The 1,089,541-nt window shown below is 39.1% G+C and overlaps 4 protein-coding genes and 2 long non-coding RNA genes across 28 annotated transcripts; 4 read left to right on the top strand and 2 right to left on the bottom strand.

The window, feature by feature from the left end:
- The first annotated feature begins 20,246 nt into the window (after positions 1 to 20,246).
- On the top strand, positions 20,247 to 74,750 carry RSBN1L (round spermatid basic protein 1 like). The gene is made up of 8 exons (XM_076364174.1): positions 20,247 to 20,911; positions 33,506 to 33,619; positions 48,177 to 48,820; positions 61,181 to 61,318; positions 61,516 to 61,658; positions 64,970 to 65,137; positions 69,014 to 69,122; positions 69,230 to 74,750. Exons 1-8 carry the CDS (start codon positions 20,260 to 20,262, stop codon positions 69,884 to 69,886), a joined length of 2,625 nt encoding a protein of 874 aa, XP_076220289.1. The 5' UTR covers positions 20,247 to 20,259; the 3' UTR covers positions 69,887 to 74,750.
- A 4,711-nt stretch (positions 74,751 to 79,461) lies between these two features.
- On the bottom strand, positions 79,462 to 84,277 carry TMEM60 (transmembrane protein 60). Of its 4 annotated transcripts, none has more exons than XM_076364162.1 (2): positions 84,259 to 84,277; positions 79,462 to 80,128 (listed from the first exon to the last, which is right to left on the bottom strand). In XM_076364162.1, exon 2 carries the CDS (start codon positions 80,084 to 80,086, stop codon positions 79,682 to 79,684), a length of 405 nt encoding a protein of 134 aa, XP_076220277.1. In that variant the 5' UTR covers positions 80,087 to 80,128; positions 84,259 to 84,277; the 3' UTR covers positions 79,462 to 79,681. The 4 variants fall into 4 exon arrangements, with proteins under 4 accessions (XP_076220277.1, XP_076220126.1, XP_076220243.1 ...); XM_076364011.1 differs by lacking the exon at positions 84,259 to 84,277 and adding an exon at positions 84,048 to 84,192; XM_076364128.1 differs by lacking the exon at positions 84,259 to 84,277 and adding an exon at positions 83,298 to 83,500.
- Positions 84,278 to 84,711: 434 nt separating this feature from the next.
- PHTF2 (putative homeodomain transcription factor 2) lies at positions 84,712 to 155,734 on the top strand. 7 transcript variants are annotated; one of them, XM_076363616.1, is made up of 19 exons: positions 84,712 to 84,820; positions 100,159 to 100,235; positions 113,294 to 113,350; positions 113,763 to 113,774; positions 117,217 to 117,286; positions 119,767 to 119,925; positions 124,659 to 124,824; positions 125,514 to 125,678; positions 130,740 to 130,941; positions 133,068 to 133,226; positions 136,478 to 136,696; positions 139,082 to 139,210; positions 140,361 to 140,633; positions 141,690 to 141,821; positions 144,427 to 144,513; positions 145,531 to 145,686; positions 149,108 to 149,203; positions 152,644 to 152,769; positions 153,550 to 155,734. In XM_076363616.1, the coding sequence occupies exons 2-19, from the start codon at positions 100,191 to 100,193 to the stop codon at positions 153,568 to 153,570; spliced, it is 2,274 nt and encodes a 757-aa protein (XP_076219731.1). In that variant the 5' UTR covers positions 84,712 to 84,820; positions 100,159 to 100,190; the 3' UTR covers positions 153,571 to 155,734. The 7 variants fall into 7 exon arrangements, with proteins under 7 accessions (XP_076219731.1, XP_076219812.1, XP_076220002.1 ...); XM_076363697.1 differs by having other exon boundaries at positions 84,712 to 84,825; XM_076363765.1 differs by lacking the exon at positions 84,712 to 84,820 and adding an exon at positions 85,460 to 85,575.
- Positions 155,735 to 181,976: 26,242 nt separating this feature from the next.
- Positions 181,977 to 958,308, bottom strand: MAGI2 (membrane associated guanylate kinase, WW and PDZ domain containing 2). 14 transcript variants are annotated; one of them, XM_076363454.1, is made up of 24 exons: positions 957,986 to 958,308; positions 714,886 to 715,002; positions 486,545 to 486,664; positions 437,467 to 437,682; positions 427,257 to 427,470; positions 415,866 to 415,945; positions 343,625 to 343,682; positions 336,428 to 336,549; positions 335,654 to 335,782; positions 334,766 to 334,948; positions 305,178 to 305,813; positions 278,180 to 278,211; positions 273,066 to 273,255; positions 262,293 to 262,331; positions 256,685 to 256,779; positions 250,738 to 250,930; positions 249,651 to 249,737; positions 247,378 to 247,626; positions 235,079 to 235,264; positions 232,162 to 232,336; positions 228,867 to 229,107; positions 227,011 to 227,154; positions 205,323 to 205,461; positions 181,977 to 184,951 (listed from the first exon to the last, which is right to left on the bottom strand). In XM_076363454.1, the coding sequence occupies exons 1-24, from the start codon at positions 958,284 to 958,286 to the stop codon at positions 184,152 to 184,154; spliced, it is 4,746 nt and encodes a 1,581-aa protein (XP_076219569.1). In that variant the 5' UTR covers positions 958,287 to 958,308; the 3' UTR covers positions 181,977 to 184,151. The 14 variants fall into 14 exon arrangements, with proteins under 14 accessions (XP_076219569.1, XP_076218475.1, XP_076218558.1 ...); XM_076362944.1 differs by lacking the exon at positions 335,654 to 335,782 and adding an exon at positions 199,318 to 199,406 and having other exon boundaries at positions 184,836 to 184,951; XM_076363017.1 differs by lacking the exon at positions 335,654 to 335,782 and adding an exon at positions 199,318 to 199,428 and having other exon boundaries at positions 184,884 to 184,951.
- LOC143155658 (uncharacterized) lies at positions 643,792 to 659,965 on the top strand. Its single transcript, XR_012994445.1, has 3 exons — positions 643,792 to 643,876; positions 658,469 to 658,585; positions 659,446 to 659,965. It is a non-coding gene; the product is annotated as an uncharacterized LOC143155658 (long non-coding RNA).
- Positions 958,093 to 970,871, top strand: LOC143173308 (uncharacterized). Its single transcript, XR_012997528.1, has 3 exons — positions 958,093 to 958,157; positions 969,215 to 969,341; positions 970,500 to 970,871. It is a non-coding gene; the product is annotated as an uncharacterized LOC143173308 (long non-coding RNA).
- Positions 970,872 to 1,089,541: the final 118,670 nt, after the last annotated feature.

The raw sequence follows: 1,089,541 nt of genomic DNA, 5'->3' as shown, positions 1-1,089,541 counted from the left end.
GAGAAAAACTGTATTCAGAAGCAAACTAAAATAGAGTGAAGGATGGCAGTCTGGCTTAGCTTATAAATCTTGTACTTGAACAAAATAATGACCCTCAGGACCTTATTTTTAGTAATTACTTTAAAAAGCTAGCAATAATGCCAGAGAAGTGAAGAAGAATGTTCAGAGGAAAAATGTTTATTTTAGGTAATGAAACTATCTATTAATCTGAACTTTAGCCATGGAAACATGAGGTCTAATTTACTACTTGTACCTTTAGGGCCTCTCTGCTAAAAGAGAGCTAATGCCCAGGTAGCAGCCCTGTTATACCTTCCAAAGGGTATGTAACTTGCAGTGACTGCCTTTGTGGATTAATCACCGTGCATTTGGTACACAACAGACTGCCTGGCTGGGGAGCTCTTTCAAAGAACTGTACGCACTATACTTAACTTCCCATGGATATAGTTTTGCAATTATTCATTTAAAAATAAGTAATTCAATGATATATGCCATTTGGGATAACCTATATCAACTAGATTCCTGCTTTTTAAACAGTTCAGACAGCTGGAATATCTTGCAGTTGGCAGAATAAAGTTGGCCTGAACTTTGTTCCCCTTCTCCTGCATTGAAGATGATTAGCTTAGACTTTCACTCTTACAGACCTCCTGCGGTTCTGTAGTGCATGGCGGGCTGTCATTACTGCTGGACAGTCCAAATCATTGTAACTTTTTGAAACAATAGTTAAATAAGAAAATTTCCAAATACGTTTTGGGTGTACTTTTTAAGGATCATTTCCATATTTCTCTACCAAGAAAATATAGGACTCTGCAGATTATAGATTTTCTGCTTTCCGCATTTGAATTTCACTTAGAGCAAAGGCTGACAAAAATCTATGTACTATATACAGGCCATCTGATAATATTTAATTGAAGTACATCCAGGTTCATATTTTTTCTCTTAGATTTGCATGGATTTGGATAGTATTCCAGACTGAGTTTGTCACAGAAAGTTCTCAGTCTTTCTTTGCTTTAGCAATATGAAACTGCAGTTGTCCTGTATGGATTTCTGTATCCTTTGACAGACCTGTTTTACAACTCACTGTTGCCTGCTTACATTCATCTGAGCTTTATATTTTCACCTATTGTATTTCAGGTAAACTAACAGTTTTAAGTGCAAGGCAAAACCTGCCCAAAGTCATTACTTTCTGTATCCACGCTTGTGGGTGGTACAGAGATAAGCGCAGGGTTGGGTGCTGTATGCTGGATAGTTTCACATCATAACTTTTAAATGTTATCCAGTCTAACAGCTTCTTCAAAAAAATGAGACCTTTCTTTGCTATGGTTTATTTGAAATTGAATCTAAAGGGGTTTAGAATATTACACTAGTTTGCAAATTATCACTGAATACAGATCTGGACCAAGTCATTTTATATATATATATATAAAAAAAATCAATCATGGAATAGTCTTTCCTTTTGTTTAGCTCCAGTCTTCCACGTTATATTTTCTGAAAGCAGTCTTCAACTTCAGTCTCGAAAGTGCAGCTTTTATCAGGCATACAATTGACTTGATCACTATAGTGAAGAACCAGTAACACTACTCAACCCAGCTATTCTTATTAATAACTGCTGCATTGGCTTGTCTGTTCCTTCAGTATTTTTCTAATGTTCCATTTATTAAATTGTCTAAATGTATTAATTTTTAACAAATCATGCAGTAAATTATCACATCAAGAGAAGAATGAGTTCTCCATGTTTTAGAAGTGTAAATACTTGAGTCTTGGAAGAAAGCTGACCTCTACTAATGTCATTGCTCCTCTCTATTATGCAGCATATTTTAGGTTTCGTATTGATTTGGCAGGTAGCTTTCTACTTTTTAGTGACTAAAGCATTAGTTTAGCATTTTTATTTCTTATTTATCTGTTAGGAAAGCCGGCTGCATTTACATGTCATTTTCCTTGAAGAAGTTTCTAACTTGGGAACTGTGCAGAACAATGAAAAATCTCAAAGAATTACCTCTGGGTTTTTGTATATTGAAATCTTGGGTTGGGTTTCTTTGGAGACAAAGTTCTAAAAGAATGAATGCAGGTCAAGTGCGACACAGCGACTGGGCCATGTGATAACCCCATGCTGCTGGAGTAGTTGCTTTTAGCTGTAGATCATACTGTCTTTAAACAGAGTCTTCTGACAATTGGACACTTAAATATTTGCGTTTGAGGATTAAACTGTGTGTTCCAGGTTGTAATTCCCACTGTGCCACATAGCACTTGGTATGAAGTGGTGACTTATGCTTTAATATATATAGTAAGTACAAATTCCGTGTTTCTAATGGAGTAATGTTACTGCTGCTGGCTTATTTCTAGGTCACTTAACACAATAATGTATCTCATCTATTTCATTGTGCTTTTCACATACTTGATAATAGTGTACTGTTGGTGACAAGTGGCTCCTCCTGAGTGTTACCTGGTGGATGTGGAAGGAGAGCTGTATAGCAGTTAAAGCCACTTTCATCGAAGTTAAGCAGAGGCTTTGGGTTGCAGAGGAAGAGCTGGGCACAGACAGTATCTTAGAGCATCTGCTTTTTGGTATAGCTGAGGATTGAGAAGATGGTTGTAAGGAGGATGGTTGAGAGGATGGTTGTAAGACAGAGTTGAGATGAGGGAAGCTCTGTGTAGCCTGGATGCTTCTGGGACTCTTTGGCCCAGTGCCAGGCAGACCACCCACAATCCAGCTGTAGCCATTCATAACTTAATCGACTCCTGATTAATGTGTCTGCTTAATGTAAGATGGTTAAGAGGTTCTGATGATAATAGGTCAGAACAATTATGACTGTATTGTTGAAGCAAGGGAATAACCTGGTAAAAAGTGAAGATCATGAGTGGCATCCAGGAAGAAATCAATATAAAAGTTGCTTTTTCATTTTTATTATTTGCAGTCTGAAAATATTCTTTCCACTGCTAGATCACAGAAGAAATGAGAGCTAAGCCTTAGACTTCCTGGCTGGAAGGAGGAGGGAATGGATTGTCAGTGTTAAGCAGGTGATAAGCCTTGGACCACACAGAGCACACTGCAAATGAGACGGTGTTTCTCCCAGCCTGACTTGGCAGTTCAGCTGGGTTAAGAAGAGCTTGCAAACACTGGCAAGGATACCCTAAGGTATAGTGACCCAGACATAAAGGCTTTTTTGTTATTTTTTTCTGTGCTGATTTGTACCTACAGCAGGGGAATAAAAGAATAAAGAACTCTGAAAATGTAAACTGTGTTTAGTAACTGACTTGCTGGCTTTCAGAGCACTGGAGTGAAAGGGCTTATGTGTCACAAAGGCAGTGGGAGCAGTAGTAAGAGTGGAAAAGGAAGAAGAGCATCTCTGAGATGTAGTCAGAATGGGTGGATGATGCTTCTGAGTGGGAAGGACAGAAAGCCAGGACCGCTGCCTGTGAGGTGTGTTCAGGAGGGAACACAAGGGGTACTAAAGATCAGTTTTAACCTTAAAACAAAAAATAGTTTGAACAAGTCACAGTAAGTAGTTATGAATACAGACTGGCTTTATAATACAGCAAGTTACTTGAAATTGATGAACTCAAGTTTTAACACAGAATATTTCCATGGTGAATATTACCCAGAGGCAAACCAGTGTCTTAGGCAATAGTAAGTGCACAGCTATAACTGGATTTTGTTGCAGTCAGACTGTATTTGTCTGACTAGTTGAGTAACCATGTATTTATGTTGATATATTTAACTGAAAGTATTTTCTTCCTCCTCTCCCATAATAGGAATATTTGCAGGTCAATAGACTGAGTAACCATCATACCTCTTTAAGTATACAGTGCCTGACGGAATACTAACCTGATTGATTTACTTACCCTGTTAACAGGAGCTTATGAAGCAAAGTAGCCCTGTTATCTTGTCCCAGAGGTCAGTAATGTGGACAGTCAGAGATTCTGTTTGTGCCACTGCTGTCTGTCTGTGCACACGACTCCACCAGGAGCTGCCCCTGCCCTGGCGCTGGTTCTTCCACGGATGCTCCCAGCTCTCTTCCTCCCACCTTCTCTCTTGACTCACCATTTTGTTCTAATTCACTGGTTTTCCAACTACCATGAGAGCAGTACCTCTTTTCTAATATTTGTCTTGATTTCAGTTGTTTGTATTTTGCAGTGCCAAATTTTATTTTGACTAAATCTTGCATCTGCATTTGTGTGTTCTCTTCCTTTTAGCCACCTCATTGCTTATGATTAAATGTTCTTGGTACTGCATCTTGGTGGCCAGGTTAGTAACTCTTACTTCAGCAGATGTAATACTTGATGTGATGGGTGAGAATGGACCAAATTCAAAAGTGCAAATGCTTTCTTCTACTCAAATCTTACTTTGCAGGCTTTGCCATAAGCAAACAATCCCACATGGGATCCTTCCTTCCACTGGCCTTATAGGCTAGATCACTAGGTTATAATTGGTATGGGAACATGACTCAGACTTTTAGGGGTTTGACATTTAGGTCATGGTGAGAATATAGTGTATTTTGTGCATAATATAACATCAAGTCAACAGAGAAATACTATGAAACAAGTTAAATAGAAAATTGACGCTCTGTATCCTAATAGCATTTTTTTTTCCCAACCATTATTTCTCACTCATGCAGCTCTAAACTGGAGAGAGCAGAGATAGCCTACTCCTAAACAAAGTTTAAGTACAAAGTGTAAATACCTGAAATGATCATGCAGTGACTTCTTTTTTCTTATCTTCATGTTTTTCCAGGGTATCAAGTTAACCTAAAAATGAATTTCTTTAGCCTTGCAGGAGCTTATGGGCTGAGAAGTTGCATATGAATCCTAGGTAGGAAGGCAGCTGATGGAAAGCTGCATATGTTCCCAAAGCAACTGTTTTTGGTTTGAACACGCTTCTCTTTTGGCTGGGATCTAAACGTGGGCTGATTTAACTTCGGTTAGGTGATAGTCTGCTGTTTCTCATCTCCCATATGACATCAAGTACATCTGGCAAAACAGTTTTTCTTATTTAGCTGTACTAAAGAGCAGTTTCTCTGCCCTTACTAGTAAATTAGTAATGCAGTCGTGGGCAGGAAGGTCAAGTGTGAGCAGGGGAGTACAGTGGAGGAGTGTTGGATGTTTAGAAACCAGCAGTCTTGCAGTAGGGGAGAGAACTGTATTTAAGTAAATTTACTTTAGAGATGACGAGAATTATTTGGCATATGGGTGAGGAATACACCTTCAGTCCAAACTTGGCACTTCTGAACTGAGAGCGTGACTCTTCCTCCCAGGGAAGGCACCTTGCCTTGGCTGGCAGAGGGCTTTTGGGCCCATTGCTTCAAGGAAAACAGCTTTTTGGCTGCTGCGTTGGTGGCCAGGCTTGCTTTAAATGTCCTTAAACCTCTGCACAAGTCAGTTATTAATTTCCTCAGGCTGAGGTAGCTTTTGTGCTAATCACGCCTTGGTGCATCTTCTCTCTAAAAATATTTGGCCCTCAGTCGCATAGCTATTCTTTATACTTGCCCTTCTCATAGAGGACCTAGAAAGTGTACAAGGTGCTTGCAGATGGTGTTGATTACACCTTGGGTTATGGGACTGCACTAAAGCCTCTATCAAGCTTCTAACCAGGATCCATTGTACTAGAGGCTGTACAAAGCAAAAAGGACGTGGGTTCCCCCCCACCCCGAGTCACGGACAGGAGTGCAAGGAACCTGTTATAGCACTCTGTGATAGGAAATAAAAATGGCACATGCACTCTAAACAAGATTATGTTTTATCTCAGTCAAGGAAAATTCTTAAAGGAGGAATATAAACAGTGAAATCATTTTGGAAGGATTGAAGCAAATTTGCAAGCTCAAGGGGCAGCATGGAAGAAATTACAAGGTTGGCCTTAAAACTTGGAGAGGACCATGAAGGCTGGCATGACAGGTCAGTCATGCAAAAGTTGATCTCTTAGAACAGCGTGAAGGGCAAAAGTGAGGGTGTGGAGAACACTGAAGCTGAAAACAAGTAGTTGTGTTAAGTGTGATGGAAAACAGCAGAGCAAGTAAGATGAGGATAAATGATGCACTTAGCAAAAGTCTGGAGGGCAGCTGTTTTCTCATGGGTATAAGCAAGACATTTCATTTGTGAAGGTGAAATGAGATGTGAGATGGACAAGAACTCTGGAAGGTAAGATCTTGCATGTTCAGCAGGAAAGATGTGTGAGATCTGACTAGCCTAAATCAGAGCACCTGCAGAGAAGTCCAGGTGGAAGGGAATAGGCGTCAGTGGTGGTTGGAATGGTGGCAGCAAGCACAATGATGAGAAGTGGGTGGAAGAAGGAAAACAGAGGAGAAAAGGACTGATTAAGCCAAAAGGAGCTTCAGCTGATGGCTAGATGGCTATAAAAAGAGAGAAAAGAAATTGTGTAACACCTTTGTTTGTGCAGGAGGAGACAAATCTGGATTATAAAAGCACACCTCTGTGATACTAGGGTTTGTTAGGGACTACTGAGAGTGCCCATGCTGCTAGAAGGCTTGGGGGAGGAGTCTCCTGAAGTACACTGAAAGGGTTAAAAAGATGGGAAAGGAGTCAGAAAAAGCATGAGCCATGGGAAGAAGAATTTTCAGGACAGTGTGAGGAGGAAAAGGATCCTGCATTTGAGGGGTCTGAAATCAAAAAGCCTTTGGAAATTGGTTTGAGAGAGAAGTCAGATTGGACATAGTCCAAAAAGAAATTTCAGGAGATGAACGGAAGAAGTGAGCATGGAGGTGAAAATGAAAATGTGCTAAATGTTTTGGGAGGCAAAAAGGTCAAGCGTTACATTCACCCACGTGTACACACCCACGCAGACACTAAAGAGTGCACTGTGAGCAAAAAGAAAAGTTTTAAGGGGAAGAGCAAAAAACAACAGCAAGATGAAGATCAAGGTTAGGACAGAATTGAGGGCAAGCAGAAAAACTTGAGGAGAAAAGACAAAAAAATGCATGCATTTAATGGTGGAAAGGTGAGATGTGAAAGAGGTAAACCAGTAGGAGAAAATGGTGCAGTTAGAGGTTCCTGCAGTTAAGAAAGGGCAGAAGTAGAGGAGAAGTTGAGCAGCTGAATCAGAGGTATTTCAGCTTCTACATGTCATTATTGTGTCTGTGTAAAGCTCGCTTTCACATTATCCCTTAAAGCTGTGCACGTGAAGGTTTAAGACACTTATTGAACAGTTTACTTGCCTTTCTTTGAGGATGAACTATGTGGCATATGTATAGACCTGCAGTGAAAATCTCTCAAACCAAGATAAAGAAAAATCCTCTAGCTCAAACCCGCTTCACCCCCACTCCCAGCTGAACTACAAAACACAACTGATTTTGTCCTCTGAGCCTTGTCTGGAGTGTTACCATTAAGACAGGTGTATGGAAGCTCTGGCTCACTCTTTCTCAAATGTTTATCATAATCTTTGCTGTCAACAACATGCAAACAATGTGCACTTTTGTATACATATTCATTGCAGCCATTAGCTCTCTTGATGCATACAGAACTGGAGAACAACGTTAACCTAGTTGGCTCAGACTGAAGTGAAGGGTAATGTGAATCAGAGTGGATAAACATGACATGACATTGATGTATACAGGCTCAAAGACAAGATTTACTCTCTGAGGGCTTTTTGTAGCAACGTAAGTGCAAACCACTTTAAAATTATCTAAACTGATAAAGCGTAAGCTGAAACTTTCTAATAAGCTGTATAGAAGTAAATTCCCTACATCATAGGGTTCTCTGAGAAAAGCTACGCCCTTATTTCCAGCCTGTACCTACGAAGTCAGGTGTTAAGCATCGTCAGGGTTCCACTTTGTTAGCAGAGTTGTAATTCAGTCTGGAAGTCTTAAAAGCTGCACTTGACATTGAATGTGAGATCAGTACGTATGTATACATACTGTGAAATCACTAGTGCTCCTGATGCAACTGCAGCTGCGTTTTAATAGACTGCTTCTGCCATGTCCTTTGTGCCAAACTGGTAAAAGTAGCCTTACTCAGCTGCAGGTTCTAGGGTATGCCATTTCTTTTGACTCGGAGCCTTTTCTTGCTTTACGAGTATCTCTTTAGCTCAAGGCATGAAAAGCAGCGCTAAAGAGGCCATGCTCAAACTCTGCTACTAAGGGTTTTATTGTTGCTGCTGCTGCCATAGGTGTGACTTGGTAGTGAAAGCTCAAGTACAGTTGGATGATATGAAAGTATGTGAGTGTGCACAGGGTGCAGGCTGAGTCCTGGTAGCCAGCCAGGTCAGTACAGCTTTAGGCACTGTGCAGTCCCAGCTGCCTTCCTACTCAACTGTGATTTGCCCGCAGCATTGGGGAGCTCCTAACTTATAAAGCTCTTGCCTGCAGCATAACCCCGGCACATTGCAGCCAGAGAGAGAAAACCAAGCAAGAGAGGGCTGGACTAGAGAAAGACTAGAAATGAAAATCAGCTTGAAAAGGGGTGTTTGAGGAGGAACAAGGAGTTAAGGACTTTGGACAATGCAGGTTTCATGTCTGAGCAAATGTGCAAACATATACAATTGCATGCAACTACCACTTTGAGAGTTTTCTCAATGCTTGAGGGAGAAGTAACATCTCAGCAGTCTAAACAAGTTGCAATTACTGCAGACCTTCACCAAAGCAGGGCCTTTCACACGATCTCAAAATGCTCTTCAAATGTTACCTGAGGAGTTGAAACAGCTTCCACAGAAGGTTGTGCTGTGTGGGCTAAAAAGCAGGGCTAAATGCAAAGAATGCATTAAACTAGGACACAGCGTGGCTGGGGCATGCCAGTGCAACGCACCGACTGGCCTCCTGGAACCCTCAGCATATTTTAAGCTTGTTAAGATAGATAGAAAATCTGCAAAGTGGTTAGTAACAGTCTTAGTAACATCCGGTAATAGCCAGGCTCTCTCTGACATGACTTTCTCTGACCATTTCAATGCATGCACTTAATCAAAACACGGGTGTGTTAAGTGTTGGGCCATCAACTAGAGCTAGAAAATACTGTTTTTTCTGCTGCAATACCATGGTCTCCCCAATCACCCTCAAGATCTGTACCAAATGCTGAACTTCATCACCTCTAAGACCATATGTGGCAAAAGCTTAGTATTTGCAGTGTTAAAACTGTGAGTAAATAAAATCTTGTTTGCCTGTGTGCTCAAATCTCACAGTGAACTTCTGAGGTAAACGGTCTTTCCTTGAAGAGACTTAGCTGAAAACACTTTCTGTTTTGATCTATTAAGTCGTTGTTGCTGTAACAGTTGATTTCTTTAACCACTTGACTCTTGCCTCTGAAAATATAGTGTGTCTGTATGAAGAACTTACTGTGGTGAAGCCAAGGCAAGAAATTAGTTTTGCATTTTGGCTTAAATCCTGCAAACAGTTATGTGAGTAACTTATGCATGTAAACAGCTGTAGTGAGCTCAATGAGGCTATTCATCTGCGGAGTTAAGCATGCGTGTAAACGTTTGCAGTTCTGGGGCTCTCATAAGGAGGGTGGTTAGCTCTGTCTTCGGCAGCACAACTGAGCTCCATGAATTTCAGCTAATGAAGTGGAAGTCGTCTTTCACGTCCACAGTTCCCACTTTGATCCACAGAGTTACAGTCCTTAGTGTAAAAGATCACAGGCATGTAAGAAAATTGATCTTTTGGGTAGGTATGGCCAAAATCCCAGGGAGAGCTTGACTGTCAAGTCAAATGAGGAGCTGAACTTGGTTCAAAGAGGATCCCATTGTTAAAACATGGAGTATCAAAGAATATGCTGAGCTTTTCTGCTTGCTGACTCTGCTCACTCTTCACCAGATGACGTCTGGTGTGTGGTTCCATCCCAGTATATACTCCACCTGCTACATCTCTGGCCTAATGTCAAAAGGCCAAAGAAAAATCAGGTTTATGAATCTGAGAATTTTTAAATCTTTTGCTACATTTGTTTAAATTTTTATTAGCGCTCTTGCTGTTTTCACTTTTTTTAAGTGGTGTATTCGTTGTTCAGGTAAGCCTAGAGAAGTTGGCAGGAAGAAGACACAAATCTTACGAGGAAACAGGCAAGCTCTCTGGTCTCCACTGGCTGTAGCTGCTGTCCTTTTACTTGCTGCATCTCCAAAATAGTTTCATCATTTATTGCATATGCTTTATGGTGAATATTAAAATGTGTAAATGATATTACAACGTTAATCAGCACTGCTCAGTACACTTCTCTTTTTAGGATTTCACTTTTATATGCACTGAACACAATTATTTTGCTGTAACTGAAGGAAGGTTGGATCTGGTACAGTCTAATTCCACACGTTACTCTGATACATAAACACAGTTGAACGCATCAGTGAAAGGCTGGCAATTTTGTTTAAAAATGGTAATGTAGCTTCTGATCTGTATTTCATTAGATACAATTAAAAACTAAAACAGCCATCACTGAGAACTCCAGTAAGGAATCTAGGGTTACATTTCCCATTGACATGAACAGTCCATACCATCAGGTTTTTTTGAAAAAGCACTTGTAGGTTGGTTTTTATACAAGTTAATTAAAAAATGACTCATAACTCAGGTCACGGGATCTGTGGGGAGTAATTTGTGAGCACTTCAAAAGTGAAGCAAGTTGCCTGGATAGAGAACCTGATCCAAAACATGTTCATAAAATATCATGGTCTCTGCTTGGTGTGTGGTAAGAAGCGAGTGTGGCAGAGTCGGGAAGAACGAGGAGCGTGTAGCTCGGGAGGAGAGAGGGGGGAAGAGCTGAACTGTAGCAAGCACAAGTAGGAAACTGTCTTTGCCTGTGGGTAATAAAAGGCCAAAGTGAACTTGTTAAGCAGGTTCCCAGTTTTGTAAGATCCTCAGAAGGGCAGAAGAGGTGTGGTTGAATAACAGGAATGCAGCACAAGGAAGACGCTTCTATTAAACAAATTGGTGGGGTTTGAGTTTCTACAAAATGTGCAATTGTGTACCAGCATTTTTGGTTTTGCCTGATCAGGCCCTGGGAACAATTACTCCCCAGGGTGGGAGAAAAATTGGTGGTGGGACCTAATAAGGATAAACTGATCCTTGAAATGTCCTGGGGTGGGTGGGAGAGGTGGAGAAAGAAGAATGACAAGTTTAGAAAGCAATCTGTTGTCTCATGTAGATTTTGAGACCTCAAAGTGACACCTGAACAGTGGCACTTTATGATACAATTGCCATGTAATGAATACATATTTATCTAAATGTTTGCTGATATGTAATCCACTGATAAGAAGGAAGCAATACAAGTAATTATTTTGATAATGTAAATCAACCTTTATTACACTTTACAATTAGTGGGACAACTAATAGTTCTGAAAAGTGTTGCTGAGCAGCTCTTTCCCCTTCTGTGTCCTCAGACAGCAAATCAATACAAGTTTAGTGATGCTGGAAAGAACACTCCAATGGATTTTTATTTTTTTTTTTAAATCCACCCTTTTTGGAAATAAATTTTCAGACTCTACAAAAATATTTCTACAGATAAATTAGTCCTTTACAATTTGGATACTGTGTGGTGGTCAAAGTTGTCCTGAATTTATCTCTGTCCTTTCTGCCTTTCACATTTTTCTGTTTAGAAAACCAGAACTCCACTCAGGCAGCTCTTCCACAACAGGGAGGGTGGTCTTGGACTCTTTGAGTCATAAGACAGGGGGGTTCTATTCTTATAATTAAGAAAATTAAAGAAGCCAGGCCTCTTCTGGACTTCAGGCACCTGCCAGCCTTCTCTGGGTGATGAAGTCAGAATGGCTACACGAGCCAAAAAGGTCTCTGTTATAGATCTTCCAGATTAGTCTACAAGACCCAGCTCAACCCTGCCTCCAGGAGGGGTTCAGCTTCTGGAGAGGCAGCTCTTCCCTTGGGCCTGTCCGCCACCCCAAGATCATGTGGGAAGTATTTGGGAAGGGACCAGCATCTGTCACTAAGCTGAATGCTTTGATTTGGCAATTCAGCGCTCCTCACCACTTCAGGAGCATGTGATGTGCTCTAGGGACTTCCTCATAACTCATAAAATGTATAGGTGCTCTTACAGATGGCATCATGTGCCTATCTAAATTTATATTTAAAACAATGAAACAAATCCTCGCTTTGCTAGAGACCAAAATATACATAATGGTAAGATCCAGAGAGAGGACACCATGGTATGTGACTTCTTGTAAACTCACTGCATACTTCAGTTACACGATTCAGAAGGCTGGCTGGAGTCAATTTTTATCTCAATGGTATATATGTAGATGTATCAAGCAAGCACTTTTCAATGTCTTTTCTTTCAGTCATTAAGATTCATTTTGCGTGAAGGATTTTTCCATTCGTTTCTCCTTCTCCCTCCCCTCCTCTTCCTCCCTCCCCATTACCTCCAAGTGTCAGAAGCGACCAGCGTGAGGGAGCTTACTTGGAGCAGCCTCTGGGCCAGAGTCTGTGGTGAGATGACAAATCCTTTCTGCATGTTTACTGGAATTTGGGGCTATCCATCACGTACACTTAGCAATCCTCCCTCTAAGCCGGGGCAAGACTGTACAAGTAACAATGTACGGTACAACTGCGATTTTATGTAAACAGGCTGGGAAGAGCCAGGTTATCTCCCATGTTCAAGACAGTGATCCAAGGCTGATAGCGATGTGTTAGATTTACATCAACGTTATTCATTCCATCACAAGTGGATCCCAAAGCCCTTAACTGCCATCCGGTACCTATATTTAAACATTTTTTTGGGTGACCTTATTTAATGTAAATATGTTCTAATGAGAAGAAAGTACAGTATCTTCCGCTTAAACCTAGCCTGCAGTCTCTGTGAGGTGCTTTCCTAATTCCATGGTCTAGAAACTTCAGGTACAATTACCTTCCAGTTATGTTGATACATCTGAGAAAAATCCAAGGACATTATGGAAAACGTGTTTTTACTTGCAGCAGTTTGTCTTGAATTAACTGTTTCCCAGAATCACCGAGGCCATTGATCTGAAGAGCTGCTGCCTCTAATGTGGAATAAAATTTGTGAATAGACAGAAAGCTCTTTATTGTGGATTCTTCCATGTAGATGTTGTTTATATGAGTGAGAAGCTGAGGTGAGCTGTGAAAGATTAGCTGCTACTTATAAGTAGCTGTTTATTTTTTTTATATATACATATGCAGACACTTATAAACTGCTACTCTACAAATAAGTGCCAGCCTCTAAGACACAAGACCTGAATTTCCTAGAACTAAATGTACTCCAAAGAACTGTCTCTGAAACAGTTTAGATTATAAGCGTCTTGGGATAGGGGAACAAAAACCATCAGGAAATCCATTTGGATTTCAGTTTTTAAAAGAAACTATACCAACCTATTGAGAAATACCTCACCACTTCCATTGCAAAAAGTGCCAGAAATTGAGGGAAGAAAGCAGTGCTTAAACCAGTTGTTACAGGGGGTTGCCTTTATTTCCTTCTAGATGCATGTGAATTTGTCTGGCCAGCCATGTGTACTAGTTCCCTACCTGTGTGCCCCTCGTAAAGGCAGAATGACTCCCAGTGACCACGCACAGGTCCTCTGTGTCCCTGTGGCTGAGAAGGAAGTCCACGGTCTGTGAATCAGTCCTTCTCTTTTACCATTGACTTGAACTCTGGCAGCAATATAAGGGGTATCCATAACTCACAGGAATTGCTTGTTAAGGAATAAGTATTCTTTTAGAGTTTAGTTTGGGAGAGTTTACGACTTTCCTTTCATAGAATCATAGGATGGTTTGGGTTGGAAGGGACCTCTAAAGGTCATCTAGCCCAACCCCCCTGCAATGAGCAGGGACATCTTCAACCAGATCAGGTTGCTCAGAGCCCCGTCCAACCTGACCTTGAATGTTTCCAGGGATGGGGCATCCACCACCTTGCTGGGCAACCTGTGCCAGTGTCTCACCATCCTCAGCGTAAAAAATTTCTTCTTAATATCTAATCTATATCTACCCTCTTTCAGTTTAAAACCATTACCCCTTGTCCTATCACTGTACTCCCTGATAAAGAGCCCCTCCCCATCTTTCCTGTAGGCCCCCTTTAAGTACTGGAAGGCTGCTATAAGGTCTCCCCAGAGCCTTCTCTTCTTTTCTTTAGGCTAAACAACCCCAACTCTCTCAGCCTGTCCTTATAGGGGAGGTGCTCCAGCCCCCTGATCAGCTTTGTGGCCCTCCTCTGGACCTGCTCAAGCAGGTCCATGTCTTTCTGATGCTGGGGGCTCCAAATGATAATGTTTTTTTTCCTTTGTATTGCCATTAGAGTTGACTAATTTGAAACAGTTATTTCAAAGTTTTTCCTTTCTGCAAGGCAGCACTCCCTGGCCTGGATGGTCGCTTTGGAGGTGTAGGCTATTTTAAAGCTTTCATAAGCAGCGAATCTGCCATTAATACACTTTTTTTTTTCTGAAAGGATGTTAAGAAGCAGAGTTTTGGTTGTGATGTCTGTTTAGACACAATTCTTGTGTTATTAGTTACTGTCTTTTCTCTTGGGAAAATACCCTCACACACTCCAGCCCTGGAGGACTCTTCTGAGCTGGAGAACATATGGCTCCAAATCAACATCTTCTCTTGGTCCATCTTGGGCTCCTATTGCATTTCTGTTTGCGTTGGGGATGTTTTTCATCCCCAACATCATCATCACAACTGAAAAGTGATGGAAATGCTGGACTTGCAGGTGTTGCATACCTACCTGTGCATGGATACCACGTTCCAGCCCTAGAAGACAGTACAGTGAGTTTGCCGCTAGTTTCTTTGTCCTTGCTGCATTAGCCCTGTTAACAACAATAGGTTTTATTGCTTCTGATCCCATAGATTTGACACTGCCTTATTTGGTCCTCCAACAAACGTTATGTACAGCTCTAAATGTTACCTCAACAGTATTGATAGCTGCCAATTTTTTTCTCAACCTGTAGTTAGAGGGGACTTTGACAGTACTTCCATTAGAGTTTTAGCTTTTGTTTCCAAAGCCATAGCATGGTGGACTAGGGATTACAGATAATCACCACGGGATTCCTCCCCTGGATTGCATGGATTGAATCAATTTTGGATTTAACTTGGACGAAGATAGGTCTCAGGATATTAATACTCTGGTAGCTCGCTCTGTGGCCTTCAGGTTACAATTGTGAAACTTGCCTTATTGCAATCATCTCCCTCAGTGCTACCTGTCCTAGATGGCAGCTGTCCTTTCCTGTTTGTTCAGCTGGTTCACTCTGAGTTGCCCACATAACCTGAAAATTAATCATCTGTTGTCATCCCCTGAAACAGTACTTTGTTCAAGTGACTTTAACTTTTCTAAAATCTGCAGTGGAGAGCAATGGATATTCTAGAATTTAGCTCAGGAACGTCCAGAAATCATTGTATAGATTTGACATTGTAAGTGGTTTGGGGTTTTTTTTTTGCTTTTACACTACATAACACCCTACTTCTGTCACTTTCAAAGATCTATATGAGCAAGTGTGTGCTACAGTCTCTAGAAGACAGAATATTCAACAAGTCTATCAGCATATTTTAGCACACATCTGGTGCTGGACCTACTAGGTAGTGCTTCTGCATATAGGAAAAAATTATTACAACAGTTGGAGTGAAAACGTAGCATTTGAAAAAAAATTAAACAAGAAAATTATTGTAGGTCCTCTCTGAAGTGTAAACTCCCTTTTGTGGTTTTTATGGATTCTACAAAGTGTTGGCAGATGAACAGCGTAATAAAAAACCACTGCTGTCCCCAGCTGTCTGCTCTGCCCCCCCTTTCAAAAGTCTAACCTGCTTCCCCCTGAGCAGTCGGAAAAGAGACATCAGCTGCTTGTGTGGGAAAGGGCTTTTTAGCATAAACCCGCTTTGTCACCTGTTTAATTGAAGATGCTGAGCTGCACGTTTGCGTTGCTTATGTGCAGGGATACTTGCAAAGGACAACGGGGCGTGGAAATTCTTACCCCCCTGCAGCAAGGCTTGTCACGCTGTCAGCAGCTCCTGCTCACAAACCAAGTTAGTCCCGACTGTCTCATTTAGTTCAGTTGTTTGGGTGGTAATTACAGAAAAATTTAGACATGCCACTGGTTGTTCTGAAAACTTTGACTATGGAAAACGAGGCTTTTTGAGGCTTTTCTAAAATAGATCACACTTTTACATGATGAAACTGCCTTTGTAAGTACATTCTGTGCAGGTAAGAAGGGCTAGTTTTCATCTCCATTTCCAAAGGTGAATAAACTTACTTTTAATGAGTTATAAAAAAAGGAATAGCAGTAAAAATTACATTTAGCTAATTTTGCAGACAAAGACCAGAATAAAGATGTCTAAGTGTTATAAAATGTTTTCAATTTACTCTTGGCACAATTATTTCCATGCTTGAATGGGAAACTGAACAGATGCCAAACCAAGGAAGTAAACGCATGGAGGGCAAACTGTTGAAACTATAAAGAGATTAAGTAACGTTTCTGAAAATTGTATTTCTACCTGGAGACCCGAGTAAGGTTCCGGAGCATCACTTTGGTAGGCAGCTAAGAGCATAAAGTCAAAACAATGTAACTCAATCTGTGTACAGCACTTACATATAGCTTTTTATTTTATAGGGGACGTCTGAAATCTGACAAAGTTAAGGTGAGCATATACACTAACTTGTTTAGCTTCCATAGTTACTGAAACAAGATAGGTATTTAAACAAATGTTTCTATTGATAACCGATTATATCAGCATTTTATAATTATTCTAATTAAAATGGCAACACGTTTGTAATAAGCAGGCCAGTAAGTAAGTTTATCCTTAATGTGTGTAGAATACTGGACTGATACGTGCCTGGCATTTTTACTGTTACGGTTTTGCCTCTTTTGGGTTTTCCTGGTCTAGAAAATCTTCACAGATTTCCCTAAGTGCATATAAAATTACAGAGAAAATTACATTGGTATAGTTTCCATAATCAGTTTAAAGTCTTCTGCTAAAACAGATGAGCTTCCCTCATCTCTGTGTTTATGGATTCTGTACTGTGCCGCAGTCACTCCGCCAAGGACCAACCCCTACAAAGACTCTGCGAGTTCATAAATCTCCGTGCAGTCACTGCGGGGGACTGGAGTTACGACACGAGACGCTACTATATTTCTCTGTAATAGTTTGGGTTTGGGGGGCAATGTATTTGATGGCGTTTCTTAGGATTGCATCATTTTATTATAAGCATATATATTCTGCTTTTGCCAATTAACATCAGAACAAATTTGTGATTCTAACCTGTATTTTATGCAGGGTATATTGCTTGTATTTACCCCCTTTTTTCCAAAGACACTTTTTATTCTGAAGCATTTTTGATGTTTCTTGTTTTGTCTGTGTCTTGCTCACAAGTGTCTGTCTGTGGTGTATATGCCAGCATCCAGAGGTTTAATTAAAGTAAAAAGAAGTAGAAAGGAAGACGCACTGAAATTTGGTTTAAGTATTTTGGAATGCGTGATCACCATAGGTACGGCGTAACACTCTAATGCATCTGTGTGATTGGTGACAAAACAAGTGACAGGGACAACACCTATTCCTCTAGCGTGCCCTCCAGGCTGGCTGCCACGCGGCAGCAGGATTGTGGGATCTGAAACACAGAGCTGGCTTCTGAATTTCAAGCGCCCTATAATTTTCTTTGCTGACAAATGGGTATGAGATAGCAGCAGAAAACCTCCAACCATTAGTCACGCTGCTTTGCAACAAGCAACAATTACACCTAATAGGTACTCTGTCATCTTGCTCCAGTTGAATTTTCTAAAGAATTCACTAATAAAAACTTGGCTTATGCTTACAAGCACAATATACTACTTCAAAAAGCAAAGGAAACAATAGCTTGACTGAAGTTTAATAGCATATTGTCAGCTGTCTGTTAAAGTTTGCTGCACATTTATCAGTTTAGATGTTGGTTTTTACATCTAGTTTTGGGCTATGACTCTCTCCCCCCCCCGTTTTATCTTCATATCTATTTTCACATTAATATGTTGCATTATGATTCAATGCATGTTTTTAAACATCCAGCATGTCCAATAAGTTCAGAAATATGAAGATTTGTCTTAATTATAAACTACATTATCTAGCCTAATTAGCCTAATAAATCTTGCCAAGCCTGCCGTCTGGAGAAAAGTGATGCTGTACTCTTAGGCGACTTCGGCATTTCAGAGGTTGTAGTCAAGTTTCTTGGATTGAAAGCATGCCCTAGCATTTACTCTAGTTAAAGATCAAATTCCTCGGGGAAACATTGTTCTTCTGTTTTTTCAAAGCCCCCAGGAGTGTGAAAATATAGTTGTGGCTTATCTGAAGTGTAAGTTTATTGAATGACCTTAATGTACTGTTGATTTGGTATCAATACCAGCATAGAACTAAGATGAACTGGGTTGTAAAGCCTGGGAGGTTCTGACAATGCCATGAGGTGCCTAAAATTTCTCATTCTAGAGGTATTAAAATGCATAGTTTTTTCTCACCTACTGATACAAGTAATAAATTTCTGAGGGAGTTGAAAAGATGACCTTTGTACCCATAGGCCTATTCTAGTTATACCAGCCTACGTACATACGGGTAGCTTTGTGCTTGGATTTCAGTCTGGGATTGGATGTGAGCTGATTACTGCTCAAATATGGGCTGTGAAATGTCCCTCCTGTGCTTTGACGCAGATGCTATTTTCCTCATCATGCCCAGAAATACTGTTTGAGGATACTCTCACAGTAGTGAAACTTGAATCATTTGAGGAAAAATCCTTTAAGTGGAGTTGGCTGGATACAGAAAATTTATTCTTCACTGCTGTTGAGATGAACATTGAACCAAACTCAACTGGATTACAATTGCAAAAAATGAAACAAAGGAGGAGATAGCCAGTGCTAGGAGCAAGCTTATTCTGAGGGTGATCAGTTGCAGCTCCAATGAAAGTAGTTTGTGAAGCAAAAAAATCTAATCTGAAAACCTTGTTTGTCTGCTAATACATCACATACAAAACTTGACAGAGCAATTTGATTTGGCAGCAGTCTGCCAGATAAAGTTTAATGTGGTAGCTACTCTGTTCTTTCCACTGCAACGAGACTTGCAGGTTATGACTGACTGGAGTAGGAGACTGGCAATGCAAACACTCCAGGAAACAAGGGCTCACCTTCTGTTTATTTCTGTGACCGCTTCCTACTTACACTAGGTCTTGGGAGAACTTTAGTCTGCCCCTGAACAGCAGCTCTGGCAGCTGTAGATGCTAAAGGCATGGCAGGGGGGGCTCAGATTTCTGACAATAAACTCCACGCTATAGGCCATGCTGCCTTTTGCTTTGGAGGAAGCAGCAGTGCAATCTGTTTACTGAAGCACAGCGGTCGGGTGTCAGTGATGCTGACGAGACCGACATCCGACTATTCCGATGGGATGGCATCTCACACAAGCAGCAAACCTTTGCAGCATTTGCCTTCCTCCCATCAGGCCCACAAGAGCTCCCAGTCCTTAAGCCGACTTCCTCCGATGATTTGGGACAGCGTGGAAAACCCGGGTTCAGCCAGAAACGCCGCTGCGACCTCGGCCTTGTACACAAAGCCCCCATCTGAACAAACCCTCTCAGCTCCAGGACAGGCAGCTTATCCCGAGTGCTGCGGCAGCCTTTGCTCGAGAGCAAAATCACCTCACGGGCTACTGCCAGCGTAACCTCCCGGGAAAGGCGCTGTTCCAAACCTTCCTTATTCCTAAACAAAAGCCCGCGGGGCGGGCGGTGGCCGCGGGGCAGCAGGGATCCCCTCAGCCGTCCCCGCAGCGAGCGGTGCCAGGCGGCAGCGGGGAAGCCCAAAACCTGAACAGTTAAAGCAAACCAGCTCCCGGGTCGCTAGCGCCTCCGGCACCCGCCGTAATGCGCCACAGCCCGACCACCACGATCCCGAAGGATCCCGGGACGCGGCTCCTCGGACCCGGATCTCCCCCTCCGGCTGCCGCTGCCGCGGCCCGGCCCCGCCCGCCATCGCTCGGGGCGGCTGCCTGCCCTGCCCCCGCCTGGCGCAGCGCGCCCGCCGCGAGGAGCGCTCCCCGCCACACCCGCTGGGGCTGGGGCCCGGCCCCGCGCCGAGCTAAGCCGAGACGAGCGCCGCCCCCCCGCCTACGCTCCCGTCCCCGTCCCCATCCCCGTCCCCGTCCCCGAGCAGCTGCGCTCGCCCTGACAGCAGCGCCCCCCGCCCCCACTCGCCGACTGCGCACTCAGCCGAGCCCGCCGCCCCCAATCCCCTGAGAACCCGCCCTCTCCTCGCCCTGCGATTGGCCGATCCCGCTGTCTCTCCGACTCCTCCCCTGCCCATTGGGCGAGGCGGGGGCGCCCCCCCGCCCTTCCCGGTTCTGTCGGTTGAGGCGAGTCGAGAGTAAATAGAAGCAGGAGCTCAAAATGGCGGAGCCACCGAGCCCTGGTCGTGGCGCGGCGTCGCCCGAGGAGGAGCCGTTCGGCGCCAGGCCGGCCCCGGACGCGAAGGTTTCCCGTGGGTCCCAGCCAGCCGCCAAGAAGATGAAGGGAGCCGATGAGAGGAGCCTGAAGGGCGCTAAGCGCGTCAACGGTGAAGGGGGCGGCGGTGCTGGCGGCGGCGGCGGCAACGGTGGGAGCGGTAAGCAGTCACTGCCGCTGCCAGCGGTCGTGCCGAGCTACAGCAACCCTGCGGCGTGGGGCTTCCCCGCGCTCCCTTCTGGCCCCTGCGGGAGTGCGGGGGGCTTTGCTTTCCCTTCCCAACTGTCCCGGAAGCTGCTGTCGCCCGCCGTTTTGCTGCCGTCGTCCGCCTCCCCCTCCTCTTCCCACCAGCAGCACCAGCACCGCCACCACCGGCACCGCCTGGCTCTGGCCGTTGAGGCGGGAGGCTGCGGTAGCGGCGGGGCGGCCGGCGCTGGCGGCGGGAGCGCCAAGCCGAAGAGGCCCAAGGAAAAGCGGGACAAGGAGAGGAGGAAGCACGGGGCCCTGCCCGTGGTCGCGGCGGTGGGAGATGGCGGCGGGGGCCTGAGTGCGGCAGGCCGGGAGGAGAACGGAGAGGTGAAGCTGCTGTTGCCGAAAGGTGAGGGGCGGGCACTGTGGCTGTGCGCGGCCCGCGAGGGATCGCTCGCTGCCCGCAGCCTCGGGGAGGCTGAGGGGTGGGAAGGGAGGGCTGGGAGGAGGGGTGGTGAGGGCTGGAGGAGATCTGGAAGGGGCAGCAAGCCCGGGCTGGGCAGGGCGGGTATGGTGCTGTACGTGAAGGTGCCCGGAGCTGCTGTAGCTGCCGTGAGGGAGCAGGAAATGGTTGTGATGCTCGGGTCGAGCCGTTAGAATGGCTGCCTGCCCCCGCCCCGCCTCAACACAGTGGCCCCGGGGCAGCGCCGCTTCACGGGGGCCTTACCTGTCTGCCCCCTCCACCTTGCCCTCTACAGAGCCGGGGATAGCTGGGCTTGTGGACTGCCTGCTACCCTGGTAGGAGACCGCTGGCGTTGTGTAAGTTTGTGGAGAAGGCAGTGGCGGCTTAGTCTGCCGTCAATCCTGTCAAAAAAGGGGGTGTGGAATTAGCGATGGCGTCAGCTAGAAGCTGCCAGAGGCCTTAGGTTTTCTTACCTATTAGGGAAATAAGGGTGCCTAGTAATTTACCAGAGATCTGCGAACAAAACTGAATTTCTGTCATTTGTTGTGGGGGGAAAAATGGAGAAGACCACATGTTACGAAAAAACCCCAATTTTAAATTAAATCCCGAATGATCTCGTTTATTGGACTATTAATTTTTACAGGCTAAGTCATCGAGTACTAGAGAGCATGCAGTTAAAATTTAGGTACTTAGACTTTTGAAGTCTCATTTAATTGCTGCTTTAGGTTTCCTTTATTTCCTCAAGATCACTGGGCTAAAAATCTCCTAAGAAATGCTCGAGGCCTTCAGGAGAAGGGGAGGAGTGCTGGGTTAGTTTATTAATAAGGCTGGACAAAAATGGCCATACCAGGTAAGACAAGGTATTAGGCTAGATTCTTGCTGACTGTGATCAACAGTAGATGCTTAGGAAGTAAAAGGCAATACATGAATATATGAAGACAATATAAGAATATATGCTTTTATTTCTGGTGTATGCTTTCCCAGTCTCCAGTCACCTTAAACCAGATGTTGGTGCTTTTGCATTTACTGAAATACAAAGAACTTGAAACATTCACTCCATTACCTAGTTTAAGCAAGTTTCCTTTCTTTCAAAGGGAAGATAAATTATAGCTGTTATGTAGGCTTAGGTTACTTTGATTGTGGTCTATACCTGTACTTACAGGATGAGCCAGGCTTGTAGAGAACAATTATTAATAACAGTATGCCTTTTTGTCTATTGATTATGTTGTCTGCCTGTCTTACTGCATTTTCCACTAGTATCTTAGTCTCTGATTCGCTTACCTTTGAGTTTTTCTTTTCTTCACTTGTTCTTTTTGGTCAGCATGGTGCACGTATTATTTTGTTCTTGGGATCTTGATTGCTGGTGTACAAGTGGGCTTTAAGTATGTCATTTCAGTGCTTTCAAGTATTTCATTTTAGTTTTTTTTCTTGTTCCTGTCCAAAAGATGACTTAGGAAAAGTCTTCAGAAATGATACTCAGTACACGTTTGATGTTGTTGAAGCCTTCTTGTCTTCAAGGATAGCCGCTAAGAAACTCGCCCAATATCTTTCTAGCAAAGCTATGGAAATAATAACCATATTCACTCAGATCGTCAAAGTGTCTTACCAGTGTTACACAATCATGTTAATAACTCCGAGAACAGTATTACAATAACAGCATGAAATGTTTTTTGCACGTTGGTAAAAAAAATGATGACACTGATGGTGTCAACTGAATAATTGTTAATTCAACCCTCCTGGAAGCAGTGATTTGTCTTTTAAAGAGGAGATTCTGCACCTTGTATCTGGAAAGGATATTTTCTCAGAACTTACATACTGATAGGCACAAGTACTTGACTTTTTAGTTGCTGTTTGCTCAGAACAGATCTTTTTACCTTTCATTTATTTCTTGAAAACCTAAGTACAGGCAAATAACATTTTCCAAGGCAAATGATGCATCTGGGTTTCCAGATTTCTGTTTAGAGGAAGTGGTTTCTATAGCTAAAATCTTGTGGCGTAGTTTTCTATATAAATGAAAAACTTTAAATTCATTAAACTGTATATTTTTGCAGAGAAGGCTGTAAGAAAGTGAAAGATGCACTGAGTCTTCTGCTGAGAGCAGCCAGCCTTTTTAAAGTGATTCTGTATTTGACTGTAGATTGAAGAACAGGTTTGTGCTGTTAATCCTGTGAATAATTTACTTTTCACAGAGGAAAGGAGAAATGCAGTTACGATGCAGGGAGAAAAGAATGACTGCGGGGGGGCATGCAGAATCCTAAGTACAGAGGAAAACTAAGAATGATATATTAGGGTGGGAGGGTGGAACAGAACTTGTGCTTTGGGATTGCTGGGACTGTGGCATAGACTAGGAGAAGATACCGTAGGGACTCTGGTTGCAGCAGTGAATAAGTGAATTTGAGATACTGACATGAAAGAGGGAGGAGATGGCATACAAGAGCTGTGTAAGAGGGAGGTGATTCTGATTTTGTTTTGGGGCAAAAGATGTATACGGAGGTGCTGTAGAAAAGGCAAGGAAGGTTAGAGGAAGGGTAGGATAGAAGGAGAGTGAAAAATTTAGGCAGCCTACAGATATGATATCAGGGTGAATTTAGAGGATTTTGTATATAAAAAAAAAAAAACCCAAACCAACCCACAACCCAAACAACTGAGAGGCTTGCACACACAGAATATATAGGGGGAAAGTAGGAATAAAATATGACCCTTTAAGTGTAATAAGATGAGTTCATAGGAGCTGTCATATGTGCAGCTGGTAATACTTTCTAAAAATCAACCTAATGCAGGCAAGTGCAGTCTCCTTTCCCTGGTGTCTGCAGTTAGACAACCTTTTTGCTTTTGGTGCTATGGAAAATGAGCAGCAACATGGAATTGACAGTATTGATTGTTTTTTCTCTCATAGCATTCAGAAGTGATACACATAGGAGTGTTGCACCTGACAGAAAGAAAATTGTGCAGATAAGGAGACTAGAGGTGCAGAAGTCTCTGAAAGAGGCAGAATTGTCTAAAGATAAGCAGGCGAAATGGGTGAGATTTCCTTGATCATTTTGAGGCTCTGAAGATGGAAAAACTCCATCTTCCTCTTTGCAGCTGGAGTGGAGATGCATTGCACATGGGTTCATGGGATGGAGTGGAATTCCCAGTTGAACTTCGTACTGATAAGGGTGCCAGTGTCTATGAATTGGGAGGAGTCGCGTTTCTAATCAGTGAGGTGTGTGCATACTCTGTTACATATAGCAGTTACAACGCTCAGAGAAAAAGCTTTACCCTGGTGCGAGAGAGGGAGGGCCTGCACAGACCTTGGTACTGGAGAAAATGAGGAATGAAGCTAGGGAGATCAGGGGGAAGACTGGCAAAATTTGTTTCATGGGATTGTGGTGTAGACAAGGTAATACAGGGACTCACCCTGCAGTGATGCGGGGTGAATGAATGTGAGATCTGGACTTGGAAAACTGTCATCATAGGACTTTAAGTAGTACCAATAGTATTTTCCCAATGCTAGTTTAATTGCTTTGATGATGATAAGGGATATTGACACTGAGGAGGAAACTGAGAAGCTTTTTCTCCTGCCACTCAAAAAAGCTGATTATAGGAGCTGATGTTTGTCCTTTGCTTGCAATAGTGATTACTAGGTAAGAGAGCCTAGTTTTGAGGCACTTACCTTTTTCTCCTAAGTGATAGGAAGACGTTAAGCTTGTTTATAGCCAAGATGGATGATGTATTTAAAGCTCTTCAAAATTTTTGTATTTTCTTTCTTGAACAAGTCTTCATTTACAGATTTCTCTGGTCTTTTAATTCATTGGAAGGACATTTTAACTTGCAGAGTCATAACCAGGCCTTAGAGCTTGTGCTTCAGTTAAATGAATGCAGTTGAGTGAACCCTTCTGAGATGACGATCTAGCATGCAGAGAACCTGGAAGACCATTTTACCATATGCATGATTTATCCTGCAGATGTGAGGCTTAGGCTGTTTAAAATAAACTTAAAGTTTACTTGTCAAGTACATTCTGATAGTGGAATTAAAAGTTGTGTAACTATTTTTGTTTTAAAACATGGTGTGAATCTGACAGAAATTATTGCTGTTTGAGTTTATGACTATACTGATTCAGTTAGCCATTTAACTGATACTCTGCTCTAGCAGTTCATAGCTGAAATTGTTTTCTTAATAGTGCAAAGCTCAGCTCAGCCACTCCCCACTTCATCAGACGATGCCTGCCCAAAGTTTTTTGTCTTGGTCCGTAGACTTGCTGTAAGGTGTGATCCAGATGCATGAACCATCTCTTCTGTTTTTCTTGCCATTTCTGTGTACAATTTCCCTTTCCCTCTATTTTTTTTCTTCAATGATCCATTTGCTGATAAGATTACCTTAGTATGCAAGCAATTACAAAATGAGACTGGTATTTTTAACTTGCAGATGGGGGTTCCCAGTATGAGCAAGAAAGCAGAACATAGTACTATAGCTCTTGTTTTTATTTCCAGTCTTCTTTTTTCTTTTTTTCTTTCCCTTTCTTTCTCCTGCTGTCTTTGAATGATAGATCAGATTTTAGGTGGGCATTTACTAGTGATTCTTCTGACAACTTTGTTGCTTTGGGCTGCATGACACTTCTGGGTTTCAAGCTGTCAAGAAATTGCACTTTTCGGGCTTGTTAAGTTTGGTTTTCATCGGGAAGGATGCTCATTTCATAGTCTGACTTACTGAAGTTGGTTGGAGTGAGTTTTGGATCTTCTTCTTTTCCTCTTCTTTAGAGCTGGCACCATACATCTTGCTAGTTAGGTTGTCTTTTCTTCTGCTAAACATTTCCTTCTTCTGTTTACTTCTATTTCCTTTGCTTTTTTTTTTTTGGTACTGTGTGGCTTGACTCACTTCCCCCTGCCAAATGCCTTAAATTCAGCAGTCATTTGCATGCTTATGAGGCCTCTTGATCGCTCTCTTCTGAATTCTTTAATATATTTCTGTTTAGATACTCCACTGTAATCAGCAATGTCTAGAAAGTGTTTAGAGTTTTAAGTGTGGTATACAAGAGGAAGAGGGACTTCTCAAATTTCTTTGGATGTTTATGATTTATAAGCAGTTTAGGTTTGAGAGCTGATAGTGACATTAATGTAAACATGCAATGTTGAGATGAATTTGGAGTGTATCTTTCTCCTGAGGGACCTTGTCTCCTTTTCATTTCTATGAAATAACCGTGAAGCTTTGCTAGACAGAACAAAATCTTTCATTTTCTAAACTGGAGAACAAAGAAAGCCCCTCCTGTACCCCAGAATCCAGCTCTGTGTGTAACTTATGCTGCAGAAACTTATTCTGGTTGTAGAATAATAAATATATTTTTTTAGTTGAAACAAGACCAGTATGCTGAAACATCAGATCTGAAACCTCTTGTAGAGGCCTTGTTTGCAGCTGTCGCGTTCTCCACTACCGATTTCTGATGCAACTCCCCAGCGCTTGAGGTTAAACTTGGCTCATTCAGTTCTGCATGTAGAAGGTCTACTTTAGAAGTGTAAAGATTAGAGGAGTTGCAAAGATTCGATTTACATTTCTTGGAAGTGTTTTGATTCTGAAAGGGGTCTATCTTCCTTCCCATTCACTGGAGGGCTTGGGGAAATGTTTTTGGCTGGTAAGGGCATTTCTTTAGTCATATCTTGGATTTTAAACTTTAATTACTGAAAGGAATGTCAGCCAAATATTCCTGGTTATTGGAATGAGAAAGCTATCGTGTGGTGGGTTTCTTCTTTGGGTGTCAGAAATACTGTATGGGTTTTTTCATGTTCATTAAGTTAGCAGGCCTGCTCTACAGTGTACCTTGTGTGATTTAATAAAAGTGCAGGTGTCAAAACCGTTAACATAGTGGTGTTAAACGTACTTCACGTATCTGCATAACCAGATAAACATGGCTTCTTGAGGTTTTATTTTTATGGGTATTTGTATAAAGGGAGGAGAGTGCCGATGGAGGAAATGGTGACTGATGTTCTTGTACTCCCCTCCTCCTCCCCCTTCCCTTCAGTTACAGTACTGTTGGTGTTAACCATATTGATGGTGTCCGTTAGCAGCAGTTTGTAAATATTTTGCCTGATGTGCAGTGACAGCCCTTAAATCAAAGGAAGGAGAGAGAGGCAGAATACTTTGAACATAATCTATGACTGACTACTAATGTGGGTTACCATCTGGAAAACTGATGCAAAGCAGCTGCAACTTTTGGCATCTGACAAGGTTGTAAAGCTTGCCTCTTTCAGTGCTGAAACTGACTTGCTCGAGCTCCTGCATCGGCTTCAATGTGCAAATTTCACAATGTGACGGTGACCATGTTGCATGTAATCTACTACAGAGCATTTCCCACCTGACTCGTTCTCTATGCACTTGATTTACCTTTTTGTCTGTAGAAAGCTTACAATAGAGGCAAAGATCTGGTTAAATTTCTGAAATCTGAATGGTGTGGTCGATGAATTTGTGTTCCTTTATTTACTACTTAGGAAATACCTTCTCATAATGATTGCAGTTATCTACCTAGTTAGGAAACAGAAAACTTTTTCTGTAGTCTTTAGTTGTAAATGGCTGTTTACCTTATAAATACAGTACGTATTCCATTTCTTTTATTTATGTACTTAACCCAATATCCAGAAACAGTAGAAGCTTTTGGATTTGAGGAGGAAGTATGCATATCACTCTGAATTAATTCAGTTAATCGTGTGGATTCACTGTAAAGTGAAAACATTCTTCAGATGCCATTTAGGAAGGTGAGGTGGAACACGTCTTCGTAATGGAATTCTTCCTGTCTGTATGTAGCACTTTTTTTTTTAATATACTGCTGTTGCTGCATTTCATTCATTAAAACCAAAGAATATGGACTTTGTGATGACACTCATATTGTGAACTTGAGTGAGACATCTAGAAATCTCTTCATTCCTTGGGTGTTGTATTTCCTCCAAGGTGGGATACTTATTCCTGCAGAACTCTGTATTTTTAAAAAGTTTACACGTGGCATTGGCTTATTTAGCAGAGTAAAAAATAACTCTATAATAATAGAGACTTTTTTCTTCAGGCAGCAGAGCTTGAAAGCTAAGGAGCAAGCCTAACTCTTATTGGACTTTCCATAGCTGATTCCTAATGTGCTTGAAATTTATTTTTTTATTTTAACTCTAGTAGGGAGTATTTACAAACTCTGTTTAGTCTGTGGCCAGTTATTTCCTGAGCAGTGTATTTCTCTGTCAAAAGCATATAAAGCAAAAGTGCATTTTGATAGGAGGAAAAACTTCATTAAAAGATACAGGGTTCTTACATCTTTACCCTGGGATACAAATTACTTCAAACTTTTGGCTTTTAGTTTTAGTGTATGTAGAGGTATGTAAAGGAATAGGAAGTCTGTGTGTGCAAGAAGAGCACGTAGTACAATGAGCAATGATGTGAGAAGACTCTAAGGGTTACTATGCCACAGTAATGTTTGTATGTATATGAAAAGTTTGTATGTAATAATTACTGTGTTTTAGTCATAATTGTCCCTAATGTAGCTGTTAAAAACACAGTGGAAAATATGGATTAATGTGAAGAGACCTGAATATATCATCTACTCTTTGGAGCTAGTCCCTAAAATTCATCAAATGAACAATAAGATAATGTTTTGAGGACCACTGACTTCTTTGGGTGTTGAATGTCATAATGAAGCTGTTGCAGCAGTAGTAGGCATTGGGCTAAGGAGAGCTAGCTATCAACTGTCTCGATACAATAGAGTGAGTAGAAACAGAGACATCAGTCATCCAGCTGTGTTCTGGCCAAGCTGAGAGCCAGTGCATTGCTTAGGGTTTTGGATGATTTTAAGATTAAGGATTTTTGTATGAGTGATTTGCTGATGAAACAAAGTGTTAATTTAAATCTGTAGTAGAGGAACTGGTATTTTCCCAGAGAGACTTGCTTCATTGCATTTTTTTGTTGGTATCTTATGGCTATTAAGTATTATTTTCTGTAGCTTCAGATGTGATTCATGGCATCATGATTGACTTTTTCTCTCGTTGGAAGAATTGGGATACCAACTTTTAAGATTTGGTATTTTCTCCCTTTTCAAGGTAGAGCAGACATAAGAGGAATTTTTTGTGTCTGTGTTGATCCAATAATAAAAAAAAAACCCACCCACAAAAAAAAAAAACAACAAACAGACGAAATGTTAGATAAATCCTCATATTCAGTACCTGACTAATCTCTTGATTATCCCTTACCAGAATAACTTTGTTAAAAGGGAGAGAGCAAATAACTCAGTTTAACTAAAACTGAAGTTTATATTGCTGGAATGTTTTTGTTTTGTGGTTTTTTTAATATCTACTAAAATGGAAAAACAGTTATTGAAATGTAAATATGCTTAGGTGGCTTCACTTAAAAATACTGTATAACGATGAATTTTGAAAGAGTTACTGTAAATGTTTTCGTGATTTCCTGCAGAACAGATGCTGTGCCTATTCCTTAATTAAACCTTTTATTTAGACTAGGACTTCTTTAAAAATTCCAAACCACCACCAAACAAACAAATGCACACCAAAACAAAATACCCACACCCTTGTGGAAAAAGTTCCAATAATGGACCACAACTGTTTGGTAAGTTGTTCCTGTGACTAACTTGTGCCTTTGTTTACCAAAAAAAGAACTGTAGTGTGATCATTTACAGACTAGGGATATCAGACTTTAGCTTCTAGTCACTGGTATGTTTATATATGGTTGTTTTTTTTTTTTTTAGAATTAAGACCTTTTTATTAAAGCTTGTCTTCCCTGTTTGAGTCAAATCACCCCTTCATTTTACTCTGAACTCAAATTATCTCCTCATTAGCATATGAAACTTGTTAATTGCTTTTCTGAAGCTTCAGTTTTTCATCATTGTGAAAATTGAAACTATTCTAGTGCCAGTTGCAATGCTGCGACATACTGAGGTAATAGCTGTTGGTACTTGATGTTCTCTTGTCCTGATCACTTAACCATTTGGGTTGCATTATTTCCCAGGGGACTCATTTCATCCTGTTCCCTCAGCAGCTCAAGCCATTTTTTTTCTCTTTTACATTTGTTAGGAGTAGTATTGGTGAAAGCTAATTGCAGAATATTCTGTGGACATGGAAAGATTAGTATAAACACCTCTCTACTTTTTACTACTTTGAGATGCTGTTGCCCTACAAATGAAGTGGAGACCTAAGGTTTTGGATCAGTCGTAGCTGTTACTGGTAAACCTCAAAAAAGCTATACAAGTGCTCCAAGTTTTCTTAACTTGTTCAATAGAACAAGTTTTGTCTTGTTTTCCCTTGCCAACATCACTTACTGGTTGGTTGTTCTACGACATGTAGATTGTAAATTGCTTAATGTTGGAGGCATTTGTTTTAAGGCTGGATTTTTGTGAAGAATTTTCATGTTTCTTGGTCGAGAAAGTGACGTTTAGACTGAAGTTATGTATGGTTGGAGGGGATTGGTACCTTATATTAGAGAAGACACTCAGAGATACTGATCTGTGGCATTTTGGAAAGTCCCAAAGAGCTCTAGCCTGTATTGAACTGTATGAACTTTATTGGGCAGCATTATATGGTGGCAGCAGTTAGTATGGAGACTGTACTTGGAGAATTGCACTTGCCCTTCCTTGTTAGATATCTGTGCCATAGGCATATTTTCATCATGTTTGACTGTAATGACTATTGGATGCTTCTAAATTTATTGACTTTGCAGAGCCAGCACAGCTAAGTTGCAATAGATTTTTGTATTAAACTCAAATCTTAAAATATTTTGGTTGATTTTTATCTCTGCATCCCATTGAAAGCTGTGAAATGGAATATCTGTCACTGAGGAGAATAATCTGCAGAATTTTGTTTGAGAATTGTGTTTGAGTTCTGCCAGCCAGACTAGAAAATACTTATTTTTACTCATAAACTGAGGACATTTAAACTGAGAATTAAGACCCAAGTGTTAATCCATGAAATGACTCTCATTTTGACATAGATTTTTTAATTATATTATGTTTTGTCTTTATTTCAATATTTATTTATGCTTTTTTAAGGAGAACTCTACTATCTATTGCTTATCTGTTCTGGGGGCTTTGGGGGAGGAAACCTGAGAATTTGTACATTTAAATTGGGATTCTCAACTGTTCTTTATTTGCTTCAGGCTATACACTGGTTTTGTTATAGTACTGCGATTTCTAAAAGGGAAATAGTTAAGTTTAATTTAATTCAAACCTTCCTCAGCTGCATTTACATTGTATTTGCAGTTGCTTCAGGTATGATTTGCTTGTGGCTGTTGCTGGAGGAGGTCACAGGGCACTTCCATTGTTTCTTTTGTCTGGAACGTCTCACCATTGACTCTGCTAATTGCTTTCTAGATGTGAAAATAAACTAGAGGCTCTCTAAAAGGTTTCAATTTGTTCTCTGTCTTTACTTATGTGTTGCTTCTGACAAAACTGGAAGATTCATTGGCCTGTGATGCTATTCATGAGCCTGCAGTAAAGGATTCTTTCAGTCTTTCTCTCGTCCTCCTTTCAACAAGGCTCAGCATTTGTATATGCTCTTCAGTCCTCCTTTGATTCATAAGTGATAGCAGAAGTCAACTGTGCCTCTTAACACTATGCAAATGTGGAGATAAAATCTAGGTCTTTCCATGATAATTATACTCCTGGCTGAGTTGAACATTCAATGCAGGTTACAAATCAAGCCTGGTGTTACTGCCTACTTGCTGAGTGAGTGCTTTCAGAGTGTTACTTAAACTCCTGTTACATAACTTATTTCCTACTTCATGTTTCTTAAGTTGCAGGGGATTAACAATTTGGGTGTTTCTTTTGGGGGAGAAGATTCATGTCTGCTTAACCTACTCCTGGAAAGGACAGGTTTGTGTTGCTTAGGAAAACTTGTTTGGATTCCATGGTCTGCTATACAGATGAATTTGCTTTGTCATCTCTTCTCATTGAACTGTTAGAAGGCTGTTCTTGGATATGATTGTTTCAGTCGCTTAGAACTAAGACTTCCAGACAGTTTTAAGCACAGCTATCTTATTTCTTATTATTTTTGTGCTAGCATAGTTTCTATTCTCTCCCCACGGCTTATCTTGATCTGTGGATAGACAGCAGACATATCTCAATTGCCATCTCTTTTGGTTTTTATTTTCTTTCTTAGGCTCTTCCCAAAATATGTTCTTCATCCTAACAACTGCTAGGGTTCAAGTGTGTTCAAGGCTAGTGTTCAAGCCTTACTAGAAAACTCCTAAAAGGAAAGATATGAATGCTGTGGAGTCATTGTTACAGTAGTCATTGTTACAGTATTCATTTATGTGGATTACTGTCAACCCTTTGCACCTTTTGTTTAACTGTTAATATGCTTTATAAATAGTTTGGTTATGGGACACTGTATATTGTCTTCTAGAATTAAAGGCTTTCTTTGGTTTGGTTCTGAGCAATACTTCTGATTTGTTAGTAGTGAGGATACCTGCTGCTTCTATTTATGTGAATGCTTGAGGAAAAGTAATTGGATTTCTTTCTTTCCATGTGGGGTTTATAATGCAAGTACCATAAATAAAATAGCAGGATTGTCTCTCAGCTGTATTATTGAGTAAGCATTCTGAAGCATAACATTATGTAGAAGCTTGAAATCAGATTTCCTCTTTCCCTGCGGAGGTTAAGAAGCCAGTAAAATCTTGGAGCAGGTACTTGGCTTCAGGCCAAGAAACTAGGCATGATGTGCTAGCTGCAGTGCATCTAAGCCTAGTAAAATCTGACTTCTGTAAATGCTTGGCCTCAAAAGTAAATCTAAACTTGACTTGAAAAGATTACTCCTTGAAATTAGGAATTCTTCTGGGTCTAGTATGTTTCATGTAGAAAGCATGCCTAAAGGCTCTGCTTTTGTATGACAAGGATTTAAGAACCTGGAGTGGCTTGACAAGGAAGTAAATGAATAATGAAACTGCTCAGATAAGCTGTTGCTGATTGTAGGTAAGCAAGGGAAGCACCAGTGCATTATATCTGCTGTGTAAATACAGCACATTTCATGTGTTTCTGTTACATATTACTGCTATTAATGCATTACTGTAGCCTGTGAACTTAATGTAAAAGACTTTGAAGCTGACAAATTAAGTCTTCATTCTGAGCTGCTTGCAAAAGCCTTTAAGTTTAGACTATGTGAAGATAGTTATGTGAGGTTTCTAGTGTATATGTGCACCCAGGAAAATACAAACCATACTCTTTTTTTCCTCGTTTTTTATCTAGTGCGTGTAATTTGAATTTCAAGAAATAAGAGCTGACTACAGATGCAAAATAAGAGCAGAGGGTAGTAAGAGTAAGCAAAAATTGTGAACTGTATACAGTTAACATGCTGGGTTGTTGCATACAGTTCTAACATAATAGAAACAAAACTTGTCTGAGTTAAATAAGCTTATGTTGGATTATGCAACAGATAAATATTAGCTTTTTATATTTATAAGTACTGGGATTTCCTTGTAACTCCTCCTTTTATCCTCTTAACAGAGCTTACATAAGAGTAATATGAAACGTGCATGCGACAACTAGTTTTCCGTTCTTACTTAATGGTAAAATATTTGCATTTCAGCTCAAATCAAAGACAAAATTAAAGAAAGGGAAAAGAAGCAAAAAGAGAAGAAGAAGCACAAAATAATGAATGAAATCAAGAAAGAAAATGGAGAGGTCAAATTATTGCAGAAAGGTAGGTTCAAACTATGTAGTGGTATTTCATTCCAGTGCTTTAAAATCTTTGTGATTGGATACTGAGTTTTAATACTGTGTTTTTCATTTAGCTTAAATGCCATTTTCCCTGATTAGTTGGTATGAGGGTTGCAAATTAAAACTTAACTATAAATGTTAATTTTTTGTCAACGGAGTTAGGTACTGGAGATTAAAAATATAACTATCGCCACAATGTTGCTTATACAGTAGTAGTAAAGACTAGTACTTCAAGTAATAATGTTGGCGATACCTACATCTCTGCAGTTACTGAAGGAGGTTATCATTTTATATATTGTGGAGAAGAAAAGTGAATCCATGTCACATTTTACATCTAACATTAAATACACAGAACTGAATAACTAAGGAGTTATAATTCAGGAACTTTGTCAAATAATAAAAAAATATGTGCAACAGGCAGTCTTAATTTTGGCTGATTTCTTCAACTTCATTTACTGTAATGGAATATAATTAAGGTCATGTTCTCACACTTGATTGTACATCCACTGAATCTTAGAATTGTACAGTAGTTGAGGTTGGAAGGGACCTAGTCCAATGCTGCTGCTCAAAGCAGGGTCAACTAGAGCAGGTTGCCCAGGACTCTCAGACTCTGTGTATCTCCAAGGGTGGAGGCTCCACAGTCTCTCTGGACAACCAGTATCAGTATTTGACCACTCTTGCAGTGAAAAAGTGTTGTCTTATGTTTAAAGGGAATTTCTTTTATTTCAGTTTATACCCTTTACCTCTTGTCCTGTTACTGGATACCTCTGAGAATAGTCCTCCATCTGGGAAGGAATAACCCCAAGCACTGGTACATACTGGGGGCTGACCAGCTGGAAAGCAGCTTTGCTGAGAAGGACCTTGGGGCTCTGGTAGACAAGCTGACTGTGAGCCAGCAGTGTACCTTCATGGCAAAAAAAGGCCAACAGTATCCTGGGCTGGAAGGAAGAGCATTGCCAGCAGGTTGAGAGAGGTCATCCTTCTCCTCTCGTCAACACTGCTGAGGCTGCACCTGGAGCACTGTGTCCAGTTCTGGGCTCCCCAGTACAAGAAAGATACGGACTTACTGGAGTGAGTCCATCACACGGCCAAAGATGGTGAAAGGTCTTGGAGCATCTAGTAGGGCCTGTTAGGATAGGGCAAGGGGTAATGGTTTTAAACTAAAAGAGGGTAGATTTAGACTAGATATAAGGAAGAAATCTTTTACGGTGAGGGTGGTAAAACACTGGCACAGGTTGCCCAGAGAGGTGGTGGATGCCCTATCCCTGGAAAGATTCAAGGTCAGGTTGGACGGGGCTCTGAGCAACCTGATCTGGTTGAAGATGTCCCTGCTTATTGCAGGGGATTTGGACTAGATGACCTTTAGAGGTCCCTTCCAACCCAAACTATTCTGTGATTCTATTCTATGATCTTTCCTATGAGGAAAGGCTGAGACAGCTGGGACTGATCAGCCTGGAGAAGAGGAGGCTCAAGGGGGGGGGATGTCATCAGTGTGTGTAAACACCTGATGGAAGGGAATGAAGAAGGTGGAGCTAGACTCTTCTCAGCAGTGATCAGTGGCAAGGCAGGAGGCAGTGGACACAAATTAAAACATGTGCAATTCTGTCTGAATGTAAGAAAAAAAACTTTATTACTGTGAGGGTGGTTGAGTACTAGCACAGGTTGCCTACAGAGGTTGTAAAACCTGACTGGACACAGTCCTGGGCAGCCTGCTCTAGGTGACTGTGCTTGAGCAGGGGGATTGGACTAAATGATATCAAGAAGTCCCTTCAAACCTCAGTACTTCTGACTCTGGCTACATTTTTACACTGTCTTATCAGGTATTTGTACACACTGATAAATATTCTTCCCTCCTCCTTGCTTTTCCCCCTGCTGAGCAATTCGCTGCTCGGCCTCTCCTGGTGTGAGTGATGCTCTGCTCCCTTAATTATTTTCGGGGCCCTTTGCTGGGCTTGCTCCAGTATGCCCACATCTGTCTTGGGCTGGCAAGCCCGGAACTGGACATGATACTCCAGATGTGTCTCACCAGTGATGAGCAGAGGGGAAGAATCATCTCCCTCAACCTGCTAGCAGCGCTACCCCTAATCCTGTCCAGGAGGCTGCTGGCCTGCTTTGCCACAAAGGCACACTGGTGGCTTCTGGTTAACCTGTCGTCCACCAGGACCCCCAAGTCCTCCTCTGGTGGACTGCTGTCCAGCCAGTTGGTCCCCAGCCTGTGCTGGTGCACAGGGTTATTCCTCCCAGGTGCACGGCTTTGCGCATCCCAGTGTTAACTTCGTGACTCCACTGAGTTGGCCCATTTCTACAGCCTCTCAAGGTCCCTCTTACTGGCAGCGCAACCCTCTGGTGCATCAACCACTCCTTCCAGTTTTGTATCTCCTGCAAACTTGCTGAGGGTGTGCTCTGTCCCACGATGCTGGCCGTTAATGAAGATGTTGAACAGTACTGGCACAAGGTATCAATGTCTGGGTTACTCCAGTAGCGACTGTCCTCCAGCTGGCCTCTGTGCTGCTGATCACAACCCTTTGAGCATGGCAGTTAAGCCAGTTCTTGAACCACCTCATTCTTCACTTATCTAGGTCATGCTGCATCAGCTTTTCTGTGAGGATGTTGCTTATTTAAGTAGACCAAATATTTTTTAATCTGTTATTTTCAGACTCTGCTTTTGAAGTTAGGAACAAATTCCTGATATATTTTTCTGTTATCTTGTCTGCTGTAGGATTTCATTTACAAACAAAGAACTGAAACCCCCCAAACAAAATATTATCTTCAATATGTTCATACGAGGTCAGAGGCACGGAACCCTGTAATTACTACCTCACATATTATGCTCTACGCACAGCTCCAAGTAACTGTATTAGCAACTATGACAGCTTAAAACCTGTGTTGGTCAGATCTCAAGGTATCGGCTTAGACCATGAGGAATGTGTAAGCTGGTGACTGCCTGTGAAAAGAACAGATGTGGCTTGTCTTTGCCGAGCATGAAAGGAAGTTGGTGGTTGAGATACTGGGCAACCCTTAACTGCCTCAACAGTGAGGTTCTTCAGGTTTTGTTTGCATACCAGCCTTTTTTTACCCTGTGTCCTAGTTCTGTTGCCATTCAGCACATGACGTGGAAGCTGCAAAGACAACAAGTCTTGTTACACAGATTTAATAAAAGATACGTAATGGGGATATTGGGCCTCAAATGGTGCTTTATTTTCAAGTTAATGTAAAAAAGCATATGCACAGGGGCTGTGTTAGAACACCTCTGCTGTTCTGAGCTAGTTGAGTAGCAGGATAGGTTATTCTCACAGAGAACAGTGCTACAAGCGCATTAGGTGCCTTATCCCTATTTCATAGATCTGATGTTACCAGTCAAGTATCATGTTTTAGGTTTTCTTTAAGATGTTGTCAGGAAGTGTTTTGTAGAGGCTATGTTTGGTTTGCCAGTATCCTGCAAAATTGACTCCCTAGTTTAGGGAAAGAAGGGAGTGTGTCAGGAGAGCAGTGATTTAGAGCAGACAGATCCTTTCCGCTGGGCTTGTATCCTGTTCAGAACAGCAGCTCTGGATGTCTTCTGTGGGCCTCCAGAATCTGACTGGATGTGCTTGTATGTGCTGTGAAGTTTGTATAACACTTCCTGATTCCTTCTGCTGATCTAGCTTTATATCCTGAAAGCTGAGGGCAAGAGAGCAAAGGCAAAAATGCTTTAAGATGCAACTTCTTATATGTATTAGTGGTCAGTGCCTCTGTGACCTTCTCAAACATAATTAACTCTTCATCTAAGGATATCTCCTTCCTCTGGAGCAAAAGTTAAGCTCCAAGCTCTTTTATTCTGAGCTCAGAATTCACTGTGTGGGCTCAGGAGCAAAGGTTTGGAACTAGTCTACTTTCCTTTTCTTTGGGTTTTCGGTTTTGTGGTTGGTTTTTTGTGTGTGTGTTAAGAGACTACAGTGCTGGTCTCTAAAGACAGCTTATTTCCTTCTTCTAGGCATTAGATCTATATCTTGTTGTGAAATGTTACTCTGACCATCTGCTGAATGCTTTTCTTATGTTGAGAATATTGTTAGTATTTTGATTTTTGTCTTTTTTGTTTTTTCTTTTGTTTGTGACTTACTTTCATTGAGGGGGTGGAGGTAATAGCCTGCCTGACTTCAGACAGTTAAACTAGCTGTCCAAGATAAAAGGTGGCTAGTTGTAGAAGAAGTAGTCAGTACTGAGGGACTGATGCCTTTTGACAGAGAGTTTGTGCGTAAGCCCGATTTTGGTGTTTTGAGCTGAATGTGGAAGAGTTACTTATATTAAGAAGCTTAGGGATGCGAGCTGTTCATCTGCCTAAACTTGGGTTGCCGTTCTGTTGAAAGCAATGGTAAAACTTGCCCACGTTGGAGAAGGGCAACTCTTAAAAAGGTTATTTTTGCAGTTCCTGAGGCTGCTAAAGGAAATGTGTTTGGCTCTTTCAGAGAGCCTCATGGCTTTTCTTATGCATCTAGAATGAAGAGGTTTTTTTGTCATCATTTTGCACTTGCAGATGTATTCTCTGTAGAATAAGGCTATATAATTGTCCCTTTTTCTCTCAATCTGTTATGTGGACGGAAGAGCTCAGTTCTTGGAAAAAAGCTGCTTGGCACATGCGTATTGTTAAAAATTCAGGAAATAAGTGATGTAAAGGTGCTTTTCAAAAAATCTGCATAATGAAAAAGTTACCTTTTAGAAATTGAAAGTTTCATACAAAAAAAATTCATGCCAGTGTGACATAGCTGAGGGTTACTGGAGGTCCTGCAAAAAGAAAAAGGGTTAATAGGCTTATTTGTAAACAGTCCCATTTGTGTTTTCCCTTTAAAAAAAAAAAGTCCCATTTTTCTCATTATTTATATCAGAGCACAGCAATTTCTAAAAATGCAGTAGGAGAAACTCTTAGTGTGTGTTTCTGCAAGATTAAATGCCTTGGTTTATGGAATGCCAAAATGCAGGGAAGAAACGAGAATAAACATCTCTATCGTGCTGGTATGAACATATGTAAGTACAAATTGTTTTCTAAAGCTTTTTTTATTCTTCTGGGAGAAATGACATTTATTTTAATCATACATTCTTATGAACCTTTACATTTTTTTAATAGATGGTATTTGGAACTTCCTTTTATGGTGAAGACTGGAAATAATTGTAGTTTTTTTAATTACTTTATTTCAAAGACAAAGAATTCAAAGATAATACTTTAGAGAGAATTGCAATGCTGTCACATTTATAGGAGCTCTTCCTTTGAGAACAGTGTTTCTACCTCCAGCTTATTGCTAGTAAATGTCTTTGGGTAAGTTGCTAGGCTGGGTGCACACAAAATATTTTTGTTTTGCCCTGTGATTGTATTGTATATGTGAAGTGGGTTTCAGTTCTAATTTCCATGCCACAGACTAATTAAAATACTGTGATGGTCAGTTCAGAAAAGAGGTCTGGTTCTGTGTGGGTTACTTTACTGTCTTTAAAGTTCTTCTATAGCAGCATGAAAAATGCTGGTAGCGGAGTGTTTGCTGTCTCTACTGCTTGAAGTGGAAGGCTTCATTGAATTAAGATGATTAAATCAGCGCTTTTTCACCCCATAGTGTATTTTAAGATCCAGACATGTGGAACTGCACAAAAGTTTTGTCCTGCATGATTCGTCTCACAGATTCTCATTCTCATATGGAGACCTATAATTTTGAACAGAAATCTCTTCCACAAGTTTCTATCCTTGCTTTCAGTCTAGGTGGGATTTCTGTTACGGTTTTTATTTTGTATGATGATTTATTTGGAGAGTAGAGATTTAGAAGTATGGAAGGAATAATAGATTGCTGCTTTTAAAAATACTTTTATAAAGTACATAAAATAGTTAATCTATAATTTTATGTGTGTATATATATTTAATGTCGTAACTCAGATGACCAAACTCCAGAGACTGTTTGCAGACTTTATTTTCAGACTGTTTGATGTAGAAGAATTAACTGAAAATATTTTAGAGCTTTATAATTCTTTTTATTTATCACTTTATGAATCTCTGCTTATCTTACAACATCCCGTTGAAGCTTTCATGAAAAGTGCAGTTGTTGGAAAGGGTATAGGAGGAAGCATGTTAGGATCTTCCTGTGTGGCTCTGATGGGTAAGAGACAGTTATATTAATGAGCTAAACGTAGTAGAAGTCAATGTATATCCTTGTAGCAACTTTTATCACATCCTGTGTTTGTATACCTAGAAGCATCACTTTCTGAAAATCTTGAATAGCTGTTCTCAAGGTGGTTGTGACTATTCAACTTCCAGGAGAGCTGAGACAACATAAAATAGGGTTATTTAATGTATTTTAGGCTTGACTCTTCTGATGTTTAATACTCAAGCTCTCAACCTATAAATAGAACAAGATAGCTGTCAGTTCTCAGTTGTATTCCTGCTGTTTAGTTTGTTTCCTGGGCTGTGTACTGAGACACCTTGAAGTTATGTTTATTTTCAGCACACGGTCTATTAGCTTTTCAACCTGTTGGCAGTTGATCTTGCTCATTATCCTTATTTGCGGAGTGACTATGTGCATTTTGTGTCTGTTCAGAATTCTGTGTGTGTGTTTTAACTCTATTAGAAAGTCAGTTGTTCTAAGCCTTTTGAACCATTTTGTAGTATGTTTTTCATTAGCTCATCAAATTATTATATTTATTAAAAATATTAAAATATATTAAAAATATAAAAATAAATTTATCATACATGATATGTTAAAATCAAATATAAAATTCTGTCACTTATTTAACTTATCTGGCTAGTACAACCATGAGAAAAACCAAGGCTTCTCATGTTTTTTCTTATGCTGGGTGTGTGTGTTTTGGTTTTTGGGTTTTTTAATATTTTGTTTTGATTTTTTTTGCTACTGTAAGTAGCAATGCCTCCAAGAACACTCGTACTCTCTAGGGCTGCATATTTTATTTATTTACTAGTTGGTGACTGGCATCTTGGCTGCTCCTGTTCTAAGCTATTTTTTAGTTGTTTGTGGTTATGAACTTTAAACTCATTGGCAGATCCAGGGGGACACTTCTGTGGTTTGAACTGGGATTTTTGTGTTGGCTATTTAAAGACTCAGCCTGAAGAGCTTTAGCAGAGCTAAGTCATCATAAATCTAATATGTCAGTAGTTTCAGTTTGAATTGCAGTGGGAATGCTAGAAAATGCTTGTCATGTGTCTGGCCTCGTGGGACTATGGGAAGAAAGTGAAGATTGTTAATTGGAAGTTACTTCTTACCTATCCCCTTACTGGAGAGTACTAGGCAGAACGTCTTGTAGTACTGCAGTAGGAGATAGTTGGTACAGGACCAAGCCAAAGACTTAAATAACGTTTTGTAGCTGATGACAGGAATAGCCAGGCTGACCCCTCACTGCAGAACAAGTAGTATACCTGCAGCTGGTTGATATTGCTGTGACTTCATGTGCTGTAGAATGAGGAGTAAGATGCTGTGTTCCAGTCCTTCTGTTCAGCTGAAAAATCTAGGAAATGTGGTCCCTGTTCAGGCTTCTCTGCATTGATGTTCTTTCCTCTGGGCTTCTACCCCCCATCAAGTACTCCTCAGCTCTATTAAATTTTGTTGACTGAGTTCTCCTAAAGTGGGGAAGTGAAAACTGACTTTAATTACTGGCTGCAGTTAAAAATGTTTGTCCCTTCCTGCTACTAGCTGTCAGCTAGGAAACTGTGGGGAAAAAAACAATTTAGCGTTGTTATTAATGTGTTTTTTGAAACATCTAAAGTTCCCCCCCTAATAATTTTGGGGGCTGTGACCTCCAAGTTGAGAAACACTGCTCTAGTTGAAACAACTGAAAGAAATAAAAGCTTTGTGGCCTCTTGCTTACATAAAATTTCAGATCAAACGATCTCATGGACAAAACACAACATAAACTTCAGGTAACTTCTGAGTTTTCTTCTTATAAAAGCTCACACTTGAGTTCAAGCTGTCTAGCATCAATTTAAATTGCAAGTACATATCATCTTGTAATAACAGAGCATTGGATTATTTGCATAAAATTAGAACAGTTCTGAATCTCAGTCCTTAGTAATAGGTCCTGTGCTGTGACTGACGGATATTGTGGCACCACAAGAAGTAAATTCACCGAGTTACCTTGGAAGATCTACCTATCATGTAGATGTAAGCAGTGGCAGAAGTATTTGTGGTATGTAAGGCCTGACTTGCCTAGAAGATGGTTAAAAGTTGTTTAGAGGTAGTTCTTATTGCTGAGTATGTGCATGCATGAACACAATGAACACAGATTTCCATTCTTCTAACTTCTTTAAAAATACAGTGCAAGTTTTCTAACTCCATCCTCGTGCAGATATTGCTAGCCAAATAAGAGCAGTAGCAAAATTAAAATTTTGCTGTTCTTTGGTCTCTTACACTCCAGTAAAGTGTGAGCTCAGTCTGCTTTTTAATGTCTGATCAAGGGGAGTTCCTGTAAACGTCTATGGGTACTGAGGGTTCTTCTCCCCACCCCTGGCCCCTATTATTCCTCATTCTTGGAGTCCCAAAGCAGTTCTCTGACTTACCTTAACTAAAAGACTTTTTTAATACAAATGAAAATTCTTACTTCTGTCTCGTGTTTCTGAATCATGCAGTGGAAAAAGTTTTTTGTTTTATTTATAAGTGTTTCAGTAGCTGTGCTTGTCTAAATGCATCTCGGAACACCTACAGACAGAAGATGCCATGCACTTCAAAATGGCTGTCTGGGCTGAAATTAGATTCCAGCAGGTGTGTGTTTGTGTGTATGTATGCACCTTTTATTGTGATTGCTGGTGAAGTCTCTCTGAAACACCTGTCTTGAAAGTTTTGGGTTGTGAGTATGTACCTCAGTAGTAACTACTTGAGAGGTGAAGTAAATTAGCTTGCATCAAGCACTGCACTGCTGCTGCCAAATCTTGCTTAAAACAAAGCTAGTTTGGATATCTCAGTCTTACAGTGTTTGGATCTTTATTTAGCCTTTTGGATTGCTTGCTTATGTATTCACCGAATTCTGTATGTCTGCTGTGATGCAACTTGATTACTGCCCTATGGACGCATTGAAGGCAGCTGTTCTTTTTTTGGTGTCTGTTAGCCAAGTGTCAAAGCAGCATTATTGGTTTTGGAAGAAGCAGCGCATTTTGCTTTAAAGTATTTTGATATATGCAGCAGAGGAGTGACTGAATGGAGTGTGTTTCTGTTCCTCTCTACAGCTAACACAAAAGAATAAGATGAAAATAATTCATTGGGCATTGCTGATAACAACCCCAGTATTTCATAAACTAATTCCTTTTGCTATTGAAGTCTTTGCAACTTCTCATCAGCTTTAAACACCTACTTCAGAGTGGATATTTGAAATTCAGCAGAGCAGGAGCCTTAGGCTAGAAACGTGCCTCCTCCTCATTCTGTGAAATTCTATTCAAGCTCTGAGAAATACTACTTCTAGAAATCAGTTTTCCGTTTTGTTTGTATTCCTCAGGAAAACGTTGGCTGTATGCTAAAATAATTGAACACAAATACTCTAAAGTTGGGCATACGTTGATGTCAAAGCAGTATTGGGAACAAGCACTGTACAGCACCACCCACACACTTCCTGTAATAAAGGGCAGGGAAGAAATTGTAGTCTGATCCATATTACAGTTAAATGTACTAGAACGTTACCTTTAAAAAGGTGACTTGAACATTAAATTTAAAAGTTCAAGCTTTTGGGTTAGGAAACTTTCTATTAAGGTTTGCTAGGAACTTGGTCCTATCTCACATATGTGTTAAGGTAGTGTTGTGTGCAGCCGGGGGGATTTTTTTTTTACCCTTAAAAATTCAGCCTTGTTCAGTGCTCGGGATGGACAGATGAAGGTGTGGTGGGCAGTGTAGCTAAGCAGATCAAGTGGTTTGCTGCCACTGATGAGGGGTGGGTTCTGCTACTCCTCACTGCCTGCTATCGGTGGTCTCTCTGCTCTAGTTCCTGTCTGACAATGTTGTGAACCAATTCTGTTCACTAATCTAGCAGCAAAGTGAACAGTTTTCTGCTGAGCCATTAAGTTAATTTACTGTGCAATCAGATGAGCATCAGTCAGTACCAGGAATGGTGTAGGACTGTGTGCCAGGAGCAGTGACAGAGGAGAGTGGGGAGTTGGACTTCACCCATCTATGGCAATAAGCTCTTAGATTGCTCAGCTGTATCATATAGCCACATTTGAAGGCCGAACAAATAATTACGGGTTTAACATTTTTTTTCCACTCTTTCAGCATTCAATTTAATATTATAATATAAATATCATTTTCTCTATGAAATAGTGTCTGAAATACCTAAATTTTTTTTTCCCGAAGTACATCATTTGCTGCCAGTATGAAAATGAAGTAGAGTTCTTGACAGAATTTGTCTTGTGTATGCAGTAGCATAAGCTTGTGTGAATTTGAAAACGGCTCAAAACTACTCATCTGTTTTTGAAGTCATTACCTTTCCATTTCTGCTTGAAGTGCATTTAGAGAACTAAGTTTTACTCTTGTTGGTATGTTTGGGTTTTTTTGAAGTCTTTAATTCTAGTACAGTTTTTAAAAAAAAAAAAAAGAAAATCCCATTTGGAACCCCCTTTCTCTTATGACTTCCATGTTTTAAGGCTTTTTTCCTCTCCAGTGGCATCAGTAGCTCAGACCCTTAAAGAAGGGATTCATATTTTGTCTCCCAAGGATAGACACTCCCCATTTTGATTTTTCTGTCTCTCCTCCCAGTTGCAAGTAGCAGTTCAGGGGTCTCTGCTACTTCCCATTGTAGATCTTGTGGTGTTTTTTTGTTATACAGCCTTTTGTTCCTTCAGTGATTGTTGCTCTCTTGGTTTCCAGGTGTTTCAGAATTAAAAATGGCCTCAGTTCTATCCTTTTTGGTATATAGAGATCTAAAAAGTTCTGTGGAAGAGAAGAGAGTTGTGTTCGGAAATGAGAGGCTGCTAGCAAATATTTATTTGGTTCCAAATTGCACGTGCCATTTTTGCAACTTCTCATGATTTGGGAAAGCGTGTACTGATGAACTTTACTTGATATATGTGTAAATGACATAACCCTTGTAGTCTGTGATCAAAAGTAAAACCAGTCTGTATTATTAAAATATTTGTATTTAAAGCTGAACAGAAAATTTCTTTTCAAGATGGAAGGAGGACTGTGCTGGATACCAGAAAAAGAATTATTTTTATCCTGTGGTTAAGAGCTTTTTTCCCTTCTGAAGGTTTCATGGAGATGGTGTGAAAACAAACATAGAGAATAATAAATGTTCTTCACTTTAAAAATGTCTTTGTGTAATCCCTCTTAAGAAGTGTTTGAGTACTTACGTAGGTGTATACCAAGTTAACTAAAACGTATTTTTACAACTGGCTTTGAGTACAAACCTTTTTGGATATGTTTATGTGAACTTCACATAATTTGACACTGATTTACATTCTGTCTATCTGATTTCAGTTGTGTATGTTACATTGGGGTTTTTTTTTGTTGTTTCTGTGTTAAAAGCACCACTGCTTTTGAGACTATGGCTTTGCTCTTTTGAGTGCTGTTTACTGATGATTAGAATAGAACATCATATTTCAGCTGGAAGGGGCCTACAGCGATCATCTAGTCTAGCTGCCTGACCAGTTCAGGGCTGACCAAAAGCTAAAGCATGTTATTAAGGGCATTGTCCAAATGCCTCTCAAACACTGACAGGCTTGGGGCATCAACCACCTCTCTAGGAAGCCTGTTTTGTAGTTTAGTAGTTTTGTAACCTTAAAAGTGGTGGGTGGTTGGTGGGGTTTTTCTAGTTTTTGGTTTTTTTTATAGCTGCATCTGTGAAATACATAAAGTGATGGATTAAAAAACCAGCCACCACATATTACAGGAGGAGTGAAACAAAACTGATTGTTAGTCAGTAAAACTTCTTGGAAGATATAATCAAAGGCAGGGAATGGGACAGATTGAAAGGGGAACTCAGATAATCTTCCTTCTCATACTGTAGAAATGGAAGTCAACAATTTTTGAGGTAGTTTTGCACAGGTACATAAAAGATGGGTATGAATCTGTACTTTACATTTCAACTAGTAATAATGGATTAATTTAATAGCTGGATGTTCAGCAAGGACTTACAGATACTGATCTTCAGTCTTAAGGTATTCTTTAGTGATTATAGATACGCTAAAGTATGAGAGTGCAATTTGGCTGTTGCCATAGCAAATAGCTTCTTGCTTTAAACTTAGACGTTGTTGTATTTGTTGCCAGTTTACTGCTCGTTGTACCCCAATGAATATAAATTTCCATCCTTTCCCTGCCATGCATGAAGTCCCAGATCTGAGTGTCTAGTTCCTACAAAAATCTGAGCTCCATTTGAGAACAAGTGAAGTGGGTTGACAGGTAACCCTGCTTCCCCCGCCTTACCTTGCTGCAGCATTCAGTGCTATAATTCCATATTTTCTATATTCAAATTAATATAATATCTGGAAATGTTTTACTTTATTATATCAGTCAGTATAGCAACAAATCTTCATGTTCAGAGTGAAACAAGTTTTGAAATGGTAAGTTAAAGCATTTTTAGGAGTTTGAAATACCTGTAGACTCTTGGATGCTCTCTAGTTGTGTATTTCTGCAGTCAGGAGGAGGGTAAAAATTGTCTATTCTGTATTTTGAGGTTTGGATTGAGATTTCTATGCCTATAATATGGAACTTCTCACTGTCATAAACAATTTCTTTGTTTTCATTTCCCCCCAAATGGAACTGGTGCCATAATGACACCATTACAATACCCCAGAATGTGGGAGTAGGTGATTTTTGTCAGGTGATGACATTTCACTCAAGTACCCTGGCACCCTCAATGAACTATTTTCAGGACTCCTCTAAGGTTGAGGTAGTTGGTTGTACACATGTTGCTGCTCCTTCTGGTCTTTCCATGCCCACTAGGTGTAAAGACTTTTGTGGCAGAAGGAAGATGTTAACAAAGAAGTGGGGAATATTGCATCTACCAGATGAAGCAGTCCTGTTGCAGAGGCCCACTCTGGTTTTACATTAAATTTAGCCTAATGAAAGGACAGATTTTCATGAGGATACTGTGCCTTTTGGCAGTTGAACTTTGTAAGCTAAAAGTGAAATTGTGCTCATAGTGTATGCTATGTTAAATCTGATTTAGAGTGAAGGGAGTCTTTGTAGCTCTTAACTGTGTGGATTAGGTTAAGAAATCCTAGAGCCCACTTCCTTGTTTGGGCTAAGTAAGAAATGAGTGACCTCAGGGCACTTCATCCCACCTCTACAAGATGAGAAAATAGAAGCTAGAGAGATAACTAGCTCGCCTGCCTCCACTTCAGAAATCCCAGAGGTATGTAGCTGCTGTCACAAAGCTCAAGAGGGCTCAGAGGCAAGTGTCTTAATTGCTTGTTCTCCTTTCCAGTATCTGCACCTTCCATATCCAAACCTCTTAATTATCAGCAAGAATGTGTCATTCTGTGCACCAACTGTTGTGATTTTTTTTTTAAGGGCTCTTGTGAATTGCTTGGGCTGAGGATTGCAAACTGAAAATAGTCTCCTACAGCATGGTAGCAGAGACTGGCTAACTTAACTCTTGTGAATTTGAGATTAGTGTTGCAATGAAATACACAATTTCTAAGTAAACTTCTAACTTCTGTGTCTGAACCTGCTGATCTTGAATCGCTTGTTGTGAATATAATTTTGCACTGTAACATGCCCACTAATTTGATTTATCAAATCATGAAGTGATTTCAACTGCTAGACTTCAGGGCATTGTAGTGACAGAAGTTTTTTTTTTTTTTGCTACTGTGTTTATTACTTGAAAAAAACCCCAAAAAACAAACCCAAAAGCACTTGAAGAAAAACACTTTAAAACAAGGGAGAATGTTTACCTTGGGAATCACTTGAACACATTATCCCCAAATGAGTACTTTTTGGCTGTAGGCCATTACAGTTTGTTTTCAGTTCAGCTTGCATATTATATAAACTTGAAGCTAGTTTTTGTTTTGTGAGGTTTTGGGTTTTGGCGGTTGTTTGGTTTTTTGTTTTGTTGTTGTTTTTTTTTTTAAAGTATAGGGTCAGTTTTTAGATGTTTCCACATGTATTTCAACAAAGTTTATTTAGTTCTGGAAGAATGACCATGTAAAGCCATCTGGCAAGGTAGGTTCTGGCAGTGGCATCTTGTGAACAGCTTGCTGATGATGGTTGATATTCATTGACTGTTTATAAACCCCTTGTTTGGCAATGTTTGACAGCTGTTGTATAATGTCTCTGAACTTTCTGGTATAGTAATTGCTGATGACCAGTTAAAGGGTATGATTAAGGATTGTGACTCATCATGAAAACAGCCTTGAGAAACTTTTTTTTTTTGTTACTTCTGCCCCCTCCCACCCCAGCTTTTATTTGTCAGTCATAATGTGAACATGGCAGGTGTCTCTTACTACTCATTTTCAATAAGATACACGTTGTGACCGTTGGTATTGATCTCTGGTCTTTGTGTGCCGTGGTGAGGGTTTTGGTAACTTTGAATCCTGATCTTTAAATACGTATTTTGTATATGAAGATACTTAAGAGATCTTTTTTCCCTCTCAACAGGTGGGAAGGAGAAACCAAAAACCAATGCAGAAGAGCTACAGATTAAAAAAGTTAAGAAGAAAAAGAAAAAGAAACATAAAGAGAACGAGAAGAGGAAGCGTCCAAAAATGTACAGCAAGTCCATTCAGACCATCTGCTCAGGATTGGTTTCTGATATTGAGGATCAGGAAGCCAAAGGCATCATAGATGATCATCTTAAGGATTTCAATGGGAAAAATATGGATCCCAAGAAGGACTGTGAGTCCAAGATACCAGAGAACAGTGAGTTTCCATTTGTCTCGTTAAAGGAGCCACGGGTTCAAAATAAACTCAAAAGGTTGGACACATTGGAGTTCAAACAGCTGATTCATATTGAGCACCAGCCTAATGGAGGTGCATCAGTTATCCATGCCTACAGTAATGAACTCTCCCACTTATCTCCTGTGGAGATGGAGAGATTTGCAGAAGAGTTTGTGGGTCTGGTTTTTAGTGAAAATGAAAACTGTGCAGCTTACTATGTAATGGGTATTGTTCATGGGGCAGCTACTTATTTACCTGACTTTTTAGACTACTTTTCGTTTAATTTTCCCAATTCACCAGTGAAAATGGAGATTTTGGGAAAGAAAGATATAGAGACAACGACTATGTCAAATTTTCATGCTCAGGTAAGAGGTTATACATTTTACTTTCTAAAGTCATATAATGGTTTCAAACAATTGTGAATGGGTTTTTTTGGAATACAGTTACTATTAGCTGTGCTGTGTGGATGACAGAAGACTAGAAACAAGGGAATTCTTTAAGTAATTTAGTTCTGCAATAATAAAGATAAGGAGCCTATTAACTCAGACATAAAGTTGGATTTTATGGGGGAGGGGAAGTGTTTGCATGCATGTGTGCGTATGTAGGTTTCTTTGGATTTGTTTCTGTAGCTGAAGCTTAACTGAGTTTTGGAGGGTGAAAATGATTTAGCTGCGGCTATCTGGGCATTTGAACTGTAGTTTGTCTGTATGAACTTCTTCATAAAACTGAAATGCTTTAATACATAGAACAATGTTATACATAAAACCTGTGTAGGGCACAGTAAATTAGTTGCATTTGTAGCTTGAGGCTTCTAAATCCATCCTTAAAGGAGAACTTAATGGTGGTTAACGTAGCTACTAATTTGATCCTTACATTTTTGCATTTCCCCCCATTAACTGTGTTCTCTTGAAAGCTGTTAAATTATGTGGCAAAATGGCAGGCAGCTTTTGAATCTTTTATTTTCTTTTTTTATTTTCTGAAGAGCAATTACTGTATACTCTCTTAACAGCAGCTACTGATTAAACATCACCTCTGCTATTTATTAACTTGCTAGATTATTGTTGCGTATAAATTATTTATTTCAGGTCTTAAGTTCGGGGGGGGGGGGGGAATTCTAACTTTCTTAGATTGCCACCTTGGTGATGAGGGTATTATGTAAAGCCCATACAGATATTCTGAAACAATTTATGAAGAAACTCAATCCTGTTTTTCAGTATATCAACTTTAGCTCATAATTGCCTGTGTAACTCCCTTTTTGTGAATTTAGTTGTTGTATGGAACACCTTTAGACTATTTTAGTCTTCACTTTCTAGACAATTATGAAGAGTTCAAGTGTAAGTTATACTGTCATCTTTTTGACGAAAAACATGCCTTTTTTTTTCATTCAACTACATAAACATTTGCATGGAACACTTGTATTTATTGACAAATTTCAGGTGTGTGTTATGCACAAGGATATGCAGAGCTGAAATGTTGCTGCAAGAGAACATTTGCAGTGCTGGTTAAGAAAACATCTACTGCCATGGAATGTGAATATCCTGTGAATACATTCACTATTTTTTTTCTTAGTATGTAACCTGAATCATTACTTTAATAGTAAAAATCACAGAACATATTATGGGCAGCTACCCAAAGCTGTTCTGTCTTGGGTCATTTTATATAAAAAAAGCTGGATCTGTCCTTGTAAGTATGTTCTTTTAAGTCCAACCTGTTGTCTCGGGCAGCATTAGTGCAAGCATAGCTTGCAGTATCTGCCCTAAAGAAATAGTTAAGAAAAGCCTAAATTTTATTTTTGTGAATTATAATGGAATTATTTTACTAAAAGGATGGATTAACTTGGTATTGCAATGGTATCATCAATGTCTGTAGTTAAATCAGTCATGTGGTCATTGGGGTTGAGATCACAATTTCCCATTTTTCTGTAAGTGAAAGGAGGAACAGAGGGAGAATGTAGTAGATGAAAGAAGCCAAACTGTATTATTATAGTGTTCAACTGGTCAACTTCATAGTCTGTCTTCTAACCTATATTTTACTTGGCTGGAAGTCTAGTTCTGGTATCTTCTTTTCCTTTGTTTTCTCTCAGTTTTCAGTTAGTTTTCTTAGCATTTTATCACTTGTCAGAGTTTGGTTGCTTGACAGAAAATGCTTGGCTCCTTGTATTTTTGCTAACATAAAGGGTGTAGTGTGTATAGATAATGTACACAGGTGTACACCAGACTTACTCATATAATCTTCTGCACAGCATGACTGTTTCCTGGAATATTTAAGTCAGTATCTTGGTTGCCTAGCTATTGATTCTATTTTTCCTTATAATTTCATTATTTTTTATGTTATTCTGGCTGTTTATTTTGTCTTACTCTGGTGATCTGCTGCAGTTGAAGCGTTTTGTTAGCTTCGTATTTTCCTTTCTGACTGGGGCCAATATCGAAGATGTCTAGGAAGGAGTATGAGAGTCCAGTAGTCATAGTGATAGTGTCAGAGTGCTCATCCTCCAGGGATATGACAGGACCTTTTTGAATCTGAGAGTTGTGAATGTTGTGGTTTTAACCTTCAGCTGTATTTTTTTTGTGTGTGTGTAAATTTCTGATTCATTAGTATCAGTTACCTCCCTCTTTCTGCCTCTACCTTCCTTTATAAAAGGTACTAAATGATTGCATAACTTGTTATGTTTTGTGGAGACTGATAATATTCTTCTGTCTGGTTGAGTTCTTTGTGAATCTTTTAAAGGGATTCTAATGTGCTGTTGCAGTATATTTCAGTGAAATTTTAAATGTAGTTTTCTGTTCCTATATTGCAAAAGCTCTGTGCCACTGTATTCCCGGTTGTCCTGAGCTGCCTGAGCAATGTCTAGCAGTTGTTGGATAGTCTCAGTTGAGAGGTGAGTCGTTTTCTGATGTCTGAGTAGGAACTTAGATACTCAAAGCAGACTTGATAAAACTATCTCAACCTTCTTTGGCCTTAAGAAACTTGGGTATTGCTTTGCTAGTTTTAACTAAAACACTGAAATGAGGCTCACTTTAGTACCTGAGTTTCTTTGGTTGTTTTTGAGAACTCATTGTAGCACATGTAATCAGTCTGACAAACGTTAAGTATTTAAAAAGATCTAAAAAAGCATTACAAAAATAACAGAAAAGGAGGGATGACCTAAGCCTGAAATCAGAGTTTTTATTTCTCAAGTTGATTCTTTCAGTACTACTCAATAATCTTCCACCTCCTGTTTTGTGGCAGATGAGTTTTTTTGGTTTCAAGTAATGCATATTTTCAAGTCACTGAGTTCTGTGGTAAGAGGCAGATTCCACAATATAAATTCTGTTGGCAAGATCAAAACTGTTGTAGTCTCCCGAAGTCTACCTGGAAAGTCTGCATCTCTCAAGTAATTTACTTAGTTTTCACAATTGTAGAATTGAAAATGAACTCCTCTCAGCTTCCCAATATACCTGTGTCAGACAGAAGTAATACAGTTTCACTTGTTATGAGACTAGAAGTGGGCAGAAGCTTGTGAGAATAGTTACAGCAGGCATAGGAGAGAGGAGTTTGGGACTGGTTCTGTCTTACGAAAATTAGCTTTTAAATTTTGCAGGGAGAGGAACTGGGGAGTTTTTCATCACCTAGCTTGGGCCTATGTTTAAGTACTCCTTAATTACTAAAATTTTTTAGCTTAATAGAACAGCTCTGTTTCTGTGAACTGACTGTGAGGCTTAGTCAGACTGTTTCTATAATTGGGCAAAATGGAATTAGTCTGGGTGTCCTTGTAGCCAGTAAGTCACTCTTTCAGGCAGTGGAAAACTGTCTGCTGTAGGTACATCCCTGGGCTCCATTTTTGTAGATGGCAACAGCTGCATCAGTTACCTGATAGCTATGAATCTTGTCAGGCTCTTATGAGGATTTCAAAGACTGTAAATAATCAGTACTGAAAATGGACAGTGTCTGCCTGGTGTATTGTTGTCACGGAGTATGAGAAGATTGCTTCCAGTGTCTTGCAAATTGTAGCTCTTTGTTATCTATTCCTATCTTTTTCAGAGCAGTTTGTGATCTTAGCAGCAGCTCCTGCTAAGTAAGTCACTCCCCTTTTCATGTTTATGCAGTTAATTAGATATATCTGAGGGTAGTTCTTTGCTTTTATTTAAATTGAATTATATCCTGTGTATTCAGATCCCTTCTCCAGTTTATCAAAGATCTTGTTAGTTTTGATCTTTTCCTGTAGTAGGCTTGCAGCTTTGTGGTACCTGCAGGTTTCATAAACATACATTGTGTTCAAAGGAAAGATCCTTGCTGTGTGCCACAAAATTGGTCCTTTTGTATTGATAGTTATGTGAACACAGTCAAATTAAAACTGCCCACTGCTCGCTGTTACTAGACCATGTTTCTGTAGCAGTTTTGAGAACATAATGCAAATGTCAGGGTGTGTACTGGTCCTCTGAAAAAGCCTATCCTGTCATAGAAAGAAAGGTTAGTTTGACTTGATTTTTTTTTTTGACATGTCCATATTTATTAGCTTTTACCATCTTATTTTCTAGGTGGTTAAGACAGGAGTATCTAGCTAACTGTTTTTTCTGGAAATTGAAACTGGGCTAAATGGTCTCTAACTCTTCTGTGTCTTGCTTCTCTTGACACCTATTTGTTCAAGACTGTATGCTTATCCTCTTCCAGCTCTGAAGAATCTGTTTTGTGTGTTTGAGTTCTCATTGATTTATTAAAGCTTTGTTTCTTGTTAGCTTACTGCCTTCATACTGTAGGGTATGTGAGGATACTCATAAATAAGCCTATTCAGTTTAGGAAGAGTCACTTGTATTTTACACTGCTGAGTGTGCAGTTAGACAAATTGTCAGAGTCAATCTAGCACCTGTTGCTGCTAAAAGAGTGTTCTCCTTGCTTCTTTCCTCCCAGTTGTGTGTTCTTGTGCCAAGCTGTGATGCTTCTTGAACTGCTGAGCCAGTTTGTTTTGTTAATCCAGCAGAAAACTTCACCTCACTACTCCCGAGTGATTTGTTTTATTACTGAGTTAGCAAATTATATTAGTTTACTATGCCAAAGGTAGCATAAGGTTGAGTGTGGGACTACACAGCCAGCCCCATTCCATAGCAGCAGGCAGTTTGCATCTTCAGAGAAATAATTTTTGTTGGTGTTTTCTCCCCCAGTCTGAAGTAACTTATTCCATGTTGCCTATGTTAACTGTGATGGACACTGGATATTCAGGTAGTATAAAGAGTAACACAAATATTTTAGAGGAAAAAATGCAGTAGTAATGATAGTTCATGTTTGTGTTGTGACTTTTCAAACGAGTGCTTGTCCTCACTTAAAGTTCTGGACACAGAGCTTTTCATTCCAGTTCTCTTTTAGCCCCTTTTAATATTATCTTCTCTTTGCTGTCCTCGTTTAGCTCTTAAAAGTTTATCTTTTGCAGAGAGGTTTTTGCTGTTTACTCCTTTTCTAATTTGTGAAATCCTGCTTGAAAATATTTGTTCTTCTAGTACTTGAAGGGAATTGCTGAAAATACATTTTTCTTCAAAGAAAATCTGAAATAATTGGGTAGTGTTTCATTTTCTTATCAATAAAGATTTGTACAGTGTCTATTTCCATATATTGTATTTTCCTGTGTTCTGGAAAGAATTCTTTATATTGGAATTATGTGTCTCTTCAGTTCTGTTTCAGTAGAATTTTGTTTTCAATAGAATTTACTCCTTGCTTTTAAGCTTTCTGACTGTTTGGTTAGTTATTAAAAAGTTTTAACAGTTTTTAGCAACTGTTTGCTGTTATGCAAGTTCCCCAAAGTATAACACCCACCCCCACCCCCCCCCCCCCGCCTTCTTCTGGATGATAAAAAAAATGACTATTAGCTCTGTTAAAGCACAGATATTGCCCCGTTCTTTTTTTTATCAAATAATCTGTAAGACTATGTGTAAGAGACTTTTTTGATAGATGATGGCAGCCTATTGTCTTCCAAGCAAAAAAAGTTTTCACTTACTGAATACCATTGAACAAAGAATCAATTCACATGGAACGACATTAGAAATCTGCAACACATGCCTATTTGTTTTCCACTGAGAAGACAGTTACCTTTCCAGACTGCTTCTTGACAGTTTCAACCAATAAATATGAAATGACAGTGGTATGTTGCTCTTCTCGGTCACATTCTGTATTAACAAAAACCAAACCGAAGCAAAACCCTAGAGGTTTGTACTGGCAGCTTGGACAGGATCTGAGACCAAACCTTGTCATAGAGCTTCCTGAGTTACAAGAGCGTAATAGCTACTTTGTTTTCACAAGATCACTTTCTATGAAGGTATCTGATGCTATTCTTAAATTTTTTTTTTAATTCTTTATTGACTGCTTCACTGTTTTTTTGTGTCACCGGAATTCAGAATAATAGGTCATCTTGCTTTTAAAAATGTCTGTCCATCCCTCGTCTTACTTGAGGATTTCAGCTGCAAGGTGAAACATGTGAAGTGATAAACAAACTACAGTGGTAAAAGGATACTGGTGGAACTATACTGCAGTAAAAATCTTGGGATTGCATTTCCAGAAACGTCCAACTGGGAAATGGTGTATTTGTTGAAATTAAAGCTTTAATGATAATGGATAACCTTTGAGTAATGCTAGAACTATCAAAGCATCTTATTCTGATACCAAAACCCTGACTTTAAAAAAAAAAAAGTAGTATGAAGTACATATGGTTTAAAAGTAAAAAGTAGCCAAGTAGATTTGCAAGTATCTTTCAACTCAGAGCAATTTTGATGAATATTTGTTCAGTGAAATTTTGATGCTTCAGTATTGGTTCCCATTTGGAACTGAAAATATATGTAAGCATGTAAGGATTTGAAAAGAGTTGGCAAGGAACAGAAGACCTTTTGGGTACTTTTTCAAAATGTACCAGATAAGAAAGAATGCTACGTTGCCTCTTTGTGACTGTAGTGTTTGAGCTAACAACAGATTTAGAGGAATAACAGTGAATGTGAAGCTGGATGTTTTCAGTTCTAAGATACAAATGTGTAAGTGCATTGCTTGTGCACTTGTGTAGTGAAATGGAAACCCACTATTCCCTCTGATCTCCCAGCATATTTTTATGGTGACTTAATGTTTTTGTTGGTCTCTGGTGGGGCTTTCTCTGTGGGTTTCTTGAAATTATTGGTTCAGTGGGTTTGGATATTTTTTTTGTTCTATGAGGACTGCTTTTTTGGACTTCCTGGTTTTAAAGCTGAAAAACTGAAAGAAATTTAAACCTTTAAAATTCTCGCAGGAAAATGATAGAACTTCAACTGAACACCCCACTCCCCGCCCCCACTCCCGCTATATTAAAAATAGAAATTCAGTTGTGACTTGCCCCAGTTTACATTTTTTAAACTAATCTCTTGAAATGCTTGATTTCTCTGGACTGTTCCTTCTGGTTTGTGCCTCTTTCAAACAGAAAATGGAAATGTTTTTAACATATAGTGTCTAAAATGTTTCCTATTTGTAGGATGATAATGCTCAAATATATTGTTGGCAGTATTTTTTTATATAAATATATTCAGATTTAGTCTTCAGATTCTTTTAGACACCAAGATGTTTATGCCAAAATACTTGCATTTTAGAACTCCTTACTTAAAGCTGAGGAAGTTAAGTTACACTAAAAGATCAGTTGATGCCATACTTGTCACAGAAGCAGATAATTCTCAAGTTTTACTAATTCTGAATCCATGGTGGTTTTACTGTCATAATTTTCCATTACCTTGATGCAAGAGAATGACACAGTCCTCTTTTGTGTGTTTTTAGGTGACATACTTCAAATTTAAGCTACATGAGAAGAAAGAAGTTAGGCTATGTCGTATTTATACAGTTATTTGTTTCTATCTATTTTACCTATCCATTGTATTATACTGCATTTAATTGGTGATTTTTTTTTGTGTATGTGTATTGGTTCTGATCACGTTGACCACATGCTAGAAGAACTGCATGTTATTGATTCCTTCTTTTATTCTGTATTTAGATTGTTCCAGTTATTTATTTGAGCAAATTTGTAACATTCCAAAAATGTAGGTCACACTGTAACCTGTAAAATTACATTCAGGAAGATTACCTTATAAAAGGTGTATAATATTTGATTTGTGGTCAGTGCATAAATTTATATATTGAATTCGATGAAGAAGTACTGGTTTTAATATGTAAGCATTCTGTGTGTTTAGAAATATATAGAGGAATCTTTTTCTCTTCCTATGAACAAACCAGCCAAAGGATACTGACAGTAAAAGGAAAAGAAAATGTTGTTGTTATCTAATATGCCATAGATTATATTTATTTTGTTGCTGTCTTGAAGAGGATTAATTTTACTTTTATCATTGGTCAAACATCAATGGTTTTTGGTGTTTTCACACTACTACTTAGTAGCAGTCTGATTTTGGAGTGGGTGAAAATTTTGTTTGCTAGCTAGTTCTTGCCTCTTAAGAATGACCTCACCTTTTTATAGATTTTTTTAGGCTAAAGAATTAGAATCTAAGATAGTGTCATTTAAATAGCAACCCCTGACCTGAGTCTAGAGTTTAGGATGCTATAAGACAGCCCATGGAAGAGGTGAGATAGGAGTCACTTTTCACTGCCAACAGCTGACTCCTCTTCCAGATTCCCTCTTGTTCTTTCTGGCCAGGCATTAGTCTTTATGGCCTATGTCTTTATTTAATTCTTATTTATAGAATTTTCTAAAATAAATAACTAAATTCTTCAGGTAACTTGTGTAATTTAAAGTCAGATCAGTTCCCTAAGACGGCTCCCTGTCCACCTTCGGAAGACCTAATGCTAGCAGGAAAGAAGGGAAAAAGAGAGAGCAGATGTTCCCCTTTCATCACCAGCATGGATTTATTTTCTGTTTATACTGGGTCTGGATGGGTTAGAGTTAATTTTCTTCATAGCAGCCTATTATGGGGCTGTGTTTTGGATTTGTGACTAAAACTGTTGGTAACACACTGGTGTTTTGGCTATTGCTGAGCAGCACTTACACAGTGTCAAGGCTTTTTCTTTTTCCCCATTCTGGATGCCCTGGTCAGTAGGCTGGGGTGGGCAGGAAGCTGGGAGGGGACATGCCTGGGACAGCTGACCCAAATTGACTGCAGGGATATTACATGCCATATAACATCATGCTCAGCAATAAAAAAAACTGAGGGGACTAGGGGTGGTGTTGGTCTGGAAGGTAGCTATTGCTTGGAGACTGGCTGGGTGTTGATCTGCTTGTGGGAGGTAGTGAATGGTTAAAAACACCACTTGGTGTTTTTTCCTCTTTTCTTCACTTATTAAACTGGACCCATGCATTTCCTTGCTTTTCCTGTTCTCTCCCATGTCTCTCAGCATTGAGAGGGGGTGACTGAGCAAGGGGCTGTAAGGTACTTAGCTGCTGCCTGGGGTTAACCCACTACAGAGTTCTTAAATGCTCCAACGTTTCATTCTGTGTATTTGCAATTATACGACTCTGAATATTGTCCAGAAGAAACCACTCATCATTTGTAACTTTGACATTATCTTAGCATTATTTTCGGTATTTCACCTCTCCTAAGCTGGATCTTGGAAAGGAATCTGTTCTACCTGGTGAATGAGGGGAACATAATTGATCAGGGGAGCTAGGAGTAAATTTGGATGGACACATAATGCTTAAAAAAGTTGAGCTGATCTTTCAGTTTTAACTTCCAGTGACATGGTCTTTTTGGGAATATATAAGAAATTTCTTAATTGATCCATCTTAAGCAAGGATTATGTTGCACTTAAACACTTTGCTGACTTCATGCTTCATTGCCAACACCTAGTGGTACGTAAGGCAGATGGGTGAGTTGATCAGCTGAAAGCCTCACAGCCTCTCCTAACTTCACTTCAGTTAGTATTTTTTGGGGAAGTTGTAGAGTTTTCAGTTGGAGTAGTTCCACAACTAGTTTATCATATGCTGTGTGAATCATAGAATCATGGTGGGCATCCACCACCTTGTTGGGCAACCTGTGTCACTGTTTCATCACCCTCAGCGTAAAAAATGGTCTTCCTTATATCTAGTCTGAATCTACCCCCCCTTAGTTTAAAGCCATTCCCCCTTGTCCTGTCGCAACAGGCCCTGCTAAAAAGTTTGCCACCATCTTTTTTATAAGCCTCCTTTGAATACTGATAGGCTGCAAGAAGGTCTCCCCGAAGCCTTCTCTTCTCCAGGCTGAACAACCCCAACTCTCTCAGCCTTTCTTCATAGGAGAGGTGTTCCATCCCCCTGATCATTTTTGTGTCCCTCTTCTGGACCCGCTCCAACAGGTCCGTGTCTTTCTTATGCTGAGGGCTCCAGAGCTGGATGCAGTACTCCAGGTGGGGTCTCACCAGAGCAGAGTAGAGGGGCAGAATCACCTCCCTCGACCTGCTGGCCACGCTGCTTTTGATGCAGCCCAGGATACGATTGGCCTTCTGGGCTGCGAGCGCACATTGCTGGCTCGTGTCCAGCTTTTCATCCACCAGTACCCCCAAGTCCTTCTCGGCAGGGCTGCTCTTAATCCCTTCATCCCCCAGCGGGGGTTGCCCTGACCCACGTGCAGGACCTTGCACTTGGCCTTGTGAAACCTCATGAGGTTCACATGGGCCCACTTTCTCAAGCTTGTCCAGGTCCCTCTGGATGGCATCCCGTCCCTCTGGTGTGTCGACTGCACCACTCAGCTTGGTGTCATTGGCAAACTTGCTGAGGGTGCACTTGATCCCACTGTCTGTGTCACTGATGAAGATATTAAACAGTACCGGTCCCAATATGGACCCCTGTGGGACGCCACTCGTCACCAACCTCCATCTGGACATTGAGCCGTTGACCCTCTGGATGCGACCATCTAACCAATTCCTCACCCACCGAACAGTCCAGCCATCAAATCCGTACCCCTTCAATTTAGAGAGAAGGGTGTTGTGGGGGACCGTGTCAAAGGCCTTACAGAGGTCCAGATGGATGACATCTGTAGCCCTTCCCATGTCCACTGATGTAGTCACCCCATCATAGAAGGCCACTAGGTTAGTCAGGCAGGGCTTGCCCTTGGTGAAGCCATGCTGGCTGTCTTTAATCAGGGGTGTGGATGAAAACAGCAGCTTAATATCCTGGCCTGGAATGGTGGAATACTAAGCTACTTATGCCAGTGGAAGAAACATTCTTTCGCATGTTAGGTTTATCAGTAAACTGTGAGTAACAGATTTATGACTGTTTATGACTATAAAACCACTTCAGAAAGTGGTTTTAGGGTACTTTGGAATTGGTCTATTCAGTAAGCTAATAATGACAAGTGAGTGTCCCTTCCTTGTTCCAATGCTTTAGTTGTGTGAGCTCCTGATGCTTTGTGCCAGTACAGATACAGCTGAGGACTGAGCTGATGCAGATTCAGCAGAAATTAATGTTTTCTGATGTTTTATCACAAAATCACCAGCTGTCTGTGCAAAAAACCTATAGGAATGTATGACTAAGGATTTGGCGAACAAGGGAATACTGCTGTTTAGCAGTACTGCTCTTTTCAATATGGCTGTGATGGCTTGCCATTACATTAGCTCAGACATTTTGTAAAATCCTACTTTTAGTCAGTCCTCCATTTCCTCTGTGTATGTGATGACTGAGATGATCTGAAGAAGAGTATTTTGGTTCTGCATTTCTGGAATGCATCTGGTTACATCAGTCTAGCTTCTCAGAAGGGCACAGTATTGTTCCATGTTGTATGATTTAGTCTTATATTCAGGAACTGTGCTAATTCTCCTCTGCACTGCCATAATTGCTAGAAATTTAAATGGTCTGTTTGGGTGAGGACCATAGCTAAGCAGTACTTCGTTAACTGTTTTCCTTGCACCTTTTTTTCTTTTCTTGCTTCGGATGCAGAATGTCTAGAGATGCAGTGCAAGAGCCTTACTTGGTTTGTGCAGTAATCCATCTGCTCTTCTGTTTTGATCTGGTCATATTTCATCTAATAATACTGCCGTGTCTTTCAGCCTGTTAAATAGGAGATTGGAAGCTTAAGGGGAAGTGATCCTCATCAGTCTCATGCCTAAGTATTTTGTTGATGTAACACGACAGATCCAGATTATTGGAAAAAACCTTATAACAATGTATTTCTGTTAAGTTCAAAGTAAAAGATTTTTCCTGAGAGGTGAATGTTACAGCCCGTAAAGTTTCAAGGGAGCACAAGACGTGTTAGCACAGCAAAAACGAAGGAGTAACTGTCATTCTCTCTTCCTGTACTAACTCTTTACGAGCCTTGTCTTTGCTGTGATAATTAGCTCCAGTTAACGTGCTCACACAGAGGCCATACTGGAGAGGATGATTAGCAGAGGAAATGCTTAGAGTTTAATTAGTTGTAGATAGGTAGATAGTTGTAGATAGGGTTCTGCCTAACTGCTACAGGAGAAAAGTAAAAATTCAGCTAGACTTGAGTAATCCAGGTAAGAATCCTTATTTACTAGTTATTAATGTATGTTCTGCTCAATAGCTTTTCACAGTTACTACTTTGGAATGTTGTTTTCTTGAAAGGCAATAAATAGTTACTCAATCTTACCTTCAGACTTTAAAAAAAAATAAAATACAAGTTGTCATGTATCTTTAATAAGAACTTCTGTCTTTGGTGATGAGTTCATAGTAATTGACTTCATCATAATCTTAAGTATACTGAAGACTGTAGGACTAATAATAATCAGAAAACATAAGCATTGAGATTAAAGGTGTTTATAGAATGTAGACTTTGGGCGGTATAACTTTTGCTGTCATATTCTACTTGTAGGTAAAAAGAACATACTCTCATGGTACGTATAGAGCTGGCCCAATGAGACAGATCAGCCTGGTTGGAGCAGTTGATGAGGAAGTGGGGGATTACTTCCCTGAATTCCTTGATATGTTGGAAGAATCACCCTTCTTAAAAGTAAGGACAGAAGGGAATGGGTTGGGAGAAGGGGGACAATATACTGTCTAGTACTGTTATAACAAAGTGAGAGTATGTGATACTTGCTTAGATAATTGAGTGGTCTAATAAATGTTTTCATCGTGACAGATAAAGGCTGCTTTTAAAAAATTTTTAAAGTAACTCACTTCAAAATTGTGGCTTGTATTTCCCATTAGTGTACACTGCCATGGGGAACACTTTCTAGTTTAAAATTAGAGTCTCGTAAAGACAGTGATGATGGTCCCATTATGTGGGTACGTCCAGGAGAACAGATGATCCCTGTGGCTGACATGCCAAAGTCACCTTTCAAAAGGAAGAGGTATGTTGAATTACTTTGCTTCATAAATGTCTGGTTAGTATTCTTTCTCTACAAATTCACTTTATCCCAAACATTTTACTGGTTGATACTATATTTTAGTATAAATTTCTGTAAATCTTCATCTCAAAATATACTTTTAAGTTACTTTGTTTTGTAACGATGTGGATTTTTAAATTTTTTTTTAATATCTGGCCAAGTAAGGTGCTGGTCTTTTTTTGAGCTTTAGTAGGAATTTAAGGTGAAAACTGCAGGGAAATGTGAACAGGTATACAAATACTGATGTATGCCACAAGACTAGAATTAATACCTCTGTTCTTAAACGTGAGTGGATGTTTAAAGACCTCAAGGAACAAGGGCTTCTCTCTCACCTGAAAGGTAACACCTCCAATGCTAAATGACATCTTTAAGCTTTACTGTGGTACTGGGTATAAGTACCAGCTTAAGAGTAGGGATGTCCTCTGCAGAACTTGAATATTATGTGTCATGAGAAATTATGTCTTTGGAGTTCTCTTGTTCAAAATTCAAACATAAAAAGGGAGCATACAAGAAGTGGAAGCAGGGTCAAGTGCCTCAGAAGGAGTATAGAGATACTGTCCAACCATGAAGGGGATGCAGTTAAAGCCAGAGACCATCTGGAGTTGAATTTGGCAAGGGGTGTGAAGGGCAACAAGGACTTCTACAGGCATATGGGCAGCAAAAGAAAGACTAGGGAAAATGTAAGGCATCTGCTGAATGGGGCAAAGGGCCTAGAGACAAAGGACACAGAAAAGGCCAAGATACTCAATGCTTTCTTTGCTGTTGTCTTTACTGGTGAGATTTATCTTCAGGAATGCCAGGTCCCGGAGACAGTAGGAGTGTCTGGAGCAAGGACTACTTGCCTTCAGTGGAGGAGAATCGGGTTAAGGAACATATTAGACGTACAGATTAGACACATACAAGCCCATGGGACCTGATGGGATGTACCCACAAGTGCTGTGGGAGCTGGCCAGTGTCATTGTAAGGCCACTCTTGATTGCCTTTGAAAGGTTATGGCAATTGACAAAGGTTCCTGAGGACTGGAGGAAAGCAAATGTCACTCCAATAATTTAGAAGGGTAAGAAGCAGGACCTGGGGAACTGCAGACCAGTCAGCCTCACCTTCGTTCTGGGAAGGATGCCATTTCAAACATGAGGGACAAGATGATGGATGGGAGTAGCTCATATTGATTTATAAAGGAGAAATCATGTCTTATCCGTCTGATAGCATTCTACAACAAAATGACTGGCTCACAGGATGAGAGGAGTGCCAGGGGTGTTGTTTATCTTGAACTTTGCAAAGCTTTTCACACTGGACACTTGTCTCCCATAATATCCTAATAGATAAATTAATGAAGGGCAAACTGGACTGATGGGCAGTGAAGTGGTTCAAGAACTGGCTTAACTGCCATGCTCAAAGGGTTGTGATCAGCAGCACAGAGGCCAGCTGGAGGACAGTCGCTACTGGAGTAACCCAGACATTGATACCTTGTGCCAGTACTGTTCAACATCTTCATTAACGGCCAGCATCGTGGGACAGAGCACACCCTCAGCAAGTTTGCAGGAGATACAAAACTGGAAGGAGTGGTTGATGCACCAGAGGGTTGCGCTGCCAGTGAGAGGGACCTTGAGAGGCTGTAGAAATGGGCCGACTCAGTGGAGTCACGAAGTTAACACTGGGATGCGCAAAGCCGTGCACCTGGGAGGAATAACCCTGTGCACCAGCACAGGCTGGGGACCAACTGGCTGGACAGCAGTCCACCAGAGGAGGACTTGGGGGTCCTGGTGGACGACAGGTTAACCAGAAGCCACCAGTGTGCCTTTGTGGCAAAGCAGGCCAGCAGCCTCCTGGACAGGATTAGGGGTAGCACTGCTAGCAGGTTGAGGGAGATGATTCTTCCCCTCTGCTCATCACTGGTGAGACACATCTGGAGTATCGTGTCCAGTTCCGGGCTTGCCAGCCCAAGACAGATCTGGGCATACTGGAGCAGGGCTGGTGACATGAAAGGCGGGCATGGGAGAACTGGGATTTACCCTTGAGAAAAGAAGGCTCAGTGTATCAATGTGTATAAGCTGTGTATCTGATGGGAGGTTGTAAGAAGGACTTCTTTCAGCAGTGCCCAGTGACATGACCAGGGGTAATGGGCACAAACTGAATTATGAGAAATTCCATTTAAAATAAGAAAAAAAAAAAAAGTAGTTTACTGTATGGATGGTTGAACACTAGGACAGGTTGCTCAGAGAGCTTGTGGAGTCTCCCTGTCTTTGGAGTTGCTCAAAACTTGACTGGACACGCTCCTGAGCAACCTGCTCTAGTTGAGTGGGGGAAGCTGGATTACACAGTCTCCAGATGTCCCTTCCAATCTTGGCTATGTAATGATTATGTTATGATTATAAACAGCTCTTGGAAAAATGTGGCACACATTGTTGGCTCCAGGTGGCCAAGAAAATGGTCTCGTGGCTCTGTTACTGCTCTGCAGTGTTTCCTTCACTTTCATTAAACCCTAAAGAAATAATCTTTTGCTGCTTCTCATTCCCAGTTCTACAACATGGAACTAAATATACATACACATTTCCCAGCGGTTTGGTAGAAACATGAATGATTAAGAATGACTTCAGGGACAACTGAAATGTGTATCTAATAGTCAGGAAGCAGCAAAGGCCGGTGGTTCCCTGCCAGGGGCTGATCATGGTAGGGCCCAGTCTTACAGTGTCTGAGGGAGGCAGGTAGGGCAGACCTGGGGTTTGGGGACCAGATTCAGCCCGGACTCCAATGTGTCAGGCAAGTGTGTGGTGATGGGGCAGGTCTGAGGTCAAGCCAGGAAGTTGGTCTGCCAGTGAGGATCAGGTCCAGTGATTGTCAGGCAGGTCCATCATGACAAAGCCATCCTGAGGTCAAGCTGGGAAGCAGGTCTGTGGCCCTGCACACCTCTGGCTGTGGTGAAGACGAGCACTTCTGCAGCATGGCACAGGCCAGGACTAAAGGCCCAGGACTGAGCTTCAATAGAGCTCCTGGGCTCTCTGTGTGGGTTTGTGGGTGGAGGCTGCTCAGTCATTAGGGCCTTTTAGTGCACTCAGGGCCCTGACACTGTGGTGGTGTTTTTGATTTTTTTAATTGCGTAGGTGTTCTGATTTTTTGCGTAGCTCATTAAATTTTTAATTTGTCCTAAGTGTTACTGTTTTTCTCATTTGACTATATGTTCTCACTGAAGGGAGAAAAACAGTGCTATTGGCTATGGTGGAAATTAGGTAATTAAGAGAAATTTCTGTATCACTAATACTGGTTTTCTTATACAGAACTACCAATGAAATAAAAAACTTGCAGTACCTACCTCGAACCAGTGAACCCCGTGAAATGCTATTTGAAGACCGGACACGAGCCCATGCAGATCACATAGGACAAGGTTTTGAACGACAGACTACAGCTGCTGTGGGAGTATTGAAGGCTGTGCACTGCGGAGAGTGGTATGTGTTGATTGACTTACTCACCTAGGTGTTTGAAAAATATTTGCCTGAATTTCCATTTATAATTGGTAGAAGGAGCACAGAATAGGTTAATCTAGTATTAGAGATTTAATGAAGACTTAGTAGATACTGGACTCCTTTTTTGCCCTTCATCTCTGTGCACTAGATGTGTTTGTCTGCCCTCTGCTAGACTGGGTACAGTTTTGCTGTGTGGTTGAAACTAGAAAGGTGCCTTGCAATGACAATTTAATAGCTATAATTGAGTTGCTGTAACTGAGTTAGATGTAAAAACACGTTACACTTTGTTTTGCTGTAAATAGTGCATACGGACTGACCTGAGTTTCTGCCTCAGAGGTGCACATGAAGACCTTTTGTCAATTCTTTGTGTTGTCTGGAGATGAGCAGAACTTTTATGCTTCTGCTTCAAAATTACGGCTGTTGCAACCCTGATTTATTTATGGTAGATCACCTAGGAAGAATCCTGTTGGAGGCTGTATGATTTTCTTTGGTGTCTGTCTTCGGAATTGCCATATGAGATTCAGGAAATGAATGTATCTCATTTGAAGCTGTTTACATTTTAGCCAAATAAAAAGCCCATAATCATATAGGCTTCCTGGCTCAGATCTAAGAAGCATTTTTCAGGATCTTCTGACCTTGGTTTGGGAGAAGGACCTTAGTTTTGGAGGTTACCTTTGCATACGTAAACACTAAAACCACCTTTTGGTCTTTGTATCTGCCTAGAATTTAGAAGAGTGAATTCCCTTTGGACGAAATGATGCAAGTTTGTGTTACAGTGCGTGAGTTCATTGAGATAGAAAACTGAATAATTGCCGTTGGTGAACAACTGGATTGTTCAGCTGTTAATGTGTTTTTACTGTGGGCTCTGAGGTTTTGCAGTTTACTTCCTCTTCAGTTTGATGGTAGCTGGACCCTTAAACTTCCTGCTTGCTCTGTGAGAAGCTGGAGTGAATTAAGACTGAGCAGTGGTAGCAGCGCAAGAGCTGAGATACTGTGTAGATCCGATTGTTTTAAATTACACTTTGCATATATGAGAGAGAGAGACTCAAAGCTTTATCAAAGAAAGTAAAAAAACCAAACAAAAACAAAACCCCACCCTCCAAACTTGCGTGCCTGTGGAAATTAATAAGAATTTAAATTGATAGTAATTTAAATGTGTGTGGGAACTTCCCATTCTCACCCTATACACCTTCATAACAAGATCCTCCTCCCTTGGAAATCATTACATGTTCATTTACATTAAGTTTTCTTGCTTTTCAGATCTAAACCATCATCTTCTTTCATACTTTGGAACTTGTGGAAAAGGGTGTCTGTTCAACCTCCTTTAAAACTCCTTTTAAACTTGGGAAAATGAATGGAATTAGTCAAAATAAAAACTGTGTAGATTAAAAAGTGATCTGAAAATAGGCAAAACTAGGCAGAACTGCCCAACAAACTTGAAAGTACTTCAGTTTGGGGGGGGAGGAAGGTAACTATCAGTGTTTCACTTCAGTGTAAGGACTGAATGTATCTTTTAATGCAGAATAACAAATTTGGGACTGACATATGTAGAGGAGGAAAATCATAGCACAATAAAAATCATGTATTTCAAGCTTGATTTGGCCTCAATGATAATTTCTCCTTTCCCTTTTCACTTTTTTGTATAATTTTGAAAAGCCACTTCGCTGTACTTACCTGAAGAGAACTAATCAGGGCTTATGATAATGAAGCATGTCGTCTTGGACATCTAACTGAACTAGCCTGCTACTATTTTGCTTGGGGGGTGAAGGGACACCCCCCCCCCCCCCCCAAACTTTAGGTTTTACAAAATATAATCTCAAGAGTTGTGTGAAATATCAAATCTGCAAATGCAGAATTAAAAATAATCTGGCAATTTTTCTCTGTTTGCAAAAGGAGTGTCATGTTTTGTGACAGAATTGCAGCACAGATTCGGTAATGCATACTGTTGCACATATATGTAGGGACTGAGAAAAGGAATGATTTTAAAAAAATCATTAACTATACTTTGTCCTGTATAATGTGTAAAACAGAGTAGACACTGCTGTGAAAACATTGCTTTGGATTGAAGTTCTTTTAGTATGCAAGTATTGTTGCATACTATTTATTTTAATTATACTTGCATAATATTTATTTTAATTCTTAATTTCATTTACAAATACTGTTAACTCCAGATGCAGATACGTATTCTTAAAAAAAAAACCAAAACCATAACTGCATTATAAAAAGTAGATTAACATAGCTAATATTTCTTTTATGCCACTTGTAAGCTTTTTGCTTTCAGTCCTTAAATCCTCTTCAGGAGCATATAGACCAAAATACAGAGAGACGTTTTAATCTTTGTAAAATTGGAAGTAAAATAGGTGGTCTGAAAATTCTCCCTAGCGTACTTTCAGTAGTTGATCTGGGATTTTTCCCCCTGAAAATAGCCTCAAACTGGTTATTTTTTTGCTTTATTGAGGTCATGACCTAAATAAAAATGTCTTGTCAGTCTAAAAAGCCAAATAAACTGTACATCACTGCCTGCTTCTTAGAATGTTAATTACACCATATATATAAAAACCAAAAGAACTACTTGATTATAATCTTTTAAAAAAGAGTGCTTGAACATCCATTGAATAAATCCTGAAATGTATCAAACTGTTTTGTTGCATCAGCTCCTCCCCCGGGCCCCAGTAAATCTGAACTCGTGGCCCTGTTTGACACAAGGGTGGAGGTAGCAGGAGCGGGGCGTGGGGCCGGGGGGAAGGCTGCCCGGTGGGGCGGCAGGAGCCAGCCCGGCCCTGTGGGTGTGAGAGAGGCAGGAGGACACCCGGTTGTCTGTGGTTCCTTTCAGTAGCGCCTGGACACGCAGCCTGTGTGCTGTTACTGCACAGCAGCCAGCTGCAGGGGAAGGTGTCAGCCCTGGGAGGACTCTGCAGGGGATGAAGGAAGAAAGTCATCAACCAGGCTCTTTCTGGCTGATAAATTTTCCTTGCAAAACCACTCCAGTGTGAGCTTTATCCTATGTAAATGAAATCGTCGTATCACCACACTTTTAAAAAAACCTTTTAAAAACCAAACATCCCTCAAAAACAAACACATGGAGCTTAGTTTTATATGTTTCCGTTGAAGAACTGAGTTTGGCTTTTGGATCAGAAAGTGATAAGGATCATAGCTGGTTTTGCCTTTTGTTAGCTAATTCTAGATACTGTCTCTAGAGGAATTATCTAAATGGTGTGCATTTCTTTGGGGGACATGTGGGACAAGAGGTGAATTCTCCCAACAGTTTAAATACAGAGACAAACCCTAATTCAGACTTTGCTCTTCTGTAGCTCTCTAGTGAGCATAAATAGGAATGTGTTTTTAAGGGATGTTCTGTGGAGGATGCCAGTAGTTGCTGCTTGCTAGCATTGTGGCAGCTTAATGTAGATTCAGCTCTACTGCTAACTCTGAACAAGGTGTTTGAGGCTAACTTACTAAGCAATGTTTTCCATAATACTAGTCAGACTGCTGCATACTTTGAGGTACCTGATGGGAGTATCATGGTAGAGTGTTGACAGAGTAAGCCCAACTTATCTGGGGCGTCTGCCTTTCAGCATCAAGGCAGACAGAGGTCAATTAAAAATGGGTGAGTTTTGTTGACCTTTCATTGCTGCTTTTACTATCATCTGTAAAGAAATTGTGGTTAACTCATTTAACCAGTTTTAATGAGGCTGTGTTTTAGAATTACCGATTTTAGTCAACCTTTTTTCTTCAAAATGTGGGTTATGCTAGAATTGTTGCTTTTTTTATCATTTGCTTTATCCTTGCTTGCAAATTTTCTTTATTATTCTCCGTAGCATGTTAGTTTCAGCCTCTGACTCTGCAATTCTTCTGTAGGTCTGAGCAGCCTCGTATAACCAAAGATGTAATTTGTTTTCATGCTGAAGACTTCTTAGAGGTAGTTCAGCGAATGCAATTAGATTTGCATGAGCCTCCACTCTCACAGGTAAGCATGCTATGAACTGTTGATCAGGTGACCTCCGAGTCCTAAATCAGAGTTTTCACCCCCCCTCCTTTTTTTTTTCTTCCATTTTTTTCATTTTTTTCCTCCAGTGTGTCCAGTGGGTTGATGATGCAAAACTTAATCAACTGCGAAGGGAAGGCATTCGATATGCCAGAATTCAATTATTCGATAATGACATTTATTTTATCCCAAGGAATGTTGTGCACCAGTTCAAAACAGTTTCAGCTGTGTGCAGTTTGGCTTGGCACATCCGGCTCAAGCTGTATCATTCAGAGGAAGAACTTTCTCAAAATACAAGTACTGTTGAAGCAGGGACCTCTACAGACCCCAAGTCTTCGGTTATTGGGCTTCAGACTGACAGCAGAATTTGTACGATGAGCAAAAATACCTCCGAAGACACCAAATTTTCAGATGCTCTACAGACGAAGTATCTGCAGCAGGAATTTATGCCGATAAAACATGAACCTATTGCATCTCACCGAATAAAAGAAGAACCCATGAATGTTGATCTCGCTGAAAAGACAGTAGCACCTAATGACATTGGGGGCCAGAATGTTCAGACTAGATTGGATCACATTGAATTGACGGCATTTAAGTTGGAAATGGATTCTAAATTTGAACCTGGCAACAAGGACTTACAAGGCAAGTTATGCCCTGGAGGTCACATACATCCAGATGATACAAGACAACATAGTTCATCATATCCAAAACTGCATGGACAAAGAGAGGATGATTTTTTGTGCTAAATTTGTATATATGATTTTAAATTCCTTTTTAAACTTAATGATGTAATAATGTAAAGATTCATAAATTCTGTGAGGCAAGTTTGTGACTTGCCTTCGCATCTGTTACAGAAAATAGTTATGTAGCTTTGTAACATTCCTCAGTGCCTGTCCATAACTGTGAAGTATCAAAGCACTTAGGGCCAGATGCACTGTAAACACTGCAGGTTTAACATAAAGAAGTCTTTAAATAATTTTGAGTTGTAGGTTTTAGAGTAGAGCTGACATTTAACATATATATTTTTTGTAAGATGAGCCAGAATTCTTTTTGACAATTCCAGGCTTTTCCATAGAGCTTATTTATATCAATTTTTTCATTTTAAATGTGTCAGCACTGTAGTGTAAATATCTTTTTTAAAAATCTTTTTAGTGTGATTTATACTGAAATGTGAGCCGCTTAATAAAGGTTCATAATAACAGATTGGTTTTATTTTTGGGTCTGCAAAAAATAATTCAGTTAAACTGCCTCTCTAAATGGTTATGTTTCTACCTGCACTAATGCATAGGATGCCCTTACGCTGTTGTGGGGTGAGGAGCTGTAGCAAACTGAGGTAGAGCTGAGGCATTCGTTGTAAATCAAGATTAGTCAGAAGGCAAAATCAGTCCTCCCTTCACAGGGTTCCTTACAGTTGCTCCCTAGAGGCACTCCCCAAACTCCTGCTGTCAGATGTTAATGTGGAACAGGGAGGCAAACCTTCCCCTGTTGTGGAGGACAATTGGACACCCAGTGGGCTCCAGGAGTGCTACCAGTAACTGTGCGCTCTCTTTAGATGAGCTGGTGCAAGGGAGCAAACTCCCTTCTGTGCTTACCTCTTCCCCCTGCTCAAGCCACAGTTAAGACAGTTCCACTTCACATTAAAAAAAACAACAGCGGCCACCCCCCTCAACTTAAATCAGTTACCTGACTAAAATCAAAACAAAGAGTATTTAAATGGCTACTTACCAAGCTGTAAAGGCCTCAACTTTAGCAGTGACCTGTAATTCACTGAGACACATTTGGATTTGAATTGCTCCCTATGCTGATAGTGCCAGGCAATAAAGATACTTGCCAATCTGTCTAGTAGGAAGATTCCTCATGAGTCCCAGTTTGGAAGCAAGAGTTGTTTAATTAAGAAAATAATAGTGGCGTTCAAGTTAACTGTTCTCCTCTCTCCCTGCCTATGGAACGCTTGAATTCTCTTAAACTGTGTTCCGAGGGAAGAGGATTTCGAGGCTAGCTAGCATCTGATGTGGTAATTGCAAAAACTCTGTCATTTAACTTATTTAATTCTTTGTGTAACATATTACTGTGTAGTTCAAACACATCTGAATGATATTTCTTTTTCAGGTAGCTACAAATAGCAGTAAACTGCCCTACAGCCTGTCTTTCAACTAAGTGTTTAAAACTTAAGATCCTAGGCCTGTTGTTATTTCCACAGCCCTCTGTGTCTCTGAATTATTTTTTTGTGTGTTTTTCCCTATAACTTTCTGAAAGCTGTACGTCCTTACGTATCCAGTTTATAATCTTTGATGCACTTAGTGATCACTTTGGCTTCGTGTGTAGCAATAGGACAATGTGATTTCCAGGTGACGTCTAATTCAACTACCTGAGGCCCTTTTGTTGCAAACGTTTTTTGCTTATGTTTGTTAAAATTCAAGATGTTACTGCGTACTTACACCGGGCGCTAAAATCAGCCATTTAACGGATGAGTGCCCTGATTTGTTTAGATCTAAAATAGGTCTGTCAAGGAATTATTAAGTAAAACAATATTTGAATTGCTAAACATTACTCCTACATAGCCATAATTATGTATTAGAGAAGCAATAGAAATGTGAATCTCTTGGATGTGGCTAATATGTCCTTAAGTCTTACTGCTATTTTCTTTAACGCTGGCTAAGAGATTACTACCAGTTTTGCAGCCTCAGGGATCTTGCTTTCCCCTCACGCCATGAGCAAATGATTCATGTGTGACATGGTAAGTTGTTACTCTAGCAGATTCTGATTTGAAAAACTAATCGGTTCATGTAAGAATGTGAGCCTTCCTGATAGAAATGTGGTCTCAGCTCCCTTTGTGTTTTCTGGATTATCTGGAAACTTCCACCCGTAATCTCTTTGGCGTTATGAACATCTGTACGCAATTATGTAGCCTTCCATTCCCGTTCTCTGTGCCAGCCGTTGGAGAACAGTAGAAGAGAAGAGCTGCAGGTTGTAGTTTGCACCGAAGCGTGCAGCTTTCCAAGTGGGTTAGCAGAAGGCTCCAGCTTTATCAAAACCAGCCTTGCCAGACACTGCTTTTTTTTTTCTGAAACAAACAAACATACATTTAGTTTACTTAAAAAAAAAAAAAAAAAAAATCTTATTTGTATGCTGGTGATCCGTATGCTGATCATTAATTCTGGTTCAAGTATTTTTTTTTTTTTTTTAATTCTGCCAGATTTTGTTGAAGTGTATACATACCCCTTGACAGCAAACAACTTTCTGCATCATAGGCCCTGTCCAGTCTGGAAAAATAAATCTTTGAAAATGGTTTAGCAAACATGACTTTACACTTAAGAGTAGAACTCTGTTTCCTTTTGAAGACCTGCTCAGCGGTCTTGGCTGATAGGCCTCAAACTTCTGCTCAGGTATGTCTTGGTTCTGAAATTTTGCTTCTAAACTGCCTATATCTTCAACCCTTTTTTTTTTTTCTTTTTTTTAATCACTTTCAGAATTTTAAGAGATTAAAAAAAAGTGGCAGTTTTTGCAGTTTTTTTTTGCATCCTTTATTTTTGAGACATACTAGATTCTCATTTTTATACAATTCCTTGCAGACGGAATGTGAACAATACCAGGATTACCAATGGCTACCAGAACTCCCTTTGTACTCAAAGGTGTAAACACTCTGGGTTGACTGGCTATATGATTGTATACTTCTTTCTTTGCTTTTAAAAAAGAAAACAAAACCAAACAAAAAAATCACCAAGTTTTTTGTCGTCTACCTGTGGAGTATTCATTTTGATGCGGTTGCTCTTTAAGAGGGGAGTACCTTTTCTGAGAATTTCGGCTCCCAAATTGTTCATTAGTCTGACAAAGGTCTTGCTTTGGTTTCCAGTGGTCCTATGCTATAACCTCTGTTCCTGCCGCGTACAACTTCGTATTCAGACTTTTGCTTCAGCAATAAATCTTTCATGCCTTCTGATGTACTGAAACCAGTCTTTGCTTATTGCTTTTTCCCCTTCCCTGGATTTCAGTTATATATAAATCTTTCTGTTACTTTGGCTGAAATCTCCAGTGTTTTAGTTGTCTCTCTTGGCCCTTGTTCTTCTGCAGATTGGAAAAATCTGCTTGAGGCCTATTGCCTGTACTGCCATGGCGTTGACATCTGTGCGTTTGCAGTGGTGCTCCAGTTAATGACATGATGTGCAGAAATTTAGACATGTTTTCCTAGATACTGGTACCATATTTGTGGGTAGCGAAGAATTGCATTGTTACTGTCACTACTAATAGCTTTCAAGGTGGTAGCTACTTTTTTTTTTAACTTACTGAATCTTTTGCATTTCACTGGCAACTGACTTCATGTGTTACATACAAGTGTTACTCAGTGTTGTATCATCCCCCAGCCCTCCAAATGCCTGCAGATTGACTCTGAAACAGCATTTTCATTACAGGTACTGCTGGCATGCAGATTTTCCCTTCCTTGTTACTATAGTGAATATTTCAATACTTCTTTAACTGAAATATTAATTCTATCTAGTATTAGAAATAAAGTATTATTTCAGAGGGTGATGATTTAAGTATTCATCTGTGAAAGAATTCCTTGGTGATAAATAAAATTGATTTTTAAGCAGATATACATGTGCACAGTAAATAAGTTGGCATTGCAAATGATGTAGGAAATGGAGACGTAAAATAGTAGAATGCTGTGAAACGGATCCGAACATTACAGATTTGGGAAACGGAATAAGTCTTCCAAGAAACACAGGACTGATATTCATTGATCAAAATGACTGTTTTCGAATATCTGCATGTGAATAAGGATGCTGAATTGATTGAAATAAATCCATGTTTTCTCCATGCTCATTGGCAAAATAAACTGTTGTGAGATAGCAGACTACCACCTGACCCTACTAGGGTGAAAACTGTACTGATTCTGATCCAGCGACAAAAGAACTTTGCAGGCTTCTCAAGTGTAATTTCATTCCTTTTCTTTCTAGTGGTCAGGTATGTCGAGAACCTTGTCCTTAGGCAGACCAGCGCCTGTTACCTTACGGTGAATGTACACACGTTGGAAACGGAAAGGACAAATTTTCACTGGTCTGTGCTTCGCTGTCAGTGATGCTGTTGAGAATGTTTTCTCTGATTGTGAGTCACTGTGTTCAACTGATATTTTATTACTTTCTCAAATGGATGAAATGCACTTTAAAAACTGTGTAATAGGTGATACTGATATTTTGTGCAGATCCCACTGAGTTTGCAGCATACATGGGAAAATTTGGGAAACTTTGATTCCCATCAGTCACTCATTTCATTTTTCTTAGAAATGCAGATTATTTTGTGTTCTGTTCAGAAGCAGTGATTAACTTCACAACGTCTAGATTGCTGTTTCTGTTAGAATCATCAGGGATACTGCTTTGCAAATCCAGTGTACTATATTCTAACCACTGTTTGTGCTGTGATGCTAATATTTCCTCTGCTTTGGAGCTGTGCTGTACTTGAGTGCCAGCTGAACACTGATCGTCTCATGTTCTGGTCATGCTGGTAGATGAGCCTACTGACGAGGGCATTAGTCCTAAATAGTCCTTTAATATTTGGTGTACAGTTATGATATTCTGATAAAAACATTGATTAAAACAGCAGTTTAAACTTTGATTTTCATCAAGTTTTATTTTTCAATAACTATCTTGATATTCTGTTTTCTTTTACCAACTAATTTCCAGTCTACCTGAATGAAAGTGCAATGCTTGGTAGAGCTTAGGCCTGTGTTTTAAGGACTATGCTTTTCATGGCAGTGTTTTTATCTGGTTGTATTGAGACAAAATAGGGCCGTTAGCTGAGAAAGCTATTCCATAAGTGTCTCCAGAAGAAGAAAACCTTGAGGATTAGAGCTGTGTGTGTCATACTACTGTAGCATAAGTCAAGATTGCTAAAGCTATAGCCTAAGCATGCAATAACACTCCGGTACTTGTCTGTCTAACCGGTGCCGCTGAGAGCTTTTGTTAATATCAGAAATTAAATTCTTAGACTAAAAAATATCTTTTAGCAGTGATTTCTTCATAAACTTCAAAAGGAGCACTGAGATAAAAACACAGGTAAGCTAAGCTTGGGTTCTCATTTCTTCCCAGTTTCTTGCTCTTACGCTGTCACTCTGTGCTGTATGAAGACTTCTTTTACATTTGCCTGCTCGTGATGTTGGTTTTGTTCGAAAAGGCAGACTGAAGGAAATGGCATTACTGAGTTGCAGATTTTTCTACTCTTTATCCAACTTCAGTACAAGTACAAGGAGAAAATGTCAAATTAATCTTGAATAGTACTCTAGTGGTCCAACTGCAGCGATTCCTTAAATTGCCTTAGTCCACAAAGCCTGATGCTTTTCAGCAGCAGCAGGTTGATGCCCAGGCCTGTTCAGGTCTAAAAGGCCCATATGGGAGACTGACTCCATCCAAACCTTAGAACAATAAAGGTACAATGAAAAGGTACAAACACTCTTCTTCCAACTCAGCATAGTTATTTTTACCTCAATCTTAATTAAAAAGGAAAAAAAAAAAAGTGTCATGTGTTACATGATAGTGCTATGCTTTCCGTCCTAATGAATTCAAAGAACTTATTTCTGAGGAGGCAGTTATTCAGGAGCTTTATTGCTGAAAAGCCATGTCGGTTGTTCCCAAAATACAGTGGCGTTAAAATAGGCAACGCCTGATGTTGTTAGAATTCTGAGTCTCTGAGTGTCTCATAAATTTCATTTTCATCAATACCTTTGTGTCACCCAACTTTTAAACTGGGCAATGTGAAAATTTCCATGAGGTTACTCTAGGATTTTGTTTCTGTACTGCTCTGCATGTATGTCAGAAAATGATACTGCTTCCATCTCTTAAATCATTGTGCAACTTTGTCCTGTGCTAATTTTTTAATACTGTCGCCCATGCCTAGCAATGTGTTTTGGATGCGTGTACACACGTTCTTAGAGCATGTAGGTTAAAGTTTGTTGAAGGTGGGGATGTATGTGTCACAATGGTATTTTTCAAGTATAAAAAGAACAGAAAACTGGATACTCTTCTAAAATGGTGACAAATCAAGAAAAGCCGTATGAATAGGTAATTGAAAATTTTAGTTTCATGACCTTTCACACATGTGCATTGAGTGTTTTCCTTAATCAGAGAAAAGTAGATACTCGCAATGCATGCTGAAGTGTTCAAGCTTGTATAAATGATTTGAAGAGAAGTAAATGATGTTGAATATATATCTCCATTTACAATATATATCTATATATTATGTATACAATATATCTATCTCATCAATGTACGATAAATACTTCCAGTTTCATTTCGGAACAGCAAGCTTTTGAATTGCATTTTAAAACAAAGCCGCTGAAGGCAAAGTTCTCTCCTCCACACCCTGCATCAGCTGCTGCAGGTAACTGAGACAAGGTGTTCTCTAGTGCGCTGCGTACTTGGATCGTCATTTCCTTCTGCCTGTATCTCTCAGATCGGTATGAGCCATCTCAGCATCAACTTCCCCTTTTCCCAGCCACCTTCATCAAATCCGCTTTTCACTCGCTTTGTTCTATTTAATGAGGATCAGTCCCATTGGTCTGTAGACCGAAGAAAAAGCGGGAGGAGAACTCGCTCCCTTTCAAAGCCGTGAACAGTGCCTTTGAGAAGGGGGTAATGATGAATAGCGGTAATTCCTGCAACAACCTCTGGAAAGGTCACAGTTGGCTACAGTGTGCTTTGTGTCATAAATCCTTTTGATGGAAGCTCTGATGCCACAAAAAAAGCAAGACTGCATGTACAAAGGTGTCGGCACCGTTTAGGTCAGTTAAATCTGATAGGAAATCCTAAGTCAAAAGGGATATTCCTCTTGCCAAAGTATCTCTGTAAGGACTGGGAACTTGCAAACTAAGTTGAACGCTTCCAAAGGGCTGTCCCCTAAAAACATCTTGTGCTAAAGGAAATCAATTTGTGTGTGACTTCTGTAGGACACCAGAAAGAAACGTCTGCTTCAGCTTTCAAAATCACTGTCATTTATTTCAAGGTTTGTAAACCTTTAAAAAAAACAACAACAAAAAAACCCCAACCCAAACCTGCAACCCAAACACTGCAATTGTTGGTCTTTTTGTATTGAATTAGAGGCAGCAATTAAAAGGAGATTTGGAACAACTGTGTTTGATTTGAGTTAATTAGAGATGCCAAACTTTCAGATAATTGTCACATCTGTGGAACAGAAGGGGTTTATTAAGGGGGCAGAGTCACCATTCATGGCCCATCTTGCTAATAATATACCAAGTCCTAATGTGGCTAGTTCTTATTCTCCCATCATTTGCTGTGTTAAGTTACAATGATCTGTTAACATCAAATAGAGAGGAGCGTGTGTGTGCGCGCGTGTGTATTTGTCTTGTCTGAAGCACTTAAATGCTGTTATGTATTTGTGGCAATGTTTGTTAAGTGGTTCATCAAAGTTTACCTTGATTTAATCAGAGGTAGTTCTTTAGACGCTCTTTCTTTTCCAAATTTTTCAAGCATCCCAATAAAAATTCCACAAAAGGTCTAGTTTGCCTTGGAATACTGCATCCAGGGAAGCTCAGTGACCCTAGTTTCCATTTGACAGAACTGAAGAACTGCTTAAGAAACCTAAACTGGATGTACAAATTAAGCATGTTCTCTATACTGTATATATGCACACACATATGTGTACTTAAGCAGAGCATGTATATGGGTGTGCTTGCTCCCCCCTCTCCTGTATTCAGCAGGCCCGAGAGCATGCACTGAGATGGACACTGCCCCCCTCCCCCCTAAACACAAGCGCCATTTTAATTTGGGAAAGTCACAAAGATGGTGAAGGAAGCCAGTTCCTCACAGGAACCTATGAGTGGGCAAAGAGTCTCTCAAACACATAGCAAGGTCCTTCCGTGAAGTATTTTTCAGAATGAAGTAGGGAATAGATACACACCTCCCAAAAAGAACTGTTCCTCATAGGCACTGAAGGGAAAAAAAGATTTCTAGATGGTAGTTTCAGCTCCCCATACGGTTATGTGATGCTTGTAAACTGGGGCTGAGTACATGGATTTGCTTAGTAAAAGTTGACATGTCATTATAATAAAGGGGTTATAAATATTTTGCATTTTTTTAACAGCTAATGATTAGAAAGATTTTTTCTGTCTTTTTTTTGTCATTCCTTGGTTTCTCCTTTAGCAAGGCAGGACAGTCAACTGCTCTGAAGCAAACATGACTCACATTCTTTCTAGAGCTCGTTTGTTACCTGATGTTCTGAATTGAGACCCATTGCCCTAGACTGGAACAGGTGGTTCCCTTAGGTAAAGCCCTTTCGGCAGTCTGACAATATGGTTCCCATGTATGTATGCCCACATCTGTGTGACCGAACAGCAAGCGGAAAATCCAAATGCTTCAGGAAGATTTTTTTTTTTTTAAAGGACAAGTACAGTTGAATGTACCTAATTAAATTTTTATTTGTGAGACACTTTGATCTAGTCACTTCCTGTTACCTTGGACTGTTTCTCCTGCGCTCTTTTCAGTCACTATACATTCTTTCCTACCTAGAAAATGTAAATGGATCCATCCCTTCAGCATGCACGTTAACCATCTCCTAGGCAACTTTCACATTAGAGTTTGGTGTTATCGCAGCTCCCAGAAGAGCACTTTCAGTCCACAAAATGGTTCCAGCTCTTCCCAGAAGTCCCATTCATGGCATTTATTACTTGTAATCAAGTTCATTTACTCACATCTGAGTTGCCAGTACTCTGTAAAGCCAATCCCCCAGAGATTTAATACACTAGGGCATTAAAAAACATCCTCGTTAAAGTACCAGTTCCTGCAGGTACAGAAGCGTTACAGAACTCACCCTGCAGCTTCAGGCTTTCATGGCACTGGTGATTTCTCGCTTGGAAAGGTAATCACCCTTGTCTCTCTCTTCTCTGGATCTTGGACTGCTGGCACAGTTCAGCTACTAGCTTTTTTCCTTAAGTAAACATACTGGTTAGTGCCTGTTTCAGCAGCTTAAAAAACAGTGCTTATTTTTAGTCTTGCAGACTGGACATGGATTCTCACTGTCAAAAAGAAAATGCTGAGTCACTTTATTCCGTTTTTGCTCTTACTTGGCAGCTATCAATTGTTACTGATTGTTAAAGCAAATTTAGCACATTACAGAAATTACTGTTAACTGGTTATTTCTTGAGTGACAGCATAAGTAGTAGAAAACTTAAGTCCTCTTTCCAAGGATTACCTAGTGTGCTGAATGCTCTGGGGTAGAACATTTGTGGTTCCTTTGAGAAGATCCTCTACCTGCATGTGAGAGCCTGTATCTTATTCCATGTAACAAATAACAACAGCAATCATATTACAACAGCTTACGTTGAACAAATACTTTTATTTACAAGAGCATATGCGACAGTTCTAAAATAAAAAGTGGAACAAGTCTACTCTCAGTCTTCAGCCTGGTTTAGAGAAAGTCTCCAGTATGACTGATTTCTTATTTGGCGTTCTAATTTGGAGATCAAGTTTGTGGCAAAGGTGTAATAATCCAGTAATTTGGTACCAATCTCAGCGTCGAAAACCACATAGTATAGCTTAGTCTCTTCGTACATAGAAGATATTATATCCAAGTTCAATCATACCCCCAATAAGCAAGGCCCACAAAGGGATAAATACATAGGCTAGTTTCATCGTAGTAAATCGTTGCAATTTAGCACAGAGGGCAAGGCAGAAGGCTAACTTAAATAGCATTGCAATGAGATACCAGGCTTTTTTCTTGATGTTTTGGGAGCCGTTGCGAGGGTCGAAGCCAGACTTGCAACGTCCAGCCATTTTTACAATTAACATAACTAGAAGAATAGTATCAAATATCCAGACTGGAATAAAAATGAGGAACCAGTTCCATGGTGCTTTCTCATCCAACTTTAGCACCAGCATGATCAGGAAGAGTAACGTAAAAAGCCATGTCAGTAGTACTCTTTGCGCCAGGGACATTCTCATTTAAACAGCTTTGAGAGGAAGTCTTTCGCTGTCAGCAACAACCTAACAAAACAAAAGAGAGGGGGAAGGCATCAAAAGATGTCACTGCACAACCATTAGGCATATTCCTTAAAGGAGACCAATTTCTTGTTCTTGGTTTCCCACCCCTTCTAACCTCACCTACATACCGTTTCCTAGCATTTCTTTTATAACTACTGTCCTCGGTGAAGCACTCTGTTTTGGTCCTGTCCACCATTCAGTTTAAGTGCTGTAAGTCAGCTGTGCAAACTGCCTTAATCTAAATTTGTTCTGTGAAACAAATTATGCTTTAATCCTAAACTAGCTGTCAGACTCATTTAATATGCTAAGAATATGTTTAGATCCATTTTCTTCCAGTACTGAGGCCCTCACGGTTAACGCTTCTCTCTCCGTAACAAAATACTCATAGTAAAATGTAAACCAGCTAACAAGCACAAGTAATAAACCATCTGAAAGATCCTGTAGTCTGCAGAGCTGCGGCTGAAATTGAGCCAGTAAGCACTACTACCGCTTTCTGTCAAGCAGCAATCTTAAAACTACTAAAAGCTATGGATGATGTTTGCTTTCTGGCAGGTATCTCAAGCATGCGGGCACTGGGCTGACAGGAACGCTATTTAGGTTTATTGGCTTGGTAGTATATTCAAATTTCTATGTAGTCATGACGAAAGAAAAACAAGGCCAAGTGCATCTGCCCCTACAGTCGTAAAAGTTAGTTTTTATATTCCTAACTGAAAGGCTTTGCCACTGCGTCTGCCAGAAGCCTTTCACCGCTAGTGTAAAAAGCAGGGGTGAGAACAACTATGATCTTCTTTAAGATTTCATGCTACAAAGACAGATAATTAATACATACCAGTGAAACAGTGCCGAGATAGGTTTCTTAATTATTTAAAAAAATGGAGATTTTTAGAAGTTTGATAATTCCCTTTAGAACACCGATATTCTTCCACTTGAAATGAGAAACTGAGCTTTGATTTGTTCCAGATTACAAAAATATTTAAATTACTGAAAGTGAGATGATGTGTTCTGAAGCATCTAATCCTCACCACCAGATGCCATGAGGGAAGGGCAAGACCTGCTTCCCCTCTGTCTCCTCAGTGCCCCTGGCCACAAGCTGCTGCTTCCTCTGTCTTATTACTGATGCTCACAAGATCACCCGATTAAGCCTATTAAACTCACCGAATGAGCAGAAATCTGTTAGCACCTTTTTCTTTTTAACTGGGTTTGTTTTTTGCCAGATTAGCAAGTCGAACCAACTTTGTGCTCAGATAAGCATCGGAACCAGGAGAGAAGTAAAAGCTGCTGGCTTAACTGGTTAGGAGATGACCTGCTACATTAGAGCCAGGGGATAACAGTTTTGTACACCACTAAAATTGTCCTACAATTTAAATCTGTGTCTTCCGATACACAGTTCAACAGACCTACTTTTTTGTTCAGTCTGGGTTTGAAGTGTCAATGGATTGGATTTAGTGGATAGTAGTGGGATTTCTCTTAAGGAAGAGATCCAGTTTAGCCTAAAATAATCTAAATTGGAGTTACTGTCAGTGCATCCCCTCCCTTGTGTTAGGGCTGACACTTGCGTGACCCAGAGCAGGCCAGTTCCTTGAGCTGAACTAGCACAAAAAAAAAAAAGTTTAAAATAGGATTTTTGTAGTTTGCTTTTTGCTGTCTCAGTTCTGCTCAGATCACCAAAGGGTCTGGTGAAAGCCAGCTACTGGCAGGGTGGAACCGAGACCCCCTCCTTGGGAGGGGGTGAAGCTTAGCAGTGACACTAACGTAAGACTTAATTGCTAAGCAGACAAAAAACTGTAGGAGGTTTAGATAGCATTGCTCTTTTCTTGTTACAGAACCATACCTAAACCAGCTGGCAGGTGCAGAGGATTACAGAACAATTACTATGACCTGCCTGAAGCGTTTCCAGTATTTTGAAAACATTCCCAATATTCTCAAGTGCAAGTCTGCAGCTAAAGTGGAGAGAGTAGTGATCTGAAACAAAGTTTCAACATTCCTTTCATGAGAACGTTTTTGAAAACCAGTTCTAGAAATCAATGCTATAGATATTACAAGAAGGAGAATCTCTTTTTAGCAAACTGGAGAAAGCAGAAGCCAAAGAAACAGACTGGAAACTTGGGCCTGAAAGGAAAAAAGGAATTCAATGCTGTTAGAACTATCAGGTTATCAGATACTCGAAGAAGGTGCTATCAACTGTCTCTGGAGGAAATAGAAAGCTACTGAAGGTGTATTAGACGGGGCTACTCAGTTTGAAGGCTGCTCGCTTGATAAAAAGATTTTCAGTTTTCCTAAGTGTTCAGAACCACTTTGTAACAATTTTAAAAAGCACAGGCAGAGAACTCGGCATGGGATGACGCTATGCTGCCTTTCTTTGACCTAATTAAGAGATGTAACTGCAAGACCAGGCAGGACTGCAAGGCTCCATTCAGTTTTAGAGGGTTTTTTTGATGAAAACTCAAGAAAATCCGAGTGTACTTTTGAGATCTTGTAGTCCAAGTAAAGGAAGCTACCAAATTTTGAAGGCTGACAGCTGGGGATACAGCTGACATAACGATGAAGGGTTTGATTACATGGAGCACTTGACCATCTCTCATTAGGAAAGAAAGGAGATTATCGGCAGATTCTCAGCTAGAGGCCAGCTATCACAAGACGGTTAACACTGGAAAAAGGGTGCAGATATGGTACAAGTCTGAACTAGCTCTTCTGTCAAAACACTGAAGGAATGTCAAAGGCAGAGTATAAAAATAAAAAAAGCTCTCAACTCCTTACAGGACTCGTAATTAGCAGGAAGTGAAAATTTTCAGTAATGAGAAACACTGTCTAAATAGCATTACTGACCTTGGTGGGATGAGCTGCATAAATAGACTATTACAATAGCTAATTGTATCCTGTTCAGAAGGAAAAAAATAAAGAGGAGGGAAACTTAGGCATGACATTCAGCTCAGTATTAATAATAACATAGATCTGTAAGTTTAAATTTAAACCTTGAACATTGCCTAACAAAGTTCAGAAAGTGATATTATACTGAAACCAAATTAAATAGAACTCTAGCTCAATTAAATGACATTTTAAAGCCGATTCAGTAGGTACAAGTAATTTAACACCTAGGAAGAAATATTCCAGCAGCCCCATTTTTAGAAGTACATTCAAAGTAGTCTGATATGAATACAGGTTAGGTACGCACAAGGTCTCCTTGCAATTGGTGCATTCTTCGTTCAGGTAATCTATGTAGATTTAAAAGTGTAAATAAAGTCAAACTACAACATCCCTTTAACTGGAGCACTTGTTTTAGTGTTCTTCAGCAAAACAGAGACTCCCGAGTGCTGAATTTGACTGAAAAAACAATAAATTCAGAAACTGTTCAGAGGAACAGAACGAGGAAGCCGGCAAACCGGCCAAGGGTGCCGGGCTAAGCAAAGCCTGCGACAGCAGTTCAACAGCCTCTCGCGGTCCTCTGAAGAAGACTGTTTCCAGCACGGGACCGATGCAGTCTCGGCGGGCACGGTCGCTATCCTCGACCACCTTCGCCCGACGCACCCCGGGGGTGCCGGGGATCGCCTAGCGCTCACTGCCCCGGGCGGCGGCAGCGACTCGGGGAGCCCGGGCCGACCCCGCGAGGCTGTGGCTCAGGCAGCTGCCGGACAAGCCGGGAAGGGCCCAGCCCGGAGCCCCAGGCGGGGAGGCCGCCCGCCTCTCCCGCCCCCGTTTGCCAAGGGGAGGTGCGGACCGGCTGACCCCAGGCCGCCCGGCCTCATCACCATCCCTGCTCCAGCCTTCCTTGCCGGTCCGCCGCCTTCCTCGGTCCCTCCCTCAGCCGAGCCGGCCTTCCTCACGGCTCCCCCCGAGAGGCCCCGCTTTCCCAGCGCCCCGGGCCGTAGCGGAGGCCCAGCGCGGGAACCTGAGGTGGAAGCCCCCTCCCGCCCCCGCCACCTACCGCACGGGCCCGGGCCACCCTGAGCCGCCGCCGCCGCCGCCTCCCCGCGCAAGGGTCTCGGCGCATCCCCCTCCCGCCAGGGTATGTGGGGCCAGCGCGCAGGTGAGGGGGCGGCCGGACTCTCCCCGCCCGCTCCGCCACAGGAAACCGACCGCCTTCCTCACCCCCCGCCCCGGGCCTGGCTATTGGGCAGCGGGGACGCACGTCCTACCGCGCCCCGCTGTCACTGCGTAGCGGCGACGTCGCTCAAGTTAATCCCCGCCTTCCCCCCCGCAGCTACTCGGTCGTGGCGACGCCCATCAAGGTCAGCCAGTCCCCCTCACGGCCGGCGGCCGTTCAGCCTTGAGCCCACCCCCCCTCCATTCTCTTTGCTGCCAATTCGTGCAGGAGGCTATCTGTCACACCGGCCCCGCCTCTGTCCTGGGGAGCTGTCCGTCAAGCACAGCCCCACCTCCCTCCCGCTCTCGTTGGACAGCGCCGCCGCCAGTCACGTCTCGGCCCCACCCCCGCAGAGGGAGGGGGCGCTCTCGGCTACCGATCTGCGCCCGGCCCCGGCCCCGGCTCGGCGGCGCGCGCCCTTTAGGGTGGCGCGCTGTTGCTGCCGTCGCCGCCGCCGCTCGGGCGCGCGCCACCTCATCCTCCTCCCCCCTCCCCCCCCAGCTGTTGCCTCGCGCGCGCCCGCCGCTTCCTCGCCGTCTCGCGCTCCCCTCGCTGCTGTTGTCTGCGGCGCGCGCTGGCCCGCTCCGCCGCCTCCCCGCGGCACCGGGCGACCGGTGAGGTCGGGACCCGCCTCGGTCAGCGGGGTGGAGGGGGGGCCGGCGCGGAGGCATCTCCGCCCCGGCGGGAGGGGGAGAAGCGGGGCGCCGAGTTCCCCGCGCGGCTGGGGAAGGGGCCGACCGGCTCGGCGGGGGCGGGGGGAGGCGGCCGGAGCGGCTTCGGCTGAGGAGCCGCGGCCGGGGCGAGGCGGGGGCGCCCGCTCGGCGAGGGGTGACGGGGCGGGGGGCGGCGGGGCGGCATGTGCATCGCCGGCGGGGCGCGGCGGAGCCGACTGCCGCGGCTCCCCTCGCCCCCGGTCGGGCGGCGAGAGCGGGTCCGCTGCCGGCCCGCCGCCGCGCCGGGGGCCTTCCTCTCGCCCCCGTGGGGAAGCCTGGCCGGGGAAAGGGCGGGAGGCCCGCGGCCTCCGCGGCGCCGAGGTCCCCCGCGGGCGGGAGCTAGCGCGGGTGTCCGCGCCGCGGCGTCCCCCCCGGGCCCTTCCCGCCGGGGCGGTGGGGGTCCGAGGGCGGCTGCCGAGCGGGCCCTTCCCGCCACGCCGTGTAACCGCATCAGGTGCGGTCTGCTCCAGCCGTTGGAGGGGGCCGCGCCGTCCTGATGAGCCTTCGGTAACCGGGCTTGTTGGCCTCCGATGGCTAAGTTTATTGTGGGCGGTAGACGTTCAGTTACGCGTTCGGGGCTCGAGCTGCTGGCCGTTTCCGTGCGTGTTATTCCTACTTGCTAAGTCTGACTTCTGCTATTATACACCTTTTCCTTGGTAAGTTGCTTTAATGCATTTTGAGCTGCTTTAATGCCTGTGTCAGGTGATGGGACTTTTTTTCTCCTTTCCTTTAGAGGTCCTAAATTTCGGCATCTTCACCTTCATCTCTGACCTCGCCTCCTTCTGTATTCTTGTATTTTACACACCTTCCTCTTCTTTCGGTGCTTGCTTTCTTATTCCTTATCCCATTTTTTTCCCCTTTCCACCCTAATCCAATGACAGCCTGTCTATAGCTTATGTGTTGTTCTTGGGTTTTAATTTGGGAATCTAAATGTTAGGCTGCTTCCCGTAAGTTAAAATTTCTTTTGTCATACTCATTTCCCTGGTGTTTTATTTGCTGTCTTTTCTAGGAGAAACAAAGGAGAGAGCAGTGGGGGAAAATGATTACGCAGTAGTAGAACTATCCAGGTGTTTGCTTCTTTTACTTTTGTTTTTCATACGTACTCCCTGAGTACCTGTGACTTGGGTGTATATCATATTCGGTTACAGTTTTGGTCTATATCCTCAAGCTCTGTGCTTGGTGTTTTGTCTTTTACTGCTTTTACATGTTATTGGTCACTTGAAAAGTAATGCTGCTGAGTCTTGCATTTTGTTCCAAATTTGCCAATGTCTTATCCATCTGTCATATAATTAACTGGAAAAAGTAATTAATTGGAAAACCTGACTTGCTGAAAGTACTTTAATTAATGTTCCAAAATTCTTTGTGATGAAACATTCCTACAGAAAATACAGCTGGTTTTACAATTTTGACACACGAGTTCTGTGATAGGAATGAGACTAAATGCAGTGTGTCATCAGTAATTTGCCCGCTTATATCTTCCTGTTGATGCTGTTAAACAGATGGTGGTATCTGTTTTATCAGGGAGAAGTGCATCACTTGAAATAACCTGTTAATCCTAGTAAGTGAATCCTAGTATCTTTAGCTGCACTTAGAGTGGTCGCTAAGTGGCAGAAGGATATATTTCTGTTATATACATTAGCGCTTGGCATGAGATGTTTTTGTTTTCCTGGGGTTAGAGGCTAAAAGTGTTTTGTGAATAAATCTCCGAGTTATAAATAGCTGTATGTATTTGGCTATTTCTGTAGCTCTGAAGCTTTTGGTTATCATCTTTGATTTGCCTCTTTATATGTGACTCCCTGGAAAGGATAATCCTTTTCTCAGAAGTCTTATTTTTGTTCCTGTAAGGTGTTTATGAACTGATGTATGTACGCACATCATACTTCTGTCAGTTTTGACTCCCTTCCCCCCCCTCTCCCCCTCCCCCAAGCTCTACTTTACAGTATTTGCAAACAACTTTCATTTCTGAAGGTGGAGGTTGAGAGCAATACTTGGAACTGGTGTGCTTAAGATCGCGATCCCTATTTGAAGTGGAATGTTTGTGCAGTTGAATTTTCTGTTGCTATGTTTTGCTGCCAATGTATGTTTTTATTCTGGCTATAAATATCATAAAGGATAAAACACGAGCCTGAGTCATCTGAAAAAGAATTTGGAAACCCAGTTAGTTTAATTCAATGCTTGTAGTAGAATTTTTTCCTCTTGTGTTGTGTGGAATGTGACATACAAATAAATTGTCAGTAATTGTTGGGAACTCCACGGAGCATTTCAAGTATTCCGGTAGTACTGGATTTCTCCCAAAGCAGAGTTAGCTCAGCTTGTCTCAAAAAGTTGGTCCCAGCTGCATCCGTAGCTGCCTAATATTGGTGTGAATTCTGGGAGAACTCAAAATCCTGTGGGCTTTGAAATAGGAAACAGAGTATTGATGTTGTATTAGAAGGGAGGCATAGGTGTGTTAAAAAGGCTTCCAGTCAACTTCGTTTGAGGTGGTTAACCAGGCAGCGAAGGGTGGAGCGGCTCTTGGAGTTGAACAGTGCTGTTCCTGTCACAGCTGGCAGGGGTCACTGGAAAGCAGTGGACATTATTTCTTTCCCAGTTCTCCAAAGTTACATATACTGCCTTCCCAGGCTTTTTCTAAATACCGTATCTTCTATTTGTTTATAGTAGAAATTTTGTTAAAGAAATAAAAACATCATTTTTTTTCCTTTTCTCAGGACCCCTGTGAGTGAGAGTGATGACAGTCACAGGACTTTTTTTTTTTTTTTGTCTGAGAGGAAGTTCTTTTCATAAAGAATGAAAAGAATAAAGAATATAGAATAAAGCATCCACATGCTCTACGGATTCATCACCGAACAGTTTATGTGAATTTTTAGCAAGGCTTACAAGGACACAAAGTTTGTACAATTACTTTCTTTGTCCGTCTTCTCCTGTTTGAGTAACTTCTTTAGTCAGTCAGATGACAAAACCAAATTTAATGGCAACTGAAAGACATTAAGTACCTACAAAGTGACAAATTTTTATAAAACTTTTGACAGGTAGTGACCCAAATTAATAATCCCACCCGAAGAAAGGCAGTTATAATTGAGTCCCTTCTTTCTTCAGAAAGAGAGCAACTGCTGGCCAGTCTACGTGTTAAGTTCTGAGCCATCGTGATGCGTACTGCTACTGGCCCAGCCAAATAGTTGGGGCAGTTGGTAATACGGGTGGGGGGCAGGAAAAAAGTGTTGGGTGAGGTGGAGAAGGACAAGAGGGAGCCATGGTACACTGGTAAAAACAGACAGAGTTAATTGCTTCTGCCCACGGAACAAGGTAGGCCTGTTTTTTCTGTAATTTTTTTTTGTTTTATGAAGGAAACAAAACAAAACTCTTTTGGGATACCTCTGTCAGAGGTACTGCTCCTTCTGACTGTTCAAGGACAGTTGACCACTACTTATGCTAAGATATGTAGTGGCGTGAAAAATAAAAGACTTTGAAAGCTTTAAATACCATGTTTTCTCCCTTGAGTTTACTGTGCTGTTGCAAGGTCCTTCTTGCTGGGTACAGAGGAAACGGTTAACTACTTGAAGAAATTGTATTCAAATTTGTAAGGAGAATTACAAAGAGCTTAATAAATTGCCTATAGGAGAAAAAAGAGTTAATAGTAATGAGGGCTATAATGTGTTACTGTGTAATGTTTGGGTATGCTCTGTGTGTAATCATAGAATAATTTAGGTTGAAAGGGGTCGCTGGAAGTCATCTATCTGGTCCAACCCCATTTCAAAGCAGAGCCAGCTTCAAAGTTAGAGCAAACGTATACATATATAGAGAGATACCCATTATGTTGTCAAGAAATTTGGAAATATAGCTTATGTTTGTGGTTTGGTTTTGTTTTTTGTTTTTTTTTTTTTTAGTTGAGGGGAGGATATCAGAGAGTTCATAGAGCTATTCTCTTGTTTCTTAATTTAAATGTGTAAAGGGAATTTTTCCCAAATTCACTTCTGGGAATACTCTTTAAGTGAGACATGTAGTGTTCAGTATTTAATTCTCTGTTCATTTGAGGTGGTCTTGGTAGACATACTCCAGAGAGATTAGATGGCTTCCTGGAATGAGTCTAAGCATTGGATTCAACTCCTGTTTGCAAATATATTTGTGGTTCTTGTTTGTAAAAAACAAAATACAGTTGCAAAGTGGGAGAAGAACTTAAAGCAATATAGCATCAAATATGAAGTCATGCAAGCCTTGCATTTTGGAAGTTGGCCAGCGCCAGATGCTTTTGGGGGTTAGGTGGTTGGCAGATGCCAGCCTGGCAGCTAAACACTCCTCGTGTTCAGCTGTCCTAAGGGACAGTTTGTTCTATGCTTGCCACAGTGCTCATACGCTTTCCTTGGTATTTGCTACTGGCCATTGTGGGGTCAGGTTAGGTGGAGAGTTTGTATGGCCAAATACAGCCTGGTGATCTCTTTGGACATTTTCTTGCATCCTGGGTCATGAAGCTTGAGATTCCCTCAGCTGTGTGTTTATTTTTTTCCTATTATTGTGTGTTTAAATAGCTGCTTTCTTTTTGAATCTGAGTAAAATCTTGGCTTCAGTGACTTCCTGTGGCACTGAGTTTTAACAGTCTAATTATGTGTTGTAATATAATATTTCTCTGTTAAAAGTTTGGCTTTGCTATCAAGCTCGGTCAATGAATGAAGTTCCCTGTATTATTGGAAGCTGTTGTTTTCTTGTCCGTATTTTCTGTATATTTCTTAAAGTCTCATTTAATTTATAATTCCTTATTTTTCTGTTCATACTTGCCTGTCTCAACAGGAGAGTCTTTCAAGTGGTTGATAATTCATAGCCTTTCTCGGAACCCCTCTTCCTTCCCCAGTATTTTAATACTCTTCTTCAAATAAAATACATGCATTTCAGGTCAGATTGCACAACTGATCAACAGAGCTGTACTGCAGTGTTTTCCATGTCATTCCTCTTTTATTCAGGTGTCTCTGTGCTCTTCTGACTATAGGATATTGAATGGAAGAGCTCCGTGAGCTGCCAAGTTTCCTTTCTGGATTTGAGATACCTGATTTTAAAGCTTTGTGTGGTGTACGTAGTTCACTCCCTGCCCCTAGATATCATTTGCATTATTGATACTAAATTCTGTTTATGTTGCCTATTCATTGTTAAAGTTGATCCATCTTCTTAAGCTTTGCTAATGTAAGATTAATTGTCATCTGGAAATGTTACTACTGCAGGTTTTCTTTTCTTCTCTGATGCATAAAAAATAAATACAGTGAGCAGTGCTGGACTTACAGAAGCTTGAGGTTTGGCATAATAGGGCAGGGCTCAGTTCACACCATTTAAGGACTTAACTTAGGCAGTACTTCATAAAAACTCTAGGCTACTGCTCTAAATAGGGGGAGGAGGAGGGGGGAAACAGCCTTAATTAGTCCCAATTAACTGTTAATGGTACTTCTGAAGGCTTGCAGGTGGAGATCCAGAGTGTTCAAGTTGGCTTCTGTCAGAGCTGCCTCACTACTGGCAATGGCATTAGTGCTCATCTTATTCTGTGGTCCATAGATCTGTGGAGCTAATTCAGGCGAAAACTGCTCATTTACTTTAGTAATGGTAGTCAGATCCTTGAAGTTGTCTCCTGTGCAGTGGGCTCCAGTGCTGGTAAAAAGAGGGATGGAAGGTGGTGACTGAGGAGGAGGGTGGACTGTGGTAATACTGGTTTAGAGTGGTTAAAACAGTTGGGAAGCCTTGCTAGGCCACCCTGACTGTCTCCATCAGCTCTGTGTGGACCTTACGTGTCTTCAGTGAGTGATTTCTTCTGCTGAAAGTTCCCTCTTAAGAGCTCTGGGAATGAGTAGGAATGTGGGGCACCTCTATTTATTTGTAAGCTAACATTAGCTGTCAGTGCCTGATGAAGCAGTGGCGTGATGAGTGTCTGTGTTCATCTTTCTCATGAAAGTCTAATGGTTAGCGTACTTAGAAAGCTGGAAGTTGCACTGGGTGCACACTCATCCTGAGTGGCTTTAACGTCAAACCTCCAGAAAGAGCTAGCCACCAGGGCATGTGTATGCTGAATGAGATCCTGAATGTCTACCTCTGACACTACAGGGTGTTCAGGTATGTGGAAGCTAGAGGAACATAATGAAAGAAGACTAGGAAGATTGAGTCTGAGTTTAGTTTTGGGATTAGGACACTTCTATGTGAAGGAGAATGGTTCCCAGATGAGCTCCCTAGGATTTGTGTGCACTTTGCTTTGGACTGACACTGAGTGGAAGAGGTAGCAGACCAGCTGTGTGCGATCCAAGGAGCTTCTAGGCACCTGAGCAGGCAATAAATAGGCTGTTTTATTCAGTCTGGATGCTGCTATTAATTGTTATTATCCAATTAGCCTATTGCAATGAAGAATGTTGACCTCAAAATGTGTTCAGTTTTCTGGCTGGTTTTTGATCTGTGGCAATGTTTGCTTTTCACAAACAGCAAGTCTATTTAGAAGTCTTTGACATCCTTCCAAAGGCTCTTTGAAAGTCCACATATGTTTTATCACTTTCTCTTGTTTATCAGTTAGTTTGACACATTCAGAAATACCGATAGACTAAGACATGATCTTCCTTTGCAGAAACTGCTGATTAGAACCTATCAGATAGAACACCATTATACCTGAAAGACTATTTTTAATCAGTGTTTTGAGGAGCTTGCCAGATACACATGTAAGGCTTGTTACCCTGCAATTCCTTGCTTGGATCACTCCAGAGACTTTTTAAAAAATACAGGCTCAGCATTTGCTGCTATGTTCCTTCAGAACAGTGGCTGTTAGAAGAGACTGCAGCTTTTTCTGTCAGCTCAGCCACTTCGTGCCTCGGCTGCTTCAAAAACTTGCTGGATAACTATTTGTAGAACATGATGCAAACTTGGTCATTTAGGAGTGGTTTTCAACTTCCTGACTGTACTCATTGAGAAGCCACAACTCTGCTGTGCCTTGCCTGGTGACAGATAAACACGTCTTCCTAAACACCAAGTCAGTATTTTCAGTGAGCAAGATTTATTGCTGCAGGAAATTACTGTTGTGTTTAGAATCACAAGGAGGAGAAAAGGAGCATAGCATTTTGTTTCAAGGTGACTAAATATAGTTATTTTGCGTCTTTTTTTTCCCAAGTGTTTGTTAAGAAGAATGTGTATATAAATGAAAAACATAGTCTATTCCTTAATAAAGTTGTTACAGTTCTAAGAACAGATGTATACACGCAATATTTCAGGGATTTCTCATTATAAGATTGTAAATATGTTTAATGGGATATGTATGTATGTGTGTAGTATTCAGTACAAAAAACAGGAATTAAAAAGAGCAGAACTTGAGATTCACCATATACTGTGCTTTGTTTATTTTTTTTTTTAAAGATGCAGCATTTTCAGAAGTGTTTTGGCTTGTAGATCTAGCACGCTGGCAGCAATTACTGCATTTGGATTAATAGGAATTTTGTGACTTAACATCTCTTATAGAAGAGGCAAAATGAACTTCATTATAGTCCCTTTTAAGGGCTTGAATTTTTTCCACTTCATTAAACAGTAGAATATGTTTAAATATTAGGAGCTTTTTGCTAATTAATAAACACTGCAACAGGCTCCGGAGTAAATTATGAGAGGTGTGGAATCCTGGACTTCTCAGTACACAGTCCTTCCCCCCCTGTTTTTACAAGTAAGGTAACTATGAAATTGTGTCATGTCACTTCAAATGGAGCCATGAACAGAAACCAGTTATGTAACAAAATTAGGAAATTTGCACAGACCTTAAGGCTGAGGGCATAGATTCCAGAAATGGCTACAGCAGTTGCAACAACTGCACACAATGTTCTTTTCCCAGATCCTGAAATAAATCTCAGAAATCCTGATACTTAATATTTTGCTACTATTTCAGACAGTTGTGTAATTCACTGGCAAAACAAGTATTCCTTGGGAGACAGTTATTTTCTGTAGTACTTCCTTGCTAGTTTGTCCTTCAGATACTGATGTTTTTACTGTGGAAGTGAAGATGGTTGAGTCAAGCCTACTTCCCATCAGAATTTGAAAACTGATTCTCACTGCATGCTCTGTGCTGCAGCTGCAACTGTGACAGCTTCCTGCTTGGGATGGTAAGTGATAAAGGGCGTGAGCTTATAAGGAAGAATAAATATGCAGTGGCAGAAATGGGGTCAGATACCGCAGCTTATGGGCAAAATAGAGAGGCCTGAGGAAATATCTGTTTTTCAGTAACTGACACCTTACTGGAGGCACAGGCAAGTATGGACATGCTGCCAAATGTCTGTATGTGTCATGATATATCACGTTTGGTAGGTCTGTGTTCATAAAGAACAGGGCTTGATACACAGCAGCCAGCATAGGGTCTGATTCATATTTTATTGCTGTTTTTGGCCTGATAAACTCCTCAAATGAACAACAAAACTCCCCAAACAGGTATCTAGGGAGGTTTAATGGTTTTTTCACCAGTTGTTTGGGGGTGATTGTTTTTTGGGTATTTTGGGTTTTTTTTTGAGATAGAGTGAAGAACAACATTGGAAAATTCACTCTCTTTCATGAGCAGCGTCTTAGGAATGCTGTTATCCAAATTTAGCATAGTTGCTGGTGTTCTCTGGGGAAAGCAACGATGTTAATTCCTTTTTATTTACAAACTATCATGCTGTTCCTTTGGGAAAGCAAGGATGTTAATTCCTTTTTATTTACAAACTATCATAACCTTGGATTGCAATGCAACAACTTGGGGGGGCCTTGGCTGGCATGGCAGCAAGAGTACTTTTCATGCTGGCTGCTGGCTGTGGTCCTTAGGTTAGCAGTGTCTGATTTTTTAATTTAATTTTATTTTTTTCCTTCCGTTTGGCTGCTTTGGATTTTCTTAAGACTAGCTGAAAGGAATGTGATAAAACTTCCACTGGAAGGTGTGAACCTGGGAGCGACAAGTTTCTCATTTGCTTGTACACAATTTGCAATTCTGAAATGCTGTTTTGAGAATAGCGATGTATAGATAAAGTACTTAAACAGAACACTGAGTGCACTATCTAGTATTTGATGTTCCTTTTATAAAAGGAAATGTGGGTTTAATGGTTTATTTGTTAACGCACGTGAAAATAATGTGTCTTTTGAAACACTGCTTCAAGGGTTTAATCCTGTTCTTGGTGGCAGTGGCAGAACTCCCATGGGTTTGAGTGTAGGAAGGATGACTCCTGCTGAGTTTTAGTGGTGTATCTGCATCACATTGTTGATACCCGTGTTGGTTTGTTTCGTCATGGCAGAAGCAGCTTTTCAGTCAACAGCGGATGCCTAATATGACTAAGCTGTTTATTGGTCTCATTTAAAATTAACCTAAAATATCAAACAATGTCAACAATTTGATGATAATGTTAACTTCTATTTTGATGTTGAACCTGGAAAGTGAGAGTTTTTTCCTCATTAAAGTTATTTTCTAGATGTGCAGCAGCAGGTATAATATTTTGCTGTTAAGTGAGTTTGTGTGATCCAGATGTTGCTACAAAATTAGTGGTTTAGGCCATAGGCTTTACTGTTCTGATTCATTGTCTCTTCTTACTCTTCATACCAGGAAATCTTAGTGAAATTATGCCTGTGATTGTGAACTGTAATATGGAGGATCTAACATAATGGTAAAACAGTTCTATTGTGGAAAGCAGTTGAAACCAAGTTCTAGTATTCTCATGGCTTTATGCAGTAACTTTTTAAAAACTGCCTTTAATTTGCTGCTAAGAGAAGTTCTTCTGAAGGTAATAAAAAATCAGTGGCTTCTTAAAAAAGCATTTGAGACAAATGCCACAGCTCTGCAATTTTACTCCTGATGATGTCTAGTGAACATGCCAACTTCATCATTCCATGATCATGATGAGTTGAGAAGGACATTCAAGTCTTGACTCAACAGCTGGATGGTATCCTGACCATTCAGGTTAGGATTGTTATAAAGGAAACAGGTTCCTTGGAATACTTAGTGATTCACAGTGTTTACAGGTAAGGAAAGCAACTATTTGCCTATGCTTCCTTGCTTGTGTTGTATTTTTAATTATGTCCTTTTGCTAGTTGACACTGCTTAGACTTGTATATTCTTCCAAAAATTGTCATTCTTTGCCTTTGCCACTATGAGAAGCACAGTTTTATTCTGAACTCTGTCAGAGTTCAGAATAGATTTTATTTTCTGTACACTGTCATTTAGAAATGTATGCATTTATGTCTGACTTGGGTCACCAAAACCCTGTGAATATGAGTAAAATTTTTAAATATACTTACTTCGAATTTATTTAAATCTGTAGTGTAATATCTAATCCTGTCTTACACATAAGCACTGCACTGCTTGAATGAGCATTTAACTACCTGAAGACATCTAAATATAGATTTCTGTGGCTTTTGAAAAACTGCTCATTTGATTGCAAGGTGTAGTGTGTACTTACTTAAAATGGAATATGATCATGCTCTGAAATGGAAAAGAAATAGCTAAGAAACCCCACTTTTGAATAGGGATCACCAAAACCAGGTAGTCATCTATTTTTAGTTTTAGGGAAGTAATGAAGTTTTGATCAAAACATGTTGCTTGTTATTCGTGGCATTAACTGTGAGTTTGATGGAAATGTAATGAACGGCTCTGTTGAATGTCACAGAGATGTTGTGATCAAGCTTTTATATTTGGATGTTCTGTCTAATCTCTGAAGTTGGGAATATTTTTTTGTGTTCCTCTTGTTTCTAACTAGTTAAGATTAAGTTAATCTTGCTGTAGTTACTCTGCACAGGACATTGTACAACTGAGTGCAAAAGCTGGTCCCTGTCCCAGATGCAGGTATTTGACACAGAACATGAAACAAATGGCTAGATCTGGAGAGGATGGGAGGAGAACAAGGCGGAAGAATAGACAGTGCTCTGTTGTGCTTGTGGATGTGTATCAGCTGTTTTGATTTGTTCACTTTATCCATTTGGTACTGATGTGCCTTAGAGCCCAGCTTGTACAGTCTGACTTCAGGATCAATACCAATACAAATTGTCAGCTGAATAATGTATTAACTTGTAATGAATATGCAGAGTTCTGAAATTGTTGCAATACTTAGTCTCCTGTCTAGGTGTTGGGTGAGCTGTGGGCAGGTGCAGAGTCAGAGCCATCTATTTAGATTACCCATACGAAAACCATGCGTAATCTAAACAACAGGTTTGTTGATAGAAATGAAATAAATTAATAGTAAAACTACTTCATTATACTTGGTTTATAGTTTTGTGATGTAATTGTTTCTTGAGGCAAAGGGGTTTTGAGTGAATTGGAGGACTACTGCAAAAAAAGGTTGCTGCCTTTAAAATGGCGTGTCCAATTTTAGCTGTATTTGACACAGTTGGAAGTCTTGGATTCATCAGTTAGCGTTGGTTTCCTGAAAAACCATTGACTGTGGAGAGAGAGATATCAAGTTAATGTAGCTGTTGAGGGAAAGGTTTCTGTGCAGGTTCAACAGTTAGTTCTTTACTGCCAATAATGAGTTTCTCTAACATTTTTCTCATCCTGTAATTGTGGTGGTAGGAAGCAGGGTATATTGTATGTGAGAGGGGATGTTGGTTTAAGAGAAATGAGAGGGAGTTAAAGATCCTCCAAGACGAGTTCACAAAGGAGGGGAAGGCGAGGGGTGCAAGTGTGATCAAAATCTGTATGGCATCATTCCTACATCGGCACCTCCCTGAGCAGTGGAACTGCTTTCGCTGTGACTCTGCGATGTGGGTCACATTATGTGTGGAGGCTATGTATGGCTAGGGGTTTTATGTAGCTTTGAGTCTATAGTACAGTGTAGCAAATGATTTCAAATTTAAGTTTACTTAAACAGGCTTTCAAACAAGAAAGCAAATCCTATTTTAAGCTTTGTATGGGTGAGAAGGAAGGGTAACCAGTCTATGCAATGTGCCAAGTTATATCAAAGTCTCTGTTGGGCTCCATGCTTTATGTGATAGAAATATTTTTATATTTATTGTGTCAATGAATTCTTAATAACTGATAGTTCCTCTTAGAAAAACTGCTACTATTATCAGAAACAAATAGGTCAGAAACAATTACAGATGTTGACAGTCATGGCTGCCAGCTTTAACTGACTTGATGTGACTTACATGATGATATTATCAACAGTGGAAAAATTGCAGTGTTCCTTTGCTCAGTTGCACCAAAAGTCAGTGTCCTGATATTTCTGAAATTTGTTAATGACTGTCTAAACTCTCTCAGAGACATTTCTTTCTATTGTATTGTAATTTTATCTGAAGTTGTATAAAGGATATTGGAGTTACACTGCTAGAAATCTTAAATATAGTTCCTTTTGGGTATTTGATTTTTCTTTTTTGAAAAAGCTTTGTGAAAAATGAAAATGTATGGCATTATGTTTCTTAGAAATCCTCAGGGGCTGGTACAAAATCAATCTATTTGTTGAAGATTTGTACTATAGTGTATATCATACATGTCCAAACTTACTGAATACAGTGTCTTTAAAGTAATGCACTGTGTAAAAAAAAAAAAAAAAAAAAAAAAAAAAAAAAAAAAAAAAAAAAAGTACATCCATACACGAGTCAGGGAAGACTGAATAAACAGGTGTCAGTGCGGAACTGAGTCTTTTGGAGGGTCATCTTTCCGAGAAATGTCTTGGAAGATGGCAGTGTTGATAGGGCTTTTGTAGAGGGAGTATTTGTGATTTGTGTATGAACAGCTGTTATGGTCAGGTAATCTAGTCTGTTTTTTTTTTTTAAACTGAAATTTTTGGCGATGAACAATGTATAATAAAGTGTCACGAGTTATTCTAATGCTTAGACATTTCATAAAGACGCTTTTATTTTAATCTATTGCACAGTGTCAGTTTCCATCCCACCTGTTGGACATTGTATTTTTCTTTGCCTTTCTTATCTGTGCAAATGCTGTAAACAAATGTCTTCTCTTTCTCTTTGTTTTAAAGACAAAGATCACCTTTAATCTTTCACTATAAAAACTGCCTACAGATTAATAACTCTTGTTTCCTTTTAATGAAGAAATATAAGGTGCAATATTGCTATTGATATTGACAAAGTTATGATAAATGTGATATTTTTATCAGAAATATACCCCTTAATCCTGTGTTTTTTTCTGAGAGAGATCGATCTTGGAAGAATGCTTGATGCATAATTTGGTATTTGGAGGCTAAACTACCACTCCTCCTCCTCGCCACTGGTGAGGCCACGCCTGGGGTGCTGGGTCCAGTTCTGGGCTCCCCAGTACAAGAGAGTCACGGACATATTGGAGAGAGTCCAACGAAGGGCCACAGAGGTGGTGAAGGGACTGGAGCATCCCTCCTGTAAGGGACGGCTGAGAGAGCTGGGACTGTTCAGCCTGGAGAAGAGAAGGCTCAGGGGGATCTCATCAATGTCTGTAAATACCTGAAGGGAGGGTGCAGAGAGGACGGAGCCAGGCTCTTTGCAGTGGTGCCCAGTGACAGGACCAGAGGCAACGGGCAAAACCTGAAACACAGGAGGTTCCCTCTGAACATCAGGAAACACCTTTTTACTGTGAGGGTGACTGAGCACTGGCGCAGGTTGCCCGGAGCGGTGGTGGAGTCTCCATCTTTGGAGATATTCAAAAGCCATCTGGACGTGGTCCTGGGCAACCTGTTCTAGGTGGCCCTGCTTGAGCAGGAGGGTTGGACCAGGTGACCTCCAGAGGTCCCTGCCAACCTCAACCATTCTGTGATTCTGTGAAACTGTTTGTGAAGTTTTTTTTTTTTTAAGAGATCTTGTTTTTTACCAATTGTTTTCTACCAATTATGCTTGATCCTGGAATCGTTCAGGTAGTACGTTTGGAAAACTTGTTTAATATTTTGAAATTACTTATACTAACCTTTTCAAAGCCTTTTGCATAATTTGTGAGGATTTATAGCTTTACAGAATAAAATAGGAATTTCCTTGCCTGTTAAATACTTGGTGCAGTTATATAAAAATAACATTCTTAAACTTTTTGTAAACATAGGAAGGATGCTGAATATCAGGTGGAGCTGAAAACTTAAGCTTTTAAGTTTTATGTTAAAAGGTCACATGTGGTATATAGTGTGCCCCGTTGACTTTTTTTTTAAAGTGGGCTTGAGTATGGCATATTTGTTTACATACATAAATTTTAAAAGGATCAGTGAGATGAAAGATTATTAAACGCAAGTATTCAGATTTTTTGGCAAATATTTTAACAGTTTTTTTAATTCCTTCTTTCTTTTCTTCCACTGGCTGCTTCCTGCCTTAATTAACAGTTTGAAATGTAGGTACTAAACTAATTTAACTGTTATTGATCTGTTAATATCTGAAGTAATCTATTTGTGAAATATTTGAGTTTGGTTTTAATGATAATACATTCATATCTGAAAGAACTTGCATATTATAATAAAATATCTGGAAAGGATTCTGTAATTCTCACCTAAATTTTCCTTTGATTTTATAGAATGTCCAGTACGAGAGAATAAATACAGTTTTGTAGAAAGACAGTAATTCTAGATCTGAGGGCTTTTTATGTTTATTTCCTTCATTCTTGCTTTTTTTTCTGAACTAACTCTGGCTGACTGATGACATGAAAGAAAACTTTTAAAATTAATTTTCAAGGTAGGAATGTTTTATGTAGGCTGAAAGTTTGTTTTTTTTTTTTTCTCCACAATGAAACTAATAATGGTGATATCAAAGATTAATTAATACTACTGCTATTTGCTACCATTAAAACAAACATACCACTCTTCCTTGTTTTTCTCCTTTTGACTTAGTTTTAGTCTACTGTTTTCATGAGTGTATTAATTTTATAATTAGTGGAGTTGTAGCACTGATATTTTTTTTTCTCCAAAAATATCTACTAGTCTGTATGGAATTTTCTTGCATTTTATAACACAGTTATTCCTGGACTTGAGAATATTGTGCTGTGGTAATAACTATTGGTTGCTTGGTTGCTTAATTTATCAGAAAAAAAAAATGCTGCATGTAATATAACTCTCGTGAGGTTCTCATGAGACAATAACAGATCATCTGTGTGCCACCTGTGTTTTACTGGGAAGGGTGGACAAAACCTTGGCTTCTGGTGTCCTGTAGCAGCAGATTTGTAGTTTTGTGTTCACTTAGAGGAGAAAACCCAAACTCTTACTAAAATAGTAATGAGGCAAGGTGTAAAGTAAATATAGCTGTTCAGCGCTTTGCAGGTAACGGGAGTGTTTCTACATTTCCTATGTTGGCCTTCGTAGGAAAGGTGGAAGTAAAGTTCTGTCTCTTTCTGTTAACAGCCTAAAATGACTGTGTGAATTCAGTGGAATAAATGGCGTCCAAAGTAACTGATGCTATAGTTTGGTACCAGAAGAAGGTAAGCTTTCTATTTGTTTTTATAGTGGCTTTAAAAAAAAAAAGTTGGCTTATTGTGTTTTATGTGTAAAGTATAATAAATATAAAATACTAGTGCATTGGTTAGCATTATATGAGAGTGAGTAGCTTGAAACTTTTCTTCCAAAAGTAAATAAATATTTAGTGACTGTATCTAATGAAATGGAATAGCTTTTGGTCTATGTTGAAGACTCCTCACTCCCTTGGCTACTTGTGCTGTGGAAAAAAAGGAAAGAAAATTTTCGTTCTCAGTAGAATGTTAATTAATGTACAGGAAAACGTTGTTTCTATAGCATATAAATGAATCCTTGCATTTAAATAGAAAGTAAGAATTGAAACGTATTTTCTGTCAGTAACAAGGAACTGTGTAGTCCATACCCAAAAGACATAGGCTAGGGCTTTTTGGAAGTTAATTAGAAAAAAAAAATATTGGGGGGAGAGAGGAAAAAGATCTCATTTTGAGATACATAGTTACAGTATCGCCTGATACTGTATCTTTTGATTAATGTTTGCACATAGAAATGTTGATGTCTCTTTCTAACTTACTATTTTGACAATTTCAAATCATCATATCCTCTTGACATTAGTATGCCAGTTGGCTTATTCAGTGAAATTGCTTTTAAGAAGCTGAAAAATGTGCTAAATTTTGAGATGTGCTTCTTTACTAAGATATAAATACGGTGTGATGATTATTACTTTTTTTTCTTGACTCTCCATGATTTAGTAAGTTTCTGTGAGTTATTGTTTTCCTTGGGCTGCATTTTTGAGAGGATGCATCTTGTCCTTAGGAGAATGATGGCAACAGTCTTCAAAACAGAAATTCTGGTTAACTTCTAGCTAAGCAACAGTTAATTTCTAGAAATAAGACAATACTGGTATGCTTTGCTGAGATCTTTACAACTGTGAATTAAAGTACAGTTGGAAAAGCAGAAAAATGAATTTTGCTGACTTAATTTATACCGAACATTCAATTACGTATTAAAAATTTGAAAAGAATTCAGAATTTAATGAGGATTTTTTTGTTTTTGAACTGTGTACTCTCTCCCTTCTCTTATTCAAGCTTTACTAAAAGTATTTTTGTAAAAGTATCAGTGGAATTACACTGTGGTTTTGAAACGTTTCTTAATTGCAGGTCCAATCCCATTTTTTAAAGATTTAGATGATGACTTGTAGAAGATTTAGTGTAATAAAATTCAGTGCAGGATCTTATGGAAGGGGAAAGTGATGCTGATTTTACCTGCTTCCACTCATTATCTCATAAATTTCATTCACTCACACTGTCATACCGATAATACTTAAAAGCACCAAGTTGTGTGCGTATTTGGTCTGGCCAGGACCTCTTTTGTGCAATGCAAGACATGCTGGCTATCAGATCCTCATCACGTCTCTGAGGTTTTTTCGTTGGTGATGATGATCTAGTCTTTGGACAGATTTTTTATGGTATTCAGCTTTATGTAAAAATGGTCCTTTGATGCAAGAAAGAGTCTGAAGTCTCCATAAATATTAAGTGAAGTTCATGCTTGTTATCTGATGTGGTGTTTTTTGGTTTTGGTTTTTTTTTTTTTTAAAAAAATACATGTCTGTGTTCCTGTCAGTCATACAGGAAAAGGAATGCCATACGTGATATGCTCCAACTTTCCATCCTCCTGATGTTAGGAAGGCAGGATCTTCTGCTGATGAGTCACTGTGCTGTGATCTTACAGAGGGCAGGCCTTCTGGTCTTGATATAAACAACCCATTCCTCAGTTTTACTTTTCCCCAGGACACTGCTCCTAACAGGATTACTCATTATCGATACAGGTCATTCTTTTAACCCTTGTTCTGTCTTTTTTTCTAGTGATTTCACACACGTTTCCATTTACTTCATTCATAGCAACAACAATATTTCTGCTGCAAGTCTCTGTAGGCTTTTACAGAGGTCTGCTCAGCCAGAAATTGCACAGCAAGGAGCTGTGATGAGGTGACTCCTGTTACTTCATGAAAGACTGGGCTATCTTCAGGAGGGATAAGATCTTGCATAAACCAGATGTCAGTGTTTTCCACGGTGTGAACAAAATTTAATTGCAATCCACATATGGACTGGGGTCTGCCAAATGAGCAGGCTTTGCTTCTTTCAGTATGAGGAAGTGGAGTCTTGTGACAAATGGCTGCATTGCAGAAATGTTGCATCTCGTGCAAATGTTCGTGCTAATTAGATTGTTATTTCTTAGGTTCCATTTATTGAAGGTTCTCCTGGATCAGGCTGATAACCCCAAGGGTTTTTTTTAACTTTGTAGTGCAGTGTGTGATCCTTTCCTGGAAGCATCTAAGCTCTTTCACCCATGTCCTTGATTTTATTTAGTTATTTATTTAAATCTCTTACATGGCACAGTAATTTTTTCCCTATGGATTTGTTGTTTGCACCAAAGATTTCGAATTGGGGAACAGGAAGCGCTATGCTAGTGGTTAGTGGGTACCAGACACTTTTTTTGTCCTTTCTGATACGTTTCTATTATGTGATTGCTTATGATGGCAAAATACTGAACTCTGTGAACTGGTGGTTGCTTTCAGCGTTAAATATTTATTTCAGAGTTGTCAAAGTTGTCCCACTTAATCAGCAGATCTAAAAAGCAAGGTTCCTCACAGCAGTAACTGAAATTGAAAGTGGGGAGGGATCAAAACTTAGCACATTCTGGCAGTAAAACATTGTTTCTGGGGCAAGAGAGAACCAGGATTGCAATCAGTATTGATCAAATTGATACGACTTGCCTATATGATAAAATGAGGAAAATAAAGTGTTATTTTGGGGAGGTATTTTCAGATTAATCAATTGGTGTATGAATGCCCTAAAAAAGAACATGAAGAACTTCTGATATTTATAGTCATACATAAAGAAGAACAATATATTTGTGTAGGTGGAGGCTGCATAAGAAATACTGAACAGATAACTTGTTCCTTATGTTTCTTTGTTTTCAATTTTAATGCATTTTTGGATGTATTTTTTGATGTATTTATTTTATGTGTCTCTACTGAGTTTCAAAGGTCTGGTTTCTCAAAAGTAAGGCATTTTTATATTTCTTTAATGGAAAGAGTTAAGCAATTGAGCTCTTCCAGCCCTACTTTAGGCAAGTTTTCCAAACACCAAGTTTACTCATATGACTCATACTGTTGTCTGAAATTGAGCCTCTCACGCGAGGATGATTTAGTAATGCGCTTAATCGTTTAAAAGGTCAGACCTTTTATTATGTAAACTTGTTTTTTGTTGTTGCAATAGATTTACTCTGCTTTTAGTGCATTGGAGCTCTTGATTACTGTCTTGTAAAAATACAATAATAATTTCTTAGTTATTTTAAGTTGGATTGTAAGATTTCAGATAGTATATTATACCAGCTTGTTATCTGAGATACAAGATTGCATGGACACAGCTTTACTGCTTCCAGTGATAGCTAGTGTTTCCCAGCTGGTACGAATACTTTTGCAAGGCATGAAATCTGAACAAATATATCCTGCTAGATACAGGTTGGCTCTGTAGAAAGCAAAATAAATTAAACCTCTGCTGTGTTCCTGGATGCACTGGAGAGTGCAGTGCTGAGATACTTGTGTGTCAGACAGGGTTTGTCTAGCTTGTTTTCAACTCTTTCTGCTGCACTGGTTCTTGCAATAAAAGGGTGTGGCAGAGGTGTCTGCATTGCTCTCTGGAATGGTTCATTACTTTGGTCCCAGAAAGCTACCGAGCTAATATTCACATAGATGCACTTTGTTAGTTAATATCCTTAGGATTATGTGTGTTTACCAGAATACAGAACTTGCTTCAGATTTGTAATTGATGCATTTTATGGAGAAAACGATCATAATGTTTCCTCTGAAAAAATCTGACACCCCCACAATTATTTTAAACGATTTCAGTATCTGATGGCGTACCTTTCTGATACTGATACTTTATGCATACTTGAAGTATTGCCCCAGTAACAGTAACTGATGTTAAAAATAATAAAATTGGTTGTAACTTAAGCTTTTTGCATTAATTTCTTATAATACTTTCAAGCTTTACAGATAATAGAAGTGCAATTTTTGGTCTGGTTTCCAGTTTGGAGACTGTACATAAATCTACCTTAACAACTTTCTGATTTTCAGTCCTCACAGAAGCCTTGCTGCTAAAATGGGGAACTTTATACAAATTTGTTGATAATATTGCAGGGGAGAATTATGTTGTTCCTTCTCTTGGGGATGGTTGTAGGGGAAGGCAGAATGGAACTGAATGAATTGAACCCAAATCCTGCATCTGACTGCATATCAATTAACTGCCAAAGCAGCTTTCCGCTGTTTCGGGTGTCCCTTGGGCATGGCTGTTAAAGGGCACAATAAAACAAATGAAATGTTTTCTCTCTTATGGCTTTAAAGGGCAAAACTAGAGTTCTAATTGCATTGCTTTAAGATCTGTAATATTCAGTATTTTACAGCTCATTAGTCCGAGACTGTACTTGCCAAGTTAATAAAGGAGGAAATAAAATGAAAATTATATCATTCCCTGAAATGGGGATTTCATTCTTGGCCCTGAATTCACTTGATGCATTGGTGACGCTGGCACCAAAACCAGTTTTTGTCAAATGGTCGGGCTGTATGGCTATATTACCTAAAACTTGGGATGCTGAAACTGCAGCAGTTCAAAAAGGTCTGCCTTCAAGTGCCAAAACTTGACAAGTGTTGGAGCTGGCTATTTGTGAAAGCATTGAGGGAAAAAAAGTGTGTTTAGAAGAGTTTCCTTCCATGTAGTGCTGGGATTTGGTACTCAAGTTGCCATCTGACCAAATAGTGGGGATTGCCTTCAGCACCTTGTTTCGGTGAGACAAAACTCAAGTTTCTGAATCTCGTGCAAAAGATCACTCAAAAATTGGTGCTGTGGCTGAACGAAGCAGGCTTGCATTTTGCCTGGCTGTTGGCTTCCATGCCTGCTTTGCCTTCCCACAGACTTTCATGCACTTCTCTGGTGAATTTGGTCAGGGGTCTAATCCAGTTAAACCTAAGACTGTGAATCTGTAAGGAGTTGATGAGTGGCGGGGAGAGAGCAAGGACCTGAAATCCCTCTGTCTTGAGAGGGATTCTCTGATTCTTGAATTGTTTCATTATGCCTTGTGAAACTAACCTACCATTTTCTTTTCTCTTCCTGAGAAAGGAAAGTGTGCCATGGGAAGTGGAAATGATCAGGGGCTTAAGGGCAGTGCTGTTTTAAAATCCTAGTTACAATGCTGGTAAAATTGCTGGATTTTCAGTGGTCTTCAGGGAATTACACTGAATAATGAGGCTGTCAGAGTGGTTTTCTTTTCCCAGTTACGTCTTGAGGCTGCTTTGTTTTGTGCAAGTACATAATTGTAAAAAAAATTAAAAAAAAAAAAGTGTTGCAGAGGTCTTAAATTCTTAACGCTTGGAGAGTAACTGGGCTGTGTTAGCAATAGTGTAGCCAGTGGGTCAAGGGAAGGGATTATTCCCCTCTGTTCAGCTCATGTGAGACAGCATCTAGGGTGCTGTGTCCAGCTTTGGGCTGTCCGGTACAAGAAAGGCATTGGCATTCCTTGGCATGCCCAGTGGAGGGCCGCCAAGGTTGTTATGGGGCTGAAGCGTGTGATGTACAAGGAGTCTGAGAGAGCTTGGTTTGCTCAGTCTTAAGAAGAGGGGGCAAAGGGGAGAGCTCACTGCTATCACAACTGCTGCTTTGGAGGCCGTGGAGAGGATGGAGCCAGGCTCTTCTCGGAGGTGCACGGAGATTGCATGAGAGGCAATGAACACAAGTTGAAATGTGGGAAATTCTGATTAGATATAAGGATAAAATGTTTAACGTGAGGTTTGCTAAGCATTGAGGCAGGACCCCAGAGAGGCTGTGAAATGTCTGATCTTTGGAGATGTTCGGATCTCTACTGGATAAGTCCTTGAGCAGCCTGCTGTAACTGGACCTGCTTTGCACAGGAGGTTGGGTTAGATGACTCCCAGAGGTTCAAACCTGTGCGATTCTGTGATGACTTTAGTTTGAAATTTGAAGATGAGTAAACGTTATCAGAAGGGATTGTGCTTAATTAGGATTAATGACAGAGATGGAATCTCATTCAGTTTGTGCTTCTTTTTAGGTTTTGCTCAATAGTCCACTTAAGCCAAAGAAATGGTACCTGAAGTTACCCCTAGTGTCCAGTTCATGTCGCTACGAAATGGCTTAGAGTAGGTGTTGGTTATTCCTGTACTCTCATTTAGTTTAACCTGAAAACTGTTTCTAACTATTCTTATGTATATAATTTTCCTTTATTTTTAATTGTGCGATGAAAAAAGATGTTTCGTGTTTTTAGTAGATATGCTAAAATCTGTAAACAGTTACTCAGGGCAATAAGTAGGGCTGACTGATGTTACCAAGAATTAATCTGTAAAGAATGATACAGAAAAACTATTAATACATAGTTGATAGATGTTTAATTATGTATTACTGTACTCTGAAAGGGATGGTATCTTTGAAGTAAGCTTTGGTAAAATTACTGTTCAGTGAAATGGCTGTAAGTCCAGTGCTATTGCAGTTATTGCCAGAATTTAAGCAGGTCATTAGTTAGCAATTCAAACAGTTATTTATTCTTAACTCTTAAAGTTTTGAATTGCTTAATTTTACTCTAAACAGTTGGTTTCAGCTCTCCCTCTGGGGGCCGAACAGGGAGATGGGAGGGGAATCCCAGAATCTTTTAGTAATCAGAGGTAACAATTCAGCAGTCATAAATCCAAAGCTCTGCACCTTAGGATATACAGCTTTAATCCCTTCATTGTCCTTCTCCATTTGACTAAAAGTTACTAAACTCTTTGCTATTAGCAGACAGTGTACAACTATTATATAGTGATTTCTATCTGTGGTTTCTTAGCTAAGTTTCTCTTAGCTCAGCTTGTCCGGTTCACATATCCACCATAAACAAAATTGAAAAAAACCTACCACCATTGAAAATGAAAAACATCCTGAAAAAAAATCATCCTAATGGTAGAAATCTGCTCCAACAGAGAGGATTATACTGCTGAGCTACTAGATTATTGCCTTTGCTGCAATGGGGATCTGTTCATGTAAGAAATGAAATGGGGTTTAAAATAACTTTTAATAATCCTGTTCTGAGTTTTGAGAAAATGAGAAATGATTTGTCTAATATCTGAAACTGTATACTTAAACTAAATATGAAGCATTTTTAAAGGTATTTTAAATGAATAATATTACATATATAGAAATTATTTATACATCGGTATCTTAATATTAAAATTGATACATAAAATCATACCTTTTTTTGAAGAATGTTGGAGTGTAAAAGTTAATTAAGTATATTAGCTAATATTTTAACACTAAATATTTTAACAAGGTGTTAAACTCTTTATTTCCTTGGTAGACAGTCCAAGGAAGCAACTTTGGTTTTTATTTACCAAGCTCTGTATCTTGTATCTTTTGGATTTGTAATACTATTGTGATGTTGCTTGTAAAAGTGTTTAGAGGTTTTAAAGAGCAAAGCTTAGCATGCAGGTTTCATTATTGATAAACATTAAAGTTTTAAGGTCCAGCAGGAAATGCTATGTATTCTTCGGATTATAATCTTTGCCAGTCTGCTTGGTCATAAATTATAAATGTCTCCTGAAATATTGATCGATTCCATTAGAATCAGAAGGCCTTGTGAGTATTGGGCTACAGGTGGATACCATCACTACATTAGCTTAAAGTGAATATCAGTGTCATTCACAAAGCTCAAATTCAATCTTGATGCACATATGGCTTGTTATGAGAAAGACACTGGGAAGAAATATTACGCAGTGCAGAAACTCTTCGCACTGGGCTTTATTTGAAGTAAAAATTAGCTGTGTTTTCAATAGCTTAACTTTTTACTTAGGCTAACTGCTCTTAATGTTACAAAACCAAACTGTACAGGTGCCAAACAAATTTTAGATATCTAAAGAAATGTGATCAAATGCTTTCTGAGGTATTTGATTGGGAACAAATAAGTGCAGTTATTTTAGGTAATTTCAAGAGGTGCACATATCTCTTAAAACCAGAAAATGTTATGACGAGTCTGCACTTAAAAAGGATCTCAAATTTATTTAATCTTTCAGTAAAGAGCTAGCTTTATCAGGTGAGTTTAGTTTAGTTTTGCCAAATGTGTAATTGTATAGCTTAATATCCCATGCCAAGTCACGTACAAGTTAATAAATTTTTTGACAATTAATTACTTGTGAAGAAATGTTGGGTTTTTTTTTTCCTAGAAAACCTATTTGAAAGTTTATTATGCTTAGTTAATTTAGGATGCTAAACCCCCACTTTTCCATTGTGAAAGACTGGCAGAGTTTTCAGTCTGCATATAATCCCTTATATGCTGAAAATTTTAATAGCTGCTTGAAGAATAGTTGTTAATTCTGCAAATACATAAAGGAACAGAATTCCTCTCATCTTCTTTACTCGGTGTTTATTGAGGCACGGTATCTTGAGAACTGAACATTTTAGAGGTAACTGGTTTGGATAGACTGGATAGAATCTTGGCATTGAGGAAGCCTGGGATGCATGATTTAAACTAAATGTGTATAAAATAACATCTGCTAGTTTATCTAGTTCTGCTACAGGTAGGTTATATCACAATTTTTTATATCTGTAACATATTACTGACAAGTTTCCTGCAACAGGGTTGTGTTGATGCTTGGTGATGAAAGTTACATTTAAAAATGAATAAGATAGGCTTGTTATCTAACTCGAGTTAACAAATAATTTTAAAAAGGTCAAGGGAGATTTTTTTGTTAATTTATTTTTTGCCAAATCTTAATAACTAAACAAATGCTATAGAATACAAATTTCAGATCCTCTTTGATTAGATATTTTATAAATTAAATTAGAATAAATTTCTGTGATAAATCAGATTAAAATTGGGATATTGTGTTGTATAGTTTGCTAAAAAAAAGTCTTTTGCTAGTTGTAGACTGGACTGATGGATTGAAAATATCCGTGACAAACTATTATACAAACAGTCTTGCATGAAGCCTTGAACAGATTTTAAAAGCATTGCTTATCGTTATGTACTTAAGAATTGGTCAATTTTTGGACCCTTATATTTTGTACTTTAAATTTTCTTTGAAGGATACTGCAGAAATTGCAGCTATAATGGATGAGATTCCAGGTAGAGTTGGTGGGTTCAGGAGTATACAGGTACTTGAGTTGATTTGGGCCTTCATGTTGGCCTAACAGTTCCAGGCACAGGAAGCTTGAACACCTGCGGAGGAGCCCTGGGGACAGCTGCATATTGAGGGAAAGCTTGCTTTGATCAAGTTTTGTGTATATTTAAATTCTTCAGGTTGGAAGCATGAATGATCTTATCTCTAGAAAGCTATCCCTTCATTGTATTTGCCTTTAGAGCTTAATTTCTTTGGCATTGCTAGATGCTAGACTTCTTTTCAGTGTCCTGCAGGTATGTACAATTTTAAAGAATTGCATGAATAGCCAAGAGCTAGAGCCTGCATGCAAACATGTGACAGCTTAATATTTAGATTTAACATGAAACATAAATTAGATGCAAATACTTGTAAATCAAAACTCTTTGAAGATGGAATTGACTGCTGCTCTCAATAATTTAAAACTGGGAAGGTTTGCTAGTATTAACTTACATTCTTGAATTTATTCAGGAATTACATTCTTGAATTTAATTCATACAGGTGTCTGTCATCTCTGGTAATCATTATATGTTATAATTTACCTTGTCAATGAAAAACACTTTTCAATGAATTCTGCAAGATATGTTTCACAAACTGTAAATGTGTTTTCCTGATGTAAGGTAGAGAAGAAAAAAAATTAATGCCCATGCTTTTTACTTGCCTTGTTTCAGTAACATTAGTTCTACCTATTTTTGTTTCATGTGGGAAATGAAGTGTGCCAGTATGCTACTTCATAACGATGCCTTTGTTTTCACGTGTTTCCTTCTGATACACTTGCAAGATAAGTATAGAGGGATGCTTATGCAGACGGAGAGAAGGGAAATTGAGTATCAGGTCTAAATTTGATGTGCTGAGCACGTACGCCTGCTCCCTAAAGTGCTTCTAAAACTTTCTTAAAACACAAAGAGGTGAAATTAGGTAGATTAAAAAAATTGTGAGAGATTGTAATGATACTTGCTGTCTGTAATTATCCCTTTAACTCTTTTCACTTTGCAACAGTATGCCTTTACTTAATAGCCCTGTGCTCAGATTTTAATAATTAAAGTTGATCAGAGGTGATTGGCCAGATCCACTAGTCTAATAAAATAGTTGTAAAAGACCATCTCCCTTAAAGTTTTTTTGTCTCCCTCATTTACCTCCTGCTGGAAGAATTGCTTTATGGGGCAACGTTAAAAGAAAAACGTGAATGGCAAAATCCCTACTTCCTGTCTTTTTGTGGAGACAGAAGCTGCTACCTAGCCTTGTAGGAAAATACAACTAAGTCAAATTTTAAATCAGGCAACTTCCTTGCCTCAGATGTCTTCTGGGATCTGTTTCCCAGAATTCCTTTAACAAATGGTCTGTGTTTTGTCTAAAAGAAGAACGGTCTTTTAGAGACTCTTTCAACTCTACACCAGTTTCAGCTGTGAATGGAATTAGGAATACAGAGTTTGCTTTACAGCTTTATTGGCACAAAGGCTTCCTTCTGCATTTGTTTCTTGCATAATCGAGAGGGAGACAGACTTGCATCCCCTTTTCTGTCTTTGTAGAAAGAAATCTTTTTTGGAAGTGAGGAGGGGAGGACGCAATATTATGCAGCACAAAACCTCACTCGGGGCTCTTCTCAGTAAATTTCATGGAAAAACAGGAAGGCCTGAAATTTCATTTAAAATGTATTTAGAGAAAAAGCCAGAACAATTAGATATAAATGTCTGGGTGGAGTGGTTATTCAAGATACTAACTTTTTAATTGCTGGCTGTTATCCAGGTGGAGTTAGCTCTTAAACTTCCTTTGGTTTAATTACTTTAATTGTAGCAAGTGCTTAATTCTGCCTAGTACAGTGCCTGACTCCTTAATTATTTTCTGCAGTCTACTTTTTTTTTCCCAAATGAGAGGTGCAAAGTATTTATTATTATTACCAAAAAGCCAGTAGATTTTTTTTTTTTCAGAGTCTTAAGGTAGCAAACTATAGAAATTGTTTGGGTACTTAGCTCTTGTGAATGGGAAATATTATTTAAATTTGAGAATGGGTAGTTCAGTAATTCAATTCACTGTTCTCACTTTCAATTTTAGATATGCTTTGGACTTTACTGCTATAAATTAGAATTTTATTATTTTTTTCTTGTTTTTCCCCTGATGGGTCAGGTTTAGAGGCACAAAAGATGCCTCTAGATTTTTTTTGTTTATAGGTGTGTTTGCCTATTGGCTTCCCTGGATATCTTTTTGCATTTATGTTGGATCCTTGGTTAAAAGATCCTTTTTAACCAAGAATAACTTTTTTTTTTTTAATAACATCTGCTAATTTAACACTGAAGACTGAAATAGTAAAAGACAAATCAGAACATTGATTTCTGGTTTAAGGTGTATGCACTCGTGCTCGGGCCTTTTATGTCTGTTGCAGTTTGTGAACTGGAACGAGAAGTCATGCTCTTGCAGTAAGATTGAAGTTAAGCAGGTTTGCTCAAATGGTGGGGGTTCCTCTTGCCTCTCTGTCAGGTGTCTGGACTAAGCTGCTTTTATCAGCTCTCTGCACAGTCAGTGAAGGGTTTCTGAATCTTGGGAAGCGTGTCTGTCTCTCCCTCGTGACCTAAAAGCGATCTTGCACTTAGCTGCTCAGAGTTTGTGATATGAATCAAACTCTGGATATCTAGCAGTGTGTGCACACATACGTGTGTACATGCATGCATATGTCTAGGTAGAACTGCTGGGATGGATAGGCTTTAAAGTTGACATAGTAAGAGAGATCATTACTGAATATTTTCTAGAAATACTATTTGTGCAGAGTTCAAAGCAATCTGACGATCTTTGATAACTTCTTACAAAACTTGGATATATTGTCTCGTATATTGACTCGTTCTTGTCACTATCTTACATGTGAATTTCCTGAAGTTTACCTTCTTCAAAATATCTGACAGTCATAGGGTGGCTTTCTTGTATAAACAAGTGCAGAGTCATTTCTTAAATTAACTATAGCTACCTGTATTGATGGTTATTTAAAAAGACGGAACTCATCAAAACTGGTCTTAGTGCTAGGATTTTAATAACTGCTTGCAGGATCAACCTTCAGTCTTTCTATGGTTCTGCTCTTATAAATGCACCAAGTTTTCTACAGTGCTGTGGTGAGGTTAGAGCCTGAGAGAAAACAATTCCTTTTTATTCCATTTTTTTAACTAAAAACTTGCTCACGTTTAGACAAAACTGAGATCTTCAGAAGAGTTTCATGAGTAAATAGACTAGCAGCTTAATGGGAGTGAACAAATTTGGGAATACGTCTACTATAGGAACATTATTTCACCAGTGCTTCAGCGGGAAAAGTGGCATTTCCTGATACTCTTTGAGTTTTCCCTGGCCTGTGATCTAGTTGATTACCAGCCTGACCATATATTTTGTTGCTGTGCAATCTTAAGAGATAAAGCTAAAGACAATGTAGCTGTAAAAGTGGGTGGAATGGAATGGGAAATACAGAGGAAGAAGGTTTAAAAAATAACAAATTAATTGAAGGTATGAGTTCAACTAGACGTGCGTGGTATTTTCTCTGAAGTTAACTGAAAGACTGTCAGTGTTGCTGCTGTGGATCTGCTCTCTGTCAGTACGGAGGCTGGAATCCCGACCTGAGGTGGGAGGCAGTCTGGTGTTCCCGGTTCTGCCTTGCACAAGTCATGCAGTGAGGCTGAGGCTATCTGCTTGCCTCTCCCCTCTATCACAACTCATTTACAGGTTAGCTAGATCCAGTCCAGCCAAGATAGAACGGAGAAGATAAAGATTTCTTTGTAAATAAGTCTCCACAAGGAAGTAACCTGCTGTCTTCATGCTTGTCTTGTTGAAGATTGATTGATTTTGTTTGATCAATGAATTTTAAAACCTAATGTAGATATTTTTGTGTGTTCTTTTTAGATTGGGGCATATGATCAACAAATATGGGAAAAATCAGTAGAGCAAAGAGAAATAAAGGTAATAATATTATAGCATTTCAACTTTTTTTTTTTTGACCAGTTATCAGCAGTGCTGTCTGTGGTTGTGTACACTGATGTAATTTACAATGTATGTGGTGGTATTTAATACTGGTAAAGTAAAACCAGACTTCTGGAGTGTAACCAAACGTAACCGGGTAATTATGCTCTATTTATTTCATATAATTAATAACTGCAGCATTTAACGTGCTGCATCTTTCTGTATGTCAGTACATTTTTTTTTTTTTCAACTATCTTAAGCCAGGGCTTAGTTGTTGCAGTACCTCTGTCTTTCACTTTTCTTTGTGATGAATTCTAATGTCAGTTATCTGAGCTCTCTTTACTTTCAGTTAGTAACCTTATACCTGCAGTTTACTTTTCCTCCTTTATGATGCTGTCATTGTTTTGTACAGTTTATTAGACTGGTAAGTACTTCAGGCTTTGTTTCTCTGAACAAGCAGTTTAACAGTGTTCTTTGCGTTTTGGTTTAACTAACAGTGCCATCAATGTCTGCCACGTTGCTAAATTGTTTTGGAGAAAAAGAAATCAGTCCTATATGTAATAGCTTTATGGATTGTGTATTATGTCATACTCCATGATGTTAATTTAATTAACATTTTCTTGCAATTAACCTTTTTTTCCTTCAAATACTGCACATGAGAAGTATGCTATTACTGCATGAGTTTCAAGGCATTGCTAATTCTTAACATTAGCAAAACGTACATTGCTCCAGTTTCCCTGCGGGTGGGTTGTTTGGTTTTTTTTCCTCCCCAGTACTTAAATAGCTAAACAAAATGTGCTAGGGGGGACTTGTTTGCATCACATGGAAACTCGTACTGACCTGAACTACAGAGTTCCCCGATTTCTGTACAAGAATCTGCAAATTAACTTTTAAGCCGGAGCTTTAGAAGTGGTTCTAACCCCGATGCCCGAATCTTTGCGGTGCTGTACATCCCCGTCTCGCTGACCGCGCAGCCTGCCCCGGCAGCAGCACGCCCCGCGCGGGGCCGGCGGCGGGTCCCCTCGCCGGAGCGGGAGCGGGGTCCGCCCGCCCTCCCGGCCTGCCCTGCCCGGAGGAGACCCGGGCGGCCGGGGTTGTGCCGGGCGGCTCGGGTTACTTGGAGGTGCCCGGTGGATCTTCAGGGGAGCACGCTTCTGAGTGCAGCACCAGCTACAGCCGGGATAAGCGCTGTTAGGACAAGCAGGAGTCTATTGCGGGAAAATTGCGCCTTGCAGTGCCGTTTGTCTGAAGCGTGCAGAGAGAGAGCTTTCAGAAATGTCCGTGGCAATCGGTACAACTAATTTCAAACTGAGAGCCTAGCGTCTAACTTGTTTTCAGGGTCCTTTCCACGACCATGAAAACCAATTGCCGTTACGACAGAAGTTCTTGTAACTAGTGCATAATAGGGCATTATTCAAATAATTTACTGCAAATAATGCCTTGTGCTTATTCGAAATGCATCTCCTTTGGCTCTGGAGTCCAATAACTAGCAAAGTAATGATGGTGTCTATATGAGTTTGTGTTGCTTGAGTTTAGTGTAATAATGGTAACACTGGAACAGACTACTAAATTCAAGTACTCCACATCAGCACTTTAATCTCAAAGCTACTGCAGTACTGTTTATAAATGAACTTTACTAAAAATCTAAATTATTACTTTTTAGTAGGAAATCTGTTTCTGATACTACAAATTTACAGTTTAGTTAGAACTATAATAGAATCTATTAAGATTAATTTTAAAATTTGTGCAAAAGAAGTTTTACAATAATAGCAACTATTTTTAAGCATTTTTATTTAAACTTTATTTTTGCTATTAGCTGAAATGTGTTCGGTGCGGAATCGAAATTGTATGAACTAACTGGATGAGCCTGAACAGTATGGAACAGTATAAATATTTTTTCTAATTAACCTTAGTTTGAAACTGCTGTTTTCCACATATATTACAGATATTTGTGATGCATTAAGAGAGTGGAGAAATTGCATCTTAATAAATGGAATTCTTTCACTGTGTGTGGCAAAAAGTAGAACCACCAATTCAGTGTAATCCATGGACACTGAAAGCATTTGAGTTTTGACCAACGGAATTTTTAAAGAATGTGTCACCATTTCTTTTCCTATGAAAGATGCATCAAGTTATACTGTTGACTTATTTTTTGCAGAATTCTTTCTTTAAATTGAAAACATAGTTTTAGCCACAGTGGTAAATTTTTCCTAGGATTGTGCATGTGTTTTCAGGGGGTTGTTTTTTCTAAGATACACATACATCTTTATTTAGACTTTCAAGAAAAATCTTGTGGCCCATAAGCAGTAGTGCATTTGAAAATTATCATATCATTCAGCATTTTATTTTTAAGCTTTAGATCTTTTTATGAAAGAGTGGCTCACTTATGCAAGATTTCACAAGAATCTGTAGCTGGTTCTAGAATTATAATATTTCCAATTCTAATTATGGGCTTGTTTTCTCATTCCACATAAAATTACTGCAGTTTTAAGACTGCTGTTCTGTATAAATCTTGCATGTTAAGCTCTATGCAGCGCTTAAGTCTACAATACAGCTGGTTTTCTGTATTTGTCATCCTCAGAGCACATTTTGTCCTATCCATGTTTCAGTTCTATGTATTAATTTTGTTTCATTTCAAGCAAACTGTCAGTTTTCTAATAGATGCATCAGGCGATGACTGTATATCTAGTTAATTGTGAACAGTTGGGTTTTTTTTAATTTTTATTTCAGCATGAAAAATAAATCCAGTTGAATTTAGATGTGAGAAATATTGAGCTGCACTCTACCTATTTGAACAATTTGCTTGATATTGTTCTTATGAAGATTAACATGACCAGATTTCACTGATCTTTTTCTCATTGATAATAATTTCATTTTTATGCTTTCATCGGAATTTAATTTTTACATTTAAGTAATTAATGTTTTTACACATGGATGAAATATGACAATGGTGGAAATCTACAGTTCACCAGTGAATTTAACTGCTTTTTGAATGAAAGCAGTTAAACCACTTCCATCATAATTCCATTTGTACCTGAAATATTTTTTGAAATGTTGTATTTTATTCTGTATGAACTGTACTCTGTGGAATCATTATTGGCTGATGTGACCAAGAGCGTAATCTAAAGGGATCAGAATAAACCCGCGGACTTGAGAGTATATCATCACATTTTAGCATTAAAAACAAAATTGAAAGTTTTGCAAGATAGTTTGGCTCTTCAGTGAAGGAAGATATCATTTCTAAAAGACAAAATAAGCTTGCTTTTTTTTTTCTGCTTCTTTCCTGTTATGTGGACTTTTTTTCCTCTTTTTAATAGATGAAACTATATTCACTATTAAGAAAAATTCAATACTTTTCTATAATTTGGATTTCTGACAATGGCTCTTGCATTGAAACGTGATTTGCTACCTAGGTTTGGAATTAGGGAGTTGCAATGTAAGCATTTTGTGAAGTTTAATTAGTCATCTAAGGAGAAAAGAGATTCAGGAAAGTGATTTGTTGCAACAGTTCTGAAAACCTAATATAAATGTACTACTAATTCTTGCAAGTGTGTGCATATGTTGTCTGCATAATTCCAAGCCATGGGAGATGAGTGCTCAGTGCTTCGCTATGTTTGAGAAATTACCTAATGGGTCAGTAATTGGTTGGATTTTGTTTAGATTGTAAAGTGTGTGAAAGGCATTTATTGTGCCTTGTGCCTTGGAATGTTTATTTTATAGTACTTTAAATCTATAAAGTTGACATATTTGTCTGAATTTTCAGTAACAGTATAGGTTAAATACAATTACTGACCACATCAATATTTTTTCCTTCGTAATGTCTGTCATCTGCATGAATGTATTTTGATAGTATTTGCCTATTGCAGGGTTTGAGAAACAAACCAAAGAAAACAGGACATGTGAAACCAGACCTCATAGATGTTGATCTTGTAAGAGGTAGGTCCTGAGCTAGAAAAAGCTGAATTTCTTAGTATAAAAATAACTGCTATCCTGTGTCTTGTAACAAGAGTGTATTAGTAAGTATTTAAAAATAAAAGCCCCAACAACCAACCCTATGTAACTCCTCTCTAAAGAAGACGGATAGGAAATATTGTTAAAAGATGACCTCTAGATTAACCTGAAGGCTTAAAAATTTGATTTAGATTTTGTTCTATAGATTCAGATTTTGAAAAAAAGAAACACGTGGATTGTCATGGATCAAAGTTTTGGAGTTACTAGTTCAGAAATCTCCTATTATCATGCATTCAGACTTCTTCCAAATCTTCTGACATCTAGAGGAAAGGTTATGTTGAAATTTCTGGAGAGCAAAAATTGTATAGGCCTTGAATATTTCTTGCCTGTTTTAAATAACAAAACAGCAACAGAAGGTCAGATGATAGGAGACTTTTCAAAAAGTATTTAGTCTTAATTTATTTTTAACTTTATTTAATTTCCCTCATGCCTTGTGAAGGCTAGGGAAAATATTATTTAGCATTTTTTTCCATGAGCCCAGCAGCCAGCATGGTCTCCTGAATCCATTCCAGGTAGTGCTCTTTGAATTCTGTCTAGAATTAACCAAAGCACCCTGCTGTGCTCTTGCCCTCAGAGATACACAGGCACCCTCACACCCAGAGCTGGCCGTCAGAGACCCGCTCACCCCCTTGCTCCCAGGCCACTTCACCCCTTCACCGGTTAGTCTGGCTTGATCTTCACTAGCACTTGCATGCTCACTCGCACACCTGCACTCGTTGACACACGGCCCTCCCCCCGACTCATGCTCTGATGTCTGACTCCCGGTGCTGGCACTCAGCCCCCCGTACGCATGGATGCACACAGAATAGACCGCCCTCCGCCCAGGAGAGAGTTAAAGGAATTTAATAAGAAGATAGTACAGACTGTGATGATCAGGCGCATGGCACGGCCAGACAAGCAGCGTACTGAGCAGCAGCTATTTACGCATGACCAGTCCTTTTTATCCCCTCACCCCTCAATTTCCCCGCACTTGTTTCTCCCCAAATCACCTAAACCCCTGCTTTCTCCCAGCCTTGGTTTCTTCCCCAAGCATCCCATAGTAAGTCCTGTGCAATCTGAGCTCCTTTTCCCCTGCATCCCGTAATGAGTCCCACACCCCTGGGCAGCAACCCCCTTTTGTCTGAAAGGTGATCTGGAGAGCTGCTCCCCATGGCTCGTGGTGATGGTGGTTTCACACCTGCACAGCGGGGGCTGATGGCTCTGCTGGGACAGCCCTGGGAGGGGCCTGGTCAAGGTGTTACTTCCTTGATTTGGATTCCCGCCTGCCCTTGTGCCTCTGTCTTGCTCTGGCCTTGTGGAGACGGGCCTTCCATGGACTGATGGCTCCAGTGATAAGTCTAGAAGAACCCCGACAGGGTATTATTTGGGCTCCCCCACCTGCCATTGTCTCTTTGAGCTCCTCTGCAGGTGTGCAGACAAGCTTTTATCACATCACCTAGCAATATAACTTTTTAAAAATGGGAATGTGAGAGAGAAACAAAATCAAATACCATTTGAACTTTAAAGAAACCGAACTGAAAATTAAATGCTTTTAGGAGTTAAGGAACAGCAGTAGACCACGTCAATATAGTGATATACATGAATAACTTAAATGACTGCTCTGCATGGATGTCTTAAGTCGGCATTAAAGTAGTTCCAGTACTGGCAGTGTTTTACCTGTGCCAGCACGGAGCTCACTAATGTCAGTTCTGCTTGTAAACAAGGTGGAGATGGCGTAGCTGCACACATTAATTGCCCTTTCCAAGCAGTAACCTCGGCATAATTTAAGTCACACCCCCATTAAGTAAATGTTACACAGTTTTCTAGCTGCCAGAGAACTGGGAATTTGCAGGAAGTAAATTGTAAATAAAGTAAATTATTCTTTGGGTAGCTTCCCTGCTCCTGGGGCTAGTCCTCAGTTGGACAGATACTCCTCTGTACTTCTCAACCTTATTCCATTTTCCTGAATTACAAGGCTGGAGCAATTTACAGATGTTGATGTTTTAGATCCCTTTGCTGTGTTGGGAAAGGGCTCTGCTGTGCCTCCACGGGCATGTGGAGTTTTCATATGACTTCCTGTTGCTTCATATCAAGTTTCTGATACCTCAGTGAAACAGAACAATTTTCAATAACTTATTTTAAAATAATTTTGGCATAGTAAGAAATGGTAATGTTTTGTTATTCATACTTTCCAAAATCTAGGTATTTGTAGAAGTTCCTGATCATGGCAGTCAAGAGGGCACCAACCATTTTTGCAAATTTTGGATTGAGGAGATAGTGAAATGGTGGAAGTACAAAATTTATTCAAATAATTATGTTTAATAATTGCTCCTTTAAATAACTATCTTTACTCTGCTATTGAACAACTAAAGTTATTATTAGCCATAACAATGAAATATATCAAAATTTCTTTTCTTTTTTTAAAGGATCTGCTTTTGCTAAAGCAAAACCTGAAAGTCCTTGGACATCTCTGACCCGCAAAGGAATCGTGAGAGTTGTTTTCTTTCCATTCTTCTACAGGTGGTGGCTACAAGTGACATCGAGGGTCATCTTTTTCTGGCTGCTTGTTCTTTACCTTCTTCAAGGTAGAGTTGGATTACAGGATCAGCTTCAACCGAATGCCTTATTTTAACAATATGGAAGCTGCTGTATATTACTTGGTTCACTTTATGCTGTTAAGGTTCATTCTAATATTTCAGAAAAACAGTCCCAAGCATGTGTCTTTTGGTTAACACTTCTTTTACATATATAAAGGGGGCATACTGAAAACTTAAGGATTTCCTCACAGGCTTTCTTCAGCATTTAGCACGCGTGTTAGTTTGTCATCTCGGTATATAATTTAGGTTTCCAGGACTATCTAATTTAGTTCAGAACTGAGCAAATATCAAAGAAACCTTTGGCTTAGGCAGTGTATTTTGTCTTGGGCTTTTGGTCTTTCTGGTACTTGTGCAGATCAAGAGCTCTGATCAAGAAACAAGCAAGGCCAAACATGCCAAGGTGCGTGCAGCTTGTGCAGCCTGGTAGGATGATCTGTTTGACCAGTTTCCAGTTGTCCTTCCATGTGTTATTTTCACGTCAGAGGCAGTGAATTTCTAGCTTATACTTTAGTCAGACCTCAGCCGTGCTCCTGAATTACTGGCAAATGGGGGGCTTTTATTGTCCTATGTGCTTCTGCTATTTTTTCCATTGCAATGGGGAGACTGTACATCTTAATTTTATATTTCCTAGATTATAGAAGGACTTTTGGGCAACTGTTAACAAACAGAAGGCAATTCACAGTTTTCGGGAAGCTCAATATCGAGTTCTAGTAATCTGACTTTGTGCTTCTCTTAATTGTATGTAATATATAAGAGGAAAATTAGAAAGGGAAGAATGTAATGTAGTGAGTCAGTATCTTAACAGTGTGAAAGTCACCAAAAGAATAAGTGTATCAGAAGCGTGTACAGCAGAAATGGAACAGAAGGTTAATGAAAGTTGGGAGCAATTTAAGTACCCTGAGAAGCTAAATGACTGACAAGTTTTCCACTGAAATCCAATTAAAATACAATATTACTTTTTCAATTTTGCCATCTGTCCTTGCCAGTTGTGAATCACTGTATCATTTGGAAATTGTATTTAAAACAAGAAATGGAGTTTAAAAAAAAAAAAAAGACTTCAGTGCCTCTTGTGTGATGATGTTAGCAGCTATAAAATGAATTTCACAGTGCCAGTGCCCCAAAACTTGAAATATTGACAAATATTCATGTGGTCTCCTGTCAAACTTCTCCTTATCCCCATTTCTGAGATAGGTTCTTAAGAAGTATTGTTGCGTACGTTAGCATTTGTGTATACTATGGTAAGTGATCCTGTAGTGTTAATAATTTTAATCTCATTTATAGTAATACAGGTAGTAAAATACGTAAGTTATATGGTGGCTTATTCTGAGAAACACCATTATAGTAATTTTTTTATATTCCCATTCTTAAATTTATTTTAAAAGTACACCCACACTTAATTTGTGGAGCCTTCATAAGACTCTAAAAGCAGCAAAATAGTAAGACAATGCAGATTCTGAGTGCAAGCAAGTTTTTTAGGACATTAATTACAGAGCTATCTTGTAATTAACTTTTTTTCCCCTCCGATTTCTTGGGATCTATGATTTACTGAGGTTATGGTTGGAATGCATCACTTCCCTAATCCATATAGTCGGTAATGTGAAAAAATATTTCTGATATTTCTGAGGTTGTGAACTAACAAATACTGGAAAAGAATTAATAGTATTCCATATTACACTATAATCCAACTGTTTGAAACACTTGTCATTTAAATTGTGCTGAATTAACTACAGAGTTTTTGATGTTTTTTGAAATAAATTTAAAGACTTTAATTTCACTTACATGTACATTACAATTGACAATTTTTTTAAATTGGAAACTATTTAAAACAACCCCCCTCAAGCCTCTCCTTCTAGCACTTCTATATAAGTTTTGCTTGTATTTTACTCAGAAGGTGTGCTCAGTTATTAATTTTGTACAAAATCGGTAAGGCAGCACCAAAACATCAAGAATCTATTATGACAACGTAACAACAAAACACTTCAAATTCCAGTGGCTGTATTTCTGCCCTGAATCTGAATTTTTGTATTGTAGCTTGGACTTTCTGTCGTGATGACAGATTCTCACTGATACTGTTGTAAAATGGTCTGACTTTATTTTGTTTATATATGTTTAGTTAAATAAATTTATTTAATTATGAAGTATTTTCTATAGATTTATGAACTGCATTACTTGGAATTATTGCTTTGAAATTGATTAGCTTTAGCAGGATACTTGCTAGCATTTATGTAAGTCTACAGAAAAGAATTCTTTCCTTGGCTGTAGACTTAAACTCCAGATTTTATTTGCATTGGTTTCCTTTAGTATAAAGTATGATTAGCAAAATGTGTGATAAGAGAACTATAGAGAAATGGGTTTTGTCCAAGGTCATGGAACAGGCTGATGAATTAAGGTAGAAGTAAAACCTTTTTCTTCTGACTCCTTATCCATTTAGTTTATAGCATTACCTCATTTTTACTTTAAAAAAGTTTCTATATTCTAATAGGAAAATGAAGTGTGAAATTACAGTGTGTATCTCTATTGTATATTTAAGTATGAAAAAGAAACTTTAATAGTGATACAATTATTGTTTATTGTGGTGAGATACATATATGTATGTCTTTTTAAACTTGGTAATACAAATATTTCAAAGCTTTAAATGCTATAAAAATAAATGCTTGTTGGTCTTTGAAATGTACAGTTGCTTTCTTTGATACAGCTTTTTGCTCTGTGATATAATTTCATTTGTGTCTGTTTCACAAAATAAACCATTGTAATTTAGAAAAGTACAAGTCCAAATACTATAAATTTTTTAATAAGTTTTTTAAGTAGCAGAAGAAATCTTGTAGTGAAGTTTGAAATTATTTTGTGGAGGCCTACTCCTGCAAATCATTTCACATGGATCTGTGGAGCTCTGTGTTCTCAGAAGTATGTGTTTATCTAAATTGTATGGTAGGAGTCAAAATTGGCTACTTATTTACGCTTTATACCTAATGAAGCTAATTGTATGTGTGAGAAACTCAGATAAGCTCATTTAGAATGAGGTAGTATTATCTGTACCTTAAACTATCTGTGCCTTTTTTGTTTATTTTTTAGTAAGTTGGGTTTCTGATTGATGCATACTGTCTTTCTGAGAAACCTCATATGGCAAAAACTTAGTCCACATATAGTAATAAAAGATACCCTATGTGTTCTATGTAAGAGTTCTGTGCTTTAATTTAGGAAAAAGACTGATGGGAAATTCGAAATAGATTACCACAATCAAAAATAATTCCATTGTTTTGTACATTCATCGTGTTTCTAATACTGGCTACCTTGCTAAAGATTATTTCATGAAAAACATGTCTAATCTCTTTTTAGTGGAAAACATTGCATCCAGGTATCTGCTGCGTTAGGCGTGGCTTCATGTGATATATTTTAGGTGTTTGAATGTGGCATGTAAATTTGCATGTGGCTGTATTTTTTTCAATTAAGTTTAGTAGAGAACTGGTGAAAGCTGTTGAACTTGTACCATGTATTTCTTGTGCTAGGAGTAGGTCTAAATTATGGGACTTTCACTTCTTAGTGGTACCGGAACAAAACCAAGTTTTCATGGGATGTGTGGATGTTAGGCACAGGGAATTATTCTGTTCTGTTTCTGAATTGTTTCTTGGAGTTTCTGCTTTTTTTTTTCTTGATAGCTTCTCTCAGCTGAGTTACAGAACACAGCACTTCAAGCCATAGAGGCAGAGCAACAAGAACATACAATAAGCAGAGAAAAGAGGGGGATTGCCTCTTCTGTCTGCCCCATGCCTGTCAAATGTGTTTAGATTGACCTGAAGCCTGTAAAGACACTTCTGAGTTGTAGAAGTGGTTGGGCTCTGGGTACAGGAGCAAGAAGAGCTGCGTGGGTGTTGGCTATATATGAAAAGCTGGTTACAGGGTTAGAAAATTAACAGTTAACTGTGGAATTTGAAGCTGCCCCTTTTCCAATCACAAGTCCTAGTTGGAGTCCTGGTCACTTCAGCTGGACTACCTCATAGTTTACATGGTTTGTCTTTGATCTTTCCTCATTACCAGAAAATTGGTAATCTGTTGGTCCTTACAGTGTTGAAATATATGGTTTTGCAGAATCACAGGCTAGTTGAGGTTGGCAGGGACCTCTGAAGATCGTCTAGTCTGAACCCCTGCTCAAAGCAGGGTCAGCTAGAACAGGTTGCTCAGGGACATGTCCAGTCAGGGTTTGAATATCTCCAAGGATGGAGAGACTTCAGCCTGTCTGGACAACCTGCTCCTGGTTTGATGAGTCCTACACTCACTTAACTTGTTAGATTGTGCCACATCATTATAAGTGATACAGAATTAAGTTTATTTGGGCTGCTTTAAGGATGACATTTGCTTTTTGTTTTTTGTCTCCTGCTGAAGTTTCAGCTTAATTTAAAGTTGTTTCGTGACAGATCTAGCTTTCCAAATGCTTTTTTTCCCCCCTTTACTTCGTTCTGCCGCCTTTTTTTGAGCAACAGCTGTAATATCACAAGTGTAAAAGAAGAGATGGATATTAAGACAGTAGGCAACTGTTTAAATCTTTATTACTGCCTATTTCATTGCATTTATAATTCCTTCCTCTCAGAATTGCATGGGTTGGTTTAAAATGCAGGTAAAGGACTACAGCTGACTGTTTATCTTTTTAACAAAAGCCATATAACGAGTTGGCCATTTCAGACATTTCAAATATTGAACTCAACTTCGTTTTCCTTCTTTTCCAGTTGCTGCTGTAGTGTTATTCTGTACAGCCCAAAGCCCACATAATATACCTCTGACTGAAGTAATTGGGCCAATATGGCTAATGTTGCTACTTGGAACTGTGCATTGTCAGATTGTTTCAACACGAACTCCTAAGCCACCTCCCAGCACAGGGGGTAAAAGAAGAAGGTATAGTCTATGTTAAAGTACTTATCATTTAGGATTGTCAAACCATTCTAAAGAACGTGCATGAGAAAAATGTAGGGCTTTACAGTCTCTGCTTTGCAAGAGAGGAGAAATCGGTGCTCTGTTTTTTATCTGAAACTTAAAAATGGGTGCTTAATTGGTGCTTTTTAACTTTTATGCATTGACTAATTTATGCATTGTTTTGTTTGAATTATAATGCATTGAATCTGACATTTTGCCTCAGAACAGTTTGTATCTGAATAGTGGTAAAGTGACAGTATTACTGCAAATTTGTTTTAGAACTCTGTGCAATACTGACTAGTGATCTCTGTGGGAAACATACATTAAAGGAGATGCTATTGGAAGCGTAGAACTTAAGTCTTCCAGCACTTCACTGAGTATGGTTTGCTACAGTGAATTGTCCCATTAAAATGGGAAAACCTGTAGTAGTGAATTTTGCAGGTCTAAGCCTCTGATGAGATGAAATGTATTTTGGGTTTAAGTGTTGTTATAATGAATAAGTGTTATGCTTAGTTTTATTAAATGGAGTTTATTAAGTTGACGTGATAAAGCTTTAGCAAAATATTTTGAAATCTTGCTTGGTTTTGCATGCTTAAACTGCTCAACACGTTATAGAACTAGTAGATTGCACTTATAAAGCTACCTTCCAATTTTAATCTCTTCTGATGAAGGAAATTAAGGAAAGCAGCACATTTGGAAGTACATAGGGAAGGAGATGGCTCTAGTACCACAGATAACACACAGGAGGGAACAGTGCAGAGCTACGGTACAAGCACCCCTTGCAGTATTGGCGCTGTCTTCAGAGATATCTGGCATGCTGCTTTCTTTTTATCAGGGTTTGTATTTATTCAAGGTTACATATGTGTTAGAGATGCACTATCCCTTTTCTAAATAAGTAAACATTGATGTAATGTTTAAACTTTTGTTGATCTAGTTTTTGTTCTTAATGGTAAACTCATCTCAGTATTTGAACATGTACTAATGTGTTGTTTCTTGCCTTTTGCAAATGCTGATGCAATAATTTTTAAAAGATACTGAATTAACTTTTCGTTAAATTATATTTTGATGTAGGAGTACTCTGTATGGGCTATCAGGAACGAACCAACTCAGTTTCTCAATTTTAATCCAATGAGAAATTTCAGCTCTTTAATTTTACTGTCTTACACTAGCTGCTTATTATTCTGAGAGAATGCTTATTGAACTCTATCACTGTCATCAAATCACATACTTTTTCGAAAGGAAAAGCCTTCAGGATTCAAATAGGCATAGCGTTTAGTTTATAAATAAACATCTAATGATTGGAAGACACACCTAATCCTGTTACATTCCAGAGCTGTTGTGCAAATGATCGATCTGCTAATGCAGTGCTCTGGGCAATTAAAAAGTTTTTTAAAAAAACATTCTGTAGCAGTCTGTGTTCAAGGCATGCTATACACGCAGCATTGTGGGTGCTATATATCAGCATTTATTAATGAGAAAATATGCTCATAAAATAGTATGAAATTGAGAAAAGGGATACTGCAAGTTATTACACTGATGTTCTGTTGTGCATGCTGCATCTTAAATACGGCAACACTAACATGTCTGTCATACTTGTGATATGTGCTGGTAAAGCTTATCTTATGTTACATTCTGGGAATATCCAGTTGAAACTCTGGAGAATTTTAAAAACTGTTTAAAAAATATTGCGAGAGGAGAGTTCATTTGACTTTTTCCTGTGTAGATTAAGCTAGCTTTGGCAAACTATGAGTCATAGTAATAGACACCACTGCTGTTCTTTGGGTCTGTATGCATTACTTTCTGGTATGTTTGGAGTGTAATCTTGTAAACTTTTGAATGTTTTCCATTCATTGAAGATGCTGATCTGCAATAAGAAGGGGAGTGTTGGAAGATTCATTTTTTTCCTTACCTTCCCTCATATTAGGCTCAGAGTGTTTTCAGTTGAGAAGGGCTGTGTAGGACTTGCTCTAAGGACTTGTTTAAACCATTTAGTGAGAGGTAGTGTGTATATTTATAGATGTAAAGCCTCAATGATGACTACTTAGTAGTATCTTCAAAGGATAAAGAGCACAGAGTGACTGAGAATGCTGTAAGTAGCCCTTAGTCATTTGTTACCTCTTCAGTTGCAGAGGCACAGTTGTTTGTATGTCTGGAGCCATACAAACCGTATCAGGAACTTGTCCAGCTGAAAAATAACCTTTTTTCCCAGGAGATCATGCAGATCAGTTTCTTCATGTAATTTTTTTTTGTGGTAATGCAAACAATTTTGTCAGCATAGTGGGATGGCAGAGTGGGGCTGGGAATGAGTAAGCAGGAGCGCAGTGTGGAGTACATTGACTACTTTACTTGGTGAAGTTGCCAAAGAAAATCTTATGAAACCTCAGTGCAGGGAAGCTGTACGGGGACATCTGTCCTGTTTCTTAAGACATATTTTGAAGCTCTTTAGATAAGCACATTAGAATGTCTCATTAGTGTTTATTTACAGCAGTTTTTCACATATATTAAGCTTTGAGATACCATTTTCTGGAGTTTTAAATATAGGTCTTAAACACATGGTTGCAAAATTAACTTCAGAAATTATGTTCATTGCTTTAAGGCAGGACCCTGTGTAACTAGACCATTTGCCTACACTCAGGTCACTGGTAATCTGGAACTGTGTATTCAATAAATATCCTTTTGAATGGCAGAACTCAGTCTGACTAATAAAATATAATTCTAAACTTTAATCCAGCACAGGAGCAATTTAGAAAATACTAATTATTAGTTTCACTGGAAAGGAGGACAATATCCAAATAGGTGATTTATTCAGAATGTAGTACTGATTTGGGACTTTACTCTGTGTGTGTGTCCTTACTCCAATTATGGGAATCTTACAATTGTAACTTCTTTAAAAGTTTTGCAGCATGAACAGGGAGGAGAGGGGTTTTTTTTGACCAACCCCAATGAAAATACATGGGAACAGAATACTTGACAGTGAAAATCTACAGTCTTCCAGAAACTTGATTTAAATCTTCCTTAATAGTTTCTCTAGCTAATGCATGAATAGGACTGAAAGTCATTCTTGACTTAGCTTTTGAATATGTTCAAGCTTTTTAAGACCTTGGATTTAGTCATGGTGTTGTCCTGTCTTGCTCTCAAATACTTTTAATTCTAGTGTGAAATTTTAAAAGTTGATTAATGAGAGAGATATATTAATTCTAGGAAACTATACATTCTGTCTAGGGAAGTATTGTTCATGTTTGTTATTGTTGTTTTTTCTTTTAACACAGTGTAGTGCACAAAAGCCTAACTTTAAGCCCAAATTTATGCTTTTCTGGCTTGAGGCTTACACTTAAATTTAGGGATTCTTACAAAAACCCCTTTGATTTCTACGTTAGAAACAAATGAAGGACTTCAGTCAAGTTACCTGTTTTTCAAAATGAGCCTTAGTTGATATCAGACTAGTATTTATCTTGCAGTTTTAGCACTTAAACATTGCTTGAGTAGCGAAGTCCTATCTGAACAAATTATACATACATACATACGTTCTTTTTTTTCTCTTATCTATTCCTAGTCAACTGTTTCAGGCTACTTCTTCCTAGTAGCTTTCAAGTTTCATGTGAAATGTATAAAAATTTCTCAAAACAAACTTGGAAGAGTTGTCCTGTTGCTCCATTCGTACAGCTTAGTAACTTGTGGAGTAAGTCTCTCTGACTGGATGTGTGTGTGTACGTATGTGGTGAGAACTGCATTCCCTTTTGCACTGTTAAAAAGAAATTTTTAAAAAGTGCCAAAAGCATATTTAATGCATTAAAAATTGGCCTCTCTGCGTTTCTGCTTATTGCAGATAATTTAATATTAGTGCTACTTCTTTAGTGCTCACAACTGAGCTTACTGAAACTTACTATTTTACAGTGAGTTGCCACTGACTGAAAGGCTGATACTTGCTTTATTCTGGAAGTGGAACAGCAAATTTTCCCATTAAATAATAAGCTAAGCTTTCTCTTTCTTCAGTTATCTTCATTAACTTACTTAAACGATGACATTATGAAATGGCACAGAAATACAGTTCTAACGTTTACTGTTGATAGTTTGACCTTTTTGTCCAAAGCCTCAATAATGTTTTAGATGATCTTCTTAATGGACCTGGAAAATTAAAACTCTGTATATGAGCTAGCACATCAGTAATCTGCAAACAGGAGTCTTACTAACTGCTTCTCCACCACAAAACACATGCTAAAGCATCTTGCTGTCTCTTTACCTTTGTAAGCTTATAATAAAAATTAATCCATGCAAAGATATAACAACTACAGGAAGTGTTTCTGCTGTTTTTGTACTCATTTAGAAATAAAGTTGACTGAGAATTTTGGGAATAGGTGAGGGAATAGTAGGTGAGTTCTATAGCTTCCTACAAGAGAAGTTGAGCAGTAGTTACTTTGGTTTAAAAAAAAATATAAATGCTGTTAGCTTTTTTCCAGGAAGGGGTGAGGGAAGGTGGAATGAGATTAAAGATGGGAAAGGAGGATGAAACGCCTTAGTAACATTGTCTCTTCTCTTCATTATTTCGTCTGCATTCCAATAGGTGAATTGTTCCTTTTTGGGTTTTTCCATTTTATCCAGCTCTCTAGCCATTTTTTGTGTTCAGGTCTCCCCTGTGTATGTGGAATACCTTATCTTGGGAGGAATGTGAGGCGACTATCCCGATTCTCCCAATTCGTTCGATGTACATATGAAAGAGGAATTTAATCTTCTTCTGTGTAATCCAAGCTCTCACTGAATGCCTCGCTCGTTAAAGAGAAAGGCAATGCATATTCCCTTGTAGGAACACAAGATCAATTGAACAGGTTCTTGATAGTTTCATGACCTATGTCCAGTGTTCTACTTTTAATAAAAATAAAAAAATCTGGAAACTTGATTTATAACACTTTTTTAAAGTGTTCTGGGAATCTAACAAACAAAATCTAATAAATACAAGATATTAATTGCTTTTCTGATTTTTTTCCCATGTAATTTACTTTAAGAATACAGAAGCTTAAGTGAAGACTTAAAGTAGTCTCTTCCGATGAGGTAGCAAGCTGCTGTTCCTTTTCATTCCTTCATTGACTGCACTTCCTAATTTGGAAGTGTAATCATCCAAACGTTTGCTTTGAGAAAGCCTTTTTCTGATGTTAGATATTCTTGCTGCTACATCTGTTGACTAGATAAGGGCCTTGATGTCTGAGAATGTTATGGAAGACTATTAATCAATATTAGTAGTCTTAAGAGTAATAATACTGAAGCATAATTAATAAACTTATTTTGTGATTTGAAAACAGGCTTAATTAGTGTATTTGTAAGATATATTGAAATATGTTGCCAAGGTGTTACTGGATAATATGGAAAAGGGTAAATCACCTTCTGTTTAGTAGAGTTGTCAATAAGCAGGGTGTATTTAAAACAACAACAAAAACCATCTGTGTACAGAGTACTAAATGACATGTTTGTTTGCAGCTTCAGGAAATGGCATACTTGCTTTGAATTAATAACACTTAAACTTTGAGCACATCTCTCTCTTTGTTAAGATAGAGAAGTTTCTCATTTACATTTGAGGCCTCTGGTTCTTCTATTGCCAAAGTTGCTGTGAAGTTTTAGTTTTAAACCATAGGTTTCCTTTTCTCTTCAGTAGCTAATGATATCATTTTCTTGCAGACACCGACAGTTTCTTTTGTAACAATTTTAGGAAAGGATAATGGTATTATTTAGAAGATGAAATAGTTACAAATATTGCATCAAATGTTAATATTATTAACAAATAATAATGTTGTGGTCATCTTAGTAGTAAAACTAAAATGTGGGTTGAGAAGGATAAGCAGGATTTAGACTGGAGGAAAAAATTGAGAGAATCATTAATTTAATACATATATTTGTTTCAAATATAGATCTAAGAAAGCAAAAAACTCAATAGATAAATCCACTGAGACTGATAATGGCTACGTGTCCCTTGATGGGAAAAAGACAGGTAAAAGCAGTGAAGAATGTATGCAGGCCCATGAACGTCGATGTGAAGTGATTAAGCCAGAAGAGTCAGGGTGGAGCACTGCAACAGTGAGAGATGCCTTCAACAACCACAGTCATCACAAAGTAAGTGTGTTTTGTTGCTTTCAAAGCAGGATTATTTATTTGAGAAATTATACGTGAGGTGTATTTTTATGATGCTTTTGATGCGTTCTTACCTACTTTATCCTTAAAAATTGTTTTTAGAATGAAATTAGGCTTAGTGGCCTGTGGCCAAAAATTATGTTAAGTCTTCTTATTTCATCCTTATATTCCTAGCCTTTCCTTTTTCTCGTAGGAAGATCCTTACTGACATCTAAACATTCTTTGCTATTCTGTATTTCAGTGCAAAAATTTGTGTGCTGTCTTTTATCTGTGGGTTTTTCCAGATAAGCTAAGCACACCGTACCTTTTCCTGCCTCTTTGATACTCTGGGCACAGGTCTGTCTCTATGCTAAAATGGAACAAATTTTGGATTACAGACAATTTGTAATTTTGAGGTCATTCTGAGCATTTGCTTGTGAATCATCTTCCTTTTCCTTGTACAGAGACCAATCAAAAAAAAAAAAAGATGAGGAAAGCACGATTTCCTTCTCAATGAAGTAGGCAGGATTCTGTAGTGAGGAATAGGGATGAGATGGAAGCATAGGAAGTGGTCATGAAAGAAAGCAGAACTTTTAATTTGGCTGGGTCTGATTATCTCCTGGATATCCTATTTTCATCTTACTGTTCCATGGAATAGCTTTTCCAAAACATTTTTCCTGGCTCTCTTATAATTGGCATTTGAACATACGTTGACTGCCATTACAGCTCTTATACTTGACTCTGTCTCACTAGTATTTACCATCAGTGATCGATCATAGCAAGGGTTTTTCCATGATAATAACAAAGGGAAAGGTTATTCTACTGGAAGTCTACAAGTACGCATTTTTATAAAGGAAAGGCATTCTTTGTGGATTTCATAGCCAAATTATTTAACAACCCCTTAAAGATCCATATGATTACATCAGAATGAAGGTGATGAAGATTCATCTCAGGGCAAAAACTTCACTCTGTTGCTTTGCAGGAGGTGCTTTCTCAGCAGTGATAGCAACTGAGGTTCAGTTGTCTTTATCAATTCCAAGCATTTTGCATTCTTGATGAAATTCAACAAATCAAAGATCTTTAAGAAAAAGTAATTTTAAAGAGTTTTAGGTTTCTTTGATAGAATGGATGAGATGTTGTCCATGTTTAGCTTGCTCGGTGAGTACGCACCCACACTAAAAAGAAGTTGGCAGAGGCTAGAATAGGCTCCTCTCTTCTCTCCTTCTTCTCGTCTCTTCCTCCAAAAACTATCAATGCATTTTGGTGCCACTGCAAAAGGTAGTAGATAAGACACCCCTGACTGTTCTGCCTGTCCCTCTTTCTCTGTGCAACTCAGCTGTTAAAAATGTGAAATGACCTGACCTTGAAGCATCTCAGAAAACAGAGTTCATCATGGAAGAGAGAATGATGTCTGAGTTGCAGGGGGGTAAAAGGTTTTGTTGTATTCATAGAGAATAGCTTCACTATTTTTGTCCTTTTAGTATTTCATTGATGACAGGAAGACTCCAAAGGAAACTTTACAGGGTCCTATCTGGTGATCTCATAACAAATGAGAATATGCAAAAAAAGTTTTTGACAGCTGAATGATCCTTTGCTCCCCTTTTTTCTTTCTGTTACCGTAAGGGCTACTTTAACTTTAGTTTAAAATCAGGGAAATGGAAAGTGGAATAAATTAATGATCTGAGTATTCTACATGCAACCTGTAGCACTTTATCGTTGGAAGAAGAGGTAAATGTTGACTTTGTACTGTATGTGTTGATAATTCAATGTTATAGTGTCTGCTATCACAATTTTGATGGTTTTTGTTTTGGTTTTGTTTTTTTTCTCAAATCTGGATATATTCCCTCTAAGCCTTTCTTGGTAGACAAAATCACATTTAAAATAAGAATGTCAGAATTGTTCTTCAGTATAATATGAACTAGCCCTTCATCTGAGAAATGTTTATTTTGATACTACAATTTCTATTTTGTAATTCCTGCTGTATCACTTAATTTTGACAATTGGAAATGCATTAATATCTGATTTAACTGAGCATAGATAATAATGTTGCAGAAAGAAATTTGATTTCAGTAGTTGAAAACAAGACCCAGTAAGTATGAGTGTACGTCTTACTGTATTTCTTGCACTAGGATACTCACAGGACTGTGGCAAATTTATCAGATGAAGTTTCTAGTGAGGAGGGGCCTGAAACTGGGTATTCTTTACGTCGCAATGTAGAACGCACTTCTAGTGATTGTACACTTCGAAACAGGAAATCTCACCATTATAAGAAACACTATCCTCTGGAGGTATGTTCTTTTTCATTGCTGCTTTTCTGCAAATTGTTAAAACCTTTTGATTTCTTACTGAATAGATATATTTTCCTCAAACCTTTTTTCTCCTGTATTGGATTTTAGGAGTCTGTTAATTGGAAGTCATGCTAGTGGGGGACAGGGATTTTTTTTTTTAATGACAGTGTTTTGAAATTAAGAGGGTTTTATTTAGTTGGTTTGAGCTTCATCCTATTTTTCAATTTGTTGTAAGGAGCCTAAAATATATTCTATAGACCTTGCATCAGTTTATGGCCAACTCTCTTGCTGTCTTTTGACACCAGTTATCTCCTCTGGAAACTTGATTTGTTACAGAAAGAGTAGTAATTGGCAACATGCAAATTTTCATCATGCTAGTGCTGCTGTTTCTCTCCATTTAGTTAGTATTTTGCATTCACTAGCCTTCTTGTGGAGAAGTCTCATTGACTCTACCTCTGAGTTTTCATTCCCTCATATTTATTGAAACAATCATTTCAAATATTGTCATGAAATCTCAACAAAGTTGTTAATACATAAAAATACTGAAATTTTGAGACTTGATGACATCATAGCTTAGGAGAGGGGAATTAATAGAATCCATATTAGCAGAGTCCTTAATCGTAAGGACTCAGACATTGAAAGAGAAAGGGACATGTTGTCCTGTTTTTATTTATAATTTTAAAGAAATTATGCTCGTTTTTGCTAATGGTATGCAACTTGACAGATACATGGAACCTTTTTTTTTTAAGGCTGTATTGCCTTTTTTTTCCACTAGGACTGAGGAAAGAGTGTTAAGAGTAATTTCAGCTCTGACAGAAGTCCACTTACAGATGGGTTTAATAGGCAGAGCCTCATGAGTAAGCTTTCTACTTGATATAAGAAACGTCTCCTTAGAAGGGTTCAGATATTGCTTTCTCTGATAACAATTGCAAAGCCTTGAAGTTGATGCTTTGCATAAAAACATTATTAGATAATCTTCTCTTGTATTCTTTCATTTATTTCTCACAGACTTTGGTTAAAAAGATCCAGAAGGCTAATTGATTTGAGTGTTTAATGCCTTATGCATGTTTGGTTTAGGATAACTGAACAGGTCAATACTTGGAACTGTTTGTTTCATATTACAAAGATGCCTCTAGACTGTATACTTGTGCAGCTGGTAGCGCTTGAAAAGAGGAAGCAGAATGACATGATTACAGTCAATTTTTTTTCAGCTTAAATTTATTTTTCTCTTGCATAGAGTGCTTCAGAGCTAGGGAAGACTGTGTAGATATCTTCAGAAACTGAGGAGACTAAATTTACTCCATGTGTAGCTTTGGCAGTAATGTTTTACACTTGTTCCCCGTTTACTTATCTGACTGATGCCATGAAAGAGGAAGCCTTTCTTTGTTGTTACCAACTCGCCTCCCCCGCACGATTACAAAGGAAATGAAACAATAGTTTTCAAATCTGTGAAAGCTTGCTTTGTATTTTTAAAAAAATAAATAAATTAGTGAAGTCAGTGGATATACTCTCAACTTCTGTCCTACATTTTCTTTTATCTTCATGTTTACTTGTCAACTTAATTGTTGTTTGAGCAAGCTTTTTTTAATGTTCTTACTTTATTAACTTCAGGACTCAATCGTACCCAGTAGCGACTGCCTTCTATAAATAATATATTTTTTTTTTTTAAGGGGAAAAAAAAAATAGTTCAGACTCTTTCTGCATTGATGTTATCCCTCACTTTGTGAAAGAAGGGGAAAGCATTCAGACCAAATTTTTTCTAAATATTTCTTTACAAAATTGCTTACATAAAATACATTAAGCATGATTTTCAGGAAGAACAAAGAACATTTCTTCAGATAGTAAAGCATTACAAATCATGTTAAATTAGTAGGTCTGCTGAAACATTACTTGATTATTTTTTTCAGTGTAAAAAATTGTGTATATTCTCGAGAGAAACTAGTAGAAATAAATAAATTTTCTGTTAAGAGGGAATGGAAATTGCCAGAGGATGGTGATGAGTAGGATGGTACTGCTTTTAAGACTACCTACTTGTCTTGCAGGAAATGGATTCTGCTTACTCTAGAAAGTAGTTTAAAGCTCTGCTTTCTTGTTCTGAAGACAACATTAGATTGTTTCATACGTATCCATGGGGAGATTTCAATGTCCCAAACTTAATATTTTTCTTTTTTTATCTAAGATATAGGTAAAATTTGAACATAATAAGGCATGCTTCTTTCTCAAGTACAGTTTGTTTAAAATAATTAAAATTTTATGTATGACTGTAGATTACACATATACCTAGCATTAGCTATGTATACTCTTGCTTATTTTTCCTCTCTACACCTGATGCATAACTGTCTTCAAACAAGCTCACTCTCTCTTTGTCTTTGAGAAGGTATGTTAGTAGTAACAACGGGGGAATGTGATTTGTAGGGGACTTTGAGAGTCAATTCCTCTTTTATTACAGGCTTTTACATTTAGAAATGTACTTCTGGAACATATCAAGCTTTATTTTAAAACTAGTTAAATTGTGTCCACACTGCTTGCTTGAAAGGCTATTTGAGTGCCTCAGGTCTTGGATGACTAGAAATATCCGTCCCTTCTTCCTCCAGGGTCTTGCCCTTTCTAGAGAAAGAATTCCTTACTGTATGGCAAAGTTAATAAGTAGCTGAAGTACTTCAGCTCAAACAACTAGAGTCAGAAAATCAAAATTTCAAATTAATTTAAAAAGCTTTGTGAACGATGCTTTTTTTAGTCTGAGTCACTAAAATTTCTGTATTACAATTTCAGTCTGGTGTATATGGCTTCAAGCCTCGCTTGTGTCTTTTACATTTTCACTAAAATAATGAAGCTGTAAAGCGTTTTAAAAGCGGCTTAATCTATAGCTTATAAAAATCAGAAGTTCGAGACATAGTTGGAGTCTCTGGCTTGATGATTGCTGTTAAAGTCTAAATTAACGAGTTTAAAAATCTGTAAAATAGTTATTTCCTTTTAATAGTTAAAATGATTTGATTCTTCATTATATGACCCCCTCCCCAACAAAACAGGGACCATGGACTGTTACTTGTTTGTACAGTGTCTAAAAATGTGCAACCTCTTAGACACTCCTTCAATAAACATGTAATTCTTTCTGATGAGAAAGATAATGGATTGGAACATAAAAAACAAATAAGTGTGGATTCACTAATTTGAAGTTTATAAGCCTTCTGTCAGGAAATGATGTAGAATAAAAAAAGCTGCATTAATTCCAATGCATATTTTAATTTCAGGATATACCTAAATCAGGTACTAGCTGCAGTTCTCGGTGTTCAAGCTCCAGACAAGATTCTGAGAGTACGAGGCCGGAATCGGAAACCGAAGATGTGCTGTGGGAGGACCTCTTACACTGTGCAGAGTGCCACTCTTCCTGTACCAGTGAGACAGATGTAGAAAGCCCTCAAATGAATCCATGTGTGAAGAAAGAATACAGAGATGACCCATTTCATCAAGTTGGTGTCCACCAATTTTGATTTTTTTTTTACACTACACACAAGTTCAGTATTATCAACTTTATCATATGTCAGGAGGCCTGGGAGAAGGAACTCTATATTAAATGAAAGTAACAAAGCCAAAGTGATTTGATAGAATTAAAACAAGGAAAATTTGATTTCTGCTACTCAGTCGTTAATTTGTCAGATGAAGAGGATATGACAATATACTGAAATAGCCTACAGAATATTTGAGCGTTTGAATCTTAGTTCTAGTTCAGGACAAGTACTGATTGATTTGAGTTTCCTCTGTGGTAGATGGTTCTGTGGTTTTGGTTTTTTTTGGTGGGGGGTTTTTTTTGTTTGTTTTTTTTTCTTTTTCTCTGGTGGAATTACTTTTTTTGTGAGCACATATCAGGCATCTTTCTGTTTGCTTATATATAAATGTATATATAAAAACGCAAACAAAGATAACATACATAGTATCTAATGTTATATATATGTATATATAATGTGTATATATATGATGTTACATGTGTATTATAGATATCTAAATTCTATTTAGATATAATATTTTTATTTTTACCTTAAAGCTAATAATTTTATTTTCCTTCTTTAATGCTACTCTGTAGCAACATATAGGCAGTCATTTCTGAAAATTTTAATGTTGTTTGGGCAACACTTCAGTTGCAGCCTGCCTTGGGTTAATGTTGGACAGAATCCATCGTTAATACTTGATCATTAACAGTCAAGTATTAGTCTTCATTTGATAAATTCCATTCAGATGTCACGGTGCCAGTTATATTTGTAGTACAAGTCTTATCTTTAAATTGCATGTTAATTGCATTGCTAATTTGAACCATTTAAGTAAAGAGATGGAGAGAATGTGAAACATTCTTCTGGGTAAACATGCCATATGTGTTGTTAGTGCATCATCAGTACTAAGGAATGCCATGCAAGAGATGGTGTTAATGCTAGCTAAGGAAAGGAATTTCAAAAGATAGGCTTTTCACTCATAACCGGAATTGAAAAGGATGTATTTGTTGATTTTAAAAAACACCTCCCTAACACCCCACCCCCCCCCAAAAAAAAAAAAACAACAACAAACAAAACCAACAAAAGAGATAGCAATTTGGATTTCATGCAGTCTTTACCTTTTTGATTTATTTTTATTTCTTCTTGCTTACATTCCATATAAACACTAAAATGGAAGCCTTACAATAGGGACTTGAATTGCAATATATGCATTGACTTTGCTTTTCTGCAGTTGAGTGTTTTTCTGTTTGATTGTAGATTGTGAATTTTTGAGTTTCAGCTCCTGGTGTTGATACTCCCTCTAGAGGGAGACCTTGGAAATCTGTGATTAAGAAAGGCCTGCAACTAATATTGTGTTGTTTTAATAATATAAATCAATTTTTTTTCATCCAATGGAAAAAAAAAAAAAGGGAGATAATTGACTACTTAGCAGAATACAAAGATTTCCGATAAATACTGATAAGTAATAAAATAAAAAGCTTTACCTTTAATCAAGGATAAATTAGATTTTAAAAATAATATCACACACACACACCCCAGCACCACCACTTCCAGTACTTTGATGCACATAGTGCTAGGTGACCGGGCAGAGTTGAGAGCAATTTTAATCACCTGAATGGGAGAGGAACGAGACGGGGCTGAGGGAAGTCAAGAAATGGACGCAGCAGAACTTGTTGCCTCAACATTTTTCCAGATCCTTTAGTTCTCACTTGGCTCTCTGTTTAGAGTAGAGGTGCCTCAGCCATAAGTGCGTTCAGTAGATGAGGCTGGGATTGCTTGACTCTTGGAGCAGTGTGTATTGATTAGACTCCTACCACTCTCTCTGAGTCTTGCCAGATGCGGTTAGCATAGGGGGGCCTTTATCCATAACAAGGATTGTGAAGTACACTAATATCATTAAAAGCAAATAAAAAAAAATTGTTGGCCTTAGGCTCAACCTGAGAAGAGTACTTTTCAGAATGTGTGTGTGTGTGTGTGTGTGGGGTTGTCAGAAAAATAAAATATTCCATTAAACATGTGGCAAAACTAAAGATGGCTTATAAGTAGACCTTTGTTTTCATACCTCTCTCTTCTTTGATATGTTTGAGCAAAAAAGAAACCAATTAATCCTCAACCACAATAACTCACACTATTAGAAAATGAAGTATGGGGAAGGAGAGATCTCTGTACTCACAGCTATTTCTTGGAAAAGAAGTAGATGATTTTAAGAAATGTGTTTAACATATAGTAACATACAGTAGAAGTAAATGCTATATAGCAATATTTGTGTCAATCTACAGCATTTTTGTTGTCAGCATATTGCTGACAAAGGCATACTGACATGGCAATAGATTTTTATCTCTGATGGAATATATACCTTGTCTTCCCCAGAGTCATTTGCCTTGGATCCACAGTTTGAATCCAGGACTAGAAAAAATAAGTGCAATTGTATGGGAGGGTAATGACTGCAAGAAAGCAGATATGTCTGTGCTTGAAATCAGTGGTATGATAATGAACAGAGTGAGTATTCTTTTTACTTTATGCAAATATTGTATTTAGGAGTCTAAGCACTATCAAAAATAAGCTTGTTTTATGTTTTTTTTCTTTTTTTTTTTTAAGTATTTGTTATTGACATTATTGTTCTATGGCTTACATCACTCTGATTTACTTGTTACTAACAGATAAAAGAGCTACCAAATCTTAACTGTTGGGACAATAGAATGTGTTTGCATTGTTAGGTGCTTACTAACATAGCCAACCTCTGTTTTATATCACAAAAGTGATATATGCTGTGAATATTCTTATTTATCTCCTTGATTCTGATGAACAGCGAATATGTTGGGTTACGAATATACAGATCTGAGTATTTGGATGCTAAAGTTAAGATTGGAAAAGAAAGCTTTCCTCTTCAGGAAACAAATGTCTAAGAGGATGAGTGGGATGTCTCACTAGTCCTCCCTTCTTTTTCCTAGTACTCCTCTTCAGGAAACAGTTGGAAAAGCATTTAATTGATGTCGTACTCTTTTTCAATATAGACAACGTAGGCATTTTGTAGAGTTGAACATAAAATCCTAGCATAGCTTAAGAAAACTATCACTAATTCTGACAAGTTGATACTTACCATCTCCAACTTGTTACAAAGCAATGTATTCACAAACTTAGTTCAGATCTCTGTACCTGACTCAGAGACAATACAGTTTTGGTTGCAATCCACAGTAGAAGTAAACTTAACAAAGCCATAGCCAACACAATAGAACTCCAGTCCTGTCTGCACTGTGAAAACTTTAATTCCTTAAAAAAACATGCAACAAAAGCAAAACACAAATAGGAGCAACATGCAGGATGTAAGCAACACAGTCTGATTGGCGCACTCTGCTAATTCAGCGTTGAATGAATTTTAATACAAGAATATGCACTGGAGTCTCTTAACTGCAATGTTATGTTGTTGGGTTTTTAAATGATTTGTCATATTTGGTGTGTTAAGTGCTCTTTGAGGACTTCCTTTTTCTTAATTTTCAGTTGTGAAGATGCTTGGTTGAAGGTTTCATATAACTTATCAGGTTATAAAGTGTTCTTTGTGATAGTAAGACAGTAACAATAATTTATTTATTGACTTAATTCCAAATTAATTAAAAAATTAAAAATATACTTTGTTTTCTTTTGGTTTTAGGTGAACAGCTATATACCAGGAATTGGTTATCAGATTTTTGGAAACGTCATATCTTTAATCTTGGGTTTAATGCCATTTGTCTTTCGACTTTCCCAAGCTAAAGATTTGGAACAACTAGCCACACATTCTGCCACTGAACTTTGTATGACTGCATTTGGATCAAATGGAGACATTCTGGTTCTCTCAATGGTTATTATAAGTTTTGTGGTCCGTGTGTCTCTAGTGTGGATTTTCTTTTTTCTGCTATGTGTAGCAGAGAGGACATATAAACAGGTATGAACAGCAAACCAAGAGGCTTCATCCAAAGCAAAACAAGGTTTAATGTTTGTGTTTTTTTGACTTGGTGGATATTTTAAACTTGTTTTCTTCAGCACGCTATGATTCATAGATCAATGATGACAAATACTTCAGTGGGCTTACAGTTCAGGAGATGACTCAGTTGCAACGGACTGAAGTCTCTGTACAGTCTCTGTAGCTAAACCTTTTTTCCTAGAGAGCATTTCTGAGGGGAAAACTTTTTAACCATTTGTTTCAGATTTCTGGCTCAATGCATTAACCCAGCTCTTAGTCATGTCCCAGTTTGTCTCAATTTTCCCCAAGGAGAAGGAGTTTCAATAAAAGAACTCTATACATTTCAAATTTTTTCTACCAGCGTGTTTCATTTAAAACCTTCAGTTTAATTCAAAACAATTCAGTTCAGACCCTAGTCAAGAGCCCTGCTTGCTTTGCTGGTAGATCGGTCTCACGGCTGGAGACTGTGAGAGCCGCTATCTGAAGTAATACACCTGTTAATTTGTTGCTTGTTATTGCAATTTAAACTTTAAGAGCGTATCAATATCCTTTACTAGCTGCAGATTATAGATACTTACTGGTCTGCAAAAGAAAAATTTTTATACTTTTCTCAAATTGTAGCCAGAATATGTGATTTAATACAGTAGAATAGAATTAACCTGCTTCTAATAATAATTTCTGTTTGAAGGAACTTCGGTGATAAAGGCACTCCCTAATGCAAATGATTGGCAGGTTTGATTTTCTCCCAAATTTTAAGAGCATAGCAGATCTGTTGTCTGAAATTTGAAGAAAGGAACTCAAAGTGTAGCTAAATTTTGTTTATCATTAGAATATGAAGACTTTTAAAACTTTTTAGTGTATCTCTTCTTTTTAGTAACACGCTACTCTTATTTCTGCACTATATTAACATATCTTAATTTACACTGATACATTGTGCATTACTTTGACATATTAAGTGAAGCCTTTTCTCCCATTTTCTTTATAGTGCCCTTGAAAATCAATTGACAGTTAAAGTAATTTTTTTTTCCTTCTCTGCAGAGGCTACTTTTTGCCAAACTTTTTGGTCATCTAACATCTGCCAGAAGGGCAAGAAAATCTGAGGTTCCTCACTTCCGCTTGAAGAAAGTACAGAATATAAAAATGTGGCTTTCTCTCAGGTCCTATTTAAAGGTAAAATAATGTACATCTTTGCTACCGCTTTAATATAAAATGTCTCATATGCTGTTGATGGAAGGTTGGTATTCTAGTCTGAATTTTTCCTCCTGTGCACTTACCCCTATGGGTGCACATGTGCCCTATACGCTTCATTTTAGTGACTCTGGGCCAGCAGTGTCTGCAGGCAGCCAGATTGTGAGAAAGTCAAAGTCTAGTTTTTACCTCGGAGTAAAGTATGAGTGTGTTCAGAGTTGGAGCCTTGTCTCACTAATGCTAGCAGAAAAGTCTCTCAGGTGAATATGTTGGGTAAAAATGACCACTTGTAGTATAAAGTGTGAGGAAAAATTTCTTTACTGAAAGAGTGGTTAAACATTGGAACAGGCTGCCCAGGGAAGTGGTTGAGTCCCCATCCCTGGAGGTATTTGAAAGACGTGTAGATGAGGCGCTTAGGGACATGGTTTAGTGGACATGGTGGTGTTGGGTTGATGGTTGGACTCGATGATCTTAGAAGTCTTTTCCAACCTTAATGATTCTATGATTCTATGATAATACAGAAAATACCTTATTGTAAGAGCCCGACCAGTTAGTGTCATGAACACAGAAGGAATTTACGAAGCAAGGCAGTTTATGTGCATATTTGTGCTGTGAGCGTATATGTGCCAGGTGAAGCTAGAAATTATGCCCAAGTATTTATCTGTAAGACATTGTGATCCCTCTTGTATGTTTGGCTCATATTTGAGTAATCTCCTTATATCTTTCTAATGATCTTTTCAAGCCAGAACATTTTTGATGATTCTGTGTGAAAGGATCCATATATCTAACTCGGGTTTGGTTTTTTGGTCCTTCCCCTGTCCCACCCCTGTCGTTCCCCTCCCCCAGTTTTTTTCCATTTTTCTCTCTGCATTAAGTAATTCAATTCTGATGAAGCTAGGTTTTTCCCCATTTGGTTCCTATAGAAACAGTTTTTTGGTGAACAGCAACTGACAATCTCTTGTTAGTGGTGGTAATCCCCTTATTTGCATCAGGCGAAATTTTTAATGTAGAGCACAATCTTAAATTTGAAAGATGCATCATTTTAAAAGGAATTGAGGCGACTCATTTACAACGCCCCTTGTGTTATGGAAGTGTCTGTTGGGGAGGTTGTAAAAAAGAGGTAGCTGTTAAACTTTACATTTGAGAGACTTGTATCTTTTTCCTTGTAGTCTATAATGTGCTGCTGGCTGGGAGGAAAGGAGGATAACATCACTTGTACAATAGAATGTAGTTTTGATGCTTTAAAGACTGCATATGGTAGCATTGCTGTGGAGAGAGCGTCTTGCCTTCTTTCCTCACAACCACACCTATATATTCCACCTTTCCTTATGCCACCAGAAACATTTGTGTAATTATGTGGCTAAAAAAAAAGCCATCAGACAGTGGTCAGAGGCAGGTGCATAGGGAACTGACTCAACTGAAAAATAACTAGTCAAGAACAGTAATTTTCACCTCCATCTGTTGCTTTACTTGGTTCACTGGGCAGCTCTGTGACGCCTGTGCTAGCACAAGGAAAGGAATGGAGACAAGCAGCTAAGGAGCGGGGCTGCCTTCTTGCAGTGGTGCTGCTGGCATATACTGGCATAGCATTTGTCCGAAATACTCTTGCATATACCTGTCTGTATATGTGTCCACCTGTGAAGATGTGAGCTGGGGTATATGCATATCTCAAGTCTCACACAGGCAAAACACTCTGGCTCAGTATAGAAGTAGTGCATGCATACCTGCAGTAGTAATTTGCACTTAATTTTTTTTCAGTAGTTAAGCCTCCTATCTCTTTCTCCAAGTTCCAAAGTTATATCTTGCATATGTACACCTCCCATTCTTCTCAAGTTTATACAATTAGTAGCATGTCTGGAGAACAAAGTTGAGAAATAAATGCCTGTTATAACTTGTACATGTTTCAGTGCAGCACAGGATGTTTAATTTTTTAATTAAAAAAAAAAAGAGGAAAAAGCTCAGTGTGTAGAAACATTTCATTGTACCAGTAAGCAAGAAAAAAATGGTTGAAAACAGTGAGATTGCACCTTTCAAGACAAGTGTGTGTGTTCCCCAGTTTTCCTTCTTGTTCTTTTGGGGGAGACATTATATTATTGCACCTACAACAATGGGACAGTGATTTACAGCTACAGTTTTTGTGTGTTAAAAAGAGGCAAGTAATGGAAAATACCAACCATGTGAAATCATATCTTGATATCCTGTTGCGATCTGGTGTCCAAAAATCTTTTGTTAGCACTGGTTTGATACTTGGGGTTAAAGCCCGGTGCTATATCGAATTTGTTATGTCAGGGAATGCTGCCTAAATGAAAGTTACTTCACGTCATGAAGGAGCTGACTGAACAAGTGGTGAATATTTTCTTTTCTTACAGTTATCTTTAAATGCTTGCATCTGAATTAATCTCACATGCCTTTAGGGGTATTCAAATGTAGTGATATTGGGACCTAATATGGTGTTTGGAACTTAAATTGCCGAATTGCGAGCCATGATGAAACATAGGTTCAAGGTGTGAATCTAACTGGATATGCTAAATATCAACGCTGATTGGGTAGGTTTTCACTCACATATATGCATATCCTTTATTTTCAGCGTCGAGGTCCTCAACGCTCAGTTGATGTAATAGTTTCATCTGCCTTCCTACTGACTATCTCAGTTGTGTTTATCTGTTGTGCACAGGTGAGGAAATCTTACTTGTATAGAAACATCCATGACTTAAATAGGTTTTGAAATAATTTTGAGTGCCTTTTGCATGGTGATTCCTATTAGGTTAAAAGACCACAGTGAAAAATCAGTAACAGCTGTTACAGCTTTTCAGAAGATTAAGCTCCATTTTGTATTGTTCATTTTATCTACTTTAGAATATTATTCTGTAAGAGCTAAAGAAACTTATTGATAGCATAATTCCTAACATGATATTATTATTATTTTTTAAATCTGTGTCCTCTTTCATTTTCCATCGTGGATTTTGGAACACAGTTGTTTTTTTTTTTTTTTCCCTAACATTTTGCATCAAAACACACTTTTGCAAAGACAGTTGAGATTGACCTCGGTTGATTTTTGTGAGAAACAAGATTGCTGGCTGTATTAGCCTGCCCTCTAGTGGAATATCTTTTAGTAAGCAAATCTATGTTTAAAGACGATTTTTACCGCTTAAGATTTTTTCCTTGAGCTTCTGTTTCAGAATACAGGGAAGCTTCTGAATGGCTTCTGGTTGTATTTTTTTTCTACTTTATTCCCTAGTTAATGCTAGTGTGTTTTCCTGGTAGATAACTATAAATATTTTAATAAGAATATAATTTAGCAGTAACTCTGCTTGGATGCAATTTTGTATATAATTCAGTACATTTGAGCATATATTTTGTTTTTTATCCCATATAATGTCTTTGCAAGTTTGAACACGAGTTTAAAGAGTGTATATTTTTTGTCTGTTGCTTTAGGGATATGAAAAAAAGATGTGTCTAAATTCTGATTGAGCCTTTCAGGGCATATCTTTTCTCAGACCCCGTATCTTTGACACAGTGTTGATTTTAAATAATGATTCAAAAATCTTTTATGCCTAAAAACAATCCATATACTTATTACTGGGAAATTTTTCTTGGAGTTTGGGAGTTACGTAATTATTTTCTTATGTTGTAATGCAATCATTACTTTGAATTAAATTTTGATTTTTTTTTTTTTCTCTTTTGTTTTCAGCTGCTTCACATGCATGAGATCTTCCTTGATTGTCACTACAATTGGGAGCTCGTGATTTGGTGCATTTCACTAACTCTTTTTCTCTTAAGATTTGTTACACTTGGATCTGAAACCAGTAAAAAGTACAGCAATACCTCAATATTACTTACTGAGCAGGTGAGAACTTGTACAGAATTTTTGTATCTAAACAAGTCATTCATCTCGTAGGTCTCGGGCATGCATTTTAGATGTATTAAAATAGTCTGGATTAGGGAGTTAATTATGGCGTAGTGAAACAACACTTTACAACCTGAAGTTCAATTTCTGTGAGAAGTGTGTGACTTTGTTTAAAAATTATATGGAACATTGAGATGGCTGTATCCCAATTTCTCTTTAAGTGAGTGGGCTTAGAGATATCAGTATATGTCATTTGATATAATTAAAGATCTAACAGAACACAAACGTAAAAAGTAGCTTTTAAACAGGAAAAAGAAACCTGAACTCTCAAAGTGTTGGATGGAAGAGTAAAAGATTTGAAAACAAACTTACCCTCTACAAAGTGGGTCACTATTTCCAGTCCAACAATTTTGACTGCTAGGTTGCGTGGGTTACATACAGTCTCCTCTAGACTCCTTGGAAACTTTTTCTTTCAGTCATCTGTCAAGCTTGGCTTTGGGTCTATATACTTTTCTTCTCAGGAATGTTCTAGTCGGCATTTGTACTGCAAACTTCCCTCTCTGCTCTGCCTGGCACTGCTGATAGTTTTCCAAGCTAAGCATGTTCAGTTAGTGTTAGGTAAGAAGCAATCTCTTTGTGCTCAGAGAGGTTTCACACTGGTGCAAAACACAGCATTCAGCACAAGGTAAATAAGCAGTTAAAGAAATGTTCACAGGTTTCCTACAGGAAATGTGTTCAAGTTTGGGAGACTCAGTTTGGAAGATTTTATTCTCAAAGTCAGGATGTGAAGCTTATGACAGATGGTATAAATGACTGCTTACATATTTTGCTCAATGAGAATTCATTCTGTCTTTACTAAAGATGATGAGGCTAGACACTGAGAAGACAGACTGCCTATTTACCTTGTCCTGAATGCTGTGTTTTGGACCAGTATGAAACATCTCAGAGTTCCTGAGCCTGGAGAGCTTTGCATCGTTCTGTTGATCCTCAGAGTACAAATAGCCTAATGTCCCAGTGAAGCTTATGTCCTCTGTTTCTGGAATGAAAATGGAGGGAAATGTTTGGGATAAGGCTTGGGAAAAAATGGAGAGAGCAAGGCACGAGAGAGACACATGTCAAGCCTTTGTTTTGCTTTCATAGGTTTCTATACTATGCTCTTCATGAGAGTCAGTGTTTGAACATTTTAAGCCAGCATGGACATTAAAAGAAGCACTCTCTCTATGGCCCCAGAACTTAAAAAGTGCTAGATCATCAGACACTTAGCTTTGTATTGAATCCAGCTTATCCTGTTATAAGTAATTTCCGCTCAAAAATGCTTGAGCACTTTATGAAATGAAAACCAAAATAGAATTCACAATTGTTTCTCAGAAAATAAAAAGGATACACATCACCCTGGGTAGAACTCATTTTGGACTGATTTCACATACTAGCTGGATACCGTAGCATATTTACAGTGTTCTTGAGACAGACTCATTAAAGTCTGGCATTTTGGCCTTTCATGAGAGGTCAAGCCCAAACAATTGACTGACACTCACTTGATCTAAAAAAGTACATCTTGAACTGGTGTCCTTGAAAATTGCACACTAGTGTTATTAGGCTTACTGAGAAGAGAATAAAGCTTTAAAACAAACAAAAAATGACAACAAAAAAACCAAAAGGACAAACAAGCCTCAACCCCCAGATTCAATTTTAATGCTTCACGGATAAGATGAAATTGCAAATTCTACTTTCTGTCAGCAAAGTTCCAGCCACTTCTGTGTGCTTTATATTCAACCTATGAATTTCATGATTAGGAGTCATGATGGGAAACTAAAAGATCAATCATTTTACATCAAGGGATTTTTTGACTGTATGCTGTTTGCCTGTAATTTTTCAAGTCATTCTGAAAGTGTTTTTAATTGGTCTTTTAAATTAAGTGCCTCAGTGGTTCCTTGTTGAGTAAAATACAACGTATGGTCTGATCAAAGTTGTCTTGCCAGTTTCAAGTCTCAGAATAGGTATGGTAGATGCCTGTGCATATACACATACATTCAAACTCCCTTCCTGATTCAAAGTTTGTTATTGAATGTTGATTTTTTTTTATAAGTTAATGAAATCATAGTAACTGTTAAAAGAGATTTGAACCTTCCTAGGGTTTATTACCTACCATTTTTCCAGAGTTGCTAAATAGAGCCTTTATTCTTAGTTTATTCTTGTTTATAAACAGTTGTATTGTTGAAATCAGTATTTACATATTTAAACACTGGAATCTCTTTGCCTCTAAAAGCATAATTTACTTTACAATGAAATTGATAGTTCAGGAATTTAATATGTCTTGGAATATATTAGGCATAGTTTTTGATTTTTAACTTGTATAAGAAACTTACCAGATCTCCCTAAAAAGGTCACTGTAATATTCAGTTACTTTGTTTAGATGTCTGTGGCCCTTATTTCAATAATCACCTTACAACAAGGTGATTAAATATATGATAGCATCATACAGCATCACTTCCTTTCTGCAACTTTGCTTCTGTAGCTTGGTAAGAGTCTCTGTCATCTGAAGGACTACTTCAGCATATTGCTAAATTGTTCATTTTTTATTTTGTTGAAGGTCGTCATCCTAAAATAAAAAGTTCATGGCTCTTCAAGATATTTTTTCTTTGATTTGCTTTTGTTATGCAATAAAAAAGAAAAACTAACCTTTGTCTGGTCTAGGATATCAAAGATAGGTCATTTGAGAATGAAAGCTGATGTTTCAAAATTGCTAGGCCAAGAGAGAGCTGATTTGTACTTTTAACTAAGCTTTCTCAGAAACAATGACCTAAAAAAGTCTGGATCACAGAACTGTTGAAATGATCAATATACTGTTCTTATACAGCAATGAAAAGTTTAATAATTTTCCAAATATTTCAAGGCACTGGAAAGTGATTTTCTGCACTCAAGGTGCTCATGAAGTACTCAATTATACTAAAATCTTTTGAAAGAAATTATACTTTAGCAGAATTATGTTTTAGCATTTCAGTCTATTGAGTAACTTTTGGGGATGTTAAGCCTGGTAAGGTCTGCATGCTAGTATAAAAACCTTCTGGAAATGAATTGACAAACCTCAGGCAATTATTGTAAGGTTTACATAATTTCTCTTTCCTCCTTCATGTGTGGTGCTTTTTCTTGCCTGATTTGTAGATTACACTAAACTTTGAAGTTGTTGCTATAATAGTGTCATGTATTTTGTTATATCATAAACCATTGTATTTTCCTATGATACTGAGGCAGTATTTGTTCTTAAATATTAAAAAGGAAGCAAAAAAATTTGCTTGCTTGCAGAAATGTCATTGCTGTTCTATCATACGGCTGCTGAGTAATCATTTTATTATTAAATATTTCCAAATGAATTCCTTTAAATTCTGAATAACTGGTGATACTTGTATTTTGTTTAAATCAGATAAACTTGTACTTGAAAATGGAGAAAAAGCCTAATAAGAAGGAAGAACTGACACTAGTGAACAATGTTTTAAAACTTGCTACTAAGTTATTGAAGGTAAGAATTAAAATAGTATTACTGTATATATAACTAAGAAGCAGAATAGATTGCTTAATGAGTCACTTGTGTTACTTCTGCAGGCAGTACAGTATGCTTTGGTTTAAATCTGCTCCGTAACTTTCACAGCGATGCTACTTGTTCATGCATTACAGTCTGTTATGTTGCTATCATTGTGGATTACAAATTATTGTTACATACCGTAAGTTTTATTCTTCAACAGTATATGAGCAGCGTGAGAGAAAGTACTTTGGGATGGGCAGGATGATGAACCCTTGGGAAATAAATGATGAAATTTTGTTGTCTGTTTTGAGTGTCAATATCTGTTTCTAGTAATAAGCTGCTGGAGGATTGTAATTCCTCTTAAAAACTGTCAGTGGTTAGCATTTCAAATTAAAACTAGATTATACTTGAAGTCTTCTTTACTTACTGTCATAGAAGAATCTTTTTGGAAGACAGAAATTGTTACATAGGTCCATTTAGAAGTGAATTAAAGGTATGGATTCATTTAATGTAATTCAAATATGTCAGCTGTGCCCTTGAACTATTTGGCAAATTTTTTTTTGCATGGAATTTTGCTGATCAGTAGAAAAGTTTTTTGCTTATGCAATATTATCCTGTTTGCCAGCTAACTATATTTGGTGGGTAGAAGATATTTCTTCATGGTGAGAGAACATGAATTTTTTTATTACTTCCCATTTCTAGAATTCTGCAGAAGAAAAGTCATCTTACTTCACTCGTCTGGAGCTAGAGCATGGACATGCTTAGGGCTTTTTTAAACTTGTTGTTATTAACAAAGCAGTGGTTGAGGTTCTCAGGAAGACACATTTATTCCTAAATTGCCTCTGCTGAGTTCTTCTGTTCTTTCAAACTCAGATCTGTCATAATTTGGGAAGCAAGCTGTTTTGTTCTTTCAGTTGTCTGGGAGCTTAATTCTTGCTCCAGAAATGTCTCATTCTCCTTCAGACTAAACATTCCCCTAATCCAAAACTTACTTAAGGGTTACCTGAATGTCAAATAAGAGTGATAAATTTAACACTTGAAAAACTTTTTTTTATTTTAGGTTTCGCTTTTATGAACAAATAAAATCAATTAGATTTAGTATTCCTTATGTGTTTTCACACTAAAATTAACAGTATATAACTTATAATTGACTAAAGTGGCCTTTCAAAGAGGAAGCAAGTCCTGACACTACAAAAACAAATTAATGACTTGCCTCCCCACCTCTCTTGGCATGGTGTTTCAGTGCTTAATCACTTCTGCTGTTGTGTAAACTATTTTTGAATTAAATTTATCTAGCTTCAGCTTTCAGTATTTGGATCTTGTACATTCTGCTGTTACGGTAAAGTTCTTAGAGATGCTGCCTATTTGTTATTCTCGGGTTCAGAACTAAGGTAACAACAGTATTTTGATTTCTCTTCAGGGAATCAACTTCTTAATTTAGTCCAAGATAGAGCGGTCATGTAGAACAGTTCCCCAGGAATGACTGGCAAATGTAAAAGTATCTTCCTCCCCCTTAGATAAATTTCCTTCAATCCACACCCCCCTCCCACCGTGTTTGAGTATAGCACAACTGATACTGATTCCATGTGCAGAGATCCTCATCAGTAGAGGGAATGGCTGGATTATCATAAGTAAACCCAAACCATATCTTTCAATGCCTCTATACCTTTCCTCTGCAGTCAGGAAAATTCAAGCCCGTTAAGAGAAAAGAATAAGGGACCGCAAAGCTTTTAGGACTGGGTTTTGGAACAAACGAAAGGAAGTATTCTCTGTGCATCAGGTAGCAACTTGTGCAACTGTTGGTCGGAGGACACTGTGGATGCAGAAAGGTTATCTGGGCTCAAGGAGAGACTGGACAAGTAGACTAGACAAAGCACAACAGATTCAGGGTGTCTCATGAGTTGAAATGTTTGTGTGCTGTGAGAACATAGGTGGGGTGAGAAGTAGCTGCTGGTGGTGGCAGGGTGCTGATCAACCCTTGACCTGATTCACTTCAGCCTTTTTTATGCTTTTCTCAGTGTTTTCAAAAAAATGTTCATGTTTTACTCTTTTCAGAAATGTATCAACTGACATGGCCTTTCCAACAGGGGACTTGGCTTTTGTGGCACAAATCCCAGACCCAGGCCATCACCTAGTTACTGTGAGAACGTGCCCAAAAATGAGATGGGATTTCCAAGCCCCACCTAGTATGAGCTTTACATGAATTCTTGGTAGTTAGTGATCAACACAGTTACGTATTTCGTGCCCAGTAGTTAAAAGGAGGGTTTTTTTAATTTGGTTTTGGATGTTTTTGATCCTTAAGCTTTTATTGAAGACTATATTACGTTGAATATTCTTACTATTTTCTTACTCTCAAAATTGGTAAGATGAATTCAAAATCTAAAAACTTCTTCCTTAAAAGAATTTCTCTGCTGTTCTTCTCAGAATCATGTCTTTTATATCTTTTGTATTTGCAGCAGTTTTATACCACATTACATCTAAATGAAAAGGCTGTTCATTCTTATTTCACCTCTTCTGAAGGAAGAGTCAGAGCTCTGAAATTCTTCTTCATTAAAAAAGGGTTTATAAGGCCTTGTTCAAGGCCCAGGATGTAATGCAGGAGAGGGATGAAGATGAATTTAAAGCTAGAAAATATAAATGACCAAAGCAGTGATAGTTGTTATACTTTATATAAACCCACTCTTATATTTTAAAACTCTTTTTTTTCTTCCTTTATTTGACATATTTCTAGGCCAAAAAAGTTTGAGTGACTTTTTATTCACACACCAATAATTGAAAATCGGTGAAATAGCCTCTTTGTCCAAGTTTTGTTGCAGATGAATTTTGGCTAATTTTTTTGATTCTTCCAGTAAAAAAAAAAGTAAAATATTGGCAGTTAAATGGTTATTAGTATTTTTTTTTCCTTTATCTTCCTTTTCTGGCTATGTTCATCAGTAAGTATTCTCAAAATTAATGGAAAAGGAGGGAAATGTCATTAGGAAAGACATTTTTGTTAATTTTTCATAGTAGTGAGGTAGCCTTCTGTCACTGTAGAAAATCTTTCTTTTCTTGTTTTTTGTGGTTCTGCTGTCTGTCAGCTCTTTTAACACTGAAGGCGATTTCTGGAAAATTATAAGGAATTCTAAAATGATGGCACCTTGGTGCCAGGAAAACTAGTGCTCTTATGTTCCTGGGTCTATGAGCAAATTGGTAGATGCTCTCAATGGGTAGCCTCCAATTTTTTGAAGAGTTATTTAGACACCATCAGTCAACAATCAGTTAATGTGATGGGTATTTTCTTGCACATTGTTTTTTATATGCAGAAGAGTAGGAGAATGTTTTACTCCACTGTGACTTGAAGATTTCCTAAACTATCTAATATCGCTCAATACATATGTGAACAAAACCCCTTTGTGTAATTTTTGCTTTTTAACGATGTCGTTGTTTTGCATTACTAGGAACTGGACAGTCCCTTTAGGTTATATGGGCTTACAATGAATCCACTGCTTTATAATATCACCCAAGTTGTCATCCTGTCAGCTGTTTCTGGTGTCATCAGTGACTTGCTTGGATTTAATCTAAAGGTAGCTACTTGATAAGCATCCTTTTTTTTCACCATGGCGTTCAGAATGTTATGGATCATACGTTGTAGCCTAATGAATTCTTAACTGTATTAACTAGAAGATTCATTGTTTGAAAATGGTTATGAAATTTAAGCTATATCAGAAGAATAGTGATGTATTTGTCAAAGCAGCCCTTTTAACATTTTTTTTTTCTTTTCATTTTTGTGGCTTTCTAACTTCATTTAGGACACATAATTACCAAGAATTCTTAGACATAAATACATTTGTACACATAAGTACAAGACCTTATTTAACTTTTCTTCACATCCCAGATCTGATTTCTCTCTCGAGTTCCTCACTGTTGACTTTGTAGCTCTTTAAGGGATGCAGAAAGATGCAAGCTATCCTTGTCTTGCACTGCGGTAAAGTATTACAGTAGATACAGTATTACCGTGACCAATCTCACACAGGGTCGTTTTGTCATGGCTGAAGGACTATCTTGTTAGGTCCTACTCTCTGGCTGCCTCTGAACTACAAACTCTGGAAACTATTTCAAGATTCAGGTTATGGGGCATGTTAGTTTCCACAAGCTTGTAGCACAAAGCCCTTAACTGGCCATTGGGTTTGCTTACGTCTACCCATTTTTTTCCTGTTAGAAGTAAATGAATGTAAAATTTATTTTGTGTATCATAGAAAATGCAGCAAATGCAATAAGAAAAAAAAATGTGGTGGTATTGCAGTTCTGGTAAACAGAAAACTGAGATGAGAAATAATGTTGATTTACTGCTCTAACTTTTCCAGCTCTGGAAGATCAAATCCTGACAATATATGAAGAAGGTGAGATAACACAGCGTTACAGAAAAGCTCATTGATTGACAAAACTGCCTCAAAGCAGCCACTGAATCTGTATTTCAGATGCTACAACCTCTTCAAGGATGTCATTTGGAAAATTGAAGCGGTTACATCTGACTGTCTTGTGCAATCTTTGTATTTATTTCATCTTCTCACTGTTTTATGTTCATTTTAGTTGACATTTATATTTTATTTTCAAACTTACTTGTTTAGTTTTGGAAAGGGTCAGATTTGGGAAGGGTCAAAAACTATGTGTATGAGAACTTGAAATCCTGGAAGTTGATTACACTAAATTACTATATCTGTTGTTAAAACTGAAGCCAATGCTGAACATTTTTAGTTACAGTAACGCTATATGGAAGTAATTTGATTCTTTTATAGTGTGGTAAAATTGCTTAGAACATTTCATTTGCACCAATCATTTATGAGAACAACATAACATCAATAGATGTTTGGTTGCAATAGAAAAGTGAGACATATACAAAAAGTACTGACAATACAGTATGACAGGTAGCAGAAATATTTTATATTCCTATTAGAAGCAAGTGGGAATTTTTAATATTTTGAGTAATTCCAGGATCTAAACTCATATAAGCTGCAGTTTAAATATCCTGGGATATTCATAAGGTATTATATAACAGGTCAACAAGTGCTCTTTGATAACACTTTTATTAGAGCAATAATTGTAAATGGTTACCATGCTGTATGATATTTTGATAAAATTAAATACTGTATTTATTTGAAATACTGGGCTGTTCTGCGCAGCTCTGACTGTGCATGCTCAATATGTGCACTTTTTGTTACTTTTAATGAGAAACTATATATATACATATAAATGTATATTAATTGGAATATATTATGGTGAACTATGGAGCAGTATATATTATATGTCGAAGTTGAATATTTAAACAAGCGAAAGATTTAGCGGTGAAAGGAATGCTATGAGTGACTGAGCATAAGATAGAGAGATGCTCTCCTCTTGTACACTATAGTATATGCCATTCATACCACATTGGAGTTTAAGAACAGTTAAACACAGAAAACAAGTTCCTCTGGTGAACAGCAGAACTCATGAAGCCTGGCATTCGGCAGATTTGTGTCTTCAAATAACCTCCTTTCCTCCCGTCCCTCCCCAGCAGGGGTCATTCCCTAGCGCTTTCCCGGCTGGGGTTTCCCAGCCTTGGGTTTCCCACCTCTCCCTCTGCCTTCCATCCCTGCCTCCCACATGGACCAGTCATTTTGACTTGTGGTTCTTCAGTGTGACAAAAATAGGTGTTCACCCATGTAGAATTAAGTTATTTGGAACAAACTTTCCATCTGCAAATTATTTTGGGAGGATTAATATCACCAGGCACAAGTATTCTTACATTTTATGTTTCTAAAATAGTGGCATCATGTTGAAAAATGACAAGTAATTAGGTGCAAGCGTCTGGACGTTGCATTATGTTTGCAATCGTCAGAATCTTGAAAGATTTGAAGTAATGTATCTTAAACTTATGTGGTATAAAAATATTTTTATATATAAAGCAACACAAACAAGCATTTTGTATTTTATTTGCCTCTGTACTAATGTTTAATAATGACCAAAGTGCATTCTGGTTTTTGAAAGAATGTATTACTGGAGCTTTAAGAACATACTATATTTAGTTTCTCATGTGAAAACTTCAGCTGCATCTGATCTGTTTCTTCTTTCTCTGTTGTTTGATGTTGGGATTGTTTTTAAAAATTAAGTACATTTTATACACAGTTTTTTCCAAATTATGGTACAGACCTACACAGAACTTAATTTTGCACAAAATATATTTTAAGAAAAATACAGCAGGAGTTCTGTGGGTGATAAAAGATAAGGCTATTGCTTTTTACAGCCTATCACTATTACAAAACCATTCTTTACTCTAGAATGGAATTATTTTTAGAAATGTAAAACGGTGAATATACGGCTTTCATTACCTTTAAAAAAAAAAGGGAGGGGGGGAAAACATTGCGGTGTCGGTTGAAGGTGAAATTAGTTTAACCATGTATACCTCAGCAACTAGCACTGTGCTGGATTGTTGCACTAACAAATGGCGGCTTGGGGAGAGTAAAAGATTTGTGAAATGAAATTAAAAATAATAAAAACCTTTCTTTGCTACCATTAGGTATATTCTTTATGTTAAAAATGGGAGTGGTTTATTCTCCATCCCTCAATATGGAAAATCCAGTATGAGAATAGAGGCAAGTAGAAATATGGCAGATCTTGCGTGTTAACTGTTATTTTTTGCCACATGTTTTGTAACTGAAAGTGTGATCAGGCTTGGAATAAAGCTTTCTATGGTTGATGGTAAAAAAGAAAAAAAAACGATGCGGTGAGCTATATCTTTTAGGAATATCCAGCATATTTCTGAGTCTGCCTGTTTTGATTTAAATCCATATATTCTATTTAAATTAAAGCATATTTGGGAGAGAAATCCTGCACATGGAATGCAAATGATGGTTGTCAAAATAGCACTTTATTGCAAGAACACAAACTTTCAGACACTTTTAGTTATGCAAAGTAGTTTAATTTTATTAAGACTACTGGACATGCAGCTTCCACATAACTGTTTCTATTTGAAAAATATTGAAACAGAATTCAGTCCTATTTCACCAGGACTTAAGGGATTAATTTCAATCACCATTTTGACTGTTTTGTTATGTCACAATATATACTTCCATGTAAAAATCAAAATACAAGCAAACTGAAGTACTTGAAATCAAAGTGAAATGTTTCAATAACATGTTATGGAATATGTGGAGAGGATTAGCGTGTGGTAACTTGTGTATTTTATCTATTTGTTTACTGATCAGTGAAATATTTTCTGACAGAAAGCTGTTCTATTAACAGCTCTCAGACACCCATTTTTATTAGCTTAACTTTGGCTTTTCCAAAGCTTAGTCTTTGGGCTTTAAACATGTTCTACTAGTGGTATCCCCATGACCACTGATTGCTGGGCAGTAGGTTACACTCCACGCTTGTGTTCATTTGCTCACTTTCTAAACTTACTCCAAATGTGGGCTATTTACAATATAAAATTTCTTTTGATGGTCATGAAAGACACTACATACATTGAGAAACTAACATCTTCTGAGAGCCATTTTTTTCAACATCCATCTCTAGGTGACACCTTAGTGTGCCAGAGTTCTTAGATGTTGCCAGAAAATGTTATGCATAGTGCAAGTTTCCTTAGTCCAGACCCCATCTATGTCTAAGTACTGTCCAAAATAGTGATGGAGCTGGAGATGATAGGATTTGACCGATGCATTGTTGCTTACTGTCTTGCTTCAGATCGTGTCCCATTTCTATCAATCCTGACCTTCTTAAAACCCTCCCATCCAATAGAAAATCCTACATGGAATCTAAGCAGCTGTCGGTGTTCAGGCATGAATTCAGCATACGCTGATTATGTCCTCTGTCTTACACTGGTTGTTATGATTGGGAAATCCTGGTACCTCCTAAAGAGAGAGTTGTATTTCTACAGCTCATAGCATGGAGCTAAATTTACACGTATCCTCCTGAGTGCCACATTTGGAATCAGAAGGGATGCAAGACCTTTCAGGAAACTACAGAAGTGAGTTTTAAGAGGCTTTATCTGTGTGCTGCTTGCTTAATATACGATTGCAAACCTATTTGTAAACCTACTGTCTCTGGTAGGCTCCAGTGAGCCGCCCAGTGTGTAGATTATGTGTATTGCAAAAAGAAAAAAATAATTTTACAACCCCTTTCTTGCAAAGTTACAATGTTACCTCAGCCTGGTATATGCCAGAATAGAACAGCATAAGTTAAAACAAAGTACAGATGAAATGCAGAAAGGTACTTTAATAGCCTGTTTAGTCCTTCATGTTACCTTCTATGGATGGGACCTTTAAAACCCTTTGGTAGATACCAAATTTAGTAACTTCCAAAAGCTTCTCTGGAATTGCAAGCACATTTCATTCCAGGTAATGCTTAAGAATATTACTGGTTCAAATTTCAAAGATCCATCTTTGGCATCCAGCAGTATACAGTAGGGAGACTTATTTCTCTGTTTTCTACAGATGGTGATAGTGGGCTGCTGCTGCTGTCTTTACTGGATACTTCAAAGCCAAAGGCATCCAACTTGCCTGTTGTAGGGAAAAGGAGGAAAAAGGCTGTTGGTACTGCTGGTATACCCACTGCTGCCTCCTGAGGTAGACTTTTGTTACCAGTTTCTCAGTAGTGAATTTGCTGCAATGCAAGAGAGAACTTTGGAGGAGGAGGAGTGCATGATGCTTTTTTCTTAGTCCATACAGCAATCTCGTTTTTATTGCATGACCACACAAAATATATCTGTATTGGTACAGGGGGTGGGGAAGCAAACCTCTTAGTCATAAATAGCAACCGACAAACTGTGTGGGGAAAGCAGTCGTCTTTTCTTCCAATGTCATTACTTGCAAGGTAGCAGAGGTAGCATCTTGAGAAGGTGCCCATGGTTTTTTTGTTTAAAAAAAAAAAAAAAAACAAAAACCAACCAACAGTCTTCACTTGTACTGTGGCTTTCCTCTTAACTGCTGCCTTCTTACCTTGTCAGACTTAGGAAAACTAATCAGTCCGTGCTGGGCTGTTAGGATCCTGCTTTGCTGACACTTTCTTTTCCTGAAAATCACCATCTTCCTATCATCTGTGATGGATGGAGCCTGGAGATGTTCTCTGAAGTTCCTGTATGAGGTGCCTTCAGCCAAGGGGTGATTTTTGCAATTCTGCTGGGCCTTGGGGAGTGTCTGGCCCAGGAGTCAAAAAGAGTGCTGCAAAACATCTGGAAGATACCTGTACTGCCAATATTCATGACTTGGCTGATAGAGGTGTTTGCGGTAATACCTGTCAGCTCTGCTCATTTTATCTGCTCATTTTGCCTCTTGCCTTGCTAATTGAGCAGTTAGAGCCCACTGGTGACACGAACCAAACAATTCTGGTAAGGGGGAAATGTCCAAGGCTGCCATGGGCAGTTTGTGATAAGGATAACTCGGGAAAGGAAAGGAGTGTGATTCCTCTGATATCTGGACCTACTGCACCCTGACCCACTTCTGGTGACAATTCTACTGTCAGAGTTGGATATCCGCGTTATTAAATATAAACCATGAGCCCAGCATTGCCTGGGGCTTGGCAGAGAGAGATTTCCTCCTTACTGCCTCTAGCAGTCAGTCACTGCTAACCTTGAATCTGGCATGTTGTGCATGTTCTCTAGACATACAGGCAGCCTTGGGAAGGGCCTTCTTGTGAAGCCTTCTCTATTAGGGACTCCAAGATCTTCCCCATAGTGTGCTTCTAGTTCCCTTGATTAGGATTGAGACAGAACTTGCAGTGGATGGCAATGGACAGTTCAGTGATAATAACAGACAACTACAGAAATCACTGAGGCGGCTGCAGCTGTGAGTCTGATCCCTTGTCACTTGGTCTTGCTGTGGATGCAAGATGGTCATCTTGCAGGCTGAAGACTGTTGTTGACCTGTGGCTGTAGATACTGTGGCTTACCCAAGTCATCTTGGGGAGGCTAAATCATGTGGAGAGATCGGTTCTAAATGTGGAAGATCCCCATGTCCTGCAACCAGTCTCAAAGCTGGGCAGCTACTGCCACCAAGTGTTTGTCCTTTTCGGTCATTTTGATCCTCACGAATACTGTACCCCATGGGCTTTAATAGATATGAGCAACTACAGTAGTCTTGAGGATGCTGTAGGCTATTGCTTAATATTGGACGTTTGGTATAGGGGATGTTCCATGTGAAGGAAAAGTTGTCAACCATCTTCTGGCTGTATCAGTAGCTGGATCTGCTTCTCCTGCCTGAGGCCAGCCCCTTGCAGAGAGCTCTGCTTGGGGCCAGTGGTGGAGCACACTGCTACCACCACAGCAGCCTGGACACTTTGCCAGTTGTTCTGCACTTCAGCTGATATTATAGCAGGTTTAAGGCAGATAGGGCTTTCTGGCAACAAGGTGTCAGAAGGTCTTGCTTTAGTGCTGTTATACCAAGGATGCGACAGAGTTTTATCTAAGCAGGTCTGTAAGACCATGGATTTTAATTGTCGTATATTAATGTAAAAGCTCAGGCCAGAATCTAAGTCCCATCTTGGTTTCACCAGGGAAAGTTTGCAGTGTGGCAATAGGAATAAATGGGAAAGGGCAAAGAAAACCATTTGGCTGATGCCGGCTGCATTAACCGTCAGGATGCCAGTATGAGTGAGTTTGTAATTTGAGAACTTCTCACCATTACCTTTGGTACACGTCCTTATGGAATGTCTTAATTATGCAAGTGTAAATATCCATATCGAGTTAGTTTAGATTAAATGTTGGAGAGTCAATATGTAACCTCAACATGTTAAAAATAACTCTCCCAAAGCGTTATTATGAAATGATATAAAATCAATTTTAAAAATTTATATTTTTACCTTTTCCTTCCCTATTCTTTTCCATCTTTAATCATTTTACGCTTGAGCTGACACTTGCCATCTTTAAACAAAATTTCAGAAATCTGAAATTGCTGCAGACTGGGTTTCATGATAAAAAGTCAATTCTCTGGGCTGTAAGCAATGCCACGTCTCCTGCTATCAGTAATAGGATTCTCCAGAGAGAGAAATCAAGAGAGATTTTCTTTTCCTTTCTAGCTCTTGAGAGATGACGCTACAACCTTCAGTATGGACGCAAGCACCTGTGATAAAATAACAGTGCTGATTGCTGGTCAGATTCAATTTTTCCAGTACAAGTTTGTATAGGTTTATTATCTGGAGTAAGAAATAAGGTCATGCCACAGAAAGATTTATGCTTTTAACTTTTTTTTTTCCCCTATGTTTGATTAATAAATTCAAGCAAAAGAAAGCACATGCAGTTTAGGGACACGCTTCCAAAATTACTGCATTTGTTACTCATTTAATTTCATTTATTGCTTCAGTCTTTATGTTTAAAAATGACAGTACTTTATGTTTAGGCACACTTGCATTCTTAAACACCCACCCGACTTTTCACTTCTAGCCCACCCTTACAAACAGCTCCTGCCCCTTGAGCATGGTCTTATTGGTAATGAAATTTATCAGGGATTAGGTGGCTGCCTCCTGACAATACCATGATCCAAGCCTGAGTCTCTAGATACGTAGTTGTAAATTAAATGAAATCTTTTGCGTTTGCTCTATCTCATGCATGTGAGTGGATGGGAGGTGAATTACTTGGCTAATTGAAAAATACAGTTAAACAAATGGAATGTAAGTGGTAGATGGCACTAAACCAGTGAGTTTTGGTGAAATAGTTGTTTTACTTTGGCGTATCAAGGAGCGCTCTAATATTTCATTAAACCATCTCTACAATAGTGATGATTGGGATCAAAGACAACTAAACCAGCCTCGGGATAAGGGTTTGACCCTGATGAAAGGTCACTCTCCAACAGCTCTGCACGCCCTGCTCACCATACCTGTGGCCGTGGTCATACACTTTCCATAGGGTTCATTGACCTGAGTTTCAGACATCTAAAAGTTAGATGCTGAATTACCCAAGGCTGCCTTTGCAGTCACTAGAAACACACATTTACCTTCAGAGGGGGATTCATTCAGCTGATCTTTGACACTAATTTTAGTGATCCTCTGGGGTATTTCTCTCTCGAGTGCAAAAGGAAAATAGTGTGGATAATTTAGAATCAGATGTGAAACTTTTAGCCACCTAAATTAGGGCAGATTAATCCTACTTTGCTGTTTTGTTCCACAGTGAAGCCTTCAGCATTCGCAGCTGTGTAATTGGTTCAGCTGCCACTGGAAAGGAAGACCTTTTTTTCTTCTTTTTTTTTAATTTTATTTTATTGGTTTGCTCTTAGAAATAAAGATTTCCAAATGCAAATTCCATAATCCTGCACCAGCGCTCAGAAAGTCTCCCCCTGAGCTGCGGTACTCCGGCTGGTGAACTGCCCACCTGTACGGCTCGCTGCTCCACAGCCTGGAGACAGCACAGTGCAGGCATAGCAACAGCACCGAAAATAGTCACAGCCAGCACCAGAATAACATGCAGGTGTACCTGAAGAGATCTGTTTCTTTATTACTAAAATGAGTAACTTGAAGGCCGGGTAAGATCAGCATCAAACTTGACTTGCTCATGGGGAAACGCTGCTCCTGTTGGTTGCAGGGAGTTGTAGGGTTAATGCTGCTTTCCTTCTTCACCTGTTACATTGAAAATCCCTTATGGCAACGCTGCTGCCAGATGTAAAGATGTGATGCCATCGAGCTCTAAAGCCTATCCAGAAACACAGAGCCCTCCCTGGTTGGCAAAGATCCTCTGTGCAGAGCAGACACTGCGATGTGTGTCCTGCCGGCAGCTGGAATCAAGGGTACTCTGTGCTCAAAAGGAGTAGAGGTAACAGAGACAAGGCTTTCCATATGTCTCCTATGTTATCTTCGGGCTGCAGTTTTGCAGCTGAGTCAAAGATACTCCTAGCAGGCCTTCACTGACTGGCCAAACGATGTTTGCAGGGCAGATAAAATACTACAAAAAAACTCTAGCTTGTAGAGGGGGAACCACTGACATTTTATCCCTGTCCTCCAGCAAGGAGTCCTGGTTCCAGTCTTTTGTAAACCCATGCTATGAAGTTAGACTGCTTCTAAGTGTATTTGGTAAGTTATTTATTCATCTGGCCTGTGTGGATGGCAGAAATAACTGTATGATGACAACCAGAGGCTGACGCTGGAGCCCTGTTTCCCTAACAGGCGGTGGCCCCCGGCGCTTGTGCTGTTATTGTTACAGCAGGAAGAGCGAAGTACAACATTTAACCTGCATTTCTCACCTCTCCTTTGTTCATCGCCTTTTAAAGTAATAGCTCTTGATAGCAGGTAACCAGCACTGGATATAATGAGGTGAACCTATCCCTAGTCTTATGAATGCGAATGTTACCATGGGACAAGGTCTCTGTTCGGTTTTCCGACTTCTGTGCTGTCGTGGGGTCTGACTGTTTGCAGCTCTTGCTAGTTTGTGCTACAACTTGTTTTCACCGCTTGTGAAGCTGGTTTAAGCAATTCCTTCCTCTCCTGAGTGCAGCTGCACATTTTTGCTGCTATGCTGTTTGCTACTCCAACCCAGTTGTGGTCTTCTTTTAACATGATTTATTTCAGTAGTGTTTATACCAGGAGCATTGGTGCTGATCCAGCTGCACAAGCAATGTACTGTGGTAAGGGGGTAGAAACTTGAAGCTGGCTTTTTGGCTGCAGAAAGCGTATTGTGTAGCTACACACAATAGTGATCACTGGCATCAGCCTTGGAATAAATAGGAGCCACTGAAGCTATTGAAATGGGATTAATTCCCATTCTGTATAGAGTGGAATTAATACAGTGAATGCAAATAATGTAGACGGCCAACAATTTGAGGTGACATACACCGCAGTTAGAGACCGCCATTATTTCCTATTCTTCTTTCCCACACACATGGGCACATTGTGCATTTCAATTGCACCACAAATCCTGCTTTCTAGATAAAAATAAAAAATTAGAAATTCAAAGTATGCAAAAGAAAAATTGTGAAATAATTGTTATAACTTGGAGAAAGCAACAGATGTTTCACTTGTTGCTGGAACTCTCTGAAGGAGAACTAATTTTCCAAGCATATTGAGTACATGCTAATCAGAAACATTTTTCTCTATGCAGCAGCATAATGGTATTCCTCAAAATGTTCTTTGTGTTAGCTTAATAATGCACAGCCAAAGGATGCACTACTGGGACTAGTGTAGCAGGTTTTGTCACTACCTTTATCATAGAACAATAGATTGGTTTGGTTTGGAAGGGACCTTAAAGATCATCTAGTTCCAACCCCCCTGCCATGGGCAGGGACACCTTCCACTAGATCAGGTTGCTCAAAGCCCCATCCGACCTGGCTTTGAACACTTCCAGGGATGGGTCATCCACAACTTCTCTGGGCAACCTGTTCCAGTACCTCACCACCTCTTAGTGAAGAATTTCTTCCTTATATCTAGTCTAAATCTACCCTCTTTCAGTTTAAAGCCATTCCCCCTTGGCCTATCACTACATGCCCTTGTAAAAAGTCCCTCTCCAGCTTTTTTGTAGGCTCCCTTCAGGTACTGGAAGGCTGCTAGAAGGTCTCCTCGGAGCCTTCTCTTCTCCAGGCTGAACAACCCCAACTCTTTCAGCCTGTCTTCAGAGGAGAGGTGCTCCAGCCCTCTGGTCATCTTTGTGGCCCTTCTCTGGACTCGCTCCAGCGGGTCCATGTCCTTATGTTGGGGGCCTCAGAGCTATTTTGTTTCTTTCAAATTCTCTTAACTGGGCCAGTAACCTTTCTTGAAATATAAGGCAAAAAAGATTATTAATGCTTGAAAATAATGTTAAAAAACCCCCAAGACCCAGTTGTAAAAAAAAAATTTTAAAAATCTAGTTTCACAGATAAGGTTGATGCCTTGTTGAAGTTACTACTGATAATGCAGATTTAACACCTGGAGATTGCAGGTGGGGAATATACTGAGGACCACAATGCTCCTTTCTCCAGATCTGATCTTTTGAAGTAGCTCCTTCTAACAACAGCTGTAACTTCTACTCATCAAGATACCAGCCCAGCTCTACAAAACTAATAGCTGTCATTGCAGTACAAGAAAATGATGTAGATTAGATAGGTTGGATAGTGGTTGTGGTATTGAACATTAAAAAATTTCTACTGACCTTAGATGTGGACAGACTGGAGAGGATCCAAAGGAGGGCCGAGAAGATGATCAAACCACTATCTGAACCTGCCCTATGAGGAAAGATTGAAGGAGTTAGGTCTCTTCTCCCAGGAGAAGAGAAGGCTCAGGAGGACCTCATCACCATATTCCAGTACTTAAAGGGTGGCTACAAAGAGGATGGAGGCTTTCTCTTCACAAGGATCCACATGAAGAAGACAAGGAGCAATGGGTACAAATTGCCTATTTCAGCCACAGAAGATTTCCTTGCATACACAGATCTACTTTCTAAAAATGCAAAGACTTTAATTGTATCAGAATACAAAGTAAACCAAGGGATAAAAACCAACAAAGATCAACTGTTAATTCCCTGTGATGCTCCTTATCAAATGCAATTATTATTTGAGAAAACATTTCCAGAGCCTTTGGGATATAGTTGTAAGTGTAAGCCCAGACAGCACACTCCTCTGGCTGGGGCTGCCGCTGGCTGTGCGCAGGGCGTTCCGAGGTTGTGCAGACTCTACGGAATTATCACCTGGGAGCACCATTTGTTCTTATTCTTTAGGATTGTCCTGTGCTGTACTAATGCACTTTGTTTCATACCAGCAGCAGGATTATCTGGTTAACATGCCTGTGATACTACTATTTTCAGTTGACATGGCAGAGGGAAAAATCTTAGTATTTATCAGGTGGAGTGTTTACAGAAAATTTTCACTTGAAAGTGTGTTGAAGTCCTGCCTTTTTGGCTTAAGATGTCAGTTAGATTTAAGCAGTAAATTACTGAATGTTTGACTACATCCAAACACTGTTAGTGTCCCAAAACTTTAGTGGCTATGATTTTGCAAATAGTTTTAACAAACATCAATATAATCGAACTCAAAAGACCAAAGATACCCTGTGTGCAAGCATCCACAGACTGATTTAAACCAGGATGCCCTGAGGTTTGACAACTGTTCAGGTGAATGGTGTATCAGCCAAACTTAACAGCGGTAAGTGTATGAGGTTGTACAGGCCATTTAGATGCTCCACTCAATAATATGACGATTTTTTCAATATAATTAGAAATTTTGAGATTCCACACCCTCCTTTGAATTAGCCATCATCATCTGACAGTTTCTTTTAAGATTTGCAGGAGATGTTGGTTTTATGATGTCTTGTTCATGTGTGAATGAACTTGGGAGAAAAGAGAGAGGAATTGTGATGTGGTTGGGAGGAGCAGACAAATGGGTCGCTGAGACATGGGGAAGGAGAGCAGCATGTGCTGGGTGCAAGGGGGGAGAAGAAAGACTTAGGACAAGACCAAGAATTACCAGCTAGGATCTCGAGGAGAACACGTTTTCCCTACAGAAAGATGGCATTGCCTCATTAGTTCAAGGTTGAGTACATGGAAAGTTGATGTTGTTTAGAATAATGATAGAAACTGGGAGTAAGGTTGCACAAAAGCACAGTTTTGCCCATATTGCATGTAACCTCTGTGTGGTGTAGGGAGGCAGAGGAGTAGGAGAGGAAAGATGTCAAGCTGAATGGAGCACAGGTGGTTTCCTTCAAGTCCTGGTGCCCAGGATTTCTTCTAGTGTTTCACAGGGGGTGGGAGGAGAGGGGGACGTCTGTCCCTGGGTCTTTTCTCCATGCAAGGTTGAGGTGGCTGTGGTACACTCCTGGACCTGGATGGTGGGAAATCATAGAATATCTCAAGTTGGAAGGGACCCATAAGGATCATCGAGTCCAACTCACTGCTCCTCACAGGACAACCTAAAATGGAACCATATGACTAAAAGCATCATCCAGATGCTCCTTGAACTCTGACAGGCTTTGTGCTATTACTGCTTCCCTGGGGAGCCTGTTCCAGTGACCGACCACCCTCTCAGTGAAGAACCTTTTCCTAATGTCCAATCTGAACCTCCCCTGACGCAGCTTCATTCCATTTCCTCATGTCCTATGACTGGTCACCAGAGAGTGAGAGATCAGCACCTTCCCCTCCGCTGCCCCCCTTGAGGAAGTTGTAGACTGCAATGAGGTCACCCCTCAGCCTTCTCTTCTCCAAGCTGAACAGACCAAGTGACCTCAGCTCCTCCTCATAAGTCTTGCCCTCGAGGCCTTTCACCATCCTGGTCGCCCTCCTCTGGACACACTCTAATAGTTTGATGTCCTTCTTATATTGAGGCGCCCAAAACTGCACACAATACTCAAGGTGGGGTCACACCAGTGCAGTGTAGAGTGGGACAATCACCTCCCTCGACCAGCTAGCTATGCTGTGCTTGATGCACCCCAGGACACGACTGGCCCTTTTGGCTGCCAGGGCACACTGTTGACTCATATTCAACTAGCCATTAATCCAACCCCCCCGATCTCTTTCCGTAGTCCCAGGGCTCTGGGAGTCAGGGAGAACTCACATGGCTACGAGCATGGAGAAGGAGAAGATACCATGTAGAGGGCTGGTATTTATTTTAAAAACAACCCTGGAACGCTCCACCCTCTTCTTAATGTATCAGAGAGACATGGGCGGCATTTCTTGCTTTTTTCTATTTGTAGCGTTAGCAGTAGTACATCTCCGGGTACTCGTGCTATGTACTAAAACATATGGCAAATTACTTGCCCATATGGGTTCGAAGAGCGATGCGTGTTCAGCAGATTAAACCCCAGAACAATCAGAAGGCGAGCTTTGCGTTCCAAGCTGGAGAGCATGGCAATCATCTCACATTGTCTAGACTTTCCTCTCTCTGTCATTTTTACATATTTTGCAGTGATTACATTCATTTCCTCTGGCTTCCTTTCCGCCAAGATCCATCTGCAACTTAGAATTGGTTAAGATAGCTTTTCATATTCATGGTATTAGTCACTGCGAGCATATTTGGAGCGAGCACTTCTGATGCTCCCATCCATTTTCGTTACAGTAAATTAATCCCATTCTGGGAGGGTGATGGAAACTGGGTTTTTTTTAATTTATCTGTGCAGATATCATAAATGAATTTAAAAAAATCATGAACCCAATGTTTTAAAATAATGATTAATCTCATTTTTCTTAGAAGATATATTATCAGACAGGTATGATAGAGAAAACTCATTACTTTGGCTGTAAGAATGTATTAATTAAAGGACTGTGTCACAACAAAAACTGAAGACAAACTTATTACAGAGTAATTTTCATTAGAAACTAGTGAAAGTGCAGTTCTTGACTAGCTGGAATTATGGGTTAATATTCCCCTTTTCAGTTTGCTGATGTTGATGGGATTTTAAATGACTTTTGACAAGTTTGAATAATATTGCATATATTAGCAAGCTGTCGGTCAGCAGGCGAAGGAGAGTGCTTAGATAACGGTGAAACCTCCTAACATGAGGAAGGGCTGGAAGGTGGACTTTAATCAAAACCTCTGGATTCTTCGTGCTTCCTCAGCTAAAGGGAATATTCTCTTACCTGAAAGTACTGATTGAGTTGTAATTTCCTTTCGCCTTGGGCTGAAGCTAAAAACCTTGCTCTCAATCACTGCTTTCCAAAGTAGGGAGCAAGGAAAATTTGCCTTTAAGATTTTACTGCCTTAGGGTTTGGGCACCAATTTATCAAGCAGACAAAATTTTTGGTATAGGCAGGATCTTGGTGGTTATTTGTGTTAGAGGGAGCAGTGAGCCATCGTACAGGTGCTATGGAGCTCGCAGCTCGACTGTGTGCACCCCTCTCCCCAAATTCTTTATGTGAAGAGCCCTTTCCTTGAGCTGGAAATCTGGGAATCCATCTGGTTTTGCTCATGCAGTTGATACGTATGTTGCTGTCTGAGCAGGTAGTTCGCTTTCTTCTTTCAGCTGTCATGAAATTCAAATCTGGTGTGAGACTTGGGAAGCTGCTGTGGTTTAGGGGGTGCTTTGGGTCACTGGAGCAAGGGGCCAGCCTGAGCACTTGATGCTGTCCCCCAGTTTCTGCAGGGCTTTGCACTGCTCTTCTCTGCATCCCTGCTGCTGCCCCAGTGTGTTACGCACTGCCACCCGTGCGCCTGCTCTGCCCCATGTGCACAGATGTGATATGTATCTGTGTATAGCTTTTTCCTCCTCAATTTTAAAATTAGTACTTTCTGTGATTTTACCAAAATAGGTGCGTATGCATATTGCAAACCTGTACTTATCCCCTAGCCTGACTCTCTGGCAGAACGGCAGAACAACTGCCCATTTACAGCCACGTAAGGAGACCAGACCCTTAAAGCATTGGCTGGTAGGTGATTAAGCGATGGATGGTAGGTGAGATTTTATCTGCAGATCACTGCCATGATTTGCACAGCAGGGCTGTTCTTCAACCTGCACTGCAGGCTGCAGGAGGCACTGCTCAGCCCAGTGCCCCCCAGCTCCAGGCCCAGCTCAGCCCAGTGTCCCCCAGCCCAGCTGGGGTGCTGAGCTGCTCTGCTCCATCCTGCCTGCAGATGGGGACTGAAAACTACATTTTGAAGGCACAGCTATGCTGAGTGCTGCAGCCTGCTTCCAGAAGGCAATTACTCATCCCCTGCAAGCCAGGCTCTGCCTCCTCCTGAGACCTGCATTTCTTGAAGAGGGGAGAGCAGTGTTTAAAGAGCAGCAGTCCTTCCCCTTGAGCTGACTTCCCAGGTCCTCTGCTGAAAAACAGAAGGAACCTGAAGGACCAGCAATAGATATAATTTATCAGTGCAGACCGCTGAAAGAAATCGGCTCAAACATGTAACTGCATACAAATATACACATGCATATGCATTTAGTATGCTCTGTTTTATATATCAAATAGAAAATGCTACATAAACAAAACCATGGCCAAAGTGTCTTTCATATTACTTATGGGACGTGAAGCAGCAGGGAAAGGCAGCTTGGCAAGCCTGCTTTTGATTCTCTATGAATGGGTTATTTGGACTGCAGATGATCCAGCTTGCATTTGTTACACTGATAATCAGAGATGGCTGCTGTGCATCACGCTTCTTATCTGAGGTATAGTGCCGTGTGACTGTGGTTATGCATATTCCCAGGCCAGCTCAGCTTTGGAGATAACGTGGCAATGCACGACCAAGCCACCTCGGTGGCCCTGCCTGGAGGTGTCCGGGTTTCACCGTGGCAGGCCAGAGCGGTGCTGCAGCACTCAACGCCCTTGCAGAGAGTGTTTCGCTTTGGATGGAGCAAATCTAGATATTTGCATTCCAGAATGTGCTGAAATCTTCCATGGTATGTAAGAATTACTTGTCATTTTGGAGAGAGCCAAAGCAGGGGACTCAGTACCAGGTCTCTGGCCTTTATGTTCCTCATAAAAGGCTTGAAGTGCTCAAGTAGCCCTGTACTCAGCTGGGGATGCTTCTCCCTGTGCTGTAATAAGCCGGGCATAACAGCCGATTGGTCTTCCAGGTGTTATATGAAATTCTGTCCACCCTGGAATCAGAGGTTCATGTTTGATTTCAGTGGAGCCAAGCTTTCATTTTTATTTCATAGGGAGTTTGCTCTGATTTATATGATTGAGAGTTTTATAAAACTTATTATTCTTGTAAGGGTACATTTTTTTTGCCCCTTTAGAAGCTTCCTAAGTGTGGAGGGAGAGGCATACCCACAAATTTTGTCTCTAAGATGGGGGTGTTTTTATGACTGTAAGCAGTAACATCAATAAACAGGGAGAAAACCGTAACAGCCTTATGCTGCCTTGCACCCCACTAGGAAGAGCCTAGAGAGCAAATACATGAACAAGAACATGCTCAGAAAAACATGAACACCTCAAGTTTAGCAGCCCAGTACAACTTCCATGTGGGGAGGGAGGTGTGTGAAGCAGGTTAATGCCACTCCAAATTTTCTTCTCTGTCTTGAATTGGCCCTTATGTCTTCCTCCTACCAGATTTTCAGATTGAAGGCTTATAAACACTGCTTGTTTATACTTGCAGATCTTTGGTACATAGGTAATTAAAAAAAAAATCAGATGCATACAAGTCTATTTTGTGTTCATGTCAAAGAAGACCACAGAATGAGCGACGCTGGACCTTTGCCTCAGCTTACACAAAGAGCTGCTGCAGGATGGTGGCATTAGGATGCTGGTGCTGCAGCTGCCCTCAGGTTCCTTAGCAAGACAGAAATCCCACGTTTATCATTGGTTCTCTAAGGTTTGTGAGTCTTGGCTTTACTGTACACCGTATGTGCTTGTGTTGCAGGATGCAGATCTCCGAACTCTGGTGGTGTCAACTGTTCTTCTCCCCGGGGAACGGCGTTACAGAGCAGCCCTGCTGGGACACAGGCTGCCACAACTCGTCCTACACAGTTGTGCTCATGAACTTGTGACTCACCCCAAAGTCTCTTCCTTCCCCCCTCCTTGGTGCCTCTGAGTTCCCACCTGCATCACCCATGCTGGGCTTTACAAGCTTTACAATGTCTTTTGTTAAATATTGAAACCTTTTCCATCACTTTGTTAGGTTTTACAGGTTCCTGAGAGACTGAATTTCCAAAGCATTTTTTTGTTGAACAGCCCAAACTTTAAGTCCCAGCTGTTTCTCCAACTTGTAGTCTCACTCCACCAGCAGTTACATCCTTTGATCATCAAAATTTCTATTATGCTACTTGATTAAAGGTATTCAGAACTCAAGGTGAGAGCAGACAGAGATTTACATTTGAAGTGATTTATTAACCTTCTGTAATTTGAGGTCATGCTAGTTTCAGAATATTGTTAGTCCTTAATCTCTGTCTCTCTTTGTGCTATCCAGTAATAGACAACTAGCGTTAGTTTAATTCAAAGGGGTTTTTGCTTCCTTGGAGGAAATATTAAAAGGAAATAAAAATTCTGTAGTTGGTAAAAGGGATTAGGAAAAAAAGTCCTTTTGAATTCCCATTCTCAAAATCCCTAGGCTACAAACACAACTGATTAAGATATCACCTAGGTAAGAAATAAAAAATTACCTCCGGTGTGTCCCAACTCGTACAGTACCCTTTTTGTCACCTACTTAGTAGCAACAGAGTGTCAAACTGAGCTGTGAACGGTGCAAATGTATTGTAACTACAGTCATTGCTTGGTGGCGCTACAATCTCCTTTTTCTTATGATATGAAAAATCCCGGATGGGTTAATTCCAGAATAAACAAACATAGTTCAGCTATGGTGCTCAGCATATCATGACCGTAATATCCTACTCTTCTACCAATGCCACTGTACGGTGCAGGGGGGATAACAGTTTTAATCGCTTTGTCTGTTAACCATCCCCTAACCGTGCTTCAGAAAACTGAGGAAGTTAAAGGGTATCTTGGGATTCAGGCATGGTGCAGACGGTGCTCGCTAAGCACTCTCACTTCATTGTTTTCGTATGGGTCACCTTTTATTTTCTCGAGAATAGAATAGTCATTTGATATACATAAATACAAGTACGTGATTAACCTAAGAAAAATAATGTCAAATGCAAAATTCAGGTTTCATGAAAGAAAGCCAAAATGAATATACCTACACAGAATTTACTGGCAAAACTCTGACTGAGCTGGGCTGCTTGTGTGACTGTTGGGATGTGCTTTTGTGAGTGTGAGTGTGTGTGCATGTATAGATCCTCTTTGCCGTGCCCTGTTTGGGCAGGAAAGTTCTGCTTCATTTTCTGTTCCTCACCAATCATACCACACGTGCAATGAGGTAGAAAAAAATTCTGCCTCTGTGTCCCCAAAGGAAGAAGGGAGTACCCAGGTATTGATTTCCTCCATATTCTGTAAGGACCTGCTCCTATTTCTTTGAGACACCTGGGCTTAGATTTTTAAAATATCCCGTATTCTTTCAAAACAGAAAAAAAATCATAAAGACAATTTACTGGGGGAAAAAAGCAGACCAAACAAATCAAATCATTCAGGAGGTCTGCAAAAAGGAAAGGCAAACAAGTCTGAAGTAGTTAGAGTTGGGATGGTGGACTATGCGTCAGGGACAGATGCGTTGATGGGTTCTAGGCAGAAGCACCTGAAAGAAAGGACCTGTGCTGACCCATGCAGGAATTGCACTCTGAGGGAAACCACGTGCGCAGTCTGTTAGAAACACGCATTTTTCTCTAACAAACAGCTGTATACCAAACCCTGAAATGCTGTCTCTAGACACTTGAATGCACATCACGGTGAAAAGCATCATCGTCTCATTGGGAAGAGGACATAGGGTCTGCAATGCAAATGTGAACTTCAGAAAGAGAGACTTCAAGTTACCAACATGACACCTTTGCAAACACATTAGTAATTACCTGCTAGTTAGATGCACTGCGAAATACTTGTTCTTATAAACCCATGACATCCACAGTTGTTCACTTTTGTGTTACTTTCTGAGCATTGCAGGTGTGTTCTGGGGCAGCAGCATGCAGTGGCCGCACAGGCAGCGCAGGGAGGGCGATAACAGACACTGGGAGTTTTGGTTTCAGCAGGACTCCCTGGGTAGGAAGGTCCTGATTCTCAGAAGAGCCTGGTCACCTTCCTGCCTCGTTAGTGCCGGTGGCAATCCTCTAGGTTGCCCCAGATAGGCAGAGCTGCAGCTCAGCTACCTCCTAAGGGCTCATGGGGCTGAGTCCCTGTGTCAGCTGTGGGCACCTGAGTGGAGATGTTGCACACAGATAATATAAGTAATAGCTCCGGCTGAACCCTCAGGGTTTCCCTGCTTATCTCCTTCACGCAGCCTGATCCTATAGATATGCTCAGGACATGTCTGAAATTGAAGGCATCTGGGAACATTTTAGTAGGGATTTATCTATCCTGACTTCAGAAATTGAGAATTCGACATGACTCAGAGCTAGTAATCCTGCACTTTTTTTCCAGTCAATGGAAAGATTTAGATGCTTCTGCAGGACAATTAATTCCATCCTAAAGGTGTTGGACAAATCTCTTTCTAAAGGTGCCTATTGGTCTCCTTTGTAAAAAGCCTAGAAGGAGTAATAGTAATGTAGATATCTAAACTTGGATGAGATGAATCCTGTTCTGCATTGGTATCCCATTAGTCTCTGGAGCAGGGACTGAACATGGGACACTAACATTCATCTTCCTAACCATTGAGCTACTGAGTATTCTCAGTCTCACTTGCTCTATATTGTATAAATGTTTACAGGGAGTGAGGACTTGCCTTGAATCCATAATGACTAGTTGTGCATCTGAGCACTGCAGCATCACCAAGTCATGGAGGAAAGCTGGAGCAGAAAGCACATGCACACACACACACAGATTGCTCTTAAAATCCTGATTTCCTTTACCCAATGACGTAGTAAAAGAGAACCCTATAGAGATGACTGCTGAGCTGCAGTTGCAGAATGTGGCAAATGGGAAATCCAACGGCAGAGCTCTTTCTCTGCTGGAGGTGATAGAGGAACCGCTGCAGATATGCAGCATTGTTGATCATGTGTAGAGTCCTTAACCAAGGGAGACGGTTCTGGAGCAATTCCTTTCTCCCTTCTTCCTTTGATCCTAGTCTTGAAGGTCCATGGCTGTTGTCTTTTGTACCCCCTTGCTGACTTGTTTGCGCTGTCACCTTGTGCAGGATATTTCATGTTATATTTTTTGCTGTGCCCTAAAAATGGGTTCCTCCCAACTTTTGAGGTCACATTCCTTTTGGGCCCACTAATTGGTAATTTGTGCTTTGTGTTTGTGACCTTGGGACCCCGGTGTCATCCTGTTCCTGTAATGCATCTTTTCAGGAGTTCCTCTGCTGCCATCCTACATTCGTGCTTTCAGAGCTCCTTGCTATACAGTATAGACTTATCCATTGATTACCGATTCCCAATATTGATTAAAGCTATGTGTCCTTTGAGTTCTTGACAGTGACCCACTACACAATAGTTGTCATGCTGGAAGAAATAGGAAAACTCAAAAAAGTCTGTTTCAAAGTGGAAGAGTAATTAAAAAGACATTGCATAATGAACACACAGAGAAGAAATTACAGATCTTCTTGGCTGAAAAGTCTTATTCTTGTGAAGCTGACCCCAGGAGGTGTTAGGCTGACCAGATACCAGGCGAATACCAGCCTGGCGGAGGATATTTCCTCTCTGCCAAAGACTCAAAGTTTGACTTTTTTTTTTTATAACTTCATTTTTTCATAACTTGATTTTTTTCATACTATTTTTATAAGTTTATGTAGTTGTAGTTTTATTTACTGTTTATGGATTATATCCATTGGGCTACTTAGGCTGTAGGTCAGTCTATGTAACTGTGTTGCTGTGATTTGAGTTCTTATGACTTGGTAGTTTCTTCTGTGTCAGTTTTATTCTGTGTTTTCATGCCTTGATTCCATTAGACATCATAAAATATCTGGTAGTTCCATAAGGTTGCATACTTACAAGGTAATTTACAATATCTTAAAAATTTTTTAAAATGGTGCAATATTAGCTAATTATAAGAATTCTATGACTATGTATATTATTTATGACTTAAAGGAGAAAATTATTTCCTCTTGAAGTATTATGTTGTTTATTATGCTGGTGAATCACTTTTCTACTGAAAGACCTTAGTAGAAAATATGATGTTTGCATTTTCTACTAATGCTTACTGCTAAAGCTCAGAAGATCAACACTGGGTTATAGAGTCTGTTTTCTCTTGCCTATAAATACTTCTGTATACAGAGTAGAAGAGCTTTAGCAGGGCCATGCCAGCATGGCTGGCATACCCTGTGTGCTGGCGGCACAGTCCCAAGCAGCCTGGCAGCAAGCCTGCTGTGGGCTGGCGCGGCCACGAAGATCACACGTCCGAGTTGTCCTTTCCCAGTGGTGAGGCTGTGAGGAAGAGTCAGCACCAGCAACAGAGCTGCCTGCTCCTCTCTGCTGTGGATGCACGGGTGTACATGTGCGTACACGTGCACGCACGTGCTGTATTCAAGGGCACAGAGCAACGTCAGCGGCAGCCCGCTTGGTCTAACTTCCTCCCCCTTCCCCACAGAGCAGCTCCCACCATTCCTGTATCCTATAAAAGCTGGCCATGGACGGCTTTTCAAAATATAGAGGCTGTCTCTAACCGCAAGGAAAGGGAGTAAGAGATGCCATTAAAATGAGCGGGTCAATTCATACTTCATATTTCACATGCTACAACTGCCTTTTTGCTTTTTTATCTATTACTTCAATACAATCTTTTATAAAAAAGATGTAATAGTTCCTTACTGTCCCTCAGGCTATGCTGGCCAAGGTTCCTGCTCTTGGTATCTTGATGTGAGAGTAATTGCTACTGTTGTATAGCGACAGCTCGTACCACCCTGCTTTGACTCATGGGGCCCATTTATTCCATCTAAGCCTGCAATGTTTACATGCCTAGTCCTGGATCAGAGGTCCCCAACCACTTTTCTATGTTGGCCGGGTCACCAGGAGGCAATCCAGACCTGGATGGTGAAAATCAGCATCTGATTCTCCAGGTAGTTTGCCCCAGGCAAGCGTGCTCTTGGGCTGATGGTGGCAGAGCTGTATGCTGCTGTGCACGTTATTCACTGCGTCCTTCTGGTGTGAGAAAAATGCTTGAAATGAATGGGGAAATCGGGGGATTTGTCACTAGGTTGGTCCATCATCTATTCCCTTTGGACTTCAGCAGTTGCATAAGCAATGGGGAATGATGGGTCCTGCAGAGCAGAGCATGGACACCTAAGTGGGAAGGTCTAACAAGGAGCAGAGAGCTCTGGTGGCATCCAGGCCCAATGCACTTGACACCTTGTCACCTCCAGTCCCATTGCTGGGGTGCTTGCTGGCATTTTGCTGTAGCTAATGAAGTTCAGGGATGCTAGTGCTTATAAGTGGGGCTGAAATATGAATAATTTCTAAGTAACTGGCAAAACACTTTAACAATCAGTCTTAAAAACACTAGCTATCAAACCTTCTGAATTTATTTCAAAGCCATTTAGTCTGGGAAGGAGCTGCTAATCAAAGAACATAATGGACCTATAAAACTGTGAAGTAGAGACCTACTTGTTAACCTCAGGGGACCAAAGGTATGGAGGGGATCAATTCAGGCTGCATTTGCATTTGTATGCCAGCATGAAAAATATTCAATATAAAGAGAACAGGATGAGAGGCGAGAGTGGGGAGTTGGGCAGAGGCCGCTCGAGGAGTCTTCCCACAGGGAGTGAGGTTGCTCATCCTCCAGAGATGCTTTATGAGCAGAGCCTGGGGCCGGGCTCTTTCAGTTTTGTTAAATGTGAAGCCTGGCTTGTGTTGGGATGTGAAGTCAGGGCAGAAGCATTGCTGAAGCTGCCCTCTCTCAGGAAGAGTGCCTCGCTATAAATCAATATGGCAAATGAATAAGCAGCCAGGTTAAGGGAGCTGTACGCCCCAAAACAGGGTCTCAGGATAAACTGTTGCAGTTAGGGAAAGAGCTTTTGCTCCTTGACACAAGGCTAGTTTGAGGGCTTGTGCTGCCAGGTACTAGTTGTTGGGAGGTGTCACAATGTAGGACTTAGTGCCGCGTGCCTGGGGATGCAGAGCTGTTCGTGCAGCCCCACGGCCCAGGGCTGTGACCCCCTCTCAGCTGGATGCCACGCTGGATGGCTCTCCATGCTCCTGGGTGCATGAGGGATGCTGCGGTGCTGGTGTGCAAGCCAGATGGGAAGGTGCCTCCAAAAAGCTTTGTGACCTGCTGCAGCTGCCATGGCATGGTGGCACTCAGGGCATGTTTCTACCAGCAACCACCCCGAAAAGCTGTGCAGTACCAGGGATACAGGCAGGAGGAGGCACATGCTTGCATTCATCTTTCCTGGGGTGATATAAAAGAGTAATCAATCGGTATTGTTTGTGATGTTCGAGGTTTGAGAGGTACTCAAGTATTCTGTACTAACACATTACAGTGCTCCATATTGCCTGCTGGGCTTATTTTTTAAAAACTTCTGGAGTGAGTGAAGTGCTAATTGGAATAGGTGTTTCGTACATGGTGAGCTTTGTGGACTATGCAGGGAAAGGTCTGATTTTCTTCCTGAATTAAATAGGTACCTACATGTAGCTTTTTGTACTTGCTGGTTTAGAGACAGGGTGAATAATTTTCTGGTTTATGGACTTCAATTCTTTAAATACTTTAGTTAAAGCACTTGGCATAGTTTTTAATCACTTTGGGAAAGAATAAACACCAAAATTCATTAATTTCATACATATGTACGAATAGAAGCTTCAGAGCCATGGGCAGCCCTGCTACCTAGTGATGGCAGGAGAGGGTGTTTTGGACTGGTTTGGTTGCCTGTTGTTTTTCACTACTTTCAAGCAAAGGGCAATCCAGGAAGCAAAACTTAAATTTTTTATAGAGTGTTAGAAAAGCAGTGTAACGATTCAAGTGGCTTCAGTGCCAGCAATGGCCCCAATTTACTGGGAGGGGAGGGATAGAAGGATGCCAGTGCCCTGGTCTCACTCCTGCTGGGTCTCCTGCTGTAGCTGTGTCTCTGCGGTTGCTCAGAACCTTTTTTCCAACTTACAGCTGCACCTGGGCTCTCACCATAGGTCTGGCTTTGGCTTTCATGTTTTAGTTACTCCTTCCACTGCTTCCACATCTACAGCATCTTTGGATGGGCAACAGGGCTGTCCCTTGGTAGTATGCAGCAGTTCTGGGTCATAGAGGTAAAGAGAAGCGTCACAGAGATTGGATTCTCGACCTTCCTACATTGCAGGGAAGTGATTGCTGCTGCTGCTGGCCTGTCACTGCAGTGCCAGCATGCTGCTGAGGCTGCTCAACATGGCTGCAACCTCTGGAGAAACTGGGGGATTAGTCTGTGTCAGAAGTGCCCCATCAGCACCCTGCAGTTGCCCCCCTGAAAGGCAGAGGACAGCGTGCTCTCCTCTCCTCTGGCACCATCCCTCTCCTTGTGTTTAACCAGGACTTTTATTTAAATAAATTAATTTTTTTTCAGAAGTGTAATCACTAAATATCCTTTCTTGCTGTCCCCAAAACTTGCAGTGCTTTGTTACAGCATTTGTCATGTTTGATAGGTCATCTTTTTTCATTTTTAAGCTTAAAGAAGTTGAAATAGAGCAGGTCAGTAAGTGGCCACATCACAGAAAGCCCTGTCACTCCTTGTCTTTCTCCCTGCACAACTTTCTTGCTTATTTTTTCATTTTAAGTATTTGCTACCTTTAAAACACTTACAGCAGTTCATCTGTGGAAGAACGATAGCTTTCTGGATCAGTCTGCATCCTTATGTGTTTTTTTTTCTGAGAGGGACAGCCACCCATCTCAGGCACGCATATTTGGGAAATTCCTGAGTGGGAGTGGAAGGTGGTGCTCCAGGCCCCTGTGTGCGTGAGTGGGAGTGGGTATTTGTGCACTGGTGTTCCCCCAGCTGTTTAAAAGAGATATATTTGTACCTTGTAAGCAAAACTCTCCTTATCGATTAATTGAACTGGCGGAGTGACTTACTGCCATAGGGGCACTAAAGGCAGGAAAGGACAGAACATCATTTTTAGATTGGCTATAGTTCAGAGATATTGCTTATGTTACTGTGTCTTGACAATATATTTAAAAAAAATTGCTCTAAGCTTAGATACCAGCTATGGAGAGAAATGTGCGATTACATCATTGCTGTTAGAAATACTGAGAAAAATATCCTGGGACCCTGAAGGCTGGACTGAGCATGTCTGCGCTGGCTTCAGGAGGGTGATGGTCTATGCAGAGCCTACGGGTACTTGTTCGGGTGGTGGGGAGAGGCTGTTGCTCAAAGGGAGAGGCCAGTCCTGGAGGCTGAGCAGGGAACCTGCGGGCTGTCCAGCGAGGGGCTTGGGGCATAGGTAACGTTTGAGTCCTGGCCCCTCCCGAAGCACAGCTGTTTCTGTCCAGAAGGTGCACTGGATTTTCCTTTGGGAGTACTGGCTGATTAAAAAGGCTCATTGTTTCTGTGACAGCTGTGAAGGTAAAGGTGATGTTCAGCTCAGACGTGATAGATGGAGAAACAGCCTTGGGAGTCCTTGAGTCTAATAGATGTGTGGGTGGGAGCCCTGCATGACACAGCCATGGAAATTCTCTCCAAGTCCTCTATCAGTCAGGAGAGTAGTCAGCCTGCCTTGCCTGTGCGGCCTTTTTAGCAACAATTACAGAAAACATCCTAGGTGTCAAGGGGACAAAAGAGGGAAAGGACTCTTTTGGAGACTTACAGAAGTGAACTGTGAAGTAAATCCCTCATGAGATCAGTCATCCCTGGGCAAGTCCAAAGCCTTCTCTAACTTTGAGCTCCATGGCAGTGTACCAAGAAACTTTTCCCCTTCACACCAAAGCTTCCCTCCAAGCAAGGAGAAACATGGAGGGCGACATCCTCAGCAGCTGAGGTGTGCTCTTCTACTTAGTCTCTGCAGTTCTGGCCCCAGGTTTCTGCTGCAGCAGTGGTATACAAAAAGAGCGTAGTGGCTAAGACAGAAATGTGCCTGCGGCTTTGCCTGTCCTTGCCTTTGTAAAATGAATTTGGAGACTTCCAGTAGAGATGATAGCATGTTGCAGCCACAAAACCTGGCCTGAATGCTTGGTTCATTATCAGTATAGACATTGAGCTATAATAGCATTGAAGAAAAAACATTATTTGTACTTGCAAAAGGAGTTACTGGCTGCATGTAGAGTTAGTATGTCTAATCAGTAACCACTGCTGTTTTCAAAAGGCCAAGGCAGATGATTTGGGTTGGGCTTCAATACAAGGTGTTGGGTATGTCTATAAGTTTATATGACACCCAGGAGTATGTTAATGATGTGTCTAGTGTGAGTAACTGGTCATGACACCTCTCAGCAGAGGTGTCTAACGTGGAGCTGCTGAGACATGTAAGGTAGAAGTTGAGAGTGGCAAATGATGTCAGCTGGTGAGAGAGGGCCAGAAGGAAAGAGAAAAAAAGAGAGAGACAAAGTTCTGAGGGATAGAAGGGGAAAATGGAGAATGGAAGATTCAATCCACTGAAAGACAGCAGCACTTATCTCAGAGGTAGTATGAACAACAAGAGAAGTGGGGAGCTGCGAAGGAAGAGAAGAGACTCAGGATAGATCTGGTGGTGCTGAGGGCACCTGCGATGTAGAGGAGGCTAAGCATGAGATGTTCATATTCAGCAGATATGGTGCAAATCAGACTGAAGCTGATCTTTGATGGAGATGAGAAATTCTTGGCAATGGTTGTTGGCCGCACATTCAGACGGGAGACAAAAAATATCAGGGAAGAAATGGGGCCATGCTTGAATTTCTGCGTCAATTCCTAGCAGACAGCTATCCACACTGGTGCTAAATTTTTGGCAGTCTTACCACTGAGGCCATGGAGTAGGTAGATATATGGGCTACAAATGTCCCTCCTGTTTAGGGGAGGGTAGCGTAGTGAAACCAGTGCAGCCTGTGCTCTGTTGCACCTAAATGAAGAGTGCTGTCAGTCCAGGAGCTTTCTGGAAGAAAAGATGACATCTTTGGCGAGACCTTGTGGAAGTTGTTAAATTTTCTGGATTTTTTATTAAACTTGTTTGAAGATCTGCTCTTCCAGGCTCTGCAGTCTGTGTGGACTTTCTAAAGCTACTGAGCAGAGAAATACCTGGAGAAAGAGCGAGCCCCAGAGCCAACATTTGCCACTGATTAAGAAAAGGTATATGCACGAACATATACCTATGAGGTTTTACCAAAACTCCTCTCCAAATGTGCATTGCTGATCACATGCAGGCAAGCTTACTTACACCGATTCTTTGGAGTTTGGAGCAGCGAATCTGCATCAAAATAAATATCCAATTTCCTGTGTTATTGCATAGGTATGAAAAAGTAGATAAAAAGGGGTCATAAGAATGGCAATGCAATGCAAATGCTGTACTACTATGTTTAAAGGAGAAAGGACATATTATTAACAGAGAAAGTTAGACTGGGTGAGGCTATATGGCTTCAGCACACTTCCCTGTGATACCTCTGGGTCTGAATCAGGCCCATACTCAGATTTCCAACCATGAAAATGGTGGTTATTTAAAGAGCAGCAAATATTTTTTCAGTATTAAAGATGTTTCAAATTTGTTATGTGTTTATTGTAATGAAAAATGATGTTATTAGTTCAGCTGGTTGAAATTTTTTATGTGGAACATTAATCTTCTGAAAAACGAGGCTCTGCAGAAACTGACTCAGGGTGTATGAAGGCAAATTATTATTTCTTGAAGTAAATGATATAGTAAGGAAAAAGGAAATATTTATTTTAAAAGCCATCATATTTGTGTGAAAAATATCGGTAGTTTTCCAGCCAGCACATCTTACAGCGCCTACAGTCTGTAAACTGGTGATTTATTTTGCCTAACTGAAGGTAAGGAGCCTTTTTCTGTTCTGTTCAGTGGGGGATGGATTAGGCCCCAGAAGAGGCTGTCCGGTTACCATTATTTTTATACACTTATGATGTTTTCTGAGACACTGTTTCTGTAAAGTAAACTGGAAATCAAATTATGCCTCCTTCACTCAGTTTGTAAACAAACCTTTCTAGGGCTAGTTAGAGCTGCCAGATGCCTTTTGTATATACGGTGTATGCTCAGAAGTTGTCTCTCAGTGCTGGGAGTCTGGCCACCCCGGTCCTGTGTCTCCTGGGACTGGAAGGAGAATAAGAGTTCAGGCTTCTCCACCAAGGGGGAGATTTCTCTGCACCTGTGTAGCTTCATACAGCTTAACTTGCCTACACGGAATTTGTTTGGTCACCTACATGTATATTCATAAATTATACCCCTCTTTGGAGTAAGAAGTCAAAATGGAGCGTTCCCTTTTTTATAATGCAGTAGTTAATTAATTCTACTCGTATGCATGTAAAGGATCATTTCTTGGTGTAACACTGAAGCCTGCCACTCAAAATTAACACAGACTATGTACAATTGAAAAAAAAAAAGATTTTTGGATATATATTTTATTTGACAGTGGTTTAGAATATCATACAGTAAACAAGATTTCTGTAAAAGTTAATTTATCCATAGTGGTGCGTTTCATAAAAATAGTTGCTCACTTACAGCCTTTCTGTGACTATTAATACATGGAATTATATTTATAGAGATAGAGCTGTACAGGGTAAATTCACAGCTAACACTACACAGAAATATTATTTGGAATGGGGTTTAGATGATGTGCTGTCTTCACAGGTTATCGATTACAGCCGCATAAAGCAATTACTGCACAAGGAGTAGCTGTGAACTGTGCAAATTAGAGTTTATGCAAGCATAATCTCAACTGTTTTTCAGATTTCATTGTTTGCTTTCTTTATACATAAAAATAAGATACTGGGACGTGCATCTACACTACAGAAGCATTGTCCAAAATCAGATTCAATAAATTAATGGCAAATTATATTGGATTCTAGTTCAGGGGATAAAGATTTTTTTTTTTTTCATTAAATAAGAGTTTTATAAACAGCTACATGGACTTGTGCTTTTTTAGAAATTATAAATGGACTTTTCTTTCTAAAAAAATTTGTTTGAAAGCTGCAAAATCCTTGACTTGAGGCTTTTCAAATAATCAGACAGGAAGAAACATGCCTATAAATTTCTCAGTCCAGTGCAATGTTTGAGACATACAGTAATGTGCTGATTTCTTGGAACAAAGCCAATCTCAATCTAATTTTTCAGCAGAGCATGTGAGGAACTAAGATTGCTAGAGAACATTAGTTTTTAAATATGACTTTTCGACAGTACTTAGCTTTATGATTTGTTTTTTAATTACCAATGCATTATTGCCCAGGATTTTGTTTTAATTTTGACAGACAAGTAAGCATATGCACGCTTACACAGACACACACGCATCTTTTTGAAACAAGATAATGACTGATTGACTGAACTCGGAGTTATTTCCTGTGAAGGCAGACTGGAATGTTTACCTGGCACTTAAGGCTTGAAATTCAAAACAGACAAGCAAGAAAGATAAAAACAAAAAAGACCAAAAAAAAAATGGAGGTAGGGAAGAAATGATAAAATGGAAATATATCGAATTTACTGAAAGAGGACACTGACAACCGTATTTCAGAAACCAGTCTAATTATTGTTAACATGTGCCTTAGAGGCACCTGCTCTGCCAAACTGAGGGGATGAAAGTTGAGAGTGTCCTAACTAGATGTAGATGGGTATGAAACATAGCACTGTTGACAAGTGAAGCTCTCGTTTTCTGCAGGAGGGAAAGGCCTTTCCTTAAGGAAACTGCAGCTTTTTCTCTGTAGCACTCTTCCTTTCATTGCAAGGGCCTTGCAGACATCTGGGTTTTGAGCCTGACCAATTGGTTTGTGTGCTACCTCGCAGGATTTGGGCAACCTGTAATAAATCGCTTTTGAGAATAATTTGCAAATACAACTCCACCCTAACTCCTTTCCAATGTACAGAAACATGGTTTGTTCACAAAAATGGCAGTAGAAATGGTATCACAGAAACTAATCCACTGGATTCCCCACACCTCCCGTAGCGCCCAGTGAACTGTGCTACAGGGTATCACGTGGACTATCCCAAAGTGTTAACAGTGGAGATGTGTCATGGGTGTACAGTTCCAAACGATGCTTCAAAGAAACCCTTTAACCCCTGTCTAGATATGTTGAGAACAATTTATTTACAACATTTTAGCTCCATGAAAAGATCCTCTCTCGGTTTCAGCTTGCTCCGTGCAGTTTTATTTAAGGCGATGTTCCAGTTTGTGATTGCTCTAACTTGTTCCAGTTTCTTGATATAAAGTTTGAATGAAATCCAAGTCCTTCATGCAGTGGGAAAAAAAATGCTAAAGCTACACTGCACTATCCTTCTCTGATGTACTGTCCTTCATATTGTTTTGGTTTCTTCCATAGCTGCCAAAGTCCCTAAAATGGAACTGGGACTTTAGGGTCGATTTTAAATCTCCGTGTTGACTATATGCTTTTGAACTTATTAGATACTGTGCACATTGTCATGGAATTACACACTAATGTTTTCATTCCTCAATGCATTGTGTATATGTGTGATAGTTAAAATAAATTAAAACAAACCAATGTGAGACAAAAACTAAGAAGAATGTTCTGCGTCAGTTTGAGACAGTTAGAGGGCAACAGTCCCTTGCTTATCTGCTCATGGCAGAAGTACCAGACTTCAGGACGCTAGGTAGCTTATCTGAGCCAGGGATTTTCCACGGCCCTGGGGAGACCGTTGCCTTTCGAACTGTGGTGTTGGTGCTGTGAGTGCTAATGGAGTGGAGATGTCCCTTCCTGGGGAACTCGCTGGGTTTCCCGTCAGGGTCCCTCTGGCTGTGGTCCATATCAATTCCAGGCGAGCTGCAGCGGTTGCTACTGTACGTCTTGGTAGCACCTGTATCAAGCTTGACATGGTCGGATGCTGCAGCTGACTTCTTCTCACTGGTATTTTTGGATTTGTGATCTTCTTTTTTGCTAAGAGATCCTCCTCTCTTGCTTTCCGGCTTCCTCAGCCTCCCAAACTGTTCATCACTGGTTCCAGCACACACGTGCTCTCTCGCGCCAGCCTCGATCATTATGCTGTGTCCCACCACTTTGTTTTCTGAGGTGGGCCTGCCACCATCAGTGGTCTTATTTTTGCCTTCTGAATATCCTTTCCAAGAAGCCTCTTCATGCTTTGACCTGTCTACCTTTTTAGGACTTGCTGACCTTTCTCTTTGTTCTCCTAACCTTTTCTTTTTGTGACCATTCACTGAAAGCTCCTTTGGTTTCCTTACATTGTGTTCCCTCTTGATATCCCATGTTGACTCTGGGTTTATCTGGTGAGAAGGGTCAGAGGGTGGGGCTATGTGTGATGAAGATAATGGTGAGATTATGTCGTCGAGGGAAAGAGCTACTTCCGGCAGACCTGGGGAGGTGGCAGAGGGAGCACTCCAGGAGTTTGGTTCGTCTGTTGTAACAACAAAGAGAAGGGAGTTAAGGGCGTATTCAGCAGCACAGAGCGTGTATTGCATAGACATATATATTCTGAGCAACATCGACACCAAAACCACATACCAGACTTAAACTCCTATGTCATAGGTGAGGCGAAACTCCCAGGGAAGTCAATGGGGAGGAAAACAAAAATAATCTCCCTCCCCGCCCCCCGAAAAAATGTTCAGGAGAAACAAGAACCACAGGGCTGGTAACTGCAAATGCTGGAAACCCCGGTCTTTTTTTCATACAGATTCTGCTTTCCTCTGCCTATGTTAAATTATTCTTAAAATAATAAAGGCATGTGCTCGTGAAATCAGATTGCCTCTTTTGTAGCTGTAGAATGGATTTCTTAGCTGGGCAATATCAGCGCTGTCTCTGAGGACAAACGAGAAGGACTTTCTGCCATCTATTAAGCATGTCCCCATAAGCATATAATAATTGACAAGAATTTGTAGCTCAAATAAGGTCATCATTGAATTCTGTCTCATACTTTTTCTAAACAGATGTAATATTGCAGTGTTTATGGCCCCACAATTCTTACAGGGTACTTACAAAGCTCTGCCTTTATATCACAGCATCAGCCGCTGAGTCTCTTGGCTGTGCATTTTGAATTTCTCCTGGTTACTTAGCCTCAACACAGTATGGTTGGATTGTGCAGATCCTGTTTAATTTAGCTAAACAGACATCTCCTTTGCTGAATCACGATGATTTTCCTAATCCATTGGTGCAAAACAGAATATTCTGAGATGCCTTTCTCTTGCATACATGGTTTCTTTTGATTAACATTCTGGCAGACAACGAATCCATCATGACTAATGACAGCACGACTCTTATTCTTACCCGTCTACATAGAGGTTAGAGAAATCACTGAACTTGGCTAATGTCATTCCCTATTTAGCACCATTGCCTGGCTCTGAATGGTGTGAGCAATAAACTGTCAGAGATGAAGGACTATCTCAGGGATCCATGGAAACGAGATGGAACTCATGGCAAGAGCTGCATATTTCATGGGGGGAAAAAATGTAACCTTCTAGCTGAAAAACAAGCATGGACTTCTACGGGTCAGGACTAGTATCTCTCAGTGATATCAACTGTCCTTTAAAAGATACATTTATTTTTCTCAGTGCTACAGCTGCCTTCAAATTGTCATGAAGATGCACATCATCTCGAAAAATGGAATGGATTTTACTGCCCAGGCTGGGATCTGCAGCTTGCTTGACTGGGATGGCACTTTTAAGTTAATAGCTTGATTGAGTGATTGCTGTCTTGCAGATAAAAATAGGAGAGACAATAGTGAGGTGGGTGATGTAAAGGGAGGGAGCAGCGCGGTTAGCTGAGGAGTTATTTATTTTCCCAGATGGTGTTTGTCATATGCTTTCGCATAATGAGCATATGTGTGGAGAGGATTAGCATTTGAGAGGGGAGAAAGTACAAGTTCTGTGTAAGACAAATAAACTTTGAGCTGGGAATCTAAATGGGCTGAGGGTCTCAACTGATTTTTTTTTTTTTTTTAAAATCACACTTTCTTACCCTCCAGTTAAGGCTGAGTAATGTACCATCTGCTCCCTGCTTGGCACTTGAGCAAGAAAAAAATGAAAGGAAGACTCGTGCATGTAGAGTGATCAGCTCTTAGGAGCTTGCCTACAAAAACCATCTGCTTTGATGGGCTTCTTCTTTACTTCTGCTCTTCAGCGCCGCCCCCCTGGTACAGGACCATGGGGTGTGCCTGACGGGGGAGGCGCAGACCCCACCCCGGCTCTTTTTAGATCTGAAATCCAGGGGATCCCATTTTGGTTGACACTTGAATTAGGGACCATGCATGGGGTCCCAGTCACTTTGCCTGGTTCTCTAAAACTATCCCAGGGCTCTGCCGAGCAGCATGAAGCTGCCTGTGTCCACCAGCGAAGTACCTGAGCTAGCACTAAACAAGCCACCTTGGGCCTTAGAAAATTAAGTTTGTCCTTTTATGGCATTGTCACATCTCCCCAGGGTTGAGGTGGTGCCGAGCGTTGGCCTGACCAACGTATTTGACTTAACTACAGTCTTCTTTCCCAGTTGTCCATGAGATGATGTTTTTCACTGAGTGGCAGTGAAGAGCAGTGGGCCATTACCAGATCTTGTGCAAGGCTCTGGGAGCATCTGAAGTTACAGAAATAGCTTGTTACTTTGGGAAGTATCAGCTGCACACCAGTAAAAACATCAAATGGCCTGGAGAAATAAGATGCTTTCGGGTAACAAGATTGCCTCTGTGCAAAATGTGCCACTATGCTTAAATCAGCTGTTTCTTGTCCAGAACAAGCCAGGTGGCCACCATTCAAAACCAGGGTGGCAAACACCTCTCGTGGTTCCTCTGAGGCACGAAAGGCAATATTATACCAGTTATTTGTGGGACACTCAGGGGAGGAGACCTGAGGGTGAGTGGCCTGCTGTTTTATTCCCTAGAGAACTGCTTTATTAAGGGACTGTCCCCCTAGACAATTTTTATTTTTTTTTATATTTTCTTTTTTGGAGGGGAGGGAAAAACCACTGAATGTTGCAGTGAGAAATAGTGGGTTAGAACCTACTTCAACAAAAGTGAATCAATGTATTTGTTACATGTAATGTTATATAAATCTAGATATCTATAAACTAGGACATGCAATATTATATGCATTACCGGATTTCTGCCTCTCCCCCAGAAAACCCTAGGAAAAAGACAACTTGGCCAACTAAGCAAGAAGACTTGTAGCCACAGCTTAAAGGGACGTTTGGCTGTGGGAGAACCCCAGGTGGGCCACTGGCTCCAGTTTGTTTAAAATACCATGCCTGGCCTTCTTGCTGGCGAGCACCTATATAGGCTGTATTTCCAGTGGCTGGGGGAAAAAAGTTGCCATGAAATAAAACTATCATTCATATTCTGTGGCAATATAGTACTTGCAAGTAAGAACTTGACAAAATGACTTTCTACTTTGATGGTTTAAGTACCATCAATCTGAGACAGCCAAACCCCAACCTAACCTGCTTTTTCTTTCAAATGAAATGAAATTATGCAGAAAGTCATCCTCAGCCTTGGTAGACGTTAATGTCAACAAGCTATTGTTGCAATATGTCACTGGCTAGTGAGGAGAATACTGATGTGAGGGTATTCTAACTGACTTTCCTCCAATGTTTGAATATTATGGGAAAATATCAAATTGACTAGAGTAGGGCAAAGTGCAGTAATGTAAGCAATTTGTTGCTCAAAAGAAAAGTCGTTTAAAGAGCTGTGTTCAAGCCATAAGGGTTCATTTGGACTTGTTCAACCAGCACTAAAATGAATGCTTTTCCATAACAAATATAAACAGGAGAAAAATGCAAAATTTTATTCTGTAGAGCAACTAAACTAATGATTTCTCTTTATGCTTATTCTGAGGTTATAGCTGCACTTTGGAGAGATTTATTAATATTTCTGAATAAATATTTTTTTCTGTAGTTTTTAAGCTTTATATAAAACCTATGTGTTAAGTGTGAATATAACCTACTTTTACTGTCTGTTATTCCAAAATATCTCAAAACATTTTGCAAACATACTAAATCAGAGACAGAGCAATGATTTTACTTTTTTCTCCCTTCACCTCTGGGAGGAACTGAAGACAGTATTTGTTTAATAGAGCAGGAAGTATTAATGCCCAAACAACTTACAAGCAGAAGTGAAGGATATCGCATTCGGTTGAAACTGCTGGAGAGATTTAGGGACGATGCAGTTTTAAATTTGTTTCTGACTTTGTCACTATGGATATCATCCTTACTGTGGGAGAAATTGCTTTTCAAATGTATACATCTCACTGAAGGCTAATAGATGCCTTCCTCCCTTCTCTGAAGGGAGAAAATCTCCCTTGACCTACTAATTTAGACAAGATAAATGAGCTGGAAGCAGCACTATAATCTGTCACTGTGATGGCATTTGATTTGGTGTAATTTAGTAGGTGTTTTCTGGGTGGCTTTTAGTTTCCACAAGCTACTGTCATGGAGGTTGGCGGCACTTCTCCATGGGATGTGTAAGAATGACTCACCTATGACCTGTTTTGCATAACTCCCAGGCAAGGAGTAAATTGCTAACTGAGTAAGAGACACCACAGACACAAAACTTGAGTGTGTAGGAGGACAAGTAGGAGATGAACACAGCCATTTTGGAGGAAGAGTGACAAGGGGAAAACATCCGGAGCAGAAGTTTTCTGTCTAGAGGCTTTTTTGTTGGAGGTAGAACTGCCATATACATGAATTGTTTGCTTTGCTACATCAGCTTACACACGTTCAATGGAGTGGAAATGAGGGTACTACTCTCACGTATCTACTTGCTCCTCTCTTAACTAAAGCCTAGTCTTCTACCTGGATCCAGTGCTTGCTGATGGCTTACATCTGAATCGCTAGCAAAAGAAACCTGGCTTTACTGCTAATGGAGTAGAGAGGTGTGCCTGTCTTACTTTCTGAGCATTGCCTGGGTACTAAGTCAGAGGAAAGAGCTCAGCCTACTGATAAGTTTATTTAATTTCCTGCAATATTTATGTTTTTTTACAGGTTGCCCTTCTAAGATTCTGCCAGGTCTAGTCTTGCTGTGCTTATCTGCTCTGCCAAGATCTCAGGTCAAGAAAGATTAGACCTCGGATTTGTTACTAGGTTCTCCTTTTGCATCAAAATACTTTAAATAATTGCTCGATAGTTTATCAAGAATGTGGGATTTTTCATCAGATAAAATAAATCATAAAATAGTAATATTAATTTATTTTATATTTAATAGTAATATTAAGAAAGCTTTGAATGATTTCAGTGGTCTGAATGAAATATTTCCTGAAATGTCTAAGCAGCTGTTTTCGTATCTTCCTAGAATTATTTTCCTAGGGAATCAAAGAGTTTTTGATTAAATAAAAAATACGGTGCTTTATTTTTTCCCCCCCCTTTTTGTCTGAAATTATGTATTGCCAGAAGGTGGCAAACAGTTCTTACAGATGCTGCTAATAATGCAAATGGGATAAAAGGTCCCCTGGTGAGTATCCACTAATGTTGGCAGTGTTACACCAGGAATGCATTTGGCTCTTTCTCATTATAGCTTGACATGTCTGTGATGTTCCTGATTGCATTGGTCTCCTGCAGCTTGTCTTTAACGCTCCCTCAGGAGGGATATTTCAGAATATTTAAAGAATCTTTAATCTTTCATCCTGGAGCTTCCACAACCCAGACATACAGCACCCTTTGTCTCCTGAAATAAATGATTCTCTGAGGTTTTGATGGTTAGAAAAGCTCTTGGTACCTTCTGTCCAGCTGTCAGTCTCATGTAAACATGACATGATGTGTCACCCTTTCCCCCAGCCTCTCCCGGAAAGTGAGTGGCAGTGGGGTCTGCCCCCACCTTACAGGCTCCCCATACTTCTGGCTATAAACTTGCACTTCTTGTTTATTATTCAATAGTGCTATGCAAATGTTTTCTCACAAATTACACTTTGCTTGGCTTAAAATTACACTTTGCTTGGCTCCCCTTCCACTGCTCTCATCCACGTTCAAAACCCTCAACACCAACAGCTCTGGAAATAAACATCAATGGATTTAGGCATCTTCTGCTGTGATACAGTTCTTCGTTTGGTCAGTCACCATGGGCACATCCAGGCGGGATAGCCTTTTCATCATTAGCATTGCCCTTACAATTTTTTTTAAAGCTATGATGGCAGTGTGCTATGGGTACAAAATGTTGATTCTATGTACAAAAATGACATACGTGCCATACAAATTTACAAAAATAAATCCAGGTTATACTCAGTTATTTTGGCATATGAACTACTTATCCTTTCCTGCACATGCAGTTAAGTGATCTGTTTGGTATTGTGAAGTCTTGTTTCTGATGCAATGAAAACCTAATCTAATTTCTTGCTATCTTAATGTAACCACATTCATTATACTGCTTGCCTGTATATGTAATGTCATTGTGACTCTGAATGTTTATAGTAGCTTGTAAATATAACTTTGCTTAAGAGTGGAATTTTTCTGTTTTCTAGTAATTTCATTTTTGGCTTTGCACATTTTTTTTTGCAAAGGTTGAGGATGGTGGGTCAGGGTAACCAGAGTGAGTTAACAAAGTCATGAAAGATTACGGGAAAACAAACATGCATCTGAGTCCCTACATCTTTTACTTCTGAATTTTGTGCTTGGCGTTTTCAGAAAAGTAGAATGATTCTTTAAGAAAGACTGATGTTTGGAGTATGAAACAATGTCAGGCCTAGTCTCTCTGTCACCAAAGTCATTGTGCATTTTTATTTTCATCACTGGTCTAATATTGGAAGAGGGGGTGCCTCTACTACTGGGAGCTGTTGGTGGCATGGCTTCTGCAGATGTCCACAATAACTGAAGAGATGTGATTGTAAATGTAGGGTAGATGAGGAATAGTTTTATCTCCTCTGTAAACTTAAAATGTTTAATTTTACATGCAGAAAATTCAGTCATTGACCTATTCCAACACCAGGAAGCTCTACTCCCTGCTTTATTCACTTCCCAGTGCCATTTATAGTCTGATGCCCTACTTCTTTTCATGTTACTAATCATTACTGATAAGCAACAATTTAGTTCCTTTGGGTTCATTATACTCATCTTGCACTGTATACTTTACCTAGATATTAAATGGAAGATGCCCCAAATATTTTTACAGCAGAGATGGTGTTCATAGAGTCCTTGCAAGGGCCATCTGATGAGAATTCGAATGATCTCAACTCAGGTAAAATTCACTTTCATCACCATTTCTGTACTCTGCATGGAGGTTGGTTAGAAAAAGTGCTTTCATGTTCAGAGATCTAATTTGAGAATTATTGAAACACACTTCAGAAAGAGCAGATTGTTAGTTACGCTTGGAAGACCAAATCTGCAGAAGCTCAGGAGATTACACTGTTTTTGGAGCTAAGGGAACTAAGGGAACAGAGAGAAGGAAAATTCAAACTTGGTGCAGAGAGGACAAAACTGAATATTGTGAGGAAAAAATTTAAAAAACCCTTTAGAAAAAATGCTGAACGTTTTCTTGAAATAAGAAAGTCACACACATTGATTTGTGTTGGCTTTAAGCTGTAGAAAGCGCTATGGATGAAAGCACTTTTCAATTTTTTATGTAACGTATTCTTTAAAGATGGCTAACAAAGAAACATGCAAGTGATTGATCTGACTTCGAGAGTTCCTGTTCTTATTCTGCACTTTTTCTGATCCTACACTATACCCAGTGCATCCTCAGCAAATCCCTTTCCCTGAGTTAGTTATTTAATTATGGCACTGCTTCACCAGTATTTTACTGTCCTAATCGCTTGAGATAATAATTTAATTGCCTTACAGAGTCAGAGAGAGAGAGGTGTCTCAGAAGACCTTTGGAAATAGATGTCTGCTCTTCTGTTGAATGTGTACACAACCAATGTTGGGGACCTCCTTCTGGGAAGCCCTTTCGGAGGCTGTGGATCAAAGCTGAATGGATGGACACGGAGGTGTACACCCATCACCCCACACCAGGCCCTTTTTAGCGAGCATGGGTCACTGCAGGTAAGTGGTCTGAGACCTTTCAGGCTAATACAGGAGATAACTGATGAATTCAGAAACACTCAGGGTTTCTGCCCTGGAGAGCAGGTGGACTGGATTGTCTCCAGGACGTGGATGACCTTTGGGTGCTGCATCTAACTTTAGCCCTCTCCTGGTTGCCCTGCCGTTGCTCACCCCTTAAATATAAATCACATCCATAAGCAATTCAGTGTGATTTTGTAATAATGCCTAAGCACTGCATCATTTGGCTCTCTCCAACATCAGTCACACCTTTCAACAGGACCGAGATATTTTTAACACTGCTCTTACAATAGCAAGAATAAAAAAAGATAATTTTTCTATGCAAGAAAAAACTACCTAACGTGCAGAATGGGAGAAGGAAAAATAATCAAGAGCCACACTTACAAACAGTTATATTTCAGACCTGAAACAGGTAAATTAATTCAGTAAATCAATTTACTAATTTACTGTAATAGTCTTCTGGCTGTGAATCTTAAGGCCAGATGATTATGAATACACAGTTTATCACTCATTCCAAGACCCATTTTAGCCTGTTCAATAGATATGGATCTAGTAAACAGTCCTATCCGTTAAATATTTAAACCAATGATCATGATCACTAATCTGACTGAACTTGGTAAATTTGATTTTTCCTTGAATCAAGTTAATGTATCTGCATAAATGTTACAGAATTACTCGCTAATACTGTGAACAGCTGAAATGAAAAGCTGCAGCCTGTTCAGTGCTTTTATCCTCCACAGCAAGCTCCTCTGCCTCAGTAAGTCTATGGACAGCCTAAGTGCTAGTCTTGAGTGATGTTGCTCTAACCGCTCATTGTCATTCACTAGGTCCTTCAGGTGGTTTGGTACCCTTTTTGAAGTGCTGAGCATCTCACATATCTGATCAGATCAGAGCTACTCAGGTAAAAGAACCTCATCCCTTCAGTAAAGAAAGTTGGTTTTTTTTCTGTGTGGTCAGGCAGTAGAGTAGAAGGTGCATAAACCTCAGCAATTCTCTTCCAGAGCCATGCTGGAGCTGGAAAATTTACATTGCAAGTTACTGTATAATTAAAAAAGATAATGACTTTAAAATTAGTTTTGATTAATAGAATTAAGCCACATTAAGTCATAAAAGGTGATCATAAATATGTTAATAGAATGTGTGGTATTAATGAAAAACATTCTGCAGAGACTGAATAATTTAAGAGTTGGATATTACACACTTAATTAAACTTAAATATGAAAATTATTAATTATCACAGCTAAAATGGGTGTTAACAGTAGGCATCACATCCTGTCTGGTCAATAAACAGCTGTCATTATTAAAGGTATGTAGATAATATATAAAATTTATTTAATAAGTGGGAATTCAGAGCATTTTGACTGTATATGAAGTGCCCCTAGAAAGTTGTTTCTGACAGGCGCTGAGTGTTGGCGGTTCTCACTTAAGATCGCAGCAGGATCTTAAGCAAAACACATAACTTGGTTTGAATGCATCCTTATTTACAAAGCCCATGAATAAGTATTCCCATCCTGCTTAGGGTAGAAGCTGCAGAATTAGTTTAGTCTCTCTTTAGCAAACTCTTTTCAGACTTGAGGCCGCTGGGCGCTGAAGGTGCAGAGCTGACCCTGGGACCACGCTTGCTGTCGGGGCTGTTGTGGTATCTGATAGCTTTTGGATGCTGAGACAATTTTCTCTGAAAACTGTATAATGAGATGGAAGTGCACGAATAAGTGAATGTCACATTGTAATATTCAGCTCCTAACGAGTAAACACAAACTACACGTTGTTAGAAAACCCAGATGTTTAAAATTCCGGGTTGCATATGTGTTGCTCTAGCTCTGCAAAATATAACATGCTCTATGGTCATGTTTGTTAAGCATCGGTTGGAGAGTGACAGTTAACTCATATTGTCAAAGCAAAAAAAAAGCATTTAATTTTCTGAGGGTTTTTTCCCAAGCTAGGAGTAACAAGCTATAAGAAATCTGACAGAGGCCATGAGCTCTGCTAACCTCTCCCTGCAGTCGGGCGCCACAAAGCATCAGCCAGGAATTGCACCATGGGATGGTGGGGCGAGAAGGGCAGAGGCAGGACCAGCTGCAAGTCCCTGTACGGGCAAAGCTTGCCTTCTCCTCTCTAATGGTTGGAATAACATTTTTTTATGTCACTCTCTATGTGACCATTTAGACTCATCAAATTTCAGATGCCCATGACTAGAGTCATAAGAGGCCCTGTTAGTTTAATTTAGTCCTGGGTATCATAGCACCAGGCCACTGGCAAGGCTTTTCTGATACAGCTTGATTGCTTCTTGTTGTACTTTTATATAACTTTTCATACTTTGATGGCTGTGCTTTTGTCCCTAAAAGAGCTGATGGCTGTTTATGGATTCTTTTAAGCAAGCTGAAAAGCCAGACTTTTTACACCTGGATAACCACAGATCAATTAAAAAATCATGTAAATGAGTTCAAAGCCATTGTATCCGAAGTTCAGCTGATACTCTTAGAGATGGAGTCTTTGTCAGGAGGTACAAAGATAAAATGTTCTTGTTCCTGTCAAGCCAGAGGAAGACACACAATAGTTTCCAGGTCCTTCTGAAGAGTATGAAGTTTGACCCCTCCAAATCACTGTTCACTTAAAAATGTAGATGAATGGCTCTGGTCTCCTTTGGGGAAATGCATGCCATTGCAGAAAACTGACTGTGCTGAAGAGATGCGGAACCGGTTTTAGATCCCCTGAAGCCTGCCCTTCGAAGCAGTTATTGCACAACCGTCATGATGAGAATTATTGGGCCAGGCCATAGGAATAACGGTTTATGCCTTCATACTGTCCCCTTCGATACGGAGCTCTATATAGTAAGGATACCATCACAGACCCATAGGGAAGCTAACTGATTAAAAACAAGTTGAAGTGATGCAGTCTTGATATTAATTGGGGGCCCTTTGCAAATTTGCAGATGAGAGGGATTACGAAATGAGCAGCAGGAGAGGGATTTTACGGGACGTTACACTGCAACAGCAGAAGACTGGACTTAATCCTACGGCAAATTGCAAGGACACAGTAAGTGTTACTGAATTCCCTTTTTTCCTATTTCCCCGGATTACATGAAGAAAGGAAAAACTGATGCTGTGGAGACAGCGGGATGGCTGCGTTCTTTCAGGCCCTGTATTTTGGGTGCTTATCTTCTAATAACATCAACTGGATGGAAATACAGGAAGCCATCAAAAAAAAGTTAGAAAAAGATTTGTGGGTGGGACTTTTCTCTTTGGCTGGTAAATCTGCTTGCCAGTTTATGTGAACAAAACCAGGGATAATGTTTGTTCATCTGTTTTATTCACTGTAGTTTAGCTGTAATTATCTACACTTTACACCATATTAGTAAATCTACTCCAGAATATTATATTGTAATAATTAAGCCTTAGCAATAAGAGAACTTGCTCAACAGCCTTATTATTAAATCTTTGCTCAGATGTGGGGGGACACTGCCAATTTTGGTGTGGATTATAATGCGTGTGGATTAGTGAGGTTCTGCTTTAATAATAATACTGAGTAGTCAACTAGGAATTTTAATCTTTAAAGTGCTTTTCAAGCATTAAATAATTAATCCCCATAACACTCCCATGAGATAGGTAAGTAAATATTTCTATCCCTGTTATACAGATGAAAGAAGCGTGGGTTAGAGAATTCAGCTGGACTGCCCAAAGCCACTGGGAGTGTAATTGCCAAAGCAATGTTTAGGACTATGGAAAGGACTCAGTATATTTGCATTTAAAAAGTAAGGAAAAGGTATCGCTTCCCTGAAAGCTCAAAAACATTGCCACAAAACTAAAAATATCTTCCCATGTGTCCCTCTTTCTTTCAAAACTGTGTTTTCTATTTCTATATCAAGGGATACCTATGTAAAAGGTCTACGTATCTTTTAAAATAGAAATTTGCTGTAAGACAGAAATAACTATACACACCCACATATCCTTACACATACACTGTTATTTAACAGAAGGATGTTCTACTTTCCTGCCAGCTGCTACATATTTATTAAATACTAAAGACATGTTTGTAAAGCAAATTTTAATATTCAGTTTTGTCCTTGAATAGTTTTTAGCCATAGCAATAAAACAGCTAGAACCTTTGGGAGCCCATATTCAAATTGCCTGATGGTTTTAGACCAATTTTATTAACCAGTATATTGATTCATTTAGTTAGTCCTTTTTTTTTTTTTCTTACACACCACAGGTTCCTGAAATTAAGTTGATATTGCTAGAAATAAGAAGGTGGTATTGGAAATGCAGCAGGAATATGAATAAATGTTTGCAGTTCCACCAAGGTGGTCACAGAAGGAAAGGGCGCTTTTCCAAAATGACTATTGATTTTTGCACTCACATCAGATGAATGATATATGGGGTAGTTCAAGTTTCGAATAACACCCAACCTCAGCTCTAGAGATTTATAAAATAAGCATTAAAAATAGGATGAATTGGATTATCTGATCACTACTTTGAACAGGTAGGAGTATTTAGCTTAAATGTACAGGTCAAGATGCTTTAGCCATTTATTAGACAAACATAAAAGCTTCAGACATACTAACAGATTTAAAGAACTAGAAAAATGCCGTTTGCAGCTGACTGGAGATTTCTGAAGGATTTAACTGTATTCAAACAATAAAAACACAGTATAAGCTCCTAATTTTTCATCTATTTTTGCAAATATAAATGCAGTAGTCACTACTAAGGGCTACCAAACCCATGGTACAAGAAAGCACAGGCATGTATCACTTGATCTGGATGTACTTTCTGCATCTCTCCTGTGCTATATCTAACTTCAAGTAAGCCTGCTGATCATCTTCCATGAGTGATTATTTATACAAAATGGAACAATTCATGTGGGAGACATGCGGACTCATAACAGACTGCACTATGATGTTATGGTAGAGGCCCCTCCTAAGACATGCTAGAATGGTTGATATATCTGTTCTGCATCAGGAAATTTGGCTTACATCCTTGGTCAGTGCTCTAATAAATGGTAGCACAGACACAATTTGGTTGGAAAAAGCCCCATTGCAAAACCAGCTCTTTAGGAAAATCCTCCCCCTCAAAAGTCACACCTGAAAAACACCTGAAATTGAAACACTTTATAACACACATATTTTCATTTGACCTGATATCAGTTCTTTTTACCAATCAAGTATTTTGCTTTTGGTGTTGACCCAAACTAAATTGCTTTCGAATTTCTGGATATATTTTACAGGGAAAAAAATTCTGTCCTAACACTTCCTGCCAAATAAATAATCAGAACCATTCATGGCTGAGTGACTGTGCAAAACTAACTTTAGCTGTATTTATAGAGGATTTACGTTTCTACTTATTTCAGGAAAAACGACTCATTTCCTGTGTCCATTATGCTACAGGAGGAAAAATAAAGATAACGCATAGAAAGCTATGGTTATAAATATCTAACGCTTGGTGTGGTGGATCAGCAGTTCGCTGAACTTCCTATGCTTGACAGCTGAGACTTGTTAAATGGCCCTAATGCCAGCCTGGATTTTTTAACCTCATGATCTCTCTAAACTATTTTTAGTGAAGTGCCAAGGAGAACAAAGCAGAAATAAGGTGCGAATGACTGCAAGGAATGGTGCAATTCAGATTTCTACACGGTGCAGAAACTTCTTTGTTGCTAGGAGGTCTCCGATGGTGACATGCACACTTGAACTACATGGGTACAATTTTCAAATGGCCTCTAGATGTGTCCAGCTCTGCACTAGCAAAGTATAGGGACATACCTGTGTTCAAAAAATTCTTATTTATAGACACAAATTGGAAATAAGCTATAACTGGAAACACACACAAGCAATTAATTAGATTACCCGGGTTTGCATGCACAAGACTGATACCTTAAGCACAGCTTAGTGCCTGGGTGCTGGGGGCAGGAATTCTGTGGGCATCACACAGGAGGAGCTGCTCGAAGCTCAAAGGCTAGGAGGACACCTTTGGGTATAACTCCCTTTCTGTTTCCAATCTGTTTACTTTGATAGTGTGAGACTGGCTTTATAATTTTAGCAGATATACTACATTGTGCAAAATCTACAGCAGACTGAATGCATCTGAACACTTTCGTGTTTTCTGTGATGACAGCAATCAATTAAAAAATAAGAAAAATGTTTTTCTTTTTCTTTGCTTTCCAGGTATCATTTCTGAGCCATGACTCTGTATTACAAATTTCGTGGATCTGCACAATCTGTGCAGTTGAATCTGATTTATGAAGAAAATAGCTTGAAATCAAGTGCAAAGTACTTTGTGTAAATTCAGCATAGCTGCTGGGTTTAAAAAATGAGTATTGCCATACAGCGTGTTCCAAAAAGTCTTCAATTTTACATTAGTTATTTCTTCAAGAGGCTGCATATAAATATTGTTTGAGATTAGTATCTAACTTCCACCTTCCTATTATTAATATTTTTGCAAGCCAAGTACCATAAGGAAGGGGAAAATTATGGCTTTGGTTCCCAAAAGTTTAAGATTTTCTACCTGAAAAGTCATATTCAGATGATAAATTTTTGTCATGAGAAAAAGCGGATATATAGCGGACCTATGGCTGTGTTTCTTGCACTAGCAGCAGTGTAACATGAAGAACCAGTTATCTAGGATATTAAAAGACATTTGTAAAATGCATAGCTGCTTTGATATCTAAGATAATAAGTTATGAAAGAAAAGTCGAATACTGTAGAAACTAAATGAGCTAATGTGTAAGAAAAAGTTGGAAAAAACTCTATTAACAGTTGTGAGAAACAAAAGCGTATTAGAGAAAGATAATATACATGCAGAGTTTACAAACCGTGTCTTTAGGGTGGCCCAATAAGTAGAAATATGGGGACCCATGCTTGTCACTTTTCATGCACATGGAGAGACTGGAAGGTACCATTCCTAAAGGAAGGGGAGGAACAGCCTAGGACCAATCATTAGAATTAACAGAACCAGTGACATACAGATATTGTACTATTGTTAGAGCAGAGAATTCTTAGTAAGTTTAGAATAACTGAGTAAAAAGCTCATATGTAACAGGAAAGAAGTATTTCTGTAAAGCCAAGACAAATAAGCATGCACTGTAAGTCTAAATATTAGTGGATGACTGAAACTACTGTGCATATATATTCAGGACGTAGATTCACCTGGACTATGGATGTGGAGTACATCTTGAGGTGCTTTTTGAAGGAGTCATAACAAAAAAAAAAGCAAAGGGTTTAATGCATTTCAGAACTGTGCCAATTTATTTGTATGAAAAATCCTTGTATTGGTATCAACTCTGACATTTTTTGGTTTTGTTGGTGGGGTAGTGCTGATACATGAGCTGAGAGTTTGTTCAAAGCCCTTCAAAAATGACTTACTGCTAAATACCTTCTACCTTTTGTCTGTTAACCAGCAATGTTTTTATGTATACTGAAACTTTACATTTTACATATGGAACTCTTCCATTAAAGAGCCAAAAATGAATCTAAACTCTAGTTCTGTAAAATCACCTGAATGTCATGAAGTCACAGGGTGAGTTTTGTACATAATTTAGCATCATGTGAAACAACAGAGATTCCAAAAATGCACAATGCAACCCCAGGACGTGTCTTTAACAAAGTCAAGCAAAGGGGAAGAGGGAGGGAAAGAACCACTGTTGTGTACATCCATCAAGCGCCAACCAGCCCCGAGACACAGAGTCCTTGTTCACCAAACCTCATTGATTCTGGCTTTCGCGGCTCTGTGTGTGTTAGTGCCACACCCTGACCCAGCACGCTCAGGGCCAGATCCATATTTCTAAGACAGAGCAATGGAAATGTTTACCAAAATCTCAGTGTGAATGGGCTGGAGTCTCCAAAACTTACAACTTTCTGCAGGACCTCTTAAGCAACTTAAAACTAAGTGAAAAACTACCAAGCTTGATAACAAGTATGATTTTGAAGTCCTGCTGTGAAAGCAGGAAGGGAAATGAATTAGCTTTCTTCTAGATGTTCCTCGTGGGTGAAATTCAGTGTTTCTGCTCCCTCTGCAGTGTCAGACAGAATGCATCTGGGGAAGGAGGTTGTGCCTTGCCGGAGGGATGGAGTCCACCTACAAGTGTTAATTGTGCCTCAGCCTCCTCCACCTTTATGCCCTGTTTGCAATTTGGTTATAAGAGTCACTGCTTTCAGATACTTCTAGGAACTTATATTTTAATGTATCTTTGAGTAATGAAAGCTCCAGTTGGGAAATGCTAGGAGAAGTAAGCCAGAAGAAGCAAGCCGCCAGGACTGCTGGGACTGAGAATGAAACATCCCAGCCTTTCCTAGGGACCTTCTTCCATAGATATTTAGAGAAAACAGTGGTTGTACTCAGAGAAAACCGTAGCTTCCTGGGGCTGATCCGTCATTAGAATTAATTTGCCTCTTGCAGAGCTCATTGCTGGATGGAGAGGCTGTGATTTGTTAGATTTACTTAATCTTTAATGTTACTATTTTGGGATTTTGTGAACAGTTTTCCCACATTTTGCCTTTAGGGATGCCTCTTCATCCCAATGCTTGGCTGCTCAATGTAGTTGTCCTTCTGATGGTGTTTATACAGCTATGGCTACGGCCTGAAAAATACGAGCATCTGTAATTAGGCTCACATATTGTGAGCAAACAGATTTTTAGAAGTGCTGTGTACCCAGTAGCTCCTGATGAAGTCAATAACCTCTTAGGTAGATGCATACACAGAGAATTAGGCAGCCATTGCAAGAAAACTCTGGGTCTGTCATTTTATTCAAATTGTATTTAATGTCGGTCTGAGAAGTGCTCAGTGCTACAGTGATGACTGTGAGTTTTATGTCCTGTGGCATGTGTTAAACCTCGCACTCCCTGCAGCTGGACTCCCTGGGCATTAAGTACACTTAGGGATCAGGATTCCCAGCAGTACTTCTAGTCTTTCTTGCACAGTAATATGATTTCTTACTATGACTTGGTTCTTTGGAGAACATGTCTGGCAGACTATTTCCTATGAAACATGATGTTGATGTTCTTCGGGTTTGGATGAGCAATGATAATTCACCTTCAGTGGAAGCACAGTTCCTCTGGCTATCCTTATCCTCAGCAAACATGTTCTGAGATGCTGGGTGATAAAACATCTGTTTTCTAAGCTTCTTTTGTTGCACCCTGCTGTGAAATCAGCTATTGTTTTTAAGCATTAATCATATCTGTGCTCCTTCCCATATATTCTGATGCTACCGTGCACGCTACAAGGGGATTTCTCCCTCTGAAGTGCTCTGGGACCTCTGGCATTTGTTTTCAAGCAAAATCAGCAGCTGGCATTGAGGTAAATGATGCATTTGCAACACGCTTTATTTCTTCCCCTAGGTCTGAATAGTGCTTCAGCTCAGCCAGAATTTTCTGAGATGTACTTGTAGGGACAGATTTTCAGGCAGAATAAACTGACACAACTCATTCAGGAGATTTACATCCTCCCAGGAGCTTGTTCTTTGTTTCTTCACTGCCTGCTTTCTTCTTTCAATGCATATTCTTTTCTTTCACAGATCATTTTCTTACCATTGATGATTTTTCCTTAAAACTGCTTTTAACTGATGTAAATCACATCATCATTCAAACACTGATATTTCTTGCACTTAAATATATACCGCTGTATTTTGTACTAACAGAAACATGGCTCTGGAATTTAAAAAGCATTGATTATATTGCATAAGGAAAATCAAAATGTTGAAGACTGAGAGACAATAATGTGATGGTTTTTGGCTAGTTGGTTTAGCTTGTTCTAGGTAAGCTTCCTTCTTTTTAATACTGTGAGTCTGAATGCCACTGCTGTTGGAAAGGTCTTTAAACACAGCAGTACTACAACTGACTTGGGAAGTCCCTGACCATTTCGCTTGCCAGAGACTGAGAGAGAATATCCAGGAAAGGTCCTTGGTACACTTGCTCTGATTTTATTTCTCCCTAGGCTTCTGCTGCACACCACTGTTGCAACCCACATACCAGCTCAGTCCTCCAGCCTTGCATTTTTATATTCAACTAAGTCTTATTTCCCACTGACAGTCTCCAGAGCTAGACCCTGATGAGAATAAGAAGTATTTCTGACATGTACTTACTGAAAAAAAAAAGCTGATTATTTCAGTAAAAGAAACTCCAGTTGGTCTTGTTACATCCCAGCCATGCAATTCTGGTGGGAAGAAGAGGGAAATACTAAATATTGACTAGTTTGTCTACTGTCCTGAGGACCACTTTGTCCTCGAGCTTAACTGTCACAATCTTCTCTGCATTCAGTTTTCCATCACTTGGAAAGGACAGTCTTCTCTGGGGGTCTCTGTCATTAATACTCCGACAGACATTCTTTGCAGCACAATGACTTACCCTTGAATTCTGGCCTTATCGAGACATGCCCTCCGGTTTTAATAATTTATGTTTGTTAAGTTCTGTTTTTAACTTCCTAAGCAGGCTGCTGTTGATTTTTATGTGCATCTTCTGTTTGTTCTTAGAGTATTTCTCATTGCTTTGGGAAATGACCTAGGGAGGATTTTAATATCTCAGTTAATTTCAACAGGCATCTTCTTCTGTGGCTTCCATTCTGCCTGCAGACTGGATACAGGACTAACATTTCTCTGCCTGCGTAATGCACATACTAAGAACTGCAGACATGCAGATGTTATCCTTTGCTGTCATGCTTTCTGTAGGTTGTGTGTACATTATGAAGTAATTCCTGAACACTTTTACTGCTTTTTCAGTGCAGTAGGACAACACAGCTTTCAAGCACAGCTACTTAGTCCTCCTCCTGTATGGAGCTGTAAGCTGGGGATGCAGCTAGGAAAATGATCTGATTAAACAGCACTTCTTTATAGCAACTTTTATAACATAGCAAGCTGCATTTTTGCACAACTAATGCTAAGCATTCCAAATGCCTTTCTGAATGGTGAGCATGGCTTTAAACAATCCTGTGAAGTCGTCTTGTTTCTTTCTGTTAGCACTATAAACCGTGCCTGGATTTGTAGTGGTTTATCTGTATTTCCTACTCATGTTCTTCTGGGGAAGGGAAGGCTTGTGCACATTTACACATTTCAGGGGATTTGTTTTCCCAAAACAATGCTGTTTACACTGAACTTTTTTTACATCTATTTACATTTTCTTACGATTCTGGAATAAGGTACAGATTTATAAGATTATATAAATATAGAAATTTATTTTGGATCTTCTGTAAGCCTAGGTTTAAGGGCCATCCGGAATTGGGATCTTAAGAAAGTCAGATTTGGAATGGGTCTGAACTGTAATTGATTCTTTGCTCATAGCAGCCCCCTGTGACCTTCCTTAGATTAAATTGTTTTCTGAGGAACCAGAGAAGTGCTGCTATATGGTTCTGCTATTTGAGAAGGATTACTACTGCTATATCAGTCCTGGATGTTTGTTTGTTCTTTCATTAAAATTGATGCACCTCTCCCTACAGAAGTTTTGGACATGATCTGAATCTCTGTTGGAGGTCTCCCTGAAAGGATTATACACTGGTTAAAATTGATATTAAATGTCTTAGTACCAATTTATCATAATCCCTGAAAGCCATTGTAGCTTCGTTCCTACTCACCAAGAGTATAACTCACTAACTTTATCACCAGGTGAGTGGGCTGCGGCCCATCCTTGCTGTCCTTATTCAGAAGCTCTTGAAAGCTGGAAAAAATACAACAAACACTATCCCGAGTATTGCCTCAGCCACAGAGTTGGCTCTAGTTTAGAGAAGAAAATGGTGCCATTACCATGTATACTGACAGCCAGCAAAGCGCTGACTTTCAGTGGAGCTTACTTTAATGTCTCTAGCAGAGGTAATGAATTTATGTTGGTAACAAAGACTGACCTGACACTACACTTAAGCCTAAGTATTACTTTGAATTTTCATATGCTAACTGCAATTTCTGATTCTAATGGGAAATGACAGTGGCACTTCAAAAGTAACATTAGAAAAGTTTAATAGAATTTTGGACCTCCCAGTATAAGGAAGTCCAGGAATTTTCATTAAAAAAACCCTTTTCCCGTAAGATTTCAGGACCAGCTGTGCACATCATAGAACTTATGTAAATATATGACATTGTCACAACGTTCTTTAGAGTAAGCCCTGACTTCAATTTAAAAAAAGAGCTTTTGTGTCTTTGAATTACCTTCGGATAATTTATTTTTACTTCTTGTCATTTCAGTAATGAAACAAGGTTTCTATATTGTCTAAATTACTCACACTTTTTGAAATACTCAAAAAAGTCCCAGAAGTCCCCCTGAAACAAAACATGAGAAGAATGGATCCTGCTTTCTCACCACAATGAGCAAAGTCTCCTTTTTTATTCAGAGTTGGCTTCTCCTTGATCATCCATGTATAGTGTCAGAGATAATATAATGGGTGGGGTTGTCAAAGAAAGAAGTACATTCTTCTTAATGCTTTGAGTTTAAACCCAAATGACTGAATTGCATGGCAACAAGATCATCTGCTGTGATTCAAAATGTGCAGAGAAGTACCAATAGAGGAAGAAAAGGACAGTTTATGGGCAAATCAGCAACTCCCAGCACGCTCAGAGATGTCCCCTAAAGAGTTCAAAGTGCTTCTTTCAATGCACAGATTATAAGCCATTGCCTGTGTCGGGAGGGCAGCAAAACAGACACACATATATGGTCTTGAGCCAAGGAAGCACTTAAACATATGATAAGTCCACCTGTACTCAGGTAAGCACTTAAGCCCATACTTAATATGCCCCAGGACATTACAATATATAAATATCTGCAATTGGTACTTAACTCAAAAGCAATATAATTAATTTATATAGGTTCATGCACATAGAAAAATGTAAAGATGAAAACCCACCATATTCTGGGACCTGGCCTGTTCCACGTTTCAACAACAGTCGCACTCTCCTGCCACCAGACTTGATTAGCTCTATTGCTCTGGCATGTGTCATGTCCCTTGTGCTTTCTCCATTGATTTCAATTATTTGATCTCCTACCTGTCAGGTAAGAAGAATATTGAGTCAGACAGAATTGCAGTAAAATGAGCGTTTCAGAAAGAGACATATTCAATGGATCACAGGTTACTTGAATGACAGACAGACACATCAAGGTAAATTTGTTCCTGTCTGTGTGAGGGATATTACTGGCAGATTAAATAACCTCCAAAGTGGATTCTGAATGTGGTATATCAAATGCTGCTTGTCTTCTGCCGAAATCAGTGTAATGCATTTGTAACTTGCCTCATGTCTTCTACACGTAAGAGGTTTTTTTGAATTGGTTGATATGTTTGAATCACTTGAAATATTATCTATGCTACACTTTAACTTGTAGTGTTGTACAGGCCTGAGAAGACCTTTGCTGCATTTAACTTGCTGTTTTCATAGAGAAAAAAGAGGTTCAAAGCACAAATACAAAGATCCATCGTTTGAATATCCAAATCTTGGTAGCAAAGTTTTATACCAAATCAAGAGTTGTTGTGAAGCAAGCTATTAAACAAAGAAAAGTTAGTGGCTATGGCACAGATCACACAGATTTGCTGGAGTTCTTACAAGAGCATGCTTTGAACTATTTATCCACAGAAGATTTTTGCTTGGAGTAAGCACAGCCCCTGGCTGAGCCGTCTAGTAAAAGTGGTGGACTCCAGGGCTCTGATTACAGATTTCTGCAAGTCATCTCCCAGCTGGCTTTCCAGTCAGAGTTAGCTTCATTATTATTTTTCTGCCTCTCTTTCTACAGCCGTAAAATGGGGCACTGTCTGTGTCTCCCATCCACCCCGATCTCCCTCCCAGTTTTGTGTCCCGCTGGGATGTTTTGGTTCTGCTCTTCTCTCCATGAGAAGAGCCGCTTTCAACACTGGAAACCTTCTCAATGAATAGGGGAGCGATTGCTTTCCGCTGTGCCTCGTCGGCACAGCAGACGGCACATGTAGTAAGCAGCAGCTGTACAGCTTGTTTGGTGCTGCAGTACCACAGCCACCCACTTATTTTGTGAGACAGTTAACTGAGCAACACAGTGAGGCGATGTGTGAGCCTTGTGTTAGCAGCACCACACAGCCTTTGGAGTTCATGTTTTGCAGCTGCATTGCAGAAGCCTCCCAGCCCCATCGCAGGGGTGACCCAGGTGAAGCCCAGAAGGAAGGCTGATCTTCTGGTGCTGGTAGAGGTGCGTGTCCAGGTGATGGGCAGCCAAGAGGGGTGTGTGAGGGTCTCAGTTGAGTGGTTTCAGCAAACTCGTTTTTCAGTGCCAGAGGAGCACATCTGCTCGGCAGGATCTGACCTGCCTCGGTCTGCATCTACGGCTTCCTCACTGTGCATATCCACTACACTAAAATAACAACGCTGCATGCATCCTAGAGAGGGTTTTAAGGAGACTATAGAGATTTCAAGATGACGGGCACTTCCTTTTCCTCTTACAAGCCTGTCTTGACAAAACCAGCTCTTTGTTGGCCTTGGACATTGAAATGTTTTCTGGTTTGTATGTTTTCTTTGCTACTATTGTATTTCTGTCAACTAAAAGTGTAATCCTTCAGAGGCTTTCCTTCCTTCCTGAGTTTGAAATATAGTATTTACCAAACAAATGTGCATAATATGAAATGTCAAAAAGAGTCCTAGCATCCACGAAAACTGGAAGGGATGTCAAGAAGTTACCTAGTCCCTACTTTTGTTCAGAGACAGAAAGAATGCCACTAAAAGCACTGTGGCAGTGTTTCTCAATAGGAATTCATACCTTGTCAATAGGAGTTGCAACCTATTTTAAGAACTCTCCGAGGGTCATGTATGCAATCTATGCCAGTACTTTACTTAACTAAAAAGCCATTGATCCGAATAAAACCTCTCAGCCTTGCTGTCACACTTTTTAAATGATGCAGACTGAGCAGTGGTGGAAAAAATTTGGATTATTTTGTGCAAAAAGGCCTTATTTTTGCAGTGCAAATTTCTTCCTTAGCGGATTTTCTCTGTTAAAAGGAATGCGTTTGGTTGTACCATGCAGTACGCATTTTTAGACACTTCTGATGACCTCCAAGCCACAATGACACACAGTGCAGGTGCTCTCTGGATTGTGGAGAGATCACCCCTGGGTTTGGCTGTGCAGGGCTTTCTGCATCACCCTGACTTTTGGAGCAGTTGGTAGGATGTTGTTGCTGCACACACTCAGAGCAAAAATGGAAAATCTCTCTTACCACTTCTGTAGCACAGACAGAAGGTGGATTTGTAGCATCCCCACAAGGACACTAGTCAGGCCAAATACAGACAAAATTCAACCAGTTTGGGAAAACCGGTTTCTAAATGTCATGAAACAATTAAACCCTGGTAGAAAACCTATAAAAGTAAACTCAGACTTTCCAAAGCCTTAAAGACAGCTCTTTTTTGTGTCATGTTGCCTGGATAGACCATGTTTTGCAGAAGGTACTTAAAATGATCTTGTTAGCATGTTTTGAGAGAATAAACGCCAGATTAGATCAAATGAAGGAGGTGTTTTTAACACTCCTTGACAAATAACTGTTAAAATGAGTACTGATGAAAGCTGTTCAGAGCACGCACAGTCCTTCAGATAAAATCCTCTGCACTCTGGAGCAGAAAGACAGAAAGAGATTTTAATACAGTTTAATATGTAAAAAGGTTAAGCTAATGTCACATTTTTCCCTTGCTGTTTGCTTTTCTTCTGTTCTCATTGGTCAATATGCAAGAACTATCTTGTATTAATGTAACCTTTTCTGTATTTCAATGGATTAAAATATTTTTTTCTCTGTAGGCAGCATGTAGCTGATTTGATAGTTCCTGCTTTTAATATAAAATCTCATGCGCAAATAACTTGGGAAAGCTTAAAAAAGGCCAGCATCTTGGTTATGTGACCAAAGGAGGGGAGAGAAACAAGTTTGAGAAAATTAGGTACTCAAATTTACATCAGAATGTGTGAGACCGGAGTTAAAATGAATAGTTGCAGGAGCAACGGGTTAATTGTGTTCCATGCATTTGTGTCTTGTGGCTGACTGATGCATAACGGAATTATACTGCCTTTGCAGCACAAGCCCAGCTCTGATTAGATAAGAAAAACAACACAGAAGAGAAAAGCTGCCAACACTCTTATCCTGAGAAAAGCTTCAATTAGACTTTACACTCATATCTGGGGAATTCATACAAAAAAAGAAAACCTTGACTGAGGAGTGGTTCCCCATGTGTCTAATAAGGTACAAATTCCTATTACTATTTTTTCTGCAGTTAAACATGTATAACCTTCCCTTCCTTCCCCTTGCTGATGTAGATTCTCTGATGTCTGATATGGGAGGAAACCATGCTGCATGCTTTCTCTGTCCAGGCATTCAAATGTGCTCGCTCTCTCCTCTTTTCTATTGTGGAATGGATTTTTAGATATTGTGGGGCTATTTCTGTCTTTTTTGAATCCAGTGATTGTTTAAGAGGAGCTTAGATATATCCACATATTGAAGATGCACCAAGGTGAGGCCAGAGGTAATGGTAAGCATAGAAACAGGTCCGAAAAGAACCCAGTGCCTATTACATCGGATCCTCATTACTCTCTTTTCAGTATCAAAAGTTGACTCCTGCAGTTTTATACCACACATGACATTTCTCTATACTTCTCTTCTGGATCCTTCCAAGTCTGTCTGCAGCCTCCAAACTGGAGATATTACTAAGGTGGGGTGTAGGCAGAACAGATCAAAATGATAACATTCCTCCCACGTGGGAGAAACACTTATTAATAATGTTCCCAGAATGAGACCTTTGCCTTTTTGTAACAAATCAGATTTGTGACTCACAGTTAGCTTGGATTCCGAGATTATCCCCAGCAGTATTGTCTAGACAGTTATTCCCTATTTTACATTGTGCATCCGATTTCTCTGCCCTAAACCGAGAACAGTGCACCTCAGTGAATTTTACCAGATTGACTGCTTTAGTATGATATTTTCATTTTGAAATCTAAGTCAGTTCCTCAAAGACCTTTTAAACCCTCTACGAATAATGACATCTTGGCATCAGCAAATTTTATTTTATTATTTCTCAATAGGTCTCCAATTATTAATAAAATTATTGAATCGAGCTGGTTTCATCCCAGATCCCTCAGAACCACACTTGTAATTTCACACTTGTATTTACTATTCAGGAGCAAACCATTCAGAGCAGCCTTTGAGAGGGATTATTTTCAGTAACCACATTACAATGATTCCACCTAAAGTTTATTTCCCCATCCTGTTTCTGTGAATTTCATACAAGGTGGGGTTGAAAGGTGAAAAGAAGATGTCTCATACATTCTCCTTCCCCTTTTTCCACAAATAAATCAAAATGAAAATCAGAAATAAGAAATGAAAATTAGGCTGATATGACAAGATTTGCTTCCCAAAATTTACATGTTGCTGGATTTTTTCAACTTTTTGATAACTTGTTGCAGATTATTTCTGCGAATGAAAGTTTAAGGAACTTTTCTCTATTATTTGACTTTAAAAATTGGGAATATGTTTTCCTTTCTCTAGTCTGCTACTAACTTTCTTGTCCTTCATGAATTCTTGGACATAATTACTAATAGTCTAGAAATTACTTTCTCTTAGTCACTGAGCATACATGAACATCAGCAAGTTCAGTTGACTTGAATCTAAGTATGCTTTAAGCAGTTTTCTCCTTATTCTGATTTATACTAATTTCTCTTTGTTGAAGTTGTTAGTCTCACAATCGCTAGCCCTTGTTCTCGTGGGGGACTTCAACTTCCCGGACATCTGCTGGAAATACAACACGGCAGAGAGGAAGCAGTCTAGGAGGTTCCTGGAGTGTGTGGAAGACAACTTCCTGACACAGCTGGTAAGGGAGCCTACCAGGGGAGGTGCCTCGCTCGACCTGCTGTTTACAAACAGAGAAGGACTGGTGGGAGATGTGGTGGTCGGAGGCCGTCTTGGGCTTAGCGACCATGAAATGGTAAAATTCTCGATTCTCAGTGGAGTAAGGAGGGGGGCCAGCAAAACTGCAACCATGGACTTCCGGAGGGCGGACTTTGGCCTGTTCAGGACGTTGGTTGAGAGAGTCTCTTGGGAGACGGTCCTGAAGGGCAAAGGGGTCCAGGAAGGCTGGACGATCTTCAAGAAGGAAGTCTTAAAGGCGCAGGAGCAGGCTGTCCCTGTACGCCATAAGAAGAATGGGCGGGGAAGACGACCGGCCTGGCTGAACGGGGAGCTCTTGCTGGGACTCAGGAAAAAAAGGAGAGTTTACCACTTGTGGAAGAAGGGGCAGGTGACTCAAGAAGAGTACAGAGATCTCATTAGGTCATGCAGAGAAGAAATGAGAAAGGCAAAAGCCCAGCTAGAACGCAATCTGGCCGCTGTACTTAGAGACCACAAAAAACCCTTTTACAAATCTATTAATGACAAGAAGAGAGCCAAGGAGAATCTCCATCCTTTATTGGATGCGGGGGGGAACATTGTCACTGAGGATGAGGAGAAGGCTGAGGTAATTAATACCTTCTTTGCCTCAGTCTTTAATAGTCAGACCAGTTATCCTCAGGGTATTCAGCCCCCTGAGCTGGAAGACAGGAACGATGAGCAGGATAAACCCCCCATAATCCAAGAGGAAGCAGTTAACGACCTGCTACGCCACCTGGACGCTCACAGTCTATGGGGCCGGATGGGATCCACCCGAGAGTGCTGAGGGAGCTGGCGGAGGTGCTCGCCAAGCCACTCTCCATCATTTATCAGCAGTCCTGGTTAACGGGGGAGGTCCCGGACGACTGGAGACTTGCCAATGTGACGCCCATCTACAAGAAGGGCCGGAAGGGGAATCTGGGGAACTACAGGCCTGTCAGCCTGACCTCGGTGCCGGGGAAGATTATGGAGCAGTTCATCTTGAGGGCACTCACAAGGCATGTGCGGGACAACCAGGGGATCAGGCCCAGCCAGCACGGGTTCATGAGAGGCAGGTCCTGCTTGACCAACCTGATCTCCTTCTATGACCAGGTGACCCGCCTAGTGGATGAGGGAAAGGCTGTGGATGTGGTCTACCTGGACTTCAGTAAGGCCTTTGACACTGTCTCCCACAGCATTCTCCTCGAGAAGCTGGCGGCTCATGGCTTAGACAGGTGTAGTCTGCATTGGGTGAAAAACTGGCTGGATGGCCGGGCCCAGAAAGTTGTGGTGAATGGAGTTAAATCCAGCTGGCGGCCGGTCACGAGCGGTGTTCCCCAGGGCTCAGTTTTGGGGCCGGTCTTGTTCAATATCTTTATCGATGATCTGGATGAGGGGATTGAGTGCACCCTCAGCAAGTTTGCAGACGACACCAAGTTGGGCGGGAGTGTTGATCTGCTCGAGGGCGGGAAGGCTCTGCAGAGGGACCTGGACAGGCTGGATCGATGGGCCCAGGCCAACTGTATGAGATTCAACAAGGCCAAGTGCCGGGTCCTGCACTTGGGCCACAACAACCCCATGCAGCGCTACAGGCTTGGGGAAGAGTGGCTGGAAAGCTGCCTGTCGGAAAAGGGCCTGGGGGTGCTGGTTGACAGCCGGCTGAACATGAGCCGGCAGTGTGCCCAGGCGGCCAAGAAGGCCAATGGCCTCCTGGCCTGTATCAGAAATCGTGTGGCCAGCAGGAGTAGGGAAGTGATCGTGCCCCTGTACTCAGCACTGGTGAGGCCGCACCTCGAATACTGTGTTCAGTTTTGGGCCCCTCACTACAAGAAGGACATTGAGGTGTTAGAGCGTGTCCAGAGAAGGGCAACGAGGCTGGCGAGGGGTCTGGAGAACAAGTCTTATGAGGAGCGGCTGAGGGAACTGGGGTTGTTTAGCCTGGAGAAGAGGAGGCTGAGGGGAGACCTCATTGCTCTCTACAACTCCCTGAAAGGAGGTTGTAGCGAGGTGGGTGTCGGTCTCTTCTCCCAAGTAACAAGCGATAGGACGAGAGGAAATGGCCTCAAGTTGCACCAGGGGAGGTTTAGATTGGACGTGAGGAAAAATTTCTTTACTGAAAGAGTGGTGAAACATTGGCACAGGCTGCCCAGGGAAGTGGTTGAGTCACCATTCCTGGAGGTATTTAAAAGACGAGTAGATGAGGTGCTTAGGGACATGGTTTAGTGGGCATGGTAGTGTTGGGTTGATGGTTGGACTCGATGATCTTAGAGGTCTTTTCCAACCTTAATGATTCTATGATTCTATGATTCTAAGTTGATGTAGTAAATTTATGGTCCTTCTGAACATCTCAATGAAGACTGTTACAAAGAAAGCACTGAATATTTCAGCCTTCTCCACATTCTCAGCAAGCAATGGACCTCTTTTTTCCTGTTCTTCGTATTTCTTTTAATATATTTATGTTACCTTTTCTTGTTACCTCTTATACTTTCCTTGCAGACTGCTTGGATATCATTCTGACACATTTAATCTTCCCTCTGCATCTAGCGGGACACCAGCCACCTAACAGGTTGCAGCATCAAGCTTTGAGTGTCTAAACGTTTTATTGGGTATGACCCTGTGGTATTAGCTCCTTTCATGGAAAGTGACACATTTGAATATCAGACCATTATTTTTAAGAGGCATTTCAGCAAGCTGCCTTCTGTGGAGATGTAAAGCTTTTCAGATGAAACACCAGAATATTTTAAAAGAGAAACTTCAATGTAGCAACATTATTATTTTGCATGGCATTTAGGTCCTCTGTCATTTTACACCTTATGGATTTCATTTTTGTCAAGAAATTAACAGGAAAAACAATTCCCCACATCTGGAGAGTTAGCCATCCCTAAAATAATACCTTCAGCTCCCATGCCATTCAGGTACAATTTTTGCCTGACAGCCTGAGAGGACGCATGCATCCTAATCACCAAGTTTTAAATCCACAAATTGGATCCACTTGGCAGTGCTAGGTTAACGGTTGGACTTGATCTTAAAGGTCTTTTCCAACCTAAATGATTCCATGATTCTAAATAGCAGGGAAAAGGTTTGAAAGCACAGCCCTTGAAATCCAATATTTTAATCTCACAATGCCACAGACTGCCTCTGGCTCTTTGGAATAAACTTTAATTTGAAAGTGTCATTACACGGGATCCGTGCACGGAGCTGTAATGAATGCATCCCTTTGCAAGACTGGCAGCTGTTTGGTGTCCAGTCATGCGAAATGAACCAATGGACCCCTTCCCACTCCCAACAGGCAGGCCCTGCATTGCAGGACACCCCCCGAACTGGCATCAGCTCTGATTTGTAACCTTTCTGGCAGTCTTCAGCAAAGACTACAAAGCTGGAGCGATCGGCCTCTGCACCCTCCAGATGTTCTCACCAGCTTAAGGTTGAAGTGCGTTGGCAAGCCAGTCTGGGAAGCTTGCACGGCTGCTGCCTGAGCTGTATTTATTCTGAAGAAACATGCTTTTTGCAGCTATGAATCTGGCAATTTTACACACATTGGTTTCGCATTTTGTTTCTTTCTTCCTACAGAACATGGCCCTGGCTGAATTTCCATGCTGTTTGGGATAAATGCCTACCCAAACCCACTGGTTCTCCTCCTGACCCGATGACATTTGATAATGAGAATGCTCCTCTATTATATTCTTACAAAGCACAAGCACAAAGTAAACACTGTATGCTTCTCCCCCCCTTAATGTTTTTAAAGTTGAATATTAATGATTTAAATGTAATTGTGAAAGCAGTTTGTGTGTATGGGAAATGTCTCTTAAAAAAATCTGTTTCGGTTCAAGTTAATTCAGATGCTTTATCCATGCATAAGAACAACTGAGCTATAAAATTGGGCAGCAAGTTTTCTGGCAATAATGAGAAGATAATATTCCTAAGGATTGTTTAAGTGACATCACTATTGATAGGTTAATTAGAAAGAAAATTGTAAAGCTTCTCTGAATCATTAGAATAAAGTGCCTCTAGTACATGTGAGTTTAGCTGTGGAGTCTTTGTTCTGGCCATATTTTACAGTAATTATTACCTGTCTTGTTAAAAAAAGCCAACCATACATATAAACAGAATTTCAGAAGCAGGCTAAATCAGAAGGAAATACATATAGCTTTAATGTAGTAAAGAGGTTTTTCCTTGCTCAAATGTACTTTTAAACTACTGATGATGTATGTTTGCCTCTGTCAGTGTATAAGGAACCGGCTCTAAGCAGGTGTATAGTTCCTGGTTGCACGAAATGAAATTAATTGTGTATGCACATTTTCATTCTATGTTAAATGAGGAAATCTAATGATAAAAGCAGGCTCAAATGATTTGTGCAGAGGGCATTGCTATCTGTCATTTTATTAATGCATTTTATAATTAAACCTCAGGAAAGAGACTAATTACACTTAATTCCTTTTATATGGGCATTCTATTTTTATGACTGAAACATTTTTTGCATATTATTTGTTGCTGTTGTTATTGTTAATGAGTCCAAAAGGCTGAAAGATTGTCTGTACTTGGAGACCAAATAGCAACCCCAGAATATCTATTTTGGTGAATTTCCAAGTGCTGTCAAGCCCTAATGTTGCCTGGAGTTAGGCACAGGCTGGATATCTGCTGTGCAAATTTCCTCGCCGCAGAGAATCTATACTGCCTGGAAATCCCAGGTGTAATGTGTGGCCTGAACAAAGCTATGGGATATTTCTAGTCTTGGACTCCTTCCAGTGCATTTTAGGTGTGTAGCTTGGGTGTCTCAGTAAGAGACATAGCATTTCTCTTTGGAGGAATTACACACATGTAACCCATGCTACTTTTGAAGCAACCACCCATGAAGGTTTAGAGTCACAAACTCTTTTTTCTGTGGCCAACCAGCTGTTTAAGCCACTGCGGCTTCTTATCCCTGGAAATGCCCGGCTCCTTGTTCCTGCAGAAAGCTGCTCTTGCCTCCTGCCCAAAAGGGGAGGGCACGCTGCGGGGAGGAGAGGGGTCATAGGACATGGGCTGAGCTAGTTCAGAACATTAGAAGTGCTATTACAGAAAGAGCTTAGAAAGTGGAAAATGTGCATGACCAAGTGTCTGTGGAGAATGGGGAGTGCAGGAGAGAGAAATGGAGATTGCAGTGGTGGGTGGCTAACGACAGCAAAGTGGACTTCTGGTACTAGAGTAGACTTGATGTCTTCTGCAGCATTGCTGCAAAAAAAATCCATGTATATGTGAATTAAAGGTGTCAAAGATAAAAGGAAAATTCATTATCCTACTGGAGTTAATTGATATACCATTACTTTTTTAAAATAGAGCTAGGATGACTCAGTGTAGCATAATGTAATATTAATACCATGTACTTCAACACTACAATCATGGATGGGAACCAGCAGAGACTGTTAAAAAGGAAGAAGAAAATTTTCTGGTATCTTCTTGATGGTCTCAGGCAGTTCCCATTAGGCAAAAGCAAAGCAAATTCAAGATTTGACAAGCCAATTTTATAGATCCTACATAGAAGCCTGAGCATAAATGTTCATGGAGACTGCTTCATCCAAAGTTGCATCCAAACAGCAAAACAGAAAAGAACATAAACTCTGACAAGTTAAACATAAAACCACAAAAAGATTTTGAGGAGGAAAAATGCTAAAATGTAAGAGCTAAGAATATGCTTTCAAACATACCAGAGGTGCAGAGCCTGCTGGAGAATCAACATCTCAAAAGATAGTTTGGATGCAAGGTAGAAAAGACTGCAGAAAAAAGTTGTCTTTGTGTCAATGTTTGCTAAAGAGGATGGCAGCAAAACTCCTGCAGAGGGTCTGCTTGCCACAGGGGTGAGTCTGAGGAGCTGACTCCAACAGCAGGGTCAGTGGCAAAGATTTTAGAACAAACTGATGAAATGGATAGTAAGAAACCACCAGACGTAGATGGCATTCATCCTTGACTCTAAAGGAATTTGGATATGAAACTGCTGAACTAGTAACTACAGGATGTAATCTACTGCCTAAATCAGTAAATTGCTGAGTAGCAGAGGAATGGGAAGTGGAAAGTAACCAAGCGAGTCTCATGTTCGATTTAGCAGATGGAAGGAAGCAATAAGGATGGTGAGGGTTGGTTGGCACATGGATAATGATGATATAGTGGGGAAGGGTCAGTGTGGCTATTGTAGAGGGAAGCTATTCCTCACAGATCTACTGCAGGTCACTGGAGCTGTCAATTACTATATAGATAAATGTGATCTGGTTAGTATACTGGCATTTTCAGAAAGCTTTTAACGGTAAAACCTTCAGTAAAGGCTCTGCTGTGGGATGAGAAAGAATAGGGTCTTCTAGGTAAGAAAGAGATTAAATTCTAAGAAAAAAATGCTTTAAATAAGTGGTCAATTTTCACAATCAAAAGACCTTACCATAGTGATTATTCTGTTCTGCATATTTGTAAATGGCATAGTGAAGAGGTTGAAGATTGGGGTGGTAAGATTTGCAGGCAACACAATACCATGCAGGATTGTCAAACCTAAATTTAAAGTTAAAAGCTGTAAAAAGGTAGCACAATACTGTGTGTTAAAGCAGAAGGTAAAATTCAGTGGTGTTAAGTGCTACGTACAGTACATGTGGAAAATTACATACACAATCACTCTAAATTAACCATTACCCCTGAAGAGGCAGATCTCATAGTCCTTGTGGTTAGCTCGCTGAAAATGTCAGCCCAGTCGAAAAAGCAAACAGAATATTAACTCTTAGGGAAAGAACAGAGAATAACAGAGAAACCATCATTACGTCATTTAGGAGCACCAATATCTTGAAAATGACAGATTGTTCTGGTGCTTCCACTTCCAAATGAATGTGATAGACTGAGAAATGGTTTGGAGGAGGCTGATGAGGTTGGTCAAGGGTAAAGAACAGCTCCCTTATGAGGCAAGGTGGAATTGGCTGGTAAGCTTCAGTGGGAAAAAGGTGGATATGATGTAGGTCAATAGAATAAGGAATGATATGGAGGATGAGGAAGAAATCATAAGATTCTTATGTTGTAGCTACAAACAAAATAAGGATTTTTTTTCAAACAATGCAATCATTTAGCTTTGGAATCCATTGATATAGTAGATCAGGAATGTCAAAAGCAGAGCGAATTCAAATAAATGGTTAAAAAATAGTCCTAGACACTAAATATGAAAATTTCAGCATAAAAAAATCTGAAAACTGCTGATTGCCAGGGGCTTGGATGTTGCTATACCCAGTGAAGAATCATTTCATACTTGTCCTATATTCCTTTCCTAGGCATCCTCTACTTGTCCTTGTTGGAGTGAGGATACTGGGCTGGGTGGGCCATAGGAATGGGTCTAATATCTGTATCCTTTTAACTTCATAGGTGATCTATCCCAATTTCTACTTGCTGCGGATTGGGAAAACACAGAAGAGAGGCTGCCTCTGTCATTCCTTTTGCTGGACAAAATTTTTCAGTTATCACAGCACCATCATTTGGTGTGTTAATTTTTTTCTTACAGTCTCGATTCTTAATTTTTTAAGAGCTAATTAATTTTTTGGACCTGAAAACCTTTATAAATCTTCCATGAAATACAGATTTAAATATGGTGCCTGCCTGCCAACTAAGTATTTTATTCTTAAAATTTCATACTAAAGCATTTTTAGCAAGATTATTAACTTGTTCTTTTTCATAGCTGGCTTAAAGGATTTTGCTATTAGGCATAGAGTTACAAGGACACTTTGAATGTATCAAATTGAGTACATGTTTGCAAGAATGATGTTAATTACACGTGAGATGAATATTCTTTCCCCTTACCTTTCTGCAAACAAATTCTAAAAAACATGCACAGCTTTTTGGAGAAATGCTGAATAATAGTTCACCTACAGTTAATTCACTCTTGATTTATTAAGCTTTTACACTGTCAAAATATATTCAGGATCCCTGAGGACCTCAGTTTGCATTTCTTTCTTGTGCAGACACAAGAATGTTGATCAGCTTTATCTCCGCATGTCAATATATTCTTCCTTGAGTTCTGCCAATTACAGTAACCCAGCATTGAGCTCCTCTTGCCACAGGCTGGCATAGAGCTTATATGCTCGAGTATCCCAGCTGAATTCCCAGAGTTTGGATCAATCACACCCAGTCTCACTACAAGTGAGATTGGACAGTGATGTATGTAGTTGGGAATTGGCGTGTGAATGAGATTACCCCAAAGGGACATGCAATTCATTGGTAAAGCATAGCTAACATCTTCCTGTATTGTTCACATGGATCACAAATCACAGAATAAATGGATGGGACTAAGAATATCTTTGTCTTTGGGCTCCATTGTAATGACAGTGTTGACATTCACTGAACACTTACTATGAAGGTAAGATTTATATTACAGCATAAAGTAAGCCAGGTATGCCGGAGGTTTTAAGAGTAAGTGCTACTTACGTAGAAAAGATTGGCTACTTAACTGACATGAATCACTCTGTAGGCATTTGTCTTTCAGATGTGTGCACAAGACCTTAGTCAAACAGAGGCTGGTGGAGCATTGTATGCTCCTGGAACGTCCTTCTGTCCCTTATGTGTGGGCATAACATCAATATTTTATATCTCAATATTAGTAACTTTTCAGTGGGGTTTCTGACGGCCTTCTCAAACCCTCACTCATGTCAAGCACTCAGCAGCTGACTCCCTGCTGCTCCCAGCACACTACCTGGGGAAGACCTTTTTGGCTTTTAGGACCTACTGCTGCTCCTTCCACTTATATGCTTGCTGTGACTAGAGTAAACTTGCAAGAGGCTTTCCAACAGCAATATCTACTTTTCTCCAATATTCTGAACATAGGACTTCACTGCCATTTAAGACCTGGAGATTCGCACGAGTCACTCAGCAGTATATCTCAAAGTCTTCAGCTTTCTTTCTGATCCAAAATAGGAGTCCAAAGTATGCTATGGCAAAAATTAAGGACTACACTATCCAATCCTTGGTTTATTTTTGGATACAGTGATTGCCCTAAACGTTTGTAAGAAGGTCATGGCAGATCAAGCCATTCTTGCCTTCTTCCCATTTTCTTGCTGCAGCTTTCTTGATTGCATAAGAAAAGTCTGTATCTGTCATCTACTATCTCTACTGTGTGACAACTGCTTGCCTCCTATTTTTAATACTTTTTGCTCTAATCACCGTCAAGCTGAACTGAGCTACTTCTTGCTTGCTGTACTTACTGACTGCAACCTCAGGTGTATTCCACTGCAGACTGTAAGAAATAACCCTTTGATGTGGGGTTAATCAATGATGGAGCATCCCAAACAGATGCTCCATTCTTCATTAACAAGAAATCTAGGAGAGACTCTATACCAGTGAGGAGCCAGTGCAAATCATGGGGTCTGTATGGTAACATGCTCTTAGAGATTTCCATTTACTGTAGAGTAAGAAATTGTTCATTCTTCCTTTTGAGCTTTTATTGAATAGTCTCTGACAGGAAACAATCAGTCCTGTTGACAATCAAGGCTTTTTCATATTTACCCCTTTCCTTTGGCAATAGGACTACAAAAAGCTGAGATAACCTTGCAGAGACTCTGTTCTGGAGGGATTGAAGAAATATAGCAGTAATGCATGGAGAGCAGAATCACAAAGATTAGGGGAAGGTCCCTGTGTGTGAAGCTACAGCAGCTGTATATGATTTTTGGTACAAAATTTGGTTGTGGAACGGGAATCGCACAAAACAGTATACATGGTAGCCCAGCCATTTCCGCTTGGATTTTGCCTTCTTTGAGATGCAAGAAAACAGCTACTAAAAATACATTTTAAAAACAATGATGATACTTTACACATGATGATATGGGCTTAAAAGAAGCACCTGTGGAAGCTGTATTATGTTCAAACTTCAGACAGAGAATGATTCCTTAATTGGTGGAAACGGATGACTAATCTTTTAAAAACTTAGAAATCAAGGTCTGCTAAAAACAGATACAGTGATAAAGTGACTAGATGAACACCAAGCTAAATGTGTGTATCAACAAGCAATCAAGAAAACTGAAATGGAAAAATCCATGCTGAACACAGAAGAAAAAGACTTCCGCTTTGCGTGATAGAAAAGCCTTTCCAGACACTGTAGGGACGTAATTAACTAAATCTGCTCTAAACTTTGCCTGCTTTTCAGCTCTGCCTGTCTATCCACTGAACCCAGAATAGCTTGAGTGATTTCTGTGTGCCTGACTTGAGACGTTCAGGAGTGTCCTGCTCCAGGGAGATAGGTTTATATTCCCTTGTTAAACTCCACTCTTCTACAGTTTACAGAGCCCAGATAGATAGCTGCCTACATACTGCCTATTGCTTTGAGAAGCCTGAAGAGTTAGTCTTGATCCTAATTAATTTCTTCTGGGAGACATAGTTAGTGATAGCCAACTATTACATGACACCCTACTGTTTAGAAGCCTGGCCTCTAGGCTTTTCAAAGGGGACTTAAAATTATGTCTCCTATGGCTCAAGAGAGGTCTTTAATACCAGCTTACGAGTTTCATAGACACTCTGTCCCTCTTAATGCAAACACGAATGCACAAGTCGTTGTCAGAAGGAAAAAACCAGAAGTTGCCTGACCTTGTATTACAAAGAGGGAAATGTCAGTTTCGAATGCTGTCGAATGCTCATACATGGGTTCTGACAGCAGTTTGAAATGTAATGCTTATGCCTTCCATGATTTGAAACTTTAGTTCTGTTTCCTTCCAAATAAGAGACAGGCTCCTGCTTGTCTGCCTGCCTTTTTTGAACCTTGGCTCTTGAATACTGAATTCTCTTTTTTTGCTAGGAATTATTCTTGGTGTAGGTGGATGAAGTTTCCTGAATAACCACAAACAAAGTTGGTGTGAACTCTGTTATCATGGGAAAGGACGAAATACACAAATTGTGCTAGTTTGCAGAATACCGTGAACCTGTCCACAGCATAGGTTGGTTACTGTTGTGAGCCTCACTGTGCTGCTCACTTGGCAAGCTAGAACAGACCAAGCAAGGCCACACAGATTCCTATGCAACAACACAGCACCTCATAACTGACACTGTAGGAGCTTTCTGTCCCTCATGCCTATTTTTATGTCCAACTGTGTACAACTGAAACAAAGAGAGTGGCACAGACTGCAGGAAAAGAAACAAACAGGAAAAAGGATTGAAGAGTCAAAGGAGGACTGCAAAGCATGAAAGATGTAAAATTCTGCAGTGCCTGTATTTCATATGTCTGTTCTGCAAATATATAAGAAAAATCTACAAAAGAATGAGAAAAATAATGTCGTATTAGGAGATATGAGGAAGCTAGAGATAGGGCTAACTGGTGTACGTGGACTGAGAAAAATGAATTGACAAGACAATGAAACTAGAAATGTTAGAGATGAGAAGTATGACTTTCGTGGAAGATGTGAAAAAAAGGATGTAACTCACAAAGTGACAAAATGACACAGATGCACATTGTGTATAAAAAAGCACATTTTGCCCTCATTCTTCATGAATTTCACATTCACTAAATCCATTTGTGAAAGATACTCTCTATCTTTGCAGCCCTCAGCCACAGGCTCTTTGTTTGATGCTGGTTTCAATAAACTTGCTGGCTGCAGGAGATATCATTCAAGGCAGTAAGAGATCTGTTGATCATATCTCACACGTCTAGCAAACACCACGACCATCCTTAACAATTTTCCTGAGAGCAGTCAGTAGTTCCCCATCTCTAAGGCAGGAAGGGATAGAGATCTGCAGGCAGAGCTCTGCTGATCATTGTCCTCAACATGAGACAAGAATAAAATATGAGTTATCATGAGCCTTATCTAAATAGACCTGTAAAATTGTCACCAGTAGTGTTGGAATCTTCAAAGGCTGTGGGGACTATGCTTCACATTGGCTGTGTTAAGTCCCTCATCTCTGGTGACTGATTCAACTCAATACTACTATCACTGATAGCGTGTGCGCCATATTCTTGCCTTACTCTGAGACTAAGCCTTGCAGCTTTATTTTCCCAATATTGCCATCACCAACTAGTTTCAAATTTTTTTCCTGATGTTAGGGTTACTTGAGAAATGGAGTCCTGATGTGCTCAGACCTCTGCCAGTTCGGGATAAGATATCAAAGGCACTAATAATTCTCCAAACTTTTCTCATGCTTCTTTTAATACATCCCTGTCTTCCAGAGCACAGACATGGTCCTATTCAGTCTTTTTTTTGCCATTGTGTGGACAGAGTCTTATATTTCTGGTACTCCCTCATCCTGAAGAAGAAAGGAGGGTGGAGATAAATTTTTAGAACTCCGAGCTCTTAGCGAGTCTATCTGCCATTTAAAGTTTTGGATAGTCTTTTTTTTTTTATAGTCTCTTCCTTAGATCTAATGAAATTTTTCTTTGTTAGTCCTAATTTGTAAGATATCTTGGTCTTTGTGAAAATTCACTTGTTTTACTGGAAGTATTTTGAGTCACATGTTTCAAGTTCTGTAAACCTCTGCTGTGGTAGGCTTTTCAGAATTAGCCATTGTAGTTTGCTCTCTGCTCAGCTATCAGAATTAAGAGAGATCTGTATTTATTTCCAGTGTAGTCATGAGGTTCCCCCCCTACAGAGGTCTTCTGTGATGAATCTCCATATGTCTTATCCATGAATTGCAGTAAAATCCCACCAAAGTTAATTGTGGTATATGACCTGACATATGTTTTTATATGAAGTTACACAATTATGGCAGTGGCTCTCCAACACTGGTTGAGAATAGTTTACCAACCATGCAGGCAGAGGATGCATGTGAAGAAACACTTCTTTCTGTAGACTTCTGGGTCCTCTGATGGACATTTCCTTCCCATGTCTAATGACAGATGAATCCAAGTCAAACTAGGATGTATGCCTCGGCTTTCTGCAGAAGCAGAGTCTAGGAGCCCAAATAAAAGTCTCAGTGCATGTAAAAGTGCCACGACTAAGAACAGTGTAATAAGCCTGTGAATGTTTTAAAACTGTTTTTAAGGGAATAATTTGTTGAACCTTAAGACATAATGCAGTATCTATATAGGCTGGCAGAAAGGGATCCTTGAGTAGAAAAGCAATATGCTGGCGAGACTGATGAACCCTGTATGACATCAACTCACTAGTCTTCCACCTTTCTGGTTCCCAGAGCAATTCCACAGAAAATCAAAGTAGAAAGCTCCATCAGCCATGAAGGGCAATTAAAGACTATTTCAGATCTCGTAATCCTAAAATGGGGTGTTCCTCAGTGGATTTGTTTCCAATAAAAACACAAAGTGCCTAGCATGCCATTCCCAGTGGGAAGGAAGACCAGGACTTCTGTTTGGAAATGGTGATGTAATAACAAACTTCATCAAACCTTTTTCCCCCTTCCATCAATCTTTTCAAATCCAGACAGTTCTGGCAGGGCCAGTGGAGGACCATCACTTCCAGTGCTTGCTCTATGTGTCTGTTCTCTCATCTGCTCCCAAGCTTCACTGGAGTTCATAAGAGCCTGAAGATCAAACTGGAAGTGTCATAAAGATGCCCCAATTTTTGCGTCACTTTCTTCACGTTATTTCATTGTTGCCTTTTTGTTCAATTTCTCATTGCTCCTATTACTGGTATATTGTATTCCTTTCATACTTACCTTCATCAGTAATGGATCTGCTCTATTTTCTTTTACAAGAGAGAGTTCCATACTGGTTCTTTATTTACATCCGATTTCCTATAATCTTAGCTTTTACTTCTTTAAATTTATACTCTGCATCTGTAATGCATAACACTTTTACATGTATTTAGACCTCAGAATCTTTTGAATGTGTGCTGATAGACTTTCACATTTTTTAGCACCTGTCCAAGTGGAATATAGCTGTTGGGCTCATCCCATTGCTACGGTTTTGCAATGCTCACTAACAGAGTACAACACGCAGACTTTGACTTGGCTATCTGGAGCTGTCTTCAGTTAGAGATTGCATTGCTTCAATTATACAAATTTATAAACCCACTAGTATAGATGTAGCTCTATTACTTTAAAGTACTTTATATTCTTTTATTTATTTCTGTAAAGTAGGGAGATTTATATCAGTATGAATGTGCCTTTATCAGGGCTTTTGCTGGCTATAACTAGACTGACAACAAAATGTTATTTGTGGAATACATTTACTTATTACATCTAAATGCTTTACAGGTAACATGTTGCATTATATGATCTATTGTTTTCAACAGCTTATCTGGTTTAATTTTTCTCTTCTTGGCTCGGTGAGTGGGAATAATCATGGAGTTATGTGCATTATTTCTTTCTATAAAAATGACCTGCACCTTTTGTTATCTGCTTCATGTTTTTCTGTAAGGCTTCAGTTAAATCAAAGAAGGCTGTTCAAGGAGGAGGAAACAGGAAGCAAAACAATAACGGAGATTAGTAGATCACGAGAAGAACTATTAACTGGAAAATGCTCCTGATAAGATCCTACCACATAAGCATGGTTTACTATCCCCAGTGCTGAAAGCCTAGGATCTGAGAATTTGATCTTTAAACATGATGGCATGTGAAGCGAGAAGCACTGAACATATTTTTGCATATTTTGCTATAGAGATGCATCTGTGAAACAGAGGGATACAGAACTGCAGCAAGCAGGCTGGTGGTCCCAGCCGAGAAATGGGAATGAACCTGCATTATTGACAGCAGATGTAAAGTTAGTAAAGGAGATATGGGTACAGAACTCTGCTTCCTTTGCTTATCTTCCTATATTCTCTATTCCTTTCAGCAATTATTATTTTTTGGTTTGTTTTTCTATTTTTGTTTTGAAGAAGCTGTTTCTTGAGCTTCTGTTTTTCATCAGTTACAGGTCACTGGAGATAAAAGTTTTGCAAGTTCCAAACCCACTTGTGACTGTCAGGTTAAAATGGCTGTTAAACAGGAGAATACAACACAAGACTCAGTGACAAGGCTGGAGGGTAAAACTGAGTCCAAAGAATGACGCTTTTAAAGGGGAGAAAAAACCCAGTTACAACTATCTGGCCAGAATAACCGTTGGCTGTGTGTTGTGGCCACATCAACAAAAATGCTTTAAAATAAGTTATTTTAGAAAATATATTAACATTTTTCATTATAAAATACCAGACTTTTCCTAACAAAATTGAAAAAAGCTGTGTATTTGTGTTACACACTTTGTATATTTAGGCTATCACAGAGTGGATAGTCTAAATTTATTCTGTGGTACTAGTTTATTCAAATGATGCACACATTTTAATAGGTTAGTTTTTTGCCTAATAGAGGTTATTATTTGAAATGAACCTTCTCTAAAGATGTTGTTCTTCTGTTGTTGTGTAATCTTAGCCATATGTTTCCAAATATATGATTCCAGAGCTTAACAAAAGCACAACTTTTTCCTCATCTTTAATTACATTATGGCTGACAATGTACTCTTACAGCTTTTCATTAAGAACAACTGACTGCGATAGTGCTACAGTAAAAGAAAGAATGAAAACTCTCACCAGAGAAGATATTCTTGAGTTAAAGTTCTAGCTGCTGCATTAATTCACCTATATTTCATACAGCAAATATTGTGGGAGTATTTCTCAGTTACCAGTTGCCTGCCTACTTGCCTGCCTGGCTTCCTTGTCACAGGGACTTCTTATGCCATTGCTCCCTTACGCAAGCTCCCCGTGCCAAGGGTTTGCACTCCACGGTATGACTGAGGACTACCTGACTTCTAAAATTCTACAAAGTGGGCAAATTAAGAGTGATTTGAAGCATACTAAAACTCCTGAGTTATATACAGAAAGTCTCTGATTGTTTATTTAGACTGATGACAATGCTCTTTCAGTATGAAGTCAAATGATGAGATTGTTAGGGTCGTGAAACAGAATCTGTGTAACAACCATGACATTTGCAAAATCTGCTATTAGTACTGTACAGAACACAATTTCCATTGACCATCTTTATAATTAAATATTGGGTAAACAAGGCTGCACTAATTAGATACATAAACACATTTTTTATGGCAGTCTCTTTCACCAATGTTTTCTCCTCCTTTTTGTGTACTCACTATTCTGCAAGGTATCAGCAACCCTTGATGAGTTGATGCCTCTTCTTTAGCACAACTGGACAGATTAAAACCATCTATTTTTATTAGGCTATTTTTCCTACATAGAACATGTAATGCTTTTATCATGGAATTTCTGAAGTGAATGCATTTAGATTCAGTATTTGGATGTGGTGTTATTATAATTTCTACCAATACGGGACTCAAATGCACTAAGATCTATTCATACAAATAGTGAAAACTGATCTCTGCAAACAAGATTGAATAATATCAATAAACAAAATTAGCAAACACTATGAAGACAACTTGATTAAATCGGTAAAATAACACAGACCAGGTCTTAGGTTTCATAGCTATCACTTTGCTTTTGTGATTAGAGAGATAACTGTTAATTATGCTGGTATTATTATCAAAGAAATAACAAACTCTTCATCAGAGATTTTTAAGTTGCTTAGACATGAGTGAAAGAATAAGGAGAAAAATATATAACACAGTAAAGGCTACTATCAACAAGAAGTAATACATTTATTCCACAAAGAAACTACACAGACCTACTATATGTTTCAAGTAATTTCTTCAGCTCTTCAGGACAAGTTTATATTATTAGAGGTGTTTGGCATTGGTTCTTTAAAACATGATCAGAGATGAAACAAACCTGCTTTCTCTTTGACCCCGTCAGCAAACATATCTGTAGAGGCTGAAAAAATTGTTACAATACATTTTACTTACCCTCATCCTTCCATTTCTTATTGCTGGTCCGTCTTCTGCTAACCTCAACACATACAAATCCATTTTGTACTCTCTTCCTCCTCGAATGCTAAACCCAAACCCTTTGGCTCCTTTCTCCAAATCAACGGTGAAATAATCAAAGTCCTGTATAGACAAATACAAAATGGAAGACAATTAACCATATGAATGTCATGGTACACATTCAAGAAAACTTTAAAATATGTCTCTTCAAAAGTGCGTCTATCCAATTGATATAAGCAAAGGCACCTTCAAAGTGTACTTCTGCACTGACAGACTGGCCATTTCTGAAAAGAGACTTCAGCAAAATGTAAATGCCTAAGTCTAAACTACCCTGAAAGGGCATGATCCAGCAGTTGTCTGGTACCAAAAGCTCTCTAGATGGTTTCCATATTCACCCAAATACTTTCATGGTACCTGAGTATAAGTGTTTATGTCTATGCAAGAAGTGCTGATTTGGCAAGTGAGGTAGCAGGCAGCTCCTGTATAAGCATCATCACAACTAAAAATTAGTGGGAGAGACACCTCCTAAATTCCCAGCAGAACTTAACATGATCAGCAGGCTGGATTGCATGGAGTCACAAAGTACAGCGACTCTCATCACTTTCGTTAAAACATGTGCCTTGAGGAGGAGGTGAGAAGTAGGAAATTTGCGCTTCACCCTTTCTGTGTCCTGCAGAGACTGAGATTCATCTTTCCAGTTTTTTCTTGGTGGACCCTAACTACCAGCCCCGTAGAGGGGTCTGGGTGGGAACTTGCTCTGTTGCTTCTGATCCATTGGCATTGAGGATCGCAAGAACCATGGGAGTAGGAGGAAAATGAGAGCAAGTTTGGGTTGTGCAGACCAGTGGTTAGAGAATTAAACTGGAGATAGTGAGAAACAGGCAGTCTAAGCATCTCTCTAGATGCTAAGAAGCATCTTATAGGGTACGCGCATGGGGATAGGGATTTGCTATTTAGACACTGAAATGCATAAAATTTTCAGATGGTTCTCTGGATCCCATTTAAGAATTTGGATATTTTCATTGATATGATTTATGTGTCTGGCTTTGAAAATACGGACATAGAAACCATCCATATATGGTTCCAGCATATAGTGTCCAGAAGTTTACATTCTCTTATTTAATATTTTTCTGACCTCTGTTTGTTTCTGCCTTTATGTAAGGAGAAAGGAAGACGTTTTTGAAAGTCTGAACTTTGGGCTAAATCCTCAAACCTTCACAGCTGTCAGTAAATATTTGTCACCAGCAGAGCCTTGTCTAAGGTAATATAACTCTTCATCTAAGGTTTATTTCTTTGAATCTGTAAGATCATGCCTGATGTCAAAGAAACAAGTTGCACAAGCTAGTTTCTCCTCATCCAGACTATTACCAACAGAAATGTAATTTTCTTAGTCAGGATTCACATTTATTTATTTATTTATTCAGATTAGATAAAATCTTCATTTTCAACAATACTGTAGAAATGCAGTCTGACCTAAGTACGTCCACTGTTTGATGACTGTATTATGTTCCTAGGAATAAAAAAAATTCCTCGCTGATGCAAAGGCAGCTTATTTTAGAACTTTTATTTTAACTCTCCAGTACTTAAAAATAGCATTTATTTAACATTACAGTCACACAACTATAAATGTAGTGTTATTTGACAGATCACATAGTTCTTCATTAATATTAATGGTTTTGAGGTAATTCCCTCTACAGAGAAATAGTAACTCAGAGTAAAACCAATAAAGGTGCCTTTTTCTTCTATAATGTCATCTTTTTTACTAATATACATGATCTCTCCTTACAGACCCGATGCTTTCTGTTTAGGAGTGCTGCAAGTATTTCAGTTTGTACCTGGGGCTGCCTGTACTCTGACAGAGGGTACTGCCTGGTGTCGGGCGAATGCTGCCTGTAATCTATCAAGGGCGGCTGCCTGTAGTCGAGAGGTGGTGGCTGCTGGTAATCCATCACCGGAGGATGCCTGTAGTCCAGTGGAGGCTGTCGGTAGTCCGTTGAGGACTGCCTGTAGTCTGTAAATGGAGGTTGCCTGATATCAGGTTTCACGTCCTGTCTGGCTTTTACTTCTGACCTATAACTGAGAAAAACAAAACGACTTAGTTTCAGAAAGTGGCAAAACGTTAAGAATATGCATTACATGCAATATTGAAGAGTGAAAGCAAACTGCCTGACTGCAAAATTGCATAAAACAAATTTTCACAGAGAAGCAAAACATTTGGGGGTAAATAGTTGAGGCATCCAAAAACAGTGAGCGCTTTTGAAACATGGACGTAAGCAATTTTCCCTCAGGTCATACTGTGCAATTTTCCAGCTCGTATCAGTGAGATCAGGATTAGGCTCAAAAGGACAGGAACAGGGAAAGCATCTTGATTCCCACCTATCTTGCCTACTTGGAAGATGAAACTGCATGTGAAAACACCCACAAAACTCGCTACAAAATAATGCACTGAGTTTATAAAGTGCTTTTTTCCAGAATTAAGATATCTATAGAGTAAATGAAACATCAGTGCAGACATTTATAGCCCCTCTGTTTCATTGACATAAACTATTATTATTGTGAGCTTCTTTGTACTAGCTGTCATCTTTTTAATTAAAGATATTCTTTGATATAATATCTGTTAATATAGCGTGTATTATTATTATTACACACTCCCTGTAATACTATCTGGCTACAAGCTTGTATCAGGTCATATCAGTAGTTATGCACAGAAGTAACACAGGGTGAAAGGAAAACAAATTGGGTTAATAAGGAATTAATAACAAGTAAAATATTGTTTTAATTGGTCACTGGTTACAGAAAGATGAGTCCTAACATTTCAAAGAAAATGTGACTTTCTGTAGTATAGCGACTAGTTAATTAATTTACTCAGATGGGAATGAGTAAACTTTTCCCTTACCACATGGAAATCAGTGCATAATGGCATTTCACACTTCAGGGTGAAGTAAGGAATATTTCTTACTGCAAATCTCTGTACCTCAGCCATGTAACATGCTGAATGGGCACAAAGGAATTCCCGAACCTTTTTAGCAAGGTAATTCTGTAATAGTGGTTTGAGTTAGATTTAACAAAAATTTTCACATAGTGGATGTTTTTACACTCTCCCCTAGGTACCGAAGGAAATATTTTTTTCCTGTACAGGAAACACACATTTCAAACTCTGCTTTAATAATGGTCTGGAAGTTTTCAGTCAACCAAGTGGCCATGTATGTACATGTACACGCGCAGATACATGAACACATACAGACTGTGAAAGGGATTTTGAAATGTACTTAGTGATTAAAAAAAATCACATTCTGAAAAACTGAGAGCATTGGTTTTGATCATGTTAATTTATGTATGAAAAGACAATCTAAATATTCTAAACATTTCAAAATGTTTCAGATATGTTTCAAAACTTCATTACTTTATTAGCACAGTTACAGTAACATTATGGCAAATCTTCCTACACACTAGCTTTAATTAGCTGAATGTCTAACCAGACACAAAAATATCAGAAGTATTTCCCTTTGACTTTTCTGAGAAGATGAAAATAGCCTGCTGCCACATGTTCTTTTAAAACCGGTACATGGCATCTATAATAAGATCTGCATGTATACATGCAATCCTCTTACTTTCTTTACTCGGTATCATGATCCTGTACAAAGAAGACGGAGAACAAACAGGCTTACTATGATACTGAGCTTCATTAATATTGGAAGTAAAAATACTAGTTAGTATTCCTAAGAGTTTAAATATCTTATAGTATTTTGATTTTGATACAGAAACAATGTACGTGGCTATATAAACAAGCTGTAATCTGACTTATAAAGTCTAGTGAAAAATTATACTATATGAACTAGCCATAATGGACCTTTTTCTGGAATAAGAGTCATCCTTAGGCAGGTTCCCAAAATATGACCACAGCTGTATCCCAGAAGATGATGCTTTTATTTACAGTTGGAGGCACTGCAATTTTTGCTGAATACACAAATGGTGGCATGACCAATTATAGCTTATGCTTTTCAGTAAAACTATTACAGAATTTCTTTTTGGAACTTTAATTAATATCGTTTACTGGTCCCCTCTGAAAATTCCCAATTCAACAGACACTTAATGCTGACCTACAACTGCGCAGACTTTTCTGAAAGCTTTGCATTGGATTTTGTCAGAAACATATGTCTTCTAGGAGGTGATCACTTTTGGAAGAAGTACCCAATGAAATACAAAGCAAAGAAATTTGCCAAGTGTGACTAATTGAGAGAAAATAATTTTGGGCAAGTGAAAGTGCTACATCTGTTAAGCAAGGAGAATTAGAGGGCATAGTGTCTAAATCACAACTGAACTCAAGTATCTCCAGAAGCAAAAAGTTATAATTCTGTAACCAGAATCTACTATTTGGGGAAGAGGGTCCTGATGAGGTATGTTGGTTACTGAAGATTAGCATAAAGACAGTCAGTGTAATCAGCCTCATTTAACATGCCAAAAATTAATCCCAAGACTAAATAGTGTTGATTGGAGATCACAGAAAGTTGTATCATCCCACAGCCTGAGTGTGCTTTTTATATATACAGCTTTTAATACAGCTGGTCACAAAATTTCTATCCCCCTACCATTTAATTTCCATCCAGATAAATTTGTCAATGCATATGCATAAATTACACATGAGAAATTGGCTGGAAAATAATACACCATAGATAAAACCTGTTATAAAAATATATTCCTGACTCCAGAACTCTAACAGACAAAAAAAAAAAAAAGACATGTCAGATAATGAAAAAAAAGGCCACCTCACGATCGGATACTGATATACCTGTATTTTGTAAGTTGTGATATAAGAAAGTAATATATTAGCAATGAAATTATTAGCAAGGAATACTTCAGTGTTTAGTTCCTTGGCAAACATATGATCCTGATGGATGTTTTAGGAAGGTTGGCTAGACCCTTGTTCATAATAATGTGTTTCATACCTGAACAAGCCTTACAGATCATCCTGGCATGCACAATTCATGCTCTGCGAGCGCAATCACGGGACTGTGGCTTGTCAGAGCCCCACAGGCGATGGCTCACAGCCCCTAGGAACAGCATGAAGACCCAGCACAAGGGTGTCCTGTGGTCCTCACAGGAGGCAGAGGCTGGAGGAGCCGCTCTTACCTGTTTTCATGTCCCTGCAGCTGGAGGGGCTGCGGAGGCGGTGGCTGGGCGACGGGGCTGTGCTGGGCGACGGGGCTCTGCTGCGCCAGGGGACTCTGCTGGGCCATGGGGCTGTGCTGCTGGGCCATGGGGCTCTGCTTCTCCGAGCTGGGGGCCGAGGCTGGGCTGTTCAGCTCTGCGTAATGGAAAGCTGGAGATTAAAGACCTGTCACAGCACGGCATTTAATAAAGGGCAAAGGTAGACAATAATAATTTTTGGTCACACGCTACCTCTGAAAATTTATGCTTTGTTGCTTTTACTCTCTTGGGTTATAATTAGATTTTAAGACATCTGAACCTAATGGGCTCCTTTTGATAGTCTGTGGGATCTGAAATCTTGGTCAATTCTATAACTCCAGTTGACACCTCCATTATTTAAAACCCAATTGAACAAAGCAAATGGCTTCTGTGTTTCATGATTTCTTTTAAAGCCTAGAAATACTGATATTTGAAAACTTTTCATTTTGAAAGAATGAACGATTTTATTGCTTTCACCACTGTTATGGATGACAGACTGTCATCACAAAAGCTAAAACACTGGTGTGCTTGTGTTAGCTGCTGCTGTCTTTGAGCTCAACAAGAGTTTCCTATCTTTTTTAAATCTTTGGGGACTGTGAACAGTAAACCCAATCTCAATAAATTCTGACTAGCCAGCTAAACTGATGTTTTATTTCACTGTATTGTGCCAAATGACCAGGGTTTCACATAGGAATACTGCAGAAAACCAGAATCCTTCCTTCCAAACAACATAATATTCAAAAAGACAGAGAGGCTGGGGTAGGAAATGTGGCCTCGTGGCCTTGTTACAAGTAAAGGATGCCAGTCTTCTTTCAGGCTTCCCACTGCACTTAGGGAAAGACACATTTGGCACTGAGCTCATGTCGAATATATTTCTCCCGACACACTGGCACAGTTATGTTGCTTGTTTATCTATTAAGAAACGTAAATGAGAGAGACTCCATCCACAAGAAGACAGAGCACTGCAGAAGTAATTGCTCGTGCATTATCAACAGCAAAGTTACACATTATATTTTTTTATTCCTGCTTGCAACAGAATGAGCGAGGCCAATGTGGCGTGGTGCAAAGCATCAAGAATGGACATGCATATGGCTGAGCATACCTAACAGCAATAGCTATGCATGATCCAGATCTTGCCTAGTTTTATATTTGAATCTAGTATGAATTTTGAATTATTTTATTTTTTAACATGTGAATTTGTCCCCTATGACTGCACATTTCTAATGGCTTTCTACTTATTTAGTTTACGCTCATAATTATTTAAAAAATTTTGGCTACTTTATGAAAAATCTTTCAATTTAGGCTTAATTGTCAAAAAAGCTTGTGTATTTGCACTTAAAACACTCCTCATGCAGGCATAAGCAATACTTGTCTGTGTAATTACTATGTTTAAGGTTTTAATTGCCCATTTTGCATCTGTGAGTCTCTTTTGTATTGCAGAGTTTCAGAGAGGAAGATTGGGAATGTTGTCCCTCATTTCTACATTACTTTCATAACTATGGATGAACTAGTCAAATCGTAAAGCTGCTTCTAAAACTGCTTTACATTTATATGGTATTTTTCACCTGAAAGTACATTACAGAGGTATTAGATTTTTTCCTAATTTTATAAGCTGGGAAGCTAATATCAGAAGGCAAATGAGGTGTCCGGTGTCACACAGTCACACAGGGAAGCCATGCCTTGGGCACAAATCATTTCTCGCCACTAGCACCTGAGAACATCTTGTAACACTGCATCTCAGATGCACCCCTGCTTTCTTTCTAATTTAAGGTACCCATCTCTAACACTGAACTATTAGCAATTTGCTAATATGAATTAATCTGGGTACCAGGGAGGCCTAAATAAGCTGCATGGGCTGCATGCAGCATCACACTTTGTAGATTCTTGCAAAACTGACCTCCAGTTATTATACAGCAGCTCTTTGGTGTGAATTCTGAACTTGTGTATGTTTGTGTTTTTCCCTTCACTGCATTTATTTAACAAAGTAGGTAAGTTCCCTCAGTTACAGACCATGGCTAGTGTCAGACTATTTCCTTGTCCCGTTGCTGGATGCAGCAGCAGAAGGGGAAGGTCGTCTAACTGGAGCATGGATCATTAAGTAATTACATTACTTGCTAGGTGACATTCCTAGCTCTAATGGTATTTGTTGCTGAGATATAAAGCCACAGTCTCATTAATACAGTACAATTCATACACCAGTACAGCGCATCACTATACTAAAAAAAGCCCTGAAATCAACCCCAAAACCCATGAAACCCATATCAAAAGATCTTCACTGATTAGCTGTGGAGTAATGACCAGAGTAATGAGTCTGTCCCCTTATCCTCACCTTACAAATGAGATAATTTAGGGTTCAGTTCTTTCTTGCCTTGTGCATTTATAGTGATATATGTGGAGGAAACTACCAAATCTGAACTCTTCCTTCACATTGCTTTTTGTCACAGGTAGCTGGTAGCTGAACATGTCTGGTGACAGCCATTGCAGTCTCTTGTGAGTCACTTTGCCAAACTTTGGTTTGGTTTATAGCAGGATATAAGGGAACAAACTCAAAACCTGTCTCTCTTGTAGGGTCCTTTTCCATGTAGAAGACAAGTCTTCCAAAAGACATTAACACTGACTTTCTGGTACTCAGCTCTCTCTCAGGTTTTTCCAGGTTTGCTTTAAATACCCTTTTCATAACTAGAAACCTTTTCAAGAATTCAGATATTATTCGAGCTGGTTCCAAGGCTGTAATTTTGGTGTGCTGTACGTTACAGCTGAGAAAGCGAAACAAAAGATGTTCTTTCAAGCGGTGACATAATTCAAGCTAATTGGAGGCTACTTAAAATTTTCTTCCTGTTTTTAAGGGTCATTGACTTACCCTCCTGAGGAATGATGCGAAGAGTTACACTGAGACCTGCATCTTTAATTAGCTTCACAATATCTGCGTGAGGCATGTTAATAATAGACTGGCCATTCACAGCTAAGATCCGGTCTCCAACTTTAAGTTTTGCACAGCGATCTGCAGGACTTCCATCAATTATCCGCCCTATTTTATGGGGTACAGCTAGACAAGGAACAATAGTCACAGTTAACATATGCTGAAACAAGTGGTGATGTTCACAAGGAAAAGAAAATGAGTTCATTTGGAAGAAAGTTCTATATGAATTAAAAAACATCTTGTGTATAAATGTATAAGAAAATAAATTCTTATAAAATGTCATTTGCATTAACACAGTACAGATTTCACTAAAAATTCAGAATCCAGATGTACATATACATGGCATATACATATGAAGTCCAAAATCAGTTCATGGTTCAGCTAGTTTGCAAACCTGGCACGTAACAAGACAATAAACAGATCAGGAGAACAATAAGGCATTAAAACAGCGAAGGGGATAAATTTGCACAATAAGTAGTAGTCATAAATTGCCTCCCACCTCCTAGTTTACAGAATTTCTTTATTTGTATGTTGCAATAGAGGCACTACAAACATGATTTATTTTATATACAAACAGATGTTATTACTGAAAATGCCCAGGGTTCACTAAATTGTTCTCCTCCTCCATTCAAATATGTTAACTGATAAATAGAAGTCATACTGAAGATTTATTGAGATGTGCAGCTTTCTAATTAGATACATGCCAGCATGAATTTACAGTTAATTATGAGTGCATAGACACATTTACTACATCAAATAGACACTCCCCTCCCCATTCTCAAAACGTTACAGATCAACTTTGTTTCTCCTTTTGCTCTTCTCTGTGGTTCTCCACCTTTCTGTGTACTCCATCCATTCTCTTGTTCTGTCTTTTCCCTTATTTTCCATTGAATTTTCTAAATATTACTCTTGATCTTTGTCCCAGTGTTTCTTCCCTATTCTCTGTTTTTTAACTAAGTGCATATACTATAGCTGACTTCTTTTCTCTCTATCTAGGCTCCCCAAAAAGCATTTTTCTCTTTCTCTACTACTCATAAATATGCTTATCACAATTAAATTTGTCTATATGTTCTATTAATATCCTAATGGTGTCTGAGTATCCCTCACCAATCTCACACTTCAGTCTTGGCAAACTTACCACAGAGCTGCTTGGCCTCACTATCCACCTGCAACTGGTGTTTAAAAAGAGTTGTGTTTCTTTTTTTTTAACATAATATATCCTTAAAGTTCTAATATCTAAAAAGAACTCGGAAAAGGTGAAAGAAAAGATTAATCAAACATTTTTTGGGGAAATATCTAGGCTATCAATGCCCATATAAAACAAAGCTCTAACAGGAGGTGTGTTCAGAATACTCTGTCACTGCAGAACAAATTTCTCAGCCCTCTGATAAACATTCCCTGAAGGTGATGGTGATAAACACAGTTTGCACATCTCATGCAAAGTCACAATACACATACCTCAAAGTGACTTTTGTTTCTAGTATGGATGCAAGTGTTGTTTACAGTGTTAAAAATTACTTTTCTGAGAACTAAAAATGTAAGAGAGTACTCTGAAGTGCAAGCCATAATCAAACTGCATGCTTCTTTACCACTATAGTTCAGGTAAGAATATAAATTAAATTATGGTTTTAGTAATACAGACTCAATTAGTGTACTTCAGAAATGTCTTGCTGCTTAGGAAATAAGCACCTAATTTATGTCACAATGTCTAAAAATTTCTATATTTTAAAATATGCTAAATATAACTAGCCACACTTTGTACAAAACTTGCATTTATTTTGCCCTCGATGCAGATGTATAACTGCCACGCAAGCGTATCAGTAAGTAAACAAGTAAAAGAGCAACGACACTGAAATGGTTTACATTCACACAGAGCCTTTCGCATCAAATCAATTCTTAAAGCATGACCAAGAATCATTTAAGCTAAGACTAAAACGTGCCTGTTTCTGGTATATGTGAAATTACCATGTCTGTACTACACATCAGTGGAGATCTGAAAATGAGACTGCCTTACATGAAAGTGGGAAGAAAGAAGGGGAAGTATTATGGCCGAGATGCCATAGTTAAAATTCCTATGCTTGCCATTGCTAACCCTAAAGAAGATGTTTTTGTTAGCCTAAATAATTAAGTAGAGACATCATTTCAGTAGGGGGTGGGGTGGGTGGGAAATCCTATTAATTTGCCAGAACAATTTTTGTTGGACTTCTTGCACCTGACAAGTGAATAGAGCAGATGTCTGCATGTTTGAGATGTCTGCTAAAAGCAAAGCTGGAGGTGAGAGAGCCATAAGAGTCCGACTCTGCTCCAAATCCTGAGAAAAGGGAAGGGAGGGAGAAAGAGGAGGAACTTTGTATTCATTTTTTCTTCCTTTTAAGCCTGATGGCCTTTATCTTCCCCATAAAGGTATCTACTCTAAATGTTTTGGTACCACTGCACTCCCTTCGTCCTGCTGTGCTCTGAAAGGATCAACAGTAGGTGGCCTTCAGGACAAAGCTTGTGTCTGTCAAGGTCTCTTTTCTACTGCACTTCGTTTTTTGAGGATTTAATGCTCCTCTTCTGAGGTAGTATTGGTGCAATGTGTTGTCATATGATCTTGCTGCGGAGTGGGGTGTGGAAAGCTTTTGCAGAAGGAACCTGAATCTCTGCCAGAGTCTGCAAAGGAGACCAGTGGTATGCTATATCAGGGTTTTATGGGCAAATCCAGTGAATCACTAATGAAACTCACAGCCATTCAGCAGAAGCTGGTTTCTCTGCATTTCTAGATCGTATGAGGAAAAGTATATCTCCTTGCTCCTTCTCTCCCAGTAATATTCCGAGGAGTTGCTGGTCTCTGCTCGCTCTCCCAACTGGAGCTCTGCCTGAGTCTCCTCCTAAGCCACAATATCCTGACCACCATGGTCCCTGCTGCTGCCTTGGGAGGGAAGGATTTACTTAAGGATTTATTTACAAGCATGAGTGCTTCGAAGGGATGCAGATTATTTGATATGCAGGTTGTTCATGAAAATATGAACGTGTCAGAATATGTTAGAAAACTTTTAATTTTAAGAGCCTTTGGTGGTGATATACTTACTTTGAAGGGATAAGGAGATACTCTTATAGGGGATTAATTAGGTGAAAGTTAAGGAACAAAGGTAGAAATGAACTGTGAATTTCCATAATGGAGAATTTTTATCGTTCAGAATGGTCACATCTAAAACAGGCATGGAAGAGCTGTAAAACTGTCAGTACCGAGTGGGCTGAGTGAAGTGGCAGACAAGATCTCATGAAAAGGAATGCAAGATGATGCACATGGGGAAAAAATAACCCTGCCTAAGCTTAAGCAGGGATGGGCCCTAAATTAATTATTACCACTCAGGAGATCTTGAAATCAGTGTGCCTACTTCTCTAAAAACATAAACTTAGTAAAACAGTAAATACAATTTTAAGATTTAGAAAAAGAATAGCAAATGAAACAAACTATTGCTAGTTACTTCTGTGCACCTAAAGTCTGAGTATTGCTGATAGTTCCAGTAGCCCCACTCAAAAATCATAGCACTGAGCTAGCAAAGATTCAGAGAAAGACAACATGGCAGTCAGAAGCAGAGAACAGCCTCTGTTCAAAGTAGTCCATGAGTTTGCTATGTGCAGCTTGGAGAAGAGGAGGTGGGGCAACCTTCTGGAGGGCCAGAAGAATGAAAGGATTCAAAAAGGGATTAGACAAATTCACAAGGGTGGATCCACTGCTGATTAAATCAGAAAATCATGGTTGTGAAAGATGAGGAGGTGCCTGGGGAAGGTCTCTGTCTGCTGCAGGTGCTGTCCCCTCTGCCACTGGTCATGGCCAGGGACAGCGCGGAGCTCCGCAGCCCTTCGATCGCTCCCAGCATCACACGTCTCTTCTCAGGAAGAAACCTCCCATGTTTGGCATTTAATTATGGCTTTGTTAGCACATCATATTTTTTCTTAAATTGCATCTTCAGTGTTTTATTTTTATCTAAGCAGAGCATTTAATAATGGAACCTTTTAAAGGAAGTCCCAGATCACTTGACTGGTGATAAATGATTCCACTCACCCTTAAAAATTTTTACTAATCTATTCACACCTCTTTTAAGCATTTGCCACAAGCTGTTCTCCAAACATATGTACATTTTGAACAGTGGCAGCGCGAGCCTGGATTAGACTCTGCAGAGAATTTGATCCACTTATTTCAAAACACAGAGTTACCTGAGCAGCATTTAATATTAGCAGGCTACACAGAAACACTTGGATTTGTGGGTTTTTTTCTGGAATCCCATTATTCATGCTAAGAGTGAGCACAGAAAACAAGCTGCCCCTTTGCAGGACAATTCATTTCTTAGTTCTCTCAGACTATACAATTGATGAGACTGCAAGGGAAAAATATTATGGTAAACAGGGATTTACACAGATTTTTTTAACTGTTGATAATATGGGAAATTAGTGAGATACACTACATTTTATATATATATGTATATATGTATATATATACAATTTATATGTATATGAAACATACAGCCCTTCAAAACAGATATATAGATTTTTTCCGCTAATACTATCAAGTCATCCAAAATGTGATACTTGAGTGATATATATATGGATGTGTACCTTAAGAAAAAAAATTCTTCCGAGGCAGAAGTCATAATCCTAGATCCCAAAAAACCTAGCCGAGAACAGCAATGTTGCAGAAGCATTTCCGAACAATGGATCTTATGATGGGATCTAATTTTTCTGCACTGTGTTTTATGCAAAATTTGTGACTTCAGGGAGATTTGAATCCTGAGAGCACCAAAGCTTCCAAGATATTTGAAGCCATCAACCTCTCCCCCTAAATCTCCCTTAGAGATTTACAGCATTTATGTCAGGAACACAAACTGACCCAGGGCTGGCACCTAGCAGCTGATGCTTTCCCAGAAGGTAGTTAATTGTGCAATGATCAGCTCTAAGCTCATTATCAAAAAAGAACTTAAATTAAAAAATTAAGAGACAAAATGATTTAAAAGACTTTTTTGCATTTAGAAAGTGGGTAGGTTCTGCTTTCAGTAACTTACTGATAAATACAAATTCACATTTTTCTCTATATTAATATTTTAATTTGATAAAATCACCCACTTTTACTCTCCATGATCCAATTTAACATCCTTCCCACACCTTCTTGTCATAGAAAAGGAAGAGTAAGTTCTGTGGCTTTACACCTGAGGGTCTGTATGCTTGGGTCAGCTGCATACAAAGCCAGAGCAGTTGCTGAATACAGATACTGCTTCTAACACTCTGTATTTCTATCAGCCTCTTGCTTTTTGGAAATGAAAATGATTTGTCCTCGCTTGGGTGACCCACATGCTGGAAACAGCTTATTTTAAGAAGACATTACCAACAAATAATGCTTTTCTGGTTTACATCAAGAATTTTTTTTACATCTATTCAGTACTTTTAGTCATAACTGTTGAGACTGTATTTTGTAGAAAGCAACTTTCCTGTTTTTTCCCCTATATAGCAGCTAAATGTCAAAAATGATCAGTTAAGGGGAAAAAATCGAACCTCTACTTTATCTATTAAACCCTCTGGCAGATAAATTCTTGCAATCTTTTCTAATATTAACGGATATAGATAGTAAACCAAGCAAATGAACCTTCCTGAGGCAGCTGTCCTTTTGAATGTTATACAGCTGATCACATGAATATTTATTATATCCTCAATTCTCAAAAGGTGCAAGAGTTTTCATTCAACCAGCAGGCTCCAGCATATCAGATTTTAATTGGGAGAATATATTGAATGTAGACATCTGTAATTTCATTGCTACTGAATAATCTAAAATTTGGGAAGCTTGAGTATGACGGACTTTCTATCAGGGCTAATATTAGAATCAAGATAAAATATTTTCCTGAAATTGATGGCCTATTTTATGTGACACTCATTTGGAAAATAGAAATCTGTGGCATGCTGCATAGTTGCAGATGACAATAATCCCTTTTGTTTATAAGGTTAATGAACCTATGAATTGAAACATCCCATTGTGTGCTGATATGGAGCATATTTACTTGCATAGCACAGGCATAAGAAGCTAGGTGGGAAGGAGTGCACATACCTTAGAAATCTGAAGATCTAAGAAAAAATTAATGGAACTTAGGTACTTTAATTCAGGCTTCTCATGAAAGCAAAATGGGCCTTGTGGAATCACTAGAAAAACCTTGATTCCCTTCCCAGGTTTGTGCTAAGAATAATCACAGAATTTGTTCTTTGAAAACACAAGAGCAGCACCACGAGGTCCAAATGACCTATTCAGGAACACACTGGAGGACAGAAGTAATCTAGAGAGGGGAGTGATGTGGTTAAGATCCTCCATGCTTTATTCTCCAAAAAATATCAAATAACCAATTGAGTATTTCATGCCTGCAAACTGCAGCAATGTATTTTCAGTGATATTAAAAATCTCTTTCACTTCTTAACATTATTTCATATTATTAATTGCATATATTGATTTGAAAAACTAAATCATGTAAAAATCTCTTTTAGCTCTAAATTATACTATCAGTTAAACAAGCTTAGAAAGTGTGTTTTTGTAGCTGAAGAGGCAGAAGAACAGCTCAAACCTGAATATCAAAGCCAAGTAGAAATGAGAAACCAGATTCTTTGCCCACAAGTTGCAAGTATCTTCCACAGGGGACTCACGCTGCAGGTGAGTTTTCACTGCTCTGTTCCAAAGATCTCCGAGCTGGGGTAGACAGACATCCTAATTTCCAAAGCTCTGTTTTCTTTGGAATTTGCAGACTGGTCACAGAAAATTGTGTCCCCGGGCACCATCTTACCCAGGAAGAAGCATGGGTGAAATTGCAGCACAAATAGCTGTCTCAGATCACACAGTTATCATTGATCAATAAGCTGTTTTTTATCTCTAAACTGCGAGGAGTTCAAAGAAACTCTGGGGCTGAATGGGACTTATTTCAGAACACTTTTCTGCAGTCAGCAGAGGCTTATCTTGGACTTATGGTTTTTAGTTAGGACTGCATGTTTTGAGAAATGAGAGAAACCTCTTTCATTAGACTCTGTTTTATCCTGTTTTGAAAATCCAGCAGTCATTGGCGTATGCAGTGTAGGGGCAAACTAAATCTACAACTCTGCTTTTGCTAAACAGGAGGAAGATTGTAACAAGCATGCACAGTCATCTGCCTTTAATTTTTTAAAAATTGTTTATTGATTATGCCTGTATTTTCAGTTTGTTTACACTTTATAACTGTGCTAATTGACAGTACCTGCTACAGTAAAATTCATGGAAATATTGTCAGTTTTCCAATTTCACTGGAAGTTGCCAGTTAACGAGATCTGTTTACAACACATGGTTTCTTTCTACAGAAGCTAGGGTGTTAAGAGATTTACAGGGGATCAAAAATTCTTCTCCTAGAGGAAGCTGCATCCCAAACACATGAAGTAAATGCAGCAGGAAGATATGAAGTAGGCAGGGACAAGTGTACTCCTTAAAGCTCTGGGACAAATTCATCCAGCAATCTCCCTTTGGCCATTTCCAGCTGGCTGCAAGTGCTTTTCCGTGGGATGCAGATAGTGAACTTACCTTGATACCCTAAAAAGCTCCACAGAAATGGAGTTTTACCACAGAGGACTCACACTATTATTATCCTAAACGCAATGCAATGGGTAGATTAATTAATTCAGTTTCAGTATTTTAGCTGTAATGTGACATTCAGTACTGTCGTGTGAGGCAATGCCACCCCAGGCACAGCTGCACCTCCATAGCCTTACACGTTGCTGCAGGATGCTGGGGACTTGAGGGGACAGCCCCAGGAGGAGCCCTTCCTCGCAGAATCACATGCACTGCAAATATTTTTATTGGGGGAAGCATGAAGGTATTCCTCAGGGCAGGACTTCAGAAATAGGCTGTAGTTTGCTCAGTTTAGCCACTTAACTCTGCCGCTGAACCAGGGCATCTAAAAGATGTCCATAATTTGGGGGGCAAAGGCAGTTGCCTGGGAAGATCTCTACAGAGCTGCGAGGTTAAATCAGTCCAGATCCACCCCAAACTAAAAGTGAAAAACTAGTTAGCTTCCAAGCATTCAGCTGGGAACGTGACACTGAGTCCTTTAAAGAAATACTACTGGAGATGACAAAATATTGATAAACTACGTGTAGCCTGCATAGCAAAAGAAAGCCCAGAGTAAGGTCAAATTTAGGTGGCCTATATGGAGAAGGGATGGGAGTCAAAGCAGCCTTTAATGTTGGGACAGGGTCTGGGGGAAAGCATGATAACATGTTTTAGGGGCAGCGGAAGTTAATCCTTTCATTAGGAACAGGTCAGGAGCCTGGCCAGGTGAATTTTCTTTTTTTAATCTCTTAGCACTCTAAGATCCTCTGTGCTCTGCACTAGCCAAAATGACTTGCTCCTGGATGTACCGCTCAAACACAGTTCTTTATTTATCCACTTTATCTTCTTTTACAGATATAATTTTGAAGCATGGCTGACCTTGTCTACGCTCTTGCTTTGCCCTGTGAAATCTCTTTATTCAATCCTTGTCACTCGCTTTCCACTCCTGATCTGCCCCACATCAGAACTGTAGTTTGGTGCAAGATAATCCCCTGTGCTGGATTAAAGAACATCCCAAGCAATGCTTTGACAAAGGGGAGACAAAATTTCTACCATTATAGAACACAGGAAAAGAAATGTGCCACAAGAATTGGATGTTTAAGCAAGTACCAGTAAGTCAAAATTACATCCAGATGTAAAGGCTGGCTCCAAACTACTTAATAGTAATTTATTAAAATGACAGCTACTACAGTGCTGCCTATCACAAAATGTGAAAAAATACTCTATTCTCTAATTATGGCTGTAGTCTGCCCTCACTCTGTGCCTGTACCAAGGGTAAAAAAATGCACTTAGTATTTTGAAAAATTCTGCAAGGCAAAGGCAGGTCTGTAAATCAACAGTAACACTGAACCCCTTGCAAAGCATGTCAAGAGAAAAGTTGACCAAGATCTTAAGCCTCTTGGAACAAGAACAACATCCTCAACTCTGGGAGCCCCCGAGCCTTTCGTGGCTCTTTTCCAGGTCAGAGGGAGGTGAAGCACTCCTAATAGGCTACGTGGGAGCAGTGCAGTGCACACCCCATCAGAGAGGGTGGGAAAAGGGTATGAGACTCAGCTGGAGCACTGCTACTCTGACTTCATGGGGTGGTCCTACAGCTTCACAGCCAGAGCTAGTTTTAACTCCCCTGGCAAATACCCAGCGGGTGAGGTTTTTTGTAACACCTTGAGCTTTGGGCCGACTGCAAAGCAGCAAACCCATGAACCTGCAGCTCTGAGGCTAGTAGCACCTCTGTTTGAATGACTACCTCAATTTTAACAGTGCTTGAAGCACAAGCGCCTAATGACTCAAGGTTGATGCTCCTGTACTGACCAAGAGCTGTTGCAATTTGTTGGATTGTAAAACATAGTGTATAAGTGTGATTTCAAGAAAGAGGAAAATACTTTCAGTGCATGACTAATTGCCTTCTTGAGTAAAAGCAATGATGATACTTACAATTCCAAGTCCTCAAGTCTTTTTCTTTTACAGGAAAGTAGAGAGGCGAACAGAGTTGTCAAAATAAACATTCTTAAATCAAAGGAACCCTTCTTCACTTTGCCCTGAGGATGCTCCCAATGAGATGACTTTTTAGGCTATGCTATTCCTAGTAGTGTCTGGCACTACAAGATATTCCCTTTTCTGACCTATTTTGCCCATTTGATTCTTTCAGAGTTGCCTTGCAATTACTACATTACATTTAACTGCGTATGTTTAGGGTATGTCTGCACAGCATCATTCTGTGCCACGTGGGGATGCATGAGCTGGCAACAAGCGCACTGGCTCCGAAACCAGAAACACTGGAAAAATAGTACAACATTTCACCAAATTAACATACTACTGCTATGAGAGGTGAGTGACTACCAAGGTGCTTGACATGGTGCCACGCAGATCCGTATTTCATACTGATGTAAGCTGTATTTTGTACATTACACCTCCTATATCCAGTTGATACTTTCTTACTGTTAATACACTTTCTACCCCTGATTGTGCATTTTAATCAAAGGTTTTCAGGTTATTTCAAGCTGGAAGGGGCCTCAGGAGGTCTCAGTGGCTGCTGCTGAAGTTTTTCTGTTGTGTCTTCTACCAAAGGGCCTAAAACTTGGATGCTATATTCTAGACAGGTCCTAATAAGTGCTGAGTAAAGGGGGATAATAATTTCCCCTCAATCTACTGGCTATGCTCCTGTTAATATAGCCCAAATTACTTCACCCAAATAATTATTAAGTAAAGAAAATACACCTCCCTTAAACTACAAATAACCAATGATTTTTAGCCTGTTTTTATTACTGATGACAGAGTATGTAATTTTCAGCTTATTTTTTCTACTACATTTTTGGAACAGAATTCACATAGAAAGGGTAATTTCTTCACTGTTCTGTCACTGTCTACAGCAAATGTCATCTTTTGGTTCACTGCTGTTCTTCTAAAGTTAGGATTTGGGTGCTCTTTGGGTTCACTGATATTCAATGCAGTTATTATTTGAATAAATTCGCTTGTCACTTCCATAGCAGGCTGTAATTTTCATTTACTATTAGAGGTGTTCAATGGAGGTTCAACAGTGGCTACCTATGTAGTTGTTTGGGGAGAAAGAAAAGTACCTCAGGAACATGTTGGAGGGTAGGAGGCAAAGCAGGATCTTGAACCTAGGTCTGTTGTCCTCAGTAGAATACTCCAGTCACAGAACTTTTGGTTGCTTGGGCATTTTCTCTTTCTCTTCCTCTCCTCTTTCCCTTTCCATCTCCCCCAACCACAAACCCTATCTGTGAAATAATTTTCTTGAAAAATTAATGACTGACTTAACTGATTAATATGCATGTATCTCAATGTCCTCTATAAGTTATTTTTTTTCCTGTCTGATCTTCTGCAAAGAACTTCCAATTGGCTATTATGTCCAATAAAGTGAAAACCTAGAGTCCCAAGAGGCTAATTATCCATGGTTTTGTTACAATATTAATTCTGGCAATCACGGAATTTTAAAATTCAGCTGAGGTAATATGAAAAGCAACTCTTTTAATAACCGCATGATCATGAAATACTGCAAAGAAGTTTTCTGAGGTCATTTGCTATTGTGAGATATGGCTTTCCCAGTAGTCTCTTAGTTGCTTTTCCGTTATGAATTTAGAAGAGTGAAGTTTGGCTCTAAAAGTGGAAATTGTTATTTTATTTCCTCAGGAAGCAGTTTTGGGCAAAAGAACAGTTCCTTCAAAACATATTTTGAATGCAGGGAAAGGACTGCATTAGGTTGCAACTTGCAAAATTACAAATGTTCTCACTTGTCTTGGTTTTTCAGCAGCGGTTAGCATTCACAATTTCAGATGGATTTGGTGGGAGATGTGGATGTCTCTCAACATAAAGGCTTTTATGCTTCTTCCTTCCAAGGGGCTCAGCTCACAGTTGGTTAAATGCCTGCAGCTGCCACTACCAAAGGGTCTGAGTCTCCTGTAGGTCCTATGTCACATCTGCCTGACCTCTCCCTAGAGGTACCTAGGACATCTTAAATGGCTCCAGATGCCTATATTTAAGCAATAAAGTTGAGCCCCATCAAACATTAGTTTTCTGGACAGAAAGTGAACTGTAATCATTAAGGGCAGATCCTGCCACTATATTCACCATCTCCTTGTACGCAGTCATAACTTTTATACTATGTATAGTCCAGCTAATTAAAAGATCAACCTCCCTGAACCTCTGTCTAACCAGTTTTCCCATTTTCCAGTTGCTTCTGCAGTGCCCTAACTGGACAGCTGCTGTCATGGGGCTTGCTGTGATCTCAGCTTTTATTTCAAGTTCCTGAACTTCGTCTTGATTAAAAAAAAAAAAAAGTATAATCCAATTGTGTGTGGAGGAATAATTTATGCACTGTAGTTACTTGCAGAGTATCTCTTTGGGATATAGGAACAGAGAAAATCTACTTTGTGAATCCTGTTGAATTGTGTGAATCCCGTCGTACTCTGGCAGCCAAATGAGTGTGTGAAGCAGAGAACCTCGGAGGCCAGAATAACCTTTGGTTTTGTCCAAGACAAAACAGACAAATGGTGCCCCTGGAAGCAACCTTGAGAGTCCCTTCAGCTTTAATCTGTGCAGTGATTAATTAGTAGGTGTCAGGTTTTAATTAATTTATTTTTTTTATTAGGGGTGAACTTGGAAAAATATAAGCTGAAAAATCTGATTTACTTACTTATTGTGGATCCAGATTCGGGCCTGTTTAGGGAACTGATGATAACAAAGCCAAAACCTTCATTCTCCTTGCGGTGGATCACAACGTCACTGGTTTGCAGGCTGTGAGAAGTGAAGCCCTCGGGGGGTGTAGCGTTGCTACTAGAGACAGCATGATTACTGTTAGCATAAGTAGTGTAGTCACTTCTTGGAGAACTGTGGTGCGTAGACACCGAGCCTGGGCTTCTGCCATTCTCTGGGCACGGTTCTCCTACAACATAAATCGCACCAGTATTACAGTCTGACTTGCTCAGTGGCTTTGTGACTTACACTACATTTGCTAATGCAACATGAATACAGTTGACTGTCTATAGCCCAGACTACCACAAGTATTAAACTAAGAGCTGTAATAGATGCAGAGAGACAGGAATCTACACAATTATGCAAAACCTTCAAGGGCAATCAGATAAAGCAAGCATGAACACTCACTGCTAAGCTATCTAGAAGAGAGGAAAGGAAAGTAAGAAACAGTGGCTATTTGGATTGCAAAAAAGTTAGCAAGCACTATTGTCTTCTCTGCTGGTTGATCTGTCATCAGGAGGAAAATGTGACCATCTAATCCAATATAAAATTATTTGTGTTTGGATTAAAAGAATTTAAGCAGGCAGCTAACATAGAGTAATTAAGATTAGCTGCATAATGTTCTTCTTACAAGTTGATTAGTATGCTCAAAAGATGTTCATGGAACAGAGCAGTTATACAATGAAAAATAATCACAAGTAGTTTTTCTGTGGGTGTCGTGACAGAAGCAGTGGTCATTTAAAGGTTTTGAAGATGCTCTTGTGTGGCGAGTTCAAAGGACAGAAGTGAAAATGGAGTCCATCCACACTTCAGTATTGCTTTATAGTAACAAGAACAGGGAACAAGTTAAATCCTGTGGGATTACACACTTTTTTAGTACAAGCATTTTGGCAATTGAAAACAGTAAAGTTACACTTCCAGATGGGATAAAAGATTTATATTCTTCACAGATCTAAGTTGTTTACACAAATCAGCATTTATTGACAGTTTTAATACAGAACTTTCAGATGAATGTAAGGAATATGTTTTCTGTTCAGAGCAATGAGAATGGCAGAGTCATTCTACTGAACGCGTGAAGAGCTTACGCATACACACATACATCCTAGGAAGAGAGCTTGCAAATTAGACCTTCAGTGTGTATATATTAATAAAATAAACATCATCCAAGGACAAGCTGTTGTTTTCTCATTCAGGTGTGTCCTTTAGCAGTCCTTCTGCAACTATGAAATAAAGTGATTAGAGAGAATAAAGAGGAAGAAAAACAAACAATTATTATACTCCTGCATTAGAATTGAAAATCTCCAAGAGTTATTGAACCAAATCTGCAACTAAATGCCATAGTCAGTGACAAGAGAGATCTCATTTTCTGGCTGTCATGTTTCAGAAAGCTGAATATTGTTTATGTCAGTATGGCTGCAACAGAAAGGAAATTATCTTACCCTGCAGAATGACCAAGAGCTGGTTTGGCCATAAAAGAATGCAACAGAATGCCATTAAGTATAGGAAAAAAAAGATAAAGGAGGGAAAGTTTAAATGGCTATTCGATTGTCAGCTGTGCAATAGATATTCATCAGAAAAATTACGTTTTGCTTCTGCCTGTGAAAAAATGGTATTTTAATCTGTGTTGTTCTGAATACCACATTTTCCTAATCAAATTGTTTTCCAGAGCTCGTGAATGGTGATTTTCTGTTCCAGCTCTGGGTAAGTATCTGTGCAAAATGGCAATTCCATGCGAGGGCTAAGGTACGTACATCAGCTATCAGGCAGGTAAGGAAAGCCCCAGATCCCTCTGTTGTATACATTCATGCTAGTGAGAAATTTGCATGAAATCAATTGGCCTGATGTGTTAGTATAGCATTTTTCAGTCATGTCCAACATCAGTTGTTTTAAATTTTTTACACAAAGTTTATGTTGTAACACACCAAATTAAAATCCTGTTCAGCTCCTGAAATGCTTAAACATTAATGAGTTACACACTATACTCCCCGGTGTGGCGCTCTCAGGGCCCAAGAATAACTCCAGGTGTTTTACCAGCTTGCTTCATTTTCTGTGCCAGGAGACCAGAGTGTCTAATAGACCCTTTTATTTAATATTTAACAAGCAGCAGCGAAGGCTGGCATCTACTCTGTGCTAATCCTCTTGCTAATTTTGCCTGCAGTCTGTACAGCCGGCTGACCCGGGAAAGGTGCTAATCGCAAGTGCTCGGCGGATTACCTTGGTTATTGGCCATTTTCCTAGCGCTGGGGGAGCTGCGAGGGGGCGTCGCGCCGGGCGGAGGGGGACCTTTCTGGCTGGAGGACTCTGGAGTCAGTAACAGAAGAAAGTCAGTCCTGTGAGAGCGCGGCTGGCAGGGAGCTGTGGTGCCGCAGTGGGAGGGGGACTGCGAAGATGAAGGTGAGTGGGAGGGCAGCTTTTTGGCAGGGGAGCGAAGGGGAACAGCGCAGGCAACGACAGTGCATCTAGGGCATGGGGAGGCAGAAGACAGGACAGGCTGGGAACGTGGTTTTGCTCATTTCTGGTGCCTCAGTGAAGTGTACTCACCACAAATGTTTTAAAAGTTCTTAAATAAACTTCTTTCCTTGAGTAAGCAAAGGTTGCAATGGAACGGCAGCAAATTCTCCCATTAAAGCTTTAATAGATACTGCCACACATTTTTCCAGGTTCCAGTGTTTTTCAACAATTGAGACCGAGCTAGTCTAAAGGTTTAATTTACTTCAAATTCTTCATATTATTTAGGTTTATTTTCTGAATGTGTCTGCTTGAAGGGAGGATCCGGCCCTGTTCCTAGGAGCCGCTTGTGCCATACGGAAGGTTTTCAGCCAGCTTGTGCTGCAGTCGGGGGGAGGGAAATTCCAGATGACATCAGTGAGACCAGAAATGGGCTTTTAACATATACAAGAGTGAAATGAGTTCCTGCCCTAAACAGTTAACAGTCTTTGAGTCTTTCTCTGGTTGCTTATTGACACAGTCAACTTTAACAGCTTTAACTTAGGTGAATGTTTTTTCCCAAAAGTGGACAAGAGGAGACAGCACAGACCAAGACACAATGGAACAAATCCAGAGCACTCATGATCACCACACCGGAGTTACCAATATTGTTTCCGCTTCTGAAGGAAACAACACTCAGCTGTAGTGTTTTTGTCACAGAAACAAGGGACACATATTTACAATTATTCTTTCTTCAAAATGACACAAACATTCACTTTGATTTTAATTTTCTCTATTTTCTTAAAACAGCACCTCTTTGTGCTGCCAGCATTGAGATCTGTTTTTCCTTTTACCTTTCCCAGCCTTCACTCACCCGTGGGCAGCACCTTTCTCCTCACAGTAAGATTCACTTGGCCGTTTCGGGCAGCGTTATGCATAAGATCAATCACATATCGGTGGGTTTTGCCGGCCACTGGAATCCCATCTACATACACCAGCTCATCACCAGGATGGAGACGACCATCTCGGTCTGCTGAGCCCATGGCAATTACTGCTCCAATGAGAATCTAGGCAGCAAAGAAACAAAATCCCATCATATATACACTGAGCCTCCAATTTAGTGCCATGAATGTTGCAGTGATTCTCCCTTTCTTTTGAAACTAAGCTAGTGATTCAGTGCAGGTGAAGAGATCTGTGTGTGTCTGAAAGCTGTGCTCCTCTTTTGTGGGTGTGATTGAAGATGCTTCCTTGCCTTTGGTAAGAAGGTAAGATGTTTCCTACGTGTGTAGGAGTGATACACCTGAGAATCCTGGTCTAAGGATGATCTACCTGATACCTTCAAATTGAGATAATCTGTCTATAAGGAGTGTTGAGTTTATATAGACTACACTCTGCAGAAGATCTAAACAGATTAATTCCACGTAAAGGTCCTTTTGACTTAAAATTAGTTAGTCTGCATATTTCTTATTGAAGGTTCCTCACACCTGGAGTAATACACTTGGGGTCAGTAGTGGAAGTGACCCCACTACACAGAGTTTGCTTTGGGAATCTAGGGGAAAAGAAGTGCTATATCAAATGTTGTTACTCATAATGAATAATTGCTCAGGTAGCGGTTGATTAACAAGATGGAAAAAGAGGAAAAATGTCAGCTTACTCTGGGCAGATGTTGCTTTCCCAAATTGACATCTAAATGTAATTTGTATGGGACATATAAACTAGTAAAAAATCTGTTCAAAACCTTTTAATGACTTTCTTCACTTTCTATGCACATAAATTCACATAATTTATTAGAAGAAGACATATATATTTTCCCTGTGGAATAACTGGTAGAACAGTTGAGATTGATTCAAACAAAACCTTTCTTTGAAAGAATATTAAAGCATTCGCAAAGCATGTTCCAAATTTTCCTTTCTCTTGTTCAGTGTGAGAGTGAGCACAGAATGATGGATATGACATACCGTGTGACAATCTGCTTTAAAAAATAAAAGATAAAAGCTATCAAGTATTGCTTTTCATGATGAACTGCAAAGGCTAGATGTGGTAGTCACACAGGTGGTCTTGTGGGTTTTTTTTGTGTCTTAGCTGCAGAGTTGTAATTATCCCAGCAGAGTGTTTAAATGAAACCCCATGTGGAGCCTGGAGAATTTTCCCCAGTTTCTAGCCTCCCTTTGGCTCCCTTTAGCTTTCAAAAAGAGAGAAACACGACGCGGCATTTTCCTCCTTCCTGGTGTTCCTGGGATCCTGTTAAACAGTGCCAGGCTGAGTTGCCAGAAAGTCTTTCAGGTTCTCCATTCTGTTCTTCAAATAGTGAAAGAATATACCTCAAAGCTTTGGAAAATACTTTGTGCAAAATCCAGCTATGAAATACATATTTATGCTCCTTTACTGGATAGGAAAAAAGCTGTCCAAAGCTACATTTAGCTAGATCTTCACAAAGTATTCTCAAAACATTTATATTTGGGCATCTCACATGAGTAAGAATTTTTTCCTAGTTATTTTGGGAAGAGATGGGTGATAACGATCTGTAGCTTGGAAGATTGTAGGGACTGACTTCCTCCTTTGGTTTTATTGAGCATTTGCAGTTTCTTTATAATTGGCTGCAAAAGTATTGAACAATTTGTGCATCTTTAACCTTTGGAAAAACACAAATGCAGCTCACAGCATGGAAGGTCATCAGTACCTACAGCACAGTGCAAAACCTCTTTCTAGTTTTGACTAATTAAGTAATTATTGCTGATATTTCACATGTCCACAGTGGAATGTGATTGTGTTACTCATCTCAGTGGTGGAACTGACTCCTAACATAAGCAGCAGAGTCCTACTTTAAACACTTCAGGTAGGTGTGTTTGTCAAGATGATGGCCACCATATCTGTTATTTGGTATACTTAATAGCAAGAAAAACTTAATTTTCCTTCTTTTTCATTTTCTGTGTCTGAACTTGTTTCTTATCCAGTATCTGCTCTCATCTCATGGCTGAGTAGTTCCCATAATAGTTATAAATTCTACAAAAAAACCACAAATTGGAAAAATACTTATTAGGATTATATTACCTCTGTAATGGAGTTTCATACTGGCATGAGATTTGAATGTGTGAGGAAAAGGATGATGACATGTAGGTAATAAAGAGTGTGTTGTAGAAAAAAGGGAAAGTTTCACCTATTGCTTGAGATTAAACATGAGAAATGCTGGGATTAGGAAGATTGTGAAAGAGCATAATCTGAAATTGAAGCCTGGGTCTATTAACTCGTACATGTTAATCTGTTTTGATACTGAGTTTCTTTGTGATTCTTGGTAATTATTTGACTTTGTGTTTCAGTTTCTCTGAATATAACACAGTAGCTTCACAGGCACATAGTAAAATTTAAGTAATACACATAAAAGGTGTGATTCATGTCACCTAATTTTAAGTGTCTGTGATGTCTAAATCCAAGCTAATCAACTCTGTCTAATCATTGCCAAAAATAGGAGTTCCTAAGGTGTGGTCTGCATTATCCTAACGTTTTGCTCTATGGACATCTGTTATGTCTTAGAAATGTCTGTTTCTTGGCACTCATCATAAAAGGAATATAGACATACATCTTGCAGGCATTTTTGAGAAGAATCCCAGTCAATCTGTGTTGAAAAGGTGAAACTCTTAGTGTAATTATGTATATGTTCCTGTGATTTTGAGTTTGAGCTGCACAAATGTATCCAAAATACTTTTCTGCTTTAGGACAGCAATTTGCAACTTCAGTAAAGTTCCAATTTACATATATTTGCAACCCTTCAGTGATATAATTCACCATAATAGAGTCAGATTATCTCTAACTCCTCAAGTTACTGGAGATGTGATAAATACCTGTGGTGGTATGTTCTCATGAGATTTGAGAGGTGATTGGAACTGGCACAACCCACAGTCTTGATATTTGAAATTTCTCAATAAATTTAAGTCTTTCCTTTGGAAAGCATCTTTACGCTTACAAATATGGAAGGTGGAGTATTCCAGCATCACTTTCTTCTTCTAAGGTGCCAGGCAGATGATATAACTAGAAGGAAACTAAGCTACAGTCCCTCTATAGTGTCAGTATTATCCTTCTAAAAAAAACTTTATGTGGATTCTGCGTCTTTGAAAAACTTATTGTCTTCTGCTGAACAATCCATATTCCTTTTTAGAAGCCAAACCACAAAGACAAAAGGCAATGAAAACTTCTTTTTGTTCTGTGTTACCTGACTGCACAGCAGGAGAGCTGAAACAAACATTTCAAAGTGTCTCAGTTCTTGTTTCATAGGAAATGCAGGGGTTTGGAGGACAGGCAGAAACTGCCTCTCCTTTTCTGGAGGTGAAAGGAATGGGAGGCTGCAGGTGGGCTGTCCATGGGGGAGCAGGGATGCAGTGGAGGAGAGAAAACAGAGTTAAGAAGTCTTGTATTTTGAATACAAAATGGATGGAAACTAAAAAAAGTGGAGTACATCTGTCGTCTTTATTAGTGATGAATTTGAGCAGTGAAAACAAGTAGATGGGCAACAAAGAGGGAGTGAGAATTAAGAAGTTCAGCACTGCAACACCTAGCTCTAAGGAGGTGCCTTTTTGCCTCGTAGGATCCTCAGCCTCAAGCTAGGATCTTATTCATTCCTGAGGACTTTGAGACATGGTTTGTGGGGAGACATAAAGCCTGTTAGATTGATACATCTGGGGGAAAAACGCTTTTGTACTTGCAGGCCCTGAAATAGAGATAGCAACCTTGAGGCTAAGTGCAGGCTGAGAGCAATTGTTCAGCAGGACAGTGAAGCGTTTTAGAAGGTGGTTCACAGAAGGCAGCATTTTTGGTCCTGCTCTCCAAAAATAGCAAGGTGCTTATCTCTGCACTTGGTATCCAGCTATGACTCTTTGACTTTGGACAGTAAAGCCAGGTCAGTCCTCCACTGAAAAGAAACTAGAAAGAGCTGCTTCCTCTGTAACAGTTCAGTGCATAATGCATGTAGCTGGGAGGCAAAAGACTCGTTTCGAAATTCCCACTCTACTGGACTGTTGAGCAGAGACATAAATTCAGGTGTCCTACAACTCCAGCATGTATTCTTAACCACCAGAATATTAGATATTCTAAACCAGTTTTCTTGCAGTCGTTAGGTTGAAATCATTCCATTTTATATAAATAATCATCTTTTAGATGAGGCATTTGAGCTGCACTTTTCCCCATGAGAGTGTTGTAAACCTCCAAACTGCAGAGCCAGTCAGACACTCAGTCTGTGACTACTTAATTATCCATTTGTAATGAATAAAGCACTAAAGGAGACACCAAGACAGACTTTCTCAGAATACTGAGCAGCGTTGTAGCCAGGGACACTTTCCTGGGAGATGGGAAATGCCACTAGACGCTACTGTCTGAAGCAGGTAGGGGGAGATTTCAAAATCTTCCACTAGTGGCAATTTTTTGCAGGATAAAGTGATAAAAGGGGACATTTCCTCTAGCTCCTAACAGATTTCCTTTTTGGCTTCACCCAATAGGCGAGCTTTCAGAACCTGTACCGGCTGGGCCATCCAGAAAGGCCAGGAAAAATGCTTAGTTGGAGAATGTGCAGATGATGGCTCAGTGGTCTCATTTTGTGTGCGCTGGGACATGCTCCATGGAAGGAAGTTAGATGCCAGAGGGGCTTCAGGCACACTGCAAGTGTAGGTGATGAAACAGCGTTGTTTCGGAGTCCTTCTTTACAGCTACACCTTATTCAGCTTTGAAAACCCATTCCAAAACACTCATTCTAAAATAGGGTCTCTGCATTTCAATCAGCACTTGAAGCACCTTTTTTTAGAATACAGTGCATTTGTTTCTTTTTACAGGAGGCACCAGTAAACTATTAATATTTATCAGTACTTCGACAGATGTTGACAATTTTAAAACAGAGGAGCTTCTTTTTTTCTCAGAGCCTCGTGTTGGTTAATGTTAATGCTTGAATGACAACTATATTATTCTGTATGAATTCGAATATGGAATATATAAATCTATCAACTGGTTATACATTATCTCAGAAATGTGGTAACACAGGACTCAGACTATGCACAAGGTTGTGATAATAAAATCACAACATTATCGACTTGGGATTAGACCTCACTGACAAACCACAGTTACATCATCAAAGTTATTCTGAAGGAGCACTAATTCTGCCTGCTCTCTCAAAATTATAGTATTTATATATATCACTAATTTACCGAAATGTGTACATATTTCTTCTAAAAAGTGTGTATATGTTTTATTTTATATTTTATTTCACCTGCAGTGAATCTATGTTGGTTTTGTTATCTGTTATTTGATTTTGGGGATGTCTCCCTCCTAATGGCATAAAGGTACCATTTTTATGCCTGATGCACCACATGATGTTGTCATCTAACCTGGCACATGGACTACCGTTCCCTGGTGGGGCCTTCTGTGCTTCTGGAAATAAACTGCATTGTCAACAGTATCTTTTAACCTTATGCATATATATAGTCTGCCTACATTGAACACAGTTATACATAGGCTTACGTAATCTGATTTTTAAAATCTTCTGCTTAAACTCAGTTTTGGAAAGTCGAGATTAAAAGATGCCAGCTCACACTCTGCAGTAAAGGGCTGAGTGATGCACGGTTTCTAACTTAATTCCTTTTGATTCTAACTTAATTTACTGTGACATCTTTTAGATGCGGACAGCCTGAAAGACCTGTCTTTTTCTATGGATGAATAAAAAAGCCATTTTACTTCTAGCCTTAACATGGTGTTCATTTGGGTTCAGCTATGTAGTAATATTTTTCTGACCTTGACACAGATTTTAGAGTTATAAAAAGGAAAGTCAGGAAGAAATAACTCACAGGCTGTCCAGGCTCATCTCCTCCCAGGATCCTGAAGCCAAACCCAGACTCCATTCTCCGAAGGTGAACATCCAGCTCCTTGTAATCGGGACCTGGTTTAAAGGGAAATCCCACTGAGCAAAGCATTTTGGCTTTGTCTTGAGAATTTGCACCATCTTCCCTCCCACCTTGTGTTCATTGCACATGACTAATGGCATCCTGGTTAGAGCTGGTGGAAACAAATGGGACACAATGTGTTGTACACAGACAAAGAGGAGACTTGAAAATGTAGGTATCTCTTGGAGGATGATTATGTTCAGTAGAATACACTAAACCAAGCTAGAACACATTCACAGGAGAACAGTGCTTGAAAAGTTTGTCCAAAACACAGGTTATAAAGGTGCCTTCTTCCTACAACTGACTGCATAATATACTGCTGTTCATCCACCTCTGGTGTTTAATTTGTGTTTTCCTTGCAGTTCATTAAAACCTAAAGAGAATAAACTGAAATGGGAGATAGAGATACATAGAAAAATTATCAGTCCAACTTACAAAAGATGAATAATCATTACAGGCCATTTTAGTTCCACATACAGATATAAAGCAGTATGTCTTTTTATGTAATGTAGCTTTTAAGTACTCCACTTTCAGGTAATACCCTCAATAAAGAGTTTTGACGAAAGCTATCATTATAAGCCTCTGAGTCTTAGGTTTTAAATTGAAAGCTAACATCATTGACTTGAACTCCTTAATGCTACTCAATTAAAGTCTCAACAGCTTTATGGATCATTAAGATTGTGCTTCCATATGCCTGCGTAACTTGCCTGTAAACATATATTCTGCCCTGGAATATATCCGTTCAGGAATGTAGTGTTTTTTAAAAGTCAGTTTCTTATAAAAGTGTCTAGCTTCATTTGAAAGAGCCCATTGTTTTGAGTCTTGATGCCCCCAAATTACAAAAGAGAAATTTTGAATAAAATTTCAAGTAGTATAAAGTGAAACCATAAGCAGTTAGAGGACTAAGAAGTTGTCTATTTTGACTATTGCTTTGTCTGCATGTTCAGAGATGCTTTAGGCTCATCACCTTAAGCAGGACAGTGATTAACAGGAATGGTCTTTCATACAGATTGCACTCTGGTCTATAAATTGTGACAGCTTTTGGCCAGTGTCAGCTTGTTGCCAGTCCCAACAGACAAAAAGGGATGAGTAGGTTTATTTCAGCAAACTGTTCACAGTGTCTCAAATTGTGCCTTGTTTTCTCAGGAGGGGAGGGACTACAGATGGCTGAAACATGGTACTTCAGTGACTCTCATTGACAGATCCCCCCCCAGAGCCATCAGTGGACACCTCACAAACTGTGGAGTTGGGCAGATCCCAGCTTTAGTCTGGGATTAAAGCTGATTCCGTTTCAGTCAGGTCTTGCAAAGACAGAGACACACAACTACATGCAGTGGCTCTATACTATGACCATGCAATAAAAATCCTCTCTAGACAGCAGTGTAGTGCATTATTTCTGCAATGTATATTGATATGAGTGAGACTGAATCACAGATATTTCAGTTGGTAAAAAAGTATTACCTTTCCCTACCAACTTGCTTCTCATGTATTTAGAAGACAAACCACACAGATCCTAACAGCTTATTATCCTGATTTTTTCAATTTATTTGATGTGTCTCAACAGTAAATAAAAGAACAAATGAAGTTTGTGCATGTACAGTATGTTAACTTAATGCAAAGCTTGTTTCCAAGTTGCGAGAGGCAAAGGAAGCTTTAGATGAAAGCGATACCTTATTTTTACCTGATTTGCTGTGCCTAAGTGTAACAAGGATGGGGTTTAGTACTAGGGAGAAGGCTTTGTAGATAGAGTAGGATCACCATTTATAGCCCGGGTTTAACATTCAAAGGCACTGTTTCCAGCAGTCTGTCACAAACCAAACACTACCTTTATTTGCGCACACATGAATGAATATGCACAGTTGGGAATACATTAAGAAAGTATAAGAATGTCAGGTTGTGAAGAATACATGCTCTGGCACACTGAGATAAAAACGTCCCTCAAACACATACATTGACAAAGCTGATCCAAATCAATGTTGGCATCAGGATCCAAAATAAGAGGTACTATTTTTTTTAAAAGAGGCTGTTTTTCCTACCCATTTAGAATGGAACAAGTAAGCCAGGTTGACCACGAAAAGGTTTAGGCTAAAAATACTGTATATGGGCATACTTTTCTATGAGCTCTTACACAGTTTGGAAGCCTTTGGATTAGCTGACTATGCTATCACGATTGCTCAGAAGAGCCTTCCTTCCCAAATAGCTGGAAGTCTATGGAGCCCATTCTCTGCCAACTCTTACCAGGTCACTGAAAACTGTTTTTAAAAAATAATGTTCTTTTCTGTCCCACCTAAAAAACAAAATGTGGGACTGGAAAGGATCCCTGGGTCATCTAGTCCAGCTCCCTGTTATTGCAAGCCTCTGCAAGCAAACAGCACACAGACCTTACCAGCAAAGAAGACACTGGGTGCCTAAGCCTGTTTGTGGCCTTTGTCACTAGGTCATTCAGCACATCACCTCATTCAGCATTTCACTGATGGATTGCACCCCATGATTTTACTTACTTTTTCACAGTAATATCGTATTATCTCCAGCGACTGACTAGTACGCGTAAGAAGCATTTCCTCCACTGCTGTTGCTGGTTGTTAAAACTTTCGTGCTTGGTATGATATGACTCCATTAACTGCACTGACCCGCTCTCCATTGGTCTGGAGACAACTACACCATAGATACCTGAAGTTACATGTCTGAATGTGGACCTCATTTCCACTCTTAGTTTTTGTGCTTAGGTCATTAGTGAAAATAACACAGAAGACTTATTGCAAGGCTCTCCACTAATATTACCCTTTCAGTCCAGAAACTGTTCTTTTAGTAGAATTGCTTATCTGCTTTCTAGCCATTCATCTTTACATTTTGTGCTAAGAACTGTCTTCTCCAGGCTAACATGGAAATGCTTCAATTATAACTGGCATTTTGTAAAATGTCTAGTTGAAGTCTAGATTGATCAAACATGCATCAAAAGGTGCAAAAGGTCAGTTACCAGGTTAGTCTGACACAACCTATTTTTGGTAAACGCCTTTTGCATTAGGTCTCAGTTTATCTCCATATTGGCAGTTAGTCTTTAATCAAAAATACGTTCTAAAGTCTTGCTGATGATGAAATCCCTTTTTTCCTGTTTCTTAGACAGGTAAGTTCACAACTATGTGTTTTTACTACAGGAGCTCATGCCTGGTAGATTTACTAAAAGCCCTTGCTATTATGTGGCAGCAGTTTCAATATTCCTGAATGTACATTGACCAAGTATTCTTACCCATATAAGTGATTACGTTTAATCTGATATTTCTTCAGTGCTTGCTTCTCTAGGATTCAGGTACTTTTTTCTACACAAAGGATTGTTAGAGAAACTAAATTTTGCCTTTTCTTGCTGGAGCAGATTTTCAGTTGATAATACAAAGAAAATTACCTATACTTACAAAAAAATGACGCTCCTGTGCCTTGCAATATACTGCCAACTGTTGGTTAATATAACTTCATTATGGAAAATGCACCTTATTTTTTTTCTTTGTAAGCTCGATTAGCACCTTGTAGTTCATGCCAAGTAAGAAGAAATGAATAGGTTTGCAGATACCGGAGTCCAAGCTAAGACTGAATTAGTACAGTCTTTTGCACAGTTTGCTTTTCCTTCCAGTTCAACTTAATACACCTGAATGTCCCATCTCTTACCAGTTTCATTGAAAGGAGAGTTTCAGGTTGAAGTCAATATTTCTGATCGTATAATATGGGTATCCTGTGCAAGAATGACAATGTTCCCTGTTCTCCCTTGCCTCTCTGCACATTTATATTAGAAAAAGAACTTTAGATATGCCTGCTAGTAACTTCATTGTCTTTTTTATAGTTATAGCATTTTGTTTCTTCTTTTTGTGTAAAGGAAAATGTTCTTAACTGATCATTTGGCCTAGAAGAGAAAAAAAAAACAATTCACTTCGCTAGGTTATAAAACCAGCTGGCTCCCCACGAATTTGAGAAGGGTATTGGACAAGCTGTGATCTGATCATTGCTGCACAGTGAGGATGGTAAAGAGCATTGGGAAATTCTGCTTTCTGGTTCCTGGACAACAGGGAATTTGCTTTAAATGTAAAGGTACCAGAATAGATTGTTACTGAACAATACTGGGATATCATAGGTGAAGTTGTGATTATCAACTCTCAGCTACATGTCTGTACTGTATTCATGTGAATTCCTAGGTGAATTACACATTAAGTGTACATGCAATTGTTTCTTGAAAGTATGTAGAGAAAATATATCCCTGAAGAAGATTAATTCATTTTCTGTATGAGTCAAGTTGCACAAGTGCTATGTGATTTTTATAGTGATAAACCTGGTATTTGGGATGATGCTGTAGATGATGGGATGGATTTTTTTTTTTTTTATTAAATCTCCTCTATATGCAATTAAAACAAGGATGAAGAGTTTTGTTGTAATAATTTTACAGTCTTTCTGGGTGTACTCAACTTTCCTGCTAAAAATAAAAATTAATTTGGACTCCTTTGCTGAAGATGGTGAAGATTTTTGTTCCATATAAATCATTGCTGTGAATTGTGAATGGTGATTGACACAAATCTACAATAACTTTTTTTCTGAGTTTCAAATACTCTTGAAAGATGTGAAAAGTTTGAAAACAGTCATGGGTCTGCTGGTCTCCAACGTGAGTAGCTTTTTAAAAAACATACATATTTTCTCTTGATATTTATAGAGAGGAAAAGCTGGTAAATAAAGACTTCAGTAGAAAAATCAGCAAAGCGAAAAAAAAAGAAAAAAAGAACTGGTGTACTAACAGAGTTATTCAACCTATGAACCTTCCTGGAGTATGCAAAACCAGCCCAATGTCATATTTAATTTAGGATCTCTGTCCAACCAGTGCTGGACTAGAAAAAACTTTAATGTGATTGTCAAAACAGCTTTTTTTGTATGGGATGCCTGTTTTAACTGTTCATTTAACATGATCACATTGAGAAATCAAATATTGCTGGTTTTTAAACAAGTCCATTGCCACTTTACAAGACCAATGTTGATTCAAACACCCAAAAAAGCTTCTATTTTTGAAAGTTTTTGCTTTTAGGTTTTTACAGAACAAGATATATGTATGGGAGCAAGGAATGGGTGTGTCTGCATAATACATCAGTTCTATTCTTTTCCAAATGAAGATAGAATTAATTTCAGTTTTACACAAAATATTGCTTAAGCTTAGATTTGGGCATGAGCTATAGAGACATATTTTTAGGATAAAGAGTGAACACTAACGTATGAAAGTACACATAAAGCTTTGTAAAACATTCACAAAGACTGGCTGAGGAAAAAGAAATACTTTTCCTTGCTCAAAATGCAAATCTATTATAAAAAGATTTAGAGTTAGCATTCTGTAACCCCACAAAGCTCATACAAAAATAAAATGGTGACTGGGTAGTCATGACTGGCCATTATCTAGAGAAATGATGAAAAGAAAGAAGAATAACTAAAACATAAAATGAAGGACAACTAGTTTACAGAACAATGAAGTCTGAAGAATACTTGCCAGAGGAATCCACTCGAAAACCAGTCCTGGGCAGCACTTGTTCTGAATAGGAAAATGGGGAATTAAAGATGAAATACATTTCTCAAGTTATTTAAAGATGCAGCATCAATTTCTCTGCTGTGTTTTGAATTACTGAAGTGCAATTTCTACTTTTTAATTGCAGGTTTTTTTTTCTCCTCCCCTCTTTCCTGACTTCCTAGGTGGTACATGTATATATATTCCTGCTAGACATAGACCTCCCTGTCCATTTTTATGCAAAATGAAACGTATGGTAAGATGGTAATGTTCCTTTAACATAACATAGGTTATGATGAAGATAAAATTGTTAATGTGTTTAAAATTGTGAAAGTTAGTGACAGTATTTGTGCTTATTCAAGTACAGCAATAAAAGACAAAGTTTAATGGCTGTGTTTAGATGACTTGACCACCGCTTTTATTCAACTCAATTGCAAAATATCTTCTATCTTCAAGAAGAGCAAGATTTTGCTAGAAGGATGTATGTTGCCAGTAACAACTGGTTGTACCTGCAGGTAAACCCATTTAACCTACTTTTCATGCAGGTAGTTTCAAAGCATTTGCATTTCACTAGAAGAAATGCAGCAAATAACTGATTTGTTTTCATACACAACTACTTTGCTGGCATTAGAGGAATCTGGAACAAGTCCGTAGCTGAATTCACCGTCACATTTCCTTTGCTGATTTTGAAATGTTCTGACTAAGAATTTCTGTTTTATTAACTCTGCAGCATCCAGATTGAATTGCAAAACATCCCAAATCAGACGTGATTTCCATTGGCCTACCAACAAGAAAAAGGTAAATAAAGCGCTAACGCATTCATGGGACTCTAAACCAGAATATCATACCATACACATTTCATGGTATAAACAGGGTAAGGCCTGTCACATCAGCATCTGTAGGACAGTGATGCAACATATGAGTATATATTATCTTCCTGAGATAGAAGGAAAACAGGCGTGGATTTAATACTGTAAGTAGGTAGTTCCAGGCAGAAAGAAGCCAGACAATGCACTGGAGGCCAGCAATTTTGGTTAAGCCTTCTGGAAATATGTGGATGTGGTGAAAGAAATGAGAAGACAGTATTTCCTCTGTGGGCAGCTCCTTACCACTTTGGAAGAGTTTGGACTAAAGCTACCTTCCTTCTGGTGGACTGCTTCCTAAAGGCAGCATGGACTGTAACGGTAGCAGCTGGGTAATTCATAGTTCACTTGAGTCAATACTGAACTAATGCTCTAGGGCAAAGACATTTTCCCAAAAACAGAGATGGAGGCCACTGAATGTTTTATGACTTTTTTGGTAAGAGTATTTACATAACAGCCATGACCTGCTCAAATTCAGATGACTGCTACCCTGCTTACCTAAAATACATTCTAGAGATTCCACTGGATGGGAACATCCCTTTGGATTTGGTGTTCCTGTTGTATTTGTGTTCATCGGCTATGTTAGGAGTTCTGTCATGTGGGCTATGGTGTTTTAGTTTATAGGCGGCTGCACGTCTTTACTTTGGTGGTTAAAGGAGGTAATTCCTTCACACACTTCAGATTTTGTAAAGTGATTTGGGATCCTTCAAGATGAGAGGTGCTATCTGAATGTAAATTATTCCACCAGCACAACTCCTGAAAACCAAAACCTTTGAAACTGATGCTGCTCCACTGCAAAATTGGAGAAATGATTTTTTTACTCACATCCTTTCAAGATTCTAATGGAATTCTTAAAAGAGACAGAATGATTTTAATGTACAGAAAGCAATTTCATCTTGATAGTCTCAATAAGCTTTTAGGTTTGAAAGGACGCAAGCTTTTTCTCTTGGTCACCCAGCTAGGATTACTCTTTGGAGCTGCTGTAAGATCGGTTCATTCTGTTTTTCCATTTCTGCTTGCAGTCACCCTAATATCCCCCAGAATTGGCCTCAGGCAGCAAAGTGAAAGAAGCACAACCATGCTCAAACTGTGACAAATTAGGGAACAACTTGCTATATTAAGATAGCCATATATTTTAAGTACGTTAACAGCATCTTTTTTTGTGAACTATTGTTTGTGGTCAAATGAAAATGCCTGTCAATGAGGTAGTTTCCTTCAAAGCTAGTCTCGTTGAGTCTGATCTGGCTTTTGTTCCTGAATAGGTGTCTTGTCTTTGCCTTGCAGAACCTCATATAAAGTCTCATGGTGTCAATTATCATCTTGTAATCAACCATTCAGCATCTAGCATTTGTTTTCATTGTAGTTTAGGAATTCACACAGACAAAACTTGGAACTGTGCTATGCTGAAGGTGTTGAATCAAGCCTTAAAGTTCTTAAATGTATGATCACTGGAAAGATAAATCTAAGTGCAGACTTGTATTTTTGGTAACTACAGCAAAGCAATGTTCATTTTAGGAAGAATCTGCTGTCAGCAGTCTGGGTCTGTGTGCAGTACAGGGTATTTGTAATTACGTCACTGGCACTTTGAAAAATAGAATATAACCTCTAAATAGCTGTGCTCATGTGATAGGCAAACTGTTAGCAACTGGTAGAAAACTTCAAAAGAGGAAAGATCTGTGAAGAACATTTAGCATATAAGAAGGGACTTTATTAGCAATGTCTCCCTATGTCAAATGCAGCGATATAGGTAAGTTTTGAAAAGAACTACTAGTTCTGGGCTCAAAGACCCTGCAGAACAGCAACTTCCAAGTGAAGAGGAAGGACTGGTGGGACTGGTCCTCAGCCAGGCAGAATGCACGTCATTTGTGCACATCCTGGTGCCTTGTATCTGCTAAGAACAAACTGATTGAACTAGTAATTTTACCAAAATACTGAGAGACTCTAGCAAGCTTCGTTTTATAAAAACCTGTCAATTAGTTTTTATAGGAAACTAACCTTTACACAAGGCAATTTGAAACTTTCCATTTACTTATTATTAAATTCATTTTGACATTTTCTAAACTTTTACTATGTTAAACCTCCTGCCTCCACCTCTCAGGAAATGAGGCAGCAGAAGGCATGTTTGGAGAGGCCAGGACAAAGAGACCAGACTACCCAACACTACCACCGTGAACAAGCATTCAAAGTGCAGAAAGTTTTAAAATGTTTTTTAATGCATTGCCATGAGTAGTTGCAGTCTTTTATGTGAAATAGGAATGAAATAATTATAAAGTAGAGCTTGAACAAATAATAAAATACTTGGTAAATTTGCTGCATTTTTTTTTTTAGTTCAGCTAACCCGTCCTGGAAACAAGAATCGGGAAAGTAAAACTAAGAAGCCTTCTCCTGAACTGCTACTTGTATATAACTGTAACTGAAATAAATCTCCACCATGGGGACTACTCTATGTGCTCTGGAGAAAGAGGACACATCTGTGCATTTCAAAGAGTCTTGCTATACATCGAGATTCCTTCCATATCAGATGAATGCAAAGCCAAGGTTAATTTTGCTATTAGAAGATAGAACAGTAAAAAGCTTGCACATCTGGCTTCCTGTTTAATCTGAAATAAATTACACTCATGGTTTTGAAACTGAAAGCTGCTAAATATTTGTGAAAACAGATAAACAATAAACAAGACCTGGGACACAATCCTGACTTAACTGAAACCAGTGGTGAAAATACCAGACTTCTTTGCTGTCAAGATACAGTCCTAGACTTCTTTCCTGTCAAGATACAGTCCTAGGAGCACAGTTCACCTACAATATGACACAAGGGTATTCTTATTTGCACCAGCGGAGTCATTGGTATTCTCTGGAGGAAGAATTATGCTGATGAAAGATAGGGATGATAATATTTATTCTCCATACTGCGTTATTTTCTGGATTGTACTTTGTTGAATGCTAAATACATGGAACAAAACTAGCACTAGGAAACATTTATGTTTCAGCATCTCAGTCCTAGCCATGCTTTGGGTAAACAGGAGTTTTACAAATAAGCAGAATGAATATGATTGTGCTGCAATGTCCTTCCCAAAGCTGGCAAGCAGCAGTTTGAAACAGCACACAGGCAATGCAGTTCCCATTGGTCTCATGCACCTGTGACCAATTTCCCAATGCTTACAAGTCAGTTCTGTTAAATTATTACTTTGACTTTTTAAGTACCTCCTACCACTTTGCAGATGAAAATCTATTTGTATACCTTTTAGTAAAGTGTAAATTGTTCAAGAAAAAGGAATATTGCATCAGTTGTAAAACTGACACTTCATATTAGCATAGGTCGTTTGGGACCTACTTTGCAATCCAGCAATCAAAATCACTTTACATCCACAGTACTGTGATGATGATATTCCCATAATTCCATTTGAAAATGCTTTTGGTTTTACTGTCAGTTCTTATAACCAACAAATCCGTTTTGTCATGGTGAGTAACTCTTTCTGCAGTGATGAACAATACAAAATTATTTGACGTTAGTCTGCTAAATTTCCTCTCCTTTTGTTATGTATCATCTCTTATTAAAAAAAAAAGGGTTACATTTATTTAGTAATACAAGTTCTTAGACCTTCTCTATGCTGTTGCTTGGGGTAGCAATAGATGCAAGGAAAACAACAACCTGTACTGTTTGGAAATTACTTTGAGAAATTACCTTCCTATAACTCAATTGCTCATACTCTACATCAAGGAGTAGTTTGATGATAATATGTAATAATTAGTAATTTCCCAATACTCTTTTATTTACTAAGTGAAGGCAGGCATGTCTTACTGATATAAAGGGCAGTAACTGGTGAAGAGAAATATTGAAAGATATGGCAAACTGAGATCAAGGAAGATTTGAAACTAGAACCTGATTTTCTGAATTTATAGTCCCAAATCCTTTACCCATATAAAAAAACCCCTTTATATCTATATAATACTTCAGAAAACTATGTATTTAATGCTATCATAGTGCTACACACATATACATATGCACACATATGTATATATCTTTTTAAAGCACCATAACCAAAATGTGGATTTTTTTAGACTAGAGATGAGCAAAAATGGAAAAAATTGTTGAAGCAAAATTTTTGTCAGGAAAATACTGTCTGAAAAAATTGCAGTAAAAATTATGTGAAAGATTTCCTTCAATTTTTAAGACTGTAACTGTGTAGGTCCTCAGCCACCAAGCACTGACAAGAAAATTCTGCTTAGCTGTAGACTATGCCATAGACCCCCTCAGGTGATAATGCATTCAGTTCTATACCCCTAATATTTTTTTTTTTATGTTCCATGAGTATAAAATTTAGGAAAGCCTGATGGCCTTAGTATTTTTCTGCAAGAATGGTATTTTCAAAGTTACACATTATGAGTCAGTATAATGCTGCCTGACAAATCTTTCCTATCGCTGATACTTTAACGCATATCTGTGCTGAATACCTGCAGTGGTATTCCAGAGGAAAGGTGGCCTGTCAATATGTATTGAAATGCTTGTCTGTGACCCTCAGAGAAAGGTGTTCATAAGTCTGCATAAGAAAACACCATTATTTTATGACGGCTAATAATGCATTATGCTAATACATTTGCTATTTACATGTTTCACAGCTGTTGGTGGACTTTGTTTTTTGGTTCTTGTCCAATTTGTCTAACTCTCTGGCAGCAAAAAAAAGTACAGTGCATAAGACAGCTGATGGATTTGAAAGGAACTTGGGAAATTCATGATAGGAGGAGGAGAGAGAATATTTCTCAGAGGAGAAAATAACATGAGAGATTTTGAAGGAAGGAACCTTTGTCCTTCCAGTAAAGGGTGGAACTGTAATTGTTCAGATTTCACTTTTAATGAGAGCTTATCACTAACTTATTTCATTCTTCCTATTGGCATTTCTGTGGCACATCACCAGTCTTGGACTATCACACTAACTGAAGGACAAATGTAACTTAATTGCTGTAAAAAATGTTTTATTTTACTGCTTTCTTTAGAGGAATATAAAGCCAAATTTCTATTATACATTTTATAACTAGAGAAATATAGTATTATGATTCCCAACAGCTTTGTGTCTCCTGTTTGACTAATGTCTGCCTACACAGGCCTCTGAACAAAGTTTGTTATAAACTGTATATTTACAAGAAACAGAGTTCAATATAAAATATAAGAGAGGATGAGGAGAATTTATAAAAGCAAAAATGTTAAATTCAGTAGAATGAGTTGTCCCAACGAGAACGGCGGAGCTCCAGTTACGGCTGTAACAACTGGTGCATATCAAGTTTTATAATTTTTTCCATTAATAGGAAATTCCTGATCTGATGTTCCATTTTCTAGCTTCTGTACCTAACTTCCATGGTTATCAGCAGAGTCACGCTGTCACTTACACTCTAAGAGTTTTCGTAAGGAGAAAGGAGTTAAAGGATTTGCCAAAAATTAATAGTTGGATGGAAAAAGGAAAAAGTATCCAGTTTTTTGAGCAGGTCTTCTCCTCTATTTCTGAGTTTTGAAAAATAATGTAACAGCAGAAAGCTAGGTAGGTTCTCTTCACCAGGGAGAAGAAATAAAGGGGGGGTGGGCCAGGGTGGGCCAGAGGAAAAAAAAAAAGAGAAAAAAAAAAGCCGAGACACAGAGAGATGTAGCTGCAGAAAGGAAAGGCAAGGAAAAAAGAAAACAATTTCCCTTCTTTTGCTTTTAGGCAGCTGTTTTGGATGATGTGGTAATCTTTAGTCTTTGGAAACACTTTATGCTCCTTTTTGGCTACTTGGAGCTATTAAGCACAGTTGATGGTTGACAGCAGAGGCAGGTGACAGCTAACAGGTAAGAGCTGACAGGTAACAGCTAACTCGTGACAAAAAATTTTCCGAGGAGCTATGACTTACGAAATAGAGTTGCACTCTGCTTTTGTACTAATGCATAATTTGATTTGTCTCCAAGCTGTACTGGTAGAACTGCCTCTACGAAACTGTTTCCAGTGCAGAAGCAGTAGTCCTTTGTAATTCATATGTGATCATTAAAAATGATCGCACAGAGTCATGCAGGTCCTTCACATTCCTAAGGTGGAAAAACATTCCTGTAGAATGAAAATCATCCTTTTTCATGGAGACTTCCTGCTTGAAGCCTCTTTCTTGCTATCATTAGGTAGGGATGAGCATACCTAGCAGCTAGAGCAAAAGCTTGTGAATCAGGCTTCTTGGGTCTAGTTCTTGCTCTGCTTCGAGTCATGTCGCTTGTGCTCCTCACAGGACTACGCTGTGATGCATAAATTGCTCAACTCCCTGATAGGGAAGCAGGAGGCTTTGATGAGGTCCTGGTGAGTGCTGACTGTGGTGAGATCCTCTGATAAATGGATCTGTAAAAATTCAGAGCTATAGCAGTACGAAAATGAACTGTTTAGTCACAGAGTCTTACTGTGAGAGAAACAAAAATCTAGTACTATCTTTCTTTTTGAGTTTTCCAGGTCATGATTGTTCGCTTCTTTGCACTATTTTTAGAAGATGAACCTCCTTCTTTTCTGGTCTTGCCAGGAGATAAGGCAAACTTGCTTTGAGATAAGAAGTACTTAAAAAAACACAAAGTAGCTGAACTTTTCCTGTGTACTTTGAGGGTATGTCTTTACTGAAGATAACCAACCTGACACAGCCATATGGTAGGAGACTAAGTGTGTATTATCTTGAAACTCTCCCTCCTGTATACTCAATTTAGATGATGATTTCTTGACTCAGTAATGGATTTCCTGCCTGTTGTTTCTCTCTTCAGGAAACACTAGCATTATGTAGAGAATAAAAGCAATCAAAGGCTTGACAAATTGAATTTGCTAAAATGTGTGCTTATGGCACTCATGAAACAAAAATGTCAGGGAGAATAGAGATCTTCGGAGGCAATTATTTATGACCAAGTGATACGAATGAATGCAGAAGAGATCTGGTTGGGAACTGTGGAATCAAGATTTAGAGAAAATGTTCAAAGGACATCAGCATCAGAAGAGAACAAATTAAAGCTTTCAGGATTAACTGGAAGATCGGGACGCTGCTGGAAATCTGGGAGGAGTGGTCACTGCAGTCTTGCTTTTCATCCCTCACTTTCTTATTTTGGGCCTAGGAGCTTCATGATTTTTAATTCTTATTTTGTCTAGGTAGTTGGCTGAAAAAGGCTTGTATAAAATTTCCAGTTGCCTCTTGGACAGAACCCAAGTGCAATTAAACCATTTAAACACAGGCTTTAGCATAACTCCAACCTACGAGTTATCCGCTCTTCCCCTGGAGTAGCATATGCTCCTGAACACGGTAGATTGTATCAGTAAAAGAGTGGAGTTCATGTTGGTCGAGGAAGTATGCAGAAAACTCATAGAAGGCACCCATGAATAATAATGAATCACTTCATTCTTTTATTGAATGTTGTAATATATCTTTTGGTGTAATATATCATCTTTTGGAGTGTAAGCCAATCTTTGTAGTTGACATCAGATCTGTATTTCCACAGTTTTATGAAGGGCAAACGTGGATTGAGCCTATTTGCTTTCATTAATATTTAGGGCAGTTCTGTAAATACAGAACTCTTCATATCGGGGATCAAGATGAAAGAAGATGCTGTATAAATATGTAACCCGTATATACATATGGCGTGTATAACTTTTTCTTAATTGTCTTACAAAGATATTTGTTTCAGTGCAGGAAGTCTGTAATGTGCGCGTTTCCACTCTTGGCTTGATGGCTTTAAGCACAGAAGATGGTTCTGACTCTGCTGAATGGAAAGTGCAGATTTTTGCTGAAACACTTCACCTCTAGAAACTACCCATATGGGAAACAATTATTTGCAAAAGTTTTTCCTTTCCTTAAAGCAGTATATGCAGTCAAGAGTGTTTTCAGTAAAGGTGCTGAACTAGATAAAACCCTTGTTAACTATGGAATTGTTTCTTCTCCATTTAATTTCTCTTTATAGTCCCAAATCCCAACACTTTGGGGAATAGCATTTCAGCTCTGGCAAATCTTTTTATTTATTTGTCACTCTAGCCCTTAATGTACAAAGGAAAGGGAAAGGGAAAGGGAAAGGGAAAGGGAAAGGGAAAGGGAAAGAGAAAGAGAAAGAGAAAGAGAAAGAGAAAGAGAAAGAGAAAGAGAAAGAGAAAAAGAGGAGAGATGTCTGAAAATTATTTCCAAACTTTGCTCAAAGCTAGTCCTACTTCTTTCAAACCTTTTTGGCCTACTCCACACTGTATCCTGATCCATACTTCAAAGAGTTTTAGAATTTCAAAAATTATAGCCTCTGTTTGTACATTGTCTCAAGTATCCTGCCCAATCAAGAATAACATCTGGAGTAGAGGAAGATGCTACATTAGTAAATAATATTTATTATATTAAAATACCAGCCAGCATGGGCTACATGGTGTTTGTAAATACACTGGAAAGCTTAGTTCCTATGCCTAACAGTTTATAATTGAAGATCAAATACTTTTTATAGGAGGTCTAAAGGAAGTTCTCAAATCCATATTTAAGGGGAATAAATACTTGGTATTGCTGAAAAAAGCCAGCAATTTATTTAAGCACTTAGATTTAATCTTGGGATCTTAATTTCAGGCACCTATTAAATAATAAAAAAAAAAACAACAAATGAACCCCCCCCAAAAAAAGGTCTGGACTATGGAAAGTGAGTTTTATGGTGACAATCTCTACTGAAAGATGTTCCACTAAATGGATGAGGGTGGCAGAAGATGGTGGCACTGGCCACAGTGGCAAAGAATTGAGGAATCTGAGATGCAATTTAGAGACTAGATTAGAGTTAACTTAGAGTTGATGTAAAACAAGCCCTGGTGTTCCTCCAGCATATCCATCCTGCTGGGGACTGGAAATACCAAACCCAAACAGGAGATGCTGATGCTGTAACTAAAGTATAAGGGCCAAGGCAAGTAAGAGCGGTACCAACACAGTGTTCGGGACAATGATGTATTTCCTTCAGACTATCCCTTTGCATGCTGGAGAAATTCATACATTCCAGGTCATGGGTTATGATAGTTTAGGTTTATCTCTATGCCTCTGGGCCCAATTAATATTAATGGGCTAATCTGGATCCGCTGCACTGCAATATTTTATGTGTAATTTATAAAGTAATATGATCTATAGGCTAAAGTAATTTATAAAATGAATTGAAAGGTGGCATGTGAAAGTAATAACTGCTATGAAAAATCTTTCAGTAAAAAAATAAACTTTTTAAGATTTGATCTTAATAAGCGCAAAAGCTCTGGACAATTTAGAATAATATTTTTAGCTGAAATGTTCTTTATGATAAGGAGTAAATAATTTTAACCCCTTTTACCCTTGTTGTGAAAAAAATGTGGTATGTCCCCCAAAAACATGAGAAATAAAATCAAGATGGGCATCTTGATGGCTCGGTACTGTTTTGTACAGATCTTCAAACAATACTTAGTGCTATGGGTTTCTTTCTAACTACCAAAGACAATGTGAAAACTTGTCAAAGTCATTTTTATAAAACCAAATAAATCTGAAATTTCTTTAATAAACTTCACTTTTAAGTGAAAGTCAGTGAAACGATTTTTTATTGATAAATTCACATCCTTCTATTGGTTAAATATGAAGAAAAATAGCACAACAAAATGTGGTGGCTCATATACTGTTCTTCACTAAGGATTTAACAGTCAAAATGAGGAGAGCAAAAATATAAGGAAAAAGACCTATGAAAGTCAAACTTCAGAATCTAGGCAAGATCTAGGAAAATATATAAGTGTAGAATTTTTGAATGATTTATAATGGCCTCTATAAACTGGGATTATAGTTGTTTTCTTTAAATTACAAAAGATCATTATGGAAAATTATGTCAGCAGTGACATTCATAGGCAAAATCTTAAAATATTAAATGGTCAGCAGGGTGAACAGGGCTTTCACTTACGCCTACTTTCATAAATAGCTCTTGATTTCTCATACAGCTCGTATGGGTCAGGTTTTCGTGGATCAAAGGCCTCTGTTGAATCGGGAAATGAACTCCTGTGAAGAGTGGGTGGGTAAGGAATATTCTGTGGCATAGCTGGAGCAGACAGGCTTGTTTGAGGGCTGCCTTGATTCTCCCATCGTTCCATCATCTGGAATAAAAACATACAGAGAATAAAGATGAAGTTTTGCAAAAAACTGTGACTTCCACAATGAGACCAAAGACAGTGATTTCAGTTGAAGATGTATTTTGTAAAATTAGCAAATCTGTTTGCTGCCTCTTGAGATGAAAGGTATGTGTCGTGCCATTTATAAAATTACTTGATTAAATTTACTTCTTAATTTGTTGCTCATGGGAAGATGTGATCTTTCTCAAATAATATGATCCCGTGTGGATTAGGGCCCAGCGTTACCCCTGAAGCATGTTGAGTGCCTCTCACAGAATGCACTGAGCTATTGGAAGTTATTCTGCTAAAGGTGGAATCTGTGGGTCTGTGAAGATACAGTTATCAGGTTAATCAAAATTCATAACCAAAAGTAGTGCTTAACAAAGAAGTGGCCAGACTGGGTAGCAACTGAATGATCTTAATGCTGTATCTTTTGAGAATGCATGAAAATAGCTAGCTGCCCAGGGAGAAGTAGATTACTGTAACTGTGAGCAGAATTTACAGCTTCAATTGAAGAGAAAGAAAAAAAAAACAAAGGGAAAATTATTACAGCAGGTATTTGAGCATCTAGTGACAGTTGAATGTTCAATGATAAAATACAGAACATGGTGAGAGAAAAGTGGTCATTAGTCTGACAGAGTCTTTTTCATTTCTTACTGTTTCTTTCTTATATCAAAGATTACATTGGCGTCATCCAACCAAACTCCCAAGCACAGGATAAGCTTTTCAACTCTTCCAGACCATTTACAGGAGAGAAGTACATAGCAGTGTGTTGTCTATGCACGGAAGCCACCTCAATTCATGTTTTGTCCAAGACTGTCCCTAGTGGTCTCACAAGTACCTCAAGCCAGAAAGGAGATAATGATAGACTGTGCACAAGAAGACTTGGGGATCTGCATTTTTCTTTTTGAAGGAGTTGGCTACTAATTAAATTGCATTAGCAAATATATTTGAAGAGGCTAAGTTAAACAAAACACAAATGTTTATCCCAGGAAATGAATATTTGGCTTTTCCTGTGACGCCTCCTGAAGCAAAGGGTGGTAAAGCCTCCAGAACAGTGTGTTCTCACACATAACACAACAATCAGTTAATTACACAAAAAAGGACTCTTGGAAACAAACTGAACTGTAATTAAATACTACTGACTTCTAGTGTTGTATCAGCAGTGCCTTATCAAAGATGATTGCAGGTTTACAGCAAGTTTGCTCTACAAATTCTGTGACTATCATTTGCCTTTAGTTCCTCGGTTTCAGAAGGTGTTTGGCTCAGCAGGCAGGCTTTGCTTTCTATTCTGATGATTAACAGCATCAGGATTTTTCCACACCAAGTATGTGTGGACTACAGATGTTTTAGAGTCCTTCTGGTGAACATGCTGAGTAACTATCACTCTGCATATCCCAGGTGATCTGACACTCTTAGCTTCATACTTCAAAATAAACAGAATATGGATATTGGCCATTTTAAGTTGTTGAGGACCTCATTCTTTATACAGAATAGTGTTATAATTCAAGCTGTGCTTCTGTCAGAGTTTCAGCAGTAAGTAGGGCTGGTTCATTAGAAACAATGAAGAAAAGAAAGATCTAGGTATCTCAGTCAATCATAGGATGACTCATGCACTAGTATGCGTCGGGTATGATACTTAAGTGGAGAAAGGAAAGTATTAGTGCTATGAAATGCTAATGATGAAGATATGGAATATTGTATTCAACATTCGCCAATGTTGTTATAGAAAGACACATTTATTTTGGGTCAGATACAAAAGACAGCAACTAGGATGTGATATAAGAGGGCATTATAGGTATGTAGATCCTGTGCAATACAGTGACATATGGAGATACCGGAGTTGTCATCGAAATAGCTTAGGTACAGGAAAGCACCTAAGGTACCTTCAGGTACCCTTTATACCAAGATAAATTTATCCTCTGTGTTGGGTAAATTAGCCTATGTGGCAAGTCACATGTATGTCACAATAATACTTCTGATAGTGCTTCTGGCTCTAAAGGAATTACCTCAGGTATGTATAAACATATATACAGTATATCATTGTATCATGGAAGTGTAAATTCAAAGTTCTCCAGAAACAAACCTGATTATGACCCCTATGTCTAAATAGGCAAGGAGAACTGGGCTTAATATAAGTTCCTTATGATCAAGGAAAATAATGGAGAATTATGTTTAGGTTTTACCTCCAGTGAGGAATCTAAAAAAGAATACAAGTCAGTGAAACCAAACTATCTATTTTATTGCTATGAAGCAGAAAGACATGTGGGGCCCTGTCTATCCAGAAGTGAAAGTTTCCTAATTTCTTGGACAGTTCCAGAGAAATAGAACACTTACCTCTTTCAAAATGTGAAACTGAATAAAATTAAAATATTTAAGGAAGGCTTTAAAAAGAGAAAGGAAAATATAATTATCTTTGATGAGCAAACTTTTCCCTGGAGGAAGGACAAGAAACTGGAGATAAATTGGCAAAACCCTACTGGGTCCCATATGTCTAATTCTTGCTTGCTGGTTAGCTCTAAATCTTCAAGTGTGAAGTTAAAAACCGAGCAAAACATTCTTACTTGTGGCTAATACTGCTAACATAAATAGTTAAATAAACAGATAAACACAAGGGGAATTATATCTCCAAACCCCATATCAATTAGTTAAATAGTCACACAGTGTTTTGCAATGTGAGTTATCATAATGCTAGCTTACAGATGAAGGCACTCTTGGAAATGAGCAAGCATGGTATTGAGTGCAGGGCATCAAATCTAAGTTGGGGTAATGGTTTGGTGACATTGCTCAAGTTCATTTTGCACTAATCAAATTGTATTACATATGATGTGTATAATATATGCACTATATACATAGAAGCCACAGGAAATTTCTGTCAGCCCAGGTTACTCTGGGATGTTGAGCACACAGAGATGCAGTGCACACCATCCCTGAGCCTCTGCCTCAGGGAGAGGAGCTTGTCTCTTCTTGTCTTCCAGCCAATGCCCTGTTGTCCCCTTTTTGCTTTAAAGAATGGTGGGTGCTTCTCCCCTGTGTGGCCAGAGAGGCGAGGGGGCAGCAGCAGTCACCCAAGCAGAAAAGAAACCTGGGTTTGGGCCATCTACAGTTTTTCTTTCCTGTTACACACCTACAGAGCTATGCTGTGGTGTTAGCAGGCTTTCTAAACCTCTCGGTGCTGGCCTTACTGCTTCAGACTGTCTGCAGACACTCAGTGCTTCAGGGGCACTTGGTTTCAATCTTGTCTTCACATCCTGGGCACTAGAAATTTATGCCTGATTATTTCTCTAGTTAAAGTGGTGACAGACAGAGGAATGTACACTACCTTAACCTGGTTAATCATTTGTAAACTCTCTTGCTGAGACTACCCCAAAATAGACTAGCTGTGAACGGTTAGCCTGCGTGCGGGTACAGTATCTGCACACAATGGTGTTATATTATTCTGTGAGCCCTGGTTTCCTCAGACTGTTGCACGAAAAACTGCATCACTCAGGTTGTTTCTCTAGGTTCTGATTATTGGCAGGTGCCACTTGAGTATGAACTACTATACTGTTTATATAACAAAACTGCAGACAATCATCAACAATATGCTGATATCTATATATCTGATATGTACAAAAAGAGGGTGAGCGCTGACAGTGGGAGGTCTTTGAATGTGGATCTTTAACAAGTAAGTTCCAAGTTCTCTGTTTCATAATTTTTTACCTGAGATTAAAAGCTGAACATCCCAGTCAGACAGGAACCTTAAACTGGTGAGAACAAGCTAGCCCTTAATAGTCAGATTTATTTTCACAAATGTCCTGCTACTTAGATGAATAAATAAACTTATGCAACGCTTATTCCAATGTACTGCATCCATCCTCTACCCTTTTACATCAAAAACACCACAAGCTGAAGCAGTCTGATGGAGTTGCATCAGCTGATTAACTAATTGCTATTTGTACTTGATAGGTTACAAAATTTTTTTTGGTATGCATTAAACATGCCGTGATCCAATATGAGAGAATGTGAAGTTGTCCAGGTTCAACACACCTCCCCCCCCCAAATAAGAAAGCTATAAATCCTTTAAAAATATTGCTATTGTTATTCCTATTGCTCTTAGAAGCCTTCAGGCAGAGTCAGGGCTCTTTTTTCCTCTACACACCTCTGATGAGAGACAAGCACTACTTTAAGGTCTTTACAATCTAAATAAAAAAGCCAAATTAAAAAAACCCAAAACAAACCAGGCAACCAAAAATAGAGCCTATGATTTCTTTTTATACTGTGAATGTTGTCACAACTTCAAAAAATGATATAATGTGGTGTCAACAGAATAAATACAGTCATTGCTTACAGTCTTACAGTAGGAAAGGTCTTCATACCTTGGGATTTAATGTCAAAATCATAGAAACACAGAAATGTTGGTTAGAAGGCACCTCAGTAAGTTATCTAGTCCAAGCTCTCACTTGAAGTGTGACTATTTCCAGCTCTAGATCTACTAATGCAAGAAAGAATAACAATCACTTTAAGGATGTTAAGCTCAAGCCACTTGTAAAAGAGAAAAAGTGCATGTTGTCATTTCAAAGAGATCACCAACTAGAAGGCCAACTAGACTGGCCTCATTGCTGAGGCCTTCTGCTGCCTTCTCCTCCAGAGCCCTCATTTTTGAGCCATTGCATTTCTGGTTCTTGACACCCGTCTTAACATTGAGATGTTCCTTTCTCCAGACTGCTGCTGGCAGACTCCAAGTCAACAGATCTGGAGAGCTTATTAGTGAGGCCACCCCTCATGGTGTCTCACCTAGAGTTGCGGCACTGCTGAGAGGTGCCCCATGAGCTGGGAACAGGAGGGTTAGATAAGAGTCTACCGAAATTTGCTTTGAATGATAGTCATCTTATGAACTCAATGTGTATAATGTTGAAAGGGAACTTACAGGCTTTGGAGTTTTCCATGGAGAAAAGAAACCTGAAATAAATAAAAAATAACGTTAACAGATTTTTCTGATGCATAAAGAGTGGAGGCTAAGTGGTGTCTATGCTCCTGTTCTCATTCAGGTCTGCAGATAATATTGATATATATGAAAATTCTCTCCACACAAGGGGTAAAAACACAAACCATGGGGGATAATTTCTAAGAAAAAATATATGCAAATATATATATATGCATATATATATATATGCAAGTGGAGCTATTGAGATCATTGCCATACTTTACAAACAGCATGGGATTAGGTTGAAATTAAAAGAACTAAACAAAAGGACTTCCAAATATCTTGGTGGACATTGGATAAGACACCAAATGACCTGGTATTGATGTGTCAAATGCAGTTGCACCTTTAAGAAGAAGCAATTCAGAACATCCCATCAACAAAACCTTATAATATAAGAGATTTTTTTAGAAGAAAAGCCTGGAGAAAAATAACTGTTTCATCAGTCTAGATAAGGTAGCCAAGTCTTGGGAGGGTTGCTTGTTTTGATACTGTCCTGTTTTTTTGTCATAGTTAGCAAGTGGTCAGACATGACTACCTCTTCTACACAACTAGTTATCTCCTTTTCCTTGGTTATGGACTGACTGATATCTTTCAGTTTCAACTATTGTAGCTTACAAATGTTTAAAACTCCAGATATGTCCTTTTCATAAAAGGAGATAATTTGAAACACTCACTGTAAACACTGTTCTTATCTTATGCAGCACAATGTTAAAAAACTTACAAAATATTAAATAAAAATAAGCATTTCAAAGGATATTGGGTCACATTTTTTAAAATACCAGCTTTCAGCATAGCTTTAATTAAAAAACTCATTCTCAGTTTAATAGCAGGTAAAAAAAAAAAAAGTCTGTGGACCTTCCTAAGTAAGATTAAAAGCTAATAACAAAGAGTTCATTTGTTTTCTCAGAAACAGAAATGGGACTTAAACTGAGACATCTAATAGGAAGGCTGATCTTTCATTAAAAAATGAATTAAGCTGTAAGAGTAGTACTGACTTCATTATTTCTTTTTCTAAGGTGAGTCTTGAAAAAAAATTACAATTATAAGAACACTAGGGAAGGTATCTCTCTATAGACAAATAACAACAGGAATTATATTTGTACATAATATTTAAGGTTCCCGGAATTCTGTGATAATGAGGTAATTTTTTCTGCCATGGTATCTAATTCATTTAGCCTGAAAAAATCTTGCAGTGAAAAAGCACTTGAGCTGTTTGCAGAGAAACACTGGCTGTTTTGTAGTGCTGATGTATAAGCTCATAGTGCTTTTAAACAAAAAGTATATTGGGAAAAGTAATGCTGGAAAGGTTTATGTTTACTGACTCTACAGTGTCTGGATAAAAACTGCTATCTTAACAAGTAGACAGATTTCTTTCCATCTGCAAATTCAAGCTGAAATAACAGGCATCCTGTATAGATCTGGCTTGTACATCACCTTCAGTACTAAAGATTCTGTACTAGAAACTTATTAAATAACTTCTTGGATGGCAGATGGCTACCTTTTTATTACCTGCTATTGTTCTGTACAGCTAATAAAAGTGAAAGTTAAAAGCATTTTTCCCCTCAGAGCTAAAGACAAGATTTGAAACTTGCAAGGAGGTTTGCTGAAAGGTATCTCAAACCAACTTACTACCCTGATTTGGTGTTTGGAAAATATTGGTAGAGGTAACACCCCCTCCCCATTGGTACTGCTGCACCTCCCATAACTTACTGTCAGCAAAAATTACTCCAGGTCAAACTGAAAGGTCATTTTTTCCTATTTATTTACTGTTTCCACCTAAAAATATGTTTTGCTGGAGTTATCAGAAAATTTTACTATCATTTAAAAATATAATAAGTATTTATAAATCAAACAAATAATGACATATGCATCAAATGGAGATTTAAAAAAAAAACCCTTAGTTAAAAAAATTCAATTATTCGCCCAAACAAGGAGAGGACGGACTTATATTTAGCTTGGAGGCTATGGGCACAGACTGCAACATACAAGTGACAACATCTACACTCAAAACAAATAAAAAGCAATATTTATTCACACAGCATGAAATTATATTAAGAACACTAACAGATATAGGATGCCACGGAAGTAAAAGATCCAAAGCAAGATTTTAAAAAAGTATTGGATATCCATATGTGTACAAAAGCATGTTAGAAGTGAAAATCTCTAAAAGTAACGAACCTTGGAACTAATATTAAAATCCATTCTTCAGATTTAAATTCAGCTATTAGACCAACTCCTCATGTAAGATGAGATGGTCTCACCTATGTCAAAGACTGGGTGCTAGACTAAATAGATGAAGGCCTAGTTCCATAAAGTAAACCCTATCCTATACCTTTCATGTATTTCATGGCAATTTTAACGTTGCCTCACATAACATCTGTATTCTCAGCCAAACTAAACACCCTTTTTCCCAATCTAAACAAAACTGACCTTTAGACAAGGTATGGCATTATCAGTTATTCAACATGAGACTGATTATGGATAATTGTTGTGAACCAAACATGTCCAGAATTATCACTGATATTTAAATACATGCAACCATTGCTGCAAATTCAAGAATTCAAGAGTATAATGCATATATAGTACATTGTAAGTGTAACAGAAACTTCACATGAAATAAGCATAAAAGCAAAATGCACTTTCCTGTGTATTCTGCATGCTCCCTTCTAACTTTCACCTTTAAATATCATTCTGCATAAGTATGGGACCAAATCTTTTACATGTAGAAAATTGAAGCTCGGAAGCTCAGCTGAAGAATATATCTTAATAATGTATACTTAGTGCATACTCAACAGCGTTGGCCTTCTGCAGCCACATCTACAGCTGGCAATGAGAAACAGTGGACTTTCACTTAGTTTGACCTCACTTCACAACACCACATTTTCCCTTGACTTTCTGGCGCTGTTTCATTACATGTTGTGAGTATTCCCCACCAGAGACAGTGGGGCCTCACCTGAATGACAGCTGCCGGCAGACTGGCATCAATTCAGTACTGATTTAGAGGCAAGACTGAAATTTGTTCTCCAAAGAGTGCAGCTTTCAACTTCTGTTGAAGCTGCTGTTAATACAGTACTAATATTGCTCAACCTTCTAATCAACTCACATCTAACTAGGCATACATACTGGATAAGGTCTTATAACCTCCTTATCCCACTTCCAGATTTCCACTTCTCCATCCCCAAACTTCCAATCCCCTACTCTCCAACTTGTGATGTCTTCTATAAAAACCTGAGTAGCTGAGAATATTATATACATATACATATAAACACCTCCCACCCCCATATTCACATACACTTTTAAAATTTGAAACAATAAAAGCCAACTTAGATCCACCTAAAAATACTTGATGCAGCCTGTTCTTCCCATGAGTGGCTTTCTGCTCACCCATGTGCCTGACAGCGATCCCTTCTTGTAATAGCTTTACCACATAAGTTGTGTCTCACCTTTTGAAGACTCCCATATCTTTCTATTCATTTTAAATAAGTCTTTATTAAAACTCCTTGTAAAGGCAGCAGTACAGGTCTGAATTAATTTCGGAAAGGACAGTGGAGTTACTGGTTTCTATCAAAGAGCAACCTCCACCACTCAGCTAGGTGCCAGCAGGAAAATACTGTGGTCACCGTCTAGTGTAATGTAATATAACATGTAAGCATGTGAGGATAAAATGCGTAACCTCATATACTTCTCTGAAGTTAGTTCTGAGAATACAATGATTTATTTTTCAGTGTCGACCACTTGAACTGTAATAAGGTACAGCAGGTGGTGGCCAACACCTTTATCAAAATTTTAATTGTTTCATTTTAAATAAATAAGCTAAGGTACAGTAACAACCATATGCTTTTTAAAAATCAGAATTACATTTTCTCATAAAGCAGTGTTAGAAAAAATATTTTTGACATTGCTTTTTAAGTTATATTTGCCACCTTCCAAAATGAACTTCCCTGGAAATCAGAGCTGTGATGGTTTCTATGTTGTGATTTTACTAAAAAAACACCAGTAACAGAAAACACATTTTGGATTCAAATGTATTTGGGGGGAATTTTTTTTTTCTTTTTTCAGATCAAGGCAAATTCCAGCTTCAGTTTACCGTACTTCTCCTTTTCAATGAAGGTATCCTATAACAAAAGACAAATCATGTCATACTCATTGTATCTATTCCTTTTCGTATACAAATTTAAGTATGCTTTTGTCATAAAATATGCTTACAGTTTTCACATGCCTTACACTTCAGCCAGTATTTAGTTTAGGAAAGTTTAGTTTTCTAAAAGCAGCTTATCAGACAGGATTTAGAGCATTTGCAAGATAGAGTCCTGATTTATTTATTTATTTTTTTTTTAGTAAACATCCTGAATTTGGCGTATTCCTTAATGTCAGTAATATAAAACCAGCCTTTGGTTGTTAGTCTGCTGCCATGTGGATGCTTTTTGCTACATTTCCATCTCCATTATTCTCACTATTTTGTATTGATTCCTGGAAAAGTTCTTAAGACCTTGTAAAATCACAAGTAACTAATGTAGGTATTGCTAAACCACAGGACCTTTAATGATGTTCACCTTTGTGGCAGACGTGTATATATAATTAAACTGAAGCCCGGGAACAGTTTGATTTCTGCAGTGACGACATGTGGTAGTGCTGCAGGGAGGAACTCAACAGCATCAAAGATAAAGCTTTTTAATCCAAAGCAATGTTCAGGGCACGTCAACTTCCCTCCACATCACTTGTCGCACTGATGATACAGCAAGTGTTTTGCCCATTAGCTTTCGCTGGGCTTCTTGGCTTTTTTTGTGCTATAAAAGCCTTGTTGCATATGGCTTCCTGAGCAAAGCTGTCCCAAGCACTGCACAGACCTTTCTCACGTAGATGCTTGGAAGTCAACGAACAGATGGCTGATGAGCACTCCCAGAGTATTAACTGACTCCATGGGCATCTTATCAACGTCCATGTGACAACACTTCAGCAAAAGTTTTCCTTTCTAGAAAAGTTACTTTATAAATTTACTGTAACAGTAGGTTTTTTTGTCCTGTGCTTTTTCTTTTTCTTACCAGGATCCCTGAGATGTCTATCAATCAGTTGCCTGTACTGGGGCCTCAGTTCCAGAGGTGTCAAATACCCGTTAACTTCAAATGGATGCGACAGTGGAGAACTTCTCTGAGAGTTCAGACTCTGCGTGAACACCGTTAGCAGGGAGCAGGGAACTGTTTCTTACCATTTACGTTACATCTGACTTCTCCTCCTGTTTGTTTACCTTTTGTTGAGCTATGCTAGGTGTTGTTGGATTAGGTTCACAGAACTCAAGCTACAATTGAGCTCATTCATTAAGATGCAAAATACCCTCCAGCTAAAATTCCAAAAATACTGGTGGAAGAGATAATTTTTTTTTTTTTTTTGCGTACATAGAACAAATATATAACATTAATTCCATTATTCTTCAAATATTTTCCCATTTTCAAGAAAACAAACCAGATCAATGAGAACAAATAAATTCAATTAACTTATATACTATAGTAAAAAAACCTAAAAGGAAACAATGAATTAAAATAGATGGAAATAATACTTATGAAAACAAGCAGGTGATAAAAAGTTTGAATTGGTCATGTCATATTTAAAATATCAGATGATGTATAGGAAATGGCAATTAGTAGTTCCTTTTCTAATAAAATCAATCATTACCACGTAGTATTTTTTCAAAGGTCTCTCTTTTTCAAACAGCTTTAAGTATTGAGCTCTTACTCTAGCAACAACAAAAAGTTGATTTACCTTAAAATAAAGTGTAGGTGTAAGAAGACTGGGAGCTCTAGCTCTTCAAGCATAGTTAGCTAGTCCTGTTGTCAGCTGTCCTTCAGAGTGACAGTGCCATGACGTGGAGGATCCATTTGGTCTTTGGCTGCGATGGCACCCGATGCAACGGGTCAAAAAACAACACATCCCACATCAGAGTGAGATGAATGACCCATCATGTTTGATCAGGCCCACAACGTTATATATGGTTAGACCCAGTGTCTTTTCATTTGCAGTAGGCTACACACTGGCAGCACGGCAAGTAACTGATGTAGCACTAAGCTGCACTGAGAAGGCGGCTGGTTACAGTCTTCAGTTATATCAAATGCAGGTTCAGATTAATAAAACTGTGAAATAGGTCTGTCTTCTTTAGGGCTATATACATATGCCCAGATGTTATTAAACAGTTTTGTCTGAAAGAGACTTGCAATGGTACAAACTGATCCTCAGCAGTTGCTTGTGGTGGCGTTTTGCTTTATGCTCCGCTACTCCATTGCTCCTCATCTCAACCCAAGCGAGACTGCTACAGAAGTAGTGCTCCAGTCCAAATCAGCACTATTTTTCACTCTCTTTGGCCTACTACACCTGTAAAAAGTGACTCCAAAGAACGAATACATTCCTTCCCATAGATAATCACCCTATGAAGGTGCAAGGCAAAGAGCAAGCACAGTTCACAGGAAGGTCAGCTGGATCTTTAGACCCCCTTGGGGTAGCACCTTCTGTGGCTCATCTCTTCTCCAGGTGACTTGGGGGCATCATGAGTCCAAGTCTATATTTCTTCCCTTCAAACTTTCAGATTTCTTGATGAGTAGCATAAAGTGCCAGATGGATAGGTTTATCAGAATTGGTGTGTAGATAGAGGAGTACCTTGGGAAATTAAACCTGATCTCATCTCACTGAAGTCTATAGAACTGATACAAAAACTTAATTGACTGTGAGATCAGGTACTAAATCAATATTCAGCTTTTGATACTAGGAGCACTTTTTGTGCAGTTCATGAAGTTTCACTGACCTAGCCTTCTTAAGCAACAATTTTTCAATAATATTTAGATCTTCACAAATAATTAGAAAAAGGATAGCTATTCAAAGTCATGAATGATAGAAGTACTTGCTGTTCAAGCTGGGACCCTCACAGATCACCCGTGTCTATGAGAATTTCCTCTAAAATACACTAGAGAATCTCAAGTTACCATTAAGTTTTCACTTTCATGAATAGCAAAGAGTTTTTGTTAGCAAGAATACAGCCATCAGAAAAGGTCAGAAGCTGGCAGAGTAATGAGTTAATTTACATTCTAATGGACATACAGCTATTTATTTTGCTTGGCTGCTACAGCTCTGTGAATTGCTTATCAGTCAGAGATTTAAAATAATTTATGAAACTAGAAAAAAACAACAAACTAAATACCATCTCCTTCTAATTAATCTGCATGTGAAGCAGAGAATTTCTGGATCATAGCTAAAATAGTGCAGAGGCAAATGCAACGTTGTCAGTGACAGTTTTTGATGCTTAAATGTACTAGAGTTGGGAAAAATAATAAAAATCTCTACAACAATTTCTGGAAATGAGAAATAGATTTTTGGAACAAGTAGCTTTGTATGTAATCAACAAGAGTAGTTTATTTTCCACAGACAAAGTTTGATAATAAACACCTATAGAGTGTCTCACTGGGTGACAGTTTTATACGAACTTTCTCGTCTTTTCTGGCACCTATTACCAAAACAGTGTTACATTGTTACAGATTTATTTCCTTGTTGATAGCGAACTGTATTATCTGAAGGACAGCCATGTCTCAGAATAGAGAAAATACTGCTACAGTACAATTCAGACCAGATTTTACTGGGACCACCTGACCAGGAGCAGAAAAAGATATTTTATGGAATCGAGGAAGACCCTCATTTCTTGCCTTTTATTACAGAAGTTCCTACTAGGTCCATATCCTGGTTTATGATTTGCAACTGCAAGTAGTACTGGATGAACTGTTATTTTCCTCACTGAGGCTTATAATATATGTATTTTATGTAAATACTAACTCAATTAGCAATAGTCTTCATGCCCAGGTACTAACACATGACAAGTGGAGAAAGAGATCTCAGAAGTTTGCTCACAGGTTGTAAACTCTACCAACACCTTGAAAGGTCAAGGTTATTTTCTGTACAGACAAGAAAAAGAACCTTTTGTTTGGCAGAAGGAAATTTGCCATGAAGAATCTCCAGTTTTGCTTATGTGTGTTGTCCAATGACGGCTGCTAAAATCAGTGTCTCTAGTTCACGTGTCCAGGCTAGAAATTATGCTCCCTACTGTACTGCTCAATACTGCAAAAGCTAGTAATGCAAGTAATGCACCATCTTGGGCAAACATATTGTTGCACTCAACTCTCCCCGGCAGAGCAGACACAGCAAGGTGAAAAGACTGGTGTATGTTACATACACTGAATCAGCAACATAATTTAGAATATAAATTGAGCCTTCAGAGTCCTGACAGCTCCTGACTGTTGCTTCTAGAAGGGCCTGTGAGTGTTGCCATACCCATAAAGACTCTGTCTGCTTGCTAAGAACATGTCTGACAACGCAGCCTGGCTTTACTGAATTCAAAACTAACTTTTCAGGAATACTGCATCGTATTTTCAGAGCTCTCTGACAGTCAGAAACTCTGCCTAACTATGCCAGTGTCTTTGCTCTTTCATGTGTTTAGAATCTGCTCCCATTTAAGCTTTTACACTTTCTAAGCACATTAGAGAAATGTCAGTTTACGTCACTTTGATGAATATCAAGGCATGTTCCCAATATTTTCTGTTAAAATGTAGATGGAGCATAAGTTGTTTGTACACAGTGTCCTAAAGTCCTTTTCATGAAAATATAGTCACAAAAAGTCTTCAGCAAGTGTGGGGGAAAAAATATTCAATAATACATCCATTCCTTTGCTTATATTTAAGCTTCATATTAAGCCATAGATGAAAAGGAGTCACCAGATATTTGGTGTTGACATCTATGCTGCCAGTTTTTCCTCTTCTAAATTCCTTCATTGCATCCATGTTTTCTCTCAGCTACCCGCTTCTTCAGATGCCTGTTTCCAAACTCTCACAGACTTCTCCTCCTTGTTCCCAGGATTTCCCGCTCTGTGTCCCGATCCTGATTTGAAAACCAGCTAATCCTACCCCTGAAACAGTGATCAGAAAAATCCCTAATAAAAGAATAAAAATAGATAAATGTAGGGAAATGCACTTGGTGTCCGTGACTATTTCTGAATGGGAGACCTTTCAATACAATGCTCCACTCTAATGGGAGACAGAAAAGCAGCACATCGGAAGTCGTGGAGAACCATGCAACTGAGGTAGAACAGCTGAGAACTGAGTCTAGAAAGATTTCTGCTAACCAAACAGAGATGGCAACCTTGCTGTGACCTGAAAAACTGTCTGGACTCTGTTGTTTGTACTGAATAGTTTTCCAGATATCAGCTCAGTTGCATCACCATCTAGTGTCTTTTGGGTTGGAATTGTATCCTCATGGTATTGCCAGCTGTGACAAAGGACCTATAGGTGGGAGGTGAGGTAGAATACCCAAGGGCATATCAATTAGTATAGGATGCCTACATTTATGCAGTTTACTGAAGCCCCATCAATTATAATGGACACACAGACACCTGTGCCAAATTTAGACACCGATATTCAGACAACTAAAGTTTGATGTCATAGTCTGTGAATTAGGAACTTAACGCAGATGCACAACCATAGGTCTAGTACCAAGGGTGCCATACCTTATGTTACTCAGAAATCTGTGCTGGATATGACACAGAATCTATGGGAGGCTTTAGAGCTTCAGTTGTCATCCTGGACAAACTTGAGTTTCCCACTGACTTTGCCATTCCAGTGAAGGTTTCTTGATACCCCAGTGTATCTCAGATCGTCTTGGATGTCTGTTAGTGAGCTCAGAGCTGAGATCAGAGTCTCATTCCTCCTGATTTCTCTGAGATTTGGGAGCACTGGACAAAAGTTCATCATAAAACAACAAATAAATTAAATTACAGAGACTGAGAGAGCCTGCTGGTTTCACCTGACTGCCTTTCTGTCATTATTAAATTACATTGTAGTAACTTCAGAATTTTGTGTTTAATATGCATTAAGCTGTCAGCATGGTTCTGAATTTTATTGATTTGCCTTTGAAATCTCTTCTGTGACAATGGGAAGTGTCAGGAGCTCAGGTATGTTAACTATAAGTGGCTCATTTTCATACCATGTGGTGGAATGATAAACACTTGATGGCAACATAATGAAAAGGTAATCATGCCACTTGGTCACAGTGGTGGAAGCTGGAATAAGCAATAGCATGCTTATTTGATTCTTTGGATCCAGATGTTATTTCTGGAAAGTAATAATTTCTCTCCAATTTCATGCTCCTTCACACCAGCTTGAGAGACCAGTTTATTCCTGGTTATAGGGATTCAGGTAGAACAGAAAGATTGACAAACAGTGGGAGACTGTGAAAGAAAAGACTAACAGGAGAAACAAAACTTATCACAAGATTCAAGTTTTACATGGTTGAGTCTTAGCTGTGAAATTATATTGTTTAGTGTAGGAAAGCGGAATATTTGGCAAGGGATGTCAGTGGAAGGCCGATGTCCAATGAGTAACAAAACTGTGAAGAGAACAGTGAACTCTCAGTTCCCTGGTTGAACCTCTAGATAATTCACTTTGCTTTGAGCTGCTGAAGATTTGATACTGTCCACACTGACATGTACCTAGTAGAGATAAACCTCTTTGCTTTCATGTTCACCCAGTCAGGAGGTAATTCTCAGTATTCAACTTACTTATCAAGAAGAACAAAACTGAATTAGTAAAAGCTTTGCAGCCATCTAAATTATAATGGTTAAAATGGCATGAAGTTCAGAAGATTTAGCATAAGACCATAGGAGCCTGAAAGAAAAACATGAGAGAGAAATAATGATTGATGGGCATGATACTATTGCAGTACAGAACATAAAAGAGTATAATAAAGCATGATAAATAGATCAAGATGACCTGGCTTGCAAAAAAATGTTGAGAAATGTCACATTTTTCTGAATTCCTGAAGGTTTGGAGATGAGCAATTAACATAAAGAAGGGCTGCGTCCTTAAGTCTAATGAAAGAGGAACAGTATTGATGTGAATTTTATGATTTTTAGATTGTCTGCTGGTCACATGTAGTCCTGCGCAGTACTTTAAAAAGCTAATGAACAGAACACTAAAAAATGATGCTGATAAAGGATCCTGACAAGATAGTTGGGAAGTGATAAGTATTAAATGAATGTATTACAAGGAAAAGCAAGAAAAAACTGTGAACAGGTAATTTTTTTCCCTGTGACAGTGCTCTGTCTCTCAGAGGAACATAAATTGATTTCAGACTGTTGAGATTTGGGCGACTTGTCTAACATAATGGAAATAACCCCTCAATACTGAGAAAATTGGAACAGTACATAAACATGACAAGTCAAACAAAGAAGATTATGGTGCTGACAACCATGAAGCACCTTGTGGACCTCACAGCTGGCCTAAGTTTAAAAATTAGCATTTTTAGAAAGACTTGCTAGGGTACCTAGCATGTATGTCCCTCCTTTTTTAAAATCAGAATTTACTGCATAAGAAAGCAAACTTGGATGTAGCCTGTGGACCTGTAAAACCTCTTCTTCTTCCTCAGTATACCCATATACCTCAGTATGCCCATATGATCACAGAACAAAACCTATGAATTTACGCTTGAAGACCATAGCTGGCTGAAGGAATCTGGATGAACAGTACAATTAATCAGTGGTGGTCATCAAATCAGATGTGATATATACTTTTTCCTTGGGGTTCCCCAAAGAATAGGTAAATAAAAAGACACTAAAGCTAGATCTGTATGCTCTTTACCCAGTCACCATACAGTTTTGCTGGTGTATAATCCCAACCAGCTAGGATAGGAAATAGTTTGTAGGGGAATATGCCCCTGGCTTTTTTTTTTTGTTTTGTTTTTAACTCTTATGAGCTAATTTAAAAAATATAATTGATGTCACAGGGATTAACAACAAATGGTCTACTTCAGGGGAAGAGGAAGGAAAAGGTTGATTCAAATTAAAGCTCGTTACTGCTCTTCTGACAAAGGGAGTTTTCATTGGTGAACGGTGATTCACTAAAGCCATTTTTGTGAAAAGCAGCTGCATTTCCAGAATGTATTGAACATTTAATTGGTAAAAAAATAAATAAATCAGATCTCAGATGAAATTTCTAGTCAAGTTCTAGATAAAATACCTACTGACTATCTAATATTTAGCAGGACCATCTAATGTTTAGCAAGCACTAAATATTAGACGTTCCTGATAACATGGAGCCTGAAGTAATTTATCCTATTATAAGCAGGACTTTGTTTCTCATACCATAAGTAAGTGTTTGATCTATCAGGCAATTGGAAGTTCTAGACTAAGTTGCTCTATTTCTCAGTGGATGTTCTCTTTGGTGAAATTTTTTAAAAGATCTAGGACTCAATCTTGGTAGGGGGTGTTTTAAACTTAATAATATTTCATAGGCTAGAGGAAACCAATTACAATCCCATTCTAGTTTCAACAAAATTGTATGTCCAGCTACTCAGAATTTAATAATTCAGAAAACATTGCTGCAATTTGAAAATATTAACAAATATACAACAGAAACCAAACAAAAATATCTTCAGATCCTCCATTGAACAGTTTTTCCATGACGAATGTTCTGAAAGTTGTGTGTTCTGCTATACCAAGAAAGACCTTAAATAGGAGACATGACGAACATCTATAATTCTCCTTAATCTGGTAAAGATTATTTACTATTAATGAGAACTGAAGAAAACAGTGTGCAAGTAGCTATCACATATTAATGAATAAAAGTGGGTACCTCTGTGCACAAATACAAGTCATGAATTTTTATTCATCCCTTTCCTAGTATGAATGAGTTAGAAATGCAACTGAATTGCAACTTCTACACCAGCACTCTGCAATAGATTCATTTTGATTTAATGACAAAAATAAGTATCTTGTAACACTGCAGTTCTTTATCTCTCAGACAACATAGAGGAGCAAAAAAAAAAAGCTTGTGAATACTTCAGAATTAATACTCACTCTCTAGAGACTAGATTTTATCCTCCACCTGCAAAATTTCAGAGGCATTAATTTGTCTTTCCTAAAGTTGTTGGGTTTAATTTGCAACATAATTTCCAATACAGAAAATGAATGTTTTCTTACTTATTATATTGCATTCTAAACCACTATTATTTATTTTTTATTTCTCTTATTCTTTGAGATCTGTGTATATTTCCAAATATAACCTTTTTAGTTTTAAATAGCAAAAGGGAAAGTGGTAGCAGTATATTTCCATTTGGGGCTTTTTTTCTGACTTCATAATTACAATGATGCATATTATCTTTGTGTTTTATCGCCCCAAATTGTAAAACTGGTGTAATAGGACTTTCCCCTTTGGTAAAAATCTCTGACATCCCTAGAATTTCTGTGTAATTTTGTTTCTTCATTACTAACTCACATTTAAACAACCACAGAAATGATGTCAGAGTTACAGCTCAGGAGGAGAAGCATCATCAGTCCTTAGTTCAAGCATTCAAGCCTTTGATCTGCAATGTGCGGAATATGCCAACTTGGGATGTTGGTGAAGAAATTACTTTTTATTTTGTGGCAATGTAGCTGGTTTTGATTTGGTGTTTCCTTCCCACCTGAGATGGAATCTCACGTTAGCCAAAGATTTAAACTAGAACTGCCTAGACTCCTTATAGGCAGCTCCAAAGGCTTTTAAAATTTTTTTTATATATATATATATATATAAACCCAAACCAAAACCCAAACCACCAGGCTTTATTATAATATAACTAAAATATGTAAGTTATCAAATAGAGAAAATGTAAAATGATTAGCTGGAGAGTATAGAAGCAAAAGGGGTTTCTGAACAGCTTGCCCTGCTCACTGTGTCCTTACATTACAGGTCCTTGTCTCCAGTGAAATCAATGACTTCTTGAGTGACAACAAGCTCTGTATACTCCCTGCCAGTCCCCAGAAGATTTTCATCCCATTCCCTCTGAGGCCTATGTGTCTGCTCCTTGCTCTTCTCAGCTGGTTCCTGGATTAGGCTGCAGATCTCCAGCTCTCTGCCCTGAGTCCTCTTCCACTTGCTCAGATCCCACAGACATTGGAAATGTCTCTCCATGAGGAGGACCTCAGGGAGGAGCGATCTGTCTTCACTGCAGAGGGACCTGCCTGACCCAGGTACTTCTCAGAGGAAGGAATGTAGCATACACACTTGGAAGAAACCAGATAGATGCTCTCCATCAGACTGCTATTATCTGGTTGACACAGGAGATGGTTGTAGCTGTTTTATGTAAACAGATTCTCATGTTAACCATAAATGTCTTTCAAGCAGTTTTGTAGCTAGTAGACTCTGGTACCCAGACTGCTGTAGGTCAGGGACTGTGCTTCCTCTCTGCTGAAAAAAAGGATCATCCTACAACGTGGCTCCTTAGAGCCGTGACCCCCAAACACCTTTTCTGAATCCCTAATTCTTCACTATCTGGTTTCTATCCTTTCAGCTCTGTTTTAGACCACTTTTCCCAAGCCAGGTCCTTTTCTTCCATTTCTACAAGCTTTTAATGAACAACTGCTTGCAAGATTCCTCGCAGGAAATAAATTCTGAAATGATATGCTTAATTGTCTGTACAGGAAATGACACATATTATAGGAGCTGGGTGTTAAGGAAACATCTTTCCATCTACCTTGCACACGGACAATTGAATCAGCCATTACTTTTGCTAATGAAGAACTGTACGGAAAATCCCAGAGAAATCCAACATTTCAGGTCATTATTAACAATAATAGAAACTTTAGTTAAAGATAAGACCCCAAGAGGCTTGATCTTTGCATAGTATATGGAAGTGTCACAAAATAACTTTGAAGTAAATGTGGAAAATGGAAAAAAAGACGGAAAAACAAATATGAACTTAAGAAGCAGGGAAAAATCATCTGGAACAGGATCTCATTGATTTTGTTAACATTCATAATAAATGCAATAGAAGAGTTTACCAATGGCATCTTAGTGAGAAAAATATATAAACAATAAGTTTTATTTTAAGAAATTGTGCTGAATTTGCCTTTTTCATTGTGATGTTATGCTCAGCTGATTATCCATAATGATTCAAAAGCACTTTGGCAAGTTTGGGCTTCATTCTTTGCTCTGTGTTTCAGGAATTAATTTACACTGACTGCATAAAAATGCTTCCTGCTTGCTGATGCTTAATTAATTTACACTGACTGCATAAAAATGCTTCCTGTTTGCTGATGCTTAATTTATTAAGTATTCCACATTGCTCTTTATCAGTAATGTGTCATCTGTCCAATGGATGGACCAATCTCTCTGCCATCTGCAGACTTTATCAGGATTGATTTTATGTTTTCTACAGGATCTTCATAAAAAGTGTAATACAGTCAAAAGCCAAGAACTTATCTTAGAGGAAGCTCATTAAAAATAAATTCCGTCACTGATTTCCTACTTATAATTATGTTAAAAGATCAATCAGTTAACAAATTTTTCAATACAATGTAAGCCATACTAATATTATTACTTTCCATTTTTAAATAAGGAGTGGGGCTGTTGCATGTAAAGCCTTACAAAGGTCCATTATATAAAAACAATTAAATTTTATAATCAAACTTGCAATATTAATAAAGATATTAATATATATTTAATCTGAAATAATCTATTTTCTGCAAGCCCACATTTATAACTTCCCTTTTAGAAAGAGACCCAGATTACTTTCTATGGTAGCATAAATGGGATTCCAGATTTAGCTATAGTGCCTGAGACAGATTCCAACTTTTGTGATAATACAGGGTTTTTTTTAATACCTTCAATTGTTCTATGCTTGCTTCTGGTGCATGGGCAGGACTCATCTCACGTACCCTTGTCTGGCTGGCTGGTCAGCTAAGCTAAGGTCCTCAGCCAGACTTCTCTGTAATCAGTGGAGCATGATGGGCAAACTCAGAGAACAAGCTGCTTAAGCAACGACTGAATAAAATGATGCAAGTCATCCTCTTCAGGTGCCTATTTTCCACCACTGATTGCAGGGGTAACTGTTTTGACTAGTATAGACTAGAAATCTAACTTTTTTAACAGTTAAGTTGGGATTCATCTGACCAAATGTGAGTAGAAATTTAAATATGAAACTTTGGTAGATGAGTTTTTAAAAACTTTAATAATCAATAGGGAAGAATAGGCTCTTTTATAATACTATTAATTTCAGCTACTTTAGATGTTTACAGTAGCTGAATGGCACCACAGAGGTGCCTGTTTCCCTCATCATACAGGCATCCCTGCTTGCTGCCCAGCTCAGATGAGGAAGGATGCCCTGTAGCTGTCTACACAGGATCCCTGCGTTCACAACAGCTGAGGTGAACGTGGCTGTATGTGTTGCAAGGCAAGCCTGGGAAGGTAGGCTGAAGTATGTAACATGTAAAACAGTTTCAGCTTCTTTGCCTCTAAGGACCTGTGAAAATGTACATTCACAACTAATTATCACGAGATGACTGTTTAAAAAGGGCCATTTTGACTGAAACTGTATATAGCTGGTTCTTCTTTTAGTGCGATGTGTCCTAATGTGCTTCTATTAGGAAAAAGAGCTTATGAAAGTTGAGTCTAGTATACAATGAACAAGTTACAAGATAAACCTCTTGCTTAATTAAGATTAACCTTAGTAGAAATAACGGTTGTAGTTGATGTCCATGTAGTGAATGTTAGCTGGATCAGACTATCTAGCTGTTCCTATTTTAGAGCTAACCCCACAAGCCATTGAGATCTCTCAGGAATGCTATATAGTGAATAAGTAAACACTGCATTATTTTTCAATTATAGTGTGAGAATATTTTGCTGTGTATGTAATCTCAATAAACACATCTGGCAAGCTGAAATCAAAAAGCATGTCTTCATTCTTTCTGTTGCATAGCTCTCTAAAGAACTTTCATATATAAAGAAATATATATTTGTTTTATATAAATATAGATATTTAATATGGTGTAATAAGGAGACAAGATTAAATAACTTCTCTTTCTCTCTGAGAAGTACCGTGGAAGAAGTTTAAAATTATCCAGATGGTGATTTATTACATTCAGCCGGAGACCCTCTCTTTTAGCACCTTGGGCCCCCAAGTGTGAGAAAGATGGAGAACCGCAGAATAATGTAAGTGTTTAGATTGGAAGGGACAGTTGGAGTTCATCTAGTCCAACCTCCTGCTCAAAGCAAGGCTAAGTTCAAAGAGTGGGCTGACATTCAAGAACGACAGCTTCTCTGAATTGCTCAAATGAAGGAAAATGGAGCCAGAATGACAAGCAATAAACATACAGACTGAGGAAGGACCTGGGTAAAACATGGAAAAAGCCAGTGAAGAAGGGCAGAAATTGGATGGAGATGACTATCTTTGGCTCTACTGCATTTGTTGGCTCTCACTGGCCACAAATCAAAGCCCCGTGGACTTTTCCCCAGACTTCTCTCTGGACTGCTCTAGGACCTCCCATTGATGTAATCATCCTTCATTTTGGTTACACAGTTGAATTACTCTGCCAGAATCTTTCCATCTTCTTTTAGTAATTCCTGATACTTATTCCTGAGAACATTACATGTTAAATAGCGTGAGGCTTAAGAGCTATGCAAAAGAGCAGCTGGGTCTTCTGATACACTATCCCACTAGGATCATATTTACAAAATAAAAAGGGACAAGTTTCTCCACTGGTCATTCCTTTTCTTCTTTAAGGAACAGATTAAGGTGTCTTCTGCGCTACTTCAGAGATATGACAGTGTTTATACTGCAGTAGAGAGGCACTGCTTGGCCCCAGATGCCTAAAATGATCACATTTATTGAGAACAAGTAGTTTAAAATGCAGAAATTATTTCACATGGATAGTAAGAAGAAGATGTTGACTTTGTATTGACAAATATATTTAGTTAAGCTGTTAAAATATATGCAGATAATACTGTGGTATTTCCCATAATCAGCAAACCTTTTCTATGATGCAAACTAATCCCTGAAGTATTACTTAATGAATTTTTTTATTCTTTAAGAAAAACTGTATTATTATTATTGCTATCATCATTATCCTTCTAAAATATTAGCAAACTTTCTGTTAGGGAAAAAACTCATTGTGGAAATGGAAATTAATTGATAAAATGAATTTAAAGGTCGTTAAAATATTTTCTCATTCAAAAGTTTTGAGTCTGTGCTTTTATTCATGCATATAGAGTCTTTTTCTAATTATCACAGGATCTTTAGAAGTTCTTTATCTAGAACACATGAAATGCAATAAAAAATGCTTACATTAGAGAAAAAAAATTCTAAAAATTCCATTAATGATAATTTGCACCTAACTGAAATATACACTAAAAATAAGGTGACCCTAGGAATGTGTGCACAGAAAGCTTGCCTTCTTTTAGCTCATGGTAATACAACGTACAAACTAAATAAAAGTCAAGATTTTTCTTGTTTACCAAACAGGAAATCTGCACAGTATGTTTCTTATACACTGAAATACTGTTCCAAGTTATGATAAATCTGGCTTTGGAAAGCAATTTATTTCTTTTAGAAATCTGTTTTGACACACTTGGGAGTCAACTTTCAGAGTTTGTGCCTGACAGCTTTGGCTTCCATGTCCTTTTTTATACTGTAATCTGAGGGTGACACAGCAAAGGTGTATGTATCCTGGTGTTGGTTTTGATTGTGTTTGAATTATGAGTCACCCAAAGGCTTCCTGAGAAGGGCAGTGTTGTATTTAATAAATGCGTGCTCTTGGTTTATAAAAAAATAAAAAAGTTGAGCATTACTCATAGAGGGCAAGTATAGCCATTGTTAAAGCCTTCCTTCCCTTTTTAAGAATGTAAAAGAAAATCGCTTAAACAATTGTACAGGGATAAATACCTCATCTAGAAGACTAATTTAGTTTCTGCATTTTTACTGGATAGGCAAACTATAGGAACCAAGAGAGTTTTGTAGCCACAAAAAACTTGTAAGTGGTTTAGGAAGTGCCTGAAAATCACACCTTCCCGTCTCCCCAGTGCTGTGTCTCGTGTCTGTAGCACAATAGATAATGTACTCACTTGTTTCATAGTGTATTAGCTTACTTTATTACTATAAAATATTGCACTATATTACAAATCACCACGTCACAACGTCTACACAATGTACTTTGACAACAGATTTGGAAACCCAACAAATGTTGTTTAATAGGACATTACATTATACTGAACCAACAGAAACATTGTTCAACACATTTAGACTAAACTTTAGACATGCCTCAGTACACAAGCACAGGTTGTATGGTACTTTTTTAGAGTCCAGCTCTGTAGTTCTCCCTCCTTAGGCTGAGATCTCCCAGATCTCCTCTGAGGAAGGCTAGATTCACTCAGAGCCTAGGCTATGGGCAATTAGGAAAAAAAAAAGAGTTTCTTCATGCCCCAGTGTTGCTGTAGGTTCTCCCACATACCATGCTTGGGAGGTTTTTGGCTTCAAAAGATGCCATTTTTCACTGAGATACACAGTCCAAGATAACCTGGTTAGTTTTCTGATAATACTGTTTGCAAGAACAGAGGAGAAACTTCTCTGGCTTGGCCAGATTCCAGCGTAGGCAAGCCAAAAAGTCCGTTTTCTCAAACAAACTGTTCTTCAATTAGTATTAATTCATTCACTAATACCAGTAAGACTGAAATCAGTCTGCAGTGCTGCCAGTAGAGCTCTTGGGTTCTAGCAGTGATGTGGGCTGCAGCTACCAGACACAAACGTGCCCTGCACTCCTCAAGAGAGACAAGTAGTTGCCTGTCCTGAAGGCAGAGTTCCTGCAGCTCTGCACAAAGCCTAGGTGCATGGCAAGTCTCTGTGTAGACCTAATAATGATAATGTCTGCTTACTGTACGTAGCCTCACCTTGGGCATAAGAATTTAATGGCAGAATAGCCATTGGAGCAATGGTAGTTACCTCTTTATAACATGCAATGATGAGAAGCTATGTCCACACACTTGTATTTCTTTTTGCTAAAAGGTCTTCTAAAGGGACCTATTTCTCCAGTGTGCAAACTAAGTCCTCTTAATGTCAACAAGAGTTAGGCACACACATCCCTAGGAGAAGTGTCCCCATAAGTTTTAATAGAAGCACTGTTCAGATTTAACACAGACCATATAAGCCTACATTAGAAAACAGTTTCACCAATAATAAAAGTACTTTTGAAACAAAATGCTTGCTAACAGTCATTAAAAACCTTCTATGCAATATATGTAAAAAAGATTTATCTAATGCTTTGCAAAATTATCCACAAATGTACCACACAGCGCACAAACATTAATAAGAAAGAAGCAGCAAAACCATAACACTACCACTTTCAAATGCAATGCAATTAATACTACTTCCATTAATACAGTGTAATAGCTACTATTATTGATGTCTATTTTTTCAGGAATCCATATTCATTAAGGAGGTCTACGGTTTCTTTTTCTTTTATTCAGAAATATGGAAGCAATTGCACACTGTTTCACTGCTAATCAGAGCTATACAAGAAAAGACATGAAAGTCTCATTAGTGTGAATTTTAGGATAACTGGTCTCCTGCCATGACTCCCTCTGTTCAAATATGTCATTCCCTGTGCTACTGAGATGTTACCATTTCTCTTACTAACAAGATTTAGATTGAATCCCTTCATAAACTAGGCTATCTATGTAACTTATTTTTCAGTTTACCTGCTATAACATGTAAAATATTTATTAAAATAGATTTTATACCAGATTATTACAACAAGATGCTTAAAAAATATTTCAAGTTAATCCAAACTAGAAAACAGTCTCAATGTGTAGGACAAAAAGGATGTAAATAATTTGGAGGTTAATAGGAGAGTATGTATCTCACAGCTAAAAATATGATACTCTGTAAGGTGAGACATGTCTTGTAAAAATGAATCTGGAAAGCAGTGCTTCCAGGAGTTATGTTAACATAACAGCAGTATTTCTTGCATGGTAACAGTATTTTTTAAAAATCTTTCAGAGATTTTGTTTCTGGAATTAACATAGGAAAGACAACTGCCCCTCTCACAAAGCTGTTATGAAACTATCTTGCACAAAACATTGTTTTCTATGTAGGGAAGGTAGGAAGGGACAAGTGGCCAAGGCTGGGCATGGGGAAAAGGGCAACATGACATCTAACAGCAAAGTCAATGAGGTGGACAATGTAGCATGACTCACAATATTTTTGATCATTAAATATTTCTGGCATTACTAGCTAAGAACAGCAACAAAAATCAGCAAAAAAATGAAACAACTCAAAAGCTAGCGTGAGAAGAATACGTTTACAGAGAACTCATGCTGAGGAAACTGTTGAATTTATGATGTCATACAAAAGCTCATAATTTTGAGATGGAAAGGAAAAAGGTCAGCTATGAACCTTTGTTTTCCATCAATTTTAAAGCAGACAGACCCAGGAACAACAGAGCACTTCATAGAGGGATGGCAAGGCAAAATGGTGTGGTAAATCGGAAAGAGAAAATTGAAAGAGGATGTTTTAGCAGCATGTTGGACAGAAGAAGTTTATGTCATTGGCTTCTAGGTATCAATGGTTCACATGGTTCACTTCAAATGGGTCAGTGGTTCACGTGCACATTCCCTTTGTGGGATCAAATGTCCCTTAAACTGATAAACAAAGGATATATGTGCCATTTAAGAATACAGCAGGGCTAAAAATGCAGACGTCGCCAAATGGATCTAAGTTCCTCTCAACATTAGAATACTCTCAAGAAATGGGAGAAAAGGGATCAGGAGCAAATGTACAGTTGGAGTAACTGTCTGGAGAGGAGAAAGTATGGCAGGAAGCAGGAGAGCTATCAGACCTTGTATCTCCCAATATCTCTTGTCAGAGACAACAGAAAGAACCATATGTTCATGAACAAAGTAAGCATGAACAGACTCCTATTAATTCAGAGTACCCATAAGAAGCAATTAAACCAAGACTGGGTTCCTTTAGGAAGTGACTGGAAGGAAAAAATTCACCAATGACTCAGGGATGTAAAAGAGTAGAGACAGTAGGATGATAGAAAACCTCCATAAGTCCCAAACCAAGAACCTACACCATCCTCCTAACAATTTCATTTCTTCAAACCCTCAGTACTGTTGACTAGAAAGTCCTGAATTGGGGATGAGCAAGCCATGAGATACGGGGTCTCCAGTTTGCACAAGGTACTCTCTTAATATTTTGAATGAAGAACTGCAGAAGCAGAATCAAAGCTCTAGAGACCTTAGTGGTGGGGTGACGTCGTGGAACAAGGAGATCAGAACTGCCTGGGCCGGACTAGTGTTAGCAGCGTGATGGTGCTGCCTAAAGCTTTATCTTGTGCAGCTTTCCCAAGAGAGAGGACAACTTGGAGAAAAAGGTATGAGCTTTCCTGATGAGAGGAATTGAAAGACATCTTATAGCAAGCCTGGACAAAAAAAAAAGTCATCTCTGTGGTAGAGAGGTAAACCTGAGATCAGTCCATGGAAAGGGCACTGAGGATGTAGTATTCCTTCCATTGAAGTCTGCTTATTTTGAGGGGCTAGGCTTATTCACTAGAATACGCAGAGATGTTTTTTGTGAAATTTCTGGCTGTTTTGGAAATTGCTGATGCTTCGTGTGATGTACTGGTATCTGTTAGCAGTCTTAAGGAGTTTTAAACTTCTACTGGGGTTTATACAAAATCTGAGAAAGATACTTGGTCATCCTTTTATTCTCACAGTTTACATCTACATAGTTAAATTCTCCCTCCTCATCTTGACTGTTTGTGCATTGCATGTGGACCACGCTATCTCCCATATCATGTCAGGGTGAAACTGGCTGCTGGCTTATTCCAGTCCCATGCCAGGAGTGGCCTAAAAATTAACCAATATGGACAGTGTGTCAGTTCTCTGGCTCTGTTTCGTACTAACAGTCTCAGTTTCTCAGAGCCTGTTTGGATTCCACCATTATAAAACAGCCATCTGATGCAGGAACTTTGTCAGGCCCCCACTTTTTACATTTAGTTTTAATGTTTCACTCACAGTACTTGTTTAGGAGTTGCCATAGCTTCATGAATCAGTCCTGGGTTGTCTTCAGGTTTCCTTAACAACAGTATTTCAGACATAGTTTTGATGGATCTGCATTTGAATGTGTCAGTTCTTTTTTAGACAGGAACACTTCTGGGGCTGGGCTGCTGTCTATAGGTTCATATATTTCAAAGGTACTTTACAAAAGAGATGGCATATGTCAGGCACTTGGATAGCTCATTTAGTAGAACATGCCAAAACCAATTTTTGATGTCCTAATTAGTGAATATTTTGCTCTACATAAATTTGGTACATATTGCTTCAACCACTTAGTCCAGTAGTTCTGGACTAATGCAGAATTTCTGCTCTATCCACATTCAGAAAGACTGATTTTTGAGAGCTCTTCCACACTATTTCAGCAGCCTATACTCAATGCAGACTGCTGCAGAAGCTGAGGATGAAGTGGTAAGGCTGAAGCAAAGATGGAAAGGAGTAAATCTGTTTTGGTAGCACACACTTTCATATCTTTTTCTTCCCTTCTTTTTTTCTATTCATTTTTCCTTTTCTTTTTAGGCAACACTTTTCCACCATTTTTTCCTTTAATTATTTTTTTTTTCAGTATGAACACTTCTGTCAGCTTATAGTAATCAATGGAAACTATATGGCTGGACAGCAAAAAAAGATGCATAGAAACCAAACTAAGCAGCACATCTGTGTTCAGCAAAGAACCTGACTAATAACCAGAAAGAAGATTGTAAGATCTAGCCATAGAGCATCACAGTTGTCATTCAAACAAGTGCTGCTTAGTATTTTCCTAGATATACAATGATATTATTTCCATGATTTTTTTTTAACAAGTAGGTAAATTACTACTTCTGCTTTAGAGATTTTAAAATGAGAACACTACAGATTCAGTGGGACTTCCTCCAGCTGGATTGTACCCCATGACAAGTCTCTGTTTGGTGTTGGTTCAGACAGTTTTCTTTAGCGGCCTCTTTAAATTTGAGTACTGCTATTCCCTCCATCTTTTTGAAACATGCAGACCTTTCCTTCCCCTGCATACTCTGGCTGTTGACCTCCTAAGCTTGAGGGACAATGGCTTTTTAAATGCTGTAGCATGCATACTATATGCATACGAGAGAGCATTTTTTCCTGTATAAGATGCTTTTTTCCTATAGTGAGAATATATCTCAGCCAATGTCGATCTGTTTCTCGTCTGCTAATGTAGATAAGATTGCTGGATGAGAGAGAGAAATTAAGTCACAAAAATGGATTTGCCACAGCGAACTGTGCAGTCAGGCCATATTCATATCAGAGACAGCATACATTACAAAGCAACACACAACCTTATGCAAAACACAGCCTTCCTCTTCCACAGGCAGGAATAGTACTTTGGTCTTAATCTTAAAAATGAGACACTAAAGACAGGATGCATAGGGTAATGATGGAAAAAGATGGTATTATTCAAGTGTCATTACACATTAGAGATAATAAAATAAAAATTGGATCCATGAGTAACTAGAAAGTATGCCTTGCTTCACCAGTGTCACAGACTAAATATTTTAGGATCGTAGCAGGTTCCCCTAAGTACTAGAATTTTGTTTTGTATTCAGATTATCCCACATGACCAAATCTTATAATCTCTTTCTTATTCATAACATGTGGGATAGACACGTACATCTGAACCAGTCATCCTCAATTCCCTTTATAGTCAGTCAAGCAGAATATATACTTTTAGGGTACACCTGACTTATTTGAAACATCTACATTGGAATGACATGAATTGCACCCTAGAAAGGCCTATTTCTACCCAGGGACTATAAAAGGAGACATGATGACTAGCATAGTTATAATTACCTGCATTATAAATGCATATTTGGTCACATGGATTCCCTTTTCCTAGGAATTTAGGAAAAAACCCAACCATATTTCTGTTAAGCTATGATTTAGCTGTCTCTCAGGTAGAGTAGGTTTGTCTCATACACTGTATTTTTTCAATTCTTTTGAATCACTCAAACAAACGAGCCTTTTCTTTAATTTCAGAGTCTAACAACCTTGCATTAAGGTATATTCCTTATTTCTGATGTACAGAAATTTCTGATAGTAACCTTTCATTTGTTCTGTGTCATCCCAATAAGTTTAATCACTCTGTAGTACTTCCAAAGAGTTGCTTTAGTCTTAGTAATGAACAAAACATGCTCTCTTTCTCTTCTCTGCATTCTCTAAAGCAACCAACCAACCCCTGCCCCAGCATCAGAGGGTTAAGACTCAGGAACACATTACTGCATTTAGACCTAGTATTTTGTGTCAGCTGAGCTAGGGTAACTGTACCTCAGTGTCTGGCCTGACAAAAGACAAGATGGTGTAAATTTATACTGCTTTTATTGAGGGTTGAGCTCAGTGCAGTAACTCCTATCTGCCACAGCAATGTGTAGAAAATAACCACAGCTCAGTTAATGTAGCAGAACTTGTTAAACTATCATGTCGATCAACTCATTTTGATCATGAATCGATGCTCTAAGAAGAAATTCTCTTGAGAGAGAGGAATTATCCTCATGGGCTTGAGTATGTTGCTGCTTCAGGGTTTTTTTGCTACTGTCCTGCACTGATTGCCGAAATACCTATTTTGCTGTCTATTATTACTCAGGCTTGTTCAGCATACTGGATTTCACACTCCACTTCTCTCTGAAGATTGGTGTTCTGAATAGTTTTCCTCTAGAGGGGGATTAGCTTGCATTTTTCAAAACAAAATCCCATCTTTTAGGGTTACATTAACCCTTCTAATCCCCTTTATACTCTTTTTTGCTATGCAATTCTCCCTAATTCGTCAGCATCTTCTGAAAAAAAATGTTGCTTACTCCACTGTTACAGATTCTTAATGGATGTTAAATAAAACCAGATTTAATACCAAATAATATAGCACCTCTGCAACAATTAACTTTCTCCAAGTTCATATACTATAGTGACACCAACTGGCCTTTACTTATCTTAATTTGGTTTCATTCCAAAGAAATGTCAGATTCTGTCTCTCATAAATCATTCTTTTGAATATAGATATGAAAAATACTTTATTGACTATGTGAATCTACAGATATTTAAATCACCTTATGTTTATTATTTCTGCAATTTTATAAAACGTTACTATATTCTTTGTTCTAAGAATTTGTAGGTTTTCTAATGACAAACATTTGGCATACGCAAACACTAAAGCTTCACTTCCCAACCTCTACTCTTCAGAAGGAAAGTAATTAGTATTTTTTTTTTCTTTTGAAGCATGGAGTAACATACACTCAGTGACATATGAATGCCTTTAGAGGAACAAAGATCTTTAAAGAAATTCAATCGTTATTCACCTCAGGTAATAATAAATTGTGATGGATGGTCATCTTGAACCATTGAAGAAAATTTGTTTGGCTAAAATATTAAAAGCTATGAAATTACTTATCACTGTCAAATTATTAAGACTTCTTCTGTTGCTATTGCTTCCTTACAGATAAGTCTTGACTCTCCCCTTCCAGTGGTGTATATTCAAGCTTACTGTGTCAGACTGGTCAGAAAAACTAAGTTGCTAGAAGCTATTTTTTTAAAACAGAGAAAAATATACTATGGATCTTTGTTGTCAAGAAAGAAACAAAACAACTGTTGTACAATACTTTTACAATGAAGGAAAAGGAGGCAAAAGGGCTTGTCAAAACCAGTAACCTTGTAAAGGGCTAATAGATTGCTCTGATTTTGATCTACCTTAATGAGTCAATATATACAATTATATCTAAAGCTTGCAGCACTGCTTTGGGACTATAAGAGTTTGCTGCAGACACCATACAAACTATTATGGGGTGAAAGGTCTGGAACTGCTCTAGTTTTACCCTTATACAGATGTGGGACCATTGACACTCAAAAACCAAAAAGGAATGTACAAAACAAACTGTTAGATTTTGCCTAGGATACTTAACTGCAGACACACTTTTGCAGAACCAATGGTGTTACCTCCCGCAACATGGAAATTAATTTCCAATCTAGCACACAAGGATGTAGTGAGTATATCTATGTCTTATGGTTTAGAACCTTTTACACACATTTTCGTAATTGTACAGACTTTCCAAACTTACCTCCTCTATGGATAATCAAAGAAGTTTCACTTCCAACAGGACATTCTTTAAGTATATCCACTACTTCTGCATGGCTCAGGTTCTGTACATTCTGCTGGTTGATCTCAACAATGAGGTCACCTTCACACAAACCAGGACATCCCTGAATGTCTAGAATTTGCTTCACCCTCTGTCCTGTAGGACTGTCTGCTATAGTGAAGCCAAAGCCCTGGGCCCCTTTCACAATGGTTAAGGTCATGAGTTCAGCTTGGGTGGCCCCAGAAGAAGCCATTGATACATTATCATCATGGGCAGGTGGTGGGAATGTGCTATCAAGCTGACTATCTGCTGGAATGGAGTGCAAGGAGTGTGGTGGTCGATCTGTTACGTCTGGAACAGACTGAGAAGTCCTAGAAATGTATTCCAAATAAGTTTCATAGTTATGTCTTCCATTTACCACTACCGGAGGCCTCTCCATTACTGCAAGGGGTGGCACCATGCTGTTGGCAGGATCTTCAGGATCAAAGGGCAAAGGGTATCCACGACATAGCACCAAGTTGACACTCTGACCAATAGGAACAGACTGGAAGAGTTTGACTACATCTGCGTGAGTATGTCCAAGGACACAAACTTCATTAATATAGACAATGACATCACCTAGAAAGAGAAGAAAAAATAGTGACAACATGAGACAACTTCAGTTACTGTATATGCAGTGCAATTTTTTTTTTTTTAATGAGATAGAACTCTATTAAAAAATAAAAGAAATTAGCTCAACATACTGACTCAAATAGTGGAGACAAAAAAGTAAAATTTGTGTCAGCAAATGTAATACAAATAGACAATGAAAGTACTATTGCTTTTCTGTGGAAGCTCACAGCTGGAGAATTAAGCTGGATCCAGACATACACCTTTTCTTAACATCTCTTCCCTATTTTTTCGACTCCTTTCAGTGTAGTCCACACATTACTTTTTTACAAGATACAATCAAAGTTTATGTGGAGGGTTGGTTGTCAAGAAATACCATTGTTTGGTGAAGAGTAAAAGGAAAAAAAAAGGAAATAGTAGGCACTCGTGGACTTAAGAATCAATGAATAGGGATGCAAGACTCTGCATGCATGAGCATAAGGAAATACTTTTTGCATTGATCATGATATTGACAGTTTCCTATTAAATGTCATTACTTGCCATCAGACATCCAGGACTACTACAGTCATTTCCTATTCTAGGCATGAATTAAACTGTACCTTGCATATCGTAGACGTATTTAGTGGCATTTTGTTGTAGCCATGACGGTTCAAGGGCAATGACAAGACAAATTTTGTAGATGGGTATGATAGCTTTTTATTAGAAAAATCTAGACAAATGTCTGAAAATCAGCTTAATATTTCCAGCTAAACCAGCTGGTCAAATAAAAATAAAGATACTACCTTTACCTCCAAATCTTGTCTCATGTATAGTACAGAGCTCAGTACAGTCAGAGAATATATGAAAGCAGAATACTTTAAGTCAGCTGGCTATTTATGGGTCTCCATATTGCTCATGCACCAACCAGCTTCTGTTACTGAAAAGTTCAGAAATAAGTTCAAGTTCCTTCTTGTTGTTAGAATGGATCTATATATTTATAGCCATAAATAATTTTTTTATGGTACTGTTAAGGTGCATATTAAAATAAAAATGAGTAATCAGTACAAACAATATTCAGAACAGTTTGATGACCCACAGTCAGTTTCCACTTTATAAAACAGTTTGCATCTTTATACTAAAGGAGAAGGATGTTTGGTTAGACAACCCCACAAGTTAAAGTATTTTTCTAAGTGAAGATTATCTTATTATCCTACCATTAAATAGGAACAAGAAATCATTTATACAGACAACACTGTGAGGTGTCTACAAGTTCAATAATTGACCTATCATAATGTAATGTTTTTTAATGGCATTTGAAAATTCAGCAATAAAATGAGAATGATTTAGGGAGGATGAGGTGGTTTGTGTGGAATTGCTTCAAGTGTATTTATGAAATTATGTCTTCCAAGTACTTCAATCAAAAGATCTAATCAAGCAAACTGAGGAAAAAAGAGCATCATCAATATGCCAGTACAAGGGCTGTTTCTATGTGACAATGAAAGGCAAAGGCTGTTTCTATGTGAAAATGAAATGGTCAATTCCTACACGATCAGCCTGTCTAACAGCCTGACAGTAATTAATTGCATATGCACAAATTGTGATTCAGAGAAAGATTTCTTCAGAGGGTGCCTAGGGAAAAAATGCTAAGAGAGTTCGTTTAAATATTTGTGAATATTATTCACAGAAACCTTAGGAGCTGCAAATACTGTCTTAAATGAGCATCACAAATAGATTTCGAACTATAAGAAAAAGCAGTAAGGTCACTTTATAGGCAGTGCTGAAAGAACTCCAATGCTTGTGTCTCAAGCAGCTGAGAGTAAAACAGTTTTCAAAAGTCAAGCTTTAAAAGAGAGAAAGAATGTACTGCACTAAATTATTGTGGCAATGGCTGCAATTAATTGTGATTTCCTCATGCCCTGATATAGAAAGATCTTACCTGCATTCTCATCCCTGGCTTCCGCATTAGCAGTGAGGCTGACATTGCTCATAATAGGACTGATACTGTTGAACTGAGACCTCTTCAACGCATGCTCCTGTTTCAGTAGCTTATGGCTTAATAGTACCCTTGCAACTTTTTAATCCATGCAGTCTTTATTTCCCTGAGTGCTGGCAATGCAGATATGTGGTGGGAGGAGACCAATCTGTTTGTTCATCCTCTCTTGCAATACTTAAGCAGGGTGCAAAAGGAATAATGCATTTATTGTGTTGGGCAAGTAAATCATTGTCTGTTTTCACCCCTTCACTTTATGCATTTGTACAGGATCAGCTATGACATAAAGCTTAAAACAATATGTTTTTGATAAATCAGAAAAATCAGATAAACTAGTTGACATTACATAGGTCTCCAGGGAAAAGAAATTACCTTGTGCACAGGGAGTGCAGTCAGGAAATATATAGGCCAAGTAGCCCCTTTCCCCAATCATTAAATAGGCAAAACTGAGCATTAGAAGTTCTTGGGTAAGAGCTTCTTCAAATAACGACGCTGCATTATCCCTCACAAGACAGCAGAATATTCTTCAGCATTTCTTGAATCAACATTTTTAAAGGTCTTTGTGGTTTCTGAGGTATAACATGAATAGCATGTCTAGGCACACTCTGAAGTTGTAACTCACTCACAGTTGAACCGTTTGGGACCCATAATGCTGTGCTGTCATATGGAGAACATATGGCTGAAGGTTAAGAGGGATGGGGAAAAAGGCATGAGTTACTAAGTTCAACTCAGAGAAATAGCTACAGTGGTGTTAAACTGGGAAGAAACAGCGTTTCAGATCAGGGGACATGAAGGAGGAATAAAAGGGGTTAATTTCAGAAATCCTTCAAATAAATCTCTGGACTGTAGGAGTTTCTCCAAATCCAACTCATTTTCCAGGCTGAGAGTTCCTCATTGCTGACACAGAGAGAAGTACCCAGCATTTGGTAGGAAGGGAGAGATAAGTTAAGAGCATTACAGAGCCAGTGCCATGCTAATGCAAAGTTCAAAACCTCTCTACTTTAGGAAAACTCCCTGAAAGGTTCCTGTGGCACCTTTTCTGCCTGTTCTCTCCTGCTGCTTCTAATAATAATGGGTGCATATGGACAGGCATAATAGCGATCCCCTTTATAATTCCTGCCTGATTTTCTGAGCAAGCCATAGTCTGCCTCCAGAAATCACAGTTTCACAGTGAGTGGGTATCTTTGAAGTTATGCAGAACATTTATATTAAGCATCAAACTTTGCTTGGCTTTTAGAATGAAACCTACAAAAATGACTGGAGCTTACTTACAGAATCACAGAATGGTTGAGGTTGGAAGGGACCTCTGGAGGTCATCTTGACCAACCCCCCTGCTCAAGCAGGGTCACCTAGAATCAGTTGCCCAGGACCGTGTCCAGGTGGCTTTTGAATATCTCCAAGGAGGGAGACTCCACAACCTCTCTGGGCAACCTGTGCCAGTGCTCAGTCACCCTCACAGTAAGAAAGTGTCTCCTGATGTTCAGACGGCACCTCCTGTGTTTCAGTTTGTGCCCATTGACTCTGGTCCTATCACTGGGCACCACTGGAAAGAGCCTGGCTCCATCTTTGCACCTTCCCTTCAGGTATTTACATACATTGGTAAGATCCCCCTGACCCTTCTCTTCTCAAGGCTGAACATCTCTCTACTTCCACGTCCTCACTATTGGGTGCTCTCCCCAATTTCATCTTCCTCACTAGCCTCTACAAACTCTACACATGCCCTACCAGAAATTTATGAGCTTCAACATCCTCTAATGACAGATTCTTACTTACATTCTTCTCTACAATAATGTTGCAGACTTAAATCTGACACCCCGGGGATTTTCTGCAAGCATTAATTCTGCAAAAATACTTTTTTCACGCTTGAAGTGCTTGATCCAAACAGAATCTGTTTTATTGACATAACTCATTTCATTACAAATTAGCCTAAGGTTTCATGTAATGCTACCAGCTCTATTTCCCTCCTTTCTGAAGAACCTATATTATTCAGTGACTCCAGTTATTGTTTCTGCTATGTTTTTATTACCCCTAGAATGTCTGTATACACATCTTGCACTAGTAGGTAAAGTTCCTCCATTTTCTTACCCATGTTCCCACCATTTGTATACAAACACTTTGCTTATTTCTTATTATTATTGTTTCTTGTGCACTCGGTTTCCTGGCTGGAATTTCTTATGGTACCTCAGTGAACTGAATTGCCTGCTGGACTGCCCTTCTTCTTATTATTTAGAATTCTTTAAAATTCGAAGCCTGAATGCAGCGGAAAAAATGCAGATTAGATCTTTGTTGTTAATTTATGATCACATTCAAAGTTTAGTAGAAATGTCTCCATTGTTTCTGATGGGTTTTGGATCAAGCTCTTAGTGTCTGTGGTTCATGTGCTTAAAATATGACAGAACGCTGTGATTTGCTGGGGGGCAGGGACAGCTCTGCTACCGCCCTGCAGCCAGCACAAGCCAGTAGCAGTGGAGCTAAAAACAGCCCATGGTTTGGCAAGTCAGCACAGGAAGCACCAGCTCTGCAAGACTCAGGCTGCATTTTTTTTTTGCTGCATTTATAGCCCAGGTAAACTCTACTAACTTCTCCAGCATTACATATTCCCACTTGCATTTCTCAACCATATACTCTAAATTCTGCATATGCATACTTTGCACAAGCTTCAGAACTAGCAATACATTATTACTTTATTGTTGAAGCTTTCCCTTCACCTGCCCACCCACACTATCTACTGTAATTACCAGCTCTTTCTGTCACTTCTCAGCAGTGACCTTGTCTTCTCTTTCTGCAAAGTGCTGTAAGATTGCAGGCACTGTAGCCTATTAATAATAAATTCAGAGGTGTTAGCATGTTTTCAGTACTGAGATATGAAACATGGGGGTAATTTTAATAACAACGGCACGTGATTGATGGTCATGAAAGAGGCGAAGATTTGTTAGAAATGAGCCATTTTTACATGTGCATATACAGTTACTAGTAGCAGTACAGAGAACTAGTGCATGAGGGATCATTCAGTTAAACAGTAGCAGCCAAATTATATTCTGAAACTTTGAATTTCAACTTCCTTCCACTCTCCATAGGTGTTAATCCAGTGTGTGAATAAAAAATTTTTGTTATGAATGGGTAGAGGCATTTCTTTGGATGTAAAAGATTTCAAAAGGTTCTGCATAAACAGAAATTCTCTGTTTTCTTGTACTCTGACCGGCCACAGAACCTTGTAAAACCAATTTGGCTCTAGCTGCTAACATCTGCATGGCATACCTTTTATAGACAACAGATAAAACCTAGGATCCTGCAGTTCATGGTAGCCTGATTTATCTTTTTTTGAAAAATTAGGCCCTACTTTTTGTTAATACTCATTACATAGTTACCCTTATTTTTAAAATAAAAATTACTGAATTATAGTAACTTCTTAAAGGAGATGGCAGTGTAAGATGACTATTGCATATTAATACTGAAATACTTGAAACACCTGCCAAGAAAATTCTAACTTATTTATTTTAAAAAGGAACATTAAATTAACTGCTAAAACGTATCAAGAATGTAACCTGGGGAGAAGTACATGCATATAGTAACCACAGCTACTGATTGGAAGAGCTAAATTTAAAATTGACCACTTTATTATTAGCTTTATAAAAACTTTATCTGATAGATAGTACTGCGGCAGCCACAGTGAAAGGAAAAGAGCTGCTGGGAGACATAATGCTCAGCTGCCTCTGCACTCAGGAATAATTTCAGGACCACTTGCTGGTATGTGAGAACACTGAACAGCCCATTAAAATATCTCTGTTCATACTGGCATGGAAGAACCGTTTCCCAGTCTTCACCTCATACAGAAAGTTTTACCCATGTGCTGACAAACTCTGCAAAGCTGACAGGTAACAACTATCCACAGATCCTCCTTTTACTCACTGGATTCTAGGAACTGAGGTTCAGAGGAAAAAATCAGGGTAATAAAAATTATTATTTACTAAATCTGACAAAAAGTGAAATCAAAATGTATTTCTAGGCATTCAGGCACTCAGACTTGCATTAGATAGGCCTAAATCTGCCTCTTAATGAAACCTGAGCAACAGATGTAAATCAGCTGTTTGTCACATTTGAAAGTCAGTAATTCTACAAAGCATCATTGTAGAAGTGGGTAACTCGGGCTAAAATCTGTCCCCATCATTGGAAGGACTGAGCATGCTGGCTCCGAACTTGGCTTCCTCTGCAAGGGCCAACAGAAAGATGTGACACAGACACGTGTCTGCAACTTTACCCAAGAATCAGATCTGTTGAGTAAGCAGGTGCCATTTTTATACAATCAATTTTTTAGAACCCATTCTAATTCTATTGTGACCCAATGCACATGCCTAATTAAAAAGCTGTCTATTCAAAATTTTTTGTGCTTAACCAGCATGTATTATGTAATTACACCCAGGCAGATGTGGATTAGTAGAAGAAACTATTTACATTTTATTTGTATTTTGCATATAGTGGTAAAAGCTATTTAAATAGAGGCATTCAACTTTTTTGGGGAGAGGAATAAAATACATTCCAAAAATATCTAAAGACCTTGATTATTTGCTGATCCAGTAAACATGAGACATTGCAGATTAAAAATGTAAGTAAAGCAATAGCAAAAGAATACTTAAATGAAGGCTGCTCATAAAGTACTAAACAGCAGGCAAACTTTCTTCCTAGCTAGACAGTTTTTCACTTCTTCAAGCATCTGAAAGCATAGCATGGATGTTAAAACTGCCACTTTACAAAAAGCTAATTATTTAAAAGATAAGTAATTTAGAGGCAAGACCACACAAAAAGATCCAATTTTCCAGGCAGCCTTTTATTTACAAATTATGTAGGCCTGTTCTGTCTAGGTTTTGCTTACAGGAACTACTTGTGCATCCTGAAATGCCTGGTGTGAATGAACTGCATGACAAAACATCAGTGGATCTGAAGAGCAAGATAAAAAATGTATGCCATGTTTGCATAGCTATTTGGGATCACTTTGAAAAGTGTCACTGTGTGCAGAGGCTCATGCAGAAACGAAACCCTTTTTTTTCTTTAGGAAAAGGAGGTCAAAATTTACAACACATTTGCTTTTGTACGCACAACATTTTATTTCTGTACGCAGAGCGTCACATTTATCTAGGTAATGGCTCCCAGGAGGAGGAAAGTAGCCCAGCCAGCCTCCCAGCAGCCTAAAGGCATAAGAGTATGGCAGAGCATGATGTAAATACCAAGCAGCCCCTGTCCCTGCCTGGGAAGCCTGGCAATGTGCCACCTGTCCCCGGTGGAAGACATTTTCAGCAACATTGTCGACCGCACTCCATTGCAACTGCTAATTCTTGACATAAACTGCTGGGAAGGAAAGAGGGAGATGAATGAGGTGAGGAACTAGATGGAGCACTTACAAAGAGGCCGCAGCACAAAGACAAATGTCTTTATATTTTGCAATATATATGTAACTGGGAATTTTTAGTAATAGACAGTCATGTTTTACTTGTGAACTGAAATGGTTAATAGAGCTTTTTTCTTTCTTTGAGTAATGCTAGCACCATGAGGACAAGCAATTTCGAGTTACATACTAAATTAGTACTTAGTGAAACTAACAGCAGTTAGTTGGACACTTAAAAAAATGTGCAATGACAGATGAGTAGGATTAGTCTCCATTTTAAATTTCTAGAGGTACAACTTGAAAGTTCATTTTGATTTTTGAGATATTACGGTTTCTGAGGACATTCCCTGTAACTGGAGTGGGCATTACTGCCAGAACTGGGGCAGTTTTATAACTCTGTTATTTATTAACTAAGTCCATGATTTTCATCATTGTTTGATCAATGCTCTGTTTTTCTTGCTACACTCACAGAGTGCTCATTCAGGTGCCTAACTTTAGCAGCCGACTCTCTGAGACTGGTGCAAATCTGATTTCACTCAGTCAGGTCATTAACTTAATGTAAAGCTAAGACTAAAAGCTTTGATTTGTGGATTTTTTGTGTATTCATTGCTCAGGCCTGTGTTCTGCTAACCGAGCTCAATGGGAGCTGCCAGCACTCAGCACCTCTGAAAGTCAGCGTGCTTATTTCAGAGCCAAACCATGGATGCGGAGCCAAACGCCAGGCACCAAATCTGAAGGTGTTGCTATGACGTATTGTTTAGCAAGTTCAATCTATTATAATAATATGCATCCAAATGCTTCCCATGAGAAATGTTTACAATTACTCTCATCCCAGACACTGCCATTAACACTGTTAGTTCTCTCCCAAACTTTATGCTGAAGAATCTGATTCTGGCTAAGCATCTTGTGTCCTTAATCCTGCCAGCTGTAACGAACTGTGTGCTCATTCACTGCTTCATCCTAGTTATTAGAGCTTCTACTGTCTTGCCAAACCAGAAATTCAGAATATCTAGATCTGTGTTCATACTTGTACATATATAGAAAACCTCAAATCTTGCTGTATCTTGAAAGCAGTCAACTGCATTTACAAGGTCAGCACCTTCCAGAGATAGAGACAGATACTTTGAAAGAAGTCTGGATTACTACAGGTTAATGCTTTTATGCAAAATTAAAGACAGAAAGCATTATATTTGTATCAAGCAGAACTTAAATATATCAAAACAGTGAAATAATTTCCAGTTAAATAAGTGGATCTTTACTAATAGTCTACTACGTATAAATACCTCAGCACATTGAAAATGGAGTAATCTTTGATTACCAATTCGTTAACAAATATCTCATACAAATGTATGGCTAATATATGAGCAATTTGCTACTTAAGAGTTTTATAAGGGCCGTTCAACCTTTAAGTTGATACATGCTTATCTTATGTATTACCTCTATTTTATCTTTTTTGATAGTAAAATCATCAACATAAAAGTTACCTCTATTTCAGTAAGCGTCTCACATAATTTCTATACCAAAAGATCTACTCAATACTTTTTCAGGCATGTATAAATATATTACTTGCTTTAAAATTGTATGGCAAAGAGAAATAGTGGAGTTCCTTTTGGTTCTCTCAGGTTTTACTGTATTTTTCCAGGTTAATAGAGGGTAATGTATTATCAAACTGACCTTCCTTCCAAGCAAATGTTATCTTAGTATCTCTAGAGCCTCTTTCACTGCCAAGCACTCATTTTCAAGGACAATATATTTTTATTATTTGCAAAACAATTTAACACCTTCACCACTGAGTAATTTATGCTTTTTTTCCCAGCCCATTCCTGAATACTACACTGAGTCTAAACTACAAAATTCAGCTTGCATAATAATTTTTGGTGAGACGAAGGAGGCAAAATCATTAACAAAAGTCCCACCAAGCCCCTTCTTTAAGACTGCTTTATAACACACAGGAGACTCCAGTCTTGTAATGGTTAGGCAAAGGTCACTTTTCACCCTTATAGCTGCATGGCTAAGAATCACATTCTCCTTTTATGAGGATTATCCAATCACTCACTAGCTATTCTGCCTCCTTGTATGTCTCATTCACCTTCTCTATTTTCTGTTTTGGTTTACAAGCTTTCTGAGAGAGAGACGAGAATTTGCAGTACTCTTGTACGGTTTATAGCACTGTGGAGTCACAATTTTGTTGTGACTTCATTTCCACTGCAGTAAATATTTGAACAATAGCAAAACCGCTGCACGGTAAATACTCTATCATTTTCCAGTGCAATGTAGGGGTTCAGCTTAATGCTTGGATCCTAACCCTTGCAACAAACTAGGCTGCGTTATAGATACATCAATTACTGTTCAATAGTCAAATCTCAGATTTTATATATAAAGGGGCATTAATCCTCTGTTGTGTATGACAACACACCATATCTTCCTCTTTAGAAAATAATTAATTTTCTGGATGTTTGAATTTATTAATTTGTTAATTAGCTAATGAATAAAAGTAAATTAAAATGGGTTATTATGAATGACTGTGATCCTGTATCAGACTCTCTGTCCAGACTGAAAAAAGTGTCTCACAGTATGCCTGCCATCTCCTCATGTTCTCACTGTGAATCATCCCACAGGTGGCCTGTAGTTAAAAAGCCCTTCCCAAAATGATCATTATATCTAATTTTTCCTCAGAAGGCTACCACTTATTGTCATTTGCTTCCATACAATATTTCTATCCTGCTCCTGATGAAGTAGGTGGTACCATCTCTCCTGAGAGTGTATTGCTTTTACGTCCATCAAAAATTGAGACCAAGTTGTGATATCCCATCTGGTTGGAGATAGTAGCCATAGTGACAGAAGACAATTCATGGAAAATTTCTCTCAAGCATATTTTATGCACAACGTACCCTTATTTGGTAAGCCTGTGAAAATGGTGGGAAATAGGACAGCCATTTCACAAACTTCCTTCTAAAAACTATCTGCTGCATAAGAAGTGCAGGAAGAAGGGTAAAAGTACGATGTGTGCAGGGATGCAGCACATCAGAGACAGGAGATAACTAAGGAGAAGCAATGGATGAGCATGTGTGCTGTGGGATACAGGAACGGAAGGAGCAGGAGGAATTCGGGATGTGAATGCCAGCAGCAGAGTGCTAGAGAAAGCGGAAAGGAAACTGATGTGCGCTGGGTGCTTTGTTCTTCCCTGTCTTTAAAAATATCCTAACTGGCTGCATGTCTAAGAGCCCTGTCCTGCTTCAGGCAGGCACAAAAAGCCTAGAGTATATTGGTGAATCCTACTCCAAAAATTAATGTTTTAAAAATGGATGTCAATTTGTATTAAAACTGCTTTTGTTCTTTTTGCTTCTTATGACAGTTCAAGTATGAAATTATTAATTTTTCAGGCTTGTGTGCACAAAATGCTCACAAACATGCCCTGCCAGAAAGCAATTTCCAGACAAAAAACACAGTAAGGTGTCAAATGTACATATGAGGGATTTTTAGAAATACAGTGAAATGACATAGTCATTAATTCCAATGGGGATTACAATCGGAAGAAACTCACCTAGGGTTAAACTAAAAAAACCAAACAACCCTAGGTATAAAAATGAAAGCAGGGCTCCTTGTCTATTTTAATTCTTTACGTATTTACTATAATCAAGAAGATACAAGTTCATGAAAAGAAGCCCAAAATTGTCTTTATGAATCACTCAAACCAAATCTGGGGCTGCTGACACTAACAAGAGAGACATCACTATAAATAATATTGTCCTACCAGCAAAGTTAAGCATGGCTGGGTGAATGAATTCAGTGTTTGTTTGACTTAGTGTATTTTGATTTCATGGATTTTACAACGGATATATCAGAGAGAAGGTGCACCTGTTCGTAGGACAATAAACCAATTTGCAAAATAGCTTTTATAATAATTGAAAACAATGTACTAAATGTTATAATTACAAAATATAATTATAATATTTTTGTTTCTAATTTTATACTATTAAAAGTTTATATATTATGTTCCCAGTTAATATTTAGAAGAACGAATCACAGCATTTTCAAACTGGCAGTCCTTTAGCTTTTCTCAGCAAGGAGTCCCAAAATTGTGTAGTCTTGACAAATTTTACATGCATAAAGATTAACCAATCAATCAATGTATTTAATGTCTAGTGAACCTGGAATACTGTAAACTACTACTGAAGCATTGTCAAGACTGGATCTTCCGGGTTAATAAATAAGTGGAATTATAGTTAAACACTGTGAAGAAACAAATTCTGAAAAGTTCTATTGTTTTATTTTCATTGAGAATGAAACTATCCAGTCTTTCCACTATCACTCCAAAAATAGGTATATTATTATCCCACATGAGAGAACTATTGTAACAGCACTGCTAGCATTCCCATGGCAAGGAGTATTCTGATTAACCGGGGACAGTGGAGGAGGTTTACGCAATGAAAAGGTCTGATACCATGCTGTTAATGTCACTATAGTACAATTATTAACACTACTTCTATGAATTATTTAATATGCTAGGGATAACTAATGTGAATGTTTCTCAGCGTGTTTATTTGTTATGTGATAAAGTCCATAAAAAGAGAGGACACTAACTTTGATATTTGCAGTGACCATATCCATTTTCTTTCTCAGACTTCCCTGTCCTTTAGGATTTATTGCAATGATCTGTGGGTTAAATGCTGAATACCATAAAGCGCTCCTAGTAGAATTCATCTCAAAGGTACTTTTGGAAAACAGAGGTATGTATATTTTCACGCTTATTCATATAGCTTCAGCTAGCTTCAAAATGAGTAGTTCAAAAAAGATTTAGAAGGAGAATCAATGGTCCATCTAGTCTGAAAACTGGAGAGCGTGTTTTGGATTCTGAGGCAATCCTGAATTTATGTAACAGCAAGCTCAGATGTTTCTCTGGGGCAGTGTTGGTGACAACCATAGGTGGCACATTTTCTTCCGGCTATGTTCACTTGGACTTGAAGGCACAGGACAGCCTTTACTCTGATAGAGCTGAGGCCAACTGCCTCTATGTCCAGCTTTAGGCTGTTGCTATCAGAAAGAGCTCCATAGCACCAGAGATCCCTCGAAGCCTGCCTAGCACAAGAGGGCTGGAAATAGTGGAACTGATAATGTCATTTAAGTGACACAGAAATAGAGAAAAAAGCAAATACTAGCAGCAATGGAGGAAGAAACATAATGGTTTGGAGAAAATGTAGGATAAATCCCTCTGGTATCAGCGCCTACTGTCCCACATGCTGGCCAAGGAAGCTGAAAGGCATTTCTGTATTTGCACAGTCCTTGCCTGTCAGTACATAATCTTACAAAGAGCATGTTCCCCAAACCTATTAATGAGACTGTCCTGGCATTCAAAAAATGATACCATCATTAAAATGAGTAATGTCAAAGATGAGGTTTAGGTCCAAGTGCAAGTCTTCTGCATACACAGGGAAGAACTGTTTGCACATAACAGATGTGCTTCTCCTCCACTGGAATGTAGCCAGGTTCTACTTTGGATTGTAATTAGATATTTTCCCAACTTGGTTCTTACCCACTCTACATTTCTTCTACCGAAGGATTCTCCCCCTCCCCCCAACTATGAAAAGAAGTAGAATGAGTACTTGTCTCATGTATGGTTATTTTCATGTAGTTAAAGGGAATGTGCAAAAGCGAGACTGTTTTAGATGACTGACAATATATTCTTGTTTTCCACTTGCACAAATAGAATCCATTTGGGAAAGATGCTCTCAAGGCATAACAAAGATTTTGAATACCCTAAGTAAGACCCAGATGTGCTCAGATACCAACAAGACATGAAAAAGATTAAAAGCTGTTGCCATTAAAAGAGAAATTAGTTACGTGAGCATTCTGCAATTTCCTCAAATCCCTCACTCTCCCAAATTAAAAACCAGACACACTGCCTAATTCAAACACAAAAATACGAGGTATGCCTTCATCTAATGGCAGATTAGTACTGTTGCATCAAATTGCCTAAACTGTAAAGAGGTGAAAGAAAAAGGAATAAAAATTATACGAGTTTAATGTGATTTCTCCCTTTTCCAGCTAAATCAGGATTTAAAAGAACATCTAATTCCATCACTGATAGCAATATAATAGTAAAGCTACAATGCATGAGAAATTTAAATTACTCTGAAGGAGTAGGTTCGATATATAGCCTGTCCCTAAAAACTGCTATTGCAAGATGCAGAGGTCACAAAAAAGTCATGGTAGCCCGTGTCATTTCTAAGATTTGGGAGAAGAACTTGCTGCCACTGCAAGAAAGAGTAAAAATCTTGCTGAAGTCTGTTGAAGCGGATGCAATTATATTGTACAAGGTATTATGCATCACTCTGCTTGTCAACTGGATAGGGCTGCTTTCATAGCCACAGGAAGGCTGTCAGGCACTGACTAAACACATTGACTTTCTCCTTCTAGTCTTGACTCAGAGAGGGATTGTTTCAAGTCTCTTTTATGATATCTATTATATACCCCAAAAGAAAACTTTCAAATTTGGAAAATGATAGATTAAAGGTTGCCTACATGCATTCAATGTGTTTGCATTCCGCGAACAGATTTTGATACAGTCTTTATTGAGATTGCACTTTATATTTTATCCTTTGCCTTAGGGTCTTTGTTCCAGTCCCTCCTTTTTACTGTACTTGGTCTGGCTGTTCCCCTCAGCTGCATTCCAGTTATGTGTGTGAGAGAGAGCAAAAGAGAGAGGGAGAGGGAGGACCTGATGTTGATTTCTATGGCCAGTGCCACTCTTGCACTTAACTGGTAGAAGACCCAAATCAGGGAAAGCCTGGCTTTTTCTGTCAACCCAAGATAAAGCATGTTTAACACAGAATTCATAGTGGAAGAAAATTAGCTCCTAATTCTAACACACACATGCAAAATCTACATGTGGATATATTTCTATGTGGGAAAGTCAAAATCCATATCCCAGGGACCAGGCTGATCGCTGGAAAAGTGACTGCTCCATGGCATGGAGCCCCTCAGTGATATATCTGTAAGAACATTTGATATGATGAAATAATATTATAGTTCATCTACCTCCCCTAGTTCCTAGAAACAACTGCATTTTTTTTCTGAAATGGACTAAATTTTATGTTTATTTTTTATATATACAAATGCATATATATTCACACACGCACGTGTATATTTTTACAGATACACCTTCAGCACACCTACCCACAGACATAGACATATAAAAGCACTTCATCATACACATTCAACACCTGCTATTAGTATTATAATCAATGTTATATTACTATCTATTTAACACTTTTAGATACATCCAGATACCTGCACTACATATAATATGCATACCATTGTTTTATAATGGATTATCTCTAACAGACTGTGATTAGAAAAAGTATCATATATTTGGAAGTGTGATATAGAATTGGATGACTCAGGTGAAGCTCTGGCCTTTGAAAATGGTTGTATAGGACATTGCTGTAAAAAGACCTGGGGTGCTGTGAGGCCTCGGGGAGCGCTGATAGTGGTGTCACTGCCGGAGCACCAGTAATGCTGCACCACTATATCTATGCCTACACATAGACTACAAACATGCACGTTGCTTTGCAAACTTAAAGAAAATTCCCATCATTAGGAGCTTTGGTAAATAGAAAGTTAAGACAGCTGGTAAAAAGAAGTTATACAAAGAATGTGTTTTCTGAGAATTTTTTTCTAGGTTGGGGTTAGCTAAAAGAAATTGCTAGTTTGTGGCAATTTTGCTGGAATAGTTCAATTAAAAAAACTCTAAAAATTAGAAACATTGTGGTTTTGTTTCCTTAACGAATTTTCTTAGGATAGTATTATTTTCAGTTTGAACTTTAAAAAAAAAAAATTACTATTTGCCAACATTTTTGGAAAACTATTACTTCCAGTTGACTTGAAATTACATATATTATGCTCTAGCAAAGCAGAATTCATTATCCTTGTAGCAAATGAAATGTTTAAAATATCACAATCCTGCATTCAGAACTGAACAAACTATCGAAATATAGTATTTACAACACTATACAGTTTGAAATAAAAATCCATCATCTTGGCACCTGGGATGGATTAGCATTTTTGACATAAATGATTGTTCAAGTGCAATTCTTATTATTATCCTTATTTCCGGAAACAATTCAGAACAATTTTTTAAATGAGTAGGAACTGCACTAGAAACACTTGACTTATATAATAGTCAACTGCATTTCCTTTTCATGCAATCAAGTTTGGCCTAAAAAATATACTCTGTCTGATATACAGAAAATAATTGGAATAAGACAGACTAAACAGATTGCCGAAAACAATCTACCAAAAAAACAGAAAGCTTTTTTGAACCCTTGAGTAATGATGCTGCCATTCTAACCTGTCTGGAAAATAACCAGAGGTAAAATGATAGTACTTTTAACTCTCTTGTCTATGTTAGAACAAAACCCCCTTAAAATAAAACAACCTTTTAAAATGATATAAAAAGTATGAACACATAAATGTGGTAAATATTTTGGTACAATGTGTAGTACTGCAGCATTGCATGAATTTCATGTGGAATTTTACAGAGGAATCTACCCCCAAACCCACCTATTAATTAAACAAGGTTAAAAACTAAGGGTGATTTCTGGTGCTGCTGATGAGGTCTGACGGGAGGTACTGTCTGTGCTGTGGGTGGATGCCTTCCTCTCCAGTTGCCTGAGGACAACCTGCCTGATCCCACCAGGCTGCCTTGTGGCGCATGGACTTTTCTAGAGGTTTCAGTGGAATAAAGTCAACCAGCCTCCATTGAACAAGACGAGGACCAAGAGCCCTGGCTGAGGCTCTGGCCAATATCGGGGGACATAATCCTAGTAACATGCTAGTGATGGTGGTATGATTAATGTTGCCCTGCACATACAGCGTGTCTTTCATTCTCATACAGTCACAATGATGTTTCTATTAAACTATAACCTGCACCTCTCCCTTACAAGACATGAAAGCACTGTCAGGTTCACATTACTACCTCAATTTCCTTTTTTTCCAGTTTTCCACCTCTCTCTGCTGCCTACTTTCTCTGAATTGCCCCAGTGTGAAACCACCAATTTTTCCTGCACGCTTGTAGTCCTTCACCGTGTTACAGGCACCCACAGCTCAGCCCTGCCAGCTTCTGCAGAGCTGATGGATCTGCAGGATTCAAAGGTGTGATTTCAGACCAATAATCATCAACTGCTGATAGCCTTTGCTTATTGAGACTTGTTATTTTGTGTACGTACAGGTGGAATAGAAAAGATCATGAATAACAGAGCAGCGGCATAACCCAGCATGCTTCATGACTCACTATTAGCCTATGAATAAATTCTCAAGGAGCAGACCTATCAAGAAAAGAAGAAGTGTCCAATATTATCTGACTTTTCCTCAGCAATACCGCAGGTGATGCTCAGTATGGCAAAGAAAGTCTCAGTAAATACTGTGTACGACGATGCTGATTTTAATGCAGAATAAATTAGTTGAATACACAGAATTTTAATTTACTTTCATTAGAAGCTGAAGAAGAAAGCAATACATCAAAAGGAGTGAAAGTGTCAGTGTTTAAAAGTTCTATACTCACACCACTGCTCTCAGACCTTTCTCGCAGAGCTCCTTTTCTTCTTTTCTTTTGTACCTTGCCCTCCCCTCTCCCACTTCCTTCTACAGGCACACACACATGCATATAAACACCCACTCTACAGCCATCTCTGAGCATAAAATTACTGCCTTTTCTCCCTGCCTCCCTGCAGAAGAAAAACAAATTGTCACATCTTCAGCTCCAGCAAATCCTAGTCCAGTCAGTTTTCTCCCAGTCCTGCACCCAGCCCCTAGAGATGGGACCCTCTTCTCCCCCCGCCACCTAGTCATCCCCTGAGATCAATAGCTGAGACCTGGCAAAACTCCCGAGCTCCAAGAATTAGTCTAGCTCCTGTACACAGTCCTCACTTATCTGGGCATGACGGAGGAGTGGTGTTTAGGAAGGCCTGGCTCCGCCGCCACGGCACCGCTCCCCTGTGGTATCTACTGGAAGAGGAGATGGGCAGAAGCGAGTGCTGCCCGGGCAGCTCCCTGCTGCTGTGTGCATAGAGCATAGGTAGCAACATGGCATCTTGAGCTCCACCTCCATTCACTGACTCAGAATAAATGTCGCACTTCTGTGACTGCTGGAGGGGAAAATACTTTTGTGGGGTGGAGAGAGGAAAGGCTGGGTGAAATTTCCCAGGGGCTTCTCACTTTTCACCAGAATTAACTTCATGCCCGCCTACTGGTTTGAAAAATGTGCCTTATGTTATTGAGAAATTTTCATTACAGGTTTTTAAACAAACGACATTTTTTAAAATGTCAGAATCATCAATTACAAAAAGGCAGTTGCATAAGTGCTGGAATAAACTTTGCTCTTCTTACAAAGGCTATGTGAACAGCTAAACAGGGTCAGATGAGAGGTGCATCCGTGCTAATATCATGATTCCGGCAATAAACAGTGAAAGATGCTTTAGAAGTGAAATCATAACAAAATTGCCTGAAATGTCTCTTATCCCCCACTAGTTAAAGGTTCACAAAGCTCCTGGAATATGATTTATGTGCCTGGAAATGTTTCTTCATCTCTAATGCAACTCTGAATATTTTTACTTTATGCCATGCATCAAATGAGAAACTCAGAGTGCTGACAAAAAATTGATCTACGTGTGATTGACCACAGATTCCTGTTTTAATGTATACCTCACAAAAAGACATACACAGTAGTTGGCCTAAATATCTTAAGCTGAACTCCATTAGGCTTCACTTCACTAACATTTGTAGTAGTTATGCTGGGAGTTGCTAACTGCAATAATTATTGGACTTTACAAAGTTCTAATATGACTATTTCTCCTTTTGGACAGGGAAATTCAAGTACAGGGATGTTAACTAATTTGTTCAAGTAAAATATTTGCTAACTATCAAGAAAGATATTTCCCATTCTAAATATACAGCAGAAATTGTATCTTAAAAGTCTTTATTTAATTTACTTTTAAATTTTCAAGGGGTTTAAAATTTGCTTTAAATTTTAGCTTTAAAATTTGTTCTTAAAGAATAGTTAAAGGCAAATCAAGAGCTGAATTTCTGAACTCAGATTTTAATATAGATACAGATTGTCTTTGGTTGCACAAATGTGGAGGCAGAGGTGATTATGCATTCTTAATCTATTTAATTTTTAATAAAAAATGAAAAAAATTTGAAACTCAGCTAAATGTTTACTTTTTGGTTTGATAATTGAATGGTATAATAAAGCCATATATGCCAAAACAACAAAATTAAAAGAAAATTGAAGGTGGCATGGCTAATGATATTGAAAAGTACAGTTCTAGCTTATTAATGTCATTAGTGCAATATGAAGTTCTCACTTTCCCTGTCGTCTCTTTATATAGAAAGAAGCTCTTTCCCCCCTCCAAGATCATTCTTCTTGTTAAGAAATAAGATGTCATTATTTATTGAATGAAATTATACATGAGAAGATGATGACTATTATTTTCAATGTATATTTTTGTCTGTTCATACAAATAGCCAAATCATGCGAGATAGATGTTAATTACATTTGATAGGAGAAAAGTTATTTCTGCAACTGCAGCATTTTTGGCAGCCACTGAGTTCATTGCACACTGCTTACTCAACTGGCAACTTGCAAAACTTACAAAAATTGTCCTAATAATTGTGAGGGTTATGACAACATCTCCTGGCCTATGTTAAATATCCTAATAGCAGAATCTGCAGATCTTGTATGATGGAGTTCAGATCAAAGAATGAATTTATGGGCTCCTGAGATTTGTCATATACACTGGTTTGGTGTATCAATATGAAGAGTAAAATGGGATAAAAGTATCTTAGTATGTGATAGTAGACAGAAAAAATCATTTAACGTTTCTTCTGCCTTTGTATTTTGCATACTGTAATATGTATGATATAGTTTTAGTATCCTTGTCAATGCTTTTGGCCTTTGTGGCCATGTTTTCCATGTAGTCAGACCTTGAATTAATAGGAAAGTGAAGCTGCACATACTTGAACAGTTCGTGTTCCAAATACTGTCTCTGCTTTTTCACCTTTACTCTTTTATATTTTACTTTACCATGTTTTTTGATTTCTGTATGATCTCATCCTCTGCTAAAGATATGGCACCTTTGAGCACCAGAAGATCTCCATTTACTCTTGTTACAGAGACCTAGACTGGCGGCTTAGGTTAAATAAGAGTGTGTATGTCTTGTGTATATGGTTCATGTTCTGTTTGTCCATAAGAGACAGGATTGTTTATATTATCACAGATCGTATCTGCATTATGCCCTCTCTTACCATCAAATTACTTCACGTTTGGTTTCTGGGTTAAATAAAAACATAACTGCAGTGAAAATCTGGTCAAGGTGAAGCAGTCAGAAAAAAGACAGTAAGGGCTGTACATGTGGAATCTGGCATGGCTGGACACATTCAGGCCTCAGCCATCTCTAACCAAACATACTCAACTTTTTATAGTCGGGACTGGAAGAGTTGCTCTAATGGTTTAGCCATTAGAATTAACTTACTACATATAACCAGATCTGCTTATATATTCTCTCCTGCAGAAGACTATTTGGCACACTTACACAACCCAGAACGTCACCTATTTACATGTCCAGTCTTTCACCATTTCAAGTAGCAAGCACAGATTATCATTCTTAGGACTGATAAACATAGATCAAAATATAGTGTCAACAAATGTGAACTTCTTTCAGAATGAAATAAGTGCCATAAACCATGCATACTAGGAGTTGTCTCCTGTGTATAAATATGGAGTTTATCAAAGCAAAATGAAAGATTGTTGTTCTTTCCAGATTCCTGCTGCATTTCTGCATATTATCTGGACTTCAAAAAAAATGAGCCTTTTGAAGAAGAGTCACTATAGGAAAGGAAACAAGTTACATATATTATTCAATCCTAATATTGGTATATATTTTATGGGCACCAATAACATCTGAACCAAAATATTATAAGTGCTGGAGATGGAAATGAATTTGTAATCACCAGTATATGGCTGAACTCAACCATCAGACTTCTTAAAATGTTGTTGTTGGAATGGCTAAATGAGAAAAAATTAAGCCTATTAAGTTTAAAGGGGCTTTTGCCTTTTCTTTTAAGTGTTCATAAAAGCACAAGCGTGAGCTTTGAATTAGGCTAGGGGAAACAAATATCCTTAAAATTGTCAGAAAAAAGTTATTATTACAGTAATGAATCAATCACTACTTGCTGTGACAGATGATAAGGAAAGACAAAGGAGTCTATTAACACACTCCTCTTAAGGCACTGAAGGAGAAATGTGGTTGTTTAAGTAGGTGTCTACTGTCACACAACAGCCTTGGGCATCTGAGATGTTCATATAGGATTTGCAGGTATGACACAGGACTTACAAGACTGCTTTCTGGAATGGCAGGAGGAGGTTAGGTGGGATCTCTGGCACTTTTAATGGCACTGGACATCTATGTTTAGGCAACTGAATAGCACCCCAAATGCTGGTAGTCTTAGTTCTCCTTTGGAGGCAACCTTTCCCTCCCTATTGACACCATACTTAGGGGTCTACATTCCTTAATGTGATGCTTTGAACCACCTTGAAGTAAGGTACTATAAGCCTAAAGCTTGAGATAGAAGATTCCTGAAATTGCTAAGTTATGGCAAACTTCAGTGCTAAAAAACAAGATACGGAGTCAGAGACCACTGAGTCCCATTTGCACTAGTAATGCAAAACCAGAATCATCTCATGAAGCGGGACAGTGTGTGAGGTGAAGACAAGTTCCTAAGAAACTTTTTCTAATTATTCCCATGACTTAAAGAACATACTGTCCATTTTCAGAAGCAGTTTGAAATCCAAGTTAGATGCTCTGCTGTAATTGCTCTTCCAGTTTGTATAAATAATTTTAATTGAACACTTCAAGGGAATAGCCAAATGACAGGGCTAAAAAGAATCAATAGTTCTCTTTGTACCTCAAGGAATATTTATGCAAAGTGGAATGGTTTTAATAGGAAAGATTTGTATGCAGTGCTTAATGAATGCTCAGTAGCTTGATAGCTAGGCAACATGGACTCAAGCTCTAACTCCATATCAGGCAGAACAGATAGCAACATATGGATTTTCTGCACCTCAGGGAGAACACAAGCAAGGCTATTGAATATCACACCAGCCAACCAAGGAAATCTGACAAGATGCACACAAAGACCATGGATGTAGACAGTAACAGCACATGGTATACAAAATATGGATACAAATTTTTTAGTCTAGGCTCATCTCTGTTCTGGTTATCATTCAATGAGTACCTAACAAACTAGTGAGTACCAAAAGAATAAAAATATGAAGAAAACACTAAAATAGGAACGTCATGGAGATTAGAATTCAGTAACTTTGTGATAGAAGTAGACACTTTTCCGCGGTCTTTGGTTAACATAAGAAGAAATTTACAGATATTACTGTGACCACTGTAGCAAGTTCATTTTATATGAAAGCAATAGAAACACAAAAAATATAATGGAAAATTAATGTTAGAAAAAATAGCACAAGTACTAAAAATTTCTAGCAACCTAAGTGCTATCTTCTGGTGTATCTATTTACATGCAGAGTTCAATGAATTGCCTACTTTAAAATATGAAAGAAAGGGGGATTGAAAAATAATATCTTTCTGCTACCAAGTTCTTCATTGCTATTAATAGTCCTAAAATGCAAGTATTTTTCCTGTCACCATCAAGCATTCAAAACCACAAGTCATATCCCTTCCCCCAGCTAAAGTGACAGTCTCAATACATGATATCAAATAAATAGTAAAATTGGCATTTTTTTCTTTGCTTTCTGTTTGAAACCTCTTAAATCTAATGTGGTCATACTTCAGAGCTTTCCTCTGCAACTAGGGGAATAGAAACTTTTATCTTGTAAAATTTAAGCTAAGATTCACATTTAGTCACCTTTTTTAAAAAAAATAATTAAGAGTTGCACTTTAAAGAAATCTGGTTACATAGAGTTTCAGGATAAAATTGTGGGGACTAGCAACACTGCATCAGTCTACCTTGGGAAGATTCTCAAAAGTCAGGGTTAATTTTATCCATACACCTCTTGAACAGTTTTGGCATTAGTTATATGACATATGCAAGCTTTTATGGTGAGAAATATAAAGTGAATTGCATAAAGTGGGACACCGTGTACTGCACAAAGAAAAAAAAGTGAAGTGCAGCCCCTAGATGTCCATTCGTCTCAGCTATGAACTACCAGGGCATCCATTAGCTCCATCCTCATGTGGGATGTAAAGACCACAGCATTCCCATTGCAGTTCCAGTCTCAATGCCCTCTCAATCTCTTCTCCTTGAAAAGCCAAATTAAATTGTGAAATGAAAGAAGACTGGTTTTAGAAAACCAGGTTGAGGTTTTACCAAATGTTTACTCCTGGTTTGGCTTACAAAAAGGAAAATGTGACCAGTATCACTGGTGAAAGAAACTGTAGGTGTCGTGGCTGAACACAGAATGCAATGATTTTGGTTGTACATGATGCAAATACAGTGTTTCTGCTGTGTTTTGCACTGTTTCCTCAGCTGTCTGTGCTGGAGGATGTAGGAACACTAACAGTAAACATAACACAAATCCACACCGACGGGCCAAACACGGGTGGGAGAAATTATCACTCTCCATGATGCCTGAAATATTTTTTGTTATTGCTGTTAGTTATTTTCCAAACAGTTAATTTTCCTTCTCTTAACTCCATGGGATTAATAGCAACATCTGAAGAGAGACAGATCTTCGGTCTTAGCTAGACTGAAATGGGGAGACAAAAGACCACTGCCGCTTCAGATGAAACATCATAGCTCCCAAACAAAGCAAGGGTGTTAAGGAAGGTTGGTAACACAAGCTGTTTTTATGTATGCTGCTCTGCTCTCACAGACCCACCACATGGCATAAGCTTGCAGCTGTAAGACTGACACTTGATGAGGCCTTGGTATATATTAAAAGAGTGTTTTAGCCTGGAAATGCATAAGGAAAATGAAAAGATACTCCTTCCTCAGCAGTCCAACGAGTAGCACAATCTCTCATGTTCCTAATGCCATGCCTTACTTTTGGGATGCCAGTCTTCCTTGTGCCACTGGATGAGGTGGTGTCAGGCAGGTGAGCTAACTAAATTTCAACCAGCTTCTGGTGTCATGGAAATGAAGCTGTACCTATGTGTGTGACCAGTTCTTCACTGAGCTCCTGGTCAGTGAACCTCTTGAGATGACAACTGTGGTAAACAGGCTACCAGGGGGAGGGAATATTGTAAAAGAGAATATTGTCAGATGGATCTTGACTGATAGCACGTGAGAGAGACTTGACCTGTTTGAAAAAGAAGATAGGTACAGTAGTCTGTGGTCATGATATACCGAGTCCTTTAGTGATATTCTGACAATATTCACATTCCCAGATGACTGCCAAAACATTTTTTTTTTAATTTTAACATATTTGCTTCTTTGGAGTGAAGGCATTCCTTGTGCATACATAGTTCACCTTTTCTGGTGTTGCTGAAACTGGACAGCTTGCATCTCATCTGATCTGACATTAGGTGAGATAATGGTTTGTTCATCTGAACTGACAATGGACAAACAGGGAACAGAACTAGGGATCTGTTTGAACTTGTAAAAATGCATCCTTCTGCAGATGTCCCCAATTCCTTCTGTCTTGAGTACTCTACTTTTTACAGAGGTTGTGAGATATTAGCCTTACTGTGCAAAAATATGTATGAATGATGACTAGATAATTATTCCCTAAGCTTAGTGATATTTTAGGGTCAACCACCTGATAATGGCTTTAGTTTTGCTCTTATTCAAGTGAATAACAACTTTTATGACTTTGCTTACATTTGCAGTAACCTCATCTTCTTGACAAATTCATCATGTATAGAAGATTGTTATGGGTCTTGATGGTAGGCCCATGGAGAACAGCAAGGCCACGGGTCATTCCTTCCAGTATTTCTAACAGCTGGTTCATTCCCTTTGGAGATCTCTCAGATGCAGTAGAAATTCTAAGTGGTAGATGTGGGACTGATCTCTAGACCTCTAGTTTCTAGGCCTCATGCTAATACAGTTATCTAGAAGTGGTAGATGTCGATTCATCTGGTAGATGTAGACATCTGTCTTGTAGACATCTATATCTGTTAGCTGAACCTTATCTTACATTTATGAATTTTTATCTCTAGAATAGATTAACTAATATAGTGAAGCTACCATTCCTGAGAGGATAGCATCTAAAAAAACCCAGGTCTGCATTTACAGATGATTTAGAATCTTGGAGCTGGCCAAGTGTATGCTTGGCTCATGAAATGAAAGAGCATGTTTCCCATTTCTCGATTCACACTGTTGAGCTATGACAATTCATCACAGATGTATATACATTCCTGGAAAGTTCAACCTGCAATGACCATAGCTATTCATCAGTCAGAAAGGTCATCAATAGACTCAATTGCTTGTGCACCATGTCTTTGAGCTGTTTCCTGGAAACTTTCAGTAAAGGAACTTGAGCTTGCTGAAATGTGCAGAGTGAGAATCTTTCCTGAGCTTGATTATGTGGGAGTGTTTCAGTTTATCTAGTCCACTGAATAACCTTGAGAATTATAGGAGATTTTTTGCCTTTGCAGCGTGAGCTTTTATCTGACTCAGCCGTGGGCCTAAATCTTTGTTTGCCTTAGAACAGCAGTCGTTCAAAATCACCCACTGTATAAAAATCTTTTCATGTAGATGCAGTCTTTTACCAGTGACGCTCACTCAGCATTTTAATGGGATACAGGGGCCCCTTAAATGCAGATAGTTTTCTATTGGCAGCGTGAGGCTTCAGACAAGACAAAGCAAAGACAACCTCTCAGGAAAATGTGTTATCAGCTCCTAGGCTGTCTTGAGGTAGGCAGAGATGCTGTGGAGTGTAATGTTCATATCCAGCAGCTTGATTGAGCTCCAAATGCTAAAACATGTCCTAGAAAGGCATTTGCAATATTATTAACAGCCATTAGGTCACAGATGCTAGATTTACACGAGGGCATAATAACCCTTAGGAATTCTGAAACGTCTGGCAAACGGGATCAGGAATGTAATTTTGGCTCTTTTTGACTCATCCATTGAGACGTGGTTCCTCTGAGTCTGCTTGTGAGATTTGTTATGGGTCTGGGACAATTATAGCTCTCTTAGTGCCCAGCACTGGGCTCTGAGTGGTGGTGTTAGATCACCAGGACCTCACATATCTCTTGTTGCATCTCCGTGCACTCAGTTTGCCTCACTGCTTTAACTGTTTCATAGCATCACAACGATGCCAAGTCTCTGTCAGGCAGCTGCTTTCATGTTCCAAGGGATGAAATCCAAAATTGTTTCATTTTGAAACCTGCAGGTGAAATCACTGTGTTGTGATCATGTTAAAGGGTGACAATAAAATCTTACATAGATTCACCCTTCTCTTTGAATAGCATTTGTATCTGACCCCTAAATTAGATTTTGGGTGGAGAAGTAAACCAAAGGTACAATATTAGTTTTCTATTAGCTTGTTTCTTTAACAATTAGGATAATATACAGCACTGGTCTCTTCAGCCTGTGGCCAAGATCAGGTAAGATGAAGGAGATGGTGTCTTTTCTTCCTTTTTCCCCCATATCTGATGCAGGTCTGAAACGCTAGGATTTTGTTTACCACTGGGCCAAAAAGAAGTATCAGCCTTGCAAGGGAAAGGCTCCAGAGTTGTATTACAGCTGGGAGCACCAACACCTGTGGTTATCCCTTACACCCAGGTTGCTTCACAGATCATAGTGCCACTATCCTCAAGCTTTCTGCTATGATGCCCTACTGCCACAATATGATATTTTGATCATTTATCAAAGCCTCCTATGACTGTGATCATAGCTGGGGTGCGCATAAATTGCACACCACCACACAGTTCATGTCAAAAGAATAAATAAAATCTATTTTAAAAGCTCTGTTCATCATCCAATGATGCCTACCTAACAAACAAAAGGTACATATGTAATTTCACATAGTTTTAAAACATAAGATTTTAACAGCTTTATGAACAAAACACTATTGATGAAACCTGGGAGGCTTTCATATCTCCAGTTGTTTAGGTTGTAAAATGGCTGAATAGGGAGAGAAATCCTACTTCAGGAAGTGTGAAAAGGATTGGATATCAGGAAATACAAGCACATTGCTGAACAGTGCTTTTATAAATATTCTGACCTTAAATATCTTTTTTCATTTTACCATTTTCATATTTAGAAATCACTTCAAATGTTCATAGAAGCCATGTTAGATGTCGCAATCATTAGCCTGAGATTTTCCAATTACTTTACATCAGAACTCTGTCACTTTTCTCGAAAATGAAGATATTTGAGGCCAGAATTTATTCTGAGATGTAATTTTGTACATATCGGGCTCACATAATTATAGAGTGATTATATATTTGAATGTACATTTCTGTCTTGCATTCTTAATATAGTTGAATTAATTACCTTGGGGAAAAAAGCAATGTTATTTCTATGTATTTTAAAGCACATTTTTCCTATATATTCCCATCACAATCCATGACTACAATAATCACCATCAATAGTATTATGACACCCATATTCAATTTCAACATCAAAATTTAAGTAAGTTGCAAGGATACTGTCTTTTCCAGAGAAAAGAACTCCATATGAAGAAGTTCACCAATAACCAGCCCACACTTCAGACAGATTAGCAAGTAACTATATTTGAGTGCTGGATCTGAGAATGGTAAACCATGACAAGCAAGGAAAATCCCTCATGCAGTGTATTAGGTAATATGAAAATATTAGGAAAAATGAAGTTCATGTTACTAAAATCTCCTGAACTTCAGGAAGTCTGTTGTACCCTCTGTTCACTTAATCAGTTAATTTAATTTTGCCTTTGGGAGCCAAATTGCATTAAGTTAAAATGGCAACAAGAATTGAGGATTAAAAAGCTGTTAGACTAATTTTTTTATAAAACCAATACCAACAATCTGTATTCTACTTCTTTCTTACATTTTACTTCTTTATATGAATTATCTGTTTATCTATTTGGCATCAGAAACATCATGCCAGCTGTAATATAAGACTTGAGGCAAATTGCAGTGTTTTAAAAAGAATGCTTTTCACAACCTTCACACTTCCTACTTGCAAAGTCCTGGAAAGTCCTACAGAATAAACTAGAGTTCAGGGTGATTTATTCTGACATACTATAGTCCAGATAATTTCTTTGCTACAACAAAAGAAGGATGAAAGGAAATTTCCAGAAGAATCACTTGGGACTACTCCACCCACATTATTTGTGCCTGTGTGTATGTGTCTGCCTTCTGTACTGTAACACACTAAAAGGATCCTGCTGTACTACTGTGGTCCATCCACAGTGATCTGTGACAGGCTAGGAAATTCTCCTATATTCACAGTGACTGTCCACCATGAACTTGGTTTTCTGCAGAGACAACATAAATCCCAAACTAGCATTTCTTCTATAAAGTCTTGGTGAGAAATGGAAGGAAAAATTATGCACATGTCCCAGTACCAATGTGCAGCCTGACTAGTATCTGAGGAACAAGGATGGTGAAAGACGGTGCACAGCGACAGGGTTGCACAAACACAGGACTACAGTCACTGGTAATCAGTTGCACCAGTGGAAATCCCAATTGGATCTAAAGAACAAAAATCTTCACCATGAGAGTGGTTAAGTATTGGGACAGGAGCCCACAGATGCTGTGGGATCTCTGTCCTATAAAATTTCCTAAAGTCCCATGGATGAAGCCCTGAGCAACCTGATCCAACCACGAAGTTAGCCCTGCTTTGAGCAGGAGGTTGGTGACTGGAGGTCCCTGTCAACTGAAATTATTCTGTTATTCTCTGATTGTCTTCTCCTACAGGAGATGATAGCTGGTTTGGAAACCAAGTTCATCTTCCTCCAAAAATGTTTCATCCATATATAGACCTGATGTGACCCTCCAAACCATTAAGACAGTAGTTTGCAGTCTTTATCAATCTGTGGACATGAAAATATTTCCAGTGATGGTCCAGATCTTAAGAGCAGCTTTAAATCTCTTCAGAGGAAGTTTCTTTTATTTAGTTAGTTTTCACAGATTCTTTATTAGTAGGCCACAGATGCCTACGTGTCCATATGCCACACTGAAAACTCTGATTTTGATGGTTCTAATGAGAACAATGTTAGATCAGACTCAACTTTGATTATCTTGCAAAACCATTCTTTCTAAAGAAATAAATTTTCACTTAGTAGTCTGTGCTCTCTCTGCCTGTCTCTTTTTCTTTCCATGCACAGACTCCCCTTGAGTAAACAGCCTATAAACCAAAGAACATCACATCCCATTTTTACATAGGAGAATGCAGAGATCTTTTCTCCCTTAAAATATTGTGAAATGGGAAAAAATAAGTTACTTGGCATTATCAGAAAGAAAAATTATGTCCTGGTTAAACCACAACAAATTACAAGAAAGTTTTATCTGAGAAGTTTATCTTATAAAGCAGACATATTACACATTAACACAGAAAGTAATATGGAAAAATGTATGCATTCATGGAGAGAGCGAGACTCAGAAATCTATGTCTCGTTCTACTTCTCATATAAAAGAATAGAGGAACCATCTTAATTACCTGTTTCCATTTTCCCATCTTGTGCTGCAGGCCCATCAGGAATTACACTCTTCACCTGGAGAAACTCATCTGGCTCATCCCCACCAATGATGGTAAATCCAAAACCCATGTTGCTTTTCTTAAGAGTTGTGCTGAGGAAAGTCCCCTTCAGCTGTGATGCATCACGGGTGAAGAGTGGTTTTTCTACATCAGTCAACACAAACAAGAAAGACAAAAGTTCTTATCTAGTCACAACACAGCGGGGGCAGCAGATAACAATATTGGCTGACAGCGGGTGACAGTGTATGAAAATCAAGGAAATAAAGAGTGCAGGCATTCCAGGAACAAAATATTTGTGAGTTCTTATATTAATACAAAGCTTAAAACATATTTCTTATTTATGGCAGATCAGCCATAAGTGGGGAGTTATAAATGTTCTTTCATATTAGACAAACATTTAGAAGTAGATATTGTGTAGCTAAAATAATTACAACAATAAAAATGATCTGTGAGGTAATTTTAAAACCTCTTTCCTAACCTATAATTTCAGCTTTGTCTACAAAGTAATACATTCTCCATTATTTCCTTCCCACCCGCAATAAGGAAAATAACCCCTGAATATCTTACTCCAATTGTTAAGAAGCAGTGCTAAATATTAGGTGAGCTTTTCTTTCCAAACACGTGGGGTTTTGGTATCCAACAAGTGACAGACATAACTGCTGTGCAACCTTTGCGTTCCCTCTCCGCGTGCCTTGGTGTGCAGTGTGGGCAGTGGGGGGCTCCCCGTGCCTCTCTCCCGTGCTGCGCTTGGTGAGGAAGGGTGGGAGGAAGGTGCAAAGGTTGTGACTTCAACTGCTCTCGCTACGCCCACAGCAGTGGGGCTGAGCTGGCTGGCAGCAGAGGACATACCGTGCAGCCTGCACGTCCCGGTGGGGTCACGCCGGCACTGGGACAGGTCATTCACGCTGCGGGACCTTTTGGGAGCGGGGCACGGGTGGGCGAGTTTGGGTCTAGGTAAGGTTGATGAGGAGCTTTCTACTGTTACAAAGGAGAACAAGCCTCATTCTCTGGCTATAACCTTATGTTAAAATTTATTTGTCTCTACCAATACCGTTTGCTGCTCATACAGCTCATTTTAAGCACATTAATTTTTACGTTACCAAGAAGCTGTGTTCTTGTAAACTCCTATAACACAGTGCTTGAGGCTTTTAACTTAATTGATGCTTGCTAGACGAGCTAGCTTAGAAACATACCAAACATCAATTAACGGTAATTTAGAGAAAGTACAATTAATTATTTCAGTGTTGCCAACCTCGGGTGCTCAACAGAGAGTTGTACATTCCCAAGAATAGAATTTATGATTTTATTTAGAAAATTACTTTGGGGCTTTTACTGTGCTTTCTGTTTCTCAGCCTTTAGGAAACACTAAGGTGTTTCCTAAACTACTACTACTTTTCCATCTTTTCTCTGCGCTTCTGAAGGTTAGAGTATTTTAGGTGGCCCATGAGTCCCGCAACTCTGGGAGCTCAGACATTTAGGGGAGAAAAATGCTAGGAGACAGGTGATAACATTGTGAGAATTGGCAACACTAGTCTTTTAATCAGACTATGACAAAATCATTGTCACATAAACAGGAGAGCAGGATCTTTCATCTTAACTAAGATAGCTGACACGGTACTGTACCTCGGAAACCTTGGGCCTGCATAGGCTTTGTTCCAAGTTCTGCGTTGGGCATGTTATGCTGCTGTAGCTTCCTTTTTGCTTCTAGGACAGGGTTTTCAAATTGTGTTCTTCTATTTACGTGGCTGGAAAAAATTTGGTTTTGATTAAAAACTGGGTTCAGTTGGGGAAAATGATCATTTTCACAGTAGGATGCTCTATGTGACTTAGGTGTGTGGGGTTGCAAGAGTGAAACAATTATGAAACCCCAGTGGGCCTGAGCATGTCCCTTATACTCCAGACAATTTTGTTGGGGATGAGAAATGCACAATCTAGCGCACTGCGTAATGAACAGCACTGAGAAGTGTCCTATCATTTCAATATGCTGAACTCTGCTACAGACGAACGGTTTTGATCTATGGGACTACATATTAAATATCAGTACTGCTGAAGCATGCTACAACGACAGTTTTTCATGTCTTTAGTACAAGCATTGTTCTGTGCATGATTCAAAGGATCTGAACCAGTTTTGTGCACTATTATCGATTAGCTGTAAGTGAAATTACTTAATCACTTACAGAAAAGGTAAAGCCTAGAACACAGAGTGCTTTTATGATTGCAGCTTAGGAATAAATCTAACATAGGAAATAAACTGAAGATGATTTCTTTTTAATTCTATGGTATATATCTGCTCAGCTGTACAGAAAAATCGGAAGTCAGATGGTAGATTAGAACTACATAGATAAATATATGAAATATAAGAAAAGATAATGTACACATTTTTTTCTTGATGTTTTACATTTCCTACAACAGGTCAGTAAGTACATCTCTGTCATTATACCACTAATTTTCTGTATTGTGTTTAGAACTACTATCCTAACTACATACTCTCATATCCTTGATTTTAATTCTTTAATTTAAAGCACAGATTTTATCAATCAATGAGTAATCCTACAATCCTGTCCTGTGATATGTTTCACATGTTTTCTGAAGAAGGCAAAACAATTTAGTAGGCTGCATTGAACAATTCCGCAAGATAGGATCATGATAGGATCACAACTGAGAAAAGGCGCCTGTGCTGCGAACGTTGTTCTGGGGAAACAAATACATATGTACAGAAGGGCAGGTTTTCAAACATGTCACTCCTTATTTGTTCTCACTGAGCTATTACGTATTGAATTCTTCTGAAAATCCAATCCCAGTCATGGGCTTTAAGAACTTGGAGAGGTGACCTGGGAACTTTTGAAACGCTGAGATCCTAAAAAGGGTTGAATACCTTCAATTTATATTGAAATGACCTTTTATGCCACATTAAACACTTTTCAGGTCCCTTGGGATTCAGATCCTACCACTGCTTCAAAGAAAGTGAGTGGAATTGCCACTAAGAAGTGAGGTAGAGGAAAGGCAGCAAGTCCTATGGGAGTGCAATACACTTGGAAAATCAGGATTTAGTGGCCAGAGCTAATGCAATGAAAAGATTTCCAGTCATGTAAAAGAATATTTGATTTAATGAGAGGAAGTAAATGTGATAAATCCTGGAGCTGCTACTTTGTTAACATGGCTATAACTCATTCAAGTGGCTGCTAACTTACTCTTGTACTCTAAAATTTTGATTAAGAGTTTTCTTGTAAATTTCAATCTGTGCTGCAGACAGAGAAAGTCCCTTTTGTTTCTTTCCTTCTTCAGACAGACTGTTTAAGATTGTAGGCTTTCCTTTCCTAGACTTTTGCTTTCTAGTTAGACCATGCTGCAGTTGTTGTCAGGGTCTTCAGCACCTTAGTCTATTGCAAACCTAGAAACATATGACGGAAGGGAGACAAACTTCACCAGTTAAAAATGGAGAAACACAAGACTTACGTGCATTAAATAGGGTAATTATGAACTACTAACATAAGCATTAAAAAGGTCATTTTCATGCTACCACCTATCATGTGATGTATTTCAATATTGTAAAGGAAATACTACTTTTGCCATTACACAAGGCAGTGATGAAACGTCATGTGAAATACTACATAAAGTTCTGATCACACATGACCAAATAAAATGAATCCATAGAAAAGGTTTTACAGGAAGACCAGTGAAAGAGAGAGTCTTCTATGACAGAAGACCAAAGGAGTTTTAACTTTTTATTCAAGCAGAATTAATTCTGATATATAATTGCATTCTATGAATACATTTGGAATTAAATACTAGAATATATTAAAGATGTCAGGATTTCAGACTTGAAATCTGTAGGTTTCTTACAAGCAGAAGTGTGAAATTACAAAACAGCTTCCAATAGCAGATACGGGGTAAAATATCTACCTCGTTTTATGTTAGCATTTGATAAGGTTAAAAACAGGGTTGCTACACAGTGGGTTGAGTTAATTGCTTCAACATAGGGATCATGTCTTATTTTAGAGGCTCTAAAGTATCCTGCCCTGGTCTTCAGCTGCCCTTCCAGAAGAGCATGGGTTTCCCATAGCTTTTGTGCCATATTACGCAGATGTAATGGATATCCAAGATCACACTACAGATCTGCATTTAGGACCTTGAACTATGCTTAGTGTCATGCTCTAATTTCAGAGCACATCTCAGTGCCGCAGGAGGCCTCTTGCAGACCTAAGTTACAACTTATATGTGGTTCTGTGATATAAAATAAGATGGGATTTTAGCTAATATAGGATGTGTTCATGGCTCACAGAACATCAGTTCCTGTGGTACTGACATCACAGCTAGAATCTGTTATCCACTGCCTCTCTACAGTTTCTAGGTAAAGTTTAAGTTGTGCTTTAGTCCATTTACACAGAAATGTCTTCAGTAATGGCCATCTTGAAAATGACCTTTTTGTCCTAGCAGATCAGACAGAAAGACTAGCAGAGGTACTTGAAGCATCTCAAGTTGTTGGTGCAACCTTAATAGTTCTTAGCTCCAATTTATTCCCATATTTTTACTGTTTTATGGTAGTGCGCAGTCTCAAAAGCACAATGTGAGAATTCCAACAAATTCAAACAACTGCATTAAATATTGTGTCCAAGAGGAGTCAAAGAAAAGAAAATTATACTGATAATCACTCATTTTTATCAGTCAGTAACACTGGATTTATGCTCCTAGACTGATGAGACATGAAACAGCTCCCTTTCATACAATTTTAAGTGCTATACAGCTTCACGGCTAAATCAGAAAAATTGCTACTGATGAGTTTACCTGAGAAAGAAGTTATTAAGCTAAGTAGTTCCCTTGAAAGGACATTCTAGCCTTTCATCTAGCTACTTCAACTGCATACAAAACAGATATTACTAATCTAGGCCTTAATAAGACAAGCCAAATGCAAGTTTTAGAGATAGTTACAAATACGTGCTTTTGTGGTTAAAATAGATTTTGGATGTGATCCAAAAATATATTGCTCATTGCTCATAGCATCTAATTCAGTGAGCATTTATATCTTCACTTTTCTTCCTTTATTTTATCCAGTGCATATTAAATATAAAAGCCTAATCCAAAGACAAGAATCCATCTAATTTCTCCTAGTGCCATTGTGGCTGTACAGAAGAATCATCCTGCCTTTTGTTTGTTTTCTAGTCCTAGGAACCCTGAATTTCCCTCTGCAGAGAAGAAGGGGTAGTCAGTGCTGCTGTCCTCTGTTAGCTTACCATGTGTAAACTGGGGACAACCCCTCAGAGGTAGGATTTGGTTTTGGGCTGCATTTAGCTGTGAAGTTGAAATAGTGTCTCTTGTGTTATGAGTAGATACTGTCACCACCAGCCAGCCTGTAAGACATAAGCACCATTCTGCCATGTCATCAGTGAATGTGGCCAGGCTGAGTTGTTTTTATGATGGAGTTTCACATTAGATGTGCTTAAGACAACTGAAACACATTCTTAGGAGATTTATGGGCAGTAATGCCTAGTATGCAGATTTTAGTTGACGGCCAAGATACTGAGCCTTGCCAAAATGGTAGGACATCTAAGCATGTGCATCAGAGCAGGAGTTTAACCTATCTATCTCCTTTTCTTAGCTACTTTAATGTATGGGGTTTTTTGGTAGTTTGTGATTCTAACTTTTGGAATTGTTGCCTATAACCCACCAAAGTAATTCTGAGGATCAGGATGCTTAAAAGATGGACATTCTGATGCATAACTTGTTAGCGCCTAACTCCTCTTTACATTCACATTTGTCAGTTACTAATACTTTATAATGACAAAAAGACCTGAAATAAGTTTTCCTATTTGAGTAGGAACAGAGTGTTGTCAGAAATTGTAAGTCAAGGAGGTATATTTTTCCAGAATAAATACCTGTATGGCTAATTTAGCTGTTCTATTAAGGAGACCATGTCTGGAAATTGAGCTCTGCGTTGTAGTTAATCATTTTTAAAGGGGGAAATAATCTTTTGGCAATTAGAATGCTGAAAGACCCAGCGCACTTTAATAATCACATTCTCTCTATAGCCCTGCACAGCTAAGTGCTGCTAGTTCTGAGTTTATAAATTAAGAGAAAAATACATGGAAGTTAACCTACGTACAGCAAACACTTCTCATTTATGTCAAATGTCTACACCTTACAAATGAAGCCTGGACCTGCATAACAAGGCAAATGAAAATTTTAATAATGTCTCACACCTACATTCATGCATGATTAAGAGAGGAAGTTATACTGGGGACCTTATTTTTTAACAGAATTTACAAATATATTGTGATTAGTCTTTATTAACTTTGCTCGCAAGACCTTTGAGGTTTTTCTTTGTTTCTTTTTTAGCTTTTCCTCTGGTCTCAGAGTATTGGAGCTGAGCACGGCTGGCCCATGTAAGGTGAACCTGAGTCTGTCTGCCTCATTGCTCATACTTACAAACTTCCCATGGGATACAAACATTTCAGCGAGCAGAGTACAAGCCCTTCTTTCACCGACAGTTTTAAAGACCTGCATGTAAAGTTGGACTGGACTTGAATGTGTGAAAGTTCATAACCTAACTTTTCATGATTTACCCACTTTTATGTCATAATTAAGAGAGTTTATTGTAATCTGATTTTATCTAGTTAAAAATGAACTCATCTGTTGAATACTGGTAATAAAAAAGGTGTGACTGCCACTTTTTAGCATGAAAAATGGAGAGCAATCTTTGTTTCAAACTTATTGAGCTCAGACAGCAAATTAAAGTACAGCTACATTTTACTGACTATAAAACTCCTTATGAAGTTAGTGCGGCTGCAGTTTTAATGCCATCCTGTGAAGATCCATTCCACTTCTGAAAACCTCTGAGCCTGCAGTAGGTTTGATATATCTTTCCACAAATCTTATCTGTGGTAGGATTAATAAATTTGGCACTAACAGCTTTAAAGTATGTAATTGCATAATAACATCTGGGCCTGGTGCCTTGCGCCTGTTTACCTGTGGATGGACATGAAATGGAGATAAATACTGGTTCTTTTTCTGACTCACCGGTGAGCCTCACCAGTGCCAGAATGCCTTGGGCTGTGCTAACAAAAAAGCGGGGTCTCAGTAAGAGATTAATGCACAGAAATTGCACAACACCTGTTACTCACCAAAATACGCTAAAACCCACTGGGGCAGAAGACTCTTACACCCAGCAGCTGCATAATGCATTTCTGCACGTGCAGAAATCTTCAGAGGGGGTTAAGTACAAAAAGACATGTGAACTCCAGCCCTTAGTTACTTGGGGACATCATAAAAGAACTCAGGCATAAAGAGAGAGGGTAATTCAATGGCATTACATAGGGACTTCAAAAATTTACTCATCTTTTTCTTGAATCTGGACTGACTAAGCTGATTTGGGCTGAGCAGCAAAGCAGATGGGGCTGCTGGCTCTTTCACCTGAGGGCAGAGAACAAGCCAGGGACAAAGAAGCAGAGCAGGTGCTACTGCATTTGGAGAATGGGACAGAAGGAGTCAGCAGGGCAGTGGCCAAACAGTGTTTTCATTTGTTTGTTTGCTTTCTAGGAGGGCTAGAGAAGGTGCATGGGCATCCACAAGCTGCTGCTGCTATAGCAGTGAAGAAAAGGGAATCTTAATCTTTCAACCCTTCAGAAATCAGATATTTTTCTGAGCTCTCTGCCAAGCTCTACCCTGTGCATGTTAATAGTAGCATATCCTGAGGTCTGGAAAAGCTGCAGCCCTAATACCTGTCTAGAGTGATCCTGCAGTCAACATGTTGGTATGGTTTTGAAAGACCAAGGGAGTAATGTGACACACAAACTAAAATTTTCTGTTTTGTATGAAACAACTAGAATAAATGTACTGCTTAAATGGCAGGATTTGAAATTGAGATTTTAGGTCAGGGGCCATCTTCTCTAAAGATGCCTCTTGTTTAATAAAAGGAACTAATGGATGGATCTTTCTCAACCTTTCAAGCGCTGTCTGCACAGTGATGGGGAATGGCTTTCTGCCTCCTCTGCTATGTACTTTGTGTAGAGAGCAGAGTGAGAACTGACCACTCTGAACTGGTATCACAATTTTGAATCTAGATTCACTTTGCATAAGTCTCATTTACTGTGTTAAGCTAAAAAGCAGAGAAAATAATCTCTCTGATTTACTTGTTTTATGTAGGAACTGGCCAGAACAGGTTCTACCTAGTACTTCAAACAAAAGCTTTCTGTTGCCCTTTGAACAGAGGAGTAAGAATCTTTTTTTCTTGTTTCATGACTAAAATAAAATCTGAAAAAAATGAAAGCAAGGATTGTGCTGTGAAAATAGAAATTTATATTCTCTTATTTTCAGCTGCACTTTTAAGTACAAAATAAACCACAACATCCCTAAAATTTTATATGCAGTGCATAAATAACCTGCCTTCTGGTACAAACAGTGTAAACATCTGATTTGCAGCAAGGAAGGACTACCCAGAAAAGGATCTTAACTGAGCTAAAATGATTATGCTTTGCTCTCTTCATTGATTAACAAGATCTCTACCTCACTGGATATCCAAATCTTACATAGAAAATAAAACATTTCTTTAGTGTGTATGATCTTTGTACTAGCATTAGCTGGAATGATACCATGAAATCGGACCCTGGAGAAAGAGAATGACTGAATGCCTGAGTCACTGATTTGAGACACATTGAATATATTTGGACACATTAGCTATATTGATGACTCAGAATTCCTGGTATACCCTCAGTTTAACATGTCAAGTAATTGCACCCATGCCTTGCCAGGCTAAGCACTGCAGAGGATACTAGTATTAGGTTATGACATATTAACAGCAACTTAATATTGAACTTGAGAACTTACTCAACATAATAAGTGCCATAAATGGGATCATCAATTTTCTCCCAGCCATATGGAAGCTCTGAAAAACAAAGAGTTATCTCTTTCAGTAAATGCAGTATGGAACGCTAAGATTTCTAATAATGAAATTGTGGATCTTTGCTGGGTGTTGAGGGAAATAACTTGATAGTGAAACTAGATACAGTGACCAAAGCAAATGCCAAATCTTGAACACATGCCATGGCAGCCACAAGTAGTAGTAACTTGAAAATTGGCATGCAAACACAGATCTCAGTCAATAGAACAACACATTTTAGTTGAACTACTTTATTGTTCCAACAGCTGTGTCAGCCAACAACTGTAGCACATCTTGTATGACATCACCGCCGGAGGAAGTGAGGGCATTCTGTTTTCCCAAATAGGTACCCACAAAAAAAGTACTTTGCTTTTTGGGCTTTTTTCTTTGCTAGGAAAAGTTGGTCTAGAAGGAACGAAAAGAGTTTGCCTCTTGCCACGTGAGTACAGTAAGTATACCTAAATGTTCCTGAGAAGTTTGTACTATTTGTCTCACTGTGATGGCAGTTCCACAGCCACCAAAGGCATCCTGTTCCAAAGCTTAGTTATATAACAGGGACATCGGAGTACATAGTAGTACATGGAAGTACAAACCAAAATAAGATATTATAGCATCCTCTGGCCATAAAACTAATTACATTTTGCAGAAATAGAGATCCCTAAAACATTCCGGTATTAACAATTAAAATGTTAAATACATTAATTTAATGATCTCGAAAATCAGTCTGTGTTCATGTACAAGCAAACTGTCATATATATATTCATGTACATCCATACATATTTTATTATCATTCACGCTGAATGCTTAACAAATTATTATACTCCCAACAGAACTTCATCCTGTGTTTAAAAGGCACCAGAAGGATGTGACAAGTATCTCAGCTGACACGAACAGAGTAAAAACCTCAGTGCCAGATGTGATGACTTTGATGGAGGAGACTCACAAAAGGATGGGCATTCCCATCACACACAGGTATCGATTTCTGTGCAGTTAAAGACTATGGCACAATATACGGGGAGTGGTACTGAGATTCTATAAGGAAATTTGATTCTGGAATTTCTTATCCAGATTTTTTTCCTTTTTAATCTCAGTTGCACTTTTAAAGTAACTTTTCGGACACAATGAGTACTGAACTAGACAGAGCAGAACTGATGTAACTTGTACTGAACACAGTTATTATACTGGCCATAAAGAAGTACTCCTGGATGATTTGAGCTTCTTTTTTTTTTCAGTGACAATGTGCATAGACAATTATTGATGTGCTCTAAAAGGCAAATAGGGAAGTAAAGCCTGACTGGCAATAGAGAGATTAAAGAGTTAAAAAACAATTTTAAGAAATGGCTTCATCTCTGCTTGTTACTTCTCATTTAAATGCCTCTGTAATAGCTGATCCTTTCTTGAGTGAACCTGCTTAGACGGCTGTAGTCTTCATGTCACATTGCCCTCAGAGGATGTTCCTGCTCAGCCTATTCCAGTACTGCAATGAAGGATACAACCTTCTGCCAGAGACAGGCAGATGAGGAACTCCACATTACTTTTTTTGTAATGAAAAACTCAAGGACTTTCTTAGTTGATTGATACTCAATTTTTCCTATTATTTTTACAATATTGTTAGCTTTGAAGTCTTCACATGTCTGCACTCTGAACTGCTTTTTTCAGGGCTATTTTGTTATTGTCACTTCATAGGAATAAATGCAGCATAAGGTATTTAAGCAAATCACAGAATCACAGAACAGTTGAGGTTGGAAGAGACCTCTGCAGATTGTCTAGCCCAACCCCTCTGGTCAAAGCAGAGGTCATCTAGACCAGGTTGCTCAGTACCATCTCCAGTCGGCTTTTGAATATCTCCAAGGATGGAGACTCCACAACCTCTCTGGGCAACTCCTTCAAGTGTTTGATCACCCACAGAGTGAAGAAGTTTTTTCTTATGTTTAAGCAGAATTTCCTGTATTTCAGTTTGTACTCTTTACCTCCTGTCCTGTCACTGGGCACCACTGAAAAAAGCCTGGTTCTGTCTTCCTTGCACCCTCTCTTCAGATATTTACTTAGATTGATAAGATCCCCGAGCCTTCTCTTCTCCAGGCCAAACAGTCCCAGCTCTCTCAGCCTCCCTTTATAGGGAGATGTTCTAGTCCCTTAACCATCTTAGTGGCCCTTCACTGGGCTCTCTCCCGTATGTCCATGTCTCTCTTGTACTGGTGAGCCCAGAACTGGATCCAGAACTCCAGCTGTGTCTCACCAGTGCTGAGTAAAGGGGAAGGATCATCTCCCTTGATCTGCTGGCAATGCTCTGTCAAATGCAGCCCAGGAGGCTGTTGGCCTGCTTTGTTGCAAGGGCATGCCACTGGCTCATTGTCAAGTCACCAAGCATGAGAAAGCCCTGGTATTGCTCTTGCTCTGCCCAGAACTTTGATAAAATCTGTAGGAGATTGACCTTACAATGATTCCCACAAAGTCCTGTATATCCTGAGACAAGACTGTGGGTTGTAATACATAAATATTCAAAAAGAAAGCAGCTGATGCACAAATCCTGTACTGCCCCTACAGTAAACTTCATTCCCAATGCATGCACAATAAATAAGGCTCCTCTTAATAATTTGCTATGAAAAATAATACTCTTACATAACCCCATGACATAGAATAAATATAAAGTGTTAGTTTAAATACAGTAGGTACATTTTATTCTCATGTAACCTTGCAAGGATTTCCTTAATCTAATTAACTTCATGTTGCTTTCATATCTGGCCATCAAAAATTACACTCCCTTAGAAAAAAGTGAGGCAGGTACCAGTAAAATCTGTACAGACTTAAAAATACACATAAACATGCACACACACACATAAATGTGTGCACAGGTCCCTTTTCCAAAGTGTATTAGTAGACGGAGTTTTTTCCAACTACAAAATAAAAAAAGAAAGTAGATGTTTTGCCCAAATTTAAAAGTAGGTATCTTTCTGTAAATATATACACTTTAAAGTGTATAGATGCAGAGGACATATTTTATTTTACATATTTATGAAAATCTGAAATAATTTGAGGATTTACTATTAACCTATTGGCCTATTTTTTCCTAAAGTAATGATGCAGAACTGTATTTATGAACTAGCACAACTATTGAGAAGGCAAATGGCAAATCCCATTTTCTAGTGTAAAAGTCTGTAAAAATTTAATGAATTGGACATATTATGGAGAACCCACTTTTAAATGCATGGATTGAACCACTGATTATCTAACATCATAAAAAAGTCATGGGTTCAGAAGAAAGGAAATAAAAAATTACCTTCATGTGCCATAATGGATATAAACTCCATGTAAGGCTATGCTTTAATTTCATTTTTCCATTTGAGATGCAGCCTGTAAGCTACGTTTAATTAAAATTCTGTGTTGACCAGTAAAATGGAATTGCTAGAGCACAAACCCCAAGCCCCCTGCTCCCCCCCTCCAAAGTATGGCAGATAAGGTTAGTGGAGTGTACAGAGATTCTGTTAGAAGAATCTTCTGCTACATTTCCTTTCAGGAGCACCGTGATTATTTTTCATTATATGAAATGGTGGCATCTATTCCATTTTTCACTATTGAAATGAAAGATTACAGGACAGAAATACTTTAGTGCTTCATAAAATAGGAAGCTAAGCATTTGCCAAATTAGGGGTGAGGACATTACAGTTTCTCTTTTTCATTTCACTGTGCCCAGTGATGATCATTAAGGATGAGAGTGAACAGTAAACATTTATAAAAGAGAATTGTTATAAAACACTTGTAAAGGAGATTACTATTGGCCACCGTGATTTGAATTGGGAAGGGAGCTATAAATTATAGTATTCTCTGATATTCATTTGGTAGCACTAGCCTGCTAGTTCATGTATAATTTGTGCAACCAACGGTTTCATGGTTACCATGCTATATATGAAGTCTTCATTTTCATGAGCTCAACACTTCTATCATTCATGTCTTTCAATTCTATTGACTCCAGGAGGATTTCTCTGTATAGAAGGAAAAAAACTATCTATCCTTTATTTTCAGTCTTCAATATCTGGCATTGCATTCCCACAGATCTCCTCCTATCATCCAGTGATAGGAAAGGTGCTGGATAATCTGTATAGTACATATATATGCTCCAGTTTTCACATTTCATGCTTTATTCCTAACCAGAGAAGCAGCATATAGCTAACACTGCAGCAGTCATCAAAAAAAAAAAAAAGATCAGAAAGGCACAGCTGATACTCAGACACTTTGCTCAGTATGCATCTAGGTAGGTTTTTAAATGCAGAAGGAGCTGCATTTCTAAAAGTGAAATGCCCAATGGTAACAAAGGCCTTTGTATTTTCAAAGAAAGAAAGAAAGAAGGAAAGAAAGAAGGAAAGAAATAAGCAAAAAAAGAAAGGAAAGACTAATGTAAATTCAAGCAGGTCACTTTAATAATCAGTGGTAGTGCCTTCTCATCATAGCCTGCTTATGCTAATGGTCCAGATGCTCTTATTCTGCCTTCTGAAAGCTGTTGTGTTTCAGAATGATTTTTTGATGGTGCCACTTAACCTTCTCTGGGGATGGAGGAAGGAATACATTTTGGATCTCGATGTGCCAAGATGAAAAAGCATATTACCAAACCCAAAGATTAATTTTTCTGAAGTTTATGGAGTACTAACTGTGTTAAAGAGAGTCATAAAAACCTCTCAAGGTTTCAGAACAACAGCCAGAATTGTGTCACTACCCTACTGACAGGCTGGAAAGAAAGATGAGAGCATATTTCTTGAATTGGCTAAAATAAAAATATTTGTATAGTACAAAAGACTATAGTATGAGAGGGAAAAAGAAAATATAATGCCTGCTGCTATTGAAAATGCTGTCAATAAGGATGTGGAAGCTGTGGAAATCAGTGTGAGTTTGGTTCACCTGCCTTGTTAACACCCAGACACAGGTCAGGAATCCTTTTCTAACCTATGTATGAGACTTTTCAGAAAAATATTGTATCTTTCCACTCAATAGCCTGTGTTTGTTTTATCTCTTGCTTTCTCTCTTCTCTTTTTCTCCCTGTTTCAAATTCAGTTTTGCCTTTTCAAGTTAGTTACCTACTACAGAGGGTATCAAATGAGCTGGGTTAAAAGTTACAAAATGCCGTGCAGCTCCACAGTGCAATGCAGTTGCACACAGTTCCAGTTTCTTTAAGAGATACAGTCTTTGCAAATATTTATCTGCAAGTCTAAACCAGTGGTCCTCACTGCATAGCTTACACAGAAAATGTTGCCTGCAATACCCTAAGGCACAGCGCACAGATTACCAAGCAGTGGATGCTGCTCATGGCGTGCTGTGCTGCTCCCTCGGGAGCAGAGGGCTGGAGGTGTCTGGTTTGAATGCTCTCGTTAGCGCGTGTCCACATTGCCCAGCCGATACATGAAACATATAGCAGCTGTGCTGCTGGTCCTGAAACCTTCTGTTACAGGTTGCCATAAGAAAAGAGAGGATAACATTACTCACTGAAAGTCAGTATTTAACCTACTATCCACAAACCTTCTGCTAGGTCACCTATCTGCAGAACATCTGGGAGCTCCAAAAAACAACAAAAAAATCAGCAGGTATATGCTATGGTAAAATCCGTTATACTGCCTCAACAGGTTCCTCCACTTAGCCATGTTTCAAATGTCATGGCCTAGGCTGGAAAATGCAATTACTAACATGGACTTCTTTATGCTAGTGTACAAATCAAAAGCTGCAGGAGAACATAAATTTGATAAAAAAATCAGAAGTTGAATTGTTCACTGTCTCAGTGAAAATAACAACAAAGGCAGGATGGACAACCCCACCTCCATAGCAAAACCAAATTCACTCTTCCTATCATGGAAGACCTGGAAAACTTAGGGAATGTACCAACTCCAGGCCAAGCCAGAATCATAGAATCATAGAATCATTTATGTTGGAAAAGACCCATGTAAGCTCAATTTCAATTAAACTTGTGTTCTCCAACTGCCATTTTCATAGCAGCAAATTTCACAAAGTTATGACTGTTTATGTTGTTTGTAATCACAAACCATTCATGTGCAATTTATTCTCATGAATAAAATGACATTATGCATAATTTCTTCTTGCACAATGGAAACAAATGTCTAAGTAACATTCACATCTGATAAATGCATCTTCTTCCTTCTGTGCAGCTTATTGTGACATGCAACATCCGTAACTGTGCAGAATGTAGATTACTAAATATTACTATCAATTCAATAATATTTTCTCCCAGGATTGTTACCAAGTGAAATATTGCCATCAGTAGGGATACTTTTCACATTAGGTGTACTTGACCCCTCTGACATGCAGAACTGTGTAACGTCTAATCAAGATTTGCATTAATATAGTGAAAAAGTACCAACTGAATTACTGAGTTTTAACTATGAAAAAGAGTTCATAAAGGGCTTGTTAGCTATTAATTAAAATAAAAATGAAAAAATGCAATTAAAAAGAAATTAGGGGAAAAAATACCTTATAGGTTGAGAATTTAGTTAGGTTGTTGTAGGCAGTGCCTGAGATGGTTTCCTTAATAAAGAACTCAATTCTCCATAGTTTACTGGGCAATCGCTGAAGCTGGTCTGAGTACTCTCCATGGACCTTTTTGAAAGAAAGCTTAGAGTTTCTGTTAAAAGATTCCAAACAAACTTCAAAATCCTGTTTTCTGTGTGTTTAGAAATAATAGATTTAAGGAAAGCAGAAATACTCACTGAAAAACATTTATTATTAAAACTTTATATTTTTTTTTTATCAAATCATATTATCCTCTTGTCTTGTTCTCTGTCCTTACTCCTGTGGTATTTATGCTGGGTACTTGGTTTATATTACAGAATGTTTGGGGAGAGAGAGGCTTCAACCAGCTCCTTGTTGGTCTCACAATTTCCACCAAAGTGACTTGTGTTTTGCTGGGGAAATAGAGACCACTAGGAAACACTGAAAAATCTCATTTTTTAGCCACAAGTTCTTGCACAGGAGACTGGATATAAACACATCAGCTTTCCATGGAATAATTGAAGAGTTATGTTCCTTACCTTCCAAGAATAGTTTGGAATAATTTTCTAAATTCTGTGTTAATTACACATTATCTCTTTTTTAATATAACAAAGGGTACATCTAAACAGTCACTGAAACCCTTGTCCCCACAGCTCCTAGCTTTAAACTAGCTAACGTGGGCACTGCTAGGAGTGAAGTCACTTCAGGATGAATCTCAGTGCAGAACGCGAACCTGCTGGAGAAGCTCAGCACGTGCCCCAGCGGTTACTCCTACGCGTGACGAGGAGCTGCGGTGGCTTTGCCGGCTGGTTCGAAGTTCAGACATCCACGACTGTCGCAGGCACACTCATTTTACCAGCAAAGGAGCCCCAAGTACATCAACTGTGTGCCGCATTATCAATTTGTATTCCTGAAGTTCAGCAGATTGCTGCACTTTACATACAGCTCCGATGTGGAAGATTCTGCCTTTGAAACTGATTTTATTAACACAGCTTTTTTTTAATGCTATATTCTTTTGACTTTGAAAAAAACAGGCTGAAAAGAACCATTCCTTTTGATCTTTTGGATGTTCAAATCTTTCAGTGCTTGTACCTCATTACTGACTGTATCAATTCAGCCTTGTTACAAACTAGTGTTTTCTACCTAATAACTGCCTGATCTCATGAAGTTAGGCTTTTCTTCTATTTGCTTTTCAGTCTCTTCATTTATTTATATTATTTCCTTTGCTGTTAAATGTTTAACAACATACTCTGTGAATTTAGGAGTTATTGACTTTACTGTTATTATATAACCTAAACCCTGCAGTTTGGCTACTGACCTAAAAAGCCCCATAAAAGCCTGTAGCTACTAATAGTGCAGGCTAGACCTCATGGGAGGCAGCTAGGTATTCTGTTACTAGTATCTCAAATTTATATATAGGCTTCAACATACTTTAGCTAGCCTTCACCTCTTAACCTCTGGTACAACAAAGAAAAAAAGCCTATTATTCTGTAACAAACCCAAATGACACATTTTAATGCTATTTTCAGTGCCAAACTTTACTAAAGGGGAAACAGGATTACCCTCAGCCTCTCCTCACAGTGGAAGTGCTCCTGCCCCTGACCATCTTGGTGGCCCTCTGCTGAACTCGGTTCTGTGTATCAATCCAGTTTATCTTGTACTGGGGGTCCCAAAACTGGATGCAGTATTACAGATGCGGTCTAACAAGTCAGTTGCCAACCTGTACTGTTGCAAGATTTTCTTTCTGCCCAGCCAAAGCTGCCATCGATTATCACATCTCCCACTAGTTCTTGCTGTTAGTTCATAGCAGGTCCAGCTGTGCATCACCCTTCATGGTGGACCCATCTGGTACTTATATCGAGACGTTATCCCCAAAACCCACCAGAAATCTTGTTGCCTGCTTGTCTCCTGCCTTGCTGCCCATCTAGAAGATGTCAGGGAGGTTAAAGTCCCCCATGAAAACCGGAATCTGTGAAAAGAGACTTTCTTGAGTTGTTTAAAGAAGGCTCCATCCACTTCCTTACCCTGATCAGGGGGTCTGTAACAACAACCCACCACCAAGTCTCCCCTACCAGCTTCTCCTCTGATCTTGACCCACAGACTCTCCACCAGCCGTCCGTCCATCCCACAGGATAGCTCCATACATCCACGCTGTTCCTCTGCAGAGAGAGCAACCCCTTTTCTTCATCTCCCCTAACCATCTTTCCTGGTCAAACAGGTTATTTTGCCTTGTTTCTAACTGATTTTTAAAATAACAACACTAAAGTTTAATTAAAATTTCAATCAACGTTAGAAAACATTTGTTTCATGACTTCATTTGTCTCACTGGGCCTTGAAAGTCTCAAGTCAATGTTTCAAAATAAAGCACACAGCATAATGCTTTCTGTTTTTTTGTTTTTCTGCCTTGTTATTACACCAAATGGCAATTACTTGATTTTATGTGACAGGCCAGTGAGGCAAATGGATAGACATATTATAAAGAGATGGGAAAATGTAGCATCTATAATGATAATGAAAAAAAACCAGCCAAGAACTACTTTGTATGCTTACAATGAACTGATTATCTGTGGGTGGTCCACAAATAAAAAGCTATCCTGCCCAGACTGTAAAATTGCATAGGTACTTTACTTATTTGTGATGAGCTGCAACTGCCTCAGAAGCATCAGATACTGGCCTTGGAAAGAAATCTCAGGGCAGATTAAATAAACTAGTGCTCTGATCAAATACAAGACATCTTACATTTCTATATTTTATTTCCAAGTGGCCAATGAAGTTGTATGCAATCAGATAGAAGAATCCTCCTCAAGGTATTTCCTACATGACCTGTTTCTATGACTACCATGCTTTTTAATAATATGTTTTCACAGTTCTGAACAGTAGCTGGATATATGTAATGCAGATACATTAGTTGTTTAAATAGTTTTTAATGAAATAGATAAATCAATACAATTGATGAGGGAGATTACATTGCACGGTGGAAAATTCAGATTAACGCTGCAGCTGCTGAGGCAGCAATTCTTGATTTATACTAGTGGAATTAGAGTAGAATCTGGTTTTGTCTCCTCAGTGGCTTCATTGACTTGTCTAGGGTGAGAACTTTAAATCTCCCATCTTTTATTACTTTTTGCTTTGTTGCACAATAGATACAAATCTGCTTTAGTTGCATGCAACTGCTTTCTGAAACTTCTTGTCATAACTTATTCATCATTATGCATTAGTTATATTTATGAGGACACTCAAATTGAGTCACTCCATACTTTAAACATTATGTTAAAAAATCCTTGGCATTTGAATGACAAGGAAATATGTATGAATTCAGAAGCTTATTTTTCTTTATTTGAATTGTAATGCCATCTGCCAGAACTCTCTCTCAGTATGGTTCTGTGACAGCATCAGAAAGGAACTGTGCATGAGAAATGTATGTGTTGTCCTTTGTTAATCTACCAGACACATTTTGTTTGCATTTGTAAGGGCACTTCGCAAATGTAGTGTCCAGTTAATACACTGATTCGTGACAATGACAAGATAATCAGGTTTCTAAGTCACTTTTCCTTCAGGAGTTTTAACTGTATGGGATAATAATAAGACAGTTATGATCTACCCATGTTTTCTTCATGTTTTAATGTTTAGTAATGTTGGCATGTAACTAACATGTTATAGGAAGAAGGAAAAAAAGGAAGGCAAAGTAGTACTTTCATATTCATAGTCATTATTTTTTATTTTTATGTTCTGCAATGTCATGAAAAGTGGCAGCACACATATTTTCCACTCCTTTTATCCCTCGTCTCTTTCTTCTCAGTATAACACCTTCCTGAGGGTGAACAGAGGAGTAACCCAAACACTAGAGAGGGGACTAAGAGGGTACTGTGTTAGAGGGATAGGATGGAGGTGGGACAAAGGGATGGAGAAAAACAAAGAGCAGGCTGTGGTTCTTCATGTGTCTTGTTTATTGTTAAGCATCTCCCAAACCCTTCAGGTGCTCTTCCCAAAGAAAAGAGCCTCTTACTTCTCCCAAGAAACCCCAAATCTCCTTCAAAGACAAGCTGCAGTCTATTCCTCATTCTCCCTAAACCTGTGTCCTGGTTTTGGCAGGACAACCTAGTAGCTTTTTACCAAAAGAATTTGTTCCTCCCCCTGCCTCCTTCTTGAGACTCCTTCCTTCCAGCCCCCACTGGTGACGCAGCCACCCTGAATTCTGCTGGGCAGGAGCACCCCTGCTGCTGTATCTAAGCTGGAGTCTTTCCCATTCCTAGACCTTCTGAGGGGAGTAAGTTTACAAAGACAACCAAAACACTGCTGTGGCTACCTCAGAAAAAGCATATCTACAACAGTTAATGGAAGAAGAGAGTGCCTCATCACTTTTTTAATTCATGTGCAGTAATAGCCTATTTGCATAATAAGTCAGGGGACTTTCAGGTTACTCAGTCATATGGCTGCCTTTATCATAAGCATCAACCCAGAGAAATGAGGTATCTGACTTTCACGACGCTGCTATACAAAATTTTGGAATCAGCAACTGATCTACTTGAGTTATTCCAACAGAAAGCAACCTTTTCCTCAGTGTATGCCCTTGCTTTGTACCATCTGGTACAGTTTTGATTCCTGCACAGGTATTATATTAATTATTTAAATTAAATTAATTACTTTTAATTGCGTTTGTACTTAATGGTTGAAGGTAGGTCTCCAAATTGAAGCTGTACCAACTCAGTGGCATAATAAATCTTCAATTTCAACTCCTCTTTTTCTATTAATCTTTTAATTTCTGCTCTTTACTTTTCTCCAGTCTCTTCAGCACCTTAAATATCAAGGTCACTACAAGTTCTTAAAAAAAGAGAGACCCTCCAAGCAGCTTTCCCTACAACTTATCCTAAAAGATGTATTGTTTACCACAAAGTTACTACAGAATAGACCCTACAGGGACCCTACGGGAACACCAAACATGAAGATTGAACAGATCTCTCACTTCAGTATCTCATTTCAGCTGAGCTTTGCCTGAGTGTATTTTATACCTTTCTAATTCCTCTATAAGCCAGCTTAGAAGTAACCAGATATAGGCATACAAAGGCATGACTTTTACAGACTGACCTAGCGATACTTGATTGAAATTTTTTGAGGTTTTCTCCTTCTGGCCCATGAGAACAATTCAGACTGAGTGCTTAGGATGGGTCACCTCAACATCAGCACACTCTGTTCAGAAGACTCAGTAAGAAGGGCAGCAGCATGACCTTACTGACTAGAGCCTCAGTTACTTCAAAAAATACATGTATGAGGGCCTAAAAGAAAATATAAAAACTAGTGTTCAACCAAAGCTGTCCCTAAATCAGTAGGAAGGAGTCTGAGGATATCAGACAAATAAACTGCAGAAATTGCAAGCAGGAGAAATGGAGAAATTAGGCTGTGGCAACGTTTTTTTTAAGATTGATTTTGTTGCCATTGTTGCCATAGACTGTAACTATGCATAGTTGTAATATAGCCAGGGAAGAGCAAATAAGCACAGAACAACTTTTAGTGGCTGGTTATATTTCTTTTCATTCATTTGCAGTCTTCATAAAACTTAATAAACTCTACTGGCCATCTGCAGGCAGACCTCAGAGAATGAGAATTTTATTGGGACTTCTTTACTGGACAGGTGTAGAGACTATAATTATTATCTTAAAGTCAAGCAGAGCTGGAAGGGACTTGATTTTACGTCTCTCTCGATAGGCACTCCTGACATTGTAACTGTAATGCTTGCTATGTACTGCTGTAAAATGTAATGTTGGGATTATCATCCATAACTTTCAGATGCAGCAGAACAGGCTAAATTATGTTTGTTTGAAATTTATGATATATTCACTGTGTGCACTAATCAATAGCTAGTTATGTTTTTCCTTGGTGAGCTTCAATATTTTAAGGAAAATGTCATATGCCTACAGAATATGTGTGCTCAATTCCTAAGTTTGCCTTTTGTGCTGAGCTGCAGTCAGGATTTGTGGATTTAAACTAGTGTCGATTTTCTTCTTTGATATGTAATTAGGTGCTTGCATTTCACAGGCTTGGTTCACATCTGGTTCACTGGTCTGTTCTCACAGAAGAAGATTATTTTTGTGTCATGGGAAAAAATAAGCCTCCAGTCTTTTATAAAAAGTCTTACAAATGTGGAGAATTGAACGCTACATGCATTTTAGGTGCATATTTTCCTCTGCTCCACTGACGAAGTCAGTTGTGCAACTGCCATATCTGTAAAGTGGTTGGCTCTGAGCACTTGCAACACCTGCGGCAGAGGCAGCCTCTGCCAGCCTTTTAGTACACAGTGAAATGATAAAAATGTATTAGTTTTCCACTTTGCAGTTGCAGTCCTAATTACACAATGCAGCTGGTGCTGCAGGAAAATCCATGCTGTTTAACAGTAAAGGAATTTAAGTGGAAGGAGTGAAGATGGTGTTGCTTTGCAACTATCTCTTTTTTCTCTCTAATCCCTTTTTTTCCTTCTACCATTTTAAAATGAGTAGATGATGAGAAAGGGCAAAGGGACAAGGAGAGTACAAAAGACGGGTGGAAACGAGTGAGAGAAAGCATCAGTGTGACAGTGAGGGGAGGAAGATACGCTGCTACGATTGGCACAATGGCTGGGGAAATCTTGCTTGGACTGGCTCTGAAATTGCCCATTTCCCTCCATATCTTATTTCTCTCGTCCTTTATTTGTCAGTCTCTTCTCTTTTGCCAGTTCTATTTCCTCCATTTTTCTCTTTTTTTAAAATTTTATTTTTAGCTTCCTTTCCCCCTTTTTTTGAAATTGTTTGAGTCAGTAACATTAACAGGATACCTTTTGGTTTCCTAAAAGTGATGGAAGACAATAGTATCTCCTGCAAGTTAAAATAGGAACAAATGCTCATGCAATTTGTACCATACAGCCTAAAGAAGGGACAACGTTTGCGTTTATAACTTCTGAGTTTGCAGAAGCTGATTCTTGATATCTGTACCAAGTCTAAAAGAGAATGGGGATTCTATAATATGATTTTAACATCATGAGCTGGCTGCTCCTTTAAAACACAAAACCCCCTGTGATATGAACATGTAACTCACCAGTGACTGTTTAGCATGACAAGGATTTTGTAAAATTAAAACTCATTTAGATGTCAGCCTAAGGTTCTCCCAAGAATATTTGCATTTCCTTGTCTTCCTTTAATAAAGGTAATTAATGCCACTCAGTTGTTTTAGGACCACAACTGTAAACAGGATAAGTATGGGCTGTGTCAGGTCTGACAATTTTACATTGTCCTAAAGAGTCTGAAGTTCACAACACTTAATCATTATTTGCTCAAATTTCCAGTATCCTACGCTCTATGATAAGTATGACAATATCTGCTTCCCTCAAAAAAATGGGGACCTCATGAGCAACTTCAATCCTACAAGTATCAAGGTCATTCTCATGTCCCTTCAGAACAGGGCTGTTAAAAGCAATTGGTGTCAGATAGTATCTTTGAGCTAAACTCTGCCCACTGTTTGATTTGCAGTCAGACTTCTGCCATTCAGATGTTACCAAGGTTCTGAAATAATTTAATAAAGTGAACCGAGACACCAGCTATTCATAGCAATCAATCACCAGCATCCTCATCCACAGTTAGTGCAGAAAAACATATTGAAATAATGAGTTATTCAAATAATTGAATAATTGAAAGTAATGAAGAATATTGTATTAGTATCAAAGTCCCAGTAATCTTGAAAAATCCTTAATCAATTCTCAATCCTGTCTGTTCATACAACAAAATCTGGAGTCTGGAGGCTGTTTTGACCTAAAAATGACAGGCAACGCAACCTTCTTTGCTGTAGCAAAAGTAAATCACTGCAACCAGACAACAATTAACACCATTTCACAGCTCCAACTATCCTTGAATGATGGGACTTATATTCAGCCCTGCTCATGTTTCCGCTTTGTTCTCTTTAACTATTATTCTTATGAAGGTTTTGCCATCTCCTTTAGGGATCTTCCTTTTAACCGTTAATAACAAAAGGATTATTTATTTTCGTTCCAACAGAAAACATTAAAAAAATCTTTAAAAGACTGGAAATTTTTCTGTGGTGATATTAATGACTGTGTTATTCTGTGGAATCACACTTGTCCCTCATGAGGAGAAGCTCTCAATGAAGGGCTCAAATTGTGATGCAGAGCATATGACTTTGGTACAGATATTGTTAGGTTTTCTGCAAGTCAAGGTTACACTTAATAAGCCAAAGCCTTTCTTTCATGTTGCTATGCAAACCTGAGATAATCTGGGTAATTCTCCAGAAATGAAAGAGAAGGAATATTCAGCACGGCAGAAGGACTGAGGAAATACAGACACACATCACGTGGAAGTCGCCACAGTAGAAACACTTCTGCGCATGGACACAGGAATTTGCATCTCTCACTTGCAATAACTTTCTGGCCCTGTGTGGTCTTCGCACCCGCGTGCTGCCCAGCCCTGGTGGGATTCAGCTCTGCACAGGCAACAGGGCAGCCCCTGCCCTGCAGCACAGTTTGTTTCTCTCCCAAAGAACCCGCACCAGTTCGCTACCTCGGGGGAAGCAGCAGGGTTTAACCCATGGCAATTGCCCATTAACCACTGTCGTATCTTAGAAAACAAGAACTCTAGACAGAGGGGTTTTTCTGCCTTATTCTAGCTAATCTAATGGTCAGGAGGAGATAAATCCTTAAGAGAAACTATTGCTCTTGCCTCATAAGTAGGCTTGCCCACTTATCTGTTTAATTTTTGATAAATTGGTAAACATTTATGTTATTAAGGACAATTAAAGACTGAAAATAAAAGGAAAAAATATAATAAAAAACAAAATCAAGGACATCAGCACTTGATCTTGTGAGAATAAAATATTGGATTAAAGAAAGGGAAAATTCATTCAATTACTGCAATATGAATAGTCCTGAGATGCCAAATGTGAATACGAAATTAAATTTTTAATCTATCTAAAAGTGTATGTCTGCAGTCTTTGATTTAGACTCACATCTAATGCAAATCACATTAAGTAGAAGAAAACGTTTGGAAGAAAGAAAAAAGAGCAGAATAAAATGTATAAGCTTCTCCCTTCTCCCCCAAAATAAGACCTTGATCTATTAAGCACAGCACACAAAGGCCCTTAATATTTTCTCTAGATCAGTTTTTACCTCTGTATCACTTTTTTTTTTTTTTTTAAATCTTAATGGATATTTATGATAAACTTTGAGTTATCTAGAGGCCAAAAATGGAAATCTCTGCTGAAGGTTCTACTTTTAGCATTTCATGTTCCCTTTCAAAGAGAGATAACCTAATAAAATGAACAATAGAAATGAAACAAATGTGCATAAGCAGACTTTGAAAACAACAAAGTGTAATTTTCAATTAGGATAGTCTCCTTTCTGTTGTTCATTCCAAAGCATACAGTAGACTGACAACATCTACAGATTATTTTTCATATTTGCCAAAGAAAATACATTGTAACCCCATTTGTATGCAGTTGATGCAAGATGAAAATTATCAAAATAACAAAACCAGACAGTGTTGCCATATGTTCCAGTACAGAAGCAAATTATAGTACATTAACACCCCATCACTATCATATAAAAATGCTGCAAAGAAAAATGTTCCCTAAAAATACCTACTAAAGAATTAAAAGATGGGTAAGGTAAGAGTTTTAAATTAAAAACACAATTTTTTTTTTCCCTTTTTTCCTTCAAGGTTCCTCTTCTTTTTTCACTCTTTCTTCCCACTATTACTATTGTTACAGATTCTCTTATTAGTTCCTTTTACTATCGTTACAGGTCTTGATGTTATCTTTGACCAGTAGCTCCAGGTATATTTTTCTTACAATTAAATCTTCCCGGAGCTATAGTTTAAATAGCTCAAGAATATGTAAGCTTCTTATGTCTGATATATCAAAAAATCCCGGCCCACACAGTAGTGGTCCTCAGAGCCTCAAACTGTAGTGTTATATATGCTGGTCTGTCAAAATTGCCTTTTTTTGTCAATATGAAACATGCGACGTCTAATTTAGTGTTTTAAAAAAGTCTAGATTTTCTCATTTCAACCCCATTTCTTTTTCCCATCAGAATTTATTTCCACTTGAAAGAAATCTGGGATTAAGGTAGGCTGTGCTTTGCTTTTCTATAGTTCTCGCTATGCATAGGTATTATTCTGGAATAAGAGTATCTTTTACTAGGTTAACCTTCAGCCGAATACTGAACACTTCACATATACACAAGGATGGAATGTTAAAAATGAGCTAGAAATATGAAAAGGATGAAAAGCCCTTGTATTCAAGGTTCTGTTTCCAAAGTATATGGATCTACTGGATTCTTCAGTTTCCCTTTTCTCTTCAGAAGAAGGGATAATTACCTATATGCTAATAATTATATTAAAAACTACAATGGAATTGCAGTCTTCAGCAGAAATAAAGAAGGAGGGCTCTGAGCAACCTGATCTAGTGAAAGATGTCCCTGTCCATGGCAAGGGGGTTGGACTAGATGATCTTTAAAGGTCTCTTCCAACCCAAACCAGTCTATGATTCTATGATCCTATGATCCTAAGGATAATTGGTAACATGAATGGTTATGGAATGTAAGAATGTGGACAGCTTGTCTCCAGGAATTCCAGTTTCTCTACAGGTGAGTTACTTTTCCTCTTCTATTGCTCCTCCCTGCACCCTCTTTTCTCTCTGCAGTTTCCAACCAGTCACGGTTAAGAGAGTCTTTTTCCAGATCCCCACTTCCATTCTCATACATCTCCCCACAGATGTCCTCCCTCTTTTTAAAATAAAAATTCTTTATATGCTATCTCTAATAATTTGGGTTGATTCACCTTGAATTAACATTGGAAATGAATCAGAAATCTTAAGAGTGTTGTGATTCCCACAAAATTTGTCAAAAAGAGGCTTTTCTCAGGACCGCTGGTTCTTGATGATGGTGTAGGTGGGCTTCTCAGCCCAGCAAGGTCTGATTGTCACTACTTTTTTGGAGCAGACATAGGACAAATAATATATTAGTCATTTATATGTCATTCTTCCACCAAAGTAATGATGTCAGAACATCCTGAAGGTCTGTGAACTGATCTAGTGAGCAGTGTGCAAAACCTGACTGGACTGACAACAACGAATTTTCTAGTCAGGGAAGCAGGGCTCTTTACAGGCTCCTTCGGAAGGACAGGCTGGGAAGACTAGGAGGTAGAGTTGCCCTTTATGTGAGAGAACAGCTGGAATGCACGGAGCTCTGCCTGGGGGTGGATGAGGAGCCAACTGAGAGCTTATGGGTGAGGATTAAAGAGAAGACAGGTAAGGGTGACATTTTAGTTGGTGTCTGCTATAGGCTGCCTGACCAAGAAGAACAAGTAGATGAGACCCTCTACAGAAAGATAGGAGCAGCCTCACATTTGCAGGCCCTGGTCCTCATGGGGTATTTCAACCACCGCCATATCTGCTGGAGGGACAACACAGCAGAGGTTCCTGGAGTGCATCAACAACTTTCTCACCCAAGTGATAGTGGAGCCAAAGAGGAGAGGTGGTCTGCTGGACATCATACTCACCAATGAGGAGGGACTTGTTGGGGATGTGAAGGTCAAAGGCAGCCTTGGCTGCAGTGACCATGAGATAGTGGAGTTCAGAGGTCCCTTCCAACCTCAACCATTCTGTGATTCTGTTAGGGCAGAAGATACTGGCAGCATCTACAAGGTCTTAAGTAGTCTAAATACTTGGATTATGATTTGCCAAAAGTATGAAAGAAAAAAATGCTTGAAGAACTGCACAGAAACAGACACAAGAAAGACAATGCAACGGTACAAAAAAAGTAAAATGCACAAAAGAAATATAACAGGTGAAATAAATTTAGCCTCCCTATTTATTCCTTCTTTTGTCCATTTCAGCTTCAGCCTTTGATTCTGGTTCCAAGATGTGTTTCAACCCACAGCCTACTCAGGAGGCACACACCTTCTGAAAACACGTGTTGTTGACTGCCTGCTTTTACTGTCTAGATCTTTTTAATCTAAATACTTTTCATTTAAATTTGTTGCATATTAAATTCTCTCATATAAATTCTGTTCTCAGGTCCACCCAAGCTTTTACACAACACCCAAGTGTTCCCCAGGGCTCAGTACTGGGGCTGGTCTTGTTTAATATCTTTATCGATGATCTGGATGAGGGGATTGAGTGCACCCTCAGTAAGTTTGCAGACGACACCAAGTTGGGCGGGAGTGTTGATCTGCTCGAGGGCAGGAAGGCTCTGCAGAGGGACCTGGACAGGCTGGATCTATGGGACGAGGCCAACTGTATGAGGTTCAACAAGGCCAAGTGCCGGGTCCTGCATTTCGGCCACAACAACCCCATGCAGCGCTACAGGCTTGGGGAAGAGTGGCTGGAAAGCTGCCTGTCGGAAAAGGACCTGGGGGTGTTGGTCGACAGCCAGCTGAACATGAGCCGGCAGTGTGCCCAGGCGGCCAAGAAGGCCAATGGCCTCCTGGCCTGTATCAGAAATAGTGTGGCCAGCAGGAGTAGGGAAGTGATCGTGCCCCTCTACTTGGCACTGGTGAGGCCGCACCTCGAATACTGTGTTCAGTTTTGGGCCCCTCACTACAAGAAGGACGTCGAGGTGCTGGAGCGTGTCCAGAGAAGGGCAACGAGGCTGGTGAGGGGTCTGGAGCACAAGTCTTATGAGGAGCGGCTGAGGGAACTGGGGTTGTTTAGCCTGGGGAAAAGGAGGCTGAGGGGAGACCTCATCGCTCTCTACAACTCCCTGAAAGGAGGTTGTAGCGAGGTGGGTGTCGGTCTCTTCTCCCAAGTAACAAGTGATAGGACGAGAGGAAATGGCCTCAAGTTGTGCCAGGGGAGGTTTAGATTGGATGTAAGGAAAAATTTCTTTACTGAAAGAGTGGTGAAACATTGGAACAGGCTGCCCAGGGAAGTGGTGGAGTCCCCATCCCTGGAGGTATTTAAAAGACGTGTAGACGAGGCGCTTAGGGACATGGTTTAGTGGGCATGGTGGTGTTGGGTTGACGGTTGGACTCGATGATCTTAGAGGTCTTTTCCAACCTCAATGATTCTATGATTCTATGATTCTAAGCTCTCTGTTTTTTCTCACTGTGAACTGAGGTGTATGTGCAGAACTTTCACTGAACAAAAGGGACTAAATATTGCTCCCAGTCTGTAGCGTGTAAGCCCCAGGGATTGCAGACACATTTACATTATTGGTGTGAACAACATAACTTAGGTCCCAGAAACAGTCTAGCCATAGACTTGGCAGCACAAAGTTGCATGCAAACTAAATTTGTCTTGCTGCTTCTGATGCAGAATAAGACCTTTAAGAGCTAGTCAGGCATCCCCTCAACATGTTCTGAAAGCTGACTTTATTCTGTTCACTGCATTGGAGTTGTCAAGGGATTTTTTAGATTGTAAGTTCTTCTGGGCAGAGATCAGCTAACACTCGTTTGTTTAGTAACTACAAAAAAAGGCTGTCTTTTATGCTCTGTGACAGTACAAATTAATAATCATAAAGCTATAGTAGCAACAGGTCAAGTAGTGGTAAAACATACTGTTTGCTAAAAACCCACAGTAATCAAAAATTATTTATTCTGGAAAACTTCTAAGCAAACACAATAAAGAAATACAGGAAGGATGTTGTAAAAGTTTTTATCTGAGATATATAATGAAAAGAGCTTTAGCTACTATAAATAGCAAACCAGAAAACAATTCTATATTCTTGTCAGCAGGTTGGGATGGAAGCAGATGGAGAAAATGATAAAAAATAGGATGGATGGAATTTTAGCTTCTGAGCCATACTGTTGAACATTTTTGCTTTTCTGAGATTTCCAGGACATGCAGATATGTTTCTATTCAATGAAGGCTGAATTTGCCTCTAGTTACAACTCAGCATTTATTGACTTGCGAGGATCTTTATATTCAAGAGTTTATGTGCTGACTTCAGGTAAATCATAGTTCTCTACAGCATCATCCTCACTACTGAGGTATTTTATGTTTGTCCTTTAAATTACTTGCTCAAAGCAAAACTTGTTTTTCAAATGTGTAGTTGAATAACTAATTTCTCCAACAGCTTTGCAGAATATTTTCCACATGAAGTGCCAAATCTGGTTACTGTGCTCAGCTTTCCTTTTCCACATGGCTACTGATATGTGTTTACAGATTACTCCAAAATATCTACAAAATACAATAATATTATGTTAAGAAGTATTTAGATATGCTAGCCTAAACTGTGCTTTCAATTCACGATATTAACAGAATGATATAACAGATTAACTGATTAAATCTGAAAAAATAACTGCACCTGGTTTTGAATGTGGAGTTGTTATTACTGGTGGCATCATTAAAGTTGCTTTGAGATTGGTAGCTACAGCTTGTACTGAATCCCTTGGACCCGGGCCAACTCACATTAAAGTCAATGGAAAGAAGATTTGCTTGCACTGAAATTCATCAGAAATGAACTCATGACATTTAGAGCTGGCAAATTTCTATCTATTGGCTACTTAGTTTTCTAAAAGCATAGATGCTTTACCTACAGAAGCAATGATTATCATTAAGAACTGCTGGAATGCAAAAATAGGGATACTTTCAAAGGCACAATTGGCAGTCATGTCCTTCGCTCCTATTAAAATTCTCTTTAAATATTCCCTTTAATAACATTTTGCTCATATAGGGGGGCAGCCATGCTCAACCGAAAAAATGGAAAATTTTCCCATTTTATTTAATGGGAAAAGCAGCAGCTTTAAAATGTCTTTTCTTCAGAATACACCAATGTTTTTAAATCTCAAATAAATTAGACAAATATTATTATGCTTGTTTTTGCAGATGGGGATATTGAAGCGCAAAAAGATGGAATTTCTCATAGTCACACATTAAATCACTGGCAATGCATGGGACAGAGTCCAGGACTCCCGACTCTCTATGAACCACTAGACTACACTATCTCTCAGCATGATTTAAAGAGCCACCCTCAATCTCAGAAGACAGCTTTGTAAAATACAGTTTTGCAAAAGATTCTCGGAAGGGTTTCAGATGCAGTAGTTGTAATTCCAATTTTTTCCATTCATCCTATTTCCCAGGTTTTTGACTTAGCGATATGCTTTGGGATTAGCTCTTGAGAACCTTGAGTTTCAGCCAAACATGGATTATGGATCAGATAATGTTAATTACAATTAATAATGTGGACATTAGTGTTGTAAATTGAGAATTTACCAGGGAATTAATTTTGTCACTGAAAGTTGGAATGATGCTATAAGAACACAAAATCCATAACCAGGGACCAAAATATGAAAAAGACAGGATTTAAGGTTAACAATATTTGTTCTGAATGGAGCTGGATGAAAAGTAAATTTGCCTAAAGATCATAAATTGGTCACTCCATAATTATTCAGAAATTGAGAATGAGATTCGGGATAGATTTGGCTGCTGACATTTTTTCTGGATGAGATTCGTAGTATTTGTTTAATTTAAATGCAGAGTGCAAGTACTCCCCATCAGGATGTGGTCTTCATATTCAGAGGAGAATTGAAGCAAATTTCCCACTTTCCAGAAGTATAGCCTTACCAGTGTTCTCTGTCAAAAAGCAAAGATTTTAATTTGCTTTTGCTCTTTCACTTCTTATGAATATTTATTTAACAGGGTAGAACCTGGACTTTACATATTTTCCTATAAGGGAGCGTCCTCGGTAGGCTAAAAATTTACACATATGCTACATTTTTACTGGCTGACTGTGTACAAAATGGCGGGGATTAAGCACAGGAGGGATTAAAAAAGCAATGATGTACAAGGGCCTGGTGTTTAAACCTGTAACTGGGTAAACCTCTGCCCACGCCAAGACTTTGATGATTATGATGGACATGATTAACAAAATGTCTGTTTTATGTTTAGTGTCTTACAGCACAACATTCAGGATTTATTGGAACAGGTGGATACATAAATATGTGTCGTTTCTATGTTCACATCAGCTTTTTCTTTGCTTTTCCCAGTGTAGGAGTTAGGTGTCAGGAACATCTATATGAATGATAAGGTTGAGTTAAAATATATGGAGAAAGGTAATTATGACAATTTAGTGATTTGTTGCACTGTTCCTGAAAGCTATTCTTTCCAATCACAGAGTAGAAATTTTCTGTGTAAAATTTGGGAAAATGGGTAATTTTTATGCTATGTCAAAATTTCAAAATTTACCTCTGAAATACAATGTCTGAAACAAATTCTCACAGAAAGTATGAGTTTCTAAGTGCTGAATCAATATTTTAAAAAGTATTTTTTGGCATATTTAATTTCATGAAAAATTATAAACTGCTTATAGCCATTGTGCAAGCAGCAAAATGTAACTTCTAAATTAGGTGTCCAGTTTTTTTCTATAGTATCATTAGAAATCTGCTGACTATATGGTAATATTTTCTCAGCCCTAGTTACTTTATATTGTTTAAAATTATTACACTGGAATCTCTTTGTCCAAATGAAAATTAAAAGCAAATGATGAAACCAGAAGTGACCACAATAATATTTTTTATAACAGACCTTCCAAAAAGCAAGACATGTATTGTGCTGATTCTGTCATTAAAATAGCTGAAAATTTTCAATGAACAGACATTTCAGAAAGACAAATTCTGATCTGTATTTTTCATTCTCCTAATTTGAAGCAGAAAATGGTAGATAAAATAATTACTGTGGAAATGTTTCAACCAAGCTTTACACTTGTTCACATTTCTTTGACTTTCTCTCTTCTTCCTTTCCTCAGCCTATTATGGCAATTATGTTACATTCTAAAATCCCTGTAAAATATAATATGATTCACTTTTTATCATTCACAGTGAAATACTGGCTTGTATATAAATATTTTATTGATACTATTACATATTTACTGCAGCTATACTAGAATGCTTGGTGGAAATAAAAACCATTGCGTGTGTGCTGGATATAAAAATTGTAAATTTGAACAAGGGTATCCAGCACATTTAATAAACTCTTGCATATCAATATCTGAAAATGCTGAATGATGCAACAGACAGCAATGCCTTTGTGGCAAATTTTTTAGTTCATCCAGAATCCTTAACTATTAAAATGTTTTATTCGTGGTGCACAGGCATCTGCAGCACACAGTGTTGCAGAATGCTTAAAACTAGCAATTCCTGGTGGATGCTTTGAAAATATGTTATAAATCCGGTATTTCACTTCTTTTCAGCATCAGACTAACATAATGAAGCAACAGTCAAAAGACAGTGGAGATTTTGGAGAATGGCAGGTGACCAATGAAACTATGACAACAGTATTATAATAAATTCATCTCTTGAAGGGCTTCTGAAACTGTACAGGCACTTGAATTGTTAGTGTAAAATGTAAAATACAGAGCAAATTATAAACATTTTCAAACCAAAGTTATGGTGTATTAAGCTGGGCTCACTGCCCCAGTGATGCAGTTACACAGCGCCAGGAGCAGACCTGACTCAAGAGCAGCCAGACTGGAGTCTGAACAGAACAGGCACCCAAATATATATGCATCTGATTTTGTGGATCTAAAGGCATGCAATGCTTTGCAGGTCTCACTCTTGAACCTTTAGATATATGAGGCCTGATTTCATAATTCAGTGGATCTTTTCACAGTATTATCTTTTTAACACTGACATAATTTTTTCCTGTTCCTTGCAGAAATACCAAGCTAGCAGAGAATTGCTCTAAAACAGATTGAAAACCAAACCCAAATGAAAAAAAGAAATCTGAGTAAGGCAGTGACTGAGTCTGTACTATCTTACTGTAGAATATATTAAATTTAACGTTACAACATAGCATTACCATCTTTAAAATCTTAAATAACTTCGGCTAGAAACAACACTTCAGTTTTTGCAGTCATTCTTTTATGCAAAGCCATGCTGGAAAACAACCTTATTTAAAGAGTTTTAACTCAGTAGTTTTAAACTTCTTGGATAAAAGAACATAGAATAAGCCAACAAAAGAAATAAAATCCTGCCATGGTATCTGATGCTAATATCTCCATAATACAATTTCTTAGAAGACAGAAATCTACCTGGTTTGCCTCTTTAAACTAAATTCAGAAGGATTTCCTCAAATATACTTAAGGCCTGAAGTGTGACTCGCTTCAATTTAGGATCTAGAGAGAAAGAAGAAATAATTGGTCTTGCAAAAAAAAAAAAAAAAAAAGATCAGCATAGGAAAAAGAAACTGCAATGCAGAAAATAATCAGTAATAAAATGGGAGTTTCAGACAATGATATTCTGGAGCAGAAGTAAGGTAAGTGTTACATGAATGAAAGCAGGGATGGTTCCTCCTGCTTACAGGTGGGTCAGGTAGATCTGAACAGATCTAACCAATTCCTGTGGCATCACTCTCTGATCAAGCAAGAGAAAAGAGAAACTCTGTCCAGGAAACTTGTCATACAAAGGGATATGTCCATCCTACCAGGGCCATATTCACCCTCAAACAGATGGCAACTGTATTTTAAAGCAACTAGCCCACGATTCTGTGGCAATTGTGATGGTTAAAATGTGGGCCCAGACCTAGGTGGTTCTCCTGGCACTGTTGCAGGCAAACAGGAGAACATTCCTCGGTAGGACATCAGCCTGGAAGACAGGTTGTCCGTGGAGCTGCTTTGTGGTGGTTTGGGAGCAGTACCCTTATATCATAGGTAGCGCTGGCCACAATTACTGCCTGTCACCAGGCTGCCAGAAAGCTCCCGTAATAAGCTTTCTTCTACTTGCTTGGAACTTCTGATAGAAAATTGAAGTCAAAATGGTCCAGCTATTTCCTAGAATAAGATCAGAGAAAAATATTTGGGACAATGATAAAAAAATCAATATATCTTGACTTTGAAATGCTCTGAAGAAAATATCTGCTTAGGAACAGAACTTAAACCTACAAAGAGAATGTCTTTATGTCAAGCAGGGCTTTTTGTAGCCTCAAAAACATCACTAAACTTTTCAAAACCTGCACTTCGCACATGGCCGTTGTCCTGGCCAGGTAAAATTTCTGCAGATTCTGTCCTTGCTGAGCACGCACAAATCTGACATCTGATGAGACAGCAATGTGCATCTTCTTATCACAACATAGCATAACTGTACTACACACACACTGTCCCTTGGGCATGGGATAACAGAGGGACAAGTGACAAAATCAGACTTTGTAAGTACTTGTTCTTTCCAAGATAATGGAATCCAAGATACTTGAATTTCACCATTTCTTGGCTGCTGGGAGCACGTGTGCTACAGACTATCCAGCCCCCTACTAACAGAAGACCCTGTAGAGTAGCCTACAATCTACAGCCACAACCGATCCATTGTGCTATTCGCTCACATGAAAAAAGTCTGTTATTGAAGCTACTCTTTGCAAAGCCACAGATGAACCTTGTGGATAGAAATATTTCAGTTTCTTTCTTTTTTCTTTTCTTTTTTTTTTTTTAATTTTCAATAAAACATACAGAAAGGTATATTAAAATTTTATTATTAAAACTGAAAATTTAAGATGGGTTCTGGAGCCTTGAACTCACACCCAAACAACGAACACCACTAAATGGCAGCGTAAGAATGCACGTCTTCAGAGCTCCATTCAACTAGAGCAAGATAAATCAAGGATCAAACTGCCCCACTGCCTTTTCTTCCTGCAATTCCTTACATTAAGCACTTTGCAAAAGAAGCAAAAACATCCCACAGCCACAAGTCTGATCTTCTACAGAGCTTTGACTCATGCAAGAGTATACAAAGGCCTGTCCTCTGTACTCAGTGAAATAAGAGTCTGAGTGAAAAATACTCATACCCATGTAACAAAAAGACAGTATCACCATCTATAAGAACAAAAGACTCAAACTGAAATTGCACAAGAAACCTGAATTTTGATGTCTTCGGATTTTCGGGAGTATGTTTCTGCCATCTTAACAGCATTATTTTAACAGTTTCTTTTTTCTGTGTGTGTTCACGTGTTGAATTATATTATCTAGGCCAAAGTTTTGTTCTGTCTCCAGGTGTATAATAAGCTTCAGGAAGACAATTATCACATGGCAATTTCTTCATACTTGAGATTTCTTTCAATATACATTTCACACTGATATGCTCACAGAAAAGCCAATCTACTTATAAAAATCCTGTTTCTCCTAAAAGCTCAAATGGAATGCAGAGAGTGAGATTAACATTGTGGTTTCTGTTTTTGATTACTTGGTGGCATAAAGATACTGCAGTAAATTAATTAATATATACAGCAACATGGAAATAATGTTACTCTGAGCAAGGACACAAGTTTTGAAGGTACCTAGAAGACAGAGCACACATCTCTGAAGGGACCAGAATATGGAGTCATGAAAGCTGGAAGAGGAAAGAAATAGCTGTATATTTATATACACAGTGACAGAAAAGGAAACTGGACAACTAGATCCCTTGTATATGTATATTAAAATTAGCAATTGGGTTTTAAACAGGTTTAAACCCATTTAAAACACCACACTACTGCAGAGTAGTTGAAACAGGTAAATAAAAGTAAAAAGCAGATAGTGGATTATAACTCTTTAGAGATTCCATCTGATAATTAAATCCGACAGCTAAATAATAAGGTTTTACTGATTCTATTACCTGACATCCACATAAGGTGATCTGACCTCTGAATAGAAATACTGTTAATTAATCGCATTCAGCAACATGCTTAGCAGGTAAGTAGCACCAAGCAACCAACAGTACAAATATAGTTAGCACATTTATTATATAAGTAGCCCCAGGCATTAATTATTTTAATGCTTAGTACCATTCCAGCTTCTTTTCTGATACTGAAGAAATATATATAGGCTGAAATGGTGATTTCACAGTACAGTTAGCTAATAAAATTGTCTTCTTGGTATTGGATATTTACTTCTCAGTTGAATAGTGTAAAGGTACACAGTTGTTAGAGCAGTTTCACCAGCACTGATGAGACAGTTTCCCTTGAGCTGCTGCAATAATATTAGTGGTTAATTTGGTTTTAGAAGTTTATAGCAATAGTTTTAGTTTATGTCTTCGTAAAGTTTGAGAAAAATCACTACAAAGAAAACCCTATACCAAATGCTTTGGACAACGAAATGCTTTTCCCCTCCATCTTAGCTGGGCACATGGAAACAAACTACCGCCCAGTACAACAGAACTTGTGGTCATGGGCATATTTACTTGCTTTGGAAGTTGGTCAGAATTTCAGTGAAAGCATCATAGGATTTTTCTGTAACAAAAATTACTAGGATATCTATCTTACGCAAAATATAATATTACCAAACCCACACCAGTTGTGCTTACAATGCAGTGTAAGAGCATGCGTGTGGCAATGTTTGAGATCAAGTTCACCAGCCACCCATCTCTTTTGCCTTCAGAAATGCTCTAAATGACTGCTCTGAGGCAGCTTATGTGTTACTGCTCTAAGTGGGAGCTTTGGATGCATCCTGTGCTTTTGTGTATTGTTGATGTTGTCACACTTATGAAGAAGCCTTAAGGACAGGTCCAGGAGGTCTGCAACTGGTTAAGCAGCCTCCAACCAAGCCATTGGCCTGTGAAGCATATTTGACAATTTGGGTAGGCTAGACTGCATACCACCTATCCTAGGAAGACCCTGGCATCACCTGTCACAGGGATGCATGCATTAAAGTCTTCCTCCTTTCATTCCATTACTCTTGCCTTTCTTCTGCACATACGTGAAACTGGGAGCACAGCACCATGCCATCCACCATCACATTTCATCTCGGAATAAGGTCTCCTAGGAACCACTCACTGCCAGTTGGCTGCTGTGTGGCACATCAAGCAACTGATCATCAGCTATCGCAAGTGCAGTTACCCTGGAGGAAGCATAACTGCTGCAGATGCCTGCTTCCAGCCTTTCTCCCATCAGTGCCATTGCCTCCTATCTGCTCCTATGAGCTTTGGAAATATTTCTAGAAATATCCTGAGAAGCTGGACTGGGAGCCACTCTTGGACTCCTGCCCCTGAAACACCCAAGCCCATCAATGAAGGCTAGATCCACCACAAAACCCAGCTGGCAGGTAGAGGACAGAAAAAGCTTTCATAGCTGTCTCTTCCAACTTCTGCGTGCTGAAGGAGATTAAATGGGCCAAATACTTCTGCCTACACAATGCAATGGGTGTTGAAATAGCTTGGAAGACTGCCTGTGGCCCAGGGCTATCTGTAATGCAGGCCAGATGTAGACAAGGCCATTGATCCTCAGCATCACACTGGGGAATTTAATTAGTATTAAATAAAAAGGTAGAGGCAAATTAATTCTATACAAAGGGAGGTTGAAAAGATCAAAACTGTTTTAAATGGGAGCTGTTTTACAAATGGATATACAGAAAATAAATTGAACATGGTTATCTTCCTTCTGTCCATTTAAATAGGAAATTTAAAGGCAGTAAATTTAAAAGTGACAGAAATAAATTCTTTTTATAAGACGTGGGGAACTCACCACCACAGAGTATCACAGACACTTAACAGGATTTAGAACAGGTTTAGCAATTTATAAGTATAATGAATATTTGTGATAATAACTGAAGGAAAAACATCCTTCAGATTGAGGTCATATCACAAGCTAATGAAGGTTAAGAGGAAACTTCCTCTAATTCAAATTAATCTTTAATTGCCACTCCTGGGTTTCCTGTGCTGTCCTCTGAAGCACCTGACATTGCTAGTGTTGATCAGCAACAGGAGTGCCTATGCTCACAGTATAATATTCTGCAAAGCAAGACCACTAACTTAAAAAAAACCCCAGATTTCTATAAAAACACTGTAATTTCTATTGTAAGAAATAGCCACTAAGAAAATATTTTTGTGTGTGTGTGTGTTTGTTAACTGTGTGATTTGGCAGCATGTTGTGCATTGTCTATGTCAGTCTTTCACTGATGGACTCTCCCTTCCCCAAGCTGCAAAACCAATATCCACCAGTAACACTCTACCAGTCACATCAAAACGTGAAACACAGAAAAGGCAGCGTGCAGGGATGCAGGATGCAGAGAAAAAAAAAAAGACAGACAGAACTGTGTGCCTGAGTTTCTTTGATATGCTTTTGTCAGGCTGTTCCAAATGATTGTCTTTAACAGCAACAGGGCAATGGAAAACATCCTTTCATTTTTAGAATAAATTACATACAAATCAGGACATGCAGTTTAAAGGGTTCTATATCTGAGTATTTGTTGCATATTCAATTTTTAAATAATCATGTTGAAGTTGCTCCCCGGTGGCTGTCCTTTTTGAGTTACAGAAATGATATTCCAGAATAATTTTCTTCAAACAAAATTTATATATAATATTTCAACCAGTGGAGCTTGGCTACTTGTATTCTTATGAAAATGTGAATGCGGGTTATTCAGTGAAATTCCTACCTTGGTAAAGGGACGACGAACTGTCACCCCAAGTTTCTCTTGCCATTTCAGTAGATTAGCAATATTCTTTTCACTTCCTGTTCTAAAATGTTTCTTTATTAACATCATATTTCACTAAAATTTTCTAATGTACCACTAGGGAAATTTTCCCTTTCAATATTATCCCAGACTGAAAATCTATTCTATTTTGTTAATCACTGGGAGAATACATAAAATACTCAGATTCCTGGACAAACGGTAGAACAAAACTACAAAAATAATATTATTAGTACCAATCAAATGCTTCCAAAGCCACTTTATAGTTATGACAACTAACAAATTCACAAACCATTTACATTAAGAAAACAAGTTTGTGTGTGTCCATTTATTTTCTCCTTTACAATGCTTTTCCAAAACCAGAATTTTAAAGATTAAAATCATTTCTCCTAAGGACAAACTGAGAATTTAAGAAATCCCACTATAAGTGGGTATTCATGTTTTTGAAACAGCTCAGCAGAAGCTTACATCAGTGGTTCCAGGATGTCGCAGCTTTTTTTTTTTTCCTTACTGACAGTTTTACTTCCTGATAAATAAATAAATTTTATTACTTAAATAAGTGTATTTTGGTCTACTGCAAAACACATATCACATACTGACTCTAATCTGAAAGTTAAAAAAGAACATCAGATTCTTGGGAAAGCAGGTCTCGTGCATCTTAGGATACTTTTAGCCAAACATTTTACAAGCAAGACCTTTGAGTGTGATTTATTACTTATTGAACCGCTTTATAGGATTTGACTGGAAACTCCAGAGACAGACACTAATCTACTAGTGTACACACACATCTTCTCCCACAAACTTTTACACAATTAGGCCAGGCTTTAAATTTAAATATAAGTGCTCATTATCTTAGCTACACAAATCTTTAGTTAATTTTCATACACTATTATGGAATATGGGTCAACCTCATTATTTCCTGTCTACCGAGGATAATTCCTCCTTCCTGTTCATAAAAGCTGAATGTCATAACCTATGAATTAAAATACTTGCCTTGTATTCTAGCTATTATTATTATTATTACTATGCAAGTTCCTCTAGAAACAGGACTTTTTGTTCTGTGCCTACAAGTTCAAAGCCCAAGGTGAAACTTCACACTAAAAATTATATGTGATTAAACTGGAACCTGGCAGAGACACAAACCCAACACGAAGAGTTCAACTCATTAAAAAAACATCAGGCAAGCAGGTGCTCGGCAGTTTTGGTATGACTGAGTCACACAGCAGATGGGGGTGAATACTAAGGGGCAGATCTTAGCTGGTGTATATTGTCCGAGCTCTGCTGGCTTCAACAGAGCTGTCACAGTTTACATCAGCAGAGATATGCCCCTGAATACTGAATACAAAAAAGCAGCTAGCCGTGTATGTGACTTAGAAGCAATGGTAAGAGATACAGTACTGTAACATGAGGCACAAAATCCCACCTTAAAATCTTAATATTTCATGATTAAGGTAACTCGAAGTCCAGATTTCTTTTTAATTTCTGCATTTTTCTTTTTTGATGTGTAGATTTTAATTAATAACTCTCTCTTCTTGCTTGAATGGAAAAAGTAAAGACTTTAGGATATAAACTTGTTAAAAACAGTTTAAATCCTCCTCTATTAACAAAGTTTTATTAGTAATAAGAAGAAAACTGTGGTGTTTTCTAAACAAGGATGAGCAAGAATGCTCCAAGCTCTAGTATTTTTCAGTGGGGTGTACAGTTGTGTACAGGCATTTACAAAATGAGCCTTTTAAACCCCTTACAAAAGTAAGACACAAATTTAAAAGTTTGTTTTCTGCAGTTTTAGGGCCAAATCCTTATTTCAGAGGATTTTCCTCCATTTTCATAGAGGTCTGCCAGCTATAATGATCCTATAGACCCCCTGAGACGGCTATTGATTTGAAGCTTTTGTCATCCTGGTAACAGCATGCATGCTTCATCTTCCCAAAGTCCAAATGTTTGGGATGCCAAGTGTCAAATTCTGTGAATCACCTAGGCTCCTGACATTAGATAACAGGGCATGTGGGTACACAAGTATTGGTCAGAGGAGAGGTATGTCGTGTAAAGGGAACGGGATGCAGCTGTAGCTGGTCAACAAGATGTTGCCCAGGAGGACTCATTGCAGCATAGGGCTGTGTTTGACTATGAACCTCAGCCTTTCCCTGTGCTGGGATCTTGTGTACCCCAGATCCAGCGGCCGGATGGGTTTCCCACGTGGATGTGGTGGGGCTGTGCTGAGAAAGTCTGAGAGAGAAGCAATGGGGCAATGGGAGGTGAGAGCTAGTAAATGTATTGCAAGAACATGTGAGACCCAGCATGTCTAAACTGGTTCACATAGGAGAAATTCATGCCCCAGTCTGGGCTGTGCTGTACTAATTGGAGTTGGAGGGTGTCTGACAGCTAGAGCCTACTGCAGTGAATGGGACTTGTGGCTGAAATGTGATGATCCAACTGTAAAATTTCATCACTGCGTATGATCTTGCACCATACCAGTCCAAATGACAAACTCTGGAAAGCGAGTAAAAGTCTTGGAATATGTCAACTTTTCTTCTCAACAGGGTAAATTGGCACTGTTCCTGATCACAGCAAGCCAGAGCGCTCTGGTCAGTATTATCTAAAAGCAGATACAGCTCACAATCACATAATGAACCTGTGGTTGCTGTCAGATTGAACTGACCTGCAGCAATTTTTTATTTGTGCAATCATCCTGTCCTACAAATTCTTAATATTACAAGGATGAACACAAACCTGGACTAATTGTGAGCACAGTGTTATGCAGGATTGGGCCCTGTTTGTGCTAACAGAGCGTCTTCACACTGACTTACTGTGCTTGTTAATTAACATGACCTTGTAGGTCATCATTTTAATTTAAGGGAAATGCTTAATGAGCACTCTACTTAGTTGTTCAAAAATAATTGGAGCCACTTAAAAGCACAAGAGTCCTTACAGAAGTACCTGCCCTGCCACACACCCACAGGCCTGAGACACTAATGTCTTTTCTGGAGGAGCAGGGATTTATTTTTCTTCTTGGACAAGAAAAAGGAAGAAAATTTGAAGCTTCAGATATTATCTGAGGGGGCTAATTCCTCCCACCCCCCCTCCAATGTTGTTAAGGAAACATCACTTAATCAGAGGCTGAGAGACCTAAGCACTAAAGCATCTATGCCCACTCCCCCCACCTTTCCAGTTACTTTTCTAGAGTCAGTTTAGGTTATTTTGTTGACAAAGAGCAGAATCATGACATCACTAAGTCCAACCCAAGACAGCCTTTGGCATCCACAGGGATGGAGTTTTGTTTCACCTACCAAACCCCAGAAAAGTCACAGCAGCCATCTGGGCACGGGGTCTGCAGGGGAGCTGGCCTGACACCGCTGCTGACAAGCCCCAGTTTCTGGAACTTCAATGGCAATGTCAGTCCTCATGCTCAGCTTGATTGTCCCATCCTGACTTATAGACTACCTCAGTAATTCTCAGTCTATATATCTTGAGCTCCATACAGCCTCCAGCCTTCATCTGAGTACTGCCCTTCCTGGGAACTGTTGGTGGCCCTGATGAGAAAGTGCCCGAGCAGTTATTAAGAGGGGCATTGCTACGCCTTTCCAATTCACTTAGTCCTCGGTGTGATGAATCCCGAGGGCAGAGGGTGGTCTACCTCCAGTGACTTCTTCCTTTGTGACAAACACAAACACCCTGCGTCCCTTCATCACAGCTGAGAACTGTGAGAGGAGTCAGGAGAGCCCTGCTCTGACCAGGGTGGTAGTGGTGTGACAAATCATTACTTGACATTCTCCCTTTTTCCTGCCCAAGCAGTTTATTCTGTCACCAAATACACTGTATTCTTTAGGTCCCTCACCATATTGATCCCATGGTTGTTCCCATCTCTGACCCCAGCTTTGCTTCTCCTGCTACTCCTAAAATTCTTGTTGAACAGGACAGAAAATGCAACAAGGTCACCATCTTGGCTTGCTCTGAGAACAGGGTCCTTACCTTAAACTATGCCTCCCAAGCAAGCAAAGGGGAGGAAAGGACTATACTCGTCAGTTAGTGAGGAATTTTCCCCTTCCCAAAAATGTTCCTGTTCAGACAGCCCAACTCAATGGAAAGACATTTAAATTTCCCAGCTTGCAACAAGGAAACCTGTTGGCATCCATCCCCCCATGCGCCCGTGTCGATCACTCATCATCTCAGCTACAAGAGTCAGGCAATGTGTTTTGATCCCTCTCCATTCCAACATCCTACTATGGCTGAGAGACCAAAATGTTACTTCCCATATATAATGCTTTAATTCTTCAGATCCCCATGAATCAGAGATGATGCCATGCTAATAGCCTCTGTTGCAACTGTAAGATTGAATTCAGACTGCCTGTGGGAGGAAAGGTTGCAGGATCAAGTGTATTACTCTCAGATGATTCCAAAATGGCTCCACCAGGTCAATTATTGCAAGCTATTATGGTATCTGTCTCCTGTGTTCATATAGACTGAGTGCAAAGCCTTACTTAAATTACAGATTTGAATGGAACAGTAGTTACAGCCTCTATATAGAATGAATGACGTACCACAATGCTTAAGTATGAGTTATTTTATGTTCATTTATAAAGAGAAAAGAAATAAGTTATCACCTAAGAATGAAGCTACTTGGTACCCTTAGCAAACAGATACTCCTCTTCTGCATGTTATATTAGTATGTACTTTTACCAGTTGAAAACTGGACAGTATACGCAATTCAACACTTAAAATTTATTTAAATCCTTAATGAAAGAATGTTGCAGCTGATCTGACTAAAACTAAACAACAACGGTAACTGCTTCCTGATAGTTTATTAAATGATGAACTGAAGATTGTAAAGGAACTGTCTGGTACAGCATAAACAACAGCTCTGACCAATTAAAAATGTATATCACCAAGACACAGACTTTCATGTTATGGAATAACTTCAGTGGGTTTCTATCAAAGGCTGTCTCAATAGAGATCTGATGAGAGACAGAGATCTGATGAAGCTAGACAGAGCGATATCATGAGCATCCAGTACCAAGATAGATATTATTAACATCAAGAACAACAAATATTAATTAGATGTCCATAATGAAGTTTCAGCATTTCCACAGCCTTGTATAGGTTGAACTTCAATACTGTACATGTCAAATCACATTTCTTGCATCATTTTCTTTTTCACTTGCAGAGTTTTGATGACATCCCTAACTTTCAAGCATGGTGATTTTTCCCAAATGTCCTTTCTGGCTGGTCAGTGAGGAAGATCAGAGACAGTGAATTTGGGCGATATATTTTAAGGTATATATTTTAAGGTAGCAGCTGACTTTGCTCTGTGGGTCAGCATTTCCCATCTGATGACATCTTTCTCTTAAAAAATATTATGAAGTGAAAGAATAAAAAAAAAAACCCATGGCAAAAGAACTAATTGTGATCTTGCCTTCAGCTTGACCTTGGGTTCAGGGCAAGGTACCCAACCTCTCCTGCCGCTCCACACCCTCCAGCCTCACTCCACCGAGTGCCCTGCTCTCGCTGGCAGTGTCACTTTCCTCTGCGTTCTTGGCAAACAGTCAGACATGATTCTGCTTTCCTTCCTCACTCAGACACGCTCTCAGAAGTGACATGGCCCTCCTGCGGGGTACTGGGTTTCTAGATGGCAGATGATTATTGATGTTTCAGTGAGATCTGGGTGGGGAAGCTTACTAATGCGATGTGAGGCTGTCTGAAGGACAAAGAGATGAGATCAAACTTTATTGCTATAAAGGATCACAGACTTTGGAAGAATTTTTCCTTTTGAGGGGTAACCAGAACCATACATTCACTAGCATTACTTTCAAAGAAAACCAGTCCTTTGCTTTTGTTATAAACTAAGGCAAATCTACAATTTTTAGATCAATAATGTAACTTTCCCTTAAAATCTAACAGTTCCATGGGAAGGACTATGGACCATAGCTAATCAATACATGTTTTCAAATCTGGAGTACAAAATATGTGAGAGAAACAGCTTCTGGTTACGTTGGTTTCACTGACATGGGTGCAAATATCTCTAATCAGGAAGAATCTGATTGATGAGCTTGGAAAGCGTGGGACAGAGGTTATCCAGGGGATCAGGATAGTGGGATAGTGTGGGATAGGGATGCCCAGGGGAATCTGATGCTCATAAGTCTTTTTTAACTCTTTCTGGATACGTATGGAACCAAAAAATAAAAGGATTAAGTAAGTTTCTCTGTCATTTTGGAAGTTGCATAAATTTTTTGGGCTATCTAACCTCAATACATAAAGGATTGCATAACTTGCTCCCTTTCTCCATTTCAATATCTGGTGTGTTTTACATTAGTGCTTCTGATGTGGCTTTGTTAAAGCTGTAAATATGGAGATGGAGGCACTATTTCTCAAGCTATATTTATGAAATCTCAACCGACACTTTCTCAAAGGATCAAATGCAACTCTACAGCTGTGGAGTCTTGACCCTGCCAGAGTTGGAAGTCAGCAGAGAGACTCGCTGGGGGGCTGCGGGAAGTCCCAGGTGCACCCAATTAAAATTCATCCAACTCTCTGAAGGGAAAGCTGACGTGAACTTATCTCTGAATTATCATCTCTTGGGATCCTGCATCCTCAATTCTAGGGCTCAGAAAAATAATTCTGAAGACATAAATGTTGCCTTTCCAACATACCAGATATTTGCTAAGCATTTTGCAAATGTTACTAATTTTGCCTTATCAAAATCAGTACTTCAGAATATCATGCAAGTTGTCCAGCTCACATCAGTCAGACTATCAATGAGTAATGACAGCCTGGAGGAGTAAAACCTGAAGATTAAGGACCTAACACTGCCTGATGGTTTTTTTTTACTTCTCTTACAGTTTTGAAACTGACATTGACTCTGAAAGGAAAAAAAAAAAGAATTGATTTTATTTTGTAATTACATATTTACATATTAAAGTTTTATTTTACTCACTTGAAGAATACATTCTCATCTAGGATATTTTGTCTGCTTCCTTATATTACCATTTCTTCCTATGCAAGACTGGAGATGGAAGCAATTGGCATATGAAGAGAAAATATTAATAAAAGTACCTCAGTTCTAGGACAAACCACAATAAAGTGTTTTGAAAAATATTGTGCCTCCCAATGGCACCAGAAAGAGATGGGACACACAGTACCTGAGAAACTGCACCTCAGTTGCTAGAACACCATTTTAGTGAGTGCTTTGAAACTCTGACAGGCTGACTCAAAGTTTACAGAATTTGATATTATCTTTCAACACAATTGCAGCTGTGAAAGTTTTGTTAAATGCTAAAGAAAAAATACTTTCCTTTGACCATAACTTAGCTGTCAATTAACTCAAAGTCTATCATCTTCCTTTCAAAATACCTTACAATATTTAGCCTCTGTTCTTCAAGACGAGCATTTTTCATTGTCAGTAAAATGAATGAAACTTGCTAGCACTTAAGAGAAAATGCTAAAACTGTTAAAAACTTCATTTTCTTTCAAAGAACTTGGACATGTTAAAATACATATATAAGGATGTAAAATGATCTTTGTATTTTAGTGTCATTTAACAAGGTAAAGATCAACTTCAGTGGCCAGGTTAAGCTAGCAGGACTTAATTTTGAAGGAAGACCATGGCTAAACAAGTGGGTTGAACAGATAATAGCACAAAGAAAAGCACAGCTATTGATGGCTTAAGATGGCTGATACATCCCATTTTAAAATCATCTTTAATTACTTAAATATTTTGTAAATCTTAAACCATTTAACGTAAAATTTTATGTGCTGGGTATCCGCTATACTAAATGAGACCAGGAATTCTTTTTAATAAAAACACGGAATTAACACATATCTTAATTCACACAAAAGGGATTGGACTAGAGTTGGTAATGTAGCCTAAGTTTGGGTTTTCCTTACCTTGAGAGTTTAATGTTGAAAAAACCCTTTATTTTTTTAATGTATTTATCTTGGACACAATCGTGTCGTGGTTTAACCTCATTGGCAACTGAGCACCACACAGCCGCTCGCTCACAAATTTAAGAGCTGTATAAATTAAGTAAGAGCTTTCAAAGACACATCTTCTGCCTGAATTCTACAAGGAACTGAAACTAATCTTGGGATTGGTGGTGTGTAGAACCCACACTGGGACTTTACTGCAAAAAGACAGCATGGGGCCCACGGTGCAGCCTGGAGAACAAAACGAGGCTTAGGGCCATTTTTTAATTTTGCCGAGGGATAGAGTCCATTGAATTTAAAGAAAACTGGCTTATGAAAACTGGCTTCCCACCACAGCAGAGCTTCCCAAGAAGTGTGCAGGCTTGCAGCATGCACCCAGCTGCCTGGCATGCCTGGATGCCTGTGGATTCAGGACCTGGCTTCTGGCTCCTCAGCTCCGATGCTGCGACTCCTGGGACTGCTCTCAGCTCCTTAGGAATAAACAAGGTGCTCCCTCAATGTGAAAACAACACTGAAACATTTTTCTAGAATCACGATTTTTGAAAAGTTATTCTTAGCAGGTTTTTTTAAGACTTCTAATTTTCTTTAAACTCACCATAAATAATGGAAAAAAAACATTTGTAGGTTATAGGAAAATATAGCATTGCTAAAAGCCCCCAAGCATCTGATAATTACAAGGCATTAAAAAGGTGCACAGTACTGAAACAAGAGTGAAAGGTAAAATATTGAATGTCCAAAAGCCTCAGCCTTTAACTGATCTCCCTTTCTAAACCCTTGGCACATGCCATAGGAGACGGTTTTACTGGCCTAAAGGGGCATACGAGAAGGCTCTAAACACACTAAGAAAAATTTATGGAAATCTTAGCTTCATTGTAAAAGCACAAATTTTACATTACCCTCTGACACCTATAGACTGTCTTCCTCCTGTTTTTCGGTTTTACAAAAAATATTTATAGCTGTTCATACAAATACAATTGTATAAAAAGAAAGTTCATGCATTAAGGAAGATGCAGTTCACACCACAGGTGAGCTGATGCTAAAATTGTCTCAGCTGTTCCCCCCCCCCAAAAAAAAAAAAGCTCTTTTTTAAGAGCACGGTGCTACAGAGTGCCTGGGAACTTGTGCTGACCTTGTGCACCTGCGATTCTGTCTTTTGGAAGATGGAAATGGATTTTCTTTTTTTAAACATATGAAGTACTAGAGTGCTGTTTGTTCTATAGCTTGTAGATTTACTAGAGCAAAAGAAATGAGAGCTTTAGTCAAATGTGAAGGCAGGCCTCCCTCATGAGATTACAAAATCAATCAGCTCTTGTTTACTGTACATTGACAGTCTCCTGCTGTGGCTAAGTTGCAGAGAGTGTTAAAACACTAAACAACATTACCAAAAACCTTACCTAGTTGGCTGAGTGAATTCACTTGTCCCCTGACACACAAGTAGCTTTCTCATTGGCGTATAGTTGAGCCAACGACATTTCAGTCTGGGGTGAGAAAGGCGTATAGGAGAGGATGGGAAGAGGCCCAGAAAGGCAAATGTGGGTCCTTACGGCAGAGCACTGCTTTCCTCAGGTGTTTCAAATTCACTCCTTGGAGTCTGGAGGAATGAGGACCAAACACAGACAAGGAGCTAGTGACGTCCCTGAAGAAATCCTGATTTTCAGTGAGGAACTGGAGTATTGAAGATGTTATAAGAGATGGGGCTCTTTCACGCTTATCACTTCAGCTTGTATGCTGGAATGGATGGGATTTGGGTACACTGGTGTGCCTTTACCCTTGCCATAAATGCTATGGGACTCCTAAAGGCCAGTCTCACATCTCTTTGACAATTTCAGCAGAAAGTATCCCTATTATTAAGCTGAGCAGTTGGGTCAGGAGCGCCTAAAAAACACGTGCTCTCTAACAAATCATCAGGACCACTTTCTGCACCGAGATTAGAAATCCCCCACTGACCTTATTTATATGGCAAGAGTGGAGACTCCAGCCTGGCGTATGTTACAGATTCCTAAGGTTGCACAGCCAAACAGCTTTACATCACCTTGATTCAAGGTACATGTATTTCATAATATACTTATTTTTCTTCACGCCAGTTTTAACTCAAATTTAACCAAAAATTCCAGAGCATTTTTCTTGGTTTAATTTTCACTGTTTGGAGTAGTAAATCAGTAATATTTCATCAAAGATGAGAGGTAAATGATGCTTCTATGGGCATAGTTGTCCACCTAGATTTACGATTTTTGTGAGAAAAGATGGTTTCTATTGCTGTATTTAGTCTCTGGATTAACTAATAATGCAGAAACTTTGGCATATATGACTCAGTGTAAATTGTAATTTTTATTTGCTCTCTCATCTGTGGTTTTAGTCTCTTAAATGACAAGTTCAGACAACACATTACCATTATCCTTTGTGGAGTGTACTAATAAAGACTGCAGGACACGATATAGCAAGTTCACCAAAGCAGAAAAGCAAGCTGCTTGTAATGCACTTACTTAAATGTTTTTTTTTCTCTATTATTGACAGCATAGCATACCACCTACCGTTAACAATCACAATGAAGAACTACATAGCATTTGTTTTCCATTTCCAGCTATTTATTTCTCAAGGAAGATTATAAATCCAGTGTTTTTAACAAATACACAGTTTTCGTAAATACACTGAATTTTTCTCTAAGAAGTCCACTGTGTGTGCTTTAAAATCTCTTAATTCAGGCCTATCCAAAGCAAAAGTTCAGATGGAAAGCTTTGTGGTTTTGATGTCTGCATACAACAGAGCTGTTATTAATGCTGGACACAAATGCCAAATGAATTCTGTTTTGTGGTGATGGGTAACTAACCTAGAAGCATTGGTTATTAAATGTTCCATATGCCTAGGCATGGAGAGCTAGGTCCACAAAGCAGAATTTAAGAAAACATGTAGTTCAGGGCTACCGTATCTAATGTTGTGTGTACAGTGCTTAGAGCAGAATGCACAATGTGATTTAAACACCTGGCATTATCAATATCTCCTTACTCAATGTTCACTGAAATTTCCAAGGTGCTCTGCTTCAGAGAGAAAATCCAAACAGCAAGAACTACAGGCTATCTGCTTTCTCTGTACAGCTCAGGACAGCAGAACTATAACAGGATCTGAAAAACTGAATTTCCATACAGAATTAAATCAGCTCACCAAAAAAAGAATTTATTATGCCGCTTCCAATTAAAAATAAAAATGTTAGAACCACTACTTTTCAATCCCCCAGCAAAAGGTAAACGATAATACATTTTGAATAAAATCAGCATTTTCAATGATAAGATCAGGAACAAAAATTAAGCTGATCAGCGTATTGCCTTGGTTTTGCAAACATAAAATAAGTATTTTTTAACTTTTACAACATCCTGAAAAAAACAGAAAATCTTTTTTCTGCTCTTTTATCCAAACCAAAACTTTTCCTGCACAAATGGACAAACAGGTTTATCTTTTGTTTGGTATACATAAACACAAATGTTCTACATCTGTTTCTGTATTATTTTTTGAGTATTTTTTTTCCTTTTACTGTGTTAAAGTTTTTTGCATTCCTGAATTAAAAAAAAAAACAAACAACTCAATGGATTAAAAATCCCCTATCGAATTAGTTGTTGAATTATTAGTAGTTTCTTGTCATTAGATACATCTCTTTTTTTTTCTACATCAAACCAATTCTGTAGAAGAAAAGTTAAGATGAATATGTCACGCTGCTAAAAAATCCTGAGCATTCATTGTTCAGCTATCAATGCTCGTAGTCCTTTAATAGTCTGAATCACTACGTACTTGAACTGATCTACAGAAAAGTTATAAAGGTAAAGTGATTTCTTCTACTTTGCAGACTCTGTGCAGATTTCAAATTTCAAAATCTAAAATGAGCACTAGAAGAGTCATAGTGGAAAGTCTACTTTAATTTTTTTGAACTGGAGTAAGTCCTTCAATGCTTTTGATCTAAATTTTCTTTTAGAAAGTATTAACAGTTAATACAAAGAAGACAAGAGGGCTTTTTAACTAATAATCTGTCCTTTATACAATTCCTGTCCATCATCTTCCTTAGCACTACTGGATCCTGGCTTTTTCCCTAGGACTCTAGCAACTTGATTAAATTTGGGGTTCTGAGACTACAGAGGAGAAGGACATTTATCACCTCCAGACAGCCTATGTTACGTGTATTCTAATGTTAACAAAGCTGAATGTGGAAATGCTATCCATAGTTTATGTTCAACAGCAGCTACACAGAGGAGTTGATTAATACTTTAGATAGAAGAAACAGAAAGAGCGGTAAACCAGAGAAAACTAATTTTAAGAATAATGCTACTTTCCTCATTTTAAAAGCATTGACAGTACTAGCATTTAGAAACATTTTTTGTAATTATTCATTGTTGTCTTTTATTACAGACTGTATTTTGTTTCACCTAAGTGAAAGAATATAGAGGAAACTATGAAGGGCTACCTTATAATCATCAAGGCTTCCTTGATGAAGGTGAAATCTAAAGGAGGAATACAAGAAGTTAGGATTCTAAATATCAGAAATCTTTAAAGAAGTCTAGGGATTACTTAAAAGTTCTAGGAGATCATCTGGAAAGAATATTAATACATTATGCATGAGTATAATTTTGTCCTAAATCTAGTAGCAAGAAACTGTATGTACCACATGTAATCATTATGGTGATTGTCTTGATCATTATTAGTCACAATTTTGGTATGAACTAGTGACTATACACTAGGGGTGAATGAGACACAAATCCTGTTCTAAAGCCCATGTTCCTATCTGAAAGGAGACTGTTTCAATGAAGTTTGTTTTTCATACAGTGGCAAAAGCTAATGGAAGCAACTTAGAGCCATTCTAAGTGTTGGATGACTATGCAGTATAAAGTATTAACTGGTCAAGAGGTCATTTAGAACAAGTTGGCATATATTGACATGATCTTGCTGGATCAAGTGTCTGATTAACTCTGAAGGATCAGAGGAAAAAGGTACACATCTCCCTTGAAAAGTCAACTTTGAAGAATTGTTCATACTGTTCAGTAGCAGAAGATGGAGGTTAACTCCCTGTAGGGTGCTAGCAGCGGGTAGTAAAATTCACAGTTATGATTTTTTGTGGAGCAGACTGCATATGCCTATCAGACAGCCTCATGACATGTTCCATACACAAAGTGAGCATTTGAGTGTATTTGGGCATTGCTTAAAGAGGAGGGGTTGAAATATATGGCCATGATTCCTTTTCCCAGGTGTTTGGAGATTTGGGATGAGAGGTACTTCAGCTGAGTTATAAGCTTATTTCTTGTCATTGAATTTCCTAGCGTTAATCTGCCACAAAACATCCAGCATTTTAGAAGTCATCATAGCAGCAACAGCAACAAAAAGTTGCCTGCAACCAGCTCTTTATAGGAAAGTTTCATGGCTCCTTGTCTATAGATGTGGCTATTTCCCAAACCAAGGCCTCAGCTCCCACTGTTGTGCTCTGCTTACTTGGATTCCCTTCCTTCCTTTGGACAGGCCCCTCCATCTGTGTTTCTCTGTCCCTCCATCCCATTTTCCTCCATCCCATTTTCCTTGACAGTAGGGTGAAATTATGTGTCATGTGTACGAGGAACTATACCTTAATTTAGATTTATTCATTATCAATTTTTTTCAACTGTATTACCATCAGGATTCCTTGCTCTTTTCTGAGATAAGGGACAGGGAGAGAAACCCACCATATTTTTGGTCTTAGGACTTTATTTGCAGTCCACATATAGGAAGCAGGCAGGATCCATTTAGATTGCCAAAAAGTCTATGGATGCTATTTCCCATGCAAAAGCAACATATCAGTCCATGAAAAATTCAAGTTCACAGAACAGAACAGAGACATGGGCTCATGCACATCCAGTTGGGCAAGGGTGAAGAGTGAGGTTCATAGCTACTCTCTCTGTTGATGACTTAAAATTGCTTTACCAGAGATGCTGTGGGTGCCATATAATGGGTGAGGTGAATGTTGAGTGTTTTAGATCATTTAAGGCATACTGAAAACCATCATCGAGCATCTACATTTCCAAGAAAACAGCTAGTAGACATATTCTTTCTTGGGAAATATTAAATTTGGTGGCAATAAATCTGAAATACTAATTCCTCCTTTTCCCTCCAGTAGGAATAACAAAAGTCTAGGAAATGCATAGATGTGGATTTTTGAGCACTAAGAAAAGACAGTATTTAAAGAGAAATGGATTCTAAATGTGACCATAGTGAAGCTCATTTTTGTGGCTCATAGGGAAAAAAATGGATGCAAGGTAAAGGAATATTCAGTATTTGTGGTAAGCAAAAATCTATGCCTGAATGCATTGCAGCTGAATTACACAAGACTTCTGATGATTTCAGCAGGAGCAGAGCAGCTCTTCCTCTGGAATGCTGCCAGGCCCTAGAAAATATTTGGTGTCTGAAAAAAACCAACAAGGTGAAGGGCGACGGTTTCGGGAGCACAGTTACAGAATCAGAAGTAAGTGGGAACAGTTCCCATCTGTGTCAGTGAAAGGAATAATCACATTTCAACAGAAACTTCCTTGCTAGGCTTTGTTCAAAGAATAAAAGCTGTCAGCATTATGGCATACCAGTAACAAAAAGAAAAAACTGACAGAAAAATCACAAAGCTGACAGAAATGGTGTGTCTATGGTTCCTGCAGACAGCACTTGCCTCTATTTTCAATGAGAAAATTGAAATGTTTCCATTTCATTTAAAAAAAGGTCAAAATCATATAAACGGATGATAAGAAAGTTCTGGTAATCAATGAAGCAGGTCTTCCTCCCCAGCATAAGCTTCAGTCCATCTACTCTTGAATGAGCTTGTAATAGAAACCTACTGAACTGGGCTTTTACATATCTTCCTGGGAATTCCCCCAAGACCCAGCCATCTCTTGTGTGGGTGTCTGCGTAATTAAACTCCTTTCATGTATGCCCCCCTCTAGCGGCTGCAGCTTGTGGGGTCTCTCCAGCCTCAGCCAACAGGGAGAGTCTGGCCTTTAGGTTAATAATGTGGCCCCAGATTGCTCATATCTGACCTTTACACAAGTCTGCTTTTATCAGGGATTTGGGAAAGGAGAGTCATGAGACTACGGAGAGCTGTGATACAAAATTATGAATGCATTTATGTATTGCATTCTGATTTCAATTTCTGGTTCTAGACTAAGCGAAATAGCTGGTTTCATCTTGCATGTCACTCACTTTTTACTATCTTAAAAGACCTCTAGACTCTCATTCGTTATTTTCACTTCACTTTTTATAAAATGCAGTAGATAGATAGAATAAGGCAGCATGGCTTCTACTTTCCTGTATTTGAAATGCAGTAGTCCTGCCTCGCTTAGACTAAACCAAGTGAAAGGCCATGGCACACATTGGTTTTGGATGGCCTGGGATTGGCACAGTGTAAATGTGCATCAAGGCAATACTAATTACTATTGAGACATAAAAACTCTGTTGCTTTCCTTCATTCTAATCCCAAAGGCAAATTGTTCATAAATAATATTTGAGGTTAATATAACTATATGAATATCTATACAAATATTTAAGCAACCAACAATTCAACTACCAGGTAGTGGTAGTTTAACTACCACTACTTAAGCACGATTGGAGACTTTCCTTTGGAAGTCATATTTTCATTAGACTTTAATACAGAGATATAATTAATGGATAGCTGTCACAGCTGCTCTATCTGGTGATTCAGTAAAAGACATCTGAAAAATAAAATGTATTGCAAAAGTGCCAGCTGCAAATGGCAAACTGGAAAAATGACATGTTAAATTATTAAATGAAAAATGATTGACTATGCATTGTAATACGCATTCAGATGAACACTAAGTTACTGCATTAGCGTTCATTGTGATAAAGAAGAAGCTGGTACAAAAGACCTGGTCTTCAAAACTCTCTGTACTTCCCTGTCACAAGTTTTAAGGACAGGTCTATCCTGCAAGTCTAGGTCAGAGCGGACAAAACATCCACTGTCTGTCCACTTAATAAAATCCTTTGCTTATGCCAGGATGCCTTTTTCAATTATCTGATGAAGTCCTTTCTCTTGGGAAGGTGAAACCCTGTCCAACTCAGAGACAGTATGAGCTGTATTTTTAGATACTCTGTAGAGGATAAAGCACTGGTGAGCTAAGCAGAAACTCAAGGTACAGTCAAATGTTTGCTTGTGCACCAGCTTCAGACATGATTCTGCTGGGTGACAGTTTCCCCCATATAGGTGCAAAGTTTACCAAGTTAACTATCATCATCTTTAGCAGGGAACAGGACTGATTGCACCATGAGGAATAGGTGAATAACAGCTTAGAAAGCTGCTTATCTCTGCCTTTCACTGACTTAACTAAAATAATGTGGTAGAAACATGCAAAATGGCTGTGCAAGCACTTAAGAGTCAAATTTCATTGCCAAAATATAAAACTAACCTGTTCTTGTCTTCAACTAAATTTGCAGTTAGTGTTCTCTCGGCTGAGAGGAGGTTACTAAAAGCTGATGATTTAATGAGTAACCCAAGCTTAAGTGACAATTACAAAACTGAAATTGCTGAATAGTGGCATTTGTAGTACCACGAAGATTTTGGAGCTGCTTTCTACTGCGAAGTCACCCCAAAGTCTATGTCTGACAATAGCCACAAGATGTATTTGGCAATTGCAACCACAGAAGAAAGTGTGGGCTCAGGCTGTTCCTTCAGCTGCAAGAATGTTCATGTAAGAGACTTTACACTGCTGGTACAACTGAGCTCAAGGTAGGACTAGGTGGTTAGGAGTAGCTAGAGGTTAGGACTAGGCAGCAAAGTAAACCTGCCCAGTAAAAGATGATGGTGCTCACAGAATTAAATTGATGCAAAATGTGAATTTAAAAACAAAAATACAATACAAGCATAACTTTTTCCCCCCCCTGTCCTGGTTTCGGCTGGGATAGAGTTAATTTTCTTCCTAGTAGCTGGTACAGTGCTGTGTTTTGGATTTAGTATGAGAATAATGTTGATAACACACCGATGTTCTAGTTGTTGCTGAGCAGTGCTTACACTAGTCAAGGACTTTTCAGCTTCTCATGCCCTGCCAGCGAGAAGCTGGGAGGGGGCACAGCCAGGACAGCTGACCCAAACTGGCCACAGGGATATTCCATACCATGTGACGTCATGCTCAGTACATAAACTGGGGGGACTTAGCCGGGGGAGGGGTGACCACTGATCAGGAACTGGCTGGGCATCGGTCATTGGGTGGTGAGCAATTGCATTGTGCATCACTTGTTTTGTATATTCTTTTATCATTATTATGATTATTATTTTCCCTTCCTTTTCTGTCCTGTTAAACTGTCTTTATCTCAACCCACGAATGTTACTTTTTTCCCCCTGATTCTCTCCCCCATCCCACTGGGGTGGGGGAGTGAGTGAACGGCTGTGTGGTGTTTAGCTGCCTGCCGGGTTAAACCACAACATCCCCTTAGATCACACAGCAAACTTTCACAAAGATTACTGTATTCATTATCAACATTCTAACAGAAAATGTCTAAATGAACAGCTTAATAGCTTTGGACTTGTCATTACATAACAGCCAAATAGGTGACTCTCTGTTGCCAATCGCCAAGCTCTAAATTTAAATTTATATTAATTACCAATTTATATTATTTTTTTTATATAATAATACCTGCTCTGCAGTCGATAGCTTTTATTTTGGCCTTCCGTGCCTGAACAGTAGATTCTGAAATGATGGTGGATTCCTGAACTGATATTTAAAACTTCTAAACTCATATGTGCCGTTTTTATAGTGATGATTTTGAATAGGCATTTTAAACAAATAAAAGGAGCTGTCAAGGTTTATCTTCACGTACTAGTGTATTAATTTATCTTTTGATAATACAAGAGCAAAAATAGACTGTAGGTTTTCTTTTCTTGGAGGTTGATAATACTGAAATTAAAGCGGTTAGCTTGATAAAAAACGGTAATGTTTTTGTTAGCTTTAGACACCCTGAAACCAAACCATTTTCTTGAAAGGATGGAATTGGGAGCCAGCAGAGCTAAGAGCATCCTTCAGGTTTTTCTTCGGTGCATTGAGCGGAAGTCAGTTCTATATGCCTGACAGCGTGAGCATGCAGCCTCCTCCCCTACAGAAGGGCTTTATAGCTGTCTGTCTGGTGAACACATCCTGCACCTGAGGAACTTGACAGGAAAACCAACAGGATCTAGAGAAAAAAGTAACCACTGAGAGAACAGAACAATTGACATACAGATGAAAGTACAAAAGGCAGACTAATGACATCTCCAATACTTTGCACCTCACTGGGTCTGTGCCTGGGCACAGGTACCTGCCTGCAGAGACCCAAGGGCAGGCTACGGAATTAGAGGCTTAGAGTTTGGATAAACTCCAAAGAAATAGTGATGATGGGCCAACACCCAACTGAAAGACACACGGGCAGAAAAGGGGAGTTTAATAAATAAAAGAAAAATCAAGAAAGCAAATAGGCAGAAGTTATTAAAAAGGAAAAATGCAGGAGAAAATAGGCAGTATTTACAACACAGCAAAAGAAAAATACGTAAAGGTTAAACTGCTATAAAAAGAGGGAATTAGGGCAGAATTTAATAAATTATGTAAAAAAAATTCTTTCCTTTCTCATTCTGTCTAGGATTTTTCTAATTAGCTCAGCATTTGAGGCCTTCAGTTTTGCATTTTTAGTGATGCATTTATAATGGGTTTGTTTGGGGTATTATGTGGTACAAATGCTAAATAAGCATGATTGTAAGTGGCTAACAGCCCAAATGCCAGCAAACGTGGAGCCTCTGACACAATGACATTATGCAGTTTAGCATAAACCTGTTACCTACTAATTCATCATCAGTGGTTGATCTGCAAATATTTCAGCAGCCACCACTGAAGAAGATAAAGAACATGTTGTATAGATTTTCCTTCTCTAAGTAGGGGCCTGGGTAAACTCCGTGACAGATAATCTGTGATCTAGGACTGACATTGCTTACTCCTGAATTAACAATGTCTTTAAAGCCTGATAAAGAGAGAGCCTGTATCTGTAGAGCTATCAGTCTGATGTCTTTAGCATGTGCTAAGATCACTTAAAGGGTGGGGAGGGGAAGAGAGATGGAAAAGGAAATAGGATGAATAGAAATGAGGTAAAGGAAGGTTATGAGACTGATAAACAGTTTAACAGTTGAAGTAGCCCTCTAGCCAAGAGGAAGTTGGGCTTTTATACATGTTAAATTACCTCAAAAAAGACAGGTTTAAACCCCGTTTCTGAAGATATATCTGAAGACTTAAAGAGAAAAAATATCCTAATAAATCCATGACTAAGAGTATCTGTAAGCACATAAAACTGTTAAAGCTGCAAAATCCTCTTAGAAAGGCCCAAACCCAGACATATTAATAGCATGATGTAGTGCCCTCGTTGTTCCTGTAACCTTATGATTGCAGTGACATTGCCAGAGCATAAGCAAGGGCAGCTGTAAACTCCTCCATGTTGAGTAAGTTTTGTGTTCTCAGTTACTATGGGGATTTCCTGGTCTGAAATCTGAAGGATACAGGTGACCGCATTTTTACCGCAGGGCGGCTGAGCTTGCTGAGCTGTGCATGGCCGTGCTGGCAGCACGCAAACCTGGTTGTTTGGAGCTGGGCACAGCATCTCCCTTCAGCACTGCAGTGAGTGCCTAAAGCGGTGGATCACTCCAGGGAAACATGGGTCCCTCTCGAGCCAGGCAGCCCACATCTACAATCCCAGCAGGAGCTCTGCTCCTCTACCTCCTCAATACTGGTGTAGTGAAGGTTACTGAAGCTGGAGTCTAGAGTAGATCCTTGTGAAAAGACCCATTGAAGGACAATTGAAAGGTGAGAGAAAAAAGCATGGCTGGAGCTAGTCAGGAGGTAATTCTCAAAAGACAGCCGGGATGGAATGGGAGCTGTCCCCCATAGAGCTGAAGTGGGAAAGGGGGACTTACTTTTAAGTACAAAAATAGCTGAGCTGTGTCCTTTAGGCTTGGAGAACACCAGCCAGTCTGAAACATGGAAAATCTATTGCTTTTTCCTATTTTAACTATATCTCCTCTTCAGGAGTCAGTACTTCTACCTTGGAAGAGCACCAGCACCTCTATGCCAACTTTCAATCTGGTATATATTAAACCAATGGAGATAGGCATCTCCAGGAAATTGATTTTATAATGAAAGTAGCGCGGTGCTAACTGTAGTGGAACTCCAGAATGGCATTCCAATTGATAATAAATAACTCAATTTTCAGCCCAGTGGTGATAAAGTATTTAACACTAATAATTCCAGTACTCAGCAGAGACTAAATTCTATCTTTGTTTTGCCTTGCCTTGCCAGGTGAGGGAGTGGAAATCAGAGAGTACTTCTCATCCTCAGAATCCAGTTTAAGGGCAAAAGGGGTGGTACCGGACAATACCTGTGGGATCCAGGAGGAAAACAAAACAGGCAAAGGCTCCTTAAACAGCAACGACTGCAGCAGCTCTCTGCAGAATAAACAGCATTCGCTAACAGAGGTGTTGCAGAACAATTTACCAATCTCACCTTCCGCAAAAGTTAGAAGAGTGCTTTGTGTTTCTCAGAACAATATGTTTGAAGCTCCTGTTAAAGCATTTTCTCAAAAGGCCTTATTGAGCCTTATCCAGGTATGCTGACTAGGAACTTGAGAAATGAACTTGAGGATTTCAGTGAAGGTTTTGGTGCCATCGTGCGCTACTCATGGCTAGCAGATGTAAGCTCTCTTAAAGGGTTAAATGGATGAGATTCACAATCCTAAATGAAAGCTGTTTTCTCATCACAGATTTGGCAATTTATACTATAGTCATTAAAAATCTGACATTCTATGAAATCACATATTTGTGGGCCTTGCTACAAATATCTGTGTTCCTGTAATGGTCCAAAATCTGTAGGTCAGATTAAATTTTGTAAAAGAGATCAGTTTTGTCCTTTTCATTTTGGCCTAGTTAACCTTCATGACATACAAAGCAAAAAGACAGAAAACAATACAATGCTTCATTCAGCCTGTAAATATTGTAAATTGCTTTTATGAATTGAAGTTTTTTATTTTGCCTTTCTCCCTTAACTTGTAAACAAGTTGACATACTGATGATGCACACCTCTGCACATATATTTGTGACCATTTCACATTTAAGGTCAGGAAATTTACTAATATTTATTCCTTTAGAAAGATATTACCTAGCTACAGATATTGAATAGATGATAAGAACATTCCAATACACATTTCATGTACATATTACATTCTTAGCAGAGTGAATTTAAATAGGATAACAGTAGGTCTTTGAATTTGGATAACTAAAGATTCCACTTTGTCATTCTTAATGTCTGTCAAAGGGCACTATCAGTTTGAAAAGCATGTTTTTCTAAAATATCCTTGCATGAAAAGAAACAAAAGCACTGGCTGGATGTACATCATACTTTTCTGGTTATTTTTAACATTTAAGAATGTCATGGCTTTATGTTAGTATATAATATTAGAGAATTGTTATGCAGTCCTGCACTTCCAAATTTCCATGCAATAGAATAATGCTACAATATTCACATTTCATGTACTTTAGTAGAATACTTTTCTTGCTTTCATACACTACAGAAACGTACCTAAATATGTCAAAGAAATACATCTGTTGCTCTAAACTGCTATAGACTTTTTTGCTTTTGGATCATATTCAAATTATCACACTTCAAAAGTGTGATATTCATCTGTTATTGAAAATAAAAGCCTTCTGTTTTATTTCCTTCAAACAACAAGTCTTGATTTAAGGTCAACATCACAAGATAATGCATCCTTTGGGGAGTTCCTCACTGCAATGCAGAGTTTTGGTAAGATTAGACAGGCTGTGCCCTTGGCCATTCGGGAATTCCCAACTGGTAAAGTAACTTACAAGCCATTCTATTCATGCCTCTAATCAATGGCTTCTTTTTTCCCAGGCTAATGACAACCTTATGAAGCAGTATTTCTCTCACGTCTGCAAGAAAAAAACAATTAGCCATAGCTACAAAAGCCATTGACACAAATATATTATCAAATTGTTTTTGTGGTCTTAAACTGTGGATCCAAAAGGTGTCGTAAATGACTTCATCTTTAAACCATTCAGATATTACATTTACTAGGAGACAGGCTAGTAAAAGCAGTTATAATGTTTAGAGCAGGACATGATCCTGAGAGATGCAGACCAGCTGCAGCATCCATTGACTCCGCTGAAAATTCTGCAGGTCTGTCCTTCTCTCTCAGTTCTGCACACCATGCCTCTGTATTCCTAGTCAGCATCGTGCAGAGTGGGCACAAATGGCACTTTAAATATACATGCCTCATAAAAGCATCAGTCTAGTACTTAACAGAGCTGTGCATTTTCCCTTAGCAAATGTGTTTTGTCAGCCTCTCCTGGATCTTGTTTTTTGAAGCATCTACTTTTATTGAGACTACATAAAGCCTTTTGGGAAACTCAAACCAAAAGCTTCTGTTGGGCATTAAATGAGTTCCTTTTAGATTCTGAGCAAATAAATACTCTATTAGTGTTTCATGGAACCTATATAGAAAAATCAGTACACTTTATATATTTGTATGTCCATGTTGTAGAACTAGATGTGTGTGTATATAGACACACATTTCTCTTATAATGCTAGCAAACTTTGTAAATAATGAATTTTCACAGATTTCACACTAATCAAATTACTTCTTGCTAATAGGTATCCATGGAGGCTGCTCCCCAGGTTTTCTAATTTTGCTCGTTATGTTCTTTAATTTTTCCAGAGAGACAACTCAAGCAACTATTTGATATACAACGGCTGTACCCAGCTGGCTTTCACTCGAGCAGTTGCTTTGATACAGCATCACATGATGATACTCATTACTTCAGATAAATTATTCAGAAACTCCCAGATGCAGTGTCCTGCAGTTTACCAAGCTATAGGAGAGTTTTGCTAAAGTGTGATGCTTTTATGTCACAAACAAATCTGAATTTGTGAGTATTACATAGTCCTAATAAGCAAAAAGAACCCATGTACTGGGTCACCAAGTTGCAATTAAACATTAGCATTATTTCTTGTAAAGTTCCTTTAATACAAAGTTTTCTTTATTTCCTTTTCTCAGTGCTAAGTTTACTCAGGAGATATAACACAGTAGCAATAATTTCTAAAGCCACAAATTTTATTTTCTGTAATTCTTAAAATTTTTAATCTTGAAGAACAGTTTAACATTTTCAATATTACTACAGTATTCACACTTCATATTTCAAAATATATCAGAGGATGAAGTTAGCTTAAATTTAGCCCCAAATGTTTATCTTTTCATTAAAATTTCTTCAAAGTTCTTAGATGAATAGATAATATCTGGAAACACTATTTTAAGAATTAAAAAATTTTATATATATATTACAAAATTTCCCTTTTACCTGCAATGCTTAAAACCATCAAGCACAGTACTGAATTTAGAGCTCTATCCCACCATAACCATATTGCCTTTAGGAACAAGACACCCAATAGGTATCAGAAATTATTCTCAAAGCAACGAAGTGAAGCCAGCAGCCTATTCCCTAACAAATTTGCCTGTTGTCCACCTCCTACAGAGCTCTTCAGTAGCACAGCATCAACAGGAGGTTGCAGGGGAGTGAAGATAAAGGACAAGTGTAAAAGGCTTGTTGTGTCTTGTGAAAGAAAAGGAAGGTAATGGCTGTTGTTGCTGCTGCGTCAGGCCAATTTTGCAGGAGACCCCACACTAAACCAATTTCTCTGGCAATCCCCCTCCCTGGTTAGATGCTTCAGGACGCCTTTCACCTACTTCAAAGACCCCCGTGTCATTCTCACTCAGGGTCAATCCCCACTGACTCCCTTCACTGCTGCCTGGGAGGACAGGGGTGTCAGAAGGAAAATCCATCTGACTTAGCATAAAAGCTAAGGGTGAGATGAGACACCCTTTGGAGGTGCCTACAGCTACATAGAGCCCATGATGTCCAGCTCTGGATTTCAACATCCCACTTTTCCATTGCTAAGCTGGGCCAGCTGGTTTCATTTCTGTGGAGTAATTAAATTCAGCTAATTAAACTGAGCTGCTGTTACCATGCATTCCTAAAGCCTCGGTTTCAGAAAAAAGATGATGTATTAACTCTCTTTCTGGCTTTTTTAGCATGGTTTTAGTCCATTTCACTGGTGGATAAAAGTATGCAAATAGTCATCTTAAAGGATCAAACAAAGCGAAGGTAAATAAAAATTGCCACACATTCCTTTTTAAGATCTTGTGATTCTGAAGTCACCTTCCTGATTCTGAGATATTGATTAGACTCTGAAAGCTTATTCCGGATAATCAAATTTAGGCTGCCTGTGAGAACCTGAAGAACAATCTCATAATACTGAGTGATAAAATGACAGATGAATTTTAAATGCATAAATGCATAAATGCAAAGAAATGCACACAGGGAAAAATAACCCTAACTGTGCATACACATACATACATAATGATGGGCTCTAAAGTAATTATTACCACTCAGGAAAAAGATGTTCAAGACACCAGCTTAAGCCCAGCGGTATTCAAAAAGCAAACAGAATGTTAGCAATCTCAGGAAAGGAATTGAGGCTAAACCAGAAAATACCATTATGCCATCAATAGTGCACTCACATCCCAAGTATTGCGTGTAGTTCTGGTCATTCAACACGAAAAGCACATAGCAGAACTAGTAGAGGTGCAAAGGGGGACAGCCAGTGTCATCAGAGGCTTGGAAGAGCTCATTTGAGAATGGGAGAGTCAGGGGACTAGGATTCTCCTGCTGAACAGATATCACATAAAGGGATATGATAATGGTATATGAAATTAGTAATGATATGAATAAAGTGCAAAGAGAATTATTATATAGCACTTTTCATAATAAACCCCCCATGATTACTTAGTGAAAATATCAGCACGCAGGTACCCAACAAAGAAAAGTTCGTTTGGTTTGGTTTGGTGTTTTTTCCCCCCGAGAACACCTAACCGAACTGCAGATCTCATTGCCCCAGGAGGCTGGAAAAGAGGAAAGTTTAAATGTCCCTAAAAAAGAATTAGATGCATTTATAAAGGATAGTTAAACACAATGATCCTTAGGCAGCCTCCAGCTCAGAGATTGATTAAGATACTGAGAGATAGGAAGTAGGAAGGTGTGAGAGGGAGAATATTACGTCTGCTTTGTTTCTTGTAGTCTTTTCCCAACCATCTGCTCTGAGAGGTACTTAGAGACAGGATACAGCTTAGGCAGAGAACTATTCTGAGCCAGTAAAGCAGACCTTGTGTTCTTACCGTGTTTTCCTCACTATGTGTAAAGTAAGAATTTATCTTTATTCAGCACAAGATCCAACTTACTTTCAGCTATGGAATCACGATAAAAAGCTCCAGAAATCTAATTCTAATTCTAATTAACATCCTAATATAAACAAATAACTCTAATTCACTTAATAATGTATTATTTTTAAAACAATTTGGATAGTTGCTAAAATAGAATGAAAACCAGGTTTCATTTGTCCAGGAATAAAAGCAGCTTTAAACAATGGATATCTCCAGTTTTTCTGGTCAATATCACACATAAGTTTAGACCAAAAAGACTTCTACAGCTCGTCATCCAGATTTGTAATAAAAGTTTTGTAGGACTATACTTTCCCCGTTCTGACTGAAGTCCGTGCAAACTACCAACATTGAATATGCCCAAAAGAACTGCAATGTATGGACTTGCTTTTATACAACCCTAGTGCATTATTCTAGTGCTGAAGGTTTGAGCAAGTCATCTTTCCTTATCTTCCAAGAAAAAATTATTTATGCCAAAGCACTTTACAAAGAAAAATACAACCTAAAATTATGATAAAGCCCATCACACTAGCAACATTCTGTAAAATCCAAGCTGAGGTAGGCATTCCATATTCATGTCAATTGACTGTTAGCCATACATGACTTTAATTTTAACAGTGGCAAGGAATTTGGCATCTTTCGTCAGGGACTCTCATCACAGCACGACAAAAATCCACATTGTATGAGCTATGCAGCCTAGGAACACCTGATCACAGTTATCCTTTTAGTTCAACTCCTTTGATGAGCAATTCCCAAAGGCAATGTTTTAAGTTTGTGGAGAAAATATATCTCTGGCATTAAACTCAAAGATTTACAGTGATGGGAATACATTACATAGAAGGAGAAACTCCAAGAAGAAATCCACAATTCTTTCAACCGGTTTAAAAGCTTATCTTGCTTTGCTTGGTGTTGCAAAATTCTGTGTGCATGAATATATGCAAAGCTGAACTAGCATTTGGCCACACATGTTTAAAAAATAAGAGCTGGGACTCAGTTCTCAGAAGTATCAAATCCATGGTGGCACTATTTCAACCTCAAATTCAGCACAAGTCTGTACAAAATCTCAGCTGACGGGCACTGAGTCATATGAAAGGCAATGCACAACAGCAAAAGCTGAAGGGCAATATTCCCAGTTCAAACATCTCCTCTCAGTTGCACATGATAGTAATGAATTTCGATATTCTGCTTTCCTTATATAGCTCCCTACAGCAACATCAGTGGGAGATCTGCATACATAAGGTGAGCAGAATAGCAAAACAGAGAACCAGCAGCTCAGAAGTTACGGTGATTAGAATGGTAGAAATAGCTAGATTGGGTCAATAGGACATGAGATGAGCATGCCCTCACTATTGCCTGAAGTATAAGCATTAAATTGACCACAATAATAACTGAGTGCACTCTGAAATATGTGCAAATTCATTACCTCTGTACAACATTGCACATGCCACAGGAACATAAAGCACAATTAACTTTTTAATGCAAGCCTTTTTGGGAACACAGCATTTGTTTTGCAAAGCAGGACATTCTATAAATATCAGCTCTACCTTTCCCCCAGGCAAATATTTAAAAAGTTTTCTTACTGATTTTTCAAAGCCAACTGTATTTGTAATACCAACGCCTAACTTAATTACTATGGCAATAATGGGGCACATTCGCTATCCCAGGAAAGGAATAAGAACCTGCCATTATGTCTCTTTCTCAGATTAAGAGCTAAGAAACAAAAAATATCCTGAACACACTAAATATTCTAGCTGGATTTTCTACCAATCTGGTCATTACTAAAAAATATTCCAAGGGGAGAAAAAGTTATCACGTTTTTGTGAATCTCAAGAACAAATGAAGGAAACATGAGCAGAACAGTAACTCTGAGATGATGGCTGGCAGAGAAATGTATGTGGGGGGATTGATTTGGGTTTTTTAAGTGTCCCAGTAATCGCGGGAAAAAAGCCAGCACACATGCAAGTTGCTCATCAGCCATTAATTGTCAGTGACTGCTGCCACAGTCATGCAAAAACAATTAGAAGTGAGAGGAGGAAAACTTATCACAACGGCATACACAATCCAGAATAAACATTGTTTGCACACAAATTTTAAATGTGGATTGCACTGCCACCAGAATACACATTGTTCTCTCTGGAAAGAATATTCATTAAGACATAATTACAATATCTGGTGTTGCATAAACAAAATCGCAAAAAGCATACTCCTCATCTGAATAGGGAACCCTTCAAGTCAATCAATAATGGGAGCCTACACTGAGAAAAATGCAAACCCTCCTTCTTGCAGAAGACATATTTTTTGACCTAATCCAATGCTCTTTAGTGGATTTCAACAGAAGCCATTCAGTGGGTTTTGAAGAAGTGCCCTGTCACCTTTCACTAATTGAGAGTTTATTTGGGCTTCTTTAAAAAAATAATAAACCTGTAGGGTTCTTTCAACATTAACCTAAAAAAAATTAGCAATAACAGGATTTGCCAGCTTTCTTCTTCTCTTGTACTAGTGTCACTCATAATCTTACTGATGCTTAAGTAAGAGATGAAAGCATGTTTATTACCTTCCTTTATCCTTAACAATTAATTCTAATTCTGCTTTTGCCTACCTAGTGATAGTGTGGATCGAATAAATACTTCAGTTCTTCACTAAAGGAAATGTTTCTTAAACTAACAACTTTATTTCTTGCAGGATTAAGGTTAGGGGGAAAAGATTGTTTGCTTTTACTCCTTGCTAGACCAAATTCTACTCTTTTTAACCATGTGTTGGATTCCATTTCAGTCAGCAAAACAACAGAGAATTCAAGCTGGGTGTAACGAAATTTTAATGCAATATCATTTACTGAAATGGATAACTAGGACAATATTTTTCTACGCAGCATTACCTGTTTAGTTTATTTATAGAACTTTACATGTTGATAGATATATTCTAGCTACAATCAGGAATTTTTTAAACAGAAAAGTGATGTGCAAATTCTAGCAAGCAGTGTAGCAAGCAGCAAGTAGGCAATATTGTTCTACTTAACATGATCGTTTCACTAGGCCAACAAAAGTCCGAAACCACAATTTAACTTCTCAAAATTAACACCCACATTTAATGAATAATCTAAACTGCTCAGTAGAAGTCAAATATGGCACTATGAGACCAGACATCATAGGGAAGCATGAGAACAGAAGGATGGAGAGAAGAAACTAAAGGTGATAAAATCCTTCAAGAATTTGAAAAACAAAGACATGAAGGGAATAAAACACAGAAAGTTCAAATAATTTTGGAAGTCCCTTATGTAGTGAACAGGTATTAGATATCGTGTCTTTTAATAGTTGGGAAGCCATATAATTTCAGGTCTTTCCATACCATTTTTCAGTACTCATCAGAGCAACAGTGTACAGTCTTGCATATTAATGTACAGCTAGCAAATACAGGCATATTCTTTGAGTTGTGAAGAGGCAAGATAAGTCAAATAGTGATGGGGACAGAATGCACAAGCAGAGATGTCATGGCACAGAAAGTGACCACAGAGGACTGAGGGGTAGAAAAGTACATGGAAACATCTGTCTCTCTGAACAAAGTGGACTACCAAAAAAAAAAATAGCAGTTTTAATGAATACTAATGGAGGCTACAACCTGCACTAGCCTAATGACCCCCATTAAACCTACTGAAAAAAACAATGATGAGACTGAAAACTCTACAAAATTGCCTGCCCCCCCCAAATCACCAATAATGGCAGAGGTTTCCCACTTCCACAGCTGAACCAGAAAGAAATGAAATGACTCTTCTAGTCCAATGGAGGAAACTAAGAGATCAGACAGAAACCCTTAAAAGATGAATGTCTGAGTATACAAAATATATCAGTCACAAAGTAGCTAAAGCTGACTTCGTTCACCCTGTTTGTAACGGTGAAAATTTCTAAAAAACTGACATAAGTTGAAGATAAATTGGTGGTCAAGCAAAAGGCATAGGATGAAAAGCATCAGCTCCATCTTGTGAGAACAGTGGCAGACACTTTCAGACTCAGTAGCTGCACATGACCATGATGGATCTATCAGGGGTTGCTGTAGTATCTCTAAAAGTGTTTAATTATGAAAGTAATATACAATTATTCTGGATACTTTTTGGACAGAAGGAACAGGACTTTCAGATATCGATAGAATGTTTCTATTTCTGTAATAGGAAAACTGGGATCACTGAAGGAGTAAAAAATACAGAATTGTGTTCCTCTGTAAGGGAAAACCTTGCTCCCACAAGTAAGTGTTCTATTATAGGGAAGGTAAACTATAATTATAAATTCCATAAGCAAAAATTCTTGTAAAAAGGGAAAATCACAGACTACTTAAGAGAAAATAAATAAGAGAAATCCAGCTGGGATTGAAAGAGGAAAAAAGGTGTCTGCTAGTTTAACAATATAAATCCAACCCTGCCTTACCCCTTGCTCCCTCTCCCCAAAAAACCAGAACTTTTTGACAGAGCAATTCATGTCTTTCATGGTGGTGTCAGTGTTGAAAGATGAAATCAAAATTTCTAAAACTAAAACAATTCTCACATTTTTCAAAGTCCATTTGAGCAAAATTACACTGAAACAAAGTCTAATGTCCAGTACGTTTAACTATCCAGACAAAAGAAGCTGTAGCTTCTGAGTTATTTCCAGAGTCAAGCAGAGCAAACAACGTTATCACTGCAGTGCCAGTACAGGTGTAGGTTATCAACAATGAGATGTTATCTGGACTAAATAATTTCTCAGACAAAATTACTAGTTTGCACTATTGTTAATTGTTTTGACAGTGAGATATGACTTTTTTCCCCTCCTTCATGCACCAGAAGGAAGAGGATCCAATGGAGGAACTGGGTGTTACTCCTTTGTACAGGGAAGCTCCCTGGGCAGCCTCCCAGTCTCAGGAGTTACCAGAATCTGGCCTGCATGGCTACAGAAATATGCACATATGTAGATACGTAAGTATGGCTCGTTTGCGTTTGTTTATAGCAAGTGTCTACACTTATCTGGAATCCCTCTGCATTTCTATGGCCTTTTCATTTTTACAGTTGCATAGACAACAAAGATCCAACACTTCACCAGAATGTGTAATCAGAAATGATTATTTTGATGAAACATTAGACTATATTCTGTAGAATTTAATTACATATAAAGATTTGATGTTTAAAAGAAACAAATTGTAACATTTCCCATCTGGATTCCAGAATATTGCCTGTTTGCCTCACCAGTTCTTTTCTCCTATCTTTACTAGGCGCAGGGTTTTCTCATATCCAGAGAGATTTTTCCCTCTTTATCTTTCTATGCTGAAATAATTCTAATGTTTTAAGGCATCACAAATCCAAATCTCTTTTTATATAGCTTGCAACACGTTCTCCACATCTGTGCTTTTTATACTTTTGACCTTTTATAGCCACTTATTCTACTCCAAAGCCTTCCACTACTAATTCAGAAAATGCAATTCTTCCCAACTATTCTGTGGCAGCCACCATCCACATACTAAATACCCATGTGTTCCTCCCACTCGGGCAGATACACTTCTCAAAAAGCTTGAAATGTTACCATAATATTTTTTTTTCTTTCCCACAAACAGTTCTTACCTGCCACCGGGTCTGCAAGGGTATTAGTCATGAAAGACAGTGGCTTTTTAAAGTGCTGAGTTACCTGTCAGATCTTAAATACAGGACATCTGTGCTCAGGCAGGATTTTCCAGCTCTATTTAACAGGGACTCCAACACTCACTTTGAGGACGTTAGGCTAGAATCAAAGCCCAGGTCTCACAAAAGGAAAATTACTGAGACCTTTTTTAAAGCATATTACAAAAATAAAAAGAAAATGGAAGCCAGGAAGTCATAAGTATACAGAATTCAGTTAATACTAAGTAGAAACCCTGAGGTAACTGTATTTGTGAAGCTCAGCTGCTGAAGGTACAGAAAAGTTTGGATTCATCTTCACTTATCTATAAATGCATTGCGTTATAAGCAAAGAACAATCAAAGAATGTTGAAAAAAATGACAAATAATCTGCCTTTAAAAGTATCTGAAAAATAGCGAGTGTTACTAGAGATATTAGCAAGTCATTATATTTGTTATTTGGTAGCAGTGTGCTTTGAAAGGATTGCCAGGAAATACCCAACAGGTCTGCACAACAAGGCAAACTTTCCATCAAAGAACACCAAATTGTTTTTAACTTCTAAATTTGATGAAATTGCTGACCTTCTGGATGAAATCTAAAATGAGGCCATTATGAAGATTAATTTTTTAAAAGGAGAAGATTGCCATTCCTTTTTCATTAATGATCTCTGTTAAAAACAAAAGCTTTCATTAAAAAAACAGAGAGAGGAGAAATAATAAAAATGAAGGTAGCTGGATGTATTGTAATGAATATAATCCCACAAGACCCTCTTTGTTAAATGTGTCATGCTTCATTGCTATTTAGAAGTCAAGGATTGAAGGATTAAGGCTATAGAGAGAATAGGAATAAAAATCATGTACTCCGATTCTACTTATGATTAAATAAAATTTCAGAAGGAATTTCAACCTTTTGTTCTTTATTGGCATCAAAGCCTTGAGTATGATCTTTGCTAAATATGGTGTTGTGAATTCTTTTCTATGTGAAAAGGTTTTCTTTCAGAATTTCCCACATTGGAGCATTCCTTTCAATGGTCCTTGTAGGACTATTTCAGGCCACCTCTATTCTCATACCACACAATGCTTGCATTTTAGTGGCAAAAATCAACCTTGTGCAGTCAGTGATGATTTTGCTACTCACTTCAGTGGTGAGTGGAATCCAATTTATAGCTTGTTAAAGATGTGAATTGTTAAAACTCTGGCCCTGTTTCTCCTGATGAGTTTAAAAAATCTCTCTCCCTCCCTTTCTATATTTCATTACACATTCCAGCTGAAAACTACTTAAGCTTAGCCAGTTAACTTGGCAGCAAAATGAAAAAGGGATGTTATCAGAAACTGAACGTGAGGAACTCCAGCAGCACCAGCAGAAACTCAAGCTACCATAGCCGTTTTGTGGTGGTCATGTAGCCTTGGACCATCTTTCAGTTGCAGTGTAGTTTAAACTGTACTACCATGTAGCTCCAGTTTGCTAGCTCTGTTTTGGGGTCCATCACTGGTGAATGTGTTTATTTTATTCTGAAATTAAATTATAATTTGAAAAAGTTTTACAAAATAACAGTCAACCTTTATTGCCATTTTAAAATGTATTATTCATTGTATCTTACATCACTGAGGAACATGCTACATTGGGGGCATTCCACTGCTACACTGTGGGCATTCCTTACAGTGGGCATTTATTATACATGTTATAATAAAGACTTAAACTGTAAAGGGCCAAATATCAAAAATAATGCTTCATATATCTATGAACTTTTTCTGCCGAGAATCTCAGAGCATTTTACAAGCAAATAAGTTTCACAGCCATATGAAAGGTATGTTTACATGACCCTCTTTCATAAAACACTGACACTTGAAGTGATTTGTTTTCATAACATCATGAACTAATTAGAATGAAAGCCTGTGATTTTCCTCATCAAGGACCACGGGACAGGTTAGTAGTTTCCTCAGCCTGCATTTACTAACCTTTAAAATCCTCAGGTCGCTGGAAGAGTTACTATCGGGCTGACGATACCTGTAGAGGCAGGGATCCTTGCAGCCTGTGCGCTGTGTCAGCAGGCAGCCACAGGATGCCTCCAGGTCTCCGGCATCCCCCCACTTAAACAGACAATCTGGGTGAGCAGCGAGAGCAGTGAGTGCACGACAGCCAAGTGCTAGCTGAACAATCAAGGAAAATAGACATTTTTTTCTATACTTTTATTCATTCTTGTCCTTGCAATTACCAACTCTATTTAAAATTAAGGCTAGTACTCTACAGGGATTTGTATGTCTGAGATTGTGAGAAACTGTAACGATTGTGAAAGCGAAGTACTACTTAATAGTCCATTACAGCTTAAAGGACTTGTCTGTCATACTGATAAGCGTGCTCCAAGGAAGTGCTCTGTGCACCCAAGAGTTTCCCCAGGTAGATACCAGCAGGTTGCCCAGGGCTGGCCTCAAGGCATAGACAGCCAAGACATGTACATGTGTACAGCTATTTTGTCCTCAATGTTATTCAAGGATGAAGAAGAATTACTCTTATAAGCTGTGTCACTGCAACCAGGTTGTCCAGACAAGTATCTTCTGAACTCCCAGGAAGAAACACTGACAAGGTGTCCCCTGTCTTATTTTTAATATCATTATTGTGACTTTGGCATTGAAGGGTTTTTTTGTCAATTAATGTCCAGCCGGTGCTGCCAGCACAAAATGCCCTTCAAAAGGTCATGACATTTCAAGAGATTTCCTGTTATTGTTTAATTGACCCAAAATTCAAAACGGTAGCTGAAAAAAGCATGTTCAATATGTACTTAAATGACAGAAAAAAATCATTGTGATCAATATTATTACTAGTAATGCCAGCTCCATTACAAACTGATGGCATTAAATACTCCTTAAAAATGGGGTTAATAAACTGCAAAATACAAGTTCTAAGTAAAAACTCTGTGGTTTAAAGGTGCAATATTCTTATCATCTGGAAACACCTGGATTTAAGTCAGAACTGGAAATGAATTTGGTAGTCTGTCAATCCATTTCCTAATTCCTAGTCATTTGTTCCTATCACAAAGCCACCAGGCAGGGGTGCGTGATGGACAGTCCCTACTCAGAAGTGACTCAGGCCTGGAACAGGAAGGGTTTTGATGTCTGAATTGAAAAGCGTTTGCAGAGCAGTATCAAAAGTTTGCAGCAAAATTACTCATGTGTGCCTGGCACTCTCAGCTGAACTCTGTAAGCATTGCTTACTTGCCCTTGGGAAAAAAATCAACAGTCCTTGGCACAGCAACTCAAACCATCCCATAGGAGATGGTTTAAAATGTCTAGGGACAATGTCATGCTCTATGTTGCTCTCATATTTTCTCTCTGGATTGATTAATCTGATGTATTCTGCATCCCACCTGGCAGCGGAGCTTACTCAACATGTTTTTCTCACTTGCAGGGTAGTATCTTTCTTGGGCTGTAATGGAGAAAGTCAGTGTGTTTTAAAATAAAAGAAATAGGTCCCCACGCAATTTTTTGAGAAACACATATAAGCCCCATCCTCAGGAGAGGATGCAGAGGAGGCCAGACTCTGGCTCTCGGATGTGATACTTGAGAGCCTTGAATATTTTGCTAAGTTCTGGAGAGGATCAAGACTCGAGATGTAAACTTGTGATTAACCTTTCCTCTTTTCTGTCTTCAGCTATCTCCCTCTTCACTGCGCAGCCTTTCTGGCTTGTCATTTTGTACTCAATTCCCTACCCACAAATAAATTCCCAACATGGGGATTTGGATTCCCTTTCAGGCACTGAGTCACCACATATCAGATGTTGCAGCAAGTACCTTGTAGGTGCCCATATCAGCTACGATGGGGAATTCTTTGCTTTTGCCTTCACAGAGAGAGCATCTCCTCAGCCATATCTTATCCATCAGGATTGTGCACTACGATTCCTCTCCCATTTGAAATCACTTAACACGCCCATATTGAGACATAAGGGTTCTGTATTTTTCATGGAAATTATTAACTAGCATTCAGACTCCAGCCTCCAAATGGCTTCAGTGAAGAAGAGTTAAACCCACTTTAAATATTTCTGAAATTTCATGTGAGATGGATAGGTGGACAGACAGAAAGTATTTTCAATGTTATTGGCAGCTGTTTTTTATTAACAGAGGCCAACAGGAATAATAAAAAATAACACAGACTAACTAAATTTTTATGAATTGCATGGCTGCCATGGACCATGGACTGAAAACTGTATTACAGACAGACACTTCTGTGGCCTTTATTTATCTATGGCTTAGTCATATGTTATAAATTAACATTAAGATAAAGTTCTCCAAGACAGCTTTCCTGAAAAAATGCACATATGAACTGCTAATAAAATAAGCAAAGGTCTCTTTATATATAGTCATGTCTCATTCTATATAAAAGCATTATTTTATATGGTGACCTATTTCATAACCAACAACATTCCACCATTTGAAGAAAAGAATTAAGCTATGTTGGTACAAAGTCTAAAAAAGAGACTGTCCTCAACATATTTCCAACAGCAAATATAATTCCCTGGAAACAAGGTTTAAAATAGCAATGCTGGTAGACCCTTGGCTATAGTGGAACAAATGGTACCATTTATCACACAATGGCACTAGCATTAGATATCAATCATGACTTGTGTAATTTTAGGAGTTCTTGTTTTGATCAAGAAAAAAGCTACTTTTCTGAAGATGAAATCTCTTTCTACTTTGGTTTCCTGGGGAAATGAACTTTATGGGTTCATACTGTCTGTCCGTTCGACATTTCCTGCTGTTAAAGTCTGAATCTATTGTTAGTTTTTAACTAAATTTAGCTGAGACACAGATATCTCAAAGATAAATACATTGCCCCTGCATCAGATATGTTATACCCTGAACTCAGCAGGTACTTGTCTGGCCTGCACAAGCCGATTCGGTTTGCAGAGACAAACCACAAGCCTTTTACAAGCCACCAAGAGAAAAATTTGTAGGAAGCAATGAGCAGAATACCATATTGAGAGACACAGTGCTCAGGGTCACACAGCACTAGACAAAAGCCAAAAGCTAGCCTGCTCTCCCAGTTCACATTGGGATCCATCCATTCAACAGGAACAGGGGCTTGACCTCGAGTTGCAAGATGGCCTGCTAATGCTTTGTCCACTCAACAGTGTAGGGCACTTCCAGCTCATTCCACATCCCCCCCTACCCATGTACAGCACTACTCTATCCAAGTTTCACATATAAGTCTCTGATACGGATTCAGCCCAATCAGCCAAAAAGTCCCACACTCCTTTGTACCCTAGACTGCTAAAGATTTGGTTTCAAACTACCACTCTACTGCTACTACTTCAATGAAATGAAAACCTATTTGTAGATAAGTATTTATCTCCTACAAATTGCCATTAGTGGGCATTGCCACACATAAATTGTATCCATATAAGATAAAAGTTCAGTGCTTGGTTTCCAGTGAAAATATGTATAAGGGAATCAAGAAGTAATGCTTTACCCATAAACCCAGCATGCCTATGCCCAAATGCATCTACAAAACAAAAATATGAAGGGTTGGTATGTCTTACTACAGCATAGTGAAGAATCAGGTAAACAATGACAAAATATTTCCTATTATGTTTGTGATTTACTTTAAGTTGCAATGTAAGAGTTATGCATATGCTTAACTATAGAGCAGCTTGCACTTACTAAAAGGAAGGAAGTGTATGCAGACAGACATTCTACAGTTTGATCTTGACAGAAATGCTCAAAAATTCTGTGTAAATAAGAAAAAAAAGTGTGGCTAAAAGTACTGAAAAAACTGCCTGTGTCATAAAGCAGTCTGAGTCACATCTATTTTTTTGATGAAAAAAAATAGATAGATATTCAGTATGAATTAAAACAAGAAACCAAGTGCTCCAGTTTTGAGACCATTTCTTACTCATTTTATATGTTCAGTTGCAAAATCTTTACAAGTGAAAAGAAAAATTATTTATACATAAAACAAAACCGTTTCAAACACAAACAGATTTTTAAGTTGTTCATTATGAAACAGGAATTATGGAGATTAATGATAATGCCAATTATTTATTCTTTCTTTTCATTATTTATTTTTATATATTATTATATAAATAATCTTCTCAAAGGAAGAAGAAAAGTATTAGATAGCAAATACAAAAAAGTACAATGAATTTAAAATCTTGTTTTTTAAAGCAGTAGAGTAGGTTGAATTTTATGCCTAATAATAATATTACCTCATAAATCTACAGGATCTCTTTGTATAGGATTTATTTGCTTGCAGCTGAAGTTAAAATGGGTATATGCAATGGTTCATTACGTGGTTTGAACTCTTAACAGGAAATTTAAAATATATTCAATGTAAGCAAGATGAGAAAGACAGTCCTAGATTTTATTTCTTTCCTGTCAACAGTCAAACAAACTAATGATATTATTAAAAGTTATTAATTTTAACAAAGTCTGGTGAAATTTGAGAAAACATTTGTTTTGGATTCCTGTTTACATTTGTGGAAATATAACAACAGAGGTGCCCATATAAACTTTCCTCTGTCACTGGAAGTCTGAGTTTAATTTCTACCAGAGTTAGGGAGGAGGAACATCTGCTGGAAACAAGCAAAATAGTCAAAACGGCAGACTAATTGCTGGCCTTCAGTCATTTCTAGGATTAGTACAGGGCATGTAAAAATGGTGAGGCAGTAGCTTAGAGCAGGAACATGAAAAGGGACTGTATGTTAAATGGTGAGGTTTTGAGAAAGAAGCATTTTTCACCATTAAGGCAGTCATAAAATATAATGCAAAATGGTTTGAAAACATTTTTTCTTAAATCTCAGCACCATTTAAAGAGGTTTCCAAAATGAACATGCAGTGAACAAAGGTGCTCCTGTGTCTCACAAGAGATGCGTCCAGCTAAAAATGCACTACATAAAGTTTCAGAAGAAAGTAAGGCAAAGTGGGCTTATTTACTCATATAAAAGATTATTGGTTTCCTGGGATAGTTATACCCTTGAGATTACAGATAGCCTAACCAGCGATCACCTTTATGATTCTGAATTTAACATTTGTCGTCTTCTTTTTTTTTTTTTTTTCTGGCGAGAATCATATTGCATATATAATATATATGTTTAAAATTAAGTTATAGGAATAAATCTACAGCTTTTGTTTTTTTTGAGAAATTCTGAAATGTTTAGAGGTGATTGATCAAGATGATAACAGTGTTCTCAAAGAAGGAAAGGGAGCTGAATTCCTGAATTTGTGACTGCGTGTGCACACTGCATGTGCTATGACACACTGCATGTGCCACACAAAGCCCCAAGAAGGAACTCTGCTGTCTGGGTGAAAAGGAAAAGGGAGAAGTCCTAGGTGCCATGAAGTGGCAGGGCAAGGGTATAGGGAGGTGGAAAGTACTGCTATTAGCAAAAGGGAGTTTCCTTGGAGGACTCAAGATGGGAGATGACCAATGGGAGACGTCATAGGTAACATGAAACAAGAGCCTCAACTAAGAGAGAAAGATGAAGAGGACAAGGGTAGATGTGTGTGTCATTGGCATGAAGGAGAGCACTGAAGCTGTGCATGGCAGTGAGCTCACCAAAAGGTATTGCCTGTGACTACAGGAATGGGGAAAAGGATAACCCGACAAAACGTGACAGGAGGGTGGGGTTCAGTTCAAGATGAAGACACCTAAATGTAGTAGTCTGTCTATGTACAGGTGTTTGCACGTGAACCAGATATCTGTGCTCTCTAATTGTCAAAATAGAGCTGATATTCACAGTCAATGAAGTTTAAAGGCAACTCGGCTCACCCTAAATAAGCACCTATATTTTGCAGTCAAGTTGGTGGGTGTAGAGGAGATGGAAAGACAGATGACAGATGAATGCTAGGTGAAATCAAAGCTTTATTTATAGTCTTAAGCCTACTTGTATTTGGAAACTAAGAGATAGGATAAAGGAGGTTGACATAAAAAGAAAGGGAGGGTTAAGAGTGACGGAGACTACCGATTGGGATGGATTAGTAATGAAGTAAGTGAAATTTGACATCTCTGATCCCAGGAAATTTCAACAGCTGTTTAATCCCCAAACTGGATAAAGTAAATGTTCACTTTTCTCCAGAACGGAATGTTTCCTAAAATTAATTAAAGAATTTGAAAAATTTACTACATTTCTTAACCAAAAATGAACTTTCTCAAACCTGAGATATTTCATGTCATTAAAGCTGTACTGCCTTTCAATATTAAATGACATTTTTTATTGCCTTATGGGACTTGTCATTCTTTTTCACATTCTCTCCCAAAGAACAGACTCTGTTGGTAGATCACTCACATAATATACCTGTAAACATGCAAATCCTGTGAGTCTGCTATGTAATATGACTTTACAGAAAATGTAGCAACCAGGGAATCTAGCTCACAAAAAAAAGGAGGCAGAACTTTAACTTCTATAGTACTCTACAGATAAAAATTGGTTAACCAATTTTGATGTGGGGGGGGGGAAAAAAGGAAACGTTTAAAAGAAGTATTCCAATTCAGAAAACCCAAATATTTAATTCATATTTTCTGGAGAGAAAACACAATTATTTTTAATAAAGTCAGGATTTTCTGGAGGAAATCAGAAATGTGTAAGAAATTCTAGTTCTTATTGAAGAATTGCCAGCTATTTCTGCTTATTGCTATTATGAAACTCAGGTAGGCACCATACAAACAGAGAGTAAGAGGCAATTCTTGATTCAAAGATGTGCCATGTAAGTAGATCTGACAGAGCAAAAGTTGAAGTAATTTGCTGAAACTCACACAGAAGTTCTATGACAGAGACAGAAATAAAGATCAGGCCTTAAAACCTCCTGACCTACAAAGGGGTTTAGAGCAGTGGGTGTCATTAAAGGAAAACAGAAAGAGTCCACAGCGTGGAGGCAAAGAAAGCTTGACTTGGTAGAGCTTGTCAATCTCTTGGCAAAGGCATGTGAAAATTTTTCCAAGAGGAGGGATGGGCTGGAAGGTTGGTTCAGATTTTGCAAAGAGAAATGAGCAAACACTGGGACTTGCAGATACAGAAGCCAGAGAAAATGAAGAAATCATATTTGGCAAGGAGTATTGAAGAGCTGAAAGTGGAAGAGAGGAAATGCCTGGTGCAGAGGGGGCCCTCAATATTGCTAGCCCAGAACATCAGGACTCAAATATTGTGTGCTGCTTGGACGTTGTCTGGTGTGGAAGCTGTGTGCTGGTGGCAGAATGAAGAAGAAGGATTTATCAGGATTTGCACTGAAAGGAGAACACAAAAGTTGGGTTGTTCAAAATGAAAACCTGATTGCAGAATCAGATAGGTGATAAGGACATCATAATGTATCTCAGTGAATCAAAACAAGTTTCAGATGTGACAAAATGAATGTCAATGAAAAACACAAGTTATGCTGATAGCGATAAAGAAGCAAGGTAAGTATCATTTCCTATCTAAACACTGATGTCTTTCTAAAATTTTGTATCTCTGAGTAAAATGTGCCAGAATAAATCATAAAGTGTAACAGAAAAGATGTTTGGCATAAAAAACATCTACCAAGCCATAGCTGAAAAGCGTGTGAAATTAATCCTTGATCTTACAAAATCCTTGATCAAAACAAAAATTCCGTATCTCCATGTGCTATAACAAACTCCCTGGTGTTGGACCTCAATGGCAAGGTACAGTCATTTTAAGGCTTATTAGACTTTTTAAGAACCTTTTCTTCTGCAGCTATTGGATTAAAAAAAAAACCCCAAAAAACACCACAACAATTTTTGAACAACCAAAGAACCTTAGAAGAAGAGAGGATGTTGCAGGAACAATCTCTGTAAGAATAGAAGATCTCTACCTAAAGTCTTTTATGCTTCACTTCAAGTACTTTGCATTAATGAGATGAGCAACTCTTAAAAGAACAACATGACCCAGCATACTATAGTAATTCAATAATCCACTAGTCATATAACTACAAAATAATGCTGTTTCTTTCATGCACCGATCTTCATTTTAAACTGTTCCAGGTATTTTGTTTTTTTTTTTTAATATTTCAGTACTTATTGTGATCTCAGTATAAAGCAGCTAACACGAAAAGAAAAACGAAAAAAAAGTAACACACGTTTACTCCAAGTAACTCTGTGATATGTTACTCCACAGATATTGGTGGATTTTTCTTCTGTTTTTTCCACTAGTATTCCTTAAGGATCAGGCAAAGATATAGCTTCATATAAGTAATGTGAGAGATTTATACTGCAAAACTCCTGTGCCCTTGTTTTGTTTCAGTAACACACTTCTGTTGTGTTCACTGTAGAATTTACTCTGGGAGCTAGTGTTGTCAGAGCTAGAATAAGCATCACAAAATCATTCAGACATGTAATTTCTGATGTCAGAAGAGAACGTCAGAATTACTGCTGAAATAAGGAAGGGATTTTTGGAATATAGCAATCTTTCAAAATGAAGCCATTTACAAAAAAACCCAGGAACATTCTTTACCAAACCATTGACCCTGCATTTCATACAGCCAGCAACTCCTCAGTGACCTTTTTATCAGCCCAAAACGGCACTGAGTTTTCTTTCTGTTAATAGTATTTACATTAACCAAATTAATGTATTTTGGAAAATTTAAAATAAATCAGATGCAGTACATGGAAACCTATTAATACGTTTAAAATATTTAAAAATGCTTTGAATTAATGCACATAGCATGCATGCATTTAATCCTCTGTATCTCAAAATAATGAAATAAGTAGCAGTCTTTAGAAATCATTACTTCTTAACTGGCTAATTGAACTGACACTGAACTATAAAACAATGAAAAAAAACCGTCTCAGAAAAAGTTCTATTAAATACATTTTTACTTTGGCTTTATTAAATGATTTTGATTACTGAAACTTTGCCAGAGAAAAAATAGAAAATATACTGAATGCATATAAGATAGTTCAATATGATCCGTATTATTTCATATCTCTGAATCTGTCAGTATAGTCATCTCTCCTGCACAACAGCTACAGCTCCTTTAAGCATCCTCAACATTATTTACGCTTTTAAATTTTAAACCATTAACAATGCATTACCCCCCAAATCCAGCCTTGAACTCTGACAGACACTGATCTCTTTTCTCCCTCCCACACTCTGTTTTATCAGACACTATTTTGTTTAAATTGGCTACTAAATAGCATAGCACTGTACCTTTAAATACAAATCAAACAATATTCATATTCCAACGGTGCTGCTAGTTTCCCTTATGCATTGAATCGCCTGTAGATTAAAAGCTCAGAATCTGAAAAGGGATTCTGTTCTGCAGACCAAAGTTCTCTGTAGGAGATGAGGGAGAGGGTCAGTCCCGGAGTCACACACACAACAGGCAGAAAACACACTTGTGATCCTCAGCTTTGGATAGCATCAGAAAGGGGAATAAAAAGCAGAAACACATGGCACACTGAGAACTGGTATCACTTATGGCTTCTAACCAAAGCAGCAATTAAACACCTTTCATCATTCCCCCAAATGCCTGATTTTTGTAAGAACTGAGAGAAACACACACACACAAAGGCAAATCCCCTCTGAGCAGCAACGAAAACTTAATAACCTACCGTTTTCTTTGCACTCTTCTGGAGGTTTAGCCTTTTTCGCAAGTCGTGGATCCAGCCATGATGTTGTCTTTGTGTTATGGCTGAAAAGAAAAGAGATCACTCTGAGCAGACACATACTGAAAGGAATCAAGTTTATTCCTTAAGAAAAAAGGGTTAGTCCAACAAAATTGCAATCGATACACTTAATTTGCTTACTGGTTCTAAGTAGCCCTGAAGGAGGTGTAAGAGTAATTGTGCAAGGCAGCTGTAAATTTGGCAACCTCAGCTCTCTGTCCTCAAAGCAGCTATTTTTATTAAAATCAACTAGAATGTTGCCAAGTTAACCTCATTGAAAATGCAGAACTCATCCAGAGCAAAAGGAATTTATTACAAATACAGTGTTCTCCCGTTGAACGAGTGCAGGCGACAGGATTCTGTACCATTCTCACAGTTTTCGGATAGAATTATTTTCATCTTAAGCCCGTCCTTTTCATAAATACAGGTTTGTTATTTCTCACCAGCAGCACTGGCAAGGCATAGCAAAAGTGATGCAAATTACAACATGCTCCTGCAAAGTCCACATTTCCGGACAGAGTGATTAATGATACTTTGTTTAACAAACCTTTATCTCTCCATATATAATCCTTCTATCGAGATAAAATAGATATGCACAAGCTGAATGAATCATGTGGCTCCTTTCTATACTCAGAATAGGTCTTTGAGGAATCAGCCATCAAATAGCGTTGAACTGGCACAAACTGTTTTCTGGGAGAATATTTTGCCAAATGAATTGACACTTAGCACAGCTAATGAGACTTAAAACAAGATCTTTTCAATGTATACCTTTCCCATAAGCATTTGAATTTGGAGCCAAATATTTTAAATATATTAAGAAAGGAAGACCATAAAACAGAAAAGGATGTGATCATTACTCTTTTATTTTTTGAGATGCCTTTCCTACAATACCATCATTCAGAGACACTTCTAACCCATGTTTTATTTATCTGATACCTCCTAGGAGGATGCTTGTTCCATACAGTACTGAATTATGTAGTTTATTATTAATTTGCTGTGTCATTTTAAAGTGTACTTAAGACTTCTCTTATAAACGTGTGTAAGGTGTGCAATAATGGGGAACCTGTCAAAAAATGGATTAGGATGCAATTGGTAGTTGGTGAGTTATTGATTAACTGATACAGTCCATGTGGTCCAAACACCACTGGTTCCCCTAGGCAAAAATAAATGCCTAGAGCCAGCTCCTTCTCCCACCTTGACTCCCTGTTTAGTCCATTGCAGATAACTTTTCCTCTGCCTCGATTTCTCTCTCTCTCTAAAAACACAGTGATACTACCTACTTCTCAGCATTATTGTTACCATGTTAAAGCTTCCTCCACATTTTGGATAGGAAAAAAGGTAAATGAGAGTTATGTATGGATAAAGTGGCAACTAAAATGAAAATGGAGGCATTTAAATTCCTATTTTAAGCATGCCCTAGTCTAGAACACCATTCACCACAGGTGAAGAGGATAAACAAAACCTTCCCTTACTTTGAGAGCAGGGCTGTATTTGCAGGGTGTGAAGAATGATAAGCCAAAGGTAAGGTAAATTTGAAACGATGCCAGCAGCCCGCGCTTGATTGCAAATGTAACTAAGACGCTTTCTCTGAAGCTCCAGCTGCCTGTGGTCTCCTGTAGGGTGTATTTTTATACTGCAGTCACTGCCTAACTGCAGCTTGTGCAGACATACTCGAGCTAGCTTTAAACTAACTAGGGGAGATCCTGGCAACAATGTCACTGCAGCAGTATGGAGCCCAGCGTGGGCTCATCACCCCAGCATCTACTGAGCTACTTGGGTGCAGCCAGCAGCACAAACTGAGCTGCACACTGTCATGGGTAACCAGTTAGCAGTGCCAGAGCTCGGAGCGAGCTTGGGCATACCTGTGGAAGCTGCAGTCACATCTCTGGAGTGTGGGCATGTCTGCACAACAGCCACTCTCTCCCAATTCTGAATGATTTTAGGGACACCCACTGGTTGCAGGGACTCACAGATTCACAGATAGTTTCCTATGGCTTTAAAAGAGTAATATATATATATATATATATGACTACTATTGGTAATGTTTGCTGTGGTATAAAGTGGATCTCAAAGCATTTTACAAAGGAAATAAAAATCATCACCCTTGTTTTAAAGGTGGGAACATGGAGTCGCAGAATCATCAAGTGACTGTCCACAGCCACCAAACAAGCCAGTGGCAGAGTCAGTACTAGAAGCTAACTCTGTTGCAAGTCAGCTGGCCAGTGTTTTCCTCACAAGTCCACACAACATCAGAACAGACCAATTCACCAGCCCTGAAAACACCCTTATGACATTTCTAGAATAGACCTGAGAAATGAGTTTTCAGGCCTCTGTAAAGACAGGTGCCAAGCTGAAAATAAGCCAAATTCAGTATTAATGTTTAAAAATGTGAATTAGTTGAATTACAGCCTCCAAAGCTTTTGTTGAAACTGAGAACAACAAGCAGTTACGCTTCCCTTCAGCATAAATGCGGCTTCCATAAACCCAGAAGGACTGATGTCTTCCAGTTTTGTGCACTGTGGCCATTCTAAACAAAACCATAAATTAAAAAGTCAACAGCTTTTCCAACAGAAGTGATCCTTCAGTCTGCAGAGAAATTTCAGAGAATGAAGATGACATCTTCTCTAGATCAGTTCTTACAGCACTCAATCTCATCTTCTAGTTACTGTCTCTCAAACCCATTCAGCTACTTAGTAAAAGCAAAACTCATCTGCAAGAATGAGTTATCTATAACAAATAACTGAAGGAGCAAAGTACCTTTTGAAAATAATCCCTCTCCTCCTTACCCACGTCCATGCCTGCTCCCTTGCCCTGCCTCTCCACTTTATCACCTATACTAAACACGCATGCTACGTCTTGCAACGGGACTTTAAATGCTTCTAGACTGGTGCTCCAGTGGGTAAAAAAGAAGTTCTTGCTCTGAAGACAGACCCTACTTGAAAGAAGGCAGAATTAACCCCAGCTGTCTTCTAACACCTCTGTCTTCCAGCAAGGACTAGAACTGAGATTAGCCAACCATAGAAAAAAAGAGAGGCGGCTTCTTCCCCACACAGCTAGGACATGTTGGGAATGAGAGAAAGAACAAAAGCACGGTGGTGCCAGCTTGCTGAATGTCCCAGGGCAGGCTGCAGGGGCATCTCAGGAAAGACACCACGTCCCCTGTGTCCCAGGGCTCTGCCTATTCCCTCTTCAGCCAGAAGACTAGAATCTTTAAAAGCTGAAGGGAAACAATATTTAGCTCCTAAACAGTTTTTCATCTCATTTAAAAGAAGCCTTGGTAGGAAAGCTTTAACGATGGGAAAGAAGACAGAAGGAACAGTAAAATGGCCAAATTAACACCAATGGCAAAAGTAACTTTAGCACGTATTTGCTGCATGACCTGTGCACGTTAATGCTTCTTACGCACTAAAAACCTTGTAAAATGTACAGTGTATAACCTGCCTGCCTTACCACTAGGTCGAATGACGTGTGTCCATTTGGGAAGTCTTATAGACAGACCAGAAGGAGAAGGGGCTGGGGATTTACAGATTAGTTATGAATGAATTGCAGATGAATAGCAGAAGCAGTTGTGGAATAAATGCACAAACAGGCAGTCGGAGCAGTTGTGACTGTCTGAATGAGAGTGAAGTGATGTAACAAAAGCATCCTGTGAGAAATACAGCTGTGGCTCCACCAGCATTTTCCACTGGCTACTGTTTCATTACTCAGCAATTACCATATCTCATCATTAAAGGGCAGGTTTAGAAAGTCCATTCTTAAACAATTTCAATTATCTTAATTACTAGCTAGGACGATTGAGCTAAGTGCTGGCAAATCAACCATGCACGTCTTAGAATCTGTCTTAAAATCAAGAGCAAATACCTAATTTTGGAAACTTCAGAAGTAGTCAACGAAGGATCTCTTTGGTTTTGCTTCAAGCAGGTGGAGCATAAGAAGAGCTTAACATTTGAAAATTCATCCTAAGTTGTTACCTGCTGTACAAAATAGAAACCGCTCATAGGCCTGAAGGGTAGCGCAGATTTGAAAAATAATTGGGGGAAAAAAAAAAGTCACTCAGTAAAGCAGTGGAGCTTAATATTGTAGCCAAAAGTCAATAAAATAATTATTGCTGAACTAACTTAAATCCTCCCTCTTTAGCAAGTATTTACATCCAGCAGCAATAGTTTATTATAATCAGAATCCCCCGGTATCAATTATAGACAATTTTAAACATGTGAAAAAAAAAAATTCATCTGGTTTAAACAGAGTGAAAGAAAGCTCAGAATACTTCCCAGAAACCCTGACTCAGCCCCCTGTTCTTCTGCAGCTTTTCTTTGCAACTCTGCTTTTAAGACTTCGCAGAGACTGTTTATGCCCCAGTTCCCTGTTATCACCACTGGATCTAGGTACCAGGACCAGAGCCTCTCCAGAAATCTCACTGGATGCTCATCCATACCTTTAGGAAGTAAAAAACATTAGGCATGTGGCTTTTCTTATTTAACAATGTATTATATTTTTATTATAATTATTTGTTAGACAGTATATTATTTTACTTAAGATTTGAATATAATGGATTTGTTAGCAATCTGTCAGTTTAAAGCACTTTGACAGATAAAGTTTCTTGTACTAACAAAGCCCTCAGACAATCTCTTGAAACATTTTTGAAGGGAATATAGAAAGTAGTTACTGACAGTAATAGCCTTAATGTCTTTTGAAAACACTGCAAACCTATTCTAAATTGTGACTCTTGCAAGGTATGTAATTTGCACGTTATTGTGAAAGGCATTTCAAAATGGGTGTTTACCAGCGTGCAGCTTCAGTGTATTTGGGGACAGCACATACAGGTTTGTTTGGGTTTTTATTGTGAATACATTACATTCAAGATGGTCCTCATTGTAACAGCTTGAGCAAAGGGGAGTATATGAGACAGAGGAAAACAACGTGCACTGTAGGCCACCTGACTTTTAAAATGCTTACTCCTACCTCCTTTTTGTATGCCTAATATTTGTAGATCTGCAGAGCTTTTCAGATAGCATAATAATGATTTTCAAGTAATTTATGCGTAGGGGGACAGTGACAGGAAAACAGAGCATTAAAATGGCAATTTTGCAATTCATCCTTTCTGGGGTGCTACCCAAACTTCTGGCACACATGTAGGGACAGATACAAAAAGGAGTCGTCCTCTGGCTGTGGTTTGAATGGCAGCAGCTATGACTGTTAGTTTGCGTTGCACTTCATGCTGTCAGTCTCTTAGATGCGCCCAGAGTATGTGGTCCTTAAGAGATACAGCTTTGGGAGTGCCTATCCTGTGAATCCCGGATGGCCTTGGGCAGTACATAAGCACTTACGTACTCAGCCCAAACACAGTGGTGGTGCCTCTAGGCATTCACAGGAGCAGAAGATGCTTATGTAAGATTTTTTTGGGAATATATAAATGCCTAAAGTCTCCTACAGTAGTGTCTGCTGTTAAAGTCACTCTCTTTGACTCAGGCAGTTAACTTCTGACAAAGAATGGGCTTCATCTCATGTGACTTCAGCCATCTAGAAATAACACAGCTAATTGTGTAGGATTCCTCTCTATTCAAGGGAGAGGCACCTATACAGAATAATCTCTTACCTATCTTCCAGTGGGACTGGGGACCTAACCATAGTGACATACTAGGTGCTATGGGATCTCCCAAATGGCCTCCGGCTGCCACTCCAGAAAGGCACTGTTTTTGACAGATTCTGTGTCATATCTGCCAGGTTCCTGGAGATATCTTAGGCTATTAGTGTGCCTCTACAGTAGTTCTTTGGCTCAGATCAGGAGGTCACTTTTCAAGTGAATCTCTCAGTTATCTTCATTTACACACTGAGCATTCTCCCAGCTTGTACGCTTCTTTCACTTGAATTTAAACCAGAGGATACACAGCAAGAGGTCACCTAATGCACTTCAGCCACTCACAGGCATGCAGCCCATGGCACCTGAAAAGACCTAGTAGTTGTGGATGTTGGGTTATCAGCACCAAGTGTTTCACTCTGCAGTCTACTAATATTGCTAATTTAGATACGGACATGGTTTCGATCAGGCTGGTTTTAACTCAAATCTGTCTCATGGACTGAGTTCAGGGTTCAGGGGTTGAAGACAATTAAGTGCACTCCTAGTAATCAACTTTCTTTTTAGTTTCATCTGAAAGGAATCCAGTTCATGTACTCTGAAATCAAATCACAGTGCGTGGAGACAACCAGAAGATTTGCTTCAAAAGCGTACTCCTGACACAAACTTAGATACTACTGCAGACGTAGGATATCCAAGGGCATCTTTACTGGTAGAAGCACCTACATTTACGCAAATTAATTCTGCCCTTATCTTTGGACAGGATGAATCAGCCTCTGGAGGTAATTATCTCTCTCCATTGACCACAGAAGGAGTCTTGGCAACTGGTTCATACTAGATACCTAATGTTATATGGCAAGCCAGGCGAGCTGAATCTTCTAGTTCAATAAATACAAAGGAGAAAAATTATAATACCACTACAAACATCAGAGGAAAGGTGTTGGGAGAGGAGTTCTGCAGAGCAGAGCAGCAGAGACCTTTGGGGGAAAGACAAGAAATAAGAAAGTGAGGAAAGACAACAGGAGTTGAGCTGGCAGTTTGACCTGGATGTCAGCATAGATAAAAACAGCAAGTGAGAGCAAGGGACAATACACCACTAGTACAGACTGAGAATGTCTTTATAACTTCAAAAGACAAGAAAAGAAAAGAATTCAGCATTCCCCAAATTCTTTCCAGTTCTACCATCTCCCCATTCCTAATTAATTTGTCATCAGGCAAGGAAGTGGTCTCAGGAGAAAGAAACCAAGAGAGATCTTTTCTGTTGCCTGTCCCACTGTCTGTCATGTTGAAGTCCAAAGAGCATTAGAGATCTGATCATTGTTATGCTGACCAAAACTGACCAATTCAATACAACATATAAACAAAGAAAAAGAATTATGGACATATATGATCAAATTCACACGAGCCCTGATGATTCAGAACTGTCCACACAATAAAGTCACACTGATACAAGATGGCTTGCTTCCCAAAGAAGAAGAATCCCATCAGAAGCGAATATTAAAACAGCATGTAAAAAAAAAATCCTTCATCTTAATTGCTACTTAATTAAAGTAGTAGAAATAACCATACAACCAAAACATGGTGAATTTCAATATTATGCACTGATACACTGATGACATAACATACTCTCAAAAGTGCCAAGCTAGCTTATAAGAGATAGGGTAATTATTGCAGGATATGGAAGTAATCTTGAGCAGGTAGAAGGGTGTACTTCCACCTCAGTACTTTTAGCATCTTCTAATACAAAAGATAAAGTTATGAAATGTAATGGTGTAGCCAGGCTTAACTAATATATCCTGCTTGAATGATGGTGAACTGATGGAGCAACCAGGAACAGCTAAATATATCATGATTCTTCACATAAGCAACATGTTAGGATAAACATGTAATTTCTACAACCAAAAGACTTTCCTACCTTAAAAACTACTAAGAAGAAATACTGATCCCATTGAAGTCAGTAGCAATATTCTTAGAAACAAACTAGGTCAGGATTTTACTTTTCCAATTTGTAGCTGTACTTCTTTTCAGGTAACACCTGAAATAGCACCAGCTGTATTCAAAAACTTAATGGCTGTTTTTTACTGTGAAGAGGGGAGTCCTTGGCAGAGGCCTATTTTATAGCTGTTTTGTAGTCTTTTATGGTGCTCTCATAAAAAAAGCAGCTTTAACAACTAGAAAAAGATATTGCAACAGGTCCAAAAAGCAATGCTGACTACACTGCTCAGAGAAGTAGGTGTTGAAGTAGGAAGAGACTGAATGTCTGTGAGATGTACCGGAAAGTGGTTTGTTAAACCTCATGTGGCCAAATTCTCCTAACAATCATCACCACAAGTCAAAGATGATGATCCTTTAAAGATGTATTTCAGAGGTTTGAGTTTATTCTAGGCTTTTCTCCATGAACAAAACAATTATTAATGTAGTATAAGCAAAGGAAACCATATGTGCTTTTGAACGGCATAGAGGTAAATAGCTTTTGTTATGGGCTACGTAATAATGTCCTTGAGACTATTCATCAAGGCTTAGTTGTAGCTCAGCTTAACTTACCGCAGCTCTTCCTGGTTTAATGTCTTCGTCTCTCCGCACCCCTTCCAGAGAGCTCTGCTGCCTATAGGCGGATAGAGCGCTGGAGAGAGAGGCAAAATCAATTCTGCCTTTTATAAATAAGCATCATAATGCGTAACCATCTCTACAGGAGAGTCTATAATGTCATGGTTTATGTGATGGAGTTGGAGGGTTGGGTGAGGGCCACATTCAAGACTGACTACACATGATAGCGGATGCACTGAGAGACTTGGTCCTTTTGTATTCCCTTCAACACTGCACTAGACCAACACAGCAAACATCAATTGCCCGGGATCCAACGAAACCAACGTCTGCTGACTTTGTGAGGACAACACGACACTCATGTCTCTAGTATGTGGTTGGAGAGTAGTTGGCAAGGTGAGGTCTGAAGGCTATGGGGAACTGCAGCCTTTCCTTAGCCCTGGGAAAGGGAAAAACTAAAAATCAGTGATGGCTACAATTTATTTAAGGATGCCAAAATATGTCACACTCATCAGCCTTATTTAAAGTAGAAAAGAAGGAGCAGAACTGAAGGTTTTTTTAGTGGTATTGCTATTTATGTACAGTGTTTTAATTATTGCATGTTCTCATTAGCATATGTTCTCAATGAAAGCAAACGTAGAAGATGGACTCCTATTTGTGTGGTGTGTGCTTGTATTTGAAGATTTGGATTCATATGTAAGGGAGGCTGGAAACAGCCCAAGAAATGTACTTAAGTAGCTCTTAAACAGTGGTAAGTATTATGCAGTAAGAAGGGATCTCTTCCTGTTCTGTCTGTGAATGCTAATATAGGTAAACATAAGGTCATGCACCTATGTCAAAAAAGGGAAAGAAAGGAAGAAACAGACCAAGCCATGCTCTAAAATACAACCATCTTCTGAATCATCCAGTGAATCTAGTATATGATTTATTTTTTTCTTTTTAGACCTTGAGGCAGAGGAAATTCCTTCCAGTGTGCTTTACAAAATGCTAACTGGGCCATTAATGATTAACAAATAAATAATACTATCTACAGACAGTTATCTTTCTTCTTATGAAATCACTCCCTTTCTCACTGTAAATCTGCCATGTTACTTCTGATGGCAGTTTTGATAAATGAGCTCACATACGAATTTTAGAGGTTAGTTTGAGGTGAATGAATGAAAATGCTGTCATGAAATCTAAGACCTTTGGATATACCTGTGACAATCTGGAACTTGAGATCGCTTACTGCTTGAAGTCCTTAGGGTTTAAAGGCACAATTCACATGAGCCTCAAATAAAGCAATAAAAGATGCTGCCTAGTATGACTTTTTTTTCACCCATTGTGATGTACACTTTAAAAATGTTTGGTTTTCATCTATTATTTAATAATCTAGTACAATCTTTACTACTGTTCGGGGAGATGTTCTTAGACAAATAGGTTTTTGTTGTCTTTTTATCTTTCTGTTTTTTGCAAAAGCAAATGGAGTCTCTTCATGCCATTAACCAAAGTGACTTGTAAACAAAGAGGCAATTTAACAGCATCCCCACAGCATTACATTCCTACTTAACCCTGTGAAGACTGTGCAATGTGAAAACTCAAACGATCGAAGAGTTGTTCCTTTGCTAGGATTCTAGTAAATAATCTGGTATTTTTACAGATGTGTAATTGCACTTTTTTGCAATTACATTATTCAAGAATATAATCCCAAAGGCAAGGAGCCCTTATAACAGTCTTTCTATCCAGTCTGCACCTCTGATTGATTTCTCTGCTTTACATAACATTCATTTAGTGGGAGTGAATGATGAGCATTGTCAGAACTGCAGTGTAAACCAAAGCATTTCCAGGAAAGGAAGTAAGCTGTAACATCAAAGGAATTTGTGGAGTGGAATGGCTGCTCTGTAGAGCGGCAGGGCTATTTGCATTCACTGTGGTTGTTACAAAATACAAATTTATTTTCTATTAAATTACCTGCTGCAGCATTTAGCACTGTCACAGTTTGGTGTGTTAGTGACCTACGCATCATCCTGTCCCCCACCCTCCAAACGTATCAGGTTTTTGTTACAACAAGTAAAATAAAAGTGCCACATAATTCAGTCTGCGCTCTGTCAGAGCATTCAGTATGTGCAGAAAAATTAAATTTAGGAGTGAGGTAAGAAGGAAACAAGGGTTTGAGCTAGTCCTGAGGTCATCTTAGTTCTTCTCTGCTTGCTTGGGCAAAGTTACTATAATTACTCTTTTTCTAGAATAAGTATATTTTTGCCCTTTTCAGCAAAGACACTTAGTTTTAATAGTTACTGCTCTTTTCAGCCTTGTATATGCCAGAAGTTATAGTTGGTCGTGCCAGCGTTCATGAAAAATCATGTACACAAACTTTATTCTTATAATTTGTTTACACTTCATGTGATAGTCATAAAATTTTACATGAAATAAGGGACTTAAAGCAGAATTGACACCACCAAATGTTAGTTTTACCTACTAATTATCAGAATAATGGTTAATGCTCCAAATTGTTTGAGGCAGTTCCTTAAAGCAAACAGAAATGCTACTGCTACCTCTTTAAGTAGTGTTCTGCTGATGAAGATGTTAGTTTTTCCTTTCTCTTTTTTTTTTTTTTTTGTGGAACATGAGCTTATATGAACTCATTCATTTGCTGTGTTCTTATTCTGGTAACATGTAGTAATGACAGCACTTAGAGAAGAAAGAACTTTCATACCCATTTGTTCCATGAGTTGGCTAATTAGCAACAGTAGCAACAGTTATGTATAGTCTACCAAAAGGAAAACCTTTTTACACATAATTAATTCTCCTTATTGTCCACTCATTTATTTTATTATTTCTAAATATAGCATGGTCTAGCTAGTTTTTAGCCCACCTAGCTTGCTTTCTTTAAATTAGCAAAAAGCTCAACCCTCTCCATCTCTGTCCACATAAGGAAGAACCCAGCGATTGTGCTACTCTCCCATAAGCACCAGAACATAAACTTTGCTTTCGCCAGAAGAAACAACAGCTTTCATTGCTGCCGTTGAAGTGCTAAGCAGTCCAGTCACCCATCTTAAAAACCAGCATGCTTCAATGTAAATCAGTAACGCAGGCATTGCCACCAGCTCTCAGGAGCCTTGACAGCCAGAACATTCCTGCTGTTTTAATGAGTGCAATGCTCCACTCCACCATACAAACCATTTCCCCACCCAGTTAAATACAATACAGCTATTAGAAAGAGAAGAAATAAGACTCACTCAATAAAGTAGACTTCCCCCTTTTCTGTATAAGCCATTTCCCAGTTATCAGGCAGTGGGCCCAAGTCATCATTCTCTTCAGGTTTAGTCTGTTTTGTTACATCCATATCCTCCTTTGCTTCTTCAGGCTGAGTATATCCTGGTGCAGGACAAGGTTGGGTGGAAGATACCTCACCTGAGACACCTGTACTCTTCTCTTCATGTTCACTTGATTCTACAAGAGAAGAAAAATTACAGGTTTTGGATATCCAAGTTAATGGTGGAGAATTTACCAGGTGCAAGTCTCCAAGGAATACTCTATGAACTGCAAGTCTTGAAATAAAGAGAAAAATTCTGTTGGGTTTACACAAGAGTCCCTCTGAAGATGCATTTTATCTGGAACATAATAAAAGAAAATAAAGCAATAAAATCAAACTGAAACAAGAAACTAATAAAGAGCTAAGAAACAAGCCAAAGAGTTCTGGCTCATTCTGTCTCAGGAGTCCTTCCAGACCAGCAGTTAGCATTGAGCAGAAGGCAGCCTCATATCCAGCAGCGCTACTGTCTTGTGTTTTAACTTTTCAAATTATACACGCATAAAGCAAGTACCCTGCTGTTTTACTACACACAACAGATCCTTTTCAATTAAAAAAGTATATACACTAATTGCTTTACCTATATCCATACATCAGAGAAATCAATGACATCCATCAACTCATAGCAATATATTAACCATATAGAAAGTGGTTGTGATTTCATTACCAGTATAATCTGTGGGACGCTTAGTTTCCCTCAGCCAATGCCAAATGCTTCCTATACCCAATATGGTTGTGTCTCACTGTGACCAAGAACATATTCAGGAAGGAGCCTTCCTTTCCTATGTCTTTTTCAGTATGGATCTTTCACTTTTTATTGATTTTACTTTCCATAAAGTCAGAAATTAAAAAAATGTGGTGTCCAACAGTATCTCTACCACTATCAGTTCCCACAGTCCAGTCCATGTACTTTTAGCTAAGCAAGTGTAGTAGAACTTAGCAATACTTGTTAAAATGTCTGCTGAACACAAACATAAGACAAAACCACAGAGATACCTCAAAAAAATCAGCTAAATAGGGAGCAGGTGTGCAATATCAGGAGTCTAAACGTGCCTTATCCACATTTTTGAACACTTACCTCCACACTTAAGAGTCTACATGGTCATTTGCATGAATGAGTATCACATAGCAGGGCTTCCATGCACACAACTATTGACAGTGGAGAAAACACAATCTTTTCTTGACTACTTCTAGCTCAAACAGAGGATGCTTGAGAGAACTTGTCCTACTAAAGAAAGAGATACCTTCGTCCTTGGAGGTGAATAAGTTTGGTTGACTGGTCTACTAGGTATGTGTTTGTAAGCTGTGTTTTATCATATGGTCTATCTAGGAACTATTTCTTGAAAAAGTGTGGCAGGAACCTGTTGCCTCAGTGGACAACAGAAGCTCTCATCCTTGGATCCTTTTTTCTGTTGCACTTAAATGAAGCCTGATCACATTGAAAAAGTGTTCAGACCCCTATTTTTGGCCAAATGAACAGCAACTAAAATAAATTCACAATTTTAATATATTGACTGAATCTCCAGTGACTATGATGGGATCCTAGTCAGATGGCTGAAATGACCCTACATGTTAAGTTAGGTAAACCAAATTCAGTCCTGCTTAGACTAGTTGCTCAGTTTCTAGATAGTTAAAATGAAGGGAAATCAATCTCAAACATAGTGAGCATGGCTTTATATTACGTTACGTGAAGGCTAATGACATAAACTCACCAATAGATAAAAACCATAGGAACACAGACAATGAATATCAGAGGAGAACTGAGAACAAACTGTGAACTTGTACACCAACATTTAATCAAAATGATACATAATTGGTATAATAGAGACTAGATTGACTAGAGACTATGAACAATAGAGCTTGTTCATAAAGATATGTAAGGAATGAAGGAAGTATGTATGATTTTGTATCATCAAAAATATATATACACTTGCTCTGAGTAATATTATATGGATGATATTGAAGTCTGTGGATGATTACAAAAAAAGAAAGGAGAGAATAAGTTTTTAAAAGAAGTCAACAATGTAGTCTACAATAAAGTTCAAGAAGATGAAAAATTTTTAAATGAACTAACGGTGCATCCAGAGCACAGAACTATGCAGATACTTGTGTGAAATATGTAGGAGGTGGAAGACAATTTGGGTGAAATGATCTAATTTGTGACACTTAGAACAGCAAGAAAGAAGAACAACAAAAATTTAACAACAATGGTCTTAAAAAATTAACAAAAATGGTCTTAACCCCCCCAGATTTTAATAAATTCACAGAATTAATAAATTTAATGTTATGGCAAGCAACAGTAAGGGAAAAGGAGTTCAGGCAAACGGGTAAAGATTAAATAAAAAATACTAAGAGTTCAAGCACAAATTTTCCTAACGAAAAAGAAAAATAGTAAGTATAACGAGAGATCATTTTGATTAAGCCATGACTTTTCAATGGTCTGATACTTGATATAGAATTGTACAAAAGGTGAAAACTAGATTAAATTGTTAAGGATGAACACAGAAAAACAATATGGGCATGTAACAGCAAAGCAGAACAGTCAGTCTAGAAAATGAGATAGTCAGGGACATTAGAGGTGACAAGAAAACTTTCTGTAAGTGCATTAATAATAAGACAACGACCAAAAGCAGACTCATTTCACTATGTGGGAAGGAAGGAAAGCTAATAATGTATGACGCATAAAAAAACCAAGGCAGTTAGCGTTCTTTTTGCCTCAGTCACTACTGCAAAAAGATTACCTGTGATTAAATGACTAACATAATTAACGTCAGCAATAGGGCTAAAGAACTCAGAGTAGAGTGGGCAGAGAACAGGTCAGGTACAACTTAGATGAAGCAGCCATTCTCAATTGGCAGAGCCCGATGAAATGAAACCTAGGCTACTGAGGGAACCAATGAAGCAGACTCATGGCTAGTAATGGCTACACCTTTGAGACTTCATGGAGAAAAGAAACTTAGAAAAGACAGACACAGTCCTGGTTTCAGCAAAGTATCCATGATTTAGGTTTTTAGATAGTTTTATATTCTTAATTTCCAAGCACCTAAGTTCCCTTTGAAATAATTTGCTCAATTAGGCCATTACATCTTTTTGTAAAAAAGGAGGAGGAAGACCCATGTAACTGTAACTTCACATCTTTCTATTTTTAATTCCTAGAAGGACAGTGGGACCAGCAATCAAACAACCTACATGTAAGCTCTTCAAAGGTGATAAATAATTGTCAAGTTTTTTCAGGAAGAAATTGTGCCAAACTAGTCATTTCTTTTCATGACAGAGTAACAGGTGCTGCTCCTTGGGGAGAAATGGTAGATATAGCTTTCATGATCTTAAAAAAAGACTTTTGACACTGACACATACAGCCTTTTAGAACAGTGTGGAAAAAACCATAGATCCGGTCTTGAACAGGGTGATGGTCTATAGCTCTACAGCCATATGCAGCTCATGCTGCTAAATCTTAACTCATACTTGAACTATGTGGTATTACAGTCATTTTATGCTATTTGGAAATGTGAATCTGTCTGTGGGAAAAAATCAATTAGCAAGAGACACAAGTGCAAGTTTTGCTTAGTTGCATCCCACAGCACAGCAGCAGGATCCCAGGGAAGCTGAAGTCCCCTCCTTGTCTACCACTCCCAAATCCCCCCTCTCCGCCGCCTTGGCTTTCCAAAATATGTGGCATCTGTCTGGTGCAAAATGCCACAATCAGCTGTAACAATACAAGATGGGGAGCAAATGCCTAGGCAGAACTGCTAGTGAAAATACAATGGAGGTATGGGGACGTGTGAGGGATGTCTAACCATTATCTTCAGTCAATAATGATACTACTGCAAAAGGAAAACAAGCAGCATAATAGGCAGGAAGAGTAAGCATATTTGATACAGGTCCTTCCACCTTCAGCTACAGTAAGGTTTAATCAGGAGTACTGTGCCCAGTTTTGAGAATTTCATGTCAAGAAAGATGGGAAACAGTCCAGATGACAGAAAAGAAAAAAAAAAAAGAAAAAGATTGGAAGTATGGAAAGATTGAAGAATACTTTTTTCCTTTAGTCTTGAGGATAAAAGACTGATGGGTAGGGGAAGCATTTTCAAATCTGTAAAAGTTTCCTGCAAAGCAGAGAGGATATATGATCTCCACTTCCCCTGAGAATAGGACAATAATTGCTGATAAATTCTTTGGGGTTTTTATTCTTATCTCTGCAAAGCAAAAGTGAGTTCTCATCTGTCTCAAGCATCATTGACAGATCTGAGAGTTGTATTCCTGAGGCTACCTGCAGTCTTGACCACATTTCTGCTACAGGAACAATGCTGTACAGATTAAACTGAAGACAAGACATAAGGCCACACAGTACATATGACCGCAGTAGAACAAATAAATTTGGAGCACAGGTGCATCACACACAATGGCTAATGATCAGCCGATCAGTTTGATAGTGCACAGATGTGGTGATGTTGCTGTGTCTTGGGATTTTAGCATGATATCTGTAATATGTGTTTTTTCTCAGGATATTATTTTCAACAGGTCTGATGAGGTCAGATTCTTGATTTTCAGTAACTATATTAACAAATCCCAGCCATCATGATAGAAGAAAAAATGTGAAAATTAAGCTTTGAGGATTAGAAGAAATATTCTGAGCTTGTCTAAGATAAGAGATTACTATCAAAATATAGCGGGGGAAAAAAGGAACCTGATGCTTATTTAACAACTTAAAAATATAATTATTTTAAAGCCAATCTCATGAATTATTAATTCCTGGATCATTATTTTTGAATAGCTTACTTTGATAACAGAGAAGGCATCGTGATGACTAAAGCCCAAGCAATTAAGGTAGAATTGCCTAATGCCATTTAATAACAAGTTTTACACAACGGACATCCTAGTCACACTTATCTGGAATACAGCCCTACGGTGTCATCTTTTATTATATGTATCTATCATTCACATACTCCAGGTAAGGTAGATATTTACCTTACTGTTTTTCTTTCTGCTAATATATATTCATACATAATGTTTGATTTGATAAAAAACAGGAGTTCTGGTTAAAAACTAGTAGTGTCTTAAATGTACAACTAAAATTTGAAATCCTACAGTAACACACTGTGAGCACAAATATTTATCTTCAGACAACATATGGTATAAAAAAAGATCCTAAAATTGTACCATAATATGGGTCCAGAAGTATTTTTGTCACTAAAAAAACAATCAATTGACTTTACATCAAGTGATATAGCCTACTAGATCTGCTGTCTTGCTACAAAACAGATTACACGGTCCAATTTTCAAAAGCAGTTTAGCACAATATCTCAACAGTGAGTGTCCTGGGAAGTGACAAAATAGGCACCAGTAAAGCACCAGCAAGTTATTGCTTATGTGGAATACCAAGAACTTTGGGAAGAAGATAATGTGTATGTTACAAATACCTACTTATCATTAAATACTGGAAGTTCATCTCTGTAGTACTCCAACTCCAAATACCAGCAGTTAAAATATTACTGGTTAACATGACATATTCTCTATACAGCTCTTAGACAACCTAGTGACCTTTTTTTTAGAAATAACTGGTAGTTATGTTTCGATAGTCTCAGAATTTAAGCCTTCATCAATGGTGTTGCTTGTACTTTAAATTGTTTCTATTATTTACAGTCTAACTCTTGAAATTGCCATCTAAACATGTAAGAGGGCCTTGTCACTTTATTCCTTTATTTTAATGCTGCAGATTATTCATGCAGTAAAGTTTAAAAACTTATTCCCTTCCTCCAAAAGTATCAAACCAGATGACCTAAGCAATATCAGCAGAGGACAAATTAAAGAAAATATTATTAAATAGTAATTTATGGAGTGGTTTTAGCAGCTCTGAAGGAAAATATCGCAGCTCTTTATACCCTTATTGTATCTAAATGACTAATTTGTTAACTTCAGCACAGGAAACAGTCCATCCATTTTAAATAACTGTTGGATATGAGAGTAGTTTAAGTCATGTTTGCTGAGCTATGTGCATCTATTTTCTTGTGAAAATATCCCTCTGCAGCCTTGGAGCTGCTCCCTTTCCCACAGACCTGTAGCCATACTTGGGTTTTGGTGCTTTGCATGGAGGCACTAACACAATAAGAACTAGGAGCTGATGTGGGGGAAGGAAAACAGGGCACATGGAGACTGGGTGAGCATAGGGTATTCTGTAGGTCATAGGTTGTAACCTAGCTGTGATAAATTGAGTTTAGAGAACACACCTACAACAGAAATATCAATAGACACCAATTTTTGTATTTTTTGGATGGCTTTTGGATGCCATGTGTATTATTTTCATACCTCTGGCTCTCTTTGCTGTGTAATAATAAAAGAATAAGCTCAACCTGTTCCTTGGGACTTGCGTGGTGATTAACAGCATTGGGACTCTAGCCTTTTGCTTCGTTATCAACCTAAGGCATGGAATGATCATTTTGAAACTTTATGTCATATCTTATCCCTCAATTAATTTGAGCCTGCCAGAACTTTCATTCTCTGGGTGCAACTTATCATTGCTCAAGTAATGTCAGAATAATGCACATACATAAGCATTCCTTCAATGTTAGAGAGGTTCTTCTGGAGTTCGGATGATAAACACTTAGAAGTGTGAAGCACATGTGACATGACCAACACAGTGTCAAATCATGATGCTGGTTGTGAAGGAGACTGACTTAATTCTCTGCAGACACGAACAGTAACAGCAGTGAAAACTGAATGTCTGACAAGTGGGTTGCAATTCGACCAAGAGTCTTTTTACCTCTTTTGTCAAAGCATCAGTTTTGCAGAAATCATTCATTTCAATGCAGTGTCCATCAGGAAAGGCTTCTCAGGTGCAAAAGGTCTCACCCAAACCAGTGAATGGCAGACACCCAACCCAGAGTAGCCAGAAGTCTGGTAATGTGTGCAAATTGCATTAGGTATGAGAAACCCAACGCTAATGCTAGACTTGACCATCTTAACAGCTAATCTATAGATTGTGTCTCTCTCATGCTGCTTGGCAAATAGTAGGATTCTTCATTTAAATTTAGCAATCTAGGCTCCTGTGTATCTGTAGGCTGAATTAAGCATTCTAGATGGCAGAGGTGTTACCCTAAAATGGGTATCTCAACCACCTATGCTCTCTTACTCTTTGGAGTTGCCTCTTTCTCCTTACTTTATATAAAAGAGAGCAGAGCCAAGTAGCTCAAACAAAAAGTAAGGCATTTAGGCATATAATTTACTGAAGTTGAATGAGATAAATCCCACTTCCCAATTAATACTATTGTGTCCTGAGAGAACTTGATCCAGGATGAAGGACTGAGAGTGCTCCATTCTAAAGTGGCCAAAAGCCTCACCCTAAAGAAGTGAGAAGACTTCCTGTTGGGTTCTGAGCTGAGGACAGGTGACAAAAATCAGAAAGAATAAACACATTTGGCAGCACAAATTAACAAGAAGACAATTATGGAGCACAGCTGAAGATCTCCAGTCTGTCCAAATACAACTGTCCGAGGGAAATCTGATGGCCTATGAAGCAAGGTATGTGGAAGTGAATTAATGACAAATTGATTCCTACTAATAAAGCTCAACAGATGCGCAGATTATCTCGACAGATACTGAAAAGTGGTCTGGAAAATCAGACCAAAAGCACAAAGATCGCTGCAACTACAAATGTTGCTTATTGGTCTGATAAAGACAGGTTTCTTTTCCTCAGATTCATCTTAGATCTTTTACTATTTCACCCTAGCAGTCCTAGGTGTTACAGCAGTCCTTTGCCTTGCCAGCACTCTGATACCTTGGCAGTTAATAAGTCATTAAGGTGCTGAGCTTCTATAAAAAATGTATCAATGTTTCAGATGTCCCAAGAGTCCTATATTTAATAAAAGACTCCCATTAGAAGGGAAGTATTTAAAATAGAATACACTTTCTAAAAGAACTGGAAATAACAAATATCCTGCTTTAGTTGCTTCTTTATAAAAACTAGATTGCTCCCTCCAAGAGTTTTAATAGAAAAAGAAAAAAATTAACATATTCTGGTTTTCCTGATTGTTCAAAGACACAAACTACAAATGCACACACATTTTAGAGGTAGCTAAGACTCTGTCAGCTCACAGAGAAAATGACTGCAGTAACAGGGTCCGTGGGAGCTACACTGCCCAACAAAGGCAACACAGCATGTATGTACAGAGCTGCTTTGCTACAATCCCCAAAGTCCTCAATCAGTGTAGCTGAACAACAAAACCCTGCTTATGAAACCATGAGAGCCAACACAGGCACTGCTTGTTCTGCTGGCCACACCTACAGGAATTACTTTGTGGGGGGCGAGGAGGGGGAGGAGGGGGGCTGTCTTACACCGATGCTCATGTATTTCATTTTGTAACACAGCACATGCCAGTGCCTGTTTCTTGGGTGCTGCCTAGTCATCGTTCACATAGAATTTGCCTGGGAGAAGCAAATTATAGGTGTACAATGCAAGGAGAAAAGCAGGTAAACATTGCCTCTTGATCCAGTTTGAGCTGAAACATATTGCCCTGGAAATTGCTCCTCAGCAATGGTCCGTTATGTGGCACATTTTGAATAACTGCGAAGAATGATCTTTCTAATGATTTCTACAATACACATCAGAGACCAAATCCTGCCTTTGCCTCTTCCGCTGTGGAAGTATCCTGGCAACAGATCCAGTGCTGATGTTTTATGTAAGGATTTCTGGGCTTCATACTTTTCTGCTTAGCTGTGTAGGAAAGGCACTAAGCGTCCGAGCATTGCCGACAGATGCAATATTGTGTGGAAGGGATGAGCAAGGCTCGTACAGAATGTGATGGCAACGGCCAGGGAGTAATGCTGCAGCCCTTTGGCGAGCCAAGAGGGGAGAACGACATCCACTCTCACCCCACCGCTCCCTGCCACCCACCTTGTACACAGGGATGGATTCTGCACAGGAATTTGCCCTTACATGTAATGTTAGGCAACAACTACAGAAAAACACGTGGCAAATACATCCTTCATGGGAAGATCTTCAATTCGATATACTTTCTAATGCAGTAGGAGGGAAAAAAGTATATATAGAACCTGCAGTATGAAAATCCTTTTTACAGTGCTTAGAAGATTAGGTAATGGATTTTTTGTTTCACATTAACCTATACATTTAGAGAACTTGCAATATTCCATTTTATCTTCTCATCCATGTGATTGTCACTACAGACTTCTTCTTCAATAATTTATTTCTGAATTTCTAAGTTCACCAAAAAGGATTCACAGAATTATTTCTCAGAGAAATATAAAAGTCTGAATTCTTTAATACTTGCACAACAACAAAAAAGTCATTTCTTAAATGGTATTTCAGAATAAAAATGATTAAGTACTGTAAAATCATGACTTGCTGAAACATTGAAGGGGAAGCTGATTACCTGCTTGGGAAAAAGCTGGAGTGCTCTCACTCAGGATACAAGTCAGTATCTTGAGCCCCTTTTTTTCTGAAGAACTATGATCCAAGGGGTAAAACAATAGCTGCCTTTTAGGACTAGACATCTGAAATCTTTATCAGCTTTATGCAGGCTCTGGAAGATTGCTGAAAAGGGTCCTTCCCGATAGTATTGCCAGCTAAGTTTCATTGGCACTGCCACAGATTCGTTAATATGATGACAACTTTACTCTTCTACAATATTGCTAAAATTTCATAACAATTTACAAAAGTTCACTTCATAATGTAGTGAACTCTATTGCGAGTATCACCATTTGAGAACAAGGAGACCTGAAACACAGAGACTAGATTCATTTGACCAAATTACAGTTCTCTAGTCTCTCTCTATAGTCAATGGAGAGAAATAGGCACTTGTGATTGATTTCCTAACCTAGAAATCTAAAACAGGTCACATGACTATATTCAGAAAGCAGATATTTTTCTCTTTGGTCTATAAAGAGAGTTCAAAGCAACTAGTTCAGATATCTTTACGGTAGTTGAGATAAGTGAGATGACTCCCCAAAATGGAGGTTAAGTAATTTGGTTTAGGCTTGAGAGAAATCCTATTATTCAGGATTCCTGGCTTTCAGTCTTATAAGAACATCCTTACCTGAACATGCATATTCTCACTGCAGAAGGAGGTAACTGAGGACTCTGTGAATAACAGAAATGCATTGCAAAGTAAGAAGGAAGAACAGACCTGGTGTTACTGTCACATCATTTCCATTGACCACAGGTCTTTCTTCCTCTTCTTCCTCCGGTGGTTCAATACCCGTCTTCTCCATATTGCTCACAGACTTATTCCTTTTGCGTTTGCCTTCAGCCCCGGGAGTGGCACCTGGGAGGATCTGATCTGTTACATTTAACAGCAATGGAGCTGGTTCTGCTGGAGGCTTCGGAGTGCCGTAATAGTTGTCTAGAAAGAAAAGAAAAGGAATAACATAAATTTACAGAAATACATCTTCTGCTTCTTCTTCTTTTGGCTTAGATTAATGGGATTATGTGAGGTAGGATCTGATTCATCAGCTAATATAAAGATTAGTTCAAAATGTTTTCTGCGAAGTTAAATATTCACCTTACATGAAATGGTAATTAATTTTCTTGGTGGTAGCACTAGTGATCAAATCGTGCTCACAAGTATATAACATATTAACACTTTCTGAAACTTTAACAGGGTAAGTTAACATTCCTCTCACCCAAATACCTGACAAGTAGGCAGCATAACGGAGCTGTTTTCTTATTTCAAACCGTTAGTTAGGACAAATTAGTTTTGTAATATTTATGCCACAATACCAGAGCTTCTGAAGGATCAAAAGGACCATAAAAGTATTGGCTATTCATTATGTTATGTCATTTTCACCCCTCCAAAAATTCTCTCACCTGCTTAGAAAGTAAATAATCATTCAAAGATTCAGAGATTTGCAGTTTTAAGTAATGTTTGAACTACTTCATTTTTCATATTTGTCAAATTTTTGCTATTCATGAGCAAATCTCCAGATTTGTAATAGTTAATGCTAATATATTTTCAAAGAAAGTTGAAACCTGATGCTTTAGCGCTTAAAATTATCTCAAAGTACTAAGGAATTCTGAGAAGATTTAAGGTGGCTGACAGATTACCCACTATTTGTCTCTCATGTAATTTCTGGCAACTTCTTCTGAATCACCTACTTTCTGTCAGAAGGATTATTAGATTAGCTGGACCATGATCTGATCTTTTCTATCAATATCTGTATGTTTGCATTTCTAGCACATCTGGTCTCAAAACTGGTTTCTTACTGATACCTCAAATTTGTCTTAAAAATATGGTTAAAAATAAAATATTAAAATAATCAAATAAAAGAATATAAAAAATATTAGCAAGTCCTCTGTAGAAGCAAAGATAAAGAGTAATATAAGACATAAAGATAAAAACAAGCTATTTATGCAGAGTTATCTTTTTTTCATCTGAAAGTTGCATTGAAGGGCAGTGAACATGATGCCTTACAAGTAGATTTTCAGCAGTTAGTATGGGAAACTAAAAATACCGTGCAGCTCTGAGAAACTTTCCAAAGAAAAAAGTACCTATGTAAGGATATTAAGTTGCTGAAGATATTTGTAGACAGAATGACCATTTTTTAGTTCTTATCCCAAAATTTAGGGCTTATACATAATCAAATAATAGCAGCAACTTTCAAAATTTATTTTAACCGCAAATGAGTGTGACACAGATAAAGAAATATGTTATACCTGCACAGTAAGCCATCATAAGATGCATTTTGCAGGCAGAGTAAAAGTTATTTCTGGTCCTAACATTCCTGTGTGTTTCCAATGAATTACAATGTTCAGCCACACGACCACCTCAATACAGGTAAGTAATTGACCACTCTTGCAACTACTGAATACTCTGTGAATTTTTCACAGTGGTTTAGCAAAATGATATTCATAACAGATGTTTTTGTAATTGTAATACACTAGAAAAATGTACTGTGTTAAATGGCCCTCGTAGTCACTTGGGCTTAGGGATGGCAGAATGAAAAACTGACTCACTGAAGATTTTCTTTTGATTTTATGAGATGGCAGCAGGTTTAACACAGAGCCCCGATGCCAGTAGGGCAATCAGTTCTGCCTTTGTATGGCTGTCTGTGACCTGCCCTCCAACAGTCTGCAGGAGGTCTGTCTAACTCCCAGGGTCAAAGCAGGGGAGCAGGATTTGGGGTCTAAGGGGGGAAGGGAAATCTACATTGATCCACTTGCAAAACTGTACCTCCAAAATATGTCAAATTCAGATCTATTCACAGTCAAACTTCTAAGCTCTGACAGTGCGGGGTATTTTGAGAGTATCTGAAAACCAACAGTCTTGAAGGCAGTGTCAGTTGGAAGTCTACTTTTGTATTTCCTTAAGAGCATGTTACCTTTATTGGTGAGATCGCATGTCTGAAATATTACATATTTTGAAAAAAGGATTCCTCATTTTAAAAAATTCCTCCCTCACCTAAGCCATTTTACCAGTCTGAAAGTTAATCGGTGCCACAGATGCCTTAAGCATCATAAAACTTGTGAAGCATGCACTGACTTCCACCAATTTCATAAATATCAGCACACAAATCCCAGGGTTATAGGATCAGTGTGATACAAACCATGAAACTAAAAGTGCAGTACCTTGGCTTTTTTTCCTTTGTTCTTAGTTTTGCCATTGTCAAATCAAATCAAGTGCAGTAGTAATTAGCAGTAATGCTAATATCCTGAATAGTAGATAAGATGTTTTAAATGAAGGACATGCTCATTCTATTAAACACTTTTTCACTTCGACTGACTGTATGCATTAGTGAGAGACAGAGACAAAAGTCATAACAAAAAAAATTCTATGAATATCACATATATAAAAATATAAGAAACAAAAATGCACATTTAAGATTAGGAGTCAAAGAGGATATCACTCTTTCAGTTTCAAACTGAAAATGCAGTATAATTTCCAACTTCTGTTCTGTAACATAACATTATGTGTTTTATGATCCAGTAACCATTGATTTAAAAGTGAGTTTTGCATTATTAGTTGCTATCTACCTACCTACCTACCTACCTACCTACCATCTATCCTTAATTCAAATGTATGCATAAGCAGTGCAAATAAAAATAAGAAACTGGTCCACAGATATTGACATAATCAGTGCATCATAAAAATGATGAAAAGAATTCGTACAGTTCCAAAGGAAAAAATATATAGGATGAGAGAACCAGCCATTTCAATGAAGGAGCAATGCTCCATTAAAGAAAAATTAGAATCAGTATAAACTGTTATCTTCTATCAAAAAGAGTTTCTCAGTGTCTTGAAATTCCTTGCTTAAGCCTTAGAGCATTAGAGCTAATGGGAGCTCTCTCATAAAGCCTCAGCAATTGTCATATCTAGGCATAATGCAGAGACTAAATGTTTAAACACCATAACTTTTGTTGCAATGATGTCTGGAAAATCTCTGATAAAAACAGCTCTTTTTCGTCTTGCCTGAGCAAAAGACAGGGCTGGTTCAAGATGTTACTGTTGAAACACTAATCATAACGTACTGAAATTCAGCTTCCTGTAGGTACAAAAAGCACACCAAATAAATAAATTCAACTGTGTTTAATTTAAAAAAAAGGAATTAATTAAAAAACCCAGAAAGCTTACTAAAAGAAAACATAAATCCTATGCTCATTGGCAGTCAAAAACCCCAGCAGTTAGGAGCTTTAAAAAAAGGAATGAAGCACAAAACAGAAAACACCTTTATAGCACTATACAAAACCACATAGTACCCTCCTTTTTGTATACTGCCTGCTGTTCTGGTACTTGCCTCTCAAAAATTACATGGGGGAACTAAAGAAGGGCAATTAAAGCTTGGAACTGATTAAATTGATTTGGAGTTTTCAGCTTGGAAATGGGACAACTGAGGGGGGATATGGCAGATATGTATAAAATCAGGAGAACCCTGGGAAAGTGCCTAGAAAACAAATGAATGGATGCTTGGCTTCTCACTACATGAGAACAAGAGGATGCCCAATGAAATTAGCAGGTTTAAAACTAGCAAAAGAAGTGGAGTTTTTTCACACAGCATAAGAGAATAGTGGCATTCACTGTCAGATGCTGCCAGTATCATAAATACAGTCAAAAAGCAATTATACAAAGTCATAGAAGAAAAAAAAATGAAAGCCTATTAAATGTAAAGGTACAAATTCTGAATCAAGAGTTCCATACAATACAGATCGGTGGAGTGCAGAACGTATCTCTGCATGCCTTCCCTGTTATATTTTTTGCCTTAACATCTACCAAGGGGCAGTAGTAGAGACAGAGTACAGGGCTAGTTTCCCTTGGTTTGACTCAGTGCAGCCGCTTTCTTACTGAGGTGCCTCCTCGCTGTACTTAAAAAATGTGTGCATACTCCGCTGCCACCCCAGCACAAAGTCAAGAGGTCAGTTTAAGCCAGCAGAGCTCAAGCTAAGCTCTTTGCGCTGGACCTGACTCAAAGCCTTCACGCAGACAGGCAGTGCAGACCAAGTATTTAATTGTGGAAAAAACACCACTGCTTAATCCATCTTGCTGCTGTGCCTGATTGCCTCAGTGCTCCCAGCCTGTTTCCGAGTGCAGCTGAACACTGAAGATGGTCTAACCCAACCTGCTGCCGAAATGGATTGGAAGCCATAGCACAGTTACAATTACCAAGTATTCCTTGCCATCCCTAAGCTGGATGAAAAGGTCTAACTGATTCTGCAAAGAGGGAGTCAGAGAAAATTACTGGGGAGGTTAGCCCTGATGACAGAGACCAGATCAGGAAGTGAGAAAGTCAGAAGCGGCAGAAAAAGGAGAAAATAAGGACAAAGCAGCTATTTTTTTCCTTAATCTGAGCTCACCTGTGTCAGGAAGTAGTAAGACATTTATTTTATTGATGAAGTGTTTGATGATGAAGCAATAGATCCTAACTTGCTTCCTGAGAAAAAGTAAGCCCTTATGGAAGAAAAAAAGACAAAGCGTTTGGGTGGTAGTAAAGAAGCAGAAGACTCACGCTGAGATGATAACAAGACTCACATCTGGTGATGGTCACTATACTGATGTGCTCGACACCCAGTGATCCCCATTACTGGAAGCAGTTATAAATGTATCTCCCACAATGTTGTGCTCCACTTTGCACTACATTGCGGGGGCTGGCCTCACCGAACACCTTCACCGCCAGCGCCCCCAGCCCCTCTCCCCTTCTGTGAGGAAAGAGCCCAAAATGCAGCATAGAGCGGACATCTCCACTTTCCATCCTTCCGCACAGGGAAGGCAGAGGAAGGGCTTTCTGCCAGGTCTGCATCCCTGGCTGTGGAGGAGGACATACTCCCTTCGCTCCTGGCACCGGTCAGCCTGAACCATCAGATTGTGGAGGAAGGGGGTTATTGCTAGGAGCGTCCTTGGCTCCTGAAGCTCCATTGATCTCATCTAAGAAATGAAAAAGGCTAGTTTAAAAATGTAAGTATTATGAAAAGTTAAAAGTGGTGCTGAGGAATTAGGAAATTATAGTAAGAATGAACAATCAGACAGAAAATGAAAGGTATGCCAGAGCCAAAAGCTTTTAATATGAATACTTCCAACTATGGTGTGACTCAGATTCTGAGCCCAGAATGAGATACACATTCCTTTTCACACTTATTTTTAGAGTGGGATGAAACAATACCCAGCTACAAATACACCCCTGCTTCTGCTTATTCAGCACCCTCACTTAGCTTGATCTGTCTGTACTGTTTATACAACTTTGAATTGCTGAAATATCAGTCAAAATTATGTGAGTCAGCCACAACTCTAGGAAATGAAAGACGAACCTTATTTTTCAGTTATTAGAACAATAACTGCAAATGTTATGATGAATGTTAAATCTCTACGTACTGCTTTTGTGGTCACTCACTAGTGATAACAAATTAAGGGGAAAGTACTCTGAAGTCTAACTGTTGTCTGGATATAAGAGTTACATTTGATATTTTAACAGCTCACAAACAAATACATATGAAAAATAATTGATTGCAATGGTATACAGAGTTTTAGGTAGGCAGAAATTAGCTTAATTTTTAATTAAAATAATAAAGTGAATAAATGTGAATATTTTATTATTTGATTCAAAGATTTTATTATTTGACTCAAAGATGATAGCTGCATTTGTTTATGACTAGAGGCCTATCGCGTACATCAAGAAGCATCTGTTTATACTCTATGTCTGTTTATAATCAAAGTCCAGATGGAGACTGGTGACAAGTGGTGTCCCTCAGGGGGCCATATTGGGACCGGTACTGTTGAATATCTTCATCAATGACACAGACAGTGGGATCGAGTGCACCCTCAGCAAGTTTGCCAATGACACCAAGCTGAGTGGTGCAGTCAACACACCAGAGGGACGAGATGCCATCCAGAGGGACCTGGACAAGCTGGAGAAGTGGGCCTGTGTGAACCTCATGAGGTTTAACAAGGCCAAGTGCAAGGTCCTGCACCTGGGTCGGGGCAACCCCCAGTATCAGTACAGGCTGGGGGATGAAGGGATTGAGAGCAGCCCTGCCGAGAAGGACTTGTGGGTACTGGTGCATGAAAAGCTGGACATGAGCCAGCAATGTGTGCTCGCAGCCCAGAAGGCCAATCGTATCCTGGGCTGCATCAAAAGCAGCGTGGCCAGCAGGTCGAGGGAGGTGATTCTGCCCCTCTACTCTGCTCTGGTGAGACCCCACCCAGAGTACTGCGTCCAGCTCTGGAGCCCTCAGCGTAAGAAAGACACAGACCTGTTGGAGCGGGTCCAGAAGAGGGACACAAAAATGATCAGGGGGATGGAACACCTCTCCTATGAAGAAAGGCTGAGAGAGTTGGGATTCAGCCTGGAGAAGAGAAGGCTCCGGGAAGACCCTATTGCAGCCTATCAGTACTTAAAGGGGGCCTATAAGAAAGACAACAAACTTTTTAGCAGGGCCTGTTGTGACAGGACAAGGGGGAATGGCTTTAAACTAAAGGGGGGTAGATTCAGACTAGATCTAAGGAAGAAATTTTTTACGCTGAGGGTGGTGAAACACTGGCACAGGTTGCCCAGCGAGGTGGTGGATGCCCCATCCCTGGAAACATTCAAGGTCAGGTTGGAGGGGGCTCTAAGCAACCTGATCTGGTTGAAGATGTCCCTGCCCACTGCAGGGGGTTTGGACTGGATGACCTTTAGAGGTCCCTTCCAACCCAAACTATTCTATGATTCTATTCTATAATGAAGGTGTCTGAACATCATCTAAATGATAGTAAAAACTAATAAAAAACCAAATTTTGGAAGCAACAATGAAAGGAGATCTCAAAACAGTATCTCCCTGTAGCGGCCCACAGCCTGCAAGCCCTGGGACATCAGGCTCAAGTCTGCTGCAGTCTGGAGTCCATGCATTGAGCATTCTTTGGATGCAAATTTAAGTGTAGGTTTCTGGCAACCTCCATAAGACAGCAGGAAAGAAAGCCTGTGTTTTGGTATTGCTTAGGGCAGGCCCAACACACTGGCAGTATAACCAGCAGGGTAAGATCATACGTGGTTGGTAGGCTCTCAAACTTTGCATTAAATTTTCATGGGCAACATAGCCCGGGTGAATGGGTTGCAGACATCTTCTTTGGCGGATTTGGTATTGTGTGCAATGGATGTTGAAAACAGGAAGGATTCCTAAATGCAGGCTCCATGGACCTCCTAAACTCTGTGTAGACTTCCAGGAGCCAACCACGTGGCATCACCATGCTCTCACTTCACTGTGCTGTCAGATCCACACATCACTTTGCCGTGGAAGTATGTCCAATCAATTGGCATCTTCTTATGAAATTATTTTATTCTAACATTTCTGGTTACCTGTACATGTCATTTAGAGCATTCTTTTGTATGTCATGAAACATGTCTTGCAGTACAAATACACAAGTATCGAATATTTTAAAACTGAAAAAGCCCTCTCTCAAAATTCTTACAACCATCTTATAAAATTCCCAAAGAGGAAAACAGTACCTAGACGTTGTTAAAATATAATTAGTGATGTATTTTAACAAAATTCAAGACAATTACCACCTCCTTAAGGAAGCCTAGCAAACTTCTTTTCACCCACTCACCTGAGTGAGTAATTTATTTTGACGGGTGACTATACTATAATTAGGGCTTTTTTAATCATTGCTGTAAGGTTGGGTGAATAGATTTTGTTCTTGGGTTCATACATTTTCATGATGGTTTTGCAATGCTGCTTGATGGATCAAAGTTGCAGAACTCTTAGTGTGGTGCCAAAGTAAGTGGAATTAAAAAATGAAGCCTTCTAAAGCCTTTAGGTTTTAGATTGACATTGGTATTATTTTTACTCATGATCTTGTGTCATCAAGATGGCAAAGAGGCCAGGAAAGGTCATAGTTCAGATCTCCCGGGATTTAGGGGAAAAAAAGTTATTAAATATAGATTGGTGATTATGCTTTTCATCAACAGCTCTTAACTTCTATTGTTCTCTGAAATATTTACAAGCCAAGTTATACTTTTACTAAGATCTTTGCTGCTACTTTTAGTTTCTCTACTTTCAGCCAGAGACTGAAGATCCCAGAGAAGTCTTTGCCCTTCTTTTTCTAACTAAGCCTTTGAATCCAGATCGCTCAGTTCTCTGAGCCTCGCTGTTACATTAATGTCTGAATTAAAATTACAAATTAAAATTTATTTACTTTGGGAGTGCTGTCAGAATGAGTTACACATGATATACAGAACTCATTCCATACTTGTTGGATATAGAGATCCCCAGGGCTACTTGTTATAAAGTCTGTTTTTCACCCTTGCTACTTTCTAACTGTATTGGGCTTTAGCTATGGCTAAAGCTACTCAAAAGGAATATTTTCCAGAGATCTCAGGGTTCTGCTAGAACAGAGGGATCAGGGTTATTGCCTGTGCATTCCCAACAAACACTTGAGCATTTTCTGGCAGGGGCTGTCCAGCTGTTTCCCAGAGGCAGGGAGATTTTTGATGCCTTGTGTTGCCGCGACTCTTCCTCAGGCAGAATTCTCATTTGGGTTGGTCTCTGCAGCTTCTGCTAACAGACATTAGGCAGATATGCTAACTTCTGTGTCAACTAATGACATTTTAATAACTGGCTTCAGGATTGTCTATTCATCTACATTAAAATTAAATCACTAATTATAGCCGTGGATTTTTGCCCAAGAGTCTTCTGGCCCCCAATGAATGCAATAGCAGAGGAAGTTTCTAAATTCACAAATACAGGAATGGAGGCAGACAGGCTGTCAAACCTTCCAACATGATAGACCTGCTCTTCTCTTACTATCGGACCCCAACTGCCCCTAGTAAGAATCTCGCTTTTCCGGACAGACTGGGAAAGACCATAAAAGTAAGGATATATGAGTTTGTTTCGATTTCTTAATTAGTATTTTTCAAGATAAATATCAGTAGCAAAGCAATTTTTGTAACCTTAAGGTACTGATAGAGTATATCAGATCTGCATAGGGGATGACCTAAAACAATTCTGATTTTCAGAAATTTTGAAGACCCCAAAATTAAGGCATACAAAGTTAATTCTCATTTAAAAAAAATATTTTCCTCAGAGATGTTACTTCATGCTTTAGTGTATTTCAGAGTTCAGACTCCTAAGTTTTCTTCATCTCTGTTTCCATAGTTCCATTTTACACAGCTGCTTTTTCTTTTAACTAAAGTATTCTTTTTTTTTTTCTTTCTTTTTTAAAGTACTAGGGTGGTTTTGTCCTGTAAATATTCTGCATTCCTTAGATTTTGTTAATTAATCTATTTGCAGTAGCCCGTTTACAAATTTAGGCACATATGCAAGACTAATCCCTAAAAATTCTGTGTAAGAGTACAAGAAGCAAGTAGAAAGAACAATTTCACCTTTACAGAATCAGATACTGGCTGAACTGTTTTCATCATCCCTTTAATTCCTACCAAGACCAAACGATGTGAACAGATACAACCCTCTTGAGCACTAAATCTCTCACAGTTGGGAAATAACAGTTCTACTGTCAGACCTGGGAATCCCATGGGTTGAAGGTGTAAATACATTTCAGGTAAAGTAACTATAAACCATCCTGCTTTAAGTCCAGGTGGAGGTGGCTATGGAGAAGGAACTGTCTTGCTTTAAGATTCCTCAAAGTTTAAGATCCTGACCTTATTTCTCCCAAATATTCTTCAAGTTTGTATTTCTCTCTGAGAAGCAGAACAAATCAATTTTAGATAATGGCCTAGAAGAGACATGCGCGCTTATCAGATGCAGCAGTGTGTTGCATGCACTGCACATCATCACAGATCTCCCAACCACCAGCAAATATGAAGTGACCTTTAATTTCCATGTTTTGATCTTATACTGCATACCAGAAGTGAAAAATCTAGATAGAGCTCTTTAAAAAGCTGCTCTTACTTAAGGAAATTTGTGGACAAAGGGACAGGAATTAATAATTAATACAAAAGGGCATTTGGACTTCACAAGCAAGAATCACAGAGGTATGAATGCAGGATATTGGAACAAGACTGTGGAACGATACCGCTTGATAAATACATTAGTAACTATTTTATAGTATTTTGCGCATTTTAAAGTAATTCTGTCATCTGACCTCATCTTCTAAAAAGCAATAGTACAATCTGAAACTTCTGCTTTCCCATAAAAGAGACATCGTTCAATTCCTAAACAGTATATTCTTTGCTGTAGCTAAGCAGAGATACCGAGATACTTCTTGCCACAGCACATACATCCTTTTTGTTGCGAGCTGGCTGTTGTCTGGATTCAGCCCTTGAGTAGTCACTTGTCATTGTGTCTGATCCCTAAATGATAAGAGAGAGTAGGTTTTTAACTCATTTCACTTTTGCTGCTTAGAAGTTAGGTGTCTAGTTTAAAGTAACCAGCTCACTCTACCCACCTGCCCTGGGTAGTGATCTTAGGTGGGTCGCTGACCTTACAAGAAGGTCCAGACACCTTTTAGAAGGCTAATGATAGATGACATGATTCAGACCTTTAATAACCAAGATCCCAACACACTGAATCATGCTATTGCTTTCTGCCATCATTTAAAGATTTAAGCTTAACAAACTATGAGATTGCCTACTTCCCTTGAACTCTGATTTTGTATAATTTATACATTATTGCTGAGGTTCTTGTAGAAGTAAAAGTCCTTTGCCATGTTAGAGAGCAGCTTGCAGCAGAGTCCCTCCCTTTTGACAGTAGTGCCTATATGGTTTTACACCCTGACAAATGATCTGGAAAGGAAATATGAGAAAAGACTAAGAGCATTTCTAAACAAAATTTTATCTAGTTTAGTCTGGGCCACAGAAGTGGATGTTTCTGAAGCTTCAGAAGGACTAAAAAAAAGAAAAAAATATAAGTGTATGGGAAGGCATCACATTAGATGAAATTTATTATTGATAAATGCAAATCAGGGAACCATCGGGTTGTAAAATGACTATCTTTTCTAGAGAGATACTGGCATTACTGCAGACAGCTCACTGTACAGTAGCAGCTTCCTTCTGCTAAATAATAACCAAAGCTAGAACCGTAAACTGGAAGGCAGCTCATGGAAGGAATAGAATGATGTGTAGTGCAAATGTTCAATAATATGTTTAAGAACTTTATTGCATACAGTGTTGGCCCAGACTTTTTTAAGAAAAAAAAATACAGAAATAAAAGATGTTTTGAGAAAAGCAAAGAAAATTATAAACTTCCTATAATAAAAATCAAATGTATTTCAATTCTCCAAATCAAATGCATTTATGTAATAAGGTGGTAAAAAGGAAGGGATAGGATAAAAGTAAATAAATACAAAATTTACATAAAATTAAAGATGAGAAATTGAAGGTCAGTGAGAGGAAGCACCTGCATTCAAAATGAATTAAACTGTAGAACTTCTGAAGTTTTTCAGATCAAGTTTTGAGTCAAAAATGGGAATGAGTTTCAAGTACATACAGTTACTGTACCAGAAATTTTTGAGAAATTACCTGCATGTTAAATCAATCCATAGTTGCTGCAGATCTATCTGAAAATGCTATGTGTAGGGGACCAGGGACCAGGTGAAGTTTACTCAAAAATGTATATTGTAGAGGTCTTATAGTCCTGAGAATTGCCTGATCTGTCTTTTGCCTGAGACAAGATGCTGGATTAATGTGCCCACCCCTGGTTTGATCAGTACTGTGTTTCTTTTTTTCATAGGAATTTACGGTTATTTTAAACGGTGCATTTATAGACACCTTATACAATTTCACAGTGGCATTTTCTCTGTGTTGTAGTTGGAAACCTGTCATCTCCAACCTCCTTGACAACCTCAAGAAGGCACTCTAGACTGTTAATTTCATCTGACATTTTCTTCAAACTTGTTTTCTGAGAAAAAAAGAGATCCCTGTAGTCAATCAGTTTTTGTATTCATTTATTCAAGCTGCTACCAGAGAAAGTTACCTTGCCAATTGGAGAGGTACACAGGGAATCCTTGCCTTATGTGCCTAAAAAGGCATCTGCAGATTGTCCTGGATAGTCATTTTGCACAACATGAATAAATCAGATGCTCCCTATTGGTTCTTCCCTTAAGGAGTTGTCAGAATAAATAAAAATACTTCTCAGAGACTCCCAGTAATTCCAGGTAAAGAAAATAAACAAAGAAACTTTAAAAAAACCCCCAACAAAACAACACAGAAAAAGCTATATAAATTCTGTTTTCATCAACAGAATATTATTATTTTGCTACATTAATGTAAATCGTCAGGGTTTTTTAAGGTAATTTGGTATTACAAATCCTAAATACTAAGCAATTACTAAACATTTAATGGACACTCTGTGTTCCCATTTTCCCTTAAAGCCAGTATGATATCTCTTTCTAACGTGGTATTCTTTTACTCAATTTGCTGTCTACCACCTTGGTCCCAATATGACAGAGATATAGGGCTTCACTTTTCTCATGGGAGTTTTAATCCATAACTTTACTACCAATGAGTTCTTGTGCTATAACAAGGAATTTTAGCTCCTCCAGAGCTCAGTTACTACATAAAGATGCATGATGAGGCAATCCCCAGTCCTAAAAACCTGTCCTAAAAAAACAACCTATGTGTGTTGTAACACAACTTTCAGCCAGGGGGAAAAAAAAGGGTTTAAAAACTAATTATTTTTGAGTCATTCAGAAAAATTCAGATTAGAAACAAATTAATAGATATTGGGGAATGATGTAATTGATATTTCCTGGGGTGAGTTTATCACACGTTAGTAGAACAGAGTAGGGAAAGAGATAGTCCTGGAGTCTCTAAGGAATGAACTTGGCCACACTTGATGAGTCTTTTTGCTCCTAAACTATATAATCAGGCCACTTCTGGCTTGCTCTTCTTCAGGCCCCACAAATTATAAGCTTCACAGTGCCATTCGTCCAAAAGAAGGAACAGAGGGTCACCTTCATCCAGTAGTTAGGGCACTCTCTGGGAGTGCAAAGTGAGACATTAAATAAACCCTGACCTTCCACTGCCTCTTTTCTTTGGCAATGAGGCTACCAAGAAAGTGGCCATGAGGCTATCAGGAAAGTGTCATCACCACCAGGAGAGCCTGGGCATTTTGCCATGTGTCCAACTCGTATTATGCATTCTCTGCGCATGGGTAGGACTGCTGTGGAAGTGTGTGGGATATAGGTACTTCCCACTCATTTCTTGACTATGACAGAATTTAGGCACAAATAGACACTTTGGTCCCAAGGCCGTGGAGGTCTCTGCATGCACGGAACTGGAGAAATGCAGCAGCTGTCACTGCTGACTGAATTAAGTGTTATTTGAGCCGATGGTCCAAATTTTGCGCTTAATTTACGCTAGAAAGGTACAACATAAATGGAATTTACCATTGAGAGCTGTAGATCCAGCTGATCAACAGCAGAAAGAGTGATTGTTAAAAGATGAAGAGAGCTTTCATTTCGTCTCTCTAAGATGACATCTAATAATTGCCTGAAGGCAGTTAGACAAATAATTAAAAACAGAGGTAGAGTAAATGAATTGTTATTCAGCAGGTTGACTGTTTAAATAATTTCAACTGGAAAAAAAATAGCAATAGCTGAAAAATCTGGGCTTTTTTTGTTCTCTGTCAAGGACAGCCAAATGGTTTTGATGTGTGGTCTGCACAGTCATTACAGATTGAAGCCAACATACACAACTGTCCAAGTGTTTCTTATCTCTCTCTTTCTCATTGACACACTGTGTTGCCCCAGGCTACTTTTTGTTGGCTGTCCTTGTTTTGCCTGCCTGCTTCATTTCTGATCCTAAAATCCTGTTCTGGGGTAAAAGACTTTTCTACTTTGTCATGGATACCTCTTGACTCTGCCCTGTGAGCCAGTGGAAGCAACAAAGGGAATTAAATGCACAAACATCTGTCTCTGTGTGACTTTATTGTTTGAATGCTGCACCTGATAAAAATTCTCTGGTAATGTTAAGCACTGGCCAGGGCCTAAGGAAAAGCTAGAGGGTTAGTCTCCAGTCAACACTGCTCTATGAAAAAAAAAAAAAAATCAATTTGGTATATGTAAATTCTTTAGGTAGGTTATGCATCTGTGAACAAAGAAATCTTCCAACCTGCAATAATACTGTGCTTTAAAAACTGGTACAATTATACAAGTTCCTCCTGTGAAATAAAGAAGTCATAATCTCAAATTCTAAGTGAGTCAAATGGCCCAATGTTTTAATTATAGCAAAACCTTTACAGAAGACCTGTATTTTCCAAGACCTTTATTCCATCACAAAACTACCCTGTCACAGCCACAGATATCAAAGATCTGTTTCTCCGTTCACATGAGCATAAATCAACTACTTCCAGTGAAGTTAATGGATTTACTGCATTATGAAAAGTTCAAGCATTTAAAAAGTGCAATTCTGTGAAACAAAGGGGTGATCCTTGAGTGATTACTTATGACAGGATTCACCATATTTACTCTTGTAAATGGCAAATAATTTCTCTTTAATTTTCATTCTGGAAAGAAAATGGTTGGGAAGAGTCACAAAGTAATAACAACCTTGAACACTTATGCAACACTTCACATTTCAAACTGCTTCAGAAATATAAACCAATTAAGCTGTCGTTATGATTTATGCTAAGGGAGACGAAATATATACACAAAGTCAAACAGAGATGCAGGGCTCCAAACTACAGTTCTGTGAGCTACAAATCACAGAAACAGCTTAGGGAGGTAGGGCACAGGGGACTGGGCTAATCCTGGGAAGCAAGATAAAACCATGGAGCAGACTGAGTAATAGCTAATACATTATTACCTAGTTACTGGTGAATGGTCACTTCTTTCCATATGCAACACAGAACACTTAAGTACACCACTTGGCTAAATAAGCATTATCAGCTGTGCCGTTCATCACTGCAAACATCTATCGTTCATTAGCTCATTAATGACTTTCTTGAGATATCTGATTTACAATGCAATCACCCCTAGTAGGGCTGTCTAAATTGATAACCAAAGGGCAATTAAAATCAGTACCCACACCAGACCATTAGATGATTTAAGGAGGAGTATCTATGCTACTGGTTCCTTTTAAAAGTACATTGTTAACATTAGAAGCATAAATGTTAATTAGAGTAATGACTTCATTCAGTAATTTCTTTTCTACAAGGCCATTTGGATCAGAATCCAGCTCCTCTGTTTGAAAGGGCAAGTTCTTTTTAATTAGGACAGCTACTCCATTGGCACTAGTAATAAATGAGAGAAGAGATAAAGGTCTCACCCACCAGCATTTTTCCATTTTTTGTTTCTGTGTAGCATTCAGTATTTCAGAAAAAAAGTTTTATTCAGAAAAAAACCTCCTTATTCTTTTAATGTTAATGTACATCTTTTACAAACATTCATTTACAGCCCAGATATTCTCATATGGTCATTTTTGAGATAAATTCTCCTCCTTGCATGCTTGAGTGGGCAGAGCAGTAGCTTTAGGTCATTGCTATTCCACTGGATCATCCCCCTAAGGCAGGGGTCTGTGCCAGAGTAAGACTAGTTAAGAAAAAGCTTCAAAGACTATTTAATTTCAAGCCTTCTCTGCTTTTGTGCATCTCTCACCCTTCAATCACGCTCTGACCCTGTCAATGCACAAGCATGCAACTGGGAGAGGACGGGCTGCTCTTAGCAACAGTAATGCCCAGTGCCTTGCCTGGTGCTGACCTGAGCTTCAAAGCAAAGGGGTTCTGATTCTATGATTTGAACCTGGAGAAATCAGAACAGGAACAGACAGAAGTACCAAAAAAAGTGTGGGGTGGGGAGAAAGAGCAAGGAACACATGACTGCACTGGAAAGGCAGGAGACCTTTTTCCTCATCATTCTTACCTAGACTGGAAAAGCCTTATGAACTTTCAAAAGGCCACTGCCACTTTTCCCTCTTAAAAGTTGGGATGCATTGTTACAGAGGAGGTTGGATTATTACCGATTCAGTTCCTAGCAATATTTCTTCACTCTGTCCTTTTAACTGCTGGGCATCTGTATGCACTGGGCATACGCAGTTACAGCTATTAGTGCCAGAGGATGGTCTTGAGTCATCACTAAGATAAAGGTGTCAGACAAGCGGTGATGGGACAAGAAAGGAGGTACTTGCCAAGGCGTAACAGGAGCTGTCTATAAAGGTACTGCTTTTAATTTGTACCTGTGATTCTGGGATAAAGGGCAAAGAAGAGCCTACATTTCATGACAGAGGGCAGTGATGAGGCTGCAGTTACACAGTTACTTCACATATCAGAGCAGCAGGGTTGAAAGGCTGATCTTGATACTCTCAGAGGCTCTGAAGTACCACGTTGCTGCAGGTTCTGAGACCCACAGGACACAGTCCTGTCCCTGAAAGAGCAAAGGATAAGAAGGACTAGACGTGACTAGGACTAGACATGGGAGTCGGTCTTCAGCTGGCTGATAGGTACAAATACCTTCTGGATTCTAGTGCTGGTCTATGAGCTTGTGGGCAAATTATGTGTGCAAAAGTATCATGTATAGTCCCCTACAGAAAATAATAGCTAGCAGACAAGATAGGAATAATCTGTGGAGCAACTTATGTCCTCTCCGCATCAGAAAAAATGGCAACTCATGCAGCCAGATGTGTGCACTTGTATACATGTTATACACACACATATGGTAGTAATGTCATACTTAAGCAAGATTTCTTATGCATCCACATGAGAGAGAGTTTTGAAACCGCTTCCTAGCTTGTCCCTAACTTGGTCACCATGTGGAAATATGCAGAGGCCCTTGAAGAACAATTTTTTAGGCAGTACCAACAGTATCTTCCCAAGATAAAAGACAGCCACGAAGTCTCTTATCCTCACATAGATCCAGAACAGTATGGCTGAAATCAATGTCTTTAATCCTATAAATGACAACAAAGCTGAGTTCCTTATTTCTAAAACCAGTATATTCCTTGTTTATACTTATGGCCAGCTAACACTTGGTCCAACTTGTTTGTACGAAACACAATTATGGCAGTCCAAAATCGCAAAATTAATTATTTACTATGAAGTGTGCCAAATTCTGCTCATCTCTAAAGAGGTTTGATGGTATTGTGGCCAGTTACAGCTGAACTTGAACCAGTATGTCTAAACAGCAAAGTTTACAGAATTACAGATTTGCCAGGTTGAAGCTACTACAAGCATCAGTGTAATGACAATGTGATGCAGACATTGCCCCTGCTAGGGCACTACATATATTCTAACCAAAATTTATAGTAAATCAAAGGAATGTGTAGTTACTACTATAAAATAAGTCAACAGTGTAAGCCCTGCTATTAATGGTTCCCAGTGTCAGAAGATCAAAGGTGACATAGGCATGGTGAATGCACAAGAATGAAATCCTCGGACAGAAGGCAAGATCAATGATTACTGAGCAGGCTGGAAGGAAGAACTGATAGAGCTACTGTCAGTTCTTATTTTTAAGCTGAATGTCCCCACATTAAAAGTGTCATTCAGAATGATCCTAAAAGTTGCTGCTCTGTGCCATTAAAGTGCTGTGTTAGCATATACTTCGTCAGTGCCTCCCTATTACAAAGTTTTTGTGTTTTCTTTGGAAATGTTGAATTTCTGTGCACATTTTCTGTCCAGAAGAACTAAATTTACTGCTTTTACAGACGTCATTGTCACTATAGTCACTAACCTTGCTGAGCAAGACCTATTTTTGTGTAAAGTTCCCAAAATAGCTTTTGGACTGCAGCAGCGTTGCAAGTTTGGAACAAAATCCAAGGCTAGTGGAAGTTGTACCTGACCCCCATCCCTCATTGTCGCCTTGTTACTGGACCATCATCCTTACTGATGGTTCATACGAGTCCTCCTAGCTGATTTTTCTGAAGCAGACCAGAGGGTTGTCAAGTACAAACTGCTCTGCTGGCAGATAAATGGGAACTATGGAAAAGAGAGGGATGGGAGAAAGCGACAGTGTGCAGCCAAGGTGGCCGGTTCTCCACCAGGGCAGCTGGTGCCGGGGAGGAATTCTGTCAATGCCCCAACAAAGGAGTGAAATCCAGCTGTCATACTGATGTAATTAATTCAACTCAAACACTGCACAATAAAGGATGCAAATGTCTTTTAACCCATTAGTTCTTTTTTGGCTCTAGCATTACCTTAACATCCAGCTCGTTTGTGTTCTATCTCTAAACGTCCTTTAGTTTCTTGCAAGCCTGGATAAATACAGACATTTCAGGAGAGTAGTCAAAAAAGCTTTCTAAATGCAGAACTAAATGCCCTTCAGATGATTGTAAAACAAAGAATGTTGTACACTGGTTGCATTGCAGAAATGAATAACTGGAAATTCAGAAACCTGAATGGTAGTAAGGGGATGTAAAAGTTGTACTGGGTAAATGTGAAAGAAAAAATCAGGACTGCTTGATTTTGCTAGTACTGCCTGTAACTTGGAATGAGGTTTGGGACAGGTAACTTGACTGGTCATATGTCGGTCTGTCTGTTCACTAAACAGCAAGACTATTTATGGGAGAGAAAGCTTTAAAACAGAATTAACTGCTTAAACAGTAGTTAGAAACAAAAACGGACAAAATCCATTCAGACAATTTTATTTGAAGAAAGTGAAGTATGGATTGCCATGAATATGGATGTTTTTCTCACCCAAGTGACATGTTTTATAAATTACCATGCTGATTAATCACTTGACTGTATTTTTTTAGGAAAAATGAAGATATCCAATTTCTTTAAAAAATATTTTTCCTTGCATTTACATTTTTGCATAAGAACATTCTTCATGGAAGCTTTTGAGCTAAATCTAACTTATCTACTACCAATGTAGGTGTCAGTTACCACCTGAATAGCAGGCTAAACACACTAATAGCTACATGTTATTTTCCTTTTTCTTACCTCTCCAGACATAACATTTCATTAGATGAAACTGAAAAGTTAACTTGCAGAACTATTTTCTATGAGGAAAGCTAGAAGAAATTTGTCATTCAGCTGATTACATTTTAATTTGGGAAAAAATTGTTGAACTGAGAACATTTTATTAAGGAATAGAAAAATAGTCAGATGTGAATTGTTTTAGCAAATCTACCCCTAAGATTTCACATACTTGCATCCTGATATTTTGTTTTTCTAACTTGCATTACAGCTTCTTATATTATATAAGCAAATGTATTATAAAAGAAGACATTTGAGATTAAGAACCATATTTTTAAAGAACTGTTTTGCCCACGCATGTTTTGCAACTTACAGTTGTTTTCTATACACACTGTGAATCTTTATTTTTAAAAACATTGGTATTTATTTAAGCTGACTGAAAATGAAGCAATTTCCTGGCTGACGATGCTTTCTACAGAGTGGAACGGGGCAGGAAGGACAGGAAGAAAACCAGAGGGAGCTTTTCACTGAAGAGGTCAATGCATTGCACAGCTATAGTCTATCAGAAACCTCTGGCACTGCTACTGTGTTGGGAAGGTGCTGCACTGATAACGCCAAATACTGCTGGCATTATAAAAACAGAGAGTGCTCCAATGTTCTTTGGGATGTACTATGCAGATTTTAAATGGACATTTTACATTTATAGACTGAACAGACGGCGTGTCCTCCCAGGACAGCCCTATTATGCAGTTGCTAAGCAGTCAAAATCTCATGTGCACACGGTCCATGTGCCGTGCGATACCCGAGCAGAGCGCCTGCATCAGACCTGGGTGTAAAGGCACCTGCGCAGGCTCCTGGCAAACAGCAGTGCCCCCAAAAGCTGGCTGTGGCGGCATGGGACATGCCTGCACCTCACACAGTGCCTTCTGGCAATGCCCATTAACTATTCTAGCCCCTGACCATACTCAGGGTAGCTCTTCACGCGCAAAACTGCCTGCCCTATAGTGTCACGCCGGTAGCAGTACACTGGGAATGCCAAAACTATTAGATGGCCCCATCTGCTGTGAATGCGGAGGATGCCAGAAATAGATTCACTCGTGATGCTATGCAACAGCACTGCACCAGGCAAGTCACAACTTCTGACCTGCGCTTGGAGAGAAAAGGACTCCTGCCATGGGATGACTCGAGCTCTGACCTAGTCCAGGCTGTTGGCATTTGCCACTGTTGGGGACGTACCAACACAATGAAGTACTCCTCGTAGCAGGGTTCTGCAGGAGCTACTGCGACCCAAAATAAGCCACCTCTCTTCTTCCCTATAGGAATCTTATTAATTGGTAAGAGAGGATCATATCCAGATTCTCAGACTGCAAAATAGCATGGTACCTTTGTGGACACATCCTTCTGTGAACTTCTCTGAATTAATTGCCATTTGAATTGTTGCCTGCCTTTTAGGAAAAAAATCCAATCTTAGTTTTAAAAAATTAATACACGGTAACCCTGGTTATCTCATTAATTGCCTCCATTGCTAAAAATGTGTGCTTTATGTCTAATCTGGACAGGTTCAAGTTACAGCCAGGGGATCATGTTATACTTTGGCTGTGAGACTGAAGAGCTATCTATTACCTGGTATCTGTTTCTACAAACACTGCAGAAGTACTTGCAAAGTCTGACAAAGTCACCCCTTCAGCTTTATTTTGCTAAGCCAGACAGATTCAGGTCTGAGTATCCCACATAAGTCATGTTTTCCAGACCTTTATTTCTCATGAACTCTTCTCCAACTTGTCATCTTCCTGCTTGAACCGCATGTACCACAACTGGACAGAGACAGCCAGGAGAGCTTCAAGCAGCTTCACACACAGAGGTGATGTCACCTCCCAGGTCCTACTGGCCTAATCCTCCATTCTATGATCATATTATCTCTTTGCCCTAACACCAGAGTGGGAGCTTGCATTCAGTTAATGTGGTTTGCTATGCTCTTATAACTTTTAACTGCCGCCAGTTATGAGAAAAAAGCCCATGACCTGTATAAATGTGCCCCAGACTAATTGTTCCTTCATAAAAAATCTTTATGTTTACAACCTATTATAATTTGCTTAGATCATCTAATGCAAGTGTCTCTGAATCAGTCATCTGTCATTTAGCACCCACCCCTCCACTCAACAAAACTTGTTTACAGATGTTTGGATTTTGGAGTCTAAGACTGTGTAGTGTATGATTGAGTTAAACACGTTAAAATCACACTGAAAGTTATGGCCTTTGCCTACCAGTTTCTACAGAAAACCACAATTTTTATATACTGTTTTATACCTACTGATGCATAAGAAAGATGTCTGTGGGGCTGTGTTGCACAGAAGGAGCTCTGAGAACAAAATAAGAATTAAGCTTAACAGTGACAAGCTAACACAGCCAAACAAATACTTTTTTGAAATATTTTGCTTCCTAATAAGTCATTATCACTGAGAAACCTTCAGAGGGTTGGATGTACAAAAGTTTACATAACAGGAACACCTATGTCAAAAACTTAGAAAACAGTGAAAAGTATACATATATAAAAGCATGGATTCCATCCTGTTATTGACAGCAATGCATGACAAACTACTGGAGCAAAAATGATACATGAGATGATATTAGCTACCTCTACAGTTTTGTAACTGAAGAATAAATGATATACAATATATTGAATGCATCACAAACTACTGAAACACTGTGACCTTGACCAAGCAAGCACAAAATCAAATTCCAATGAATCTGACTTTTAACGTATGTAAATATAATTCTTTACACTCACTGTAATAATCTCTTTTCAAGTGCTCAAGCAAGAGGTATATTCTTATCAAGGCTTTTATCAACATTCCACATTCCAGAAACTCCCTAGATATTTTGGATCCCAGTTAGGCTACCAAAATTATTAGCTGTTTATCATCTATGATTTATTTAAAGAAATATTTTAATAAAAATATAAATATTTAGATAAATATTTATATATTTATAAATTATATAATAAACTCTATCCAACCATTTTTCACTCATCTAGTTGTACACCCATCCAGGCCATAACATACTTGCACATTTGGTTACAGCTATAGCACGTGCTGTAGTGAAAGAAAGATTGGAATCAGACTTTTAATCCTCTTTACCTGCTGCAAGCTACGTTGATGCACAGTTTGTATCTGTTTAATGTGACTTGTTAATGAAGACACCTTCATAGATTATGCTGAGAACATGCTGGGTCAGTGACACATTAATAAATGTAGCTGAAAACCTACAGTTTTCACAAAATGACTGAAAAAGCCTTAGCATGTAAATTTGTCTCAGATTGTAACCTGATTCTGATACTTGTTCATGAAAAACTGGCTTCTACTTCTCATATTTATTTTGAGTGGGCAATGGAAAAAAGAAATGTAAGGAGACAAAACCAATGTGAAGACAGCAAGCTTTGATGTTAGGAGCTATTTGGTTTTATTTAGGAATAATTGAAATCCCCACTCAGTCTAAAAAGTTTTATGCTTTTTAGTGTTCCAAAGGATCGCTCAAAACTTATTATTTATTTAGTACCATTCATCTTCCAGGTGCTTTAATGACTAGAACATCACAAATGAGATACAGAAAAAACCCCATAATATTATCTAGTTCAGCCCCTACCAGTACAGAGTTTTTTTCTTGCACTGCAGTTCTAGTGCTTTCCTGAGTCTATTTTAAATATAATTAAGGTATAAAATCAATCTTAATTCATCCTTTTTTATCCAATCCCCCAAAAGAAAGAAAAGTATATAGTTAAGATAAATTCTGTTGAGAAAGAAGAAATCAGAATCTAACAAGTATCGTTAGAGCATTTTACACATTCTTTATCCAGCCACTGACTGAATACTCTGATTCCTTATAGTGAGAGGTGGGGGGATGTTGCAACTTGGAAGTATTGCACTGAAAGTGATAAGCACTCAGGTTGCTTTGCTGCAGTGGGTCTTTGCTGTCAATGTTTCCTCCCCTTAAAGAATGAAGAAAAATTATTACTTTTAGAATGATTTTACTGATGCTGCTTCAACTTCCTTTTATGTACAGTTTAATTCTCAAGAAGATCTGATCAAAATGAGAATGGCAAATGAGCTTTAAATGACATAAGGCAATACAGTGGTGAAATCTCTCATCTGTTATATAGCTTTAGACTGGATTTGCATTTGTTCTGGTTTTCAGTTCTAAATTCATTATTATTGCTCTTCACAAAATGCATATAAAGGTTTTCTTAAAAGAAATGTGGTTTATAAAGGGTTTTAAAGGACAGAATGGTTGAAGACTGATTAGATTAAGTCAGGAAACCCTTCCAGGCATGCGAAGGTACAAGTGAGGTTGTACAGATAGCTGTGAGCAGAGGAGGACCCTGGAGGACAGTTCTGGAGAGAGTGAAATATTCCTTGTCATTCCAGCCAGATATTCTCCATTCTGCTTAAATGGTGATGTACCACAATGATGCATGTACAGAAAAAGGCATGGGAGATTATCTAAGACGTGTCTGGAGACACCCACAAGTCTCTCATATCTGTTGGCTTTAACATTCCCTTCAAAATTCCAGTCAGGTTTTTAAAAAAAATTAAACTCACAGGTCATTCAGGCTACTTTTGAAGCATCTTGTATAACTCTTTTTCTATTTACAATGGAAGTTTAGGCTTTCATTAATTCTGTTTTTCATCCCTGATACCTTCCTCTGAAGTTGTCTTTCTGCAAACCAGACTCAAAGTGACACTAGTGTCCCATGCACTGAAATAAAAAGAAAGTGGTTTCCCTAGCAACAATATCGACACAAAAGCTCTCATGATTTTCTCTCTCACTCCTGTGTCTTCTTAATGGCTTGAATAATCCAAATAGCAGAGGAAAGCAACATGCATCTGATCTTAATGAACTGTAATGGCTAGAGACAGCATGAAAGCAAGCAAAGGTATCTGTGCTATTTATAAACTAGTGGATCAGATGACTCAGATTCACCAACATTTGGAATTATTCATATTATTTTCAGTGAGTCATTTAAGGAGATACTTTTTTGTGTCACGCTGTATGCAAAATATTCTTACACTTCATTTTTACCAGCAGTTTGATCTGATAACTATAATATATAGGAGATTAACAGAAGCATGGGTTGTACCTTCAATACCATCAAGAGATGGGGAAAAAAGCAGTGGTGAATTAATGGACTGTAGAATGGAGTGACCATTTGGATCCAATGCCCTGAAGAAAGCTCGGACCAGTTTGTGGCTAGTTGGCCCTCAGTTGAATTCTCCCCAGACTTGTTACCCAGGCACCAGTTTTGACTATTTTGGGTTTCTCTTAACACTTCAGCTCATCCTACAGTAGTCATTCTGTCTGCAGATGGATTTTTCCCATGGCTATGAATGTTGTGGAAAATATAAGGGAAACAAAATGAGAAAAATAAATTGTAATGGTTTGGACGGAGTGTTATCGGTCTGTTTTTGTCATTTAGCATTCACACCATCTTTTCAGCATTTATAGTTACAGATTAGTGTCACCTTTTATAAGATGACTCATCCTGTACAGCTATATGCATCTTTGATGTAAGTAGAGGTGATGAGGACTGTTTCTTCCTCATATTACTGTGGGAACACGTACCATACTGGGGATGCTAAAGTGTGGATGTGGTCTTCACAGCTACTTTTATATCAACCTGTTTTTCATCGTTGTTTCCAAGAACATCTGTCTAAAGAAAAAAATAATACTATAATTTGTGTAAAGGAAACCCTCTCAAACTCCAGCCATGACTAACAAAGTTCACTCCAGAGAACAGAGTCTGGCTAGATGCTGGATGAAACAAAGACCACAAGGTTACCAATTACAGAAACTGGAAACACTGGTCTGAAATAAAGCAGAAAACAGAGCACTCCCCAATCTTCCATAGTTTAATTCTACAATTGCGAGCTAGAGGCATTTGACACACAGCCAAATACTTGTCTGAGATTTTATGTGATAAGCAATGTGTAATTAACAAAAGTCTTTGCTGGTTCTTCTGGGACTGAGAGAACATCTAACTATCATTAGCATTCCCTGGATGCCAAGACCAAATGTATAAATATTATATTACTCAAACATGAATATAAATGAAAAATGAGGTATGTGAAACTAGAGCATGAAGTGAACCTAGAAACAATTGGAAATGTCAGAAATGGGAAAAAAACCCTATTATGTTTCTGCAATAGAAAGTTCATTGTTAACAATAGCAACTGAATTTGGTAACTTCAATCCATTTCATTGGGTGGGATTGGGCAATCGACAACAACATCTAAACTTAGGTGTCTACCTTGAATGTATAATATCCCAGGATATACAGTGGAGATCAGGATTACAATCCAGTTGACCAAGTGCAAGTGCCCTCTGCAGCTTTGGACTCAGTAAGGTACCTTGGAAGATTTGAAACAGGACCTACAGGAGACATGTGCCCTTCTGGAACAGCAGCTGAAAATCCAGTGAGATCCACAAGGTCTGCATATACATTAGCAGTTGAGTTTGGATCAGAAGTGCACATTTGGTGCAACCCCCCATCGCTCCTATTTACCATGCATCGTTGTGCCATCTCAGAGCACACAAACTGTACTCCTTTCTGATGAAACTAACACAGAAGATGTCCTTTGGCCACCAAAGTGCATTCAATCTGCAGGACCAGAATAGAGTATAACCTGCAGGATGTATGCAGTGTAGGCACTGGGACCACAGCATATGGCGTTTCTCTTTACAGATCTGCTCCTATATTACCATACTACCTGCTAGTGCAAAGACAGTCTATGTTTTTCCAAATGATACTAAACACCTTTGTTTAAGCAACTGAAATCCCCTGGCCTGACACTGTCTGCGGAGATGAGGGAATGATTCAGTTCAGCCTGAAGTTGACATCTAGTGGCTGATCAGCTGAATCCCTCTCCAGGCTCCACTTGGCTAATTAACTGGATCTCATTAACTGACAGCAGTGGGACATCAGACTCCTAGACACAAGTGTCTTAGCACTGAACTGACTCAGCATCACAAAATCTTTTAGGGACAATAGTTTGTTACCATCCCCAGCAAAGATAACTAGAAACTATAGTCTTCCTAGACAGACGCTCTGTTGGCAATGGTTGAAATGGTGTGGGTGATCTTGGGTATCTGGTAGGTAAATAGGGCCCTTTGATGTTCTTGTCTATACATGCAATATCCTTCAGAAGTGCTACACTAGATATTGAAAGAAAACCTAAACAAAACATCAAGTACTACTGAAATGTTTAATTAAAAGAGAACAAATTGCAGCTAACATACAAACAAGAGACATAGGGGCAGGTTAGTGCCTATGAAAAACAAATTTTTGTTATTTGTAGCCAGATGTTAGTTTCTGCTGTGATTTTTCATTTTAGCTTAAAATAAGAATTTTAATTCATAAGACTAATTGAAAGCTACTCAAATCTTGCATAAAATTTAAGTAAACAATACTTATTCACTATGTGACTCTAAGATGAGTCTTGTAAAATAAACAAATAAAAATTAGCATTTTTAATCCAAATTACAGATGCAAAAAATTTATTTTGTTCTTAAAGCTGGGTTCCAGAGAAACTTAGGATAGTAATTCCCAAAAATGATTTTCTCAGTCTGTGCTTTAGTTTACTTTTGATTTCCTAAATGAGAAATTTTCTGCTGATTCTTTTTAAAAACATCCCATTCTCCAAAGAGTTTTGCTGTCAGAAATTAACCCTGAGAGCTAGATGACATCCTTCCTTTTAAAATTTAATCTGGCTATTCTACTAGTACTGCTCACAACATCCTAAATAACCTCTCTTCCTTGCTGACACTTACACATTTCAAATATTTGAGAGCATGTTTTGCAATCACTTCTTCATCATAGGTATAAAGATCATTTAATCTTTTCATTATGCTGGTCTCTCTGGACTCTATTAAAAACTAAATTGAATAAATACATAAATACTCTGAGTAATCAGGTAAAATTCCCAATCTACTTTATCCACACTGCTTATAGCTTACTCCTTTCTCTGGATTTGTTTCCCAAATAATATTGTAAACCTTAATTTGAATGCAAAGTTTAAACAGCATTCAACAGAAAATCTTCTAACTCACCTTGACACTACTAAGATTTTTGCCACAAGTATTTTCAATCATCTTAAGTGCTGATCATTTTTAACCTAAAGTAACTGGATCCAAAAGTTAGGACAAATCTTCAGAAATTATATCATTACTTTCATTAATGCTGAGATAATTGATAACAAAACTGCTTAACACCAGAGACGTGACTCCCAATACAGGATCCTGAGTTTTGACAGCCTCCTGTACTAATAAAAAACTCTGAGGATATGAAAGTATATGAGAAAATTTCCACTGGAATTTATGAGCCCCATTAAGTGTTTGCTGTAGACAGTAATGACTTTCTCCTAAGCACTTGTGGAAAGGTTTTTTCCCCCCACTATACTAATAGTCCATACTCATGTGAAGTAAAAAGAAAACAACAATATGATAAAGATGTGTCTTTCTTTTCATTTTACGGTTTCTCGAATTTACTCATTCTTACCACTTGAGCACTTTGTGTGGGTAACTAGTTTGCAGATGAGTTCATTTCAAGGATTATTAAAAATCTGAGCTATGATTAGTGATTTGATTTGAACAGAGAGGTCGTGTTCTGGGTTATAACAGGAATAATAACATGCAAAATCCTAAATGGAGGACAATCATGAAACAGCGTGTTTATGGAAATACTGCAACAAATATTCACATTGATTGTTGATGTATCTGCTGAGATCCAAATACCCAGAACACAGAATAAACCATAAGAAAATCAGTAAGATGAGAGTACAAACAAGTAGTGTACTAGAGTGAAGGGATATTTCCATTCCCAGAGTAATAACCACTGAAATAGATGTCATATTATTTACTGTATTTTCATTACTTAAGAACATTTGTTTAAAACCCACAGACTAAATAGCATGCATTAAGATAATTTTTTATGACTATGAATGGAAATATAATTTTAACTGATAATGGAACACAAATCGGCACCTTCTGATTTAGGCTTTTCTAGGTTCATTAACTGACCTGGATGAGTACATCATTACTTTACATTTGGATAGCATGGTGATTTTGTAAGTGACTTTAAGATGGGAAAATAAAAGTTATAATATCCAAAACCCAAACATCTAAATCCATCTCATCAGTAATTTTCACGTTTAACTACTTTCTTAGCTTTATGGTAGGCATTTCCTACTGGCAATAAGACACTTCTAGTCATGTATTTTTCACATTATTTAATGCAGACTGCATTCAGGTTTATTTCTCAAAACTATAAGTTATCTTATATGCTACAAATTTTACATTTATAGTGTCATTATATGTTCACCAAATACTCCATGATTCGATTTCTAACCACTCAATCCATTCCTTGTTGGAATGTGCATCTTAAGTGTAGGGCACTGTGAAAACATATGTATTGATTTCGGAATTAATATTTTAAACACCTATAGAATAAATTTGAATTATCTCATGATTCTTTTAATGTTTGTTATAGAATGTATCAGCTAAATGTTGTGTGACAACTTTGCCCCAGTAATAAGATGACTAGAGAAAGACACTTTCCATTAATGACTGTAGCTGCTCCAGTATGAGACACGCTTGGGAAGCCTTATTATACTGGCGACACAATTGCGCCTTATGACTCAAACATTAAACTATGGATATGAATCTCCTGAATGAGACTCCTGTGAATCTCCTGAGAACCAAATCCCAGTTGCCCACTCAGTTGTCCAGTTGTGTTCACTGACACAAATTAATTTTCTGTGCAGACTTATAAAATGCATTGTTTTTAAAATAGGCCTTTGGTTCTTCAGCTATGGTATATATAATTAGTTAATTAGCCAGAATTTGAACCAGTTTATTGGATTAAGAAATAGTGACTATGAAATTATGAAAGGCAATACACAATTTTTTCTAGCTTTAGATGTTGTACTCTAAATGATAAAATATTCAAGAACTATTCTTCTTAATTATCCAAAACACAGTAGAAGATTAGTTATATTAGCAAAGAATGCCTTTTGTTGGGACAGTTTATCTTATTCAAGGAACCAGTGGGAGTTCTGTCCTTATAAAACCTCTCTTGCTAACATAAGCTACATCTTCTCACCACTGTTTTGCTGATTTGAATATGTCAGCAAATATGTTATAGTGTAAGAACTCTTCAATTCAATAAACAATTAATACAATTCAAGCCTTAATGCTTTTACTGTATAAATTAATAAAAATTAACTTATATAGTAATTATGATTAATGATAGCAAAATATTACCTCATATTCAACCAAAGTTTTAATCAAACTCCTGACATTTTCAAAAGTATTGTATGTATCTCAGAATTCAGTGTTCATTCAGATACACTATTTTTTACCTTGTCTCCTTTATAAGAAGGCTTTTCTAATATTGAAAGTCCTCTCTAGACTTTTTTGGAACCTTCCAGGTTATGTCTATACATCCTCCCTTCTGTATCTTTCCTTTCTTTACTCCCTTGTTTGCCTTTCATTCTGCTGTTGTCATTTTAGCTATTTAAAAAATTATGCTGTTTGGGGGGAAAAAAAGAAGCATGTTTTCCTACTAGGGCCTGGAACCTAAATGAATTGCCTTGGACAGCAGGAGACAAAGTGCTCAGATATAGTTCCCTTTTCACACATATGTTTGAAATCTCATTTTATTGCTGTGCTTCAGAAGCAATATTATCTCAGGCTCATTGATGTCTATTTTACTGAAGTTATTGCTATCTTAGTTCATTGCAGTTGCAATCCTTGCTTTCCAATTATAGGTGAAAGATACTCATTTTCAGTTAGTTACTCATGGTTCATGTGGGACCTTTCAAGAATGTATCTGTTGTGTAAAAATATATCTTAAACACAGATCTTCAAAAAAGCTCATAAGTTACCTAGAGGAAAAGATATCATTGCAAAGCATACCACACAAGTACCAGAACAGGTAGAAAACTGCAGAGTCTAGAAAGTACAAATAATAACAAAAGCAAGAGAAAATATGTCTTATTAAAAAGTATGAAATAATCAATGAACTGGAAACTGAAAACTGGAATATTTGGTGAAGAAGATGATGAGCTATTGGTTGCATTTATTAAGAAATTATTTCCATGAAACCAAAACTATTAATTTTTGAGAAATAAGTTCTTTGGGGATTTAAGATATTTAGTCCTTATGGTTCTTCATAAAGCACCATTGGAACTCTTTAGTCGGAAGAAGGCTGGGGAAGCTTAAAAGTTGCAAAGGGGTACTTTGTACCAGCAAGCATCACCCCTGAGGAACTAATAAAATAAACAGGTAAGAAAGCTCCTCCAGGAATGGCTTATATTTGCTACAATGAAAACAAGAACAAGAATGTGTCAAATAAGGAGCCACAAATCCATGAAGGTGTGCAGGAAAAAGATAGAGTTAGCAAAGGACAAAATGAAGTAATTCTAGCCAAGAGAGAGAAAAGACATATGCTGTACTTGATTTGACTTGCAAATACAATATATCAGGGGAAAAATGCTGGCATAAAGCAAAGTTATTAATAAGTAATGATAGCTGGTATCCAAGCCCCGCTGGAGGTACAAGGCAGGCCTAGTGCAGAGCGTGAAGCTCCCAGCCTGCCTCTGTGGGCAGGGAGTCCCTTCTCCAGCCTTTTTGGAGGGGAAGACAGGCGGTCTCGCTGCAAGACCCCGTTCCTCTGAGCAGCAGGCCTCGGTGAAGAGGCCGGAGGGGAACCCGGGCACCGTTACCTCGATCTTGGTCTGTGCCACAGAACACGAGGCTTTTCTAAATCAATTCTAATGTGAAATAAAGCAAAGATGGGATAGCTTCCTCTACATTTGTTTTCTTAAAAAAACCAAACAAACTTGCTGCTGTAATAGGAATAGTCCAGATTCACTTTTTTCCACCTTATATTATCTACTTAATTTCCAGTCATCCTACACAAATTTGCAGTACCTCAAAGTTTTGGTTTCTTCCAGACTAAACATCCTGCAATTTCCCATCAATCCTGAAGGATATTTAATTTAAATACCACTTTACTCCCTCTAATTTAATCTGCAAATACTAGTTTTTTTCAGTCCTTCCATTTATTTTTTCATCTTGGTCCTCTTCTCCCTTCCTATGACGCTTTGTGACGAGGTCCCAGGTTACGTACGGCAAACCCGTCCACATGCTAGTGAGGACAGCATTAAAGCAGTGAAGCTGGTGGAGAAAAGACAGTGAGCACTGACTGGAAGAGCTGCAGTGAAGTGACGTGTTGATAATTCACACCTCGGGTCCAGAATTCGGAGCATCTCAGTGCCAAAAACAAGGGGGGGGGGAAGCATATCAGGAAAGAATAACATCAGAATACATGTACTGATTCTAGAAATACTTAGAAAGTATTTAGGAATAGTTTAGTAATAGTTAGACTGAACAAATTACAAGTCAGAATGCAGGGTGGGAGAAATCAGGGAAGAATATGATCATTATCTCTTTTAAGAGGGTCAAACCCAGATTAAGAAGAAAAATGATTTAAGATGGCCTCAGTGGATACAAATAGGAACAGCAGATTGATGCTGTGCAAATGGAAATCTCCAGCCAAGTATCAGGAAGCATTTTCTCACCATTAGGACGTTAGATTACAGACCTGTCTCCCAAGGAAGGTGGTGCAAGGAGCTTCACTGTATGAGTCATTTAAAATTAGACTGAAACAAAGCACCTGCATATACCGCAGGCAACATAGCTTCATTGGCAGGCAGACAACCTCTGTGACCTGACAAGTCTTAACCAGTTCTCCTTTCTATCATTCCATTTAATTTTAGTCTGTTCATATTAAGGAAAATGAGAAAAAATAGCATTCTGTGAAGCACTCATTCATTTCCTCAAGTGGCTGATTACAAATGAAAAATACGTAAATTATCATAAATATTCAGACATCTGATAGGTAAAACTAATGATTAACCGAACTATTCTCTGGTTTGTGTTATTATTTAGGAAGTTGTTTTAAAGCATTCCCTCTCTCCCCCTACTGAAATGACAAATTTTCCTTGCCAGAAGGTGAGCCAGCCAGAGGTAATCAAATACATAAACAAGATTTAGTTATACCTGGAATGATTATGGTTAGAGCATTTATTTTTGAACTCCTACTGCTTGAAATACCTAACTTTGCAGACACTCCTTGAGCAATGCCAAAGCAAAAATGGTAGCAGCAGAAAGGAAGATAGTGCCAGTAGAAACCATTCATGTCTAAGCAGCAAGACATCCTAAATTTGCTCCCCTGAGTGTTTCAGCATGTATTTCAGAGGACTGAATACCTCATTTGCTTTTCCTTCAATTCCAGCCATCATGGGCTCAACAGAGAAAGGAGAAGATTTAGCATGGAGTTTTGGGGGAGTTTACAGGAAAAGAACACAGGAAACAAATTGATAATTGATTCTTAATCCACTTCTGCTGTTGAAATTCACTCTCCTCTTTATTATTCTTTACAGTTATTTCCCATGATTGAAAAGGAGTTAACGTATCTGTAATTATATGCTGCAGAATGTGGGGGCAAAAAAGTAAAATGGCAAAGAAGAGTTCAGTGTTCTCAAAACAGGGATAACAGGTAATATCCATTGCAGAAAACTAGTACATGACCTCTTGGACTAGTAGTGAGGATACTTAATGCATTTATCAAATTTTATGTTTGAAGAATAGCAAATAAAATATCAATATTTAGGAAAGAGGGAAAAATATCCAAGAACACACTGGCCCATTATTCTGACCTCAAAACTCTGCAGGGCTTTAAAACACACTTTGCAGAAGAGACACAGTAACCTGATCTCTCTTCAGTTTGAGAATTTTACTTGGACTCTTGTATAGGAGGAGACTAAAATAACATGGTTGTTCAGCTTAGCAGAACAAGGATGAGGTGGAAGACAAAGATGCTACATTTGTAAGGGGTGATGTAAGAGTGAAATGAAAAATGAATTGGTACTTAAACTTCATTTTTAATGCCATTTCAGACATTGTAGACTATCCTGTGTAGCCTCCAGAAACTGTTCCAGAAAAGTGCAAATCTTACAGGTCACGTGTAATATCTTCCAGTCCCACACGGGAACTACGTTGGATATCATGCATACCCAAGGGTATCTCAAAAATGTAAAGGACAATTAAGTTTAGGCCCTTGATTTGCTATCAAAGCAAAAAGTCCTGTAAAGGAAATCCAGTACTGACATAAAAGTGAATGGCATGGGCTTATAAAGAACAAAGGCCAGAAATTAGAGATCATTTTCTATGTAGAAGAGGAGTGATGTTCTAGAGCAGTATTTCCATAAGAAATAAGGATAAGATATTCTATGATTGTGAGACAGATCTTGATAAGTTTACAACAGCAGAAGGCTAGAATCCATTTCTTAGCAAGAACCTAATGATGCAGAAAGAGGGAGGAGGTTCTTGTGGCCAAAGCATGCAGCCAGAAGCATACGATGTGTGCCAACAGGATGGCCAAACTAAGAGTTTTAAACTAGGAATTACAGGAGAGTTAGAGATTCCTCAACAAGCAAGTGAGCAAATTGTGGATGGCGTAGGCAAGCTAAAAGCCAGGGGAGATGGGAACAGAAGGGACATAGCAATCAACAAAACAATGCTGAAGTGGAATCACTTTAAACACAGGTGTATAAAGAAGGAAGAGCCTATGGAACAATCTTGTGGGGAAAGCTCTTGAGACTGTTCTGGTGATGAGCATGCCTGGGTGCCTCTCTGAAATACTTTGATGCTAATGGATGCATCATGGGGAACTAACAGGAGGAATTAGAAGTCTATGTGTAGTTACAGTCATTGAGCTAATAAGACATGATGGGATAACTCACACAGCTAGATTTCTGCAATGGTTGCATACAGGCTTTTTTGGAAAGACAGGCTGGGAAGGCGAGGGGAGCATGTTGACCTTTTTGTGACACTGCAGCTGGAATGCCTGGAGCTCTGCCTGGGGACAATGTACTGGTGCACTGGGTTATTCTTCCCCAAGTGCAAGACTTTGCATTTCCTTTTGCTGAACTTCATGAGTTTCCTCTCAGCCTAATTCTCCAGCCTGTCCAGGTCCATCTGAATGGCAGCACAACCATCCGGTGTATCAGCCACTCCCAGTTTTGTATCATCTGCGAACTTGCTGAGGGTGCAGTGTCCCATTGTCTAGATCATTAATGAAGATGTTTGAGGAACAGTATTGGCCCCAGTATCAATCCCTGGGATACACCATTAGTGGCTCGCCTCCAACTTGATTTTGTACCACTGATCACAACCCTCTGGACCTGGTTGTTCAGACAGTTTTAAATCCATCTCTCTGTTCACTTATCTAATCCATATTCTGTCAGCTTGTCTATGAGGGTGTTGTCAGAAAGTGCTGAAAACAGTGGAAACTGCGACCTGTAACTAGAATAACAAAACAGCGCCCCCCCCCCCCCCCCCCCAGTTTTTATATACATTAATAGCATTCTGTAAGAACAACGCATTTCTAAGGGCAAAAACCTGTCTCGAAAAATTTACTGTCTATGAATGCAGGTTTCTTCCTGAATCTCACTTATCTAATTAGATTGCCACACTTCAATAAAAGGGTTTCTTGAGTTCATACTAGCTGTCACCATTGGAAGAAACTACATAAAAATTAGGCTCTGTACAAGCCATGTGCCATTAAGGTAAACACTCCAAACACACACTCTGTATATGTAAGATGAGGAGCTGATGAAACATTCAAAAACCAGAATCATTTTCCTAAGACATCATCCTTTAATCTTATGCCTGGAGTGACTTTCTTTTTTCCCCTGTGTGACTTTCACTGACAAAATGACTAGTACCAAGAGTCAAAAACAGCTTAGGATGCAGTAAATTACTTGTAACTGATAAAACCAAAAAAGCATACAGAATTTAGGTAGAGACTGCTTAAAGCCCAGAAGGTCACAGATGCAGGCTCTGTTCCAGCTGATTCAACCTAAGCCTCAATGTAGAAGATAACACCAACTTTTCACCTGACAGCCCCTAAAAAAATCTTTCTCCTTGCTTCTTTAAGCTTGCACTAAAGAGTGAGGCAAGAGGGTTACTAAGCCATAGTCAGCTTAGCCTCCTCGTGACACAAAGCACCTCCTGTTGACTGTGTTCCTGTTAGAGGTTTCTACCTTACCCTTAAGTATAATCCCAGTAAGGAAAAGGCAACAGCCCCATCCTTCCTATGGATGGTAAAACAATATCTTTGCTTTACCCTAATCAACCAAGTGTACTCTCTTCATCTCTAGGTTCTTCCATTAGCTAGAAGAACCCACCCTGACACTGTCAGTAAGCCCTCAATGTGGGGGTTGCAACGAGGTAGCAAAGGCTGGGGACTTATACTGCAAAGACACTGGCAGGTAAGGTTATGAAGGAATTTGTTAAACAGTGTTATAGGCGGAATTCCTTCATTTCCATCACTTTGATTTGCTTCCTTTCTCTTTCCAGCTAAATTTCACCACTGAGCGTATAATCATGCACATCTTCATACCATCTGTCCCCTTTCGTATTTTTTACAGCTGAATCAGTCAGAGTTTTAATTTGAATTTTCATCGATCAAGAGATTTTTATCCTGTCTCAGACAGAGAAGCAGAGGTTTTCCAAAGATAATAACAATTTCAGTAGCCTACAGGAGATTTTATTTCTATTTCTTTTAGCTGCAGAGTTTTCATGCTCAGCAGACTAGTATCCAAATACAGCTGGTAAAATATGACAATGAAATGTGTGCTAGGGATTACCAACACAACTACTTGCAACCAAAGTCTCCACAGGAAGGTTAGACAGAATTTTTCTCAAAGGACTCTCAATTATGAAGTTACAACAGCCAGCGGCTTTTGGTTAGGTCTAACTCATAAAGCAAACTTCTGTCTGACATATCCCAAGTGTCAGCTTGGTGAGGAGGATACTGCTTCCCTTGGCACACTCTTTGTCCATCTGTAGCAAGTGAAGAGCTCCTTGAAACAGTAGTGGTGCAGGATCTGCTCCACAGCCTGTATCCTCTGCCGTGGGGTCTCTGACAGGCCTTGCACATACTGGGCAAGGGAGGAGGAAACACTTGCACCTTCCCCCTTGCCTCTCTATGAAAGTATTTCAAAACCTTATCATAGAAAACTGTTAATGGGATATTTTGTGATAGTAAGCAGCCTGTGCAGCCTACTGTAATATAAAAAAGGTAAACTAGCTTGCTTTAGAATAACCCTTTTGGGGTTATTATGAAGTCGACTGAATATAATTCTCTTTAACAGAATGTGTTAAAAATGCTGACAATAATATTTTTCCATACCAGGAGCTGTGCTTTAACGTTTTTTAGGTGGGAATTAACTCTCCTAGTGGAGCTTTAAGCTGTGAAATCATTCAGCTTCTCCATTTGTATATGGTTAAACTAATATAACTTATTTCTTGTTAAACTGGGCAAGAAGGCAGCTGTGAGCTACACCGTTCCCAGATCTTCCCAGTGATGGGACCTTCCACCTCCTTAGAGTGAGAGGAAACTGCACTCCGAGTCATAAGGGCCATTCAGTCATCACTGTATTTGCCTATCTTTTAAACACTCTTCTCTGTTTGCTACTCTTGGCTAATTCACCAGCAGCCTTTTACTCATCACAGCATCCACCTCTTCTCCCTTCCTCACTTATTTTCTGTACTGTCTCCACCTTCCCACCTGCATAACTTCTTACTCAACTCAGCATTTGCTTTCACCTTTCTTGTTCTTGCTAGCACCAGCTCTGACAAATTCTCTTTGTATCTGCTTGTTGCTCCTGACATGCCCTCGGGAAGAACTATTTATATCCACACTATGAAGTCACCGATTTTATGATTTCACAGAATCACAGAACGATTAAGGTTGGAAGGGATCTCCAGAGATCATCTCATCATCTCATCCAACCCCCTGCTCAAGCAGGGTCATCTGGAGCAGGTTGCCCAGGACTATGTACAGATCGCTTTTGAGTATCTACAAGGATGGACACTCCACAACCTCTCTGGGCAACCTGTGTCAGTGCTTGGTCACCCTCACAATAAAAAAGTGTTTTCTGATATTCAGATGGAATCTGTGTTTGTGTTTGTGCCCGTTGCCTCTTCAATACCTCTCTTTACCTATTTCACACCTCTTTCACAACAAATAGATTTGATTGCTGTCACGACTGTGTATAGCAATCAAATCACTGGTCCATGGACACTCATGGCTTGACATTCTGCTACAGTTGTCTATTTTTCTTCTTGTGCTTCCCTTACTGACTGCTTTCATCTATTGTCCTTCATCTCATGCTGCAAGTGTATATTTCTGAGGGAAAGGGCGCTCTTTTTTTTTCTGCCTCTGCAGCACCTAGCCAATGGTTCCTGGTCTATGTCTGGGGCTCCTTGACACCATGCAGATACAAATAGCAACAAGAAATAAGGTCAGTTTGGTTCTTTCCTTTAAAGGCCCTATAACCTCTATGCTTATTAGGGCAGAGCATTCATATGCACAGAACACAAAGGAAGAAGAACTGTATGACTACCGTGCAATCAACCTCAAATGTCTGTGGAATACCCTGTAAATGTGTCTATCCATGGACAGAAAGGCTATTTGATTCCCTGTCACCAATTTGAAAGTTCATTATTCTTATCAGCCACATCACTATGCAACTCAGAACGACTTAAACATTTTTGGTTTTTTTTTTTTGTAGATTTTTCTCCTGGAGTCCAAAATTCAGTGATGGAGTATGCAACATAATTTGGGGGTGAACTAAGATCAAAGCAACATTTTTGTCTTTGCATTCCTCTGATCTTCAACAGCCTTGAGGAAGCTCTAAACTAGGTCAGATATCAACATGCTGTGGTCATGGCTAAGTCACATCCTATCTCTTCCTGGTGATGGCTGAGAGAGCTTAGACTTACAGTTAAATGAGTCTGGAAAGATAAATCTAAATCCTGAAAAGGCACTCAGTTTGCAGATGCTGTGGCACCTCTCCTGCACCACTTTAAGTGCTGGTGCACTGAATATATTGCATTTTCCTTATGCTGGCGTAGGTTTCTTCTGCATCAGTAGGCTCTTTTAAAGCTTAGTCTATATTCCTGGCTTTTTTTTTTCCGTATGCATGACATAAAATAACTGTAGCTGTAGGTCATCAACTGGGCTATTATATTTCATTCTCTATCAGCATATTTGACCTTGATTTCTGATTGTATCGCCATTACTTTTACAAGAAATACAAGGGAAGCCTTCCATTGGCCAAAAAACACTGTGGATCTATTCTTTCATTTACACAAGGTAAAACATAGAGTAATTATATTTGAAAACAGCATAAACCCAATATACGGCTTTCCCTGCACTCGAAAGGTTTTGTTTTGTTTGTTTTTAATATCTTTAGGTTTGTTTTGTTTTGTTTTGTTTTGTTTTTAATCAGAAACTGCCTTGCTTTGAAACACTTCTTTCAGTGCTTGGGTTTTGTTGGTTTTTTATCTTGTTTTAATTAGATCACTTGGGAAGTAATGTAACACTATTGCAGAAAAAGCTGTATCAGTAGCTGAATCCTTCTTTTCAATTAACCATACAAATCCAGGCCTTCTTCCCACACTTATACTGTATTATTCCGCACTTGGCACAATCTACTTCTCTCAGTGTCCTTCATTATTTTAAGGTCATCTTGATAGGAAACAGCCCATTCCCTTGTTTTGTGCCAGCAGGCAGCAAGATGCACACTTTTACCTGTCTGGGGTCCATCATAGCAGCCATGACCAGGGTTGCATGCAGTAATGCAAAGTCCTAGAATACCTTGCTATTGAAACAGAGTAATCAAAGTGAGATTTCAAAAAAACACAACTCTTCCCAAGGCCATAAAAAGGAATTTTTTATGTCTTGCTGCGAAGCAATTTCTGCTGAAAGAATAGAAATACAGAAACTACAATCCAATCCTTGCTAGTACAGAGAAGTCTTATCCTGGTTTTATGGAACATTGTGCAAACAAGGGAAGACTCTAAGGGAACTACAGGTGTGTCATGGAGGCAGAAGCATGGACATGCAACCAAGGAGAAATAGAGAAATGTTTCCTGGATACACAGGGCAGAATTAGGAAGGCCAAAGAACAGCTAGAGCTGAAATTGCTGAAGGACATCAAGGGCAACAGGAAAGGTTTCTACAGCCACAGCAGCAACAAAAGGAAGACCGGGGAGAACACAGGCCTGCTGCCCAATGTGGTAGGTGACCAAGTGATGGAGAGCATGGAAAAGGCTACCTCAGTGAAGGACTCAATGTCTTCACTCCCTCAGCCTTTACTAGCAAGGTCTACTGCTCACTCCCAGGCCTTTCAGATCTTTGCTTAGTAGCAAAGACTGGCAGAGACAGGTACTACCCATGGTACAGAAGGATCAAATTAGGTACTAATTATGTCAGCTGAACATATGCAAGTCCATAGGACTGGATAGAATGCATCTGAAGGTGCTGGGAAGCTGGCTTGATGTTATTTTGAGACCAGGCTCTATCACGTTTGAAAAGCTATCATGTGGTGATTAAGGGAGCAAAAGCTAGAGAAGGCAGTTGTTAAAACTATCTTCAAAAAAGGCAAGAAGGATTTAGGGAACATACTCAGAAAAAAAAAATCTTTTGATTCATAGGAAGATGTTAATAGGAAAATATTATGGAAGCTTCAGTATAGCTTGTCCTTAGAAAATAAAACTGCTTCAATATTTTTCAAAAATTCTGAGGTTGACAAAATGGAAAAGCTTGTAGCAATGGGGATTTTCTCTATGTGTTTTATGAAGAACCTCTCAAACACTTTTTGGACTGCAGTTTATGGTATTTAGCAGAATACTACTTGCTACAGGAAGGAGATAATTTCTCGTCTGCAGCCGAATAATGAGAAATGTCACAAATACAAATGTGTAGTATCCAAGAGGATATAAAATCCCGAGGAACTTCATAAAGACATAGTAACACAATAATTGCATGTAAACTGCATATGATATAACAAACATTGTGTCTTTCCAGTAACGTTTTAAAAAATGGAGATCTCTGTAACTGAGCAATCTAGCTAAACATTTCTCCAGAGCAATGACATGTTGTTATGATTTGTAATTTGAGATGTTAAAGAATTTAACATCTTTTGTAATAACTACAGACAAATGTGCCTGATCAGTGTGATAGCCTGATAGCTCAGGCTGTACAGAGTTTGACAGTGTTTTTCTAGTACAGTCTGCATTTAAACTAAAACAACACAATACATACTGCAGTCGAAGTTTGGTTAGAAACGTATGTGAAATGTGCACATTAACTGGTTGTGATCTGTTTTATAAAAAAACCCCAGTCAAAACCTAATGTGTCACATAGACAGCATTAATAAATACTATACTGTAGTAGACAATACTATACTACAGCCTTTAATTAATCCCTCTACTAGTGCAGGAATATTTCCACTAATAACTACTTTTAAACTTCCTAAGAGATGAAACTTGGATCTCCACCTCTGGAGGTTATTTTAACATTTAAATCACATTAGTATGAGAAAATTTGTTCCCAGTATTAAATCCAAATGTTCGTCTTTTCCAGATACATCACATTAGCCCTGGTTACTTATTTGCCCAACTTTGAATTATCTTTATTCATCCATTGGGTTCACACATTTTAAATTCTCTGAGCTTCTCAATCATTACTCAACAAAGCTCTATCTGATGAGTTCTCTAAATTTATTTCCTACACCTCTCCTGGTAATTTGCATTACTTTTGTCTGGACACTTCAGTTTGTTAATACCTTTCTGGTAGTGACTGCACAGAATTGTAAAGAATAGGGCAGGTCTTGGGCTGAGCTGACACATGATCAACCCAGCTCAGAAAAAAGCATAAAGGTCATTTCTTGATTTCTCTGCAGCCGAGATCCTCTTGGTGCTGATCCAGTTTTGATATAAAATAATGTACGTTGACAGTTTTTTCAGCGAGCCTGTTTGAGCAGAAAGGGTTTCTGGAGCACACAGACCCATATAATATGTGCTCTGTGGCACCTGGTCCTGCTTTACATCCTGGGAACACACATAGAAGAGTGTTGTGTGCCTGGGGAACATACATCCATCTGATTTCCTTAGGAAAATTACCAGCTGATGTTAATTTAAAGCAACCCTGAGCTGACAAGAAGTTGCTGCTTGTGGTAGCTACAGAATCTTAACAGAACACAGATTAGATGAATTGAATGTCCATGCACACTTCTGCTGAGCTACGCAGAACTAGCCAGCAGAATTATGGGTTCTACCAAGCCCTGTGTGACAGTGGCTAGTCTCTGACCTTGTGCCTGACACAACTGGCTGAAAGAAGCACTGCACATTGACTCAGGGAGAGCACCAGCCAGCACCCTGGGATGGTCAGAAACACTGCTCTGGCTACCTAGCACCCTCTATTTAGGCAGCAGAGCTGTGGCAGGCCAGGCAGGGAGTTCAGTCTAGCAGCTGACTGCATCACAGCTCAGTCAAGTGCATCCCAATCACAGCCTACTCAACCCACACACAGATCAAGGCTATCCATGGCCATCCTTGGTACCACCATCTACTGGGCAGGGGATGTGAGCAGAAAGATGCTCCTGGAGACAGAGACAATTGCAATGACTGTTGGTTTTCTTTCATCTGAACCCTGTTAGAAGCCGTGGGGAAGCCAGTGATCTCTTTGATTTGTCTGGAAGTGCACAGAATGAAGGAGCCACCACATCTTTGCATCAGGATGCTGTCTGTTTAAAGGCAGAATGGTCCAACTCTTCTAATTTCACACGTAAAACTATAGTCACATAAGCTTCTATTTCCTGGATGCCTGTGGGAGTGGGTGTAGTATAGTAGTATAGTGACCTGTACTGACACACGTGGTCCAGGTGCCACTTTTTCATAGAATAATAGAATCATAGAATCATTTAGGTTGGAAAAGACCTTTAAGATCATCAAGTCCAACTGTTAACCTAGCACTGCCAAGTCCACCACTAAACCATGTCTCCAAGTACCACTCTACAAATCTTTTAAATACCTCCAGGGATGGTGACTCAACCACTTCCCTGGGCAGCCTGTTCCAATGCTTGATAACCCTTTCGGTGAATAATTTTTTCCTATTATCCAATCTAAACCTCCCCTGGTGCAACTTGAGGCTGTTTCATCTTGTCCAATCACTTGCTATTTGGGAAAAGAGACCGACACCCACCTCGCTACAACCTCCTTTTAGGTAGTTGTAGAGAACGATCATGCTACATTATGATGAACATCTGGATGTCATTTTTTCTTATTGCTTGCATTCTTGCAGTAGGCCAAAACTGACCATATCTTCAATATTTCTGAAAGAATAGTATTTGCCTATTGATATGGTCTGCAGCCTCAGGTATCTGTAAGCTTTCACCAGCCAGCAGCTTGGTTGCAGTGTCACCAGAGTGAGAGGACCACAGCAGGACTACGGACTACTACCCTCACCTGACAGCCCTGGCAGCAGGAGGCAAGCAGCATCACTCGCAAAACAGTTAGTGTTTTGATGTCACCAGTGTTCCTGTCTCTGGATGCTAGCTAAGACAGAGGCCTGATTTCCTAAGATAGAATCAACCACACACTAGGAATACCAATTATTAAAATAATGAGCATTTATACAGCCTCCAATTCAGAACAGAGAGGATGGATACATTCTGTCACACTAATCCTATATTTCAGAAAGTTTAAAAAGGCACTGTAGAAGTTATGAAAGTTGCCCTTTATATTGCAATAGTATAATTTTTAAAAGCAGCTGGTTTTCATACAAAAAGGAAATCCTATTTATTCAAGTTTGATTCCTTCCTTATTACTTCCCTGAGAAAATGACAAAACACTTAAATAAACTTTAAAAAAAGAAGTAAATGTGATGTTTTTTGCCCTAAAATGCATTAACAAATGTAGACAGGATTCCTTATACGTGTTGATATATCCACTGGCATTATGTTTTTGAGCTTTTGAGCATTTATATTTTTGAAGGCTATGCTTCCCACTTTATTTTTTAAGAAAAAAAATCATTAGTTCTTTGCATTTCATATTTAATGATGAGATTCAACTCCCTCCTCTGCCCCAAGGGTAAGGGAGGAAACGCAACAAAGCCCATAAAATCTTACTAATATAGAATCGGTACAAGAACTCAATCAGGTCATGAAGTCACTGACTGTATATAATATTTCTTCTCCTATTTTTTGACCTAAATGTTGATATATCCACATTTACATGTTCTCTGAATACGGTGGTGAGAAGTGGACATCATATTGATATGGGATCTACCACTTCGAGAGGCACTTTCGACAGGAATGTGATCTTTACTATAAAGTATCTCATTACATTTGTCTTATGCCCTTGAAAACACTTTCTGCTGTTAAAAGACATGGCTTTTGAAGGACTACTTCTATTTTTATCTGTATAAATCTACCTCATGATTCCTTTTTTTTCCATTTTAAATCAGAATATTTCATTAACTACTGTGTTTAGGTCTTAGGAGCGTAATATTTTATTATCTTTATTTTGATTAATTTCCTTTGTATCCCTCTGCTGTAGAGTGCTCAGGATGTCCTGCTCATAAGGGGACGCTGCATACAGTAAGTGGGTGGAATGCTGAATTCCTTACAATTTTTTACATGGAAGAATGGAATAAAAACTACTGGAATCAAACACCACCTGTTTATAAAACCATTGTCACCACAACGCAGTAATTCAAAAATCCATTGCCTACGTGGAGCAGTCCTTAACTCATATTTTAAATGTACAGATAGTAAAATGAAATGTTAATTGAAAATGCATTAGCTGAACAGAAGGGTTTAGATAATTTAGAAGGTTTTAGGCTAACTTTGGCTTGAGAGATGGAATGAAAGCCTATGTAAAACTTAATGTCTTCTTGGGTATGAAGACTCTCTCCAGGCGAATGGAATCAGAGCACCTCCCGGTGTTGCTTACGTGCCAGTGTGTGGGAAGAGTCACAGGCAAGACCGTTTCAACCCACATTCACTTCCCCATGGGACCTCATCATAATGGTGACTCAACTGAAAACATGTAAGGTGATCCCTTAAAACTGTTCCTAAAACAACTGTAAGTTTTGTGTCCTCAAATAAACAAGTAATACAGAACACTAAGGTTTTACCAATGGGATGTATTCAATCTTTTTTTTAAAGACTTAATAATTACAGAGTTCTGGAATATTAAGTAAATTCCAGCTAACATTCAGCCTTCTGCCAAATAATACTCCATCAGTAAAAAAAATATGGGTGAAATTCTGTCTCCATTTAAGCCAGCTGGAATTTTACCACGGACTTCAGTGGGGCCAAGCGAAGTCCATGATCACATAAGTGGTTAAATAGCTTCAGTGAGCTTTGAATTTTAACTAGTGAATGAATTTGAGAGAATTCCAAACAATCAAATAAATGATAAAAAGTGGATTTTTTTACAAAATTAATGGCACAATAACTAAAATGATTGCTTTTCATGGGATAAATTAAGGACTATTCTTATATTAATAGTAAATAAGATGTCTTTTATAAAACAACTGTTATGGAGCTCTTCTGAGGCAAACAAAAATTCGATAGAAAAAAAGAGAGTTCTACTTAGTACATTATTCATAGGTGTACTGGTTGAAGTCACTTATTTTCATAATTTTGCCACATCTTTAACTGTTATAAACAAGCTTTTCTATGTCTGCATTTCTTATAGAGTTCCACACTGCTAAAACCCCTCTTGCTTTTGTGTATTTGAAATGCATTTATGTCCTTGTGGATTATCAACAAACACGTTTCTTTTTCTTACAGTATTTATACACTGAACAATTCTTATTATTTCTGGTACTGCTACTCCATATGTTAGTTTTAAAAGGCAATTCTATGCATAGCATGCATTGCTCTTACAGTCTTACATTATTAATACTTCATAATGATGCCTTACCATAACCTTCAATCATGTACCTTAACATACCTGGGTTTTGGAAATAATACTGAAGCTGTTACATTTCTGTTTATGAGCATTGGCATTCTTAACCAATATAAATTTCAGTTCATTTTCAGTCTGCTGATACGCTGCACTGGCTAAGAAATTTTGCTGCTCTAATAAGGAGATGGGAACAGCCTTTGAAGCCAGTGATCCATGAAGTCTCCATACAGGTTTTGACATATCAGAGAGATGACAGTATATCGAGCCAACCCTCCTATCGGAGAAGTTGTAAAAGACAGCACACGCATATAGTTTGTCTGTTCATCACAGCTTTGTTATTCTGCATTTTACAGATTTGCACATAGTGTGCCAATTCAAAGACCATCTATGAACTTTATTCCAGAAACTGGAAAAGGAATGTGGATTATTTTGCTGGGGCACGTCCTCCTGTGCTACATGAGTCTGCATAACAGAGGCAGGTGGCTTTCATTCTGCACAGGAACACTTCCTCCTCTGGTACAGGACTACGGTTATTTTACCTTACCCCAATTTCTGTGTTAGAAACAAGTTTTATCTCCAATGAAGTTATCATTCTGGGCCAAATCAGAATTCCTTTAATCAGTACAGTAAATTGGAATTCTGCTAAAAAGAAACAAAGTGAAACCTTTAGGGTTTGGCTGCACTATTATACAAAGACCTCCAAATAAATGAGTTTGGTGTGCTTCAGGCAAACACTCCCTGCCCTAAATAGCAATGCATTGGTGGAATTCACTGAAAGTTTATTACAAATTCAGAACTCAATGACAATCTCACTGAAGTTAATGTGACTTGGACTATTAATCTGAGTGAGAGTGGAAGTGAGCCTTGTATTCTTCTTTCTCTCGTTCTGCATTGAATAGTGTCACCTAGATTGCCATGGAACTTTACCACAGGTAAGCTGCAAAATGTGCAGCCGCTGTTTATGTACCATTATGTATGTTTAAAATAATTCATATCTATACAGATGGCTTGGTCTTTCCAGCAGTTGCTCAAAAAGGCATAAATAGAAAAGGTCAAAATAGTAATGGATTTGGTCCTACTGAAACAAAATATTTTCATATTTGCAAAACTGGTAAAAAAAGAGATTTGTAGAGTTTTTATCATGAACATACTGTTGCTTTTCTACAGCACTTTGGAATACTACAGTCATTCACAGTTGTCACAAAAGTGGTAGACAAAGAAAGGCATATTGACAGCCTAAGTATAAGAAGGTCACAGAGCATCCTATTTTTAATTCTGAGGATTTTATAACTTAAAAATCTATTTTAAAACTCAAAAATAAAGTGTGCTTCAAAAAAAAAAAAAAAAGAAATACAGAACTATACGTTTCTAAGAATGTATACTGGTTTCACTTATAGATTATATCCTGTCCAGGTTGGAATCACAACTATTATTTGCTTGCACCAGAAGAAAAATTTTCTGATTGTTTTCACTGGTTTTCTCATTACTATGAGAAAATATCCCCCCTCCCAACAATACTGAATACTATAATGAACAATACAAAGACTCAGTGGCAGGTAAGTCTCCACTTGGTCTCCTTCTCCTCTGGTTTACCTGGATGTTTCTGATTCTCTTTGGATTTCATACAGTAACAAGTAAATTGACTGAATCAACCCTTCTAGTCAATAAGTGGTGAAAAACAACACACGAACACAGAGTTGTCTTTTTATCTCAACTAAATGAGAAATCTCTTCTTTAAACATTTTTCTGGTAGAGACAAACTGCTACATAGTGACTGTGGTTAGACAATCAGCATAGACCGACTCAGCTAAACTATAGAAACTTAACTAAATACAGAATGAATTTTTCCAGACAAAAAAAAGAAATAATAAAAAAATCTGCAAACCAATTTATTAACATTGAGAATCATTAAAAAGAAGGATGATTTGTTTCAGAGGCCTGATAACCAGTGTTGATAAAGAGAGAAAATTCATCTCCTAGAACGTGCATGCTCACATAAGTTGCTTGATCTATGGAAGGATTAAAAAATCATCTTCTCTTAGTGGAGGGAATTGAAAATTTCTTTGCTCTGGTTGGTATAATTGTCACCAGTAAACTTAATCACTGCAGACTTAATGTGCTCAGGAAAACTTGTGACTGAATGATTAGCAAAATCCTTCCCTGAGGAAGGTACTACCGTCATGAAGAATTAATCAGGAAATGGGGGGGTGTAACTTTGTAAGGTCATGTCGAAAAGTCTTTGTATGGGAACAGGAGAAACAGTATCTGTAAACTAGGTATATTTTCTAATGCTTTACCTATTATTTGCCATAATAAATGGACAGATAATGTATTATCTATTATTTGTCAGAATGCACATCTGGTGATTGGGAAACCCGGGAATCAAAGACAGGATTTATGCAGAAATTGGTCTGTTGCATTTATTTTGTTTTGCATTTAGTTTCTGACTTCTTGGTTGCAGTGAACTTGTCATCTGTGATCAGCAAATGACGTGACAGACATTGCATAGTCAAGACTTTGAACCTCTCTTCAGCTAGGTCCTCAGCCGGTTTAAGGAGTTATGCAGACTTCCCCAACCAATATTTCACCTTGCTGTCCACTCAGCTCTGGTAGCTGGTATTAAAAGACACCTCTCAGTATCCCTCGAGGGACAAAAGAGCACTGTGAATTAATTTAACCTAGCAGTTCAATCTCTACAAACTTGCTACAAACTAATGAAATTACATGGTCAAGCAATGACAGACTTGTGCTACACTTAAGCTCCTTTAATGTTAGTTTCAAACACCTAAGGTAACAAAAAGATACTTCAAGAAAGGCTTGTTGTTTCATGAATCTCTGATAAATGTAAAATTGTGGTGTTGTACTTGTATTAATGTTTCGGTAACTTCTACCATTAGGTGTCAGACAGTGGGGAAAAAAGTAGAAAAGGAAAAGACGATATATTTTCCTTTATTTGACCTTCTTTAATGGAAATCTTTGTAACAAGTTCTGTATTGAGATAACTCTTTATGAAAATTTATTTATGTTCCAATGGGTACTTTGTGCTGATTAGGTGAGAAAGGATTACCTTCTTTCCTGCTATTTATAACACAGCTAATGATTTTCTTTGGGGTGAATAGCTTCTTATTTATCTTCAGATGCTTTCCTTGACAGGGACAAAGTCAGGACAAAAAGGTCTTCATTGCTTCTTTTGCTACAAGGTAAAAATATGGGGCCGCTTCCTGTAACTGGTTCTACTCACCCAGGTATTCTTATATGTATGGGTCATATTTTTCATATAAAGGGTGTTCCCTGTCATTTTGAAGATTACAGTAGAAAGACCTATCCATTACTCAGTTATCTTAAATACTAGTGTATTTCTAAGCATCTGGTTTAAAATAGTATAGCATTATTCTGGTTTTATTAAAACGCCCTGCTATGTAACCGCCCTTCCATTTATAGTAGTTTCTCTTTCAGGATAGCTGTGTTTCGGAAAAGGTTTCAAATCAGATGAATCATCAGTTCTCCTGGGAAGCACCGTTCTGCAATAAGCTGCTGGCTCTTTGCCCCATATACAGACATTTTCTAATACAGTCATTAGGACAGTTCCTATCCCTCTGTCATATTACAAAATTAATGAGTTCTTTTCAATAACTTTACAAAGCCCATAAGACATGACATAGCAAATCCTTCCTGTTTTACTTAAATAGTGAGTTTTCAACCTCTGATATAGATTGGTATTTGCAGGATCACACGTGCAAAGGAAAAGTGTCAGCCTTACAACGGATTTCTGTTGTACAGTTTGTTTGTCCTATGTTAGAAAAGCAGCTGTTTGCTGAAATTTTGTGGAAATCTCCTCAAGTATTTGTCATAAAGAACTAGTGTTTCTTTCCTGTAAGGGCAATGTATTATCCTGTTTCTCTTAACCAGTATAATATACTAAAATTATAATGAACCCATCTGCATTTAGCTTTTACATATGAAAATATTTTCATAATTGCCACATGGCTCGTCACAAATTTCTGATAACAGTAGCAATGACACATTTGTAATGGGATGTCCCAGTGCAATTCCAGCAAATTAGAAAAAAGCATAATGAAAACATGAGATAGTTTTAGCAGTAAAAACGTGCTTACCTTCATAGGTTCCACTTTCTAAGAGAGCGCCACTTTTCTCCAATTCCATAAAATCTTCAACAGTGATGAAAATATAGTCCACACCAGGGACTTCCCCCTCCTTATGTGGCCTTGTGGTGCCTATTAATAAGACAAAAGACACACTGTCAAGTACGTGACCTAAATGTAGAATGATCTTTTTGAAAGTTTTGGAAAATTTACAAAGTAAACCATTGAAAGAACACATTATATAGCACATCCTCCTTGTGAGGATGTCTTTCAAAACCATATAGCTACATTTGTTAAAGCTGACAGAGGTATTTGAGATGCATGTTTAAGATCATGCCAGAAGTTCTTTGGCTCCATATTATTTATTCTCACTAATGAAAATGCATCATACTGCTATTCTTTTTATGTTACTAGAAAGACCCTCAGTGACACCAGGCATTCAGAGGTAACACAAATCTTTGATGTGTATTTTCTATGGCCTCAAAGTCTTGTCTACAATTAATCTGCTTCATGACCTTTTAAACATTTATTTAGTACACAAAATAATAGATCTATAAGTAAATCTGTAAGGGTTATATTCACATTGCTTGTTTCAATGCCATAAGCGGACTTGATAAATGGTTAGGCTTAAGGGACTGAGTGATTCAAATCACCTGCTAACCATGCTGTCAAACTGCGAAGGTGCTTATATTTAGTTATTGCCCCTATTGCCATCTCTAGATGACAGAACTCCATAAACGCAAACAGACAATATTTCATACATGCTGAGAAGTGACTCGGCTTAGCTAGCAGAAGTTGAGATGTTAGCAGGGAAGCATCTGAATTTGACCTAATTTCCGAACGGTCCAGTTTATTGCAGTCAGGCTGTCCCTATTTGACTGAAACCACTAAATAAGTCTCAAAACTCCATTTGGAAATGGGGAAGTTTGAGGTCCTCCTCAGTCTCAGAGTGTTTGAAACATCTTAATCAATCAATTCTTCATCAATACTGTAGCGATTACATCACACTCACAGGGTTTGGTTTCAAGACTCTTGACACCGGGAAGTGGCTAGAAACCAGATCTTCCACTTCCTGGACAAAAGTTTAACATTATGATAGTGTGCAGAAGACTCTGTCTCTTCCTCAGTTATTAATCCACCACCTTAAACACTGTATCATGACTCTTATATTACGCAGTAGCGATTCAGACTTCTCTTCAGGTCAGCCAACATAAAATCTATTTTATCTACTTTTTGATGTCTATTATTCAGACATCTGCATTTAAACCTCTTGAATCATTTTGTGTGAGACTCATTGTGAGATTAAGAAAACTAAGTACAATTGTCTACATTTCTGCCATGTGTATAAACTATTATATTCAATAGAGATCTCATCAATGGTGGAAGCAAGAGAGCTGTTCAGCTGCCTACCTGCTAAGAACTCAATTCAGTTGGCCATACATAGGTCTCTGTGGGATGCCTCATATATCCATCTGAAGCTAGCAGATATGCAAAGGGCAAAATATCCCTTGCATTGCCCCAAATGCACAAAATTATCCTTTGCACTGCCCAAAATGCAGCTGTCTTAATCTCATACTGAATCCCACTCTATAGCTAGATCTAACGGAGAATTCTGTGCAACAAAGAGCACGTTGGAATTGCAAGGCTCTCTCAGTGACAATGACAGGACTCCCATGCTCTCAGTGATTCCTACTGGCCAGTGCTCAGCTTTGCCAAAGCACTGGATGACCTTCAGAGTTGTCCAAACTCCTTGGTGTCAGTGGAGACATAGAGACATAATGGTGCCTTAGTTAGGTTTTCTGGACTGCTTGTTATAGACACCTTTCTCTCCTCACAGGCAGCCTGAATGTCTATGGCAAAGACTGAAGGAGCCTGAGAAGATAATATTTCAGTAGCTAACATCAGGAATATGTTTTGATGAATCTATAAGACACTTTCCCTCATTTGTCTGATTCCAATTCCCTTTTCATCTCAACATTTAAAACTGGAACATCTTATTTGACTGGTTTTTTTTTCTGGGAATTTCATATTTGCAGAAATGGGTTCATTAGGATTATTACTATTGTGTTTCAGGGATGGTATGGTTAAAACACTCAGACACTTAGATTGTCCATAAATATGTTGAATTTACTCCCCATGGAATATCTGACCCCTGGAGATGCAGCAGCATCCTCAAAGATCTCCATCCCTTTGTGAGAACTGTGCAGAAGCACAGAGATTCTGGCAAGCCCCCGAGCTCCTGGCAGCTCTGCTAAGAGCAGATGTTTGATCTGTGTGCTCTCTCCTGAGGAATCTTTCACTCCCAAAGTCTATTGACAGGAACTGTATCTTCCTCATAAAACACTTTGGCAAATCAAGGCTATGTTATTCCTAGACATGGCACAGGGAAGAAGCTGGCATATTAGATGAGTACCTCTAGCTTACTGTTTCTTCAATATTTTTTTATGTAGCTAAACTAGGATTACCAGAAGTTTATCAATCAGACAAAAATACACGTTACATAGAATGTGGAGGTAAGCCCTGCTTTGAGTGGAAAGTTGGACCAGATGACCTACCGAGCCCCCTCCCAGCTTAAATTTTCAATGATTCTATGATATTAAGTATTAATACACTGCAGTTTGTTTTAAACACATGGATATTCAGCAGTCATATTCAGCAGGGATGACTGCAAAGTCTCACAGGAGGTCCAACAACAGACTCGGTTATCTCTATGTTTCTCTCTTTTGGTCACGGTCTTTGGTCAACTTGCCTAGAAAAGTGTAATAGACTAAATTTCAGATTCTGAATCTGTCTCTTAAATTGGAAGCCAAAGACCTGACCTTTCTGCCCTTATGTGACTTAGTCACGTTCTTTTGGATATGGTACATATATGATAACGTTTGCATATGCCCTGCACTATGAATTGAATATTCTGTCTAATCTGCTTCACCTATTTCAAATGAAATGCATGGTCCACTTATAGACTAATTCTGTATCCTTAACACACAGCTTAACTCTAGCCTATCTGTTCTCCAGTCAAATTGCTCATCACCTATCCCCACGTGTAAGGTAGCCATGAGATGTGCTGTATTTAGAGCTGCGGATGTAATAATTATTTTGTTCTATAACACTCCAAGATTTCAAATAGTTGCTATTTTGCTTTAAGCTGAAACTAATGGATTTTTGTGGCAAAACCACAAGACCCAGAACTCCGCTTTAGAATCACCAGTGTGCTACTGTACACAACAGCTTCTTAATTTAGTCTCCCTGAATCTCAGTTTCCCACTGATTTTCCTAGGTGACTAAATAGATACTGGTAATTCTACAGTATGTTTTCCTTTCTCCATTTCTTTTGCACCCCACGGTTTCACTAGATATCCCAGCATGGAGATGAGGTATCCTTTCTCATGAAGGTTGAATTGAAATAGGTAAATTACACAAATGAACATTTTAAAGGAAAAGCAGATTTTCTGGATTTTTTTTTTGCCAGTTCTACCTATACCTGCTAGGTCTGTCCTACAATGCCAGGAGATAATACAGTCACTCAGATGGTAACATGGAAGGTTTCAGCCTCTTATAATCCTTAGGGAGCCTGCTCCAAGAGCTCAGCATTGTATTGTATACTGAGGGTTCTACTCCTATAAGATGTCAACTACTCACTTCCTTCAAAAAATGGAGAAAAGAGCAAACCGTGATCACTAGTTGCATGTGTTCAGGGTGACTCTTACCCCAGGTACAGCAGTTTCCATCCCCACCAGAACTTTATTGCTCTTGATAAAATCTTACTGAGTCCCATTTCCCTCCTGCATCTGTTCTCATTCCCTCAGCCTGGAGGACCTGAGATCTTGCAAACAGTTAAAGCAATTCCCTGACTAATGGAATAATCAATAGTTATTGCCTCTTTTACTCCTTCGCCCCGGAGGAACTGAGTTGCTGCTATTAATACTTCTGCTGTCCTTTATACCTTTCTGTAAGCACCATAGGGTTTGCAATGTGCAGGTTAACAGACTTGGAGGCAGTTACTGGAGAATCTGAAACACCCATCAAGATCTGAACATTGAGGTCTATATATAGGAATCTTATAGACTATAGGCAATTTTTCTTTTTCCTTGCTTTTAAACTAATGCAGTTACTGTTCTTAATAGATTTTGTCTTTAACTACATTCATATAGACAGATAAGCAGGCCTAAAACTATGCTGATTCAAGACTTAAAACAAAGGATTAATTCCAAGCCTCATATTTTTACAGAAACACAACACCTCTTGTTATACAGCATCAAGGCTTAATAGGACACACTTGCTACTGCTTATAATATTTAGCATTTTATTAACGTAAAATGAAAATAGGAACCCAGTTACCATTTTGTTACCATGGTAACATATGAAAAATAATCTTTGACTTCCATAATGAAAGAACATGATCTTGCAGGATCAAAACCAGCAAAGGATATTTGCACTATGCATATTTCTGACAAATACAATCTGTTGTTGCTGTTGAATAGAAGACACAAAAGGAGTAGCTTGCAAGTAACCACAACCAGTCCATACAAGCAAGTCCTGTCACACAGTGTGTAGGTACCTTAGAAATTACAGGAACTTGACCTACAAAACCTGGACTGATACTGACTTTCTTTGATTTCATGAGCACTGCTTGCATCGTTCATTGATTTGCTTTCAAAAACAATATTAGGGTCATTCACTGAGCAACTACTTTGTCTGGATTTATAACTTCAAGATGGGTAGTTGTGACAGTTTAGAGGTATTTAAGCTATGTGGCAGATGTTTAAAAAAAAAAAAGTTCCTTTGCCTTTGCAGCTTGTTTCTTCTTCTGTGCTACAGTGGGGACATGGTGATTCACCATATTTGAGTGCAGGCTTTCCATGCTCAGTGTTATGTTATATGATGGTGCTATGTTTCTGGAGAGAAATAAGGTGCCATTTACATGAACAGCCTTTGAAAGAGCATTTTTCTTTTAACTGAGTATAAGGCACCTGAGGGTATAAATTTAGACACCTAAGAAATCTTTACAATCAATAAGAAAAGGAGTGTGTTAGTTTAATAGCAATAAACTATTTTTGAAATACTGCTTATATGAGCTTGGGGAACAATAAATAACATTTAACATGGAAGTTTTATGTTGACTGCTAGTGCAGATTGGAAAAATGGTCAGTTCATGTAGTGTTCAGTCCAGATTCCCATTATTAGTATAAAACTATGGAATTATTAACTCTGGAAGAACTCCAGGGTTGGAAAGCTCCACACCAGTTAGTCCAGGTAGAACAACTAGGAATTTATATGTCTCTTTTTTTAATCTCAGCATCCAAGTACATAATTATAACATATTAGTGCTTATTTGGGAACAAGGTGCTCAATTTGACTTTGAAAATATTTCCACTTCTTAGAAGCACTGATTCTTCATAGTCTCTGTCTGGCTCTGCTACTTTGAAAAGCAGGAAAGGTGCTCTCTCAATATTTCTTTTATTGCTAACTCCATGTAGTTATGCATGATAGGAAAAGAGGCAAATTTATTTATGGGTCAGCATAGGAATATGAAAGTTAGTTAAAAATCCCAGAACTATGACAGGAAAGACTCAGAAAGGTGTTCTGTGCTCAGTACCATAGACACATTTTCAAGAACACTTCATCCTTCCACATTAAACAATCTGTATTTTACAGTCTTTGGCAGCATTACAAGGATAATATCACACAAGTGTATCAGGTAGTGTTTTCCTCAATCCCTGCAGTGGCAGGGAAGGATACTGAAAGGAACAGGAAAACACACCTGATCAACACGTGGCTCAAGGGCTGGTGCCATCGGAGGAATTTTGGCTTTTTTGATCACGGGGAGGTTTACACGGCACCGGGCCTGCTGGCGACAGATGGAGTTCAGCTGTCTCACAGGGGGAAAAGGATCATCGCTCATGAATTGGCAGGGCTCATTGAGAGGGCTTTAAACTAGGTTCGAAGGGGGAAGGGGATAAAACCAGGCTCACTAGAGATGAGCCTAGGGGTGGCGTGCCGATGCCGGGGGCGAAATCGATAGCCCAGCTCAAGTGCATCTCCACCAATGCATGCAGCATGGGCGGCAAACAGGAGGAGCTGGAAGCCATTGTGCAGCGGGAGAGAAATGACTTAGTCGCCATCACAGAAACATGGTGGGGTGACTCTCATGGCTGGAGTGCTGCAATGGATGGCTATAAACTCTTCAGAAGGGACAGGCGAGGAAGGAGAGGAGGTGGCCCTGTATGTTAGGGAGTGTTTCGATTGTCTAGAGCTCAACGATTGTGATGATGATGTGGTTGAGTGTTTATGGGTAAGGATGAGGGGGAAGGCCAATGAGGCAGATATCCTGCTGGGAGTCTGTTATAGACCACCCAACCAGGATGAAGAGGTGGATGAAGTGTTCTACAAGCAGCTGGCAGAAGTTTCTCAATCGCTAGCCCTTGTTCTCATGGGGGACTTCAACTTCCCAGACATCTGCTGGAAATACAACATGGCAGAGAGGAAGCAGTCTAGGAGGTTCCTGGAGTGTGTGGAAGACAACTTCCTGACACAGCTGGTAAGGGAGCCTACCAGGGGAGATGCCTCGCTCGACCTGCTGTTTACTAACAGAGAAGGACTGGTGGGAGATGTGGTGGTTGGAGGCTGTCTTGGGCTTAGCGACCATGAAATGGTAGAATTCTTGATTCTTGGTGAAGTAAGGAGGGGGGGCAGCAAAACCGCAACCATGGACTTCCGGAGAGTGGACTTTGGCCTGTTCAGGACGCTGGTTGAGAGAGTCCCTTGGGAGACAGTCCTGAAGGGCAAAGGGGTCCAGGAAGGCTGGATGATCTTCAAGAAGGAAGTCTTAAAGGCGCAGGAGCAGGCTGTCCCTGTACGCCCTAAGAAGAACGGGCGGGGAAGACGACCGGCCTGGCTGAACGGGGAGCTTTTGCTGGGACTCAGGAAAAAAAGGAGAGTTTACCACTTGTGGAAGAAGGGGCAGGCGACTCAGGAAGAGTACAGGGATCTCGTTAGGTCGTGCAGAGAAGAAATGAGAAAGGCAAAAGCCCAGCTAGAACGCAATCTGGGCGCTGTCGTTAGAGACGACAAAAAATGTTTTTACAAATGTATTAATGACAAGAAGAGAGCCAAGGAGAATCTCCATCCCTTATTGGATGTGGGGGGGAACATTGTCACCGAGGATGAGGAAAAGGCTGAGGTACTCAATGCCTTCTTTGCCTCAGTCTTTAACAGGCAGAGCAGTTATCCTCAGGGTACTCGGCCCCCCGAGCTGGAAGACGGGGACGGCGAGCAGGATGAACCCCCCGTAATCCAAGAGGAAGCAGTCAATGACCTGCTACGCCACCTGGACACTCACAAGTCTATGGGGCCAGATGGGATCCACCCGAGAGTGCTGAGGGAGCTGGTGGAGGAGCTCGCCAAGCCACTCTCCATTGTTTATCAGCAGTCCTGGTTAACGGGGGAGGTCCCGGATGACTGGAGACTTGCCAATGTGACGCCCATCTACAAGAAGGGCCAGAAAGAGGATCCGGGGAACTACAGGCCTGTCAGCCTGACCTCGGTGCTGGGGAAGATTATGGAGCAGTTCATCTTGAGGGCGCTCACAAGGCATGTGCGGGACAACCAGGGGATCAGGCCCAGCCAGCACGGGTTCATGAGAGGCAGGTCCTGCTTGACCAACCTGATCTCCTTCTATGACCAGGTGACCCGCCTAGTGGATGAGGGAAAGGCTGTGGATGTGGCCTACCTGGACTTCAGGAAGGCCTTTGACACCGTCTCCCACAGCATTCTCCTCGAGAAGCTGGCGGCTCACGGCTTAGACAGGTGTACTCTGCGCTGGGTCAAAAACTGGCTGGACGGCCGGGCCCAGAGAGTTGTGGTGAATGGAGTTAAATCCAGCTGGCGGCCGGTCACGAGCGGTGTTCCCCAGGGCTCAGTTTTGGGGCCGGTCTTGTTCAATCTCTTTCTCAATGATCTGGATGAGGGGATCGAGTGCACCCTCAGTAAGTTTGCAGACGACACCAAGTTGGGCGGGAGTGTTGATCTGCTCGAGGGCAGGAAGGCTCTGCAGAGGGACCTGGACAGGCTGGATCAATGGGCCCAGGCCAACTGTATGAGGTTCAACAAGGCCAAGTGCCGGGTCCTGCACTTGGGCCACAACAACCCCATGCAGCGCTACAGGCTTGGGGAAGAGTGGCTGGAAAGCTGCCCAGCAGAGAAGGACCTGGGGGTGCTGGTTGACAGCCGGCTGAACATGAGCCGGCAGTGTGCCCAGGCGGCCAAGAAGGCCAATGGCATCCTGGCCTGTATCAGAAACAGTGTGGCCAGCAGGAGTAGGGAAGTGATCGTGCCCCTGTACTCGGCACTGGGGAGGCCGCACCTCGAATACTGTGTTCAGTTTTGGGCCCCTCACTACAAGAAGGACATTGAGGTGTTGGAGCGTGTCCAGAGAAGGGCAACGAGGCTGGCGAGGGGTCTGGAGAACAAGTCTTATGAGGAGTGGCTGAGGGAACTGGGGTTGTTTAGCCTGGGGAAAAGGAGGCTGAAGGGAGACCTCATCGCTCTCTACAACTCCCTGAAAGGAGGTTGTAGCGAGGTGGGTGTCGGTCTCTTCTCCAAGTAACAAGCGATAGGACAAGAGGAAATGGCCTCAAGTTGCGCCAGGGGAGGTTTAGCAGCTGTCCAGGTCTCTGGCTGCAGGGAGTGCCTGAGCCTGTCAGCTGTGCCGGAGGGCGGCAGAGACACCACCTGTGTGCGGTGTGACCAGGTGGATGATCTGCTCGGCCTGGTGGCAGAGCTGAAGGAGGAGGTGGAAAGGTTGAGGAGTATCCGGGAGTGTGAGAGGGAGATAGATTGGTGGAGCCGCACCCTACCGTTCCTGAGGCAGAGGCAGCAGGAGGAGGCTCCGCGAGAAGCAGAGGATCCCCTGCCTTCTTGCCACCAGGTAGAAAAAGGGGACCTAAGCGATGGGGGGGGATGGAAACGGGTCCCTGCTCGGCGTGCCAGGCGAACCCCCGCCCGGCCTCCCTCACCTTCCCGGTTGCCTTTACACAACAGATATGGGGCCCTGGAACTTGAGGGCGAGGCAAGCGAGGATGTAGACGAAGGTCCATCCGGGGGGTCGCCTAGGGTGAGGCAGTCAGCCCCACGCATTACAACTGCCGCTGCTAAGAAAAAAAGGAGGGTAATTGTCATAGGCGATTCCCTTCTGAGGGGAACAGAGGGCCCGATATGCCGACCGGACCCGTCCCACAGGGAAGTCTGCTGCCTCCCTGGGGCCCGGGTCAGAGACATCACTAGGAAGCTCCCTGGTTTGGTACGGCCTTCTGATTACTACCCGCTGCTGGTTATACAGGCTGGCAGTGATGAGGTTGCGGAGAGAAGTCCTGCAGCGATCAAAAGGGACTTCAGGGCACTGGGGCGACTGGTTCAAGGATCGGGAGCACAGGTAGTGTTTTCCTCTATCCCTACAGTGGCAGGGAAGGATACTGAAAGGAGCAGGAAAACACACCTGATCAACGCGTGGCTCAGGGGCTGGTGCCGTCGGAGGAATTTTGGCTTTTTTGATCATGGGGAGGTTTACATGGCACCGGGCCTGCTGGTGACAGACGGAGTCCAGCTGTCTCGCAAGGGAAAAAGGATCATGGCTCATGAATTGGCAGGGCTCATTGAGAGGGCTTTAAACTAGGTTCGAAGGGGGAAGGGGATAAAACCAGGCTCGCTAGAGATGAGCCGAGGGGTGGCGTGCCGATGCCGGGGGCGAAATCGATAGCCCAGCTCAAGTGCATATACACCAATGCACGCAGCATGGGCGGCAAGCAGGAGGAGCTGGAAGCCATTGTGCAGCGGGAGAGATATGACTTAGTCGGCATCACAGAATCATGGTGGGGTGACTCTCACGACTGGAGTGCTGCAATGGATGGCTACAGACTCTTCAGAAGGGACAGGTGAGGAAGGAGAGGCGGTGGGGTGGCCCTGTATGTTAGGGAGTGTTTTGATTGTATAGAGCTCAACGATTGTGATGATGGTACGGTTGAGTGTCTATGGGTAAGGATGAGGGGGAAGGCCAACGAGGCAGATATCCTGCTGGGAGTCTGTTATAGACCACCCAACCAGGATGAAGGGGCGGATGAAGCGTTCTATAAGCGGCTGGCAGAAGTTTCTCAATCGCTAGCCCTTGTTCTCGTGGGGGATTTCAACTTCCCGGATGTCTGCTGGAAATACAACACGGCAGAGAGGAAGCAGTCTAGGAGGTTCCTGGAGTGTGTGGAAGACAACTTCCTGACGCAGCTGGTAAGGGAGCCTACCAGGGGAGGTGCCTCGCTCGACCTGCTGTTTACAAACAGAGAAGGACTGGTGGGAGATGTGGTGGTCGGAGGCCGTCTTGGGCTTAGCGACCATGAAATGGTAGAATTCTCGATTCTCGGTGAAGTAAGGAGGGGGGGCAGCAAAACCGCAACCATGGACTTCCGGAGGGCGGACTTTGGCCTGTTCAGGACGCTGGCTGAGAGGGTCCCGTGGGAGACGGTCCTGAAGGGCAAAGGGGTCCAGGAAGGCTGGACGATCTTCAAGAAGGAAGTCTTAAAGGCGCAGGAGCAGGCTGTCCCTGTACGCCGTAAGAAGAATGGGCGGGGAAGACGACCGGCCTGGCTGAACGGGGAGCTCTTGCTGGGACTCAGGAAAAAAAGGAGAGTTTACCGCTTGTGGAAGAAGGGGCAGGCGACTCAAGAAGAGTACAGGGATCTTGTTAGGTCGTGCAGAGAAGAAATGAGAAAGGCAAAAGCCCAGCTAGAACGCAATCTGGCCGCTGTCGTTAAAGACAACAAAAAAAGTTTTTACAAATATATTAATGACAAGAAGAGAGCCAAGGAGAATCTCCATCCTTTATTGGATGCAAGGGGGAACATTGTCACTGAGGATGAGGAAAAGGCTGAGGTACTCAATGCCTTCTTTGCCTCAGTCTTTAACAGGCAGACCAGTTATCCTCAGGGTACTCGGCCCCCCGAGCTGGAAGACGGGGACGGCGAGCAGGATGAACCCCCCGTAATCCAGGAGGAAGCAGTCAATGACCTGCTATGCCACCTGGACACTCACAAGTCTATGGGGCCGGATGGGATCCACCCGAGAGTGCTGAGGGAGCTGGCGGAGGTGCTCGCCAAGCCACTCTCCATCATTTATCAGCAGTCCTGGTTAACGGGGGAGGTCCCGGATGACTGGAGGCTTGCCAATGTGACGCCCATCCACAAGAAGGGCCGGAAGGAGGATCCGGGGAACTACAGGCCTGTCAGCCTGACCTCGGTGCCGGGGAAGATTATGGAGCGGCTCATCTTGAGGGCGCTCACAAGGCATGAGCGGGACAACCAGGGGATCCGGCCTAGCCAGCACGGGTTCATGAGAGGCAGGTCCTGCTTGACCAACCTGATCTCCTTCTATGACCAGGTGACCCGCCTAGTGGATGAGGGAAAGGCTGTGGATGTGGCCTACCTGGACTTCAGCAAGGCCTTTGACACTGTCTCCCACAGCATTCTCCTCGAGAAGCTGGCGGCTCACGGCTTAGACAGGTGGACTCTGCGCTGGGTCAAAAACTGGCTGGATGGCCGGGCCCAGAGAGTTGTGGTGAATGGAGTTCAATCCAGTTGGCGGCCGGTCACGAGCGGTGTTCCCCAGGGCTCAGTACTGGGGCCGGTCTTGTTCAATATCTTTATCGATGATCTGGATGAGGGGATGGAGTGCACCCTCAGTAAGTTTGCAGACGACACCAAGTTGGGTGGGAGTGTTGATCTGCTCGAGGGTAGGAAGGCTCTGCAGAGGGACCTGGACAGGCTGGATCGATGGGCCCAGGCCAACTGTATGAGGTTCAACAAGGACAAGTGCCGGGTCCTGCACTTCGGCCACAACAACCCCATGCAGCGCTACAGGCTTGGGGAAGAGTGGCTGGAAAGCTGCCCAGCAGAGAAGGACCTGGGGGTGTTGGTCGACAGCCGGCTGAACATGAGCCGGCAGTGTGCCCAGGCGGCCAAGAAGGCCAATGGCATCCTGGCCTGTATCAGAAAGAGTGTGGCCAGTAGGAGTAGGGAAGTGATCGTGCCCCTGTACTCGGCACTGGTGAGGCCGCACCTCGAATACTGTGTTCAGTTTTGGGCCCCTCACTACAAGAAGGACGTTGAGGTGCTGGAGCGTGTCCAGAGAAGGGCAACGAGGCTGGTGAGGGGTCTGGAGAACAAGTCTTATGAGGAGCGGCTGAGGGAACTGGGGTTGTTTAGCCTGGAGAAAAGGAGGCTGAGGGGAGACCTCATCGCTCTCTACAACTACCTGAAAGGAGGTTGTAGCGAGGTGGGTGTTGGTCTTTTCTCCGAAGTAACAAGCGATAGGACAAGAGGAAATGGCCTCAAGTTGCGGCAGGGGAGGTTTAGATTGGATGTAAGGAAAAATTTCTTTACTGAAAGAGTGGTGAAACATTGGAACAGGCTGCCCAGGGAAGTGGTTGAGTCCCCATCCCTGGAAGTATTTAAAAGACGTGTAGATGAGGCGCTTAGGGACATGGTTTAGTGGGCATGGTGGTGTTGGGTTGACGGTTGGACTCGATGATCTTAGAGGTCTCTTCCAACCTCAATGATTCTATGATTCTATGATTCTATGATTCTAGGTTTAGATTGGACATGAGGAAAAATTTCTTTACTGAAAGAGTGGTTAAACATTGGCACAGGCTGCCCAGGGAGGTGGTTGAGTCCCCATCCCTGGAGGTATCTAAAAGACGTGTAGACGAGGCACTCAGGGACATGGTTTAGTGGGCATGGTGGTGTTGGGTTGCTGGTTGGACTCGATGATCTTAGAGGTCTTTTCCAACCTTAACGATTCTATGATTCTATGATTCTAAGTAGTGCTCCTGTACAGTCTATATGATGGTCAGGCGAGTAGAAATAAAAGCCTTAGTCCCTGCATGGTCCAATACCTACTCACAGACTTTGTGCACAGGTTTCAATGCTCCGAGCTTATAGGCATATTATAAATATTTATATTATTACATTTTTAATTACAAGTTAAGGGCAAACATGGCACACTTCTTCACTATCCAAACACCTTCACTGTTATTTAGCTGATTTGCATTTGGATTCATAGATTGGTTCCTATTGCATGAGGTAAATACAAAAGCAAAGGTGTGTCTTTGCCACAAGGATTTACAGTGTAAATGAAAGGCACAGTAATAACCTAGGCCTTTTTGCATAATGAACTACTCCTAGATTCATTTTCCAAATGTATGGAAGCAAATTATTGTGCTTATTTGTTCCAAATCCAACAAAACATAAAAAGAAAAAAATCTTTAATATATAAAGCCCTTTTATTAGACATTCTACTGAAAATTTGTTCTGTAATTCTGCTCTGTACAACAGCTTGTTGTGGAAAAGCGGTACACCAGGCTGTCTTACATTACAGTAGCTGGAGGGATGCCTCCTGCAGAAACAGACTGCTAATCTTTAATAAACTTCAGCTGAGCCCTTGGTACGACCTTGTATACACTTTGCTTTAGAAAAATTCAACAATGTTTAATTAGCTCTTTTGTTTGTTTGCCAAATTACTCTGGGACATTATTATTGTGAGGAACTGAAATGTATGGGAAATTATACCTTTCTTGTCCAATTACTAACTGCATTAAGCAGAGAAACACCACATTCATCCTGATCTACTGAATTCCCAGCTGAAGAGAATAATAAATATAATTTTCAAGTAAAGTTATTTTAGATATACTACAAAGCAGGAAGCTTCAAGTGTTTATGATTCTTCTCATAACAACAACACAAAACAATGGCATAAGCCCCTTCTTGCCAACGGTCATGAAGAGGAAAAGTTTCTTCCTCTTTCTAAGTGTGCAATACCAGCACCTTCTCTGATGCATCCCTATAAAAATAATTGGAGAAGCAAAGGAATGAATTCCAGATTCCTGAAAATATTTTTCAGGGGTAATAGTTTCAAACTGCATTAAAAAGCAGGTTGTTGGCAAATGTGATCCTGAAGAAGATCTCCAGGTTAATCAATTCAAATACCACTAGCAAAGGTGCTAAATGCTCTACAGTGAGGCAAAGCCAGGCATTTAGCAGTCACTGAGTTGTGAGACTGCAGCATTATTTGCAATGCTACCTGTACACAGAGAGAAAAAACAGACACTATTTGGAAGAAACAGTGTGTTTTTACTATCTCCAGGATTTTCTGACCAAGTTTTAGTAGAAAGAGAAAAGCACTTAGCCATACTTCATCACAGAACTATTAGTTTCATTTCTGGGTGTTTAATTCATGTGAATTAAAAGGAAGTTTTCCAATCCCTGTGCATCATCAGTATCCACTGATATTAGCAGAAATAGTAGATTAATTACATGGCTCAATCCAGTGTCCAGTGAAATTAGGTGGAGAATTTGGGTCATATGAAAAGAAACCCTTAAAAAAAAAAAAAAAAGCCTGACCTGTATTTTTAAGTTTCTAGTATACTTTGGGATTAATGACATTGTTACATTTTGATCTTTCCTAAAGAAGTAAAACGTAAGATTGTGAAAAGCAGTCTTAAGGGGCTGTGTACTAGGTTGTAGTGCTCACATTCTATAATACCACATAATTCTTAGGACAATATATTTTATATTTTATAGTGTAAAACAGAGGCAGTGACTTCCTGCATTTGAGGTCCATAATGCATATAGTAACAGATAAGCATGCCCTTTTTGGAAAGAATATGCATTCAGCCTGTGGTTCTTTAGATTTTCACTTTTTCTAAACTTGAGACATACGCATCAGGTAAGCTAGAGAAGCTCCTGCCTGGTGGTTAGCAGGATTATTACACTCCAGATGCATATATCCTTTCAAATACTTTTTTTTAGATTCAATATGCATTCAGTAGTTTCCAATTAAACACAGACTGGGTTTTCTATTTGTTCTTTTGGTTTTGTGCAACGTGACAGACACTGTACAATGCACATAAAAACAGTTCAAAGATAATTTATGCATTTTAAAAATTAAGTCATATTGCAGCTGAACAGCAAAGTAAAATTGGGAGATGGGAATGACAGTAGTTCTAGCTGAGGACTGCTGGTAGGAAGGTCATTTATTTGTTTATCTATTTGGTTAATTGTGAGAGGACCACTGGAACCAGCAAGACACCCAGAGAAGAAATGCAGCACAAGAGCACTAGGCAGAGACAGATACTTGAAGAATTTTCTTTAAAATAAACTGTGACATATCCAGAGCTACCTGTTACACCATGCGAGGATTTGATCATTGCACTTTCATGCTGTTACCCTGTGACAGGCACTGACATACTGGGTGTTCCCTCTACAAAGGTACGTGACTCATGGCCTGGTAATTGCGGCATGAATTGGGTCACTTTCCTGCCATTGATGAATTCCTCATTAAGTCTGCAGAGTACTTTCTTTTAAGAACAACTCTGACCCAGCATTAAGCCCAGCTATACAAGCTCCATTGCCAGCACAGCATTTGAGTGAATAAAACATCTTTTTTTCATTATCTTTGCCAAGAGTATCTTTTAAGATGTTAACAATAGACTTCAGAGATAAAAGCTAATAACAGAGAAGTGTGAATACTTTGTGTCAAGTTAGTCATGGAATATTGCAGAAGATATTTGTAAAAACAGTCAGAAAATCTGTTGCTAATACAGATATCATAAACACTTAAAATATATTCTACTTAATTCCTGGAAAATAGCAGATTGGGAAATTATGGGTATGCTGACATTTGGAAGTGCAGACCATAAAGAGGTTAGCCAAGTGCCTGAAGGAATCTGATTTTCAGTCCTCAAGAAGTGAAAAGATGAAAAGAAGGAAAACCAGTTCTGAATCATTCTGGATTCCACATTATTGCCTCAAAAGCTTTTTTTTAAGGTAACAATTAGTACCAGCCATGAAGCTCTAGAAGACACTGGGATTTTCTTCATAAAACGTGTTATTATCTTAGCAAACACCCCTGCAATATATCCCAATATCTTTCATGCTTATTATAAAACTAAAACACAGTATCAGCTTTCCAAACAGATAAGAAAGAAAGAAGTGAACTGCTCTAAAGAAACATTTGAGAATGGAAATTTGAAAACCTGGTGATGGATGGTAGGTTGTGCTGGTAGGAATTCAGGGGTTTTATTTTATTAATTAGGAACTTGCAGACCTAATAAATAATTAATAAAGTCCAAGATTATTTTTTGCACATGGTTTAGACATTCAGTGTTGCTCTTTCATGGATTTCCACTCTTTCAGGTAAAGATATAAACTGAAACATGATGACAAATCTTTACCCTTTTGGAAGTTTAGGCTTTGATTCCCATTGCACAAAGTTGTTTACACCCCCATAAACCTTTATTCCAACTATAAACAACAGGTTTTTACATGAAAGTGAATATATGTGCACAAGAGAACTATCTGAAGAATCAAGCCATACGTTAGGGCATTTTGATGAGAAAATCATGTATGTATGAGCATTTATGTTTCCATACATCCCTTCAGATTTATAAAAGTCTTCTACTAATGAGATCTAGACAGAGACTTTTGATGTTACTAATAAAATAAATGTACACCTAATTACAGGCAAAATGCTTTCTACTACTAGAAAAGCTTAATTAGAACATGGTTTCTCAAGGTCTTTGGAAAAACAAAGCCTTTTCTGGGAAATGTCTGATTTTTTGCAGCTCTTCAAGAGGATAGATGATGTAGTTAAAGAACTACTTGCATAGTAGCCTGTTGGCATGTGTAGGTCTGCTAAACAGTCTGAAATTTATTTATTTTATTTTATTACAGCTGAATTTTTGCCCAGTGTTAGCAATTTTATTATTACTACTGATGATCCAACTGATTGGAGCATCAGTGGAAATATTAAGTGAGATTTGGGATAGTTTGTTCAACTGTGATGTCAAAACACCTATTTATACCGCACATTAATATACTTTCAGAAATCCTGGAAACACACCACATCTGGAATAAGGGACAACACTTCTGCTATCAACAACAGAACCTGCTTTTATACCAGTTGATTTTATTAACATTATGAATAAACTGTTGTGGATGACTTTTGTTAGGCAGTTTGTACATGTTACTACAGAGAACTGAAGAACCTGCTTAAATCATACACAGACCATATTGTACCTTGAAAGATTCTGCAATGCCTGCAATAACAACAACTTTTAAACTGAAAAAATATTAATATTCTTATTCACTCTACATATTTTACTCAGACTTAGGGAGCCAGCCACCTTGTATAATGTCTATTTAATAGTATATTTTAAAAGGATTTGTGGACTTGTTAGCTGTTGCTACTAAATATCTGAAAATATTTATAAATGGATTTTCTAAATCTACAGTCTTACTTTGAGAGGCATTAAGAGAGGGACTGTGGAATAGGCTACCATAGAAACCATCCACAGATGTATTCCTAAGCCAAATTCACTTCAGCTGTTTTGGAAGTTTATGTCAATAACACAGAACAGTTAATTAATGAATCAATAGTATGAAACAATAACAGGATTTTAAGGGTTATTTACTGATTAGGGCAGATGACATACAGAAAAATGAGGGGAGTTTATGCTTAAAATAGGGAACCTAGGTAATATATGTGAATGAAAAAAAAAAATCTGTACTTAAAACGGGGCAGTCTTCAGACACAAGTCTAAAATTCTCTCTCTGTAGTCTTCATAGCTGTGTTCTGGTGTAGCTCTGAACAATATCTAATCAACAAGGCATGGGAGCAAGAGCCAGTCCAGAGCACATCTCTTCTTAATCAAAAAGTACTTTGGAAAACTACAATGGATGGTGTCTGAATGGTAGAAGAGAGTAACAGGTTACTTGGGTTTTCTCTATCTTCCAGCCCATAGTTTATTTTGATGGTTTTATTCTTTGGCTTTCCCCCCAAAAGTTGATATATACAGCCAAATCTCTGCACCATTCACCAGACAGCTGGACTAGACCTTGATTTGGTGACAAAAAATGCTCATATGTAATAGCAGATACTGTTGCACTCATTTTTAATGAACAGAGTTCAAAGAAATGAATGAGTGGCTGTGCAATACTGTGCACGACACCTCCAGCAGATTCACAGCTGAAATCCCTGGTGGCCAACTGCTATCAAGACAGCAGAGCAAGAGCTGAACTGAGACACAGGGAATCATATTCCCTCAGTGGGGATCCCATCAGCGCTAGACAGGATTTCTTATTGTGGGATGCCACCGCATGCTGCAGGAAGGCTTTGAGCAGAAGGAGAAGTCATGCTAAGAGACTGCTTCCCACGGCAGCACTGCTCTGTCTGTGTAGAAGCACATTTCTCATGTGAAGGTTACAGGCTATCGATTGCTGTACCTCTCGGGCACGTTGGCATAGCAAGCACAAGTTTTCTTGTCTGCTTCTAGAGTAAGAGAAAGCATCTTGTTGCCTCTTTCCTCCTCTTACTTTCCACTACAAACAGCAAAAGTAGGATATACACAATATATATGACGTGGAGTCCTTGGTAAAAACTTTTCTGTTGCTCGTCTTCATCCGCTGTTTCTCATAGGGAATAAAGTTTTGATTGAACTATGAACTTATGCAGTAAATTCCAAGGAAACGTGAAGCTTGATTTTTCTGTTCTAAAAAGTTTAGTTTAAAATGGAGAGAAAATGTATTCTCCTTCTTTCAGATAAATGAATGTATCATGGAACACTTCTACTATGTTATTCAGAAAAGAAATGCATTATTTTGAAACCATCTTAGTTTTTATATTATTTTCCCTAAAAACACGACTCCCCATAAAAAAAACAACTATTTGAAACAGATTTCTTCCCATCTGTTTTTAGGAAAAAAACTATTTTCAGCTTAACTCACATTAATTAAAAAAAATCTTTCCTCAGTAACAAGTTGAATAAATTATTTATACAGGAGTCACTATTTTATAGCATACTCACAAACTTAAAAGTGCCTGCTGCAGATTTAGATATTGTGACTATCTTTAAGTTTTTAAAAGAAATGTAAAAATCCTTGTTCATTGTTCTTCTGGAGATAGGAAAAAAAAAAAAAAAGCAAGCTTAGATTTAACTTCAAAGGAGCCAAATACAATGAAGGTGAGGAAATAAATGTCACGTAATTCTGAATGTGGGGAAGTCCACCGCTATTATCTCCTACAAGAATTATTTCTGAGGTGTAACTACAGCACTGGTGAAGGTCATTTCATGAAGACTACACGCTCCAACTGATGGACAATGTCCTTATTCCAGAGGAACGTAAGTGTTATGTGGAAGGTTATGTCTGAATAAAGAAGGGCTTGGAACAACCTGAAAGATTTCAGTCCCAGGTGTGACCTTGATATTCTTCTTGTCTTCAGTAGTGCTGAAAGAAAAGTTATTGGTGAGTGGCAAGTGTTACTCTGGTTGGCTAATTAAAATTGCTGCTTTTTATGTACAGTGAGGCTTCATTTTCTGATATGATGAGTTGTAATAATCAACCTTGCAACTTTCAATTCAGTAGTCACTAGAGATGAGTTAATTCCACTTATTTTAGCTCCAAGCAGATAGCAAGAACTGGCATCTGTTGCTGCTGCTGATAACAGAGCAAATTAAGAGTACCTATATCAAATCGAAACGTATCTAATTACACTACTTTTATTTTTATGGATGTAGCTAATTACTATTTACGAATTTGTAGCTCTAATAATTAGCATCAGAAAACTGAACTCCCTGAAGAGGGTGGGTCAATGATTCTAGCTCCCCAGCTATCAAGAGTATGTGACTATTGCTTATTTTATAATTATGCCCTTTCTTTCCTTTTAAGCATCTTAGCATTTCTGCTTCTTCAAAGTTCAATTCATGAGCTCTGTATAGCTATGTGCAGTATCGCTATTGCTTTTTCACACCAATCATCTCTCCGATCCAAATCCTAATACTTTTTTTTTTTCCTGGCACCACACACCATTAATAACAGCGGTCCCTTCATCCCAATATGTAGAAGTGCCACTGCATTCAATAGCAGTAAAATCTGAGATGAATTTATAACTTGTCAATTTACTGAAAGTGGTGTACATGACATACATACGTTGCCTGATAAATAGCTTATTCTGTTAACTCAAATATGTGCTTGTCCTGAAGTATGGCTCATGTTCAGACAATACAGTTCTAGAAATCTTCACGCCAGCCCAGCTGCTCCTTATTTGAGCAGTGGTCGATCTCTCTAGCTGAACAGTTCCTCTTGAAAATAAAATATCTTCATGAAACAAATACAGCATAATCTTTGTATCTTTACTGTGTGTTCTTATTCCCATTATATCTAGTAGCCCTAGAAGACTTCAATCACTGTTTTGGGGGTATTATCCTTTTAGTCTCATCCCTTTTCTTGTGATCGCTTGAGACAGTTGACAGCTGCTCAGTTTCTCAGGGTAGGGGAATAACAAACAGTTATAACAAATAGTTGTAGGTGTTTATATTGACCTTTGGTGAAATAGAGTTTCTGACAACTGTTAAAGGTAGTCCTCAGTGCCTTGGCTAACAAAACCATATGTTCTTATCCCCAATCACGAGAGAATTTAAATTCTGATTATATGATGGAATTGTGGTGTTATTGTCTAACACAGTCTCATGGACTTTCAGGGCATATTATCTACAGTTTGGGAAAAACTCTGTTAAATCAACATATATATGTAGGTATGACCCAACTCTACACAATTGATTCAAATGATGCTAGACCAAACGCCCTGATTTTCCTCTGTGAATTGTCTAGAGCAAAAAACTGGTTTAATTTTCAGTGGTAATGTTTCAGAAGTGCATATAGATTCCACAGGTTAGAGTCAAAATCCACATTTAGAAGCACAAAGAGGCTAGCAGATAATCTGGGAGAAATGCTTATTCCTACATCCTTGTAAACTGATTCCATAGCTTCCACTTAAGCTCATCTGCTTATTTCATTATGTGTGGTTTCATCTAAATGCTGACAGTAATATTAGGAAAACTTTCCTTTGTTACCTGCCCTTGAGTTTCTCTAACCATTCTCCCAGCTGCCTTGGACAAGGTCCCTTTATTTTTTTTGGCCAAAAAGGGGGGGCGGGGGGGGCGGGGAGAGAAAAAAAAGGAAAAAAAAGGAAGTTCCATTTTTGCAGATTTGTTGTGCTTTTCTTTACTAACACAATACTGTTCTGCTGCTCCATCCTAATTTTAAGCTCCTACAAGGAACGGCTAACATCCACTGATGGTTTCACAAGTATGCTAGTATGCTGATACAATTCAATACAGCCTGTGCTGTACGACCGAACCTACAAGGCTTCCTGTGTATTCAGCAGAGGGTGATTTCAGTCAGACTGACACTTCTATCTTCTCCATTGACTTCAGAAGACATTTAGGATCAGTAGTCTCCTGCTTATTAGCCTGCAGTATGTGCTTAAAGTTAGGTGAGGTGAACCCAAGCTAAAGCTTTTTTGCACTAGGCCCCAGCTAAGGGGCTTTCACTAGATGAATCCAGCCGAGGCCCTTCAGGTCCATGGTGTTTTCTCCCAACAGATAATCAATAAGCCCACCAAGAGACTTCTCAAATTATTCAAACATCACTTTTCTGGAAAGCACCTATCTGAAATATGGCCCCAGCTACTAGGAGGGGACAGTTCATACTTTTGAGTAATTTAGCTGTGGATGAGTTGGGTCCAAATACATCATTGTGGCAACTAGTCCACTGGCTTAGGAATGACAACTTCAATCAATTGTACTTGTTTCAAATGATCTCTGGAGATGCAAGAATTGAGAAAGCCTCCTTACTCTCATTTGAAAACCATACTACTGACAAACCTGGCAAATTTCCAGCCAGTGCCCAATCCATCAAGTAGACCTTGTTATCAATATACTCAGACGATAATAGCTCACTTGAAGTTTTGTCTATGAACAGAATGTGAATCTGAATCAAAGCATATAAATAGGATACCAAGAGTAAGTCACAAGAATATAAATTAGCTTCTACAATCTGAAAGTAAATTCTAACCGGGGTAAGAATTGATGTAATAAACCAAAATGCTCTCAGCAGACACCTCTTTTTTTATTTTACCCACGAGAAGGGATGCACACTGAGTGTTTGGCCTTGGGTAGAACACAGAACTTTTTCTCAGTGATGCCCATTGCTTACCTCAAGAGCTCTACATTGATACATGGTCAATGTTACGGGGTGACTGCTAAATCGGCAACGAACAACCGAGAAGTGTTAAAGACCAAGAGAACATCAGCTGCATCTGACCATGTAAATGATCCCACTCTTTTAGCAGAAAGACAAAAATTCAGTTTAAACCAATTCTGAAGACTAAATTAATCCGATTAACTGCATTTCAAACTGCACTAAAAATGTGGTTATACAAAATTGAGAGGTGATTTCAGAAACTGTTCTCTACTGCCTCTCCTCTGTTGCTTTTCTTTTTATCCACCAAGCTGTGGTTTTGCCTCTAGATAACACAGGAGGCATTAGAGGCAATATTTTGCAACTGGTAATCTGATAAATGATAATTTGGAAGTGACTTCCCTGAAGTCAACAAGTGAAATAATAATAGGCCTCTCCTTCCTACTCCTGCGGTCAATAGCAAAACTGCAATTCACTGAAATAAGAGTATGATTGGGCCCAAACATTAATAAATGAGAACTACATCGTAAGCATCAATACAGAGTGCTGTATCTACCAAATCATGAGCTCTCTGTGTCATGAAGAATAAGTCACATATATACATGCCATTCACATCTCTGGACATTTCCTCTCTTCAATGAAACTGAAGCAGAGACCTCATTTCAGTGTTATTAATGAAAGCAAGACAGTATACCTTAAAGATACATCTCCATCAAAACCCAAGGAATGCTGGCCCATTACTTAGAAATAATTTACAAGGTTTAATTTTGGCTTAATTTTTACTAAGATCAGTGAAAATCAAAATTTACTTCAGAGAAGTCAGAGAAATCGAATATGTCTCAGATCACTTTTAAGCCCAAAGTTTAATAATGTCCAGACATACAGCATGAATGTAGTTGAAATATTTGCACTCACAAAAAATAACGATGAAAATCCAGCAGAACAAAAAATAAAAATGAAATGAAATGGTTTTATCTTGAAGAATATGTAGAGAAGAGTTGTCTCCTTTGGGACAACTTTTCAGCATCATGATCCTTTCTAGGAAAAGATAGTGTCCCTACACTTACACTGCAGGGTTGACTTGCTACCACTGGTATTGTTGTGATGGAGAACAGGAAGACAGGCAGTTTATTTTGCCTCAGGCTCCTTCCTTGTGTTTTTGCGGCACACAACATTTGTCACTAAGCTGTTTAAACACGAATACTGCTGTGCTCACTCAATACTAGTCAGGATATACTGCTGTATGCAGCCTTGCCAAACCTCAGCTAATACTGCTGTTAAAATTATTTCTCCAGGGGAGAACAACAATGAGTTCTGGAAGGATGAGACACTGCTGCAGTCTTTACTGGAACAGCAACACATCAACACTACAAGCATCAACTTTTGGGCCATCATGCTCAGCAGAGGGTAGGAGTCGTCTACACCTTGGGAAGGGATTTCTCTCCTCAGTTACCAACAAGCCTAAGGTTTGCCACACAGTAGGGCTTCTTTTATACAGCTGTTGAACCAGCTTACACGGAGTAACATTCAAATAATGTACCTTCTCTGCCAGGTTACCAGATTGAATTTCAACTTTAACTCCCACTTTGTAGTACTAGTTTACCACAGACAGGCATGGAACTCAAGAAATCCTCCAGACAAAACTATCAACCCATGGACAACGTAGGTGTACCACTGGTGGAGCACCTTTGTCAATCGTTTGACAAAAATAGCATATCTTCAGTGACTAAGTAACTAGATCTCACATAAAGCTGTGACTTTAACTTCTAATCTGCATAGTTTAACACTGAGTGCATTGATTTATTAACTGTATTTCTTGTTTTTAAGAAGTTTGCTTCATTTTGTTTGTTTGTTTAAAAGAATGTACTTCAAAGAATTTAATTTGAATTCCAGTATAAAAAGCTCCCTGAATAAAGAAACTTTAAATCTAATAACATTTCTTTAGGTTTTGAAAACCTAGTCAAGAACACTAGTCGCTGAATCAGTTGACCTTGAGGTAGAGAAATGACTAGAAACAAGGTCTTTTTTAGCTATAAGCTGTATTAAACTACAGCTGTAACTGTTTTAGCTATAGTAAACAGTTTCCTGAAAGTAGAATAAAACAATGGCAGCAACAACAAAGCTTTGTGTTGGCTGAACTCCACAAGAAGAAAGCATGAAGAAGAAGTAGAGCTTTCAATACACTGGGTTTGCTTAAGGCATGAAGATGTCAAGGGCAGCAAGCATATTTTTATTAAAGTAGTAGATGCATGTGTGTAACGAAATTATACTGGTTGGCTGAATTACACCTAATAAAGATAATAATTATAAATGAAGTAATGCTATAATTACTGCATAAACCCACCTCTTACATACCCATTGAATCTAATTTTTGCAATATGTATTGCTTGCGCATCATTCTGTATAAGGAACATTGAATTTTAATGACACTTTAGGAGGATTTAAGGATGTAAGAATTATGAGTGCAAATTAGGCCTATTTATTATTTAACTCACTGTTGTTCTTTTTGTGAATTTATTTTTATCTGAGTAGAGAAAATTAATTCACCACTGATATGTTCTGTGATTCACAGAATCTTCACAGAAAATGGAACTAATGATGGTGATATATGTCCAGAAGTCTTGCATTCAAGTACATCTAATGAAACATTTCAGCTTCTTGTTGAGATATTATTCAAAATATGTATGCAATAAAGCATATTGAATACCATGTAATGTAAAAGATTGCTTCCAAGTTTTACTAGTCAACAACATTTTGAATAAGTCATCTTATAATCTTATGAAGATTTTGGAAATGACCTGTTCATCACTAGAGGGAGTATGTTATATTCCTATCTGAAATGATCTATTAACTTCTGTATCGCTTTCACTTTTTTTCCCTGTGATTTATCCAAATTTTTAAATAAATATACAACCATCTCTTATGTCTTCAAAAGAGTCCCAAACTGTCACTACATCAGAAGGTAAAGACACAATATAGCCTGTTGGGTTTTTGATCAGCTACAGTAAAAAACGACCAAGTTAAATGGGCTCAGCTGATGCAAATCTCCCATGGGAATCAGTTCTACAGTTTCTGACATTCCAAAGTGTGGCTGTGGGGTTTTTCTTCTGAAATATCTGAAGGAAAGAACACAGTTATGAAGAAACTAAAAATACGTAATCATATCTGCAACTAGCATAAATTAAAGCAATGTTATTGATTTATACCAGCCAAGAAGTCGACCTATGGCTTAAAAAAAATTCAAGGAATTGAAATCAAGTTCATAAATCACACAGTACAATTTCCTCATACTTCAATATTAATTTCAGTCTAAAATGATACAATAAATAATACTCTCTATCTTACTGCTACTTTATCTATCTTATAATCCAATAAAGTAAGGGAATTCACTGCAGGTGAATTAGTCCACTAATACCACAAAGCACCACTATATCACCTGTTAAACTTTCATGGATTCTTTTGTAGAGGTTTTTTTGGGGGGTTGTCTGTCTTTTTTTTTAAAAAATCTGCTAACAGTATGAGATCCATAAATGTGCCCTCTATCTAAAACATAGACAAGTCCAAGTGTTTGACAGAAGCAGCAGACTTCACAGACAAAATGTTAGGAAGATACGGCAATTAGTATTGCAAAAGGAATTCTTTTTGTGTAGTAGACATCTCAACAAGAAATACATTTTGCTGAATGAAATAAAGCACATTTCTCCCAAGAGAGAAAAAGTTAAAAGGAAATATCTTAAGGTAAAACATAATTGCCCCTAAACTCTTTCAAAAGTATCCTCAGTAGGAAGAAACAAGAATAGAGAACAAATGTACAAGACAACACCAAATTATCTGCCATCACTCCATGCAGCCCTACCCCAAAAGGCCTTGTTTTATTGCAATATGGATGTATCTTCATTCTTTGGTTCTCTGACCTTGGATGTTGCTGACTATGTAGGTGTGTTAATTTTAGATGACAGTCTCACATGAATTTATACTGTTAGACATTTTAATTGTAATTATAACTGTCCTTCTAACAAAGAAAAACTGAACAGTGCCATAAATGTTGTCTTACTGTTGCTCTTTCTTGAAAAAGTTGAAAGTCAAAATATTACAAAGGCTGAAACATATGTCAGTCTTCCTTATGTCAGTCTTACTTATATCCACTAACTCTCTTCATAATGGTAATGACAGCACAGGTACAGGAAAACCTGATGCATAGAGTTATATACTAGAAATAAATGTACTAGTCATCAGAATACAGAAGGAAAAATACAAGAATCATATACACATTCTTTCTCCACATGATCCCAGAGTCCCTAAAGATCTCATGCTATTATAGGAACACATTTAAATCCACATAAAGTAAATGAACTCATAATATGTTGACTCTGCTATAGCAGGTAGTATATAAATAGATAACAGGAATCTGGGAGACAGAAGAGTAAAGATGAGTATGAATGAAGTCAGAGGCAAGTCCAGGGCATGTATATTCTAGGATCTCACAATGGAGGGATTTAATTAATATTTCAGATTTTACATTTTGGAAAAGTGACTCATGTCTCCCATTATAAAATATTTTTAAAGCAAACATTCAGTTTAATGAATAATTATGTGCCTCATAAAGTGTCTAGTACCATGATCTATCTAGTAGCTAGAAGCTGAGCATTCATGCACTGAGACTAGAAAAAGGTGCACGTTTTTAATATAGAGGCTAATTAACTATTTGAATTATGATCATGTCGTAGATTCTCTGTATCTTTAAGGTTTTTTTAATAGAAATTGGTCTTAATTGTTAAAAACGGTTGAAGAAATGTATCCTTTATGTAACACAGGAGGTCAGACAAGGTGAACATAATGATCCCCTCTGGCTGTAGAACTTCTGACTCTATGAATTCAGCATGGAGTTAGTGATGTATTTAGCTACAGAAGCATTAGCATGCTCATTTTTGCATAGCGCACCCCTATTCTTCCTCAAGCTGCCTCTCAGCAAAGGCAGGTAAATGGATGAGACTGACACAGAAGCAGCAGCTTCCAATCATATGAATAGCTTATCTCCATCAACCCCGGGATAAATTATAGTCTATGGAAGATGTATGACACTTATCTTGCATACTTATAGTTCAGGGATTTCAAGTCCCTTGGTCCAGTGAAGGATCATGTTGAATAAAAAGCAACAATCCCAGTCTGCCAGGACCCAGAGATTAAAACCTTCTCAATGCTGCTTAAGAGTTGGTGTCCAATCTCAAATATTTTATGCAAGCAGACTGCTAACTGTCACTCTCTGGTCAGTCTTTGTCTGCACCTAAGAAAAATGTCTACTGCTTCCAACTGAAACTGGATCGGCCAATACAATGGTTTTGCCAGACATGTCCAAGAATGACAGGGGAACTAATTTCCTCAGCCTAAACTCTCCCCTAATCATGCCAAATATACAGAAAGAAACAGTAGCAAATACTATCAATAAAGATATTTAGAGGGGAAAAAAATGACATTAGGAGTAATCAAACACTGGAACAGGTTGCCCAGAGAGACTGTATATCCTTGTAGATGCTCAAAGTCAGCTTGACAAAGTCTTGCGCAACATGATCTACCATCCAAGATGGATATAACTTTGAAGTTGGTCCTGCTGTGAGTGGAGTGTTGGACCAAATGATCTCCAGAGGTCCTTTCCAGACTAATTATTTGATGATCCTGTGATAATGAAGTTTATCAGTACAAGAAGTGGCCGCTGCTAATCAATTACAAATGCCTAGCAGGGTGCTACCTTTCTGCAAGTGAAGTTTAAATGCATTAGCAGCACCAGGCTTTGCTTGAGATCTGTTTTAGGCTTTTGAATCCAGAATCAAAACTTGCACTTAGAAGGGACCATTCCTATTCCCTTCCAGTTAGACACTTGAGACTGTCTTACACTCCCAAACATGTAGCAAACTTTTCATTTACTATGCCATGTTCAGTTAAGTCCATCCTGAATGCTCATTTACACCTATGCTTTCTTGTCCCCAGCTGACTAGCAAACAGAAAGACATTCAAGAACATGTTATCTATCTGATGTAAAAATGGAGGCAAGGAATATATTATAATTTGGTTGCAGTAAGCCAATCACTGGGAATGAAAAACAGGAAATGAAATTTATTGTATTTTAAAGAATGATCCGTTACTTTATGAAAAACAATGTCTGTTTGCGTTCTGCTGACAGATACAGTGCTGTAACAAAATGTGAAATAGGTTACATAAAAGTAACCATAGTAATGTTTATTGAACAAAGAAACCTAAGATCTTTAGCACTTCACTTCTCTAAAGCCCTGCAGGAGCCCTGCAGGAACTCATCCTTGTTAATGGGTATTAACGGAATGGGTTGTACACAAATGTATAGATATATGTTTTCCAAGGCAGGGACATGTTACATGACACTCATAATTAGGAACAGGACACAGATGAACCTAAAATCTCAACCTGTAAAGCCATCTCCCTTTTTCTGTGACATAATGATTCTGTTTTGTTGATCAGGGAATACAGAACTAACATAAACAGATTTATTGGAATACTATTGTTTCTTTTTTTATATAAAATTATTTTATGCTGCCAATGAAAACTAATGACTGGATTCGCATTTACCTCATATGGCTCTACAACACATTAGCATGAAAAGGCCCTAGAGGGCATATGTAATTTCTCCATTTTCTTTAAGCTGCATGTTGTAAAGCCATGATGGTACAGATGTGAAGGAGACATACATTTTTCCACCGGCAACACACTTTTTTACTTTAATTAACAGGTTTGAAATTAACTTTTCATTCTCCATGGATGTCTTGATTCTGCAGCTTATTTAACAAGATACTTTGATGATGAACTTAAGAAGGTTTGTAAAAGATCATTACTGATAATTCTACATTTCTGTTAAAAAGGTTTTGAATGAGCTACCCATTATTATGTTGGTCGTAACAAATTTCTAAAAAGGAGCAGTTTTGGTGTAAAAATGTATCACATATATGAAAATATACTTCTCAAGTGCACAACTTTCTTTGCTTTTTTATGAAATGCGTATACATAGCTATTTTATTTTTGGAAGAGATAATATTTTTGCTGGCATTTTGTACTGAGGTAAAAAAAATATAATGTGGCTGATCTTGTAAAACTTACTACCATGTCATATTTATTTATGGAATGATTTCTACAGATTGGCTACTAGAAAGAGCACTATTCCTCTCCTGCTTGGAAATTAGGGCCTACTTGGAAAAAGGAGAATCTCCTTGACATTTCATCCTTCTTTCCATTTCACTTACTACAGTTTTCAGCTGCATTCCCCAAGTGCTCTAGAAAGATTTTACTTCACATTGTTTCATCACATGAACATAAACAGCAGGAAAAAATGTAATTAATCATAAGATAGGTTGATGTTTAACCAAAGCTTAGATTAAGATTCCTAATTATTTGTCATATAGGCCCTATTTGTAACTTTTGCAGTTAAATAAAACAGTAATCAGAGAAAAGAAACAATGCAAACCACACAGCATAAAACTACAAGCAAAACATACTGCAAAAAATGACAGAAAGTAGAAAATGGCATAAAGTTGACAACAGAAGTCCCAGTGCAGACAATAGTTCATATAAAATATGAACAATACAACTAAGGTAACTGTGTTCTTAGCAATGCAGTATTTAATGTAAAAATGAAGTTATTATTTTAAATGTTACCTAAAACATTTAAACTCTAGCGCTCAGAGGAAGTTAGTTAAAGGATACGATTTTTTTTTAGACTTGAAAGGTGAACAGGAAAATATCACCCTATGCCTGAAGTACAGACGTTTCCTGTACTATGTTTAGAGGTACAGCTGATTACCCAGTGTCCTTCCTTGACAGGGGAAGGATAGGGCTTTTTCCTATCAAGAGTATTTTTTTCCCCTAACATCCATTCCTTCAGAAATGTAACCACTATTCATTATATAAATTTTCTACACCAGTTGCAATACCGTCTTCTATATTTGGCTCACAGCATGAAGGGGAATAATTTCACCTTCATGCAACAAAATGTACTATTACACCATATTATGTCATAGCATCAGGAATATTCCAGACTTCAGAATGGTTAGCAATGTACCAAAAGAGGTAGAAATGAAAACCAGCTTGTTAATCTAGTATAGTTTAGGACAACTAAAGAGAAAATGAAAATTGAAATTTTGCTTCAGATAATTTATCAATTTTTTAAAATTTTTATTTTTACAATACTTTACTACAATACAAAAATAATAGGTTAGCACAAATGCCTTCAGTTAAGTGTTCATAAAAAGGCATCCTACAGCGCAGTTTGACATACAAAATTTGGCCTGAAATGAATGCAGGGCAGGGAGGGATGCACATACCACACCTGTTATGAAATTATTGTCTATTTGCACTGTGTTTTCTTATAAAACTCCCTTCTTGTTTAATACCTGTGGATAGGTCTGTTCTGAAAGCTTCAAACGCAGTGCCTTTTTACATGTAAGAAAATAACAAGGTTGCAGAAGAAAAATCTGTCTTGTGCTTTGTGCTCACATGTGCTATTGAATGGACCAACTCTTCACATAAGAAGAGCATTCAGTCTCTTCTCATTAACTTCTTGGACTGTCCCTCCAAATGTGATGTTCGGTGTCCATCTAACAGGTACTGCAATGAGCTCACCCATGTATGGCCAATATATGTTCACTATGGCTCTTTCACTCATTAGCCTGAACTGCTGACCTGTAGGTGACATCCTCTTAAGCATTAGTAAATCAGTTAGAACAGCAATTGACCCTGAAGGTGTTTTCTGTTTATTCATACCACTTATACATTACGGCAAATGACAACAGAGACATCTTTCTGCTTCCTTGCCAAACCTGGTTTGGAGCCCCTTTAGTGGGTAAAAGTATAATTCAGTCGCTATTTCCATTCAGACTTGGGATGCTTCAATGAATGTGCCACCTAGAGCCACCACTGCAGATTTCAGCTGTGTTTGAGGAACAGGATAAAAAGTCTGAAACAAAATTCTCAGAAATTCTGACTTTTGTATTTTAAAATTTTATTTTGAAAATAAATTATTCTATGCCACTAGTCCGTAACAGTCACTGATTCAGGGACCTAATATGCAAATATTGCATAAATATAGCAAAACTTCAAATTTTCTTGGGATCTTGCCCCACATTCAGAATGCACCAAACTCAGAGTTATGCTTTCAGTTATGTTTTAGAATATAACCACCCTCACATCTGAAAAATCCTCTGAAAGTCTATTCTATTCTATTCTATTCTATTCTATTCTATTCTATTCTATTCTATTCTATTCTACTTTTGTTCATCATTATACTATGTTGGTAACAGTAGCAAAATTATTAACATATTTCCACAGAATGAAAATGCTAGGATGGATAGAAAAATTATTTAGGCTAAAAATTAATAATAGAGAAGTGCAGTCCATTCTTGATATATTCATGTTATTCTGGAGTGTTAGAGAAATAATGGGTGAGAGGTAGTGAATATAGGAGCTGGTGTTTCATTATGAGGAAGGTCACTTAAAACACCATTTCAACCTCAGAAGCATTTTTCCTATGATGATATACACTGTGATGTCCAGCCTGCACCCAACATTTAAGAATGCATCTTTTAAAGTGCCTATAGCGACTCTGTTCATATTATGCGTGACAGGTCAAGCAAGTACCGCCTACTGTCTAGTTAACTATGAGGTTTGAGAGCAGAGAAAAAGATGTATATTGAAGACAAATACAATGTCCACAAGAGAGGCTAACAATTTCCTAAATGAAGTGCCAAAAGGTAGAAAGGGTGCAACTGTTCTTGTTGGGCAGACTTTTGCAGAACAACCAGAAGAAAGCTCCGGGTCATTTTTAGTAGACCTCAACACTTGGACTATACATCTCATCCCCAAGATATCTCAGCACTGTCTGCTCACTCTGCAGTAGCATATTAATTCTTTATGTATAATTTAAAGTGAAAGTCTGAAAGAACATTGCCAGTTTTATCATCCTTTGCAAAGATCTATACAGATTTTTTCATTCATTATCATCTGGCTGAACACCACAAGGTCTGTTGAAATAGCAATTTTTGCATATTACTTATTATTGCTGAGTTTTACATGACAGATTTGTCTGCAATACAGATACACACACATGCACACACACACGAATATTTAATAAGTATGTATGCTATAAAAATATGCCTATAACACGTAATAACCTTTCCTTATTCTTGATTTGGTTTAAAACATACATCCTGCTGTCCTTTCCTGAACTTTTTCCACTATGTACATGATTGTCTGCTTTCATCAGGTTGGATTTTAAATATGGAATCAATTGGAACATACGTGAATCCCCCGAAGGAAATTCCATTTAAGGACTCTGCATTGGCCATGTAGAAATATTTCTCCTGAGACTTTAAAAGACTTTGACTGCTCTGAAAATAATTTCTGAAAATAATTCCACCTACTCAGGAAGAGAAGGAGGACTAATTTCAGATTCCATGTCTATGGCCAGCTAGAGGAGCTATAAATACGCCTTTTGGTGTGGTCCAATTTATAGGCACGAATAACTCACACTCTTAAGGACGGAGGTCTTGAGCACAGTGTAAGGAGGAAAAAATTCTCTCTCCTGTAGAGCAATTCCACAGACATTTACTGTCATTGCTGTAATTTCGAAGGCAGCGCTGCTCCACCTCCTGTCTGTGACCCCCTTCTTCTGCAGGGATCATGTATCTACGTGCTTGTACATTCTCTAGCCCATAGCAATGAGAAATTTAAAACATTGACATTTTCTACTTCTGCTCAAAATGTGCTGAGTCCAAAATCAGAAACATTTCAAGCTACAGATGGTAGATGAGCATGGGATAGTAAAAATAACAATAGCAAGACTGACTGCATGTATTTACAGGGTTCTCATTTTCTATTATCACTTAGATCATTGACTGACTTCTACTGTGGAAACTGCTCCAAAGGTGCAACTTTGGCAAAAGCCTGACTGATAGTACTGTCATCCTGTTTGCATAAAATAACATTTAAGAGTTTGAGAAGTCTGCAGGTATCCATAGACTATTACAAATGCCTTGCTTCTAAATATTGGTGTTGCATGTCTAATATACTTATGCAAACCTCACTAAAGAAATGGCAAAATACAAAATTCCTCTCTAAATACTGATGGACAATTAAGTCCCTGCAGATCATGCTGTCTGGATTAGACTCCTGTTATGTCTCTGCTTCAGCGACTCTCTGTCTCATTTAAAATCACAACTGAAAATACTCTTCACCATTACTTACCCCATTTCTACTCAATTCCCTCTACTCCCTCTTCTTTATTATTTTAATACGTAAAGCATCTCAGGAAATAGCGTGCAAGAAAGATTATCAACAACATTGTTTTGTTTTACACCTATATGAGTGCAGTTCTTTTTACAAATATTGCACGCTCATTTTGAAACACCCGTTCTGTAATTCTAGCAGTACACAAACACTTCATACACAGTCTTCAGGGGATGAATAATTACAAAACATCGACAGATTACTGTAGAGTAACCACACAGTAAAGGCTAATATGATACTACTAAGAGAAATACTTAGAACATTTACAACATCAAAATTAAGTGAGCAGGCACATATTCAGCTGCATCATTTCCTTCATTGTCTCTTTTCCCTTGACAGAGCCTCTAAGATGTACAAATATTACTCATACTGGTTCAGATTTCTTGGTAAGCATCAGTTGCGTTGGCACTCTTAATGTCATTTTAAAGACTTGCAGAAGCTCAGATGTTTATCTGTTTTCCTGTCTTTTGATGCTATTTCCATTTATTTACTATTGACTCTGAGGAATTTACAAATCTATTTAATCTACTTGCTAAAAAGAAGAAAACAACGATAATACCGGTCCCCACCAGAAACCCACAGTCAGACATTTTTCTAGATAGACTGAAGTGCTGCCTCATCCTTTCGTATGTTGGCCTTATCCTATATACCAGACATCAGGTTTTTATTTCCTGGAGAGGCAGGAAATGAAATCCACAGTCTGGCATGGAAGAGATTACACAGCTTATGGGAACCTATTGCTTTGTAAGAAGAATCCAAGAGCTGTGACAGCTTCTAAATGATAACATATAAAGGGCCAAATCCACTCCTAATATCAATCCACTGGGTTCAGACCAATAAAAACTATTTAGTCCATGAATCCTGCTTTCCTTAAATATAAATTACATTTCATATTTCAGACAATTGCAGCAAGTTGTCCTGTGGGTTCTGCTCAGTGTTTTCAAAAGCATTTGCCTTTCACTGAGATTCAGGGCAGGCTTGATTTTCACAGATGGAAATGTATGGTTGCAAACACCTGACAAGATTAGGTTACATTAATTACAGACTGCATTTATAGACCACACAGGGAGATAAGACAACAAGAACCTTCAAAACCACTTCTTCTTCCCAAACAGGTGCATGTGCATCTTTAGGTTTTATTTTCAAGGAAGCCCAAGGTGCTTCTGTTTAGAAAACTCCATGTATAAACCACTGCAGAACGGGGAGAGACCAGTACCACAGATCTGGCCATGTACAGGGTGCAAGCTGTGTGTTAAAGAAAGGCAGAAAGCCTCCAGGGAAGGCCTGACTTCTCCTCCTTCTCCCGTGTTGTGGCAGTGTGCTCCCCTCCCCTGCGTAAGCAACGACCACCAGTGGGGGTCGTTGCGGCTGCATCCAGCTTATGCTGGACTTTGGGGATGGAGGGCAACACAGTAGCCAAGCGCTGTCTGGACCAATGACCCAAACGTCTTACTGATATGCAAATATGACTATAAGTCAATCATCTTACTCTATAAGTAGTGGACAGCCCGGGGCCGGTTGAGCTCTCCTGCACTGCAGTGGGCTGCACGGCAGGATCTCCCCTTGAGTAAGGATGCCTCTCAAGGTTACTCCTTGAGGTTGAGAGATTCCTTGCCACAACAGATCCTCGGTAAGTGACTAATAGCATGCTTAACTTTGAAATCTTAGCTAAGTGATATAAAGGATTAATTGAGCATATATAATCCTTTAGACATAAACTGTTGACCATGTCTGGGACTACGATTGGATCCAGCTGCACCTCAACTCCTCTCTGAGAAGGAGTTTAGAAAGCAAGGGGGTCCTTTCTGAACTTCATGACTCAATGGGAGGGTCTCCCTGACAGTTTTGTCTGACCCTGTCCTCTATGCAGTAAATAATCAAGTGTACCTTGCCATCGAATCTTGCTAAACCACTGTCGCATTTACCATTGAACTTTGTAAACTCACACTTTAATTCACTGTTTTCTATCAATAAAGTATATTGTTGCTTCTCTCTCTTAGGAGTGAAGTGCAGTCTCACTCCATCTGTGACACATGTACAACTCCTGTCCTAGCCACTGTGGTGACCCAGTCTGGACCCTGTGGTTATATGGTCTCAAAAGTTTTGGAGAACTAATTTCCACAAGCACTTGTCTATGGAACTTGTTGATGTGTAGGTTTGTGAAACTATCTTTGAAAAGGTTTCTGAAAGAGTGAGTATTTCAGTTTGAGCTATGGGGTGACAGTCAAGGTTGGTAACACTGTGACTTTCTTAATCAGGTACTTTTACCTTCTTCACTGCTTTCATGAGAAATGTATTTTTGGTATTGTCCACTGTGGATCAGCTCCCTGAAGTGCAGAGCAGTGAGCATACAAAACAGAAAGCAGGCAGGAGGACTCCCTTCCAGAGTTTAACAAATGTCCCCCTCGGACCTCAGCATACAGAGTTGTGCCCCAAATGCTGGGACTTGCTTATATGTTTGCTTCCATGCCGGAAAAGTTAAGACCACAGCAGTTAAGGAAATGAAAGTGGGTGCAAACACACCCCCCAAATACAGACACACCTTTCTTCCGTGTTCTTCTATACTTTCTCCTACATGCTTAAGACACCTCATAGTGTCTAGGTGTAACAGCTGGAATGAAGTCAAGAAGAAAATACCATCATCCCTCTTGTGCAAAAGGAGCACAAAAGGGTGATGTACATCACCCAGCAGCTCCGTGGCACTGTTTGCACTGTGAACAAGGACTCCAGACTCTGGGACTGTTGGCCTAGCCACTACTAGGGTTTATGGGACTCTTTTACAGCTGTTACCTATGGCTAGCTTTGTGTTCCTACACTTGTGATTTTCAAAGCTGCCTATATCTTGTCACGATGAAGCTTCTTCTACATATGTATTACAAGTTGCAGCTCTACCTACCTTCCATAGCAGTAATTCTGCAATTTCCATTGGCAGAATATTTCATTGCATAACTGTATTCAATCAAGTTTATTTCTACTGTTCAAGCTTAAGTTTGTATAAGGAAGACTAAGCCCATTACCACTAGTTGTGTTTATTAAGGAAAATAATTGGTCACTTTTTTTTATGGTCTTTTTTTATACATCAGTAGATAGTTTTCACGCTTCTCTAATTTTCCTCCAGTGAACGTGGCTGTATCTATAACCATCCTTGTTAGTTCCTACTTTTCAAATTTCTTTTTTTAATCTAATTGGTTTTTAATTTATTTTCTATTTCTTCACCCTTTTATTTCTCCTTTATCCTATATAGACTGAAGTCAGTGATAAAGCTGCTGTGACTTCAGCAGTTCAGGATCAAGATATGGTTCCCAATACTCAGCAGAGTAATTTAAAATAAAATTTGCCATTGCTGATTGCATCATAGGTAACTTGGTTTTAATACACAATTTCTAACACATCCTTAACATCAGAGAGCTCAGCAACACAAATGTGCACACTTTATGCACACATTTTCTCTTTAATTTAAGACATAATTTACCTTTTTTGTGCAAAACCATGCAATTCAAGTTTTGTACATAATTGAGTGTCTTTCTAAAGCAAACAGTAGGACATTTCGATTACTAAATTTTATATTTTTGGAAGCAAACAATATCATACTATACCACCTGCAAAGCAGACAAGGGAAATTAAAAACCATCAGGCACCAAAGACTTATTTTAAGTATATTTAAAAAAAAAAATCCAAATACTGTTAGTCAGACAAAATAGTACTGAAAACAGTTCTACACAAAATACTGTATTATTTTAAACAGGTTATACTCATTATTGCGTTTCATTTCAGTGCTCAATTTATGGGCATTTTATATGCAGCCTATAGAATAAATACCTCTCCATGTTATTTCATGGGCTTATTTAAATCATTTATTAGGATAACATTTTTAAAGCTATCTGCTCCATGTGTATATATTTTTATAAGTTCTGCAACAAACAGCACAGCCAGAGCTATGTCTAGAGCTCATCAACACCAAAACTGAACTCTCTTCCTAAAATAAGCAAGAAGAAATAGAGATACGCTCCACAATCATGAAGTAACCTGGCAAAACCAGAGACTTTACCTCTGTTTAGTTTTTAAAGTCCCCAACATAATGGATGTCCTAAGGGAGCAGACAGGACTTTACTATCCATGCAAGTCTACTGATTTCAAACAAAAGGGAAATTCGAACTCAGGATGCACAAAGACAACTCAAATTATCTCATCTGATCAGACAGGATGTCAGACCATGGCTCAGTCTAGATTACTCACAGGCTCAGACAAATACTTGAATGTTATTTATTTGTTTGTTTGTTTGTTTGTTAACTATTGTTGCATGATTGAAATACACAGTCACACACCCCTCCTAAGATAACAAGACGATAAAATCCATATACTGTGTTAATTGAGGCTGCAACTGGAGAATTACCATCTATTCTCTCTCCAAAGAGTAAGGGTGTGTTTGCCAAAAATTTGTTTGCCACTAATAATTTGAAGAGATTAAACATATGAGTGTACACTTGCACTTCCATGATTTACTCTTCACTATCTACTTGTGGGGAAAACTGAACACAGAATGGAATATAAATAGGAGAAGTTTGTAAAAAGTCTTTACCAACATGCAGAGAGCACCTGGTATTAATAAGAACAGATCCCTCAAAGACAATCATACAATTTATCAGCTGGTTTCAGTCTCCACAAGATCTTGCACTCGGTATGAACATTTTCTTAGGATCAGATTTAAATTAATTTCCCCCTATTTTTACCTGTTTATATTTAAATCCCATTTAGACTTGATCATTATTCATAGTGATGTTAAAATAGATCTCACAATTGTTTTTATAAGTAGATGGAAAAGAGAAACAAATTCAGATCATTCAGTTGTAGATTCAAATTCCCTAACCATAATCCACCTTGATATGGTTGGTGTAACGTACATGCAGGAACACCTATAATATGGGCAAATGCATTATTACATTACTATATATGAGCATTTCTGAGCATCCGTAACATTCATTACAAATTATGCTCATACTGCATACCTCATTCAGAAATCTCCGAGATGGGTTAAGAACTATTCCTTCTATTCACAAAACTGCTATATAAAGACAGAGACAGATGAAATGAACTGCCCAGTGTTACTCATTATCTGAGTAGCTAGAAATACTCTGAAGCCTGCGGCAGAAATAAAAAGAGAATTTGTGCTTCTTGATGAGCAGGTTTTGCACCTGACCTGAAAGGACAGACTTCAACAGAGATTTCTCAAATATGACGAGAAGGAGGGGAAAGGCAAGAGGTAATAGTTACTTTGTTGATGGGTTAAGTCTCCAATCTAATTTAGAAAACATTGCCATTTGTTGCAGTGGAATATTTCTGAAAGATTGTGGTGGACTGGCTGATTTTTTTACAGGAAACGTTTCCCACAGCAGCAGGACAAGGCAGGCTCTAATGCATTAGTGAACTCAGCATGACACGTCAGCCAATTAAAATCACATCACATATTCCACTTACTCAAACCATGAGCACACAGCTATAATAAATCTAATTACAATGTGATGATGTAATAGGCAAAGGCTATTGTTCATATAAGAAGCCAGAGTCTCTCTTTTTTCTTTTTCTTTTTTTTTTTTTAAATTTTCTCAATTTCACTTAGGCAACTGTCATTTTGATAGCTTTGTTAATAAAACAGAACCTGAGTATTTCACACTGTGGTCTCTTCTCACACAGTATATTTCTTTTGTGGAAGCAAAAATATAACAGGAATAAAAGAATTTTTTAATTTGTAATGCATCTCTCTCGTATGCTCTCCTATAAACAAGTTAGTCTTTTAAAAGCCAAATGATGGTCCTTCAAATGAAACTTCCAATGATGTACATCTAATTTCCCACAAAGGACAGAGCTAGCACTGGGACACAGCACTGGCTGTTAATATTTGCGGAAAATAATATTTTAATCTCCTATGCGAGTTTTTTTCAAGAATACCAGAAAGTGAAAAGAAAATGTTAGTACTGTCTCTTGGAGTTTCATTTGGGAACAAAGAGTACAGGATGAGTTAAAACAGTGACGTAACAAGATTTGGTTTCTTCAGTTTAAAAGGTAGTAGCGAGTTTCATCTATTTTCAATATTTCTATTTCTCTGCTATCTAAAGAAATATTATTAGACAAGGAACTTGGATAAATTGTAAGTCAGGATTTTACAGGTCACAGATTTTCACAGCTATAGCAACCAGCGTGTGAATGGCAACTTGTTTTACAGCCAGATGATTGAATAAAGTATAAAAAGGATTTAAGCTGATGTTTAAAGTTTTCTTTAAAAAAAAACAAACTACAAAACAAACTGTCACCAGTCTTACCTTTCTCACATGCTCCCATAATATTTATGGAAGGATGTTGATAAGGTAAGAATAGTTTATTGTGTTGTGTTGTGGTTTTTTTTTTCACTAAGACATTAAGAAGTGGTCCTGATTTCATCAAAGAGTTACTTATTCCAAGTTAGATTTAACAGAGACAAACCTCTTTGAAAGAAATGAATTTTTTTTTTTTTTGCTTTGAAAAGAAACACTTTGAAAGAATAAGCAATTCTCTAGAGCACTTTAAATGGAAAACTAAGAGAATCTTAATTACTACAGTGGAAGATTCTTCAACTGGAAAAACAGCTTCATTAAAATCAAAGTGCGTTGTCAGAACATGTCAATTTAAAAAGTTGTAACAAATGTGTGGAAATGAGGCATTAGGATTTTACTGTTTTATCCTTATTATTCACTTTGATTTATGCATTATAATATTATTTTATGTATTCAATACTATATATTTACTATTGAAATATTCCCAAATAAAACCCACAAAAACATCAACTTTGACTTTTCAGTCCACTGGAATGAATGAAAATATCAAAATCCATAGTTTTACATATGAAAACTTCTGTGACTTGCTGTAATAGATAGCACTAACAAATAATTAGCTTTCAGTTTTAATGAATAAGTTTTCATCTCCAACTTATACATGATTATGGAAAATCATGATCCATTGATTTGTTTAATTCATTCAGCTGAACACCGAATCACCTGCAGGTTGCTACCACCAGACCAGATGCTGCTTTCTGGATGTTTGATGTTTGCACAAATTTTGGTTCAGGCCCCTGCTTTGAGTCCCGTTGGACTTTGAGGCCTGCTCAGGCTTCCTAAAGCATTTTCAGTGCATTGTCGAAGAACCTCTGAGAAGAAAGCAATAAAATATATGGCAACAAAGTGGAATCACCATGTCTTAGAAGGAAGCTTTCTGTTGTCTCAATATATTAACGACTGCCTCTTTCTTTAAGAATTAATAAGGTGCTGAGCATTGCTCTGGGAGAACTTTTGGCATAGCTTAGGCAGGATTTCTGTAATAAATCTCGCTATTTACATACAACACTTTGCTCAGTAGAACATTTTCCTTACTTCAAAATACTGTTCTTCATGCACAACGTTGCATTGTGCCCTTATATCACTTCGTCTAGAGAGCGCATAACAATTACTTTATGATAATAAACACTGTCTAATCTGTCTGTGTCTTCCTCTCCAGGGCTGTTTTTCTACATTGTCACCCATCATCGGATACTTGCTTTGATATGTCTAAGATTAATGAGGCATTTATATTCAGTTTAGATGCTACGGAAGTTAACATTATTTCTTCTGTTATGGAACACAAATAAGCTAATTAGTGACCTTCAGATTTTGGATTAAAAATTATTTTTTTTGTAATTGGAAATACAACAGAGCACACAGAACCAGAAACAAAAATTTTTAAAGATAAATTGATGTATAACAAACCTGAAGCACATTTCTCTGGGAGGAAGGAAAGGAAAGAGAGGAAGCAAAGAAAGAAAGCACAAAGAGTCATAATTCTGATTAGAGCTGTGCAAAGAATTGACTTTTTATGGATGAATTGGAAAAATACATGTAAAAAAATCCATTTTTACATTGTGTGGATCAAGCACTTATTGTTAATCAAAGTGAAATATGTCATTTTGCTTTCTAGGCTTATAACAGATTTAAAAAAAATCCTTGATTAAAATCTGATTTTTTTTCCAAACGTAAGCATAATTTTGTAATAGAATCCTCCCAATATTTCAGTTGATATTTTTGCATTTTTCTTCCTTTTAGGCTAAAAGCATTCCATTTGATTTCTTAAATGGTTATAGTTTCAAAGTAAAATTAATGTTTCTATCCATAACTAAGCCATAGGACAGTTAAAAACAAACAAACAAAAAACAGAGAGAAAGAGAAAGAGGAAAAGAAAGAAGGAAAGAAAAAGAAGGGATGAAAGAAAAACAAGAAAAAGGGGAAAAAGGAGGAAAAAAAAGAAGTCAGAAAGGCAGGAAGACAGGAAGAAAGGGAAAAAGAGAAAAAGAAGGAAAAATCTTTTCCAACATGTTTTCCAATGTTCACTGCATCTTTATTCTCTGTGCTTGCTAGCATGTGTGAGAACTGCCAAAGTAAGACCTGCAAAGTCCAAGGCAGCTTTAGAAGAGATACTAAAGAATGTGTTTGTTTTCTTTTATATGCAGAATCGTCTATAAGTAAATTTGGTGAAGGGCTGCGGATTTAAAAAAGCCAAAAGTTGTGTGGTTTTCCGTGTTTCTATGATTATGCTAACTGCATTCCCAAGGACAGCATTATCTTCCTTTTAAAATTATATAATTTTCTTAGCACATCTAAAAAATAATTTTTCTGTTTTGCTATATTTGTTTCTAACCAGTTGCTTGAAAAAACATTTTTATATTTTATAAAGTCCCATTTGAAAGAAGTTTTGAATACAAGTTGATCAAAGTAACACAGCTCCTATGTGTACTGCAGGGATGAATAATTTCATAATCAACAAGCCAATGCATAAATCATCATCGAGTATTACTGAGACTAATTGGTTTAGCTGAGATATCTATCTTAGCTGTAGTCCTATCTTAGCCTGACTCAGCCAGGCTGAAAAACAGGAATCATAGAGTAGATTCTTCAAACCACAAGAATCATAGACTGAAAACAGTGAAACTGTTTGCAAAAGGAAAATTACAGAAGACTCAGAGAACCTCTGCTGGACCTGTTCCCTTCTTACAGTTTCCCGTTTCATTTTATTTTGTGGGTTATTGGTTCTTTCATTAGTTTGCTCTGGGTGAGGCTGGGGGGGAGCAGGGCTGAAGGAGGGAAGTAGCCAAATTTTGGGGGAAAATCTTTTACTCAGCCTGCAGATCTGAGTACATATCTGGTCGAGTGTTACTGCCACCTGAAACAGTGTCATTCCAGCAGTCCCTTCTGTGGTGACTGAGCAGCCTCGGGGACCACGAGCCAGGCAAGGATGCAATTCTACTGTGGGATAGTGAAAGCTAAACCGAGTGCTAATAAGAGGCAACTGCCTAGGCAGGACCAGTCCAGTCTGTGCAGAACCAGGGTACACGTCCTTCAACATCTGCTGGCTTATGAGGTCTTGCTTCAGGGCCTCATCTAATAATTCTGGACTTCATTCAAAGATTTATCACCTTTACATTGATTTCAGTACACTTGAACGAAAATTTTAATAGTCTGGTATTACAGGAAGAGAGTCAGCTGACCTCACCTAACTAATTTCTATCTTTTCAGTAGGCTCTTAACAGACATTTTCCTTCAAGGAACAAGTCTTTCAACACTGCTTCACTAATGGCATTTCAGTGACAAATTTGCTTAGTATATTTATTATAATTGAAATGGGCAAAAAACAGTAAATGTGCAGCATAGGTTTAAACGCACTTCAGGGGTGAATAGTCAAGAATCCAGGGCAGAGGGAGCAAGTTTTATGTTGGAGGTTTTCCCTCATATGAAGCCTTTAAAATGAAAGTAGGGTGTAATACTTACAGAAGCTGTAAGGTTCAAGCGAGAACAGTTTGTGAAAGTCTGGGGCTTGTGTAATGTGCTCAGTCGCAACAGATGATTAAAATGACCACTTCTAGTCTGCAAATCAGTGGGGGTCTATGAACATTTGTAGCAAATGGACTTGATCACATGAAAAGATCCAGCAGAGGATCCCAACATGTATGCATGACAAGTCATGCCATTGCCTGTCCGAAATGTCTTAAGTCTCAGATATGCCAAATGTTTCAGACTATTAAAAAAAACCAAAACAAAACAAAAACACCCTCACCATTTTCCTATGCTTTCAAGTGATTTTTTTCCTATTTCATGGCAATGTTAAGCACTTGTGTTATTTCTGTCCATGTTGAGGGAAAAGCAGGAGATAGATCCATTACAAGTTTCAGCAAATGATTGAGCTACTTAGTTTTAAAATTGAGTTGGTGTTACGTGCTCACTTCGGTTACTTATTTCCAAAATACAATCATTTCTCCTTAAGTAACAAAGTTACAAACATACACTTGTGTGCAATTTATCAGGCAGGTTATGCTTTCATGATTTCAAGCAATGGAGTTAGCTCATCTTAAGAAATTAACAGCTTTCAGCTGAAAACTGCCAGGGCTTGGATGACATCCAATAGCTGAACACATGTATGTTCCCAGCCTGTTGCAATGCAAAGAGAACGGGTTATCTTAAACCATCGCTGTTCTTAGTACCGATGAGTGACATCTATTTCTTCCTCACAGATGAGACTGGAATTCTCAATCATACTCTTGCATCATGATTAAATCCTAATATTAATGTATTTCACTCCCATGAATATGCTTTAAACTAACTTTAATATCCCAGTTCTCTTAATTATCACAGCAAAGTACAATCTCCTCTCTAGCTAGGACTGAGAATAATTTTCTGCTTAAAGGTCAACCATTCTAAGTAGTCTAAATTATGCACAATTATTAGACTTCGCTGTGGTTTGGAGAAGGGAGAAAGAGATAGAGTTAGTGACCCACATGTGGTATCATTTAAGAAAGTCAAACTGAATGAATACGCTCTTAAGAACCATCATTTTTATGCCCATCTTCAGTCTGACCTCAGACAGTAGAAACAGAGCTTATATAGGGAAGACATATCAGAAGTTTCATTTAAAGATGAGATAGCTTTTCTGAACTGCTGCAGGAAATCATAGAATCATAGAATATTTTGGGTTGGAAGGGACCTCTAAAGGTCATCTAGTCCAAACCCCCTGCAGTGGGCAGGGACATCTTCAACTAGATCAGGTTGCTCAGAGCCCCGTCCAGCCTGACCTTGAATGTTTCCAGGGATGGAGCATCCACCACCTCGCTGGGCAACCTGTGCCAGTGTTTCACCACCCTCAGCGTAAAAAATTTCTTCCTTAGATCTAGTCTAAATCGACCCCCCTTTAGTTTAAAGCCATTCCCCCTTGTCCTGTCACAACAGGCCCTGCTAAAAAGTTTGCCGCCATCTTTTTTATAAGCCCCCTTTAAATACTGATAGGCTGCAATAAGGTCTCCCCGGAGCCTTCTCTTCTCTAGGATGAACAACCCCAACTCTCTCAGCCTTTCTTCATAGGAGAGGTGTTCCATCCCCCTGATCATTTTTGTGACCCTCTTCTGGACCCGCTCCAATAGGTCTGTGTCTTTCTTACTCTGAGGGCTCCAGAGCTGGATGCAGTACTCCGGGTGGGGTCTCACCAGAGCAGAGTAGAGGGGCAGAATCACCTCCCTCGACCTGCTGGCCACGCTTCTTTTGATGCAGCCCAGGATACGATTGGCCTTCTGGGCTGTGAGCGCACATTGCCGGCTCATGTCCAGCTTTTCATGCACCAGTACCCACAAGTCCTTCTCGGCAGGGCTGCTCTCAATCCCTTCATCCCCCAGCCTGTACTGATACCGGGGGTTGCTCTGACCCAGGTGCAGGACCTTGCACTTGGCCTTGTGAAACCTCATGAGGTTCACACAGGCCCACTTCTCCAGATTGTCCAGGTCCCTCTGGATGGCATCCTCAGGCGTGTCAACCACACCACTCAGCTTGGTGTCATTGGCAAACTTGCTGAGGGTGCACTCGATCCCACTGTCTGTGTCATTGATGAAGATATTAAACAGTACTGGTCCCAATACGGACCCCTGCGGGACGCCACTCGTCACCAACCTCCATCTGGACATTGAGCCGTTGACCACTACCCTCTGGATGCGACCATCTAACCGATTCCTCACCCACCGGACAGTCCAGCCATCAAATCCATACCTCTCCAGTTTAGAGAGAAGGATGTTGTGGGGGACCGTGTCAAAGGCCTTACAGAGGTCCAGATAGATGACATCTGTAGCCCTTCCCATGTCCACTGATGTAGTCACTCCATCATAGAAGGCCACTAGGTTAGTCAGGCAGGACCTGCCCTTGGTGAAGCCATGCTGGCTGTCTCAAATCACCTTCCTGTCCTCCATGTGCCTTAGCATAGCTTCCAGGAGGATCTGTTCCATGATCTTCCCAGGCACAGAGGTGAGACTGACTGGCCTCTAGTTCCTTGGGTCTTCCTTTTTTCCCTTTTTAAAAATGGGGGTGATGTTTCCCCTTTGCCAGTCAGTGGGAACTTCTCCAGACTGCCACGACTTCTCAAATACGATGGATAGTGGCTTAGCAACTTCATCCGCCAGTTCCCTCAGGACCTGCAGATGGATCTCATCGGGTCCCATGGACTTGTGCACCTTCAGGTGCCTTGGATGGTCTTGAACCTGATGTTCTCCCACAGTGGGTGGCTCTTCATTCTCCCAGTCCCTGCCTTTGCCTCCTGTGGGTTGGGAGGTGAGGCTCGAGCACTTGCCGGTGAAGACGGAGGCAAAAAAGTCATTGAGTACCTCCACCTTCTCCGTGTCCTGGGTAACCAGGTCTCCCGTTTCGTTCCGGAGAGGGCCCACATTTTCCCTTGTTTTCCTTTTATCCCCGACGTACCTATAGAATCTTTTCTTGTTGCCCTTGACATCCCTGGCCAGATGTAATTCTATCAGGGCTTTAGCTTTCCTAACCTGATCCCTGGCTGCTCGGACAATTTCTCTGTATTCCTCCCAGGCTACCTGTCCTTGCTTCCATCCTCTGTAGGCTTCCTTTTTGTGTTTGAGTTTGTCCAGGAGCTCCTTGTTCATCCCTGCAGGCCTCCTGGTGTTTTTGCCTGACTTCCTCTTTGTTGGGATGCATCGCTCCTGATGCATCTCCATCCCATCCCCCAAAAACTGTGTACATGTATTTCCAAAAAAGCTGATTTCATGTAACCTTTGGGAAACTAGGACCTTAAACCTCTGCTACATCCAGTCACACACTAAGTTTGATTGTCAGTCCTGGCAGGTGTCAGAGAAAGCTCTGTGCATGTTGTTACTGCTCACTTCAGTCAGGGGAGATAACAGATAATCACGCTGGGAGGAGTGGAAAGAAAAAAGAGACCTACTCTATAGACCTTAATTGAGTTGGTCATTTTGGATGTCAGAATAGCCACATAAAATTGGGAAACTGGATACAGAAGAATGAAATTAGATATATATTTCAATATCTTGACTTTGTTTAGAAGTATCTTTCCATATAACCAGTGATTAAAGAGCACTATGTGACTAAGCAAGCAAGTAAAGTAGAAATTATGAATCCTAATACAATATTCAGATGAATCTCTTCTCTCTCAAGAGCTATTACAAGCAACCTGAACAATTATTTCAATTATCCCAGCTCTCTTTCTTTCTTGAAAAGAGAAAATAGTTTTGTCTACATATGCTGTAAATGGAATCTGAAGGTAAACAGAGAAAGGAATAAAGAGTAAAGAAACTGATTAAGAACAGAAATTAAAATCCCGTTGTAAGGCTAATCTGTTCTGAACTGCTTACTAGTGGCTCTCAGGGAAGTTTAACTCTGCAAATACACAACACGAGGTCTAAAATACTCACTTACATCCTTGATGGCAAATATAAATTCATACTCCCATGTATTCCACATTGAAAGACTCACGAAGGCATAAAGGCAAAAATTCCCACTCTATAAGCATTTAAAATGCAGTTATGAGTTCTGCAGAGTGACTAACTCTCACGACTTACTCTTGGGCATGGTTGTCTCTCCCAGGAGAATCAATACCCAAATGAGTCTGCAAGGTGAAGTGTTTGCACAGAGAAGCAAAGAAGTTTGCTTACCTGGGGGCCTCACACCATAAGACACTACTCTGCTTCTCCTCAGGCTCCACCAATCCCAACTAACAAAAGAGTTAGAGTTCACAAATTATGAAATTGATTTAAAAAAATGAGGTTTAAAAATAAATCCGCAGTCCTTCTACTTGCCTTGTGGACTTTGAAATTTCAAAACCTTTATTTTTGTTATGCGAGGAGAATTAGCAATCTTTACTCATAATCTATACTTATGAATATTAATGACCAATAGGATTCATTCATGTTTCCCTGACTCACAGGACCTAGGATTTTGGGGAAAAGAAGTGTTACTTGGCATATTCTTTGACTTTAAATTTGGAGGAAATACATATTTGAGCATGGGTTTAGTGTGGAAAGATTCATGTGAAATAACAGAGTAAAAACCATTATTCACTGCAGTTTCATGGAATTAATGCTGCAGCATTTTTAGAATGATAACTTTTATAGACTAGTGGTTTTGTCCAGCCCATCCTTTCAGAAGAACCAGACTCTACACAGCTTTTCATTGTTTCGCTGCTGATTATACATCATTCCCCATTTTGAAATTAGTCCCTTCTGTGTTTAGATCCTGGAACAGGATCTAAAATCGCTTGGGGCTTAACAGAAGAATTCAGAATGTGAAACTTGAAAATGGACAAAGTGTTATTACTACTTAATGTTCCATTTTTACTAGATAACAACCTTTTGTTGAAATAAAGTTAGGGTAGTCTTCTAACACCCATAACCAGAACATCAACTTCAGAGAACAGCTAGAATAGAAACATTGCTTCAGGGGATGCTATCCAGGCATGGGCCAGCTTCCAAATTAATATCCTCCGGTGTAAATTTCAAGTAGCCCCATTGACTTCTGCTAACTCCACTGGAGTTCCTGCTGGAGTGAAACCAGGGTGAGGTCAGAATCTGGCATCTCGGTATTGAATGCTGTCCACGTCACATGCTGACTGCTTTCTAAAAGTAATCCTACAGTAAGAAGGTTAGCTGTGTTTAGTCCAAAATACGGACTGTCTGTCTACTGTAAGCTTTGCGATGGAGGCGGTTTGTAACTTTATACTTAAAATTTGAAGTGAGGCTTAAAGGTGCTTTTGAACATTTGCCATGTAGAATAGTAATCCCAAATATGCACTGCAACCTTCATTTCGCTCTCCAGTCCCAAAACAATTAAGAAATATGTTGCCAAGCCTGGTTTTTTTACACTATATGTAACGTCTCATTATTTTTTACTGTGAACCAGCTCTCCACCTTCACCTGCCTATTACTAGAGCAAAATCAGATTACAGCAATAGGGCAAGCTGGTTCCAAAACATCTATTTGCTATCATGATTTACAGACTGACTGAAAACCAAACTGACCTTGGTGTAAAGCAATGTAGTTTAAAGAATGACTTAAGATCAATTAATTTGAAAGTACTACAGGGATTGTTCTGCTGGTGAGGGACTGCCAGCTGCTCTGTTTTGCCTTGTGCCAAAGCCCCACAGGAGTCTTCTTTAAAACGGGTAACCGAGGGAAAGAAGTAGCAGAAGGGAAGGAAACACAAAAAGATTTACACCTGGTATTTCTATCCTACATGATAGATTCTTTTTGCTGCAAAAGTGCTATTGAGGGCGATCTTCATGCCAGGGCTAGCCAGTGTGCCTAGGAAACAAAGTCAGAGCAAGTGTTACTACATTGCAAGAACTTGGGCCATTGCTAAATGCTCAATTTTTCAGTAATACTAATAACTGAAAATGAGTGCTAAACACTGTCTCTGTGCTGTTAGAAGTCAATATCTTTTCTTGAAAAAAAACACAGTAGAAACGACGTCTGCTTTCTCCCCTGGAGCACTCCACAGAATGACACCATGCACACTACCCAGTGTGTGGATAACACTTTACAGTGTTTATTTCCTATTCCATCTGATTCTCTGCCTTTAAGAGTGGAGATGCATGTACCCTTTTATTGTTTCTTTTGATACAAAAAGTTAACTTCAGACAAGCACCTGGTTGTGCTTTACTGTTACATATGGTCTATATATGACAGAAACTCATTCAGAGTCAATACTTGTTCCTACAGCAGACATCCTAATCCACTTATTCTGTTCTCCAGTAGGCTTTATCAGTCTCCACTGTTTCCACTCCAAGCATGTTTTCCACAGAAAAGACAAATAAAAACCCACCAAACCTGAATGGACTGTTGGAGGAGGACGGTGAACAAGGCTGTAGGGCACAAGTCTGAAATCTTACATAAAAGACACAACCAGTCTTTGGGGAGAGATATGCAGGACTTTTTCCAACACTGAAACATTCTGATAGTTATCCTGAGATACTAATTAAGCAAGACCTGTGACAGTGATGAAGGGATCTTCAGAGTAGCCAGTTTTTCTAATACTGCAATGTTATTTGTATAAGGACAACAGATGGATCTCTAAAGCCAGTATGCTGGTTCTTTCTGCACTTCACTGCCCAAATTCTGCCCAGATCAAATTCAAATCCTTCTGGCATGGTTCCTACTACCAAAGCTCGATAGAGAATGACAGAGGGAGAATAAAGGATACTGACTAAACAAGAAGTCTCCCATTGATCTGTAATTACGCATAAGTTCTTTTAATAGTCTGTATTACATGGACTGTTCAGTGAATATACTTCCACGTGCATATATGTACACAGGTACAAAGCCTCTGAAAAGCTGCAGACGTTAAATATGAAATTTTGATTCCACACATCATACAAGGTTTGACATTTTCCACTGAATCTTTGCACAAAAGGTACCAATTCCATACATATTCATTAATTTGGAAGCATCCAAAGTACATCTATTTAGAAATTGTGATTTCAATACAAATACTTTAACAGATTGTATTTTATGTATATATCTTTTTATGACATAAGGAACTACATGCAAATGTGGAAAAACTCTGCTCTGTGTAATTTGCATCCTTATGTCCTATTATAGATTTTCCTATTTGGATTTCCATCTGGTCTTCAATATCCTTCTGAGTTTATTACTTTAATGAGATCATCTTGGGTTTACATACGTATAATTTTATTACTACTTGGAATTAGCATTACCTGCTTACCTATCCATAAACTCTTTAGTCTTACCTTCGCAGCATAACAATGAACAATGCTTGGATAATGCCGCTACAGAATGAACAAAATAACTAGAGGTGAAATAATCTTGTTCTGAAGAACCCTTAATAAAGAAAACAGAGTTTATGCCAACCTTTTTTTGAACCATTCATACCCTGTCCCTGAAAAATCCCTGTAGTTTAGATTTTACAACCAAAGATTGTGGTCCATGTCTGATGGACTTCCAGTTTATTCTTTGCCACTGGCATGTAATATAACCTTGAGCAAGCTAATGTGTTTGTGTCTTTGGGAAAGAAAGAACAAAACATGCCCACCTGTAAGGGATGTCGGAATGTCAGATGTGTTAACAGAATACTTTGAACACTGAAGCATTATATAGCTACTATGCATAAATATTGGTAGGAATAATTTAATGCTTCTGCTTCGTGAAGTTCATAGGAATTTGAGATAAAAACCCTGGCAAGGCATACAATCAAGATACACAATGTCTGTCTGCATTAATGGTCGCATAGGTAATGCAAGAGAGATGACTGAAAGTGTTACCAAATCCAATCCACTCTTCCTGTAGAGACTGAGGTCCTATTTTCACTTTCATAAGGCTACCAGCTTCATCTAAAACTAAGGTTTTACCCTTACACTTTCCTCTGAAAAACTGGTCTAGCACCTTTGAGTAATAAGGCACATCTTACAATTTCCAGCCAACATCTGTTCATGGCCAATTTATTCTCATTTACTCTTGTGCCAAATTTGCTCTTTCAGTAAAGTATCTCTTTGTGTTTGCACCTTGGAACAAAGTGATCATTTATCAACACACATTTTTCTTTGTATCAAGTTCTTTCTCTTTCCTGTCATAAAATAGTTTCTTAATACAACTGGTAGAACAATATTCTCTGTTCCTAACAGAATTCCAATTTGTCTTAAATATTCATTACCACCACTTAATAAAATAGTGTGCATAAAATTCCAGTCATGGTCACACCAGTTTAATTAGTCCATGCTGTTTTATCTCTGTCAACATGTCATGTTCATGAGACTCAAAATTATAGCAGAAATATTTAGTGCAAAGCTATGTGATTTTTTTATCAGATAATCTTAGGTTTCATCTTATTCATACTCTTTTATGGTATTCCATTCATTTGTTGTACTGAAAATTCATCTATCTTCTGTATTTTACATTAACACCATTAAAGAAAACATTAAATACAATTTGTCCTAATAATGATCCTTGTTAGTTCTATTAATAAAATCCTTTTCAGACCAGTAGTGCCCTTTTAGCAAAGCCTGCTATTGTTAGCTAGATTCCTTTATGGTCCACTACCCCATAATTCTTTTATTAATCCTCATTTTCTAAGGTTTACCTAATAATTTCCTATGTGACACCACATTAAATGCTTTTCTGAAATCCTGACAGATTAAATTTAGCTTTGTTTGTAGAAACTTATTTGCTTTTTTTTTTGCAAAAAATCAGTTATCTTACAAAGAGAGAGACAACCTTAGCATGATCAACCTTAGTAAACCCATGATGCATTTCTTATTTAACTACTATATCACTAATATTCTTCCTTTCAAAATTTGTTCATAGGTTTTGCATGCACTCTAGGTCAGCCTCCTCTACATTCCAAGTCTTGTCTATATTAAAATCCTCTAGCTCTTCATTCCAGTTGACTTCACTAATTAGTTTTCTTAATCTCTCAGTCTTCCCTTTTCAAAATTGAAGTCTTTAACTACAGACCTATTTTTTGTTTATTCTTCCATTTAATTTAAACTGAATAAACTCACGAACATACAGTCTGTTTCTATAACAACTTCTACAATATTTTGCTGAAAATAAGTTCAAGAGACAATCACCTCTCCTTGGTCTGTTGACTATCTGGTGCCAAAAGGAGTATAACTTACTACTATTAATAAGGACAGGCTATAGCTGGATGTTTACAACATTCCACTGTGATCAAACACTGCAGTTTTCGTACCCCTTGTTATATGGCAGAGCTGCTCTTCTATGTCCCAGTCTGACCAGAAAAGCCTACAGAAGAGTCATAATACAATCCAAATAGGACCTCTTATCATACTTCCAGCAATATTTTTTAACAGAATCATATTCTCTACCCTGGTTTCTATAATTTCTCTGACCTATCATGCTATTGCACAACCCTTGTCCTTTTATGTCTACCGATCTCATTCAGTGTTAGTAATTTCTTTCCACGCCCATTCCCTCATCTTCTGGTATTTCTTTAGCTATTAATGCCATTTCTTAGATATTACATTAAAATCAGCCCTGAAAACTACATGATTTTTTTTCTTCAAACTTATTTCCTGGTGCAAAGCAACAAATTTTGAGCCCTCTGCTTATTTTCATGTGCTTATAATGCTTTCAACCTTCTTCACCAGGAACTAGAGGGATTTAACAGACTGAAAAAAAAAAAGGTTTCCATTGCTGTTTTTCTTACCCCACCATGGTAAAGTGTTGTTTTCTTGTAGCGCAATGGCATTGTTACATCATTTATATAGAGGTAAATGAGGTACCAAAGAAAATAGCATGCTAAAATTAAAATATATATTTGTTAGAGTCACAAACTTTTTTATTATTTAACAGCCATGGTTTTATCATCAATTTGTACCCTTTTGTATCAAAAGTGTTCATTTCTTGCAGAACTACAGATGAGGTGTTCTTTAAAATAAGGTATGGTTAGTAGCAGGCACTGAAAAATGTCTAACTTAAAACTTATTCCCTAGGTGCACAGAAGAATCTTAGTAAACAGGAGTTATAGCTCATGTCCACAACAGATCTTTTCCATCAATAATATAGATAAATACATGGCACAATATGTGGTGTTTATGTCATATATTATATCTATTATCCTCTACATAAGACAAAGCTAACTTTGTTTTTTCTTGATTTTTGTCTATCTGACTGTGCTCATTTTGTCTCCTAAAAAAAGGTAGGAATTTTCTCTTCAAATATATGCACATTTCAGGGCAATTACTATCAATATAATAATATTCTGATATGTGTGGGCATCTCTAAACAATACTGACATAGGAGGAAATGGACAATTTATGAAATAACTGTATTTTTTCAAAGAATGTTATAAAGAAATACATATTAAATTAATGGTACAGACTTTGACTACGAAGTACTATGGATGTCACATGAAACCTGACTTTTTTCTTTCTTTTCTCAAAAAAACTGATTTCTTATTAAACTATTAAATAGAAGTCAGTGAAGGTTGCTGTTTGATAAGGATAACTTACCTTTGCTGATAACTTCATTTCAACTGAAGGAGTAAGCATGTGACACTTGGGCTTTGATTTTATTTTTATTGATAGTGTAGTGTCATTTCACTAGATTCTTCTCATACAAAATACATTAAAATGTGGACTGTTATAACTGGGCATACTAAATTACTTCTTTGAATCACAGTCTTACTCAACCACTTTCAATGAACATATTTTTGAAAAAGTAGATAATCACTGCAAATAAGCTGCTTTTGTTATGCTCAGAAAGCCTTTTGTGCTCTAAATTTTCAGCAGTCACACTGACCCACGATGTATCTCACAGTGTAACAGCCTGAAACGGAGCCAACCAGCCAACATGACACCAGGATGCCCTTGGTTTCGAGAGAAAGCTATCCTGATTCTCTGCAGATGTCCTTCAAAGATATTTTAGAAGTTTTTTTCTTAACAAAGAAAGACTTCCCTGAATTGGATAGGACTTACTATAGAGTATAGTGAAAAACAAACATGCGATTGTTGTAGTGCTGCTGAACCTTACAACTGTATGGAATCTTAAAACTATATTGAATCTTTGGCAGGTAAATGAGCAGAGAAAGGAGTTTATGGAGGAGGGAAAGGTGCTTGTGTCTGTACTTCCCCCTGCAGCTGGGCTGTTTACGTAGTCTATCAGCAACAGCTAGTCTCCCCCAGAATAGTCATGAAATGTTATATTTCATATCTGCTCTCTTGAAGGGCCCTTAACATTATCCCCGTGATGATGGCTTTCTGTGAGGGCACTGGGGTACAATATTTCTCCCACACTGCAGTGCAAGCAGCAGCTCGAGGAAGGTCCACTGCCAGCTATGTCCTACAGCTCAGTCTGCGGAGGATCAAGGAGCACTTCCTTGATGGATGTCAGAAGAAAGGCAGTGGTGAACTGCAGCACCTTAGTGCCAGGAATCAGGATGTCTTTTTGCAAAATGCTTCACAAAAGCCCATTAAGGAAGACATTCAGTTTCAGGCTTTCTGCTGGGGCGATCTGACTGGGGGCCTAGTGCCCTCAGTGCTGTAACCCCCAAGGACCTGTTCTCCTGCCCACCACTCCAGGGCCATGAAGACCATTCTATTCCAAAACCTATCCTTGGAAATCCTATGGCTTTACTGATCCACAACATAGGCAAATGAAGGGCAACCTGCAAGGAAGGGAAGGGTCGTGGAAGATAACATGCCTGACAACGTTTAGTCTATCAATTCTAAATTTTCTAGGAAGAAGTAACACTCCCATACAGGCTTTTCACTCCAGTTCTCAACCCCATTGGAAAGATCATCAGAGACAAAGCTTCCTGTTCCCATTTTTTCCACTTTCAAAAAAAAGGCCCTGTGCATATGGCACCAGTGCCTATTACTTCATTTAGTACTTAGAATCATAGAATCATAGAATCATTGAGGTTGGAAAAGACCTCTAAGATCATCGAGTCCAACCGTCAACCCAACACCACCATGCCCACTAAACCATGTCCCTAAGCGCCTCATCTACTCGTCTTTTAAATACCTCCAGGGATGGGGACTCCACCACTTCCCTGGGCAGCCTGTTCCAATGTTTAACCACTCTTTCAGTAAAGAAATTTTTCCTTACATCCAATCTAAACCTCCCCTGGCGCAACTTGAGGCCATTTCCTCTCGTCCTATCTCATCCTATCTCGTCCTATCCTACTTCAGCTTTTCCAGAGAGGCTTGGATACAGTTTCCCAGTTCATCATGCAGTGGTTTAATTATTAAATCTAAATAAGTGAAGTAAAGAATCTAAATTTTAAGGGTGATAAGGAAGTCTGAGCAATGGCAGGTTTTCAGGAACATTTCTTGGGGCAGCTAAGGTTTATTTGGGGGGATTGTCATACAGGAAATACATTCATAATGTTTTACATTGTTTCAGACAGTGCAAACGCAGGGGGATAAACATGAAACTATGGGTTCACATCATTCAGCTTTGCAATGTGAATTGCAAATAGTATGCTATTTATTACCAGGCATAGAAAAGATTAACTGTGTGGACTTGGCAAGGATCCAAGCTTATAAAATAGGGATAATATCTACTTTAAACAGACTGCAGAAAGCCTTACTAGATAACATTTAAGAAACAAATCCAAAAATAGCTAAAAAGTACTGCATTAGGATCACTGATTTAAGTGTGTTACAAAGCTGATAACAAATTCTTAGCTTATCTGTTAAAATATCATTGAAAAGTATATTGCTATTATTAAAACCACAAAAGAATTAAAATGCAATATGCCTTACAAAAAAGAAATAAATTTCTTTTCATCTGGATATATAACATGGAAGTGCCCAAACATTTTTTCAGAAGATGGCTACTTCTGAATACAGCTTGTCTTGGAGCAATCATTTGGAATATTGACAAAAAGCAAATCCTCTTGATAAAGAGCTGAGTGCTAAAATAAGGGGAAAACAATATGCAAAATAGTAACAGAAGTAACCGAGTAGTGGATAGGAGAAGTGTGCAGAGTACAGCATGGAAGATGATATGAGTGAGATAAACTTTCGTGTATCTACCATAATGTTGTATTTTATTTAAGATAATTATTGAAAGTGGAAGTTAGTGTTGATAAAGTAGTTAAATACAAAACAAATACCTTGTAAAAAATTTCTGGTAATTTACTAAAAACCTCTAAAATTTATTAAAAGCATCAAGGTCTGAGGTACTACTTACACCAAGTAAAATAAACAATTGGTATTACTTGGCATATGATAATCTTCATATTTGTACTAAATGTTACTCTTGTCTTCAGCGTACTCCCTTGTACTTTGTAAATGTTACCAAGGACATGAGATTATTCTCACAAGAAAAGTCTGTACCGGTAAGTAATTGATTACCAGCACAACAATTTCATAATTGCTAGGCCATTTATCTAGGCAATCAAAACAGATCAGCAAACAATATACTTCCCCAAATAGAGTTATTTTATTTTTCACTAAAAAAAAGTTTCCACTCAATTATTACAGCTACTTTGGTTAGTCTGTTTTTTGTTGGGTTGGTTTTTTTCCCCAGCAAAATTAGGAATAAAAAATGGTGACTTGAAAACAATTTATAAACTCTTATTTAGGTAAATTACTTTTAAGGTTTTTCTTTAGCGACTCATCCTTCTCAGTAGAAGAAAAATAGGTCAGGAATACAGTCCTGCATTTGAAACCTGTTGCTAACATTACTTCTTTATATCAGGAAAAGAAATATTTGCTATTAAAAAAACCCCAGAAATATCCCCCAAGTACATTATTGCTATATTATATTCTAAATAATAATAAACTCTTCTATACTCCCCCACTCACCCACCCCTTTTCCCCCCAAAACCCAAATCACCCAAACCACAACCAAGCAAAAATCCCCCAATTCAACATTTTGGCTGCTTAAAAAACATAACATCTTTCCCTGCAAGACAATTATGTAAGAATAAGAGCCTCAGAGCAGATTTTGATCTTACTAACACCAGTATAAATGAAGTGTCACTTTCTTGACTTCAGCAGATTTACAGTTAACTGAGATCAGACTAAGACATAAAACACTTCTGGTTTGGGCTGGGATGACCAGCCAGATGCTGCCATTCTCCATGCAGACGATGTTTGAGCACTGGCACAGGTTGCCCAGAGAGGTGGGGAGTCTCCATCCTTGGAGATATTCAAAGCCATCTGGACATGGTCTTGGGCAACTTGGGTCACCCTGCTTGAGCAGGGGGGTTGGACCAGATGACCTCCAGAGGTCCCTTCCAAACTCAACCATTCTGTGATTCTGTAACGACTGCTTATGGATTTTCTGCTCAGTCAGTGCTATCCTGTCACTGCAGACAGACCTAAAGGGATTCCACTTCTTAGCCCAAATAACTATGGAAATGCTACAGTGGGAAAGCCTCATATTGGTTTCCCATCACTAGGAAAGGAAAGAGACCTCTACCCCTACTATCCCCATCAAGTCTTTCTTGAGTCACTATTCTAGCTGGTGTTGCTGACCCACCAGTCAGAATAAGTGCTTTTCACTTCCAAAGGCAGAAACCCCCCCAGGCAAATATTCTGTTTCTGTGTCCTGCTGTGGGGTTGCCACCTTTGAATATAAGGTGTTTAGCCTGGTTTCCTAAGGAAGCGAGGCTTGTGCCATGTGCCTGTTATTCCCTCCTCACCCAACAAATAGCTTTTAAAGCCATTTCTAATTTTACCAATGTTAAATGGAGATAATTAGATGTCAAAAATAATGTTTGAACACTGGCAGCTGGGCAGCCAAACCAAACAGGTAGGGCTAAAGTGGGAGCTCAACATTTGCAATCCCTTTGGCCTGCTTGCTGGTCCATCAGCTCCATTCACTGACTGGTGCACAGCTGTCCCCAAACAGCCCCAACACCAGGCATTTTTCATCCATGGATCTAAGTGTCACGTCCAGAGGGCTGGAAGAACTAATGGCATTGAAAGAGTAAATGTGGAATAAGGGGGACAAGGGTGTCTATATCTGGGGTAGGCAGAGTGGGAATGCAGGACAAACATCCAGAGCAAATCAGACTTTTTATACTCTATTGCTCAATAGAACAACTTGTTTGCTTATCTCCCAGGCAGCACAGATGTGTACTGATCTATGCTAATTCCCCATAAGGAGCTAATATTTTCTGAATGCCTGGCCTTAAAATGAAGGACAGCTCTTAATGACAGTCCCTGTTAGCCAATACTGCAGTACAGACTGCTGTATTGAACCAACTGAAGAAAAAGGGAGGCTTTAGAGATCATTCATTTCCTTAACACTTGCTTCCCCTTCCTTACATCCTGCCATTTAGCCCAGAAGCTCTTTGCTGCAGATGAGGTACATTTAACTATTACAATGAGTTGAGACATTTGAAGTGATGGGAAAAGGTTGAGCAAATCCAGTCATCCTCTTTTAATGCGCAACTCAAATGTGGCCTTGGTCACTATTGTCCTTGTTAGCATGAAGTATCACGGGATCATTACACAGGATGAAATGTCCATCTTACTTTGGGGGAGAATGGAGGGAACTAGGGATCTAAACCCTAGGATTTTAGGTGGTTATGGCATGTTCATAGGTGGATAAAGCAAGATAATGCTGATAAATGTGAATCTAAATCCCAGAGAAAAAGACACATGCCAGAAAAGGTTTTTAAAATGCTATGTCTTCCATATTGAAAGGATGGAAAAAGGAGCAATATCTAAATATTAAAGTTCCCAAGGCTTATCTCACCCCACGCCACCCCCCTGCTTCCCTCAGTCCGATTCAAATAGCTGTATAGAGGAGAAAAGAAAAAAAGAAGAAAGAGAATTAATCAAAGAAACTCAGAAAACTGAGAACATTCCCATCAGCTTCTGCTTTTATCCCTGGAGACATCCTCTCACCCATCCACCAATCCAAGTGTTAAAAGAATTTGCTTTAATACTTTGTTTTCTCAATCAGTTTTTCCATCATAACTTGATTTTTTTCTTGTTTGTTTTCTCACCGCGAAGCCACAGCAAGGTTTATGCTTAGTTTACAATTGACCTACCCTCTTTGAACATGCCCAGACAACAGGAAACTGGTTTCTCTGGAAACAGAAGCTATGTGAAATCTTTTAGTACTTGTATTCATTTAAAGCTGTTCACACATATTCAACAATAAGGCACCAGACCTTCAGCACGTGATTCAACTTTACCAGGCAAGGTAATGAAGGAGAACACTGCCAGTGACACACCAGGCTGGTAAAATGAATTGGTACAATTTGAATACGAACAGAAGAAAAATCACTTAGTCTATGTATAAAATCTCTTAGTGGTCATAATAATAAAGAAAGCAGCAGAAACAATCTTGGAGACATTTTATACTGTGCATCATGGAGATGTAATGTGATCTTTTTGATGATATAGAGGCAGCATGGCCACATATACCAAAAGCCCCTTTATGGACAACAACACATTAGTCCCTGCTGGGACTAATAAAACTAGTTAAAAATATTCAAGACAAACTGAGTGCTTCCTAATTTCCCATTAACTGTGTTTTTAACTTTTAAAGAGTGCAGTTTGAGACTGACAGTCTGTCTTAGATACAGGAGACATGGATGAAGGTGATACCAATACTTGCAGTCCACTTTGTGCTTTCAAGGCAAAATAGGCATGACAGAAATAAAACACATACCAGTTTCTCAGGCACTGCCATTCACAGGGTGGTATTAACGTAAACCTCTGCTTAAGGTGCTGTAGGACAGAGCATAGGACTGTGAATAGCAGTGGCTGAGGAATCAGCACAGGAATATTGCTTCCATTGCTGTTGGGACAATAACCTTTAACAAAGTTGTGAGCAGAAAGCAAAGATAGTAACATCTTAATTTATGTCTGCTAAATTTAAAAAAAAACTGTCAGAGTTCAATTTCCTCACTTCCTCAGCATTTTTCACCAGATAGCAAGTTTCCTAACTTTGCTGACATTTCCTATAAAATCCCACCACATTTGGATGTGCTTAAATCTCATTGTTACTAAATTGTCTATGATCAAGAATGTTTACAGATCTTTATGGTGCCTTCACACTTAAATTAGAACAGCAGGACAGTGCATGGCAGGGAAAAAGAAGTAATGAAGCCATCCTTCCCCACTCTTTCTCATGGAGAGATTCCAGGAGGGAAGGAAAGTTACAGATTTTGAATAGTCTGGGCAGAAATAATCATATTTCAACCAGTGAAGACAAACCAAAGAATTTAGTGATGAGATATTTTAATCATGATGACAGAACTGGATTTTATGTTTTTAGAAAGTGGCAAAAATTAGTTACAAATTGGGATACAAGGGTGGAGGGGCATGACAACTAAGGAGAAAAGAGGAAGAAAATGTTACGTCCATCATCTGAAACAGAGGAAAACCCTACTATTCAGACACTCACACACAATACAAACACACGCACATTCATACAGATATTTTTATATAAAATGGTAAACAAGCATGGTTCCAAAGTCTCAGGTGAACACCACTTAAGAAGAAAGATCTTTTTGTGGTAATAATGGCTGGGTTTGTATTTTGGGGGGAAAACTATTACAACAGTACCATGAAAACATCAGCTAAACAGGACTGAGTCAAGGGACACTGAAATGAGAACGCCTGGTAAGAGGAAACAACCATTCATCCCAAATTTTGCAGAATCCATTTGAGGAGAGAGAACAGAATCAGCTCAATTTAGCTTTGTTTGCTAGAACCTTTAAGCATATTAACAAGATCTCTTGATGAATTAGGTTGAATTCTGCTGGTAGACCTAAAAGTGTGTATATTTGTCCTTAGTTGTTATAAGAACATGCATCAGTCTAACTAAAATATATTCAAAAGCTTCTTGCGTTTTTGGGCTAAAAGTAAGGTAATTACCTTACTTAAGTAGAAAAGATTAGAAATAGGATAGCTGTTGGCAAGACTACTAGTTTAGAGTGATATTTTCTTGACCCAGGGCCAGATTATAGACTATTTTAGCATTGCTAGTAGATTGCCAACACTGAGGGAGGTGTTGACAATCACAGCTGATCAGAGTCTCAGTTACTTTTCACCACTTTTGCACTAAGGAAGCCATGTAATTACTGGCAGTTTCTCCACTGCTTTCAGGGCGTATGTTTGCAAAATGGCCTCAATATAGTCAAAGCACAGGTACAAATCTGAAATGGGGCAGTGGCTTGGGGACTGAAAAGAGCCAGTGTCAGTTGTCTTCCCTCCTGTGGGCAAGATCACCAACCTGATCTCCTTCTATGATCAGGTGACCCGCCTAGTGGATGAGGGAAAGGCTGTGGATGTGGTCTACCTGGACTTCAGTAAGGCCTTTGACATTGTCTCCCACAGCATTCTCCTAGAGAAGCTGGTGGCTCATGGCTTAGACAGGTGTACTCTGCGCTGGGTCAAAAACTGGCTGGACGGCCGGGCCCAGAGAGTTGTGGTGAATGGAGTTCAATCCAGTCGGCGGCCGGTCACGAGCGGTGTTTCCCAGGGCTCAGTTTTGGGGCCGGTCTTGTTCAATACCTTTATCGATGATCTGGATGAGGGGATCGAGTGCACCCTCAGTAAGTTTGCAGACGACACCAAGTTGGGCGGGAGCGTTGATCTGCTCGAGGGTAGGAAGGCTCTGCAGAGGGACCTGGACAGGCTGGATCAATGGGCCCAGGCCAACTGTATGAGGTTCAACAAGGCCAAGTGCCAGGTCCTGCATTTCGGCCACAACAACCCCATGCAGCGCTACAGGCTTGGGGAAGAGTGGCTGGAAAGCTGCCCAGCAGAGAAGGACCTGGGGGTGCTGGTCGACAGCCGGCTTGAACATGAGCCGGCAGTGTGCCCAGGCGGCCAAGAAGGCCAATGGCATCCTGGCCTGTATCAGAAATAGTGTGGCCAGCAGGAGTAGGGAAGTGATCGTGCCCCTGTACTCGGCCCTGGTGAGGCCGCACCTCGAATACTGTGTTCAGTTTTGGGCCCCTCACTACAAGAAGGACACCAAGGTGCTGGAGCGTGTCCAGAGAAGGGCAACGAGGCTGGTGAGGGGTCTGGAGAACAAGTCTTATGAGGAGCGGCTGAGGGAACTGGGGTTGTTTAGCCTGGAGAAAAGGAGGCTGAGGGGAGACCTCATCGCTCTCTACAACTCCCTGAAAGGAGGTTGTAGTGAGGTGGGTATCGGTCTCTTCTCCCAAGTAACAAGCGATAGGACGAGAGGAAATGGCCTCAAGTTGTGCCAGGGGAGGTTTAGATTGGACGTGAGGAAAAATTTCTTTACTGAAAGAGTGGCTAAACATTGGCACAGGCTGCCCAGGGAAGTGGTTGAGTCCCCATCCCTGGAGGTATTTAAAAGACGTGTAGATGAGGCGCTTAGGGACATGGTTTAGTGGGCGTGGTGGTGTTGGGTTGATGGTTGGACTCGATGATCTTAGAGGTCTTTTCCAACCTTAATGATTCTATGATTCTAAGAAAGTCAGGTGTACTTCCCAGGTACATCCATCAAAAAAGTGCACTGGTCTGCAAAACTACCTGAGCTCTGACACAAGCTACTGTCGTAGTAGCTACCAGAGAGCACAGAGCTCTGCCGCTCTGTCTGGCTGTTCTTGGAGACAGTTTATTTGTCCATGCAAAAATGCTTTCTTACCAGGACAAAAGGCAGTGCATTAAATTCTACAGAAAAATGTCTTTGCCTCATTTCCTCCACTGTAAAAGACCAAAAATCTTGGTACTTCAAAGGATCATTGTGAAGAATCAGGAAAGAATTTGAGGTGTCCAAAATGAATCACAGTATGTGTTTGAGAGAGAGATAAACCACAGTCATTAATAGGGCCTTTTCTTGGTTTGGTGACAGAGATACAACTCTAGGAGGGAAGCAGAATTTTTATACTGAAACGTGCCTACAGCCTGAGGCTTTATGTTGCCAGTGTGACTACGTATAGGGAGGCTTTCTTAGGCAGCCACAGGCAAAAGGATCCTGACAGCATTGTTTTACTGGATCTTCCCTGATGCAAGGACTCCAGAGCTTGTTCAAGAGGAAAGGGCCTTCAGGCAGACCAACTCCCACCAGAAGAGAAGGAAGACTAGGAGGAATTGCTTAGGTCCTCAAATCCAGTTGCCTCCTGCTGGAGTTCACCATGCCAAACAACCCTGAACAACAACTGATCAAGCCTTTAGATGGAAGCTAACAAGTTCTTGACCCTTACATTGGAAGTTCATTTCAGATCCTCATTCTTTGAATAATTACAAAAATCCTTCTAATACTTCTAATCCTCTGACTAAATTTTATTCTTCATAAGTGTCTGCAGCAACTCCTGCTCAATCCTTAGATGAGCCAAGAATTCAAGGAGCATGATGCCTTCCAACACAATTACCTGAAAAAAAAAATCTTGATGAGAGCAAAGCTAAAGTATTTCCCCTGCTTTAAGGACATACTCATTAGTTTGGGATAATCTATGCCATAGGTGTTTACAGAATAATATTTTATACTATACATCTAACTCCCTGGTCCTTTCTTTGCCACTTACAAGACCTGTCTTCCCTAACTCACTCAGTCTTCTCTACAGCCTGTTAATCTTAAGCATGATTTTATTCATATACTCCTGTCAATAAACTGGAAGGTTGACACATCTGTGAACAATGGTTACTTGACATTAATAACAAAATGTAGTCTTTTTTTTGTTGTTTCTTTTTTCAAATGGCACCCTGGTTTACCATCATGGTCCAGGCAATTCTGAAGATTATGCCCTGCACACCTATTAATGAACTCTCACTTTTTGGAGAATTTAGGAGCTAAATCCAGGAAGGCGTTAACCTGAGACAAAGCCAAAGAGATGCGGGGAAAGAAAAGCTCCAAATTGCCTAGCTGCTTTCATGGGAGAAGCGTATGGCGAAGGTGATCAGGGTCTTGAATTACAGTGGACTGCAACGGATAGAAGGTCATTCTCATTGTTTTAGACATACAATGATAAGATAGCAAAGGGAACTGAAAAGATCTTGATTGCATTACATTTACAAAGAAATGTAATCTTTAAATTTTCAACCTCTGGGTGACTTTATCCACATTAAATCAAATTTTAAAAAATGCTCAAAAACTAATGAAGAAGAAAAAATAATTAGTTTTTAATAACACATTCAGTAGTTAAATAGGATGTGATGGCAATACCTTTTGTGTAAAAGTCTACATCACAGCACACAGACGTTCTGTTCATCCAAGATGTTTTGTGAATAGAACTTAAAAAAAGATCAGTGTTAAAATCATAAAGCTCTGAAGAAAGCAGAATATAAAATTTGCTTTATTGATTATTGTTTATATTTTCTGAAATCAAAATATTCATGCATGTCCAAAGAGATAAGGAACTGGATGATTTAATTTCTCTTAAAGCATCATTCTTGAGTTTGTTCTGTAAGGAGAAACAAACAAGGTTTTTCTTGTTGTATTCTATAGTAAACTGAACAATCTTTAATTGATCTGGTATATATTATATCCTTCTAAGTGTATATTCTTCTATGTTATATGATAAATTTGCAGAATACACAAAGTCTTTGAAATTCTTTAGTGGAATGGGCATCATTAAAAAAAAGTCTTACAATGTGATCAGGAGCTAGAAATGGAATATTTTAAAAAGTAATCAAAGATTTTATATCTTTGTATCACATTGCTTCTCATCAAAATTAAGACTGAATTAGTTCTGCAGTACAAGCTATGCTTGATGTTTCCAGCACTATTTGTTCTCAGCTTCCTGAGTTTGTGAGATTTTAATAAACCACAAGAGAGATGTTTTTACTGGACGCCCCAAGAACTCCACATACAAAACAAAAAACCCTAAAAAATAAGACATTTTTTAAAATTGAAAACCAGAGTGAGATTTGCCATATCCTAGTTTTCATGATAATATTTTGATGAGAAGTTTGTATTTGTTCTGAGAAATGCAGCTGTGCTTTGGAAGAGAAGTTTTCCACTGATGCCTGGAGTGATGCCATGACAGATAAGAGATAAGCACTGTGGCTACCTTAAAAATAAGACCGAATGTTTTAATGGCTGCAGATAATATTTATGGCTCAATGCATTCAGGTGTGCCACGAAGCTCATGTTGGAAGGTGAGAATTGATCAGTGAAGAAAACCATTATTCCAGTCCTGTCAAAACACAGGCAATATTTATGACCCATCTCATCATTTGGCATCTCCCAGGCTTGCCGTGCAGTTTTATGGCCCCTCTCCTGTTATGAGATCCCACCAGCCTGATGATGAGCTGTGCAGGGATGTGAGGCTGTGGAGGCCGATGAGGCTAGAGGACGGCACTGCTGGTGGAGGCTGCCCTGCAGCATGACCTGTTCTCCAAAACAAGCCCTGCTGAAAAGCATGCCATCACGGAGCACAGTATGTACTGCATTTTCTCCTTCATCATGCAACTCAATTTATACTGGTTTCTCAAGCAGTCAGGCCAAGAAAATGCTAAAGACTGGCTAAATGTCAAAGGCTCTCGCATATTCATTGCATTCTCCCATACCTGATCCTGACACAAATCCTTAATTCTGCAGCCCTTGCATAGCCTCAATATTTTAATGGTGTATGCAGAGTCAAGCTCATGGATGGGTCCTTGTGGGATTGCAGATTTTTGCGCTATTGATATTTCATCTGAAACATGGGAGATGCTAATTGCCAGCTTTGCAGTTTTCCCCTGGTGGCCATGCTAAAAATATGTTGCATATTGAAACTCGCAATGTAGCTATGGCAAAAAATCTTACAGCAAACAATCCCAGCAAGGAATAAAAATTCCAGTCCTGTGCAGCAAACATTTTCCAACAGCTCTATAAATTTTAGTCTATGCAACAGAAAAATCTTATATTTATTAAATCTCTACAAAAAAATAAAACATTCTCGTCTGTCTGTCTTTTCCTCTTCCCCTTATTTGCCAGTGTATATCAGAACTCCCTGGAAAGCTTAAAAGCAAACAACATGGCTTTCTTAATCAAGAGAAATGCTATAAAACAGCCGTTCACAGATAGAAATGTAAGTAGAAATTCATCAGAGTAAAAAAAAATGCTTTAATAACCATTCACAATAATAAAATCAGACATTTAAGATTCAGAATCAATTAAAATATAGTGTAAATATGGCATTATAGAGAACTGATTCAAATTCTTTCAGTTATTAATATTTTCCTTTTTTATTTATTTGCCTCGGCTGGCTTTTGCTCAGAAGCCTGTGTTAGCACCTTGGCAATTCTAGCAGAAGATTCATGAACCCTCTAGTCGAGGTCTGAGCAGGTCACTGGGAGTCACTCGCTTCACCTTTAAAGTTTGAGGCATGAACAGCAAAACCACACAAAGCTCAGAGGGTATCTGGAGACCAGAAAGCTAAATACACATGCTGCCAGGCTGATTTCCAGTGGAGAACAGAGCTGGTACCATTTTTGTAATTCTCCTCCTAACCTCGGAGCGTTGCTGCTGCTGCGCGGTGCTACCTCCCTGAAGTGAATGAGCACCATTCTTGGTAATTATGCAGCCCTTCAATCCACTTACTCTTAACTTTCCTTTCCACTGTGCTATATTTGACACAAAATGTTTAATCAGGTTCATTTATCATGACTGGAACAGCCTGACTCATTCCCTATTTATAATTAGAAAGGATTTCATCTAATAAATGTTGAGTGCTCTCAGCTACCAAAGTCAGTGAATGAAGAGTTTGCTCAGCACCATGCAAGGCCAAGGGTACATAAACCTATTTTACATGGAATTAGAAGAATCAGGTTTCTACAGAAAATTTTCAAAGTTTAAGGCAGTTAAAAGTTACTTAGGTCCTGTATATGAGGCCCCAGCCTGGAAATATGGAGGCAGCAGGAAATCATTCACCTTTCTGCCTTGGTCACCTCATACAGAACATGGTGGCAGTGAGGGTTTTCTTCCTTTGTTAAGTACTTCCAAGAAAGCTCAATTACTCATTTTCTATCTGTAGAATATTAAATAAGTTATTCCTATGCAGCTAATATCTTGAACTTGTAAGAAGAAAATCACAATCATAAATTTAATGAAAACTTAACCTACAAAGAACAAGTTCAAAAAGAAACCCTATGGTCCAAAGGTCAAAATAAAACAATGAGAAATTTAAATATTTGAAGATATCAGAGTGGAGACATAGAAGGCTGCCCTTCTTTATGTCTGCAGTCTAAAGCCTCCCTGCATTTTTTTTGTATTTTCTCTTGCAATTATGATGCTGTGTTTGCCCTAGATAATAACCCTGAGCAGTGCCGATGGCTTTGACCTGACTGAGAAAAGGCAGATCATTAACAATTGCCAATTAATTTATACACTGCATGGTCAGCCCTGAAAAAACTATGCCATGAGTCCCTATAATGGAAAGTCCTCATCAGTTCCTATTGTAAAATGAAAGAGAACTAGACGGAAAAAGAAAAGCATAAAAGAATAATGCAAGGAGCAATGGGTGAATAATAATGAATGAAATGTCACCACTGCTGTATTCTCTCCGCCTGAAGGCCTTTACTGGGGAGGGAAAGAACTTGAATTGCATGTGCTAAATTTTGAAGTTGTGTAAATCGGAATTTGGCAGCTGATGATGGCTAAATTAGCTGAATATCTTCTGTGCTGGTAGACATTTAACATAGATGGGGCCATAGCTTTAGCAATAAATCTTACAAAATAGGAAACACTCTGCGAGAATTCATATAATGAAAACACAAGTTTATACAATATGAATATCTGTGAAGACAATAAAATGTCGCACATATGCTGGGAGGATGAATTCTTCCTGTTAAGGCTTTTATTTCTTGGATACTTTTAAGGCATTTAGGCACTTCCTGGAAGATGACTGCTTTACGAAATACCAATTAATTACCTAAATTTGGTATTTGATCTAACTTAATGCATCAGTCAAATGCTTAAAGGTAGGTAGGGTGAATATAGGCCATACTATTTCATTTGTAGACTCCAAAGCACGTTAAGTTAAAAAATAAATATCTTGTTATGAAGAGACTGTTGATTTTAAGGTATTCTTTGTTAAGTCTGCTATTCAACCTGTTTATTGTATAAATTAAATGCAGTTTTATATAGTTATTTTCACTGACTGATATTCTGACAAGTCAATTATACTCTGCTCTTAAGTTGCTACAGTTATGTCCCCTTCTTTAACTGACTCTCTGACCATAATAACTTCTTCCCCACCTATGGCTTCTTACAAATTCCTGATCTTCACTTCAAAAGATCAGTGTTTCATTATTGCCTCCACCCAGGACAATTATCAATCCATTTCTGTCTTCATTTCTCCCACTTTATCTTCCCTTTGCTTTTTTCCAACTATTATGCATTGAACATGTTTCCTGCCCTCCCTCACTGCTGGCCCCTCGCCTTACCAAAGTCAGACAAATCTCTCTTTCCTAATTCTCAGTACAAATCTTTCATGTCTGTTGCATTGACTTCGGGAGGTAAAGAACAGAATTAAAACCCAGCAGCTAGGCAGGTTAAGGTGTCTGCCAACCATTGTGCTACTTCCCAGCTCCGTGCTGCCCTGTGTTTGAGCAGCGATTTTCGTAAGTGACACCACTCTGAAGGGCCAACTTAATCCAACTCATCCCATCCTAGGGAACGCAATGCTGTTCACACACTCTGCGGTGCTACCCAGCCTCGCCCACAAATCCCAGGAGGGTCAGTAAAATTGGGGACCACTAAGGCTTCTTTCTGCAATCCCAAATCTTTCACCCAGAGTAAAACACAATGAAAGCTTGCCTCTATATACTGCATACACTTGCTGTAAAGCAAATTATTCAAAAAGAATATAGAATGGTTATTTTTCATTTTAGTAGAGTAAAAAAAACCCATACAATTCATAATTAATATAACAAATATGAATTATATACTGTAGGTCATTCCAGTTGACAAAGAAGATTTTAAATAATTTAAGACAACAAATCTATGTATAGCCATTAGAACACACAAATTAGTCCTTCATTTGAATGCATTGCTCAGCCTTATAAAGCTGTACAAAACATTTGTAAAGAAATGGAAATATAAAACCTTGCAGATTTTCCCTTGCAATGAGCACCAAACAAGCAGGGACTTGAATTATAAGTGAGAGCGGTGACATATGCTAATGGATTTGTCATCAGGAGATAATGCAATGCCATTAACTCATCTCATTTCAGATTCTAGCAACTGCATGTCATGGTAGGTAACACAAGCTGCCTCAAGATCCCAGAAAAAGAATCCAGAAGGATAACAAGAATCTGCAAGACTATGGCTCATGGGTATATCTCACCTATGGTCAGCAATGTCTATTTTAACGTTGTTGAATTTCATCTTTAATGAGTATCATATTCAAGAATGAGTAACTTGACTTACTAAGTCCTCTTAACTATTGAGAATGAATACGATTAGCTCCATCCCATTATTTTTGTGTAATAAATATGCATAGGGAGGACAGAAGGCTAATTTCTAAGTGTAGAAACTCAAAATTGTCAGAATTACAACAAAACTTGAGATAAAAAATTGCTTTTCATACAGCCTACACAAGCTCTCCTTTAGGCTGCATCTAAAACCCAGTCCTGACAAACATTTAAGGAAAAGAATAATTGAATTCATATATATTCTCACTAAAATCAATAGTATTAAGCACAGGTAAAGAGCTGCTCTTCACACAATAAAATTAAAGATAATTTCCTCTTTAGTATTTGCCTTAATAGCATTATTATTCATTTAATGTAAATATTAGAACAGTCTAGACCATAAATACATGCGTAATATTGATTAAAACTTAAGCTACTATAAATGTACTCCAAAGGAATCTGTAACAATTTACAGCAGCTAAAGATCTTCCTCGCTGATACCTCTACTACATGTTTATCTCTATCTCTTAAATATGTAATTATGTACTTATCCAGTGGACTGGAATGACTTGCAACAATTCTAGTCTATTGGATAAATAGGAGTTCAATTTAATATAAGATAAATACAGCTTCTATAAATTTCTTTACTTACTGTGTAAATGTTTGCATCAGCTGTCAGAAAATAAAAGTTGGTGGCATTACAAGAAGCGAAAAAAACAGATACCAGTATCTTTGTCTGGGCTTTCAAATAGAAAACTCCCATGTGTATGGTTCTGCTGACTCTCAGATGAGGTTCAGTGATAAAATAAATCCAGCTTTAGGGTTCCTAGTACCATATCAAAAATGCCATAACCATAAGACACAAAGCGCTGATCCTGTATTAACATACATTGTCATTTCAAATGTGTCAAAATGTTTTTGATGGGTTAAATTCTAATGGAAGGGTTTTTTTCCCAGATCAGGCATTGGCTTCCCAGGTATCTTTCTGCAAGACTAATCTGTCTTAAAACCAGCATAAACTCAGTAGTGCTTGCTCTTGTTAGATCAGCAGAAATGCAGTTGTGTACCTGCTCTGGATCAAACATCAGCTGCCGGATGACCTGGGAATGCACAAATCTGGCAGGAGGGAGCAAACAACCCTTCCTTGAAACCCATCTTGGACAAGCTTAAACTGTGCACTTGAGCCATCCCACTCATCTCCACTGAGCTACTGACATGAAGCAACCAGCAGGCTCAGGTCACACTGCATACACAATGGCCAGCCTTAAAAGAATCTCATAAAGAAAAAGTATTTTCCAAGAATTACTTTAAGCCATCATTTTCAAAAATTGTTCCTAATGCTGCATGATTGGCAAAACATGGGAGTTGCAAGCTTTATCAGTTTATAACAGATCTGGCCGTATTTAAACATAAACCTATGTTTTCAGACACCTCAGCCTATATGCAGGAATATTAAACTGGGCCCTGATTTCAGGTATGCTTATCACCTCTCTGTTTTTCCAATGTCTCAAAATTTTGGTACTAGAGGTTTCAAAGTAATAAAATGAAGTTCATTAGAATAAAGAAGTCTTAAGAGTTTCTATTCCCATTTCAGATTTTACTCATTTGGTACCAATACATTAAGGAGAATATTGCTGAAAGTCAATATGAATAATCACATTCATTTTTAATTAATTAATACTTGGTTAAACATGGATATCTGAAGTCACAAATATTGATCTGTATGTTTGCTGCTAATTATTGAAATCAGTCACTAGTGAAAGCGGATGTGCAGAAATCTTTTCAGCATATTTTTCTACTGCATTTTTCCTACTTTTATTTGCAAATGTCTTTTTTAGATTCAGTATGAAGAATAGCAACTTGATACCAATGTTCAGCTCCAATAATAGCATGACAAAGAGCGATCTCCTTCCTTACTGTTTTTCACGTTTAATGCCAATCTTCCAAGAACTTATCTGGGCTACAGAAACTATCTGTTCATCTTTGGAAGTGGTATATCAGGGCTGACAAACAGAACAATGTATTGAAACCCAGAACCACCTAAAGCCAGAATGCATCTAAAATCTGGATAAGGATATCATTCTTCTTAACTGTGCACATCAACACAGATGCAGAAAGCTTTGGAGGAATTTAGGTGGCTGGAATCTGCATAACACAAGCTCCACAGACATCGAGACACGACAGTCTATTACTCGGTGACCAGAGCCACTCCAAGTGCCAAATCTTGGTCTTGCCTAAACAACCATCTGGTTGTTTCCAGATGAAGGTTCAAGGTTTGTAATGGATTTAGAGGCAGGGTGGGCTACCTTGGCTTCCTCAGTATACTGATACATTCTGTTCCAGCGACATCGGGTACCTGCTCTTTTCATGTATGTCTTAGGGCACACCGTGGGGGGAAGGAGGCCAGAAAATCAGTGTGCCCAATCCAAGGAGAAATGGAGGGGGAGACACCCCTACAGGTCATGATTAGAGCTGCTGAAGAGAAAGCAGCTGTGGGCTAAAAGGAACTTTGAGTTAAACCTCCTTTTCAGTCCAATATAGGCAGCTAACACAAGAAAGAAAACACCAAAGTTTTACTTTATAGACACCTGAAAAAGGGGACAGTGGAGTTTGGAGCATGCAATGGGGATGTGGGAAAGGGTTTCTGCTGGAAAGTTGAAGGGCAGTTGGTAAGGGCACAGAGAAACTTTATGTCGCTGGTTGGTTTGAAGCACCCTATCTTCTGCACAAACTTCTATGAATCTTCCTTTAATTCTAACCCATGCAACTGACATGAAAAGTGTCAGTGTCCTCCAACCCCTATCTGCCTACCATTTAATCAGATATTTTTAGATGGAAATAATATTGGTGGTAAGGGGAACCTCTTTCATACCCTTTGCCTGAGGCTTTTTAAAGTCACTTAAAGTGTCATAACATGCTGTTTCAACTGAAGTAGGAAAAGGAAAAAGCTGTGTTTTTTTAAATAGTTGAGGCTATATTACTTTCTCCAGTATACAAGTCAGAATATCTTAAATACTAAGTTATGGTATAGGAGTTAAGGCTCTGGAGAAATCCAGCCTATATTTTTTCATAATACCACACGGAATTCTCTGTGTAGTCATAAGATTTTTTTGCCTGATCACATTTTAGTTGCTTTCTATAATAAAAGCCCAAGTTAGCTAAATAACCCATGAGGAGCGATGAGTAGCTCCTTACGTAGCAGTGATAAGGAGACATAAGTAGTAGGTCTCCAAGTAGATCTTGTCTGGCAAACTTGGGCAGACAACAACCAACAAAACTTTAATGCTGGCATTACTGAAATGCTTATATAGGTTGTTAGAATTACCAAATCTTACAGGTTATGGAGGAAATGCTTCTAGTGCCACAAGGACTCGACAACTGCTGCAGTACCGTTTTCCAGTTCACCTTGAATTTGTATTTTAACAGAGCTATAAATACAATATGTAAGATAAAACCTACTGGAAAAATGAAAAGCTGATCATCTTTTGAAGGTCAGATCAACAATAGGTAATATTCTAGAAAAAACAGTGTACTAAAAATAGGGAATGTAGAGTAGATATACCAAAACAATTATAAATAAGAATTGTGTGCAGCAAAATAAAGATGATCTCCTCCTTAGTGTCTTCAACTCTGAGTGCCACAAATGTATGCAGTTTTAAAATTCTCAGTTTGTTAAAGCGAATACAATATTTTATAAAAGAAACGCTTGGTGGAACGACCTTGTTCATTTAAGTCCTTGGTTTGTTCAACAAGGCCCTGGTTCTGCAGTTGCCCAGAAATGGACAGGCTTCTGGACCTGTGAGGACTTCTTAAGTCTTTAAATAGGGGTCTGATTAGGTGTAGGTGTCCTTCCAAATATCCATCACTTGGAGGACTGGAGCCCAAATGGGAACAAAACAGGATCACTGAAAATAGTGTGAATGTCACAATGTTGTAAGATTAGTCCATCAGAACTCGCATTGCTGTTACACAAAAATATACTTTAAAAACCAAGATGCTATTTTATCACACAGCTCCTTCAATCACAGGCTTATTGAGACTTCTAGAGATGATTTTATGCTATAGGCACCCGAGCACTAACAGACTGATAGAACTCGTATTAAATAGGCAGTAGATACATTGCAGAGAAATAAGCACCGAAATCAATTGGGATTGATTAGACCTTAAGATTACTCAGAGATTGTTCACTCATCTCACATAAGATACTGAACATCTGTGTGGCACTATTAAATGTGTGATTGCTTATTATAAGTGTATAACCACTTTTCATCATTAGCTTCTGCTGGCCTACTTGTGAAATGTTGATCTAAATGACAAATTATTTCTCAGTTTGTCTTCATAAAAGTTATCAGGTTCTTTCATTAAGTAGCACTTTCATTTAAATAATGTTGTGTTGTAACAAATAGATTTCCTTTTAAGAACCAAAATTATTGAAAAATAAACTGGAAATTATGAGCATGGGTCAACACATCTGTGGGTTTGTTTGGTGCTTCATAATATATTTTATTAATTACACACTTTCTTCAAGGAACTTAATACTAATTATTCTAAATAAAACATAGGACACCGTAGGAATATAATAAGCAAAAATTGCACAAAAGGTATCAAACAATTCAGACTCGCTAATGACAGCACCATAGAAGACCCTGATGGGTCGCACTTAATTATGAATGAGTTCAATAATGAAAGCAGACAATTTAAATAATTACACAGAAAATGAAAGAAATTCTAGTTTTAAAGCACATATCACGTACACTGGGGCAAAACAGAAACACTTCAATGAAGAAAAAGTTGAATGAAGTTAAAGAATTTTTAATGCAGCTTTTCCTTTTGCAGCTGAATTGAATGTCTCAACAAATCTTTCAAAAATCCACTCAAGCGTTTTCGTCACAAAAAGGAATGGTACATCACGAATCTGCTAAACATATCCTTCAGAAAGAGAAGGAACAAAAGTTTTATTTATGACAGCTATGGTGAACATTTTTCTTGAGACACTGTACCATTAGGAAGCTGTTGGTGTTTCCATGCTTCCAAAACCATTCTATTTAGAGACAATGTCTCTGAGTCATTTTCTCTGTGCGTCTGTGCTTCTTGTCTCCCCTACTACATTATTGGTGACATTTTTATCTCTAGGAATATTGAGTGAAAACAGGTTTAATTCCGGAGTAGTGTCTTTCCCTCCTGTAGTTTGCCTGTAGTTCCTTCAGCATGTGTAATATTCTCTTCCTGAAGGTAATACTAAATCCTGTTCTACATAATGTGATGGTCTAAACATCACCATGAAATTAGGTGAGGAGGAAGATTTATTCTCAGGAACATTATAATCAGATGGAAGAACAGGTATTGAGAAAGGATGATAATACTGGTGTTTTTTCCCACTCCCCAAAAGATAAGGAATATATTTTGTCTGTATTTACAGAGTTTTGGCCCTACAGCTGGGGACCTGGCCCACAATGAGCCATGTTAGCTATTATGATCAGACAAATAATACATGCAGATAACTCAATACCTCTCTACCCACTTTTTCCCTCAAAACACTATCTATTCTGTTGTTAACGGCCTCCCATGACTCTCAGGTCTGCGGACCAGACAGTACGACTTTGTTGACATGAATTCTTTCAATCCAACACACTCACCCCTGCTCCATGGTCTTTTGTGGTAGACATGGCCTTAAGCACAAGGAACAGCATTTCCACCTTTAAAAGACTGCAGTCTCATGGAGTACCATTCCCTCTTCACCCTCTCCTATTAACAGTGGATGAATCAGAAAGAAAGAGAGATAACAAGCTATCAAGTTGGAAAGGAAACTGTTTTTTAACAAGGCACTTTCCAAGTTTTCCACATGGTGTCAGTGGATCCTCTCACTTTTTTCAAAACAAGAAGTTAGATTAATACATTTGCAAACTCATCTGTGTTGTCACATTTCAATTGTACATTGACTCTGTAAACACTACTCAGATAATACTTTTATCACTGATGCCTTGCACCTTAAAATTTGTTATGTTTGCACTTTAAATGAAGAATTTGTTATTAGTCATCCTCTTTAAAAAACATACTTGAGTAAACATTTCTCTTTAGTGCCTAGCTTCTCCCTCTTAACCAGTTCTCCTTATTTCTTAAGATAGGCAAACATGCAAAATAAAGAATATCCTTCTTTAATATAACCACACTAGCACTGAACAAATCCTACATCCAAAATACAATCCATTGACAGAAGTGCTACCCTTTCACACACTCAAGAAGTCCAGAATAGATGTTTTACTTTAATTGCACTAAATCAATAGGTTGTCCTGCAGAACATTCTTATTGATTTATGACTCATGACATACATTAGAGCCATGGCTATTTTTAGTGTCTCACTAAAAAGGACATACAACTGTGTTCATAACACAGGCAGTACAATAGTCTGTACATCTCAAAGATTAAGCATGAATTTTAGATTTAATTTTTATTAAAAATAAATTGCAGTAGATTTCTTTATATTAAAAAAAATTGCAAGTTGCCTTTTAAACAGCATTTAAAGTGGCATTCAGTGAATATATGTTGCGACTAATATTTGGGCTTTCAAGAACTTGTATGAAGAGAAGAGGAGGATTGTAGTGTCATTTACTGCTCTGCCTGCGTATGGCACTGTGCTCTGGCAGCACACTAAGCCACCTAAACAGTATCCTGATGCCACATTTTCCTGCTGGCGATGCCCAAGCCCATTTTCTTCTAAGGCTAGGCTGTACCTGCATCAAGGGCCTACCTGGCTATCTGGATGGACAGCACAACCAGTCTTAACCATGGTCTTAAGATGCCCTTCAAAAAGCAGTTTAGATACACTGACTGTTAGCCACATGCTAATAGCCTACATTTCCCTCTGTAATCTTTATATAGTGCTTACCGCTATAAAAAGTAGTAATATTACTATAATACTCTTTATTCCTGCCTTTAGCCATCGACAGTAGTGACCTAAGAGCAATGGTCAGCAGACAGCAGGGGAGGGAGAAGCTCCTTTCCCACAGATAAAATCTTACCTTTAACAGACTCTAGAGAATCCTGTGGAGAAAGATTACAGATATGCTTGCTAATGTTTTTATTTCTTGTCTCACTTTTTTCTGTTCTGTCTAAGCTAGCTTCCAGTGACATCTCTGAAATCAAATACGTATGGAGACACTTGCTTAGATTTACAAGAAAGACCTTTTTCTTAGCCATAAAGCCCTTCAGTTTGGAATGCACTGCCCAGTCAGCCATCACCACCAAAGCAGATAAAATACATCTTAAGATTTCTTTTTTGAAGATTGCAGAGCACAGAAAATCTGGCCAATATATGGCAAGATGCAGGAGTCAAGCTGGCAGCCTGCCAGCTGCTTCTCCTAAGTCTTGAGGTTGTGCTTCCAGGAGTAGTCCCACTGGCTATGAGGGACAGGCATTTGTTCTTACATGCAACCCTCATGTCATACTGCTTCTGGTCCCTTCAGGCAACCAAATACTTCCCAAACTGACCGTCACACACATACCAAAATCATGCATACGTATGTCTGTCCTCTAGCTTGCCCAATGGGAGCACCTAGCTCAACTAGACACCATCAGCTCCGGCTGCGCCAAAATGCTAATAAACTACAGGCTGACACCGTACCATTGGAGAAGCTGTCAGGAGAATCAAATATTTCAGAACTCTGTAGTACCACTAATTTTGATTTTTAAAAGGCTAATGCACTCTGATTAGAGTCTTCTTGTGTGCATAATATGTTTAAAATAAAACACATAACTTTGCAATTTCTGTAGCTGGAAATTATAACAGGGGAATCATTAGTACTACTTTTAGTGTTCGGAAAGTGTTATTATGAAGTATAAATATAATCTACACCTTTGATTCAGTATGCAGTACATCACTTGTTAAAATTATTTTTAAATAGACTATCAGTCATTTTGCAAGAACTGGGAGACACAGATTTATGAATTGATAAGAGATCACAGACTATTTTTCTTCTAGGTTAGTGTTGGAAAATCACTTCTATTCATAGCCTGCATGAAAGGAATTAGTGACCTTAATAAGTTACTGAAAAATCCATCCAGTGCTGAAAAGCCACTGTTGCATCTATTATTATAATTAGTCTTACCATTACAACTCACTGTCAGGCTGCACATGAAGAGAAATGTAGGGCCTGATCTAAAGCCAGTAAAGGAAATAGAGTAATGGCGGTATGTTTTCTGTACCATACCTGTGACCAATATTTATACTTGGTGGCCACATTTTTCCAAAGTGAGAACTTAAAGGAAGGCACCTTAGTCTGTTTCTACATTTTCTAAAATCTTGAGCATTTTCCAACTCCAGAATCTAAAGAAATTTAGTACATGCAAAAATCAGAGATTCATTCAGGAAGGACTACTGATATTTAATTTGAAATACCTATTATTGAATAGTCAGAATGTTTCACTAAGTTTTATTTTAATTTTTTTTTTAAAGAAAGAAAATTTCTGAAAAAATGAGATACAGTATAAATTAACATCTGCAATAATCCAGAACCATGGAAAGTGAGCTGTACCCCACGGCTGTATCCCATAGCAGTGTCACCTACTTTGTATATAAATCCGAGGCTTAATTTTGCTCAGTTTCTCTGGGATATAGCTTGATTTATATTGTCTAACAGAAAAGAATTACAAAGCAAAATCCAAAAGTTATAGTTATTCCCAAAGGTTCTAGATGAAAGGAATAACTTTGTGAAAACTGAGTTGACATTGTAGTGTTACAATCTTTAAATCCATAACACAGATCTATTGGTCAAAAGGTGGACACCACTACTATTAGTACAGCTTTCCAATGAAACTGCTACCTGCAATGGCATGAACTTACCTTCAGAGAGTGAAATGCAAAATGAATGTATAAGGATAATTTAACTGTATAAAGTCTAAAGTTAGTCTCTCGTGAACTTTCTATACAGCTATATATATATTTCATCACATATATGATTATGATAACGTAGAAGAATTGTATCAAAACACGGGTAAGACAAGTAAAGAAGTCACCACCTTGGAGTACTGTCAGCTATGAACCCTGAGTGAGTACAGAATGAGGAAAAGGAGAACTTGTAGAGGAAGAAAGTGGGAGGTTACTACTGCTCAGAGGAAACCACAGGCATTCAACATGCAAGGTGGAAACTCCTGGCACTGGTGTCTGCAGCAAGGGGAAGCAGGACCACGTCAGTGGCAAGGAGTAAAAGTTGGAAAGGATACATTACACAGCTCAGAGCTCCAGGAGAAAGAAAGCAAAAATATGCAGTCAAGACTGTTTCCAGTTTGCTCTGTGCAGCAAGAATGGAGCAACCTGAGAAATTCCTGATCCCAGGAATTAGAAATGGCTGTGCAATTACAGTGTACAATATGCAGATCATCGCCTTTAACCAGAAATTTCCAAGCGAAGAAAAAGAAAATCTAAAGTTTTTTATAGGCCACTTAGATGATGCTGAAGTATTTCGATATTTTTCTGTCTTTTCTGAGGGTGAATGTATGAAAACTCATTTGAATTAAAATAAAATAATGCATGATATCTTTTTCAGCTCATTACTTGATCACAACCCAAAGTACACTAGCATAATAAAGAAGAAACCTAAGTGATTGTAATCTCTTTTTTTTTGTGTGCAGCTTTCTACACTCACTGTGTACAGCAGGAGAAGCATTATTCTTGAGTGCATCCTCAGACAGCATCAATTTAGAATAGCACATACACAGGATATATAATTTTATATTCCTCCCATGTTTGCGAATGGAAGCAAAAGAAACACAAGGGAGAAAATATGATTCGCTAAAACCAGATCCCTGTCTTAAAGAGCTCACAACTTATATAGCAGATCTTGCAGGCAGTGAAGGCTATAACCTACCTTAGGACCTTGGGAAGGCAATAAAACCAAGGTCTCTGGAAACAGTCTTTCACATCTTTGGAATGTATTTTCCAATTTTAACAGGCACAGCTCAAATTCACTGCAGAAGATTTACCAGGACAGCACAAATTTTCATACACAGTGAAAATATGAGCAAAATAGAAAAACTAGTATCCTAGATTATTGACATAGTTTGGTCTGCTTTAAAAACTAGTTTCTCTAAAGCTGGGGAAAAAAAAAGAAGGTATGTTTCAGTTCATTTGTGCTATAAAACAGACTACTCAGGAGCTAATAATACAGCGTGCCACTGCAGATCTTACAGTCAGATTATGACTTCCCCTTACGCATGGCTGAGCTGTTTCTCTCACAAGTAGTTCTCCACAAACAAAGATGGATGACTTGGAAAGACACTGGGCTTTGTGTTTATCTCAGATGAGCATAAATCAGGAAAAACTACAGCGAAGTCAATGGGATTACTGTACTATAAAATGGATGGGAGAGCAGGATGCAGCTTCCTGCATGCAGCGTACAAAGTGGCATTTTAAAGCCACACTTTTAATTCACCAATTTCTTTTGCTAATCTGGAATAATTTAATTATTTTTTCCTCCCCTCCCCCAAGCACGACTGTGCGTCACCTTACTTCCTTACTTTAAATGCCCCAAAGTCTAATTTAGCATCACTGAAGCTTGGTTAGCTCATCATCTGCCACTAAGCAAACCTTTGCATGCGAGGTGCCCCCAGCCTGGCCCCGGGGGCTGCATGCTCCCACTGGCACTCCAGATGTGGCCTAATGCAGCATCAGCAGTGCAGAAAAATGTTTCTGTGTCCGGTCCCCTGCACAGCAGGAAGGCCAGAGAGCGGCAGAGGACCCTGTCATTACCTGAATATATTTCCCCTGTTGCTGTGGGTTTACAGGGACTGCGGGAAGCTGTGCTGGAGGAACGATGGAGGGGTTTTAGTGAAGTGCATGGAGTGACAAGAGGGCTATGATACAATGGGCATTTCAAGTGCAGCGAACAAAGAAAAAAATCATTTTCATATCAATGTCATTTTGGAGAAAGGAAACAGGCAAGAGAGACAAAGAAAAGAGGGCATATTTCTGCCTGTGTTTGAGCTTCCAGAAGAGGCTCCTCCATTTAAAGATGTGGTGCATAAGAGGAAGCACCATAACATTTTCTGCTAATTATCCTACCGTGTGCACTGCGCTGCTGCCTGCTCGCCTGAAGCAGTGTGATGGGCTGGCACCAGGGAAGCAAGCCTCATCTTTAAATAGCCTTTAAATTGAGATGCAAAGTCTTTCATAAAGATATGCACAAATTCTACCAGAGGTTCTTAGGCCTAATAATGTTTGCTAATATAGTAAGGAAAAAAAATTCCCTCTGCTTTAGGGATTATCAGGTGAAATTCTGAGCTTAGAGATATGCATAAAGTTGGACTACTTGATCAGAATGGTCCTTCCTAGCTTTAAATATCTATGCAGCTATCTCTCATCATCTATCTAGAGTATACAGACCAAATAATGCATTTTCCTAACTTAAGATTAATTGATAAAACTTTTCAAACAGAAATTATTTACAGTCTTTGAAAAATAACACATATAATGGAAAGCATCGAGCTTTAAAATCAGTAGGACAATGGATATTGAAGAGTGTTTGCTTAAAGTTCTCAAAGAGAAGAAATTTAAAAATACACTGTAGCTATATAGAACAATATTTAGAATAAATTATTTAGCTGCCATTATAAATTATTTACATGTTAATATACATTGGTGTGTATTCTTCTTATATTTTCTATAATATGAGACTTAATGTGTTTTGCAGGGAGTTAGAGGCACTTCAGGGGAGTGATATGCCTACCATCACATCCTGCCTTCATCTCCTCCCCCTCTGCAGCCAGAAGGGTACTTACACGGAGGGTGTGCAGGTGGCTTGAACTCACATTCCAGGCTCTGTGCTGGGACAGCCAAATGACTCCTTCACTGCAAATCCCATTTTGTCAGTCATGGCACAGGCTTCCCAAGGGATTTATACAATAAGTTTAAAAGCAATTGTACCTTCCACAGTGCTAAAGGCCATGTAATGCTTACTGATAGTGAACTGTGCATTGACATATTCAGTCATCTGAAAAGGAAGGACGACCTTGCAACTAGGATGGGGTGGAACTGGATAAGATACGATACAATATGATACGATACGATAGGATACAATACAATGGGATAGGAATGGAACCGATAAAAGATGCTCCCAATTTATGCCCATTCCTGTAACATGGTTGCAGAGAACTTGCCGGAGATTCAGCAGTATCATCATCTGAATTTAAAGATTAAAAAGCTTAAGATTGGAACTTATTCCCGGTCAGGCAGAAAATCTGGGCAATGCTGAAGACTGAGCTTAGCCCTCCAAGTTCTGCACCTGCATCCTTACCGTCAACAGCTTGATTTCTAGAAGTACATTGTAGTGGAAAAATCTTCTATGCTAAATATAATTTTGAATTTCACATGAGACTTCAGAAATCTTAGTGATTCTGCTGAGGTCTTGTGGTAGCATACTAGGATGGGCTTTTTTGGAAGGTGTATGTATTGAAGGGCTTTGTGGATTCTTTCTGGCCTCATGGGAAAGTACATGTGTCTCTTTGCAGATGAACGAACAATAAAATCTCAGCTGTACAAAGCAGTAGAGAGGAACAATACTGCATTTCTCCCTAGGGAAGGACTACATGCTTTTTCTTTCTTTCTCTAATTTCTATAGGTTTGCAAATGCGTGTAAGCCCCGTGAGTTTCTACTATTGCCTTTCTCAGCAACTGGATTACCACTGAAGGAATCTGTGGCAGGAAGTGTTAGCTGAGTTGTAATGAATCCCCAAAGGCACAAATGACATATGCCACCATTTTCAGCATGGTTTTTTTTTACACTGGGGAGAAAACAGTTGTCAAAAGCACTTCTGAAAGGTAATTATCCATCTGAGATTCCTGGGTTACAGGTAGCTGGTCAAAATAGTTTCCCAATACAAAAATTCTCATTGCATGAAACACGCGCTCTCTGCCTGTTTCCTGAGACTTGTCCACAGCTTACTGAACTCTCTCCACACAAAGTATTAACAAAACTATCATGACATTTCTCTTATTAGCTGATGCTAGCAATATATGGCCCCTAAAGCTCAGCGCACAGCAGAAGCAAAGCCATTTTCACCTGTTAGAATACTCCAGACTATAGGCCAGTTTGCCTTCCCCCTTAACCATCACCATAACTTTTTAATACTTTGCATGTGAACTGCATCCTGGGACATCATGATGTATGGAGGCATGCAGTGGTCGCTGCCTTTGATGATCACACCTTCCTGCTTCCCCTTTGCTGTGCTACGGGCAATGGCTCACATGGCATCTTGCCCAGGGAGCTGGACGCGTGTGGAAGCTGCCGTGTCTGCCAAGCCTCAAAATACGTTTGAAAGGAGAGCGGGGAAGCCAGCCAGCACGCTGGGGTCTGTGGGCAGAGGTGGGCACAGCCAAAGGGGAAACAACCACCAGTGTGAGACTGGGCTGCGTTCCTGGGAAGGAGCACGTGATAGCGCAGGAGCTGTGTTATAAAAAAAGGTTTCTGTTTGTGTTAAGAAGAGGACAACATATGTCTTGGTAATTGCCTTCAAATCAACTCTTGACTTGGCAGGGTTTAGCTAAACCAAATCAGTTTTTCGGAGGTTAGGCCAAGAGCTGCTTAAATTTCACAGGCCATGTTGCATTTCATATGATACCTATTTATAAAATCCTAGCTACGTTTGTAAAGTTAGCATAGAAACAAAAATTCTGGAGAACAACCAACTTTACAGGAGCCATCTGTGTCCCTCCCTGCCTTTAAACTCAGACCACAATTTCAGCAAGTTCTTAGTTCAGTATGCACCCGCAATAAAACTCCAAAGTTAAAGGCCTCCAAACTTTTGCTGGTGCTGCCTCACATCCAGGCTGACATTTGCAGTATTTTATCTAATGAGAGGAGACAAATTCTGAAATTTTTACCAACAACATGTAGGATTTCTGAAGCGATGCTATTTCATGTTACCCTACTGGGCTGCAGAGTATGCTCTATAATTATTTGATTCAAACTTGTTCTTGTGTACCTGGTATAAAAGAGAGAAACACTTATTTATTCATCCAAACCCATTCTCATCTACAGGCTAGAAGTTGTGTGCAGACATGAATGCTGTTACCAGAGATACCGAGCTGAAGTCATTGCTCTCAAAAGATCTGACCGAGCAGTTATGTTTTAGACTGGGGTTTATGTACACATCATGCTTTTCTCAGCCATATTTGTCTGCTCTGTTTTCTTATTATAGTGGTGAGGTGAAATGTATAAGCATTCTGCTTTTGTGAGTACTTCACAGAACAAGACAGTAGGATTTTTGCATATCCCACTTTGCTGTCTGCCCGCAGTAATAAAAGCACAGGGCAGTGAGGGAGGAAAACTGCTTATGTGCATGCACTTGCTGTCATTAAAAAAGTCAAGCAATGGTTTCCTGCAGTAACTAGAACTTGAAAAAACAAATAAACCATAAATCTGTTTAAAAATCAGCCCTGCAAGCTCATGCTCTTTCTGCAAACTGCTTGTTAGATCCCTGATGAACCTACTGAACAGCTTTCGGATTTTATGTACTGTGGCCCCTCTTCTAGGAAAGGGCAATTGAGGTGACTATAGCTCGTCAGATGGCTGTGTGGTTTCTGTTAAATACACACAATGCCCACCCCAGCTTCAGGATGCCACCTCAATGACGCCACGAGCATCTGCATCTGATCTTTTTGAAGTCTATATGAGTTTTATCACTCAAATTCTCTGCTGAAAGGATCAGCTCTCTCAAGAACAAGAGACTAGAAGGGGGAATAGATTGCCTTCCCAATTCGTCATCAAAAACAACAGGAAATGATTAGCTTCTGACAGCTTTGAACAGTTCAATAACTAGGCTGATTTGTTATTACTGCTGCTATTCCTCCAAAAAGAACACTTTGCTTCTTGCACCTTTTCCCTTTTCTGTAAGTTGAGTAAGTAAGCAAATGAGGAAAATAAGCCTTAAGTATGAATGCCTGATCTTCAGTGTCAATAGTACCGGCAGCACATATTTATCTACTGCATTGTGTTGGCATTTATCCATTAGAGAGCATTAAGGAAGAGAACCATGCAAGCCCGGGGAATACTAACTCCGCGCGCTGCCAGACCTGCTCAGCCACGAGATGGGCAATGGCAATTACAGAGCTGCCTCAGGTGAGGAGCACTTACTTAACTAAGCTCCCCCGTACCCTGTGTGCTGCTTCGCATGGACCTCCAGACATTTGGCGTCTCTTCATCATGCCCCTGCAGACGGCAGCTGTTAAAACAGGGATGCAATGGCCTTTCTTTCTGTGACCTTCTGGGCATCTTGTCCCCCAGCTCCTCTTCCCCTTGATTATGTCTGAAACCCAAAGCTAAGCTGTACATGATATCTCCAAAGCACCTCTTATGTTGTCAGCTGACATTCAGTGGAAGGACTGCCTCAGTATCTCCAGCAGAGAGGCAATAGATGTGTGCACGACGGAAAGAATACCAACCAATTTCTGAGCTTTTGCAGCCTCAGGAATTTGTCCCTCACTAAATAGAGTCATATTCTCAGCTGCAGAGCTTACATGAACCCTCAACCACACTGGCTAATGCAAATTTCCTCTAGCCCGGTGCCCTTCCTGCCTGATAGATCTCAATGCCACAGGAAAATAAATTAATTTAAACACTAGGAAGGACTCCAAAGAAAGAAATACAGCCAACAAGGCAGCAATTCAGACCTCATTCTTCTGTTCTCCAGCATTGCATGCTCACCTCTGAGTTTACCCCACCATCCCACATGCACCTCATAAGGCTGGAAGGGACAGGACTTCTTTCAGCTCTTCTAACTTAGTATGAATAGTTTTCACTTTTTTTTTCCTTGCTGGAACACTGTTCTAGCATAATTCTGCCATATACAAATCTGTATCTTGCTATTTAAAGTTTTCATTTAGGGAAGAGTGTGTGGAAATTCACTATTGCTCCACAATCACAATTTTTAAGTTAGTATTTTATTACAGGTTAGGAGAACAGGGTGCCTTTAAAAATCATTTTGCATTTCCCAATCTTGCTGACTTGCTGAGTTTTCCAGCGTGAGATCTGATGAATCAATATTACATTATTATTACTAGCACCTACAAAAACATAATTAGAGTGCTAAATATTATTTCAATGCTTTGAAAATCTCATATCAGTTTCAATCATCTGCCAGCTCATGAGAAGGAGGTGGTGACTTATGGAGAGAGCAGAAAAAGTAGCAAATTTCTCAGAGTAGCTTGGAACGATTCACTGAAGAACAACAGAGGGAATTGCGGGGCTCTCAAATGATGATCAATAGAAAATCTTGAGAGAGAAGTCTTTTGTGCAGCCATGAGATATCTACATCAGCTGTGGGAGTGCTCTGTGTGTGAGGCCATGAAGCAGAGTGTGAAAATTGGATCATGGGCTGAAAATGGTGTGAAGCCCTTTGGACACATCCTGTGGACAGGCTGTACCAGTCAGCAGCAAGGATGGGCAGTGTAGAGCTTGCTGTGTTCAGAAACTAGCTTGGAGTTGCTGGATAGGTAGGCTAGATTTGAGGCATACAAAGAAAGTGTGCTGATGGCTCAGTGTGCTTTTGCAGCCGTATCTGGACAGTCTGCAGAAGCTGAACTCCCAAAGAGTTTCAAAAATATTGCTGAAAGATTTTGCAAGGGCTACAGACCTATTTCCTCAGCCATTTGTCCCTTTTGAATGTTTGAATACCTGTAAAAATGCTATCATTCAGTGCTGATTTGAGCAGCAGTCTGTTGGAGCCACTGCAGCCAATGTGTTGGAGCTAGTGTTTGCTTTGGTTATTATAATCTCTGATTTGCACACATGAAACAGTGTGAGCTGTTTGTGAGTTTAATTTCCCCCACTGTTTCCACATGCCTGCAGATGAGTGGGATGGTGGCCTCCTTTCCACATTGCTGGAAAGGAGATGGTAATCCTTCTTCCCTTGGCTGAATGTAAACCAACACTGCATGAAAAGCCTCCCCGCCAGCATGAAACATCCCTCAGTGCATTAAATTAAGAGACTGGCCCTAAACAGGCATTGCTGACCTTTCTATGCTCTCGTACTGTCCTGCCTTTAAGAAACATGTCTCTTCCCCTTTCTCTACCTTTTTTTCCTAATCTTTGTAGTTTCTTCCTCCCTAAGCAGCTTTTTACACGTGGGTTGAGGTGGTGAGTGCTACTGTCTACTCCAGATCCAGCTTCTCTGAGTCAGGTACAGGAGCTTCAGGCACAGGTTCAGTTTCCTGTAAAAAACGTATATTCTAGAAATGCTGCATTAGGAATTGTGGATTTTCTCTTTTCTAAAGTTGATGGTTAATATAGAAATTTTTGGGGTTTTTTTCCAGGTAGCTTTGGAGAGAAAATGCCCAGGAAGTTTTGGGTTTGGTTCTGGAGCCTGAATCTTCCTAATCCTACACCACAGGTCCTCAAACATGTTGTCAGGCTTAAATGTTAATTTCAGATAGCAGCAAACTATGGCAGGGCCTCATGTGGATCCCTGAGTGTGGGACTATCTGACTTAGCAGACTTTACAGAGAGGGAAGAAGTACCCTAATCACGGAGACCAGACCAGAGGATTGGAGCTGCCTTGCAGACAGCCGGCTGCAGGATGGAAATGTTTTCTAAAAGTAGTAGATAAATGTTACAAGAACAGAGCTGGGCCAAAAATTATTGGCTATTTATGAAAGTTGAAAGAAATTTCCATACCAGAACCCAGGAATAAGCAACTAGAGACCTCAAAGTCAGCCTGGGAGTTTTTGGGAGCATCAAGGAGGCAAGGCTGAGCACCTGCTTGTCCCCGCTGCAGCCCTATGTAGTGCAGCACAGCGATCAGCAAGAGTTGATCTCACCCCAGCAGCATTGCTCTCCCGATGAGCCAGCAAAGGCAGGCTTCACATGCCAGCACACTCAAATAGGGATTTTTGTGCATGTTTGGTTAGTGGCAACACTGAAGTGATACTCTGACTTATCTCTGCAGTACGGATGTATTCTAAATTACTACCCAACTTGAAGCAGCGTCCCTAGAAATGAAGGGACGCTCTGGCTCATGAACAATGCTTCGAGCGATCCCCTGCTTGCTGCAATTTTAAAATGCCTAGTCTTTGAAATGTTGGCTATCACTGTAGTATTTTTATAGGGGAAAAAATTGTAGGGTTGGCTCGTTTGTTTTTAGGATAGTTCAAATTTCTGGTCTCAGCCTTGCAAGAGTCCCCTTAATAAACTCAAGACATCGTTATCTACACAAGTTTTTTGCACAGGATGGGTAGAAGACAAACAAAACATTTCCAGGGTTCCTCCAGAACTGCTGTTTCTTATAGGCTGTAATTGTTATTTTAATAGGCATCCTGCCAAGACATTCTCTTTTAAAACAGACCTTTTCCTTCCCTTAACAAATAGGCTCCTGTCAAACACTAATCCAGGCACTTTTGAGAACTGAGATGGTGGCTGGTATTAATGACTAGACACTTCTGACTGCATCCAGTGCTTTGTTCCTCATAGGATCTTTTCCCAAGCTGTAAAATGCAATGCCAGATTTAGTTTCTAAAGCAAGAAGAATAACACTAATAGACAGTAAATGGGTGTGAGTTGTCACATACACCAGCATTACAGAGTCAGTGTTATATCTCAATTAGCAGCTGGCTTGAAAATCAGTGGGAACAGACGGCATTTTTCCTGGTTTCTGTTGCACTACTTGAGCTGTGCAGAAACTAAAACAAGAGTTTATGTTTACTGGTGAGGACAGAAACCTGGGACTGTAGTGCAGCCGTGTCCCTGACCTGCCTGCTCGGTGTTTCTGGATACTTCTATGCCTCAGTTTATCCCCATGCACGTAGCTGAACACTAACACTTAGGTACCTCACAGAGGCTAAGTCATGCCTGGTTCCTGATGAGAAAAGCCAGTGCGATTCTCTGGACAACAGATGTTATGTACGTGCACATACTGCTTCTGGGTATTGCTAAAATTAACTGATGGTCCAGCTTCTGCTGGTCCTGTTTTGCATGTGTAGGAGTATGTAAGCCCCAACACTACAGAAATCAGCTGGAGTTTTACCACTGATTACCAGGGGGACAGAATTATATTTTCTCAGTTGTGATCTGTTTTCCAAAGCACACAACGATCTCATTTGCCTGCTGTCTAAGACGATGCAATGGCTACCAGAGGTTACAGGGAAAGTGAAATTAAGTCAACAGTTCATCAGTTCACCCTCGTACAGTTCATTGGCAAAGACCTTCAGAAGGAGGGGGATGCTCTAACTCCTGTGGTGCTGTTCCTTTAAAGTACCTGAAACACGTTTTCATACAGTTTATACAGACAAACTGCTACACATAAAGATGACATAACCTGCTCTATAACTGAATCATCTGATGTCATTTTAATATTGGTTCAAGACTTGAAGTCAGTGAAGTCATCAGGTACTAAGAAAATATGTTGCTCATCTGAGAACAATATTTAAATATGCTTCCATTGAATCAGGGTTCATAGATATTTTTTAAACATTTCAATATTTAGTTACTCTTAATCACAGACATACTTCAAAACCTTTTATCAGCCATGTAGCATTTCTATCCACTAAATTCCAATTATATCAGTTAGGGAATTAACAGTCACTCTGTAGAATGCATTTCACAATTTCTACACTTGCCTTTTATTCTCTGAAGTGTTGAATAAGCCACAGACTAAAATGCCTTTCCTTTGAGAAGCATGTGCATGTCACTGGCAGAGCTGGTGAAAGGGCCTCTAAGATCTGAAAAGTTCACTTACACCATTCAAGAAGAAAAGCTGAATGGCTGAAGTTAATAGTGGTGCAAGTAAAACTAATCCACCAAAATATATTTAATTATGTCATATTTAGGTCTGCTTATGCTTGTTTATTTGACCCTTATCTGAGATATTGAAGATGTATTTGTCAGAACATAAAGCAATGAGATAAATAGGGAGTTGCTATGCATTGCCTATACATACGTATCCTCTTTTATGCACTTTTAAATGCATTGATAAACCCAAAAGTAAGCAGAGTAAGCGATAGTGTACATCCTTCATATCTGACATCCTAGCAATATGACCCCAGGATCAAGAGAAGCGGTTATATTAATAGAAATAAGGATCATGGACTAGTGATCTGTGGTTAAGTAGAGCAGTCACTCTGAAGTCTAACGGTCTGGATTTGTCCTCACTTAACCCAATTTTAATCAAGCACACTAGAAATAACTGTTCAAATTATTCTTAAGCTTATCCACTTTACAGCTTTGTGTAAAAACTGATACCAACACCAAGTCAAAAAATAGCATATTTTCAGTTTTTCAGTGCTAAACTGAGAGCTGAACAGACCTCACATAAAAAAATTCTTTTAGCAGAGAAGGCTTCATCCACAACTCAAAACATCAAAGGAAAGGCGCCCAGAGCCTTTGCTATATCCTTTGTACACTGCCTTTGAAATGCCTATATTTACAAGACCACTTTAAATATATAGCATGCTGGTAGCATCCATTGAGGCTGAGGAGTAACATGACATTTGTGTCTGGTGAATATATGTTGTACCTGAAGCTGAGAGGGAGGTGCAAAACCATCCACACTGGCTTTGCACAGCTGCTTTCATTTACCAGCTCAGGGAGACGAATGCACCAGCCATCTCCCAGGGCAGCACTGAGCCTGAAATAGCTGGGAACCAGGCATCAGCATACGTCCGTTTCAGTGCACAGCCATAACAAGCCCTACAGGATCCTGCTCTGATGCTGCACCCAGTCACAGGGGTATCACTGCACAGAAATCACCAAACTCCTGGTCACACCAAGGTGGTGCAGAGGCACTGCACTGGGCCAGGTGGGGACCTACCTGGTTATTAGCCCAGTTGTTAGCCAGTGCTGTTCCACAAGTAGTCCAGCTCTGGACTGGCCCTGGAAAGACGTTTGCTGGATTCATGCTGCACTGTAGCTAAGGTAAATCTTGCTAGGCACGATTTGGCTCTACAAAGAACTACCTCAGTGTCTCTTTTGCTGTTGCACAGTTAATCCACAGGGCAGATAATTTAGCACTGCCTGAAATTTGACCATGTGTACAAATTAAAAAAAACTGGCAGGAAGTATCGTTTTCCAACTATTTTAGCACATGACATATAATTGCTCTTTGCTGAAATTTTTCAACAGATATCAATATCATTACAATGTCAATCCAGTTGGTAAATATACAGTCCAGTTAAATGTCCAGCTGGGACATATACATACCTTCACTTACCATCCTAAAGACCTGTGCTTTATTGCTGTTTGGAAAAACTAAATTACATTTTAGGGGAAAATAAAATGGTTACATTTCCCCCAATTTTCTTTGTAACTATCTCTCATTGTATTATTGCCTCTTTTTACAACCTATTCATGTCAGCTTGCACAGCATGAAGAAAGCAAATGAGTACTGCCAATAAAATACGCCAGCTTATCTGGTGTAGTCCTAAATCCTCCTCAACTTTGAGAGCAATTCATCTTCCAGCTCATAAGGAAAAGGAAAAATAGCTCTTTTCTCACATGAGAGGCCCAAAGTATGTCCTCCCCTTAGAGTGAAAAATTGCAAACTCATTACTATCTCACTGGTTTCTTACTGTTGGTGTCTGTACTCTTAGGCCACTGAAACATAAAATGTTACCTTTGCCCTTGATAAGGTGCAGCTACATTAACAACACCCCAATAATGACAGAGAAAACAGAGCATTCATATGCAACATAAAAAGTAACATTGTTAGAGATTTTGTGTTTAAAGAGATTGGAAAGTTAGTAAGAGTAGTATTTCACATTTCTATCTATGGGCATAAATGCATTTTAAAAAAATAAACCTAAAGGAGCATCATTATCCACAGTGTTACTGATCTATAGACAAAGATATGCAATGACTTTCTCCAAGTTCACAAAACAAGTTAATTGGAGTCAAGGAAAGAGTGCTAGAGAATTCTGATCCACTCATCCAGCACATGGTTTGAACTCTTTAAACAATTTGAAAAGCAATCGGTACATTTGAGATACTGAATTTGGTTATTTTGATTTAAATTTTTGAGGGCAATATCTCGAGAGAAGAAAGATGCTGCAAGGAAATGAACGCCTTGGTACAATGCTTTACAAACGTACGTTAGGTAATTCCTCACTTTGAATATGAATTCAGAAGCATCAATTAGATTCAAGTTCTCTTCTGGGTACTTTCAACACATTGAGTTTAGGCATAATTGGATTTTTACCCCTGAAACACTTAATCAAGGCTAAATCAAAGAAAAAATTCCCTTTCAGAAAAATCCTGTAAAATACAAAGTAAATACTTCTCTATTTGAAAAAGATCTGCCAGATTTATTAGATTTCCTTCATTTAGAGACTTACTTGTTTCTTCTTTTATCCAATTAATGCATTAAATCACTTTGATGCATTGCTTTTTTAAATACCTGCAGTTATCTGCAGTTATATAAAGTACTAGACACATCAGCACGATTCATTCTCCCAAACTGAGATAACACTGTGCTCATCTCAACATGAGAGATGATTTTAAGGTGAGTTGATTATTCTCCCAGTGTTTAAACAAACCTTTCATCAGTTTTAGACTTACACTGCTGAAGTTTTTTTCTTCCCTATAGAGCAATGATTTCTGTCATCAAGTTAGCATGAGTCAGAAACCCTGAGTAAAAATGAATGGAGAGCAAGTCTTGTAAGATGAGCATATTTGAGAAGTGTAATTCTTTTCTTCCATCTTACACACCTTTTCCAATAACTTCCAACGCAGAAAAAGCTAACATATGTGAAATCTGAGTGCAATCTTGTTGTAAGCAAGCTTTCTTCTCCCTACCCTTGCACACCCAAAGGTGGATATTTATGGAACTTGCTATGCACCTGATAGAAGTGGCAGCATTCTCATGAAAACTGTAGACAAAAATAAGATGTGACTAGAATATTCAGCAACAAGCCCTTAAAAATGAGCTAATCAGTATTTATGTAAGATAGCCAACAAATCTTACCTATGAGAAGCTATAATTCTTATTATTGCTAATAAAAAACTGGTCACTTTGGAAAAATGCATATTCACATATTTCATCTCTAATTTTTAAGCATGTTGCATAGAAGGACTGACATCATTATCAATGTCTCTATTTCATGGGCAAAAGATCAAAGGCGTTAAGAGACTTAGGTACGACTATAGACCAGACCACTCTCAAAAAGAAACCCAAACAAACCCAGAACCCACCTCAATTCCAGCCCAATCTCCAGTGCTGTCTTTGCCTCTAAAAAGCCAAGTCACAGCTCGCTCAACTCAACAGAGCACAGACAAGTCACATCTCTGAGGGAGACAATACAAAGGACTTCTCTCAAAGAACTTCACCACAAACATTAATCTCTGTGTCTGTAGTGGTATACTTGAGGTCAGTATAATTCCCAGATTTAGATGGATGCACTTAGGGTAGCATAACCTATTTGTATGGAAAGCTGGTGAGTTTTATTGTTATACAGAGCCTATGTAAATACATGCTAACTCAGATTTTTACTGATATAACTACACAGGACACACACACACAGACTCCACAACCCATCTCTAGCAAACCTGGTGATAAAACCTCAAAAATTGGATGTGCTGCTCAACCTGTGCATATCATCTATTGGGAGCTGCTGTTCCCTCGAGGTGGTACAGCTCGGAGAAACTGTTGTATGTCATTGCCATGGCAACGCGGGATGCGGCTTCCAGGCATGACGCAATCTGATAGCCCAACTGCTCGTGAACTCCTGTTCTGCCTGGAACTAAAAGCCATGCTGGGAAGGATTAGTACTTTCATTTCTTCAACTGCATGGTTGAAGAAATGAAATGGGAAAAGCTGGGACAGCCTTAATACTTCATGAGAGGCTTTAGCCTTAAGTAAAACCTCTAGCTAAGGTTATATGAAAGGTTTGAGCAGGAATATTGGATGTTTCCCAATGAATCTGAAAAAGATGTATCTCTAGGTCTAGAGTTACACAATTTCTGTCACAGGCTATGGGTATGTCTTTAAGGAAAAAAAAAAGATTTATATGAAAACGAGCATCTTTTTTAGGCTAATAAAATGTGTTTTGAAATCTTTTTTCTGTCTGTCTGAGATATGCTTCCCTCGTTTGTAAGCTCTTTTGTGCATTCTGTACTTGATGTATTTGAAAAATAAACTTGCTTTATGAGTGGCTTTCAGCTTATGTCAGTACTTTCACAGCGTAAACACAGGAAGCTTTACATTAATGTAGATCACAGTTAAAATAAAAGTGTCTTTCTCAAACTCCCAAGTATGCCCTTTTTCATTATCTATATGAATCTTAATGAGAGCAGAATCACTACGTGAAACAAAAATAAGAATGAGCTGAGCCATCCCAGTGACTCCCATTGCTTCCCACCCTCTTCTTGGATTGAGCCTTGTTTCAGTTGACATGGTCTTATAGTTGAGCAACCCAAATATACTGCCCCATTAAGGGCTTGGAAATTACACAAAGTTAGCATAGTGTAAAGCACTAGCCTCTGTATCCCTCCATTGTGATTTCTAAATTACTGAGTTAATCTTTAGGGATTTTTGTGATTTCAGCTTGTTTAGAAATGCCTGTCAACAGCAGGAAGCAGTTTCTACTCATTCCTCCAGTTGCTTATTGACCTTTACAGATTTTGTTTTTACAATAACATTTTCTTTTCAGATTTGGTTTCTGTACTAATGCCATCATGGGCATAATGGGAAAAAATGATAATATCCTTCCTTTAGCAGTTACACAGTTTCCTACTATGTCAATCCCTTTGTTATTTTCGAAACAAATGCACAACATTTTTCTTCATTATTTCCCCATCTACCACAAGCTGTGTCACAGGTCCTAACACTTTTCTTGGAGTGATTTGCTACCTCTTTCATTCCTGTTGATTTTGAATCAGCACTCATAAATGTAGGTGTACAATCCTTGAATGCTTATCTTTTGGTTTCTTGTCATTTCATCATATTTCTTTACTGTGACTTGTTCTGAGCCAAAATTAGTAACTAATTCATTCCTGGGACATCAATGTTGTGAACATTAACACACACAGAGCACCCTTAACACCCACCTTTGCCAGTATAAGATAGTTCAGCTGAACCCAAGGGGTGCAACGTGCTATTGGGAGAACAACAGTAGTGCAGGTGTCGTGGTTTAACCCCAGTTGGCAACTAAACACCACACAGCTGCCCACCCTCCCCCTCTGTGGGATATGGGGAGAGAATCAGAAGAGCAAAAGCAAGAAAACTCGTGGGTTGAGATAAGAACAGTTTAATACTTGAAATAATAAATAATAATAATAATAATAATAATAATAATAATAATAATAATGATAATGATGATGATGAAATGGAAAGTAAAACAACGAGAGAGAGAGAGAGGAACAAAACCCAGGAAGGGGAAAAAAAAACCCAACCAAGAGGGGATGTAACCGCTCACCGACCGATGCCCAGCCAGTCCCTGAGCAGTGATCGCTGCCCCCTGGCCAGCTACCCCAGCTTATGCATTGAGCATGACATCATATGGTATGGAATATCCCTTTCGCCAGTTCAGGTCCGCTGTCCTGGCTATACTGCCTCCCAACTTCTTGTGCACCTCCTCACTGGCAGAGCATGGGAAGCTGAAAAGTCCTTGACTTAGTATAAACACTGCTTAGCAAGAACTAAAACATCAGTGTGTTATCACATTATTCTCATGGTAAATCCAAAACACAGCACTGTACCAGCTACTAGGAAGAAAATTAACTCTACCCCAGCTGAAACCATGACAGCAGGGCTGTCATTTTACATGATCAGGGCAGAGGCCTAAGTCTCTTTGAGATGTCAAAATGCTGGTCTGCTGGACAGTAAGCTACATGGGATGAAAAGCATGGTACACACTCCTCCTACATCATGTTACATGGGTGAAGAGTATTTAAACTTCGTTGTTAATTTACATCTCTAATGTCAGATATAGAAATCTCCCAGGAATTTCTTGTGGGTGTTTACCAAAATGGCAGCTTCTGCAGAGCTTATCCAGATACACTCTGTTTTGAAATTCTTATGTGAAAATGGATTTCTCATTAAGAATTCACTGGTCACTGTGGTACTTCTTATATGCCTCAGTCATCTCTTCATAGGTCATGCAACATTTCTTGCAGGAGAAAAAGAAGAGTGTTTCAGGAAGATAAATATCTTCTCCAACCAAATGTGGAATAAATGAATTTTCACTTTGGTTATCTTCAGTCCTGTGGCCATAAAAGCTTGGCAGCAGCTTTTATATACAAATTCTAAATCACTCACCTCTTTCATCAAAGGCTAGATCACCCAGTCGTCCATACGTGGCCATTTCTTGCTTCTCTTGTACCTGATTTTAGCCTGCTCTCCCTTCTGTCACTCTTGCCTTGTCACTTCAAAAGCAGCATCTCAAAGCATTTGGGAATGTGGCTTTTTCTAAAGTGACATCTCAGAGTTGAGAGACACTTGTGAATGTAGCTAAAAGTTACCATTTCACTACTGAGTTCAGTCTCTAATTTCTCTGCAGGCGATGCTGTCTGTAAACCGACAAGTGGTTTGAATTCTGCTTGACAGAAGAGTCTAGAGATGTAACAGCCCAGAGTCACAGCAGCTCTTAATGGCCAAAGTAACACCCTTTTAAAGAACTAGATAAAACAAATATTCAAGAAACAAAAGCTACCTCACCTACATGGCATAGTTTGTTTATGTTACACAATTTATTACACAAACTGCAATTTAAGAACAGGAAATATTATTTTTTTTGCCATAGGATTGTGTTAGCACAGTACCTAAACTGCTCTTAGTAATCCAGCTTTTGTTTTCTGCCTGTCTGGATCTTTAACTGGGCAAGTCCCACACTGATGTAAAACATGCTTTTGCAATTAATCTCTCTCCTTTTTCAAGAAAAAAAACCCGAAAATTACCAATTTGCTTCCTATCTTGTCAGCTCCAGGAGGAGATCAAAGGATGATTGTTAATACGAAGAGTTGGGTGCTCTGTAAACAAAAATTCTTTCTTCATTGCTGTTTTCCAGTACTCAAGAGACTATTCGAATAGTCTCATGAAACATTCATTTTAGTTGTCGACTATGGACTTTTTGAGAGCCCTACAACAAAACGGTGAAGAAGGAATGGCCTGTACTAATTTGATGAAAAAATCCTTTAATGAAAGTCTTGATCAACCAAGGTCACAGGAAGATTAATTTAAGATAATGTTGAAATGTGGAAGCACAAAAATGAAAAAAATGTGATCAAAGGGTGGTGACATAACTCCTTTTAGGTTAAAATCATGTGAGACTTAATGAAGAACACAGCAAACATCACAGTTAAAAGGGCTAAACCTAATGAAATGTCATCCATCCAGCGCTGAGAGCACAGTAAATACAGCAATCTTGTTTATACATGAGGGTTGTTTTACTGATCCATCAACACCACAGATACAACCAAGAGTTCAGAAGAGTATTTGGCATAATGGCAGTCTCACCATCAAGCATTTTTAACAGCTTAATAATCTACGCTCTTCTGTGGTACATGCCTTGATTCAAGTGCCGAGGACGATGCTTGTTTGCATCTGATTACCAAATCAGATATGTTAGATACAAACTGGGTGTGTACTTGGGCAATCATAATTAAACCAACCTCTGTTGTGAACATAATTGCTAAATTAAATTTACTTTTTAAACATAAATTAGAAATGATTCTCCCCTGTGTTGACTGACCCATCTAAAATTACCCATTACTTAATAGATTATGACTATGACTTTAAAACAACAAATAAAAAGGAAAATAATTCAGTAGAGAGAAAATGTGATCACGATGCAGCTAGACAGGTGGAAGAGTATAAAGCAGCAAATCTGGCTGCTGGATGAGAGATTATTCTGCAAAGTGTCTGTATTCAGGTCAGTGAAGGTGATATGCCTAGTTAATTGGTGAATAGAGCACAGCACTGAGATCAATGAAAAACATTGATAACAGATGAGAACATAGTTGGTGCTCCACGCATTTGGTGTAGCAAAACTGATATGCTTATGCAAAAGAATATATGATACAGTTGCCTGTGATTGTAGGGGGACCGAATTCAATGGCCCAGAGGTCTCTTGCAGTTCTGCACTCCTGAAAAATAGTACTGGTATTTTAATTAAAAAGAAGAGATGTAATCTGTGATACAGTGTTAGGACTCTGGTCATTTCGATGGGTGGTCACTATTTTGCTTCTCATTAACAGGAAATTGTCAAACACTTTAATTTTTTGTCCCTAGTATGCAGCAAGTCTTCAGGTTTGGTCCTTATTATGCAAAAATAAGCAGAAAGCTATAATTTTGTATATGAACTTCTTAGAGTCTCTCTTTCCATTATGGACAGATATGCTCTTTTAAATGCTTTAATACTGCATGGTTTATACTTCTAAAAAATAGGCCTTGAACAATCTGCTTTTATGTTAAGAATCCTGAATTCCTGGAACAGTAGAAACCATTTGTACAGCTACAGAATATGTCAAATGCAGAACTGCATGTTCACAACCCTTTTAAGGTGGACACTGAATTTCTTTTTATAAATATGTACAAATTATACTGATCAAGATCTGTAGGACCTATTGCATTATAGATAATAAATAATAAGTTAATAGTCATCTTAGTGAGGGGAAAAAGGAATTATCTGGGAAGGACTAGCAAAGAGGGAGCAACTTTCATTATAAATAGCGCATGGTATTACTGTAAAAAAATAAGGATGATGAGAGGATTAGGACTAATGGTCCTAGAAATGAACTTTTGTGATTATTTCCTGAAATGTCCTCTCAGTTTGACACCACCACCTGGCATGCAGAAGGATAGCGTCTAAGCAAATACAATTATTCACCTCTCTTGTGCCTATTCACTCTTAGCCTCTTGCGAGGCTGCCTGCATCTGTGAAACGTGGTCAGGTTGGCACCTCTGCAACGTGCTGGCTGAAACAGTTTCTGAGAGCTACACTACCAGCCTTCTGACACACAGGCTCCTTCTCACCCTTCTCGCTCTGAAGTCTTACCTGTTGCTATCCTAAACATTCACTTTAATATAAATTCCCACACCGACTCTTCATTAACCACCATCTACACCTCTCCTCTGATAAACCCAGCAATTTAGTCATTATTCTGAACTGACAAAAAAACCCTGCACCATCCTGAAAGTTATTGCATCTCTAACTGTGAAAACTGAGAAAAATTGGTAGCACCATTACAGAGACAAATAGCTCTGCGCTGCGTGTTTTTAATATGCATATTCATGTTTTGGGAACCATTCCTGAGCATAGAATTTTAAAGTAAAATAAAAGGGTGACTTTTATCTAAAGTAAGTTTTCTACAGTGTAACAGAAGGTTGAAAACATAATGATTTAACTTAATTTAGTATAATTGCAAAAGGAAGGCGATGCTTAATTCTAATCATCTGGATGAAAGTAAGTGCCAGCACTATGTCAGGAGAAGTTTACAGTGCCAACAACGTGGAACAAATTCATCCCTCTGCTTGGGAGGAAGGGGTGAACCTGCTCTCTTCCACTGCTAGGATAATACCACTGATTTTGAGTGAGTAATAGTAGATTTACACCGCTGTGCCTGAGATCAGAATCTGGCTTGTAATAAAGCTTCAATGTGTTTCAGGAGTGAAGACTCTTCTTCTTCAGGGACTTTAAGATAAAGCACACGTTTTAGAGCTTTGTTCAGGCTGAGTTTCAAAGAACGTGAATCACAAAGTGCTAGAAGGTCACTTTCTATCAAAGAGCACACTGTTATCTCTTACTCTCATATAGTAATATGCCATGAAGCAGCAGGGATTATGGACCATTTCTCTCAGTTTCCTCTCTGCCTTTTCTCACAAGTAGGGATGCCAGGTGGAGGCCATGAAGATTGGGTCTTCCCATCTTCACCCTCCCACCCTTTCCTCCCTTGACAGCCCATGGTTCACCAGGATGCTGAAAACCTGAAGACGACCTTTTGCCACAGCAAGCGCCCTGGCATCGACCCCTCCCAAAACAGCCCTGATGGAGAGGAGCCCGGTATAACACGCCAGACCCACTCCAGGGTCTCTTCTGGAGAGGGAAAATCATGGTGGTGGGACATGGATGTTTGAGAGCAAGAGGGGAACGGAGTGAGCACAATGAGCAAGGAGCAGTACCTGGGGTGGAAGGGAAGGACCCTGCTGCCCTGAAAGCCTCTCCCATCCGGGGAAAGAAACTTTAGCATTGGTTTAACTCTCCATGTGCAGATCAAAGGACACAACCCAGCTCACAATTATTTTCCTTTTCAAGATATTTTTCTCCCTACTTCTCAGCTCCCATAAGGCAAAACTATTCATTTCTGTTAAGGTAGCGCAGTGGCATCTGGGTGTCAGCTTTCTGGCATTTTGAGTTAAACAGTAACCATAAAGAAGGGCTTGTGAGAGACACTAACTGTTCTTGACGTCAAGTCTTCCCACAGTGGGGAACTGCTTTTAAATAATTTCTCTGAAGAATAAAATAGAATAGTTTCATGATAATTGTTTTATTTCCATGGAGAAGTGAAGGAAAAGCTGTAGGGCTTATATTGTTTACCATGACAGCTTGAGGATGCACACAAGGATTCCTGTTTCTGCTTTCACTCATTTTAATTTTTCTTTCTCAGTTCTCTTAATTTTTGTTGTTGTTGTTGTTGTTGTTGTTGTCCTCCCTGTTTCTCTGTAAATTCTTGGATTTCTTTTCCTTCTTGGAGCTTTACTCCAAGCTCTCTGCTCTCAGCTCCTCTCCGTGCTCCTTCCTCTGTGCCACTCACTCACAGCTTGTTAGACATGCTCTTGCCCATTGACCTCTCTGGTGCAGCAATAGCTGGTCACAACCCTTTGTAGATGATGGCCAATTCTCTCTTTCAGTGTGAAGGGTTCAAGCCAAGACTCAGGGATAGCCATTTTCAGAGAGGGTCAGCAATTCTAAGGGAAAACAGAAGCTGTCTTTTAGAGACAGCTGTACTGCACCCAAAGACAAAAAAGCATTTGTTCATCAGCATCTATCTATTTTGATCCAATCTCCCCTCACACCTTTGGGGAAGGGTGGGAGAACCCTAACAAGGATGAGCAAATAAGCAAATCAAAAATTATATGCACACTGATAAGATGAACTGGTATTTGAAAGACGTGCCTGCAAAAATGAGGGATAAATGTTCTTGTAACAGAAAAGGTGATTGGTAGAAGCACTACTATGATCCCAGCAGAGGAGGCACATTCTACGTGAAACACTTTAATAGATTTTTTTGACAATAACTTCCCAAAAAAGGGTTTCTTCTGATTCTTTTTTTTTTCCTTCTTTTTTTTTTGGATTACAGTACTTTGCCTTTGTTGGGCATGACTCATATGCACAAAAATGTGTTTATCACACATGAAACACATTTTCAGATTTATATGCTGAGGTAGCCAAAACATAAAGCTTTTGACTTTTAAAGTTTTAAAGTGCTTCTAATGATGACAGAAAGGTCTGATGTGCTTGAAGATATGACGCTCATCACCAAGGCAGCAGTAAGCTCAGGTGGAGGCATAACAAACCAATTTTCCTCTATGACTGGGTCACCCTGTACTGAGGTGCAGAGGTCTGGTTACATACACACCGGTGAGCATATATCCATAGGACTAACACTGGAAATGACATTTTCTTCTACGTTGTGTGGCCACATAAACATCAACTCATGCTTTAAAAGAAGAATGTCATATCACTTGGAAAACATCATAGTATCTTGGCAACTTATACTGGAAACTGGAAGGTATAAAAGGAAAGTATTACCCTATACTGCCCTGGTGCATCTACTTTTCCCAGAGTATCCACTACTGGCCAGAGTGAAAAGCAGGATGTTGGGCCAAATACCCTGCTGTTACTCCAGATGGGGAAGCAAATTTCATATCAAACATTTAAGATTTTTTGACAATAATTCTTGTATTTCCTGTTCAGGTGGAGGTCTGGGCTGTCTGATCATGTATTCTTATCACAGTGGAGAATTCAAATATACTAAGCTTTATACACAGAAGTGATTACCAAACACACAGTGCAATGAAAAATAATGTCCGGTAGGAGAGTAAGAAGGTGTCTTCCACCTTCATGAGCAACCACGCCTGAGCTGGTGTGTTTGATACACCAACATTTCTAGCAATACTCACTCACAGCCTCACTCACTTGATGTGAGCAGAGACAAACTGAGAACCTCGGTACTTATGAGCCATGGTCAGTCCCCTGAGAAAGCGTGGGGGCATGTGGGACTTTCCTATTTAAATGAAAGTGGGAAGAAGGAAGTGAACAGGAGAAGAAAATGTTCAAGAGCTCGTCACTGTGCACTATGCCCCTGCCAAGGACGGTCTGCACATTATCTCCTGGAGGTACATAGCCACAAAAACTTTCTCTTTGCTTTTATGGCAGCTACAGGCAATGCAGCGTCTTATGCTGTGGACTGCTGTGGGTATCACCAAGAGTCTTGGCAAAGGAAGCACACTAGTAGCAAGTACTGTAATGCTGAACTAGCAGATTATACCAAAGCAGCTAAATTTTCTTGTGCTGTCTCTCCTTTTCTTTCTTTCTTTCTTGCTTGTTATCACAACTATGCCATATAGAGTTTTCTTTGGAACATTATTCTAAACACAATAAGACAGCATACATTCTTTATCCTAATGGAATAGTGGTCGAGGTACCCACCATATCTCACATCCTCTGAATAACTTCAGGAGAAAACAGAGTGAGATAAAACCAGGCTACATTTTTCTAGTCAGAAAGTGGTGAAACCCCACAGAAGGCAATGCTCATGTGGATGAGGTCACAAAAGTAGGAGCTGCAGGAGCGAGAAAACCCAACTTTTGTTTTCTCCTGTGCTACTGAGTCATTGTGGGAACTGGGTCCAGGTACTTGAAGATCAATCCACACACAAATTCAAGAGCAATGAGCAATTAAGGCAGCTTGTTAATAAGGGCTGTGAGATCCTGACTATCTCTACAGAGATGACTCAAAGTTACCTCTGTATAAAAATGGTCATGTACTTTCTATGTCTCAGCCTCCCAGTTTATTTTTACACTTATGAATGAGTGTAAACCCCTATGACTTTTTAGTAAAAGGAACTACACAAATATAAAATATTATTTGTGGAAGTGAACTGTCACCATTCAGAATCTGACTTCTTTACATATCAACAACAAGGTATTTTTATACAGGTTCTACCATATAAGGGGCAGAGAGCATTTACTACTGTAAATTAACACTACCATTATTTTGTTGGTATGAAAGCAGCAGCAAATGTGCTGTTTCAGTTTAGTTTTGAATCCTGAGCAGAGCGCATATTTCACACAGTAATAGGCAGTAACTTCCATGGACAGGGAACGTAATTACAATGTCCTAGCTCCCAATGGCTGAAGGTTGTAAAGGATAATATATAGCACCTGCTGAATCTGCAGAAGAAAAAAAAAAAACACAATAAAGAGCTCCCTATCGGCACACTCCACCTTTTTCAGAAGGACTTTCTAATAGGCGTACAGGCAGGTGTTTTAGGATGGTTACATCACTGCAGCAGGTTTGACACTGGTATTTGATGGCTGTGATGACAGAATGGGAGGTGATGGGAATAGACTATTCCCTCAGTTATTCTAGGTTTTAAAATGCAGCAGTGCAAAACCTAGAAAAGTTTTGAGTTACCCCTTCCTTTTGTGCATCATAGTCCTCTTACTGCTATCTAAAGGATAGCTACCACCCATCCCGTAAAGATTTCTGGATTTCTGGGGCACAGGACTATAAAAGCAAGTGATGCAAAGATATCCACACTTCCACAGACTCCTCACTTCTGTTTCCAAGAACCTCTTTCTATTGCATCTTCTGAACAAGAAACACCAAGACAAGAGTGTCATCTTCTGCCATTCAGAAGCTGCAGAGCTTTGAAGACAGAGGGACACGTGCTTCCAGTTGGCCCCGTCGCAGACAGTGAACAATTATGAATGGACTAAGCTCCTTTATTCAGTCTTCTGCAAACATCCTTAGACGTTCTAGATTTGCAGAGTACTCCAGAAAGCTGGTGTCATATTTAAGCTTTGCTTTTAGATGCACGTGATCCCAACCATGTGATGGGGAACCTTAATTAGCGAGAAAGGCACTGTTTCTCACTCCTCTTCAGGTTATGTGCTAGATTACAGCATTGTTAAAATACAAAATGCTGGATTGTATCTGATTGCATAGCATTACAGGGTGATGCCAAGTTAACTTTTGGAGTTTCTGTCAAGAAGCTGACTCTGAAGGTGAAAAGTCTTTGGACGAAAGGAAACTCTGCCCTGAAGGTCCCGTCCCTGTAGAAGCTCTGAAGGTCCTGTCCCTGAAGAAGCTTTGCTCACCAATGTTTCACTATGCTCACTGTCACCTTCTGGACTCATCATGGCTTCTGCTGTCATGGTTCAACAGAGATGGGTACAATCGTTCCAACAACTTTGGCCAACCTCATGAGCATTCCTGAAGATTTAAGCCAGGACCTTGGACATGGAGTCAGATGGAGAGCACATGCAGCACAGGAGTGCTATGGCTCTGTGCTCCCATCAGTGCAGGTTTCTCAGCAGATGACCAAGTTGGGAGTGAAGCAATCCATATCCAATTAGTATGCTTGAATCAATCCAGACCCCAAGAGTTCCTAAATCTTTACTAACTTCCAGCAATCTTTACTTTCTATTATCTAGGACAGGCTTTTATAACTTATGTCATCTCTGTCATAAGAAAAGCACTCTAGCTGCAATAATTTTTCACAGTGTACATCATTGCAATTTATTTATTTGACTGGAAAGGAAAGGATAACTGAGAAAGAGAGCTTTTATTGTGATGTGCTTTCTATTGCAATGCTTCCCACAACCATGCCCATTTGTATTCCATCACCCCTGGGTTATGAGCATTTCTGTCAATGGGGATTGTCATGCCTGTAAAGACTTAACTCCTAATACCTTCAGATTAAAGAATTTTTCCCAGGCACTTTTTTTTTGGTTCACATTTTTATAAGACATAACAGTTAGGGGGTTTAGAGGTTCAGTGATCACCCACTGTCAATCCTATTTGCTTGTTTTCTTTGCCAGGAAGGTGATAAAATGTATTTAACCTGAGCCCCTCTGCAAGATCAGCTTTCTTTTCTCTACTGAATGTTCTCTTGTCTCATCCCTAGAGTGAAACTTGGCACCAATTTCATCAGAGGCAGACCTGAGCCCTAAACCCCACTCTCCTTTAGAACCGTTCCTATGTTCATATAGGTATTCAGGATGCAGATTCAGATGATCAAAGTGTCCTGAGAAAGCCACCAGCTCTCACTGCTTCCTTCAGCAGTTTTAACCATGGGAATATTGGCTAAGCTCTTTACGGTAGATTTGACTAATGTTGGGAAGAGAAATAATTTCCTTCTTGTAGTAGGGAGACTGATGAGATCAAGGATATCTCGTTCCATAGGCAGCATCTGGATATGCACCTCTGTACAACCTACTTCCCCAGCATCAAATTCTGACTTCGCCTGGACCAAAGAAAGGTCAGGTGGCAGAAAGTATATCTCACTGCCCCAGAACATGGAGCTGGGGCAGGAGGGCAAAGTCACAGATGGTTGGCAAAGTCAAATCAAAGAAGATTTACATAAATAAAGAAGTTTGTGGAGGGTCAGGAAAAAAGTATGAGAGGAGAAAAACAAAGAAATTAGAAGGGTGACAGGGAAAAGATGGTAAGGTCAGGTTAGAAATATCTTGCATCTTTCCAGATAAGAGTGGTTTTCTTTCTTCAGCTGAAAAAGTCAACCTAATCTTCCATGCTCAGAGAAAGAGCAAACCCAGCCACTACAGTTTTCATCTAACCCTACCATCGATGTTTCTTTTTCTATGAAATAATGGACAGTCACTAATACTTGGGTATGCTCTGTATATAAACACCGAAGGCCATCACAAGAATAAGCTTCCTCCTTATGCTACAGTATAATATAGCCAGGAGAAGACTGTTGCAACCGTGACAAAAGATAGATCTGTCTCTGAAATTTTTATCTGGTGCTAGAAACGAAGACACATGAGTCTGGAATGTGCTATATAAATGTGGAAGCAATGACAGAGGAACAGCTGGGATGTTCTTCTTAAAAAAAAAAAAAAAAAAAAAAAATTCTGCTGACCACGCTCTTTTCTTGACTCTATGGGCTACAATCAGCTCTGTTATAGTGGTATCATTTACAACAAACTTGATTTAAACTGGTTGCATTACGGCAACTGGGAATACTATATGGCCTTTAATGTTCTTAAGCTTATTTTGCAGTGAGAGCATGATGGTTTCTGTACAGGCATTTGCTACTGAAATGGGAAATAGGTGGGCTGTTTGCTGAGTCTGTCAGCTGGAACACTGACAATCGCGACTTGGACTGCTTCAATGTAAATATAATTTTCTCAGACTTCAATACTCGGGGTCTGATTCTTCTTTAATGTTAGTATACATTAATCTACTTCATTCTTCTTATATTTTATTTACATCACAACAAGAAAACATTCCCGTCCTTTATGTTTAACCATAGGATGTATTTACACAGCTTGTAGAAAGTGATGGTGAGAAATTTTCAAAGCACCACCATTTTATTCCTATCTTTGTTTTCCCCTCCCCCTTTACAGAGGTCCAATGTGTCAGTGCTGCGCCCTGAAAAAATGTGTATTTGCAAGCAAAGACCCTGGGCAGTTTTCATTTCGTAGCGAGAATAAATGTCAAAAGACTTGCTTCATTTCTTAAATCAGATTTTCACTGTTAAAGCCCACTTTAAACGACATTGTACTTAATAATCACATAATCGATAGACAACGCTACTAGTTGGACATGTATGTTTCATTTGGGTTGAGTTTGCTCATTTCATTTCTTCTAGAAACTTTTCTGCCTGTGAATCTTCAATCCAGTTTCTCTAAATGTGTCCAGTTAAGTTCTGAAATCTAATTTGTTCCTGTTCAGCATTAGACTCCCATGCTTTCTGATTATGTACATACACATCTGGAAATCAGCCTGATTTGGTTTAGTTTCTAAAACTGCAGCTGCATTCCCTTGTTTTATAACTACGGTCAATGTGAATTAGGCATCTGGAATCTTTCTGTCACTCAAACCTTTTTAACTCTATTTATTTCTAATATCTCTCGTTGACATTTCTGCTTGTCTGATGGTGTGCAAGATGTTTGTTTTCTTTTTCACAATCCCACAGTGCAATTGTGTCACTTTCCATGAAGCACACTGCAGACTACTGTCAAATTATCTACCTGTACAAAAGCAGTAATGGGATCTGCATGCGGTGTTAAAGTTCCATTTTCGCTCCTCTCCAGCGGTAGTGGAATTTTATACTGTAACTCCAAGCATTTAGGTCTATGAAAATTAATTTTAAAAGACTGTAACAAGTCTGGCAAGTAACATTTGGGGGTTTTATAAGTACCCCGCAGAACATGCTTTCTAAGCACCGACTAAAATGTAATACCTCTTGCAATGGGTAAATGGCATAATATTTATATCGTTTGTTTTCTATGCGGGAAGCTTTTAAAGTTATTCTGTTCTTATTGAAAATCATATTTGTAATACAGAGAAACTACTACCTTAAAATGGAGAGAAAGTACAGGAGTCCAGTAAATACAGTCATTTTTCAAAAGCATCCATAGGCATTATTAAGCAGCCACAAAAATAAATCCGGCCACATTTTCTGGAGAGGATCCATACTACTCACAACTTCTCACAGCCATCCTTCTGCCTCCTACTTGCCCTACTTTTGTGCTATGGAGCCACCTTCTCCCAGTGAACATTTAAAGAAGCAGTTTCCACCAGAGTGAACTTTCCTGCTGCCCCACGAATCACCTGGCACTGGTCACTACGGAGAAACACGGGCCCCTTCCTCGGTCCCCTGCCTGCACCCCACACATGCACAGACGGAGGCTTCTCCCACCCCTGAGCTGCGAGTTCTGCTGAGGAACGTTAAAGCAGAGCTGCAGTGTCAGACTGAATGGCCATTCGATACGAGGCTCTTTCCAACAAGCACACTTGTAGAACAATTAAAGGAGTGCCTTCCTCCCTCCTCCTCCTCCCCCACTTGGTCTTGTAGTAGCTGAACATGAACTTCTCCCTCGGATAAACAAACACTCGTACCGATAGGTATACTTCTGGCCTTTAAGGAATTTATTCTGGTGTCTTTTTTTAGGATTTTCAGTTTTACCTGTCAGTTGCACTCACTACTGGCTGGCATTTCTTTTTCACCTCTATCGTGGGTGGCACGTTATCTAAGACACATGTTTTTCAACCCACTTACCTAGTTCCAGCAGTACAGACAGAAGCTGCTTTATTAGCAGTATTTGTACCACTCGTTTGCAACAAACATTTTTTTTAATTTTTTTTCTTTTTTTTTTTGGTGAGCAGTAGTATTGGCATGAGGTTCTGATTTCAGGTAAAACAACCACTGCCCACTACAGCCCCTCAGCTAAGTCAAACAGTCAAAGCAAGCAAAGCAAAACAAGCCAGTCAGACATTATCAGAGAGAATGGTGATTAGAACAAACAACAATACAGGGGAAAAATGCATGGCTATTCAGAAACAGTCTTTTAGGGACTGAAGAAGAGATATGGAGCCATTTTTCACAAGGTTCACGAGAAAATGTCAGCACACAGATGCTACTGTACTGTCAGATTGCATCTTAATTTGGCCAAAGGGGACCCAGGCAGTCACCCCTCACAGACAAATTTTAAAGGCCCATTACAAATCTGATTTATTGGTTGCTAAGAATCTTCCTGCTATGGTCTGCAGATTTTGCATGACATGGAGCTGAAATCCAGCTACAGATAAATGTATGCTTCTCTATATGATTTAAATCCATCTGAATTCAATATTTCTTGGACATCGGTCAAGCGTCCCCCCTGTCTGCCCACCCCCTTTCCTCCTAATACCTTAAGGCAGTTTACTTCAGAATGAAGCAGAGCATTAACCTGTACAAAATTGCTAATTAGTATAGAACTCTCTTGCTGCCATTAAAAAAAAAGAAAAAAAGCAAATGCCTTTTGTTCTAAAAAGGCAGGGAAAAATTTTCAGGAACAAAAGAAATGCATCTGCCCAGCAAGAGAAATGAGAAATTGGTGGGATTTGTTTTAGATGTTTAGGCGTCTTGGTGTAACGGCAACCATTCAAATAAAAATGTTAATTTGCTTCTACCTTCCAACCTTTTTAAAAATTCTGTTGGCTTTTTCCTTAAAAAAAAAAAAAAGAAATCACATTCCTTGCCTGCAGTGAAAAGCCAAAGATCATAAGAGTGAAATGCATTTGGAATAGCTGAAGAAACACCATTCAAACTTGCTCTACTTGAACTGCCCATTGTTACGATTCAGACAATGTACAACAACAATCACAGCTCAACTTCTAATGATGCCCGCATCACAAGAAATTCAAAGTCAACAGCTCTTTTTATTTCCATGAACATCATAATCAAAGCCTTCATTTGCAGTTTCCCTGGCAAAATCCTAACAGTATCGGAACAGTCATCTGACAATTTGTGAAAGAAGCATGCAGTTAGTCTTAAAGCCTGGTGTTTCGTGCAGGAACTATTCTAAACAAAGACAACATCAAAAGCAACACAAGAATCGCGCAAAGCAAGTCCGACTCAGCCCAAGTTTGGATTCAACATCTGGCTGAACACAGTAGTGCCTCCAATTTTGATTTTGTTTTGTGGGATTAAAACCCATCTAATCTCTTTAACTGACCCCGTCTCAGGTCCCAGCTATACTGCTTTACAAATCAAGAGAGAGAAAAAAAAGAAAAAGCAAGAAAGAGAGGCAGAGTCTTATCCCACCTTTCCATGGCTCTCAGCCCGTCTGTCTTCGCATGATCTGCAAACCACCTGTACTGATCCAGCCCATTCTGGGGGCAGAAAATATCTTCCCGGTAGATGTAGTCTCAGCTGTGCTTTGATTTTTCGGCACGAATGTCTAGAATCTTCTGCTTAAACCAGACACAGCAACACAAAACTGCAGCTGAGCTCTTTTGTTTTCCCTCCTCTCCGGGGCTGAAGCAGCGGCACTCCCGGCGCTCCCGCTCCTGTCCCCACCCCCGGCGGCCGCCGGGGCGCTCGGCTCCGCCGCGGTCCCCCCCAGCCCCCGGCAGCCACCACCTACCCCGGCCCTACCCAGCGCCTTCCGAGATTTTTCAGCAAAAGGGGCAGCTTTGGGTGGCGGTCAGGTGATCTTCCTGTTAAAAACAGAAAGGATGCTCGGGGATGGAGCGCATGAATCCGTGGTGGTTTTCAAACTAGCCATTTACATTACAAAGCAGGGAGAAAAATGTAGCTCTGAGGAGGTCATTAGGCATTCTTCTGCTTTCCAGTCCCCCTCTAGCAATCCGCAAAAGCAGGCACAGTGGAAAAATATGTAATTAAACTTTGCAGTGGTAATAATCACACATAGGTTGTATACCACGACACTCCTAAATATTTAAAAGTAGGGGCTTATTCCTAAATAAACATAATTATTTTTCATATTTTCACAGATGCTATGCTGGTTCTCTAAGTCCCTTTACAGCTTCTTCCCAAGTGTATTTTTTTTACTATATGATCTTTAAATATTTATGCTGAAGCTATATTTAATATCTCAACAGCAAATGGACCATACCCAACTGAAAACAATTATTAGTTCTTTATTCACGTTATTACATTGTAATTCAAAATATCTTTGACATAAGGGCCATTACGAGTAAACCTGACTTTCTGAATTGTAGCTTATCCAATGTCCCCGTTCCCTGGGATTACCCTGATTAACGCTACCATACTGTGCAGGGCTTTGGAGCTTAGACTTTAAAAGACTGAAAGAATGGAACTGTAACCCCAGATTCTGTGAGAGTCCTAGTTATTGCCAAGTTTTCAGCAATACCCAAATATTTTTGCAAAAGTTAGATTTACTTGCAAAGAATATGTTGCAAGCAAATCTTATAAGGAACAAAGATTGTAAGTCTTGATAAAATACTGAATTCTGAACCCTGGTTGTCATTAAAAAAATTCTATCGGGTTTAATGAAACCAGAATTTCACTCAACATATCTCCTTGGCATTAATTATAAAATGTTAGCAAACAGGAAATATTTGCAAAACTAGGCACAAAGGGTAAAGTAGGTATCCACATTTAATCAGTCTTTCTAAGGAACTTTAAATGTGTAGATGTAATATATCACCTATTCCAGAACAAATCTAAGCCCACCCTCCTATGACCATATTCTTAAAGACTCAAGTTAAAGCCAGAAACCCTACTCATTCATCCATCATCCAGCACAGGCACTTGTAATGCTTCCCAGTGTTTCCAGCAATATCATAAATAACTATTTCCCCATCTCATACTAACTGCAGATCTGTCCACAGACCACACTTGAGTCCCTCTGGCACTACACACAGAACACAAATTTCCACTTTTTGCTTTCCATACTATCACTCTTATGATGTAAGGTAATTCTCGATAAGCACACAAAGGAGCAACCTGAATTTGTTTTAGGATATTGAGGAAAAAGAGCTATATGAGATACCATGGATTATCTGCACCGTATTACTGGGTGATCTCTACGAGATCCATATTACCAACTCTCTTTATCTTTCACTGACTTTCAGAGACTTAAGGTTTTTAACTCTGACACATCCTTGTTAGTGATGCTGTAGTAGGAGTGCTTCACATAATTCCTATCATAGCCAAAGTTTCTGCTGTAGTCCACGAGCTTTCAGCAGAAGCCAGTACTGACTCCAAGGGGCTGGTGAAATTCCCATAACTATAATATATGAAGTTCTTTCAAACCAGTCTTCCTAGGGGAAAAAAAAAAAAAAAGGAAAAAAAAATCACTGGAGTTTTGCTTGCGCTAGATTTCATTTAATTGTATGTTGAAAAAATGTCAGAAGTGGGACTCTTGTCATGCCAAGGTAAGCATATCCTTGTAGGAAAATATTTAATGCCTTGCACACTTAACACTTGAACACCTTTATGATGATCCCAACAATGAAGGCCATAGGAACCAACAGAAGCCAGAAGAACCAGACAATTCCACCTCGATCATCTAAGTTTCTAGATGTAAGTGGAATTCTGCAGGTTTTTGGGACTCTGTATATCCACATGTAGTTACTGTATTAATAGCTTCTTCCCTTCACCCTCCTGAAGCAACAGTAGTGAAAGAAGGGTAATGACATATATTGGCTAGAATGGGTCAAATAGAAGAGAGTCAGCTGGGAAAATCATCTGAAGAGGCTAGCAGGGACAGCCAAATTATACTTCTTACTTTAATTTCTTCTGAACTCATAACATAGAATTGCATACCTATTGGTGTTTTCTAACTTGGATATCAGCAACAGTCTTTTATTGTTATAAAATCAACATAAAACTTGTTTTTAGGAAAGAAATAGGCTTAAACTATCATTGCTGAAAAGGCAGTAGACACCATTATCCTGCCAGCCACTTCTAGTAGTTACAGTACTGCATAAATCATGGGGCTGCTCGACAAAATTTCCAGCCTAAAGTCAACTACTAGCATGTAGTTGTGTCACTCTGCGCACAGGACTCCCATTGAATGTGACGGGTTTCTTGATGAGCAAGAGGGTCACATCTTATGTATGCTTATTACAGCCGCCAAAAACGTTCAGTTTAGCAAAGCAGAGCGTACTCCAGGTTTTCAACAATGAAATGCTGTGGTCACCCATCTAGTGCTAAATATAGTTTATGGCTCTCAAAAGACATTTAGTCATTTAATTTCTAAGAAATAAAGCAATGAGTTTAGGTTTCCCATAAAGCCTCTTATAATGTCTGGGCTGCCATAGGAATTGACAGGAACAAGACATTCTGAATTTACGTGTTGATGCAGTAGCAAGTAGAGGTCTAATCCACTGGAAGAAACTGGAAGATTATCTTCCATCTAAAGGGTATATGTGTGCATACACATGGATATATAGATATATAGATATATATACACATACGTGTATACATAATTAACCAAACCCATATAATAAATATGGATGAAAACCTGTCTCAACCATACAGATAACAATTATGTTTTGGAAACAGTGTGCAGTAATACTTATCAAAATAAAAATCTGCACAAACTGGCACTTTACTCAAGAAGTAAATACAGTATTTTTAATCCTTAAGTCTATCACCTGTGATCCTTTGAGAGGAATTTGAAAGTTCCTTGGCAGAATCACTGTTTTTAAATTACACTCTTTTAAAAATTAGAGCTTTAATCTGAACAACGACACATACATAATCAAATTATTGAGGCATGACAAAAATAAATTAATGGTCTACTTTGTTATAGAAATAGTCTCAATATTTGCAATGTTAATTTCAAACCAGTAAAAACATGCATACATCAACATAAAGTAATAATAAAAATCCCTATTTTATTTGTTATACATATCAGCCTTAAGGCTGAATTTATTCCTAAAAGAAGCCATAGAACTAGGTTGCATTTTTTTTCAGGTCATTTATATGCAAGTCAAAAAGGTACATGCTTAAAAATGAAACTATGTCCAATCAGTAGGAAAAATGATACGTCACGTAAGTGTATTTACGAAGTCTTTTTGAATTTGTGCGGCAAACAGGCATGAATATGTTCCTTTTCCATTACTCTTCAGATGTAGAATTTGCAAGTCTGTATTTCAAAAGTAATGCTAAAGCAGATAAAACACTATTAACTTCAGATCCTTTACATTAATATTACTGATGAGTGAAAATATCCAAGTGCATACAAATTACACACATAATTTATACAATGGAGAAAACCACTACAAAATTAGCACTGACAGTATTTTAAGTATCTTGCACCTTCAGAAATACCGTAAATTATAATCACTAAGCTTAACAATTCTGGGATAGATTTGGTTTGGGTTTTGGACGTACCTACAGTCCTTTGTGCTCATAGGAGAAAGATTGCCAGGAGGAAAGAGAAAGAAGGAAGGCTGAGGTAGAGATGTGGTCCTATTCCAGTGACTTTATAAATAAGCCATTTGACATGTGTGGGCTGTGACCCGTGCTAGAGATAGCATTTAATGCAGGCCTCTCTGTGGAATGAATTAGTCATTATCTTTGACTTTAAAACAGACATAAAGAACTGAGAGATGATGAGGAAGGTTAATACAAATATTCTTTGGAGCTCCTGGCATTTTCTTGCCAAATTCTGGGAAGCCACAGGAAGAGATTATAGAAACTATCCCTTCTTCAAAAAACAGATGAAAGATAAAAATAGAAGAAATTAAATTCTTTTGAGAGTGAGGAGGAAATTTACCATCCAGCCTGCTCAAATGTCCATGCTGTTTTTTCCTTATGGGAGTGATACAGGAGTGACATCAGCTCTTGGACACTATTAAAGAAACCGCCTGAGCAAAATGGAAATTGAATGCATAGATACCATTCAACACTGATGTCAACAGCAGACCCTTATTTGCTGCCTCAGAAGACTGTGCTACAGGAAACCTCTTAACAACATAAAAATGAGGGTTTGGACTGCGTGTAGCCACTGACATCTCATAGCTCTTTTTGCGAAGCAGGAATTCAATACCAATATCCCGGCTAGAATCTAGAGCCAGGATAAATGTTTTGCTGACCCAGACTGAAGAGAGAAGGATTTTATTCTTTACTTTGGCATATATACATGTGTACACATGTGTGTATATGCATGTGCGTGATCATTGTTCTTGGTAATTCCTATCAGTCTATCCTGGTGTTGGCTGGGATAGAGTTAATTTCCTTCCTAGTAGCTGGTACCGTGCTGTGTTTTGGATTTACCATGAGAATAATGTTGATAACACACTGATGTTTTAGTTGTTGCTGAGCAGTGCTTACACTAAGTCAAGGACTTTTCAGCTTGTCATGCTCTACCGACTGAGAAGGCTGGAGGTGCACAAGAAGCTGGGAGGGGGCACAACCAGGACAGCTGACCCAAACTGGCCAAAGGGACATTCCATACCATGTGATGTCATGCTGAACAAAAAAACCTGGGGGGAGTTGGCCGGAGGGGTGCGGCTACTGCTCGGGAACTGGCTGGGTATCGGTCAGTGGGTGGTGAGCAATTGCATTGTGCATCACTTGTTTTGTATATTCTTTTATCATCATTATTATTATTATTTTCTTCCTTTTCTGTCCTATTAAATTGTATTTATCTCAACCCACGAGTTTTACCTTTTTTCCGATTCTCTCCCCATCCCAATGGGTGGGGGAGTGAGCGAGCAGACGTGTGCTTAGTTGCTGGCTAGGGTTAAACCACAACACAGTCTCAAAAAAGGAAAATAGGATGTATCCCTTGGAGTAACACAATACAGTTAAAAAAAAGATATATAAATAACTGACTTGTATCTAAGCTGTCTTCAGTGTTGCTGTTAATCTCTACATATGCATCGCATTCTGTCCATGAAATGGCAGTCATTCCCTTGTACAAAACTTGTAAAGGGTTCAATTCAATTCAATTCAATACAATTCAATTTGTAGAGGGTTTGGGGGATGGAATGTGTAACTTTCAGCCAAACTTTTACAAAAACTCTTGCGAGCTCATTTGCCAACCAATTCTGAGGTGTGTGTTTAAGAGAAGACTGAATGTCTTCATCTAACTGCTAAGCACAGTAGTCTTAATAACTGGCAGAAACAGGTGGGTAGTGATGGAAAAAAAAAAAAACATAAAAATGTCTGGTTTATTTTTTGAGGGATATTAATTTAACTTTCTTGGGGTAGTTCAACTGCTTTTCCCTGAGATTGTACTAATGCCTGTACAGGCCCATGATGAGAAGGAGAAGATAATTATAGTCCTCTCCAGACAGTGTGTTCATTAAGCGTGCTATTTTGGATAAGTAAGTTTTTAATTGGTTTCCAGTGCCTGTAAGGAGGATGGCCTATGGTAGTATGGCAGTGCGGATCCGCGCCCCTACCGCTTTCCCCTGTTGGAATTCAATAAAGTTTAATTGGATTACAATGGGGGCAGCCACAAGATGTCAATTACTGGTATCTTCACAGTGTGGACCTCTTCTTCCAATGGCACTTGATTGACTCACTCTGCACACTTCTCTTATTACAGGACCTCTTCCCCTTCTTCCCAGAGAATAAGTATTGTACAAAGATGCCTTACTCTTTATTAAGCAGCAGCATAATCACACAACTCTTGTGGCACTGCCTACAAAAATTAAAGCTCTACCTGCTCTGAGTTTGCAGCATGTGACCTACTTTATTTAAAGCTAGTTCTGGAACGTCTTTCTGCATCTGTGACTCTGCCCATGTGTTGATAGTCTCCTTCCCCAGAACTAGGAAAAGGTATTGGCTTATGAATTATGCAAAACTATTCTTTGTCCAAGGGGAAAATATCTATATTTTTGTTTGTTCATATGAGAAAATGGATAGAACAGTTTGGAAAGAATCTCCATAGGTTTCAACTGTTTAAGGTATGTGAAACAATTAAATAAAAAGAATCCCTTAACCTATCTTTCTGATTATTTCCTAGTCCTTAAATCTTCTGATTTAAGATCTGAAACTGTAAAAGCACTTAGTACGTTACAAAAAAAATGAACTAAGTCCATTAAAACTAGCCAAAGAATTAGCCAAGTCTCCTTTAAAATAAATCATATTTTGATGAAATATATAAAAAATAATATTTCTGTGTTTGTTCTTTCCTCTGTTAAATAGTCAAGCATAACAAGTTTTAGTTTGTAAAACTTCTTAATGGAGAAAAATAATTTACTGATTTGTCCTGTAAAGGACAACTGAGGTGTAAATCTGAAAAATCACAGTGGTTGTATCAACATTAATAATGACATGACTGTGTTTTTACTCCAATATTATTTCAGCCTGATTTAAGAGGAGCTAAATTACAAGTTAGCAAACATTCCTTAATCCTGTGTGCAATACTGATTCTACCACTAGTAGGAATGAAACAGAAAGAATAAGAAAATCTAAATTTGTAGGAGGAATAGATATAATATTATAAAATAACAAGGCTTTTGACTAAGCCTTCTTACACAAGTGTTACTGCACTGTGCTTCCAAGTTATCTAATCTTTTCTCATCTGCATGTTTGCTCAGCACTCACTAGTGTCTATATATGAAACAAAACTCTTCTAAAACACTTCTCACAATTTTAATTACAAATTTTGCATTAATATAATGCTAATAACAAAATAAAAAATCAAAATGCTAAGTATGGAGTCTATTAATTTATTATAGTTTCCATTCATCATTATTATAAAAATGTTATTTATTTATTTATTTGCTGTCATAATAAAGGGACTTATGAAAGAATGAAAATCCAGTTTGGCATTCTATTTGTATATACTGTTTTAATGTACCTTGTTTAAATGAATTATATTTATATGGGGATGCTACAGTACATTTGCAAAAGAAAATGGAAGTCCTATACTATTTGCACAAATAAAGAACTCCACAGTTTGCTACTTACAGAATGGTAGCACATTCACTATTGTAACTCACGGTTACTCACCGAAGACTATAATTTTCCACTGAAGCCAACAAGAATTTTACTGAGAAGTGGCTGATTTTAAATTTCAAATGTGCTTGTTCTGGAGCAACCTAACAACTGGAAATTATGACACATTCTTTCTCTGTCCCCCGCCCCCCCATGTCATATGGGAGGAGGGGGTAAGCATTTTCTATGCTATTCCTCTTCCACTCTAAAACTCCCAATGTGGGGAACTCATTGAGACCTCTACAGGCTAGGAGTTTAAACTGAAATTCTAGATTTTTTGTTTGTTTAGTCAGTGGCTCCTACTAAAAAAATCCGTAATGAAATTACTCAAAATATATTAAAAAAAAGTATCTATTTGTAAGTATGGGGCATGACAGACACTTGGTGGATCAGATACTTTAAAAAGTATTTTACTTCATCTTTCTTGTATTTGCAGCATTTTATCTATGTGTGTTAACATTTTCCAGTTAATAGAAATGTGCTAGTATTCTTATTAATAGCATTTAATCCATCTTTGTATTCATATGTTCTTTTATAATACATTGATTTGCATATTATATACATTTTAAAATAGTCTGAAGAATTAGATATCTTATTTCCTATATGAACAGATAAAACTGATATTTTCAATTTTGTATTTAAATCAATGATTGGATAGTTGTGTAACAGACTATCAGACTTTTCTGGTACCATTTTGATTTTTTCTTTCCAGAAGAGTTTGCCTAAAAAAAAGCCTTGCCTTCATAGTGTACATAGTAATATTCCATCTAGTCATTAATAGTCAAACACGCACACACAATGGCACATCTGACATAGGCAGCTGAGTTGGGAATTGAAACCATAATAATTAACAATAGATTTCCTGATCTCACCATGACAAGTAAATGAAACACTCTGCGGTGTGCTTGCCCACTGGAAGAGGGAATTAACTCAGTATGAAAAGCAGAATGGAAGCATATCACTGGTTAGATCTAATGCACAAGGAATGCAACAATGGGAAGCTTGTGTCAGCAGAACACATCAAACTCTTTTCTAAATATTGTGCATGAGCATGCAAAAACACACACATACACACTCCCTGTAAGAACCATAGTGGAATAGCACAAGACATACAAAACACAATCCCAACGCCCGTAAATGAATAAATAAATAAAATTATTGTCTGTTCTTACTTCCTATAAACGACTTCATCTAATAGTTACATTTCTTCAGTAATTTTGGTCTCATTCACTTCAGGTTTCCTGTCCAAGGGCCCCTCTACCCGTTACGCCTCTCTTCAAGCTGGCGGCTGCTCGCTGTCAGGACCCTGGAGAGCGGCGCAGCCGGCGCAGCCCACCGCCCCGCGGCCGGCGGCCCTCGCGCCGCGGAAATCAACACCGCCTTGCGCTTCCTTTGGCAGAAACTGTCGTCCTCTCTCCTTCTGTATGGCTCTTGCCACTGCTCCATCTTTCCTCTCCTCGTCCTCAAATCGGCTTTTTCTTTTATAGTGACATTTGCTGTTGCAGCAACTTTCCCATTTGTCAGAAACAAAATGTTCTCCCTCTCTTTCTTCAAACTCACTGCGTGTTTTTTTTTTTGTAAGGCTGCCTTATCTTTAATGCTGACAACATCATCACAGAACGTGCAATAGAAGTATTGTACCAAGCATTACAGCTTTGTTGTTTTAATACGTATCTGAGATATACTGCATTCTTTTACACTGTGTACTGTTACAAAACTTACTTTACAATAACTCTGAATCAGAAGTTATTGTGATTGTAATCACATAAATTAATTCACTACAGCCATAACAATACAGGTAGTTACTAATCTTCTTTCATGTAATAAACACATTTGAATGATTCAGATTCTCTTCAAAGCTTGAAAGACCAGTTAAAGCTTGAAATTATAACTAAAAACCCGATTCTGCAAAAACTTACAAAGGTGAATAATTCCAGTCAGTTCACTGGAAGTGTTCACCGGTACAAAGCCACATGCTATGTCCTTGCAGGATCTGTACGTAAGTGATTTCATTAAGACTTAGAGTTTAATTAACTCTCAGACAGATATAAATCAAGAATGATTCCCAAAAGTCAGTACAGATTCATTGGTGTAACTCAGTGAAATGTTTTATGTTGGTTTCTTAAGGAAAACTAGGTTTCTGTGATGGTATTATGAGAGGGAAGCAAGAAGGGAGGAGAGGAAGATGCGGGTATGATATATACACATATATGCATTTGTCTGTGTGTCCTTCAGTCTCCCCTACTAAGCTTGAGCACAATGGCCAATTTCAAATGATTTTTTTAGTGCAATTGACATCTTCAAGCTATCAAGCCTTCACAAGTTTTGTGAAGATACAAAGGGGTAGGGGAAATAAGGAAAGGCTGAATAAAGAGCTCATTCTGGAGCTCAACCACAGGATTCATAAAAGACCAGTTTTGTGGATTTGGCAGCATGGAAGCATTCTTTCTTTTTAAAAGCTAGGAGAGTTCTGAAAATATATTTCAATCTCTCTTTTAATACTGTGGCTTTTGTACGTGGAATTCAGAGTACATCCTCAGTGATGGCCTCCCCATCAGAATAAGAATCAGACTTAGCCTCTCTTTCTTCACAACAAACAAAACACCCATGCAATGTGCTTCAGAACATTCAGACACAAAAAAACATCCTCAAATGAAAACAGTCAAACTGTTGAAATGTTGTGAAGAACTGCTTATAATGAAATGCTGTGAAGAACGGCCTATATTGGCTCCAAGGCACCTTCCACCAGAAATTCACTTCCAGTCATAGCACTTCTCAATACACAGTAAGAAAATCAGGCATTATAAAATGGGAAGTCTGAAGGGTAAAGCCCACGTATTTTCAAAAAAAAGGGACATGTATCCTTTAGACAAGAAGGAGGAAGTCAAAGTCAAATACAAATGCAGTCACATTCAAACACCATCAACAAATTATAGCCTTAATCTGGGTCACTCAGAACTCAATTTGGGCTAACGTATAGGTCACTACATAACCTGGCAACTGTGGATGAAGAACAGTCCATCTGGCTCCAGTCAGTCCCTGAAGACAAACTTCATAGGTCTGAGGTGAATGTTAGACTCTACAAAGCACATTGGGCTGAAGAAGCAGCTCTTTCTTGGAGAGATCTCACAATGGCACAAAATCATAGGTCCTACTTCCATATGCAGTGAAAGAGGAAGGCAAGCCATCCCCATTACAAGGCCAGTAGCTCTTCATTGCGCCATTATTATTACTGAGATCTCATGCCTTCAAATTCAAAAGCAGACCAAATAATGCCACTCGCTCTATAGGCACTGAGAGTGAATGTCACAGGGAAACCGAATCTGATACAGTATGCTACTAATAAATAATTTTTCATCTCTAATGGCCCTTGTTTTTTCCTAGCACAAATAAAAATGTTTTCTCTCCAAGTGTTTCTGATGACTTGACTATGCTGGAGATCACAACTTGTCCATAACCCACCGAAGGGTTATTTTCTATAAGGATTCTAGAATTAAGCAGCCCCACATTTGGCAGAAGAAACTTGATAAGTAAAAATTTTAAAGGAAATCTGTGAATTCAAATGTGATCATGTTTAGCTGCAATACAAGATACAAAGGTCTGTAAATAACACCCTCTACCTTTTTTTTTCTTTTTTTTCATATTACAAATAATAATAAAAATTATTATTATTATTTATCTGTTTTTCTGCTAATCTGAGCTAAAAGTTATGACTGGTAACGGGTAGTGAATGGTATCAATAAGAAGACCTAGACAGTTAAGATTTCCTAGGTCTTATATCCTACGCAATGGGAACATTAGAAACAGTTAAAATACAGATGAACACTTGCTATATGTAAACCTCAGAAATAATACTAAAAGCTCAATCTTTAATGATACTTTAGGTGGAAATTTTATCTGATTTACAATTATGAGTTGGCATCCAAAGCACACAGCTCACAGCCTCCTCAGAATGTAGGTAGCTGCAGCTGCTGATTTTCTAGTGTCAGGCCTTTATCCAGTTGTCAGACTCAGCAAGAGCCTAATCTTGCTTTTTCTTCTACTGTATTTTCCTTTATTCTGTGGAATACCTTCGCACATGAAGAGAAACCCATTTTTGACATACATGTCAAGATTTCTAATATCACAGTTTACCTCACTGCACCTGTTCTCCACTGAAAAGAAAAATTCTGGTGAACAAAGCTTACATATACCAAAATTCAGTGCATATTCATTCAACCATTCCAGTATTGAATGCTAACTTACCTTCTGATATGAAATTTGATAAAATCATTTTTGAGCACTAACTTTTGAGTATTGCTGCTAAAAAATCTTTATAGCCTAGCAAGCACAAAATACAAACAGTATTTTGTATTGTATATTTTGTATATATTGCAATACAATATTGTATTGCAAATCTTTCTGGCTTACTACTCCATTAAAATATGATACAGAAGGATTTTTCATTGTAACAAAAGAGCAGGACAAGAGTAACTTATCTATGGCTACCCCTAAATGAGAGCTGAAATCTTGGCTAGATTATAAGTCTTGACTGCTGGTCTCATGTTCCTTAAAGGATTCATAAGGGGAGTTGTGGAATTTTGTCTTGCAAATAAGTCTCATCTGATTCCAGTGATGGTACAGGCAGCAGTTTTCATATATAGAATATTAAGGGTATTTTTAACTGTGAATAAAGAACAATAGTTATTCATCAGTACTGGGATGTACTGCAGATGCTACATTGAGCTTTTGGCATTCTTTTTCTGCTAGTCAATTTTTTCATGTCATAGGAAAATATTCTATTTTACAGACAGTCTTAGATAAGGAAAAGATGCTTAATCAATACAATGATCTTATTGCCAGTAGAGTAGCCTATTGAATACTATTGGCATTTCATCACAACAGGAAAAACAGATGATTGAAATGTGGAGAACTCATTTCTGTCAAACCAGGCTACAGTCAGATAAAGTGTATTCTGAATTGAAAACTAGATAATGAATGGCTGGATTGCTTCTGTCCTCTCTTTCAGAAGGTCAAGCAGGATATATTGGGAGGAATTTCTTTCCTATTTAGGGCATGGTTAAAACTGTCATCTAGGTGGCTCATTTCATGAGATAAGTATCCCAGAGGGAAGGAAGAGAATCATCAGAGATGAGTGATGAGCTGGACCGTCTCTTTGAGGAGTAGCGACTGAAAGTAGCGCAATGACTTCTCTTTGAAAATTATGGATCTGTGTATAGAAGATATGCGCCTGTCTCATGATTGTGTGGCTACAATTTTCAAAGAATACCTGTATCCCACTGAATTGCAATGGAGAATCCATGAGACCAATCATAAGAAAAAAGCTCTTCAACTATCTACTAAGTGTATAAAATCATGTTATATAATTCTTGTTCACATCCGGGATGGGTTCTTTTATTTTCCTTTCTTCAGAACACTATTTTCATTCAAATCTGATCACCATGCATACTTCTATTGTAAAATGTATTGATATTACTAATTTAACCTTAGCCAAGCTGCACAAGGTCATTTGCATTTGGGGGGCAGAGGATATTTTACTAGATTTAAAAATGAAAGAATAAAAGAAGCATGACATGACTCAGTAAAAAGGCCTTGCTACTTCAGGACTTATATATTATAATCAGTAACACTGTGGAATTGTTCTTCCCTGAGGAAAAACAAAAAAATATTGAATGGGCACAATCATTCCTTAGGCTCTGTCACAATTTCCAGACACAGTTCTCTTGGCATAATTGCTTTTTCTTGTTTTCATTCCCTGACCCTAAAGTCCAACTTTCTCTCTTTCCGGAGTATTACCAATGGATTAACAATTTTGAAAGCCAGCCAAGCTAACGCTGGTGGTGGTGACAGTAGATTTTGGTCTTTCCTTGGAATACTGAATTGTGCAGTTAGTTAAACAAATTTGAGAGGTGATGAGATAATCTAATGATCTGCAGTCTAGTATAGTTTCTCATATCAATACCCGCTCCGGAAAGCTAGGAGAAATAAAAACTTATTCCTGTCAGAAATACAAGAAATTCCCGCCTCAGGAAAAAGTTAAAAATCTGTGCATACAAATAAATATAAATCTATCAAGTAAGATGACTGTATCTTTAGATACCCACATCTCAAAGCAGAACACTTAAGCCTCAACGCCCCAATAGCTGAAGTACTGACAGCATAAAAAAGAGGAACATTCCCCCACAAAAAATAAACTCAGATGCTGGGATTACAATCACTATCCTAAAATTAAACAAATATAAAATAAAATAGACATTTGGACCTTGGTTAAGAATTGCACAGCAGAACAGACAACAGAATTAAGCATGCCTGGAAGTAACATAGCTGACATAATTACAGGAGAAAAAAAATCAAAGAAATAAAAAATGTTCATGTACCATGAAACTTGTGCTTCAGCAAATATGAGATCGATGGATTATATGGCTTTTGAAGGCTTTCATTTACAGTTAAATCCAAACTGAAACACCAGAGCATTAAAGTCAGAAAAATCTGAAGGTTAGCATTTTTTTCAATGAACAAAGTATTAAAAGTACTCCCTAAGTGAGCACTTCTTTTGTTATATAAATCCCTGTTCACTGAACCGATTTCCTGTTAGTAGACTGAACCATGGATTAGGTACATTTGATTTGAAGAATGTCACTAATGAAACGAATCATCAGGAAAGGAAAGAGAATTTTAAAGTGTGTTTAGTGCACTGCGGGGTCATAGTGACGAGGTTTTGTAGAGCAGGGTAGAAGCTCAATGGAAAAAAATAAGGGAAAAATGTGACTGTATAAAAAGGGATTTATGATGTGGCTTTGGAAAGCTGAACCCTCTGAAAGAGGCACTTGGAACCGAGGTAGCTGATGAAATATAAATGTCAACAACCATTATAGCTTAATGTAAGCAAAACATTTGTAATACAAAGTTATAAAGAAGCGTGGCTGTAGTTGAAGTCGGTCTGGGTTAATAGAGGCCGTATGTTCTTCGATTTGGATCAAACAATTGGTAGTCAGACCCCCCAGCTTCCGCTGCTAATGTTGTCATTAAATTGGTGTAGTTTTAAGCAAGTCATGACTGCAATGCCTCAGTTTACCCATTTATGGAATTGGAATGCCATTTAACTGTGCTGCAGGGCTTAATTATGCTCACAAAGTACATGGGATCATTGTAGGAAACATTATATGCATGTGAATTTTTATGAGCATAACATCTGTATCAACAGTTCTTTGAATAATAAGAAAAGACATGAAATCTGCAGGATTGCAGGTGTAAAGAAGAAGGCATTTTTTTTCCATCATTGTATAGTAAATTACATGTAATTAGAAAAAGCAAAACTGAGATAAAATGGGACAACTTTGTAATTGTGCCGAGAATCCAACACTCATCATCCCAAATGTAATAATCTGTAGCCTTAGGACATTTTTCTGATATTTGTCTGGAAAACAGTCAAGGTTATGCACCGAAATCTAAAAGTCCATTGTTCATACTATTACAAATTACATTGCTTATCACTGTGTGGCACAAACACAAACCGTGATTGGCTCCTTGTTTCTATGCCAAATGATAGCTTTAATTATAATACTTGCATTATCATCAGGACAAAATAGTTCTGCAAATTATTTTACCATTTAACATGAAACTTTTTATATGTTTCAAAATACTGTTTTATATATTCTTCTCTGGAGATAGTCACGCTGAAGAGGTAGGTGCATCCTCAGCACCTTTCTAAAGTGTCCTTCTTGCCTTCTTCACATAGTGAGATATTTGTATGTGTGGTGCCTTCGACTCACCCAACAGTCCCAATTCAGTTTTAAAGTCTCTTTCTTTTTTTGTTTTGTTTTACTTTGGGTTATTTTGTGGGGTTTTTGGTTGGGATTTTTTCTGTTGTTTGTTGTTGTTGCGGGGGGGATTCTGTGTTTTAGTTAGGTTTTCAGACAATATCCCTGCATGGCAGAAATCAAACTATATCCTCCCACATTAAGAAATCACATTCTCTGACAAAAACTGTTAATGCACATTTAAGACTCTCACTAGTATCTCTTATGGAGCATCAGTTCAGAAAAATTAAACCTTCTGAAAAGCATAAAATAAAGAATTACAGTACATGGCAGCTCAGTCTAACTCACTCCAATTCTACCTCTGAAGCTTGCAAAAGCCACTGGGAATATCTGTGACACCCCATCTCCAAAAGCAGCGCATGACAGGGCAGAGTGGTAAAAAGATATAGTGAGTAAAGGGGGAAAAAAAAATAGTGTTTCTGTGGAGTAGGTGAAGTGCTTTTTCCATGATTCTTTTACATTATCTGCAAAAACAGAATGCAAAATATATATGGCAGGCCACTGATAAGCAAGGGAAGAGCTAAGGTTAATTTTATATTTCCTCATTTCCCACAGTTTGAATTTGACAGGTCAAGACACTGGTGGTTAGCTTGTGAAACAGGCTACAGAGGGAAATTTATAGATCTGTAGGCAACTTGTATCTATTTCAATTCATTTGTTGGACTACTTTCCATAAACTGTAATTTCATTTTTGTGAGGTTTTGTAGGTGCTAAAATATAAGAGCAAAAACATTTTCATGCAAGACTTGTTGATTTAGGTGGTGATAGCTATTGCCAAAGTTGAAAGCTGAGATGCTGCTGCAATTAGGCAAAGGGAAGCATTTTTTTCCACTCCTGACCATATTACTAGAGTGGAAGGGTAATAATCATTCCCAGCATTACCACCATTGGATGCTGGAGTTACTAAGATACTAAGAGAGATGGACTATTAGTTTTTCTCAAATCTAAATAGCACCAGTCTCTATGGGTAACACTACTTGTAAGCACAAAAAAGAAGGGAAATGTTTTACAGATCTCTACTTTTGGAAGAATATGTACAGGGCTAATGTTTCCCGACCACGGGCTCCTTGCAGGGGTTTCTTAATGATCAGCAGAAAGCCTGGCTGGCGAAGGAGTGTGCCGAGTTGCTGGTTCTTTGTGAAAGGATGTGCTCAGTCCCAAAACATGGACGAGTGAAATGCTTATTAGTTAAGTTGTAATCTGACCTTGGTGTCATGGAACAGTGTAATATATAAATGTTACTTTAATTTTTTTCCCCTTGTGTTTATGACTGAAACGCTTAGCTTCTTTTTACATGATTCTACATGCCCGCCCCTGGCCACCCCTAAATCATTGCAGTTACTTTTTTAATTGTAGCTAAAAAAAAAAAGAAAAAAAAATCATCAGACATAATATAGACAAAGGTTGGGTGAGAAAGTTCTGGTCAAAATTAAAAATAAATCAGCAAAATGTATAGCATTTAAGCAGCAGACAATTCCTATTTTTATGAAAGCTATCTAAAAATGCTTCATCCTGTAAATTTTTCCTAAAGACAGATAGTACAGAAGTACTGTAGTCTTGAAAGGAGAGATAAAAACTGCGAAAAATGTGTTGGGGGGAACAGAGCATAAGATGCTTTCTCACTATTGTCGCTTTCTGCTGTCAGATGAAAGGACATGTGGCAGACTCAGGAGGAGACAGTTTTTCTAAGAAAAAAGGCAGACAATTGTGAAAATTGGTTTTATCATAATAACAACTTGCCAAGTGTAAGTCTTTTCGAAAGTCAGCTCCGAGTTCATTTTTCCCGACTTCTGCTGGATTTTGGGGAAAGATTATTTAGAATAAATAACATCCTGCAAATTGAAACACACTATCTGGGCTTTAAACCACATTCAACTTAAGACGGAGAACTGCAAATCATTGTGGGCTTCCGGAATTATAGACAAATTTAGCTAAGTCTATACATACTCGAGAGTATGCATACTGTTAGAAGAAGTACCTAGACCACAGGAATTTTAGAAGAAATTAAAGTATTTGAGTTTATCTAAAGAGGTCTTCAAGCACAGTATTTGCATTACTATATTCAGCAAACTGCAAGTTGATTTGAAATGGAAATATATATATCTTTAGAGTAAAAGGAATGTGCAGATGGTCTTGGATGACTGAGAAACAAAATGAGTACTAGCACAAAATGAGCACAAACTGTTCATTTTATGAGTTGTCATGGAGAGAATTATGAATGGAAAATATTCTTACACACTAACGAAGGCAGGAGAGCCCTGAAAACTGCATTAATTATACTATAACTGCATTACTCCAGTATGGATAATTCATTGTACAGTATTTCTTATTTCAAGTTCTGACAAACTACCTTGTAAAAATTGGTGCAAACACATCAGTTTCCTGAAGAGCAAAACAAAACATTTAGATTGGAAGGAAGAAACTAGCTATTTGAGAAAAGTTTGCTCATTCATAGAAAATTACTTCAGCAAAAGTGAACATGTCAAACCTGAGAAAAGGTCAGAAAGGACGGGAGTGCTGCATTTCATTTTCATTCCAAGGCAGGAGACTAAAGCAGTAGCAGAAATCACCGTGTTTCTTTCTGTAAACCTAGAGCTGGATAGGTGATGCAGAGTATGTTAACAAATACAAGTACTGGCAAGAATGACCAACTGATCATAATTTGGGAGGTAAGGTGAACCAGCCGTTCAGGTATGATATCAGTATGGTATTACTGACTGATGAGAATTCAGTGACTGAATAAGTTGCTAAAGTTACCATAAAGTAAATTCCTTCATTTAATAGTTTATCTGATAGAAAGGAAGATTGTGAAAGCAATATAATGTGTCACATTTCCAAATATATCATTAGAGGACCTGCAGTGTCCGTGAAGAGGGAAAAGCGAATGCTATCAACACTGGGAATAGGATTTTCAAAAGTACCTCCATAACTGGGAAGAAAATGCCACAGGAAGCCAACCTTTGAGGTGCTCTGTTACCCACCCACTGCAACAAAAAAATGAACAATCAATTACCTGTTTAAGTACTTAAGTACATGAGATACCATTTTAAATCAGGCACCGTCAGGATCCATTACAATCAGTAGGAAATGATGACGTAAAATTGAATGTAGCAGCTTATGTTTAGGAAGATGCTAAAATTAAGCAAAATTAAAAAAACCCACTGCATTCCAGTCACCAGCTGAGAGTACCAAAATTGCACTTTTGACGGTCATGTAAATTTGAAGATGTTCTTCACCTCCTGCTAAAGCAGTCACTGTGCTGGCAGGACAGTAGAAGCAGAGGCAAAAAAAGCCTGATTCTCACTTGATGGCTATAATACACCGGTTGGGAAGCAGCGTAATGCTGGTTCCAGAGGCAGTTCCCCCATGTAAAGTGGTTTTACAGATTTTGAGATCAACTCAGTTTAAGGCAAATTCCCTTCAGACTGCCACAGCGTATGGTCATAATTTGTTGAGCACATTGATAGATACACAAAGAAAAACCCAGCATCTATTTTAATTAATGATGATCTGATAATGCCATCAATAGTGGTATGAAAACAGATGTGTATACTAAGGACATGTACTTTTTCTTTAATAGAATCAATTCACTGAAAGGTTTGGTGCTTCGAGACTAGTGTCATATGCAATATAGTGTTATTTCTGAATAAGGAGAAATGCTTGATTTTCTTACTCTTCCAGCATCTCCAGAGGCAGTTTATTTCTCTAGCTAAACCCTAGAAAAGTCACATATATAATAAAATTAACATTCATGGCCAGTGCTTGCTTCTTTCTGCATCATTTTCTCCAGCTATTTTATTGTCTGAAGATTCAGTACTTGCTTTCTTCCTCACCCTGTGTATAAAAGGTTTGTTATTTTCAGTGTCTGCATCAAAAGAGAGGTGAAAGATGTTAGATGCATACATTTGCTACACAGACAATACGGCATGAATTTAGTCTCAATATTTGTAGAACATTTCTTGTTCACTAAAGAAAACGTTTTTTTTTCTTTTGGCAGCCCCTAGTTTTCATGGCAAGTAGCCAGCCAGCAACAAGTAGTGGGTGTTACTGGATAAACCCATCAGGAACAGCTGCCCTATTTGTGTTTATATTTGCGATAAGTCCCTGTTCTGTGATATGAAAAAATGAAAATTCCTTTTCTCCTGTTTCTAGTTAATGTAAGAAGTTTAAAATAATTATATACTCAAATGCAGAAATGAAAATGTTAGTGAGATAACTAAGCTATTGATTTTTTAAGGTCTCCCTTATATTTCAGACAATAACATGATTTCTCTTTTGTGTAAATTTTTTTGCACTAATTCTTTTAGGAATTTACATATAATTTCCAATATTTTCTTATAAAGTGCTTTAAAACCTGTCTGCTTATATTTAATTCCCAGCCTGTATACATCACCTTGGATTTGTGGTTTGTTGGGGGAAGGAGGCAGGTGTTTTGGTTTTAGTTTGTGTTTTAAAATCAGGAGGTCTACTAATAAGGCTCTCTCACCTACTATGTGATTAAGGTCTCTTTAGCTGGTTTTTGAAGTGTTGAGCTATAACTCTTTCCACTGACCTTAGCTGTAACTTTAGATGCTCAATTTCCTCTGAAAATACAGACTTACTGTTTTGCAAAAACAAAATTAAGCATTCATTGCCAGTAGGTGGTTTTGCACATGTGCCTAGTAGTTCATACCACCACAAAATGAGTAAAGCACAACGGGTTTGCGTGGTTCCTCACACAGTTCCCCCAGACTGGCTCCTGTCTGGTAGGAGACGACCGCTTGCTGAAGCGGAAGGGCACCTCAGTTTCCTTGCCAATTCTATAAAGTTCACACTCTCCTTATATTACCAATCCACATGGGTGACAATGACTGTAAATTATGTTGTATGATTTTATTTTAAGAGTAATAACTGAGATTAAGGAATTAAGATTTAATCTTTGCTCTAATATCTTTGTCAACAACTGTAGAAATTGCCCCTTTAAGCAACTTTTACTAGAAAAATAAATGGTCAAGGTTTACAGACATTAACATTCTTTAAAGAAAAAAGCATTACAGTAATAATAGTACACTAAAATATGACGACTGTATTCATGTTAGGTTTCAAGTTTTTTAAGGGACCTACACTTTATTGAAATAATTCCAGCCACATAACTCAAAGAAAGACCAATTTCCAGAATACAAATGAATGCATAACAACACTATCCTGCTAGTTAAAATTGGGAGGAATATTTCAGGTAGAAATGACTGCACTCCAATCTTAGCTTTCTTACAGAATTTACTACAGGACAATGGCAAAGGCAGGTAAATGCTGGAAACCTGTTTCTGCAGCATTCTGAATGCTTATTTTTGGTGATAACTAATTCAGTTCTATATTCCTTTCCATCCACGTAACATTCCCATCATGCCTGAGGTCCCCTCCGAAACAAAGTATTTTTTTCTCCAGTGTATTTAACCACTTAAAAATCTTACTTTTATACAAAAGTTTCTAAGTGTCATAACTTGGAATAAAAAAGCTGCAATATTTATTTTCAAAAAAGTTGAAAGAAACCATTTCCCTTCCCTCTCCATAGCTCATCTAAGACGTTAAAGCAAAGTTCTCATGGAGTTTGACACTTAAACTGCATTTTTCAGGAAATATACTATTCCTCATAAAAAAGTCACAAAAAGCTAAGCCTATTTACTAACACTGCCTTAACACTGCCTTGTGCTAGGTAGATACACATTTAAGTGGAAAAGGAAAAAAAAAAAAGATTTTGTGTTGTCACAGTTTGATTCCTATACTTAGATTTGTGTATTTTTCTAAAAAATACACAAATTTAAAAATACATATTTTTAACACACATACACAAATTTAAAAAATACATATTTAAAAAACCTGAAACTTCTAAATTATAACACTTGAAAAACTGTAAGCAAAAGTAATATCTAACTGCTCTGAACTGCTCTCCTCCATCAAAGATTTGTTTCATTTTTTTCACAAAATCCATTGTTTCTGAGAAGTGTTCTAATTAACAGCTTAGCTACAGTTATAAAATATTTTCCATGCGACTTATTTTTCTCTGGTACAAGACAGATAAGGAAATAAATAGATTTGCTCTCCCAGAATTGCAGTTAACCCTTTCAAGTCAGCTGATTCATTCCAAAGCAATTTCCCTTAATATACTTAGTACTTTACCCAACAAAAGAAAACCAGAACAACTTCATTCGAACATTAATAAAAGTTTTCCTTCTAGCTACCATTCTAATTAATCACACAATCAATAATGAAATATTTCTAACCTCATTTGTAACACAATATAGATCTAGGTACTTTACTTCAAAGAGAATGTTTCTCGTCTCAGTAAAATTTACAACAGATATCCATAAAGTCAATCTAATGGGAACATTTCAAAGCAGTCCTGTTTCCATGAGAGAAGTATGACTGCCTAAACTGCTATTCCTTTCAACATTATTGTGTGCTGTCAAGGGACTTACACAGTGAAAGGTAATCACTCTATAAATAAATGAAAGGTAATTGAGGATATATTTGCAGCAGGAAAAAGTCTTAAAATTTGCAGCTGTATAGTTGCACCCGCATACCTGGCTTGTTCCCGAAATCTTGTTCTTTGATTTATACCTACAGTCTCACATTGAGGGAGATACAGCTGTTTATGCCAATGTAGAGCAAATTTGCCACAGAATCAAAGAATGGTTTGGGTTGGAAGGGCCCTTTAAAGGTCATCTAGTCCAGCCCTCTCTCTTCCTCCATTAATTATGCCAGTTCAATATGTTGATATGGCCCAAAACTGACCAAGGTACATTTACAGGAATAATTCTGGGCCAGATCCGCTTCCCAAACTTGCTCACAAGTCACACAACATGCCAGCACAAAGGTGCAGGCACTCCTTAAGATATGACTACCCTAAACTTAAACTTAGTTGCTTAAACTACCCGAAAAGTAAGTCCATTCTATATTGCACCAGCATGTCTACACAAGCGTGGTATAAATTTCACAGCATCCTGCTAAGCAAGATGCTTTTTTTACTTCACTATTACCCTGCATATTACAGATTTAAATTGAAGGCTGGACTTTGAGCAGCTTATCACAACCCTTTGAGCCAGCAGCTCAACCCATTTTCAGTCCATCTCACCGTCCATTTATCTAGACCATACTTTATTAGTTAGTCTGTAAAGATATTATGGGAGACAGTGTTGAAAGCCTTAATAAGTCAAGATAAACATCATCTCCTGCTCTCCTCTCATCCGCCAAGCTGGTTATTTCATTGTACAAAGGCATGATTAGACATGATTTCCACTTCATAAATCCATACTGACTATTCCGAATCACCTTCTTGTCCTTAATATATTTAGTAATGGCTTCCAAGATTATTCACTCCATCACCTTCCCAAGGACTGAGGTGAGGCTGACCAGCCTGCAGTTCCCTGGATCCTCCTCCTTGCCCATCTTAGAGATAGGAGTAACATTTGCTTTCTTCCAGTCCCCAGGAGCCGTTCCTGACAGCCGTGACCTTTCAAATGTAACCAGGAGTGGCCTCACAGTGACACTGGTCAGCTCCCTCAGCACTTGTGGGTGCATCCCATGAGGTCCTATGGACTTTTGTATGTCCTATCTGTTTAAATGTTCCCTTACCTGATCCTCCTTCACCAAAGGTAAGTCTTCCTTTCTCCAGACTTTTCTACTGGTCTCAGGAACCTGGAATTGCTGAAGGTCAGTCTTACCAGTAAAGACCAAGTCAAAGAAGGCACCGAGTACCTCATCCTTTCCCACATCCTTCACCACCAGGTATACTGCACCATTCAGCAGCAGGAAGACATTTTCCGTAGTTTTGTTTTAGCTACTGTTGTACCTGTAGAAGCCTTCTTGTTGCTCTTCATGTCCTTCACCAGATTCAACTCCAGGTGTGCTTTGGCATTTCCTAACCCCGTTTCTGCATGCTTGGACATTGTTGCGATATTCCCTCCAGGTCACATGTCCCTGCTTTCACCAGTAAATACTACACTTTCAATGCATACTAAGCTTACTTAAAGAGTTACAGTTATGTTTTGTGTGTATGTATACTTTAATTCTATTTAGTAATTTGGAGCTTAGTACAATTTTTCTGATGTTGAAAACTGTTGTTTTGAAATCCACTCTCTTGGACAGTTATATATTTCTTAAAAATAATAATTGCAAAATTCGAAACTCATTATAATTACCAAGATAATTCTAACTACAAAGCAAAATGCCTCATTGCCAAATCATGGGTTTCCTTCATCCAATATAATCATTTGATTAGACATTCTGTTCCATATTTCCCTAATGATTTTAATTTTTTCCTCTGAATTTTTAGTCTTGTTTTTGAGATGGACGTCATAGCTCATAAAGAAACAACTTACTCCTAGCTTGTTCACAGATACTGATAATAAAATGGGGGAAACATCAAGGATGATTTATTACACCACATCAAGCAGTGAAGAAAAAAAAAAAATAACCTTGTCAGTTGTGCTCACTTCTTTTTATTTAAATGAATGTGATAATGTCTTCCTTCTCCATCTTTTGCGAAGTAATGTTTATTTGCAGCTGATTTCTCAACAATACTGCATCATACAAGGGAACGAAATGACATTTCTGAATGCAGAGTTGGTAGACTGAATATGCACTGGTGTTTGCAACTTGTTTAACTGGTCTTAAAACACCTGCATGCTATATTTCTAGACATCACTGATAGTCCTCTTTAAGCACCTTTTAAAATGTGATGTACACTATTTGGAGAAGGTAAATTGTTGGGGATTCATAGACAGTAATGGTATCTGCCAGCAGGAGAGATGCAACTCTGTGGGGAGCAGTGCACCACAGCACATCTCCCTCTGTCCAGTGCGTTGCTTTGGGCATGAACCTCTACTGTGATTCTCCATGGTTTTCAGAGCAAATGTGCTCAGGATTTCCACTGACCCCAGTGGGCAGTGACTGCACCCATGCTTTTTCGCATGTGTGTGCAATCCTTCGCTGGACTGACCAAGGCTTCATGGGCTCATGGTCTAGCTGTTGCACAAAAAGGGAATAGGATCCAGCTCCCTTTCTCACATCTGCAATGTCTCTCTAGGTCTTGGAAGCGCTTTTAGAAAAGTCAAAACAACCCCCCCAAATGAACATTGTTTTCCTTACTAAATTCAGCCAATGTGAATTGGCAGTAGTTATAAAAATATTCATAACAGATTTACACTTCAAGAACAGAATGCAGTTATTTCAGTTCTTACACATTATAGTCAAAAATGAAATTAAATATTGGGTAAATAACATTTTTTTCTTTCTTTTTTTCCCAGAAAAGTAGATTTCCAGTGACATATGGGACCATTTCTATTTTTGATAGTTTGCAAGAGACTGCAGTGACCTCTAATACCAAAGCAGAACCATCCCCTGTTTAGCAGAAATTTTGTCTTTCAGAATCTGAAGGTGGCCCTTCCTGTCCTGTCATCCAGAAATATCAGTCTTGGAAGGAAACTGGTTATGTTAGCCTTTGGAAATTCCCTGATAATGAGCAAAAGATTAATGGCACAGGGGAGAAAAGGGGACATCTGAGAGGGTTATAGCTCTCTCCCTTGAAGTGTGGCCAGTGTGGTGTTGCAGATGTCCTGCCACGCGGCATGGTGGCAGCTATGAATGCTGCTCACGCTTCTGGATGAGCTGCATCCCTTCTTTCTTATGCTTGTAACAGAATTCTGGAGAATGAACAGGAAGAAGGAGAGGAGACTGTAGACTTTGCCAACCTTGGAAGCTCTCTTTGCCTGAATTGTCATTGGTGTAATAGGACATCAAGACCCTACAATGAAGACAACAGGTTATTGTCTGGTTTTAGAGATGAAGTAGCAAAAACTGCCAAGACTGAGTCTCTTGTGTGCCTGTGTGTGTAAGGTGAGAAAAAAGAGAGCCTGGAAGAGAAGCTTTATTTAGAAGCAGCATGTATGCGGCTTGCAGGCTTATTGATACTGGGATCTTTTGTACTGAGAGAGTTTAAAAGGAAAATTAATACCTTTTTTAAAAAAAAGAAATTTCTTCCACATTCTCAGGCTTGACAGTACTTTATGAATGGAGACAATGAACTGCACACTTCTCAGTAGAGGGCACATTGCATTGTTGTGGATTAGGGGAACAACACAAACTCCTCGCAAACAATACAACCGATTAAATAGATACAGGACTGAATTCTGCCTAGCAGAATTTCAGAATAAATTTACAGAGGACATAGATAAATTTCAATCTTTAACATTCCTTAAGTAGTACATTGTAAAGATTTTTCAGCTCAGCTTTCACAGAGAATTGGCACTGTTTCCCTATCAACAACAAAGATAAATACTTCAGAGACTCTGAGAAGTGATGAATATGATATTAGACTGGTCAAGGCAAACAGTTCTAAATTAATGAAACTTCCACTGCAAACAATGGGAAATCAATAGGGAAAATGCTTGCAAGACCATGATCAATCTCTGGGCTCCAAATCAGATTAAGGAAGATTTGAAGTTGCTTTAGGCTCTGAAAAAGATAAGGATTCAGAACCTATACTTAAGTACTCATTTTTGAATACTGGCCCTCATTTTTTAAGTCTTAAATATGAGGACAAAACTGTATTGATGAATTTCATATGAAAAAGAACAGACAATTTAAAGGAATATTAAGGGCTAGATCTTGCCTGTTTTACACTGAGGAACACTTTACTTCACATGGAATCCAACAGAAATTGATATGCCAATTTCCAGAATAGGTGAGGGATTCATTTCATCTAATTTTAGCGACAGAAATGCTTGATGTCAAATCTAAGCTAATCACCTGGACTGCCTTATGAAAAGAGACAGGAACGACCATGGGGCAATGTATTCCACCTACCTTTAATACTTATCTTAGGGTAGATGAATTAGCCTCTGGCAGCACCTATCTCTTTCTGCCGACCACTAGGAAAGCCTAGGCAACTCTCAGATTTATAGGCTTAGCTGATTACTGCACCTTATTTGTGAAGTATTTTTAATGCAACTCAGGAAAGAAAGATGTCTCCAGATAGTTGACTGAGAAATCTGAAGTTTTATTTATTTATTTTTTATTTTTTTGTCCATATGCTTATTTGCAGGGAAGCAGAGAGGAATTTGGTACTCACAGCTTCAGTGTGTCCTCAAAATGAGCACATCACTGAGACCGAAAAGGCATCTTTGATGCTCATACTTACAAAAACACAACAACGTTCTCATTCTACTTCAAAATTATACATGTGCTTGCAAAGATACACAGAGACACACGGACTTTTGAAAATGTTTAGCCACTTAACAACCAAGGTTTTCAGACATGAAACCCTCTTAGGTACTTAAATTTTACTGGATGCTCAAATACCATCACAACTGCTTTTAAAGATGTTTGAAAATCTGGACTGTTCAAAAGTCATGGATTGCATAGTCATCTAAATCTATTGTGTGTGTTTATATATCCTCTAGCACCAAAGTAATTGAATGATACATGAAAGTCAACAGTAAGTTCTGACATGACTGGAACTAATAAAACATGATTTCCTATAGAAGTGTCTTGTGACTGACAGACCTTGATGTCCAACTGAAACATTTATAAATCTGTTGAAATCTAATTATTTAATTGAGTCCTCTACTTCTGTCACATTCAGTTAAAATACACCAAGTTCAAAAGTTTTTAGAGGGAACACAAAGACAACAGACATGCACAGGCAGTGGGGATCTGTGATCCTTGCCTCCCATGAAAATGATGCTACAAAGAGAAAGCTCTGCTATGCTTGCCTAAACTTTGAGCCGTTCAACCTAAAGCTCTAATTGATCATCACAGTTAAAAACAATGAGCATGCAGTAAATACATCTGAAACAGGTCTTTTCACCCTCCTTTGCACTCTACAGGTAAAGGTTATAACAGAAAAGAGTAGAGCTCCAGGCAAATGTCAGGGGATACAAATGGAAATGCAAAAGCAAAAATAAGACCACAGCTGCAGAAGTGGTCTGCTCTGGCACTCCTAGAAATAATGACATTATTTACCCCTGTCTGTAGCAGTTATGTCAACTTAACCAATAGTAAAGGAAGAAATTCACCAGAAAGTGAAGAAATGTAAACACATGGGTCAAATATATATATATATATATATTTCCTATTGGGGAAAAATATGTTTCAGTCTTTTAACACACAGTCAAAAAAGACTCTTCCAAGTATAAAGACAGTTTAAATGACAAATTTCTTATTTGTCCTCTTACATCTATCTGCAGAATTACTGTTCTTGCCCATATAAACTGAAGAAAGCTGATGTCAAGTTCAAATGAACTTAGAAGTGGATGATACAAGGGATGTCTCTGTCCTCTGTCAGAACCACTCTTGTGGGAGTATCTCTAAAGGAGGGCTTCACTGCAGTGTATGGGTAACTGGGTACATGAGAAGTGTCCTCACTCAGCTTCCCTGAATAGGGCATTTTCAGGTACTAAAGCTACCTCTGAGGTACACAGCATCGTAACCACACAGCCTCCTCCTCTGCTCATTTAAGACAATGGCAAATCTTCCACCACCAAATGAACAAAGCTTTTCTCAGCATTTCTCAGGTCGAGCACTAAAGCCAATCACTGGTGATCCACAGGGTATCAGTCTGTCTTTTTCAAATAGACATAACGGGTAGTATCCAGCCAGAAAAATCCCCAAAGTAGAATTGTGTGAGAGTAACTGATGTGAAAGTGATGGACAGTCACCAAGCTGCATGGGAAAGCTTCTCAGTATCCACTGTGTCTGTATCTTACTGTCGTAACTGGGGCCTATAGGTCTATCTCAATTGCAATCTCAGCTGTAGCAAGCTCATAAAGTGTTATGCTAATGGGCAAGATGGAATTCTGATAGAAAGGGCACGAGAAGGCAACAAACCTCCAGGTGAATGCAGGCATAAAGGACAGATGATGAAATCCAAGGACTGTTAGGATCTTCACCAACAAACCAGAATAAACATTAGAAACCTGTGCACTGAAAGAAGGGTATCAGAAATGAGGCTTAAGGATGAATAAAATAAATTGCAGTCTCTCTCCCCTTTTCCTTTTTTTTTTTTTTTTTTAAATTTCAAAAGAAAGACTTAAGGATTCCTGGGGTAATCCTTTGGCAAAGGCCAGTGAGTCTCTGTTGTGGTCTAGAAACTCTGCCCTTTGGTAGTGAGCCCTGATCACTAGGACATCTAGACAAGCACAGCCACAAGGATTTCTGATTTGTACCAGGGCACCAACAAAATCCTATCTGACACGCATGAGATTTTGCTCCATTGTCCCTTCTGTCCTCCTGACTATCTTCTTATTTTTCCTCTCTTTACCCATCTCTCTCTCAATTTCACAGTGACCCTGAGTCTCAGTACACTTCACAGTGCTGGTAAAACAGGCTGCGGCAGCTCCTGCAGAGAAGGAAAGCAATTTGCCCGATGGTGTCTCAAACCGTGAAATAATCAAAAATAAAGAGAGGTGGTTGTGGAGGACAGATTGCAGTAGTTGTTGACTACAACTGTGGGTACCGCATTAGAGTGCCTGTTTGTGACTGTCATAGCCATTTATACTGAGAATATGTTCTGCTCTTTCTACTATGGTTTGCTTTGGCCAATTTGGAAAAATAGTCATTATTCCCACTTGTCCACTCAAAATTCAGTGACAGGACTATTCTATTCTGACTTGTATTTGTGCATGCATAAAGAAGCAATTCTAACCAATGTCTTCAGCCTGAAAAAGATGTTTTAATAATTTTTGCATGAATTTATTTTGCCTATGCATTCTGATTTCAATTTCAAATTCTTTTTTTTTCCTTTCATCCTATATAGCTTTGACATGGGACTAAATTGACTAAGGTCTCTGTACTCAAACACAAGCTATTTAAATGTTGAATTTTATATGTAGTAGGGTCAAACTCTTTGTTGTCATATTTCTATTATCTTGGGTGGAGTTATATTACAGATATGGTCAATTCAGTCTAAATGAAATACATTATGAACATATTGTCTTGCTTCTGTATTCAAATAAATTGAAATAAATTCAACCATCAGCTAGGAAACTGGTCAGCATTATACATATAAAAAAATATGCCCCCTCAACTTTCAGAAGGTATTCAGTGCAACGCTCTTTAAAAATAAAATACAGTATGTATTTATATAGCTCCAGTATATCCCTCAATCATCAAACAAGTTTTATTTTTTACTAACAGTCATGCAATGACTGATGACTTTCACACTGGCTTGTAGGGTGTAAATGATAGCAAAATTGGATAAGAAGAGTTCAAAAAAGTGCAGAAAGTGAAGGATCAAATTATCTGGTAGCAAATCCCTACTTGGCTCCATGGACTTTTCTGCCAGACAGCTTTGCTGCATACACAGTTTGAAATATAACCCTGTAGGAAATGGGATCAGCATAAAATCAAATTACAGATAGATGCTGATGGATACCTCTCCTATAATCAGGTAACGTCAAAATGGGCTATTATGCCAAAAATACACAAAATCACAAATACATGCCCATGAACACATTTCAGAACATTTTGTTTCTCTTCCTTTTATGACTCCAGATGGACAATGCAGAATAAATAGAAACTGGATGAAAAAAAATGGCCTCACTGTTTAAATACGAGAGTTAATTAATTGAAAGTGACTACTGATCATTCAAACCTCCAGCTGAAAAGTCTGCACAACTACTTGCAGAAAAGACAATCATAATATAATATTACTGCCATATCTTCTGTTATCTCAAAGCTTTAGGTAGGTTTTTACACTTTTTTTTAATCATATGACAGCAAACGCGCTTCTGAATAAAAATTACTGTAGTTCAAGATAATACCTTTTTGAATACCTATGAAAAAAGATGTCTGTTCACTACCACTGAAAGAAACCCAGGTTTAAAAAAGAGGTTGAAACCAGCTGGTTTTCCAAATTTATAAAAAGCACAAGTGGAGATTAACTTCAGTAAGTGCTCACAGCAAGATTTGTTTTGGCTGTTTAAGTAAATTAGATTTAAAATATCATTCAGTTTTTCATTTAAAACTCGGGAATGCTAACTAAACTAACAACCACTTTTTAGAGATATTTAATTGTACTCCAAATGGTCAAATAATTAAGGACTTAATGTTGTAATACAGTTTATTCTCAACTTAAACCATGAACCTATTATCTGTTCACTCAGAAAGAAAATAGAACAGACAAAAGCACTCCACCAACTCTGCTATACATTAGAAACTGCAGCGCTTACATTAGTTTTGTATCTTAATTACCAAAGATATCATTAGCTTTGTAGACTGGGACACTTCTCTTTTATTGCTGCTGTAATTTTATTTGTCAGGCACTGGCTTTCATTGCAGGATAAACTGCTGTGTATTTTAAAATTTTGCCTTTAGTATCTTGCTTCATTGAATCTCCTTCTTTTTCCTACTTATAAAATTAAAAGCAGTTAGAGCTCACATGAATGTGTGATGAGACTTTGTGGAGATCAGTCACAGCTGTGGCACAGGACAGTGGAGGTCAGAGGCAGTCTCAGAGTGGTGGGTTTTGGCAAGACTGAGACGTTTCCCTCAGGCCTATTTTTAGGATACTAACTATGGAGCTCATAAAGAAACATTAAGTGCTCCTTTCTGTCTCTGTCTGGGAGAAACCCATAGCGCCAGTTATACTGGTATGCTAATTGCCCACTGGAAATGAAATTGTTCAAACTATATCCTCCCTCTATAATCTAGGAATACAGAAAAAGAGAAAAGATGGAAAAACACTAGAGGAGAGTAGTAAGGACTATGGAAACTCTGCAAAAGATGCCAATTCACCTTTACAGCCATCTCCAAAGACAGTCTCTGAAGTAGAGTCCCAGGGGAGACACCCTTTCAAGTCAGTTTGTCTTTCCCTGTAGCCAGATGACACATGCGGACAAACCTTGTTAACGTGATTTCCTCCATGTTTCAGACAGGGACATTTTCTTTAAAATCACAAGCCAAATCAGCCTTGCCTCTACATTCATCATATGGGAAGAAGGCTGCCTACAATGAATAAATCCCATCCATCCACATAAAAAAGGTACTTTCTTCCAGGATGAGATTTATTCATCTAATTTCTTTAAGCCCTTGAAAAGATTAGCTCCTGAGTTTACAGCTCCACAATGGTGCCTCAACCTTGATTGTGTGATAATGACGGCTTTAGCATTCAGTATGTTCATGTTTAATATAAAGCAGAGAAAACGGCAGGCAGTTTACCAACTTACCCTACTGGCTTCAATCTCCTTAAATATATATCTAGATATATAAATCTAAATTCATATATATGATTGGTCAAAGAAAGGAAAAGAGGTATGAATCAAACAATTCCTCAACTCTATCTATTACATTATGGACATGGCCAAAGTTCAGACCCTAAAAAAAATTTATTATAGATAGGATACATGTAATATTTCAAAGCTTACACAGACCGAGGAAAATAAAGAGAAAAATAATGCTGGCCGAGCTCTTCCTCTACTCAAGCCTCTTTTTTTCATACTGGGTAACTGGTCCAGCTGCAATGACATCCCCTTCGACTCCTCAGCGCCACCTCCCAGACTTTCAGTCATGGATCAACTCATCCGTTTACCACTTGTTCAACCTTGTCATCAGTCTGCTTTGTTTCTTTTTCTATGTCTCGCTGGATGCATTTGGTCTCCTTCAGAATCATTCATCTTCTCTGTGTCTTTCTGCTCAGTACCTTGTAAGCCCATGACCTATCAGTGTCCATTACTTCTTTACTACTTCCAACCTCATTTTTGCCCATTTTCTCCTTTAGCAGCTCAGGTTTCTTTGTCCACCTATCACAAAACAACCTTTACTCTGTTATCCTCTACTATGATCCTTCTTCCACATTCAAATCACCTCTCTTCATCTTTCTAAAATTAGAACACTGCTAAAACTCTTGCAATCTTGTGAAACAAGACCAGAAACAAAACAAAAAATAACATTTTAGGCTGTTTTTGTTGCAGGTGATTGAAGAATGATATTTGAATGATATGCACGCACATACTGTAGGTAAGCCTAAAAACTCGGATTATGGAGAGATGTATTGGAAGTAGGTATACTCTCCAGCGTCCTTATCCAGTCTATGCAGTTGTTGTCCGACTGAGGCATTTAATCATTGAGAAGGATTTTTTTCTTTTAGAGAATGTCTAATAAAGCAAGAATACAAAACTGCATAGCCTGAAGATTGTATTACTGGTAAACCTGTGCTTGTCCAGGATTACTCATTCCTGTCTGCCACGTGAAACTCTTTACTTTGTGTTTTGGTCCACAGTGTAAAGCATCACATTTGTGCAACGTGAATCAGTCAACCTTAATATCAGCATTTGTAACCAGGGATAATGAAAAATACAGAATCTGTCATTTACCATAATTGTACCTTTTCCTAAAAAGGTAAGAAATATGTGTTATCTTAAGTTGAAAAAATGGGCTATTAACCACATTGACACAGATGCTTTTTTTTTATTTTCCAATCATATTAACATTTGCAAGATTAAATACAGTTCATTTGTTTAGGATAAATCTAAATCTTGTCACATTAAGACATTATTACCTCAGTGCATTCTGGAGCAGCATCCTGTTACATGTCAAACAATTTCTATTTGCAAATACCAGATTTTTAACATTTACTTATGGATCTCAACTTGCATGACTTGGACACAAAATGCATGTATATATCTATATGTAAAGTAGGTATGTAATTCAGTCTATGCATGAAACGTAATGAGTTACCCAATGGGTCTTATCTGATGTTTGCACCATCTCTGTGCTAGGACATGTAGAGGAGTCTGTGAAACTACTACATTTGACATGTTCATTTGTATGAAAAATAGAGGCTTCTCTGGTTGCTGTATGGGGCAGGCTGTGATACTAACCTGTGGACACAGTATGTTCTCTTAAGTAGTGCACCTTTGCATTGCAATTTTCTCTTCCGTGAATACATGCCAGGCACAGGTGGTCACCCACGCAAGATCAGCCAACCAGCTGCTTCTCACATCTGGGACCACAAAATGAGAAAAAGTCTATAGTGCTGAACTGTAAATGGATGAGAAAGGGCTTAATTATGGAACTGTGGAAATCAGTTGTTCACTCAGTGCTTGATATTTGAATATGCCACTTTCAACTGTATAAGCTGAGCAGCCTCCTGTACCATTGCAATTCCTGGTCAGAGCTTCCCAGAAAAATCCAGGCACTACGTGGAAGAATATGGGCAAGTCAGCGGGAGGATTTGTTTCTGTCTCTAGGCCTCTGATGTCAGATAATACTAAAAATAAAGGCACTGGCAAATAAGTGCCTTAAGCAATCCCATGATAAGTCTAAAAAAACCATCTTGATTCCTCTCCAAAATACCTGTGTGAAGGGAGCTACTGGTATATTCCGTATATATCAGTACATATATTTCTCCTTGGAACTGGCTGTATTTTGGGTACAGGAAAATAATTCCAGAGAAGCTACATCTTGAGCTAGGTGAAGCAGAACACTACCATCTTTTTGCTTAGAGGACTCATTACCATTTTATGCTTTGTAGGTACACTATCTAGGTAAAGATATAACATAACAAACAACTAACCAAAGTGCTAGGATAACAAAAATAGCAGACATTACCTAAAAAAGATGGAAAGCCCAATGCATGAAATTTACTCCATTACTCATGCGTATCATGTACTATTCTCAGACTTCGGTTATTCATCCAGTATGACAGAATTCATCTAATGTGTTTCTGATTTCACTGGTCACCCAGTAAGGACTGTTACTGGTCACCTGGCCAATGAAGAGCTGATTCAGGGGACCCTGTCTGACAGCCTAGAAGACTTGTATGGCTTAGATGAGGTTTAAAGATGCCCTAGGTGCCCCCACGGCCCCAAGAAACATAGGGTTGTAGGGCCATCGTACAGCTATCTATAGAAATGCACACAAGAAATTCATGACTTGCTCAAGATCTCACTACGTGTCTGGCATTAGAGATTAGGAGCTAAATGCTGCTCTAAATGCTACTGCTGTAAATCCAGAGTGGTCAAGACCATTTGACCTCATATTTCTACACTCTCACTCCTCTCCTTTTGCCGCTTGACAAGCAGTCTATCAAGAAAATGTTGTTTCTCTGGTTTTTTCTATAGCAGGCTTTTACTAACTGAATTATACTGGGATTTTTAGAAGTGGTCTAAAGTAGATAATGAACTCCTATCAAAAGCTAACACTAGAGGAGTGCAGAACTCAGTGTTGCTGGATCCACACAATATTAATCATTACAGAAAATATGAGAGATACATTGTTCTGAGAATAACGAATCTTGGCATTTTCCTTTTTTATCTGTATTTTCTTTTTTCTTCCAGAAACATTGTCTCTTTTTCTGTCTCTAAGCTTCCCTTCATCTTGTGATCAGCATTTTGTCCTTCCAGTGATCACAGCTGTCCAAAACAGTGCAAAAACAGACACAAAAAAGCAACAGAACATGGATGAAAAACAGAATGTTCTCTGTGTCCTGATGTACTTGTTAAGCAGAAAAGATTGCACAGAAGAAAAGTTTATTGTTGCATTCGTTAAATATAGCCCCGGGCTGTTTGTGCATACTCTCCTTGAAAGCCAAAAGCAAGCCAAGAAGGAAGGAAAGGACTCTTCTTTCTTTCAAGCACCCTTCAGAATAAAAAGAACTGCTCCTGCTATTTCTCTAATGAACTGACGACTTCATTATACAGATCTGGTAATCATGTAGATGTTGAAAGGTAGCAACATCTATTTTTATCTTCTTTGTCAATCTAATGAACCGAAAAAGCTTAAAATGTCTATAACCAGTCTAAGAGGCTGACACACTCACCACTGGATGTTTGTTCCACAAGGATAAGTACATACAGCAGAATATGGTATCACACACATCTATTTAACTGGTCAAATATAAAATGGCTCAGATATCAGAATGAACATCACCATACCTACTGGTGCATTTTGCCTGGGTGAATGAGGCTTGCAGCATAGCAGAGTGTGTTAATATAGGCAAAAGGCCATGCTCATACAGCTTTAGACCTTTTCCAGCACTTAAATTAGCACAGCTATTTCTACAACAAATTGCATTTTGGCACAAACTCCAGAAATCCTCACTTCAGGTTTATTTAGGTGTAGCAGAAATGCTTGCAAGAATTAGCCTCCCCCCAAAAAACCCAGCACACTAGATAGTTGCTTTCATCTCCAGCAAAATGTATGAGCTTGATTTTCTTCCCCTTTACTTTGATTTTATACAGAATTATTTGAGCTGTCATAAGGAATCAGACCAATTATCCATCTAATCCACTATCACATCTTTGACAGAGGCCACCACCCCACACTTCAAATGAAGGTGAAAGGAACTCTTCACTTGACAATTATGAAACAATCAACCCATAGGCAAAAAACCGCCATTAGTTAATGGTTTGCCCTAAACTCAGAAATCTAAGGGTTTGTATCCCTTCTAAAAAGGACATGCTGTATCTGATATGACTATGGGTATTCTTCATAGTCGCATGTATCTCTTGGTGGTTTTTTTTAATACTTTCAAACTCTAAGTATCAATTTATTCACAGACAAATTCAACATTATGCAAAGGAAAGGACAATAGAAAATAATTAAGCACATTGTCAATCAATATGAGTGACTATTTTCAATTTTAGTGACTATTCCTTTTGTTTGGTATAAAGATAAAAGATACAATAAGGGCCATGATTATGTTACCAGTACTTCTAATGTATTACATCTTACTATTACATCTTATTTGTCTTGTATACAAGTTAGCTTCAGACTTCTCAAGCTCTCTTCATGGCTTCAAAGTCTCTTCTGCTCCTATTTATTTTGCTCTCTGAATTCTTTCCATTTTTCTTAAATGAGGTGATTAAAATTTAGCACATGAAATTTAAACTGATGATACTGAATACTCTCCATACTATTTTCTACTTGGTCTTTGATCTCTTTAACATCACTGTCTATTTGAAAGCTCCTGTGCACTGAACAGTTATTAAAAAAGCTCCCTGAAACGGTACCTTGGTCCTCAGTAGGAACAATTCCAAAATCGTCAGGTCCAGTGAGGTATATGGATAATTCAAACATATATTTTAATATTCTTTATTTTGCATCAGCCATCTTCAAATTTCTTCTGCTATCATGCTAACGGTGTAACGAAGGTTCATTAAGTCTCTCAGAAGCTAAGTATGCCTAACCCTTAACTATTGTGATTTAATTTGCAAACCTCTCTACTCTGCTGCTCCTCACCTTTCCTGGAGAGTTTTTGAAAAATTCTGCTCAAAGACTATGACAGACATTGTCAAATCAAACAAATGAATTGTCATATCAAACAAACACACTGTTTCTACAACCTCCTGATCCAGAAGCTGTGTGGTTTTGAAATAGGTGTATAACCTCAGGCTCAGCACTCTAACATAGCTCCTTGCCACCTGGACCACAGCTGACCGATGGTCAGGATCATGGGCAGAGTGAACAGATGATTGATTGTGTCTACTCATCCAAAGATACCCAAATCAGTCTGATTTTAATGGAATTATTCCTGATTTACAGCATACCAAGCTAAGTATCAGGGTAAGTGTCTAGTAGAATTTAAGCATCTGATTGAAGAACTTGTATTTTTTGATTAAAAAAAAAAAAAGTATTTGTGTCAATCAGATTTCTGTCACAAAATGTCAATGAACTTCTTTTGGCTTGAAAGTCCTCATAGAAAGGAGAAACTCAAGGCTCATGAAAATTGCAAGTTAAATGAAAGTTAAATGACACGCTTCTGGATATATATTGTGATTTCAGGAGCATGGGGTGGACCTAAAATTCACTGATGTTGTGAACAGTCTCCCTTTGACTCCTGTGAGTTTTGCACCAACTTATATTTCTCTTCTTTTGTCATATTTTTGCAACATTGAACATATATTACTGTCTGTAGTTAGACAGGTACGTTTACATTTGCTCAGCAGAATATAAGGATTCAGCTACATTCTACCACCCCTTAAGACTGACACATTAACTTCAATAATAACCTTTCAATATTAGAAATTCTCGTCAAGACTACTTAAAGTTAGAATCACAAAAAAGGAGAAACAAACCAGGGAAAAATATCACCTCTGAGTTGCCAGCTCCAGTGTGACTTAGCTTTGCAAAACAATCTCTGATGTAATTCCTAGGCAATAAGCTCTATTGAAACCTAAAGGCAGAGCACTTCTAGGAGAAAGGTAAAGCTTTCTTTTGCTTGAAAAGACAGCTGGTGCAGAAATTCAGAGAGCAGTTAGGAAATACTGAACAAACATTACTTTCTTATAATGGCCCAAATGTATTTTCATTTCCACTTCATTTTGTATGTTTAATACACTATGATTTCTAATCTACTGTTCATGCGTTCTAATCATGTCAGATGTGTGGGCGTCCCGTAATTCTTGATGAATAATAAGGAATGCAAATAGTGCTATCTTCACACTCACAGTTGACTGCACTCTGTTGGGTCCCCATCAGCACCTAATTTATCAGCTACTAATTTTCAGAGAGATAATGTTTAATGCTAGAGGAATATCTTTGTGCACATAACATTACATTGCTAAGGGAGAATGTTAGAAGCATCTGACCAATTACATGTGCTCCAAGACAGTCTTATTTGGTGGAGTTAATCTTCTAAATTTCACGCACCTTATTTATTAAGACTGTTTATTAAAAGTCAGCTGGAACTAGTAATGATTTTTGCAATCTCACAAAATATTCAGTTATCTCTCAGTTAATACAGAAATTCCTTCACTGAAGCAATTATATATTGAAGTATGAATGGCAATGGACCACTGTAAATGAAGATTACAAAAATAAGTGCTTAATATAATCTGAAATTATTATTAACCTATACATAAATCTCATATGAAAACAATTAATAAAACCACCAGTAGCATCATCAATGTTACACGACTGAGACGTATTTCATATGTCACTATTTTCCATTTTCTTCCTTCCCTACATCACGTAGATATTTCTGCAGAATTAAATTGGAATCTAAGTTTGCCTTCTCTGAGAAAATTGATTTAAAACTTTTGGTGTAATAAACAAATGTTTATATTTGCAGTTTTTTAGATTTTAGAATGGATGAAGAGTAACATAATTAAATATAAGTTTCATATTGTCAATAAGCTTCCACCTCTGTTCATGAGGATTTTGCCATCCAACTTATTTCATATATAAACAGCACTTCCTCACAGAAAATAAATTTTGAAAAAACTTAGGGAGTTACACAAGCTAATCATTCAGGTTGCATTAGCAAGTTTCCATGTTCATAGATGTGGGCCCTGGAGGAAATTTGATATACAATTTAGCTCTACATTTATTTGTTTGTATGTCATATTCTAAGTCACTACTCTCATTTTACTATGTGTCTTATTAGAAATTAGCTTTTCAGGTTAGGAATTTTCTATGCTTGGAGAGCAAACAGCAAAATAGATCTTTAAATCTTACTGGAACTTTGAAATAACTATCACTCTTCAAATGTCCAGTTATTAACACTTCTGCCACCACTAACTGCACTATCAAAAATGAAAACTAGAATTTGTCAGTCCATGAACTGTATAGAAAGCCTTGTCCAATATTTAGATTCTTTTAAACCGCTGGTAGAGGCATATGCAAACTCTTTTAACCTTGACCTTACAAGATCTAAGCCTTTCAATGATATGACAAAAATCTTCATTTCTCATTAAAAAAGCATGAAACTTCTGGAAAGTCATAAATTGCATTGAAATAATTTTCCCATATACGCAGGAAATCTTTTCTGTCAAAAGCATTGGGGAAAATCCTACATTTAATGAATTTAAAATCAATTTTGGGGGGCAAAGGGTTTTAAATGATGCGCAAAGACACCTGGTCTATTCCTAAGTCTCCCACTAGCTTTCTGTGTGACCTCAGGAAATTTATGTGACTTATTACATTATCAAGTTCACATCTCCACAAAGGCATCCTGATTTACATCTTTTCACAATATTTTGAGTTCTGCAGAAGAAAATATTCTATAAATATTAAAAAAAAAATATTTAAGCCTTATCTGTAGAGATGAAGAAACTCTCGGGTAAAAGCAAAAAACTTTCTGATATGGCTACTCTTCTCTACACAGAACAGAACTGTTCTGTACACTGTTCTGTACCTTGTCTGTGGAACACACTAACTAAACAGAATTACACACTAATTAAACAGAATAAACAACCATTTCTGAATGGCTTCCAATTTACTATTTTTCCTATTTTTGTTCTCATAATAGTTTTGTGGCTTTTTTTTTTTTTTTCAATAGAACATTAGTTTTTAGGGAAGTGAAACATACTGGAAGAAAATAGGACCTCAGAAATAATTATCAATATGTACAGCATATTATTTGAATATTCATTCTAGCCTTCTTATGAATAGATAGCAAATGAAAAATGAATTAAACAGTATTTGGGGAAAAAATACAATAGTATGCTGTGATGTGATGCATCTTTCCCATTATCGGAAAACATTGCAGTGATGCTTTGCACTGTAGCAAAAATTGTTGGCTACTAGCTTGTTTTGACATAAGAATCTTTTGTCAAACCCAGCTTGTTCATCATGTCATCTTTTCTATTATGGTCAAAGAGAGGATGATATTTCCCATACCCTCTTTGATGTCAGTACTCAGTTATGCACTTGTCTAAACTCTGCCTGTATGCTGCCAATTCATGGACTGTTAGTCTTGAGGTTTCTGCAAGAATCACATATTATATGAAGCTCATCCTTCATGTAATTGATCTGCAGAGAAATTATGCAATGCCTATAGAACCTTTTTTCCTAATGAATCCAGCCCTAAGCTTTTCCTGAGTTAAGCCTGCCATTTTTGTCTAGTCTGTAATTGTTTTGTTACATAAACCAAGTCACTGACAAAATTTGATGTCAAATTCTATTCACTGGGGATTGTTTGTAGCCAAATTATCAGAATGACTTTCAACCAGTTTTGTCAGGACTGAGTGTCTGGCCTTCCTTACAGAGTCATGCCAGGTTCACTACCACTTTTTTAAGTCATTGTCAAAAGTTATTCCAAAAGATTTACTGTTGAGCTTTCTTTCCAAAAAGTATGAACAGCACTAGCATTTTAATTTCATTTTTTGTACTAAAAACATAAACAGATACTTTAATATGGGATCACTAAAAATGAATTTATGTTGTTCCATATTTCAGTTGATTTCAAATGATACACCTATTTTTAATTCTGTATTTAGTCATGATAAAACGCCAGAAAATTGGGGTTTTTTTCTAACTTCAAGTTTATAGTACTGAAGTGATGTCACATCAATTTACATAATTTCTTGTTAATTTGTAACAGCCTCTTATGCCAGGGAATACATTATAGAATAATTAAATTATGAGAGAGATTGAAGAGAGAGGTTTTGGGGAGTATTTTCTGTCTGCATACCTTGTCTGTGGAACACGCTAATTAAACAGATCAAACTACTGGGCAGAATGTCATTAATCTTTGAAAAAAAGCTATTGTTTACTCCCCACTGAGTAATACAGATATAAAAAAATGCAAACAGTAAAAACTCTGCTGTTACAATTTAATGATGCGTACAGATATTTTTAAAACATCATGGTCTTGGCTTTTCAGCTCCACTTCTTTGTTTACCTGGTTTTGCTTCAGTGGAAGACACTGAATGGATTATTCAAGTATTAGAGACACAAATTCACCACTTCAGGGATGAGTAGAAATTGTAAATGTCAATGGATCAACTTGGACTTCTTTTAAAGTGCAATTTTTTAGGTATTTTTAAACAGGTACTCAAGCTTCAGTAACTAAAAAGTCTTTTTCCTTATAACTCTGGGGAAAACAGATTTTGATTGTATAAAACAGATCTTGGACTATTTTAAGGTCCATTTATTTCTTCTCATAGGTATGTTTTTAGAGTGCCATTTTAATCTGAGAGCTATTTTAAAAAGTTGTACCTCCTTCTATACCAAGTGACAGAACCCATGCATACTGGGGATTTTACCTGATTTTCTAAGAGACTGACATATTTGGTCATTGTGTTTCTATTAACCATGAACAGCTGATTTAGTTAAAGAAGATACAGACGAATGGTGCACAAGCAATGGAATTTTCACCTAAGCAAAACCTAGTTGGATGAGGCTGTAAGCGTACAGAGTGGATAATTATGACCAAAAAAAAAAAAAAAGCTATAAATTTAGCTCTGATCTTTCAGTTACATATAAGGCATCCCAAATTGCCATCTTTACAGTTACTGTAAAAATCTATATGCTATTTCTTAGACTCCTAGAAGGTATGAAATTTGGTTATATAGAAAGATAAATTAATGAGAATTTAGACAGAAGTGGAATAGTTAGGAGGTCTGTTAGCAGATCTACCTCAGAAGAGATTTTGAGAGAGCAGGTATCAGCCACTTTCCTTTTGCTATCATTTCACGTGGGCATGGCTCCATAGAGCAAACTCCTGCAGGCAGATCCCCTTGGACACTAACACAGGTACGGATGCTGGTGTTTGGCCAGTGGTTTTGCTCTCCTCCAGTTTGTTTTGTTACTCAGTATGCCACAGGTATGGGTCAGAATTTACACTGATTTCAGAGAGATCTCCAAAAACCACGGCTAACACTTTCATCCAGTTCTGATGTTACATTAATGAATGAGAGAGTAATTTCACCCAGCTGGCTTTTTAGGGAGCACATGCATGCATCTGCACATTCAAATATAAATATATGCACATATCTGCACAAACAGCATGATGGAGTCTAGTCCTTCAAGGAAAATAACTGTGAATTTTGAATACAGTTATTCTTATGTATAATACAGTTTTGCAAGACTTACAGGAGTAAAAGTTATACTTCACATGGACTTTTCTGGTCTTTATTGAAAGAAAAACTGAGTTATGAATATGCAAGTCTAATGGAATGTACTCATCCATTTTAAAGTGTTTTAAAAATTTTATTCTAAAATGTTGGAATACCTAATGAAAAACTTATGGGAAATAGAGGGTTCCTTCCTGCTAGGTTCCATATCAGAGTCCACACTTCTTCACAACCTAATTAATTAGTGATGATAATGAGAAATTACATTTCTTATTGACTCCCAATTCAGTTACTAAATTTTCTTCAGCAGTAATTTTCTGCTTGGAAAATTTACTGCTTTCTGTGTACCTTGGCTAGCGAAAGACCTTGAATTTTAGCAAAGAACAGAGTTCATATCCTTTATTAACACTGAGAAATATAGAAATATATAACCTTATATCATATAAGGGAATATAATAGGGAAATCTATTTTCATTTCTATTCATATTGCAACTAATTTCATCCTGGGAGATAAAAAAATGTAAGTTTTCATACTCTCCTACACTTAGAAATGTGTAAGTCAGAAAATGGAAAACACTTCAGGTGATATACTTGTGTATCCTAACAATGGAGAGTAATTCCTTTAGCATAACTATCTATGGCTGACTCAAAAACTGCTGAGATTCAAGGGACAGGCTTCTGATGACTTCAAAAGGTTTCAGAGGTTTTTGAACAGGCCCCCTAGTGTCCCATCCACTCTAATTTTTAACACCCCAAGCAATAAAACTCCCTCTAGTCTTCTTTAATTAGCTCACACAGTAATTTTGTGAATTATTTTAAATACAGAATCTATTTTACATCCTTGCTGATTTCACAGTTACTTGTATAAAGCTCTCCTATTAGTGCATTCTCAGAGAATTTCATCTTTTTTTGAATCAATTCAGAATGCCTTTTCTTCCAGATGCAATCTCAATTTCCACAATCACAAGGATAGCTCTTTTATAACTTAGGAGACCCTTTGATGCGTGTTTGTGTGACTGTGTTATACCAGTAGATATCTAGACCATTAATATTTCATTTGACTTGGATATATTGTACTTTAAAGCATGTTGGAAATAGTTTTTTTCCTCTTTTTCCAGCAGAGCTAATGGTTTGCAGTAGATGTTTCTAGTTCCTCTATTCAAAAGAAAAGAAAAGAAAACAAAACCCACCTCATTTGTCAAAACACAGTTTGCTGGAGTTGTGATTACTTTTGATATACTGTTGACATATCATTGCTAATTCCTTCTGTGGAATATTGTAATATATCAACAATATATTGCCATTGAGATTCCAGCAATAAGAGACATCGCTCAAAACTTATATTTGGCCATTTGGTCTCCCTACAGCGTAACTTGCACTATCTTTGAATTCATATTCAGAGGTACTGATTAAAACAGTACATTGCAAACATCTTAACCTCCCTAGTGTTTTGCACTTTTGGCAATAGTATCCTACCTTTTATATATTGAGTCCTAGAAATACATCAAATTGTCCAAAAACAATTTCTCAGTACCAAATCAGATATGAGAAATATATTTAATTCTTTTCCTAGGTGCAATACTAAGTATGTTAATCAAAACACTGCAACGGCATTTTATCATCTTAGACTGATAGGAAGGATAACTCTTTTACGGTCATTCAATGACAATGTCTTTACTACAGTCAATCACAAATTCAACACCAACTAACTGAACTGACAATCTGCACTTTAAAGATCACTAGATTCTTCCTGACTATGAATGACAAATTTTCTCACACAAGTAAGCAGTATTTCTTTAACATCCATGTTCAAAGCTATTGTTTGGGGTGATGGAGAAAAAAATGCTAGAAAGACTTCTGCCTCCCATAGTCTCACACCTTTAGCAGACCAATATAAAGGGTGGTTCACAGAGGCACATCTTTTTATGTTTGGTGTATTTAACTCTTCACTCATTTCATGATTTGTGTTAAGATTCTAGACACATGACACCCATCACACATAATATCATGCCAAGATTTAGTAAGACTTCTGTGGTGTAGCTGTTGGTATTCAAGAGTCATTGTTGTCTTATTGTAATATCTGACTTTCAGAGCCACATTTGATTTTCTTAAAAAGCATAGGCATGACTTAAAATCTTCAATGGTGTCTGTTCAAGACCAAAATTATAATTTCATTACACAAAATAATTTAGAAATCACAGGTTATTCTTTTCTAGATGTCCTTAAGAAAAACAAATCATAGTCTGAAAATCTAGGGAAAAACATTATTATCCTTTTTGTGTCTTATTTTTGAAAACAATGACTTATTTCTTAAGAACATTTAAAAAAAACCACAAAAAAGTTAATATGCTGTCTCAAATTGTCATTTGATTTGAACTGATCTAAATGGGTAAAGCTTTCATGGCCTTATTGGAATCTTCTCAAAAAGACAGATGTATTTCTGAAAAAGAATTCTCAACCCTCTTCTCCTTCCTATATGATTGAGATATGATTGAGACAGCTTCTCCGTCTTCCAGTAGCTCTGGTAATATTTACACATCTACATCACGCAATATACTTAGGAATACTTTACCCTGAATTGGAGATTTTTCTATTGACCCTCCTTTCCTCACTCACTTAAAAAAGTCTCTAAGATTATTCAAACTTTTATCAAGTCTGGAGGAAGCTTGTGGTGATTCAAACAAGATCCTTTCACTTCACGAACAAAAGTATCACCTTTTCATTTCCCTTCATTAAAATACCATCAAAATACCCGACAAACTCATTGCTTAGAAAGAAAGAAGTCACAGTTGCTTTCACTATTGAATATAGAAGCTAGAAGATATGTTACATATAATTGATGGTGGTTTACAGAAAAAGATTCACTTTTTAGCCATCAAAACTTCTCAAGAAACTTCCTGATTGCCACCTTTTTGACACTATTGACTTTTCCCTAGATGACTGACACACAGAGCCCAATGAGTGGCTGAGAAGATAGACTTTTAATCAGTGCTCTTAATGACTGCAGAAAACTGAATTTGTTCATGTGTTCTTTATTAACAGATGTCTTATGTGAGATGCTCCATTTACATATCTATTTTAAATAGAAGTCAGGTTCAACTTCAGAAGAAAATCAAGTTTAAAACAAAAAAGTTAAAAACGAGTTCAAAACAGCTGTAATTTCAGGTGTTCTACACAAACTATGACTTCCTTCAGAGTAAAATGGTCAATATACTGTTGTACTGTTTTCTGATCAGTAACTGTGAATTCTTATTAATAGGGTCTTTTTGTGTGGGGGTTTTTGTGCGTGTGTCTGTCTGTTGCCTTTTTTTTTTTTTTTTTTTTTACTGTCAAGACAGAGAAGTAGCCGTTCCTCATCTCCTATCCTCATCTTAAACAGAAATGGGCAATCTGGCTTGGAGGAATTCACAGGCATATACCACCCTTTGAAAACAGCCTCTCAGTCTTTGGTATTCATTGTTTTCACTGCACCAACTTGTCATTTAGGTTGTGCCAATACACAGTGGAATGCCCTGCCTCCACACCAGCCACTCATGATTCCTCAGTTACCTTTGGAGATTCCAGTGTATGTGGCACAGCATTTTACCCATCCATCTGTTCCTCAACACATCTCATTAAAATCTGGTGCTCTGCTTACACTGGGTCTGGTACAAGAGGCCAGCAAGTCCCATGATACTTGAACATTGTGAACACTTCTCCAAGAAGATGGCTCATCTCACGGCCTGGCCTACTTTGAGAAAGTTTAACCTAATTTGGAAAAGGTAAAGGTCTTACTTTGGTGGTGTCGTTTTAATAAGGAAGAGATTGGAGTCTGGGGACCCAAAATAAACATGGTTGCTTACCTAGAAGCAAAGCTTTTGAGAAGCTATGCAAAAAAACACTTGTGAGGATATAGCTAAACATTACATGACTGCCAATCCACTATACGGTCTTTTGCTGAAAGCCATGTAGCTAATGAGTTACCTCTACTGACACTTGGCTTGAGAACAACAGTCTCAAAACTACAGCACAGTCACTGGTACTCAGTCAAAATGTTATGATGCTATTTCGTGTCCTTGACAGCTTTAACATTACAATGATACTCTACAGTAGCTCTGCTAAGAGTGGCTCCTATTTTAAAAGCCCTTATAGTAAACAGTAAAATAAAATCCTGAAGAAAAGAATAAAAAAGCAGTGTACTTAGCAGGTATCTCTAATTTCAAAATAGTACAAAATAAGATTAATATCATAAGACAAACTGATGACATGCAAATGACAAAAGCAGGTCTTCAATTTCTGCAGTGAATTACATGCAGTTGCATGTATTTGAACCACAACTGTATATGGCCCACACTGCTTCTTATTGGCAGTCTGTAACAAGGCCATTTGCCACACAGGAAGAGATCTGCTCAGATGGAACCCCAAATATTTACTTAAAACAACTGGGCTGACAACAATAACCATTTCACAACAGCAAGCTCCAAACATTCAAAGGAAAATAGATCATTGTGTATATTTTATGGAAATACCATATTTTGATCCATGCACAAGAACTCTCCCACCTGACACTGGGAAAATGTCCAGAAAATGAGCACATCACCTATAGTGTGGTACTGTGAGAAGTACGCAACTCGGATACAGATACAAAAGCTCAGGACAGCTTTTGGGGAACTGCTAGATAAGGATGCACCCTAACATACTCAAAACTAGTCATCAGGTGAAAGCAAAGAATAAGCAATCTGTAGTCATCTATCAAAATAAGCTGCACTCCTATGTGCTGTTTCACATTTGAATTTTTTTGTTCTATTTTTATAGAATTTTCAAAACATCTAAAGACTTTTTGTTTGTTAAAAAATTCATACTGGAAGATATTTTTAACTTTACTATGCTGTTCAGTGGAGCATATAAAATATGGAAATATAAAGACTCCACAAAATATTCCTGTACTTTAAAAATAATACATCATATTAAGACTCTTCATAAAATTCTGCTAATTAGCCTTTCAAACAGAGACCAGCAAGAGCTGTAGATAACAGTGAGAAAACGAAGGCAGAACAAAGCTGATGATTCTTGAATTACTCCATGTCTGAATTACCAACAGGCAACAGCTCATGTTTTCTGAAAAAAATGAAAACACTACTTGTTGGCAGAAGAGCGTTTTACACTTTGACCCTCCTTTATGTAACAAAGGATGCAACTGATTTTCCATAATTTAGGGGTCTAAAAGTTAAATCTATTACTCTGAGCCAGTCACTGTAGGTTCTCTTCATTGTTGTCAAAGAGAAACAAGCACCTCCAAAAGATAATACGTTTCATCCTAAAATAGCTTCTAAAGTAGGCCAGATTATTTATCTTTCAGCTATGCCTATTTATTCCATTTACTGGGAAGGAAGCCTGTGTGACTAGCATGAAATTAGACAACTCACTTTAAGAGGACTGAAGTTACACAAAATTAAACCTGTTCAAATGATCTGTCTTTCATTTTAGGATTGGCATAAGGATACATGCATTTAATTCTGTATTTGTTTTTATATCTGTAAGGATTTTTAAACAGTAGTTAAACATTAATGTGATACCTCATGGCACTCTATGCAGTAAAGCACAGATTCCTTACTTGGGTTAAATATGTTGATCAAGTTAATGTTGAGCCTGCACACAAGGTCTATTAAAAGAACTTTTCATTGGATCAAAGTCCATTACTTTCAGTTAAACATTCATTTGCCGTCATGTTGGTTATTCACCTAGCTTAAACTTTTCCTCATCTCTCAGCAAGGAAAATTTTGAAGTCTCTCCACTAAAAGCTTTAAGAGTGCTCTACAGCCTTTATTTCCCAAGGGCCTGTGGGAAGAGAGATCAAACTCCTTCTAAAGAAAAATCTACAGTGCACTACTTGAGTCTGGGCTACCAGGTGAATATTGTCTTCATAGCATGGCTCTGCAAAAGTGGTCATAAAATACATTGACAGATGTCAGGTATCATAGTTTTCTGTGCTATGTCAAACAATTTGTTTGATTTTTTTTTTTTTTAAGCTAACATTTCTATATTGATTTTCTGTAAAACCAAAACTCTCTTCATTATTTTTCTCCATCTATCTTTTCCTTCTTTCTGTAATTTCTCTATAAAATTGTTCTTCTTTCTCTTGCATTTAATCATTTTTTTTTTCCTGGAATTGTCTTCAGACTTTCTGCTTGTTCTCTTTGCCTTGCCTTTTCTAAGAGTGGGTCATTTCCATAATTCTTAACACAGTATATAACCTATTCACCACCCAGGCCAACAGCACCAGGCAGAAACCAGCCATATGTTAAAAGCCATGGGTTTTCAGGTCCTGGAGGTTACCTACAATGCCCTCCCCACCTCTCCTCTTCTTCTCTCCTTTTTTTGCAATTAAGCCTATATCTTGTATTAGTACACAAACTATCCTGTATCTGGGAGTTTTCCACACCATAACTGTATTTAGTGACTACTTAAGCTGTATTTCAAAAGTCTATTCAGGCACACATCATCTTCAGTACAATCCAATGGCAGGGTGTAATTTCTGAAGATTTATTCCGGTGATATTTTCTGCAGCAGCTAGCAGTGTTGTAGGAGCAGAGAAACAGGCCTGGGAAGCATTTATAAGGCTTGGCAGTTTCCAAAGAACAACCAAATACACGTCTAAAGCAGCTTCCAACCCTCTAAGCTTGGCCAGTCATACAGGATTTTCATCTCTCTCCATTTCCACCCACGATTAAGTTTTCTATGGGCAGAATAATTTCTACAATGAATGGATGTATTTAACTGATTTTCATCTGATGTTCCTGTCTTCCAGGCTGACGGGGTCTCCTGCCTCTCATATAAAAAATGTAAACCCACTCGGACTGGAAGAAAATGGCACAGACAGTTGGATTTCAGTTGTTCCAACTGTACGATGCACTCTGGGTATTTGTGGAGGCAAAACACTTTCTGATGCTCAAAATTATTTTCATTTATGGTCAAATAAAGAAAACTGCCTTAGGCAAGAAGTGACTTCATTCAACCTGGCTTTGAAAAGGGCAAAACCCCTTAGTTTCCTAAGTTTTTCTGCAGGAGAAAACAAACTGCTTTTTTAAGATTCTGTTGTGCAACGTTTCAAGAGGACATGATGTTTATCATATTGGTATTAATCATTTAAGGCTAATTGTACCTCTAAAATGTACAGCACAAGGCTAGATTGACATCTAAATGAAAACATAGATCACTGGTCTTGCAACAAGACGATTCCTCTGGTGAATGGGTTAAACTGTCGCTGTCAGTTTGAATACAATTAGTACAACTGATATGCAAAGAATTGCTCTGTCAGGAAATGTCACTGTCGTTGAGCACTGTTCCAGGCTGCCTTCAATTTTCTGTTTGGCTCAGAAAATTTTAATAACAGGTCAGAATTCAAATGCAAAAAATTAACCAAAGTACATAGCTCCTCCCCACCTTCTACTTCAATTTTCATTTTCTGCTTTGTGCTTCACATAATTTTTTGGTTACCATGAAACTATTCTTAACTGCCCATTTTCTGGTTTCCTTAACTCTTCCTCTCCTATTCTCATTAACTGAAACTAACAGGTTTTGTTGACATTTCTTATACAACTTGGTCTTTTGATTTTTTTTTTTAAATAACCCACTAGAAGTCGCACAGACAACAGAAGACAAGTACAGAGGCAGAAATAATTAGTCTCTGTAGAACACCACTGAATATCTATTCACTGTAACGCCTACCCACGCCCTGCGATCATGTCTTTTCCCACCCTTTCTTTACTGCAGTTCCCTGAAGGTTACTTTTGGTGCTAATCTTTTTTTCCCCTCTACATTTTCCTCCTCGGTGCATGATGCATTTTAGGATCTTGTACCTCTGTGATAACTCCTCCAAATCCTCCTTTCTGTTTCGAAGGAAACTTTCACCATTTCAATGCCTTTCCGATATTTTCTCAACAGGTCCCAGATTCCTGCTGGCCCTGTGTGTGATGCTCTGTGAAAAACCTGTGACAGAGTTTGCACACTTGCAAGGAATATGCAACTAAGCAAATGCTTCAGATGAGCTCTGCAAGGCTAGTGGTCGGGGAATAATACTCTGGGGAGCAAAAGTGCTCTCAGGCAACTGGGGTGGGCATGGGTCAAGGGGATGGTGGGAAGTGCCTGTTCTGAGAGTCAGGCTCTCTTATGACGCAATGAAGAAGGCAGGGAGAAATGCTGTTTCGATGGTTGCTAAATAACTACTGGGATAAGGAAACGGGTGATCAATATGGCCTCTCAGCTTGCCCTATCTGGGAAATGCCTGCTGGCTGGAGTGATGTTGAGGGACTTGTGGATGGCAGTGCCAGAGGACAAGCCATGAGCTTCTCTGAGTCCCTTTCTCTGCTAGCCTGCCCTTGCTAAAAAGCATCTTTTTCTATCTGTGGTACTGTCCCTCACCACCCAGATCCCCCAGGAGGCTCAGAAAGGGGCTGACTTGCAGCTTCTTCAGCGTTTGCCACCCAGCTGCCCTTGCAGATGGCAAGAACAATTGCCACCTTTCCTGTCAGCCTCACAGGGGGTTTGCTGATCTACCTGGGCTGAGAGTGCAGCTGAGCTGCCTGTCAGCCAGGGTGCTGACCCCCGGCAGCCTTATCTCTCCTCCTGCCTTGACGCTGCCTTATATAACCATTGAGAAACCTGAACTTGTCACTTCCCATCTCCTCCCTCTTCCCACCACTGTGAGCAAAGACATTTCTTCCTATGTGACTCAAGCACACACGTTTACCAATGTCTTTAAATCCATGCTATCGTCAGTTTGTTGCTAAATTACAGGCTCTGACCCTTCAGCCAGAATCCTGCTTCAGGTATGGACTAAATTCCCTCTCTCTAGGGAATAACGTTACAGTGCGATGACTAGCTCCACTTTAACTTGCCTCCTGGTATGCTGAGGCAACTCTGTGTGCAAGCACTTTCAGCCGAAGATAAATTACCTTTCTTACATTCAACTTAACTCATTCTTGTAATAATCAATAGAATTTTTTTGACACTGACTTCTACCAAAAAATGTGATTACAACTAACTTTATTTCAGCACGTGCCCCTGCATACAGCAGTCCTGAGAACCATCCCTTTTCTGCCTCCACTCATCAAAACTCTTCTCTCGTCATTCTCATCTGCTCAAATCTCTTCAATCTGTCTTTACTCAGGAAGTTTAAAGTTCACTTAATGTTCACTGTGACCATTAGCTGCTTTTTGTCTGAGAGCCCCTGATGTCCACTAAACCACACAGTGAGCTGAGGGAGTGGTTATTGTAATGTAATGCTATCTAATTTAAATATATGCTGCATAAGCAGGGTCTAAAATTTCAATTTTGATTCGCTAAAATACGTATCTCCAGACCTTTTGGCTGTGAAGGTAACACTAAACGTGAACACAATGTCTTCCTAGAAGTACCAACTTCTTGAAACAAGATGACTCAGAGGCAAGCAAACTGTCCCAATTATTTTGGTAAAAACTTATATCAAACCTGATACTTTTACTTCCACTACTGCTAACTATAGCACTTAGATCATTGTAGTAGAATGATACAGCTGATCCCTTGTAAGTGGATGTAATGGCAGATAATGGGGCATGACCTAGGAAAACTACCTGCTGTCAAAATCCTCAGAAGCTGGGGAATGAGACAATCCTTCTCCCCAGAATAAGAAAAAATGTTTCCCCTTTCTTAAGATGGGATAGAAAATTAATCCTTTCCCAATATTAAATGCTTCAGTAACCTCTAGATGTGTGAAATACACATCCTTCATGCCAAAAGTCCCAGCTGTCCACTAATCACTTGCCAATATCTCTTTTTTAAATATGCTGCCATACTCATATGGAAAGTGCTAAAACGTACAGTATAATATGATATATACATAATACATGTAATTATGTGCTGTAGGCTAATTTTAATGAAACAATTAAGTGCTCACCTCTCTTTTTTTCTTTCTTTCTATTACTTTTTTCTACATTTCACCAGATCCGTGAAATTTGAGCAAAATCAGATAACTAACTATGCTAAACAATAAATATATATAAGCCAGTCATTCCTATATAATATTTAATCCAAATATTTTTATTCATGAAGCATCGTGAAATTTGACTACAAGAAGAGGGTGAAATTTTCAAATTCAGTTTTCTTGTTCAGATAAAGGCCTCCAAAGTAGTTGTCAACAGAGAAAAAAGCACCACTATTAATTTTTTTAAAAAGCATGTATTTTTCCTCAGCTTTGAGTGTAGTGTTTGATAAGAAAACCTTCTAGTTCTACCCTATTCATCATTCAGTCAGTTGCAGGTAAGTAAATTAAGAGCAAAGTCATATCCGTAAACTGATTTTCTCAATAAAATTATAGGCCTTGATGCCTTTTCAGCATGTGAGTCCTTATAGTAAGTAAAAAGTGTTACTGTTATTGCATGAATTAGTTATGAAACAATTATTCTTATAAATATTAAAGATTAGATACTAAAAGGTAATTGAGTTTATGGAAGTCATATCTCCAGTTTTCAAATAACTTCACTAATTAACATAATTAATTCTGCATGTTCTGAATGTTGTTTTATTTTTGTATAATCCATTTTTATGTAGTAAGGTGCCCAGAGGCTTTTGCTAGTGGATTGCTATGAATCAAACCATCTTATTAACAATGTTCTTATTTTCAGGACAATCACCTAAGATCATAAACAAATTTTTCTTTCTTTTTAAAAAAGAGTATAATTACTCCATAAATGAATTAGCAATCTTTTTGATCGACTTAGATTTTGCACGCTAATTTTCTTGTAGATAATTCAAAACCTGCAGATCAATTTGTTTAAGTGTAACAACCACTCCAGCCTAGGACAAAGAAATACAACTGCTTTAAATCTCATATATGCAGCTTCCCATGGGAGTGGAATACAGATGAGCTGCAAATGAAACACTCTCATCACCACACTGCCCAAAGCAATTTTCCAGTATGCCCCCTCCCCTCAGGACATATTTTACTCCACCTTTACTATGTTTATAACATGATTTACATGTTAATGAGAAGTGACAGGGACTAAGTAATTAGGAAGCAAGACTGTAGCTTGTCATGCATTTTAAACACTGTACACTGCAATTCTGGAATAAATATTCAGCCTCTTTCCTCATTTTCTTCTTAATTGGAAAACACAATCAATTTAGTCTTTATAACTCCAATATACCTTCCAAAGGTAACTAATAGAAAAGAAATTCATTGTTACAATAAGCATGTTTGATCAGCCCTAGTTCTTTTATATTTGGTCATTCTCCTTATTATATTCTGTTTATTAAGCTTGGACAATACAGTGAGAGCAACATAAAACCTAGAGAAGAAACAATCCTTTCACTGAGGCTGTGACCATGACTATGCAAAGCAACAATGCTTTGCACTGGATGGATTTGCTGCACACAGGTGCAGCTGTGTGTCTTGGATAATCTCGTGGGTAAGAACTTTGTGTTATGACTGTGGAGAACGTCTCTACCATGGGGCTATGAAGGCCCCACGACAAGGTCTGAAGGCATCTGTGTTTGGACAGAATGCAGTTCTGATGATTAGGGAGAAAAGTGAAGAAACACAGGACTGCCAACAACCCCTGTGTACAGAATGCAGGAAGTGGGAACTGCCTAAGAGTACAGACATTTCCATGGTAGGGATGTAAGTGGTGCCACGCAACCACAGTCTCTTTCACCTCCTCCATCTCCTTCCACACCCCTCCTCTGCATGCAGTGAGTTTTCTCTTTCCAAGTTTTTCTCACATGGTTCCCTTTGTAAGATCAGGACCTCGGTAAATAATGCTTACCATTTCAATACTAATTGTCTATGGTGCGGAGTGAATTAAATTTCAGAATACACTTCTGAAGTATGAACACATTACCATCCTAATTATTCAGGTCAGGAAAAAACTCAGAGCAAAAAAGTAACTTGCTTCAAAGTATTCTAATGAAAAAAAAAAAAAATCATGCTCCTTGCAAAACTTCACAGTTCTTTGTGCCAAATATATAACAAAGTTTAAAGACCTCTGAAGCTATATCTGTTGTGTTTACATTACCATTCTATGCATTTTGCTTTCAAATATTAAATGCAGTATTTCATACATATGTGGTGCTTTTTTAGTAAGATATGCTGAAGTAAGTAGGATGCATATTTACTAAGCCTTATTTCATTCCTGAAGACAATTGTAATGGATGCACAGATAATGGAGATTTCTTGGTAAAGAAGTAACCAAAATGGAGCCTGTAACTATTAGTTATGTGGTGATAGGCATAGTACCCCTTCTCTGAACAAGAAATACTTTCTATCAGTCCCTTTTACAGTCCATGACTGCCTAGTAAACTCTGTTCATCCCCAAGGACTTTTAGATTTTCAGATGCTTACATAGTACTAAGAAATCTAAGCATTCTCTAGGGGCACATTATGCTATAATTGCTATACATGTGAGGTCTTTACAACCATTACCATAAAAAGGATCTTGTTGATACAGGATTTGAGAACTAATCATGCATATACTATAAAGACTGAAGTGTAAGTAGATTTTACCCAAGTTGAAGTGCTAAGAGACTACAATTATATATGCAAAATAAAAACTAGTGTAAAAAGTTTACTTACATATCTTTCCAAAGAAATACATTCACATCTTTTCTCTCAGTAAGACAACTTATACTCTAGTTATCATCATATGTTTAAATGTCCGATCACAAAATATTTAAAGATGAACATTGATGTCAATCTGAGAGCTACCCAAAGGTAAACATAACATGGCAGTGATTGACTGGTTTTTTGTTAGCAATTTTCATGTGAATACAATCTAAATATCTCACCTTGAGATACTTGTCTCCCTCATTTATAAAATATGCAAAATAATTAATTAAAAACGGACAGCCAACCTATTTCCAGTTCCATATGACATATACCAAAACATATGGAAATAAAGAGCCAAAACCTAACAGTGGAAGGTAACTGGCTAGTACAGAATTTTCTTGTAATTCCCTCTGAACTCAGCTAGCCAGATATGCATAAATTGCAGTCTGTCTAGCCATCAAATAAGGGAAGATAAAAGATGAATTATTCCTTTGAACTCATCTTTGACAGGTGAAGTGCTGGCAGTATTGTGAGACAGACTTTCTCATCTTATTAAAAAAAATTATGAGCCAACTTGACCATATTTTTACGTATTGTATTGCTACTGCTGTATCTGAAGGAGTGTAAACACGTGATAGAAAAATGTCCCTCATAATAATCTGTTTAGTAAATTAGTTTTTTACGAATGAAGAAAGAAGAGTTTGAAATGCAGAGCTTGTAATGGGGCAAAATAAGATAGTTCTGGAAGCCGAGGCAAGTATACTCAACAAAGAAAGGTGGATTTACTCAGCATCGGTGAAGGAGCATTTCTATAAATTAACCCAAGGCCTATGTCTCATAATTCACTTGACAGTTTATCAGCCCTGAAAATGAATTCAGGCAATTTAGATGAAGGATGGAGGCAGTGGCTTCAAAGCACTACGAGGCAGCTCAGAAATATTCCTTGAGCTTAAGCTTTCGTGTTCTAAAGGTTAATGGTCCCCAGTCATGCCTTCCACTGGGTTTTATTAGTGTAAAAACCAGCCTGAAAGATACTCTGGGTGCAGCATGAGAAAGGCAAGTAGCATGAAAGACAGTTGTTTTCAAATCAAGTTATCTTGTTATGCTTGGCTAAGGGAGGATGGGTTTATGGGCCCTTCAAAGCCACCCTGAGGAACAACCAGGACTATGGGAAAAATCATACATTGTAGATGAGCTTTTACTACTGTTTGCTAGGTCTTGTCAGTATCTAAACAAGATTATATTTGGAACAAGATTTTTCAAACATGCAGTAGATATGAACGGGTCTTCTAATCACTCCTTAATACTAACAAATCTGGCATATGGTAATTTAAAATTAGTTAAAAGTATTTTCAAATATTGTGCTTAGGCCTGATCCTCTCTGCAGACATTTGCAGTTTTGGAGTCAGAGACCACAAACATATCCTTTGCAAACTGAGCAGCTACGTGCACAAAGAACTCTTTTGTTGGCAATGTGGTTTTTCACTTTTGTGAGATAAAATTCTGTCAGTAAAAGACAAGTTTACTAACTGTAAGCAAAGCTGACAGAATGTTTCTGTTATCTTTTTTTCTTTAGTTCCCATCAGGTTATGGGAAAGACTGTCTCAAAAAGGAAGCACAGACTGAATAGGCTGATAAACATGAGAACGATAGTAAGCAACATGACTTTGGTTGATACATAAAATTCTTAAATATTTATTGTAATGACCTGGATTTTCCTCATCTGTTTTTATTTTTCTTTCTGGCTATCATGAAGTAGTGGTCTTTTTGCATAAGTTTCTACTCTACAGCAAAATTCTGTTTAGAATTTGGCATGGTTAGGGTAGTCGTCATTCCTGCTCCAAATGGCTTTATTGTATTGCTATTCCCTATTAAACTGCCTTATGCCATGCTGAGAGAGTGCATGAAACGATTCCTGGATCTGCTGTGGGTTAAAAGATGTAATACCGTAATTATATGGCATCGTGAGTGTCACCACATGGTTCTGTCATACGAGTCACAAAAGTTACTGCATTTAACCTGATCAGTTATTCTTCCTGGCCCAGTAGTTCTGTCCAACTCTGGGGAAAAGTCCTGTCTTCATTGCTGTGCAGAAAACTGTACTGGAGGGAGCTGTTGCAAGCATCAAAGATGATCACTTGTTGCCTTGGGCTTCCAGCTCCAGTGAGTTCATCAGGAAGAAATTCAGTCTGAGAGTCAGGTTGGACTGAGACCCCTGAAAGGGAAGATTTACCTGTCCTGGGCTTGCAAGAACCTGTATGGAAGGACTGCTGGGGCAAGAGCAAACCTAAAGAAATCTCAACAAATTAGAATTATGCCTACACTCACCACACTTTTTTACTGCAGTAAAATGATTTACAGGGTCCTAGATATCTTTTACCTTTCTTCAGAAGGGCAGTAGTAGTACTGCCAATATCATTATAAGCTCTTAGCTTTCAGTACAGCTTCACATGTTATCTCTTGTATAAAACATAAAGAATGTCAAGGAAACAGCAGGGTTTCCATTTATTTTAGATAGCTGAAAAAGTTTATGTACCTTAACCTTTTTAAAATGTGCCTAGACTTAGTATTGCTGTAATGGGGGGAAGTATTGAATTATTTGATTTTAATCAGGGTATCTGTTTTAAACCAACACTCCTAGAAGCTTCCTGATAAGAAAATCGACCAACATAACCAACACTGTGAACTAGCATTTAATATAAATATACCCATCTTCCTTCTTGTAAAGTTAAACTCCTGGCCTAGGTCCTTGAGCGTGTACATCTAATCAGAGAGAAAGGTTGAACACTTCTTCAGCTAAGTAATAGGCCTGCCACTTCTAAATTTTTAATCCAGTTAAATTTTCATCATCCTCTGATAATCTCTGTAATGTCTTGTGATAAGATTTTTGACTATATTTTTCAGACTTCGTACCCTAAATAAATACTAGCAATTTCACAGTAGACAACAGAGGTTATTGCTTGAGGATGTTTTTCTTCCTGCTGTAAAAACATGTTATGTAAATGATTAGAGCATTACAATGGTTCTATTTTCTTTACAAATGAGAAGGAACATTGAAGTAACACAAAGCTGATGAAATGATTCACTTACTCTCCTAAAACAGGATAAACAAAATTCAAAGAGATTAATGCATATGATATGTCATAAGTGAAGAGAGAGCTGCAATTTCTCTAACTTTATTAGAAATAAAAACCCCATGCAATACTTTTCCAGTACTAAAATAGTCCTTATCTTTTCACTTCTTCACAGAAACTGCTACTAGTTATTTAGTGATAGATTTTTGTATGGCCCAAGGGAACCATTGTGATCAGCTAGTCTGACCTCCTCTATAATCTTTTCAACAAATTTTCCATCCTAGGAAATGTGTGCACAGAATTGCACAGAACAGAATATAATTCTTTTTTTTTTAAAGTTCCTTTCATACCCAAGGTATTTCAAAGCACATTACATAGTAATAAATCAAAAGCTGATCAAGCAAGCAGTTTGCAGAAAAAATCCAGCACTGCTTCAACGGACTACCAACCTTTAGTGCTCCATTGGAAGTGATTACAAATCTCAGAGATAGAGATGATTCAGAACTTCAAAAAGAAGAGAGGTGAACTCCTTAACCAACTGTAAAATTTAGCATTCATTTACCCTCTGACATATTTTAAAGCCTTGCAGAAAACACGTTTAATACATATTTTTCCCTAATTTGACTTTTTAGAATAATCCATACTTTTTATAGAACACCAAGATTTATTTCAGTGTCTGAAAGGGAAGAAAAATTAATTTTTTAATACAGCAAAGAATGTAAGTGCACACTGGGATGATCAAACAGGAATAAAAGAGCAAAAATTTTGAAATTTACTTCAAATCAGCTAGAAGAAAATAATATTGTGTCTAATCCAGAGATAGTAAAAATTGCATATCACTGCATTAACATGAAAGAATATGCAGCATTATTTCTAAAGTACTATGAAATGTTTAGATACGTAATTCTGTGATTACTTGGCATATTGAAATCAACCAATGCATTGCATTTTTCACATAGAACTTTAACATTTATATAGTGCAAAAAATACATAAATGGTTTCTTTATTATTTTTTATTACTTTTTAACCTCTTAAAAGAAGGATGTTTTTCTAGTTAAAACAGTAGATATGAATTATGAGAGATATATTTTATGCCAAAATCTCTTACAAACTCTCCACTTAATTCAGAAGTATCCTAGATGTTAACCTTTAACATGGAAACAATCTTGAACACTTCTAATTGGCTTACAGACTCTGTGATTGAGTTTGACTTGGCCCCCATCAATGTAAATGGGAATGTAAATGGGACATCAGACCAGCATATGGCTTTTACATCATCTCACTTCATGCATCAGCACTCAGGAGCTCCAGCTAGTCCCAAAAGCTACCGTGCGCATTCTCAGTCCCATGGAGTACATAAGCGCACCTGCCTCCATGCTCACTTGGAGATGTCTGAATCAAGCGCAAGGCTCAGTACTTATCTACAGGATAAACCATGATTTTCCTTTCTTTAACATAAGTCCAAAAATGTATGGTTGTTAGCAAAAACACCCAGACAGAACAACTTGAAAGCTCAGCTGACATATTGGACAAAGCATCTAGAAAATCCTTTATTATTTCTACAACTGGTGTAGGCACCGCTACCGATTAATAAAATCTCCAGGCTCTGAGAAAATACATGCCTTTCACAGGACTATACGATAGATTAATCTGACCTTTTCAATAGCATGGCCCATACAGGATTTCATACAGTAAATCCTGCATCAATCATGTGTCTCCTTGACCTAGATAATATTCCTTAGAAAAATATGAAGGGAGTGATTTGCTTTGAGATTAAGAAACCTGAACAGGTGTCTACACTTAAGCTAGATATTTTAACTACTATTACATTCAACAGAAATCGATTCAACACAGTAAAAGACTCTAGAAAGAGTCTGAACAAACAACTGCCCAATCCACTGCCCTTCTTCAGAGTGAGCTGGAGAGCTATCTACTCTCCTTCGTTTTCCTTTGGGTCTGTCTATGTCCGGTGCCCAGTTACAGCTTTTGTTTTGTCTTTGTCTTTTACAGTAAAAAGTTTCTGCTCTCAGAAACTACTTTTTCCATAAGTACCTTTTACTTAAGCATTTACTTGCATGATCAAGTCAGTTCTTAATTTCTCTTTTGTTACACTAAATGTGTTCAGATTGTTTGGATTTTGTAGCAGGTTTTCTAGAACGTGAATCAGTCATACCGTTATTTTCCGAATACTTTCCAAATATGCAGGTTTTACTGAACAGAATATATCTTTTACTTCTGTCATGAAACTTCTTTTCTCTTAGACTAGTGAAAACTCAAAATTATGTTTTCCAAGTAAATCCACTTTTAAAAAAAGTGCAGTGGCATAAAGAAGCACAGTTAAGTCTTCTATCTTGTTTCAGGAGTTTACAAACTTCATTAAACTGTTTTTCCTTTTCATATTTTTCATATTAAAGGCATAGACTGAGAGAGCAAATGTACACATATGTGTTTAACTTTATGTATATAGTTAATTTCAATGATTTCAAAAGGGCCGTAACCTCAGCAGGTACACAAACCTAGGGTAAGGATATAGTTTTGAACCACTACAGCAAAATCAAATCAAAACTTAATTGCATTCTCAGTATTTAGTTTTTCATTGCTTACATATATGTTTAGGAGCGTTGAGTCTATCCTAAAACCTTCTGGCACTCGAAGTTTAGGCTAAAAAATTTCAATTAGAGCCTTCCATAAATGACAGGAGCTTTAAATTCCCCAAATGACCAGTCAGTTACAAACAGGATGGACTATTGCTCAGATTGAGTGAACTAGGTCAGATGGGCGATTACTCTGCTTGCAGGTTTCTCACCGCTAGTGAATTTTCATGAAGAAACAAGGCAGGATAAAAAGAAAGCAAGCAAGTTAGAATGGAGATTTTCATTGACGGAGCTTAAGCTGTAAATTTTAGAAAGTTTCATTGCTTTGAACTGAAGAATGGAAAAAAGCTCTCAAATATCTAATGGAATTATTTAGATAGTATGGAAAAGAAATAATTCATGCAATCTGTTCATTTGGGTCAAACAAAAACGTGAAAGGTAATAAATTATAATAGTTGAAGAAGTTACCAAGAGAAACCCATGAAACAATATTAAATCAAGTTAGGTCAAAATAGCACAAATTTTATAAATCATGCTTTTTGTAAATGTGGCTAATATTTCAAGGAAAGCTCTTTAAAGTTCTTGTGGGTCAGTTGATTAAATTTTTTGTTAGAAGAAGAAATGCAAAATTCAAGATTGGAAAGAATGTTCATATTCAAATGTTATACTGCATATCAGTCGCATTTCTGTTTTCTTGTAATTTTTAGTCCAAGAGTTTTCAACTGAAAGCTAAAAAGGCATAAAATTATAAACAACTTGTAAATACATATTTCCTTTAAAGCAAAGCATCAATTAATGAAATAAATATCTATGCTATCTCTGCTTAGGATCTAGTGAAGTGTTCTGCCATGAATATTATCGCTTTGTAAGTTAAGTCATCAAAAGTAATAGCGCAGCAGCAGTTCAGAAGAGTATATGCTATGTATATTCTCACTGGCCTAGTTAACACATCTGTTTAATAACCACCATTGACTACACATGAACATAGATTTCACTTGGTGACACTCTTGTGATATAAAGTAGGTCAGCCAAAACTTGTAAAATATTACTATATTGTATTGTAATATATATATTACTATATTGTAAAATATTTGCTCTTACTTAATGGAATGAAAACTATTTTTTATGAGTGTACCAATAAGGACATGCTTATGTAGATGCTGAAAAAAAATCCCCTCTAAAACTATAAAAGTAGAAAACTAGAAGGCTGAGAAAAACTGAACATTCACATGAATGTCTGCTGGCTCTCAAGAAATGAAGAATGTTGCTGTGGGCATTTTCATCCTCCTCATCCGTCAAATTCACCAAGTATGTCTAATCAGATCTCTCTGCTTTCTGATGGTAGAGTGGCTATATAATGTTTGACTAAATATATGTCATTGAGATGTCCTGACTAGTCTTTTCATCTAAGTCCAACTGAGCCGTTTTGCTCATGGGACTTCTATCATCTGGCCACATAAAGTATTGCTATCGTATTATCCTATCGGATCAGTGAGCGCAGGTAATTTGACAGCTCTAATGAGTTACATTACACACAGTCCTGAAAATTCAGTAGAATTTCTATTTTAATTAATTCAAAGAAAAGGTCAGTTTACATATTCTGTCACACTGCTGTATAAGAAGTGTATAGTACGTAATGACTAAAGGCCAGTTCCTTCAGTCATTAAACATACAGCACTTGTGTTGTTGTAAATTCCACAGTTAAAAATATGTATTTATGAACATTTTCCTATGGTATCTATTTCCTAAGAACCACCTTGTCAGTGGAAACATCAAACGATTTCTTATAATTTTCCTCTAAGCACTTATTATTGAAAGTTAATAGGCCTTACTTTGATAGAAACAGAGTTTGTGTTCACTAGGGCACCAGCATAATTCCTGGAGAGTTGAAGGCACAGAATTGTCAGGGACAGAGAATATACTGACATCCAGACAAAAATATATATCCCAATATATTTTCTCATTCTATAAATCTATACTTTTGAAAAAGTGCAATATTTCTTCTTTAGTATTTAGAGAACTTATTTGAAGAACCATAATTCTTGTCATAAAATATGTCAGAGAGAAAGAACTGGAATTTTCTTATTTTGAAAACATAAAAAAAAGGTTGGTGACATATTCTCATTCATAAATGGACCTTTATCCCCCAAACAGTAAATTACTCTATGGCATCCTTGACAGAAGCTCTGACTGTGTTAGAAAGTATTGATGCATGTTACTGGACAATTTCTAATTAATTTGGTGTATTTCAGACCATTACAGAACAGAATGACAGATGAAAATGACCCAGTGGTAGGATGGAAAAAAAATATGTTTGCACGTATAGCCCCAGCACGGCTGATAGGAGCGAATAGTGCACAATGACACAGGTACGTGGGGGGAGGCTTTCGCGGGAGCTATTTCAGTGCATTTGGATCTAAGTCAGTAATATCAATACTCTTGTCCTGTGTTTTGTAAATATTCTATTCTTGTATCAAAAAAACCCCCAAGCTGTGAAATATTTTTCTAGTTAACACTGTGCAAAGAAGACATTCAGAACTGAGTTATGTGAAAAGAACTTTCTAGTAAATGGTTAGAGCAGCAGTTTGAAAACAAAACAAGATTGTGAAAAACAAGTGTTCCAAAACACAGTAAGAAAAGCCTTGTTTTTAAATCCACAAATGGCTTATCATCTGAGCCTGTATGCAGTGTCCTCTCCACAGGTTTTTGAAAAGGGAAAATGTCACTAGAAACTGACCTTTTCCTGAAGCATTTGCTAAAACTTTACAAATGTCAAAACAGCAGTTCAAAATGAAGACAGCATCGTCAGGAAGGAAAACTCCAAGGGTAGTTGTGCATGTAATTTAACAAAGTAACTGAAGGCATAAACTTTGTTTTTACTTCCACTTGTAAGACCCCCTTCAAACTAATAGTCATCCAGCCATATATGAGAGTAAAATGTAGCCAATATATTTTTCCAACTTGCAATGTTCAACAGCTTTCCTGGCATTAAATGCTGTTCAAAAAAATAATAAGAAAAGCAAACTAATAAGATTTAATAGCCACTGAATAATATGCAGCACCAAATAACATGATGAAATTTCAGGGCAATCAGACAATAGTACACGTCCAGGCTTTTTTCTCCTTTTTCATCTTTTATTGTAAAACCTTTTGCCTTTTGTATCACAGTCAGTATTAATACATTTCTCTGTCACCACAGTAAATGAATCCTCATTTTGTTTTTGAACAGGTATTCACCATGCATGAGGAAGACCCGTCAGTTGGAGTGGAAGGCTGAGAGAAACAAAAATGTGTGGAAGTACTACCGGAATTTTTATCCAATCTTGTTTTCTCAAAATTGCATAACCCTAGGATGATGACTAAGATTATAGGTTTCTTCTATTTAACTATCAAAATGTCAGAGAGCTAGAATGGAGAGCAATATAATTGTATTTGAACCTAACAAAAATGCCATTACCTTTGGGATTACTGGGTAACTTCGAAAAAGAACTGTCATGAGAGATTCTTACAAATGTCTTTGATTGAATGAATCAAACAAAAAAACTCAGTGTTAATCCTAACCTCATTCTTTTGGATACTTGTCTGTCTCCTACCTTTCATATTCGCTGTCACATGCATGAGCCTCACCAGACATTACAACCACGTGTTCTTCGGAGTTATTGCAGAAACTAAACCCGTCCAACCTCATTCATGAAAGCTTCCAAAATCACTGAAATTTATCAGTTCACTTAAGATGCAGGAATAAACAATATGAATGAAAGCCAAGCAACCAGAAAGTCACAGTGACTGAAGCTTGCAGGGCCGCAGATAGCACAGTAGTCTCAGAATTATTAACTCTAATATTAGTAAGTAGAAGCACATATATGCAAATGTTTTTGTGCAATGAGTTTCAGGAAGATAATATTTAAGAGCATTTATCCCAATATCATTCCAAAATATTCATTTCCTACAGAGGTGTAAGCAGTAAGGTAAAATACCAAATACCTAGAATTACTTTATCAGTACAGATTTTTGAGGACCAGTGGAGGTAGAATTAGGTATACATGGGATATCAGTGAAAATTGTGTGACTATGGTGGGTGCACAGGTTTGACTGCTGAGTTTTTTCTAGTAATTCTAAGAAAATACTTTCTACAAAATGTTTATACATCCCATAATTTTCATCATCCAGCCTTTTACTTGGGCCTAACACTTCAGACCAAATTACTGACCTGCAGCAAAACTTTCTGAAGTTGCTAGGTTGAAAAAATGTTGGAGAAAGCTGAATATGACCTCCAAGTTAACGGAGATCATGAAATAAAATAATTTCTTGTTACAGAAATTTAGAGGGTAGGTTGATAAAATACAGACTGATGGGGACTGACAAATCCTCACAGTATAACATAAGGATATCCAAGCTGGTAAATGAATGCATTCTATTAGAAATATATCTTATACAAAAGTATGAGGCACTGGAATCTGTAGAGAACCAGACTGAGTTGGATAATCAAGAAATACACTAGATGTTATATCCTGTTTGAAGAATTATGCCTGCTGCACAGCTTTACGGCTGTCTAGAAGCTATTAAAGTGCATTTAGCTGGAAGTGAAACAATATTTTTCAGTGTTCAAATGTGGCAGTTTTGAGTGTGAGATAGAAGACAATTTAGGAACCTCTGAAACACTCGTTGGCATAATAGCAGCGATCCATCCTCCCTAAAGCAGTAGCTGATGTTTTCTCTTTCTCCCCCATTTAACTAGCAAAGTGCTCAGATGGGGTTTCGCTAAGCCCTGGTCTTGCAACGGCTGGGTTTGAAGGTCTCGAGTCCTAGGAATTTTTTGAGGCTCACCTGTTCTGCGCAATGCTTTGTCCACCCAATTCATGCATTATAAGGCATTTCCTCTGCTTTGTAAACAAAGCGGGAGTTTGTTTCCGTAGAAACAACAAAAAACCTGGAGCTGTTCCTGTTTCCACTAGTGTGAGGCCCCGGTTTGCTTCCTTCGGAAAAACATAAGGATCCCACATTGTGCTCTCCATGGAGGGGATGCAAGACCAGTACTTGCCCAGATCAAGTCTAATTCTCTTAACTTTTATTTGAATCACAAACTGATCTTGCTACTCCTATGTTTATCGGGATGTAAGCCAGTAGTTTTATATTTCATAATTACACTGTTATTACCAAATCACCATAATACAGCTTTTGGCTCTAACTAACATTTTAATATCATTGCACTTTATTTAGAACTGGCCCTTTCACATTATTTCTTTGGCTAAGTAATAAAATTTTCAATAATGCCAAAATTCAGCATTAAAAAAGTGTCAAAACAATCAGGTAACCATATTATATAGAAGCTGACCTAAATAGAAGGAACAGTCATTTTTATATCACTTTTCATTTTCTTTTCCCTTTCTCTGCCCATACTATACATATGAAATGTTAATTTCTGTTTGATGCAGCTTCACTAGTATTGCAGTACAGCAAACTCTGAATACTTTAACTCCTTTGAATCCCCAACATTCAGTGCTTGTTTCCCATAGTGATTCCTTAAGACTAACAGACTGACTGAAGTTCTTAATTCAAGTCCCTCATAAGTATGATATTTAGCAACTAGTAATTTTTTTTTTTTTAAATGATCATATAGTTGCACTATCAACTCCTTATCTTGGAGCTTCTACCCATGACCAAAGCTCTGGATTCTGCCCTGCCCTTTCCCATATGCACTCAACCTGTGTGCATCTTGTTTCATAAGACAGACATAAAATTATTTATACTACTCTACAATAATCTGACTGTTGCATTCATTAGAAACACAGGTATTCCCAGTGTCTTCATCAGCAAATGACCTGTGAAAAAGTACAAAGAAAAGAAAGAAGGGACATCCTTAAGGGTTTGAATATGGAATGTTACAGTACAGTTTGCAAATTCCGTATTTTTCTTTGATTTTCATAAAATAGCTATTTTGATAATGAGCATTAAGTTTATTTTCAAAATGTGCTAATGGAGCATCATTCCCGATCACATATCTTTCCATGTTAACTCTTCTGTTGTTTTTAATATCATTCTCCCTTTAGTTTTTATGTGTTTTCCTTGCAATCGATACTCATTCATTTCTATTCACTGGTACTATAACTTATCTGAATTCATTATAATGTCTGTCCTGTTGAGATCTGTTTTTCTGAAAGTTTACACTATTACTCAGCTGAGTGGTTTCATTGACTTCCGAGGCCAAAGAGAGTACTGGTGATTAATAAGTACTCAACACAAACCCCAGGTGCAGAAAATCACTCCACTTATCACTATTTTCTGCCTTGTCCCCTTTCACAGTTTAAAAAAATTTCCTGAATTTTATGAGCTGCCTTTGTTATGCTCTTTACAAAGGGGGGAAAAAAAAAAGATAGTCTGAAGTAAAAGAGCAGGTCACATCTCAACAATTCTAAGCCTCAGAACTTGAACTGAGACTCAGGCATAGAAATGAGATGCAGAGAAAGAATTCTGCTCTTTTTAGGGCTCAAATGAATGAAAAGGATACTTGAATCAAAATCTCTTAGTTGATTCACATGTTCTTTGAGTCACTGTACAAGACTAGCTTTGACTAAGTTGTAAATCTTGGCAAACCAGAGGCTTCTCAGAGATATTCCTGGTCACACGATTTATCATCTTGGTTGACTTAAGGGCCCTCATGAAATACAACAAAATCTCCTGTCTCAAGACTTCACATATCATCTATAGAACCACAAAAAAAAGCTGACATCACCTTCAGCAGATTTCCTAACTAGACAGGAGCATGAAAAATGTAAAATCTACCTGCCTATCAGGGTTACATAGCTTTTACTTTCAAATAACACAGCATGAAATAAAACAAAACTTCTACTCCAGAAAGTAGAAAACGCTCTGTGTGCTACAGATTCTACTCTTACTAGATAAATTAGGATAATCTTGTCAAAAGTATACAAAGCTCTACTTCTTTCAAAATTACATCAGGAATACAGGTCCTGTTGTTAATTACTTCATCACAGTGCTTCAATTACAGATAAAGAATTGAGCTTGTGACATCCAAGAAATTTATAATAAAGAGAGTGTAGTTTGAAAGTATATCACAATGTGTATAACATCCATACACAAATGCTTCCTCATAGCAACTACTGTTCTTAGGAATAAAGAATGTGATCAAATCACAAACAGCAGCATCACCAATAAAATGCTGAAAAAAATCATGGCAAGAGTTTCCTGTTCAGTTTTTTTCTGTCTCTTGGAAATGTTGAATAGTGGGTTTTTTTTTCAAATATCTGGTTTCTCAGTTGCCTTCATCTGATCTGTCTTAAATGAACTCCTCATGGTTACGAAAGCTCACACTATTTGTCAATGAGATCATGTCAACTTTCACTTTTGAGATAATCCTCTAATCTCCACTGATAGTCAATGGAATAAGTATCTCTACAATACATTTTTAATAAGCAGAGCCTAAAGTGACTAGTGCTTGTGTTGGTGGCCACATCATAGGTGTTGAAAGTTCAGTGGGATGAATTTCACTCTATAATTTATGTCTGTACTGTGACAGGTATTAAGATCAGGAGATAAGAATGTAATCAAGGTCATGGATGGACAGGATGCTTTAGTGTTTAGGACAGACCTAAGAATGGGGAGATACCACTTCAACTTCCCCTTTTGCTCTTTTGTAGTCTTGGCTAAGTTATCTAATTGCTTTGAGTGAGATTTGGCTTAATTAATCATCTTCTCTGTAGACACCTCAGCTAGTTATCCAGGCTCCCTGTGTGGTTAATAGGACAAGATGACTCATACCCTCAACACCCATTTCTCTCTGAGGGCTACAACAGGAGTCTAGCAACTATTTCAAATGGCAAATTTGCATTATAAATGTACAAAGATAGGTGCGAAGAATCTTGTTCTGCGTTACAGATCTGGCTAGATTAGACACACTGGATATAAAAGAGTTTCTATTTTATCTGAATTTAAAAGCAAAACTTAAAAGTCACTTCAAAACATAACAGAAAACTGAAAAAAAATACTTTGAAACATGCTAGACCCACTAACCATTATTTCCTTAACCATTTCCTAACGGTGTGCCTAAGTTCCTAATTGAATAATGGGGCCAACTACATTTTCTTGCTTGCAAAGGTGCTGTAAATTTACACAATAAAAATTGTGAAGTACACAGATAACATGATAATGGGATCATATATGTACTCGGGAGAGAGCTTGTATACAGCACTACCTGTATATGATCTTGTAAAGATGCTGAATGGCCTCAAAATTGAATGAAATAGATCCCCTGTTCTATAGCATTATGCTGAGGCTGAACATAATAAAAACTTAAGGTCAGAAATGAAAATTTTAAATCTTTTCTATTCGTATTTTTGCTTTCTGCCTGGGCATGAGTGCCCCCTATATAGTTTGCATATACATGTCTAGAAAATTCACTGTGTATTTATCATCTTCTTTCACCAAGCAAACATTTAGGAACAAGCAGATTGGCAAGCAGATAAAGTGAATGGAATAATCCTATTTTTACAAACGCCCTTTTGACCTTCATGATTCATTGATCAAATGCTGATTTTCTTCTTCCTATTTTATATATAGGAAATTTGTACACCTCTTTATGCTGCTTGGTTGAACCAGTTAGCAGAGGTTAAGGATTACTGAATTCTTTCTCATCTGTTATTCAAAAGAGTAATCCCATTTCGCATGGAAAAAAATAAATGCTTACACTAATGGTTAAAGACATGTACTTAACATCAGCTAGAGCTTCTGGAACATCATGCTAATGCATTCCCCATCAGTGGTACTTGCAAGAGTCCTAGACCCACTGATCCATGGGGCTTTGGTGGCTTTATAATTTTGTTTATTTAAGGGTTTTCAGAGAGCAGATATGCATTTTGGATTTTCTACTTCAGCAGGTACATGGCTCAAGGCATCACAAGCACTACAAAATTATCTTGCAGTTTTAGCGCATCTTGCTGGCTCAAATTGTGTAGGGGAGTATTCACAGAAGGAAGTGAAGATTAAGCATGGCTGGGGTTGATGCCAAATGCCAAGGAGCTGTTTCAGAGCTACTGGTTGGAACATCCAGTCTAAACTCTCTAAGTGAGGTCAGCAGATCACAGGCCAAACTGTTACTTAATCAGGAAATGAGCTCAGTCACATTTATGTACCACAATCACAAAGGTTTATAGGCCGTGCCAGACATGCGCTTGGTTTCTATCTCACTTTGGACTTCAGAAAGCGAAGAATTCGGGACCTCCTCTTTCTTCAGCATGTCAGTTATCTTCTGATGCAGAACATCCAATGAATATTATGTTACAAATATAAATGTAGAAAACAAAACCCCTTCAAGTTAGTAATCATATATTTAATATAAAACTGTAATGTCGATTAATACACTAGATTTAGTCTCTGCTTCAGTGACAAATCAAATCACTTGCTAAGAGTAGCAGCTTCAAAAAAGCCTATTGCATATTTTCCAATAAATCAGATGCAGCCATCCCGCTGCCTGTATCATCGGCATCAACTGCATATTAGGTATAGTATAATCTATTAATTAGTCACATTCCAAACAACTCAAAATAGTAGTAATTTTAAAAACACCTCAATGTTTTCTTCAAATATAGCATATTGACGTACTGACAAAATTCATTAAAGAAATCTATCATTCTTGAGATCCAATCCTAACACTGTATATCACAGAAGTAATATCCAAAAAAAAGAGATCTATTATTTCAGTGTCTGTCCTTTTACGTCTGTCCTGTCACACATGTTTGCACTGGAAACACAAACACCAACTCTCATTTCAACACACAGAATATAAAATGCTCCATATACAGGAGAGACCCTGCAAGCTTGCAGAACTGTATAGAACCATGTGAAATCTTTAATACAAATCCATAAATCAATGTACAAAGCTTCACCTGGTTGCTTATCATTAGATCCTACTTAAATGGAAATGTGCTCTAAATAATTTAACAGAGATCAAATTACCTTCCTGTCTTGTACATGTAGCCCTCTACACGTTTCCTTTAATATTGTTTGATGTGCCCTGCATTTACTTTAGGAAATTATTATCCATTTCATCACTTAGAGTAACACAGTAGCAACCCAAATCAATTTCTCACATGCTGAATGAGAAATATTTTAGATGCCAGCAGTAGCAGGAAAACCAGAACACAAACTGGCAATCTATTTGCACAGACTCACCTTGCACTGAATATACAGAAAAGTGTTTACCACAAAAAAATTAAAAGCTTCCTACGCAATTGGTGGAAATGCCAACAAAAGGGAAATGTTCTCTGGAAAATGCAAGGGCCGCACAAACAATCTTGCACACAAACAATCCATTTATGAACAATTAATGAAAATAAGTCCTTACACCTTTTCTGGTCTTTTTTCTCTGTCGTCCTGCTCACTATATACTGCTTTCTTATCTCTGTCAATACCAATTAGAATTGATAGCATCTTTGAGGAGGCACTGAATTCAATGGTAGATGAAGTCCTTTTCTTGCAGAACAAACCTGCTTATTTGATCAAAAAGATGCAATGGGAATGTTTGGTGTTTGTTAATTGTCTCTAGACATAGATCAGAAAAAAAAGAGAAAAAAATCAGCAAAAAGTATCCTGAAACAAACAACAAAAGTAAGTACGCACAAGACATGGTGTGTCAAGGCTCTACAACTATTAGCATTTAGCATTTGTTCTTCAGCGGCTAGAGATATCTGTCAAGACTGGTGCTTTCAAATTATTTAGGTGGATAAATATGCATTTACAGTTTTCTATTTTTGAAACTGTTTTTCTAAACAAAGCAAGCTATCCTGCTTTGCCATCCTGAATGACCAGAGAATAGAAAACCTAACCTGAGACTAACATGTCATGGCACAAGTTTGCTGAAAAAGGGTCATATTCTGACTGTCCACTTTATGCCTAATTTAGACATGTAATACATACAATGAAATATCTAGCATTAGTGTAATCATTCAGGGAGCGTAAGTGATGTTCTTGAGTCTGAGACCACCGCAGAACTCTGGTGAAGGATTCCAACCTCACTGAGGTTATTTCTCCCCCTTGATTGTAGACACATTTAAAGGAGGATTTAATGCATTTAACACATTTAATGGAGGATACATTGAATAGGAGGATACTCTACAAGAAGCTAATACAAAACACTAAGCACAGGGAATTTATGAACAGGCACCAGGCGCTCAGCCTGGAGCCTCAGAGATACCTTCTTCTGGTTACAATTCAGATAGCAGGGTACTTAACAGGAATGGTTAACAGCATGGTTATCACTAACCATAGCTGCAAATCTTACCTACTTTTGTATCTAGAAATCAACACGTATTCTGAGTGCCCACGAAGTAAAGGGTAAACATGAAGTTCATTCCTCCTTATTTTTTGGCAGGTTTAGCTATGGCATCCTCAGGACGTCCTGAATTGACCTCCGGAATGCATGGCTTCATTTTCTCCTACGTTTTGTGCCACACCTTAGAACTAGCATTTTAGACTAATTCCTAGGGAAGCAGGATCTGTTTCATCCAAACTCAGCAAAAGATTTGGGTAAAGAGAAAGACTACATTTCACATCTATATGTCATTTGGTTTAAATGTTCTTCAAAAGTTATACTCCACTGCAATTACAAAATACTGTTGGTAAAAAAGATATGAATACCTGCACCTTTTGCCTCTTGGTTCTGCAGATGCTAAAGAATAGCTTTGCATTGACATTAATGGCATTAAAGACCGGGCTTTACATAAGTATGTAATCAAAATAAACCCAGTTCCCTGAAACTTCCTTTCTTAACAATCATTTCTAGATGACCCATAATGTTTTCCTTTCAGAAAAAGCTACTGTCTAATTATAACAGAAAGCTAATTTGAGTTTCATCTCAAAAAGACAGTACTGTATGGCACTTCATGAAGAAGGAGGATTAGCTAGCTAATATGCCAATCCTTCCGCAACTTTAATTCTAGAAATGCATATAAGCAGAGCAGAGGCAACTGTACTGTGCTGCAGCAGTCATGGCCGAGGAGGCACTTGCCAAGTCCACAGCGGATGCTGGGTTAGACTTTTGCTCTGTTTCACAGCTGTGCACGGAGTCTGAAATGCTGCCACTGGAAATACTAACACATCATATGTGCAGGGATGTTTTTCCTTTCTATGAGAATAAATACTCCTTAAAACCATATTATTCAATCCATTTTCATGTGAGATCTTCATACTGAATACCCCAACCTATGCACACATATTTTGAAAAAGCTTTAAATAATCTTCAGTGATGCCAGCAGGTTTTGCATTTTTTAAACCTTTCTTTATCTTTTATAGAAGCCCACAGAATACCTCAATGTGTAGAAATAACAAAATGTCTCAGTGCAGCATAGGAACAGAACTAAGGCTATTTGATAAAGACAGACCCAGGAAGGATCTTAAGTTCAAGTTGCAAGAGAGAAATGTTACATCTATTTCATGCACTCACTGACTTTTAACAGTTCAGAAGAAACAAGAAACGATTTCTCTACAAAACCTATTTAGTGATCAACCTACATGGTGATATTTTATCCCTAAGAACAACAAAAAAAAGGAAAGCAGTAAATGACAGAATGATGACTGAGTGAAGGCATCAAACCTTACAAACAATGAAACACTGACACACCAAACAGAAGTATGTTCAGGTGACTAAAGGTAAAAAAAAAAAAAAAAAAAAAAAAAAAAAAAAAAAAAAAAGAAAGAAAAAAAGAGAGTGAGTTCCTTCCTTTTCAGGACCTTACATAGAAAGCCAGCTTCATAAAACTTTTTTTTTTTTTGTGACTGCTATGTCTTAGGGTTGTAAACTGTTCTGGTCTCCTCCAAAGGACACGTGCCAGTCATTCTAAGAGAGACTGCTATCTGCCACTATGTCACATAATTGTGACATCTTACAAGATTCACAAAATAAATACAAAATTCTAATTTTTTTATTCTGGACACATTTCAAATAAATGGTCAATCATACATGCTCTGTAATATTCATGAACTACTAGAACTGTGATATTGTTATTGGCAATCCATCCCTTAAATTTGGCAGACATTATATGTGAATTATTACCACAGGATATAAGGAAAAGGAAAGGAAAGGAAATAAGCCAACAGGTATAAACTTACTAAATAATAAATGGGACATATGAGGTAGGTACTTTGTTTTACACATGATATATGACATAAGTACATTTTATACTTTGTCTTGTCTTGTATTTATGATGCCACTCTTTTCTGCAATCCCAGGTCACCTGCCATGTACTGTATTAGAGTTCCCTCTACTGGCTGAGTTACTGAAGCTGTTTCTTAAGAATTTGCTAAGTAAAGTAAACTTTTACTTTACTTTTACTCACTCTGTTTACTGACTTGAAGTTCTTACACTGAAAAATGAAAGCCTTCTCTTGGTGACATATTGAACCAGAAGACCAACCCACATATACACAGCAACAGATTTCCCTGGCCAATTGTCTTAGAAGGAATATATTGTTCAGTTCACTAATGATGCAGTGTTCAATCCAAGAAGTATTGAACAGGAAATGTATTTATTCCACAATAGAAGCTTAGGAAGTTTCCATAATCTGAAAGCCTCAGGGAAATGTGAGGATTTGAAATGGAAATAGTATTTTTATGTCAATGATATATAGGTTGCATATGCATGGATAATTGCTTAGTCAACAATTTAGAAAGTTATACTGGTTGTAGTCATTGCACAAGAATTCATTGGGGTGAAGGAGGATTCAAAATCTGACTCCCTTAAAGAACTCTGCAAGTTTAATTAGGACTAGTCAAGACCTTTATTGCATTCTAATAAGAAGCATAATTTCTTGGCCCTGGTACTTTGCAGCTGCTGTTTCAGATCCTCTGCTACCACTCATCTCTTTCATCTTTAGTAGCAATACACTTTCAGAACATATTGTGACAATAGTTTTTCTGCAACTCAAAATACAGAGTGAGCCAGATGCCACTCGTAAGCTTTGCAGGATTCATCACTTCCTGAATCACAGTTGATTATGCCTGAAGATGGTAGATGAGTTACTAAAATTCTTGGAATTTCACCTGGTACCTGAATGTTGACAGCACAGAAATACAGGAACATGCTTATAATTTTCAAAGGCATACGGGGACAACTGCCACACCAGCAGGAAAAATCCACTTACTAAACTGTGGCAAAGGAAATATCCTGCTTTGAATATTAACTATTGGAAAATTGTAAAATGCCAAGCACTCATAAGGTCCTTTCTAATTTCATTCTGATGCTGACTCATCATACAGCACTGAAATCCATAATGAAGTCAAAACTAGGCTCAACTTCTATTTCATATACTAGTTGAGATCTACTGCCTGGTCTTTGGAAGCTTGAATATCATTGCTTAATTTTAGGGCTTTATGTACTTTCATGTCCAAATCCTCCATAGAAGGACATTCACACAGTTTGAATGTCAAGTATCTATGTGGAGGAGTGGAGGTGAGAAGGAGCTGCATACAAATTGCAGATCAGCTAGGAAACAGTTGCACAGCATCAATGAGGCTGTGTATTTCCTACAGTCTTAATGAAGAAAGGATAGATCACTAGAGTTGCACATATTCAGATTTCGCCCCAGACTGAATTTGCTTTTTAAAGAAACACCTCATCTTTAAAGTTTTAGCAAAGATAAAGTATTAACTGGATTTTATAGGGTTAAATTACATGCTGCAACAGGTTCCCAAATTCATTTGAAGTGTATGTTCAAACAATGCCAATGTAACACACTATGCTGGTACCTGCAACTGAGTCATTCTTTCCTGACTAGTTATGTCACAGGTGAGAGTCTGTACGTTAAGAATATTTAATGAAGATCTTATGTAGGGCTTTGCATTTTTAAGATCTTAAATTCAGTCTTTGTTGATAGCATGGTGGCTATGTACCTTACACACGACCAGATATTTTTTACAAGATAACCCTCTTAAGACTTTATCCTTGAAAACCATTTAAGAACATTCTCCATGTACTTGTATGTGGTTTCACTAATGTCAATAGGACAACTCATGGGTTTAAGCTAAATCTCCATTCAACTGCTTCTGCTACCTCAGGGCCTTAACTGTTTTTTAAGTATTGATGTTTTAGTGGTGTCAATTCAGTAGACTTGCACAAGATTAAACTATACTTAAAAGTAACCAGGCAGTTTCATGTATTATCTGTTTTTAAATAGGTGCAAAGACAAACAGACTATTCAGCGTCATCGCATGCATTAAAATAAGGCTGACTGGCCTGTGTTATGAGTGTGCAGTCCTTCACAAGCTGAGGTGACAGAACACAGAGATAGCTGAAGCGTTTGAAACATATTATGGAGTAGAGGTAAGAAAGGATAAAGCAAAAAGAAAATATGAGGTTGGAAGGATAGGAGCCAGGCCAGGGCTCAGTTTAGCAAACCCATCTATAAAGCACTCATTCTGCATACAAGCCATCTACTATTGAGATGATGACATAAAGTGATCCAGTTCATCTGTAAAGAAAATTAATAACCCAGAAGAATGGAATGACCTACATGTTAGTTAAACTTTTTGTTTTCATCTGGAAAATTGAAGTAATTGAGATTTTCTATAAATTAAAAAAAAAAGGTATGGAATAATCTTGCCTGCCTGTCTTAAACTCATTTGTATTTCAGAAAGTCCATGAAACAGGTTTAAATGTAAGAGAACATTTTTGTCAATTAGAAGGTCAGTGTACCTTCTCACACAACAGAATTCTGCACCCTTGGATTCTTGCTCCTTGTCAACTGTAAATGTAAAAAATGCAAGGTTTTAGCTAAAGAAGCAGAAAAAGTGAAAAGACAGGCAGCCAGATGACAGCATCAAACAACTGCCTTTGCTGTGAAACTGCTGACCTGGGCCTCCAATAACACAGCAGTGGCAAAAACAAAAAGGTGCTATATGCTTTGTAGTATTAAGGATAATGGTAGGAAGTTCATGATACCAAGGCATGCAGAATGAAGGGCAGAAAAGGTTTTACAGTTGTACTGACAAAATACGAGAAGTCTGGTTTTGGTTGACCTTAACATTAGTATAGCATGATATGAATTAAACAACCCAATGTTAATCTTATCTGCTGAATTAATTTTGTTCAGATATGCCTATCCTTCCAGGTGGATTTAAATTCACACAGTCCTCCAAGGAAACACTCGCATTAACATTAAAACAAAAATGCCTTATGCCTAATTCATCTTGATGCTTAGGTTTCTCAAGTGAAACTACTGCCTAAAGCTAATGTTTGCTGTACGTGATAATGGCAAAAAGAGAACGAGAGAAAAAGCAGAGAGGCACATGCAAGCTGAGTTTCCGTATATACAAGTTCAGATATATTAGTCTAAACATTTTAGTGGAACATTTGAAAAAATTTGAAATCTAATGGCTGCACCAAACACCCAACTTCATTGCAGTCACTCCTGACCTGCAGTGGAGAGTCCCAAAACATTTGGCATCTTGTACATTCATTGCCTTCGATGCCAATGGCTGTGGGAGAAGGGATTACAGCTGCTTTGAAATCCCTCTCTCTCCTGGCAAATCTATGTTGACTATAACCACAGTAAAAATAATTAAATGGAAACTTTAGCATTGTATGAAACATGAATATCTTTGAGATCCATTCAAAACAGGTGGAGCTATATGGCTTTCTGCAGTATCAGCATGACTTTCCACCTCCTAAATTAAATATAATACTTCACAGTCCTCAAAAAGCTATTCTTTTTCAGTATGCGTTTCTAGAGAACCATTATGATGCATGATATACTGGGTTTCAATTAGATAGAGATGTGCTAATAAAGTACTGTATTATCATTTCATAGAACAACCAGGTTTTGCTAATTTGTTTCACACCAAACTTCCAAGCTTTAATTAGCATGAGGAAAATATCCATTCAATCTGATTAAAGATCCCCAGGTATACTCATGTCTGTCTGAGGTTCTTGCGAAGATTATGATAATGAGTAATTACCTTAGGCTAAAAGCTGTTTTTATTCCATTGTCTGGAATGAAGAACTTGAACCAATTCATCTCAGGAAAGAAAAAAGGGTGAAATATTAAATTCTATTTAAATTCTGGTTGAATAGTAAAATTTACCTCTGCATTATTTCTCTACCAATTTTTTAAAACAACCTCTTTTCCATGACATATGCTCATACCCTGTATATGGTGAATGGCAGAACCTCTCTCCTGCTTAAGACTGACAGTGATGGTCTCCCTGGAAGTATTCATGCACTCTGTAGAGGGTTTTTTTTTTTTTCCTTTCTTTTTTTTTTCTTTTTTCTTTTACAGGCCGCACCTCTTTGATAGGTACTGACATCTTTGACCTAGATCTAAAAGGAAAGAAATTACAACTGCACCCTTAACTGCTTAGGAAACATGAATACGTTTCTCAGATGTTAATTTTAGTGGCACTGAGCTCTCATGCCAAGTCAGATGCTTGATTTAAGGTTTCGTACAACTGAGAAGCACAGTCATAAAAAGGCACTTTCAGCTGACCTTATTTTTTTCTCAAAGACTTTTAATCCCCCATTACTAAGAACAAGAAGATCAAAGAAGCCCTCACAGAAGCGAGGGTGCACCGGAGGCAGGCTTGACATCTAACACATCCCACGGAGGAAAGGACAGCCTGGGCAGCACACAGGTTGCCTACACACAGGCTGAAAGACAGATGCACACCATGGTCAGCCCTGGTGTCTCACCTATCCAGACCGGAGATCAACAGTTCCCTTCTAGGTTATGCTCTTGGGCCTCCTTCCCACAAAAAAATCAAGTTGAGGGAGGGATGTGTGCTTGCCTGGGCCCTACCCTATTGTGGTATTTTGACAAGACTAGGTTCCTACCTAGATTTAGGAATGCCAAAATTGTCACCATCTGATCCAGACAAAATCTGAGTGCCACTCATAATCCTATTTTTGTTTTTAAAAGGGAATAATCTCCTTCACCTTGGCAGTGGTGACCAGGATGCTGGAAGGAGCGTGAGAGTGCGTGTGTCTGTGTTTGTGTGTAACTAGAGAGAAAGAGCAGACAAAAGGTATTATCCAAAGTGCCCTTCTCATAGACATTCACTCTGGTGGGACGAAGAGTTACTCCCTAGCTCTTGCATGCCTTGTTTGGATTAACCTCGCAACTGGTTCCATGATTTCTTATTACCATAGAAAAACGGATCAGGTTTCATCCTTAAGGAAAATATCTAACAAGTGCTCTAAGTAAAAACAAGATCTGTCAACAACATTGCCCTATTCATTTTTAATGATCTTTGCATACCATGCCAATTGAAATTATGCTTGGATGCACAGCATGTGTTAGGTAGGATAGCAGTGGGGAAAGAGTTGGATGAGAGGAAGTGGGGAGAGAGTTGGTTCTTTATACTACTTCCAGACACTTCAACTCTTTGAAATTGTAAAATATACCTGAAGTGGTTAAGGAGTCATTAAAGACCTATACCCTTCGTTGCAGTGTGCAAGCATTATATACAATAGCATAGTTTTTAAGCAATCTGTTATCCATGGGACAGATGGAAACAAATTTCCTATGGAGAGATCCACCTTCTCTTTGTATTGATTCTGCATTTACTTCTGCTTTAAAGGGCAAGCTTGTATTTCAATGTTATCAGGTCACTATCAATGTCACCTAGCTTTGCATCAGGATGAAAAGTGTTCATTACTGAAACTGCTGTTTCTCCAAATGAATATACCCCCCTGTAGAGGTATCCTGCTGCATCTACTTTTCTTGAGAGCAGAGAGGCTGCTGAAAAGGCTGTTCTATCCACAAAGGCACTTTCTGAGCATCAACAGCCAAACTCTCGTTCACGGTGCTGAGTTGTTTGATCAGAAATAAGTGCCCACGACAACCTTGCTGCAGGGTTCAGGATGGCTATGACACTCAATACCAAAATCCTTCCGCAGAAAGGCATTTTTAATGAGTTGTTATTACTACAGGATTTTAATTTTCCTGAGGTGGAATGCTGGTGTATCGCTTCGACGAAGCTGACATCTGTGGTTATTCTGATTCATTTGGAGTGGACTCATGTCTGTGTTTGCCAAAATCCACAGCTGTTTTACCCAAAGTAAAATCTCCTGTGGAAGACTGGCATTTGCAGGTCCAGTTATTCAGTCAAGTGGAGACAGGCCTCTTCAAAGTCTTTCAGGTAGATCCCTATAAACACAGAAAACCAAAAAGCTACACTTCACCGACACAGTGAAAGCTAACTTACTGCACAACAAACGTATCATGGAATCACGCTTTCTACCCCAAAAAATCTTGTGCTGATTGGTTTTCTTCTGATGTAAAGGCCTCCCATTGTGCATTGCTATCTCTTATCAGTCAGACGTTCTTTCTAAATAAAAATAATCCAGTGAAAGTTCTGGACACACAGATAAAACCATTACTTCGAAAGAAACAAAGATTTCCCACCTGAGGTGGTGAAGAAGAGGGAAGAGAAAAGATCTGAGTAAAGACATTATATCAAAGGCTTTATACCCAAAGAACTATGCAAGAAGCCCCGCTTTGTTCTCTGAAGCGACCTTCACTGCCTGCTGGTACCGGACTATAACAAAACAGCATCTCACTTGGGAAAAAGAATCGGTGATTGCCACAGCAACAAACTCCTTACAATCAAGGTGTGAGGAACTACAAGATAACTAGCAACTTCCTGGCTTCCAGGAAGGGCTCCTCTCCAGCAGGAGGAGTCATTTGTAGCTGCTGAATTTTAAGGCTCTTTTAAGGAACTTTATCTCTAAATGCCTTATCTGTATTGAGTTAAAGTGGTTCCCTGGACAGAGAATGGTGATAGTTTTGGTAAGTCAGTTCCCTTCCACTCACTGGAGGTAATTAGAAATCTATTGAGATAAACTGGGTACCTGCCATGTAAAATGGCATGGGAACCACATTAAAAATCTTCTTGTAAAAAAAGTAGTCTAATTATAACCATTGAATAAAGACAATAGGAAAAAACAAAAACAATGCCTCAGGTAATTACCCAGAGACTTCTCGTAATCTCCTTGCACCTGTGGTTTTGTAGCTCTTTGGATGAGGGATTTTTACTGTACAGACTATGCACATGTACAGAAAAACCCCAACCAACAGCCCAGCCTGGACTGCTGTTCAGTTGTATCATTGCCTTGACTGAAATATAGCTTTAGCGGAGGAGTTTTGGTTTGTTTTGGTTTGTGTTTTGTTTGTTAGAATTGGGGTTTTTTTTCACTTTTTTACAGGAATACTGAATTTCTTAGCAATTTTCTAAAAAAAGCCAGTACGCAAAGGTGTTCCAGATGCAAGGGAAGAGATGGAGAAGAGCAGAAGGCCTTAGCTACCCTGAATGGACCATTAGTGGTTATTAGACGGCATGTTAAGTAAGTTCATGTCCTCCATAAACTTCGTGGGTTAGGTAGCAAACTGGCTTTGAGTGCAGCCTGGGCTACGCAGGTCACTTTGAACTAAAATTTCTGTGATTCAATAGTCTCAGCTGGCCTCTCAAATGGCCAATGTATTTCTTTGTATAGGAAAAGGAAAACATGTAGACATCACTGAGAAATTTTTTAGGATATTTCATTCAATACACACACAGTGAAAAGCAAAAGGAGAGAAATGATGAATTTAATAAGTACTCTGAAGACACAGTATCATACATAATTATTTTTTCACCAAACAGTTTTTTAACCATTCTAAAAATAGCATTGTTCTTTACTCTTTTGCATTAATAAAGATCAAATGACAAGCAATCTTTGTAAATGAATTACCAGAAGGTATTGCAGTAGTCATGAAGCAATGTCTTCTGCAGGTAACAAGTAGTTCTAAGGTTGTCTAGATACAGCAGATCAATTGGGTATGCAAAAACCTTAATTAAAATTAGCAATAATTCCTTAGGCTATTTCCTCTTAAGTAAATATTCTGCATCTTTCAAATTCCTACATGATCTACTCTGACAGTTTTGGAAGGGTTGCTCTTTTTAACAGATTGCAGTCTAGCCCCAAAATAAACATTTAATAAAAGAACATTTTTAATGGAACAGTTCATTTCATCTTCTAGTGGAGCCTATTAAAAACACATTCAGTTTAAAAACAAATAAAAGCAACATTATTGAAGGCTTCTCTTTAGGAATTAAGATTTTCCATTATTTTTTCTTTCAAAAAAGCTCTGTAGTTATTCCATTGGCTTTAATGAAGGTATTGTTGGCACTAACCTGACTTTTTTTTCCAATTGCTCACAAGTTTTATTCTTCTCTTTATGGCTTGTTTTTTTCTGCATTACTTTATGCACAGTAATTATGGTAGTATTGGATCTTTTGTTTTCTTAAAGATGGTAGGCACCAGCCGGTGCTATTTGGATACAAAAAGCCCGAGACATGCAAACTGTCTGCTGGCATCAGTATTCTGTCATGTTTCATCTAGAAAAGGGCAAGGCACTGCTATTCGCTTTAACTATGGAGGAACTGTTCATCTCACATCTCTCTAGCCAAGTCTGACCAGGGTGATCAAGGGACCACCTTCGCAATTGAAACACTAACTTAAGAGACATTTACAAAGGAAAAATATAAAAAGTGTTACATTCCACAATTTCGTACTCCAGAAATTTCTAGAAAACAGTGGCTTTAAACACAATTTTCGTGAAAATAATGTTGGAACAAATACTGTTTGTATGCATTGCTTTTAGGTTTTGTTATGCGGGCTATTTAAGAATTACTGAGAAAAGGAAAAGACAGTTGCCACATGTAATTGCATCTCTGAATAGGGCTTTCTCAGAGATAGCTGAAAGGAGAATTCAAGCTGTTAAAAGCTCTCTAGACATGTCATAGGTGCACAAAAAAAGAAAAAAGGCGAAGTATTCTCTGAGGGATACTCTGTCTTTCTGTGGGGGAAAAAGCATCTAAAGTTGCATGAGTACATCTGGAGAGGACACAGACACTGCAGCCTCCCTTCATGGTAGCACTGAGGACAGACCAAAGAGTGGGTCTGTGTATTTTTGGAAAGAATCCTGCCCTACCCAGCATACCATGGAGTGCCCGTATCTGCTGCTCCTGATTATCTTCTCCCCTGATAATATCACCGCTTCTGTGACCCCATTTCCCTTAAATGCAGCTTCATGCTATTTTTGATGAAGAGGAAGATTCACTTTTCTAATTAGTATACCCCTTGGTAATACTTGTGAGTTGAGGAGGACAAAAAGGACCAAGAAGCCTTGAAAATGTGATTAAATGCCATCACCCACTACTGGAAATGTGGGAAATTACAAATAAAAGACTTCACCATACATTTTTGTTCAAGTAGGCTATAACTTTGCAGAAATACAAGAATAAAAAATGATGTCAACATGTCAGACAACAAGACATTTTAACATCTCAAAATTGTCAACCATTTTGTTCAACATTTTTCTAAGGGCAGCAACTCAAAATGATAAATGACTGAGTATAGCTATTCTTAGAGCTTATTTAAGTTTTCTTAAAGTAAGAGAAAGTAAATAGTGCCCCCACCTAAAATAGTGTCTTCCATTCCACAAGGGTGTGTTTTTGTTCTTGCCTTCCTGACCATTTGTTTAGGAACTTGCTCACTTGTAACATTTCTATCACCATGATTAACTAAACTTTAAGTTGAGTTCTCATTTCTAGCATAATTTTTAATTCTTCCCCCATTTCCTTGACATCCCTATTTTTAAAAATGAGGTGACAGAAAGGAAGTTTTCCTTGTGATTCATCATAAAGAGAAATTAATTATATTATGGACACTATTCCTCACACTCAATTAGTGTTATTGAATAGGCCAAGGCCTCCATTTTTACTAGGACTAAGTCAATACTAATTTTTCTTCTGGTGTACTCTAGAAATCAGGTGTTCTAAGTCACTTAAGGCATGACAGAATTGCTTTTTTTACCATGGGACTGCTCTGACACAGAGAACTGAAACTGTTCATGATTCAACTCAATCACCTCTTTGCTATCCTGCAACACAGCACCCTTGATATCCTTCCTCCGATTAGCGTGCAGCTGGGGTACTAGGGAGCACGTATCCTTCTGATCTGGCATTTTTATACACATAGGCACAGCTACATAGGTATCTGCACTAAGAAATTTTATTTCTTTACAACAAAGAGCCTCTTAGCTTAATACTGTTCTTTTACAATTTAATCTGTCCCTGCTGTTCACTTTGTAGTCAAAGGTTATGTCACACACATAGGTTGCTCACTACATCCATTGTAGGAATGCTCATTTCATCATGATCTTCCAGTGCATCCATTTTAGCTCGCCTGCTTTGTTTCAAGTCTAGGTGACACACTAATGGAAAGCTAAGAAAAGATGTACCATTGTATAACAAGGACTGGGAGAACGGTTTGACATGCAGTTCTCAGATAATGCCCTAATCACACTTCTAAGTTGCTTTCTCTCTCAAGTAGATTAACTTAATTTTGCACGTTGGTCTTTTTTTCTTCAGCACTTACCTATCATCTCATTGATTTTACTGAACGTGCATTCAACTTCAAACTGTCCTGCTGCCCATTCAGTTTATATTTATTTTTCACTTTCCTGGTGACAGGATTATCTTTCTTACGTGTCTAGCAGACATCTTTCTCTGACCTGGAAAAGCCATAGTTGCCCTCAAAATCCAGGTCCTCATTCAAATAAGCCCCACAACCTTGCCAATTTCCTCTGTCAGGAGCTCTGCTCCACTTCAGCTAAAGCTCAGAGGAGAAAGTAGAATACCGTTTTTCTTGCAATTACTTTTGAGGTCAGTAATGGGGTCATCAGTAATTAACACCTAGAACATTTCTGACCATTTCTGTTTGTATTAAAACAGGGAAATCTGACATCCTTCTGCTTTGGGGTGGGTTACATTTTCTTACACGTTAAAAATCAGGAGACTATGTCCTGGTTTTGGCAGGGATAGAGTTAATTTCCTTCCTAGTAGCTGGTACAGTGCTGTGGTTTGGATTTAGGATGAGAATAATGTTGATAACACACCAATGTTTTAGTTGTTGCTAAGTAGTGCAACACTAGTCAAGGACTTTTCAGTTTCTCATGCCCTGCCAGCGAGAAGCTGGGAGGGGGCACAGCCGGGACAGCTGACCCAAACTGGCCAAAGGGATATTCCATACCACGTGATGTCATGCTCAGTATATAAACTGGGGGCAGTTGGCCAAGGGGCGGTGACCGCTGCTCGGGGACTGGCTGGGCATCAGTCAGCAGGTGGTGAGCAATTGCATCGTGCATCACTTATTTTGTATATTTTTTATCATTATTATTATTATCATCATCATCATCATTTTCCCCTTCCTTTTCTGTCCTATTAAACTGTCTTTATCTCACATCTTATTTTACTTTCTTTCCCAGTTCTCTCCCCCATCCCACTGGGGAGGGGGAGTGAGTGAACGGCTGTGCGGTATTTAGCTGCCTGCTGGGTTAAGCCACAACAGACTAACACCCACTACTGCTAAACTAGGTGGAAATCGCCAACTTTTGCTTTTAGAATGAGAGCTGCTGCTTACTGCCTTTCACTCTTCCAGTGTCCTGAAAAGAAAATAACAGGGTAGCACATCTTTCATTTCTTCCTGACAGATAAATTTTAATTAAAGTTGAAATTAAAAAAAGAAAAAAAATAGTCAACTATAGTAGGATTATTTATTTTGTGAGAACTAATTCAAATAATATAAAATTGCAATGTACTTTAAATTTTTGAATTCCTTTTTTGCTATAAATGCTTTGTTTATAGCAATAAACCAAATAATACTTAACCACCACTTAAACCATGACAATACCTAACCATTTGGTCATTATTGTTCTGCTCTGAACTTCATGACATGAAATGATAAACTAAATTTACAGATTTGGTTAGCTGGTAATATCTACTTCATTTTTTTAACATGAATGAAAACCAAAACAGAATAGTACTAAAATGTAGTTATATTTCTGAAACTCAAGCCACTCTTGCTGATTCCCATTAGGCATCTCACATTTTTGGCACTTGTTACTGTTAGGCCAGAACAATTAATCTCATTGTATTGACAAACCTATACAATGCAGCCCCAGCAAATAATTTAATTTAAATAAAATTATTCTTTCCAATTATGAAATTAAAAATCATCTTGTAACTAAAGAAATTAAAAATCTTTCCAGTTTTCATGGATGGCTAGTTCAACAAGGAGAAGTGCAGAGGAACAACCCCACACACCAATATATGCTGGGGGACACCTAGCCTGAAAGCAGCTTGGCAGAAAAGGACCTGGAGGTCCCGGTGCACACCAAGTTGAACATGTGCAATGTGCCCTTGCAGCAAAGAAGGTGAATGCTATCCTCGGCTGCATTAGACAAAGTATTGCCAGCAGGTCTAGGGAGGTGATCCTTCCCCACTACTCAACACTGGTGAGGCCACACCTGGGGTGCTGGGTCCAGTTCTGGGCTCCCCAGTACAAGAGAGTCACGGACATATTGGAGAGAGTCCAACGAAGGGCCACAGAGGTGGTGAAGGGACTGGAGCATCCCTCCTGTGAGGGACAGCTGAGAGAGCTGGGACTGTTCAGCCTGGAGAAGAGAAGGCTCAGGGGGATCTCATCAATGTCTGTAAATACCTGAAGGGAGGGTGCAGAGAGGACGGAGCCAGGCTCTTTGCAGTGGTGCCCAGTGACAGGACCAGAGGCAATGGGCAAAAACTGAAACACAGGAGGTTCCCTCTGAACTTAAGGAAACACCTTTTTACTGTGAGGGTGACTGAGCACTGGCGCAGGTTGCCCAGAGAGGTTGTGGAGTCTCCATCTTTGGAGATATTCAAAAGCCATCTGGACGTGGTCCTGGGCAACTAGTTCTAGATTGAACTAGTTGCTTGAGCAGGGGGGGTTGGACCAGATGACCTCCACAGGTCACTTCCAACCTCAGCCATTCTGTGATTCTGCGATTATTGATTGCAAGTAAAGATTAATTTCTCATTTTCTCTGATTAGTTGTTCTACAAGCAAATTTGCAGTGGCAAACTGCCCTTATTGTTAGGGGGTAGCATTTTATTTACAATCTGAATATTTCAAATTTCTATTTCCAGCAGTTGGATCTTGAACTATATTTTTCCACAGACACAAAGATGGGTTACTCAGGTTTCTCTCCAGGAAAAGAGAAAACTAATTAGTGTTATTACCGATTCTGAAATGCTCATATAATAAATCTGTTCCCTAACTGTGTTCACTGGCACACAGATGCCAACCACCACACTGAACAGATGAATGACCAATCATCTTTTTATTTTCTTCCTTGGAAACAGTGAAAATTACCACGAAAAGTGAATGTTGTTAAGTTTTTTCCAAAGATATTATTTTGAAATTACTCCTAAATTGAAATCATAGCAGAAGTAATTTGAGATTGCTTCAGTTGTACTATAAAAGATTCCAGACAGGGGTAATTTTACATCTTTCAGGTTCAGAGATCTAAAGAATGGGTCTCCCAGTGTGGTGACATTTTCCACACACTATATGAGGACTGGGGGTAACAATGGTGTGATTCCTTCCTCGCTGTTATTACACTGCAACTTGTCAAGCAATTATCTCTGACAGATGCTCAGAGCAGAAAGATCACACCCTTCCATACTCCTAGTACTGAGGTTATGATGAAAAACAAAATCTAAAATACACAGCGACAAGACAGAGACAATATGACACCAGGTTGTAATTTTTTAAGGCCCACTGAAACATTGTTGAATTAAAAGCGTTCTCAATAGATTCCTTTGCCATGACAACAGCTTGGAGGAGGTTTCAGAACAATTTCGTGATACAATTTGTGCTGTGCCATATTATTTTCATGCAATTGTGGAGCGTGCTGCAAGAAAAATATTAAAGTGCCTGCATCTTTACGGTATAGCGTGTGGCAATAAAAATCACCTGTTTTTGTGTTGGTCTCTGCTGCATGCTAGAAGTGACCTTGATTTTGCTCTATAGTCTTTGATTTCAGGTGTGTAACTCACATCACGGCCAGTAAGCCAACAGTAAAACGTTCATAGCAGACCCAATTGCCTAAATGCCCTCAAAAACAAATGGGTTCTTTTATAGAAAACAACTCTGTATTTAAATGCAAGTTGACAAAAAGTCCCAAAATCATGGGACTGTGAAAAGTAGGAACAATTTTCATATGTAGCAACATATAAGCAATTGGACTGTTGTATTTGTTTTCTGTATTCGAAAGGACAAATGTTACATATATCTGTCCTATGCCTCTACAACAATACATCTTTAGCAAGTTCTTGGAGAAATCACAAACTTACTTGCAGCAAACTCTGTGGGCATCCTGCCTCACACTCATGCAAGAGGAAGGGGTGTTCCACACACATCAGGAAGTGATCTATAACTTCATGACCTAGTCTTTGGGCATTTTGTGTGTTTAGTAATTACATGATCCAGTTCATACCAGGATGCCATTTTTAATCATTGAAAATATTAGGAAAAGTAAGCAGAGTTTGTTGTTTAAACAAATCTGCACCTTGAGAGAAAGCTGTGTTTTCTTTTTCTGTGCTCTGAAGTCGTCTTCTGCACCTGAACATTTGATAAATGGATGAGATGTCAGGTAATTTACTCCCCAGTCTAAGAGAAGTTTTGCATACTACCCAAACTTTTTTTTTTTTTTTTACTACTGACTCTACCCAGTGATATAGATTAACGGGATATCACCATGCCTGACAGTCAAGGAAAAATGATGTTCTAAGATTTTTTTATTATGAGCATATTTCATCAATATTTTATTTGTAGCTCACAGCAAACTAATTCTGAGTTACAGTATGTGCTCTTTTAAAATTATCAGAAATACTATGAAGCTGTCAAGCTTCAGCTGCTTGATTTGAGGGAAGTGTTATGTCATTATTTTAACTGTACTCTCAGTATAGAGCTGCTGTTGTTGTATGGGACAAAAAAAAAAGGAAAAAAAGAAATTCCTAATCAGACTGCAAGAGTCCATAAAACTAAGACATCAAAACTTTAGAACTGCATGTTTAGAAATAGCAGCATCCACTGTGACATATATAATTTTTAAGACTTCCTATGAAAAATGTGCAAATTATACACACATTTCTGGCTTGCATCCAAAATCAAACAGATGAATCACATATATCAAATCCAAAGGGTTGGAAACCCATCCAACTCTGGTGCTCTTCAAAATTAGAGTCCAACTATTGAAATGCCAAAAGTTCTGTTGTCCACCAAGGCTCAGTTTCCAAAATTTCTTCAGATCACCTAGCATCTGACCCATTCCCTACACAGCTCCTGCTCCCAGTTAATACAGGAGACCAAGGGGGCAACTGTGGGGTGCTTGCATGGCCAACCCTTGGCAAAATGGCCTGGGTAACCAGGGCTGTTAAGAACATCTAAGCAGGTGTTTTCCAAAAATTACATTAAAGAGGAAGATGATCATCAGCTGAATTAAACAGTAATGGGGAGTTATAAGGAGACTTTCAAAACAAGGAAGGCATCAGCTTTAAAGAAGCGTAAAAGAAACATGAAAATTCATAACACTGGGGAGAGACCTGGGAATCGGGACAGCAGCAGCCAAAACTGTGTTTGCCACTGTTGCCCCACAGCATCACGAACTGCCTCCCCATGTGGTGCAGTGGTGAACCTGCACCCCACTAGAGAAGTGACAGTGTGGGGCACAGCGCTTGGGGACCCACTCTGGGGTATGCCTGGGACCTCATGGGGGTGATCACTGGTTGATCCTGTATAGTTCACCAATTGCCAGAAAACTGCATGCCACTAATAAATTAATAAACTACTTTGATCCTGACTTGGTTTGAACTACATGAACTGACCAAGTTCTCCCTATGACAGGCATGTATGGAATCCCACCTGCCCATCTTAGCCATATCAACTTTGCCTAAATTTTAAGCACTTAGTGAACGGGTTTTCCTGAGTACCTTAATAGGCTATGTAGAGAATAGAAAGAGGTAGGTGCCTTTAAAGGTCTCCCTGTCTAATTTAGGTGCAGGTACTCAAGTGGATATGATCTTCCTCTGGGGGTCTTCAAAGACACGTACAACTTACCTTTTTCTATATGAGGTACCTTTGCCTTACGTCTTGACTAGGTGCCCATATGACTGAGATTCAAGTTAGGTACATGTGAAACTGGACTGGTTTTTCACCTAAGGTTAGGTGAGATGAATGAAGGTCTCAATGTAGAGAACTATAACATCTAAAATAACTCTAATCCTACAATTTTATCCAGCTGGAAGTTGCCCAATATCTTCAACAGCTAGTGATTTCAGTGCAATAGATGGCTTGAATTTTAAATGAAGGCTTTATTTTTAAGGCATTTGCTTCCTGTGAGCAACTGAGAAGATATCAAAAAAGGCATCAACAAGTATAAAAACTGTATGTATAGTTTGCTGACAAACACATTCGTAGACAAAGACAAGTGCGTTACAGTTGATGCAGTACCTGCTCTCTCACCTCTTACATTTCAGTCTGTACGACAGAATTTTACAAGGATGTTGTTAAGTCCCGAGACACTGGAGATCTTTTTCAGAAAACCTGACAGACGCTTAATTATACATGTCCTGGAGGACACTGGTACAATACCAATTTTGTTTCCTTGGTTACTAACTCATGGAATCATAATGTATATATTCTACCACAGCATTATTATGACATGCCAAAGAAAGCATGTCATTATTCAGGCTGGCAAATAATAAAAAACAGCTGTACATGACTATTTAAATTATATCAAGCATTCTCTTTTCATTTGACTTAAAGAAAATGGCAGCAGTAAGTCAGAGAATGTATATGAACTAAATTAGGATTATATTCATTATATTTTTTGGCAGTGTTATCTTTATAATCAGCTGTATACAGGGGTATTTCAGAAGGACTGATAAGTGTCAATGTCTTGTTATGAGTCCTGTATGAACACAAAAAAGATTCAGTTGGCCCTAAGTAGCTTGATAGATCCTTGACCTCTTCACTAGGAAAGGAAAAAGTATCTCATAGTCGTAACAAATATTTGCAACCTCAAGCTTTCATTATCATACAATAAAACACTTACTTCAGCTTTTTGCCCTGTTCATTTCTACCTCATCTTAAAAGGATGATAACTGGTTTTTTTTACTCACATGTGACGAATAGACTTTGTCAAAGCCTGTTTAGCTATAGGGTGTTTTCTGACATCCAGAATGGATGTCTGCAAAGAGCACACCTCAGAAAAGCCAGACTTAAAGGGAAAGTTTACTTTGAGTTTTATAGCTTTGTAACTTTATCACATTTTGAGAGCTATAAAGAAATGTAAAATAAAGTAAGGGGGTAAGTATGATCCACAGAGTTTGAATGGATGTGTGTCAGAGCAGACAAACTCCATTAATTCCTACTGCAGGTAGAGTTTCACTTTCCATGGAATAAGAGTCAATGGACAACAGCATTACTGATGACAGCATTTTCTGTTTTTTTACACCTCATTTGGGGCAGGGGGAGTGGTGGGGAGTTGTTCACCTGCTGAGGATTCAGCCACAAAATAGCTCCACCTGCTCTCTGGCAGCATTTGGTAGTGCTGAATGCAGTTCAGTATTTGGGGTTTTTTTTTAATGACTTCTGTTCATTTTCCAAAGGTTTTCCTTTATCCCTCTTTGGAACTAACTTAGAACCAGTTGAAGATCACTTACTTATAAGATATACAAAAGATTTTCTATAAAATGTTGGATGCAAAAATCACTACAAATGAGGCACTGCTGGGATCCCATTGCTGCAGGGTTTCTTTTGCCTCTCCAAATTCACCTTAGAGAAAAAAGTCCTGAAGAAGAATCAATTGTAATGCAGTTTCCTTCATACATACTTCAAAGTGAATTAAGCTTTCTTGATAATTTGGTGGATAAAAGACTTTAACTTTTGAAAAAAAACTGTCTTTGTCAAAGGGCTTTTTGACAGCCAAAGAATTTAAAATACCTGCTGAAGGAAAAGATGAAAAATTTACCAAGCAAAAGTGAAATTAGCATCACGAATGCAAGGGGTGAATTAACAGAATAGTGACACTGGGGAGGAATTAATCCCGTCCAACTTTATGTACCTGGACATCTGCGTCTAAGATGCTTACTTAGCCTATGTGTATAGTTGGTGAAAAGAAGTGAGCACTTTTTTCCAAGGTAGATGTCAGGATAGATCAAATGCATTGTTTGGAATACACTAAAAAATAAAACAAAACCACCACTGTACGGTGGTGCAGCTTTGTTGTCTAAAACTGAGACCAAGGCAACATCAGTGTTCCCATCACTACTTAATGGGATGTGACCAAAGAAATATTTTGGTACTGAAGGAAGCAGTGTTCACTGATAGATTTGGAATCCTAAAATGATGTTTTTGGGGAGAGGATTATGGCAGTAGTAAGCAAAATACAAAGAAAAAAAGTCCTAGTAATTTCTGATATTTAAGGCTAATGACACTAAGAAGACAGGCTGTGAAAATGGTATTCATGCCAAGTTCAAAGCTGGTATAAATAAATTCCGCATATATTAACATTTACATAGAAGAGATTCTTGTAAGGAAATCTGCTCATTAGATGTTCGCATCATCTTAGTTGTGTGATCTGGAACAACATTTTTATTACCTAAAAAGACTAGTTCCTTAGGCGAGGTGCAGCAATCAGATCAATGTGGCATGCTTGTACCAGGTGGAAAATACAACAGCTTTTAGCTCTGCCCATATCGAGATGATTACACTATGGCTTAGACTGGATGCTCCTTAAAGCAATGAAGGGATGACTTTGGGCTGCTGCAGCAATGAGGGAAGGTCTGTGAGGGAGAAGGAGAAGAGCATAAGGGAAATAAGAAGATAATAGTATGTAGGTTCCAGCTTGGAAAGCGAGAAGGGAAATTACACTTTCTGCGCATAAATGTAGATCTGCAATGATAGCAGCTGTCACTGCCATTGATGGGTGGTAACGGAGCCAACTAGTGTGGAAATTCCTGCCTAACTCATTGAGTAGCTTTCTGAATCTATATGAAAGATGCACACAGTTTAAAGCCCATTAAAAGGCTCCCTGGATAGCTTTTTAAGTATTTTTGAATGTTTTCCTTTGAAAAACTTTCATAAATCCAGACACTATTTTTATTATTAAGAATGTTCTGTAATCATTGAGCAATTCTCAAGTCAGACAAACACATAAAAAGTCAGTCAATAAGAAAGTTAAAATGAGGATAAAAGCATAAATAGATGCGGCATTGCTGATTTTCTAGACTGATTTTCTTAGTAAAAATCCATGATGCAACAATACTTTAAAAACTTACTATTCGAAGACACAGAAATTTAGCAGAATGGTTTAATGTCCACAAATGAAATCCACAAGCAATGCTGCCACTCTCTCATAAGAGAGAATGTAAAACTTCCTGTGAATAGATTCTGCAATCAAGAGCCTTTCTTGATGGGTCTGCTTTTTTGCACGTAAGGAGGAGGTTAGCAACCACTTTGTGCCAATGTAAAGTCTTCCCAAAAGTACTAATGACAAATTAGTTTTTGGTGGCAGAGGCGTATATAAATATGGTCAAAAGTGTAACCAATATAGAAGTGATTGTTTTATAAATACAATAAACAAGGATTTTAATTTTCAGTAACCAGAAACAGAGCTATAGAGATGGAAAGGAACAAGTTTTACTAGTGACCATTCCCTATAGTCAAGAAAAGTAATTACGTTGGATTATACACACTCCATGGATGATTGCTGCTCAATGACCTAAATGGCCTTAAAATACTATGACACCGTATCAGTAACTCCTAAAGAGAATCACTACTTTAAATTCTGTGTTGAGACTTTTGCACCTGAAAGTCTAGGAGCAAATATCTAACTCAATATCACCAATGAAATATTCTTTATTCTTTCTGAGTTCTGGGTAAAAAGGTTTCTGTTCAAAACAAGAAAAGCTTCATGCTATTAACTATCAAGGCACTTATCTCCTCTATCATTACATTGATATATTTTTCTTTTTTGGCAATGACAATCTTTGTGCAAACAACCTTTTGGAGGTCTGAGCATATTTATGCGATTTATTTAATGACTGCAGCCACATTCCTTTTACCGTATATTATTTATTTTAACAGAATCTATGTTTGAAGCTACTTCTATTTTACAAAATGCCTCTTTCCTCCGGGAGACTTGGTGCATTGGGTGGGTGACCACCTCCACTTCTGTACTGATGAGATAACATTAAATAGTAGAAGTGTTGTGTTTTATCTGATTTGTAGAGCTCATTTCTCATAAAAACAGTTATTTAATTAACAATTAACTTGTACAGCTATGTTCTAAATTAATTTACACACACACACACACTAGAAGGAGTGGGAGGGAAAGAGGATAAACAAAGTTTCCTCTCTGGTAGCAGGGAAGGTTTAACTTACCACTCTTTTTCTTGGTACCAAACTGTGCTATACAAACTACCCTTCAATTTTGGATTGACACATTTTTATCTTAATCTCTAAAGGCCCTTCTTTACTAGAAGGGATTGATGTGGGAAAGAAAAGTTGTTTGTGCTTATGAATACTCCCTCATTCTGCAACATGCCCTCCACTCCATTGACTAGATTTGTTATATTTTTATTTTACTTAAGACACTTTTAAATCAACAACCGTTGATTTGCATGGCACTTTGTACATGGAGATCCTTACGCTATGATTAAATAAACAAACTGATAAAAATCTAATAGAAAAATAAAAAAGTCACCATGCTTTGAAACGAATTAAAAAGTGGAATGAAAGAAATAAATTAACAGCCATTACAACTTTTTTTAACTTTAAGAAGTTGCCTCACCTGCAAGATGTTCATTATCATCATTTTTTTTCTAGCTTTCCTCTAGCTTCAGTGAAAACAAAGTCACATTTATCCTTTCACTTCTCACTAACGAGTATCCCACTGATTATCCTAACCTGAAGAGGTACCTGTTTTTAATAGAAGCTGCCAAAACATAGAAGCACATACATCTGTCTATTTCTTCCTCTGTTTCTCACTTATGCCACACACACACAAAATTACAGTAGTGACTACATTTAGAATAATCGACCATAATTCTCTATACATATCATCTCAGCATATAAACAGCCAACTCAGAGAGCAACTTACACTTCTGATATGATAATAATGGCTTTATATCATGGATTAACATCAGCACTGTTTTGATGCCTGGTATGAACTGATAACAATCATAAAACTGTGAATTAGATTAGAGGAAAAGCTTTATTTTAAGAAGGGCTGAGATATCTTCCACTGTCCCTCAGAGTTTGTATAGTTAAAGTTCTATCTTTATAGGGTTAAAATATCAATCCAATGATCTACATGCAGGTTTAAACAAAATAATGACATAGTTCCTTCCTTTAAGTGTTTCTTACACAAAGATGTATGTTTTGGTAATTAAATTCAATAACCCATGACTTTGCTGGGACTTAAGCATATACAGAAATGTTTTGCTAACCTGGACTAAGACTTAAACTCATATCAAGAAGAATCCCAGTTTTGTCAATGGGACTATGGCACACAAACACATAATTGAAGATGAATGGCTGTATCACATATGGTATAGGAATGAATAGCTAGAAAGAAATTTCTTCTATCATCAAGTTCAGTCTTCAGTCACAGGGAAAATACAAAATAGCTTCTTTCATAAATTTAAAATTAGTTTATTTTTGCTCCCTTAAAACCAAAACCCGTCAGATTTTCAAAAGTGCCATTAATTTCCAGCCTTAATGGATTCATGTTCAGTTTTTACCCATTTCTTTAACCTCTTTTATCTTAAATAATTTTTTTTTTCACTTTGGTATTCTTTCCTGAATCTACCTATAGAGGGTGAATAAAACCCCTCATGTATCGATCTTTACTTTGCTAAAGTAATTAAGCTAAGTTATTTCAGTAAGACAGGTACTTTGCTCTGCTGAGCAGCTTCATATGTCTTCTGAGTGCTTCTTCCAATTTACATCTTTCTTGATCACAGGCATGCAAAATAGTACAAAGAATTTCAGATGAGGTCTCACCAATCTCCTATATAGCAGCTTTACTCCTTCCCATCTCTCCATACCAAACATGTCAACAAATTACAGACAAATTAATTCTATAGTGCACTTCCTCAGCTGATAAAATCAGTAATTCCATCACAGAACTAACAGATTAGTCTTACATTTTTAACCCTTTACAAAAGTCTTGTTGTATTTTATCTCATTTTCCATTCACCTCTATGACTTTGCTTTGTCAACACTTCAAAATTATTTTAAAGTTTTGCTTTCTACAGAGCTGAACAAATGGATACACAATTTCCTGAAAGGTGGTTTTCTCCTAAAATGAGCTGTATTTGCTATTCGCAGTATTACTTGTGATGTTATAAATGTACTAAACATCCTGGATGTCAAACTTGCAATTTCATGTTTAAATTCTTCAGATATTCTGATATGGCGGTAATCTGCTCCTCTACATCCCAAGTCAAGTTCTTGGGTTTGCTTCTATCTCAGATGCAACAAATTGCTTTTTTTAAAAAAAAAAAACCCAAACCCCATAAATTTACACACTTTCTCATTAGTCATTCTTCCTCCATGTCTAGGTTCCAAGTGATCCTTACTGAACATTTTTTATTCTGGAGTACAGCTAATCCTTACCTCCCCCTCCTAATGAAACCCCCATCTTCTTTCCTTCTTTCTTTTCTATTTATGTGGTCAAAGAATTTACTATTTTGTTTAGCTCTCTGGAAGGTCTAATTAATCTTTGTTTTTCTCAACCTTACTTTCCAACCTGTAGAACAGAGCTTACTTTCTTGGCTGATAAATGTCTTCTCTGTTCCTTGTAGACTCTTCACTTATTCCTAATATTTTTTTAGGGTAGTTAAAGATTAAATCTTTCTCTGATTTTCTTTTGCTTTTGCCTGGAAGAAAATTCTGGATGGTTTTGCATATTCATCTTACAAGAAGCTCCAACCCCCTGGCTATGAAATTTCCCAAATTAACTGACGTAGTATAGCTCCTTACTTTTCCAGAAATAGTATCTTTGAAAAAAATCTGTAAATAATAACAGTATACACTTTAATATCTGAACATACATGTACTTGTTTTCGTGCTTATCTGTCAAAGCATCCTTCAACCTAGTTGCTTTCTTCATGTTCAACTGAGTCATACACTCTTACCTTTTATTATCAAAGGAGAAAATAAGCTGGAAAAAATGAAAGGCAAACTTTGTGGAAGTGAATAACAATTTTCTTACCCCATTGAGCAAAACACTGAGTGTTTACTCAGTGTTACTGAGTGGAAAGTTGTGAGACGTTATCTGACAATGGATGTTTGGAGCTTAATTCACGTATATGTGGTACACCATTGAAATGATACTTCACATTTTTCTTAGTTGTTACTTTCTCCTATAAAAAAGTTGCCCTGGTTTCGGCAGGGATAGAGTTAATTTTCTTCCTAGTAGCTGGTACAGTGCTGTGTTTTGGATTTAGGGTGAGAACAATGTCGATAACACACCGATGTTCTAGTTGTTGCTGAGCAGTGCTTACACTAGTCAAGGACTTTTCAGCTTCCCGTGCTCTACCGACTGAGAAGGCTGGAGGTGCACAAGAAGCTGGGAGGGGGCACAGCCAGGACAGCTGACCCCAACTGGCCAAAGGGACATTCCATACCATGTGATGTCATGCTCAGTACATAAACTGGCGGAAGTTGGCCGGGGGGGCCACTGCTCGGGGACTGGCTGGGCATCGGTCGACAGGTGGTGAGCAATTGCATTGTGCATCACTTGCTTTGTGTATTCTTATTATTGTTGCTATTATTATTTCAATTATTAAACTGTTTTTATCTCAACCCACAAGTTTTTCTCACTTCTACTCTTCCAATTCTCTCCCCCATCCCACCGGGGGGGGGGGGGGGGGGAGGAGTGAGTGAGCAGCTGTGTGATGCTCAGTTGCCGACTGAGGTTAAACCACAACAAAAGTCTATGGTATAAATGTGTAAGTGAGGACCTTGATATCTGAGTCACTAACTGTGTTAGCTATAATGCTTTTTGTGCCATAGCCTACTGGAGATGTTTTTATCTACAGAATAAGCATTATTTTTCAAAACAGATTACCAAAAAGAACAGGACTGTTTCTTGTCCACAGGAGTAGTGCTTGAATGTGCAAGTGACAATAACCGGGTATTTAACAAAACCGTTCTCAGGGTGATGAACACAGTAGGCCATAACACTTTTAACAGTTTTATCAACCTCTGTTTACATATTTAAAATTATAAATAAGAAATTTAATGAATAATAACCAGAGATACTCTCAGCTGCAGTAGAAATGTGCTAAGGCCTATAATAAACTTACAATTAGCAAACTTAATTGCAAGTCTTCAACTCAGAATTGAGTAACAGATAAGAACTGGACTTCCACCTCAGTCAAAAGTACTGCAGAATTTCCATTAAACTGAACTTCTTTGAGCTGAAACTAATATTGAGCTACAGACTATTCATGGACCTAGATATGTCTTTAAAGTCCCATATTTGAGAGCAAGTCTAAACATTTTGATTTATTTTTCTTTTTATTTTTTCACTATCCTTACATGAAAAATAATCAAAATCAATTAACTTGTACATGCCTAAAATACCTTCTCCTCCAAGACTAAGTCTTCATGACATAAGGGTACCATGAAGTTAAAGAGATTACTCATAAGAAGTGTTTTAGCATTTTTCTCAATAAATGTTCTCCCCCTTGAAAGGTATGAAATAAATTATTAACCACAACCATGAAAATAAAAAACATGTTCTTAGATCAAAAAGAATAAAAATCCCAGTCCTCCCACAATATTATGAAGTCTTACAAATTTAGGGTTTAACAAAAACACCCTGCTCAAGGATTCCAGTGTGTACATATTGTGATTTATACTAAAACACATAGTGAGGAATTATTACAGAGAGAGGGCAGAAACAAAACCTAGAAGGACTGCGTGTACTAATATGTCAATATTTGAAATCTACCTGGGGATTTTTTTTCTCCTGGTCTGAGTAATTTCTTAGAGTTTGATTTTGACAATACTAACTAAATATATTTAACTGGATAGCAGGTTCCATTTCACATTACACTAGGTGATATCAAGTCTTGTTATGAATCTTCATTAATCTGCCTTCACAAGAAACCTACAATGGCTATTATTTCTCTTGGTTTGTACATGAATAAAATGAATTTGCAGCAAAAGTTTAGTGACCTTAAGGTCACACAGGAAGCAAGACACATTCTAAAATGAAGCAAATACTTTTTTCACCCTAAATAACTTTCACCTCTAACCACAGGTTGACCTTTATTTCTTACAGCACATACAGCCAGATCCAGCATAAAATCCTGTGAAGCTTGGTCAAGTTCGTATTTCAATTTGGGCATTTGAGATCAGCATATCTCAATCTGCTCCTGTTTTAACTATCTTTCTTACAAGTAAACTGATGTTTGCATCTTGCCAATAACAGGAACCATCAGATTCATGATCACTTATTCAAACATGTTTAAATTAAATTAAACATGTTTATATCATTTCACTATCCATTAATTTGCACACCCTTAGTATGGCAGTGTTATTCTGTGACTAAAATGCACATAAAAATATTTTTTCAAAAACCTTCTTCTGTTGGGCCTTCTGACATGTCACTAATAGGAAGCTGTCCCAGCTCATGGCTATCACTTGTGAAGGTGAGATTAAAAACTACTTATTGAAAAAAAATTCTCAATAATTAACCAAGAAACTATTAACATGTACACTTATTTTTCTCAAATGCTAATACATCGAGGCAAGAAAAAGAGAGATACGCATAATAAAACCAAAGGTGAATGCCGAGTAATAAATAAGATTCAACACTGATTTTATTGTAAATATTCAGCTAATCTAGAAAGCTTTAACGCTCTAAAGATAAAATAAACTAAATATAGTCTTCTTCTCTGTAGCAGCAGCGTGTAAGTTTCTCCTTTGCTGCAAAAGTTTGGTCAAAAACATCTCATCTCTCATAAGGAACATCTCCTTATTTCCCACTCCATTCCCTCCTGCAGACTTTGGAGACATTCCTGATTCCTCACAAGAGGCGTATGGAACCAGGACATGTCTGAGCACCTCTGGTTGTACAACAGTCCATGGACATTTCTTGGTAAGGAACACTGCGTAGTACCGCTGTGTGGAGAAAAACTCCTTGAAAGCTCAGTTCGCATTGTCATTTAGACAAAAACATTTCTCATTTTAAACAGCATGTCATTGCAACGTATTTCTGAGCTCCCCCAGCACCCACAATGCATTTCAAGTGCTTCTGATTTTACCAGAAACCCTGGAGAAATGTTTGAGATTAAAAGACCATAATCTACATTAACTGACAGCAGAAAACATTAATTATTGTTCTTTTCCTTTACCGTAGCTCCACTGTATTTTTCTAAAGAATGGTACTGGCTTCCCCAGCTGGTACATAAATGCCTGCTTGGCACAAAGATCATGAACTAGTTCTCCCACATTTTATTAATTATTTCATGGCTCAAATAAGCTTTACCCAGCTACTGTAAATAAACAACACAATCTCAGCTTTATGAACACTGGGCTAGACATGCTTGAAGCAAGCTTCTACTTTTTCAGAATCTTTCCTTATTTGTTTTCTGTATCACTCCAGACTGTTAGCTGCAACTGCCAACACATATTTTATTATTGTTCTTTCCTCCAACAATGCCAGAATGATTGCATAAAACTAATGTGAGATTTGAAAAAAAGTGTAAATCTATGTACAGAAAGTCTCCCTGATAAGGCCAACTAAAATTTTTCTTTTAATATTTAAAGTGATACTGGGTTTTCTACTAAGAAATTGTTTCAGTGTTCACATTTACTGAGAGCTGTAGTTACTTTACATCAAAAAGAGCTTGAAAACTCCCCCCCCCCCAGAGTACTGTTTAGTGTTGCCAGTACTATAAGCAAGAACAAAGTAAGATAAAAATCTAAATTTCCTTTTTCCCCTCCCTAACAATGTTGTTTCCTCCAAGTAAAAAAAAAAAAAAAAATTGTATGACTATCTCTACTCTAAGTTATGACAGAACATTATTACACTTGTAAGCCATAGCACTAAAAAATTAGAAAATGTCATAGTTTAGCAGTTGTTTTAATTCATCTCCTCTTGGATTTCTATTATAATGCAATATTTAATGATCCTGTCACACAGTATTTTCCCCACAGGTTTGTCACTTCAATCAGTCTTGTGAAAATTATACCCTCTTTTTTTCATTACCTTAGAGAACCTCATGCCCACCTCCTCCATCTACCCTCCTGCTGTCTCTGAACCCATGATTATGAGACCCCGCATCCTCATCTCACTCTCTTCTGATTCTTAGTTCTCATGCAGAAAATCAACAGAAACGAGTGCAAGTGTATACAAGCTCAACCTGCCTGCAGTTTGAGCAGGAACCTGGAGAGCAATGTTAGTATGGCACCATACCTCATACACCAGCTGAGGAGGGCTGCACTACCCCTGGCTGATGCCTATGCTAGTGCTACAACCTCCCAGACCACCCCATTAGATCATATCCAGCCAATACTGCCAGAGGAAGCTCGTGTCTTAGCAACATACCTGCAAGTGTCAGGCACTGCTTGGGCAGCTGCTGTCTCTCAAGAAGGCTTCTAATTTTCCTACAATCCCTACCCTGAATTGGTCCAGACTGGGGGTGCCTGTCACCTTCTCCGCTTTTCTGTTTTGAAGTCTTTGCCCTGTATCTGCCCTACTCCTTTTGATTATTCAATGCCATCTTCCCTCCCCCCCGTTTGCTCATTGCTGTCATCTACAGCCAAGCCGCAGACCAACTCCATTAGCCACCTTCCTGAACTGCTCCTCTCACTTATCTTTTCTGTGCTTCTCAACCTGTCACATTCATCCTGCTGACTGCAACAGCCACGCTGCAACTTATTTTCTACCTCTCATGTCCTTTCTAATCTAAAAGGTGTAATTCAACCTTTCCACTGACCAAAAGGCTGTTTACACAGCTTCTGACTTTCCAGAAGGAGGTCAGATCTCAATGGTTGAATCTCCTCTCCATCATCTCATCATCCATCACTGCCAACTTTTTCTATTTTTTTTTCATTCTCTTTTTCCCTGCCTCTGTCCCTAGTTAGGTCTTCTTTATCGAACTGTTGTCCTGGCTCATTCTCACCTGTTTCTTTTGACCTAGCTTGTGCTGTGGTAAAAATCCCTGGAACAGCCTGAATTCCTTCTCTACGAAAGTCACTCCTAGTCCAAAAATTGTCACTGAAGTAATTGAATCCTATGGCTTACACTTGCTCCTCAAAACCTCTTGGTTTATTACTGATTTCTTCAGAAGAATGATAAGATAAAACATGATCTTCCTCCTCTTGTCATAAAGATATACTGTCTCCCTCCAATACCTACTGTTCTCTTCTTTCTTTCAAGGAAATGAATACCTTTTGCCCATGTGGACAGTCCTAGCCCATGGTCTTACTGCTCTGCTTCTGTTCACAGAGGCACATGTGGGCTAAACCAGCCCCCATCAAAATCACATTTATGAAAACGAGACCACACAGAATTGCAGTTTTTCACCCTGCCTTTAACGGAGATCTGGGCACCTGGGTTTAGCAGTTAAGCCTGCAGCAATTTTGTAAAAGGAAGAGTAGGTAGATCCTCAATTACAGCTGCATTCAGGCATGCTATTGCTTATAATAGTGTTTAAGCTACAACATGACATTTATTTTCAGAGGTAGATTAAAGAAAAAAATGAGGGGAAGTGACAGAAGCGACCTTGGCAAAGGTATCTCTTCCCAGGCAGCATTTATGACAATTGGCACTTCACTGCTGCAAAATTAGCCTGCAAAAGTGAATTCTTTCAAAAACAAAAATAAATGAAAACAGTTTTCTTAATTTGAACTTGAGGTGGAGTCTTTTGTTATGTTGTTTTTTTTTTTTTTTAAACTATGGAATTATCAATAACAACATATTATTCAAAGAAAACAGTAAAGTTCCCACTTTTCACTTCTGCAACCTTTAACAGTTCTATGATTAAACTTTCACCTAATTTCTTTTGTAATTCTGGAGAACAAAGCAATTTACAAGTCTCTATAGAAAAATGCTGCAAAACTACCAATTTAATTATTTTGATATTTCAGGAACATATTTAGCTCAGCAATGATCAGAGCTATTTGTGGCAATCTATATCAGTAAAATCAAGGGAGCTGTTGGCATTCAGTAATAATTTGGAAATGGAACTTGATGTTTCCTGGCTATCCTAACAAGGTTAAAGCCTGAGACAGTGTTAATCTCCAAAACTCCCCAACAGTAATGAAGTTATACTGATTGACATCAGCAGAGAATTCGTTGCTGGTGTATATTCAGAATAATGGAAACTCTTAAGAGGACTAACTTAAAAGTCATTGTACAGAATATGTTCCAAAAGAGGATGAGAAGAGTTCTAGGTACAGACCTAATTCAGACTTAAATCAGTAAGGCACAGCTTTTGACATGCTCCAAGTCCCCTGTTCCACCAAAGTCCTTGCGAGTACTACACTTTAGACCTTAATCTCACAGGATGCTGCGGGTGCCTCACCAAGGACGTATGGATCCCTTCACATCTGCAATCCATTGCGTTCTCTCTACATGTATGAATACAATAACTGCAGGCAATATGAATAGGCAACAACATATATAATAATTAATATAACATTTACATAGATTAAAACACTAACGGATAAATAGAAAGTTCAGCCCTTTTAGAAAGAAATAAAATTGTGATGCATGCTTTTGTTGTCAGGCACTGAATTTTCATTTGAATAATACAATAAAGGAGAAAAAAAATAAAACAGATGAATCTGAAAAGAAAATTAAGAAGTGGTTTATTTAGTTGCCAACTCCTTTTCTTTGCATTTATGTAAAATAGGCTGTTCCTCACATCACCAAACAACTCTAATAATAATTATTTTTACTTTTATGGCATTGCTCATCTGAAATATCTTGCAGAATCTTGACCCATCGTTCAAGTGTTCTGTATGAACAATACACAACAGCAGCGTTATATCCAATCAACAGCATTATTGCAGCACTACTGTATTCATGGATAGACAGTAATACAGAGAACCAAACCCTTGCCTCTGTGGATGGCAAACAAGCCCAAATTTTTAGCAGAGTGATATTGGTGCTCATGCTGCCTGCAGAGAATGAACAGACAAGTTATGATCACATATTTCTGGCCTTGATGAGTGAACCCAGCTAGTTAGAATAGGCTCTGATTATCCATACTCATTACTCATCTCTTCCCTACACTATTGCAGAACTCATTTGTGGAGCTGGAGAGTGGCGGGAAGGTGAGGTTGAACTCTCTTTACTGCTAATCTCTCGCATGCTATAGGACTGTGGCTGTTTTCCTCTGCTCAAGCTTTTTAGTGACACAGAGAAAGGAGTAGTATATGGCCCAGATTTAACAAAGCAGCTGGCCAGAATCATGAATCTAACCAAGGACAATGAGAACATAACCCAAACTCTGACTCCCAATCTTTTAAATAATCCTACACAGAACAAGAAAAAAAAAACACCAAAAAACCTACATGTGTGCTAAGGGACATATTTTAAAAGTTCTACGGTTGCTTTGGTATAATAGCTGCAGAATAATATTTGCCAAGATGATGTGATATTCTTCAGCTCCCAGAAGTGAAAATTGGGCTATATCATTCAGAATCACATTTTCATCTCAAACCTGGCAGCACGTGTCATTGGAAAATAAGCTTGGAAGTACACTTCTGCGAGAGATTCATGAAGCAGTGGGGACAAAGCTAATGGAACATTTAACTATGTCATATGTTTTTATAAGTGGAGATGAAGGGAAAGAAATCCCTTCCCATCAGTCTACAGGGTCACTATTTTCTATTTATCTCTATGTGGATTTTCTAGCACAGACACAGCCATCACCTTGAAAGGGGTAGGACGGTGTGTTGTTGCCGCTGGCCACCCCATATTGGCCAAGGAAATTGCTCTTTAAGTGTTCCCACATTTTCTGTGGTCTCTCTTTGGGGTATGAAGGGAGACTACAGCACCGTATGGAGTACTGTATGGAGATACACGTTTCTCTGTCTGCCACACACTGCAGTTCTGAGCAATACTGTCTGAACAGGGACAGTACACAACTTAACGGGGAACAGAGCAGCTCTGCACAATGATGTACATACATGGTATGAACCAAAATACAGACCAACCCATTCTAAATGTTCCTCTCTCTCTCTAGCAAATCCCCCTTCTCTCCTCCTCCTGTGTTGTTACGACACTAAATTAGAAGCAGTTCTATAAGCACATATTTAACCCCTATGATGGAGTACCTAACAGGAAGAAAAGACATTTTCAACCTCGTGCCGTGACCCTGCACCAGAACAGAAGTGAACTGGAAGAATGCAGCACCAGAGCACTGCAGAGCCTCCTGTGCGTGACTTCTGGAATAACCAGGTTGAGGGTCTAGTTTCTACAATTACTCATGGTTTTCTTATTTCTATATAACTCCTACACCTTTGTTAATCCTTCTGGCCAGCAGCATGAAGTGCTTTGTACTTTGAGTTTAATGGACCTGACAACATCGATCTGTTTAAGCTTTAACTTTGAAGGATTGTTAGTGTTGTGCAGATCACATCTTTATAGGTGCTACATGGAATCACGTAATGAAAGAAAATTAAGCTGCTATAAACATCACTGTATTGTCTGGGGAAGCAGTGCATTATTTTACAAGATGCAGAAAGTTACGGCCTGTAGTAATTTAACAATATTCTACCAGGGACACAGAGAACTAAATTAATTCCCGCTTCAACTCAATGAAAGTTCATGATGATATTTCACTTGAGCAGTAAAAACTGTGCTCCAAGTTATGACTGTGCCTCTGTATATTTCCTATGTAACTTTGCTTATGTTCTTACCTAGTAAGTTAAAATCATCCCTCAAGTGACTTATTTTTTTTTTTTTTTTCAATGCCTAAACCAGGCTAAGGTGGTAGTGTTCCTCCCCCTTTTAAGATCAGTCACAGCAGAAATGGGGAAATAAATAGTAATCACTTCAGAGAAGGCTTCAAGAAATGAAACACAAAGCGTTCTACCTTTTTTTTTTTTTTAACTGGATTTAAAGGTGATCTTCAGTGTAAAACAATGGTCTGGTTTCAGATTGAGTATTAAGACAAATCAGGAAACTGTAGAAAATTCTCAGTGTATCACACAATCCTTTATAAACTTATCTTCAGAAGTTATGCACGTGTTCCCTCCACCACCCAAACGGCTTAACAGACAGCTGCCACGTGGTCTAATCCTGTTTCATGTACGCTGAGACCTGGAAGGACACTCGAGTCACTTGATGGGAGGATAAGAGGTGCATTTTTTGCTCAAAGCTTACTGTCTCTCCAAAACCATAATTATCCTCTTAAAATTCAGCTTTTGTCTAGTCTTTGGTAACTATTTATGAACACAGACATTTCCAAAGCAGAGTAAAAGACCAGTTACTGTACTTTACATTGCAGTCCATGACATAACGTGTTCTTAACAACAACAGCAATGCCGTGAGCCTCAGGAAGTTCTTGCCCAAGTCAGGAAGATTTCTGCCTTTCTACAAGAGCACAATCTGGCCTCTGGCCATAATGCATTTAAACACATGCCCTCAGCAACCCCTCCATGTTTCCAAACTCAGTGAAAGTTACCATTAGAAAGTTGCAGTGAGTAATGAGCTGTAAGGAATTTATAAGGGGAGTTTTGCTTTTTAAAAGTGAAAGTGATATACGAGGTACATAAATGTTTAACATCTTTTTACTGAGCTTTACCCATGACCTTGAAAGGCAACTCTATAAGCATTGTTCCCTCAGTACAAAACATTGCAACCTTATTTCTAGAATTTCAGTTAGCATCTTTAAATTTTTAAGTCATTATTAGGTTCACTTGACCTAAAGTTACCAAAAGAAGATATATCATTGCCACAGTGTTATGGAAAAGTTAGTATATGTGCACACTGCTCACTGCATGAAACCCTTATTGAAAAATGACAATGTCATTTCCGAGGTCTGTACTGAGCTAAAGGACAAAGCTGCACTTCAGTTTCCCCCATGATGTGTCTGCATTTCAAGCCTCTCCACTGTCTGATGGACAAAAAAATATCAGGCACAAGAAGCAATGACATTTGTTTTTATAACAAACCCTTCTACTTTATCTTTTTTCATTTTCCTTTACACTCATCTTCTTTTAAGGTTCCTTCTTTTGTAGAAGAGAACTTAAATCTGTAGTCTTTTTTTTTTAAAAAACAAACCTTTAATCTTTATTCAGAATTCTCTTTTATGATGCTAATGGAGGATTATACAAGAACTAACATTTTCTTATGTTTATTATTGTTGCTCAAGTCTTCCACATTTAATAAAAGAGGGACAAAGAGAGACAGTATAATTGCATCGTGCAGAAGCCTTCTCTTTTCTTTTAGACTTTACAGCTTTTTCAGAACTTTTAAAAGAATTTCAATAAAATAGGAACTACTTAACAGAAATAAATTCTTTAAAGCATAGAGCTTGGATATTTTCCTCAACTTAGTAGGCAAAAAAAGCTCTTAGAAACACAGTGCCTCATGGACTTCAAATATTTTTTGGAAAAAATGGAAGCTAGTGGAAGCATGATCACCACTGAATCCCTCAGATATCCTGGCCTTTCTTCCACTTCTTTTCTCCAGTTCAGAATGAACAGCTCTGATCCAGGCCAGAAATAACCTTGCATCTTACTCAGAAGAGTCTGAAAAGTAAAAATCTCTACAAAAACCCACCAGACGTATCAGAGTTGGGAGATGCAAATTGAGGATAATGACAGGAAAGAACAGGAGTAATTAAATGCTCTCTTTTTGTGAAGATGATGAAAGGAAGGATTTTTCTCCAAAATTCATCGCTCTCTTCCAGGACATGGCATTATATAGTACAAAACCAGAATGACAACTATTCTGACAGCTTTAAAATCTAGATTACTAAATTGTTTCTGGCTCTAATTGCCATGTTTCTGAGTCAGTACAATTTTAACTGTGTATTTAAATAGTAGTGAGTTGGTGCCCAAATCTTGATACCAAGTACAGATGCATTTGCATTGTAGATAAAAGTGACTGATGATCTCATGGCAAGTTTTGACGCACTATAGGAAATTATCATTATTTTTGAAGCACACAAAGATAAACTAACAATTAGATAATATGTATTATAGCTAACCTCATTCTACATGATGCACAGAAGAAAACCCTGCCCCATAACCTTTGGTAGTCGATGGGGAACTCTACATTATTTCACATATTCCTTGAATGAAACCCTGAATAGTAGAATGACTCATTTGTACATTTCACCATCTCCTCACAGGACTTAGAAGGAAAGAAGAGAGAGAAATATGAAACCAGCCTGATTTTTATCCTATCCTTGAGAAGGTAGCTGTACTAGATTATCTAGAGGACATAAACCCTGAGGTATATTTGGGAAAGAGCCTTGCTTACTGTATGGACTAGACTTACACAGTTCCATCACCTAAGCATTAGCTTCTCCAACCTGTGTAAACCCTACAGCCTCAAGTCATAAGCTTCCTTTCCCTGCCCAGTTGCTGAAGGCTTGGAGTCAGACACCAAACCACCAGCTTGCTGAGCGGGGAGTCAGCCAGGGCTTAGTAATATGGAGTCAACAACACGGGGTGTTTCTCTCTTCTTTCTACCAGCGATGTTTTCAAACAAAAGCAATGACTTCTACCATGCTTTGTATAGTACCTGATTTATTTTACATGAACATCTAGAAAACGTACTCCTCAGGGGACCTGACTGTTTGCCTTAATAGAATCAATCCTGACATGAGCTAGGACATTCACATGACTGCCCAGACCAATGTTATAGGTGCTTAAGTACTTGTACTGATGACACCTTAAGCAACTAAGAATTTTATCTCTCTGTAAAGTTAGATGGCAAAAGAACATGGATTTTAAGGACCACAGATCTGGACAAGAACCAAAAGTCTACCTAAACCTACCTATGTCCCTCTGTTGTTCTAACCCCGAGGTCCTTTACATTGCTATGGAAATATAAAGTAACTGGAGCATGAATAAGAATGATGACTTTAGGCACCTATGGCAGTTTTTGACATACAGCAACTACCTCCTATTTCATTCTGTTCAGACACATGAAAACCTGGAACTGTAAGCTGTATATACTACCAAGATGTTGTTTTAGGTGCCACAATACTAGCTTCTTCACAGCAGTATCCTGGTAGTGTTGGCCCCTAAGCAAAATTGATGTGCCAACTCAGACCATTGAAGAATTTGAATGCTTTTAACCTATTTTTAATTTACTCTAGCACCTCCCAAATTTCAGTACTGTATTAGCATCATCTTCTTTAATCAAATATTGTCTTTTTTGCCTCTAATTCAAAAACACTTTTTGATTTTTTATTTTCACCTGAAAAAAATGTAATAGCAAGCCATATTATTCTGAGTTATTCTGATTAAATAACACTATGAGATGAAATTAACATACAAAATATAATCTTCTGTATGATTTAAGAAGTGTAAAGCAAAGTTATTCATAACAAGAAAATAGGAATAATTAGGTACTGATGTTGACAATATATAGGTACATGGGTTTAATGAGGAATGATAAAATGTGCATTCCACAGACCTGGTATAACCAAGTACATTCCAATTAGTGCAAGACTAATTCTTTGCCAAAAGCTGTAAAATAACTGGAAGATCCTCAGTCCACCCATAATGCTTCAGATTACCTGCACTCGTACACATGAAATGATTTTGCCATCTTTTGCAAATAAATTGTTTGTATTCAGACATGAAAAATAGAAACAAAGTATGCAGCCAGCTGGGCCTCGTCAGCTGCAACTGAGCAAAGCATGGGGCAACCAGGAGAAGCTGCACAATGATGGCAGACTGAGGGGCTTTCCACCAAGTTGTGCTAACTTTTGTATACTGCAACTATTAACTGAGAATGTCAACAACTGTATAATAGCACTGTATAGAGATGCGTTCCTGATATCCTCTTTTTCCCCAATCGCTCTCTCTGGCAGGGCAAAAGAGGGAAAGCTTTTTTATCATATGAGACTGCACAGAACAGAACAGCTACACAGATTTACAGAGGATTTGCATGGATAGAATGAAAAGGCAGTAGCCCAGCTCTTCACTGCATGTGGTATCCAAAACAGCAAAGGGAAGAACACTGCTGCACCAGCAACGCAAGCCCAGTCAGGAAGTGCAGGCAGTGCTGATAACCTTCCACAAGCAAACAGAACTTGCAGAGGCTCAGAATCACTCAACATTTGATGTATTTTAGTGGAAGACAATGCAGAACATCTCTAAAGGAACAAGAGATTTTTTTTTTTTTTTTTTACACAGATGCTGCTACTACTACCAGGAAGTCTTGTGTAAAAACAGCTTCTGAAAGGAAATCTTGTGAAATCACCATTTTGAATGCCACCATAGCTTGCATTTTTCAATGAATTAAAGGTCATGAAATGACAGGCTATTCTCTGCATTCTAAGAGCTCTTCAAGCAGGAGTACAGTACAATGTACATTTGCCAATTAAATGAAGTCTCCTGTGAAACGAGTGAATCGTAGCAGGACAGAGCTCTGCCGCATAATTCCTGACACATCTGTGATCAAACTTTCCAGGACATGCTCCACAACTTCTGCAGAGAGGAAAAAAAAAAAAAAAAAGGATTCTATTTTTGCAAGAAGAGGTAGGGTGTTTTCGATTTAAAGCTTGGGGGGAAAAAAACCAACAAAACCCCCCACATTTCTGTGTTTCTCTAAGATTAACAAATGCCAAAAAACAGGTCAAGCATCCAGTCAAGTCAGTACCAATATGAGTTGAAAAAGAAAGCTTATCAATCAAAAACAAAAATGGGAATCAGAAAATACAGATGACTTGAAATGAGTGGTGGTATGCATTTTCTCATTAGCAAAAGACCGCTAGAACACAGGTAGAGACTCCACCATCAGCAGACTGGAATGAATTTCAGTCTTTCCTACATATACATACTATTTTTGTGAACAATGTGATAATATCTTAGCAACATATAGCATGTATTACTGATGATTTTCAACAAAAATACAAAGAAAATACATTGATAAAATAATGGCATATGTAATTTATTATTATGAAATTTAATACTAAAAATATCTAATCTCTAACTTGAAAGCATGTTGTTCTCTAGACCCTTTTATATATGTCCATGCCAACTTTTTAAAATTCAAAGACAATAATTTTAAAGCTGAAATTACAACACTGTTCTGCATTTAAATCCAGATCGCTGCTTTCGTTTGAAATACAATCTGGAACCTCTGCACTTTTTTTTTTTTAAACCAAAAATATATTTCTGCCATCTCCCCAGTAAGAACATTTCCCTATTCAGAATCATTGAAACAAATTTGACAGAATGATTTGAATAATCCATATTAGATTGATAGCTAGTCAAGAGGTTGATGTGTTAATAACAGTAATACATTGGAAAAAGAAAAGTGCATTGGGTAGAATCAAAACCTGGAGATACAGGAGAAATATAAAGTTGTGACAAACTGTCATAGGACAAAAACAGGACAGTGGTACCCTCAGGATAAAGGGAGATAAAAAGGAAAGGACTTGCAGAAAAGAGTTTTCCTCATAACAGTTTTCCACCAGTAAATTATAAATTAATCTCACCCCTACTGGTGAAACCAAAGCTTTATTCACTCTTCAGATGTTAAAGATGTTACAAAGCACCTCTTTAATCTTAATTCTCTATTTTTTTTCCCTCAAAAGAATTTATTCTAGCCAGGCTACTTTTGAATCTAAAACATGGTGCCACTAGAGGCACTAGTCCATTGACCTTGGCTTACCATGCACAGAAGGTTTGAAATTCTTTCTTTTTTCATAAGACCCAGAAAATATGAGGGGTACCTCGTTCTTTAAAGGCGGGGGCATGACAAAAATATCAAAGTTTGAAAAAGTGCTTTAAAGTAGTCTCAGTTGTATAATCTCATTAATGCAATGTAGCCTTGACCTTTCCAAAGGAAGGGAGCAGTGGCATAGAGCATGGTGTCCAAACAAATCAGCAAGGACCTAGGCTCCAGTTGGTGTGAGGAGGCTACTGAACTGCAGGTGCGTTTCAGAGACATAGATGCGAGCAAGCTGGTTGTTTGGTGAACCTGAACTTGGCCAACTGCTTAACAATTCACATAAATTGCCCAATATGCACCACATGTTCTAGTCACAAGAAGTCCATCCTCACTACCACTGATTTTCTTTGGTTGTGATTGTAGACGAAAGCCCCAGAAGAGAAAAATAAATTTAGGCAGGATGCGCTGCTTTTATATTGGACCTTTTTATTCAATGATGTAAATATGGATTTAGTAGCTTAATTTAGGCATCCAATTCTGAATATCGATTCTTTTACACAACTCATTCTTTTTCTTTTGTTGCTATTGTTCTGAATTTCTAAGAGCAGCTGTTCATGCTCCATGTTCAGTGTTCAGTTGTTCTTCAGATGAAAATCACCAAGTAAAGATTATCCACTGTCTCTGACAGTTTATCTTTTACAGACTGAGAGAAGACAGAGGATTAAAAAAAAGGCTTTAATGATACTAAAAGACAACAAATCCAAAGGTCATCCAAAGACATGGAAAGTTCAAAAATGAAGAAGCTTTTTGAGGCAACTTCAGTCCAAGCAGTTCTAACACTCCCAGGTGAACTGCATTACCCATGCCTTATCACAAAACTCGTACAATCTGGCAAGCGCTTCTGCCTTTACATAAAGTACCTCAGTTTCCCTCAAGAAAAAAAACCCACATTTTTTGACCTATTTGACTGTAGATGGAGGCTAAATTTATCTAGAGGATGTATTTTAAAATCTTTTAATATTGAGAAAGCAATTCAAAAAGATTATGTAGTAAATTAAAAATGGTTTAGAAATCATGGGAATGCTTACATTCAAACATGCTGCAATGGCTGTTAATCATATTTGTAATTTTCATAATTTGAAAGATAGTTTTGTTATTTCAGGAAAAAGGTCAATAGTACATCTAAGACCTTCAGGCTAGAAAAGCCTACTGTCATAGGGAGATATAGTCTCTATCCAAACTTCAAGCTGCTTTAGGCAAGTCAAGAGCTATGACTTGTACTTGTAAAATAAGTTAATTGTGGCCTCTTCTATTATTTGCTGTTCTTGTTCTGCAGAGACAAGGTACTTTATCAGATTTATGCTATTGCCCCTCTAGTTTCCTGCTGGTTCTCAAGTAATCAATAAGATTAGTGCTATCATCAAATTCATGTAAAACTGTCACTATCCTTTATCCTTCTGGTATCGTGTGAATTAGAGAACTCATTCTGCCACACTAGAAAGCCTCCTCAAAGTTAAACAAAAAAATGGATCAATTCTTGGGGGCAATCAGCACAAATATTCTAACTAAACTTCTCATCTGGTATTATGCATGTGTTCTATCACATATAGCTAGCTACAGACAGATATGATTAGCAACCCAAGCTGCTTGCCAGAGACTTTAGTCTTTAAATCACATGCTGGTTAACATCACTTAAGGAAGATAGGTGATACTCTTTTGTACGAAAACTGCTTAAAAAAGGTCAGGTTTGCAATTTCAGAACTTTCTCTAGCTTTTTTTTTTCACTGCAAAAACTTCTAGTGACTTTAGTGGTACTATCTCTCCAGTTGACAGTGCATCAGATTACCTGTTATACAAATAATTTATATTGGCACTGAAGTATAAAACAAAATTACTGATTTTGGATTATTTGATTTTGAAAAGGGGAGAGAAAAGCACAGTGTTTAAGGACCAAAAGGACAGAATGAAGCAGTGGAAAGAATGGGAGTCGGGGGCAGAATTAGCAGTCTCCCTTTCTTATAAATGTGACTTGGGTGCAAGGACCTCAGAGAAGCACAGGCTATTGTAACCGCACAGCCAATGAAATCATCCTAATGTCTTCATATGATCTTTCATGGGACATTCCAGCTGTAATATCGTAAGTGGTACACAACTACTGCTCTTTATTTTGTTACATCTCTTCTCACTTCATACTATAATTATACCACATCAGACACATTCCATTTCCTCTTCTTCTTGAAGAGTATTTATTTTCTTTGGATATCTGTTATTTTAAGGTGAGTATTTAAAACAGATGTATTAGTCACTGAATAGCTGAGAATTGATGTCCTCAATATGTAGAGCTGCAAAATTTCTGGGAAAAGGTGACAGAAGTGATGTGTGTTCTCTCTCTCAGGACTAACAAACAGTACAGTAATTTCTATCAGCATTGCTATTTGTAGACAAAGTTTGGGCATCCGTTTACCCTAGATCTTAATTAAGATAAAATCGTAATTCACTTTGATAAATAAATTAAAAAAAAAAAAAGACAAAGTTGGTTTTTGCTTGGATTTCTTGTCATCAGTGGGAAGCAGGGGATGAAAATGCAGTGCCCGCAGCCCAAACACCCTCCGAGCCTGAGCAATGCTTCATGCCCACTGACTGAGAGGCAGCACAGTGCCAATGGTAACCTTTATCACTCTGCTCTGAAACAGACAAAATAGCCCATAAAATTGCACAGAAAAGTCAATACAATGATGCATAAGCCAATCTCTTATAACCAGACATTCCCAGCATCTTCACAGAAACAGGTCAGTGTACCGTGTGCATTTCCAGGAGGTAATTAAGAATACTACATGTAGCAGTGGAAAAGAAAGCAAGGTCCACGGGCACCAGCTTGACCACCACTCCACCTCATGCAAGTCAGCTCGGGCACTGTCTGAGCCATGGGTTTATTTGTCAATCGTTCTTTGCCTCCTCTATTTAAACTGTCAGCTATTTGAAGTAGTGACCTCCTCATCATCTTCTGGTACCCGTGGCTGTGCTGCATACAGCACAATGGGGCCCTCATCTCATGTAATTACCCGATTTGGTTTAATTTTGCTTGAGATACAAAAAAAGGCTGAATATGCTTGCCAATGATTTGCTTTAAGTACACCTTGGAGGTGTGCTCCATTAGATACACAACAAGAACGCTTCCCTAGAGCTCTGCATTGCTCTATTCTGAGCCATCAAAGTCAAGTCTAAGCAATAACTAACACTTGTCTGAAAGAATAAAGCAGTCATTAAAGTTAGGTACTGTTATTTCCAGTGATGCAGACATTTCTTGGCAGTACAGTGTGCTAAGCACAGGTTATTTTACCCTAAGAATAGTTCCATATGACGTCAAACTGGCAGATCTTTTAACTGACAATATCTGGACTTTCTAATTTGTTTCTTTTAAGAACAAAGCTGTGCACTGAATTTCCACTCTTGAAAGATACTTTTGACACTGAACAAACTTAAGAAAAAAATATGAAACCACTGGCAAGTCTGTTTCACACATTCTCCTTTGAATTCTCTTGGCTATATACATTTTAGAAGAGGAACAAAGTATTTTACAAATGAAATTTGAAAGGCCTCATATTTGTCCAAATACGGATTAGTCAAATATATCTCACATCCTTATTCAGAGCAGCAGAACTACACACACAGAGCTTCTGAGTGGGAGGTACCTTCACCCAATATATATTTATCACCCACTTGACTTCTGCCACTCTTTCCTCACCTTTAAATTCAGAAACTTCAGATGAAAACCTGGGTATGTAATTGGGATTTCCTTCAGTATTTACTCAATATTGTCATTCCTTTGTTGTAGTGACTAATATAGAAGGTATTAGAATTAATACAAACTACTGTTCTATGGTAACGCCTATTAGGTCCAACCCCAGGGAGGAGGGACAGGAGAGGAAAGCCTCATCATAACTCAGTATATACACACCCAGAGGTGCCTTACTTCTTCTGATTGGTACCCATGAAGAAGACTATGACTATGGTCTCCTAATGTAATACACCTCTCTGCCAGAGGGAAAGACCCTGATTGTTTTGGAGATGGAGATTTCTCCAGGGCTGAAAGTGTGGAGTGAATTCCCCTGAGGCTGAGTGTCCTCACCACCCTGTAGCAATTTCTGCTTCAAGTAGAAACACATTTTATTGACTTCAGTATCTCAAAAAAAAGCCATTAGTGGCACTTACCTTTGCCATAAATGATGAACAAAAGCAAGTCCAGCAAAAAAGAAAAAAAAATTCACTGCATACACTTTCTCTTCTGGGAAGAGAATTAGACAATGAACAGAAGCACTTTGTAATACCCAAGACTTCAACAGTACACAGACAATACTGCAGCATGTAAGTTAAATATATTTATACATAGACCAGATTATACTAGAATAGAACAAAACCATGTTTGAAAATGATGGTCTTAAAGTCACTCAAAATGACCCAAGAACCTAATTATTCACAGAAGATGGATAAAAATAAGAAATCACAGCAGAAAGGAAGGATATTAAGTGTTCATAGGTTTCATATTTGCAGTTCAGTGTTACCTATATTCACCTAACACAGAGCAATCATATCGCCAATTGCAAACTAAGCAAAAAGAAGGAATTATCACTATTTTGTACGTGGGGAACTATAACGCATAATGGCTGCATTTCTTGCCTGTGGTCACTCACATATACCATGTGGCTGTCACAAACTGAACTTTTTTTCCTATGTTGCTGATGAATGTCTTAAATAAACCATCCTTCCTCCAAGACTTCTGTGTTAACAGTAATACTGCATTATCCAGTGCAATGAGCCTCAGCCATACACCCAGTCCTCTCCATTCTTTCATCATTGTTTTCCTTCCTAGTGTTTGCATTTAGAAAACTTCCTGATCCCCATGACTCCCCCCCCCCCCCCTTTTTTTGAATTATTTCACGTTATCACTTCTGACACATAGCCAGTGGAGGATGCACTTCTGGGCTGCATCCTCCAGTGGTGTAAATGAGTGCAGTGGGATAGAGTAATTCACCTGAGCTACTGTCGATCTGAGGTTATACCCCAGAGGATATCAATGGGAATCTCTTCAAATTAATAGATGATTTTTTACATCTGTGAATCAGCTTGTCATTGTTTGACTTTTTCCAGTGCTGTTTAGTCACGATGTCTTCCACTATCACTTCATATTCCCTGTCTGGGAAGGAAGCATACAGACTCTATTTTCAACCACAGCTCAACTACTCTGCCAGCTCTTAAAGAATGGAATTTGCAATTGCATGGAAGAACATATCAAAGGAGACAGGTCTGACCATGACTGTCACTACCAAAACTGCTTCCCTGTCACATACTCTCCCCAAAGCTTTATTCTTGTGATGACACAAAGTTAGAGCTATCTCTTCTCACATTAGTGAAGACTGGAAAGCTGCTTGCCCACACGGCAACTGCAGTCTGCCGACAGCACTACCAAGCACAAGGTGCAGCATGACTAATTTGTTGTCTGCCTATGGCATTCACAGTCCTAGATGTGTTTTGTGGCCTTTCTCCAGATCCCTGGACTTGGACGGAGAGTGTCAGATACTGCTTACCTGTGTTTAACAACTACCACTTATTACCATGGCTATTTTTCTGTATTGTAGGACAACCTCAACAGTTAGTGTTTCTAAATAACTTCAGGAATAAGTTTAGGGTATGAAAAGTATGCTAAAACCCCATACAACAGAAAAAGGGGAAGAAAATTCAGGAGACAAACTTCAGTCAGGTCTTCCGAACTTGGAGACCTGTCAACATTTCTTTCCCCCAAAACTGCATTTTGTTATTTTTTGTTCTCCTCTGAGATGCTCAGCATATTTCTCATCTGTATTACTTCTGGTTTCCCAACACCTGAAGTCCAGTCCTCCTGCTTGCATTAAAACAAGACCTGTGCCCTGGCAGAAGACCGCTGCCCAGTCCTCCTTCTAAAGAGCACATATTTTCTTCTATATTATTTGCAATATTCTATCTTTTAAAAAGTTTCACTTTCTTGACCTTGTCTGTTGAAAGCTTTATTGCTTTTCTAACTTGCTTTAAATTAACAGAACTTTTTCTTCATTTTCTTGTTTATGTATCAGTTTCATTACTGCCGTCACACAGCTCTGGGGACAGAGCTAGTTAACGGCTGCATCTTGACTGCTGCAAATACAATCGCACGTTCTGCCCTGCGATAAATGCGTGTAATTCCTGTTGACAATGCAGTGAAAATCAATTTCATATGGCACTGAGAACTGCAGCCACTTATACAAGGCAGCATTTGACTCTTAGGATTACACGGTCATTTCTAATTTGGTAGAAAGTGGTACTGCATTATTAAAAATAGAGAAATGCAAGGATCACAAACCCAACCAATTCATCCCATCCACAGGGGCCACAGTTTCCGAGTGCAGAATTGATCCATTATCCTCATGTCATGCTTTTTTGGCCCATCCATCCTTTGGTGCACACAGGGATGTACACTTGTATAATGTACAATGCAAACTCTTATCCAGTAAATACTGGCTTACCTGTTCTAACTACATTTGGTTTATCCTGATTTAAAACAGGTGTGGATTTAGTTCTCTGCCTCCTAGTTTGACAGAGAATGCTCACTCAATTCACATAAGTGAAAGATGTCTCAGTCTGACCTGGAAGGCTGAGAAACCAGTGGTCATGCCCACTGCACCCCTAGGGCCAGTGCTGTCAGTCTGAACAAAAAGCAAAGAACAGTAAAAACTCAAGGTCAAGGACTCTCTTATAACAGTTCTCCTGGTTTCACTGGCAATTATACCCCTATAACTGAGGAAAGTTTTCTCCACCTCCCTTTCTAATCAGGGATGAATGGAACTCCTGAAATGAAGGCTTTATATTTATTTTATCTTCAGCTTCCAAAAGAAAAGGGAAATGCTTCAGCGTCTTTTTTTGGTGGAGCTTTTCAAAGCTCCATTCTTTAATGTAATAAAAAAACCCCATACAATAGCATTCAAAACAACACAGCTTTCAAAGAACGTCCGCTCATTACCGTATAAATAGCAGAGTCACTTACTCAGTATACCTTCCTCTGCCTATCATTCCAGTGTCAAGCCTGCAAGTTCAAAGGTGCACCCTTTTTTTGCCAAAACCAGAAGCTCTATTTTTTGTCTACTAAGCAATTATTTTATGAGGGAAGAATAATTGAGTCCATTTTAAATGATATATTGTCTGTCAGCCAAGTAGATCTGTTCTGAAAGGCATGGTCCTGACTGTCGGACACGGCTTATGTTACTCTGCTTAATTTCATGTCTACTGCAGAAATAGGTGAATAAGGTCAGTAGCTACAAAAATTACTTTAGAGGTTTGAGTATTTCAGATATAGATCTATAGATATAGATTTATGCGACAACAAAAGAACACATATGCAAGACAATACGAACTTCCATTGCCATGTGTGCTGCACCTAAACAACAAATTTTCCTAGTTTATACGTCTCCTCTGTTGCCCTATTGCATTCTAAACAGCATGGTATTATTATATGAAGTATAACACTGTGACATATGAGGCAGATCAAACTCTCTCTGTTGGACAACAATTTGACCAGCCCAGAAAACTGCTTTTTTCTTTAAATTTGTCCTTTTAAAACTGCAGAAGAAAGAGATTATTGTTCTAGAGCCACAGTTTATGAGAAATACAACTTTGAAAACACCATGCAGTTTCAGAAATTAATTCAGCATTAGACAGTTCAGTTGCTCAGTAATAACATGGAAGACATGAACCAAGCCACAAATCTATTTACAGGAAGACTGTTTCATCTACAGCCCATCTCTTCATGCCTTGCAAATGGCCTCAGCAGCATTAATTCAGATAGTCTTTTGACACTAAGAAAACAGATTTGTTCATCTCCACCCTACTCACATGGCACTGTGCGGAGGTAGAGATTGTCTCTTATGATCTGCTGGAGCTCATGGTCTACCGAACCTTTCTGGAACCGTAAATTGAGGTAGTGACGAAGGTCCTTATCAACAATGCCTCCTGTCAAGGAAAAGACAAATGAAAGCATGATTTAAAAATATATTGCTTTGATGGAGGCAATGAATCACTTGTAAAGTCTCAGTGGCTCATTTTCCTTCATGTTTCTGTCACGATGGATGACAGAAGCACAAAGAGCTTTCTGATTAAAGCATGCAGTTGGTATAATATTACTTAGTATCAATAACTGTAAAGGTTAAAACAGCTAATGACAACTAACTGCCTAGATCTGTACAGTCCAGAAAATACATATAGGATTATAGACAGAGATGTCAATTTTTTTCTGCACAAAACTGGAACATATTGTTATTATATAACTACCTAAACATATATCTAAATAATACATTGTTAGGTATTATGTTCCCCATGACCTTGTACCAATTTCCCACCTGCTTATTAAACCAAAAAAATCTTGGTTCAAAATATCTCTGTAATGTTCAGTGTTTTCAGTCCAAGTGTAACCAGAATAAAATGCAGCTGTACGTAATGATCACATAAATATGATATAATCTTTTGTGTTACTTATTTCTAACAACACTTACATCTGAAAAAGATACTATAGCAAACGAGTACATATTTTATTTCCACCACTGAAAAGAGAGTCATTAGTAATAAAACATCTCAGCATAACACTGTAAGCATGGGGGGGCGGGGGGGGGGAGGGGGGGCAAGAATTAAAAAAAATCTGTATTTGCCACTTTATTATAACATTAGGAAAAAACAACTTAAAGTATTGTTTAGCCACTGACTGGTGTATCATGTTCCACTATTAAAGGTATACCTATAAATTTAATCCAACATTATTAATAAACATTTCCCAATATAGTTCCTCTCCATTTCTTTTAACCTGGAGTATGGATCATGTTTATAATTATGGAAAAAAGTCTATAACTAACTGCATTTCTTCCTTCTCTAAAATTCTGACATGAGAAAAATATAGAAAATCATTACTACATCAAGTTCTGACATATATTCTGAGGTGAAAAATTGCAAGCAGATAGATCCCTAACTTGTTGCTTCACACATTCAACCCTAAAACAGTTTTCAAATGGCATTTGCTATTGAACCCTCTGCCAAAAGTCTTATTGACTTGGACTATATAAAGATTTTCCTGTAAAAAGGAACAAATAACATTCCTACCTAATTATTTGAAAGTCACTGCAGAGCACAAATGGTTATAAAGTGAAATATATTTCTCCTTACAGCTATTCCTATTTATCTGCCAATTACAAGTCCATAATCTTATCGTTGCTGCTCTTTGTCAATAACTTCAAAACCTTTTGTTCCAGGTTTATAAAAAGCTTATAAATAATTTCTGTCATCTTTAGCTAAAGGCAAAAAACCAGCAGATTTTCATAATCAAAAGGGAAAAGAAAAAAAAAAGCCCCAACTCATAACAGACACAAAGAAATACCTGCGTGCCCGGTTCCCAGAGGCTGAGAACTTGCATACAGATCGCTGTTACTCCAGGATCCCAGCTGAGCCACTTAGTCTACTACTTTGCTACCACTAACCCTGTTTCTAGCAATGGGCTCTGTTTGTAGACCAGACCATCCTTACTCCTGCTACTTATGAGATTTCAGGGGAGGCGAGGGCTAGAGGAGGCTGCAGAGAAACTCTCTGCTCCTGATTGGAATCAGCCGTCCTTTCTGATCAGCTGCAGAGACTAAAGGTCCTGCAGCTCCTGCTCTTCTCGCTCTAATATACATACAGAACATGCCCAGTGATGCAGATGCTTTCTGGCAGCCTGAGAAAATGCCAGCTCAAGAACAACAGCTGTAACCTGCCTACTGACATAAACCTGAATCATTCAACTTATGACATAAGTAAGTTTAGGAACCTACACAGATTTCTGACCCTCGAAGTGCATTTTATATTTACAGCCTTTTGCTTCAAACACAGCCATTTACTTCACCATGTGTTAACGAATGCACTAAAACCTCCTAAGCGCTTCATAAAAAGAGTCACCTGATATTTTTGGCAAATTGCATATTCCAAACTGGAATATAAAAATGTCTATTTACAAGAGGAGCTACCTACAGCCTTGTATTTGCTACATACAGATTCAAAAGCAAAAGTTTGTAACAGAAATAAAACCTGTACCTGGTGCAGAGGAAACAAACGTACCAGCTTCCAAGCACAAGGGAAACATATGAATTTTTTCTTAATATCTGAGTATATAGTGTAACATTAGCAAAGTCTATTTTAAAGAGCAGTCAGATGAACTATAGACAGCACATGGACAATTGACAAATTTCCCTCTTCGAAAGTCATTCTGTTTTCTGACCTAAATGACATTTTTCAATTCTCTGGGCATAAGCTACCTTTTTTTTTTTGAATCTGGTATACCATGATATACAATGACTTTTACATCCTGGAAAGTGTAAAAAATAAAATAGTTCGAGAGTCCTGAAGAGCAGATGCAATATTTTTAATTTGTCCTTCCAATTGTCATTCTTCTGCTTTTCTCCTCTAAAAAGCTTTGTTGTTTTACCTGATGCTTGTCAAAAGCATACTTGACTCCAGATGTGCTTTCCAGGTATTTATAATACCTGAGGTTTGAGCAGCCTGATCCTTTTAAAGTACAAGCAGAACAAAATCTTGAGTGTGCTAGTATGGGGCCGTAAGACTTTTTGCAAGAAACTATAGTGATTCGCAAGAATGTGAAACAGACTTGATTTAGCAGCAGTAAATTAGATCTTGTGTTACAGACTATATAAATCAAGAATAACATGAGTAATAATAATAGGACTATGTCCTCAAAAAGGCTGAAATAAGAAACAGAAAATATTATCATTTGGTTTGCTTTGGAGGGAAAAAAGAAACTTAGTGACATTGTCAGTATGTTCATTGAAAGAGAAGCAACCAGAAAGAAACTGTTTTTACAGGCGGTAACAATACTTCACTTTTTAGTGGTCCCATCCAACCCAGTTAGACAAGTGTCCGGTACTTGGTTTCTATAAAATTCAACTTCACATTATTTTCTCTTTTCGCAGTACATTGAAACCCATTGAGATGTCGAAAAACTCCTGATATGAACCTAACCCCCTAGTTTTCTATTATTCCCAGCCAGCCCACAGTGGTGGACCTCGGAACGATGCTCAGGGACCGCCGGCGCCTGTCGCACCGTACCGCCAGCCCCGCTGCAGCTGCACAGCAGCTCACGCAGAGAAGCTCAGAGAGAAGGAGCTCGCGAAGGCCACATCCTGCTCACCGTGCATGACAGTGAAAGGAAGAGCTGTTGTGTGTCAGAGGTATTATACAGCACAAGCTTTAGAAACCCAACCCAGAGACCATAATTAAAAATGTTCTTTGGCCAGTGCCACAGGAGGAGGCTGACAACTGCGCGACAGAGCATGCACTGGCTTGCAGCCATGCAGGGCTTTTTTTTTTATTTTTCCTGGCTTGAGGCCTATACTCTGTTTCAGTTTCATTTCACTCCAATGAATCCCATTGCTTTGCTAGCTGGGAAATATAGAATGTGAATTAAATACTTCCAGTAATGATCTCTTGCATAATGTATGTCTGGTTTAGGTACAGCTACCAATCATGATGGCAAACTCATAACCATGACTGAATTTTATTCCACAGATTATAAAATTAGATACACTTGGCTGAACTAAAAAATGCTCTATTTGCATGTTTTATTTACAAATTTAATGAGCAAAGTATATCTTTTTAGAGTGTTTTAATATATTTCTGTTGGGTTTCCTTCCCTTCTCAAAATCTATTAGCAAAGCCCAATCAGAAAAGAAATACAATAAAGAACACACATACAAAAGGGTATTGAATAGTTTGTAGCTCATTAAAAGATTCAAAACTGAAAAAGATAATTGCCATTTCCAAGAAAATGACAGGGATAAAGGTTTATAATTTTCTCTAGCCCTAAATATTGTAAGAGGTTTTTTTGTAACTTCCTATTTGGTAACCCACCAATGCTGCAGCTGGAGTCTACTCTTTTATTTTTCAGTGAAGGACTACTTGCAAAACACAAACACAAACATCCTTCTTCTTGTTCCCACAATGCTAGCTCTAAGTAATTTTGCAGCATCTTCCAGAGTCTGCTGGCAGAATGCAACATTGACTTTGAGATAGCACTCCCAAGTTAACCTCAGAGAGCTGCCATTTAACTAGTAAAACCATTTTGTAGCTTTGCTGTTAAGAGGTACCTTGTTTTGTTCCCTTCAGTTAATTGACCACCCAGCACAGCTCTTGACTGTAGTTTCTGGGAAATACCACGATTTAACTGGTTGGTAAAAAAAAAGACAAGCTGTACTTCATGTAACAGAGAGGACAGTTTGTGGCACTTTGCTTCCAGAATATTTACGTTTTATTCGGTGTTGTAGTTAGGAGTTGTATAAATTAAATAAAAATGATGTTTGAATACTGCTGCTGCTTTTCTACAAAGGCTGTCTGGAAATGAACTGCCTTTTACTCTAGTTTCGAAATTCACTAAAGCAACATTTCCTAATTATGAAACAGTGCTGTTTGTAGGTGCCTCCAGTATACCATTGATTTGACTGATAACTTATACATAAACATTAATGATTGCTACTGAGATATTTAAAAGACTGTAATTGTTCCTACAAGACTTACTACAAGGGAAATAATTACCTTTACAGATGTTTTTGACAAACACTAAATTGTAAGGGATTATACATTTACTTACCAAATGAGAATGTCAAAAATGACACTCAGCCTGTGCAGTCATATAGAGCCCAGCAATATCTGCAAGGATAGACTTCTTCTCTTGAAATTTGAACATATTTACAGAAGTCTTACTTCAAATACTACCTGACATTCAGATGCTCCCACTCATAGAAATCTCCTTTTATTTGGACAAAGGGTATCACAACAGAGCTTGAAACTTGTTAAGGCCAATGTTTGTTATGTGACCTAGCTTCCAGATACAGCTCCCAAAGAAAACAATAGAAAGGTCCCAAATGACTTCAACAAGAACAGTTGGAAAAGGGAAATAAAACTTCTTATTGGTATTCTTCTAAAGACAAAACCTCTTTGAAAATTGATGGCACGTAAGGCTGAAAACTCATAGAATAAGTTTAACCAGAGATTGACTGTAGCATACTAAAAACATTTGAGCAGAACTAACAAGGCTGGTTTTAGCTTCAGAAAAACATTTATATCGTTATTTGGGCTGGATATATTGCCAGGAAGCTGGTTTGAATTCTAGGAAAATCCATGTTAGCCACAAATGTCCAAAAGACAAGTTAACCAAGGCGGGGGGGGGGGGGGGAGTCATAAAGATGTAAGAATTTTATTTTTTAATCAAACTATAGCAGAATATTTTTTCTTGTATATACTTGGGAAAAAACCTCCATGCTTCTCTCTTGTGTGCTGCTTACTGACATGCTCATTAGAAAAAAACACACTTACAGACTGACTTCTCTGGAAAAGCTCAAATGCAGCATTAATCTCTGATACATAATAATGGTGATAACGTGGGGCTCATTCATTCTGGCTGGGTACAAATTATGCCTCACCGCGTCAGTTTAATTCTCTGTGCTGTAAGGGTGAGTCACCTAACACTGAAACCCTGCAACCCCTCTTGGGATCATCTGGTGGAGCAACAACTTTAATGCCCAGAACACCTGCAAGAAGGGCATGTTCAGACAGTATTCCTCAGGAACCAACCACACACATCTTACTTGTACCCAAAGTCACCTCTGCTCTCCACATCCAGAGCCTCCACAGTCCTCTCTGCGCTCCCCTCCAGGCTGCCTGCTCCTAAAAGCCTGTGTTGAGAGCTACACAGATAGATTGTTGGCCTTCAAGAAGAATCTGTTGCAAGTTTTATTATTCAAGCAAAAGTAGAACTTACAATAATATGTTCAAAATTTTCTTACTGTGGACAAATATTAACCTGTCCTTGCTTCGCAATGGGTAAAACCATCTCCTCTTAAAAGTAGACAGCAATTGCTCCCACCTTTAATGGAAAAGTTACTGTTCTGTTTAATACCCTTTTTCTATGAATACAGCAATACGACTGTTCATCTACTAGGGACACAGATGTTCTTTTTCTGTAATACTCTTTTAGTTTTATCTTCTTTGTGGAAGACAACTGTGATGGAACTTTGAGGTTTGACATGTATTTGAATAAAATATGAAAGACTGGATCGGAATAATGGCATAGTTTTACCAGACTTGAATTATTTGAAAGGTATTCTACTTAAATCATAGCTGCACAATTTTAATTGCTTGAGATAGAGACTTATTTCCCTTATTTCTGGAAATAATATTGCCATATTAATAGGCTGTGAATTGTGTGCTGACATTTTGTAAAAAGAGAAAGATTAATCTGGGTAAAAAAATCCTCGTAACACACAATTTATGAGGGAAGCAAGCTCACAGAGGCTACCATTGTATGACTTCTAATAATAGTTACAAAATATGATTTAGGTTGGTATCTGAATCATGGGAGCCCAGTTTTTTAAAGTCTTTGCAGCATCTCAGTCTGAACCCATAATGTACCGTGAAAAATCACTACCATAATACATTACTTCCTGGCTTTCTAATAGCTTGTTGCATAAATAGCAGAACACCATTTTGCAGACTTTATACTCATGAAACTTATCAAGTGCAAACTCAACTTGCAATAGATAAACTGAACTTTGAAAGCAGAGTTCACAAAATTATTGCTAATCTCTGAGATTGAACTGCATATATGTTATCAAATGCATATCCTTCACCCAAAAAACTATTTTCCTGAATCAAGTGTCATGGCATTCCTGTAAAGTCAAAGCAAGAGTAAAACACTGAGAAAAAAATAAAACGGATGGTGTTTTACAGCTATTTTTCAGTAATGGGAAATTAAAACAACACAAAACGTGCAAATAAGCCTGAGGTCAAGAAGGTGTCCTCCAGCTTTATACACAACACAATACTCAGAACATTTAACTGACACGGTTCCCTCTGTTTCATTTCTGTGTGATGCTCCTTCCAGCTTGAAGTCCATAGTGATACCATCTTCCAGCTATCACACAAGTTAAACAGGGTTATGCCCAGTCAATAACTGAACAGAAAATTTCTCAGCACATGAAACCAAAATGAAAGTCATGTTGGAAACTGAGCAAGTGATGCTCTTCTTTCTAAGTCAAGAGTGGGCGAGTGCCTCAGCATGTTGAGGCCACAGGACCAGTGGATGCACTATATAGTCCTTGTGGGATAGTGTTGAAGTGGTGATACATGCTACATGCTAAGAAACCTGCATTTCAGTCAAGGCAGAAGAGCACATGGAGCCTATGGAGTGTTTGGGATTCTCTGCAATGAAAGTTGCAGTACTAATTGAACAGGTCATTATTAGGCTTAAAAATAAATGAATCAAAAAATAACTAGACTAGCAGTGGACATAATATTTAGAGCTTTACAAAAAGACTGCACTGTTATTCCCCTAAGAAATGTAGCAGACATATTTCTAAGGCTATATATTATTCAGGTTTTCATTTTGCACTGGCTTGGGAATTAGAACCTTTCACCAAAAAGCAGTTTTCTTTTCCTGTCCAGGGGGTCCATTCTCTCTAAGGCATCCAGGATGGTTAAATATTACATAGGTAATTGCTGTCAGAAAAAAAAAAAAACAACCCCCTGATAAAAAGTATATAAAAAGTTGGAAAGAGTACACAATTTCTCTACAAAACTAATTTTTAAAAAAGCTGGATATACCTAGAAAAATCTATAATAGAATAAGCATTTACTGTTTAAAATGACTGCATAACAAGGCATAAGTAATCCTGTTTTCTTTCTTGAAGATATCTAAAACCTCATCATTCTTTGTTTGTGCAGCCTTATAAAGCAATTCATAATCTTACAAGAATAATTAATAATTAATACTAATCATTACAAGACTGGCATAAAGAATAAATTTGAGTTTGGGAAAGAAAAGTGAAGGCACAAATAAGCCAAGGCGTTTGCTTGATTTTGAAGTAAGGCTGAAAAAAGTACTAATTTGTCAGTGAAGCATCTTTTATCGTGACAAACTTATTAGCTATTGTAGCACAACAGCATGACAGATAGTGTCTGTTACCTTCACATAAAACCCATTCAAAGTATTTTCTGGCACAATCCATCACACTAGGCAAGCTTCAAAGATGTACAGTAACAGTACAATCAAAGCAGTGTAAATTTTGGTAAAATGTTGAGTCATGCTTCAATATGAAAACTTAAAATGAAATTGTTGAGGCCTCAGTAGTGCTGTGCAAGCACCATGCATCGGGTTTGCTACACAATGTCTCTAGAACAACTTTGACATTTTGCTCTACTTAGACATTAATTAAATCCAGCAATATTGTCATAAAACCACTCAGTTACAGGTACCAGGACATTTCAGATCAGAGGAACTATTGCTCTGGGTCAAGCTCTGGGCCGTTATGCTTAGTAGTCTGTCTCTGACAAGCATTTTGCCAAGGCAAAGGAAAAAACCAAAGTGTCCGTCAGGGCCTGGGTGCTCCGGCTGCTGCAATGGGGCAGGGCAGACATCTTCTCTAATTCTGCCTCTGAATCACGCTCACCGAGGATGCAATTCCTACACTCCCTCTTTTTCCCACATATTAAAAGGAAAGTCTTCCTACTTGTTTCAGAGAGAAGCTAGCAGGACAAAATTCAAGCAAATAACTAAACACCAAATACAACAGTGAGATTTGTAGATGACCAAACAAATTATTCCCATGTACTTACTGCTGGCAGTGGTTTCTATGCAGTGACAATACCGTTCTTCACTTCTAGGCAGGGACACAGACTGCGTGAACTCATGTCTCTGTATCAATCAACAATAGCAGAATCCCAGCACACAAAGACAAGGTAGTTTCAAATTAGCTTGTTCTCAAAAGCTACAAAAATAGGATTGATTTTTTAAATCAAAAAATGAAAGTCTTTGTAATGTCACTCAATAAGCACTTTCAAATTACTGTATGTTGCTAAGCCCAGCCAATAAAGCAATGTCTTTAGGCAATCAAAAGTATCTTTTGTGTAGTATGGTACTTTAGCATAAAAGACAGCACTTGGTTTTGGAGCACTGAACCAGCTGCTCAGTGCACGAAGAAGCTGTTATATTCTGGGACGGTCTCAGTTGGTTAGCCGAGTCCCCTTGTGTTGATTTAATTAGCACTGCTGGAAAATGTAAATGACCGAAAGAGACACCGTGCATTGTGCAAAATTACATTGTGCAAAATATGTGTGCTTACATAATATGTTTCAACAAAGAAATAAAATGCTCCTGTTCCCAGGAGCTCTAGGCAGACAGATGGTGGGTACTCCAGCAAGATCATGCACTTTGCCTGCAGAGAAGCGATGCCCTCAACCTCTGGGGAAAAGACTGCTGCTGCACTTCTGTAATACCCCAGTTTGCTGATCCACAGAGCAAAACACAGGATTACAGCTGGACTAAAATTGCTCGCTCTGCATCCCCAGAAGCAGGAAGGTGTCACAACAGGGGACAAAAACGAGAAGACAGAGTTCTAGGTTCACTTTTTTACCCTTCAGGCACATTGTCCCCATGGCTATGATCTACTGGACTGAAATCAATACAGTCTGGAGTTCAGAAGAATGCTTAGCTGTTTCACACAGAATTTATTACATTTTCACAGTTGTTACTTAATTAAAAGAGAAAACTAGTGGGCTAAAATCATGGGACGATAAAGAATTTGGCAAGCCACTGAGGTGTGGATTAATAGCTACACATTTCCATCTTTATCTGTGCATGTTAAGGTCAGTATCAGTGTGCACATGGTACAAAGCCATAAAAGTGCCTCAGATATTAGTATTGTCAAGGAGGATGTGCCTGTAATTTCACCTGCCTTTCTCTGTTGAGATTTTGATGCACATCTCATAAAATATTAGCTCTGTACTTTCCCAATGCCGTTTCCTTCTTCTAGTGCTACAGACTCAAGGTACTATAAGTAAACTTTACACCATATAAGAAATGCCAGCAATTTGCCTTTTTTCTTTTTTTTTTTTAACAGCTTGACAGTTTTAAACTAGCATGCAGAGATAATGGAGAGATTTATGTTTTTAAATCAGGAAGCTAGTAAAAATTTTCTGTTTCTGTAAGACTGCAATAAAAAAGGAAATTAAAACAATAAAGGTCCAGATTCTTGGGTCCTTATGCAACTATGGAGAAAAACTTCTGTTCATCTCATGGATTCTCTTCTACACACATAAAGACTGAAAGGAAACAGAAGAACTTCAGCAGTCAGCTTTAATTATTTTACCTATATCCTTTTTAAAACACTACTGTGAGGCCTTCTGGGACACATAGTGGTGGACTTGGGTCTCATATGCAGAACAATGCTAGTGTTAAAGCCGGATTGTTTACTCATCCTATACTAATAAGCTCAAATAATACTTATGCCAGAGTGGGTCTGCATTCAGATTTCGGGGTATAAAGTATCAGAGCAGAGAAAACAGAGATGCACCCAGAGGGTTATATTTAGGGACTCTGCAAGTCTCTCTCTTGCTTCAGGAGGATAGATGAAGAAGGATGATAACACAGGAAGAAACAATGACTTTTCTATGCATATTTCATGCAATAAATAAACCATATCACTCACTGCACTTTAGGAAGGAGCTTTTTTGTTTCAGGAGTCCCTCCAGACTAAAATGTGCTAAGTGTTCAGTTTGAATCTTGTGGTTGTTTTCTGAAGGCTCCTTGAGCTGCCAAGTGATCCCCCAAAATCATAAGTTAGTTTACATGACAGAAGAACTGAAAGACTGCATCGGACTTACTCTATTTGAAGTTCTCGGAAACTGCATGGATATCTGAAAAGATGATGTGGCTTGGGGATCAATATTAATAGACAGCATGTCCTACCTATTGACCTTTCATATATTAGCAGTTCTGATAAAGGAGTTCGTTATGCTTTGGCCTGAAACATGTGGGACATATTAATACATGAAGAATCCTGCATAAAAATTTGCATTGACACTAGTATTAATTAGCTTGGTGAGCTAGCCTGAGTAATTTAAATCTTTGAGACTTCAGTTCACAAAAATCCAACTCACTGCTTAAGGGCATGAAAAGTATAAATAGAACTGCTATGTTAGTTCTATGTTATAGAACTAACTGAATGTCTAGAACTGCTTTCTTTTTCTTCCTTTTGCTCGTTAACCTCTCCCTACAAAACATCTCTCCTTTTACCTTGAATTCCAGTTTCCTTCTAGCCTTTCCTTCTACTCTTTTTCTTCCCGTTACACTCTCCTCTTGCCTTTCCCACCTCCCCTTTCTTTTTTTTGATACTCTCAATGCATTTACTTTCTAGCGTGATAGCTCAAGTCTGCCATAAGGTGGTGAGAGCTGGAGTGAGCACCAGCCGTGCCAGTCACACTGAGTCCACCCCAGAGGAAGCGACATCTGAAGGGCCAAAGCTCTTGATGTCCCAAACAAGCAAGCATGTGCAAGTATTAAACAGGTCTTTACATATCTGCATGAATCTAATGCATCTATGTCTTTATACCTGTTTCATGCAATAGATGTCAGAGCTAAGGAAATACCTTATAAAAAAGGAAACATCTATATGTGTCTATACCAGTATAGTACAAGCCAACCAGCCTAAAGACCTTCAGACTCCATAATATTGAGGGGAAAAAAATGTTTTTGCTTGCAGTTAAAGAACATCATAAACGAAATACCATTTAGAGCCTCTGTTAATGATCAAATATTTTTTTCAGAAATATCTAAAGCAAGTTGCAATAGTGTTAGCATGCCAGCTTAACACAGATTCAGTACTAGCTTTCTGCATCAAAATAGTGAACTCCTGAGAGGGAATATTTAGAGCTGAGGAACTCTCTTGTATTAAGTGAGAAGGTGAGGGAAGTGCAAATCACATTTGACCCAGCAAAAAACCCCGAAACATTTCAAGAAGCTTCTAAATGTGTAATGTTGGTTGAAGCGTGGAGCAAATCATCAGAAAGACTGGCTGGCTGTTTCAAGACAGACTTCAGCTGAAGGTATGATCTTACTCATGAGGTGAATTCAGAGGTATTCCACAAAGGCATCTGATTTTTGGTGTTTTAATTAAACAGATGGAGGAGAGACATTTCAAAGAAAATTGAGTAGAGTAGTCTCTACTGTACTGCAGTTTGCAGGCATCTTTTTAATCAGCAAAAGACCAAAGACACCAGGAAAAAAGGATCTGGCTTTTGTTCTTAAGGAACACATAAAAGATGTACTAATTCACCAGTTGTCAGGGAAGAGCTGGCAGGTGCCCTAATTCAGAAAAGGAATAGTCAATGTATGGAGTTAACAGCTTTTTTGGTTGGAGATATTTCAACGATAAAGGGAATGCTTTACATCAAGGAAAACCAAGTGGAAAGCTAACATCTGAGGATACTGCCAGCATTGTAGTATCTCCTAAAAATTATCAACTGATATTGCATGCTTTTGTAAATGGTTAAAGAGAGGATATATCCATATTAGCAAATAGCGCGGTAAAATGGCAGCAGACTGATAGAATGACTGGTTGAGGACCTAACATCCAGACTGTACATGCTTTAGGGGTGTTACTTAGTACTTGTTCTAGTCTAATCCCATGGACTCAGTGACCACTCATAGCTGGTCACTTCCTGGGTTATCTTCATCCAAAACCAACCCAGTCCGCATCCCGTGAGACTGATCTGGAGGTTGAACTAAAATGCAGCAAAGTGGAGACCATTGGGATATTTACTTCAGAAGATCATTCCTGATCCGAACTGAAGTACTAATGCATACGCACCCACATTTGCTTTCTTGCTTATTGCCATCGGTACACTGAACTCTGAAGAACAAACTTTGCCATGACCGTAGATTTCATCTCCTCATCCAACAGCTGTGGAGTTGTAATGTATAATGTGCATATACATATTTCCTGGAGTGTTTTGATGAAAGCAGTTATATTATAACTTTTTCAGTAACAGTTCAGAGGAATTTAGATTATGATCATTATACAAATTTGCTTAATTTGTGCTGGGAATAAATCACTATGCATTAATAAATTAGAATTTTTCTGGTAATAATATAAAATTAATTTCTCACTGCAATTAGGTTTCTCCTGTTATAAATTCCTTCTCTTCATATTATATTAACATATGCTATGCCTCTTGGTTTTGCTTCTGTTCTACAGGCAACACATAAAGGTTATCTGTTGCCCTAACAAGTACCTGAAGATGTACTTGTACAAAAGTACTCAATGCTATTGTTACTTTCAGTTTTAGTTATTATTATTATTATTATTATTATTATTATTAATCCATGTATTAATTTGTACCCAAAATAGAATACTACAAGGGGAAAAAGGATGTATTTTGCGATAGCAGCCAACTACTACACCACAAACAAGAAAAACATTACTGAGAAGTACTGGATATTATAAATAATTTATTCAGAGTTTCAGATTCAAAGTAGCCAGGTTGCCAAAGGCTACTGAAAAAATGATTGGGTTAGAAAAATGTCACTGAGCAATTTGTATGTCTGTAAATATGGAACTGAGCATGAGACAGACTTAGTATTTTTATTTATTTATGTTTTAAGGAAAATTACATTTTCTGAATTTCTGCATCACAAATGTGGGGAATTTAAAAGCATCACACAGAGAAGTCAGATGTATCATTTGACGGCTGCAGATCTGGAAAGATCAAAAACCGCTCCAAAGATGGGCAAAGGCATGCAGTTATATTTTAAGATTACACATATTAATGCTTGATGTTCAAGGTCAGAAAAAAAAAATTAGATCATTTAGTGTGACCTCCCACATGCTGCAGAACATGCTATTTCAACCAGTGACCCCTGTATTAAGCCTATCAATTTATGTTGTTGCTACAGCACTTTCCAGAAAGGTCTACAGTCTTGAAGATGAGAAAAGATGGAGACCCTCCACTCTTTCTTTGGTAGTTTCATTGGTCTTACTCTTAAAAATTTATGCCTTAATTTTAATTTGAATGTCTCTGACTTCCGTTTCCAGTCCTTGGCTAGAGTATCCGTCCTTCCCCGCAACAATAAAATACCTGGAACAGCTCCATGGAAAAAAGTGTACGTTGTAAATGAAACCACTTTCTTTTTCTTTTATTTTCTTATTTTCTTTTTTTTTTCCCCCCTGTTATTGTTGAGCTGAACAAACCGAGGGACTGAATTTCCCTGGTTTTACATCTCTTGGATGTTTTTCCCTGCAGCTGATTTCTAACTTGACTACATCATGTCTAAAGAAAAGAGAGCAGAGCTGCACACAGCCTCCCCACTGACTCACCAAGAGCCACAGCGTGCCCGTGACTGTACCACCACTGAAATTGCAGGGAGTTTAATGCCTCTTTACAGGAACCAACTGAAATGAACTCTTAGCTCTTCTGAAAAGACCCCTATTTTTTCACACTGCCTATAGAATGCTGTATATTTAAGTGTATTTCAGTATCAGAACAAGAAAGCTTTCAATGGTAATGCTCTTCCAACTGGCAGTCACAGGACTCGGAAAAAGAGAAGATGCAAGGGAACGATTTAGGGAAGGGAAAATGTTGAAAAATTACAATACAAGGTAGGAAATACTTTATTAACACCATCAATCACACTGTTCAATGGCACAGGTGACCAGTAAGAAATATGCTCTAAGGAGCTATTTGAAAAGACAAAGGTATTTACTGTGATTTCAAAGTCAGGCACTAAAATAGGAGGTGGATGTCTATATATTTTTTCTGATCTGAGCCTAGAAAACTTCAGCATTGCAAGATAAAAATGAATGAGAAAAGCTGGCATAAGATAAAACAAACAGTAAAATGTTTGCAAGAAGTAAGAATAAAGTCTTAAACATTATTTCCTCTATGAAAACTGGACTTGCACGTGTCTGCACAAATATCTCTAAAAAATCAGGTTTCCATTTACTCATACATTTCCACAATTTTCACCTACTTGCCTAAAGTTTATACGTACTTATATCCCTAAATGGTGACTTGTTTATGATGCAAAACAAGCTCTGTATTTTACAGCACGAAGATGCTATGGTAGAATCACATTTCTTGTTATTACTGAAAAAGTATTTTCTTAAATCTTTTAAATCTAGGAAAATAAAAAACTGCAATTTGATGAGAAAATAGGTGTTTTGGGATGTGCTAATCACTGAGATTCCCCACCCCTTGGTTTCTTTTCTAGTAGATATTTGCACAAATTTAAAATGAGTATAAAAATATTCACAATCTTACTCAGTTTAAATTGTACACATAATGGGAAGGCCAATAGAAAATCAGCTCCTTCTCATTTTTAACAGTTCTGCTATTATTAGCAATAGGTAATCATAGAGACCGATCTGAGGTCGCAGAAGAAAAATATGTGACATTGTAAAATATTAAGTGATAAACTGTAAGCAATCATATCATTAAGGAAAATCAGAATATATATGTGCACAAGGGACAGAGTTAACGCTATTCATTCAACCTTAACTGGCATTTCACCGCTTCTGAAGGCTTAATTGTCTATCATTAACATTCTTCTTACACTCTAGGGATGTACTTTATACCACTCTTTTTGCTAAGGCAAATGTTATTGTAGCTAGGTGGGTTCCCCCCCCCCCCACCCTGAAAGCACTCTGTAGATAGTTCAATAGCTGCTACACTTATAGAGGAAAATATGTATTGCTGATGAGTAGAACAAAATAATGAGAAAATTATTCTAACGAACACAAGATACATCTTGAAATTTCCAAACTCCTTTTGGCACACCACAGAAGACAGGACACCACTTTGCTTAACAAGATTATATTAGACATTCTACTTAACGTGATTCTTCTAAATAAAGTACAATTTCATTTTCATATCTGTTTTTCTGCAGATCTAAGTCCCTCAAAAAAGGAAGATATAGCAGTCAGCGTCCACAGAAGCAGATCATTGATTATCCAACATGATAATTCTTAGTTTTTAATCAGTTTCTCTCGGCCTACACTAACCATAGGCTTTCCCTGCTTTTCCTAGACCATACTCTAAATTATGGCACATGCCTATAAAGATGGGTATGGTACATCACTTGCACCTTTTCCATAACCAAGATCTTTTCCACAACCAAGCTTTTCTAGGAGCAAAGGGAGCTCTGGTGTCTTCCCACATGAGGAAGACTGCTCACCTGGTAAACTAAAGTGCCACTTTTCTGAATTGCTCCTATGGCATAACAGGACATGTGAAATTAATGACACTCTAGCTTGGGCAGATTTTTCCTATAGCTATGTTTTATTATTTTGTTTGTAAGCACTGCAGTTAAAAGTTTTCATCACTCAAGGCCTTAAGATACCTTCCCTCAGCATCCAGAAGTCTCACTGCTTTTGAAATGCCGTGCCCTGCATAAACAGGTACGATCCTTTCTGGCTAGTATGTTAGTTTTTACATTCCAGACCCAATACAACACAAAATGCTCTTTGTTGCAAATAATTTTCTGCATTTTAAAGAAAGGCATTTTGGCTGGTGTTTTCTCCAAGAAATATAAACTATCATTCCCTTAGAAAAAGCTTATAAGAAAGAGAGGCTTTTTGACATTCTGAGCCTGTTTCTCACCCAGGAATTTTTGTTTGTTTGTTTCCAGTGCTAGTATGGTTAAGAAAGGAAGTACCGAGTTTCATTTGCAACTGTTTTATTTAAAAATCTCAAGAAGGAAAGCAGTAAATATGGCTTGCTTGCTTTAATTATTTAAAAATGTTACAGGCTTTATTTTAAAAGCAATCTAAGTTTGGATTATAAATGGTATTATTATTTGGTAACATTCTTCCATTTATTACAATGTCATATATTCCCTCAAAACTTGCTTTGGAAGGTGGTTTTCTTGAAACAAAACATTCCTTTACAACATATTTTCATTAAAAGACACAGAACATCAGTGGAATGTGTAACCGGCTTCTTAAAAATAGGATTTCACATATTGCGGTGCTGTAGCTGGCGTTGCACTTTGAAAACAATTGTTGAAACAGGGATTCCTGGAATGGAGCCAGATTTGTTACAGGCGCCGTGTCTGCTGCTGATGAGTGCATTAGAGGTAGGAGAGATGTGCTGAAAATCAATGGAACTTCCCTTACTTCACAGTTGTATGAATGACTTTTCTCTGCAAGAATGAACAGCTAACAAGTGATAAAAGCCTAGAAAAAGACCAATATAGCTCTTTATTTGATATTAAGACTACCTTAAAAATGTTAGATGCACCAGAAAGCTGCAGTATCCAGTAAAGTACATATGCTTTTAAAATAAAACCTTGTTCTCTTTCCCTTGTATATTAGGTGGTCAAAAACCTACTTGTATTTTATGTGCTGAAGGTCAATTAGAATAATGCTGTCCTCCCGTCCATAGAATGAAATCAGTTTAAGTACGCACCTCCCAGGCTATCTAATAAGTTCCTGCTGAGGTGCTATCTGAGAAGATCATTCACCAGCCTCTGCATTTGAAACCACCATTTAAAAGCAATTTGTACAACCAGCATGTTTATGGAGTCGCATTCTGGACCATGCAACTACTAAATTTACTGTGTTTGGAAATTCTAATTCTACACATACCTACAGAAAATGGGTAAAATCGAATTTCACAGATAATCTGCTGCTCTGCTTCATAACCTGTGATTTGCGCATGAAGATCTCTGCAGCAAAATATCTCAATGGTGTTTTCACATCAGTAGATTTCAGCTGCAGCATGCTACACTTGAACAAAAAGAAAATTGTTGCACTGTTACAGAATGACTTTTTAAAATGTTTTGACGAGTCTCAGAAAAGTCTTGGGGATTCCTTCCAATAGGACTTTTACCATACCTACAGAAACACAATCTTTGGTTTTCTTTAAGGCAATCACTTTACAATCTTATAGATTCAACTGTATAAAAGTAGAGGTATTAGGCTGTTAGCACTTATTCTCATCAATCAGTTTGCTTCTCCACATACTCATTTCCCAACATAAGACAGCATTGTAGCTCTTACACTGCATAATCCTGAATAAAAATACCACATTCATAAAACAGGGGAATGACAGTTACAGAGAAAAGGTATTATGCCACTAAATCAAATTCTTTTTATTCTCCTTGTTATCCATTTGTTTTTGTCCCCACTTCCTATACTTCTCATCTTTCACTTCTGTATTAATAGTGAAAAACCAGAACTCTATGTGGCTCTATTATCTGCGAGGGTATAAATTTCAGACTCCCTTCAAAATCCTTTTAGGACAGTACAAAACTGAAGGCACGTATTTTTTGATAAAAAGAAGATACCTGTGTCTAATTTTCTTAAGTTACAAACTCCAAACAGGCCACGGAGATGGCTGATGCCGGGCTGCTATCCATGGCTGCTGGGCACCACCCAGGCTATTGGCAATTCTTACAGAGGTCCTTATTCCTCATCCTTTTTTCACTGTCATACACTACTCGCTTTCATTCTCTTTCAGATTTTAATTTCTTAAAGACCTCCTTGATGTCATTTTGAATTGTCAGGGAATTAATGCTACGGATATTGGAAAAGGAAAATTAAAATTGAAAACAACCCAAACCACTGAAGCTGAGGGATTCATGACTCTCACAGCCCCACTCATCTTCCATTCTTTACTTACTGGGGATAAATGGAACAAATATGATTAATCTTCAGCTATTTAAGAGTCAGACCTCCAGTCTGAACTAGTAATCTGGTCTCCCTCTGCAGTTAATACAGCGAGATGCGTACCATCATCCAATACTGAAATAGATGTCCGAGAGGGGAGAATGACTGTTTTGGAGAGCCTGTTTCTTTCCTATGCCAACAGAGGGGCTGAAATTTATATGTCTAACTTTTACACACTTAAACTGAGAGGAGGCATCCTGCCCGGCACCTCTGCAGTGCACAATGGAGCACAAGGAGACCGAAGCTCAGTGCAGCTACAGCAGCACAAAGCTGCGCTCAGGTTGCAAGTCCTGCTTCCCAGCAAGGCTGATTTACTCGGGCACAACATAGTGCTGTGACAGTGGTCACAGCTGGGCTAGGCTGTGCCTGGGCTAGGCTAACTGCGGCTATGCAGGGTGAAGGTATGCTGCGTGGCTGTAGAAATGCTCTTAGACAGGATAAAAGAGAAGTGGGATTTGAAAGACCCATAAGAAAAAAAGATTTTATCCTAGGCTAACGCAGGAAAATGTGACACTAGCATTTAGAAACCAAACTGTCTCATAACACTGTCCACAGGAGGTTTTTGTTCTCCCCACTTCCAAACTTTCTACCAACAGCCTCACCACTCCTTCCAACACAGTTTCTCCCCCTCCCCCCCAATATTTTGGCATAATTCCTAATTCGATTTCATGATGGGACAGTTAGTTTCCCTGCCAAACTATCAACCAAAAATTTGCCAAAGTATACATCAAGTTTCATTTTAAATTTCTTTTTAGAATACCATATGGGAAGTGAATAAGCTGTTAAAGTTTTTCTTGTGTTGTAGTGAGAATATCACTTTGATTCCTTACCTGGGATCTTTTAATTCATTCTTTTCAGGCATCTATTGAAATGTTAAACCTGCTTACACCACATTATATAGCAGTGTGACCAAAATCAGAATTTGATCCTAAATCTGTATGGATTAGTCTTCCAAAAGGTTTAACTGAAGAAACTGAAAGCAAAAGTATTGCTGTCAACAGAAGTGCTATTTTCCGGAGAGCATTAGGAACATTCAATAAAGCAGACATATGGATGCACTTTATCCTATCAAAAAATAATATTAAAAATTGTTTCTGGAGTAAAGACTCAAGGGTCACGTAAGAATCCATTAGAAGCTGTTTTGGAGGGGTGGAAAGTGAGGTATTAAAAGAAATAAAATATATATGAATTCTTGTAAGTCATCTTTCCAGTTCCTTAGCTTCTAACCTCTTTTGCAAACCTTAAACCCTGGTATTTTTTTACAGAAGTTTCTAGCAGAAAGAATTACTTTCAAATTGAGGTGTTCTGCACTGCAACCATTAGCTGGTAGCATTTTTTTTAAATGTTTCTGTAGTGACCCATGTATGACTCAACCACCATTCTTTGTCTTTTACTGCAAAACTATTTTTGCAGTGTGCTTCTGGCAGGAGGATGGTGATTTAGATGACACGGTACAAGTTAATATTAAAAACTTCAGTTCATGGTCTGTTGCACCAGAAGACCTATTAAGATTACTATACATATCAGCACAGAGAAAATAACTTGCTGAAGCCTTACTAAAATCCTTGGCTGATTTGTTGCTTTCTACTTTCTGAGTAGTCAAACACTCACAAGAGCCATATCCTTGGATTTGAACCATTTATGGCCACATAGCATGACCTGTCCAGTGCTTTAACTACATTATAATCCTGTCTTTCAGCAAGTACTTACCATGTGAAACATCTCAAACTGAATGCTTGCTACAAAAATCTTAATTTCTAAAGCACAAGCACAAAACACTGATAAATGGAAGACCTTCCTTAAATTTCCAAAAAAGGAGCGACTACTTGCAAAGAATTTCAAAGTCAGACAGAAATATGTGAGACTATGCATTAATGCATAAAACACAGGCTCCTGTGAACAAAGCTAAAACATATCAATTCCACATCTGACTGATTCATGCTAACATTACTTGACCTTTCTCCTGGTGTCCCTTTTTCTAATTGGTGCTACCAGAAGGAGAACATATATATATCACATTATATCTCACGCTATCGAAGAACTACGGTAAACTGTGTACAGGTCCTTACTCGTTTTGTAACTGCATATTATGTGCTTTGAGCCCAAACCGAAAAAAAGATTTAGCGGTATGTTGTACTTTAGGTACACAAAAAATGCAACTGAGATTCCCAAAGCAATACCCTCAGCCTGGAAGCATTTGCTTCACGGTTTGAAAATTTCTCAGATGCATACGTTCGGTTCACGACCAGCGTGGCTATGGCTGAGCAGAAGGAGCCTGAGATCCTAAACAAACTACATCTGGATCTAGAAATGAGATGAGAATAAAAATCCCTTGCTTAAGTGTACCTAATACACTCCTTCATCTTTCACATTTTAGAGATTAAAATAATGACTGCTCAAAGTAGTTCTCCCTCCTTATACTTCACGGAGAGAATTTGGTTGTTCAACTCTGTCTTCAGATTCCCCTCTTGGGATCAGGGGCCTAAAATGTGAAGACTACTGTTCTTAACCTGCAAGTACTTAAATCCTTTAATGAATCTGATTCTAAACAAGTCTAATCAAGCTTGCTCTTGCAAAAGGAAGACAGACCTATTGAGATTTTTTCAGTAACTTCTCATGTTGCATCTGTAAGTCCTTCAACTTCAACCACCTGTTTATGAAGTACTCCCCTTCCTCCTCCTGTCCCCGACACATTACCAACAGGCTAATTCTATTCCAATGCTCCATTTCCACAACTAATTGCCTCCCAATACAAACCAACAGACATTCCTCACCATCATCCTATCAGTAATAATAAGAAGCAAGGTTTCTAGTTCTGTTGCTTGCTCAAATCTAATCATTTTTCCTGAAAGGAAGGTCCACTTGATAGGATTCCTCGCTCCTCCTCAAAAGATATTCTGCTGACAGTATTTTATTTTCAAAAGTTTGTGCAGAGCTGGAAAGGTGTCATTTGAATTCTAGCACAAAGAGCCATGAACTCACACAATGGGCTGTTTGCATCCAGGACAGCCACTTTGTCCACTCTACATCAAAAGTAATTCCACTGAAGTCAACCGAACTGCACAGATGCTGCATACATAGGTAATAAGAATTGGCAAATATGGGTATTGCCTAAGGGTCTGTACCTTTCGGAAAAAAAACCTCAGATAGGTACTGTGGGATACTCCCAAGTTGGAGACATAACTGGGCAACACAGCATGAAGCCCTCAAGAGCAGGACTTTTTCCCAGACATTTTCACAAGCAATCAAGTCAGGACTGTCTCCAGCAATTTTTTAAGATGTAAAAAACTTTCTGTGAATTTTCTGGGTAGCAGTAAGTTGTGCAGAAGCACAGAGATTTTTAATCAATAGATGAGCTGCCATGTAAAAGAAGGAATTTGTGATTTGTTTCTTCTGAATCAGATATTTTTAATAACAATGCTGAAACACATATGAAAGAGTGATCTTGGCATTTTTTTATGATTTAAAATAAATTTTGTAACTAAAAAGCAAACAAAATGACCTTTTTGCAAAAACGTTAAAATAAAAATATTCATTCATTTTGTGCATGAATAGAAGTGTCCCTAGAGGGAGCATGTAGAATTAAAAACCAGGTGGTATTAAAATGCAATTAAGAAATCATAATTATACGTTAAACAGAGACACAAAGACAAGGGATAGCTTAGTATCTCAGCTGTGGAATAGCCATTGAGGGTAAACGAACTGAATTTAGACTTCCCCTTACAACATACTGAAGCCACAGTCTTTTGTAGAGGTATGTAATTACTGAAGATCTAAGCAGCTGCTCAGAAAAGCTAAAAAGCTGATATTGGCTTAGCAGTTTATTCACAGTTCTGGATGGCAGTCCTTTAGCTTTTCTCAAGAGGTGGTTTCAGTTTTATCTGTACATCTGAGTCAAAAGACTTCTGAGATGGGTATAAGAGCCAATTCTAAAGACTGTTTACTAGAGCTAATAAACTGGAATCAGTTTGGATGTTGCAAAGACCAACTCATTTCCCCCTTCTTCACCAGCCACCACCACGGCCCACGCCGCTCACTGTAGGGCACTGACTGCCCGGTGAGCCCTGCATGGGCACAAAGCCTATGACAGAAAAGGAAAATTTGTGCAAGAAGAGGTTTGACCCACAGGAACAGCTTTTTGCTGTCTTCCTAGAAACAAACTGGATTTCCATCTGGATCTATACTGGGAACACCCATATTTAAATGGTGAAGTAACAGTTATTCCACATGCCACCGCTTGCAGTTGTTCCAGTGCAAAATGGTGTGTCCAGTCTATTTTAATAATTCTCTATCTGTTTGTTGTTGTTGTTTTTGTTTTGTTTTGTTTTTTAATTTATTGGCTTGGTTTCAGGAACCTTAAGAACAGCAAAATCTTGAATGAACATATCTGAGCTATTTTGAAGTTCCAAGAGACATTTCAGAGAGGCATACTTCCCCTGGGAAAAAAAATATACTCCCTTTGAAATGTTCGAACACCAGTACAGATATATTTCTGCTAGCAATGGGTTCACCCAAACTGAGAGATGCTTCTGTACTTATGTACATGAATAAACTCTCATGATTCCCAATAAGAATTTTTATACTTTCCACATTATACATGTTCTTAAGCTACTTGCTTGCCTAAGAATATGGTAAATTCTTTACTCATAGATTAATTTAGAAAACAGCGGTGTGTACAACAGTTCTCACCAAGACAGAAGTTCTGGTAAGACCGTAACACTACTGTGGGAACTAATGTTATAATAAAATAGAATGGCAGCTTATTTTTTCTCTGTTTTGTAAATAAAGTTTTGACCTAATTGTCTAAAGTCCAATGTGAAATAATTATTTGTACTTTAACAAGTCTGCTAACACAAATGATAAAATTGATTTGACAACTGGATATTCTTGTGGCATGCTGTTGGCTCATGTGTCCTCTAAGCTGAGTCACAGGCCAACATTTTGTCATTGCTCTTTAGACAGAAAGAGTAAATAGTTGCACACAGTAAATGTTCAGGTCTTAACTATACATATACTATTATTTAGAGCTAAGTTTAATCAGCTTCATATTTTCTAAATTTCCATTAGAATAAAATGTGTTTACCATGAAAAAAAAGATTCATTTTTCTTCAGTGCAGAGAGGGACTCTCACAAAGCACTTTTCCAGAAGGCAATAAAGTTTAACGTAGTTAAAACCCATTGGACAGCCAATGGTGTCTTTCAGTACGGTTCAGTAAGTTATATGGTCTGTGTTATGAATACTAAAATGTTTGCCCTAATAGGTCCCAAAGCAGTAAGAAAAATTGCTTTTTTTTCTGTACAGCTTCATAACACTCGCTAGCAAAATATCATGGTTCAGTGATGGTTTGTTGTAAACTATGGTTACAAAGATCTGTGCAGCCTGAAATTAGTGCCAACTAATGAAGACCTATTTTTCCGTGCTCTATCACACAAAGTGAGATGCTTGAGCTTCAGGAGGATAAAGCCCTGCATGTGCTGTGTGCTGAGGTTATGTGTCAAGGTCAGGAAGCCTCATGCTGAGGGCAGAAAAGCCCTTGCTGACCCGCCAGTGCACACAGAGGTGGGCATGCAGCTTTCTCACGTGAGCAGCTTAAAGTGTTGAGACACACCATTCAGCTCGTCTGCTGAGAGCTACCTATGGGTCTGGCTTGGCCCTTGGCCATTTAACAGGACACTGGCAACAATGCTTTCTTGGGACAAAGCACACCTCATGACCAATTTAACAAGAATTAAAGAAGTTCATACGTTCAGATGTTACAAACGATCCATAATGAGCATCCCAAGTAAGAAATGCAATCATCTCCCCCACACCTCCACATCCTCCTCTTTAGTTTATTTTTTAATGCACATAATTAAAATTATTTCTGATAACAACAGAAAATGATCACAAATTACAAATGCTTCTAGACAGAATCCTTTTCTTTTTTTTCATTTTTTGTATGGAGGCTATATAAAATCTATATAGTAGCTTCACCAAGGCACTCTAAGGAATGATTTTTTTTCTTATTGTGTATATATTATTGCAGCTCATATTCAACAAAAATAAAAAAATAATGTAGAGTTCCTTTCAGATATCAATAAATGGGGTTGCTTTTGGGGTCCATTTAGTCCAATGAACTCCTGGCTGTAGGTTTTCTTCTCAATGAAAACTGCAATAAATATGGCATAGATATTATGAGATTACCTGACTTTACATCTGCCTAAATTGCATAGTTGCATGCTAATTGGTAATTGCATACTTCACACACTGAAGCATGATAGGTTGCAATTCCTTTTGAAAATAAATTTAAAAAATAGTAGGCTAATTCTGCATTTTTAACCAAAAAGAAGCCTGTTAATTTAAAAAAAAAAAAAGCTTAAAATTTACATTATTCAATTACTGATGAATCTGAAAGTTCTAGCTTCATCTTCAGTGTTACCCTTGATCTTACCTGGGTTCCTTTACTGTTGTTTGGTTCATACCACCCATAAATGAAAGCATCTAATTTAACACTTGTGTGACAATAGCATGCACATTCTTATTATGATAAATATTAGCATTAAAAAATTCAATGGTAATGTCTGCTTATGAAAGCACACTCATTCACACGGCAAAATGGCTAATAAAAAAACAACAGTGACAGCATTTAAAAATGATATGCTACTTCATTAGTCCATTCATTCAGATTAAATAAAGGTCAAAAATCAGCAAGAAGTAATAAGTAAGGAATTATTTCCAGTGTCTGGCCAAATTCTGGTTTTGGTTAGGTGATTCCTATTCTTTCCCTGTTCTACAGTGTAGCATCAGTCACTGCTCATCGGCTGCTTGTTCTCAGGTGGCACATGAACTCATAGTTTGTTTACAGAGCACATATGGATTGTTGAAAAAGAAAAGTTCTGCATAATTGTGGGGTCTTACTATCAAGCATATTCTAGACTGAACCCAGTAAAGTTACGCTATTGTTTGGTCGAGGTGCCTTGGAAGTGCCTGGGGTTTTTTTAAGATACAGCATCAGCACTATCCTATAGTGTCCTCTTTCATTTACTTTGAGGGTAGACTATACCCCTGAGAGATGAACCAGATCTCACACAGCATACTAAGTAATGAAAAGAATATAAGGAAGGAGCAGATGCTGAGCTGTCTTTTGCTCCTTGAAAAAGTAATTTGCACATATGTATATTCTATTTCCATTTATTTTAATAACCTTCAGACTTTCAGCTGAGATTAAAATGCTTCCCGAAGCTGACAGAAGATATGTCCTCTGTGGTTCAAGAGCTCTGGTCATATAGGAATAAAGCTGGAAAAGTTCAGTGTGATTCAGCACTAAAGGAATAAAGGAACACACAGATTTTTCCTTTTTCCTGCTTAGAATCCACAGTACCGAGTGAGGCTGATGGTATGGACAATGCTGAGGAAAGTTGGATGCCACAAAAAAAAGGGATTTACAACAGATATGCTGCATGTGAAATTACACAAGGTAAGGAATAGGAAACCCCAACCTCAAACTCCAACCTGCACTCTGCAACGTATAGGAACCTCGTCCAGGCACAGAGGCACCTGGTCCAACCTTTGCAGTTATGTGCATGAGCCCTGTCTTTCAGAAGCCATGCAGAAATGAATACTCTCCTTCAAAACATGGCTGAAGAAAATGGTGATTGTTGTTCCAGTGGTACTTCTCTGCCTTTCAGCTTTTAAGAAATGTACTCAGAAATGTGTTAGGAAACCTATGTTCAAATCCCTTTTCTGCAGAAGGTGAGTCAAACACATCCAGGTTCAGCCCAACTAACACGGTATGCCAAGCGCAAGCCCATAGGGTATTCTAGGAGGGGCCGCAGGCAACTTTAAATCATAGAATCATAGCATCATTGAGGTTGGAAAAGACCTCTAAGATCACTGAGTCCAACCATCAACCCAACACCACCATGCCCACTAAACCAGGTCCCTAAGGGCCTCATCTACTTGTCTTTTAAATACCTCCAGGGATGGGGACTCAACCGCTTCCCTGGGCAGTCTGTGTCAATGTTTAACCACTCTTTCAGTAAAGAAATTTTTCCTCATGTCCAATCTAAACCTCCCCTGGCGCAACTTGAGGCCATTTCCTCTCGTCCTATCGCTTGTTACTTGGGAGAAGAGACCAACACCCACCTCGCTACAACCTCCTTTCAGGGAGTTGTAGAGAGCGATGAGGTCTCCCCTCAGCCTCCTCTTCTCCAGGCTAAACAACCCCAGTTCCCTCAGCCGCTCCTCATAAGACTTGTGCTCCGGACCCCTCACCAGCCTCGTTGCCCTTCTCTGGACACGCTCCAGCACCTCAACGTCCTTCTTGTAGTGAGGGGCCCAAAACTGAACACAGGATTCGAGGTGCGGCCTCACCAGTGCCGAGTACAGGGGCACGATCACTTCCCTACTCCTGCTGGCCACACTATTTCTGGTACAGGCCAGGATGCCATTGGCCTTCTTGGCCGCCTGGGCACACTGCCGGCTCATGTTCAGCCGGCTGTTGACCAGCACCCCCAGGTCCTTTTCTGACAGGCAGCTTTCCAGCCACTCTTCCCCAAGCCTGTAGCGCAGCATGGGGTTGTTGTGGCCCAAGTGCAGGACCCGGCACTTGGCCTTGTTGAACCTCATACAGTTGGCCTGGGCCCATCGATCCAGCCTGTCCAGGTCCCTCTGCAGAGCCTTCCTACCCTCGAGCAGATGAACACTGCTCAATACTTATGCACTTAATACACTTTACATAATCTTAAATCAGCTACCCCAAATCCACCCCAAAATGGCATTGTTCATAAGCAAGTGACAAACAAAACAAACACAGATCAAATCGTTTGTACTTTCCATTTTCATAGATATTTGCTGGGTAAATGTATTTGGTCTGGCTGAGATGGAGTTAATCTTCCCCACAGCAGCCCTCATAGTGCTGTGCTTTCTATTGGTAGCTAGAAAAGGTGTTGATAACACACCAGTGTTTTGGCTACTGCTGAGCAGTGCTCGCACAGCATCAAGGCTGTGTCTCCAACATTTCCGCCCCTCACCAGTAGGCTGGGGGTGGTCAAGATCTTGGGAGGGGACATAGCCAGGACAGCTGACCCAAACTGGCCAAAGGGCTATTCCATACCATATAACATCTGCTCAGCAATAAAAGCTAAGAGAAAGGAGGAGGAAAGCGGGGCATTCGTTATTTATGACATTTGTCTTCTGGAGCAACAGCTACGCGTACTGAAGCCCTGCTTCCCGGGAAGAGGCTGGACATCGCCTGCTGATGGGAAGTAGAGAATAAATCTTTTGTTTTCCTTTGCTTTCACGCGCGGCCTTTGCTTTTGTTTTACTAAACTGCCTTTATCTTCACCCATGAGGGGTTTTTTTCCATCTTATTTATTTTCTCCCCCCAACATCCTGCTGAGGAGGGGAGTGATAGAGCAGCTTGGTGGCACCTGGCGTCCAGCTAAGGTCAGCCCACCACAGTAAAAGACAGATTCAGCACAAAGCTTTGTCTTAGGGCATTTAACTGTGATGGTAGTTCTGGCTTCCAGTCCTTGTTGTACCTTTTCATTCAGCATTTCCTGAAACCAGAACTCATGGGTTCCTCAGTGGTGCAGCTAATTAACTATGACAACCACATTCTTCTTCTTTTTTATGTTAACATTCATTAATGTTCTTTCTTTTTAGCTAGTGGATCTTAATTGTTTAGGCCAAGTGGAACAGCCCTTACGAAAGGAATTTAGAATAAATCCCTCATCACAGAATTGCTGTTGGCTTAATTATTCTCCTACACAGAAAACGGAGACATTTACTTATGAGGTAGTTTTACAGACTTCCCTTACAGTAAATGGGGAGAAATGGGCATTTTTAGACATGATTCATCTCATCCTAAAGCAGCTGTTTAGTATATGCCACAATAACCGCACTCTACAAATGCCTGCAGATATCTAAAATTAGGTGAATCTAATCACACTGTAATTACCGTAAACTGCCTCTGCAGTCAACAAAAGGAATAGACAACTTCATCAGGCAAATCAGTAAGATCTGAATTTCTGTCTGGAATTGCCCCCCTCTGTTTCCACTGACATAGTGGGGAGCTAATGCACTTCAGAAACAACTGTGGGTAGGTGCGACCAAACGAGCTATAAGCCTCCAAGGGTAGGGAGTCTCAAAAGTCAGTTTTCTGTCCAGGCCTGTCAAGTAGACAATAGATGGACCTTAACTGTTTACCTGCTTTTGCAATCTAGTCCCCAGCATGTGAGCAAAGGTGAAATGGCAACTTCAAAATACAAAAAGTTGAGATTTTAATTTTTCTTTTTTTCTTTTCTAGAGAACACCACCACACTAATATTATTTCCTAATATAATACAAAGCACATGAGGCAAGTTAAGCACATGAGGCATGTTAAGGCAATGCAAGTTAAAAACAAAATACCCACTGATCCCACTGCTGAAGAACTTAACACCAAGAGTAATAAAGTCTTCAAATTACTCATGGCCATTGCTACATTTCAAGTGGATTGTACTAAGTTACTAAATAAAAAAAAAAAATTAGCTCATTTCTAATGGGATCCGTTGGAATTGTAAGGCTCCAGGACAGCAAGATGAATTCCTTGGAGATGAACCAGGAAGACTGAAACTAAAATTATCCAACTGAACAGATTTATTTTTCTGAACAGGGGATGTAAAACTGTAGATACTGAAAACTGCTCACAGATTGATAATTTTGGTTTGGACACAGCAGTGAGCCACTGATTGATCTGAGCCTATCAAAACCAGAAGGAAATTCAAGGCTGTTTCTACACAAATTTCTAGTTGGCTCTGTATCTTGTTCCTAACAGTAACAGATGCTTCAGAAAAAGGTGCAAGAATCCCATATCATACATATGTGCGATAATCTACTCTCTACATTTGATCAATATCTATTTCTAACAGTAGAGATTCATATAAGCCTTGAGGTGTACTTCTTCACAGCCTTTTAAAAACGTTTAAATTAATTATGATTAAATATTCTGAAGATCAATACATAATTTTTCACATTATTAGGTCTTCAATTCCAACATACATTTATTATTAATTCCCTTTCTAAAAAATTCAATCTCAGTCTTTTTGCATACTTCTTTTATGTGAGAACTTCTTCTTAAAAGCCCCTGATTATTTACATTGCTTTTCTGTGAAACCCCTCTTGTTTAGTTACACTCCTTTTGAGAGGAGGTGATCAGTACTGAGTCAATTTCTTCAGAGTATTAACCATTCTCTTCCTTATTTGATCTAATTTTGTTCGGTTTGCTATCAGTAGCAGGTGATGCAAAGGTCTTCACTTGCTTATGAACAATGCCATTTTGGGGTGGATTTGGGGTAGCTGATTTAAGACTATGTAAAGTGTATTAAGTGCATAAGTATTTCAGAAGTGGACCTAGTAAATGATACTGTAACTCATTCTTTGCTTAAAAAAGTAAGAAAGAAAACAAGAAAATGGTATTATTTTTATTTTGTATTTTTCTATTGCTTTTCTAACTATACCTTTTTTATATATTTATTACTACGAACTCTTTTTGCCTTTGCAAAGAGGCATGATAATTGTTTTATTATCAAATTACATATTCCAAACATATTTCTGATAATGTGATTGTGGCAACATAACTATCAATTTGTTTAACCATTTGTTTAACTTTTAAAGAAACATTTATTTTTTTTAATAACAAAGTATTTCTGAGGGGTAAAGAAAGTGGATTGTTTTGCTGTCATTTACTTAAGTATTTTTTCTATTAAAAAAAATTATCTTCATTACTACAGAAAAATAAGTGAAATATTTTCTTGCTGCATTTCTTCATTAGCAAGGACATGAAATATTGCTTATCATAGTTACAGTGTTCTGTCTTGCTCAATAAATTTTTTCATCAGTCATATTCAGTATTAATTGTCTGAGCACGGCCATAAAAACTTTTAATAATACAGGGCGGAGGATTTGAACTGCTTTATTATTTGAACTGCTGTGACCACAGAAATAAAGACAAATTCACAGTGTGGCTTGTTAACAGAGGACTTTGGCTGTTCCTGTAGCTCAGTTCAGCTCCCTTGTTTTGATAGTTTATATTGTCCACATATATTTAAACTGGGGTTTATGTATGTCCTCAGAAACGCAGCTGTGAAAAAGCAAAGCTGACATATCTGATATTAAAGAATACTGCAAAATCTATAAAGAAGACACTGTACAGCAAACTACCTGGATACCGCATGATGAAATATTTGTCCGTAAGAGTAACTGGCTTTAACCCAAGGTTTGCAGTACTGGATCTGCTTTCTCAGGATAATTGTATTTTGCCCTTTCTCAGTGCTTTGGTAATTTGGTCAGTAACAACCTGCACATCCTCTTGAGCTGGTGCTGATAACAAGGGTTATCAGGTAACATCTGTAAACAAAGGGGATCTATAAGCCCACGGATATCCTTGCTGACCTTTGTTAAAGCCTGACACCTATTCAAGCTGAAAAGCTTTCCAGTTGTGTAGCAGTCTAAACATCCCTTCCTGCTTTTGTCCAAAGGCTCTTGCTGCACTTGTAATGCTGTCCAAGCAGCATTACAATGAGGAATGGCAGAATTACTCATCTATTTCCGAATTCAAAGAGGTCAAGATTCAAACAGTAATACTGTTGCGTTTATTGTTCAGACCCAATAATTTCCCATATACCACAGCGTATCCACACCTGAACAAGAGATTGCACAGCCTAACCTACCTACCACCCTGGACTCTGGGTGGGAGGCGGTCCTGATAAAGTATTGTATTTTAAATTAGATGCAGTACCTTGCAATAGCAAGAATATCAAGCCTTTTAAGATTTTATATATATAATTAATGAGGTAGAGCAGTACCTCAGCAAAGAGTTTGCCTTCCTATTTACATCTCTACACTGGGATTAAGATTTAAAGGATTTTTCTCTCAAAATAGTTTTAAATCCTTGTTTTTCATTATCCTGCAGCACCTCTGGTTTAACAAATCTTTCTTTTTGTATTCTCTCTCTCCCAGCCTTACTATTTTACAGTCGTCTGTGCTCCACAACTTTCCATGGGTACCAACACACGTCTTCAAAAGAGCTAAAGTTTTTTTCTTTTTGATTGCATTGTTTATGTTTTTCAGAAGTGACTGCCTAATTTTGCTGTGGAATAAGAAATAAACTCTCTTTTAGACAGAGGATGAAAAAAGATGCACAACAGTTGAAAGGACTGCAAGTGTCATAGTGAGTAACATGACCAACAAGAAAATCACATGTGATTTTGAAAAAATGGGAGCTGTAAGTGGCAATATTCTGCTCATGGATTTTTATTTCTTCAGCATGAACACAAAATATGAAAAGTATATTTAATAATACAAAACAAATTAAAAGTGAAATTCCTTTATCTGTTTGAAGGTTTGGTTTTGTCCTGGTTGGCCTTTTGGTAAGTGACTGGTGACTTACAACCAAGTTAAAATAGAGAAAAATCTTTGCTGTTTTTCCCTCAAATAAAATATAGTTGGATTGTCCAAATTTCATTAAAGCATTCTTACATCCTTCCTGCTGCTGGCATACCTCCTATATTAAAGATACCAACCTACTTATCAAACACCCATCAGTTTTTACACCTTCAAAGCCCTTTGCACAGAAGAATAATGTTAGACTCCAAGAAGCACTAACAACATGTAGCAGGTATGTTTTGAAGGACAAACAATATTACACAGGGGAACGATTTCGAAAGATCTATTATTTGAAGGGTTTTCTTTCATAGTATATGTTCAGCATATTACACAAGACACTTGTGGCACTTGTCTAGGTGTGAAGGCAGAAGGCACCACATCCTGCAAGTACGCTGCCAGTGCCTGTTAGCGGCATGCAGGGAGCACTCGAAGTGACACCAGGCTAACCGCATCCTCGGATGACATTGCCGGAAAGGAACATATTTCTGAGGCTCAGCAAGGCTGATTGTGAAATCCTGGCACACCAAACTCAACAGGGATTTTAACACCAGCTGAATGGATCTGAGGTTTTTACCTTACAGTTTTTGGTTATTCTTATTTATATTTAAAGAAAAATATTATTTATGATATAATATATGATGAATAGATGTGAATATATGTGAAGTTGCCGAGGTGAGCAGCTCCGGTGCTGGCACGATCGGCAGCAGAGCACTCTAGCCCAGTGCACAGGGGGGTTTCCCAAACTGGGGGAACCTCAGGGGAGCTGAGAGAGCCACCAGGAACCCACAGCTCATGTGACAGAGGCCGATGAGACCTGGGCAGGGCCAGGGGCAATGGTGGCCAAGCCCCCCCCCCCATATAAAAGCAGCCCTTAGGAAGTGCTGGCAACCAGAAGCGCCACGACCAGGGTGGGCAAACGGGGCGTGGCATGGCAGCAAGGGGGTGGCGTGGCAGTTTGCGTGGCAGTTTGCACAGAAGGGCATGCAGGAAGGACGCTGAAGCTCTGCCAGCTCGACCAGGGAGCAATGGTATCCACCTGGCAGAAGGCCATGGCCTTTCTAAGCTCTGCACCCTCCACGACTGACACAGCTTCCCAGACAGAGCTCTGGTGGGAACACGCTGCCAGCCAGGTGTCAGGCTGCAGGGTGTGCCCTGCTCTTACACCAGTACCTGTCCTCCGCTTACTGACAGAGCTCCGGGAGGAGGGGAGTAGGTTGAGGAGTATCAGGGAGTGCGAGAGAGAGAGAGACTACTGGAACTGCACCCTACCTTCCCTGGGACAGGCCCAACAGGCAGACAGGAGGCAGGATATGGAGGATTCCCTATCCTCTCTCCACCTGGATGAACACAGTGACTTAAAGGATAGGTGGCAATGGTGACAAGTTCCTGCCCGGTGCAGCAGGCCCGTCTCCTGTGACTACCCCCCCTTCCCAGGTGCCCTGGCATAATAGGTATGAGGCTCTGCAAGTGGAACCAAACAATAACGAGGACAGTGGTTCATCTAGCTTGGAGGTGTCGCCGAGGTTAAGTCAGCCTACGCCCTGCGTCAATACTGCTTCCATAAAGAAAAAAAGATGGGTCATTGTCACAAGAGACTCCCTTCTGAAGGGAACAGAAGGCCCAATATGCAGACCGGACCCACTTATTAGGGAAGTCTGCTGCCTCCCTGGGGCCCGGGTTAAAGATGTGAAGAGAAACTTCCTACCCTGGTACGGCCCTCAGTTTACTATCCATTATTGATTTTTCAGGTAGGCAGTGATGAAGTTGCGACTAGAAGTCCGAGGGCAATCAAGAGAGACTTCAGGGCCTTGGGACGACTGGTTAAGGGATCAGGAACACAAGTAGTGTTCTCCTCTATCCTTCCAGTTGCAGGGAATGGTGAGGGAAGAAACAGGAAGAGCCAGCAGATCAATACCTGGCTCCAAGCCCGGTGTCACTGGCAGAATTTGGGGTTTTTTGATCATGGGTCAGTCTACACGACACCAGGCCTACTGGTGACAGATGGGGTACACCTGACTCAAAGGGGGAAAAGGATCTTTGCACAGGAGTTAGCAGGGCTCATTGAAAGAGCTTTCAACTAGATTTGAAGGGGGAAAGGGAGAAAATCAGGCTCACTAGAGATAAGCCTGAGGGCAGCATGCCAATGTTTGAGGGACGCTGTGCTAGCGAGGTCTGTTAGTCTGCTGTCACAGTGGAGGTAGGGGATGGAGATCCATGCAGCAGCAAAGATGCAAGGGTTATTGACGTGTTACAAACCACGGAAGCACCTGAGAGTGGTCACGGAGGAATTAGGACTTCTTCCCCCCAAAAGGTGGCAGAATCAATAGACCAACTGAAGTGCATCTACACCAATGCACGCAGCATGGGCAACAAACAGGAGGAGCTGGAAGCCATTGTGCAGCAGGAAAACTGATATAGTTGCCATCATGTAAAAATGGTGGGATGACTCGCACAACTGGAGTGCTGCAATGGATGGCCATAAACTCTTCAGAAGGGATAGGCAAGGAATGAGAAACAGTAGGGTAGCCCTGTATGTTAGGGAGTGTTTTGATTCTCTAGAGCTTAATGATGGTGATGATAAGGTTGAGTGTTTATGGGTGAGAATCGGGGGAAGGCCAACAAGGCAGATATCATGGTGGGAGCCTGTTATAGACCACCCAACCAGGATGAAGAGGGAGACGAAATATTCTATAAGCAGCTGGGATAAGTCTCACAATCGCTAGCCCTTGTTCTCTTGGGGGACTTCAACTGACCAGATGTCTGCTGGAAATACAATACAGCAGAGAGGAAACAGTCTAGGAGGTTCCTGGAGTGTGTCTAAGATAACTTCCTGACACAGCTGGTCAGTGAGCCAACTAGGGAAAGCACCTCGCTGGACCTGTTTGCAAACAGAGAAGGACTTGTGGGTGATGTGATGGTTGGAGGCTGTCTTGGGCATAGCGATCACAAAATGATAGAGTTTTTGATTCTTGGAGAAGTAAGGAGGGGGGGCAGCAGAACTGCCACCTTGGACTTCTGGAGGGCAGGCTCTGGCCTGTTTAGGAGCCTGGTTGGCAGAGTCCCTTGGGAGACAGTCCTGAAAGGCAAAAGAGTCCAGGAAGGCTGGACGTTCTTCAAGAAGGAAATCTTAAAGGCGCAGGAGCAGGCTGTCCCCATGTGCCGAAAGACAAGCTGGTGGGGAAGACCGGCCTGGCTGAACAGAGAGCTTTGGCTGGAACTCAGGAAAAAAAGGAGAGTTTATGACCTTTGGAAGAAGGGGCAGGCAACTCAGGAGGACTACAAGGATGTCGTGAGGTTATGCAGGGAGAAAATTAGAAGGGTCAAAGCCCAACTAGAACTTAATCTGGCTACTGCTGTGAAAGACAATAAAAAACGTTTCTATAAATACATTAGCAACAAAAGAAGGGCTAAGGAGAATCTCCATCCTTTACTGGATGCGGGGGGAAACATAGTGACAAAGGATGAGGAAAAGGCTGAGGTACTTAATACTTTCTTTGCCTCAGTCTTTAATAGCAAGACCAGTTGTTCTCCAGGTACCCAGCCCCCTGAGCTGGAAGACAGGGACAGGGAGCAGAATGAAGCCCCCACAATCCAAGGGGAAATGGTTAGCGACCTGCTACACCACTTAGACACACACAAGTCTATGGGGCTGGATGGGATCCACCCAAGGGTGCTGAGGGAGCTGGTGGAAGTGCTCACCAAGCCACTTTCCATCATTTATCAGCAGTCCTGGCTAACCAGGGGGGTCCCAGTTGACTGGAGGTTAGCAAATGTGACGCCCATCTACAAGAAGGGCCGGAAGGAGGATCCAGAGAACTACAAGCCTGTCAGCCTGACCTCAGTGCCAGGGAAGGTTATGGAGCAGATTATCCTGAGTGCCATCACGTGGCACGTACAGGATAACCAGGTGATACAGGCCCAGTCAGCGTGGGTTTATGAAAGGCAGGTCCTGCTTGACCAACCTGACCTCCTTCTATGACCAGGTGACCCGCCTAGTGGATGAGGGAAAGGCTGTGGATGTTGTTTAACTGGGCTTTAGTAAAGCCTTTGACACCGTTTCCCACAGCATTCTCCTGGAGAAACTGGCTGCTCATGGCTTGGATGGGCGTACTCTTCGCTGGGTCAAAAACTGGCTGGACGGCCGGGCCCAGAGAGTTGTGGTGAATGGAGTTCAATCCAGTTGGTGGCCAGTCACAAGTGCTCAGGGCTCAGTTTTGGGGCCAGTTCTGTTTAATATCTTCATCAATGATCTGGATGAGGGGATCGAGTGCACCCTCAGTAAGTTTGCAGACGACATCAAGTTGGGCGGGAGTGTTGATCTGCTCGAGGGTAGGAAGGCTCTGCAGAGGGACCTGGACAGGCTGGATCGATGGGCCCAGGCCAACTGTATGAGATTCAACAAGGCCAAGTGCTGGGTCCTGCACTTGGGTCACAACAACCCCATGCAACGCTACAGGCTTGGGGAAGAGTGGCTGGAAAGCTGCCCAGCAGAGAAGGACCTGGGGGTGCTGGTCGACAGCCGGCTTGAACATGAGCCGGCAGTGTGCCCAGGCGGCCAAGAAGGCCAATGGCATCCTGGCCTGTATCAGAAATAGTGTGGCCAGCAGGAGTAGGGAAGTGATCGTGCCCCTGTACTCGGCACTGGTGAGGCCGCACCTCAAATACTGTGTTCAGTTTTGGGCCCCTCACTACAAGAAGGACGTTGAGGTGCTGGAGCGTGTCCAGAGAAGGGCAACGAGGCTGGTGAGGGGTCTGGAGCACAAGTCTTATGAGGAGCGGCTGAGGGAACTGGGGTTGTTTAGCCTGGGGAAAAGGAGGCTGAGGGGAGACCTCATCGCTCTCTACAACTCCCTGAAAGGAGGTTGTAGCGAGGTGGGTGTCGGTCTCTTCTCCCAAGTAACAAGTGATAGGACGAGAGGAAATGGCCTCAGGTTGCACCAGGGGAGGTTGGACTTGATGATCTTAAAGGCCTTTTCCAACCTAAATGATTCTATGATTCTATGATTCTATGAATATATTATTTTAGTCTTAAATTAAATTTTGGCTTAAACGTAGTAGTGCTGTATCATACATACTGAAAAATTATAAGTAAAACACAGTATGCCTAAGACTTTGCTTTTTTTTTTATCCATTTAAACAGTACCTTCAGTCATCTACATTGAAAGCTACAGCCTACCTAATAAAAATTATTTGCACATTTTTAAAACTGGTATATAGTTTCTAAACAGGAAGCCATCTACTAATTGTTGCAATACTGTTACAGACGATCATTTAGATAAAAGAAATTCCAAATACCAAAAGACAGTCCTAAAAGAATAGGAAACCTAATATCTGCTTTTTCATAAAGCCTCTATAAAGCATGCCATGGAATCAGGAAAGCAATTTTATTATAAATCTAGTACCTGAGGTCTCTGAATATATTTCCTATTGGATGTCACCTCCTAAACTACTGAGAATTGAAGGATATGTCATATGCAATTTGAAAGTAATTTCTTACAAATATATAATAAAGTCTAGAATTTGACCTAAAACCTCAGTGCAATGCTCATTTAGGCATTCACAGATTACCTGTTTCCTGGACCAATACCTTGGCTGATACTTACCTAAGGAAATAAATGCAATGAAAATATAAAAAAAAAATCATTCTAAGTCATCTCCAAGAAGTGCATAAAATTTATAAGATATAGAAATACAGCTAATGCATTATAGATGAATGCAGATAAACACAAACCAAGCAATATTTTATTCAGACTTCAGTATTCTATTGACTAAGGAAAAACATCCTGCTGTGGCTGAAAGGTGAAGCCATGACTCGCTTATCACATTTTTTCCTCCTGGAATATTTTAGCAGTCTCTATAGTTGAAGACCACAGAAGCATTGAACATGTTTGCATATAGGGCACTGCCAAACAGCAGCTACGACTGATCTATTCAACAGTTTGCTGTCCAAAATATACTGATGGATAAATAAGTATGAAAGTTAAGAAACACCCTATCTCCCATACTAGACAGCAGTCACGCAAGGGTAATTTTTGCAGTACTGCAGGAATCCTTATTTGTTTTTGGAATCTTGCTGGATGAGCTGAATGAACATCAAGTGCACTTAACAGTCAGACATCGCTGCTTTCTGAAATAATAATAATAATTCAGAGATGATCAGGTTTTGCTTGTGACCACTGTCTTAGAAGACCTCAAAGTTCACTTGTGTATAAACCAGAATTCCCTTGTCATTTTTTATAGATTTTACTGACAACAGGAAAGTTCAAATGGCTAAGAGCAAGGCAAGAAACAGATTCCATAAGACAGCTTTAAATGTTAGTCAAGTTTAAGAGATTGCTTCTGTACTTTAAGAACTGATTTCTGCCCCTTCCATGAAAACAGTTTTTCAACAAACCACAGCATAACCAGAGAAATAAGAATTTTAGCTGTATAGTTATTCTTCTAAGGTGACTAAAGCCTTATTTATATAAATGTGCAGGTTTTTAAATAGTTGTGCTGGATGATCAAAAAGAAAACATAACCTGTTAGATTAGTTTCACATTTTGCACAGCTGTTTGACAAGTTGCAAAGTAACAGACTTTATTTCATTACGCTGTACTCGGCACGTGAAATACTGGAATACTGCCCTGCTGCTTTGTACCACAAACTGAGATGTGTTACAGTAATGACAAACAGGGTCTTAATCACTGTTTTGGTTAGAATACTTACATGTTTCAGTAAATGAACTTTCACATTTTCCCATTAATTATCACTTCTAAGTTCTACATAATTGCCATGGTATTTATCAGTGCCAAGCAATTTCATTTGTTTTATAGGTGACTTCTCTCAAAGTGTTTTTCCTATACAAGTGCTAGGTGGAGCTGGATAGCCCTGTCCCTCCCACCACATCAGACTGCGGTCTTGTCTCTGCTAGCAAGCTTTTAATCTTGACAATAATAACAGTTATGCAAGAGAAGAGTCAGACATTTTTATTTTTGTGGCAACTAATATATCAGACGCACTGAAGACCAACTGAGAGAGCATGAATAAAATTGCTCCACAGAGCAACTGGTCCATAGCAGTTAACAGCAAAAAATCCTATCCTGGGTTTTCTACACAGAAAATATGAAGGATTACTCCCTGCACTGCAGGATCCTTAGGGCAAAAGACTGTTAAATTAATATAGCTCCAATCCTAAAGTATTTCAGACCTCTTCAGTGGTTTTAAGGAGAGAAATAATGTGCAAAGCTCTGGAAGACATTAAATGGAGGAGGGAGTAGCTATTTCTGCACTACATGTGACTTTCCCACAGGAAGTCATTCCCACCCCACTTTGGCACCAGTGAGGCTATGGCTGGAGCCCTGGAGTACGTCCTGGCTGGGGCTGCCCAGCACGAGACAGGCATTCCCATATTGGAGGAAGTCCAGCGAGGGACACCAAGGCGATCTCAGAGCTGGAGCACACGACGTGTATCAAGAACTGTGAGAAAGCACGGCACATTTGAGATTTTTCTTCTCCCCTCCTGACAGCATATAATAATAGATGCTGTTTGTTATTAGCTACTTGGAAGGTGCATTTCCCTGAAACACATGTGATTTTTATGCTATTTTTAATACCATTTGCTTTTAAAATATGACTAATAAGGTATCTTTCCTTTGCCATACTGCCTTCTCTTTGTGGATTATCCATCAGAATTTTTGTTTTCCAGCACCTTGTGAGATAGAGAAGTATTCATTATTATCCCCAATTCTCAGAGAAGAAAGTTAAAGTTTAAATGACTTGCTCAGGGCAGTAAAGAAGTTGTTAGAGTGAGGGGCAGAACACAGATCTTGTTATTTTAATCCATAGCCAATCTTCTAGTATAAAAAATATTCCTGTTACCCTGAACCAAGACCTCATGTTAACAGGTCACCAATTTTTTTTTAAATAATAATGTGCTGTTGTGCTTGTAGCAAGAACCAACCAATTCATAACAAAGAACAGAGAGACTACTAAACCCACGCTGCAAAAAGAACATAACCACAGAGAAAACTGTGTGTGTTTTTAATGACTTTCCATGAGATTATGTAAGGCATCTGAGCTGACCTCCCTTGGTGGCAGAGAATAACACAGGAAAGATTTTGAAAGAAACGGGTCTGGTCTGTTTGATCTGCCTGGAGTATTTATTTCAATGTTTCAGAGCACACCTAAATAGATTATCCATTACTTAAAATATAAGAATTAATTGAAATAAAGAGTTTAATGTCTGTTTACATCAGGCTTCAAACTCAAGAGTCATGGGTAGAGAGACTGTGAATAACGGTCTAATACTCACAGAAAAATCAAACTTTACCCAATGCTTGAAGGAGATGTACCCCACAACCTTTCTGCATAGATGTAAAAATACGACAAAACTGTCTTTAAAAAATCTATTTGAGCATTCCAGTTCAAAGGATAAGGCACTGGACTGCTACCTGTAGCAGGACAGGAAAACTGATACTCGGGAAGTGGGCTACCTAAACCATAATCCGTCTCTTCCAAAAGGCAATGCTCTCATGCTTTTCTGTTGCTGACATCATATCCAGCCAATTATTGTATTTATCAAATTGTGCTTTTTGTACAATACCATATACGTCAGCATGAGATACAGAGAAAAATGGGGGTTCTGCTCTTCTACAATAAGAAAAACTATTAGTGCTGGAAATTATTAAAACTTGATTTTGGTGATCCTCCTAACTCATCTGAATAACGGTAATGGGAAAAACAGAAAGAGATAGAAAAAAGCTAATGTAGTTGCTTCAGTGTAAAGTTCTTCCTCTTATTTGAAACAATTTTCAGATTCATTTCCTTTCTGTGATAACCGATAAGAGCAGCAAGTGGTGAAGATACTCATTTTGCACAAGGGATCCATTAAGAAATGCTATAACATTATACCAAGTGACTGAAGATACCCACTGTATTGTAATCCTTTGTTTTCAAGATACCTTTCTTTTTTTATTCCGAGAGTTATGGACTGCTGCTTTCACACTGTTGTGCTACAGAAGGATGAAACTTAAAGCAAACACCTTTGAAAACCAGCACAGTAGATGTAATATACTCTGATCTTTTTTAATTCCATTCACAATCTTTATCTTCTTATAAGCCTCATTAAATAGAATAAAAGACAGGGGACTTCCATGGAAGATAAGAGGGTTTAAGATACTGGAAAGAGAACTAGAAACATCAAGATTCAAATACCTTAGACTGCGCAAACCACTCCAATCTCTACGCAATTGAGGATGTAGGCAAATGGTTGAACAAGGTCAAGTTATAGCGGTGAATAAAGTCACCTCAGAGCAGCCACAGAAGTATCACCAGTTGCAAGGACTCTCCTGCCTTTCTAGTTGCCGTGGTTTAACCCCAGACAGCAACTAGGCACCACACAGCCGCTCACTCACTCCCCCTGCAGAGGGATGGGGGAGAGAATCGGAAGAGTAAAAGTGAGAAAACTCGTGGGTTGAGATAAAGACAGTTTAATAGGTAAAGCAAAAGCCGCACACACAAGCAAAGCAAAACAAGGAATTCATTCACTCCTTCCCACCGGCGGGCAGGTGTTCAGCCATCTCCAGGAAAGCAGGGCTCCATCACGCATAACGGTGACTTGGGAACACAAACGCCATCACTCCAGACGTTCCCCCCTTCCTTCTTCTTCCCCAGCTTTATATGCTGAGCATGACGTCATATGGTGTGGAATATCCCTTTGGTCAGCTGGGGTCAGCTGTCCCGGCTGTGTCCCCTCCCAACTCCTTGTGCACCTCCAGCCTACTCGCTGGTGGGGTGGTGTGAGAAGCAGACAAGGCCTTGACTGTGTGTAAGCCCTGCTCAGCAGTAACGAAAACATCCCTGTGTTATCAATGCTGTTTCCAGCACAAATCCAAAACACAGCCCCATACTAGCTACTGTGAAGAAAATTAACTCTATCCCAGCCAAAACCAGCACACACAGTTACTCAGCTGGAAGAAATATTAATCTTTAAATATAAGATTGTTCAGTTTGTATTCTATTATGGGTTATTTAGTGCTTTTCATGTACTATAGCTCAAAGTGTTTTACTAAGCAATGAAGATGTAGAGATGTGCCATGAATGCAGAACTCACCAGAGCCATGGATACAAATGCATTAGAGTTATTTTTTGTGTCTGAATGCTGTCACTTGCACCTATACAAATGATGGATAGGGATAAGTCCTGTACAAAATAGATGTTTGCTTTTATGAACTAACCAGAAAATATGAATCCAAGAGTAATATTTGCAAACAGGAAAGCTGTCTTTGAGATAAAGGTTTTTTGCCACCCCATGAAAACGCAACAGAATATGTGTGAAAAAATGTAGACAGGAAAAATATTAGTAAATATGAAGCAGTATTCTACTTTTTTTTTTTCTTCTTCTTTAATTTATTTTTTATTTCACCAGCAGCTAAAAGTCCACTCAGTAACCAGACACCACATTTTCCTATGCATTGCAAAAGTGCATGGTAGGAGTCAGTTATTCTCAGAAGACCTTATAATCTCGAAAGATAAGACAGGAGAAGGTTGGTGGTGACAACTAAAAGATGAGGACTAATGTTTGAAAGCAAATGACTTATGGTTGTATAACAAATTAATGTTGAGCAGCTGCAGAACAATGCACGTATTTTTAGCCTGTTCAGTCATGAGGTTATATTAATTTGCTTCATCATTCTTCACTAGCGTTCTAGTTTTGGCTGGGATAGAGTTAATTTTCTTCACAGTAGCTAGTATGGGGCTGTGTTTTGGATTTGTGCTGGAAACAGCATTGATAACACAGGGATGTTTTCGTTACTGCTGAGCAGTGCTTACACACAGTCAAGGCCTTGTCTGCTTCTCACACCACCCCACCAGCGAGTAGGCTGGAGGTGCACAAGGAGTTGGGAGGGGACACAGCCGGGACAGCTGACCCCAACTGACCACAGGGATATTCCACACCATATGACGTCATGCTCAGCATATAAAGCTGGGGGAAGAAGAAGGAAGGGGGCGGACGTTCGGAGTGATGGCGTTTGTCTTCCCAAGTCACCGTTATGCGTGATGGAGCCCTGCTTTCCTGGAGATGGCTGAACACCTGCCTGCCGGTGGGAAGGAGTGAATGAATTCCTTGTTTTGCTTTGCTTGTGTGTGCGGCTTTTGCTTTACCTATTAAACTGTCTTTATCTCAACCCACGAGTTTTCTCACTTTTACTCTTCCGATTCTCTCCCCCATCCCTCTGCAGGGGGAGTGAGTGAGCGGCTGTGTGGTGCCTAGTTGCCGGCTGGGGTTAAACCACGACACTGTGTTATGGAACTATTTGTGTTCCCGTGCAGTGGCTGTGTTTAGATTGTGTGAATTAAAAATAGGGAGAAAAGGTTAATATGGCAATGTTTTGCTTTGTAACAATTTACCTGCACTCTACACAAGCTCAATGGGGAAACAATACATGAATTTTAAAAGCCCTTAATTTCACTGATCCTGAGCTAGAACTAGTTTTAATTTTGATGCCGTTTTTTTTCCAACTGCTTAACATTTCTTTAGCTTGTTTATTACAATATTTTTTATACTAGATTATCCTTATTATCTCAAGGGAGGCTGTATAGGTTTGCCTATACAATGAAAGAAACTGCAAGGTTGAAAGCAAGTCTCGATAAGATAGCCTGTGAGGGACAGAGATGAAGAGCACATTCACTTCTGCCATCCTTATGAGAAGCTCAGGCAGTTTTATGAAAATTCCTAACCATGTCAATGACAATTGCTGAAAGAAACACTGACCCAAACCTCCCATTGAAATTGCATAAAATATCAGATATAGGAAGGAAATCACTCTACCACTTTTGCCCCCAAAACATCAACAGAAGTGAGACCACCTCCTTTGCTGTTTTACTCTTCAATATCAAAGAAACATTAAATCCAAACTAACAATAACCTTATGAATTGTTACACCCCACAACCTGCAGCCCTTGTGTTTTGATATACAAGAAAGGTTGATGGGAGAGAGGGTTCACATCTTCTGGGTTTTGAAGTGGGGTAGTCCAAGATGTTCTCCACTCAGTACAAATATGGAATAGTCAACGCTCTCTGAAAACCCCAAACTCTCCACAAGTTCATTGGCAACAGCAGGAAGATGTCCCGGGGTTAGAGCAAGGAGATGCACAATGAGAGACATTCTACAAACCAGCTCCTGTTTGACGGCCATATCTATTCCTTTGAAGTCTTTTATATCATATAAATGTCCACAAACATGCAAAAGGATTGCTATTCTAATCACACACACACAAGTTGGCACCCAGGAATATTAAGAACAATTTAATAAACATTGTTCAGCAGCCTGAAATTATCAATGGAATCACAGAGGCAAAATGCAAGCTAACATACACCACACAGTTTCTAATATCAGCAGTGATTTCAGGCTTTGTTGTTAACTCAAATTAAATTAAGAATGAGCATTGTCTTTCCAATTTCTGAATAACAAAATGTTTTGATTTTTCTATTATGTTCCAAATTCACTCAATAGGCAGATGCAACCTGCATTATTATTCTCTACTACTGCAGTACCAGCACTCGTGGCAATTGAGAGGAGTACAGCATTATGCTATGCGGTGTAGGATGCCTGCGTCAGAAAAAGGCTCAGCTCTGAAAAGCTTAAAACCTTCACAAAACTGCAAGAGGGACAGCAAAGAAGGTGAAATGAGCAACACAGAGCCTTGGGATTAAAAGAAGCATCCGTCCAAAGATGTGACCATGGGACAGTAGTACTTCTGACATTTGCAGGCAGTGTGCTGACTAATCAGCTGGGTCTTCTTTTCTTACATTATTCAATAACATAGTTCACTATTGAATGTCTGTTAGCAACTGCTTTCACTTTTAGTCATAAGGGATTTTCACTCACAATGACTTATAGGGATGCGGAAAATTCATTCCCATTCAGACCTTTTACTCAGATGCTGCTGCTCTAAGTACCTATGCACGATTTTAATGTATTTGTGCTAGAGGGATTTAAAGCAAGGCATTTACCAAGATCCACATTTGTCCTATACACATTGCACTACAAGTGGAAATGATCTATGGTAGCATTCAGACTCAGAACCCCCTGGCTTAACAGTTTTATGTTACTGAGAACTTTGCCTTTGGCTGTCCGAGCTTAAAAATCAATTCGCTACTTTAAACTTTATGCTGCTGATGTCAGTTTTTATTGTTGAACTCAACAAACTGAAAACTTCAGAGAACAAGATCATGAAAAATTGCTTCCCATTTACCACAATTTAAAGCAAAAGGTAACCAGAGTCTTCAGTTTATCTTTGCACTTGTACAGTCTTATTTCTTGTAAGGATCTTGTCACTGCGGATCTCAACTTCATGATGAGCAGAACCACATTTGAATCTCCAGATAAAGGGTTGGGCTCTCACACGCTCTGTTCATATCCTTTTCTACTTTAACTCCTAATACCTCTCCCTATTTTCAGTTTTACGACTGATTTTTATAGATCAGTTTCTGCTCTCAGCTATGCTTACTACTGAAGTTAGTGGTTTATAGCGATATAATCAAGATCAGATTTTACTTCAATGCCTATGAAGCCATTTTCCTAAACAAAAAAGATTGTACTTCTGCATCTATGGTTCCTAAATAATTCTTGACAACATCTTGATACTGGATCTGATTTTCTTAACGTCTCACTCTCCTTTGCATCTCAGAACCACAATACAGATTGCATATACCTGCCTGAAACTTTAAACGTAACGAAAAATCATTCATCTCTACCCGGAATCCACTGCATCCTTTTCCTCATTCCTTCAACAGAGGGGATGACTTAGCTGCATCACCCAGTGATATAAATAAGCAGGAAATTGAAGTTTTGCCCTCGTTTTCTAGACCCCAGGCTCATGCTGTTCTCCTCAGAGCCTATCAGTCATCACCACTTCTCCATACGCACTCAGTCAAGCCATGGCTGTAGCTCCGCTCATGAGCCCCTCCAAGCCATACACAGGGTTTTCTTATTTGCCTAGGCCTTTTCCAATCAGTAGGACTGTCTTGTCTCATGCTAATGCTGCCAGGAAATCAAAGGGCACATTATCACTGTTTCGGTGCGAGAGGACAGAGAATATTTTGCTAATTAACAGCATTTTCACCATTTGCTGACAACCAGCAGACTAGATCTAGCCTGAAGCCCGCAAAGCTGAAAAGGCCTGGCTTATACTTTTCAGTCTTCATGGTAATAAACTGAAATGACTATGCATTATAAACAGATACTTGGTGAGATCTTTTCCATTACTCCATTTTTATTTAAGTTTTCTTCTATAGGCAGGCTTTCAATTTAAGTTTCCTTCCATTAGCAAACTTATCTCTTCCCCCTCGGCCCCATACCTGTACTTATGCAGTAGATGATTTTGTGTTTATCTAAATGGTTTCTGTCATTTTAAATTGATTGCCTTGATGACTGTGCCATTTGTTGTCTGAAATTAAAGCTCTGAAAATGTCAGTGTGTAAGCTACAATGTCTTAGCTTTACTTATATCAGCCCACAGAGTCTCTCCTCAGATTCTTGTTTTCTTAAATGTGTTTGGGTGGAACTATAAAACAAGCCTCCTGCAAGAACTGGAAGGCCAGTGAATGGTTATTGCTTCAGTGAGAGCAATCACACAGTATCACAGAATCTGTCAGATGGACAATATTAATTCTTTGGTGTTTGGCTGGTAATTACAGAGCACGGGAAAATGCATCTTAACCTAGAGGCAGAAATGGAAAGGGCAGTAACTAAAATCGTTGACACACTATAATAGCAACTCACTGGCACCCTGAACAAGTCGGCAGGGAGATTAGTGTTCCCAAAGTCAATACTTGCTAGCAGTTATTGAAGCATGTGTTGTGAGATCCTGTGGAAAGTTAGAATAAGGTGTAGCTGCATTTGTTCAGATACTGCAGCTCTATTTATTGAATTGCAACTCCTTCTTCTCCTGCTCCAGGAGGCACAAACCCCTCTTTCCCTCTGTGCAGGCTCTCCAGCAGGAATAGTTCTGCAACATTGATCTTGAAGAATCCATTTGAGAACTCCTAATTGTGGTTTTGCACTCAAGAACAGGACCTTCTGATTGGCAAATTCTTCTGTTTCTACCACAGTTCCCAAGCTGCGGAGGAGAGGCAGAAGCAACCACCCTTCTGCAGGTGGGGAAGTGCTTCACCTGTTTGATGATAGGTTATTTCCAGGAGACATTTTCAGATCCTCTCAACCAACTTCGCTTCCCCGTTCAAGCCTAAGGCTTAGGAAGACGAGCATAATTTCTGTCTATCCAATTGTTTCAACTTACAATAGCAGGAGACACACCTGTGGGAATGGGATCAGCAGTACCAGTGCCTGGGCTGATAGGACAGCTTTGGGGCAAGCCAAAGGCAAGAGCTGGGTGGGCCCTGGTTGGGACCACAGCACACACACACACAGCTGACTCAGTGGCCAGTTCTATTCTCAGTGTAAAGCCATTATGTGTATTGGAAAAACACAAGCTTTTTTTCTTATTTTCCTAAGTAACAACCCTTTTCCTCCCCACTCCCAGCCACTACATCACCAGGAAGTTTATTCATGTCCTGAAGAGCTTTAAGGACAGTGTTATTTGATAAGGTGCATTTAAAGCATGTCTGATTATAATCTGCAGCAAAGTCAGAAGCTACTAGAAATCTGTCATGTAATTGCAATGTCATATACCATTAATTGTTTCAATCGTAATGCTACTGCTTTTGTGATAGTGCTGGAAAGTTTCTTTTAAACTAGTATGACAGAAAATGTTTCTCGCATTACTACCAGCTGTTATGGAAACTTTTGAACTGTGCTTAAAATAAAACTGGAAATGAAATATTCTTGTTTTCCCTTCTGACGTATTGCTGAAATTGGTTAAACAGTAAGGAAACGGATGGTTGATATTGTGATTAAGAACTGGAGAAAACCAGCAAGAAGGATGGGAAAGAAGGAATGTCACTTTCTGACTAGCCTTGGATAGTAGGTAAGAATTCTTAGGTAAGAATTCTCAGCACATATTAGAGTCAGATTTTTTAAAATCCTCCCTTTTTGAGATTTACATAGTAAGATTTTTTAGATAAATTCAGCAGTATGGATGCTTGATCTTCAGCCTCCCAATAGAAACAGCTGGCCTAACAAAGGCATAAGAAGCTTTACATCTCTAAGCCCCTGACCGAGTTAGGCAATGATCACAGAGTTACCATATGGCTGATGTTAAAAAGAGATATTGAGTAGTTACTGGTTCAGTGATCACCACTTATCCCATGCTCTGACTGAGACAAGAATTTTGTGGAGAAAACCAGGGTTTGGGGGGCATTGAGGAAGAAAGAAGGAGGTAGCAAACTGTAAACAATTTTCTATATTTAAAAAAAATTTAAAAATTAAAAGAAAAATTCTTATGGTCCTCTTCTGGGACGTGACCCAGACTAAGATAGTTTGGTCGTGCAGAAAGAGTAGTGGCTGGCAGTAAAAGGACATTCCTTTTATGTGGACTTACCACCCGGAGAGGAACATGGGGCCAGTTTCAGGCAGAGGCAAAATAAGTAGATGTCCATGGTGACAGACTCTCCTAGTAAGAGGTGTCCATGCTGCCAGCTCTTCTCAATGGCATGTTCCTGAGGCGATGGCCTTGCTGCTATTACTGGCACCAACAGCAGTGCTGAGCACATGGGAGAGGACATTGAAACAGATGGAGGTGTTCCCACTCCCACCCCACACCGCAGCAGCCAAAGCATGCTATTTTTTTTCTTCTACTTAGGGCAAAAATACTCAGTTCTGCCTAAATTGCCAAGCAGCATTGAGCTGGTTCTGATGATGAACATTTTTCATTACAAAGCAGTGCTGAGAAATAACAGATCCAGGCTTCGGGGCTGGCAGTAAGCCTGCCCTATCAGTGGCGCACAATTTTGCCACATCATCCCTGGCTTTTCTTTGCCCCCTGCATCCCTTACCCCAGGTTTGTGAGTCTTCCAGCCTTACTACAATTTCACTTCTTCAGCGCTTACTCTGTTTTGGCTCCTGCTTTTCTTTTCCACCTCTGCTGAACCTTTCCTTTCATCCTATCTTGCAGAAATTCTTCCAATTTCCACTGTGTCTTCTGCCACATCTTCTCCTGCCTTCGCTGCCATCCACCAAATCCCAACCACCATTTCCCCACAGGCTCTGAGCTCCCAAACGGTTGAAGTCTGAAAACATTATTAAAGTTTCAGCAACTAAAAGCAGTTCTGTAATAGGCAGTACTAGGCCAAACCTGACCCATGTGCACCTGAACCCAAAGCACAGACAATTAATATTTTGCTGCTTTTGACTTAATTTCTAATGTAATTCAAATATATTTATTTTCTAAACTTTAGTAGCCTGTAGCACCTTCTTCCTTTATGTCAAATAATACCTTTACTCCCTCCAGAGCCTGTTGAATAAGCATCTCTCAAGCTTATTTGAACCTTTAGACATTAATCTTCTGAACTTTCACCAATAATTGCAGGATCTTGTAATAAATGACGTATCAATGACTTACAGTTCTTGAGAATACTTTCTCAAAATACACTGTAGAAGGGAGAATTTCTGGGTTTCCATTCTTGCAAAACAGGCATACTTCTGGCTGCTGCTCTAATTTTTCTTGTTAATTTTAATAGATTATCATTTAATTTACAATTCTGTCTTTTTATATAAGCTATATGTCAAAAACTGCAGCTTGAATCATGAATATGACATACATCATGTTCTTTTCTGTGTGCCAAAACAATCTGACTCTCAGAGATATCCTGCGAACAAGCCTAATGCAGATTTTTTTTCCAGTGGACAAAGGTCAAATTTTATTACAAAAAACAAAAAAAGAATTGTTGTTCAAACTAATAGCTGCCTTTTCTCCTTACTGCTACCTCATAAATTAATGCTAATGAGTTGCATGCATTTATTAAAGAGGGAATATATCTACCTCTATAAATAGATTTACATAATGGGCCTATGCTTTGGCTTTAAGTACTTTGCTGGAATGGAGCCAAAGTCATAAACCCCATCACCTTCTCTAGCACAATATGAAATTCAAGCTTGTCGTTCTCACCTGGAAGACCTCACTGACCGCTACAGCTCCTTACATATTTGTTCCCAGTGTTGCCTTCTTATGCCATTGATTTATAAGTACAAACCCAGAGGACGCCCAACAATAGTTCCTGCACCAAGCTCATTCGGTTTAACTATTTGGGGGCCTCGTACAGTAGAAAGCACTCTGAGATGACTAGGTTATTCATAAAAAAATATTGGGTACAGCTCATGATGACATTTAGAAAAACATGCACAGCTCTGATCTTTAAATAGCAGACTAACATCTTGGGAACAAAGTGGATTACAAAGTAAACCAGAATGGAAATTCAACTGAAAATTCTCACAGGGAATTGTATAAATCGTTCTTAAAGCTGCCTGCAAACATAATACTTCAGAAGGTGTAGATGACTGACTTGAAAATCTTCTGAAGCCCCAAAATAAGGATTTAATTTATGAAAAACATATCTAAAGTGAAGAGATTTTTTCAGTGGACAGAGTGTAAGGGATAGGATAATCAAGTTTCCAGCAGTATGGCTACTGCCACTGTCTTTGACTGGAAAAGAGTATAGCAATAGGGATGCGAGCCAGACCATGCCACCTGCTCCAGGGGCCAGAGAACAGACTTAACTTTATGTTATTAACTAGAATAGAAATAGTCTTTGAGCTTCACTCTCTGAATGTCACATAGGACTTCTTCAACTTGTAATCAATTAATCAGTTGGAATTACTTCTATTCTACTGAGAAGAACATGGTGCAACGCTATTAGGAAAGTGGCTTTACCGAAGAACTTGATTAACAGCAGAAAAGGTTTCTACAGCTTTAGTCCTATATTTTATTATTGTGGATACCATCCCAATAAGCCCTACAAACTCAATAAATTACTCTTAAGTTAGGGACAATGCAGATGTCCCATGTATTATATTTAATACTAGCTTTTTGCTTCTTTTATCCTCACAGCCGTGTAGTATCAGATTATTTTTTTATAAAGCTATACAAGTATTGAAAAGATGTAATCTCAGTACAATCAAATCACTTGATGCTTCTAATTCTTTTACTTCAGTCTCAAGTTGGCAGTAAGCTGTTCTGACACCACGCTGAGTTGCTTTTACAAAAAGATTTTGCACAGTAAAAAATATGTGCACAACACATACAAAGACACGGTAAAAAAACATCAAAATATGTCATTTAGACGCAATGACGCTACCTGATCCAACAAAAATTATGAATAGTAAATGTTAAATTCCTGGTTTTATTAGATAATGAGATACCTTCTAGCAACAGGAAAGATGACTGATCCCAAGGAGCTCTGCAGAGCGCACACATCACCAATATCACTTACATTTTTAAAATGGATTAGAGTGGATTACAGAACTCACAAAAGAAAAGAAGCTGGTGGCTTATTCACTTCTATAATTTATTCAGTACTGGAACAGCTTGTAAGTCTTAACAGGAGAGATGAAATTGTGGTGTGTACTTCTGTTGTGCTGAATAACTGCAGTGAAATGCAATCTCTGATTACGAATGGGTTTTACACGATTCATCTTTTCTGATTCCGAAGTTTAAATTGAAATGACCAAGAGGCAACAAGGCTATCAATTCCAGAATATTCTTTCTCATTGCCAATGGCACCCAGCCCATTAAAATCTAATGGACTCTCACCATTCACTTCAAAGCAGTGGATCACATCCTTAACAGAATGAAAATAGTTTTTTTCAGGAGTAACAGAGACACTGAATAGACAATAACATGTAACTACAGGTTTGAAAGATATGTATCTTGTATTTCTCTCAAAGCACTTAGACTGTGTCTTCAAAAAAATCAAAAAAACCCTCCTTTTTAAATATAGCTTTGGTTTTGTCACACGTAACAAATGTGACTGTCATGTCACACTGTGACTGAATTCAGCATACCCATAGAAAACATCTGTAACAGAAGGCAAAGGTTATCTCCTAAAAAGGGAAAGAACATGTACATTTGTATTCACAGGAAATAGTTGGTTTTTTTTTCTTTTTCCAAAGGCAGGGATTTCAGTCATTTGAAAGCATTACAAAAATATGTCACATACTTTTCCAAACAGTGGCACCTTTATCCTGAAAATGAATCCATCAGGAACAATCTTGATGTGCATAAATCTTTGCCTAGCACATCAACAATACAGCGATTTTCTCATTCAAAGATAATGTATTCATCCAATAAAAAAAATTAAGGGGTTTTAGTCTAGTCTAATGCTGCTATATTTTTCTACTTAAAAATGAAAAGAATTTGTAAAATGGATCTGGGTTTTTTTTTGAAGTTTGCTACTTAATGCTTTAATCCACTTTTCCCAAAATTTTCCTCCAAACATATTCATTATCTCTACCTCTTCCTTCACAAGCCCCATGTTGCAGCTCTAGAAAAGGCAAGGTGAAAGGAACAATTTTGACCAGTACATCCCGATTCTGTTCCTTTAGTCATTCATCTTGCAGATATTTTTGACTTGCATTCAATCTCTGAATTTGTTCATTCAGCACCCACAGTCTCTAAACTTCCTAATATTTTTAACTCTTTATTGCCATTGTTGTTTAAAGAAAAATATAAAATATATTTTACATATAACAGTTGCCTTATCCAAGCTGCTTTCCCAGAGACTTGGAACAACAGAAAGGCAAGAATTATTTTTATGAAAAAGGATTATCTTCCTCCATTTGTGCTGTCCCTATTTACAAAGAATCTCCAAGGGAACAGGGGCAAAAGAAAATTCTAAGTAAGTGGAGGGGTAGATTCATAATAGAAACCTATTCCTCAATCAACCAATCCCATTTTTTTATATTTCATGAAGTTAATTTAAACAAATGTAAAAGTGTAGTTAACATCTCAGTTGAGGGATTCCAACTATTAGATCTACTAAAGGTGTACAGAAGCTAGTTTACTGAACAAGATGTCAGGCATAGTTTTACAATTAAAAACTTGTTTTGCTCAGAATGCTCAGAAGCATTTCCTAGCCACCAACTATCCACAAGATTTTTTTTCCCCATGCCATGAATATTATGCTCACAGATCACATCCTCTTTGTCCTTCAGGCTTCCAGGTAGCAATACCAAAGTATTGACAGTTTCCCTCCTTTGTTGATTGGGAAGGTTTTCTACAGTAGAAGTGCTGAACCCTCAGGAAGTCAGAGCGGCATAAATTCATGTTTGGAAGATGATCTTTACAGCAATAAATATGTAGCAATTTATTTCTGAAGGTTCAAATCACTCAGGGCAATCTTTATACTTGAAAGTGCAAACAAGTCCTAAGCCCCAGCAGTTTGAATAGGGCACAAAACCCCCTGAATAAGGATATTCTGCAAGCTTCGATAACCAAATTAATCTCAAGACCTTTTAAATTCAACAATTTCGTTTAATGGATTTAAACCAGGTTTTTTTGTCTATTTCTGACAGAAACAAAATGGCAAAAAAAATGAGGCATTTCATCTGAAGGCTAATAATGTTTTATTATGGAAATATCTTTGCCCTCCAAAGGCAGAAGAACATTCCCGTAGCTGTTATTAATTCTGGGAGACGATACCCTGCGGACCATGAAGGCAGTGGTGATGCTTGGTGCCACTGGCGTGGGGCTGGGGCTCAATGTCCAGCTGGATCACTGCAGCGCTGGAGCCAACAGCTCTTGGGCATTTGCCACTGCTACACAGCTCCTTTACACTGGTGTCAAAGCTCTCCCCATTTCCACAGCAAGATTTTTACGGACAAATCAATTAATTAACTAATGGCAGAAGGTGGTTTTGAATTTACTACATTCATTCAGTCATGCCTGGGTCATTTTCTAACTCCAATTGCCCCACTTAACTCTCTGTTTGAACCGAGCTCAAAAGAAGGGAGCCTACACTGCTGAGGGCTCTGAAAGAGCTTTTATGTATGTACATGTGGTCCAAACAGAATCTCCTATGAACTGGAAGATGGAAGAGCAGGTGATACCATGTAGGATATCTAGGTATTAAAACAACCACTCAACATTTTTTACGCAAGTCTGATAGACCCGAGGAGAACTTAGATATTAAAATAATAATTCAGCAAATGTTAAGACAGGCAGATAATCTGAAAAGAAATTTCCCTTTTCCTCTTTGATGCAGGTGCCTGCCGTCGCAAAGCACTAATAAGCAGTTTCTATTTCACCTGCAAGTTGACAAGTGGCTGCAACAAATACCTGCAGGTATGCAGATCCGTGTTTCAACCTGCAGGGCTCTCTGGGATGTGTTACGATGAAGGGTACTATAAGATATCTTTATTATTATAAACAGATACTGAAACTCTTTCTACTCTCTGGACATTCACAAAATACTGTCTTTGTCTTTCAGATCTTTTAAACAAACTGCTGTAATTCCCACTCCAGGGAAATGCTGTTGAATGCCAAGAGGATGCATACACTCACAAACACCCACTGTCTTTCTCTAATTGAAATGAAAAATATTAATATATCACCTCTACTATTAAAAACCTGCACTAAAAAACATACACTTGTTTCTAGAACAACTTTCAACCTGCCCTGAGCTGCTCTTTGAACAAATCTCTATCACTGTGATTTTATTTCAGCACATAAATGGAATCAGTTATACTTCATTGAGTTCCTTTTTTCCTCCCTCTTCTTTTTTTTTAGATAATAGAACTGTCTCAAATTAATAGGCTGGTTTCTATAACTTACAAATTCTGTCTACCCTTTAAAGACAGAAGCACATTCTTTGCAGTTTAAATTTGTTTGCTCCTAGTAGACACGTGCTTCCAAAAACTCACATACAAATAGAAATAGTACACTTCTATTCCAAACAGCACTTAAAGTTAATGGTCTTTTGCTACTGCACCCATTTACAATGTCAAATATAATACTCCCAATCTGATTAACAAGCTGTGCTTCCAGCACTCCACTTGGATGTTCAATATAACTTCTATTCTTATTAAACCGAGAAGCATTTGCTCTTCATTCCAGTTCATTCATAGTCAATGCAAATGAAAGAAAAAGCTAAATTTTAATTAAGAAGAAGTGATTTAGGTTTGCTTAATAATGACAAGAGATGGTCACAGTCCCTTTGTTTTGTACATTCTTGATGGCTACAGACTTAAACATGCATGATTCAATATTATATGTAAAAGCATCCTCATTTGATTTAACAACACGATGAAGAAGCTTTATCAAAAATTATGTAGAAAAATTGTTCATGAGATTGTTCCAAGCATAAAAAAATACAAAGAAAATGAAATAGATTAGATAAATATGATATAAATACTATATATAAATATATAAAATAAACTAAAACAAATTTATCTGGGTGGTAAAGCCAAGTGCAATGGAATTGTATCATATATGAGCACTAAATTCTGAAATGTGTTGTAGGCAAGAAGCATTCTGCATTTATAGAATCATAGAATAGTTTGGGTTGGAAGGGACCTCTAAAAGTCATCTAGTCCAACCCCCCTGCCGTGGGCAGCGACATCTTCAACTAGATCAGGTTGCTCAGAGCCCCGTCCAACCTGACCTTGAATGTTTGCAGGGACGGGGCATCCACCACCTCTCTGGGCAACCTGTGCCAGTGTTTCACCACCCTCAGCGTGAAAAAAGTCTTCCTTCTATCTAGTCTGAATCTACCCCCCCTTAGTTTAAAGCCATTCCCCCTTGTCCTGTCGCAACAGGCCCTGCTAAAAAGTTTGCTGCCATCTTTTTTATAAGCCCCCTTTAAGTACTGATGTAAGTACTTTATGCCATCAGGGATGCACACAAAGATGCACTACATGCAAGTACTAACCGAGACCAAGTCTAAAGCATTGAACCGCCACACACATGAACCAGAGGTGCTAAGGCATGATGCAACAGACCTTTTCAGGTTGCAAACCCTTGCAGTAAACTGGCAATAGCTCCAAATGTAAATGGACATGTAGACATTTGGCTATAAAAGAACCAGAGCTAACTTTGAGCAAAAAGAACTAGGCACCTTCATCCTCCCTCAAAACAAACTCTCCCTCAGGCTACAAATCAAGTAAACAAGCATGGACTCATAAGAACATCTGTGGACATTAGCTGGTCTCTCTAGGTACATCCATAGGTTTCATACATACAAGCATGACTGAGGGTGAGCAGAATACAAAATTACACTGTAATTAATGCAAACCCTCTATCACACTTAGATATAAAGCACCGTGACAATACAAGCCAGAATCACAGCCTCCCTCGTGAAATGGAAAGAGCAAGAGAGCAGGAAAAATCAGCAGCGTCCTACACATCACGCACGATGGTGACACAAGGAGCTGTTAGGTGATTGCTTGAGGCACATCTTGTAAAATTATCTACATAAAGGTAAATAAATGTGTAAAAAATTCCCTGGTTATTGGAGCATTACAAGAAGCATTACATTGCTTTAATGGTTCCTCCAAGTGCCTAGCACAGTTTTGGGGGCCATAAAAATAATAATAAATAATAATATTGGCAAGAGCAAGTGAGATATTGCTCATTTCTCACTGCCACCAACCTCCCCACTAAACACATCTGTGTTTACAGGACAGAAACACGCCATCTAATGACAGAATGACCTACCATGTGACCATTGGATAAAATAAAGGAAAAAAAAGATACATGCATGCCTCAAGTCACAAAATTATTTATTTGCTGTATGAACTGCATTGCCAAAGGTCATCAAGTGCTATAAATCTATACTTCACAGGCATTTCCCTTCCTTACAGGAACGCAAATTATATGTTTCACCAGAAACGTATAACCTGCATGTTAGAACTGTACAGGGCCTGTATCATTTCAGTCACATGTCCCACATATAGTAGGATGTCTACATATATTTCGTGCAACTAGGAATATCTTGTTCATATGTCTATCGATCTCCTGATTCCCATGAATCAGGAACCTGAAAGATCCTATTCCTTCAAATGCAGTGGCTTCTGAAATCCCATTTAGCTTGCACAGCTTCTTTTTCATCTATAGCATCCTCACCTAGCCAACAGTTCCTTCCACGGGTAGAACACAAAACAAAAAAAAAGTCCTATTTTGCTAGGAGTCAGATGTCAACCTTTGTGGAAAATAAGCATGATCATTTGTTTTGTTAGGGTTTTTTCTCCCCCCCTTTTGTTTTTAATTTAGCTACTCAGGAAAAAAAAAGTAAAAACTGTGTAATTCTGTGGTTTTGAAGTCCTGCAAACCATAGCAACTCTAGTGGAATATGGGTTAGAATAGGAGCATTTCATGTCATTTGCTGAAATGTCAGCAATGGATGCCTATGTCATTTGCTGAAAAGTGAACACATTACCTTGCTTCAATTACTAGTCACAAAAGTAGGAAACAAGTAAATGGCTGTGTTTACACTTTCTTTATCTGAACGTGAAAATCTTGTGGATAGGTACCAAAGTCATACACCAGCTATGAATGCCCATCCACATATTGGCAACTGAGAAAAAAGGGATATAATTTAGTCTCAAATATGGGTTCCATAGCATAAGCTTGACTGTTTCATCAGCTCCCAACAGCTTATAGAGATGCTACAGGAACAAGGCCTGCTGAGAAATCTCTGAGCTGTCTTACTCATGCATGCTGAAGCACTGACTTGACACCACACTCAGTTTATTTGAACACTAAAATCTCCAGGACTTTCTGTTGAGATTTCTGTTACTAATGTAGTAATGAAAGATCTTTTGTGCCTCATTTGGGTGAAGTGGGTAATTAGCAATAAAAGTATGATGTCTTGTGTGGGCTACCTTTGCATGTGATCTGTAGATCTGCTGCCTCTGAAGCTGACCATAGGATTGGCACAACATTCAACTGAAGCAAGAAAAGATCCCTGGTGTGCGTATCAGCAGGTAGATGTTCAGCTCTTGTCTTGCTCCATAAAGTATGCATTTGTATGTGCGCTACATTAATATGTCTATGTGAAAGCAGCCTGAAATAACACAAGAGTTCCCTAGACAGAGATATGATTTGATGTTTAAGGATTAAAGCACATGAAGTATAAAGGTATACATCAGCATTTTTTGAGATAAACACACAATCATAATGGACTCTATTGACTGAAAATGCAATTATGGGTTCAAATAATTTCAGATAGACATTGTCTATGACTTATCTTTAATAGCTATAAGCCATTTGCTTAGTTACCACTTTGAAAAGACATTCAAATTTGTAATGAATAATACTAGAAATGATCTGACCTCAGGAAAACCACAGCAGAATATGCAATTAATTATATGCTTTGCAGCTCAAGACACTGTAGGTGTAACAGAACATACATAATTCCATAAGCACGTGCCTATGAAGACTGCCTGAGGGACCGGATTTATTTAGCCCCGAGAACAGAAGGCTTCAGGGGTAACTACCACAGCCTGCCAATACCTAACAAAAGGGTCACCAAGAAGATAGACCTAGACTCTCTACTGAAGTGCAGAAGAAACAGAGATGATGGGCATAACTTGAAAGAGAGGGATCCTACTGGGTATAAGAAAAAAATAAAATCACTGTAAGGATAATTAAGCACTGGAACAGGTTTCCCAGAGGCTGCAGTATCTCCATCCTTGGAGGTTTCCAAGACCCATTTGGACAAAGCCCTGAGCAACCTGCTCTGAATTCAGTGTTGCTTCTGCTTTGAGCAGATGGCCTTCTGAGATCCTTCCCACCTGTTTGAATATATGCTGCTACAATTACCCGATGAAGTTAAAGTTTCCAGCTAAGAACTGTAACCTGTTCAAGGGCTGACGAAAAGAATACACTTACATGAGAAAAGTGCAGGTGTGTTTTTTCTCTTGTGCCTTTAACAAAAGCAAAATAAAATAACGTGTTTTATTTTATATATAAAAAAGTAATGCGGTATAAAGACTTTTCCCCCCAGAGACATTAAAAATTCTTTAAAGAAACAAGGCAAGAATTTAGACAAATGGCTGAAAAAAGAGACATGCAGCAAACTGTAGTTCAGGATAAAGATTGGCGTTCAGTCCCTGGGAGTTTTCATTCATCAGGATCACATTACAGAAAGATAACTGTCATGAACAACTGTGTTCCTATCGTCACATAATGCATTACAGATCTATATACAAGATCTAGTGAAGATAACTCTTTTCCAATGTTATTTATAATTAATATATTTCAAGTACATTGTATAGTTAAAGCTAAAGCTATGGTACCATTAAGAAACATTTGTTTGTAGACAATCCGATCTAAACAAATACAATACCCAAAGCAAACCTGGTTAAATTGAGATTTTTCAGTTTTCTACTGACAGGATGTTTTCGTATTGGACTCAGGTCTGCTTCCGTTTAAGTCACTGACAAAAGTTTCGTTGACTTAATGGGAACAGATTGGGCCCTCATGACTGAACCATTTTTCATGAATCTTAAAGTAAGTGGAAAAGAGACACATCTGTTAACCTAAATGTATGATTCAGGAACTGTAGCCCTGGAGACCTCCAAGCATCTCAGGCAATGCAGAAGCCGTGAAGAAGCAGCTCTGCTCAGCACATTATATGTTTGTTGACTCATCCTTAGATCTTGAATTCAGGGACACATATGCTGGACAGTTGTTGTGGGAGGTTTGGCTCTGATTACAAGGCCTGAGATCAGAACATAGTTGGCTAAATATGACATAAAGTCAGTCCTCCGGGTGCTACCATTCCATGCCCACAGTTTTAAACTCCTAGTATTCCCGTGTTCACCCAAGTCCTTTTCTGGATAAAATAATGCCAATGACTGAAATGGTGTGGGACAGAGAAAGCGTGCTCACCATTCAGTTCATACACTTAGGTGCTGATGTATTTGCCTGCCCAGCCCTGAAGAGCTGGCTCAAAAGTGAGGATTTTACCTGATGATTTTCAGGTAATTACTTGGGAAGATTTATTTCATACGATTTGAGTACTTTTGATAATTTTCAACACTAGTTACGGATTGTTTTGTTTCATACAACTTTTCTTATATCTTTCACTGGGTCAGAGAGGGTGAGAAAATGAATCACTTCAGATATTTACGGTAAAGCACACTGCTTCATGACATTCAATTTTTGGCATAATCCAACATGATTTTTTCCTGGAAGCCCAAGACTACGCAGCAGGAATGACCACTTGGTCACCAGGGTCCTAGTTATAGCACCAACACAAGAAGCCTCTGTTCACTTCAGTCCCAGCCTGATTGAGTTTGGTATCCATTCCCTGGGAAAAGGAGCTGCAACCTCACTTCTACTGTGGGTTTGAACCAGGAATGGATACATTCGGTTGCTGCAGGACTTGTGTCTGCTTAACTAGAGGCAGAGTCAGAAAGTCCTCAGTCCACAGTTCCTTTCCTTCCAAACCTCCTGCAGAGACAAAAGACATTTGCCAGGAAGAAGAAGATGTCTTAGGAGGCCAGAGATTATAAAGACAAATTAACAGGCTAGCTTCCAAGCCTGACATAATTTGGAACTAGCATTGATTTAAGAAAATTGTGCAAAACTACTCTTGCTGCAAAACCCACTAGTCTTCCTTCTCAATGCTGATTCTGAGAAATTAGCAGCCCAATTCAGATCCAAACCAGCTCAGAATTTTAGTGTCACCACATCCATTGCTTTAAAGTTTTACAGATTATGTTAGCAGCATTTAGTTACGTATTATGGATCTGGACTTGTTAAAAAATGCAAAGGTTATAGAGTAATAGTATTGGTTCACATCTACCCTGCAAATATTTTTAATGAAAATATTATCTTTTCTGTTCTTCCCCCTGCCTCAAAATTTTAAAGATTCCTATTCCCATGATGCTTTTCTTTTATCTTTCCATAATGATAATAACATACTTACTGCTTGAGATGGCTTTTGTAGCTCCAGCTGCACTTCAGCATTTAATCAACTATAAAAGCCATTTATTGCTTCATAGACTCAATCTCCAGGAACATTATCACTTAACTATATGGTTGCCCAAAGCAGCAAAAGGAAAGCTGTCTATATAGTACATATATGCCCCATTCATCTTTTTGTGTAGTTCTAGTATCCAAATTATGGCTATTTTGTATCACTAGTAATGTACCTTTACAAAATCAGTGAAAGGAAATGCACGTACTATGCTCACACTAAAACTATTTTTAGGGAAACCCACCAGCTGGCAACTTCAGCTCCCAAATTATTAAAAAAAAAAAAAAAAAAAGAAAGCATCCCGGATGTTTTATAAGGCATAGAAACCAGAATGACGCTATCCCAGTGCTCACTGCTGAGCCAAAGTAGGGAATGTTTCTCTCTCATCTGCATCATTTTGCATTTTTCAATACTGAACATCCTGTCCTCTGCCATTGGATTTCTCAGTTATTCAGTGTAGCTCTTCAAGTTGGTCTTTGTCTTTGCTATACAGAGTAAACTACTATCATCAGCAAGTTTTACCATCATTTTCCGGATGATTAATGACCAGGTTGAAAAACACAAATTCTTTTAAAACTCTACCAATGAATACCCTCTAATATGAAAATCATCATTCCTATCCTGCTTCCTGACTGTTTTTAACCAATGCAAGTATGTTTTCTCTTGTCTTATTATTCTCTTTTCTTATTCTTCTGTAACCTTGCCTACTGCCATCTCGACTTGAGGCAGATCCTCTGCTTCTGTAAAGAACAGTTCCAGCATAATGACCTCCCTAGGCTCCTTCCAAGTGAAGGTGGCTACAAAAAAAAATCAGTTAATTACCCCATTAGTCTTATCATCCTTGAATACTCCTTTAACTCCTACAGAATAAGGCCTCTAGAATACAGAGGCTGTATCCTGTACCCCTTCCCCATTCACATCTTCTCTGAGGACCTCGGAAGTTCATTCTTATGGCATATTCAAAATACCATTCACCCCTCCACAAGACAAGCATAGCCTTCGCTTGTCTTCCCTGTGCACTTTTTTTTCTCATGCATACTGTGAGTCATAAGCTTTTTTATACTAATGAAATAACCTGACTTGTACTAAATAATTAGCTATTTGATCCTTTCGGGACCTCTAAGTCTTAATGTAAAATTTCACTTCTCTTGAATGTTAAAAAAAGGAAAATTTCTCTCTAAAGGAATCAGAAGGAAGTCCTGTAGCACTCTAACTCAGTTTTGGCTTACCCAAATCTGATCATATTCCTGTTGGTAACTTTTCAGAAAATCTTGGGTAAAGCTTTCACTGAATCACCCACTGAACCTCAGTGATCAAAAAAAAAATCTCTTCAATTTCAGCTTTTGACAAAAGAGTGAAGGAGGTCTAAAACATCCACTTGATGCGTGACACTTTCACATCATGTTTGGTCTTTTCTCTACAAATTTTTCCTCTTTTTTCTAAAGGTAATTAAGTGCAATGCAGTCTTGACTGTTTGTGGAAAAAAAGTGAACAGTCTTATAGACTATAATTAGACTTATTTTTATCATTTAGAATTCCACAAATATAAGGATTTCTAAGAATATTTTTCAGAATAATCACCCCTCAGATCAAAACAGCCAAAAGAAGAAACACAAACTCAATATATTTCACTTATTGTTACACACAGCAGTACTATGGCTTGGTTGGTTGGTTGGTTTGGGTGGGGGGGATTTGGTGGTTTTCGTTCATTTTTTTTTCAATATTTGTAAAGTATTTCAGTCCTGCTCCTTCCATAACTGCACTAAAAATTATATATAAACTGAAGGGAATCACTCTCCCTATTGCTGAAATGCACTGTGATAAAAGGCAACAAATGTTGAATAACACAAATCAGCAGCTGAGGACAGGACAAAAAAAGGGAAGCAAAATTCATTTACAAAGGCATCCCAGGACACAGGATATTTATGTGTCTACATCAGTAAAGCCTCTGAATTCAATGGACATGGTATGCAGCATCTAAACAATACTTTATTAACCGGAAGTGCAAAGTGTATGCATGTGCATTAAATTGTTCATCTCCAAGAGAACAGAGATTCCTATTAAGAAGCTAGAAAAAACATTTTTGCAAGCATCAGAAGGAATCAGATTCCCCTTCCTTGTTGCTGTACTGACCCAGCCGGTGTCAATTCTCTGTTGAGACAGCTGATCGGGGAAGAGCGAGGCAGGAAAGGCAACACCTCGGCACATTTCAGCTACGTGCTCCCCTTTGACCCGCTCCTGACTGCCAGAACATGGGACAGGATCCAGTCCCACCTGAAAGCTCTGCGGCTTTCCTATGTTAATTTATTTCAAAATAAGTTCAAATTTGATAAACCCAGTGCATGCTTCCTCACCTAAGGCAGGGTACTCTCTGTACCAACTGACCATCTCAGTTCAACACAATAAGGTGTTGTAAGTAAGGTGGATAGATAGATAGATAGATAGATAGATAGATAGATAGATAGATAGATAGATAGATAGATGATAGACAGACCGATAGATAGTAAGGTATATAGTTTTAGCACACTCTTCCCAAAAAAATTCTTCTTCAAAACTGGAGAAGACTAGACTCTACATACTTAGTACACTAAAGCAAGAAATCAGCAAAAAGCCTAGGACACACATCAGTATGTTAAATAGTCACTTATGTCGATGAACTAATGGAGTGTAAGAGGCAACAACTACTTCAGTACCAGATAAAGTCACATTTCCAAGCCGTGGAAGCAGGTTGGGAGATCCTCGGTTGGAGCTCCTGCTGAGGCCACCCCACATAAACCTGCAGTGTGTTGTACATAAAGAATATTACTCCTAGTACTGACAGATTTTCAGGCTACTTACAGGATTAGGTGCAGAAGATCTATGTTCTTTTAGTGTCCTTACGAACTTTCACAGTCTACAGCTAGTTAATGAAGACAACAATAATAATGGACCTGATCCAACTCCTACTATAAAGATAATGGGAATTTTTCATAGGTTTTATGGACCAAGGTTTGAATTAGGACTAATGCAGATTTCTTGCAGCAGACATTACAGCCAGTCTTTCTTCAGCTTCCTGCAGTGATTTACAGCACGTTAGTTTGATCACTGAGTAGGAAGTGGCAAAAAAGGGATTTTCACGATACTAACAGATATTCCCTAGTCGTTCAAGCTTTCCTGACCACACTACACCAAAGTGGGGCAGAAAGAGTTGTAGCAGAGAAAAAGCAATCGGAAGGGATAACCATCTGACATACACACAGGGCTGGGCAACTGAAAGACATATGCATCGTCAAAGCAAAGGGAAGGAGATTGGAGCATGAGTAAGGGTAGGGTATATTCTGGATCTAGGACAAGGAGAGTTGAGAGAGAGTTCGCCACTGAGGCGAAGGGCTCCGGAGCGGAGGATCACACCGGGGGACCCTTCCTAAAGCAGCAAAACCGCGGCAAAACCCACGAAGGCAAAAGCGCAGGGAGTGAGAGGGTGCCCCAGCCCCCCGCCCCAAGCCGGAGGAGGGAGCTCCTGACGAGCGGCAGCTCTGACTCAGCGTGGGCGGGGACCGGAGGGACGGCGGCCGGACCCCCTCGCATACAAGAGCAGCCCCAGGGAGCGCGAGCGACCCAGAGCGCAGCGAACAGGGCATGGTGCGTCAGAAAGGCGTGGCATGGCAGTTAGCATGGCAGTTCACAAGGCAGGGCGTGCAGGGAAGGCGAGCGGGCAAGGCGCAGTCCCCCTCCTGGCTCTAGAGGCCAACTCAACTAGCAGTCGTCGCCTTCCCAGAAGAGGACCAGCTATGGTTTCCACTTGGCCGAAAGCCGTCGCCAGAAGGAATGCGGCGACCCAGACGGAGCCCTCACGTAAGCATACAGCTGTCCAGGTCTCTGGCTGCAGGGAGTGCCTGAGCCTGTCACTTGTACCAGAGGGTAGCAGAGACACCACCTGTGTGCGGTGTGACCAGGTGGGTGATCTGCTCGGCCTGGTGGCAGAGCTGAAGGAGGAAGTGGAAAGGTTGAGGAGTATCCGGGAGTGTGAGAGGGAGAGAGATTGGTGGAGCCACACCCTACTGTCCCTGAGGCAAAGGCAGCAGATGGAGGCCCCACAAGAAGCAGAAGATCCCCTGCCCTCTTGCCACCAGCCAGAAGGAGGGGACCTAAGCAACGGGGGGGAATGGAAACAGGTCCCTGCTCGGGGTGCCAGGCGAACCCCCGCCCGGCCTCCCTCACCTTCCCGGTTGCCCTTACACAACAGATATGGGGCCCTGGAACTTGAGGGCCAGGCAAATGAGGATGCAGACGAAGGTCCATCCAGGGGGTCGCCTAGGGTGAGGCAGTCAGCCCCACGCATTATGACTGCCTCTGCTAAGAAAAAAAAAGGAGGGTAATTGTCATAGGCGATTCCCTTCTGAGGGGAACAGAGGGCCCGATATGCCGACCGGACCCATCCCACAGGGAAGTCTGCTGCCTCCCTGGGGCCCGGGTCAGAGACGTTACTAGGAAACTCCCTGGTCTGGTACGGCCTTCCGACTACTACCCGCTGTTGGTTATACAGGCTGGCAGTGATGAGGTTGCAGAGAGAAGTCCTGAAGCAATCAAAAGGGACTTCAGGGCACTGGGGTGACTGGTTGAAGGATCAGGAGCACAGGTAGTGTTTTCCTCAATCCCTACAGTGGCAGGGAAGGATACTGAAAGGAACAGGAAAACACGCCTGATCAACACGTGGCTCAGGGGCTGGTGCCATCAGCAGAATTTTGGCTTTTTTGATCACGGGGAGGTTTAAATGGCACCGGGCCTGCTGGCGGCAGATGGAGTTCAGCTGTCTCACAGGGGGAAAAGGATCATCGCTCATGAATTGGCAGGGCTCATTGAGAGGGCTTTAAACTAGGTTCGAAGGGGGAAGGGGATAAAACCAGGCTCACTAGAGATGAGCCTAGGGGTGGCGTGCCGATGCTGGGGGTGAAATCGATAGCCCAGCTCAAGCGCATCTACACCAATGCACGCAGCATGGGCGGCAAACAGGAGGAGCTGGAAGCCATTGTGCAGCGGGAGAGATATGACTTAGTCGGCATCACAGAATCATGGTGGGGTGACTCTCATGGCTGGAGTGCTGCAATGGATGGCTATAAACTCTTCAGAAGGGACAGGCGAGGAAGGAGAGGCGGTGGGGTGGCTCTGTATGTTACGGAGTGTTTCGATTGTCTAGAGCTCAACGATTGTGATGATGATACGGTCGAGTGTTTATGGGTAAGGATGAGGGGGAAGGCCAACGAGGCAGATATCCTGCTGGGAGTCTGTTATAGACCACGCAACCAGAATGAAGAGGCGGATGAAGCATTCTACAAGCGGCTGGCAGAAGTCTCTCAATCGCTAGCCCTTGTTCTCTTGGGGGACTTCAACTTCCCAGATGCCTGCTGGAAATACAAGACGGCAGAGAGGAAGCAGTCTAGGAGGTTCCTGGAGTGTGTGGAAGACAACTTCCTGACACAGCTGGTAAGGGAGCCTACCAGGGGAGGTGCCTCGCTCGACCTGCTGTTTACAAACAGAGAAGGACTGGTGGGAGATGTGGTGGTTGGAGGCCGTCTTGGGCTTAGCGACCATGAAATGGTAGAATTCTCGATTCTCAGTGAAGTAAGGAGGGGGGCCAGCAAAACCGCAACCATGGACTTCCGGAGGGCAGACTTTGGCCTGTTCAGGATGCTGGTTGAGAGAGTCCCTTGGGAGACAGTCCTGAAGGGCAAAGGGGTCCAGGAAGGTTGGACGATCTTCAAGAAGGAAGTCTTAAAGGCGCAGGAGCAGGCTGTCCCCGTATGCCGTAAGAAGAACGGGCGGGGAAGACGACCGGCCTGGCTGAACGGGGAGCTTTTGCTGGGACTCAGGAAAAAAAGGAGAGTTTACCACTTGTGGAAGAAGGGGCAGGCGACTCAGGAAGAGTACAGGGATCTCGTTAGGTCATGCAGAGAAGAAATGAGAAAGGCAAAAGCCCAGCTAGAACGCAATCTGGCCGCTGCTGTTAGAGACAACAAAAAATGTTTTTACAAATCTATTAATGACAAGAAGAGAGCCAAGGAGAATCTCCATCCCTTATTGGATGTGGGGGGGAACATTGTCACTGAGGATGAGGAAAAGGCTGAGGTACTTAATGCCTTCTTTGCCTCAGTCTTTAATAGTCAGACCAGTTATCCTCAGGGTACTCAGCCCCCTGAGCTGGAAGACAGGGACGGTGAGCAGGATAAACCCCCCCATAATCCAAGAGGAAGCAGTTAACGACCTGCTACACCACCTGGACGCTCACAAGTCTATGGGGCCAGATGGGATCCACCCGAGAGTGCTGAGGGAGCTGGCGGAGGAGCTTGCCAAGCCACTCTCCATCATTTATCAGCAGTCCTGGTTAACGGGGGAGGTCCCAGACGACTGGAGGCTTGCCAATGTGACGCCCATCTACAAGAAGGGCGGGAAGGAGGATCCAGGGAACTACAGGCCTGTCAGCCTGACCTCGGTGCTGGGGAAGATTATGGAGCGGTTCATCTTGAGGGCGCTCACAAGGTGTGAGCGGGACAACCAGGGGATCAGGCCCAGCCAGCACAGGTTCATGAGAGGCAGGTCCTGCTTGACCAACCTGATCTCCTTCTATGACCAGGTTACCCGCCTAGTGGATGAGGGAAAGGCTGTGGATGTGGTCTACCTGGACTTCAGGAAGGCCTTTGACACCGTCTCCCACAGCATTCTCCTCGAGAAGCTGGCGGCTCACGGCTTAGACAGGTGTACTCTGCGCTGGGTCAAAAACTGGCTGGACGGCCGGGCCCAGAGAGTTGTGGTGAATGGAGTTCAATCCAGTTGGCGGCCGGTCACGAGCGGTGTTCCCCAGGGCTCAGTACTGGGGCCGGTCTTGTTCAATATCTTTCTCAATGATCTGGATGAGGGGATCGAGTGCACCCTCAGCAAGTTTGCAGACGACACCAGGTTGGGCGGGAGTGTTGATCTGCTCGAGGGTAGGAAGGCTCTGCAGAGGGACCTGCACAGGCTGGATCGATGGGCCCAGGCCAACTGTATGAGATTCAACAAGGCCAAGTGCCGGGTCCTGCACTTGGGCCACAACAACCCCATGCAGCGGTACAGGCTTGGGGAAGAGTGGCTGGAAAGCTGCCTGTCGGAAAAGGACCTGGGGGTGTTGGTCGACAGCCGGCTGAACATGAGCCGGCAGTGTGCCCAGGCGGCCAAGAAGGCCAATGGCATCCTGGCCTCTATCAGAAATAGTGTGGCCAGCAGGAGTAGGGAAGTGATCGTGCCCCTGTACTCGGCCCTGGTGAGGCCGCACCTCGAATACTGTGTTCAGTTTTGGGCCCCTCACTACAAGAAGGACGTTGAGGTGCTGGAGCGCATCCAGAGAAGGGCAACGAGGCTGGTGAAGGGTCTGGAGAACAAGTCTGATGAGGAGCGGCTGAGGGAACTGGGACTGTTCAGCCTGGAGAAGAGGAGGCTGAGGGGAGACCTCATCGCTCTCTACAACTCCCTGAAAGGAGGTTGTAGCGAGGTGGGGGTCGGTCTCTTCTCCCAAGTAACTAGTGATAGGACGAGAGGAAATGGCCTCAAGTTGCGCCAGGGGAGGTTTAGACTGGATGTGAGGAAAAATTTCTTTACTGAAAGAGTGGTTAAACATTGGCACAGGCTGCCCAGGGAAGTGGTTGAGTCCCTATCCCTGGAGGTATTTAAAAGATGTGTAGATGAGGCGCTCAGGGACATGGTTTAGTGGGTGGTGGTGTTGGGTCGACGGTTGGACTCGATGATCTTAGAGGTCTTTTCCAACCTTAATGATTCTATGTTTCTATGCGAGGGAATAAATAAGGGGATGTGGAGAGATAAAAACATATGCATGAAAGCAGGAAAGATTATGAAGAACACAAAGCTGACCAGGCACAGGAAAAAATGTAGAGCTGGAATGTGACAATCAGGACTGTGAAATGTTTCAGGGGATTACAGAGGCAAGGGAGGTGCAATATAATGATAAAAATAATGACAGGGAAAGAGAAAGGAAGGGAGAAACCGAGACTTTGTGCACTTAATTTGTGCATGTCATTAATCTGGAATTAATTTCAAGGTAAACAGGACAGAATTTTGCTCTGTTTTCTGCAGTACTTGTCCACTGCCAGAAGCACTGATATCCGACTATTTTATGAGGAACAGCAAAGATTTTTTTTTAAATTTACAAAATGTATCATCTGAATTACTTGATATTTAATGATCAGATTAACCATGTCAACAACCGATCAGCTCCACTAACGTTTGCAAAATCTTAAAGAATGTTGCTAAACATTAAATAAGCAGCAAAATCTTCAGCAGGAGCTAGAGAAGACAATATTCTTATTACCCATGCTGTTGCATGTATACAAGTTATGCCAAATACAGATTTTGTCTGTGATTTCCATGTCCCTTAAAATTTAAATGCAAACAAGAGTAAGTGTAGAGGTCCCTGTTTAAGTTACATTTTGGGAACACACTTCTATCTTGATGAATCATGGGCTGCTCCTGGCATGTAACTCAGTGCAGGTTAACTAGTGAGGTTCACATCTTCTGCATTAGATAAGGTAATGGGATGAGTAATGGGTGTCCAGGCTAGGTAATTTTCTCTGAGAATTAATAATTTTAAAGACTGGAACTTGAGTGAAGGCACATCTCCATGTTTAACTTTTGCACTAGAACATTTATATGGTATTATCACAACAGATCACAGCATGGCTGTGTTCAAATTACAATGCTCTACTTTCATTTGAGCAAATTTTTGTGAATATTTTCTTTGCATTTTTCCCAGCACTTTTATGAATAGAAGGAAACTTGTAGATAGCTGTAGATAACCCGTGGATAGATGCCAACTTTCTACTATTACACCTGCAGTCAGTAATAAAAAACCGCTAGCTATTGCAAATGCTTAATAGTACTTTCTCGTTGTCGTGGTTTAATCTCAGTCAGCAACTGAGCACCACACAGCCGCTCGCTCACTCCCCCCCACCCGGTGGGATGGGGGAGAGAATTGGAAAAGCACAAGTTAGAAAAAGTCGTGGGTTGAGATAAAAACAGTTTAATAATTGAAATAAAATAATAATAATAATAATAATAATAATAATAATAATAATAATAATAATAATAATAATAATAATACACAAAACAAGTGATGCACAGTACAATTGCTCACCACCCGCCGACCGATGCCCAGCCAGTCCCCGAGCAGCGGCCCCCCCGGCCAGCTTTCCCCAGTTTATGTACTGAGCATGACGTCACATGGTATGGAATGTCCCTTTGGCCAGTTTGGCTGTGCCCCCTCCCAGCTTCTTGTGCACCTCCAGCCTTCTCAGTCGGTAGAGCATGGGAAACTAAAAAGTCCTTGGCTAGTGTAAGCACTACCTAGCAACAACTAAAACATTGGTGTGTTATCAACTTTGTTCTCATCCTAAATCCAAAAGACAGCACTGTACCAGCTACTAGAAAGGAAATTAACTCTATCCCTGCCGAAACCAGGACACTCGTCCAAATAGAAATCATGAAATGGTAGACTTTTAAAAAGGTGCTTGACTAAAGTACTGAATGAAGTAAGTCTAGGTGGGAAAAGGATAAAATTGTTAGCATTAGAGCACACACATGCTTTTTTCATGAAACTGTCTTTATATTTCTAACCTGTTATGCAAAAATATCTCTGAAAAAAAAATAAGGTTTTCAAAAGCTGTGACAATCATCTACAGCTTCTGGGAAGAAAGACTGTGACAATGTCTTCACAGAAAACACAATTGCATCACAGGAACAAGCTCCAGTATGTATGGCTTAATTTAATCTCAGTCACAGATATGAAAATATTTACTTGAGCAGAATCCAGTAGCTCACGCAAATAGATTTAATCATCTCATATATGAGACTAAAAGGGAAGGAAATTTAAGGGATAATAAAAATAGACTTTAAGACCACATTACTAGTTTGATTAGAGAATGTATTTTGATTTTTGTTACATTTCTCTGAGCTTACTGCAAGATCTTTGAGTTCTAGACTTCATCAAAAACACATCCTGGCATTTCCATTGCTAATGTTGAAAACTGAAATCTTTACTGAAGCTTTTAGTGATTTTTCAGATTGTGAAGACTATGGGAGATCTTTGGTGGTTAGGGACTTCAGCTGGGAAACAACAGACAGGGGCTGCACTTCAGGCTCTTCCACTCTCAGCTCCCTATACAGAAGTGGAGGACAGCAGCCCTGTTTTTCTCTCCGGGCTGAAAGCCCACCATCTAGTTACTGAGGTTAAACAAGCGATTGCCTGTCAGCTCAAGCCACCACGTATGTTTATAGCCAGCTGTGAACAGGAGGTTTCACTAAGGTTTAAACTAATATACTGTATCTTCCTTTAGCCATGGAAGCAGATTAGCTCATGTGTCTTGCTACTTATTTCCAGATAACAAGAAGAGTACATACAGTAACTGTTTCTCAGATGAGGGGTTCTCAGATGAGGGAGAAGCTACCTTGATCATTTGTCATTTTATGAGCACACCCTTATTATATGTATACAGAGCCTCAACTAACAGATTCTTCTCACCTGATCCTCTGAACAATAATATTTTAGCCTTTCTGCCATTCTGTTCTTTTATAAAATGAGAACTGCCTTCTCTCAAGGGGATTAGAGCTGACACTCAATAAAACAGCTGCAATGATAAATTGGATAGTTCTGCCTACAAATAATGAAAAATAAGTTGTACATGACATTTTCAACCTTTGTTGAACTTCCTGCAATTAAACACATTAACATTTTAAATTCTAGTATTTTAACAGCTGCATAAGGATCTCCTTCGCACTGTGAGAATATCCTGGTCATCTGCAAGGAGCGAGTGCCAATATTTGCTATGTTCCCATCCAGAATCCCCAGGACCTTCCAAATTGGTTCAAAAGGTACAATTAAAATAATTCTGCATATCTGTCTCCTGTGGGTTTGCAACCTTTCCCCATCCACTCAAAACGGTTCTGCCACCCAGATATTACACACTATTTGCGGGCACCAGACTAGTCACAAGCATTTCCATTACTTCTTTCTAGTGCAAAAGGCAGAAAATTGACATCTTGCAGTGTGGTTTCATGATCTTCATTCCTCATCTAGACCCTGAGAATAAGTTCTGGATTTTTTTTTTGGTTGTTGTTGATCCAAAGCATTTGAAATGTATGTACTTAAGCCTGGTTGAGAAGAAGATTTCATCTGACAGAGATTTGAATGAAATACAGCATAGCTTCTTTAGCCACTAAATACAGCTTATGCCACAGTAATCCTCTGAATTCATTGAGCTCGAGATGAGTTTGGCTCTCCCAATATCTCGGCACCCACAGCTGCTGCAGTGCACTGCTACATTCACTGTGCTGAACTCTCCCGCATAAAGCGGCACATCACCTCTGCAGGAAGGGTGTGGGCATGAGATTCAAGATGTGGGTTTAAGAGCCCATATTTAGGCTCCTAAAATTTATTGTAATCTATGTATAAACGTGTGCATAAAACCAGCCTAAATTTCACATTCTGAAAGTATTACCTTCCAAATGACTTCCAGAGGGTCAGTACTTCCGTGGGGAAAAAAAACCCAAACAAAACCCCACCAAACAAACAAGCAAACAAAACCCACCCAAAAAGGGGCAGTAGGATGCAGGGAGAATGAGATTAAATAAAGACAGCAAAGCATCTGAGATCCACCTCTCACTGCAAGACTGTTGTGCTAACTTAAGAGTGCAGGGGCAGTTTTTAATTGCCTACAAAAAAGAAGACATCTGGGGCTATTTTAGATGGCTCTTGGACACCTGGCCACCAAGCTGCTCATCCAGAACAGCACAGGTCTCCATTAGCTCCTGTGCCATATCAATGTACCCTTTGCAGATGCCTCAGATATCCCAGGACATCTAAAATGGCATTAGGTGTCCATATTCATGCAATAGAGTCCTGCTCCAGATGTCACATCCTGGCTATTTACTGATCTCTTAGTTTTCAGAATTATTCAGATTGTTTTAACTCCTCTCCCTAAATATCAGTCTGTCTCAACGTAAGCTACTCCTGTGTGTCATCGTTTCCTTCAAACAAATAGAATAAAATCCTTTTATAATTGCAGCAATGTGTCTCAACTCTGCAACAGAAAAAATAACCAGCATCTTTTAGCACACATCTACTTCTGAAAAGCAGCAACACTGAGTCAGAATGAACAGTGGGTTTATAAAACAGAACAGAACTATTGTAGTAGAGGGTAAGAAAAGACAACATATTTTATGCAAGAGAATACAATAAGATATGCTTTGTGTAAGTTATTTATTCCCACTCAGCTTATTCCAATTCTGTTTTAACAGTTTTTCCATACGTGTAAACCCCCTGAAAACCTGAAACAACAAAATGTGAACAAATCCATACAGAAAAAAATCCTAAGGTTTTATTGGGTCCAATGCTGATTTGAACATAATGAGACACTTCTCAGAAGAAATCAAAGTCTGATTTAAGAAAAATATTAAGTAAAGGAGGGAATAGACCAATGAGAGCAACACCTCTGATAGAGCAGTATTATGATTTCCTAATTGGTCAAAAACATATCAAAACAATAAAATGGAAGACTATGGTTAATTTGAGACGTATAGTTGAGTTACTACTCCACAGAGATCTGCCCTAGTATTAAATTACATTGCAGGTCTAGATTGTATTTCTGCTGCTTGAGAACAAGAAAGGCAGAATAAACGCAGACAATACTTTATCTGCATTGCAAGTCGCTCCAAGTCAAGCCCTTTGTTATGCTCAAACGAGCAATGGACAGGCTATCACTGCTCTCTGACGGCACTTCCCCAGGCTGGTCTAATAATTAAAAATAAATTCAACTGTACCATGACAGTATTTACACAATGTTACTCATTGGGAAAGCTTTGGTGACCGTCTTCTTTCCTTTTAATATTACATTTTAAAATGCATGCTTGTGACTTCTGTGGAATCCCGTCAAGAAGGAAAAAGAAAACATAATTAAGACATTGCAGGAAACACCTACCTGCAGAACCATCCCAAATACAGTGCTGGCAGACCAGTGGTACTAGAGATATATTTGAAGGCCAAGAAAACATAGCTAGCTCCAAATTTGTAGATATTAAACTTAGACAGGGACTAGCTTTTTCCTGTTGTGTCCTCAGGGCATATTCTCTCCTCTGAACTTTCCTACAGCATTCATTTTCACCAGTCCTTGACTACCTACCAATGCCTGAGATCCATCACCTACAAAGTAGGACTCCTAAAGCCCAGAGGGAGATTGAATGGCATTAAACAAGGTGGGTTAAAAAAAAAAAAACAAAGTTTGATCTGAGATTGAAGCAATGCTTATTCCATTCATGTCTGTTCCCCTGTGGTTCCTTAGCTGTTTCTTGGTCATACTCTTTTCCTCCTGCTCATCACAAGGGTCAAAGCAATTTTTTGAGGGTGTCTTGAGGTCACATGAAAAATAGCATTCATTCAAAACACAGAGCATACGAAGTTATCTTTCTCTAAGTTTCTTTCCTCTGCGACCCTTTATCTTCAATTCATTTTTATTCTGCATGGTAAGAATAAGCACACAGGAAGGTTTCAATTGGTTTTCTTAATACAGTGTTTCACTCCATAATGATTTCCTTTAGGCATATTTCAGGTGTTATAGTTCATTAAAATTGAGCCATTTTCAAACAAACTAAAACAAACATAGGGAACTGTGAATAGCTAAAATTTAAACATGACTTTCAACACAAACAAAACCACTGATATTAGAAAACCTAACCCACTCGTTTCTTGACTTGTCTTCTGTTTTCCAATTAACAACATAACAATGCATAGCTTGAATTTTGCTCCCAGGTTGGTGTTTAAAGGAGGTTTCCTTTTAAGGTTTATTATCCTTCACCTACTTCTCTCTCTACTATCTAATTTCTTTACTTTTCTATCTATCTCAGGACTGGAACTAATGAGATCAGGCTGACCCGGCTGCCCAGCGAGGCAGCAGATTTGCCCCCTTTCTTATACCCTTCCCCTGTAGAAACCTGACACACCATTGCAGGCATGAGGGTCACTCACTGGCAATTCTCTCCTGCCTTCTCTTCTCCTAGCAGGCAACAACAATATAGGCACTTCTGTGGCTCTACAGATCAAGAAGACACACGTAAAAATTTTCATATCTGTTGTGGTTTATCCCAGCAGGTAGCTAAATACCACACAGCTGTTCACTCACTCCCCCCCGCAGTGGGATGGGGGAGAGAATAGGAAAAAAAAAAGGTAAAACTCATGGGTTGAGATAAAGACAATTTAACAGGACAGAAAAGAAAGGGAAAATAATAATAATGATAAAAGAATACACAAAACAAGTGATGCACAATGCAATTCCTCACCACTCGCTGATTGATGCTCAGCAAGTGCCCGAGCAGCGAACCCCCGGCCAGCTTTTTCCCTAGTTTATATGCTGAACATGACATTATATGGCGTAGAATATCCCTTTGGTCAGTTGGGTCAGCTGTCCCGGCTGTGTCGCCTCCCAGCTTCTTGTGCACCCCCAGCCTACTTGCTGGTGGGGTGGGGTGAGAAGCAGGAAAAGGCCTTGACTGTGCGTAAGCACTGCTCAGCAGTAACGAAAACATCCCTCTGTTATCAGCACTGTTTCCAGCACAAATCCAAAACACAGCCCCATACCAGCTACTAGAAAGAAAATTAACTCTATCCCAGCCAAAAGCAGGACAATATCATATAATGGTGGATCTACCCACCATCTTTCAAATTAGAAATTTCCACTTCCAGTAATAGATTTTAATGTAAATAAGAGTCTCACAGTGATACTATTCAGGTGTTTATGATAGAAATATGGATGAAGAAGAAAGGACAACTACACAGATAGCAGATGGTTTCCATCACTATACACTTTCCATACATAGAAAATTATGGATGGGTGTATATTCTTCATTCAACATTGCTCCTCTTCCTTACCTAAAAATAGCAATCTTCAGAAGGAGCAAGGACCTGGGTAATGGAACAGAGAGTAAATTTTCAGAAAGGCACCAAGCTGGGAGGAACCGCCAGTACCCTGAAGAGCATAATTAAATCTTGACAAATTGGAAATACACTTTAAAAAATAAATATGCTGCTACTCAAGATGATCACAGAGGATGGGAACAGGGGACTTTAAGCAGGAAAATGAACTGTAATGAGGAACAGAATTCCTTATATATTTTCTTAAGGATGAGAAACAACTGGCTTGATAGTACAAAGGGACCCATGGATTTCAATGGTTCCATCATCCACTGGTGAAATATGTCAACTGTCTCAGGCTGTTGTAGAAAGGGCAAACATCCTACTAGGAGGAGAGCATCAGACATATCTCCTTTCAGTCCATTCAGCCCAGGTAAATTGTCACAACTGGACTGCTATGATCAGTATTAGTCGGTATCTGATACAGTACATGTGAACTCCTTAGGGACTCAAAAGAGTAGCTTTTCCTCCCTACCAAATAAACACGTGCACCTCAAGGGCCAGGCTCTGATTTCCAGCTTAAAGACTTGAAAATCTTCAAAGTTAAGAAGGCTCAGATAGGGAGCAGCCCTTAGAAAAGCCTGTTTTGAAAAATTTGCATCTCTTTCAAAACTGCAACTCTAAATTGTTGTAGCAGTCTCTCTGCTGGCTGGCAGAAAGTATGACTAGTGTATGTCCATACATCAAGAGAGATGTAACCACTGGACAGAGTCCACATGGCAGCAGTAAGAATAAACAGAAAGATGGGGGGGAACCCCAAACCAACAAATCAATCAGGATAGTTTAGTCTAAAAATAAGACTAATGAAGAGACAGAACATGAAAACAGTCTTCAATTACTCAAAAGGATGCTGCCAAGAGTAAGAAAGTAATGTTTGGTAGAGATTGTTAGCAAATGATAGACCCAACATCTAAGAATGATTAATATGAGATGAGATTACTACAAAGCTCACTGGAAAATTTTCTCTGACGCAAGCCAAACAGTCTGGTGTAGCTGTATCTGAATTGGTTTTGTTCCTCTCTGCCATACACTCTTTGACTGTTCAACGCAGCTTCAGGGTTGGGGTTTTTTTTAATTATTATTTTTGGTATTGTTTCATGACTAGGAAAGCTCTCATACAACAGCATGGAGGCTGTAAGAGCGATATAAGAACTTCACACTTTGACTTTCAGGAATGTCCAGTTAAGACTACCAAAAATTCAGCCATTACTTTTCCACAGTTCAGTAAAAGCTGTATTTTATTTCTTAGTTGAAATGTCACAATATTTATAAAACAAAGAGAGTAAGAAAAAGCATGCTTTTTTTTTTTTACATCTTTGGCAGATTTCTACGATGATTCATGTTTTATTTGCGCTCAGGACTTTCAAATGACATTTGAAGTCCAAAAACTTTATGATGGAAGGAAGGTTATCAAATGGAGTATTTAAAGGGAATTTCTACAGTATCGCAGACATCAGAAAAAAATCTTCTTTATGAAAATCAGACAGCAGGATAAGGATATCATCTTTTAAACAGATACTGTACTACATTTTTATTAAATACTGTATTAATTTGTTGAGACTATTAGGGAAACAAATCAAATTAATTTAAAACAAGTGCTAATTTTTATATGCAAATAAACATTTCATGCAGCTTTTACTAATTTTATATAACCGTTGATGTTTTCAGGCAGGTTACAATAAGAACAACTCGGTGGGGAATCACAAACTGGCTGAGGTTGGCAGGGACCTCCAGATATCCTCCCATTGAGTCCACCTGCTCAAAGCAGGGTCACCTAGAGCAGGTTTCTCTGGGTCATGTCCAGCTTTTGGGTATCTCCAAGAATGGTGATTCCACAACCTCTACCCATGTGAAGGGTTCATCCACACCAACAGTTTAAAAAAAAAAAAAATTCTTATATATAAATGGACTTTCCTACATGTTAATTTGTGCCTGTTGTCTCTTGTTCTGTCACTGAGCAGAGTCTGTCTTTTTTACCCCCCCCATCAGATATTCATACGCATAGATAAGATCCCACTGATGACTCTTTCAGTGAATTTCCATTGAGAGGAGGATACAAATTCCTGCTTTCAAGAGGGATGTTACAGAAATCAAGTGTAGTCAATGCATGAGGTCAGGGCCAGCACTTAGCCTGTTCCATCTATACCAAAGAATCAAAGTACGTGAGTGGCACACTGCAGTAAAAATAAAGCCCTCTTTATGTCCCAGAATATCAGAAAAATACAACTGGTATAAACCTGCGATGCGTTCAGGCTGGCAGGCATAGTTACACATCACAAAATGTACAAGCTGGTAATCAGAGGTGGCTGTGAACATGATACATTGCAACAGTGCTGTTGAGCACGCTGGAACACAGGAAATTCAGTAAGGACACTCCCGCTAATCTCAAATGCTAGTCTTAGTGAAATTAGTGGCAAAAACCCCACTAACATCACTAGGACCAAAATTCGGACTTAAGACAGGCAGCTGGGAATAATGAACTGTATGAGGGAAAGTTCAGATGTAAGAGTCTGGACTTCACGGTAATGACCTACTGTTCTTACATCTCTGCTCTAAAGCAGTCAGCTCCGCTGAATCCACTGGAAAGTGGACTGGTACCCATCGTCTTTCCCCTCTTTCTTTAATGCCGGGATCTTTATGGATTTGCCCTCCAAATATCCCATAGCCCACCTTCCTTCCTTCACTTTGCAAAAAACTCCTCACCTCTGCCAGCAGTACATCAGCCTCCTGCAATATCTGTGCATGAGGGAGCAGGATTTCCTTTTGAAGAGTAATGAAAGCAGTGAATTTCAGTTTAATGTCTGCTAAGTCTGTCTGGGGTATGTATCCAGCCTGCTCTTTCAGGGCAATGGATTTGACGATGAATAGGTTTCCAAAGGTTTAATAAAAATCCTGTTTCTAATATCCTAAATTACCTGGAGGCACCAAGACTGATAAACTGAACTTAGGTTGTGATTATGAGACTTTGTCTTGATTTGCTAACATCCTTTGCCTGTGGTCAAGTTGTTAATTCTGACCATCCTGTCTCATAACTTAAAGCTACCCCAAAGAACCTGCCATTATACTTGGAGTCAGAAAGCTGAGGAACGCTCTGAAAATACTTTCATGGTGTTATTTTAAAGCTATTATCAAAGACAAACAGATATTGCAGGTTACCTGCTGCAGAGGTTTTAAACTGAAGCTCTTTGCTGCCCTCTGTAGATACAAGCAAAAACTGAAAATTCGGGACACTGACAATTGAATTTCATTTCATTTCTAACTTTTACACCCTGACTTATTCACTAATGGGCATGCAATATTACATTGTTTTCAGCACATTAAATAATCTCAAGCACTAGATTTCACTCTCCCCTCCCCAAAAGACACATTTACCTAGGTCTGGTTGTTTAAGACTGATACTGAGCTCAGACAGAAGAGCATCAAATCTCTGTGTGCAATGAGCTGTAGAAGGTGGGAAGTCCATGAACAAATCCAAACTGGAGATCTTCTCTCTTAGTTTTGTTCTAGTGCTCTCAGCATTTCAGTATTAAAATGTGTATTTCAGAAAAGGCAAAAGAAAAAGAGGAGTTCACATGAAATAAAGGACGGTTGTAAAGTTTTCCTGAAAATATTCCTCTCTGTACATGCCCTTCTTCTTTTTACTTTAATCCTAGTGCTGACAACAGCTCCCTTCACTGCCTTGGGCAAATAAAATGCTTACTGTATCATTGGGGTGCTGTGGAATTATCATTTGTAAGGCACTTTGAAGCTGGAAAGTGCTAAGTATTATTATTACAGATGAAAGGCCTGTTGAAGCAAACATGCAAAACTACTCTCATCTTAAAACTTAACATAAAAGTCTGAAATCCTGTAGGAATAAGCACTTTACAGACACCTTTCATTGCAACTGTTCTAGTTTTTGTGAAAACTGCCGAGCAAACAGCCACTTTTCTACAACTCAAACTGCACGCAGATAACTACTGAAGGGATCAAATGGTGACTTAAAACACTTTTGCCTTCCTGTTTCCTAAATCACACATAGTTCCTGGACAGAAAAAAAACATCTCCCATACTTCTAAGTATACCTGCGATAGCAAGTACTGTCATAGTAAGTATTAGTGAATATTTAACTGCACCACAGAGAATTTACCGATGTGTAGAAATACCAACCAAGCGGACATAGAAGGACTATGGCAACTTTCTGTCAGACTGTTTGCTAGACCAAATTCTTTGCATAGTGAGAACCAGTATTATATGAGGGACAGCACGTGACCTGATTTCTATTCCCAACTCAGGCACAATCATCCTTGGCAGCCTGACTGTGTTACCTCAGGATCTGTAATTCCACCTCCCACTGCTAATGTGAGACAGTGATAGCAGAATATTTCTAGAGATGCTACACAGCCTACAGCAGAACAACAGGGCACAACTCTCTACATCAGCTGATAGAGTTGGGGCTGAGGACAACCCCCAACAGGCACAAAAGCACTACTTTGCTGTGCTTAAAAGTAAAGTACTGTTGTTACTTGTAGATTCTGTGATTTAATTCATAGCTTATTTTCTTCTTTAGCTGAATGGTTGCTCAGTTTTGGATAACTTGCAAACAGCTTTAGCTGGTTGCACTGTAGATGAGAATAACACTTTTCTCAATGGCCAGTTTTGACCTAATGCATGGGAGCACTTCCACAATGCAAACACATATATCCTATAGCACTACTGGAGTTTCCCAAGTGAGAAATCCTAGAAATACTGAACGTCTGCTATCTGCACACAAAGTCCTCAAATAAATATTTTCTTGATGTTTGTAAGGCAAAAAGAGGAGTTTTAGTATTTCTATGAATAGTTTCTTCAGTGCTCCTTTCTTTACACCTGAAGCTTAAGCAGGGTAGCACCTGAAACTTGAACACTGCAGCCTGGTGTTATAGCAATGAACTTCAATGGGAAAAGTGATCAAGGACTCACTATACTATTGAACTTCTCAAGTTTTCTTTTTTTGTGATTCTACTGCAGTTAAAAATGAAGTACAGCTCCAAGGCACAGAAAGCTCTTTTATCTTTAAGGGGTGAATTAAGGAGAATAAGCACCTATACAGAAAAAGCTCCCTATTGTGTTGCAACAGAGTGAATTTCCTATATATATGATATATTAATTGTTAATAGGCAGTAACTATCGCAATAAAATCCTAAAATTTCCTAAAATTTCATCCCTATTTTGGAAAAATTAGGGCATACACTTGGTCACACACTGACTCAGTAGAGGACTTAAAATCCCTGAGAATATGAGGAAGCAGGAAGGTAATTTTCCATTAACACAATGTTCCAACATTGTCATAGGAGTGAAAATTTTATTTGAAAATATAAAAAAGGTCTTTCTGAAGCTGTATTTTTCAATAAGGTTCAAAAGACTGTTTATGTTCTATAATGCAGATGAGTTGTTATTATAAAATAGCCTGATACAATTATTATTTCTGTCATAATAAAACCCTTCAACCTTACTCAAAGCCCATTTGATTTATTTTTTCTTCCAAGCCAAAATATTTCAACCTCAACAAGCACAGATGCTTTATTTCCCCTCTAAATATCAAATATACTCATACAAAAGACCTCATTTTCTCAAAACAGAATTTTACAGTACAGAATATCTCCAACAGAACTTCTGGTCAGATATAACAATAATATGAAGAATGAAAATGTGGCACAATAAAAACAACAGAGAATTGCTTATAACAGAGTAAAAGCTGCTGCTAACAGAGCTGTCCACCATTATTACCTTATCACAGCTACTTAAGAAGTAAGTAGCTAATACCTTCATTTGTGTTAAAACAAGCAAAGACTTTTAAAGAACAGCTAATCCAAGATGTTCACCACTCTTACATGAATCAGCAGCATGGCTTATCTTTATCTGCTTTTGTCAAAACATGGCCTCCTGCAGTCACAATCTTTTTTTTTTTTTTCTTTTTTTACCAGGTCTGTAGAAGAATATGTTCTTCAAGCAGGAAGTTTTTTTAACAGAAGGGAATGTGGAAGAGAAAAACGTGACTAGAAGAAATCCTTAAGCAGAAAATTCAATATCATACCCAGCATTCCCCTCCTAGCCAGGGAAGATGATACCCAAATATGGTATTTTCCCGTGGCTTTTTGTTTAGTTGCGGATTTTGCATTTAATTTCACACAAGAAATTCTTCCAAATTTCCAGCTTTTACAAGTCATTGCCAAGTCTTATCACCAGCAGTCAAAATTGTGACTTTTTCGGATGACGTTATATACAGTGTGAATCACACAATCTTAAAAATTACAGTTAAAGTAAATTGATTCACTTACCTAAAGTCAATGGTATAGTTTGGAAAATGTGAATTCCCTCCTCAGTAAGGGTATTAACAGTGGTAGGAATACACAAGTAAACAAGACGGTAATAGGCAGTTAGCTGTTTGTTTTCGATATTCAAGCTTTTCTTATTTTTAGTATAAAATAAGGCAAGGCGAGCATCTCAGCCTTGCTCCCACTTCCACTGCCATTCAATAGGGACACAAGGATAGTCATTTCTTCACCCTTGGCTACACAGCTGGCTACATTTCCTGGTTTGGCAAGCCAAATAAAATCCCCAAACAAGGAATTATTTTGCCAATGATTGGGAAAAAGTTTCATCCTTTTTTTGTATCTCAGACATTAAAACTTTCCTACTCGTACTGCTTGGTTCCACATACATGAAGAAGATAAAGAATCCTGTGGTCAATGGACGTAAGCAAGTGTTCTCAGGGAGTCTAATTCACGTGACATTGAAACTGCCTGTGGCTCTAATGTCTCTTATTTAAGGCTCCAAATATTGCTAATATAATAATTATTCAGTCATAGGGAACTGTATGCTTTTCTAATATAAAGCTGGCCATCGGGCTAAATATTATCAATCAACTGTTTCACTTGTACAAATTCAGTCTGGTGGCACTGATAAATAAAACAAACTGAATTTGGACATGCTCTTACCCAGTCAGCTGGATGTTCTTCTGACAACAGCGCTTTTAATGATAATTAATTGCTTTCTGTACATCTCACCCACTGCTCCCCAGTCATCACTTAATAACCCACGACCAGATGAAGAAGAAAGAAGGAGGAACTGTCTGAATGTAGGGCATGTGCACTCTGAAGGTGGTGAGAACAAATGGCTATTAGATCTATTTCTGGAACAATAGTGCTTCTTCAAGAAAACATCAGACTCTTGTAGCCTTCTGCATAGCACCGGGAAAACAGCCCCTATAGCCACAAAGTGCAAACACACAGAGCACTGAAACTTTTCATAGGGTGCATGTACCCTCAGTGCGATGGGCAATGCTGGCAGGAAACCTCTGATTACAAGTCCATCTGAAGAAGAAAACGTGGAGTTACACATCTCTTGCCACACAGGTGTTAGAATTGTTTAGTGCTTCGCTGAACGACGGGGATGATCTTGGGAAAGGGTCACTTTTATTACTTGACACTTGGATTTTTCTTTGGTTTCTGAAGTACAGAATTTCTAAATTCTTAAGCTCATGCAAGTCTATTGCTATGATACACGCTCTTAAAACTTAATCCAATGCACAAGACTGAATCCCGCAGAATTCAGTGGACTTTTCCTCAGACTGCCTTTACTTTAAACCACGTTGCTCCTGGCAGTTGTACAGGAAAACACAAAGAGCTTTCTGCCCCCTCTCACTAGTGGGCTAATTACTCACTGCACATACCACAGGGCTTGGACCTCTTTACAAACCTCTGAAATAGAGTAGTTACACAATCCCACTATTATAAATATTTTAAGAGGATAAATTTACACATTGAATGTATGAAAGATACCTTATAAAAGACATTTTTCTTAAGAAACATTCTTGCTACCACTGAGGCAGGGTAGCTGTAGTGCTAATTAACACAATTCACTCACTGCCGTTTACAAGATTAAAAAAAAAAAAAAGAAACACTCCTGCCGAAGACTTAACAGAGACTCAATGCACGATAGTTTTTCTAAACTTCTGGAAGACCACTGAACAAGAATGTAAGCTTGAAGGATAACTACAATTAGAGCTTTCTGAAACTGTATCTTAACAACATCAAACTGTTGTATGATGCCTCATGCTCATTGCCCTTCTGCAAAAAAAAACCACTGTAAGAAATGGGTAGAGCCTTTTAAAAAAGATTTCTCCCCACCTGCAAACTGAGCTGTACCAGCCTATCAGATGCTTTTCAGTACCAGGTTTGATCTTATTTTGAAACCAACACAGGAGTACTTATATCATCATTAGGAAACTGTATACTCACAGAGACACACAGAGAAATCTAATTTGTAACATTCTTGTGGGAATCAGATAAACCAGTCTGAGTTGAAAATACAATCTTTCAGCCTTTCATTTTCTATTAATTTCAAGCTTTTCAAGCCTGATTACTCAAACAAGAAAAGGAAATGGAAGAGTGGTTTTTCTTGCTTTAATTTTACAATGTTTCCAGGGAAAATACTCAATTTTTCCTGCAATTTTTTAATGCTTTTTTTCGAAAGTAAGAATTATAACAATATAAAACTCCCTCTGAAAAAAAACAAACCAACAACTCAGAAAAGACGGTGTTTAGATCCTTAGCATATGCCTAGCACAGCCATGGAATACATTATGAGGTAAGATTAAACAGGACACTTTGAAACTCCTTATAACAATGATAAAATATGGTTAGCTGCATCCGTAGTGATCTGGTGAATAGAGGTTACTAGCCATTAATGCCAAGTTTAATAGACCACTTGAAATACCTGGAAATTTCAATCGTAAGATACCAGTTAGCCAAGGATGCAGCCCAGTGAAAAAGGCGGCCAGATTTACCTCCCCGGTGGCACTTCTCCATTCATTCTAACGTAGCCACACCAGGCTGTGCTCGCGGAGGCTGTTACACTACTATCTCCCCTGATCTGGAGTCATTCTTAGGCCAAACTTATTTCCAGAAAGCTCCAGAAAGGCAGACACTACGCAGTGCCGGCAGCTGGAGATGTAGGTACCACCCTTCACCGGGGGTAGGTTTTCCAAAGCAGAGGCAGCCAGCCCAGCACAGAGTCAGTACTGCTCAATTTTTACTCCTGATCCCCATGTCAATCTGGATCTAAGTTCTGGGTCTCTTTCAGCGTTGTTCTCTGCCTTGTTCAAAGCCGTCCCCACTCTTCCTGCCTGACTCCACTTCCCGCATGGATGTTTTGTTTGCCTGACCTTTGGTTCTACTTCACTTTCAGCAAATCTTTCTGATCCCTGCTACCTCGTTACCCTGGGTACGTGCCCAAAGCCTAAACCTGTAAATAGCCTGATCATTAGAGTTTCACTGGCTAAGAGTACTCGGCTGGAAAAATCTTCAGTATATAGCAAGAGCACTAATAATCACAGTCTGTAAAGAATTTTGATACAGTCAAATCCAGCTTGATGCAATGGGATATTTTTGACTTAGTAAGCACTAGCAAAGTTACGATTGCTAGGAGAGCCAAGAACTATGAAACATTTCTCTGGAAACAGACTTTGTCTAAGTGCTGGCTTTAAAGGAACTGACCTTTGAAATGTTCCTTCCCAACAGAAGTTTCAGTAGGGATGTGCTGGTTTTGGCTGGGATAGAGTTAATTTTCCTCATATAGCTAGTATGGAGCTATGGTTTGAATTTGTGCTGCAAACAGTATTGATAATACAGGGATGTTTTTGTTACTGCTGAGCAGTGCTTACACACAGTCAAGGCCTTGTCTGCTTCTCACACCACCCCACCAGCAAGTGGGCTGGGGGTGCACAAGGAGTTGGGAGGGGACACAGCTGGGACAGCTGACCCCAACTGACCAAAGGGATATTCCATACCATATGACGTCATGCTCAGCATATAAAGCTGGGGGAAGAAGAAGGAAGGGGGGGGGACACGTTTGGAGTGATGGCATTTGTGTTCCCAAGTCACTGTTATGTGCGATGGAGCCCTGCTTTCCTGGAGATGGCTGAACACCTGCCTGCCGGTGGGAAGGAGTGAATGAATTCCTTGTTTTGCTTTGGTTGTGCACGTGGCTTTTGCTTTACCTGTTAAACTGTCTTTATCTCAACCCACGGGTTTTCTCACTTTTACCCTTCTGATTCTCTCCCCCACCCCTCTGTGGGGTGAGTGAGCGAGCAGCTGCGTGGTGCTCAGTTGCCGGCTGGGATTAAACCATGACAAGGGAGCAGCCAGAACAGAAGTTTTCTCTCTGTTTTTCAAAAAGATCGTCCCGCTTGTTTTACAACTACATGGCAATGGGGTAGTTTTAGATCTGAAGGAATCCCAATGGCTTAGAAACTTCCCAGTCTTTCTCTGGCAGCTGTAAGACAGAATAAGAAAAAATATCTCCTTTTTGTGCATGTGTCATATAACTCACGCAGAGGAATACAGCGTTCCCTAAGCATTTCCTGTCTTATTATTCATCCTCTCAGTGTTATTTCCTATGTTTCCCTGGAGAGAATTAAAGAAGAAAATCCCAAATTATTTTTGACCCGATTCTCTGAAATTTTGAGCCTAATGTAGCCATTGAAGCCTGCTTCTTACATCTGCTCCCACTGGCTTGAGTGATTATAGAAGGTTCACATGGAGAATCATCATGATCTTACAGGCTGCCCCTATAACCCGTATGCACTCTGCCATGACGTAAAACCTATTTCTTAGACATTTATTTCCTTGGACTGTCTTCTCAAGCCAGTGAAGTCGCTAAGATCTGAAATTCCAGTGCAGTACTCTAACCAGCAAAATCCTTCAGAGGCTTTTAAAAAATAATTTTTAAAGCAACAATTCCTTCTAAAAATAAGTCCAAACCAAGGCTTCATCTAAAAAGTGCACACTGAGCATCACTTTACCTATTGCATGCACTCCATAGGGCTGTATAATTGTTATAGAGCTAACCATAGGCCCTCTCTCTGATAAAGCAAACTTGGAAAATAAATCTCCATTACAGTCTCCACTTCTCAAAGACCAAAAAGCAGCAGCAGAGTGCCCTTACAAAAATCGTGGTTTGGAGGGTCAGTGTGAGCTAGAACCCCTTAATATTTGCACCTGCCAGTGCAGGCGACTTTAGGCTAAGAATTGTTCCAAGACATTGGAACATTTGTTATTACAAATGCAAATAGAATTATGCACCTGTGTAGAAATAGCAGAAAGACGGTGTAGGGTATTAGGAATGGACTTAAAAATTGATTAGAGCAAATGCTCAGAAAATAACATTATGGCATTAACTTCTAAGAGGGAATCAATCGAATATTTTGCACAGTTAAATATCTTCTCCAATTTAAATTTTATGTTGCGGCTTCAAAACTAATTAGGCTGCGTTACAGTCTGATGCTTTGCCAAATTATCCTTTCTAAAACAAAAGTAGTTTTTGACTAACAGAGGCAAAGGAAAACTGCAGCTACGGCATTTATTTTCATTTTTATAGCGCAGTATATCCAGGGCCCCACCTCAGTAAAACCATTTAAGCATATTTGTAAATTCATAAACATGAGAAGCCCCTACCAAATCACTACTTCAACTTAATGGCTTTTCCATTGACTTACCTGAAACTGGAAAGTCACTTAATGAGTGTTCTCGTGTGTGACAAGTAACATATATGCTCAAGTTTTTGTTACCTTGCTACAAAACTCCCTAAAGTAAAAAAAAAAATACACTCGTAATTCCCAGGGGAAGAAAACAGCAGTGCCAGAACATCAGCATATAGTGGAAATAAGCCAATAGAGGTCAGCAGTACATAACAGAAATATCTTCTTAACACCAGCCATGTCAACTACACTTACCTACGGTCATAAAAAAATCTTAACTGATAATTGGTGGAAATTTTCCTGCCAAAAATGGAGCATTTTTTCATAATGAAAAGTATTTTCCTATTTTGAAAACCATCAGTATTTCATAACTCACAATACACATAGCAGAGCTTCAAAATTTTGCTAACTTTACTTTGCTAATCTCTTGTACTGTGTCATTCCTTGGACGTTGGCCATGTAAGAGTTAAATTTCTAGTTACATACCTGAGAATTTCACTGCAAGAGGGCTTAGACTAGAATAAACAGAAAGTAACTCAGACACTCCAGACTTTAATCTCCTTTATTTTAGCAAGTAATGTTTTTTGACCAGAGAAATTTGTTTTTTACTTCTTTGGTAAAGGTATGTATTTATCTATATTTCTAATTATACCAGTGTCATAAATTAGGTGATTTTTTAAATTAAAATTCAACACATCTGTATTCTTCATCTCGGTTCCCATCAGGCATGATTGCTTCTTGTGGGTAAGGTCTTGGATACACACCTGAACTCTCACTTACACAGGTTTAGAGGTTTTCTTTTTAATTTTTAAGTATTTTTGAGGAAAAATATCATTTCAAAACAATAGGAGATTGTTATGAACAACAAGCATTCTGCTTTAATTCAACTGTAATGTCTATTTATGTCCTATAAAGAACAAAATTTGGATACACAAATCCCTTTTAATGGATATCTACATGAGAAATACTACATTCTAGTTGTCCAAACAGGAAGCTGCATGCTGTATAGCAATCACAGATTACAGTTAACTAAAGGAGTATTAAGTTTGGAAAGTAACAAAGGGAGCATGAGAAGCAACAGCTTAAAACAAAACCTTTAAAAAAGGCACAGAACTAATTACTTTTTTCAGCAGGCAAGACTGTTAAAAACTAATTTGCCACCTGCTGTCACAGAACAAGTCTTGATCATCTTAGTACTGAAGTAGTCTGATATTTGACTGTACAAGTTAGAGCATATTTTAACTTGATGAGGGATAAGACTACACAATGAAGCAACTGCAGAAGAAAAGCTTACTGCTTCGTATTTTATCAAATACACGTTCCTTGTACCTATTAAAGTTCTAGAAATAAAGCAGGGCATGTTTATTTAAAAAGCAGGATCCAAGAGGTACTGTAACACTTTTTTACATTGTTTTTTTCCTTTTAAAACAATGGATTTTGTTAGTCTTTCCTCTGTATATCTGTATATTCATTTATATATGTCATATATAAATGAATGACATTTCAGCAGATGTCATTACATGCATTACACCCACTGATCTCCTGAATGAACACCAGCTTCCACAGAAACAATGGCTCTTGTTTCCAGAGCAGCCCAGGGAATTAATGGATTTTTTCCCATTCATTTTTGGTCCACATGCTCTAGAGGGCTTTGAAATTCAAACATTTCTCTCTTTAACTTTCAGAGCACAAAGACATAGTTGGAAAGATCATCGTCATGCTGTGTGTGCATTCCTCTCATCTCCAAGGATTTAATTCACTAATAAAACAGCTCTGCAGCTTGTGGCCTGAGGTAAACTACCGACCTGACAGCGGACTATGAATCAGATCAACGTGACATTAGGCCTTGATCATTAATGCTTTCCTTCCATTTTACATAAAACGTACCGCCACAACCGAGTCATGAAAGGGATCATTTCTAGGTTGATTCTCCCCAGCTCAGCGATGGTAGGACAGGCTTTAGACCCATATTTTAGGTACCTGTAACTTCATTGACCTCATGCCTAATTTACCCTATCGTCAGATTAGAATCAGAGCCAGAGAGTACAGTCTTTCCATAATGGAGCTATAATGACAGTCATTGTGGAATACATTAATAATTATGAACTGAAACCTGCAGCCCTTATCCAGATGAAAACTTGCACTAACTTCGGTGATTGATTTCACTAGTAGGTTTAGCTAAGCAAAGATTGCAAGTTTGGCTATTATAGTACAAAACTTTCCATTTTAAAATTGTATATAGGCAAAAGAATTCAGCTGTACATAAAAACATCCAAATTTTTCATAAGCAAACATCTTTTGCTTATTAGTAGGACTCCTGGTTCTCTGGGCTTACAGTGGTAAGTACCATAGCCATTTAATCTAGGCTATATTAATTCAAATAGGTGCTGAAAATAATTACATTCAGTTATAACATTGAGTTTCAACTAGACAGCTATTCTCTAGCTCTAGCATTTAAAGTATATTACTCCTCATTTCTTTCAGATTTGGAGAATAACTTCATTTTATTGGAAAATAAAATAAAAATAAAAAGAAAGGTTATAACTTTCCCTGGTAGCCAGCAGAATATAAAGTTTTGGGGGTTTTGTTGTTTGGTTGGTTGGTTTGTTTTTTTCCAGAAAATCGTTCACTGTCTGCTCTTAAATTTTGTCAGCCTATCCATAGGGAAGTAACATTTAAAATTCTATATTTTTCAGAGTGTTTATCTAATTGTTTTATTAAATATGAAAACATTATTGAGGTACTGGCTTCTTATTTATGAGGTACAGTCTCCTCTCAAAAACTTTATTACATGTCTGAACTGTTTATAGATGAAAGTAATTTCTGACAACCCAAAAATGGAAGTTGTTCTGGGAGAAAAGCAACTGTTTAAGGAAGTTACACTGCTGAAGCCGAGTACATGATTATTAAAAGAATCTGTATCGGTATTTATATAAAAGATGGAGCAATATGTACTGGATTTTGACTAAGGCATTTCAGTTCAGCTTCCCAGATGATTTTGCATCATGAAGGTATATCTACTGACCCAAATATTTGAAAAGCAGAAATACAGTATATTTTGGTTTTGTAAGAGTTCAGACCAAAGTTTTATGTTTCCTCAAATAAATACACTTTCAGTGATATTACAGTGCTTCAGTAGAACATTTTTTCCATGTGGAATCTGTATCCAAACAGCTCATTCAGGCATAGACCCGGCATCAACCGGCTTTGTTCAAAATAACCCTTATAAAGAAATGTCCTTAGAAAATATTCTCATAGCCAGTTAGAACATACATAGCCAGTTAGTTACCAACAGCCAACAAGTTTTATATCACATTGTTAGTACACCTGGAACTCTATTTTTGTTTTTATTAATTACTAAAATAATTTTATTAAAAACTATTATAATGAACTGCAAACATCTTACTTCATAATAAAAAGAAGCAACAGAACATCCCAAGTCATTATTTGGTTACAAATTATATCATGTAAACTCTGCTTCTCATTGTCTACATTTTCTCCCCTGTAACATAGTCAGAGAAAGTGATTCAATATTGAGGGGAAAAAAAATAATGTAAGTTTGGTATCGGGATTTTTTTAAAGTTAAATATAAGGGAGAGGCAAATTTTATAACTTGACAAAAGCTGTTGGGAAGTCACAAAGACAGCTTGGTTTTGTTTGCAATTAGTTTTCCATAGCTGTCCTTAAAGCTTGCATCAAAAGCATTTTTAAAATTGAAACCTAAACCTTAATGTTTCACAGTTAAAACATATCATAAACATCATAGTGTACCCTCCTGACCTCACAGGTCTTCACTAAAATAGTTTTTTTACTAGAAGTCACTGTCAAATAATCATGTAAAGTGTATATGTATATATATCTATCTCCACATATCACACTGTCTTTGTAATAAATTCTCATATTCACTGACTAATCACAGGAAAGAAACTCTGATTTAGTTTTGCCAAAAACCATATTTCTTAAGCATGCTGTGACCTACTTCAAAAGTGCTTTAAATGTTTATTTTGGAAGTTTCACGGAAGAAATCTCCTACAATCTATACAGGTCTCCTTCCATTTCAACACATTCAGTGAAAGCCAATGTTTTCCAAAAGAAACAAAAAGCTAGGCTTTTCAATATGATCAGCTACCCAAACTGTCCAAATATGTGACTTAGTTTTCCAAATTACCAGGACCTCATGTTCTCCAACAAAATTAAAAAAAAAAAATCATTTAGAACCTCTTTTACTCTGTTGTGTTTTTCAATGGTCTAATTTAAGCATCTTAATTACATTAAAATTTCTGCCAAGAGAGTCTATGAACTGGAGTTACACAAAAAAAGAGAATGAAAAAACATACTGCACAATCAGAAAGCATTAAAAAAAAAGGTTCAAATGAGAAAACAACCTTAGGAAGACCCAGTAAGAACAGCTTAATCACAAGCTGTCTCAGACCATACACGTTTGTCTTGTCCTGTGCTAAATTTTTACGTCCAAATGCAGTCAGATAACTCCTTCAGCCCCGTTTCTGCCTCGTTCTATGATCACAAGCTGTAGTTACAAAACCTTCTCATTTCTTGCATGTAGGTCAGCTGCTTTCTTTCACTTATCCCTTATTTCTCCCTCAAACATCCATCCCCGCTGACCCACCAGGTCCCCTGACAGGCTCAGCTAATTCAAAAGATCATCAGCAGGATCCCAGAGAGCTAAGGTCTGCATCACAAACTAACCTGAGTGTAGTCTGGGTCTCAGTCTAAGGAAGAACCATTTGGAACTCTAAGCAAACACACTGTTCAAGGCACAACAAGATGCTGTGGTCAGAAAATGTAGAACAGGACTGTTTGATGCTGCTGAAGATACAGTTCAAGGGATTGCTTGGACTTGGCAGAAGGAAGATTGTGTCCAACCGTTGTCTAGTAGAACAACTACTCTGATCTGGTGGAAGAGCCTGCTGCTGGAAAGGTAGCAGTATCTGCACAACAGCGTGCCCCCCACAGCTTGGTTTTCCCATCGTGGAATTCACAAAGGAAAACGAGCTCTTTCGAGGGAACACTCTGAATGTCTTTCCTGCAGAAAGATTCAACTTTGTCTCATGAATAACCCCAAATGAAAAGAGAACAGATATCGCACTAATTGGACACTTTCACCTCTTCTGATCTCCTGCTTATTTTCATTGCCTCGTATGTAATTTTTTATCCTACAAAATCAGACAAAGGTGTATTAAATTTCCTGGTACTGCCCAGTGGTTTCTGCGGCCTTAATTGCAACCAGCACAGAACCTAAGCTGGAAAGACCACAGAACCAAGAGTCTGAAACAATACCAAAGACATCCTTAAAATTACTTCTCATAACCCACCCCACAAAGATCTAGATTTATCTACTTCAGAGATTATTTTCAAAATAATTTCAAAAATACATACATGCAACAAAGGCAGTCAGAAGATGTAGACAAAAACATCTCTCTTGGGTCAGCATCTTTATCTGACAGTGGCAATTAAGAACAGGGTGAGTATAAAGCAATACTGCCACGGTGTACCTTCCAGAGTCTGGCAACCCACTGCTTAGGGACTTTGTAAACTGGAAATTGCATTTGAGAGATGGTAATAGGTCTCTCTTTGTTTCTTTTAATGAACCTGTCCAATCACATTGCAGCTCATTTCTACTCCTGACATGTACGACATCCCATGGCAGCAAGTTCTACAATTTAATTCTACAGAACTTAATTTTGAAGTTCTACATGAAGTACTGCACGAAGTACTTAATTTGTTTTCTTCTACTAAATGCCTGATAATTTTAAATTGTAACTCTGTACCAATTTCTATGAGGGAGTTGTCTTCCTTTCTATCCATTCATTCTTTTGTAAACCTCTACTGTACCTTACCTTAATCATCTCTTTGTTAAACTGAAGGCAAAAAAACTCCTCCACAAATCAGGAGATACAATAGCAGTATGGCTCTCAAAGATCTGTGTTCTGCCTGAGAATCTGTCTTGCTTAGGATGTTGTTATAGCTTCCTTCAAGAAAAGCCTCTGTCATCACTGACTGCCTTTGCTCTTCAGTTTAGACCACAAAATTAGTGGATGATTTCGGACTGTTCAGGAATAGTTCCCCAAAGAAGTGTCAGAGCCTGATACAGAGGACTCTGTACCACTGCTCTGGAAAACCAACTCTGGAATGCACATTTTGTTTTATTTGCATTACCTACAATATATGAACTGTTTTCATATCTCCCAAAGACAGTTTTGGTTAATGTTTAATTTCATTTCCAAATACAAGTGAAAACTGTAGTTTGCACTCTATCTTCATTTACACTGACACTTAGGGCACCCTCTTCACACTAATTCTTTTTTCCAGGTTAAAAGGAAGGTATAAACAGGAGGCTCTAAAATCCTTTGTACATAATGCACTTTTGATGCATGTCCATTCAAGTCAACAAGACTAAGAAAAAGGTTTTTCTTATGCTTTGTTTTAAAATTACAGGCTCCTGGCTACTACCCACTCAAAAGATGTCAAATTTATGTCGAGAAGTAGGAATTGAACAATTTCTTTTTTAAAGCTCCAGATTTCCCTTTCCCAAGCTTCCACTCTGTTTTGAGAAGAGAGAGGTATCCCTGATGCTTTGGTTTACTACAATAAGGTGCTCTTTGAGACCTTTGTGGTTTCTCCCTGCAAGTGCAGACATCCCTCTACAGCGCAGGGATCCAGCTGTCAGCACAGTGACAAGCAGAGGAGATGGAGAAAAACATGGAATAGAAAACAGGCTGAAAACACTAAAGGCAGAAAGACGAAATAAATTGTTTTTGAGGAAGAACATTTATAGAGGACCAAAGAGCCAGAAGGTCTTTGTACACATAAATATGCAGATACAGTGAAATACATCAAACTGTTGTATTAAATGTAGTATCTTGAGACCACCTTGACTACAAGAGACAAGTTTTCAGGGAGAGGTAGTACCTGTTACTAGACACAGTTGGAAAAGTTGTGTGCCCAGAAGCACATATATTACCTCTAACTATGTAAGTTGGTCTTGATTCACAAAGTGCTCCCAGATGAACACAAAAACCCTATATTGGGAAGTCCCTCCTACATGTTCAGAGCCACAGGGACATTGATAGTGACTTGTATTCCCTTCTCACACCCCAGGCTCTTTCCAGCCATGGCTGTTCACACCTCCAGTTCTTCTAGCCTTTTCTTTTCCAACAGCAATCAGTGAGCCTTTGAGATGTTTTCTCCATTTACTCAATTCCTCAGAAGGGTGTTCTTACTGGGGATCCGCTGCACCTAACAGCCCTTCCCATGGCACTGCATGCTGACCAGTAAAGAACAAGTAGGAAAACCAATCTGGAAATACAAGCCAAGCAAAGTTTAGCAGGAACATAAAAAATGTTCCAAAACAGATTTTCCTGGAGATGTGATATTTTTGTCTCCAGTCACAATTCTGACAGAGCTTTGTTTAAATACTTTTATGGCTCACCCTTAAACAAGGAGTCCTAGTGTTTAAACACCAGACCTTTTTGATGTGAAAACTTGATAAAGGTAGTAAAGTTTGGGTATAATGAACTGCGGAGACTCTAAACTCCTGGAAACATTCAAGGTCAGGTTGGACTGGGCTCTGAGCAACCTGATCTAGTTAAAGATGTCCCTGTTCGTTGCAGGGGGGTTGGACTAGATGACCGTTAAAGGTCCCTTCCAACCCAAACCATTTTCTACGATTCTATAATTCTATAAACACTTCACAAAACACCCAGTTACAAATTTGCAAAGTTCAGGCCTTCTCCCCACTGTTCTGTGTAGTTGCTAATATTTAGCTGCTATTTGCAACTTAGCAGTTAACTGCTTAGTTAACTTAGCAATTTGGAAGACATACCTTCCTTACTAACATCCATTAATGCCAGCTAAAATCCCAGATGTATTAAACCAACGCCACTTCTTATAATGCAGTCCACAGCACACAGGACTTTTTTCGACTTAACAGCTATGGAATAATAGTTATTCGTTTGCTACAAACACATCTATGGAAGCATAAAGACTTAAAGACATCAAATATGTCACAAAATAATACTTAGAAACATCAAATATGTCACAAATTCTGGAAGAAATGCGTGTTAGTGGAGAGATGAGAGTTGGATGAGGGAGGTTTAGGGGGAACTGAACTCCCGCTGTCATACCGGTGGCCCCTGGCAAGAGCCTTCAGGCCAGAGCTACAAAAACTAGAGACTCTAAACCCATTTATGTACCTGAACGTTTTGCAACTCGGCACTTCTGAACCCACAATCTGCTGAAGAGGATTATATCCCTCTTCCAGCCCTGGCAGAGAGGATCTCTCTTTTTGTAGTGAAGCCCTGCAATGTGAGCCCAGGTCATGAGCTGTGCCGTGGAGCGCTACTGGACCCGAGAATCCACTATCTATCACCTTACAGAGCCAAGTGCTGGATTTGAATTGCTAAGAGCATGTGCGTTTATATGGCTTGGGTCTCTGCAAAACAGACGCTCATGGAGCATAGTAAATACAAGGCCTGAGAAACAGCATTTATCTCCTCTTCCTCCTTCTCTACAAAGAAATTACAAGTAATAAAAATCAATATTATTTTGCTTAGATTTCTTCCTCTCCCCCTGCACTGCCACAGTATTGTTTTTCAGACACCTACAGGAGGGTATATCCACATTTGGATTTTAGGGAATCCCATAATCTCAAAGGTGAATGAATCCTAATGGAGTAGAAAGATCTACATAATCCTTGCTTGCAGAGCAGCATCATTTATAACACAGAAAATTTCTGTTGTAATTTTCTTCTTGACATGTTATAGTCTGACTTCGTATTTCTTGAATTCACAGAGGGCTTTTGTTTTGTTTTTACCACAACTACTTATTTTAACTTTGGCTATTTTTTTTCTTAACATTTACTCCAGTATGTCATGCTCTGTTTGAGAGGAGTAATTGGTTCATTCCTTTAGGGGAAAAGCAAAACACAAGCAAATACAATATTTGCACATAACATGCACACACATTTTTGCTTTAAAGCAAAAATAGATAGTCTTTACATCCTCTAAATATTAAAACCACAAAGTCTTTGCCCTGGTGAATATACTGTTAATTGTCTTAGATTTATAGCATTATTATACCATACTTTAATAGCGTTTCTTACCAACCGAGGGAGAAAGCTTAGCTACACTAAGTAAATAATATTAACTACTGCAAGGAAAGAAAATGCTGTTCTGATTAAGGCAGTGGACTAAGATTAATAAGGTCTTAAATTCCAGATTCTGTCACAGTCTTCCTATGTGACATTGGAAAAGATATATCTTCATGCCCTGCCTTTAACTCCCTTCTATAAAACAGAAAAGTAAGAACTATAAAACTATTTGGCAGAACAACATTCTGGTTTTGTGCTGAATCACTGCCTAGTGTAATGGGGCCATAATTTTGGTTAGGGCTTATCTGCCATACTAGAATAATTAATAAATGATAGTAATCGATGCCTTCATGAATAAGAATATCTGGATGAAGACCAAAGGGCTTCACTGCATTATTTAAGAAACTGAGTTAAAAGAGTGTCACGTTAATACCAAGAAATGCAAGAAGCATGAGTACCAGCCCAAGGACAAGGGAAGGCAGTGCCGAGAACTACCTACCACAAATGTTGAGAATTTCGGTCAGGTCACAAAGACATCTGTATCCCTTCCCACTTCCACTGCCTGCTGAAAGGCAGGGTTTTGTCATGCAATGAAGGAGTGACTGCACTGCTGAGGAGCACGTGTGCACACACACGCTCTCAGTTAACCATCATCCCGACTCCATCGAACCCTGCGGCCCCACCAGCACCTCTGGGGCAGCAGCAGCAATTCAGTTTGGCCCTGCTACACGGGCCGGTGGCCAGCCTTGAACTGTGATCCATGCCATTGCTTAGCGTTTCTTCCATTTCCTGCACTGTTTCTAAGTGGTTTCTACTAAAACTGATACCCTCATTCCTCAGAGGTGTACTTCAGAGTATGAAACATTATTTTCAAATGCACCGATCACTTGTAGGTGTATTCTATAGGCACTGTGTAGAATCAGTGTGTGGTGCAGTTGGTTTTGGTTTTAATGTAAAGGGGGAAAAACTAGTCAAATAAAATTAGTCTTGCACAAAATCCTGGACATGTTTTGCACCTGTTTTACTCTCCATAAAATGGTAGATAAATCACTGTACATGTTTTCAATATTAAAGTTTGCTTATGGATTTAAATTTCCAGGTAAAATTATACCCAACCGCTGCCACATATAAGATACCACATCTGCTGTGGAGGAAAAAGACTGATAGCCATTTTATTTTCTCTCCTATGTGATTTATTAGTCTCACACAATCTGGGGGGAGAAAAGACTGTAATGGATTTGAGTGCCACAGATTATATTTGTTAAGTAATTTTTCAAAAGTGCTTAAATACTCACAAGAGTTCATAAAAGCTTCAGCAAAGATAATAACACTCCAAAGTATTAAAAGGAGCAAGAGAGCTAGCAGTGGAATGTATACAGAGCAATTAATTAATTGCTCTACACATTTTTTTGCTGTTCTTTCTAGCAGAATCTCCAACAGTAGCCAGGATGAGTACAGTAATTAATCTTTTTTCTTATCCGAGATCAGCATGATTATTGGGCATACCTTTTAAGTGGAAATCTAGTCTGACATCCTGCTTTTAATTATTCAGTCATGATTAAAGTTTATGATAAAAACAGAAAAAAAGAATACCTGCACAATACAGATTTGCAAAATTCCACTCAGTAAAGGGACAAAACCCAAAGACCATTGGCAAGACTTTAGTCACAACATCCTCTGCGTAAAGTCAGCCAAAAGCAGGAAGGAACTAAAAGTTAGATCTGAACGTATTCAAGGCACTACTGAAGAAACAAGACTCTTCGGATGTTGCTTCTAGCCACACGGAAGGTAGCAAACATCTCTCATGCACTGCAGAAACTGAGAGACTAAAATGAAAACATTTGGGAATGCAGTTCACTGAGAGACATTTGACATAACTCCACATTTTAATGAGTCATTTTTAAAGTCAGGTGGTTTGACAGGCCATCACGTAACTGCATGAGTGAATAACAAGTAAATTACTTTTTCGAATCACTCACTGAAAAACATAGTCAAACTCTAAGTTACTAGTTGTGTCATTTATTTGGATGATTGTGTCATTTATTTTGACAATTGTAAATTAATTTTCAATAAGAATGTAAAGAAAGCTACCATACAAAATGCTTGATGGCATATATTCTAAGGTGAGCATAGCTGTGTCATGGGAGCCTTGGCTATCACATTTTTGCTAGTGCTTAAAGGAGTGGAGTTCAATGAAATTTCAAACCAATTTAAAACCAGTAACTTGTGAAAAGCCATTCACTATTCACCAACTGTTAAATACCTCCCACAGTCCTCTCTAAGTTTTCTTCTAGGAATACAAATGTTATTTTATGCTGAATAAGAAGTAAGCAAGCCAGGTTTATGCAAAACAACTGAAACACAAGCAGCTTAAGACAACCCTAAGAGGTATCGCCTTAGTTTTTCTGATTTACCTGTCACAGTATAATAATACAGTTTATAATTTAAAGCAATAAAAGTGAAACAGAAAACTGAGAGCTTGATTTTGCAACTTATTCATGTGATTTAAGTGGAATGACTTGGAAGAATCAGAATGTGGAAAAGATTTCCAAGCCTGTGTAAGCTCTCTTGGTAAATACTTTATTAAACTTTATGACGATACCTAGAGATTGGTCAATGGCAAAACTGTACATTTGTTTGTTGAACTTATTTCTTACCAGAAACTGATGGTCAGGTGACTAATTTTCAATAAATTCACTTTTAAATTATGACTGTCTTAGTAATATGGGTCTGAATTTGAATGCAGCACTGACTGCGCACCCTGTACTGACAGTTCCCCACTCTTGAACTGCTGTGCTCATTTCTATCATTTAAATATAATTAAAAAAAAAAAAAATCCTACCACGTCCCAACTATTATAGAGTTCTCCACAATTCACAATACTCTAAGGAAACTAAAAAAAAAAAAAAAGAGCAGAGCAAATCCAGACACAAACCACTACCTCACCTCCCTAAAAAAGTGGTAATAAGAATTAACGAAAACTGCAGTTCATGCATACCAAGCCAAAATAAGAACTTACTATTCTGACTAAGAAGTAACATCAAATCAGTTTTCCAGACAAGCTCAGATGACTTGTTCAATACCAGACAGAGAAAGTAAGATCAGAAAAATAGACTGTTTTTTGTTAAAAGCCATGAATACAAAATTATACATTTGGCTTCTCATAATGCCATCTTTGGAATAAGTGTTAATAATAATATCAGACACTATACCATACAAGTCCTAGCAAAAAGATTTTGAATGTAGGTGAAGCTAAGGGTAAAGAATGGACCTCTATAGCTATTAGGAAACATTTTCAGGAAACCATTCTTAACAGTGCTATTAACGGGTGTTCTGGTATGGTACAGCGATACACTTTCCCACTCATCTAGAATATGTATGGAAGCAATTGTACTTCAGCAGTGCAAAGGTGCCCTACTTAGAATTGAAAAACCACTGTGATACGTAATAAATGTACAAAGTGAAAGATGTTTGGCTGGTAAAATACACATTTTGTTCCAAATCAGCTCTTTAACCCCATATTAAAAGACAAGAGAGAGGGAAAAGCAGAGAAAAACAACAAATGTTGCTATAGTTCTGCAGTTAACCCTTCTACAGTGCACTGTAGTTATTCCAAATACATGATGATTTGAAACAAATCAGGGCACCATGAGCCTATACTTTAATTTAGAAGGCATGAATGTGTCAACAAAGGAACTGGTAACAGATAGGTTGATAGAGCAAAGAAATAAATGTAGCAAGCCCACGTGAAAAACAAGAATGTACACGAGAGTATGAGAACACTTCATGTTGACTCTGTTGGTTCTGTGACAGCGTAAGTACACAGACAACTCTACCTGCCCCTTTCTGAAATTATCAGCCATTCTCCCTTGCTCTCCGACGGCCACTTGGCCTGTAGTTCATGGTCCTTGGTTTAATTCAAACAGCTGGCTTTGCGGAATCAATAGAATAAATCAGAGTGCACATTCATCCATCTATGAAGACAGTTCACTCTGTTGTCTCCGCTTGGAACAATGATTAGATGACTGTATGAGGAAACTAAGAGAATTGTTTACGATGGCACTGGGAGCACGCAGCCAGCGCTGGTTGGTAATGGGGTTAGATCTAATAAACCGAGGCTGTGACAGACACGTCTCCCCAGCGTACCTAGGAGAGTCACTGTTGCTCTTTCTAGTTCCTCAGGCAGTTTCTGTAAGTACATCACTCATTGGGAAGGTGAGCGTCCTTTACATTTTCTGGTGACATAACAGAAAAAAGAAAGTTGCAAATGAACTACTGCATTTAAGCTGCATTTAGGTTAAATCCTTTTAAATTTAATCACCGTTTTGAAAAATTCTCATATCTATTCACATAGATATGTGAATTTCCTCATTTTAAAATTTATCACTTTTCCAAAGTATTTTATCTTAATTATTTGTTGAGCTCAGGTTAAACTCACGGATGATTTCTATTTCCACAAAAATCAATTTAGGAAAAAATTCCCATTTTCCAAACAAGATGAAAAAAATCACGCATTTTCAAATGGCATTTCCTCATCTCTCAAAATGGTGTTAGTAGTCATTGGTGGAAGTTTATGCATTATGCTCTATGAAAATCTTAACAAAACTAAGATGCCAGATTGGTTTACATGTGTCATCCTTAAATTTACCTTTCTTTTGACTGATAACTGATTTCTAAGCTTCACTCCTTATTATCAGAACCTAAGGCAATGTTTTCTGTTTTCATTACAGAGGTATTGAACACTTGATATGAAATATGAAAGCCTGAATCTGCTAATACAGATTTCAGTGAAAACTCTGAATGAGTATTCAGGCCTGAATTTGTGCTATACATTCTTCTATCCATCCGCTAGAAAAATTGAGAGGCCAGGAGTTTCTCTGAGACTTTATCAGGCATTCGTACGCTTCAGTGAGTCAACTACTATAGCCGCATTTCTGCAGATTTGGTTAACACTTTGTTTCCTGAAATAAAAAGACAGGAACCTATTATTTTACTGAATTTTATGTGAAATCAATTATTCATTTTTCTACTTAGGGCAGTTTATGTTTTGAGCATGGAGAAGCAGTTCAGCGTCAGGGTGTTTCCTCCTGCCTGCCAGCACGTGGCCTGGGAAGAAGCTGCAGAGACCAGTCAACCACAAAAGCCACTCTATGGTGGGCCTTCAGAAACCCAAAAAATTGTCCTCAGCCTTCGCAAGACTTTCTCTACAGTAAACTACTGCTCTATCTTTCCCTTTCTCTGTTCCCTCAGTGCATTCATCTGCTTCTCCCCGCCTGGATTGCCCTGTTCCCCAGGCATGACATGGGGAAGGGGCAATTGCCGAGCACTGCCGTCTCCAGCTACAGCAAACCCCATCCCTGCCAAATGCACATTCAATATTTCCACTTGGTTTTGAGCCTGAGAATTGAACCAAGTAGTTCCATCCATGCCATCAAAAGATTTTGAGTGATGAAGTGGAAAAAAGAGGTTAGGATTTGGACAAGTGGGTTCTGGGACGAAAAAGGGGAAGACAAAGTAGAGAGGCAGGGAAGGATTGTTAAATCAGTGTTTTAGTTTTTTGAGAGTAGTGTTTTCATGTAATAATCAGGCAAATGAGAGGATATTTTATCTATGTAGCCAAACGTGATCATACCAGGTTATAAACACATCTGGGCTAAGAAATTCTTCTGATTAGTCAATGTAATAAAAAGGAGAAAGACTAATCTATGCAAATTAAAACACTCAGCAGAGCCTTTGTAACACCCAAAGCTGCTTAGTCAGGCTTCAGAAAGACAATACACATGTTGACACACGAAGCAGCATAGTTGGGAATTGGCTGTTGGGAGCTAAATGCTACCTGTAGGATTTGGTACCTTTGCTACATGTCACCTGGTGCAAAGTCTTAACAGCATATTCTGGTAATACACTTGGCCACTGCCAGCAGTCCTAGCAAAGACAAGTCAAGAGTCTTTGTTAGGAAAACTGGGTATTTGTTCTCTTCTGGTTTTAGAAGACATAGCTACAATCGGGGCAGGATTTTGGCCCTTAAAAACTGAAGGTATAATTAGTACAGTTGCACTTTCTAATTTTAAAGGCATCATTGAATAAGATAGATACAATCCATTTTAAAGAATGACTAAATACTGGAAAAACTACAATAATATCATGCAAATGCTATTAAATACTCCACTGTGGATGCTAAACTACTGCCTTGGTTAAGGAGCTCAAATATTCTTACATCTATTCAGGCACATAGGATTAATTAACAGGTTTAATTTTGAAAGCTTTGCTGAAGTTTCCTTAGGTTATTAACTTGTGTAATCAATCTTGTCATGATGTTCTGGTTTTTCATATTCCTAGGATTATTGCTAATGGTGAAAAAGTAACCAGCAGAGTTTAGGAATTAGGAATGAGCAGATTCTAACAGAAGAAAGCAACAATGTTAAACAGAACCACCTGGATTTGACAGAAAAATATTATCAGAATAGTTTGAGTAGCAAGGGATCCTGACCTCCTAGACCCTAAGGGTTTGTGACACACGAGTATGGGATGTCTTCCCCAAAACGAAACCCTGGTAATTTTCTTTTACTTAAACTAACCAAGCATTCTTTTTCAGATTAAATTGGTTTTGAGTAGCTTAGGGAAAAACAAAGAAACAAAAAAACCCAACCCACAAAACATTTAAGTTTACAGAAAAAATAGACCTTGAGTGGAGATGTAATATGCTTTACATCGTTTTCCCATGATAATACCACTTTCATTTATATGTAAAGTACAGCTGCTATACTTGATGATAGACCCTTCTTAAATTGTCAGCTAAGTCAATCCACTACACCTTGCAAATTCCAAGTTACCACAGTGTTCAGGTTTCTTTGTGATACAGTGATAGGGGTTTTTACTAATATATAAATAATTTTTTTATTTGGCCAAATATGACCTAAGTTATTCAAAACTGTATAGTTAAGCACAGGCTACACAATTAGTAACAGTTCCTAAAGCAGATTACATATTAATGTGCTGGTTTTGGCTGGGATAGAGTTAATTTTCTTCACAGTAGCTAGTATGGGGCTGTGTTTTGGATTTGTGCTGGAAACAGCATTGATAACACAGGGATGTTTTCGTTACTGCTGAGCAGGGCTTACACACAGTCAAGGCCTTGTCTGCTTCTCACACCACCCCACCAGCGAGTAGGCTGGAGGTGCACAAGGAGTTGGGAGGGGACACAGCCGGGACAGCTGACCCCAGCTGACCAAAGGGATATTCCACACCATATGACGTCATGCTCAGCATATAAAGCTGGGGAAGAAGAAGGAAGGGGGGAACGTCTGGAGTGATGGCGTTTGTGTTCCCAAGTCACCGTTATGCGTGATGGAGCCCTGCTTTCCTGGAGATGGCTGAACACCTGCCTGCTGATGGGAAGGAGTGAATGAATTCCTTGTTTTGCTTTGCTTGCGTGCGTAGCTTTTTCTTTACCTATTAAACTGTCTTTATCTCAATGCATGAGTTTTCTCACTTTTATTCTTCCGATTCTCTCCCCCATCCCTCTGCGGGGGAAGTGAGCGAGTGGCTGTGTGGGGCTTAGTTGCCGGCTGGGGTTAAACCACAACAGATGTCTTCACCAAAATGAAAACCTGGTAATTTTCATTTACTTAAACTAACCAAGCATTCTTTTTCAGATTAAATTGGTTTTGAGTAGCTTAGAGAAAAACAAAAGAAAGAAACAAAAAAAACCCAACCCACAAAACATTTAAGTTTACAGAAAAAAATAGACCTTGAGTGGAGATGTAATATGCTTTACATTGTTTTCCCATGATAATACCACTTTCAATTACATGTGAAGTACAGCTGCTATACTTGATGATAGACCCTTCTTAAATTGTCAGCTAAGTCAATCCACTACACCTTGCAAATTCCAAGTTACCACAGTGTTGGTTTCCTTTGGGATAGAGTGACAGGGGTCTTTACTTATTTATAAATATTTTTTTTATTTGGCCAAATATGACCTAAGTTATTCAAAACTGTATAGTTAAGCACAGGCTACACAATTAGTAACAGTTCCTAAAGCAGATTACATATTAATGGCTATTTTTGGAAGCAACAGGACTTCATCTGACCCTGAAAGCAAGCACTTAAATGTTCAATGATCAATCTGTAAGTTAACTGTTAAACTGAACATTGCTTAAATGGTTATTTTACTTCAGTAGAAATAATCTTCCTGCTGGTCCTTTAGAATAGTAAACTACAGTTTAAAGTAATATCTGGGCTAGAAGCATTCAGTTGCTCTTTGTGAATGGGAAACAGTTATAGGAAAATTTCTGATTCCAGTGAAATGGATCATTTCTTTTTTGAAACCATTCCTCCCAGTACACAATGTCCATTTGTTGAGCAAGCAGTAACCAGCAGATCTCCTCGTAATATTTCTTTGAAAAGCACATTTGTGGCTATTTCGTTAATAAGAGAAAACAAACCCTGTAGGGCGTGAACACTAATTTAATACCAGGGAGATGCATCTTGAATGGCAAAATATTTAGAAGTTGTATTGCCACAGGTGTGTTTAATGAGCTGTACCTGGAGTCTGAAAGTGGGAAAAAAGTTAGAGCAAACATCGTGACATAAAATGTTAAGTCAATGTGTTAGTCATATCTTCCAAGTGGTTTTAAAGGATCAAATTTAAGCTGTTTACTACACCCATAATAATTTCCTCTAAAAATATCAGGGACAAGGCAACAAATTTACAGACACTATTCTATAAACTGTCTGTTCATCTGAAGTAACTTGTTAAAAACACTTGCTATTCCTTGTAACACAACTATCGCTATCATAGATTAGCAGAAAAAGCCACAGCATCTGCAGCCTCTGAGCTCCTAAAGAAAACCTTGCAAAGACATATTGTCAAAACTGGTATCACTGTTGGCTCAGCGAAAGGTGGAGGAAAAACCGCGGCTGACCAATCTGCTGTTATCCTGGCCGCCGTTTCCCCATTCCTCTCTACCTCTGCTCGTAAGTTTGCGGCATCGGCCTCTTCTGTGCTTTCTGATATTAATACCTCTCCTGCTAATTGCTTTTGCAGTATCTCCTCTTGTCTTTGCTGAACCTCATTTAGGCAGATAATTTCTCTTTGGCAGGCAGGTGGAACAGCCTGTCAGTGATAGGAGAAGGTAAAGCTGTCATCTCTAGAGCTGTCAAGGCTTAGCCACAGGCTTGAGTCAAATTTGCATGAAGCTTTAGGAAGCCAGTTCACGACAGAGAGATCTCAATTTTATTTTCTCTTGCATATTTACAGCTGGACTAGCAAAAAAAGAAAAGAAAAAGAAAATCAGGAAGGGGGCAAGTTCCATCTGGATAAGGGAATGAACAGTGCAGTTACAATGGTGATGGAGAACATAAATTATTCCATGGAGTAAAGACAAAGGCCAACTCGATATGTTGTAGAAGAACTTCAAGGCATTGAGTGGTAAGAAAGACTAAATCAAATATAAATGAAAGTGAAGTGATACATGTGAGGAAAAAAGAAAGTATACTGTGGTTGGCTCTGAAATAGTTATCACCACTGAGGAATGAGATCTCAAGGTTAGGATTTCAGAGGAAGAAACCCAAACACATCAACTGTTAAGAAGTACTGGGAGAATGAATACAGAGCTCATTAGGTACAGTAACTCAAACTGAAATAAAGCAAATTAGGAAATATTACAGAGGACACAGACTGTATACACTGGGATTCCTGAACCTGGAAAAGATAAAGCTGGAGTGGGACAGGAAAGAAATATAAGAAATCTGGAATGGTATGGAGCAGCTGAATAGGTAATTCTTGTTCACCGCCTTCCTATACAAGGATTAAGGGGCATCAAAGGTGGTATCACATGACAGATTTGAACAGAAGATATTTCTCCACACATCTTGCTGTTAAGCTATGTTATTCCTTCCCACAGAACTTGCAGTGCTTACCTCAGTTCACAAAATGACTGGACAAATGTATGGAAGAAAAATCCACTGACAGCTATTGAATATAAAGTCATCTCCTGTAATTTATGAAATCTATGAGTTGTGATGTGCTGGAAGCAATCAAAGTATTCTGGAGAAGTATCACTACCTGACTATCCTATCCTCAAGACGCTTTCTTAAACACCTGTAGCAGCCACCCCCAAGGACAAGGGCAGATCTTAGGTCTGGGCTTAGTACAGCCAAAATCAGGTTACTGAGGTAGGAATGACTTGCTTGCATTCCTTGTTCAATAGATGTGGCAATTTAGTCTCTTTCCAGACCACAGCAAGACGAGCTGAACTTGCACTGAAAAGAACAAGGAGTGTTTCTGCAACTGGAATATTGACGAACTGGAACCAGAATTAGGGGACACTTACATGGTCATACAAACCAAAGCCGAAATCACCAGGGGAAGCCATGCAACACTGTCCAGTGCAGGACTCTTGACATGGCACAAAAACCCCACTCAACAAAATTAATTGTAAACCTGCAGTAACTAAGATTTAGTTACTTACTAAACTAAGGTTTAGTTACTGCACTGTTCTCTCAGTAGAATATTTGATAGCTGTCCACAAATGAGGTTTGCTGTCCAACAACCCCTGTTTATTTATGGCAAATTGTTTCAACTACCTGCCAACTTCTTTCCCATGGATGAGGACTGCAGCATCTTACTTGGATATGCATGCTGGACATGCCTGTAATTAAATGATAACAGTTCAGCATAGCAAACTGCATCTAGCTTGGGTCATGGAGGGGATCTCAGACCTTTAACTGTATGGGCTGCAGTTTATAAAAAACAAAAATTTAAAAATACTCAGTAAACCTAATTAAGCTCTTGATCTGTCCTTGCCTTCTGCCTCTTCCTGTGTCTTTGGGCCCTCCCTGCCTATATGCTCTAGCCTGGAAGCAGAGGGTTGAGGAGCTGCCAGTTCCTGGGGGATCAGGACTCTGGGACCCATACATCCCCTCTCCCCCTGCGGTCTGCTAGGGCCCAGTGCACAGCCAGCCCTGGGGCTTGCCGCTGCCGCTGCCTGAGCATATTCCACATGCAAACGTTTAAAGCATCTACTGGCAGGCTGCAACACCACCGTCGCTCACGTCCAAGCTAGCGGAAGCACTGGTGCAGCACAAGGCTTGCTACAAAAGCCCGCCAGCTTGTCCATCTGGCTGCAGGCACTGGAGGCCTATGTGAACAAATCTGGGGGCTGTGTCCTCCATTTCAGCAGCGCTGCCATAAAGGAGTGTCCAAGCATGTGTTTTTGGGGAGAAAATGCTTCCATTGTGCCAGAGACTGAAAAGAAAGAATAAAAAACCAAAACCCTACAATCCAAAAAAAACCCCAGATCTGATCACACCTGTGATTACCTGTGCTTAATTCTGGCCTTCGCATTAAATATCGCAAGTTAGAGACAATGCAGATAAAGATACCACAATAGAAACAATTGCTGTCATAACACACCATAGCATCCACATAAAATCAAGCATCTCAATTTTGCATAGTGTAGAGGAAAAGAAGAAAAACTGCAGAGAGGCCAGGAAAGAACCACAGGAGAGCCACAAGATGACCTGGGAATTGAAAGAAATAGCTAAAAAGACTGTTTAGGCAACATGCATAAACATAGGCATATGCAATTCAGCTAAACAACAGCTCATGAAGGATCTTGGAAACAGTTTTGTAAGCGACAAAAGCTAATACTGAAAGACTTGCTTTACATTAGCCCATGGATGTGCAATTAACTGAGTAAAAGACAAAGACTGAAGCTGAGCTCCGAAGTTATCCTCACAGCTTTCTTAAATTGTGAAATAATTGCTCGAGGGAAGTTGTGGGTACTCTACCAGTTCTGGGATATTTAAAAAACTACAGGGGATGTAATCCTAGAAACAGCATTTTAAGAGGAATTTTTACCAGCAAGTACTTAACAGAGCATTTCCATTAATTGCTTTTAGCCTTTTATTTATTAAAACTCAGAATTGCTGGGGTTGTCCAGGAAGTTACTTTTTGTGCTGCCTTCCCTGAAAGCAAAAATTTTTGCAAGCTCAAGTGATATTAGTGCCACAAGATTACCAATTTATTTGAGAAAATTTACATACGATGTTCAACATTTCTTAAACATCAACAGCCAAAGACACCAGTTTACCCCAACACTGGATTTTATTTTCTTATTGCTTTAATTCCCCATTTAGCCTCTTAAAGCTCAATTTAGTCTTATTTCAAATCTTGTGTTGTTTTTTTCCTTCATCTTTCTGTTGCTTTTTTATTCCAATTTTTCTCTCGTTCCCTCAATCTCTATTACTTTCTTTTTTCTTGTCTCCTGCACATACTGCTCCATTTTGTATTTCTTCATCATTGTTGTCACACATGCCCCACCAGAATCCACCTTTTAGACTCTCTGCTGGTTTTTTTCTCCATTTGCCCTTTCTTTTTTCAGTTATTCTCCAGTCTTCGTGGCTCTCTTTAGCCTTCTTCTTTAAATGCAGTATTTGCATTTGGTTATGCAACGCAAAGCAATATCATAGCTCAAGCAATTTTACACAAACGCATTTCTCCTTATTTTGGGTGCCAAAAAGGACTATCATGGTTTAACCCCAGCTGACAACTAAGCCCCACACAGCCGCTCGCTCACTCCCCCCGCAGAGGGATGGGGGAGAGAATTGGAAGAATAAAAGTGAGAAAACTCATGCATTGAGATAAAGACAGTTTAATAGGTAAAGAAAAAGCCGCACACACAAGCAAAGCAAAACAAGGAATTCATTCACTCCTTCCCATGGGCAGGCAGGTGTTCAGCCATCTCCAGGAAAGCAGGGCTCCATCACGCGTAACGGTGACTTGGGAACACAAACGCCATCACTCCAGACGTTCCCCCCTTCCTCTTTCATCTCCCAGCTTTATATGCTGAGCATGACGTCATATGGTATGGAATATCCCTTTGGTCAGTTGGGGTCAGCTGTCCCGGCTGTGTCCCCTCCCAACTCCTTGTGCACCCCCAGCCCACTTGCTGGTGGGGTGGTGTGAGAAGCAGACAAGGCCTTGACTGTGTGTAAGCCCTGCTCAGCAGTAACGAAAACATCCCTGTGTTATCAATGCTGTTTCCAGCACAAATCCAAAACACAGCCCCATACTAGCTACTGTGAAGAAAATCAACTGTCCCAGCCAAAACCAGCACAGTAAGAGAGACAGGCATTATATTTCAAACACATCCAGGTACATTTACTTAGCTGCTGTGCTTTAGAGGGCTCTTCATTTAAATAAGAAACTAGCCTCAGGCAAGTCCCTCACAAGAAGCACTTTCTAATAGATACCTAGCCCTGCAAAATTAAGTAACTGTCAAAACAGATTAACCAACTGTCATGCAGAAAAGAAATACATACACAGTGGCACTGTGAGGACAAATTACTAAACAAATCTGATGCCTAGATAACTCTCTATTTTTAATTCAATTATTTGTTCAGTTCAGTGCCTTTATTTAAATGGCAAATACCAGGTTCTACTTTCTTAACACTAGCTCCAAATAAGGAATGAAAAACATTTTGCATAAAACCCATCTTCTCCAGCAAAGCCAAAAGTAAAAGATACGGAAGGGGTATGTTGCAAAGAAAAACACCACAAGCGTTTATAGTGTCTGGAATAAAAATAGACAAGTACTATAACAGATTACTTAAAAGCATCTTTGTACAAGATCCAAGCACTTATAACAGACCTGAATTTTTACTGTTGTCCTTGCCCGTTGTATCTAATGAGCAGCAGCAATTATAGCATGGCAGAGATAGCAAAACATTTTCCTGCTATAACCCCAGGAGCTAAGTGGTCCTGAGCTGTGACACAAGCGTCGGTACGCCTATGTGTACGAGAAGGGAATTTTTCATTCACTACTTTCTGTATGCTACAATATTTTGTGATAATCACATCTTGCACCATTCTTGATGGATTTGCAGGCCACAGATGAATTAGATGTTTGCTTGTTTGTTTTAATTGCAACAGTGGAAGAAAAGATGTCGCTCATGTTCAGTGAAGCTAGGGATTTAGTATGTAACACTTCTGCAGACATAATTACATCAAAGCTGGGTAAAATTAAGAACTAAAGCCTTTAAATAGAGCATCTTAAGGCTCTAAAAGTCCTGTTAATGGTTTGCTTAGTTTTTTAAAACAAGCTCTTTAGAAAATGCGTATGAAGTGTTCAGCAAAATCTGAAGATAGGACATATTTTTACAAAGGAATAGAATTCTCTCAAATGATTATTTAGTTTCAAAACCAAACTAAGATGACCTACGTCATAAAGCAACACACTTCTGGGATCAGAAGACAGACACCACCACCACCTCCATCACTCCTGCCCCCCTAATCTTTATGAAATTTTGATTCTCTCCTCCAAATCTGTGCCCCAAATAATGCATTTCTTTTATGCAAGGAAGAGTCACTGATTCATCTTATACCCAGCAGTTTTCATGACCTTTTCTTCTAAATTTCTTGTAAATTTGAAGTGGCCAGACGATGCTGGAGCTGGAAGTGTCATTGATTCTATCCTGAGAAATGCACTCAAAGTGAAAGGGAAGCTGGTGGAGACTGTACTGCTTTCTGCATGGACTTACCAGGCTTGTATGTTATCAAGAAAATATATGCTGCAAAAGTTGCCTTGTTTAATGTCCTCAATATGAGAGCATTGTGATGGACTCTGAAAATATGTTCCAGGCTGAGGTCAACAGCAGTCCCAGAAGAATATGATTTTTTTGTTGCCCACTGTAATTCTCAGTCTAATGAAACAGAAATCAATATTGAAATCCAATAAAATTACTCTAGGTAGCAATATATGACTGGCTGGCTCTGTGCTTATTTGCCTATATATTTGAGCTGTTTCTACATTTGAAGAATAGAGACAGAAGTGGTAAAGGTTTTTTTTTTCTCTTGTGTTCTGCTAAACTAGTGAAATCACTCAAGGTTAATACAATTAGATGATGGATAAAGTTCTTGATGGATGGCACTGCAGTGACACTGAAAAATCTGGTGCTCATTCGATTAAGAGATATTTCTGCATCCAATGCAATTAAGGGAGGTACAGATGTGAATATGGTAGTAGCTGCAAGAAGAAGAAATGGCTTCACACATTTGTAAGCCACTACAAAAGACATTTGAATTGAGACAAATACCGGTAGAGAGATCATCTTTCTTCTTATGATGAAGGTCAACTCAAGGGATAGCATTCATAGACTATGGCAGGGCTGTGAAATCCAGGAATGTTCCTGGGGTGGCATTTGCCTGTGAATTTCTTCCCTGTTGAAAGGAACCGAGAGGCATGGAGGGTGGGGCAGCGCGGTCTGCAGGGACCAGTGCATACTGTGGAATGAACCTCCTCACAGGCTGGAACAAGACTTGCAAGATGCTGTGGGCACACCTTTTTAAGAACTTTTAAAGACAATATGAAGGTAAAAGGTGCCTTTTGGCTTGAATTTATTACCTGAGCTATAAGTCAAATAAGCATTTTAAAAAATAATCTTTTATCTTTTTCCTAGAAAAATCTACAAACAATAGGAGTAATGTTTACAAACATCAGGAGCAATGTTAGAAACAAAGATATGTTCCAAAAGAAACAACGCAGAAGACCTTTCACTATGCTGCTTGCAGCTCTATTACTGGCTCCCTGTGCAAGTGTGAATTTCCCTAGAACCAGATCAGACACAGAAACAAAACAGAAGTTGTTGATGGGGTTGTTTTGTTTTCCTCTACATTTGCTACCCTTTTATTTACAAAAGTCAGACCAAGAAAAATACTGGTAAATGTACCAATCCAACACGGGGCATTTACACCAGCTCTTTCCCATGTGAATTCTCCAATGTCTAATATTACTGTGTTCAAACTGAAGATTTGTATTTGTCTCCCCCTTTTCCCAAAGCCTGCAGTATCACAATTATTGGAAACTCATCTTTCTGTCAAACCTGGCTTAAGTTGGACAACTGATTTTGAAGTTATCACCTGCATCCCACTACCTGCATTCAGAGACAGTGTGACTGCAAAAGTCTCATTTCCCCAGGGGAGATGAATGGAAATGAGCTACTAATGCTCATTAACATTTTAGCACAAAAAATGCCGAATTTTCAGAAAACCTCTGAAGCCCTGAGGGAAAAACATGTTTTTTCTCATGCAAATAGCACTGGCAAGTCCACAGTACTACATACTTTCTGCTTGGAAGTCTTTGTCAGCAGTTGTAGCTTCACAAAATAACAGACTAAGACTCCTACCCTACCACAATTATAAACTACATATATTTTTACTGTTTTTTTTTTTTCTTTCTATGCCCTTTAATAATGTGTGTGGATCCATTAAAACGGATGGCAGCTTTCCATCGTAACAATAATTGTCACGTTCTTCTGCTAGTATCAAGCACCCTGGAAATTAATCCATTGATACAGCTTTTATAATCAGAACTCCACTCTGCTTTCCTAAATCACAGAGGAGTTATGCCTACTTCGTTTTTTTTCCTTAGTGTCTCTTATCAGAGATGACAGGCACAACAGGTCTCCAATTTAATACAACGACAACTTCTGATAGATTTTTACGTTTATAGACCTGTAAATATTGCCTTGGGTGACTGAGCAAACATATCTTGCAGGGAAAAGGGGGAAAAAGGGGAAAAGGGGGAAAAAGGGGAAAAGATAATTTCAAGTAAGCAGAGCTTTCTTATTTTTTACTGCAATGATATAAGGAGGATTATCGAAAGAGGATTTTCATAGCATCAACTCCAGTATGCGAAACATAATTATTCTTTATATATGAACAGCTCAGAATTAAGAATTACGCGTTCTTATTTACCTCTGGCCATTGATAAAGACATCTGCTCAAATTTGTCACCAGGTGACCATTATAAATAATTTGGCAAATGCACATATTAATGTTTTCAGAACACCATGGCATTTTAACAAGCATATCCCATTACAGAACATATGATTTGCCCTCTTTCATTTTGTAAGAGCACTGCTGATCTTAATGTTTATTCTTGAGAGGAAAAATAAATATTTATCACATTTACTGAGGAAATTTGTGGTTATGGCTATTAGGAGGACTTTTCCAAAGTACAAGTATCATTCTGGGTCTCATCCAAGAAGGCTTCCAACTCAACAAATGATCATCATAATCAAAGCTTTACTTTAGGACAAATCAGAAAGTATGCATTAGCTATAAATCCACATAGGTAACACTGCCAGAAGGGTTTCCAAGGGGATGTACCAACTTTTAAAGCAGATTCTCTTCTGTTAATAGGCTAAACACAGGCCTATTTAAAGGGACCGTTTTAATGAACATAGAAAAAAATGTATTTAATGCAGCAATAAGACCAAGACATTCAAGGACAAAGATAGTAGACACAATATATTCACATTATTGCTTTGACTCCAACAGGAGAATAAGCCAAGTTTGTTAGCTTCACTATACAGTTCATGAAAGCGACCACTGTTTCATGCAGGTATCTATTTTGACTTGCTATGAACTGAGAACTTCATCTCCCTAACGAAGAAAGAAGTATGTTGAAAATCCTGCTCTCATGCTAATCAGCACTGCAAGATAGAGCCTTCTCAGCAAAAAGGCTGAATATTACTGCTGCTGCTTCTTTCCTGTATTTTATCTGGCTCTGGAGAGGTATGTGAAGGTATATAGCAGCAACCTCTCCAATCTGCGAGACACCATTTATCACCCATTCAGATGAGTTCCAACACTTGAAGAGACCACAAGGTGTTTTATAACTGGCACCAGGTACAAAAAAAACCCCAAAAAACCCCCCCAAAACCCAAACCAAACCAAAAAAAAAAAGGGACATCAAGTTGACTTACAATGCGTGAGGATATTCTGGGGGCAGGTTTTTCTCTACGCTATTGGCCCTATAAACCTTGGTGCAAGTTTTCTCCTTGGTACTGCTACCTAGTCCAAGAAAGATGCTGATTTTTTTCAGCTGCAATGGGCTATTATATATCTTCCAATTTCTTCATGCAAAGCCTGCCAGGCACACTGGCTATCAAAGTGGGAACAAAGCAGTTATTCATGAGAGATGACAATGGTCTTTTGAGATTCAGGGGATATTACACCTTCTCTATTAGATACCCAGTTCCCAAATTATTTCATTTCACTATTCCTGATAACACGTGGCTAAGGATCATTTATCAGCTAAATAGCTAAATCCCTTAAAAATGGATGAAGTTTAGGATCTTGACTTCTGCCAGTAGGGTAATATGATGCAGTATGGAGGAATTACTGGAGAGGATTAATGTGAACACCAATTCACTGAAGCATACTTGTAAATGAAATTACGACTCCCAGATGGTTTCCCTCAGAGCTATAGTTTTGTTTCTGACACAGACACATCTTTAATGACTATCTTCAGTTAACATCCTTCCAAGATCAGCTTCTACTAAAACAGGCTGCATATTCCATCCAGGCTTCCTAGCATAGCACTTACTACACCAGGTCTGGTTTTTATCACAAATCATGATATTGCATAAAAGACCATATGGTTATTTCTCTGTCTCTGGAGGGAGTGATGATCAGCAGAACAAGTTTCCATCTTCTATTTTTTAAACACTGATTTTAATATTTCTATAACCTGAAGATACTTTTGCCTATTTAGAAATATTTTCTCAGATCAAATGAAAATTATTTATATTGGGCAGAGAAAAGCTAACACCCTAAATTAATAAAACCACCTGTGTACTGCAGGAGATGTGGACAGTGAGTGGGGATTTAACAACAGCACCTCCTTTGGAGGTGTTTAGAGATGGAATCCTGGTTTGCTTTTCATGGCTTTATTCAAAGACTCTCAAAGATCCTACATAGTTATGGTCCAACATCCACGTTGCATGCCTTCTACTCCACTGGCATCTTTGTAGCAAGATTCTTGTACAGCTCCACAAGTTTCCCCCTCTGGACAATGCCTATTTCCCTCCTTTTGTCTGAAGCTATAGTCAGCTGTCTGTTCCCAGACTGAAAGCTCCTGGCTAATTGCAAGGACTAACTCCAGGAAGGGCGGGTTAGGAGCCATACAGCTTGCTCTAAGGTCTGGAGTTATTCCAGAAACCACTTGCAAAGTGATACTCCCTCTTGGTTTGCTTTGGGGACTGCTTCAGACTTGCCACTCAATACATATTCCCTTCTGTGGATTCTGACAGAAAGAAAAAAAAAAAGGCTTACAAACAACTATGATTGATTCTGGTTAGCCTCAAGCTTTCTGCAAAATTTTCTGCTCTGGCACTAAGAGCTGTCATTTGCCAGAGCATCTAATTTCAGTGCCTACATATCATTTTCAAAGATAAACCTCTGCAATGGAAGAGGGGACGTGGAAGACTAGGCACAACATGCCGACACAGCTGTATCTCACTCCTACTAAAGTGGTTCTTTTTTTTAATTTAAAAAGAGTAGAAATCATAAATTGAGCACCAGCGTTGGATCATTTGTGAAAGCAAGGGCACAATGTTTCATGACATTTCAGGCTTTTATCTTCATTGGTATTAGGCCGATGCCAAAAGTTTGGTTTTGAGGGGGTTTTTAATGTACAGAAATGGAAGCTGAAGTTACATCTTTGATTTGCAGCCTGGGAAGGGTTAACATGAAAAAGAACAAACACCTCCAAGTTAAAAACAAGGAAGAAACCCTTTTCAGACAGTCATGTGTATCATGAGTACAGATACCAGGACTGGTAAATTTCGTAGCCTCACAAAATATAGGGAAGACTATGTGTGTCTGGGAGATGGAGCAGACAGGAGGGTAGGGTAGTGAATATGTTGTAAGCAAGAGGCCACTTCTTTTTCTGTATCAGGTCTTCTCCCTTTAGTCATGGGAAGAAAGGAGCAGGAATAAAAAAAATTGTAATCTGCAGCAGCTGTGCTATGATACAGACATAAGGGCACAGAAACTCACAGTGGTACTGGTACTTTGTGGAAACAGCCAGATACTATTTTAGTTTTTTGTGAGTGGCAAGAAAGCCTTTTTCCTTCAGTTCCAGCTTCCCAAGCAACATAAAAACCAGCAGTGGCTATAGCTTTTCTGGGGCAGCTATACTTGTAGTCGTCTTAAGTATACATTCACAATACTTGAAATTCTGCCTGGAGGAATAACTACTCATACATAAATGTTGCCATCTAATCTCCCAGTTCAGATAGGTGGTTTTTCTCCCTGATGAAGGAAAGGGGGGAAAAAAAAAAAATCTTTGAGTACATACCTCTTGGGAAATCAGCTTAGATCTGTGCCTTGTTCTTTCTTCTTTAGTCTCCGTCATTCATTGGGAGGGCAGAAGGGGAACTGAAGGCCAGAAGATTATCCCTTCCTACTGAATTGCAAAAGTAAGAAAAAAACAGTGCCAAGAGATTATCTTTTAGACCACATGCCCTCTTTATATACTTTGGGGAATCTGTCCCTATGATTCTCTCGTGGAAAGATGAGCAAAACTGAACTCAGAAATTTCCAGGTGTCTACAGATGTCTCAGCTTTCCAACAAACAGGACTTCATTTTCCTCTGAACTCCCTTTGATCCCAGGAAATGGTTCAAAATCAAGCCCCAAAACCTCTGATCGGTATTGCCCCTGAAGGACTGAGATATCAGGACCGATCTGAGAAGCCTAGTGTGAAGAAGGAAGGCAGCCCTAAGCTCTGTGACTGCATGCTCAAGCTCGAGTACAGAAAGTTGAGTTTTTCAATCAGATGAATGACTGCCAAGACAGCTGTAAGGACACGGGTGTCTCTTCACTGTCCCACTGGCAGTAATCTGTTTAGGGAAAGGAAGCAGGGAATGGGGAACCTTTCACACCTGGGCTAACAGCTACAATATTGTATGCTGCTTCTTCTGGCCAAAGCAATTCTGTGTGGTATGAAAAGATACTCAGAATCACAAGGAAGAATGACTGAAGTAGATATTTTTGCTTTTTCTTCTGACTTTCTCCTCCATTTGAAACCAGCGAGGCCAGCATCAAGGCAGAAAGACTCAGCAAAAAGCAAAAGCTAGACTTGGATGACTAATCTAAATTATTATTCAAAAGTGTTAAATGAGAAGCTTTTGGAGCTGATCCACTGGGTGTTTATAAAGCCTGGAGAGAGCCTTCATCAACACTTTCCTAATGGCAGTGATTGATGGTTCTGATCCATCCTTCTCTTTGCTGTCACTGTGCACACTGCATCACTCCAACCATGAAGTACGCCAAATTGTTCCTTTTAAACAGACCGTAAATCTTCATGCAGAGAACAGCATGCATTACTTAAGATTACAGGTTTTATCCAAATACTAAGCAAAATATACACTATATGCATCAAGCTATGCTGAAAGGAACCAGTGCAGTTCAACTACAGTAATTACCTCTCCAATGGCTCTGAGGCCAAAAGGTCCCCTACTTTTTACAGTACTTGAACACTCTAAGCTTCCACAAAAGCTGTACTATTCACCTTTAATGAATTCGAATATCATAGGAGAGAATGCCTGCTTCACTGTAAGATTATTTTATAGGAAACTGTTAATTTATTCATAATTGGGAATATCATTTTGCCTATCGTATACCTCTTCCCTGAATATCGTAAGAACATAACATAAAAAGTGCTCTGGCTCAGTACAGATGTTCTTACAAAGATCCACCTAGCCCAAGATCCTGTCTCCAACAGGCGCCAAGAAATAATGGTGTGAAAATAGTGTAACACTGTACTTGTCTAGCATACTCTGTATTTCAAAACAGTTTGCAGCTGAGGGAATTCCTGACCCACAGCTCCTATCCCTTTTAACCCTTGTAAATTAATACCCACAACATCCTGTGATAAGAGTGCTATCTCTTGGCAAATATGCACTAGGAACAGCAACTTAAAAAAACGCACAAAACAAAAAACTAAGTCTGCCACCAGCTAATATGTGGAGTCAATGCACAAAACACTTATATTAGGCTTTCTGGAGCACCATAAATGCTTTGTGATTGTGTTCCTCGGTGGTCCTCACCTTTGTAAGGTGAAAGACAGGAACAGCACATTACTACCTAGCATAATTATTTCAACATGTTAAATTTTTACAGACATCTTGTACATATCACATTTCCAGAGCCAAAACAAAAATAGGTGAGTGATGCAATTTTATCTACCAAGTCATAAAAAGAAAATTAGAATAACAAATTACAATACCCAAGCTTGGAACAAATAACTTACAATTGTTAAGCCTTAACAATGAAGGCTGACAAACTACAGTGATGAAAAACCAGAGGAGAGTTGTGTGCACCAATTAAGATCCATCCACTGCCATGCTGGAAATGCTTATCCTAATACCAGCACCAAAGACTGGAGGTGTAAGAGTCAATCATCCTGCTCTGTGGAAAAAACACTGCCTGTAGCTCCCACACTGGCCATGCTTTTGTGTAGGTCTGCTCTAGGAAATAAAGCAGATTGTGGTCTCAGTGCAGCAAAACATCCCCGTCCTGAGGGCTGACAGGGGTTCTGCAGGGGCAAAAAGCCCTTGAAAAAGAAACACACTAGGCAGAGCAGGCAGATTAACGTTACCTTCCCCCATCCCACCATCTAATCTCTTCATGGGTTTTTATAATCTGACATGGTTTCCTTTGAGGACAGGGAAATTAACTGAATGATCTCTGAACAAACACGAGACCAAAGGAATTCACAGCCAGCAGGACAGCCCCCTGTCAGAGCTACCAACGTAAAAGGACTGCACACAGCCAAATCTCTGATCGATGACCATTCTGTAATTAGAATATTTTAGCCAAACGATGCCATTCTTGAACTCTATTCCCAGTGGGATTCAAAAGGAAGTCGTGCCCATCAGTTCAGTGTGCCACCAAGGAGGCAACAAGGAATAAATCAACAGCCAAACTTCACTATCACACACACAGTTTAGGGCCACAATACGGTGGAGTGAGATGGGATAAAGGAATAAATAGATGAAAAAAGATACATTGTAGAGTGACACCTGGAATAATTGGAGAACACTGAATGAAGATACAGATCTCTCCAGTGATGAGAAGTATTTCAATAAGACAATAACAGTAACAAAGTTATTCTCTTTGCAACTCAAACTAGTGACACAGTATATTTGGAATACACTTAGAACTGGACAGGTCAGTTTTGACATCTTTTTAAACCAGCTGTTGACATTATTGTATTAGAACTATTAGACTACATAATTTATTATTTTTTTTTAATCTAGCCAATTTTCACTACTCATTTTGCATTTTGCACAATAATGTAGTTTATGGACTGTTTTTTTTTTGTTAGACAGCCTGAGAGACATAAAGCAGACTTCCATTAAGTGCACTGGGATGCCCCTGCTCAGATTTTCATCTCCCAGATCAAATTCCCCCAGCCAGTTTCTGCCTTGTAGTCCAGTGAGGCCAGTCAACTCTTTCCTAAACCAGGATTTCAGACACTGTTGGGGTTTGTTTTCCTGTTGCTCAGGAGGAAGCATAAAGTGTGTCTGATGTCCTGTTCTGTGCAATAAACACCGGAGGAGATACCGTTCTACTTAAGCACAGCAATATTAAGGAAGAGACTAACCAGGGCTTTCCATAATACAAGCTTTTTGAGTCTATGAGATGAATCACAGAGTTCAATAAAACAAGACAGAACGCTTCCAATAATTCCATGTCTTAGGTTTTAGGAGACAGTATGGAGCTCATAGTAGGAACATGTACTAATTTAAAATAGCTAGATTAATGTTTCCACCTCCTCCCCCCCATTATTTTAGTCAGTGTTTCTATGTTTAGAAATTAGTGATGTATACAGACTAGAATGACGCTATTAAGACAGAGTTTAAGGAGGTAGATAGCAGAAATTATCTAAAGGTTGCAACTAAACCTTTTGCAAATAAACATTCATACCTGAAAAGGCACTGTAACGCATTCTTCAGCTTGCAATATAAGTTGAAGTGAATAGGCTTAGCATTCAGCTCTTCTGAGAGAGCAAGAGCACATAAACCACTCCTATCCAAACTCAGCACAGCTGGAATCCAGCTGTGCACTCTGTTACTTGAGCAGCAAAAAGAGAATCTCCAGTCCACCTACAGCAGTCGTTGCCAGAGCTACCGAGGGGACTACAGCCATATATCTACATGAGATGGCTCGTTTAGATGTCTCCTAAAGCCTGCTCTTCTCTGAAACGTTACTGTACAATGTTATGAGAGTCTATAATTGCTTCAGAAAAAAGAGACAGTTATTTGTAAGCCAGTGGGCATGTTTACTGTCAGTAATTTCCATAACAGGTAAAATGATGTTGTACAGAGTTGGGCTCAGTTCCTAAAACTCATCTTAAGCTTTTGTGGTGCATGGTTTGCAAGTGTTGGGACAGCTAATGGCTCTGGTTTTTTCCAGCATTAATACTGCCCATTTTGTTACATTTCTGTTAGCACTGGCAGAAATTAAGATGTCAGTTTGCAAATGTAGTGCCTGAGTGCACTCATGGGCCCTAATACCCCTGCTTGCCCCTGGGGCTCCCCCCGCCCTGCCCACGGCGCAGGGCCCCATTCCAGCCCCCAGGGCCATCCTGCCCCAGCAAGGCCGTAGGACACCATGTCCAGTCCTGCTCGGACAAGTCCGGCCCGCCAAGCCAGGCACCCCTGTCCTGGCCCATCCCCGTCCCCGCAACCTTGCCCAACCCAGGCTGGGTCTGACCGTGGCTCCCCTCACCGGGCCTGATCCTGACCCCCACCCACAGGTCACGGACCCCTGACCACAGGGAACACCCTGACAGTAAATGTTGCAGTTTTTCTATATACTGCATTTTGAAAGTGCGTAAGTAATCCACACGTGAAGAACATCATGTTTGAACATGGGAGCCCAGAACTACCAGTCGACATCTAAAACTGAGACCATCTGATTTCTCTCTTCTTCAGTTCCCCCATGGGTGAAAAAGAAATGGCAACAGCTTTCTACTAGCGAAAAAGAGCATGGGGCAATGACCTGATCTGCTTCCAAATGCTTTTGTTTGCCAACAAGCAAGAACGCTCCAAATCAACTGCTAAATTTAAGAGTTATATGTCGTAGGATGCTGTGATTGATTATTTGACCTTTCCTCTGGTCACCTCACCAATAAGCAACCCCCATGTTGTCTATTATTTTACTGTTTTAGTGTAGTATTCTACTTTGTAAAAAAAAAAAAAAAAATTCAGTAGTTGATTATTTTTCATCAATACTTTTAAAAAAATAAATCTTGCAACGTGTACTAAAAAGAGAGTTCATGAGAGCTCACCAGCAAGGCAGAAACTGCCCAGGCTCTTTACCAAGATGAATCCAGAAACAGCTACTCATAAAAGAAAGTTTTAAGTGAGGAGGGTAGTTAATATCATAGAATAACAAGTCTTACTCAGTTCTTTAATCCTAAAGGTATTTTAATTACATTTGAATAAAACATTTTCCAGACCAAAAGAATTACTCGCAATATCACCTCCTTCTTTTACACAGCATGCAGACAGTTATGGTGAGAACAGCTCCACTATTATTCTCGCAGAGACGAGTGAGGAAATCTTGAGTCTAAGAAAAGATTAACATGCTTAATTTCAGTCTTTGCATTTAAAGTAATATTTTTAAAGTGAGGTGTCCAAAAGATCTCTCTTTTATCTACTTTCTTCATTTACATTTTCCCTTTAAAAATGCAGCATTAAACTCATGAAGGGGGGGAAAAAAACCCAAAACACTAACCTGAGCACGATCACAGAGAGGGAAGGATCCGAACAGGAGTCCTCAAACACTGCTCATGAAATATCCCTGCACTGGCAAGGTCATTGCTGTTTCATGGCCGGGACTCTGCTGACTGGACATTGCTAAAACCACCCAGTAGCAGGATGGTCTTCTGAGGAAAACAAACACTTAAATTTTTAATACCAGGTCCACTGAGCACATTTTGTCTTTCCATATGTTTGGGATTTTAGCTCAAGTTCTCATAAATGAAGTGTAATGCAGTCTCTTCTGCCTTCTCTCTCCCCCTGATTTTTTTCTAGTGAAAATCAATGCTCATGAAAGCTGCAGGATGAGAACTTCGGAGACTAAAGGCCTCTAATTATCTAGAAAAGCACAAAAATCTATCCTCCCCCATTCAACCCCAGGAACGCCTCAACCCCTCTTTGCAAGGATCACCTCCCTAGGAAAGGAAAAAAGAAATCAGTTCAAGGAAACAGTTTGACCTTGAGCTTTCTGCTAAGCCTCTCCCAGTGATGCTAATTATTGCCAAACCTGACAAATCTTCTCATGGCAGTGTCACCTTGCTGTTAGAAAATACACTAAAAGCCAAGTCACACACAGGAAAGTGGTCATTGCAATGAACGCCTCATTCACTAGGGGTCTGGGTACAATATAGTCTAAAATCACTTTGCTCTGACCTAAAAACAACAACAAAATATTTTAAAGCTTAGATTGATCTTTTTCTCCCCTGCCCCACCAGCACAAATGATTTCTATTGATTGAGAAAGAAAAATTGCTTAACAAAAGGCAAGGAAGCATTCTACAACAAAAGACTCCCCAAACCAGAAATCCAGAAATGTTATCACTCTGGTGGGATCTGAAACTCAAATGCAGAGCCTTAAAAATATATATTGAATATACTAAAATGAAACACCAAACCTAGGCATTTTGATTTTAAATTATTTCACTCAAGTTAGACCAGAATAGAAATAATCTGAGAAAGCTACATTGAAAAAGCACATGCATTGACTTCAGCTGCTGCTAACTCAATTCCAAAGTTTTAAATATGCATATCTACTATAATCACTTAAAATTGACAGTTTCCAGGAATTTCTCGCACTTCAGACAAATGCCTGCTATTTAAATGCGTAGCCAGACGCAGTCACCAGGACTGCTAAGAAACTTTCTCAGGACAGGGGGAGAAGGGAGGTAAATTTACTGATATTTAGATGAGCTGAATCTAGAATAGATTTCTACCAGTGTTATAATATAATAAAGCAATAATTCAGATGCGCAAATGGATGCAAACTCATACATTACTGCGATATACTTGGTTGGTGTACCTGTTGGCAAAGTACCTTCAACATAATTAGGGTAAAAATGACTTAAGTTTCCAATTCTGGCTTATACGCCATTATGAAAACAAAGCGCAGAAGCTTGTATAGAAACATCTTAAAAGGAAAGTCTGATAATATGGCAGGTATGAGGCTTTTCATTACCAACAAGGAGTGGTTAAAACCTACACCACTAAAAAATTCAAAATTTTAAAAAAAAAAAAAAAAACAAAAGGGGTAAACCTGAACTTCGCTCAGAGGCAAAGCAGTGCTGTTAGATCAGCAGCTGATGAGTTGCACCTCCAGTTGTACCGCTTGTTTAACAATACTTCACTGAAGACATTAACCTGGATTCATGCCATAGTTTTAACCTTCACAGAGACTTCTCCTCCCCGTGACCCATCCTGATTTAGAGATGCTATCAAATGAGAGTCATACGTCAGAAATCACTTCTCACTTCAATCGAGGCTGGGAGCCATCTACTTTGAAGGGAAGATACTGGCACAAATCACTAGTATTCAGAGTCTGTACAATACCATTCCTAAAATTCCTCTCATCTCCCCAGGGACAAACAAGTACTTCTGCAGCAGACAATAAATTGACTAATTCTAAAGCATTAACACACACCAAAAAAAGAAAAAAAAAACAAACCCACAACCAAAAAACACCCCCAAAAAACACCCACCAAAAAAGCAACCAAAGCAGAAGCCCATCCCTACACATACACGCAGATCAGTGCTGTGCATTTACACCACCACAGCTTCACAACGCTGCTGCTGCATTAATTTAATGCTAACAAAAATTGAACAATAGCGAATGCTAACAACATTCAAACAAAAACCATACACGTACAGCACAGAAGACCTTTTGTTGCAATGTATACTAAGAATAAAGCATACACAACAGAAAAATAAATCCAGCAGTTTTATCTGCATTACCAAAGTCCTAAACGGGAGTTAATAAGTCTGTGAAAAACCTTGAAAAGTCGCAGGAAGATAACACAATGCTGTTATTCAGATTTTTACACACAGATGAAAATATATTTAATACTCAATATTTTAAGCAGTGTAGACCTTGGATGGGCTGACCAATTTCACAGTTGAGAGCCATCTATGCAGTGATTTGCACTCCTGGCACAGAGTCAAACTATCTCTGATCATCAATTACCTGGGTAAGGAAAACATATTTAGAATGAGAATATTTTTTTCTAGGTTTGCCTTGAGTCATTTTAAGGCACAATTTCACAGTCTATATACATTGATATGTACTGATTCACACTTGAATCATCGGTTTAACAGAGAACAGTGTTTGGAATGGAGCTGCAACATAGAACATATGCAAACTAAATGCGTATGGGGCTGTAAAAGCAAGAGGGCATAACACATTAAAAAAAACACAGTAGCTTACAGCAACTTCAGCTATAACTTAATACACATTCAAAAACTTATAGAATGCCATAATTAAGTGAGAGCCTTTCATGTGTATGTGCTATGTCATTCTTAACTGTACAACCATATGCAAACTCTTCTGCAAGACCTTTGCCCATTTTAATGCAAAAGATAGATGGCAATGCTCATTCAATGAACAGATACCTAAAATCTGGCTTTCTCCTCAGTGTTCAGTGCGTGACCATATGCTTTAGTTTAGTGTGCTCCATTCAAACATGCTCTGCAAACAGAATGATTAATTTTCTTGTGGAATTTTTTGAGTGTTCCTTGATATAGTATCTAACAACATAAATACTAGTTTATTTTCACAAGACTCCTTATAGGAAGGGAATCATATTATCTGCACTTTTCAGATGAAGAAATGTAAGATAGAAAGAGCTTAAAATAGCACGTATTTAGTGATTCGCTGCCCAGTTAGCAAAGAAAACAATGCGATACTTTCTAGAACTCTTCACATTACTTGGGCTTTACATATCCAAAGCATTCAACTTCTCTGTCAGTTTTGAGTGCTCAGCATGCCTGTAACTGAGATCCCAGCTTCTCCTTTCTGTGAAAAATCAGATTTAAACAAGTTGATTAACACAATATAGGAGTTCTATGGCACAGGCATTGCTATAATCCAGCCCTTCAAAGCAGCACTGAAATGCTTCAAGCACAAGACAAACCCTTCTCTTCCTACCTTTCTGCTCGATTCACTCAATACCTTCCAATTTCTACATTAAATGAAACAGGGTTATAAAAATAATCCATGGTGAATCACAGGAACCCTGAATCTCATTGTTTTCTATGTAGAAAAAGTTTTTCTAGTGATTTTGGACTTTCCTGACTGTAACTGTTCTCGGTCCCCCAATTTCCTTCTCTCCCTATATGCAGGAACCCTTCTGCCACTGATGCATCTAGTGGCGTCACAGCAAATAAGTAAGTGGACAAACCCATAGAATCATAGAATCATAGAATAGTTTGGGTTGGAAGGGACCTTTAAAGGTCACCTAGTCCAAACCCCCTGCCATGGGCAGCGACATCTTCAACTAGATCACGTTGCTCAGAGCCCTGTCCAACCTGACCTTGAATGTTTCCAGGGATGGGGCATCCACCACCTCGCTGGGCAACCTGCGCCAGTGTTTCACCACCCTCAGCGTAAAAAAAGTCTTCCTTCTATCTAGTCTGAATCTACCCCCCCTTAGTTTAAAGCCATTCCCCCTTGTCCTGTCGCAACAGGCCCTGCTCAAAAGTTTGCCGCCATCTTTTTTATAAGCCCCCTTTAAGTACTGATAGGCTGCAATAAGGTCTCCCCAAAGCCTTCTCCTCTCTAGGCTGAACAGCCCCAACTCTCTCAGCCTTTCTTCATAGGAGAGGTGTTCCATCCCCCTGATCATTTTTGTGGCCCTCCTCTGGACCCGCTCCAACAGGTCCGTGTCTTTCTTATGCTGAGGGCTCCAGAGCTGGACGCAGTACTCCAGGTGGGGTCTCACCAGAGCAGAGTAGAGGGGCAGAATCCCCTCCCTCGACCTGCTGGCCACGCTTCTTTTGATGCAGCCCAGGATACAATTGGCCTTCTGGGCTGTGAGCGCACATTGCTGGCTCATGTCCAGCTTTTCATCCACCAGTACCCCCAAGTCCTTCTCGGCAGGGCTGCTCTCAATCCCTCCATCCCCCAGCCTGTACTGATAGCGGGGGTTGCTCTGACCCCAGTGCAGGACCTTGCACTTTGCCTTGTTAAACCTCATGAGTTCCACACGGGCCCACTTCTCCAGCTTCTCCAGGTCACTCTGGATGGCATCCCATCCCTCTGGCGTGTCGACCGCACCACTCAGCTTGGTGCCATCTGCAAACTTGCTGAGGGTGCACTCGATCCCACTATGTCATTGATGACTATATTAAACAGTACCGGTCCCAATACAGACCCCTGCGGGACTCCACTCGTCACCAACCTCCATCTGGACATTGAGCCGTCAACCACTACCCTCTGGATGTGACCATCTAACCAATTCCTCACCCACCGGACAGTCCAGCCATCAAATCCATACCTCTCCAGTTTAGAGAGAAGGATGTTGTGGGGGACCGTGTCAAAGGCCTTACAGAGGTCCAGATAGATGACATCTGTAGCCCTTCCCGTGTCCACTGATGTAGTCACTCCATCTGCTTGGCATTACGGGCAGAAGGAGAAGGTTAACTCTGTACTGCATACATTAGTACGACTCCAACCGTTAACCTAGCACTCCCAAGTCCACCACTAAACCATGTCCCTAAGCACCACACCTACACGTCTTTTAAATACCTCCAGGGATGGGGACTCCACCACTTCCCTGGGCAGCCTCTTCCAATGCTTGACAACCCTTTTGGTGAAGAAATCTTTCCTAATACCCAATCTAAACCTCCCCTGCCGCAACTTGAGGCCGTTTCCTCTCATCCTGTCTCTTGTTACTTGGGAGAAGAGACCGACCCCCACCTCGCTACAACCTCCTTTCAGGGAGTTGTTAGAGCACAGGTCTTCCCTGAGCCTCCTTTTCTGCAGGCTAAACAACCCCAGTTCCCTCAGCTGCTCCTCATCAGACTTGTTCTCCAGACCCTTCACCAGCTTCGTTGCCCTTCTCTGGACACGCTCCAGCACCTCAATGTCCTTCTTGTAGTGAGGGGCCCAAAACTGAACACAGTATTCGAGGTGCGGCCTCACCAGTGCCGAGTACAGGGGCACGATCACTTCCCTACTCCTGCTGGCCACACTATTTCTGATACAGGCCAGGATGCCATTGGCCTTCTTGGCCGCCTGGGCACACTGCCGGCTCATGTTCAAGCCGGCTGTCGACCAGCACCCCCAGGTCCTTCTCTGCTGGGCAGCTTTCCAGCCACTCTTCCCCAAGCCTGTAGCGTTGCATGGGGTTATTGTGACCAAAGTGCAGGACCCGGCACTTGGCCTTATTGACCCTTATACAATTGTCCTCGGCCCATCGATCCAGCCTGTCCAGGTCCCTGTGTGGACCTTCCTGTCCTCAAGCATATCAGTGCCCACATTTTGTTTGAGTTTTTTTTTTCCTGAAATCAAGTGAAGTCTTTATAGTCCTCTTAAAATAAACCTGATGCATTACCTGTGTGTTTCTGTACGGTACATTTATTTCACCAGTGTTTAAATTCTTGTTGTGTTTTATAGGCAAGCTCCCAGCAGCATGAACAAACAAAATTGGACCTTTGAATTTATATTTCAATCTGGCTGCTGACAGAGTGGTCACCTCCTTGGCCCTGAACTTTAAATTATATCGTAGTCACATTAACAAAGTCACCTAAAAGGTTACAAAACTATGCTGTAAGGGAACGAAAGCTTATGCTCCAGAGCATGGTTCTGCCCAGGAGATGGACCTGGAAACAAGTTTCATATTTCAGGGTAACCTGTGTGCGAAACCCTGCCTTGGCTGAAGTAATCAAGACCTTTGCCATTGATATCAGTGAAACCAGGGTGTAACCTTAAAAGGAAAAATACCCCACCCAACCCACACTATAATGAGAGAGATTAAATCTCCAGCAGGAGAGCCCTCAAAGTTCCCGGCATGCAGGCAGACAGAAACATTTTGTGCTTGCCTCCGTCACTGCTTCAAACTCACTTGAACAACCCAAGCAGTTCAATTTCTTAAATTCCTAAAGTGTTTTCTTATGTTGAGAGATTCTGTTCTTTATTGGTTTTTTTTCTTAAAAACTTGAATTATTTCTATTGCAGTCATCCTTTTGATCTCTGTGTTATTGTTGCTGACACTGTTCAAACTACTCCAACATTTATCTGCTTTCTTAGAAGCCAAAGAAGGAAATTTAGTCCTGCCAAGTTTTTTTACTTGGAAAAAAAGAGCATTCCTCACAGTCATATTTTAGTATGAGATTTCAAGACTAACATTAATTGAACAACACCTGTTTGTACAAGCTGAAGAACTGATCCCATTAGATTTAAAAGCCAAAGAAAAACAGGATAAAGTTATCAAGACATACTCCAATCCCACAATAGCCGAATTAACACATACCCGGTCCTGGCTTTCCTCTCTGAACAATCGCAGAGTTTGAGGGATAAAAAAAGCCTAAACAGGTTCCAAATATTGTCTCAATTATTTCCAACTTTTTCATTGGTAAGAACTCAGAAACATGATAAAATAATATGATCTTCCCATCACGTTTTTCTTCAGCTTGATATTAAGGAAGGGAATTATTCGACTTCTCTTTTCTAATGCTTGTTTCCACCACTCGGCTTGGATCTTTCTGTCATCTCTATTTTCCTAACAGTAGATGGCACCAGTAATTTCTATATTCATTATAATACCAAGGGGTTTTGTTGTTGTTTTTAATATCCATGGTTATATTTTCCTGACTACATTCTGTAGGTTTCCTTAATAAGTCACCATTACAAAAATTCTACTTGTGAAAGTCAATTTATTGGCATGTGCTTCATTTAACTATCTGCTAATTATTCAAGTGTTTGGGATAATACTTCCTAAAACTAGAGCTTGATACAAGGCCAAAACAGTAGTCTTCTGCGTTAACTTTAATTACTTCACCGAAATTGCATTAATTCAATAACTGCAACTTGGATTTTTAATTACTTTCCTGAAATTGCATTAATTTAATAACTGCAACTTGGATTTCTGCTAGCAAAATTCTTGTTTTCAATGAAGAAATTATTTTTACCACATAACTCAATTTAAAATATTTCACAACCATCTTAGGATATACATTTACAGTGCAGAAACTGTCTATGGCAGCAGCTCTCCTGGTGTTTAGGCCTATGCTATATTTTATCCTTATACTCACCTACGGGTTCATACTTTTTTTGTGCTATTCAGACCTAAGCTTAATTATACAAACACAGTTGCATCAGATTTTTTTTAAATCTATATAAATATAGATACATGCAAATACATATACACACACACACTTTTACACAAGAAAACATTTATACCAAGAATTCAGCTCTGATTGCCAGATGTAGGAGACATTCTTTGTTTCTCAAGCTCAACCCCCACCACCACTACCCCCCAAAAAATACCCCATAACAAACCGACCTTAAAATCTCCATTGTGGATACATATATTTAGCTGATCACTACAAGTTCCCTTCATATTCTGTGGGGATATGCAAACACTTTTAGGATGTATTTTAGTTGACTCCATTTGGTCAGATGAATCCCACCTGTAATTTCATACTATTAAAAATAAATTATGATTAATTTAACAAATCCATTATGAATTTCGCAAATACTTTCATTTTACTGGAAACCAAATTGTAATTTGGGTTACTACATACATACATATTTATATATTCCATCATCAATTGCAAGTGACCCTGAGAGAATGACCACAAACAGAAAAGGTTGAAAGGACACAATTCTTTGGAATCATGATTTCAAAATTCACCATGATAAAACACTCCTGTGCATTGGGTAAATGCATCACTAATCTAAAAGGAAAGACTGTCGCTCATGACCTCCACTGTGCATGGAGTGCTGACCTATTGAGTTCAGAGATCAATTTGCTTCCTGCGTCTCAAGAACATGTACAGCAGACACTTAGAATGCTCAGATCAATGGGTTTCCTTTCTCTACGAGCCACAACATCCAATAGGCATACAAAGTTAATGTTCATCCCCACTCCCACCCTAAAGTAATGATCCCCAAGTTCCTGTTGGTGCGAGAACGACCCAAGTCCAGGTCTTCATGTAAAGAATCTGCCACCCCCACAGAGAAGAGAAAAATATGTTTGCGAACAGTCATGGCCACTGAGATACCACAAAAATAAGTATAGAGGAAGCTGAATGCCAAAGCTGTGAAGCTCATGAGGTTTTCAAAGGTTGCATAGACCAGAAGTTTTCTGTTTGTTATTGGCCTATGACTTCTGGAGAAAGGAAGCAGAACAGAAAAAAAAAAGATATTTTATTTTAAAACATTAAGAATGAGGAGAGCACAGGGACAGTGTGTAACAAGTTATTGGATCTTACTGATGAGTATCTCTGAACTTGTATTTCAGCCCACTCCAACATGCTGACCCTAAAGTCAGGAGAACACACTGAAGTCACTTGTGGCTGTACTGCTCTTGGAACTAAATTAACAGAAATCTATCTTACATCCAGAAAAAAGACTGCTTTAAACACCGAGTGATTTGCAGTGAATCTAAAAAATAATCAGAGGTATTAATGTATAGCCTATATCCAGTTAGTGTTTCAGGTGTTGACTGGGCAAGAGGGAAGGCTTTGGTTGCCAGCGACCTGCTGCAGCCGGGCTGCAGGAACTGGCTGAGCACGTACTTCACGGCACACTGGAAGGTGGCATGGGCAGCCCCTTTCCCCCTCATCCCCTCTTGTCTGTCCAGATCACGGCTACCCCTAGCCCTGCATTTGGCAGATCACAAGTGTGTTGGCATGTTTACATTTCCCATTTGGAACAGGCTAGGGGTTTTTTTGTTGTTTTGTTTTGGTTTGGTTTTTAATACAAATAGACTTTCAAGCTAATCAAGTCTCCATTGTTACAACCCCTCCTGGGATACTCCGCAAAACAGTATCATTGGAGATCTTTCTAGTTCCATCTTATACTCTATTTGTAGTCCCTCATTTCAATAATATAAATTTTTAGGATCATTCTGCTTTTATTCCCAGACGAAAACAAAAAGAAAACAAAACCAATCAAGAAGCCAAGCACAAATGCAAATTTGATGCATTCAATATAATTCAGTACATCTAACTTCAAGCTGCAATTTTCTCTGAATTTAAAAAAGGGAACATGAAATTTTCTGGCTTTTAGAATTGCAACATTATAAAAAGAAGTGAAATCAAGATCAGTAAAAGCTGGAAAGGTCTGCCTAATACTTGCAATTCATTACAAATGAATTGTAATGTTTCCTGCAATCTTTTAATCGAATCCCCTTCAACCTCTTAACAAACAGGTTCCTTATAATTCTACATGTAAACAAAAAAAAAAAAGCTCCCATATCTCACACAGTTTCTATAACAAAATCGCCCAAATTAATACAAATTTGAACATTACAATCTCTACTTTGTTTCAATATTATCATACACGAAACTTGGTGTGTACTTGGGAGTAGTACAGAAATGCCATGTTATTAAAACAGTACAATCACAACCTTCACATGGTTAAAAGCTCTTAATATTCTACACACTTTCTATTCTTCCCATTCTGGCATGACAATCATTGGTGACATCACAAGTATCTGGTAGAATAAGCAGCTATAATTAAGAGCTATAATTAAAGTACTCCAAATCAATCTCACAGTAAGTGTAGATATATCCCCTACACTACAGTATCTAGATTTCAGTATAATCCTGGGTTAAATATAAGTGAAGAATGAATAGTGTCTAACCAACAGAAGACTTGGGTGGATCATAGTAACTCTAAAGAAACACAAGGAAGTTGCTGCTACAAATAAAAGAATCTCCTCTCCTCTTCAACAAAATGACCTTGAACTGCAGTAATGCAGATTCAGGTTAGAGAGCTGGAAAAAAACCACTTCTGGTATAAGAGATGCACCGGAACGGACTGCCTGGATACAAAGACTATGGAATTTCCATTACTAAAAATCTTTAAGAAAGAGACAGATAAACATCGTCAGGAAGTACGTAGGTATAGTCGATCCTGCCTCCAGATAAGAGAGGAGCTAGATGAACTCTCAAGTTCCCAGGCAACTCTCTCCTTATTTTATTTCAAAGTAACAGAGATACTGTTTTTATGTTTTTATTAAATACTGTAATGATAATGTAACTCTATTTCTCATTTCTAAATTATTTTGGCAGAAACTTCCAGTATGCTCTCACTGAAGAATTCAAAAGTCGCCAAATTTGTTTTGCTGCCCCCCAAAAGAAAAAAACTCAAAACCCCAATAAACTCTTATAATTAATTTTTCTACAATAATTTTTACCAGTTAACATTTTAAGTCATAAATACTATTTTTTAGAAGATAACTACTATGCTTCAAGCCAAAATTAAATAGAAAAAGCAATCACACTTTATTTTACAGATTTTTCACTTATTAACATAACAGTCCTCTTTAATGGTAAAAAGCTAGCGAGAAATCTCATTTTACAGTTAATTTTACCTAACAGACCAGAGCTTTGTAGCTTGAATGATCTAATAGTCATCAAAATCAAGTACTGTTTTTCCTGTTTCTTTGCCAAACAATGTATACATGTGCACATGCACTCATACAACTACACAGTTTAGACTGTCTCCCAACTGAGATGCTGCTGTTTGCTAAATGTTAGTCCTTGCACTGAATTTTGGGGGGGTACACACACTGCTGGTTTCTCCCTGGTGCTCTTTACCTTACCACCAATGGGAGGAGAAATGAGCGTCTGCTTTCTAACATTACAGCCTGTTAATAAGTTTAAGCATGTGAAAAGACCCATTAAGTAAACACTACTTGTGTTTACGTAGGTTAGGCATACACACAAGAGTCCTGGTGGATCACAACCTCTATGAAGTATGTCTGAGAATGTATCTTCTTATGTTTGTCTACAGCAAAAATATAAGGCTAAGGAGTGAATCCTTCAATTATTTACACATTTAAACTATTTCTCTTTGGTCACCTGGCACTACCCTAGACCTTTATGACCCTCTCTCTGCAGGAGTGAAAGATATCACTTTATTTACACATTTACTTTTTATCACACAGCTGTCATCTGCATTTATGTGGAAAATCTGCCATTTCTACTCCCAATATATAATTTAGAGCATCATCAAAAACGTCACCCAAGAACAAAAGACATTTGCTGATGTGGAACGTCTGCGGGGTTTGTGGATTTGGACTCTTCCCAACATTCCTTCCCCCCCCCCCCCCAGCTCTTATTTCAAGCAGCTTTCTTTTTTTTTTTAAGGCAAATATTTACAGCCTTTATTTCCCATTCTTGATAACATTAAAATCTTCATTCCCCTTCCCCTCCTCCAAAAAGGGGAAAGCAAGCCACAACTGTGCCAAATTTTGAAGGAATCTGCAGACTTCTTAAAATTCAATTTCACAGAAATTTGCTTAAATTCATCTGTCCAAGTCAGGTGTAGATTGGAGCCAATCACCAGAATTGCTTAGATGCAGTCAGACTTCCATTCCACAGTCAAAATCTTTTATTTAATTTGGGTGGGGGGTAAATCCCATCACCAGTTAATCCTTTAATTTCCCTTTTACCTCAGGGGACCTAGTTACTTGTTTCAGTTTAATATAATACATGCTGACAAGTTTGTGAAGTGTGTTCTTCTCTTACACCAACTTCACTTTTTAAGATTTGTAGCAGCGAGTTACCCCAGAGCTAGAGAAGGCACTTTTACTTCCAGCTTCCTCCTCTCCAAGACCTGAGACCTTCTAAAGATCATCCTTCTAGACCCAGCCCTTCCAGCAAAGGTTTTACTGTGACTGCCCGACCCCAACTAACTCTTTGCTGCTCTCAGCCACCATTGAATTCATACAGCCAGGCTGAAGCTTTTTCTGCCTTAAACAAATAACCTAGAGAAATCATCTGAAACTATGAGGGCAACGATAGCAGCAGCAGTTCTTATCCTCTTGTAACACATATTAACTGCAGCATTAGTCCTGGCACTGAGTTAATTCTTTGGGGAAATTACTAAATCTTAAAGCACATAGAAATTAAAACACCAACATCCATTATGCATCCTATCGATGACCATAGCTCCAAAATCGAGATTCTCAAATTACTTTAGTTACTACAACACCTTTGCTCACAAGATGATAAGAGGGTACCTTCGTCAAAGCTACTCTGATTGAGGAATCCATTTCAGGCCCTTGCTGTGCACTACATTTAAAAGAAATTTCTTTGAGTGATCATCTGAATGACAAGCTTGTGTTCATATTTAAGCAAGTAGTTATGAACACTTAAAAAGATTTACATAAAAATTTTAACTAGGCTCTAGTATTTTTTGTTATCATAGTATAGTTAATGCAACCCTGAAATATCCTAAATATATTGTCATATTTTTGCCAAATTTCAGGGAAATCTACTCAGTGAGAAGCTGTATTTGTATTTGACATCAGCGAAGATGTTAATTTGATTGTTCTCAGCAATTCCCATCAAATTCATAGAATCATAGAATAGTTTGGGTTGGAAGGGACCTTTAAAGGTCACCTAGTCCAAACCCCCTGCCATGGGCAGGGACATCTTCAACCAGATCAGGTTGCTCAGAGCCCCCTCCAACCTGACCTGGAATGTTTCCAGGGATGGGGCATCCACCACCTCACTGGGCAACCTGTGCCAGTGCTTCACCACCCTCAGCATAAAAAATGTCTTCCTTCTATCTAGTCTGAATCTACCCCCCTCTAGTTTAAAGCCATTCCCCCTTGTCGCAACAGGCCCTCCTAAAAAGTTCAGCAGCCTTTTGTTCATTTATTGCATTTCCGCAGGCTTGCAGAAAGGAATAAGCCAGTATATGAACTTTCTACTTGCATAGAAGTCACTTTTTAATTTCCAGATCAAGACATGAGATGTCTCAGTTGTGACTTTTCATTCAAGTGTATTACACATTTTGACTAACCCGTGTCTGCTACCTCAGCCAGACGAACCTCCCTCTGAACCTGCCTAACAGGTTCAGAGCACGCTGCCACTCGTGCAGTGTGCAGGTAGGATGGGTGCTCATGACAGTCTACTGCTGTGTCTTCCCGTGAACTACATAAAATGCTTTGCATGCTAGATATACTTCCCTGGCTCCAGCCTGGCTTCCTTGGGATGAGGCAACCCGAAAGAAAATGATAAAGGAAAACAAGGGATGTCTACATGAAAGATTTGGGAAATACGGAGAAAAACCTAAAAAAGCTCACACTGAGTTTTCATAGAGCTTTACTCCGCCCCACCCACGGGGATTTTTGTGCAACTACAAAGGAAGTAAAACTGGAGCCAAAACTTGAAGAGCTGATGCTACTTAAGTGACAGATTGATAAAGTTAACGTTTTCCTAAGTAGTTCTGATATGAAAGCAGATAATACTGCTTTTGCTTCCCTGAAACACAACAGATTCAGTCGGTTCAGTCCTACAACTCCTACTCAGGAATGACTTCCCATTGAGTCAGTGGGAGCCATGTCCGATTTGGACTTCAGGATTTTAACCTAACAATACATTTGTATTCAGTGCGCAAAGGGAATCTGGAGTCAATTAAATCTGTAAAACAAAAATGGACCAACACTGAGGAAGATGCCAGGCATGACTGAGCTGTTGGAGTCTCCCCCTCCAGAAGCATGTGACCTAATTACAATTCTAATAAAATAAAGCATGAATATTTCATTATGAAGCACTAAAAAGAAATAACAAAAAAACCAAAAAGCACACATATTCCTACTGAAAGCGGTAGGTATTCCTCCAGCCTACCTTGTTTTATATTTGACATCTCCCAACCCAACTTCCTTGAGAAAGGGCAAGATCAGAATTGTAGAGACCATGGTAACACTGTCAGACTGACACCTTCGTTTCATTACAAAGCTCACGTGCAGCTTTTATTTTTGGAAAGCAGTTTGAACCTTTTAAAACTTATTATGAGCAAATATACATTATTCACAATCAAAATTTCAAAGAAAGTAAACACTTTGAATGAAAGCCATTTTCCGAAGTATGGGGCAGTCAAATAATGAACTATTTTGCTAACTTAAAAAAGCTTTAGCATAAAGTAGGAAAAAAACCCATAAACTTGCTTATTTATGCTTTTCTCAGTGAGCAAAATACAAACTGTTAGCTAACATCATGACTGCCTACAGTCATCCCCATAGAATTGCTTCCTTCTTCATCATTTCTTATTAGATGTGGCAAGTATAAAGCAATCCCTCATTCAGAATAGAGTGCTTTCAAATTTTCCGTGAAGAAGTATTTTTAAAAGAAATTTATTCTACATTTATATGCTGAGTTCTTCAAAACAACTTCGGGTTATATATTGGTAGATCTTAACTCATCAGAAGAGAAGAGCTCAGCGGCACCGTTGCAGCTTTCGGTTAATCAGAAACACCGCTGAGAGGAGGAACAAGCCTGCTGAATGTTAATGGCTCAGCCCCGGAGAAACGTGCAGCCCCTCTCCAGAAGGCTTTGCTACGTGGGGCCAAGCTCACTGCCTCGGCGGAGTCCAGGGGCTGCGGAGAATTAAGGACTGGAACAACAATGTCAAAGATGTTCAGCACTTCACGTGAGCGCATAACATCTTGTCTGTGTGTTTCACTGGAAACCGGATCCACCGGATCAGGGCCAGCGCTAGCAATCAGCAAGCAGACAAGCGTGGGAAGCAAAAGAAACAGCAGCTCTCTGCCTGACGAGGGCACCTGGAAATGTCAGACAGAGACCTCTGTGAACACATCATACTCCTGTGCTCTCGCCAGCCAAGAGGGAGGATGAGACAAGGGCAAAGCAGTACAATTCAGACAGACCTGACAAAACAGACCAGCAGGTATCCTGATATGCACACCCCGATGAGCTCAGACAGCGCGGATCAGGGGAAACCACCCTGCAAAGCCAATGCAAATACCAGAGAAGGGTCAACAGCTCCACTCACAAGTGCAAAGTGCATTTTGGAAAAGCCAAAAGCCAAAAAGTACTTGATCCAGCGTGGCACAGAAGAGACCGGAGTATAGAGTGATAGACTGTTGGAGATTGGTGCTATTTGTTATTCATTCAGTAAGATGTTACCCAAAACAGAGGAAGGAAAAAAATGTCTAAACCAAACATTTTGGTTTAGAGCTATGCAAGCGTGGGGGACTTTTCCTCCTATATTACAGAATTCAGAAATACACCAGAAGTCCTATAAATCTATTTCCCTAACTAGATTTTATTAAAAGCAAAGAAATAAAATTTTGATGAAGTATTAAAAAGCTTTTGCCACTCTCCTTTCTGCTTGTCTGATGTGCGAGTCTATTAAAGCTTCAGTGACAACTATTCCAACCCAGTTATAGAATGGTACAGAAATAGGCCTAGCAATAAATCCAGCCTTTACAGATAAGGCTGAACGACACTGAAACGACAATTTCTTACAAATCTGACATTTTCACGTTGTTACTGGGGTAGTCAGCTTACAGCCACCAACCTACAGTGATTCTAATGTTCTCTACCATGATGTATTAGTCAGTAAGCAAGTTTAAAGAAAAAAATTGGCTTTTCCTTTTCGAAAAAGGTAAAAGCAAGACAGATATTAACCAACAAAGTTGCACTTTTGAGAACTACAGAGTTTAAAAATCAAATCCATTACCTACAGGATCACTCCAGAAAGTATTCGTTACTATAGAGTTGGGTTTGGATTTTTTAATCTCTTCTCTCCTGCTATGCATTTAATGTCTTAATGTTCCCTGCATTTGCCTTGTCAAATGGGACATCTTTAAACTCAGTACATTAGAATTGTATCCGTACGGCATATATGTGCATATATGTGTGTGGACACAGGTGTGGGCCAAAATAAGGCTTTTGCTATATGACTTCACATGCCCTAGAAAAGGCCCTATTCCAGACACTTCAGCAGGACAACGTACCTTGAGAGCTACAGCCCAAGTTCGGCAGCCCGCTCCTGCGGTGAGGATGGAAGAGTTGGCATGCAGACCCAAACGCTGTGCACATCTGCCAAATCTGCCGCAAACATGTAATTCAGTGACTTCTGGTTGTTCTTTCTGTGTCCTGAAACCTGTTTGCATGAATATGGTGTCATCTGTTTACAAGTCTGGAAGCAAGCTGGCTTTTTCTTAAAAAAACAAACACACAAACACGTTCTCCTCAGGTAATGATTTCCTTGCTGGTGGGCTCAAAATTTATTCTGTGGACAAGTCTTAATATCTTCATCCTGGCAAAGCCCATCTTAGTAAGAGTAAAAACAGCAAGAGAGGACATGTGAGGCACACTTTTCCTTTCCTCATTGCTAAAATAATTTTTCTTCTAGATTAAAAATCTGCAATATTTTACAGCCTCCTATAGGGTACGTACAAACTTCAGTCACTAAGGAGTACTATCCAGTTATAAATTTTGCACAGCAGGCTCAGTAGATACACTTAAAAATAGCCTTGATTATTATCCTTGTGGTAAATAACACCATTTGTAGCATCTCTGTTGTGCATCATGCAGCCAAATGAAATTGCAGATGACTTATTTCTGTTTCTGCAGCAGTTCACTGAAATCCTAGTCCTGTTCAAGGGTTGTCTTTAAACTAATTTCGCTCATCATCTGCTATTATAAGAGTGCTCCAAATCCACAGAGTTTCATCACACTCCAGTGTACCTTAGGAAGGGAAAGACGCTATTCGATCTCTTGGTCTAATGTTACCCCTAGTTTAAAGTCTCTTCAAACAACTCATTGGAATCGGGCAAACATTACCACGGGCAATCGGCACACAGCAAAGCCCGGAAAAGCCCTGAAGGATCAGGGCTCTATCTGATGCACTTCTTTTTTTAATCCACTCTGTGGTAACAGAGGATGGTAAAACACCTCCAAGTCTCCAGTTAGCTACATCATGAAGAAAATGGCAGTGAAGACGTATTTTGCATCTTCAGACTTGGTGCCTTGTCCTCTCCTCACTGACCCTACAGTGTCTCTTAATCAAGTTATTGTATGCAGGCGCAGGATTTCTGCCTCTCCCACCCCTCTCCTTTTTTCTCTCTCGCGTTTTCCTCTCTTCAACTTGAATGGTCTCCTAGTGGTAACAGAAGGCATCACCGCTCTCTTTATTGCAGTCTTACTTTAAATGGCCTTAAAATACTGGCCTCTAAACTTCTTGTGTCAGAAAAGCTGGAGATTTGTAGCTTTCTGGCTTTGTCCCTAGTGCAGATACTCAAGGAATTCTCACCATAGAGTAACATTTCCACAAAGCAGCCTCTACACACTGCTACCTATATATAAACAAAACTGACTCTCATAGTCCAAAATTTAAGTCTCTGGAAAGGATATCTCAGAAGCAATGATTAATAAACACTGTTTAAAAACCCAAAAGGTCCATCAGGGAGTCTTATTTAAATATGAAATACTTACAAAACACTAAAATTGGATACTTGGCCAAAATATTCTAATTCAAGCTACCTAGGGTTTGCTGAGAAGAAACTAAAAATCTCACTGACCCTTTCAAGGGTAACAACCCTCCTTTTTTTATGTTTGCTGCACATCCTTTTCATATCATTATGTTGTTCCTTCTTTTATAAGAAACAAAAGAACAAGGGGGAAACAAACAAACAAAAGAAAAACAGGAAAGAGCAAGGGGCTCTTAATCCATTCTTTGAAGTGCACCACATGTCAACTTCAAATCATCAACTTCAAATCTATGGTTGGACTTGATGATCTTAAAGGTCTTTTTCAACCTAAATGATTCTATGATTCTATGTACTTAATATATGCTAAATAGCCATTTTTATAATAGATAATAGCACATTATCATTACTCCCTGGAGAAGAAGAGTGGGTCAAGTGTTCCACTAACTACTGTCTTATAGATGATTTATACATTTTTGAAGTGAGAATAAATGATACCGCAATGATCTGGTCTCATTTCATGGCTGTAAATGACTGCACAAGGTTCAAGGTAGCAAAGTGCCAGTTACTTTTACTTCGGATTCAAAAGATTCACAAACCCAGATGTTATAAGGTCATCCACAAAGTTTTTTCTCTCCTAGATGATTTTACTTGAATGACAGCAGACTCAATCAGGATAAATGCCTCCAAAATAAAGGCGATCTGGAAGTGCTAAATCCATGGGTAATTCACAAATGCCAAATCTCTCTTTTCACTTCACTATTATGAGGCTGCAAAATTGGATAATAATGAAATGATTTTATATGTCTTCTTGTTTTCTCCCTCCTTTGTCATTTTTGATAACTAGATTGTGACGTAAGACTTCACAGGACAGGAATAGGAAAACTCGTGGAAATTACTCATTTTTCTATTTGTCTGTGTGTGTTTATTGCCTGGGATTGACAGCAATGGTTTTCTCCTTGAATTTACTATTGAGAAAGTAGGTAAAATCTAAGGTGGAAGGGAGTGGTAGAAGGGACTCACTTGGAATGTCTTAATTATGGAAAAATGGAGTATATTAGTTATTAACTGGGCTCAACACTGGGCATGACACCTTTCATAGTCCTTCCCAGACACCTTTACCAGAGGAATTCTCACCTAGTTGGCTGGCCTCACCAGCCACTGAGCAAGAGTTTTAATGAGGAAAACCACTACTGACGTCAGTGCACGTTCTCAGGATTCCCTGTTATTCTTCAGAACCTACCCAGCGCCACTGCCTAAAACAATACAAGTGACAGCGGCGTCTTAGGAGAGGGGCTGCCACACAACCTTCACCATCTTCCAAAACTTGTAACTGCTCCAGGCACATATGGATGCCCCAGGGACTTGTGAGGGTATGACCTCCCTGGGACTATGACACATCCATCCATTCTACTATCAGATGAACAATGCTCTCTTCACTGAGCTCAATACTGGCACATATACAGGACACAATGAAGTTAAAGACCTATAAACGGAACTGTTTCTTTTAATGATAATGTTGCTGACTTGAACTAGGACTGGACAGACCACCCTGACCTCTGTAAAGGTTCCCCACAAAAAGGGGTTCAGCAACATGGAAAAGATGATTGATTTGTAAAGACTTGTTGGCTGCCCTCATCCTGTTTTGACCATCTTGTCAAATCTGTAACCCCACAAGCCACCATCAGTCACATCCAGCACCTTTCCTCTGGTCATGTCCTTTGTTTTACTGAGGATTTCAAGAGAAAAATGCACATTAATTGTTTCTTTTGCATCATTTTCTCTCAAATACTATTTCTGCCTATGCCTTTTGCATCTTTCTATACCTGGTATTGTCCTTTTCCTCATGTGCTCTATTTTCTCCTGCCCTCCTCTCTTCCCGCCCTCTCACAGTAAAATCCCTTCTGAAACTAAGGTCTTTCACAAAGTTGAAAATAGGCACTCTTTTATTATTTTGCAATTGCTTCTCGTCCTCTTCTTCCCTTTACCTTTACAGCACCTCAAACTTGCATCATGTCTAAACATGGAAGTTCTCCATGATAACTTCTGACCATCGGCACCATGCTTGTTTAAGAGGTTATCCTCCATCCCACCTCTTGCTTCCATCCTCACAACCATTTGCATTTACCACAGAATCTTACAAAGGGCAACACTACATTTTTAGAAGAAAGTGACACCTATCTGTTGACAATTAGAATATGATCAGTAAAATCCCTCCACTCCTCCTATACAGGCAGTTAGTAGCCAACACCATGGAACATAAGGGCTTGAATTCATATTAAAAAATAAAAATAAAATTCAAAAAGCAAACAAAAAATATTTCAAACTAGTTTTCATAACTGTTTATTTTGGCTGAGGTCTCAATAGTATGAAAAATATCCCACTCACATTGTAATATTCAGATGACAGCCTGGACAGCCACATCGTTATCATTTTGTGGAATGGAATAGAATTGACAAACAGTTCGGGGCGGGGAAATTCATGTCAGCCTTGCATGTAATTCGGCTTACTTTCCCAGACAGATTTACATAGGCATTACCCACAGCGGTAAAATAAAAATCCACATCTCAGAGGAGTTTCATAAAAATGTCAGCAGTGAACTACTGAAATCGAACTTTCATGGCAGGTTTCAGGATTACACTGATTGTAGAATATGAGTGAACATAAGTTTTGCCCTTAACAGGTCACGTAAACACAGTGAGGAGCTGTTAAAGTGTACTAGCTGTAAATACCGTTTAAACCACAAATTCCTGGACAGCTGATCTATCTTTCTTTCATAAATGAGTGAAAGATCTCGCCATGGAGTGCTCTGAATTCCTGATTGCTTTAAAGTGAATTTTAACATTTAACATTCTGAAAGAACAGAACAAAATTCACTCTTTAGCTGAAGATCATTTTAGCTGCTATGTCTTACAGACTAAAAAATCTGCAAGTAAAAATTTAAAAAAAGGCCCAAAACAAAAGAAAAAAAAAACAAACCACACCCTCCAAAAAATCTGCAGAACCATCTGAATTCATGCGGAGACTGGCCCATCATCCTTAAAACATAAGACATTTGCTGGAGTTTGGCAGGCGAACAAAACAAACACAAGTCTGGCAGAAGTAGCCCACTTGGGAGAATAAGGAATAAAATATGATTGCTCATTCTGGTAGAGGTGGGGAGAGGAAGGGTTATAGCATGTGAATTTTGGAGCTGACCCACGGAGTTGGGTAAAAATGAAAACATTTGGAGACATGAAATGAAACACATTAAAATAAGTAAGAAAAAGATATGCTCAAGTCAAATTGGATTCTGTTAAATGAGAAAGCTACTCCCATCTGTCCCAATGATGGAAAGACATCTATGTATCTATTTAAGATTCATAGTTCAAAATAATCAAGAAAGAGTCAAGTGATTGAGCTATATATCACTAAAGTCCCTTTCCTCGATTTAATCTATTTGAAAGGGAATGTAAGAAAGCATCTACCCAGTAGTGTATGCAGCATAAATCTATGTGTATTTTGAAACCTGAGAAAGGTCAAAAATAAACCTAAAATTTTAAAACATCTGAATTTGCTAAAGATCAATATTATTATATTCTTCAAGAATCTATGCTGGATATCCCATAAATACTTGTTTCAAGAAAAAATAGGTAGAGAAGAAAAAAATTCCAGTTCAGCAAGGTGTTTGAGCACATCACTAAGCAAAAGTCAAAATTTCTCTTTTGATGGCAGGATAGGCAGAAAATACAATTAATGTAACCTAGATATATCCAAACCCCTCAGATTTTCCCCTGTAGTTTCGTCTTAGCCTAATCAGTGTTTATTTCTCCTCACTATCAGCACCTGAATAGATGACTGTGGGTAGTATGAACTACAAAACTGTCATTCATGAACCTTCTATACTACCAACCTATTTGTAAAATTATTATTGGCCCCAATTCTCGAAAGACTGAAGGATGTGCTGTATTCTCAAGGTTCAGTGGGATTTATGAAGATGCTATTGATCGCTTTCTTACACAGGAGCCTAAAGGCAAAAGGGTGCTTAATTTGGAAAAAAATCCACACTTTACTACTAATGTAATAATGGGAAGGGTTTACAGGAGTGTCTACGAAATTTAACAGAGGTGCCTTTACAGCCATGATCTGTACTAGATTCTACAGCACATACTAGACCTTCAACCTGCACTAGAGAGTGTTTGTTCACCAACTTATATTTTTCACAAACAATTTTTTTTTTTTTAATAAATGAAAAGCATCATCCAAATTTAAAATGAGCTGTAAAAGAATAATGACTATTTTTGAGCAACTAGGGATGAAAATAATTTGGTAAGTATAAAACTATTTAAATCACATTTTTCCTTAAGAACAGTGCTCTCTCTGATATATTTCTAATGGAAAGAGAATTTAAGTAAATTTATTTCCAAGCAAGAATTCATGCAGTTTACACAAGCTTTTGGATACCATCTCCCAAGAGTTTTATACTTTTAGTAAGTATATATTCCCAACTTTAAATACGCTGGCTAATTTATTCTGTTTATGCCTCTTTTTTGAATTCAGGCTACTGTAAATGAAACAATACGAAACAAAGAAAAACTTTTCATGTGTTGCTTTGAAATCCAGTCCCAAAGGAAAAAATATTAAAAAGGGCGACAATTTTTTTATGCTACATGGTACAGAGTAGCAAGTGAACTATTTCAGCAGTGGAAAAGGGTTATTTTTAATTGAAAGAAATTAGCAACCACTAGGCAAGGCACAAAACAGCATCAGAAAAGACAAATCAAAGGAGGTGCATTAAAGGTGACTGACCAAAGCGTTACAAAGCCATGCAGTGTTGCTGTGTGACCAAACAAATAATCATGAATATTTGGCATACATAACCACAAGAAGTGCCAACCTGGACAGATGAAGCTAATAACATGATGAAAGAAAAGGTTGATTATCTCCCCTGAACTCCTGTGTGCCTTGTTTTGTCACAGAAGTGGCAAATGAATATTGGTTCAGTTACTGTATTTAAAAACAACCCAAAACCCCCACAAACAACAAAACAAACAAACAAACCCCAAAATCCCAGTGTTCTTTCTATACCACCAGGGCCTGGAAGAAAACAGGTCTCCAAATATTTGAAGCAAAAAAAGCCCTAAGAAAAGTCTCTTCCTTAGAAACCTTCTGCTCTTACTGACACCCCAATCACTAGCTCATTTCAGGAAAAAGTATGCATATGCATGTCCCTGCTTTTTTTTTTATTTATTTTTTTTTTTAATTACCTCATGCCCATAGCAGTTAGTAGAAATAATAATGTTGTTTGCTGCAATTACAGTGATACGTAATTTAATGTTGCTTCCTACAGAGAGTTTTCATATTTTGTATTTAATGGAAACATCAGCACTAAACTATTTTAGCCCCTTTTATACTATATACTGCAGCAAGATCACTGCATGTGAACATCAGTTCTCTGTTCTGGAAACATTAGATACAAACCCTTGCAAGGGAAACAAAGGCAGAAATTCAGTCTAGACTCTGGTCTATGATTAGCTGGAAGCTAGAGTAATGTACATTTTGGCTTGATATAATAAACTGATCAGAAACAAAGCATTAGAATAGCTAGTGATAAGGAAGTTCATTGGCACTGCTCTGTAAAGAAACTCGTGTTCTGCATAAACATTAAGGGTGGTTTTAGCTAATGCACATCATTAGACTAAGCAAATGAAATCAGAAATTACACGTCTCTAAAGTAAAATTTGGAGTTAAACAACACTCAAGTGACTAATTTGTAAATATATATATGTAAGTATTTAAGCCCATGCAAACTGCTAAGAAAATTAGGGACACAAAACGTTTGGTGGTAGGGCCAAGAAATGCTCCCTTTCACCCTGCCAATGGATGCACCAGTAAATGCTCAACAGAAAAAAGGCAGCAGCTGTCTCCTCTCGTGACCAATGCCCTGGCAGATCCTCTGCTGGTTTGGACTGATGCTAAACTAGCAATTTTGCAATCTGCATCTCTTAACCTTCCATGCTCAACCTCCAAGTTCTTTGTGGGGTATCAAACAAGATCCTCGTGTGGCACCAACTGAGGTCTGGACAGAGTCGATTAAGCTCCAACAGCGTTAAGACCTTGATAAAGGCAGGAGAGTAGCAGCAGAGCTGGCAATGGTCACAATAAAAACCAGCTAAGTCACAAGCTTTGCTGAAACATTGTAAGAGGAAAGCAGTTACCACGCTATAACACAGCCCATTTCCATCTCCTTATTTATAGGCTATCCTCCTTTCAGAAATTTGCTTTGCGTAAAGGAAGATAGGTCAACTGCTTTGAAGAAAAGTCAGTATACACAAACTGCATTCTTCAAGAAACCTGGCTGTATGGTGATATTATCACAGGTTCCCAACAGAGAAAACATTTCTTTTGCCCTAAGAAAGTACATGAGCATCGGGTAATACAATGAGTAGATTTTTGTAATTTTTTGGTGTAATTTTTAATATTTTTTAATCACTAGCTCATTAATTTGTTGGTCTAGATTAAAGTACCTCAGTTTAGACATTTGAACCCTTTTATGCTGTTTTCTTTGATTTTTATATATACATTTATATTTGACAACATAAAAGATCACACAAATGTTTCCCAAAACCACATGTGAGCAGGCACCTAAGTTGTGAAGTCCTTACAGCACTCCCTTCTGGGTACACGGGATGGGCAACACATGGCCAGTTCCCTAGGGCATCTGCAGACCACAATTGCTTCCTCCAAGAAATAAAAAGTTTTTCTGATCCCAAGCAACCAAAACCAGTTCTGACATATTAGTTCTTATTATGAAGCTTTTTAGAATTAATATTCCAATATTCTCCTTTAAATATTTAGGAGGAGATTTAAAACTCAGCGGCAAAACTAAGGTTTTAGAAGTACTTTGCTTCATGGCTAGTTCATGGCACACTCTGTAAACAATGATGCTCTATTATATTTTCATTTGAAAAGCAATGTTTAAGTATATTTATGGGACCATATTTAAAACTAATGTCTTTGTGAAATTATCTGTTTTCTGCAATGTTTAGAAGATGACACTTAGACAAGCTTAAGAAACTTGTGTTCTCCTATCTCACTTCAGGGCCATCTCATGTCAGCATTGAAGTCAGAAAAGAAATGGAAATTTGAATTTGTATCATTTTAGCACTTCACAATATGTATTCTAAAATAGGGGTGAAGTGACAGAAAAAGTAAATTTTACGTAGATTTTAGATTTGTTTTGTTAAAAAAACATCAATCTTTCCTGATTTTCTAATCAATGCTGTATTTCCATTGCTATGTATGGCAATGAAGTTGTCAGAATACCATGTAGATATGATTTACCTAACTTTTTAATGTGTTTGCTGATTGATTTCAGTATGGAAATGCAAAATACAGCCTTTAAAAGGAAAGATAAGTAATCCAGATATATACCAGTCATCAACTAGCTAAAAAACAAGTAAGCTTCATAAAGGCATTACCTAGAATTGGCAATATAGCATCATCCAGATACATATAATCTGGCTCCAAACAAGCCACCTCTAGATTTGAAAGATAAAAGCCACTCAGGTGAGAGCTAGACCCTGCATACATCTATACTGGGGAATGTGGGAATACACGTCTGCAGCTGGGAACTATTCCCAATTTATTCTAACATGTCAGGAGGAAGGCTGGGCTGGCAGAGTCTACCAAGGTCCTCTTTCTTTCCCGGGGGGGATGGAGGGGCAAAACAAAAAGTAACCCCCCCAACAGTTTGTAGGCAACATATTTGCTGTGGCATTAAATGTCCTGCAAAGCAAACCAAGTCCAGATCTTAGACGGGGCCACCAGCATAAATTAGCTCTGCCACAGCCCAGCATTGACACCACTGCCTTGCCTCCAGCTTTGGAGCTACTGTCTCTGTGCTGCAGTGCTCTGTAGCATTTCGATGCATCATTCACGGAAAAAGCAAGGAGACGGCTCCACATTTCTCCTACTAGGATGAAAAGAAGTTTTGCTCCACTTCCTCCAGACAATGCTTGATACCAAGGTTTCATAACTACCTTCTTGGGACCTTTTGTAGCACCTCAGCTCCAACTGCAAGTAAAACACCTATTTCATGACACATTTTCCATACCCACATAATTTCCCCCTTACCCCCCTCTTTTTCTGGAACACAGCAGTGTGCATTAAAACTAAGGAATGCATCTCCTCTTTGAACTTTTGTGCTTCTAGCTCTTCATCCACAAAAAAATTCAAGCAGGCAATAAACTTTTCTCCCTCCATGTCATTACTCGTAATGGTGATCTGTTCAAGAAATTGTCTGCTGCTGCTGAAATCGCAATAACCGGCTCATTTGCAGCAAGGCAGTCATATTCAAACATAAAATGCAGTAGAATGCAACCTCTTGAGACGGTACTATATTAAAGTTACTAATAAAGGCGCCAACTCTTTTTCCATTAAAAGTACAGTGACTCCACTCAATTCAATGAAATTTGGATTGGGCCTAAGCTACTCCTTTTAAACATGAGGTCAAACTTTCATTATGTGCCCTGGGAGAAGCCTAGTAATTCTACCCTGGGTCTCTTTTCTGTTGGGCACTAACTGACTTTACATTCTATTCATCTCAAAAGAATTCAGCTTTATGGTTATAAGAAACCACTTTTCTTAAGAAAAATAAAGAACACATTATAATCAGAAAAAAAGTAAGCAACTGTAGAAAGCTGTAGCGTTTTGAATCTTTACTTGATTTACTTGTCTTGGCCAGGATAAAGTAAATCAAAACCTGTACGCAAGTTCAGCAATTTATGGCTCACTCTTTCCCCTTTGATTTGAAGCAAACAAAAGAATGGTATTAGAAAAGGGAAAAAAAAAGATAACCCACAATTCAATATCAATTTTTTTGCTAAAGTGGTGCAATGTCGTCCTATTTTTCTTTAGAAAATATCTGTCAAAGCCAAGAAGTCATCACTTAGTGCGGAAATCAGGCATTGCTATACTTTGGCTATTCTGCCTTCCAGAACGGTATTGTTCAATTGACATTCAGAAGGAAGATAATGAGTCAAAAACCAGTCATTCTTGCTTCAGACCTTGAACTCCTACACAAGGTGTAGACAAACCTGCACAGAACAGCAGGGAAAGGAAGATAACTTCTGCCTCGAGTTAGAGAAGCTACCTATGACTGGTGACCTACTCAACTGTGCATGGGCCAAAAGTACAATGATGTTGATGCATAAATGGAAAAGCATACTTCCTGAAGTCACAAAATGGCTTTCTTTCCTAAGTTAACAGTCGAGTCACAAAGGAGCTATTTGTTAAATGCTTACTTTGCTTCCCTATGTTTTCACTTTGATCATGCTGAGCTGCGTCAATCAGCTTCAACCCAGTGGGTCAGGGTGCAGAAGTTATTTCAACAGGTTCAGGTTCTGCTGACACACCATCTGATTTTCACTTTTGCCAGACAATTGTTTTTTCTTTATGCAAAGAGTATTTGCAAGAAGGGAAAAATAAAAGGCCAGATTATCTCCTTTCTGGATTATACAGAAATAGAGAAAATGTCATAACTTACGAAGGTCTATGAAGGTGCTTCTACATTACAGAAAACCAAAATACTTACATACAGGAAGAGATGTAAAGTATGACTATGAAGATGTGGGGTAGTAATGACAAAGCATTTGGTGAGGGGATCATAAGAACAACCCATGTATTTACAGAGAGATAGAAAGAAAAGAAGAAAAAACCCAAAACAAAACAAACAAAAAAAAAAACACAAAAAAAGGGAGGTGACAATTTGTCCTTGCTGGGTGACTACAGAAGGAATGCTAAATTTATGTGAAAGTAATTCTTGTCTTATAGAGGATACCAACAGGCCAAGAAAGCACTGAGCAACTGCAGCAGTGTTCCAAATAAAACTGGAGATACTGGAGGTTCCCATACCTTGGACTTCAGGCAAAAGAATGAAGGCAGACGTGTAGTATCCACTTATAGTAGACATAATGCAGAACCTCCTAAGAGAACTACATCAGTAGATACACAACAACTTCTCTTCTCTTCTTTTTTAAACCTTGGAAACTCATAAATCCTGCTGCAAAAAGCTCCAAGTTTCTCCAGTGACACCAAGGACAACCTGCTGGCTCCTCCCTAATTGCAGCTGATAAGTTTAGTTAGAAGTTATAGAAAAACAATTTCAGGAAAGTGTTTTAATAGATCTTTGCCTAATCAACGCAAGGATTTTCTATAATGCAAAACAAAAGGGAAGGTGGTCTAGCCAAAAAACATGGGGGAAAAAGTTGTCACAAAATCTTGGCTTTAAGGGGTAGCCAACATAACTGAATGATTGAGAAGCTCTGCATCAGCATGTGCAAGCATTGTTGGGGGACACTGGATGCAATTTCATGCACTGAAGGCATTCATTTTATAGCAAAAAGTTTGCCTAGCATCTATACTCGATGTCACGTGGTGTGTACTCAAGCACACCTCTAGCACACTTGAAGTACTTTATCTCCTGGTAGAACTCAGGTTGAAGTCACATAGGAGATTGCATCCAGAACACTGAGGCTGTCTCTCTCCTTTACTGTATCAAGACCATTCCACCCAGTCTCGCTACCCTCTCATGGTTTTCTCCAGCTGCAGCATACTCTCTTCATGTAATCCAGCTCCTCACTGGATCTCACTTCTTTGTCATGCTCTTCCTTCAAGGCCACCAGTTCAGCCCCTGTCCTTTGCTCAGCCAGAGCTCCCTTCTATGATCCTCATCTTATCTGTCTGCTCCCACTCTTGGTTAGCCATGCAGACAAACACAACTTACTTACCGCTTAACTAACAACCACTCTCACCCACCTGCCCAATTCCTATCTCTTCTGAAGTTTAATCCTCAATGTTTAATTCATATTGATGTGCTAACTGATCTTAACAGGATGCTCACTAGAAAACATGACAGGCAAATTCCTTGATCTCAGTTCTTCTGGTTGTACTGGTTTAACCTGTCCAACTTAGAGCAGCAATGGCAAGGAAAGTCCTATCTTGAAGGAGGCAAACATCCAATACATATGTAATCTTTTGGAAGTGTAGCTGCTAAAAAATCTAATAAGATTTGACCAGGAATGTGTGAAATGCAATTTTTCAAATGTTTATAACTTTGCCAAATGTGGGTGGATTTTTACAGGCGTAGTAAAAAAGCATATCCATGCTATAAACTTCAAATCCCTCCACTACACAGAGAAAACCTAGATGTTCAGAAAGAAGATGTACCCAGACTTTTAATGTCAGCAAATCAAACTAATATTGCAAAGATGTTCACTGAAAGTTTGCCAGTTCCATCCAAACAGTAAACTGACAATCTGAGTTTCAAGTATTAATACAAAAATAAGCCCCACCCCCACAGAATAAGAAACTTTTACAATCCTTAGCCATAAACTTGAAAATTCTTTATTCAAGGTACTGCAAAAGGCTTTGCAATTTTTTTTGTCCCTGAAGAAGCAAAATTACAGTACATTTTAATGCCAAACACAAACCTCACCAGCTCCACAACACCCTGAAGATTACATGGCTGGCTTTAAGAAAGGCCTGGGATTTTATCGTCTCTTTTTCACCTGTTGATGCACGTTATTGTCAGATTATCAAGTTTTTTCCCACCATCATGGCAACTAGCATCTTACCACTTTTACATTACACCTGAAATTTTCCCAGTACATATTTTCTTCATAGAGCTGGGGCTTTAATTAAGCATCAAATATTCATAACAACTGCGACAAAACATAAAGGTGGTTGGCTTCATACTATCTTATGAGGATGCTCTGGTGGACCAAAAAGTTTGTAACTTGAAGGCAATTATTTACCCCCATATAGTTAATGCTAAAATTTGGAGACTGGATGAAAATTGTAGAGCAAATGAAGCTCAAGAGGGAAAGCGATCCCATCATAATAAGGCCTTCAGGATAGGCTACAACAGTTTAATGTTTTAGAATGCCTTGCTAGACATTGAAGAAAAGTGTTTAAAGTTATCTCTGCCATGGATCACGTGGGGAATGTTAGTTCAGAGGAACAAAGGAAATTTAAGACACAGTCCAGCCACAGCATGGCATGGATACTGTGGCATCAAATAATTTTGCAAAAATATACAGTACCTAATACAAAACTAAAGGAAAAGAAATGAAAGAAGAGTCACAGACATTTGATGAGACAGGCAATACAGCCACACTGAGGTGTAACCTCAGCATTTCATACTTAAAAGCAGCCACAAGTCCTACAGTGAGAGCACAAATGTGTTTTCTACAAGTCCTCTGAGCTCTCCTTTGGACAACAGTAGTCACAATGGCTGTGTGCTCTCCTTGGCTGGATAACCCCATATACAATTACCATGCTAATATTTCTGTAAGTTGTCCTTGTTGTAAAACTTATTGCTACTTATTAATGAATCCTACTGGAGGTCATCATTTGGAGAGGAAACAGTCTCTAGCAGAGGAGTGTTACTCTTTAAAGCATCAAGACTTGTTGATATACAAGTGACAAATTAACGAAGTCTTTGCTGCTTAGTGGCCTCATTAATAAAAGAAATGTCTACCATAAAGGACTCCTCCTTATATGAAGTCCATTTCTCTGGCATAAGCGGTGCTGTGTAGCACAATCCCTGGATCAAAAGAACAAGCCCAAGCACACTAACAGAATGAGTCGCCATTTGAACAATATTGCAGACATACTGACTATGTTAAAGGTCAAACAGGCCCACTGTGTAAATAAGAATGAATGATTATCTTGTTGGTTTTATGTTTTCTAATTAGATAATCCCAATGTTTTATACTTTTTCCTATTAATTTCAATATATTTTTACTGAGCAAACTGCTTACACAGATGCAAAGCAAGCCTGTAACTTTGCAAGCAACAAGCACCCTTCCTGAGCATTACCCCTCATTGAAGCTGCTCCTTCCTTTAAGAACAGCCAAAATCCAGATCACTCCATTTCTCATATATGCAGTTCCTATGACTGCTAGCCAAGCCCATAGGCCATTCAACTGCAATTTTTTTCTAGCTATTGAGAGCATAAATTCTATCTATCTTGGTAATTATTGTACTTCCAAAAGCCCCTCTGGGTTGAGTTCTCTTTTTCCTTAAAAAAGCAGAGTTTATTTCAAGCCTGTGGAATATATTTATCTGATCTTCAGTACTGCCCAGGTAAAAGCAACAGATCTTAAAAATATTTCTGGAAAAAGGACATGCAAGATTTATGGAAATAATCTGGACAAGCTTGGGTCTCTGCAGACTAACATTAAGTTAAAGATATGCCAAACTTAGTAGAGAGACCAGTGAGAATAATTATTAGTAAACCACTGAAAAGGTTCAGTTGAGCTTTGACAGAAAAAGATTTATTATGATCAATTACAGTGAAAACTGGAGGCATTTACGCCAACGTTTATAACCATAACAGCAGCAGCTAGCTTGGGAGCAATTAGTTGAGTAGGGGTAAACCTGGGGCAAATGCTCTCTCTAGTGCTGTCTTTTGTACACTGTTGTATAATAACAATCTTAATGCACAAATCCAACTTCTCTGTTTATGAATTAGAGTCCTGTCTTTGCCAGTCTTTCACTCCATGTGCTGCTGATCTTATATTCACCACTACTGAGCACAGCCTGCATCAGAGGATGTCTGGCTGCATTCCTAGTACATTGTACCAATAAATATTAACTCCTCTACTCCTCTAACTCCCACAAAATAACTCTGCATGAATTGTTTATATGCTAATATGTTTATGACTAGCATTTATGAGAAATTAGGCTTTATTCTATAAAGTACTGATATCAGACTAGAAAAATTAAGATGAAGTAGCATTCTGCCAGTTAGAACAACCAGGTAATGTCATTTAAAGTGAACTCTGGCATATTTTTTGGTCAAGAGCTACAAGATTACTGTGATGAGCAGGTATATTTTCTGGCATTAACTGTTTTGACATATATTTGATTATCTCTAGCTACAGAACTATGCTTTTAGATAACAAAATAGGCAAACCTTAACCTTCATCTGTCTACAAGATGACCTTTCCTCCCTTTAACAGTTTGGGTTTTTTTCGTAGGCTAGATTTCCCTCAGAGTACTTCTACACAAGTTGTGATTTGAAGTAAATCCTTTGCCTAACCTGAAATAAGAAAAAAAATTAAAATAATTTAAAAAAAATAATCACCAGTTAGTATTGAAGTTGAAAAGAGTATCTTTTTAGGAATGAAGTGCCATTTGGTCAGCTGATAGACAGGCACAAACAAGTGACTAGGTCACTGTTAAGAGGGAATGTATTTTCCTAGTCACTTGCTGCTTGCTTGCCAAAGGAACAAAGGTTATAGCTTCAAAATAATCCTACTCTTTAAAACTGTAGCTTTTAGGACAACTGGTGCTCAAGAAAGCTCTTTCAGCAAGGGGATAAAGCATGTTAGATTTTGCAGAGGCTGGGCACAGCTCACACGGAGTGAAAGGCAGTCCAAGTTTGTGATTCTGTGTATTGATTTGTCATTCCCAGGGCCAATGGTGAAAGCCAATGATGAAAGCCAAATCATAAAATAACATGACTAATTTATAACTAAACATTCTGTTCCAATGATGGAAACAGAGCCAGAACAGAAGAGCATGAGATGAACGAAGTCACTACTAGCAAGCATTTGATGGCGAGGTTCTTCCTTAGCTACTTCGCAGTCTCCGGGAGCTTATGAGGCACCATAAAGACTCCACTGAGAACTGTTTTCTCTTGGAGTTTACCTTGAGTGCACATCTACCCTGCCTCAGTCACCAGAGATGGCTACTGGGCCACTCAAAGCAGCTGCTTCAGGCAAATTCCTTCTTTTATAGAAGGACCTCATTGCTGTTAGCTTGCCTCTTATCAGACCTTGTATCTTCATCCTCTGTAATGAAATTTTGGGAAATTATTGGAGGAGGCTACAACAGCAGCTATGTTTAACTCCAGAGAGGCTGGAAATACCCACTAGACTTCCACTTCCTGATGCACTGTGGCTGGCAAGCTGCCTGGCAGAAAAGGACCTGGGGGATTGGTCAACAGTTGACTGAACATGAGCCGGCAGTGTGCCCAGGCGGCCAAGAAGGCCAATGGCATCCTGGCCTGTGTCAGAAATAGTGTGGCCAGCAGGAGTAGGGAAGTGATCGTGCCCCTCTACTCGGCCCTGGTGAGGCCGCACCTCGAATACTGTGTTCAGTTTTGGGCCCCTCACTACAAGAAGGACGTTGAGGTGCTGGAGCGTGTCCAGAGAAGGGCAACGAAGCTGGTGAAGGGTCTAGAGAACAAGTCTTATGAGGAGCAGCTGAGGGAACTGGGGTTGTTTAGCCTGGGGAAAAGGAGGCTGAGGGGAGACCTCATCGCTCTCTACAACTCCCTGAAAGGAGGTTGTAGCGAGGTGGGTGTCGGCCTCTTCTCCCAAGTAACAAGCGATAGGACGAGAGGAAATGGCCTCAAGTTGCGCCAGGGGAGGTTTAGATTGGATATTAGGAAAGATTTCTTCACCGAAAGGGTTGTCAAGCATTGGAAGAGGCTGCCCAGGGAAGTGGTGGAGTCCCCATCCCTGGAGGTATTTAAAAGACGTGTAGGTGTGGTGCTTAGGGACATGGTTTAGTGGTGGACTTGGGAGTGCTAGGTTAACGGTTGGACTTGATGATCTTAAAGGTCTTTTCCAACCTAAATGATTCTATGATTTTGCCTCACACAACCCGCTCCTTTTAACTACAATTAGTCTACCCCAATGCTACAAAGCAGAAGCTGCTCCTTTCTGCAACTCAGTTTCTATGAGTCCTTGATAATTGAACCATGAAGTACATTACAATGTAAAAAAAAAAAACCAACAAACTTCATTACAGCAATTACCAACGATGAACAGATTCTTATCTTACAGTTTGGTGTCCTAAAAGTCTCAGAGCATTACAATGACAGTCTCAACTGGGCAAAGCAGAAAGTTTCATCTGATAAATGAAATACCAGTCAAGCCTACAAGAACAGCAACTGTTACTTTGTAAGGAGACAAAGACAATGGGATCATAAATCCAGGGGAATTTTATTGATCAAACCCTTCCAAGAAAACCACTTGTCACTATTAGCTCTATAATACAGGGTCATCCATCAGAAAGAGACTGTTTGGCCAATTCCTTATCCCTATTCTCTAGTTAAACTACTTAGAGTAAGGTGTACAATAGCTATTCAGATCAGATAATAATAAACAGCAAGCTATAAAAAAACCCCACAAAATGAAAAAAGCATCAACAAAAAAATTATGTGGCCTAAAGTGTATTCAGAATTATGGTATTTAATTAGACAGCAGTTGATAATTCTGGCCAACTGTGCCCTGGAAAAGCAAAAGTTAATAGTACAATTAATTGTCTTTAAACTAGCATAATGTAAGGTTCACACAAGACCTTGAAAAGGGTAAAAATACTATTAATTGTATTGGTAAGTAAAAAAGAAAAGGCCATTTGCTTACTGTCAGACATTTAAGCAACCTGGCTTCCTTTTAGTAGCAAAAGATGTGATTAATCTTTTTCAACTCTAGAAAGCTAAAATTCAGGTATCTAAATCAAAGCTGGTCACTCTGAGTTCACCTACTCGTCCGTGGAGAGAATCAGGCACTTCTAAAGGGTTATCTATCAGATCTGCCTTAACTTCTTCAATTAGCGTGTTCAGGGGCTGAGCTGGAGAAAAGACAGACAAAACAAGTTGAACAGGGAGGTGCCTAATTCAGTTAGTACAAACAGGGAGAGGATAGAGGTGCATATTATTCTTCAGAAAGTTTTAGGCATTCTTCTATACTCAGGTTTCATACATCAGCACCTGCTCTAAAACCAGACACTGAACAGTCTCCTTTCAAGACAGTCCAGGAATCACCATTTTGTTTTAAATTATAGCTAGTTGCCCCGGTTTTATCCAACAGTTTCTCAGAGAATTACATGGGCAAGTACTACAGCTAACCTCAAGTGTAATAATTTCCTCATTTTGAGGGACCCAAATCCCTCTTTTACAGGTATTCCCTAAATGTTGTGGTATAGAGAAGTCTGGTACAGGAACTCCCTCAGTTGCAAGTGCTCCTCCAGAGTGGGCATACTTTGTGAACTGCTGGACCAACCTCAAGTGTAATAATTTCCTCATTTTGAGGGACCCAAATCCCTCTTTTACAGGTATTCCCTAAATGTTGTGGTATAGAGAAGTCTGGTACAGGAACTCCCTCAGTTGCAAGTGCTCCTCCAGAGTGGGCATACTTTGTGAACTGCTGGACCAAGAAGAAAGCAGCAAGCTTAGGCTTGAGTCTGTGGCTACCTGCATAGGACACTTGGGTGAAAATGGGAAGGTTGCGTTTGCAGTCTCCTCAAGGGCTGTTTGATGCACCAGTAACTAAAAATCAGAAGTAGGAAATATAACTGGACTCTAAGACTCCCCAGTCACAGGTGAACAACCTATATTAATTGCTCTTTTTCTGATTCACTTTGATTTTTCCACAAGTCTATGACAAATGAATTCCATCGAACAAGATACAGTAGGAGTGTCCTTCCACCCTTCCCCCTTCTTAACCCACTCTCTACTTTACAAACAGTCAAGTAGGTATTTGAATCTCCTCCACCTGAAACACGAGTACTGAAGAAGTGTTCCAATCACTAAATTACTATGAGAAAAGGAGAGGTAAGAGGATCACCTACTCCTTCAGCTCTGTTTTAAAACAAAGTGGTAGTCTCCACATACCCTTCAGTGGAAACCAATCTGGTGGAGATCTCCAAGAGCCTATATTGAACAAAGGCTGCAGACAATGAGTTGCTCAGGACCCATGACCAGTCCTAATAGGAAGCTGAGACACTTCTCCTGTGAATAGCAATAGAAGAAGCCTGGAGAATGAGATCTTTGTAGATACATTTCTGTAACTGTCACATTCCTATATAAATCTCTTTACACATTATTCATGTAGCCATTTTGTTCCCTTGCTCTGGAATGGCTTTATTTGTAGAGTTTCATCAACTGTTGGTCGGATCCTTACAGGAAATCTGACAGCTTGGTATGTATAGCTTGCATTTCAGTTTTAAAGAGAAACCATTTCTGCTACTATCTAGAGTAGAACTTCACATGCATCTGGACTGGCTTTTTAATACAATATTCTACTGTTAAAAAGAAGACAGCCAAACAAGAAAATATTTCCTGCTTAAATAAAGTCAAGTGTATATTGCTGTAGATTACCAGGTATTGCAAACTGAGGTTATATAATAACCAGCCAGGTATTAAATAATCCTTCTTGTAATAACCATAAAGATATTTACAAATGCAAACTGAACTCTAGTTAGCACTGTTCTACAACATTTCTGTGAAACAAAAAAGTTCCAACAAAATTTTATTATCTTCTTCAGAAAAAGACCTGTTCTCAGTGAAGATAACTGTAGACTATTCTTCTCTGAATCAGATCCCAACAGACAAGGAACAGTCTTGCAAAATTTGTGTCAGAGAGTAAAGTTCAAGACACTAGTTGTGAAGGCACCAAGACCTTAGGTATCTCAGTACTTCCCAGCACCTCAGATATCAAATACCTTGTGAGCACAGGGCTTCAAGCTTACATCCAAATTTTGGGTGCAGAGCCAGTCAACTCTTTACCAACCCAGGACTAGAAAAGTGTTCCTCTTTCTTTTCCTTAGTTCACAGATTTTAATAGCGAACCATCTACAGAGAGATTTCACATGAAGAAAGCCCACCAGGGACAGTGCACAGAAGTTTTCCAACTCAATTTAGAACTCAAAGCAAATTAACACTCAGCCGAGGAGTTCCTTCCCCTCCCTCTACCACCTGGTGCTGTACCCATGTACTCCGCATCAGAGTACCAGCAGTTCACACCAATGTCTAGGACTTAACATGTGAGTATCATGCCATTTTCAAGAAGAGGAAATAATCTGACCTAACTTATATTTTCATGCACATGTACCTTTTAGGTTAGCCAACAAATACAAAAATCAGTTTGTCTAGCGCTAATTTTTTGGAATTAACAAATGTCACAGGTGCACAGTCTGCCACAAGCCTTTGAGAAGGCCTGCACCATGACTGACTAATGCCAAAGGACATGAAACTAAACATTAGGTCTCTGGAATATTATGAAAATAAAAGAACAAAGCAAACCAAATACTCATCTAAAAAGAGGTAAATAATTTCAATTAATGTGTTTCCATCTTTTCCTGTTTACTTCTGTCATAACAATTACATTTTAAGCTTTTTGAAGGCTCAGCGACAGCCCCAGCTTTACTACCATGTCAGTTTAGGACTTGGTCCAAAGGCAGCTTTGAGAAGAACCCTTTCCAAGTGCATTGGAAGTGTTTGTCCCAGTGAAACAGATTTACTTCTCCGAAGCCTCCCAAAGAATCACATTTTTGATAATGAAAATTCTCTTCATAACAGAAGTACCATGATACTTGCAAGATGAAAAACATATACAATCCAGTCCTCCATGAAATGCAGACTGACTACAAATCCTTCCAGGCTTTCCAGGACTTCAGAATAACATGAATTCTGCTTACAGATTCCAGTTTTGTGCATTACCATTGGATAGCTAAAAAAGCAAGAAGTGAAAACAACAGCAGAAATCAAGGGGAATGCTATTCCAAAATAAAAATTAAAAAAAAAAACCCACACCCAAAAACAGTGGCTCAAAAAATCTGTTCAACCAGCATGAGCAGAGACAACCTTGGAGAGCCGACAGGTTGCAAAGCAGATTGCCGGCACTGTGTTTTGACTTGACAGAGGATAGGAATGACAATTATGACACAACAGTCTCCCTGCAAATATTGCAAGCAAGGGTAAGTGACTTTAAAACAGACTTTAGCAAGTCTCAAGATGTAGTCGAGTCAGGCAGCAAGGCAGGGATACATTCAATATATTTTGAAGTCTCAATCCTCTAAAAATCATTTTATTTTACTTTTAAAAGGCATAAAGAAAGCTTCCCCCAGATACTCACAGAAAGGTGGGCTTCTCTATAAGAAGATGGTTGTCTACATGTCAGTCTGGCAGAGTAGTAATTTATTTGAAAGTTTCAGTTGTAAAGAACTTCATTTCACCCTCTCTAGTCCATTCCATGAGCAGTGCTTTCTCTTTCCCTCTAATCACTAAAAGTGCATAACCTTTAAAATTAGAAAAATCACCTGACATTTTAGCCAGTCATGACAACAAATGAAGCAGCTGGAATTAAGCTGTTGCAGCATGCATACATCATCTTACTAACATGCTCATTTAAATGCCGTGTTAATGAACAAAAGTCAAAAATTCATTGTGTCCACTTAATCAACCCACATACGTAAAGCAGCTGTGACAGTGTACTGTCTGTCATGTTATTGCAGTCTGAATCAGGCAAGTGTGATGGTTTCAAAGCATGTTCATTCATTAAAGTACATACACAGTAAGTACACGGAATGGGAAGAGGACTGGGGCACCCCATACCTCCAAATGAAGTTTTATGACAGTGCAAACTACAAGAGAGCCTATGGATCATGAAGGCAGCATCACAGTGACTCTAAAGCCATAGTCTGTGCTCCTAAGTCTGTTCTTCAAGCCTCAAGCGCTGGTCTTCGCCCTGCTCAGACAACTGCTGTAATTGCAGCTGAACTACCCAGCCTCACAGCCCGAGTGACGTATCTTCTTCACCTTGAAGAGGTTTCCCTCCACCCCATTTCAGTCTGGAATATTCACATATTCAGATACAAGTTAGCCTTTTTAATCAGATTTATTCCACTTATGCCAAAAACATTAAGTAAAAGCTGGTGTAAGTCACCTCATTGTAGTGCTTAAGTACTTCTACAGCCAACTCAGGACTGTTTCCAGGATGAAATGAAAGACAAATTTGTTACTATCCTAGAATATATTGATTTTCTACATGGAGAATAAAGCCAAATTCAAAAAGGGAGGCAAAAAAATCCAGTGGATAGAAAGTGACTAACACATAAACAAACTGACATTAATGAGAATTCCCACAAGTCCTTAAATTCATACACAAAGTGTGTGGCAATAATATATTTTATTATGCTAGTTTATGCACATAAATTTATGCATTCCTTATCACCTTAATCTGTGAAATATTTACATCCAAGTTAAAGCTGCAGGACCACAGTATTTTCACAGAAGAATCAAATGCTATTTTACAGTATGTCCCCCCCCAGGTAAATCAAATAATTGAAGTTCAGTGAGCACAGTCTTGAGGCCTCTCAAATAAGAGCAGATCTTCTATGAAATACACAAAGGCAACATAGAAAGCAAATTAAGATACAACTACAGAGAAAGATAATAAAAGCAACAACAGATAATGCGCTCTTTACCAATTGCCAAAGATGATAAAGCGGAAGTTAGTTGGAAATCCTTTGCCAAACCCAAATATTAAGACCCTTAAAAGGAACAGTAATGCCTCAGGAGGAAAATCATGATTATACATGCGTGTTTGTTTGGGTTTTTTTTGGGGGGGGGGCCCAAGCAAAACAAAATGAGCTCAGAAAACAAGAAGCATACCCAGCAACAATCAAATCACCTCTCAATGGACACAGCGTACTAATACTAGTGGCAGTATCACAGCTGATATCATGAAAGCGCTGACAAGGGAACACAGCCCCAAATTTTTATTGTAGAAAACATCTACTGGAGCATTGTGAACATACAATACGCTTGTGATGCTCATGACCTCAGAAGGAAGCCTGTGACCAGCTTAAAGAGAAGGAAAAAAGCTGGTTTTCTTTTCTCACCCTGTCTGACAAGGTAAATGCTTTCAATAATGGTGAAGACTGCATTAAAATTGGAAGAACACTTGAAAGGGCAGCTTTGCAAGAGAAATACTAAGGAGAGAGACTGACATGGGGCACAGCACTGAATTAACACCCTGAGGGCAGCAATGCCAGCGCAGAGGAAGGCAATGCTTCAATGCTTAGCCATGCTACACAGAGACTATTTCTTCAGATACAAGGAAAAGTTCTGGGTGACCTAAGAGAACCAACTGGCTTCACAATGGGCTTTTAAGGAACCCACACCAGAAAGAAGCTTTTCAATAACCCACTCGAAGTGCAATTTTTTTTTTTTTAACACAATAATGCATAAAAAGTATTATAGAGAGCTAAGTATCATTTATATTATTAAAGTGTATCTATGGAGAACAGCTGAACCATTTTACATGGGATAGGGCAGCTCCACCCATGAAAGCAAGTCCAACCAAGAAAAGTAACAATTTAAGACTAAAGACAGTGTATGGCAAGTATAAATCTCAATGTCTAGATTATTTTGAGTAAAAATACAGTATCGAGATTTATTTGATAATACAACCTGTGCATGCTTTCTATGCTATCTTTTAGGGTCTATTACTGATGAATTTTAGAGATTTCCTTTGTGTGTGCATTACTGGTCTGATAAGTCTATCTGGTTTCTTCAGAGTGTTAATCTGTCACTTACATAGATAATGAAGGGATTTTAAATGGGAATTTTATTGACCTAATTACTAATAAAAGTCTTAGTGCTGCAAATGTACATGGTACTTTATAAACAACGTGTTCCAGTCTAATGGTAGTGAAAGAGGTAATTTGGAAGACTTTTTAAAAAGTTGTATTATTTGTTAGATATGTAGCAATGTTTGTGCAGAAGATTCAGTAAATCTTTCCTAGTTATTAGATCATTGCTTCAGCACAAAGGTCTACAAAGATTGCGAAGTCTCTAGCAGCCATTTTCTGTTGCATACATGCAGTCTATTTTCTTAACATTTTTATAAACTTTCTGTTGTGGGGAAAAAATAGTTTAAAGACTTTATTTGAACTGATTTGTGAGCAGAATAACCTAATTACTTCCATAGCATAAATTCCATTCCTATTTCATATATTGTTTGCATTTCTCTTTTCCAGTTCTTCATTTAAAGGATCATGAACAAGTTTGTTATTCCTAAAGGACTGGAGTAAATTCAGTTTGACATATTCCACAGAAGCCTTTTATTTATCCTTAAAGTTTTATTTGCTGTAGTGTTATGAGCACTACCCAATAGCATTGGGTAGTTTGTCATGTGGCACAACTTAAAACAGAATAATAAGATGTTATATTGCTCCTGAGGAACACTATTATTTACCTTTTCATAATTACAATAATATATGATACACGTATTCAGTGAATACAAAAAAACCAAACCAACCAACAAGATGAATTACAGTGAAATAAGAGAAATTGAATTAAAAATTGTAACCCTTTACCAGCATGTTCTATATGAGAGTAAAACTAAATTAAAAATAGCCAGTTTGACCTGGTTACCAAAGTTCTCAAGAGTCACAAGAAAGTTCTGCAGTCATCCCTAAAACACACAATGAAACAAAGTTCATGAGATTATTCCAGTTCATAGAATGAACATTACTTGTGTCTCTGGGGGAAATATGTTTCTAGAATAGAATAGCTTCATTTTAAATCAATATTTCAGAGTCAACAACTAGACTATGTTACACACTCATACATAAACACTGAGACGTAAGGAAGTTTTGCACTTCCTTCACAATTTTAAATAGGTACTTTCTGGCTTATGAACTATTCACAACAGAAATATCCCAGCTGAATGTTCAGTGATCAAACATTCAATTTCTGTATGTCAGCTGTATATGCTACTTCATGTTATATACAGCAGCAATTCCTGGGAGTGATTTAATTCCTGGGAGTGGATACTTTTGGCTTAGAAAGAGGACGTATAAGTTTATTTGATTCAAGGACTGCAGAGACAGCACAGGAAGGAGTTGGGTTCAAGGAAGAAGATTGGGAATTAGTCAGTCTTTGCCTCCTTTCACTATTCTGTTGGCTGATGGAATATAAACATAGCAGCTTTCAAAGGAAGTCTCCTCAGATCCCATATTATGGGATGCACAGTATGCCACAGCTCGATCCCAGAACATTCCTGCCACCTACCGAAAACAATAACTTCCTGTAAGTGCTTTGTGTACAACAAGTATGTGCTACCTATCAGAAGGTGATCAAATAACTAAAATAATCAGTAATGGCCTTTCTGGTAATGGGGACGTTGATTCCAGGATGCCGGTAGCAGCACCAGGACGCATATACAGAAGTCTGACTGCTGATTCTTAGTCCAATTCTAGTGGATAAACACTGGGTAAGCAGAACATACAGATTTACATCATTGCAATTGGAAGGTAAAATAACTATTTGCAGATAACTGTATAAATGTGTGCTTTTCATAGATATAATCCATAACTTAAAGTCTCAAACCCAGACCTACCATACTGCCTCCACAGCAGCAGCCTGGTGTTGGTGAGAAAACTAGTAAAAGTACTGAGGAATCCTGCCATTCAATTCAATTTCAGCCCCTAGCCACTTCTTCACTTTGACTAGTGTGGAAAAAAGCATTCTTCTCTCTAAAATTTCAAGATTATACTACTGGACAGATGTTCCTGGAGCTCTATCAATGACTTCAAAACAAACAGAACAACCTGCATTGGACAATCATCTTAAATGTATGCAATAACACCAATTCATTTCTGAAAGATGGTAAAAGGGCTATGAAAGAAAAGTTGCAGTCAACACAAGTACTCCAAACTATTGTTAACAGTTCACCTCTAGGCTTTGAAAAATCCTCTAGTTAGCACACATTTAAAGGATACTTGGGTATGATGCAGACAGTGTAGAAATACTATTGCTTTATTAATATTTAACAAGTTGTATCTTTTCATATGCACACTTATTCAATAACAATTAATGAAACTTAATTTCAATTTTTCAGTAGGCTTCTCCAAGTGCAGCTGAATTTTATCTTGTTTCTATTTTCAAGTTACTGAATGTATGTATTGCTTTATATTGAAAAGTAATCCTCAATAAAGAGTCAAAGTTAAAAATAATCTGTTTATAAAATATTTTGGTAATTTTCACCATTTTAAAATATCTGTTTAGTAGTTTATATCATTGATTCTCAACTCTATTTGCAATTTAAAGACCTTATGAAGCATAGCATATCAAAAGATACAGAATGTAGAAGCAGCAAAGCAGTAGCAAGAGATGCAACTGTGGCATGAGAAACAATAAAATCTCCAACTGTGGCAAAACAAAGTTTCAAACATTAGAATTTTTTTTTTTACTCATGCTGTGTTCTATGTAAACTGCACTGAAGTAGCCAAATGCAGTGGATTAAACTGCCACATGATGTTTAGGGATGTTGAAGTTTATGTTGCTCTTCAAGTGCTGACATCTTGTAGGAAGAAAATAAACAGTATTTCATACCCTAAGTTTCTCAGCCAAGGAGTATTATACATTCAACAAGGACAGCAGTAATTATAAGATGTACCCAGGAACACGCTCCATTCTTTATGACATGTCACACAACAACAGATTTAGGAGTGAACAGGTACTTTACTGAACAGGTTTTGCAGGGAGACCAATGCAATTAAGATTTTTTTTTATTATTATTTATTTGTTGCACAGTAATGTCCTTAGGCCTCGGGAAGATCAGGAGACTTTCAGTACAAGACTTTCTTACAAGGTAAGAACTGTTTCCCGCTCTGAAGAACTTTTAGTCCAACTGAACAAAGATGGGTAAGAACATTTAAGGACAGTGAATAAAGGAAAAATGTCTCCGTTCCTTAAACACAACAAATTTGTTAGCACACATTACGCAAAAACTCCATGAAAAGGAGATGGACTTCTCCACGTCTATTATGTACCACAATAACAGAACTGTCTTTCCCATCTGTAAGCGAAAATTGCATATAATTAAAAATACAATGCCTCAAAGAAAGAAAAAGGGAAGGAAAAAAAAAGAAAAGAAAAATCAGAGACACTGACACTAGGTCTCAGCAAAAAGGGAATTACTACAACCTAGAATCATTCCTGGTTGTTTGATTCCCCTGGCATTGACTTCAGTGAGATGAATCCCTTTCCATTCAGAGCTCTAGTACGGAGATGGGTGTATGCATGCGAAGGAGTCTGTGTAGAGTAAATCAATCTGTCAGGCAGTATCAAAGTACCTATTTAAGAATTCATGGGGTTTTCATGATCGGAGTTATATAACACAGACTACATTTCAACTCCTCAAGTGGCTCGAATGTGACTTGAGTTTTAACTAGCTATAGAGTTTTCTAGCCCATCCTTCAACACACAAAAGTAATGATTTAAAGTCTTTTCACCAACCAAAGCTTTACACTACATTAAAAAGTCTATTTAAAAAAATGAGAAACAGTAACCTCAAAAAAAAAAAAAAGTGTAAGAAGATATCATGCTTAGTTCTTTGAAATGCTTTTAATTATATTCCAGTTCTTGAAGTACAGGCTGAACACAGGAAAAAAATCTTAAACTTATGACATCTAATCCTTTCCTTGGAAACTGAGTTATGCGCAGGGTTTGAATATTACAGATTCGTAATCACACTTGTCTCCAAGTTGATGGTAGCGCTTCCAAGTGAGGTACCAAAAGGTACTTATACCTTCTGCTACTTCCCCACCACATCAGACATCAAAGTCCTCTTTGAATGTTCTTCTGACACCAAGAGCACCTCCAAGATGTGCAGACTCTATATGATTAAGAATCAAATTTACTTATTGGAAGAGTGGCAGAGACCTGTCTGCTTCTCTTTCATGTCCTATGACAGCTACTGCAACTCAACAGAGAGAGAGGCATTTCCCTGGCTGTGGTGCATCAAGGGAATCATGAGGGGGACCAGGACCACTCCTGCAGAGTTATCCGGTGAAGCAGAGTCCAAACAGTTACAAGCCGATAGGGTGTGCATTATGATCTCAGGTAAATAATTAAAAAGCAGCTTGTAGCAGGTAGGGATAAGAGAAATAGAAGTAGAAAACCCTCAGAACAGAATTCTTCATAAGTGTACCATTCCTGAATGGGAGCTAATTAAAATCCATGTAACCTATAAATCAAAGTTATGATCCTTCAACTACAGTCAGACCTTTACTTACTTCTGTGGCTAGTCTCTGTAAACATAGTTTCCAGAATGAGATACTGAATGGAGAATTCGATGTACTGCCTCTCTACACAGGGCTCAACTTCAGTTGAGCCTGTAATATTAATACACACATCTACAGATCAAAACTTCCCATTACTTTTACAGGAGAAATTTTCTGCCTCTATTTAAAAAGAAAAAAAAAAAAAAAGTAATGATTACAGCACTTATGCCTCCATATTGATTTTGTACACTTTGTTAAAAACAGAAGTTGAATTTACTTGCAAGCATGTCCTTAAAATAATTAAACTTAGATGTATTCCAGCTAGGAGTAACTGATTTATGAACTATTCAAGACTTAATTTCTTCTTGATGTAGATTGCATACATCTCCAAAACAACCAGTCCCTTAACTACAATGGAAAAAAGAACAAAACTTTCTCTTCATGAAAGACAGTAGCATAGAAGAGGATATTCCGTTTTTGGCTAAGCTTGAAGATGTTTCTTATTTTTTTTGTTTCAATATTTATACTATTTTTAACTCAGCAGCAAAGACAACTTTTATTACCTTACCCATTCCAATTAATACTTCCCTAAACAGAGCAATGCTCAGACACTCTTGGCAAACTTTTACATGCATTTCATCAAATATGTATGGGTTACTACTTGAGCATTTGATTCTACCCCAGGAGAAACATGAACATAATTGCACTGTAGTAAGTGCCAGCAGTCTCATCTGCCAGTAGACTACAACAAAAAATAAGATTTTTCAATTTGCATGAAATTACATACTTTTCCAAAACATTGTGCCTCCTGGTACAAGTTTTGCATCCCCTTTCTCCCTCCACCCAAAAATACAAGTTAATCGATTCCACACCCTCCAGCCCTAAGTTCTTCCTAGAGCTCCACTGCTCACAAATTAACTCCACCACTACCAACCCCACAAGAACCCACTCTGCAGCCTCTTCTCTTTCACAGACATCCACATGCATCTCTTCCCCCATCTGCCCCAGGATGCTCCCTCTTTACCTGGCAAGTTTCAAGAGCGCTTTACCTCCCACAGCTTCAACACAGGGCAGGAGAGATGGAGGGTCAGAAGGACTAGACAGTGATAAAGCCAACAAAGGAATTAGCTGTTTAGCCAACTCCACTAACACAGGGTTGAGTAATTAATTAGCTACATACACCTTTGTGCGTTCTGACTGAGAGAGGAAACCACCCAGCCCCCTGGAAGTATGATAACAGAAAGGCCAACCATCAGCCAGGGTGTTTGCTTTACACCCCAATTAAAGTGTTAATGAACGTAGGCAGACTGCAAACTCTATCAGCGTATTACCCCAAGTTTGCTTTCAACTATCTTCTGACCTTCCTATATGCCAAGTTCAGAAGTCCAGCTTAAAACTTACACTGCCATTTGCAAAAATCTATTTCTACTAAAGGGAAAACCAAGGGTAGGTTTCTATCTGAGCAGGGAGATGAGGCTGTAAAGTCCACTTGAATGTCTAGGTAGTGATCCACTGTCTGCTTTCCAGAAAAATCTGAATTTGTTAGATACTTCCCCAGTTAGTCTGAAAATTCCTTGTGTGTTTAAATTTAGTCACCCAAGTATATGATGATTTGATGATACTGGCATTCCTATATTTGCAAATTGGTACAGCATTTTATGCTGCCAGATGTTCCCTGCCTAGCCACTCCTGGGCTATCCTGAGCACGCTGTGAAGCAGGGCAGCCACCCCAAGCAGCCAGAGGTGAGTGATGCAGCCCTAAGGGAAAGCACACAGGAGGAAGTCTGGCTTTAGCCTATTACTTTGGGCGCTTAGCATCGGTGAAAAGAGGGACACCTAGGCTTTTGCTTCTTGGACCAGCTTGAGGTTTTTATATAACAATAACGTAATGTAAAACACACGGAAGTTCCAGGGAGCAATGACTATAACCTTAATTCATACAGAAGTGCAGGGCTCTGCATAGTGATTTTAAGATTACTGACAATTAGCTATCTTTTCCTTGTTCCTTTTCATGGGTTCCTTAAAAGTCCATAGATCTCTATGGTTTGAAAAGCATCCTTATTAAAATGTGTAAGGTGGTTGCTGGCACACTACTACTCACTGCCGAAAAGGGTTGGGCAGACTGGATGCCAAATGCATTTCTCTAACATTTGCTATTGTTTCCCTCTATTTTCAGTGAAGGTGGTTGGCACTTAATCTGATTGAACAAGTCTCTCAAGGTGCTGAAAAACCCCACGCAGTAAAAGGAGAGTAATGACTATTTAAATGAGGCAGGCTGGATCCTGTAGATCTTCAGAAGTGCCTCTGTTGAATGCATAGGGGAAAAAACAAAATTATGGTAGGCAGACTGAACTGCTCACTGTGGAACTGGGCATTTACGCTCCTTGTGAAGCAGCTGGTTATTTAAAATAGCAGAGTGGATTCTGAATTACATTAGGGAATTAACAGGTTCAGCAATGACCCATTTAAAAGAACGAAACTTCAAAATGAAAATAAAGTATAATTATTTCAAATTATCTCTTAAGGTAAGCAAGTATCAAAATGTAAAACATCTGAACACAAAGTGATTTACTGGAATAAAAAAATAGTATTCACATCAGATCTGTCAGGCTCTTTTGGCAAGTAAGATATCTAAGATGAAATCATTATACAGGAAAATCAAATCATTGTATCTGCTAACTGATGAAAATCATTCAAACATTGCATAAATTAATCATTACTTTAGTGCTGAATGTGGCTTTTTTTTTATGCATCACAGGAACGGGATTTTACTGATTAATTATGAGAGGAGACAGAAAACATTTCCTGCCTGAGACGATCTGGAAAAAACTGAAAGTCATTTTATCAAGACCTTTATATTAGTGAAACAGAAAAAGGTATGCGTGACAAACAAAAATATCCTTCTGGCCTGGGGAAAAAAAAAGTTTAAAGGACAAGTTAGATGCTATGATGCCTGGGGTTAAAAAGAAATTTCTCCTCTAAGGCTTGTAGCTGTATAACTTGCATACTGAGGGAGAGTAACACGTTTTTGTGAAGCATTTGGAAGTGGTTGTTGCAAGATGTTGAACGAGACGAATGGTTGAGCTGATGCACTGTGGCAGTGGTGGTCAATCTTGGAGCTGTGAATGGGTGTCAGGCAGTTTCAGCCACTGTCCCGCCTCCAAAATGCTAAATAGGAGGGAGGTCTGGCTACCGAAAGGTTATGTGTAGGTGTGTGAAAAGAGAGGGGAGGATGAAGAGGAGGTATTCTGATAGGTAATCAGTGGAAAACCATTATACTGATGATAAAGAAATCAGCTGATTTTATCAGCTACCCAGATTCTGCCTGGTTGCCTGGATAGTTTGCCATTACTGATGGCCTCATTTACTTCAGGCATCCTAGGACAGACCCACCTGAGAAGGGAGCAGAACAGGGAAGGACAGTGCAGTGGTCCTGCAGGTCTTCAGGGGAGGGTATGCCATGTGCTGGTATGAGGATGGGAATCGGTACAAGGCAGAGAAAGCAAAGCGCCCATTAGGTCTGACCTTGCTGGCAGCGTGGACCAGGTGGGTGGATGAGTCAGACTGACAGGGAGCTTTGTGTAAGCTGAACGTAGCAGCTTTCCATCTGCTAGTAGTGCTTTCACATTCACAAATTTTCTAGGTACGTTGTGGAAGACGTAGCTAGACCACTAGCTGTAGGAAAAGAACTTACAAGTAGAAAACATCTAAAATATTTATAATGATATTTTTGTATTTAAGGACCAACAAAATAATATGAATAAAATGTAAACAGTACATGAATCCATTAACATAAAACATTCAGGTTTTGCCATATGCTGCACTAAAATACGGGTAGTGTATGTTTTTCTGTCTAAAATGTATAAAACTCCATTTCCCTATCATTTAGTAGTATGAATTTACTCACAGAAGCTACTAAATAATGACAGCATTTTATTCAAGTATGGGTCAGATCCAAAAAGGGCTGAAGACAAGAGCTGCGATCCAGGCTGGTTTTCTCAGTTCCCAGCAGCTGCTCCTTCTACAAGTCCATGCCGGTCTGCACCCTGCCTGTGCCGAGAGCTGCCCGGTTGACCAGGCAGATGCTCTTCCCCCTGCATTGCACTGGGTCCTGAGCTGAATGGGCATGCTGAAGTTCTCTATAAGACCTGTACAAGAACGTTCTTCAGTGTTGGATTCAGGCAATATGAGAAATTTCTGAAATCACAGAGCATCACAATCTCCATCAGGGGTCACAAGTCTGGAAATGTGCATGGAAATTATTGCACCAGCTGAGAAAGAAACCTGTTAGCCTCTGGTCTATGCAAAAGAACCCTCTCCTGGGATAAAGATTACTTTGGACTGAACTCCCTCCTTAGCCTGAGGTGAACAAAAGCCACATTTGCCAAGAGAGTGTGTGAACTGGCAGGCTGCAGGCCAGCCTAGGTGGACAAATATCCTTGTGCTGTTGAAACAGCAGCACTGTGTGAGCAGGAAGCCAAGCATTGTGGGGGCACAGGAATCTAAAGCATGGAGGAACAGGCTCTACTTGAGCAATTAGGGATATCACCTAGAAGGGGTAGTCTTGATCCATGGTGCCTGGTCTCAGGATAGTTTCTATATTTTAACCAGTGACTATTTCACGTGAAATGCCTATGTCTGCATAGCTCACCAATGGATGCCGGGGCACTAGGCTGCAGGGCCAGGCTCTGTTTTGCTCCCTCAGTTCAGTCTCATTCCTGTGGTACTGTTTGTTGGGCTGAGCAGAGCGTGCACAGGAGCGGGCGCCCACCTGCACCAGCCTGGCACATGGTGGTTGAAGTTCCCACCTGGGAGACACGTAAGTGCGTGGAGGCTGCAGAAGGCAGCTATCCTACTTCCTGGGAGGTGTTCACCCACTTACAGTAGCCTATAAAAGGCAGGTACTGTCATGCTACTCATATTTCCCTACAAAGACAGCAGTAGGTTCTGCTCAGTTGTTCCAGCAAAAAAAAATCTGGAAGTGGTTAGTACAGGGAGAGAACTCCAAACTCTGCTCCCTCCATGGATGGAGGCGTCCCACTGCTGGATCAAATGACAGAGATTAGCTCTTCCCACGGGTTAGGAGTCCAGATACCCTTCTTGTACCCTCTGTAACAGCTAACTTGTGGTGACTTCTCACTCAGCCTCAGGTTTTCAGGTTGCCCCTTTGAGCTTCCAGTTTTCCCCATTCAGTTTCCTGGAGCTCAGGCATGCAGTTCTCACTGCAGCATTTTCAGTGGGTCATTATGTCTATAGCAACCACAGACATACCAGCTTGTAGATGTGTCTTTTATAAGCCCTAGCCCTAACTCTATTCAGTAACAACTTTCTGAAATATATAATGTTTTCATCGAACTGTTTTAATGTGGTTATGCCCTTCATGTAAATAAAATACTTTTCTGTTCCTTTCCTCTATGGAACAAATTCGATTTTTTTTATCATCTCATTACAACATCTGTTCAGCAGAGTCAAGTCCAATGCAGTTCTGAGGTCAGTTCCTGCAGCCTGAGAAAACAGAAAATGTTATTATCCTAATTTAGCAGTGATAAAGCACTGAGGCCAGCAGTTCACGTTCAGAATTCCCTGATGTGCTCAAAATTCTTTGATTTTGGATAGTTCCAGAGCCAAAAAACAATGTCATTCTGTAGAGGGGAATTCAAACAGAGTGGAAATAATTTGGTTTTGGAGGATTCATGCTAACACAAAGGCAACTGAGGTGCTTAGTGCAGGATCAGTTTCAGCTACAACCTTAAGACATCATTTAGGCTCTTAACTTGCAAATAATTATGTATGTACTGAGCTTTAATTATGCAACTGTTAAAAGTGCCACATAAACAATATGTTGGAAGCCTGGTAACATTCAGTACCAAAAAATTGTTAATGGAGAACAAAGCTATACGTTCATGAGCACCATTTACTGGCATATTCCCCATTAGCTCATAATTTGCTTATAAGCAAACACCTCTCAGAATCACAGAATGGCTGAGGTTGGAAGGGACCTCTGGAGGTCATCTTGTCTAACCCCTCTGCTCAAGCAGGGTCATCTAGAGCAGATTGCCCAGGACTATGTCCAGACAGCTTTTGAGTATCTCCAAGGATGAGAGACATCTCAAAAGATATTTTGAGAGGATCTCTCAAAAGAACATGTGTATACCAAGACCAATGCACCATGTGGGATCATTCATTTGTTTACAGTTAAATACACACACACGCACACACACATTTCAAGTAGGGTGTATGGTTAGAAGACAGTATTGTGTCCTTTTGCTCAGCTCCTTTATGCTAACTGAATAAAGGCATGAGGTAGAGATTCAGATCCAGAGTAAGAATCTAAATTTAAGCATCTACGTGTAACCTGGGCCCTGAGTTTAATTGCCTAAAAGGTTTCCAGCAACACTTGGGATGTTTTTGGATATCCTTCCTGTGCTCCCAAGACTGCAGGAGCTCCATCGCCCTGTGTTCTACCATCCTCCTCTCCTGGATGTGCTATGCCACAGACTACACTACATCTCGCGTGGCACTAGGGGTATATGTGTAGGCAAATTTTTGAGTACTCAAGATAGAATTTCAATACATGAAGAAGAATTTCTCTTTAATAAGATTAGAAACTGTAGAAACACTAATTTTAACTTTCAAAAACATCTCCATAGGCCGGAACGTTCCTGCCTCAGAAAAAAAAATTAATAATAAGCAACAGTAAAAACAAGTTTTCAAGGTGAAACCAATCTACAGCAAAAAATTGGATCCATTAAAGCCAATGGCAAAATTTCCTTTGAGTTAAACAATGCTAGGGTTTTTTTTTTGTCAAGTGTTTCAAGTCCCACATTATAAGCACACACTGAGATTTTATACCATAGAGGTTCTATGTTCTATAAAACTAGCCTAAGTCTACCCAGAAGACATCATTTTGAAGTCCTAACACTCTGAAAATAATGCAGTTCTTTGTGTTTGAATGTTGAAGGGCATTAACGCATGCAATTGTAACTTTGACTGTTTGAACGCTCAGCAGTATGCTCAAACAGCTGCACTTTAGACCAGTGCTACCTTCGCTAACTACAAGCAGAATAACTTCACTGACCCCACAGAAGTTACACTGAAACAATTATAGGCACTTTTTGGCATATGTGGTTATCTAAAACATTTTCCTTCTTGTGTTTATAACAGCTAATACATCAACAAAATCAAACAGAGCTATGCACCATTTAAAACACTGGACTAATATATATTAACAATTTCTTGCCTTCCTACATATAATTTTAAGCTGTTACGATTCCTACAACTTGCATGATTTCCCCAAACACCAAGCATGGCTGTATCTCAAGTATTCAGAGATATGTTTATCTTGTACCCAAATACCTACCAATTTCAACAAGAATACAAATATGTACTCACTAAGGTTCATACTGCTTTACATGGAACCTCAATACTTCATTAAAACAGTCTGGTTAATTCATCCATGTTTTTATAAATCCTTTAATCAAATAAATCAATACCACATAATAAATAATACCATTGCAATCTAACTTTTCGTCAAAATTCTCTACAATGTACAAATCAAATATAGCCAAAGTGGTTACAAGTTATGAGCAACTTGTGGAAGGACATTTATCCATCTCTCAAGTCCTCAGTTTTGTACAATTGTTTTATGAATTGTATTTCCAGTGCCTCATGTTCTACTGTAACAAACGACAAAGAAAGTTCAGGACAATCTAAAAACGAATACAGACTTTCTTCCATGTTTGTAAACTCTTTGTGGAAAGGCAAATTATCCTTTCCTGGAAATCTGCTATTAGTTTGCCCAAAAGCAGAATGTTAATTTAAAATAATATCCTGCCAAGAAGAAAACACATCTCAAAAAAAAAGATTTGCATGTTTAATTAATGCATGATTAAACTGCCTTCTTAAAAATCAAGATTAAGCATATATCTGAGGCTTTTTGTGCAATTAGAATTTAGAAACTTATCATCATAATCTTTTTATACATATGCAAACTGCCTTCGACAAAGGTTTTGCTTTATTGTTTCACTGTGGAAAACCATGAGGGGTTTTTTTGTTTGTTTGTTTGTTTGTTTTAAATCTGCAGTAGCAGCTATATTATTTCCAAGTACGTCACCTCATAACTGGACAAGGCATTGTACTTCCCATATGACCATAAGCACCATAATGGATATGATACTGCATGAGCAAGTGTGGAAAAGCCTGATGCTCTTCTTATCTGAAACTCAAGAAACTGAACAAAGACTAAGTTTCCAAAGAGAAGAGCCGTTCATCATTTTCAGCCAACTTTAAGCTTTGATTCCTATATTATACAGTTCATTACTTTTTCACAAGAAGCAAAATGTTCTTGTTCCATAGCTGAATAAAGCTTTTGAGAATTTAGCAGCATATGTATTAATCATTGCATTCTCTTCATTTTTTAAAAGAGATTATGTAATACAAAGGAAGACAACAAGTTTTCTTCTCCAAGAAAAAGCAACAGCTCAGCTTCACAACATTAACTTTGACAAATATTCATGAAACCATAACTTACCAGGTCCAAAAAAGGAAATAGCTCATATTTAAATGAATTCATTTTCAGAACTATTCTCATTAATCTCTTCTCATGTAGGCTCATATTTTAAACATAAAAGAATTCCTTGCTTCCATTTCCTATACCACTTTAGCTTCATGCTTTCTCAGAACAGCTGTGCCCAACTTCATATTTATGCAAACATTTTCTTCACACTATTTTCCAGCTACTCTTCTGTTAGTTTAAAGAAATGTGTATTGTTAGACGTAGAGGGTGCACTTTTTGAAAGCACTTGTGAGAATCAGGATCTTGGTTTTAATTGAATTTCTATTGCAGATGTGATTTCACCTTCTTAGGTCCCTTCAAAACCAGCTGTTTTACAGAACAAGAGCAAACCTGTCCTCTGCAATTTCACTTAATCTGCAAGTTATTAATTTTAACTTGATAGATTTAATATAATAATCAGAATTTCCTTATTACAAAACCTATTGTATAACACAATGAAATTTGCACTTAATGCAATGGAATCTTATGTCAGAGTCTAGAAATTAGACCTGCTAGATAGATTTCTATTTCTGTGTATGCCACTGCTTTGCTGCACTGTTTCCTTACGTTCTCTGTGGGTCAATTTACTCAACTGTAAAATAAATATTAAAAATGTAATTGTAAAAAATACTTTCTTCAAAGTTTTTGGACTTATTTGCACAAAATTTTGACCACCCAGACAGAATATTGCAGGCTATCATTCTGCAGATGTTTAACCTGAACTAATGTTACACAGTCTTTCAAGAACACCTCCCTTTTTAAAAATGAACTCTTGGTGTTTTCCTCCCTTTGCAAAGTATTTTCTGCTTTGCAAATATTTTATGGTCTTTCAGAACCACTTAGCCTAGGGAAAAAGAAGGACATTTTTCTTTGCACAAAATCTATGGATCTGACCATGAAAAAGGTATTTCTCCCAGCAGCATATGCAAATCTGAAAGCCTAGAAAATTAACCTTGCCTTGCAGAAGTTGGAGAAAATCTGAGCTCCTAGAAAACACACTATGACAATAAGAAAACTGTCCAATGTGACAGAATTGCATAATCAAAGCAGGGATGAAGTTGGCACGCACCTCTGGAGACCCTCTTGTCTAGCCCTCTGCACAGAGAAGAGTTAGCCAGAGCAGGTTGCTCAGGGCTGTGTCCAGGTGGGCTTTGCATATCTCCAGGGGTGGATACTCCACAACCTCTCTGGGCAACCTGTCCTGGTGTTTGTCCACCCTAACAGTCAAAAGTGTTTTTTCTGATGTTTAAATGGAATTTCCTGTGTTTCAGTCCATGCCCATTGCCTTTTCTCCTGTCACTGGGCACCACTGGGAAGAGTCTGGCTCTGTCTTCTCTACACCCTCCCTTCATGCAGTGCTAAGATCCAACTGACCCTTCTCTTCTCCAGGCTGAACAGTCCCAGCTCCCTCAGCCTCTGCTCACACAAGAGATGCTCCAAGCCCTTCTGTGTTTCAGTGGCCCTTCCCTGGACCTGTTGTATTCAGTTCGTGTCCTTCTTGTACTGGGCAGCCCAGCTCTTGGACACAGCATATACCAATATAATGTACTTGTTCCTAAAAAGCAGATCTTAAGTGGTTTGAAATAGTATGGTTATACATTCATTTATCCTCTTCAAATGAACTTTCATTAAAAGCTTTGTCTTTTACCACCCTTTTACAGATGAAACACCTTGCAAAAATCAATGAGTGTTTAAGGTGTGGATCAATGGTATAATGTGGCATTTAGTCTTTATGTGAGAACAAACTGCTCTAATTGGCTACTCATTTAGTCTTAGGATCTCTTCCTGGCAGACTTGGTTAATGCAGACTCTCTGTCCTTCATATTTGTACATTATATTCTTTGACTTTTTGAACAGTTTTTTCTCTGCTGCCTCCTCAGCTTTGCTCATTGCACCTAATTCAACGACACTTCAAGGCAATCACCCTTTCAGTGAAGAAATTTTTCCTCATGTCCAATCTAAACCTCCCCTGGCGCAACGTGAGGCCATTTCCTCTCGTCCTATCCCTTGTTACTTGGGAGAAGAGACCGACACCCACCTCGCTACAACCTCCTTTCAGGGAGTTGTAGAGAGCGATGAGGTCTCCCCTCAGCCTCCTTTTCTCCAGGCTAAACAACCCCAGTTCCCTCAGCTGCTCCTCATAAGACTTGTGCTCCAGACCCTTCACCAGCCTCGTTGCCCTTCTCTGGACACGCTCCAGCACCTCAACGTCCTTCTTGTAGTGAGGGGCCCAAAACTGAACACAGTATTCGAGGTGCGGCCTCACCAGGGCCGAGTACAGGGGCACGATCACTTCCCTACTCCTGCTGGCCACACTATTTCTGATACAGGCCAGGATGCCATTGGCCTTCTTGGCCGCCTGGGCACACTGCCGGCTCATGTTCAGCTGGCTGTCAACCAGCACCCCCAGGTCCTTTTCCGACAGGCAGCTTTCCAGCCACTCTTCCCCAGGCCTGTAGTGCTGCATGGGGTTGTTGTGACCCAAGTGCAGGACCCGGCACTTGGCCTTGTTGAATCTCATACAGTTGGCCTGGGCCCATCGATCCAGCCTGTCCAGGTCCCTCTGCAGAGCCTTCCTACCCTCGAGCAGATCAACACTCCCGCCCAACTTGGTGTCGTCTGCAAACTTACTGAGGCTGCACTCCATCCCCTCATCCAGATTATTGAGAAAGAGATTGAACAGAACTGGCCCCAAAACTGAGCCCTGGGGAACACCGCGTGTGACCGGTCACCAACTGGATTGAACTCCATTCACCACAACTCTCTGGGCCCGGCCGTCCAGCCAGTTTTTTACCCAGCGAAGAGTGCATCCGTCCAAGCCATGAGCAGCCAGTTTCTCCAGGAGAATGCTGTGGGAAATGGTGTCAAAGGCTTTACTAAAGCCCAGTTAAACAACATCCACAGCCTTTCCCTCATCCACTAAGCGGGTCACCTGGTCATAGAAGGAGAATCAGGTTAGTCAAGCAGGACCTGCCTTTCATAAACCCACGCTGACTGGGCCTGTATCACCTGGTTGTCCTGTACGTGCCACGTGATGGCACTCAAGATGATCTGCTCTGACCTTCCCCAGCACCGAGGTCAGGCTGACAGGCCTATAGTTCCCCGGATCCTCCTTCCAGACCTTCTTGTAGATGGGCGTCACATTTGCTAACTTCCAGTCAACTGGGACCTCCCTGGTTAGCCAGGACTGCTGATAAATGATTGAAAGTGGCTTGGTGAGCACTTCCACCAGCTCCCTCAGTACCCTTGGGTGGATCCCATCCGGCCCCATAGACTTGTGTGTGTCTAAGTGGTGTAGCAGGTCGCTAACCATTTCCCCTTGGATTGTGGGGGCTTCATTCTGCTCCCCATCCCTGTCTTCCAGCTCAGGGGGCTGGGTAACTGGAGAACAACTGGTCTTGCTATTAAAGACTGAGGCAAAGAAAGCATTAAGTGCCTCAGCCTTTTCCTCATCCTTTGTCACTATGTTTCCCCCCACATGCAGTAAAGGATGGAGATTCTCCTTAGCCCTCCTTTTGTTGCTAATGTATTTATAGAAACATTTTTCATTGTCTTTCACAGCAGTAGCCAGATTAAGTTCTAGCTGGGCTTTGGCCCTTCTAATTTTCTCCCTGCATAACGTCACGACATCCTTGTAGTCCTCCTGAGTTGCCTGCCCCTTCTTCCAAAGGTCATAAACTCTCTTTTTTTTCCTGAGTTCCAGCCAAAGCTCTCTGTTCAGCCAGGCCGGTCTTCTTCCCTGCCGAATTATTGTGGATTTAATTGTGGATAAAATTATTGTGGATTTAATATTTAACACCTTATCTTAAAATTGTTTTATATGGAAAATTCAGATGGAGTCAATGGGTATTGTGGGATCAGACTTACAGCAGGATATTTAACCTTGTGGTAAGGAAAATATTGCTAGGAAAGGATTTAGATAAGAAAAAAATTGCAAGCTAAAAAATACTTAACTCAAAATGTAAAAAAGTATGCACAATAACAACAAAAGACCCTCTAAAAATCCCTAACCACGTTCTCAACAACGATGGTTAACCTCATAACACAAGTTTCAATCAGTTTGGACTAAACATTTCTTACATTAACTTTCATTGTGCTCTATGCTCCTCATATATAATACCATGCTGGTCCCACAGTCAATTAACTGGCAAATATTTTTTTGCATGCAAACATTCTTCTTTCTAAATAAAGCTCCATTTCTCTACCAATTTAGTGGTGAAGACACCAATCTTAAGAATAGTTTACATTTCTTTGAAGAATCTTAGAAAAATCATACACATTTAAAAAAATACTTCCAAACAACTGCTAACTGAAAATCAAAGGACAGATGATTGTTTTATTTCTGACTGGAACAGAAGGGATAATGAGGCCATAAAACTAGCAGAAGATCCTAAATAAAACTAGAGAGACAGCAAGTCCCAATTCCCCAAGTCCATAGCAATTCTTCAGGCAGATGGTGATCAGTGTGTCATCTCAAGGTAGAGAAAAATCCTGAGTTTACTTGCACAGAGGCTGCTCTCTTATCTAAAGTATATCTCCTGCATAGCCCGAGGGGATGGATAGGTAAATATTTCCTGTGAATGAAATCAGCAGCTGTCCGACAGAACTGATTAAATCGTCTTGCAGCAAGCTGGAAATTTATTAAAAGTAATTTATTTCAATTATGGATGCACCTATACATATTAAGTACTGTGGACTCATATAGGAAAAAAGATTAAACCCAATGATTTTACAATCATATTAACTATATGATAGGAAATAATTAAGGGAAACCACAAATACTTGTGAAAAGAGTACAGCAGGAGAAAGTTATGATTAGCTTCATAAGCAGCTAATAGATGCTAGCAGCTGCTTAACTCTGTGAATGCGCAGTAGCATGCTGGGAAATCCTGAGGAAGGATTTGAATGAGGACAACATAGCGGCTAGGCAGACATTTGTCAATGAAACTGTGCTTTCAGTAAAAGTTATTCAATTTCTTTCTTTTCTTCCCTCAGGCAGTGGAGTTTTGGGTGTGCAGCAAAGGGATCCTTAATAGGTCTCTGATTGAATCAGCAACGTTTTCCTTAACTAAGAACAGGTGCCGCATGTTACCTTCTGTGACGTGTGCCAGAGTATTGGACAAACACCAGGCATATGTTTCATAAATAAGCAATAGGCATATAGCAAATATATTCGCAATATGCTGTAGTCACCAGGTACTGAGGATATCATGAGATTTCATGATAAAAGTGTTTTGACAGGACAGGAAAATAAAAGTATTAAAATTTTAAGCTTGAAAATAAAAAGGAATCAGATATGACATAACGGAAAATTTTATTCGGTTTGGGAATTGATGCAGCACGCAGTAAGAATTTCTGTAAAAAAGACCCCTCCAAATCTCAGAATACCAAATGATGCAGGTATAAACAACAGCGTTTGTTTGAATTTGGGCTTCAAGTGTTATCAGACACCCAGCACCACTATCAGAAAATTCAAAATAATTATGAGTATCCTAGGGTTGGGCTGTTTAAATTTGTTTACTTTTAAAGTCTTCCTGTTATTATCAATATCTATTTACAGAAAGACAGCTACAGCAACCTATGAAACAGTTGGATAGATTCTTCTTCAGCTCAGTGCTCAACACCAAGCATCTTTTTTGAAAGCACGTGTGGGCAACACTGAAAAGATTTACCTCAGTTCTCCAGAAAACATAGAAGTGTACAAAGATGAACTATGAAAAATACTTTTTTTTATATCCTTTCCAGTTTCTATTACGGGAAATCAGTCTAGCTGGAGATTGCAGTAAAAAGAGATAGGAAATCATACAATATTTGGAAGTCTACTTTTTAAACTAGGATTAAGACAGGAAAAGCCAGAAAAAACACAATTGGCTTGTGATGTACAGCAGGTCATACAACATGATCAAATGGTCCACTATAGCTCTAAACCTCTTATCACTGTTAGTATAAATATCATTGACTTGTCTCAAGCATTTTTCCTAGGATGTAAAGCATCCATTTGGGCAATGTGTCTTCTCTTAAATCTCCTAGTGAAGTTCTCTATGCCTTTTTACGCAAAATCTGATCCTGTCCACACTTTTTCCTTCTGTAACCAGCAAGGTGGATGAGCTAGAGAACCAAGACTGCCTCTTATGATGAGCACTGCTGTAGACCCACATAGAGATGAGACGACCCATCGTTAGAGAATGACAAGCGAAGCAGGAAACTGTTTACAGCAAGAGGTATGCATCTGTATCCAACCACCAAATAAGTACAGAGTGAATGGCAAAGTCAACAGCTTGAACTTTGATGGGACACAGTCATAAAAAGCGTTTCAGGTGTTAAATGGTCCTGGGGAGCGAATGGAAAATAATCGAACAGGATTGGCAGGCAACCAGACTGCGCAATCAGATAGGGTAAAAGGATCAGGAATAAGTAAGATAAGCTGAATCAATCAGCAGGTCTGACCCAGAAGAGTCAGGAGGATGTGTAAGAGCCACACAGACAGATCAGTGGTTGTCCACTCAACCAAATGAAAGACGCGTTGGGGCAGAAGCAAACAGCAGCACACACTAAAAGTAGGAGAAACTACGAAGGACTATTAGGCCACCAACCTGAAATGGGAGATGAAAACCTCATTCCTAGAGCAGGCTAATTACTATGGTCATAAAGAATCAGCTTATTTTCACAAATAGCACAGTAACTGAAATGATTGCTAACAGGGAAGAAGTAGTAACCTGTGTGAAAGCCGACAGAGGAAACTCAGGCTAAGAAATCGGAAGTGCTATGGAAAGGCACTACGAAGTCCTAGTCTCTCACCAAATGAAAACACCGTTAGTGGAAACTGCAGCCTCTCTGTAAGTAGCATCTCTTAACTAAACACAGTTTGCCCTTGCAGACACAGAAAGTGCTCACATTGCCACCCAGCATGCTCACAGGAGCATCTGACATAGCCCAACTACAACTTCCTCAGGTTTAAAAACAATATAGACAAACAAAACTCCATCAATAGCAATTTTTTTTCCATATGATAAATGGTGTATGGGAAGGCAAACTCAGTAGTAACATTGATGTCAAAGAAAACACTGTACTTCCTGATTATACCCTTATTTCTGAGTTTATGTTGAAATAATGCCTTTAAAATTATTAAAACCTCAAATCACGGTTGTGGCGTTGCATAAATGAACATCACAATTACAGTTGTTGGAGAGTTGCCAATATTAAAAGCATCAGAAGTCTGATGATCTTTTTTTTTCCTTGAGAGAGAATTAGTCTACTACAGCGCACACAGCTAAAACCCAAAGCACTCATAGAGTAGCACGTCCTTAAAAACTGTTACAACAGGCCTCAATATTTGAATTATCACTTGCAGTGTTGAGCAATTAAAACTGCCATGTATTTCTATTTCAGCTGCCTGTGAGTCAAAAGAGCACTGTCAGATGGCATACTGCGTCTGCCAAAATGAATGCAAATCTTTATTCATGCTGGGTACGTCTCCACTAGATGTCAACGGAGGAGGATTTCCTCACCTATACCTTTCTGCGCTCCTTGAGTCTTTCAAGTATTTTTCAGACGCCTTCTTATTACCCAATATTTTTCCCTTACCCAGCACAGAGTTATCAACACCACTGCAGTCTCGCTGCAGTTCTCTTCAATATATTGGTACAGACAGATATTAGCTTTGCACCTGGCTCGCAGGGGAACTGATGAGATCCTGGCATCAGTGTTGTTTAGGGATGAACTCCAACTGACTCAGCTGAAGGCAGGATTTTACCTAAGGTATCTAAATGGCTGCCAATTTATTAAGTTCTTATAGTTAAGAAAATCATCCGGATGAAGTGTATCAGAATATCCTTAAATAAGTCACTGAGGACAATCTTATTTACTATTTACAAAGGAACCATTAAGAGCTGCAATAGCTGCTCAAGAGCTGTGCTAACTAATTAATACTCCCAATGCCTTTGTGAGGGACATCATTACCCCCGTTCATTTCAGCACTGGAAAATAAAAATATAATCTAAGTGACAGCTAGGAATGGTGAAGAATGATTCAAAAAAGACTTTGTGGACAGGCAGGTCTAGAAGACTAGATTTACAAAGCATTAATGTTAAATACGTTCTGTTACGTTTAAGGTCTTGTTCCACAGGTTGTTTTCCATAAAATGAATGCAGGATTTCTGGATCTAAACTGTTTCCTGAGGTAAAAAATGCTTTCATTAGCACAACAATAGCAGCAGGGTCCTAAGACTGAGTATTCTGCCCTCTGATTTCTAAACCGTGTTCTCCCAACCACCAACAGCCCCAATTCCATGATAACTGGATTGCGGCTGAGCCATGCAACTGTATTTCCTGTGTAATGCTAAGAGTACAGAGGGAGAAATTAAGAAGGCTGGCAACAGTCTGCAAGCCCCAAAATTTTGAAAGTCATTGGTCGTGCCAGTAAGTTGCACAGAGCCAGTCTACATTAATAAACTACCACTGGTTAAAGTTAGATGTCTCTATTTCGCTTACTGGTCATTTCTGCGATATCCAAAATGGCAGGCGTAATAACAGGATAAGTTCTCTGCTTGTGGTATAATTCCACTACAATAATGGCAATAGAGTATTTGGCCAAAATATTATTTTAGGATTTATCATAACCATTTCTGAGATCTGGTGAAATATTTTTTTCATTTCATACCAACTTCTGAAAAATCAGGAGCATGTAATAGAAGGTAGAAAATTCTGGTATTAGTAAATGAAAATATGTGATTTTAATATATAAGCCATCTTTGTGGACTTAAAGTAAGTCTTCCATAGTGGAAAAGAAATGGAACTCTCAAAACCATGCATGTAAGGTACCAAAGTGCCATCAAACAAATGAAATAAGCCACAGACAGACATGACTCCTTTTTTGCCTCTGCAGCTTATGCTCTATGCTTCATGAAATAGTCTTACTGTAAAAGAATTTAGAGGGGGGTGGTGTGTTTGGTTTAGCATGATTTAAAAAAATTACTCCCAACACCTCGGTTACAGAATATCATTCAGTCAGGGGATTGTTCCCTTCTGTCCACGCTCTGGTTCAACTCTGACAAGACAAACATCCAAGCTTTAAAATGTATTAATTTTATTTTCTATTGCTTTGAAGAAAGAAAAAGTGAAGAATGGAAGAAGACAAAAAATACAGCACAGTGTATGATGCAACAGTATAACTAAACAGTGTTAAATGTCATTAGCATTCTGGAAATATTTGTGGCCTTTCATACTCATAAAAAAATGAGTCTACATACGCAATATTTCCTCTCCAGAAGAATACCAACAGCCTTTGATTTAGCAGGGAAATGGTCACAAATGTGACATTAAAGTGGAATTAACTTTTTTTTGATCGAGACTCATGTCCAAAATTTGTAGTTTAATACCACAAGCATATTCCTCCCTTACACAACAAATAATACAATTTTCTGATGATTCCAGTGAAAACTGTTGATCAACCAGAAAGTTTACTCCACAATGTCAAAGCATGTCTGAAGGTCATACAGTTGTTCACTGCCATAGATTTAAACAAATCAGCTCAAATATCATTAACAGAAAGCCAGGCACTGAGTCAGAGCAACAGATGCACTATAAATTCGCGGAATTTACAATGCAAAGGAAAGGTAAAGAGCAGGATTACCTGGGGGACAATAAGAATCTAATAAATGAAGGAATAAATAGTGTTTATTGCCAAAGGTGTAAGTCTGAAGATCTTGAGCAAAAAGTGATTATTAAGAAACAACTGAGGAAATAGGAGATGGTGTAAATCTTTCATGAATAGGGGAGTTCATTTTGTGGCAGGAGATAACATGTAAAACCAGAGTGAGATAGGAAGTGTTTGGTACAGTCCGAGGAGCTAACAAATGGACTGAAAGAAACAATATGATAAGGGAACGGTGAGGGTCATAAGTGGCACAGCTGGCATGAGGAGAGATGTGAAAGAAATGAGTGGAAATAGAAGCAAGAGAAGCAAATAAATATTTTAATAAAACTCAGAAAGTTTATTAGAAATTTTTTGCCCTGCAAATCTTTTCCCAGAATACAAGGTTTCATTTTCATATTTTTCAAAGAAAAATACTGACTTTTTGTCACAGAAAACAGAGCTTTCCCTTAAACAGCATTTCCCCACAATTTTCTGATGGTCCTTATGGAAAATTGTTGCCAGCCTCATAATACTTCTATACTACTATCTTGCTGACAAAGATGTACACATATAAACTTTAAGTCAACTTAGGTAGCAGTAACAGCTGTGGGACTGTGTGATTCAGGGCAGACTACCAAACCCCTCTGAAATACTGTGTGTCATGATGGCTCCACACATCAAGGTCTGCATTGCCACAAACACCCATACTAATTTGGGATTTACTTGTGTGGGACAAATTAGGCTCTACACTGTGACTACATTTTGGTTTGCAGTTTGACTTGAGTGATTTGCTCCAGATTTCTAAGAGCTTGAAAAGCTGCACCATTTCTTTGCATCCTGCTGACTGACCTGAAGTCCTTCTTAGCAGGCTTCATCAGGAGGACTTGAGCCGTTAGGACCAGCAGGACAACTGAGTAAGAGGCGTTAGTGAAACAAGAAGAGTTTGAGCTGTGAGATTTTGCAAATATGAGAAAGCAAAAGGACAAGCCAGTGGATGAGAGTCCACCGGCGCGAAGTCAAGGACCAGGAGAATCTAAGGCTGGGACAGTGGCTTTAAGGAAACAAAGCTACAGAGCAAGGATGGAGGGAATGGAAAGCTCTTTCCAGATCTTGCAAATATTGCCTTTAAGGAAGATGTTCCTAAGAAATCCTTTACAAAAGGATAAAAAATATTCAGATCAACTGAGATTTATCAAAAGTATTAAACTCATTTTGCTCAAAACATAAATTAATCAGTAGATTGGAACGGTTTTCTGCCAAGCTCCTCTACTGGAACAGCTAATGAATAACTACTATGTTACAAATCTCTCATCCTCCACAATGTTTTACATCAGGAATCACTGCTAATAAAGTGGGAAGAAATAACATCTATTTTCAGAGAAGCTATTATCAGAGCAGAATTACTTGGTATAATTTAAATGTTAAAACAAAAAAACAGAGAAGGACTTTAAAAATAAAGGAATCTGAGCCAAATGTCTCCAGCCTGAGACAACAATTAATCTCAAGAGAATATGTACTGTCAGTCCCTTGAATTCTTCCCCAGTCTGCTTTTACTCTGCACTGAGTAGCATAAAAAGAAGGAAATTGAAATCTCTGCTTTCTGGGATGAATAGATCTGGACCAAATACATTGCCTCCTAAAGCATTAAGTAACTTCAACATACGATAAGCACATCAGTGAAATAATACAAATGAAAGAGCCCAACCAATTCTCAGTAGGAAGAGGACTAAGTCTTCGTGCTTGGCTCTGGCAGCTTTTAGTCGACACAGTGATATAAAGTAAATACAAAACTCCCCTAATAATCCCATGATGATTCTCCAGACCCCATAAATCATTAGCAATTACTGTTATTATTATTTGATTGGTATTTTGGGATAGCAACTGAGATCAAGGCCTCTCTGTGCTAGGCATAGAGTAAGAAACTAATAAAAAAGTCACCTGCTCTCTTGTTATCTGTAAGAAGGTTTTTTCAATGCAGCATACCTGTAGGTAGGGTTTTAGAGCTTCCATGTGGGAAGGTGGAGCCTTCATAGTCTCCATGTGGAGACTATATAATGACACTTCAACACCAGGAAACCTAGCAGCTAGAGCTAATTTGAAACAGTCATCAATTTCAGTACCTGGCTAGTATAGGATCAAGAGCACAGAGAACTGAAGATTCAGCCCAGAACCGAGGATCAAGCCTGGAACTGAGGATCGAGCCCCAGAAAGTCAAGCATTGCTATTGTGACTTTTCTGCATCCAAAGAAATTCCCATAATAAGCCTGCGTAATACTGACTACACCTCTAGTAACTAAATCCAGAGAACATTTTCAGGTATTAGCAATACTGCCCGAGGTCATTCATATGAGCCAGAGGACTCCTTTGGAATTAGAAATCTAGCAGCCAGGCTTGTTTAGCAATTCAAACAGTGTGAAATAGCCAGAAGGTGTGATTTCTTTAGATTAATAAAGAATAACCCAAAGGACTCTGAAGTCAAAGCACAACTAAAGAACCAGTCAAAGCTTCAGCATTTCATCTCATCAGACTTTTGACAGTATGTCCTGAGAGAGACTATTTTATCTTCAAAGTGACACAGACTCTTAAGGTTTGTTCACTGAACCAGGAATCTGGTGCGGAACCAACTGCAGTCACATTACCAATACTGAAATCCATTTTAAATACCGACAGGCTTATACTGACCCTCAAAGGGCACAATAACTTTCAATTTTTGGGTTTTTTTTTTTGCTTTCCATCAGAGGAGACATTTCTGAATAACTAAAACGCTATGTGCCAAAGCTCTGTTGTAATTCCCCTGACTTAAATAAGCTCTGACTAGTTATAGACCTGACCCTAGAGTTACTTCCTTCCCATACATGGTTTATTTATGATTACAGGTAAAACAATGTCAAGAGAGCTTTTTGCCTTAAGAAGCCCAAAAAATTCATGTCATGTCGCACTTCTACAACTGTCTTTTCCTCCCCTATCAGTCTGTGAATGCTTTCTCCCTCATTTTATAGCCTGTATCTCCCTCCCTCAATACTGTGGTTGTAGGATAGCCCTGTGTCCTAGTGACGGTGGAGAATGTTGCCACAGAAAAATGCCCCAAATCTTCATTTCCTCCTTGGCTGGTACGTAGCAGAATCATTGCAAAGCAAAGCATGTTCCACTTCTGGTACAGAGGCTTTTATCCTGTGCTTGTCAGTAAAGTACAAATTAACAATGGGTACTGACTGATGCCGTAATAAGTGATTTACAAATTTTAATTGAATGTTATAGCATCCCTGAGAACTCAATACATTTTTTTAACAACTCTGGCCTTAATTCAGTAATGTAATTAAACAAATTAAAGCTTTAAAGCTTTAAAGCTTTAAAAGTTTAAGCTAAAATCAATAAGAGTATCCACACACCTAAAACTATGCAGATACCTAAGTAACTCGTTGAACTACAGTCTTTGCAAGGGAAAAACAAGGGCCTTTGCTAAAAGTCACAGATGCCCTATACTTCAGAAAAGGACATCTATATTATTCAAAATTCAACATTCAGCAGCATCATTCACTACTTATAGAGCACAAGCCTTAAATATTTCTATGAAAATGATGCATTTATCACTCTCAACTGGGGTATATGATTAATTAAAAATAAACTGAGTAACTTGCTTGCTTAAATTTTGGACAGTGAATAAAGTGCTGACTCCCATCACTCATTACATTTCTTTGTCTGAGAGATGCTTAGTATGAGAGAAGGAATGTCCTTCTTTAGCTGTTTTCTAAAATGCCTATTATGGGGATATTCCAAGTACAAAAGAGAGACATCAGAATCACATCAGTAATTGTAGAAAAGATATCTTCATCTCTTTCACTTTATCATTTCAGCTGCCTTTAATAATTTGTTTATTAATATTTTTTCACTATTCTTTCTTTTCACATCACACTAATAACCATCACCATAAATCAGCTTATTTTATCAGGAGATTTGTCCAAAACGCATGTCCTCTGTCCTTGCCAATTCAGTCACCTGGGTTTCTTCCCCTGGGGAAGCCAGCATGACCTTTTGGGGCTCTGCCCTTCATCCAAGGGCAATGAGAAATGCCACCCCAGGACCACGTCTGGCTATTGCCTCGGTGGTCAGGTGGAGCGAATGGCAGTAAATGAGCATCTGCGTGCTGGGGACACGGTTCTTGGCTTGTGTTCTGTCACTTAAGCTCATTCTACTAACACTAACTTCTCATTCAAAAACAAGGTCTTCCGGTTTTTTAAGTCATATTCTTGCCTTTTGTTTTAGACAAGCTGCCCTTCTATCCCAGAAAACTCAGTTTCTAATCAGCAGAAAAAAGAACAAGGGATGAGGAGTAAAGCAGCACAACAGACTAGACTACCCTAAAAACACTGTATAGATTGTCTCCTTTAATGAATAATGAATCACAAGTACAACTCTACTTGGAAATTCTCCAGCAGGTCATTCCCATACCCTCAATGACAATACTACGGGGATAAGAAGTTACAGTCAACAATGTCACGGAGATCAAAACAGCCTGTCCTGGTTTCAACAGGGATAGAGTTAATTTCCTTCCTAGTAGCTGGTACAGTGCTGTGTTTTGGATTTAGGGTGAGAACAATGTTGATAACACACCGATGTTTTAGTTGTTGCTGAGCAGTGCTTACACTAGTCAAGGACTTTTCAGCTTCCCATGCTCTACCGACTGAGAAGGCTGGAGGTGCACAAGAAGCTGGGAGGGGGCACAGCCAGGACAGCTGACCCCAACTGGCCAAAGGGACATTCCATACCATGGGACGTCATGCTCAGTACATAAACTGGGGGAAAGCTGGCCAGAGGGCGGCGACCACTGCTCGGGGACTGGCTGGGCATCGGTCGGCAGGTGATGAGCAATTGCATTGTGCATCACTTATTTTGTACATTATTATTATTATTATTATTATTATTATTATTATTATTATTATTATTATTATTTTCCCTTCCTTTTCTGTCCTATTAAACTGTCTTTATCGCAACCCATGAATTTTACTTTTTTTTTCCAGATCCTCTCCCCCATCCCACTTGGCGGGGGGAGTGAGCAGTCGGCTGTGTGGTGTTCAGCTGCCTGCCGGGTTAAACACAACACAGCCTTAAATAATGTCGACTTCTGTATTTTCAGCTCAGACATCAGCTTCTGAATGAATTGGCACAGAGCAAGAAATAGACCTGTTTCATGATACCTCATCCTCTGTGGGCAAACAACTTCTTCAATAAAAAACCTCAAATAACACCACTTTAGCCAATTTCTGCATGAGATACCTCAAAACTATGAGACCATAACAAAAATCATAACCCTAAAAATGAACAGCCCTTGTTCTTATCATCTGTCACGTAGCAACAAATGTACCTCATACAAGATGTTTCATACAGGACAAGGAAACAAACCTGAAAGGTTAGCAACAGTTTTAGGGGAGCATTAAAATTCATGCAATCATGCCAAGTCTTAGAAGATGACCTGACCATTTGCTTGCTTGTATAATTCTTCCATGGGAATCTTTAAAAAAATTGCACCTCTTCTAGGCTTCAGTAAACAAAATGCCCCTGCAGTCCTTTTCCTCACCTGGTATCCAAAGAGTTTCCTGCCTCATGTCAACTGACTTGAACCACCAGTAATGTTGTTTTTATGAAACAACTTAAGCAGTTGAGTTCTACCTAATGTGGATAAGCCTATCAGTATATCACTTTGGTAATGAGAAGTTGGCAACACTTTGAGAAACAGGATTTCCTGTCTACCAAACACAAGGTGTTTTTGTACAACGTCCATTCAGACCCTCTCCACCACGTTGCCCAGTCTGTGCTGGGAGGTCTGAGCTCTCAAGGTCTGCAGGATGAGTACTGGGGTTGCAGCCCTAGAAATGGATAAAGATTGAATCACTGATCCTTTGGTGTTACTGTGACATCCACTGAACAGCTACTTGGACTTCTTTTTTAAAAAAGTGGTTTTGTTTAGGATATATAACATCACCTTTTTCTATCTGTTTTTGACTTGCTGGTATTTCTGACGCACATATTAGTCTACTCTGAACTAAGGAAGACAGGAATTTATATGAAGTAGGCTGAAAATGTTGCTGGCAAAATAATAACAGTTGGTAGGAATTTAAATTACAAAGTTGTTCCCTTTATATATCACCTCAACATCCCATGACCAATGGAAGATCTCTCAGCTTTAAATTAATGGTTTTAAATATCTTCCTTTAACATAAAAAACCTTTAAAGGCTGTGGGCTTTTTCTCCCTTCACTTTTAGAGGTTAGATAATAAGTTGAGATCTAAATAAGGCCATCTCTGTCTTTTAGCCAGATAATGCCTTTTAAAGCTTCTGTGGCATAAAGAACACTGGCAATGGGGCTCCATTATATTAAATCATCCATTGACAACATACAGAATACATCTGAAGATAATGAATCCTATCTTACAATGCTACAGAGTAGCCGTGCTTTTACATCCTTTTCTATTTAGACAGTATCGTTCCGTGCCATCAAAATAAATAAATTTACTCACATACATGAATTATGTATTAAACTTCTTAGACTGATTTGCACATAAAGAAAGAAAATTATGGTTGAAGCCAACAGTATAAATTGCCTTTTTCAAGGTTTTATGCTAAGCTCTAGAGATTTATCACTTGAAAAGTGGCTCTTTTGGTCATATTTATTGACCCTAAACTAGAAAAAATAACTTTTTTTTAAAGAGTTTTTTCCTCTTAGTAATTTGAGCAGCAATATAAAATGGTAAAGTTCCTTCTCTTTGTCTTTATTTTGTGTAATGCTAGCTATCTTTGTCTTGGGCTGTAGTGAGGTAAGGAAACATTTATCTGTTCTGATTATCCATTGTTGAATAAAAGTTCAAATCTGGTGCTGGAAATTTACTAGTGTGCTTATCAATGATCTGCACATTTTACAATCTATACAGCTGATGTAAGCATGCTTAGAAGGGAGGAGGAACAATTTCCATCTGTATTTAAAGGATTCTCCACGTACAATGTCACTTCACAGACAAAAGGCAGTTGTCCCTGTGGTTCTGTGCTCCTTTCCCACACCACTTAGAGGGACCCCATCAAGGTCACAGAAAGTGAAAGAAGATGGAAACATGGACTTGAAGATAATTTTTTTCTTGTCTAAAACTTCCCAAAAACCCCATCAAAAGCTTGCAAATAGTTATGTGTGCAAATCCTTTTGCAGTCTTGGAGTCACAGCTCCTATATTTTAAATGGCATGAGTATGGAAATAAACTGAAGCCCAACGCTGACCATGTGGCACAAGTAGGTGTGGTGCATGATACGTGGTGAAACACCTCTGGATCTTGAATAATTTTCCCATTTGCAGAGGCAAGAGCAATCCAGTCACATAGGAACAATTTGAAGAAAACCTACTGACAAGAACCTCTCCTTCCTCTCCCTTGCTCCATCACCATTTCCACTCTTTCTCATCTTTCTTGTCTCTCCACTGATATTTAATCACACAAAGCCAACTGAGGCTATATTGTACTAAGACTTCATTATTTTATTTAAATTCTAAACAGTATGTTTTCTGGTGGTATCAGCTGACATTGCATTGTCCCAACTAATTAGTCATCTTTTACACGTCATTATTCTTCATCGGTTTATTGCCTGTACATTATACTACTCAGTCACACAAGGTGGTGATCACTCTGGGAGGATCAAACCGAAGCTGAAGTCCATGTTCTGCTTTCAGAATCCAGTCAATCTTAACAAGTCTTGGGCTGGATTTGTGTAAAAGCTAGTGTTTCACAATTTCTCCTAGTTATTGGGCAAATTCTTGGGTTAGAGGTTTTTGAGTTTCAGTAAAAAAGGATGATTTTTTCACAATGTGCTCATAAAACAGAAAGTTCTGCTTTCCACCGAGGTATCCTTATTAAGATGCAGTTCTGGGAACAATTTATTGACTTCTTTTTGGATACCGGCCTACATCTCTGGCAGTTTCTGCATCCCTTTATGCAGACTCTGTTGCAAAGATGTAACTTAGCCATCTGAACATTTAATTCTTTCCATCTATGTGGTGTGTTGTTTTTACAAATATTGGACAGTTGCAATTCATGAACTTTGGAGGTTTTCTGGAGTCCCTATGGATTCACAAAGGTAATTAAGAGAGACTGCAAGGTGCTAGATATTTAAATCCAATATGAAGAATAGAAAAGCTTATTCCAAAAAGCTTCTATCTTTCAAGGCTGAATATCACACATTAGCTTTTCAAAATGCAGGCACACTAATAAATTATACAGGTTTATCACTGTTAGTATTTCTGCCTTTTTTGTTCTTACTTTAATACTAAAACAAGAGGAGTGTGGACATTCTTTACTTTGAATAGAGGTCGCCAAGCTTAAAAGGTTGAGCCATAGAGTACAAGATGAGACAGACACAATCTAGTTGGCCAGATTCCATTGCTACATTCTGATGATGCTGTATTTCTTCACATAGATTTAAATGATGTGTAAAATTTCTAATGGCAACAATTTCATAAGGTGTCCAATCCAAAATCCCTTCAAGTCAATGAAGGTCTTCTAGATTACAAATCAAATATCTATTGTCAAATTAGAAAATGATGTACATATTGAAGCAGCCTTTAAAAATCCTTTTTAGTACTGCAAATTGTTTTCATTCTTGAGTTTCATAAAATAAAAGATGAAAGCAAACAGAATTTAAAGGGTTTTAAACATAAATAATTTCTATCTTTTTCACAAACAGGCCATGCTACTTTGCTTTCAAATTTCATTTTCCAAATAAACTATTATCAGTTGTTCACAATGCAAAATGGAACTGGTTTTAATTTTATATGTCATATCATGTATGTAACAAGATACTACATCAGGTCAGGTTAAATCCAATAATGTAAGGTAAGCATCAAAAATAAAAAAGAATGATGTCACCTATGGCTGTTTGCAATTATGTTCTGTACCAGGTGCTCTATTTTCTATGTGTTCCAAATAGTCTTTCCCAGTAAAATCTAAGAGTAAATTTGTATTTCTCTGCACAAATCCCCCAAAATCAAGGCAGGAGTTTACCACTACATTTCTTACGTACATCAAGCATGAGTAGCAAAGTATGAACAGTGAAAACTCCTCAAGTTCAGAACACTCTCGTGGTTTTTCAGTGTTACAGTAGGAAAGTGTCAGAACTGCAGTCAGACTTTTCATGGGGCTTTGAATCTGAGAGATCAAAGTGCCAAAAATAACTATTACAAGGATTTTATATACCTTAAGTACACAGGACCAGATTTCCCTTAATGTAAACTCATACCACCAGTTTAGCAACTGAGAATCTCATATAACATAAAAACAAGAATAGTAAATTCTAGATTGCTGAAGAAAAACACTGTTAAAGCTAAATTAAACAAGAAGTCAACGAGGAGATAAATTTTGCCATAAATGAGGGCAAATCTGGAAGAGGCGTTTCTGGAATTTGATTTTTTTACATGGGAGCAAACTGAAAGCAGGATATTATATGGCAAAAAGACCATAAAGCACACATCCTATCTATATGATTTTTTGGATTGTAAGAAATTTCTGTGCATTGTGTATTCTTCCCACTGCTGTGCACTGCATTGTAATATGACCATTAAATTTTCTTTATCCTAGTGAGGCCTGTATTTCTATGCTTGTAAAGCTCTGTGGCTTGTGAAGTGCTTTGAGCTGAAATGTATTATATTAATGCAATCATCATTCTTATAACGATGGACGTTCTCAGAGTACTTCCTTTTATCTAGATTAATACAGTATGACAGCCAAATTGAGTTCAGTAATGATAGAAGTATCACATTTTTTTGCATTTGTTAGACTTCAGCTGATGCCAATATGCAATATTGAACTAAAGTGGGCATTGACAAAACTTTCACTCTTCCTCTTGTACTAGAGTCCCCATGCACCTTGGAGGACTCCTTCAACGCTTCCCTTGGAAACCCTGTGCAAGCCCCTGGATTTGGGAGATGCAGAGCATAGAAAGTTGCAGGCTTCCAACATACTGACTGTGTTAGTAGGATAACTTCTTCCTGTTCTTTCCTGCTCTGGGGTTTTTGACAAAACAGTAAAGATAAATGGAAGTTCCCTTTCCTTTCCATAAAGTCTCAAAAGCAAAAGAACCACAAGCCCATGGACCTGAGTCTTTCACTATTATCAAGTTCCACAGAGTGGTGGGGTAAATTAGTGGAACTGGCTTATTCCCATCCATTGTAAAACCAGCTCCATCAGCTTCCATTTCCTGCTGTGCTTGTGTCCAAGAAGCAAGGATGACCAAGAAACTTCATACTGCTCAAAATTTTCATCAAAAATTGAAAACGCATGTTTTCCAAATTTAGAGTAGATTCTACTGAGCGTTTCAGGAATGAACTCTTCACTTCGTCCTATACCTGACTAATGAAATGAAGCCTAAGCAACCATGTTGCTTGTCCAACTATCCATCAAGCTTCTTCAAATACCTTTCAGCCTACCAGTTAATTATAATCAAATTCAAAGGAGAGAGAATGTCTTTGAGACACTGTATTTCTGAAAGGTTGGTTCACAAAGCCTAGAAAACATAAATCATATTAATGCCAAGTTTGAAACGCTGCCCAACTACTTTCTCCGACAACAATGAAAATACATGGGAGAAAACCATTAAGGACACCTGAAATACAAAAAAAAAAAAAAAGTTTTAATTAAAACTTCCACTTTATTAAACATGCAATAATTGAAATAGAAGAGCAAACTGCATGGTACACCAGGCTTTGTAAGTTCTCTCACTCTTTTAAAGACTGTTCTTGTTTTTTCCTGCCCTCATTCAGAAAAACCTGAACTCTCCTATCAAATGAGTATTTAGAAGAACAAGGAAGATGATAAAAAGAGAAGAAAAATTTCCACATATTGAACGGGTTCAACCTCTGTAAGTTATTTTCTATGGCCAGTGACTAATGGAGTGAGCAATGGGTCACCAGTCTCCCTCACTCAGTAACTGTTAGATAAAGTTAGGCAAGAAGGACAAGGAACTTAGGATCTGAGAATGAACTGAGGCTACAAAAGTAAAGGTTATGGTATTTCTGATACCATCCTATGTCCAGATCTGGCTTACAACCCGCCTGCTGAACTATTCTGTTCTTCTATTCTAAACTGTGGATGAGATTCAATCAATAACTAACAGTAAAATTACGATAGGAGAGAAACTACGCTACAGGTGGGGAAGACAGATGTACATATATAAGCTTATATGAAAATAATGCTATTAATTTGAAATTAATAGGTCTTAGACTAACTGTATAAAACTGAGGTGCTTTATTTACATACAAGCAGAAAACTTCCATAGGGATGTCTGACAATTAATACTTGCCTATGTACACTTCATACTCTGAAGACTCAAGGCTGAAACATGATTAGATATTGCTAATAGACATGGAGTGTATTTTGTGTATGTGTGTTCACTGCAGGTTCTGCTGTCTCCTTGTTGAATTTTCCAGATGAATTTCCCTAGAGGAAAGAAAAACCCAACTAAACCCTACCTTTTCTGGTAAAATTTTCCCTTCTATCTCTGTGTGACTCTGTTGAGCCTAGGAAGAAGGGCTGATGAACGATGAATTGGAGCTGAGGCTAGACACGTAACACCACAGCTGAGTTCTGCAAATGATGGTGGGAATGTGATAAGACACTGTTCAGGCACCGCACGTGCTGCTCTGGAGATAAGCCATCAATGACAGATGACTGCACTGGGCAGATCCACAGCATCTTTGTGTCTTGTGGTACCTTTGTTCCGCACTGCTGCTGCAGTGACACCGTGACTACTGCAGCGACTGCTGTGGCAACAGTGGATGACAGAATGGCTATCCCTGGTCAGAAGAAAAGTCATGAAACTATTTCTGGAATTTTTGTAGCTACGGGGTTAATAATAATGGATTTGTATTATAAGACACATTGTGAACTGACAATGGTGTAGTGGTGGTGGCTAAACTCTGTTTTGTAGACAAAGCTTCAGAGGCAAGAAGCCAGATTCATCATCATCATACTGACCAGACACCAGAAAATCTAGTAAAGAGTCCCTGTCAGTCTGAGGTGTTCTGGGGAAAGGTGTAAAAGGTAAGGAGCCCCAACCTGCAGAGTCTTGAGGGCACGACAGACTTCTGGAGCTTCATGTTCCCTGAGAGAATTTTGATGAAGATAAAGCACAGTCTTCAGAGCAGCAGGCTGAACTGTGAGCTGCTATTGCAAGGACTTTGCTTCCAATCCTGGTAATAAAGCAAACTGAAAAGTTTCCCCTTGTCTTAGAGGAAGGGAAACTGATTGCTCAGTCAAGGCTGGTTGCTTTTTGTTGTTGTTTTTCCCTGATTTTTTCTTCTTCCTTTGCCACTGCAGAACTCCCAAAGGCATACAAACTCCCAGGAGACTCAGCTGCAGGATTAAGTTAATTTTTAATACCTGGTGAAGGCATGTCTGGTGCAGATGACAAGAAATGTCAGGAACTTCTGCTGCTTGTGATGCAAAGAGCTAAGTCCATGCCATCATTTTTTTATAGCTAGCATGTTCTACCAGAGGATCTCTAACAACAAAACCTGAAAGTATGTGGGGAAACACTACCAGTAGTTTCTGCTCTCTTTTCTAGTATGTGAAAAGGCATTAGGCTTGATATTAGTCTCAGAAGTGGCATTCTTCAGTATGTGAAATGCAGTCTCCTTTCTAGTCCTGCCAACATTAGAAGTAATGGGTGCAGTGCATCTCCTCTTGACATATTTTACGATGAATAAATTGAAATGAATTATGGAAGTGACCATAATCAGATAATTTTCCTGTTCACCCACAGAAATACTTGTCTCATGGGGGAAAGCATGAACTAAATACATAAACAACCCTATATCCTCTTGTTTTTCTTTAAAAATACATTCCTGTTTTTATTGAGTTTTACACTCCAGTTTCTATGTGCTTTCATTAATTTCTAGAACTTACTAGTTCTAGGCATCCTCTTAAAATACTGCTTCACTGAGCTTTTGATATGTTAAATGGTATAATTTATCATTGTCAAGCGTGCGGAATTTTGGACATACTATCTCCAGTGTAATCTCCATTTTTACATGATTCTTGTTTTAATAAGAATTTATAATCTCTTAAAAAAACACAGCTCAACAAAAATATGTCAGAGATTATTCCGCTATGTGGCTCAGCAAAGCTTCTGAAGAGACAAATTGCTTCGCCTGTTGCAGGTACAGTTCTAACTCCTTAGGAACTAATGGAAAATTCAGGGAACCAATCCAAAACCTGAGCGTTTCCTCTTAAACTCCCTGACTATGCCTATGCAGCTGCAAACGAGCAGTCACAAAATGTGGCTCCTGCCTGTTAACTCCTGGGTGTCTTGGGACCATTAGGGGTTTTATGCTCTGGCCACATGCTCTGTATCTAGCTGGCAGGTTGGTCAGCTGGAAGGAAGTCCCGGGTAGACCCAGAGCCACGGATACTGCTTCAAGAGCTGCTGCCTAAACCCAATAACACACACAAGTTGCAGAAATATGGGGGGAGCAGGCAGGAGTCTGAGATACTCTGACACACAGAGCCTGCACAGGCTTCTGCATATGTCTGTGTTTACGCCTAAGTGAAGAGCTTGTATCATCCAAATGCTAACCTGCATTTTCAGTGATGAAGCAGGTACATAAACGACGAACAAAATTATAAAGCAATATGACCACCACAAGAGAAAAAAAACATTTTCTTATTCCTTTGGGCTGTACATTAGCATGCATATGTACTGTCAAACACATACAGGGGTATAGTCCTGTTAAAAATGTGTATCCTGTTCCTAAATTCAGATAGGCTTTGTGACATCTTCTGGGATGGAGTTCCAAAGCTCAAGATCTATTGCAGAAGATGTCCTAGCCCTCCTCCTACCCTGTCTGGACTGATTCAACCCCACTATAACACAGTTTCTCTCCAAGTGTCTGCAGCACATTGATAAAAGTGGGTTTGAGCTACAAAGGCAGTTTTTTACTGGCGTGACTGAAGGTGTGGGCATATGTAATTCATCTGACATTGCTATCATAGGGCTGATTGTACCTTAAAGTGCAGCAGCTATTTGCTACATAATCATGAGTCAGCTCTCATTGACTCGGTGAGTACAGATCATCGTTTTCTCAGAAAGAAAGAAACTTTTTTCAACAGCTGCAGAATTCTCACAGTAACTTCTGACCTAAAAAGTTGTATTTGTCCCCATCTTCCTGGGCTAGACTGCACATGGCAAAGATGAACAGGATATACATTTCTTTCCAACACACTTTTCAAACTACCATAATTAGTATCCATAAAAAGGACTAAAGTAGCAATTAACTAAATAATGCATGTTGCTCATCAAAAAAATATAAGTTTTCTAAAAGCAACTCAAATTAAAGCCTTTTTCACCACTTATTTCATCATCCTGCAGGTTACTCATCCATCAAGCAAGAACTCATCATGTACTACCCCAGATACGTAACTTCCCTGTTGAGAGTTAGAGCACTATCTTATACAGTGATACCTGACCACTCAAATACTGCTCAGTTTTACTCTGCTAAACGGCTTATGGGTTGTCTTGATTAATTCATGCCAGGTCAATCTAGTTAATTCAGTGCTTTCAATTTCATTAAAGTTCCTGGAAGCTAAGGGTGCTCAGCACCTTGGGAACATTGCTCAGCTGGATCAAACCTTTCTAATTTTTCACTAAAGTAACAGTAACGGTCTGGATCGCTGCTGGTTTTGTTAACATTACATACGTGTGCCACCAGACTCAAAGCTGGAGTCACTGAGTTTTACTAAGAACATTTGGAAGCAGACTGATGAAAGCAAGCTCTTCTCCATCTCTTGTAGGAGAGATGTATCTGACAACACTTCTCATGTTAAATATAAATTAAAAGGCTTTATGTTGCTAATTTATAGATGGGATATTTCGAATTAATACGGGCATTACAGATGAAGCACAACTCCTGGTATCGAATTGCTGAGGTACCGTAGCCTGTTTCCATCACTTCAGGAACTGGTTCAATGCTTATAGTCGTGCCAACAATTGAATATTCATACTGCAGGAGATGAAATACTAGGAAAACACAAAATTCAGCTGAATTATGAGAGGATTGTGGTATGTTGTACGCAGGGATTAATCATCAATAACAATACTAGCAACAACAAAAAGGAAAAGATGCTTGGCATAGAGCTCTTTCTGAAGCTTTATCACACATTGACTCCTATGGGCAAAGGATGTGGTGCATCACGGGTTGAGAGCTACAGGGAATACAGTATTGAGTCCACCGGTTTGTTCATGCTCTCATTTTGCACAGATTCTAAAGTATACTGCTGAATAACAGGAGAAAGGCAAAAATGGCTCCACTCCACATTGCCCCCTCTCCCAACAGGGCAATTCAAACCCAAAGAATCAACACCCACACCTGAAGGTTCATCCTGACTCTGGCAACACTGTCTGTCCTCATTTCACATCTGGTGAAACCTCCTCCATGAACAGCAGCATGGAGAGTGAGGGATTCCCTTCATGGTTAACATCACTCCATCAAGAGCTATACTTAGGGATGTACTAGAAGAAATGCTGATCTATCGTGGCATCAGCCTTGATACAGCCCTCACCCTTACGTGTCACAGGAGCTGAGTGTTTTGGGTGCTGTTTAGAGAGCACAGAAAGATGGACATGCATTCAGCCTGAAACAGCCGTTTAAATTCTTGACTATCTGGAGATTCTCGAGGGACCCAGCTGAGGTATAAATGATTCCCTCTTTAAATCCAATTGCAAATACAGTCTAGGCAGGAGGTAAGTGCTTATCTCCTCATAACAGGAATCCAGGAAGCTTTCAGGCTAGGAAAGGAGATGCTTACTAGGTTGTGCAGTCTTGGAAAGTAAATTTGCTGGATCGCTGTCTGGGTTGGTGGGTTTTCAGCCTCTAAGGATTTTAGTGCACTGGATTTTACTTTGTGTCCCAGCATCTGAACCCCAGCCAGTTCTTTAAGGTTGAAGGAATCAAATCCCCTGACAGAGGGAAAGGGCGACCTCAATCAAATTAAGATTCAGTAAACCTGAGATGAGTTTTTCAATTTAACCATACAGTTCAGACAACTTCATTTATGTTTATTAATTCTAATTTAATTTCTAGACCAGAAAAGGTCACACAGCACACCCAGCACACAAAAAAGTATTTCTGATGTTATTATTCTGTTTCATATTCTGCAATTCTTATACTATACCAATCTATAGTTCTATACTATTATTCTAAGGACAGAAATAGGTCTTCCAGCAAATCTTTCCAATTTCATATAGCAATCTCTTCTCCTGTTACAAAACAATTATATTTACAACTTCTCTCACTGAACAAGAAAAGTTCCAGCGTTATAGATACACCAAGTTCCATTGCTCAGATAAAAAAAAAAAAAAAAAAAAAAAATCTGTTCAGGGGGTTTTATACAACTATGAGTTGAAGAACTGTGCCCTTTATATAATAAGCTTAATTCTGCTCCTTTATAAAAAAAAATAAAGGAACATATACCAGAAGGTAAGAAATTTCATAACTGAAAAGAAATCAAACATCACGTGCACAACAAGGCACTGCCTCCATATGGAAAGGCATTAAGACTTCCTGAAAGGCTGTCTTCTCCATTTAATTCTGAAAGGCCATGAAATACATGCACTAATGCAAGTAACATTCTTGTTCAAGTTCAAAGCACATGAAAACATTGCATATAGACGTCCACATTTAACCAATAAAACTATGATCATACTAGTTACAGTCCAGATGTACTTCTTGTTTCCAGTAACAGAATTTGTAATGGGTTAAAAAAAACCCACCTCAAAATTTAACAAAAATACGTTTAGTGCTGGCTTTATGATTATACAAATGCACAGGTATACTCAAAGAAAATACCAAAGGGGAAAAAATGGGCCATTTATCTTTTTCAGTGTTCAGGTACACACTCCCTTGAGAAAAGTCTCAGTAGTTGCCTAGTATTTGTTTAAAGTCACTGAACTGGTAATAAGAATTGCCATACTTACTAATCAGCCTTTCGAAGAGGAAAATAATACATTAGAACAGAAATCTTCAGCAGATTAGTGCAGAGAACATTGACTTAATACAGTGACCAGCCCCTCTGGTCCCTTTTTTTGGGCATTGTCCCCTGGGCAAGCTGCAGAGCCTGTGCCCGCTGGGGCAGAAGCCGGCAGGGCTCTGCCAGCCAGGGCGGGCAGTGCAGGCAGGCTGAGACCCACAGGCTCTGCAGCACATCAGGCTCCGGGGGCATGGGGGCACTGAAGGGAGCCAGGGGGTCACAATACTTGGGATGACTGGAGGCTATGAATTCTGTTCTTTGAGAGAAGAAGAGATGGGGGGACGAGTCTCCAGTCTCCAAGAGATAACTAGCACCAGTGACTCAGCCGCAAGCTAGAAAATGCGAAGCACAGAAAGAAACAGCCATAATTATTAGTATGATATCTCAAAAGGAAATACCAGAGATGGTCTAAAGCTTTTCCTACCCTGTAAGCAAAGCAAAAGCTCCTTCAGCCTCTATCACGAGTACTTCCAGGACACCTGCAGTCTCAGTCTTTTGGCACCAACATAAGCATCCATCCCATTGCACATATAGTGACAGCATGAGTGTGCAAATACCAAAGACCAAAGGCCTGATCTTGTGAGGTGGAAGCCTTTTCCCACTGACAGCAAAGGAACTTGAAGGTACTCAGCATCTGATAGCATCACGGTCACTGAGCAGTGAGATGGAAGTTTCGTCTCCGAGTGTACCCTAGGTAAGACCTCCCACAGAGCCTTAACTTTGGACAGCTTTTCCTTTTTAGCACAAATGAAGGATCTTCTATAGTGCTCTTTATGGATGTGTTTTAAAAGTAAATATAACTCAGTACCTGAGGCAGCTCCCATTTCATGCTGTGCCTTGAGGCTACCTAAGGTGTGTTTAGTTGAGGCATCTAAAAGAAGGGGAAATCTTTCTTACTTTTAAGCATTCTGATTTATAGAGTCTAATTAAGATTCTAGTACAGTTCATAAACTTCTGACAAACTAGAGGTATAAACCCCTTGCTCCCTAATTCCTCATGGTTGCAGCTAAACTACCTTGTGTGGAAATTTCTAGACACAGAATATTTACCCAGTAAATTATCAGAACTGTTGCGGTAAATTATCTGAACCATATTTAGGTACTTTTCAAAGGGCACTTACAAATCCAGGGAAAAACAGTAGATCGACACTATTGTATTACTGAGCACAATGAGATTGTAGGAATTTTAACCTACAAGTTAGTTTTTGGTTTGCATGGGTTTTGTCCCTTTTTTCCCCTTCTGAGTCTAGATTTTGATTAGAAAAATTAGGTGTAAAGAATAGTCATTAGCTCTGTAAAATATCACTATCTCTCTATTTAGGCCCAAGATTTTTTGCTATTTTCATGGTAATTATCTTGTACAAATTTGGCCAGCATTTTTTCCTTCTCTTCTCAATAAAACTACTGGTCTGATACTACAGCCATGTTACACAAAGATCTCAGAGTTGGCCCCCTACCAATGTTTTCTGCAAGTACATTTTTATAATCATCTAAAAAAACCAAGTAAGTATTTGGACACTCTTACATTTAAGAAGACATTAATAAGGAAGGCTTTACATAAACACTCAACAGTTATTAAGTCTGTCCTCAAAACTCCCTTTGTCAAGTACAGGAGTCCTACTACCCATTCTCTACAGACAGGCAATTTAATAAATCCAAGTGAATAAGCCACGGAAACCCTATTTAACTGCACAGCCTCTTGTGATCTCACAGGCATCTTACTTTACACCGGGAAACCAAAACAGCATCTAGAGGTCTCTAGACTGCACACATCTAAAGTCGCCACCATGCCGCCTCAGCAGAATTAGCTAGTGCCTATGCTGGCAATAATTCAGACTCATATGCTTACATCCCCATAGGTGTGTAATTTGTTAGCTCACTCTAAGGTTACCTACTATGCCCCAAAGGTACCATGTTCAGTCCAGTTGAAAAGACAGAGCCACCTTCTTTCAAAGGAAGAAAAGACTTGGCTGCTACCCGTCTTTAATATATAGGCAAGTATTAAATATTTAATATAAAGTAATGTTTAAGGCATTCAACCAGAAACTGGAAGAGTTGGGTCTAACTGAACACCCTGAGAACATTAAGCCAACATCACCCCCTATCCCAGCTGAAGCTCTTTAGGCTCCATTTTGGCCCTATGCACCTCATGATTATTCTCAAAACGTAAAGACTCATGACTGTAAACTGTCACTTTGCCTTCAGAAATCTGACACAATAGGTAACTAAACCTATTATCTACCTAATTCTCTAAAATTTCTACCACCCTTACTAAACCTGAATTACTAAAGAGTCCAATAAAACACCAGGGGTGAACTGCCTGGACCTGCACTGCGCTGGTAGGTACAACCTCCCAAGGACCTCAGAGGAGAGCTGCAGGTTACAATTGCCCACTTGTGTCTACATTACTGACCTTGTGTTCTGTGTCTCAGTACAACATCAAAGAGCGGAGACTTTCAGGATCCCCAGATACTCCACAATTCAGCGTGCTCCACGCAGCTCTCTTAGCATCTGTCTGTTTCACAGGTAATCACATTATCCACCAAGAAGGGCTCAGTTTGTCGGTGCCCTCCTGCCTTCACACTGATCTTGCTGCATTACCATGCTATGACAGGTGAATTCTTGCAAGGTTCAGTAAAAGCAGGAGGGAGCTAAAGGCTCCAAGGAGGGCCAGGCAAATGGAAAAGTGCAGTCATCAGCGCTGCAGCGACAGGCACTAGGTTTATTTTAAGGGCTTCTGAACTCTTACATTGTCAGCAGATCTGTCAGGCTTGCAAGGCCATTGCTGTACTGATTGTAATTCCCCACTGAAGATGTGCAAAGCCAAGAGACACGGTAACGATTAAGGGTCCAAATGTGATGTATTTTCCCCTTCAATGCTACTGGAGGAAATACATGATCATTATGGTAAGGGATATAAACTCATCGCGAGCTCAGGCTTCAGAAATCTCCATGGTGATGTACGAACTCCACAGGTAAAACCATGTCATGGTTTAACCCCAGTCGGCAACCAAGCCCCACACAGCCGCTCGCTCACCCTCCCCCCCCGGTGGGATGGGGAAGAGAATCAGAAGAGCAAAAGTAAGAAAACTCGTGGGTTCAGATAAGAACAGTTTAATATTTAAAATAAAATATAATAATAATAACAACAACAATAATAATAATTTGTAATGAAAAGGAAAACAACAAGAGAGAGAAAGAGAGGAACAAAACCCAGGAAAAATAAGTGATGCAATTGCCCACCACCTACCAACCAATGCCCAGTCAGTTCCTGAGCAGTGGTTCCCACCCCCCGGCCAGCTTCCCCCAGTTTATATACTGAGCATGACGGCACATGGTATGGAATGTCCCTTTGGCCAGTTGGGGTCAGCTGTCCTGGCTGTGCCCCCTCCCAGCTTCTTGTGCACCTGGCAGGGCATAAGAAGCTGAAAAGTCCTTGACTAGTGTAAGCACTGCTCAGCAACAACTAAAACATCGGTGTGTTATCAACATTATTCTCATACTAAATCCAAAACACAGCACTGTACCAGCTACGAGGAAGAAAACTAACTCTATTCCAGCTGAAACCAGGACAACCATGTACTTCTCACACACGTTCAGAGCTCCAGCCATGTACTTCCTGGGACATACTGGTACCTTGTTCCTGCCACAGAACAGAAACTCCCACTATGTGAGAGTGGAAGTACTTGCCTTTGTCACTGGCAAAGCTATCTATTCTCTAATGCCACAAGCAGCATGTATGATCCTTTCCAGTGACCACAGTGCCCAGGAGTTTCAAATAGTCATCAGCATCTGCTGAATGGCATTGCCTGTGAGATGGTCTTCATGCAAATATGTGCAAAGACAATGGGGAGCCCTTAAAAATCCTGCTGGGGCTGTCTGAGGATGAGGTACTCCAGTCCTTGCCCAGCAGCAATCCTGGACACAGCCCTAGTAACACAGGACCTGCAAACAAGTGTGATCTGCAAAGCCTCCTGTCCACCACCAAGATCCCCCTATGCCAGCATGGTGCATCAGCTTTATTCTGCAACTTCAGGCTCACCTGTTTTTCCAATCCTTTCAAATTCCTGTTTTGGTCTTTTAAACAGTTCTTCCCCTGTTTTTTCACATTTGCCTTTCTGATACAGCCAGATACAGACTACCACTGTCTGGAGAAGACTTGGAGACAACAGACTGTTCTTCCTCTAACTGCCATAAAAATGGACAGCAGCTTTGTTAAGAGTTAACCAATGTCAAAGTTCCCTACCTCTGCTCATCAAAGCGTTTTTTTTAATGTAGGAAAATTCTTGTTTGAACTCTGTAGCTACAACTTAGGGAAGCTTGATCCATCCCAAGGGTTGTGGGGAACTACAGAATTGCTCAGCACTCAACATAAGGAGCAGCAGCAAATGTCCCAGATGCCTGCCAAGTCCACAGGTTTGCCCAGAAAATACCAGTCACGCATTTGCCAGCATTTGCCTCTTTCCTCAGTACAGCAGCTTTGCTGCGGAGTCAGGCCCTCCCAGTCCATGCCAAACTCCCCATTTGTCTCTGTAAGAAACTAACAGTTCATCCCAAAACTGTCCCCCAACCCTGGGACAAGTGGTACTTAAACTCCATAGGACAGCTGAGGCAGTCATAAAGCTAAGAGTCTTCCCAAAGGACACCGAGTACAGAGAACAGTCACATACTTGTACAGTGTAAAAAACCTTTATTTGTTACCACATTTGTTTTCTGGTTTGACAAATGCAAGACAACTGTATTAACCTTATATAGAAAAGTCGCTGGCAAGGAGTAGACCTGAAAGCCAAGCAATATTTAACTCCTTGGATTACCTACCACAATGGGACACTGATAAACAAAAAGAGAAGACATTTCAAAATGGGACAGCTGTTCTTGTTGCAGCCAGCACACTCAGAGTCCACAAGTAGAATTGCCCCATACATAAATTTTCATACAGGCTACCCTTGTTCACTAGGACCAGATGAGATCAGGCACAGTCCTGCCACACAAGACTGGGAAACTGGCCATCCTTAGTGAGTAAGGCCTTAAGTTCAGAGAAATTACATGCACCAAGGGGCTCTCTTTGGGCTTTATCCCTCCGGCTGATGACAGAGAGAAAGAGAACAAAAAAATATTCCATGCTCTTAAGGGCAACCTGATAAAAAAATACACCTATAGCACCAACATATGCCTATTGAAATGCACTAAAAATATGAAGATTTCTAGTCTTCTCTGCCCTATAATAATGGTTTGTGAGTCTGTCCACTTCCTCATTAGATCAGAATGTCTCCAACTTTAATTAGAATTACCAGTCTGTGACAGGGCAACTCCTCCAAATGCCAAAGTCAAAGACAACAACAACAAGCAACATTAAAAAAGAGAGAATACTGTGACCTTCAGTCCCACAAAAGGCTATGAACATTCCACTACTGGTATCGATGAGTTTGTAGGTGCCCCCTCCAAAGCTGCATCACCCATTGACCCAGCTATTTGAGTGGACTTCCTAGACTTGAGAATACAAAAGCTCACAAGTGAGCCAGCAGACCAGGCACCGTAAACACTTTCTCTGCTTGGAAGTGGTGTGGGATGCCTGGCTGTCTCCACACGATAGGTGGTTATAGAGTTTCCCAGGAAACTGGCAGTCAAGCTCTCATGTCTGGAGTGAGAAGTGCCAGGAACTCCTCATGACCCACCAGGTTCTTCTACCTTAGGGGTTCCCAAACCTCCACTCTACACAGTCCTGTTGCAGCTATGGTTCCTGCTCATCCACCCTCTTGGTAAGCTTTGTTATGGCCTGGTGGCAATCATACAGGTCTACTGGAGCCAGGAGATCTGGGATGTTACACGGTTAGTGTGCCCTCTGCAGCCTGGACTTCTGCTGGAGAGGTAGTGGGACACAGGAAAATCCATCGCACTGAGCCACTTTGCTTGATGACTCTGTGAAGAAAGCAAGGGACAAAGCTGTCACTCCTGACTGTTCTGACCAGAGATGGGTCAGACTCTCACACAGGCAGTAGCTGAGCAGATACATTTTCTTCTAGACAGTCTGAACAACCTGCTCTTCCTCTGAGCAAAAATCTTGTAAGGTGCTAGGTCCAGATCATGCAAAAGACCCAGTTCTCTGAGCCCAGCTTGTCCTTGTCCCTGCCTTGCTTTATGTGACTACAGCCTCAGAGCTGTTCCCTTTAAAACTACCTAAACGTACCTCAACTTATCCTCCCTCTCCCAAACATGAGACCCAAAAATAGACTCACCAATGTCTGAATCCTGCTCGCTATCCAGTAGGAGGAAAGAAGAACTTTCTTCTGCAGGATCTGGGCTGGGTGCCTGCAACAAGCCTTCCTCCACATCAGCTGGCAGATGTGTACAATTCAGTCAGAGGGCTCACAGCCAACTGTCAAGTGGTGATGGCCTGAAGACGGATAGTTGAGTCCTGTCTGTGAGCTGGGGCCTGCTGGCAGAAGGAGGAAGAGGAGGACTGGCTGTCCCAATGTAAAGACTACAGCCTGGAGTGTTTCAGGCATAAGTGGTGCCTGTTTCAGGATGAGGATCATGCCAAGAAAGATCTGACAATGTTTCTGGATAGAGGTTGGTCTCTCACACTGGTGGCACGATCTTGACTAGTGCATGCCTCAGTGCACTGCAAGCTTACCAAAGATGAGAGAAGGCCTGAACCTATGTGGGCTTACCAGATGTTTCACTTCTGTCCTCTCCAGAGAGCTGAGAGTTGTTCTCCACTCCACAGACAGCCTGACATAAAAGCATGAACTGAATGGCAAAACCAGTGAGTTCTATAAAACCTTATACTCAGAGTAGAAGCAGGTATCATCCATGAGCAGCTGTACTTAACCATGCATGCTGCAACCTCCTCTAGCTTTTCTGCCCTAATGTAGCACTGGTGACCAATCTGTTGGAATATTCCGAGGCAATGAGTTCATTACACAAGTGGGGCTTTGGCAAAGTTGTGGTGCCAGGTGTACTTTTCCCATGTGAAGAATAGACACAGGTGTCCTCTGGGACCAGCTGACATTGGCCACCTGTGCCAAGCGAGGTCTTGAAGAAGAGCAACAAGTGAAAGTAAAGACACAGGGTGGAGGGTGAGGGCATCAGTCTTTCAGCCTCATAGAAATCAGTCTCTTCCAGGCAATTTTGGTCATTCAGACTGCCTGCTTGGTCCTCAGAGATCACTCATGGCACTCCAGCTGGGACTTCTAATGGCTCAGAGAGTTTGGACAATCAGAGGTTTTGGGTCTTAAAGGCAACTCCGCAGCTTTCTTGCAGAACAGGGTAGACAGAGCCATTGCCCTATGTTCTGTACAAACCCACACCAGAGGCATGTTCCATCCCTGCAGTGCTTGTATACCTTTTGAATTCGTGTATACAAGTGCCAGAATCCGAGACTGTTTTTGTGAACTTCTGCTTCTATTTCTAATTTTTTTAAATGGCTAATCTCAGCTTTGTTGTTGAATGAACGTTTACCACCTCATTGTAGCCTTTAGAAATAGATTTATCATGCAAATGCTGGTAGAATGTTAAGTATAGCTGAAATAATGGGTAGTACTATAATAGCCTTCCCTAAGAGGTATTGTGCCCTAGTTGGTCACAACAGTCCAAAAATAGAATGATTGTTCTCAAAATCAGTAGCACACCCAATACGTGTTGCTCATCTCTCATCACAAGGGACACTTCTGTTTTGTACAGCTGTACTCTTTCTTGTCCAGATTTGACTGGTCACATGCTATGTTAAGTTAGTGTATTTTTTTAAATTCTTTTTTGTTTGTTTATTTGTATCATTCATTTTGTCATATTTTTTCACTATTTATATTTACCTAAGAGTAAAACACCTATCATACCAAATTATATCAATTGCCTGTATCACCTGCTTTCAGTAGTGACCAAAGGGGATTTTTAGATGAAAGCAATTAAAAAATATATGTCTAGGTACTACTGCAATGCAGGTACAGAGAGAGAAGTGGGAATTCTCTTCAGACACCATCCACGTAGTCAGCTTACGCAGCAACTAATTGGCTGCTCTTTCATTACCTTGAATTGCTAAATATTTTCTTTGTATTTTACAGAATATAAAACCCTGTCTCTTGAAGCGCAAACACAACGCCTCTTTGGATGACTTCATATTGCAATGAGTTTCACTAGACGGGACTAAAAGCTGCCAAGCCTTATACAGCTCTGAGAAACTGAGAACTCTCAGGACCCTCTGGGTTGTGAATCTTAGAGAGGAAGGGGTGGGCATTTTTCTTCACACACTGTCTTGCTTTCCTTTTACTGAGTATGAGGTTGTTCTCATCTCGCAAGAGAAAAAAAAAGGAAGAAACTGAAAAGTTCAATATATACAGGAAGACTTCACATTTTTGCTTTCTGTGCTAAAAAAAATAAAAATATACAAAAAGAAACCAGACCTGAGGAAGAATCTGTGTGCCCAAAATATGGCTAACACTTTTTTTTTTTTAAAATAGGTATAATAATTGTCTGACAATCTCTCCCTAAAAATCCTGCCTCTTGTATAACTTTGGATAATCACAAACTATAACAATTCTACTATTACAAAAGGCTTTTTTTTTTTCCTTTCACAGAAAAAGTGCATGCCAATTCTTTCACCATTAGAGCCTCTTTCCCCTCAGAGGCACCAGTACAATGGCACAGATGCTGCCCATTAATTTTTTGGTAACTTGAACTCTTTCTTGATGTATCAAATTTATCCATTAGGTCTAACAGTGTATTTCAGTTTTTTAACCTGGCAGATGGAAATACCTAACTAATTCTCAGAAGAATAAAAAAATGTGGGGTTTTTTGTGATTGCCGTTTCCAAAGTTTGTTTGCTACTCTCCAAAATAAAAAAAATACAATGAGGAACTAAAAGCTAGGAACAGCCAAACACACTCTGCCCGAAGTTAAGTGAGTGACTCCACTTTGATGGGAGCAGGAAAGGTCCCTACAGATAAAAAAAGTGAGAACAAGGTTTTAACTCTACCAAATTTCCCACGTGTTGCCCCAAAACTAGATACCACTTGCCAGTGATCCAGGGGTGAGATACCTGCTGTAGAGCAGAACATTAAAAGAACTTTTTACTCTGTATAGGGGCTGAACTATGCAGCTGTGATTGCTTAAACATGGGTTGCACAATGTAAGACTTATCCATTGAAGGATAAACCACAGAGGGTGCCTAAGTAGAAATAAATTAATTTAATCTGCCTCATTATTAATATATCTAAAAAAAATCAACAGATTTAAAACAAACTATAAAAACCAAACCACATCAGCTAACTTTCACAGAAATGCAGTCTATCCAAGAACAAAACTTTGCGTATAAAGACTCCTAATTAAGGACCAATTCTCAAATATTATATGTACCCTTAGCTCCCATGACTTTCCTAAAATGCTGGGTGTTCAGATTAGGAGTATATTCTTTTGATTCACTAACATACCAAATTTAAATTTGATAGGCATTTTTTGGCTGGAGGCAGCCTTCATGAGCAGATTTATTTTTTCTTTCAAGAAGAATGCTTTGAAGTGCTGCTAATAAATTAGCCATTTAGAAAACTGCATTTTAGAAATAGCGTGGATAATTAGCCATCCCTTTTAGCATCCTACCACTGTTATCATCTATGTAACTTCTGATATATAGTCAAGAATAAACTACTGAATTACAAACTGTAATTAAACAGTTATATTAACTTTCCAAGATCAATATATGTTATGAAATAAAGATTCAGTCACAGGAAAAAAAGCCTAAATCAACCAAGGCTAAACCAACCAGGTGCATTCCAGTTGAAAAGAAAATAAATGGGGACACTCCACACCCACACAGGGCAGTTTCTAAGCTCATTTTTTAAACACTTCACAGTTCTATATACAGAAGACTTTCAGCAAAAAGTATTTTATGGTGTCATGGAAGGAAGGAGTTTTACTAAGTAGCCCTGCTATTCAGATATCATTACGGACTGTACCACACTGCTTGCACAAAACCCCCCTGAGATCAAGGCCCCATAATGGTAGCTGCTGTGTGAAGAAAAAGCCTGTATCTTAAGGAGCTTATTGTCTAAGTAGACAGACTATAATCAGTATGGTGTGAACTCAGTCTGCACAGCATTTAAGCTATTTCATTTTTTTTTTTTAAAAAGCTACGTTACCCACAAAAAAGATGTGGGCGTGAAACTGGACCTGAATCTCAGCATCCAGTCAATTATTCATGTGCTGTCTTTCAGTTTGCAGTACGCAGTATAAAACATTACTTTGTCCTGTAAGCTTCAATTTTCCTGAAATTGTAAGTTCCTTCTATGCTGCTTATTTCCCACAGTGAAAGACACTATATTCCAAAATCTGACCTAATATAAGCCTATGCACTAAGCAGTACAGGGCAGACTTACAAAAGAACTCACAGTTGCTGAAAATGAAGAAAATTCAGAACTGCTCATATCCATAATTCTTTGTGCCACATGGGAATAATTTGGTGCTTAAACCGTAATTACAACTTTGGAGTAAGAACTTAATTATTTGCTATAACCTTATTATTTCCACAAGCATGGCATGCCTGGTAAACTGTGCAACTGTGTGTTGAAATATGGCAGTGATTTCTCCACCCCAAAAGCTCACCAAGCAGCCGTGCCAGTGGCTGTTCCCCTATGGAGAGTGGCTTTTGTGCCATTTCTAGAGCTTTGTTTACATAAAAACCCAACCATGGCAAACATACAGCATGCTCAACACGCTTACTGTAAGCCTTAATCCAGGTATGGAATGCTAATAAGAGTCATGTGCTGGCCTCAGGCTGATTATTTACCAAATTCAGGAGATATCAGCCATAGATCAAGACTAATTCACCACTCCGGCCAGTTCCCCAGCGTTCCTACCAGACCACGTCAAATGTCAACAGATTATGATTCATCATAGCTTCACTCAGTAATGAATGTAAGTCTCCATGTAAGACCAGAGGAACGTGAAAGATTACTAATACATTTGGCCACCGATGGCCAAGGTTCTGCGTAACTCTTCATCTGACCTTAAAATCAGAGAGCAAGTCACCACAGTGAATGGTGGCGTGACCTCAGTTCACATGGAAGTCACAGAATGAGAGGAATGGAGCCAACTGTAATTGTGACATTTCTCAAAGGAAAAAGGATTGTTGAATGTTTTTACTTCAATTGTGTAAGGCAAAAAATATTCACTAATCAGAATTAAATTTTGCAATCCTTGCTAACACTAAAAAAGGCTTCATCTTAAATATATTACAGCCAAAATAATAATTAAAAAAAAAAGAGACAAAAACCCCAGGTTTAGGTTTCCAACAGATATTATGTTAATTCTGTCTGCATAATCCATGACAAATTAGGTTCAGCAAATTCTGACCTATCCCCAAATCTCAAAAGAGCAACCACCTACCATGCACCATTTAGTAAAACACTCTTCTTATGTTGATTTATATATAGAACAGTGGGTTGGATGGTCTTAAACATTTAAGTTTAGGCTTTTGATAAATTCATATACCGAACAAATTATTTTAACTGCCTGAAAAAAATGATTCAGAATTAAAAGGTCTCAACTGGGATGACGCCCCCATTGTATGTGATAAACAGCAGTAGAAGACAATTTTAACTCCAAAGACTTCACTCTTTAAAGGCAAAATTAAAGAAAACCACACAAAGTGAAAGCAGACCAGCCTGTACTCAGTTCTTCATAGTCATATAATTTCAAAAGTACTGCATAGAGTACTTTCTCACTGTGTAAGCGAGCCTGGCATCTGAGGTGAGGGCATCTACCTAGAAGGTAGCAAATGAGGTTTTTAGATTTCATCAGGGAGAAGAGACTTTGTACTTGGGCCTTCTACTTCCTGGCCAAGGGATCTAGTCATTAGGCTATTACATATAAATAACATAGGCTAGTGTGTGTATATTTGTGTATATAAATATATATATGTGCAAACACACACATATATATAAATGCCACTCTTCTTCAGGTATCTTTTAAAAGGCAGAGCATACCACCTGTATCCCAAACAGCTATGTAAAGAGGTGGCTCCTGCCTCTCGACTCTCTACTTGCATCATACATTTAGGAGAGGGGCAGGTTTCGGTAGCAGGAGGATATGCTGAGGATAGCAGGGGCATCTCCCACCCTGCACCACACAGCGTGTTGTGGCTTCTTCTCTGAGGTTCCTAACTCTCCCTTCACAATGCAGATGGTAAATTTAGGGCTGTAAACTTCATTCTCAAAGACCAGTAGACCCAAGACAATAAAATAGAGTACTGCCAAACTCCTTTCAGAAGGAGAAAGCAGGGAAATAAGAACAATCAGCCACTTTCTAGCAGGGCTCTGCTGAGGCAATTTTGCATCTTATCTGAAAAGTCAGGGGAAAAAAACCCACACTATCTGAAGCCCTAGTTATTTATAGTTTATGTTTACTCTTTGCTCAGTAGAATAAATGTGCAGAGTGCTACTGTGATAAGACATAAAAATGTTACTTGTTATACTGACATGCACTCTAGTAAAAACCTTACAAATGGAAATAATGCTGCTAAACTTCTCTTATTTATGTTTCTAAGCCACTGTATTCCTATCTGCCATATCATTCTTCATGCCCTAAGCACCTTCTTGATAGTCTGCTTCTTAAATTGCTTTTTATAGATTAAATAACTTTTCCCAGCAGATCACATCCTTTCAGTACGTAAGCCGTGAAAATTAAGCCAAAGGGGAGTGGTGTGCAAATCAGATGAAGGAACAGGTCATTAGAGATTCCAGTTTTGCAACACCGAGGTTCACGCTCCCATCTCCTGCCACTACACCCCATGTCTGACCAACCCCTTCCCACCTCTCCCGCTGGGATATCTCTCCATTCACATATCCTCTTTGCCCTCTGCAAATCCCCACTATTCTTCACATCTTTCTCCCCGCTACCACCTGTCTCCCCCATATATTCTTCCCATACTCCTATAATTTGACCCCATTTTCCCTTCTTCATCCCTTCAGTCCTACCTTAATGCCTCTTACCTGCCCATTCTTACTCCCTGTGAGTGGCAGACCCACCTACTTGTTCCCTGAGCTACGATCCTCCCTCATGTCCCCTCCTATATTATCTGATCATGATGTGCTTGGCCACAGGAAGGTAATCTGGACCTACTCTGCATGGTTGACCACCCAGCTGGCCAGCCAGAAGGTGTATCTATGCGAGCTATCAGATCAGATCACACACGGTCTCCCAGGTGCTGGTGGCTAAAAAAACTGCCATATGCTTGCACGCTGTGTAAAACTGCCCTAGATGATCGGACACAAGCTATTGACTTCATTTAGGGAAGAGGGCAGCTCAAAGCATCCTGCATTATCCAGCTAAGACCAAGCTTGACCTGCTGAGGCTGAAGTCTCAGAGCCCACCAGCGTACTGCAAGAACTACAGTATGGATTTCTGAGTGGTCCGACAGCGGTATTCCCTTCACTTGGATGAGTGGTTATGGCCAGCCCAACCCTGTCCTTTCGGGAAGAAGACAGACCTTGCCATTTTTTTTTTCGCTCTACCAATTGTGGAATTTGGGTGGAATATGGCAAACTAACTGCTTCACTACCCTCTCAAAATTGTCACAGGGAAACTGTGATTCGGAGCCCTACCTAAGCTTGCTGACTCATTGATTGTTTGAACTCCTAACATCATTTTGTCTTCCTTTCCTACCACACCTCACAAAATTGCCTTTGCGTAGAAGTGGCATAAATCACTGCTAATGACTGGGTTACCAATAAATAATGACATAATTCTCTAAGTTTTTGGATGGGGATAGATGCCTGTTAATATGGGATTATTTTTTTCACTGAAAAGAAATGTTAGGCATTTGACCTCTGCCTTTTTTCCCACTGCAATTGTCAGAATGGTTACTATTGCATGTAATACTTACAACTTTAAAAGTAACTCGGTATGATACACACGCATATTCTGGAGCATGCAAGTAAGGAGACAAGGTCCAGTTTCACAATTCACAGCTCCTTTCATGCAGATTTATTGCTTAATTGGGCATAAATCCTATCGTACTTTGTGTCAGAATAAGAAGATACACAGTTATACTAAGTGGTGGATAAGAAACAGTGATCTGGCGTGACGATGATCACTGCATGGATAACAAGGTGAATATTCAAACAGTGCTCAGAAGCGTTATTAGCATCGCATTCTGCCTTCATAAGATCATTAGTGGAATACTGGGCCCAACTTTGGTGTCTGTATTTTAAGCAGATGTTGATAAATTATAAAGCCTTCAAAAGGAGCTACAGAAACAACTGAAAAGCTGGAAAACAGGTATTACTGAACAAAGTTCAGGTGTGTAGTTTGCACACAGAAGGTTAAGAAGCAATTTAGTCATCCTTTCCAGATGTATGTATGAGGATATTTTTTATACTAGAGAGTTCTTTAATTTTCATTCAAATGCCTAACAAAGTTCAACAACTGGAAACTGAAGGTAGAAACATATACTAGAAATAAAGAAGTTTTTTTAAGAGTTTGAATAATTAACTGTGGAACACTTCACCTATCATGAATTTCTCATCCCTTAAGGACCTTAAATCAAGATGGTGCATATTTCTAAAAGATAAGCTCGAGCTAACAAAAAAAAAAAACAACCAAAACTTACGGCCTTCATGAAAAAAAAATCTATTAAAATTACATGGTGATTATGAGGCGGGGTCAATCGTCTGACGGTAGTAGTCCTGCCTAGGGTAAAAAGCTATGAATCCTACGATAAGACATACCACAAGATGTAATCCAAGAAAGGCCAGACTCAGCTGAACTTTCACTGATAAATCCACAAGTCTAGAAATCGGTGCCTCTGCAAGTCTGGGTACAACATTGCACAATCACCTAACGCATTATTGAGTAAAAGTAACCTTCACACAAAAATGAATATTGTTACAGTACATCCTATACAGTCCTGGAAAAAACATGCAAAGAAAATGAGAAAGTAATTTGAATAGCTCTAAAATCATGTCATTGGTCAGAAAAAGAAAAGCTGTTTCTGTTAAAAGTGGATCATATATTTTCTGTACATTTTTTAAAGGGGGGGGAGGGGAATAATCGCCCACTCCAGTAGCTTCTTCATCCCAGATTCAAGCAACCATTTTCATCTCTTCCAAGACAATCAAGGGCAGTTGGCTAGAACAGAACAAGCAGGTTTTGCAGCCAGCTTCCTTAAAAGCATGGGAAGTCACTTGCAATGATCTCTCTCTGCCAGTTAATGTCACTTTGCAGCCTTAGGCTCCTAGCAAATTGGTCACTGTAGCAGAGACGTTCAGGCAACTCTGATCGTGAGAATATTTGTCTCAATCTACTGCCTGACATAATGCCATACTCCGTTCTGTATAGTACGCAGAAGGTCATGATTATCTCCGTTTCCTTGACCAGACGTTCCCGTAAAACATACCACCACCACAGTGAAGGCTCATACTTCGCTACTGTCCTCAGGATGTCTGACCGTACCTGCAGACCTCCCCTCCCCATCACTTGCGAGGGGAGAAGGTTTGTGCAAAAGATGAAGTCGTGCATTAGCTGGAAGCAGATCACAAACACAAACCAGGACGTCTGCTAACTTCACCACGTTCTGAGCCAAAGGCAAAACCAAGTCCTTAGTTTTAGCTTTCCCACAATAACCTCTTAGCACGCCTTGGAAAACTCCACAAAAATATCAGCAGGCCTAGAAAGTAGAGAGCAAGTGGCTGAGTATTGCCACCCTTTCCCGGATGTATGGGGAAGGCGTTCAGATGATAACTCAAAACCTTCACCTCCTTCTCCTCCAAGTACAAAGGACTCTCTGTTGAGCCATCCTGCTCTAACATAAACTTACAGCAACATGTATATAGCTTAAAAAAAGCAAAACCAACAACAAAAGTCTTACAAAAATACAGCACGGCAGGCATGATTCTTCCCTGGGGAGAGGATGAAAGAGCAACATGTGACAGATGTTTGTCATGTCATTTTATATAGTATTCAAATGCACTCAGAAACAATAGTGATGAGAATGGTATAAAAACCTAAACAGACCAGACTGAAACAAAGTGTTACGAAAATAACACTTGAATAAGAACAAAAGGTATTAAATATAGAAAGACCAAGAAAGTGGTTTTAGGAAGCTCTGTTGATTTTTTATGTCAATTTAAAAAAAGAATAAAGTCTCTTTTAAGGACTCTCTCAAATCCCAAATTTGTCTCCATTATCTGCTGACTCAGAGACTTCACAAGACACTCTGGCTGAGAAACTGCAGGGGTTGCTTCTGACATAATATAGCACTGATGTACCACTGAGGGATGTAACAACACCATGAAACAGAGCATCCTCTTAGCCTGCAGGGTTTCTAGCTATTCTCTTATGCTCCATATTTCCTCCCTGCATCCAAAACCTCATTTTCCCTTACGTAAAACTCCTTTCTATACTAGTTTTATAAACAATCAGATAAAAAGAATAAATAAATTATCCTCTGGGAAAGTGGCTGAGCAGTGGAATGTCAGAGTGTAATGCATACCTGATCATATAGGCTGATCATACCTGATCATTTCAACTATGAAGTGTAAAGAGAAGCGAGACACTAATAATTCATTCACTCATATAAATATGTATGAAGGCAACTTAAAAAATTGCTCACCCACTCTGTGCAGTCGTATGCACAACTAGTGCACAGTGGTTGCACATGCTCCTATGGGGAAGATGGCACAGATGCTTTGATTTTTCAGGCTGCTGCTATTCACTAAAAGACAGTGAAAGCATCATCATTCAGTCTGAACTGGGTATTGGTTTTCCATTCTAGACCTGAGATGCTGAAATCATTCTTCAAACATGAGCTGTTACACAGTCTAAGCAAAGAAAAATCCTGTATAGCTTTTTTTATTTGTGTTCAGGTATTTGGATTCCGCAATAATTAGATTAGGAGGTATCTCCAAACAGTTCCAGATACTCCTACCACAAATGGTAAGAAAACAAAATTAAAATGCAGTTTACCTGCAGTTGCTAGAAAAAAAAAATCTGCCACCATAAACTTTTCTTCCTCACAGACGCTCAACATCCATGAAACTCCACTCTCTTCAGTAGCCTGTGCTTTTGATCTCAGCGTAAGAACTGTTTTCCACAACCTGTTCCCAAGTATAAGAATGTACTTCCACCAATTTCCCACCAATTTGCAGAAATATCTGCAAATGTAACAAAGTTTTACAACGTAAGTAAAACTCATACACAGCATTAAAGAGATGTCCCTTCCTAAGGTGGTGGGACACAGCATGGGGAAGAACAGGACAGAAAAACATGTAGCTAGCTAAAGAACTGAGGTGGATTCATGGTCTGACCAACCTGTGCAGAGGCAGAGAAACCAGCTAGTCCAAACCGAACCCCCATGCACCCGTCCTGTTGTTCAAAGGGGTTTGGAGAGAGGAAGGCACTGGGGAGGGGCACTACATTTCCAGGGTTGGTGAACTCCTGAACTTCACAGCTACTACAAACTCTGCTACAACAATTTTGCAGAACAGAAAAGAGGCATTCTTCCTTTAGTAAGAGTTTCACAGACAAGGAAACAAAACAAACAAACAAAAAACCCCAAAACCCTCATCAGTAATCATTAGGGGGTAGTGCTGTTCCAACCAACTCATCAAAAAGCTGGAAGCCATCTGGGTAACAACTTTTTCCTCTCTCCTGCATCCATATATCCTCAGCAAACAAGCTGAAGAAAGGAGAGGACATGCAGTCAAACCACTGAAGAGAACCCCTCTGCTTTTAAAAGAGGAGCTCGACTCCACTTTTCTTTAATCCATTTAGGAATTAGAACTGATTGATCCACATTCTTACATTTAATCATGAACATATTTAGGTTAGAACAAAATAAAGGCTTCCCATTCGTAATCCCATATTAACACACACTGGGGAATATCCGGAAAAGTCTGGGAGTGTATAAAGATGCAGCTGGCAAGTAAAGTTTTCCTAAGTGCCTAAACCACCTGAAAATCCCAGTAGCTGCTTTTACACCTTTCAGCACCAATCTTTAAAAATGGGGCTGATGGTCCTTGGTCAAGTAATCAAGTAATCAAGGATTGCAAGATCATACCCTGATTTTGTAGCATTTCCTTAAGCTCCAAGGGGATTATCTGTTCCAGTTACTACCCAAAGTGATTAAGTCACATGATTCTGAGCACATCACAAATAAGAGACCAAATCTGCTTTCCTTCTGTACAAAATATTTGCACAACATGTGAATCAATACAACACGTAACTGAGGTAAATTTTATCCTCAGTGGTCAGACAGGAGTATAGAGAAAGGGAGATTAATTTATTCTTTTACCATCCAGTAAAACAACATCAAAACCAAGACATATATTCAGTCTCTGCTTCTGTGTTCTCATTATTGAAACTCACTTGAAATATACTTTCTAAAAAGTGCCCTTTAAAATTGATTTAGATTTTTTAAACTCAAGTAATTTTAAGATTGTCAAAGTTAAAGGGAATTCTTCTGGGCAAAAATTCTGCAGATGAAGTTTGAATTTCTTGCAAAATTCCACCATGGAGTTATAAACATAGATAATAATTTGGACTCTGACAGGCCTTTTGCAATACTTTCCTATTTTATTCTTACGCATTAAAATCTAGCTTTTTATTTATTGCAGTTAACAGGGTAATTTTACTTTTCTCCTCCATTGCTTTTACATTGTTTGAGAGAATACTAATGCATATAGAGCTTATGAGGAGTCATCTATGACCAAGCAAAAGAAAGAATCTGACAGCCTGGATCAGACTAATAAAATAAAATAAAATAAAATAAAATAAAATAGAATAAATAGTATTGAACTACAGGGAGACAACTATTTATTGGGTCATCTTATTATGCTACTGAAGGATCTAAATTTTGATCTTCCCCCCACAAATATCTCTCATTAAAAACAGATTTAGCTAATTTAAATTAATCTCATTTTTTTCCCCCTAGAAAAGGATGCAGACACTGAAACACAAACCTACTCTTTGGGCTGTGATGACAACTTTTACATACTTCATTTTGACAGACTATTCCTGGTCATTCCAGAAATACAATATAGATCTTTTCATGTCTTTAAAAAAAACCTTGTCTTTGTGTATCAGGATGTCAAATGCAGCCTAGAGTGGTAGTGAGTACCAGTTATTGGAAATTGCAGTAAATTGACGTAAACACTGCCATTGATGCCTCCCAACCCTATCATATTTACCAGTAATCTGCTCTTTTACAAGGGATCCACAAAGGTTTTGAGCGGTAACTAGGACGTGCAGAAATTCTGCATTAATGGCTGCAGGAGATAGACAGAGCAACCTTACTGTCAATGTGTTACAAAGCCTATTAAGAGTTCCTGTAAGGTACGCCAGATACACCTCAGCGACACCACTCCCCCTCAGCACGTGCAGCCCAGGGCTCCCCAGACCTGCCACCCTGGGCACTGTCCATATCTGGCATACCCACCTACCTCTGGGTAGTGACCTACGTGAAAAATGTTTCTGTTTCATTCCAAATGCCCACAGAGCAGCATCCACACCGCGAAAGCCACCAGTGGACCTTCCCAGCCAGAGGTGAGCTGCTCTGTTTGTGGTATAAAGAAATTCACACTGCTGCTCTGTAAGTGCAGCATTACAGGTACTTTCCAACTTACCCCTTCTCAAGTGTATCTACCCTGGGAAAATCAGTGTGTTTTACCAAGAGCAAAAAGACTTGAATGGTCACTCAATTATTTATGGGGGATGGACGACACCCCTACTAAAAAAAAAAACCCACAGATCCTCACTTCCTCTTCACATTATCCAGTTATTTGTCTCTTCCACAAAGATAAAAAATGATCCATTGGCATCTTTGAGATGTATGGCTACTTCCTTTTCCCTTTCTGATTCTTATTTTATATGTGTATACAACAAAGAAATAAGACGCAATGCTTCCTCCCATTAAGTAAGGTGCTCTGCAGAAATGAAGACCCGTGTATTACTGAGTGGAATTAGACAGCACCAAATGCAATGAACTGGTAAGACAGTCAGATGGCTCTTTAAAATACAAATTAGTGAACGAAATCATGCACTACAGGGCCTAGAAAACAGAATCACTGATAGCCCTACCAGTTTTAGTTTGCACACTGGAACCCCGGAGAACAAAAGACAGTTGTGATGCTGACTGAGGTCAAGTTGCATTTATTGTCGATACACGACAAGATTTGGCCTCAGTTCCCAGTGATCATCAGCGCTTGACAGTCCCACAGCTCTCTCAGGGTCCCCCAGATCATAAAATCATTTGAGGAAACCCACGCTGTACTAACCAAGTATTGAAACATTATTCTCTTAGAGGAAGTTTCAAAAGGACTATTGTATTTCAGTGATTTTCTACTCCCTTATGTCCTTTTAAAATCCCAGTCTTGACGTGCTTTTCTGTTGGTCTACATACTGTCATCTCCACACAGACACAGACTGTAGTATCCTAATACTGAATATTCTACGTTAAAACTTACGTTTTTTCAGTGTTCTATGGTCTGGGCTGCCCAAAATTGTAATATGATTTTCAAAAAACATTAGACATCCATACTTCCTAATGAGATTAATCATGATTCAGAGAAGCTATGAAAACCAGCTCCATTTCACCGCAACTTTAACAGATAGATTTAGAGTTTTGATACCAGGGTTTACTATCCAAAAATGTCAAGCACACATAATTCTAACATCAGTACAAGCTAGAATTGCTCAACATTTAATAAAAACAAATAGACAAAAACAATTAAAAAAAAATCAAAATACTCCCGATTTCTCAAGTGAATCTCAGGTAGGATTGTCAAGAAGTATTTTCAGCTTCAAATGGCCTTTGATAAATTTGGTTAGGTACAAGTCTTAATTATTACATAGGTTACTCTTGTATTCATTATATATAGAAACATTATTTGTCTTTCATTCTAGGTAAACCTGATACTAATTTTAACTACCCTATGAATTAACCTGTAGCAGAGCTTCTTATTAGTGCTAAACTTAAATGTTTATATTAGAATGTATTAGAAAGCTCTCAACTGAGAAATGTATCAAATTATAAAAATGTTCTCAAGGCTTTGTTCACAGCTGCTTGGCAAAATCTACCTATTTACCTGCATCACAGCTGACGGGGGATTTTTAAAACCCAAATCTGACAAGGGAGTTTGAATGTTGCTCAGAATGCAAAAAAAATTACATGTTAACGCCTTGTTCCCAGACAATGTAGTCATGATACCAACCTTAAGCAAATGCTTCACCTACAAACTGCTTTTTCAGCCACTGTGATGCAGCCACCTGACTTTGAATTTCTTTTCCAGTTCTTAAGTCAGCTGTGGTGCAGTACTGATCCCTTCTGAACACAGGTTTGCCACAGTAATTTACCATATAGTGTCTGAAAGCATAAAAATACATTTCTAGAATTTATGTATCAGCTAAGAGCTTGAGCTGAGGAAGTGCAACTGGACTTCATAGTATCATCCATCTCAATTGCTTTGTGGGCAGCAGATTACACAAAACTAAAGATGATGAAAACTTACAATACTGGTTCTTGGTTTATATGTGAATGACGTGAATATTTGATGGGTTAAGATATTTGTAGTGGTGTAGAAAGATGGAATCAACGATCACTTCAAGCCAGAGTTCAGCTTTTCATGCTCCAGAAGACTGAACAACAAATCCTTCCCCCACAACTCCTCATACTGGACATTATGACAAATAATAAAACAGAAATATAAAACAGAAATATGGAGTGCCTGAAAGTTAATGTTCTGGTGGATAATAGTTTGCTGTGCATTCAAGCCAAATATTTTGGTCCTTTTTACTCAATATGGGGAGTTCAACCTAACTTGTGGGGGATAAATTAAAAAGAAAAAAAATTAGAAAATACCTATCTTCAGTAAAGTCAGCTATTGCCCCTGTAAATGAAGTAATGAGAGCCTCTGGTACCTTAAAATACAAAGAACAAAGTGGAGCATATTGTGTTTTCAGTTTTGTCCATGAATCCAGAGCAATTCCACAGCAGATTTAATCAGGGTTTACCATGTCTTAACTGACAGCAGATTTTGTCCCCAAACTGTAGGTAAAAATCTCCAAATAGAAATAATCTATTTCAGCCTGTTTACATATTATATCAGGCAGGTGAATTCTTTTCCTTTAAAAGAATTGTTCTTTCAAGACTACCCAAATAAACTAACCATAGTTTTGTAAAATCAGTTTGAGGCAAAAGAAAAGAAGATGACACCCTATCTTACCTGACATCTGAGAACAATAAACAACCCCAGTCCTGGAATCTAGAATATCTAACAAGCTACCTAACAAATACCAAACAGTTTGAAAGGGCATAAAAGAACCAATATCTTCAGAAAAAAAATGCTGCAATTCAGTATCTTTAATATAAAACAGGAAGATCAAAGGAGTAACATACTTATTTTCTTTTCAAAACCACCTTCATTTGGAATCAAGTTTAAAACTTGGTTGTGAAGTGGGGCCTTACTTCTTGCCTTATCCTGTATGCATCTAGTGCTCCCAAATTTTACTGAAATATTGCAACCAGCTTGTAGGATTTGGGCAATTAAAATCCAGCAAACACAGATCAAGAGGTAAATCTAGTTACCTTTAGTATTGACTCTGAGACCAGGATTTTTATAACTCTCTTCACTTTCAATGCTGCCTCTACAATAAACAGAAGAATGCCCACAAGTATGAATTTGGATGAAAATGAAGTGCAAAAGCTCAGAAAAGCAAAGAAATATGACACAGAAATTATATTCCTTATATAAAGAAATAAAATAAGACAAATCACAGAATGACAAAAACGTAGAAGAATAATAACAAAGCAACACAGAGATGTATTTTTGGCCAGTTATCTTCCGAAGCGTTCACATACCCTCAGTAGAAAAATCTAGTGCAAAGATAATAATCACAACATTAACTTCTACTATTACAGTTCTGTTGGAAAGTAAGGAATTAAATTGCCTGAACTACCCCAGAGTCCAAACATTTGGCCATAGGTATTAAATAAATGCATAAATAAAACCTTCAGCACACGTGCTACCCTGGTGAAAGAAGGGTAATGCACTCGGTAAGCATCCTCCTTACCTCTCCCAGCTAGCAAAGAGAAACTATCCCTCTGGAAAAGTAGTAATAGCAGAAAAGACACTTCTCAACTAAGGGAAAAGCCCGTATTTGCCATGCAGCTAAAAAAAAAAAAGAAGAAAGACACAGTAAAAATGATCACTGACTTGATTAGAGTATTGTCTCAAAACTGATATGGGAAACATCTTGAGCCTGTGCATTATAGAGAGAAAATGAACAAAAGGACGAATATACCATTGAACTAAAAAAACCCATTATAGTTTATCTCTTATTTACACAAGATCTGATTCAGCTTTCAGAGTTTAGTCTTCAAGGATCAGGCCAATATTGAATAATTAGCAATTACATGTCTCTAAGTCATATTAGTATGCGACCCTTACTACTATTGCAGACAAATGCACCACAATTATTAATGGACTTACCCTCAGAACATCGTTCTGTGGAACAGACCTATTATTAGTTTAATACTCTATATGATTTTATTATCATTGGGGATTTTATTATCATTGGGGAACTAAGGCAGAGAAACTAAGAAATTTATTTAAAGTTTCTAGAGAACCAGGCAGAGCCCAGACCTCCTGACTTGCCCCTGCCTAATCTACTTAAATATCTTAGAATCTACGTCACCGTACATTTCAAATGCCTCATTGAAAATACTGAAACAATATGTAGATTTGTCACTTTAAAACAGGTAACAAGCACGATACTGACGTTATCATATCTCAGCACTGTGTCAAATGAGATATATCATAAAGCGCTGTTCTTTTGTCATGACTGTAACATACAGACCCCTTTACATATACAGCTGCATATAAATAACTCTATAAAAGTGACCTTTCAAAAAGTGATGTACTGGTCTGTCGTAGTATGGCGAGGAGTGGTTATGCAGCCTACCTCCGACCCTTCCTCCATCCACCCAGATACCACCACCAAAGCCCCCAGACGGCACCGGCACTGCTCTCCCCTCCCAGCAGCAGCCACCCCTGCCAAGCCCACGCTGGCCCCCCGAGCAGAAGCACCCTGGTTCCCGTCACCCGGCTGTGTGGCTGATGAGCTGCGGCGGAGACATCTCCAGTCTCCACCAGCTGCAAGATGAACACTGCTGTCGGGTTTTTAAAGCGTCACATCACCTGTAATGGATTAATATTGGTTTTAAATTATGGAGTCTCCCAACCCTCTTCTGCATGCTATAAATTTTTATTTTAACTTCCCTTCTGGTTGTTCTTTTTTCTTTTAGGGTTTGTTTTGGGTTTGTTGGGGTTTTTTTGGAGGGGGGATGTTTATATCTTTACTCCTTGAGACAGTATCTTTATCAATATTGAGCTCCTCAGGAGCTACATCCATTAAACGCCATGGATAGCAACAACATAATGCTTCATATATTGAGTGTTCTGGCATTTGAGCTATAGAATAAGACACGTATTTAAAACACAGGGTAGAAGTGTGAAAAGAGCTAATTACTCCAACGTCTTTGAAACACAATGAGATTACGCACATAACTCCTTTCAAATCACAGGACCGAAGACTGTGATACAGGAGAGTGTTTATCTGATCGATGCTGAACATACTCCAACGTACCAGTAAGGACCCAACACATGGGATCAGGGAGCTGCTCTGGTTGTTTTGACATAGTACAGAAAAACTGAACCTCTTCCGCTAATTAAATTAAAAAAGCATGCCCTAAATCAGAAAACAATCACAAAAAGAGGACATTGTACATACATAACATGCTCAACAAAACTTGGATGAAAAGACAGATTTGGGGTTTTATTCAGAAATCCTTGATTCTGTTGGTTTAAATCAAAGTCTTAATGTTACTTTAACTTAGTCACTTATGCATTAAACATACAGTTTCTCCGAAGGTTTTTGTTATACAGATTCACAAAAATTGGGAGGTACATAAAATTTGTTTTAGACCAAGTGCATTTATTTCCTCTTCTGAGCTGAACTATATTGTACGATGAAGGACAACAAACAGCTTTAACGAGCTGTTAAGATGAAACTTTTCAACTAGTATCTGCATGTCGATTCTGGCTCGCAAGGCACCACGGAGGAGCCTGCCAAGAGCACTGGCCTCTGCCCCGCTCCCAAAGCCCGTGGGACATGCAGCCTAGCAGTGGGGGGAAGCGGCACAGCAAAGAGCTCAGCGGTGGGTAAGCCCTTTGGGTCAGCAAGGCGGCTGACTCTATGCTAAGCCAAAGCCTCAGCGCTGGGCTCCAGCAGCGGGCGAGTGTATGCGACAGAGCCAGGTCAGGGCAGCACTTCTCTGCAATACTCAGCATGAAGCCCTCGGCGGATTCTCCCTCTTTAGGTGCCAATCTGACTGGAAGGGATGTCGGAGGAAAGGGGAGAGGGGAGGGAAGCAAAGTTCTTCTCTGGAGATGGGCAGCAAGAACGGTGGGGAGTCAGTTGTCCCAGAGCTAAGGGCACAACTCCCCTCCGTCTCCCATGGTTTCCACAAGCACAAGGGGCTGGAATCGTCTCCCTGGGGAAAGCAACCTCCCTCCCTTCTCTCACAGGATGAAAGGCTCGTACCTTCCCCTCTGTAGTCAAGGTTAGGGCACCAGCTCCAGGCCTCTTCCATCTCCTAGGTTGGGCTGTAGCACAGTCCTTCCCATGCATCAGAGCCAGGGCTCAGAAGGCAGGACGTCTCCATTTCCCAGTGAAACTTCCCAGCCCTTACATTAGATGCTGTCCTTCTTAAAAACAACTGAAGAGTCCTATGCTAGGATATGTAATCTGAAAAGATGGAAATTCTCATGCCGTAGCACCAGCACTGCAGACTGACAAATCTTTGTAGGCTGTTAAGCAACAATTACTCAGCATTGTCTTCCACTCCTACCTCTTTTTTACCTCTTTCCTCACTTTTCTTTGCTGGCCAGATTATTCTTTATATTTATAATAAGCAATTACAGGAATACTTTTCAAACCTTTCTGAAAAACAAGACAATCCAAAATTTCCTTGTTTCATAAGCAGTTCTAAGACAGAAACAAATTACAGGCATTGCTTGCGAACAGCTTTAGTAAGCAAAACTCAATTACAAACCTTTAAAACACAGCTCTAACACACGGAAATGCAAGATCTACAGTTGATTGGCAATTCTCCTACAACAGAAACACGAAATATTGCACACTGTACTGTGAACTTGATAATACTGATATGAAACTGCCCTGAGTAGTTGATATTGGCACACAAAAATAAAGCAAAGCTCAGCAAGACACATGAAATTCATGCATTTCCAATTCCAACCTGTACAGCATAAATCAGCATGGGCATGTAATTCTTGGCTGTCTTGTTTGACATAAGTGAAGCAGAAATTATGTGTTGTTGCAGGTGCTTTGCAAGCAAACATGACACCCAGCTGATTGTTAACAGACGAGCTTTTTTCAAAGGAAAATGAGCTGAAGGAAGATCTCCGAGCTGACTAATAAAAAAAAACCCAGGTGGAAGTAGTTATGACCATCCCTTGGCTGAAGCAGTCAGAAACTATTGTGTTATGTTAGGATAGCACTGGAAACAGGCTGCTCCTACGGGAGCTAGGAGCAGGCTCCAGCAGGCTCGTGAAGCATTTCTGGGGATGGCAGCCACTTCCAGCTGCGCCGGTCGCTGGGCTGCTCAGCATGGGCAGCTCCATTTGGCTCAGACGTTGTATGAAATGTCTATCTCACCTTGAAAGCTACAGAACACCTCCAATTTACGCTGAGAAAACTGCAGTTTCTAGCCCCTCAAAGCCAAATTCTAAAGTTATATGACCTATAATATTGTTAATCAAATTGATTATTTCATTTTCCACATGTAAGGGTTTCTTGTTTCTTATACAAAGCCCCAAATGTGTAAAATACCTTATAGGACTCAAAGATGGAGCCTCTCTGCTACAGGTCCCTTTTGCTTTTGAAGGTATGTTTTACATAAAATTTAAAGCATTCAGAGCAGTCAAACAGCCCTTGCGGTGTGCAGGTTAGAGCAGCAAGGGGGGGAAAAAAAGGGTCAGAAAAAAATCTGGTATTTGTAAAGTCATCTATACTTTATAATAAAATTTAACCATTTGATTTAGAAAATAATTACTGCAAATTCAACAGATATGCTCTTCATAACAGAAAAATATAAAAAAATAAATCTGAAATATAAAGAGGGATCCTTGACTTGCAGACCTGGGTGAACCATCTTGGTTGGGTTTTTTTTTCCCTCTCTTTTCTGCTGCCCCTCTGAAAAACTCCTGTGTAAATCATGCGTTGCAAGTCCACCCTCCCTAACTGCAGGCTGTTTTCAGGAGACAGCAGTATTTGTAGCTGCCAGCCCAAGGGGAAAAAAAAATTAAAAAACGCTATAGAGACACAGAGGCTAGGCTGTTCCTGGATTTGATCAGAAATTGCCTCTCAGCAGTGACACACAACACTGTTTTCAGGCAAAACACGAATAAACATGTGCATAAACTTTTGACTCAGAGCAATGCCACAGTTTGTGATCCATCAGATCTTAGAAGATGAACATGATGAGATGCGGTCAGCTCTTGCTAGGAAGGCTTCCGAACAGGAACTTAAAAGCTGCAACTAGTTGGTGATTGAGTAGATGGCACTCTTCTTGCTGTGCATAACCTGCGTCCAGCAATGTGGCAGGGAGCACTTGCTCTCAGGTTAGACAGATATAACTAAGCTGAGAAAGGCTGGTCAGAGAACAAGGATTCTGACCTTGCCAAAAAATTTTTGAAGGGTTGGCATTTGGTTTCATTTTGTGCTTTTGAAAAATAAAACGGAGGAGAAAGAAGGAAATCTTTCAAATATTAGTTGAGGAATTCCTACCCAAGTGTAGTCCTCCACCAAGGGTCACTGGAGATTACTGTACAGACGTGCTCCACAGGATGGTCTCTGAGTCAGTTTAGGAGCCCATTCAGGTTACCTGCTTGCAAGCGTGTATTTGGGGACAACTTTATGGTGCCCCATCTGATATTCCCTGAAGGAAAGCTCAGGTGCCCCACCACCTAGATAGCGATCCACTACTCACTCACCTGTTTTGGGATGTGGTTGGGCCCAGCACTCTGCGCAGCTTTGGCTATCCCATCCTTCTGATGACAGTGGGAGACACACACGTGCATGGAAAAAACTCAGCGCAGGATGACCCCAGCACCCTTCAAACACAGGTATTTTCATCTCCTGCCATGAGGACACCTGGCATGCCTGAACAGCCCGATCGCTGGCTGAATTCAGGACAGCGAAGAGCTGGTGATGGTCCTGGGAGGAGAATGATCCCAGTGCTATTCCATCAAGTACAGTTTGGATTGTTAACTGTGGTGCCTGAGCCAAAGTCCTGCTCATCTCACCTATCCCCTGGTGATATTGGCTGCACAGAACATTACACATTTTCTATACCAAATTCTTGTGTGGTATTGCCATGCACTGCGAACCAGCTGCCCTTTTTCAGGCCGGAGACATCAGCTTGTCAAGGTTTCCTTTGTCCTTAGTCCTACAAATAACTGCACCTGTAAAAAGCCTTGATGAATTAATAATGCACACGCAGGGCAACAGTGTGCTCATGATCAACTTCAGGACCAAAGACCTATCAGACTAACGACATAACGAAGGGTGCTGTACAGGTAACAGTACTATGTGGTTGTCAAAAGGAGACATGAGTTTTTTCATCAGTTCAGGTGTCCATAACGTGCTGCACAGGCTTGTGCCGGTTTTATTTAAAGCACCAGTGGTACATAAAAGGGGATTAAGAAAAGGATTGCAGAACCTCAGCTGGATGACATCCCCAATGTTACACAACTCCTTTCTCCTGAAAAATGAGGGTGGATTCGTCAAGACCTAAGTACTCTGCTCTCTCACTGATTGTCTCTTTAACTCTACACAGGCCCCAGGCACGGAAAGAGAAGGACATGGAGACCTTCTAGAGCATCCTCACAGTGAAACGTACTCCACCAGCTCAGGCAGACATTCCTCATATCAGGTAAGTGCTAGGGAGTCCCCCCACCCTTTCCTTTGCGCCAGCCTCTCCAAGGGGAGTGGAAGGGAAGAGTTTCCAGTGAGAAATGAGAAACCAATGCTGAAGTGAAGAGGGTGAAAGCACAAAGAGGGACCAACAGCTCTCCACATAGGGACAAAAGTACAGAGCCACAAAGTACAACCTTTGGCGTAACTGAAACTGAAATGGCCTTAATGGAGTACTGCTTGCATAGACTTTTAAATTACATTGCAGGGTTCTTCACTCTGTTACTGATTGATCTGAGATTTTTGGCAAGTCATTTCACCGCTGTGCAGTTCTGTCTCGTCCTACCTATCCACTGTGTCTAATTAGCCCTTATAAACCCTTTGGGGCAGTGACTGTTTCTCATGACCAACTTGTAGTACCTGTCTCCATGGGATCTGATTTCAGTTGTCTTGATACACCAATAATAAAATTCATAGAATCATAGAATCATAGAATAGTTTGGGTTGGAAGGGACCTTTAAAGGTCATCTAGTCCAAGCCCCCTGCCGTGGGGCAGGGACATCTTCCATGTTTTAAGAGATTAATTTTTTAAATAATAAAAAGAAAAAACTAAGCAATTGTATTGGAGAAATACAGTACCAGTTCTATTGGTAAACCATACGTATTTGCATAGATCCTTTCTTTCTAAAAAGGCTTTAAATAACATTAAAAAAACCAACGTAAAAAGACAGCAGACAGAAAATATAATCACTACGAATGTGAAACTCAGCAATTTCCCAAGAGTTTTTAAGAACAGTATCTCATAGCCTAGATCAGGAGACCAAAGATGCGAGGAAGTTTTATGCCGTCCCAGCTTCCCACCCCACACTGAAATTCACTGAGGCTGGTGAGGACACCAAGGGTAACTCCCTGTTGGGGGAGTCTGAATAAGCTCTTTTTGTAAAGGATTTTTAGAATCTGGAAGCTATTCAGATATTTTAATAACAAGAGTAATATTAGTGTCTAGAGGGATACATGTGAAGACTTCTGTTTTAATGTTTCAGCTGCAAAACTCTTTCCCAGCAGCAGCATCCTCACTAGCTGGCCAACAACGTGCAGATACGGAGGGAGGAATTCTGCAGCTCACTGCAACCAGTTCCTACAGCAATTTGTAAGAAACTTGCTTACTACTTACTGGAAATCTACTTTGTATCAACCTGGAAGAACACTACTGGATCCCAATTGGATCTGCTACACTTCCTAAGAGAAACTGATACTACTCTGTTCACATGCAGGAGGTGCTTTCTCAGGTATGCAAAAAAAATCTTCAGTTTCTCCAGCTTTTACATTCAGAAACATTAATTTTATTACCCTTAAAACACACACACGGGCATGAATCCCTATCAAGGCAAAGCAGCTGTTATACTTCTTCAAGTCAGATTAACTGTACACAAACCCCTACAATATTTCACACATATTTAAAGGAGACATTTTTAAATTTTATGGGTTCATCTGTTCTGAAGAGCATTTCAGTACAGAAGTACCACAGGCATAACATAAAAACGCAACATAAATATGAATCCAGAAGACCTATTAATTAATATTTTAATTACTGACTTTTAATTAAGAAAACCCAACATCTTGGTTTTACTGTATTTTCCAGCAAAACCTCCAGTGCTGTGATGCATTCTTTTCCTGAAATCTTCTATGCTATTTTTACTGGAAAATGACCAAATAGACTGTGTTGAAAAAGCTCTTTTTACTGGCTTATCAGAAATTCCAGTAATTCTTCTAGAAGTTTACAGGGGAAAAATGTTCTTCCACAAGTAAATGGAGCAGATAAAAAGAAAAACTAAATTGTTCAGGAAATTTATGCTCTGTATACAGTATAGCTAAGGTTTTTGAACAGACTTCACTAGCACTAGCTGTAATGGAAAGACCATGAGACAACAGACCGGTGCTACCAATAGTAGAAGCTCCACAGTAGTCATAGCTGGGTATTTTCTCTTAAATCATATTGCTCAACTTTTATGCACTTTACACCTTCTGTCACCAAGACTGATATATTGTCAATTCGAGTTACAGATCCTATGATTCTATGATACAGAATATTTCCAATAGCTATTACCAAGAAAGTCATTATAGCTAACTCCGAATTTAATGTGAATACTTACATTGCCATAGAAACTAGAGACTCCCAACTTGAAATTGTCATGCTAGTTGCTGTAACAAAAAGGCAGTTCCTCCCACCAAAAGGTTTCAGACTTCATGCATGAGACATCGGGCAGGTCTAACAAACCCACATGGAAAGAGAAAACAGAAATACCAGCAAAAACAATCACTGTCAATATAAGGAACAGGAGTCACAGCACACCACCTAATGCTGTCAAGTGCCGAGTAGGCATCTCAGCGGAACTCAGCTTCAAGGGGAGTTTTGCAAAGAATAGTGTAGTGTCTGTGCAGGAAATCTGGGGGGCAACCGCGCTTTACCTAAGCCAAGCCCACGATAGTTTAAATTGAAAAGGTGTTCACCTCCTGCCCCGATCTGCTACAAGAGTTAAGCAGCTGCTACCTTTCCCACTCCACAAGGCCTGCACTTCAGTGATGGGAGCACCTAGTGCTCTATCAGCTTACCGAGTTTGCAACAGGACTCTGCAATACTCGCCAACATAAAATGCTGTTCTTATAAAAATACAAGGACAGAGAATTAAAATATAATGGGATTATATCTTGTTTATACTAACATAGCATTCTGGAAGCGTAAGAGAGGCTTACGTGACATTTATTAATGCAGATTTAGCACACAGAAGGACTTACTAAGGAAACAACAGAAAGTAACACAGCCATTTCATTTAGTATTAGATAAAGAACCAGCCATGTGAATTGACACGTTAGAAACTATTCAGTATCACTCATACGGGTTACAAAAAGGACCTTTCCTCAGTTTTCAATCTGAGTTTAAAATCAAGCAAACAAAAAATGTGTGTGTTGTAAGAACTTACATGTGAAATGTCCTGGAATGAGACTGATGCCCTGATTTTGTCCCCTTTCAGCTTCCGTAGCATGAGTTTGGTGTGGCTTTATAAAATGGATACATTTTATCAGAAATATGCAGATTAATTCATGATTGCCATGAAGGAAACAAAGCTGGAAGAATTTTTTTTATTAAAAAAAAACCCCAAACATAAAACGTGCAATTTAATAAAAAATATTCCACATTTCATTTTGACGAATGTAAGGAAAATGTGAGATACGAAGATACCAAGATTAAATAGGTAAGCAATAAAAGACAACTTGTACCTGTTTCCAGGAAGGATTTCCACTCTGGAATACTAATGTTACATTAACACAAATACACAATTTACTTGCTAGTATACAGTGTAGAAAATTTTGCTCATTATATTCCTACTATTATTTTCCAGTTGTTCTGCTATTCATAGCGAATCTATCAGCACTACTTGTAACTATAAAATCTATTTCTAGATTTTTTCTTTTTTTTTTCTGCATACTGAGGACACAATATTTCTTCTATTCTGAGTTTTTAAAAACAAACTCGCTATGACTCTGCAGATAGTGATCTCAATTTTGTCCTGAGTGTCTGACCTAACAGACTTCCAAAGGAAAACCCTAGCCCCCAGTGTGATAATCTGGGGACTCTGTGAACAATTTAATAATTCCGGATAATTCAATGAAATGACTGCCATCGATGGCTATAGAGACTACCATATGTTGTCAAGGCTGTGTCACATATCTCCCAGACCAGGGACAATGGGAGATTGTTACACCAGGCTTGTGCCCATCAGAACAGGAATGATCTGGAATCATGGAATGCCAAAATTCTGGGTCAAAACAAGTTTTTGCATGCTTTCTGAAGTAAGTTCGAGCATAGAGGGTACAAATATCTTACTGGCAGGATAAACTAATTGACGCTAATGCCAGACCTGAAAGACGCACTACTTGAAAGGGTCAAGGTGAATTCCAGGGACACAGGAGGCCCTGAATAAATGTGGTTCAGTAGCGGAAAAGCTGTGGAGCAGGCAAGAAAGAAGGACATTGGTGGCAGGTAAGGCTCCATGGTTTGTAAAAAAGAAAAGGTATATGGGGGGAGGTCCTTGAAGTATACTGATCTGAACCAAGGATGATACAAGAAACTCAGAACAATGTGATATAGGAATGTAAGGAGGCATTAATTCACCTATGGATTTTTTCTGGCAGTGGACACAGCCACTCTGTTTTGTCTGCAAACCATAAAGCACATGCATGCTTGTTTTCTTCTTCCATTTTCACATGGTCTTGAACACCTGAACTGTAACCCTTGCTGCCCAAGGTCAGAGGTCTGAAAAGAAAGGCACAGAAGTTACTTAGTGTTTGTGGGCCAGCACTACTTCAGGTCAATGTCACCACCACCGTTTTGGTACCAGAGAAGGAGGATGCAGAAGGTGAGCCAGGGAGGTCAAGGTGCCACCTTGACCCAGCAGCACGGGACCCAGCATGCAGTTCTGGCATGATGGCAACTAAACACTACTTGGTAAATCTCCATTTTTGTGGGATTGTCACACATATACAAAAGTCATCCTATACAAATATGTGTCACCCAACACAAATATGTGTTTCCCCCCCATTTCTCAGGGGGCACCATTGTTTCACCCTGTTTTGGTGAGAACTTGGGACAGAAACATAGATGCATTAAGAACAACTTATGATGTCAGCTAAAGAAGAAGGAATACAATTTTTTCATTGGAATGAGTCAATTGTGGGTATTTTAGAGGGCCAGCTTTAGCCCAGCATGAGATTTCAACGTATTTTGAGGAACTAAGACAGACCTAGAAAATGCACGTTCCCTGTGCTGATTTTCCCTGTGCTGGAGAATCTCCTCAGGGCTGTACAGTCTCTCTTGAATATGACAGAACATGTGATTTCTAAAACCAGTGATATTTTAGTTTAATAATCTCTGATTTTTTTTTTTCCTGGGACTTTCTCTCCCACATTTTACTTTCTCCATTTTGTTCCTTGTCTTACTTTCCTTCGTCTTGAGTTCAGGCATTGTGGCGATAATCAAAGACAACCAAGAGAAACGTCTGAAGCTGATAAGCAGAGTGAAACAGCATTACTCATATATTACTAATGATAACCTATATATGAATGAGAAGACACCTGGAAGTGCTGTGTTGACAGCAACATACCTTTTGATTAAGCTGTCTGGATCCTAGCAATCTGCATGTGCTGACTGAGAGTTCAGAAATAATGCATTTGTGGTTCATTTAAACACTATAAAAAGGGTAAATACATAGCAGATATAAACAAACAACAGCCTTCTGTCAACTAAGCTTCTAGTGAAGAGTCCAAATTATGTATAGAAGATTTGAATAAATGAGACTTTTTAGGCTAATGTTAAAACAACATTCAAACCGTAAGTACTGTTTTAGAGATTATCAGTTACCAATGAGAATTTTTGTCCAGTTTAGGAATGCTAGATAAAGTTCCTTTTTGTTAAAGCCCTTCGCTCTCTTCCTTTTCTCTTGCTTCAGTCTGCTATTCCACTTTCCACTGTGGTAGCTTCAGCCTACAGTGAGAAAACTATACAAATGGCCAGCAAGACTATTACACCTTCTTACTGGGTAGATTTCCATGAGGTTGAAAGAAAGCCCATTTGTAGTAAATTAGGTGTGCTGAAGAGATACTGTTGGGATCAGAGCGCCCATGATTTTAGAAAATTCAGTTAAGGCCAGCATTGCAATGATATTCAGCAACAAAACCCACAGATAGGCACTTTGCTACTGAAAATAATACCTTCAAACTCTGCACTATAGACTGCACCTGCTTGGGTGGGCATCTAGTCAATCCTTTTCCAAAGTTTATGACGATTTTATTTCCTACTGCAGAATACTGTGCCATACTGCATATTGCTTGGCCACCAGAATGAACGGGTTCATTGTACCTATCACATATATGCATCAAAACTTGTATGAAAAACATTCTAGATTAGTACTGTAGCCCATAAATATCATTATATATTATATTATTGTGTAGCAATACTACACAAAGTCTTACACGTTCTCAACCTACAGATAAAAAGTCCTACCCATAGCTCTTAAAAAAAATATATACAGAAGTATATGTATACTGACATATTTATAAACACATATTACATGTATGGAAGAAAAAAAAAATTACTTCGAGAATGTTAACACGGTCAAGCAATAGCACTATGTTCTTTGACCCTTGCCTTGATGCTCTCCAGCAAAAAAAGTTTCCCTTTTTTTTTGTTTATACCGCTATGAGGAAGAGAAGAACAAGAAACATCTGCTTCTACAACTACTGCAGCACTTTCCTCTCCATCACCCTTTCTAAATCACAGTTATGACCACCTCCTCACATAAATCCCTTCTGAAGGAGCACTTTTTCCATGTATACACCACTTCTTGTATACAAAAAATGTAGATGAATAATTTATCAACTCTTTCATGGCGTGAAAGGAGCTCCTCATCTATAAGGAGCAAGAAGAAGATCACGAACACTGAAAGCAAAAGCTCAGAATCCATATCTTTCATGAAATGCTGAATTAATGCAGGTGAGGTTATAGGATGCATAAAATAAGCCAGATGCAATTTTACCCCCTCATACCAGTACTTTCCTTTGATGTCAACAGTATCAACAGATGGACAAGTGTTAGTGTGAGATGAACTTTACTGTGATGTGACTCAACAGAACTAAGCAGAGCACTCTCATTTATTTCATTTCTTCAAGGAAATGATGCACTAACAAAGTCATGGCCCCATCCTTTAATGACACATTTGTAATTCTCAGAGAAGTAAAAAGACTGATGAATATAATTCTACTGCCAGTGAACACACAGAGTTCCTGACATGAAACACCACAATCTCTCTGGAGAAGCTGAAGAATAAATCACCGGCTACATGAGTCAGAAGTCAGCTTCAATGGTCTTTAAATTAAGATGGACAAACACAAGAATGACATAAAGTAATGGTAAAAAGAGAACTCTGAATTTAATTTCTAGAGTTAGCAAAAACCTAAGGAGCACAAGTTAGGAAAAAGGAGTAGGTCTGAAGTACAGTTTATTTTCAAAGAATATCTTTGCGTTATATATACCAGAAGTGCAACCATGCAGGTTTTCATAGTTCTTTGGGTTTGGTTTTTGCAAGACACTTGTGATTTTTTTTTTTTATTTGGGAAAATCATGCAGCTTTCTATTGTAAAATATTGTTCTTTGTATTAGTGAAGAAAATTTTATCCAACATTCACATCTTGGAAGATAGTATATATCGATACCCAGGGAGAAAAAAAAACACAAAAAGACAATCTGTATGCACAGAGTATTTTAATGAATGTAGAAGAGAATTACTGATGAATTTAAATAACCAAAGAAATTTCTTAAAAACATAACTATACATAGGAAAATGTGTATGAAAAACTCTGTAGGAAAATAGTAACATTTTAACCAGCTGATACAGTATTTACATGTGCAGGGCAAAACTTTGGAAAACCAAAACATTCCTATACTTCTCTGTTGAAAGGGTTGTCACAGACTTTTAAACAAAAAAAAAGTTAACTGCAAGCCAGGTTTCAATTGCAAAACTCATGGATGAACTCATTAAGAAAAAAAAAACCCAACCAAACACAAAACTGCTACAAGGTTACAAAATCCCTGAGCCACAAATCACTGGGTGCTGGGACAGTGTTGTCCTGTCCCTTTACTCTTCACTGGGAAACCGCTGTCACCACTACCAGAAATAGGATGTGGAGGATGCGGACCTGCAGTCTGCCCAAACACGGCCACTCTTGTATCCATCCTAAAGAGGGTCCAAATCTTCTCCTGACTAGGAAAGCACTTGCAAATATGCCCAAGTTCATCTATAGTCAGCAAAACATTTTAGCATACAATTACTCCTAAGTAAATGATTAGACTGAGAAAGTAAAATTGATTTTTAAGCCCCTGCTTACATTATGTGTACCAAACGCCTTTTTGCATAAGGAGCTAAAGCATTATGGGTTGAAGCTTCAAGTCTGACAATTTAGAGTCAAATCAGAGACATTAGAAAGCGTCAACATAAAGTATCAATGTTATTCAGTTCAACTACTAGTTTCATATGGTCATGCAGCTAAATACTTCTAAAACTAAATTAAATTGCTCAGTTAGTCAGATCACCTGGTTACTTAGTATGTCCAAACCATTTTCCTTGAGGAAGAGATGTGTCAGGCAGCAGCTCCAGGACAAAATCTGCTGCAATGCTCCTGACTTCCGAAATCCACATTTTCAGACTGTTTGTTGGGATTCTGCTGAGTGCATCTGTGGAAGTCTGTAACTCTATGCAAAGAATAAAGATCCTGGTTTATGCATTACAATTGAGTGAGCAAGACATCCTGTATAAACCAGGATGAGGGGGCAAGACAGTTGTCCTGCATAAACCAGGATCTTTATTTGAAGGTCCTACAACCCTTCAAACTAAAACCAAAGCTGTATTGGAGTCTGTGCACGTCATGGACCTGTGTCGCCTACTGATGGAAATTACTGGAGAAAGATACTGTGGATCTGAGACAGCAGTGATGAACAGAGAGTGGAACTGAAGACAACACTGCTCCTCACATGACTCTTCCCCATGTGATTACTTATCCAATTTAGGATTCCTTTCCTTAACACATTGCTGCTTTTACAACTATGCATCTGTGCATCTGTGGGAAGAAGATACTACTCAATCTAAAATGTTCCCCATGTAAAAACAATCACATTTGAAATTCAGAAGTATTTCTTTCAGAAACAGTAAGGCTCTTCTCTTCACCAGAGTAAGTAGAAGGTCAGAATGGGTAACACTTGCAAATATACCTTACTGATTTGACTGCTGTACAAAATTCTCCCATTGCAAGTGCATATATTCAAAAAAGCATAGGACTTTACAGAGGAAATCCTGCCTTCTTTATTTGATGTCAAGGACAGCTTTGCCATTGACTTCATCTGGGCCAGGATTTCACTCCATGTGTTTTAAGAGAATCTCTGTGATTCTGCCAACAGTAGCACAATAAGTGCCTCACAAAAAAAACTAACAAAAAGAAACCAAACAGGAAATAGTCTCCAAGGAATACTTCTCTGCGAACTCTTACAATTAGGATTAAAAAATAGTAACAATAATGGTTCTTACAATCTTTTCTCCCCATGCAAAACCAGGCAATAATTTCCTGCATTAAAACCTTATTTATTGGGTGTCATACTTAGGACTGAGTTCTATATTGGGTCATATCGTGGAAGTGCTAATTAGTTTCTCATGATGTTTACTCCTCCTGATGATATACAGCAACGCCTACATTATATGATTGTTATTTCTAAGTTAGTATTTTTAGCTCAAGATGTTCAGCTCATGTAAAACAGCAATATTCCATCAGACTTGTTTTAAAGAAGTATTTCACCTTGTAATGTGATAAAAGATGAAGTATTTCATTATTTTGAAGAGGGGGGTGTTCAATCAAACACAACATAATGAAAACTCATGAAAACACCTTTATTTTCCGTACTTCAAAACAGCTAAGCTAATTCCTGTAAACTGAATTAGCCATTCCCTGATTTCATCTATAAGTGAATGTTCACTGCTGAATTGTCAAAACTTTCAAACAAGAGAAATACTCACAGTCTCTTAAGCATCACATTATCCCTACCTCCACATGTCTCTCTCTGACTTCATTCCTAGGCAGCTCTGAAGAAGCAGCTACAGTCACATGGTGCATTCAAGGTCATGCTATTCTAATTTACAGAGATATCATTGATAAATTATGCGGAAACAATGATAATGGAGTCATTAACCTTGTTCCAGCACACTAAAGGTTTTTTTATAATTAAAAGGAGAACAAAAGTTATAAAAACATATAAAGATTTTATTGCCCAGCGTTTTCTCTCCTACACACTGCTGTGAAGTACTGTTGGGGAATAGTAATTTGGTACTGTGAGTAACGTAGATGCCTGCTGTCTGTGCTTCGTAACCAAGGGGTGCAGAGATTAGCCTGAATTACGCTGAAGGAGGAGTCAGGTGGTAAAATACACAAACCATTGACTTTTTTTTTTTAAATAGGAAGTTGGATCCAGAAGGCCTCTCCCTTTGGCGAAGTAAAGGATGCTGGAGCACAAGAAAGATCATTCCAGCCAGGAAGTCTCTCTCAGTCCAAGAATCTATGCAGAACTGTCATTTCCAAACACGCAGTCATCTGGCCAGTGCTTTGAGGACTCGCATCAAAAGTGTAGTGTGTTAACATACTGAAGTGAAACTCCTCAGAGAGATATATATAAAAACTAGGAAGAATTTAGAATTCATCCTCCAGATCTCATTCAAGAAACTTGCAGTAATCCACAGGCTAAAAGCCTGACTAATGTCCCTAATTCATGTATGACATATCTTTATTAAGGATGCACACATGAATGAATCACTGGTGATTGCTTTGACTTAAAAGAGAAATAGTAGAAAAACAGTGAAGAGGTGGGACAGAGACTGTTTCACGTAGTAAATGAACGTAACCTCACATTGGCATTACTGTAAAGCATCTATAGGATTTCTGCAAAAAAAAAAAGTAAGAATTTAAATAACTTAACAGACAATGTACCCTTATCTTCTTGACACTTCCACTGCTGCTGCTTTTTGAAACCCGTCACAGTAAGACCACTCGCACTAAAATTATTAATAAAAAGAGGGAACTACAGAGCAGGTTTCCTGGAGTTCAGGTGCCCAGAGATGACACTATACTGCAAGACAGAATCCATTATACGCCTTTCTAATCTTCACTTATCACATAAACTATTGTGTCTCCCTGCATTGCTTGACTATCAAGATACGATCTACAACATACTGCACAACTTGCCCAAAAGGACAAATAGAAAAATCCCAGATCATATCTGTATTTAGAGGTTTGACCTTATGTAGATAACTGAATATATCATAAAGTACATTCTGAAGGCCTGAGTGAAAGTCAAATTCTTTCTACTGATTCCATCGTGTTTGGATAAACTAATAATTGACATATCCTTCAAGCATTCAGAAGTATCACAAATGACACTTTAAACAATAAACGGCCAATTACAATGAGGAAGTTAAATTACAAAATTATACCAAATGGCAGAGGAACCCTCCTGTACGTCCTCTGAGCAAAGGCTGCTGGCTATAGTTACAGAGCACGAGCGTCCCTGATGCACGGCATCCAAAATCTTCCCACCGCAGAAATCCCCAAGTTTTCAATGGCTGAGCTTACTGCCCGGCTGAAACGCGTACTTTAGCAATACAGGTACAGCCGCTGCACCATCCGTGGCCGAGGAGCGCCTACAGACTGGGTTCCCAGAGCAGCTCACAGCTCCTGCGCTTCAGAAATGCTGCTGGGGTAGCAGAAACCTCCTTACAAGCGTTCGGCTGCAGATAGCCCAACTCAGCATAGTTTAAAGAGGACAGAAACAAACATGTAAACAGCATCTGTGGCGTCTCGTCTCTATCGACTTTCCTGGAAATGCATTAACCTATTACAGTACTTCAAAAATAAGTAAGAGAAACAGAGGAGAGGCAAGAGTGGACCGTTCTCTCCCGAAAGTTTCTTTCTGCCTCTCCCTCCCACTTTTTCTGAGCTCCCCGTTCCTAGGATTAGGCGATCGTTTTCACTAGGGATCAAATGAATGACTTTTCCGCTAATGACACTTAAGAGATGCTAAAGCCGCGCTTAACGCCACCAGGGACCCGGCGCGCAGCGGCGAGCCCCCGCCCCCAAGCCGAGGCGCCCGGAGCCAAGCGAAGCCAAGGGCAAGCCCCGCTCCGCAGCCGTACCCGGCCGCTCCTCCGGCCCCACCGGCAGCGCCAGCAGCAGCCGGAGGGCCGGCCGGTGCCGGCGGGGCGGCGCGGCAGGGCGCGGCGGGCGGCGGATGGGGGATGCAGGGGGGGTGCTGCCCGGCGGCGCTGCCGCCCCCCCGTCCTCTCCCGCGGCATGGCGAAGCGCTGTCACTGACGCACATTTAATTCGCCCGGCTGCGGGCACCGCGCAGCGCCGCTCGCATCCTCCCCCCGCCGGCGGGGAGGGGGCGGCTCCGGCGGGGAGGGGGAAAGTCAAACTGCAGCAACAAAGTTGCTCCCCCCCGCTCCCCCCAGACCTGCCCCGGCTCCCGAGGCGGGGGGCGGAGGGGGGGGGGGTGGGGGCCGTCGCCGCCTTACCTTGCTTGACGCACTTGAGCCGGATGGGGTCCTTGCAGTGCTTGATCACGGCCAGCACATCCCTGATGGTGAGCCCGGCCACGGGGGTCTCGTTCACCTCCAGCAGGAGCTCCTCCGGCACTAACTTGCTGCCGCCCTCATAGGCCACCTTGCCGGGCTTCACCTCCCCCAGGTAGGGGAACTGCCCGTTCTCGGCGCCCCCCTTCAGCTCGAAGCCCAGCTGCCCCTCCGGGTTCCTCACGATCACGATCTCGTGGACTCGGCTCGTCCAGTGGCTTTTCTTCTTCAAGCCCTTGGACATTGCCGTGGGGATGCTCTGCCCGACTCCCTCCCTGTATTCCGTGCTTCTTCCCTCCCTCCCTCTCTTCCCCCCCCTCCCCGGGGCAGCCGGGCTCCTCCGGGGCAGGCTCGGGGCGGTCGGGGAGCGGCCGCCGCTGCTGCCGGCCGGCGGGAGGGAGGGCGCGGCGGCCCCGCGGGGCTCGGGAGCTGGGTCGGGGAGCGCCTCTCTGCCCACTCCGTCCGGCTTTAGCTGATATCCATGGCAGCCGCGGCGGCCGGGACCCTGCCTGTGCGTGGATGTACTAGTTGTAGAGAAACTGGCAGCGGGGAGGGAGGGAGGGAGGGAGGAGAGAGGAGGGAGGGGACGGCCGCGGCGGGAGGGGGGGAGGAGGAGGAGGAGGAGGAGGAGGAGGAGGGGTGTCGGTGTCGGTGCCGGAGCGAGGCGGGCGCCGCCTCGCCGCTCCCGCCTCGCCTGACCCGGTAGTGAAGGCCGAGAGAGAGGCTGCCTGGCACGGCCGGCAGAAGGCGGAGAGCGGCCCGGGCGGGAGGGAGGAAGCACCCGGCGGGGAGAGCGGCGACCCCCGGCCCGGCCCCCCCCCCCCCCTCTTCCCGCCGCCCGGCCCCGGCCGAGAGGGGGCGCGCGGGGGCAAGATGGCGCGGGGAGCCCCGGCCGCGGCCGCCCTCGCTGGCTCCCCGGCTGCCTGGGGCGCCTCCCGGCCGGCCTCCCCCTCCGCCGGCGCGGGCTGAGCCCCCCGCCCTACCGCAACGACGGGGTGATCCGGCAGCGTCCGGAGCGTATGCCGGCTGGCACCCGCTTCGGTGGTCTGCCGGAGTTTGGGAGGTCCGCCCGAGATGGAGAGGAAGAGGGATGCTGTGGTCCAGTAGTTCTGCTCACGGCAAGGAAGGACCCAGCGGCAGACGGGCTTCGAGCTGTGGCCAGAAAAAACAAAAGACAGCCATTTACTTCGAGGATCGCGATGTTATGAACGCTCGCAGAGTAGTTTCCCTCCATTCGGAGGTCTCACGCTTCAGTTTACTAAGTTGTACACGGGCATAATTTTTAATGCTGGTTACTGTGGCCACAGGAGACAGGAGCTAATAGCTCAAATGGGTGTTACACCTGAAGAGGGTGCAACGAAGAGAGGGGTGGCAGTTTTTTCTATAAAATCTACTTGCCGTCACCTGCCAGATGTTCACCACCCTCATTCAGGTGGCCATCTGCTCCTTGGCCTTAAACCCCAAATGACCTTAGCGGCCAAAGACCGACATTTCCAACCTCCAGAGCTTCGCTCTGGCCAAGCACTCAGATGCATTTTGTTCAGCAGGTGATACTGTAACCCACTCCTCTGGGGGGCTCGCCCTTTAATTGGTTCTGTCATATGCCTAACACGTGTGCAAGCGGTGGAGCGTGGCAGTTGGCATGTCTTTCTGAGAAGCTTGCCTTGCCTAAAAAAATAGTTTCCATCCGAAGGGGAGATTGACAAAATACAGGCAGAGCAACCTCCTGACTTCAAGAAGCATAGTTTTTGTGCCTGCAGGACAGAGGAGAGCAGGATACGTGAAGGCAGACAGGTCTTCAGGCAGGGTACTGAATGGGGGAAGGTCAGAGAAATGTAGCGTGTGTTATGGCAATTTAAAGCTGGTCAGATATTTTTAAAATTTCAATTAAAGTGATGCCGCAATGAAATTTTTCACAAATTGTATTGCTGTTTTCCCTCTAGGTTCCTATGGAAACAGGCCTTTATGCGATCATGCTTGGCTGTGTCTCCTTTACTTCTCCAATAACTTTTGAAGCTGTTGGGCAGTTTCACCCAAATCTATCTCAAATATAATTGAGTTATTTCATGAAAATAGGCAGCTGGGTAGGGCTGAGAGATCCTGTAAATGTCCCAAAGGCTGTAATGTGAACTTGGCTCTTATTAAACAGTGATTCACATGGTTGAGAGACCATATAAATGTCTTGGTAATGAGAAAAGTTTCAATTACAGCTCATTATCAGCCTCAGTATAAGTCTGTGGGAAACCAGGGTTCTTCAGTTCATGTTCTCCCAGAATTACTTGCTTAACGTCCTCGTGCACTCAGAGATGGAATGGGCACATGCAGGGGGGAAGAAAGCAATGCGAAATTACTAAAGTCTGTATCCTGCAAGTCATTTCACCTGCTTTGCTGTGTGGGCCTGGCCAGTGGTGCAAAGCTCTGTATGTGAGGGGCTTCACAAAAGTGGGATTAAAAAATAAAAAAAACCCAAAACCCAGACACCACAGAACTGGAAATAAGAGATCTATAAGCACGGACAGTTGAAGATGGGAGGGGAACTGGAAAGGTACTTTGACTGGAAGGCACTAAGAGGTTTTCACTGGTGGGACAAGGATTACAGTAATGGTCTCCTCTTCCAAAGACCATCAGGAGTGTCCTGCTGCCACTAGGAGCAGGGTCTCTGGTCTGGACAGAAATGGGCTAAGATACTTGGAAAGAGAGCAAGAGAGTCAGTAGGTTTGTTTCTCTCTGTAGCCCTGCCCTTACATTTGGTCTTGCTTTTTAGTTCAAAAGTGGGGTAGGAAGCAAATGGCTAAAAAGCAAAATTGCAAGACATAACATCTTGTTATCCTTCAGTTTCCCAAATGTTTCCATAGTCACTTATTTGCTGAGTCCTCTGCTCTACTAAAGTGGTCACCATTTCTTAATTTAGAGTTTATAGTCATTCTGCTAGTATAGTGTTGCAGTTGTTGATTTGTCTGATAATTAAAAGTAAATTTCTGAATAACTTCATGTTCACCACAGTATCTGTACAACACTAGGGCATCTGCCAAAAATACAGCTTTTAAAAATATGTCAGGAAATATGTGTCGTTAATATTTGAAATATTCCTAGAAGATGGGGGAAGGGAATCCTGTGGGTACTATTTTCCTATTTCTTAGGGATCTCCAATAATTTATTGATCAGAATTTTTAAGTGCCCATTACCAGTTTAAGTTGGATGACATTAACACTAGGGAGTAGGTGGATGCCTTGCTAAATAATTTGTGGCACAGACTCCCATTTTAAAGGCCCTACGAGTCAGAGCGTTTCTGATTTAGCACGTGTTGTGGACAAATCAAGCTGAATGAACTCTTCATTTCTAACTGGTTTAGATAGATGTATTCATCTAAAATAATACCATGTAGAGCTGATGGAGGTGATGGTCCAGGGGGAGATCAATGACAGTTGCGTTAACTTTGCCTTCTGAGGTGGGCAGCAGCGTGAGCCAGACCCCAGCGCAGGCATCTGCAGTTTGGCAGAGAAGTGGAGGGTATATGGAAGGAGCCTTAGCAGTTTTCCCAAAACAGAGCTGCATGTTAGTTGACCTTCATGCCAGGAAAGGATGGCAGTTTTCAGGTTTAGAGATGAGCAAATGTTGGTGAGTGGAATGGCAGGTCATACCTGTTAAGGTGAGGATAGAGTGAAGGATATTGCAATTGAAAGGATGATGGAGGGATATGGCATTTCTCTGCAGCGTTCTCTTGTAGCAGGGATAAGTTTTTAGAGTTTGGGGTTGACTGCGTATGGATAAAGTCTTGCCATCATACCATCACTGGTTTATGTTCTCAGGGTTTCGGGCAGTAAGGACACTGATGGAAATGCCTAGTTTGCTTTGGTCTTCTATTTGAAAATATATTGTAAGGAAATGAAGCCTCATATAGGGTCCTTTTGCAGCAGCTATACTCTTCCAGATAACTTCATTTCATTTTTACGGTGATAGATGGGTAACTGTAAAACAAGATTATCTTTGTCACTGACAGAGCAAGTGTCCCAGCGTGTGGCTGAGGGGGCGAGTTTGCAGATTTTCTGCATGGCCCCTGAAGAGCCTGAAAAGGACTTTGTGACTTACCAAGATCTTTCTGTCAGTCCCTTCCGTTGGGTTTCATCCCAGGAGGGCATGAAATGGTCCTGAGTGTGAATGTAAGGGTATCTAACACAAGGGATTTCCTATGGGTAAAAGTAACAACAGCACATAATGAAACACGTTCACCAGATACCACACAAATGTCTTTTATTATTCCTTCAAATCTGGTACACATGAACCAGTAACTCACTGTACTTTTGGGAGTAAAGTTGAGCACATGAGTAAGCTGAAGTGTGAGACTTCAGTAAATAAATGTATTTTGTAGCTGGAAAGTAATCCTTCCTACTGTAACACTACAGATTCAGTAAAAATGTAACTGAATTCTGTCTGTATTTTCAATGTGCAACATTTTTGGATAAGTGAATTCCTCAAGTAGAAAATGATGCATTGCATGTGCCAAAGGGGAAAAAAGGAAAATACATCCATTACCTACTATTATTTATGCAGGAATGGAGTTCTCTGCCTTGTAGTTGTGTTTGTAACATTGGACTTGAACTCAGAAGACATTAAATTTCCTTCTTCAGCACATGCTGAAGGAAATTTCCGACATGCTGTCGGAAAAGGACCTGGGGGTGCTGGTTGACAGCCGGCTGAACATGAGCCGGCAGTGTGCCCAGGCGGCCAAGAAGGCCAATGGCATCCTGGCCTGTGTCAGAAATAGTGTGGCCAGCAGGAGGAGGGAAGTGATCGTGCCCCTGTACTCGGCACTGGTGAGGCCGCACCTTGAATACTGTGTTCAGTTTTGGGCCCCTCACTACAAGAAGGACATTGAGGTGCTGGAGCGTGTCCAGAGAAGGGCAACGAGGCTGGTGAGGGGTCTGGAGAACAAGTCTTCTGAGGAGCGGCTGAGGGAACTGGGCTTGTTTAGCCTGAAGAAAAGGAGGCTGAGGGGAGACCTCATCGCTCTCTATAACTCCCTGAAAGGAGGTTGTAGCGAGGTGGGTGTCGGTCTCTTCTCCCAAGTAACAAGCGATAGGACGAGAGGAAATGGCCTCAAGTTGCGCCAGGGGAGGTTTAGATTGGACATGCGGAAAAATGTCTTTACTGAAAGAGTGGTTAAACATTGGCACAGGCTGCCCAGGGAAGTGGTTGAGTCCCCATCCCTGGAAGTATTTAAAAGACGTGTAGATGAGGCACTTAGGGACATGGTTTAGTGGGCATGGTGGTGTTGGGTTGACGGTTGGACTCGATGATCTTAGATGATCCAACTTTAATGATTCTATGTTTCTATGTTTCTATGCTTCCTGTGTGACTGGATGCTAACTACATGACATTGCCATCTCTTACTTTTTCCATTTTAGCATGGGCATAATCCCTCTTTTCTCTCAGAGTTTTCCATTTAGCATGTCAACTACCCAACAGCCTTATTCTTACATGAGGCTTCTTGACACTACAGCCTAGCTCCACCAGAGGACGTATGTTCATCTAGGACTTGGGCAGAATTCATGTGTTTAAATCCAAATTGACAAAAATTTTGCCTATGCTCTTAGTTGCCTGAGAAGATTATAATAGCTAATCTTTTCACCAGGAAAGCTCCAGAGTGTCAGCTGCTTTCACTGTCTTCTGCTGGGAGTTTTAAAGGTTCTCCTTCAGATTCTGAAAATATTCTGTCCTTTCTTTCTTTGGTTAAAATAAAAATTGCAAATTCCTATCCTTTGCAATTGCAAATTTCACCAAAAAGACACTAAAAGTTTGTTATGATATTTATTCATATTTCTTTGCCTCAACCTTTAACAGGCAGACCAGTTATCCTCAGGGTACTCAGCCCCCTGAGCTGGAAGACAGGGACGGCGAGCAGGATGAACCCCCCGTAATCCAAGAGGAAGCAGTCAACAACCTGCTACGCCACCTGGATGCTCACAAGTCTATGGGGCCAGATGGGATCCACCCGAGAGTGCTGAGGGAGCTGGCGGAGGAGCTCGCCAAGCCACTCTCCATCATTTATCAGCAGTCCTGGTTAACGGGGGAGGTCCCGGACGACTGGAGGCTTGCCAATGTGACGCCCATCTACAAGAAGGGCCGGAAGGGGAATCCGGGGAACTACAGGCCTGTCAGCCTGACCTCGGTGCCGGGGAAGATTATGGAGCGGTTCATCTTGAGGGCGCTCACAAGGCGTGAGCGGGACAACCAGGGGATCAGGCCCAGCCAGCACGGGTTCATGAGAGGCAGGTCCTGCCTGACCAACCTGATCTCCTTCTATGACCAGGTGACCCGCCTAGTGGATGAGGGAAAGGCTGTGGATGTGGCCTACCTGGACTTCAGTAAGGCCTTTGACACTGTCTCCCACAGCATTCTCCCAGAGAAGCTGGCGGCTCATGGCTTAGACAGGTGTACTCTGCGCTGGGTCAAAAACTGGCTGGATGGCCGGGCCCAGAGAGTTGTGGTGAATGGAGTTACATCCAGTTGGCGGCCGGTCACGAGCGGTGTTCCCCAGGGCTCAGTTTTGGGGCCAGTCTTGTTCAATCTCTTTCTCAATTATCTGGATGAGGGGATCGAGTGCACCCTCAGTAAGTTTGCAGACGACACCAAGCTGGGCGGGAGTGTTGATCTGCTCGAGGGTAGGAAGGCTCTGCAGAGGGACCTGGACAGGCTGGATCGATGGGCCGAGGCCAACTGTATGAGATTCAACAAGGCCAAGTGCCGGGTCCTGCACTTGGGCCACAACAACCCCATGCAGCGCTACAGGCTTGGGGAAGAGTGGCTGGAAAGCTGCCTGTCGGAAAAGGACCTGGGGGTGCTGGTCGACAGCCGGCTGAATGTGAGCCGGCAGTGTGCCCAGGCGGCCAAGAAGGCCAATGGCCTCCTGGCCTGTATCAGAAATAGTGTGGCCAGCAGGAGTCGGGAAGTGATCGTGCCCCTGTACTCGGCACTGGTGAGGCCGCACCTCGAATACTGTGTTCAGTTTTGGGCCCCTCACTACAAGAAGAACATTGAGGTGCTGGAGCGTGTCCAGAGAAGGGCAACGAGGCTGGTGAGGGGTCTGGAGAACAAGTCTTCTGAGGAGCGGCTGAGGGAACTGGGGTTGTTTAGCCTGGGGAAAAGGAGGCTGAGGGGAGACCTCATCGCTCTCTACAACTCCCTGAAAGGAGGTTGTAGCGAGGTGGGTGTCGGTCTCTTCTCCCAGTAACAAGCGATAGGACGAGAGGAAATGGCCTCAAGTTGCGCCAGGGGAGGTTTAGGTTGGACATGCGGAAAAATGTCTTTACTGAAAGAGTGGTTAAACATTGGCACAGTCTGCCCAGGGAAGTGGTTGAGTCCCCATCCCTGGAGGTATTTAAAAGACGAGTAGACAAGGTGCTTAGGGACATGGTTTAGTGGGTGGTGGTGTTGGGTTGACGGTTGGACTCGATGATCTTAGAGGTCTTTTCCAATCTTAATGATTCTATGATTATTACTGCCACTCACATCTTTTATGAGCCTAGTTTTACTAGTATGAGCCTTGTCTTATTACTACTGTAATCTTTTTCAATTTTCTGGCTTCAGATTTTGAAAACTTCTGCTTCAGAAAGGCTAAAACCTTAGGCTATTTATCTAAAACCTCTTTTTCCAAGTCCTCCACATTCTGAAAACTTTGATAAAAAAATACATGTTTTATTTTACTACAAAGCCAAAGCAGGATTTTTTTTGGGGGGGTTAAGTCTTAGACCAAAACCTTCCATAGTTTTGGCCATCAGGGCTTCAAAATATACTGTTATTTAATTGTAGACTTCAAAACTTTGTAAAACATATATCTGATTAGAATGGAAAGTAATGCGAAATACTCAGCTTTCTCAACCCATTAGGGGATTTCTGTTGTGGCAATAGCTCTTGCAGAGGGCAAATCTGATCACTTCTGGATGTGAAGATAATAATCTCCATGCCTGTACTGAAAAATAAATGCAGCCTTTGGGAGTGAAGGAGAAACTAAAGACAGGAGTTCATCTAAGTAGTATAGTTTACAATGAGTTTATAAGATTGCAGGAGACATTTTGTTTTCTCCTGATCATCTCTGTATTGGTGTTTGTTTTAAATGTGATCTTTTCCAGTTTCCTTTCTCTCTTTTCTTATCAAACCTCAGTATTACATACTTCCTGTGCTGCTCTTGCTAGCTGCTCATGAGTTGATTAAGGTGAGATATAGAAAACTTGTTGGAGGTCAAAAACTTCCCCAGGGACAAAGTTCTGGGAGACAGGCTATCAAAATAAATCTGGTAAGAGCCATTAAAATAAACAAATTATGACCTCTTTCCACAGAAATGCAAGTTTAAATTGCATCCCAGTAAATACCCACACTAGGAGACAGAATAAGACAGAAACAAAACCGCACAGAATACCCTATCAGAAAATAATCCTTTAAATTTGGCCTGACACTAGCAAGACAGCAAACCTACGTGTATCTGTTACTGCGAATGGAAAGAGAAGTGTGAGGCTCACACAGTGAACTGCTGCTGCTGCTGAGATCCTTGCAGCACACAGGGCCGCGGTGGCTGGGATTCTGAAAAATACCAAATGAAGTGGCCGGGTAGCTGCCTGGGTTTGGAATGACATTTTCTTCACTGCCATGGCACTGGTTTGTGCTCTCGCTAGCTTAAATTATCCTGTACCCGCTCGTAAGCCTCATTGGACAGCACTAGGGTATTATGGCATTGAATAATGTGGATTCGCCTGTATCTTTCACTGAATTTGAATTTCTAGTATCTTCACTACCCATTATAATCTTTAGTATTCAATGATTTATTTCACAATTAAAATATCTATAAAAAATTAGTTATTGCTCTTACATGATGATCTCTAGATTAACAAACTACAAAAGACCTATTCTCTGAATTCTTTTTTCCTTGTTGCATTTCCATTTCCCTTGGATTAGACTGAAATGAGGCTTTCCTCTTTCATGTCTATAATCAGTTTCATTTTACGTTTCGTATGAACAGTGCTGCTGAGAATGATCTCGCAGCGTAGCTGGGAAAGAAGATGAATATTTTATGAACTTATAAAAGATAAAATGAAAGCATATTATTCTAGGGATGTATTGTTCATGTTCCATGTAAAATTGTGGCAGCATGTCCATTCAGAACCTTATTTGCACATATCTCTCATCTCTTTGAGAGGAATCACCTTTCCATGTCAAAATTCTTGCGCTTAATGTGATTGCAAAGACTTTTTGTCATGAAAATTAACAAATATTTCTGAACTTAGAAGTAGCGTATTTTCACACAGACATCACTATGGAAATTTATAAAAGGTTATGTGTTTTGTAGATACATTTCCATAAAAATTAAAGCATGGTGCAGTGAGGAGTTTAGAAAAAACGACTTTAAAATAATACCTTCACAAACTCACCCAATGCTTGTCACTGCTCAGAGGCCGAGCATGAGCAAAGCTGTGTAGGAAAGATTGACACCTCAGTCAATTTAGCACTTCAGTGCAAGTGGTGCAGAAGCACTGAACTTGCCAAATTCTCAATTTTTTTACCTTAGTAAGCCTGAAGCTTTAGAGAACTTAGTTGGGTGAGGATGATGTCTTATTTGCATTGCTTTACCAAGCTTTTAAATTCAACAGAGTTGATGACTTGTGCTGCCCCATGACAGCTGGAGGGACAGGGCATCCCCTGCCCGGTCAGAGGCTGCTGAGGACCAGGATCCAGCTCGTCTCGACTCCCTGCTCTGGGTGCTTTTCACAACTGCAAAAACAGTCAGATTGCTTCCAAAAGCTGGTTGTATTGAAAGATTATCTAGTAATAGATGCATGTTTAGGTAAAAGTATAAAAAAATAAAGTATCACACTGAGGTTAGTGGCAAAAATGCTTTTGAATTACCAGGGCTTCATTCCAGAGTGATATATAAATACTCCAAAAACTTGAACACTAGGGTAAACTTGGAGGCTGATATCCCCTTCCGTCTGCCCTACACCCAGACTGTGTGTGCTCCAGATGATGAGACACACAGGTATTTGCGCCACCATGCATATGCATAGTGTCCTCATAAAAACTCATCACCGAGGTTTTACTCAATTTTGTTTATAAAGTTCTGGAATTGGTGCATGCATGCTTAAAAGCAAGTGATGGGCTTTGGTTTGGAATTGGGATGATAAACAAAAGTGCATTCAAGGAGGCTGAATTACATTATTGTGCAGTTTTGGCTCTACTGTCGGAATATGGCTTCATGCTCAGTCATGCTAGTGGTTGTACATTAGACTCAATACGAACATTTCTGCACAGGTGCTTCCATCAATAGTAGCTCACAGAACAGGACTGCGCTGTATTGCTAGGTCACTAATGCTGAACAGACGTTCTCGGATGACTTTTTCACAAAAAAGAAGCGTCGGCTGATGACATAAATCTAATGGTTTGAAGACAGAAGACTCAGTCAAGATTTCAGTTCAAGATTTTTGCTCCTGTAAATTGTAGGTCAGGTCCACAGTCTCCAGGAATATTTGAGGTGCACCCACAGAACCCCAGCTTATCCTGGGGAAAACTCTCAGATAGAAACTTGCACTGAATTTGAAGAAAGAAGTGTGCCCCACCCTCACGAAGCAGGACAGGCACAATTTAGGTCTTTGCCCAGTTGAGAGATTTGTGTTGAACGCACAGAATATAAAAATAGATAAAAAAAGTTTCAAAAGTCAAATTATTCTGATTTTGTCTTTGGAAATGTGTTTGCTTGTGCTGGGAGGAAAAGATACTGTACTTTATCATTGCCTTGTTATACGATAGCTGGAAATGAAAGAAATACTGTGTTTGCTAGACTGGCATAAGTGTTGAATTTTTTATCACTATTCAAAGGGAAAAAGGTTCTTACTAACTGACTGTGTAGTTAGAAACACACGTGAAAAAGAAACACTGCCTGAGCAATTAGATTATTTTAGAAAATTTCTGCAGATTATTTAATTAATCTGAGATACTTCATTCAAGGACAAACATGTTGGTTTTCTTCTACCTAAATAATGTTGGAGCTCTCATAACCTTTATACCATAATAGTATGTTGTTCTCATAAGGATTCTTTATTTGCAAGTCTTGTTCTTTCTTGTCATAGCCAGGGTCTGGGTTGCTGTATCTGAAGACAGTAGCACTTATTCTTTTATCCCTTTCAGCTAATGACGTATGAATTGGTGCCTCCCGTCCACAGTTCTGCTGCTGCAACACCATGTCCTTCACTCCATTGTTTTTCACCCCAAAGTTAATAATGAGTTAGTGGAACAAGCATGAACATACCATCAGGTAAAAAAAGAGACTAACACCATGTGTTGAGATTTTTAAATTACTTTTTTAATAGGGTAGAGAGGAAAAGGGAAAGAACTACTGTCATCAGAAAGAACTTTAAAAAGAATCAAATTACTTCCCCAAGACATTGTGATATATATTGATTTGGGATGTGTCTTGTTTTCACTTTCACCTTCAAATTGAATGATCTTCTAGGCAGATACTGTTACTTGCATTTCTCATAGGACTCCTACTATCACCATGAGCTTTGTGCTATGCAGTTACATCATAAGAGATGGTTTATGCTCTGTACAGTTTATAATCCAGATGTCATGGGTAATATGGGTAAAAGCAGGCAGGATCACAGAGCTCCAAGATCACTTTCGGAACATGTAACAGAAGATGAGGGTGTTTGAACACTAGAACAGGTTGTGCAGAGAGGCTGTGGAACCTCCATCTTTGCAGGCACTTAAAACCCAATGGGACTCAGCCCTGAGCAACCTGCTGTACTTGACCCTGCTCTGAGCACAGGGTTGGACTAGGTGTCTCCAGAGGACCTGTCCAACCTCAGCAATCGAGTGATTCTGTGTGATTGTGTTAGGAGCAGAGTCAACTGGACCTAAGTCTCTGGAGTCTTATGACATAACTGTCCATTGAACCACATCATCTTTGCCATAAGTTGTACAAAACCAATATTGTTATGGATGGAGACCAGTTCTGCAATTATTAGATTGAGTAGTACTTCTTCATACCAATTGTCCCATTGACTTATATATTAAATTGACTTCTGAGCACCTCTTGACCTGAAGGTTAAGCTGTTAATATGCAATTCAATTTAAAAATTAATTGGAACTATTAAGACACTTCTTCCAAACCCAGATTAATATCCCTCTTAATTTCCTGACCTAGGAGCCCTGAATGAATTAATAATGTATTAACTGGGTTAATATATTGGCATTCCTAGAGTAGGAAATGGGTGCGACTGGTATTAGTTCAGCTGGTCTCAGATTGGAACTGATCTCTCCCAGTGATGAGAGAAAACGGCAAATTATTCATTTGACAGGATTTTGTCTCTTGTGGGAAACACTTTAGAAAGGAGTGCTGGAAATAGACTAAAATGTTGCATCATGCTATGCAGATAAACTAATAATGATTTTTTTTTTTACTTCTTTACAGGTCTCAGTAGGTGAAACCAAATTTTCAGTGGGCCCCACATACTGCTGCATTTAATGTCTGACTTAAATGTCGTGTATGCATTTTTACACGTCGATGGAAAAAATCTTCTGCCGTTGCTGCTTGCTCTTAAAAAATGAGTGCTGCACTGGCAGCTGTTTCCCTGCACTGCTGGTATGAGAAAAAGTGTGATCTACTCAATTAACAATATTATTTTCTCAAGTACTTCAGTGTTTTCCTGATACCACTCCTTCAGTTTTGATATTTAGTAACCTCAGGATGCTCTTCTCTCAAAAAATACACAGGTTTCCACCTGCAGATTTTGTGTATGCACTGATCTTTCTAAAGCCGATCTGAACATTGTTGTACCTTGGCTCCTACAAAAGTCCGTCAGTCTTAGCATTGTCTTCAAAAGAAATAAAGTTAGTCAGATTTTTTTTTAAACCTTTTCGTATATGAAAAAATACTGAAAGTTACTGCTTTTGGATTGTACTGTTGTAAAATCTAAAAGACATTCATTTTTAAACTAGTATCTTCTGAAGTTAGCCAGTTTATTTTTAAAAAAATTAAATCCACAGCAAACAAAGAATTAGACTAGATTTTTCATGGTGTTTTTATTACAGAAAGACTTTCTGAAGAACACGTTTTCAGTCATTGCAAAAGAGTAAGAAGTCACCTTGTTTCTTAGACAGCGGTAACCAAACTGATAAGAAATAGGTCGAAGTTGAACATTTTCAAGGTTGGTTTGGTTTTTATACATTTAAGGAAAATAAGTAAATTTTGAGATTTAGAAATAGCAAGTCTATTCCAGCCAAAAAGAACAAGTAAAGTCATTTACACTCCTTCTTCTTGGTGTAAATATGATAGTATTTAACTCCATTGAATTGATTTGTTTAATTATCAAAATAAAATTGTGTTAATATTAACAGACTCACTTTAATCCTAGTGGAAAAAAGAGTTAAAAATTAAACTTGAATTTCTGTTCTTAATGATTTATTTTGAATTTCAGTTTTCTACTATATGTGCATACATCCCTCAGTTTACCTTTAGTTTGACATTTATGTGTTTTCTTTTAGTAGTTATAAGATTAATTTGTCATTTGAAAAGTGGATGATTTTCTAGGATAATTGCTGGAGATGTAGAAGGCAACATAATTTTTTTTACTTTCATCTGACAAAGAATGTAACTGCTTACATTTTTTTATTCTGAATCACAGCTTTTTTTTTAAGATTCTAGAAACTATGATTCAGGCAGCGATTTTAACTGTTACGAGTGCTTACTCTTTATGAGCTCACTCCTTTTTGCAAAACCATGGCACTTGACAGTATTTGTTACTACTAACACTTGGCTTTCTGCAGTGCTCAGAGGACGGTAGTAGGCAGGTGTTACACTGTGACTACTACTTACCAGTAAAAACTTGCTCCTTATCCTAGCCCTTACTCTTCCATCTGCTTACTTCACTCACTGTTGTGTCTGGCTATAATCCAGATTTGTAAACTCTTTTGGGGACTTGGGTTTTTTTATATTCCATGCTTCTAGACGACTTAACACAGAGAGCGCAATAATTTTCTGTGCTTGTAAGACTGAAGGGCAAATATTGTACTCTGCAGTCTTGCCTCCTGACCATCAAAACTTAACAAACTATAGGGCCGCATTGTGGCTCCATCCCTGACCGTGCAGCTCACTTTTCTTGTAATAGGAATAAACCTCCCTAAGTGTCCTTATTTGGGTTAACAAATAAACAAATACATAACAAATAAATAACAAATAAAATATATAATAAAAATAACAAACACATATATAACAAATAAAAATTAAAAAAAAAAGGGATTTGTGTATCTAATACACAGACTAAATTAGTAAAGAAATTTAGCCATCTGTCATCACAGTATCTTGGTGAATTGAATTTAATCAACCCTTTTTAGTTAAAATAAGAGTATTGCAACTATTAACAGTTAACTTAAACTTCTAAATTAATCAATGAGGTAATCTTTGGGTAAAATCAAAGTATAGTTAATACTTTTTAAAAAAAACTGCATTTTTTCAGGTTTGTTTCATTGTTTCACATTTGGGTTTTGGATGTTTTTTCCCAGAAGTATTAACAATTACTGTAGCCTGTTGTAAAAATGTGATTTATGGCAGTGTAAAAATACAAATGGATTTAGAGTCTGAATGCACATATTTTTACATATGCATTGAACTTTAAACAAATAAGCAGTTTCTATACTTTAGGGGGATAACCCATTAAAGGAGTACAAAATTCCTGCAGGTGTTTCTGAGATCAGTGCCCTAAATACTTACGTTGACATAGAAAATGACGTTGATATGGCCTTTAAGAAACAAAAGGGGAGAGAATTTGAAATTATGTTTGAGGTATACAAAATAAATTAAAAGATACTTTATCTACAGAGTTCACAAACTTTTCTCAGGCTCTCCCTCATGTTTTTCAGATGAGCTCTAAAATAATTCTGTACTTACATTTCCTAGCATTATTCTTAGGTTCACCTTACCTCACAAATTTTACAAGTACAGATGAAGTTTCAACTAGTACAATGAATTATGAATCCGTTATTCCATTTTATTAGCACAGTAATGAAAGTCTGATGCTCAAGTGTTTAAACTTAAACAAAGTATTTCTGAATGTATGGGCCACACACTTGGGAAAGAATCAGCTGGACAGAACGCTGTCCCCATGCACTGCCCTTTGCAGAATACCATTCTCTGTTATGTTGTTGTTTATTTATTATCCTTTTAATGCATTATTGCACTCAAACAAGATGTACTTATATAACAGGACAGAAAAATAATTTATGGACTAGTAGATGGAAGTTAAAACACACTGCTCTCTATGTTTGACAATACTTAGTTAGAAACCTAAAAGAAAAGTCACGGAAAATGTAATTTTCCCTATTTTTTTTTCCTTGTCCTAATCTTTTCTGTTTCTTCTCTGTACATAGTGTATTTAATCAGATCCATCAGCCTGAAGATTCCTGTATCTTTAGATATCCCTTGTTGGAAGAAATTAATGTAAATCTAGCCCGGCCCTGATTTGAGCAGAGAATTATCTTAAAACTGGCTTTGAATTACAGTCATGTTTGACTTTTTTCTTACTTAGAAATATTAATATACCTATCATACTAAAAAGCTTTTGAGAGTGAATTAGAAATCATCCTGTTTCTCAAGGGGGGCACTTTAATTACCTGTATACACAAAAGTGAGAAAACAATAAAATAATTATTGTTTAGGAAAAAATACTACTATTGTGTCCAAATACAAGTTAGTATAATACTTCAATCATTATGATTATTTCCGAGACCTGTTAACAAATGTTTACATGCAAACATGATCAAATCCGTACTATGACATATGGTGCAATGTTTTTAATGGAACATGACGATTAGACTGAAAGAGGTGCAGACTGATATTTGATAATATTATTAGGAAGTGGATTTGCTTTCCTTACTGTGTGCCTCCTGTCTTCTCTGAAGTGTTGGATATAAGAATCAGGACCATTACTGTAAGGTGCTGGTGTTCATTCTTCCTGTTCAAATGAATAGGTGTTAAATTTAGTTTTGGTGTCTGAAGCTTTCTTTGGTAACCAGCTGAAAAACTGGGTGTACCCAGCAAAGTCCACCCTATCCAGACGCCTCTCAAGCACCTTTAGCATGGCTCAGAGAAATAACTGAGCTGTCAACAGCCACGAGGTGGGTGGAGTCACTTGGCTATGGGGTTTTAAGTCCGTTCTGAACATTTGGTGTTACGTCAGAGAGGCGAGATCTTCCCCTGCTCAGTAGATCTCAAACAGGAGGGTCCTACCAGCACCCTCAATCACATGGCTTAGCCAAGGCTGTCGCAGGAGCACCAGGAGGGAAGCAGAAACTCTCCGGTCTGCAGGAGCTGGGTGGAGACCTGCAGTGGGAAAAGGGTGTCCACCTGGGGAACAACCACAGCACTGCAAGAGATCCCAGGAGCAATACGGAAAGAGCAATGGTGAGGCAGGGCTCAGTCAGGTTTCATGAAAAGTTGTAAAATGCTTTGAAAATTAAACTTACTAGATATATTTCCTTTGTTATTGTGCTATATTCCTGCATAGATAGATATATGTGGGTGAAGTATGGATATATATTTGTCTCCTTGTTTTTGTGGGAGCTCTGAATCTTAAAATTAATGTGTATAACAAGTTATGTTCAGAGAAATTGACATTAGTAGCTGCAAGAAGCATATATGTAATTCTTTATAAATATAAATTCTACTTTTCTTAATACCCATAAAACTCTGCTATACTGTGGGCAAGACTCCAAATGCTATATTTCTGTAGAGCAGCTACCGAAATCAGCTACTGTTCATTTAAAGTATCATTTGGAAACCAGGTTTTCATGGAAATATGGAAACTTAATTGGGAAAAAAAAATTAAATCCATATACTTTGTAAAATATTGTAACAAATCTAGATCCTGCAGATAGCAGATAACATGGCTGTGGTGAAACTTTTCAAACAGGACCAAACAGGTGGGGTCCAAAGTCCCCAGTTAGGATTATAAATAATCACCTTGATTTCTAAAAACTCCTGCAGAAGAGAGTAATTGACTGATGGGTACTAGACCTGGGTAAGCATCTTTCAAAGATACATTACACTTATTTCAGATGTAGGACTCCAGAAGGACTTGGGTCTTGCAGCATTATAGTGTTGCAGGAGTCAACTTTGAGCAGTCAGGGGAAGCTCGGAGCTATATGCCTGGATACGTATAAATTATACATTGATAATTACATGTCTGTGTAGTGTATAGGAAGAATTAGGTGCCCAAGAAAGAGATCCACTAATGTCTTCAGTATGAGCATGAAAATTGTTATGATATTCTTATGCCCCATGTCCTGTTAAAATTGCAAGAAAGGACATTTATCTGCACAAGCCATGTTTTATATCTATTTTTTCCAACACCTAATGGTTAGTCTTCATTCAATAAGTGAAAAACCTGGGATCAACTTGCTTTGACAGCCTGATGACATGGTGCATGCATTTCTCAATTTCTCATGATGCAGCTTTTCTATTTTACAAAGAGTAAATAACTATTTGTATTCAAGGGAGAGGAAGCATGACATTTTGCCCCCCGGATAGAGCGCTAGCTTTGGGTATAGAGCACACATTAAGAATTGTACCGCTTGTATTAAATAGTACTTGGAGCAAGGGCTGAAATTTATGTAACTTCCCAGCAGGAATTGGTCACCTTTATGTTTGTAATGTATATATCATATCACACATAATCTCTGCCTTTGGTTTCGTCAAGTGGCTATTTCTATATGTCATGCACAGTGGAACAGTTGGAAGGACTGCAAAGTTCCAATAGCCTTGTGTTTAAAGGCATTAACATGGAAAACATGGCAGGTTCAAAGCTCTGTGGACAGAAAAACCACTTTTTTCTTGTTCATCACACAAACACTGTGCTAGCCGCTGGGTAAGAGGGAGGTGTTTTTATCAGCTCTTAATTCAGGGGGCTGAAAGGTGGTATGCTTTGCTATTAGAGCTGTTTGTAGGAAAAAGGTGATGGAAAACCTAGTATCTGACTTTCAACAAGGGCTAGACATGGAGCTGAAAGGGGGACCACAAGAAGGAATGAGCATACTCTGCCTAAACTTGTTCATAGTTAGACTAGCAGTTGAGATCTAATCAAATTTAGTAGTAGCTGCAAATCCTTTCCAGCTAGTTTCGTATGGCACGTACACAGACAGATAGACCAGGGCACTGTTTGAAGGAAGACCTGGAGGAGGGCTAAAGGCATAGGAATGAAAAAAGAAATCCTCACTGAGCAAAAACTGTGTGGGTGGGTGTGAGAGGGGAGGGGAAATTATTTTCATTTTTCAACCTTGTTTTGCAACTAGACAGAAAATTCCATTTTTTTTTTTTTTTTAGAACAGTCTAATTTTCACTCATGATAGGAGGACATGCATTAAATCATTTTAATGAGCAGTTGCTTAAAGGAAACATAATCAGGGAGATTAGGGTTTTCTGTACTTTTTCAGCTTTTTATGTCTGTATCTACATGTGTGAGAATTTTCAAGCATTAATCATTTAGTTTAAAAAATGCTTTGGGCTTTTGAAGTAAATCTTTTTTTAAGAATTGATGTAACCACATATTTTTCCATTCATGGTTCAGAGATAGGATTTGCTTCCCTGTTTTTTATCTGTCGGAATCAGTAGAAATCATAAGGTATTTATGACATAGTAACCAACTTACTGCTCTGTGAAACACAGTGTTGAAAATGTGGGTGTAAAACGTTCAGCTATTTCATGACTTCCTAGAGCTCTCTGCATGGAACACATCTGCGTAGTATTTTGAGAGTTTTAGCTCTATATGTCTATTTACCTCAATATAGAAATATTTAAGCGAAAGTTCAACTGATGTCTCCAAGTCTAATGATGGTTTAGGCCATTGTTATAGTGACTGGCTGAGCTGAAAGGAAAATACAGGACCATTTTGAAGGATCTGAACACCAACCCAGAACATCCTAATCGGAAAAGAAATACCATGGAAAAGCAGGTTTTTATTCTTAAAATTATGAAATTAATATTTGGAATATGTCAGAATTTTTCCCATGTTTTTGTTATTGCCATCAATAGTTTCAGCCTAGCCAAATCAGCCATTCCTAATAAAGAACAAAGGCACATAGTAAATTCCTGACCAAGAGCACAAACATCTGCTACTCAGTTGCAAGTACAGCAGGCTGACATGGAGGACAAAATGCTGGAAATAGGGAATATGGGTCCGGAACCTGCCATTATGAAGAAAGATAATTAAAAGATCATATGAAACCACAGTGGACAAGAGGATATACTGGAAATTAAGAATAAAGCCTAGTGCAAAATACTTAATAAATTTAAATTTTTCTTTTCAGTCTTCCCCAGGAAGTGTCAAACAGTTATTTTGTCTGTTTTTCTGCTTTTATCCTCTTTCCTCTTTTCCTTTTATCACAAAAAAATTCTTTAAAAAGTACTCGTAGAAACGGAAAAGTCAAAGTTCATGCTTAGAAATAAGGGCATGTGGAGGAGTGTCCGCTTTTCTCTGCTGCAAAGGGTTTTCAGAAAATGTCGCCCATGCGTGTGCTTGTTTACACTGTGCAAATGGTAAGGCATTTCTCAGAGGAATGCAGCAAGCAGCATTTTTGAAAGCAATCGGGAAATTCTTGCTGATGTGGGAGTCGCCAACACTCTCCCCAGCTAATGAAAAACCCGAGATCAGGATTAAATGTGAAAGAGAAGTGTCTGCTAATTGATTTTCATTATGTACGGAATAGGAAGCCTTAGAGGTAGAGCTGTGGCTCCCTCCTGAAAGGCCGGACACTGCTGGTGCTCAGGCTGCCGGTGCATTACTATCATCTCCCAGCTACGGGGAACCGTCTTCAGTCTTCCTTGCAGTAATTGCTCTTCTGGTGTCTCCTGCGCTCACAATTTGCTGCTTATTCTCCTCACTCACTCATTGATTTTCTTTTCAGTTTCTGCTCGGGCGGCTTGCTGTAGCTTTGCACACCCAGTCGTGGTTGCTTTGATATTTAAAACCCAGCCGAGGGAAGCAAGACTGTGCTCGCGAGGGCTGCTGCTGGCACGCCGAATGCTGCAGTGCACCGAGTGAGGACTTTCTACACTGCAGGCGTAACTGAGAGCAATTGATTCTTGCAGAGGGGATGCCATTGCCCACATCCCACAAACATTTCTGCTCGGGAGTATTTCTCGTAATTTAGTTATGAGCCCTGACCTCTGGTTCCCTGGGAGGGAGGTACCTTTGCTGCCCAGCAGCAAGAGCTGGGATGATGCTGAGTATTCTGGAGTGCCATCTGCTGGCACTGTATCCTCTTGCTGTTTACATGAGGAATGATGCCCCTGTGACAAGAGATGTACGGGGGGTAAGTACCAGTAAGCGTGAACTATCAGGACACTGTAAACTGCTCTACCCCAGGGCAGGGACTGAGCTATCACGATAATCAATGATCCATAATTGCCTTCCAGTCCTCCTCCTTCCCACTACAGCAAGAGCAGGCAAGGCAGACCGGAGAGGCCGGGGCCTGCATTTTGCCTAACTTTATATTATAAACATTAGTTACATTAACATTATAAGCATTGCAAGTCTGTACTTTTACCAGACATTTCTGTTTGACATGACACGTTTACGAACAGTTTGGTTTCTCCTGCTTCATTCAGAGCTCTGATTTGAAGGGATTGAATCTATATTTCCTTTCCATTTCTATGGAAACAGCTAACCCTCTTCTAATATAGCTGTTTTGTAACTGCTGGGCCTGATTTCCTTCTCATGTGGGCTGTTTTTAAGCCAGTATTGTGCTGTCGATCCCACCTGAGTTACCTGAAGCTGAGAATTATAATTGAGAGCATTCAGATCTGCTGTTCTCCAGCACATTGCAATGAAAGGGACTTACATGCAAAATGTAAGCAGGTTTGGAGCAGATATTGTAAAACATCTCTTACCATCCATCATTTTATTTTGATAGCCCTAGTTCTAACTCCAGAGCTAGAACAGCCACAAATTTCCATTATGTGGCTCACACCGACCTGCCAACTGTGAAGAATCAGCTTTTTTGTATTCATTAGGAAGATGGAGTTAGATTTGGTTTTCCTCCAAAAGCTTCAGAATACAGGATCAGAATTGCATTTGGGTTTGGGTTTGTTTTCCCATTTGCGTTAAAACACATAATGTTATGTGTTTCAAAATTAAAAGATGTTCATGATTGTTCATCCTCTTATGCGCTGGCCTGGAACAGAAGCGGGAGAGGTCATTGGTATGTACACCTGACTGTGGGAGAATTTGTTCCTTGGTGCATTTGTACTATGTGCCTTCCTCAGAAAAATGCAATAGTTTCTCCTGGGGCTTACCATCTTTATTACATTTGATGCTGAAATGAGGCTGATGTCAAATGGGTTTGATCCTCATATCAGGCGGTTGTGGCCCCCAGAGAAATCCTGAATGATGCACAGAGAGCTGGCTGGTCATATTATGATAACACCTTTCATGTTTCTAACGAGTGAAACCACATGAAAAGTTAGGCAAAAGGCGAGTACTTCCCTAAAATGGATTTTCCGTATTATTTGGTCATTCGGAGGCTGGATAGAAAGATATCCCACACAGCTGCGTAACAGTCAGAGCGGGAGCGACCACTACCTCCATAGGCTTCTTGCAGCTCATGCTCATCATCTCCTGCTCTCCCTGGTTCAGAGGACTTCTGACTGAGCTGGCGACGGCAGCTAGCGAGGCTGCACGCATTTAGCTCTTGGGAACACTCCTCTTCCTCTTGCTGTGGCTGTGAAAAGAGCTAAAATATGTACGCATGAGGCAGGCTTTGTATTTTCACTGTGGCTGGCACCATGGGGCAAGTTATTTTTGAGTCATATTTGCACGATTCCGTGATGGGTTAAGTAGACACTTTGGTTCTTATTGATTCTTGCTCTCCTGAATTGAATCAACCCATGGGCCAGTTCTTCTCTGTTCTACTTTAATTTTATGGTAGTAAATATATTTGCTAGTTTACCAGGCACAGTAGCTTAAAAACAGAGCAGTATTATGGAAAAACTGTTCTTGACCTGTAGCTTATAATATTTTGTCTGAAGAGCTAAAACACACACAACACTAAAAGGAGACTGTTTATATGCTAAATAAACCAAAGGGAAAAATAAGAACAAAACATTTAAACATATACTGAAGCATATGAAATATATATCATTTCACATTTTCAGCTAAATTATACCGTAGAGATACTGACAAATCCATTGCTAGAGGGTAAAAGTTGGGGTTGTGGTAATATGACCAAAAAAGAAAATGCGGCAGGTGGCAATCTATGCCTTATCCAGCTTGGGGAAGGGGGGGTGTTTGGTTTTGTTGTTGTTTTGGGGGTTGTTTATTTATTTACTTATTTATTATTTAAATTTTATTTATTTATTTATTATATTGTCCCTAGAGTACTGTCATATTCACTTCCTCTTTGTGGATATATTTGCGGAGAGATCTGACAAGGTTGATATTTGCATTGGGCAGCTTTGAAACTCTCAGCATAAACCCACTTATTAATGACACAAATGTGCCTGGTGTTATACTCTCTGTTGTTATTCACATGGAGGTTTTGGGTCTGCATGAGATCACCTTCCTAGCTGGGGGGTACTCTCTAAACAGGCATTTGCCTGGGAAAATATGCAGAGGTGCAGTCAGACCATCTGCTTTTCTGATTAAACCGACATGGGAGATTCATGCAGTGGGCCAGGTAGCAGGGGCACAGTTTACATATTGCAATGTATACGGCTCCTCTGAGGCCACAGGAGGAGGAAGAGAGCTGCTGTGCATGGACCCTAGTAGAAAATGGCATTCAGGAGGACTTCTTTGAGTGCAGGGCCCCGGTCAAGGTGTCTCAGTCCCAGCTACTGCACAGGGATGTAGACTGTCCTGCTGTACCTCTCCGTGCTTATTCATACAGCATAAATGTCAGATGCTGGCTTGGCGGGCAGCTCGTGGTGCTAGTGTCAGGCATGCATCAAGGTGATGTCCTGTGAAGGACAGTATGGAAATCATCAGGTGTAAATTAGGTTATTCTTTAAGTTAATCTCATCACTGTGTCAACATCATAGGGGCATGCCCTAGTACCGCTTCTGTTTTGGACTCTGGAAAGTGGGCAACCTTTTCCTTGGTGGGGGGAAAAAAAAATCCAGGCACTTGTGTGACACCGAGTTTCTCTTGCAAAGGCTGGGTCAAACACACACAACAGGCTTGAATCCATGACCATATATATCCCAAGTGCACTTGTGTTGGTGCTACAATGATAAAATATAAAAGCGGCACAAGACAGCTTCCAATAAAAGGTTATCACTGCAATTCAGAAAAATTGTGTTTAGAGATTTAGAAATCCATTTCTAAGGTCTATAAGTCTTTCTGCCTTGAGCCTATCTTTTCCATTTTATCTCAGTCTCTTAACTGTAGTTCAGGTTTAGTGCTAAGATGTCAACAGTACATGGAGGGACCAGTAAAATCTCTCACAGTACTGACCATTTATTGTTTTTAAGCTGTATAAGACGGCCTGTATTATTTAAATGCCTGTCCTTTGTTTTTACTTTGCAGAAATGAGGAAGAACTCTTTCTCTTTAGGGCAGCACAAATATAGGGTGTGTGAGTTTTAGTGCCAGCAGTTTTCTGGCTGTTGCAAGGGCCCACCCCATAGGTGAGAGTCTCAACTTCTCCTGTCATTGCACACAATCATTTTTTTAGGTTTTTCGTTCCTTAAAGTGAAAGGTCTTAAGTCAAATACAGTGGGATGTTTGGTGCGTAGTGGTACAGAGGATAGAGGGGACGTCCTTGTGCACCTTTCTGGCCTTAGTGACAACGACACGCTTGCCTGAGATTATGCAGGACTGGACTCAGTGACCCATGTTGTCTCTTCCAGTGTTAGTTAAGCTGCCATATAATTTCAGGGACTGGAATGTAGTTTAGTACAGTGATTCCCATGCTGTGATGTGCGAAACGATTGCACCTGCAAGGCAGAGAAAATGCTCGGTGATACGGAGAGTTGTGACTGTGGACATGGTCCTTTGCTTCAGATGGTCTGAGAGCCTGTGGCTGATTGACAGGGAACCTTGGATAAATACAAAAGCTGCATGTGATTTTTTAGGCCAGATCCCGAGATGTCATAAATGCCAATATCCTCAGGATGTGACCCTTTGTCATCTGTATAAATAACGTGTAAATATATGGAAGATATATCCATAGTTGTTCTAAATCTGCCTACATCTTAAATAACCTAATAATTGCCTAGTGTTCATGCATCACACAGCTTCAGAAATCAAACAATCAGCAGTCAGGAGACAGAGTTAAGCTTGAAAACACAATTGCATGTGTTCTTCCTATAGAGCCTTTCTGTGTAGCATTATAAATAATTGCTTACTCTCAGTTAATATCTAATTTAATGCAAAATGGAACTTCTTATGCGCGCTGGCATAGAACAATGTTCAGTGTGCCTCTGTGATTTCACTGGTTTGTAGGAGTAAAGGCATGACTTCAGCTTGTTTAGATAACAAAAGGTGATGTAGCTCAGTTACAATGGCAAAACACCATAGCTCAGGGGAGGCTGCATCCTCGAAGCTCCAGAGCCTGGATCTGCAGTAAGGAGTTGGTTTCATGCATGACATTTCAAGGAGATCTAGAGCTCATCTGAAAATATCTGACTTTGAGAGAGATCTCTCCAAGTGACTTCCTCCTTTTCTTCCAAATATGTCCAGACTTTGGTGAATTCCCAGACTAGGGTCTTCATTGTGTCACTGTGGATCCATGTTAGGAATGTGTTTCTTATGTCTGCTTTCTTCCTTTCATACATTGCCAGTTTTTTTTTTTTTCTCTTCATAATTTGAACAAGAAAGACAGACCATTATGCAAAAGCTTACTTGGAAAAATAAAATGCCTTGAACTAGTACAGCTGCTTTGCTATAAATAAAGTTAAATATACTGGGGTTTTAACCTAGCTTTTTCATTAGGTTAGATTTGGAATAGCCTCACTAGATACAAGCCCGGTGCATAATATCCCTGCAGAACTTATGTTGTATGTGTATTTCAGTTCTTGTGAGCAGAACGCAGGAACAGTTTGTTATGAACTGTTATTTATAAATCACAACTTCAGGCACACAGAAGATAGGCACTCCGTTGTATATAAGCAGTGCAAACACTGAGAAAAACAGAGATGGACCTGCAGCAATGTGTTACATCTGAATATCCCACAGATCTGAGAGATTGTGATCTGCTTAGATCTAAAATCTTGAAGGACTGTGTGATATGAAACAATAACTACTTTTCACTTTTTAGTCATTTTTCAGTAATAAATGTTTCTGATACATGATTTTTCTTCTTTGTCCAGAACATATGAAATAATTTGGCATAAATAATAATCAGGCATAATGAGATGTCTGGCATTTTGAAATGGATTCTGATTCCTGGTAAAGCAGGAAATCATGAGTAAAACAATTAATAAATGTCATTCCTCACTTTCTAGCACAATAAAAGGAAAACAAATTAAGACAAACTGTATAAGCTTTTAAATGTGTATATCCATGTGGCAAAATGTAGCATAAAGATCATATATCTGTTCTGTCTGCAGTGTTTTAACTAAATGAAGAACGTCAACTTTTCTTTAGAAAAATAAGTACAGATTGCACAAAAATAAGATGAAAATAGATGGCTTCATCTGTAGAGTTTCTTGCTTCCTGATTTAAAGAGTGATGATAAGAGGTAGTGAAAGCTTGTTGGAAATTTTTACTTAAGCAGGGACACACTGAGACTGACTCACAGTTTGAAGCTTGTCCAGCACTTGTAGCTGACCCACTGCTGTCTGATGCACGAGGTGAAATTCAAAGGTTCCAACATTTTGGGACTGGGGGACTTGGAGGTGTGTGAGAAGATTGAGATCTAGAGCAGAGCTGTTGAGCTTTGTTGCACATGCAGTCAGAAATAGTCCTCAAAATTCAAGAGAGCAGATGTTGCCCATGGGATTATGACCTTTACCCTGATGTTCAGGTTTTCTCTGTTTACACCAGGGATAAGCTAAAATAAATATATTTACTTCAGATTGCCTGGGGCCCAAATGGTCTAAAAATATTGAAGCTCACTGCAGCATCTCAGCAGTGAGTTTATTTGAACAGAATCAGCATTATTTTTATAGAACACAAAAATATTTTACGTACTTACGACTAACGGAGTTTGTTATTAAAAAACCATCCTCAGCTCTCCTCCAAACTATGTAGCCTCATGCATGGAGAAATACTTATCATCAACTAAAACCTTGAAACAGTTTCTTTCCAGCTTTTAAAACACCCTTGAAAAGCTCTGAGGAACGAAAAAAAAAAAATCCAGTTACTAGCCAAGCACGGAGCAAAAATTTTAGTTTGAGTATCAGTGACATACAGTGTCAGTAGTCCCTGAGCTCTCGTAATCAGGTATCTGGTACAGCAGAGACATTCCCACTCAATACTACATAATACTTCAAGTATTTTCCTTCTAGACCTGACCAAGCCCTTAAGAAAGTACAAGACCTTGAAGGCTCTCAGCACCTTTTCCTCTTGGACTCCAGGCATAGGGCATCAATCCTGGAAAAGTCAGCCCTTCATTAGCAGGAGGCTGACAGGGTGCTGCTCACTTGTCCAACTTTATTATTCATTCTTCAGAATACGTCCAATCTCCTTGTTATTTTTCTTTCATTGCTTGCTCCTCCTGGAGCCTGAAGGCATGACATTCAGAGAGCACTTATTTTTATATCCCTGGTTGCAGTCTCAGTGGCCGCCTTCCCTACCTGCTGGTGAGGGCCTGGTGTGGCTTTTCAGAACATAGCATGTTTCAGCAGCATGTTTTTCTTTGTTTTTCTTACTCATTTCAGACTGGTACAGATGGATGAAGAAAAAGTCCTGTAAGAAAGGAAAAAAAGTATTGTGCTAAAACATAGGCAACTGGGTTAATAGGATGGTCAATGAAGGAGGGTCCTTAGGCAAATTCTTTATGCTATGAATGACCTTCAAGTTTGGGGGTCTCTGATGTGAGAAATCTTGGACATGGTGTCCAAGGAAGCCAAATGCTGTTTTCTTTAGCTGAAAGCGATGGAAGATTCAGGCGCATAGCATTTTTCGATGAAGTAATAGGTAAATGAAATTGATTGCCCAGGTTTTATTACATTCAGATTAGAGGAACAATTTTGACTTGTCCTCTCTGTACCCGAGTTTTCCAACCAAAAAGGGAGAGGTAATCTTCTTTCTCTATCCTGCACAAGTGGTCTAAGGCTGAATGTGCTCATTTGTGTGAAATGAGGCTCAGCTGCATTGTGTTTGAAGCACCATGGAAAGACCTGTGCCTATGGACAGTAAATGCATTTCTAAGCAGCTGTTAGTCAAGGACGGCATTTTTACTTCCCTGTGCCAACCTTGCAATAGCTTTGTAAATATGAAAAGAGGGTTGTGGTCTACTTGTGTGGTATTGTTACGCGTTTTGTTCATGTTGCATTTCAAGCAACATTGAACATAAACATTTTTTACATATTTCTGTCAGTAATTTTTCCTTGTGGTAAATTCTTAGACTCTGACATATTTTGAGCTTGCCTTTAGCAATCTGTACACATGTTTCTTATTAGGATCTCCCTTCTTACATCATTTATTATAACACTGTTTTGCCAAATGTTTGAATTAGGAAAGGCATGCCATTTTGACGTTATTCAGGGTTTCTTGCAGGGAAGCAAGGTAAGGTATAGATGACACTCTGTTTTGAGCCCATAAGCACAGACGTTTCTGATTAGGGTTTTCAGCAGCTTATAAAACCAAATGGGATTTGATAGAAACTAGCTATAAAGGAAGTTTTGCAAAACTTCTTAGAAAGATTTGAATCCTTAATCTGTATGTATTCCCAGCTGAAGTTTCATTGTGTAGGGAAATGAAGATGGGGAGCTGTTGCATAACCAGCAAACTCCAACTCTGATTTCAGAGAAACATAATAAAGTGAAAATAAATTACATGGTAATAATTGTTTTGGAGTGCAGGGCTAGTGCAACTTCCAGGGAGAAAAACAAAAGCTCTGATTCACTATGGTATTACTCCGTTTTTATACTGATTTATCTGTATTGCATTCAAGGAAAAACACTGGCAAAAAATTAGAATAAAGGCAAAGATGACTCAGGTCCCCACAGTGGTGGTTTATTTCTTATTATAACAAAGCACATACAAGGAACCTATAAAAAAATGAGTGCACCTCATTCGCTTGACATTTTCCAGTGATAAAGTCACCATCCATCTGCACATATTTTCTTTTTAATATATGGTAGTTTGTTCAATTGTACCCATCAGCACAATATCTAGGTAACAGTGTCCCACAGAGAGGCAGGAAAATATTATTACTCCATTATGGACTGAGGCAGAGAAAGACTTAGAGACTCGTTCAAATTCAGGCAGGAGGAGTAAGGCAGAGACCACATCTACTATTTCCCAATCTCGTGCCTTAACACAGGGTTTCTGGTTTGCCTGATTTCTTAAAGATGGCCTTCCCCCATACTTTTGGGACCAATGGACCACTGCTTCTCCCTGTTCATCCAAGCACATTGCGGTTATTCATTCATTTTAATGTATATGTCTTCCATGAGCCACATGCTAGTTCTTTGCAGTGCCCACCATGAAAAACTACCCATGTTAAGAAGTCTAACCTTAATTTCAGGGTTGCTTATTCCGTGCCTATGCTATAAGAAACAGTCAGAACAGATGAGTAAAGATGAAAGGGATTGAAAAGGCTTCTCAGTTTGCTTGCTTTGTGCACTGCCAGGGTTTTCTCTGCCATTACCCCTCCTGTCCTGCTAGTCAGACTCAATGACTGCTCAAGGAATAGGAGCAGAGCGGGATCCCTCACTCTGGAAGCTGTAGTGCTTGAAGCTGCATTTTGTAAGCGTCTAAAACTATTATTTTGTTAATCACATCACTATTCATTGAACGTTTATCACAGACAAGTTTTTATTACTGTTTCTATGTTCCAGCTTCCACATGCTTTACTTCCCTTTCCAAACGGGAGGTATTCAGCTCCCTCTAGCTCTGCATGCCCACTATATCCTTTCCAATGCCGGTTGCTAACTGCCGGTCATATACAGGTGTTACCCACCCAATAAAACAAATCCAGCTCTCCTAGCTTGAGACAGGCCTCTCAGCTGGTCCCATTTCCATCCTTCTCTCTGCAGGTTTCCAGAGAAGTCTGCTAAGGGCAGTATCCCAGTAGAGCAGGAGGGACACGCAGCAATGTGCTTAATCAGCTCTGGGAAACTGTACCCAAAACAACTCCTGATGAGATCTTCAAAAGGCGAATGTTTTGGAGGAAAAGCAGTGTGAAATGTCAGATGAGGAAAGAAATACGTAAGGTGATCATTGGGAGAAATCAATAGATCAATCTGTCTCTCATGGCTCATCTTTCCAATTAAAGACATTGTCCTTTTGTTGTGCCTTCTCTTTATGGAGAGTCTGATATTGGTATTGAAGATTAAACCAGTGCTGGTTTTGAAAAGGCTCAGATTTTCAATCTGCTCACCCAACACTAGTATTTATTTGCTCTGCTGAGAGAGAGTATTGAAAAGAGATACCTCTATTTTCAGACCTGTGTACAGATGATGTCCCCAAAACTTTGCCATATTATCAGATTCCAGAACATATTTTGCTTTATTTCTGCCCAGAGGGTCACTTTGCGGTTACAAGCTATCACCATACTAGAAATGCACTGACTTTTGCCATTATTCCCATGAAGATGAATACAGCAATATCATTAATAATTTAAAAAAAAAAAAAGTAGTTATTCTTACAGCTTCCCAGAGGTTTGCGTCTAATCTGGCCCAACTGTTGTCAAAACCTGTATGTTATGTGATACTGAGTGCTTTGTTGAATTTAAAAAAAATTACCAGGAGAAGGCTAGGGAACCACAGAGGCTGTCCCGAGGGGAGTCCAGTGGAAGGTCTGCCCTTGTGCCAGGGAGGCGGGGACCCCCCAGCAACTTCTCAGCAACAAAATCACTGTTAGTTCTCTTCACAGCAAAGTTAATGAGGGAATCGGTTTCACTGAGCAGCTGCCGTGTCTAGGGAGCTGCTGGTTTGGCATAAAGTTTGTACTGATTTGCTGCTTCATTTGATTCAAACCAAAATCACATTTCTGGAAAAATAAGTCTGCAAACTGGAAACTTGTTTTGTATCCAGATTTACTCTGTATTTTTTGAAAAGTTAGGGGGTTTAGGTCCTTAAGTAGGATTAAAATTATGCAATAATGTATGTAGCCAAATACAAAAACGTAACTAAGTAATAAATTGCTATAGTTTACAAGAAAAGCCAGTACCACAAATCTACAAATAAGATACACATCAAAAATCTGCGTATTAAAAATGGTAGTTTTGGGGATTTCTGAGTCTCTTTTCTGGGCCCATACCTTTCCAAACTTTCCAGTAACATTGTAAGGAGTAGGAAATTTCCATTTAAAAGAAGAAAAAAAAAAAAATTCCTGAGGATTTAGGAAAAATGCCAAAATTTGTGAGGTTGTGATAAAGGCATGGGTGTTAGCAACATCAAGAGCAAGAATAATTTTCTGCAAGCATTGTAAACACTGCTGTTCTGACAAAAGCAATGTGATATATCCTGAGGAATAGCTCCCTTTACTATGCTCACATGCCGCACTGACATTTCTAAAATTTCCTAATTTGCATTGTGCCCACTGTTTTGACACACTACCTGCTTTGTACCTCATTGTTTTCAATTGTGCAAAGTAAAATTATCCACATGCAAAGTAAAATTTAACTATATGGTATAAACAAATGCTATATAATGTTGTTTATACATGTAAGTAGAAATTGCATTAGCGCTTTATAAACTGGCAGGCATGATAAAATATAATAAGCAAATAATGATTGTGTATTGTGTGTTTCTCAGATACCAGTGGTCAGATGGAGAAATTGAACCCCTGCTGAAGATGTCTTACACCCAAGCTAAGCTTTGACATCTATATTTCACAATACTAATGCTTAAAATGGGCATTCTTAATGTTTGATGCATGAGGAAATATGGCACATAATCCAATAGCATGTGCCTGGTCCCAGCTCTGCTGGAACTTTAATCAGTACAAATCTGGTGCCTGTGTGTGGATGAGCTTTCTCCTTTCGGTGTGGTGTCTGCATCTAGGTAGGTCCTTGTCCTAGAGCAACATATATTAGCCAGAAAGAAAATATCCTTCAGAAAAAGGTCCTGTACCCATGCCCAGGACATGGTGCAGTTCTTCAAGGCTTTTCCATTGTCTTCTCCAGCCTTGTCACTAAAGAGTAAACTGACGAGTATAATTATTCTGGAAGATCAACCATGGTTTAATTTGTTTTGAAGCAATTTAGCATTATGAACATTATTCCGGAAGAGTAAGGTCTGGAAATGGATGTTCACATAGAGAAGCTACTCTGGAATAGTTGTCACAGAGCAGCTTATTTCATGGTGGTAGCTATGGCAGTTAGCATCCCTTGTCAGAAAAGACTCACTCTATGAGCATGCATTACCTGAACTTTCTTAGTGAGTCATATAGCAGCCAGACAGTCCTTGACTGGGTACCTCACTCTGCCGATCCCTTATGAAATTGTTTATTGGAATAGCCCACAACTTGTTGCTTCTTAATTTTTGTGGAAGCTTTTGGGAAAAGGAACCTAACTCTCGTCTGGATGCCCTTATTTGGCTTTCTGTGGAAGTCTTCAAACAATGCTGTATTGTATTTATGTGTCTACAGTTGGAGCCTGCACTTTCTCTTCAATGCAGCTCAGGAAGCTCTACATTGTGTAACTAGTAATAAGTCATTTCCTAGACAAAATTATAAGTCAGGGCCTGTTAGGTGGATCCCAGAATTCTATAGCTTTTTATTTATCTAGAAAGCTAAACATGAAATGTATTGTTGTATGTTGCAGAACTTTCTATAAACCTATTAATGCAACGGTCTACTTAGATTTCCCATATTCCAAAAATAAACTCCTTCAGGGCTGAACTTGGCTCGTTTACCTAAATAAGAATCTTCATGGAAGCAGCCTAATCCTTTTACAATCCAGCCTCATGGGAAAAGCTCAGCTGAAGTCAATGGGAAAGACAGCCTATTGGCATGAGTTGGAGGTATGTGGATCCATCTCGGGGATATGAGATGAATTCTAGTTCTAACCAGGCACATAAGATCATCAAACTAAGCTGTTGGTTAAAGAAATGTGGGTGTCTTCAGTTGTAGCTCTAAAGGGTGAAATTTAGTTTAATAAATACAGTTTGTATTTTACATCTGAAGGTTTGCTTCATTACTTGGCCATTTTAGTGTTGGACTTGGTGCTAGAGACCATAATAGTGTGGACAATGAAGGGAATAAAATCCTAAAATCCTTACACTTCTTTTGAAAATGTATCATACTTTCAAGTGTTTTTGATATCCTTTCCAAAAAAACATTACTTGTGAAATTCATCCCTTGAAAATGACAGCACAGTTGAGCATTTCTTTGCTGAAATGTTAATATTCTTTAGCAACTAGGCAACTGGCATATCTTGGATCTCTCCAAGTAGGAATTTGTTTACTTTTTTAGCAAGTAATGTAGTCATTAACAACAATCTTGGATATGCAATCAGCAGGAACTTGTGTCTTCTGCTACCTTATTAATGCACATTATTATTCACAGCCTCCTGCAGAACTGAAATACTACTGGCTTCTGAAAACTTAAAAACTATGGGGGAAATGTTTATGTACAGACTAAGAACTGAACATTGAGGTCTGAGGACCTAAGATTCTGCATTGTCCTGTATTTTGCATCAGTGTCATCTTATACAGTGGATGTGTAACAGTAATGTTGAGATTCAGCAACATGTCACAAGTATTCTGTATTTACTTTTTAGAAACCTTCATGGTAAATCCAAGTGCAAGTGGGAATCAGACCCCTGAAACTTCTGTTATAGAACTGTCAACAACTGGTTTCAGCTGGTACAGGGTTAATTTCCTTCCTAGTAGCTGGTACAGTGCTGTGTTTTGGATTTAGGGTGAGAACAATGTTAATAACACACCGATGTTTTAGTTGTTGCTGAGCAGTGCTTACACTAGTCAAGGACTTTTCAGCTTCCCATGCTCTGCCGACTGAGAAGGCTGGAGGTGCACAAGAAGCTGGGAGGGGGCACAGCCAGGACAGCTGACCCCAACTGGCCAAAGGGACATTCCATACCATGGGACGTCATGCTCAGTACATAAACTGGGGGAAAGCTGGCCGGGGGGGCCGCTGCTCAGGGACTGGCTGGGCATCGGTCGGCGGGTGGTGAGCAATTGCATTGTGCATCACTTGCTTTGTATATTCTTTTTTTATTATTGTTACTATTATTACTATTTTATTTTATTTTATTTCAATTATTAAGCTGTTCTTATCTCAACCCATGAGTTTTCTCACTTTTACTCTTCCGATTCTCTGCCCCATCCCACTGGGGGCAAGGGGGAGTGAGTGAGCAGCTGTCTGGTGCTCAGTTGCTGGCTGCAGTTAAACCATGACGAACCAAAGGACAAGTTACACACCCAAATTACACACCCAGTGAGAAAATACAGTTCATCAGGACTGTGTGGATGCAATTAAGATGATTAAGATGGAATTAGTTTAACAGCTATTTTAAAATAATAGATACTTAATAATAGATGGTTTAAAATCTGTTGATAAAAATCTGTATCTGCACAGATGACTGGCAAAACGTATGCTTTGCCATTAAAGACTTCTCTCAACTAGAAGGAGAAAAAGAACTTTCATTTGCTGCTTTCATAGGTGAGTGGTTTGTCTATTAGACTAATGAATAAATGGGGATGAGGAGAAAGGTAAAAAGATATTGGCAACTTTGCTGCATTTTTCTTTTTCTTTTGAAGAGGACAGCCTGCTGTTGTGTGTTGATGTGGTCTGAGAAGATTGTTGTGTTCAAGTTTCCCAGGGAATAAAACAAAGCTCCTATCTCTCGATCACAGTGTGACACACTGGAAGCCAGGTGCTAAGGTGCTCGGCAGACTGGTGGTAGTTCAAAATAGGCCCAAAGTAAACCAGCATCTGGAGAAACGTAAGGTAGAATAATGAGGCAAGCCTGAAGTGTAGGTGTCTCCTGGACTGCATTCAGCTCTTCCGTTGCTTTCAAATTTACATTGTTTTGCATGTAATACCTATATTTTGCCTTTGCCATGCTCAGGTGGCCAAGCCCTTCACTGGCTCTGCACCTTGGTTCCTCTTCCCTCCTAATAGCATGTGGTGACCCCTCAATAACAAAAGTGCCTGTAATTTACCTGATTTTTATGGGTCTCATTCTAGTTGGCCGCAAATCTTTTGTTGTGCACAGCAACCCACTCACCCTGGTTAGGAGTCATCTAGTCAACTTCAGAAACTTAAAAATTAGCTGTTTGTTCTAAACTATCTGTGGAAAGCGGTAAGTGCCTTGAAGGGCTACTTCATTCCTCTCAGACAAATAATGGAGGATGACATGAATGCTGATGTCTCTCCACCTACAAAGTGAATCTAGTTAGGCTGGATATCTAACTTCAGATGGCTAAACATAACAGAAATATCACCTCTATTTGGGAATCTTATCCCTTAAAGACAATATTTCCAATGGCTCAAGAGTCACTTCTCTTCAAACTCAAGAGAAAAAGATACTTCTTCAGGACTGTCCATTTTTCTTAGATGCTTTTGCTTTTCTCTAAAGGCAGCTCTAGCTTAGGGTTTTAGCTACATGCTGACATAAAGCTCAAAGTCTGCAAATTATAATATTATTTGGATTCTTTAAAGCTTTAGCCAAAGCAGTGGATTTACATGGCTTGTTATTCTGGTTTTCAGGTGCTTTCCAGAATTCCTCTGAAAAAAAGATCTTACCAGATTTTGGCTGATTCTTTTATCATCCAGGTATGAGCAAGTTATACTGACCCTAAATTCTACATTATAATTGGAAGTATCAGCAAATGAAAAACCTTTCTCTTCATTATCCAGGGTATCTATAGCATTTGATATTTAGAAAATATAGCTGACTATAGAAAGTGAAATAATTTGTCATTTTATTGTTTCAGAAATCTTTAGACACCATTGTGAGCCATTTTTAATTTAGTAAGAGACTGAAGTTATGTTCTCCACATACAATTGGTAACAACTGTGACAGTGATAGTGGATTTTCTGCCTCTTTCTTCTCCCATCTGTCTGCCTCTCTCTACCCCCATAATGAACCAGCTGCCCATTAAAATTTACAGCCAAGTAGAGGAGTAAATTACTTCCCTCTGCTATGGGAAAGGCAAATATACCCACGAGTTGGTTAATCAGCTTGCATGGCTGTCAATCAGTGTGTCCCAAACTCAGAAGCAGACAACGCATGTGCTACCACCTACCTGAAAAGTCACTAGGGATGCTGAGTGGGAACTTGGAATACAATGTACTTGTTCAGAGAAAAAGGGGCATGTGAGATACTTATCTACAAAAACTCGCCCTCTGCTGCTCACATTGTTTCTCTCTTTCTAGTGAAAATGAGGGATGAGAACTAGAGCAGCCAGAAATAACAGAACTGTTAGTTCTTGTGTACTTGAAGTTGTGATGGAGAGTGTACGTGAGCACATAATGTCATACACCTGAGAGCCAGGAATCAGAGATGAAAATATGTATTACATACTAAAAGGCAATGTATCTTATTAAGTAGAGAAGTGAGGTGAGAATTTTTATTTCAGAACTCTCTATTCTGTTTATCTTTACCATTTTGAAGGGAATCAGAATGTAGAACTGAATTGCTATGGCAGCAGAGTATAAATAAAAGCAGATAACATTACACTACAGGCATGATCAAGAGTTCAGCTGCAGAAAGCAGACAAGACTGGATTGCCTCTGCCATGTATTTTAGTTTTATAGCAAGACAGGTTAGGAGATCTCAAACCTCATGTTTGACTGGTTATCCCTTTTGTATCAAAATAACCTCATCACTGAGAGCCATGACATCTTATTTGCCTCAGCTTCAGATATGGGCCAGATTTTGTATTCCTGGAGAGGGTAAGAGTATACATAGTTATTCAACAATAAGACAAAATAGTATGTACAACCACATGTGCAGTTCCTCTTCTGGACAGTAGTCAGGTTAGCTAAATATTTCGTCTGGTTCTACGCTGGAGCCATAGGCATTGATGGGAAACTCTCAAGAGTTACTATAGTCTTCAGGGTATCACAGGATCTCTGGCACGGATGACGTCCTGAAGATACCTGTACACTATGCTCTGCCGTGCTTTGCCATCTTCTTTCTAGAACAAAAGCTTTCAAGTTGCTCAAGGTCAGTCACTTGTTCTTTTAAGTCCCTGTCTGCTGATGTGGCTGCAGACTTGGAAGGTGGTGGAATCTTCAGAGGTTCCTCTCTGAAGAGTTTATCTTATAACTAGAATACAGATTTGGAAAAGAAGAGACTGTTTGAACTAAAATTCTTTTAGCATCTGTGACCTTAACATTTCTAGAGACTAAATTTATGGCTGCTGGCCTCAGTCTGGCTAACCACTAAATTTTTTCATTGTCCTAGAGTTGAATGTCCTCTTCTACCAATGGAAAATACTGCTGTATTCTTTAACCTTGAGGGCCTCAACTTAGAGGAAGACAGTATTTTTTTCCACAAGTCGTAATATCACAAAACACATTCTTCTATCAATTCTGTATGTTAGTGCTTATAAGGATGAAAGTATCCATGGCAATAAAGATAAAAGTGCAAGGGAAATTGGACTTCATTGACAAAATAATTTCCATAGTGATCATGCCTTGACAAGATCTATAGCGATAAATATCAGAGACTCCATTGTTTTGTTTACTGTATTTTTTTGTTAAATGAAGCCCAGAGGGAATGAAGGGAAGGAATAGAGACTTGAAAACTTAAATACGAATAATCAGTTATTATCAATATATATTCTGAATAATAAATGCTTTCATGGAATGACTGATAGGTCTGCAAAACTGTCTTCCAAATGTTAATTGCTCAAACTGATTCTCACTGGAACGCTTGTATGGTGTGGGTTTTTTTTGTCTTTGTCCACCATGAATCACAGGTATTAAAGATGACCAAAACCAATTACAATAATCTGCTTCATCTCGAGTCACATCAGGATTGTTTCTTGCAATGTTTTACTTCATAGTTTTTCTAGTGTGCTTGTACCTATCCCTGGAGATGGAGTTTCTATTATTTCCCTTTAAAGACTATTCCACAGTCCAACAGGTCTTATCATTATCAAGACATTTTTTTCTCACATTCAGCCTGAACTATTCTGTTTGTATCTTCTTGTTATTACCTTGTGACATGTCTCCGTCCTTGATATTTATGCACCTCAACTGTTTAGAGATAGTTATCGTGTATCCCCTTCTTGGTTTTCATTTAACACACATATGAATGCAATCTATATTAAGTGCAAAAAGTGTATCATAAAAGAACAAATTTTAAACTGAGAAGGAATCGTCTTAGCTCAGCTCGAGCTAAGAGACCTTTTGTACTTGTAGTGGGAGATAATTTAGCTCTCTGAAGTAATTAATGTGATGTTATTAGTGCTTTTAGCCAATGCAGCTACATTATTATGGTGTGGTATATACATAAACAATATTTAATAATATTATTTTTCTTGCATAGCACTTTCTCGTGAAAGGAACAGCTTTGCTTGAAGGATTTGCTCTGAAGATTTATACACTTATAAATATTTTAGACTTAATACTCAAAGTGCATTTGCTGTAATTGTTCTTTATGATCAATCTTTCAGCATTTATGCAGTGTTCTTTTTCAAACATCTTTCTACAATTTATTTATCTTAATATATTAAGCCTGAAAACATTTTTCTGTGTGAGGATTTTAAAATTATTAGATTAGAGGCTTCCACTGATAGAAAAGGGAAGCTGAGGCACAGGGGAGAAAATTATTTCCTCATAGGCACACATTGAGTCAATGACAAATTTGGGATTGGAGCATAAAATGCTTAGATTAATGTTCACGTACATGTTCATGTACATGAGAGAGAAGGTAACAATGGAATCTCCGTCTCTAATTTTCAAAACTACTTCTGAAATCATTGCTCCTCATTCTTTTTAACACGAACCATGGAAGCTTTATATGTGTTTATCTGAGATCTTTGCATAGTGAAAAATGGTCTTCCCTGCACACTTCCAGAGTGCCAAAATTCTGAATTACAATCCCACCTTTACCTATGATGCTCATTTCTGTAATTTCTCTCTCTGGGCCAGAGTAAAATCACTGGACATCAGGTGCCCCAGCTGACAGGGGTGCTGTCTGGCTAGGACAACGCTGAGCAGACATTCAAGCCAGAATCTACTCATCACCCAACCTTTCTCTAGGTGGGACTTGCAGGCTCAGTGAGAAGGAACCCTCCAGCAACACAGAGGGGCATGTGCAAATTAGCACTTTGCCCTTGCAAGCAGTGTGGACACAACTAGTTTCAGTCACGTGGCAAAGAAATGTTGGGAACATAGTTGGGTTTGGCTGGCAAAGACTACTGTCTAGATAAACTCTACTGTGCTTAGATGCTTCTGTTAATCCCAGTGAGTAGATACTTCTCAGCATCGTAAGGTGCTCAGATACCTCTGTAAATCCATCTGCTTGTGCAGCTCTTCCCTTAGGGTGCTGTAAAAAAAATAGCTTATTGTCAGTGGGCACTATCTGAAGTTGGTATATGGAAATGATAAACATTAGCAAGGCACAAGACTATCTTACAGCATCAAAACGTTACTGATTCAAAACCGGGTAAGCAGTTCCCACTGTGAGAAACCTCCACAGATAGGTTGCAATTTCTAAATCATATTCTGACCGCAACCTACTATGTACAGTGGAGAGCTAATTAACTTGCTAATATTAACAATAATTATTATTATAGAAGTGTAGTGTTAAGCAAGAATCTGTTTGCTTTGTTGTTGGAAGGGTTATACCCCCAGCATTTTTAATGCAGAACCTTTTCATCTCGTTATTTGCCTTTCATTTCCTGCTCACAGTACGACATGGTAAGCTCAGTGTTTCTAACGCGCTAGGAGCACTCAGAATATTCAAAGTCCTTTGGCCTCTTGTTTTGCCCCTCAGTCCTAACCCCAGAGGTATCTATTACCCTATGAGGTATTGCCCGGAGTGTGTTACCACTCAGTATAAAGCACATTGTTAAGTCATGTTCTAAATAATTCTGAAGAATAGCTATTATTGACGAACTCAGGTTAAGTAGTTTGTGTGTTATGTTCATGCCAGATGGGATACAAAAACCTGTTGGGTGACAGCACTTTATTAGTAGGAGAGAAAAGATGCAGCGTATGTAAACATGGTGTCTGAAGGCACTGCAGGGCTTCACAGAATGTATGTAGGTGGGATTGTTGATTGGGGATACAATGATGTCAAGTGAAAGATAATCAAAAAGACTCTTTCCTAACGACAACAGCAGAAAGAACAGATAAATTTAGTAAGTACACTCAGACACTACAGGAACGGGAAGGAGGAGAGAGAGACTGTCCAGAAAATTAAAAACGTGTGGAATAAAGAGGAATCGGGTTTCAGCTGGGGTCAGTGCTGTGACTCTTGTGATGGACTTCCAGGGTTTGAATGCATGGGTTTGACATCAGTTCCAGCAGTTTGGTTTCCATTTGATCTGATTGCAATAACATCCATTTCTGGTATGAATTCATGCCCTACATTCTCCACCTCAGCTCAGCTGGAGGACGGAGGAGCAGGTGGTTCTGGGGGATGTGGAGCAAGTTATTCTTTTCCTTCAGGCTTCAAAACTGCACCAGTACTGCTCTATGGTGTGGGCATTTCCTCCTATACTCTCTCATCCTTGTTTCCCAGACTCGGTTAGGTACTAGCACAATTCTCTACGTGTAGGTTGGTTGGCTACCACCAACATACAGTCAGTCCTTGTCAATTCTAGTGCATCAGGAATGGATGAGAGAAAAAGACTTTTGCTGGCACTGCATAGTACGTGGCTCCTTTACTTCAAGCTATTCCTCACCGCACAGAGAGTTCAAGTTAGAAATTTTAATATTTCATTTTGGTTGCTTTGTAGGTTGAATGGAAAAGAGCTCTATCTATTAGAGTATAATTCTTGTTCCGCTAAGAAGCCATTAGAAAATAGATCTTAAAACTTTGTGGCAATGCTGATATGAAAATTGAAGTAAAAGGCTTGTGAAGGAAAACAAAATAAAGAATCCCATCTGCTTTCCTGGGACTAGTCACTGCTTTGATTATATAACATTGCACATCGGGCTCGCTTGTCTTTTAATCCACAAGCTGGAGGTAATGGAAAAATGGCATGCAGAAAAGTGTGCAAAAGAAGCAAGCACAAATAGCGTTACGATAATACCAAAACCCTCTCAAGGACCAGGGCCCTGTTTTATTGTCCCCATGCAAACTGAAGTCAGCTAAGGGTGTGAGACTGCATGTCCGGAGTAGTTGCAGCTAACTTTACGCACCTCGCTCAGGAGCCTCCATGAGAAGTACAGTTGTAGCATCTTTCTTCAGCCAGAGGAGAAGGACGGGCACTGCTGGGGAGACTCAACCCACCCCAGCTGTGAATGGCTCTTGGGAGTTGCTTGTCTTTCTCCATTGATTTTACAGGAACTGAGGACAAGTACTCTCACTTATATTAGGTGTCTAAAAAATAGGGGGGATGAATCTGAGCTGAAGTGTCAAATGGGCAACTCAGACAAATAATCTGGAAGGATGAGGTAGCAAAATGATCAGAACTAGCAGAAATAAATGTCAGTGTCTGCTTGCAGCCTGAGATGATCTGTAGGCTTTTTGGAAGATTTGGTGAAGAGTGCTGGACAGTATCTTGGAGAGTGGATGTGCTCAGGGAGTCTGTGGAGTCCAATGAGTAGGAGCAAGACATCATGAGTTCAAGGACAGAAGGCATAGTCTGTGTTTAGGAAGTGATTTTCCTGTGGCAAAGATTTGAACCAAACAAGCACAAAAGAATTACAATAGCATGAAACCATGAATTCTTCTCTGCTGATTAATTAGCATTTATCCCATTCTTGTTTTGAGTCACTATGTTAATGGTCTTACAAGTGCTGAACTGGAAAGATTTTTGTTTTGTTCTAACTACTCTACCTGTAAGGCTTGAGAACCAGAGTGACTCTGTCATTTACACAAAATAAAGCCAGTTCAGGGAGAGCTGTGGCACAATGGAAGTTCACAGAAAATGAAACTCAGTTTGGAGCTGTCTTCAGAAATACAACATCAAGTTCCTGAGTTGCTAACACAACTGGAGTCAATGGACTTGTTGAGTTCACCCAAATTAATTCTGATGTATTTTGGTATGAGATCAAATCCAGGTCTCATGGGTCTGACAGAATTAAAATGTTTCCAGTTAGCTCAGTATCATTTTGAATCCTTAACTCTGAGATGTAATAAAGACCTAATGATATCACTCTTAACTGTTTCATTTTGGATTGTTTTAAAGTGAAAAAGAGCTACTGTTCTTGGGTGGACTGGCAAGCAACGGGTGAGTACCATATGTGGTTAGCATAAAGATGACTGTCTGCTAAAGTAATAACGCTTGAAGTTCCATTTAAAGGTATTTCAAGACATAGCTGCCCAAAGGGGTGAAAAGATTCCTTTTGCAGTTATAAATTTCTCATTCTTACTTCCCTAGAGTATCATAGGAGTGATGGAGAACATAATATAGCAATTAGGTTCTGCAGCTAAATTCCTCAGCAGAGATGTGTATTGTAGCAGGCAAAAAAAAATGTGTTTTTCTATAGTTGTAAAAAAAAAATATAGAAAGCTACTGATAAAACCTTGTCTAGACTGTGCGTGAACCCTGTGACGTTTTATACAAGAAATAGTGGAGGAAATGCATATAAAGCCAACCAGAATCGCCTGCCAATTTCTGCTTACTTGGAACATCCTTCAGTATTTTACCTCAGCAGAGTGGATCTTGACCTGTGTTAGTCTAGGGAGCCACCACTTCAGGGTAATATATTTTTAAAGCTTTTTAAAAAATTATTGTCAGTTGTTTGTCATGTTATGCAGGTGGCAAGAAGAATTACATTTAATTATGTAAATCAAATGTTGCAATTTGGTTGATAAGGGAAGTATCTGATACAGCAACTGCTTTGAGAGTCTTGCCTAATTGTTGTGTCAATCTGACTTGTTTGTTGAGGCAGCCGACTTCATCCCACTAAGACATTCTGTATCTGTTTTCAGTTGCCAATTTCTTAGCTGTATCTCATGGGGAAAAAAAGCCCTTTTTAAAACACGAACCACATTCTGTATGTGAATTGATTAGTTCAGATGAATGACATTATGGAAAGTTAAGAAAAAATGAGCTCTGACTTATAAAACTTAATAAGATTACTACTTCAACATACTAATATTCTTCAGTCCTTTCTGAGTTCTGTTTCCTTTTGGAAGAAGACTAGAAGAAAAAATGAAAAATATTGAGGGCAAGTAAACCCAGATTTGTCGCAATGGATTATTTTACTTTTATTTGGGACTTTAAAAATTATAGTTTTAATAATATAAAATTCTGGCTTTCCTTTCAGCTGACCATTTCATTGCAAGGTTACAGTGTAACATTTTCTGAATATCATGAAATAATAGCCAAGATTCTGTGAAGCAGTTAACCCTGTTTAAAGTGAGAGAGGCGCTGAAACAATGAATCCTTCATTTTGAAATAGCTGGTTCCTGAATGTTCGTGACAGGAATTAGTTAAGATATAGTAAAAATGTCTCCGGATGTCTGGGCTTCTAGTTAAAGTTGAAAGCATAACAAAGTAAGAATTTGATCACTCTTTCTTGTGTTCATTAAATCCTGTATTTCCTATGTAGGCATTGCTTCCCCAAAAGAATTTGCTCTTAGAAATGAGCTACTGTTATGTCCGCTATTCTTAAACTGTTGACAAGTTCCTGTAAAGTACAGTGGCCATAAAATGTGTGCTCTGCTGCTACAGGAGTACAGTATCACTCTGACATAATGGTAAGACTACTGGTAACTTTGCCCAGTATTGATCCCCGTAAAGAGGTTTGGTCCAAGTAAACTCTCCAGTAGTATTTCTTTAGACTATCAATACGCTTCATCTTTTCATTCATAGAAAGAACAGAGGTTGCAAAATACTTATTTAAGTCACGCTCCTCTTTGGAGATCTCAAAAAGCATTATTTCCATAAAAAAGGACGTGATAGGTTAATACCTTTATGCTTGTCAATTATTACAATGCTGTAAAAACATTTGTCTTTAGAGCAATATACTGGATATTTTCTAAGTGGAGTTATGCTCTTAAGCAAATTTTCAGAAGGGAGACACTGATCTTCCTTGCTTTTTGACCAAATTGACTCGTACATTTGTGTTCTTAGAAATGGCTCTTTTGTAATAGACAGTCAGTGAACCCTTATAGTCTTGAGACTACCAGCTAAATTGATAGTGTGTGACCAGGAAAGAGTGCTGCAGAGAAAAAAATGAAAAGAAGATGACATCTGAAAGTTGCATATTTCAGTTCAATAGTTCACTTTTATTAGCATTGTATTTTAATATGTACTTGACTAGGCAGGCATTTATTTTCTCATGGAAAGCTGTCGTGGTTTAACCTCAGTCGGCAACTAGGCACCACACAGCCGCTCGCTCACTCCCCCCGCAGAGGGATGGGGGAGAGAATCGGAAGGGTGAAAGTGAGAAAACTCCTGGGTTGAGATAAAGACAGTTTAATAGGTAAAGCAAAAGCCGCACACGCAAGCAGAGCAAAACAAGGAATTCATTCACTCCTTCCCACCGGCAGGCAGGTGTTCAGCCATCTCCAGGAAAGCAGGGCTCCATCACGCGTAATAGTGACTTGGGAAGACAAACGCCATCACTCCAAACGTCCCCCCCTTCCTTCTTCTTCCCCCAGCTTTATGTACTGAGCATGACGTCATATGGTGTGGAATGTCCCTTTGGCCAGTTTGGGTCAGCTGTCCTGGCTGTGCCCCCTCCCAGCTTCTTGTGCACCTCCAGCCTTCTCAGTCAGTAGAGCATGGGAAGCTGAAAAGTCCTTGGCTAGTGTAAGCACTGCTCAGCAACAACTAAAACATCGGTGTGTTATCAACATTGTTCTCACCCTAAATCCAAACCACAGCACTGTACCAGCTACTAGGAAGGAAATTAACTCTATCCCTGACAAAACCAGGACAAAATCTCACATAAGGACAGAAATGGATGAAAGATTAGAGCTGATCTTCAAAGAAACTGGCACAATATTAACATATGAATGGAAATCTAATCCATATTCTAGATCACTGAAGAAAACAAGTAAATGTGAAGTGCTTGAATGATAATGGACTCCAAAAAATACATTATGTGGCCCAGGAAGAAACTGGAAATGGACAGCAAATGTTTAGGATTTAAAGATGGTTGAAAAACAAAAAGTGATATTTTAATTCCCAGAAGCATGAAATGTATATATTCAAATTTCCATCTATTCCTAGGGAGTCACACTTAGGACAAGTCCAAACTAAAATGCTGATTGTTCCGGTTCTACTTCAGACATAGGAAGAACATCACGACAGCAAAATTTTACCGATTTGGGATGGCAGAAATCTTACAAGGTAAGCCTGCAGAATTTGGCCATCATCAAAACCAAACCTATATAACAGGTCTAAACTTCAAAGCCTCATCTGAAACTTAAATCTGATCTGAACACAATCACTGCCCATCTATCTGTAATAAATATAATGGAAACAGACGGGAAACCTTTCTCCCACACAAACTGTCCATACAGTTCAGCAATGACCTATTACCACTGCAGCACAACAGAAATATCGAATAGGATTAAAGTCAACATCATTGGCACTGAGAAAAGGTCATCTAAAACCTGAACATGGCCAATAAGTGCTCTTGACCCGTGCATTTATGTGTTTTGTACTGTTGCCAATTGCTACAACATCTGAACAAATTCCTGGGAAAATAGATTGGCACTAAAACAAAACCTACGGTGGAGGTGTTAAGTTTCTGGCTTTTTGCCTGTTCCACATTATTAAAAATTTTTCATGCAGTTGGATTTGGGGCAATTTAGGAAAGGGAAGGTTATAACCTCTTTTTAAGTTTTTTTCTGGGGAAAAAAGTTATTGTAGAAATTTTATGAAGCATTGTCTTTTGATTGTCAGATTCTGGTTTTATCCAAGCCCAGTGGAGGACTTCTTTCCTAGCTAAAGAATGGTCCAGCATGCTTCATAAGCCATTTTTCCTCAGAGAAATACTGAAATAATCATTTGTCTGCTACCCAGCTCTTCATTACGTAAAGAATACATTAGCAACTGGGCAATGACTGGAAAATATTAGATTTTGGGTTGTTTAGTATTTATTTTTTCAAAGCATACTTGTTTAACTGAGAGCAAAACTAAGGTCTAAAGTGTAACTTTATTCTGTAAAAAAGAAATTAACCGGCAATTCTTCCAGTGTGACTGAAAGTAAGGACTATTTTTTCTGAGTTATTTCATTTGCAAATCAGATACAATGTTACAGGAGTCAGTGAAAATACTCTGGTTTTAAAACAGCAAAAAATGGAGAAAAACCTGGCCCCAGAGGACCAGGTTTATATCAGCGTTTCCATACCACAAAGGAACTTCCAGGTCTTACTATTGACATAGGAGGCAGAATTAAGGTCTAAGAACGACAGTCTGTTCCTGGACTGTTTTTCTCAGGCTGAACCGAGCCAAGCTGTGTGCGGAAGGGGCATCCCTGTATCACAAGGAAATGTTCAGCAAGGGTGGGCTGCTCCCGTTGGGGAGAAGGTGACATCTCCCTTAGCTCTTTAGTTAATCCTAATACCAAGTTATTAATCCCTACACAAAGATTAAGTAGTAGACTCTCAATTTTCCTTTTTCACTTTTAAATAAAGTGTCATATTTGTCAGAAGAACCAAGTTTGAAGTGTTTATCCCTGGGCCTATAGGAGAAAGAAGCTGATGGAAGGATTTTAAATAGCATTTGAGGATTTATCCTGGCCATAGGCAGAAATGTTGGTTTTACAAAGACTTACCCCATACAAGCTGATGATACAAACCCCCCCCGGTTCAGAGTCCAGAGGTCACCACTCTGCTTAGCTGCAAGGATTTCAGTGGCTTTACATGCAATAAGACTGGAGTAGCAGTGGAGAATGAAGCTCTCCAGAGGGGACTTGCAGCATTACAACGAAAGGAATACCTGCGTAGAAAGGTATTGCAGTTTAAGCAATGATACATATCAAAAGAAAGGAAACAGCCTAAAAATGTAATTGGAAGAAGTGAGGGGCGCTCGACCCTGGTACTTGACTGCCCCCCGAATGGCCAAGTGCCTGTGCAGAGCTGCAGCAGCTTCTGCTGGGGCTGGGGGTCAGCGTGGAGGAAACTCAGGACAAGGCTGAGGCCTGGGGCAAGACACAAATGGACATGCATCATTTTAAGCATATGGATAGCTCTATTAAAGAAATAAGTAAAACCCTTGTAGGCTTGATTCAATGGCACTGCTCACATACTGAAGCTACTCATGTGCTTAAATGACCTGTACCCTATCGGGTACAGGGTACAGACCGGACAGGTCATGATGGAGTGAAATTTGTTACCATCTCTTGACAGTTTTGTGATCCATAAGAACAAAGCATAATAGGCTCAGAGAAGTTTACGGTGGACAGGTGCCCTTCTCAGAAAGTTACCAACACATTTAGCCACCTTCACAGAATCACAGAATGGTTGAGGTTGGAAGGTGACCTCTGGAGGTCACCGTCCAACCATCCTGCTCAAGCAGGGCCACCTTATGGAAAGCCACATCACACTATCCAAAACCTGAGCAGGCAGGTCTGTTGGGGGAGTTCCCTTAGGTCATGGCAGAAAGGCATTTTTGGGGTTGTGCATGAAAAGCTGCTTTATGGCTGTTTTCATTTTTCTGGGTGTAGAAAAAGGTTGCTGATTTAGCGTTTTCCCCAAACACTAAATTCAATTAAAAGAATAAAAACAGCAACAAATAATTAAAGGCCAGTATTTATTCGCTAAATTTGTGTTGTCTGTAATAAGAAGAACCATCCTTTTAGTTTTCTCTACAGTTTTCTTAAACTTTTTATAAAGCAACCTGGGCATACGTGTAAGAATCTATCATCAGGCTCATTCCTGATCAGTGTTGATCACTTTGATCTCATAACAGTAACTAAGCAAGCAGCTGCTTTAGTGCTGTTTTGTCTTAAAATGAAATTTTGTTTTGCCCTCTAATTCTGACCTTGGGTAAGAGTTACACTCAATGCATAGTAAAGTCTTTTACTGGACACCTTATAATTTCAGAGATTATTTTTTAACCTTTACCTTAAACAGTTTGGTGGGTAAATATTCCATCCATGGCCTGGAAATCATGCTGATTTGGTTCCTGCCCTGCTTCTGATCTGCTGAGTGACTATGTGAGTCACTCAGGTCCTAAATTTCATCTCTTGTTGCTGATTTGAATGTTGTTTCGCCACAGAGTAAATCCTATTGAGTCCGAAAGAGCTATGGCTGGGGAATAATAACCCCCTACTGAGACTACACATGCAGATAATTCAGATGCTAGTCTAACTTCAGACAACTTCAGACAACTTCAAGAGTTTCTGACTATCTGCAAAGCAAATGCAGTAACGGATCAGGTATGAAAAATGAATTTTGTTTGGTTAGTGAATCCCTTGAAACTGTTACTTTTTTTTTTTAATAATAGAAAAGAAGTGGGAGATCTTTGCATCAGAAATATCTCTCTTACGTAATGCCATTTTCAACTATTCCTATATATGTTCATACAGTCTCATAAATGTTCATAATAGGAAATTTCCAATATTTCAGATGATCCCCAAACAAGGCTGAGATGGGTTACCCAGCTCATTGGTGTAAGATAGAAATCTAATTCTCTCTGTGGCTTCACCTAAATTTGGATGAAGAGTCATAGTCTGAGCATATGAATCTGGAAGAGTAATCTCTGCAGCCAAGGAAAGCACCCAACTGTTCTCTCCATGTTGTGCTAGTTAGAGATTGAAACCTTTCCTGGCATATTTTAGAACAACAGACAGTTTACTTTAGAGAACATCATGGAAAATGGACTCTGGGCTGGCTGGCTGTACCTTTCCCTCTTTATTCTCACCTATAACAGATATTTCCCTCTGTCATGAGCATCCTTTATTTGCCTAGCAGAGACTGGGGATCTGGGCAACGGATTTCAGTATACGTGGGATTAGGTGCATCTTTTTTATTGTGAAGAACATCAGGATTTATTGTTGCTCTAGGAGAATATTGACCTTGGCATCTCCTCAGTTAATATTTAACTCTTGGGTCAATAAATCTGGATATTCACTTATTCAGAAGTCAATATCAACTTCAATGTTATTGGCAGGACATACCGTAAAAATCTTTGGAGGCTGATAAATGAGTATTTGTTACTAAATACTATGAAGAATATATATATCATAGTAAATAGCTGATGCAGTGATGACAAAAATTATCTCATGGTTATAAAATTTTTGTATATGGAGCCACCAGCTGTGTTTGAGTAGAAAAAAATGCTAAAAAATGGACACCAATCAGCAGTACGTGTTTGGGGTTTGGTTCTTTTCTTTCTTCTATTTGTTTAGATCAGTAGTAGCAGAAATTATTTCAGTGAATTAGGAACAAAACCAAATTTCTAATTCCCATCGAAGATGATTACATGATAACTAAATGAGCACATAACCAATATTTCAAGGGAGCACAAGTACTTCTTTTGTCTGTCTGCCTGGAAATCTGTTAAGCACAAGCACATTCTGAAAGTGTTTTGGTTTTGGTTTTGGTTTTAATCTTTGTGTATTCATCATGTACCAAGCACACTAAGGGCATTGGTCCACATCTGTAGATAACACACTAAGGTGTCTGCTAAAAACAATATCCTCTTCTCCTTCTGGTGTAGCATGATGCCATGGTCCTAGCCACAGGGAAAGAAGTGGGATCTGAGCTGCCAGCTCCCACTATTCCCATACTCGTAACCAGGAACTACGATCTCCTGGCTGATGAAGGGCACTTCAGCTCTGCTGGATTTATATGAGAGAGCTATAGCACATCACCTGCCCAGCTGCATTCAGAAGTGGAGGAGCACTGGACTGTGATACAGAGATAATTCTTCACACCCAGCATTTCATTTTCTCCTTCAGACCCAGTATTGTATTTTTTTCTGCCTCTTTGACACTGGGGCTCTCCATGGGAATGACATAGACACCCTCATGACTAATGACTTGAATAAAAAGGATGTATTATATACTTTGCAATTTCTGCTCATCAATATAAATTCACTTAAAGTTCTGCTTCTTGGAAATGTCTTTCAATTAGGCTGCTTTTAACATGCCGCAAACTTAGCCATGCCCACTGTGAGATTGGTGGAAGTTTGGGTACATCACTGTGACCAGCAAGACCTCAGTAAGGTCTGCTTGGTTCTTCTGGAGGGGCCGCTCTGTGCGGCAGTGCCTGACTCATCCCTAATGAACAACAGAACCCAGTATTCCCATTGGGAGTAACAGGAACATCATTTGCCCTGCACAGAAGCAGAGAAGGATGGCAAAGATTGCATCTGTTTTCTTCTGGGCACTCATATGTGTCCTGCTGTTTGGCACTTTTTCTTTTAACTTCTTGTGTCATCCTGTGATGGATAGGAAATAAAAATGGAGAACGAAGAACCTTTCTGGGGCTAAAATCACTGCCTGTGTGATGGTCAGATACCTGATATATTACCATATATTAGTAACTCCTACACAATAGAAAAACATCAGTCCTTGTATGGTTTTTGCACCAGTTTCATGAGTTAGCAGCACTCAGGATGAAGATACAAACAGTTAAACAGGTGGCAACAGGCTGATGCAAGAAGAAACAAAGATTTTGTTACATATAGATAAGCTAATATATATATAAAGACACATAAACATTGCTTATATAAATAGAAATCAATTAGTCTTCTGAGATGCCTAGCTCTATTAATTAGTACGACAGACATGAGTATGTATGCATGTAAATAATTCACTTTTGAGATTATAAGACATTTCTGAATTCAGACTGTGTCGATGCCAAACATACAACGATACTGGCCAAGTCAAGCTCTGACAGCACCCTGACCCTAAAGATGTGGTTAATGCTGAAGTGATGTAAATGTAAGGTCTAACAGATAAAATAGGGTATTTCAAGGATCATGCCAAAATACACAGGTAGTTAGAGTTCACAAGTGAAAATGTACATAACATGGCTGTGGAGATAAAACAGCATGACTGTGAGACAGGTTCTTTTCAAAGATAGATTCTCTGGTATCTATTGCTCCTATTCAGACAGTAGGGCTTTGAGTGTAAAGGAAACAATCTTTATAATGGTTTATTCTCCTTTAAGCCTTAGTTTCAATGAAATTTAGTCTACTTAAATCTTGCCTAAATTTAGATTAAGGGCATATAAAATCCCTCAAAGAGTCAACAGCAACATAGTGTGATGGTGTGCTCCCCCGCCCAACCTGACCTTTATCTCCTGTAACCCTGCTTAAGTGATAACTACCAGGGGCAGTTGTTAATGGATGCTGATGGTGATACTTCATCCATTAATGAAGTGGATTTGGGAGCCAGATAACGACACAATAGCCCTTGGTTATTGTGAGAAATACACCCACCTAACCACAGTTATCCGTATGTAAATATGACTATGAGTCAATCATCTTACCCCTATAAATAGTGAGCAGCCCAAGAGCCCTTTTGAGCTCTCCTGCATGGCAGTGGGCTGCATGCCAGGATCTCCCCTTGAGTAGGGATGCCTCTCATGGTTACTCCTCGAGGTTGAGAGATTCCTTGCCACAACAGATACTCGGTAAGTGACTAATAGCATGCTAAACTTTGAAATCTTAGCTAAATGATATAAAGGATTGATTGTGCGTATATAATCCTTTAGACATAAACCGTTGACCAAGACTGGGACTAGGATTGGATCCAGCTGCACCTAAACTCCTCTCTGAGAAGTTTAGAAAGCAAGGGGGTCCTTTCTGAACCTCATGACTCAATGGGAGGGTCTCCCTGACAGTAATGTCTGACCCTGTCCTCTATGCAGTAAATAATCAAGTGTACCTTGCCATCGAATCTTGTTCACTGTCGCATTTACCATTGAACTTTGTTAATTCACACTTTAACTCACTGTTTTCTATCAATAAAGTGTTGTTGCTTCTCTCTTATGAGTGAAGTGCAGTTTCACTCCATCCGCGACACCTAGTCTGTCTAGTCTCCAAGAATATTGCCCCCGTAAGTGCTTATAATCATAACATACCCTTCTGTTTAGCCTAAACATTCCCTGGATGCCTAAGTGTAGTTGTTCGGTTGCATGGAGTAGTAGGAGTGAGATGAGCTCCCATATCCTGCCTGAGGGTGCTTTGTAGCCAGGTGGGCACCCATCTCTGGCAAAATTCCCAGAGAAAGTGCCAACGTTAAAATGGTCAGCACTGCAACTAGTAATGATGTTCCCCCCTACCCTGCCTTTTTATTTTTTTTGCAAAACAGTTTAATAATTAAGAGTTGTCCACCAAGAACTTTGGTTCTGTGCCTGTGCTTCAGGGAGCCTTGAACTTACATTACAGGGTATTTCATGTTTCATTTCTGTTGTGCAAATATACAGTCTTCTTATAATAACTCTGACAGCTTTCTGTGACTGCTGCATGAACGTAATTGAAGAATTGGTATTTACCTGGCTTATCATTAATAGTCAACAGGAGTAAAAGGCTTATGCAGCATGATAAAAAGCAAGGTGGCTGCTTTGAAGAATAGGGAGGACAAACTTCCTTCATCAACCTCTAAATAGTTCAGCAAATGGAGTATGGGAGGACCCAGCAGGCATTTTAAGACAAGGTAGACCAATAAGCAATGGCTAAAATGGCATCAGTCAGCTGATGGGGTTAAAAAAAAAAGAATGGCACTGAATGTGTTATAGTTACCAGATGTGGTGGCACTTAATGAAATTGCTGTTGCACATCTGAAGCCATGTTTCCAGTGCCTGATGCATAATACCTGGGACCACATTGCTCCTGCTCTTCTCCCTCTCATTACGCTCACCTGCTCAGTAATGGTGGTGAGCAGAAACCTTTTGGTACCTGGCTGGCACAGTATTCCTGCAGGTGGATGTAATTACATCTGCTCATTTTGGACACGATGCCTGACAATGCTATGACTATATTTATTTAAATCTGACATTTTAATTTTATGAGGGGAAAGCGTTCTTGCACTCCAACTGGCAGCGTGGTGTGTCCAGGGCATTTCTTCAGCTGGCTGAGGTGGGAATGGCATGTTCTGCTAGCACTGACACTGGAGCAAGTCTGTCTGCAGCAGTGGGGAAGCTCACAGTTACCTGGGAGCTGAGCAACTCACACTGCATTAGATCTGCCACAGAGTTGTCATTTATGATACAAGACTTTCATTAGACTTACAGGGCCAAATTCAGAATTTGTTATATAAACAGAACTCCTGTTTTCAGCAAATCTATTCAAACAGGAAGAGCAGGTACCCAGTTGCCTGGTCTCCTAGACATTTAGGTCCTGCTTTCTTGACTGGCAGTGGTTTGGCTTTAACAGGAGGGGGACAAAGCAGGCTGATGCAAAAGACTACCTGTGCTCCTGGAATAATAGTCAGTGCTGTGGATTCAGGATTTTAACTTCTTGGGTCACTGCTTTAATTACTGGGCTAAAATGCAAAAGACACAGAGCGGCAGTCCTGGTCCATTAGGTTCTTGTCCTTAGAAGAGGGCTGAGTAGTCTGGATGACAAGTGGATGGACAACCTTGATATTTCTTACTGATTTCTTGTACTCTGCATGGGCAATTCACTTTAGACCAAGTGACTCTCCTTCTGCAGGTTTTCAGCAGCACTAGTGAGAGCACAGAAATCTGAGGCAGATATTTTGGGCATCATGGGCTGCCCCCAGAGCCATGTGTTTACCATTTTGGTGAGATAATGCTTATGTTAGGAACTTCTGTGGGCGAGCAGGATTCTGCTTGGAAGGGATGTGACCGGCAAGCTCATGCATATGTGTACATCCCTGGAAGCAAAGCCTTAACAATGTTTTAAGGAGGATATCCCCTTACAGGACCCTGATGATGAGACAGTCATGCAGCCACCAAGCTGGATCTCTGCGTTTCTCTCCTGACAGCACAGAAAGTAGACAGGACTTGGGGAAATGGTATCTACCAACCCTCAAAATCACCTCCTCTGCTGATGTCTGCTGGGAGCACTCAGGCGGGAGTGCTGGGATGTTTCTGTTTAAAACAACGGTGTCAATATTCTGCTCTGGTTTGCATATAGGTCTCACCACTGTACTACTAAAGCCTTTTGAAAGTGCTGTAAGCAACATGACTATCTACCATCATGTGCAGTTCTTTTCTTTCCCCAAGGAGAAACTTTGCACGTGTCTTCGAAGATTATTTAGTAAATAATATGCATACTGAGCAATCTGTGCTTGGAAACAATGCTGAAGGTGTGTTTAGAAGGAAAAAAGAGTGGAGTTTCTGATAGTGCCATTGAATTGTCGTGCTGTGGTCTGAGCTTGCCTCTGGAGGTCCTGCCTTCCCAAGTGGTGAGCGTGCACTGGGCAGCTCCAGTCAGTGTCCCCAGCAGCAGGGCTATATGGTGCAATCCCTCCCAAAGCTTGGGACATGTTAGGACTAGGGAGCTCTTTGAAGGCTAATTTTGCTGTGTTGAGTACATTAGGAATAGCTTCAACAAGAGCAAAAACTTTGAAGCTATTCCTAAACAAGATTCTCTCTCTAATTTTAGGTATGGAAGATGCCTGCATTCTGGAAACAGTCTTTCACAGGGTGGCCTGTCAGGATTAATAATGCCTGGTGACAGCTGAACTTCCCAAGGAGCAAAATGTTGAAATGGCAGGTTTAACAACAGAGGAAGTGTTGAAATAACACAGTGTTTCAACAACTTTTCTGTCACCATCCTGAGTACCTGGCATACAAAGATAACAGCTGTTTCTGAGACATTTTTGAAGATCTTTGCTTGTAGTCTTCCCTTATGGAGGAGTGAAAAGAGTGTGATAGTGGCAGTTTTTAAATTTGTAGTGAAATCTGTTCTTGCAAAAAGCACCTGATCAGCAGAACAGGAGATGCATGTCTCTCTTAGGAAGACAGTAGGGTTTTGTTACTGAGGCAACAGTGGTATATGGGAAACGTAGATTCAGCTTTTGACTCCAGCACAGATTTTCTGTGTATCCTTAGGATAGGTTAGGCATTGACTCAGTAAAGCAACTTGATTTTCTGATGGTGTGATTGATAGTATGTGTTTAAAGACGTGGTCAAATGAGGACATTTTTTCTATCCACATACTTTGTCTCTTTTATTTGTAAGCCGCGTAAACTCCTCAGGACCAGAACTGACTCTCACTGTGTGTTTGTGCAAATGCCTAAAACAAAACAGGTCCGTGGTCAGGTCCTGGGGTGCTATCATAAGACACAAATTAACAGTAGTGGTAAAAACACATAAAGCTCATTCAAGTTAATGGAAAAACTTTTTTGTCCTTTTAGCTGTTTGTTTTTTTCCTTTGAAAAGCCAAATTCCATGATGAAAACTCCACTGAATATAAGTTTGAACAAAATTTAATGCCTAGATTGTCAGCAGTTCCATTGGATCAGGCCCTCCTACTGCTAGGGCTTCGCCTGTCATGGCTTGGAGCAGTCATGTGCTTGAGGGGGTTGGAAGTTGTGTTTCCATGGTTATGTAGCTCCCGACTTTCTTTTAATAACCCAGACAAGAGATTTGTTAATGTTCACTACTGATAATGGGAAGTTATAGAAAAAAATAACTCCCATGGGTTTTGGATTTTGTTCTGCACTGTGCAAAGAAAAAACAGCAGGTGAAAAAATAGCAACAATTCATCCACACAAACTAGGAGCTACTCAAAAACAGCAAAATGTGGCTTTTATGCCATTGCTTGTGAACAACTCAAAAGTCAAAGCACAATGCATCTGCTACTGTTGTAAATGAATCTATCCCAGTCTAGAGTATTTACCTTTGGTGGCAAATTTGTGAAGAGCATCATAATATAGGAAGTGTTACTATTGCAGTCAATGGTCCATTCTTTGTCTGTGACTGCATCACATTCCGGGGATCTTAATAAAAATAGACACTATATCTATGAATAATATGTTGAGAGAGGCTTTTATTCATCTTCTGCATGAAGGTGTGTCAAGTTCCTTATTTTCTGTGGTCAGTTGAACAGTAATTGATGTTAATGATCAGAACATGAAGTTATATCCAATATGGCTCTCAGGGCTTTTAAAAGTTGTGCTGCAGGGTGAGTGATTCAATGTTAGTATCAATTCTCTTTTCTGTGCTAAAAGGGCAGTTACAAAGGAAATAAATTGGCTTTGTGCATACACTGAGGTTTGCAATTTGTTGAGGAAAGCGGTATTCTCAAGATCTGAAAATCTATATTAAAATAAGGGATAAATAAATTCATACGAACAAGCTAGCAATTCTTATGATTCCAGATAAGAAGTATTCTTGGATGATACGCCTTTTAAGGTGTGAAAATACATTCTGAAGAAGTAACATCATTGAAAAAATGAATGCAGTAGCTGTCAAAGTTCATGATACCTGGTGGTAAAAATGGAATTCGGAAGATCTGGTTTGTAGTATCAATGCCATTACATTCCCTGGTGATCTTCAGGATGTCACTTAGGTGAAAATGTTCACACATTTCACCTTGATTTTTCAGAGGAATTGAAAAAAGTATAACTTAAGCTAGGGTTGTTCAGCAACCTCAAGAATCAAACCTCACCTTTACATGGAGTTAGAAATCATATTTGAAAATTATACTTCCTGCATCTGATTTTAGACAGACACATTTGATCTTATTACCTATATGACTGAAGGTTTTCTAATAATGATGAGTAATGATGGGCAATAATGGATCATTTTCAAGTGTAACATTTTTTTTCTGCAGTGTACTGTGGTGTTTGCATACAAGGAGTTACAGAAGTGCAAAACAGTATTTCATGTTATAATTGTTTCAAATCACTTTATCATAACATTAAAGGAATTCAGGAAAAGCAGATCCAGCTACTCTTTTAGGATTCAGTTTGATTAGACACTTGAGAAAGAGCCTAATTTATAGCCTATAAGCTGTATCATTAAAATCAGTGGTTTTAATGATAGCCTTAAGTGTTAGTGACCATCCATAGCAATTACAGGAGCGATGCAAATACTTGAATGCAGGTTTTGGCTTGTGAAGAATGTACCGTATTAAACCCATATTTTAGTAGTGATGTAAAATGACTGTTGTCAGAGCCTGGTTTAAAAGTTGCTGAAACTGTTTTCAGTAGAAATGGAAATGTTTTCATTATGTTGAGCAGATTAAAGGAGGTAGATCTTTAAATGCTAATTCATAGATAGCTACTCGTGGCTCATAATCTTAAAACTTTTAAAAGTAAAATTATCCTTTCACTGAAAGACAAACTACAGTTAACAGTGTTCACGTGTGATCATTGAAAATGTTTAGGAACTTTCTTAGAATGATTACAGTCTTCAGCACAAAAAGGAAATCAGTATTCCTATTCGTGTGGTACTGAGACATTACAAGTCGTGTAAATACCTCATTTATCATTTTAATACCTGCTACTTCCAGACTTATATGCTATCTGACTCTGTACAGAATTTATATACAATGTCTCAGTGTAGGACCTGTACTACTTTTCTATGATCTAGGGATGCCAAATCAATAATTTTGTACTTAAAACATTTTAATCAATATAACAGCTGTGCAGTTGTGAAAACTTAAATATACTACAACATTATTTCCCCAAATGATAAAATTCTGCTTGAAAGGTATTTTGAATTTGTAAAGTTTCTGTTTCTGATTGTGTTTGCTGACTTGAAGAGTGCTAAAATGATCATCTAAAATGAAGAAATGGTTACGTGCCTTGTTACATGACAAGGATGCTACCAAATGTCACAACATCTTCTGAAGGTAAGATGGGTCAAGAGTTAAGGACAGGAATAAGGGCATCTCTAGGCTGCAGTTTCAGATAGATAAATAGATACACGCAGGAAAGTAATTGCTTTTGAGTCTAACAACTAATGTCCATTCCTTCTAGAAGAAAAGACAGAAATTATGTCTGGGGCAGATGCATAGCTAGATTATACATGTAGAGATTTAAGATTTATTCCAGTTTGAGACCCTGACAGAAGGATAACCCTAAAAAGTGAAAGTGGGATTGAAGACAAACAGGTACGTGGGAGCTGCAGAGAAGAGTACTGCAGAGGAGATGCTTGAGCCGGCATGTATGTCCCCCATCAAGCCTTACTAATGTGCTCCTGCTGAATGGAATTCATTGATGTGATAGATTTGATCCAGGGAGAAACCTTCCCTTTCCTTGTCTCTGAAAGTCAGGTTAGAGTTGGTAAATCTCACAAATTAAAAGATATAATCTGTTCCAGTTTCAACAGGTAGAGCAGAATTTGTTCTGCACCTCAGACTATTTGCAGTCTTGAATTCTGTTTGTTCTCGTAAGAGGCAGAACTTGCAGATGTGAGTCCTCTCATGGTGTGGGTGGAATTGGACCTGGCTCTTATGCAGTTATAAAACCACATAACCAAGAAATAATCTTTATTTTTCCTGGGTTATCACCTAGTTGCAGGGCTCAGTGCACACACATGAATGTTTTCCCAGGGACAAGGTTGCAGAAGAAACATGTGTCTGTGGTGGGGGGATGAGTGGCACTGCCCTGTTCAGAAGGGCAAAGTGTGGGAAGCCACTTCGACCCTTCGTGCTTTAAGAGAATGTAGGAATGGCTGTACCAGCTCAGATCTAAGTGCCCAGTGAGGTATTTGAGGCAGCAGACACTTCATAATTTTGGGGACATGCATTAGAGCTAGGACAGCATATGATCTCACAAGTCTAGCAGTTTTTGATTCACACATTTCATTGACTCCATACTGAAGGGGGGCTGTTGGCACGTGTCTGTTAGTACCAAGTAGAGAGTAGCTCTGGTTGGAGCTGAGTTAGCTGTCCAAGTAAGGAGCTTATAAGGTGCTCTGGGGTCAGGTGGGATTTATGAGATACCCCTATCTCCTGTGGGTCCTATTAAGTTTAGGTGGCTCTTTGCTGACACAGTCATTATTGGCACCACTTTGAATTTCTCTGAGGATAAGGAGCCAAAGAACATTAAACATTAGGACATTACAGTGCTCAGTGCTACAGTGACTATTTTATTTTATTTTTCCTGGAAACAAGCTGTACCCCTAATGAAACCTCTTAAACCTGATAATAAATATCCCATTTCATGACATATGCATTCATTACTTTTTCAAATGAGCAGGTTTTGAAGTCCAAGTACTGAGATCTAGTTCTGAATCAAAAGGTAACACTCATCTCTTCAAAGGGGACTAGAAGTAGATTAATGAGTGAAGAGGACATAATTTTACTAGGAGAGAAGTATTGTTTGAGCTGCTCTGAGAGAAGAAACATTCTCTAAGGCCAAATTCAGCCAAGCTTTTGAGTACTGATCAACACTGAAGAATTGTGTTCAATGAGACGTTTCACATGCTTAAACTGAGATTTTTTTAATTACCTAGTTGAGCTGGAGTCAAGAATACTTTGCAATCAATAGCATAATGAAGAGTTTAAGAGAAGCATAAGAAATATCTTCTATTAGTCAAGGAGTATCTTGAACAACAGATGCAGAAGCCAATGTAAAGTCCTGAAATCCAGAGAGAAGATGGTGCAAATTACAGTCTGGGGGAGAATTATATGAACTTGACAAAGAAATTTATTTATTTTTAATTGAGAGAAATTTATGGAGATTTCAGAACCAATAAACATCAATTTGTAGAATAATGATTTACTCATCTCGGTCACAATAGACTTAATCAAGCTGTTCATAGAGCTCATTCAGTTCATAAAGCTCTGTTCTTTCTCTCCTGAAAAAGCTGATTCTGGGATGTTTACCAAAGAGAAGGTATTGAAAAATGTCAAGAATTTTTCATGTAGAAAGATAATCAAAATACATGATAAACAATTTCACATTTTTTTAATCTTAAAAAACTACAAAAGTCATTTCTCCAAATAATTGAAAAATTCTGGTTCAACAAAAAATAAGGAAAAAATCTCTACATTTTTTAGTCTTTTTTTTTTGTAAAAAAATTGAAATCTGAAGTTCATTAAAAACTGCAAATTTTTCTGGTGATATTTTCCCATTGAAAATGCTTCACCTATATCAGGAAGTTATTCGATATCAAAGCAGTTTAAGCGTTTTCCCCCTCACAGATATGTAAAACTATTAACGACACTTATATCTCTACATCATGTCCCTATCTCAGCTATGCAACATGATTTCTCTCATGGCACAGTGATCGCCGCACATTCTGAGAGACCACAACTATCCATGGCCCCTTTGGTGTTTCGTAGGTAACACTGTCAAACTGGGAACTGTCTGATAAAAAACAAAGCTGGATAGAAATTTTAACTTAGTCATTGTTAGCTGTTTAATTGCTTAATATATTCATGTTGATTTGAAAGCTCATTATGTAGGTTTGTTTATAGGTGTCTCTGATATTTGTGCCTCCAAGTTTGATCTTTGTCACTTGTGGTTGTTTTACATATACAAAATCTAACAATGATTTTGGTTTACTGTCATGCTTTAACCCCAGCCAGCAACTCGGCCCCACACAGCCGCTCACTCATTCCCCCCCGGTGGGATGGGGGAGAGAATCGGAAGGGTGAAAGTGAGAAAACTCCTGGGTTGAGATAAAGGCAGTTTAATAGGTAAAGCAAAAGCCGCACGCACAAGCAAAGCAAAACAAGGAATTCATTCACTCCTTCCCATCAGCAGGCAGGTGTTAGCCATCTCCAGGAAAGCAGGGCTCCATCACGCATAACGGTGACTTGGGAAGACAAGTAACTCCAAACTCCCATCACTCCAAACATCCCCCCCTTCCTTCTTCCCTCAGCTTTATGTGCTGAGCATGACGTCATATGGTATGGAATATCCCTTTGGTCAGTTGGGGTCAGCTGTCCTGGCTGTGTCCCCTCCCAACTTCTTGTGCACCTCCAGCCCACTTGCTGGTGGGGTGGTGTGAGAAGCAGACAAGGCCTTGACTGTGTGTAAGCACTGCTCAGCAGTAACAAAAACATCCCTGTGTTATCAACACTGTTTTCAGCACAAATCCAAAACATAGCCCCGTACTAACTACTGTGAAGAAAATTAACTCTATCCCAGCCAAAACCAGCACATTTACATTACGTAATCTCTCATTTAAAAAGAAGAGACATACAAAGATATTATTTCATGACTAACAAATAATTGCTTACATCTTATCTTCAACCTTTTGCTGGAGCACCTGGGACTGTTAAGTCTTCTCAGCTCTTTTCCAAAGCCAGAGCAGCACCTTTGGCTGTGGTTCTGTTGGTAGCAGAGTTGATTTAAGCAGTGCCCACCCCTGCTTGCTCTGTTCCTGTACTGCCCTTCATTATGGCAGCAAAACTTTTGTGGAGCACGTGGTAGACCAGAGAAGGAGCTGATAATCAAGAACAAATAAGTGGTTTTGGTTGGATGATTGCTGGGTATTCTTTCAGAGTTATTTTGACTGTGGCTCCACTCCATCACCAGGGTCACTGCCCTGTTCACAGAGCAGTTGCTGTTCACAAACTGGTAAACAAGCGCAACTGAGGTGGTGTTACACTCAAAATCTTGTTTATGGGCCAAGAGGAAGCACACTACTTATATGTAAAGCCAGGAATTTATTGTAAGTATAATGGAAATCTTAACAGTCTTATTCAAGTGTCATTATTACTCTGGAACTATTTGTTACAGAAAAAAGAAAATAATGCAATTAGAGTAATTCTATACAGAAAAAGTCTCAATAATAGTAATAATACAATTAAAATGTTAACACATGGTTATTAGTTTTCTATGCTTTTCTTGGGGAATGCTCACCCTTGCATTTGTCCTCTGAACTTATAGTCAGTAGCTTTGTGCTGCTGGAGAGGATAAGACTGTAAGTCATCACCCTCGGACTCCTTCGCTGGGAAGAATCCAATGTTGATGTTGCTGGTTTCTTCCTCCTTACTCTACCCATTTTTATACATTTACTAACACACTTTTGCACCTTTCCCTTTGTTCATTGCTCTGCAGCTCCATGTTACATCCAAACTTACTATCCATGGTGATCTTTATGTTAGATAGTACTGTGTTCTTCTCTTTGTTACCTCTAAAACCAGCTTTGTCCAGCTCCAGGTCTACATTGCTTTAACTGCTTGCTGGCAAGTGGTTTATAGCCGTGGGCACCCCAGTGCCATCCTGTGCCCCATCTCTTATCATCCTAGACTTGCACTCTTCTATGCTGCATCCTGCCTCTCCACTTCTCAAGGTCTCTGCTATTGTAGCAGGCTTGTATTTTTCTACATGACATCATTGTGTTAGAGTTGTAAATATCTCGTTCTACACAGAATAAATGCTCATTACAGCTATCTGTATAAAATCATGGTTGTACCACAGAAAGATAAGCAAAAGTAGAACAAATTAGCCATAGACACCTTAGAGAGTCAATTGGAGAAATCGCTGTCAGAGCTAAACTAAGTAAAACAAAGCTGCAGGCAGGTCAAGAAAAGTTCAGGCAGAGCAGACCTGGCAAGCCTCAGTCCTTATGGCCTCTAACTTAGCGATGGCAATACTGTATTGCAGGGCTACGGGGTTACAATGGTGAGGAGGGAGTGAATGGAGAAGCTGCTGGGTTAGGGGCTGTTGAAGCCAACCCTGTGCAAGAGAAAATTTCCATGGCAGTTTGGTTTTAAATCTAAGACTATCTGTGATAAAATAGCTTGTTTTTAAATCTATCTGTTATAAAACCTAGTAGATGCTCTGTAATAATGCAGGTGTTAGTGGTTCTGCATCAGCTCATACAAACTGAATATGTCCTAATTTCTTAGTAGAAAAGCATTTAATACACATGAAAAAGGTGTGAATTCATTGGCCAGGCAGCTTGAACAGCTTCTTTCAAAGCTCTCTTCCTCTGAGACGCATGTTCCTCCTCTCTCCTGTGACAACACCAGCAGTTGCCCAGCCAACAAAAGCAGGGACCTACTCCAGCTGATCTCACCAAGGTGAGGGACTCAACTGAATTGAGTCCCCGACCTTGCTTCCAACTTGGTTACAAAAGCTTGGGTGATCACAGATGAGGTAGTTGGAGTAATTCACCAGTGTCAGGGGCAATGATGGGACTGCTTGTTCTGGCAGGTTCTTAAACTGCTGTGACACTCCACCTGAAGTTTAACAAGAAGCTATTGAGGATGGCTTTTTGGCTACCACACAATCTACCTGGAAGCTTATGGGCATTTTTAGCTGAGTTTCTTTACCCTGTATGTATTGTGCAGATATAAAGGATACACAGCTATGTCTCCTTTCCACTGTTTCTCTCCTCTTTTTTCAGGACATGACATATTACAGCTGGCTTGAGGCATGTTAGCAGCAGATCAAAATATAGTAGCTAGATGCGGGAAGAACTAATCTTGTCTAAAAATAGCATGTCAGTTCAACAATGGAAAAAAAAAAAGTTGGATGAACTTTGCATTAACTAGGGCTTCTCCATAGCACAAATCAAAGAGAAATGCAATATGAAATGTGGGCATTAAAAAATGCTCTGGGCTGTATGCTAAAAATAAATTATCTTTTTAAGATATAACTGTATATGGATGCTATTTTGAACCACAGTGTAAGTGCTAAGGGAATATTACTCAAAACTCATGCTGCCATGTAGAGAGTCAAATATTCTTTAAATGCCTCTAGTGGTCTAAGCAAAGGACTAATGCGTGAGGAAGGCACATCTCCAAGCAAGGTGATTCTGACTCAGCAGCTCACTGAGTCTTAAACATAAGAAAAACACAGTCCTGCTCTCCCTCCATGATGATTGCGGGGTGTAACGTACAGCGTATGGGAGAGGTTGAACTTCAAACACAAGAATGCCATTAAGACTATCTATTATTTCCTTTAGAGACTGGAATTGTGAAGTATGGCTATTAGCAAATGTAATGCAGGGTTGCAGTTTGCATCAAAACTGTTCTGTGATAAAAGCACTTCAGTTCTCACTCTTTCATTAGCGAATGCAAGGAGCACATTTCAAATATACTGCATTGAAAAGATCTGCTGTCTTAACAACCCTGGCAATGAAGGGTCAACGTACCAGTATTGTCCTCTTCTGTCCAGTATCCTGCTTTAGGAGATGGTTACATGAGATGCAGTTTTTGGTGGTGAAGTTGGCTTTGAAAGTTCCTGTTCCCCTCTGTCAAAGCCAGATTTGACTGTTTATCATGCTGTCCTGGCACAATCAGCTGTGTTTTCAGTTGTGCCAGTTTAACTATTTGTGGTGGTGTACTGTAGACAGGTACACAGAAATCTGGCTTAAAAAAACCCCAACAAACCTTTTATTCTTGGAGTGCTGTCTTTGACCAGATCCCTTTCATGAGCTAGGGCCATGGGCAGTTGCCCTGGCACAGTTGTGCTACGATGCTCTGAAAAAGGAGTAACCAATGGCAGGATTTAAATCATACTCAGCAAATGCTTCCTCCTTTCTTTTTAATTATTTCAGAAATAACATATTTCACTTAAGCATACATTGTGTATGCTTATTTTACCAGTAAATTTGGTGTGGTGAAAGAGTTTTTAATATAATCAAAAGCAAAAATGAAATCAAGCCAGTGGCAAAATACTTGTGGATTAAATAAGCTCGAGCTTCCACTCAGAATAGATGTTAGCTCTGTATTATTATTACTATAATCATCACCATCATCTATTCTAAACTCTTGAATAATACATGCCATAAGGCTTTCCTGAATAAATTTTCTTGAATTAAATATTCCTTTTATAAAAGAAAGAAAAAAAGCAAACAAAACCCAACAACCTAACAGTATACCTAACAATAATCTTGTTAGGTTATCTCAGTGGTTAATTATCCGTCTTCTAAAAATTCTCACCTTCTTTTATTTCTGAATCTGAACTTTCCTTGCTTCAATTTGCAGTCACTGGATTTTCTTTTATCTTTATCTACAAGGTTGATGAGCCAGCTACAATCAGATTGCTACCCAAATTAGAATTTACAGCCCATAATCAAATAACCATTTTTTAAAAACTAAATGGATTCAGACCTTTGAAGATTTCATTTCAGGCAATGTTTTCAAATCCTTCAATCATCCTGAACCCTCTCCATTCTTTAGTTCTTTTTCAATCCTATATGGTGGGAATAGACATAATATTTTCATAATTTTTTCACTTTTGAGGGTGGTGAGGCACAAGAACAGGTTGCACAGACAAGTGGTGGATGCCCCATCCCTGGAAGTGTTCAAGGTCAGGCTGGACGGGGCTCTGAGCAACCTGGTCGAGTGGAAAGTGTCCCTGCCCATGGCAGGGGGGTTGGAACTAGATGATCTTTAAGGTCCCTTCCAACCCAAACCATCCTATGATTCTATGATGATTCTATGATTCTAGTAAGAGCGGTACTGCTGCTAAACTACTGATATAATCTCTCTGCACAAATCCAGTATTTTCTCCTTACATATCAGAGAATCACATTAGTCCTTTCCCTCAATGCACCCTTGAAGGCAATCAGATAGTTTGTTAATAATGATTGCTCCTGTCTAACTTGCTGTTACCTGTAGGAGCAGGAAGATGCAACATTTTCTGCCCCTGCAACTTGCTCTCTGCCTTCTCTGAGAGCACAACAGCATCCCATGAACCACATCCAAACTGGAGAATTCCTGAAGAGCCATCCTGCACTATACAAGTGCTATTATCTCAAAAACTTTGTTTCAAAGTATGATATCTTGACGAAGAGAAAAAAGGGGAGAGAGGATAGAGAAAAGAGGAGAGAAGGAAAAGAGAAATCAAGGCAGTTGAACAAGAGTTATTTACATGACACTTCATAAACCCCCACAGTCAGATTATATACCTTCCCTACACCTTCCCTTTGATTCCTTTATACACTGCAGACTGCAGGTTGCCTAATATAATCCAGGCAACAGTAAGCATGACTATCTCTAGACTTAATTTCTACACTTCTTTTCACTATTTGAAAAACCAGAGATGAACATAAGTCTTTATTTTCTCAAACTCTTCTCAAATGTCTCACATAGAGTAGCAACAGGAGTTATTACTTGTTTATGTTCCCTTCTACTTTTCCAGTCCAACGTGGACTAAATAGACCTCAACACTCGAATGAGGAGTAGGAGTAACATATTTTGTAATTATCTGAAATCCATTAGCATTTCCATTTTCTAGGCCTAAAAGTGCTGTGTTGAAATCCTGGCAGATTGTTTTGGTATGCCCTTCTGCTTTGGGGACAAGTCAGTTTTTAATGCCATGGCATATGACTATCCAGCTCCTGGGATTAGCCTGCTTCAGCCACTGGGATCAGGTACTAGCTGTTTCATTCTGGTGCCTTCCACTGCTAATGAGCTTGGCCTTGGGTTTGAAATAAAAGTGACAGACAGATATGACTGAAGAGGCTATGTACGGCTTGCATTTTCCATTTTGAAGATAGTTTTTCTTCTTCACTTGGCTAGCGGTGTTGTATTACATACTACTTAGTGCAATCATTCTGTGTTTCCCAATATGAGTTATTCCAGGCCTGATCTACTCCTCGGACTGTTCATATACTTGACATCATACATTCAATGGATAAAAATTAGAGGTCTGTGGAATAGAGTCATAGGCTTCCGCCTTTCCAGGTGAAAGCCCTAGCTATCAACCTGCCTTCTCTAGATTTATTCCTGACTGTACAACATCCTGGTTTCAACAGAACAGAGTATATCCTGACTCAAGGCAAATAAAGCCTTAAAGTTTGGTAAAATTTTATTTCACCCACTAGAATAATTTTTTAATGCTTATGTTAGCCCAGGTGTCTTGGTCAGATTTTGGTGGTTTGCACAAAATATGACAGAACCATGCCCTGTTTCAACAGTTTTTTAACTTGAAGTTCAATTATTTCTTTCTGCCAAAATAAAGTCCAACATAGGATTCTTCTATACAGAGGTGTAACAGTCTTGTGCTCCATCTGGTGTATTGACATTTATTAGGCAGCAAAGACGTCAAATTAGTCAAGAAAGATGTCATCCTGGAAATGAGCAGTAGCAGAGCTTCATGTGCTTGGGAACTTAAAAATTAAAACCTGAGGCATTATGGAGCTTTGGCAATTGTAGAGTTAGGCAACATTTAAGTGCAGAATTCTCAAAATCATGGATTTGAAGCTGTGCTCTTAAATCCTGTCTAAATCCATGTTCAGCACCTACATCCATTGTGGAGCCAAGAGCTTGGTTGTTAAAGCCTCACAGAAAATTACTGGGTCTTCGGTATAAGTCAAATGGGATTTTGGTCCCCAGCCCTAAAAGCATAGATCATCTTTGAAAACAGGATCTATTCTTTTCTGTGACTGCTGCTTTGAAAACAAACAATAAAATAATTATTATATCTGTACATATAAAGCAATATTTTTTCAACTTTTCAATAAATTCCTGTTAAAAATGTGCAAGGGGATTAAAAATCTGTCTAGCTCTGACAACAATGAAAAATATATGCTATCAGTGCTGTAGAATTGCATGTAAAAATTACTAGTGATATGCTGTATTACAATTAGGCATTAGAAATAGTACAATCCATGATCTAGTATGCATGGAGAGGGAAGTGATAGTAAATCAGGCACATCAGTAACTGGGAAAATTTCAATTTGCTTTATTCAGTAGAATAAAATTTGTGCTTGATTAACCAAGAAGCTGGGAATTATAGAAAAAGTTAATTCTAGGATTGCAGGGCTCAGGCAGCAGAGGACAGTAAGTATTGCATAATCAGCATGATTTTTCTTGAAGAAAACTTCTTCCAAGATGTTAACAGAGGTTTTAGAAGGGAGAATACTCTCAATATTATATATGAACTGTGTTTTGGCAGGAAAACTTCGGTAAGTTATATTTTAAGTGAGGGAAGTCAAAATATTTTGGAAGTGTTAAGAGATGAGTGCCGTAATGTATATTATAAATGAAGATGATGCAGAGAGAAGAAAGAACAAAGATGAGCGAATGAAAAAACCCACAGGTTGTGTTATCCATGAGTGCTGATCAGATAAGCACCACCTAGAATAGGTGCTAACTGGGTAAATATTGGGGTGAAGACTAACCCAAGTAGGAGGATGGGTACAAATGAAACCCAGAATCACGGAAGAGATGAAGGAAGAAAAAAATAGAAGTGAAGATTTTTCATGAATGAAGGGGAGATCGGGATCAGACAGAGCTGAAGAAGGGAAGAAAGGGAGTAGTCCTACAAGAAAGGAAAGTGGGACAACAGAAAACAAAAATGAAAGCACTGTTCTTGAGTGCTGTGAGGAACAAAAACAGTGAAAGATTGTTTATGTAGCTACCAAACTGGACATATACAGAGAAAAGACACTGACACACACTGATGCAATGCAACAAAACAAAACATTACTGGTGAATGAAGTGGAATGGGATATTACAGGGGTGTCAGAAATATGGCAGAAAAGAAGTTTGACTAAGACACAGGAAACTAGTCGGGGAAGGCAGGAATAAAGATACACATGATAGGTAGTTTTGTATATTAATCATACAACAAACTGGAGGGATCAGTGATAGCACAGGTAAAACAGAATTTCTCTGGTTCCGATTGCTTTGGGGATGGCAATACTAAGAGTCTGCAATAGGCTTCCAGGATATGATCCATTAAGATAAAATTTCTGCAGAAGAGAGAGAAATACCAGGTGTAGGTTTGGCTCTAACTGTAAGTGAGTGTCAGTGTAGTAACTTATGGCAACCCATAAGACAGAGGAGGCTTGTTTCTGATAAAGAGACCAGATATGGGAAACTGGATTGAAACGGATAGTAATGAGAGGCCTAATTAATCAAAACAATCAAAGAGTTAACAATCTGAGCATACTCATAGATGCTTAGTTGTAAGTGGAGCTGGAGGCCTCAGCCTCCAGCTGAACTTCTGCTTTCTGGAGAGCTGCATGTCAGTGGTTGTTGTTCAGCCTGCAAGAAGCCATTGACATGTTTCTTGACAAACTGCTTGAATAAAAGGAAACTTGGTTACTGCTCAGTGTGGGCTGAGTTCAAGTCTGGAGAAGTTAGAGAACAGGCTGGTAGGAGAAGCATGGCCTCGAAGGGAAGGTTGGCACCAACTTCTGTCATCTCCCCTGTAGTTTTTAGAAAATGAGTGATGAATGTGCCTGTCCATTTTAGGTGGAAGCAAAGTTCCTATGCTCAGTCTAGCGGGAAAGAATAATGTGCGTTGCATAGTACTGGAAAGAACTAGTACATAAAGTTTCAAAGTTGGCAGCAAGAAATTTTATTGAATCTGTCAAACTGGGGATGGTACGACAGCGAGAACAGCATTACAATAATGATATCTGAGAATGAAAAATGTAATCTTGAAAACTAGAGATCTGCCAGTTTGACCTAAGTATAATGAAAAGCTTTTGAACAAATTTGGAAGAGAAGAATAATTAAGACATGGAGATAAACGGAAAATGGGATTAAATGCAATATTCTTTTATGAAATCAGATCGGTCCAAACTAATTTGCCATATTTCATCTAAGAGGTGCCTAATTTTCTAGAAAGAGAAAATACAGCGAATCTCATCTGCTCATTCAGTAGAATGTTTGAAATTTCTAGGCCAGCTAAGAAGCACATTACATGCTCAGCGTCCTATTTAAATATGTATATTCTGAGTAGAATGAAACCCAGATGAGACTTGTTTAGGACTGTGCATGATATTTGAAGAGTTGACCATAGGTAAAAGCCAGTTTGAAATCCAATTTTTAACCAATTATTCACTAATTTTAAAGTTATTACTTCTTATTCTTATTTCATTACATTAAGGAACGTCATGCTAGATAATACCAGAAACCTTATTAAAATCAAGCTATATCACATATTTTTCTTTTGTGCTTATCTAATAGCCTATTTAATGAAACTAGAGTGGTTTCATATTAATTTTCTTGACAAAATCATATTGGTTGTTGTTTATCATCTCATTATCTTTTGGACACTCACAAATTGAACCTTTAATAAGTTTTCCAGTGTATTTCAAGATTTGAAACTAGGCTGATTAGATCTGTATTTCACTGAGTCCTCTTTTCTCCCCATTAGTTTGGAGATAGAGAATTTGGTAGTCCTTTTCCAGTCCTCAAGATATTATCTGTCTGTCATGACTTCTTAAAGATAGTAATCAGAGCTTATTTTGTCCATTTCCTTAATCATCCAAGGATGCATTTCGTCTGGCCGTGCCTACCTGAATACATCTATGTCAGCTAAATATTCTGTAAGCTGTTTTTCTTAGTCTGACTTGTATTCTGATTTCCTTGAAAAAATATTTTAGTTATGTCTGTTAAAAATTAACTTTTTTTTGGTAAGGACCAGAGCAGAGAAAGCATGGAAGTTTTACTCTTCTTTGAATCATCTGCATTCTTCCAATGTAATGTGTAATTCCAATGTAATGTGCAAATTCATATATAATTTGCCATATATATACTTCATGATCTAGCTTTAAAAGCAACTGCTATGCTCTCCTGTGGCTCTCAGAAGGTTTCAATAGTTACAACAAATCATGTCCTCTGAAAATCTAACCTTATGTGTGACTACTGTTTATTGTATCCTCAAATTAGTCAGTTTGTTCTACAGTTATGCTACCTGCCAAGTATTATGTGGGTATTTGCATCTGAATTTAAGAAGTATTTCAGAAAAAATATTTTCTTTGTGACAAATACGAACAGGCAGGGGGAAATTATTTGGCTTGTGTTTGTTGCTTTGTCAGTGGCATACCTTTGTTGGATTTGCTTGGCAGGTAGTGCAGCATTTTTGATTGCTACATTAGTCTCCCTCACTCTAACATCCTCCGATGCAGCGTGAACTAGCTGCTTACTCCGTACAAATTTGCATTTCTCTATTGTAGCCAGCTCCACAAGTACTGATTACTAAGGCTAAGGTAAAGTAGATCAAAAGAGGTTTTCTAAATACAATTCTTTCAATAAATTGATACCAACTCCATTTTTTATGGGGTTTATATTGTGAGCTTTCCTGCTTTATTTTGTGAATTTTCAAGTGCACTGTTTCTGTGCATAATGCCTTTTAGAAATTAACCTTGACTTTCTCCCATGTGTTAAAATTCAGCATCATAGATCTTGATTTATCCTATGTGACAATCATGAAGAGTTTGGAGGCACTGCACAGTTATGTAAAGTGTTAAGTTTCTGCAGCTGAGTGTTGTAGTTCAGCAGTTCATCGTTGTCCACCATTTTACATCCTGTAGCTATACCATGAAACTTCTATTTTCACATTATTTGCAAATCACACTGTCACTTGAAAATGTTCAAAAATGCAGATGTACTCACTCCTGTGTGCCTCTCCTATCTAGATGCCGTGGCCACATCTATGACAACTGTGGAAATGCTATTTGTACCCAGATTTCTTAACAAAGATATTTCACCAGCAGATTAAGCAGGCAATGCCTGTAATTTACGTTAATTTAGAACAGACAACTCCAAAACACAGGTGATAGAATAATATCAGACTTGCAAATGTAAATCTTCAACAGCTAACAATGGAACTGGAGTAGATTTCAACCTTTTCCAAATGAGATGTCATTTCCTGCATATAAAAACAGAGTGTATATGCAATACATGCACCAAGATAGATGATTTAAATCGTAGTGATTTTAAGTATCATTTAAATCAACAAGCATTAATTTAAATAATGTTTATCCTTTTTCCTAAGATATTCTGCAAAATAAAGTCTGTTCTAATTAGCTGATATAATTTGATAAATTTAATGAAGCTATTTGCTCAGTGAAAGATGCATGTCTGCTACATATTTGTCTCAGCTGTTATAAAACTACATGCATTTATTGTGCTTCTTAGTACTTACAGTTTTATTACACTGGAAATCAATGAGTAGTGAATTCATTATTTAGTGGATAATTTATTTTTTTTAATTATTATTTGTGTGAAGTTGCATTTGAATGGAAATAGTTTAATTGACACTCACTTAAAAATGAACCAAAACAGTATTTTGATATTGTTTATTGGGGAAATAAAACTATAGAAATTGCAAAAAAAGGTTGCTCAAAACAAGCTTTAATGCAAAAATAATTAATGTATTAAATAAAGAAAGTATTAACCATCACTAGTCAATTGCTTATTTTTGCTTACCACGTTCTTCAAGTTTTTAAAATGGGTCTCATCATTTCACACCTCATCATTACTTACAAACTGAAACTGGAAAATGAGCTTTCCTCCTTTTTCAACATGCTCTGGATCTCACAGCTTTGCTTCAGCTCAGCATTAAACTAAATTAGTCAAATAAACTGAGATGAAAAATACTCTTGCACATCTTCATAAAACACAACTGTTGTCCAAAACTAGCTTAGCAACTTCAGTAGACTATGGTTTTTAGTTTTTTAACCAATAAATCCTAGCTCTTAATGCTCTGATTTTGTTTAAACTGTAATGGAAAACTTGCAATGCTGAATTGAATGTAAATGATGTTAAGGGGCCATTAAAGACTCAGAATGCAAATTATATTTTCTTTTAAAGGAACAAATATTTAATTTACATTTGAGAATATGCACCTTATAAAATGACTCTTTATCTGTAGTGATCTAATATACAAACATGGGGACATACTGTGCGTGTACAGCTCAGCCTGGTGGCAGAGCTGAAGGAGGAGGTGGAAAGGTTGAGGAGTATCCGGGAGTGTGAGAGGGAGATAGATTGGTGGAGCCGCACCCTACCGATCCTGAGGCAAAGGCAGCAGTTGGAGGCCCCACGAGAAGCAGAGGATCCCCTGCCCTCTTGCCACCAGGTAGAAGGAAGGGACCTAAGCAACGGGGGGGAATGGAAACAGGTCCCTGCTCGGGGTGCCAGGCGAACCCCCGCCCGGCCTCCCTCACCTTCCCGGTTGCCCTTACACAACAGATATGGGGCCCTGGAACTTGAGGGCCAGGCAAATGAGGATGTAGACGAAGGTCCATCCAGGGGGTCGCCTAGGGTGAGGCAGTCAGCCCCACGCATTATGACTGCCTCTGCTAAGAAAAAAAAAGGAGGGTAATTGTCATAGGCGATTCCCTTCTGAGGGGAACAGAGGGCCCGATATGCCGACCGGACCCGTCCCACAGGGAAGTCTGCTGCCTCCCTGGGGCCCGGGTCAGAGACATTACTAGGAAACTCCCTGGTCTGGTACGGCCTTCCAACTACTACCCGCTGTTGGTTATACAGGCTGGCAGTGATGAGGTTGCGGAGAGAAGTCCTGCAGTGATCAAAAGGGACTTCAGGACACTGGGGCGACTGGTTGAAGGATCGGGATCACAGGTAGTGTTTTCCTCAATCCCTGCAGCGGAGGGGAAGGATACAGAAAGGAGCAGGAAAACACACCTGATCAACATGTGGCTCAGGGGCTGGTGCCATCAGCAGAATTTTGGCTTTTTTGATCACGGGGAGGTTTACATGGCACCGGGCCTGCTGGCGGCAGATGGAGTTCAGCTGTCTCACAGGGGGAAAAGGATCATCGCTCATGAATTGGCAGGGCTCATTGAGAGGGCTTTAAACTAGGTTCGAAGGGGGAAGGGGATAAAACCAGGCTCACTAGAGATGAGCCTAGGGGTGGCGTGCCGATGCCGGGGGCGAAATCGATAGCCCAGCTCAAGTGCATCTCCACCAATGCACGCAGCATGGGCGGCAAACAGGAGGAGCTGGAAGCCATTGTGCAGCGGGAGAGAAATGACTTAGTCGCCATCACAGAATCATGGTGGGGTGACTCTCATGATTGGAGTGCTGCAATGGATGGCTATAGACTCTTCAGAAGGGACAGGCGAGGAAGGAGAGGCGGTGGGGTGGCTCTGTATGTTAGGGAGTGTTTCGATTGTCTAGAGCTCAACGATTGTGATGATGATACGATCGAGTGTTTATGGGTAAGGATGAGGGGGAAGGCCAACGAGGCAGATATCCTGCTGGGAGTCTGTTATAGACCACGCAACCAGGATGAAGGGGCGGATGAAGCGTTCTACAAGTGGCTGGCAGAAGTCTCTCAATCGCTAGCCCTTGTTCTCATGGGGGACTTCAACTTCCCGGACGCCTGCTGGAAATACAAGATGGCAGAGAGGAAGCAGTCTAGGAGGTTCCTGGAGTGTGTGGAAGACAACTTCCTGACACAGCTGGTAAGGGAGCCTACCAGGGGAGGTGCCTCGCTCAACCTGCTGTTTACAAACAGAGAAGGACTGGTGGGAGATGTGGTGGTTGGAGGCCGTCTTGGGCTTAGCCACCATGAAATGGTAGAATTCTCGATTCTCGGTGAAGTAAGGAGGGGGGGCAGCAAAACCGCAACCATGGACTTCTGGAGGGCGGACTTTGGCCTGTTCAGGACGCTGGTTGAGAGAGTCCCTTGGGAGACAGTCCTGAAGGGCAAAGGGGTCCAGGAAGGCTGGACATTCTTCAAGAAGGAAGTCTTAAAGGCCCAGGAGCAGGCTGTCCCCATGTGCCATAAGAAGAACGGGCGGGGAAGACGACCGGCCTGGCTGAACGGGGAGCTCTTGCTGGGACTCAGGAAAAAAAGGAGAGTTTACCACTTGTGGAAGAAGGGGCAGGCGACTCAAGAAGAGTACAGGGATCTCGTTAGGTCATGCAGAGAAGAAATGAGAAAGGCAAAAGCCCAGCTAGAACGCAATCTGGGCGCTGTACTTACAGACCACAAAAAACCCTTTTACAAATCTATTAATGACAAGAAGAGAGCCAAGGAGAATCTCCATCCTTTATTGGATGCGGGGGGGAACATTGTCACCAAGGATGAGGAAAAGGCTGAGGTACTTAATGCCTTCTTTGCCTCAGTCTTTAACAGGCAGAGCAGTTATCCTCAGGGTACTCGGCCCCCTGAGCTGGAAGACAGGGACGGCGAGCAGGATGAACCCCCCGTAATCCAAGAGGAAGCAGTTAACGACCCGCTACGCCACCTGGACGCTGACAAGTCTATGGGGCCGGATGGGATCCACCCGAGAGTGCTGAGGGAGCTGGCGGAGGAGCTCGCCAAGCCACTCTCCATCATTTATCAGCAGTCCTGGTTAACGGGGGAGGTCCCAGACGACTGGAGGCTTGCCAATGTGACGCCCATCTACAAGAAGGGCCGGAAGGGGAATCTGGGTAACTACAGGCCCGTCAGCCTGACCTCGGTGCCGGGGAAGATTATGGAGCGGTTCATCTTGAGGGCACTCACAAGGTATGTGCGGGACAACCAGGGGATCAGGCCCAGCCAGCACGGGTTCATGAGAGGCAGGTCCTGCTTGACCAACCTGATCTCCTTCTATGACCAGGTGACCCGCCTAGTGGATGAGGGAAAGGCTGTGGATGTGGTCTACCTGGACTTCAGGAAGGCCTTTGACACCGTCTCCCACAGCATTCTCCTCGAGAAGCTGGCGGCTCACGGCTTAGACAGGTGTACTCTGCGCTGGGTCAAAAACTGGCTGGACGGCCGGGCCCAGAGAGTTGTGGTGAATGGAGTTCAATCCAGTTGGCGGCCGGTCACGAGTGGTGTTCCCCAGGGCTCAGTTTTGGGGCCGGTCTTGTTCAATCTCTTTCTCAATGATCTGGATGAGGGGATCGAGTGCACCCTCAGTAAGTTTGCAGGTGACACCAAGCTGGGCGGGAGTGTTGATCTGCTCGAGGGTAGGAAGGCTCTGCAGAGGGACCTGGACAGGCTGGATCGATGGGCCGAGGCCAACTGTATGAGGTTCAACAAGGCCAAGTGCTGGGTCCTGTACTTGGGCCACAACAACCCCATGCAGCGCTACAGGCTTGGGGAAGAGTGGCTGGAAAGCTGCCTGTCGGAAAAGGACCTGGGGGTGCTGGTTGACAGCCGGCTGAACATGAGACAGCAGTGTGCCCAGGCGGCCAAGAAGGCCAATGGCCTCCTGGCCTGTGTCAGAAATAGTGTGGCCAGCAGGAGTAGGGAAGTGATCGTGCCCCTGTACTTGGCACTGGTGAGGCCGCACCTCGAATACTGTGTTCAGTTTTGGGCCCCTCACTACAAGAAGGACGTCGAGGTGCTGGAGCGTGTCCAGAGAAGGGCAACGAGGCTGGTGAAGGGTCCGGAGAACAAGTCTTATGAGGAGCGGCTGAGGGAACTGGGACTGTTTAGCCTGCAGAAAAGGAGGCTGAGGGGAGACCTCATCGCTCTCTACAACTCCCTGAAAGGAGGTTGTAGCGAGGGGGGTGTCGGTCTCTTGTCCCCAAGTAACAAGCGATAGGACGAGAGGAAATGGCCTCAAGTTGCGCCAGGGGAGGTTTAGACTGGATGTAAGGAAAAATGTCTTTACTGAAAGAGTGGTTAAACATTGGCACAGGCTGCCCAGGGAAGTGGTTGAGTCCCCATCCCTGGAGGTATTTAAAAGACGAGTAGATGAGGCACTTAGGGACATGGTTTAGTGGGCATGGTGGTGGTGGGTCGATGGTTGGACTCGATGATCTTAGAGGTCTTTTCCAACCTTAATGATTCTATGATTCTATGTACCTGTGTAAATAACCACTGTATTTATGCTTTTATGGTACAATTTAAAAGTTATTATATTCAATAGCTACTACATTCCCTGAAAAGCAGTCTCATCACTGGATTTGCATAATCAGCTGACAATATTTTAGGAATTTTACCAGAATGCCAGATGATCAAAGAAAACCTGTGATGTTCATTTTACGTTATATAGCCTACCTTATCCCACAGAAGCCATTGGAAAGGGTATGCGGGACCTTGCTGTAAAGAAGATCTAAGGCGAGTGATGGGACATGAAGGTACCAGAGTAGCACCTAATCTAGGCATGGAAAGCAAGGGAGGAGATCAGTTGTAATAAAAGGGAGGGCAAGACAGCTAATTATTTGTGGAAGGGTGGACAGTCGCGGGGAATAGAATTGTAGTCACGAAAAGAAATTGAAATGCACAACCAAAGGGACAAAAGCAATAGCAATGGGAAGGGGTAGAAAGGGAATGTGTATTTTGGGGTTAGAAGAATGAAAGGAGATCCCGCAGTAAGCAGTGGGCTTCATCTGTGGAATCAGTTAAGTATGTGACAGTCTTGCAAAATTATAGGTATGTTCAGGTAAGAAAAATATTTCTCCTATTCAACACATGGGCATCTGTGGTAGGACACATCTCACCTAAATTTGAGATGACTACAGTGTAGCTTTCTGTGTCTGAGACTAATTATCTAGACTCCTTTTATGGTCACTGGAAGCAACCAGGCATTTTCATTACAACCCATCTTGTACATGTCTAAAATGATCACCTGTGTAGCATGTTGAAAATATTTTTCTCTTGACTGCAAAAGAAGTCCAGACAACTAACTCAGGTATAGACACACTGTAAACATCTAAAGTTAAACAAAATGGATCTCATATCCTGTTGATAAGACTTCCAGCTGGGCAGGGATTGATTCCAAAATCTATTTGGCCAAAGTGTCCAATCCCTTATATCATTATTTAAACCTCTGTGGCACATGTGAAGTACTATTGTACTGAAGGATATCTTCAATGTCTGGTGAATTCTCAGGTGCTTAATTTCAGGTACACAAGTTTGAAAACATTCTCTCACTGGTTGCCCCCTTACTACAACACAGGTCCAAGTGTGTTGCTTTCAGATTCTAGAATCCCATTACATTCTTTGCACAGAACCATCTTATCTTTCCCTCTTATCTTTACTTCTTTGTTTTTAGTTGGAATAATAATTCATTTACTCACTGACAAATGAAACAACCTTGTCTCCATACGTTGCAGATAGCTTTGCGTAATGTTTTGGGATCTAGGAGTGCAAACTCTGTTAACATGCAAGCAGATTTTTGTGGAACTATATATATTTCTTCTACAGTTTCTGGAATATTCTAGATAAATACTTGCAATTGGACCAAACAGCTTTATTCTGTCATGACTAGTGTTGGGATCTCATTGATGACAAAGTAGTCACTGTCTTTTGCAAACCATAAGCGCATAAAAACATAGGTCCTATCACTTCTGTCTTGGCAAATGGTCCTTCTAGACCACTGATTCCAACAGTGGCCATAAACAGACCTCTAGGGAAGAGTAAGGAAAGAATCAGCTGTATGAGGACAAAGTTCTTCCTGATGCTTTCCTCTCAGTGGACTTCCTGAGCCTGTTAAAGTTGGTCTGTTTACTAAGCCTGTATGGGATGTCTCTTCCAGGATTTCATCCAGTCTCCCCTTGGACATCTAAATATTCTGTGTGCAGAACAGCTTTTGGCAAGTAGTAATACAGCTCCGCTGTCCATTGTGTAAAGAACCACCTCCTCTTGTTTTTAAAATGCTCCCACTAGCTTCATTTTATGGCCTCTAGTTTTGTTATTGATGTTGAGCATTGATGAAGACTGATTATTTTGTACTGATGGAATTTTTGTTGAGCAGTCCGTCCCTCTCCTTCTCCATGATCATCATGATTTTGTAGATCTCTATCACACCTCTCACATCATGTATTTTCAAACTGAAGGGTGCAGCATGGGTCAGTTGTGAATTTTTACAGCAGTAAAGAGGTGCTTTCTTCTTTCTTCTCTATTGCTTGTCCAACATGTTCCTAACATGCGCTTAATTTTTTTTATTATTTTTTTTTTTTAAACCCTTGCTGAGCCCAGAGCTGGTATTTTCATAGAACTAGTTATCATACCCCAAGTTCTCACTCCCAAGAAGTAAAAGCCAGCTCAGAATAAATCACTTTGTCTGAAGCTACAACTGGTTTTCCACATGGGTATTACTTTACATTTGTCTACACTAAATTTCATCTGACATTTTATTGCCCAATCAGTCTTGTTAGTTCTTCTGCAACACTTCACAGTTGGCTCTCATCTTACTATCTTTAATATCTTTGTACCATCAGCAAATCTTATCATCAATTACTCTCTTTTCTAGGTCATTTATGAATATATTAATCAGCATAGGTCCCAGAACAGATCCTTACAGAACCACTGCTGACATCCCTGATCTATAAGAACTATTTGTTTACTCCTTTTCTCAGTTTTCTATATTTTATTGAATATTTTATACATGCCGGGACCTTCTCTCTTAACCCATTGCTTCTCTTTTTCCTTTAAAAACTCTTTCAAAATCAGGATAGATTAAATCAATCAAATAATTATTCTTCACATAATTGTTAACCCCTTCAGAACCCTCTAAGACACTTATAAAGCAGGACTTCCCCTTAAAGAAGCAATGTTGACTTTTTAATCAGGCAGTATTTATCCACAGGTCCACTAATACACCTTTTATGTGTAGTTATACCACAGTCTTTTCCACAGTTATTTTGGTTTCAGATTCTCTGTGGACATCCTTTCCCCTTTTCTCCTTGCCCCCAAGAAAAGGCTTTCATGTAGGAACGCCCCCAGTTTCTTCTAAAGTGAATGCCCATGCAAAGAATTCATTTGCCTTCTTCAATGGACTTGTCTTTCCTGAGCTCTCCTTTATACTTTGAGCTCCAGCGGGTTTCTTCCTTGAAGTATCATCCCAAACACTGGAACTCCCCCACCATTATATTTTAAAAGCTCCCTCACAACCTTCTTGGTTTTAAATGCCAGCTGGTTTGTTCTCTTATGGTTCATCTCTCCTTTTCAGACCTTCTCTATTCACAAAGAACCTGGAGTAATTTCCTTTTTCCATCATCTTCTCACCAAGCATTTTCCTCCCCTTTGCCTTGTCCTGTTGGGGTTGTAGGTGATTCAGGTTCCTTATGATGTCTACCACATTTGTGATGAGCAAAAAGGAAGTTATTATATAATCACCTTCAAGGTAACAGACACATCTGTCTTTTTTCCTGATGATTACATCTTCTACTCCCACCAACCTTTCCCCTTCTTCCAGTTTGAGTTCCTGATTTCAGAGGAGCATCCTTAGTACTGGATGCTACATTGATATTATCTAATCATAGAGTCAATAGAATCATTGAGGTTGGAAAAGACCTCTAAGATCATTGAGTCCAACCGTCAACCCAACACCACCATGCCCACTAAACCATGTCCCTAAGCACCTCGTCTACTCGTCTTTTAAATACCTCCAGGGATGGGGACTCAACCACTTCGCTGGGCAGCCTGTGCCAATGTTTAACCACTCTTTCAGTAGAGACATTTTTCCGCATGTCCAATCTAAACCTCCCCTGGTGCAACTTGAGGCCATTTCCTCTCGTCCTATTGCTAGTTACTTGGGAGAAGAGACCGACACCCACCTCGCTACAACCTCCTTTCAGGGAGTTGTAGAGAGCGATGAGGTCTCCCCTCAGCCTCCTTTTCCCCAGGCTAAACAGTCCCAGTTCCGTCAGCTGTTCCTCATAAGACTTGTTCTCCAGACTGCTCACCAGCCTCATTGCCCTTGTCTGGACACGCTCCAGCACCTCAACATCCTTCTTGTAGTGAGGGGCCCAAAACTGAACACAGTATTTGAGGTGTGGCCTCACCAGTGCCGAGTACAGGGGCACGATCACTTCCCTACTCCTGCTGGCCACACTATTTCTGACACAGGCCAGGATGCCATTGGCCTTCTTGGCCGCCTGGGCACACTGCCGGCTCATGTTCAGCCGGCTGTCAACCAGCACCCCCAGGTCCTTTTCCGACAGGCAGCTTTCCAGCCACTCTTCCCCAAGCCTGTAGCGCTGCATGGGGTTGTTGTGGCCCAAGTGCAGGACCCGGCACTTGGCCTTGTTGAACCTCATCCAGTTGGCCTGGGCCCATCGATCCAGCCTGTCCAGGTCCCTCTGCAGAGCCTTCCTACCCTCGAGCAGATCAACACTCCCGCCCAACTTGGTGTCGTCTGCAAACTTACTGAGGGGGCACTCGATCCCCTCATCCAGATCATTGAGAAAGAGATTGAACAAGACCGGCCCCAAAACTGAGCCCTGGGGAACACCACTCGTGACCGGCCGCCAACTGGATTGAACTCCATTCACCACAACTCTCTGGGCCCGGCCGTCCAGCCAGTTTTTGACCCAGCGCAGAGTACACCTGTCTAAGCCGTGAGCCGCCAGCTTCTCGAGGAGAATGCTGTGGGAGACGGTGTCAAAGGCCTTCCTGAAGTCCAGGTAGACCACATCCACAGCCTTTCCCTCATCCACTAGGCGGGTCACCTGGTCATAGAAGGAGATCAGGTTGGTCAAGCAGGACCTGCCTCTCATGAACCCGTGCTGGCTGGGCCTGATCCCCTGGTTGTCCCGCACATGCCTTGTGAGCGCCCTCAAGATGAACCGCTCCATAATCTTCCCCGGCACCGAGGTCAGGCTGACAGGCCTGTAGTTCCCCAGATCCTCCTTCCCGCCCTTCTTGTAGATGGGCGTCACATTGGCAAGCCTCCAGTCGTCTGGGACCTCCCCCGTTAACCAGGACTGCTGATAAATGATGGAGAGTGGCTTGGCGAGCTCCTCTGCCAGCTCCCTCAGCACTCTCGGGTGAATCCCATCCGGCCCCATAGACTTGTGAGCATCCGGGTGGTGTAGCAGGTCATTGACTGCTTCCTCTTAATGGAGAAAGCCTGTCACTGGGACCTTTTTTTAACCTTTTCCAGCTTCTATGGCATTCCTGAACGTCTCCTTAATGAAGAGCTCCACCTCTCAGTTTGCTTTTTATGTATGATTTATGCCTGTTTGAAGATTAGATGGCTCCAACGTGTCCCTGAAAGTGCTGTTGATTAATTTTCCTGTTTCACTCAGTTCCTCTAATTCAACCTTCCAGGTCTAATGGGCTCGAATTCTCTCTCTGAAGCTTTCATATTGCTGATACTATTGCTGTGTGTCACTTTCCCACAGGGAAGATACTCATCATTTGACATGTCATAGAGTAAACTGGGAAACTGTTCCCCTTTTGGCTGAGCTTCCCCTTCATTTCTTCTCCACATGAATGCAAAGGTGACTTCCAAAGCTGTTCTTTATGGCCACGTGATCTAATTCACCCTCACTTCCTATCGTATTTCCTTAATAAAAAAGCTACAAAGCATGAACAAGTATTGGAACAGTAACTGCTGTAGTAAATATATGAGGTTTATATTTATAAAGTAACAACTGGGAAAATAATTTCTTTGGCTTTATATGCTTTTCTTTAATGATCAGAATGACATTTAAGCCCTTTTGGGGATGGGGAAAAAAAATTACAATCTTACATCATCTGAATTTTAAAAGATGTCCTTAAAGTCAATTTCTTGAAAAACAAAATGTTTTAAAAGGGCAACTTCTTATCTCATGTAAATACTTTAAATTCCAAAAAAATTCAGTGTCACATAAGAATTTTCCATATGCATTCCCCCCAAAAGGAAAGATTTAAAAAGTATTCTAGGCAATCTGTATGCAGAAAATAGAATAAAGATATTTTGTACATCATTCTCTGGGATTGACATTAAACACAAATTCCTTCAGTGTTCCTCTCAACTTGTAACAACTAACAAAATACCAAAGGAAGATAAGACTGTCTTGAAAACTCTTCATCTGCGGATTGTCCTTCCTAAGACTGTGCATGGGAATATTAAAAAAATTCTACCAAGGGTACAATATGGTTTTGTTCCATACTGAAACTACAGCAGCTCTAGAAGGTACAAAACATAATCATTGTAAGGTGGTATAAATGGTCCAACTGTGGGGTTCTAGGACTGTAGGCTAAGGATGTAAGACAAGAACTAAACCCCAGAACTGTTGTTTTCTCTTTGGAAACTCAGTATTTCATGTGAGCCTGTGAATCATGAGTGGGACTCAGTGCTTCTATTTGCAAAATAATTGAAATTTTAAAAACATAATTGTTCATCAAAGTGCCTTGTTTGGCATTCAGATCTTGATTTTCATTTGGCAGATCTTGATTTTGAAGTCTAAGCCAATCTGAAATATGGACAAATATCCAAAACATGGTGAGGCGTGTATTTGTTAAATGTTTCATGTGAAGAGAGTCAATTTAGTTTATATGTATAGTATTTGTGAAAAAAAAAAAAAAGGTCTTTTGTTTTTTGTGCAGTTGCAGCACCTTGAAAATACTGCTCTGCTGTGTGCTGGCATCTTATGAATTTTATTATTGCACATTATTTTTCTCTTGACTGGTTAATTTGCAAACAACTGTGATTTTCTACAACTGTTTATGAGCAGATGGAAATAAGAGTAACTCCAACATCTGCTATGTAAGAATCATCTTAAAATCAATAAAAATGAAAGCTGCCGTTATGAGGTAATATGGATAGATCTGTTATATTTGAAACTGTACAGTAGAAATTGGCAACTTACTGTGAAGTAGCTACTGAAGGGAGCCATGAATAGAGAGGGGCATATGACATTCCAATTACTTCATATGGCAGAGATTAAATCTACAACTCTGTTTTTACCTGGATACCTGAACAAGAATCTCTAATAGCAGCAGCAGCAATACCCTTCCTCACTGCATATTTAAAGGTTGTTCTGCAAGTTGCTTTTGCAGGCACAGGTACAAATGCATCAACTCCTTTTCCTGTTGATCAACCTTCCTAACAGCTGGTTTGTGGGAGTTTTCACATAATCACAGAATGGTTGAGGTTGGAAGGGGCCTCTGGAAGTCATCTTGCCCAAACCCCTGCTCAAGCAGGCCACCTAAAGCCAGCTGCCCAGGACCTTGTCCAGACAGCTTTTGAATATCTACAAGGAGGGAGACTCCGCAACCTCTCTATGCGACCTGTTCCACCTGGAGTTTCTACCTGGAGTTTTCTACCTAGAGTTCTTTCTTGATCATCTGGGATATAAATTTATTTTCTTTTTGTTTGTAAGCAAAGCATATCTCTTGAGATGTCAGCGTGTTACTGTTATGATGGGAATGAAAATGAAAGAGAGAAGTAGTCCTAGCCAGTGCCCTGCATGCCCTACACTGATTAGATGGCTTACAGACCAGAACTACTGTGTACTAGATTGGCTTGAAGCAGGTATGCAACTCTGGGCATCTGCACTGCTGTGCCTTAGCTCATCATGTATGGTTTGGTACCTGCAGTGGCAATTGGAAGAAAAGAGCACAAGGTGAATGAGGATGCCACTTAACTGCATGAGTATTAGGCAATACATGACAACACATCCCACAGAGCACATGGGTTTTCTGGAATAACCTGATATCTGTAGCAAGAAGTGTCTGATTTCCAAACAGTTTTCATGAAAACTTTTTTACTTTCCTTCTCTTCATTAAAATGCTCTACTATAGGCCAGGCCGCAGAGGACTAATATGTAATTAGGTGGCAGCTATACAATTTCGAACTGCTGTCCTTTGGTAAGCGGCAAAGTGCTTGTCTAAGTGAGAGATAGTCCGACACAGTGGCACAGACTTCCCCGCATGTGTGTTGGCAGGGAAGGTTTATACAGAAAGACCTATTTTCTAGAGTGCGTGTTAGTTGCCAAAAGCTCTGTTAAAAGAATGCTTCACTGAACAAATTGGGTTTAAAACGTGTGTGTGATTTGTCAAAATTATAAACTGCGGGGGTGATATTCAGCTGACTCTCTGAGGCTGTCTGTTGTAGAAGGCTATATTTGATCTAGTTGCTCCTGGCTCCCTTTGCAGCCAATAAAGAGAAATAGGCACTTTTAGATCATGACTCATCTACACTTAAAGTCATTTATGCCCTAACACAGAAATGCCTGTAATTGGCTATAAGAAGAGTTGAGTTTGATTGCCTGAGATGTAGACATACAAAGTGAGGTGAGATGATTCCCACCCTGAGGCACTGTTGTTCCAGCATGACTATTCCCACAATACAGTCACAAATAGGAGATGCGTAATTCAACAGAGAAAATGTGTGATTGATACTTCCTCTACTAGTGCTGCAAAACTATAGATGTTAGGGAGCATGTGTCATTTGTTAAAGGAGGTCAGTTAGTGACTAACTAGCAAGAAACAAATAACCAAGGAAAGATCTGTAAGAGTATAGTGAATATATAATTTGACAGAAATCATGCTGGGTAATGTGCATTATTTTTACATGACAGTCTACTGCAACACAGCAGTACTAATACAGCTGAATTTCCCTTACTTTGAGCTTTATTCTGCTCTTATAGCACTCTTACACACATGTAACCACATGGGTTTCAGTGAAATACTCCTGGTTTAGGCAGTGTACATGACAGTGACATTAGTCTTCTATTGCAATTTGCTTCTGTTCAATCTATTTGTTCTTAGTAAAAAAGATTTCCTGTCAGTTCCTGCAATGCAGTTTTGTGCTATGCTTTGCAAAGTGATATCTGCATTAGTATTTCCAGTGAAACATTTTCAACAATACTTCTTTGTTTTAGTACTGAAAATTTACACTGCCCTTTTGATCTCCTAAGTATCTGCTTCTAAAATTTAAAAATCCTATGCTTTTGCTCTTGAATCTTTATCTTCATCTACTTTCCTTGTCTGCTGTTTTCCAGGCTGTGCTCTGCAGATTGACATGACTGACTCAGATGCTTTAATAATATAGAGACTCAGATATTATGGTAATGAGCATGATAGGTACATTAGACTCCAAGAAGGACTTCAGGGTCATCACAGATAATTACCTTAACATGAGCTGTCTGCAGTGCTGTGACTGAAAGGGATAATGTGAACTTCAGAATTACATTAAGAGGAAGATATAGCAAGCAGAGGTAGGAAAATAATCTGAGGTTTGTGTGTATGCGTGCATCTTCACCTGAAGCATTGCTTATGGGGCACAGCTGGAGACAGATCATCAGCACCGCTCTGTCAGTGCTCGAATGAGTTGCAAGGAATCCATGTCCTTAGATGTGCTGCGAGTGTAAAGCAATCACACACTCATGATCAAGGTGATTATCAGAGTTTGGAAGAACATTTTCCCTTGGATTGGACAAATTAGTTTGGACTGTAATTCTGAATACAGGCAGCACGAGAAGAACCCTAGGAGTTCTGGAAACCGGGTCTGAATTTATGCTGCAATGTTGGATGATTCACATTCACCTGACTATACTCTAGCTAAACTCTCAGCTGGAAAACAGTTTTGCACTCCTGTTGTCTTTAATTAAATGCTCAGTATTTGCCCCTTTAGTACAGAGGGGGTGAGTATGGTATTCATTTTGCAGAACAGAGCACTGATTTAATGAGACCCATGAAATCAATCAAAAACTTTCCCCAAGTTTCCCAAGATTGCCAATCAGGGACAGAGAGAAAGAGAAGGAGCATTCCTAGCCCCTGGTGTAAAAGCTTTTGGAAATTGTATGATATTTCTTTCAACTTATGTCTGAACTTCCTTAAAAGTAGTTTAATGACAGAGGAAAGTATTTATATTAAGCTTGCAAAAATGGGCTAGAGAGGGAATCTGCCTAGTATGTGACCTCAAAGATTAACACTATAGCATTATCATGAGATCACAGGGTAGGAAAAAATCAGATAAATGTTTTAAATGGCAAGTCATGTCAGACTAACACCAAGGACTTTAACAAATGAAACTTTCTTGTTAACAAACTGACATTATTGTATTTAAAGGTCAGCTGACAAAAGGGTATGACTCCCAGGCAATCTCTCACAGGCTGTGAGCAGGACCTCCCTGGGGAGACTCTGACCTTTTCCAGGGGAGGAGCTATCAAGGCTGATAAAAGTCAGTCATTTCCAAAAGAAATACAACAATAATTATGCACTGAGCTAGGAGTGGACTTCTAATAGCTGCATGGTTATTCTAGGGCAGAAGAGACACTACGGAGTCCATCGGTTCCCTTCTTCTGCACGTTTTCCATGGTGGCTGCATGCTGATGGGTGCACTGATGGTATGGAAGCAGCTTGCTGGAGCTCAGATGAGAAATGGTCTTGCCACAGAAGCTGGGCAATAAGCCCTTTCCAGGTAGCATTGCCATTTCAGGAGTTTTCAAAGATGACTTTATCCCCATCCAGTTACAACGGATTTTCTTGCAGCTTCCTTGACTTCAGTAAATTAAACCAGTTCTGCATCAGCTGAGAACTGAGACTCGTTGCCCCGAAATAACATTAAGATGAAATTCTCTTTTGCAGCCTCCATTTGGACAGATCTATTAATAAGGGTGTTAGCTGAATGACTGCAAGCTCCTTGCACCAAACAAATAGTTTCTTGGATGCCACACTAACCCTGACACAGCTAAAGGCAGATATACTCAACACCCACAGAAAACTGCCTGAGATCCATCTCTCATGTTCAAACACTCCTGTACCTAGATGCACAGCGATCACAAGTACAGAGTAACTATGTCTGACAAAAGGGTAATACAGAGCAGAAGCCAAAGAAGGGATCAGGTCATGTACACTGTTCATTACAAATATACCCTCACTTCAGAAGTGCGTCTGTGGTGTGCCAGCTATGTGTTAGGTCTCCTATTTGTCAGAGGTGATACTTGCACAAATTGTCAATGAATATCTCATGTAGCAGAGCTCAGTGAATAACTGTAACAATGTATTTGCTTTTGGAAACCAAGTTCAGTCTAATTATATTTAAAATAAGATACGGAAAACTGCTGAAATATGTTTTAAAACAAAGTTTTTAAAAGTGTGAGGTTATTTGTATTTTCTCAACGCTTTTCTAGCAAGGGAGCTGCTGTATAGCATTACAGGGCACACTGAGCTACACTGCATCATCATTATGGAAAAACTCCCATCATTCTCAGGGTATGTACGCTAGTTCAGCTGTAAATTATTGGGTTTGACACTGGAATCACTTGTGGGAAATTCTGTAATCTGAACTATGCAGGAAGGCATAAATGATCATAATAATCTTTTTTGGGGCTTCAAATTTATGAATCTATGTTCATTGCGGACTGCTTTTTCCCCGCCAGGGATACATCTTTTACTCTGAATCTGTAATTCTGCAGGGGAAAGCAGCACTGCAGTGAGATTTTATCCTGCTTTCTACCTACTGAAGTCCAATTCTTCCTGCAGTTAAATGAAAACAGAGTTGAAATCCACTGAGCTACCTGTGAGACGAAATAATCCCAATGGTAATAAAATGAGGTCCTCTGTGTTTAAAAGAGCCTGTAATTTGACCATTTAAATTATCAAATTAGGATGTACACTGAGACACAAAAGCTCGAGAGGAGTTCTCCATGTACAGCTACCAGAAACTCGTCACCTATATTCATTATGCTGCAGAGACTAAAGAGAGACCCTCAATTTCGTGCATGAGCAACTGGTGAGGTTCTGTTCTGTCTGATAAATGATACTGCCTGTGTTTAGGAACTCTGGTTGAGGCTGTTTTGGCATTTAGACTCGTGGAACAACTTTGGTGACAAATGCGTGGCTGGAGGCCCTTGTATTAGTCTGGAGTCACTGAGCAACTGAGCAGCATTAACAGTCACTGAGAAAGCAGCTGCACTCTGACATCCTTACCTGAGCCAGACATATCTCCCTGACGGGGGAGGATTGCTGGAAATTTTATTCTAGTGTTGTCAGTTATATGTTGAAACCTATTGCCTCCCTGAGCCTGCTGATCATCCCATTACAAACACCATGGCATTATCCACGAGTGCTGTTTCCTGATATCTCCTCTGCTGAAACCTTCATCTTAGCTCATCCATCACAGCACTCATCTAGTTGAGATTCACCTTGCTGACCCAAGCATATTTAAACCACTTCTTGCTGTTGTCATGCTACACTAGGAATACGGGCTATATCATCCACCTCATTAGTCATTGCCAGTGACTTCACATGCAATTCAGGAATCTGGTGCAAATCACTCAAAGATCTTCTACCTATTATCTTCTAGCTATCAGTAAAGCAAACCATCTGAAACTGCTATCAAATTCAAAGGGAGTGAAGGTGTCCAGCAACTACTAAAAATTACAGGTCTTGATTTTAAAGGCAGACTTACTTCCTAGTTCTACTACTCCACTGTCTTCACCCTTTTTCCTATCATTAGCCATCTTTTCTGGCCAATCCCATTTCCCTAATTCTTGAGCATGACACTTCCCCTGTGGCATGCCTAGCACATGAGAGAGACCTCCTTGTTCTTAATTTCATGGTTTTGTTGCAAATATTCTACTTCAGTGTGACTTTTTTATTTGAGTTTGTAACTGCATTGTGCACAGTCTAGAACATTTTGGAGATCCTGTTTGTATGAATGACAATATTAATCTGAAAATTATATTAAATAGGGAACCTACTATGCAAGAAAAAAGATCTACTTATAAAAACTGTCACAAGACATTTGCATGTCGTACAGGCTACAGACATACATTGGTGCACTTGCACAGCTCATTCCTATGCTATGTCATGTTAAGTGGTCTGTCAGCCCCTCTGCTGCTAAAAAATAGAGTGCTGCCTGTAAGTGAGGCTGCATTTATTCTCATCATTGTTAAACATAGAGGGTTTTATATAAAGGTATCTGCAACATCATTATTCGGTGTTGCTTGCTGCATAACATCGGTTGCATGACTATTGTCAATATCCAACTGGAGTTCTCACATTCAAAACAATTCCCACTTTTCGGGTGAGCAATGGAAGATCAATTTACTGTCATTCTTCTTCCTCTTGTACTTGCCTACTTAGAAACAAATCCACCTAGAGGTGTTACTGCAGAAGGTGTAATACTTCTTTCTTTTTGCAGAATATCAGTGAATCGCAATTCTCTTCCAAACCTGCGTGACTTCAGGTGAGGCAGATTGAGGAGAGAACTGCAGGCGAAAATAAGTGCATGGGCCTGTGCCACTAAAGTGAATACAAGTTTTACCATTGATTTCAGTAGATACAGAAATTCACTTCTAGATTCTTTTCACATCTTTTGACAGAACTGATTCATCTCTCTCCTTTTATGCATTGCAACTGTAACAGTGGTGCTTCAAAAGTCACAATTAGTTTTAAACAAATAGTATATAAATGTTGTTCCAAAAATCTGTATGCTTCATATATGGTAACTGCGAGTTACTACTAATGTTGATGCCTTCACAACCCATAGCAAACCCCTAATGTGTATATATCTACTTTTAGATACACAAGGACAAAATAAGTCCATCATCCATATGTTCTTTTCAGCAATCTAGGAAGCCTGTATGAAATTGCATGTTTAAAAAATCATAACTTTTCAAATTGTTGCTATTCTTTTTTCATATATCTCAGTAAAAGCTACGGAAAAGCCAAGACTTAAACTTTATGTTTAAGTTTTTTTTCTTGCTGTGGAGACCATTCTACTAAATTACATCAGCAAGCTGTGCCTACATATTCAAAATGTTTATAGTAAGCTCACCCAATTTTGCTTAAGGGTCTAAAACCACTTCTCTTTGGATTGAGAGCAAATTAGGGCAAAATTTCAGAAAATGAGATTTTTCAATGTATACTTGTGAGCATTTAAAAATATGGATGATTCACAAAACAAGAGACCTTTTTAGCTACAATCATTGCTATTACTTTCTTTAGAAATGTATACTCATTTTCTCTAGCTGTTGAAAACATAAAGCTGTATGTGTAGAAAGAATTCCCCCTGCCTGGGAAAGGAGATCTTCTCAGTTGAGTTCCTAATTGGCTTCATTTGCACAACCTGAATATTTTGACAAGGGCATGTGTTCTTTCTGTTCTGTTCTACTCTACTCTACCCTGCCCTACTCTACTATACTCTATCCCCACCGTCATAATTCATGAATGCCTTAATCTGGAAATGATTAAATGCTAAAATAAGAAACAAAAGAATATCTCCCCCCCCCCCCCCCCCCCCGCCCAGTGTTTCCTCTGCTAGACTGTTGAGCTTGGTTTTGTCTTGAACAGATGGCTTCAGAATAACTGGAAATTGTTCAGTGGCCACAATTTAGGTGTTTAAAATGTAAATGTTATTGCAGATCATTTGGGAATTTACGGTTCTCCTATGCTGGAAAACATGCATTAATCAATTTTATTGATGTAAGAATATCAGAATTCAATTTTATTTCTTTACTTTAGTGTCCATTTGGACTGCTAGAGTTGAATGAATCTGTTTGGTGAGGAATGGATCCATTTGGATTAGGATCCTGTCCTGATACGAGTTCTCTCCTTATCGGGTTCTTTGAAACAGCAAGGAGATGTATCAGTAACACTTTTTCCTCTTTCTGATTAGCCACTGTAAATCTACTGCAGAGAGAGATAGCTCTTGTCATGCTCAGCAAAAATGTATTAGCTGTTCCTAAGTCTGAGAGACAAGTTGTCTAAAAGATGTATAAAGGTGGGGCTCATCCTGATCATACTCTTCTCCCAAATTTGATTAAGTTGGCACACAGCTCTTTTTTGAATACATAAGTCTTTAATTATTTCAGTTACTGGGCTGCAGTTGAATGATCTTGCTTATTATAGCATGCAGTGGTTCCCTGCAAGGTTGTATTGGTTTTACAATTTAAGCAAGGGCAGGTGCAGGATTGCTTTAGATTACTTGAGGTTAGGAAGACACTGATTTGCATAGCTTCAGGGCTGTTGGAATCCTTTGGGAAGTGAAAGCAATTTTCTTTTATTTACTCTCAGTTCTACAGTTCCATCTGCCACTTATTCTCACTGGGCCAACCTTTCCCTTTTCTCATGTTTATGTCAGGATGTTGCACCAGAACTACACAGGGCTCTTGAAAGGACAGCATCAAAGTTTTGCAAATTCAAAATTTTGCCTCCTCTTCTGTCAGAAAGCAGTTGACAAATCTCCTTCTGTTTCTTCAGAAGAAGAAAAATGAAATTTTCTTTTTATTTTCTGTCAGCATTTTCTATTCTTGTCCTTGTCCCTTTTTTGCCTGTTTTTCTCATTTACCACCCTTATCACATCCAATATAAACAACTTGCCCTAGTTACTTTTCCCCATTGCTCCCACTTTTGCACACTCTGTACCCATATTTAGTATTTCTGATAGTTACCCAGGTAACGAGGTCGCAACCTTACATAGTATCGCTATGTTTCTTGGACACCATTGGTCTTGCGAGTCTCTGCTTCCTAAAGGTCCCCCTTATTCCCCCACCAATTATCTGTGAAGTCTGTCTGTTTCTCACATACCTCCTCCTTATCCTTTTCTAAAATCTAGCTATTCCTCATGGTGCTGTTACTTTTGTCAGCTTCTCACATTGTTATTTATTAAATCCAGTATTTTTCTCATGTCTTGTCTAGCAGTTTCTCACGTCCTGATCAGCTAGCTTAACCTCAGGCCAGCACCTAGTCAGCAGCCCAGTCATCCGCCTGCAACCCTAACACCCCTGCTTGCAGGTCATGTCCCATGGAGATGCCCCCCTCCACCTCTGTGCCACGAAGCCCAAGCAGGCCTCCGGTGGCACCCCCAACATGGGCTGCACACATCGGGGCAGGCGCCTGACTGCGAGGGGTTTGGCCTGTGCAGGGTGTGCTGGGCTGCAGTGCGACTTCTCACCATTGCCAGCACCAACACGACCCTTCAGAGGTAAACCAGCATGTACGTAGTGGGACACTTCCACTCCATAACACTCCTGTTAGAGTACTAGTGGTCACATAGCACAGTGTTCCCAAGATCGGCTGCACCAGCCAGATCCTTCTCTTCACTGTAGAGATGGGCCTAATTAGACACAACTGAGTACCCATGTCAAATGTTAAGACTCAAAGATGGAGAGGTGAGGCTGTGCAGATGATTATGTCGATCTACAAAAGGAAGCTGTAGAGACAGTGATAAAATTAACATACCTGAGTAAGTGCCAAGAGGAATTAGGAGCAACAGGTTACCAGTAATTAAACTGGGGTGCTTAGGCTCGTGGTTTTCTAAACTATGTGTGTAGTAATCAGAACAGATATATGTCAGAAACCTCAGGGCATGGCAAGGGCATGGGAGATCTATGTAGCCAAGTCGCTGGTGTGTAATACTGTGCCATATCAGGTATCTTGCATTCAACAGGAGCCAGTACTCCGTGTCCTAGGGCTTTCCACAGCCTCTGAGTTGAGTTCCTCCAGCTGCTTGGCCAGTGATGTGCCAGTGTGAGGCTTTTTACTAGACTTCCTAAAAAAAGGGAAACCAAGTGGCAGTTGTGACAATAACTTACGAACTAAGAGGACAGAATCCTTGTCTGATGGAAAAAACCAAAAGAGGGAAGAGGGGTGGGAGAACCATTTTTTAATCATCTACAAGGCTGATGTTCTTTATCTCATTCTCTACTAATTTACATTGTAAATTTATGTTTATTGTCCCTAAATCCATTGTGCTGTATGTTGTACTCTTGAATTTCATCTCATTTCTACTATTCATGAGCCATGGCTGTCTTTCTCTTTCCCTGTGATATCCCAGTCCTTCTCTGTGCTGATCATGTTCCATTTCAGCAGCACACCACTATCTTTAGTGCTTAGGTTGTTGAAAAACATTTTAAAAGATCAACAGTAGAGAATGGTAACCTCTACCCAGATTGGTATTTCCCCCTCAAGCATGATCAGGTGTCATTTTCCGTAAGTCATTTCCTTTTCCTATCAGAATTCATTTACTAATTCCCACGCAGTCAGGCTTTACCAACTGTTTTCCATAAAGCACCATATTTGAAGACCAGATAGAAAAAACCCTACTATATTTAAATTTTCCTATAAAAATAGTTTCTTACTGAGCTATCAGGCAAGCCTTGGACAATCTGTTGTTTGGTTAATGGAGATTATGTCTTATCCCATTTTTTATTTATCTGCATGTTTTCAATTATTTTCTCTTCCAAAAATTTGTTCTAAAGTCTTGCATAATATTAAGGTCAGGAAAAGTGATTTTGTAGCTATTGATATCTCTTTTTCCTGTGGCATATGTTTTCTATTTTCATTATTCATAAAGATGCACTTCTGGCATTTACATTTTCTCCAAAATATTTTATACTTTATCATGAATTTTGCCCAGACTTTTTTTTATTTATTGTGCAGTGGAGATTGCCCAGTCCTCCTAAAATGCTAAACCTTTTTACTTCCACCTCAGATGAAAAATTTGCCATCCTGCTCTTACTTAGTTTTTCAATGACTTTTTCAGAATTTGATATATCTGTTCTAGTTCAATATAATTTAAAAATGTATTTCTTTTTCTTATATTGCACCCTAATTATTTTTTCCTCTGTGTCTTTATATTTATATGGATAAAACCCATTCTGGTTTTTTTATTAGTTCTTTTTTCCCATAAGCCTTTTCAAGATTTCCCTAAGCATTCCCTCAGACAAATCTCACTTTATCGCAGTGTCACTTTATTTCTAACACCTTAAATATAGAATCACAGTGCTGAAAAGGACCTCAAGAAGTCATTTAGTTCATCATCCTGTCCCAAACCAAGACCACTGCGACATGGTTGTCTAACCTGTTCGTAAAGATCTCCATTTACAGAGGTTATCCTGCTTCCTCAAGTTCAGTATTTCACCATCATTTCTATCAAAATACTTTCTGCTGTTTAATTTTAATGTTTCTTATTTGAATTTAACCTGATTACTGCTTGCATTTTTCACCAATAACATGAATAATAGATTGTTCCCTTCCTCTTTGCAGCAACCTTTTGCAATTTTGAGTAATTATTGAGGTGCCTTTCAGCTGTCTCCTCCTCTGGCCAGCCAGTCCCGTTGTTTTTCCCGGGGTGAACCTGTGTGCATGACTACAGATTTGTCTCATTACCTTTCTCCCGACTCTGTCCAACTGATTCTTACCATGCTTGAGCATGAGAATATCCATCAGCTGAGGCTTCTGGGGTATTGCTTCAAGTACTTTAGAAACTGTATTCCTGCTTGTAGATCATAGATGGTATTTGTCTTTTTTGCAACAACAATGCTTGGTCGATTCGGGTTCAGCCTGTAATCCTCTCTAAGCCATATACCCCTGCAGAACTACTCCCCAATCAGTTGTCCCCTTCAGTTGTACTTTTGTAGCTGATTACTCCTGCCCTATATTCAGTATCTTGCTCTTGTTCCTGTTTTGTAGGACAGCCTTAAGCTGTCCTTATGCTATCTTCTTCAAGTAATCTCCTGAATCATCAAGATTGTTTGAATTCTAGGTGAACGTACTTGCAGTTCCATCCAGGATGGTGTCATTAGCAAATGTAAGAAATATGCTTAATTCCATCATTCAAGTCATTCTTGAAAATATCAATTAGTTTCAATCCACAACAGGCTTTTTCAGAACCCCATGCAATAAACCCTTTCATTTTCACAATGAACCTTTGATAACTACTCTGTCAATCATTTGTTTCAATAAAACATTTTTCTATTTTTGCAGGCTCTGTTAGATGTAGAATCCTTTCCTACAGAATTATTCTCTTGGATAGTCTTAGCACTTTTGACTTCTAGCAGTTCCAGGCTGAATGATCTGAATTCCTTCTCTCTAACTAGTTTTTTTGGGTTTTTTGTTTGTTTGTTTATTTCTCTTTGACATCAATTTTTTTTTTTTTTTTTAATGGAACTACAATTGCTCATGCTTCTACTCTGTGTTCCACTACAAAATTAGCCAAGAGTCTTTTTTCACAGCATCACAGGATCCATTAATTCAAATAAAACAAAGAGAAGTCATACCTGGGAGAACTCCAGAAAAAGGGTAAACACCAGCTTAAAGATGAGAGCACACAGCAGCAGAAGCAAAGCATATAGGTTGTTCATTTCCTTACACACTTACTAAAATGATTATTCTTATTTGTGCAAATCTGTATTTACAAAAATTGCTTGCTGTCATCTGCATCATGTGAAGATTATTTCTTGCATTTTATTTGATGTTAACTAACATCATTGATGATTTCTAGAAAATGTAGTGATGAATGGAAAATATAATTTCTTTTACTATCAATTTTTTTAAAGACCTTGGTCAGCTGTGCATTATTTCTAGTCTCCTTCCTTTTGCTTTGCCTGATGTTTTTGAAGTGATTGCCTTTCAGTGATAGGCTCATTTGTGTAGCAATTTTCTTACAGGGAAATTTGCTGTGTGGCATTAAAGCATAACATGGTAACAGAACTGTCAAGGTCTCAAGTGACCTATTGATGCTGAAGTCAAGCTTAAGCATCATACTTATGTCCCTGGACCTTTGCACCCCTTTTGAAGGTCTGCACTCTGGGTTTTTTCCAGCCTTTTTGGGAACATTTATTTCTAAAGTATCATCCTGAATCAAATCCTTTCATATATTACAGGAAATTTCTGTTTGCAGCCATCCAACCAAATGCAATAATCTTTATAGCTATGCTTCAGTAAACAACTGCACTCCATAGAAGGTTATTTTGATTCTCAAGTCCAATACAGTTCTTTTTCCAATTTGTCCCTTTATTTTTACAGTGCAACATATTTTCAGTTAATTCAGATGATGTAAAGATTTGGTATTGACTGGCTCTTCTTCTGCATCACTCCAGCTGGGTTTGCACAGTTCAGTCAAGGTTGGCCATATGACCAGCTCTGAATTAATTTGTAATAATTCTGTATTGTATTTTTACATAATACTGGGAAATATTTTTGCACTTTAATTTAGAATAGATTCTACAACATCTCTCTTATGACCCAAAATTATGACCTTTAGATTTAATGGTTCCTCTCTGCTCCATCATTAATTCAGTCTTTTCCAGCTCAGATGTATTCACAGGCTGATACTTGAACATTTCATGGTTTCAAACTTACCAGATTTGTCTACTGAATTCTACTATTTAATACATTTCCAGATTATCTTGTTCAAATTTTTCTCAAGTCAAATTTTGAATAATTTTGTTGTTAGTTTTCAAGCTAAAGTGAAAATCCATATCAATGCTTCTTGTCCCACTTATCTTTTATGACATTGTAAGTTTTTTTAAAAATTTTTGACAGTCATCACACTGACAATTAATTTCAAGGGACCTTTTGACTTTTGCTCCATCATATATTTTCAATTTTTCTACTTTCTTTCCAACAAATGCTGAAAATCCTGATGTTTAACTAACAAAGGATAGGGGGGTTATTTATTTTGAGCAAACCACAAATAATTGTTTCTGGAGAGAAAAAGAAGTAGTATTTTCCAGAAGAAAAACAAACCTAAAACATATCCACTTTATGAATTTTTGCCTTGCTTTAGTCCACATGTTTTTTTTTAATTTCTCTGAAACATACTTTTGGGGTACACTCATGGATTCATAAATGTTATGTACAGATTATGCCATAATGATCATGTAGTCTGATTTCTTGTGTAACACACGAGCCATAAAATTTCTCCTAGGAATTCTTACCGGAAGCCCAGTACTTGTGCTTGAAAGGCACTATACACGTATCTGTCAACCAATTGATTTCATCGGTACAATAGATTTTCTTTGGGACTCTGGAGAAAGTGTTTAAAGACAATTTGACCCTAATACACATCTAAGCCTTTGAAAAGATCATCCTTCCACCCTCCCAATGTATGAGATGACAGGCAAAATTTCTTCAGGCTAAGTCATAGTAAAGAAGCTGGTGTATAAAAGCATATATTAAAGGCATATAAAGTAAACATATATTCCCTGGAGGCTGTATATTGTTTGTCCTTAAAGTTTGTTGGGATTTTGAATGCCATTATATAGATTGAAAAGACTGAATTACATTGTCTGATTAAAGTCATAGAAAATGCTAACTCAAAATAGCGAATATATAGCAAACGGTGGTATAAACCCTGAAGGAAAAAGTCTTTTTTTTCTTTATCATATAATGGAAGCCACTTCTGTGATATCTATTAAATACAAAAATCCATCAGATGTTCACAAACCTAATTTAAAATGGCAAAATGGAAACATTTGTAAATATCTTTTTCACATGATCATAAGGTTTCTTCTACTGTTGACTGACGTATGAATTAATATAAAATACTCTTCTCCCATTTTAAATTCAGAATACTATAAAAAAAATAAGCTAAAATTATTAAATAGAATCATGTTATTTTTCATGCATATGCAATTTTATTGCTAACTATTCTGTATTGGCAGGATGAAGCTAACTTCTCTCTGGGCCATGGAATTGGCTTTATTTGTCTGCAGTGGGCGGGTTGGTGGATTTCACCATTTGCATACTTGAACACAAGTCCCACCATTACTTAATATACTAGCCACAATATCTTTTTGCTTCCCCTAACTCTGGCTGCCTTATAAATGTTGCTTTTGTGGAAGAAAGTGTCTCTGACTGGAGAGTGCTTTGTGTTCAATTTAAGTCTACCTCTGAGAATCTCTTTAATGCTGAACTGACTATAAAAATTTAATCCACTGGTGACATGACAGTGTTTCTGCTCCACTTTGAACTTGAATCTCTCCTTTTTTTTTTAAGAAGATGAGAATCCCATGAATAGTATCAGTAAATAATTGCACAAGATCTCTCCCTGGGCCTCTCTAACCATTCTTCAACATGAGAGATGACAATAAGGCTAAATCAATAGGTTTTCCCTTCCCTTATCAGGAGATCATTTCTCACTGGAGGTTATTCTGGACAGAACTAATTTGATCTAAGAATGCAAGTATTCTCATCCTCTTACACTTAATTTTCCAATTAGTAAATCATATTCCTTTTAGGATCAGGCACTGTGTGTTCAAGTCCAAAGAGCTTCTATCCTCAGAGTGATCGAGAACTTTTCATTCCCTGTGAAAAATCCAAGGGAATAGTGATCTACAAATCAACCATTGCCAAAACTCTCAACTCATGAGTGATATTGTCCACAGAAACTTTGCGACTTGATCTGCTTCTTTCCTCCATCAAATTTCTGCCTTTATTTTTAATGCTCAGTAGACATGAGCAATTTAAAATGGTGACCAACAGGCAGATTTTTCTAACTCACTCCCTCATATTGCTTTTAAGACATTAATGAAACCAGAAGCAATAGCAATAGACAATTGTGCACCAGCATGAATTTATTCTGGCAGGACGTAGGGTGCCATATTTGTAAGCAATGGATAACAAAGTGATCTGGTCCTCTATGGTCAAGTCCAGCCCCTGCTATAGAGGGTGGGTTGACATGCTTGTTAAGACAAAATAAGCAGTTATAGGCAAAGCTTTTTTTTTTCCCTTCGGATTGGTTTGGGGTTTTTTCTTTTTTTTTTAATTATTATTACTTTGCAGGATGTAGTGTGCAAGAGGCTTTTCCAGGTTTGTTTTTTTTGAGTGATGCCATGTGTTGATGAAGGATGAGGTAGTTCAAGGTGTGTGACTCCTGGAAGGGCGTGACCTGCACTAGAATGAACAATTTCTTGACGTTGGATATGTCTGATTTTAAGGACCTTTATTAAATATTTATTTTGCATCAGAGTTACAAAATCTGTGAGAAATCTACTTTATTTGTGAGGAGGATACTGATGGACAGATGCTTTACTTTCATGCCATAAGAGAAACAAAATCTTTTTCTAAGCATGACACTCCAACATGTCAGTGTCCTGGTTTCGGCTGGGATAGAGTTAATTTTCTTCCTAGTAGCTGGTACAGTGCTGTGTTTTGGATTTAGTATGAGAACAATGTTGATAACACACCCATGTTTTAGTTGTTGCAGAGCAGTGCTTACACTAGTCAAGGACTTTTCAGCTTCTCATGCCCTGCCAGCGAGAAGCTGGGAGGGGGCACAGCCAGGACAGCTGACCCCAACTGGCCAAAGGGACATTCCATACCATGGGACGTCATGCTCAGTACATAAACTGGGGGAGTTGGCCGGGGGGTGGTGACCGCTGCTCGGGAACTGGCTGGGAATTGATTGGTGGGTGGTGAGCAATTGCATTGTTCATCACTTATTTTGTATATTCTATTATTATTATTATTATTGTTATTGTTATTGTTATTGTTATTATTATTGTTATTATTTTCCCTTCCTCTTCTGTCCTATTAAACTGTCTTTATCTCAACCCACGAATTTTACTTTTTTTTTCCCAATTCTCTCCCCCAACCCACTGGGGAGGGGGGGGAGTGAACGAACAGCTGTGTGTTGTTCAGCTGCCTGCTGGGTTAAACCACAACAATCAGTGATGGAGATGCCAAGGAACTTCTTACAAATTAATGACAATAACCAGCAATCCTACTAAAATTGTAATAGAAAGTTTTTTGGTAGTTAAACAGTTTTATTCTGGCCATCTGGAAACACTCTACTTCCTTCAGTATTTAGGCATCAAATAAACTTTTATCTTCCAAGCATTATAAAAGGGAATGTAAGTAAGTGAGACAAAAATAATAGCCTTACCATTACTAGTGAAAACATCTGATAAGGAGACTCATTATTATCCAGAGGAGTAATTAAAGTAATATTAGAACTATCAAAACCAAACTCATAAAGGGATTAGTTTTGTTTGGTCTAAGAGAGAGATATAAAGGGGAAATCATAATAATGGTATTGTGATTTGTCAAAGGTTATAACAGAGGAGAATAAGCTATTTTTCCACATGACTAAATTAAGTAGGAAAGTGAATTAACTTTTGGTGCAGAAAAATTTAAATTAAATATTAGGAAACACTTTCTAATAATTGTAAAAGTGATCTATTTAAGGTCATAGAAGAATGCTGCAAAATCTCTTTACAGGCTCTTAAAAACATATCAAAGACTCATTCATGAGCAACACAAGATACTGGATTAGATCATCTCTAGTGTCTTCTTTTATATTTTCTGTATAAATCTTCATTTCAAGATTATTCCTCAGAAGAGTTTTTCCTACATCATGAATGTAGCAGTTATGATCAGTGAATACACTGTACACAAGTGAATTCTTTAAGAAATTTACTGTTTTTCTGTGTTGGCTGTTAAAAGTTGTATGCATCCAGTATGCTCCAAACTGTCAAACATGAGGGGGCTGGCTATATTATGTCTGCGGTACTTTCAATTTCAACAACCTGAAGGGCAAAAGCCTTCAGGCTCTTGCTGACAGCAGATTTCTAATGAGGACCGAGCATTACAGTGCCTTGCGAAGAACAGTATTTAAGGGCACAGAGAGGAATGAGCTCCCTGTTCACAAGCAGTCAGTAAAATCTCCTATTTCCCAGTTTTCCTTTCACCTTGCCTATTTGTACTCTTTTCTGACGCACATAACTATAAATACCGACAGTATTTGCATACATAAATGATTTTTCTGCCATCCTTTCTTTCCCACCTCTGCTTTTAAAAATATGAATTCCACACCTTAATTTTTCTTCTGAATTTTTGAGCCTAGAAACCCAGGACAATTTTGATTCTTTTTTCTCTTCATGAAAACACACATATGTAGTTCAAAGTTTGTGAGCAAGATTCCCAGCAAAAGACAAAATAAAACTGACTTCTGTCTCAGTCATTCTAACATAGTCAGGAGTTAATTAATATTGATAGAAAAAATGTCCAAAAATAGATGTATTTTTTGAATTACTGTATGTTAATAAGCCATGATGAGAGCATGAGAATCTCAAATATTCTTCAAAAATCAATAAGATAGGAAGCATTTGCCAGGAGAGGTTTTACAAAAAGATCCAAATGATCTGTAGTGTAACCTCATAAAAGTGGTTCATATTTTAGTGTAGCAATGTACTGCAACATTAGTCCCAGAAAATGTCCCCTTCTAAATACCAAAACATCAGACCATTGAATCAAGAACTATTTTATGACTCGTATACTGTTTACTGCATACGCAAGCTACAATGAGAATAGAGGAGGTTTTGTTGTGATTTATTTTTTAAGGAATTCATTGATATAGAATTGCGTGATATGGAAAACAGCAACACGTTTCTTTTTCTTTTTTCTTTGGGCTGTAGTCTACATTGTCTTTTTAAGATCTTACACTCAATTCTGGAAATGCATGCAGTACAAATATAGGTAATTCCAATCTATAAGAGAAATGTATGCCTGCATATCACCCTCAAAAAAGTTTTGATTTTTAGGTTATATTAATTTATTATTATTTTGTGATTACAGCAACTAGCATCTCAATTCTCTTGAGATGCCCATATTATTTTACCCAAAGCACCAAAAATGGCTCTTGCTTTGTGAAGCTTTTCCATATGCAAAGTTGGAGACACAGACGAGTATTCACACTGTCGAAATGAAGATACCCACCTAAGCAAATACACAAACCTATTAAATAATAAGCCCTTGGGGCTACTAGAGAGTGAATGCAGAGTCCCTGCACAGTAAGTGTCAGGCTCATTGTACAGTGTGACTTGTAGCAGAGGATTAGTCAGCCAGATGTTTTCCAAAAAACACATTTTGCTAATAACACTACACGTGAGCCCTGGACATGTGTGGGTCTCCAGATACATGGTAGTCCTTGATGAAATAACTGGCCCCTGAGCACACCAGCCCCTGGTGACATTTTAGGCTGTTCACAAAGAATAAGGGAGGCCTATGGCTGGAAATGTGAGATCCTCTAAATCCACTTGGACCTAGGGAAAGCCTGCTAGGTAACTGTTCTGTAATTTTTGTTATGCCATGGGACTGTACTAATTGCTGTGCTCAAGTTATGTTCCCTGTGCCTCCACTATAGCCAAATGTTTTGAATTATTTACTGAACAGCATCATCAGGAAGAGTGGGGAACACTCCCATCCCTGAATGCAGACCTTAGTGCCCCACTTCCAAAACAGGGCTCTAGAGGCAAATGCCTCCTCCAGGTCTATTTTAAAGGGAAGCAGCTGGAGCTACAATTTTAGAGAAACAAAATGTTTGCAGAGTCCCTTGGGGAACTTGGGTAATGCTCCATTGAGCCTCCAGTCTTGCTCCCAGCTGGGTTGGAGCTTGGCACCCAGATTCTGGCACTGATGTGGCCCTGGACATGCATAAAAACAGAAATTCATGTGCCTGGGAACCTTCAGAGTAAGATGGACATGTACATGTTGACTGGAGTGCTCCTATAGTGGGTGGCCAACATGAAAGGTTTCCTTCAATCAGAGTTTTTGATTTAGACAATTCCATCCTGCCCAGCTTTAAGCAATTTGTCCAGTCCAGGAACTCAAGATCTTGCATGGTTTTTTACATACGCAGTTGGCCCTGAGTGAAAATGAGTATACTGTATTTTCAGAGTGGCATGCATGAGTAAATGGCATAATCTCTTTTGCTGGATCTGTGATAGGAATGCCCCTCACCAAGGGAGTGAGTTTTTTAAAGCAATACATTTTACTGCTCATTTTATCAGTTTAGTAACTACTGAATCACAGGACAACCTAATGTCAGTTAGAAAGTTGAGGATTATCTCAAAAAATACTATACAATAGATATAAAAAAAAGTTTCTTACATCCACCTCAATAAAATATTCCTATCATGTCTCCCATTTAACTTTATGTGCACTCTTAGCTTTTCATTCATTTCATGTTCTGAATGATTCAGTGAATATTGTCCTTGTCTTCTCTTCCTCTGTTTTCATTTCTCTGATAAGTATTTTCAGCTGCTACTTGTTTAGGTTATTAGAAATGTCCTGTCAGAGATTCAAAACTATCAGCTGCCAGATCAATAGTTGTGCTGTGTGCTATGATACCAGTTATTTTTCCCTCTCCAGATAACTTGCCTTCTCATAAGCTGGTCTATGCATCTTATATCTATGTCAATGGGAAAAGGGTGTCTGAAAGCTGAGTTGCTGAATACTGAACTAATTAGCAAAACTTCTGCTGTTAAAATTAGATATTAGCCAAGCTGGTTTGCAAATATGTTCAACAAATTTCAGCCGAACATAGAGCTCTAGCACTTAGCTTTAGTAGTTTAGATTTAGATACATATTCACAGATGATTATCTCTGTACTTGTTGGTATATACATCAAGGTCATCTAAACCCAGTTTTGCAGTTGCTCCAGACAGAGGTCTGCCTGGGGCTAGTGAATTTTTAGAGCAAAAGATTAACCAATGCCATTTGTACATGTCCAGTTGCTTGTTATGGAACGCACTACTGTAACCTCTTTGGGTGCAAGGGGATATAGCATGTAGCAGATGGTATCTAAATGGTTTGGGTTTTTTCTCCCATTTGGAAAGTAACAGTCTTGCACAATATTCACTAGTGGACACTTTCTGAAAGTCTAGTTATATTAGCTCTACTGACCTGTCAAAGTTGGAGTTTGATTAATTTTGCCAATTTAAAATTCCTGTTGCAGTTCCACCTGGTATGTTTCATTTCCTCTAATAAAATATTGTTTAGAACTGATTCATGCTGTGAAAAAAGTCATATTTCACTCCAAAGTCATTTCTTTAAGGGGAAAGTGAATCTTTTAGTGTTTTTGGCTGGCAAAGTGCTTTGAAGTCATTTTGAAGCTTAAGCGTTAGGAGCTCAGAACCAGATCCAAAAGTTGAGGTATAAGAGGAGCATTTGAGCTAGATAGTGTAAAGCTGGCAGGAAGTTACTGCACCCAGGTCTCAGACACAGTAACTGTGCGTGCTCCCAGTTCAAAGCGGCATAAGTGTCCCTTGATGGCTTGTTGAACCTGAGCAATTGTTGGACTTTATTGCATATTTACATGGATATATTTTCCTGTAGAAACAAACTGCTCTAGTAGAACTGATGAAACCTAGTTTTCTATGGCTTTGTAGCCTACCTACTATATCTACCAAAGGTCTCTAGATCCTTCCTGCCCTACAGGCCTTCCCAATAGCCCAGATTGCCTCCTCAGTTCATTACCCATGGCCTTCTGAGAAGCAGCTGAGATACGGCTATGGCACCATCGTTTGCATCTGCAGTACTAGAATAGGAAAATAGCTTTTTGTGTGTCTTAAAATTTAGGAGGTAGAACTGGCTTCCAGGCTAATAGTAAGAGTTGTAAAATGCAAACAATTAAATTTAAAATTAAAATTAGCATGACTAAAGGATTTCATTTGCAGAACAGGATTTTAGCTGTAATTTGGCATTTGACTCACAGCAAAGACGACAGGTTACAGACTCGAGAATAACAAAAACTGCCTCTGGAATTAATTTTCTTTTACATCTTGTTGCAACACATTAGACACATACATTATTTATCATCGCATGGATCTCATCTTAACAAACTCCAAAGCCTTGACCCAGTCACATTCTCTACTCTGATTAGACTGCAGCAGGAGATAATTACTCCAGGAACATCTCTGTGGTGGGGTTTCACAGCTGTTGCAATCTGCTAAAACAACTGAGTTAACATAAACATTGACAATAAATAAAACCAAGGGATCTCCATGTTTTACCATTTCTTGCCAGCAGATACTCCAGAGAACTGAGAAAAGGCAAGCACTGAGACCATAGCCTACCTCTTTCTCCAAGACTGCTTTGGTATCTGCACAGAAATACAACCAAACTGACTCTAGTGTGGAATGAGAGGTAGGGAGATTTCTGAGATCCCCTTGAGAAGAAATGCATCCTGCTTCCAGAACTTGCCTGTGCCAGGAACAAGATTGGGTTCTGCTTAAACTCAGTTTACACCACTTGACCAGGGAGCAGAACTATTACAGGTGCTGACATAAAGTGGTCTGGACGGCCGAAAAAGGATACCGCTGCCACAGTTTGCAAAAATGGTTCTGGACTGTCTCCACTAATGCTGGGAGAGGGTCGTGATTCTGGGACCCCTTCCCAGCCAAACATCAAAGATGAACATAGAGCTGACTTCTACGATTTAAACATAACAGTTCAATATTCAATTTCAGCTTAATTTCAGTTAGGAAAAAAACAAGCAGGAGAAAGTATAATAATGCAGTCATATTATAAACCCCAAGTCTCATTCCCAGCAAATATAAATTTCTTACAGGAATACAGAAGAAATGTATACTTTTTTATTAAAAGAGATAAGATGTGGATGATGAGAAGGGGTTTTCTCTTCACTCTGTTACATCAATTTTGCTCTGGAGTAACTCTACGGACTCAGTGGCATCAAGCTGACAGACAGAATTGAGAATCAGGCTTTGTGTTAATGAGCTCTCATGGGCTTGCCTGGTGGGAAAGTAATTTTTGGAACAAGAACATGAGGTATCTGAATACACTTAATATTCTTTCCATTCTGCTGTTCCACTTGGAGCTGGGACTAATGTACACAAGGTGAGAGCTAGCAAAACTTTGTAAAGAGGCTTCAGAACATGACTACCAGGAAAGTCAAGTGACTTATCTGGCTAAAAACTAACATAGAATCAAAGAATAATTTATTTTCATCTGCTGAACTACTGTTATCCCTATTCCTGACAGAACTCAATATTCTGAAAAATTTAGTATGAGAATGAAGTTTTTATTTTATTTTAAAAAGTGAATTTGCTGAATTACTGATTGAATCCAAGATGACACATTTTACCCTCTTTCCCAGATTTTAAGGGTGGGGAGTTGGCTTGTTTCTAACAATATAAGCTCTTTCATCAAATGCTAAGGAATCACAGTATAAATAGGAATCTATTACACACCAAGGAATAGATGGAATTTGATATTTTGGTGGTAGGTAAACAGTTTGGTGAAGAAGAATATCTTCCCCTCCTTTCTCCCTAGTGTCTTCTGGATCACTCCCCATGCTATAAGGAAGGAAAAAAAAAAAACATTGGAACAGAAGAGGGTCTATGGGGAGATAGAATAGAATAGAATAGAATAGAATAGAATAGAATAGAATAGAATAGAATATTTCAGTTGGAAGGGACCTACAACGATCATCTAGTCCAACTGCCTGACCACTTCAGGGCTGACCAAAAGCTAAAGCATGTCATTAAGGGCATTGTCCAAATGCCTCAAACACTGACAGGCTTGGGGCATCGACCACCTCTCTAGGAAGATGTTCCAGTGTTTGACCACCCTCTTGGTAAAGAAATGCTTCCTCATGTCAAGTTTAAACCACCCTTGATGCAGCTTTGAACCATTCCCACATGTCCTATCACTAGATCCCAGGGAGAAGAGCTCAGCTCCTCCCTCTCCACTTCCCCTCCTCAGGAAGCTGGAGAGAGCAATGATGTGCATCGTTTCCCTGGCACTGGCCTTTCTGGTGTGGACCAGGCTGCCCACACAGTTCTCTTCTGTTTCCATCACTGTTCATGCATGAAGAATAGGACCCTGCTGCTATGTCCCTCTCACTTCATCAGGACCTAGCCGTGTTCCTTTTAAAGCCAATGACAAAAGACGCACATCTCATTTGCTCTCAAAGACACTTTACACAGTTCTGTACATACAAAGGACCTGAGTGCCCCTGACATTTAGGTACAAATATGTTTTGCAGTCACCAGCTCTGTATTTTGTCTCAATAAAGTTTCTAAGAGTCCCTCATAAAGCAGTGTATGAGTGGACAGTATTTTGACACATATCTTAATTAAAGATAAGTAATTTCCCAATGGGGGAAAAAAGAAAAAGATTATGCTAATAATTTCCATCTAACAAGAATTTCACTGAACTTTAACACACAATGTTTGTAAGAAGAGAGGCTTCCTTTGACAGTCTGTGTATAAAAAAGCTTCTTTAACAGAGTGTCATAAAACTGTCCCAAATGGGAGATTACAAGACACTGGCTTGCAAAAAACCCCATTAATTGTCGTTTAAAATTTCCCTTTTAATAGCTTAAATCTGGCTATTATAGACCCTTTTGATGCTTAGCTCTGTAAAATAGCCTAAAGGAACTGTTCTTTTTACTATTTCAAATGAGAGAAAAACTTAATGTTGGAAGGTGTTAGTCACCACAAAATTTGTTATCAGTTCTGAAGATTTGGTCTGCTGGATATGATCCAAAATTTTAATGTCAATAAGCATTTTACCACTGATTTCACCAGCTTCTGGATCTGAACATTTGTAGACTTCAAGTATGGTTTTTCCTGTTGCTAATCATGGAAATAGTTTTATAGCTCTTTTTTTTACAAATGCCTCTGCTCAGTGCTGAATTTTTAAGGAGAAATAGGTGATGAATTAAACGCAACCCCAGAAAATATTGTCTCAAAAATCTGATGTTCTGTGGAATGGCATCATACAGAGTTCAAGGTCCAAAATTACGCTAGCTTAACCTAAGCTGTAGAGTTAAATGGGGAACACTGAAATCTGTATGTGAACAAGTATTCCAGTCCAATACAGTTTTTATTTCTTTTTGGTATAAATTGATTCAGAATATTTAAACTAGATTCAGTTAATCCAAAACAATAATGTTCACACAAAGAAATCACACTTATTTAGTTAAACTGGTTAAACAGATCAGATTTTCTTAACTATATTAGTTAAGCAAAAGTAATAGGAAAGAGGAAGAAAATTTCCTTAAGTCCTGTTCAGGCAATAGAAAAGACACTGTTATGGGTGCAAGACAGTTTGGGATCAGACCCCAAAGGGGTATCAGCAGTGCCTCCACCTCAGGAAATCTTGAAAGATTGATGCAATTTTTTGCATTCCAGAAGATATAAAGATATTTTGAAAGTAATACGCATACCCCTTCTAGTCCACATCAGGTTTTTAAACCAGAGTAACTTGCCACTGGCAAGCTGTGTTCTGTTGGAAAAGGGCCGTGAACCTTTGCTGCCCCAACCATCCTCGTGCATCCCCTGCCAAACACATAGAATCATAGAATCATAGAATCATTGAGGTTGGAAAAGACCTCTAAGATCATCGAGTCCAACCATCAACCCAACACCACCATGTCCACTAAACCATGTCCCTAGGCGCCTCATCTACACGTCTTTTAAATACCTCCAGGGATGGGGACTCAACCACTTCCCTGGGCAGCCTGTGCCAATGTTTCACCACTCTGTCAGTAAAGACATTTTTCCTCACATCCAATCTAAACCTCCCCTGGCGCAACTTGAGGCCATTTCTTCTCGTCCTATCGCTTGTTACTTCGGAGAAAAGACCAACACCCACCTCGCTACAACCTCCTTTCAGGGAGTTGTAGAGAGCGATGAGGTCTCCCCTCAGCCTCCTTTTTTCCAGGCTGAACAACCCCAGTTCCCTCAGCCACTCCTCATAAGACTTGTTCTCCAGACCCCTCACACATGTGAATGTTTACACAAAAGCATGAAATGCATCCAAATGTTGTATTGCCAAGCACAAAGATATTAATTCCCGAACTCCAAATCCGCTCTTTTTCTACTTACTGTTAGACACAACAGGGCCGAGTAGGCAAGATTTGTGCTTGTGATATCACATAAGTTACCAGGAAGGAAAAATAACAAAGATGATTTTGCCCCCTCAGCACTGCTCATCAGCTGATTGTTTTTTACCTGTTCATCCTTTTTTTTTAGCAGGGAATGGAGTATTGCTGGTACAGGTGGTGATCTATCTACCTCGGTTCTCTTCAATATAAAAATATCACGTTTCTTCTAAGATATCTCTGAATTGCAAATAGCGGGAAGGTGGAAAAATATTCTGGGAAAATCGTTATGTGTTGACCCTTCTCCCATATGCCCAGGGCATTTTTTTTGGCCACTGTCAGGCACAGGATGTCAGGCTGGGTGGACTTTTGTTCTTATCTTATAGCACACATATATGTCCTTACATAGGACATATCCACTTGCCATTACGTTTTTACTGAGGTGCTTCTGTAAGCTTTCTGCTGGTGGATATTTTCCTTACCCAAAGCATACAGCAAAGCTAACAGCAGGCATTTTGTAGTTGCTTTGTGTTGTAAAAATATAATTAATGCAAATATGTCATGGGTTGGAGCATCTGGGTTTCTGTGTGCATTTGTATACTCATTCTCAAACTTGACTGTGGTCTTCAGAGTGAAGTCAAAGTAAAGCTTTCAGTCAGTCAGGTTAAATGTGTTTATGAATATTTCAGTTTTCCAGTGTGTAAGGACTGTCTTCATTAAAAATCACACACCCATACAAAATAGAAGTAAATTTTATAATATTATGAACAGTTTTTCTGAACTGTTTGACCAAAGAGTGATTGAATGACTTGGAAATTTAAGTTCATGATCTTTTTCCTATGCAGCTTTCAAGCAAGTACCATGACCAAGACTTTTCAGTGTTTTTTATGGAAAAGATTAAAGTAACATATAACAGAAAATTATGTTCATTTTCATTTCAGGCCCAGCCAGCACGGGTTCATGAGAGGCAGGTCCTGCTTGACCAACCTGATCTCCTTCTATGACCAGGTGACCCGCCTAGTGGATGAGGGAAAGGCTGTGGATGTGGTCTACCTGGACTTCAGGAAGGCCTTTGACACCGTCTCCCACAGCATTCTCCTCGAGAAGCTGGCGGCTCACGGCTTAGACAGGTGTACTCTGCGCTGGGTCAAAAACTGGCTGGACGGCCGGGCCCAGAGAGTTGTGGTGAATGGAGTTCAATCCAGTTGGTGGCCAATCACGAGCGGTGTTCCCCAGGGCTCAGTTTTGGGGCCGGTCTTGTTCAATCTCTTTCTCAATGATCTGGATGAGGGGATCGAGTGCACCCTCAGTAAGTTTGCAGACGACACCAAGTTGGGCGGGAGTGTTGATCTGCTCGAGGGCAGGAAGGCTCTGCAGAGGGACCTGGACAGGCTGGATCGATGGGCCGAGGCCAACTGTATGAGGTTCAACAAGGCCAAGTGCCAGGTCCTGCACTTGGGCCACAACAACCCCATGCAGCGGTACAGGCTTGGGGAAGAGTGGCTGGAAAGCTGCCTGTCGGAAAAGGAGCTGGGGGTGCTGGTTGACAGCTGGCTGAACATGAGCCGGCAGTGTGCCCAGGCGGCCAAGAAGGCCAATGGCCTCCTGGCCTGTATCAGAAATAGTGTGGCCAGCAGGAGTAGGGAAGTGATCGTGCCCCTCTACTCGGCACTGGTGAGGCCTCACCTTGAATACTGTGTTCAGTTTTGGGCCCCTCACTACAAGAAGGACGTTGAGGTGCTGGAGCGTGTGCAGAGAAGGGCAACGAGGCTGGTGAGGGGTCTGGAGAACAAGTCTTATGAGGAGCGGCTGAGGGAACTGGGGTTGTTTAGCCTGGAGAAAAGGAGGCTGAGGGGAGACCTCATCGCTCTCTACAACTCCCTGAAAGGAGGTTGTAGCGAGGTGGGTGTCGGTCTCTTCTCCCAAGTAACAAGCGATAGGACGAGAGGAAACGGCCTCAAGTTGCGCCAGGGGAGGTTTAGATTGGATGTAAGGAAAAATGTCTCTACTGAAAGAGTGGTTAAACATTGGCACAGGCTGCCCAGGGAAGTGGTTGAGTCCCCATCCCTGGAAGTATTTAAAAGACAAGTAGACGAGGTGCTTAGGGACATGGTTTAGTAGGCATGGTGGTGTTGGGTTGACGGTTGGACTCGATGATCTTAGAGGTCTTTTCCAACCTTAATGATTCTATGATTCTATTTCTTTCACTGATTGTCATTTCATCTCAGATATCCAAGCTCCAGAGGACTTAAAATTTTATTATGTGTAAAAGTTTTCTAATAGATTCTTTGGCCATATACCCTCCCTCTCTTCACAATCTTAAATTCATAAATTCTGAGTTTTCATTATATTCTGAACTTGATCAAATGAATAGCCTTGCTGTGTAATACCAGGGTAACTGAAAATAGGACCTAAAGAAGCATGTGTCAGCCCTGAATCCGCATTAATGAGATAACATCAGAATATTTTCATTCAGTCTTTCATTCCAAGAATAAGGTATTGATACAAAGTAAGAGACAAAAGGAGAAGGTGTTTTTTGTTTCTGGTTTTGTTTTGTTTTGTTTTTTCCCAAATGACAACAACAATATCAGGCACCAACCCTGTCTTAGCAGAGTTGAATAAGATAGAACAATACACCTGGAACAAGAAACGAAAATATATTAATAACAAATGTGTACAAGCTGAGAACAAACCAGACCTGTCCATACTGTATGAATGAATAAAATGTCCTTCTTCTTTATAGACAGTTAAATACAGTAACCAAAAAATACCAAACAAAAATCCATTTCTATGGTTGTGTTAATATGATGGTGTTATAGTAAACTAATTTGCTAATTTGAATCCCAGCTGGAGACTTCCACTTAGTGCCTGGAGGAGTACATGGTTCATTGAAATAACTGAGATACATACCAGTGACAGCAAAAGACTCCCAGGACTTTTCTACTCCCCCATCTTATGAAAGTTAGGAATTAAGCTCACTGTCATCATCACTTTCCAACTAAGAATTAAAAAACCTAGGTGATTGTCTGAAACCCCAGCCACCTTGAAAATTAAGTGTTTTATTGGTTGTCGCAAGAGCTGTCCAGGTGGGAATTTCAGACAGCCCTAGAGATTCTGCCGGGCAGCTTCTGCTGTGTCAAGTCCAATTTATTTGCTTAAATCTATTGATAAATGTCGTGGGTGGAGTGTCACAGAGATTCTTGCTGCAGGATTGATCAAATTGTACATGGATAAAATGTGTAAACAGTTAATAGAAAATGTTCCTACACATGCAGAAATGGTCACGTAGGACAGCTCTTTGGTAAGGTATTTCAGAGATGTTTTGTACGTAGTTGAAACAATCAATAACAATGTATTACACGTGCTGAAGTGGTCACTTACAACCACAGGCCAGCTAGATTATACGAAATGAGCAGAACGGCAGATCAGGAAGTCTCACACTATTCAGCTGAAGGTGCTGCTGTGAGACTCCTCTTGCCACCAGACAGCCACAATCCCCTATGCCCTGTGCATGACCCTATGCCACAATCCAAATAAATTAATTTCTACACAGAGAATTCTGTCTCTGAGTGTCTGTGCAACACCAGCACCCGGATGATGGAACCTGATGACAAGAAAGAATAGTAAGTGAGTAGTAAAGAAAAGCAGCACTCTATCTGAGTACTCTTCAGGATATTGAGACTGAGATTCACAAGAACAGTCCAGCACTAGATCAGGCTTCCCAGAGAGGTTGCACAGTCTCCTTCCATGAAGATTTTTAAGATGCAGCTGGATAAAGCCCTGAGCAGCCTGATCTGACTTCAGAGCTGACCTTGCTTTGAGCAGGAGGTTGTACTAGAGACCTCCTGATGTCCTCCCATCTGAATTTTCGTATGGTCCTGTGATAAGAATATTACAGAAACACAAGATGAGGTTTACATCTGTAACAGCAGTGAAAGCTCCACACAGAAGTAAAATGGAGACTCCTCAGAATAAAGGTGCTCTGAATTTTGTTGCTCAATGACAGTATGCAGAAGGGAAAGAGCAGCCGACAATGACTGAACCCTCTGGGACACCTATAGACATGTGGATGACCAAAAAAAGGCCAAATCCTAGAAGTTGAAAGAGAGCAACAGTTCAAAAATATGAGAAGACAAGACAGTCCTCAGTAAGGAGTGGTGGAGATGGAATACTTGCTTTTTAGGAAGCATTTAGACAATTTGATATGAGCTTGTTTATTAGGCAGCCATGGGCAGACATCTTTGAAAATGGATTCTGACTGCAGAAGGAAGCACAGTGGCTGTAAATGATGTATATGAAGTATTTAGGAATGAAAAGGAGAAAAGGAAGTAAGTTTTTGGAGAGGCAAGAATGTGGGAGAGGCTCAGGTCACTTGGAAAGGAACATTCTGTATAGATGGAAAGGAGTAAGAGAGAGAGAAAGGGATGAAATAGGGGGAGGACGGAAGAAATACAGGAAACATTTTACTATGCCCCTCACCAGAGCGTCTAGGCAACTAGTCAAGGTTATTTCGCAGAAGTAAGAGTCTAATATCTTTGTAGAACTCATAAAAGTCCTTTGACTTCATACAGACTTTTCATTCACATTAAGAAAGCTGATTATATTTAGGTATTGACTTAAAATACAAAACAGTTCCCAACAGTGCCTGGGATAAATTTCAAGTCTGTTTTATAGCCCTAGCTGTACTAAAGCCAAAAGAAGATATTAGAAAAGAGGTAATTATAATTATTACTCTGAGAGACAATGATAATATCAAAGACATTTCAATGTTCATCCATTTCAGAGGACCTCATAAAATTCAGGAAAAAGTCTGACTCAGTTCATAATGGGAAACCTGTTCAAAAGTACCAAAGTGGTTTTGCAGCCTGTGTGACTTAGGTCCCCTGTATACCCAGAGGAAGAACTGGCTGAAAGAACACGAGTCATCCATATAGAGCATGGATGGGTGCATCAGAACTTGGGAATAAACATTTGCTATTATTTTACACAGTATTAATATTCGTTCTACCCATCACTTGCTTCTGTGAACAATAGTTTAGATAGAGTCACAGAATCATAGAATCATAGAATCATTAAGGTTGGAAAAGACCTCTAAGATCATCGAGTCCAACCGTCGACCCAACACCACTATGCCCACTAAACCATGTCCCTAAGCACCTCGTCTACACGTCTTTTAAATACCTCCAGGGATGGGGACTCAACCACTTCCCTGGGCAGCCTGTGCCAATGTTTCACCACTCTTTCAGTAAAGAAATTTTTCCGCATGTCCAATCTAAACCTCCCCTGGCGCAACTTGAGGCCATTTCCTCTCGTCCTATCGCTTGTTACTTCGGAGAAAAGACCAACACCCACCTCGCTACAACCTCCTTTCAGGGAGTTGTAGAGAGCGATGAGGTCTCCCCTCAGCCTCCTTTTCTCCAGGCTAAACAACCCCAGTTCCCTCAGCCGTTCCTCAGAAGACTTGTTCTCCAGACCCCTCACCAGCCTCGTTGCCCTTCTCTGCACACGCTCCAGCACCTCAACGTCCTTCTTGTAGTGAGGGGCCCAAAACTGAACACAGTATTTGAGGTGCGGCCTCACCAGTGCCGAGTACAGGGGCACGATCACTTCCCTACTCCTGCTGGCCACACTATTTCTGATACAGGCCAGGAGGCCATTGGCCTTCTTGGCCGCCTGGGCACACTGCCGGCTCATGTTCAGCCGGCTGTCGACCAGCACCCCCAGCTCCTTTTCCGACAGGCAGCTTTCCAGCCACTCTTCCCCAAGCCTGTACCGCTGCATGGGGTTGTTGTGGCCCAAGTGCAGGACCCGGCACTTGGCCTTGTTGAACCTCATACAGTTGGCCTGGGCCCATCGATCCAGCCTGTCCAGGTCCCTCTGCAGAGCCTTCCTGCCCTCGAGCAGATCAACACTCCCGCCCAACTTGGTGTCGTCTGCAAACTTACTGAGGGTGCACTCGATCCCCTCATCCAGATCATTGAGAAAGAGACTGAACAAGACCGGCCCCAAAACTGAGCCCTGGGGAACACCGCTCGTGACCGGCCGCCAACTGGATGTAACTCCATTCACCACAACTCTCTGGGCCCGGCCGTCCAGCCAGTTTTTGACCCAGCGCAGAGTCCACCTGTCTAAGCCGTGAGCCGCCAGCTTCTCGAGGAGAATGCTGTGGGAGACAGTGTCAAAGGCCTTCCTGAAGTCCAGGTAGACCACATCCACAGCCTTTCCCTCATCCACTAGGCGGGTCACCTGGTCATAGAAGGAGATCAGGTTGGTCAAGCATGAACCTGTGCTGGCTGGGCCTGATCCCCTGGTTGTCCCGCACATGCCTTGTGAGCGCCCTCAAGATGAACCGCTCCATAATCTTCCCCAGCACTGAGGTCAGGCTGACAGGCCTGTAGTTCCCCAGATTCCCCTTCTGGCCCTTCTTGTAGATGGGCATCACATTGGCAAGCCTCCAGGTGTCTGGGACCTCCCCCGTTAACCAGGACTGCTGATAAATGATGGAGAGTGGCTTGGCGAGCTCCTCCGCCAGCTCCCTCAGCACTCTTGGGTGGATCCCATCCGGCCCCATAGACTTGTGAGCATCCAGGTGGCGTAGCAGGTCATTGACTGCTTCCTCTTGGATTACGGGGGGTTCATCCTGCTCGCCGTCCCTGTCTTCCAGCTCAAGGGCCGAGTACCCTGAGGATAACTGGTCTGCCTGTTAAAGACTGAGGCAAAGAAGGCATTGAGTACCTCAGCCTTTTCCTCATCCTCGGTGACAACGTTCCCCCCCGCATCCAATAAAGGATGGAGATTCTCCTTGGCTCTCTTCTTGTCATTAATACATTTGTAAAAGGGTTTTTTGTGGTCTCTAAGTACAGCGCCCAGATTGCGTTCTAGCTGGGCTTTTGCCTTTCTCATTTCTTCTCTGCACGACCTAGCGAGATCCCTGTACTCTTCTTGAGTCGCCTGCCCCTTCTTCCACAAGCGGTAAACTCTCCTTTTTTTCCTGAGTCCCAGCAAGAGCTCCCCATTCAGCCAGGCCAGTCGTCTTCCCTGCCCGTTCTTCTTACGGCACATGGGGACAGCCTGCTCCTGGGCCTTTAAGACTTCCTTCTTGAAGAATGTCCAGCCTTCCTGGACCCCTTTGCCCTTCAGGACTGTCTCCCAAGGGACTCTCTCAACCAGTGTCCTGAAGAAGCCAAAGTCCGCCCTCTGGAAGTCCATGGTTGCGGTTTTGCTGCCCCCCCTCCTTACTTCACCAAGAATCGAGAATTCTACCATTTCATGGTCGCTAAGCCGAATTTATTTGTGCTGGATTACAGTAGTTTATTCTTGTAAGGAATACCATGCAACCCTCAACAAAACTGAGGCTGTGACACAATTCAGTGGTCTGCAAGTAGGAAATACATCAGACCTACGATTCAGGAGGTCTAAGGTACCAGGTTAAGTCCCTGAGCAGCATGGCCCAAGATACACTGATTTTCAAGGTCTTTTCCTGTGCTCCCCTGTCTTCTTCCATGCTTTTCCACAGGTGTCTTCAAAGTCTACACCTCCTTCACTGGGGGAAGAAGAAGAAAAGGAGGAATAGTGGTGGCAGATTTGCTGGGAGCATGCAAAAAAAGCTTGCTCCTTCTGCCAAATCCTCTGCTCTGTTCCCGTCCAAACCTTTTCCCCATGATATTTTTCATCTTCCTCTGAGGAAAGGGAAGGAGGGAGGATGGGGACCCTGCACTTCTGAGAACCTCATGAACTGCAGACTTATCTCAGAGCACACATCCATGGGTCACCAAGAAATATGCATTCCACTTTGGTATATCTAGACTGATACAGGAAATAGAATATTTTCTGTTGAGGACCACCTGTGCAATAAAATTCTAGAGATCAGTGTGTGCTCCAGACAAGCGTAAAAGCTTTCAGTAAAGTCTTTTTTTCACAAGAGATGCTCATGACAGCAGCATTGCCTAGAATTACACTGGTCTGTCCTGGGCAGATGGAGAAAGAAGCAAGAGGAATCTAGGAACCAACATAAAGATTTGTCCCATGTGCTCATTAATGTGAAATGCCCTAATGCAGTGGGGCTAGGAACAATATTAAATCATCAGAATGTGAAGTCAGACAAACAGGTAACACACAGGGAGGCCTGAATCAAATCTTATTTGCATTATTTTTTTAGCAATGAATTATTTTCAGCTTCAGTGGATTTTTTTCTAATTTACAAAATGAAAATTTGAAAAAGTGGGCATTAGCCATTCCTTCTCCATTCTTAATTCTGAATTCATTTCAGCATTTCAGTCAAACACATCTGCAATTTTTGTGGAGCAAAAGTCAAAAATTATCTAAGTATTTGTTTCTCTGGATAAAGCATTTTAAACTGTTCTCCACAAGCTATTTTCCACCTTGAAGGGGCACTGATCAAAGTAATGGAACTGACACCAAAGCAAGCATTACTGTGACTAGTTCCATTAAGTGGTTTACATATATTACCTGTGTAGAAATTGTTGGTTTTTTTTTAAACACTGAGGGTTGAAAAATATCTCTCTGTAAGTAGCATTTACTTGTATGAAAATTCTTCTGCAGTGCTTCCTAATGCAAGGAAAAACATTTTTCTGTAATAGCCCCATAGTAACTAGCAAGATAGTACGTGGGCTATAGGATAGCTTCAGAACATATTACGGTGAGTCTGACAGAAGACAGACTTAGGCTCATGGTTCTGTCAGTCTAATTTTGGACATCTTTTAATTAAGATGACGATTATGACTAGCTTTCCAGAGACATTACCAGACAAGTAAAGATACTGAAATTGTATATTAAGGTCTCATGAGAGATCTTGAACAGTTTCACTGGCATTGTGTGTTATGATAATCCAAGCCTGTTAGAGTAGCAACTCGAACATTCATCTTTCTGCTTTTCATTTGAATTTTCCAAGAGGGTTACATCCAAAGTAGACATGTGGGATTTTAGAAAGTTCACACACAAAATATTATTCAAAAGCACTGTAATGGATTTGCTGGCATGCATGGGTGCATGTGTACGCACACGTTTGTACATACAGCTGTGTGTGCATACCATTGCCATCTGCTGGGCGGCATCAAAACTGCCCATATTTATATGAAAGATCAAGCAAATAATCACTTTCCCTTAGCATAAAAGGAAAAAGGTTGAAGTTCTAAATTCTCCTGGTATGAAGCACCTATCCAACATGTATAAGTGGCTTCTGTGTCAGCAAGTTTTAAGACTCTGGAAAGTATTTGAGCCAGAAACGTTATCCTATGACTTGTTGAGGAAATTTGGTCAGATCTGTTGAGCAAGAGCTTATTTACAAGTTTCAGGTAGGTGAACCAAATCCAGTTTCTGTGTGCAAATTTTGTTGCAAACCAAACTCTTCAAGGCTAGTGCAATCTTGCATAAAATAGTTACCTTTTCTAGTCCTAAAATAAACCGTTCCTTTCCACAAATACAGCAGCATCAATTGCTTGACGGTCAGGATACCCAGCTTCTCTGAATCTGCAGGTCTCTGTGGAGTTTAACAAGATGCAACCACGTATAAAAGACTGAACTGCAGTCTGGCAGAAATCTGTACTTGTATTTTCTTATTGTCTTGGCACAGCCTGAATGAGGGAAAATTAAAAAACTCATGGAACGAATCTTGCTCTTCATGGTGACCAGATTGGTTGGGAACGCTGTTTGAGTTTTATAGGTTTTATTAGTTTTATAGATCATTTAAGACATATCAGTTCAGCTGGATGGAGTTGTCACTCAGCCCCCAGCATAAAGCACAAGTTACTTCCCGAGCTCCCTATCTTCCTTTCAATTACTTTTATTTTTAATTAAATGAAAAAGGCCCTAAGAAGGGACTTCAGACTTAGCCTTCACTGTCTTGAGAGCTGATGCCATTACCTCTGCAATGTCAAGAGTGAATCAAAAGAGTTTCTCTGTTTCCCTCTGTTGGGCTGTTCCTGGTTAAAAGCATACTTTTGATTTACCATTTGAGGTGAAGAACATTGTTCTTTTATGTATATCTGCTCAGTGATAAATGGCACTTAACATTTTATTGTTTATCAGTTAGTGACCTGATATGTGTTTATTTTCAAGTTATTTAAGGTTCATGACCATTATTTTTTGTTTAGACACATTTTCCCTTGTCCCTTTGTTTCACCTCCCTTTAATAGACTGCTATCATTATCTTTAAATGGATGTCAGATGTGGTCCCCTGTACAGGAAAAGTGCTTTTAATCTTCATCGCACATTGCAACCTCTAGCTCCTTCTTATCCATCCTTCAAAGACAACAATACAGAGTGACTGCAAGGCTCATGTCTCTTTTAAAGGCACTGATGGTCTCTGTACCCTCAGTTAGGATGTTTTTCATGCTTGTATCATACCTTCCAGCTGAAAAATTGACAAATTGACAAGATAAGAATTTATAAGACACGTGGTGTTTTAACAGGCCTTTTATCTCTTACATTCTATAATCCCTGTGGTGTTTCAGAAATGGTTGGGCTGTGATGAAGCACGCCTAGGCAGAAACTGAATAACCAAATGTTCTGAGTTCTGTTCTAACATCCATGAAGTAAAACTGTGCATCTTTTCATCCATATAAAATGAAAATCTTCTGCCTGAAAGCTGGTTAATATTCTCTTGATCTAGAGAGCTCTACAAATATCACAGAATTTGAAGGGTTCTGACCTTTGAGTCCACTTCACAAGCACTTACTAAGCTAGGTGGTCAAATGTGTCCAGAAATCCAGTAAGTGTTAAAGGATGTGACCCATAAGAAACATTGTGTTCCCTTTCAGTGTTACAATGCTTTAGACATGCAGGACAAGCAATGGGATTAAATATAGGATCATTAGAGGATGAAACCCTTGTGGTGGTTTAACCCCAGTAGGCAGCTCAGCCTCGCACAGCCTCTCACTCACTCCCCCCGCAGCGGGATGGGGGAGAGAATTGAAGGGCAAAAGTTAGAAAACTCATGGGATGAAATAGACAGTTGTCCTGGTTTCAGCTGGGATAGAGTTAATTTCCTTCCTAGTAGCTGGTACAGTGCTGTGGTTTGGATTTAGGGTGAGAACAATGTTGATAACACACCCATGTTTTAGTTGTTGCTAGGTAATGCTTACACTAGCCAAGGACTTTTTAGTTTTCCATGCTCTACCGACTGAGAAGGCTGGAGGTGCACAAGAAGCTGGGAGGGGGGCACAGCCAAACTGGCCAAAGGGACATTCCATCCCATGTGACGTCATGCTCAGTACATAAACTGGGGAAAGCTGGCTGGGGGGGGCTGCTGCTCGGGGACTGGCTGGGCATCGGTCGGTGGGTGGTGAGCAATTGCACTGTGCATCACTTGCTTTGTGTATTATTATTATTATTTATTATTATTATTATTATTATTATTATTATTATTATAATATTATAATTTTATTTCAATTATTAAACTGTTTTTATCTCAACCCACGAGTTTTTCTCACTTGTGCTCTTCCAGTTCTCTCCCCCATCCCACCGGGTGGGGAGAGTGAGCGAGCGGCTGGGTGGTGCTCAGTTGCCGACTGAGGTTAAACCACGACAGTTCTTCATTCTCTTTGCTATGCTCTAAAACTGGTTCTATCCAACTCCCCAGGAAACATTTCTTAGGGACCAGAGGCCAACCGCCTGTCATTTGTGTTTATATCCTGGGTGTTCCTTGTATCATCCTGTGCCTATGTTCTGAAGGATCTCTGCGGTCATCTTGCACTTTCACTCTCATCGGTCCTTGTGGTCTCACGGGGTACAGTGGCACTGAGCATGGCATGAGAACATGTGGCTGTAGGATGCACAATGGTGGACCTCAGATCTTCACACAGGTGTAGGACTTCATGCTAGGTCATCCAGAATATCTAATGGGGCAACCTACAGGGTGACAGCCCTAGGATTTATCCTACAGCATAGGTGCTATGACAAATTCTGCTGCCCACCAAGATTTCTTCAAAACCATGGCACAATTAGATGACCAAGGAATTTGGCCTGAAAGCTGCAGCACAGGTTGTTCTTTATCACAGTTTCAAGAAGTCAGGAAGACCATAACCGCACTATTATAGGAAATATCCACAGCAGGGCAGCAAATAGTGTAATGGAAGCATGATCCAACCTGATGCAGCTGGGAGTCACACCTAGCCCAATGTTCACCATCAAGACTATGTTGAAGAAGTCAAACTACAGAAAGAAGCAATTCTCCTGCATTCTTTCCTCTGATGTCTTAATGTTTCCAGCCTCGTTGCTCGTTCTCTGCAATTTCTACATTTCCCCAGTGCTTCAAAACTCTGACCTTTCCTTTGCAGAAATACATTTTTAAAATTCAATACCTGGTTTTACAATCATAGTAAATGAACTTTTCAGCTTGTTTTTACTTTAAAAGTACAATCTGCATTGGCGAGACATGACTTAGTAGTTTTAACCCAAGCTCTCAAAGGCATAAATTAACATGGAAAAACATAAATTCTTTAATTCTTTCAGTCTTGAAATCTGCTCAGCCTGCATTTTTCTGACTGGTTTTGCCTGGCTGTTAAATTGATAAGATGATTATGTTATGATTTTATAAATAATGTGTGTTGAGAAAGGGATGTAATTCAGGTGGAAAAAGGAAGCTCAGGGATTCACTGGGAGGCAGGAACTTCTTGGAGAACACTTGGAACAGTGAACCTGGGAGGAGAAACCTGTCTTCTGAAGGAGGCTGTTCAAAAAGGAATAGATTAGATTTGGCATTCCTGGAGATTTAAAAGAGCACAGGACTGCTGAGATCTGCACTTCCATTTTCATCTCACTCTGTCTGTTGCTTAGTTTACAAGAATACATCATGCTCACAAACATGATTCTTGGTTCTCTCTCCACAAACATTTTGGGTATCTTTTTCAGATGCTATTTGTTTCTGTGTGCCAAAAAATAAATGTAAGGTTTCTTTTGAGTCTGGGAATGAGCTTTAGTATCAGGTGTTTTCTGTGCTGCTTAGTAAGAAGTGAGACAGAACACAAGTCTTAATGCTCTGCTGGGTGTCCTCCAAAATGGCACTATGATTACTTTTTTATTTTCTGGTATGTGCTGCAGAACTTATCATTATCCTCCTATAGTGCCTTGCTGCCTCTGTTCTTGTGGTTCCCATTGTTCCTATAACAAGCCATAATTTAACTTATAGGAGGAAAGAAAGCAGAAAATAATGAAATAAGCTAAAAGAAGTTCAGCAGGTTATAACATTATCATCTGTCCATTGTGAAGGACAGTCTGAGACCATTTTACCTTGAAGTTGGCTTGGAGGCAGAATAGTCGTGATTTCACTTCAGAATGGAAACTATGTCTCTAAAGAAGTATACGAGAATTTTTCCATGGGATCAGTCTTCATCCCAGTTCTTAGGGAAGGGAACAAACTACATTGAGCCTCTGAATAGCAGTCTGGATCCTCTGATGTGCAAGTACCTCGGTACTTCTGACATCTAAGGGATATGTTCCAAAGGTACCGTCTCCATGCATTGCAGCTGGTTTCAGTGCCTATCTGGAGGAGCTGAGGAATCTCCTTCACTATTCTTGTGGCTTTAAAGTTTTTTTCTTAATATCCCACCTGGGGGACCATTTCTTGGTCAAATGGTCAAAAAGACTGTTTGTTGCCAATTAAGCTGATTTATTCTTGGCATCTTCCCAGTGGCCAAAGAGAACAGATGGTGGATCACCTTCCAATTTCTAACACTGCTGTGTACTGTGAAGCTGTTACCATGTCTCCTTTCAGTCTTTTCTTTTCCAGGTGATTTTCAGCCTTTTTCAGTTTGTGGCTCTTAAAGATTTTCCAGTGAATGTACTAACCCTTGCATGGTACCTTGAACACTGGTTTTGGCAGGTTCTATTTTTTTTACCTTTTGACCTCTGAGAATGTGTCCACAAACCCTTGCACATCTGAGGACCACAAACTGTGAAGCAAACTTTCTTGGACCCTAAATCATCAACCCATTTATGCAGAACATTTTCCCTACCATTTTATCTGCATACAATATTTTTTATATCATATAAACATTTTATCTTTTGTTGCCTTCCTCTAATCTTTCTCTAAGTTATTAATATTTTTCTTAAAAAGTAGGTGACAAGCTAGATGCAGAATCCAAGCTACACACATCAGTGCAAAATACAACTTGATAATAATTCCTGATAAATTATTACCAAGTGTGAGATGTGCTTTTGCAAGCAGATCTAACTGCTGACTTGTATTTTATTGTGTTTCCAGTAAAACCCTTGGGTCCTTTTATGGTATATTGTTGTTTAGACGGGGACTTATAATTTCATATTTTAATGTTTTCTTTCAGATGAGATACTCTTTAGGGGTGGGGATAAAGCCTATGTTTTGCTTTGTTTTTTCATGACTGAGGACATTGAGCCTTCCTGGACTTTCTCATGTAATGCCACCAGCAATACCAGCATGCAGCCCCTGAAAGAGGCTCATTCAAACTGAGGATATTAAATGAGAGAAAAAGCTCAGGCATGCGGTAATGCAAAACATTTCTGTCTTTAAATTCAAGCCAGTAACAACATTGTTTGAGGCTTAATTTTATGGTTTAAAAAGCCACAAAGTCTCTCGTGTGAGTACAGACAGGTATTACACAGTTGTTAATTTTATTTACATTTACTTAACCAAACAAAGGACGACCTTGTTGGTTTACAAGAAAAACAGATTTGAACACATGAAAACACTGGGGATACGTGGCTGCAAGATTTAAAAGATACCATTTGATTTTTTGCTTCCTTGAAATGTCTGGCTTTGGGAGACTTTTCAATCAATAAGTCTCTCAGGACCTTAAAGAGGCAATCAGTAATTTTCATGAGGAATATTTAATTAGCGAGTTCTTCCCACATCTGACTTATCTTTCTTATCAGGGCTTAAAACCTGAAGGGAAGAAATGTAACTTTGGGGTTTACTTTATTATCAAAGAAAATTTTGCTGCCTAACACTAATGATTTAGGATCAATCAAAAATTACACTTTTTTTTTTTCTTCCCTAAAACCAGAGAGGGTAAATTACTGAATTTTATATCAAAAACTAAGCTAGACAAGCTGTGTCTAAGAATATAAATTTTTTCCTAAACCAGCAGAATCAAATTAGATATTATACATTTCGCACTTCAGTAAAGATATACGCTATCAGATTTACAGTGCAATATAAATGTTCATAAAGAAGATTACTCATCCAATTTTGAAACCCAGAAATAAAAATTAAAATGAAATGAACCTAAAATGAACATTGATTACAGGATTGTTTCTACCCCACTTAATTTACTCTTGTAAACCTAGGGTTCTTAAGACAGGACTGTTATTTAAGGGGGGAAAGTTACCTCTTCTGTGCTACTTTTAAGTTGTATGAAAGCCATGGTTCTGGAGAGCAAAGTGGGGGGTTCTTCAGTGCCAAGACCTGTGCAGGGTAAACAGGACCCCAAAGACCTTTTTGCACACCTTAAAGTACTGGATGCACTGGTGTAGGGGATGTATAATGAATTGGGTCCCACTGTAATCTCTTCTCATGGTAGCTTCATGTTCTAATAGTACATTTGCTCTGCAGTTCAAAGGTGTCACAGCAGGTCATGTACACCTACAGGAATTGTCTTTAATCAGCTTCGGTGTTAATGGTAGTATAACTCCAGCAGCATAGAGCTAAGCTGGTCAGTAATGACCCAGAGTCCAGGACCTGGCAGGTGCCCTGAACCCTATTCCATAGCTACATAATTCATCTGAACTTACTAAGCAAAACACAGCTTGGGTGTGTGCAATACAAAGATTCTGAAAATTAAGGGTGTTTATGTGTACAGAAAAAGAAAGGATTTGATCCATATCTCATATGTTAGATTAATGTATCATTTATGGTTTCTTTTCTTAAAATTAAAAAAAAAAGAAGAAAAACACACGCCAAACTCCTTATTGTCAGGTACCAATGTTAAGGCAACTGAATTGCTCCCCAAGGAGTAATGCTTCCTTTTAAATTTTCAGTTTATAATGAAGAGATGAACCTTTTGGCTTGTTAAGAAAAACTTTTTTTGCCATTAAAGTTTGCCTAATATTCTGAACTGAACTCAGGGAAAAAGGCTGAATGTGAAGTGATTTTACTTCTCTGGGGGCAATGAATCCAAACAGAGAATCATTGCAATGTTTGTGCCAAAAATCCGAGAGAAGTTGGAGAACCTTGGGTATCACTTTCTATCACAATGGAAGACACAACTGTCAAATGAAGAGAGAGGGTAAAAAGCTCTTCTTCATACACATGATTCTGTACGTTTCAGGCAAATGTTCAGAAGTGGGAAGACAGTGGCAAATTCCATGTCAGCATAACATGGTAACAAGAGCTGCAGTCACATCTCTGGTGGCAGTTCAGATGATTGAATTACAAATGTAATGTAAGATTCAACTAGTTTATTAAACTCTGGGCATTGCAGTCAGAGCTCCAAAGAGTTTTTTTGTTCTGTTTTGCTGCATGAATGATCAGGGAATGTAGCAGTGCCCTTGATTCAGAAGTTTATAAATCACAGACCTGTAGTATTCGACTATCGAGTGAGGTGCGGCCTCACCAGTGCCGAGTACAGGGGCACGATCACTTCCCTACTCCTGCTGGCCACACTATTTCTGATACAGGCCAGGATGCCATTGGCCACCTTGGCCGCCTGGGCACACTGCCGGCTCATGTTCAGCCGCCTGTCGACCAGCACCCCCAGGTCCTTTTCCGACAGGCAGCTTTCCAGCCACTCTTCCCCAAGCCTGTACCGCTGCATGGGGTTGTTGTGGCCCAAGTGCAGGACCCGGCACTTGGCCTTGTTGAACCTCATCCAGTTGGCCTGGGCCCATCGATCCAGCCTGTCCAGGTCCCTCTGCAGAGCCTTCTTACCCTCGAGCAGATCAACACTCCCGCCCAACTTGGTGTCGTCTGCAAACTTGCTGAGGGTGCACTCGATCCCCTCATCCAGATCATTGAGAAAGAGACTGAACAAGACCGGCCCCAAAACTGAGCCCTGGGGAACACCGCGTGTGACCGGTCACCAACTGGATGTAACTCCATTCACCACAACTCTCTGGGCCCGGCCGTCCAGCCAGTTTTTGACCCAGCGCAGAGTCCACCTGTCTAAGCCGTGAGCCGCCAGCTTCTCGAGGAGAATGCTGTGGGAGACAGTGTCAAAGGCCTTGCTGAAGTCCAGGTAGACCACATCCACAGCCTTTCCCTCATCCACTAGGCGGGTCACCTGGTCATAGAAGGAGATCTTTAGTTTAAAGCCATTCCCCCTTGTCCTGTCGCAACAGGCCCTGCTAAAAAGTTTGCCACCACCTTTTTTATAAGCCCTCTTTAAGTACTGATAGGCTGCAAGAAGGTCTCCCCAAAGCCTTCTCTTCTCTAGGCTGAACAACCCCAACTCTCTCAGCCTTTCCTCACAGGAGAGGTGTTCCATCCCCCTGATCATTTTCATGGCCTTCTTCTGGACCCACTCCAATAGGTCCGTGTCTTTCCTGTGCTGAGGACCTCAGAGCTGGACGCAGTACTCCAGGTGAGGTCTCACCAGAGCAGAGTAGAGGGGCAGAATCCCCTCCCTCGACCTGCTGGCCACGCTTCTTTTGATGCAGCCCAGGATATAATTGGCCTTCTGGGCTGTGAGCACACATTGCTGGCTCATGTCCAACTTTTCATCCACCGGTACCCCCAAGTCCTTCTCAGCAGGGCTGCTCTCAATCCCTTCATCCCCCAGCCAGGGTTGATACACGGGGTTGCCCCGACCCAGGTGCAGGACCTTGCACTTGGCCTTGGTAAAGGTTCACACAGGCCTACTTCTCGAGCTTGTCCAGGTCCCTCTGGATGGCATCCCGTCCCTCTGGCATGTCGACCACACCACTCAGCTTGGTGTCATCTGCAAACTTGCTGAGGGTACACTCAATCCCACTGTCTATGTCATTGATGAAGATATTAAACAGTACTGGTCCCAATACAGACCCCTGCAGGACGCCACTCGTCACCAACCTCCATCTGGACATTGAGCTGTTGACCACTACCCTCTGGATGTGACCATCTAACCAATTCCTCACCCACCGAACAGTCCACCCATCAAATCCATAGCTCTCCAGTTTAGAGAGAAGGATGTTGTGGGGGACCATGTCAAAGGCCTTACAGAGGTCCAGATAGACGACATCTGTAGCCCTTCCCGTGTCCACTGATGTAGTCACCCCATCATAGAATGCCACTAGGTTAGTCAGGCAGGACTTGCCCTTGGTGAAGCCATGCTGGCTCTCTCGAATCACCTCCCTGTCCTCCATGTGCCTTAGCATAGCTTCCAGGAGGATCTGTTCCATGATCTTCCCAGGCACAGAGGTGAGACTGACTGGTCTGTAGTTCCCCGGGTCTTCCTTTTTTCCCTTTTTAAAAATGGGGGTTATATTTCCCCTTTTCCAGTCAGTGGGAACTTCTCCAGACTGCCATGACTTCTCAAATATGATGGATAGTGGCTTAGCAACTTCATACACCAGTTCCTTCAGGACCCGCAGATGTATCTCATTAAGTCCCATGGACTTGTGCACCTTCAGGTGCCTTAGATGGTCTCAAACCTGATGTTGTCCCACAGTGGGCGGCTCTTCATTGTCCCAGTCCCCGCCTTTGCCTTCTGCGGGTTGGGTGGTGAGGCTCGAGCACTTGCCGGTGAAGACCGAGGCAAAAAAGTCATTGAGTACCTCTGCCTTCTCCGTGTCCTGGGTAACCAGGTATTCCGTTTCGTTCCGGAGAGGGCCCACATTTTCCCTTGTCTTCCTTTTATCCCTGACATACCTATAGAATCTTTTCTTGTTGCCCTTGACCTCCCTGGCCAGATTTGATTCTATCAGGGCTTTAGCTTTCCTAACCTGATCCCTGGCTGCTTGGACAATTTCTCTGTATTCCTCCCAGGCTACCTGTCCTTGCTTCCACCCTCTGTAGGCTTCCTTTTTGTGTCTGAGTTTGTCAGGAGCTCCTTGTTCATCCATGCAGGCCTCCTGGCGTTTTTGCCTGACTTCCTCTTTGTTGGGATGCATCACTCCTGAGCTTGGAGGAGGTGATCCTTGAATATTACCCAGCTTTCTTGGGCTCCTCTTCCCTCCAGGGCTTTGTCCCATGGCACACTACCAAGCAGATCCCTGAAGAGGCCAAAGTCTGCTCTCCTGAAGTCCAGGGTAGTGAACTTGCTGTGCGCCCTCCTCGGTGCCCCAAGGATCTTGAACGCCACCATTTTGTGGTAACTGCAGCCCAGGCTGTCCTTGAGCTTCACATTCCCCACCAGCCCCTCCTTGTTGGTGAGAACAATGTCCAGCATAGCACAATGCTATGCTTACAATTAGCACAATGCTAACTTCATCTGGCCTTGGCTTGGTACTGCAGCAAATATTATGTGTGGGTGGCAAAAAAATATTGTTCTATTTTCTGGTAGAATATGATAATGAATTAGATGCTAGGGTGGTATTTTGATGACCATGGACCTATGGCTAACTCTGCCCTATGGCTTATTAAATGAGTTTTGGGTTTGTTTTTTTTTTATTTACTTATGCATCCCTGAATTTGAAAAATCAAATTATGTGGTATGTGTGTAAAATCCATGCCATGATTACAATTGATAATGTTATAGGTATATCCTTCACAGATCCTGCCCGATTTAACTTACACATCAACCTGGTGAAATGTTGGCCAAATCTGTAACAAAGGTGCTGTCTCTGAACTGGCATGGTAGATGAGACTTACTGGAATATGCTTCTGTGCTAGTGAAATCATGTGTGTCTTGGATAATTTGCTTCATATACGATGATTGGGCTGGGGTGGTAGTAAACTACTGTATGACCTGACTCTACCCTGATATCTGGGAGGCCATGATGTCTGGGAGAAGGATTAACTTCAGGTTCCTATGAGGTTCTGAATGCTTGATGTGATATTCATACAACTCTTGAAATTTTTGATGGCCTAGATCACATAGTTGTCAGAATAAAGCCTCTAACCCTCTGTCGTGTAGATAAAACTTGGGGAATCTCTAACAAGGTCTTGTACCAAGTAAACATTCCTTAGGTTAGGCCTGGAAGATTGGCAAGGTATTGAAACTATGTCCTGGCATCACAGAAAGTATGTGATGGTGCTGGATGAAATGCAGAATTCCAGACCTGAGCATCAACTTTAGAGAGCTTTGTGTTTATTGTTAATAAATGTATTTTCTTTAAAAATGTAAAGTTGTTCCATTAAACTTACAGAGAAAATGTTCTGTGTACACATGTAGGCGGGGGGAGAGAAATTATGGAAGACAAAGCGTGATTGCCTCTACTACCCAGCAGAGACAAAGGCTGAAGCACTCACCCATTAAAACAGCTCTGTGGTATAAAGGAGATTAGCTTGAAATCTCTTGTCAATAGACATATACATGCAAGAAAGCAATTTAATGTGTCCTCATTTGCTAGCCTATTGAATTAGACAGGGAATTTTGGCATTCACTGAGAGCAAGTAAATACTTTTCATGGCCTGATGAGACTAGATTATTGATCAGTTAGACACATTTGTCTATAAAACAATGGTCCCAATCCTTTTGCTGAGACAGATGAATTTAACGTGAACATGCAGAATCAAGTCAGAAATGTGACAACCTGTCAACTTGATGGTGAGTTCTTTTCAGTCCAGGTTTTGATTGGCAAAGCAAGATATGTAGGGTGGCCAAAGAAAGAAAAAAATACAGATCCCTTGCGAATGAAAGGTCATCAAGGGCATGTTTGCAGTATGTTCTGCTGGGGAGCACAGAGAGATCCGTGAAACACAATGGTAGCGCTTTGCTCCAGAGCTGGCTGGGGAACAGTGATTAAAATCCCTGTTACAAATAAAATCATGGTGTTTGACTCTTTGAGACTTAGAAATATTTCGTTCATTGATTGCAAATAAATACACATGTGGCCAATGCTTTTTCCTAGGAGTATTTATGGATCTGAAAACATTGAGTTTAACCTAAAAAAAAAATTTGTAAATTCACATCAGAAAACTGTTATTGTTAATTTGATATTCTTTTTAATCTCAGTATTTTGAGTTCTTTTTCAGAGAGAGAGATTGACATTAAGTAAAAATGACTTTTCACTTTTGACATCCTTGCCTAAAGATTGATTGATGACCTTTCCAACCGATTGCTTTAAATCTTCACAAAGAAATATGTCCCTCTGCACATTACAAATATACTGTACGTGCATAGATCTGAATTTTCTGGACATCCGCATGTTTGCTAAAACTCCTACAACATTCCAGGCAGCATTTGTGTGAGCAGTTACTGAGCTTGAACTGTATGCTTAAAAGACAATCTGACTTTATATGCAAATATTTATGGAGATTTTTGTCCTATCTAAATGTAGATGTATTTATATACTTTCAAGAATCCATTTATATATATATATATATATATATATATATATTCCTGAAAGTCAGCATGAGTATGTAGGCTTGTGTGCATGCATGACTTTGATAAGCTGAACATATTGTATGGAGAACATAACTCTCCTGGTAGAGACACAGTAATTGTAATAATGGGTATAGTAGGTCAGCATAAGATTTAACATTTTGTATGAGTCAGCTTCAGCTGCTGTTCTCCAAATAAAGGAGAGCTTGTAACTGCTCTGTCCTATTAGCAGTCCGGGAGAATCCCTGTTACCCTTTTGCTCGGTAAGTTATTGAATCTCCTGAAAGAGTGTGATTTACTCCTCTTTTGCTGCTAGCTCATTATTCATGGCTGCCTGGATCCCACCCATCCTCTCTGCACACCATTGTGCAGCGGCTGAGGGGCAGAAGCTCCCAGACAGGAGCAGAGCAGGCTGGGGGACACCATGGCAGCCCCAGCCCGGGGCATCGGGCACCTCCTTGGGGATGGGGATGGGACTTTGGCCCACGGGTGGGCCCGACTCAGCATAGCCCATGGCCAGGCAGGACAGGGCTGTGACGGGGCTGGAGATGTGTCCTATGGCCTCACTGGGGTGGGGATTGATGGCCCCAGGGGCTGGAATGGGGTCCTGGGCTGTGGGCAGGGCGGGGGGAGTCCCAGGGGGGACAGGGATATTAGGACTCGTGTGCACTCTGGCACTGACAGAAAATGTGGCAGCCGTTTTGCAGCAGTATCTGCTGCCCGTTTTCTGTGGAAATCCTAGAGCCGCATGACAACATAAAAGAAGTTTCTTTTACATGACCTGAAATAAGAAGCTTGTTCTGAGCAAGAACATTGCTTGAGTAGGAGCAAAACCAGTGGGAAATAAATGCATTGCTATTTCTCCTATATAGCATAGCTGAATGAAAAAAAAAATCATACTCCCAAAATCTATTGGTCCCCCATTACCTGATCAATCTCTCCCTGAGTTTTCCCTATCGCTCACCTGAAGGTGACTCTCCTAACATAAGCATTAAAATTTATTGACTTGATCTTACAATTCTTCGGCAGACAAAGCTTCTGCTAAATTCAGCTACTGTTACTTTATTATTATCTGCTAAAATGAGCCTCATCTGTTACTCTAGCTGCATATTCAATATATGCATATGACAAATACTCAAGAAGTTTTTAATATCACCTTTTAAAAACACTTCTGTCCACTTACCACAGCTTCCCACTTTGGAAAAACCTGAATTTTCAGTGAGCCAAACAGCCTCAGGATTTCTTTGTGTGAGAACGCTTAAGGCCATTAATCCAAATGAAAAATATAAATTTAAAGAAGATGAATGTTATGGAATCCTTGATTGGGCATCCTTATTCAAAATTCAAGTGGTCACAGTTTGCTTTCACTTATTTCAGTTTGAAAGTGAATGAAACAACTCATATGGGTTTAATGCCATTTAACTAACAAATGTTCAACCCAAGTTCACATCAACTTTTAGAGTGTCTGTGTGTCAACAAATTGTGGCTTACAGGTAATATTTTTCATAGATACAAGATGACTTTACTATATAGAGTAGAAAAAGTTCTTAGTCAACTTTTTGGTGCTTCAGTCATAAAAGAAATGCACAGTTAGCTCTTCTTGGAAATTGAATATGTTTCCAGTAAGATTGATTTACTAACTGAATGCCTGAGTGAAAGAACATGTGTGATTTTCCAAATAAAAGAAAGGAAATTCCAAATCATATATATATATTTAGAAACTCCTGTTCCAACCCCTGTCCTTGCATTCCTTCTGTTTTAGCCTGATTTTGAGTATCTTAAGCTTTTTATTTTGTTTCACTCCCTATAGCGTCACACAAGCAGACAGGAAGAAAGGGTACTTGCTGAATCCCTGCTATTTAAAATGAGCTAGCCTCTGAGAAGCTCTGGGCAGTTCTTTACTCTTTTCAAGGGCTATTCTTATTTAAAGGATGCAATAACTCAGGCATTACACATTTTTATATATAAATTTCACCCTTTTTCCTCAGCATGATGCATTTCTCTGTATGGCAAACTATATAATATTGCCCTTAGAAATTCTCTGAAATTCAGCATAGGTAAATTTCATATAATTTTCGTGGACCAAAAGTGTACATGGGGGGTTGTTTTCTGCTGAAGCAGACAAGAAAGCTGAAATGAACTTGAAAGTGATATGGGCTCTTGGCTTCATGAAAGAAAATGAAACGAGATGTTTAGACTGTTCCCTCCTGAATTGCTGGGTGTCATGCTTGGGTCAATAAAGCTCACAGCCTGAGTTTTTTACAGCAGTCATGAATTTATGATTAGGTCAGTATTGAGGTAGAGAGAAAGATTTTGTGGGTCTGAGCAAAAGGGTGTTCAGTTTCAGATCCCTTCAGCCATTCACCACTCTAGGCCCTGAAAGG

This window comes from Aptenodytes patagonicus, chromosome 1 (assembly GCF_965638725.1).
Source record: "Aptenodytes patagonicus chromosome 1, bAptPat1.pri.cur, whole genome shotgun sequence".
Classification (NCBI taxonomy): Eukaryota; Metazoa; Chordata; class Aves; order Sphenisciformes; family Spheniscidae; genus Aptenodytes; species Aptenodytes patagonicus.
The sequence above is the reverse complement of the archived record's forward strand: the minus strand, read 5'-3'. Positions and strand labels throughout refer to the sequence as shown.

Excerpts from the sequence above, each read along its gene's own strand:
- RSBN1L (XM_076364174.1), top strand. The coding sequence starts at position 20,260 with ATGGCGGAGCCACCGAGCCCTGGTCGTGGCGCGGCGTCGCCCGAGGAG. Across the intron at positions 20,912-33,505 it reads GAAGCTGCTGTTGCCGAAAG|CTCAAATCAAAGACAAAATT; the intron begins GTGAGGGGCGGG and ends TTTGCATTTCAG. Across the intron at positions 69,123-69,229 it reads ATGAGCCTCCACTCTCACAG|TGTGTCCAGTGGGTTGATGA; the intron begins GTAAGCATGCTA and ends TTTTTCCTCCAG.
- TMEM60 (XM_076364162.1), bottom strand. The coding sequence starts at position 80,086 with ATGAGAATGTCCCTGGCGCAAAGAGTACTACTGACATGGCTTTTTACG.
- PHTF2 (XM_076363616.1), top strand. The coding sequence starts at position 100,191 with ATGGCGTCCAAAGTAACTGATGCTATAGTTTGGTACCAGAAGAAG. Across the intron at positions 100,236-113,293 it reads TAGTTTGGTACCAGAAGAAG|ATTGGGGCATATGATCAACA; the intron begins GTAAGCTTTCTA and ends TGTTCTTTTTAG. Across the intron at positions 124,825-125,513 it reads ACAGGGGGTAAAAGAAGAAG|GAAATTAAGGAAAGCAGCAC; the intron begins GTATAGTCTATG and ends CTTCTGATGAAG.
- MAGI2 (XM_076363454.1), bottom strand. The coding sequence starts at position 958,286 with ATGTCCAAGGGCTTGAAGAAGAAAAGCCACTGGACGAGCCGAGTCCAC. Across the intron at positions 336,550-343,624 it reads TATGGCACTTATTATGTTGA|CCACGTAAATAGAAGAACAC; the intron begins GTAAGTTCTCAA and ends AATTTTTTCCAG. Across the intron at positions 256,780-262,292 it reads TGGTTTTCGAGTGGATTCCT|CAGGTCCCGATTACAAGGAG; the intron begins CTGGCAAGTATT and ends TTCCCTTTAAAC.